Genomic DNA, 1153433 nt, shown 5'->3' with positions numbered 1-1153433 from the left:
AAAATCTGTCTGTACCCTCTTATTTGGTGTTCTTTGAAATTTATGTGTAGGGATTATATTGCTGCAGATATATCAACTGAGAATGGACACACACACACAAACCATGTATATGAATATCCATATATGAATATGTGTGTATTGATATATACATATATGAATATATGAATATTTATATATGATATTCATGTTCCATATATACATATGTGAATATACACATATTCACATATATGCTTTAAGAAGAAAATGTTATGAATTTGAAAGGGATTGATACGTGACACAGAAAGAAGAAAAATGTGAAGTCAAGAAACTACTCATGTATAAAATTCTAAAAATAACATGAATTTTAAAAATGTCTTTGAAATATCAAAAGATATGTGTTAGAGTTTTATGGTCTAGAAGTAGCTTAGTATTAGTCTATGAAGGCTCAGGGTTCCTAGAGTACCTCATCTCTGCTCAGTATAGGACTTCAGTATTGGCTTAGGTCAGTTGCAGCTAGCCATAGAGAAGCAGAGAACATACAGTGCACAGGATGCTTTCATACCAGGTTTAGAGGTTTTACATCACTTCTACCTAAGGAGCAGAGGTGAGAGTGTATTCAGATGGCTGTACCAAGATATACATGAAGCTGAAACAAATGCTATAGTGGACTTTTGTTATTTTTTGTTTGTTTGTCCAAGAGGATATGCAAAACAATATGTGAATATCTAATCATTTTCTGCTAGAGCCTTCATAGTTTCTAGATTCTTTGTACAATAGAAATGTGATCTGATAAATGCATCTTCAGGTGATTTTATTCTTTAGTATATTTTGATGTCTATTTTAATTCCAATCGATGATGACCATGCTTCATAGCTTACTTGCTTAAGAAATAGTTTTTCAACTTGTAAAGTAGATTTTTATTTCATTTATATTTCAAATAGTAGTTTTATATTTCTTCCATATTCCTCCTTGAATATTTTTAAAGCAGATTTGTTACTTCCCTTTTTGTACCTATGCAATGAGTTCTACTATGCAGAAAACTCAAAATCCTGACATTCTGAAAATGTTTCCTACGTTACACTATTGATAAAAAGTTAGAAAGATTATACCTCAGGAAACACATGTCCTAAATATTGTCCATTAGACATTGAATACTACTGGTTATTATATCTTATTGAGTAAATAAAAATAAGCTAGCCAGTCTAAATGAATGACTGATCACAAAGACACTCCTGTGTAAAAAACCTTACCAATGTTACAAGAGATGATAGGATGGACACGCAAAAGGAAAGCAGAAATGTGAAAGCATCTAGAATAACTGTGTTGCTGGCATGATATTAGAGCTACTTACTCAAACACAGCTTCTTCCTTTTTCTGTATTATTTTTTGGATAATAGTGTAACGTAGGAAACATTTTCAGAATGTCCGAATTTTGAGTTCTCTGCATAGTCCTCATGGCATAGGCACAAAAAGTGAACTAACAAATCTCACTTATTTTGCACTAATTTCAATTCATACATAAATGAAGAAGTACTTAAAAGTCACCTGTGGGATACCTGGTTGCATGCAGCTTCTAGTGTGTATTTTTATACTTAGCACTTCTCTGTGTGTTCAAGAAAGAAGGAAACTGGGTTAAGGCAAAGCTATTTTCAGTTCTAACTTTGTCTGTTGGCTGCTACATATTCAAGGTAGTGACTTGGAATATGGATGCTCCTTGATGTCTTTCAAAACTTCTGCTATGGGAGGAAAAACATGAACAGAAAGACTTGAAAGGGTCTCTGCATTTCAGAGTTTATTTTGCAATAACGCAAAATTTATTTCCTTGATGCTCCCACATATAACAAGAACACAGGCTCCACTATGTTCATAGCAGCCTTATTTATAATAGCCAGAATCTGGAAACACCCCAGATGTTCCTCAACAGGGGAATGGATACAAAAAAATGTGGTATGTTTACACAATGGAGTACTACTTAGCTGAGGGAGTTTGCAGCCCCATGGGGGTGCAACAGTGTCAACAGGCCAGACACCCCCCCCACACACACACCCAGGGAGTTTCCAGGGATTGGACCACCAACCAAAGAGTACACATGGAGGGACCCATGGCTCTGGCTACTTATGTGGCAGAGGATGGCCTTGCTGGACATCAGTGGGGAGAAGCAGCCCTTGGTCCTGGGAGATTCGATGCCCCAGTGTAGGGGAATGCCAGGGCAGGAAGGTGGGATTGGTTGGTGGGTGAGGGAGCACCCTCATAGAGGAAGGAGGAGGACAGATGTGATAGAGGGTTTCTGGAGGGGAGACCTGGAAAGGGGATAACATTTGAAATGTAAATAAAGAACATATCCAATTAAAGAAAAAGAAAGGAGAAAGAAACTCTCAGGCAAGGGGAAAATCGAAATACAAAACAAAACAAAAAACCCAAAACAAAACCATGACTTCATGAAATTCTTATGGAAATGGATGGAACTAGAAAATATCATCCTGAGTGAGGTAACCCAATCACAAAAGAACACACATGGTATACAATCACTGATAAGCAGATATTAGTCCAAAAGTTCAGAATATCCAAGATACAATTCACAGACCATATGAAGCTTAAGAAGGAAGAATAAAGTGTGGATGTTTTGGTCATTTTTAGAAGAGGGAACAAAACACCCTCGGGAAGAAACACAGACAAAGTTTGGAATAGAGACTGAAGGAAAAGCCATCCAGAGACTGCCCCACATGGGGATCCATCCCATATAGTCACCAAACCCAGATACTGTTGAGGATGCCAAGAAGTGCTTGCTAACAGGAGCCTGAAATAGCTGCCTTCTGAGATGCTCTGCCAAAGCCTGACAAATGCAGATGTGGATGCTTGCAGCCAACCATTGAACTGAGCACGAGGTCCCCAATGGAGGAGTTAGAGAAGGAACTGAAGGAACTTACAGGGTTTGCATCCCCATAGGAAGAAAAACAATATCAACCAACCAGAACCCCAGAGTTCTCAGGGACTAAACCACCAACCAAGGAGTACACATGGAGGGACCCATGACTCCAGTGGCATATGTAGCAGAGAATGCCTTGTTGGACATCAAGGGGAGGAGAGGTCCTTGGTTCTGTGAAGGCTTGGTGCCCCAGTGAAGGGGAATTAGAGGGCAGAGTGTGTAGGTGGGTGGGAGAACACTCTCACAGAAGCAGGGGAAATGGAGGTAGAATAGGAGGTTTCAGAGGAAAAAACAGGAAAGGTGATAACATTTGAAATGTAAATAAAAAATATCTAATATAAAAAATGAAAAAAGCAAAAGCATACCATGTTGAATGTATATTTGTCTTATACAAAACAGTTGAGATTGCCTTTGGGCATGTGTTTATAGAAAAGATTAGTATGGGTAAGAATTTTATCATTCACAGAAACCTCCTTTGTGCACATCTCTGTGTTTCAGAAGAACACAGATGCACCAGCTTGGCCTCTGGAGAAGACTATACTCCTGAGTTTCACAGATGCATTGTTTATTTTGTGGACAGTGCTACATAGATGAGATAAAATTTTGACTTGATGTAAACCAGTAATCCCTATTTTTCCTAGCCTATGATTTGGAATTAGTCATGTGGAAATTCCTTAGGGATGGAAGAATCAGACTCATCTTACCTGTCATGTGCATACAACCAAGGCAGTTATTTGATCGTGCACTACTAAATGAGAAAAAAGAATAAAACTTCAAGATCTAGAAATATTCTCGGTACTGTACTCAAATAGAATATTATGATAGCAATCACGTCAGCTACTCTTATTTTAGTAAAATGCAAATCTGTGATAAAACAGCTAAAATATTATGCCCCATATAGTGAATGAAAATTGAAATGTAGTCAAGTAACTATGCTGAAGGGATATTTTAGGGCTACTTGGAATTTAGGCAATCTATAACATTTTCATATTGTAGCATCTCTACTTTTTTATTTATTTGCAGAATGTGTTAAATGCTTATTTCCTGTTAGGCACTTTAAGGCTAGCACACACTTTTTTACAGTGGAAAAATATTACCATAACAAAACTGTCTTCTCTTCCAATGAACGTGGATGATATGAAAGAATCTTATTGTGCGGCTGTGAAAGACGGTGGACAATATAAAAGAATGGAAAGACTGAATGCTCTGAACTGCATTTGTAAGCTATTTCCTACCTTCCCTAGAGAGACAAAGGTATTAGTTGTTAAAGAATAGTCAGACAGCTGATTTGGAGCAAAAAAATATCATGGGTGAAACTGACGATTGGAATAGCTAATCGTGGGTTTGTTTTTGCCTTGTGTAATTGTTCCTTTCAGGTTTTGTCAAGGTCTGGTTATGCAGCTCAGGCTGACCTCAAACTCATAATTCCTGAGTACAGGCATCATAATAAGCAACCACACACCGAGCCCAGTGATTAAGTTTGTGGTAACAGTTGCAATGAAACTGAAAATATGTTCTCTCCTATATTTGGTAGGTATATGGGAGGTGTGTGTGGCCAGCACTGTTGAAGAAATATCCAATTTTAATTGTAGATGGAAACAAATGCTTAAACCTTTAAAAGGCCACAATTTATAGTCATCCCAGGATTAGAGAGCAAATATTCTGACAAAAATTAAATACATCTAGTGTGCTACAGCTTTAAAAGAACATGGCTTCTGCATTTGATACTCTATTCCAGGCCATTCTGCTTGGTAAAGGCAGAAAGTAGATACTTTTCTACTTTGATTCCTAATTTCACCAGCCTTCACAACCATTTTAAAGGTCATTATTATTTTTACTTACATTTTCAAAGTATACCGACCCAGGTGTTATTTAAATTCTGGGCTTTTAATTTTTTCATCATTATTGCAGTTTACCAAATGCCACCAGATGTGATTACTGCTAAGGACAGCTCATTATAAGCAAGCTAGGGTTGTTACGGTTGAGACAGGGCCATTCAACTAAGGCCAAAGACTGTTGGTTGTTTCACATGCTAGCTTATAGCACATAGTTTATAGGAGTTTATAAGAGAAAGGAAAATTTACAAGCACAGAGGTTTTTTTTTTTATATTTATGCTGAAAGTTTGTCTTCAAATTAAATATTCCCCCCATAATATTTTTCAATAACAATTAGTAATCATAATTCTGCACAATGAACAGTAAAGTAATTTAACAACATAATTTGGTTCACAACTCTCACAGGCTGATGATGTCTCTTATATTCATATAATACACAACTTATAAACTTAATATCTATGGTGAAGTAATATTTTTAAAACCTATACTATATTATATATGTGTGTGTGTGTTTTGCAATATTCTACTATCTCTTCATAACAAATTTTTAATTTCATCCTTTTTTTCGTAGTGACCTGTTATAAATACCTAGCATTCATTTTAAAAATAATATTCTTATGAACTGAAAGTTTTATACAATTGTATAATGTGCATTAAACCCATCCAACTATGATCATCTTGTTCCAACATTCCATTGAGTCCCAAATTAAATCTACCTCCCCAATCCATGACCTTTTGTATAATTGGATAAGATTTTATATTATTTCCAGGGTCCAATAATGCTACACTTATGAGTATGGCTACATGGCCCGCCACTGAGGCATAAGCAACCAAACACAAAAATTCATAAATTCAACTCAGCTGAACACACTTCAAGTTGATAAATGTATGTTTCCAAGTCATGAGCCCTTGTCCACAGCCAAAATATTTATCTTATTTGAGCTAGAAAGTTTGTTAAATCAAAAGATAAAACAAAAAAAAATCAGGCTCTTTTTTTTTTCTGTACATATGAGAATGAATTCTTCAGCCAAACAATACAGTTCCCAAAAGCTTTGTCTGAGCAATGTTCTTCTACTTTAAAAAAAATAGTGTTTATCTTTCATCTACAGTTTAACACTGATACTTTCTTCTGTGACTATGTTTTAACTTTTAATGTAGTCGTGTGCAACTGTAGTCTAAAAATAATGCAAAAATTCCATCTGTACATTTTAAACAATTATATCATATGGTATTTTAATCATTTTATAGTATATATTATTTATATACTTTATATTTATATTATATATAGATATATTCTGAACCATTAAACTTTTATTATTTCCTATTTGCTACTGTTATCAATCTTTTTCTGGTACTTAAGTATATATATATAACATACATATATATTTTACATTTTATATACATGCATTTATATGGACAAATAAAAATTTATACTCATTTTATTAATCTACTGGTATTTTAAAAATGTCTTTTGTTGATGAAACGTTCAATATTGCCCTGTGCTTTCTAGCTAACAGCTTTCTTTGCACTTCTGTGTGTTCATATCAACCAACAAGACACCCCAAAGCTACCAGGGACTAAACCACGAACCAGAGTACACATGGAGGGACTCATGGCTCCAGTGGCATATGTAGCAGAGGATGGCCTTGTTGGGCATCAAAGGGAGGATAGGCCCTTGGTCCTGTGAAGGCTAGATACACTAGTGTAGGAAAATGCCATAGTAGTGAGGTGGAAATGGGTGAGTGGATGGGGATGGGAGCACCGTTGTAGAAGCAAGGAGAGGAAGGATGAGATAGGGGTTTCCAAGGGGAAACCAGAAAAGGAGATAACATTTGAAATGTAAATTAAAAAATATCCAATAAAAAATGGTGTTTGTTATATTAAGCTGTGTTCCAACTTCTTCATAACTTACAACTTAGACATGGCAATGAGTTAGAGTGACCGAGCATCCCCTGAGATTTTTCCGTAATGATTACTTGACAGTGACAAATTTCTGTAGCCAAAACCCCAAAGCAAATTACTAATCCTCTTTTGAAACATGTGCTCTTCACTCAAAATATGAGTGTTCAACTCCAACAATAAGTTAAATTTCAGGAAGAAAAACTCCAGAAAAATAAAATAAATTGGTTTTCATGACAGTTAAATTTTTTTTTCTTTACAAGAAAAAGCTATCTCTCTAAACACGTTAATTACTCTACTCTGAAGTTTTCATGTAAGTTTCAGTTTTGGTGGATTATGAGGAAAGAATATGTCTTAGAGTCTGTGGGTCTCAAAGCCAATGTTTCTTATGGTTTATGGACTCAAGTGTATTGAATTATGAATCCACAATTTTCATTGGTTCCATCCTTTACATCACTGGATTATCTGTCACTTAAATCATTCCATGTTGACAAGGAATGTGGAAATGGGCATGACAAACTTGAGTGCCTACAAGTTCTGTCTTTCATTTTTCTTTGAAAATATTATTGGTACTTTATGGACAGGCTGTTAAATAAGCAGGCTATTTGTAGATATTTTTGCCTGTTTTTCACACCTACATCAACCACATTAATTTCTTTGTTGTTTGTTTTTAATTGTTAGTATAGTTTTCTGTATATCTGTTCTAGACTGTTTTTTTGGTGATAACTAATGACAATAAGGGAAATATTTTGTCTCTATTTTTTTTAAAAATAATAAATCTCCAAATATCAAAGGCAAAAGAAAACCAATGAGAAAATTCAACTAAAATAGATGTGAAAAATTGGATCTGAGATGGATTCCTCTTTGTGTGTCCATGTGTCCTCTTGGAGAGTAAGACACCTCCCTAGACATGCAATTACTTATGAAAATCACAAATAAAAAAAGAGCAGAGAACAATTAAGTATTTGCTGAGAGACAGAATCTTTCATATGTGGGAGGGAAACAATGTCCATGAATTCTCAATATTATGACCATCTAAACAAGACCTGCCCAGTGACTACACCAGTTGGCATGCAAAGGTGGAAGAGGAGTAATCTTACAAGGTCCCATCCTTAGTTGAAGAGCTTGGTGATTTACTGCTGCTCAAAGAGAGATTCAGTCTTTTCCAGGGTTGAAACTTCTGATAAGTTATTCAACCCTAGGGCCTCAGTCCTAACTAGATGTGCAAATAAGCACCCCTAAGTGAAGTTAGCATGTAAATCAGCAGTTGAAAAGGAGATTATCATATATTAGAGAGTTATGGTATATAGGGGTAGGAGAAGCATAGGTGCATGACAAGGAGTGGTGAAAATGATGTAAATATTGTACTCACATATGAGAATCTCAAAAACAAAGAATGATAACAAAGATTTTAAATATGAATGTTAAATATTTTTATCATTTTGAAGTTATGGGTGTTTACATCTAGGTACTTCATGAATCTGTCCAGAAAATACTTGCCCACTGCTCAGGTAGTCCAGAAAAGGAAACAAGCATTTGATCCATTGGAACTGGCATTACACACGATTGTGAGCAGACATTTGGATGGTAAGGATAGAACCAAAGTCTTCCTCAAGAGCAGCAAGTGTTCATAACCACTGGGATATGTCTCCAGTCCCTCAAATGGATATTTTTTATATTTTTAAATAAAAACTCTAAGTGTAGCATTAGATAAGCATATAGATGACCATATGCAAGGCTGCCAGCACTAAAACTAAGCCCATTTTTATGAATGCAACTACTAGGTTACATTCAAAAAGGGTATAAACAAAATGATTGTACATTCTAATCCAGTGTCAGTTCACCTTACTTTTGAAATATCTTGAACACTACTGACTCATTGACAGATGAGAATCTATAAGAGTCATCATTTAGTTAAGCATTTTCAATAATTGTGCATGATAAAAAACAATGAGGTATAGAGACTATAATTAGTGATAAAAAACAAGGTTTACCTGTGAAGTCATAAACACAGACTTACAACACAAATGTTTATATTTGTCTTCCTACCATTCCTTGAATAATTATCTAAAAGTCTCTGAGATATGCAATGATATGCTTTAACATACACTTAGGTGTATGTGTGTGCACACACATGCCTATGTACATAGACACAAACACACACACACACACACACACACACACACACACACACAGAGGGTGGATCAAGGGAGGGAGTTAGAGAGATTAGTTTTCCCTTGGTCCAGAGGTTCTGTTTAGTTTGGATAAGAGTTGTACTTACTGAAGATTTTTTTTAACTTCCTTTATTCCTTCCTTCCTTCCTTCCTTCCTTCCTTCCTTCCTTCCTTCCTTCCTTCCTTTCTATTTTTCTTCCTTCCTTCCTTTCTTCCTTTCTATCTTCCTTCCTTTCTTCTTTCCTTCCATCCTCTCTTTCTTAACTCTAAATGACTATCATCTATTAAAATATTGTTTTTTGACTATCAGAACACCCTACCTCTGGTTTCCAGTGTCTTACATGCATACATGAGCACATCATGATTTTATCTATTAAATATTATTTAAAATTTTTGAATGTATATGCGCTTGCATAATTTTTTTTGTGTGTGAATTGTGTCCATTACAGGCCACAGACTGCAGAAGGAGGTAACAGATTCCTAGGACTGGAACTAGAGACAGTTTTGAGATGTCATGTGAGTGCTGGGAACTGAACCCTGGTCCTCTGTGAGAGAAAACACTGCCCAGCCCCTGTCCCCTCATATATCCCATTGACTTCTAAGTATAGGGAAGATGGCTTGCAAGTTCACAGGACATGACTACTTGTTTTCTAATGTTTTTATGCTAGTGTGCAATCACGAGGAACCATCTATGATCCTCTTCAGCCTGGAATATTTAGACATATTAGCGTAGAGCTGGCTTAACATGGAAAATTTAGTTTCACACATTTGACTCTTTGTATTTAACCTGCACCTGCCATGTTAAAAACTCCTTTTTGTGCTAAGACATAGAGATAACACTAAAGAAGAGGGAGAATATTTATTTCAAATCTTAGTTCATTGATTTCTTTAGGTACACATCCATCTTTATTGTGAACTTCATATATTGTGTCAAATATAACCCTTAAAAGCAAGTAAAAAGCAATCTACAGCTAAGACATGACTTACCACTTAGCATCAAAAGCCATATTTCCTTTTTTTCCCCTACTTTCCAAGAACAGAGCTGATGAATGACAAAATTGTCACAAATCCTCCTACATCTCACCTAAGTAGCTGAATGATGGAAAGCAAGTATGTACAGATAAATGACAGGTATATTGCTGAACATTTCTTCCTTAGTGAAAAAGTCACCAAGAGATGAAAGATGAAAACAGAAGGTCCAACTCACACAGGAAGAGTTGCTATACAGATAAGACACTTCCATGAAGGACAAAGGCTTCCTAAGAAATTCCTATTCACAGAAGCATACTGGCTTTTCTTTTTCCAAACTTGATTTCCAGGAAGTGATACTATAATTAAAAATCCTTAAAAGAGTAACAGACTCTAATTGTTGACTATTGCTACTTTTTATATCTACCTTGTGCTCTTGAAATATCTATGTAATGAGTATCAACTACTACTGTGCCTGCTTTTAACTCATGCACATTTGTCTGAGATTCAGAGTAGATGTGATGAGACAGCAGTTCATATTTAGAAATAATTCATACAGCAGCACTTTAAATTTCAGGCTCCAGCTACATTGTTGATATTGTGTGCCACAAATGTCAACAACCTAAGCCTGTTTGAAAGCCAACAGTTCTTATTCTTGGGTTCAGAATTCATGAAAACAAGCAATTTCTAAAAGAAAAAAGGGGGTTTTTTGTTTTGTTTTCCTAGATAAAATGAAACTCAAAGATATTTTAAAAGTATGCATTAAATAATAACAAGGAAATGCATTTTGTTTATATTATAAGTAGAATTGGATATAGAAGTAGAAACACCTAGGATATAAAACATGAGCCATCTTGTTTGATGGCATCTTAGCTATTCAGAAGTTCATGAAAACTGTCAGGTCTGTGGCATGAAGTTAAGAAGGCTGCTTTGATTCTCGACTATATTGCTGCAGCTGGTACCTAGCATGGGGTGTGACAGGTTCCAAGATCCTAAGCAAGGTCTGTGTTGATGAAAATGCATACAGACTTAGACTTGTAGAGACTCCATAACCAAAATGTCCAGATTACTTACCACTTTACTTTGAAGGATGAAACTCTTAGAGGTAAGTCAATTTCCGTGAAGTCATATGCTTGGCTGTGATTGGGCATGAACTGAGGCCAAATGTCTGCACCAGAATTTGGGACCATTTTTTTTCTATAGCAGATAGTTTCCACTTCAGCGGTAATAGTGAAGGGATTTTACATTTTTTCCCTGGACTAGGGATTTCAGAGTAGAATTTAAGCATTCTGTGTCTTTCCCTCTTCCTGGCTTTATTGTCTCCCCCCAGGGTTTCACCTCTAGTTCCAAGTTTCTTCTCTCCTGATAAACGCCTCTCCTGCTACTTTTCATTATCTGTTAAGTGATTCTCTACCTGTTGTTAGTCAGCAGCTGTGCTTCTGCCCTTATTTCCTTCTAAACCAGCCTCATAAACAGTACAATGTACATGGTGTTCAGTCTCTGCAACTCATTTCCCACTATTCCCTGGAGGATATGACAGTGGCTGAAGTCACTATGCTTGCTGAATGAACTCAGAAAATAAGACTTTCTGACATGCAGAGTGGTGCATGCTGAAAAGAATAAGAAGATAGCTTCTATTTTTTTAATATAATCTTAGAAATTTACAACCAAAAATATCCCTGTTGCCTGTATATGTTTGGAGCAATTTTTTTCAATTTTGGTATTTTATTACCTGAATAAGGAAGAAAGTATCTATCTAATAAGAATGAGTTTTAAAAATCAATGTTGTAATCAAATACAATGTTCTGCCCCTAGTCCAAAGTAACTTAAACTGCCCCAAATGATCCAACTTCAATGTCTAGTGTCCACATCATCCATCATCAATTTCATGAACCAACATCAACATACAATGACATAACTTTATATGTGAATTAGCCACCTCAGAATTTTATTATAAATAGCCAACTGTGTTTGAATATTTTGGGCTATGTAATAGTCATTCATATTATAAGACATACAACAAAGACTTAATATAGTTAACTTTTTTTTTTTTTTTTTTTTTTTTTTTTTTTTTTTTTTTTTTTTTTTTTGGTTTTTTGAGACAGAGTTTCTCTGTATAGCCTTGGCTGTCCTGGAACTCACTCTGTAGACCAGGCTGGCCTCGAACTCAGAAATCCGCCTGCCTCTGCCTCTGCCTCCTAAGTGCTAGGATTAAAGGTGTGCACCACCACTGCCCGGCTAATAGTTAATTATTTTTATTAGTAAATTAATTAGTAAATTAGTAAAAAAATGCTCTATGTGCCATTTTGTCTGGCTTAAGATTTTATAGGTCATCTAAGCAACTGTCCTAATTTGTCTAGAAAATACTGTTTCCTGTATTCATTTACCACCTGTGGCTCATCCACACTTCCTGTTCTTCTTTCTGCAATGATTACTGAGCCTTGGGAGAGAGACTGTAGTATATATATTCCATGTAGGGCTGAGCATCCCATAGGTTCTCATTCTTTACCTCCTGGCCAGTTATTTGTTTCTGTCTTTTTTTTTTTATTAGATCTTTTATTTACACTTCAGATGGCATCCCCTATCCCTATTCCCCCCCACCCCCCTTAGGAAGCCCCTATCCCATGCCCCCTGTTCCTTTTTGCATTTATACATTTTTTAAAATAATGTTAATCATAGTCTTTACAAGTTTGGAATTGTTCAATCAGAGGTGTAACCCACTGGCCAACCTAGATATAACAACTATCTTTGACTGGTGGAGATACATGAATATCTGCCTCCCTGTCTCCCCCCTCTTTCTCTCTTTCATCACCTAGCTTCTCCTCTCCTTCTTCTTCTCCTCTTCTTACTCCTTTTCTTCCTCTCAGTACTCCTCCTACCTTAGCTCCTCCTACACATCACCCTTCCTGTTAAAATGAAACTTTTCTCTCAAAATACAATTAGAGCATAATTATGCCAATTTGTACTACCTGATATAAATAAAAGCTTCCTGACTAAGGTTTACAGATTCATTGATCGCTCAGTGTAAGTCAGAATGAGTCAGTTTAATACTATGGCCATTTAGCAGAAAAATTACAATAGGTTTTTCCTTAGGACCTCTGTTCTGTTAGCCCAGGTTATTGGCTCAATGTTGTTACCAGAAATGGATTTCTATTTGTGGAGGAGGCCTCTAATCCAATCATATGGTAGTTGATCACTCCCATGACATTCTTGCCACTATAGCATGAGTAAGCCTGCCTTACCAGCCCTGTAGTCATCGAATGTCTTAGAGTTTACAGCTGGGTAATATTGAGAATGTGTTTCTCCTCCAGTTGCATTCATTGTACTTTCTAGCATTATGAAAGCTGTCCAGTATGATGAAGCACCAAGCTTAATTTTTTCATGTTCTACGCCTCCAAATTGTGTTGTCTTCAGCAATAGGATTTATCATCAAATACTGGAATATAATCAAAAGCACTGACAATATGCTCTAATGTTGGGATGAGAGTCTCTGGAAATCACTGAATAACAAATTAAAAAGTGGCAACCCATTCCTCCCACTGGGCTTTTCATTTGTTTTTCTCTTGTATCTAGTAGTGTCATTGTCACTCTGCTACAGGAGAATGTCATTTAGAATCTCTCTCTCTCTCTCTCTCTCTCTCTCTCTCTCTCTCTCTCCGTGTGTGTCTGTGTGTGTGTTTGTGTTTGTTTTAAGAACTCCAACTCAAAATATGAGCAGAGATAACATATCCATTGAAGAAGATAAAATGATGCAGTTCTTTAAAACTAATTTCAAGAGATGGGGGCCTCTGAACTAGACCTATTCTTATATGAGAATTGCATTTTAAATGTTAATGGTCAACATCACTCTCATTCTGTAAATGATGATGAAATCTGGTCACAGTTCACAACAAATAATCCCAGTCAAGAAAGTAACAAAAATTGCAGGCTTAGGTGTGTATATCCTCCTTGCTCTTGATTAAAGAATCTTACCAATAAAAATGTAATGTTTTTAATTGGGAAAAGGGATGAGCTATGGTAGCATCATGAGTATCTGATCCATAGTATGGAGATGTAGTTGGCAAAATTGGACTGGAGTGGGTTTCAAAATTAGAGCTAAAAGGGATGAAATTGTTAGACGAAAGAGTAAACTACCTTGAGTCACTAAGCAATGAACAGGGCTAAACTCTTTAACCACTAGGATTTTCTCCCCTCTAAGAAAGATAAAGGAAGAGCTTTGAAATAAGGTTATCCAGAAAAGGTAAGGCTCAAGATCTGGGTATAAAGTGTGACAGTTGTTCTCAACTCAAGCCTCACTTTAAAATCCATCTGTAGAAATCCAAAACACAAAAACAAGTGGGTATATCATGAAGGAATTGAAATCAGTCTCTCTTGATATTTAGGCCCGAGGCACCTGTATACTGTCAACACCCCACCAGTCATTTTGATGAGCAGCCAAATTTGAGGACCACCTGTTCAGCGCAAATTCCCCAAAGAGGCTGGCGGACTGGCACAGTGCTTCTCCATACAGCACCTGCAGCATCATCACAGGTGCAAGGAGGCACTGCGGGTGCCTGTCAGGCTATGCAGAAAGTGCCTCGATTCAGCATTATTGTCCAACTAGTGTGAACTGGACCATTTTGTCATAAATATGAACCGACTTAGAGAAACCAGACATAAAAAAGATATAGTAGTTATGTACTTGTTATTGGCTTATAAATATGTTTGTGCAGAATCAGCAAGGAGAATGGGGAAAGACAGCTGCGAGGGGTATGGCCCAGCCTTCTATTTACATAAAAAGAGAGGAATAATATGGGAGAGAAGACAGTAGAGGAGAGCAGTAGGCTCATCAGATCAGTAGGAACAAAATTAAAGTGACTGGCAACCTTGTTTGATCAAATTTGGGAGCTATCTAACAGAGTAGAGTTTTCTGGGCAGAGTAGAGGTTTTAAATACTGCAGTGACGCTTCCTCAGGAGATTTAAACAAATGTCTCTTCATCCCAGGCAAGACATGGGTGACAGAGCAAAGAAACAGCTGCACTCGTTCGTATTTAGTGAACCAAAAAGCTTATCGAGGTTACTTACAGGAGCATGTGTGAAGCAAAGGCAGGCTTGTGGCTAAAATGTACCTCTCAGCATGCATGATGAATCATGCAAGCTGTATCCCTAGACTTCACTTCACAACTTACAGGCAGCTGTATCAGCTATAGTCTCCTCTCCACAGCAATTGCTTATTGATTCTATGATTATATACATTCAGGGTAAAGTTTAATGAATGTTGTGTCAGGAACACCCTGAACTTTGAAAGTTTCTTTTACTTCACAAGTCTAGGAAGTTTCCTTTGCTTCCAAAGTCTTTAGAGCTTCCCTCTCCCTTCTAAGTGGAGATGTTTCTATTAAGAGGAAATAGCTACGCAACACAGTTCTATAAATAATGTGTTATATTTAATAATGGAAAAAAATGGAACACAAGTAGGAGAGGATATGGGTCAAATATGTGTCGATTATAAACACTAGTGGCTTTTAATAAGACCCTCTCAAAGTGATAGGACTGTGGTTTTTTCTTCAATATACTTAAGCATTATGTAGAAATATTCCTCAATAATGAAATATACAATAAACCTGCATTGTCATCAGTGAAATGGACAAAGGAAATGAGGCAAAACATAATTCTTCCTGTGAGAAGGATGAGAAACATGAATAAACGTCGAATAGTTTTAAACAGGAGAACCTCCCCATTTGTCTATCAACTCAGAAAACCATAGGAAGGGAAAGAACGGCACTTCCTCTCTTCTGCTTCAAGTATTTATGCAGCTTGTGTGTTATTTAAGCTGATCTGGTTGTAGCAATATCCCAATATGAGCTCCTAAATATAAAGATGAGCAACATCTTGTCATATAGCCAGAGAGAAGCTAGTCCATATAACTTCTGCAAATCTAATTAAATTTGTGTAGTAAAACAGGAGGCAAACAGAAGTATGCAGGAATGAAGGAGTGACAGAATATATATATATCCATGTGTGTGCCAAAAAATAATTAATGATGAAAAAAGATGATGTTAAGATTAGTGGATTCTATGAATTTATGCAAATGCTGGTGTTTTGTTGTTGCAGGTTTCTTGGTTTTTTAATTATTGCTTTTATTTTCAGATTATAATATAACGACCTCTTTTCCTCTTTCTTTTTCCTCCTGCCATAGCATTGCTTTCATACGGGCATCGCTAATCCTGCATCAGGACCTGTTCTACTCTAGCATGGCCACCTCTTAGCTACTTCCTCTTTTCAAATAGAATGAGAATCTGAAATACTGGAGATTAGAGACTTAGAATGTGAATTTCGGATAATTGTGTACTCAGACTAGAAGCTGCGGGGTAGAAGTTGGAACCTTAGATTAACAGTTCTGGAACACAGGAAGAGCTTCTAATAATAAGCAGATATTTTTCTAAAGTCAGTATAGTAAATAAATTAAACCAATGAGGAAGTCCCATCCAGATGTATATTGTCTTGTAGAATGTATTTAGAGTAGCAGTAACACAAAAAATTCAGGGTGCCTGTAAAGGCTAATTTTAATATAAATGTCTGTAGTAAATTAATATGGTGGCTGTATTTCTCTATGCCAGTTAGTTCCCAATAATGACACAGAGGAGCAGGGATTTATTTCCAAGCTTCACTTCCATACCCGGGCAGACTGAGAAGACTCTTCTTTTCAGTCATTAGGTGATGAAAATTTATTGATAAGGCAACAAATTGATGAAAAGAATGTTTACACAAACTTGAGACAGGAGATCCTGACATAAGCATTATAATGCCATAGTCTGATTTAAAAGAAAATATGGTAGTGCAATCAGCATTTGATTAACAAAAAGATAAGCTTTACTGAGAGAGGGCACGAAAACATGACTACAGGCATCCCAGTGTTTCACTGAGTCTCTCTCTCTCTCTCTCTCTCTCTCTCTCTCTCTCTCTCTCTCTCTCTCTCTCATCTGCACATTTACCGCTTTACACACTAATACAAAAACATAAGGCTGATGTGAAGATAGTCATGATATTCACACACAATTTGGTGTGTAGAAGATATGGTGAGAGAAGAAATGGTATAAAAATATGAAACTATGCTACAACCTGAAAAAACAAAAATCAAAAGTGTCTTGAAAAGGTCCATAGGAACCAAAGACATCACCCGAGATAAAAAATAGTTTGAAGCAGGATGAAGTAGCACAGCAGTTGGATTTCAGAAATCTGATATATAGTGACTGGCAAAGCACAGGCATTTTGCTGTTGCTGCTGTGTCATAACAGCCAGGCACAGTTCATGGTGACTCACAAGAATGGATTTCTTTCTAGGTTGCCTGGACCAGCCATAGCATCTCTAATGCACTCATATGCAAACAGCTTTCTCATATTTGCCTTACACACATTCCATCCCCAACAGAAGTCTACCTTACGCTTTTATTAGCTGAGCCCTTGTTTTTAATATGTGCTCTGAAGGTTAAACTCAGTAATTCTGGACCTAAATTGCCTGAACTGGCAAAGCCTATGAGTGTTTTTTAAATATCCCTTCATAGCTTCTTAGCCTGCAGATACAAGCTACCTCGATTTCATCATTTTCTCTGTACCAACTTAATTGTGGAAGTATTCCAGGGCCATTTATCACTTAAAGTTTTATATAACCAGCAAAGGATGAAAATCATTACTAAATATATAAGCTCCCCAACAGTCTAGTCCATAAATGTATTTAAATTACACCCATCAATATGCTTAGCAGTGGTTATTCAATCTGCATTTCTTGCCTTAATGAACATAGGAAGTAAATATTGACTGATTTTTAGCGTTTCATCCTTTAATAGCCGTCATCATAACTTTGATGAGAAGCATAATTGAAGCCAGTCTTATGTGAAATCTCATAAGCAGTTACATTCTATAGACTGCCCTCTGCCCTCTAGACACTTATGATATAAGAAGCACACTTGTGTTGAAAGTCCTGCTTACCCCTAGGTGGGTTAAAGTTAATACACTAAGCTAACACATAAGCTGAACATGAAGGGTTTTTTGTTTTCTAGGAAGAGCTATACTGATTATTTTCAGTGTACTAAGGAACAGTGAAGGACAGACAGGAAAGACAAAAGCCCTCATTCAGATGGCTGGTGTTAGGTGGCTGAGTAAATCTGAGGACTTAATGAGGACTTTACTTTATGTTCTTATGTACTCAGATTCTTTCATCTTTCTGTTATCTTGCAAGAGGAAAACCAAAACAAAATAAATGGAACAATCCCTAAAAACCTCTAGGAATTTAGGGTTATTGATGCTTGGATTTAGATTCTATCAAAAGAAGGTTGTGGGATAGAAACTGTGTAGGGAGAAGATTATGGACCTTCCTAAGAGTAGATGCTCTAGGGTGATTTTCATGAACAGAGCATTGAAAGTGTGGAATGTTTCAGAACCCTCCTGCACAGTGCTGGGTGTTGAACAGCTGCTTTTCTTGTCCTGATTTCTTCGCCAACTGTTGATCTCTGCCAAATTTCTCTCCTTTATTTCGCTGGACAAAAGTGAGTTTTTTTGCACAGAAATAATTTGAGAGTAAATACATTGCATCTATCCATCTCCATGAATAAAGATCCCCAAGGATGAGGTAAAACAAAAGACCCTGTAAATCCTAACACACACAAAGATAACAGTTATAATTACAGCACTTATAGTTATGCCACTGAGGTCCCAGAAAAATCTGCACCTAACCAGCATTAAATTCTGACATCATTCATGATGGTTATTTTAATTTTTGTAGTTGATTCTAGAAATATTTCATTGGCATTAATACATAATTATACCTAAAAGATATTCTAAGTCCAAATTTCTACCTTTGAAGGTTATGAGTCAGTATCTTGGATACAATATAGAACCTGACTATGTAGATTTTTTTACACCATATCCCGGGTATGAAAAATGCAACGAAGAACAGGAGAATCCTGCCTGAACTTTCCCATTGACAATGACAACACAGAAAGTTAAAAACTAGATCATGCAACAGTCTTTTTTTTTTTTTTTAATTAGAAAGCAAACATTGAAAGGCTTCTCAAAAAAAAAAAAAAACATGAGAAGAAATATTTAGCATCTTAGTTCTGTAGTAACTGGGGAGTACAAATTAAAATCACACTAAGACTCTACTGCCATCCATTTACAGTGACTGGGAAAAAACTTATCAAGTGCTGGTGAAAATGTGGAAAACCTGGAAGTCTCATAGATTATAGTACTTTGGAAAGAACACTTGGCTCTTTTAATAAAATTTAAATCATTCTTTTCATAGACTCATGAAATCATGTTATATTTTACTGCCTATTACATATTAATTTGGGTTAACACATCTGTATGTGAATGTTTATAGCAACTTTATTCTAAATCAGGAAAAGAAAGCCACATCAAGAATTTAGAAACAATGCAATAGGATCCTTTGGTATCCAGAAGGAATGGACTCCAAATGCCCACAGGAAGTTACACACATGACAATCTATAAAATAGGCCAGCATTAAATACTGTCAATGTGCTCTTCAGTTCCCCTCATGTTACATTATAGAAAGGGAAATAAATGTATATAGCATTGGAGGAGATCAGTGGTTGCAGAAGATGTAGGAACTGAAAACTTCCCTAGCAGAATGGCAATTCAAGGGGGTTGGAAAGTAATGAAAATGCCCATTACCCTAACTGCCCTAGGGGCACTTGTCAAACCCAGAGGACCTAAAGCAGAAAGTTGTTCTATCGTTAGTGAGTTAGACAATATACCCATTCTCCCCAGCTCCTTTAAAACCAAGGCCATGTTTGTTTTGTTTTGACTAGGTATGTACTGACTATTAGAAATGACAGGGACTATGTAACTACTTACGTGTGATTAAATGAATTGTACAGGTTATTATGAACAACTTGTGTTATAATTAATGATAAGAACAATCCATTCAAGTAATATTCACCAAGAAAAAGAGGATGAATTATTTACAGAAAGAGATAATGGACATGAGGAATTTAGATCAGAGCCTGGCACATAAAAAGCAATTGATCAAAAGTCAGCTAATATTACATGGCCTCTCAGTCTCCTAGTTCATTCATACTTTGTCTCCTAGTTTCTGGGTAGATGTTGCTACTCCATCCCTTCTAATATTCAGCAGACTGCATATGTAACTATATGTAAGTGCGATGTGTGAATATCTATATATACAGGTCATTGATTACTTAGCATAATTAAACAACACAAAAATATTATGGATGGTTGGTTTCACTTAATTCTGGTATAATATAAAAAGTAAGCAATTTTCATCAGTCCAATTAGTTTATGTAAATGGTGAGCTGAGTGGAGGAAATGGCTTGTGGTGTCTGTTGATATTTTCATTTTTGCCTCCACAGTGACTAAATGCATCAGTCTCTCTGTTCTCAAACGTAGTTCTTGTGTCATTAACACAGTCCTTATGTAGATGCTTCTCATCCCTTTCATCTGAGTAAGGATGACCTTTCACAATCTGGTCAGAATTACAAAGCCTTCTCTCACTCCTACTCGTGAATAGATCATGTGCTTGTAGCGCCCATAAAAGTCAGAAATGCTGTCAAATTGAAGAATTTTGGCCCAGTGCTCATGTTTCTTTCTCTCTGTCATAGGAGAAAGGTAATTCTTCTTAGAAGGAAGACAAGACATACCATACGAAAATATGAAAAATAGCCATTCTAAGTCCTAAAAAGCTCAAGATTACATTACAAACCCCAAATAAATGGCTATTTTTGTGTAGTTAGTACAGCTTCATGGGTCATTTCCCCATAATACTGTTAATGAATCTCCAGAAATCACAGCAATTTAAATTTATAGAAATTTGAATTTTATCAAAGAATAATACTGTCTAGTCCTATTGAAATATAACCTTTACTCACTGGCAGAGCATCTCTTTGGCTATATGCCAACTTTGTTTTGCGATACTAAACTTCATTGAAGTATCAAGATAAAAGTTTTTAAATTGGCACGAGACTAGATTTAATTAACTGTAACTTCTTTATTGAATTTAGTAATTAAGAATATATATATGTATATATATATATGAATGATTTCATAATAAATACTGACTTGGAAAAGTCATAAAGTATTATATACTACATAAATTACTGTATGTAGAGAGGCAAAGTCTAATGGAGCAGCTCTTCCTGAGAACACTGTACATTAGATCTATGAAGGTGTCATCTTATCTGCATTTCAGCTGTTTCAACATTATTAAGCAGACAGAAAGAACTATGTTTATAGAATTCAACTATCTTGGAGCATAAGATTGAGCACATGCCCTAACAAAATTTTTAAATAACTTTAAAAAGTTACAAAGAGTGAATCAACATCTTGAAGTTTGAGCTGTTTTTTCTTTTTTTTTTCCATTTTCTACATGTGTTGTGTCTTATCTGCTTCCCAGAATGCTTTCTTGAATGTTACTTGATAAGTGAACATTGTTGAATAAGTAACATGCAAGTTACATATTGAACTCTTTTTGTATATATACATAAATTCTGTGAATTTCAGGACCTATATCTCTTAATGTTGCATGACAAATGAGATGATCATATCTAGCCAATGCCCTCTATCTACTCGCCTCTTGTTATTTGTAAGATCTGAACTCCCTGAATTCACTCAGGGAATGACAAATGGTGAATAGCAGAAGATTATAATAGTAGAAGTGTATAAAACACTCAGGATAGCAAGTCTAACTTATTTGTGCTTTTTTTGTTGTTTTGTGCCTGCTTATCCCGAGCTCAGAAAAACATCAAAGTAAACCAATGTTCTGACTGATTAGCTACCTTTCTCTTTCCTAGATTTAGTGAAATACTGTCTTAATTTCTAAACACAGATAACAAAAGTTCTTGTCTTATGGGTTATATGACTTGCACTATGCTCTTGAATGTTGGCTTGATAAGTGAACATTGTTGGATTAGTAACATGCAACTTACATACAGAACTCTTTTGGTATATATACATAAATTCTGTGAATTTCAAGATTATATGTTGACAGACTAAACATGAAAGTGTTTAGAATGGAGACAGAGGAGATTCAATGATGGTTACTTGGTAATAATGATAATCACTATTTATTAGAAAAGTATATAACTATCAATAAACATCAATTACCCTTGTTACCATTTTCTGTCCTTATATAAATCACTACCTCAAATATTAAGCATTCATTGTTTTTTGGGGGGGGGAGTGTCACGAGGGTGATTTATCCAAGTAGAGTATAATTTCCTTTGTAATAACAGCCTTGTGTACATTTTGCTTTATCTCCAATTAGTCAGTGTTCAATACAATTTTGAAAAAAAATTACATATTCAATGTGCAGATGTAGATTTTAGACGGTGATCTTAAAAATAATTACAAATAATAAAATAGACATAAACTAGAATTCAGCAAAGCAGTATGCTAGCTCTTTTTTAACTCTTTTCTTATTCTCTAATTTGTCTACCTCCCTTTCAACACTTATCCCATCTTAATCCTTTCCAACCCCCTAATACTAGGTAAAAGAGAAAGTTAAAGGGAACAGGGGAGGGGCATAGACCTCCTTCATCTACCAAAGTAGACTACTTCCTGCTCATTAGGGTTGGCAGATTCCTTGGTGGCAACTCCAATCTCCATAGTCAAAATATCCAGTCAAACAGCAAACTAGCAAACCAGCGACAGCAAACACAACAACAAGAACAACCAGCGGGAGTTGGGGCAGCAGCAAGGGGAGCTGTCTTCTCTTTTCCAGGCTCTGGAATTTATCCCTTCTCCAGCAACCCTAGGATTCCAAAACTGTACTATGGTGGCTGACAAAGATCATGCCTTTTCTAGAACATGAGACAACCTGAGTTAATGGCTATGGACAAACTGAAGCATCTCAGTGTATCCTACACCTGGGATGAAACAAAAACGTTTATATCACATAACTGGGTTTTTAAAGATATTAAAACTCTCACTACAGTTAGGAAAGATTTGTGAAATTTTTCCTCTAAAATTTTGTTTCACAGAAACAGAAACCATTTCTAAATAAGCGTTCAGGTGGTTACTGATGTCCCAGTTGGGTTAGGAGTGTCTTATATTTTAACTGTCCAAGGACATCCGTGAATTGAAATATTAGCACCACTAGAGAGGGTGAGAAGGGGCCTCTCCCTAGATGTAGATGTAATGACTCAAATCTTTTTAACCAGTCACAGAAATCTGTTGTCAGATGTCCACCATGAGATACCAATATGGACATAGTTAGAAAGTAAATGCCCAGTTTGTCAAATTTGCTGAAATGTGCAATTTGATGGGGAAAGCAGTTAGTGATACTACAGCAGTAGAGAGTTAGTTGGAACAGATGTGTAGATATCTTACTGGTTACAACAAGTGACAGTGTGATGCTTATAATTAATTTCTTCCCAGCACACTGCAAAGTGACTTAGCTTGTCATATAGCTGCCTGGTCAAGTAGACAGACTGTTCCCATTTACAGTTATAATGTGAGGCCAAGAGCATTGGGACACAGATTTTCCTTTTTATCACACAGCTGCCTGGACCACAATAGAGTTAATAATTCATTAATTGGGAATGAGTTTTCAAAGTCATGTGAGACTGGATAGTTTTATAAAATGACATTCTGTTCTGCAGAGGAAGAGCTAAGGTAGGCACAGAGACCACTACAAAATTCTGCAAGACTGTACCGTACAAAACCACAGAAGTGAAATTCATTAAGATTTAGCAAAATGTATTTCCTTTCTCACCTTCAGTTGTCATTGGCTCATCTACTTACTATATCAAGAATTTAATATTAAGTTACTGTTTCAAACTATTTGTATGTAGGAGGCTTTTACTGAAACCTGAAAAAATTTGGGAAAACTAATGCTTTTTTCCCCTTATTTCTCATCATTGGGTCTTGGCAAGAGTTCATTTTAGCTTGAACAGACCAAAGAACCAGTCTCTCCTGCTCTATAATGTGATAACTGTTACAATCATATTTTAGGCTATTTCTCTCAGAGGGTACTGTCCGTCAACAATCACTCAGGATGTTATGTGGACTGCTTTATTTCCAGAGTAAAAACTGCTTAGGAGTCATATTAAAATAAAAGATTTTATAGAAAAACACACCTGCAAATCATGTTCATGAGTTGCTGCAAAATAATTGCCAGCCATTGAAATAAATGTTAGCAATGTGGGTAAGAACAAGATTGCACACACTAGAGCAGAGCATTGAGCCAACCTCAGAGTTAGCTGAGATGGGATCCAAGATGAATGTGCTGTGGTTGTAATGATTTTGAATTTTGAACATTTTAAGTATTATAAAGAAATAGCTATAGTTTTCAGTAATTAAGTATCCAAGAAAGGAATGTATCCCAAATGCCAAAGCCTTAAATTAGTTAAAGTGCCTTTAGTGTACGTGTAGCATCACCTCTCCTATAGAAATGTCTCTTTTAAAACAAAGCAAAGAAAAGTCGATAAAAGAAAGCTTCAAATTTGTATAATTAGCTTTTCAAGGGCAAACATCAGGGTTTATGCTACTCATTCTTAATTAAAAGTATTCTATTGTCGAGGTTTTTAGCCTTTCATTTTAAAAAACTCATTTTAAATTTGTTTTTCTACCTCACATTGAATAAGCAAATCAAACTGCTTTAATTACTCTAGCATCAGACAGACATTCTCCAAAGTATAAAAAAAAATAGAACATTTTTTTTTAAAACACTCCTATAAAAATAATTAAAATATATACTTCTGAACTGGCAATCACAATTCAAAATAAGGTAAGAAAAATCTAGTTTAATGTTCTTTGTGTTCTAAGAGAGTAAATCACTGGGAATTAAAATTTTTCTGAAGTAGAAATTCTGAATATTTTTAGACTTAAAACAGCCTTAAAATCCAATAATCTTTTGGTGCGAGGGCTTAACAAGGACAAATACCATGCATTTAAGCAAAAGGTCACCTAATTGAGAATGGTTAAGTGTGTTCTTCTCTATGCAAATGTCTGGAGTGTGCTTTTCTGCCAGCTTCTACAAAATGAAACTTAGCAGTGTTAATGACTATTTCTTGCAGTCTAGTTTGTTTGTTAAACATCATTGCAGCTTTCTATAAAGCTGCTCATTTTTTAAAAGAGTAAATCATCTCAGCGGAAATACTTTGTAGGAAGTTTTATTCATATTGGAGCTACCTCCAAACCATAAGTATCCAATTAACATATGCAAAAGCTCTTATGAAGCCAGCAGTTAAGCTTGTATGTGCATTCTTAATACATATCACGTTGGTACTGTAATATTTACAGCAGATAGGTAGTTTATTGCTATCAATATTTAAAATGCTGTAACACTTGTGAAGTCTTCTGTTCATTGAAGATATTTTATTATGTTAAGTGTTTTGACATTATGGGATTATACTCTCAACTGCTATGTTGGTAGATCTTGGCTAGTATGAAACACAGAAAAAGTATTCATACAGTGAACATGTTTGAGAGAATTTGGCAGTGCTACTAATAATATTGCTTTCTCATTTACAATGATAATAAATGCTGATTCATACCTCTCAAATTGCAAGTATAAGAAATAAAGCCAAGTGTTGCAGATTTGTAAAGGACATGTATTTGTTTCTGTATTGTCAAAGTTAATTTTGCTAATTAGGCAAATTCTTAAAAATATTAATATTCAATCACATTGCATAGGAATAAATGAGAAGGATTAACTTGTGAGGTCAGATATATGTCCCTACACACAGTCACACATATATAAGTAGATTTTGCAACAGTGCAATTACCATCTAGAATGGATGTGTATTAACTGCTTTGATATTTTAGTGAAAATGAAGAGAACAAGAAAGTACAATTGATATGAACTTGGCAAACAGTTCAAATGCTGAATTTTGAAGTTAATTAGAAAATTTATGGCCACCCTTGGTCTTGAATCTTGTCCAATTCCAATTAAACTTACAAATAGGCAAGGATTATTTATTTATTTTTGTGTATATATATATTTATTCCAGGAATTCTTCAACTCAATAGTGACATGTAGACAAGTATGGAAGACCATCGATATTTGAGAACCCATACTCCAGGTTGAGGGGCAGCCAAAAAATGAATGATATAGAGTGATTAGAGAGAGGAATCTGTTGAAGACCCAGATCTACATCCATGTCCTAGACCATCCACACATAGAAGATCTCTGGTTTTCCTAATGTGAAAACTAGCCATGTGTCATGAACAGAAACACACTAACAGCAGATTAGGTTTCTGAAGCTTCACTTCTGGGGAAGGACAGTGGCAGTCTTCTCTAGTCATCAAAGCAGATTTAATAAGAATGTGGGTGAATAAAATGGTTTATTCATAAACATATAGAGCCCATCCACCTTTCTGAGATTGGAGGAATGAGCAAAGAGAGAGAGTGGAAAGTTACTTAAGGTCATCTTATCATCATAGACAAGTTCACTAAGTTTTCTTTTCCTCTACTATGTATCCAGCTAACACACATTGTCTGAAATATTGTTGCACACACAGTCACTTCAGTAATTTTAACTGACTGATAATCAACACAATATGGTTAATTTCACAATAGATTGAGACAATTAAAAGTGAAATGAAGGTTACTGCTAGTTAAAAGATTTAAAAGAGCTTACATCTTTTATTCTAATTTTGAAAAGATGTAATTTTGCTTCAGGCTGGATGAAATAGTTCTGAAAATGACAATTTAAATTTCAATTAATCTCACTTTAAACCTTTTTAAATAAAGTGTTTCTATAAAATGGCATTAATCCAATAATATTAATTTGTTGCATCTAAGAATATGTAATCAAAAAGTGTGGATGAGTATGAAATTTTCTGTGCTTTAAATTAAATTCTGAATCTTTCTTGACAATTAACATAAATGTATAAGACATATATGTATAAATGTCTACAGAATGTGTTATTCAGGGGAGGACTTGGGTATATATCTTATACATTACACTCCAAATCTGTTTCTCAGGAGACTGAATCATGTTTGAATTTCATTAGCTATAAATACTAATACAGCAATTATTTTCTTCTATATTTGACTTAATCTGTAAAGACTTAGGCACAATTTTAGATGGATGAAAATATAATCCATGTAGAATGTGTGACTAAAAAGTTTAGAAATATTTTTTTGCCAAAATTGTGCATTTTTTAAAATTAGATACAATTAGTCACATACTGAAAGCTACATTAAATGTAGATTGCATTCTATTCTTGGAGAAGCAATCTGAAGATAAAGATATACAACACTGAGAGAAATAGTTTTAAAAGCAAAGAGAACTACAGAAAAACTTACTCAACTTTATATTGTTCTTATTATTTTGGGCAACATTGTATTCTAAATGTCACTCAAAATCTATCAGAAGTTACAAAGGTATGAATTAGAGGATGCATATGTGTGGCTTTATTTATTCATTTCTACCCCAAGGTAGATAGTTATTTACAAAATGGCATAGTCACTTCAGAAAAAGCAGACGTGTTGATTTAAATATGACTACAACTCTAGAAGAATTATGACAATAAAATTGTTATTGACATACTTACTCAGAGAAACTGACAGTTTGTGTAAAACACATCCATACAGGCTGAAAACTTGCCTTAGCCACATAAAGATCATTGGCTTTTCCACACTAAGGAAAAGAAAACCTTACCTATAGAACATAATTATTCAAACTGTGAATCATAGATTATTAAAACCAAAGCCTCTGATACAGTGTTTTTGTGCTTTATAAAGAAAACAGGATATTATGTGACACTAAAAATGGAAAGTCTGTGAGAATAAATTTCAAAGGTATTAATTCACTTGAAATAGTTTACAATTTTAAAAATTAAGCTCAACATTCACTGACCGCTCACCAGGCATTGTATTGCTTACATGCTTAGAATTCTATTTTGGAGTCTCAGAGTCTAATCTATGCCAGTACAGCTAGAAATTTGGCATAAGAAATAACATATGTAATGGAGAGAGCCTGTTTCATCATGTGCTGTTTCTTTAACTACAATCACCTTACTGTGTCATTTACATATAAATTATTCATCATCAATTATTCATTTCTCACTTTGAAGCATTCACTGTAGCTGTTCCAGTAAGTTTTTTGAGAAATAAGTGCAAAGAAAGTTTGTCTGGTAGAGCAATGGCACAGAGTAAGTTGTTGCATGTCTTCCATCGCTTTGCTACCTCAAGGGAGTAATTTCTCCAGTATATGTGAATTTCTCTAAATATAATATTTATAGCACCGTTTCTTATTTAAACATGTTAGCTACTAATACTTTGAAGCATTCAATATTTTATTGTCTATTTACCCATCTTATAAATCTTTAAAATAACCAACAGTTCATCAAACTACTGTCCTCTTACTTTCCATTTGTGTCCATAATTACTTTTTCTTAAGATAATATAATAACTCAATTCCGTTGACAAAAAAAATCATATGCAGAAATGTATGATTGCACACTTTTGATTTTATTACAAAAAATTTATTTTTACAGCTATATTCTCTTGAAAAAAGATTTGATAAGACCATAGTCAAAAACTAAAGGTAAATATTGAGAATATTTAATTTCCTTGATTCAATTACAGCATTGTTTTGCAAAATTTTTATGAATCAGTGGAAATGTCTTTGTCAGATTCTTTAAAGACTCAAGACAGGTTTGGAAACTACTGGTCTACCTCTGCTTCTATGTCTCTGCACTCTGTAAGTGGGCTCTTCACCCGTCTCAAGCACTTAGGGTGATAACCAAAGCCATAGACTAGCTAAGCTCACTCACTTTGTCAGTTTTCATTTTATTGCACATGCTTCCAATATGTGACAGTCAGCCATTCACTTCTTTAAAGAGTTTTGTGATATTGCTATAACCTGGTTTCACTGCACAATGACACTTTTTTTTATTTCTTTTTTTCTCCTTTCTTTTCACATGAAGAAGTGCATTTACAGTTTCTGACAACAATTTCTTGGCTGACATAGGCCCTCCTTCATTGCAGTAGTCATTCTCAGAATTTTGACATTTTTTTCTACAAACAACTTTACAGCATGAATTTTCAGCCACACATAATCCTTTCTATTACTCAGTGGTTTGTTTCTTAAAAACATTTTGAATCATGGATAGTAATTATACTACAAAAATAAAGCCATGAAGACAGCAGGATGCACTATCATTTCCTTTTCTACTCCATTTACTATTTATTACATAATCCTGATTATCATGGTCACATTTTTTAAAAACACAATTATTATTGATATAAAAATGAGCTTCTATAAAAGTGATTATTTTTGAGATAGTTCCTTTTTAGCCAATCAATAGATCTTATGATTATAAAACCTGACATAATTTTTATTTTTTCTTTTACTTGTAGAGATGTCATATACTGGGAAAATGATGTTTATTCTTGCAAATGGACACACTATTGCATGGTTCTAAAGATTCTGTGACTATCTTTATCATACTTATGCACTAATTAACTTCATCTATACAGTTTACTTCCACACGATTGTACCCATACATCCTGACTGTATCCCGACTATAAGGTACTCTACTGCTCAATGACCTCTTATTCTTGTAAGAGGCATTTTTTTAAACATAAATTCTAGATCATCTCCTGTGATTCTCCTCTAAATGTCATAAATTTTTGGCCTTTAAATATTTAGTATTTAAACATGAATGTATTAAAGATCTTTGACTTGTTGTATAATAGCTTATCCTTATCCTATTGAAAACAAAATAACAAGGGTTATAAATTATGTGTTACCCATATAATAAAGTTTGCAAATTACATCTGTACCAATTTCTGTCTTTTTTACTCTCTTTCTTTTTGAATGTAGTATCTTCATGATACATGGATACCATATATGAAGTGATCTTCCTCAAAGTAGCTTCAATTTACAGCTTAAGAATTAAGGCCTAGAGAAGTAAAAGTAATCACAAATTAAATTTTACGTATCAAAACTATTGGACCCAGTGTTACAGAAATTCTATAGCATAACTTTCTCCTTTGAAACGTGAAAATAAGAATTTGGCCATTTTGGTTTAAAGTGGTTTGAGAATTTTATGAAACACCAAATAATGGTAAATAGACAATTAACTTGTTATGGTGGACATGGTATATTACTAAACAAGTAGGCAACCACATATTAATAAAAGTGGTATTAATAACTGGCATGTTGCTCGATAACTCAAGGGCACCAACTCTCTTCTGTTAATTGATAGTGCTGAGATACCATTTATTTAGAGAGACTCTGTAAGCACTAAATGCTGGGATTCTAATGGAATCTATATAGTCTAATGGAGCACATTGTAATTCAGTCTGTCTATAAAAACCACAGGCATACACATCTGACTTATTAGATCACAATTTGGCTCTGAATAAAGAATTGGTGCTAAGAATAGATTTTATGAGATGAAGAATATAATCTTCTTGACAAAATGAGAATCCAAAGTAAAGACTGCTTTGATTTAATGTAGTCAAACATCTGGATATGTGACTAAAACGTTCACTTTCCATATGGATGCTTCATATTGTGTGAATAATATGAGCATTGGTTTAAAAAAGAAGCTAGATTCATGTCAAAATCAGTAATTATCTATCTTGCCTAATATAAAATGGTTAAAATTATTGATTGTCTCTGCATTAAAAATTAAGTACTACATATCTTTTTATATTTGGTTAATATAAATAGGTATATACTAGACATAATATATGAGGTTATTATATATACATATGTATTTGCATATTTGTTTGTGTATTAATAAACAAACTATATGGAAGAAAACAGAAGTTTTTATAAAAATGATTTTACAAAATATGTATTTACTTCCTATTTTTAAGTTTCTCAATTTACTAAATCTTAAAACATTCACACTTTCTTAGATTATTATTTCTCTTCTGGCAGAATCTCACTGCAAACATAACAAAACAAAACATAATATGCCTGAAATTAAAAATATACATAAGTAAATGTCATGAAATATCAACTGAGTAAAGAAAACAAGTGATCCAATCCATGTTTATGCATTTCTTAGTTGATACTCTTTGATTTCATGACAAAAAAATAAAACATCTTCAAGTTCAATTTTGTTTCACAGGTGGTTAAAGGGTGTCTGACATTTCAAGGGCCGAAATATTAGTGTGCTGAATGTATTGATTACAATAGTAATTAATTTTTAGAACCAAATAACATGTCTTTAAATTGTTTAGCAGATAGCACCCAATCTACTATTGTGGAAAGAAGTATAATTTAAAATTTATCAATAGTCTGGGATTGTGAAACCTATTTTGAAACCTCAAGAAAATTCTCTATAATTATCTTTAAGGCTTTAAGCTACATCACCATGAACCTCACATGAAAAGAGGTTACTGTGCTATTTGATGTGAGACTTTGTTTCACAATGTAAATTACACTCCATTCTACAGTCAAATTAGATTTGGAAAATGATTGAATATTACACCTACTGAGTGTTATACCTACTTAGGTATATCATCAAATGATACTAAGTATGACGTGGCTAAGGATAAAGAGGAATTTTTCTTTCTCTTTTTCAAATTTTCAAATTCCTTGTGTGCATAAAATATGATTCCAAGCATATATCAGAGACATAAAATTGAAGCAATAGAAGGAAAACACAAAGATATTTTTAGCCTTTCTCCAGTGATTTCTTTTCAGCTCTCAGACAGTACAAAATGAGTCAACACTTAAGGAAGCCAGAAATAATATAACGAGTCTGCAAAATTACAGCTACCTACGGCTCAGGTCTTCAATCAAGTAATTGTTAAAGTCTCACTAGAAAGAGAAAAAATATGTTCTCAGCTGAACTCAGATAATAATTCCAACATCATTGTCAAAAGAAAAGCCTTATAATTAAGAATACACAAGGCAGATAACTGTATTTTTATACCTTCCGAGTGATTAATATATTAATATGTGTCCCTGATGTGGTCTCCTTGATGTGTTTCAGTAAAACCCAGATCTCCAGATCTCCAGATCTCCAGATCTCCAGATCTCCAGATCTCCAGATCTCCAGATCTCCAGATCTCCAGATCTCCAGATCTCCAGATATCTCTCTCTCTCTCTCTCTCTCTCTCTCTCTCTCTTGCTTTCTCTCTCCTCTCTCTTTGTCTATATTAGTGCTTGATACCACAAGTCAAACCCCGTCTTCTCAGTAATTCTGGTCTAATAGTTTCAAAAAAATGTGACATAGTTGCTTTTCATCTGTATATAAATTATACTCTATGAACACATGGTGTTCATTCTTAAAAGTTGAACTGTGAGAAAACAGGGGTAGAGAAAGGTATTCTAAAGTGACTACAGTTTGTAAAGAAACATAAGGAAATATTTCTTGATCTAGACACAAATGAGCACTGGGAACAGATATTTTCTTTAATTAATTTTTGTTATGTGCATTGTACCAGGTTTAACAGGTACTTGCAATTAAGGAGAAACCCCTACTGCTCAGTTATGATAAACACATATCTTTAGACATTTCAAAAATATACATGGCTGGAAACATTGCAACAACTCGAAACACTCTTAGGTAATAGCCTTGTAGACTGTAAGAAGCTATATATTAAATTTAAAGTTTATCAACATTTACATAAAGTTATAAATATATGTGTATATATAAAAGGCATTTATACACACATACAGAGTTACTGTTATCTGTTTGCAATATAATATATACACACATACATTTATATGTCCATACATGTTTATAAATAATTTTCAATATTCATCTAGATGTACTTATTAGAATATATGTTTATATTCACAGGTATGTAGTCAACAATATCTATATAATATGATTTACATGCACAGTTATAGATGTACATGTATACAAGCACATAAATGTGTTTGAATGTTTGTATATATCAATGTTTTTTAATACCCGTGATATCAGAAGAGTATCATGGTTTAGGCACAGATAATATGTATGCATGCACATGTATGTGTATATGTATATGTGTATGCAAATGTATATATGCATATGATATATGTATATATACATATATATTATGGAAAGCATGAAATTATTAGTGAAAAAAGGCCAAAAAGTAACAGTAATTATTTTAGATTTTAGTTCTAATTACTCTCTATCTTCAAGGATATTGGAAAAAGAGTCAGTATCTAGAATCTTTAGTGTCCCATATTAGAATTCAAACAGTGATATGGAAATACCAAGTTTCTCTGGTAAAGTATATCCACAGATTGTAAATGGCCCAGTCTTTCTGTTTTTCAGAGCACTCTAGAAGGGCAAGAGAACAGATGCAGCAATGATGAGGTCACACACATGGTCAGAAAATGAGGAGTAACACACACCTGTTGGTTCTTCAGAGAAACTAGAATCCATTGAAAGTGGTATGAGATTCAAAACTTGGGTTTTTTGAGTACGTTTTGATGGGAGCCAGATGGCAAGGGGATGTAATGGGCTCCAGAAGGAGAGCTGCAAATCTATCTTCATAGGTTACAATTCTGTCTTCAGAAGATCCCAGACTCTGTATTATGTCTATACAAATCAGGCTAGGGTCCATTGAGAGAGAACCTTTTAATGCATGCTTACATGGTTTTTTCTGCTCAGTCAGAAGGAGACATCTAACCTTAAGTCACTGCCATCAAAATATTTACCAGCTCTGCCTTCTACAGCTGTTCTGCCATTCCCCACTGACAGCTTTCTCTCTAGGAGAACCACATCATCTAGGAATTGGCAAAAAAGAAAAACTACTTTGTACAACACAGATTATCTAATGTAACCAATGAAACATCATCCCCTAATCCCAAGGTCAAGTCTCTCCTACATCATGGTCAGACTCACAAGGACCATTACAGCTACAGTTAAGAAATACCATGAAAAATTCATCTTGCATGGATACAAGTGGTGACAGTTGTGGTTTACTCGGGAGCAGGGTCCTCTTGTTTGCAGTTCTGGAGTTACAATCTATGCCTTATACATGCTAGAGAATTCATACCCCTATGAGATTCACAGCAGACCTCGGTGGCAGTTTTTATGGTCTATGCCAACAACACTTCTACTTTTTCAAATTCTGCTAACAACCTAACTACACAAGCCTACACGAGTCAGCATACCTGTACACATGCTTGTGAACATCAAATCCTTGTTGTTTGTCAAGTGGACACAACTTGACCAAGGGTACAGTACCCCTTATATGTACATTGCTAATGCTATCAATGTTAACTAAGACATTTTCTCATAGGGCAGACTCTTTTTGCTTCTAATTATAAAATGAGCAGAGAACTAATTAGGCACTTGAAAGGCCCAAAGGAAACTTTATAACTCTTCTCTTAAATTTAAAATTGTCTGACTTTAAGTGACTTGAGATTAATCTTCAGAATATGGGTTTTTTTTTTTTTTAACACATTTTCACTGTTAGTAGTGAAAGAAAACCAAATGTGAAGGAAATGTGTTTTTTATAAAGATGATCTAGACCAGGTTATATGTGTATGCATACAATACATACAAGCATATTATATAATAAGTAGGACATTAGTGAAAAGGCCAACAATGTAATTATTTTAGACTTTTATTCTAATTACTTCCCATCTTCATTTAAATAGGTGAGAAGCCGTGTTTAGAATCTTTAGTGTCCAATGTGAAAATTCCTACACAATGGAAACTTCATGACTTCCTGGTTAAGTGTATTCATGGGCAGTAAAGGGACCAGTCTTTATGTTTTTTGAAAACAAGTTAGTTAAAGAAGAAAGCCACTTTACTTCAGGTAGAGAGATATACCAAGTGTAAGTTAAACCTTTTTTCTTTGTATTGTGTTTTACAAATCGTTGGCAGCTGACTGTGATGAGTGCCAGCCTGGACCACATTCTTGGTAAAAATGGATCCTGGAAGTTGTGATGCTGGGAAGAGAATGCAGCATGAACTTCACAGACATGCAGCATGACTCACAATAATATGAAATGTGATTGCCTTTGAATCTAATTCACGTGTCCACAGAGAGATGATGTTCATCTTGCCATTGTTATCATAACAACATTGTATACAATAAACCAGCAACTGGTGGTGTGCTCACTAAGAGTAAGGCAAAGGCCTTCTTCATTTTTTTTTTCTGTAACAACTTAATGGATGGATGTTTATTCAAGTATTTTCAATTACTCTTTTATTACATGTAGATAATTAGTCTGAAATGCATTTTAATAAAAAACATCCATACAGGATTAGAAATGATACCTGCCCCCAATAACCTTGACTCACATCCATCAGAATACAAGAATTTCAAGACCCCAAAATAATTAAGGCTTTCTCTAAACACAGGTCACTTTAGCTGTTCTCATTCAGTTCTCCTTAGACTGAAGTTGATTGAAGAATTTAAGAAGCAGTGGGAGAGAAGCAGGAAATAGACATAACTATCCTGTCAGATTTTTTTTATCATGAGCATTTTCCTCAAGTTTCAGAAGTTAACGCCTTTGAGAGCAATTTTTGGTGTGTGTCTTGGCTGTTTTATTGCATTTCCTCTTGTGAACAAATTTTTATTTGTTGCAGTATTACAAGTCTGCAGTTCTTTACAGGAGAGAAGCAAAAAGGAAAGTAACAGAAGTCAGCTATTCCCCAAAGTAAAGTGTGCCTTTCTTATATGAGTGATTTAGATTAGATTCATCTTTTACCAAGTAAATACCCAAACCTGGCTGAGAACAGAGGCTAACCACAGAAATAAAACTGACTTCATGGATAGAAACTGGCCTACATGCTTGAGAAATTAGTTCCAAATAGAATTCATTAAAATCGTGAAAATCACATCAGAACCACTATGGCAATTAATAAGGTCGGGCTCACATTAATTCATGGCTTCCTTTCAGTCTTTACTCCAGGAAGAGTGATAAGCAGTAATTTCTGTTTCTATCTAATTTGATTGGCATTAAAAATAGAACTAGGTTGGCAAGTTCATTTGAAAAACAGGGAGCCTCTATTCTATTCAGAATGTATTGTGCATACTAGCAATAAATGCAGGTGTAGTTGATGGTGTCCGCTGGTGATAGAATAGGACCCAGGGTGTTAGAGGAAACCGTCACTTAACCTAAGAGTGTTCTGCCTAAAGTTATCCAGAGCAGGTGAAGCTGGGAACATTGCATCTTCCTACGTGTATAAATTACTTTTTTTGTTGCTGTGGTAAAACTGACCAAAGGTGGCTGATGGAAGAAATATTTCCCTTACATTTATTATTTAGAGGGAAAGGGTCCATCATGGAAGGAAGCATGACAATATGCCACAGACGGAGGAGCTATATGCTGCAGGATTACAACTTCACCCACAAAGATGAGGTAGAGAGTGAAGATGTGGCAAAGCTATAAACTCCCCAGCTCCCAAAGTGAAGTACTGCCTCCAAGAGGGCTCCTCCTCTTAAAGTACAATAACTTTTCCAAGCAGCACCACCCACTAGGAACCAAGGGATAAGATATGAGAGACTATAGAGCACGTTTCTCATTCAAACCAATCCACTATGCTATTTATAAGTATGCTTATCTGTTCTTAGTCCTCTTAAAGAAATGACTACAGACGATTGTGTGTCATGAGCTTAATAGTCTGCACAAAAATGTGTGTGTGTGTGTGTGTGTGTGTGTGTGTGTGTGTGTGTGATGGAATATATTAGGATTTTACACACACACATATGTGGGTGTATGTATGTTTTGGATATTGTGTAATTGTGGATATTTATGATGATGATGATGATGTGTTTTATCAGTTACTGTGCACCTACCTTTTCCTTTTTTTTTTTTTTTCTGTAGAGCATGGTAAATTCCACATTGTGACAGGCATTTGATACCCTGGGCATAGCTCTACCATTGTCTATGTCTTCAGTAGAGACACACTAACTCATTTTACGATGCAGAATTAATTAATCTCTCCCTGATTTATCTGTTTTCTTGGCTCCTCTTGCCTCTGTAATGTGCTGCTTCTGCTCATGGTATGTTTTCCAATTCTTTGGTATTTGTCTTGGTTCTTATAAAGTTTGTCTCAAATTTTGTGTCCTAAGTGTATCTGGAGTACATAAATTTGAAAAAAAAATTTACTGTGACCCTTTAGCCACATGACTTTAGAAAAATCTCACATATTATTAAATGGGTCCTTACAACCTGTCAGAAAAGTATATGAACTAACAACTTTCATTTACTCCTGGAGTCCTTAGAAGAATGCAATGGCTGCTTTGTGAGTTACCAGCAATGGAGACTGAGGATCCTCAGAACGGAGGGCAACCTAGGCATGCATGTGCAGGGTCTGCATCTTCAGAGTAGAATTCAGATTTATAAAACAATTCATTAGATTAGATTTTCTCAGTTGCAAAAGGGAACTTAAAACGCTGTCAGATGTCTAGCAAAGCAACAGACTGTGAGTGTGACAGCCCTTCTGATGTTGCACAGTAAATATGCCCAAGGTTTGATGGCACATTCCTTACACTGTTCTGCTGTACTCTGCCTGTATTCCACTGCTCTGTCATAGTAGGTTTTTGTTACCTTTGTAACCACACCCCAGAAATGCAATTTCAGGAGTCTGCTTCTGTTTCCCTAGTCTTTCTCAGTCTGCTGAAACTCGCTATCATTCCTCACTCTGTAGAGATCCTGGGAGGGATATTAAGCCATATTTCCAGAGATAGAGACACAGCCTCTCTCTGGGTATATGACTCGTCCAGACATTTATTGCAATCTTCTTGAAATGTTACAATTTTCAAATATCATGATTAGTTGTCAATACTTACTGGTTGAACTTACCCCAACCTCTCCTTTAATTTCCTCCGTGTGTGTGTCACTCGACTCCCATGCCACATAACTCAACTTAAATATTTTTAATGTGACTTACCTATAAAACTTGGATATATTTTTTCAAGCAAACTCTGCATTGAACATTGTATACATTAGACACAGGTATTTATAGAAATAGAAATAGTAAGTATACATGATCCTATAGAGTTTATAGAATGGAAGGGCAGATAAATTATTATTCTAAAATAAAGTCTCTAATATTTTTTCTAACATAGCTATAACTTATTGTTTGCTGTACAATTTTATACACAGCATAACAATTGTGGCAGTAGCCAGTAATGAAAGCATTGATAATTGAGTACTGATTATGACACCCACTTAAAGAACCCTATGAAGGATGGGTCAAGTACCCAGGAACCACACCTAATTCTGATCAGTTCAGCTATCTTGCCAGCTTCACTTTCCTTATATTTCAACGTATGATAACAATAGGTACTAACCATAGTGCTTTGTACATCCTGGGTTGAAATTTTCACTTTTGATTCATAGCAGGGGAATGAGAAGGTTGAGCAAAGTTACAGATGTGGAATGTATTTAGTTACAAGCTTTTGTGACAAAACACCCTACACTCTAGCAAAAGACACTTTGAAAAGGTTTATTTTGTCTGGCTCTCATCCTGAGGGTCCAACCCATAATGGTAAGAGAACCATGGTAGCAGGAGCCTGAAGTGGGTGGTAACATTAACAAAAGGAAGAAAACAAAGCAGTCTTCTGCTCAGCATGCTATTTTGTGATTCCTCAGTCCAACAAAAATAGTGACTTCAGTAATATAGACATAACTGCAGTAATTTTATATACTTTATTAGAAATTAAAATGTAATTACACCATTCCCCACTTTTTTATCTTTCCTCCCATCCCTCCCATGAAACACCTTGCCCCCTTTCAGCTTTATTGAATCTTAAAAATACAAACCAAAACAAAAATCTGGTGTGTGTGTGTGTATGTGTTCCTAAATATATAAACAACAATTCTAAACATAATTATATTAGATGTAGCAGTAGTTATATCTACAGTGTAGAAAATAACTATTAGTTCTTACAGCAGTTAGATAATGATCTACAATTTTAGCTGTTGATCTAAATGATCAGCTAAAAGCCAGAGATTTCTTGTTCACTTATATCACACATTAGAAATGTGAATTGATCTGTTTAAAATACAAGCAAACATATATCTTTAGAAATACTGCTGCTTTCTGAATAAGTTCATCTTACTTTGAGACAGAAGTTGTAATATCTATGTCTGTTCCCTCCAATTAGGTGTTTCACTTGAATATATTTCTTCATTAACATTCATTCAAAATTACATTATGCTTGCAAACCCCACCTCAACATTTCTGTCTGGCTTCGAGAAGAATGGGATGAAACACAGATAACCATTATTCATGAAGTTGTTAATCAATTTCTTTAAAGAATTTATTGCTCTGGGTAAAATTACATCTAAGTCCTCAATACATTTTTTTTCGTAGAATTAGATTAATTCCTACTACCTTGTGGTCAAAGTCTGGAAACTTCAATGACATACATACTTTATGTTCACAGAGAGTTATAACACTTACTTTACTTTTGGTGCCATAAATATGAATGCTAACCTTTAAAATGACCCATAATAATTTGAATTTTAAAAGAGTTTATTACTTATTTACAAAAATAAAACATTGAAATAATTTCTGAATTTAAATCTGAAATTATGTCTATATCCTCATTAGAGAATACAGCTAAAGCACAGAGAATTGCCATTTATCTGTGTATATAGATAAATTTAGAAAGCTTGAACTGCCTTGTGATGGAGAATTCTGGACAGACATCTGTCCTCTGATGCCATATCTTTGCCTTCTTTCTGCAAGCCTTGAGAACTAGCGTGTGGACAGATCCTTTGTAATAGTCAGGTTTACAAGAATTCCATGGCAACGTGAGCCATTTTGCCATATTGTTAACCTTGGCTTTGACAGGACTCTCCACGGGACTCAGTTAAGGGAGACTCCTGGAATACCTGCTGAATATTATTTCATATTCTGTCACTTGTAATTGTATATGCCAGTGACAATTTAAAAAACCTAGCCAATACCACTGAATTATGGAGTATATATAAATCTTCCATATCAGGTATATTTTAAATGGATACTATCAAACTGAGAGTGGAATAAAGGAACACCAGAACTAACTCTCAAAGGCTAAGAGCTGGGAATGATTTTATGACTCATTAGTTTAGAAATTTTATCTTACCCATTTTTAAAATGGAATGTACATGAACATATTTCTTCTGTGATAAGTTGTTAATTATATGGGAGAAAGAGGTCACCTGATGAGGAAAAAAAATCTCTGAAATTTTGCTACTGGATGTTTGATTTGATTGTAATTAATATGATTATGTCTAATTGGAATGCCCAGCTACTAAAGACGGAAGACTGATAGGTTAATTTATCCATACTTGTTAGTAAAATCCTGAGATACATTGGTTTTTGACACCTGACATATACAGTATATGATTAAATTTTAAAATCTTTAAAAAAATTGATAGCTATGAAATATCAATAAAGTATAAAATCATAAATCAAGCAAAAGTGGAAACCATCCTTTGAGCTAAGGTTAAGTGGCTCTTTCTCATTTTTTGGTTCAATTAATGTCTCATCCTTTTGCTTGACACAGTTGGGTAAGTGTTCAGAGTGTTTGTGGTGATTTCAGAGTGCAGTTCCCATAAAAAAAAAAAAAAAAAAAAAAAAAAAAAAAAAAACATGAACTGCATGACTAAATCAAAGCACGCTGCTCTGAAAGTGTACCCCACTATTTTGGGTGTATTAAGCTGTCAGAAGCTGTTAGAATTGGGCTCACATTTAGAATTTGAAAGTGTGTTTGGAATGCATTTACATCCTTTTCATCAGGAGTTCATATGAAATTTAAATGGTAGCATCACTTGATTAGGGACTCAACAGCAATGCACAGAGCCAAACTCCACTTCAGAAATATCCTGAAAAGATAGTAGTGTAATGATCCAGATGTAATCAGTTGCAATGTCTAGCCAGTGAACTTTGCTGTATTGTAAGCCAAAGATCTTTCTGTCTCTCACTTTTTTGTCTCTTAAAGTGTATGACCGCTAATTTTCATGGTGTTTCTTATTCAATGCATTAAGTGGCGTGCTCACTAATCAATGAACAAATAATTACCAAACAGGAGCTCTGAGGCAAGCGATGTGTTGGCCTTCTTTCCTCCACTTCACATTGTTCTGTTCTTGACACTCTGATGCTCAGTAAATATTTACTACTTTGCAATTCCCTTTTAAATTAAAGAACAGAATTGCTAACAAGCAGGTATTAGCCCTCTAGCATTGTACAGTGTAGAGCTGTGTAGAAGTGGACATGTCTCCCAAAGGCAGTAGATACACTGGAAACTCAGGCCCTTGCAATTAACCAGATTGAGCACCTGTCTCATTTTCTCCTGTAGACGAGTGCTTTGGGCTACTTACTTGAGCTTTGGGTGTCCTCTGCTTCTACGTGTACAGCAGGTATAATAATATAATTGCTACAATGTGAGGTTTTCTGGCAACAGAGTCATATAAGAATCAGACATTGAAGTTGTTTATAAAATAAGGTGAATATTACAGATGTGTTCTAATGTATGGGCACTGTCAAAGAGTCCTCTCTTTATTTCATTCTATAATTATTAGCTTAGTGGAACTTCAAGCTTATTAAGACTTTAAACAAATTATACCTCTAATTCATGGTTTTAAGTCCTTAAAATTAGCATGCATAGTGTTTTCATTTATATTTTATAAATGTCATACACACATAATATGTATTTATCTGTTTTAAGTACAATACATTACATAAATGAGTTCACATACATATCAGATTTTTAATTTGGAATAAATTCTGTAACCTTGTTCTAAAAACCCACATAGGCATGAAACATATACAAGACTATTTTTAATTACTCTATTAGTGAAAGTTTATGTAGTAACCTTAGACAAAGAGTAACTTAATGAGATATTGAAATAAATATCAAGTCAGTATCATATTTATTGGAAAAGTGATTGTGAACAAAGCAAAACACTAACTTTAATGTGAATTTTAAAGATAATCTGGGTAATAATTCTTTATAAAAATAATGTTTGCTTTAATTTAATGGGAACAAATTTCAAATTTCAGTAAAGCCTTCTTATTACATAGCCAAAAAGAAAAATGTTTAATAAATTAAAATTAAAATATAAAAATCTAATTGTTTTAATTTAACATGGCTTTATTTTTAAAGTTATTTTATTTCTGTACTAAAAACCCAATAAAATTAAATGAGTAACTATAAGTCTCTATAACAAATTTGCCTCTTACTTTTTGTACTTACCAAATCTATTTTTACCCTTCATAGAGAAGAAATAATTTCTTAACAATCACATAGCTTATTATAAAATATTTGTAGCAATACTTCCTGTCAGCATGATTTTACTATGTATCTTTCATGATGATATTTCAGTGGAAAAAATCATTGATTAAAGTAATTTCAGAAGTGTACTTGTCCAAAATTCACAATTCTTTTTTTTTTGTTTGTTTGTTTGGTTTTTTGTTGTTGTTGTTGTTTTGTTTTTCGAGACAGGGTTTCTCTGTGTAGCCCTGGCTGTCCTGGAACTCATTCTGTAAACCAGGCTGGCCTCGAACTCAGAAATCTGCCTGCCTCTGCCTCCCAAGTGCTGGGATTAAAGGCATGCACCACTACTGCCTGGCCAAAATTCACAATTCTGTCCTAAATTTTATCATGTTTTTGACATATTTTTATATGGACTCACAGCAGATGTTTTATTATTAATCTGATTTCAACAAGCAATCACCTTATTGTTCCAGCCTGTTCACTTTCTAGCCCTCACATGTTTTCAACTGTTCTCTGTGTTCTGGCTTCTGTACATTTTTAAAAAAATGTGCACAGTTTGGTTTATTTAATAGTTCTCTAAATAAGAATATCAAGGGACCATGGAGTTAAAAGGTTGAATTCACTACCCATTCATCTTTATTTCTATAAAAACTAATTAGCAAGTTAGCCTTTTGTTCTGACACAAGTAGCAAAGTGTTGAAAGAAGTCAGTAATAGAAATAATTAGTTTGAGTGACATTTTTAACTTCTATATCTAAAGCTCAGGGAAAATATGAAGAGGGGAAAGAAAGACTATAAGAATCAAAGAATCAGGAAGCATGGTATAATACTGTCTCTCTCACAAAGCTACACTTATAAAATAACTGCCGAAATATAATCAGAACACAGGCAACAACAGTTGATGTACTAAAGAAGACAGAGGAAGGCCTATGAGATCTCAGCCCTGATTGTAGAGGAACAAGCATTCAAGAAATGCTTAGAGTGGTCTTATATAGGAAAGAACACAGCTATTGGTTACCCAAATGGTCAGCCCTGAAAATATACATACAAGTAACATTATACAGATGAATATGGCTATACCTATGCATTTAAAAATATATATGTATGTGTAACATACATATACAATATATGTATGTAACACAATGAAAAATGAGAATATGAGTTTTGGAAGATAAGAAGAAGAATGTGAAAGAGTTTGGATAAAGGACTGAAAAAATGAATGGTGTAATTGTATTTTAATCTTATGAAACAAACTAAATAATTTTTTCACTAGTCTCTAATGGAGAAAATAGAAATATATGGGATAAAATACAATCAGAAGAGAGAACTGTCTCCTATGGGAGCATTTACATGCATTATCACTTTTTCCGAGTGTTGGAGGCAGAGTGCCAGCCTTCACCAAAGTCCATGTGCTCATTCCTGCAATGTATGAATTTCTCCAATGATAGCCAAAAGATTACAGCATAGTGAAATCTGTGCAGTTGCTGACTTAACATACATAGATTATCCTAGATTTTAAAGGTGAGCATAGTAGTCACACTGGCTACTAAAAAGAGGGGAGGCCAGAAGAGAAATGAAGGGGAGAGGAGAGGAGGAGGGAGGCGATGCCATGGGAAATGTGAAGGAAAAGAAGAGATCAGAACGATACTAACTGGCTGACTCAAGGAAACACTTCTGAAAATGGAGAATAGAGAAAGAGAGCAAAGGAAGCCTGTGAGATAGCAGAATTTGAAAATGACAGGAATTAGATTTTTCTTAAGAACCTTCAAACAAATGCTATTACTACATTCACTTTAATAGTTTCAGAGACTCATGTCACATTTCCTACCAACATGTGATTTGATAAAATCATATTTTCATTGTTTAGGTTACGAAATGTATGGCCATTTTTATAGTGGCAAGAGAGTTGCGATATAATTGTTATTATTATATAGATTATTCTTTTCATTGTGCTCCAAGCTTTTATGAAATTCCACAGATTTTTCAGCTATATAGATTTCCAGAGATTGGTGGTTTTGCCCCAACTCAGTCATTGCAAGACCATGTGATTCTGATTTGCTGGATTTTGTATTGTAATATTTGTTATATCTTATAACTAAAACACATTTATGCTTTCACAGTGTGTGTGTGTGTGTGTGTGTATGTGTCTGTGTGTTGCTCTAATAGCCAGAACCAACATATGAAAATATTTTGCCTGCTTCTTTGATTTTTAAAAATCATTTTTGTAGTCTACAAAGCATACTTCATTTTTGTTAATTTACAAAAGAGGTAATCTTTATGTTAAAAAAAAGGTAGTTCATCTCAATTATGAAACAATATTTATTTTATGATGAATCATTCAGAATGTAGCTTGGGCCAGTCACAAATTTAGCTTGTGATTGCTAACTGGCCAGTTATATCTCATTCACATCTCAGTTTCCCAAAGGCTGCTTTTCAAACAACAACTTCTCCAGAAAAGAGAAATTAAAAGAAAACATACAACAAAGAGGAATTCGTTCTGAGTACAGTGCTCAGGGGATGTGCCTGTTCAATGTATGTCGCCCATTGGAACCTTCCTTCAGGATAGTCACCCCTTTCATTGAGATTTATTCTTTCAATGTGGAAAGGGAAATTGTGGTTATTTTTTTCTTAATTCCCAGAAAATCAGTTCTAAACCAAGAACTGGGAAGAATACTACTGTGTGGATGTATTTTGTTAAAAACGTGCAATTTTTATTGACATGACAGAAAGGGTAAGAACACTAAATTTAAAATGCAAAATGGTAGCCATGCAGAATTGGCTGCTTGTTCCAATGTTAGGCTTTATCTTGAAAGCCATTGAGGACTGTTCTGGTGACATTCTGAAGTTAACCTGAGTCATCTGGAAAATGGTAAGTCATATTCCCTTGCTTTTCTTTCAAAAGGCAGGAGAATATAAGTTGATTTTAGCAAGCCTTTCACCTTTAGGACTGACATTTACTGTGTAACTGTATAATCATCCAATCACTGCCAGAGGCAGTTTGTGGAGTTCATCTCAATGAATCAATGGTCAGAATGAAAAATGTAATAAAATAAAATAATGCAATACAGTGGATCATACCGACCCAGTCTGTCAGCCATCCCTATGTTTACTTTCAAGTTAGAAAAGAGGCATCCCAGACACTTCTCTGCATTTCCTGATAAGCACTATTGGTCAAAGCCAGTCTGGAAAGATTGGGTGAAAAGATGAAAGACAGTTTTCTCAGCATTTACAAAGCCCCCAGGAGTAGACCGCCCAAATGGAGTTGGAGGTGGCTGTATGCTCGAATAGCTTTCCAGATGGCACGGACATCCTTCCAGAGAATCAAGACTTAGGATTCTTTTCAAAGGTCACATGTTTTCTGTACTCCACAGGTAGTTGGCACTTCTGCAGCAGACATTGTCTCACAGTTGGGGGAAACAGCTGAATCCTGATTTTTGGATGTTTAACACTTCCATTAGAAACTTCTCTTCGTGCTCTAACCCATCCTCTTTCAATCTGTGAATCCTTTCCAACACCAGTGCCACCAATCTCTCTCCACCTTCAATTGTAAACTCACTTTCCATCTTTTAATTTGCTAAGTTAAAAAAAAATCAACAAAGGAGAAATAAAATATGCTTATTAAAAAGAAAAATTTGAGAATATCAGTCATCCACCAAAGCCAGCAAAATAAAAGGTATTGTTTGATTAACTTTTGTACTTGAGATATTGCAATGAAAATTCAAGACACTGTCAGCAAAATTCTCCTGAGCAATTAAAACTGCTTTGATCTGTCTCTGAATTATAATGCCTAGAGCACTCACTTTAGTCTTCTCATAATGTAGCCTGGAGGAGACAGCACATTTGGATGCAACTGAAGCATCATGCCTGTCCTCCAGCACCCCAAAATGCTAAGTGACAGAGTAAATTAACAGCATCAAACCAACGAGGAGAGCATGTCATAGAAACCACTCATGCTACAGATCATGAGTGAGGTTTGAACCAATTACTGCATTAATGTGTCAGATACAACAGAAGACTTGTGATCATAGTCATTTCTTCAGATATTTTCTAATTATTTGCAATCAATAAATAGACAAAAATAACTAACTCACAAAGCCATTTCACATACTTTTTCCTATCTAGAAATGCCTCTGATAGATTGAAAAGTTAGTGGTTTGGAGAAACCATTCGCTTTTCTGTGTAAGGGTAAAGCAGAACCTTAATGGGCTTAGTTGACACTTGCATAATTAATTTTCTTGTCACAGATATCTCATTTTCCCATATACTCAGTCCATAGTTTCCAGTTAAACTATTCCCCTGAAAAGATGAAACCATCTCTTCTAAGTTGCTGAATTTCTAGAAAGAAAACACTGATATACATTGTCTTACTGCATGTACAGTGGGAAGGGTTTTCTACTTTCCAAGAAATACATTCCATAGTTTATGTGAGCATCAGAGAGGAATTAAATATAAGAGAAAAATATTTGCTGAATGGCTACTGATTGTGGAGAGGCAAAGAAAATAGAAAATTATGGTCTTCCGTATGATTATTAGAATGATTCGTATGATTCTTCCTGCATATAAATTTTGGAAATTATAATATGCATTTTGTTCTCTAACTTTAAAAGGGAAGTAGAATATATATAATAAGCACACATATATATAATTATATAATATTAAATATATGTATATAATATGAATAATATATATGTATATGCATGAACAGTATAAACATCAAACTTAGTCCAAAATACCATGGGGTGATTTTATATTATAATAGTATTCCTATAATACCTACATCACAACTAGATTAGCTGAAAAGTCATGTATATGTATGTGTGTATATGTCTATGTATGTGTATTTATATGTGTCTTTGTTGAAATATATATACACATATGTATATTCATGCATATTTAAACACTAATTGAAATTTTTTAAAGTGAACTCATTTTGATCTACAAAATATGTCTCCTTCCATTAAGAAAATTGTAATCTCTTATAAAAGATTGGTACAGCATAAACAATTGTTGCCAATTATTGACAATGTCAAGATTTTGCATTTCCCACATTAGTGATGATCATTATATGCTACATCTGAGTATTAGTGGCATATAATGAGCTATTTATACCAAATGGAAAATGTTTAAGTAAGCATAACTGATTTGAAGAACTTAGAAAACAAATATTTGTTTTATAATACAAACAAATAATGTTTACCAAAACTCTGAAATTAATGCAAGACTAAAGGATTCTATCTGTAACTCAGTGTTGAAGAGGAAGGTAAGTTGTATAGAGTAACTGTTCGTGAATAAACAAATATCCTGTAGTCATGGTAATGATGCAAGGGAAGAATAAACTCTTCACTGAAAATCCAAATGCAAATGACAGATAAATAGGCACCTATGTTTGAGTGACGGAGGGATGCTAAGTCTACATGTGGTAGCTTCACATTTAGTGATCTTGCACTGCTTAGAGACTATTACAGCTCATCTTCATGGGTAATGTGCTGTGTTTAAGTGAAATTATTTGTCATATTATTGTGTGATTGAAGCTGGGACATCCCACATGCTGGTCAAGGGGTTTACTACTGAGCAACATCCTCCATTGGGTAAGTGGAATTTTAGTAATACTTTATGCATCATAAGTGTTTTGGTAGGAATAACCTGAATGGCAGCTACTGCCTCATGCTATTTTTATGTCTCTAGGTCTTTTAGTCACACACACATGTGTTTGTGTGTTTCTCAGTATATATATATATATATATATATATATATATATATATATATATATATAATTGGTTAATAATATTTTATTCTTATCTATAGTAATGTGAAGCCTAAAGTATTACATAACATATCCTCATCCTACAAGATGTAAAGTAAATGATAATCAAAGAATGATATTTAAAACACTAGACATGAATGCTAGATGCCTAATTTTCTCATTTTAAGAAGACTTATAAGTATTAAAATTATTTTTATAATTCAGAAACTGACAAATGTCAATTTAAAGGTCACTGAGCATGACAACTGCTATCAGTTAAGTTTTAAGCATCAGAGGCAGTAGCCAATTTCACACAATACACAGAAAAAGATTATTTTCAAGTGTTTGTTTTTAACTTACATTTTCACTGTGATAAAGCCCATCGTAGTGGGGAAGGTGTGACATAAGGGCAGAAGCAGGAAGCTATCTGGTCACTGTTAAACCCTTCACAGAAATCAAAGAGATGAAACAGGAACTGGAACAAAGCTATAAATTTTTAAAGCCATTCCCACCCCCCACCCTCCATCCCCCTTGAAATGCTTCTTGCACAAGGCTGCTCCTGCTAAAGGTTCCATAACCTCCCCAAAGTGTGCCACCAAGTGGGAACCAACTGGTCATGTACATAATCCTGTGGGTGATACCCTCATTTAAAGAACTACAGAAGGTATACAAATGACAGTTCTTTCAAGGATGGAGACTGAAATCTAGTGTGCAGAAGTTGGAGCAATGAGCTATCTCTATAAGAGCTTCAGAAGATAAAGCATTTTATTCACCTGATTTGCTTACATATTCGCCAAGCCCATGCTAGAAAGTTAATAAATGGTTAGTACTTTATATTTTAAAGATGTTATTTTACTAATATAATATGTCTTTGGTTTTAAACTTGTCTTGGTTAGGGTTGTGCTGTGTCAAAACACCATGACAAAAAAGCTAGTTAGTTAGGAAGAAAGGGTTTATTTGGCATATAACTTCCATGATGGTCCATCATTGAAGGAGGCCATGATGGTAATTTAAACACGGCAGGAAACTGGAGATGATACACAAGCCATGGAAGGGTGCCTTTTAGGAGCTTGCTCCTCATGGCTTGCTCAACTTATTTTCTTATAAGACCCAGAATCACCAGGTGATGATGACAGCAGTCCCAAATGGACTGAGACCTTCTCCACCAATCACTAACTAAGAAAATGACCTAAACTCTTGCCTACAGCTGTATCTTGTGGAAGCACTTTCTCCATTGAGGTTCCCTATTCTCAGATGACTCAACTTTGTGTCAAGTAGACATATAATGATCCAGTTTATATCTCTTTGTCAATTGTATGCACTTGGGTAATTGAAGAATATAGGCAACTTTTGGCAAGTTTTTAATTAATACATTATTTTTTGCATATTTTTCTATTACAAATACCACTCAAATGGATTAAACTATAATTCTTGATCTTTTGAGAAACATTAGGTTTTCAGAGTTTTCAATGTGTCATGTGATATAACTGACAAATGTGAATCCATATATAAATCCTCTGATGATAAAATTACTTGACTAATAAATTGATTGTTACTCTTAACTATCAGCTAATATATTATAAGTTCTGTTAGATGTTTAAATAAAAGAATACAAAATACAAAAAGAGAAAAATGACATATTTTTATATTAACATACATTTCCTAAGTTTGTATCTTTTAGAACATGAGTTCTGGCTCTGACTTTTGTATTTCCATGATACTTTCAAGGAATTTGGGGAAGATTCTAATGCTTTTAGTTATCAGTAAAGAAAACCATTAAGTGTATTTGAATTCTGATAACTTAACTTATTTTCTAAAACCACTATTTTTATGTTACTTGGGACACAACAGTGGTAGGGACAGATACAACATTTTCAACATTATGGTGCTTTGTGTCTAGTTTGACCATAGAATATGTTTCAGAAGTACCCCATGGGATATGTTTGGCAAATCGTTATTGTGGACATTTATCATTAAGCTACTGTAGACATTATTAGAACATAATGATTAGAACTGACAGGTGAGACAACATATTTTATACAATTCAATGTAAACTTTTACATAGACATATGCATACAGCAAGTATTTACTATTGTTAGGTTCCTAACAGCCATATGAAAAAAATAACCTGAATTAGAAAATGAAGAGAGTATCAGATGCTTTCAGAATTCTTTTAAGACAAACAAGGCACCTCTGTATCCTTGCAACACCAGCCAGGGCACAGCCCTGCCCTACTATCAGCCCTGAGGAAGGTCATAAAAGTTTTTCTCTGGGGCAGTAACTGTTTGGAATAAAGAGATGTAGTGGTTTCCCTGGGTATAAAGCAAATCCATGATAAGAAGACATTTATTAGGCTAGTTACAGATGGATATAGTAAGAATTGCGTGGTCCACTTCTTCAAACACCTCTGTCTGAACTGGATAATGAAGGTAGGACTGCTTTTGAAGGATGCTACTCACGAATAAAGAAAGTGATGACTCTCAGCCTTACAGTATGCAGATTTTGGCATTTTCTGAATGAGCAGTGTCTGTGATATATAAGGTTTAAATTACTGCTGTAATATGTTCTACAAATAGTATCTCTAATGATTTGAGAAAGAAAATGAGCAAACTGCAAACAATCTATGTTTTCTTTAAAGCTAATCTATCTCTAAGATCTCTTTGTATTATCGTTTAACTCACCTTAAACTAACATAGATGAAATTACTTTTTCTTTGTAACATTAAAGTTAAAAGAGATGCATTGTCTCCAATTTTCCTATGTGATGTTTGGGTCTCTTTTATAAGTTTATTTCAAGGAGAGCAGATCTAAGATGACTTCCGAAGGTTAACAGTTAGCTCTTATTAGACCTGGAAATAACAAAGGACATTTAACTGATTTACCCTGAAGTCAATAATCAGAAAAAAAAAAACAGTAAGGAAGTCATGAGGTGAAAATTAATAGAAGTGTAGACAGAATGTTCAACCTGCCTGCTTCCCTGGCACATTGTGACTGCCCATGCTAATAATCAGGAGTTTTCTTTAGTGAAATTAAAGTGTCTTTTTGAGAGTTATCATTTTAGTTTGCCTGAAAACATATTATTACCCTCACAAGAGTGAAGAAACTATCTCCATCCATGAAAGAGAGTCCATGTTTCAGAATGAGGAGACAGTAAGCAGTCTTAGTTTCCAAAGTTGTATGAAACTGTAAAGGAAAGAAATCTCAGGTAAAACTATCTGTTGAAACTACATGTGGTTGCTCAGAGATATGATAGTAATAGAGGAATTGAAAAGGTGAAGCCAAAAATTTGTCTTGAGTTCAAGGACATTTTGTACTAAATTGTGAATTCCAGACCAGCCTAGTAAAGAGTGAATCCCTGTCTCAAAAGACAAAACAAGAAACCAACCAAGCCCTAAAACCCATTAAAAATAACAAGGCAGGTGGCACATGTCTTTAATCCCTAGCACTGGGTCGGCAGAGGCAGGCAGATCTCTGAGATTGAGGATAACCTTCTCTACAGAGCAATTCCAGGACATCCAGTGATACTCAGAGAAACCCTGTCTCAAATGATGATGATGACAACGTCAATATACAATAAAATAAATAAGTAAAACTGAAAATCCACTGATTGTTTATAAGTAAATGTATTAAATGTAAAATAACTTTTGTTAGCTTTATGCCTTAGCAAACTTTTAACTCTAAAAATACAAAGAATAATCAAATAGTTTGAAACAGCTTTGCACAAATTTTCTGTAAGCTTAGTTAATTGTTGCACATGACACTTGAACATTGGGAAATGAGATGTGACAAAGCACAGGAATAGAGAGAGTGTAGAATTTCAGCTTTCAGAATTTACTCCCTGCTTCTCTGTACCTAAGATATAAAGTAGATAACACAAAGTAGGGGAAAGCACATACCCTGAAATGAGATGCAATTAAGTCATTTTAAAAATTCCCCAGTAATTACACACGTATCAATTAGGCAAGTGCAAACTTGGCAAGTCTTTGTTTACTTGATCAGTGTAACAGTCAAAACCTGTAATTCAGTTAGCAAAATTTATTTTGAGAGTAATATATATATATATATATATATATATATATATATATATATAGTCATAAATAAAAATGCATTATCATTCAACTCTTAATAGGTTTTCCATGCTAGAAATAAGGATGCTAAAAAGATAACATTTCTAAAAGCTAAGTACATACCTGGCATTGTTCTAAGGGAGCTAGCTAGGTCTGAGTCAGGAAGCAATTACTAATATATCCACTTTATGGTGAAGAGACATAGGGGAGGCAAACTTACTTGGGGTCATAGAATAATTGCTGGGAAGAGACTTGAGCCACTTGTTTTCATAGTAAGAGCACTGCATTGCATGTATCTCAAAAACAGATTTTAGAATAGAAGTATAGCCAGTGCCATCGATTGTAATATGATGAATTATTATGAAATTTTCAGTTTGTCCAATATGAGCCTCTGGTAAAATTTTAGAGACATGTAGAAAAATAGAAACAGAAAAATGTAACATTTTTCAATCTGCCTTATTTACATCCTCATACTTTAAAAGATTTTTTGATCTGAAGGGGCAAGAATATGTTTCTATATAGAAATATCTGTAATGCCTGAAGACAGTCTGAGCAACTTGAATTACCCATATCAACTTACAATATTTCCCTAGTGTATTTTAGAATTAAAATACTTAAGGATATTTAAATCCCCTATTAATATAGAACAGGGACAAATGTAATTTTTTTAACAAAATGTAATAATGGTAAACGGGAAAATAACTATGCAAATACTTTAGTTAACTTGCTCATGTTTGATGATTTTGAAGCTCAGTTTAAAACAAATGAATAAATGACAACTGAATCTATTTTAAAATCCTTCATTTCTACATGAGTAGTAAGTTCCTCTTTCCTTATCTGGATGGAAGTAAAAAAAATAGAGAGAAACCTAATCACTAGGTTTTAATGTTGTATTGTGATGGGAAAAAAATAAACCACGAAGCACAAGATTTTCTTTTCTTTTCAAAGGATTTTTATTTTGCTTTATTAATTATATTATTTATCTAAATTTCAAAGAGTGTTTTTCCCCACCCATCCACCCACTCCCACCTCATCTCTGTAGCATCCCCCTTCTCTGGGGTATCAAGCCTGCACAGGATCAAGGGTATCTCCTCCCACTCCGACCAGACAAGGCATTCCTCTGCTAGCTGGGGTCAAAAACCAGCTCATGTATGCTTTTTGGTTGGTGTCTTAGTCCTTGGAGTTCTGAGAGGTCCAGTTAGTTGATACTGTTCTTCGTCCTATGGGGTTGCAATCCCCTTCAGCTTCTCCAGCCCTTCCCCTAACTCTTCCATTAGGGGCCCGGGGCTCAGTCCAATGGTTGGCTGTAAGTATCTGCATCTGTCTTAGTCAGGTGCTGGCAGAGCTTCTCAGAACACAGTCAAGCCAGGCTCCCATCTGCATCTTGGCATCAGTAATAGTGTAGGGGTTTGGTGTCTGAGGCAAAGAGGAGGGAAGATGGCTTGGAGGTTTTGTGGAGGGGGAATCGGGAAGGGAGACAACATTTGAAAGGCACAACACTTTCGATATTCACTACTTTTAATTATACAGTTTAGTAGCATCAAGAATAGTCCCACTGTACAAATATTATTCCTATTTATCTTCGGAAAATATCTATAGTATAATTTGAAAAAATGTACTAAGGATTGAAGATTTCAAGTTTAAGTCTAGGTTTTAGGTATAAACATTTGCTTTTATATCTCTGAGGAATAATAAGCTAAAATTCCTTATGCCTCTATAACTGGTCATATTGTAATATTCTCAATATACCACCATTTGTTAATTATACATAAAAATAAAATACTTTCATGGGATTTGTTTCTCTTTCCACAATTGTAAAAATTAGGCTGGAACTTCTTTGAAAAGTATATTCAGTTCAAAAGAGAAAAGATTCTTCAATTTACTAGAATTTCAAGCCATTTGGGCATTATTGAGGTGAAAGTTTTGTTGTTTAGAATTATCTTTATATCAGACAAATGCAATCTCTACCTTACTTGCTTTTGCCTCTAAGGTTAAAAAATAATAATAAAGGCAACATGTACCAGATGTGTCAGTTGTCATGATAAAATCTATTTCAGGTTAATAAGTCAACACTAGGGGCTGGAGAGATGGCTCAGTGGTTAAGAGCACCAACTGCTCTCCCAGAGGTCTTGAGTTCAATTCCCAGCACCAAATGGTGGCTCACAACCATCTGTAATGGGAGCCGATGCCCTCTTCTGGTGTGTCTGGGGATAGTGACAGTGTCCTCACATATATGAAATAAATAAATCATTTAAAAAAATAATAAGTCAACACTAGGAACGTGAATTCTGTTTTTCACCAGTTTTATTTGACTTAATTAACAACAAAAATCCCCAAAAATTAGAAGAACAAAAATATTAGCAGGAGAAAACAATTTTATTTTAATTTAATATACTTAATCTGCTTGATTATAAAAGAAGGCTCTTCTAAGCCAAGAAAACGTAAATTCTCTACCTACTCTCAGCTTAGACACCAATTTGACATTTTCATTAGAGTTTCTCAAAATTATCATGTTAAAATAAGAAAGAAGCAAAGGCATTGAAATACGACTACTACTCCTAAGGCAGAAATAGTGGATTGCTCTTACGATATTTGTCCTAGCAGAGAAGCAACATCATTTTAAATCTCCTTCACATCTTTGAAGGAAAGTATGATATTTTTTAATGTTTATGTTATTCAAATTCAGATTATTGGGCTAATTTACTGCTTGCCTCTATGCTACTATAAAATCATTCAGCTCTGTGACATTTGGGTGTATTCACCTAAAAAACTGACACTAATTACCCCTTAGTGGCCTTAAAATTTCTTTTTTTCCAGGGCTTTAAATGTCATTATCTCTGACTTGAATCATTCCACCTTGAAGTAGATTTACATTTTTTGACCCTTTAATAATACGTGGCTCAAAAGCATGATATTTATTAGCATTTAAATTGATAATTTGTTTTTAAATTAAATTCTATATGGAAAAAATAGATCACCAGTTAACGGAACTGGCTGCCCTTCAATAAGGAGGGCCCAAGTTCAAATATCAGCACCCACGTGGTGGCTCACTTCTCTCTGTAACTCCATTTCTATGGGGATCAAGTACCCTCTTATGGCTTCCAAGAGGGCAACAGGTATGGATATGATCCCCCAAAATACTTGCAGGCAACGAGTCATGCATATAACCAAAAAAAATAAATAAATAAAAGACATTTATTTTAAAATTAAAGACTAAATTTCAAAACATCTCAAAGAAAAGCCAAAACTAATTTTAATTTTCAGGAATAAATTTGAGTCAATCCAGAAACATGGGAGTTCTTTAGTGCAGTTGTGTCCCGTGTGGAAGGTAAGATCACAGGCAGCTGGCCTCAGCATGCCCAACATTCCCTTGTGAACGTGCAACAAGTCTACAAGAGATTGTGGTCTCTTTTCTAGGAGGGTTTTTAGTGAGTGAATAATTTAATGACTGTGAAGATGCTTTAAAATCACAGTCCCCTGAGTGTATAATGTCACATGTTCTCAGCAGTAACATAACTTTGATAAAAGGCTGCAAAGGGAACATCCTCATAGCTGAATTTAAAGGCAACTGTGAGTACGGATTTAGCCTTCAAAAGTCATCATGCATGGCAGCACTGGTAGATGTGATACTCACTGTTTGGTTGAGATGAGCACAGCTGCTTTTTTTTTTTTTTTTTTACTTAGATACACACTAGCACTTCTTTCTACCAGGAAGTGATGGATCTTAACTCTCTAAGCTGGCTTCTTCAACATCTTACTTTAACTAGGCATTCAACTTCGGCTTCTCATACAGCTTAACTCTGTGATCTCTGTGATCTTTATTTTTCTCTTGCCCAGTTTTGCCTCTGTAATTATTAATTATATATAAACCCTATTAATATTTCTATTAACAAAAATCATATATTATTCTGACAGCAAAAATTTCTTTGCCAAACATTAACCAACCTGTGAGCTTGGTTGGTCCAAATGGCCGCTAGCATGCTGCTTTATTCCAGTTTCATTATGGAAACCTGTTACATCTGCCTCCCACGTACAAACTCCTGCTACCCTGTGTGGCAGGGAATACCAGTGAAGGTACTTTAATATTTCCTAGCTCTTTGTTTTAAAGAAAAGCCCTTTGAAAGGGATATTTTGTTAGTACAGTTACTGTGGTCATCATTGGTGATGCACAACCCCAATAAGCTATAATTGACAGCCAGTAGGGGCTAAGTAGAACATGTTTTAGTAGGACTAATACTTTTCAGTAACTGATGAAGATACTTTTAAAAGTATTTTGGAGTTTGGAATGTAGGTCAGCTGCCAGAGTGTTTGCCTAGGATGCATGAAGTCCACAAGACACACAAGATAATTTTTGGTAACCGAATAAGCAAGGTATGGGGTACAACAATGTAACCCCTTGCACTCAGAAGTTTAAGCCATCTTTGGTTACATAGAATTGTATCTAGGGCAGCCTGGAATATATAAGATATTAGAAACATTTTTTTTTTTCCGAGACAGAGTTTCTCTGTCTAGCCCTGGCTGTCCTGGAACTCACTCTGTCACTCTGTAGACCAGGCTGGCCTGGAACTCAGAAATCTGCCTATCTCTGCCTCCCAAGTGCTGGGATTAAAGGCGTGCGCCACCACCGCCCAGCTAAACATTGTTTTAAAAGAAGCATTATGCTATGATCTTTTACTTAGGTTTATAGCTACTATAAAACACCAAGGCTAAAAGGAATTTAGGGGAAGGAATTTTAATTCACAGCTCCACATCACAGTCCACCAACAAAGGAATTCAGGGTAGGAATCCAAGGCAAGAACCTGGAGGGAAGAACTGAGATAAAGGGAACAAGAGTGCTGCCTACTGGATCTCTACTCCAGCATTGCTCAGCCTGCTGCTTTATAGCAGCAGCCAGTACTCAAGCCCAGGGATGCTACCACCCACAGTGAGATATACCCTCCTATACAAACCATCAATCACAAAAATTCACCACAGACTTGCCTAGAGGCAATAGGATAAAGGTATTGTCTCAATTGAAATTCCTCTTATTCAGATAACTCCAACTTGTCAACCTGACAAGAAAACTAGCCAATACATATGACAATCTTGATGCCTGCCATTGACACAGAAGGCAGGAGAATTTGAAGGTATCCAGTTCTGTCTTGAGGAACATTCAGATTAGAAGATGGATTATGGCTAAGAATCAAGGTCTGGGAAAGCTATAGCATCATGGAGATGGATTCACTCCCAGGGTCTCCTGCAGGGATGTAACTCTGCAAATTATTTCTGACACCCAGAGCTGCAACTTAATAAATTTATGGTGCTTGAAACGTTAAAAAATAAAAAGAACATGTATAGGAATAAAATAATATCGACTAGTAGAAAAAGATGAAGAACTAGGTTCCCACAGAATGGACAGATTGGGCCCAGTTAGCAATGTTGTACATCCATCAACCAGTGCATGATGATACATGTGTGTGCATGTAACATAAAAGGGGAGAGGAAAAAGAAATAAGAATGTTTCTACATCTTCAAACTGATTTTCTTTTACCTCTATCTAATGGTGGTTTTGTATATGGTACTTCAAAAATGATCCAAAACCAGATCCAGATAAAAGTATGTCCTGTATTTTTTTTTTGTAAATTAAAAAACATTCTGCATTAGATAGTTGAAAAATAATTATAATGTCCATACACCGTCAAAAGCACAATTTTACATTTTTCCCATTTCAACTGGCTACATTTTCCACAATTTGAGTGAAATCAATAAAAAACAAGATATCTCTGAACATACAATTATACTAAAATGTGGAAAACAGCAAATAAAGTGTAAACCTTATTTAGCATAAAAGAAAAGTGGATACTCTGTATCAATTATTTTATTGTTTTAATCATAAACTTTATTGTTCATATATCTTGAACTGAGTTTTGAAGTTAGCCTGCCATATCCATAGAACTGGCTTTATTTTATAGCAAAGAATATTTAGTTCTGTAACTAGGAAAGTGAGAGGATGGTCCTCTAACGTAACGCAAATTTGGGGTTAGGGTACAAATATGTTCACTTGCCTCAGATAAAAATGATATAATGGTTGAACCTTTTTTAAAAATTCTTTCTATAAGTCTGTAACATCAGAGGTCTCTGCTAAGATAGTGTAAAATTGGTTTTCTTTTCCAAGTTCAGATTTAATTAAGAATTAAAATATTTCAGCATCTATTGTGATGATCATGTGTTTTTTTCTTTGAGTTTGTTTATATAGTGGATTATGTTGATGGATTTCTGTATATTGAACCATCCCTGCATTCCTGGGATGAAGCCTACTTGATCATGGTGAATGATCTTTTTGATGTGTTCTTGGATTGTGTTTGATGTGTTCTTGGATTGTGTTTGTGAGAATTTTATTGAGTATATTTGCATCAATATTTATTAGGAAAATGGGTCTGAAGTTCTCTTTCCTTTTTGGGTCTTTGTGTGGTTTAGGTATCAGTGTTACTGTGGCTTCATATAACTTTAATAGGTAGAGGGGTAAAGGGGAAAATGATGTAATTATGTGATAGTGTCAAAAATAAAAATAATATAAAAACAAAAATAAAACTAAAAGTGATTTTTAAAGACTTCTTCCACAAAGGAAGTTTCTCTGTTGTGATTTTAACTCCACTGTGGTTTTAAATCTAAATTTTTCTAGATTGCACATTTGTTGTGATTCTGTACATAGCTAGGACAATTAGCATTTTTCTAAAGTGTATTCCCAAATAATTTGGTTTAAATTTTAAAGATTTAAATTTAAAAATTTCAGTCTTACAAAGTAAGTAAAAAAAAATGTTACATTAAATTTCCGGTAATTGGGAGCTGATGGCTCTTGTGATATCTAAATTTTTGGAAACCTAGTAGGCTCAAGATGTACCATTTTCAAAGGATGACTGCTTCCCTTGAGGAGGACAGAAAGAAACAGTAAACAGATTGAAAAAATTGGAAAGATGTTAAAGATTTGCTCTCCTCTTTGATCACCTTGTCCTTGAAGATGGAGATGTCTCATATTTTTGTTAACAATTTTCATATGGCTGTAAGTAAATGGAAAAGAACTTTGAAAATAGACTTTGGAATATCAGTTCTCAGAGTCAAGTATAGAGAATAAAGAATTTTAGTGTACATTTCATCAGTTTACGAGTTGCAAAGTTGAATACATTTATGGAAAGCTTTTGAGAAACCAGAAACTCTCTTTCTTGCTGAACCCTGACCCGCAGACTGGAGGGGCAGCTTGGGCCGGGGAAACAGTGGCCTCCAAATGTGGAGTGGATAGGGCTGCAACATTTTTGGCCGCCCAAAGTGGGGCAATTAGGGCCTCAACATTTTGCTCAGGCCTCAACATTTTTGGTGCAACATTTTTGGCGCCCGAACAGGGACTAGTGCGGTTCGCAACAGAGCTCTACAGTGACTAAGAGTAAAAAAGTTGTACTGTGCTGTATCTTTTAGATTTTCTACCTCATGAATTCTCTGTCTACTTAGCATGGATATGTTAAATTAAATTATATAGTCTGAAATATGCTAGATCCCCCTGAAAACTTATTAAAGCCAAATATGCTTGTAGACTTGGAGATTTCTCATGGCTCTCCTCAAGTTCTCCATAGTGGGATGTCACAATGCCTCTTTTTCTCTTACCCTGATTGAGGCTATCTCTCATAATGTAGCTCCTCTCTGGTATTTGAGAGAAGCCGCTCCCTTTCTTAAGGGCTCTGCTGCACACTTTCTAATATATGTCTATCTCCCACCTCCAGGCTGGATGACGGTTCAGTCACTATCTCCTAATAAACCTCATACCTGAAGTGCAATTATGTGCCAGGACATTCAGAATCAAAGGCTGTCTTTTCTTTCTTCTATCTCTAGAAAGAAAGCCCTAGGACTCTGAAGCATTCTTTTCATAATGCTGAATTTCTCAAATACTTTCCAATCTTTTACTTTTCTCCAGCCAGCAAGTCTCAAAGTTAACACTAATTTCTGGATGATGGATACATAGCCCAGTATTTAATGATATACAGAGAGTTAGTAAGAATTTATTATGGATATATAATTTTATTTCATTTATCTCTTCTCATTGCTTTATCTGAATATGTTAGCATGAACTGACATATTTCATTCTTCTAATTACTTCTAATAATGCCAGAACAGAAGATATCAGCTCTAAAAATGTGTTTGCATATTTATGGTTTCCTATACCACATTCTCAAAACCAAAACAGTGAAACAGTACTTTTTTATTATGAAACAAACTTCAAATGAGGCAAACTGATGGTGTTGCGTCGGCTAACTGCCAGACACTACATTGATAAGAACTTTACACTTGTGTGTTCCAAAGCCCATTGTGTAAGAATTGTGAGATGTATGTCAAGTTGGTTGCCTTTACAATTGCTTCTGAAGGGTTTCAGGACCACTGTGATAAACCTGCCATGGATGTGCATACTCCAAGACAATTTTTCTTTAAATAGCACATCTTATGAAGAAAGTTGATTTTAAAACAATCTTTAAGACTTATAAGACAACCAACCCAGTTAGTGTAGTAAGCCTAAAGTAGTCACAAAAACCACACCTGCAGATTCAGCCAAACTCTGCTACAAATGTTTAGAGAAAAATTTTATATATATATATATATATATATATATATATATATATATATATATATATAATTTTACAGACATATGTATCTGTCCTGATCATGTGGGGAGAGTTATCTTGTCATTATTACTTAAGCACATCTGTGAAAGGATTATTAGTATCACATTTACATTGTAATTAGTAGACTACAGATGAGTACTTTAAACAATTCTAAAGGTATCATAAATTATGTTTTTGTATTATGTACTGGTTTGATTTTATAGATTGGCTTACTAATACCATATAATACCATATATATTCTATATATTATATATCATATATCATCATATATCATATATCATATATCATATATCACATATCACATATCACATATCACATATCACATATCACATATCACATATCACATATCACATATCACATATCACATATCATATACTATATACTATATACTATATACTATATACTATATACTATATACTATATTATATATTGTATTATATATTATATATAATATGCATATACATATATATTCTGTTCTATCCTCTTTGTAAGAATTCTTTTAAATTTTAAATGTTCTATTTTTTTGAGAATTTCATACTGAGTAACATCTTTGCAATATTTCTACTATTCCTTCTCCTTCACCTAATGCCTCATATATTTCTTCCACAATAATTCATGACATCTTCCATTATTAGTTATACACAAACATATATACACACACAAACACACACATATACAGAACAAGAAAGAGACAGATAGATAGATAGATAGATAGATAGATAGATAGATAGATCATAAAGCCAAAAACAGTAAGAGAGACAGACAGAGAGAGAGAGAGAGAGAGAGAGAGAGAGAGAGAAATGCTATATTGCTATATTTGGGGTGATAATGTTTTAAAAAGTTACAAAATCTTGTTAAGCATTATATTTTATATTTGCTCATCCCATTCAAACTTCATTGTTTGGATCTTTAAGAAGCGTGTGAACATCCCAAAAATTACATGTAAAATTTTGTTTTAATGCAAATTAAATTCATAGATTCCTTGGTGTGTCTTGTACTTTCCCACATAATTTACTCAAAATTGATGATCAAAATAGTTTGGATACTTCAGTAATTGGCAACATTCCCCAATGGCTCAATTATACATGGAAAATAGATAAGCATATAATTCTACTTAAGCACTATCCTTAACACATTTATACAATTTTTGTTTTATTGATAATGAAAAGAATCATCTGAGGTAAAAACAAAAGTATATAATAAATGAATAAATTATGCATTAAAGGCTCATTTTAAAAAGATTGTTTGGTTTTGAAATTGTTCAAAGAATTTTTCACACATTGTGGTGACAGAATGTTACAAACTAGAAAACTCTTAGTATGTATTAATTCTTTTATGTGTTATATACTTTTGATGTGATAAGAATATTAAAGATAATAGTGTATTTCCTATTAGATTTGTAAGAACTATACTAGGATCCCTTGTAAGTATGAGGCAGAAAAGAAGCTACCTTCATATCATAATGGGAAAAGTAGTTTGTAATTCTCTGACATTGTGCTATGGTTCTTTCTGTCAGTTTTTGAAAGTGATTAGACTGTGTTGTCATTTCATATTCCAAAACTAATTACAGTTAAATATCATAAAATTCATAAAACATCAATTCAATAGTATTTTTATAATAATATTTGAGACAAATGAAGTGGTGACTTTCAGTTGAAAGCTTGCACAATCTGTAAGCTGAGTGTTCATTACATAAATTATTATCATAACAAATGAATAAACATACTATAATAGAAATTTTTAAGAGCTTCAAATGTTTCTAATGACTTTAAGAATCTGAAAAAAATATTTTAAAAGTAACTTAATTTCTCAATGGTATTAAATAAATGTTATAATTGGAAATTATATATAATCTACTGTTGTCATGTTACATGGTGAAATAATCTAATAATTGCACAGCATTGAAATAATTCATAAACATTCCAAGAGTGAACAAAAAATGTGGTAGTGGATTTTATTGACAGATCAAACATATTTTTAAAGTCTAGCTGTTTCTGTTTATTATATTTACATTGTTTATAGGTTATCTTTTTCTTGTTTTATTAACATTTTTTGTGGAGGAGCTGCTTGCCATGATGTGTATGTAAAGCGGAAAGAAGAACTTGTCTTAGTATGTTCCTTCATTTCACTGAGTTCCTTGAATAGAACTTGTGATCACATTTGATGATAAGAAAATGGTCCACATGATCAAATCTCTCTTAAGTTTTTGCTACCCATAAGTCTTTGAGTTTCACCTTCTGCTCTGTCTGTCTGTCTCTATCTCGTTCTCTCTCTCTCTCTCTCTATCTCTCTCTCTCTCTCTCTCTCTCTCTCTCTCTCTCTCTCTCTCACACACACACACACACACAACACACACACACACACACACAAACACACTGAAACATCAGTCCTGTTTGTCTCACAGCAAACCAGTCCCTTGTAGATTGTCCCCATTCTCTCTTTATTTGGAAACCTGAGCAGTGAATTTCTGGACACAAGTTACATACTCTAGGTCTCCTCTCGGATTAAGAGGCCGTGTGAATACAGAATATCCAGAAATCATTATTTTCACCTATCACACAGTCAATAACAAATAATATCTGTGTTAAGAGAGTGTATTAGTTCTCCTAATGTTATTCTCTTTACTCAATCTGACCCATGGAGCTATGTTCTGTAGTAGAGCAGAATCCACTGTGGGCACGTTGTTTATGAGACAGCCTAGCAGTATGCCTCAGGGCAGAAAACTTTGTGACTTGAAGATAAATGAATGCTCTTAGAAGTAATTAACACATGCACTGCTTTATAATTGTAAGTCACTCACTCCACAATGAATAAGCTTACTTAACTCAGCATTTTTCAAACCTTAATATCAAGTGGTTACCTTGTCTTAAGTTATGAATTAGTGTTTTGAAAAATTCAATGTTGAGTAGAATAGTCAAGAAGGTAGTTCAAGTGAAAGAGTTGTCACAGAATGATTCAAAATTTTTCTTGCTTTTGAACTAAAGCAAGGATATTATATACAAAAATTATTAAACAAAATAGTAGGCACATTTATTATATATTTTATGAATCATTTTAGAATGTAAATAATACAAGTAACTTAAGAATCTATGACAATTTGTTTCTTTTTCAATTATTATATTAGTGTTTAGTGTTCCAAAATCTGAAAAATTCATGTAGCCTTTTAGAATAAAAGAAAGCATGGAGATAAGTTATATTGAACTCTGAGTTGATCAGGTATAGCATGCTGTCTGCAGTACCTCAACCACAACAGAACATTATAACATTCCGACAACATTGACATTCAGAAATATACTATTTTCCCTAACTTCAAAGATTGCCTAATGCCTTCAAGTAGCCTAGTAACTAAGACTTCACATTTTTGATTACTGTCGCAGCACAGGTCAGCACTGATCACCACTGTTTAAAATGCCTGGTTAGTCCCAACCAGTCAACACAACTAGTGTCAATGAAGAGAATCAAAGCTATCTCCCCAGCTTTGAAAGTAGGTCAACTTAGCGGGCTAAGGCACAAGAGCTGCAGAGTCCTGAAATGCTAGGAGGGCAGAAAGGAATAAAAAGAATCAGAGCATGCTGCCTCATGGTCTCTCCTTTTTAGTACATTTATATGGTCTATTCTGAGGCTTGGTCTGGGCTAAAAGCCACTGGGGATAAAGACACCAAGAGAGTTTAGTAGGTAATAACTGTCTTGCCTTTTCATAGAAGTGGTGTTTCATGCTAAATTACGGACAAGATGATGAATCTTTGCAACTCAACCAAATTCACCACAACCAAATTTACTACAGAGGCCAACAACATGCAAACACCTAAATCAAAACCAAACTATTTATTTCTAAAGGAAATTAAGTTGTATTTTTGGACTATATGCCAATACCAGAATAAAATGTCACTCTGATAAAAAAAAAATTCCCCACCAGCTGTGAGTACCGGTATCATTCAGTTTATACATGATTAAAATTCAAGCAGTAATATGATACATAACTAAGCAAATGCCAAGATACTCTAATTTAATTTTAATAAGTGAGAAGTATAGTTCCTGCATGGGACAGAGCACATGATTAGGTGCCCCCATCCATTAGATGTATCACATATTAATGAGACGTGATGAAATAAAATAGTTAACAGAAAGACAACAGAAAAATAAATAAACAATATTATATTATTGTATATCACTAAAGTACGGACACAAATTGTGAGAATTTTGAGCAAGCTCCAAAGTTAAGTCATTTAATTTTAGTTACAGATAAAATCTTCATACTGGTGACATCCAGCACTAATAGTTGGAACTTAAGGTCTGTCATTTCAAATTACATTGTTTCAAAAGACTGGAACACTAGTTGTCAGGGTCAATGACACTTTTATTTCTTTTGAAAGGTATTGGTATTAGATAAGGTTTATTTATTACTATAGCCACTAACAATGCAAGAGTATAATTTTAAGAATTGACTATTATTTCCATAATGTATATATTTACAGTTAGACATATTACCTTCATTAATTATTGCTATTAATCTTTAGGGTGCAGGATAGATTTCCCATTTTACATTTTAATGTGGCTTTGTAGAGAAAATGTGAAGATTTAATGTAAGGACTTGTGCAAACTGTTGTGATCCACTGACAGTAGGTACTCTTTGAAAACTGAATAGCTTGAGCCTTTATTATGTGTGTGATATTTGGCATTACATCCTTTAGAGTCAAATTCTTAAGCTGCTCTTTGGTCTCTCATCTTATCAGAACTTGTGTGGACAGAGAAAAAGGGTTAACAGTTGTTCTCTGTCATCCTGTCAGCTTTTCTGGGAATAGAGTTCTGCTGCCAGCTCTTTCCAGTTGCAGAAAGGCTCCTGACTGACAGTTTAATAACTCACATCGGTGTCTATTGGAGAAGATCTTCTAACCAGAGATCTGTGACATAATCAGTTCATCAGCTCCTTGAAAGACCGCCCCCATCTCAAGTCATGGACATGGTACATGCTAAAGAACAAAGTTAAATGCAAATTAGATGCACTTTTGAGAGCAGCTGGGTATCAGTTTTATCCACTTCCATTACAGACTAACTGTGGCTTTACTCCTAAAACACTCAAGGTCAACAGTGCCTTTAACAGGAAAGAGTTCTAAACATCAGAGGTTTAAGTGCATACTTAGGGCTATTGCATTAATGAATAAATTATTAAAGGTTTCATCTATAATTGGAATATTTCAATATTTGAATGATTTATCTGAAATTTACCAGTATTTATCTAAAAACTTCATAAAGGTGTTATTTACATTTGAATCTTATTTTTATACACCTTGCATAAACCTTCTCATGTGCCAAACTATTTATAAACTCTTTGGATCATTGTGTCCTGATTTCAATGTGCCTTTTTACTTGAACTGTCTATAGCCACAGATAAATGATAATGAAGATGACTCTGGAGAAATGTATATACAAGGGGCTTTCCCCATCTCATTTGTATTAGGCAAATATATTTTTTGTCTTATACACATACATGTACACCATATAGGCTCTGGATAACAATCAAGGCTATCTCCCAACACTGCTTACTATTGATGTTTATAGTCAATAAATATCACATATCTAAGTATGCCTGTTCTTGAGATTAAGGCTTCTTGATTTTGTAGTTAACAATAGTGTTGATTTTTATCAGGATAGTTATTAAAATATTTTTTTCTAGACCTATTAGCAGAAGTTAAAAAGAAAGAGATATTAGCTACAGTGTTAGGTACCATTAACAATTGCTTTTTCATATTTAAATCTACTTTGAAGTTAGAAAAACTTTCACTGTTAATTGCAGCATCTTATAAGTTGATAAAATACATTAATAGCAGATTGCATAGGAGCTACACCATGAACATGGAAGCGTCATCATCTAGTTCAATTGAGAAATATTTTAGCATGATAATACACCTGAATGTTAAAAATTATATGTATATACACAAACATCCTGCTTTGACAAATTTAATTTAACTCTTATTCTCTTGAGATCCAGTATTCACAACCCTAACTCAGTGGTCTCTATTTGATTGGTGATGAAGTTTTTATCCACCTGGAGAGTAAAACAGAATTCATTATAATTACAAAATAAATGTTAGATTGAGGAACAGATTTTATATAAATTGCACAACTAAACATAATATATTCATTGTCCTGACATAATTCAAATGTTTAAGACACTTCAATATATATCCATTTTTTGTTTCAAGTCAGAATATCCAGAACCAATGTCTAAACCACCCAGCTTGTTCACCAAAGCTGAATACATCATGGTGTAACTGATTGTCAGTACACTGTCCTGCACTGGCTTTGAGTTTTAATAGTCATATGTGTAACATTGAGAATGCAAGCTTGAAAATAACACCTGGAAATTTCCACTTCAAGGCATCATGAAAACCTCATAAACCTCATGAAATCTCAGTGAAATGTATAGGGTTTTTTTGTTGTTTGTTTTTTTTTAAAGAATAGAGGATCTGTAAAGAACTAATCTTCAAAATGTTTCTGGAAGTTTTGATCCAGCATTGTAACTATGTAATTGTCTGTTTTCTACCAAGCTCTTGGTTAAATCCCTAGGACTCTCAATGAAAAAAATCAAAACACATCAAAGAACACATAACTGAAGGAGAGAAATGTTTCTGCTATGTAGAAAATACTAACTACGAAATATGAATCATGTGACGGGTATATGAAAAGTTATTCTGTCAAACACTAATTTACTCCATTTCTCAACTAATGTGAACTAAGGCTTCCTGTATAAGAAAAGCTCTGATGATGATAATTTATAGCTATAGGTCATGGATGTAGGAAGATCAGGAGTTCAAGGATTATAACATTAGTCAGGGATACTAAGTATTTTTGAAAGAAAAATGTGAATGTAATAAAATTATAGTCTTAGAAGAATAGTGGTGACTATAACATATTTTCAGAGATAGACTTTAATGGTAGTTACTAGCTACTTAAGAAAAATTTCCAAATAGATAATGCTATGGAGTAATTCATATAACCTCAGATATTGGACTATTCAAACAAAAAAATAAATTTGTGCATACAAACATATTAAAATTTCTGTTACCATAATCAAACTTTCCCAGTTACTGTCTTAGATTTTTTATTGCTTTCATAAAACACCATGACCAAAACAACTTGGAGAAGAAAGGATTTATTTTACCATACAGTTTTGAGTCCATCATTGAGCAAAGCCAGGAGAGGAACTCAAGGCAAAAACTAAGAGGCAGGAATAGATGCAGAGACCATGAAAAAGCAACAGTTACTGTCTTGTTCTCCATGACTTGTTAAGCCAGACCAGAGGTGGCATTGCCCACAGTGGGTTGAACCCTTCCACATTAACCATTAAATTAGAAAATGTCATACAGGCTTGCCTAAAGGCCAATCTGGTGGGAATATTTTATTAACTAAGATTTATTCTTCCCAAGTGACTCTAGCCAGTTTCAAGTTGATATTAAAAATACCCAATACAACTGACCTCTTGTCAACTTGACACACTAACATATCACTTATTAATGCATAGCATTTCCTATCTTGTTTTTTCCTCTCACCATTATGTCAATATCACAGTGTAAAACATTTCAACATTCTTTTAAAATCTAACACTTTAGAAAGTTCAGTCTTTCTAAAATATCAAAAACCCAGTACTCCATAGTCTCTCTAATGCTATAGTCTTTTAAAAACATCCAACATTATCACAATAATTCCAGAGTCTCTGTAAAATATCATGGCATAACTATGTTCTCCCATAAAATAAAATTTATAAAAGGAAAAAAGTTAAATACTTACTTATTCCAAGAAATGGAACAGTTACAGCATGAACATAGAAAACGAAACTCCAAAAGCAAAAATAAATCAGTGTCCAAAGTCTAGGATTCACCCATGCTCTTCTTGGCTCCAAGGATCTTAAGCTGCTACCCTTCTCCAGCTCTTCCACACACTGAGCTTGCTTCCTAGGCCCATATTAGTTCTACTCCTTAGCTTGTTTCTCATGATACTGCTATCCCTACAATGCCGAGATACATAGGATCTGTGCAATTATGGCAACTTTGCAAGGACATCAGAAAAGCCTTCTGGTCTCTCTTCAGAGACCTTGGTTTTGCTATGTAGTGTCAATCTTCAATTTCTCTCATTAACCCTTTCAATCCTGGAACTTCCACTGAAACTTAAGTGGCATCTTCACCATTGGCCCCTCCATGACTCTCATGGTACCAAGATTTAGCTGTTCTTCATGACCCCTTCATGCATTTAAAAGTAACACGTTGTGGGAGATTCATACATTGCCATGATCAGCTGCCATCACTAAGTACAGAGTTGTTCTCCGGACCACAACTTTGCAACGTCATCAGAAATCATGGAAAACACTATTTCTTAATAAAAATTATCAATGGCCCAATTAAATGCTTTAAGGGGCCTTCAAACTTTCTTCTTGAATTTCACAAAGCAGATATCCATTATCTACACAGCTTTCAGCATTTTCTTCTAAGTTTACCCAATAGCTCACTTAATCTTTGAACATGCAATGAGTTTTCTAGCCCAAAGTTCCAAAGTCCTTCCTCAATCTTCCACACCATTCTTATATTTATTATACAAATATATCATTTCTGGCACATATTTCTGTATTAGTTATAGTTTCTATTATTGTTATAAAACAATATGACCAAAAGCAGATAGAGAAGAAAGAGTTTATTTCATCCTATATTTTGTAGTTTTTCATCCAGGAAAATCAGGATAGGGACTTAAGGCAGGATCCTGGAGGCAGGAGCTGATACAGAGAGACCATAAAGGAAGGCAACTAACTAGCTTGCACCTCATCTCATGGCTTGTTCAGGCTGCTTTATTATACACACCAAGAAAACCTTCCAGAGTTGTCTCCACCGACATTTGATTGGACTCTTGCACATTTACCACTAATAAAGGACATGCCCTATAAATTTGCCCTAAAGCCAATCTGATGGAGAATTTTCTCAATTGAGGTGCTTTCTTACTCTCTTCCAAAAAGTCTCTAGCCTGTGTCAAGTTGACATAAAAATCTAGTTAAGATAATTACAAAATAGGATAATAATGTAAAAGAGAGATTAGAGGATTTTTAAAGAGAAGACTATTAGGAAGTGAACACACTGACAGATTACCATGTTCAAAAGAAGATGTCATGTTTTATTTTTACAAAGAATTTTGAAAGGGAAGGAAAAAGTAATACAGTAGAAAACAAAACCTTATTTTTAAAATAATAACAGTGGCATGTATTATACCATTTTTACTAATACACCGAAACTATGTCCTGACATCATCTTTTCCTGATGCCTTATGGGCTCTAGTAGCAATATAAATCATCATATACTCTTATTCATTTATTAATTTTTAATGATACCATCGACAAGATCCCTCTGGGTGCCTGCATGTAATTACCAAAATAGAGGATGATCATAAAATGAACAGGAGCTAAATTCAAAATTAAATAAAGCGGGTCACCTACACATTAGGAAAGCTCCGATACTGAACCAGCTCAGCTATTATAAACTAGGAACAGATGGCCTAAAACAAAGGCTGCAGGAAGACAAGGATGTCTTTAGGACAAGCTGTCTTTTATTGAGGAGAGGGGGCATCTGTAATATAAAAAAACTCTTCATCTGCCTAACCCTAAGGGGATGCCTTTTTCAAGGATATTTTTATTCATCTGAAACCTTCAAGAGGGTATTTCCTACTTCTCTCTAAGATTTTTTTGCTCCAAGTACAGTGAGAGAAGCAAAGTTGATATTGGCGTTTGCAGCACAATTCGTATAGGGTGCATTTGTGCCTTCCTTTCACTCCTCCTTTCTATTGCCCTTTCTTCAGAAGGATTTGAGCACCTTGAAGTTTTTCAATTGTTCACAGTCATATAAGGCCTCTGCCTTGTTGCTCATTTGTTTCCTACTCAGACACCAGAATGAAAGAATCATCTAAATCACAAAAGGAATAGATGTATTTTTTTTTTTTTTGTACGTGTAAGCTTTCCTGTCTTTTAATGACTGATAGCTTTGGTTCTGGTTTCTTTTGTTTGGTGTACTTCTGCCCTGTTCCAATCTGAGAAGATATGGTTTGCTATTGTTATTCTTTCTACTATTGATGTTATTTTTACACTTCTCATTGTTCCTTGTAACAAGCATACGATATATATTTGGTGTGATGTTTCAATGCATGGATGCATTGTATCATGTTCAAGTCAGGTTTAAAACTCTCTCCCAAAGTGTTTAGCATTTATCTAAGCAGAAAACACTCCAAGCCCTTTCTTGAAAAAAAATTAAAAATATAAGGCCTTATTGTTATTGTTGGTGACTATTCTACAGTAGAATGTCAAATTTGATACTGTAGCCTACCATGTGTAATTGTCCACTAACCATCCTTTTTAGCCTACCACTTTCAACTTCTATATGATCAGCTTCATAAAATTAAATGAATGAGCAAAGTTATTATGCAGACTTTCAGGAGAAGATGAGCTGCTTTTCCCCATCCTCACTCTATTTAAACAATTTGACTTTTGAGATCACACACCAATAAATAGTGTAACTTGGACTTACTATAAAGGCTGGTTGTAGGTTGAGAACACTTGGGTCTTTTATATTTTCTTCTTCTCCTCTTTCTCCTCTTCCTCTTCTCCTTCTCCTCCTCCTTCTTTTAATCTTTTTCTGCTTTGGTAATAGAAATGGCACTTCAGTTAAAATTATAAGGACAAAGAGGATTTTGACATTTTTACATGGGTGATAGGAACTAAACTCATGTCTCATAATCACTTACTGACTGAAATATCTCCTTGCATCTTAAATACTTAAAGAAGCACAAAATATAGCAATAATTGAACAGACCAGATGGCTTCACTGATAAAAGCATTGCAGCCAAGCCTGGTGACCTGAGTGCCATTCCTGGCTACATGGGGACAGAACAAACTCCTCAAAGTTGTTTATTGATTTTCTCATACACCCACACACACAAAAGAAACAAATGAGCTGAAAGCAGAGGCCATTAAAACAAAGAATAAACTTGTTTAATATTGAAAAGTCATGGGTGAAGTGGCACGGAAGTATAAATCTCACAGGACAGAGTTAAGGAGAATATCCTAAGCAGAGGACATTAAAGGAGAAACCTAGAAAGATTATTTTGCCAGAACTGTGACAGTAACGGTAGCAAGGTATGCTAAAGCAGGCATGTCATACTGAATCAGTTCTTAGAGGTCATGGTACAAGCAAAAACCTGGGTTAAAGTAAAAATTAACAGGCTGTCTGCATACTCTACAAACAGAGAGTTCTTTGACCTGAGCTAGGGATGCGATTGTTACAGTAGTTAAAGAATGCAGGGAGCTGGTGAAAAGAGAATTGAATAATGGTGCAAAGGACTGCAAATGAGAAGGACAGCTCTGTTGGATGTCAGACCATTGCCATGGGAGTGGTTTGGGTTAGTTGTAAGGTCATCTGTAAAGACAAAATCTATAACAGACAGGTCTGATCTAGGTAGTGTTTTGCAGAACTCAGAGACTGAACTAGGGGTGTCTGAAGGCCAATTTCTGGACTGGATAAGGAATTCCAGATAAACTAGACCTGTATGGAATCCCAGTCTCAAAGACAAACAAGAAAACTAAATGATAAGTAAACCAATAACAACTAAAGAAAACCTATCTAGATAGATGAACATAAAAAAATTAGTGAATATATGATAAATTCTACTTTGGGTTGATAAGATTTTCAGAAAAGTCAAAATGGTATCATGTTTCAATAACTATTTACAAATTCAATACCACAGTGAACCAACCAAAAGGTTCATTATGTTGTGACATGAGAGACCTCTTAAGAGGTGAATATGAATGCATATAAATGATAAAAAAAAGAAAGAAAAAAAACACTGTATCCTATTTCACGTTTTACAATACCATTTCAAAATGTCTAAGTGCCTAAACATAAGACCTAAAAGTGCATACTTACTAGAAAAAATACTCTGGGAAAAACAAGTATTAAGTATTATGTATTAAGAGGTTTATAAACACATATAAACTCTCCTCAGCTGAGGAGAATTTTAGGCCGCTACACAGGAATGCTCCATTTTCTCCATACCATTCATCTTATACTGTATTTCTCCATTGCGTACTGTTGGCTCTTTTGGTCCAACATTTGTCCCATGATTCCCATCAGGGACAGAGTTGGAGAAAATTGCATTTGAAGAAATAATCCAAAAAGAGAAAGACAACTACTGCATAACTTACTTTATTTCAAAAGCAATACTTAAAATAGGTTACAGTAGGGTTTATTGAGGATGGCACTAGAGAAATGGAGTAGTTTAATTTCCAAGGGTATAAATCCACAGCTAAGAGTAGCATGGATTTTTTTGTATGACAAAAATGTTACATAATGTGTTTTATATTTTAGACATTATAAGAGTGTTGATTTAACTATCCACACTGATACAAGAAAAAAATACTTATAGTACACATAAGTATCTCCTCACTGATTCATGACTGGTCCACCACAAGTTACCAACTGACAGGGTAAGCAGTTGTATTTTTAAAGTGAACAGTAAACAGCTTTTTTTTCTTCTATCCAAAATATTTTAAAACTTGAAACTAAAGGAAAATTACTCGTTTTGATAAACATACCACATTGTAAATGATATGAAGTGCATTTTCAAAAGTCTTCTGCCAAGGAATTATAACTAAAGCCATGCAAATGAGATTTACACATACTAGGAAGCCAAATAAGTGGCTCATATGTGTACATATACTCTTTCAACAAGAGGTATAATGCTTCATTCTGGAGACTTAATTGAGCACAACAGTCAGTATTTGCATTTATTTATAGGTATTCTTATTTACTGCCATCAATTCAAATACATTGCCTATAACATTAAAATATTTATTGTCTGTCTATATTTTTATTGTCTTGTTTATATAAAATTTAAAATGGAATTATACACATATAATTTGCATTAATTTCTGTAGATCTTATGACAGACACCACAGTACAGAAGACTAGTCTTTAAAGACAGATTGCAGGGCCAGGAGAAGGAAGAGAAGGGAGGAGCTGTCAATAAGAATATACTCCTTACAGCCAATGTCATGAAGAGATGCTTTATTTAAATAGTAATATCACATATACATAATATTAAAAAGCTTCTGCATTTTTATGTTACTTATTTTCCTTTGTACAGAGGTTGTTTCTATACTGTGACATGCTGGGGCCTGCAGGAGCTGCCATATACTGCTGCTGACTCTATCTCCTCACAGGTCACAGGAGTAATTTCTTCCAGGTGTCTGTTCAAATGTCCTACCTACATCCTCAACAACCCTAAAAGATGGAAGAGAGACTCCTTTCCATTATTCTTTTCATAGTTCATATTCTCTGACATAATCCATGCTTGGGCTTAATTTATGTCTCTATAGATTAAAAATGCCATAAAGCAAAAAGAATCTGACCCTGTATTACTTATGGTCCTGTGTGACCATAGTGCATGATTAAGAAAACCTGGTTCGTTTATGTATAATTCTATCATCTTAAAATATTAATATGAAAAATTCTTTAGTAAGTGTGCATCAGAACGATGTGAAGGCATTTATTCAACCCAGTCTTGAGTTAGAAAGATGCTTCTCAGTAAAATTCATTCATCAGAGTAAGCAGGGGGGACCCCAATGGCGAACTTGCTGGAAGGACTAAAAGAGCTAACAGGGTTTGCAGCCCCATAGAAAGAACAACAATATCAACCAACCAGACCCCCAAGAGCTCTGAGGGACCGAAGCAGCAACCAAAGAATACACATGGAGGGCATGGCTCTAGCTGCATATGTAGCAGATGGCCTTATCTGTCATCAGTCGGGGTAGAAGCCTTTGGTCCTATGAAAGCTTGATGCCCCACTGTAGGGGAATGCTAGGGCAGTGAGGTGGGAGTGGGTGGATGAATAGGGGAACACCCTCATGGAAGCAGGAGCAAGGGGTGGGGTAGGTTTTTTCAAAGGGGAAACTGCAAAGACGATAACATTTAAAATGTAAATACATAAAATAACCAACAAAAAATTTAAAAAGAAGAAAAATGTTTTCATTTTCCTTTAATCAAGTTATAGCACAAGAAATTCCCAAGTATCAGTTATAGCGTTAATTTTTTATTAGTAATTAGGATATTTTCTGAGAATTGGTCAAAATAAATAGGAGTACTTGATATCAAAAAAATAAATTTTGTACTTGATATCATGCCTTTTTGTTATAGCTGAGTCAAAATAGCATGATCAAGTTGCCATAATCTCATGCATAAAGCACACTACTGAATCAAATATGCTTAGTTTCCAACATTATAAAAGGGAACATAAGGAACAGAACAAGAATCTGTATCTCTCTATCCTTGAGAAGGTAGAGTTCAAATGGAAAAAATGTTTTATTCAAATTGTTATGTGCTTTAAGGAGAATATTCATAAATATATAAAATATATCCTGACTTGTATTATTAACTCATCAATAAATTTTATAAGGTAAAATTGTTTTATCAAAAGCCATTGTGTCTTCAAATAGTTTGTAATTATTATAACTCATCTTTTAACTTAAAATATGGTCATCTTTTTATGTGTTTACCAATAATTAGCTGCAAAATAATTTTTTACATATTACTATTCTAGTCTCTTTATATAGTATGAAAAATGAATATATGCTATAGATACATATAATTATATTTTTTCAACTATTTTTGCCCAAAAAAGGAAATCAAGATAATTGAGGAAGATGTTTCATTCATATGCAAAATAGCAGAACAGTGTTGATCATTTAGTCATCTTTAATATATCTATATATTCCATGATGACAAACTGTAAGATGATTTTGTAGCTCATTTTCACATATCCTTCTTGGTATACTTCAATTTGTTAAAATACTCACCACAGAACATGAATTCATTGATCTCAGTAGCTTTTTATGAATATTTATTATTTAAACATAGAAAAACCACAAATACACATACAGTAAATTATTCTTAGCAACTTTACTGATTATACCACATTAGAAATTGAAGGTGAGCTCCTGTTTAACCCAATCCTTAAGGAATTGAGTGCAAGATTGTACATGTTTAAATGGCCAATGTCAAGAATTCTCTAAGTACTTACAAAACATTGGTTGGAAAATATGAATTAATGAAGTAAATTTGACTTTTTAGTATCGGCAAAGGGCTTTGACAATATTACACTTCACATGAGTGATATATTTGTGAAAGTGATACATAAATCATTTTTGTATATATATATATATATGTATGTATATGTATATACATATGTATATACATATATATACACATGTGTGTGTGTATTTTTTCTGGTTCTATGATTATTAAATGATGTAATACTCTATGAAAAGACTACATGGAGATATGGAGGTTTAGAAGTTTTACTCAACAAAAGATTTGTGATTTTTTTACCTAAGAAATTATAGCTTAAAATTGATGTGTACTGGCAAATGCTTATGATCCAGTACATTTTTTTTTCTTATGGGCTACAAAAGAAAAATGCCCAATTCTTTGCTAAACATTTTTAAATGCCAAAGAATATATTACCAAAACTAAAGTGTATATGCTATCAGGTTGCCATTTTATTTTATGTACATTATGAGGATAAATGTTTATAAAGCAAACAAGATGCATAATTAGGATTGAAAAATACTAATTAATCTTGTATTCTATCTGCCTTTTTGCATTACAAAAGAGCAGTATGGTTTCATGTCCCTAAACTTCCAGATTTTTCAGAAACAAACTTTATAGAGGTAGGAATTTGAGCTTCACCAGGGAAACATAATGAGATTCTAATGCAAAAAGAAAAGAAATAGCACACACATATACAGTTTTACCCATATACATAAGTATACATAATTGGATATTGTTAATACAGTCATAGAACCCACATTATAAAACCACAGAATGCAATAGAAAAAGGCACCTTTCTTATTTTCAAAGATATTTGTTGTTCTAATGACTCATTGAAAAATGATTAGAAATTTAGGAAATCATTTAGATTTTATCAATTTACTTTTTGTTTGACTCATAATCCTTCCAAACTAATTTTATATTATTAAAAATGTAGCATTATGTTTATCTCATGAAGAATTAATTTTTTTCTGCTTTAGTGTTTATAGTTAATTGTATTTTCATTTTATGAATGGCTTTTAATTGGGAAATTGAGTTTAAATTTAATAACAAAACGAGATGGTTTGTTATTATAATATCTATTTAATTTTCATATTAAAATCTAGGTAATGCACATTGAGATATTGGTTCAAATATTGTTTTCAGATGTTGACTATGAACATGCTTAAATTTTATGTTGTCTATGGATATTATTTAATTTCTTATTCAGTTTTTTCTGGTTTTAGTTTTGGCTTAGTGTATGGCACGGCAGTAATGTGTTTCAGTGCTCTTATCTCCAAAATCTAAACAGTTCAAATTAAAGTACGGAATGGAAATAACTCCAGGTAAATGATACAATCCTTGTAAATATGTAAGATATATTGAAAAGTTGAATGCTATTTTATCTTTTAAAACTAAAGTATTTGGAGGCACTTTAGAAAGAGTGAAGAAAAAAAAAAACTGTATTTCCCCCAAACTTCCCACAATGAACCACTGAAGAGTACTGTGGTCTCATCAGCAATATACATACTGATGACGGTTGGTTCAGAGACTCCTACTGAGAATCATCTTGTTTGATTTGGAAACACTATAGGAAATTGAGTCCATGAGGAAAATACCATTAGAACCTCTATCCAGTTAGAATAGAACCATCAAGAAGTCAACAATAAACCTGGGAGCTCATACAGCTTGAGGATTTGAGATAGACTCATGATTTGGCTGACAAATATCTGCAAGATTTGAAACAAAGGAGGTTAACATTTGGGGCTGAGACTCAGTGGAACGAGTGGTAAAGTGCTTGTGCTGAATTAGATCCTCAGAAGCTGTGAACAGTTACTGAGCAAGCATTTCAGTGGTGGGGAGACATAGGGAGAGGATCTCTGGGACTCACTGGCCAAACAGCCCCCTCTGTTTGCTGAGCCCTATACCAGTGGGAGACTCTGCTTCCAAACACAAAGAAAAATGACAGACAGTGCCAGGGAATGGCACCTGAGACTGCTCTCCAACTCCCCTATAAAAATAAATAGATCCATTAACACCAGCACACACGAGTATTCACCTGAGCACACATAGATACACATGTCATACACATATTCTCAAAAAAACTCAATCAACATCTTTGTTGATTTGTTGTTTAATAAGACAATCAACATTGTCTTATTAAAATTGATTGTATTCTTAAAGGATAGTATACTGGATGCATTATGCCAGTCAAAATGCAATTAAATATGCATTTCAAAATTAGTTGCACGCTTTCTTCTTAGATTCGTAATTTAATCTGGAGTTATGAAATTATGTATTGGTTTTATATTGTCTTTCCTTAGCACAGCCCAACTTAAAAATTTAATCAATCAATTCTTGTGATGCACCATAACCCATGTTAATATATAAAGGTATGGGAGCATTTTTAATTTCCAGGTCCATATTAATCATCAAAGAGCACAGAGGTATACATGATAACGGGTGGGGTTAGCACAGCCCTGATGACATTAGCATAAAAATAAATGTGACCAGTGTATGAAACATCATTTTGGATGATCTGATTGATCATGTTAGCAATACAAAGAAAGTGTCAATATACTTCTGTGTAATATTCTTTGGTTGTTGGGATTTTTTGCCAATGAAAATGTAAATGATTTATTTTTCATTATTATTCATTTACATCCAGATTGCTGTTTCTCTTCTCCTTTGAGAGAGTGGAGACCTTCCCCTGGTATCCCCCTTGTCTGGCTCATCAAGTTTCTGCAGGGATAGTGGCTTCTTCTCCCACTAATGCCAGGCAAGACAGATGAGTTAGGAGAACATGTACCACAGACAGGCAACAGTTTTAGTGATAGTACCCCCTCCGATTGTTCAAGGCCCACATGAAGATTAAGTTCCACATCTGCTATGTATGTGTGCCAGGGGCAGTAGGTTCAGCCTGTGTATGTTTTTTGTTGGTTCAGGTTAGTTGACTCTGTTGGTCTTCCTATGAAGTTCCTATCCCCTTCCGGTCACCAAGCCTTCCCTCAACTCTTCCATAAGAGTCACCAAGCTCCATACAATGTTTGGCTGTTGTTCTCTGCATCTGTCTCAGTCAGCTGCTTGGCGAAGCTGGCAGAGATGCCTGATAGGGACATCTCAAGTATGTCTTAGAGACCTGGGATAGGGGAGGCTCCCAAGAATCAATTGGAGTGACCTTAGCTGATACTCACAGCAGTGGGGATATAGAACCCGAAGAGGCTATCTTGTATAAACAGGCAGTAACCTTAGTGATCTATAGAGACACCAACTCACATACAGAATTTTCTGCCCAAATTTACAAGAAATTCTACAAGAAATGCAGGGACAGGGGATGAAGTAGAGACTGAGGGAATGGCCAAGCAATAACTGGTCCAACCAGAGATCCATCCCATAGGCAAGCACCAATCCCTAACACTATTATTAGGGACTATTATAATATTCTATTATACTTGTAGACAGTTTTTTAACATGGCTCTCCTCTGAGAGGCTCCATCCAGCAACTGAGTATTAGTCATAGTACTTAATACTTAATAGAAAAGTTCATTTGAGGTCAGTAGAAACAATTTGCACCTTGTCCACTACAGTAACAAAAGCACTGTGTCTTGTGATGCTTCCTGTAGCTTCAAAAGAGAGTCTGACATCCCTGGGGCACCACCAAGCAGAGCAGGGCAGAACTGAAGGGCCTTGTTCATGGGGTTCCCTGTTAAACCAGGGTGTTGAGTGTGATTAATTTATTTAGTATTTGGTTTTGGTGTAACTTGAATAAATGTAAAAGGAGTTTTAAGAACCTAGAATGACGAATGAAGGAAATAAGAACCTTTGGTTCGAGGGAAATTAGCAATTCAATACTTTATTGTATAAAGAGAATTATAAAATGGAATGTTTAAAAAAAAAAAAAAACTACATTTGGCATTAATTTAACACAAAGCAGGGTGCTACAGCTCTCTGATCACTTGAAGTCATGGCTGTGATCCATGTTGACATCCAAACATGGAGACAGAGGAATGCAGCAGAGTTCAGGGACTGATGCTCTGAAACAAGAACACACATTTCAGTTTAATGTTTTAAGTATGATTCCAGTATGAATGTACCCTATAGACTAAACCACATCACTTTTGTCCCTGGAAAGAAGCTTGATTAAAAATCATCCCCAGGAAAATTGTATATTTCTAGGGAAAGTATAGTAAATAGAGTTTTAAACAAACTAAAAAAACAATTTTTATTTTTATCAGTTTTAATTTTTTTACTGCTTCTCACTCCTTTGAAGAGAAATAAACTACTTTGTGTCTCTACCAGCCAGAGCTGGTACTGGGCTGCTCAAAACCCTTTAGTCTTTTAGATTCTTTATGAGGGTTACTGGGAATGACTTAACAGTCCTGTGAGAGAACTAAAGTTGCATTTTGTGCCTCTGCAAATTTAAATCCAGGTCACAGAGATGTTAAATAGCAAATGACACATTTACTGTGCTACCCAGCTGCCTCCTCTAAAGCACCAGGACTGCCTTCTGAAAAGAGTCAGCATGCCAGCATTAGCATGTGTCCAAGTGGTTTTGTTTATCTGGGTGATGATAAAAGGAGAAATTCTGCCTACAATTAAAAAGCTACTTAGCTCAATGGCTAATTTACCCCTGAAGGGTCAAATAAATGACTTGTCTTTCTAAAGGAGCCATAATCCTGGGCCTCATGACTGAAAACTTTTCAAGCTGTTCAGTGACTCAGAGTTGAAATTGAAATACTCATAAAGATTCTAGCTCCCCATGCTAGAAGGCAGAGGTCACAGGATATTGTCACCAGGCTGCTGTAAGTAATCTTCTAAAAATATGTTTTGCCTTGAGAAGAACTTGTTAAAATGAAGGCTGCCAGCATACTAAATTTGTGTCAGGGTATCTCTGATCACAGTGCATCTTCACAGGTGCTTTCTTTAAAAATATGCTCACTGTCACATCTACAAAACAAATAAATGCCATTCAATAATTTATATTTAAGAGAAAATTAACACTGAGAGGCAAAATGTTTGTGAGGGGAAGGAGATGCATGCTTTCATTCTTATGTCATTAGAGATCAGAGAAATGGAATCATTAAAAAAAAAAAAAAAAAGAATATGAAAGAAACATGTCAGTCAAGTGGGAGAGACAGTGTGTTTACCTGAACATACTATATGACCTGTCAGACTAAAATGAGAAGTGCTCATTTATGAGTCTGTTCTATTGACTGGCAAGCCCTAAAGGCTGACAGTATCTGCCTTGCCATGGCAGAACGTAACCATCATAAGGGGCACACACATATACATGCACATGCTCACAATGTGTAGTAACATATACACAGAGGCACACACACACAAAGACTGGCATATACACAGAAGTACACAAGGACACACAGACAAACATACATATGTACACATGAACGCATGCCTACCTATTTGCCAATTCGGTACTTCACAGTTTAGAATCAATTCATTTGTAAAATTCCTTGAGGGGTTTTAATATTCAACTAGCTAAAGAAAACTTTCTTTTTTTTCATTTTCTCCTCACAAATCTTTTACTATTAGCAGAGGTTTTTTGTCACTCTGGCTTCAGTTATGTAACCTTCATGTGGCTATATGAGCTTTCCAGTTTTGAAAGCTCAGCACCAAAGTGCATTACGTACATTTATATTGATTAAGTTTGTCTTTTGACAATTCCACATGTGCGTATACTGCATTATAAGTTTTATCCCAGCCCTCCTTGCTCTTTCCCATCATATTACTATGCTCCTGACAGGTCTTTTTTTCTACATTAATGTCTTTTGAAAAATTAATTAATTATTTACATTTCAAATATTTCTCCCTCCCTGTTCCCCCTCACAGAGTTCTTTACCTCATCTGTCCTACTATTTCCTTCTGAGAGGGTGCCCCACCCCCCCACCCCCAGTATATCCCCACCACCCTGGGGAATCAAGTCTCTACAGGATTAGGGTCATCCTCTCCCACTGAGTACAGACAAGGCAGCCCTCTGCTTCATATGCTCAGAGCAGCCTGTGTATGGTCTATGGTTAATGGCTTAAACTCTGGAAGCTCGCCTGGGTCCAGGTTAGTTGACACTGGTGCTATTCCTATGGGGTTGTCATTCCCTTCAGTTTCTTCAGTCCTTCCCCTAACTCTTCCATAGGGGTCCCCGACCTCAGTCCAATGGTTGGCTGTGAGTATGTGCATCTGTCTTAATCAGCTGCTGGTAGAGCTTTTCATGCTGAGCTCCTGTCTGCAAGCACAATTTAGCATCAGTTATAGTGTCAGGGATTGGTGCCTGCCCATGGGCTAGATCCCAAGTTGGGCCCAATGATTTTGAAAGGAGACACCTGTACTCCTATGGGTTTAGCACTATCTATTGGAACCTGGTGAGCTTAGCCTTGAGTTCACTCCAGAAGACAGTCTACCTCCTCTGGAATCTCTCAGTTCATCATGGAATATAAGTCATGTCAGTCAGTCTCTTGGCAGTTGGGACATATTGACACACTCAGTCTTGCACAGGCCCACTGAAAGGATCAGCAGCTGAGTTCATGATTGCAGTATGCCTATGTGATACCTAGAAGATACCACTCTGCAGTTGTTCTCTTTATCCCTGGCTTTTGTAGCTTTTTAAAATTATTATTATAATTATTCTTTTCTATGATCTCTCAATGTTAAATGTGTGGGATAAATTTTCTGTTTTGGCTCTAGCACTTGGCCCTTACATTACATTTTTATTTTTAAAGGCCAGAAGTTTCTTTAGAGCAAGTGCAAAACTCTTAACAATGGATAATAATGCTATAACAATGGATAAATATGCTATATTTACTCAATAAATATTTTGATGTGTTGCCAAGTTATATTTAAGATATTTCACACAGAAAATTAGTTTAAAGTTTTGGAAAGTATTCTCTTAAATAGGAGCCTATTTTTGGTTAACCAATAACAGTGGAGAAGTGTTTGGGGCCTAAACTATTTTCCTTCCTTCTTTGGACAATATTTGCCTGTGTTTCATCCCTTCTATTTGTAAAGGACAAAAGTGAATATTTTGATGAATACAAAGTGTAATCAACCATTTATATATTTATTCTTTCCTGAAAAACTACGGTCTCTTAAGGGAGACTAGCCATGTATATAAATATCTACACTATAACAAAAGTATAAATAATAAAGATAAAAACTGTCAATTTTGGCAATATTAATATTTTAAAAATATGGGCATCAAATTATTATTACAAAAATAAGAGGAACAAAAAATATCTTCAGTGGCTATACCTGATGAAAGAATGAAATCCAGGATATTTAAACAACTACGAAAAAATGACTAAGAAAACATTGAGTATCACTACTCATTAACAAGAAAGACAAAAGAGAATCATGGCCCAGATGATCAGAGGCTGATCTGATTAAATAGATATTTAATAAATACATGTTAAAGCTAAATATGGTAGCTGTTATCTTCTATATATCAAAACCATGTGATAAAATAACTGCAAATTATGCAGAAATGTAAAACTCTGTAGATACAAGTTCTGGGTTGAATACAAACAGAACCATTGGATGCTTTTTTCCTTTTGGAGAAGTACAGGAACTCAGCATGTCTGAAGAAGACCTCAAGGTAGCTCAGCAGAAGGCATCCAAGTTCTCAGTGGCTTTCTATTTCTTGGCACATGCCTCTGTTCATGACCTAGTCTCAACAAGTGGGATGGTCATCCCTGAAAATTAAAATTCATAACAAGGCCTCTGCAAAGCTTTAGCCAGACTTAGGGAAAGCTAGGAGGGATTGTCACATCTCTTGATGATTCAATTTTCTTGAAAGATACAGAGATGTCATAGAAGCAGAAAAGATTATAGCAGCTATGACAAAACTCCAACATGTGAGATTACTCCAATATGGGAAAAAGGCCATGAGTGGGAGGCTATAGAAGAAACACCTAGCCCCACCCTTCCTTAGCCACCTGCTTTCCTGCAAGTGCCCTTTATTCACCTAGACTCTTATTAGCAAGTATAAATTGGCCCTACTCAGAAATCTACAATGCTATGATAAATGCAGGAATTAGAGTGGGAAATTTAATATGATTCCTGGAAAATCCTATATTAACATTATTTATGCTATAAAAATTGAAATAGTTTTCCTATCCCTAAACACAGAAACTTCTTTAAAGAAGGAACTTAGCATTCTTGAAGAACGTTTTATTTTGCCAAGTAAAACATATGGGATTTCTATGAAGCAAATAGCATATATATGGTTATTAAAAGTGTAACAATTTAGAGAAATAGTAAATGGCAGATATATGATATTTACATCTGAGAGGCAAACGAATCCAAGTTTTTGCTGCTAGTATAAAAACGAAATCTGTTGCTTATCTGACATTTAAATTTATTTATGCAACCTACATTTTATGGAAAACCCTTGCCAGTCAGCAGGTTGTGGGGACTTCAGGCGGTGGTATTGCTTCCAGTTGATATCTCCCAGGTGTTCCTTTTGTGGTTTTTTGTTATATGTTATCAATGCATGGGTGGAAGTTAGATTTTCTTAGTTGGCAGTGAAACATAGTTGCTTATTTTATTATTCTATATTGTATTCTGTACACCTAAAGTATTAACTAATAAGGAAAATATCTGTTCAATAATGTAAATAGGGGACCTTAAGTGACATCTTCTGGGTACCCTGTTTTGAGGGTTATAACACAGAGCCCAGTTCTAGAGCAAGGACTCAGATGCTAGAAAATGTGAGATGTGAATATGATTACCTAAAAACAGTGTATTTGAGGAGAGGAAACTTTAGAAGGAAAGATGAGAGTTAATAAAGCACTGTTTTACGAAAGAAGAGAATAGCAACAGATGGATGACGACGGTGGCCCCCAGTGAACATGCTGCTCTAAAGAGCTGTTTTTAGCATCATTTGCCTAACCTGTTGCTACTTTATGTTTTACCTAATTTCATACAGTAAAATAATGCTATAATTTCCTCAAGTTAAAATAAGCTTTTGATACATGAGGTAATTTATGTCAGTTCGCAAATATACTCAGGTGACAGAGGCAAAGTTTTTTTATTCAGATTTTCTGAGTTCAATATGCACTCAAAACTGCACAATACCTGTAATGAATTCTGCATCTGATATTAAGACCCATTGTGAACCTTCTGCTTTCCAGATATTATTTTTGTATGCTTCCTCTATTTCCACGTTTAATTTCTAAAACTGTGCTCACCCCATGCTGGCACCAGGCAGATGTCTGGCTGTGTGAAGCCACAGGACTCCACTCCCAGGGTGGGAAACATATTCTGAGGTCCTGTGGGGAGGAGGAGAAGCTCTGGCAGCATCCTGTGGGGATGAAACTCTTGGTCACTGCAAATAACTTGGCTGGCTCACTCGCTTGCTTGAGTTTGTGGCCTCCATGGCTGGAAGCATAGAGAGGTTGTAGGCAGGATATTAAGTGGCAGCTCTGTAGTTGAAAACCTTCTTCACGGTTTCCCATGGTGGGTCCCTAAGAAGATAGTCCATAGTCTGAAGATATTTATTGTCATGGTGGAAAATGAATGAAAACTATACCCTGGTATTCTCAGGGAAAGCCTGAGGTTAAATACCTTTTGCAAGGTTGTGGGTGTGCAAAGGAATGCTTAGTTAGCTACTCCCTCTGGCCTTTAGGTATCTCATTAATATGGAGATCTATCTTAAATCTCTGTGGCCTGTAGTCATGCCCTCTACCTGTGGAGGAACTACTGGTCATTGTTCTATGTTCCTGAAAGGTACAGATGAATGGAGGTCAGGAGCCTAGAGTCTGGGAGCATGGTGAAATGTATGCTGTCCCTTGCAGGGAAACCTGTGAGGTCTCCAACCTGCAGGGTCTCAGGCCATCTTTAGCCTGGTGCTCAAACAGAAACCATGCTGTCCTTTCACGGCCTACACACAGTCCTTTGAATTCCAACCTATCATAAGCAAGTCCTAGACATAGGACAAGAAGTTACTCGTGGTATACTTAGTTTTGCTTTATCTAATCACATTCCATTTTGGAATAAGAAATATTTTTTTTATGTTGGTTTTACTGGAGCCTATACTAGAGGGTTTTTGAACTTTATTTATTTGTTTAGTTATTTACTTAGTTAGGTAGGTAGGTACGTACTTACTTAGTTACTTACTTACCTACCTATTTCTAAAAAGGAGCCAAGCATTAGACGGTGGGCAATGCATGCAAGTAAGTTACTAAAGAACTTTTACTAAGTTATGTTGGACTTTTAAAAGAGATTGATAATTTTAAAAAGAGTAAACTTTTAAATTTCATGAGATTTTTAAACACACACACAGAGACAGACACAGACACACACACACACTAATAACATGAGATCTTTGGCATAATCAATATCGTTTAACAACAATGTGTTTGTGTGTTAAGTTAAGATGTTTTTAGTTGTGCTGACCAATAGGAAGTATACATAAATTCAATGTATAGCTGACTGTATGGAGGTTGGCTTCATAGTGATGCTTCCCAAGGTCTTATGGTTCTATTCTGTGTTTAGGAAATATACTCAAGGAGGTCATTGTCCAGCCATTTTCTTTCTTTCTTTCTCTCTTTCTTTCTTTCTTTCTTTCTTTCTTTCTTTCTTTCTTTCTTTCTTTCTTTCTTTCTTCCTTCCTTCCTTCCTTCCTTCCTTCCTTCCTTTCTTCCTTCCTTCCTTTCTTCCTTCCTTCTTCCTACTTAAATCTTTACACAGTGTCTCAAAATCCCTTGACTTCAAAACTCACTTAACATGGAGTACCCAGCAATATTTTCAGATGTAAAATATCTCGCATGCCCCATTAACAGAGTGATAATTTTTAATTGGTGAGTCTCTTTGCAGAAAGGAGCCAGGGCATCATTGGCAAGAGAACTAATTTCTGCTGTATTTGTATATTAGTTGTTTATAGTGAAAACCAATTTGGTGTCTAAAATAGAAAACCATATGGACTCTCTTGGTTATTAAGAAAATGTAACAATAATCCATTTGTCCCTAAGAAATGTGAAGTGATACTAAATCAAATATTGCTTCTTCTCAGCTGGCACTTCAGTAGGAACTATCACAAGTATTCATCCACCCTTTAAAAAAAATGCTTAAATCTTCATTTTACTTCATTTTTTAATACCTTCACTTGACAACTATAGAAATCATAACTAGTTGTTAATTAAACATTTAAGTTTTGATAGTTTGTTGTTCATATAATGCTAGCCAAAATTAATTTTGGTACTCAGAGTTAATGAGTTGAATAGCCAAAAGGATAACTGTAAGGATTACAGCAACAAAGAAGATGTGAGAACATCTGAGCGTGTGTTTGTTTCTGGATAGCTTTTGTCTATAGAGAACAAACAAGCACAACTGCATAACGGTATTAGCATTATTTCACACTACTGTTAAGAAGTGGATTCTGGAATTAACACATTTGGTTTTGGGGTTTCTCCCATTCAGCTTTTCCTTGCTTTTAAGCTTTAATACTTCAAAAAAAATTACTGTGATTATAGAAAAAAACAGAATTCTATTTTTGCTTCAAAGATTTAGACAAGTTAATATATTGCTAGGTGCCAAACATTATCTAGTACTAATTTTTGGTTACATTTGTCTATTGCTATTTTTTTCTATTTTTCCCTCATAAATTACTGCCTGCTAAAGTTAAATAGCAAATTACACTTCAACTCAAAAAGAAAGGAGTAGAAATGGAAACATAATTTTAAAATTTTTATTTAAAAACAAAAGAAATAAGACTATGTTTCATTGGCATCATGGGTATATCATTGCATTCCACATTTCACATTGTTATCTGACCACCATTCATTCATGTTTTAAAATATCCATGGAATTTTTAAAAACTCCATTTTACTGTCAAACTATTACTGTAAAGTCCTATAAAATAGCATATATTTAAAATATTATTAATGAGATCTATGATTAAATTTTAAAATATTGCCTACTCAATTTAGAATATAATATTTATCACAAAGGAAATGTCTCATTCTAGCTAATTATAAGCAAAATTATAAAATACTTTTTGTAGATATAGATAAATGAAAAGATTATCCTAATACTTATAACCCATACCTACAACTAAAATTAACTTATAAATGTAGACACTCAATACCCTCTTTTCAAAAACCTGTTTCTTCAAACTGTTTCTTTGATTCTTTGTTTATGGTTTAGGTTTTTCATATTTTCAATTTCAAACCTTCTCAGTTCTGATCTTCTTATATTCAGTGTTGAATCCATAGAGAGAACTTTTCTGCCTTCTTAAGAATTTACAAAATAAGTCTCCAAGTTCCTACTGAAACATAGTTAAAATATGTAGTCTCATCAGAGAATGAGAAGAAACAGAGGAGAAAGGCATGAGATGTGCAGAGATCTATTTTTCTGTTTTTCTCTTCCAATGTAAAGTTGCCCAGTGAAGAAGGAAGTGTACAACTCTGTCTTTCAGTGGCCTCCCTTCTAATGTTACAGTTTCTTTTCACTCACAGGAAAGCAGTTTGTGCCTTTGTGAATAGCTGATATTCTGGTTTATTTTAAGCCACTATGAGGTAATTTTACAATGGATTGTGGTGGAATTTCTAAGTACCATAGTGATTAAGAACATAAAGCCAGCAGTAACATGAAATTAAGAGAATAAACAAGGAAAAGCAGACTGCCCATTCATGTAAGGTTTTATTCCTGTGTTACTATCACAAGCATCACTGAGTATAGTGGCTATTAGATTTATGAAAGGCTTTTAAAAGTCATGCTCACAATACACTCCCAACCATTCTGCAAGCATCCCTAGTTTTCTGGTTATTTAGCTTTAGTCTGTCTTGATTTTTGTATTATGATTGCCTTGCCATAATTAATTCATATATCTATGAAAACTATACTTCATATTGAGATCTTCTCTTCTTTAAAACATTTTGCTGGATTGGTCTACATATTATTCTGTTTACACTAAAATTTTCAGTTTTATTGTACATGGGCTCTAAGACAAGCCCATGACATGGGCTCTAAGTCAGGTACATTCAGAGTCTTGAAATCCCAATCAAAGGCGCAGCCATGAGAGTCAAGGGCACAGTAAGCCCTGGAGTTTGATGCTGGTTTTGAGTACTACTTGGCCAGTGTCTTTACCATGACCCTGAGAACTACAGTAGATTTTGCCTTTTAAATCTGACAGTAAGTGGATTAAACAGTTTTTTTTGCCTTACCATAAATATATGTAACCTCAACCGTGATTCTACTCTTTTTGAAAACAGAAGAAAATCAATTAACATAGCATTTGTATATTCATTCACTCATGAAATATAATGTATAGATATTTGTTTGCTATTTTAATGATTAGGAGACAGATGAACTATACTGATTTTTGTCTGACTTTGTGATGAGGAGTCAAAAATTAAAGAAAAAAATAGCTGAGTTTAAAATAAGGAAAGTCTGGAAGTAGGTGAGGAGGAGGGCAACTAAGTAGGAAGACTAGCAGTCTCAATTAATCTGGACCCACCAACCAGGCAGCATACACCAGCTGATATGAGGCCCCCCAACACATATACAGAAGAGGACTGCTGAGTCTGTGTTCAATCTGCATGCACCTAACCCTCAAGAGACTGGAAGCCCCAGGATATTTAGAGGTCTGGTTGGGTAGGAGGTAGGGGGTGGGTACATCCTCATGCAGACAGACAGGGAGGTATAGAGAAGGTATGGAATGTGGAACAGTCAGAAGATGGACCAAGTAGAGGAATAAAATCTGGAGTGTAAATAAATGAATAAATAAAATATTTTTTAAAGGAAAAAAATGACTTTTAAAAAAGTAATAATAATTTAGGACAATTATGGATTGCCAGTACAAACTAAACTGGAAAACATCAGTTTCAGTGAAATAATAATAAATCATTCAAATATAGAGAAATGTTATATCTTATGAAAAGTAAAACTAAACTACTAAAATGTAACACATTTTCATTGGTTTAGACTTGTTAACAAGGAGCATAAACTAGTTAAAGCAAACTGACATCAAATAAAGGCATTCATGTGCACATATACATCTGTGCATGCATGTGTGCATACATGCCTGTGTTTTCCTTGGGTTTCCTTAAACTCAAATCAAAAAGATGTCTTTTATCCCTGCTTATCTGTTCAGCTGCTCTGACATCTACTTTTGAATTTGTTCAATCCTCATTCTGTTCTCCCATCTGGTGATGTTGTGGGTGGATAACTTCTACAACTTGGAAGTTTGTAACTCAGTGTCAAAATCCAAACATAGCCCAGGATGCAAGAACAAGCTGCCATTTGAGATTCTCTGTCTGTGGGTTGATGAACCTCTCCAGCCAGGTCTGCACTCTTTATGGAATTGGAATCCATTTCCATAAAATTCTGAAAGGGAAGAAAGAATCTGTAGTGCTGTCATAGTCTAAGGCTGTAACATTTAAGAAGTTAATAAACTGATATGATGGCTTTTAGTAGCTTCCCAATCACAGGGGACACTTCCTCTGGAGTATTGAATGGCAACATAAAACCCAGGTAAATTTGTTCTACTGTTTTACCATCGCCATCTGTGAGCAATTCTAAATAAGGCCAGCGTTAGCATTTCCTCCCTGCTTAGGTAGACTGCCTCAACCTCCACCCTCCTTGGTGTGTCACTGTCTCTCCCTGAGTGGGAGGGAGTATCATTAGGATGCTGGAGTGGTAAGACCAACCTTCTTTTCTATTCAAAACACTTTAGCTATAGAAAAGCTGGAGCTCTCTCCGTTAGAGTAAACAGACAGTGAATTAACACACTTTGTAATAGATGGTGTTTCTTTAGTGACTTTCAATACTGGGTGTTCCCATGAGTTATGGATGAAGGAGTTAATGTAAGTCAAGAGAATGGTCTACCAGATGAAGAATGTCACTGGGCTAATGGAAAATCATAGGTACTGTTTGGTAATTTAAATATAACCCTATTATTACCTATGTAAAGAAATGGGGTTTAGAAAGCAAACTCTTAAACAGGTCAGAACCCTAATGTGAGTCTATTTATTTTACTTAGCAGGGGGTGAAAAGGAGAAGTGTTACATTAAAACGCTTTCTGAAAGCAAGATGCAAACTGTAACCATTTTAAAAAATTGAAGCCTGAGACACATTGTTATAACACCTTGGAATAGCTACAGATGCAAGAAAACTAAGTACTTAGAATCTACCTGATAAAGAGAGAGGTTAATTAGAGGTTGTGCATATCAAAAATGAACTCTACTTTTAAAATAATTGTCTTAAAAACAAACAAAGGTAGTAAGTAAGATAAAATTTAAAGTAGAGTTTAAGCTCATGAACTCTTTCTCTACCTGTTTTCATTACAAGTCTAGGAAACTTTCCACTTTCACAATCTACTGCTTAGTAAAATGCCTATGAACCTGAGCTTGTCACATGGCCTCATTTCTAGTTGTTATTCAAGATAACTTTCAGGGAAACACTAGAAGGTTAAATTCAAATAAAAAAAATCAAGCCTGAGATGTCCATAGATAGTCCTGGCCTAATGCTGCTTGTCTGTATTTGGAGGTCATTCTGATGGACTGCAAAGAAAGGGTGTCATTTCCTAAATGGTGCATGGCCTTTCCTACTTACAGCTCCAACCTCATATAAAACGTCACCATCCAGTGTCAACTATCAACATAATAATGCTGCCCAAAATCTTGATTCTTAATAAATACAGCAAACAGGAACACCTTGTTAAAAGCAGCTACACACAATAATTCCAGGAGGTACCGACCATCTGAAACAATGTTTAAAATTGTTTTTGACAAATACAAATAGAAATCAGTTTGGTTTGACTGAATTGTCATTTCAGGTTTGTTTCACAAGGTGTCAGGTAAGAGAAGACCCCTTTACAGCCATCTGCTCTTTTAAAAACTGTTTCTGCTTTAGCTATTCTCCAGTACCAGGCATAGAAACCTCGTCTTGAGTTGTTGGTCATGGAAGTATAGCAGATCCTCAAAACAATATAGGCAAATTTTGATGCCCTGTTATTGAAGACAAGACTCTATTGCTCTAGACACTAACACTTAGGCAGATAACTTGGAGGAAGGAAGTTGGATCTGACCTGTAAGTCTCCTTTTCAAGATTTACCTCTCATGGTCCATGAAGGAGCTATGTAAGTTACCAAGGGGGTAAAGTAATTAACTGTATGTATTATTATTAAAATTAACCAACAGTACTGGATCTTGGTGTAATGCCTAGGAACAATGATCAGTATGACAAGATACCACAAAGGGTACAATAGTGGCACTTATACACTGGTATAAACATGGACACCAAAATGGATGTAAGGACCACTCAGTGGGAGTGGGAGGACTTCTTGTGTGGTACTATAAACTTACCCAATTACCCATGGCTTTGGAGATCAAAGACCCTAGAGAAGAAACTACTCTAGCCACTTCACTAAACCAGAAAAACTTCTATCTTCATCCTAACTATTTTCTTTATACCCACCAATAAATGTAGCTCTCAGCCCCCATCAAAGCTTTATTCACAAGAGGAAGATGTTTATATAAAGGTACAACTGGTCAAATTTAGATAATACCTAACTTGTGTACCCATTGTCAATTGATATATTTACAACACTACCCCTATATCTGAGGCCCAGGGAGCATCACAGAAGGGACCACAGATTGTAAAGACAAGAAGACATGTAAGGGACATCTGCTGTGAGATAATGTCTTCTATATATTATAGGAAAGCCATACCAAAAAAAAAAAAATCTCTGCAGCAGAGTTGTCAAAACAAGATCTTAAAAATGAGCTTAAACTCTACTTTAAAATTCTGAAATGGAAATCGGGATAGGGGATAACAATTGAAAAGTAAATAAATAAAGCATCCAATAAAGTAAATAAATAAATAAACTATAAAGGTTTAAGCAGTAAATAAAATGATGACATTAATTGGTGGGACAACATGGGTAGGGGGATTCCAACAAGACTTCCTAGAAGAACAGCTAAGGGCAAATATGGTTTCTGAAAGTACACACACATGCACACACAGAGACACACATGTTATATGTGTTATGCTATATATGTACAAACACACATACAGACACATACAGACACACACGCTCATGCACACACATGCATGCACACACACACACACGTGTGTGTGTGTGTGTGTGTGTGTAGTAAAAATTTGAGGAGTGTGAGTTGAATGATATAAATACATTACTTTCTCTTTGGGTCCTCTTCTCTCCCTTGGGGTAGCCAGCCTATTGCACTCTGGGCTGCACTGGAGGGAAGAAAGCTTAGCAAGAGCAGGCAGGTGCAATGAAGGGCCTGAAGTGAGTGTAGTTTGAGGACAAAGAGACACAGCCAGCAATAGTTCAGATTTACAGTACTGAGGGTAAAAGAGGGTATTTATGCCCCTGGGTGACTGCATAGGGTCTCTGGGACAGGGTTTGTGTCATAACGACAATTGGTCATGGCAGAGGTATTGGAAGATATTTCATCTATGTACCCTGGGTTTTGGAGATACAGAGGGAAAACCTTATAATATCAATTCAGGAGTGAAGTCTGATAATTCTAAGGTTACTAAACCATTACTAGGGTTGATAGTTGGGCCACTGATTTCATGGCACCAGGTTGAGAGAGGAGAGGGAAGCAATCCATGCTGTCCTCATCTGAGGTATCTGGTGTTGAAGCTCTCCTCTACAGTTCCTCTGTTAAGCTTGTACAATCTTACACTCCTACAACTACATACATTGGAATTCTCAAAATATAAATGAAAACAAAACAAACAAATAAGCAAACGCCCTAGTCTGTATTTTCTTCTCAGAGTGTATTCTCAGAGAAATGGATTCTGGGCCAGGGCACTGCGAAGAGGGAACTTTAACTGGCCGACATCAACTGCCCTGTTTTAAGGAGATCTAATAAATGTACAATTCACCAACAGCACCCTGGTTGTAGGCTACTGCCACCCTTCCTGTGCAATCTCATTGATTCTCAGATTGCTGTTTACTTTACTCAAAGGCATACAACCTAAAGAACCAGTCAATCTTGTTTAGAAACAAGCATGCCTGGCTTTGGTGGAGGCGGGTGCTGCAGATCAAAAACACACCTGTCAGGACATGATAATTGAGGAATTCCAAGTCAGATGGGCTTATTGTCTCACCAATAGTCAGTTGGCAGCATCCTTAGAGTGCTCACCAGAAGTTGATTATTCTGTTGAGCACAAATGCCAGCCAGCCGGCATGGCCAGCACTTAAATACCATGTCTGAATTATCTTTACAACTCTTGCTCAGAAATTTTAAGTCCAAGAATATTCCAGAAAGGCATTACCATCTATTGATTTAGCATTATGCAATAGTGTCTACTTTGAATTTACATACATTCTTCATTTCATTAGTAATAAAATACATTCATGTAGCAGTTTTGTGGTGCTTATGTGCATGGTTGCACATATAAGCGTGCACACACACACCTCACGTCTTTGGAATTTGTTTCTTGAAACAGTGAATGAATTTGTATGACATTGAACATTTTGTTCGAGGTACAAGATAAATCTCCTCTCTTTGGTTAAGACTTACTTGTTTAATATATATTGTATTATAATATTTCAATAAATGTATTCTGTATAAGTTCTGAATATTTTTCCAGATCTTTTTCAAGTTTATTGAGGACATATGAATATATATTTAATTATGGTGATTTATACATGCAAAATTCTTGGAATGTTATCTGTGCATTACTGAACTTTAGTTGGCTACTGTATTTGGTCTTCCATTCAGGACCTTTGACGCTTTTTAAAACAAGTACCTTCTTTCCATTTTCTCTAGAGTAGCCACGTGTGCTGTGAAGGTATAAACAGTATAAAATACTCTACACCATGGATGAATCCAGATGCATTAGTGGGAAGGAGACACAGGGCAGTCCATCGATGCTCATGAGTCACCTAAGATGCTGTATGCAATACTGAACAACAGAAGACTATTCCTTAAACAAGGTGGACAGCAAGGATTGACACCCAGTGTTGTTCTTCAAACCCTATATCTCATTGCTGCATGCATGTATCCCCCTCACACACAGGAGAATGACACATAAATACATACTACACATACATATACGACAATTAAATACATATAAAAAAGAAATAATAGTAAATATAAATATTATGAAATTTGTAACTATATCAGTTTACATATTTATTTTCATATACATATAGAAATTAATATTTCACGGATACTGAAATCAGTATTGAAATCATTAATAAATATATAAAATATCTATTGGGAGTTATGCAAATGAGGAAAATGCATTCAGGGAGTATCATTTGAAATAAAACATTATAGCCTTTGTGTATGAGAGACTGGCAGCAGCTCACAAAATATTGAACAGAATTACCATATGCATTGATATGTATAGCTGCTATAGCAAATCCTACTTAGACATTTTTTTCACCTTTCTGGAGCCTGCAATTCAATTCTTAGAACAAGGCAGCAAGTTGTCACCCTCTCACTGTGTCCACACATACTTATCCCTTCGTGAAAATCTCCTTATAACTCTACTCCAATTTGCTTCACCTTATAGCTTTAGTAACAGATGAAGGGAGTTCACCAGCATTGTCATAGTGCTATAAATGTTTGCTACATATCTACAGAATATGAGATGGCATAATTTTTGAATATGTACTTAAAATTCAATATGACTGTAATGTAGTATCTAAATTGTAATCTTCAACGTTTAGTATTTTAAATCAGATCCTCTTTGTAATCATATCCTTTACTATAAGTGACCAGCTTGTCTCTTTCATTCAACTGATGTCTTAAATAATTGCCCTGCCTAATTAACCTCTGTAAGGATTTCTTATCAGAACTTCATGGGTTTGGGAGTCAGGAAGATATTTTGCTTGCTATTTACATGTGAGGACCCGAGTTAAATTTTCATTAATTTAGACACCCAGAACCCATGTAAAACAGCCGGGTGTGGTGATACACATTCGTAATCTTAGCACTGTGGAGGTAGAGATAGCATCATCTCTGGACCTAGACAGCCAGTCAGCCACATCACCAAATCACTGAGCTGAAGGTCAAGGAAATACCCTTTGACAGAAAAAAAAAAAAAAAAAAAGAACCAAAACAAACAACAACAACAACAAAATCATGAGGACAGAGCTTGAAAAAATACACCCCAAGTTGATCTTTGGCTTCTCATCCTTGCACACATGTGCCCATACACATGTACCTGCATACACTTGTATTTATTTACATACAGAGACATTCAGAACTTGAAGGCTTGGGTAGATTTTCAAAAAGCCATTATTTTATTTCTTTATTGAAAATGTTGATTGATGCTGTTTCTTGGAGATTTTATATCGGTTTATATAATTCCACTGTAGATTTTTCTTGGTAGATTGGTAAATTTTATAAAATAAAATATGGCTGTGGAATTATATCAAACATTTTCAATCATTTAAAATGTAATGATTTATCTTTTGTGATGTGGGAAAATATAATAAAATATATTAGTTATTAATCTTAAATCCTCCAGTAGTCTTAGGTAGAGTTTTAAGCTATTGCATTGATTTTTAAATATTTATTACACTAGCAAATTTGAAGTTCAGTCATTCAAGACATCCTCCCTTCATTTTTTCTAGGAAGTTCATTCATTATTTGGTGAGAAAGTATTTAATATGCACCAATGCAATAATGTTGCTCTCTCTACATTCATTTGTGTGTTAATTTAAACTTTTACATGTAAAAACTTTTGCATGATTTGAGTAAAGCCAATGTTGTTCTGATTTATTTTGTGAAATGTTTGTTCTAAACTGAAACTTTTTGGTAATAGTCTTTGTATTTTAAGGCTCACCTTGTGTCCACTAATATAGAATGCTTTTAGTCTAATCATTGTCTGCTGGGTCTTTGAAAATATTTTTTTCATATTTCTTTTTCTAAATATTACGGATACATCTCCTGTTTAACAAAATAGCAAGAATCTTTCTAAAATCCTCTCTGGTACACCACATCACATTTGCCCTGAGACTGTTTCTATGGCTGATTAGTTTATTGTGTTTTATTTTGCAGATTGTGAGTTTTCATTCTCTCTCTCTCTCTCTCTCTCTCTCTCTCTCTCTCTCTCTCTCTCTCTCTCTCTCTCCCAGGTTTACAATTACAGTTACTCCCTGAACCTTTAAGATTAATATTAGAATTTTTAAAATGTCTACACTTGTTTTATGTGTTAGTATTAAATCTATATTCCTCCTAAATAAAGAATGAGAACACTAACTTTATCTAGTTTATTTAATTTGTGCATCATTTTGTCTCATTTTTAGTGGGTTTGTTGTTTGTGAGACATGATCCTATTCACTCTGTACCCTTCTTTAACTAATTTGGAACTCAGTATGGTGTGAGTGTTTTTGTCTCCCAGCTGCTTGGATTTATACTTGCCTACTATACCTGGCTGTATGACATTCTTAATGACTGAGTACTGTATTGTAAAGAATGAGGCTGTTTGATGATATTTCTTTTCTTTAAAGACATGCTGAATATTTGTTTTATTGGTTTTAAAATATCTCGCTTTCCTCTGTGAGTACTTATATTTTTATATGTCTCTGAGGCTGTTGTTCCAGCATCTTTTGTTTTCATTTTCAAAGTTAGAAATTGTCTACCTTTTATTAATTATAGACAAACTCTCTACACAAATCAGTTTTTCTACAGCAGTGCAGTTTATGCCAGTGTCCTGAGGTGCATTTTCTTTCCAATTGCCATTGTGAATTAGCATTGTGAATTACCATTGTGAAATAAATTATACCATCTATATAAGTTTTGACCAATAGGAAACCTGGAGTCTTTTTCTCTCTAAAGTCTTAAAACATCTAAATTAAATTTTATCAAAGATTCCTTCCAAAGGACCTTGTTCATGTATGATTTTTATCTTCCTCTAATTTGCATAATTACTTGCTTCCATATTTTCATGTTCTCCTTCTTTCTAAGCTCTGCTTTTGTTGCATTTGCTGCTTCTTTCCAATAACTTTGCCAGGCATCATGCCCTTATGTTGGGCTACGCTGCTCCTAATTTTTATATTTTGAATATTTTACATATATTCTGTATTATCTTTTTTTGTAAATCACAACAGTTCTGCTTTCTGTTTTTTTCTTCCAATATAACTATCTCTGCTTTCTAAATTAACAGCCTTGTTTTCAAAACTGTTATTGAATGCATGCATGTGTATGTTGGTAAATATAACCTATTCAGTTTACATAATGCTACTTATATGTAGGTTTGTGGAAATAAGTTTGGAACTAGACAACCAATTGGTGTGCTCTTTCCTGAGGAAGTTCAACTCTCCAATTCTCAACTTTCTTTGGCTGCTCTACTTACTAGTTTTGTGTGTCAGCTTGACACAAACTGGAGTTATCACAAAGAAAGGAGCCACCCTTGAGAAAATGCCTCCAGGACATTCACCTGTAAGGCATTAGTGATCAAAGGTTGGTTGTCTTGGGTTCTCTAAGAGAACAAGCTGAGAAACCAGTAAATATTATCCCTCTATGGTCTCTGCATCAGCTCCTGCTTCCTGATCTGCTTGAGTTCCAGTCCTGACTTCCTTTAGTGATAAACAGCAATGTGGAAGTGTAAGGTGAATAAACCCTTTCCTCCCCATCTTGCTTCTTGGTCACGATGCTTGTGCAGGAATAGAAACCTTTACTAAAACAGTTGTCTATAGTTCTTTGTGTATAGTTGAAACCTCATGGGTTCTTTTCCATCCAGATGTCCGTTCTTCTTGGTATTATCCTATTTTCAGCTTAGTTTTGAGCAACTGTGTTAGTGATATTTTATGGGTATAGCTTCTAAAATTACTAGAAGACACAATCTCACAGCAATATAAGTTTGATAAGTTATACAATTAACATTAATATGCCATTATGTTTTAGCTATTAATGTTAATATTTTCATTTCCAGGAAAATCCATGATTTTTCAGATTTGATAGAATATTTTAATCTATTACATTTTTGGACACCTTTTCTTCTACTTCATTTGTCATATAAATTATGTTTTTACTTTATAGCAGATAACACCTTTGTCTGATTTTCTTGTTTCTGTCGGCTTCACTCAAGAGGATTTGTGATGTTATGACTGAAATTTGTATAGTAAGATCACAGTATTCACAAATTTATCTGTGGAAACCTGTGTGACCATGGGTGAATCCTGTGGACTGACTGATCCTCATCAACAATCTAACAATTACAATCTAACGGTACTTGTAATTAATGTCATGGCATGAGACAGTGCTTAAGTTGCTACTTCATAAATACTCAAGCCAAACCTCATGTTTAGATAAGCTTATCAGTTGTCTTCTCAGTTCAGGTCAGTTAAAATTAAGGTTAGCTCTTATGTGATAGCCACAGTATATGTAGTCTGTTGGTGTATTCTTATGTGAGAAGGATGTGCTATCAACATCCAGGCCTCTGATTTTGCTTTGATCCTTAGCTGAACAGAGCCTACAAGATTGAAGTCCAGCGCTAGCATGGCTAAGTGTGATCATCTGCTTTGCTGCACTTACAAAGTCCATGGAAACAGGATATGCCTCACTTTCTTATCAGATATTGCCCTTTTTAAGTATAAAGAAAAAATATCAAAGCTACAATGTGCTAAATTAAAGAAAAAATAGGTGTCATTTTTCTAAGGAAACTAGTTGTAACACCATAGCTAAGAAATCCAGTCTTTTTTTAAAAATTAAGTATAGGTTTAGAAATAGCTAATAAGAAAAGGAAATGAGTACCTAAGAATGCCTAATCAACTTACTATTGATAAGGTGTCTGATGTTCCCTGTAGGTTATTTGACTTTAAAAATATATCATGATTAAGTATATTCCTGTCATTGTTTTGTGACTTTTATTTTATTTACCATCCAGTCGATACCCACCTCCCCATCCGCCCATCCATATTCCTCACATTCCTCATCCTATGCTTCTTTTCCACTGTCTGCAAGAGGATGTCCCCAAACCTCCATCCCCGGGCCAGGTCTCTCCACTCCCTGGGGCCTCATGTCTCTCAAGGGTTGTATGGCTTCTCTCACTGAGGAGAGGCCAGGGAGTCCTTTGCTGTGTCTGTGTCTGGGCCTCAGACCAACTCCTGTGTGCTACCTGGTTGGTGTTTCAGTGTCTGAGAGATCTCAGAGGTCTGGGTTAGTTGAGACTGCTGGTCTTCCTATGGGGTCACCTTTGCTGTTTTTGAATGTCACTTGTAGTGGAGGAATGGAAATCCACCCATTATTGAGTGAGTTAATAAAGGTATATCCAAAGTCAAGTTTTAATGATGTAACTTAGAAGGGAAAATATAACACATTATCAGGAAATAATTGACAGTGGTATTAATTGAGAAATATAGGAGCTGAAAAGATGGCTTAGCACTTAAGAGCAATTTTTGCTTTTGTAGAGGAAGTGGATCCACTTTTCCAGCATCCCCATGGTGCCTTACAACTATCTGTATCTCCAGTTAAGAGCATCCAATATTCTCTTCTGTCCTCCATATGCAGTGCCTGCATGCAGTCAACAGATGTGTATGTCAGAGAAACACCCATACACAGAATAAAAAAATAAATCTCTAAAAAAGAAGTAAGAAAATAAAGTCTAAATTTATATTACTTTTATCATATGTAGATTTGCTACTTAGCCTGCATTAAATTATATATATATATATATATATATATATATATATATATATATATATATAGAGAGAGAGAGAGAGAGAGAGAGAGACATGTTAATAGGCTCATTTATTCCTTTTAAAATTAAATTCTTTCAAGAAATTCACATGCAGTTAAAACTTTATAATTGAGGATTTGTGGCCAAATCAATATCGTAAGATGATTTTGGATTGCCATACAGTGTCAAGGTTGATCTACACTGACATCAGTTTTGAGTTATGGAGTTAATGCTTTCTATAATCAATGCTTAGAATATAATTTCAAATTTCTTTTCTTCATATGAAATATACTTGTATAAGCATTTCTTGGATTTAGTAAGAGATCTTTTATGCATGAGTCTGAGTATCTTTTATAGGTCTGATGGAAAATGTAAAATTGAGGGCTTACATGGATTAAGGAAGGGGCTCAAACATTCAGAGGCACAAAGTTATCACTTTGCTTCTCATGTTAATGAAAGAATAGTCTTTGCTTCTGTTATATTCTTTACAATTACAAGTGATTGAACAGTATATTTTGTCACTTTTTAAGGCCTTGTTTTCTCTTCCTAAAATACTTTAATGCCCCTTAATATCTAAAATCCAGGTTTTGTAAGAGGAATGATTTTTACTTACAAAGTGGATGAACTGATAAACTCAAGATGCATGGAGTACCAAAGAAATGCCTGCATGTTAGTTCTAAACTAGAATGTGCTTAGAATGAAACACAAGCCTGTCCTTCATGTGTAAGTTAAAGACATCTTGAAAATAAATATTTTCATTTCCTGTCATGTCCACCTGCTCCTTCTTCTAATGCCAATTATCCTCCTGAAGAAAAAAAATGATATATGGCCACTAGTCTGTTCAAATACCTGCTCAGTTCCCATGTCTTACTGAAGAGAAGTAATGAAACGTTTATAGCCTGCATGTCAACTTAGCTTGTATTACTCTACTTACTGTGGCATGTACATAGCTCTTCTACTCTAAACTTCTTATAGTAGGTACAGTTTCTTTCCAAAACCCCATTTATTTTGAAACTTCAATATTTGTACAACATACATATTTTGTCTTAAAATAAAATTCAAAATCAGAGATTTATTCAGACAAGTATTCAGGCACATAAAATCCACAGAATAAAGTATTTTTATAATAAAATAATAGTGTTTAAACTTAATATGTTAAAGAACATGTTTATATCTAGGCTTTTGAACAACTTTTGAGGATCTCAAATTTGAATAAATGTAAGTAACATAACATCTCATTTAACTGCTCTTCTGCCCATTGGAAATGGCTGTGATCTTTTCATTTCAGCCCCTCTTCTGATATTCTGAGACAGTTTTATCTCTTCTTTGGGATTCATGTCACAGGGGAAACAATTCCCTGGACAAATAACAACAAATTGGCTGTGTAATCTTCTAATTACTCTACCCATTCCATACATACATCATTAGACAATAGGCCCATATATTCTGACATATGACTCTTTTAAGTAAGGTTTATGTCAATCTAGTCCCTCACATAACTAGTACTGCAGTGTGTACACTGTGGACTCTATATTGAAGTCATCACTATTTGAAAATATTTTCTATTCATGTTATATAGGAAATACATACTGTGTTCTAACAAACTTTAATTGTCAACTTGACAGAGCCCAGAATTATCTGAGAAGAGTGGATCAATAGAGAAGTTGACTATAGAAGATTAACATGTAGACATCTGTATATATAATTTTCTTAATAATTAATTGATTTAAGAGGTTTCAGCCGACTATAGGTAGTATCATCACTAAACAAATGGTCCAGAGTTGCTTAAGAAAGCCAGCTAAGCATGTGCCAGCAGTAGTTTTCCTTTTTTGTTTTGTTTTGGTTTGCTTTTATTTTGGTTTTGGGTTTTTTGTTTGTTTTTTTTAAATTGGATTTTTATTTATTTACATTTCAAATGCTATGCTCTTTCCAGGTTTCCCCTCCACAAACCCCGGATCTCATTGCCCCCCACTCCTCCTGCTTCTATGATGGTATTCCTTCACCTACCCACCCACTCCCACCTCCTGCCCTGGCATTCCCCTACAATGGGGCATCAAGCCTTCAGAGGACCAAAGGCCTTTCCTCCCATTTTTGCCAGAAAAGGCCATCCTCTGCTATACACGCAGCTGGAGCCATGGGTCATTCCATTTGTACCCTTTGGTTTATAGTTTAGTCCCTGGGAGCTCTGGGAGGTCTGGTTGGTTGATATTGTTCTTTCTATGGAGTTGCAAACCCCTTCACCTTCTTCAGTCTTTTCCCTAGCTACTCCATTGGGTCCCCATGCTCAGTCTAATAGTTGGCTGTGAGCATCCACATCTGTATTTGTCAGGCTCTAGCAGAGCCTCTCAGGAGACAGCTCTATCAGGCTCCTGTCAACAAGCACATCTTGGCATCAGCAACAGTGTCTGGGTTTGGTGTCTGTTTATGGAATGGATCCCCAAGAGGGGTAGTCTCTGGATGGCCTTTCCTTCAGTCTCTGCTCCACACTTTGTCCCTGTATTTCCTTTAGACATGAGCAATTCTGAGTTAAAAATTTGGAGATGAGTGGGTGGCCCCATCCCACAACAGCGGAGCCTTTTCTAACTTCTGGATAAGGTCTCTACAGGTTTTGCCTCCCCTTTGTTAGGCTTTACAGTTAATCTTATCCCTGTTGGGTCCTGGGAGCTTTTTGTTTTTCTGACATCTGGACTTTCTGGTGGCTACTCTCAGTTCCCCATCCCCCATTCCTATAAACCCATAACCAGACTAACCAGAGGTCACAGAGACAGTATCCAAATTAACAAAATCAGAAGTGAAAAGGGGGACATAACAACAGAAACAGAGGAAATTTAAAAAAAAAATCAGATCTTACTACAAAAGCCTATGCTCAACAAAACTAGAAAATCTAGATGAAATGGACAATTTTCTAGACAGATACCAGGTACCAAAGTTAAATCAGGATCAGATAAACCATCTAAATAGTTCCATAACCCCTAAAGAAATAAAGCAATTTTCTATGTCTTCTCTTTCAGGTTCCTATTTTGACTCCTTTCCTTAAAAATTAAAAATCCTTTAACTGTATGAGAGAAAAAAACCTATAGGGTATATGTGTTCTTCCATTTAATCCACCCTCACACAAGTAACATCTACATGTGCAGCCATGTTTGTGTGTATTGGCCCTGGAAGTTCCAGAGACAACATTACAGTATATTGAAGAGCTCAAAGCTGGAAAAAACACACTGGGTCTCTAGGAAGCTAAAAGGAATGGTTGAGTGTTTAATGACAAGCATTTGCATTTTAATGAAAAGTAGTTTGAAACCCCATTGGAGATAAATATCAAAACTTAAGGGAAAGTGATGTAGGAGACCGAATCTAATGAGCTTTACAACATCTGGTAAAGTCAGGGTGATTTTTTTTTCTCTGAAAAGGAGATTTTGGTTCAGAAGATACTTAAGTTCTTCTACCTTTAAAATGGCATAATCTTTAATTTACCACTTGAAAAGAAAGGAAAACCTTTCCTGAAGGTGTGGTCCCAAACTAACAGCATAGGTCAATCACCAACAGTGTAGCAGCTACTTACTCTTCCCCCTAATTCACCACAGCAAGGGGGATGCAAGTTCATTTTCTACAATGAGTGATATGCTAATGACCATTACTGAGCAATCCACTGCATAAATCAGTCAAGCAGTTCACTAAATAGCTCCCAAGTGTCTTGGAAAGCGATGTACCTATGCAGTCCCCAAGGAGTTACTTCCTTGGCAGAGTTTTACCAGTAATTATGGCATTTAGGACAGATAAATGTATTCCATGCGGCAATGAGTCTCTCTCACTGACTTAAAATGTCAAGTTTTGTTTTTAAAAAATGTTAAAATTAAACTAAGGGGAATATGGTCATTATAATGATGCAGTTCAAGTCCTCAGAATCATTAATATTATTTATGCAGGCCTGCTTATACCCCTTGTGAGACTTAATCTCAAAGCACTTGCATGAGTAGGAATGTTTGCATTTTATATTCTGTGTGTTACATTCCTATATTACGAAGATTCTATGGTACTTCCATGTGAAATGTTTTTTTTCAGAAATGACACAGACTGTTTTAGATGCTTAGTAAGTAAAATAATTAATTCCTAGTTTTTTGAGTTATTAAATGTAGGTGTGAATCCTTTCCACATTTTTTTCCTCTTTTGGAGCTGTTTGTTGTGTAGCAATCATGATTTTTTTTTTTTTTTTTTTTTTTTGTAGTTAACTCTGGCTTAGATGTGGCCTACTACTTGAAGGAAGAGTTATGTTTTATTTATCCCTGATATCCAAATGCTATATTCTTACTTTATTTTTACAAAATCAATACAATAGATACTAGTAAAATCAATGATATGCTTGCTATTTCCAAAATTTGTTCAACACTCTATGCACATGCTTTCTTTATTTTATTAGAGATAATAACTCATGGAACTCACATCATAGTTGATGGTTAATAATTTCTATTTGTATTTTGCTCTAAAACAAGAATGAGAATGAGAGTTTATACATCTCCAGCATTTCAATTTTTAAGAGGAATAAATTCTTTGCCCATGCAAAAGAAAATGTTTATATAACATGTATAGAGATAATTACAAAAATATATACCTAATGTATATTTATTTTAAATTTATCTAAACCCATGATTGGAATAAAGTTTTAATCACTTGTCATATATATTCTCATTGACTGACTTATCCAACTGGAAGTGAAATAAAATGTAATGATGTCAGTGTTAAACAAGTAGTGCAATAATGTGTGAGATGCATTGGTGATTGTGACTATATGTGTGTGTGCTTCATCTATATTATTGCATTCGGCATTTTTTTTTGGCAGAAGAGGTTGCGTGGTGTGTCTAAGTGGAAATTTGTATGGCCTTTAGTATTGAAATTGAACTCCTGATTGTGTCTTATACTCAAGACAGATCTGTATCTCTGAAGAATTTGAAAGTCATCCATTCTCTTAAGTATTTATTTCACATCTTGTGTAGATTTTGGACAGTTTTGCTTCTGGTTTATGAAGGTTCAAATCTAGGAAGAACTGAATAAAACCACAAAACTATTTTTTGTTTGTTTGTTTCTCAATAGCCTCTTGAATGTGTGCCCATAAACAAACATATTCAGTAATGTAGAAATGAAAAAAAAAAAGTGAGAAGATTTCTGGGGCATTGCCATACATACCTAATGAAGGTTTAAATGTGAGTTGACATAAGGTGAGTCTGACCTTTGTATCAAGAATTTCTAAGGCCAACAAGTAGCTCACACTTGTTACCGTGACCTTCTCAGATCCTACTGCTCTGATCCATAGGTCTGGTGTTTGTTTTGTTTGAAGACATAAATTATGCTAAATGAGCATTAATTAAGGTTTTAAAAAAAGATGCTAACTTTTTGCAGCCACATTCCAAATAGAGAGCTGCCACTGCAAAACCAAATCCAAGAAACAATAGCAACTGAGAGTGCTGTAGTTCTGTAATGTGACATCAATATATTTAATTTGGTTACCTTTATAATAATCTTTCCTTTGAGGTATGCATAATATAATATGCTAATTTATTTAATTTGGTTACCTTGAACAAAGTTTCCTTTGATATATGCATAATGTAATATATAAATATTAGGCTTTTATATTTTAAATATATTTATTGAGAAGTAATACAAACACAAAACCATAAAATATATGATGTTAAGACAAAGACAGTCTTTCAACGATTTCCAATGACTGCTAGCACTTTGAATAAGCCCACATTATGGTTTAAAGATTGCTTTACTCATCTATTTCAATGGGATGACATTGTTTTTAAAATGTAAGCATATTCAGTTAGCTTGAAAATTCGCAATTTAAAAATATAAAGTTTTTATTTATCTAAATAAATACCCATCTGTATAAAATGTCTAGTTCTAAGTGAAAAAGAAAGTAATGTACTAAGTGAAATGTAGATGCCTACAAAAAAGATAGAATATTGTTCCAATCCTGCACTTTTTAAGGAGACCAACATGTCCAAGGACATATTTTATTACATTATTTGTTTAATAGCTGCATTGTTATTATTATCATCATCGCTATCATTATTATGTTATATTCATAGGTTGCTACCTAGCTTAATTGTCATCAGAGAGGCTTCATCTAGCAGCTGATAGAAATGGATGCAGAGATCCACAGATAAACATTAGGCAGAGCTTGACAGATCCTCTGGAAGCGAGAAAGGAAGGATTGTAGGAGCCAGAGGGATTAAAGACACCACAAGCAAACCTTAGACACAATTAACCTCGTAGGGTTCATAAAGACAAGACTGGCAACATGGGAGCCTTATATGTCTCTGATCTATACCCTCTGCATATGTTACAGTTGCATATCTAGGTCTTCTTCTGAAACTTCTAACAGCAGAAACAGAAACTATCTTTGACTCTTTTGTCTGCATTGGTACACCTTTCCTCATATTGTGTGGCCCTGTCCAGCCTTAGAGGGGAGGTGCTTAGTTTTACAGCAACTTCATATGCCATGTTTGGTTGGTATCTATGGTAGGCTTGATGTTTTCTGAAGAGAAACGAGTTGATAGAGAGGAGAAGAAGGTTGTGGGTGATGGGGAGGGAATAAGAAGAGAAGCGGGAATAGAAAGGAAGAAAGATAGAAAGAGAGAGAGAGAGAGAGGAAGGAAGGAAGGAAAGAAAGAAGGAAGAAAGGAAGGAAGACAGATACATAGATAGATAAATAGGTGATAGATGGATAGATAGATGCATAGATAGATAGATAGATAGATAGATAGATAGATAGATAGATAGATAGATAGATAGGTGATAGACAGACAGACAGACAGACAGATTGAAGCCCAAGGGCAATTCAGATCTTTGGAATGCAACAATAGTGTGTTGGATGTTGTGGTGTGGGGTAGTTTATTGTTTGTCTTCTTGAGGGAATCCACTCAATCTGGATGCAGTTTAAGATGACGTGTGCTTAGTAAAGCAGTAGTATAGTTAGCAGATCTTGAGGGTATTCTAAAGGGAGGCTGGAGTGAGCAGGCCTGTGGTGCAGAACAGCCTAGAGGCTTCTGCAGAAGCACTTTTAGAACATATAGACACTAAGCAGGAAATTCTGTGCCGAAGCAGTGTCCCATCTCTACCTTGATCAGCCAGAGTGAGCACAGATTTCTCCTGTCTGGGGTATGAGGCAACTGGCATTATAATCACACATTAGTCAGCCTGATCTTATCTACTTTCTGCTCTGGTAAGCTAGCTTGTCCCATGTCTAGCTTCAAACCTCTTTATTTACCTTCCTCAGTGCTTTGCTTCCAACCTTGCAGTCTTAACCTTGACATCTTAACATTTATTTTAAGTCACAACATTTGTTTTTACCTTATCTCTAGATTTTTGTTCAGTGGCTATAGAGACTGAGTTTAGCTAAGAGTCTCTTTAAAGCCTTTTTTTTTTTAAATTATAATTTATCCTTTCTCCTGCTAATTATACATTAATCCCTCACATTTACCCTTAATACTCTCTTCCTCAACTTTATGTCCTTGTTTTCTTTTAATTGTTGTTACTTATATACATATACATACATGTACATACATGCACACATACAGGCAGATATATTTATATGTAGATAAAGTATTTTAAAATATATAAGGCTTAAGCTTCTAGGGTGTTACCTACGTCAGGCCAGGCCCCTGCAGTCTCCCTTTAGAGTACTCTGCTTAGCATTAGTAACTAAATGGCTTGTTTTTAAATCACACTTTTTCTTAAACTCTCTCTAGAGTCCATTGCTTTAAAGACAAAAACTAAATTCCCTCCAACCTCATGCCCTCACACTACTGCTGTGTTTCAAATACATGAATAAAAACACCTCAGTCCGTATTATGTTACCTGCATGTATATAATCTCAGGGCTGATCATTTTATATGGGAAAACCAACTATCAGGGTCTTCTCTGGGGAAGCCTTTCTATTTAGTTGCCTATAGTTCTTTCTTCAAACCTCATAAGCTTTCTTCCTGCTATGTTTCCATGTCTGTTGGTTCCTTGTAAAGCTGGTGTTAGGCAGCCACATTGATTGGACATCATGTGTGTCACTTCCTAGAGATTTATAGAAGACAAAATTCACATGGTACCTTTTCTGCTCCTCTGGGTCCTCAAGTCATTCCAGCCCCTCATGAACAAAGATCTCCGAACCTTAAATAATGGGGTTGAGTTGTAAATCCATCAGTTGAGACTGGGATCCACAACTCTACAATGTGATCAATTGTGGTTTTCTGTAATGGTTTCCAAGTCCAGGAAAGTATACTTTCCTTGGTGTGGGGTGAGGATTCTACTTACCTGTGAGTATAAGGATAAATATTTAGAACATAATTAAGAATTACCCTGGTTTAATAAAGAGATGGTTTCCAGTTCACTTTCAGGACACATAACTTCACTAGTCATAGGTACTTGCTAGATTTCTAGTACCAAGTCTCATTTCTCTTTTGATGAGACAGACTAAGTTTAATTATAGAGCTGCTTGTCACTGTTAAAGTCTATATGTTTCTACTGCACCCTTAGGACTATGGTGTCATGTTGATAGTTGTTATGGTTTATAGGAAACATAGCTGGTTATGACAGTTGTTTGCATTACTTCTTTGGAAGATCTCATGGGTAGTCCTTAACGTGGAGGGTTTAGGGTGAGATCAAGGTCAGGTCCTCTTGGTCCAGGATCTAAACTACATAGTGTATTCAATAATAAAGACTTAACTTCCATCTTTAGGGGGCAACTAAGGGCAAATCAATTGCCTGTAATATTTTAGCATTCGACTGTACAACTCTTACCAGCAACTTAAAAGGTAAGTTCTCATGACTGACGTAGGGTTTATAATTGAGTAGTCTATGATTCCTGAAAAATTATTGTCTATCTAGATATGAATTTTCATTTAAATAAATTTATATGAAGTCACAGAGGTCTATGTATTATATGTAATCTTAGATAGATCATAATATAGGGCCTTATAAAGATTTTTAAAATACTTGCTATTATTTTTACCCTTCTTCCTCTTTCTTCAGTATTATTTTCCTCTTCCCTACATTTTTCCCACTTCACCATTCAGATCATTATACTCTGCTGTTCCATTCTCTGCTTCATTTTATTTTCCTTTTTCTGCAGTTATTTCATGTCATACATTCACAAATGAAGACTTCAAGTAACAAACTTCAAAAAAGAAAGATCTCAGTTATGTCATTCAGTATAATTTTTTTCTAGTTCCATATGTTTACCTGAATACTCCATTTTATTTTTCTTTATAGGTGAACAGTATACAATAGTGTACATATACCTCATCTTTATTATCCACTCATCAGTTGTCAGAAATTTATCATGTCATTACATAAGCATTGTGGATAGAGCAATAGTGAAGTATCTACAGAGTAGAAAGCTATATTCCTTGGGGGGTATGGGAAAGAACTGGTTTAGCTGGGTCATATGATAGGTTGATTTTAGACTGTTGAAGGTTCTCCACGTTGATTTCCAGAGTAGTTGGACTAGTTTCCAAGCCTACCAATGATGAATTTGTGTTCCCCTTTCCCCATATCTCCAGAATGTGTTGTCATTTTTAAATGGACTTTTGTCATTTTTACCATAAAAATGATTTTACTGAAAATCTAAATGTTGTTTTGATTTACATTTCCCAAATTGCTAAAGACAATGAAAAGTTTGTTGAGATATTTCCCAACCAAATTTATTTCTTCTTTTGAGAACTCTGTGATCATTTTAAAGGCCCCTTTAAAGTGAATTGTTTTGTTTTATTGATTCTTTGTTTTTATGGATTCTTTATACAGTCAAGATATTCTCTGTCAAATACATAGCTAACAAAGAAATCTATTCAATTCTGTTTGTATCTTCTTCACTTTTTGATAAGATTTTTAGCTGTGCAAAGGCTTCATAATTATATGAGTTCTCATTGTTCAGTTGTTGACTTCAGTTCCTGGGCAAATGAGCTTTTATTCAGGAAGCCCTTTTCTATATTCATACCCTGCTTATGTTTTCTTACAGAATGTTCCGTTTCACATTTAATTCTTTAATTCATTTATGGTTAATGATTGTGTATGATTAAAAATTCTTATTAGAAAATATGCCTAGTTAATAGAATGAGAAGCACAAGAAGAATTGCAAAAAGAACAAAAGAAACATCCATTATTTCTCTATCTCTCTTTTAAGACAAGTATAAAAAAGGCAAGTAGATTAAATTTGTGAGCCAACACATACTTATACATTAGAGTTCCTTCTGTACCACCTGGGTATTGCACATCAGAAAGGGGTTGATTGGAATGACAGCTGAGATAATGAATAAAAGTTTGGAAAACAAACTAAAACAAAATCAATATAACCGTAGCATTGATTTTTTATGGTAAATCATATTTATTTATTTATTTATTTATTTATTTATTTATTTAACACTCCAGATTTTATTTCCCATGCCCTGTCCACCCTCCAACTGTTCCACATCCCATACCTCCAACCCACCCCCTTTTCTCCATGAGAATGCCCCCATTCCCCTTCTCCCATCCTACCTAACTCTAAACTCCATGGGGACTCCAGTCTCTTGAGAATTAGGTGCATCATTTATGACTGAATACAGACCAGGCAGTCTTCTGTTGTATATGTGTTGGGGACCTCATATCAGCTAGTGTATGCTGTCATTTTGGTGTTCCAGTGTTTGAAAGATCTCGGGAGTTCAGATTAATTGAGACTGCATTATTAACTGGAAATAAAGCACTCACACAGAGAAAATCAGTGCATGTCTCTTGCACATTAGGAATATTATTTAATGAACAAGATCCAAAAATATGCAGTTTTAGTCAAAGATTCATTTTAAAATAGATATAAGTGTATATAAAAAAGAATGTCATAAAAATATGGTTTAGTTGCTTAAAATTTAAATCATTTTCCTATTTCATTTGAACAGAGACAAAGAGAATGACCTGATAAGTGGATCTTTATTCTTATATTTTTTTAAGAAGTCATGTTATGCATGTAATGTAATGTAATGTAATACATGTTTCATTTTTAATGAGATGCAGTTAGTATGACATTAAACCTGGTTTTTGTTCTAAGTTAATTGCAACTGAAAGGCTTTTTGATATAAAAACTAATGTTTGTTGAGTATATAGTTCATAACATATAGAACTTAAGGTATCTTATGTAAAGTCTATCTATTTTGGATTTATAAAATAGTCAAGCAAATAACAGCCTTTGGTTAGTTAATTGCAGTCAAATTTCCAGACATGATCCAAACCCTATATGTCCAATAAAATAAAGAGAGGAGCACTGCAATAAATTTGGAGTTAGTTTGAGCTCTGTGTCATCCAATAGAAAACAAGTGTAAATTAAAATGTTACAAGAATAATTTTTAACTGGCAAAAAAAGATTAATCATTTTGTGAAAAAATTATTGTTAAACATGTGATCATTGTGAAATAAACTGGCATTTATTATTCTATATCATACATTTCCATCTGAAGATTTAGCTGAGTTTTATTATAGTTATGCTTGTTGAGGGAATCAGATTTCATATACTGAACTTTTATCAAAATTCAAAGATTTGATTTTGGGAAAACTTTACTAACAATAAGATTTAATTCCCAGAAAGCTTGTAAAAAATTATATGAAGTGAACTAAAATCATATGTTGAAAAAATCTACATTGATTTCAATGCTGGCTATTTTATAATTTATACATTTTCAAGATGTCTAAGGATGTTATAAAATTTTGCTCCAAGAACTCAAAATGGTTTAAGTTATCAAATCCGTCGAGGTCATCCAAAATGTTATTTCAGTCACCTAAGGAGTGGTCACATGGAATGTCTAATACTGGTGAAAGTTAAGCTGACTTTTGCTTCTGGTTATTATTTCATGTCCTCAGTGTCTTCAATGTTCATCTTTATATAGTATTGTAATTGCAATATTTCTAATTGGCTACTCAATTTATAAAACCCATGTTCATGCTTACAATAGACGAGAAACATTTAACTCTTCTTCTATTGTCTACTTTCTTTAATTTTTAGAGACTTATTTCTTGGTAATTTTATGTGTAGACGTTTTGACTGAATTTACGTCTTTGCATAACATGTGTGAAATGTCTACAGGGAATAGAAGGGGAGTCAGATCTCCTGAAAATATAGTTACAAACCATTGTTGGCCACCATGTGGGTGCTGGAAATCTAATTTGACTTCTGTAAGAACAGCAACTGCTTTTATCTTTGAGTCAATACTTTCTAACTTCTGCCTTCCGACATACCTGAGGATTTCATATATGAATGATATATTTAGATCAATTCTCCTTTGTTTCTCCTAATTCTTTCCATATCATAACCACTCCTCCAATCCATAACCTTACCTTCTTTATTACTATTATAAGTACATATGAACATAACTTGTTAAATAACACATGATGAAATCATTTAGCATTGCTGAGATTTATTTAGAGAAGACCTCTTGGGAATGGCTGACTTATCAGGGGCCTCATCCCTGGGGAAAATTGATTCCACACTCTCAGCATCCAGTAATTGACTATAATTCTCCTTCTAGTGGTGAACCATTGCAAGAATTTTTCCGTCAATGTTAGCATATGAACTGGCACAGTCATTTTTATGTCAGATTTTGCACCACATTGTTGAGACTTCCTGGGTATAACTTTCCTATCATATATCTGCATATCTATATATCTCTATCTCTATCTCTATCTCTATCTCTATCTCTATCTCTATCTCTATCTCTATCTATCTATCTATCTATCTATCTATCTATCTATCTATCTATCTATCTATCTATATGACATTATCTTGCAACAAATGTACTGTTCTGGTCCTCTGGATCTTGCAGTTTTTCTGCACCTTCTTCTGCAATGTTCCCTGAGCATTAGATTCTTACTTTTATGGCAGGACCTTCTGACCATACAAATCAGTGTAACATATTTGATAACACTCAGAATCATTTATATTTATTAACATTAATAGTATATTTTTTGAGGTCTTCAAAATTATTTGAAAGTAGATCATTTATATAATTATATTTTGTATATCCATATAACATCATTCATTTTAAAAAACAAACAAAATTCTCATGACAATAAATTCCAATTACTAATGCCTACGATATAAGTACTCCAACAATTCATTTACTCAGTGTTTTTCATTAACTTCAGAATTCTTTATATTTTATTAACATTTTGTGTATCTATTTTCTTGAGATTTTAAAAAAGATGATATCCAATTTAATTGAAAATTTGTTCTTACATGATCATATTTTGCATGTCAATATTTATTTCATTTAGAACAAACAAAATCTTGCTCATAGTAACAATAATAATTCCAATTACTTATGCCTGTGATGTCAGAAGCAACCTAACTGCTCATTTCCCCTGTGTTTTGCATAAATCTTTACAACTGTGCCATCAAGAAGAAGCTATTATCTCCCAAAGGAGACTTCAAACTGTTAAGTAATTTGCCAAGGTTATTCTACAAATAAATACTGGGATAGTAGAATTTAAAGCAAGAAGTCCAAAGTCTATGTTCTTTCCACCAGGCTTTGTAGAGGTTACAAATGACCTAATAGATTGCCTTGCCCAGCAGAGCCAGAAATTGCTTTCAGAAGCATGCCTGCATTAGCAGCATGAAGTTGATCCCTATGTGATAATTGTGCCATTAATGTGATAGAAATATTGAACAACTCAAATCCTGGTGGCCCCAGGCTAAAGTTTAAAGGGGAGGAAGATAATTGTCTGCTGCTAGTTTTGACTGGGGTCGTTTTCAGAACATTTTCTAGGCCAAATGTAAGATTATAAAAACAAAATACCAAAAACACACAACTTTGATCCATGTGTGCAGTAAAAGTGGGTTAAGGATTCTATCCTTTAGTTTAGCCAGTATTTTATGAGAGTTATGAAGATGTTGTGTGACCCAACATTTAGACCACACTGGTGTTGTCAGAGAGAAATGATCTTTCTTTGATCTATATAATGATAAAATTTGTAATTTTATTGCTTTGTTATCAAGAACATTATACTTCATTCCTAAAAGCAAAACAAAATTTTCCAAAAAAAAAAAAAAAAAAAATTCAGGTGATTCCTATACTAGATAAGCTATGGATTATTTATTCAAATTTGAGGGTGGATACACAAGATAGACATCCTGAATTAGCATATGAACTTTGTTAGTTCCACTCACCTAGAAAGAATAGCATTCAAACAATGATAGATTTATTAGTTTAGTTAATATGCTTACTATTGCAATTTTTGTTTTATGTGATAAAAGCCCACTTGTCAGATGTGCTATGTGCTGTTCATTCAACTGGTAATTACAGAATCAACATGAATTGCTGTCTGTTTTTAAAGGCTATAAAGAATAAGCCAACCAATTAATATAACCATGCCTCTTGCTCTTTGACAAAAAACAGAAAATTAATCTCATTTCCTAGTAATTTATCTGTTTTCCTTTACCTCTCTGCCTATCATAATAGCAATGTCCATTAAAGCATGTGAATCTTAATACTATGAAAAAACCTGCATAACAACTCACATTTCTTTTTATGAATATGTAGTCTAAAGGTTCTAAAGGTTTTTTAAACAATCTGAATCACTTTTTGAGAGCCATGCTTTATCTCACTCTCATCATTTGATACTTTGCATATGAAATATCTATTTTTACCCTAAATTGGTTGTATTTTCAATGCTAGAAAGTAGGTCAACATAATGGAATAGCTGTTTAAACACCAAAATATCTAGCTGTAGTTTTAAAATATATCTTCAACAAATGACTATTCATGAGTTAATTCTGGAGTTCCCATTTTTTTCCTTTTTTCTCAAAGAAAGTTGTTATTAGAGTATGTCATTGTAACAGAAAGTCTGAACCATGAATAAACATTTTTATGTGGTTTCTGTAAATCCTTAGTATACATTGTCTTAAATCATGGGGACTAAGGCCAGATTATTATAAAAGAGGCAGGAAAGTAGTTGAGCAGTTAAGAACACTTACCAGTCCTGTAGGAACTTGTGATAGGTTCACAAGCTGACATGTGATTCAAAATGGTCTATAAATGCATTTCCAGGGGGATATCCACCATCTGGCTTCTTTCGGTAGTGGCACACACATGAAACATTCATACACATGGGAAAAACACTTATCACATAAAATAAATATCTAAATCTTTAACAAGTAAATAAGTACATAATCAGTAAGAGAGAATTGGACACTTTTTGTTGGAAATATTTTTATTGGAAGTATGCATATTTTACATAATGACCAAGAGACATCAGTGATTTGCTTTAAAAATCTATGGCATTAGATCTATCATTGAAGCTTGACTTCATTTTTGTAGAGAACTTTATTTTTACCATTAGAACAATTTTTATGCTACACTGTGCTATCTGTGCTCTATCTTTATTTCTAGCCCCTCATCTCCAGTTTATAAACTTCTGAACATTGTGGTTCCCACAATTAGATAAGCAATGAGGGAGAAATAAAAGAAATATGGAAAGAAGAATGAATTTCCCTGGTAAAGAGGTCATGAGGAAGTCAGAGTGTTGTCACTATCTGGTTCAGTTCTTAAACTAAACAGGTGACAATACAGTTCTTGTTGCTCTTGTGTTACATTGTTACATTGAATATAGAGTTATTGGAGTTTTTCTTCACTTCATTCAATCATGTTTATTCATTCTACATATTGTGTTTAAAATACTTGGGATTCCTGGAATCATGCACATTATCACATATTGTGTTGAGGCAAGTGTTTTCATCACCTGTAACAAAAATTGTTAAGATAAGGATTTATATGATCAGAACCGAAAAGCATAGGTAAGGCAGTCTAGAAGAAAAGGTGGTGAGATATGCAAAATATTTATGAAAATGCATATTTTGACTTGTTACCACAATGATTGTATTGATAGCAAAGAAATTTAATTTAGAAAGCCAGTTCCACTTAAATTTCACTGTTGAGTCAACTCATGTCTAACTTTACAGAGAACTTGCAGACTGTGATTATAGAGGGTTATGAGTGGAATGTGACCCAACACAAATCTTTCAACTGTAAATTTTCTAAAAAACGTTTTGAGAATATTTTGTCTATTTTTTATTTAAGCATTTTCCTTGACAACTTTCCACAGTTACACTGCAGATACTGGTGATTCTCACTCTCTACCCATCCCCAACTTAATGCTATATGTATCTTACCATAACTTTTTCCTACAATTTTCTTTCTAATGTCCATGCTATTCATTTTGTGACCCAATGATTTTAACCTAGGCCAGCTATGTAAACATGAGTTTGAAGCTCTCCACTGGAACCTGGGCTTTTTGGGTACAAAATAAGAAAATGATTCCTTCTCTACCAGAATCTACCTGTAAGGGATAATCTACCTCATTTGTACCCAGTAAGGGATAAGCCTCATGATCCCAATTTCCTCCATGAATGTTTGGCAGTCAGCACCAGTCTTGTGCATGTCTAGTGCATCTAACCAAAGCTATGAGTTTTGACTGCCAGAATAGTAGCAAGAAAAGAAAATATAATTTCACAGCCCTTCACCTTATAGTCTAGTTCTTCAATACTACTTCCTCTTCTGCAACATTTTCAAAGCATTAAAAAGACTACAATAAATATCTTGATAGGTTTAAGCCCACAAATATCTACTATTCTTAGTATCTTTGGCATGGATATATCTCCATATTGAGCATTGTTCATATTGTTCATTAAGAAGAAAGGTTTTTTTTTTTTTTTTTTTTTTTTCTAAAGCTTAGAATGGCTTTTATATTTGTATGTAAACATAAAAATTAGGATGTGGGGACTGGAGAAATTGTTCATTGATTGGGATAAATTACAAGAAGACCTGGGTTAGATCTTCAGAATGAACTTGTTGCCTCACAAATGTCTGTAACTGTAGTTTCAGAGGTTCAAGTCATCTTCTGTCCTTTGTGGCACTGAACATATATGATGTGCACGCACGCGCGCGCGCGTGCACACACACACACACACACACGCACACACACATACACACACATATTCATGTACATACATAAAATAAAAAATAAATACATCTTTAAAATTAAGCAATTCAGGATGTAGTTCTAAGTTACCCATATTGGCTTAGAATCATCCAAGAATTGGCTATTAACTAAACTTTCAAGGCATGCATTCCTTTTTATGAAGCAATCTTCACACATAAAATGTATACATGTGTATCACATTTGTACAAGAAAGGTACAGAGAAATGGGTTCTTCTCCACTAGTATGGACAGCTGAGAGAACTGACAAGAACCCAGATTACTCAAGAGGTCACTGAGGCCTCTCTGACCAACTTCTGGGCAGGTACACATACCTGGGACTGAAAAATTTTTATTAACACACTGTATGTAAGAGCATCATATAGGTTATACAGGGTAACTTTCATCAATGTCTCCTTATTTTTTATTTGAGTTACAAATTTTCATGAATTTGTTTTTCTTTTCCATACACTCTTCATTTGGTTAATCCTCTTGCACACTACCTAGTTCCCTAATCACCCAGTGCCTCATTGCTTAAATTTGCTAAATTTGCTCCCTATATAAATTTAAATTATTTCTCTATTACCTGCTTCCATGGAAAACGAAATCCCTTTGTTCTCATTCTGTTTTTCAACTTCCACTCTTACTCAAATATAAATTTAAATAACAAAGCTAAATAATCTAAGGTAGGGTCTGCATATGAGAAAAAAATGTAGAGTTCGACCTTTTTATTGAATTCTTTTAAGAGTGTTTCCTAACCATTTGTATTTTCTAATTTGAGAATTCTGGTTTTTTTTTCTGCATCCTGCTTTTACTTTTTAAAAGCTGGTTTGCTTGTTTCTTGGTCTTCAATATTTGTGTTTATTGTATATAATAGAAAATGATCTTCACTCAGGTATATAACTAGTGATGACAGCCCCCTGTACTGTGGACTGCCTCTTTACTCACTTGACAGCTTTCTTTGCCAGACAAAAGTGTTCTTATTTCATGATCCTGTTTGTCGATTGTTGGTCTTATATCTTGTGTTACCAGAGTCCTCTTTAGAAAGTCTCTACCCATGCCTGTGTGCTGAAAAATATGCCCTACATTTTTTCCTCTAGCAGTTCCAGAGGTTCAGAGCATTAGTTCTCATGTCAAGAGTAAAGATTCTTGATCTATTTGGAATTGATTTTGTACAAGAAGAGAAGTTGGATCTAGTTTTATTTTTTACATTGGGGCTTCCTAACACTACTTGTTAAAGTATTTTTATTTCTCCAAAATATATTTTTAGTATTTTCATTAAAAAAACCTACGGTTATGAGTACCTGTAACTGGGCATTCTTTTGCATTCTGTCTTATTCTATTCTATTCTATTCTATTCTATTCTATTCTATTCTATTCTATTCTAATACATATTCATGTTTGTGCCAGGAACATGCCTTTTGTATTATAACATGGTACTATAGTAAAATTATTAGATCATATATACTGATATCTCCATTTAGCATGATGTTGGTTATACATTTGGTGAATATAGTCTTTTTATATTGTGATATTCTCCTTCAATCTTAAGGCATTAAGTGAGTTTCATTATTAAAGATGTTGTATTTTCTCTGAAGACTTTCTGTAATTTTTTTTTAGATAATGATGTAATTTCTCTCTTTTACTACTTTTATATGATGTATTACATTTGTAGATGTATATATTACAAATTCTTCCTGCATTTCTGGAATGAAACAGTAGTGTTACATGATTTTTAAATATGTTCTTGAAATCACTTTGCCAGTGTTTTATCAAACATGCTTGTTGTATGTTCATCAGGAAGACTAGTTATTGATTTTCTTTTTTGGCTATATCCTTACCTGGTTTAAATCTCAAGATAATTCTGACTCTCTAAAAACAGATTGGAAGCAATCCTGGTTTCCTATTTTATGGAATAATTGGAGTAGTTGTGTAGTATTAGTATTAGTTCTTCTCTGAAGATATGGTAGAATTTTTATGGGACAATTTTTATTACAGTTTCAAACACAACAATGGCTATAGATTTCTTTAAATTTGCTTCATCTTGACTTAATGTTGTAAAGTCATACATTCTTAAAATTTTTATTTCAATTTTCAAATTTAGATGAATTGAGATCGTTACATTATATCATTACATTTTTCTGAACTTCATTGGTATTTGATTTGATTTCACCCTTTTAATTTTATTCATTTTGGTCTTCAGTCTTTCTGTTCATTTGTCTGAGAGTTTGTAAATCTTGCTTATTTTGTCAAAGAATCAACTTTTCACATTGATTCTTTTATTTCATTAACTTAATATATGATCTTAATAGTTTCTCCCCACCTATTGATGTTGAGTTTGTTTTTGTTTGTTGTTTATTTGTATGAGGTCTTAGGTGTGTCATTTATTTAATTTAGATCTCTCAATTTCCTGTGTAGGCACTTTCCATACAAAATAAGGAATTTTTCCATAAAAATTTTAATAACATTCCCCTTTAGAGCTCTCTTCAATATATCTCACAGATTTTGGTGTGTTGTGGTTTGCATTTCTTCTGTTTTATACAATTGTAATTGAAATTTTTTCAGAGAATCATTCATCATCCAATCATTGATTACATAATGATGTGCTGCTTAATATCTCTTTGTGTACTGCCTGTAGTATTCTTGCTGTTCTTATTTATGTTTTTTCCCATTATAACCAGAAAAAATATAAAGTATTATCTCAGTCTTTCTATATTCCATTAGGCTTGCTGTGTTGTGGAGAAGAATGAATAGTATTTAGTTTCTGTGAAAAATATTCCAGAGATATTTATTGTTCATCCACATGTCCTGTCCCTTGGTGACAGTGAAGTTTGAAATATCTTGGGTTAACCTGTGGATTTACATCTGCTAATTTCTGTTTGATAGAATTAGTGAAATCATGCTTGAAGTATATATGTTTACATGTGTAACGGAATCCTGATGGTTTGTGTTATAGCATGATGCAGCTTTACCTCTTCTGACAAGTATTGATTCAATTTTGATTTAATATCTGATATCAAAGTAGTTATGCTTTCTTATTTTCTAGTTTCAATTGTTTTGCACAGGTTTTTTTTATAGAGATGTGTTTATAGACCATAATCTACCTAAGTACTTAACATTCCTTCCTAATACAACTTTTTAAAACATTTTTCTTTTACTTTTAGATTCTCACTCATTTCCCTAAAGATCTGAGATAAGTGTTAATTATTCAAAATATTCACATGAATAAAGTATGCCTTTAAATGTAGTTGATTTTATACAAATGTGTTAAGCAATACAGTGCAAGGATGAGAAACTATAAAGATGTGCTAAATATGAAATTAATTGAATGACTTTTGAAGAAAATAATTTGTTATTGCTGGAGAAATGCTTATTAAAGTTATGTAGATGTTAAAGTTTTCATTTTCATTTGAGTTTCTAGCTGTAAGGTAAAGGAATGATCACAGGAATATACTGGACAATTGAATTCTTATATATGTTTTTAATTTTAAAATTCCAATGGTGTCAACATGAAGAGTAAAACCTTTAGAAACCAGTAAAATTTAATATCAAGTGTTCCAAGAAAAAGTGAAATATATAGTACTTTAAAAAATTGCATTAATAACTACTTATCAATGAATATATACAATGAATGCCCCTTTGTGTTCTGGGTTACCTCACTCAGGATGATATTCTCTAGTTTCATTCATTTGTCTGAAAATTTCATGATGTCCTCGTTTTTAATAGCTGAATAATATTCCATTGTGTAAATGAACTACATTTTTTTCTATTAATTCTTCAGTTGAGGGACATCTGTGTTGTTTCCAGTTTCTGGATATTATGAATAAAGCTTCTATGAATATAGTGGAGCATGTGTCCTTGTGATATGGGAGAGTATCTTTTGGGTATATGTCCAGGAGTGGTGTAGCTGTGTCATCAGGTAGAACTATGTCCAATTTTTTGAGGAACTACCAGTTGATTTCCAGAGTGGTTGTACCAGCTTATAATCCCACCAGCAATAGAGAAGTATTCCTATTTCTCTACATTCTCCACATTCTTCTCATGGTGTCACTTGAGTTTTTAATCTTAGCTGTTCTGATTGTTGTAAGGTGGAATCTCAGGGTCATTTTGATTTGTATTTTCCTGATGACTAAGGATGTTAAAATTTTCTTTAAGTGTTTCTCAGCCATTCAAAATTCTCCTGTTTTAAATTCTCTATTCAGCCCTAACCCATTTTTTAATTTGTCATATAGACAGTGTCCTTTGCGTTACAGAAGCTTTTCAGTTTCATGAGGTCCCATTTATCAACTGTTGATCTTAGAGCTGAGCTATTGGTGTTCTGTTCAGGAAATTATCCCCTGTGCCAATGAGTTCATTTCCTACTTTCTCATCTATTAGATTCAATGTATCTGGTTTTATGTTGAGATCCTTGATCCACCTAGACTTGAGCCTTGTGCAAGATGATAAATATGTATCTATTTTCATATGATTACATGGGGTATCAGTTACAGGCTAAGCACAATGTTAATGACCACGTGTTCCTGTTTTCTTTGCATTTAATTAGTTTTTCATTTTTTTCTTTTATTATTATTAATCATCACATTCATTTACATCTCAAATGATATCCCACTTCCTGATTACCAACTCTATCAACCTCCCATCCCATGATATCCCAATTCCCGGCTACCACTCTGCCATGACCCCATCCCACATCTGCCCTCCCCTCTTCCCTTTTGCCTGTATAAGAGTGCTCCCCCACACACACACACTGTCCCACCCCACTGCTCCAGCATCCCCCTACTCTGGGGCATCAAAACTCCTGGGGACCAAGGACCTCCCTCCCATTGCTGTCAGGCAAGGCCATCCTCTGCTACATATGTATCTGGAGCTAAAGATTCCTTTTGGTACATTCCTTGGTTGGTGGTCTATGAGAACTGGGAGAATTGGGTAGTCAGGCCATGCCTAGGTTGTACTTCCAATGGGTTTGCAATCCCCCTCCGATCGATCCTCCAGTCCTCTGCCAGCTCCCCCATCAGGTTCTCTGAGTTTAGTCTGATGGTTAGCTCCAAGCATCAGCCTCTACTTTAATCAGTTGCTGGACAGATCTCCCCAGGAACTAGCTCACTTGGTTCCTGTTCCTGTCCACAATCGCCTGTTGTAACAGTGTTGGGTTTGGTGTCTGCAGACATGATGTATCCCCAGGTGGGGCTGTTCCTCGGTTTGCTCTTGCTTCAGTCTCTGTTCCATTTTTTTTTTGTCCCTGTTTTTCCTTTGGACAGAAACATTTTTGGGTTAAAGAAAAACCCTTTGAGATAGGTGGGTGGCTCCATCCCTCAACCTGGTCTCTGCTTATTTATTGTAGGTGATTTCCACAGGTTCTATCTCCCCCTTTTCTGCACATTACAGCTAAAGTCAATCCCATTTGGTCCTGGGAGCCTCAAGTTTTTCTTGTGTCTGGGACCTTGAGTGGCTATCCCTAGTTCCTCATCTCTCTTGCTACCTATTTTTATTCGATTTCCTGACCCTCTGTACCTCTCTCACACTCTCCTCCAGAATCTGATACTGCCACCCTTATTTCCTCCTCCTTTTTTACATCCTTGTCCCCCTTTCCTTCCATCTCCCACAATCTTCCTGTTCCCCCTTAATGCAGGACTGAAGCATCTACCCTCTGATCATCCTTTCTTCTAGGCTCCACATGGTCTGTAGGTTGTATCATAGGCATCATGAGCTTTTGGATTAGTATCCACTTGTTAGTGAATACATACCAAGTGCGTTCTTTTGTGTCTGGGTTACCTCACTCAGGATTATATTTTCTAGTTCCATCCATTTGCCTGAGAATTTCATGAAGTCATTGTTTTTAGTCACTGCATAGTACTCCATTGTGTATATGCAACATATTTTCTGTATCCATTTTTCTGTTGAGGGACTTGTGGGTTGTTTCCAGCTTCTGGCTATTATAAATGAGGCTACTATGAACATACTGGAGCATGTGTCCTTGTTATATGTTGGAGCATCTTTTGGGTATATGTTCAGGAGTGTAGCTGGGTCCTCAGGTAATACTATGTCCAATTTTCTGAGGAGCTGCCAGACTGACTTTGGAGTAGTTGTACCAGCTTGCAATCCCACCAACAATGGATGAGTGTTTATCTTTCTCCTCATCCTCACCAACATCTGCTGTCACCTGCATTTTTTTTTACCTTAGCCATTCTGACTGGGGTGAGGTGAAATCTCAGCATCATTATTATTTTCATTTACCTAATGACTAAGGATATTGAACATTTCTTTAGGTGCTTCTTGGCTATTCGATATTTCTCGGCTGAGAGTTCTCTATTTTATTAACACAAGTAGTACTTATTGTAAATATGTAATATATATATATATATATATATATATATATATATAATTACATAACTTTAAGGTGATAAATGAATTAAAATATATAAAAAATAACATTTATTTTAAGTAAACACATAAAATGTGATTTTTATAGTTCAAACTAATTTAAATGATTCCACCATTAACTAATTACCAATTTACCTACAAGCTCCTTCATATGTGTATTCTGAATAGTCCTTAAATTGTGCACTTTCTTTTTAATATTGTCCCTTCAAATTTGACATACATGTTGTAAATGCTATTGTAACTATTGCATAGATCCCATCATCCTCATTTCATCACATTTTATGTGACTGAATAATCAAATGATTGACAGAAATAATGACAATTATTGAAGTTGGAAGTAAATCTGAGACCTATCCATAAATACACACAGACACACACATGTACACACAAACACACAAACAGATACACACCATCCTCAACTTAGAGACAGTGACAGAGACAGAGAGAAGATAATCATTATTGTGAGTGACATGAACACTAATTGGACATTTAAGTTTTAAACTAGTTTTTCTGTTTTAAAAAGTTTTTAAAAATTTTTTTAATTATAAAATTTTAATACTAAAATTACATTTTTGTCTTTCTTTTGATATTTTAAACACACTCATGCATCTTCTTGCCCTCTTTCAAACTCATGTCTTTTTCATTGTTACTTCATACATATATGCATATACAAATATATTTCCAAATACATCCTGCTCATTCTTTTAACAGAGTGAGAAAAGAGCACTGCCACTGGCAATGTTGAACTTTTGAATGGGAAAGAGTTTGAATGCATAAACATACAATATTTTCCATATAAAATGAACTTAATGCTGTGGAAATGCTTTATTCTAAAGCAGATATTGCAATAAATAGTGATTGATTCAAAATTGTGAGTAATAATGATAGGTGAAGGGAAAACACTGGATCCATGTTTTAGAAATAGTTCACTGATTTGGGAGAGAAAGTCTGTATGTTTCTTAATTGTCTCATGATTAATTTTATAAGCAAAATATACATAAAAATACATCCCAGTGTTTCTATTTCTTTCCAGTAAAATGAGACAAATGTGAAAGTCTTATAAACTGGAAACTGACACTGTCACATTTTTTTTCTTGTGGTTAATCATGAATGATATCTTGATTGGATTGAAGTTTATTATGATGTCAATAAAGTACTCATCTTGTTATGTTTGTAAATATATATCTATAGGAGATTAAATAAAAGGTCTGGAGACAAATCCCTAAATACTGTTGGCAGCAGTCAATTAGCTTCCAGAACAGATGAAATAATAACATGTTAAAAAGTACTCACAGGGCACATAGACATCTCTTCCCTCTGCTCTCTCTGCTCCCCCTGATCCTTCTTCTTTCTCTACCTTTCATTTCCCCAAATAATTTGCTGGAATAATATACTTTGCTTTATTATTTTAAGTCATTTGTACATTGACTATGTGATTCAACTTAACCTTAGTATAAAATAATTGCACATTGACCCTTATTACACATAAAATTTAATGAAACTATTCTTTGCAGAAATAAACTGAGCCAGCAGAAGTATATCCTTGTTTAAACATTTTCTGTACAAGCGTTTTACTTAATATTGAATATTGGTTCAGCAGTCCTTCAATTTTTGTAGTATAAAGTCATAAGTTATATTAATATACTATGTTCACAGTTAAAATACAAAAAATTTTTGAAGAAAGAATTTATATAGAATAAAACTCATGTACTATGTATTTAAAAGTAGCCCTCAATCTAAAAAAAATACTAATTTCATGCTTTTGAGATTTCTTCTGTCTTTAAATGTATTTATATTTTACATATGAACATATATATGCTCCAAACATGATGTACAATATTGTACATTTATGTAAGTGATCTAATATACCAGAGTACCTCTTTATTATACTTTATTATTCAAAACATACACATGCAGAATAGCATTTTATTCCAATCTTTTCATTTATCATAATTTTAAAGTTATAAAATGATCATTATTTTGTTTTAACATGTTCATCATAGTTAATTCTTCCATGCCATGTCTTAAATTCAAGAACTTTGGAGATATTAGGCTGGACTTCAAAGTCTCTGTATGAGGTTATAGACAAATGGGCAACAGTCTCTCTAGAACTCTAGATTCTTGTGTCCATATACAATGATTCCTTGAAAGAATGGGGATTCTGGATGGGCTTGTCACACCCAATCATTGGTAATTGCTTGTGGTCACTAAAGTGTGGTGAAAACTGTAAAGCAGAGGTTAGGGTATAAGTAAGAAATATTACTGGTCTGTTGTCTGGGTTTTTTTCTTTACTCTTAATACATACTTTTCTCTTTTGTTAGAAAGCCAACAGTTGAAGTGAAAGAACCAATTCACAAAAAGAAACTAATTCACGAATATAATAGAACCAAATTGGTATGTGAGATAGGAAAACTGTGTCTTATGAAACAGATGTTTTTAAATTTCACAAAGTTTTTCTATAAAAGACTATGCTCTCTCTGCAGCTTGCAATCTTTTCCAGTTGTCTGATCTCTATTTTTTCCTCCTTCTAAATATTGAAAAAAAAAACATACAATATCAGCTGTATACAAGAATATTTTTCTTCAATGTGCCAAATCATATTTAAAAACTATTTTTAGTTATTATAAAATCACGTAGATTCTTTTTATTTTTTAACTATTTTAGTTTTTAATTAAAACACATTCATCAAACTTATGAAAATGAAGAATGTATGATTAACAGTAACTACTTGATTCTTGTGAATTAAATTTGCCAGTGGTAAGTTTAATGTCTAGATATCTTCACTAATAGATAAAATCATTTGTTGTGAGCACCAACTCTCCTTGAGTGTATGTCCTCCTATGTATTTTCAGGTATATTCAGTTGTGTTCTAGAACTGAAAGTGCTATGAAGAGTTATCAGAGCACTGTGAAAAACAACAGCTCGAGACCTGGCAAGCATATTATGTGTGCATACTTGAAAACAGAAAGGGCTTATAATGGATGGCTAGAGATCTCTCAAATGTATCACTCTGAGTAGAAGAAGCTTGTTAACACACTTTAGAATAGAGGAAAGCAAATGTGTTCTTTGGAGTCTGTAATCATGTTTGTCTGTTGTCATACAAGCTCGGGAGAGAAATTTGTGCATCTGCTGAAAATGTTTAACCAGAAGCAAGCACTTAATATTTTGCCAGTTTTAAATCAATTATATGATATTTTACTTTGCATTCTAAGAATAAATTTTTTTCCAGAAAAGTGATTTTTGTCATGTCTATATTTAATATATATATTCAATACAATGTGCTCATACATATTCATGTTCACATGATGTACACACATGTGCAAGAGTGAAATTAAGAATGGGAGATGGGAGAGACAAACAGAGAGAGAGAAAGAGAGAGAGAGAGAAAGAGAGAGAGAGAGAGAGAGAGAGAGAGAGAGAGAGAGAGAGATTTAAAGGCATAGAAGAAACATGTGAGACCCAGTATGTAGGTGAATGTTATTTATATTATTTTGATTTTCTCTTTCAATCCTATTATTTAGTTTCACTTGTGCCTTTTTATTATAAAAATCAGTATGAATATGATACATAAATTATATTGGCTATTATGCTGCATATAAAATACATTGTAATTTGCATGTGCAGTAACAGATGCTGGTGTTAATATTAATGTTTTCACCTGAGGGAGTCTGCAGTGTCCAAGTAGAGATATTAAGTTCCCCATATTTAATGCTTCCTAAATCTTTATCTAGCACTACAAGTCATCAGCCAGTATTCGAGCTCTGTGTATGGCATTATTCGGCCTATTTACAGACACATTTGATTTTTCAGCTATTGTATTTTCATGCTTTGCTAAATAGTCTTTTCTTTGTTTGTTTGTTTGTTTTTGAATGAATGACACAGCTAATGTAAGAAAGCTGTTAATACTTTATCTTTTGAACCTACCTAATATACAGTACACAGTTAGTGTTCATAGTCCTTTATTCTATTAATGTAGATTGGCAAGTTATAGGTTCCTGTACTTGATCTTGCTTTTGAAAACTCTGTGCTACTCAGACAATACTGTGCACTGTTATGTTTCAAGGAATTTAAGGTGCATAGGACTTTGGTGTCTAGAGCTTGAGCTCTGTTTGCTGAATGACTCTAAGCATTGTACCTTCTTCTCTATATTCACTGTTAATACTGTGCTCAATAGGAATGCCTCTGTCCTGGCCTTATCTAATGTCTGAAAACCTTTTCTCTCTCCTGAATTTGCTCCTGAATTTTAATATATTCTTCAACCTTTAGTGCATACACACATATACACACACTCACACACACACACAAACACACACACACACACACACACATATGCATACAAACACACTTACTGTTTGCTCCCTTCCACATCAGCAAGTCTATTGGTGTTGTAATTCTTCCAGTCTTGTTTAAAAAGCCATATATTTAGGTATCAGGGTAGAAGCTTTCATTTTATTTCTAAGAGACATAATCACACAAAAGATTTCTCTTCTCCTCCAACTCTTGAACTCTTTCTGTCCTCTGTTTTTCTTGTGGATTCCTGAGTGCTGTGCACAGGAATTGTGCTGTATATAAGTCCCTTAGGGTTATACTTCATCATCAGTTGGTTTCTGCATTTTGACCAGTTTGGGCATTTGATAATGGTCTCTGTCCTTTTCAAAGGGAAAATTCCTTTTCTTTAATTTTTGAATTTTAATATATATGTATTTAGATTGCAATATGATTTTATCTTTTCCTTCTTGGTTTCCTCTAGATCATCCCACATGCTCCTCCTTGCTCTTTTTCAAATTTATGCCCATCTTATTCATTGATTGTTTTTGTACACATGTATACAAGCATGCATGCACACACACACAAATATATGTATCTGTATATATATGTATTTATATACATATATGTATATATATATATATATATATATATATATATATATATATATATACCTGTCCCATTAATATCACTCAAAAGATGTGTTACTAATTATTTTCTCTTGCCAATGTTCTGAATTTGTGTCTTCCTCTGTATGGAGACATCATTATTATACAATGACAGCTATCTGACCTGCAGACTCTTGATGATTTATGCAAAGATGAAATTTGTTCCTTTTCAGAAAGTGAGAACCAAGGCCAGGATGTTGCCAAAACAATGGTATTTGATCTGATCACAGTGACTTGTGCCCCAAGGCTACTGTGTTCAAGCAATGAGATTATTGTGGAAAGTTTAGGAATATTAAAGTTCAAATGGAAAAAAATCTAAGGGTTAGGCATCACTCAGAAGTAAAGATCTCATTACTTCTTGTAGGTTTTTTAATTTTGGCTGTTTCTCTGTAGCTGGCTGTCTTATTAAGAGAAGCTCATCCCCTGGAGATGGTTCTAGAAACAATAATAAGAAAAAACTGTAGTTCATCCTCTGAAGATACTTTTTCCCTCATGTTCTGGATGCCTGGGATCACCAGGCTGTATAGACACAGTGTTTCCTTACTGTTTGTATTTAGTATGTGCATGTTTTTCTGCATTATGTACGGATCCTGAAATCTCCTTTGCTAGGTGAGTGACTTATGTAAGAACCTTAAAAAGCTATTTCCCTGTCACTCTCTTTATTTACTGAAGTCCTTGTAATTAGCTCCTTTCCTCCAGTCAGCTCCAAAAGGAAGGGACTTGGACTGTGTTTATTTGACCTTAAATGGCATCCAGTGTTAATTTAAATATATTACCGTAATTTAAATATGTTGTATTTATGATGGGAAGCTTTTACTTATAAAATTGAAAAGAAATAGTAGCAAATTCAATGGACTGATAGAATTTACATCATTTACTGTATGTGTGCTGATATCTATGAACAATCTTATGGAATTTGCTAGAATCCTAAATCTTTGTAAGTACTCCAGTTGGCATTTAGTAATACATATTAGGATGTTTAAAAGAGGCAGGCATACATTTTCTGAAACCATCCATGGTTAGGTTAACTAGGTGGCTATACTAGAAAAAATATATCTATTTATATAACTAGATGTTTACATTTCATTTCATATAACCAACGTGTGTGTTGACTACAGATGGAGATGCGCTGGTAAAGAAGAACGAATTCTCTCTGGGCCCAGCTTGATCCTATGATCCTAGGACCTATGAGCCTATTAGGTGACTTATGAAAGCCTGGGCGATGCAGGAGTTACCAACAATACCAGGAAGTCCCCTTAGTGATTTATGAGAAGCCCCAAACACTGAGGAGCTCCAACCTATTTGATGACATACCTCTTATAGAGTGATGTTTCAAGAGTCTTAGATATGGGAAGCACCTCCTGAATTTCTGGAGCTCTTAAGCATCTAGATTCTACATTAGGCTTCTTCTCATGAGGGATTTATCATTCAAGCTCTACTGCTTTAAGGTAGCAAGGGTCACATCATGAAGAATCCAAAGTAAAATTTCTAAGGCATTTCTTTAATTATCATGTAACATCTATGGCAGGAGAAATCTTTGCTGATAAGTTTTCAGTACCCACAACACAAATTGCTACTAACAACAGTTTATAGATTCAATTATTTTAAAAGGCATATTTTAACACTTAATGTAGTTGCAATGGAGTATTTTATAATTTTATAAGATAAGAAGGGCATGAGCTGACAGTTAAAGAAAGAATATATAAATATCACAAAATGTGGGATCAAATTATAATTTTATTCATACAAACTTTCAGTAAGAATAATAGCAACTTTCAAAAATTTTAGCTCTTCTTCTTCATATGATTTCTGCAATTCCTAGATCTGATCCAGCCCATACTTTTGCTTTCATTATAGAAAGACATTTTCTCGATTCAAGATTCAGCTTCTAAGCTTTTGCTCCTTCCTCATCTAAACTCACAATTGTAGTCAATTAGTTACTTAAAAGACCCAGAAGGGAAAAGTCAAAGAAATAGTGAGTTTTAATTAAGGGTCAGGAAAATGAAGGGGCTCACTAGCTAAGCCAGCTTTGAGGAAAGTCAGCTAATGAACACAAGCATCAAAGGGCACATGAGGAAATCAACCAGGCTGACCCCTAATGCATGTGCTAATTGTGACTGCCTCTCTACTACAATGGTGAAGAAGGTAAGAAGTTTCCACAAACCAAGTGACACCCAGCATGTGAAAGGTTGTCTGATCCCATAGAGGAATTTTAATCCAGCAATATGGCTGCTCTGGCAAGGGATCACATCCAAAGATATGATCATACTGAAATACATATCTTTATTCTCTCTGGAGCAAAGACTATCCTTCACTACACAGCTTTAATCCCAAACAATGAGCTCTACTTGAGGGGCAGACAAAGTGGGGAATCAGAAAAGGGCTTGAAAGAAGAATTCAGAGATAGGATATGCCCAATTCACAGGAGAAAAGACAAAAAGAAGCTACCTAAAAAGCAGTGTGGGAGATAGACTAAGGTTCAATTCAATTCAGTTCAGATCAATACACTTGAGTTCAATTTGGAGCAGTTGAGTTTGGTACAATTCAGTTGAGCGCAGTTGAGCTCGGTTCAAAACGGAACAGTTGAGTTTGGAACATTTCATAAAGCTCAGAAACAGGTTTTTTTTCCAAGCAGAGCAATACAGTCAGAAGGTGAGAAGTCAACTTGAATCAGTCATTTGGAGAGGCATTTGAGTCAGAACAGCCAGCCAGAGTTCCAAAGGAGCTAGAAAGTATTAATGTATTCAGCAGTAATTCTCTGGGCGGAAACATTCTAGGTTTAGGGTAGCAGATCCAGGCTGGAAGTCGAAGCCTTCAAGGTTCATGCTTGCAGAAGAGTAGATTTTATGAAGGTTTCAAGCTTCCAGGACTAGGGATAGTTAGAAACACTCTGGAATCAGTCAATCCATGTAATTTTAAAGATATGACTCTCATCTTATCATTTTACTAGAGGAAATAATAGAGACATTTAATTTTATGTGATCCAATACGCAACATTTACATTTACATGATCCAATATTCAGGACATTGGTATTTCTGTTATCTGAAACATCAAGAATATCTTACCCCCTAGATACTTTGTTTAACTAAGTACAGCCATCAAGGTATTCTCTTAAGAAACATCAGGAACTACAGAAAGTTGAAAGAATTGCTTTTAGATAAGTATTTGTGTTTTCTTCTTACTACAATAGATAACTAGGGAATTGGAGAAGAGAGACAGCATTGGATATTTTACTTGAAAGTAAGAAAAGTGAGAATCATCCATTTAGAAGCTTATAGGGAAATCTAATGATAGAACTGACTTAAAAATTAGTTCTGCCCTTGAACTCGAGATGGAGTGCTGAATTACACACATGGATGTTTAGAAAAGAAGCTACAACTGAGCATTGTGAGTGAAGGCTCAACTTTTTCTTACAAGAAATTATTTGCAAAACATTTGTTCATTAAAATTTATGATGATGTTACTCTAATGACAAAAAAGTCATTGAAATTCTGTGAGTAAAGGGAAAACACAGCAAAGCAGTTTAAATAATTTTATATCCAAATTTTACAACGACTGTACTATGCATTCCACTGCACTGATTTTGACATCCGTAGCCCCATCTCTGTAGAACTGCACGTGTCCCTCTCTATTAAATACAATCTGTTTTGAAGGTGTGAGTCTTTTAGCTATTTTCTGAATTTTGCCAAAGGGGCATGTACATCTGCCAAACTTAAAAACATGGGACAATTTTTGTGCCTCTAGGAGGTTCTAAAATGGCATGCCACCATCTGCCATTGGGTATATTCTAACGACAAACATTTAAAATGCTGTAATGAATTTTACAAGATCGCAAGAATTCTGATTCTGTATGTACTTTGAGAGCCAATAAGACAGACAGTTAACATACAGAAACAGGCACGTTTCTGTGCACATCTCCCTCAAGTTTTCCTTACAAAACGTAAGGAAGAAATTATTGTGCTAAAATATGCTGTGAGTTCTGTGATTATGTGATAATCAATGCGTTATAATCAAGAGGATGAGCCTAACAAAGTCAACATTAGTATAAACCAGTAACTTCTTGGTTGCTTAGTATGTGTTATTCAAATTCATATATTTGCTATTTCCAGAAATTTGATGTTTTTAACCTAACGACACACCGATTCAAATTTCTGTACTCACATTATAGGTAGGCAACTGTCTTAGAAAAATATATCTGTCAACATTTGCAATAATATAAGAAATATATTTTCAGTGTCATGCACATATTTGGTGAAGTAAAGAAATGATCAGGAACCTTCAGTCATTTACTGTCTGCACTATGCTTTTATTATTTTCAATAAGATCATTACATACCGTCCTTCCTGGCTTTAAAATATTTTTCTATTGGTGTTTCATTCTGAAAGTTTGATCGTGAAGAATGAGAGATCATGTTAACTAAGAAGCAAAAAAATATCACTCATGATAAGGTAGTCATTCTCTGCTTCAAACTGTTACTCTACAAGTCATAACATGACAGCCACTGGCTTTGCCTGGAGATATAAGTCCATGTGCTCTCCTTCCTGGAATCTTACTTGCAGTGGTTTTTAAAGTTTACATAACCAATTTTGTATGTAACATGGATATTTAATGTGTTTTCTAACCTATAACTATATCTCCCTTTAGTTTTACCATACTTGCCTCATTAAATTGTATGTAGTTTACTAATGTAAAAAAAAAAAAAAAATGCTCACCATTCTTATTAAAAGAAAGTGAAGTGAAGTCTCTTCCTTGCTCTCTGGCTCTTTCTCTACTCCCCATGCCCACCTTTCTTCCACTCTGAATTTCTCTTTGTCTCAACTAAAATATCTTCACACAATAATATCGCTTCTAATAATTCCACAAATGAATATTTGGTGATGTTTTAGAATTACATGTTGATATTTTACAGACTATTACCTTATAATGACAGTGTGAGAAGCACCTTTAAATTCATTGCAAACCTGTGGATATGATTGACAGATTTTCTATAGACTCTTTTATCTATGAATTTAATACCCTCAAACCTTCTCCATCACATTAGTAGAATATGTAAAGAGGAAATGTGAGGCCAGGGAGATGTAGCTAGCAAAAGTACTTGCTACAGAAGCCTGGTGACCTGAGATCATCAGTCCCCATATCTACAGGAGCAGGTGTGATTCAATTCTATAATTTTGTCCTCTGTCTTCTACACATACACATTTTTAAATTCAACTTCAAAGTTTCTATGAATAGCCATATGGAGATTGTAGATTTTTGTGTGAACATACTTCTTTAAATTTTTATGTGAACATACTACTTTGATTTTTATTCTCCTTTGAATAAAAACCATGGCAGATGATTGCAGAATTTAAGTTAAAAGATATATTTAATACTGTAAGATATTCCCACTTGGCCTTCCAATGTAATTGTAACATTTCGTGTTCCCACTACCAAGTATTCTTGTGTAACTTCACCAGCGTTGTATATTGTTATTATTTTGGATTTTGGCTATTCTAATAAATGTACAGTGCTATCTCACTTTTGTTATGATTTTCATTTACCAGTTGTTACCATAGTTAGAGCAATTGTTACTATATTTGCCATTTATCTTCTTTGGTGAAGTATTTGTACAGGTATTTGTTTTAGTGTTTTTCAGTCTGCTTTGCTGTATTTTATTAATTTAATACAGATTGATAATTTCATACATGTGTACTGCATTCCAATTATTTACAACCACTCTCCTTTAACTTGTTCTATATCCTTTATTCATTTTCACATTCGTGATATCTTTTTAAATTATAACATATATGCATATGAATCTAGGTAGTGTTATCCCTATGTATATTTTTTTAAGTTTGAGCATGTAACTGTGGGATTCTATAACCTATTAGGTGCTCATCCTCAGATAAGAGTAAATCTGCCTCTCTCGGTAGCCATCAATTGTCTGAATTTTAACTGGGATGAGACCTGTGAATTTTCTTTCACTGAAATTTGTAGTATAGGATCTCACTAGCATGGGTAGGTTTGTAGTACCTGTCATGAATTCCTTCCTGTTGAGCAGGACTTAAGTCCAATTAAATAACTGTTGGTTTCAACCAGAATCTAGGTGTCATTATTTTATTCTTTTGGGATATTTTCTGGCTTGGTCATTTTTGTGACTGATGGGTTATGTTTACAAGATAGGACTGATGATTTCTTGTCTCCTTTGGAAACCTGTATAGCACTTTAAAATGCTATGAAAGCTTGTTTTCAAGGAGTCAGGATATAGGTCACTTCCAGCTAAATTTCTCCAAGTCCTATGTCCAAAGTGTGTGGTGGCTTTTGCATCACTCTCTTGTCTTCAGTTCTGGGAGGTAACCAGGGCAACAGCAATAGCCTGACTGTTGTATGAGTCTCTTGAACTCCTGTGACCAACAGCTAGAGGAAGATTCCTCAGAGCAGGCACTTTGTTAGATAGAATGGTTTTTTTCAAACATCCTCAGTGTTATTTGTTCTTCCTCCTTTCCTTGCCTATTAAAAGTTTTAAGATTCATGATTAAAAAGGTAAGTTACTTGTTTTCCTACAGCAGATAGTTAAAAATTCTTATACATGTTAGATAATAGCCTTTTACTACTTGCTTCTTTTGCAAATATCATGCTCATTTTTGCTTCTTATGTTTGTACTGTCTTGATATGACCTTTATCATGATCAAAAGTTTTTAGAAACATTATTTAAATATTAATGAGTGTTTTTATTTAATTTTTTACTTTGATATTAGCTGTTTCACATTTTTGGAATTCATTTACATACACTTCTCTCCTGGCCTTCTCTAGTTTGAAAAGCTTTTCTCTCTCCTGCATTGCAATATATACATCAGCATTCGTGCATACATGCCTACATATACAGACAGAGACACAAACACACGCATGGTTGGCCCTTCTCCATTAGCATATCTGATGGTATAATTCTTCTGGTCTTGTTTAAACATTTAAACAGTCATACAGTTCAGGTATCATGGATGAAGCTTTTCTTTCATTTCTAGGAGACAAAATCTCCTAATAGATTACTCTCCTCCTCTGACTCTTAGACCTCCCTCCCCCCCTCTCTCTCTCTCTCTCTCTCTCTCTCTCTCTCTCTCTCTCTCTCTCTCTCTCTCTGCCTTGCTCTCGCTCTCTACCTTTTTCCTTCTCTTCCTCTGTTTTTGTGGTTTCCAGAGCCTTGTGTGCAAGAATTGTATTGTAGATACATACATTAGGATCAGGCCTCCACTATCAGTCTCTGCATTTTGACCTATTTTTGGATTCTGGTATTGATTTCTGACTTTTTAAAAGAGAATGTTCTTTTTAATTTTTTATTTTTGATATATGTTCTTTTAGACTATAATATGGTTGCATCATTCCTTTTACTCCTCGCTGCTCCTAAACCCTCCCATATGTACCTCCTTGCTCTCTTTCAAATTTATGGCCTTCTTTTTCATTAATTTTATTTGTATGCATATATACAAACATGCACACATACTCACACACACACACACACAAACTAGCCTGTTTTCTCTCTTGTTAGGTGGTCTGCATTCTAATTATCAAGCTATTGATTAACACTAAGGTATGAATGCCCCTATTGAACTCTTAGGGATATCTTATCATGCCAGTTATTATTATGGTATATAGGGATTACAGCTAGACAGGAGTATGGGTTGCTTGCCTCCGCTGGCAGTTCACATATAGCACCTTCCAGTTATGAAACTGGGTCCTCGAGGAGAAGGCTTAAAGCTCAGAACCTCCAACTCTTGTGTCACAAGTGCACAGTGCTTTCAACAACAGTCTTACCTTCATGATATGGGAGGCAAGCGAGATGAAGAGCAAAATTTTTATTGTTTTCATTCACTTGTAATTCCTTCACAATGTAAAAGGGAATTTCTCAAACCTGATACTGAAGCTTTGTTATATAAGCTTTTGGCCCTTAGAGAGGCATTGTTACCCCCCAAAAACATATATCTATATATATGTATATATATATATAATATATATATATATATATATTATATATATATATGGTATAAAATAATTTGAATCTTTATTTTTCACATATCTTTACTATTATTTTTTCTACCTCTCCTCCCACTGTATTTTCCCCTTGATGTTAAAGCACTTGACCATTCTTTTTTTCTTAAAGACAGCATCAACATATCAAAGATCAGATACCTTTCCTCTGTGACCTCGGAGATCTATTTATTTGTGGCTTACTCTTAGACTTATGATCCACGAAGAATGCAACATTTTCTGTTTTCGACTGTAAATATCCAGCTGTCCCAGCATTGTTTTTTAAAGTTGTCACTTCTGCTCCCTCCTGTCTCTCATGTTGGCTTTGCTCCTGTATGGAAGGTTGCTGACATGTTTATGTGCTCCCCATTCTCCGTGATTGATCTAGTTTGTATTTTTGCCAATAACTTACATCCTTGACTGTTGTAGCTTTATAGAAAGTCTTGGTGTTTGGTATGTAAGCCATTCAACATTATGTTGTCAATTTTACATTTTATTTCCCTTTTATCTCTATATAATACATATGATTTTTTTTACTTTTGATAATAGTCAGATTATAAGCTAGTATTCCATGTTAGAAAAAAAATCAAAACTAGATATGCTTGATTCAGAACCTGTCCTGTTACATAATTTTTTAATTTAAATTATTTCTTTAATCTTTTGAGATTATAACATTACAATTTTATAATTTACTTTCCTAACTCCCAATTGTCCATATACCTCTCTTTACTCTCTTTCATAGCCTCTTTTTATAAATTATTATTATATATATATATATATATATATATATATATATATATATATATATATATATATATATTTAGTTCTTGTGTATGGTTGAGTCCTCATGGTCTTTCTCCTGGCCACATTAGGTGGTCTATTGTTGTTCTCCTTGTTCAGCAGGTTTAGGCAGTCATGCTGATGAGACTTTAATGATGTATATTCAGACATTGCTAGGAGAAGTAAACTCCCAACCAACTCCCTGGTGCTTTGGCTCTTACTGTCTCTTGGTCTACTGTTTTGCAGTGTTCCCTGAACCTTAGGTATGTACTAGGCTACAAAATTCTATATTTTAATTGCTTGAGGTTTTGAGTAATGGCTTCTGACTGCAGCAAAGAGAAGTGTTCTGGATGAGGAGAAATGACCACACGTATCGGTGAGTATAAGGACTAATATTTTTTAGAGGTATAACTCAGATGGGGGAGTTAGACTGTATTTCCTAAGGTTTTCTCAGTCCTGGAGGAGTCAATGAAAATTGGAATTTATCATTGACAATTTCCAATCCTAATTCTAGAACTTCAAACCACTATGAGATTATTGATGAGTATTACATTTAGTATCATTTTAAATCAAGATAATTAGAAATGGTTTTCTAAATAACTACGTATATTGTATATATACTTTTTCAATATCATTGGTGTTTCTGATATGTATAAAACTTTTCACTATAAGCAGATATTTGGAATGCATTACCTGACTAAATTTTTAAAAAGTGAGAAATTTCATATAGCTTTTCTACCTGAATAGGACTTATTTGATTAACTGGTATGTATTTGCCACTAGAAATCTGTGTGGTTTTTTTTTTTTTCAATATAGAAACATACTTATGTGTTATTTAACCCCTTCTAGGATCTGGCATTAAGTTAGAAGCTCAGCCTGTTTACTATACTTCAGGTAGATAAGTTTAAACTATCTTTCAACTTTTCTCTGTCCATACAATCCTCACTATTTTTTGTTCCCCTAACTTCTTTTATTGTTAATGAATATATGCGCATGCAGCTGTATAAATATAACATCACCTTACTAGATCCTTTTCCACATTTAAGATGGTTATAGAAGAAAACTTGCTGCTTTACATAAGGCTGGTTAGGCACACCTTCTTGAACCAATTTCCATCACATCCAACTTCCTCCCTTACTTGGTATCCATTACTTTGTTCTTTTTAATAAAAAAGAATGTTTTATTTTTATTGTGTATGTGTGGAATCTTTTGTAGGAATGTTTGTGAGGATGCAGTTGTCTGCAGAGGGCAGAAGAAGGTTTCAAATTATTTTGAGTTAGAGTCACAGCTGTTTGTGAGCCTCTTCCTGTAGGTGAGGTGCCAAGAAGTGAACTCAGGTCCTCTGCAAGACCAGAAACTGCTCCTGAATGCTGAGCTACCTTTCAGGACCTGAGTTCTTTATTTGATCAATAGCTATATTCATTTATGACTACTTATGATATTCCTTCAAATTTCCTTGTCTGTTTGAACCCTTCTCTGAGAATTATCTTAAGTCTTTTTATACTGAACATTTGACTAGCGCTTGAAAAAATGCATTCAATCTTATAGATTGCACCCACTTCATATTTATGGTTCCCAATCATAATGAGCCCCTCAACATTGTTAGGCATTCTCTCTATATTTATTTAACAAATTCATTGTTGTAGATTCTACAGGAGATTTTTGTTCATTTGTTTGTTCCTAAATCCAGTCTAGTTGTCAATAAAGATTAACTTGACCTAGAAGAATGCCAAACTTTACTGGATTTTCTTGACTTCAAATATAGCTAATGTGAAAATGTGTCATTCCCCTCTTACTTTATTCTTTTCACTGGTGACATCTTTGCTGTACACTAGTAATCTTTAAATGTAGATAATGAAACTGGATTTTTTTCCTGACAGCTGGGCTCAGTATGGAGTGCCTAACAGCGGGTTTATACTAGCTTATAATACAGACATGAATCTAACAGTTGCAAAGACAGGTATATTAAGCTTTTAATATCACACTTTCCAGAGGCCCTTCTCATTAAACAAGCAGACAAACACCAGCTCTGAATGAAGAGGCCAACTACTCGTTTACTTATTTCCCTACATCTTTAGCTACAACAACATCTCTCAGACCACTTCCTAACATTTCTCCTGCTGCAGTTGCAGACCATGTATCACTGCCATATCTGGACTACATCAATGGGTCCTGGTTCCCAAATTCTTTCTACTGACTTCCTGTATCTACAGTGTTGCCATTATTTTTTCTAAACCATAAGTCAAATCATTTAATTTCTTTGCTTAAAACCCTATAATTGTCTTTTACCTCACTTATTTCCAAATCTAAAGTGAATGTAAGTTTCTATTTGTCTTGTCCATGGCTTTAGTATTACATTTCTTTCTTGTATTCTTGTTCTGTGGCATGGATTCCTTCCCCCATCTCTGCTTTCTTCTGCATGAAGAATTAGCTTCTTAGTATTTTTTATGGTTGCTACTATTCATCTTTCGTGACAGAATTCAAACATGGTCATCATATTTCCTTAAACTAGAAGATTTTCCATCAATGACCTGGGACTCACACATAATGCTCACGGTAAATTTCTATTTTATAACCCATAGTATTGTTTAGAAATTTAAAGGGTTTGTGTTGTTACATATTTTGCAAGAGTTCACTGTTTCTTCCCATCGTCAACTCCAAATATTTAAGGCCTTTGGTGACAAAAGCCTTTTTTCTTGTCATCTTTTCTACCTGTGCAAATGGACTTTGCAACTTTGTAGCACATTGTCAATGCCCATTGAAACAAGTTGCCAATTCAAATGAATCAGATTAATTATTTTGATATTGTTATTAAAATGCCCATCTTAATTCATGACATGCTAGTTATTGGAACATTAATTGACTTTTTTTATTATTAGGTTTTGTAAAATAACTTAGACCCTAACAATTGTTTTTGTGAATATTTTAATCAGAGAACCAACTTAGAAACAGAATTAGATATTTTAAAATAGTAAAATGAAGCCAGAAAGCTATAAAAAGTTAGATTTATCATCATGAAGTAAAATTCAATATACATTGAAAAGTGGCTTGTAGTCTAGCTTAGAGAAACTCCCTTAACTCCTATAACAGTTCACCACAGATCTATAATATAGATTCAAGACTTCCCAGTTTCTACCTGCACAGATAAGGATGTTTGAGGCTTAATTAAAGTGTGCCTATATGATTATTTGATTTTTACATTAAAATATGTTATTAAAGTATTAAAAATTATTTCCATATCACTGTAATTTGAAACTTTTCTTCATCTCTCACTGTCTTGTTAGCACTGAATATTAAATAATAATAAAAATGCAGTTGTGCCTAGGGTATGGAAGTTGGAGCATTACTGACAGATGTAGTCAGTGGTTAAAGCATGGGCTGTTAGATAAGATTTTAGTGCTGTGACAAAACACCTGGACAAACTGCAACATAGGGTTGAAATAAGACCATCACTAAAGAATAAAGACAGGACTCTGGGGAAGAGAACTGAAACAGAAGCTGTGACATAACACTATCTAATAGCATGTTCCTCATTGCTTGCTCAGTCTCCCTTCTTTTAATACTGAGTACTGCCTGCCAAGGTTATTGTCACCTTCAATAACCTGGACTCCCAGTTATCAATTAATAATTAAGAATATGTGTGTGGGGTGTATGCATGTGTGTAACAATATTTGAAGAAAGAGTTTGGGAGGGATGGGAAGCACATCAGATAGAACAAAGGAAAGAGATGGAAGGAAAATGCTATAATTAAAATGTAGCTATAAAACTACTTACAAACTTAGTAAAAATAATAGTTATGTGATTTGAGAATTCATCTGTGATTGAAATCCCAACAGAATCAGATCTTCTCTTAGTCTGATTAAACTGTTTCTTGAGTCCAAATTTACCTATAGAGATTATCACAGCAAAGGAAAGATTTCACTTTGTGTTTTAGATCTCTGTTTACACAAAGTCAGTTCTTCAACTCCAACTGACTTGAACTACAACTGCTTCATTCCAATATTGGACAGCCATGGTAATCTCTTTAAAAGATTCTTGACTCCATTCAGAGGATCAGATCTGTGTCTTACTCAGCCATCATCAGAGAAGTTTCCCTGATGCAAATTGGTCTATATATAGAGACCCACAGCCTGCTTTTATGGAGACAGTGATAAATCTTGGAACACTCACTTCTGGGTGGCAAGTATCCATCAAACCACTCCCTTCAAAACTCAATAAATCAATTAATCAATTAATAAAAACACATGATCTGCACATCACAGCCTTAAAATTATTTTAATCTTATGTCGTTTTAATTAATCTATTGCTTTTTTACATTTATTTTTGGTAATGGAATTATTGTTTCACTGCCTTTGAAAGTAGCCAGCAGTTACCCAGTTTCCCTGGGAATTCATTCTGTAGCCAAGGATGACCTTAAACTTCCTGGTTTCCCTGGTCTCTTCTCTGGAGTGCTAGGATTCCTGGTGAAGCACTAACCAAACCATTTGCTTTGATGGTTTCTGAGATCTAAAGTAGGGCTTCGGGCATGCTAGCCAGACACACTGGACTAATTGAAGTATTTCTTCATTTTTTTGTTTGTTTTGATTTTAATCAATGTGTTCTAGCAATTTTAACCTACATCACAGAATAGTCTTCCTTGAAAAATAATTCTGTGTAATTTCTCAAAAATTGCTTTTGTGCTACAGTTTCAGTGATGTATGCATGCCTGTAAATTGACTCATTTTTATACATTATGATTGTACTGCAGTCTTTGTGGAAGCTAATATGAAAAGATTAGTAGGTCATGGCTACATGCGTACATTCGTGTTGGCTCAGAATCAATCATTCCTGCCCTTATCGGGTCTCATTTGAGTGTGCTGTACAGAGTGTTACATTTTTGTATTTAAAAAGTTGGTTTGACATAAGCAATGTTACAGAATTGTATGATTACAAAAAGGCATAAAGGCTCCTGCAACTGTATACATTTTTGTCTCAGAGAGGTGCTGAAATAGACTTTGAAGATTCTAAATCCAACACACTGTTATTGTTTTCTGGATTAGTTGTCTAATGGACCCAAACATTACAAATTTATGGCCAAGCATGGTCTACATTAGTTCCAGACCAGACAGGTTTACATAGTGATATCCTATCATTTAAAAAATAATTTAACAAAAAAAGAAGAAAAGAAAGAAAAATATTATTTTAAGCACATTGTTGTATTATGTTAATTTTAATTTTTAATTTTAAATTTTAATTTTAAATTTTAATATTTTTAATTTTTCTGTGATAATTATATAATTATAAAAATTTACTCAAACAGCATCTCATTATTTGACATTATCACTGTTTATGTAATTTCTTGATAATTACTAAATGTAACTTCATTTTAGTAGAGGCAAGATGTTAAAATTGTTACCCTTATTACACATCTAGTATCATATTTTCTACAGATAACCTGTAAGAGAAGTATTTAACATTATCTACTTTCTGAATAGTTCTCATTGGTTATACAACTGTCTTTGCTCATAGGCAAACTCTCAGTTTTTCTAAGTGATAGAAAAACTAAATGAGATTATAATGATTACTCCACATACTATATTTGTGCTACAGTTAGAAGTAAAAACCATGTGTAATTGGGCATGGTGTTGGACAGCTATGTTTTTAAGTTTAGGAAGCCAAGGCAGGGTGAACTTGAATTCAAATCAAGCTTGGTATTGGCTTAAAAAGAAAACAATCTGTGATTTGAAAGGTAGGGTTATTTCTATCACTTCTTCTGAATTACAAACTAAATTAATGATAATTTAAATATGAAAAATGATTCTATTAGCTTCTCATTTACTGTTCTTTCTTTCTTTTCCTTTTTTTTTTTTTAAATTGGCCACAGTGTTCTACTAAAATGGCCATCTTTTTGCTGTTTAAATTACTTTACTACATTTAATCTGGTCAGTTTTAAATGAAGAAATTTGTCATATTTAAGTGTGAGGCTTATGATTTATGTAAAGTTATAATCAAACAAACATTTAAAAGTCTGTCCCAGACAATATGTTGTGTATCCATAGCTCATGGACACTGGAAAACTTAGCTATGATTTCTAAATTTTTAAAATAATTAAAATATACTTTCCTTAAATCTAATGTCATTTAATATAGGTGTTGTTTAAATGTTGCTTGTACATTTTAGGGATGACTGCAATAATACCAAAGGTTATTTGTTACTGGTGGTAACAGGCTCTGGACCATGCCTCTTGGTGAATCTAGTCAGCTCTAAATGTTTGTATCAGTTCCAAATACAGCACAGAGACTTAAAGACAATAATGGTTACAAATATGTATGAACAATATAAATAACAATCTTCTGTATTAGAAATTACATATAAAGTAATTCATGTTGTCTTTATTGTACTGATAAGTGAATTCACCCTCAAACAACATTTTATAGGGTTTGTTAATGACATCAAATTTTGTATTATATTGCAAGCCTTAATTATTCTTTTTCTAGCCTAATAATGTAGGGAGAATGCAAACAGCTTTTTCTCTTTTAAAATTAACAATTAGATTTCTATACAATGATTATTGATATAAAGGCTTGATTTTAAGTGTCAGGATCAATACAATCTTCCATTATGTTTAATTAAACTATAACAATACAAAATTTTGCTGTATTTTTATATAAAAAACAACCTCCAGAATCCTTATTTATAAGCTGATTTTGAATATTAGGAACTTATTTAATGGAGGGTTGATTTCAAGAACTATAAAGGATCATGTTTGAACACTGCATGTATATCTAACATTACCCATTAACTCAATGGGAAAGTGAGGATGCCACATGGTTACTAAGTTAAAGGAAATGTTTACTCAGAAATACATTGATTCACACAAAATCCCTGAAGCTTGTAAACTGAAATATGTATTCAGGACAATAGAATTACTAATATTCTTTTTGTAATTACAAAGCTGAGCCTTACACACAGTTAGAGGCAAAACAATTGGAGACATTCCAGTATTACTCTTTCAAGAACCATTTTTAGTTTCTCAGTTGAATAACCATATCCCTTGTGTTTATAAATATATCGATTGGTTGGTCTATTGATAATGCTATGAACATGCTGGCTAATTTTTCTTGATTGAAAAGACCAGACCACCATTTGAAACAGGATTTGCACAACACATATGGTTACACATATCAGTTAGAAGTGAACTCAAACTCTCATTCATAGATATGTCACAAATGATATTCTCGGTCTTGAAACAGAAAAGTATATGTGACCCATATCGCTTTATGTAATTCCGGGGACCGTGCTCATCAGCTCACACATGACTATGGAGACCTCCTAGGTAGTACTTTGTACTGCACAGACCAGTAAAATATTTGATTCCACACTTGACACAATACTGCCCAAGCAGGGGGTAGAGATTTCACTTAAAATGCAGGGCGTTGTCAGTGACAACTCAAGAGGTGGCCACACGGGAACAAATGCACCGGGGCAATCTGCAGTGTTGTTGGAAATGAAATCCACTGCTGGGGTGAGATCAAAGTTTGCTGTTCTCTATTTCTATTGTCCCCACGATGGATGGCCTAACTTAGTTCCACTTACAGTTTTATAAAAACAGAAAGAAAAGCATGTGAGTACAAGAAAGAACAAAGCAAACAAACTGAATGAAGCTAGGAGGAGGCCATCCACCTGAGTTTTCCAGAAGCAAGGAGACAGTCCCTTTTCTCCCAGCAGAGAGGTGTTGTCATCTGAAGCATTTCCACTGGCAGATCTCGCTGAGCCCCAGAGGCTCTCAGTGTTTGTAGAGAGTGCTGCATGAACTGCTCTTGGTGATAAACTTGGACATTGCTTTTAAAGGGAAAATCAGTAAAAGCGACAGGTGTATGATTCTCCAGGCAATGTTTTGTTGCCTGAAGTTTATTTAAATTGTCTGTTTGTTTTCTGTTGGCTGAAAGAAAAGGTATTTACCATAGCGTATGCCATATGACAGGGCATATTGTTTGATTCCTCAGAAATCTTGTGTTTGAGAGTAGACAGACTTTGGGTACTAAATCTCCATTAAAGCTGTGGTTGTAATAGCCAATTCATCAGCATCCAAGCAGTCTCAATTAAAGCTTTTATTCATTTGTCTTTACAGATTTCCAATAGCAGTCTCTCTCTATTGCTATCTTCCCTCAGCTACACGTTTGGTAGCTTCTGTTTCAATCTAGCAATGTTATATTTGAATGTGATTATTTTAGAGCAATTCATCCCATTCTTAAATCAAGAACACACATGTTAGTGATGGAGAACAAGTTAGTGAAAGCAATTCAGCACAGAAGGCTCTGGCCTGACAGTAATGTAGTCAGACAGGCAGCTTCAGCCATTATTTGAATAGAGTACTATAAGGCAATAAATTATTTTCATTCTGGAATGACAGGGTTGAACATCTTCCACGCTGTGCATCACCTGGTTGTTGTTATCACAAACCTCTTTATTCTGTAACAAATTATGGCAAATGGAAAGGGCTTTAGAGTGGTGACATGCAGGTAATATCTCCTGATAATAAGGATGTAACACTTGCCGCCACAGCAAATGTACTTCCTGCTGGCATGTTTTATGTGATGTTGCTGCCGTTTGTCTCACTGCCCTTAGAGGCAGGAAGCTCTCATACATGCACTGACAGGTGGGCGAAGATAATAGATCTTGTGAAGCACTTAATACTACGAACATATCATCTATCATATGTGAACTTGTATTGATTTCATCCTCATTTTCTTAATGCTGGTATAATTAATCTCCTGCAATTAACGAAGTGTCAGATTGATCATTGACTTTTAATCAGGATAATTTACACCTTAAAACAGTTAAATCCAGCCTGAGTTTAAGATTTGTCTTCAGTGAGCTATTTTAATTTCAGAGACCAGAGATGTATGTTCCATACTATAGTGGCAATGCTATTATTGCCATCCAGACAAGCTTTTTTGTTGCTCTGGGCATCTTTCAGGGGATGGAGTACATGCCATCATCTGGCTCCTTCCCTTCTTGGCAATCTTTGAGGAAGGCACAGAACCAAAGGCAAAGAGAGTATAGATAGCTTGTCTCTGCTTTGTTTGAATGAAACAAAGGCCAGAATGTCATCAGCAAATCACAGAAGAAAAGAAATGTGATTTTTTTTTTGTCTGGATGAGAGAAATCAAATATATCTAAAAGCTTAACACACGTGCTTGTGTCTACCTTATGTTTTCATTTACTTTGAGATTTTGGAGAATGAGAATTGTTGAACTCAGCAAGGTGAGCTTCGTCTCAGACATCACAGATGATCATGATCACAGTTAGACTGTCATGCAGCTTCCGAGACATATGTGTGAGATTCTTTCTGCACATATAGCTAATGAAACAGTTGTAGATTTTTGTTAAGAAAAGTTTTGAAACATACAGATTTATTAATTTGCTATTTACCAAATATGTCTAGGCAGTGTAAGTATGTGTTGCGTTTCTCTGTAAAACACTGCTTTTTAACCTCAGAAAGCATCCAGTCTGACTTCCTCATGGACCTTTGACATGATGGCATTCATGATGTACTCTGGCAAAATGAAACTAGAAAAACAACACGGAATTACATTGGCAGTGATCTAAGGGTTAGTGTGGAGCTGGACTTAAATGGGCAAGATGAGATTCTTAGGGTGTATGTGTCCATCCAGCCTCACTTTATCTTCTGTAAAATATTCAGCTCACACATTCTGATTGTCTCATCTAGTGCAGCAATTAGATATTGCTGACTTTGTCCTATCTCATCAGAGACTATAAGCTGTAAGCAACATCCTCCATGCTGATTTTCATGGGAGCAATCAATTGATAAGCCTAGACATCTGAAACCACGAGTGCGAGTGCTAGCCTGGCTGCTTGTTTACTTCATCATTTCTTGTTCTGTTTAAAGGGATCCACTTTCTTTATCCTATCCTTGGATGATCTTTTGAGGATTTTTTTTTTTTTTGAGAATAAATTGCTACTTATACTGAATGACTGAGAACTTTATTGATCTAAAAATCACCAATCACAGGTTGATAATCATATACTAAGTTAATTTCTCTCTGTAAATGATCACAATCAGTTGATTTCAGAATAGGAGAAATACACATACCAAAAAAAATCATGAAATTGGTAGACTAGTGCTAGAAGATATCAGTAGTGATTTAGATGTGCCTGGTGTCCGATTTCTACCTAGTGATGATGTTTATTAGTGTGGAAGATGAAAGATGGCTTAGGGTGGGCATAGCTTGTAAATTATCAAGTGGCAGAGCATAGCATGTCAATATCTCCAGTGCCAGTCTTGAAATCCAATCTGTGGAAGCAATCCAAGTTCTGTTATGTGTGTAGATATACACATATACTTGGAATGCATTAAGATGTTATTTTAAATGAGCATTTTAAATGATTTTAAATTAAAAATTAGATTAACATTTTATGTGTGATTTTTTTTGCCAATATGTATGAATATTCAATATAGGGGTGCTTGGATATCAGAAAGGTCATAAGAGGGCTCAGGCATTAAATACCCAGGAATTATGGAGTTAAAGATGTTTGCTAATTACTATACGGGTAGCCGTGAACCAAGATCTCTGCCAGGACAACAAACACTCTTAACCACTAGGCTATGTCACCAGCCCCTGACTCATAAGATTTTCAGTTTAATCATTTGACAGGATAATTTTATCTTCAGTCTCTTTTATGTCAGTTAGTATCTAAAATGTTCAAAGGAAATGTGGCTTATGAATGTCTGTTCCTACAATTCTGTTAACATTTCTGATAGATTTGGTGGTATGTATTACATTTTAGTCATTTTAGATGTGTTCCAGCTATACCAAATGAAGGTCAGATAAGATCATGATGGCTACTGAAATAACAACATATTTGGTAAGCTAAGCTATGGCAACTGAAACAAGTTCTCAGCTTTTACAGTGGTATATGGTACATGTCAGAGGAAAAAGATAGTTTTTCTTTCCAGTTACTTTAAATTAAAGTGCTGTTTGTGATGTTGTCTTATTTTTTATTCATTACTATAAATTTTATGTGAACTACATTAAGATTATGCATCCCTTAATTTATATGCTACTGAGTAAAAAGCAGTTGAGAAATATTTTACCTACATCCCACATGCTTGAAAGTATTTTCCATTTCTAAAACTTCAATGCACAGCTCAAGTATATATTTTGTCTCTCAGCATAAATGTGCCTTGGAGAATTGTGCTAAGCACTATTGAGAACACTTTCTATAATAAATTGCTGTATAAAATGTTTGTAGTGTAATGAAAACATATTATTATACATTCTGATATTGTTTTAATCTAACACTAAATAATTTAAAACTTGGAAGAGTGATTGCTGTCCAGGTGGTCTCAATGCTACTAATGATAAATTTTATGTACAGAAGCAGATAGACTGTGGACATTTACAAAATAAAAGTACAACTTTTCTTAGCAATGTAAACTAAAGTCATATTATCAAAGTATAACATATTCAGCATGTTGAATGAGATATACTATCTTGGACATGGAGAGATTATATTATCTCTATTTTCTATAAAGCATTGCCTTTACAAGAAACAAACTTTATTGATAGTCTAGAGTTACGTATTTCATATTTATCTTATTTTGTGCACATATGTTTGTGAGTATGCACATGTACATTTAAGTGTTATTGTATGTGTATGGTTTTGGATGTGTAGCCCTGAGCTCAACGTGGATGTAAATATTTTCATTGTTTCTTGAGATCGCGTCTATCTTTGGACTTTAATCTCACTGGCTTGCTTTGACTTGACAAGGAACATCATGGATCCTTTCCTTCTTTCTCTACTTCTCAAGTGCAGGGATTACAGGCTCACACTGATGCACTTGGTTTTTAACATGAGAGGTGGAAATCAAACAGAAATCATTTGGATTTGTAGCAAATTTGCCACAATTATTGCCTCTCACTAGCGTTTCTTCTTGTTCTTCTTGTTCTTTTTCTTTCTCCTCCTCCTCTTCTTCTCCTTATCCTCCTCCTCCTCCTCCTCCTCCCTCTTCTTCTTCTTCTTCTTCTTCTTCTTCTTCTTCTTCTTCTTCTTCTTCTTCTTCTTCTTCTTCTTCTTCTTCTTCTTCTTCTTCTTCTTCTTCTTCATCTTCCTACTTCTTTCTCTTTCTCTTCTCCCTCCTCCTCTTCCTCTTTTCTTTCTCTCCTTCTCCCCTGCTTTATATTTCTATTTCTCTTAATTAGATAGGTACTTATTTGGAAGATGAGGGATACATGAACCCTGCCAAGGAAAACAGCAGTTTGCTTCTCTTAAATACTCTGTCTAAAGTTTTACAGAACCAGTACCCAAAGATGGAGGAGAAGTCCTGAGTTCTGGCAATCTGTTCCTTATATGTGATAACTATATCATTACTTTCTTCCACTCCTCATTGTCAATATTCTCCACTTAGATACCTACTTCTAATTTGAATGTCAGGTGTATGTATCCAAATACTAAAATTCAAACTAACATTCTAGATCAAAAAGCAAGATTTAAGTAGCTGTATGTTTACATACTCATTGTCTTTCCAATGTAGACCATATCAACCCATCTTCATCATACAACATCAGGCATCAAGAAGGCTGGGGACAGACTGACAGTGGGCAAAGAGCCACACCCTCCATGCCTAAACATGAAGCAGCTTCAATTCTAAATGAGAGAGAGAGAGAGAGAGAGAGAGAGAGAGAGAGAGAGAGAGAGAGAGAGAGAGAGAAGAAAGGGGAGGGAGGGAAAAGGGGAGGGAGGGAGAGAAAAGGAAGGAGGGAGGAAGAAAGGGAGAGAAGGAGGGAGGGAGAGAGAGAAAGAGAGATTCAGCCATTGTTTACAATTAGGGAGGTTCTCAGTTACTTACTCACTGGTACCTGGGAGCAAATGCAGTCCCCTGAAGCTGCTGCAATAGAGATTTAAGAATGTCTGACACAGGACAGCATTACAATGAATTTGTGGTAGACTCCTAAGGAGGTGGCCCTCCTCTGCCTTCTGCTACAACTTTTCAGAACTGTCACCAGGGTCATACTGTGATGTGACTCATATATTTAAAAATGAAATTATTCTGAATTGTATTAAATTTTTCTAGTTCATTAAAAACAAGACTGAGTTAAATCATATACATTTTTATTGAATATTTTATTTATTTACAGTACAGATGTCATCCCCTTTCTTAATTTCCCCTCCCTAGAACCCCATCCTATACTTCCTCTTCCTTTATTCTTTTATACCATTTTGATTACATGCATATAATAAGGTCAGTTCTAGGTTGAGAGTCTAGCAATACAATAGATGCAAATAGTCGAGGAACAAGCAATACAATAAACACAAATAGTCAAAAAAAAAAGCAAGGTATTAAACACAGTTACATTAACACTCTCATGATCACTGTTTCTAAAGGTTTCTCAGGATGGCCAAAGTATCTAAGCCTACTTCCCTATCCTAGCCCAAGGTCATTTTCATGTCTGAAGCCTACTTTCTTGTTCTAGTCTAAAATTTAGAATCCTGTCTGAAATTACTTCTTTGTTCTGGCCTAATATTTAGATTGCTGCCTGAGATAACTTCTTTATGGTTTAGACTCTTACCTGAAATTACTTCTTTGTTCTAGTCTAATGTCAGATTCCTGCTTGAAGCCTACATTTTTGTCCTTGGCCAATGTCTTATTTCTGTCAAGCAGCCTCAATGGCTTTCCACCTCTCCCCCTTTTTTATTTCTTTAACACAACTGAGCCTGTCTTAGGTCATTCTGACAAGAATGCCTTCCTTACCTATTATGGAATATGCATTATCGCACTTCTGTCTAAGGTTGGTAAGGCTCTGTGCAAAATCTTACCTGTCCTTAGCTTGCCAGAGTATTTTGTTACACCTTCTAAGTAGGACCAAGACATCCATTCTTGGTCTTCCTTCTTCATGAGCTTTATGTGGTCTATGAGTTGAATCTTGGCTATTTCAAGTTTTGGGCTAATATTCATTTATCAGTGAGTAAATACCATGTGTGTTCTTTTGTGATTGGGTTACCTCACTCAGGATGATATTTCCTAGTTCTAACCATTTACCTAAGAATATCTCAAACTCATTATTTTTATTACCTGAGTAATACTCCATTGTGTAAATGTACCACATTTTCTGTATCCATTCCTCTGTTGAAGGACATCTGGGTTCTTTCCAGTTTCTGGCTATTATAAATAAAGCTGCTAGGAACATAGTGGAGCATATGTCCTTGTTATATGTTAGAGCATAGTCTGGATATATGCCCAAGAGTAGTATAGCTGGGTCCTCAGGTAATGCTATGTCTCATTTCCTGAGGAACTGCCAGACTGATTTCCAGAGTGGTTGTAACAGCTTGCAATCCTACCAACAATGGGAGGAGTCTTCCTCTTTCTCCACATCCTCACCAGCATCTACTATCACCTGAGTTTTTGATCTAGCCATTCTGACTGGTATGAGGTGGTATATCAGGGTTGTTTTGATTTGTATTTCCCTGATGACTAAGAATTTTGAGAATTTCTTAAGGTGCTTCTTGGCCATTCAAGTTTCTTCAGTTGAGAATTTCTTGTTTAGCTCTGTACCCCATTTTCAATAGGGTTATTTCGTTGTCTGGAGTATAATTTCTGGAGTTCTTTGTATATATCAGTTATTAGCCCTCTTTGGATGTAGGATTGGTAATTATCTTTTTCCAATCTGTTGGTTGCCGTTTTGTCCTATCTACAGTATCCTTTCTCTTACAGAAGCTTTGCAATTTTATGACGTTTCATTTGTCAATTCTTAATCTTAGAACATAAGCCATTGGTGTTCAGTTCAGAAACTTTTCCCCTGTGCCTAGGTATTCGAGGGTCTTGACAAACTTCTCTTCTATTAGATTCAGTGTATCTGGTTTTATGTAAAGGTCTTTTATCCACTTGGACTTGAGCTTTGTACAAGGGAATAAGAATGGATTGATTTACATTCTTCTACATGCTGACCTCCAGTTGAGCCAGCACCATTTGTTGAAAATGCTGTCCTTTTCCCTCTGGTTGGTTTTAGCTCCTTTGTCAAAGATCAAGTGACTATAGGTTTGTGTGTTCATTTCTGGATCTTCAATTCTAGTCCATTGATCTTCCTGCCTGTCTCTGTACCAATACTATGCAGTTTTATCACTATTACTCTGTAGTACAGTTTGAGGTCAGGGATGGTGATTCCCCCAAAAGTTCTTTTATTGTTGAGAATAGTTCTCACTATCCTGTTTTTTTTTTTTTTTTTTTTTTTTTTTTTTTTTTTTTTTTTTATTCCAAATGAATTTGCAAATTGCTCTTTCTATCTCTATGAAGAATTGATTTGGAATTTTGACTTTTTTCTAATTATAATGACAATCATTGTGAATTTCAAAGGTAACACTACTCCAATAATATTTGTCATGACACTTGGGATGGCTCCTAACTCTTGAACCCTGAACCTCCTTCAAATAATTTAAATGGGTTATAGAACATCATTCATTGTTCCAGATACCAATATAAATCCTTTTGTATACTCAATACATTAGTAACATTTTTTTTTTGCTAGATGGTTAACAAAAGTAGTTGTCTTAACTCCTTGTGTCAATGCTATTGCAGAAGCAGTGGTGCTAGCAATTAATGGAATTAAAGCTGTTATACAAGCAATAATCAAGGCTGCTACCCTCTTGCTTCTGCTGAAAATCTAAGTCACTTCTTACAGTACTTTCAAGCTTTTTTCAGAGAATCAGGTTCTCTAATACTCAGGGCAGTGAGACAAAAGATGTTTGACAGACTCCTGTAACAGACATGCCATGTTTCAACACACTAACATAATTGGAAATTATACAGTCAATGCAACTTACAATAAATTCTATAGAAGAGACAAAATCAATTTTAGCTTGACAATTAAAGAGCCTTAAAACATGCACTAACTCTTGTTTGAAGTCCAGATTCTGTCTTAACATTATCTCTTGCTATCATAATGTCATAGTGAGCTACAGCAAGCTTCCAAATATGTTCCTGACAAATTCCAGATCCAGTCTTCCAAAAGTAGACTGTTACTTTCCATATTGGGTTGATTTCTAGACCAGTACATGATTGAGTCCTAATAGCTCGGCACCTTTAAGAAGAATACAAGAGACATAGTTTTTCTTTTCAATTCTCTATCCCACAAGGTCTAAAAACTTGAGGCAAGGCAGCTTGTCCCTTCTGGGATATAGTGAAGCAAAGGTGGGCCAGGAACATATGTCCAATACAGCTCCCCAGTCACCCTTGTCAGGGCACTCAGCAAGATCACAGGTCAGCATCATTCTTTGTCTCAGCAACAGTATGTCTCACCAATCTTTTTAAAGTTCCATGGGCATCTTTCACAATACTTTGTCCTTGAGGATTATACAAAATCCCCATAATAAATTGTTGACAAAAGTCTTGACTGTTCAACTACAATTGCCAGACCTATTATCTGGTTTTTTATTGGATATTTTATTTATTTACCTTTTAATGTTATCTCCTCTCCCGTTCCCTCCCCCCCAAAAACCTCCTTATCCTATCCCCCTCCTCCTATTACTATGAGGGTGTGCTCCCACCATGCTCCCATTCCCTCGTCCCTGCTCTTGAATTCCCCAACACTAGGAAATTCAAACTTTCAGGCACCAAGGCCATCCACTTCTACTGATGCCTGGCAAGGCCACCCACAACTACATATACAGGTGGAGCCATGAGTCCCTTCCTTTGTATTCTTAGGCTAGAGATTTTAGAGTGGCTACTCCAGCTTTTTTCTTAGGGCCATTTGCTTGAAAAGTTGTTTTCCAGCCTTTACTCTAAGGTAGTGTCTGTCTTTGTCACTGAGGTGAGTTTCCTGTATGCAGCTAAATGCTGGGTCCTGTTTACATATCCAGTTCATTAGCCTATGTCTTTTAATTGGGGAATTGAGCCCATTGATGTTAAGAGATATTAAGGAACAGTGATTGTTGCTTCCTGTTATTTTTGTTATTAGAGGTTAAGTTATCTTTGTGTGGCTATCTTCTTTTGGATTTGTTGGAAGAGGATTACTTTCTTGCTCTTTCTAGGGTATAATTTCTCTCCTTATATTGGATCTTTCCCGCTATTATCCTTTGTAATGCTGTGTTTGTGGAAAGAGAGTGTGTAAATTTGGTTTTTTCATAGAGTATCTTGGTTTCTCCATCCATTGTAATTGAGAGTTTTCCTGGGTATAGTAGCCTGGGCTGGCATTTGTGTTCTTTGAGGGTCTGTATGACATCTGTACAGCATCTTCTCACTTTTATAGTATCTGGTTAGAAGTCTGGTGTAACTCTGATAGGTTTGCCTTTATATGTTACTTGGCCTTTTTCCCTTACTGCATTCAATATTCTTTCTTTGTTTTGTACATTTGGTGTTTTGATTATTATGTGACAGGAGGTATTTCTTTTCTGTTCTAGTCTATTTGGCGTTCTATAGGCTTCTTGTAGGTTTATGGGAATCTCGTTTTTTAGGTTAGGGAAGTTTTTTTTTTTTTTTTTAATAATTTTGTTGAAGATATTTATTGGCCCTTTAAGTTGGGACTTTTCACTCTCATCTATACCTATTATCCTTAGGTTTGGTCTTCTTATTGTGTCCTGAATTTCCTGGATGTTTTGTGTTAAGAACTTTTTGCATTTTGCCTTTTCTTTGACAATTGTGTTAATATTTTATGTGGTATCTTTTGTACCTGAGATTCTCTCTTCTATCTCTTGTATTCTGTCAGTGATATTTACATCTATGACTCCTGATTTTTTTCCTAGGTTTTCTATCTCCAGGGTCATCTTCCTTTGTGATTTCTTTATTGTTTCTACTTCTATTTTATTTCTTGGATGGTTTTGATCAATTCCTTCACCTGTTTGGTTGTGTTCTCTTGTAATTCTTTAAGAGATTTTTGTGTTTCCTCTTTAAGGGCTTCTACCTGTTTACCTGTGTTTTCCTCAAATTCTTTGAGAGTGTTATTTGTCTCCTTAAAGTCCTCTATCATCATCATTAGAAGTGATTTTAAATCTAAATCTTGCTTTCCTAGTGATATGGGGAATTCAGAACTTTCTAGTGTGGGAGAACTACGTTCTGATGATGCCAAGTACCCTGGGTTGCTGATGCGTATGTTCTTATGCTTGCCTTTGTCATCTGGATCTCCTTAGTGCTACCTGCACTGTCTCTGATCGGAGCCTGTCTGTGCTATTATCTTAGTTGTATCAGAACTGTGTGGGGTGGGTGTTACTACTGGGGTTAGAGCTGGGGCCCAAGATCTGCTCAGTGCTCAGGCATAATCAGGAAGGAACCAGTGCTCTGGTCCAGGAGTGACTTCCTGGGTCCCAGATTGTCCCAGTTACTCCCTGTTTGGGGTGGGTGTTGCTGTCTACTTACCTAAGATACTGCCCAAGTTAGAGCTCCTGGAAGTTCCACTTCCTCTGGGTTCTCAGAGACTGGGAGCAGAGCTGCAGCCAAGGATCTGCTCAGTGCTTGGGCCCAAACCAGAAGGACAACCATATACATTTTATTGTGTTGTACACTTCTGTCTATACTCTAATCTCCTGGCCTTTGCTGCTGTATTTAGTGCCTGTTACGCAATACCTATAGACTTACTAACTGCATAAAACTCACACCAGCTGCTACATCTGTATTATATTTTTGCAATAAGATAAAATTGTTAAGCTTATTTGCCTAATACTAATTTTAACTCTATATATGTGTCTTTGATTAAATGGATGTAGGTTTATATACTGATTAGATTTTTTTATGTACTATCATTAAGTATCATGTCCATGAAGGTGGTAGTCTTCACTACCCATATTAAATGTAGGTCATGTAAGTGTGTTATTCTCCTGGTTACTAGCAATACTAGCAATAGAACTTATGACTTCACTGTTTCCTAAGCTGTCCATTCCTGCAACAGGATGCAACTGGATACAGTCTTAGTAAACCATAAACAGGGCTTGAGTGAAACAATCAAATACTAAAACATTTATTTGAGAAGGATTCACTGCAAGGTGCCCTAGTATGGGTTTCCTGGAAGTCCATTCTAGCAGAAAGGTGAAAAAACAGAGCCAACTTCTCAATTTTTTTTCTAAAAATTTTGATAGGATTTTGAGCCATGCATGGTTCTATTATGCAGTTGCTAGGGAATACAATATAAATGCAAATTTTAATATCTGTTAATGTATTAGTATCTGTCAACAGATTATTTTGTTTAATATGTCATGAATGATTCTTTTTTGAAAATTATCTATTATCTATCTATGTATCTATGTATGTATCTATCTATCATCCAATGTTTGTGCTTGTATATCAGTGTCTGTTTACTGTGTGTATGTGACTATATTCTCTCTCTCTCTCTCTCTCTCTCTCTCTCTCTCTCTCTTTCTCTCTCTCTCTCTCTCTGTGTGTGTGTGTGTGTGTGTGAGTGTGTGTGTGTGTGTGTGTGTGTGTGTGTAAAGAGGCCAGAAGACAGTCTAATAGAAACCAAAGCAGTGGAAGAAAGGAGCAATGTTTTCTTTTCCCTATCTTAAAAAGTGGTTTTTGTGTTTTGGCTGGTGATTTTTATTCATTACCACTTCTTGGTTACCTTTTAAAAACAGAGAGAACCATACATGGTAAGCCTATATACAGGGTAAGCATAATATTTAAATTTTTAGCCAGCTTTTCAAGTGAAATTTTCTCCATTGAAACAGAGAGGCAGATTCCATTGCCTACTGACTTCTTGTCTCTGTGACTAAGTCCCATTTCTCTCAATTCCTAAATGATTGGTTTCTGAGCATAGGTTTATTCTGATTCTCAAAAATTGATAGAATTGCAAAAATTTTGGCTCACAAAATACAAAATACTTTGTAAGACCGCTTGTCAAACTCATATTTTCTGTTTATGACAAGCCTAATGAATGAGAATTTTTTTATTAATTAAAAACATTTAAATTTTTTCTATTTATAATTCCTGTATGCTAGCCATCAAACTTTAGTTTAGCTAATTTTTACAATGAAACCAAAAATCTATATATTATTTGATTTAATTTCAATTTCGAGCGCTGAAATTATGAGAAAAACATAGATCTTTACAAAGGCCATCATGGGGATATAGTTCAGTGGCAGCATACTTCCTCAGCAAAGATAAGGTAATTGGTTCAGCTCCCTGAATTGCCAGAAAACAAGACTCAAATACCTCTTTTATTCTTTACAACAAAAGAACAAAGGTATCTATAACGTTAGTTTAACCTATTATGAGGCACAGCATATCATAATAGAATCTGAATACATACCTTAATACCTTATCTTTTATAAAAGTAAAAAAAACCATTTCACATATCTGTGATTACTAAACACTTTTAATCTGTTTGTAAAATATCAATTTTAATTAGCATTTTTGGCACCTGAGATATGGAGAGCTATGGGGCAGCATCTATGTTCATTTTTATGTCTTTCCCAGCTCTCCTCTCTCAAAATATTACCTATCTGTAAAAGAGCAATATAGTTGCTTCCCTATTGAGATAACAGAGTTATACAATGAATTAGTAAATGTAATAAAATGAAGTGTGAGTTTCAGAACATATAAATGTTTAAGAAACATAGTTTTTAAATGATTGTATAAAACTCTTCCTCCTGGATTCCTCCAAATTTTCTGACAGATGTGTGAGATATTTTCAGCAATAGAATCAATCCTTGGTAGAAGTCAAGAGCCAGCCCTACATAAGATTATAGGTTCAGATCCCTGAACTGCCAGAAAACAAGACTCAAATACCTCTTCTATTCTTTACAACAAAAGAATAAAAGTATCTATAACACGAGTTTACTTACATTGTTCTGGGGGTTTCTTGTGTTCCTCTGACCAAAATATTGAAACATTTTCCATATTAGAACTGGACTTTTTGATATATATATATATATATATATATATATATATATATATATATATGGCTTTTAGGCAGAGCACCGCCATCTCAAGCAGTAGCTCTTATTTAATTATATATATATATATATATATATATATATATATATATATATAATTTAAATATTTAAAATGTATCATAACTTTAGTTCTGATATTATTTACCAACATCTATGCATTTTTATATAAAGTATATTCTTATTAATCTAATATTTTACAAGCTTCTGGGAATCACTTATTTCTGCTGATGAAAATTTTACTATTGGATTATCTACTTATTTATCTTTATAGCAACAGGATTTCTTCTAATCCATGATAATCCTTGCTTATACTTTATTCCATATAAGACAACTATATTGCATGAGATTATCCTCTATACACAGAGCCTGCAGTGGGGAATGTTGACAATAAGCTCTAGAAATGTCATGCTAAATCTGCTGTCTTCTCAAGTGTTCATACCTATCCATTATTCTGTTTCTAGGTTATTTAATAGTGAAAGACTGAAATTACTACTTCCATTAAATACAAATATTTATAGCTATTAGTGATATGGTATGTAATATTTTGTTCAAATTATACCTCTCTAACCATTTGCAGTTTCCTTATCATGGAAATATCACCACTTTCTCCAGATATTTGAAACAAACTGTGCTAGTCGTCTCCGTTCACTCCACTTGCAATCACATACTGGAGTGTCTGATGCTTAAATGAAAGAGCAGGGATTGCTTAATTGTTCTCCATCCCTCAATGACCTCAACTCTCTCAGCCTTTGGTAAACAACATTGGTCTTTAGCATTCTATAGAACAAAAATTTTAAAATGTATTCATTCCACATTGGAGTCAGATCATGTGACTTTAGCTTTTAAAACACAGTTTATCAGTGTTCCTCTCTACAGTGGGAAATCAGGCCTAACACTTCATAGTTTTGTGATCATGGTTTTTCTTTGTTTGTTTTCAGAAGAAGAAAAACAACACATAATTGGAAACTTTGAAATATCAACTGATCTCCTTGGTTATGCAGTTCACTGATAATAATTCTCTATCAATATTTGGATAAGAATTCTTAGTAAGAATTCTTACAGGCTAAGCTACAGAAAATATTTCTTGGTGTAAGAACACCTTTTAAAATGTTACCCTAGACAAATTGTGCAACTAAAAGCACTACACTTTCTAGTAATTAACATCACTGCCTTCCATACCATGCCTTCACTTCAACTTAATTATCTCATACATATGTATTCTTGACACCTGAAACAATTGCCTTTCACAAATGATAAATGTTCTGCCAACACTAGTAGTGTCCCAACTGGTGTGATATTTAGTGACAACTAAATATCCCTAGATAGTGGATGAATGGCATATGATAATCAAAGGGATGTTGGTAAATGACGATGTTTTTGAGTATGCATAATTGTCTGATGCCATTTGTGTTCACTCAAAATGGAGACACAGTTTTGCATAAACACAAACACACAGTACTCTTTGAACACATACAATAGACAAGAAAATTCTCCCCAAGAAAGGGTGGTTGGTATCGCCTAGTCAGCAACATTAGCACTATTAGGTTCAATAAATTGAGGATAAAGAAGATTGTTCAGAAAGGGACAAAAATTAAAAGTGCAGTATTTGTGAGAGTTAGAGGGCAATAATGGTAAGAGAAGATGCTAAAAAAACAATTTGACTAATTTGAACTTCACATATTAATGTGGCTCAATACAAATATATGATGAATGCATTAAATTATTTTGTTTGGTGTTGATACAATGATAAGATTTTATTTATTTTTTTTTATTAAGAGGATTCTGACTTCAAAGTACCTGTACTATAATTTACAATACCCACAAAAGAAATCTTATGGGAGCTAAAATTCATTGGATGGTGAAACCCAGAAAGATAAATGTCACTTATTAAATGCGGTTGAAGGGAAATTTCCCAATTATTTAAGGCAAAATTAGTTTAAATAATTACTCTTCAGTTCTTTATCATAGAAAAATCACCTTATGAGTATAATTCTTAAAAGAAACATTTACATATCTGTGAGTCAGCATTCTGCCACACCACTGGGCTATGCCACCAGGGAGGAAAAATAAAGGGAGCTGCACTGTGTTTACCCTGTGCCACCACCATATGGTGCCTGGCTTTTACATGTAGATCCCACTCAGAGGGTGGGAAAACAGTCTAAGATGTGGGAGGCCAAAGCTGGGCTTCCCTTACTCTTGGGTCCAGTTGCTGCTGGAAAACTGCACAGAGGAGTCAATAATGGATGGGGGTTCACAGGCCCACTCTGAGGCCAAGAGCAGGTGCTCCCAAAGTTTTGGATACCTAGGCTCTTCTGGGTCTCAAAGAGTTGGGAATAGAGTTGCTCCTCCCCACCCCCTACCCTGACCTCCTTAGGACTAAGGATGACTGCAAGTCCAGGGCTGGGAAAATGGGGAGTCTGACTTGGCTCATTGACAATTGTCCTTACCTTGGTGAAAGTTGTCTGGGAGGAGCACAGTTGTCTGGGGCCTTTTGTGGGAGACTTAGGCAGCATAGCTGAGTAGGCAAAGGACTTCTCCATGCTCCCCTTGGTAGTATGATGGAGGAGACAGTCCTTGGTTCCAAACTGTTTACTGATTGTTCATTGTGGAAACTGGGAACATAGCACTTCGTAATACTAAATACATTTTTTACGGAAAGAATGTCTGGAAAGAGAGGCTTATTCGCTAAACCATCAAGACCTCTAGATACCTCATTAGCATGGAGAACTCTGCTCTGGGCTACTTGACTGACTGGGGAGTGGGGTTTTGTATGTGTTCTGGCCTAGGAATCTATTAGGGAGCAGGCAAACACCTACCATCTCATGTGGATACCTGAGTACCAGGGTCTTAGAACCACTCAACCCTACTAAGTTTCCTAGCATGGTCTACTGTCCCACAGATATTATTAGTGTGTTCATTTTTTATATAAAGGAAAGTATAGGATGATTATTCTTCATGCATGAGAAGACAAGAAGTATCCAGTATTTAAAATGAAAAGGTAGCAATTCACATTTGGCCAAAATATCCTTGAAAGAAAGAATATTTCAAACATATTCAATGTCCAGGAAAATGTGATCACCAACCTGCATATCCCAGTGACTTCCTTAATGTATGTCTAACGTCTCAAAATCTCTATAGTAGAGATTTTATTTATGGGTTTTACTGAGGAAAACCTTGGATTCTTATTGTATTTCTCTTATATTAATGTATCCTTTAAATCCTGAATTACAGAAGGGTGGTGCTGATGAGTACAGACCATTAAGCTGAGCACTTGGTCACATGTCATATTCCACCATCAACGTCCTGTAACAGTTCCAATGTTTTACTACATGACATGTGACATTTAAACACATATTTACTTGGCTTCTCTAAAAGGTTTCAATTATTTCAGCTATTTCCTTGCTGATACTTCTGTTGATTTTTTTTTTATCTAGACAAAGTTGCAACATATTAAGATACTATGGAGAATTTTTCAAATTTAATGCTTTCAAATTTAATGTTAAATTAAGTTATACATTGATAATCTGGACATGCTGATTCTTATTCTATCAACTGGAAGACTAAAGCAGGAGATAAAAATATCATTCACTGTTCATGTCTGTATATTCACTTAAGTCATTTAGAGCTAGAAAGAACATTCAGTGTGCAGGGTTCTCCATAATCTCACCATTGCTCATTGGCAATATTCACTCTACAAACCTGTACAACTCTACAAATCATCAGTAGGCAAGCCTTTCTCCACGGACTGCACCATCAAAACCATTGCTTGAAAAGATATTTCTTCTGTAGCTTGTAGAATCAGAGCAAGGTGTGAGAGCTTTCTTCTGTCTTCAAATACACAGCAGCAGGCACATACTCCCTATTTTAACAACTCTTAATTTTGTGCCTACACTCTTTATCAGTCATGTTTCATTGCTGTAGCAATTTCAGCACTGATATTTCATCTTTTCTGAGGGAAAAAAAAAAAAAAAAAAACCCTTGTCATCATTCTTCCTGAATCTGCTTTGCAATTTTCTGTTATCTAGCTCCTTTCACATTATATGAGATTTCACTAATAACAAAGTGAACCCAGATCTATTACTGTCAATTTAAAAGCAATATTCAGATATACTTCATAAAATTCTATTTTATAAGCATATAACAATTTAAAAATCTAATATGAAATCCTAATATCAATTCATAAGCATATAACATTTTCAATATTAAATGTGAAATCTTCATATTGACCTGGGTTGATAATGATGTCTGTACTACACTGTTACACACTGACCTTGCAAAATACATCAGCTGCTTCTTCTCAGACAGTCACTCGATCTGAATACATTTTCAGGTGAATTTTCTTTTCTGATGAATAACCTCTAAGATAACTTCTCATTCACCAAGTTGAAATGACCTCAAAGTTGATTTGATTTTTCTTGTACTACTAAATAGTCTCCAGATCGTGATACTTGGAGCAGGGAACAGACAGTTGTCCAACCCTTTATGAAACAATTCGAAGAAAACCAAATACTAGACATCGATCTATTCACAGTGCTGATAGGTTGTGATAATCTAAACAAACAAAAGATAAGTATATTTAAGCATGCATGCACAAATTGTGTGTGACTCAGGCAAAAAGGATACTCATGGAACAAGCCTAGAAAAATCAGAGAAAGAAAAGAAAAGATATGGTGGAAAATTGCTTATATATGTCTTTTTTTGAAATATAAGTTTCTACTGACTCATCCTGGGTTCTTGAAAACTTTAATGTTCCTTAGATCTAGAAATATCATGTTGACCAGGCCTGTTAAAATAGAAAAGTCTCAAGTGCTCTGTTATCACAAAGGCATTTTTTCTTGTTTTACTTTAAATACCAACTTGGTAATTAAAAATTCCATGTGCAGAGTTTTTTGAGTTATATAAATTTACATACCATATAGATAAGGGAAACTATTTATTTTTATTTAATAAAGCATTTCTGTCTATAGCCACTACATGTATTTTGTGGGTTTGTTTACTTAAGAGCTTTAAGCTACTGTGTTGCTGAAGACCAAGATTAAACATAATTCAATTCAATTGCACATCAGAGGCAGAAGTGTTATTTTAATATTAGATTCTCTATACAGTTGTTCAAGATTCATCTACGGAAAGCAAAATTAAACATTTTCATTAAAAAATGTTTGACAGGATGTTGATTTTATCAAATGAGGGTATTATCACCCTTTCTATGAAAACCTTTATATTCTCCACATAATTCAATATCAAGAACATTTTTCTAAATGGGATTCCTATGGCTGTGAGAAAACACTATATACAATAGGTACTACTTGGGGAGTAATTTCAGCTAACAGTTCCATATCAGAGTATATCCCTGAGAAAAGTGAGGGCAGTAAGTCAAACGTGGAAGAAAACTAGTAGTTGTAGCCAAATACAGAGGCCATGGAAGGGTACCTCTGACTGACTTGCTATCTATACCCTGCTCAGCCTGCTCTCTTATAGCACCCAGGACTACCAGCCCAGGAGATGATACCCTTAACAGTGAGCTGGATCTTCTCACATGAAGAATCATTGACAAAAATTAACCACAGGCAAATTGATGAGATCCTCTTCTCAATTGAGTTTCTTACAAAATGATTATTCCTTGTATTAAGCTGACACAAAACCACCCATCCCAGCATTCACTGCTGGTCCTTCTTTCAGTTACTTCATCTCTTCATTGCAGTAGTGTTATACACATAAGAGCATTACAGTAAATAATTGTATGATGCTGACATATAAATTTGCTTTTATAAAAATCTCAAAGAACACTTTCTGCCTATTGGCCATATCATTTTAAGAGCTATTGAGAGGGGCACTTTAATACCCAGTGACACTGGGGTGCCTGGTGGTGTCATAAGTCTAGGCACAATTCATTTTCTGCCTTGACTATAGACAGTGATTGGACCATTGCCCTATTTTGGAAGAATATAGCTAATACTCTCAATATTCCAACTGAAACAACAAAAGATAACATTTCATTGCTTTGTGTTTCAGTCATAAATGTCTGTGGTCAATCTGCTACAGAGCCAGTGAGAATTCCAATGTGAAAGAGAGAAAGCAGGTATAGAGGAAGATTTTTATGGAGGAAAGGTGAGGCAGAAATAGTATAATTATATGATAATATCAAAATTAAAGAGAAAATTAAAATATATAATTTTACTCACTCAGATAATGTATTGGAATGTGTTTTGATCGCATACACTTCACATTACCCTTCCATATCCTGAAAGTCCACCCTTACCTCCCTATCATTTCAATTCTATATTTTCCATTCAATAAAATAAATAATGCATGGTCTCCAATTTATGATGCCCATATACTTCTTGGTAAAGGAGTATCTACTGGGGCATGAGAAACCCATCATGGGCTACATCCTTAAAGGAAACTTTTTCTTCCACAGGAAGTCATAAATTGTCCATATCTCCTCAGGGAGGGATGGGAGCTCATGAACTGCTTCCAGCTCATTGGTAGAAGGTTGACTAGTTTAATAATGTGCTGCTTTTGTTCATGCTACCACAGTTTGAGTTCATGGGGGCAACAGTAGTGTTATGCCCAAAAGATTCTCTTTCCTTCCAGAAGTTCCATTCCCTGACTCTTAAAATGGTTTTGCCCTGTCCTCCATTTTGTTTCCAGAGCTTTGGGAAAGGGAATAAAATAAATGTTCCATTTGTGACTGGACATTCCATCGGCACTTACTTTCTCCAACAAAAATTATGCTTGTTATTAATTTAACTTTTTTTATATCTTACTTTAATTAACTAGCATCCTGTTTCCTAGGTGACTTAAGTTTTAATAATTAACAATCAACAACCTTTGTAATTAATTGTATATTTATACTATTTTAGTGCTACTTGTGGGAGTTCCATAAGTGTTCAGCACTTTATTTTTAAAGTACTGGAGATTCAAATCAGGTCCCTGCATATGCTAAGCATATGTTCTAACACTGAGCTATATCCCTGCCCCTTGCAGATTTAAAACCTGTGATTTTCTTTCCACTCAACAGTATTTTTGAATGTAAAATCCAAAACTCTACTTCTACTCTTATGTTAATCATTTCATCAAATATTTGTTGCATTAAAGTTAAAAAATTGCTGATATCTATATAAAGGCAACAATCTCTGTGTTAAACCCCATTACCATTCCCCAGAGGGAAACCTTCACACTTTTTGCATTTATTTTATATACTAGTTAGCATTGAAGTTATGAATAATATTCCTATTTAAATATCTCCACAAGATGAACCCCTAACTAAATATATGAGGATTTGGTTTTCTTGTTCTACTTCTCTTTCTTTCTTATCACACACTTGAATATAAATTTATATGTTAATTTTATATCATCTATATAAGAAATTTATTGATGTCAAACCTTTAGTTGTTTCTCTGATGTATTTCAAAAGTCTCCTCTGCCTTCCTCTCCTTCTCCCTCACAGTATCAGTGATCATTATGTTGTTATACACTAAAAGTCATGTTTTTTTATATCCTGAAATCATAATTGAATTCCTATAATTCATTCTTTTATATGTGTGTACTAATGTATTATTGTACATAATATATAATTTATTTGATATTTTATCTTAAAATTGTAAATATTACTAATTTAAAGACACATAATATGCTGAGTCTTTTTGTCTCAATACAAAATTATGACTACAGTGTCATTTAAGAGAATCCTGCCACAGAAATATAATTTTTCTAAGATTCCTTGGTGTTGTCTCTCAGAAATGATTCATTTTAGTTTCTTTAGTCTGTTATCACTAATAAATGTAATCAGTTCTGTTTAAAATTTTGCTGTCATTTTTGGTCTTTGAAGTACCCAGATAGGACTAGTAATCACTTCATGGCTCAGGAAGCCAAAAATGCCCAGTTATTCTCCTGCTTTTAAGCACTGAGATTCAAGCATATATGTACCACCATATCAGCTCATATTTTCAATTATATTTTATACCATAGATCTACATAGATATATTATTCTTGAGTGCATATTTGTGAATACTCATAACTATGATCATGTGTTACATGGATTTTCTTTACTGTTAGTCATACTGTGTGTACCTCTAAAGCAATTTTGCAAAATACTAAAAAATTTCCAATCCAAAAATTACATTTTTATATTTCAGTCAACAGCATGCCATTAACTATTTCTTATGAACCTCACAAGTATTAAAGTTTATCACATGCCTATTCATTGTTTAATAATATACATTGAATAATCATTTTATTAAATATATTTTATTCAGTACTAATTTACATGAACTTCAGCTGAATATTGTTTCATGGATATTGTGTATACCTTCTGTGCTAAAGGGAATGAGGCCCTGGGGATTTGAGCACAATTCAAATGAAATCTCATGCCTTAGATACTATTGAAGAAAGACTCTGGCCCAGGCAGAAAAACATGTCCTTATTGAAACCTGGACCACTGTAGATTTCACAACAGGAATTTAGAAGATATGCAGAATTTGTAGAATTCATTATTAGTATTTTATACCAGGTTATAACTTTTTCCTTAATTTAAATGAATGTTAATTTATTATATCTGAAAATCTTTTCAGTCCTAATCTGTGTAGAAAAGGAGCAGAAGCTGTTCTATCTTAATTGGTCCCTCTTGTTAGTAACACATTAAGTGTCTGTGACTGAGAACTTCATCAGAGGGTCAGAAATTTCTTAAAAGCTGTAAGCTGTTGACTATTTAACATTAAGATGCTTATGGGTTACGTAGACAGTTCAGTTGGTAAAATGTTTATCACATGTCTAAAGACTCAAGATTGTAACCCTAGCTTCTAAACCAAGGTTTACATGGTGCTGCATCATTATAATTGCAGTTATAGGGAACAAAGACAGGAAAGTGCTCTTATCTGTTGAAAAACAGTTAGTTTACATGATCTGCGACACCTAGGTTCACTGGAAGAGCCTGCATAAAAAACAAGATAGAAAGTTATTGAGAACTCATGGACCACAGGGAAAGGGGAAAAAGAGGGGCAGAATCAGGTATGGGAGGAGATGGAGATGTAGAGAGGGTCAGGAATTGAACAGAGGTGTGTAGTAATGAGGGATGGGAAACTGGGGGTAGCAACCAGAATGTCCCAGATGCCAGGAAAGCAAGAGCTTCCTAGGACCCCATGGGAATGACATCAGCTGAAATACCCCACAAAGAGGAGGGAGAACCTGTTGAGACCATATCCAGATGTTAGGCATGGCCCCTCGGTTGAGGAATGGGGCCATCCACTCATCTCCAAAATTTTAACCCAGAATTGCTCCTGTCTAAAGGAAATACAGGGACAAAGAGTGGAGCAGAGACTGAAGAAAAGGCCATCCAGAGGTTGTCCCACCTAGGGATCCATCCCATATGAGCCATCAAACCCAGACACTACTGCTGATGCCAAGAAGTGTTTAAACAGGACCTAATACAGCTGTCTGCTGAGAGGCCCTGCCAGATCCTGATCTATAGAGATGCAAATGCTCTCAGCCAACCAGGGACCCAAATGGAGGAGTTAGGAGAAAGAATGAAGGAGCTGAAGGTACCTTATTTGTTAGTCATCAGGGAAATGCAAATCAAAACAACCCTGAGATTCCTCCTCACACCAGTCAGAGTGGCTAAGATCAAAAACACAGGTGATAGTAGATGCTGGCAAGGATGTGGAGAAAGAGGAACACTCCTCTATTGTTGGTGGGATTACAAGATGGTGCAACCACTCTGGAAATCAGTCTGGTGGTTCCTCAGAAAATTGGACACAGGATTACCTGAGGACCCAGCTATACCACTCCTGGGCATATACCCAGAATATGTTCCAACATATAACAAGGACATATGCTCCACTATGTTCATAGCAGCCTTATTTTTAATAGCCAGAAGCTGTAAAGAACCCAGATGTCCTTCAACAGAGGAATGGATACAAAAAATGTGGTACATTTACACAATGGAGCATTACTCAGCTATTAAAAAGAATGAATTCGAGGAAGTTTTAGGTAAATGGATGGCCCCATGTGGAGAGCAACAGTACCAACCAACCAGAGGTCCCAGGGGCTAAAACAGCAGCCTGAGAGCACATAGGGATGGACCCATGGCTCCAGCTGTATATGTACGGGAGGATGGCCTTGTTGGGCATAGGTGGGAGAGGAGATCCTTGGTCCCATGAAGGCTGGACCCCGAGTGTGGGGGAATTTGAGGATAGAGAGGTGCAAGGGGGGTTAAGTGGGGGTACATCCTCATAGAAGCAGGAGAAGGGGGGATGGGATAGAGTGTTCCTGGAAGGGAGAAAATGGGGTAAGGGGATACCATCTGAAATTTAAATAAAATATCCAATAAAAAAAAAAAAGAAAAAAAAAAAAAAAAGAAAGGGAAGCCCTTGGTCCCATGAAAGCTTGATGCCCCAGTGTAGAGGAATGCTAGGCAGTGAGGCTGGAGTAGGTGAGTGGGTGGAGGAGCACCCTCATAGAAGCAGGGTAAGGGGGGATCAGATAAGGGGTTTGCAGAGGAAAACCAGGAAAGAAAATAACATTTGAAATGTAAATACATAAAATATTCAATAAAATTAAAATACAATAAATATTAATAAAAAGACTCTTCAAGTCAATTTCTAACCACCACAAACTCACATGCATATGTCAGTGAATTCACACACACACACAAACACAGAGAGAGAGAGAGAAAGAGAGAGAAAGGAGAGAGAGAGAGAGAGAGAGAGAGAGAGGGAGAGAGAGAGATTTTAACTAACTTGGTAAAAATATAATTTTTTATCTAAATTTTAGCATTATAAAAAGCTAATTAAGCTTTGTTATATTTGACTCAAATTTTGCTAGTGCATTCACTTTATAAATATTTTTCAAACTTCTTTTTATAGTTCAATTCATTCCTTGTGTAGAATAATTGAGAAACTATTTATATATTTTCAGATATAAAAAAACATATTTATGTCCAACAACACAGCTTTTAAATAATCAGTAATTAATGCATTGTCCATAATGTAATATTCATGTAGTGGACTCCTCACTTGAGAAAGACATAGGAAGTGTTGTATATGTTACTGATAAGTGTATATATCTGTAATTAGACAGGCAAATAAATATAATCTTTCACTTATTTGATATAATCTTTACTGAACTGAATATTTGTAAAACATCTATCATTGCTTTTGGTTTTAATCAAGCGACAGCATAATTGTAATACTCCTTATTATTATAAATAAATCCTTCTCCCTACAAAGAAAGATTGCACAGAGGGATAGTGGTGTTTATTGAAAGGCTTGGTTTAAACTGTGTTTCCCAGTTGTGGCAGAATGGAGAGAGTGAATACCCTGGGCAGAAGTTGTAATCACTTTTCCATCTTATAAGCTTTAAAGTACTTCTGAAAGGATATTAAGAGTAAGTAAAACACATGTGTTTAATCGTACTTTGACTGTCCACGATTAAGAACTTACATGCATTTTCCATGACTCACCAAATCACACAGGGCTCACATGGGCTCACTGAGACTGAAATGGCAAGCATGGACCTGCAGGTGTCTGTGTCATGTCATCGTCTTCAAACATGTTAGTTCTGTTAGCTTGGTGTTTTGGGCAGATTTCTAACAGTGGGAGCATGTATATCATTGACTCTTTTGCCTGCTTTTGAGACTCTTTTACTCCTATGATTTGCCTTGTCCAGCCTAAAAATGAGAGCTATGTCTGGTCTTAACATGTCTTCTTTTGTTGTTTATTGCTTTTGTCTTTTTGCAGCCTGAACTTTTCAAAATAGAAAACAATATAAACTCTTTGCTTTCTTTCTCTCCCTGCATCTACTCTATCCTTCATAGGATTTTACCATTTATGTATCATTTACTTCTGTCATAACTAATTTAAACATGGTCTTCAATAGATGAAACTGTATAATATTCTGACTTTGTATAAAATAATATAATATATAATTACAATGTTTGACCCTGTCATAGCTTACTTTCTGTTCCTGTAAGAAAAACCCTGACAAAAACAATTCAAACTCAAAAGAGTTCATCTGGCTTACAAGGTCACTGCTCACTGAGGGAAACAAAAGGAAAAACTCAACTTCAGGACCATGAAGGCAGACCTGAGTGAAAACCCTGGGAGTTCTCTGCTTACTGGTTTGCTCCCCATGGCTTATTTAGTTTACATTTTTTTCCACTCATGACTACCTTCACAGTGAAACTATGATGGCGATACCTCTAGTGTACATGGACCCTCCTTCCCACATTAATTATTAATAAAAATACAAAATTTCCAAAAGGGTGTATGACAAATATTCCAATTGATTTTCCCTGTTTCCATATGGCTCTAGCTTGAGTAAAATTGGCTAAATGCTCAAAAGGGCACTCCTCTCTTCTCCCTCCAACCTCTCCTCTCCCAAGTACATTCATATCATAACCTTTTATTCTTTAATTATAATGGTTATGTATACATGTATACACAAACACATACACACAAGTGTGTATGAGTGTATATATATATGTGTATATATATGTACATATGTGTGCATGCATGCATGGATAATTCAATTCAGGGTTTATTGTTTGTATAACATATATGTGTTTAGTGCTGAGCATTTGGTATTGGATAACTGATTAGGGAATTCATCCCTAGACTAATACTTTCTTTCTCAGCAGTCATCATCGAGAATTGGAGCACCAAGAGATTTTCCTTATCTACATCAAAATGTCATATTATATTGTCAGTGTTCTAGTCTTGTTTAGGTATCCAATGAAATTTGATGTATATGGTTTCCTGTCATGTATAGAAGACACAATCTTCCAGAATTCCCAGTCTATTATTCTTAAATCCTTCTACCATCTCTTTTCTGCTGTTCCTTTTCCTAATTCTTAGGTTAGGGGTTTATTGTGGTTGTATCAGATGGGTTTGGGCACCCAGTGGTCATCTGTTATTTATACTATGATTAGTCTTGGTTTTTCATAATGGTCGCTTAATTAGAAACCAACCAACCAACCAACCAACCAACTAACCAACAAACCAACAAACCAACAAACCAGAAAAACAAAAACCTTATTTGGTGAGTGGTGGGTATGACAATTACCTGTGAGGATCATGAAATATTTAGAATGAAGTTAGGAATTCAGGAATTACACTGGTTCACAAAGTACAGTAGGAGGTTCTCCTTTACTAATTGTCTTAGTTTGCTGTTTGGTACTGTGATAAACAACATGGTCAGGCTGGTTACATAGCCATGCCAATGGAGACTGTTTCACAAAAGACTTTCTGGTATTCCGGCTTTTTACAACCTTTTTACTTCCTCTTCTGTGGTGTTCTATGACCATAAGTATAGGAATTGTGGCGTAAGTATATCTATGTGTCAATCTTGGCTCCCAAGAATATTTTTTATCTCTTTCTTATGTACAGTTGCAGTTTTCCATGATAGTTTCCATATACTTTAAAAGCAATCTTTAGTGATGAAGGGTGGTATCTACACTTGCCTATCTGTGAGTATAAAGGTTAAGATTTTACATAAATCAAGAAATTATGATGGTATAACATAGTATAAGAAGTATGTTCTAGGGTTCTTGACTTCATTCACTAGCTTCAGGAAGTTGACTAGTTTCTAGTATCAGACATGAATAATCTCCTGTTGGGTAGACACCAAGTCTAGTTAAATATAACTTTCCCACACACATTTACATTTGTGCATAAGACAGACACACATACACACACAGATGCATACCTACATACTTGCAGGCAGACAGACACATATATGCATAAAAACCGACAAACACACATACATACATACATGCGTACATGCATACATACAAACACACACATAAACAAAAATGCATAAACATTTTTGTATGTAACTATAATAATCAAAGTAAAAGGATTTAATATTCAGGGAAAAATAGGAGGGATTTGAGAGAAGGTTTCTAGTAGGGGTTAAAGGAAGTGATATAATTCTATTTTAATTATAATACGTTAAAATTAAAACAAAAAAACTAAAAATTATAATACAACATAAAATTTGCAAAAATATCATGATCAAAAGCAACATGAAGAGGAAAGGCATTAAATTTAGCTTATGATTCCACTTACCAGTCTTACCATTGAAGGAACACAAGGCAGGAACTCTAACAAGGAAAGAATTTGAAGCAGAAACCCTGGAGGATAGTTACTTCTTACTGTCTGGCTCACTCTATTTGCATACTTATAAAACTCAGGCCCATCTGCCTAGAAATGTTGGCCTCCACAGCAGACTAGTCTTTCCCTGTCAACCATTAATTAAGACTATCCCTTATAGGCATGAATATGGACTGCAAGATCTAGACAATTTCTTAATTCATTCTCTTTCTGATCACTCTAGACTCTGTTACTTTGAGAGCAGAAGCTAACTAGAATGCAAACCTAATTGGTTGTTCTATTAATTTTGTTTTGCTTTCGTTTGGTCTTTGCCCATATCTTAAAGTCTGCTCTGCATTTGAGAGAAAAGAAATCCTCTCTGGTTATATACCTAGAAGTAATTTAAATGGAATTTCTTTGTATGCCTTCTTAACTCATTTTAGGTTGTGGGAGCTGGCTCAAAAATAGCTTCAGTTCTACAGCTGTAATTTGGATGAGCATTCAAAAGACACATGAAGGGAAATCCATTTTTTAAGAAGTCGATTTGCAAAGCCCATTAAGAAGTAATTTTCTCCTTGACATTGGTTTTCCAAAACCAAGTTATTCGCTAGGAAGTTTATTTTGTGGAATACAAACATTTGAGGAAATGTCAAAACAGATTCTGATATATGCCAAGGCATATGGGCCTCTCCAGTCTCTGTATTTTTTCTTAAATCATAAGTTCCTTGAAATAACCTGTCCTAAATATCCTGCTGTAGGGCTGTATGATCTCATTCTTTATTTAAATTCAAGAATAGTGATTCAAAATCCTGTGAGCTGTTTACAGCCAGTATCTCAACCTGCATTCTTTATGATTATTTCCTGGTACATTAGGCTTTGTTCTAAGCACCAACCTTTCTACCTGTTTAGAAAATTCTAAGCAGTCAAAACTCCACTATTCCAGTCTTCTGATCCTTGTCTGTTGTCCTTTGGATATTATTAACCTGTCACAAATGACACCCTTAATTAATAGCAGTTAACTTGTTACCGTAGTGAAATGTGTATGTTTCTGGCTCTATGTAATATACATTCAGATACTGAATCCAGCACTTTTTTCTTATTGTTTCCTGTTGCAGTCAGAAATGAGAAATGAAACAATGAGGAAGATATATTTGCCTCTCAGTCAAGTTGAACTGTTAGTGAGTGAGGCATAATATTATTCAAGTACGTGTCTTAAATAGTAGTCACAGGTACAAGAACACATCAGACATGGATCTTCTTGTTTTGTGGTCATTTCTTAGTAAAATTGTACTTATGGCCTTGAGACAGAAATATGTAATGGACAGTTAATTACTTGGGATAACTAGGTAATGAGAACAAATAATTTCCATTGACGACGTTTTAGAAGTTATTTTTAGCAAAAAATATGGTTCACTTCATACAACATGTTAAAAAGGACTTCAAGTGAGTATATCTAACTTTGAATATATGGTAGGTTATGAACAGTCTGTACCATGATGTAGTATGAAACTTTAATTCTGGTGCAGCATTGAATACTACATAAAAGTTTTTAATTTTTTTAATGAGACTTCATTATATAATAAATAAAAGTCTCTTGTCTCTTATATCCCATTTTTATTTGTAATTTATATAACTTTTAAAAGAGAAAGCTTTTACTCTGTAGTGGGAAACAGGACTGTTTAGCTTGATTCAGCAGAAATGGCTGTGGTGGAATTTGAATTTGATAAACTAATTATAATTTTAATTGAATGTTGAAGTCCTGTTTTCAGGTGCAGGCATTTGTAATTTGGGCAGTCAGACACTTGTCATGACTTTCTAATTACCCTGCAGAATGACAAATGCTTACACAGGGCAGAAGGAGGAAACGGTGACTCATGTATCATACCAACAGCCACGCTTCTCATTTATCACATACTCCCAGCACTCTGTAGGCTAGGATTAAATTCCACCATCAACTGCCACCAAGGAAAAGGAGCAGTTTATTCTAGGTTAAGAAGGACAGCAAGGTAATGGAGCATCTAGAACCAACAGATGAACAGACATGTCTATGACAATTGTGCTTTATGAGTTTCTATAAGCTCACTAACATGAACACTTACAGAAAAATTAGAAAATAAGTTGAAACAGAAGCTGAAGAACAAGGGGACATGAATTTGACTAAAGTCACTAAATGTCAACAGCAATAATTGAATTATTTTATATAAGCTCAAAATAGCTTCTACAAGATACACTACTATTCTACATCAATAGACTATTACCACACTTAGGAGATGAACAATGGGAGCACATTGTTAATGATTCATTCACCTTGTTATTATATTTACTCTGTCAGTCTCTGTAGCATCTTTCAGATGTTTGTTGCTCTCCTTTCAAGGTTTATGCTAGGATGGAAAACTGCACTTTTTTCTTCCCTCTTTATACTCAGAATAACATCCTTAATCATTTTTCAAAGAAAATAAGAAAAAAAAACCACTTTGTGATATACATGTTTTTCTAAATGTCAAGGCAAGCCCTGAGTGTATGAGCTAAAAATTTGGGCCGATGCCTCTTTCATCAAAGCAGAATTTGCTTTAAAGGTTTCTGGTAAAAATTTGCACACTTGACTTTGGTACAGATGAGAGATGTCATGCATAATTCCAGTTTTTATAGTTCCAGTGACATTTTTGTGATTTATGATTTACACGGGTCCTGGTGTATCTTATTATTAACATTTGGTAGTTGGTCTGTATTGATTACTTTTTTGATTCTTGAAGAAAACAATTTACCCAAAAGTACCTTGAGGACAAAAAGGTTTATTTTCTCTGTGGTTCCAGAGGCATACTGTTCATCATAGTGGAAAAGCTGTGGCAATATATAAGGCTCACCAAGGAAAAAGAAGAAGGAAGTTGGCTGGCTAGAGTTTCATTCTTCTATGTGAAGAAGAGAAGATGAGGGAGGTAGAGGTGGTGGAGGAGAAGGAGTAGGGGGAGAGGGAACCAAGAAGAAGATCAGCCTATAAACTCTCAAATCCTATCTCCAGTGACATACTACCTTCATCAAATGTCACATCCTGAAGTTTCCATAACCTTCTCAAAAAGCATTACTAACTGTGTCCAAGAGCTTGAATATATGAACCCATGAGAGACATTTCAGATCCAAAACACGACTTGGGCTAAAAATTGATTTCGAGGCCAAATGTGTTGATAATACTCATTTGAATAACTACTATAATTTGAAGGTTCAGTGTGACTATTTATTTAATCTACCATCCTTTCTAATATTTCCTAACATACTTTCGGTGACAGACAGAGGGAGAGAGAACTTTCACTTCCACTATTGTCTCAGGGTGAACTACCTATTTATTTTTAATTCATTGTGTCTTCTTTTACTATTTCAAGCAATCCTGAAATCAAATTTCAGTATATACTAGACAGAATTCACAAGCACAGCTAATTACACTCAGTAAATAAGACTGAATCTTTCAAAAAATATTGATGAAAATATGTATGTTTTTAAAATGGTAGACCTAAACATGCTTCCATGAAGTAATAAAATTTAAATAGCAAAGAATACACTTTTGAACTGTGATCTATGAGAAATCAAGAGTCAGAGTACTTTTAATGGAGTTTGGATATTGCTTCTTGTGATTTCAAAATATTTTGCTTATTTATTTAGATGGTGGTTAAAATAATGCATTATGATAATGAACCAATGACCTTATAAGCAGGCACTTTACTCATTTATGCTACATATCAATTTAAAAATATTAGAGAAGTTTTACAGATGGCTCAATGAATAAGCCTACTTTTATGGCAAAAAAAGAAAAAATCAAAGTTCAAGTCCTCAAAATCCACAAAATATAAACATGGCAGTGAATAGTTGCAACTGAAAAGTAGAGGTCACCTACACTTTCCCTTAATTTAGAAGCTTTCGATGATTGGTGACTATTTGGAGAGGAAGATGTTCTTCAAGGATATCTATTTTTGCCCTTATTTTAAGGTCAAAACTTAGCCAGGCTGTGGTGGTGCACACCTATAATCCCAGCACTTGGGAGGCAGAGGCAGGCAGATTTCTGAGTTCCAGGACAGCCTGGGCTAAACAGAGAAATCCTGTCTTGAAAAAAAAACAAACAAAAAAAAAGTCAAAACTTTGCCAATTTGCCTCATTCTTTTTAGAAGGGAGGCCTTGGAAATGAATATATATATATGTACACACACACACAAATATATGTGTTTTTACACACCTTCTCTCCCCTCACACACATGGAGAACACTTCTTTTTTTTTCTTTTTATTTGAGTATTTTATTTATTTACATTTCAGATGTCATCCTCTTTCCCCATTCTCCTCTCTAAATCCCCCCTACCCATCCCCCTTCTCCTTTTTGTTGGAAGTGCATTGCTTTTCATAATGCATATTCCATGACAGGTAAGGAAGGCATTCTTGTCAGAACGACCTAAAACATGCTTAGTCTTGTTAATGAAATAAAAAAGTGGGAGAGGTGTAGAGCCTTTGGGGCTGCTTGGCAAGAATTTGACATGAGCCAAGGACAAGGAAATGGGCTGCTTGGCAAGAACATAACATTGGCCAAGGACAAGGAAATAGGCTTCAGGCAGGAATCTGACATTAGGCTAGAACAAAGAAGTAACTTCAGGCAGGAATCTAAATTTTAGGCTAGAACAAGTATAACGCGCACCTCTCGTGTCGCCCCACGCCTGTGGAAGAGAAACACGAGAGACAGTATTTGGGTAGTTACTGCAAAACGAGGACTTTACTCTGTAACACAGACGAGGAAAACGCGGAAGGACGCGGAAGGGCTGAGATCCGGAAGGGGCCTAGCTTAAATATAGCCTAGAGTGACGTATTCACTTCTGATTGGCTGTTCGCTCACCACCCAATATTACGCCTCAGGATTGGCCAGTGACTTGGTGGTCTTTCTGCCTAGCAGCTGCGCAGTTAATTGTTTACTTCTGGAGAAGACACGAGGCCAGCACCATCTTGGGATGGCAGATTATACCACCGTTAACAGAGGCTTCCTAAAAACAAGGAAGTAGGCTTTAGACATATAAATGACTTTGGGCTAGGACAAAAAAGTTGGCTCAGATAATTTGATCATCCTCATAAGCATTTAGAAACAGTAATCACGGGGGTGTTCATGGAATTTTGTCCATTGCCTTGCTTGGTCTTTGACTATTTGTGTTTATTGTCTTGCTTGTTCCTTGAGTATTTGAATCTATTGTATTGCTAGTCTCTCAACTTAGAACTGACCTTAATACTTGCATGTGATTAAAATGAAAGAAAGAAAAGATGGTTGCCTGAGGGCAAGCAAATAAGCATATTCATACTATCTACCTTAAACTTTAGTCTAAATTCAGAACCAGTTTAAACTTTCAAAGTTTAAAAAAATAGTAGAAAGAAGCATCTGAGTGATTGATCTCTAGCCTGAGATAACATAGCAGGAAAACATTGTGATTATAAGACAAGGTGGGTATATGAGTTCACATATTTATACTAAATCACCAGGATTGCATTAACACATACATGACAAAAGTCACCCAGACTGTGTTCATTGTGTGGATCTAGTTGTTGAAAGTAATTTTAAAATATATTAAAATAGTTTCTAATTAATTTGTGTAATTTTTTCATTTTACAAAAGATTTATTTGTTATTACTGTGTGTGTGAGAGAAAGGAGAGAGAGAGAGAGAGCAAGAGAGCACACGAGAGTGTGTGCGTGTTTGTCTTTGCATGTATGTATGTGTACTACATGCATGTATGGTGCCTGCTGAGACAAGAACATGATGTCAGGTATCCTAGGAATGTAATTATCAGTGGTTTTGAGTGAACTACCTTGTGGCTTCTGGGAACCTCACCAATATCTATAGCACTTTAGAGGCTAGTAGAAGTTTCATATGACTGTCACAGGACCTTTTAACATCACCCACACAGACACAGTATTAATGGAACACTGTAGACTTGCACTGTGACTGTGCAAGTCATCTCTGAACATGTGAAAACTCTAGAATATTTGTATGCTCTTTTCTTCTCACCTTAAGCATGCTACTTGTCTTAAATTCTGTGGCTTGTTTCCCCTCTTCATTCCATGTAACTGTATTTTCCCACATAGATAGAAAGAAATTAGATTCTGGAATTGAATTAAATTGAATATACATGCAGACATGACTACTTATGTCTCTCTAAAATGTAATATGTATTGTTACTATATAAAGATTTCTTTTTCTGTCAGTGATACTGTTATATCAGTTACATGACAAGATAATTTAGAAACAATGCATGATAAACCTCACTCTAGACATAGTGATAAAAAAGTAAATGCTGACACTTTCCTTCTGCATAGTAAATGAATGAATAATCTCATTTTCCTTCTAGTTCCCTTGTCAGCTCTCAATCTCAAGTCACAAACATTCAGGAATCTTGTACTCCATAAGAATATAATTTGTTTTTAAGTACATTGTGCCCAAGTAAGATGGAGAGAGAGAGAGAAGGGGTTGGGGCAGGAGAGCTGAGAGTTCACAAGCATCCTGAGAGCTACACAGTGAATGCTTTTACCACAATCTGTGAAAATTAGTGAGGCTCTGTTTTTTTTTCTCACAAGAAAGAGACAGGTTAATTTTAATATTTGTATAAGTTTGTAATTGAAAATGATCATGAGATAGTACCTATCTGGACTTATAATTTCAGTGCAGAATAAGAGGTTTCAATTGTCATATTATAGTCCTAAAAATGCAGAGCAAAAAACTGATACTGCATCTAGCTTTTTGTTATGTGCACTTTTATATAATGCTTCTTCCCAGTGACCAGTCAGTGTGCAAGTGCTGCTTAGTTTGCCAAAGGGGATTAAAGAGATTTGAGATTCAAAGAGAATATCACCATCTCTTGCATGACACAGATGCTCCATGGCACATACCTCTGACTGAAATTTCTCCTTTCCTCTTTTTCATCTATACTATCTCTATTTGCCTCCCAAGTCTGTCCTTCATTGGTTTCCCTTAGACCTTATGGACTTCCTTCCCATCTGCTTCTGTTATATGTCATCTCTTTCTTTCTATCTTCTCTATTCTGCTGCTTCCCCACAAATTAGACACTGTCCAGCACTATTTATTAGTCTGTTTCTGCTTTTACAACAAACTATCTCTACCTAAATAATTAATGAAGAGAAGAAGTTTCCTTCATTCACAACTAGAGACACTTGAGGTTCAAAGTCAGAGAATATTCTTTGGTCCAAGGACTTTCCAGATAGTGGTACATCATGCACGGCACCATATCATAAGTGTGTGCAAAAGCAGTAACAGAAATTCAAATAAAGAGTGTTTCAAATTCAGACCCTTTTATATTACACTCACTTAACTAAGTTTCCTAAAGTCTTCATTCACCTTTTCCAAGAGTATAGCTATGAGTGTTTTAAATATACATCATTAAACTTACCTGTTAAAGTATTTGCCTCTTTTTAACACTACCATATTGTGGACAAAGCACTTTTTGTCAATGTCTTAAGATAGAAAGGAGTCAAGGCATGCTCTACATTATCCCAGAATGGAGAATCTCATAATTTTTATTATCAAATTAACTTTTCATGAAAATAAATTTAATACAGTGGCATTATAAAGGTCAGATACTCAAATTACATTTCTGTCACTTTCTAAGTTGCTTTAACACGTGATATACCATCTCTCTAAGTTTCTTACATGTGAATTAATATAGTCTTATCAGAGCTTTGTTATCCTAGACCAGCACAATACCATGATGTAATGCTTCCTGATTACATTTTTAGCCTTTATCCTTCCTTGATCCAGTATGATAATTCCTTTGGGGATGGGCATGTTAACTAGAACATACTTAAGAAAGTATGGATTTAGATTTATTTAGTTGTTTCAAATGATCCACAGGGAGTCCCTTCCTATCACCCAGGGGCAGAAAGAAAAAAAACATATAGTTTTTTTGTATTACCACTGTAAGAAAATGATTTGTAAAACAAATTAAAAAACAACATGCCATGTTTTTACAGAAGAAACACCTTGTCTGAGGGTCACGGATCCTCAAAGACACACATATATGAACAAATTCTTTTTCCCAACTCTGTTCTCTGGAATGATAAAACAAGTTGTTCCTCATTCTCAAACATCTGGCTTAGAAATCATATTTTGAATGAATACACATTGCTGCAAAAGATTTTGGGAGAGCAAAGTCTGAGAGAAACAGGCAAGTTTTACTGAGAGATGCAGTGATAGAAGGAAACTGTACTTCAAGACAGAAACTACAATGAGCCTCAACCATTCTCTTCCAGTCTGATATAGGAATCTCACTCTAATTTTGTCTATAACGCTTCTTTGTCTACTACTATTTGCAAGAGACTATGATTTTCTGCTAGACTTGTAAAGCCTTTTAATGTAGGAGTCTATTACATCTTAAAGGCATCATTAAACAGTATAGCTGGGCACCAATTTAAAAAGGCCTAGAACAAGCTAAAAAGAATCTGCTATACCACAGTGGCTGAGAATCATCAAAAGAAGGACCTATTCTTACTTCTACCCAGACAGATTTATTCTGTATTAAAACATGGGGAACATCTTATTAAAAATAAACCATGAGGTAGTGTGGCATTAGCACTACCCTGTTAAAACAAACTTTCTTCATTTAAAAAAATATTCTTTTCTTATATATTACATCCTGACCACAAATTCTCTATCTCCCATGCCTCTTTTATCTGCCACTCTCCCTATCCCATAGATCCACTCATTACCTCTCCTTTGATAAGATGAAGCCTCAGAGTTTTCAGAGACATCGACCAAACACAGAACAACAAACTAAAATAAAAACAGACACATGCAATCACGTCAAAGCTGGACAAGGCAAGGCAGTAAGAAGAAAACGACCACTTAAGAATGCGCAAGAGTCAGAGACAGCCCCCACTCCTGCTGTTAGAAAGTTCATGAGAACACCAAGTTACTGCACAATAATATATCAAGATGTTGACTCCACCAGGTTAGCCTGTGAGCAAGTCTATGGGGTCATTTTTCTGATTACTGATTGTTGTAAAGGGACACAGTCCAGTGTGGATGATGCTACTCCTGGTTATATAGTCCTAGGTTGTAACCGATAGTAAGCTAACAAATTATGGGCTAGAGAAATGGCACAGTGTTTAAGAGCATTTCTTGTTCTTGTCAGAGGGTGTCTTTTCCACACGCCAGCTTACAATGCCTCTGGAACTCTGGTTCCAGGATATTCTGTGCCTTTTTCTGACCTACCTAATTACCAGGCATGCACTTTGAACACATACATAGGTACAGGCAAAAGACATAAATTCAAAATAATTAAATTTAAGGGTTTTTTGTTTTGTTTATATTAAAAAGCAAGCTGAGCAAATCATGGGAAACAAGTCAGTAAGCAGTATTCATCTGCTTCAAGTTCCCTCAAGAGTAAATGACAGACTATAATACAACAAAACCCTCCCCTCTCCCAAGTTGCTTTTTGTCAGTTTTATCACAACAGCAGAAAGTAAACTAGGGCATGAATTATGCAGCAAGAGGAAGGCATTAACTTCATTAACTGGAAATGTGGCTGGGGTCTGAAATGGAGGAATAGAGGAGGTAAAATGTTTCTCTGCCTTCTTAAAGATCCAATTTGGACACTCTAGGAAAGTTAAGAATTAAATAATTGACAAACTTTAAGTATTTCAGCCATGATGAATCTCATCAATATCTTAGGATTACATTAGAACTTACTTGTGCTAATTTGATCATGAGCATTTCACATGAGCAACAGGGCTGGGATGGAACTGACTTTCACGGGAAGGTTAAAACTTTCACAAGATGCTTTTGTTTATTTAAAATTTTACAGTTTTCTCACTCCCAAGAAATAGGCTGGAACTGGCAATTGAGGTCTCTATTAAACATTACAGGAGGGGATTTAAGCAGCAGAACAAAGGCAAAAGTGGACCAGCAGGGGTCTGCACCAGGACCTCTATGTATATGTTATAGCTGTTAGCTTGTTTTTGTGATGCTCTTCACAGTAGAAGTGGGTATATCTATGACTCTTTTGCCTGTTTCTAGGTCTCTTCCTCGAACTGGGTTGGGGTTGCCTTGTCTAGCCTCAATGTGAGGGCTTTTGCCTTTGTGTGTGTGTGTGTGTGTTTGTGTGTGTGTGTGTGTGTGTGTGTGTGTGAGAGAGAGAGAGAGAGAGAGAGAGAGAGAGAGGGGGGGGGGGGAGGGAGAGAAAGGGAGAGAGAGAATGGATGGATGTGTGTGTGAAAGCCAATTTGTGTCTAGATCTAGTTTCTAACAGTGTTGATAATTATGCTGTTTGAAATGTTTACAGTGCTTATGATCTTGTCAGTTTCAAACCAAAGCTGTAAAGAATAAGCCTTGTTGATTCTTCATCAGTGTTTCTGTGTCACAACCAGACTGAATATAAACTTTTAACAATGTTTATCTGTTAATGATCTTTGTATCCACACTAACTACTATATTCTTTGTGTTCTTCATGTTTAAGGGGAAGGCTGTAGATATTATCTCCTACGAGCCTTGTTTTGCATCATGTAAATATCTTACATGTGTGTAATGCTGGTGTACCTTAGCACAGTACTCTCAAAACCCCCCAGAAGGCATATATGTTATGATTGTGGGATTATTAGTTTCTATTTGATCCCAGATATCAATTCAGTTTTTATTTCATTGTATTTCATCTGTGTCCTGTTTTGATTTGATATTTGTTTCAGAAGAAAGAAATAATGTTTATTTTAGTTTTAAAGAGTAACTACCAAGGAAGACCAGCTGAAAATCTCTCCAATTGCCTGCATGAGGACAATAGAGGAAAGAAAGAAAGGCTCCATGTTGTGTGAGTTACAGTGGGAAAATTATGGGATCCACTCTGTGAAAGCAGGCAGGAGGTAGGGCTGTAGAGAGAGGAAGGAAACCCGTAGCATTGGAAAATACATTTTTAGTTTCTATCTAGCATCAAAAGAAAGAGACTGAGACAAGAGAACAGAGAAGTATCTATTTAAAATGAGAACTCAAAACTCAGGAATGTGGGTAGACCTAGGCAGAACATAGAGCTGCTTGGCTAGAGGAGACCATGATAGGGGGTGGGAATTCTGAGAGAAAGAAATAAAATATCGTAGTAAAGAAATAATCACTTTGCCCCTCTCTTTGTCACGACTTAAAGTAAGCCCATCTTTTTGTGATGGTTGGTCCCTGTGCTCTCAGTTGGCCATGGGAAAGACTGCCCAGCCTGAATCCAAAGTCTCCACTTAGGCCAGAGATTCTGTTTTCTTGTTCAGAAGGAGATCTCTTTATGTGACTTCAATGTTACTCTGTAGAATTAATTTGAGTGAAATATGGATTAAACAACTTGATTGGCAGCGGGAATGTTTTATTTAGAAAACATCACCATCAGAATAGTGGGAATTATACATCTTTTCAGAAGCATTTTATTTTGTTTTTAGTAAGCTTAGGGTTGTAAAGGGTTTTGAACAACAGAAAGATAAAAAAAATAAATTGTATCAAAAATGTTAAATTCACATTAGAAAGAGAAAGGATAGTTTGAATGAACAATGAGTGACGCCTAGGGCTACTGATTGGAGGACCTTATCTTAAATTATCTCTTCTTGCTCCTCTTAGTATTCGTCTCTACCACAGGACAATTTTGTCATCCTGCTCTTGAAATCTTCATCTTTTATAGTTGGATCATGATGAACATCAGAATTTTTATAATGTTTATTTCTGATTCTAGGGAAGATTTGTTGGTAGTAGTGTGACGAACACACTATATAGCTCTTGATGCGCATACAGTTAGGTGACTTATTAAGTATAAGAATCAGTGTGCATTTACCATAGCTGTTTTTTTTTAATCCCTGCTATTCTTAGTACAGTAAGTCAAAATCTAAATTCAAACGAGCAGTTAACATCCCAACCACTATAGGTCTCAAAATATTGTAGTTTCATATTTGTTGTTTACATATTACATCTGCTTCTCTATTTGCATGTGACTTAATATCTGCCACTGTGTCAGCCGTTACATTTCCATCACTATCAGTGAGAATACAGCCATTCAACCAACTGTGTTGAATTTCCAGTATGTGCTTCAGCAGTAATCACTGAAAATGCAAATAAAGGATATTTTGCGCTCTGAAGGTAATTGCAGCATGAGATCAAATTGACAGATCACCAAATAATGCTATTAGCTTTGAAAACTTGCAAGAAGATACCACAACATTTATAATGTGGGTTAAAACAAACAAAACCACTCAATTCTACTTGAAAAAGGGGTATTTTGCAATTGAGGATGCCTGCATACAAACGGTAATTAAGATCTGACCTGATGGTCAAAAAAGAGTGCATTTTATTAGACTACATTAAATATATTGTCAATAAATAAGGCACAGCTAGAGTTAGAATGTTAGTTTCATATGTCAATTATGCTTCATGATTAGGCTCCAAATGATGTCACGCTCCTAAGTTGAACTACCAGGAATTTTTTTTTTTTTTTTTGCATTGGCCAGCTACTGCCTTTTGAATAGTAATAGTAATTTTAAAAAAACCATAATCAATAAGCTGGAGTTTTATTCAGAGTCCCCGTTGTAGAACAGAAGGTTGCTGTGTAAATCATTTGGTTTTACTGTCAAAAACACAGGGTGCCAAATGAAAGCAAAAGGATTTCTGCCACTTAGGGCAGGATTTCTAAGGACAACAGTCCTGGTGAAGGAAGGGAAAGGGGATGTTTCTGAGAAAAAGGACAAAAGCCACCAGAGTTAAGATGTCCTGGGGCCTGGAGAAAGGTTATATTGTGAAGCCTGAGGCCTGGATTTGAGTTCCACTCACTAGAAACCACATGGTCCTGCAATCTGGCTGGACTTTCTTCATTTTAAAGTGGAGTTGGCACAATATCTGCATTTCTCCAGAAGAGAAGGAAAGGCAGAGAAGGAATGGAGCTAGTATCTATGGCAACATTCCTGTGTTGATATCGAAGCCTGAGATTCTGCAGTAAAGATGAAAGGGAAGGATAACTAGCTGCCAGCAGAGAAAAGTGACAAGGGTGACTTTACGACATCACATTACAAGTGATCAGACAACAGCCATTGCAGGAAAAAGCAGTATGGGGTAGAAAAATACCTCAGTTAAATGAGTGTTACATAATGGGCCCTGTGGGAAAGATTCAAATATTGCTTCCATGATAGTCTTACAAATAATCTAGGATTGTGGGAAGCTAATTTCCCCATTCTCTAATTGAGGAAATTATAGTCAAGGCCAGACAATAAGTGTAAATTCAAACTGATGCTGCTATACTCTCTCTCTCTGCCATCACATCATTCAAACGCAAGTTTACACACCCTGACTGCAGTAGAGGTTAAAGGTCAACATAATAATCCTGTAGGTAAAGGTGCTAACTGTCAAACATGAGGATCTGTGTTAAATCAAAGGGAACTGCATGGGTTCCACACACATCACACACACACACACACACACACACACACACACACACACACACACACACCTGTCACACCAGTGCAGGCAACAATACACTCACTTTCATGTACCATATACCTATACACATTATGCATAATACATATAAGGGTTAGGAGGATGTCAGGATAATGTGTTTCAGTGAAAAGGGTGCTAAAACATTCTGCTTAGCTCTGGAAAATGGCAGAGTATAACTGAACTATTCATGACTTAGAAACACATCAATGACTAGTAGAGGTATTAGTGTCCATGTTTAAGAACACAGACTGGAACAAGAATGTGCATCTTAGCATTTGAGAGAATTAGGATAAATTATTGCATCAGTTACATATACAATTTGTTCCTTTTAAACTCTTAGATTTTAGAATCTCTAGAATACAGGTTTTTTTTAACTTATGTATAATCATTTGAATATTAAGTTTAAGGAGAAGATTTTTTTGGATTGGCTATAATTTTCTTTTGCCAATATTGTAGATATGTGGTGTATATTTAAAAACATACCAAATGGAAATCAGGAAGGTTGCATAAAATTAAAAACATTCATCACTGGAAGACATTCTTCATATGTGATGTTTACTTTAACATTGCTGAAACAAATTCTGTTCTGGATGAAAAGGGAAAGCACTTTGAGTAATCATCTTTATATTTATGTAGCAGCTTCAGTCAGAATTTTGTGTATGTTTTAGTATTTGTGGTAGTGCCTAGTTTGTTTAAACTGACTTCATTATTTAAGGTAGTCTTTTTCTATTTTTCAGAACGTTTTTAAAGGAAGATCCTTAATCTTATCAAGTTTTAATACAATTGCTGTGTTATGTGTAGACATTAATTCAATAGCTTCATTAGATTCACAGTTGTGAATGTAGAATTCATATGAATTAATGAGTTTTTGAATGTATAGGAGAAAACAATCTCATTTATTATTGTCTCATTTATTATTTATTTATAATTTATTATTATAGGTAACTTAACCTTGAACTCATCAAGTTATGATCTCACACAAGGTAACTTAACCTCGAACTCATCAAGTTATGGTCCTCACACATCTATTACTGTCAAAATACTAATCCTTGTGACTTGCTTTGTTTGAACCACCTCGGGGAAGTTCATGCTGTGGAGTCAGCCTACATTCACATGAGCCCACATGGAGACAAGCTACACTTCTCGCTGCTCTGGGCACTTTGACCCCAATGTTGTCTTTGAGAGAAGAAAATCAAAAGTTTAGATTTTTTTTTTTTTTCTCCTACAACATTGTAACCATCATGTAATTTTTAAATTATACATTGATTTATGTATAATTTATGAGTTTATGTGTGTTCCTCATTGGAATTATGTTCCTCCTGGGCTTACAAAGATGGAAACCATTGTGTTTTTTTTTTTTCTATGTGTATTAATAAAGAGAACTGGAGATATGTTAGAACCAGAAGAGTAAACATCATAATAAAGCCAAAGAATGGTTATGTATCCGAATATGGAACTATATCAGGTTCTATATTTTATATTATATTTCAGTATCTTTTTGTTGTGACTTTTCATGTTTTCCCACATTGGAATTTTTAATGTCCTGCATATTTTTCTGGAAAATATTTACTATACAAAACAAACAAACAAATCACAAACAAACACTAGAATTATAACAATATTAGGTACAGCATCACAGAATGATGGACAATGTACTAGTTTATCTTTCACACAAACTGAACTTGAGCAGATGTGTCAGACAGATGTTAGATACTCAACACTGGGATGTGTCACTTTCAATTTTCAGCCAATGCCTTGATTACTTATGAGTTAGTCATGTGTAGTTTTAGAAAATTTTTCAAATACTGCTTAATCCATTGCTAATTAAGGATAAATCATTACATTATTAAGAGATGGCAAAATACCCTTTTCAGATGAATGGCAATTGCTCTTTTTTTTCTCTCCTTTGCTTTTGTTGTACAAAATTGAGCTCTGAGATTTGGATGATTAGAGATTACCAGCCTCAATTATGGTGATGTTCTCATTTAACATTTTGTCTTTGTGAGCTAGCATGAACTAGTCAATGCTTTTGAAAAACATAAGAGCTTATTTGATTTCTATATTGTGAATATCACTCATGATTGATACTTGAAATTAGTTCATAAATGAGTTTACTTGAATGTAACTTAATTGCATTTCTTTTGTGCTCATTCTTAATTGCTATGTTTAATGGTTTGTCTTACACTTTATAGGATAATAAATTTCATTTCCTTGCACTGTCCTATAAATAAACTGAAGGACTTTTAATTAGGATAATTAGAGTAGCTGACTTTACCTTGCAAACATGTAGTGCTCCATTTACTAGAGAATTATAATGAATATACATCTATCTTCAGGGGCACTAAACATGACATACACATATGCACATACTTAAACACACATACAAACATATGTATATACACAGGAACATGTATGCAAATAGACATTTAGACTGTTTTCTCAATAGAGTACAACGTATGCTTGTTTAGCAATTATCTCTTCTACTTATATTTACTATTAAATTGCATTTTATATTTAAAGCAGCCTTTTGTTGAGTTGTGGCAATTGAAACAAATCCTCTTGTGCTCCAGGCTGACCTTAAACTTCTAATAATACTGCCTTCATGCCCCAAGGGTTGCTATTACAGCTTTTTGCCTCCATTGTGATGGAAGATGCCTTTTATGACCTCTTAACACAGACTTTTTATTAGTCTTGATCAGTTCATTTGACTTCATACAACCCAAACTTAAATATGAAGCTCACTGTTCTTTTTTGCATTCTTTTCTTCTGTATTATATTCTAACTGCAGTTTCCCTTCCCTTTTCGACTAGTCCCTCCCATACCTTTCCTCTCCGCAGGTCCATTCCTTGCATTCTTATTTCCACTAGATAAATATGTTTTTATTGTTTTTTATGATATTTCATTTTATGAGCATGCTTTCTTCTTTTGGGCCTCATTAAAATGCTGAAGCTTTAAAACATGTATGTGAACTTAAAAATTTTTAGCTAATAGCAAAAATTAAAACTCTGTAGAGAACATTATGTTATACAGATCCATCTACCTGTTCAACTTGACAAAATGTGAACCTAAACTGAGGTCATGATTGAACTGAAGTATTGACTAATGAAAATGATGTCAATATTCTGTGCTGTGTGAACTTCTATAAGTATTGAGCTGTATAAGTTATTGTGAAGGTTACGCTTTAAGATCATACAGCTTAAATTTTCTGAGAGTTCAGGCATGCTAGCCATGGCAGAGAAAGATTCGCACTGACCATTTATCATTCTTACCCAAAAGTTCAGAAACTCAGAACAACTTGGTGAGAGCCAGAGACAGTGCATTGAAGAGTTTCCTTTTCATTATGTACATATTTTTGATGGATAGTTAGCAGTCATTGGGCACACTAATATAGGACTAATAAATAAAAACCTACATCTCTGGTGTGGGTTGTTTCCATAGGGAGCAGCCTACTGTTATTACTTGCTTTTTATTTCCATTAATTTTATTTATACATTTCATAATAAAATGTCTCTCTGCTAGTAAAATTTGAATTAAAGTAGTAAATCATACAATATACATTAAATGCTTATATATACTGAGACATCTGAACAGTTTTTCTGTATTATTTGTTTCACCCTCAATTTTTGTTTTTTTTTATTTCAAAAAAAAATGCTACAAACCTTTTTTCCTTATTTTTTAAAAAAGGGTCATTCATAGTGAATTTGTGGAAATTAGAACATTCAACAGTCAATTATTGCCTTCTATTTTGTGGGTACTGAAAATTAAGGTCAGGTACACAAGGATGGAGGCAAGTAACTTCACCCCAGAGGGTAAAGTCATCTCTCTAGCCCCTACTTTATTAATTTCATTTATGTGTATGTACAGAATGATATTTGAGTGTATGGATATGTGTGCTCCCTGTTGTACATACACATGTATGTGTACATGTATGTGAACATGAATGCTTAATCTTGAAGTTGAGATGAGATATCTTCCTGGTCCATTTTTCTCTTACTGAGCCAGTGTCACTTGCAGAACCCAGAGTCACCAGTTACCTACTTTAGCTATTCAGCTGCTGCCAGCATACTCTGCTGCTGCCTCCTGAATGAACACTAGAATAACAGGTAGCTACTGGGCTTGTGTATGAGTTCTTGGGATCAAATACTTATCCAATGAGCATCTACCTATCTCTTATTTGTTAAAAAGACAAATTAATTAATTGGAAATTTTATAGCCTCCTGGATTTGGTTTATAGAATTAACCAATTTCTCAGTTTTAGGGGGTGGTTATAGTCCATGTAGTAGAAAAATTAACAATTTAGGGGCCAAGAAAAAATTGCCACAGTATTAAGGAAAAGATTTTAGTTAAATTGAGCATATTTCTAATTTCATGTATATGACTAGGTGGGTTTACCTATATGCATGTCTAGTTGACACATCACTACTGACCCTGCTGATGTATAGTACTACTTATGTATAGTACAACTTAGGCTAGTACAGGTGATCTACTGCGTTGGCTACATTTTTGTGGCCATAATTTAAAGAAAAAAAAACCTGACCAGTATAAAATCAATTTATTCTACTTCAAGATATTAAAAGGTGAGGACTTCCAAAGCCTACTTGAATTTTCACCTAGTTTACTAATATTCTTTCTTTCTTTCTTTCCTTCCTTCCTTCCTTCCTTCCTTCCTTTCTTTTATGCTTTTTTGTTCCTTCATTCTTGCTTCCTTCCTTCTTCTCTTCCTCCCTCCCTCCCTCCCTCTATCTCTTCCTCCCTTCCTCTCTCTCTTCCTCCCTTCCTCTCTCCCTCCCTTCCTTCCTTCCTTCCTTCCTTCCTTCCTTCCTTCCTTCCTTCCTTCCTTCCTTCCTTCCTTCCTCCCTTCATCCCTGTTTGTCTTTGTTTCTTATTCTTTGTAAAACTCTACTCACAAACATTTGACAAGGTGCTCTCTCTTAAACTGACCTTTGGCTTTCTCAGCTTGCATTTGCATTCTTAATGCACTTGAGGCTTGGGATCTCTATTAATCTACTCATAAGACCTTTCTTTCTTTCTCTTTCTTTCTTTCTTTCTTTCTTTCTTTCTTTCTTTCTTTCTTTCTTTCTTTCTTTCTGTTTTAGGGAGTGGTGTTTTTTTGTTAGTCACTTGTCCTTTTTAAAATCATTATTTGCTTACATTTCAAATGATATCCCCTTCCGAATTACTCCTTCACAACCCTCATCCCATCTCCCCTCAGCCCCACCCATTTGCCTCTATGAGGGTGCTCTTCCACCCACTCACCCACTCCTGCCTCACTACTCTAGCATCCCCCTTCACTGGGGCATCAAGCATCTATAGGACCAAGGACGTCCCCTCTCACTGATGTTACATGAGGGCATCCTCTGCTACACCATGTATTTGGAGCCATGGCTCTTTCCATGTATACTCTTTGGTTGCTGGTTTAGTCCCTTAGATTGTTTGTTTGTTTGCTTGCTTGCTTGCTTCCTTTGAGACTTGTTTTTTTTTTTTTTTTTTCAGTGTAGCCCTGGGTGTCCTGGAACTCAATCCATAGACAAAACTGGCTTGAATTCACAAAGGTCTGCCTGCCTCTGCTTCCCAAGTGCTGGGATCAAAGATGTGCAACACCCTACCCCCGAGCCTAGTAATGTAAAATTTTAAATGAATTAACTATAAAACAAATTCTGATATGAACATTCCTAAACACTCTCCACTTCACTACACAAGAGAATAGTAAGTAGTGTTTGTGAAAGATTCATTATTGTAGTTTAAGAAAAAAATGGTTATATTGTATGTACTAAGACACTGTCACCAAGGTGACAGAGTTCTTGGCTTCACAAAAAATTGCTGGAATAGACACTTCCTCACCTTCTCTAAACCTGTCAAATGTGATAACGCCAATTTGAGATTAATATATTCCTCCAGGAGGAGGACTTCACATCCTTCAAACATTTGCCAAATTACTGTGTGCCTCTGATTTCCATGCATTTTAATGTGCCCACGTGAAGCCTGCAAACAGCTAGAACAAGAGAGTTCAACACACCAGTTAATCAAAATTCTTTGTGGAGGGCTTTGAGATTCTTCTACTTGTCTCTCACTCTTGGTGAAAGGATTTTATTGTGAGTAGTTAATATTTTATAGGAATGCTGTCAGCTTTTTAGAGAACCCTAAGGAGTTATATACTTTCCTGACATATGATCATAATTCCCATCAGTATGTTTAATGTCAACATCTGTAAGAATCCTTTGATTTTTAAGAAGAGAAAAAATACAGAATTCAAGAATTATCAAATACCTGTGAATGCTTCAGGAAATTCTCATTACTCAGAGAGATCAGGGGACAGATATACAAAGGGTGACACTTAATGGAGTGTTTACTCTATATACACTATAGAATTGTGGCAGGAATGAGAAATTTGAAGAATAGCATTCTACCGTAAGAGCAAACACAAGCTGAAACTATGTGCGTGTGTGTATGTGTGTATGTATGTATGTGTATGTTTATAAGTATATATGTAGATATATCTACATATATTTTAAGTAAATATACACATAAATATGATTTTATATGAGCATGTTTACACATATATCATAAAATATATATTACATATAAAAATATACCTAAAAATTTATCATTTGCAAAAGGAAAAAAATGATTTTAAGTTATAAGCAACTTAAAGGAAATCTAAAAATTTTAAGTTATGGATTATATCCATTACTCTAATTAAAATATTAAAATCAAATCTTCAGGCTCAATAGTAAATACACTAGTTGTCAGGCATGATGACTTGAGTTTCATCTCAGGACCCACTTGGTAGATAGAGGAATTGACTAGCTATCCTCTGACTTCCATATGTGCACTACAATGGAATCTCTCCAGAATGTCATCCATGTCCATTGGACAAGACCATAAAAGACTATTGGTAGATGCTTTGCACTGTGTGACAAACACTAAATTAACTGGAATAGGAGGAATTAGTTTTGCTAAGTGCAATTCCATTTTTTTTTTTACCTTTTCTTCCCTCTAAGAAACTTGAAAGGAATCAAGCAAATCACCCCTCACAGTAAAACGGTAATTGGGTTGATAATTAATCCTTGCTAAAAACAGCTACTGACTTAACAGTGAAAAATTATTCAGTTTACTGATATTGATGACCTTTATAACAATTAAAGTGAATCCTCCAATTTTGGCAACTAGTCCTCTTTAGCACTAAGTATATATAAAATAATCTATTGTTGAGGTTTACTGTTAAATTGCATACTTAGTTCTATTCAGAGTTAAAGGATGATATTATCAAATTCTTTATTTTAAAGAATTTTCACCAAATTACAAGTTTAAAAAGTCACTGTAGCACCAGGAAGACTTTTGACTATTTTTTTCTCTATTATCTTTGAATTATAGGTTGAGAGGGAAGTCTTTTATTTGGCAAAGAAGTCCCAGATAAAATTTTGAAATACTAATATCTCAGTATAAATTTGAGCAAGTTATGGAAACACTAAATTTGACTTCTTAACAAAAAGAAATAGAAACTTCTTAGAGGTGTTGATGTTCTATTTTGTTACAGGACCATAAATTCCTTACATTCTCTGTGGATAAACTGTACTGACCCTAATGTAATCATGAAAAAACAATCTTATTTCCCTATACAAAAGGCTTTGATTATTTACAAGGGGTTCTCAGGTGGACTGTGAGGCATCTTAAATTTTGAACATGGATTTCTCTGAAAAGACACTTATTATGAAATTGTAGAGATAGAAAAGGGGACAAAAGATTGAAGCTGTTTCTAAATTGAAAAAAAAATTATATCAGGGGTTGACAATAGAACAGTTGGTAAAATGTTTGCTGCACACGACCAGGGGTCTGTGTTTAATTCCCAGTAACTATATTAAAATTCATAGTATAGTGGTATGCACTTATAGTCCCAAAATCTTATCTGCACAAATCCCCAAAGATTCCCTAATCACCCTACCTTGTGGGTCTCTGACACTGATTGAAGTTTGACATCTTAGTTGTTTCTCCAGCATTCACATGAATACCCATGCATTAGCTTCCTTGCACATATGGATCCACAGAAACATGGACACATACATATACACACAAAGATGACTCAGATATTTGGAGGACAAGAAACATGGTGTGTCTAAAACCTGTCTTCAGAAAATCAATATTATAACCAAGTTCTAAAAATAGTGAGCATAATTAGCACACTTGAAATGACTGGAACATCTTTGAGAATGAATAGGAAATTTTGTATTTTGGAAATATTTAGTTACAATACATTATAAGCTTCAATAGGTAAACAAATTAATTACTCTAAAAATGGGCAGTCAGACCAAACCTTTGGTGCCTCTGAGTAAGATTGGTATGTTTCTATGACCTGTTAAATTTTAGCAGAAATAAAAATTAAGAGAGTAATTATAAAATTTTAAATTATCTTTCATAGGATCTTTGGAAAACAGAAATTATGCATGGCTTGAAGTTGTGTTTATTGAGCAACCTATGTGTGCTAGGCACACTATGTATTGAGATACCCTGCCTATAGTTTCACCATCAACTGTCAGGACCTTCTACTAGTCCTTTTTCTTTTGTTTCCATGTCTGCAGCACTCAACTCTGCCTACATGTGTATCTACTGAGATATCCATACTCTCTTCCACGGACTCACAAATAGTGAATATGCTATAATATATATTTTTGCAACCATGCATAGAACTTATGTTTGTGTATTTATTTTGATGCACTAAAATAATACTGTTTTAAAATTAGTTCCTTTATTTTACACTTTATTCTTTAAGCCTAAACCTTTGGTACATTTCTGCTTCCAAGCATCTCATTGCATGCTTGCATGCATGAAATCCCATAGGAAATTTCCCGTAGAGACAGACACCTAATTAAGTGCTATACGTCTTAGCACCCACTACACTATGGTGAATATCTTTCATCATGGCATGTCTACATGGGCAACAACTACTTAATGCCTGGCTTCCCACATGGTATTTAATCTCATTCTGTTTGTCTTAGTCAAGCTCTCTTGTCAAAAACTTCCCTTGAATTGAAATTACAGGGATTTTTGCACGTATGATAACTGCTTCTCCTCAGAGAAGTTTGGCTGGTTTTACTGAGGCTGCAATGTGCCCAGTTTTCATACAAACTGGGCATCCAGCTGCCATACCATTTGAAGGTCAAAAGGATCCTGCTGGGATTTTAAGTTGCATCTCATTCTTATACATGAAATAGATCATCTGTCTCTTTTCCTCTTACATTAACCTCTTTAATGTATAAATTATATCTTTAACATTTTCCTAATGAAGTAAAGTCATTACGTTGCATGCAGTAGAAATAAATCACCTCTGTGTTACAGTTTAAATGTTTCAAATAGCCTTCCAAAATTGTTTTTGATGTCAAGATACTAAAACGCATAATTGTACTTATGAGCATAATACTACAGCAGTTACAAAAACTTATTAGCAAACACAAAAGCAACTGCTCTTGCAGTTAATCTCTTAAAACAATTAGACTGAGGTGAGAACATAGGGATTCTGTTGGTCCACTGTTAGAAAGGAAGCTTCTCGTATATACGCAGTGAAGTTTTATCCAATACTGTTCACTTATTGAGCACCTGCATTGTAACCCATCCTTGTATTTAATTCCGTTTATACATCAAGTTGTCTTCTGGGAGCTTAGGTGCCCGAGTACTTTCTGTGCAGGTTTTTTTTGGTGCCATACATCTTTTCTTCAAAAGCCCCTGAAACCCACACTGCCCAGTTTAAAAGATTAGTGTATCATTTGTCAGGAAACACAATATTTTTTTTTTTATGTTTAAAGTTGAATATACTATCATTTCTAGACATACACTCCTCCTCCTTCTGTATTTTACCATACCAGTTGCTAAGTTGAAAATGAATGAAAAAAATTGCAGGAATATTGAGAAATCTGTACGCATTTTTTGTCTTTTTTTTCCATTTTGTCTTTTTTGGTATGGCATGAATGACTGAGTGTATATATGTTCTTATGTTTATGCTGCTGTGTTTTCACATCTGTGTCTAGGTACACAGTGACCGAAGATTGGTTCAAATTGTTCTTTAACCACTGTTAACACCTTATAATTTTAATCAGTGTCCCTCAATCAAACCCATAGATAGCCATATATAACTGTTCTCATTGGCTACCTTATATATAACATCTTCTTTTCCTTCTCTGGTAAGAATTACACACAAGTCAAAATGCCCATTCAAATTTCCTTAAAATTTAGGGATTCAAATTTCAGTCCTGTTGATTATGCAGCCAGCACTAAAACAACTGAGCTTTCTGCACATGTCTTTTTATAATTCTTAATTTTATTCCCTTTTCTGATGTTATATTAAGGATTGTTTTATTTTAAAGACATGTAACTATAAAATGTAAAATTCTAGATTTTCATAGGTATATGTGTATATGAAATATGGAACATCCTGGTAAATTATTTCCCATTGTTATCTTAAAATTGATTAGTTCTCTTCATGGCTTAGCTCATAAGATAGATGATTTTACATTTTCTTTAAGTAAAACTTATTTACTATTCCACAGATATTATTGAAACATATAAAGTTCACTAAAGAGTCTGAATGGATTATTGTCAAAAATATTGTGTGTGTGTATTTACATATAGAAATAAATGATTTAGAGTCCTTTCACTAAACGTAATTCTTGTGACATCTATTTTCCATATATAAATACTATGTTATACATTCTGACTCTCCTCCTCCCATCCTCAGTTCCTTCTGTGCCCCTGCCACAGCATATCAAATCACTGACTTCTTATATTTTAATAATTGCTGAACCAACTGAGTTCATTTGGTGTAGGGCATACATGTTTAGGGGATTGTCTCAGAGGGCTTGTTCCTGGAAAATACTAATTCTCCTTTTTTTTTTTTTTTTTTTTTTGAACAACTATTAATTGCTTCTCTGCTAGGTTCTCTTCTCCTTCTTTAATTTTATGAGAAAACGTTTTATCATTTATGGCTTTATTTATTATTTAGACTTATTCTTGCAATTTTATTGACTTTCATCTGTGTTTACTTGTACCCTTAACAACTCTTTTCTCATCTCTCACCTTCCTTTGATAATTCTGGGGAAAATGTACAGACTGTTCTTGGTATTGTTCTGTTCACACAATTTTTTTTCTCTTTCAATCATTTCTTTCATACCTCTTCCTTTTTTTTTTAAAGTCATGGAAGGCATAGTCTAGATTCAGGAAGAATGTCTCAAATACTTTCTACTAAATTTTCCCCATAAGTATCTAAAACTTATGCCAGTGTTTTTTCAGTATCAATCTACCTGGAGAAATGAACTATCATTGTCTAGGAAAATCAATGAGTTGATAGCCGACAAAATAACCAGGAAGCTTATTTGGTATTTTAATACCATCAGATTTTGCTTTTTACAATCATTCAATCTTGCCATGATGCAAATATGTTGTTTTATTTAACCCTCATCCCATTGCCTATTGTGTTTAAATTAACATGATTGGCTTACTAAAATTACTATAAGTAAAAGGAGAAAAAGCTTACTGGCATATGTATGGTTTTTATATAATTTAGTTGAACAAATTATATGTATTTAAATATTAAATTAAATGTAATGTGATTTGCCTATCTACTTATTTATCCTGATAATAATAATTCTCTAAATTTTGGGATACTATCACTGGAAAAACAGACAATGTCATTCTGTTGTTTGTTTTTCCAGTGACACAATTCAGTATAGTGGAATTGTTGAAGATAGTAGCTATTTATTCACTATGTTATTTAATTTCAATTTTGATAGTAGCATGCAATTTCATTAAATTATATGAGGTTGGTGTTGGGGAAGATATTTTAGTTTTTAGATTCTCTTTACCCAGCACCCTAATAAATCTGGGAGAAACTCAAATATAATGGAGAAAATATATTAGCTTGTGTTTGTGGTTCCAGATTTTTATTGTTAATTAGTAACTGAGATAAAGGAGATTGATATTAAATAGGATATACTGCAGTCAACAGTCAACAGTCAACAGTGAATTAGAACCTTAGTATCCCACTCTGTTGGCTGATTCCAAGGTCAGTCCCACTGCCAGATGTGGTTACCTCCCAGGTAAAGTGAGTGCTATGTCAATGAGGTGAGGTTCACCAGTGCCTGTCAACTCTGCATGCATGGAAGGAGTCCAAACTTAAATGAGTGACTACAGGAATGCTCAATTCTATTGCTTCTGCTTTAGAGAGCTTCTGTGTATTAATGGAATATGTTACTCCTTCTTGTTAAACTGTTTTATTAGAAAACTTGCCTGGCTCATTCTGTCCCTATATATAATATCTGAAATGTACATTAATTAAATGACTGTAGAAAGAGTAATGAATTTAGCAGGATCTTTTGCACACTCACATAGAGGAAGAGCATCATGTAGAGGAGCTAAGAGCTATTGTACCTACATGATGTCACTCCCTGTTCTCAGCACACGACTGCACTTGTAATCATGCAGTTAACTGAAATATAAACATTTTTGTTGGCCTTATCTTGAGGAATCTGGTTAAACCATTTCTGAGAGCTTCATTGAAATTACAAAGTAACCTCTTTAAATGAATGACATTCTGGACAGCACCAGTCTATGCAATGGATTAGAGTTAATCACTGCTATCTTGCCAATGTACTAAATCCCTGCTTTACTTCAAATTGCTGGATTCTGAATTTTATTGCTGATGTTTTCCACAAAGTCTAATATCACTGATAGTACAAGGACACTTACAAGTTTAGCCCAAATCTGTATCTAATTATTGAACATATTGAACAGGAAGAAAAGCAATGAACTGATTAAACACCTGGATTTATTTAGTAACCATGCTGTATGTGTCAAACACTTATTAACTAGTTACTAGGAAATGAAGATGAAATAAGATAATCATAAGCTTTACTATATATTGAGGTTTTGCTTTGTGTCAGAAACTGCTTTAGACATGTTATATGTTGGCAGAAGTACATGACCTAACCTTTATACTCTTGAACTCATTGCATCTGCTGTTTTGCAAAAACCTGAACAAGAGTTGGCATGTCAATATTTTATTAAGGATTGTATATTCATAAGAGACTCCATGCCTGGCCCATGAGGAACTATTGACTGTTAAAGGTTGTTAAGGAAGATGGTATTACTTAATTCAGTAGTGTAGCTACTGATAAGTTGTCCACATTCGAGTAAAAATCCTCTTACCCCTTTCTGGGCAAGATAATCAAAATCCAGTGGTTCTCCACCTTCCTAATGTCTTTCAGTATATAGTTCTTCATTCTCTGAGAACCCCAAACATAAAATTATATTTGCTGCCACCGTTTAACTGTAATTATGATACTCTTATGAATCACATTGTAAATATTGTGTTTTCTTCATGGTTTTGTATGACCCGTGTGAAAGGGTTGTTCAACTCTCAAAGGGGTAGCCACACACAGGGTGAGAACCACTGTTCTAATTAAATGCACTGGGCCATACACAAAAGAAAGATATTAAATTGGAGAGGAATGCGTTGAGAAATTGTGTACTATAAAAGACCCTAAACTTTGTCATATAAATGTACAGAAATTTCAAAATTTTAATAATAATGTATCAAAGTAAAAAACTACCATATAAGACAACCATTGCTTTTAGTCCCATTTGAGGATGAAAAGCTAAAAGAAAAAGATGTCACCTCAGCCATTTTCACTGAGCAACAAAATGACTATGATTCCTTTTTACTGCATTGTCATTCATATCTTGCAAATGTCCAACTGCAGATGCTCTTTGTTATCAAGAACCTCTTCATTAAAGATAAACAAAACCACAAAGTCTTTACTTCAATGATAATGTGAGCTTTTCAATTAATTCAGTAATGAAAATACAAAGTAGATGTAGTCACCATTACAACATATAGCCCTTGGTAGTAGATATAGCTGTTATTTAGAAAATGAATGCATATTAGTGTTCAAAGTAAATGATCTTATTTAGCGTGATAATTTTACAAACATAACCATTTATCACTATGGCTACATATCTGAAGACAATCTAGTTATAATATTTTAGTCATTGACATACTAGTACTACGACCTGAGGAAATCTCATCAGTAATTGTCCTGTTCAGTAGGACCAATGTTTCTGCCTATGAGCACCTTTCAATGAATCAGTTTGAAGATTAGTAGCTGAAGTTCATTCAGTTGAAGTTTTGGTAGTTATTTAGTACTAAAAACCATAATACTGTGTGAGATGTCAATCATTCCTACATACCAGGACAAAGGCTGTATTAAGTGGAAAGCACTAATAGCTACACAGTTATGATGCTACAAGAAAATAAAAGATTGGACAGCACAAGTAGCCAGTAAATGTAGGCCAAAAACTCTTCTAGTTTACAGAAAGTAAAACAAGAAAAAACTTTTGTATTTTCATGTTTATTAGTCAAATATGTGTAGTTATAAAATTTAATTCTGTTAGCAAAGAAAGCACCTAAGTCTGAAGTAAATACATCATTTAGAAAATTATGTTTCTTAAAAATATACCTTCATGTATGTAGACAAGTTATGTAAAGGGCTATTTTTTCAATTTAGGAATATTAGTAAGAAAAATCATTCAATTTACTTTTCCATCTTTGATACAATATCAATAATTGCCAATCAATAATAAATATAACATCAATAATTAATTAATAATTAAGAGTTCAACAAAACTTTTATTATAATTTTTACTGTATTAAAGCAAATTTTATTGGTAAATGATAAATAAGCATCCATGTTGCAGAAAAGCATGAACATGAAGTATATATACTTCATAGCTGTCAAAAGAAGCACCACCTTCTTACCACTCATATCATCATCATCATCATCATCATCATCATCATCATCAATATCATTGTTAACATCACCACTTATACTGCTAAATACATTGGTGTCAGCATTTAAATAGAAATAGTTATGAGTAATTATGTAGGGAAAATGTAGTTCCTTAGGGATGGCCCAAAGGTATATGTGGGTTTGACTAAATAAAACAATCATTCCGTGAATGATTTTGACCTGTACTGAAGCGCCCAGAGGCTGCTGGCATTTTATTTACAGCCATGTTTAAGCTCTTTCTCAGTCAAAGAACATACACCATACAATAGTGTGATTGAACTTCTTCTCTAGCTATCCCTGTGCTTGAGAACTTCTTAAAATCACCTCCCTCATATTTGTGTCAAACTTTGATTGACCTGGACACTGCAGCCGTACTCACATCCCTACCCCTACCATTCTTTTCTCCTCTTATTCCTTCTTTTGTGTATTTGGGGTTGAATCCAGAAAATAGAGTGTGGTAGAACAATAATAGCCACTTCTGCTCTATTCCAAGTTCTCAAATTCTCCTTATGCTTTTTTCTTTTCTTCTACAGTACATACCAGTAGATTCCAATAAACAAACAAAGCATTAGACACCCAGATAAAATTTTATTTTTTATAAAAGACAAATGGGTTTCAGGATAAATACATACTTATGATTCTGGGGTATACTTATATCAAATGTTAATTCATTTTTATCTGAATTGCAATTTTCGTTTTATAAATATAGGTGTCTAATATTTTAACTGTATCTGTTTTACGTATATGAGTATTGTACCTGAAACTCTGTATATGTGCATCATACCTGTGTCTTGTGACCATGGATATCAAAATTTATGGATGGCTAGAACTGGAGTAGTAGTAAATTGTGAACTACCAGTGACTGTGGAAACTAAACCTAGGTCCTCTGCAAAAATAGCATATGCCCTTACACACTGAACAAACTTGCTAACCCTAAATATACATGCCCTCTATGTTAGCTGACTGTTTAATGCTTTACTTTTAGCACACTGTAGGATTCACACATCATGCTTATTTTACATACCTTGTCTCTTGTTTAGACCGTGACCTTTATTTTATATTACTATTTTCTATTACTCTCAATGGCTGAAATCAGTACAGGGTTTCTGAGGGGAACCATGAAGGTATCCAGGCAGGTCAATGAACTCACAAAGAAATGAGAATGAAACGCTAGTTTAGACATACTTTGTCAACTTGGATGAGGCTTCCAGGATTCTAATACTAGGTGGTTTACTGTAGACATGTTCAAATGCGATAGAATTTAGAAAAGGGTCTCCAGTCAACAATAATTCCCATAATAATTCCAATTCCAGGTGTTCCATAAAGCTTAAGCTGTAAATACATAGAAACTATTTACAAAATATATGTGACCATGAGGGTGGGTTGTATACAGCTAAAAAGTCCTAGAATTTAATGTGGTCCTCTACCAATATAGCATAAACGTCAGCAGACCAGAAAGGACATATGAATGGGGTCCTAAATGGAGGAGTTAGAGAAAGGACTGAGGAGATGAAGGGGTTTGCAGCCCCATAGGAAGAACAGTAATATCAACGAACCAGACTACGTCCCCAAGAACTCCCAGGGACTAATCCACCAACCAGAGTACACATGGAGGGGCCCATAGCTCCAGCTGCATACATAGCAGAGGATGGCCTTGTCAGGTATCAATGGGAGGAGAGGCACTTGGTTATGTGAAGGCTTGATGCCCCAGTGTAGGAGAATTCAAGGGCAGGGAGGCAGGAGTGGGTGGGTGGGTGGGTGAAGGAACCTCATAGAAGCAGAGGAGGGAGGGATGAGATAGGAGGTTCCAGGGGTGTCTGTGGTGGAAACCAGGAAACAGAATAACATTTAAAATGTAAATAAGGATAATATTCAATAAAAAAATGGTAATGATCTAGGGAGGGAAGACGTTGAAATAATTATTTGGGTGATTTAGAGTGAAGTCTGTCCCTACAGATAGCAAAAGTTGGGTAAGGTCTGCCTTCAGAGAGAGAAAAAAGGGTCACCAGGACATTAACAAAATCCACTCCCAGAAATTCAGGATTGAAAATCAAGAATTTTGTGTCCTCCATTATAGAAGTAATTTCAGGCAGGAATTTAAATCCTAGGCTAAAAAGAAATAATTTTAGGCAGGAATCTAAATCTTATGCTAGAACAAAGAAGTAATTACAGGCAGGAATCTAAATCTTAAGCTAGAAAAAAGAAGTACGATTCAGGCATGAAAACGACTTTGGGCTAGGACAGGGAAGTAGGCTCAGATATTTTGGTTATCCTGATAAGCCCTTAGAAATAGTCATCAAGGGAGTAATCATGGGATCCTGTTTATTGTTCTGCTTGTTCTTTGACTAGCTGGGTTTATTGTCTTGCTTGTTTCTTGACTATTTGCATCTATTGTATTGAGAGTTCCTCAACCTAGAACTGACCACAATACTTGCATGTAATTTTAATGATATAAAAGCAAAAAAAAAAAGGAGGAAGAAGGATGGGATAGGGGTTAATGGGGGGAAGGGGAATGGAGAAAGGGGAAAACATCTAAAATGTAAATAAATAAAGTATCAAAAAAAAATAATAAGAGACATCTTAACATTCTTGGTTTCCCTAGTGATCTGTTGGTACAAGGATTGTTCTGCCCCCACAGGTTTGGAGGTGAATCTTTGTTTTACCATTTGTAATTGCTTTTAAGACAGGGTGTCATTTGAACACTCGAACTCCTGGTATCCTGGTGATATTCTGTCTGTCTGTCTGTCTGTCTGTCTGTCTGACTCTCTCTCTCTCTCTCTCTCTCTCTCTCTCTCTCTCTCTCTCTTTCGGTGGGACACAGTGTGATAACTATATGAGTGAACAGTCTAACACATGATGATGTTTATTGGAAGCCAGAAAATCTCATTCTGGGCTGATGAGTTTAGCAGAGTTTAGGTTTTTGTTTTCTTCTTATATTTTCCTTCATAAATGGTGAGAAAAAGCACTTACTTGTGGATTGTTGTAATCCTAAGTTAATAATGCTCCTCATTTACATTCATTTCTCTGATTTCAAATAAAGATTTTATCTGTGCTTTGTATTGGGTCAAATCTATTGTGCCTTCTTGTTTAGCAAATTAGACTACTTATAAAGTAGGATTAAACAATGTAATTATTTTCTGTAATTTGCTATCAGCAGAGTATTATTCAGGTTCATATTTCTTTGAGCACAGTACAGAATAAAATTCTTTTATTTTCATGGGTCCCACAACTAAAGTTGAAATTCAGTGTTGGATCAAGAAAATGAGCATCCTCACTGCAGGGGCTAATTTACAGAATGTTAATGGGAAGATCATGTTGTTTTGCCATTTCTGATGACTGCCATCAAACATAGACTCTCAGAAGACCCCAAGCCTTGTTATCATCACCTAAATAAGACAAACCTTAGTGTCTTACTAATAGACTGTTTTTATTTTCATGCTCTCTCTGTACAATATTTATTTTCATGCTTCATGATCCAGGTTTTTATGTGAAGATTAAGCTATGCATCTACTGTACATACATTCAGGACTGACTGGAAACAGGAACCTCTTTTCCTCACATGATTGACATTCTTGAAAACATCCATGAGGAGCAGTCATCACTCACCATCACTTGCCATTGTTTTCCCTTCAATTATCAATGATCAGACCCTGGGAACATGATTTTACTTTTCTCTAAGATTCAGTAAAAATAGGTTGAAAGGTGTGTCTTCTCAAGACTTAAAAGAACATTGCTTAACTATAATATAATTGCATCCACCTTCTTAACTATATAAATAAAAACAAATGAACACATAAAACTACTCAAGATCCTTTTTATTTTTATGTATTTTTTTCTGGCCCAAACTTAGGACTCCCAGGTCTTGTAGTTTTTGTACAACACTTTGCTAACAATTACACCTCTTCCTAAAACACTCCCAATAGACTAAGCAGAGACAAATGCTGGTTTCAAGGTTGATTTTTCACAAACGAGTGAAAAATTGTCTTCAGTATGACTAAGAAGATGGCAATCTAGATGGAATATAAAGCCACTTATGTTCTACAAATAAAAAGCTTTCTGGCCACAATATTCCCAACCTGTCTATAATATCTACTTTCTCCACTGAGAGAATGTGTAAGTGAAATTCATCCTTAATATCTCTAATTTGTTTATCAGTGCTCAACTATCAAGTCATCAAAGCTTGTTAAATCATTTAGAGAAAATTCAGATAAGTCAACTACACAAAAATAACTGTGTCTGTGTACAAGAACTAAAACACCAAAGCTATCTACTGCCAATGGGAGAGATCTTTAATGAGCACCTAACTTGGTTTTCCTTAAACGTTTTTCCATTGAACCAAATAGAAAACAAAGCTTAGTAAAGTGATGATAGGGAGGAAATAAGCAGTTACTACATTTTAGACATCAAGTATAGAAAAAAAAATAGACAGGGAAGTTTGTGAACTAAACTGGTGAAATAGACCATAACCGTGATCACTTTCACCATGATAAAAGCGACATCAGCCTTGCACATAGGAATAGATTGTGGGGACAATTTAGTTTACATTTCATTTTGTCCAACCTCCCTTGACAATGAGCTCTGTCTGATTTTCCTGTGAAGATCAGCTTGTAGCTTAGCTTCACATTTCTGCATCTCCCACTTGTGGCATAGAGTGAGGTCCAGAGCTGATCTTGGAGAATGAATGTGTCTAGTGAATAAATACAAAGATACAATGCTGAGGTTTACAAACCAACCTTTTTAGTGAACAGAAGCCATTAAAATCACTGTGAGTAATCTTAATACTATTATTTTCCTTAGATTTTGCTTAGTACTGGATGGTATTTGGAACATGTTTCAATTTATTTAGAAATAACTGATTTGTAACTAAAGAAGTTGAGTAGTGATGTTTAATAGAGCAATGGTTAACAGGTACTCTTGAATCATCCATCTGTTCCTTCATTTTCCTGCATCACTTATCCGTCATCTTTTGACTTCCAGATACTCTGCACAAAACATGACACTATGTACTTCATGAGATTCAAAATATAGGAGAGAAATGCTATTTCATCAATGGACTTTTACTTCTTTGGAAGAATATTTAATCTACATTTAATATTAAAAGTTAGAATATTAACCAGTGAATATATATTTTTGTTGTTGTCAGATATGTCTTTAGGTTAATTATAACATCATCTTTCTATATATATGTATATATATATACATATATATATGATTTCTTTTTCTTTTTTTCCTTTTTTTTCTTTTTTTTATTAGATATTTTATTTACACTTCAGATGGCATCCCCTTTCCCCATTTCCCCCCCCCACCCCCCTTAGGAAACCCTTATCCCATGCCCCCTTTTCCTTTTTGCATTTATACATTTTTTTAAAATAATGTTAATCATAGGCTTTATAAGTTTGGAATTGTTCAATCAGAGGTGTAACCCACTGACTAACCTAGATATAACAACTATCTTTGACTGGTGGAGATACTTGAACCTCTGCCTCCCTGTCTCCCCCCTCTTTCTCTCTTTCTTCACCTAGCTTCTCCTCTCTTTCTTCTTCTCCTCTTCTTACTCCTTTTCTTCCTCTCAGTACTCCTCCTACCTTAGCTCCTCCTACACATCACCCTTCCTGTTAAAATGAAACTTTTCTCTCAAAATACAATTAGAACATAATTATGCCAATTTGTACCAGTGAGGTACAGGATAGTCCTAATACCCAGTCCATCCTTTTGTTGACTAACCAGCTCCTCTGTCATCTATTCTAACGAAAACATGTAGTTCTGAACCTGGCTTTAGGATGAATGTCAGCTGACGACCATCCACTCAAATCTTTTCTCTTAAGGTCAATAGCTATATGTTTTCAACCCCATCAGAAATCCAGAATGACTGAGTTAACTATAATTGTGGGAAGCACAAATCATAGTTTCTAAAACTTAGCCAATTTATAGAGACCTCTGAACACCTGGACAACTGCTCTACTTCAAAACGTTGGAGCATCTGTTCTTCTGCCTTCTGGCCCAGGATCATCTGACAGACTTTAGTGCTGCAGACTTATTAAGGGCTGATTACTCTGTCTAGGCAGATATAATCAGTCGACTATTCTGCAAGTGTGTCCTTTTCTGGACAGTAATTTGTCTGTAGAAGGAAAGTGGCAATTCTTGCCTAGTGGCTGTCTCACCACAACTGGAGTAACTCCAAGGATGCTCAATTTCTTCTTAGAATTCAATATAGGAAGCTGTCCGGAGCAGACAGGTCTCTAATGAAAATGAACATTAATACTGAAATGTTTGTCATGTCAATTCTAAGGATTTCTGATGTTTTGAAAACCAGCTATCCATGTAAGGTAATCTGGACTGTTGCCTGTTAACTCCACTCAGCTATTTCTAAATAAAACATAGAGAACACCCTCATAATAAACTCCAAGCCATGAATTTGCTATAGTCCCTTAACTCACAGGCTGACCATCTCAAATCAGTTAAAAAAGTTAAAGAAGGACTGGGTCTAAGCTTTGTATTCCTAAATGTGTTATACTGGTACAATGCCTATGAGAGTAATAATATTCATCTCACTCTTATATCACTAAGAAGCTCATGCCAATGAAAATCTTAAAATTTGTAAACTATGATTTCTTTTCAAGAGACTTACAGAAAAATAAAAATATTGGGGAGGATTTAGAAGAGCAAACATCCTCTAATATGGTTAAAAATTTAATATAAGTCTTAGATAAAAAGTACAGTCTAGTACTCAGGAAAAAAAGCAAACAAGAAAACACACAAAATGTTTTTTTCTAGGCTTTGTTTTCCGTAGTAACATGTATAAAGTGAGTTGCAACGACCTCCTCCTTGTTGTTCCTCATGATTCTTGGAACATCACGATAACCGTTTCTCTTCAGTCTATTTCTATGACTTTACCTCAATTTTCACAGAATTCTAACTTTGACTTTCTTCTCCAGACCTGCACTAAGTTGTTCTGAATACTGTTAGCCTCAGGGTAAGTTCCATTTCCCTAGCACTACTGCAGTCTCCAAATAAACAATTGTCGAGAACTCAAGAACTCCATACTCTTTTGTGTGGTCAACTTACATATGTATATATAATTACTTTATAGAAAATAATTACTGACAAACTTGATTTTTAAATTACAAAACTTATATTGTTATATAATATAAATTGGTTGCCAATCTACAGCTTCTAATCTAAAGAGTATTGGAAGTGGTGCTTAATTCTTTTCTATTAGACTGACAGACATTAAAAAGATTTCTCAAGTTTAGTTATTTTTTTTTAATAGGACATTCTTTGATCTTGAAGTGTTCCTAGTCAGTATAAATACATTGCAATTAAGATAGCAGTATGAAGAAATATTAACTATCAGTGCCATGTGTGACAGTAATATGAAATTAATTGATATATGAATTACAAAATTATACTGTAGGGTATTACTTGAAGGCCTAATAGTGATCCCCTGCTCCATCGGGTGACAGTTTTAATATTTCCTGGAGATGCTAATTTTATCTGTCTCCGCTGCATGATCCTTCCTGCTTAGAGGAATGATTTCAGAAAACACCAGGAAACCCTATGAAGAAATAAGAGGAGTCAGAAGAACCAGAGAAAATGAATTTCGTTTACCAGGACTTGTCATATGTGTGCTCACATTTTTCTCATACTCACATGAAAGACTTTCTCATCATACCAATAATTTTTCTGGTTTTACCTATAAAACGTTAATTGAATCAAATAAAAAATTTCAAATAGTTTAAAATTAAATTTTTATTGCCATATGTAATGACCTTAATAAATAGTAAATGAGGTAGAAGCTTGTAGAGAAATGGGTGGGTGACTCTTTCCTCCTGTCACTGATTCAGTTCTGCTATCAGACATAAACCAATCTTGCTCCATAGATAAATGGAAAAAAAAAGGATTCTTTCTCCAAATAGAAAAAAGTTTAAACATAAGCATGTATGTGAAACTTGTCCTTTGTTATCATGTGTTTCCCAATAGAAAAAAACCAAATATTTTTTTTTCATAAGCCTTGGGTTATCAACATATATTTATTTTAAAATAGTCATAGTGTCTACCTATAATAGAAATCTCTTAGATAGTATTATGTCAGCAATAATTATCATGTACCTTTTTATACATATCTGTCTATACACCTGGATCCTACACAGACATTGACTATTAAATTAATATGTAAATATCACACATATATCATTAACTTTGACCCAAGTCTACATTATAATTGGTCACTGAAAGACTGGAGAGGTAGCTCAGGACTTAAGAGCAGTGGTTACTGATTCAGAGGTCTTACGTTCAATTTCTATCACTCGCAGGTGGCTCACAACTACCTCTCATGGAATCTGATGCCAGCTCCTTGTGCTCAGATGTATATGCAGACATAACTCTCATACACATAAAATGCATAAATAAATATAAGTGTCTATTGAATTTTTAAACATTATCATCCTTCCATATATAAAATACAACTACAAAGGTGAAATAAATAAAATATTCATCTGTAGAAATGGTGAAAGAAATCTTAGTATAGCATATGTATTATTTTCTATTCTGCTCATGAGTTCAGTTATCCAATTCCTTTTCAACTACCTTAGGAGGAACTTTTCTTTTCAATTAGGTTTTAAATCCCATCACCTGATACCACCATTCCTGTGACAGCTTTGATATGGTGTTTTTCATTTAGGGAAACATAAGGAATCTATGGCTCAGATATAGTCTTTCCCTAGATGGAGATGACAGCTGGAGAGTGAAAGTGGTCTGGGTGTTATTTAAGAGAGCTCTGTCTTTGCTGTACATCTGACTCTCACACAAATATTTCTTTCTTGGACCTATAAAAGTTGATTGATTCCGAGCAGAGTAAATCATTCAACCTTGGGACATTAGTAATTTACTACCTAGCAGATCAGTTTATACACAAATGATGTCCAAAGTTAATATTTGGCTACTAAAATGTAATGTGCATACTGCTTAGTGCACTATGTATGTAATCAAATAAATATCATTTTATGGTCTGACTGAAGGAATAATAAAACATCATGTTGACATAGTGCTCCATATAACAGAATGTCCATAGTAATTTGTTTTTCATTTGTGTTGAATACCTCAGAAAATATATTTATGTATAATTCCATAAAACAGAATGAAACCCACGAAATCTCCCATTCTTTTCCTAGAATTCTCATGTTGTGACAGTTGGTCGCATGCTCATTTCTCTCCTAGATTTTATCTTTCCTTTCTCATTCATCTGTTCATCTGAAGAATTCATTCTGCTACTCAACAAGTTCTTTTCTTTAAGTTGATTTCCTGGTTTTTATTTCTCAGTTTTCACATCCAACAGTTTTCCTGATTCTCACAAATAACATAAGCAATGTAAAACGGATGAATACTTGTTTCTGAATCACATGGGGGAGTAGAGGAAGAGGCACCACAACATTGTAAAACAATTTGAAAACACTTTATTGCAACAATGTGATACCCTGTCAAAAAGCTTTTGCATTGTGTACAGCTGCTCTTTGTGAATCACTGGATGTACTGGACATATGCTCTCTCACTCAGTTAATCATGTAGATGTTATCCTTATGATTCTTAATAAAAAACCAAGGCTCTTCAAAGACATAGGAGCAAGAACATAAACAAGAATTGTATAGGCTCTTCTGAAATCTAAGACAAGTCTAATTCTTCTAAGAATGATAGAAGTAATAACAGATAATACTTTTTTCCAGGTATCTCAGATCTTAATATTTTTTTAAAAAGTAAAAAAAAAAGTAAAATGGAGAAAGTAAATATGCAGTAGGATTCTCCACAATATGATAACATTTTTGTTCAATCTATAAGCCATATTGTTCCTTACTGTAGCTAAGAAATATCTACTAAGTCTCATGAGTACATGCAACTGGAGAATGAGAAATGTTCCCTAAGGGCATTGAAGGGCTGTCTGTGTTCAGAAATATTCCAAGCAATAGCTACTGCTACTTTTTCTGTTCTTTTGTAAATCTCACATTTCCTTTCCCAAGACTTAGCCAGCAAACAAACAATAAATATGAAAGTTCTTCATTCTGCCTTATTCTACAGTCGCTTAAATATGTATTAGAAGTGCCAAGATATTTTACTGCTTTTAAGTAGCTGTCTTATATCACTTGTCTCCTGGAGTTCTTCACCTTGTGTCTATCAACTTCATAATGATATTCCTCTGGAAATTATCTATTCATCTTAATATACCCTTCATTTTGTTGTCTAAATTAGAAACAGTCCCTGGGTGAGATTCTGGAAAGAAAACCCCACAAACATAAGGATGTAGGGTGTATATCACTTTTGCTTACAGCTACACTGGTCATGTTTATCTTTCAAGGTTCTTATTTTGAAACTATTACTCTATTATTGCTTTCTTGTTCACAGTGCCAGGTAACCACTGAAAGGAAGCTTGGTTTTATTATTGCTACAGTTTGTTTATCTACAAGGATATTGTGAATGTTTGTAATTTCTTCTTCCCCACTATGCTGCCTCACCAGGTTTTTATACTCTTCACTGTCTCTGAAATTGGAGTCAATGAGATACCTTTGTCCTTGAATCACATTTCCAAAAAATTGTACTACTATGCCTGAAGTTATATCTTTTCGGCAACATTGTATTCTCAAAAAAATAACTCCTTATGTGATACTTTTAAAGATTGATTTGTTTTTCTTTTATGTATATGAGTGTTTTTATTTTAATGCATGTAAAATGTAAATATATTGAGAGAATGTCTGGTATACCAGAGGCCAGAAGAGGACACCAGATTTTATGAAATTGAGTTATGGTCCAGAAATAAACTACTATGGAGATGCTGGAAATAAGACCCTTGTCTTCTTTAAAAGCAACAAGTGATCTTAACCATTGAACCACCTCTCTAGTCTCCCCCTTAGCATATTTGGTCCTGTATCTGCTCAGGGAAAACAAAACAAACTTTGCACAAATACCATAATTTATGCATTTAATTCACATTGATGCTTTAGTGCTGTGAGTTTTCTGTCTGAAATGACTGTTTTCTAGTATACAGTACTTTCACTAATTTCAACCCTCTTTATTATATAACTGAGTATATAGCAAAGAATAAAAACCTAATATAACCATTGAAAAGAAGAGGTAGATCTCAGGCTGAAAAATTCTTCCAAATCTCACAGCTCATTTATATCTAAAAGAAAGCCATGAAAAATATTTTCCCAGACTCCCAAATCCTGTTCTATATATAGTTCATTAGACATCAAGTGTTGAAATTTAAAGAAGCTTCTGATGGTTAATGAGCATAATTAACAATTTGATCAAATATTTAAGAGAAAAGACAGTATTAACTTTCTAATCTCTCAGTAAAATGATTAAAATGTAATTTAAAAGGATATAGATGTGGCAAATATAGATGGAAAAATATCATAGATATATGTCAGTATATTAATAAAATATTTCATTTGTAAATTGATATCATATTTTTCAGATTTTTAAACTTGAAATGCATTGTGATTACTATCATCTTTCTAAAAGTGCTTATTGTTGTACTTAATTTTCCACTTATAGATTTTCAGTCTCTCCCTTTAATCTGAAAATCTGATTTTAAAACAAGCATATGCAATGGCTCAGATCATGGGGCTTGTCCCTGGAGGGAGCTGATGACTGAATATATCTTAAAGGAACCCATGGAGGCAACACCTAACACAAGATCCTAGACATTTTCTTCATTTGTGCTTTAAAATGATTATGGGGATCTTAAATCAATAGATGTTCTAAGAAAGCAAAGTAGACATAAGTATGAATGAAGCAATGAGTTGATTAAAATGTAATGAAGAAGAACAGGTCTTAAGATTATAGTCCTTTGTTACATGACTAAGAAGCGGAGACAGTGAATTCCAGATTTCACAAACTTCAGCTTGCCCAAAATGGCCCAAGACCCTTTACAGAATGCCAGTATCTGTATCCTACAACCAGGGGAGGTATTAAGCAACAGAAATTGGTGCAGTGTTTAACATGTTAGGCAACTCTGTAGCAGATGATTCCACCCAAAAGGGAATTGTAGGAATCTTCTGCATGTAGCTTCCTTCTGATTTCTCTCCTTAAAATTCCTCACATATTTTAGGATTTAAAATAACAACCAAGTAAAATATTTCCATAACCTGCTAATAAATAAATTGGTTCTATGAAATGAAACATTGGTACACTAAAGGATATAAGGGCTGCAGTAAGAACTCTCTATACAAACAAGTTTGTTGATCACCTGTCAACATGAAAACTTTACATAAAAACAGGAATTTATTAAGCTGTTAGGAAAGATCATATTATATCCAAATATTCATCAACTTAATTATTTTAAAATATGTATTATATCAATTAAATTACTTAAGGACAAACACCAGAGTCTTCATTTCCGTATTCTGAAAATTAATGTTTTTGATTTTTAGTTTACTTTTCTGTCATATACTACATTTCATCTGCAGTTTCTCCTCCCTTACTCACTTCAGTCTCTCTTCCCAACATCCCATTTACCCAGACCCAATGCTCTTCCTCCTCTCCTCAGAAATAAACAGGCTTCACAGCAACATCAAACAAATACAGCATTACAACCTACAGTAAAACAAGGCACATGCTGAAACTCAAGGTTGGATGAGGCAACCCAGGAGAAGGTAAAGAAGCCAAAGGCAAGCCAAAGAGTCAGAGACAGCTTCAGCTCCCACTGTTTAGGACTTCCACCGAAACTGCAACCTACACAACCATAACATTTATGCAAAGAAGCTAGGTTAGACCCATATAGGCTCCTGGATCTCTGTGGGCCCACCTGAGTCCCAGTCAGTGGATTCTGTGGGCTGTTCTGGTGATGTCATTGATTCCTTTGGCTTCTCCAATCCTTCTTCAGTTCCTCCCAAGGATTCCCTAATCTCCCTTTGTGGGTAGGGTATAAACCTAGTGTAAGAAATGTCATGGAATCTATGAAAGTGAATGAAGCCAAGACTCCTAGTAATGAGAGACATGGCTCCTGATTGTTCAACCTCTGTTACACGGCAAGACCTAAAATGGAGGGAATGAGATAGCAACCCAGCACCCAAGCCTCAGACCTACTGTTTGTCATGCCTGAAGGATGTGCTGGGACCAGATCCTGGCATAATCATCATCACAGAGAACAGAGAGATTTCATCCAGCAGCTGGTGGATGCAGATGCAGAGTAACATAGTAGAAATTAATTTCTTAAAATCTACAATAAATATTTTATTACTGACAAGAGTCCTCTATAGATAACCACAAATAATCAAAATACAGAATTGTTAATCCCAGTCTCAAAAGGTACCGCTAAAATGCATCTGCCTCATGGAAGAGGCAGGAAACATTGCAGAGGAGGGAGTAGAGAGATTGTAAGAGCCAGAGGACCAGAGAGCTTGCTATGAGATTGTGTCTCAGTGTTCTCAGAAGCTATGTTCATTAAGCCTCACTAACATGACTGCCAAAAAAATAAATCTAAGAAGAAAAACAAGAGTGGGCATAAAAAAGCAGACAGAGAATAACTGAGGGCTCACCCCTACCCAAAGAATTGCATGCAAGTAAAGAATATTGAGGTTGGGAGAGAGAGTATTTCCCATTAAAGACCACAACAACTGTTTATCCAATACCAATGATTATTAAAGAAAACTATACGCATAGAAATAATATTATAAATACTGAGTAGGTTATGTTTAGGAATATATGTACACACACATATGCAGATATATAATATATATTAACAATTAATGAAAATAAAGCTATGACGTTGAAAGAAAGCAAGCAAGGGTACACGAGAGTCCTTGGAGGAAGGAAAGAGGATGAAAAACTGATATATTTCATAATTTCAAAACAAACAGTTAAAAAATTTTGCAATATAAATTTAAAGTCTTCTTTGCTAAGGCATAATCCATATTAACCAGGTACTTTGAGTTTATTACAAGGTTTCTACCTATAAGTCCTTGAATATTCAAATTGTGTATTAGAAAACAGCCACAATACAATACCATAGTTAGCTTAAAAGTGAGTACATAGAAGGAGCTCAAAGACTAGAGAAGGATCTGAAATAATAAGGTTCCCAGTTTCAATCGGGCTAATAATGAACATTTTCTCCAAATGCAAAGTCAAGAGAAAGATTGAAACCTTTTACACTGCTTGAAAGCTCTGACCAGCACTGTGTCCAGAATGCAGGGACAGTGGGCACAGTCATTTCCCTGAAATGACATTCAGTGTTTTAGATGAGTCCAAGCAAGACCCAAATGTATTGACTTGTCTAGGAGAAATATGGGAGGTTGATTTTTAACGAAGTCCCATCCTCTGACTTGCACTGTTTCCCTTGCCTTTAAATCAACTTTGCCTTGAGAAGGAGGCTGCACAGTTGGAGGGACGGTGGGGTCTCAGAGGACTACTTATGGGAGGTGATTCTCTCCTTTATTTATGTGGGTGCCACTCAAGTAATCAGGTTTTTCAGCAAGCACCTTTACCCACTGAAGCATGTTGCCGACCCAGACTTTCCTTTGTTTTCAGTTACATGGAACCATGTATTACATTGTTGATTTTTAAATCTGTCTTGATGTAAAAAGCCACTGAGTTCACAGTTTGCATCAATGTTTAAACTACTGAATCCCTTTAGCAGATGCTGTCTGCACATAGTTGACAGCTGTCTGAGGGCTGTAAAGAATCATATTAAGGTGTCATTCCCAATCCTGAGCACAGGCATTTTAAGGAGATTATAAAATGCTTCATGATTGAACAGGCTTGAAGTGAGTTCTTGTATGTATTCTGCGTTGGGGTATGAGGAGAGGTGATTATTTGTATGGATACAAAATACACATAGTGATTAAGTGATAACACGGTCTTCCAAATCACAAAACTGTCGATGATTATCACACAATGAATCCGAGACAGAGAAATCACTCTCCACCTCAAATTTGGAAGTCTAGTAATTGAATCATAATGCAAATTTATATTTTGAATTTATGATCTTCGTAAGCCCTCAACTTATCATTAGAGAACTTAGCAGTGTTGTGATTCACGTCAGAGAATGAGTACTCACAGTTCACAATACCGAGTAAGCATATAATGTAATGTAATATAATATGGATTTTAAGTAAAATAAGCTATGCATAGAGTGAAATAAAATTCTCCTTTTAACCATGGATTTGGCCCTCTTTAGCAAATAGTTTATTGCTGTTGGTAACAGAGATCTTTTCCATGTGTTTTAGGTGGAGCATTTGCAGAAATTTACAAAGATCTCTAACATCTTAAAACTAGAGTTTTCTCCATTCCTTCATTCAAATCGCTTCAGATATTTTCTTTTCAGTAATGGAAGTTTATATGTACTACTTACCCTTATTTTCCCAGTGTTCAATTAGGGAGCTGAAATAGAGCAAATGTCAATCATCAAGTTAAGCACATGAGAAACACCTGCCTATGGGCCCAGGTCACTGTCGGGACCATTATCGCATTATGTTTTATTTTCACAGCTTGAATTCTACTCAAGGACCATTTGTCTTCTTGTAGTATCCCAATTAACCATTTACCTTCCCACAATAAGAGATGCAGCCTACTCTTCACCTTGCTTAATATCATCCTTAGTTGTCAGTTTGGGTATCAGCTGCATCATTTACATCATTGGCTGCCTTGGGCCATGTGCCTGTGACTGGTCCAACAAGCTGGAGGAGAAGAAAGGTATGCTCTGCTAAATGTGTCAGCACCATAACTAAAGACTTGCTAAGAAAGTGGGGATGCTGAGACCTGGAGCTGAGGAGATATTAACAGTGACTCAGAGTTTCTGCCCCACGAAATGTAATTAGTAGATTTCCCCCCTTAATTCCTTAACACATGCCCTTCACACCGTTGCCCCTGTACTTTGCTCTTTCTGTGTTTTAATCAAGTAAATTTTTATGTCTAGGGTGCCCATTCTGAGAGTTAATGTATTCTAGCAGCCCTGAAAGAAATTGAAATTTATTTAAAAATTTAAATAGAATTACCCCACTGCTACCATTTAAACAATGAGAATTAATTGAAAAAATAATTGAAGAATGTCTATGATAGATTATGATGTTTACACAATCATGTTTTTAATACCAGATGAAAAAAGTGATAAATATCTTTGGGAAATAAGTGCATAAATATGTATAATGAATAATAATTACTGAGTTACATAATTAAATACATAGCGAGATATGTTAACTTACTCACTGCTAAGTTGCAAGATAGAAATTAATTTAGTCTTTAAATTTAGAACATTATGAGTTCATGAATTTAACAGATACATGTCATAGCACTTACAAATCTTTTCTTTAATCTTTATCATGTAAATGTTAACATCCTTATTTCTTATTAGCTGTCTCTTTAATACATTTAAATGTAATTAAACATTTTCAATACTTCACAGAGGTTATTTAATCACAGTGGAGGATTCTCAACTCTACCACAGAGAAGTCATTGTCAATGGATGTTATGAAAAAATGTGAGGTTTCAATGTGGCTTTCTTTGGCTCTGATATTAGATTACGGATTTACTCCTGTCACATTCACATAAATTTTTTAGTGATGAATGCCAGGGTTTCACACACATATCCATTGGTTGAGGCATACTTCCTTAGAGCTTGATGATCTCTCTCCTTTTGAAGAATATGGGTTTAAACATTCAATATCTGAAATTTATCATGACAGTGGTTTTAAGATATGCCCATTCATTCTTCAAAGGGAACACCAACCATTCATAGTAATGTCCAGATTTGCATTTCTTTAGTTTGAAAACTAAGCTTAGTTTCCCTTAGTGTTAAGGTACCCATAGACAATTTTGTATAATCAAATAGGGGTATGAGGAGAAAATATAAATGCACAATTCATAAGACTGAGAGGACTAATCTTACAACTTAAAAAGATGGACTGACTGGGAAATTTAGGTACATTTTGTTATATTTAACTGAAGAACTCAACATTCTTAATTAGGTAGAAGGCTATAACTTTTGACACAAAAACACATATATAAATACACACAGTCATGTGTGTGTATCAAAAGTTATGTATGCTCAACACATTAGTAACATTTTTTTGCTAGATGATTAAAAAAAGTAGCTGGATTAACTACTTGTGTCAAAGCTATTGCAGAAGCAGTGGTGCTAGCAGTCAATGTAATTAAAAGCTGTTATAGCAGCAATAATCAAGCCCACTACCCTCTTGCTTCTGCTTAAAGCCTAATTCACTTCTTCCAGAACTTCCAAGCTTTTTTCAGAGAATCAAGGTTTTCTAATACTCAGGGCTTGATAGACCCCCATAACAGACATTCCAGGTTTCAACACACTAACACAATTAGAAAGTTTACAGTCAATGATACTTACAATAAGTACTGTAGAAGAGACAAAACCAATTTTAGCTTGACAATTATAAGAGCCTTAACATGCACTAACCCTTGTCTGAAATCCAGATCCTCTCCCAACTTTATCTCTTGCTACCATAACATCATAGAGAACTGCAGCTAACTTCCAAATATGTCTCTGAAAATGTCTAGATCCCACCTTCCAAATGAAGACTGTTATTTCCAATATTGGATTGATTTCTAGATCAGTACATAATTGAGTCTTAATAACTGGTCAACTTTATAATTCATTATAAAGTCATTATAATTTCTTTTTTCAATTCTCTGTCTTACAAGATCTAAAATCTTGAGGCAAAGCACCTTGTTCCATCTGGGATATAGGCAAGTAAAGAGGGTTCAGGAACATATGTCCAATCCAGTTTCCCAGTCACTCTTGTCAGGGCACTCAGCAAGCTCACAGGTCAGCATCATTCTTTGTCTCAATAATAGCATGTCTCATTAATCATTCTGGCAGCCACCATGCTCCCTCAGAATCCTACAGAAAAAAATACAAACATGCCCTCTTCCCCATATTAGAAACCTGGTTGGGATCATGCCATATGCCAATAACTGGATCCTTCTTTTTTGCCTATGCATAAGTATGCCTAGGTGTAGAGTATCATAGACACTTAGCAGAATGTTTCTTGGCATGCAGATTTTTTTTTAAAAAATTGAAATTAAAAAGAGCATGATTTAAACAAATTTGTGGTATATGGGGATATACTTTCTCCTTTTATATTTTATGAAGATATTGTTTTAAAGTTCCATGGGCCCCTTCCACAATACCTTGTCCTTGTGGATTATAAGGAGTCCCTACCCCCTTATAGTTGTTGACAAAAAGTCTCAATTGCTTGACTACTATTGCCAGTTCCATTATCTGTTTTATTTTATTGGATATTTTATTTATTTACCTTTCAAATATTATCCCCTCTTTCCACCCCCCCAAACACCTTATTCCTTCTCCCCTCCTCCTACTTCTATGAGGGTGTACCCCCACCCATCCACCCCTTCCTGCCTTCCTGCTCTTGAATTCCTTAACACTAAGGCATCCAGACTTTCAAAAATGTTACTAATGTGTTGACTATTCAAGAGGATTTATATAGGTGTTTGGAACAACAAATTGATGCTCTATATCCTATTGAAATTATCTGAAGGAGGTTTAAGAGTTAGGAGCCATCTTGCGTGTCATGACAAATACTATTGGAGTAATATTACTTCTAAAATTTAAAATGATAGTCATTATAAATTAGAAAAAAGTTTAACGACACCTGTAGGGTATTTGGCATAATCCTAACACCTCTCTTAATGTTTTAACTTTGCGTAGTGAGACTATGAATTTAAAGAATGCTGCTCGGTTGAGCATTGATGTGGCATATAATGCTGATAAAATTATCCATGGCTTGAGGTCAATTTTTCCATTTTAGTAAAACCTCAATAATTGTATATATATCTTGATCAGGCTAGCCCTCTTTGTCCTGGGATTACTTTTATTCCTCCCCATCATGTTATAGCTTGTCTTTAACTACATCGACAGGTTGGCAGAAAAAAATAACAATAAAAAAATAAAAAAAAAAAAAAAAAATAAAAAAAACAAAAAAAAACAAAAAACAAAAAAAAACAAACAAAAAAAACCCATGACTTGAATCTGAAAATGGACCCCCAGACAGAGCTATTAATTTAACAGACTGCCAAGCAAAGGATGGGTAAGATTCTGCCCAGAGCCTTACCAACCTAAGACAGAAATGCATTGCTTTTGATAATGCATATTCCATGACAGGTAAGGAAGGTATTCTTGTCAGAACAACCTAATATAAGATCAGTGTGGATTATGCAATAAAAAAGAGGGAGATGTGGAGAGCTTTTGGGGCTGCCTGGAAGGAATCTGACATTGACCAAGGACAAGAAAATGGGGTGCCTGGAAGGAATCTGACATAGGCCAAGGACAAGGAAATGGACTGCAGACAGGAATCTGTCATTAGGCTAGAACAAAGAAGTAACTTCAGTCAGAAATCTAAATCCTAGGTTAGAACAAAGAAGTAATTACAGGCAGGAATCTAAATCTTAAGCTGGAACAAAGAAGTAGGCTTCAGGCATGAAAATGACTTTGGGCTTGGACAGAGAAGTAGGCTCAGATACTTTGATCATCCTGATAAACCCTTAGAAATAGTGATCACAGGAGTGATCACGGGACTCTGTTTATTGTCCTGCATGTTCTTTGACTATCTGAGTTTATTGTTTTTTCCTGTTTCTTTACTATTTGCATCTATTGTATTACTAGTTCCTCAACCTAGAAATGATCTTGATACTTACATATAATTAAAATGGTATAAAAACAAAAAAAAAGGAGGAGGGGAATAGCATAGGGGATTAATAGGGTGTTGAAATGAGGAAAGGGGATAATATCTGAAATGTAAATAAATAAAATATCGAATAGAAAAAGATACTATAAAAAAGTTATGTATGTATGTATGTATGTCCATGTATGTGTAGCATTTCATCTTAAAATAATGAATATCATGCTTTGACTTGAAGGAAAGTAGAGACATATGAATATATTGGAATAAGTAGATACATAAAGGCCATATACATTTGTATATCAACATATTGGGAGTTATCATTTGTAGTGTGTGTGTGTGTGTGTGTGTGTGTGTGTGTGTATGTATGTATGTGTGTGTAGTTTTAAGAATATTTGAGAAATATTAAAATGAAAACTGCCTTTAGGACACACCCTCATTTACTGTCATTACCTTTTCTGATTCATAGTATACATTGAATTTATTTTCATAGAGGAAATATTTTAAGATATCAAATGTATGAGACACTCCTTCAATATCTCAGGCACTATTTTTATTGTTGAAACATGGCATACATGTTGGCTGTGCTGTCTTACTATTAAAACTCATAGTGCTCCATCTTCAAGTCTTCAATTCTTTGCATAAGAGTGTTCCTCTGGGTACAGCATGAATGAATATATGCATTTATATATGTTCCTGGTAATATTGGGAGCTCCATTTGTATTCCATAGGGCATCCATTCTACCTTTATAATTCCTTATTAGTATTAAAGTGTTACATGAAAGTATTTCATTGGATTGAGTAATAATTACTTTCATGAGGGTTCATTTAAATTCGATGCCATGCATCTTCTTTAGAGAAGTGCTTAGCTATCTGTGTTTCATAGAACTATGTTTAGAAATCTTATTAAATTTTTCTTCATATTTTGCAATTACTTAAGTAACACAAGCCAACCTCTCTAAGTTTCCATGTTCCTTATCATATTGACTAATAAAGATGTTTCCCATTTGAAGGTTAGTGTTTGGATATATGTTTACAAATGGGTAGCCAGTGTATGGACACTAATTTCTCATAATACTTAAAGAAGTTTCAAATTAAGCAGGTAAACACTCTATTGTCTCATTTGTTGTGGCTTCAGAAAACGTTGACATATCCCTGCTGTCAATCATACAGATGGGCGTTGTGCTTCAGCCATGATTGTGTGGATGTTATCTTTTCATGTGAATATCCTTTCCTGACTATGCACACCACACTTCATCCTTTCCTTATCTCTTTTGTTCATAAAAAATTTATATAAATAATAGCTAAATGATACTTCCCTAAGGATATTTGTTATATTTGGGGATTGGAGATTCAAACACATAGAATTTTGTTGTTAAAAGCAGTGGCTTGGGAAATGGCTCCCCCCAAGATGGTACTGATGCCAGCTCTTATCACCTGAGCTCAATCACCTGGACCACAGATGGAAATAAAGAGCTAACTCATATAAATAGTCCTCTGACCTCTTCATTTACACTGTGGCCTTTGTGTGCAATCAACTCAAATAAATGAATAAATATATTAGTAAAATCATAAAAATTAATCATAATTTTTAGTAAGCTGAAAGGAAAGATTTTAAAAGAAATCATAGCAGCAATCTAGGGAGTGTAAGGTGTTCTTCCTGTGTGAATGAGGGTAGTTGGTGTTGCTATGGTATTGTAAGAAGCAAGTGTCCAGGATATCAGCATAACTAAGCAGAGTCCTAGAACAAAAGTCAACATCTCACCCTAATAGGTATCTCTCTATCTTGACAAAACAACCTTTGAATGACCTTGAGAAGAGTCTTTCAGTAAGATATGTGTGTGGTCTTTGTCCTTGCCCAAAAGATAGTACTAAATCAGTTGTTTCACTTTCCAGTTATGTGTGAATTTTAAGATTCCAAAAATCTATGTATATGAATATGAAAATATATACAAATCATGTAATTTAGAATGTGTCATATGGTGACATTCAACAATGTTTTTACTATTTATAGCATTAATTACTTTATTCCCCAATACAAAGGAAAATTCAAAATCTATCAACTTAATGAAGATTAAAAAAATGTAATTAAATTTTGGAACTTAAATTAAAATACTGATTTGAGAATGTGGTATAAAACAAACACACCAGCAGGGTACTATAAAAGGTAAACTATATTCGAACATAAGAAAGTCAGCATTCAAAGATGTTTTCTATCAGTCTTTTATACGTATACTAATATCTCGCTATATAAATGTCTTAATGAGACACCTTTTCTATGATACACTATCACAGGCTTCTTGTGTTTTGAACATCATCTTCCAACTAGATAGTATATAATTTACATTGAAAAAATGTAGACAGTTAAGATATAGAACCAGTTTTCTTCTTAACTTGAGGTATGTTACTCATGCTCCAATGATCAGCCAAACACTTATGTATATATGGAAAATATCAACTGGACTTAGTAGGTTATGTATTAAAAAATTAATAAAAAATAAGAATTTTAGGGGGCCCTGGCAGTATGGAGTGGCATACTAGGAGCAGTTAGAGAAGGGAAATGAGAGGTAGATGTATTTAAAATGTGTTGTACCAGTGTGAAATTCTCAAAGAATAAAAAAAGAGACCTTAAAACAATCCAATTCTGAGATTCTTTCCTGGTCCTTGAATTTTTTGTTGATAATAGTGTCTCAATGTGCTGTAGCTCAGGGTGGGGCAATAGCATCCTAGACCCATGCATCAGGCTTCTTTCTAGACCTTAGCTTAATTTTATGCTAGTTCAGCTACTAGAGATATCAGATGCTCAATCTACAGCTACTCAGAGAAGAAGAAGAAGAAGGAGAAGGAGAAGGAGAAGGAGAAGGAGAAGGAGAAGGAGAAGGAGAAGGAGAAGGAGAAGGAGAAGGAGAAGGAGAAGGAGAAGAAGAAGAAGAAGAAGAAGAAGAAGGAGAAGGAGAAGGAGAAGGAGAAGGAGAAGAAGAAGAAGAAGAAGAAGAAGAAGAAGAAGAAGAAGAAGAAGAAGAAGAAGAAGAAACAATTTGTTTTGCTTGAAGAATATTAGCAGATGTTCCATTTCAGTTGTCAATAACTATTACTGGGCTACATGCCCATGCTTTATCTCCCCTCCCTCACACTAATAAGGATTTTCCAAAATGATAAAAATTGGCAGTAATAAGCAATATCCTGTACATGTCTTTCCCTTGCTGTCAGCCAGCTCCTTATTGTGTGAGCTGTTCCACTCTGGTAGTCTTCCAAGAACACACAGACAAACCAGTAATTGAACCTCTTTCACATCAATGTAAATATTCATAGTTAGCCTTCTTTTCTCATGAGACTACAGTTATATGCGAAAGGGCACACTATGTATTAAATAATGAATATATTTAGAAACTTGAAAACTAGATATTCACAATGTAACAATGCACTTTAATATTGAATTAAGAATTTTTGATAAGTAATAGGATAGTGGTTAACGCACAGCAAAATGGGTAGAAGACATTGCATGGTTTCTAAAAGGGCTTAGCCATCTGCTTCACTTCTCAGTGAAGCAGAGATTAGAAAAAAAATGTAAATTTTGGTTCCTTCTGGGAGACTGGATAAAGATCACATAGGATTTAGTGAATAGAGCTTGCAAAGAAACACCAATAATTTAGGATTTTCTTTTATATTTTCAAAGGAGACCTATCAGAAATTTACCCTTCCTTCTCACTGTTCAAAAGTAACTCTGACTATCTGCTTCACTGACTGGGCATTTGAGATAGGGCAGTTAGAAAGCAAATACAGTGTTTTTACTGAAATTTCAGAGGACACAGAACTGCAAAGAACCGGGAGTCAATCATGGTGAATTGGTGGTTTTATATAACTGAATTCCTTTATACTATGCCTCAGACTGAAAAAGACCTCAGGACGTTCACTTTTGTGTGTATGTGTGTGTGCATGTGCGTGTGCATGTGTGTGTGTGTGTGTGTGTGTGTGTGTGTGTGTTTCTATTCTGGGAAAAAAGAAAAGAAAAGAAAAAGCAAAGAAGCCTAACCACTTTTTAAATGGCTAAAGAAAATTTCCAATTTTTGATTTGGAAAATAAAATGTGAAATTGAATTGTTTGCATAGTAATTTCCTTGTAATCCCAAAGATAGGAACGGCAAAGGAACAAAACCTCTACCTAGGAATAAAGCATCTTTTTCCGTTTGTTTTTCATTAATTTATGTATTCACTCTTCATCTCAATATAACCACCCTCTCTTACCCAGATCCTTCCTTCAAACCACCTCCCAGTCTCTTCGGAGAAGAGGAAGTCTCCCCACCATGCCCATTCTGGCATTCAAGTCACTATAGGACAAGGCTCATTATCTCCCACTGAGGCATAACAAGGGGACCCAGTAAAGGGAACTGGATTGATCCAGAAACAAGCAACAGAGTCAGGCACAGCCTCTGCTCCAGTTGCTGGGGGACCTGCATGAAGACAGAGCTGTGTTTCTGTTACGTAGGTGTTCAGGGTCTAGGTCCAACTCATGTACGTTCGTTGGTTGGTGGTTCAGTCTCTGAGAACCTCCAAGGTTCCAAGTAATGTGATTCTGTTGGTCTTTCTGTGGCATTCCTATCATCCCCTCTCCCCAGGTACCTCAATCCTTCCCCCAACTCTTCCACAAGACTCTCAGAGAGCTCTTTCTAATCTTTGGCTATGGGTCTCTGCATCTGTTTTTATTTGCTGCTGGATGATATGTACCCACTTTAAGTGAATATTAGCCATAAAGTACAAGACAACTACAGTACAATCCACAGACCCCAAGAAGCCAAATAAGGAGGGCCCAAAGGGAGATGATTGAATCTTTTTCAGAAGGGAAAATAAAATGAATATTATAGGTGATTGGAGCGAGAATACTGGGTGGGAGAGAGGATGGGGAAGGGAACAGGATTGGGTTGGGAAAATCATGTGTATAAGGAGCAGTGGAGAAAGAATGAAAAGGGCAGGGGCTGGGCTTCTATAGGACATGCCAGAGACCTGGAACAGGAAGAAGCTCCAAAGAGTATATGGAAGTTTCTCTAGGTGAGACTCCTAACAATAGGGTATATAGAACCTGAATTGGTACCTCCTATAGCTAGGGAAGACACCCAGTGGAGGGCTTAGGACAGCATACCACTCAAAAAATTTTCAACCCCAAAAGTGTCTTGCCTACAAGATGTACAGGGACAAAGATGGACGAGAGAGAGAGAGAGAGAGAGAGAGAGAGAGAGAGAGAGAGAGAGAGAAGAGAAGAGAAGAGAAGAGAAGAGAAGAGAAGAGAAGAGAAGAGAAGAGAAGAGAAGAGAGGAGGAGAGAAGAGAGAATGAATGACCAACAAATGACTGACCCAAGTTGAGAACCATCTTATAGGCAAGAACCGATCCCTGACAGAATTAGTGATACTCTGTTGTGCTTGCAGACAGGATCCTAGCATAATTTTCTTAACTTTCAATTTTGTTTTGGTTATACGTAATGTGTTTGTGTGAGCACAAATGAATTGCCATTTGGAGCTCCAAAAGCACTTGGTGCTTAGTAAGGCATGAAATGCCTGAGAAATTTGTAATAATTATAGGAAACTCAAATACACTGGATTAATTTTTTATAATGGACATTTTCAGAATTTTATATGTTCTCATCTACAAAAAGAAAACCATCCACATGTATACGTACACACACCACACATGTACAAGTATGTGTGAGAGTGTATGCTTACACATGTGCACACATACACACACACACACGCACACACACACACACACACACAAACAAACACACATATCCTTTCCAAACTCTTGTAGATGGTGGTTATATGAATATTCTGAAGCTTTTCATACATTTTCTGTAATGTGCTTCTAAGTAGGTCATTACTGACACCGTTAGTTCTGTGCAATGTATTTCAACTGTCATTTGAAATAAAAGGGAAGAAAGGACATTTATCTTAGTGTTTAAACAAGAGAAATGACAAAAGAGAGGGAAAAAAACACCCTAAATTTCTGGTAAAACAAACAATTTGCTTGTTTTCTGATAATTTGCTCAGAGTTACTTTTTCTGTGTTTTGATATGATGTTGGCTGGGAACCGGTTTGAGGCTTGGTTATTGTTATTTCATAGCAAATTAGCACAAACTTGGTGTCTCAGCACCAGATAGTTTTATGGTTCTGGTGACTTGATGTCTTAAATGATGATGTCTCCAGATTGAGTCCTTTTGAAGACACGGCAACTGTGTCTTCCCTGTCTTTTCTAGCTTCTAGACTCCTTCAGGTACCTTGTTGCCTACTTCTTCAGATTTCAAGTGTGAACTGGTATTAATGATCCTCTCCTTTTCAATTTATTGTAAAATACTTCATGGTGATTTGTCACCTCCCTAAATCTGGAGAGTAAACCTCCTACCTAAAAAGCTCTCCTTTAATTATGCTCACAATGTTCTTTTTGCTGTGTGAAGTGAATGGTTTGTGTGGTGTAGGAACCCAGGTGTGAATTTCTTAAGAGTGAGTGCCATTAGTAATTAGTCAACTGTGGGGGGTCACATTGAAGTTCACTTCTTAATTGATTTGTGTCTATTTCTTCTAGCTACTAGGATGACTCAGTTCTACACATAGTTTTAAAATCTACGAACATTTATACATATTTTCTGTTGGTCCATGCACATGTAACATTATTTTTATGTTACTTGATCATCACAAGCTTTCTACATGCCAATGAGAGTTGCTTCTTCAATCTTATATCTCATATCCTGCTATTAAAACACAGACATTCTTCAATATTCAGAGCTTCCCTAATTCTCACATAGGTAGTTTTCAAGGTGGATTAAACAAAGACAAACAATAAGATGAATTATGACTTCATGCTGTTTAGGATTGACTTTAGTCAATTGTTGGTTTTCCCTAGCAAAGCCAAATTACAGACCATCTTTTGGTATATCTGCTTTCATGTATGTTCTTCAAACTACATCAGATTCAACACCACCTAAAATGTGGATTTATAATTTTATTTCACATTCCTAGTTATAATATTCTTAAAGAAAGGATGCTTCAAAAACAAGAAAACGGAGCCCTCCAGGCAGTCTTTAACAAATTTATTTAAATTATTTTTTGCTCAGTAGTTACATGAGGCCCTGGTGGGAAGCACCAAGTTTCTTGCACATTTTATTTTATTTTAGTTTTTTTTTAGTTTTCATGGATGTTTTAATTTTATACTGTATAATGTTCAGTACTTAGTATATTTTATTATGAACATGAGAGAACATAGTTTAATTTTAATGGTTACATAAAGGTGTCCATCTCCAAATATATAGTTCAGCAGTGTTACTGTTTCAGCTTTTGTTTTTCCTTCTCTTGCAAAATGCTATGCTGTGAAAATATAAGAAGTATTTAGAGTTTACATTTATAACTGCCTTTTAAAAAGTGGAATATCACATGATTTTTGCATTATGGAGAACAATGTGACATGTTAAAACATATGCACACTAAAAGTTATAAAATGAGAACATTGTTGTACATATTTTCCAAAGTTGTTAACATTTCTTATATGGACATCATTTTGAGTCCTTTCCTATCAGAATGTAATTAACTATATTCACCACTCTGAGATCAAGCTATTAGAACCTATTTCTTCCTTCCAACTATGACATGTATATGTTGGCTAATTCTTCTCCCTATTCTCATTTGGAACCTTCAGGTACCCACTGTTCTATCTATAATTTTTTATGGGAATGCTTTTATAGATTCCACACATAAGCAATATCTGCATTGTATGTTTTTGCACAGTCTATTTTCTTTCAATTAGCATAATGTTCTTCAGTTTCACCAATTTAGTCTTCATTAACAAGATTTTACAATTTTTATGTACTGTGTATGAAATTCATTCCATTGAATGTACATACCATAGTTACCTTACTAATAGGTGAAACATAAGCTATCCTATTTCCTGAGAATTGTCAGTAGTGCTGAGTGAAGCCAGAGCTGGAGATATTTTCTTGGCCACTTCTTAAGAGCAGTGACACGGAGTCAAAAGAAGCGGAATGCTGAGAACTCATTACACAAGAGTTTCAACAGAGATCGTATGCAAAACTAGAGCTTTCGATGTGTATATTAAAGTGTTATAGGACATTGAGAACAAATGAGTACACAGGAGATGTTTCTATAAAATAGGTGTTAAGAGAGAAAGGGAAGATACACCCAAACTTGAAACCAGATGATATTTCTGGTAAGTTCCAGGTCAATCATAGTGAGATCTTGTTTTACAAAACTGAAGAAAAAAAAAAAAAGATGCTATGTGCATCCTACTGTTGAGCTTTCAGTTTCAAGCTTGGTGTCAAGCTCCCTTACTGGCTGAGCTGCTTTGTTGTTGTCCATATATTTTTTGAAGATTGGAGCTAACATGACATATAACAAAACATGCTCACCAGGTAAGCATTATACGTCAGCGAGCTACTATATTTAATGTGGGAAAGGGCATTCCTTATAAACAAAACCACAGGAAAAGTAGAAAAACTGTAAGTCTATGATGCCCAGAAATAGGAAACTGGAAAGAAAAAGAAGAGAATTTCAAAGTCATCCTTGGTTACTTAGTGACTTAGAGGTAACCTCTGTGCTATGTGAGGCTATCTCAAAAAACAGCATCACTGCCGAAAAGTATACTGAGTGTTCAAATGACAGTAGAAGAAAGTATTAAAGGAACTCCAAGGAACTGGAGAGATGGCTTTTAGGGGCTCTTGCAGAAGACTCAGGTTCAATTCTCAGCGGCACAAAGATGGCAGCCCATGGCAGCCTGTAAATATAGTTCCAGAGGGATACAATGCACTCTACTGAACTCCATGTGCTCATCCATGAATGTGATATGCATAAGTTGACGCAAGCTTAGACACACATATACATTAAAGTAAGTTCAAAATGAAATTGAAAAGAAAGTAAAACAGAAAGAAGCCCTCTAAGCATATTATTTGAAGCCATTCAAATGCCCTTCTGAGGACACTGTTCTTCTTCCACATATGTACATTTTTGTGACATAAAATAAGAAAAAAGATCAAGGTACTTCTGAAAACCCGCTAACTACAATGATTCCTTTAATTTTACACAAATACCCGCAAAAACTCATGATGAATTAGCAATACATTTAAGTCTGTACATGAGTTCACTTCTGATAATCAACAAAAGACAAAAGCAGATAAAATTAATGTTTCACATTAGAAATGACGAGTGATTGTTATTCATATGAATGATGTTAACCACATCATATTTAAGTCACCATTGAGATATTAAGAGAATGAGTTGATTTTAACTGAATTTTGATGTCATAGCACTTGCCTTACACTTTGAAGTTCATGGATTGTGTCTGTTCTGTAATGTACTTACTCTTTTTAAACAAACTTTTCTGTTTCTCTGGCTCATTAGCCACTGAGTGCATACGTATCCCTCCTCTATGCCTTAGTTTATAAAATTTACGATCAGTGTCTGTAACTTTTATTGGCTCTAAATTTCTCTATTATACCTTGTTAGGAATAAAAGCTCTCAGTAATGTGAAACATTAATAGTAAGGGTAATGACATAAGAGTATTGTACGTTGATATGGTGAATGTAGGCAAGGATGTAGAAGGATACTCAGTAAATTCTCATTGAATTGATGGATAATATTTTTGGTGTTTGAACTGATAGTCTCCACTTTTTTAAAGATCTATATTATCAGTTCATCTGATAAGATCATAGAAATAAAATATTCGAGTAATAATTATGTAAAAATGATCTCTATCACTGAAGGTTAAAAGTATACATTACAATAAAGGTATTAAAATGTTTTAATATAAGCACAAACATTACCATACTAAAATCTTACAAAGAACACAGTGAATCTAAATTCAGTAAGCTGCAGGCCTACTTTCCTTGTATTTCTACACTTAGATCGAGTGCTGGCTGCCTTGGTTTCCCTTAGCACAAGTAAACAGCAATGACTATTATTATTATTATTATTATTATTATTACTCTTATTATTATCACCACAGTGGAAAACACCATCTTTTCTACAATATAGAGCTTATTTTGTACACAGCAGATTATTTCACAAGTGTAAGTGAAACTATTAAATCTAATGAATGGAAAGCTTACATTCAAATAGTACATTGTGCTTCTGATGAAAGGAACTAAACTCAGTAATTTCCTCTTTGTAGATTTATTTTTATTTGTTTTATGTATATGAGTGGTCTATCTGCATTCATACCTGTGTGCAAGAAAAGGGCATCAGATCCAATTATAGATGGTTGTAAGCCATCTATAATGGACCACATGGTTGCTGGCAGTTGAACTTAGGACCTCTGGAAGAGCAGCTAGTGTTCTTAACTGCTGAGCCATTACTACAGCACCAAACATTGGACAGAGGTCAGGGACTCCTATGGAAGTGTTAGGAGAAGGATTGAAGGCCTTTAAGGAGATGGCAACTCTATAAGAAGACCAACAGTGTCACTAGCTTGGACCCCTGGGAGCTCCCAGAGTCAGAGCCACCAACCAAAGAACATACACAGGCAGGTCTGAGGACTCCAGCACATTTATAATAGAGAGTTGCCATGTTTGTCCTTAGTGGGAGAAGATCCATCTAACCCTGCAGAGACTGGATGCACTGAGGTCAGGGAGGATATGTGGGTGCCTTCTCTAAGGCAAAAGGGATGTGGGATGGGGGAAGGAATTCCATGAGACCATGAGGGGGAAGTATTTGGGATGTAAATGAATGAACAAAAACTAGAATATGTATATATTTTTTAAATGATCATTAATTTTTATTTTTTACAGTCCAGTCATTATCCTCCTCCTGGTCTGCCATCCCACAGTTCCTCATCTCATTCCTTTTCCCCCATCTCCAAGAGGATGTCCCCAACCCGCACCTCAACAAGGCTCTCTACTCCCTGGGGCCTCAAGTCCCTCAAGGGTGAGGTGAATCTTCTCCCACTGATGCCAGACCAGGCAATCCTCTGCAATATATATGTCAGGGGTCTCATATCAGCTACTGTATGCTGCCTGGTTGATGACTGAGAGATCTTGAGGGTCCAGGATAGTTAAGACAACTGGTCTTTCTATGGGTCGCCCTCCTTCTCAGCTTCTTCCAGTCTTTCCCTAATTCAACCACAGGGGTCCCTGGCTTCTGTCCATTGGTTGAGTGTAAGTATCTCTGTCTGACTTGTTTGGCTGCTTCTTGGGCTTGATTGAAAATCAAGACCTTCTTCACTTCTTCACACTCATCTTCTCCTGAAGCTTGTTCCAACTTTCTGCAGTTACAATTTGTTAGTTTTCTTTCTTTTTTTTTTTTTTTAAAAAAATATTTATTGGATATTTTATATATTTACAATACAGATGTCATCTGTTTTCCCTATTTTCCCTCCCTAGAACACTCTATCCCATCCCCCCTTCTCCTTTATGTTTTCATACCATGTTAGTTACATGCATGTATTAAGGTCAGTTCTAGGTTGAGGGTCTAGCAATACAATAGATGCAAATAGTCAAGGAACAAGCAAGACAATAAACACAAACAGTCAAAGAAAAAGCAAGGCATTGAACCTAATTATGTGAATACTCCTGTGATCAGTGTTTCCTGTTTTGATGTCGCCCACGTATATTAGAATATATTAATTACTAAAATCTATAATATGTTTGATTCATAATTCCAAATTTAATATTCTGACACTTAATGAGAAAATACACACTGTAGGGTTCTTTTTTGCATCCTTACTCAATATAATGTTTAATTCGGTTTTATCAATGTATGCATCCATTCAGCCACCTCACTGATCTTCCTTATATTCTTTATTTTCTTTCACTGTGCACAGTTTATTTTCATGCCAACAGACAGAGATCTCTTAGAAAATCTGTGTTATAGCCCAACATTCTGCTCCAACTATTCCACTGCCTATTCTTTTAGCTAAAGTGCACAGGCTTCATGTCTCTTCCACAGTCCTTATGGTTCCAATTTGCTTCTTCCTATTTTATCTTCTTCTTCATTATCCTGATCTCATTATTCCTTCAGTTTACTTACAACCTTTTTCTGAGAAAACCATCTTTAACACATTGTCTTTTATTCAAAATAATGTCAAATTCAATCTTTAAAAGTTTCTAGTCTTATCATGTCAAAATCCTGTGACATCCTCCTTATCATCATAACCTCGATCCATGGAGCTCTCGCAGACAGAACTACTAAGCAAAGAGCATACACAGACTGGACTTAGACCTCCTTACATATATGTACCACATATGCAGCTTGATCTTTATGTGGGTCCCAAAAAAAACTGGAGCAAAGGTTATCCCAAAAGCTGTTACCTGTCCATGGCGTATGTTCTTTTACCTGAACTGCCTTGTCTGGCCTCAGTGAAAGAGGATGTTCCTAGCCCCACAAAGACTTGATGTGCCAGGGTAGGTAATACCCAGAGCCCCTCTACCCACTCAAAGGAGAAGGGGAAGGGGAATGGGGAAAGGATCATGGGAGGGGTGACCAGGAGAGGGGCAGTGGAGGGGGTGTAAAAAGTGAATGCATAAAAAATAACTAAATATAAGCATATGTAATTATAAAATGTGGGGAAAAAACCAGATTCTCCAACCCAGATTTCCATCTCTTAGTTTTTTAGTGTTTCCTTAAGAAGTTATACCTCATAAATAGAGTTATCTCATTTCTCTCTATGTTTTTTTATATAAGCACAAAAAATAACTGACCCTGAATAATGGCAGGTAATTCTGGGTTTTAGTTGTTTGTATAATTTTGTTTTCCTTTTTCCCCAACACATAGAATAAATTAAGATACAAAGTCTGTCATAGTTAATTTCATCTGTCATCTTGGCAGGAAGCTTGAGTCATCTGGGAAGAAGAAACCTCAATTGAAGAATTGATGATATCAGATTGGCCTGTGAGCTTGTCTGTGGGAATATTTTCTTAATTACTATTTGATTCAGTAGGGTCCAGCCCACTGTGGTCAGAGCCATCTCTAGGCATCTGGACCTTCACTTTTTATTAAGTGCATATGATCAATATAATCCTGGAACAAGCTGGTAAGAAGTATTCTTCTGTGAACTCTGCTTCAGTCCTTCTCTCCCTGACTTGATTTCTCCCTTGGCTTCTCTTAAAAATGAACAGCAACATGTATGCCAAGTAAACCCTATCGTACACTAGTTGATTTTGGTTGGTGTTTTATTGCAACTGGAGAAATCAAATTAGGGCAGAAACAGAAATGCTTTTGAAGTAGGTTTGCATTATTGATTTTATTCTCTTAGAAAAACAAGCTTCTTTGAATATAGGCACTTTCCATTTTTTCTAACTATATGACTTTGATTTTAAGACAACACCCCTACAACCAGGCCTGTCATTGCACACCTTTAATCACAGCAATTGGAAGGCAGAGGCAAGAAGATCTCTGAGTTTGAATCAAGTTTTGTGTATAAAGCAAGTGTCAGGACAGAAGGGCAATTAAAAAAAACTGCTTTGAAAAGAAACAAACAAAGAAGGAAACAAGAAAGAAAGAAAAAAAGAAAGAAAGAAAGAAAGAAAGAAAGAAAGAGAGAAAAAAGAAAACAACAAAAAATATAACATCAAATTCCAAGGTTATATACATGAGATCATGTAAAGCATTTGAAATAGTTATAAATTCTTAATTCTTATACTTATGACTTCTAGCAGAATATTTGCATAAGTTCCCACTACATTTTAGCTACATTGTCCTGGCTTCTTCTCTAAACAATTGTAAAAATCTCTGATCAAAAATCTACGTGAGATGTCTCTGACTAATCTTTATTCAGTGCTTCCTATGGTTTTAAAATCCTCTCCACAGGAACCAGAATGACCCAGCACATCCTCTGACCAATTATTCTGAGATACTCTATTCTAGTGACAGAAACAGTTTTCCATACTCCTCCACACTGCTTTATATTCATAACAAGAAGTTATTGTGTTGAGTTAGGCTATACAACTACTTAAAGACTTTTGGTAGGTCCTATCTTTTATGTTCCAACTTATAACAATTGTTTGCAGACTGGGAAGAATAAAGGAAGAGAAATTTTTCATCTGAACATAAAAGAATAGTGACAGACCTGCCAACCATCCATTATGGATTTTTGTTGAATACACAGGGTTAATAACATTTGACCCGATGTAATGGGTCAAATGTATTTTTAATCCTTTCATAGAAATTTATAGTTATTCATATTTAAATTATTTTATCATAAATCATATTTTATCTTTATATTTAAGCATACTACTTTGAGTTTCATTCTATATTTTTTCCTTAATTAACTCTGAATGGTATGTGACTGACTGAAGTCAAATTTAAGTCTTACAGTCCACAACATATGAACATATTTAGAAATAAAATATTTGAGTGGAAGAGTTAAAATCTAAGTTGAATATCATTTACTAGGTATCCACTACAATTCTGAATTAAACACTGTGTACCCTCCTTTAAGTAAATGCTTAAATCTTATAGTTCAATATCTGTGTGTATGTGTATGTGTAGAGGGGGGCTTCTATCTTTCTGTCTGTCTGTCTGCCAATATGTAGGTTTGAGTGGAATAAGGAAGGCACTTGGGAGCAAACTTATAGCCTTGTAGACACTAGGTTCTGGTGCTGGCTGCCTTTATGCCAACTTGACACAATCTAAAGTCATCTGAGCTGAGGGAAGTTCAATTGAGAAAATGCCTCCAAAATATTGAAGTTTAGGCAAGCGTTTAGCGTATTTTCTTAATTAATGATTAATGGAGAAGGGCTCAGGCTACTGAAAGTGGCTTCATCCCTCATTTGATGAATAAAAAAGGAGGCTGAGTAATCCATGAGAAACAAGCCAATAAGCAAGATTCATTCATGGCCTCTGCATCAGTTCCTGTCTTTAGGTTCCTTCTGTGTTTTAGTTTCTCTCCTGGCTTCCTTCTATGATAGACTACAGTGGAGAGGTATAATACAAATAAACCTTTTTTCTTCCCATGCTGAATTTTGGCCATGGCGTTTCATTGTAGGAAGACGAGCCTTAGGACAGTTCTTCTTCTACCCCAGTCTATATGCTGTTAACTCTCAGATATCTGTACACTTGGCTTCATCTTTCTCCCTTTATTCATGAATTGAAAATTTTTTCTATGAGTACACATGTGTGCCATCAGATCCTTTCATGAAGAGAATGAATTTTACATTTATGACCCTGTAGCATAAAACTTATGGCCAAAAATAATGTGTTCAAGTTAATTTATAAAAGAAACATATAAAGGTAGTAATATAGGTACTGTTGATGAATTTGGTAAATATGACAGAATATAATGTTAGTTCTTAAACTCTATTAACAGAGTTAGAATGGAAAAAAAGTTAAAATTTGACATTTTTTATTAAGGAGGTGGGCTTATATCTGCTTTCAATAAATTTACTGAAAGTTATACAGCTGGAGAACGAAGAAAATAAAAACTGTGATAAGAAAAACCCAGTTTAGCTCATTAAAGCTAATGTAACACTGAGTGTAATGTGAATTAGTAGTTTGCCTATTGCTAAGGAACAAAATTACAGTGAGATTGAAATGAAATCATGTTATCTAAACCATGTTACTTTATCACTCACATCCGGAGCCACCATTAAGAATGTAGAAAACACTCCTAATTCATGCATGTTAAAGCAGAGACATTTTTCAGGTAGAACCATAAGTTAGGAGTAAACATATCAAGAAAAATCAATTCTTACTGAGTTTAGTACGTTTAGCAGAGATTGGGAACACCCAATACTAAAAACATTAAAAAAATAACATATTTTTATTTATTTATAAACTACTCCAAAACTCACATCAAAATAAGATGGAAGTTTGTTATCTAGTAATAGGCTGCCCAATTGGCAATCACATTTAAAAGCAGAATGTCAGTTCTGTAATACAAATATCTCATTCATAGTTCCATGTTGTATCATATCAGGATAGATGCGTATGAATGAAGTTTAATTATAATATTAACAGATCATCAAACTTTTTTCCTGTTTGAAGCAGCGATGGAGCTGAAATTTCCACTCAGAATCTTCTGCCTTAATGGAACAGAGCCTACCAAGCTCACTAGCCGAAACAAACATTCATTATATTTGATATGACAAACCCTGTAGTCCTAAACAGAAACAGAATTCCTAATTCTTTTCAGAACACACTGTGGGAACCTCCAATGGAGTCAAGCCTGTCAAAGCTGTGTGCTTGAGCCAAACACCTAAACTTTAGGGAACCATTTGCTCTCACATTGCCGCTGCACAGACAATGTTATCCAGTGATGCTGCTATACGGTACACCCTCTCATATGCCTCCGTAAGTTCTTCTGTTCATGCTCAGACCATTCACGTTTGATTTCAAAACATTTTCCTTTGCAGATCAGCAGCTGTGTGATCCTGGTGAATTTCTTTGCCACGACCATGTGACTTGTGTCTCCCAGAGTTGGCTGTGCGATGGGGACCCTGACTGCCCTGACCAGTCAGATGAGTCTTTAGATACCTGTGAGTAGAAAGGCTCTTTTCCTTTGAATTTGCCTCCATATGAAACCAAATGTCAATTGCTTTCATGGATCGCTGCTGTCTAGTTGATTCTATTTTTATTTCTTTTTAAAACATAGCCAGAGAAATGTAAAGGCTTTTGTTTCTGATTTCTTTTAAGTGGGTATGTGAAAGGGAGAGTGAAGTGCAGTTGTGGAGTATGAAGTAACTTATAAAGGGGAAAGAATGCAGTGTTAATGCTTGCACTGTAATTGGGCTGATATTAGGAACTTCATTTGAACTGAAACAGAAATACAGCATAGCAACAGAGGGTCTTTCCTCCAGTTTTTCCTCACACAGGTTTTGAGATAAAGCCTCATGTAAAAGGATCATTAAGAAAATCAACCCCTCTCTCACATATTATTTGTATTAACCCTTAGAACTTGATGATTACAGAACATAATTTCTTTAGAGCCTTCCCAGTGAGGATCTTAGTCTTCACAAGATGAGAAGTAGGTGACCTTGGTGTCTGTGGGTTCTATCTAATCCCAGCTGGAGTATAGTTACCTTAAGTTCACCCAGGATTTGCTCACACTTGTCCTGCCACTGTAACTAAAGTGTGAATAATGGTGTGAGCGTGGCTGAATGACCTCTATGATGGTGAATGCTCACCTGCTTTTTAGTATAGAAAGCTTGCATTGATTTTGATATCACTATTTCTAAAGTTGCAGCATCAGGCTGTGGTCTGCTATGACCAGATCTGCCAGCTTATCAGTATTACCCCCAAGATAATCACACAGTTCTGTAAAGACAAAGATGAAAATAACCCATTACTTTAGTTGATAAATATTATGGTGATAACCTTTATTGGTTTCCTTTTATGTTTTTATCTATGTGCTTCCTCATTTTGTGGATAGAACTAATACATTAGTTATTAAATCTTGCCATTAAAAGAAAATCAGTGCTCATTAATATTCTTTATGATTGCAAGTCCTATTAAAGTGTTTCAGCACAGGTGAGCTGGAATGTTTGTATTCAAGTTGCTAATCTTTACTTTAAACCCATCTTTCACAAGAAGAGTTATTTAATAAATTTATAGCTTTCAAAAATTTTATATATAATTATAAAATGTTCCATTGAAATTCTTATAGAATATAGAGCAGGTTCTGGGTGTGACAGATTTAAGGAAATAAGATTGTTATAATTCATGAAAAAGTATTGCTAGTCTTCAAAAATATATTACTTGTCAGTAGGAAAGAATAGATTACTCACCCATGCTGCAAAACAGATAGCTTTAAGAAATCTTACACAAATGAGAACACACTAGCCATAAAAGAGCATGCATTTAATAACACTATTCATTGAAAGACCCTGAATAGACAAGCCCATACTGAAATGATACAGAATGGTCAGAAATGAGAAATGTTAATATATATGCACTCTTTGGAGACATGATAAACATGTTTTAAAGACTTTGATGGTGGTTCTATAGCTTTAAATGTATTTACAATCTTGAAACTATATAATTTAAATGAGCTTATAAACTATATAAATTATGTGCTAATTAAATCGTATATAAAGGAATACAGTGTCAATATTGTGCAAAGGGTGTAGATGTTAATTAAGAGCATGTGGAAACCCAGTAGGGAATAAGGCTTTGTCTCCATCAGTAATGGGGCCATGTTCCAAAAATATAACCAGTTTTACAATTTAGACCTTATTTATTCAAATTCTGCCTAGAAGGAAGAAATTCCATAGTGATTCAGAGCAAAAGTCTGTGTTCAGTTTACTAACAAAATCTTATATTCTGTCTTAATCCTCTCACAAATTCTGTGCCTGGGATATGGTATGGAAGTTGAGGTAAGCAATAGGATTCCATATGCAGGAAGTGCATGGTGTCCTGACACAATGTGTATGACACACACAAGGGTTTAGGTCATAAAACAGCAATGACACCAGTCAGTAGGAAAATCAGGCAAGAGAGAAATTTTGTGTTCTAGAAAAGGCATTAAAACCTTGTAATGGGAAGACTGTTCTAAAGAACTGAAGAAATAATTGGTATTCTATCTACTCATATAATACAGGAACACAAGATTTACACTGACCCAAACTATTTTAGTAACTACACCAAATTAGTGACCTCAGTGAAATATTGACAAGTTCAGGGAAGAAAGGGGGAAAAAAACATAAAAAATCAAACATTTGCAATTTGTATTTCTTAACCTAGATCTTTACAGAGCACAGTGCCTCCCAATGTGCATTGTAAAGTTCCTGTGAATTATCTCTGCTATCCATAAAATAATTTTCCAGTGTTTTAATTACATGACTGTGAACATTTGATATGACAGATAAACACTCAGAATGGAAATTCTTAAAGACGGATAGTTAGGAATTATAACTTTGTTATGTGCATGAACAAGGACGTGCTATCATTTTTGATTAGATAACCAAACACATTGTTCACAAAATATTATCTAAAAATATATTGTGAAATATATTTATTTTTCCCAAATTTACTTAGCCTTAACAAAGAGGAGAATGAGGGATTTAATCTAGAATTTACAATGAAAGATGGATGCTCTAAAGTAAAAATTAAAAAAACCAGATATTCTTGAGATGAAGGAGAAGCTGCCCTTCAACTTCTAGTGACTGAAACGCTTTGGGAAATACAAGAGCACAAGGTTAAATGAAATCAAGAAGTAAAGAGATCAGAATTTACATGAGCCCATACTTTCTTTTCTCCTCTGCTTGGTTTCTTTGGGACTATTTTCTCATATTCCTCTGGTAGGACTGAAATTCCACTGCTAGCTACGGACACAGAAAGTTTCCATGATTCCAACTTGCTAACTGGTGAACTTCCCAGTGGAAATATTTATACATTATTAGGTCATTTTAAATACTCTTAACATTTATGTTGGAAGGTATGAGAAATAGTTCTTCAACACGGAGATCAAAGTCTTTCTGTGTGTTATTTGAAATGTGTCATCAAGTATCTAAACAATGATTGGAAACATCTTTAGTTCCTATGAGGTCAGGAAAATGGGAAGTCAGGAAAATAGTCGCTTACGTTCGTAGCTCTCCATTCATGTGAGTTGTAGTATGCATCTAGAATGAAGGTAAATGTGACAAAGGCTTCATCCTGAAATAAAAATGTGGTGCCATCTGTGGCAAGGAAGTTATATTGAAAGGTACGTTTTCCTGCAGTATTCAAACCTTAATTCATTTTAGAATGGTTCCATTCACTCCTTAATGATTCTTCCTTTCTAACAGTCAACTCCTGCTGGTGCCTAATACTTTCTGGGATCTGAAGTTATTATATTTAAACTCTCTTCTTTTTTTCAGGGAGGTGTTAACTATGCTACTTGTTTTTCCTTCCTACTGCTTTATTAACACTCAGAAAGTCACTTAAAAGTTTTTTTGATTGTGGATCATATGTTTTATAATGCCATTTTAGTGAACAACAGAGGAGAGCAGAAAAATGCCCTTTCCAAACCTAGATCCCGCAGCCTAGATAGATGTGACAATACGTGTATTGAGTTTGTTTTGTTCCTGTGTAGAGTAAGCAAGGCTTTATGTAAAGGACTCCAGTAGTCATTGGTTTACCTTTCAGAGGCTCACTAGGTCTCTACTGTGTATTGTTCTTTTTAATGTTTGTGTGTTTGTTTGGATTTTTAAACTATCTCCAGCTTTTAATAAAAAAAAATATCAAAAGTAAAAAAAATACATAAAAATAGATAAAATAGGTCACAAGTCAGATTGGGCTAGCAAGTTATAGTCTGCCCTATCAGAGTTGCAGTATAATGGCTGAAGCATACTAGATGTGTGGTTGTGCATGCAGGTCTGGGTGTGTCTAGGTATGGGGTGGTATGGGAGTGACTCACATACCACACAGCCATTGAATATTACATAGACCTGTTTGTTTCATTGTGGCACCAGCCTGAAATAATATGGCATGGTCTCTGTGCATCTTCTATATGTACAGAGATGTTGCTGAGGGCTGCATCTGAGCACATACAGATTCTTTTACATAGGAGCTTCCCTTCCCCCTTCCCCCCCCCCCAAAAAAAAATACAAAGGAGGACAACTTGAAATTAATGTGATCTCTCCAGGATGAACTGGGTTCCAAGATATTTGTGTTCTGCCATGCTTGGCTTGCGGTTGTCAGTCTTACATTTGCAGGTTGGCTGCTCCATCTTCTCTACCAGACAGTTCCATTTCAGACACAAAGGAAGGAAAAAGGGAAGCAAACAAGCAAATGCCTGCTCATTCATTCTGTCGAATGAAGAAGAGCTTTTATTGGAATCAGATACAATAGGTTTCTGCTTGGAACTCCTGTGCCGGTACTGAACAGGCAAGGCATGGGCAACAAATATTCTCAGCAAAGGCTATTTTCAAGGTGAAATGCGAAATAAAGATAATTGTCTAAGTTCCTTTTCCTCTTGCTAGGAAAAATACTCAGACAATTTTTTTTTCTCTATCTATGTTGTCAAGGATATCAGGCATGGAATGATGCCAACCACGCTTGGTAGATCTTTCCTTCTCAAACAACCTAATCAAGATACTACTCCCTACAGGGTTAGTAAGATTGATAGGTGGTTAAAAGCACTTGCTGCTCTGGAAAGGGATACAGGTTCAATTCTTAGCAGCCACATAATGGCTCACAATCTTCACAAATGTTAACTGATTGCAAGGTATCTGACACCTTCCTCTGGTCTTTGTGACCATGACAAACTCATGGCGCATAAGCACACATACAAGCAAAAAAACTCATATAGGTAAGAAATGTTTAAAAATAACCTCCGCAATCATGTCCAGAGTCTCAACTCTCAGTTGCTTCTAGATTCTGTCAAGTTGACAGCAATAATTGTCATAGAGGAGAAAGAAAAAAGGCAAGGGACGATGTTGAGTAGCAAAACCCGTCGGGTGACATGTGCCACACTGTTCTTTGCTGCCCCTCTTGTCTACCCTTTGTATGTGAGATGGTGTTTACTCAGTTTGAATGGCAGTTACAGGCACAGCTCCAAAGCCCAGTTATTTATAAATTCCCTGGATATTCTATACCTAGCTTGCACTTTTTACATGCTGAAAATAATACTAACTACATCACACTGAAGTGCTACATGTCAAGTAGTAAGATGTCTTCCGTACCTTCCACCCCTTCTGCTTTCCATGTTCTAAGAACGCTGTGGAGCACTTTCCCTTGAAAGGTTTTGATAAAACCTTACTTTCCCATCTGAAAGACATTCATATTTACTGAAAACCTAATTAGAAAATCAGCTTTATATATAAGGACTTGTCCAGAAAGAGGTCTATTATATAAAGTCATCTGAGTTGAGTAGAAACAGATTTTATAACTAGATTGATGATGTTTATATATTAGGAAAATGTTTATGGATTGTTTTTTCTGGAGCAGGTAACTTTTCCTAGTTATTGCTCAAAAATTCATTATGCTGGCCATTTGTTTAAGGTTAAACATAATGTTGTAAGTATATTAGCACTAACATATGCTACCTCGTTATCTGGTTTAGTGAAAGTAAAGACACTGAGCTTATGGTCTGTCTTGTAGCCCTGCACATTGGATGATGAATAGGGAAGGCAGAGCTTGTGCTCCTTTGAAAATGCCAGTTTCCCCAAAAAACACTGAGGTGAAGAAAGATTCACTTCCTAAGAAGACCCCTCAGGCCATCTAACTTTAAAGTGAAATATCACTGGAAGATCATGGAAGGTCATCTCAATACAGCTGTTTCTCCCAGCTTCAAGAGTGATTTTATCTAATTGAACAATATAGTAAAAATAACAAGTCTCCCAGGTCCTAAGAACAAAAACATTTCTAAAAAAAAAGAAAAATGGAACTCTCTGTAAGTCATTGAGTTAGATGTGACTCTGCATGAAGTGACCATCTTTTCTATTGTGTTTCAGCTGTTGTGAGATCTAAACTCTCCTTTTAGTGAGATGTTAATCAAGCTCTTGTATTCATACTTCAACTTTTCCCCAGTGATATAAGATAGAAATCCTTTTGATAATTTCCTTATAACTTTCTTTCTCTGATACAGGTCAGAGAAATAAATTGGGATTCGTGTGGGAAGCTATTAGCAAACAGATACTGCCCTTTAAAATATATGGTAGATTAAGGCACAGAAAGTAGGCTACAGGAACACTAATGGGGATGAAAGTGCGGTCCTTGTTTCTAAGTAATCCTGATTTAGAGGTCACTTTGGAATGAGCTCATCTAGGGAGCCTCAGAGCTAAGCTTTTCGTTAGGTAGAGAAGCAGAAATGATCTTACAGATTAAAGGGAGAGCAGATGAGACCCAAGAGGACAGTTTATGTCTCTTTCAATTCTTTCTGTTTTGTTCATTTTATTCGGAGGCTCCTCTCCTTAGCAGTAGAAAGGCCAAAAGCATTGACCCCTCTTTAATAATAAAAAACACCCACTAAAGAGCTGATATGAAGGGGTGATGGGAAGGTGAGAAAGCATTGTGAATTAAAGAGGCTTGTTTAATGTTGGTTCATTTTCCTAGCTCTGTGGGGACCAGGAAAGGCTGAGATTTCTCCTCACTCTGCATCACTGTGAGATAACAGTGTCTCTGAACGTGTTTCTGCCACTCTAAGGAAGGTTGATTGGAGGCAGAGGTGACAGAACTGGGTGTCCTGCTCACAAGACAGATTCAGTGTAGGAATGACCCAAAAGCACACCTTTCACTCTCTGTTGCTGCTCTTGGGTCCTCTGATCCAGGATTGCTGGTCCCAGAATACAAAGGGATAGCTGTCTTTAGCCAGAATGAAAACTCCAAGAATGACAGTTCAGCTATGCAAAAGGAAAAGAGTAGACTAAGACACATACTTTCCAGAGACTCGGCTGCTAAAATCTCCTCGGCTTAAGGGATGATGTACTGTAAACACAAGCGTTGGCCGGCTCTGCAGGGACAAAACTGAAGCAGAGCTAGGAGACTTCCTGGAAACTTAGTGAATCCACCGCTTACCCACAAGTAATCCTATATTGGGGGTTGGAGATGAAGCCTTCTTACCTTTTGTGGGTGAGTACATGTATTCCCAGAAGATCTTCTATTCTATATAGTCAGAGCATAAAATTTACATTTGACTTTCACTCAGAAGTGCAAATGACACATTTTGCTAAATGATGCTCTAAAGGGTGTTGTATGCTAAGAGGTTATTTTTAATGATGATGCCATTCTCCCCTTCTGATCACTGCCTCTTCCATCATAACATTCAAGAATGGGACACGAACTCTGTGCCTAGACAGTAGAGCTAATGGTCCTACTGAGCCCCTTCAGCTCTAAGCAATGCAACACACTTTGAATTGATTTCCTTTTACATCAAAACTTTCTAACGTTAGCTTTTCCGATTGGAAAATGGCAGAAACTAGTCACAAAAGAAAGAAATACCATGTGAAAATGAGCTTGCTCTGGGAGGCACTGATCAATTAATGTAGGTTATGACATTTCATTCTGTTCACAGTTCACAGTTTCTCTCCTTCACCTGGGAAGACCTTTTGTGATCACGCTCCCACTATCCTCTCTTCAATCTTGAGGAGTCAAATATGTAAATGGGGAGAATCTCTCATTAGGCACAAATCTTCCTCAGTTCTCAGGAACCAAGAAGAAATGAGACAAACATTTCTTAACACTTCTGATTAAATAATAACCAGAAAAGTAATGACTAATATTAAATATTCCTTTTATAATTTTTGCTGCAGCCAGATCCAGAAAAACAGTAGTGGTGTTAACATCATTAATAGAGAAAAAATTAAAATAAAATAATAAAATGTTGCACAGACATGTCGTCATTCAAGAGTCCCACTTCCCTGGGTATAAGGCTAGATTAGGAGTCTAGACTCTTTCTCTCTGCTTTACTTTGTAACACACTGTAGGTTAAGGTGTGTTCCTGTAAAATCTATATATGACCCTAAACCCCTCTATCTTGGAATGTGTTCGTCCTAGATTTAAAGAGCCAATTAGGTTAGAACAAGGTCACTAGAGACAAGAGGGTACAGGAGAGCTTATGCAAATGATGCCCACTCCTGACACCCTGCAGTAATCTGCCATCAGCTACACCAATTAAAATTAAATACTGAGTAGAACATTTGTTTAAGCAAAAGAATAGCATGCAATTTCATAGTAAAAAACTAACATTGTTTTTTCTACATGGGCAGCTGGAAATTATGTTACATTTTTCTTCTAAATGTGTACATAATCAATGATTAAGTATTTGAATTAAATGGCATGCTTTTCATTTAACTGGGAAAGAAAAAAAAAACAAATATATTTCTTATACTAAAGAAATATAATTAATCAAACAATAAAGTCATCATCCGGTAACTATTTACTGAGAGTCAATATGGTTGAATGTGCTTATGAGGCACGGGCTTATGGGTACATAAAAGCAGCCATGATTATAGGCATAAATTTATGTTACTAGATCAGTCCACATTTTATCTATCTGGATGAGCTGTTGTTTCTTCTGTACTCTGATCCCTCTTCCACTCTCTGATGCCAAGATGGAGAACTAATATAGTTATTAAATCTAAATTTGAAAATGATTTGGATGATAAAATGGGGAGCCTCTAACTTTAGAAAACATTGTCCTTTGCTATGTACAGTACGTGTTTTACAAATGATAACATCTTTATGAAAAATCTGATGCTGTAGTAATTTGCTTTTACATCACCACATAGGACTAGTTAGCATCCATGGCAACTACCTTGAAAATGCCAAGTGATCTCAGTGAAGTTGAGAAAAACAAGAGCTAACATATGTAAAGTATGTGAGTAGAGTGAATTGAGACCCAAGTCTCTGCAGAGCAGAAAGCTCCTCAGTTTTGTTTCACTTTGCAAAAGTCAGTATTCTCAGGATTTGAAGGAGAGTGTGAGATTTTTACTCAGAGGATGAAACCAATTGACCCTGACAGACTACATATACCTCAGCTTAAATTTGTTCAAATATGAATTTTATTGGATATTGTATTTATTTACATTTCATATGTTATGCCCTTTCCTGGTTTCCCCTTCAGAAACCAACTATCCTATTCTGCTTCCAGCTGCTTCTATAATGGTGTTCCCCCAACCACCCACACACCCACCCACTCCAGCCTCCCTGCACTGGGATTTCCCTGTACTGGGGCATCAAGCCTTCACAGGACCAAGGGCCTTTCCTCCCTCCATGTGTACTCCTTGGTTGGTGGTTTAGTTCCTGGAAGCTCTGGAGGATCTGGTTGGTTGATATTGTTGTTCTTCCTATAGGGTTGCAAACACTTCAGCTCCTTCAGTCCTTTCCTAACTCCTCCACTGGGGAGCCGGTCTAATGGTTGGTTGTGAGCATCTGCCTCTGTATTTTTCAGGCTCTGGTAGAGCCTCTCAGGAGGCAGCTATATCAGGCTCCTGTCAGCAAAAACTTCTTGGCATCCACAACAGTGTCTGGGTTTGGTGTCTGTATACAGGATGGATCCCCAGGTGGGGCATTCTTTGTATGGCCTTTCCTTCATTCTCTGCTCCACAACTTGCCTCTATTTCCTCTTGTGAGTATTTTGTTTCTCTTTCTAAGAAGGACTGAAGCATCCACACTTTGGTCTTCCTTCTTCTTGAACTTCATGTGGTCTGTGAATCGTATCTTGCATATTTTAAGCTCTTGGTTAATATCTACTTATTAGTGAGCGCATAACGTGTGTTCTTTTGTGACTGAGTTACCTCACTCAGGATGATATTTTGTAATTCCTCCCATTTACCTAAGAATTTCATGAAGTCATTGATTTTAATAGCTGAGTAGTACTCCATTGTGTAAATGTACCACATTTTCTGTATCCATTCCTCTCTTGAGGAAGATCTGGGTTGTTTCTAACTTCTGGCTATTATAATTAAGGTAGCTATGAACATAGTGGAACATGTGTTCTTGTTATATGTTGGAACATCTTTTGGGTATATGCCCAGGAGTGGTATAGCTGGATCCTCAGGTAGTATTATACCTAATACCGAGGAACCTCCAGATTGATTTCCAGAGTGGTCTTACCAGCTTGCACTCTCACCAGCAATGGAGAAGTGTTCCTCTTTCTCCACATCCTTGCCAGTATCAGATATCACCTGCATTTTTTATCTTAGCCATTCTGACTGGTGTGAGGTGAAATCTTAGGAACTCTCTTGGAGAAACTTTTAATTTCTAATCCATATGAAGGTATGATAGGATTTACAGTGGACCTGCCTGTGACACAAGGCATCATCCCTTTCATAGAGGATAAAGGAAGGTGGGAGAGAAGTCAGTCTCTGGAGATGTTGATTCATCTGGTTAACACTTGGTATGGAATTCAATGTTCCACATGAGGCAGAGCTAGAGCTGAAATATCTAGTGTGAAAAGAAAAATCTAGACTCAGTGTGTGTGGGGGATGTGTCAAATATCCAGTCCTGTATTATACTAACGACAACTCAGCAAGGTTTCTACACTTGTTGCTTCAGAGGCATACTCTCTTCTGGTATGTGCACATTTTACTACTCATTCATACACAATCAACACTGGTAAATTGAATGCATTGAAATAGGATTTCTGGAGATATACCAAATAAGCCCATATGGACCTTTTAGAAATTTAAGTTGAAGGTCATCTAGTAACAGAGGAAGATTTCACTTACTTTTTTTAATCAGAAGATTTGCTTATAAATATTCAAATACTAATATAACAGAATAGTATAATACCTAATATTTATTTAAGTGTGTATAAAAACATGAATCTTACATGTTTAATCTAGAAAACTAATATCTCATTAGACATATACTATATATATATATATATATATATATGTATCTTATTAAAATATGACTTCTGATCATTTTAAAGAAATTTTCAATGGAGTTTTATATTGCTCTGTAAGATGGCACATAGTTCTGATTACAATGACATGTGTTTATGTGTTCACAGTCCTGTAACTCAGAGATCAACAGGAACCAATAGGATTTCTGTGTACTATTACACATGACTGACGATGTGTGTCAGACTGGGAACTCTGATGGAAGGTCCTTGCTGCCTGGCATCTTCTGTAAATCTCAAAGGCTATCACATTTATTGGCTTGTGATACTTCTTGATACTCAAAGCTAGCAGTGCTGTGCCAAAGTTTCACACACACACACACACACACACACACACAATTATGTATAATATAATTTGGATAATATCTTATCAAGTTGATTGCTTTTGCCCCACAACCTTCAGCTAGAACAACCATAAGAAAATATTTCAAGCTAGAAGTTTTTAAGCAACAGGAATATATCTTCACAGATGCAAGTGTACAGTTTTTAAATCAAGTGACTGACAGGGTTTACATCGTTCTGAAACATTTCTCTGGCTTGCAGCTGACCAGCCTGTCCTGTCTACACATCATTCAGTTCAGTTCACATCATTCTCTTCAGTGTATTTGTGTCCTCATCTCTTCATATTGGGGCACCGGTTATATGAAAATGGGGCTTCCTCATGTACCTTCTTTTTCCTTAATATCAGTCTTTGAGTGCCCGATTTCAAAGGCAGTCACATTCAGGGAAACATGGGTCTTAGGGTTTCAACCTTAGGGTTGAAGTCTTCTTGTGGGTCTTGGAGGATACAATTCTGTGAGCTGTAGATTTAGAGGGTGAGAATGTAAGACAAGGTAAAAGTGAAACTGTGCTAATTGTACTTTTCTCTCTTAAACTTTATCACTCACCTTCCAGTTTCATGCCAAAATCTAATATAGATCTTCATTAGTTGTTCTGTCTGTCTGAGCATGAAACAACATTATTGTTGTGAAAGTTTTAAGTTACAAGTAATCTAGTCCTCTCAACCTTGATAGGATCTCTTGGGTTAGGGTTCTTATTTCTGTGCATACAACCTTACCTTGTTCTGCATCAAATGAGAAATCATAGAGATACTACATGATATTCCAAGACAAATATAGAAGATATGACATATTATCACCAAAAATTTTCCTTAAATTGACAAAAACTCTGAAAAAAATCACACATACGTATGTACAATCATTGTATATGATTAATAGATAGTCACTCATCCCATTTCACCCTGATGTTTTGTGTGTGTGTATTTTCATAGATACAAGTATATATATTTAAGCAGGAATATTTATAGATTTCAAGAGCAGTGGAATAACATTCTATGTAACATAATTAATTTATAGAAATACTCTTTTAACAACTTTGCTTCCAACAATAAAAAAACAATCTTTGAAGCTTGGTAGTCTGCCATATACAATAACCTTTTATACTACAGTCAGAAAAAAAATATATGTATACATATATGTGTATATATATATATATATATATATATATATATATATATATATATATATATGTTGTGTGTGTGTGTGTTCACCAGTGGAACAATTGAATATATCATTATAAAAGCAAGAAGTAGGCCCTGAAGAATATCTGAATGCTTAACATACACAAAATACCAAGGTTAGTCATTAATTAAGGCAGTGTTCTTCGGTGAGAGTAATTACTTGATTTGGCTTATAACTGAAGCTTAGTGAGTTAGACACAGTCCCCTGATTCTTAAATGTTTATAAACTTCACATGTTACTACTAGCCTGTATTTTTTTAGTACCGTGTTAGCATGTGTATAGAAAAGTAAGTTGTTTACTTCGTGTGTGTGTGTATGTGTGTGGTTTGAAAAAAGTCAACTTGACTAGAAAATAACATTATTTAGTCATCACTCAAATATTTCTGATAATTCTGAAGTATCTCTATCATTTTTTGTATTAACGTATTTTTTAGTTTAAGAAATTTTTTCAGTTGAAGAATTTAAAAATGAAATGGAGGAATGAAACACGTACTAATGCTAAGCTCAAGAAATGAGAGCATCTGGGCAGGACATTGGATATATTGTCAAATGCTCAAGAGTGACTATTGCCTAAAAATCACCCATAAATAAGTTGGCCCTGTGCAGTCCATGGTTGTCCATACTGTGCTGAAGAGTAGCCTGCCAGTTTCTTGTACATTTTTCTTCCAGATACAAATATAAGAAAGTACTGCTTATACTTTCTGTTCTTGAGAAATGGGTTGGTTGACTCCATACTTACAGATGCTATGAACTAAGGAGTATCAATCTTCATAAAATACAGATGATTGATTAAATCAAAATCATGTCTATAAAGTAACTGTCCTCCAGTTAAATATTAGATAACAACAACCCTACCACTATACTTAGAGTCTTTTAACTTGTGTCTTTTCTTTGTTCCTTCCATTCCTCCTTCATTCTAACACCAATGCACTGAATGCCTTGCACAATTCATCACAAAAGCCACTGGAAAGTCTCTGCAATAACAATTCTTAAGTAATTGCTAAATTTAAAATTAACAACAACCACCACCACAAATCCAACAACACTGAATCAGTTGGCAAGCACTTGATCTGTTTACTACATGTGTGGGGGGATTTTTTTTCTTTGAATGCATGAAAGATTGTTCAAAACGGGGAAAAGCAATATGAAGTAATTGGCTGTTACCTCATTTAGTTTCCAGGAAGATACTCTAATACAAGAAATCTGTATCTATTCAAAAATGACTAAAGTACAATCTCTCTTCGGCTACTTTCAGGCTATTTAAACTCAGAGGCAGTTTCCAGAATGCCTGAGTACCAATTATTTGTTCTTTTCCTTTATCAATATCCTAAAATGTAACTAGCTTATCCTCTGGAAGGTCTATAAATACTAATTTACATTTAACCCAAGGTGTCATTGTCGAGTTTGTGGCCCATAACTATACAATACTATTCTGTTCTGTATGCAGTTGATGACAGAGATGTTCAGGAAAGTCTCTAGAGTGTGCTTAAAGCCTTGATCCTCACAAGAAATGCTCATCCCATCCTGAAAATAGGATGGCTAAAGTTTTGAACTATCATTTCCTGAGTTCTACTGTCTTATTAGTTTTATTCAGAAGATTTCATTTTGATGGTAGTATGCAGTCATGAATCATACATTATATACTTATTTAAATTTAACTGGATTTGTAGAGAAGATATATAAATGTTGTTCCCTATTTCTTAAGAATAGTGGTTATGGCTTCAAACCACTATTCCAACATTCCCAGTTTTAAGTCCTTAGTAGTTAATAAGCTTATTAATTTGCAATTATAAAGAACTGTGTTGAATGTCATACATACATCTCGGAAGATTCATACTCAAGTGAGACTTCAGCTAGAATTTGGCAAAGATGAAAGGTTTCCAATATGAAAGAATTCAGTCAGATCTGATAGCAGAAGACCATTGCATGGCATTTTATTTAATTTGAGTTTATGATAGAAGAGGAATTTTACATACAAGGGTATAATAATAATACCCCTCACTACCCACTGGATTCAGTCTGCTTTCCTAATCAATACTGCAGAGATGCAGGGAGACAAAGGCAAACTCTTATCATTAATAACACCTGTGGCTCAGCCGTGTACCTTCAAGGAAGCCTCTGTTAATGAAGGTCAAACTCCATTCAGGATGAGAAGCCAAAGTCAGGGTGTAAGTATGTTAGGCAAAAGCACACTTATTACATTGAATACAGTCATCATCTCAAAACAGGAGATAAATAAGAGTCATGATCAGACTATCATAAGTTACATGTAGGTTACACCTCAAATACATACTTTTATATTTTTGTCATGTAACTTCTGCATTACCCAAAATTGATTCTAATCTCACATATTCACTTATCTAACTTCTTTTGTCCCTGCTTTGTGATTATGCAAATCACTTCTCTTTCATATCTTCCTGTTCCTGGTGGTCCTGATGCTAAGCATAGCACAAGTGTAGAGAGGCCGAAGAACATCTTGTAAAAGTGGGTCCTCACCTTTTTATGTTGTTATAGAGGCAGAGTCTTTCTTTATGATGGCTTTTGCTTATGTTTGCCACTGCATATGTTAAGCTAGCTATAGAGATACCTTCTGAGTGATGCTGCAGTTTCCTAAATCTATTTCCCTTAGGGATACTGTGCTTACGGATGTGTGCTACTACCTCTAGCTTTTTGCATCGCAACCAGGGATCAAACACAGATAGTAAGGAATATACAAAATGTGTTTTCCCATTGAGTAAACCCTCTGGCCCTTGTTTTAATTTTTTTGTTTTTGCATTCTAACACCTGATAATTATATTTTAACAAGTTTTGTTTACTTCATTACTATTTTATGGTTTTTTTCTCATTTTTGTTTCTCTCAGAAAGACTCATTGCATAATACATAAAACAAAGTTACTGAATCACCAATTGCTTGATGTTTAATGACAGTTCTAAATTCATTATAATTAGAAGAAATTTAAAAGGTAACTCAATTTATACGTAGATAAAATATAAAAATGTTCCACATTCTAAAGAACTATATTAAGTGTTAAGTCATAATTTGATTATAATACATAATACAAATATAAATATGTAAATAATGCGTAAAAATAACACATAAATGAATATAAGTAATATAATGTTTTTAAAGTAAGTGACTGTAAAATCTGTAATATTAGGAAATAAACTACTTGTATTTTAGAAAACTATTTATAGACTTTCATCAAAACAAATCATACATTGTAAAGAGTTTGATTTATTCGTCAAAATTAAAAATGTTAACAAAATTGAACATTTGGCTATATTAAATTTTATATGAAAATAATTCTAACTGAATGGTTCTGAATCATATACTTCTATCTGATAGTTATTTCCTGGAGAATTATGATCTCATCTTTTGGTGCCCAATTCAGCAAAGAAACTCTTCTTAGAAATGCTTTGAGTATAACAGTCTTTGCCCTAGGAACAATTCCAAAACTACTCAAGGTATATAAGTAGTAGTTTTATAGGTTAAAAAAAAAAGAATAACCCTATTTGTCCTAGCTCAAAATATATTAAAATGTAACTCGGTTTGTCCATACAGCGACTCATGACTGCACCAGTGCTAGAGAGCAGATAGTATTTTTGAAAGAAGAGAGTATCATTATTTAAAAAAAAAAATCAAAATCAAAATCAAAATTGTGATTTAAAGCAAGCATTTAGAGATGCTTTTATTGGGTCCCTGTGTTCAGTCCGATGTTGGCCTGTATCTGCATCTGCATTACTCAGGTGCTGGAAGAGCCTCTCAGAGGACAGCCATACCTAGCTCTTCATGGCCTTTCCTTCAGTCTTTGCTCCATTTTCTCCCTGCACTTCCTTTAGACAGGGACAATTCTCAGTTAAAAATTATGAGATGGGTGGGTGGTCCCATCCCTCAACTGTGGGCCTTGCCTATCAACTGGAGATGGTCTCTACAGATTCTATCTCCCCATGTTGACTATTTTAGCTAATGTCATCCTTGTTGGGACCTGGGAACCTGTCACTTTCCTGGAGTCTGGGACTTTCTAGAGGCTACCCATAACTTCTCACCCTACCCCCTGCTACTACATATTTTTATTTATTTTGCTGACCCTTTGGAGTTGGCACCTTTCTCTTCCCGTGCCCTTCCACTTTTTCCTCCCACGAAGGGATTGCAACCCCATAGGAAGAATAACTGTATCAATCAATAATATCAACTAACCAGAACACCTAGAGCTCCCAAAGACTAAACCACCAACTAAAGAGTACACATGGTTGAGCCCATGGTTCTAGCTACATATGTAGCAGAGAATTACCTTCTCTGGCATCAATAAAAGGCAAGGCCCTTTGTCTTGTGGAGGTTTGATTCCCCAGCATGGGAGGATGGTAGAGGGTGAATCAGGAGTGAGTGGATGGAGTGAGGATCACCCTCTTAGAGGCAAAGGAGAAGGGGGATGAAATGGGGGATTTTTGGAGGGGAGACCAGGAAGGGGGTCAGCATTTGAAATGTAAATAAATAAAATAACCAATTTTAAAAACAATTGAGATTTTTTTTTTATAAAAAAGTAGCATAAAGCTATTTTAAACAGCAACAAAATAGTTGACTATAGACAGAGGGGAAAGACATGCATTGGCCAGACTATAAATGTGTAAACATGAAGCAAAGATACAGCTTTAGTAGCCAGCCCTGAAGTCAACCTGCACACATAGATTACTAATAGAAAGCTAATAGGTATCTCAAAATACAAGGCAAGTAACTGGTCTCTCAAACCTTCCAAACAAAACTTTTTACTTATTAATGGATTTATATTAGAGAAAAATAGAATCACAAACACGTTTCCTCTAAAATAGGTCTGCTTAATCTTTAGAACCAAAGAAATATTTTTTTATATTCTATTTTTATCCTTTTCTTATATGTAACAGCATACTCAGATCTCTATTTTGGCAAATACAATGTTACTATATTATTTGATTTCTATGACCTAAGATCTATATCATCCTTATTTGTGTCTCATATAATGGGCCACCTACAAGTAGAGATAGGCTGACCAATTTTATAATAACTAGGAGATAAGCTCTTGTTTCTACTGTGAAGTACAGTCTCTGCAGGTTGGGGGAAGCTTAGTAGTGATTAGAAAAAAAAGCTAAGTCAGCCTACTGATATTAGCCAACATTTCTGCCACAGGCCCTATTATACTCTACAATAAGAAATTCTTTTAATTAAAAGCCAAGCTCCCCACTAGACTAATCACAGGTAATTGTTCCTGATAGAAAAATAAATGCAAGGAACAGAGTTTTCTCCCCTGTACCTATGACCACAGCATGTCAAAAGGAAAAATATGAGCTAATAACATTATTTCAGTGATGCTAAAGACAATGTGACCAGTCAATATTAACAGTGTGGAACTGAGAACAAATGTCTGTGACTCAACATTTAGATTCAATTTTTTGTTCTTGCTTCATTCTTATTCTATGCTATTTCCTGGCTGCCTAGCTTAATGAATAACAGAACTTGTCTTATATTTCACTTAGGATTTCCAGACCTTGTTTTTAAAACTCGGAACTTGATGAATACAAATAATAAAATGAGAGGTGTGAGGAGCTGCGATGTTTTAAAACTTGGCATTTGTCATTGGTTCCTGGGAAGATATCAAAATGAATGGGGCACTAAAGTAGTTAACACTGAGAACTTTATTCAAAATACATCAAATGACTGGATTAAGTTTTGCTTTCTATTTACAAAAATCTGTGTACTTTGTAGGTAAAGATCAGAAAGCATGAATATCGATCTCTAGCTAGCTAGATGACCTTTCGTTAAGTGGATGTAACCATCTCTGAGCATAATATAATTGATTCCTGCAGCTCAACAGTGTAGAGAAAAGACTGCTTTCTGGCTATGCACTTTGGATGCAGGCTGCATCTGCTCTGTGTGTCTTTTCTCACTGGTTCCCACGACACGGTTTGTTCATCGCTCTGAAATCACTCATGCAGTACAGAAAGAACTTCCACCGCCATGCCAATTTGAAATTTTTACTTTCTGATAATGAACAGAAGTAAATTGAAGATGCAGCAATGACTGTAGGCACTGGACAGAACTAAACTTTGATTTATGTTTATTTGGTTCAAAATATTCCCACCGAGGGATAAAAATGTTTGGCTTGTAATTTGCTTCACATAATTATATTTAACATGAAGGAACAATTATGTTTTAAAATTTATCACACACTTTTAAATGGGTATCCAGACTGTGTATGAAATAAAGACTATTCAGAACAGGAACAGAGATGGGAAATCACCTGCAACATTGTTGCAACTATCTGTCAGCCTTCAAGCAACTAAACAATACAGTCTTCTGTGACATATGCACATTATTTACTCTGTTTTCACAATGTACTTTGGGGTTACTGTTTTTCATTCTGATGGGTTCCTAAGAAGGTTTTACATTGTGTACAACAATGTGTATCTTCTAATACTGGCAATTTTTTAATCAAAATATTTTGAATACCTTTAGCACAAACAATATTATTGACAGAAGACAAAGAATCATGGCCACTAAGAGGTTATTTTAAATAAACAAGTTAATTTAATAGCAATTTTATAACAATTACAAGTTATTATAATGATAAATCAGCTCTTCTTATCATTGAATCCCATCATAATGTATAAAAACAAAAATCTGTAATTTTTTCTTAGAACTGAGTTTGTAAAATACTCCTTCCCATCAGTACAAAAGGCAGTTATAAAGTATAAGATTTTCACCTAGATTATCGACTTCTAAAATGCTTATAATCAAGAAACATTTCTTCCTCTGGAGGAGTGGTGCCATTAAGTAAATCTCAGAGGCTCCTGACTATGGTTTTCAAGCTGAGTGTAACCTGCTTCTCTTAAGTACCACCTTCCTGCCCCCCGCCCCATGCCTAGCATTTAGCCTGGGACAAACCCTAGGGAGACACTCTACAATTCCCAGCCTGAATTAGAACACAGCTTGAATTTACTGCTCTGAAGAGTAACTGATATTAGATAAATTATATACATGATAATTAATTCTTTGGGGAAATTTAAAAAAAAAAAACCTTAAATACAAATAAAATCTAAGAATGTGTGTTGTCGGTTTAATTCTATTCATTAACAGAATACATTTACTTTAATTAAATAACCGAGTCTCTACTGGAATCTTTTCTTGGTAATTCTTCACATTAAAACATATGTGAAAGTTTTATCTTTTTTTTAAATGCAAGGTTTATCTCCAGAGACAAAGGACACATCAATAACAGCAAAGCAATGACTCTAACTGCCTGTTACAAAATATTTTCACTTGCAAAATGAATCTGAAATAGCAGTAGGGAAACATCATTAATGTTGAAATCAACCAGGCTTCAGCTATTTCTTTATCCCCATCTTGAATTCTTTAATAACTCATTTCAAGGACTATGGAGTGCTTAAAGCTATCACGTAGCATATCAATACCACTTAAGTCATTAATAAAAGGGAAAATGGACACACACATCCCTTTCCTTTCTTCCAAATAGAATGTACCGGGTTGAGGCAGACTAGGCAGAGGCAGCACATCTTTGAAAATTCAATAATTATTAGGATGCTTAATTGCAGAATCAACCCAAGTTTCATTGGCCTTGCTGACCTTATCAATTTCATATCATGAAATGTTCTCGGCCTTTTCCTCCTATTGCTGTCATTTAAAAAATCAAATGTACACATACCTTCCTACAGACTTGACACTCACCCATTCACAGAAAATCGGTCTTTGTTTTGCATCAATCATGAGGATATTGAGTATGCATGTGACTTAACTGGAGATGGATTTTATCAGGTCATTTTGGTTCCATTGAATCTAACAATTGCTATCAGACAGGCTTGGATCTTGTTGAGGTAGCAGTAAAGCAACCTCACTTTTGTACTTCTCTTTCTTGATGAATGGTAGCATTTTTCTTATTGTGCGATATAACATTGCTATTATTTAATTAGTCAAAGTATACTGAGCTGTAACTAAATGTCACATTACAGTAAGAGACTTTTGAAAATTTTTTGAAGCAACACTGTAATTATTTCCAACATTTTTCTATTCCAGTTAATCTCATTCGTCTTTCATTCCCCAACATGCCTTTAAAAGTTGCACAATCAAATACACAAGAAATTTCAAAAGTGATTTTTAAGATGGTTACAACACTTTCTATCCCGATAACTACTAGTTCAGAAGAATTCCTGGTTTTGAAAATGATATATTAGTTTTTATTTTATTTGCATGGGCCTGATGACCCAGCCTAGAGGAGGATGTTGAATCATCTTGAACTGAAGTATCAGAACGCTGTCATGTGGGTTCTGGCAATGAAACCCAGGTCCTCTGCAAGAATATCAAAGATTTCCATGATTACACTGAGTCATTCTCTAGCCTTTCATTGTCTTGTTTTGCATTATCGAAACAGTTGACAATTTTTTCTTTGAACAAAGATAGGAAAATCAACAATAATACATTAACCAACTGAATTAATCCCATGTCAGAAATTTAAAAGCTTACCCATGTGATGTTGCTAAAGGAAATACTGGGTAGTTTTGGTGTTCTGGATGATCTAATTCACTGTATCAAAAGACAAAACCTGAACATATATGTGGTATTGAGCAGGTTCAGCAAAGAAAAGGCACTTAAACCATCAATAACAACTTGGAAAGCTATGATCTAGGTAAGTCTCTCAGAATGCTATGTCCACTGCTTTTGTCTTTGTGTATCTCATCCGTGAAAGGCCAATGGTTTGGGGTGTTTCTTCTCTTCTTCACAACCTTTTTTTTTTCTCTATTTTAACCCTTAACCCTAAATGTAAAATTATTTTAACCTCCCAAGTATATTTCACCAGAAGAAAGCTAAGAACCACGATTCTCAACATGAACAATTTTTTTTTTTTAATTACACGTATCAGGACATTTAGCTGTGAAAAAAATCCAATGTTTTACTCCCCTCCCCCATAAGACAAAAATGCCTGTCTTCCTCCCACTCCCATTAAACTGGTGTTCCCATCCATGCCAGCAATGCATGCCTACAATAAAAAAAAAAAAAGCAAATATGCATGGTAAGAAGTAATTTTCTCTATTTTAAAAGAATAACACATTCTATCCTGAAAATCACCAGAGAAATTATGAGAATCTTTCATAGAGCAAAATCCCAGCAGGCTTCATTATTGTTGTTGCTTTCCCTCCCTTTGAACCACTGTAGCAGAAAGTGCATAGGCAAACAGTGTGGAACAAGAAAAAATTAGCTACAATCCAGAAGGACAGTAGATCTGCAAGGGATTTGTCTTTGGTTTAGTTTTCTTTCCTTATCAGTGTGGACCAAGGATAACTCACACATGCAAAATACTCAGTTTACTATTAAACTGTACAGCTAAACCTTGTTCTTTTACTTGTAGAAGAAATGAAATTTAAATTTAACAATTATAAATTTTATTCTATTTAGAATAAAAACACAATATAAGTTGAGAATATATGTAGGATTTATTTAAGTAGCTTTGTTTTATGCTTCTGTGCAAATATTATTTGGTGGTTATTTATTGAAGATATACCAGCCTAGATTTTATACATCGTTTCAAGGCTCCTGAAAAGCAGCGAACCTGCTCTTTCTAGAAACTATAACGGTATGTAATGAAACTGGCCTAATTGTTTGCAAATTATCAATGTATGATATGACTTAATTTGTAAATATCTATTAGGCCCGCGATTCTTCCTCATTATTTTCTTATCTGTTCTCAGATTTTAATTCTAAAGCACTGTTTAGACAATCAAAGTTGAAAATAGAAGGGATAACCTTTCCACAGTCTGAAAATTGTATTTTCCCTATTTCCAAAGACAAACATGTTGAATATGGCATGAGCCCTGGCACTTTGAAAACTAGAATGAAATCTAAACAAGAAATCCTTGTTAATTTGGGCTTTATCTAACCTAAATAAGAACTACAAAGTACACTGAGTACAAAAGAAAATATGCTCTCCTGCTTTAAATATTCTAGCATCCTCTCCATGTGACTGTCATTGCTATGAATAACTTATTACCCACTCCATAGCTTGGCTAATCCCTTTATCTTGTAAGTGGAGTTGTACAGACCACATTTCAGCACATGGGAAGAATCTCATAGCACTTTTTCTCATCTCCTTTTCCACAGCCAATGCAGTGTCCCTGTAGGTGAATGTTGCTGTCGCTTCTTTTCCTTTGAAATTGTCATACATTTTCTCAGAGATGGGTCCATCATGGTGATCAACATTTTAGATCTTAGAAAATAGTTATTCCTTTCAGTAGATGACCTTCTCCCTCAGGTAGCTTCTCACAACACCTTAACACAATGATGCACAAGGTTAACATTGCAGTTAAGCATGGAATAGCACACATGCCTTTAAGTGTCTCAGCCTGAACTGATATGTGTCATTCGCAGGATCAGGCCTGGTGTTCTGCCTAAGATTTCAGCCTAGACTGAGTTAGGCAGGCCTTCTGTGATGAGGAACAGAAATGATTGAACCTTACAAATCTCAAGTATTATAACATACCTTTAAAAAGGTCACAACAGTTTTATACAAACTTTTAACATTAAATTTATGGCAGCAAGTTTACATTTAAGAGGAAGAAAAATCAAAGGCAATCATTTTCAGCAAAGGACACTAATCAGGATCAGAAAAACATTAATTCTTAAGGGACCCACACAATGACAAAAATATTATAATACTTATAGATTGAGGATCATGCTATGAATAAACCATATGTTATTCTAAATAAAAGATGAAAAGAAAAATAAAATACCACATAACCTACGGGTTTTGATCATTTAAATTAAGGAAAAAAGAAAGACAAATTAAAAGATCAAATGATTCTACAGGTAAGCAAGATCATAAACAGAAAAGCATGCAAAAGCTTAAAGATGAGAAGAATCAGACTAGTGATCAGAGACCTGATTCTTTTAGGGTGATTCATCATGTTAGAGCACTCAGCCTAGGCAATCTAAAGCAAATGAATCGAGGAGCAAACTTGAGGTCAGATGCTTTGGCACAAAGATCTTTGTGTATTTTTGAACTGTAGAATTTTAAAGTCCTTTTTTCCTTTTGTGTAGATTCTATCCAGCAATCCCTAAAATAAATATTCCTCTTTTTGACCCTTCATTTTAGTAATATGTCAAACTGTACAGCTACCAACTTACAAGAAAATACCCTTCATCATTTCCAACTTAAAAGAAAATAGTTCTACTATACGGCTGGGATGATGCAGTTTCTTCAGTTTGGCTGTGGGTCAAGGCTTATCATCCATTCCTTTGCTGTTCTATCCTTTGCCTCATTCAAAGCCTGACCCATAAACAGTCCACAATAAGTATTTATTGAATATTTAGATGAAGAAGAATGTGAACTTTGTCCCATCTACTCTGCAGCACAGGTTTGATTTTCTGAGTCTGTGGCTTCCCAAGAAAGCACTCTGGCCAGTGATACGTCCCCTTGCCTTGGGTGCCTTTCCTCATTTGCATCCACCATCTTGGAGGAAGCATGGTCTACTTTGCTTCAGAAAGGCTATGTGTCATAGCCTGTTGAAGTAATAAATATACAACATAATGTATTGAAATGGGAAACACTTGTGAAAAGCTGACATGGCAGTTCCTCTATCTCAATCATGCATTTCTCATTGGCCATATGCTCACTGTTCATGAACATATGTTATGCTTAGTTTTATAATTTTATTCCTCAACTATTGCACAATGATAAATTTTTCACAAATCCCATATGATCAGTATCTGTAACACATTAATTCTTCTTTTCATTGATCATTGCCACAGTTACAGAGTTGAATATTAGGACTGTATGTTATGAAAGATGGCACAAGATTGTTGGACATGCAAACATGTGCAGTTTCAGAAGAGGAAAATTGACCTTTATAAGGAAAACAGGTTTCACGATGAGAAAGGCAGTAAAACATACAAAGGTTAATGTCACTTTCTCACGAATATCGTTAATCTGAAATTGTAGCAAGTGCTTTCAACTTATGTGCTGTCAATATATGTGGGATGAAATTCATTAATGATTCTTAAACTTGAATAGACTCATCTTAAAGTTCTGTTTACTGAGAAAGTTAGAGACACTTTAAAACATACACATCAGAAGACGATCTTGGTCTCTGACACTATAGTGACCATAAGCTGTGATTATGGAATTTTAATTAACGTAATGTTTTTCTAGTTACATAAGTCACTGCAGCATGTTATGGCTATAGATTTAAATCTAAATTTAATTTGCATGGTCTAAATCTAAATATAATACACACCAAAGCACAACTGCAAGTCACCTTGAGTGAGATGATAAGTAATATTAGCTTCCCTTTAGGTGTTTGTCCCATAACAAAACGTTACCCAGGGACCAACTTCCACCAGAACATTATAAATATGATTTGCAGAGAAGTCTTGCTCACAGAAAGAAAGCAAAGTAAATGAATTTTTATATGATATAGGAGAAGATTATTGTAAGATATCAAGTTCAGAAAAGCAACCTCATTATTTGCCACTATTGTCATTGGCCCTTGTATCCACTGAAAGCAGCGGCTTGATTGTTTAATGAATACGAATGGAATTTTTTGCTCATTTGGAGGATGTAGGATTTGAAAGTGTGCATAAATAGCCTTTATCTGTCTCTATGATTATAAAGAATCTTCCATGAATTGTGAATAAAGCTAACTGGTGCTATATATAACTCCCAAGATGGGTATTTCAAATAAAAGAATTAATGAATTTATTCAAACTTCCTTATGCATTCCAAACTCCCCCCACCCCCGAAAACTTGCTGTTTTCTATTTTGTCTTTTAGATTTTAATGCAGCTTTGTCTAACTCAGGCAGGAGGATAAAGAAGCCTGAATTTCATGAGCCCTGTCCTTATTCTTGCTGTGGGATTGAGTTTTGGTCATAGACCATGGAACCACAGGAGGAAGTTTCTTTGCCTAAGTAAATAGTAGCGTTGGCTGAGCAGCTAAATAACAATAAGGCACTTTAGTGACTCTTTTTCAGAAATCCTCAGAACCACTTAACCTTATGTCTGTCACGTAATACCACATATAACTTAGTGCATAATCAACCCTAAGGCAGTAAAACTCTGCATCTGCTTCATTGGAGAAAAAGAGCTTTAAGTGAGTGTCAGCTTAGTTCAGAGATTACAAAACAGTGGTCTGAGGAGAGGACTTGGCCTGAATTCTAAGAAAAGTCAAGTTATAGACAAAATTGATTTCAGTGTTCTATCCTCGCTACTCCACCATATTCCCTTCCTGGGACACCAGCCTCCTACATTTTTCCTTCTTCCACCTCGTGCTGCAGTTCATGCCCTCATTCTCCCACGTAGGTTTTCGGAGACTAACCATGACAGGTTCTAAATGTTAATTACAAATACAAATGTCAAATCCTATTAGCTAAAGTAATGTGATGAAAATGACTTGGATGTTTGAAAACATGATCTCTGATAAGGTAAAATGTAAAATGTCTAACAGCGATAAACTCCAGAGATGTTTCAATAGTCAACTACAGAAACCTATAATGAGTTACCTGTGTTTATTAACTTAAAGGAATCAGTCTGAATATATTTTCCTGCTCAGTAAAAGGAATTTATACACTAAATACTGGATTCCATCTCGGATTAAATGACATAATAGAAATGGTCAAGTGGCAACTGTAAGCCAAGTACTCAAACACAAAGACACAATATGATAAAGATCATAATCCACTTGATATATTGACTCCCCTTTGTAAGTAATCTTAGTGTTCTTTACTCTGTAGAACTTGTGCTTAATAATTTATTTCTAAAGTATCAGACATTGAGAAATTCTTCTAAATGATGACATGGCTCTTATGTAGCGTCCACCTCTCGGTGTATGTATACGCACATCAAACATAAATTCCATTATCATGAGAGAGAATATATGACTAGATTGTATGACTGGATTCACCTCCATTCACTCTGTATACAAATGATAAATTAAAGTTTGTCTCTTTACCAGTGAGGAAGGCTGCTAGGATGAGGATGTTCTGCATGTGTAGGATGCAAAGTAATGTGTGTCTGTATTTTCTGTGCCATTACATTTGCTGTTTATGATCATAGCATTTATTATTTTTGGAAATGTATTACATGCTCCATGGTGGAAAACTACATCACTGTTTTGTTGCTGTGAGATAGGAAAGGGCTGTGACTAAACACAGTCCTGAATACATGCAGCTGGAAGTGATACCTCATTCTCAGGTAAGAGCTCTTTCCCTATCTCTGAGCTACAGGCAGTGGAGATTATCAGATAAAATGTATGTAGGATGGGAAGACTCTGATCCATAGGCAAAGACCTGAGAAGGATGCCTTCTGCTTACCTGATGCCTCAGAACCTCCAAATACCCTAGGATCTCTGAGACGGTGTGTGAAACTATCTAAACCACATTTCATGCTTCATAATACTGATAATAAAAGAACACATTTATCACTTGTCAACAGAGTGAATAGAGGTGAATCCAGTCATATAATGTAGTCATGTACACTCTTTCATGATAATGGAATTTTTGCTTAATGTTCATTTTAGAATATATTAACGTGGTGGATATTAAGAAGAACTTCTTGAATGTGGAAAAGAAACAAAATATTTCTCAATTTTTTCAACATATTTTTTGGTTTTCTCTTTCTTATTCCAGTCACTTGGTATTGTGTTTACATAGATGAATATTTTATATTTTATTATACAAACAGAATAAATAAATTTTACATTAATTTAATTTTATACAGGTATTATGAACACATGAAGACTTTATTAACTAATACTTTGAGTACTAAGTTAAAAAATCAATTATAAAATTCTACAAAAGCTCATAAAATATGTGGCCATACATTTTGCTGGAACTGTCTGTCCATAGATGCAGTGGGAGGCTCTAAATCTTCCTTGTCTACATTTGAAAGTCATTTCTAGATTTTCCTTCTGAATATTGGGCCAGACTAATTTTTCTGTATTTCCTATTTGCTTCCTATCACAGTATAACATATTTAATAGCTTCACTATCTATCATTTGGAGTTGAATTTTCTTTATTCATTCTTAAATTACTTTACCCACATGTCAGAAGGTGCCCTCTTCCTAGTAGTTAGGGATTTAATGAAAAAAAAAAAAAAAACATGTTCACTAAATCTGTCCAATTGTGGTTAAATAGATGTCAATCATTCCTTCCTTTAGACTGCCACTGCAAAGAGTTTTTTCCTCTCCTTTTTTATCATTGTCTGCTTTCAGTCCTTTTGGTCCATGGTCATACAGCAGTCATAGCAGTTGTCAATTTCATTTATCAGTATCATTAAATCTTTCTGAACATTCTGAATTCAGAATGTTGGTAACAAGACCTCAGTATAGTTAAAAAAAAAAAATCATTCAGGGAAAATATAGCTATCTTCTGCACAATACCATAAATAATAGTGACTTTGATGATGGTGGTGATAATGATGAAATACACAGTACTAGAACCAGTATTAAGTGGTTTGAAGTAAATAGTAAACATCCACTCAAAGAGAGCTTTTCTAGTTGTCAACACAGAATAGGTCTCATCATAATTTAGACATTTATCTCGTATACAGGATTTCATTTGATCAGATGTACCTCACATAACATCTCATTTAATGTTCCAAACATTCTGTTGGAAAATACCATGTTGCAAGAGATTGTTGAATCAACATCATGGCCAATGTCAGGCACTGTTCAAAATCTGATCTTACTTTCGAAGTGCAAGTAGCGCTTCCTTAAAGTTCTTATTACTTACTCTGAACTGACACTTCAACAGTGCATGGTTCTTTCTGAGAGACAACTGATCCTTTAATATCTTATGCTGTATATGAAAGTGGTGACCTTCCTTGGCTGATGAGCAACATAAAACTTACCAAAACCATGGGATGAACATACACAGAAAAATAACACACTAATAAAACCCTGCATGACAGACAACATTCTGAGGTATGCATGTTTAATTGTTATTGCAGTTAGTCAGCCTACATGGAGTGGCTTCTGCCAAATGTATTAATGTCAGGTTTAATTATATGAACTTAGATTATTCTTCTCCTCACACTGCCTTTTTGCTGTTCCATCAACCAACATTGGTTTAAGTGGTGAAATTTAAAAAACAAGCATTTTGAAATTAAATTGCATCCTATTTCCTTGTTCTAGCCTAAGATTTAGACTCCTGCCTGAATTACTTCTTTGTTCTAGCCTAAAACCCCACTTTATTGTCCTTGGCCAATGTCATATTCCTGCCAGGCAGCCCATTTCCTTGTCCTTGGCCCATGTCAGATTCTTGCCTAGCAACCACAACGGCTCTCTACCTCTCCCTCTTTTTTATTTCATAAATAAGACTGAGCCTGTCTTAGGTTGTTCTGCCAAAAATGACTTCCTTATCCATTGTGGAATATGCATAATCAAAAGCAATGCACTTCTGTCGTAGGTTAGTAAGGCTCTGTGCAGAATCTTACCTGTTTTGGGCTTGCCAGTCTGTTAACTTAATAATTCTGTCTGGGGGTCCATATTCAGGTTCAAGGCATGTACTTTGGCTGCCAATATGTTAATGTTGTTAAAGACAAGCTTTAACAAGATGGGCAGGAATAACAGTATTCTCAGAACAAAAAGGGCTAGCATGATCAAACTATATCTGCCATTCTTAAAGCTTGACCAAAATAGTAATACTGACCTCAGGCCATGGGTAATTTTATTAGTAGTATCTGCCACATCAACGTTCAGTAGAGCAGCATTCTTGAAATGTATAAACTTACTATTCAAAGTTAAAACATCCAGAGAGGTGTTAGAATTATGCCAAATACCCTGCAAGTGTCTTTAAACTTTTTTTAATTATAATGACTACCACTGTAAATTTTAGAACTAACACAAATCCAATGGTATTTGGCACGACACTTGAGATGGCTCCTTACTCTTAAACTCTGAACCTCCTTCCAATAAATTGAATAGGGTAAAGAGCATCAATCCATTGTTCTAAATATCTATCTAAATCTTCTTGTGTATTCAACAAATTAGTAACATTTTTTGTTAAATGATTAATAAAAGTAGCTGTCTAAATTTCTTGTGTCCAAGCAATTGCAAAAGCAGTGGTGTTAGCTATTAATATAATTAAAGCTGTTATATCAGCAATAATCAAGTGCACTACACTATTGCTTCTGCTTAAAGTCTAACTCACTTCTTCCAGTACTTGCAAGCTTTTTGCAGAATACCAAGTTTCTATGATACTCAGGGCAATAAAACAACAGCTGGTTAATAGACCTCAATAATAGACGTGCTGGGTTTCAACACACTAACACAATTAGGAAGTGTACAATCAATGCTACTTATATTAAATACTGTAGACGAAACAAAAGTAATTTTAACTTGACAATTAAAAGAGCCATAACACATGTACTCACACTTGTTTGAAACTCAGATCTTGTCCCAACTTTATCTCTTGCTGACATAACATCATAGAGAACTGCAACTAACTCCCAAATATGTCTCTGAAAATGTCCAGAACCAACCTTCCAAATGAAGACTGTTATTTCCAATATTGGATTGATTTCTAGAACAGTCCATGATTGTATCTGAACAACTGGTCACATTTAAGAACAATACAAGAGTCATTATAACTTCTCTTTTTAATTCTCTGTTCCACAAGGTCTAAAACGTTGAGACAAGAGAGCTTGTCCCATCTGGGGTATAGGTAAGCAAAGGTATGTCCAATATAGCTTCCCAGTCACCATTGTCAGGGCATTCAGAAAGTTCACAGGTCAGCATCATTCTTTGTCCTGGCATCAGCATGTCTCACCCATCACTATGGCAGCCACCAGGCTCTTTCAGAATCCTGCAGAAAAACCATAAACATGCCCCTTCCCCATATTAGATACCTGGGTGGGATGATGCCATATGCCAGTAAGTGAATCCTTCCCTTTCACCTATGCATAAGTATGCCTATTTGTAGTGTGCTATAGACACTCAACAGAAAGTTCCTTGGCATCCAATTTAAAAAAAACAATTAAAATAAAAAGAACATTATTTCAATAAATGTGTGGTATATAGGGATGGGCTAGGACAGGGACATAGGCTCAGATATTTTGATCATTTTGATAAGCCCTTAAAAACAGTGATCATGGGGGGGGTGTTCAGGGAATTTTGTTTATTGCCTTGCTTATTCTTTGACTATTTGTGTTTATTGTCTTGCTTGTTCCTTGACTATTTGCATCTATTGTATTTCTAGTTCCTCACCCTAGAACTGACCTTAATACTTGCATGTAATTAAAATGGTATAAAAGCAAAAAGGAGGAGGGGGAATGTGATAGGGGGCTTCTAGAGAGGGGAAAGGGGGAAAGAGGGAAAGGGGGAAGGGGGAAAGGGGGAAAGGGGGAAAGGGGAAGATATCTGAAAAGTAAATAAATAAAATATCCAATAAAAAAGAAATTAGACTGCAAACGAAGCAAAGGTATACAATTTGACAACTGGATGGATAAATACATATATTGTTTCATGTTTTATCTGTTTGAATAGATTTTTAAAGAACAGTTTCTATAATGTTCAAAAGTACAGCTATGCAATTAGAACGAGAAATAGTTAGTTGTTAGTTTTGTTTCCTTTCCTAACCTCTCTGTCTTGTAGACAGGTCCTAGTCATTCAGTTAATTTCCTCTGACATTGACACTAGGAAGTACCTATCAGATCCCCCATGCTTTCCATCATTGAGACTGTGATTTTTATTATCATCCAATAATGGAAAAATAGTATTAAAACATTTTAGAACATGTTGCAGTGCCTCTGTTTCTAATGAAGAGTTAGCACATGTTGCAGATTGAATTCAGGCTTTAGTTAATCAAATAACCAGTGAGATGAGTCAATTGGTTCCAGAAAAAAAAAAATCCATAAACTACACATATATATGTGCAAAAATACATTACTAACATGGACTTACAAATATATGCAATATATAGGTTTATTTATTTGGAAATTATTAATTACATAGAATATAACTAATTTGCTTATCTATGAGAAAAGAATCATTTCACTATTATTTTTAATAATTACATTGTATCATTTATAAAGTTATGCAATAGCTCAAAAACAATGAATAAGATAATTATTGTTGAAATGCCAGAAATCTAGTTGTTGGCTTGTTAGAAGAAACTAATATATGTCCTATAACAGTAATGAGAAAAGAACCCTATTTTGTATGTTTCTGGAAAAGTACAAGCATGAAATTGTTCTTCTGATACTATAAAATAGTATGAACCAATGTAAGGGACTTTTTTATATGAAAAATAAGGTCATTTTAAATGTGAGAAGAGTTATAAAATCAAATTGATTAAAAAGGCACATTTGTACGTGAAATATTAGTTTCTTTTGATAGGATAGAAGAAAATGAATGCATGTGAGTTGTTGTGGGAACAGAGAGAGAGGAGTCACAGATGCTATATAGGTCAGCTCACACCTAACTGTTCCTGGGAAGACCTATAATCTTTAGGTGGGGGATGATTGAGTTAATATCTGTATTCTTCCTGAAGTGGTTATTCAAAAGAACAGTGATCCTGAGAAACCCACCTTCTGAAAATATTGTTGCTTCATAATTTTTCTTATCAAAAACAGTCTCCAATTCGCTGTCCCAATTGTCCTTTGAGGCCTTCTTTTGGTCTCATAAGTAAAAAATCATATTCAATTTCTAATATATTATTTTAATATCCACAAAATATTGTTAAATAATGAAGCCAGAGACACATTAAATTGATATAACAAAATCGCGATCATTTTATGTTTTTTTCCTTTTTCTCTTTAGTTTGTAGTACTGTCTTTTTGCACATTTTTGAGAGCAGAAAAATACATAAAGTTTTGAAGCGAAGCTGATACTTTTTGAAAGCTGATACTTGAGTTTGCATTTTTCTTTTTTGATCTAAGGCGGTAAACTCTCACTCTTTCTACTGCCTTGCTTTGCTTTTCAATATTCTCTGTTCTACATGATTGCATACTCACGAGCTACCCTCACAACTGCATATTTCGTTTCTTGGCAAAGCCCTTTTCCTCTACAAATATCCAGTTACATTTTCTTTTCCTCCATATTTCGGTCTAAAGAAAAACAATATTTTTAAACGTATTGTTATTTTTAAAACTTATAGTAGAAACCAACAATTTTCTTCATATTTATAATATTTTGATTCCTTGTGTACATTGCTTATATTTCTATCGGGTTAAACATGTTTAACTCCTCAAAAATAATTTTTTTGCTGGAGACATAAAATTATTAAAAGCATGATTAAAAGCACTTGCTGCTCTTTGATAAGACCTGAGAATGGATTGCAGCACCCTAACTGGAGAGTTGATAGCTCCCTGTGATTCTTCTCTTCCATGTGCCCTGACTCTCTCCTCTGGCCTCCACAGTCACTTCATGTATGTGACACTGGAATACAAAGTCTAGTAAAACTTTTTACATCTATCATATTAAATTCAAGTACTAGAGATAAAACATCTCTTCCCTTCCCAGGTTTCTCCACAGCCTCTGTTAACTACTATATATTTTTTTTCTTAGCATGTATGAAACCAACATTCTACATTCTACATATGCATAGTAACAAAAAGAAAAGCTCGAAAAGACTTCCCATCAAATCCTCTTTTACTCTATCTTGAATGTTTATATTTTGGGATGGTATGGCTCCTTCTTTCCCCCCACAGGCTGTTAGCCAACAGAAGAAGTAGGATTCAGATAGTAAGTATATGCACAGAATGACCTCTGTAAACAGCTACAGTTAGATGAGTCCACTTTGTTGTTTAAGGGATAGAGTACATAAAGGCTTTTTAGGGGTACAGGTAGAAAGGGTTAAGGTTCTAGGAAGGCACTTAATTATCATGTGGATGAGAAACAAGAGTGAGAAGTCTGGGCTGAGTTATAAAGCCTTGTAGAGAACTCTGTACAAGGTCAATTTTCAGCCAAGGCCAACTAAGACCAATCACCTGTGTTCAGGGACACTCCCCAGACAAAACCAAGCAGAGACAGTGAAGCTCTGCAGAGAAAGGGAGTCGCCTGTTTTGCTGATCTCAGAAAGTCATCTGATCATGGAGGGCTATCTTAATAGTAAAGTTCCCCAATGGGACTTGAGCAGAGGTCAAAGCTGAAGTGCAATGCCTAAGGCAAGAACACGATTACAGACTCTCAAGTTGCTACCACCCTGCAGGGTGGTGTCTTAGGTTGTAAAACTCTTGGAAAACTCACCTTTTTTCTTCCTTTCCTGCTTTTCAAGGATGAAAAATACCCTCCTTTGTGATTCCTTGACCTTTCAAAACGCCCTTTTACTCTAGCAAAATATGTGTAAGCCTGTTTCTACTATGTGTATTTTCTCTTTGCAATATGCTACTTTTCAAAGAACTAGGCAACTCCAGTCAAGATGAGGTAACTGATATGGTTGCTGAATTTTGGATTTCAGAGATAAGTTCAACTAAAAGATTAAAACAAAACAAAAAACAAAAAACAAAAACAAAACAAACAAACAAACAAAAAGAAAACATCTGCCATACAAGTATAGGATAGTCTACATTTATTTATATATATCATATTGGGACATAAAAGTAAAATAAAATAAATCTCAAATTGTACTAGTCATAAATTACCACAATATGAGAAGCAATTATATTCATAAAAACTAAACTCACAAAAGAAAATAAAAATTACTTTTTAGTATTTTATCAAAATTATTTTTGCTCTCATTTTTTTTCCTTTTTTTTCTGGTTTTATACACTTCTCCCAGCAGAGATGAAATGTTGAATCTCCAAGGTAAGGTTAGCAAAATCAATCAGGCAGGAATAACTGAGGGAACTTCTTAATATTTTTCATATAAAAGCACTTGGTGGATAAGCCGGGTGTACAGTCCTTTATATCCCAACTACTTAGAAATCTGAGACAAAGGGCTCACAAGCTTATGAGATATCTTGGCAATAGAGCCAGTTCAAGGCAAAACTGGAGATGTGTGGGGTGGACACCAGTAACACCAACAAAAAGAAACAAACAAACAAATAGTATCAACAAAACCCAAGTTTGTTTCTTAAAACAGGAAACAATCAATAAACAAAAATGGTTCTGGTCATTCAGCACACAATGACTAAGGTTCTGGCTCTATCCAGAGTGTGAACAACAACGAATATTTGGAGAAAGCATGAACCAATGCCTCTGAGGCCTGGGAGCTCATCAGACACAATAGTGTAGTGGACCTTCATTGGAACCTTGAACCTCAGGGTATGTACTCCCCAGGTTCAAATACTGGTGATTATAACACCTTTATTAAGAGAATAATGTCTTGTGTTGTGCAACCATGCATACACATCTTAAAGACTGGATTAGGGTTGGAAGGGAAGAAGGCCAATGTTTCTCAAATCTTATATTGTTTTGCATCGTTTATTTGTATGTTTCTTTCATTTTGAGGTTAAAACCAATGCCTAGCACATGGTGTATCCTTCAATTGTCCTCAAGTAGAAGTGAACATCCTGATCAACTGAGGATCTTTAAGAAATGCTGGTATACATCTATAATCCCAGCACAAGGCAGAGGCAGAGGCAGAGGCAGAGGCAGAGGCAGAGGCAGAGGCAGAGGCAGAGGCAGAGGCAGAGGCAGAGGCAGAGGCAGAGGCAGAGGCAGAGGCAGAGGCAGAGGCAGAGGCAGAGGCAGAGGCAGAGGCAGAGGCAGAGGCAGAGGCAGAGGCAGAGGCAGAGGCAGAGGCAGAGGCAGAGGCAGAGGCAGAGGCAGAGGCAGAGGCAGAGGCAGAGGCAGAGGCAGAGGCAGAGGCAGAGGCAGAGGCAGAGGCAGAGGCAGAGGCAGAGGCAGAGGCAGAGGCACAGAGGCAGAGGCCAGAGGGAGGAGAATCTCTTGAGTTCAAGGACATTCTGGAGAACAGAGCAAATTCCAGGACAGCAATACCAACACAAAAAAACATTGTCCTGAAAACAAACAAGCAAAAATGTTTGTGCAGGAGAAAAACAAAAACACAGAATTACTGATTTACTGGGTCTTGAGTAAGGCTTAAGAATTAGTTAATTCTAATTCATCTTGATGCTATGAATAGAGAAACTCTTTAGAAAACTCGCTCCCAAATGTTTTATTCTTACATAAATTTAGAAAGCTATGTATTTCTGCATATCAAGCTTTTAACGTATGTTAAAAAGAATAGTAGTCTTAATCTATCTGTGACGCTACATCATGACACTGCAGGCTGAGGAGCTTAAGCAGTAGAATGGTTTCTGAGATTTCCATAGGCATTGAAGTCCAGGTAAAAACCCTCATTTTCAGCACTTTGTGTTCTCATTTAAGTTCCATGTCCTTTTGCAAACAACCAAATCTTAAGTTGTTTTGTTTTAATTTGTTTTTTCATGAGAAAAGAACATGAATCTCACTTCATGGGATTCAGGGCCATCATAAAAATCACTTACTACAGGTTCACATACAATCACTTCTAATTGAAAAACACAGTTTTAACATACATATTTTAGGAAGGAACAAGACAGGCATTCCACAGTAAGAGGGTATTAAGTCAGTTTCCAAAAAGAAAAGAACACTACAGTCCTAAGAACACTCACTTTTCTTAGGCAAATCATTGTATTTGCAGCTGTGGTCCATTTTAACCATAGCAGAGCTTAACATGTAATTCCTCTGTGGCACAGGGATATTCTGTGTGCACTTGTGGAAGTCAACAGACAACTGGGGGTTGACTTGAGGCCATCAGGATGAGTAGGAGTGTGTTCATCCACTGAGCCATCAGCTGGCCAAATCATTGCTTAAATTTATTCGATCACAAGAAGAATTTTATACCTGATTGTAATTCTGACTGGAATAGTCTGTGCTTACACTAAGCAAATATTTTGTCTGTGTAGATTAATGTATTAATGTATTAATTATCACATTCATGTAAACTTAACAACTTTATTGTTTTCCATGAAGAACTTAGCATTTGAAAATGGAAGTCTGTGTCTTCCATATGCATTATTATCTTGTAAAATAACCTTAATCATAACATTGATAATTTTCTGGATCTGTGGCAGCTGGAACCAGTTACATATTTTCTCCTAATACATTAAAACTTCCATCAATCAGTAACTCTGAAGGTCCAGCTACAAATGGAAAAGAAACGTATTTGGAAATTTGGAAGGAATCCAGCCATCCGGGTTCTTCTCAAAGAACAGCCTGTTTCTACTATTTTAAAACTATGTACTTTAGGACATAGCACTAAAAGTTACTCCAGAAGGTTCTTCTTGATTCTTCTTAATTTTACTGTTTCTAATTAAGCTGCAATGACCTGCCTGTTAGTCACCCAGTAGCTGTTAACAACCTGCTGTTGAAGCTGGGGGCTATTTTTGCAATTATAAAATGTAAAGATTGAAATACATTAAGTTAAATAAAGGGTCTACCTTATTAACAGGCACCACATTTCCATACTTGAGTACCTATCAATAGGGGTTCTGAATTCAGAGTCCACTACTGATGCTTCCAAGGTTTTAATGCAGCCAAGGAAGTGCCACCTCATGCTCCTTTTCTGCTCCTGGGCTTTGCAATCCACTCGTAAGAGGTGGGAGAAGGTTACTGTTTTTGAAATAATGGCACAATACCAAAAGCTTTTAAACCCACTTTGGAGGAAAACATGTTCAGGCAAAGACAAATACATCTCTGGCATAAAAATATCCCTCTCCGTATTTATAGCAGTGACAGTCAGTTGTGACGCTAGGTCTATAGCCAACAGTCTTTATATTGGTGGAGTAGCATAGGCTCCAACCGTATGTAAGCAGGGTTAGTTCAAGATTACTTAGTATTCCTAAGGAGCATGTCATATGCCTCAGCTTTGAATTAATGTAGGATTCAACTTTCTTTGATCATTCACAAGTAAGGAGTATATTTCTGGGATACTTATACTTCAGAGATGAGTATGTAGAATCAGATTAAGAGGATGAATTGTTTTGATGAATTGAATAAATTGTTATAGAATATGATACACAGACACATGTTTCCCAAGAGCACAGATCTGTATGGACTCTGTATGTGGGGGACAAAATAAAAAGTGTTAGTGACCACTTCCTGGCAATTCACAGACCCTGGAAACTATTGTGAGAGATTAAGTGAAATCCAGTTCCAGAATGAAAAGTGCTCTGACAATGTAAATCCAAGTGGAATCCTAAGAATAATTTTCCAAACAAAATAACAACAATTGGTTCTTGGTTATAAGCCATTGAAGTCTAAAGGACATGCAAAACACTTAATGATTCTTAAAATGAAGATTGCTTTGAAAGACATTATTGACACAGTGCTTGGGTGGTATTTTGAGGTTATTCACCTGCTGAGCAGAGTTCAGTGAGATCCACTGGGTTATTTGCTTCATTAAGGAACTGAAATAAGCATCTTACAAATATATAGTGTTCATATTTTTTCCCACAGCTTGTGGCTTGTGGATTGTCTTCCTTTGATTTGTGAGCAGAATAACCAGCCATGCACATAATTTTTGAGAATATGCCAAAACAGGTGCCACAGAAATTTAGCAAATTAGCCTTATTGAATTCAGTGGATATTATTGGGGGAGAGCAACAAAAAGCGTATTTTTGCAGTTAGTGGAATTTCTGTTTAATATTTTTCTCTTGTTCGTAAAAATTTCAACGGTGAAACTATACAGAACTATGTATTCTCAAGTTTGTGGCTCATAAGGCCATGGGTTAATATCAGATCTTCCTGGCCATTTGTTAATTTTAGTCTATTATCCAATCATATGTGTCACTCAAGATTTTGGAGTTTAAGTATTATTTTAGTTTAGTTTAGTTCAACCGGAGGGGAAGCATGAGCGATATATTAAAACTATAAAATTAAGGTCAGGATACAGAGCAAAGTAATGCCCAAGGAAATTTAATGGAGTCTATCCATCAAATCTGAAAGTACACATGAGCCTTAGCAGAAGATAACAATGTGAAGTGAATTGAGGTTTAAGAGATGTATACAGTTGTGCCTGTACCTATCTAATAACTTCAGCAATTACACACTCTCTTGCTAGGATGAGAAGCTGTTACAGACAGAATGCACAGGCTTTTTAATAAAACTGCTTATGCAAGCCCTGTCTTAAAATAAAAATGGTGACTCACACAGCTCTGCTTGACACTGCAACTCATTAAACTCCCTGCTCTTGCTTCCTTCACTGTCTGGCCAAGTTTTAAAGGTGGAAGCATGGATCCCCTAGGTCCTTGTGGGTAGCTCTTTCCCTGAGTCATGCTGGGATGTTTATGTTTGTGATTGTGTGCAAATGATTTTCTCTGTCCCATCAAAGCTTTTTCTCCAAAGGTTTTATTATTTCTCTAGTTTACCTCTATTAAAGTTCCATCAATTCCCTTAGATTAAGCCTAATCAGGATAAAAAACATTGGTTCTGCTTTATCTTTAAGTGATTACTTTTTCCACCCACTTTGGATACAAAGGGGAATCCAGCAGAGAGTACACACAAGGGTACAAGTCTTTGCTTTTCCCCTGCACATCGATCTATGTTTAAATGTTATGAGACAAGTTTATTAGAGGGAATGGGGAAGGGCTTCCCAATGTGGTAACAGGGTCCTGCATCAGCAGCCTGAGGGTCTTTGTGTGTGCACTTCCCCCATCCTCATCTGCAACACTTGTGATTTGCCCTTCTCCAGTTTCTGATAAGAAAAAGCAACTCTGTTCTTGAGGACCCTAGGAGAAAAAGTAGAATCTGGTGCTATTCTTACTTGGTAGATGAGTTTGAAATGACGTCCTCTAGAGAACCAGCTCCTGCTTTGTGACCTGATTCTTTGGTGCTAACAACTTGAGATGATTTTCTGTGAGAAGAACATTAGCTGTAATGTAATACTCCCCTCGCCTTGTCATTGCACCTGAACTCATTTGAACACAGTGTCTGGGACACAGTAGCTTCTTTTGTTACCAGAGAAAGTACTGGAGATTTCACATGGCCCCTGACACATAGACGACTGGTCTTTGTATTTTTTAATAGATGCACGTGCAGTCGGCTCTGCCAATGTTCACTGGTATTTCTTGGCTGTTTTTTTTTCTTTCTTTCTTTCTTTTTTTTAAATTCTTATCTTTAGTTCAAATAGTCTCACCCAGAATAAACTGGCTAAAAGCTATACTTCATTCATATATTTCTTTTCTTAGTTCAACATTTCCTTCTATCCACATCTGCTTATTTATTCTAAGTATCAGCTCTGTGTAATTATACACAGTTTCATTCTATGATTTTAAGCATGGAAAGTATTTTAATAAATAACTAATGGGGTGACACAGACATGGAGATGGAGAAAAGCAGTTTTTTTTTTCACATGACCCTTTGCCAAAGAAATGTGCCTGCCAGAAAGTTTCAATAAGGCAGTCCTTCCCCAGTGCAGTGCTGATAGACTCAGTCCTCCCTCAGAGCTTCTCAGTCTAGCATCATGAGTCACGGAGTACAGGGATGTCAACTATAGTCCCGAGGAGCTCCTATTATTGCTGGTGGTAACTGGAACTAATGGGAGCAATGGATAAAGGCAGCACTGGCTCAGTGGGGAATGAAAAGGCACGGGAGAGGAAACTGCTTTTGCTGTCTTTGGGTCTGAGCAGGGTGTGTGGGGCTAGACAAGGTGCTATATAAGTAGACTTCCTTACGGATGAACTATAACTCCTCCTGTCAGGAGGTAGAATGATCAAAATGCGGCATTGGGTGTCCTGAGATATTTTAAACTAATATATTTCTTTTACTAGATGTCATATGGAATTTGACCTGGTGTCTGTTGTTATTAGTGTAACCTGTTGTGACAAAGTTCCTGGTGCCTTTAAAGCCAAGGACAATCTGGCCTCAGAAAATGCTCTAGAAATTATCAATGACTTAAGGAGAGTTTGGCTTCATACAAGTAACTTAAATAAACCAACTAAGGAAACTGCTTGCAGGTCAAGAGCATTTGGTTTCGAGAGTTGTTTCAATAGTTAAAAGCAGCTGTCTTTACTCATAGTAGTTCTCTGCACCCACATGAAGGTGCTAACACCTGCCCCTTCAGCTTCTGTGGATCTGATGCCCTCTGACCCGCATGGGATCCAATCACATGCCACACGCACAGGCATCAATAAGATTAAGTCTTAAAAACATTTTCATAGAAAATAGTGCTATGTGAGTGAGAACAACATAAACTGTTCAGAAGATCAAAATGCTGCATTTAGCTCTACTATGTTTTTTAAAACTCATGATTTAATTTTAGACACATTTTAAGCTGCATTCACTTGCTCTTTTTAGTGTGTCTATTAATTTCTCCATACAAGTTTTCAGTATCAGCTTCTCTGAATGGGTTTTACCCCTCTGGAATAAAGCATCCAATAAACCCATCCTCAGGTTGACTGGCCTCATTCCCTCCTGCAGGATTCATGTCTCCAATTATTCAAAAGTCTCCCAAGAAACTCATTTTATCATCTAATAGCATTGGAATGGCTGGAGTTTAGTTTAATGGTATTAGTTATTCTCTGGACAGCAATTCCTTAATGTTATTGATAAAATTGTAAACAGTATGCAAAACAGAAGTAGAAAACTCCTTGGGCCTAATAACTATTTTTGGTTATTTGGTTGTTCTCTCTGCCTTGCTAAGTTGGAGTGATGAACATCCACACCATTTTATCTGATTTTTATTTTAACCAATATTGAATATAAATTCCCAACCTTGACTCTCAGTTATAAACACGTTGGACAAACTGGCTGCATTATATTCGTGGACCACTTGAACCACCTATTTGTTATTTGCATATGAGAATTTTCAGTTTGGCAAGGAAGCTTTGTGTTGAAGCTGAGAGTGTCACAAGGACTTGATTCTGATGAAGCCTCTCTCCTGGTTTCTACAAGGCTGCCTTTTATTGGGGGTTGGGTGGGGGGAACCTCCCAGAAGGAAAAAAAGCAACTCTGGAATTTCTCTTTGTTTCTCAGGGCATGTCTCCTATAGCATGACTTCCTCCCTTTATTAGAACCTACTCCTTAAAGTTTCCATAAGCCCTCATAACTTCAATAGCTACTAATGTAACCTTCAGTAGATGTGTTTTTGTGGGACCTTTAAGATAAAAAGCCTATGGCTTTGCTGTAAGAAAGAAAGAAAGGTTCCATTGAGTCCAAACACTAAGTTAAGCACATGCTTCTTGGAAAGGCAGAGCATGCTAGTCATAGGAACTGTTATGTTGTAGGAATAGATCAACACATGATGATTCTCTACAACATACCTAGGACAAAGCTGCTGCTGTCATGCTGTTCCTCCAGGGTCTGCTAATGTATTCACTTTAGACACTGATTTATTTATTTTTCTTTAGTGGATCTAAGTGTTCTGCCTACATGTATGTATATGCACCAAATTCCCATGAACTCCAGAGGTGGGTATTAGATCTTCTGGAACAGGATTGAAAGATGTTTTTGAGCTACCATGTGATTTCTGGAAACAAAATCCATGTCCTCTGCAAGAACTGCAATTGCTTTTAGCTGGCAAAGCATACCTCAAACCTTTCAAGTATACTCAATTTATTTTAGGCCATCAATTTGCCTAAATTTAGACATTCTATTATATTCCTTCACAATTAGAGTTTTGAAAAGCTCTTTCATTTAACACATGATGCTTCGATGAACTCTGTTTTGCACTTCTTCATTTCTTTTTTTTTTTTTTGGTAGGTTATAAACTATATGTGCAAAATTATAAAAAAAAAAAAAAAAAAACCATTTTTCTTATACCTGCAACACATGCAACTATAGATACACTATACTCAGGTATTTAGCTGATACACTGTGCTCAGGTATTTAGCTGCTTTATAAATTGGACAAAACAAAACACAGCATCATTATGTTACATTAGCTTAACGGAAACAAAGGTGCTTGCTTTCTATTTCCTGAGGTCATTTTGTGAATCTAATCTCTAATTTTATGTCCATGGTTATAGTCTGTGTAAAAACAGGACTACAATATTATACTATTGACTAGGTTCTATGGAAAACTTCTTGAGATACTAAAGTCACAGACACCAAGAAAAAATTAATACAAATTGGCAGTATGCTCTGGTTTAGTCTCAAGTACATCATTTTGATTTATTTACTTAAATTTTTTTCTTTGGCTGCCAAATATAGGAAAACCAATAAAAAATCTCTCTTTATTGAGGCATAAATATAATGTACTTAATAAAGTGTGCACCCTAAAAAATGAATTCAGCTTTCTATGTACACCTAAGCAGTACTGGAGGAAATTTTAGGTATCAAAGAATCTGAGGAGCCCATATATCTAAACTAATGTAGTAACACAGGAGTAGATATTAGTAAACAACAAAGGAAGTACTCGCCTACAAATGCAGGCAATTTTAAAAAATCTTTCTTTCTTTCTTTCTTTCTTTCTTTCTTTCTTTCTTTCTTTCTTTCTTTCTTTTTCTTTCCTTCTTTCTTACACTCTAGATTTTATTCCCATTCTGGTTCACCCTCTAACTGTTCCACATCCCATACTTCCTTCACACTCCCCTTTCTACAAGAGGATGTCCCCACCATACATCACCCACCCACCAGACCTCTAAACTCCCTGGGGACTCCAGTCTCTTGAGGGTTAGGTGAATCTTCTCTGACTGAATCCAGACCCAGCAGTCCTCTGCTGTATACGTGTTGGGAGCCTTGTATCAGCTGGTGTATGCTGCCTGGTTGATGGTCCAGTGTTTGAGAGATCTCAGGGGTCCAGGTTAATTGAGACTGCTGGTCCTCCTACAAGGTTACCCTCCTCCTAAGCTTCTTTCAGCTTTTTCCTAATTCAACCACAGGGGCCAGCAGCTTCTGTCCATTCGTTGGGTGCAAATATCTGCATCTGACTCTTTCAGCTGTGTGTTGGGTCTTTCAGAGGGCAGTCATGATAGGTCCCTTTTTGTGAGCACTCCATAGGCTCAGTAATAGTGTCAGGCCTTGGGATCTCCCCTTGAGCTGGATCCCACTTTGGGCCTGTTGCTGGACCTTCTTTTGCTCAGGCTCTTCTCCATTTCTATCCCTGTATTTCTTTGAGACAGAAACAATTATGGGTGAGAGTTTTGACTGTGGAATGGCAACCCCATCCCTCATGATGCCCTGTCTTTCTACTGGAGGTGGGCTCTATAAGTTCCCTCTCCCCAGTGTCAGGCATTTCATCTAAGGTCCCGCCCTTTGAGTCTTGAAAGTCTTTCACCTCCAAGGTCTCTAATACATTTTGGAGGGTCCTTACCAACTTCCCAAGGTTACTTGTTTCCATTCTTTCTGCTGGCTCTCAGGGCTTCAGTCTTTCTCTCACACAATACCAGATTAGGTTCCCCTCTTCCTGCCCTGGTCCACTTTGCCTCCCAGGCCCCTCCTTTCTCACTTGAGATTGCTTTCATCTGTCTCCTAAGTGGGACGGAGGCATCCTCACTTGGGTCCTTAAGCTTGTTGAACATTTTGAGTTTTCTGGACTGTATCTTGGGTATTCTGGTTTTTTTTTTTTTTCTTTCTAATATCCACTTATTAGTGAGTACATACCATGCATGTCCTTTTGGGTCTGAGTTATCTCACTCAGGATGATATTTTCTAATTCCATCCATTTGGCTGCAAAACTCAGGATGTCCTTGTTCTTAATTCCTGAGTAGTATTCCATTGTGCAATTGAACCTCATTTTCTGTATCCATTCTTCTGTTGTGGGACACCTGGGTTATTTCCAGCTTCTGGCTCTCACAAACAAGGCCACTATGAACATAGTGGAACACTTGCTCCTGTGGCATGGTAGGGCATCTTTTGTATATATTCCCAAGAGTAGTATTTCTGGGGCAAGTTTTTAACATGTTTTGGATCCATGAAAAATATATTGAGATCAGTAATTTTCTGAAAGTTCGATAATGTTTGACATCTTCTATGTTACTTAATAAGAAAAGTCCACAATGACAGCACAAGCGATTTTTACTACAGTATAAGAACTATTGTTTTATTACTTTTTATTTTTACTTTTTTTTTACTCTGCTACAATACCATGACCAAGGCAACTTATAAAAGAAATAGTTTATTGAGAGCTTATGGTGAAAGTGGGTTAGAGTCCATAACCCTGATGGTACAGAGCACGGAGTAAGCAGGAAGGCTTAGTCCTAGAGCAGTCGCAGAGAGCTTACATTTCAGTCCACAAATGAGAGAGAGAGAGAGAGAGAGAGAGAGAGAGAGAGAGAGAGAGAGAGAGAGAGAGAGAACTGAGAATGACAAGAGTTATGAAGCATCCACTCCCAATTCTTCCCAAACACCAGCAGGCATTCAAATATACAAGTCTATGAGGGCTATTCTCATTAACACCTCCATATATTAGAAATTTTCAAAACATTTTGTGAATTTGTTAAAGTATATGTTTATATTGCTTTAGTTTCAAAGTCAAATAATAGTGATATTATTTGAAACAACAGTGCTATTTCAGCAGACCGCAAACAGGCTTTCCTTGCATGTGTTAAACATATACTCAGTGAAATGTGTATTACTGTTTTTCTCTCTTCACCTTTTAAACCTTTTATCACACATGCCTTCTTTGTAAGAAGATCATCAAAGCTCCCCTCAAAATTCTAGTCTTGATGTTTTTTGCAACAATATTCTGTGGAAAAAATTTAAAATAAAATACTAACATTTTTAAGTACAAAGAAAAATTAACGTTAAATTACCTGATTTATTAATATTGATTATTTATAACACTATCAGAAAACAACTGTCCAAATTATAGTGTAATGCTTAAAGAAGTTCATGCCAGCTCCATAGGCTCTAATGAACATTGCACTCCACAACCATATCCTATTCCTCCCATTTCTCTTACTGCAGTAAGAGTCCACCAAAGTCACATCATTACTTATTTTACCTGAAAACCATGAGTGGACTTTGGGTTTTAATTCAGTTATGATTATTATAATAGAACATAACCAACTGAGAAGATAGATTTTTGCATTGTTCTATTATGTATTTGAAAGAATTCTGCAAAGTAGAACTACTCTAGAACAAGAATAAATTTTGACAGATAGTGCAGATATTAATAAATGGGATTCCAACAAGATTCAGGCTTCTCAGTTCACTTTCCATAGTCTATATAATTAGTTCAAACTGAAGAATATTACTTTGATGCATAAATTTCTGTTTATAAACCCAACTCTGTTAAACACACACTCAATGGAACATGTATTACCAATGTTGTTTCTTCGCCTTTTAAACCTTTTATCACACATGCCTTCTTTGTAAGTAGATTATTAAAGCTTCCCTCAAAAATCTAGTATCAATGTTCTTTTCAACAATATTCTGTGGAACAGATCTTACAATGAAATACTAATATCAATTTTTAAGTACAATGAAAAGTTAATACGTACTTTACATAGAAGAGGTCATTTGTACATTAATCTATTGTTTCACTTATTCCATTAAAATATGTTTACATTTGTATTTCTGTCTGAATATGTATAAAGTTAAAAGTTTATGTATACTTCTATTTTAACAACATTTAAAGGATTCTATTTTTCATGATTTATCCCTATTTATTATTAACATGAATTTGAGAACAAAGTGATTGTACTAATAATAAAGTTTTAAATTTATTTATTTTAAATGATTCTATACGGTTTCATCTACTTTGCAACTTTAAAAAAGATAAAAATAGAAAAAGATAAAAATAAAGTCAGAATATTTCTATTAAATCATTACCATCTCAAATATGTGATCATCTTTAAAAAACACTGAAATAAAGCAAATGACTAAAAACCTATGAGCAGCAGCAGTTCTAGAGGAAAATGTTAGAATAATAGAAAGATTATTCTTTTACCACTGTTTTTGTCATATATATATTACATCTTATTTATTATCATTCTCAGCATTTCTCAATCTCTAATGTCTATTATTTGATTTTCTGAAAGATTGTCTAAAATGTAGACCAGTTGTAATGCTTAAAATTATGTAACGAGTGTAATCTTAAGTGTAGGTGATGCCACTGATAAGAAACTACAGAATATCCATATTCAAATTCAATTGACAGGCCATGACATAACAGATGATTCCTAAATTATCTTTGTTTGAGCTGATGGTAAAAACTTTGACGTGTAATTTACAACTTACATAAGAACACATTTATTAAAGATTATATAGATGATTTTTTTCTTTTCAACTGTCAGTATGAAGGTTGATGTGGTTTATATTTTAAAAGTTTATGTTGATAATTCTGAGGGCATAATGTGTGCAAATATATACTTTAAAATAATTTACACTACATGTTTTTAAATGACAAAGTATTGGCTTTCTTTTTCAGTCTACATTGTTCAATAGATGTGTCTGTGTGTAGACATATGTATGTCTATGAATTTATTTGTGTACCTTTGCATTCATATATGATGTGATAGATTTAATTCTTTTTAGATATTAGTAGAATACCTCAATGACATTACCTATTTTAATATATTTAAATTTCTAAAAATTAAAATTAAATTTTTAATAATAAATCCAAGGATAAATGATCTTGGTAAATTAATTCCTGTTGAGTTCAGCTTAGTTTTCTATGGCATGGTACTGGTCAAACCACTTAATATAAGCTTGTTAAATCAAGGGTTCTTATATTGAAGGAAGCTTGCTGCTTGAGTTGTTATGGAAAGGGAGCACACTTGAATAGCCGTCGTTTAATAATCCAGCTGAATTACTTTCAAATATCAACATACTGATTCAAACACGACATTTCATAGTCCTGTAGGCTCCCATGAAATATGTAAGAAGGTGGTAAGAGAATGACAGCCATTGATTAAAAAGAGATTTTGGAAGTGAAAATATTTATTGGATAAATAGAGTTGTGGAGATGACTGATGACTATTCCGATTATCAATAGATGTCTCCCTAACGATTAGAATATGTGTTTGCTTATGAATATGAATATACATCTTTATTTATCGATTTGTTAATGACGAATTTTAGAATGTACTGGTAAAGTAGTTAGTACTTGGTTAGTTAGAAAATGAACGCTGAGCTTTGGAGTCTCTCACTTAACTCTTATCAGAGAAAGCCAGGATGGACTAAAATTTAGCCATTATTAATACAGTTTTTTAAAAAGTTATATTAATTTTATGTATGTAGGTGCACTGTCGCTGTCTTCAGAAACACCAGAAGAGGGCATCAGATCCCATTACAGATGGTTGTGAGCCACCATGTAGTTGCTGGGAATGGAACTCAGGACCTCTGAAAGAGCAATCAGTGCTCCTAACCACTGAGCCATCTCTCCAGCCCATTAATACAGGTTTAAATATCACACAATCCTCTTTTTATAGAACAACTGTTATTTTTATATGCAAACCTATTCATATGCAAAAAACTCCAACTTTATGTATTTTCAATTTATAGTTTATGCATTTTCCCACTATGGTATTTGTAGTAGTAATATTTGCTTGAAACCATTTATGTCATTAATTATTAGCTTAAGCTTAAAACTATAGTCAAACAATTGTGATTCATTTCACTTATATTTGTTTAAGATGTTGATCATATTAAATATTGATATATTAAATAGGAAGAATTATGCATTATTAACTTATATATTAAAATGATTGATATTAGAGGTACCATTAGTCTTAGTGCCTACAATCTTATTTCCTTAATACTGTCTTTTTAAGGTAATATATGGTGCTTAACATGTCATATTTAAAAATTATATTATTTTAAGAAAATTCCTTGTATCTTTTCCACAGTAAGAACTGTTCTGTGAAAGTCCTCTTTCAGAAAGTACAATTAAAATAACCAGATAAGAACTGACTCAAATTAAAACTATTAACTAGGAGTAGGTATCCCACACTCCTCTCTCATCAGAACACACTCTAAATCATTATGGTTACCAAAATAAGAACATGATCCAACCTTCTGTAGATGCTTCACACGTCACCCAAGAAACACAATGTAATTATTAGAGTAAATATCCTCATAGAATATTTAATATATGCTGTCAGAACATATGACCTCATGGTTGATATGCTTTACTTCCATCACTTAATACTTAATAGCAAAAAGATAAAACATTCCTAGAACATAAATTGTCTGAATGATTCAAGTTCTTTTAAATGAAGCCAGAGAAAAGTTAGATTCATATATTAGTACCTCAACGAATATAACTAAGGAAGTTGAATTTCTAAAAATATATTAAACAAATAAGCAACTGCACACTAGAGTTGAGTTTTATTGAAGTACCACTGGGAGTAAAAGGGTTTTTATTTAGTTTATTTAGTTCACAAAACATTTTTACTTATTCACAAAAAAGAGAAATTATTGACTTGGTTTTATATCACTGAAGAAACCTTGACAAACTATGTCGAGTGTTACTGAAGACCGAGTGTGCGAGGTAATCCATAGCCAATTTGCTTACGTATCCACTATCCTTTGTATGTTTGAGAAACTAGAAAGAGTATGAAACATTTTTCATAAACATGCATTATTTTGCACTAGCAAGTAGATAATTTTAAAGACATATATTTGGGCCAGAAAGGTGCTTTAGTGGATAGAAGCACTTGTTGCCACATCTGACTGAGTTCTATCCCTGAGATCTATTTAATGGACACCAAGAAACATTCCTGGAACTTGAGGTGTCATACGACCTTCATATGAGAGACAGATACATGTTTTCCCTAATGTGATATATAATGTAAAGAAAATACATATTTAACTGAATATAAATACACACCCATGAATGTTGTTTGGTCATTTTATGCTGACTAAGTAAATTCATGTGTTTCCAAATCTGACATTGTTGAAAGTGTTTTAAGGCAGTCACCTGTATACATGGCAAGATAACAGTGCCTTATTAACTCTCCTTTACCCATAGTTATAGAAAATAATCTGTCTGGGGATACTCCTCCTCATTTTCTCAGCAAGTTTGCATGTCAAGTATGCCATGTGGGATCCAGGAAGGATACAAGATAGTAGGTCTTAGGAAAAACTTTGGGGGATATAACATATAAACTCAGTAACTATTTTGCATTTATAGATGAGAACAAGAAGTAATTATCCTTCCTCTATAATTCCTCAGATTACCAACAGGTAGGTGTGGTCACAGTTACAGAAAGCCTGTTAGAGAGACTGCCCTATCCCGTACTCTGATCAGGAGAAATCTGAACTCAAGTTGATGTTTTCCTCGTTGGTAATGAACAAGCTATCCATTCTGAGAATGTGTATTCTTAATACTAGATTTACAAAGCAAATTAACAAACAAGATAGTTACTGCGATGCTATTGATGTTAAAAATGGAAAGACAAATGAGTAAGAAATGTTTAGTAAGTGGAAAAAAAACAAAACAGGCTTTTCAGAAAATGAGTGAAAGTCCCATGGATGACACCTGCTGGAGTATAAGGCACTAGAGGATTTTGTATGGAGAAGTTCAATTTTGTGTTCACTTAAAAATATTTCCCTGGAATACATTTATATAGTACTTATAAAATAAAGGGGTTTTGAGATGAAAAATAGATATTGACTATGGTGAAGCATTAAGTAAAGCAGGTGAAGAGGCTTGGGCAAGCACAATGTAAGGAGGAGAGGTGAACAAGCAGGAATATAGTTTGCCTGGTGTTATGACCATGGGAATTAATGACTTTCTCTTTTGTTTTAAATATTAACAGCTGACAGCCTTGCCATTTGCTAACACACACCAAAATTCTGATTTCTTTGGACTCTAGGCTGGCCAGCAAGTTTTTAAAAGCTATCAAACTCATTCTAATAAATAGATACATGGAAAACCACACACTTCAAAGCGAGGGTCTGGAGGGCAGCATACGCAGGCAGATAGAATCCTCACAGAAGCACCAGCATCTTGCCTCTTTCATGATAGCATTTAGGAGAAATCCACATCCTTAATATGATGAGATTCCACAGCTAAGCCAGTATCTGCAGTTCCTTACAAAAAGACTCCTCAACTTTAGAGGAAAAGTGGTACCATTTATATACATAATACCTTTCAATTGACTTCTTCCCTTTTAAAATTCAAAAACACATCTGTAACTACAGCACAAAAATTGAACTTCCGGCATGAGACATTTGTGGATCCCATTAAATATAAAATTAGTATTGATTTGTAAATACTTCGGTTAAGAGTAGGGCTAATAAAAAGCAAATTACATTCCTCGATTACATATAAAACTCCAGCTCAATCTGATTCTCACTGAGGTTAATGTGTATTTGGAAAAACTCATAATATCTAATTTAGTTTCTTCAAAAAAATTGAATGTTTCCAAGGTGACTGTTTATTGTGAAATTTGAAAATGTTTTGCTAAAGAGGACCATATTCTAAATATAAAAGCTCATTTAAATGATTTCAAAACACAAAGTTATTCAACAAATAAGTGTCAGTAGTGCTGATTGTAAAGCAGGAAACTCACCTTTATGAATTTCAAGGTTGTGGAAGTATTATGTTTCTATCCTGGCAAGCAGTCATTCAAATGGTCTTTTACTTTGTATTATTTCTGTGCGAATAAATGATCTGAAACAGTCTGCTTAGGAGAACGTGATCTTTTATTTTGAAATGGAGGTGGGTGACAATGGATTAAGTATTCAGATACACAGTGGTTAGGGCTGTTCGGTCCTAACCTGTGCATCACCTCCAGTCTCCAGAGATACTGTGTACTTTCTTGTAGTTGAGAACCCAGATGTTCTTTCATATCCCATTTTTCATGATAGTTAATATTATTTTGATGTGAAAGTTTTTGGAATATGTTATGTGAGTTAAGTATATCTATAGCATTCAACTTGAAGACTATTTTATTTAATATTTTAAGCACAATAGTCTAAGTTTTTAAAAAATTACCTTTTATATAAAAAATTTTAATGATATACATTCACTCAAAAACTATTATAGTTACAATGCCCTATATTAATACACTTTCTAAATGAAAGAAATCAAAGTAAATATATACTGTAATATTTTGTGATGTGTTTCATTAGTTAAATTTCCTGTCTCAAACTAAAAGCATTTCATCATACAGAGAGAGCAAATATAAAATCTTTTTGATATATCAATGTAAACTTTTAGTGACTGTTGAATAATCTGAAGGTTGATGATTACAATATAATGTAACAATCAGTAAAGCAAGACTGTATTAGGATTTATGGTGGGATTCTTTTTAAATTTTAAAGGTTATGTTTCTTCAGCTTTCATAATAAGCTACTTCTTATATCTTTTAAAGTAAAATTTCATAATATACATATATTCTAAAAATATGAGAAAGAAATTTAAAAATTTATAAAATAGGGTAGTCATCAAACAAATATAACTTAAGTTTCACTGATGCTGAGGAGATTGTATAGTCATATTTATCTTGCAGATGCATTATTTAGCTCAAGCAATTGCAACCAAGTAGTAAAACAGAAAGCTTACTATACTTTAGGATACTGCAGCTTTTCTTCTTCAGAAGCATAAATATAGCAACAAAATAATGGCGACACTAGAAGGACTTGAGAGAGTTTGTAGTATGACATGGAGAGGCAAAAAAGAGATGAAAAATTCTGTTCCATGCACATCTTTTGTTTCCCAAGAGAAGAATCTATGTCTTGGTCAGCCATTAATATAAAGCATCTGTCCTTGAGGACAGTAAATAGGTAGAAAGCAAGGGAATATTTTTTTTGCTTATATTCCCCAAAACTCACTTAATCAAAGGCATCATTTTAGAAGTAGAAGAGTAATTATTGTCACCAAGATATGGGTATCTTCCAGTAAGTTTGAGCACAAGAATTATGGATATAAGTCTCCCAATTAATAAATCCTCAAGTTATGACACATACCGGGACACTACACAAAAATGTATGTACCTTCTGGAAATTGGCAAATAACAATGTATCTCTGTCACAGCACATCTACAGGGGGTGGTCATGCCATAGATAGCTGCCCCTTGAAGTCAGTAAGGAAGTATATGGAAGTACATATCACATATGGTGAGTTTTTATTGGTTAGTAATTTGATAAACCAGTCCCCCGCCCGCCAAAAAAGCTCATCCATCATAAGGGTGCAAGCTCAAGGACATTGAATTGAAATAACACATTCATGCACTACGTTTGCAGAAATCAATGGTATTATCTAACTGCTTTCTACTTCAGACGGTAAGAAATTTTTTCAGCATTAGTAAGTCATTCTTATAATATTTTAATGTCAAATTCCTAGCAAAATTTTCCTTAATTATGCCGTGCTTCATAAATGATATAAAGCCTCAAAGTTAACCTGTATATTAATGTGTGTGTGTGTGTGTGTGTGTATATGTGTGTGTGTGTGTAGTGTGTGAGTGCATGTTTATGCTTATATATTTATATATGCAATGGTAGATAGATATACAAGAATAAGATATATGGAAATAAAAGACTGTCTGAATAGTAGCTTTTATCATTATTCTACCTTGTATAAACTTACTTGGATGCACACGACTCCAAGCAAGACAGTTAACTTTTTTACCACTTCTGTTTTGTCACATAGAGTCACTATGTCTATGTTTAATAGAATTGCTTCTATGCTTGAATTAATATATGATCTATTGGTGATTATCTCCTTTGTACACTTAAAAGGGCCATTTGCTCTGATAAGGAAATAGGCCAAATTAAAGAACTATTTTGACTTTTGTTGATAAAATCTCTGAAATAAGTTTATGTCAATAGAGATAATTGAAATAATATAGGACTGTAGAATATCCTTTACATTTTTGACACAATTGTATATTGCACGATATTGTTAATTGCTTGACAAGCCACTTTCCTAAATAATGGATAAATTAAAAGCAAGGTTATCATAACAATTTTAAAATTTACCAAGATTTTTAATAGAAGCATAACATTTTAGAGATTAAAATTAAGCTTAAAGATTTAATGTCATATGAAGTTATGTCTTTGTTAGATTCATTCTTTCTTTTCAAATATTTTAGGGTCTACAGAAGAGGAAAAAGTATTGCCCCTACTTTTGGGTGATGATCTATTTTTGGATACTGGCATTTGTGATGTCCAGAAATTTCTTGTGTCCTCAGAAATGTGGAACTTTGAACACCCTGCATTATTGTTTCTATTTGAAGACCTACAGCCCAAGGCTTGTCAGCTTTGGAACAGAATAGAGAATTTCTATTATGGAAGCCTGTTGTAGCAGAGTATGGCTTAATGAGCAAAACTTTACTCAGCAAAATGTATGAACCTATGCCTAATAATTCACATAAATATAAGAAAATCAGTGTAAGAAAATATAGAGAATTATTAAAAACATTTCCTTAAAAAATAAGACAGAACAATACAACTGCATTTTACAGCAATTGCCTGAGGTCTGTTATATGTCTTATTTTCAACTTACCAAAAAAATCAAGTGGTATTATTGTATTTTTTAGATGAATAATTAAAATTAATTGATACAGGGGCTATTAGATGACTCATCAATTAAGGACACTTGTTGCTCTTTCTGAGGACTCAAGTTCAATTCCCAGCATCTTCATTGCTCAAAACCACCTATAATTCAAATCTTAGAGAATATAATGTCCTAATCTGGCATCTTCAGGTATCAGGTATGAATGTGTTGCACAGTCACATACACCCAGCCAAAATATACACAAGGTACAATTTCTGTTTTCTTTATTCAAAAATTTATACAATATATTTTGATCATATTCTTCTACCTCTCCCAACTCCTCTCCATTTTTCTCAATACCACCTTTCCTACCCAACTTTATTCTCCCTCTTCCTCCCCCATCTTCCCCCCCCTCTCTGTCTGTCTCTCTCCCCATGTGGAACCTGCTTTGTGTTAGCCTACTATTCCTGTGCATGAGGTCTGACTTGGTGCATGGTGATATCGGTACTGAACACTCACTAAACAAAACTGACTTCCCCGCCTCAGCATGTGTCAGCTCCAAATAACCTCTTGTTCATACTTAGGATTTTGTATCCATTTGCTCTTCTCATTGCTAGGATTTTGTCTGATTTGAACATAGTCGACAGTTTAGGAATGCTGTCAGAGTCTCTATGAGTTTATGTGCATATCAGACCTGTAGTATCTGGGAGACAGAGTTTTCTTGAAGTCAACCAGCACTTTTGTCTTTTACAATCAATCTGCCTGCTCTTCTGAATATAATCCTGAGCTCTGAGGGGAAGGGTTTCATAAAGTCATCCCATTTAGTACTGAATGCTTTAAAATCTCTCAGTCTCAGCACTTGCCCAGACTGGAGTCTCATTGTTAATTCCCATTTACTGCAAGAGAGAGCTTCTCATGACGGGATTGAACTGTGTACTAATTTTTAGATATAGTAATAGATCACTAAATTTAATTTTATTGCTATGGAGAATAATAGTAGTAGATTTCTCCGAGAAACATGTCTGATCTAGCCTCAGGTTCTTGGCACTTAAAATAAAATAAGAATAAAATTTATTGATATGTATTTTTCCACAGATATTCACAATATGTAATTCCATCAATTCCTTGTGAACAGGTGTTAGCCAGCAATCTCAACCTGAGAGATTAAACTGTAAATTAGGCAATAAACTTGTAAAATAGCTATGGTTAATTTATGAAGTCAGTTGTGTTATAGATTATTTTTCATTGGAAGATGAGGAAGGATTTTCTTCTTAGACTTATGCTGCCAGATTTCGAAGAATAGGCTTATTATATAGATGTTTTCTTCCTGTATCGAATTGGAGGTTATAATTTCCTTTTCTGTTCCTGTGATAAACACCTTGATTGATAACAAAACCAAGTCCTCACATTTACAAAAGGCGTCATTTTTATCTACTAATAATAAAGATAGGATAATTGAAAAAACTTGTGTCCAAAATGTTTCAGGGATTCCAAAATATTAGGTTGAATAATATATTACTCTTAGATTGTGAAGGTGAGTTTATAGACATTTGCAGGGATTTATTCTTCCTTAATATAGATATACTTTTCACTTCTGCGAATATTTAGCTTTTTCGTTTTTACAAAGTGCTTACTAACACACAGACTGTGATAGAGTTAAGGTCACTGTCCTTTGCAGGAGGTAGCAATGAAGAACAGCATTTGCATCACATACATGATGGCAGCCATTTCTCAACGCTATTACTCTCATTTTTGAGTTGCTTCTTCTGCTAATTGTATACTTCATTATAGTTAGACTTGTTCTTTATTTATAATTCTTTTCTGCATTTTAGGAACTGCGATTCCATTATTCAGAGCATATGCTGGGGATCTAGCACCGTATTAGCTGCAAATTCCATCAGCACCTTTTCTCCATCCCCAATCATTTTAATAATAACCTTATTATACCAATTAGTCTGAAGTTTAAAACCATGAAGGGCACCTGTTACAAAGCTGCACCATCTCCACCATCCCTTATCTCATATAGTGAGGCTACTTGACAAAATTTTAAAAGCTAGAATAAAAATTCATAGGAATCTTTATTAATTTTACTAAAACTATAAGAAACTATGTCTTATCTATGATCTACCAGTGATAGCATAGCATCCAGAAGGAGATGACATCCGGCCATCGTGATGCTACTCAATGACAAATTCATTGTTCTCCCAGCTTAAGCTCTCCTCCAAATATTCATAAACACCTTTAGTCTTTCTGCGTTTTTTGGCTTCTAAAAATACTTATACCTTATTTATTTCCCAAAGAGATTTGTCATAAAAAGTGAAATACAAGTTCCAGTAACTCATGAAAATATTGTAAAAATGCATCCACAAATATTGTTGGCCTGTGCTTTGGGAATGTATAAGGGAGCTGGCTAAATTCAGCTGGAAAGAGATGACTAATATAGGATTGCTGGAGCTAGGCTTGATAGTGTATACCTTTAAAATAAGCCTTATGCATTCTTCATCTCTTAGCAAATCTTTTATAACGATAGTACAAAAGCCCTGTGGTTAAGAGACATAGTGATCTTACCCATGTCCCAACTTTCCTTCCCAGCACCCATGCCATGTGGCTTTCTACTGCTTGTAGCACCAACTACAAATCTGTCTCCAGGGAATTAAACACACCTCCATGAGGGACAATGCTTGTACATATTTCTCACACATTAATGTGTATTCACAGATAATCATTAAAAGTAAAGTAATTTGGGAGCTAAGGAGTTAGCCCGGAGATTAAGAGCACAGGTTGCTCTTCCAGAGAACCTGGTTAACTCCCAGCACCTCCACCTCAGGACTCACAGTCATCTGTAAATGTAGTTCCAGTCCCAGGGAATCAGACTTCCTTTTCACACTCACATGATCCACAGACACACACAGAGAACAACACACATACACATAAAATGACATTTCAAAATCTTTTAAAAATAAAATAATTTTCATTTTAAAACATTTCAATGACATTCTGATTTGGAGAAGTGATTTTTCTGGTTAGTCCCTCTAATCTAAAGTGTAGAGTAATCCAGAAGGACTAGAAAAGAAAACCCTTTCTGAGTTCCTGAATAATTCTCCACTTATTGGCAGAGAACCTCAAACAAGATGATGAATATTTACTCTGTTTTTATACAATGTTTGGTGTGTGCCTTTATTTATTTTGTATTGAGGTATTGTTTATTTTTGGTACATCTTGATCTTTTGTCTAATAAAATATTCAACAAAGTAGAATAAGCCCAGCACTAGCAATATCCTGGAGGTTATTGATAACACACACACACACACACACAAAGTGTAACTGGATAAAAATACAAATTTTCAAAGATTCATTTTAACTTCAGATACCACTAAAATACTTAAAGTTATTTTAATCTCTCCCTGGAGGTTTTTGAGTGCTATTTTGTTTTTATTGTTAAACCTCACAGATTTGAGCTTCTCCCATTTTTTCTTTATTTGTAGGAGAATGTGTGTAGCCATGTGGATACACATATTTTCAGTGAAATGTTATAAACTTAAAAAAAAAAAAAAAAATTCAGACCTTCCTGATTTCTTCACATTATATTCCTGTCTTCTTTTAAATGTAAACATTTCTTAATCACATGTTCTTGATTTGCATAACACAGAAACAAGTAAGAAATACTAATGTTTTTTCTTCGGGTATTATTAGAAATTTTGTCTGAAGGACCACTTACTTAGTTTACTTTAAAATCTAGCAGGAAAAGAACTATTTTGCTAATGTGTCCTGACTGTGAATAACTTTTAATAATAATTATTAAATTCATGTGAAAATTGTTGTGGCTAATTAAGAAATGCAGGGTGAAATCCATCAGTGTCCCCCCCCCCCTTCCTTTTTATTTTTTGGTTCAGGTACATGACTCCCAGGGCTCTGTGAATATCTACTTTTCATGGACTTCCGAAAGTGTTGTATATTTTCCTAGGAATGACATGAATGATGATAATGAGTACTGTACTATGCTGGCTGTCTAACCACTCAGAGGGGCTGCAGTGTGTGTGTGTGTGTGTACATGACAGAGAGACATCTGTATTATACAAATGAGTTTTAGGATTTCATCTGAGTGTGAAAAAGTAGTGCTTTAAAATGATTTAAAATTAATTGGTAGTATTTCTAAGATAACAGGAGAGAAGGTACAGAATTAAAAGGATTATAAATAGTAATATGAGATAACTTAGATTAGTTTTACATAATATAAAAATTCCCCTTGATTTTAATGTGGCTAGCCACCCATTGGCATGACTAATATTTTACTAATGTTGCCTTGAATACATACCATAAGAATATCCTTAAACCTTCTTGTGAATGGAATGATGGGCATCTGAACAACATCATATAGAACACAATGTTTACTTTTGGGAAATTTGATACAGCCTTGTATAAAAGAATCCACTGGAATAAAGAACTGTTTTCATTTTCTCTGGATATCAAAAGTGGACTGATGAACTGTCTTGCAATGTTGCCGGTTAACCAAAGTGTGTGGCTAGCACTGCACATCTTCATCACTAATAACCAAAAATGAAGTTGTAGAGTAGATGCCTCCCACTGAGAAATCTTGAGAGAAGTACTGGAGAAGAAAACGTTTATTTTCCCAAATGACTGATTGCCCATGAATAAACAGCAGGGAATAGAGTTGTGGAAGGGTTCGACTCATAATCTTTGCGGACACTGTATTGTTGATGAATAAATGTTGTGTGTAATAATAAAAATCACACCCGTGCTTTTGACGGGGACCATGGCCTGTGCTCTGGCCCCTCCCAGCTTAGCTCCAAGATTGCTGCCACCAGACCCACTGACCTCCTTGGATAACTGCCAGTGGCTGAGGTCACTGGTTCTAGCTTTCAGGAGCACAATTGTTTTGTGCACTTCCTTCCAAGGCCTGGCCCTAATGTCCCTTTTCTTTTTCTGCCTCTTCTTTCCCTCCTGGGACCAGGAAGTTCCATCTATCTCTTCCACCTAGCAATTGGCTCCTGACTTGCTTATTAACCAAATCAAGAACTAATTAATGAACCTGACTTTAGTATCAGCACCTTCCCCTACAGTGTGAAAACATGAAGAACAGAAATTGACCTTGTCAACAACGAACCCTATTTCGAATAATTTTCCAGCATGGTAGTCAAAAACTCAACATAGGTCTATACCAGGTCTACATTACATACAGCGAGCTTTCTCTTTATTTTGTAAGGTCTAAAATTATAATTTATATTTTGATGAAGGTTTAGGGTCACTTGTGAACTTCAGAAGTCCTAAGTTTTGGGAGTATACAACTGAACTATGTGAAACTTTATGTAGAAAATTCTTTCTATACGTATCACATGATTCCTTACCCATGGACATATAGACAGGAGATTTGGGTGAAGATTTCATACAGCAGAAATTCCAAGTCTCCTTCCCAAACTGCTTTCACCACTGAACACCTTACTGGTCTTTGCTGCACCTCACTGGTCTTTGCTACAAAGAAGACCTTGTTTCCATTTTGGAGCCAGCCTCCCTAAAGGAATTGCAAGTATCTCCTGGTTTCCCCCAGATTGAATGAGGCAGGTACATTAACTGTTGTTAGCTTGAGCAAGAATGATGATTAAAGTTTTCAAAGTTCAGGTAGGGTCTTGAGTTTTTCTCTCCATCCTGCTATAATAGCCCCTTGTTACTAATCCTATGACAGAGTAGAAGTTGTGTTAGTATCTCTCTGCTGTAGCAAGAATCATAGGCTGAATGTATTTAAACAAGACAAATTTATGGTCTAATAGAAGTGAGAAGTCTGTGAGCCAGGTGCAAGTAGAGCCATTATACTTTCCGAGTATAAAGGAGTAGCCTGTCAAAATAGATACATATTTTCTCAGCCCTAGGGAATTATCCCTAAAGAAAGTCAAGGAGTTACGCACCACAAAATATGCAGTTATATGAGGTTCTAAATACATTGATTTCATAAGGATCATATTTTACTTTTGCCTTGTACCTGTATTATGATCTGATATACTTTGGTTCTAGTTCTACTTTGTCGTTTGCCTTTTTGACTCTCAGCTCCATCTCCTTTCTAAAAAATATGTGAATCTGGGTCACAGACCCTTACCTAATGACTTATCCAGAGTTTTTCATGAATTTTAAAGGATAAGAGAAATCTCCCCAGAAGGTCTTCCCTCATGGTGTCTCTATTTTTCTACCTTTTAGCTCTCTTAGCCATCTGTCACTGCAACTGTATTTCCTTAGAATACACTTCTGCTTAGCTCATCTCAACAAGGCTAATTCTGCTAGGCCTTGCCTTTCAAATGATTCATTTTTATTCTGTCCTTTCAAAGAAAGAAAACAATGTGTAATGGCTCTCTAAGCTCAAACTCTTTCTATTTATAAGTATAAATTAATGAAGTAGGGGAAAATATTTAAAATTAAATGGGTGTCTAGGAAAAGTGTAATATTTCAATTGTTGTAATTTAAGTTAATTTTAACCAAACAAGCATAATTTCTCAGGAGACATCAGTTTTGCCCCATAAGTTAGTTTTTCCTCCCAAGCAGCTCCAGCTAAGGAAGTAGAGTGCAGGTGCCTAATCCCTCATTCATGAGGACTCCCCAGCCTCCAGCTTTATTATTAGGCAAAGCTTCAGTTTGCTGTTCCTGCAGTTCTAAGGCCCATTCTCCCTCTGTTTGCAGCACTTGTTATCTCCAAAACTGCTCCCCAGGGCATTGCTAATGCCAAGCAGAAAGTAAGATGTGCCCTTAAAAAATGTAAACAAAACAAAGCAACACAAACCCAACAGAACTGAAACTTCCCTTAAACACAAATGCCCAGCAACAAAGAAGGAATAGATGCCAGTAAGGAATAAAATTATAATAAAATGATTTCAAGTTCAGGCTATTGACAAGACAAACTCAGTTTACCTGTTTTCTTGGCATTTCTTTGTATCTTATTCTCTTTCCTACTCACTGTCTCTTTTTTTTAGCTGAATGTTGAAAATACGTTTTTGTAAAGAAAGATTACGATATTAAGTAAATAAAACTGCTAAATATAGATCCAGAAATCTTTATGATGTATACAATATAAAACTCACTTAATGTATTTTATTGCTTTTATTGTTAGTATTTATTTTAGTTGTCTAGATTGTTTAATTGGTTATATTATTAGAATTTTTATTGAATGTATTTGCTTGCCTCTATTCTCCTCTGAGATAATCTTTATATTAATTCATCAATTAAATGAAATGAATTCAGTGTTGCGCTTGAGCACTTACAAATTTTTTTTTTCAAAAATACCAAGCACTTATTATTAGCAAAATGATATGCTAGCTACTCCTTTAATATGGTTAGTATTGCATTGTCATTAACGTCCTTGAGACTATGGTAAAATGAAGCCAAGTATATAAATTAATAGCTAGCAAAATATGATCAACCTTAAAACACAGACATGAAGAACTTTTGTTGAATTTTTTATTTAAAGGTGGTTTTGACTGTTGTAGAACTATAGAGCAAACAACATTTCAAAAGGACAATGAATGTTTGCCTGATCTACATTCAGGCAAAAGAAGAAAGGAAGGCCAGTTCTGCTAATACAAATGTCATACTCAGAAGCTAGAGTTGTGTAATGTATAACCTATGTATGTAATGTATTACAGCCACAAGTAATATGTGTATGATGGTATGGGATCATAAAAGTTATGCTAAAAGATATAGGTTTTAAAAGTAGGCAATAGATGTATTGTAATGAACCTTGAGCCTAGCAAAGCAATTTAAATTTTATTCCGGTGGACAATAGGGAGACATTAGTGGAAGCTAAGCAGGTGGATAAAATGACAAGATTTGCATTTGAAGTAGGTCATCTGAAAACACTGAGGATGATGGATCTACCTAAAGGCAGAAATAGCTTATTTAAAAATTGTGATTTATATGTAGAAGAGAAGGTTACAGATTACTAGAGTCCTAATCACTCAGGAAAAGTGAGGTTTCTTTCAGTTCAGCAGGAAGATTTCTCTTCTGCTCCAAATGAGCTTTTACTCAGAAGTTAGAGTGCTAGAACACCTCAGTCACAAGACTCTTAACTGGAGTCTGTAGCCTCCAGTTCATTGTCTTGCAAATTTAAAGAGTGAAATTCAAGAACAACAAGAGGGTGAGTTTTAAAGGGAAGATCAGCACCAGGAAAGGAGAAGACTTTCTCTGCCAAAAGCCAGAAACTTAGTGCTTCAGTACATCTAGGGATGGTGTTGTTTAGGGATAAAATCTCAGGATGTATGCATTCTCAACTGCAGATGAATCACAACAGGAACATAATCACAACAGTATTAATTTATAAGAATAAGGTATCGTGTGGAATAGGCACACATTCATATTGACCAATTCATATTCTTACCAAAGAAGACTGACAAATAACAATCAGAATGTGGTTCTGGAATCAGAATAGAGATTGAGCACAAGAATGTTTAACTTTGCTCAGCAGGAATAGCCACACCTGACTCTTTAGCATAACTGGATTTCCAAAAGTATAGGGGATCATAAAGCCTGGCTTCAGAATCTATCGCCCATCTTTCGAAGACATGGCTTTGTTTTTGGAACTGAAAATGTTCCTTATGCATGGTATCTGATTTAGAGATGCCAAAATCGGTCACTTTGACATTTTCTTTCTCTTTCCATTGCTCCTTTATCGTTTTTTATAAATTGACACACTTTTCTCTTAATTACCTTAATAATCAATCAATTCACAATCTAATCTCTAAAAATTATTATCTATTGGGCTCATTAAGCTAACTTCGCATATTCCTATTACAAGAAATTTAATACTATCTGCCTGATCACAATAAAAGACTTAGTGTGAAATAGTAGAATAAAAACTTGTGGCTGCCTTGTTCCTTTTCCCTAATTTTTTTCCAATTCTTTACTGTGCTTTTCTGCAGAAGCTCCCTATTATTATTCTCTGCTGTGCTCATTTCTTTTCACTTTTCTATTAATGAACTAAGTAAACAGAAAATGTTTATGTATGTGATACAATCAAAACAAAGAAAGAAAGAAAGAAAGAACTAAAAGAAAAAAGGAGGAAGAAAGAAGAAAGGAAGGAAAAAAACAAATCCTGAAAAAATTTATAAGTTATTGACCATCGGGGTTTGGTCAATAAGATGAAAACTTATGTATCTTAATTTATGTTTTATACAACAAACTTTTCAATATGATAAATGAGTCAGAATCATGTTTTTCTCATGACAAAAAAGAAGGAATCATTTTCTTAATGAGAGTAACATCTTATTTAAGAATCTATGTCATTGATATATCCCAATTCTTACTGTAAAAGTGAAGGCTACACATATTTACACATGAAAAGTGGAGTGTCTTTGAATTTGATGGAGTACATTTAACTCAGGAACACCTTTACACTCATAGAAAAATTCTGCTGAGTCTGTGTCTTGACTCTTGTTTAAAGAATTTGAAGAATAAAGTTGACAGGCACAAAGAGAATGTTCTTAGAAGCTAGTTTCATTCACAGTTCTGAGTGAGAGCTTAGGGAAGACTGAAAGAGCTATACACAGGATCAGATTCTGAAAACAGGCACTTTTCACAGGGCTTATGGCTGAAATGGAGTGCACAGAGGGCAGTTTAGTTGATCTGTCTGCCAGGTGTTTACGATCATCTTCTCATTTCTGTCCTGTTCCTACATATAGTTTCCAGGCACTGGCATTTAACTGAAGAAAAAGAAAGAACCAGTTCAACCTTACAGGAAACAAAGCCTCTAGCCAGGACAGTAACAAGGACTTTCCTAACTTCTGTACAAGTATAAAATTTTTTGAAGCCCTTGCTATGATCTGCCTGGTTGGTTGATATCTCCTGTTCTTATCAATAATATTGGAAGTTGTTCCCCAATGTTGTGGTGCCATCACTTTACTGAGATACAGAATGTACAATTAAAAGTTAGGATGCTGATTCCATAAGTTCTTGAGTAACACATAAATAAAATCTGAATTCTGAGAGAAATCTAACACCCAAACCAGTATCACAACTTAGGCATTGGAGGAATGTCTTATGATTGAAAGAATAGAGATCCCAAATCTTTCTTCTCAAGTACATGGTGAGAAAACTGAAAGGGGAGCTAAGAAAAAGTTGTCAAATTCTTGTGAACAGAGTTCTACAAAGAAAGAAATAGAAAGAAATAAAGGAAGGAAAGAAAGAGAAAAAGACACTGTCAAGTGCTATAAAAGTCAATTCTGAATACAGAAGAGTGAACGAAAAATAGTATGAACATTTAGGCAGCAATCTAAGTGGTTTCCCATAATACCCTCTGTAACAACAGCTGAAGAAGACTAGTGTCCCTCATTCATCTAAGAGAAAAAGGAAGTGATTTTATATAACGTCATATAGTCAGAAGTGACAGACTGATCTTGAACTAGACTATGGGACTTGTAAGATTGGAATCCAAATAGAATGTCTTAGATCAAAAAGTTCATTAACTTGCCCATGAATACAACATGAATGAAATATTTCCAAATGTTTAATTGAAAAAATATCTTTAATTGCTGCCCCCCCTTTAACCTAAGATCAGATCAAAATGATCAGTAACTTGCCCATGAATACAACATGAATGAAATATTTCCAAATGTTTAATTGAAAAATATATCTTTAATTGCTGCCCCCCCTTTAACCTAAGACCAGATGAAAATGATCTTTCTATTCTGATGTGGAGAGAAATATAAGGCATAGAATGGATCACTAAAGAGAGGACACTTTGCCTGACACCTTCCATTGTCCCATGTGTATAAGGAGTTGGACTGAAATGGAGAGGTGGAGAACTTTTAAGGACAATGTTGGTGACTCTGAGGCAAGACCTGAATAAGCAGTACCACTGGTTATCCTGCCCTAGGAATGCATCTCTGAGCTTCCTGGAAGCTTTCACAAACCCTACAGCAAGTATAATATCATCCCTGGAATTTGGAGTCTCATTGTAAGGAAGGACTCTCGAAACTTGAATTTCTGTCTACAGATAGACAATATGTTGGCCATTGGCAAAATCCTGGAGGACAGTGAGCAGTGTGCCTTATTTGGTGCAATTCCTTTTCCCAAGTCACATAGTGCTGTTGGTGAGCCCATTGGTATGTCCTCACATTCACCTCCATGGCTTGTGTGCAATATATAATTCTTCCCTCCAAGGTACCGAATTCTTGGCAGAATAGTGATCATGGTTTAATATGTTACCAACAGGGATACTTACAAGTCTAACATTATTCTTCCCTTGTAGGAGTCTTATGCCTTCTCCTTACTTCCGTACAGAATGCTACGAAGATTCACTCAGAAGACGAGTAAGAGGGGTATTACTTTTTTTTTCCTTTTGTGACACTGCCTTTTTAGGTAGAGCAGTCTTTCAGTTTGTGAGGTCTCCACCTCTACAGACAAGTAAGATTCGCAGCCTTCAGTGTATTACTTCAACCACATATTACTGGACACAGACATTTATGTTAATGTTAGTCTCTGAAAATAGAACTTAATCTAAAAACTGATTTTTCTAAGGATAAATAGGTTAGCATTTTATCACCTAACTCATAAAACATTACTTTCTTCACATTCATGAATACTGTAAGTAATGTTAAGCTCTGCTTTACAAATTCAACACACAGTATGTCTATATAACCTCATTTTTGAATGAAGGAAGAATAGATATTCCAAAAAAAACAAAAACAAAAAACAAAAACCCCAAAACCTAGCCCTGAGAGAAGCTCAAGGAAGTGCATATTAGTACATGGGTGTGGTGTTTTAAATAGGTGTTGCCCCACCCCCCCATATATTTCTGTGTTTGAATGCTTGGCCCATATATTTCTGTTTGAATGCGAGGGAGTGACACTATTAGGAGCTCTGGCCCTGTTGAAATATGAATGGTCTTGTTGAAGAAAGTGTCTCCTTATGGTGCCTGTGGATCAAGGTGTAGAATTCTCAACTCCTCATCAACATGTTTCCCTGCATGCTGCCATGCTTCCCACAATGATGATAATGGACTGAATGTCTGAAACTGTAAGCTAGCTTAAGTGTTTTCCTTTATAAAAGTTGCTGTGGTCATGGTGTCTCTTCAAAGCATAACTAAGAAAATAGGATAGATCACACTGCCATTTTAAAGTAGTTTAACAATGAAACCACTTTTTTTTTCCTCCCTGGTGATCCTCTGTGATTCAGACCCATAAAAGGCCCAGCTCTTCTCTTGGCAGCTTCTCAGTTCCCTGTTGGAATTAGTAATGATGATGTCAGCAAGGAAGCATCTGGTATCCTGTGTTCAGACAGGGTCCGTTCTCAGCCAATTAGAAATGTTCCCATTTGACAAGCACCTGTGTTCTGGTTATATGCTCAGCATGACTACAGCATATGAAGCTATATTCCTCTGGCTTCAGATTCCACCAGGAAAGTCCAAACTGGACAAACCACATGTTGGACAAAAATAGACTCAGTTGGAAATTGTTCTTAGCAAATGCCCACTGCCCACTCTTGGTTCACTTGTGTCTTTGTATGTACCAGACACATCCAAAAGATGTAAATTTCAAATACATATATATATATATATATATATATATATATATATATATATATATCCCACACAGTTTTAAAGAGGTCTCTCTGTATAGCCTCAGACCAGCAGAAATTTGGTCTTACTCCACTCTTTACTAATTATCAGCCTTCTGTTGAATAGGATGCAAAGAAATTCTATCAGTTGTTTCTTCTGTATAAGCAAGTACTTTTCTACACTCATTTTATTCCCCAAATAAGAGTAGCCAAGCATATTCCAAAAATGAATACAAAAATCATAGAAATAAAAAATGTATGTCAAGAATTTACAAATATGTATGAAGCAAATAACAATAGGTCAGCAACAGAGCAAAACCAGCAAAAAAAAAACTGTTTTGCTGGTTTGCTCAAAGAAGTCCTTTTCAAAATACAAGTTTCTCACATTTGGACCACTGGTTCTGGAAGATTCCTTGCTGTAGTGTGAAGCACTGAACAACATCCTAAGATGGCACTAACACTAATGAACCTTTGAAGCCTATGATGTGTGACTTCTAATTCTTTCTCACTTCATAGTGTAGTTCACCAACCTTTTCTCAGCAAGATGTGATCATCTGTAGAATATCCCCAAGACTCTTCTTCAAAGACTGGTAGGCATTAATCCAGGATGCTGGTAGTCTCCAAAGCATTGTTCAACTCCAAATGAGCTGAAGTGTCTAAACAAACAGCATGGCATCAGCATTTTGCTTGAGGTTTCCAGTGCCATCCGTATGCCTCATTTATGGCCAATGACGTCCTGTGGAAAGCTATCAAGTGAATCTGTAGGTTAGCACTTGAAAAACATAGGGAAAACAGATTCCAGCTGTGTCAGTCTTAACACAGTGCCTAATGACCAGACTCCCTTTGGCTCACCTTGTTAAGCATCTGCTGGTAGCTCACAAAGAATGAGTTTGAGGCTCAGCTGCCATAATAAGCTGAACAAACACATGAAGATTCCAAGAAACAGATGGGAACTTGCTGACTGGGGAGACTGATCCAGTGTCTGGCCACCTGTTGGTTACCACAGTTCTCCTGGCCCCTCCCACTCAGCAGACTCAGATAAAAAAGTATATGCCTGTACATGTGCATATGTGTGCATGTGTGTGCGTGTGTGCATGTGTGTGTGTGTGGGGGGGGTGAGGTGTCATTTTTTAAAGGAATAGATATAAGAGGTATATTTATTAAAATAATTTTCCAGCTAGGATCAATCAATCAACAGTGTTGCAGGATCATTTCTGTTTTTAAAATAAATGAAGGTATAGTTAGCAGGAAGTCTACAGTACCTGGGCTCCAGATTTAAGATGCAAAGTAGATTGGCTTTTTAATTATGATACTAGTAGGAGGCCAGAAGTGTTGGTCTACCCTTTCCAGGGGATCACTGCTGGTGCCAGTGAACTTAACCTAACAAGTCCAGCGAAAGTCGGATTCCAAGGTCTACAATTCATTCCCGTTGCGATGCAGTACAAGTTCTGTTAAGGAAAACAGAAACAATTGGGTCTTTCCTCACAGCCTTCGACTTGCCCCTGGTTTAAAATAAATAAAAATTAAACAGAATAGAACATGCAAGCTGCTTTTAGGCTCTTCTCAAAGTTTATTTAGGTCTCTGATTCATGTAGGTCTTCCAGGTTGGAGGCTAACACTGAGCCCAAGGGAGACACGGCCACTCTGGGATTGACATCTTCACCACAGAAGAAGAAAGCCTTGTTCACTTTAGCCCTGCCTCATACACAAACCCTTCTGAAGTCTCAGTGAAATTTTTACACTTGAATAGAATGCTGATCATGAGTGCAGCTGGATAGGCCGCTGACCTTATTTCACAACTCCTCTCCTTTCTCTTTCCATTCTTCCCTGCAATTTTTTTCTTATGCCCCAGCCCCAGTTGAGTATTTCACCTTCAGCTGCTGTTACACCTCTCTTCTATTCCCTAGCATAGCATTCCCCTCCTCCTGTTAGGGTGCTGAAAGCACTTATAACCTTCAAGGGCAAATACAAAGTAGAACTCCAGAACAGGATAAAATTAAAACAAAACAGAACAACAACAGAAACAACAACAAAGAACACTGACTTTCTCTTCCTGCTGGTGCCTCCCTGGCTGTGATAACTTGTTTCACATGAGTAGAGGAGCATCTGTTTCTGCACATGTCATAAAGTCTCACCAAACTCACTTTTCATATTTTATTTATTTCATGTTGCAGACAAAATCTCACTATTTGGGCAAGCTGATCTCAAATGCAAGGGATTGCCCTGCTTCAGCCTTTGAAGTGCTGGGATTGTTGCTGCAACCCACCATGCCCAACAACACTCTGAGAAAGCTATTATCTAAATAATGTCTCCAAAGAGCAACATATTTTAGAGTTGTTTAGAGATAAGTGAATGAATGGCTTTGAGAAATTACATTAGTAGACTTGGAAAGAACTGTGGGGATTTTCCATTTCCTTTGTTTTAGTGACATGGAAACTGGAATGGGATTTTAATTAACTCGTTTAATTAAAGTTAGACTCTAGGAGGATGAGTAAGTAGCCATGCAATCCACTTTGATTGCCATTCTTCTTACATCCTCTTTTTTAAAGTGGGGGAGCTTCTTCATTGTACTGGAAGGTGGGCTGGTTGGCCTTGGAATCACAATGCAGACAACATCGACATACTAAACACAGTGCAAAGTACTATAAAAACAAGATATATTTTAGATAGACTAGATTTTACTTCTGCCTCTTAATATGATATATGAATATGGACCAATTATTTAGTGATCATCTATTTCTATGTCATCATGTGTAGAATAGAATAAAATTCAGTGCCCATGTCTATTGGAGCTTGACATATCTTTGTAGCGCTGACTCTTATGGTCCTACTACTATGCTAGAAACAAGTCACAATAATTCCCATGTCATTTCCCTTCCTATTTCTTCATAAGCACATTTAACCCATTTCCTCTGCCATCACAGACTTTTCCGAAGTTGTATTGCACATTTTCTCAGTTGTAGGAGTTTTAAAATTAGCACAAATATCTTTTATTTTTTACAAATACACCATTTATTACTCAAATTTGAATCACAACTCAGTTGTAAAATCACAGAGTGAAATTTACTATCATATTTGCTATATCCAATACCTCATCATCCTTTAGCAAAATTTTAAGTGATATTACTGCCTGACTCCAATATTTCAGAGACTTCAAACGTGAATTGATTTTTCATATAAAAATCTTATTTTACGCCAACTAATATGTTATTTAAATGTTTCCACTTAATCTATTAATTTTTAAATTCCCTAGGAGGATATATATATATATATATATATATATATATATATATATATATATATATATATCTGTATATATATATATACATAAATTTACATACTGATTTTTATCAATATATATCAATAATTTTATGGGTCCATAGTATTAGCTAATTATTTTTACCTTATGAAAATAATATTTCTCTAAGAAATTTATATTTTATATTTTTCCTCAAAAAATTATACTTTTTTATAATAATGAATAAATCTTAACCCATATACAGAAGAAAATGAATTTGCCCTTGCTGCGGCCCAGGGTTCCACCAAGTAATGCCTAAACATATTCCTTATCTTACTTTCCTCAATTTAAAATGTAAAATTATTTCTGTTTTATGTTAGAAAAAGAAATATATAAAAATCTTTAACTAAATTATTTAAAAATTCCAAAGTAACTAATTAGCATTAGCTAAAGGCTTTGTCCTCTCTAATATCATGATGGTATAGATTAAATGTGTAAAAATGTGCATTTTAGCAGGAAAGATTATTCAAATTTGTACTAGACAACCCCCCCTCCAAAGACACTAATTAGGTACCTTATACATCTACATGTTTTCCACTTAAAAACCATGCTTAATTATTTTTGAGTAACATATTCTCTGATTAGTTACATTCAGAAATGAAAACTATGGTGTTCTCTCACAACATTTGACTCCTGTCAGCACTTCTCATTGATTCTTGCTGAAAATTTTGTTTAGGAATAAACCAAAACTTCTTATTCAATCTTATAGGGAGAATATGGTAACATGACCTAGCATGGGATTTGACCTGTCTTTCCCACCTGTGCATACCCCAACTACCTGTACTAATGAGGGAAAAGTATGATTTGGGCTTGCTATAATTCAAGCTGAATGATGGGACACGGTGTATATTTCCATCACATTAATAATTTTCTTAAACTAAAGTTAACCAGTCTGAATTTCTGTTACTGATTAGGCCAAGAGATGTGTGATGTGAAAGTTTCAAACAGTCTGTTCTATATCTTGAATTATCTTCTGTATTTCATCAAATAATTATTTTTAAATTAACAGTTTGAGGTTTTTGTTTAATTTTTTTATTTTTAAATTATTTTATTATTATTTTAAATAATATTATTTTAAAATATTTTATTTTTAAATAATTTTTAAATTAACAATTTGAGATTTTAATTTAGAGGAAATGTGATCCTCTATGTCTAAGTATGACTGTGAAAACAGTCTCTTTTACAAATTCAAAATATTATTTTGATGAAATTGGTAGAAAATTGTCAGTAGAAAAAAAATAATCATTTCTTTGTTCTGATACATTTTTTACCTCTTCCCTATCATGTGATTATTTGATGGATTAAGTGAAAATGAGTATGGAAAAAGAATAAACCAGGAAAGAATGTTCTTCTTGGACTAAGGAATTTTAAGTAACAATATTTGCATCTTTAGTATCACAATTATTTGAACAATTCAAGGTAATCACTGCTAAGGAAAACATTTGTTTTATTAGCATAATTTCTTGCCTATATGGGGCCCTGTAAAAATTATTATTTGATGAAAATTAAAGCTAATGGTAAGCTAATTTTCACTCCTACCAGACCCATTTTTAACTCAAGGTTTAAGACTTTCTAGAAAGAAGTCACCTCTAACTTCTCATCAATGCTTTCAATGCGTTCATATAATAACTTCTGTAGGCATTGTTTCCCACCAAGGCTACATTACTTCATTTTGAAGATCAAGGCCAGGATGGTACCCTCTCTCTAGATAGTGTTAACATGAATGGAATGTCAGAGATGATGTAACCATGGGTGGATTGTCAAAGTCTTTTGTGTCTTTCTTAGATTTCTGTTGTTAGTTGTTTAAGAACTTTGACATGTTGTGGAATCAAAAGCAATCACTGCCATGGTCCTAGCTGTTGTACTTTTGCTTCTGGGTTTCTGGATGGCTATGCAGAATCTTTGTCTCTCAGCCAGACAGGTGACATCTAATAGTGTGAGCAGTATGACTGTATCTTAGAAGTCAGAGTTCTTCCCATGTGATGGTTACTTAGAATCATTTTACACTTTTGTTTTCTAGGCTAGGTTCCTAAATGGGAAAGGACATCATATTTCCTACTATCTTTATTTTGCCAGACTAGTTAACATTTGATGTGATAGTGAATGTAATAAAATAGGTGCCTAAACACACTTTTTCACAATGGAAAGAGAATCAGCCATAGCATGCCAAGTTTTAGAGTCAGACTGTGAATGTCCTTCAATTTTTTCTTGCATGAAGTTACCACACTTTTACTTCAGATGCTTTTTTGATTGTAATGACTGGTACTGGTGTTGTTGGGTTCATAGTAGTGAGAGATGAGGGTTGTAGCCTTCACATAATTAGAAGAATGCTCTTTGGTTTATGATCTTCTGTTTTCCACATCCATTCAGATTTAAATTTCCAGTGATTGATTATTGCTTGCCTGTTTTTAATAATAAAAGTAATGAAACTATGTGCTATGACACTAAGAATTTAACCAAATCAACGCTTTTTTAAAAGTTCACTTAAATGGATCACTGTGTTTTCAAATGAGTATGATATCATTTCTACACAAAACAAGGCATTGTATGTGTATATATATAAAACATACATATACATATATATATATGTATATACATGTATATAATATATATGTATATGTTATATATGCATATATATGTATAATTTGTGTATGTATTGATTTTATCTGTGTAACATATAACATATAAATATATATATATTCATGTATATATGATCTATATATATACACACAGAGCAACATGTAAATTAATAATATTTATAATAGAAGCGGTCATGACTGAGGAGAGATGGTGAGAGAATATGGGAGACATTGGGGGGGGAGAGGGATGGGTTAAACTGATAGAAATAAATTCTGCTCATGTATGAAATTATCAAAACAAATTTAATTTCTACAGAATCACAAATTTAGAAATGCAAATAACTCAACAGAAAAAGAAGAAACAATTTTGTCAGTTTGAGTTCAAATAAAAGGCCTTAGTAACCATTTGAAAACGATGTTATTGATTTTTTTTTAAAACTATCAGGATAACTTGAAGTAAATCATTAATTAAGCTGTTACTCACATAATCGATTTAGAAGAACTGCTATTGCTGGTGAGACTGTGTCTACCAAATACCTTGTACAGTACTCTGATAATACATAAGAATTTACATAAGAAATATGGGACAAACTTTGGGGCCACCTCTACAACATAAACAACAACAGGCTTTAATATGTGTGACATATTTATTTATGTATGTATTATAGTAGCAATAAATAAAATTGCAAAAGATGTGACTCACAATATGATCCACCCATTATGTTTCTTTGAAAAATATTAAAGAAAGATAGAGTGGTGCATCTCTCATTCACAAATACTTGGGTGTATGTGCTAAAGACATCACCTGAGTCTAAGAGTTAAGACTAGCCTGGACGACATGACCATAGGAAGAGTGACAGGGGATTGGATGTAGTAGGGTAATAAAGAAAGGAGAGAGAGAGAGAGAGAGAGAGAGAGAGAGAGAGAGAGAGAGAGAGAGAGAGAGAGAGAGAGAGAGAGAGAGAATAAATGAGAATCAGAGTTCTACAAGTATGTCTATATATAAACAGGGAATGTCAAAAGAGTGATTAACTCAGGAGATGTGTTAGAAGGGATGTAATGAGACATTGGTCAAAGCAGCAGGGCAGTGGAAATAAAATCAAATTTTGCTTGATATAGTGCACATTGTTTTAGCATTTATAAAAAAATGGAAAGATCACTAATAAAGTAAAATACTGACACAAAGCATAATCGGCTTAGCAAAATTAGTTGTTTTACCATGGCGTAAATTAAAACACTAAAGTTATCAAATTTTATTTTCTCATTGTAGTACTTTAGAAAAATTTCAAGAGAATCACAATATTTTAGTTTTTAAATATAAAGGCAAACAATCATGGCAATGACAAGAACAAATCAGGAGTCAGTACCTTGTCTTCCCTCAGGCACCTGATTTCTTTTTAAAGAAGAAAAAGAACAGAGAAATGAACGTAGGCAAGCATATTCAAATATACACTTGCACACACATACACAAATGGGCACAGATGTATGCATGCAGGACACACAGTCTTGAACACATGAATACATGTGAACATATATACCCATGCAGGATACATGGACATACATACAAACTCATTCATATGTTTTTAATAAATACAAACAGTAATAAGTCTCAATGGCCTGTAATCTACTGAGACCTCCTGTTGGCTTGATAGAGAAAGTCTAGAAAATCTAGTTTGTTTGTACTTATAGTCAAGGTATAGGATATGTTTTATTTTATGTAAGATCATGCATAATTTGTGAATGCAGGGTATTTTATAACCGTGTTAGTATTTTGTATATTTCATTTCTCCTAAAACCTGAACTGCCAATCAGTTCAGTAGCTTATAAGGTATAGCTTCATAACTTATTTTAAGTAAAACTATTTTTTGTTATTCCCTTGAGAGAATAAATTCAGTAATCTTAGAAAAGTTGCATTTTAATAAGTATTTCATATTTTAAAAGTCTATGCATTAAATATCTAAAATTTCATATAATTCTAAGTTTAAATTTATTCATACCTTAAATTGCATATGTTAATATATATTAAACACAAGACTTTTAAAAGTAGTTATCAGTCAATATAAGAATGCATCATACTGAGAGGAGTACAGAAAGCCTAATATCTTAAAAGGTTGACTAATTTGGTCTTGTTACAAGAACATTTTGCAATCTTCCTGACAGTAAAGAGAACTGACAGCAGTAACACAACTGTAGAAACAATTAACAACAGTCCACCCATAGTTAAGAGAACTCAATTGATTATTTCAGAAGTAAGCAAGAAAATGAAACAACACTTAATAATCATTTGGCATTCTTCAAAAGGATTTAATACAACTTGTAACATAAGCCTAAAAAAAGTGATTTTCATTTTGTAAATAAAGCAATAAAATATAGAAAATATAAAAGCAAAAGAATGCCTTTCATGGTAGTTCATTCACAGCCAGTTTCAGCATCCTCTTTGCTTATGAATTTCAAGAGATTTCTGGGTGTGTCTTAATGAAATGTATATGATGGAATAAGTTTTTAATTTTTCAAAAAACTTACCTGAGCTAATAGAAAATGATCAAATAACAGTATATATCCAAACAATAGCAACTATTGTACTTCAGTACAAATCATAAAATGAATGATACAGTTTCACGTTTACCATAGATTGGTAACAAGTTAGAGCTCATTGATTGCCGACCTTTATTTCTATTACTTATGACTAAGACGATGTATGTGTATCTCTCTGTGAGTGTGTGGGTGTATGTACAAGTTTCAGCTTTTTCATAGCATGATAGCAATGCAAATGACTATAAGGATGCTCAGAGGTAAACACACTTCTTGCAGAGAGTAGACTCTAAGAATGGAAGCCACCTCCATTCTGGTGTGGTACAAGAGCCAATAATCTTTTTTCATTTTTATTTATTCTTCTCTTATATATTACATCGCAACTGCAATTTCCTTCCCTTTCCTTCTCCAATCTCATCCTGTACCTCGCCCTTTTCCCTGGATGTGATGCCCACTTCACTTCCACTCAAAAATGAACAGACCATTCAGAGATATCAACCAAATATGGATTAACAAACTACAATAAGACCAGGTAATATTCTCACATCAAGGTTGGATGAGACAACTAAGTAAGAGGAAGGCATCACAAAGGCAGGGAAAAGAGTCAGAGGGAGCACCCTGTTCTCATTATTAGGAATTCCACAAGAACACTGGGCTGTATACACAACCACAACATATATGCAGAGGTCCTAGGTCAAACCAGTACAAGCACAATGATATCTTTGAGCCCACTTGAGTCTCCGTCAGTTGATTCTCTGGACTATTTATGTGGTGCTCTCGATTCCTCTGGCTCCTTCCATCATTCTTCCCCCTCTTCCACAGGACTCCTGGAGCTCTTTCTAATATTTGTCTGTGGAACTCGGTATTTGCTCTCATCAGTTGTTAGATGAAATATATCTGTTCTCTCTCACGAGGATTATACTAGGCTCCAGTCCCAGCTCATCCAGTAGGCATAGCAACCTGTAGGTCAGGTTTTGTGGCTTGGTGGGTGTCCTAATCCCTTCACTTGAGGCATTTCCTGCTTACAGAGGATGGCTGGTTCTGTCTCCCTATGACAATTACTAGGAGTCTTCACTACTGTCATGCTCATAGATTCACTAGAATTTTCATTGCACCAGGTTTCTACCACATTCCCAAAAAGCATTCCTAAATCCAGCCATCTTTCTCAGTTTTATCTCTCTTTATATTTCCCTCACATCAAGCCCCACCTTTTTCCAGCCCACTCACTCAAGGAATCTATTTCTCTTTCCCAGGAAGATCCTTGCATTCCCCACTTAAGCCCTCCTCATTACATAGCCTATCTCCATCTATGGATTGTAGCACGATTGTTCTTCACAGCTAATATCCATTTATAAATGAGTACATACCATGCTTGTCTTTTTGGATCTGTGTTACCTCACATGGGGTGATAATTTTTTCTCGTTCCAGCCATTTACAAGCAAATTTCATGATGTCACATTTTTATTTTTAAGCAGCCAAGTAATTCTCCATTTTGTAAATGCACTGCTTTTTTCAAAAAAATATTCATCCTTTGGTTGAGGGACATCAAACATTTTTCCAGTTTCTGGCTATTATGAATGAAGCTGCTATGAACATAGTTGAACAAGTGTCCTTGTGTAGGATGAAGCTGTTCTTTGGGTATCTGCCTAGGAGTGCCATAGCTTTGTCTTGAGGTAGATTGATTCCCAATTTTCTGAGAACTTGACATATTGATTTTCAAAGTGGCTGTACAAGGCTGCACTCTCACCAGCATGACCTGTCACTTACGTTTTTGATCTTAGCCATTCTGACAGGTGGAAACTCAAAACATGGAAACTCAAAAATTGTCTTGATTGACATTACCCAAAGGCTAAGGATGTTGTAGATTTCTTTTAAGTTTTTCTCAGCAAATTGAGCTTCCTCTGTTAAGAATTCTGTTTAGATCTGTATCCTATTTTTAATAAAATTATTTGGTTTATTGGTGTCTAGTTTCTTGAGCTTTTCATGTATTTTGTATATTAGCCCTCTGTCAGATGTGGACTTAGTGAAAATATTTTCCCATTCTGTAGGTTGTCATTATGTCCTATTGATGGTATTCTTCCCTTTGCAAAAGCTTTCAAGTTTTATGCAGTCTCATTTATTAATTGTTAATTTTAGTGACTGCAATCATTATTCTGTTCTGAAAGTTGTTTCTTGTGCCAGTGCATTCAAGACTATTGTCTCCAATTTTCTTCTATCAGATTTGTCGGTTTTGGTTTTATGGTGAGGTCTTATATCTACTTAGACTTTTGTTTTGTGCAGGGCAATAAATGTGGTTCTATGTGCATTTTCTACATGCTGGCATCCTGGTAAACCAACATGATTTGTTGAGGATCTTTCTCTTTTCCAGTATATATTTCTGGATTCTTTATAAAAAATTAGATGTCATCAGTATGTTTATTGTCTAGGTCTTTGATTGGATTTCATTGATCAACCTGTCTGTTTCTATGTCAGTGCTACACAGTTGTTATTACTATTTCTCTGTAGGGCAGCTTGAAATCAGGAATGATGGTATCTCTAGATGTCCTTTTAATGTATAAAATTATTTTAGCTATCCTGGGGTTTTTTTTTTTGTATTTTCTATATGAAATTGAGTATTTTTCCTTTATAGTCAGTAAACAAAGTAAACTATTGTGATAAAGTTTTGTTGGGGAATTAACTGAGTCTGTCCATTGCTTTTGGTACGATGTCCATTTTTATTATGTTAATCCTATTGATCCATGAGCATTAGAAGTCTTTTCCATCTTCTGATATCTTCTTCAATTTCCTTCTTTGAAGATTATATATATATATATATATATATATATATATATATATATATGATATTTTATTTACATTTCAGATTTTATCCCATTACCCCATAAACCCCTGCCCAGGAACCTTATCTCATTCCCCCCCTCCTATTCTATGAGAATGTGACCCCACCTACCCCTCACTCCCACCTCCCCACCCTGGAATTCCCCCACACTCAGTGTCTAGCCTTCATGGGACCAAGGATCTCCTCTCCCACCTTATGCCTGACAAGGCCATCCTCCTCTGCATATACAGCTGGAGCCCTGGGTCACTCCCTATGTGCTCCCAGGCTGGTGGTTTAGACCCTGGGGAGCTCTGGTTGGTTGGTATTGTTGCTCTTCTCGTGGGGCCACACACCTTTTCAGCTCCTTTAGTCTTCTCTCTACCTTCTCTATTGGAAACCTTTTTTTCAGTTCAATGGTCAGCTGTGAGCATTCATCTCTAAATATGTCAGACTAGGTCTTACACTTTTTTGGATAGAGTTACCCAAGATATTTTATATCTGTGACTATTATGGAAGGTCTTCTTTCCATGATCTCTCTCTCTCTCTCTCTCTCTCTCTCTCTCTCTCTCTCTCTCTCTCTCTTTCTCTCTCTCTGTCTCTCTCTGTCTCTCTCTCTCTTGTTTTTTCAGCTGACAGCAAGGAAATTTGTTGTGCATGAGATACACTTGACTATAAGTAAGAACAGAACTAGACCAGAAGGCCAAATGTCCAGGGCAGAGTGCCAGCAGGACTGTTTTAGTTGTAAGAAAGGTAGTCATTTTTCCAGGTGATTTCAGTGAGATGACGTTCTAGGTCTACTGAGACATATTATTACCAACAGCAGCATACAGTCCAACAACATTTTCCTGAGTCCTGGCCTTCAGCATCCCTTACTTCTGCTCCTCCAGGATTTGTGGGTTTATTTTGTGGGTCTACAAACAAGCTGGTGTACTTGGACGTATGCCTCATCTTTCTTCTCCTGTGCTTCAGCCTGTGCATTTGCTTTTTCACCACTTTGCACTCATGGCACAGAAGTTTCAAGAAAAATGGCACTAAGGCCAAGAGCGATTTCTCTTTTATCATATTTATCATTTGTATATAAGAGGGCTACTAATTGTTTTGTTTTAGTAAATTGTGTGAAGAGGTAATATTTTAAGCTCCTCAAATCCCCCTGTGGTTGTACGTATGCTTCTCACCACCCACCAGATATTTTGGATTCAGGAATGACAGACACACACATACAGCTTTTTTTTAATAGATATTTTCTTTATTTACACTTTAAATGTTATTCCCTTTTTCAGTTTTCCCCTTGGAATTCCCCTATCTATCCTTCTCCCCCTCATTCTATAAGGGTGTTTCCCCCACTCATCCTGGCATAACCCTACACTGGGGAAATTGAGCCTTCACAGGACCATTGGCCTCTCCTCCCATTGATGCAGACAAGGCTATCCTCTGATACATCTACTGCTGGGGCCATGGGTCTCTCCATGTGTACTCCTTGGTTGGTGATTTAGTCCCTGACAGCTCTGTGGTGGCGGGGGTGGGGGGATCTGGTTGGTTGATATTGTTGTTCTTCCTTTGGAGTTGCAAACACCTTCAGCTCGTTCAGTCCTTTCTCTAACTCTTCCACTGGAGATCCTGTGCTCAGTCTAATGGTTGGCTACGAGCATCTGCCTCTGTATTGTCAGGCTCTGGCAGAGCCTCTCAGGAGACAGCTATATCAGGCTCCTGTCAGCAAGCACTTCTTGGCATTCATAAGAGTATCTGGGTTTGGTGACTGCATATGGGATGAGCATCCATGTGGGACAGTCTTTGGATGGGTTTTCCTTCAGTCTCTGCTCCATACTTTGTCTCTGTATTTGCTCCCATGAGTATTTTGTTCCCCCTTCTAATAAGGACCAAAGCATCCACACTTTGGTCTTCCTTCTTCTTGAGCTTCATGTGGTCTGTGAATTGTATCTTGAGTATTCCAAGCATCCAGGCTAATATTCACTCATCAGTGAGTGCATACTATGTGTGTTCTTATGTGATTAGGTTACCTCAGAATGATATTTTCTAGTGCCATTCCTTTGCCTAAGAATTTCATGATATCATTGTTTTTAATAGCCGAATAGTGCTCCATTGTGTAAATGTACCACATTTTATGTATCCATCCCTCTGTTGAAGGATATCTGGGTTCTTTCTAGCTTCTGGATATTATAAATAAATAATCTACAGGTTTAATGCAATTCCTATCAAAATTCTAACTCAATTCTTCATAGAGTTAAAAAGAACAATTCTAAAATTCATTTGGAATAACAAAAAACTCAGGATAGTGAAAACTATTCTCAACAATAAAAGAACATCTGGGGGACTCACCATCCCTGACCTCAAGATGTATTACAGGGAAATAGTGATAAAAATGTATATAGTATTGGTAGAGAGACAGGCAGGTAGATCAATGAAATAGAATTGAAGACTCAGAAATGAACCCACACACCTATGGCTACCTGATCTTTGACAAAGGAGCTAAAACCATCCAGTGGAAAAAAAGACAGCATTTTCCAACAAAAGGTGCTGGTTTAATACCATTTGGTCAGCATGTAGAAGAATGCAAATTAATCCATTTTTATTTCCTTGTACAAAGCTCAAGTCCAAATGGATTAAGGACCTCCACATAAAACCAGATACACTAAACTAATAGAAGAGAAAATGGGAAGAGCCTCAAACACATGGGCACAGGAAAAAAAATTTTCTGAACAGAACACCAATGGCTTTTGCTCTAAGATAAAAAAATTGACAAATGGGACCTCATAAAACTCCAAAGCTTCTGTAAGGTAAAGGACAATGCCAATAGGACAAAGCATCAACCAACAGATTGGGAAAAGACATTTACCAATCCTACATCTGATAGAGGGTTAATGTCCAATATATTACAAAGAACCCAAGAAGTAAAACTCCAGAGAATCAAACAATTCTATTAAAAATGGGGTACAGAGCTAAACAAAGAATTCTCAACTGAGGAATATCAAATGACTGAGAAGCACCTAAACATTGTTAGTCATCAAGGAAATGCAAATCAAAACAACCCCAAGATTCTATCTTATACCAGTCAGAATGGCTAAGATCAAAAACTCAGGTTGCAGTAGATGCTGACAAGGATGTGGAGAAAGAGGAACACTCCTCCATTGTTGGTGGGATTGCAAGCTGATGCAACCACTCTGGAAATCAGTCTGGTAGTTCCTCAGAAAATTCGACATAGTATTATCTGAGGAGCCAGGAGTGGTAACTCCTGGGCATATACCCAAAATATTCCCCCAGCATATAAAAAGGACACATGCTCCACTGTTATGTACAATAGCCTTATTATTAATATGCCTTAAACAGCACAATGGTTGGTCACTTCCAAACCTCCTCAAGGCTAACACACTCTCCCCTCTGATATTCCTGAATTATTACTTTCTAAAATCTATATTCCATGTCTACTATTCCAGACCCAATATGAGGAGTAACCCCTGGAGTCAATCTATCTGAGTCTTAGACATTGTATGCTTTCCCTCTTGTAGCTCTCAGGCTTGAACTTATTGCTCCTTCCTCAAGGTGATTCTTCTTTCTCCCTTCCTGTGTTTCCTGTCCAGGAATTCTAAAAGTCTGTCTCTGATTATCTGCCCAGCTGTTGGCTGCCACCAACTTTACTTCTCAATCAGAGACATCAGGGGACAGAGATCCTCAGCTCAGATGTGTAGGTTCCTGTGTGATTTCAGGAGCAGCAACAATACAAATTTTATTAGAACCAAGCCACAACAATTTTGTATCCAGTCCCTTCACTGAAGGTGTTTATCAGCTGTAGGAGCTTCCTGGTAGAAATCTTGGAGGCACTTATTAAACTATTCTATCCTCTACAAATAGCCATACTTCTTCATTTCCAATTTGAATCTCATTGACTTCCTTTTGTTATCCTCTTGCTCTATCTAGAACTTCAAGAACTATGTTGAATATATATATGGAGTAAATGGAAAGCCTTGTCTTGTTTCTGATTTTAGAGGGATTGCTTTGAGTTTCTCACCACTTAATTTGATTCCAGCTAATGGCTTTGTAAGTCACATGGAAGTAGCTGTCCACATGCAGGTAGCAGCAGTGGTGTTGTGAAACAATGTTCTTTTATAAAACATACCTGGGAAAATGCAAAACACAGTGTATGGAAGAATCATTGTGTCTACAGCACATTTTGACCACTTCCTTCATAAGATGCTACTGATTTTTTTGTCTGTTTGTCTGTTCCTTTGTTTATTGTATTATGCAGTTTTGAGACAGGGTTATCAAAGTGATCTTTGCAGCCTTATGTAGGTGCACATTCACAGCAATCTTTCTATTTTGCAATGTCAGGTTCTCAAATTACAGGCATGAGCCATCACAGATGGATGAGAAAATGTCCCTGAAAGATATGTAAAAGATCAGTTTTAAAAATATAACTCCACGTATTTTCCTCTAATCTATATTATGATTTTTTCATGACTCTCCACAAGAAGTTTTTAAAAGGCACCCTGTTGACACTCGTATCTGTCCATTTGTAAGAAGCAATGTTCTAGACAAATAAAAATACATTAAAATGGCAGTTTCTAATCATTGATTTTTTTTTTGGTAACAATACTTCTTAGTCTTGAACGCTTTTCTAAGATTCACCTATTCAGTATGAATAGTGTGTAATTCCTTTTTATAGAAGCAATGTAAAATATGAGCATATATACATGAGTTTAGTATATATATATTCATATATATGTATGTACATACATTCAAACTAACATATATATGTAAGCATATATATCTATGTGTATATATAAATAAATGTTATAAATATATATTTGTATATATATACACACACTCATATTTTACATTGATTCTATACAAAATAATTATATAAACTCATGCATTACAATATTTCTATACAAAATAATTTTATATATGTATAAAATAGACAAAATGTAAACTTCTTATGAAGAACTCAATGAATGCTTATTTATTTATGATTAGATTGACTCATTTTCTGTGTTTCTAAGGTACCTTTGGTTCTCTTATATCATTAAGGCTACATTCGGTTTTTTTCCCCAATATAGTGAATAAACAGCATGACACTTAGTGAGGCATAGAGAGGGCTTATGGTGTTAGTTGAAGCATATTCTTGGTCTGGGGCCCTTCTGCTCACTTGCTGAGTTTCATGTTATTTCACTTCTGCCTTGCTCTTAACATGGAAAATAACTAGTAAATTTATATGAACGTTCAAGGGAATAACACAGGGAAATTAAAGTTGTTAGAGAATAGAGCATGAAGCAGTGTAGGAGATGAAATTATAGTGAGGTTAGTCTTAAATCTTCTGAAAAGTTTGCTTTTCCTTTCACTTTAAAGCCAAGCAAGTCTACCAATGATACCTTGTATCACTGGAGCTATTATTTGAGTTACTCATGTCTGTCACAAGTAATATTCTATCCCCTTCTTATTGACTCCTCTGCTTTGAAAACTCAGGAAATATGTAAAAATAATGGTAGCATCTATATTTCATTAACTTATATTCTAACATCTATTAAATTTGCAGTACAGCTTTTAGAACTCAGTACTTACTTTAAAATTTTTAATATGATATAAATATTTAATTTTCCTCATAGACAGATTTAAAGTTTCAGTTTTGAGTTTACATATTAGAAGATAACTACTTATCTGAGTAATATTGGCAAATTGTTGAATTTCCTTTCCTTCAACTAGTAAATAAATTGTGTAACTGTTCTCCTTTTCTTTCAGTGATACAGACTTATTGTCCTTGACACAGCACACCAGGCTTCTGTTTTGATTGACTGAGGGTGCACTTTTTTTTTCTCATATATAACTTGGTTGAACTTTGAGTACAGAACATGTGATGCAAACCTGGTGACCTACAGTGTTCATACCTTTGTGCTGTACCGGCTAACATCAGTTTTCACCAAGTGGTCAAACAAATATGTTCTCATAACTGTCATTGAGTATCTAAGGACAAAAATCAAATATTCACAAAATTTACTCTAAAGCAATATAAACAAATGTACAGAGATAAGACAAGAATGGGAAAAGCATCCTTTCTAATGTGTGTCCACCATAACATTCATTAGATGATACTATGCCCACCTAACACACACATTGTTAACCATCATTAACAGTATTCCAACACATATGTCCTGCACAGCAAAGCACCAATCATTCTGAAGTCTAAAGATAAGAGACAAGGAAAGTAGCACAGCTGTTTTGTAAGTCTTATATCCCTGGAGTACTTTGTTTAACCCCCAAGAAAGCTCCTGAAAGTGAGTGCTGACTAATTCCTCCCACCTGTCTCATCCTATAAACTAAATAGCAGCTCAGATCATTAGAAAGCATTGCCTGGCTAATTACTTTCCAACTTATGAATATCTACTTATTATTCCATCCTCTGCTGTCCTTCTCTTCATTCTCTGCTACAACTCCACAGTTGTTCAGAACAGCTGGAACGACTCATCCACTTTGTGTCATAGAAAAGACTCTAGTAGCTGCACCCACAATTCAACTTAGGCATTTCTTCTTCTAATGGAAACCTTTACGACTTTGAAATTTTAACTTGAAAATCATGGTTTCAACACTGGAGGGAGGACACAGATTTGTTATAATTATGAATGTGCATGAATATCAAAAGGTAATTCCATTGAATATATGTTCCCTTCTTTGATATACAGCTATTTTAGATTGAGCTGCTTTTTAAGGTCCTAAACCAAGGTGACATTTTAGCATCAGCAGATTCCTTTGATGAAGGTCTCAGAAGAATGACCCTGGATTAAGTCTGTTGTTTCCTTTTAAGGTACATTGAGTTATATGGTCAACAAAAGAAGCAAGAGCTCAGGTGTTTCACTAAATGTGGCCATTAATATTAGAAAACGTAGAAGTTTTTTTTCCTGTGAGATTTAATGCAACAATATCAATGAACTTGAAATATTTTAGAGCAAAAATACTATGAGACGATGTTACCTGATAATACAGTGATAATTCAAGAAAGTTTGCATTGTTCATAATATTTGACATTTTCAGCAAGAAGATTCAAAAAAGGCTGTTCTAGTCTACAAGTTTATTAATAAGTAACTAATAAATTGTTACAAATTAATAACTGAGAGAAAATTGCTCTCTGGGCTATTATAACAGAGAAGCTCCTTTGGGATTAGTGTTACCCAGAGATTAATTTTTATTGATGTGTATATTATATCTCTGAGCTTCAGAAAAATAAAAATGGAATCAAGTCAGGTCAAGTAAGTACAAATGAGGAGATAATGCTGAGAACTACATGAACACCTTAAGATCTAAATCCAAATTAAACACGAGCAACCCCACCTGTGAATCATGCGGCAGGGAAAAATCCAGAGCCTTTATTTAGAAAATCTCAGTGGTAGACAAGTGGGGAAACAAAAAGGATCCAAAATTGCTAATTTATTTTGCTAAAGAGCTCATCAAGACAAGAAATCACACAAAGGATTTCAGACACTCAGAAAGTGGTTTACAATCAATTTGAGAGCAAGACGTAGCAGTCTAGCATCAAAGCATTATTGCTTTTAGTCACTGAGTATAACTGGGCACAGCATGGTATAGAAAGATTGCAGGCAGCCAAAGATGCTGTCATAGTTTTTTTTTTTTTTCTTTTTTTGTAATGGCTTTTGTTTGAAGCAAAGATCTAGTTAGTCAATTACCTTAAATTACAATTTAAAGCTTTGTTGAAAATTCCCTTATTATTTTAGGAGGTGTGTTTCTCAGGGAGCAGCCCAGAGGTATAAGAGTCCTCGTATTAGAACAAGTGTTGCTAGGTTTTGTTAGAAAAAAAATGCATATTTTGTGGCTTTTGCCAATGGTATTTTCATTAAAACACAGATATCCATTAGTCCCAAAACTGAAATATAGTTTGATGCTTGCTTTGGCATAAAAATGCCTTTTCTTGAAATTATAGGACCCGTGCACTACAATTTTGCTGCTAAGGTTGTTGAACATTTTAAGAAAGGTAGATTCGAATCCCCTTTATAGTTTCAGAGAAGAAATAACCCTCTCTGGGAAAAAAGCAAACAAACATGATTTCAGAAGTTTTAAAAGGGGCGAATTCACATCTTCAAGGTTTTGGGGATCCTCGTGAACTTCGTTTTTATGATGCTGTGTCATAATGTGGGGATACATAAACATGAACAGCCTGAAGAATCCATAGAGTTTCTCACTGTGCCCATATGGCTGAGAGGTGGTATTTAATTTTACATGCATTCTAGGTTTTTAACTAATAAACCCGACACTATGTGTAGCTCCCTGTTCTCCCACAATGAAAGTAACTTTGCCACATTCTTACTGCACTGTTTAATGCACACAAACTTGTGAGCAATAACTATTTTTTCCAGTAGTCTGATAACTTATACATTAACAAAATGTGAAAATGACTAATCTCTGAAACTCGTTGTCCATTTCATTTCTATTATACTGAGAAAGTGTTCAGGAACTATCTTGGGTCATGCTAGTCTGGGATAATTGATCTTGATAGAGATTATTATAAGTGATGTCATGTGTGTTTCTCTTCAGATTTAAACAAAAGTCCTAAATTATATGTTTTAGGCATTTTGACAATACCTCTTGTGAAAACTTGTAATTTTTTTTTAGCTGCTTCTGAAAGTACCACAAATAGAAACCAAGAAAGGTTTTAGTCTACTCTGTGTAAATTTAAACAAATCCCATGATTCTGAATATTTTTGGTCATATTTGTTTTAAGAATGGCAAGCCCAAAGAAGTCTGCATTTCATTCAGTTATTCTGGAGACTTGGGTATTGTCTGTATTGGCTACCTTGTAAGTAGGCTGAGGTTTTCCATTTGAATTTTGATTTCTGTTCAAACAATGCATCCTGCCAGGTCAGCGTATTTATCAGTTTCTTGTTACAGCAAATTCTCTGGGGCATAAAGCCAACTGTACACACACACACACACACACACACACACACACACACACACACATCTCCATAAAGAAGAGTTGGCAAGAAAAAAAATTTTCCTTTTAAGGTGATCATACAAAACCCAAATATATACTACTCAAAACACAAAATTCTGCTTCCTAAAATAAAAACTAATATTTTGAGATGGGAATAGGCATTTATCATTGAAGCAAATGAATCATTAGCAGTTATTAGTGTGGGGAGCCAACAGAAGGTGGCTATCATTCTTGCAGCCATCTTGAGCCATATACCCTGGCAAGAGATTTGATTACATCAGCCTACAATAGCTGAGCACACTCTGATAACATCTTGCTTTAGATACCCAGGATCTTCCCTTGGGTGTGTGAGACTGAAAGCTGTGATTTAGAGCTGAGACTTAAGGGCGTGACTTAGAGATCAGATTTAGAGACAAGGCCTAAGGGCATGACTTAAAGGCGAGATTTAGAGGTGATGCTTAGAAGTGAGACATATAAAAGGCAAGAGACAGACAGAAGAGTTCAGTACAACTTGGAGTTAGTTATTAGACATTAAGAGTACAACTTGGAACTAGGAATTAGGTTAGAGAGTACAACTTAGAGTACAACTTGAAGTAGGAATTACTCATTGAAGAAGAAGATGCTTGGACTAGAGAACTCAGAGGAAGAAGAAGTATTAGGCACTTAGCACTTGGAAGAAGTAACTTCGAGCTTGGAGGCACTAGGGACTAGGAACTCAAGACTTGAAACTTGGAAAGAAGAAGAGAGACTGCAGAATAAATGGGATTAAATCACACTGTCTGGTCTCCATTCTTCATGTTTGTCCTCACTCTCTCTCTTGCTGAACCCTGACCCATGGACCGGAGCAGCTTGGGGCAGTGCGAGCTCTAACAATTAACGCCCTAGGCTTCTGGCAGCGTGGGTTCCAACATTGACAGAGTGGTCCTCAACAATTAGGAAACCATGATATAACTTACACCTTAGTGAGAATAAGCAATAAAATCAATCCATCCATCCATCTTCAATGTATACATCTACTCATCCATTCAACATATGTGTATTATGAATAACTATTCTATCACTGAGGGCTTCCAAATAAAATGAATTAATCTTTACCCCCAAACAAAAATCAACACATTTACTTGTCTTACTCTCTTCCTATTTCTATTTCTGGTTTACAGAATAGTTTAACTGATTAATATCACTGTTCACTGATAAAGATAGCAGTCATATAGAAAATTGAAATTATTTTTATGAGACACATACATTAGATAATTAAATATTTTCATGGTGGTCAGGAAGAAAACAAATAATGTGTCAAAAATATATTCTCTATTTTTCTGTTTTGTGCTATCTCAATCTGTTCAATTTAAATGTGTATGTTATTTCAATGGCTATTTCTCCTAACTTAGCAATTTACTAAGGTAATAAAAGAATTCATTTTAACCAATAACTACTCAAGAAAGGGGATATATATTAAAATGGAGTTTTATTGAATTTGAAGCTTGTCTGTATTAATACTGCAGTTTAAGAGATACAATTACTCTGTGATATCATACTACTTGCTCAATATTCAGTTAATTATTTCCTTAAATGGCTTGGGAAAGTGTTTGAGGAAGTATTTGCCTGAATAAAATCGAGATTTATTTCATAATAGTATTTTCATAGAATTAAAAGTACATTCAAATGTGCATAAGCTTCAGATTTATTTGGTTGCTTTGCAAACTGGATTGTCGACCAGTAGAACATTCAAAATTAATTAAAAGCTGAGTTAGTTTCAGCTTCTAATTTACATATCCATATATACATATATATATTGACCTATTTGTTTAACGTGCTCACAGTGATTATGTAAATGACCCATTTATTGTAGGCTAAGGATGAATCTTAAGGCACTTTCATCCTGTTCTTTCAACCATTTTGGACTTGAACAGACATGTAGGGTTGATGCTGGAGTCACAGTGTCAGATCCCCGCATTTTGTCTTCCTCCTGTGTTTTCAAGTGCAGGACATAGTTATTATATTATACTCCCTTGTTTTAGTTTAATAAATTTTGGGATGTTTCAACAGCTCTGTGTATTTAGGTGTGTTTATGTCACTGTGACCCAACCTTCTTTTCTGGGTATATCACTTCTTTATATTGCTTGAGATTAAGAAAAAACTTTTAAAAGTAAAAATGAAATATTTTAAAAGATATTTGTAATAGAACTTATTTTGTGACTAACTGGAAATAAGTGTGTAAGAACTTAGTATATATGCATACTGCATTAATATGAGGGTAAGCAATAATAATTTACCAAGGAACATTTACTAAACACGATGGGAAAGAAATATTGCTACATGATTGAGATATATCTTGTCCTAATTGTTATATCTCACAGTGAGGTAAGTTCCATTATTGTGTACCAGTGAGAACAATAATATGTAAAGAAAGACCAGTGGCTCCTTGGTTATAACCACATAGCTACTTCATCACATTCACCGGAGTCTTGCCTATATTAATTACAATTATATACAGTGTAAGTAGTAACCAGTAACATTTAATCTCTCAAAAGGTATTTTTTTTAAGCCCTTAGTCACCTCTATGATGCCTGGTAATTATGTATGCTGTATAATTCCAATTAGTATTACATTAAACATTAATGTTATCCAATAAGGACAACCATAACAAATTGAAAATAAATACAATTTACATGCATTTGATTTTTCAGCAAGTTTGGAAAAGATTTTTGTGGGAATGAAATATGTGACTTTATATATCATATATGAAACAGTTTATAAGGATTCAAAGGAAAGATAAATTTCTCATAGCTCTCAAAATATGTTTGCAATTATGTGTATGTATATGTGTATGTGTATGAGTGTAACTACTTCTCTTCTCTCTCTCTCTCTCTCTCTCTCTCTCTCTCTCTCTCTCTCTCTCTCTCTCTCTCTCTCTCTCCCTTCCTCCCTCCCTCCCTGTCTCCCTCTCTCTCTATGTATGTGTCTGTGTGTCTGTCTGTGCAATGAAGGAGAGGAGACTACATCTGCATATTGGTAGATAGTTTAAGGGAATCATGAGTGGCATGGATTGCAGATGGAGTGTTGTTTAACTGAACAACATGTATGTTTCTGGGTGTGTAGATGGGAAGATCTAAGGAGAAATGAAAAACTGTGAGTACAAATTTTGTTCTCACTCAAAGGCATCCAGTAGGCATCTGAAAGAACTTGGTTTTGTCTTAAACTAGCGTCGGCACAGCTAAATCAGTGAACCTTATTTTAAAGCATTAAGGAGGTTAAAATGCAAAGGAGAGTAGATATGTTTCTGGATAACCCTGAACCAACCTGGGATATTTCCTCAGCATTGGCCGGATTTTTCTATCTGCGCTTTTGGCTCTATCACCTTTATTTTATAGCTATTCTTTGTGGATCTGCACTCTCTCTTCTGTGTGCCTCACTGAAATTCTGATTGATCCATGCTACTTTGTAGTTCCGTTGTCACTGACTTTGTTTCTGTATGTTTGATAACCAAATCAATCCAACTGCAACAATCTGGTAACTTGCTAAACTACTTAGTATTTCATGTCTGAGACTAATACTCCTCAAGGAGAATGATCTAGTAAGCTCTATTCGGATGGATTACTAGACAAATCAGCTTACCACACTGTTGTTCCCTGGGTTTGGCTTCTGAGAAGTACAGGGCCAAAAGTTTCAAGTAGTTTGATTATTTTTTGGTTTGTTTTGTTGTTGTTGTTTTGGGGGTGCTTACAACACTTATGAAATTACTGGAAGAAACAAAAGATTAGAAGAGTTAAGAGAATGTGTAGATGTCCCAAAGTCCATGATGTCCTAGATGAAGGTCAAGATTACCCTGCAGCAGCTTGTACAGCAGTAGCACACACCGAGAACAGCTTAGCAAAGGGGCACATAATGGATTTCTCAAGTTGTTTGTGGGCTGATATCAGAAGGGATTGGATGATAGGAAATCATTATAATGAACAAAATGTTTCTTTTCTAACTTTGCTGATGGCTCATCAATAGAGACTAGATGAGAGCAATCGTTAGATCAGGTCAGATTTACCTCAAGTGAGGGAAAGCTCAGGTGGCCAGCACATAACCATAAAGAAAGGTCATTTTCAGGTGAACTCCTCACTGATGTGTATCAGTGCCTCTAAAACTAAGCAGAAATCTATTCGATGTTTATTTCTGTGTGAGTATCTCAGTGATGCCTTTAGCTTCCAGTTAAGCTCCTACTCTGGAGCTCATTAGCTTTTTTTCCAGTGACACAGAGCTTCTTGTCTTGTCCAGAATGTGTGTGTGTGTGTGTGTGTGTGTTTTTTTTTTTTTTCTGCAGCAACATTAGTTTAAGCCTTGCATGTAAAATAATGGATGTAATACACTTGAATAGGAAACAATAAGCAAACTAAACCTGAAATGTTTTATATATTAATGAATGCTCAGAGGTCTACTGATGTTCTATATTTGACTTGAGAGTCACAGGAGAGCTGTGTTATCTGTCTGTCTGTCTATCATCTATCTGTCTATCTATCTATCTATCTATCTATCTATCTATCTATCTATCTACCTATCTATCTATATTTTAGTTGTTAAAGTATTTGTTGACTTGTTTTTATTTAACGTGTGAGTGTTTTGCTTTTGTGAATGTGTTCCTACAGAGCCCAGGGCAAAGCATTGAATCTCCTGAAACTGGAGTTACAGGACCTCTTGAAATTGGAGTTACAGGACATTGTAAGTGCCACAATGGTGCTGAGAACTGAACCTAGGTTCTCTGCAAGAACAGTGAGTGCTCATAATTACTTATTCATCCTTTCCAGCCTGGTGCTCTGCCTTCTAATAACTGAGGGTGTTTTGCCAAGATCAGTAAGGACATTTAGTAATACATGATAAGAACAGGCTTTCTCACTTTAGATAATCAGTATTCACTTTCCTACTTATATTTCAAAGTGGGGTCAAGTGTTTCATCATTGAGCAATGAACTCTGCCTAGATACTTGTCTCATTAAAACCAATCAAGTTGTCAAAATTCACACTGTCGTATTTGGCTAACCTTCTTTTCCTTTAACAACTGACCCCCACCTACAATGTATAGCATCAGTCTCTTGCCTTTCTACTCTTTCTACTCTTGTTCTATAGTGTGTGTCTCATCAATTTACTCTCAGAAAAGTTTCTGATTACTGATGTATACCTTCATAGTGAACTAATAAGTTTGAATACAGTTTCACACCAAAATCTTTCAACAAGCATGACAGCCTTAAACCAAACTATGTGATTACCATCTCAAGGTCCTTATAAAAATTGTAGTTAATGATGATAAGAAATAGAAACATTAAGGACTCAATTCATAGTTTTTTAGTGTCTCCCCAGATTTTTCTCTTAATCAGACATCACTAGAAGTCTGGCTTTGATAATTTGGTGAGTTCAAAAGCACAATGCCTTGCAGTGTTCCTTTATACTGTTTCCCAACACAGTATGTTGAAAGGTTTTGATAATAATTCTCTGAAGCTGTCATCACAAAATACCATGTGCTTAGTGACTTCCACACTAGAAATGCATTCTTTCATAGTTAGAATGAGCTAGCCAAAATCAGGCTGTTTGTTGATTTTGTTTCTTTGGAAATTTTCTCTTTGGCTTCCAGATAGCCACTGTCATTCTCTCCAGGTTTTTTTCTCAGTGATTGCATTCCTGGTGTCATTCAAATTGTCTGGTTTCTTCTGATAAGGACATGGTGAGAATGGATTTGAGCCCATGCTCAAGGCCTTATTGGGTGTAATAACCTCTTTAAAGACCCTGCTTTTGAAATCTGACTAGTCTTAAGTAGTTTCAGAGTAATGCAATTCAGTGGGTGGTCATTAAGGCTCTGATAGAAACTCTTAAAAAATAGTAGAATAGGAAATTATGATTGAAAATATAAATGAAGGATCTAGGATGTGATGTATAACATTTATAAATTGCTACTTCTTAAATTGTTTAAAGTATTTCTGTATGCATATGTACCACTTGCTCCATCACCAAGGACCTGTAGTTCCTCAACAGAAGACCTCACTCTCAGTATTTAACCATTAAAAGTTCCTTGTGTGATGAGGCTTCTTCCCTTCCTGAAGGGAGATCTATATGATCAGAAGGACAAGTATTACAAACCCAATACTAACACATTGTATATGACATTTAATTTTGAAAGGGATGTTTGCTTATTCTAGAAAATATCAGCAGGAACATGTGCAGAACAATTACCAGTTGATACCTACCCATTTATACTTTAACTACAGTCCCCCACGTTTGTTCACATTGGAGTTCTGAAAGTTGTTTAAATTAACATAAAGTTGGCAACTACAAAGCATTCCATTTCAACGTTTCAGAACTGCTGACTGAAGCAACATCTGTTAGCTACAAATGTGAGGTAAAATCTGTTGCAAACATTAGAAGATTTGTACTTTCTAATTTAATATTTTTAGCATATAAATTAAACACCTGGAACAAAGGCCTGTCACTTTCTGCAATCTCAATGAATGCTTGTTAAATGAATGAGGCAGGTGTCTCCTTTGCTTCCCTGGCAGTCTGCACTTATTTCTGTCAGTATTTACAGTGATACACAATCATCACATATTTCATTTGTCTCCCAACTAGTCCTGCCTTTTCACTTCTGTGACCATAGGACATAAAAAGCACTTGGTACTTAGCAGATATTAGATGAATATTTCATAGACAAAAGATACAATGATTTTAGCTTTAATGCTCATATGGTTCGTTCCCATGGTTACACATGCGCAGGGAGTATTGACATGCTTCTAGAAACTTCATGACTCCAGCCTCTCAAGAACATATATTTCTAACATTGAGGATGCTCTTCAAAGATGGTTAAGGGGATAAAATCTGAAATGTAAATATAATATCCAATAAAAATAAATTAAAAAAAAAAGAAAAAAATAAATAAATATTTATGGTAAAAACTAAAAAAAAAAAAAAAAAAAAAAAAGACCCAAATATCATCAAAAAACCAACAATATTGTATATAAATCCAAAGTAGAGTCTAGATAATTGGGGTCATAACATTTCTAGGATTGAGTTTGATAGCTGAATTTGAGATGTTGTGTGTAGAACATCACTTATACCTCATTTGGTATTTTCTAAGTCACTACTTTAAAGGTTTGCTAGTATGAAGTCTAGTGATAATGTGTACAACATGCAGAGAGCAATCATCTACACCAATGAAAATTCTAGAAGGCAATGGCACAATTCTTGCATCACACTGTAAATGAAGTTGCTTTGAATTTTCTTAGGGCTTACACATACTCACCTAAGCTTATCTATACGTCATCAGTTTCTCCATCTCTTTGATTGTGAGTAGTTTGGTAGTTTGAGTTTCTGTTGATTGAGAGTAGAAAATGAAAAAAGAAAATTGAGTTACATTGTGCAGTATGTAACTTCATCTATAAAAGATCTGGAGATAAATAAATTTGGGTGCTTTATATAAGAATCAGAAATTATCAGTAGAATCCAATATTATGAGATTTTAAGCAATGCTAAGAATTATGGTATAGCTTGAAATACACAGTTTAAAAATATGTCCCTGATTCCTTTTAACATAGTAAGAATTTTTATAATACTTGTATTTCAAAATAACACCAAATAATTGGAAAAATTGTGCTTATATTATTAAGACCTCTTAGTTTTATGCCCAGAAATGTTTTTCTTCCACATAATAGTTCTAGAAATTGCTAGAATTCTTTTCAGCAAGAAATAAAATCCAAGCACAGCGTTAATTTTGCTAGAGGATCGGAAGCAAGTTAAAATGTAGGAGAACTCAACATAGTATGAACTGACTTGTAGAATTTCTCTTTGTTCTCTCACTGCTCCACGACCATAGAGTGTTTAATTGAATTCAGGATGTATTTGCTGTTAGTTTCTTATATACCTAACATAATTCAAGGCACTGAAAACATAAAGATGAGTGAGGTGCTAAATCTTTTCTATCTATTTTTAAAGGATGTAAATAGCTTACACTACAGAGAAAACAGTCTAGTCACAAGGTAAAAGATGATCTGTCACAAAGACTTGAAATTGTCCAACTTTGAACATTTCCTAACTTTTTTCTCATTGTTGACATATAATGGGTATTTTCTCAGGAAAGGGACAGTATTTGATAATAGCGACTACATTGCAATGTAGAGGGATACATGTGGGTATCTTCAGAGTCTTTCTAATGATTATGAACTTTCTTTGAACAAACTAGCCTGCCAAACAATGAGTTTATAAAAGCAACTGCACAAGTATTTCCTGGTATATACTTAGTTTATTTTAATCTAAACATTTTTATTATTATTGAACTTGCAAATCTTAGTATGAAAAAAAATCTTTCTGTTAAACTGAGTTGGGGCAGTATGTAGGAGGTCTTGAATGCCATTTTAGAAAACCTTCTATGATTGTACTAGTTACTTTTCTCATCATTTTAATGAAATGCCTGAGAGAAATGACAGAAGGTGAGGTGGATTTTGGCTACTGGTTTCTGAGGATTTCAGTCCATGGAGTCAGGGAAAAGTAACATCAGCAGGACAACTCAGTCCTTCTCAATAGTTGGGGGAAGGGGTCTTTTATTCACATAGAAGGGCCCAGGAGTACAAAGCTCTGACTAGAACTAAATTGGACATAATGATCCAAACCAGCACCCAGCAAACAATTTCTCCTCCTTATGAGGAGGTCTCAAGTTTTCAAAACTTCCTCAAGTACTGGTGCAATCATGTCCAAAGAACATGAATGTGCAGAGGATATTAATCCAAAATGTGACAGTTGTCTCGATGTATTTTCTGGACAGAAATGTCATGAGTAGTTCAATGTAAGTGAGGTCACCATGGAAGGACACTGAGGAACTGAGTCTATAGTCAAATGGATCTGCATTTCCACAAGCTTGTGACACCTTGTGTCCTTGGGAACAGATACTTGAAATCTTTAAGCCTTTGTAACCCACTTGTGCATAAAGACAGCATTTTGAGTTTGTGAGTCTTATTTTCAACACAACTCAAGGCGTAAGGCCACTCTAGAGTCATTCCTAATGTAGGTTTGGGCAAAGAATAAAAGGGATTAAGGCGAAAGTTGGTACAGAAGGTGCATAGATGCTACATGTTAGTACAATGCACTTGAGTGAGATAAAAGCTGTCACTGAGTGCTCCCTCTTTGTAGTGATAGTGATCTAAATTTCAGTTTGTCCTGATTCTGGAGGGTTTTTTGCAATCCAAAACCTTTGGTGCTGAATCTGACAAAGTGTTTGCTATACTGGGAGGATTGACAGTTCTATGGAAGAGGACTTCTTTTACATAAACTACAAGAGAAATATTATTACTCCTATGTTTCATCTTCAAGGAAATGTCACTTTCTTAGATTCTCAACTCATAAACAGCCTAATTTGATATGTAAACCTAGATTCTTCTGATCACAGAAAGAAATCATTAAAATATTAATAGTAATGACCACATCAAATTATGTGGGTTTGTAATGGAAAAATTATTCACCAGATGATACATCTTTAGAAATGTTTCTTTTTTTATATCTAGCTACTTTCTCTGAAAAATGAAACAGTATGATTAAACAGTAATATGCCTGATAAGCAGTGTAAATCAGTGAATGAGTTTGTTATGAACAAAGCACATTGTCCTCGTACTATGAAACAGGAAATCTACATTACATTGTTTAAAAATCAGAGGCACTACTACAGGGTTAAAATTTTAGCCTTTGAGTTCAAACCATCAGATGAATTCTGAATAAGCAATAGAAATAAGAATCAGAATCTCATATAACACCCTGTGCTGGAGACGAATCTCATTATATCAGTGAGTGGCTGGTGACATAGCAAGCCACAAATGGATGCTACAAGTCTTTTGGTGGGAAGAGACTGATACTGGAACAATAATGGTGGCAGGGGCAAGTCATCAAGTAGATTCCTCTGGTATTTAGTTTGAGAAGCCCACTAACAAAGGAGATAAAGTGCAGACTTTATATGCATTATGCATAATACACAACACATAGGGGAAGAAGAGGAATGGCCACAGTGAGGGAACAGTAGGGGGCAAGCAGTAATTGAACTGATGCAGCTTTCCCCAGGCTTTACGAAAATTTGAAATCTTAAAGTTCAAATTCAAGAACCTGGAGGGTTTTGTGAGTGATGTTGGATGAAATGAGCTAGGTAACAAAAGTATCAGAGTAAGAGGGAACTTCAAAATAACGTGTAGTGTAGGAAGTTGATCTTTTAAGCTTGATAAGTTGAGAGCTTTTGCTTAATAAAGTATTTTAACACACGCCATTTGAATAGGAAAATGGTTAGGAAACAAAACTGAACAGGACACAATGGATTCAGCATCTAGGGCTTCACCACATGGCATGTACTTTCAAAACTATCCCTGATGTAGGCATTGATGGGAATAAGTCACAAAAGCATAACTCACAACAATCCTTTGAGCTTAATATTTCTCAGTGCTTCGTATTAAAATGGACTATGTTTGGGGCTTAATTTTTTTAATGGATCTGTAAATTTCTGCCATTAAGATATGTAAAATCTCTCAAGAAAATCACCAGTTAACTGGCATTTGTTGAGGTTTCCGGCAAATATTAAAGAGCAACTGATGAAAACGGATAAAATTTGAGTGGCCACATCAGACACATTTGTAATGAGAGATTTTCTTGCATCTGCCTGTGACAGGCGGGCTTGAGAAAAGTACATTAAAAAAAAGAAACTGCTATTTGAAACCCGAGTTCAGTGGAGCCAGCTAATATTCCAGCGATCAAAGCAACTTAGGTCCATTGCCTCCCCCCTGGGCTTCAGGCTTCTGTTGTATGCACCCCCTACAATCCTCTGTGGGAGAAGCTACAGTCGGGGTGCTTGTCTGAGGATGAAGTGACTCTGGTTGATTTTGCTGCCTGCAGGATTCATTTCAAAGAGCTCAAGACAGGGATTGGTGTGTGGGCGTTGAATGCAAGGACTTCAAAATTAAAAATAATATCTGCCTAAAACTCGGAAAATGAACTGACAATCCAACATTTCCTGGCACACATCCATAATGGATTTTCTCTTTGGATTGGGAGTGATGCAAAGTGTTTCAAAGGCGAATGATGATTCTACAAAGCATTTAATTTTACATGCAAGAAAATCACCCATAATAATTGTTATTAATACCTGAAAACACTAAGATGAACCACAGATTAACCATTGCTGTTTAATTTAACACCCTAGAGGGGAAAAAGCCATACAATTATGCTTTATCACCAACAATGGTCCATATTTGTCTTCCCATGTTGTCTGTGTAACAGCATGCAAAGTCTGTAGTCAGCGCACCCTCATAACACTGGGTATATATCACAGCAGCCTAGCCTGTCTCCAGGTTGGAAATGTTAACTACTTTTTCTACACCTTAATGTTTCAGAGTTTGAGCGCTAAGATGACTTTTTTTTTTCTGAAATCATGGAATTGTCCTTGTTGGTGGGACATATAACAAATACTGAGGCATCCTTGGTACAGATGTTGAAGAAGTTCTGTTTTTCTAATTATATACAAGCAGATTAACCTTTCCTTTTGTGCTGTAATTATTGCACAAAACAGCAAGGTTCAGTGGGCGAGACATGCCATGCTTTAATGAGCTCACTTACATAAAGCCTTTGATGAAATCAGAAATAAGAGAAATGGGAACCATTAACACAACTTGAGCATAAAAATGAACCTAGTTTGAGTCAGCAAGAGAGAGAGAGAGAGAGAGAGAGAGAGAGAGAGAGAGAGAGAAAGAGAGAGAGAGAAAGAGAGAGAGAGAGAGGTTAGCCTGCTGTACTATGAACTCACATTCTGAGTTTATACTCCTGTAAACAGCTTCTTATCTCAGATCCTAACTATTCCACCTGGATGCAGACAATCAATCTTTAACTGCCCATTTTACTCTTTTACTTTTTTCCCCCATTAGTGTGCAAATTATTTCCCATAAATAGCTGGAAAAAAAAAAAACCCTATTGAGTACGTTTGCTCGAAGTCTTTTAAGGCTCCCCATTACCACAAGAGGTAAGTGTCTTGTGTGACAGGTAGATGTTCACATAGCCTCCACAAACTTTTCCTGTGCTACAAACTGGCACGTGAAGAGAGCCGTCCTGAACAGGATGACCTGTTCAATCCACAGTGCTTCATGAGCACATTGAGAAAGTTAATCCTACTTAAAAATAAAAGGAGAGCTGACTGTGTAAAACTACATGCTCTAGAACTACAGCAGACCTCTCCAATCGGAGCAGATCTACAGCTGACAACCAGTTGCCCCCATTCATTCTTGTCCTCTATTTGACCAGAATCCCCATATGTCCAAGGTCCTATCTCTGAGTTATGCATTCATTACCCAAATCTGCTATGAAAAAATGTCAGTCCCATTTCTTAAAGTGATGCTGCAGAAAATGCCTAGCCACAGGAGCCCAGCAGAGTTGGCTTGCCTACATACAAATATTACCTACTATTGCATGCTTATAGCAACTGGTTCAGTACTTCAGAATAGACAACTATATTAATATTCTCTCTCTCTCTTGATAACTTACCCACTTTTTTGTCCTCAAGCCTGGGATTCTAATGCTAAGAAATTTATTTGTTGTTGGACATTTGATTGGTAAACAGGCCATTTTTCTAGTGCTTTATGTATTACTTATTTCCCAAAGTATAGTGCATGCCTTTAAAATATTTCTTGGTAGAGCTCATGCTAGCATCAAATAACTAAAATATCAGAGATTAAGTACTTATGAAAATAAAAACTGAGTTATACAAGTAATAATATTTATACTAGAAACCTAAATTATATGATTTTCAGCCCATGTTAGTTCATGGCCTGTGACAGAAGGACTCTCAGGACAAAAAAAAAACCCCTACAGATTAGTTTTGAAAATAAAATAAATATTTGTGTTTTAAATACTTAATAAAAAGTGCCATCCTAATATTTACATATGTTAGCTCACATAATCCTCAACTGCATTCTTTGAGAAAAGCTCAGGAGAATCTCTATAGTTAGGTATTTTCATGGGAACATATATCATGTAAATGATCATATTGACATATAATGGCTCACACAGCAGTAAATGAAGGAATGCATATTTCTCCTGGCACATCTCAAATGAGTCTCAGAGGAAGAAGTCTGTTGGGTCTTCCCTGTGAGTCTTTGAGATTTACTACCTAGGGGCTATAGCTAAAGTAAGGGCAAGAGAAAAGCCCAAGTTGTATTCTTGGCTCAAACCCCCTTTGTAGAACAGGATGTATGGTGTGAAGGAATGCTACCAAGGAGGAAAAGTGAAAGCTGATCAGTGGGTGCACGGGGAGAAAGGCTACAGTAACAAAAGTAAAATCTTCATTGGTACTGACGATGCATTAAGTCTGGATGGGAGAAAAGAAAAACAAGGGTTCAAAGAATACCTAACAAGGGTATGAACAGTGGTGGCCTGTTCAGATACTACTCAGGTAAAACACCAAGACAATTGACTAGATTCTAAGAAATTGGCATAAATAGCGGGAGACCTGATTTCAGATGACTAATATCCCTAACAGAAAGAGACAGACAGAGGAATACTTTAGGAGTCAGTTTTATAGATACTCTCTAAATATATCAGCTGCTTTCCCCCTTTTTCTAGTCTAGTAGTTCAACTCCAACCCATAGTTCCCTGAGAAATTGCTATTTCCTTCTGGAATCACACTAAAGTTCTCCTTAAATGCGATATGTGTTTTTTGTATTTTCATGTCAGAACCATTTCAAGTGTCCTTCATGTACTCATGGCTCAGAATTCCACCACAGTGTCTTGAATATTGAAACATGTCACATAATAACATGTTTAATTCATTTAACCCTTTATGAAGTGTGTTTCCATTGTTTCATGATAGATTGATTTTCTTTTGCTTTTTTAAAAATTTTTGCTTGTTGTTTGTTGTCGTCGTTTTATATTTTTTTTTTTTATTTTTAAAACTGTGGGCAATAGTTTCTTTTATTTTCTAAAAGGACCTTGAAATGTTTATGAAAATCAAATATCTAACAGTTTACTATTATATTAAGAAGAGAGATTTGGAATAAAAGCTAGCCATCTCTAATTATGATATTAACTTTACATTCTCAACTTTGAGCTCAAATCATTATTGCTTTCAGGGCCATTTTTGAAAGAAGTGTACTTGAACATCAAAATAAAGTTGCCTCCTTTGTTTATTTCTTTCAATAAAGGATGACTGTGGGCTCTGCGGTGCAAAGCACTATCCACACATAGTGAGCACAGCAGACAAGGACCTGCTGACATAGCCTTTATCACCCACAAATGGAGAAAGTCAGTAAACTGAAGAGGAGTTCTCATAAGAGCTACAAACATCCAAACATTGCTAGTAAGGATGATACCTTACTAGGTGTTTTAGAAAGTTAATAGAAATTTAATAAATGTAGTGCTACTTTTCTTATTAATTTTTCCTTCAAAAACTGTACTCTTATCAGGAATCTAGTGGTCAGGTGGACTTTAGGTGTTTTTGTTTGTGTTTCTTCAGTAACATATAAAGTGCTTTTTACTTAAAATTTCTTCTCTTACTACTCATAAACTTGAACATAAACTTCAGTGGTATAGCTTTTCAATATCATGTTTTTTCACTTTTTTCCCCCATTTTTCTAACAGAGATTCCTAGCTCAAATTAATGATGAGATGCCATAGTGCCAAATAATAGAGACCCAAGCACATTTCATCTGGTCAGCTGATAATGTCATATTTGCTTGGGTTTTACCATCTCTAATGTCACAATGTTCTTTTTTGGTATGTCATACTTTCAGTGAGTGACAAAGTTCAAAACAAAACAGACATTCATTCTTTCAATTCCCTGGTAGAGTGGGCATGTGGAACATGACATTGCTGAGTACATGCTACGTGCCAAGCCCTATGCACTAGAGAATTGCGTAACATATCTGAAATAGAGCTTTTGCTGTAAAACAGTGCTTCCTTTCCAGAGTTTATCTGTAGTGGTATGAGAGTACAGAGTTGAAGAACAGCTTATATCACACTTAAACAAAAACATATAACAACCTGAGTATATACAGAATAATTAAGTTATACAATTCAAAACTATAATCCAAATTTTATCTTTAGATCTTAGAGTAATAAAATCATTAAATTAAAAATTATCAAGGTAAATTATGTGAATAGCCAAAAAGGCTGGAACAATATGTGCTGAGAGTTTCTTTCTAGGTTGTCTGTGATTTTTATCCCAGTGAACATTCCAATCACAAATGGGCACAGGAAATGGTACTAGAAACACAGCTCTATCAAACAGAGGCTTTGAGGTTGATGCCTGAGAACTGGTGATTTTTACAATCTTTCTGATGATTCTGGTGTCCAGCCATCTGAGAAACAGTTGCTTTTATTCTTTCCTGATAATGATAATGATTAGAGTATACACACAGGAAGCTCTTTTTATTTCTCATGGATTGAATAGGATTCAAAAAGAAAAATAAAAAGTAGAGAGGATATGAGAAGAAAATGAATTATTTGAATTGTATTCAAATTGAAGCTTCTTGTTTTGTTTTTAGCATTCTCTAACTCAGTGTCCCTCACAGTGAACATTTAGAACAAACGCTTGTATCAAGATGACTCTAAATCCTTTTCACAAGCAAAGCACTCTCTCTCCCCACCTGTATTAAACTCTGTATATTTTATATTATAGTGTATATATATGTATAATATTAGAACTATAGTACTATATATACTGTATCTATATAGTTATATTGTATATTACTATATTTAGATATACTACTTTATCTATAAATATGTAGTACTACATAGAGATAGTAATATTTTATGTTTTATATAACACACACGTATGCATACACACACATATATACATATATCTATATACATATATATATATAAAGATAGAGTGAGATTGTAATATATAATATGTTTTATATAACACACACGCACACACACACACACACACACACACACACACACATATATATATATATATATATAGAGAGAGAGAGAGAGAGAGAGAGAGAGAGAGAGAAAGGGAGTGGAAGTAGTAGTAGTTGTAATAGTAGTAGTGATTGATAGAGAAGGCTGCAAAGCATTAGGGATCATTGCAGAATGATTGTGAGAGCTCAAAGTATTAGACTTCTGTGATGAATCTGTGTTTGGAAAGCATGAAAGTCACACACATAAACTCACAGCATCTATGAGTACGTATGTCAGACCTGTGAGCCTGAGCCAGCCCATATTTCAGAAGAGATGAGAGAGGGATTCAGGATGCAACACACGAAATACACATATTTATTGGATGTTATAGTATCCAAGGGTTTATATTATAGGCATACCTTACTGCCTATGGGCTTTCACTGATCATGCAAATCAAGTTATTAATAAAGTTTGAAAATGACATTTGATTTAAATAACTAGCTGAAAGTACCAAAAATCATTAACATGTTGTGGAGAGTAGAGGAAACCTTAACTAAATATGTAGGGAGTAGATAAAGTACTTAGTGAATGTGTATTATTGACAAGGACCAGTGGCTCAGCATTTTGGGAATTGCTGAAGCCTTCCTGTGGCCCATGTGTTAGGCAAAGCCTAACAACTGTAGCCTCCTCCTCCTAGATGTTTGAAGCTTGAGACTGTTTACCTACAGAGAACTCTTTCTGACATATGCTAAATATTCTTCTGCTCTATGTAAAAACCATGTTGAGGTCTAGGCTGGTGCATAGTTGATGCCATTATTTCCACTGGGTCTATCTTTTTTTGTGTGTGCCTGTTCTTTCTTCATTTCCATCTGAACCTAGTTAGGTTTCCAGGATCATACTGTGGTAGATGTAACAGCTTTTTTGTAAGTGTTATAGCATATAGTCCATTGTATCACTTGGAAAAGCATTCAGGTTTCTCCCACACCAATTTGCTACTCTCTGTGCCAATTTGCCAGATAGTCCCTGTGTCTGACACAGCACTCATCAGTCTTTATTGTTACTTTTATTAGACAGTTGAGAAAGCAAGCCCTGCTTTTGTCTTGCTTCTGGCAAAACAGGTTCCAGTGAAGTTTTGTCTTGAATGAGTTTAAAAAATTATCAAACAACTTTAAAAAAAAATATTTTTCAATGTTTTGGGGAATGCAAGTATGACCCAATGCTATTTTTCCATAGCTTCTGACCTTTCTACCGAACTTGGGAGAAATGCATTGTAGCTACCTCTCACGTGATTATCCAGATGATGTAGGGGTGGTGTGAAGAAGCACTGTGTACTAACTAGTAAGTATCCCAACCACACTGGTTCTCATCTTAAGCAATGCCACTGTGGTGGGTACCAAGCCTTTATTTGTTTGATGCACTGTCAGCTTGCTATCTCATTTTCTTTTTCTGAATTTTCCAGTGGCCAGTTTTATGGAGATGGTGTCAATCATTTCTCATAAAGGAAAATCCTGTATATCTGTAATCTTTTTTTTTTTTTTTTTTTTTTTTTTTTTTTTTTTTTTTTTTTTTTTTTGGTTTTTCGAGACAGGGTTTCTCTTCTGTGTAGCCCTGGCTGTCCTGGAACTCACTCTGTAGACCAGGCTGGCCTCGAACTCAGAAATCCGCCTGCCTCTGCCTCCCAAGTGCTGGGATTAAAGGTGTGCGCCACCACCGCCCGGCGTATATCTGTAATCTTATTCATCCTTTCATGTCTTTTCTATCGATGTTACTTAAGACTTAAAGCTTGTTTACAATTATTAAGGGGATATAGGTGTTTTGTCATGATTACTACCGAGAACTTGATTCGTGCTCAAGACATTGGCTTTTATTTGTCATAACATCTTCATAAAATATCAAAGTTGAAGTCATAATTCCACCTATTATAACGTGTCTCCATAATGCCCTCCATACAACCTTCACATCTCAGTTTCTCGAGTTTTGAAAGTAGGGATAAAAATGACAATCTCTCCATGGAGAAGGCTATCAAATGGAGGATTCTTAAAATATTGTTAATATGAGAAAATATTAAAATGACTCCTTTTTGTTGTTATTTCCTCATAAAATACATTCTGACCACAGGAGGGAAGAGAAACTACAATGACTCTTTTTAAAGATTAGGCATCTTCTGCTTTAGATTTCGGGAAGTCTCCCACGGGGGCAGAAGAAAGCTGGTCTTTTTTCCTGTCTCTGTATAAATACAGTAAATTACCACATTAGGCACCAGAAATATGCCAGTTTTAGTTTTACTTATTATGCACCTTCTCAAGTGAAGGATCCAATATAAATCTGAGGGAGGTTAAGTGGTAAATAGAATAACTGTAGAAAATTATACTCAGTGGGAATAAGTGTGGAGAAAAATAAATTACACACAAAAAGAGAAAGAGTTTGCATGGTACAAATTAAGAGTGCTTCGTTCCTAAGGGACTGACATTCCACAATGTGGCACTGCTGCCATTAAATAATCAAACATTATTTCTTAAAGTATGATTGAATAGAAAATTTAGAGTAAAGTTATTTTAGTTATTTAGTCTTCTGAAAAGAGACATGGGGAATTCAAGGAATGTTCTCAGAAGAAGTGGCAAAGGCAATGGGCACATAGACTATTCCCCAGAAAGAGAAGTAAAGGAGAGAAGAAAATAGTCATCCGCAGGGAAACTAACCCTGAAAAGAAATAACAGGATGCTTTCTCTCCCCATTGTCACCTAACATCTTTCTCCTGTTCATTTCTGGGGAGAATTACATCTCACCTATTGCTGCCCTCAGATGACTAAAAGAATGATAGTTCTGTCCTCTCTGTCTCTGTCTCATCTCTCTGTCTCTTCTTTCTGTCTACAATCAAAATTTAATAAGACTGAATTTTCCAGAATGCCATTTTGAGAATTTCATAATCATGTAGACTCAAAAACAGCATATAGTCAAAATGAATAATTTCCAAGTCTTGAATCAATCAGTTAGACTGGAATTTAATTCCCCAAACCTATGAAATATCAATGAGAGTATGATGGTTGAAGCCAGTAAAAGCAATCCCTCATGGACATTCTAGAAGCCTTTAAGCCCTACCTCTGAACATTAATTCTCTGGCTGTTTGCTGTAATCGGGCTAAACCTTAAGCAGGCTCAATTGCAGTCCAAGTGGGCACAAGAAATCATTATCCAGGCCCTGCTATTTCTTATCCCTCATCACCTCCCACTTATCTGAGTTCTGATTATGCCCAATTTCTAGACATTTCTTTTCTAGAACAAGATAAAAGGGAATGTTAGAAAACATGTCAGATGAAGAATTCAAAATGCAGAGAAGTATTCAAAAATGAAGAGGTCATTGGGGTACCTTAGCAGGCAGCAGAGATGTTACACTCTACCCTCTTGTACTGTATTCAACACATGTACAGTTGTCTTCTTCACACCAGCTGCACAGTCCTGGGGTCAACTCTAGAGAATGTGAGGGAGACAAAACAATGTGAAGTGAGCACATGTAGAGGATGGTGATATGAGTCCATTCCAATTAAATTGGTTAGGTAAAAAATAAAGAAAGGAAGTGAGAGAAAAATACACAAAGTTCAAATTTCTCATTTATATAAGACTAAATACCCCTTGAAATTTTGTCCAAAGCTACAAAGACTTTTTCTGCTGCTCTTGGTGATGGAGGCCTACATTCCAATCAATGTTTCTATATTCCACTGAAATATGAAGATCAACACCATCCTTGGTATTTATATGTACCTTCAAAGTTACAGGTAAATTACAATGCCTCTCTATTTATAACAATTACCATCAACAATATCAAATGCTGTAAGCTATGACTGGCAATTGTGCTGACCAGTCTAGGGAGACTTGTATATGCGGAGCTTAGCATTAATGTAAACCTAAAGTCGACCCATGGCAAGCTCGACACATTCTCATTTTGTAAATGTTTCCTGGAAACAGATGTCCACATTAGGATTTCTCTTTTCCAGAATGAAGAAATGAATGAACACATACTATTAAGTATTTATTATGGATAAAACCCTCCTATTTTCTGAAAAAATAATGGAGAGTAGAATAGCATTTATGTCTCTGCCATCAGAAACTGAAAATTTGCTGAACATTGCATGAATTTTCTTGGGAAGGCACACAGCATGGGTCCCCTTTCCAGAGGGCATCCTCTGAAGATCTCCAGCCAGGCCGGTGCGGGGCTGGGCCAAGGGAAGAGAGTGTGAGCAGGGAGGGGGAGTAGCCTCTACTGCTGTTGCCTCCCAGTCACTCCCACGTGCTGCACCTATCCCCCTGTGCTGAGCTGGTCCAGGACCAGGCTGTGCCAGTGAGATGCCAGCTAGCTAGCTAGGAGGGGGGATAGGGGAGCCAAACACCCACTATCCGATTAGGGTTCGGGGTTCGAGGCCTGTGATCAACCAGTTGCCCAGCTGCCTCTCACAGCCCAAAGCCCCATAACATAGAAAAGACTATTTAGCTAGATCAATGCAAATATTCTACACAAATTCAGTTTATGTGGCTCACAGGAAGATGGACAGCTTACAATAAGCCCCATGCTTCTACCTTTAACACAGTATCCATAGGACTTCAGAGTATTATGAATGGAGGGTCTATTGTAGGTCTTACAACGACACACTAAGCCACTAGTTACTTGATTTTTATGAGATTTATGACTCATCTTCTCCTGCTATAATCTCATGAGTGTTAGCTATAGTAGATCTGCTTTATAATGGCAAAGGTCTTGATGAATATGAAGAGTTACACTCTAGCAGATACACAAAATGTAATGAAGGCAATGGATCATTTTCAGAGTACCATGAATTTTCGTCCTTTGTAGTTCTAAAGCTTTGAATTTGTCTGAGCTCTGTTGTGATTTTTGTGAAATCCTTAATAATTTTTGGGCAAGAGATTTCTCACTTTCTTTTGTCAAGAAACTAGCAAAATTTGTGTCTGGGTCTGTGTACTCAGGTAAATACTGCAGCACAGTCCAAGCTGGCCTTCGGTGTATGAATGATAATTTCACTGAAGACAGAGATGTTAGTTTATCTCCTAAGTGACTGTCAGAGAAGGAAGTCACCATGAAATGATAATAAGTGCCTGCTTAAATGATGAACAGAAATTAGTGAGGTGGGATAGAGTTTCTATCCAGTGCTCATGGTAAACAAAAACACAGAGAATGCTCATTCATGAACTTGAACTTGAGACTGAAACTGAAGGAAAACCAAGAGCAGAAGAAAGGCTCAAGTCAAAGAGAATTATGCATATACCATTTTGTCTATACTCGTTTTATCTTGAGAATGTAATAGTCATTGAATTATTTTTAAGTAGAAGTGTAGACTTACCAGAGGCTTGTTTTAGAAAGGTTACTTTCAGTTATTCCTTAGAAAAACCAATGGAAGGAGTAGTTAGTTTTTCCATTAATCTATAGAAGGAGAGAAAACTGAACCAAGAATCTGTCTGACAAGAAAGTGTGCATGTAGACAGGATTTCTGATGGAAGCATTAAGAAGTCATAAAGATATTTTCACCAGTTAAATGGATGTATTCTAATTTACTAAGATTCATCAAAAAGAGGGGGAAGATAATACAGAGATAATGATTTCTATGTTGGAAATGTTTGATTCAAGATGTACAAATACACAAACAAGTCAAAGATTAAGAACTGGAATAAAATTGATCATTCAATTGATAATGGGGCTTGAAGAAGATGTAGAAGAAGTGGAAGTGGTCACGTTCATTCAGGCTGTCTGAAAACAAAACAGGCAAAATTGAAAACAACATAAAGCATGCCTGTTAAAAGGAACACATTAATCAAGATTGTCAGATATTGGTAAGAAATCAGGCTGAATTAATAAAGGCACTGTGGTACATCATGAATTAGTATCATATAATCCAGAGGTTAGTTGATTCCTGCATTATTTCTGACATTTTCGAATTGTAGACCCTTCAGATCAAAAACATATTTTTCGATTGTTATCCTAAAGATTCTGAAAATGCCTTTTCTCCTTTTCTGTCCCTCTGACTTCCTCCCCTTCCTGTCTCCTTCCTTCTCCATCTCTATGTCTATCTCTCTCTTTGTATGAATGTCTGTGTATGTCTGTGTTGGTATTTTGATTGTTAAGTAAATTTTATTTTATTTATAATTTGATTAAGGAGGAATACTATTTCTGGTCACTTCAGTACTTCAATGTAAAATCACTGAAGAAAAATATATATTATGGAACTAAAATAGGGATAACTGTGTTTCTTTTCTATGTTATTGAATATTCATTCTAACTGTTCTTTTCATATATTAATATAATCAACTGATAATTTTTCAGTTGTCATATAAAGTGCATGCAAATGGATCAGATTAATGGTGTTGGCTATCCATTAATTCAAAACCCTAGTACCAAAGTCTTAGCAATCACTGCTTTGTCATTGACCTTTGAAGTTCACCATATTTACATTATAAGTCAGTTCTTCTTTAACAACACTGAAAGTAAAATAAAATAAAATAAAATAAAATAATTGTTGGATTTCCCCTGACGGAAACACAATGTGATTTGGTTCTCTGTGTATGTCATCTCATAGTACTAGTGTTGTATACTCATAGAACAAATTACTGTAGTCTCCATGAGACTCTCAGGGGAGTAAGTTAGAGGTACTCCATTTCATTTCACTTTGTATTCATTTAGAAGCTAACTGCAAACATGCACAGCATGAAAGTGCCAGAAAAGGGTTACAATTTTATATGATGTCTAAAACTATTCCTAAACTTCAATATTTTACTTTGTTTTGAAGCCCAATCTCAAAATTAGTCTAGTCTGGCTTGTACTGTTATCCCTTTGATTTTGTGTACTATTTCTGGGGATACAGTCATGTGCAACGTCTCCTTGTATAACTCTTGGTATTTTATGCAACAATTTAACATCAATACAATACCATAGGTTGTTGTTCGGAGTAAAACTAATCACTGTATTTCCAATGAGAAGAGCACAAATCCCTAGCTGTTGATACCCAAACATTTCGTAGTTCTCTAGCTTTGTCATCAACTTGTTCCCCATACCTCAGCCAACTTGCCGTGGATTTCTGCCTGCAAGTGAATTCAGTTTTTATTGCTCCTCATCCAGAGAAACAGTGTTTGAAAACTGAATTATTAATTTCTATAAGTAATGAGTATTTCATGATAAATATTAAGATTTTAAGCTATATACCTTTATATTTAAAGATAAAAACATGTCCCATGCATATATATGCAAATTTAAAATGAATGTGGCATATGTATTAATAGAACTAATTTTTTTCAAGATTTGCCATGTTTTCCTTAAAAACAAAATTAACTTGAGCATATGGGACACTTGTACCACAGCATGGACTAGAGGACTTCAAAGGGACATAATTAATTGGAATAGCAAGGAACAGCATGACTATATAAGCATAGCAAAATTCATGAAAATCATTTTAGGCTAATTTATGTGTCCTAAATATTTGAGAGTTAAAGATGACTGAAACACAGTTAGAATTCAGACTTCTTCCTTCAAGCTATGTATTGAAGCTCATTGATTTTGAAATTATTATAACACCATAACTCAAATGTATAGAGAGAACTGTGCTTGAAGATTAACGTAGGGATTTTTTTTTTTTTTTGGTAGAATTACCCTATTTAAATTGTGAGGCTTCTAACCTTACAAAAATTAAACTCTTTTAAGTGTTTATAAGAGAAGATACTGTTTTTAATATCTGTTTATTTTATGTTGATTGTGGTTACCATAAAGCCCAAGAAAAATTTACATTTGAATCATTCTTCCTATACTGAACACAAAAGGGATATTTTCATAGCTGGTTTAAAATCAAGTTGGCGAACTGATATTTAATCTCTAGCTAAGTAGATGCTTATAAAACAGAAATATTACTTGTTTATGAACATCCTTTCCAAATAAATAAATAAATAAGTAAATAAATATTTTATAAAAAGAAAGAGATTACCTTCAAATACATCTTACTGATTTTTTAAAAGAAAGAAATATTACTGGTTTAAAATGTAAACGTAAGGTAACAACATGGCTTACTTGGTGAAATTACATGCTGCTTAGCCTGACGACCTGAATTCAGTTCCCTAGACCCAGATAGTAGAAGAAAAATATTGAGCAGTTTTTCAATCCTTTGTTGATTTCCAATATCAACAGACCCATTGTGGCAGCAACTTACACATGTTCGCATGCCCCTCCACAAACAATAGATTTGTATAATAAAACAAATCACAATCTAAGCATGTACTAAGGTAAATGACTTCTATCATTAAAGTTTAAGAATTATTGTGAAAAACATTCATATTTCTAGAGTCATGCATAAAATTAAAAAAAATATCTTCTACTGCTTTAAACTTGTTCTCATTATGCCGAGCTATTCCAGGGCCATAATATGCTTCTCTGAATCATTTCCTCTTACAATTCAGTTAAAAGTAAATGACACATGCTCAATTTAATGACTGTACCCTGAAGGGTATACATCATGTCTGTGTTTGTGATTGACATGGATATGTGTCCCAAATAGAATGGATCATGTTTGTCCTCTGTATGTCTGTGTTAGTAAGCAAACATGAGGTAGCCTCAGGTTTGCCCTTTTCCATGTACTCTTATGTAATTAGTATGTTATATTTTTTATTACCTATAAAACAGTCTACATCTTTGACTAGATTATATAGTGGAAACTGAGAATAATATGTGTGAAGTATCTAGATTGGTATCAGTAAGTAATGAATTACACTTCTATCTGCTTCCAAGATCAAAGTCAGACATCACAAAGCAGTGATAGCAGAAGTCATTATTTGTCATATCTCAGCTGGTCAGAATATCCTTTAAGAAAGACCTGGGTTAGAAAGTTTGAGATGACACTTACATCGTTGACAAAGTATCTGATTGATGATTTCATTGTGAGAAATGCCAATGAGGGACAGATGACTTAGAAAAGGGTCTGCCAGACATGACTTTGAACTCCATGATATATAAGTGAGTAGTCTTGTTCAGAAACAGCATCTGGAAAAAAAGAAGGGAAGGTATTCTCATTCTCTCTCTCTCTCTCTCTCTCTCTCTCTCTCTCTCTCTCTCTCTCTCTCTCTCTTTCTGTGTGTGTGTGTGCATCTTTTCATGTGATGTTAGTACAAGTATTTTTAAAATTTTTTATTGGATATTTTATTTACAATACAAATGTCATCCCTTTCTCCATTTTTCCTCCCTAGAAACCCTAATCCCATCCCCCTCCTCCGTTTTGCTTTTATACCATTTAATTACATGCGTGTATTAAGGTCAGTTTTAGGTTGAGGGTCTAGCAATGCAATAGATGCAAATAGTCAAGGAGCAAACAAGACAATAAACACAAATAGTCAAAGAATAAGCAAGACAATAAACAAAGTTCTTTCAACACCCCATGATCACTGTTTTTAAGGGCTCATCAGGATGACCAAAGTATCTGAGCATACTTCCCTGTTAAGGTCATTTTTATGTCTGAAGCCTACTTCCTTGTTCTAGCCTAAAATTTAGAATCCTGTCAGAAATTACTTCTTTGTTCTAGCCTAATATTTAGATTCCTGCCTGAAATTACTTCTTTGTTCTATCTTAAGGTTTATATTCCTACCTGAAATTAGTTCTTTGTTCTAGCCTAATATCAGATTCCTGACTGAAGCCAACTTCCTTGTCCTGGCCAATGTCATATTTCTGCCAAGCAGCCCATTTCCTTTTTAACATGGAAGAACTGACTTTCTGTGTGTAATGGCTCTCAAAGTAAAACACCCAGAATACATTGAGCTGAAAAAGACTGTACAGGGAATAGGTATCGACCCCCAACCCTATCCTACCATATAACTACTACTAATTACTAAGTTGTTTGTGGAATCTGTAAATTTTCTTTGATTATATATTATGTTTACAACTGAGGACTAAAGAACTACTGGCTTCTTAGTGAGGAGTTCCATGTTTTTGTAGCATTATTTTCTTTATGTCTAGGTATGTAACATTATTTAATATCCGAGTCGCAGCTTTTTCTAAAACATGTAAAATGGAGATAGTGAAGGTTAAATATATGGAGTCACATAGAGTACTTAGGACAGTGTTTGGCATTTCCTAATCAAAAGGCATTGGTTATTATTATCTATGCTCACACAAATATAATAGTGCCCATTTTTACATAGCATACACACACACATACACACACACACACATACTTTCACATTATGTACACCTATTCACAAATCTGAAGTTAAGCATTGGCATTGCTGAACATGGCAGGAAAAGCTTTGGAAATTTTAATTAGTTTTACATGATTGTGATTTTATAGAGCAGTTGCTAAAGCAGAGTATCTAGCAGACAACTAGTTCTATTTTAAAATGTCTAAATTCCCAAAGCATTTGCAAGCCAAGTGTTAACTCTCTGAACCATAAATGGTAAATATGCCAGGTCTGTTTTAGACAGACTTTTTAGGGTTGAAATTTAATTCAAAGAATTGATCATTTCAAATCATCTTCTACCTTCCAGGACTGGAGAAATACTCAACAAGAAAATGGATATATCTAGGTTTATGTTGCAAAAGTAGAATCACAAACATGGAAAATAAGAAGTTTGCTATCATTCTATTGAAACTGGCACTTAGGCTTAGAAAGACATAAAAACTTCTATAGAATTTGCTTACAGTGATCAATGATTTGAAGTGTCAAGAATGAACAAGAGTGAAGAATAATTTCATATTTATATTCTTGTGAAAATTGCACAAAGTAAGACTTTATTCTTTAGCAAATTAAGGAAGAAATGTAAAATTTTTCTCGCACAGATTATAAACCCACTCAGTTTTGAATTCAAATGTGTGGCTGATTCATTTCCTCATGCCGTATAAAGTTGAACAGGGATGTCACATTAGTTGGACTTCACTGAGAGGCATCCACAAATTGTGTCTGTAGAGCTGTGAGTGTGGATTGGTGTGCATGATCTAAACTTGGCAGCTGTGTTGGGACAAGCAGAATTATCATTGTATTTCATCATAGGCACAGTGGCTTCAACTTTTCTCTACATTGTCTAAAATGCATATTTTGTCTGAGATGATGGCAAAAACTCTTTCACGCCAGATATAGAGAGAAATTATGTACGTTGCTAGCCATGTATAATTAAAAAACACCATAGGATCAAAATACCATCTGATGAAGGAGACATGAGTGTGCTAACATTTCAGCTATAGATGTTTAGTAGAACTGAAGTTAAGTTTCTCTCTGTGGCACACAGTTATTTATTTATTTATTTATTTATTTATTTATTTTTGTAAGTATGGTCTTTAACAATCTTAGCTATGATTTGAGATTACACTCACCCAAATATTTTATTAATTCATTTATAGTTCATAAATCTTAGTAAAACATAAATCTTACTCTATATTTATGATAATTAAATTAATGTTATGTTACTATTAACATAACTAAATATTATGTTAATTAAATTAATATCAAGTATGTGTTTGAGATATATGTATTTTTTTGAAATAGAAGTTTACATATGTAGAGGGCTAGAAACCAGATGCCAGGTGTTGGTCTTTAAAAAAAAGCACATAACTATAGTAAATTTCTCTTCATTGACAGTTTGGAGTTATAACTTTTAAGTGTGAGTATAGTATTAGTCAGTAATTCCTCATGTTTTGTATACTTGAATCATTGAGTGTTTATTTTTCTGAATGGAAGTACTTGATTTGTCAAAAAAATGGATAAACATATCGAATGTCTTTCAACAGCTAACATGTAGTTGTACATAGAATATGCTCTGTGTATGTAAATATACTTACTAAACATTTTTGGATGAAAAAAATAAGTCATTTACTTTACTTACTGGGATCTACAAGGGTCGGCATGATGATTTCATATGGAGGCTCATAAAATACGCTGTTCTTCTATTCAGGCTTTTAGCCACATTGTTCTAAACTCAGATACTGGCATCACTTCAAATCTTTTACCTTTCTTTCTTCCTTCTCTAAATATCCTGTGAGTTAAAGTATGTGGTTTAGGACAGTACTAGAATAATATCCTTATGATGAACCCATTTCATCTCTAAAGAAATCCAAGAGCTCAAGGATTAAGGTGTGGGCATACCTGGAGAATGACATTACAAAGCCTGATCCATCTATCAGCTGTCCTTATACAATACTCAGTACTCATTCAAACCACATTAACATTGTCTAAAGTCTCAATGTTTTTTTTCAACATCAGTATCTCTTCTGAATTTCATCAGCTCAAAAATCTCTGACTTCCTCATTTAGCCCACATAAAATTCTTTGTGATCTATTGGGAAGAGATGGAAGGCACATGGTAGAAGTGTCCACCCTAAAGTGGAAAATGAGAGTAAAACAAAATATAATAAAACAGTTGAGAATTTTGATGGAAGGGCTCCACAAAGTGTACAGACTCCTTCCTTCTCAGGAATCCTGGCCCTGCACACATTCAGGAGTGACACTAGCATGAAAGTTGCACTCCATTCTCTGGAATAGAAATGCAAACATTTGCACACTTTTCTAAAAACTGTGACATTCTCCTGGCCTTCCTTTAGGTTGTTTCTCTCCCTTTCACTTAAAGTGGGAAATTTTCCTGTGGGTAGAATGCCATTGAGATGTTTCTGAATCTCCTACAAGTATCACAAAGATCTACTGAATTAGCCAGGCTACTTATGTAAAGCACTTCCCAAATATTCAGTCTATCCACATATTTAGTTTTGAAACAATGGAGAAATTCAGTAGCCATATATCTGTTCTTGCATACTGTCAGTTTTCAGAGTTTCAAGGCACCCACAAACATGTTTGTGTAACATCTCTGCTTTTTACTTGCAGTATGACTTCCCTGATGGTCCATCTCTTAATTTTAGCATTTTTTATTGTTTTTTTCTAAATGAGTTATTCAATGTATTCCTTTGCTTTTTGCCTTTTGTCTAAGCAAAAAAAAAAAAAAAAACCACAAAAATGTTTAATATTTTTTAAAAAGTCTCCCCAATATGCATAGTTGTTTTTGACTCTCCGCTTGCTTATTCCAAAAGACTGAAGTGAACCCTGCTTGTTGCCAATGAATTATCTCTTTTCTAAGAACATGTTTCACAGATCATCCTGAGTCCTTTGCAGCAGCAGCAGCAGCAGCTAGTATCTGTCTTTGTCAAGCACTTGTTCTTGATGGTTTAGCTCTCCTCTGAGATGAAGAAGTGCCTCTTACTCTTTTCTGAATTCATGTAGACTTTTAGGATCTGTACTTCTGATGATTTGAAAAAAATAGGTGCTGATATGCTATTGTAGATCATTCTTGCCAGATTTCACCCCATTACTGAGTCTGAAGCTTCCTATTTGGTACTCATCACAATTGGCAACACCTCACCTTTAGGTATGAAATCCATATTTATCTCCTTTTCTGAGTGCTAACCTCAAGATATCTTGAACAGTCATGCCTCCCAGAATCTTCAAGAGAGAAATACTCTTCGAATTTATGGATTCTGGAGATTTTTCAGGGTTGCAACATGTCACATATACAACACACAGAGTCTGAAGATCCAAACTATCTATTAATATGAAAAGAAAAAAGAAAAAGTTAACACACCCTAATATCTGATCTTGTTCACAAAAGGTAACTGACAAAAGGCTTAAATAAGTCATTTCTATATACAAAATTATTCAAAAACTGTGTTTAAGTTGTCTAGAACCATTTCAAGACACACAGAAGCAATTCTATTGTTTCATGTCCCATTATATTCAATCAACTGATTAATGTAAAATATGCTTCCTTCCTTATCTCCTCAGTAAATTATGTGGGTGTGCTTATGATCTTTATCATGCATTTTTACCTCAACAGTGTTAATACACTGAGACTTTTCCCATACCACCAAGCTGCTCAGGTAGTTCTAATTCAATAGACACTATTGTAGTCAAGAAAATTCTACTAGGACAGAGCTATGGTCTACACTGAATGAGACCCACTGAACGTATATTTCCTTATGATATCAGGATTCATTTAATTACTGAATATCAGATCAGTGGTTAATATTACAAATCATCTGGTACACTATAAAACCTATTTATGCTTTCTTAAAACTTCATTTTACAGTTTTTGAATTTTATAGTATGTTTTTCCTAATATACTTTTCTAACATTTTAGAATGCATGTAAGTACTTCTGTTTAATTTAACTGGATCTGAGGAGATGACTTAGTGGGTAAGTGATTGGCTAGGGAGATGTAAGAACATGTGTTCAATTTCTAGAACCCATGTGACAAAAGCCAGGCCTTATGTATATGCATGTTATGCTTTGTTAGCTGTTACAGAGGTGTGGAGACAAGGGAATCTCTGGGACTCAGTGACCAGCTAACTAGATGAGTCTGTGATTCTCACATCCTAATTACAGGTCTGTCATTAAAATCAAAGTGGATAGTTCCTGAGAACCAATACTCAAGTTGAACCTGTGACCTCTACCTTTAAGCATACATACACACATTCACATAGAGGTGAATATGCACAAAAACAGAAACAAAAACTATTTGGGTCATGTTTGATGACTCTATTGTGCTTTACTTTTTATCTAATTTCAATATCTGTTCTGGCCCAAGCTGCCCCACGCTTGAGGGCCAAAATGTCTGGGATTGCTCTGCTGCTCTGGTCAGTGGGTCGGGTCTAGCAAGAGAGAGAGGGGAGAAGAAGGGAGAAAAGAGGAGAAGAATGGAGACAAACCAGAGTGTGTATTCAAGTCTCGTTTATTGTCTCCCATTGACTCTTGCAAGAAAATCCTGGGTATTTATAAGCACAAGCAGGGGAACACAGCTGAGGACAGTTTACCATGTGCACCATGCAACTGGGGTCACTAAACAGCAAAACAAGGTATGTGGGATAAACAAGATGTTTATCAGAGTGTGCTCAGCTGTTGTAGGCTGTTGAAAAACAAATTTCTTGTCAGGGTATATGGCTAGAGATGGCTGCAAAGATGATAGCTGCTTTCTAGTCACTTTCTGCTAAAAGTCAACTCCCAACAGGTCCCTCTTTTAATTTTTTTCAAAAGGGAATGCTGGGAAAACTTATGGAAACCGTGCCTGTCTTAGGTCAGAACAAATGACTCTAGCCTCCCTTTTCCATCCTTGGATACTCAACAGCCATTGGGTGAGCTCCTGTCTTAGGATGATGAGGCCTCCCAGAGTAAGGGGCAAGGGTCTTGAGGTGTTCTCTTACCCGTAATTGACTATCCGGCTTAGCATGTAAGTTAGGGGTTAATCCTGGCCTCCCAGAGTAAGGGGCAAGGATCTTGAGGTGTTCTCTTACCCGTAATTGACTATCTGGCTTAGCATGTAAGTTAGGGGTTAATCCTGACCTCCCAGAGTAAGGGACAAGGGTCTTGAGGTGTTCTCTTACCCGTAATTGACTATCCTGACTATCTGGCTTGGCATGTAAGTTAGGGGTTAATCCTCGTCAGTCTCGATGACTGAGGTTTCAGAGTCCACTACTTCCTGCCTGTAATAGCTTACCTGAATGGGTTTCATTTGAATCATGCCTATTTGTTGCCATACAAAAGCCATCAGAGTTTGTTGAACAGCATCTACCCAAGAGACAAGAGACTTAGCAATGCCTGAATAGTCAGTATAAAAGCAACACTCTTTAAGGGCAACACACAACTCCCTCTGTCAGAGGAGTAAAAAGTATCTACAGAGGATAATGAATTTTACAAATGTGTTATAGCAGAATCTAAATCTATAGAAATACAGAACTGATCATAGCTTTGATGTTAACAAAACAAATAAAGAAATCCCTGTCCCTGCTCAATCAATCTTAACTCCCCCCAAAAAACTATAATAACTGTGGTAGTGGGTTTAAACAATGTACCCCACTAAACCATAAGTCAGGGAATCAAGAGTCCAATAGAGCCACCCTGGAGGTACGGGTGGTGATGTCTCCTTCAGCATTGAGAACTTATCAAGTCAGGTTTGCTCGGTGATCTGTTCCAGTTTGAAGGCAATTGTGAAGCATCTTCATGTTTCCTTCATATTCCCTGCAAAGAAAAAACATGCTACTTAGGGGGTTTCTCCTCCCTGGGTTTGTTATTGTTCTCTATTTGTTTAATCAGTCTCTCTGGCAGCCAGCCTGTGGCATCTGCAGTTTGGGAATATATGCAGACAGAACCTCTTCCCCAGATAAGCACTGGATCTGGCCCATTCCAGGTTCCAGTTAATGGGTCTTTCCAGAGGACTTTTGCAAAATTCTTTTTGGTATCAGGATGCCAGAATCTTTCTGCAGCAGATTTTCCTTCCTAATGTTGCATAAATGAAACCACTGTATGTATCTACACATACATGTATATATTCTTGATTGCCAAATTGATTATAATGAGTAACATCCATTTGCCAGAGACTGTTTGTTATCAGTCCCTTTGGATTTATGCCCAAATAATGAACTGGTAAAAGTTTAACACATGATTGACATTGTTTGACAATTTGTCTAGCTTGTTCTCTGATAATTTTAAACATAACTTTTAAAGTTTTAGAATTAAGGTGATGTAACTCATGAGCCTTTATGGCTTGATCCAAATTAGATGGCAAATCTGATAAAGTCACTGCAGCTACACGAGTAGCTAGGTCTGCCTTGGTGTTTCCTTCAGAGAGAGGACCTGGTAGCCCAGTGTGGGCTATCAGGTGTCCTATAAAAAATTTACACTTTCTCCTCAAATTTAATTGTTGGTACTGTAAAAAAAATCGGCTGCATCTGAGGAATGCTTTATTTGTGCAGCAGTTTTTAACAGAGGGGTAGACTGAGCTATATATGAGCTATCTGTGTAAATAGTAATGGCTTGATTTAGAAATGCTTGAAACACAGCAATAACAGCATGTAATTCAACCAATTGAGCTGACACAGTAGCAAAGGAGATTACTTGATCTTTAAAGGCATAAGCAGCTGTTCCTGATGAGGAACCATCAGCAGAAACTAGCAATGCTTCCTTGATAAGTGCATGCTCAGTACAAGATGGAAAAACAAATGCATCGCGATTACAAAACTGAACCAATATATCTGGTGGATAATGATTATCTGACCACCAAATGAGGCACATGCGATAGGCCAAATTTCAGAACTCTGCATAAGCCAATCAATCTGATGTCTTGTATAGGGTTCTACTATGACATCAGGATCTTTCCCAAAATATTTTTGACTTTTATCTCTGCCTAACATAATTATATCTGCTACAGCTGCATAGTATAAAGAACCTTCTTAGGGGATGAGGGAAGATGAACCCATAATATGGGTGCAGTTTGCCAAAAATCTGCAGTAGGAGTTAGTTTAGTATAAAAAATAAGAAAATATAAAGGCTTAGAATAATTAATATAAGTTACAAATTGGGATTAAAATAGCACTCTCCACCTTCTGTAAGGCTTTTCTACCCTCCTCTGTTAGAGCCCTGTCAGACTTAGGGTCTGGATCTCCTCTAAGAATATCAAACAAGGGCTTCAATTCTCCTGTCATAAGTTTCAAATATGGTTGTAGCCAATTAATGTCTCCCAATAGTTTCTGAAAATCATTAAGTGTCTTAAGGGAATCAGTCCTCAGTGTAGCCTTACTATTAATAGTATGCAGAAAATCATTAATCTGAAATCCTAAATAAGTATATGGATCTTGTAATTGTACCTTTTCTGGTGCTATTTGTAACCCTGCAGTCTGTAAAGCTGTTCTAAGATCATCAAAGCACTGGAGTACTTGTTTTCCATCTTTCCCTGCTATTAAAATATCATCCATGAAATGAATTGTGTAGATTTGCTTCCAGATAGTTCTAACACCCTCTATGACAGAAGCCACAAGCTATTGACACAAGGTAGGACTGTTAGCCATATCCTGAGGCAAGACTTTCCATTGATATCTTTTCATAGGTTCTCTAAATTTTATAGCAGGAACACTGAAAGCAAAGCACTTTCTATCATTAGGATTCAAGCGGATAGTAAAAAAACAGTCTTTAAAAAATCTATAACTGTTTTATAGTTATAGTTATAGCCTAAAGGTATGGCCACTGGTGTGGGCAGCCCAGGTTGTAAGGCTCCCATCCTAATCATGGTCATGTTTAATAGCCCTCAAGTCTTGCAACAATCTCTACTTTCCTTTTTCCTAATGACAAATATTGAGGAATTCCAGGGCTCTTCTAAATGTGTTGTCTGTAATTGCTCCTGCACTAGCAACTGGGCAGCTTCTAATTTTTCGGTGTTTAGGGACCACTAATATACCCAGATGGACAAGTCCCCATTCTAGGTGATGGGATCCTCACAACATCCTAGGGGTGCAGCTGAATCAGTAGCCCCTATCAAAAATACCCCAAGCCTCTTTTTTCATTGTTTCCGTAAACCTCAATAGGATGAGTAATTCCATCTTAATTTTTCCTAATCCTTTTCCTGGGGAAAATCCATAGTTTATCATTTGAGCTGTGATTACTTCATTAGGGCTGCACATAATCAATCCCAACTGGGATAACAGATCTTAGCCCCAGAGATTAATAGGAAGGACCGGGATGACATAGGGTTGTATATTCCCTGTATTTTCTTCTTTATCTTTCCATGTCAGCACCTTTGAGCTTTGCTGTGGATTTTGTCTTTGGCCAATACCCCTTAAGTTGGTTAAGGTTGGGGTCAGAGGCCAGGTAGCAGGCCAGTCATTTGTTTTAGGATAGTCACATCAGCTTCTGTGTCAACCAAGCATTGGAATGCCTTTCCATCCAGCCAAAGTGTTTAACTATAGGCTGTACCCAATATGCATCAGAAGAACCAAAGCCGTCATCCCCTCTCTTAGGATTCTTATATTTGTAATTAGTAGGGAACAATGGAAGTAACAATAGTTGAACTATCCTCTTTTCTGTAGGAATAGTGACTATATTTTGAATTGCCTTGGCCATTACCTTAATCTCACCTTGATAACCATTGTCTATAACTCCAGGAAAAATTTGTAGTCCCTGCAGAGTAGCACTGCTTCTTCCCCACTATCAGGCCAAACACATTTGATAGAGTAGTCCAAACACTAGAGTGGGTAAGGCCAGAGGTCCCATTTCTGGGGTTAATACTGTGTGGGTAGCAGAACTGAGGTCCAGCCCTGCGCTTCCTGGTGTTGCTCAACTAAGTTCAGAAAGGGATTGGTGTTTGCTGGTATAAAACTGACTGCTCCATAAGCCTGTTTTGGCTTGTATTGGTTCTGGCCCCTGTTCTCCTTTCCCTGAAAGGGTGTTTCCTTGTGCATCTCTTTTAGACCTATATTCACTAGTCCAATGCCTTCCACGTTTGCAAAGTGGGCAGAGGTCAGGCTGTTTTCTTGGCTGTCTCTGGGTTAACTCATTTTCTACCTTGCAATCTCTTGAAAAGTGTCCAGGCTTGCCACATTTAATACATGCCTTTCTGTCTCTACTTGCCAAAAATCTCTTACTAAGTGTCCTTGCATGGCAGCTGCTATAGCTAAGCCCTGTTGGTAGGAGAGACCTATGTCAGAACAGAGTCTGATATACCCTGTAAGGCCTTTCTTTTTCCTGTAGGGTCTAATGGCTGCTTGGCAGGCAGGATTGGCATTTTCATATGCAAGTTGTTTCACATAATCTATACCTGCCTCTGCATTACCAAAAATCCTCCCTGTTGTTGTCATTAATCTATGAACAAAGTCAGAAAATTATTCATCAGGCCCTTGCCTGACTGCTGTCAAAGATGCACCAGGGTCTCCCTTTACCGGGAGTTTACGCCAAGCCTTCATGGCTGCATTTTGAATTTGAGCGAATAAGCCTGGGTCATATTGCATGTTGGTTATCACTAGAAGCATATTGTCCTTCTCCTAATAAGGCATCGAAGGACCAACCATTGCCTGCCTGAATGTTTCTCCTAGCTGTTTCTTTACAATTCTCATGATACTCTGATTTCCAAATAAGATAGTCACCACCGCTAGGAACTGCTCTCACTAGGAGTCAGCCACTCCTCTGAGGCAGACTCTAAAATTGCAAGAGTAAAGGGAGCAGTGGCACTGTATTGTGATACTGCATTTTAAAATTCTTTAATAATTGAAAATTAAATCCTGTGTGATGTCTCCAAGCAACCCCTTGAGTGGCTCTGGTCTCTGATACAGGAAAAACCTCAGCCTCTCCCTCCTCTGGCTGATCTGTAGCTGAACTAAAGCTAGAGGATAGGGGTTGCCTTTAGACTCCAGGTTGAGGAATGCAAGGAGTCGGGGGATTTTCGTAGTTGGCCTCTTGAGACCTCTTTCCTGTCCTTAATTTTTGTAGCTGATTAATTAAGTCCTGATATTCTTTTTCTAACTCTATTAGTTGTTTAAGAATAGAAATTTTGTCCCATAACTCCTTTCTGGAATTGACAACAATTGTCTCCACAGCGGGAGCCTCTGGAGGCGGAGGTGCACTGGGAGAGGGGCTTTGGGAAGAGGGCCATTCAGGGTCATAATATTTGACTGCCTCTTCCTCTACGTCAGCACAATCTGGCTCTGACAAATCGTCATCAACCTTTGGCTGTATTTTGGATTCTAATTTTGGACATATAAGTTTCTCTTTATTTTGAGCATGAAAAACAGCATTCAAACAATGAAACAAAAGCAGACAATTAACACACGTGAGCAGCAAACAACAAAACAAAAACAGAGAGTTGAGTTCAGGCTGACTTATTTCTTGCCCCATTTTCATTATCATGACATACCTTTCTTGAAGCGGCAGATTTGTGGTCACCTTCTGAATTTCCAGTGGACCATTCTTCCAGTAATGTTTCTCACTGGGTCTCTCGTTTTTGCTGCCTCTCGTTGTGATTGAGTGCCACCATGTCCCGGCCCGAGCTGCACCATGCCTGGGGGCCAAAATGTCCTGGACTGCTCTGCTGCTCTGGTCCACGGGTCAGAGTCTAGCAAGAGAGAGAGTGGGGGGAAAAAGGGAGAATGAGAGGAGAAGAATGGAGACAAACCAGAGTGTGTGGTCAAGTCTCGTTTACCATCTCTCATTGACTCTCTTGCAAGAAAATCCTGGGTATTTATAAGCACAAGCAGGGGAACACAGCTGAGGACAGTTTACCAATTGCACCATTCAGCTGGGGTCACTAAACAGCAAAACAAGTTATTGGGATAAACAAGATGTTTATCAGAGTGTGCTCAGCTGTTGTAGGCTGTTGAAAAACAAATCTCTTGTCAGGGTATATGGTTAGAGATGGCTGCAAAGATGATAGCTGCTTTCTGCTAAAGTCAGCTCCCAACAAATATCTTCCTATTCTAGCTGATTATGGTCTGTATTGTTCAAAGAATTATAGCCATAACTTAGAGAATTGTCTACAGCCACTATAGAGGCATCACACTGAACCTACATATCCATTTTTTTCCTTTATTATAATTTTTACTTTTATCACTTTCATTTCCAATTTTTTCCTCTGAACCTGCAAGAAATAGCTGGCAACAGGTGCTAGAATTCAAAGTACTAAACAATGGCAGCCGGCCTTGTGGAGGATAGTCCTTACTGTTCAACTGAGAACTGGAATGAGTATATTCTCTCAGAATGCCTTCATAAACCCAAATTCTAATGACTAAAATAATAATAAAAATTTGAAACAAGAGGATGATATGATATTTAACTGAAGCCCCTACTTTCACAGACGTGAAAAATCTAGAAAATTTTAGAAATGTTTTTTAGGATATATCCAGATAAGTATTACTTTAGTGACTCAGTCATGCACATGTCCATCACATCTGATATTCTCAACAAAGTGAGGGCAAAATAAATCTTTTCTACTCTCTACCATGTTCAATTAGAAAGACTTCTTAATTTTTGCTTCTAAGAAATCCAAGAACAACATACATCGTAAAGTTTACTTACTGATAAGTCTGTATATTGTAATAATAAATTTAAAATAAAATGGTTAAACTAAGAAGATTGTTACATAATGAATCTTGAGAAAAAAATCATTTTTTCTAGCTAATTTGGAAAAATTTAGTTCTCGGAACTTGTGTTTTTCTGATTATCAGTCATAGTTAGCACTTAAAAAAAACCTATATGTTGGCCATAATTGTATCTTTTTTATATATATTCAGATCTTGTCACTTTAAAATTAATGTATATTTTAAAATATGTGTAAATGTGTGTGTGTGTGTGCGTGTGTGTGTGTACACATGTGTATGTGTGTTTGCATATTCCAAAAGAGAGTGTTAGATACCCTAAAGCCTGAGTTACAGATGATTGTGAACCACCAGAATTGAGTGCTGAGAACTTAACTCTGCTCATTTTCAAGAGCAGTATACACTTGTATGCACTTACAACTGTTGAATCATCTCTCTAGCTCCATAAACAACTCTTTAATTTAAATGTTTAAGGAGGATTGTTGCTAAGCTATTTTATTCCTTACCAATTCTGTACATTAATATCCCACCGAATGCATAGATTTTGGATAATATGCAATTGGAGAAGTCATAGCAAGTTAAACCCCAGGTACATAAAAAACAGTCTATGAATTTTATTCATGTAAATAATCTAAAACATGATCTCATGGAGATTGAGAGATGAATGTTTGTCACCAGATTCTGAAGCAGGTAGTCAGGTGCAGCATTAGTGTCAGATATGAGACAAAAGTTCAAATATTTTATGGGACAGAAAGTAAAGAGTAGTAGCAACAAAGCATCTGGGGATCTTAAAATCTGGAGTTTTAAATTATTTACTATATATAGATTTTGAAGATGCATACATGCTAAATATCCTAATTTTTATCATCACATAAGCCAATATAGTATGTTAGAGTCTGTAAATGTATATATATATATATATATATATATATATATATATATATATATCAAAACAAATCAAAATGTTCAACATAGTTTTAACCTGTGATGGTTTTGAAGTTATGTAATTATTCTTTAATATATAAGGTGGACTTGGGAATATATGTGTCATTTTCTTACATTTAGCTCTAGCATTCAAGTCTGAACAAAAATGCACATTAACTAAAATACCATCCCAGGCTTCCAAAATCACCAGATAATCAACATATTTAGCAAGACAATATTTTCTAATTATAAGTATCAGCCTTTCTTCCATGGAAAACTGGGCAAGCAGATAATAAGAGAAGTTAAGAAGACTCCAATGGCAGTGTGACCCAGGAGCTTGTACTGCCTCCACGGTGCTGTAACCCAGGAGTCTCTATTGTCCCTAATGAGTTCCCAGTCTTGTTCTTTGGAACTATTGCTTCAGAGCTATATTGTGGTGCTCAGACTCTAGACTATCCCTTCTGATTCCTGCTTGTGGATGTACCACAGCCCTCCAGCATGTCATAAAGACCTAACATTTAGACACTTCTGACAGTGTACCCTCCTGCCTCCCACCCATGATACAACAGAAGTGAAGACCAAATGACTGTAATCATGCATCCTATTTCTTCCTTTAATTCTTGGACCTTGTTATCCCCTTTATTCCTTTCATTTTAAATTTCATATATGTGTTTCAGAATAAACCAATTCCACTGTCATCAAGAAGTGCTTACTTCTCTCAGTAAAGTGTGTGGAGGAGAAAAGCAGTAACTTTTCAATCTCACTCTTCAAGTATTCTTTTAAAATATCTGTCTTTTATTACCACAATTGCTTGAAATACTTGTGACAAATTTTCTCCATCTAATCATGATTCATAGCTAATGTGTAAAATATTGTGAATTATTTGAAATGAAATAAACAAAATGATACAAAAATTCTTTCAATAGTTTTCATGTCATAACCAATGCCCAGATAGTATCAATGTGAAACTTTTCCAAACATACTTTAAAAGTAATATTATAACAATGGTTATAATATTTTAATTTTATATGTTATATACATTTTCACTACAAAACAGTTGTCTTTATTTTATTTTTATTTTTGGTCACCCTAAAAAAAAGTGACATTTTAGTGGCTAGTAACAAATATAGTCAACAATGTGAAAATCTGAGCTACCCTGAGTTACTTCAGATACTCAAAAGAGAAAGGATGCTGTCCAGTTTTATTGCAGGAGTAATGGAGGTTAAGGCATAATTTAGATTACTGGTGTTTGGATGAAGGTGTCGAAATCTTGAATTTTGGAAACTTTGTGTAACAGTAGGAAGAAAATTAGAGAGACTAGTGCTACACATTTATTCAATCATGACATCTACTGATTTAGACTGTTTTTTGAACTGATGCCCATTTACTATTAAAACAATTATATTTTGATATAATTTTCTCTGCCTTCCTATCCCCAATTTAACAAACAGTTTCATTAGCTCATTACTGAAATCCACAAAGTTAAATTCAATTTGTACTTTCAGATTTCTCCTGACATGTTGGCAACATGCAAGGTAGAGGGACTGTTTTTGTCTTAGTTACTATTATGTTCTTATAAAATAGACACTGTGAACAAGACAACTTATAAAGGAATACATTAAATTGAGGATTTTTTTTTACAGGCATCCTCTTTCATTCTGCTAGAAACAGTAGAAAATCCAGAAAATGCATCTATAAATAAATAGCAAGCAGCTGATCGCCAGCTGTGCAGACCCATCACACACAGCATCCCATGCTCACAGTTATTCTCCAGCCCAACTGCTGACTTCTCCCCTAAAGCTGTAATATAATTTACACTTTCTATTTTCCTTAGCTTCTCCATTTGTACAAATCAAATACATAAAAAGATTTTTGAATGGAGCTATGACATAAAGCTTCCTTGAAACAACTTTCCTAACAGTTTCTGTAGTATCAGGTAAGATATGAAATTATTAAGTGCCAGACTTAGACTTTTTTTTTTGCACTGTTGGTATTTAATGCTGCCATCCTGATAAAGACAAGTGATGCTGTCTCACCACTAGTATTTCTAGGTGAACAAGGGTTTTCTTGCTATCTGTAAAGTTAAAACTATTTTCATGCATAGTATTTAGGAACTCATAAGTTTTCTATAGTAAGTCTCCCTCCTTTGTGGCCTAACATAAACGAATTTGGGGAATTCTGATATCTATTGTTTAAAGGAATTCTATTTCCCTTCCAGACTTGACTAAAGGAGGTGTTTATTTATGTGATCTTATTTAAATTTCATTCTGAGTTGTTATGTTTCTCATTACTTTCTGGTAATTATTTTAAAATGATCTTGTTACTGTTTCTATCCACAAATAATACTCACATTTGAGCAATATTTTAAGTCTGTTGTATTTTTGAGTGTCTAGGAATCGTGCTCAGTCCAGAGAGGCATACACTAAACATTTGTTCAATAAAGTGCTGAATCTATTGCAAGTCACAACACTGGGGACATTTTGAATCCCACTGGCAGAAAATTAAAAAGAAATTCAAAACTGGTAACCAAAGTGTGAGACACGGTCATTAGGAATTCTCCAAGGAAAGGCTTCCTAAATTCATTAGCATCTTTTTTTCTCCTTATGAAACACAGGGTTTAACCTAGATCAAGTGGAAGATTGTTTGTAAGTCTAAAATTAAACACTTTTTACTGCTGGCTCAGGACAAAGGAGAATCAACATGCCCCAAGTACTCATGAAGAGCTCTCTTAAAGTTTTGATGAGAAAGCTATAACTAATAAGAACTAGAAACCAGATACTGCAATTTTAACTTGTGAGGCACAGTTTTAGTAGGAAAGATGAGTTAACATGAAAATGAAGAGATAAAAGGGAGTTAGATGAAGAAGACACAGAGCATAGGATCGACTCTGCCTTTTTTTTTTTTTTTTTTTTTTTTTTTTTTTTTTTTGTGAGTGCTTGTTATTTTGCGAGAGGTTTTCATATAGCTAGGCAGGCTTTGCCCTTGCTTTGTATGAAAAGATGCCCGAACCTCCTAATCCCCATGCCTCACCTGTGCTGTGAGCACAGAAGTGCACACATATTCATGCCCAGGGTTCACTGGACATAATCCTAAACACAAAGAGAGTTTCAACAAAGCAGCCACATAGTGACTCGGATATGTGTTGGAAACTGTTAAGCACCAAAAATCAAATCACAAGATGCAATTTCTACTTTTGTGAATCTCAGTTCAGTGGAGATGCAGTCTAAAGAGCAGGTACTCACTATATCTCATAAGCAGTGTGGTGAAATTGAGAATACATACAGACCAACAAGACTGTATTTTTAAATATTGTATTGTAAAAGAAAGTGCCTGTGGTATGAGCTTCAGGGAGTGAATTTCAATGTGCATATCATTAACGTAATGACATGGTTTTAGGAATCCTGTTACTAAGTTAGGATCCTTTGAACTGACCAACTTTTTCTGTTTGTGTCAATTCTCAACATCTCATGTCCTTTGTGTGTTAAAGCATAAATCACTAATGTATGAATTAGAAACATAAACATAACAAATGCTAGAAAAAGATTAACACACCAATGGGAGTTAGCTATAAAAATTAAAATGCATCAGGGCTGGAATTATAAAAAGGGTAAACAGAAGACAAATATGTCTTTATTTTGGAAAAAAACATTAATATTTTAAGTACAACTAAGTAAAGGCACATACTCATATATAATTAGACATGGTGTTTGAATAGTAATGATGAGAAAGGTACGTTAATGTTGATGAAAAGGGTATGTTTGCATTTATCTCATGTATTAACACATCTATCTTTGAAGTATCCAAGATGGACGGTACCATAATTTGCTGATGTTTACTTCAACAATTGAGTAAACAGTATGAATTAACTTGTTCAAATTATTCTGCTGTATTAAGATTTGAGTTATGAGTGTAAATTCTCAATACACTGCTCCATGAGTTCTAAACAAACTGAAGTAAAAATCAGAGTTATAATAGAAGTATAATGATAAAACTATGTATAATTGACCTTAAATTTTTGAAGTGAGTAACATCACTATGTCAAGAGTCAAGATGCTAAGAATAAGTACATAGATGTGATTTCTAAAAATACTTGAAACATATTGTCAAAGTTACATTCATTATCATGGAACATAAACCTAACAATGAAAATAAATATTTGCAGTACACATCAGTTATATTATTTACATAATAATTTCCAATCACTAAAAATGAAAAAATAATTCTCTACAGAAAAATTGCAAGGGAAATGTGGATGTGTAAAGTTGTTTGAAATGATAGAGAATTCATTGGGTGTATGTCTCAGTATATATATGCATGTTTATGAAAATATTGTTCATATACTATAAAGAAAATTAGTTAAAGAGGAGGTAATGCTTAACACTTCAGAGAAAAATTAAAACAAAAGATTCCTAAGAATATTAAGAGCATCTTATTTCAAATGGGGGATAGAATACCAAATAAAGCAAGATCAAATCTCAGTGGAAAATTGCTGAGGGCAGTCATGTAAGTGACCAATGGGAATACACTCATTCCACACTCTTAGAAAAGTGATTTCCAGTATCTATGTACAAACATCATTTATGTGTACTTCAGTCAGTTGTTTCTGCTAATGTACCCCTTACACTGCCAAGATTGTCAACAGGCTTCAGAACAAGATGGATTCTACATTTCCTATCCACACCCTTGATGCATACAAGTTTCGCATTCTTTTCTACACACAAACAGGTATTCTGAAGGTCAAGAGAATCCAACAGGTAAAGCAATTATCACATTGCAGGTGTTGTTGAATGTTAAATATTATGATCATTAGTAGTTATGTGTGTTTCGTGTGAAACTATTATTGGAATGCTTATTGTATCATTAAAATCAAAATTTCTAATGTCATTCTATGCAGTCTCAGAATGAGTGCAGTTACCTTTCTAAAATTATGTTGAGTAAATTTGTCCTCTGAAGATTGGAGCTGAGTACCAGTCTTCATGAGTGACACGACAAGTGAATAGGCACATATATAGACAACAAACATATCTTGACAAAGTTATTAAATACATGCTTCTGAACACATGGCCTTTCTGAAACCCTAAATATGTGCTTCTGGTTCCTGAACAACACAACTCTTGTAGAATACCAGCAAAACTCATAAAAATCCAGTATCTTCTGCTTACAGGGTAGGTAAAGATTTTAAAACATTGTGCATTTTTCTTTCAGCAGAAGCCGTGGCATACTACATATATGGAAGATATTGTTCAGTACCAATGACTGACAGTGTGCTGTGACTCTTAGAGTTATTGTTAGCCATGCAAAAAAAGGAAGCTTTAACATAAAACTGTTACTTTGTCTTTCTAAATGTGACCTGACCTAAAATTACCCCAATTTTTACCACTGGCAAAATTCTGACAATTTTTGTCAAAGTGTTAGCATAAAGATTAAGTAGAAGATTGCTCGATTTGTAGATGTTGTAAGCTGAAATAGATCAATTTAGGTAGATGTTGCTGTCATGATTTGACATGATTTAAATAATGTGAGCTCTCAAAAGACTGAGTCAACAAGATTCTCTTTAATGGCTGTAACTGCATAAAGTTCAAACTATCATTTGCACAATTAATGAAGTTCACAAAAATATTATATAACACATATGTGTGCTTCTAAATTGTGTCAGGCTGTTTACACATATTTTCATGTTTAAACAGCTTGCCCTTGTTTTCAACTGTTCAGATTATTGTACTACATTCTTGATGGCAAATTGAAAATGACAAACTAAATATGTTCAGAGTCCATATAAAACATATTAAAGATTTAAGAAGTCTGAGAAGTAGAAACATTTCCCTAATGAAGAAGAAATAGAGAGCTGAAAGGACAGGTCTGCTCAGCCATGTGGAGGTGGTTTTCTGCAGCATGATCGCAACTGTTCATTTGGAGAGAGCATTTGGGTATGTGGTGGACATCTTTACAGTTAAGGATGTCCAATCTCACAATAATTTGGCACTAAAGTTCAATAATTTGGAAGGGCTTGGGCAAACAACAGGAAAATAGCTTTCAAGATTGTACAAGAAGCTCTAGGTATGCAAGAAAGTTTGATTAAATCCTTCTAACAGTTCTTTCTTTGAAAAGAAGCTTGTAAAGTTAGAAAAAAATGTTATAACCTTGAAGGCAATCTTGCTGCACTATTCACATATGTTTTAAGAAAATTTAACATTTGTGTGCATATCTCCAATATCATTTATGTATTCTAAAAGCAGTTGATGATATTCAGAGGCTTTGGGGGCGACTTCAGAAAAAGGGCTCACAATAGAGTAAAACCAGAATTATCCTCCATGTGGAAGACAAAGAAAATCCCAGAGATGAACTGCTTATTGGTGAATACATTATCTATCTATCTATCTATCTATCTATCTATCTATCTATCTATCTATCTAGTTTGCTTTTCTTTGTCTGGTTACATGAATATAAAATGCAATTAATCTTGCATTGGATTCATCCTGTTTTCTCTTCATTCTTTGCTACAGCACTATAGAATTACAGGGGGAAAAACAAAATCTCTTGGTGATCAGTTTAAATCCCTAGTTCAATCATCATACCCTGTGGCTTTTATTCATTTCCCCAGGCATCACACTGGTTATGCATCCATAGACTATTTTGTTGACTTATGGAATTCAGAAGCAAAAGAATTGATGTGCTTGACTTGACACTCTTTTACAAAGAAGATTATATAAATCTAGATTGAGCATTTTTTTTATAAGACCAAAGCCTTATTATTTTAACCTTCCAATCATAAAGGGTTTATTTCATTGGATTTTGCCACCTCACTTTCAAAGGCAGGCTCAGAAATAGAGAAACAACATTATAACATAAAGCAAAGTGGAATTCAAGGCACATCCGTCCATCTCATGATAGCCTTTCTTCTCTTTGTGGACACTACATCACCCCTACAAATCGGCAGAACCCTCAAGCTCTCTCTTTATATGTGCTGTGTCACCAAATGATTATTTTGAGAAATGGAACTCTTTTCAACTTTAGATGGTCTCTTACATGGAATCAAGGAAATATTAGGCATTTTTATCTAGCTGTATATAAAAGAAACTTCTGCAGCCTCTGAAACACTTGAGTTTTGAAAACTGAGTGCTACAATATTTTTAAATTTATTTTCTAAAAGTCTAAAAGTCTCTTGAGAAGATATTTCAGCATGTGCTTCACTAAATGTTTGACCCATTACTTACGGTTCTCAGATCTGAGTCATTCTTGTGCTTTACTATTTGTTATCTATATAATGTTTTACCTGTCTTTGTTAATATAATAGACATTCAGGGAAGTTTGTAGTATGTCTGTCTAGCCCAGAACTAAATTTTCAACATACCCAAGTCTCTGCAATATAAGAGATTTATATCCAGAATAAATGTTGAACAATGCTTACTGGATAAATATAGTTTGCTTATAAAAATGTAAAATTGAATGAGCTAAGAAAAGGTCTGTGTGTTTGTTGATAAATCTCATATATGTGTGGGTGTGAATGCCTCTATATATGCACATACTTTCAGACATACATAAAGAAACAGACACATGTACACAAAGAGAAGCACACCGACACAAATACATACTCACAAAAACAAGCATACTCACATAGATGCACAGACACACATCTGCACAGATACACTCATGCACACAAAGACACACAAATACACTCATATACACAAATTCAAATAAACTCACATATATATACACACAGTTATACACAAGATATTCATATACACAAAGATAAACAAGTATAATCATATATACACATACACAAATACATGTTTTGTTCTAGAAAATGTGCTTTCACCTACCCTGAGTATTAGCTTAAGGTAAGGTCAAGTACTATGAGGAATATCTTAGCATCAATTCATTCTGTAATTGTGCTATATCATGAAGAGCACTTCTGCAATTCCTACCACCCTGCTGCATCTCATACTGTCTATTATCAGGTACAAAAAACTTTGTACATCTCACTTTACATGTATATATATATATATATATATATATATATATTCATATATATATTCATATATATATATGAATAACTCAAACTTACATTATTGGCATACCCATAGGATGAAGTTAACATTGTTCTCTAGAATTTTGCTTGGAATTCATATTTTCTTTGCTTTTTTCTTAGTCTATGCTACTAATCCCATTCTTAACTATAGAAGGCCAGCTTTGATGGATCAGAGTAAACTGATGCAGACCATAGAGTTGGTAATCACTCAGCAGATTTTCTCCGAGGGAAAAAAAACATAATTCACTGGGGCCAGGGTAATACTCCCTGGGGAGCTGGTGAGTAACAGTTTGTGGCCTGTGAGAAAAATGGTAGAAGGAATCACATACACACACACACACACACACACACACACACACACACAGTCACACACAAATGAAGGATGAAGCAAGGCTCTGAAGATCAAGCTCCAACAATTTTATTGTTTTCCCTCTCACAGCTTCTATATGCCAGCAAAGTCTTTCAAGCAGTACAAAAAAAGTCACAATATGGTTGTATTCTATTTTTTTCATTAAATGATCAATCATAATGATTATACATATGTAGAAAAACATGTTCCCTTATACCCTCACCCTTATACACCTTTACATAGTACTGGTAAAGAAAAAATAATTCTCAATAATCTACATACATCCATAACTAAGGAACATGCTATATATTAGCAAAGTATATGCAAGCATGGAAATTTTCTCAGCCAGTGTCTCTTTAATGACAGACTACAATTTGTGGTTCCAAAAAAAGAAAAAAAAAAGAAACAAACAAAGAAAGAAAAGAAAGAAGAATCACAAGTCTAGACCTTCATATAAAAGTAGTCATTTCTACTTTAAATACATTTAAATCCTCAGGGTGGATATCTGCTCATTAACATATTTTATTAAATAATATTGGAATTTGAGAGCAAAAGTGGGTACAGGAAATTAACCATCACTTTAATCACCAGTCCAGCTTCAGCCAAAGAGTCAGGTCAGCCAATAATAGTCCAGCTGCCATCGTTCTTATTCCCTGATCTAAAAAAATCCCTAGTTCAAAGATTCAAAGTGTGTCTTTCTAAAGTTCAAATTGTTTTCTAAGATTTTCTACAGTAGAGTCACTGAGAAAAACACCTTAACCTAAGTTTACTAACAATCTACATCTCCACATCCTTTCTGTGAGTGGTGGTCACTGCTAACAATCTACATCTCTAAGTTCTTTCCAAGGATTGTGATTGAATCACTATTCTGCTCTAGAAGCAATACGTAAAAACATTTTTCACTAGTATTACACATGCCAATGCCATTGCCTAGTGAGGAGCTGGGCATCCCTTTAGATTTTTTCATATAAAGCATAAAAATTGGAGGGTACCTGAGGTCAGAAAGTAGAGTAGAACTCTATAATGTTATGAAGTACTCAGGACCTGTAGTCTTCAGGCCTCTATCTTTCCAGAAAAACAAAAACAAAAACAAAAACATCATGTTTGTGGTAACTGATGAACCACATTCTATGAGTTGTCAAGCCATTCACTTAACCCATTTACAAATTGATAAATTATTCAATAAAGCAGAAGTAAATCTTCATTTCATGATGACGTCTGTAGCAATTCACTGTAGGCTTTTATTCCTCCTGTGTATACTATCTTGATAAACATTGCATATTCACTTGTTTTGGAAATCAACAATTATGAATGAAGTTGGGGCCTGACTTGAAATATGTTAAGAAACGAATTCTCCTTGAATCCATATGTCATTAAATTTTATAATTTATTTTAATCTCAAGTCTTTCTTTTTGCATTGGTCTCTGTAATATTGGTAGACTAGATTTTATCAAAGTCCATCTTCTCGCAATTAAACACATAGCCACATACAGAGAGATTGCCATTAACACACACACACACACACACACACAAACACACACACACACACACACAAAACCTAAACATATTGAACTGATCAAGTCATAGCACATGGTAGCAATGGTAGCATCGCGTAATGGTTTTAATATAGTCCATTATGCTGTTAGATGCCAAGTGCCAATGCTCTTGAGCTACACTGGTGTCAGAATTATACTAATCTAACTCGCTGCATGTTCGCCACTGTAGCTCAAAGTAGTCTGACAAGTTTGTGAACCTGTCACAATAAATGATTCACCAGGGCTGAGCTGAGAAACTTCAAGTTTATTTTTAATTTGGAACAGAGTGTCAAAATTATACAAATAGACCTTTGTTATTTATTCAACTGGGCACATGATAGGCGTTTAATTGGAGTGCAGTTATGGTTTCATTGTGTATTTAGGAGAGTCTGATATTATACATTGAGCATGTCCTCACCCAGTTACATTTTTAGATTAGCAGCTAGCAAATTCAGTTTGTTTAAGTCCATTCTCTGAGTCCAGTCCTTATTGCTCTATATAAGTGTATTTAACATGGATCACTCGGGAGTGGATAACTAATGAAGGGCATGTCTCTGGAGAAGAGTAATTCTCTATCTCTCAGCAACCATTAATTGCCCTCTAGGTCTTCATCAAGGGTATGGCCTTGCTGGATTTCCCCATCTATTTTGGCACACCTACTGGTTTTGTTATCGTATATCTCATAATTAGGCGGCTAATTGTTCAAATGACATGGTGCAGTTTGCAAATCATACATAAAAGATAATATCTTTCAGAAGATATCTGGTCCTCTGACTTTTGCAATCAGTTCTACTTTCTTTCCCAGATGTTCCCTCAGCCTTATTTATACAGGTTGTGTGCCCCACGGTCAGGTGCTTTCTGCATTTGTAACAGTTTGGGATTTATGAGATAGTATTTAATTGTGAAAAGGAGCGTCTGTGATGACAGGTAAAAGGTATACTTACTGTGATCATAAAGATAAGCATTTTGCATGTAGTTAGAAATTACACTGGTTAAATGACTAAGCACCCATCCTCCTACTGAGTGGGCCTTAAATCAAATGAGAAATCTTTGGTTCTGTCAATATATAACTGTACCTATCACACCCTTGGGGATAATTTGCCATTCTGGTGTTGGGTTTTTTCTTAGTTTTTAGTAGGACTATTAATTACTTTTCTTCCTTGGTAGTTTGCAGAACTACCGATACCATAAGAGCTGGTCCTCAGTGAGGAGGCTTCTAGGTCAGGTCCAGCCTGATTCAACAAGTACTGAGTCCAAACTGTCTTCAGGGACACCTTCTAGATCTGGAAGACAACTAAGAGCAATAACAAGAGTCTATGTTGTTTGGACTCCGAGAACTAACAGCTTTAAAAGTTTCCCAGGCCTGGCATGGGTTTTCATTAGATAGTCTGGCTCTTGTGGGGATCATTGTTAGACCAAGTAGCCTAACACCATTTAAATTATTTATTTGTGTATACGCATATTTTATGCATGTATTTTTATGTAAACATAAAATGCTATGTTTCACTATTGTTTTTATCAATCATTCTTAGTATTTGTTTTCCTTCCTTTCTCTTACCTCTCTTTCCTGCCCAGGCAAATACCCACACCACGTTTTCTCACTTTCCCTTCATAGAACATCCACACTAATATCTCCATCTCTAGATATCTTTCAAGGGTCAAATGTTTGATTGGAAGTTTAAAATAATCACTAAATTCATATTTTAAGAAAACTCACTAAATTTATATTATAGAGGATTTACGTTTACAGTTTAAATAAAGGTTATTTGTTTTATTTGAAATATTATGTAAAATAAAGTGAATATTGATTAACTTACTAATTGCCTTATTAATAAACAACAAATATTGTTTTATCACTTCATTACATCCCAGGGGTCTTTTATATGATGGACTATAGAGATAGAAACATCAGAGGGCTCTGGTTCCAAAAAAATGTCTGGTATATATAGAGAGAGAGATGTTCAAAGGTCAAGTAAGTAAAAATGAAAACATACAGAGGCTATAGATTTGTTATTTAACAAATAAGTATATTGATATTTAAACCCTGACTTATTACATGTACTCAACAAAACTATGACTGTAAAATATGTTCCCTTAAAGGTCCACCAATATGAAGTGTGTGGGGCATAGTGGAGAAGTAGTAGATGGGAATGTTTGGTATTCTTCTGAGAAAGCTCTTATGTCTTGATGGAAAGTGCTGCTTTTTGCCAGAAGAGAATCTTGACCTAGAACTTCCAATGAGTTTATGGTGATTACAAATCATGATAATCTTGCAGGCTTAAGCAAGAAATTCACTTTCTAATATTTTTATGCTTAGAATAACAGAGTATTTTCTTGACAGAGTTGGCCTCTTCAGACTCAAATTGCTTTAGTTTAAATCTGTGGTCTTCTCATAGTCTCCCCTCCCTGAACCTATGTGGAGCTAGCTAGTTATAAAGGCTACAGTTATAATGGCTTAATGCTAACATTAAAAACTTCTTTTAATCATGATTGCCTCTTTAAGCAGCCTATCTCCAAACACATTCTGTTTGTAATACACATTTGAGAAAACACAGCCATATGTACTGTATACATATGTGAGTTTATCCCTAAGTGAGTTTAAGTTACCCAAGGGAGAGGATATTATAATAGGATCCAGTGGCTAAATAACAAAATGCTAATGAAGTGAACCTGTGGATTTAGCAATGGTGAGCTGCTAAAAGTTGACAACAAATAAAAATAAAGCTAAGTAACTTCTCCATATATGATATCATTGCGTGAGACAAGTCAATAATTGCACATGGACACCATGTCTTACAGCTATTATTTCAACTGCAGTTAATAACGTAGTCTTTAGGAGTTTGAACTCTGTTTACAAGCCCCATTGTTTCATCTGAAATTTGTCTGAAATCAAGACAGTGTCTTAATGATAAGTGCCTATAAGGCACTAAACAAGTTGTGTACTTCAAATATAGCATAGGAAATATTGAACAAAAAGAAAACTGTAACCAATGGTATAAAACCAAAGCTTAAAGCTCCATCTCTGACATCAGTGGATCATGTTGGAATTGTCCACATTGTTTAGATCTTAGGTAGGCCTTATACTCCATGAAGGTCTGTTGTCTTCAGTGAATATAGCCTTTCATTTGGGAAGTCTACTCTGTAGTTATCCTCTGCAAATGCTCCAGGCCCTAGCATCTCTAGCATCTTGGAGTGCCCATTGCAACTTAGATTACACCTTCCCATCTTCTGTAGAGTCAATAGCGTATGAACAATATTGCCAAACTCTGCCCTAAGCGTAGAATGGAGCATACTCCCATTGATTCAGGGTGGCATTTGGCCTGGTTGGATTGACTATAGGGAAATACTTTCCAAATTAGCTGCTTTTCAGCATGGATCCTTCTCAGTGACATTCTCACCTGAGAGACTCTCCTGATGTCCATTTTTCCCTCCAAACTGTGCCCTTGATGAGTCATTGTCCTAACCAACTCTTCTGTGCAGTTTAGAATTTTAGGCTTCCATTAAGGCATGAAAAGGGGCTTTTACTAATATATTTCCTGAGAGCCCTAATCAAGGTTGTAGTAACAGTGTCAGTTTTGGAGAGGCTTATTTATTAATTTTTATTATTATTATTATCATTATTATTATTATTATATTTAATCTCCCTCTCTTTTCTCTAGTGATAGAATATATGATATGTCTTTATGTATGAATATATATTTGGATGTGTGTGTGTGGGGGGGGGTGTGGGTGTGGGTGTGGTTACCTGCTATACATGTGAATATATATGACTGTAGAGAACAGAGTTGGATGCTGGGGATCTTAATCACTTGCTTTCCATCTTACACATTGAGGATAGTGTCTCTCACTTCCTCACTTGAACATAGAGCTTGCTAATTCAGTTAGCTTAGCTTACTATACTGTTTTGGAGATTCTGCTGTCTCTGCTTATCATTCACTAACACTATAGGTAGATGGCCATATCAGCCTGGTGAATATTGTTAAACCTGTTAATTGCAAGGAGAAAGACTGAATCCATGATTGTCCAAAACGCAGAAAGCTGTATTTTGAGGTGTGCCCAGGACTGGCCAGTCTGGCTGCCTCTCCCTAAGTGAGGATAATAGAGAGAAGCTCCTGCTGGCCTCCTGATGTCCTTTTTATAGGAGCGAGAGAGTGGGTGTTATACATTGTCAGAAAGATACAATTAAAGGGAAGTAACAGGTAAGGATATAAAACATGGCAATGGGGTCGTAAGTTTAGTGTAGGTTGAAAAACATATTTTGCAGTTTACATCAGATCTAAGAAATAGGAATTTATCTTTAATTTCAAATAGAAATCTTAACTTGCAAGCACTTAACTCAGGAGAAACAGGACCTTACTTTGTAACCACAAATAGAAACCTTAACCTACATAGTACAAAAAGGACCTACTTTTAACTGTCTGGGCTGCAAACAGAAACAATAACCTGCGAGGTACATTGTCTCTCTTTCAGAGTCACAAAATAAATGGGTGTTAGGCTTCTGAACGCTGTCCTCTATATACACAGAAAATTCTTCATCTGAGGAGCTGTCTCCTCAGCCTTATTTTGTTTTGGTTGTTTGCTTGAGTGATATGGTATTTCACTTTAAAATAGATATAATTATCCCAACACAGTGATGCAATCTAATTTAAAGAAATGCACTGAATAAATAGCAACACCAGAACATAAAGAATGGTGAGGAAGTCCTCTCTGAAATCCAAAGAATTTTCAGACCAGTGATTTTGGCAGAGGGGTTGGTTTGCTCTCATCCTTTTATTTTTCCTTTTTTCGGATCCCTAACATGGGGCCTCTAGTATTGACCTACTAAGCATTTGGTCAGTACAATAGGGTAGTTCATTAAAATGTAAATTAGGCTAAGTTGTCAGAAACATGCAAGGAACTATGTAAATAATGAAGAACAAGAGAAGCCAGAAGCTTTCTTTCCCTCAGGAACTTTGTTTCTCTAATAGTTTGAACCTTATCCATAGTCATGAATCTAGAAAATGGAGATAAAGCAAATAAGTTGAATGCAGCAGTGTGAGACTTCAAATGCCATCCAATGATAAGAGAGCCACCGGGGATGCTACTGTGTTTAATGAAGAAAATTGTCCTGGGATGAGGATTAACCACAAACTCTTCTGTGTTAGATTTGTCTGGCCAGACCTGTATGTCACAGTGTACTTGGCTCAAGAAAGAGAAACCCAACTGTGTGGAGTGTTTTAACCTGTGGAGAGAAAGTGTTACCCTTTGCTTTCAGAAAGCATCACAGTGGAGCATCTGAGTCCTGTCCCTCTGTGTAGATCATTCTATCCAAACAGGAATCAGTTTTTGCCAGCCAGGTCAGGATATAGGTAAATAAGAGTCTTTAGCAGACCATGGTGGAGGAATCTACAGTTGTTTGAAAAACAATACTTAAAGAAATCACTAGGCATAGAGTGTAAACCCTGCCCCTCCCCCCCAATATAGGAATTTGAATTATGATTTAAGGCTTTAAATGTGCCTCCTTCTTGTGATATGACCTAACCATATCATTCTTCTGACTCTGATTATTTCCCTCTGGGACACACAAGAACAAGGTAATATTACTGACCAGAAACCACTTGTTCTATAAGCAACAAATGCCATTTCTAAATGGAATATGCTAGTTTCATCTTATCCATGAGGTTAGTCTTACAAAACCCTTTTAGGTAACTAAAATTTCAGATGCTTTCAAATTCAATACTGACAATGTTTTATTTTTCATTAATCTTTTAAGACAAGGTTTAATGAAAGCCTATCTGAATAAGAGGTCACCAGCAGAACATAACAAATAGAATAATATTGTAACAAATATGGAATGAAGATATTTGTCTCTAAAGAGAACCATGATTATTCCTGTTTTTTTCTGTCTGTCTGCCTGCCTATTTGTATGTATGTATGTATGTATGTATGTATGTGTATGTATGTATACATGTAAGTCTGAAGTATGTACATGTTTTTCTGTACATGTGCAGGTGTGTGCAGGTACATGTGCATATGTGTGCACATTTATACAGAGGCCAAATACCTCCAAGTGACTTTCTTATTCATTCTTCAGTTAACTACTTTTTATTTTTAATATTTTTCATTTTTCTGTGTTTAATGTATGTGTGTAGCAGGGTGCACATGTGAAAAGCAGAGGAAAACTTATGATAGTAGGTTCTCTCTACTATGTAGGGTCTAAGGAATCAATTCATGTGTTTAGAATATGTGTCAAGCACCTTTAACCTGAGTCATCTAGCTGGTTGAGAAAATTGAGTACTCCTGTCATCTTGGTAGACTTTTTTACCTTACTTTTTTTTTGGACAGTGTTTCTTGATTGACCTAAACTGGCTGGCCAATGAACACCAAGCCTCTGACTGTCCTTACCTGCATAGTTTGAGGTTAACATCTATTCATTACCATGCCCAGCTTCTTTATGGATGTTGAAAATGCAGGATCAAGTCTTTATGTTTTAGCAGCAGGTATTTTATCAACTGACCCATCTTTCCATCCCTACATATTCTTCTCTTTTGATGAATGAGGACATGTTGTGTCTGTCAAAAGAGATGAAGTGGAAGATACAAGCAGATTGGTTAAGCTACTCAGCAAGGGTCACTGGAAATAGGTTCTCTAATCCACAGTTACCAATTTAGTAGCTTCTGAGTGACTAATATTGAGAGAGTCATGTGAGTATGCTAGACAAAGGATAATTCATTGTCTTCCCGAGAATAGCAAGTCAAGTCATTTCACACTTACAAATTGTTTATGGCTGAAAATTTCTCTTTAATATTTTACATCACAGTTCCCTGCAGGTGGCTGAAACCAAAGAAGACAACACTGAGCCTAAAGGATGAGTCTGCACACCTGAATCCTCACTGAGGGTAGCACTCTCAACAGAGTTTTCATTTGTGACATCACTGCCAATTCTATTCCACTCAAGACCATTACTTCCCTGATCTCATGCTCAAAGCCCTGTACGTGGAGATTTCTTAACTCATGTAATAAACTTGTATATGTCACATGGCCAAGTGTAGGATCTTCATGATAAGAGCTGGTCTATTGTAAATAGTCTCATTTCATCGGTCATTCTTTTCTCTACAGGAAAGTCACTGAAATCAGAATCTTGACTCACTTGGCTATTTCCATTGTTGTTGCCTTTGTTCCAGAATTTTTTTTCTTTTTCTTTTACTGGATATTTCATGTATTTACATTTCTAATGTTATCCTCTTGCCTGATTTCCCAGAAGCCCCCTCTCCCCCTGGTTCTATGAGGGTGTTTCCCCTCCCACCCACCAATTTTCACCAAACTTGGGGAATCAGGCCTCTAACAGAATTTCTTATATGCAAGCTATAGCTACATGCCTAGCTATATGTAACAGTAAAGATGTGTGTGTGTGTGTGTGTGTATAATTTTTCTGTATCTACTCTTTAAATTATCTGTATATGATAATTACTTCACAATGCCCCACTCCTGATCTTCTCTCTTATACTTAGATTTCAGAGCAGTACACACTTCTGCCAAGTAATTCTCTTGAAAAATCAAACTTACTCAAACAAAAGCCATCAAGACCCTGCTTTGCCCTAAAGTCTTACTGCAATAATCACTTATATAATTTTCCTGATTAAATGGAGTGTAAATTTTTGTTCCAATTTCCCTTTTCCTAAATGGCCATAACATAGTGAGTCTAAATTGCAACATACTGTCTGCTTTCTATTTTCTTGCTTTTGTTGATTGTCCAGGGCCTCATGCTTGTTAAGTAGTTACTCATTCCAATATATATCCATCTGTCTTCCAATTTTATTACCTTTACAAATAAAATTCACTGTATTGTGAAGTTGCTTCATTGGAACACAGCCATAGGCAATCATTGATACATTGCCTCTGCCTTTTCAACCTATTGAAAGAGAATTGAATAGTTTCAGTGTAGTCCTTGTGGAAAAAATTCACATTTCAAAGAAAAACTTTACTGACTTCTTTTCGACTAAAACTACTCATTATTTATTGGATGCTTATAAAGATGCTCTATTTTTCTCTCATTATCTACTTATCCAAGTTTATATTCATCTAACATTACTTAGAGTTGCACAAATCAATTCTTTTTTAAAATTTAATTTCATTTTTTTTCTTATTCACTTTATATTCAGCTCACTGCCCACCTCGTGGTGGTCACACCATTCCACAATCTTTTCTTCATCCTCCTTCCCTTCCGCCCCTCATCAGGTGTGATTCCCCCACCCTGGGCTTCAATTCTTTGAGAGGCAAGGTACTTTCTCTTCTTTTGAGGACAGACAAGGCAGAGATTTCACAACAGAGTAATCATGATTGACTGAGAAGCACTTAAAATAATGTTCAAAGTCTTTAGTCATCAGGGAAATAGAAGTCAAAAGAACTCTGTGATTCCATCTTATACCCATCCGAATGTCAAAGAAGAAAAACTCAAAAGATAGGGCATGCTGGCAAGAATGTGAAGCCAGGGGAACACTCCTCCATTGCTGATGAGACAACAATCACTTTGGAAATCAATTTGGCAGTTTCTCAGAAAACTAGAAATAGTTCTACCTTAAGATGGCTATACCACTCCTGGTATACTCAAAAGATGCTCCAACATCCCACAAAGACATATGTTCAACTATGTTCATAGCAGCTTTATTCATAGTAGCCAGAAACTGGAAACAACAAAGATGTCCCTTGACTAAAAAACGGATGAAAAACTGTGGTACATCTACACATTGGAATACTATTCAGCTATTAAAAAAAAAAAGACATCATAAATTTTGTAGGTAAATAGATAGAACGTGAGAATATCATTCTGAGTGAAATAACCCAGTCCCCAAAGGACATACATTGTATGTACTCACTTTTAAGTGTATATTAGCTATAAAATTCAAGTACCAAGCTATACTCCACAGAGCCAAAGAATCTAAACAAGAAGGGAAGACCCAAGAGATAAAGATTGTACCTCACTTAGAAGGGGGAATAAAATAGTCATAAGAGGTAGATAGAAAAAAGAAGTGAGAGAGACCAGAGATAGGAAGGGGAATGGAATGTTCAAGATTGAGTATAGAAACTTACAGGACAGATGATTACATGGCCAGGAAAATGAATGAAAATCTGCAAAACTAGTTCTTGGCATATTATAGTACTAGTTAATAATTGAACAGGTGGTGACAAAGGTTGATGTATATCCACAATGCAGATAAAAAATTTTAAGGCTCATATTAGTTATGTACTATGGCATAAACTATTGTATTATAAGTTTCATTCTATTTACTTATTTTATATCACATGGACTCAGGCTAGACTTATATGATAGGATCAATATGGACACATTGACTTGACAGAATGTTGTAATACTGGCATGTCTTTTTACAAGTCTCTCTAAGTTACATTGTGAAAATTGTAAGAACATAAGCATGAGAACAATATTCTGTCTGAACCAAAGTTTTATATATATTAATGTAAATGGAGCCATTTGTCATATCTCCAACTGTATAAGTGACTAAGGCTAAGAAGTGAATGAGTTCTTGATACTGCCTCCAGAATACAATGTAAGAAAATGTCAATTTTGTACAGCTACTCTCTAATTGTGTGAGACTTTTTCTCTTCTACAATGTATGGTGAATGTTGGTAAAACAGGAAAAAAAATTTGTGTTTTATTTCAAATCACAGGAAACAGGGATGAAACAGAAAGCATTTGGATATAAAATACAATAGGATTGTGAATGCACTCAAGCTGTAAGAAGCCTATATCTACCATAGCACTGTAGTGCCCATAGAAATAAAAGTGGTTTCTTGTTAAAAACAATGTGGACATTCTTTTATAAGGTCAAACCAGTTTGTTCTCTTTTATATTAAGTAGAAGCAGAAAGCTTAAACTCTGCTAGTATTTATAAGCATATTCTCTTGAATGTGGGTCAATGAGGCAGTTCATCCAGGAAGAAGAACTAATGCCTATACGTGCTCACACAAACACACATATAAATCTACAGATATCCTTGTATATTTAAATAAGTACATTTATCAATGATAGAAATTTTTCATATAGAATTCTATGAGCTAAGCAAAAGTGACTGGGAACAGTTAAGGCTATAATTCTAAACTTTAATGTAAAAATACAAAAACTACAAAGATTTACAAATTTTAGCTAAATTTATATTTTATTTTATTTATTTTGGGATGTGGGCTTGCAATGTACATCTCTAGCTGGTGTGGAGGTGGAGCTTGCTATGTAGACCAAGCCTGCCTTTGACTCGGAGAACTTCCTGCCTCTGCCTCCTGAATACTGAGATTAAAAGTTGCTGTACCTCATGCTCAGCTAAATGGCTAACTAGAAATTAGATATCACTATGACTTGCTTTTAGGTAAAATAAAAGCTAAAGATATGTCTCGTCTGGATATATTTATTGACTTGTTAATTATTCAAAACTAGGAGAGGTTCAAAGAACAGCTTCTGATCTATTTTAAGATATGAGAGGTGTAGGAGTGTAGAATTTACATTTGTCTGTATCAACAACTTCAAGGGTTGAGGGTAATGGTCCCCTCAGGTTTTTCTTTTATCTTCTATTCTATTGCGTTATATCTGCCCCTTTTTGTTTTATTCCCCTAGGTCTTGAAAGCATTCAAGTTAGCAAGCCCAGAAAAATCAAAATCCTATTTCTGTTTTGAAATCTAATTCCCATGGAGATGCTAACATTAACGTATTTCCATATGTTTCAACGTTTTCAGATATGGTTATCACTGCTTTGTTGTGTGCGTTTGTTACCAGACCTGCTAAGTGAGAAGCAGGAGAAAACAGGTGGTCTCACCACAGTTTTCTTCTTCTCCTTTTAAGTGATTTCTCATCAGTTGTGAATTATATTCCCCATGGAGTACAAAAAAAAAAAAAAAAAATTGGTTACCTGCTTGGATCTCATACAAAAATAGAATCATTCCAGTGTAGTACATTAGTGTTTTGGCAAGAAGATATTTCAATTTATTGCACTATACTTGAAACAGTTGCTAGGCAAATTTAAGTATCATAGGGCATTCTGTAAAGTCATTTAAACAGTCTTTGTTAATAGATATATGTGAGTCCTTAGAATAATATGTTCAAATATTTTTACACATGTGGGATACTAATTTGAATAAATAATAAGTGAAAATGTTAATGTTTTAATAAGATCATTTCTTTAATTGTGGAGTGAGGAGAGGCTCTAGCAGAAGAACTGTGGTCTCTGGTGGCTCCTGCAGAAGTGAGAGAGTCATGGAGAGAGAGTCAAAATTCTTTGGCAAATATATTTTTATCTGATTTTCCCTAGTCAGACTCCCCTTTCTATTTACCCAATATTAAGCTCTTTCTCAAAACAAACAAACAAACAAACAAACAAAAAATACAATAACAAAATGAAGGAAGGAAAATAAAACATCCCTCAAAAAATAGCTCCTCCCAAACACTACCAAATTAAAAAGAAAATGCAGAAAAATTTGTGGAGTCCATATATTTTGGTCAACAACTCTTTTACTTGAGCCCTGCCCTGGAGTGGGTGATATACTTAATTTGCCCACTGTTACTCCATTGAAGAAAACTGACTTTCTATCTCACAGAAGATATAAAAAATATTTCAGCACCTAACAATTACCTTAGTAGCTAGGTTTGTATTTATTCATCCATTTTTCAAAAACATGTCAAAATACAATTAAAAAAAAAAAACCCTAGGGGCAGGCAGGATGCTGGAAAAACTTGGGCTCAGCAGTTAAGAGTGCTGACTGCTCTTCCAGAGGTCCAGAGTTTAACTCCCAACAACCATATCTGGCTCACAACCATCTGTAATGGTATCTGATGCCTCTTCTGGTGTGTTTGAAGATAGCCACAATATACTTACATACATAAAATAAGTAAATCTCTAAACCAAAACAAAAAAATCAAAAACAAAAATATCACTTCAAATTTGGACAAGACAAACATGAAGAAGCAGAAGAGCCCAAGAGAAGGCACAAGAGTCAAAGACTCACTTGACCACTCACTCAAGAATCCCATACAAACACTAAACTAAAAGCCATGAAGTGCAGAAGACTTAGTGCAGACCTGTGTAGGGCATATTTATACTGGATTATTCTTGTGAATTCGTATGAGCTTTGCTCATTTTGATTTAGAAGAGCCTTCTGGTTTTGGTGTCCTCCATCTTGTCAGGCTCTTATATTTGTTCTTCCTCCTGTTTTGAAGCTCTCAGGGGAGGGCTTTGCTACAGAGACCCCTTGGTCTGACTGTTCCAAGGTGTCCTTCCCTCTATCTCTCCCCCTCCCCCTCACTTTCTACTCTTCTTCCCCCTCTCCGCCTCCTTACCCTTTTCCTTTCCCCCTCTCCTTTTTCCTCTTTCTCTCCCTCTCTCCCTCTCTCTCTGTGCATCTGGCTATGGGTCTCTATATTTGTTCCTATCTGCTGAAGCAGAAAGCATCTCTGTTGATGATTTAAAAAGGCACTTATCCTCTGTAGTGGCTTATAAATATAGGTAGATAAATAAATAACTTTTTAAGGGAGGACTTGAAGCTGAAAAAGATCTACTTGGGAAAAGGCCAAGAGAAGGTTCAGGGAGCAAGAGGTAGATGAGGTTAAGATGCATATGCTTATACTATTCTCGAAAAATAAATTAAAAAAATCAATTTAGAAACACTGAATACATAGGGCATATTCATTTTAATGGATTGATCAGGAGTCACTGGCAACATTAATATGCACCTCATACACACATACTGGATAGTGGGAGAAAAAGGGGGAACCGCAGACAATACTAGCTTAAAGAAAACAATAGTCCTGTAGCGTCTCCAATTATATTCAAATTTGACTTTTGTATCTGAAAGTTTTTACCATTCTTTTAGGTTATATTAATTAGGTGTAAATTTGTAAACAGAGAGATAATTTTAAAGGCATAGGACAGATTCTTATAAGTATAATGTATGTACTTGTCTAATTTAAATTCTAATGGGCCATTGTAACTATGGAATAGAATTCATCTGATAACAACTTTGTTTCATAACTAAGGAATAAAAAGTTGCTGCATAAGAAAGACTTTATCGAAAATTAAATGTTTAGTCTTCAAAAATTTACATTAGAAAGTAAATTGTTAATGATTTTCAGGATTTATCTTATCTTAATTTATATTTCTTTTAGACATTTATAATATTCCAATTTCTACAAGAATGTGTGTAAATATTGAGTTTGGCTAGGTTCAAATATGAACCAATCAGTTAGTTTTTGTCATCTCCACTGTATGCTATAAAGTCATTGCTGCTCTACGGAGTTCAATTTTCAAACATATTTTAACCTATAACATGTCTACTAAATAATTTAGGTTTCAATAAAATAACCCATACTTACCTGTCTGGCTTTATATTATAGATAGAAAACAACAACAGCCATAGTGTTAATATTGTCAGCATGGAAAAAGTCTCTAGCACGTGGTAATCTTAGATCTATTTTTTCTTGTGAGACACTGAAAGAGCATACTCTCCATATCAGGGGATGACTGTGAGAGAAGCTTCAATAAACTTTTCTATCTCTGCCTCTGTAAACAGGAGCAAAATTCATGTAGTACTTGTCTTACTTAAAGATTTGTTACAGAAACTTAAAAGAGATAGGTATCAGAAAGAATTATGACATTGAATGACCCTCAGATATGCTTCAAATTCTGAAAGCACCTTCTCAGCCTTCGTGGGCTGAGAGGGGGCATATTGTGACTGAAGGAATTGCTGACTGAGCAAGATAAAGAGAAACAAATGTGCGCAACACCCACTCATTGTGCCGAGAGACACAGCATCTCAGGATTCTCAGTCTTCTCCAGATCCAGATTCAGTTATGGAAGTTCAGACTCATACTGTATTGGGTATCTTTCTATTAAATATCTGCATTAATTCTAAGTAGTTTTAATCAAGATTTATTTTCCTTATAACTAAAGTATCTGAACTGACAGTGTATTATAAGCCCTCCTTCTAAGAACTATGGGACTTCTCCAATTATTCAGTTTCTTACAAAACTCTCATAACGAGGCAGATTTACATGATCCATTATAAATGCATAGGTAGGCTGAGGAAATCTTAGATGTTAGAATATTTTGGCTTACTTACATTTCCGCTCTTTAAGATTAATCTCCATATCTAATTTTCCTGAACCTTATTCAGCAGTTCTTAATAAAATAGTCACAGAACTCTGAAGGCATGTGTTAGAAGTTGAATATTCCAATCCTTTCCCAGGAGGGTTCTGGATGAATTCCTCTCTACCACAGTCAGTGCTGCCTGAGTGTGGTATCAGAGAAAGCAGTCATAGTAGTCACATCTCAGACTGCTCTGTACCTGCTTCAAATGTGGAGGATGCATAGTCTCCTAAAGTCCTTAAAAGTTCTTGTGTAAAGGAACTGTAAAAGGTCTGCATTAAAAGATAAAAACAATTGCAAACAACATGCCCAATAGATATATTCCTGGTTTTGTTTACCCTGATCTTATTGAATTCTCAAGCTTTGTTGATTGGTTGATTGCCTAACATAAAGCAGCTTAGAGTACACTAATAACCTGAGGTAACTCTTCATCACCCATCTGAGTTTGATTTTTGCCATATATCAATATTACTTGCCAACATATAATTCTGAAGTATTTTCAATTTTATTCTAATATACAATGTAATTTCAATTGTCTGCTCCTTTTGCAATGCTTCTCTACTACAATACATTAAATGGAACCTCCACCGTTTAACTACAATTTTAAATGTCGGTCTGGATCTGTAGATATTATAGAATGTGTATTCACAGTGTTTCACTGGCCTTCATGCCAAGATCACTCTGCGATATGAGCAGAATCTCTATGAGAAGTCACTGCTTTCATTTCTGCGACATGTATGGATGCAATCTCTCTGGCCTGAAATTTTTCATGGAACATTATAAATTGTCAATTTGGTTCAGTCTGCTCTCCATTGGGAGTTTTCATCATGAACTCTCCACACAATGATCCTGCTACACGCATACTAATGAATCCTCTAAATTACCTCATGGGAAAAACTGGCACAGCTCTGAACAGTCAGCAGCTATGTCCTCAGAAAGCTGGAAGTCTGATTGGTAGAATTTACATCTCAGAATGGTAGCTATTAATAAAACTACTACGATGTGAACTTCTAATAACTCTACAGTTCCATCACATCCCTTTCCTCAACCTATGGCAAAGGTCTTAAGTATAAGCTTATATCAGGATCCACCTCTCATTAAGCCTCCCATTATATAAACCTGTTAGTTTGAAAATTACAATGAAATTATACCCTAGCATTCACTCTCACTGCTTCTTATTCTGTATTCAGGATCCTTTAGATGATGATGAGTTTATAAAAAAAAAAATCACTTGTCAAGGAATGCTGACATTTGATGAATGACATGTTTTCTTACAGAATAAATGGAAAGAATGAGAGATATGAGGTACTGAGAGAATGAAGGTTTGGGGAATGCAACACATGGAATCTACCTGCCAGTTTGAAGACTTCATATATGTGCACATACTTTGGTTGTGAAACTGACTCTAAGACATGTCCAGTTTGTACCCAAAGGCTGCTTTTGAACCACAGTTGCTGCAAATACATGCAACACAAAATTATAAACATGCCTAAAATTCTGTAAGATTTTTTTGTTTGTTTGTTTGCATTTATTTTTTTTTTAGATAAGTTGGTTGTGGTTCTTTAGAGTGAATTATGAAGATGACATTGTACCACACTGTCAAATGGTTGGATACCAAGGCAAGGAGGGAGCTGCCCTTGGGGTTTTAGAATTTGTTTTTCTCTAATATACTTTGGAAGAGACAGATATAGGGAGAAATACATTCTTACTTCAGAAGCATTGTGAAGCCTATCCAGTAGTATAAGGAACCTTAGGACAGCTTGGCACCATAAGAATGCCACCAAATTTTTCTCATATTCTGTCTGGATTTCTTTCCCTCCAGACAAATAGAATATTATTTTACTATATCATGTTATTAGAGCACAAAGCCTGTGATACATAAATGATTTTTATGCTTAAATCTTCCTTATAGATTTCTTTGACAGTGTGTATATCTAACTCTCTAGGACATAGCTTTCAGGTTCCATTTTTCTGATATCAAACTCCATTTTAATATGTCTTTTAAGGAGTAAAAAGGAAATCATCTCCATATTCCCATAAATGAAATCTCTTTAAGGAGATAGTCATCACGACTTTATAATGTCACTGTCATGCTAAATAAAATTCGAATTGCATAGGACTGGGAGATGGTCTCTTGAGACTCATGTCTGGTAAAATAGAGTGAAGTTGCGTGTTATAAGCTGATCTTTCCATATTTTGTATATAATGAGAATGAAACTGGCTAAAATATAAATGGAATCAGAAACCATTTAATGTTGTCTCTTCTTTTAAACCACTATGCAGCATATATTTTTGTAGAATACAGCATATATATTTGTAGAAAGAATCAAAGATCATATCTTAAATATATATTCTTACTTAAAATATATATTCTCAACACATTTAAATATTGTTTAGCTAATAACAGTAAATGTTTATTTAATACTCCTTTGGTTGAGACATATCTGGTATAGAAAATTACATAGAGCAATTAAGATAATATTCAGTTAAACATTTCTATTTATATTAATGTCTCATGCTTAGTGAATTAAAAAAGTCCTGAGATTTAAATTTCAGATAAAACAAATATTTTAATATGCCATATGCTTTATCTTAATTGCAAAATCTATTTGTTTTTTATCCATGATTCAATTTTATTGGATGATATTTAATTTTCTGGCAACATATACAGTTTTTTAATATTACTTTTATAAAATTGTGTACTTAAAAATATAAGGTGTTGGTCATTAATTCAGTTGGTGTAATAGCAGGGAACACAGTGTGATTTACAAGAATCTTAAAAAGAAGTTGAATAAGGATGGATTGTTTAGAGAAATAACATTGTTAGGAACAATGCTAATTTGGTTTTTCTACATCAATGCACAGTATGTGTAGAATGTAATAATATTATTACATAAATGTGCATTGGAAATTGTGAATTATACCTAGTTCTGACTGTAGATGATCAAGATGGATATCTGTGCTCCAGGAATGTGGTAGAAGAACAAATATTTTTAATCTTGAGTTGTTCTCATATGCTATAAAATAAAAGAGAATGAGATACATTACTGGGATTGTAATTGGTGGTGGATAGCCCAACTCTAATGTCATTATAGTCATGCTTGTGAAGTTACTGAAAGGATTCTTTCCACACAGATTTACTGGATATTTTGGCTATATCAACATGGTTCTCAAGGTTTCAATTGGCTGTGACAAATTGGTTTTAATCTCCAGTGCTCTTCAAGTATTACAGTCTTACTAATTCTTGGTCAGGTGAAGTGAAAGGATTCCTCCCATTCAAACCTCAATTTACCTGCTCTCTTGCCTGCCTCTTTTTTAACCTCAATTCAACTTAATAGCAAATATTTGCAAATTCACACTGTGAATAAGGAGGTTTGTGACAGTTCCTCAAAGATAACCTTCCATTGCTATCAGTACAAAACTCAAAAAGGTAAAATAAATTGAGTCAGCTCAATCTCCTGATCCCTAAAGGACTCTTTACTTCCTATTCCAGCTTGGTTCACGCATACTGGACAGTTCTTTGACAATGTCAATCTACCACTTGGTAGATTGTGGTAGCTTCCCACATTAGACCTTTAATGTGAGTGATTTTTAACAATTAAGGCTATGGCTGCAGATTATGGACTACAGGCATAGTACAAACTCCATCCTTACACCGTACTTTGTCTTGACTCTGTGTCTGAATCTCTTCTTTCTTCTTCTTCTTCTTCTTCTTCTTCTTCTTCTTCTTCTTCTTCTTCTTCTTCTTCTTCTTCTTCTTCTTCTTCTTCTTCTTTCTCCTCCTCCTCCTCCCTCTTCTTCCTTTTCCACTTCTGCTTCCTCTTCTACTTTTTCCTCCTCTTCTTTTCTTCCTCCCCTACCTCCTTTTCTTTCTTCCTTTTCAATTTATTCTAAGTATCATACTTTTCTGCTTATTTAGATACACATGTTTAATGATTGTGATCCACTTTAAGATCTATGGTCAAAACATAACAAACTGTGTATTAAATGATGTGACCAATAATGTAATTTCCCATGACTTCAAATTTTCAACATTTTCTCAACAGGCACATGATGTTTCAACCTAAAAAGCCACTAAAATTCCATATAGGTGCTAAACAGGCGTCGTTTAAATTTCTAAAGCTGTAGGGCTGGGCTAGGGCCAAAGGCTTTGCATTTTATAGGTTCCCAGGTAATGTAAACTCTATTGGTTTGAATCTTTGCTTTGATAATTCTATTTCATGAAGCAAATTAAGACCTAGAAACAAAGAATGAAAGAACAATACTTTCTCCTTAGAAAAGAACTAATCAATTCCCATACCTTTAATGTTCCTTCATATAAAGAAGAAACTTCATTACAAATTCCTCACACCATCTTAGGCTGAATAAGCACCTCTGCATCTGACACTGCCCTCATCATTGGCCCTGTTTCCACACTGATAGCTATATCAACTATCCAAGTGTCCATATGTCTATGTAGCTTTAACATCTCTACTTGTGGCAATAAATGCAATTTCTTCATTTTTCCCCAGCATTTTTAACCTCCAACTCTACTGCTGTTATTTTGATCCTGAAAGCTGTATAAAAGAAAAAAAAGTTTAAAAAAAAAACCCTGCAAATACCATTTTTTCTGTTGTACCCTCAGATGTCTCTCCTCAGATGACTCAAATCTTCCCCATTGTCAGTCAGTCAGTATATATCTTGTCTAAAAGATAACCTTATAGACTCAGACCTTTAGTCAGCCTTGTAAGCTGTTAGTACCAAGCAGGTAGTGACTTCTATGAACTTTAGAAGCGTGGTCCAGATGAGTACAATCCCTCCTGTAAAATCAGATTTTGTCTAACATAGCTTTTTTTTTTTATTAATTAATCATATCTGGAATGTTAAGTGGGTGACAACTGAGATTTCTTGGTTGGTCCTAATTCTCAGAGTTCCTGGGTTACTTGGTACTGCATTAAGAAGACAAAATTAAAATGTCATAAAAATAAATATTATTGATAGACTGGATAAAGATAGACAGCTTATTTTTAAGCATATTCAAAAATGATCAGAATGGGTCCACAGAAACAGAAGACATCCAGGAAAGCTGTATTCAAGAATCAGACAGTTTGGCTATATCTAAACTCTGTCTTTTGTACTTTCACTTGCGAATTAATTTCTCCATCTCTCCCTCTTTTCTTTTCTCCTTACCAATCCCTTTCTCCCTCTTTTCCAACTACCTTCTTTCTTTTTTTGTCACCTACTTAAAATTTGTTGCACATATTCCTATATCTTGCTGACTATAATTATAATGATGTCTGCATATCATCTCTTATCACAAATATCTCACAGAATGACAAAGTGAGTAAATACAGGAAGTAAAATATCATGAAATAATGTACTAACAGGACATAGTGATGTGGAATGACAGAGTACTTAATTCAAGAAAAAATTCATGAAATGCATATTTGCATCCTTAACTGGGTATAGCCTGATGTAGGTGGATCAATGGAAAGCTTGATTGCCATAAATAACATTAACAAATAAGAAATACAAGAATTTTATACATATGTGTTATACAAATGAGGAAACTGAATCCCTTTGAGATAATATAAAATATCACGAGTGCTAGAGGTCACAGGCAGACTCAAGCACTTTCATTGCAGGCTCACATCCTTTACATTATCCCAAGTTGAATGTTTTCTCTCAGCATAAAACTCAAGATGATTGTGTTCAATTTAGAACTTGCTGGCTGCACACTTTTTTCCCTGAATTGCCTGATTAGTCTACAATAAAATCCTGCAGGAGAGCGATGAACATAGATGTCTCTCAGGGCAGTTAGCCAGGATTCCAAACAGTCTGAATTTATGATTTATCAACTTTGCTTATTTATATTTTCTTTTTTGTGTATGAGATAATAAAGCTGGTTGTTTTCCTTATTTTTTTGTTGCCAATAACTGTCCATATTTGCTCTCTGATCTCTTATTTGATAATTTAATTGTCTTTTGAGATTATTTTTAATATTTAAATTAAAATTTTTCTCATTTCACCACAAAGACCACAAAAGATTTTTTTTGTTTGTTTGTAATTTGTTTTTGTTTTGTTTTGTTTTGTTTTTTCTCTTTTTTTGCCCCGTTCTGCATTTTTTATTAGATATTTTATTTACACTTCAGATGGCATCCCCTTCCCCATTCCCCCCCTCCCCGACCCCCCTTAGGAAACCCCTATCCCATGCCCCCTTTTCCTTTTTGCATTTATACATTTTTTAAAATAATGTTAATCATAGGCTTTATAAGTTTGGAATTGTTCAATCAGAGGTGTAACCCACTGACCAACCTAGATATAGCAACTATCTTTGACTGGTGGAGATACTTGAACCTCTGCCTCCCTGTCTCCCCCCTCTTTCTCTCTTTCTTCACCTAGCTTCTCCTCTCTTCTTCTCCTCTTCTTACTCCTTTTCTTCCTCTCAGTACTCCTCCTACCTTAGGTTTGTAATTTGTTATTAAAGATGCTCATTAAAATATTTATTCATCCTACTTTTTGTATACTAGGAAGTTGTTTGTGTATAATGTGTCCTCAAACTCTTTACACTTTTGAAAGCCATGGAGTCAACATGAATTAGTACATTTATTCTTAACATAGCAGAATAGTAAATATAATTAGCATAAAGTAAAAACAGAGGAAGTAAAGGCTGAAGATCACAATCTCAATACTATTGACTCTGCTTGGCTTGGTTCAGTCATAAATGTTCACATTTGCTAAAATCTGAAATTTAAAAATGAGTTCAATTTACTGCAGAAGCACTGTTGAGCTTTCTCAAGAAAGATGGTATATAGCTGTGACCATTCAGTTACTCGAATAATAAACATTTTGTACAGTGGAATATGGTTTTCCTTCCTTGCAGCTGTATCTTCAGATCCACTTAGCTTAACAAGGAGGGTAGGACAGTGTGGCTGTCTGGAAGTCCCCTGGAACACTTTTTATTATACAACTGAAAATTTTCTTTAATGCTTTATGAGAATGCTGCCTGATTATTTCAATCAGCTTACAAAGAAGAGAAGAAAGCTGGTACAGAGGCTCTACAATCTTATTCAGCTTAATCTGAATTAATTTTCAGCACAAAAGTAATACAGCTCAAACTCATTGTTTTCATTCCAGGTATCTGGGTTATAGTTTCCATTGCTGTGGCAAGACACCCTGACCAAGGGATCCCTTATAAAAAAAACATTTAATGGAGACTGGCTTATACTTTCAGAAGTTTAGTCCATTATTGTCCTGGTAGAAAGCATGGTAGCATCCAGGCAGATGAGGTGCTGGAGCAAGAGCTGAGAGTTCTACATCTTGATCTAAAGGTAGCCAGAAGGAAACTTTCTCCCCCAGGCATCCAAAAGGAGCTTTTCATACTGGACAGAGCTTAAGCACAGAGACCTCATAGCCCACTCCCACAGTGACACACTTCCTCTAACAAGGCCAGGCTTTCTAGTAGTGCCACTTCCCATAGGTCAAGCATATTCAAACCAAAGCATCAGGGTTCTTCTTCCTCTATTACCTGCAGACCATAACTTTTGAAAATGCATATTAATAATATAAAAACAATAGATCTAGGAAGAATAGAAAAAAAAGAAAGAACCGTTCTCATATAATCAATCCTCACTTCCCTTTGCCTAGATTTTAAGGTTATTCTGTCAAATAAGGACCTTTATCTTCTTCCGGGTGTGACTCTGGCCTCAGCTTTATGGTTCTGGATAGTTGGTCACTACCAACTTTTAGTAGTCTAATGGGAAGATTCTACTTCCACCCTACAAACAAGTCCATACCCAAAGCCTTAGCCTGGTTTCCCTAAGCAGTAATGCCTTCCAAGAATATCTGGTTGCATTCCCAAATTCCTTTATTCTATGTTCCTCATTACACACAATCCCTGATTATATAGTCTTACATTTCCATGGTGTTCCTTTACAAATGAATTAGAGTTGTCATGTTATCAGTCCTATTTATTTAAAAGTTCCCAAAGCTTAGCAAACGGTTTGGTTTATACATCATGCTCACTAAACATTAATTATGTGTATTCATTAATTCATTTTGTCACACACATCATTATCTTCACATCAGTTAGCACAGTACTGTGTGCACCACAGCTCCTCCATAAGCATTTCTATATTGATTTTCTTAAATGTGTCAAGATGAAAATTGCCAGTGGGTTATGTGTAAGTTGTCTCTTAAGTGCATTTTATCATATCAAGTCTTGTTTTACAAATTTAGTTTACTTGTAATAAATCATATTTGTCTACATTGTACACATTTGGTTTTCAAATGTACCCATAGAAATGTCACTGCCAATAAAGAATTCTCTACCATGATTTGGCAAGACAAATATAAAAGCTAAGATATAACACTTAGACACTCATCTTTATTATATACAGAAAGACTAAGAAAAAATTGAAGGGTAGATATAGTTGACAATGTTCAGAGACTTATAATAGATATGTGCACAAATTTTACACAGTATATTTCATGAAATATATACAATATCAGCAGAAGTGTTCTGATTAAACCTTATGAGAACACTCACTTTAAAATTGATAAGATATTGTAATTTTAGAAAAATTTAGTCTAACATTTCTTACTTTTTAACCAAAATACATTAAATCACAACAAGTAAAAGAAAAGCAAAAAAAAAAAAAAAACCACCACCAACAACAAAAAACCCAACAATTCTATCTTTGGGTTATTTGTAAGCAATGAGTGCCTATATTTATTTACTAAATTCTGTTTATCTCGGAGTTTGTCTGAGGAGTTTCTCACCATGGAGAGGGTACTTGGATTTTACAGGTGAGGACATCTAAGCTTTAACCTCTAAAGATTTTTCAGTAAATTCATAATAGTCAGCTCACTTGATCAAAAATTTATTAATCAGATATGGAGGTGTATGATCAGCTACTTCTATCAAGATTAGATGGTTTACTTTTGAAAATTTAGTTGATTCTTAATGCAATGAAGCACAACATACCTGTGGAGAGTTAGAAACTGTAATATTATATACAAAATGAAAAACGAAGGATAGTATTTTGGTCTCCTGTGGAGAAACCTGATGATGGAGAATTTCCTACTGCTTTGCAGACATGGTATGCCACCATGGGGCTGCCATCTCTCAAAGCTCAAACAGTTGAAATAGACATTCTCTCCCCAGGTGTGCTGTGGAGTCAAAGGTGCCATAAAGGCTTTAAAAGTAAGACAGTTCATAGCCTTCCACATTCTCTCTCCCAATAAAAAATTCTACTTTTAGACTTGCTTCCACTAAAAGGCAAGATGGATTTATTCTAAAATGCCTTCCCAGAAAAGGAGATTCTATTCAGTGGTAAGATATGGCAAGAACTATCTGTGGATAGTTCATGCCTAATCTTCTTGCTCCAATGCAAGCCCAAGTGTTTAGTCAGCTTTCAAAAGACCACTTCTATTTACCTGAAGGATATGTATTACATCATCAGCTTCTCCAGACAGAACATTCTTCATTCCTTTGACTTTTCCTCAAAAGCTATATATTTCTCTAAATTTGTTTTTTCCTCCTCTCAGTCTAGCCAAGGTTCTAAACTTTCTGTTATAATTAATACTGTTTCTAAGCAGTTGGGCCAAGGACAAGAATGTTGAGTGCAAATACCATGCTAGTAGGTGGTTGTGGTGGAAATAAGCTGCAACAGAGACTCTAGGGATATAAATTTAGTTTGTGACCAATGACAATTGATGAGAAAACTGATTTGGTTTGCATTAACTGTTGTCAAGGAATAACTCTCTTCTCGAGGCAATGTATGGTGCCCCAGGTGAACTCATCTTTAATGTGGTTGGCAAATACCATACAACAATTATTAACCTATTATCTGTAGCACTTCATCCAACAATTTAACTTAGTTGTGTTGATATAAAAAATGCTGACACAATAGAAACACATTATTTCATTGGGAATATATAATTGATAGAACAAATTTATACTCTGAGTTAATGATTTTCATCAAGGTCCTAAACAATACATAATGCACATAGAGCTTCTGTCTGTTTTAACAGAATTAAAAATATCTAGTATTCTAAAAAATTTGTAAAGATTCCAACAGCTCTCTTGATGTAATGGCTATTGGTTTTGGTATAATTATTGCTTTTGACATACCTCTTATTGTTCATAACTTTTATTGTTCGTCACTTTTTCTTAAACTATTTAAGAATAGTGTAATTAGATATATTTTACATTGTAATACAATTGTTATTCTCCTACAGGGTGCAGAGATATACAGCATGTCTTTCCAATACCCATCCTACTATAGCAAAATCAATGGAAGTTACCTGAACTGATTGAAACATGACTATTCTCCCATTTGATCTTATTAAGCTCAGTTCTACCTCAGTAGCTTTCTAATAAAAATACTGAGAGGTTTTCTTTCCTCAATAGTCCCATTTACAATAAGCTCTAATTATACTTATGTGTGTGTGTGGCTTTTGCATGTGCACGCACATGCATGTGTATTCTCTATGTGTGCAAGATGTGTGTATATGTGTGGGCTGTGCATGTCTAATATGTACATTCTGTGTGTTTGTGTGTGTTCTGTATTCTGTATGTTCTGTGCATGTATGTGCTGTTAATGTATATGTGAATTTTGTATATGTAGAACTCTAAATGAATGAATGAAAGACATAAGAAATTGAAACTATACTTCTCACCTACATTTCTGAGAATGTTTATTGGTAGAATTTCATATCCATCTCCCTTTGACTTTTAAATACATTCATGTTGTAGAATTTCACCATGGTGTGTATGTATACTCTCCAACTAACAGACGTGAAGGAAAGACCCACTGCTGTGTATGCCCCTTTTCTTAGTCCACCTCTAAACTGCATCATAGTGAAAGACAGTGAGATGGTAGGCTGACAAATGATTAATTCCTTTAATTATTATACTAGTATTAAATCTGACAACTTACAGAGGAACAGTCACCAGCTGAGCTGCTGTAGAGTTCCAGGTTACTGGTCCTCATGAGTGAAACACAGCTCAGCAATATAAGGGACTCAGGGAGGGACTGTTCTGTGCTCAGCTGATCAATCACTCTCAGGCATCCCACTCTAATTTCCTATTCCTTTCAGACTAACATTTCCCTACTTAGACATGTTCTTTCATCACATTTTTCAGGTCCTTTTCAATAACTTGGCATTGTGTTTGTAATTTAACTGTGGGTTTGACATTGCTCTTAACTTGCCCATTAATTGTTTTGGCAATCAATGCTTTTATTGTATGATTGATTTAGCTTTTTTTATGGCTTGAACCAGAGTTGATGCAGTTTAGGTACAAAAAGACTTTCTATAAAATGAACCCTGTCATTTAATCTTTCTGAGAACAGTTTTACTATCTGTCATTTCACTTTTTGGTGGTTACCATTAAGCCTTATCTTGTTTTCAAATGGCTTTGCTCTAGCCTCCATATGAAGCACGTAAATGATGCTCTGCCTGTTTTTTGTTTATTTGGTTTTTGTTAGCTCTCTGCCGGACATTTTTTATCTTTGTAGTCTTTATAACTTCTCCTTTCTGCTTGTGGTTTCTCATACAAAGTTGTTATACCAAGAGAATGTCCATTCTCTGGTGAACATGAAAAAGTCTAGCCATTTTTCCCTGGCTGTTCTGGGAGGAAGGTAGTAAATTTCTTATGTTGAAACATCCTGTAGGCAAATAGACTAGTATCCTCAATTGCCTTCCTTGAACCTTAAACAGATTTTGGACTCAAGACAATATGATTGGAAATTTGTACCTCTACCCTTATTGAGAGGTAGTTCTACCTACCCTCATCTGTTCCATCCCCATAAGTTCACTCTGGAGTTGGCAAGACTGAACTTTGACACTCAGACACAAACAGATATTTGTGTCATTTGGGGTCATACACTGAGAAAGTGGCAGAGAAGAAGTTATTTCTTGATTTAAAACCCAGCCTTCCTGATATGGGTTTTCTGTTATTGTTTGTTCCCATGAAATATCAGCAGATTTCAAGACTGCAATATTTTACTAGGTTGAATCACAGACAGAAAGGAATGGAATCTGGTTTTCTGTCAAAATATAAGCAAAGAAATCCTTTTCCCTGATAATATGCATAATTTTAACATATGACCCTTAGACATTATAATGAATCATTATCTGTGGGCCTGTTTTAGAAACCTTTATGACACACAACATGAGGTGTTCAATTTGCTGTTTCTCACTCAGGTGTATGACCTTTTACTGTCTGGTAATACCAGAGGCTCGGGCAACTATGTACCAAATGTCCATGGAATCGATGGGCTCCAGTGCCATGTTACAGATTGGCTTTCTTGGAAGATGGTTAATTGGTGTTGGCTATCAGTATTACAGCCTTGCATTTAAGAGCTGGAACTGAGTTTTAAAATGTTTTGCAGAGCATCCCTAATTCATCTCCATTTTATTGGGTTCTAAAATAGATTCTACAGTCCACTAATCTAAATTACAAACTACACAAGCTATAATGAAAATAAAATGAATAGAAAATGTATTGTTTTGTTTTTAGAGTTAATTACTATATAGTTACATCCTTTTATGGCTTCTTATTAGCATAGTTCAATGCTGAGAAAACCGAGAAAGTCACCCTACCTGAACATATATTTAAAAAATTGATACATTAGATCCAGTAAATATATTTAATGACACCATTATTTTTACTGGTTATTTAAATAAATTGAATTTTAAATATTTCAGGGGACTTTAATTTTCTGAATAGAGAATAAGTAAGATAATTGAAAGTTAATGAATAATGAAAGCCATACCTTCCTGAAAAGATGTTGATAGCCATTGTTTGTCTCAGTGGGTGTTTAGACAACTAACCACAACTCTTGGTAGCAACAGATAATTTAACAAACATTTATTTTGCATGCATTAGTATGTGTCAGGCTCTAAAGGTAAACAGATAAATTAACTGGTCCCTATAGCTGAACATTTGGTCTGACTAAACAATTTGAGAGTATGGAAAAATCCCATGGGAAGACCTGTGGATAAGCATATTGTTTAGACTGTTTAGCACTACCCATAAGTGTTTAGAAGGAAAAACAAACGACAATGCCTCGACATAAAAGCTAAAGGACAGACAGAAATGTAAATTGTTGACAGTGTGGAAACTAATACAGATTTTGGTGTTCTAAAATCTGGTGAAAGCTAACTAATAACCATCAGAATACCGACTTATTTGTAGAATTAAAACAAAGTCTAATGAGTGTATTCAAGGTAAAGTGGTTATCTCCATTTCAGATTCTGGTATTTGAAAGGTTTTGGTGGCACAGCTGTCTTGATTTCCAGCAACATCTCAGAGAAATGAGGATCCTAGTTCTCAGGCCAGCAGAAGGAAATGTCAGTACTGGAGTGGACTTTTCTCTAAGATTATTTTTTTTAACTAGATATTTTCTTTATTTACATTTCAAATGTTCTCCCCTTTCCTGATCCTCCCCCAAACCACCTATCCCATCTCCCCTCCCCTACTTCTATGAGGGTGTTCCCCTACCCACCAATTTACTCCCACCTCCCTGCCCTGACATTCTTCTACACTGGGGCATCAAGCCTTCACAGGACCAAGGGCTGCTTCCATTGATTCCCGAAAAAGCCATCCTCTGCTATATATGCAGCTGGAGCCATGGGTCCCTCCATGTGTACTCCTTGGTTGGAGGTTTAGTCCCTGGGAGCTCTGGGGCATCTGGTTGGTTGATATTACTATACTTCCTATGGAGTTGCAAACCCATTCACCTCCTTCAGTCCTGTATATCTTCCATTGGAGACCCCATTGGGAACCCCATACTCAGTTCAATGGTTCCGTGTGAGCATCAGCCTCTGTATTTGTCAGGCTCTGGCAGATCCTCTCAGGAGACAGCTGAATCAAGCTCCTATCAGCATGCACTTCTTGGCATCCACAATAGTATATCTGGGTTTGGTGACTACATATGGGATGAATCCCTATGTGGAGCAGTCTCTGGATGGCCTTTCCTTCAGTCTCTGCTCCATACTTGTCTCCGTATTTGTTCCCATGAGTATTTTGTTTCTCTTTCTAGAAGCACTGAAGCATCCACACTTTGGTCTTCCTTCTTTTTGAGCTTCATGTGGTCTGTGAATTGTATCTTGAGTATTCCAAGCATTAGGCTAATATCTACTTATCAGTGAGTGCATACCATGAGTGTTCTTTTGTGTTTGGGTTATTCCACTCAGGATATTTTCTAGTTCCATCCATTTGCCTAAGAATTTCAGGAATTCATTGTTTTTAGTAGCTGAGTAGTATTTGTTATTTATGTTATTGAAGGGAAAGTATGCACTTACAGGAGATGAGTATTGATTTACCATCTGCTTTGGTATTGCTGAATCTCCAGTTCCAAGGAAAATACTGTAGGGAGCAGAGAGCAAACAGGCCAGTGTCTGTTCTGACAACACTGATATGGACATCTTGTATAAGTCCTGGAAGCAGGACTGACACCAGCCATCCAAAAGACTTTGAGTCAGGTATTGATGACACTAGCTCTTGATGACAACAGCCAGAAGACCCAAAGGTAAAAAATGTTACTAGGTATAGACAATGATATTTTGTGTGACTCTGGATAAACAGCATTGTGCTCAGAGACAGAGCTCTGAGGTTTGACTTTACAAACTCACCTTGATAGACCTGAGTGTGCTTACCTGAGACTCCTGTACCAGGTTGTTGTACCTCCTTATGTATGTCTGTGTGGTGATATATATCTTGACACCCATCTATGTCTGCTTTACTATTGGCCTGTGTGATAAGGAATCAATTCTATTTCATCTACCTATGACCCATATTTTTACTAACCTCTTAGCTTACTGAGACCTATTTCAGAGTCTGCTATGTTGCCAGCATAAGAGTTTGGATATTTTAAGTACTTCAATTTAAGTTTCTAACCTTGAGACATTGGCTTAATATTTCTCTATTGCTTGTCAACGTCTGCCTGAGAGATTACTAAGACCACTCTTAGAATACCAGTTAGGTATAATTTCATAACAAGGAAGAAAGATTACAAACCCATTACTACCTCCTCTTATAACAATAATCTTCCCAAAGCACAGAAATCAGTGCATGCTGCCTGGATTCTGGAATTGATTCCTGTTCCTGTTCCTTCATTGTCAAACAAATGCAAAGGCAACACAACCTGAAGATAAAACAAAGCTCCATGTCTGATGTTTATATTATACCATTTTGAGACATATTGATCTTTTAGCTACCAGGTGTCTTCTTATTGGCTTTCTGGCAGTGGCTCATGCTACAATATTTTCATCTAAAGTTAGCTATTACCTGGCTTATATTTATTAGTATTCATGCAGTGCTCATATTCCAGTAGCTTGCTTGTGTCTCCTTGTGTGCCTGCATGTTTTGTTTCTGCATTGTGCTCTGCTCTTATGCAGTATTTGTTCTGAGTACGTTATTGGAAGCCCCATCTGGCACATGACTTGGTACTTGGTAATTTTTCACCTTTTTTCAAAATGACTGAAACTATCTCATTCCCCTCACCTTTAGTGTAGATGCCATATGTATATGTATGTGTATGTATATATATCAATTATGATTCCACATGTTATTATAACCTTAAAATTCCTTTCTGTATGTTTAATGTCCACTGCTACTGAGTCCCAGAGGTAGGAATAAACATTGGAAACTCTTGCAATCCAGCTATGTTCAATTGAGAGGTGACATACTTTACTTATTAGTCATTCTTTTCATGTCATTACTTTCAAAATATAGAATCAAGGCACTCTCAAACCCGAACAAGCATCTTTCATGGAAGGGCCATAGTGAACAATTTGAAAGCCTTGCAACTCCTGCTTCTTGATTGGGAAGTAATCTAAGTTTAGCTAATTTTAACTACTGTGTCCTTTTTTTTTCCTACAAGGAAACATTATCTAGTAGAAGTCTATGTTGTCTTTTTCCAATCACAGCCTTTTACCTAAGACATTTTATGGGATTTTAATTATATGTATATATCAAATACATATAAAAACCAAACATTTAATGCTAATAAATAAAAAAGAAATGTATTTTAAATAATACTTTATTATGCATAGAAGTTTACTGAAGACAAAAAAAGTTACATACAAGTGAGATGAATATGCGGGCTTATTTTAGATACAAAAATTTACTTTATTTTATGTACAGTAACTAAATCTTGGGTCAAGAAGAATCAGTGAGTGAAAGGTCTTGGCAAACAAGCCTGATGACTTCAGTTCAATTCTCAAAATATATGGTGTACAGAGAAATGTAAGTCATAAAAGTTGTACATTGATTTCCATATATTTATGGCATACATTCTCTGTCTCTGTCTCAGTTTTTGTAACTGTCTCTTCTTTTTCTCTCTCTCTCTCTCTATATATATATATATATATATGTGTGTGTGTGTGTGTGTGTGTGTGTGTGTATCTCTTTCTATGTGTCTTTCATATGCATATATACATTCCCCCCACAGATACATGGTCTCTTTCCCTGTCTATTACACACATCTAAACAAAATACACAATGACAATAATTAAATTTAAAATCACATAAAACTTGTACAAATGTTTGATACTGTAGAACATAAAATAACATTTTTCAGAATTGACTGATATTTTAATCTTACACTTGACAATGTAAGACTGATACTCCAGATAGTACAAAACAGCAGAAGTGTATTTATAGCCATACAAAACGGCAGAAGTGTATTTATCTCTGATTTGGGGGAGAGGTAATGTTGTTCTAATCACAAACTAAAATTAATTTAAATCTGTATTTAAATCCAAATCAACAACTCAAACAGTAGTTTTAAAAATCAAACATTTTAAGTCTGCACAGTACAATGAAATTCTAATTTGATTTGTGCTGGGGACTGTCATATAAGTCTTTGATTTATTTTAATTCAAACACTACATTTTTATTCTAGAAGCAATCCCACATGTACAATAAAGTCCATAAAATGCAAAAGTCTTAAATCTGCCCAGAGGGAGTGTTTGTGGACGTTTTTCTCTGTGGTAGGTTGCAAAATGTCGTGCATTCCCTTCCATGGCTCTAGAGATGTGTTGGGTTTTACAGTTCAGTGTAGGGACGCAGTGCAGAAGAACTCAGTTTTCCTGTGTGCTTGATTCTGATTACCTGGCATTTGTTGCACATTCAGAAATATTTCCCATTGCCAAATGTCTGTGCTTGCCTTTCATCTTTAGTTATACAATGTGGGATCATGACCCTTGTATTAGAAAGCCATGATCTTCTAGTGATTTGCATGATTTTCAAAGAATAAATGAAACTTTTTGTTCTCAAATTTGTTTATTTTTGAGATAGTAAATTAATTATAATTCCCCTTTACTTCCCAAAACCATTGTGCATATCTCCCTTTACTCTCCTTCAAATTGATGGTGTCTTTATTCACTGGTTGTTATTGCAAGCTGGTAGGTTTTTTCAGACATGTACATATCTATGCATGTATACACATTCCTAAATATAACTTATATTCCTAAATCTAACCTAAATAGAGCCTATGTGTATTTTGAGTCATATATGTATGCATATATGCCTCTTTTCATGTATATACATTCCTAAATATAACCTAATGAGTCCATTTTATACAATATTATTTGTATGTATATTTTGAGGGCTGACCATTTGAAATGGAATAAATAATTGGTGTGTTCTTCTTGAGGAAGACCACACCTCTCATTCCTAGCTTTCCTAAATTTTCTGTGGTCCATTATATAGGATTAAGGCCTTCACATTCCATGGTTGCTTTAATGTCATTCTTAAAATTTTTTCTTTATATATAACTTCTATGCACTTGGGCCAGTTTTATCCTTAGTACTCCCCAGTATCTACCTTATTCCTGCCCTAGTCCTCTGATGTTAACTCCATAGCAACCTCATGAATTTTTTGATGTAGTACTCATCAGAGTCTTAAAAAAAGTAAAAACACACAAATACATTCTCTCATAACATCCAGAAAGCACACAGTGTTACAATGAAAGAATTTTAAGTCTCTGTTTTCTAATTCACTGTGATACCCAGAAATAACCATTTTCTAAAAAATAATTTGGAGTAGTTTTGGACTGCTTCTGTATATTACATAAACCTATAATGGCATATATTTTCTGGTGAAGATGCAAAGGCTGAAGTCACACAGACACCTGTGGGTTATTAAAATGCGTGGCTCATGAACAAATAGCTATATTAATTCACATAATATTATGTGTTCTTCTGTGATGACATTATTTAGCTGTATGGCTGATATGACTATGCATATATCAATTACTTAGCAACTTCATAATATTACATCATAGAAACTATATGATTTTCAAATGTCTTCCCACAGTGGTACCTTAATATATATATATATATATATATTCCTATCAAAGATATACTATTCTGATATCCTATAAAAGATAACCTAATAATATTTTTATCAGCTGGACTCTTGAATACATGCTTCATATAAGAAATGCTGTACCATGGTTAGGAATTTTCCTCTGTGAAGTTATACCATGAACAAAATCAAGTGAGAAAGAAAAGGGTTTATTTTGTTATTCCATGTCCACATCTAAATTCTACTGTCAAAGGAACTCAGGGCAGGAACTCAAGTCAGAAAGAAACCTCAAGTCAGGAGCTGCTACAGAGGTCATGAAGAAATGATGCCAACTAGCTCACTCAGTCTGTCTTCTTACAATATTCAGAGCCACTAACACAGAGGTGGTTATGCCCAAAATTTGTTGGGCTCTTCCACATCAGTTGCTATTTAAGAACATACCCTTACAAACTTGCCTGCAGCTCAGTCTTATACAGACCTACTTCAGTTTGAAGATAGCATTCTATTACTCTATTATATTTTTCTAGTGTTTGGTTACTAGGGTTAAGTTCTTTTTATTAGCTGTTAGAAATAATCACTATACTGTGAATTTCTAACAGTATTTGACAGCCATAGTGTTTTGTTCTGTGGTGTTTGTTTTGTCAGTTCTGTTTAGCAGGTTTAGCTATTCCACAATACAACCCTTTGTGTGTATGTGTAGCCTAGTGCTGATACCTAATAGTAAATACAATAAGCCATTTCTTTTTTTTTTTTAATAAACCTCCTTTGTACATGCAAACCTGGAACTCTACAAGTGTTTTATGTTTCTCTTTTAGTATCAAACATAGGTAATAAATAAGCATGTGAGTGTGCATCAATAACAGAAAGAGTCATGGGCAGTATTCTCTAGTGAAGATCCAAAGCTAGGAGTTACACATAAACGAATGGTTTGTTATGTCTAGTGGCCCCTCTAACTTTAATGTGTGAAACAAGAATAAAAGTTCCCTGTACATCAACAGAAATGACCATGCATTTCCTATTGTTCAAACAGCCAAATGTGAGATCATTATTTTGCACATTCATTCATCAAACCATGTGTTTATTTTTACTAACTTGTTTAGCTCTTTTTATCATAATCCCTCCAGAAAGGTGGTTTAAGCCAAAATATTTTCAAAGGCTTCTGTTATAAAAATCATGTCATAAATGTCATTCTGCCAGTGTGAATGCAAAAGACAGCTAAATATTTGGACATATTCCATTTGTCAACACAGTCATGTTATACTGGGTTTTCTGTTAATGTTAATTCAGTTTTCATCTAATAGAAAATACTCTTTCACATACATATTTATAAGCACACCAAATTATGCAGATTCTTCATTTAGATGTAAACACTTTTAAGAGAATGAAGATGTTTACTTTCTAAGGAAGAGAAGATGTGTTTGAGATTCAAGCAGCATATGATGCCCTGCTTAAAACTGCTATCTCTACTTCTACTCCAATTTAACATGTGACTTCACTTCTGAATGCCTTCATTTATTCTTTTGCCATGTCAAAACAATACACCCAACTATTTCTTCTTATTCTTTAGAGGTGTGTTCTATGATCTGAATGGTCATATTTCTCTAATATTTTAGAGAGCACCATGTGAAGTTGACACCTCCACAATACTGTCTGTTTCACAGATAACATGAATGTTTGTACAGGTCATTCATATAACAGCTGTCATTCATTTGTTCTTATAACTTTTTTATTATTAATAGGAAGATATTTGGGGGATTGATAGAATACCTTTTTTTAGAGCTAACTTTCAAAGTTGTATGTTTGTGCATATGTGTGTTTGTAGACGTGCATATGTGCATATGTGTGTCAGCATGTATGAGGTTTTCTCATGTGTGTATGTGCATGTAAGTGTGTATGTGTGTGAGTGTATGTTTTCTGTGTGCTTGTGCATGCCTTTGTGTGTCTGTAGAAACAGATATGTAATCTGTTAAAGTTGATGTTTTCTTTAATTTTTTATTGAGTTCTTCTGTGTTTGAGATATAGTCTCACTCTCTAGCCAAGACTAGCCCTAAGCTCATGTTAACTCTCCTATCTTACCTACAAAGTGCTGGTGTTATAGATGTAAATCATGATGATGTCTGATGTTCCCCTTGTCCTTGGAGTCATTTGGACTACTTTCAAACATCACAATACTAAAATATTTTCAATCATTCTAACAATAATAGTAATGACTATAATAAATACTAAATGATTTAGAATAGCTTTAATTTAGTTGGGAAATTTTAAGGATTTTTTTTCTTTTCTCCAAAAAAATTCAACACAAGTGGACTAATATTCTCAAAAATATACTTTAACTAAAATGAACCATTCTAGTTACTAATATATCTATCAAAATTCTATATAATAAGTAACTAAATCATGACTCTAAATGTAATATAGCAAATCAAATAATATATTCTACAGATTCTGTGTTGTATAACACCCTGCTTAATATTATAACAAACGTAACTCTGATGATTAGGCTATTTTCTGACCACTGAAATATGAAAGCAAAAAGTAAGTTAAGGCTCAGTTTAGTGCCATTGCCACAGGAATTGGCAAATTTGACAAATGTTACTCTTCGTCTCTAGATAGAAGACTTTGCATCTGCAAAGTAAGTTTCTCTCAGAAACAGCCTTCTCATTTGCCTTGTCTATTTTATTTATATTCTTTGTTTTGTTACTATGTTAAAATACATGCATATTTTCATTGTATATCCATACACAAAATCATATATAGCGAATTTAAGTTGAAATTTTAGTTAATCTTCTTGGGTTCACAACTTAGATAATGGTCTTCTTGATACCCCTGTCTTTTTGGCACAAATTCAAAAATGAAATAGGGAAAGTCACAAATTCATCTCTACATTCTAATATGTTGATCTAAGAACTCTATCACATGTGGACAATTTTATTTTGCGTTGTTTAATTTTAAGTTTCTCTTCAGAGTGTCTACACTATTTTGATGCAGGTTGAGTGTGCATGTGAATATTCATAAAAAAGTATATAGATAAACAAAATCTGTTAGTGATATTGCAAAGGTTGTATAAATAGACAAAGCATTTTGAATTGGCTATGCACTACTAATTTTAACACTTAACAGACATTAACATGTTAGATTCTTTTATCTATATCATACCATAACAACAGCACCAAACAAGCACAATACAGACATCATATGCACTGTTTATGGAGCTGTATTGATGGAATCAGAGGAGGAGACTTCTGTGGCAGAAATAGAATCAGAAACCTCTGTATGTCTCAAGGTGTGGCTCACTTTTCTGTATACTTTGATACTTAGCTTCTTCCCAGTGAACCTGTTACACTTAGAGTTTGAAAATATTACCTGTTTCAAAGGTGGAATTACCCCTTTTAAACTATTAACCCATATTCATTTGCTTGTTTATAATTCTTTCTTTACCAAGAATATTCTTCTTTCTTGGCATGCATGGAACACCACAATTAGTTTCCAGAGCCAAAGAAGCCCCATTTAGAAAGACACTGACATCAACATATATTGACAAAGCACTCTTCTTTGGAGTTCTTATACACCAGAAAGTATTTCTGTAATTACATGCCTTTTCTCTGAGTGACAAAGTGATATAAATGAAGGGTCACAGAGGTTTAAAAATACTGTTTGTGTGGAAAAGTCTGACTTAAAGATGAAAGTCAATGTGATATTGAGGGAAATGTCAAAATCATAAACAGAGCTAATTCTCATCAGACCCAATATATTTAGCAGTTAATAGTTTAGGCAATCTCCTCCTTTATGATACTGTAGAAAAGGTTAGTTTCATCTGAGGGGATGAGTTTTATACTTTCCAGTTTCTGGAGCACTTAACACAGCACATCCAGTAGAAAGTTCTAAAGCATTCCTGATTGAAACCAGTTGGTACAGTATTAGAGCTCCAAGCAACATCCATCAGGTTTATGTAGCAGTTGACAAACTAGCTTGGAGCTTCTGCCATTCCCTCATGTGGGCAGAAAATGCTTAATCCTATTTGGTGTTAAGTCCCAATGAAAAAACCCACAAGTTTAAAAATATATTAAAGGATTTTTCCAACTCCCACTCAGCCTCCATGTATTTTAAAACAAAATGTTTTTCTAACTAGACTCATGGGAGAATTTAAAGCTGTATCTGCTTCTTTTTTTTTTTTTTTTTTTTTTTTTTTTTTTTTTTTTTGTGAGAGAGGACTCCCACTAACTGTTCTCGCAGGAATCCGAGTGTGTTATGGAAGAATTCCAGACACAGAAATGATAGAATAGCCAAGGGTTTCTCAGGACATTATTATGGGTTAACACCAGGCAGCAACACTGAGGGAATTTTTAGAAAATATATCATACATAAGACACAGAGACTAAAGACAATAATAACAAAAACAAAATCATGTGCTGAGTAGGAGAAAATTTTAAATATTCATTGGGACTAAATATTTTATATGTCTGCATGAACTGAAATTAGGTCTCCAGGAGTTACACTTATTTCTTTTCTTTAGCACATTTTCTTCAATCTAAGTGCAATTTTCTAAAATATCCATAAATCTGGCAGCATCTCATTTAAACAATGAGGTCCTACAGTTCCAGGAAGTTGAAGTAGGAACTGATGAAGCAGAAGCAAGAACAGAGATTCAGATAGTCTTTCCCTATGGGACAACAACACAGGGATCTCCCTCACCACCCCGGTTCATATAAACGGATCCACTTGTAGATGGTTACTATGAGTCACCTGGCTTGGGGGAAAATAGCCATTCAAGATTTGCTTTGTTTAGTAGAATTTAGTATATGGTTTCCATTCTGGGTTGATCTGCTATGTTATTTCTCGTTCATGTCCAAAACAATGGTCCCCTAATTTATATGTATGTACTATAAAAAGTATTGTAAAATAAGACTTCATTATATCAGTGACCATCTATGAAAAATAGAATACAATACCACAAATCATGAGGAAAGAACCAAGACACTATATAGGTGGAGGAAAATGAAGCATAATGAGACAACACCCAGATGCCAGGAGAAGAACAGACTGAGTTGGCAGCAAACAGGAGGTGGAGACCCGGGAAGTTCAGAAGTTCAAACCTTGCAGGAGTAGTAAGTTTGGGACCAGGCTGGGTTTCAGGAGATTCTGTTCTAAATATCAAAATGATAGACGAGAAACTTTAGGGAGGCAAGACAGCCAACATGTCACACAGAACACACCACCAGCACACAGGAAAGACACATCACAGAGCTTCACATGTTGATGTCGTTATAATCTTCTCACTTCTTTTCAAGGAAATGGCAAACTTATTAGCTAGCTGTACTTCTATAGATGTGTGTGTGGAAATAGGATCTCACAAGATAGACCAGATAGCTTCCCATCTTTCAGTCCTCATACATCAGTCTCTAAAGTATTGGGTTTCCAGACTTTTGCTATCAGGACTTTTGTTGCAATATAGTTTTAAAATCACATTCTATTTGATCAGTTTGGGGAAATGAATAAGTAAAATAATTGCTGAATTCTAATGAAAAAAAATCAAAATTTTATGAAAGCTAAGATGGAGTTTAAGTAGGAACTGGTAGATGAAAATGTAAAGAAATTCTGAGTGGGGCAGTTAAAGTCACTTAAAGTATTCACAGTGAGAAGTTTTATCTGGCAACTCAATTTTATCCCTAAAGCTTTGCTTAAGAGTTTCTGTGTTCCTTTACGCTAGTGAGTTAATATTGCTTTTCCTAGCAGCCGTGATTCTGTTGAGCCTTGCCTTCAGCACTGTGAAATCAATACAGTAGGCACTTTGTTCTGTGCTCAACACCTGTAGTTCCTTGGTGTGTGATGGTTTCGGGTTCTGCAGATGCTACTTAATCCAGTAGCCACATGGCAGCCTATTTTTCCAATATAACATTTTCCACAGCAGCAGGGAACGTTAAGCAACTTCTGTGGGAAGTAGTACATAGTCTTTTGTTAGCCATAGGTGTCTAGAGGACTTGGATAAGGTTAGACAAAATATTGTTGTTTTTGTGGGTGCTATAGAAGATAGTATTGATTCAACTTATGAATGCATTGACATGGGGTTGGACTGCTCTTCTCTCGTGCTGCGATTTCCAAGCTTGTTAGTGACTTCATTCCTGGTGGGAACAGAGAATTTAATCAGCTCATTGACGGTGTAGATGCAGGGTTAGGAAAAGGTTGTGTGTGGGATGTGGATTGCTCATACAGAGAAATAAGGTTTTTCCATAACCTTGGTTTGATATTTTTTAACCTTAGATTCATTTCTCTCAGTTTGAAGTGTAATTCCTAAAATAGCAGGGTAAATACACTCTAGCTACAGTTTGTGCTGAGTGCAGAACTACCAACCTTCTGAGACTAGAAAAGAAGGAAAGGATGGTGTAAGTAAATAGAAAATTTGTTTTCAAGAAAAGATCTTACAATGGATACTTAGAATGAGGGAGCTCCATCTATGTAATTAATAATGGCGGCATTATATGTGACCCATTTAAAGAGGACTAGGACATTAAAAATAAGGTTAGAGAAGTGTTGAATTTTAGAAAGAAAGGTGGCATGCATCCTGCCTGAAAGGTTGTAAGAAGTGTGAATAATTAACTTCATCAAAGCTGTTAGAGTAGTATTCCCACAAGAACTGTTGTGGAAATGTGAAAATATGGTTATAGTATCATTTCAGATAACTTACTGCATGAAGTTTTAAAGGTTTCTTATTTCCCTCACATAACACCCCGACCCTGATTTTTTTCTCAGTAGAATTAACTAGAGCATTTTGAGGGTTCATGATGTCAATGTACATTTCTTTTCATCTGAAAACTTCACATCTTGCTTTTCAAAGATTCAAGGACGTTGAAAATGGCATTGGCAATAACAAAGTTGAAAAAAATCCCACCACTTACAAATCCATTCTCTGGGTAACCTCCCTTGAGGACTGACAGAGAGACCCCCTGTTCTTTTTTTTTATTATTTTCAAAGGCCAGCTCTGTAAAACTTTACAGGTTATATCCCAAGGGTGTTTTATTAAAATCACCAACTCATCCATCATGAAGTTTTGTGTTTTAAATCATATTCTTTATACACACAATATTAAGAAATGTATAGTCTCATGTTTCAATGAGTCAGTAATTAGTAATGAGATAAGACAGCCATTTCAGAAAGCAAGCTTGTTGGTGACTATTACGAGTACTACCACCTTATAAAAATTCATGTAAAATTTGCCTGTCTCCAGTGGTCCATCAACCTGAGGTGAAAGGGGAATATATTCACAATCTATTAATTGTCTAATTTTACCAACATAACAAGATTGTAGAGGTATTACACAGGAACTTGCTACATATATAAATATTCATAGCACTGAGGAGACTGCCTTAGGTCCAGGGACATTCAGCTCTTTTCAACTTGATTGCATAGATTCTGACCTTAACAATATTACCAATATTTTAAGATTGAACACATATGATTGTAAGCTATCTTTATTATATATTATTTTAAAGATATTCTAGATAAAATGAGGAAGAACATTAAAAAATTAACAGTCTCTATATGCTTTGGAATCCCTTACAGAGCCTCTCTTACTATTAGCATCCTGCCTCAGGCACCACATTTGTTAGAGACAATGGACCAACACATCACACTCCCTTGGAGTGCACAGCTAGCCTTCAAGCCACTCTTGGCATTATACATTGCATTTATTTTAAAATTATTAAAGACACCTGGCTTCTCTTATTTCATATAGAGTGATATTTCTGTCTAAATACTTACAGTCTTCAAATTTTTTTCTTTCCCTAAAACCCTGATAATAATTGATCTTTACATATTCAGAGCTTTGCTTTTACACAGTACATGATTGTTAGTATCAGATAGCATTTCCCTTCTTTAGATGGCCTTATTTCATCTTTATGTGTTTTTTTCTGTGTTATTTTTCTTGCCCTAAGAAAATTTTCCACTAGTAGATTCTTAGTTACTTTTCTATTGTTTTGAAAAAGTCACCATAGGCAAGGCAACTTATGAAAGAAAAAAATTAATTGATGATTATTTTAATGAGAAAGGACATCATAAGTTCATACATACAATTGAATATATGGACCCCACTTTGTGGAACTGTTTTGGAAGGGTTAGGAGTTGTGGCCTCATTGTAGGAAATGTATTGTGGAATAGAGAGAACTTTGAGGTTTCAAAAGATTTGTACTATTTCGAAAGTGTGTGTGTGTGTGTGTGTGTGTGTGTGTGTGTGTGCATGTGTCTGTGTATCCTGTATTTTCAAGCAAAATGTGAACTTTTAGCTGTTGTTCCAGCTCTTCAGGCTGTTGTCATGGATGCTAACTCTCTGAAACTGTAACCCAATTAAACTTTTTCTTTTATTAGTTGTCTTAATCGTGATGTGTTACCATAATTGTGTGAAAAAGTAACCGAGACAATTATATTTATAAAGGTTTTGAGTCCATGATGTCTGCAGGAACATTTGACAGTTTACATCTCAAATCACAAGCAGGAGGCAGCGATCATGATAGGCCTGATGGGAGACATTTTAAAGCCTCAAATCCAACCTTCCTGACACATCTCCATAAAGATCATATTTCTTAATCCTTCCTAAACAGTTCCACCAACTGGAGTTCAACTACTAAAATATATGCACTTATGTTTTCAATTTTCATTCAAAACATCACACTGAATAGTCCCAAACTCACTTATCCACCTACAAATAGCTGCTTCAGTATTTGGACAATTTTTGATATGAAATACTTATATCAACATAGTTTTCTATGGACATGCATTTTTAACTATCAAATAGAACAAATGGTGGGCTGGATGCTGAGAGTGTTGTTTTAAAGGAACATGGGAAACTGTCTTCCCAAATGGCTGGAGGATTTTGTGTTCCCAAGATTAATGCATGAGAGTTCCTATAGCTCATATTCCCATCATATTTGGGTATTGCCATGTTTATATTGTGGCCATTCTAGCAGGCATGTAATTTTATGTCATTAGTGTTTCCATTTTCAACTCCACATTGACAAATAATATGGAGTGTTTTTTATATGCTGTTTACCATCTGTGTAAGTTTTTTGGTGTGTCTGTCCAGGACTTTCCACAATTTTTAACCAGTTAATTCTTCTCATTTAATGTTGACTTGTGGGTTTACTTCATATAATTTTAGTAAATGCTTCAATATGTCTTTTCATTTTTTATCATCTGTGTCTTTTTTCATTTTCTTAAAATTATCTTTTAAAGCTAGTTTTAAATTTTAATTCCCATTGAAAAACTATACCTTTCACGGATTATATATTTTATGTTATAACTTTAAATTCTTCACCAAATCCAAGTTCAATATTTTCCTTATCTTTTAGAATTCTTGAATGATTTACTTTTTGATTTATGAAGTGTCATGCCTTAAAAAAAATCATACTTTGAGTTCATCTGCATGTCTAGTTTCTAAATAAACATGCATCTGCTACACAGTTGTTCTTGAAAGTTTTGGGATAGACATATGATTAATTATTACATGTAAAATGAAAACAGAGAAAGAATAAGTTAATTTTTCTTATTCATTTCAAAATATGCTACTGAACTTCTTACCTGTCAAGTACTATACAACAACTATAAAGGTAGTTTTTTTTTCTTTTTTTTCCTCATTTCTGTAATGTCTGATTATTAGCAAAGAAAACAATATTTACCAATGTACAATGATAGTCATTCTGAACATAGTAACTATATTCTAAAGTGAGGGCTTCAGTATTCCTTGTCTTTATTTTTCCTCATCATACCTTTCTATTCCTTTCTGATTCCCTTTCTACTGTTATCCTTTCCATTTCTTCCTGGCTTCATCTGCTCCTCAATTGCAGTTACTGCACTCCAGTTAAGGTATCTAGTGCCCATCGTTTTGGCTAATATTTAATAACCTGTTAACTAGTCTGACATTTTCCACTCTACCAGGTCTCTATAATCCAATGGATACTACTGACTTTCCTTGAGATTAAAGGTAGTTTTCTATTTTTATGAGAGGACTGTGATTTTCTCAAATGCTGGAAACTCAACACATTTCTCTTACATAAGTGAGGATGGATATATGACTCAGCATTTATTTTATTCAATTGTCTCCAAAAGTTAAAATGCCTTAACATTTTATATAACATTAATTATATCATTTAAAGTGCTATTCCAGTTTTGCATAATTACATTTATTTTTCCAGAATCATGGGGCTTCATCAACTGAACAAATGCTATGAATTTAAATGTCATAAAGTAAACCAATAAAAACTATTTTAATTTAAGCTGATGTAATTTCTTCACAATGAACATCAAAGTTTAAGTCTTAATATTTACTGATACTTAAATTGCAGATATGGTGATATGTTGTCTTTGTATATAACAAAATAGATGTTAGATAGTGATAGGAAGATAAGTAGAAAGGAGAGAGATGAATAGGTAGATATGTACTTAGATAGATAGATAGATAGATAGATAGATAGATAGGGAGAGATATAAAAATTATAATCATAAGATCATATTTGAAAAAAGTTAATATTATTCCATTTATAAAAGTATGCTCTTGCTTTTCAGTTGTGGTGAAAATCCACAGGCAGAGCACTTATGAAACAAGAGCTCTAACACTCAGCTCCATCTTTATCATCAAGAACATATAATACATATATAAGTTTGTTTTTTTTCTTAAATATTTTGCAGTGAGAATTTTAAACACTGTCTGAATAACCAGTGGATATGCAGAGAAATTTTGATGCTGTGGTAATTTCTTTAAGCCTTTGTATGTACTGTGTTAGAATGTGACTTTTTTACATTCTAAAATTCTAACATTTCTATATGTGCCATGATACTATAGGGAAAAAAAAACAGGCAATTTATGTTGCTTAATCTATTAATATGCTTTAGTCTCAAGTAAAACTGTGGTACGTTTAGTGCAGATGGTATTTTAATATAACTGAAGGGCATGGTGTTTTATCACATCAGAAAGCAAACAGGCATCAACTATAACATTCATTTGACCATATTTGTGATAATAGCACTGCTTCATGTAATTAATAACTTATTGAAACATGATCAATAAATTTCTTTAATTTAAATTTTATTGGAGTATGATCAATATGAGATAACAATATATTTTTTTTGAAAAAAATAAGTGACCATAACTTTACTAGAAATTTTAAGGTGTGCTTTCTAAGATGTTTGGTAGGGTATGATTAGATTTAAAAAAAACAAAACAAAACCCTACTTCCTTCACAACTACCTTTGGATTATCTTAGCCAGGTCCAGGTGAATTTTTCATCACCTTCAAGGACACATTGATGTCACAGTATATATTGTGCTAATAATCAACATCATTGAACCTGAAACTCTGCCATCTTCCTTTTGTATGGTTGACCTTGCTCTTACAAAGTGACAGGAGTGGGGAGGACTGTGGCAAAGCATCCAAAATTTAGAATAGTTCATAGTTCAGCAGCTCATTGTAGACATTAAGGTCAGACCAGATGCCAAATAACCTGGCAGACTTGGAATGAGTAGCAGGAGAGCTACCAAGAGAACACTGCAAGTTCACAATGTCACTGTATCGGCTGAGAAGCAGGATAGCTACTAACAACCTGTTTTAATTATTTGGCTGATGGTAGCAATTAGAAAAAACTCTTACATTTTGCTTCTCAAGACACTGTAGGGATGTATGATGTGTCAATAAAAATGGATTATTCCAGAGTCCTGGAATAGTTTATGCAACCACTTCTAATATGAGTCACATTACTGATGTGTTAGCAAGAAGCTCAGGTCCAGAGGGCAGGTTCTAAGCAGAGATATTGAAAGATGTTCACTAGATTCCTGTACTGCCTGCTGATGTGGGAGTTCTAACAAGGAAGTTAAGTTCAGTCATTGACATAAAAGTCACCTAAATCAAAAAGAATCCATTTCATCTTTATTCAAATTTAAAGACTGTTTTATTAGAGATTCTTTAAAGACATTTAAAAATTAAATGGATGTTGTGATGTCTACAGTCAAGTAATTTAAATATACAGTATGGAAAATGTGAATTCATGACTTTTTTCTCCATTTATAATAAGTACTGAAAATTAGATGTTAGTTAAGTGTCTAGTTTCACAAAATGAGAATAAAGAATCATATTATGTTAATCTCTGTCTATCTATCTATCTATCTATCTATCTATCTATCTATATTCACACACACAAATACACACACATACATACACACACATACATACATACTGTATTTTTCAAGATGGGGTTTCTCTGTGTAGCAGCAGCCCTGGCTGTCCTGAACTCACTATGCAGATCAGGCACACCTGTAACTCAGAAATCCACCTATCCCTGCTTTCTACAGGGTGAGCTTCAAGTTGTGTGCTACCACTGAGCATCTCTGAGCTGCCTTCCTTATTCTCACTCCTCTAAATATGTCTTCATTCTTCTTCATCCACATCAAGCCAATGAACTTAATGCAATTATGAGAGGCCCTTTCCAATGTTCTGTTTACTATCAGTAAAACAGGCTAAACACAATATGTAAATTTGCTAAAATATTTATTATAATAATCTTAGCAGTTTTTCTAATTCAAATCCTCATATGATGTAAAAAAAAAAAAAGTTCATCTGACTGTTTTGTTCGCTGGGGAGCACATGGCATTAGAATTGAACAAATGAGAAATATACCATTTTTATTAAAAGGTTAATGAAATTCTTTCTGACTTTTCGGAGGAAAGTTCGGTTTGGGAGTTTGCCAATGTCTGGAAACTCTTCCAGGTAACCTGAATGGTAGCTGCCCCTTTGCAAGTTAGGACCGAAGCCAAGATGTCAACTGACAAGGAATCTTCATTGAAACTGAAATAGATGATGAAATAACATGTAGGAAAGTATAAGATCTGGTCAATAAATATCTCACACGTTGATTATATAAATGGTTCAGTGTACTTGCACTTTGTGAAAATCATTTTTTCCTCAAATGATTACAGTACAAAATACCACAAAGCTGTATTTATTGATTCAACATAACTAATTATAAAAAGGCAGAAAGTTTGTCTCAATTCACTAAGATAACTCCTTTGGGAGAGTAATGCATATTATCATTTCTTGTGTCTACTTTGTCAAGAATGAACTTGTAGGGAGAAATGCCTTTCTTTCTTCCTTTCTTCCTTTCTCTCTTTCTTTCTTTCTTTCTTTCTTTCTTTCTTTCTTTCTTTCTTTCTTTCTTTCTTTCGTTTGTATTTAGATATATTTCATGATGTTGGGAAGTTAAAATTGAGAGATCAAGCCAGTCATGCCTATTTCAGTTAGGTTGCTTGAACAATATGTTTAAGAGCAGATTGTGTGGTAGAAAGGTATGTGCCAGAAACTACCAGTTTGCCCATCATTGTTGCAGACATTGTATAAATAAATAACACATACTTTCCTCAATAGCAGCAGGAAATAGAAGAATGACATATGTTAGGCAATTATCATCAGCCTTCATCATACTAAAGAGAAAGTGTAAGGCTGATGTATATTTCTTTCCAACTTAGGGTACCAACAGAGCACATCAAAGTTTTGCATAAAAAGATGAAAATAATATATATTAAAAGAAACCATTTTTTTTCGTGACATGATAGCATCTGGCAAGTATAACAATGACTCTTCATGCTAAAGAGGCTCTAAACCTGCAGTAGCTATTCAGTCTATACATCTGGATGCTTCCAAAGAGCCAACATGGCACTAAAGGCAGTGTGGATTCCTGGGGAGCCATTGCCCTTCAGTCTGCCTTGGAAGGTGAAAATCTCTGAGTTTCAGCATTTGTGAAGGTTCAGAACGTTAATAGTAGATATAGGATTGACTCTCAGTACAAGCTTAACTGAAACTAAGCAGAGACAGTATGAAAATGAACTGGTCTCCTTATATATGTTGTTGCTTTGGGAGATAATTTGGGGAAGCCATAGGCATAAGATGATCACATAGCAGTGTTTTGGGACTAGTGGCTGAGATGTGGAGGCATGCCTTTGATTTCCAGGGGAGGAGGTAGTAATTTTGGCTGCTTGCAAATCAAATAACCAAAATAAATAATTGAACAGCAAATGAATAAATGATAGGAGAAAGGTTTGACGGGTACAAACTTGGCTGAGGGACCCAAGTGTAGTCCCAGGTTTTCTTTCCATTTAACTACTTGGCTGGTATTTGCGGGCAACTAAAGCAAACAAACAAGCCAAAAATAAATAAAGAAGCAGTGGGCAGGTGACTGTAGTGCAGGTGGTGGAGGAAGTCTAGCAAGGCTGCTCGAGATGGGATTTTTCAGTAGACTACACTTATAGGAGTGCGGAGGTGACAGTAACCTGGGTAAACTGATTTCTGCCTGTAGTTTGCTGTAGTACTCACCAAGGGTACAATAGTCCAAAACAGTGGAGCAGGGGTACGGGGCAGGAGAACAACTGTAACTGAAGGGGGAAACCTTGGCAGCTTTAAATGCTTCAGAGCTGAGTTTGTGTGTAGTGATTTCACCCGTGCAGGCAAGACCAGTTAGGAGCGAAGCCTACTGATCCTAGGCTTTTTCATCCAGTGGGTTGATCATATGCTTCCACACCTGTTTGTACCAATGAGTCCCCTCATTTGGGGAGGTGTGTGGTTTTCTCTAACCACCTGGAGTCCCGTGAGCTCTGTTCAACTATTTGAGGCAGGTTATAGCCCTTGAATTTAGACAGGATAATTGGGAATTAATTGGGATACATCTCCTGAGAGCTTAGACTTATAATAATGATAGCATGGATGCGGCCCAATTACATTAGCTACATCTGAGAGAAGGAAAGGCTGTGATTAATCAGTTTCTGCTAATATTGCACAAACAACCCTTGAGGAGATTCAAGGTGTCTATCCTTTTATCCTGTTAAAATATTCCCTGTGCTTGCACTGGACACAATGGCTGTTATGAATTTGTTCTTTCTTATTACCCTTCCATTTGGTGTTCAGCATTGTGGCAAACTGTCCCTATACTGAGCCTGACAATCTGTCATGAACATCTAAGTAATAAGAAAGAGATGTGTCCTCAGCATGAAGCCTTGAGTGAGTCATGGACCATATAACCTCAAACCCATAGGAAAAATGGTGAAGCCTTTTAATCAGGGTGTTGCTCTGAGAGATGACAAAGCCAATGACTTGTTCTGATATTGATGGTTGGAACAGAAAATGTCCACCATCGTTCCTCCATCCCTTTATATACAGTCTGAGGATCTTCCACTACAGAGACCACTTCTACTGGGATTACCTAAACTGGTCCTGGAATTCAGCTACATACCATAAATCCTGCCCCTGTTTATTTGAATGTAATAACAGACTTTCTTGTTCAGTTGTATGTAATAACCTGAACTCAGATAACCCCATCCACCTGATACATGTATGTTAATTTCTTCATTCCCTTTTTGCCCCTAGTCAGACCCAAGTCAGGATTATTACAGAGGACTCTGCAATAACATATGCTTGTATTCTTAAGAAGTAGAAACATTCCCACATATATAATATTTTATATAATAAATATATATTTTTAAATATATGACATGTAGTTTTAGTAAATGACTATTATAAATTAAAGCTGACCTTTAACAGGCGATTATGTTAATTCACAGCAATGAATGCCACACATTTTTCTGTTATCTGATAGTTGGGTCCTTCCTAGTTTATTGACACAGGGAGAATGGGCCTAGAGAAGGCAATTTCATTATGATTTAAATTTTCTATTATACTAAAATTTTCATATGAAATCTATACAATTTTATGTCACCTTTTAAAGCGATAAAGGTTTTAGGTGTCAGCTTAATTAAATCAAAACTTAAAAATAAGGACAGATACTACTTTACTTGGCCTTGGTACTTGATGACAGCTACACTCTGTCTTTATGGCTCAAAGATTTACATTGCTAAAGCTGCCCCAAACTATTACCATGTCTCATTCCAGGAACAAATTGTTAAGAGCTTACTTGAGAAGCAATCTCATATATGGTCTCAATTCTGCATCTTTTCCATTTTTTGTCCTCTTTTATTACTCTCCTACTAAAATATCTATTATAAGTTTAAATTCAGTTTCTTGTTTCACACAGGATCCATTATAAACACAGCTTACTGTAGAATAAACCATTTTCATTTGGAGATAAACAATGTATTTTTCTAATTTTAAGAATGATGATAAATATTAATTTTTGTAAGTTAATTGATAATTTAGATATATAAACTATTGAGCCAAAATTTAAAAATTTCTGAGATACAACCTAGTTTTTATCATTTTGTCTACATGTATAAAATAGTTTCAAGCATCACAGACATATGCCAACACATTTAGTGGTTGAAAGGCACATGACAAGTTACAAACATAGTACATCTGAACATATTATAGCCTCAAGGCAGAATTTCTTCTTTAATTTCTTTCTGTTCTTTCATACTTACTAAAAGCTGCAAGAAGTCAGTCTATAGCATCAACATTTTGTTATAAAACTGACTGAGCTTAGCATCTAAGCTTGTCAGTGGCAAGCTTATTCCCTCATACTGTAGAAATAAGTTACACATGTTCTTTGACACCTAAGGCTTTATTGCTTAAAAAGACTAGATAGCATTATATAGATTAAATATGAAAAACTTAGTATAATAGGAAGTGTAAATAATAATGAAATTGTCTTTATAATAGGATGGTATTTCCTCCAGGCTGCAGGAATTGTTCCTTTACATCACTAACCTTAACTGAAGTATCTTGAATGTACACATCTTTAATGTAAGTTCTTTGAGAAATCCTAGGCTATTCTTATGTACCTTAAAAGCTTTCCATTTTTTCTTCATTATTGAACCTCTAGCTACTGCCATATTTTTGAAATATCTTTTTGAAATATCCTACTCCTCTGTTTGAAGACAGTTATCTAGGACTTCCATAGCAAAGCACCACAAGCTGAATATCAAAAAACAGATGATATGTGTTCTTTAAGAGTTTAGATACTGGAAGTCTGAACTCAAGTAGTAAGCCAATGCTACCATGCCTGTTTCCTATCTTTTGGTGAAAGTAGTCACTGTTCAAGGTTTCTTAGTTTGTAGAAATTGGACTCATTGCTCCATTTTCTGCCTGACTACATATGGCAAGGTACCTGCATGTACTTGTACTATGTTTTCTTTGTGTATGCCTGATTTTGTTCTGGTGTTATTGTTGTTGTTGCTGTTCATTAGAAAAGAGAGCAATAAAGGGCTGGCCTTTAATCACTTCATGTTAGTTGATTATATGATCAAAGACCATATTTAATAGTAGGGTCCCACATGTAGGTGCCACTATGAGGTTTTCAGCACAAAATTTTAGAGGATGTTAAATAAATACACTGGTGATGCATTGAATTATTTAGTGTATTAGGTCACACACACAGACACACATACATACACACACACACACACACACACAAAGGACCTTTACTTTGATAAGATTTTTTTTTATCAGAAATAGTGTGTGTTTTCCAAAGTATGTTCTTTGAGATACTGATCTGATAAGAGTAACTTTACAAGAAATATTCTCTAATCGTGTGTGTGTGTGCTTCACAGTACGATTAAGAATTCCAGCAAACCTAAATTCTCAGTTTGGCCAATATATTTTTGAAAGCTATTTGAAATATTCTGACATTGGAGCCCTTGCCTATAATACTAGCAATTAGACATACAAACAGGAGGGCAGGCACTTCAAGACCAGCCTAAAATACATAGTGGGCTTGAAGCCAGCCTGAGTTGTAGGGAATCCATAAGATGTATCACTTAAAAATGGGATATTTGTAGTCGGTGATTCTCAAATCTATTTAAGAAAGATAACTAAAATACAAAGCACAGTTACTTTTATGTAATTTTTATTGAGAGTTGATATTCTTCTCCATTCTTCAAAATCACCAGAACTATAGAACAGAATTATTAAAATCTCTTTCTTAAGTCCTCCTAGATTAACAATTAAAAATTAATAAGTACCCAATAACATTTGAGAATACATGTACAGGTGTAAAAGCATAGGCTCATTAGGAACCAGTACAGGATTATTACAGTAGTTTTTCCTTCTTTTACACAATAACACAAAGTTCAGGTCAGTTCAGGGTCACTTTTTAGAGATCTTAGTAGGACAGACTACTTCAGTAGCCACAAATGCAGAATCTCAGAGCATTTGAGCACCCTTGCATGCAAACTTGGCCTGCTGAGGAGAAAAGAAGGTGAATAGACGTGAGGAGATCTCATAAATATAACTGGAAATTGTTGCAGAAGGAGAAGAAAGGCACAAGAAGGAAGTAGAGTTCCTCAGCACTGAAATCTTCAATGTTAGGGCTGAAGGTGCCCTCTAATTTCTCCACTGATTTCTGGGAACAACTGAGTACCAGGATGGATCTTCACTGGTTTGTTTCTAGGCACTGTACTGATGTTATCATTGTTCACTGCCTAGCTGAAAATTTCATCTACCTGTCACTATTAAAACGACTGAGATAAATCAGGCTATAAGAAAAAGTGGCTTATTTGTGCTCATTGTTTTAGATTGTCCAGTTCCTGATCGATTGTTTGCCCCTGCTGCTTTGGGGCCTATACTGAAGTTCCAAGGCATGGTCAATTTACCCAATTTCCTAACTTAGGCTAGATAATAAAACATAATACTGATAATAATGAAATAACTATGAGTTTAAAAATAGGCTTTACATTCTCCTTCAAGGTTACCCTCTAGGATTTGAAGATTAGATTCCACATATCAAAGATGATGCTACCTACCTTGAGACTCAAACATCTCGAATGTTAATGCTCATGACACTGGTATCTTTGAGTGTGTTCCTATAACTGTCTAGGGATCCTCAGCATCATTGCAGATGTATTAGTCCCCGCTAATTGCTTAGGAATATAATTGTTCTGACTTTAATCCCCAACTTTCATTAATAGTGTCTCTTCTTTACAGACCTCTGTCTTCATCTTGTCTTCGGCTGACCATTTCAGTTTATATGGTTGACTTTAAAAACATAAAATTAACAGTGTCCAGTGCTCTTAGAAATTATAGTTTCTGTACTTGAAATCATTCTGAAGGCAGCAACAGGTGAACATGGGAGGTTTTTCAAGCACCCTTTTTATAAAAGAACACAGAGTCTTGGAGGGGTTAGGGACATGGAACCTACAAGCCCATGTCACATGAAGCTTCCTGCAATGAATGGCTGATGCTGAAGAAGTCATGTAATAAAGCCCTATTTGGGAGATAATGGGTAATTCTATTTATACCTCGAAATCTTCTGTTGCTGTTTAAGCAGTCAAGTAAAGTAATGGCTAATCGTCCCTCCATTGTGTTCTGTACTTTGTTCATCCATTTCACTGGATAACCTAAAGCAAAATCCATATTGTGAAAAGAGAAGCCCTTAACAGGTCTTATAATTACCCAGAAGCTCACCAGTTTTACCAGTGTCTGAAGAAAATTATATTAAATCAGGCTGCTCCTGTTTCCCCAAATAAAATAAGACTATACACAAGAGACTTATCAGAGCTTATCATTCCGAGGCCATTAATTAAGCAAATTCAACTCTGGGTGAAATATTTCCCAGAAAGCTTTCTTGGATTGACATTTATTCTACGTTAAACACTCTGCCTGGCATGGCTCGGCACCACATCTAGAGGCCATTTAAACAATATTAAGATAACAGCATTAATTCAGTGTTCTTTCCTTAATCACATGGAAGCAGATCAGCTTGTTATAAATAATGATCTCTCCTTGCCTGCAGCTCAACTCTGAGTGCTGTGCTCACGCAAACCCCTCTCCTTTTGTACTGGCTGTAAAGTAATGGTGTTTAAACCTCTGTGATTGCCTAGGGTTTCAACCTCGGAAGGTGGTCTGTTCACTTTCATAGTTCCAGTCTTTCAGAAAACACAAGGAGGATAACACAACATCCCCCCTCCTAGCTTTAATCAAAAGTGTATTTATTTTTTTTTTTTAGGTAATTATTATTAGAAGTGAAACTTAAATTAAACCCTGGTAGTGAGGTAATGTACTTTTTTTTTTTTTTTTGCCTTATCTGAAAATTAAGTATATAAAGTTGAGAAGCTAGGAAGTTTATTTAATATTACATTTGCTTTTGCATTTGGTCTTACATGTACAATATAGAATCTGTATTGACTCATTTCCTGGCAGATTGTGGATTAAAGATTTCGGCCATTATTTTATGTGGTCTGTAAATTTCCCCAGCTCAGAAACTAAGGCCAGCAAATTCTTAAATATACACTTAAGATTTTTAAAAATAATTAACTTTCTGCTCCTGAGTCTTGTCACCCTTGTGCAAGGTGTATTCTGTAATGTGATTACTACTGCTATTCTTCTTGCTAATCCAATTACAATTATATCTAAAGGAGGCACACAGAAGCACCATGTTCTAAGATCAGTCGGTGGGTTTTTTTTTTCCTCAGAATTGTCTGTATTGTTTTTTTTTCTGGATATTTGTTGCCTGACTACAAAGCCACAAGCATTATTTAGAATCAGGGGAAAAATTGATATATAAGGTAGAAGCGACCCCTGCCTCCCTGTAAAATAGTAATGAGAAGTCGGAAGAAACCAAGAACCAACTGCTACAAGAATCTTTCTCTGGAGGGCTTGACAGGGTTCAAGAGGGCAAAAGCATACTTACCAGACAGACTGGTGACTCACCAATGCAGGAAAAGGAAAGAAAGATTGAAGAGGCACACAGAGGCCAAGGAGAAGCTTGTGACTATAATGGCTAGATATCAGATAGCAAAGCAGACTGCTGGTGAAACAGGACTTTAGAGCGCAGTGAACCAACAGAATTATGTACTCCTTTCCATCAATGGTGCCATAGTTTTACTATTCATAATGATATTTGTACCAACTAGTCTAGAACAAATATCAAAATACAAAATACTTACATCATTGAAATAATACTATTTGATTTATCTGCCAAATCATCATTGTTCTCTAATGTAGAAAGATTAACTTATACCAAAAGATATTCCTTTAGTTGGAGTTTAAAACACTGAACTGCTATGACACAGGACATGAGTTTGCTACATTGGAAAAATGTATGCTAATAGGAATTATTATTTAACATGTTCTTTCTATATTAACGTACTAAAATCAGATTCTCCAAAGAGAAACTTAAAAGGAATTCATAATTAGAAGAAGAAAAGTTGGGTGACAAGTTAAAGAGGAAGGCAGAGCTCTATACGGGTTACCACCCAAGGGAGAGCAGAGTTAGAAAGAGGAGTTCCTTGACTCGGTATCAGCATGTTTGAACAGATGGGCAGGTTTGTAAGGTACATGAATCAGTTATTATAAATCCGGAGAGTAAAATATCAAGTAGTCATAACAAAAAATGAATGTAATCAGTGTTTAACTGATTAAAACAAAAGTGTAATTTTATATGCTGTTTTTAATTTCTTTATTACATTTAATTAAGTTTGTTCTTCTGGGTAATACTCCTTATTGGAGCTATATATTAGTATGAAATCCTAACAGTGTTTGAAAGAAGGTTGCTGATTGCTAGCATGCAGAAATTACACATTACTACTTGAGATGGATTTGTGTTTCTAAGTGTCACTCAAACATTTTCCTTACAGGTGGATCCACAGTTGATCTTTTGCATCTGTAGCAGAACCATTTTGTAGTGTTCTCCTCTGAGATTTGTCTATACAAATCATGATGAGTATCTAGATTTGGAGGGATTTATACCATCAATCTTGTCAGGTGACATAAAGGTATTTTTGATTAATTGATTTGTTATTGATTGCTTCCACTGATGACTTAAAAATTAATTGGTTACAAAAACAAAAGAGAGTTACATCTGTATCTGATACTCCTGTGTGTTTTATAAATTATCTAATTTTTAACTCATAAAAATAAGGTTTCATTATGGCACATCCAAATTTTGGTTTTATTGTTTCTGTCCTCATACCTCACAGATATTTTTTCTCTTTCTCTTGTATAGACAAAAGTGTTATAGGGGGACTACTATTTTTAAATAGAAAAAAGAAAAAAAAACCAAATTAAAGATATATTTCTTCAGTAGTTTACTGAACTAAAAACACCATTGACAAATTGTCAAACAAATTCAACCTAAACTGACTTATTTCCCCACTGTTCTAAAAGAAAAATAGCCAGCAAACTTTCTACTAGATATGGTCTCCTGTTAGTATGTGGTATGCAATTGTGACAAAATCTACTAAGCATTCTATAAAATTCAACTGAATACAGCAAATTTCCACTAAGGTCTACCATAAGCTTTATTATTTTTATTATTTATTGCCTGCATGCTAAAAATCCCTTTGTATCAAATATATATATATATATATATATATATATATATATATATATGTGTGTGTATATATACATATATCTGTATAGATATATATACATATATCTGTATATATATATATATATATATATCTATACAGATATATACACATATATATGATCAATATATATTATACATATAATAAATTAGATAGTCATGTTTTCTTTCTGTCCCATAGACCACATGTTAATCATTTGCTATCTCACTCCTGGAGGAAAGCTTAAATATGCCAGGCTTTGTCTGAGATATCCTACACCAAACAGTTTTTGTTGCCAACTTCACATATTTATTGTTTAATTAAATGGTCTTAGAATAATTGTCATGTGAATCTCACAAGACTCTTCTTTCCACAATAGCAGACTGTGTGGAACTGAATTCAGAAGTGAGTTTTAGCATGACAGTGCATGGTGCTTCTCTAATGGTCTGGTAACCTGATCTATGTCTTTAGGAGAGCACATGTATTCTCTAGAGTTTGAATTCTTTTCTAGAAACTTTGCTAAACACAGCATGGATAGTTAATATTAAGGGATCTTTATCTGATTATTGACAATGAACTTCTTTTACTCTTTATCTGTTGGGAGCCGACTGTAGTAGAAAGCGGCTAGATCAACTTTGCAGCCATCTGGAACCATATACCCTGATGAAAGACTTGGTTTTCAAAAGCCTATAACAGCTGAAGCACACTCTGATAAGTATATTGTTTATCCCACATAGCTTGTTTTGCTGTTTAGTGACCTCAGCTGTATGGTGCACGTGGTAAAATGTTTTCACCTGTGTTCTCCTGCTTGTGTATATAAATACCTCAGAATTCCCTTCAATAAGAGAGACTTGAGAGAGACTTGAGAAAATAGAAGAGACTGAATCACACCCTGTCTTGTCTCCATTCTTCGCGTCTCTTGCCCCAAGAGCCACACTCTCTCTTGACCAGAGCACTTAGCCCCAAAAGTGTTGAGGCAAAGTATTGAGGCAGAGTGTGGGCCTCAACATTTATCATCAAATTTCTGGTGAATCAGGGTGTGGGTGGGCAGGAATAGGTTGAGGAGTGATTACTGCAGAATATAGGAGTTCATGCCCAGGAGTGATGTATGGCACTCTGTCCCAGTTCTTTAACTGTCACTCAGGCTTACTGGAGCTTATTCTGGTCCTACAGCCACTTCAGACAGTTAGCTTCACTATTCTTGACTCTGACTTACTAGTATTTGCAAAGCAGAAAGACAAAGGGTGATTTCAATTTTTTTTTTTTTTTTTTTTTTTTTGGTTTCCTTTAGTTTTGTTTTTCTTGTAGGCAAAATTTGTACCATTACACAATGTTTTTTATGTAAACAATAGGAATAGTATTTATGAGTATCACTCAATACACATTAATTCTATAATGATAGGAACACTATAGGGCTTTTGGCTTAATATCTAATAGTTAGACTTTTGGCAGGGGTTGGCATGATGACTTAGTTAACATTGTGCTTATCAGGGTAGTGTGAGATTCTGAGTTCAGATCTTTGTCATCCACATAAAGTAGTAGGCATGGCCTTGCAGGTCTGTCATAGTAGCACTAAGGAGTCAGAAATAAGAAAATCCCTGACCATTGCTGGGCATATAATCTACCCAAAATTTTGGGCTCCAGACTAGGTCAAAAACTAAGGTGTAGAGCACCTGATAGCATGCATTAAACTTTGGCCTCTACCTGTGCAAATGTGTACACTTACTCATGTTATTCAGCATAGACACAGTATTTCTTAGAAGAACTGAAACAAGGAAAGGACTGAAAGTTATGTGTAATGTTATGTGTAATTACACAAAATGAACTATCTACAAGGGCACACAAATCTTTTGTAACCACATCAGCAAAATCTACTAGTGACAATACTTTAGTATATATAAATATTCTCTAATAGTGGAGTAGAGGTGCTATAACAGAATACCAGAGCTCAGTGGCTAAAAGAACAGAGTGTACCATATCAGTCCTAAGAAGCCTGAAGGTCAAGTAAATTATGTCAAGTTTGCTTTTTCTGGGTCCTTTCTCCTGAATATCACAACCTGCTTGCTGTGCCCAATCCCCTACATTTTTCCTTAGGTTCCCAGACCATATTCTTTGTACATTCAAATTTCCTGTTACAAAAGTAACAGTACCACGGGCTATGACTCACTCTCACAGCTGTCTTTAACTTTACTTCCTATTTTAAAGATTTTCTTCTTTTACAACATTTAAAATCTGAAGTGCTGTATTCTGGCACATCAACATATGAACTGGGTAGGCATAATTTAGCACATGTAATACCTGGTCTATATTCTATTCTTAGTTCATACATTGTTCACATGCAACTCATAAACATCATTATATTTTTGAGTTTATTTTAGAAATATGTTATAAAAGCTATACTAACACATATGTACACACTATATATACACACATATATAAGTATATATAGAGAGATACTATATATAGTATATTATATATGTGTGTGTGTGTGTATAGTATGTATAGTGTTTTAAGTATTATTACCTATATGAGATTACTCATCCCTCAAGTAGTTTAAGTTTCCTTTTTGATTATTACACCTAACAGCATCATTGAAATTTCATACAACATTTTTGTGGGAATTGTTTTGTGATTTAGAAGGTGTTATGGATTAAAAATGATGTGGTCAGTTTTATGACCCATGGGAGAGTATCATGATGTGCTTAACAGACTTAGAATGAAGAAGAAAGCTCCTCTCTCTGTCTCTCCCTCCGTGTGTGTGTGTGTGTGTGTGTGTGTGTCTTTGTGTGTGTATGTATATGTGTATGAAATAAATTGCTCCAAACTTTTACAAAAAGACATCCATATTCAGCCCTCTGATGAAGTGAGGCTAGGGCTGAAGGTTATTTATTTGAGCTTCCAGCTTTTTTTACTTTTACATTTCACTGCCATAAATTGGACTTTATTATTATAAAAAATGAAAGCATCTGAATTATATGCCACCTTTAAAAAATGAAAAGCGGACAAAAAAATAAATGTAACAGACTATCTTTAACATTGAACATGGCCAAAGAAGGACAGGATATAAGTCCTGTTTAATGCTCAAAATAAATACAGCAATTCTAAGTCTGTGGCAAAGGTGACCTTTCCCCAAGTCTTACATAGTGTATGGAAACTGCACTTCTCCTAGGAAACAGTAAGCTGAAGAAAATGTTTTTAGCCTGCCCTTGTTTATTTGTGATGTTTGAACCTACTGACTCATGAATTGACTCTGTTTTTCCAGATGAGTTCCCTCACAGAGACCTGACCTGAAGTCCTGATTGCCAAAGGTCTTACTTGAGGTGCTAGACTTCCAGAAATGCCTCAATTCCAGGGATACACAGGAACCTCAAGCCACCCTTATATAATGCTACCATATATTAACAACCAATCTGAGGATTCTACCAACTCTTCCTTGTATCTGTACCTGTATCCACTGTGGAACAGGGGAAATGAGTGAGGATGAGTCAGGCACAATCAGTCAGACTTTGGCCTAACCTCCATCACTTAAACTCTGTAAGACATATTTTCACTTGAGCATCAAATGCTTTTGGGGTCCTCTGGAATTAGTGTCATTTTGGAGCCAGTATTCAAAGGGTTCTGGGAAGTCTGATTGTTTTCTTTCCTTCAGTATATAGTTACCCTTGTCAAAGGACATAGGGCCCTCTGGGGAAGGATTGAAGAAAGAATAACAGTAAATTCTTTGGTATTTTAACAAGATCCTTCCTGGAGGGATCTTGGCATTCTTTTTATTCAAGGAATTCTGGTTCTATAACTGACTCAAGTTAGAAAACCAAAGGTTGACTGGCCCGGATTTCCTATTGCTATAATTTAATGTAGTCTCTTGGTGAGTTCATTGAAATATTATCTATTTAATGAAAAATCCTAAAACTAACAACAGTACTTTTTTGCTGTGAACTTTTAAAAAACAAATATTTTGTGACCTGTATGTTATGTCTACAGTCAATATTTTTTTTGATTTCTTATTCCTTTTTAAAAATAACATTCGTTAAAAAAAATATAAAACCAGGATTGCTGTATCGGTGCATGATTACAATTCCAGTGTGTGTGAGTAAGAACAAAAGTTCAAGGCTAACCTAGGCTCCCTGAGACCCTCTGTCAGTAGGTAAACAAACAAAAGCTTTTGATCCCTCAGGCTATGATGGGTTTGGTCATTGGCCACAGACGCATCTGTCCTCACATTGAGAAACTAGATCTGACAAAGCCAATGCCCTCTATCTATCATAGTAGATTTTATGTTCCCTTTAAAAGTTTAATTATATGAATGGAGAGATGGCTCCAAGGTTATGAGCACCTGCTCCTTTTCCAGATGAATAGAGTTCACTTACCAGGCTCCATATTGGCAAGCTTACAATTCCTGTATCTCCATGGCCAAGGAACCCACCATCCTTTTCTCCATTCGACAGAAGTCATGTAACATATACTCATGAATTCCAATGCACATACACATGAAGGGGAAATTTAACCTAAGAAAATTATTGATACTAGATTATGTTCTCTCTTTGCAATGCTTGCCTCACAATGATGGAGACATAAAAAAAACCATTAGTGTTATATAATAACATAAAATAATTCCAGAATTTGTTATTGAATTTATCTGACTTATGAGCTATACAGTGATGCATGCAACTTTATTACTCAAAGCTTTCATATAAATGTATACATTCATTTTCATACAAATATTCATATAAATGTATTTATTCATTCATATATATTTTTGAATATATACAAAGTTTTTTTTTTCTTTCTTCCTTTTATATTTCTTTCTTTCTTGGAAAAGAAGGTCCATGGCCAACAAAATGGTTCATCATGTTAGAGGCTTATATGAACCTGACAGCCTGAGATCAGTCCCCATAACCAATAGAGAACACATGTAGAGAGCAAATTGTCTTTCATATCTATATATTTGCTGTCACATACACAGGTACACATGCACATACAAGTGAACACACATAGGCACTACTACTTATAGCAGTAGCAGTAGCAGTAGTAATAACAATAATAATTTTGTTTCAAATGTTAAAAGCTGATATCCATTACTTATACAGTTTGGTGGTAAAGTGCTCAGCCAGACATGTGTGTAAACCTGGATTTAATCCTCAGGACTAAAAATAAAACAGAACAAAATAAAATACGTGACGGTTCCATAGAAACAACATATCATCAAGTTGTACCACTTAATGCTTTCAAAGGTACAGGAATAGTGTTTATCCCTTTCATCCCCTGCCTAGCCTTTGCTGTCACTGAACACATACTGCCAATGGCCTTGATGACAACTTTTTTGTTGCTGTTTGTTGCCATTTATTTACATTTCATATTCAGAAGAAAGATTGTGACTACCATGTTTTGTTCTAGGAGCATTTCCTACATATAATCCAAGAAAAAGGAAACTGGATTATTATTTTTTTTTAACTTCTGTGAAACCATTAAGGAGATCCAATTTCCCTGATTTCTCAGAAGCTTTCACAATTCTGAAGACACATTCTTCCTAAAATTCAATCTTAGAATTGTAGTAATTCTTGGTCAGCTGTACCATTTTGGGCTTCATTCTAAGAAAATGTATTTTTAAGTTGAGCTATATATTCAAGATATATATTATGCTTAGTCTTTTAGATGTTGTGTGAAAAGGAATATACTTGAAGTGAATCTATAGTGATATTGATAGTTTAGATGAATAAGATGTACACGATCATAGACATGTTTAGTACTAAACTAAGGTGGTCACTCTTACTAATCTCCCTAATATTCCCAAATACCACAAGGTTCTAAAGTAGAATATATAGCCTGCTGATAATTTACAACATTGTAACATTGAAATATTAGGTGCTACACTTTATAGCCATATAAAACTTTTTTTTTTTTTTTGCTCTCCAAAACAGGGTTTCTCAGTGTAGTCCTGGCTGTTCTAGAACTCACTCTGTAGACCAGACTAGCCTCAAACTCAGAAATCTCCCTGCTTCTGCCTCCTGAGTGCCTGCATTAAAGACATGCTGCCACCAACCCTTGTTTAGTAAGCACATTCAAAACGGTAATTTTTTTGACATGGAAACTCACTTTTATTGTGTCTCTGAACTAGGAAATATAAATAATCTCCATAGATCTTCACATTCCAGGAAGAGGAGAACACTTTATGTTAATAACTAGCATTGATTTGGTAACATCTGTAGCCCTTACACACATGTGTGCATACATTTAGATATTTCAGGATAATAGTATATATTATAAATGCTCAGAGGCACCTGTACTCAGAAATGAGAGAAGCCTCCATAACTTGTCCATCTCCTGTCTTCCAATGCAAAGTGCTCAGATAACTTCTTTGATTGCATGCACCCACTGTGTTCGCTTAAGTCAATGTCAGTGTTCTTCCTGGGATTTTGAGTCCTAGTGTTATGTTTAACTTTAATAATATCCAAGAAGAAGGCACAGTTGTCAGTTTTTGTTTTGATTCTATCATGATAAAAAGGACTGTTGTATTTGTGGGCTTTAAACATTACAGCTAGGAAAGTCTCAGTATAACAATGCTTTTCAGAGGACCTTTCGATCACTGATGACATAAACTGTGTTAAGTGTTTGGGACATGGAAAAATTACAATAACCATTTGTTCTATTAGGGGAACTAATAAAGCTTACTTTTATTTGTCATTACATATGTGAAATTATGTTTGGAATCATGTTCAGTTTGGATGCAAGGCTTACTTTCTGAAAGGAAAAGCAGTTAATGTGAGACTATGTAAAGGTGTCGACCCCTCCTCACTAAGAATTACTAAGAAAGAAGTGTGTGAAATGAGTTGTGTAAAGGAGAATTCTGGGAGTTTAGGGCCATCAGCATTGCAGTGATAGGGACTGTAGAAGTAAAGAAGAAACTGATTTAAGAAGCAAAGTGATAAATTATTGGATATAGCTCTTTTATAACATCTTGGCAGGATCATACAGTGTCCAAATTACCTTTAAATACTTTTGTGCTTGACTTTGACATTAATGAGCATAATACTGTGAAAGCCTGAAACACAGCATCATGGGACCCACATGTAAGTTTCAGTAATTGGCATCACTCTAGGTAAATATTGCCACTCAGGATAATGTATTCCTCAGTGATTGCATTCTTATGAGAATTATGGCAAAAAGTGAATATATTTAACCTGCATTTGAATATGTTCTAACTGACTACTACAGAAAGAGTCACTGGAGACCAACTCAGAGACCTAACTCTATCTGGGAACAGAAAACTAGAAACTTTTTATAAACTCCGTGGACACAGAAATTCTATAAATGGAGCTTTGTAGGATGATAGACAATTGGGAACTATAGTTAGACTAGATCTAGTAGTTTATTCTTCTCTAAACAAATCACGTTGTTAGGAATATGACCACTACCTTACTTTGCTATAGTGTTTCAATATCCTTTGGAGGTTTTATAGCTGTAAATACATCCATGTTCACTAATGTTTTATCATGGAAGACAAAGAGACTTAGAAGGCTTTATCCACACTCAAAATTTATAAGCAGTTTATGGTTGCAGAGAGGTATGCCTAAGGCCCCACCTCTACCAGAGAATATAGAGACAGTTAATAGTTTCTTAGAGCGAGGAGAGAGACCACTTCTTTTGTGATAAAAATTTTGTAAATTCCCAGTGCTTCAGTAAATAACTATGCTATGCTCCAGCAAGTAATCCCAATTAAATTCACTGCTTCAATAAACTAGGGTTTAGTGGAATTGCTACTTTATTCCTATGATTTTTTTCTCATCTCAGGATGTGTGTGTGTGTGCGTGTGTGTATGTGACACACACGCGCACACACACACACACACACACAGAGAGAGAGAGAGAGAGAGAGAGAGAGAGAGAGAGAGAGAGAGAGAGAGAGAATGAGTATAAGATATATTTTAACCATGAAGACTACATGTCTCTTTGCTACTTTGAGGATAATCATTGTTGAGTCTACAAATAGAAACAAAACAGTGCTGTACTTTGGAAATTACAGATTTATTACAGAGATACATTAAATGTGGCAAGTATGGAGACAGATACAGGTGTTTTAGTCTCTTACTGCATTAGTGGCAAAACAGATCATTATTCCTGTGGATAAATGGACATGTTCCCTTTAATTAGGAGGTTTGAGCAGCTAAGCTAAAGTTCCTTTTAGTGTCTATACCAAACTGTTTTAAGAGTATTGTGTAGGAGCATGATGCTAGGAGTGTCAGAAAGGAGAGGCTGATGTATGTAGCTCGGACGCAGTTGCTGCTGGAAAAGATGTCATGGAAGGTGTGGAGGACAGAGGAGGTATAACATTGACAGCCTGCAATCAGTTATTACCATCTAAGAAATGGTCTTGTTCTCAGCAACCATTAATTCTCTCTGAGAGGGGAGGTCTCAAGAACACCCTGCTCAGCTACTAGAAATTGTTAATTGCCCTCAAACGTTTAGTATGGGTCTGGCCTTGTGAGCTCCATGTGGGCTCCATCTCAGGCAGGTGATTGTATCAGTGAAACAATGGTGGTCATGCTCTACCAGGATGCAAGTGTTTCAAAAACACAATCATTTTTGTTTTAGAGTTTATTTTAATTCGTGTGTGTGTGTGTGTGTGTGTGTGATTACATATACATGGAGGTGCCAGTAAAGGCATATAGAAGACATTGAATTATTTGGAACTGGAGTAACAGACACAGGAAATTGTGTGCCACTTAACATTGATGCTGGGAAACAAATTTGGACCATTGGAATAAGAGGATAACAAGTGATCTTAAGTAATGGGAACCATCCTTTAAGACTCCCAACACTATCAAATTTTTTAACCTATGAAATACTTCTAGCCCTGTTAGTGTTTTCAAAAATTGTGTGGCACAATTCTCTGACAGATAGTCAGTGTTAATATTTCTCTATTCTCTTCATGAAAGTACTGTGATTGGTGACATACATTTTCAAAGAATCACCATGGCATTTATAATGTTTAGGCAAGTGAAGCAAGCTGTACTATACACAGAAACCATATATTACATACTATAGAAACAGCATCACCAAAGGGTTCCATGCTAGAAAGTTAGCAGAAAGGTAGATACGAAAAGGAGATAGTAGGAGCATCCTTGGGCTATGAGTGGGAGGGAGGTCAAGATGTCAGAATAAAAGAGCTTTGTGTTGCAAAGATTTTTTCCTGTGTTATTCTTTCAGAAACCAATAAAACTTTTAAGCTACTGCTTCAGTATTTTTGATGAGTCTGGAGTTTCTCTAAATATGGTCCAAACCTGACTGCTAATCCCAGCTGATTGTAGCCACCTTTGTGTAACTTCTGTCTTAGACCATTTATCTCTGAGTGAGATTGTCTCCACCATCGAATAGGCTCAAACTGAGTGTGAAACACATCTGCCTGAGTGTGAAACACATCTGTTGTGGAAGCATTAGGACTGGAGTAGTTAAAAGCTCCAGGCTGATATTACCTACACTGATAGTTTAAATGAGAATTCAATGTAAATAAGACTTGATGCTCAAGATTAAACACTCTTGTTTTAACCAGTGGCTAGACTTTACTTCTCACAAGGCAACTTTTGGAGCTGAAGCTCCTAGGTCTGCCTCATCCAAATTACCCAATAGGAAAACCTCTTTCTGGAGCCAAACAACCATAGACCTGAAATGAAGTTGGTAATCAATATATAGAAGGGGAAAAGAACAAAAGTCAAGTGAAAAAAATAGCTGTTTGTTTGTTTGTGGTGTTTTTCTTTCCTCTATGAGCACTACTTCGAATGCCATTTTACAATAATGCAAACTGATTTGGCAAGAAGCAGCAGTGATGAACAAGAGATAGACTGCTATATCTATGATTGCAAAGTGACACAGTGCACCCCTCTGTGACGTTGATCTTCAGAAACCACAGCTTTCATAGTTATTGATGGGAAAGTTGGACAGAACCGGGGGACTAAGCAAAATAAAAACAAGTCCTTTTTGATAGAATCTGTTTCCCTTTGTAATTGAGAGGGCCACAAATGAGCAGACTCCTCACTAGTGGGGTTGTCATATTTGATGTTTGGTCATCTGGTTTTATTTGAATAGCTGCCTCTCCATTTTCATTACTCTCGCCATCTAGGTTGCATGGCACCATGGCTTCTGATTGACACTGCAATGCAGAGCTCCTTTGCACACCAGCTTTATGTGACACGTTGTTGCACTTCATCTCTTTTTCTTTCAACTATCTATATTTAAATTGATTCTTTTTACTAGCCAGTTGTGGTACATTAAACTTATGAAGACATATAGGCTAAGCAATGGGTTAGTTCTATATATTTGTATAAAATATTAGAATTTGACTTGTCTCTGTTACTGGCATTTTGTGACAATGTACCCTAGAACTATGCTTGCTTTTGAAAGTCAGATAAGAAACATTCACTATTAATTGAGTTCAAAGAGTAAACATGACCCTTTGATCTTGTGTACTTTCTACTTGGTGAATGAAGAAAGGATATTAATACCTGTACTCACTGCTTGTAGAAATGAAACTGCTTCCCCTGTTATAAATATTATTGTAGATATTGTCAATGAAATTAACAAAAGAAGGCATGAAAATTCTAGTTGTACCAGCCCTGAAATATGTACCCAAAGAACCCTATATTGTATTACAGAGATACTTGAAAATCAATGTGCTCTAATCATAATAGCAAGAAGATTAAACTAGCCTGGACATCCATCTGTCAACAAACAGGAGGAAATTAAAATGTGGTACATGGACTAAAGAGATTGTTTAGCAGTTAAGAACACTGACTGCTCTTTCAGTGGTCCTGAGCTTAATTGCTCGCATCTATATGGTGACTCACAATTATTTGTAACACCAGTTCCAGTTCTAGAGGATCTGATATTCTCTTCTGGCCTCCGAAGGCATCAGACATATACATGATTACGTAAATACTTACAAACAAAACAAAGTTAAATAGTTAATTTTTAAAGAATGTTAATGTAGGTACATAGGAATATTAAAACTTTATTCAGCTTCAATAAAAATGAAATTGTGAGTAATTTACAAAAATTAATGATAGTAGAATCTAATACATTAAGTTGGGTAAACCAGGCTCAGACAAATTTTTTTTCTTATATGCAGATTCTAGAAAGAGAAAAACAAGAGAGGAAAATAGAAGTTAGGAAGGTAGGGAAGGTGATAGAATATATGTGGCAGTCTGTTGTGAGTAGAAAATGACAATTTTGAGAGGCAATGTGATAGAAGAATGAAAAAAAATTAAAATGAATGAAAATGCCAAAAGTAAGCCCTACTTTTTCTGCTGATTATAAAAACAAACAAATAGACATTAAAATTAATGTTCATAACTTTTCATAAATATTAAAATACCAAAATTACATAAAAATAATGAATATAGGATACTAAGTATTATAATGGCACTTACTGTGTATATTGTTTCTTCATTTTTTAAACACATAAATAATCTCCTCAATTAAACTCTAAAAACATTTTAATTATAATTCATCATTTATAACTCTGATAATATTTTCCAAGTGAATGAAAATAAACTTTAATTAACTTTGTTGAGCAATTACCTCTTTGAGTTATTATAGTGTGTGCTATGCTACATTGGATCCTCTCCTGACATGTGCTGTGGTAACTTATATGGTTAAATGTATAAATAACATAATATTTTGAGTCTGAGTTTTTTCCAGTGATCACAGAGAAAACTGTGACAATTGTTTACTTATAAGACATTTAGATTTTAAAAATTGATCAAAGTTAGGTCATATTGAATGCAGCTATTTCCTTTTCCTTCTATTTTTATCAAAATGTAACATAAAAGACTGATAATTTGTAAGTAACAAAAAACTGAATTTCAAAACTCTGTCATGACTCTGTTTAGTATTATACCTACTTTTTGCCAAAGGCAAAAAAAAAATTTATGACCTAAATTTTAAAGTTGATAGAGTGTTATTGTCTTATTGATTGCAAATGTGTCATACGTATGGATGACTTGGTTAGTTCCCATTTCATTATAAAATCCATATAATATAAATGCTAACCTAGTATTGTGATTATATTTTATGCATAACAAAATTATCAAACTTTGATTATGATTCTTAATAGTAACTATGATTGAGATCATCACCCAGTCACTAATGGATTAACATAAGCAAAAGTCATTTCAATTTTATTGAACACAACAGTTTACATTCCAATTTCATTTTCCAAAAGTAATATTTATAATATTATACTCTAAAATTAAATCAGTTTCATATTTTTATAAATCTTGTATGCATATATATATATATGTTCTTAAAATATTTTGTTTGTATTGAAAATCTTCTGTGAACAAGGACTCAAAATATCCATCATTAAAGGGAACAAAGAACACTGACAATTGCTATGAATATATTATCATGATATAATAATGAGGTATACATTTCCTTAGAATCCTGAAGTTATGAAATTTTTAGGAAATAAGGTGTTCAAAGTTTAAACATATTCCTGAAAATAAGATAGACATCCTGTTCACACTAATGTGATTGGAACAAGGTAAAAACTTCAGAGGTTAATTTAAGTGACTTTTCTATGACTCTCTTGAGTTTCTACCAATCAATATGAGATTTCATTAAAATCTGTAAATCAAGGAACTTATTTAATCAGAATGATTAATGGAAACAAAGAAATGATAGTCTCAGTGAACTGAAAACACTCTTTGCCCAAATCACACTTTCTAATGAATTTTATAAATGGTATTCTCTATTTCAGGTTTGTTGGCTTTTAAGTGCCTATGCCATTGACATGGTGAGAGAATGGTGGAATTACTTCCTTGAGTTTTGATTTTTTGGTTGACTCAAAAGAACTTGGGATGCTTTGGAAATTTTAGTTTTATATTTATTGAAGTATGTACATTTTTAAAATGTTTAATCTGTTATTTTGACTTATCAACTATTTATTTTCTGTACCATTTACTTACCATTGTTGCTTTTATCTCATCTACCATCTCCTGTCCCAATGTATATTTCCTCTTTTTTATTTGTTGAAGGTGGATTTACAAGTGTAAGAAAACTATAATACTTTTAAAGAAAAAGTAGCTAGAAACTAATCACATTTGGGACAGTGCAAGGGAACTGGAGGAAAAAAACATACTTTTCACCAAGAAAATGTATTCATATATGCATATATGCATATAACTATATACATGTATTTTATATTAAAATGGTCACATATAAATGTCTAAAGAATGAGATGAAATTAGTCCCTGGTGGAGATATTCAAGGACTGCTTATCTGTCAACAGCTTGGTTTCTTTGTGCTGTTCCTCTGTGTTGTGGCTGCTAAAGGCTTCATGGATTCCCTTGCATGGGTGATTTTTATTCCCGTCTGAAATCACTGGTAATTGCTGTCTGAAGAAACATGGCTGTCTAGTGTGTCATGCTGCCTGCTCTCTAGAGTTTGGTTTAAACAACAAACCACCACTTCTAGTTTCATACATTTTAATAGAAGTTATTCCATGAAAGTCTCCGGAGTGTGTTTCATTTCTACATTCTCTTCACACTCTAATCATAATCATAGCCATAAGAGAGATTTTTGTATAAGGATTACAGGATTTTTTTCACTGTATACTTGGAAAAAACACTTTATACTTTAGACAAAATACTTGGGAAGTTTATCCTTAAATAATATAATATATTTTAAAGCAGAAAAGCTTCTACCGATAATATTTCTAACTACATGAATATAAATTTGTATACAATTATAACATATAGAACTTCAAAAGTAGATCTTGGTGAAATGAATAAATGAAGTTCACAAGGTGACATGTAAAAGCCTCCTTTGAAATCACTCTTCCCAGTAAAATTTATCCTCTAAAAATATAAGGTATAATATGAATATATACACATATATGCAATTCTTTATACATGAAAGTATGTATATAGGTACATATGTATATAGAGTTTCATACAGATTTTACATATGTGTATAAACACATATGTTCATAAATGTCATACATATATGCACACATGGGTATGAATGACTTGCTATAGATTGAGTGTTTATTTCCTTCCAAATGCATATGTGGAACGTAATCATCAAGGTCTTAAATTTCAGATATGGAATTTCCAGAATTGGTAGACAGTGAGAGACATTGAACTCTAAATAAGAGTTCTAAGTAAGAGAAAATGTGAAATCCAGCTAGTTCCTCTATTATGTGAGTTATAAACTAAGATCTTTATTATTCAGGAAGCATCAAGTTGGATGCAAGTAAACTATATAATCTCTTAAGTAATCCTATGAGTGACTAAGATTGCATCCATCAACACCAGAAAGGAATGTGAAGAGTATTGGGTCAAGGAGAAAGATAAAATGCCAAATAAGTTTTCAGGAAGAATTTGTGACACATGTGAGACTGAGTAATGCAATTCTAAAATATAATTTGGAAGGGACAGTATTTCATAAGTCTGTGGAAGTTCTAAAAGCTATCTGACTAGAAGATTTTAAATTATGATTTTTACATTCAATTTTTCCTCTTTAACACTGGTAGTGATATAGAATTGGCTACATAAAAGCTATTGCATCCAAAATATGTTAGAAGATAATTTCAAGAATACCTGTTAATTATATGAGTTTAATTATTTGTGTAATTTTCTGGTATATATTTAAAATTAAAATCTATAGATATGCATGTGATATATACTGAGAAATAAGTTGTGCTTCTGTCTCCCCACATTGCCCTGTAACAAACAACTACATACACTCAAAGAGAGGGCATTCACAAATCTCTCTCTCTCTCTCTCTCTCTCTCTCTCTCTCTCTCTCTCTCTCTCTCAGACACACATGCACACACACACACACACACACACACACACACACACACCACCCTAATGTTCTCTTGTGTTTTAAATATCCTTTTCTTGATCATACCTTCTTATCATAATTGCAACACTATTCTGTTGCCTGAGATCAGTAATACAATAACTGTATTAATATTGTTAACTAATTAATAATCACAGTAACTCTTTTAATATTTCCCTTTCCACTTCAGAATGTCAAATGATAAACAATAGTCACGATTACTGGGGCACATGAAGGAGAATGGTTAGGTTATTTACTGGTACTAAGCCTTCATAAATAACCTAGATGGCACAGAACTCTGAAAACTGTCAGAATATTTCAAAGGATATGTTTGGGTAAGAGCAGGCTATAGAGAAGATGGGGGACATAGTTTGAATTAAAAGGACTCTGTATCATTTTGAGGATGTCCTTGGCTGATGACTTGGAGCCAAGCAACCCCAGCAGCTACTGTCAAGTGGCAATGATTTTACATCAGAACCAGACATAACTGGTAGCAGCAGAAGGGAAAAAATATCTCTTCTGATGAAAACTGTTAGGGATTTGTGGAAAAGGAGAAAGGCTAAACTGGAAGGAGAGAGAGATTGTCATCAAAAGCTCTAGTCTTTGGGGACTGAAATCTTCTAATGGGTTCAAATAACGGGAGCGTCACTTCATCCTTTACAGATCATCTTAGCAGTGATATTCTTTCTTGCCTATAAAAAAAAAAGTTCGAGGATTAGTTCAGAATAACATCCCCATTTAGCCCATAAATGCTTGAAGCTTAAACTTAAAATCAAACTTGTCTTCCCTCTCTCCAGCATCAGAAATCCTCAGGCACTGAAGTAGTTTTGCATAAAATACATTGGTGGACAAAAATTTTTAAGATTCACCCTTTGAGCCACAAAAGATAGAGCTTTAAATTTAGATTCTATAGAGTAAACACAATTTAGTTCATATGTCTCATGTATCAAAACACTTAAGCAAAATAGAAAAACACATTATGTAAATAGAAAAAGAGTTTATAATGGAACCATCACAAATAAAAGTTTGTTTTACGGTGTCAAGCAGTGGGTCACTTTCCTGTCTAGATGGAATCAACTGTTGTTGATGGAATCAAAGTTTGCTTACCAGCAGGGTTACAGTGAAGAAATCACTAACATAAGCCAGTCAACTCTCAAATAGACATTTCAATGAAGAGAATACCAGGAAAAGTGAGACTATATTTTAAGTTTAAAACACTGCACAATATGTATCTTTTAAATCAAAATTTTAAAAATATACTGTTTAATATAATAATGCTTTCTGATTTTGAGAAATTTCATTATTTTCCCCAGATATACAACTAAGATTTTCTAGATGTGACAGAATTAGCCTATATAATCTTAAGAAGTTATGGCCACCTGTCCACTCATCAGAGAGAATAGCAACATTCCCGCTATGCCTCCTAAGACAACATCACCATTCTTGACTGAGACAAAAATCAAACAAAGTATTGAACAACAAATAAAGCATATAATCAAAACTGCTTCATCAGACCATATAATAAAAGGATTTCATTTTTTTTTCCTTTTAAGGGAGTTTCTCTTAGACCCCATAAAATCTTATTTTGCTGAAAGATTTAGCAAGAAGAAGTAGGTTACTGCCAAGCCCACTACTTATCAGAGTGCACAGAAATGGGGGCTGTGAGGATGGGTACAAGGTAGTACTGAAATGCGAGAGGTGACAGAAACAGGAAATCTATAAAACACCCTAGAGCAACTCAAAAAGCTCAAAGCCTGAGCACTTAAACTACCTGCAAACTATAATCCTTAGGGATTATAACCACTTTATTTATAATTTATAATCCCTTACACTAGTGTTCATATTGTTGGTCAGAGTTTATTATAGAAATCTTATGCTAAATTTAGCATATCACTCAAATCTGAGAAAGCAAGAAAGTACATAGATATACTTTATTTAAAAAATATTCTAATAATCCAAAATTGGTTTGAAAAGTTAAACTATAGATGTTCCTTTGTTGTCTTCCATCTCAATAGGTCATCATCTAATAAGTCAAACTAGTCCAATAAAATTAATCAAAGAGCTTATTTCTTTACTTTTATTGTATGTGTGTCCGGAGGGGCTACCCACATTACTGCTGCATCAAGAAATAGAAAAAGTCTTTCTCTTGGAGTAGTTTAGATCAAGAGTGAGTCTTAAATTGCATCCTGTACCTTGTTCCTCATTGTTTTCAATCTGGCCTGTTTTCTGATATTTTAGACTATTTTCTGGCTGTGGGCTATCTATTGTATGGGCTGCAAGTCTGTCTGCCCCCTTACAAAGGCCAATGCTTTGTATTTAATGAATAGTACAGAAAATACACCATGATAGTAAAAGAAGGAATTACGTTTATTGCAGAAATCTTTAAGAGTTTTATGAGAGAAAACATTGTTCTGCTGACCCAAAATTTCAGTCAGAACTTCAAATGGAAGTCAGAAACCTAAACTCACAAATGCTTTCCTTCTACCAGTGAAGGTGAATACTTTTTTTTCTTTACAGTTGCTTCCAACCTATTGGTCCATTTCACCAATGATTACAACCTCTCTCTCTCTCTTTCTCTCTTTCTCTTTTTCTCCTCTCTCTGTCTCTGTTTCTCTCTGTGTTTCTCCTCATCTCAGTCTGTCTCTTACTGTCTCTGTATCTTTGCATGTCTCTCTCTCTCTCTCTCTCGCTCTCTCTCTCTCTCTCTCACACACACACACACACACACACACACACACACACAAACACTTTTGGTTTAGGGACATGGAGAATATATAACTTATGATGAAATCCATTATGCGTTTAGCTTAGATTATAAAGGGTAGTCCCATAGAAAACTAAGGTATGCTAGTGATTTATACTCTTCTCTTAAAGGAAGATTAGAATTAAACACAATAAGTAAAACACAATGAAGCCATTTGAGAACAAAACTGATTTCAAGGTCTACTGTGGACTTGGTCATATGATCTGGCAAACGTCAATCTCTGAAGGTGAGAGATGCCAGGAAAACCTATTTTCATAGTTACACAAATGTACTCCGTAGATACACAACACAAAATCAACATTTAAAATAACATACTATTCAACATGGTTAACCATAACATGTCTCTATTATAAACAACATGTCCTAGTTTTGCATGACTAGTTTTGGTTTTGGAAGGCAACTATGCTTACCAGCATATGAACAACATAATCTTAACTGAAAGTTTCAATTTGTTGCTTTCTTCTGATCAGTTGTGTCTTCAATAACTTTATTTGTAATATAATGCATCATCTGAGATTTAATAAAAATGATTTTTTCTCACTCTTCTATTACTTATTTATTTATTTATTTACACTTCAGATTTTATTCTCCCCTGGTCCACCCTCCAACTATTCCACATCCCATACCTCCTGTCTCCAAGAGGATGGAAGATGTCCACACCACCCACAACCCACCCCACCAGAACTCTAAACTTCCTGGGACCTCCAGTCTCTTTGGGTTTTGGTGCCTCTTCTCTGACTGATCCCATACCTAGCAGTTTTCTGCTCTATATTGTTGGGGGGTTTTATATCAGCTGGTGTGTGCTGCCTGGTTGGTGATCCAGTGTCTGAGAGATCTCAGGGGTCCAGGTTAATTGAGACTGCTGGTCCTCCTACATGTTTGCCCTCCTCCTCAACCACAGAGGTCAACAGCTTCTGCCCACTGGTTGGTTGCATTTTAGATTTATTTGAAGACACAGTCTGTTTTTTTTTCCACTGGTTCTCAACTAATGGAGCAAAGACTTATTTTAAATATCCCTCCAAATTTTTCAAAACTTGTAAAAGTTTAAATACCACTGAAATGAAACTTAAAAATTATCTTTTAAAGAACATATTTAATGTTAATCATCTATTCTAAAGTCACTGTAGATCCTGTTTTTTTTAAGGATTTTCATTATTTATCCAGTGGAGTCCAGATATGTTTTTAATGTAAAACAGAAAACAAATATTGGAAATTTGAAAAGATTGTAAAATACTTGTGTTCATATCCAACATTTAAGGAGAAATAAAGATAACACAGCTAAGAAAGTTAATGGATTACAAAAGTTTACTATTGTATAATTTTTTGATTAGCAGGGATATCTTGACATTTTAATTATGTTTTATATTAAGTTCAGCATTATTAATAGTACAACCTTTTTATTGCTGTCTCTGGGTCATGCACATACACACATTCACACATGTATTAACACACTTTCATAGACACATTCACATACACACATTTACAATGCATATGTATAATACAATGCACATAGAAAAGATGAACTCACATTCCAAGCAAGCTTTCTAACTCCTGGTAATGTGCAGTACTTAACTTAAAGCCATTTGTCTGTATGCATAGTGCCTACAGCCCTTCCCTCCCGTGCTATACATGAAGTCATATTTTCTGTTTGTTCACATTTTTCAATACCTATTGCCTGGAAGATTCATTATTTCACATGAGAAAGGGATTATATTCCTCAATAATCTGTTGTCATTTAAAATGAAACATACATATCTTTGAGAAAATAGTGAAGAAAGAGTATCTTAGAACCACTGACTTGAGATTTTTTTTGTGTGTGTGTGTATATGTGTGTGCGTGTGTGTGTGCATGTGTGTGTATGTGTGTGTGTGTTTGTGTGTGTGTGTGTGTGTGTGTGTGTGTGTGTGTGTGTGTGGTCAGATGCTCTGCTTTGCTGGCTGATGTACTTAAGAGAGATGTTTCTGCCCATTACCTGAGCAGCTTTGGAGAGCTGGCCCTAGTATGGAAGAACTGGTACCACTGCAATGAGCACAGGAGAGCTAGTGGTCTGAACAACTCAACTTCCATCTAGGCCCAGATTCACAGCACTGAGTTGGGCCACTCCAATATCTACCCCACACATAAGATTTTGGAACATACGAAGTGGCAATTACTGAAGAACCCAAGACACAGCATCACTATGACCTATGGCAACAGCAGGGTATCTGAGAGGAGTTCCAGTGAGGTTTTAATATTGATGATATAGCAGGAGCAAAGGCCTCATAGAAGAAAAATGACTCATTACAATGAACATTTGCAAGTCAAGCAGCTTGGACAAAACTGTGTACTGTGTGACACACTGTGACATTCCACAGCTTCCATGGCAATTTCTTTTATTTAATTCCTTTTTAATTTGAGATGAAGATTATAAGAGTGGAAAGCAGATGTAGAAGGACTAGGAAATGAGTGGGACTAGAGTGCATGATGTGAAATTTACAAATAATCAATAAATATATGAAATAAAAACAATATAGTACTCCATTTCAAGAGGTTTTTCAGACCATGGTGCCATGAACTCAGCAGAGGAAGCATGGAAGCTTGCATGGAATTTAGTGCAAGCTGTAAACTATAGCAGGGGTGTGGGAGAAATAAAAAAAATACATCGCCAATTTGAAACTTTTATTATTTTTTATATAGCTAGAAAAGGAAAAAAATATTTTAGCTATCCTGTTCATTAATGTTAAATATATTTGTATTGATTTAAGTATAGGTTCTGGAAACTTTTCATGTTGTAAATCTAAAATTCTGCACCCATTAAATGTCCTTCCTCTTCTATTTCTTGTTTGCATGAATTTGACTATCATAGACACTTTATAGACATGGATTTATTATTTTTGTCCTGTGACAAGATTATTTCATTTAGCATAGTATCACTGTGGGAATCCAAGTGGTGACGTTCCAAGGAATTTTAGTGTGTCTTCTACATGTAGTGTGATTGATATCTATATTGTCAAAAGGTCTGTTGTGATTTTGTATGCTGTGTTGAGTGTGTGTGTGTGTGTGTGTGTGTGTGTGTGCATGTGTGTGTGGACTTGTATATGCTACACATTCAATTCCATGTTATTTTATATGTAACAGCTTCATGTAAATTTTTTCATTTCATCTTAGAATATACACACAATAAATGCTGAGTCTGTCCTAGGTTGTTCTGACAAGAATGCTATCCTTACCCGTTATGGAATATGCATTATCAAAAGCAATGCACTTCCTAGTTTGGTAAGGCTCTGTGTATAATCTTACCCATCCTTGGTTTGCCAGCCTGTTAGTTTAATAACTCTGTCTGGGGGTTCATTTTCAGGTTCAAGCCATGTACTCTGGCTGCCAACATATTGATGTTTTTAGAGACAAGCTTTAACATGATGGGCAGGAATAAAAGTATTTCCAGGACAAAAAGGGCTAACATGATCAAGCTATATCTGCCATTCTTGAAGCTTGACCAAAATAGAAATACTGACCTCAGGCCATGGGTAATTTCATCAGCAGTATCTACCATATCAATGCTCAGCAGAACAGCATTCTTGAAATTTATAAGCTCACTATGTAAAGTTAAAACATCCAGAGAGTTGTTATAATTGTGCCAAATACACTGCAAGTGTCTTTAAACATTTTCATACTTATAATGATTACCATTGTAGATTTTAGAGCTAACATGAATCCAATGGTATTTGGTATGACACTTGAGATGGCTCCTTACCCTTAAATTCTGAACCTCCTTCCAATAATTTCAATAGGATAAAGAACATCAATCTGTTCTTCCAAATGCCTATCTAAATCCTCTTGAATATTCAACACATTAGTAACATATTTTTGCTAAATAATTAACAAAGATAGCTGTTTTAACTTCTTGGGTCAAGGCAGTTGAAGAAGCAGTGGTGCTAAAAATTAATATAATTAAAACTGTTATACTAGCAATAATCAAGCCCACTACACTCTTGCTTCTGCTTAAAGCCTGACCCATTTCTTCCAGTACTTGGAAGCTATGTTTAGAATACCAAGGTTCTGTGATACTCAGGGCACTAAAACAAAAGCTGGTTGATAGACCTCCATAACTGACATGCTGGATTTCAAAACACAAACACAATTAGAAGGTGTACAATCAATGCAACTTACATAAGCAAACTGTTAAGGTTCAACAGTCTCTGAAGAATGATAACCCAGACTTAAATAATATGCAAAAGCAAAGAGTGTTTATTCAGAGGAATTTCCTACATGCCAAGGTTTTCCCATTTAGGAATCGAGACCACAAATGGACTCACAGGCCCAGATTTTATTGTCAGAATCATTTCGGGGAGAGATATGTGACCTTTTACCATGACTGGTGATTGTTTAGCTCAGTCTTCAGGTATCTGACTGATTCTACATTTGGCTCTGGAAACTTCCCAAGGGGTTGTTTATTCATTTCGGCTACCTACTCTTACTTCAGGCCAGATGACAAAGTGTTCTCAGATTGGCTGCCATTGGCTGCCATTGGCTGACTACTGGTTGCTTTCTGGATACCAGATCTCATTCCTGAGAAACAGAAATGTAGGCCTAGTCTGGCAAACTGCCAGTTTGCAGCCTGTCATGGAGTCAGCCTGGCTCTGCCTAATTCATTCCTTTCAAACAATAGTTTTCTGTTTCGTCCTTAATTCTAATTCTAACGAACTGTGATTTTCTTTATTTTCCTCTTGGGTCTTTGTTATCCTTTTCTATTTCTTTTCTAATGTCTGACTATTGACATTTTGCCATAAGCACGACCCCTGTAACCATGGGTATTTGATAGTGACTTGTCCCTCCATACAGATGTCTGTCTCATTTACCAGCCTTTGATCATTTGCTGCAATCATTTATATTCTAGCTTAGAATTCCTTTATAGATTTCCATTTCAGCTTTTAAGTTCAAAAGGAATATATTTCTACCCAACCTTTTTGACATTAGAAATCACTTTGATTTCCACTTAGAAACACAGTTATTACTACTCTGGGGAACTTGGCACAATAAATAAAATAAACCATTTGTTGCCCAAATGTAAGGACCTAAAGAAGAAGCCCCTAAACATAGGTGAAGCCAATGGTAGTGGCACACATCTCTGTTTCCAGATTTTGTGGAGAGATGTAAGGCAGGATGGAGAAAGAAGACTGTCCTAAAGCTTTCAGTCTAGCAAGCCAGGGAAGACAGTAGAGTCACAGACACTTTCTCAGAGAAAATGGAAGTCAAAGATGATCCCTTGAGGCTATCATATGACCTCTGCCTATACCTGCCCAACATGTGTGCAATTGTCTTCACATGCTTGAATATTTACACTCAAACAAGAAAAGTTTGTTATAATATTTCCTGAGTCTATTCTTGTGGGTTCTAAATGATTCTGCCAGGGTTTGTTGTTTCGCACATTTCTCTGAAGGGAATAAATTCTTGAAGAATGATGGTAATTTATATGATTAACATGCCTATTTGTTTTGAAGTACACGATGATGGACAATGAATTTTATATTTATTTTCATACAGTTTTTAGCTTGAGACATCCTCCTGGTAAAATTTTTACTAGCAAATAAAGTGATGAAATGTTTAAAAAGCAAAGCAGAAATAGCTCCAGGATAGTTTTATTTGGCTTTACAGAGCTAAGAATAGCTGTAAAGACAGTTGCCCTACATACACGGTAGGACACGAATGTTTGGAATATAATGAATGACAAAGAAACAAGAAAAACTGCTGAACCCGAGTCTCTGAATGTCATTATAAAGACATGATGTGCCAAGGGTAGGAATTAAAGGCTGGAGATTCCTTGGAGGCTTGAAACATTCTAATTATCTGCATCTCAGTACTAAAGAAAATTGTCTTTCAGACACATATTTTTGTGAAAAGATTATTTTTAGAGACACATTTGATGTTTGAGGGAAGTTATTTTACAATTTGCTACTTGTGATTGTATTTGAGACTACATCTCTCCCTTGATACTGATTCACCTGGTTATAATGTTAAAGGTTAAATCCCTCACACTGAGACAGGCATTTCAATGAGAAAATATCAGATAATCAATGTCACAGGAAATAGAAAAAAATCAAAGTATTCAAGAAATTTAGTAGAAAAAGTTACTTAGGAAACTTAGAGAGTAATTGAAAGGGTGAAATGTTTTCAAACAGTGCTCTCATGGGAGTTGAACTAGAGATAGGAGATTTATTCTAATCAACAGAGATAATTTCTGTTATCACAAGTAGTATTAAGGAGATATCAGAAAGGCTTCAGTGGAGAGGAGAAAGTACAGCTGTTTGAGAGTTCAATCCATAAGGACTGCTTTGCTGGGAAAGGAAATAGTTTCATTTGCATAGGCTGTCTGCCATGCTGAGATTGTGCCTTCCTAAACCATTAACAGGTGCTAGATAGATTCCTGCAACTGGTATGCATTTATTAGCATATCCAGTTCATCACAGAGTGAAGGTGTGAAGCAATGAACAAACTCACAGGAATGTCTAACAAATCTGTCCATATCCTGGGACCTAAAGCCAATCTTTGCACATTTCCCTTTTGTAACCAGGGCCTCCTTTCTTCTCGATAAGCATCATTGAGATCTTGGAATGATTCTTCCCCTCCTTCTGTTAAACATCAGTGACTTCATTACAAACAACAATGTCTCATTTTGCAACCTTGGAGATGCTTGACAGTGAAGTTATATGCATCTTGCTGACTATTGCTTAAGGTTCCCTTCATGTTTGGATAATCACTAACATAAGTGAGTTTTACTAGCTTAGGTGGTCTGTTTAGTGCTCTTTAGCTTCTCATGTCTTTCTTCTTTGTAGTTGCACAAAGGCTCGAAGTACATGTTAGCATCATTCTGAGACTTGTGAGAAATAGGAAGTTTGAAGAAACATGAGTTAGTTCTGACATATTTGAAACTGCATCCATAAAATTCATATTAGTTTCAAAACACAGGTATTTCTCAGTCTGTGTCCATTATTGTTCATATCAGTTACAGGTTATGCTTGTTATGTATCTCCTAAGCAGACAGATAGTGTTCTGCAAGTGAGAATTCTACAAGTGCTACAACCAGAACAATAGATGATAATGCATACTGTAAATTTGCCATTCAGCATAAATTTCCTTTTAGTACATACATGTGGTACCATATATTTCTATATATTTAAAATACCATGTCAATCATAAGATTCTTTTGTCCCTCTAATCTCCTGCTTTTAGAATGATCACTGTTTAAACTTGGACATTTATACTTATTGATAAAATGGCAATAAATGAGAATTCTGAAAGTGCAGAAAAGCAATAAACACTACTGCTCCAAGCAGAATAAATTTGTTATAAACTTTTGTTTCCTATTCCTAAACTGGAAAATGAAAAGGGAAGGAAATAAAGCCTCCTCTACTTAGCCCTTTTTTTTCCTGCTGATATGAATATATACAGAATAAAACAACAGGAAAGTTAAGTTGAGATTGTTCCAGCCATATTTAGAAATAAGATGAAAGAAAGGCAAACTCAAATGTTGTTAGTTAGAACATATTGTGATACAGGTTAAAGAAAAAATTACACAAAATTTAATAACCCAATTATTTCATGACTACTCCAAAGACAGAGTCTCCTGGGACCAAATTGTATTTTCTGGCAACTCGAGCTACTGTGTACTGCAAACACATCTCTTGAAGGTTTGTTTTGTAAACTACTAGTCTGGGGATTGCAGAACTGAGTGCTGACACACTCGTCCATTTACTCATGGCCACTTTGCACATAGATAGATCCTTATGTTCCATTGTGTCATCAAGGTCTCCATTTCTAAATAGCCTGTTATTATTAATCTTTTAGGTAGAGTGTTTGGTCCTTTCTAGAATCTAAAATTACACATCAGTGATGAGGACATTGAAATGAATGAATCTGGGTCCCAAAAAAAATTGTTTTGAATTTTTCATTTGCCAGTGCACATGGCATTTTTTTCATGGTCTCAGTATCAATAGTTGGCCTGTTTAGTGTCTGTGGTGTGTGTGTACATATGTGTGTGTAAACACAGCTTTTCATCTTTGACATAGCCATCCCCTGAACTCTGCCATATTTCCAGACTGTTAAAATGATGGATGGTGACTAGTTTTTCTTATGCTCTCTGAGTTTCCTGAATGAGTGGTCTGCTTTCCCTATTTTTTTTTTTTTTTTTTGTAGAACACTGTCAAATTTGACTCAGAAAGATGTCTGTTAAAATGCTCTGTGGCAGAGGACTTAAGGTAAGATAGAATGGCATGGAAAGTATTTGAACTCTGTGGATAATCTCTATGGACCTGAGTTACAATAATAAGAATGAGAGTCAGAGATTGGATAGTTCCCTGATGCCTCAGATTTTTGGTTACCTATAAAGCAAAGATTACAGTGACAGAATGAGATGAAGATTTCCAAAGATACTATTTATATTACCTAGTAGAATATGGTATTTATAGTTTAGAAGCACTAATTTCTTTGTCTGGTGCTATATGAAACAATTCAATAGATGAATCTATTAACTTGTGAATTGATGCTCTTCTGAAGTGCAAGAAGTATGCCATATGCCCCAAGTTTTTATAAGTTTAAATGACTTAAAAGACTTTCTAAAGCAATTCTGCCTATTCTTTCATGGAGTTTCAGACACTTCGAGTGAACCCAATCCATGAGAAATTACCTGGAATGAAGATCAAATCAATATACTTTTCTAACTGCAGAATTAATTTTTAGATGAATTAATGCCACATCCATTAATGTGAGGTATGTATTAAAATCTGGCAGCATTTCATGGGCCAACTTAAGAATACTCATGAGCAATTTAGACCTATCTCTTGATTTTATAAGTACCTTCTCTGTTAGTATGGCCATCTGCATGGTGTAATATGACTCTAAATTGATTATATACACACAAGTCCTTCATCTTCCTCAGAAACTAGTCTTCAAAATCTTATGAAGAAATTCATAAAAATATTTCTCTTTTAATCATATGAAATCTATTTCACAGAACAAAGTGAATATTTAATAGATATAAATGACCAATAAATAGTCCAGTATAAAGTATAAAAAAAATGTTCTGTGACAGTTTCTATTTTTAAATAATTCTTAATTTTACTATAGTTCAGAAATAAATGAAAATATTGAGGTTCCAGTTACAGTCTGTACAATTAGTGTAATTACCTGTTAAAATGTTTTATAATTTCAACCTAGATATACTTCACATATCAAAATTTTTAAAAATTGGGCTGGATAATTCCGGTTGCTTCCTCTATTTTTTTAAAAATTCAAAAAATTATTTATTTATATCCCAAATGTCCCTGCCAAGTTTCTCACTGATTCCCCTTTCCCATGCACCTCTAAGAGGTTGCTCCCCTTTTATCCCACTTTCCTGGAATATCAAGTCCCACTGAGCTACATCTTCTCCCACTGAGGCCAAAAAAGTCCTCTGCTATATGTGTGTCTCTGGCCTCCAATCAGCTGGTGTATGCCCTCTGGTTAGTGGTTTAGTCTCTGGGAGATCCCAGGGGTCCAGGTTAGTTGATATTGTTGATCTCCCTATGGGGTTGCCATCCCCTTTAGCTCCTTCAAACCTTTTCCTAACTCTTTCATAGGGGTCCTTGACCTCAGTACTATGGTTGGCTATAAGTATATTGCATCTGTCTCAGTCAGCTGCTGGTAGAGCTTCTCAGAGAACAGCCATGCTAGCTTCCTGTCTGTAAGCATAGCATCAATCAGTAATGGTGTCTGGGTTTGGTGCACACTCATGGGGTGCATTTCTTTTAGACAGGAACAATTCTGGGTTAAAATTTTAAAGGTAGGTTGGTGTTCCCATACTTTCACTGGAGGTCCTGTTTGACTATTAGAGGTAGTCTCTTCATGCTCCATATCTCCACTGTTGGGATTCTTTGGTTAAGGTCAGCTCCACTGAGTCCTGGAGCCTCTTACATCCCACATCTTTCTGATTTTCTACAAGTTCCCCTACCCCTCAACTGCATCCCACCCTCTCATCTGCATATTTCTATTCATTCTCCTGCCAATCAGGGCTTCTCTCCTGTCTCCTTCCATACCTTATCCTGTCCTTTTTTTCCCCCTTTGCTCCTTTCTCCCACCCAGATGCCTCCCTCCCTCGACCTCACATGATGAATTTGGTCACCCTTCTAATTAAGATGAAAACATCCTTTCTTGACCCTTCCTTCTTCTTTAGTTTTTTAGGGTCTGTGGGGGTCTCACGTGTATTCAGTCATATTCTGTATTTTGGCTAATATCCACTTATCAGTGAGTACATAGCCTGGATGCTCTTTTGGATATCTGTTACCTTACTCAGGATATTTTCCAGTTCCATCCATTTGCTGCAAAATTCATGATGTCCTTGTTCTTAAGAGCTGAATAGTATTCCATCATGTAAATGAACCACATTTTCTGTACCCATACTTTGGTTCAGAGACATCAGGGTAGCTTCCAGTTTCTGGCTGTTACAGAGAAGGCTGTATGAACATAGTGGAACATGTGTCTTTGTGGTATGGTAGAGCATCTTTTGGATATATGTACAGGATCAGACATTTCAAGGTCAAATTATTACACTGAAGCTTTTTATTGTAGTACTATCATTAAAATATTTTAAAACACCATCAATGAGGACAAATGTGGTAAACTAAAAGAGAAAATAACATTTCTTAGTTTCTTTCACTGTGTATTTAGATACACTTTGATATCAAGTACCCTTCAAAATGTTTTTAATTAAAAATTAGAAGAAAAATAGTAATACTAAAATGAGGTAAAGAATCTAAAGTCAGACATGATATATTTTGTATTCTAGTATTATAAATGTCTTTTATAATAACAAATGTCTTTGTTGTGAAAGAAAAGATTTTAGATGACTTATTACATAATATATGTGATATATAGATAGCATATTTACTTAATTCAGTTTTTTTTAGTCTATTAATTCAATTTGCTGGCCCAGGTATTTGTTTATTTCTCATCTTGTTTTAAACTACGGTTCCTAGAAACATGTGCAAATGATATTGTAAAGTTTTGGCTAAGGAAAGCTTATGCTTCATTTTTTTTTTTTTTTTTTTTTTGTATTCTAGGATTTAACACTGTTCTCTTGTCCCTATGAGTTTAATTGTGAGAGAGTTTACAGACTTCATAGTAAGGAGTATTCTTTAAATTAAGTTTATATCTTATATTTTACAATATACTACAATCCATTTGCCTTTGATCATTGAATTAGTCAGGAAGAAGTATGATCTTAAATCTCTTTTTTTGGCAGCCACAGGCTTTTTAATAAATAGTTATATGTGGAATGATTACTTAGTCTGCTTTGAAAACTGCCTTTAAATCTCATCAGAAAATGTATGCAAAACTATTTTGAAGGTCTTAAAAGTGTATTAGTTCTTTTTCGGCTGCTGCTATAAAATACCAAGACAACTTATATAAAAGGAGTTTGTTTGAGCTTATAGTTCCAAATAATACAGAAAAAGCAAAGTAACATATGGCACACATGGTAGACAAAACAGGAATCTAAAGCTCACACTTTCAAATACAACCTTGGAGCAGAAAGAAAACTTGAAACAGAATACATCTTTACATTATCAACCCAGTCTCCAATGATTCTCTTTCTCCAGTAAGAACATATGTACTTAAATCTCTCTAAAGATTACCAACAACTAGAAAATTACTGTTGACATATCAGAAATTATAGGTGACATTTTCATTCATACTACCACAAGGGTTATACTATAACATTATTATCTTATTTGTCCATTATTGGCTTCAACTTTCTCCTTTATTAACAGTCCAAGATTTTTATCTTATTTATTCCTTGATCAAGGATAGTAACTTTATATACACCTTTGTTTCTCTGATGTCTGGGATGGGTTTTAAAGTCACACACTTTCATTAATTGTCAGTTAAATGGCTGAATGATGAAAAATCCCTGGTAGATATTTAGTGATAAACACTTGGTCTGAATAACTTGGAATGTCACAGTGCTCTGCTTTGATCAAGTCTGTAAACAACACCTCATGCCAAGTTCTTATAGATTAGGACAAGCCCATAATGGGGAATTGATTTCTTTGTGGTCTTCTAGATAGATTTAACTGTGATAAACTTTAAAATGTCCAGTCTTAACATCTTACTTTCTAATGTAGAAATCAAAAAATTTAGAAAATTCCTGTGCAATTTCCTTACCTAAATAGCATGATCTCACACCTGACCCTAATCACTAGGGAGCTCATACAAGAATTCCTTAAGTCCTCCTCATTCAAATTATTTGTCACTTAAATTTAATTACAATGAGAAATCAATGATCTCACAGCAGATTTTGGTTTTAATGGCCATATGTGTAATTTAATTTCAATAGTGTATTTACTGTTTGTAAAATCATTGTAACCTAAAGAGACTGTAAACCACAAAACCAAATATGCAGTAATGGGATTTCTTCAGAAATATACAGTGGTGAATATTTGTTTCCATATCTGTTCTCATTATACAAAAGCAAAGGAGCAAAGCCTGCTACCCAATGAGTTAACACAGCATAGTTATTTTATGTAAATGTTTTCTTCCTGACACAGAAGTTTTTTCACACAAATACTGAAATTCTTCCATAATATTGTCTTCAAAATGTAAAATTTTATGTCATTTTGTAAACATCTCTGGTAATAATAAGCTTTCTAAAGATCACTATTTTTTCAGGACAGGGTTTCTCTGTGTAGCCCTGGCTGTCATGGAACTTACTCTGTAGACCAGGCTGGCCTCAAACTCAGAAATCCGCCTGCCTCTGCCTCCCAAGTGCTGGGATTAAAGGCATGTACCACCAGTGCCTGGCAAGATCACCTTCTCTTAGACTTTAGATGAGAGAATATTTTCAAGAAAATAGTTTTCTTCCATCAAGTTTTCTTAAAGCATTTTATTTATTACCACAAATTAAATGAATAGCATGTTACTGAATTACACTAAAGTACTTGCAGGTTGTCAGTCATGAAAAATTTTATAATTCATTTACCCAGGAATCTTAGCTATTGTGGACAGTTTGATTGTATCAAGTTAAATGAACCTTTATTTGAAGATTATTGGTAATAATGGCATTATGACTCACGTAGATATTTAGAAGTTTATTGAAGAGTTAACTTTTTCTCTTTCTTTCTTTCTTTCTTTCTTTCTTTCTTTCTTTCTTTCTTTTCTTCTTTTTTTCTATTCACTTTACACCCTGATCACAGCCCCATTTCCTCCTCTCTTCCCACTCCCACCCTTACAAATACATCCCCACTTTTCCCCTTCCCCTTATACTAAAGAAGTAGAGACCCTCTTGGTTATCACCATACCCTGGGACAGCTAGTCCCGGAAGGTCTATGTACTTCCTCTCCCACTGAGGTCTAATCAGACAGTCAAGGGGTAAGGGATTCAGTGGCAGTGAACACAGACTAAGACAACTCCTGTGCCATTTGTTAGGGAACCCACATGAAGAACAAGCTGTAGATTTGCTACAAATACATAAGTTGTCTAGGACCAGCTCCTAGGCAGTTCTTTAACATAAACATAATCAGTATTAAAAACTACACATGAATTACTACAAAGTCAAGATCATTGGTGCATTGCATGTCTGTTATTCTGGTGCTTGGACAGCAAAGGAAAGCAGAATATGAGCTCTACCTTCTTCTATGGTATTTATATTATTTCTTTTAAAATGTAAAATAAAAGGAAAGGAATATACATCAATAGTAGGTGAAACATTGTTAAAGAATGGTGAATGTATTTTTGTGTTGATTAAACTCATAGAACAACTATACTGCAACATCATTAAGTCTTCCAAATTATAAATATCATTTTGTAGTTTATAATTGTATGGGGGTACTTAAAATGTTGCTTTATTCCATAAGGTCAGTACTTACATTTTATAACCTTAGATGTTCAGGTCCATATGGTCCCTCTAGAGAGAACAGTTACATGCTTACAGGCTTTGTGCTTGGAAATCCATGCTATTTCAATGTCATAAACTTCCCCCTTAGAATCCAGGAGAATAATGGCAGGTCAACTTTGCTAGTTGCTTCTGAATTAAATGTTCCTCCCTTGGTTAAGAATAGAAAAGGTTTATACTTTTTCACAACCAATATATCAGGCATAATTTCCATGGAAGAAATTCATATAGAAAGGGGATAGGGATAGGGATGGAGGATGGGGGTGGGGATGAGAGCAGGGACAGTGATAGGAATGAGGTAGGGGCAAGGGCAGGAACAGCGACAGGGGTTGTGGCTGGACTGAACTGGGGAAGGGGGCAGGGACAAGAATGGGAACAGAGACTGAAACAGAGAAGGAGATGAGGACAGGGATATGAATAGGGATAGGAGGACTTTCCTATTCTCTGATAAATCACCATGACCAAGGTAAGTTTTAGAAAAAAAGATTTCAAATTAAGCTTATGGTTCTAGAAGATGACGAGTCTATGATAGAAAAGCAGAGGCAAGGCAGCTGGAGCAGGACACTTGGTGCTCACAGTTTCAAAGAGGAGAGAATGAACAGGAAATGAATCCAGTCTTTGAAACCTTAATGTGTACCTCCATGTCATATCTACTCCAGCAAGGCCAAATCTCCTAGACATTCTCAAACAGCATCCCTGCCTAGAAAGCATGGATTGAAATGTCAGAGCCAATGGAGGACATGCTCATTCAAACCACTGCAGATGTGCAGCAGCCAGAGAGATAATATACTTTAATGTACAAAGGGTCTTTCTTTCGGCCTGAGACATTCTATTACCCCTAGGTTACAAAATGAAGAACCACTCCAGACTGGAGAAAGTGTATAAATTATATAGATAAAGATAATCTATATTGAGGAGCCCAATCAGAGAGCCTAAGCAGAGCACTGGTGCTCTATAATGTCACTAATAATTTCAATTATGGTTGACCTTAAGAAACAGATATTTCCACTAGTGGAATAAGAGATGATATGAAGGTCAGTAGTGAATGAAGATTTCATTTACTGATTAACTTTAATAAACAGTATGACATTTAATTTACCATTATATATAATCTCAAGTTCTGTTTTTTCCTGGTTCTGATATAGTTCCCATTCCATATACATGTATGCATAAAGCGTAAAATACTGCAGGGATGTTAGGAAGTGTGGAATGAATGATATTAACTTTATTACTAAAACTCTGGAATATGTGAACTACATAGGTAGAAATATGCATAAGATAGAATGTTCATCCTATAATAAAATGATAATAAAATCTTCATTGCATCCCACATCATTACGTGCTGTATTTTGCTTATGTTGGAAATAAAGTAAAAAGGTAGTGCAGACTTTCTCTGGAGCTCTTAAAAGCCTGCTTGATCATCCTTGCTTCTTGCCACTTATAATGTCAACTTCCCTGGGCTTCAGATGAAAGAAGAGAAGATAAAAATGTAGTAGAAAATATATTCTAATTGCATTTGAATTCCATCTCCTGGGGTGGAGTCAATAAACTAATCCCTCTAGAGTACATTGTGGATGAAAGCACCCAAATATATGAAGCCAGACAAGGAGACAAAGCAGTTTTTCTCATGTTTCTGTTGTAGCTTTTCTGCAATGCTTCTGATGGAACCCAGGGCCCGATCTATCTTAAACAAGTCTCTGACACTGAGTTGAGTCCATCTTGATTTTACAGAAGAAGTTTGCACACATTTTTCAAATATCATGTGGACTCACTATGAGGATTCAGTATTGACTCAAACTCATGAGTTTCTGTTTCTATTACCTGAATGCTGGGCTTCCAGTGTGCCACATCACACCTATCTTTTAAGCAGTGAATTATTAAACTCATGATATCCAGCATACGACTAAAACTCTCATACACAATGGATAATGACTCTATAAATGCAAGTTAAATAATTTGATTATTCTTATGCTAGACATAGACATTGATGCAGTTGTTTCAGGGTGACAAACATTGTTCAATAGAAAGAAACACTGAACTCCAGATGGCCCAAATTCATGGCTGAGTGTAACAGAGCTGCTCATTCTAAGTAGTTGCTTTTTTCTTAGCCACCCATGCTTTTTTCCTAACTATTAGTAAGATTATAATTCTTACAACTACATTTTATTTTTGTAGATGGATTTAATTATATGTTTATGATTGTTTTGCTTGTACGTATGTAAGCATACCATGTGCATGCCAGTTTCCAATGGAGACAAGAAGCCATCCAGTCTTCTACACCTGAAGTTCCACAGGGTTGGAACCACCATCATGTAGATTCTGAGAACCATATTCCAGTTTCTGACAGAGCAAGAAGGCTTCCTAGCTGGTGAACCATCTGTACAACTTCATTATTTTCTTACTTTTTACAAATTACAGTTATGTATTTATTTGTACATATTTGTGTTTGGGGATGCATGGTATGTCTCACAGCTTACCTCTGTAGTTGAGAAGACTGTTGGGGGACACATATCTTTCTTCTACCATGTGAGTCTGTGGATTATAGTCAGGTCATCAAGCTTGGGCACAAGTATGTTTCCTTCAGAACATCTTTGAAGTCCAGATTTTATATGTTATTAGTACCAGGTACTTTTTATTACTTGCAAGAAGGAATCTCTTCTTCTCTTTTAACTTCCTACTATACCCCAGGTTACAGGAATCTTTCTCTCAAGAAATCTGCTTGGTGGAATGCTCCATCTCTTCTTCAGTTGCATCATCTCATGGTCATTGTGCCAGAAACACACACACACACACACACACACACACACGTACACGCATGTGCGCACACACACATACACACACACACACACACACACACACACTATTTGCAACTTCCAATGCTGATGTCCTGTCTTGAAAGAATATATTCTGAATATATGATAGTTACCCATTTAAACAGCTGACATAAAGAATCAACACAAATAAAATATATTAAAACCGTAACAGTATCAAAAATTTTCATCAACTTAATTCAAATTTAAAATATTTCTATATTACATGTATTCTAAGTAAACCCTTAACTGCTTTTGCTCTTGCCCATAAGTTAATATAACCTATTATGTATTAGAGAAAAGCTATCTTAGATGAAACCATACAATTTGTCTCTCTTCTGGTTCACTTTTCTTTCCAAAATTTATTCCTTTAACATTTTTTATTTATTCTATGGTTTCCCATGTATTGCATTAGAAAAATTTTGCTCATTTCTTTTATAAGAAACAATTTAAATAGTCCATTTTCTAATAAACTCTTCATCAGAAACTGTTTACCACATCTTTTTTCTGTACAAAATAACTAATTGCCTAGTTTACATATATACATATACATCATATACATATACATAAACATAAACAAATATATTTTATTCAAACAAATAGACATCCTAGGTTTCCTAGTCTGATATATTCAACATTAATGACTAAATTATTCTTAGTAAATCCAGATTTGCCTTATTGTTTTCTATTTACTGATGTTTGATTCTTGTACTCTTCTTACTACTTGAATGTCTCATATTTGAAATCTAGTGGTTCCCTTTCCCAATTTCCCTGATTAGGGCTGTTGTTCCTGGTGTGTTCTAGTTATGTCACTGCCCTTTCATATTATTTTCATTGCTTATAAGGTTTATATTAATTATTTGAGAATTCCATAAAGTATATATATGAGTCACCTCCATCTCCTCCTAGATTCTGCTTACTATCCTGCTCATCCAACATCATTTTTTCTCTCTTCCTGCTATGTCCAGTTTGTTCTGGATAACCAGGACTGAGCACAGGCCTGTCTTATAATGTAGTTGAAGTCAAACAAGGAGTCATACAATGAGATATAACATTAAGGGAAACTAACTCACCCGTTGTCAGGAACAATCAAATGCCAGTAGCTTTTTCAGCAAGAAATGGAACATTATACATGCCTTCATTCCTCCATGCTGGAATTCTATCTGGCTTTGGCTTGTCTTATGTATGCTGTTACATTTGCTGTGAATTGATATGTGCTTCTGTCTTGAGAAGCACCATAATTTTGAGTATGTCTACCACCTGTATATCATATAATCTTTCTGCTCCCTTTTCCTCATAGATCACTGAGCATTGAAGAGAGGGGTAAAATAGGTGTCCAAATTAGGATTGAGTTTTCAGAATTTTTTTTTATAATGGGTTTTTTAAATTAAGAGGCTTTATTCTTTTTTTAATTGGGTATTATATTTACATTTCAGATTTTATCCCCTTACCCCACTTCCTCCCACAACCCAGAAACCTCCTATCCCACCCCTCTCCCCATGCCTCTATGGGGCTGTGCCCCCACCAAACCCCCACCATCAAAACCCCCTTCCCACCATCACATTCTCCCCCCCACTCTGTGTTCATTTTTTCATGGGACCAAGAATCTCCTCTCCCACCTATGCCCAACAAGACCATCCTCCCCTACATATACTGCTGGAGTCATGGGTCCCTCCCTATGTGCTCCCAGGCTGGTGGTTTAGACCCTGGGGGGCTCTGGTTGGTTGGTATTATTGCTTTTCTCATGGGGTCATAAACCCTTTCTATTCCTTCAGTCTTCTTTTTAACTTCTCCATTGGGAACCCTTGATCAGATCAGTGGTTAGCTGTGAGCATTGTCCTCTGAATGTGTCAGTCTCTGGCAGACCTCTAAGGAGACAGTTATATCATGTTCCTCACATTATGCACTTCCAGCCATCCACATCAGTGTCTAGCTTAGGTGACTGTACATGGGATGGATACCCAGGTGGAATGGTCTCCAGATGGCCCCTCCTTCAGTTTCTGTCCCATGTTTTGCTTCCATATTTGCTCCTTTGAGTATTTTCAGAATTCTTATTATCTTGATGTTATTGATATTTCCATGAAGATGCTTCTCTGAGAAGACTTTTACAATGTACTGATATATGATATAGCAGTGAGTCATTAGAGTCTTTTTATTACTAGGTCCACTTAGCAGGATAATAGTGTGAAATTTTTCTCTATGGAATATGACATATCTATGTAGATTCTTGGCTTTCAAGAGAGTGTGAAGTATGTGTTTCATCTTGAGGAATAGGCCTTACATCCAATAAAAAAAAAGCTGTTTCTTATTCCTATATCTATGTTACTTTTATACTAGTGGCCATATAGTGCCATATAGTTTAACTGATTCACAGCTTGGTTAAATGTATGATTACTATTATTCTCTAGCAGATGCCTAGAGCCTTCAGGCACTATGAGATCTAGCCAGTAGGGACTAAGCTCCTGACTGATTCCAAGACTGATTATTCCATGTTCTCTGATTCAAGTATGTGATGTATTCAGCAGTAGAGTCTTACTATCAAGTTACAACCCCAAACAATAGTGCTGGGAATAGCTTAGATTGTTTGGGGGATAAATGTCACACCCAATGGCCAGCAGCTCAAAAAGAAGCAACCCATTTTTGGTATTTGGTTCATTTGGTAAAACAGAGCATCTGGCTGGGATAGTGCTCCTCTTTATTGAGATAACTCCATAAAACTTTCATACATGGATGTTTCTATGGTGGTAGATTTCCACATGACTTTAAAAGAAAATTTGGTATTAGAGCTGTGCACCTCCTCCCCCCAAATTCAGCCTCTAACCTGTTTTTGTATTCTCCACTCCCTATAATCAATTTGGTCCATTTTTCTCTTCCTTTCCTTTCTTGGAGATATTCCCTCCTTCTCCATGTAACCTGAACACTTACCTGACCTCTGATGGTATTACACTGAAATATGCATATATAAAGCTTAAAATAACATCCACATATGAAATAATAAATAAGTGATGCCTCTATTTCTGAGTCTTAGTTACCTCATTCTGTATGATTTTTTTCAAATTCTATCTTTATACCTGCAATTTTTATAATTTAATTTCTCTTAAAAGCTCAATAAAATCCCATTGTGCAAATATACCACAGTTTCATTATCCATGGATCAGTTAATATCTAGGATGTTTCCATTTCATGGTTATTGTAACTAGAGCATCAATGGACATGGATGAGCAAGTACCTATATTACATAGACTATCTTGAGTATCTGGCAAAATACTATAACTGGACCTTGTGGGAATTTTATTTTCATCATTTTGAAGAACTGTTACATTGATTTTTACGACTGTACTAGTTTGTACTCTCAGCATAAAGTATTACCTATCTTCTCACTTGTAACTTTTTCTTTCTTTCCTTCTTTCTATTTGTTTGCTGCCTTGTTTCTTCTTTCTTTATTCTTTGACTTTGACAGTAGTTATATTGAATCTGTTGATTGATTTTTGTAGGATGGTTATGTTTACAGTATTAATCCTACTATTCTATGGTCATGAGGTATTGTCCATCTTCTAATATCTTCCTAATTTTTTTTCTTCAGTGTTCTAAAATTTTATTATATAAATCTTTCATTTTCTTAGATTTAATCTGTGTTACTTTATTTATTTTTAAGGCTATTGTAAATTATACTGTTTTTCTAATTTGCTCCTTCTTATCTTTCTTGCTTTATAAATAAGAAAGGCTATAAAGTTTGTTCATAAAATGTGAATTCTGCTATTTTGCCAAAAGAATTTATTTACTGTAAAAGTTTTCTCATAGAGTGCTTACCATATTTTACACTTAAAATCATATCATCTGCAAAAAATTGTTGGGGACCGCACTAGTTGGGGCAGCCAAAATAAATGTTGCAGCCCAGGCAAAATGTTGAGGCCCGGGCCGACCCACGTTTGGGCGGCCACTGTATCCCAGCCCAAGCTGCTGCAGGTCGGGTTTCAGCAAGAGCGAGGGTGAGGGCAGATTCTACCTAATGTCTGATGTGTATGAATCTCTCTCTCTCTCTCTCTCTCTCTCTCTCTCTCTCTCTCTCTCTCTCTCTCTCTCTCTCTCTCACTCTCTCTCTCTCTCTCCTCCCTAATGTCTGGTTCTGTCTTCTATAGTCTCCCTAATGTCTGATTCCTACTGTCTGCCTCTGCATTTTATATGTCTTACTTCTAAGCCACGCCTCTAAGTTACACCTTTAATCATGCCCTTAGGTCTTGTCTCTAACTCTGATCTCTATACTTCTAAGTCACGCACCTTTAATCTCACACACCTTTAATCTCACGCACCTTTAATCTCATGCACCTTTAATCTCAAGGTATCTAAACCAAGATTATCGGAGTGTTCTCAGTTGTTGTAGGCTATTGTAATCCAAGTCTCATGTCAGGGTATATGGCTCAAGATGGCTGCAAAGCTGATAGCCGCTTTCTGCTAAAAGTCGGCCCCCAACAAAAAATATACTTTAAGTGTTTGGTTTTCTATTGTAAAACCTTGATTTTCTTTATTTGCATTAGATGTAGCTAAAATTTCAAATGCTATATTGAGCAGGAATAGATATTGTATGTATTGTTTACTTATTTTTAGATGAGTGGAAATGCTTGGTATTTCTATTTAGAATGACGGTGACTGTAGTCTTCTTATAATTTGCCTATGTTGAGATATATGTTTTGTTTCTACTAAAATTGTGTCTCTAATCTCTGTAAGACTTTTATCATGGATATATAATAGAGTTTTGTCAAATACACTTTTTGCGTCTAATGATATAAACACGTGGCCTAATTTCCTTTAGTCTTTGTGATGGATTATGTTTATTATATGTATGCCCATTGAACCACCGCTGTATCTCTGAGTTGAAATCAATGTAATCATGCTGGAAGAATTTTTAATTTTTTTCATTAATTTATTTCACAAGTATTATACTGGAAAAATTTTATTCCCAAGTTAATCAATTATATTATTCTATATTGTTTAATTGTTGGTGCATCATTGGTTTTAGAGTCATGGTTTCCTGGTCACTGGTTTTCTAAAATGAATTTAAAAATATTTCTCCAGATTCCATTTCACAGAACAATTGAAGAGCTATTGCTACTGGCTCTTCTTTGAAGGAGTCTGGTTGAATTCTATATTGAATTTATCTGACCTCGGGCCATTTTTATTTTGGAGATTTTTAATTACTGCTTATAACTCCTTGGGTACTATGGGTCTAGTTACGTTAATTATTTCATCTTTGTTTAACCTAAGTGGAGTGTATGTTTTTAAAGGCCCATCCACTTCTTATAGGCTTTTCAGTTTGATGAATTTCAGATTTTAAAAGTATGGTTTTACCAGAATTGTAAATAAATTTCCATAAAAATGCTTAATAAACAATCTGCCCAGCAAAATCATTAAGGTTTACAGATGGTAAGTACCGTAGAAGGAGAGATCCACATCAAATGGGGAACAAAAGCATAGGCCAGTTATTGAACTGATGTTTATCTTGACAAAATCAGACAACTATTTGAGATGGCAAATTAATTACCTACATACAAAAATTGGTCTCCAAATGACTTATACACTCATTGTTTCTCAAAAGCAAGGTATCTCTTAGCCTCTGATATATCTTGCACCACACTACCTCATAAGTCCCTCCATGAAGCTTCTCATCCAGGCTAGATTTAATTGGTATTTTTCTAGTTTACAGCAATCTTTTTACTATTTCATATAGCATATTATTTTCTCATGTTTAGATATGTATTCCTATGTGTAACATATATTCTTTGTTAAACATTATACTGCTGGATGTTAAAATCTTTTATTTACTCATTTATATCCAATTTATAGACTATCTCTATCAAATTCAGAGCTAAGGGAAAAGACTTTCAGAATATATTAGAAGTGTTATGTCACTGCAAAGTTTAGTTATTAACACTTTAAGAGAGGAAGGATAGGAGGATTTGTGAAAAGTGAAGAAAATTGACAGGCTGTAATTTCAGTATTAGACTAAGCCACGAAATGTTTAAACAAAGACATTAAAATTTTCAGGAAGACTTGGCGTATATATTCAGAGGAATAAGAAACAGTCAGGTTATTATGAGAAGGTGAAATTGGTAATGCAGAAGGGTAATAAATGGTACTGTTCACAGAGATAAGCTGCTTGCATTTCCAAGATCCACATCTTGCTTGACTTCCTGTCCTGAGGCGTAAGTTGTCCTAGTTTGCTATATAAACTTTTAAATTAATTTAGAGCCCAGCTAAACCAACACAGAGAGATAAAATAAGCCCAAACCATTCTTTTTAAATGCTAATCTATTTGACAAAATGTTCCAAGCTTGTGGAAGTTGGCTCAAGTTATTGTATATGTAATTTTATGTTAATAGATTTAATATAATAGAGAATTTAATTTTAGGATATAATAACACACATCATGGTATTATATTTATTCTATATCATAATGATTCCTCTTTTGTTACACTCAATGAAAACTATAGCATTTTTATATGTTATGATATATTTGGTCAAAAACATCTAAAGATAAGCCTAAATATTCTCTATTCAACACGCCATTGTCACTAACAAATCTGTATGCTTCTCATAACCCAAAAAATACAAGGTAATTCATAGTTTAAATAGTCAACACAATTGCAACATGTACATTTTCCAGAGAGCCATAGTTGAAATCAATGTATCAAATGGTAAGTTTGATAGGTAAGAAATGAAACAAACATTTCATATTTTAGTCCATGGGATAATGATTGTAAGCAAAACATAGGCCCAGTTCCTAATAATACCTGCTTTACAAGCATCTTAATATGTGTGGTTATGCTTATTCAACTCTTTACCTTCAGAGAGTTGATGTGTTTTCTATAAAAGCTCCTAACCAATGTTATTTTGCTTTTTATGGATATCCTCTTTAATGCCTGCAATCTATCTAAGTTGTACTGATTGCTTCAACTGCAAAAATCTTTCCCCTTTTCTCCTTCCCCTAAAAGAATAATCCTCCATCAATGTGCTAAAACATAAACAGATTTTCATCTGAACTTAGGCCTAAATTCCCTGTAATCCACTGATCCAACCCATCTAAGTGAGCCCAGGAAAGGATTGGCTGAATTATTACATAAATTCCCTTTGGAAAAGTTGAATTGGAAGCACTGTCTACAGGATGTATACTTTGCATGAATGTTGCAGAAAACCCACAAGCCTAGTAAATTGGAAAACAATCCAGAGGCTTAGCAATTTAAGTCCTAATGCAGAGATAAGATTGCCTTTAAAAAGCCTCACACCCTCTTTCAAGTGCACTTTTGTTTATTCTTATTCAGGTTGCATTGAGGAAAGGAAAATGATGTCAATGTTATTTCACATAAAGGCACTGTAATGTTTGATATATTAAATATCTTCAAGTGGCTGGGATACATATGTAGCTAATTTACTATATGGTATATAGCTTTAGATAGTGCAGTTTCTGGTGTTTTCCTTAAGTGTCTTTATGTCTTTTTATTTATTATTATTTTTTGCAAGTCTCAGGTGTCAAAGAGTAAATCTTAACAGCCACTGAAACTAAGAAAAAAAAGTTCTGTAGTAGGGAGCATTTAACTTGAGCCAAAATAGGATGTAGTTTTATGGTTCTGATTCTGAAAAATTCACTCAATATTTTAGTCTCTGTATTCATATAGTAACTGCAAAAAATGGGCTAACCTATATTGCTTTACCCAGAAACTTTCTCTATATTAATATAATAAATTAAATGCTATAGTAATTTTATAAAACAATACATTTATTGAGATCAAAACTTATTTTTCAAATAAATTTGTTACTAAGTTTGAAAAGGGTAATTTAAAATCATCGTCTCCATTTCTAATTGTTTTGCATTCATCATAAATAGTTATACCTGGTATCAGAAGTGTTTAATCACAGCACTTGGGAAGAGAATCAAAGTTACATTTAGTTATACATTTAAGGTCAAGGCTTCTGGGAAATATATGATATGTTGTGTCAAGAAACAAAACAACAATCAAAAGGTTAGCTATTTTCTACTAACAATGTTCAAAGTGTCATTCTGGATGTAAGAATATTATTAACTCTATGAAACAAACCTGATTCCATTTAATTTATGATATCAAGATAGCACATTTCCTAAAACTAAAGTAGATATGTAATGTCAGCTCAGTACTGAATTCTGACCATAAAGAAAGTGCTTTAAAAAGCAATCAAACACTTTGCTGCACAAAGTTATATCATTCTTACGAGACCAGGTAGCATTATCCAAGCTGACATAAAATGGTTCCTCAATTTTTGCATCTATTTTCTTAGGCTTACTCACTTGCTTTCTCACTTCTGATGAGTATTTCTACAGTTATGATCATTACACTTATGGTTACTATTCTTATTCATAGATCTAACCTGATGCATAACAATCAATCAAAACTGAGCACAGCCAAGTTTTGTGTCTCAGATTAGTTTTTTAGCAGCCTTCTTGGAAAACATTCACCATTATTTATTAAACAGAAAATCTTTGACACTTCAATGTGAAGAAAGTAGAGCAACCATGAAGCATAGCATATGTAAATCATTACTTAAAATTAATTAGGGAAACTGAAATTTTAGTACCTACAGTAACAAACTTCAACAAGTTTCTATTTTTCTAACTCAAACTGAGTATTTGTCTTTTCTCTTGTTTCTTATAGTGAGTAATAAACATATTAGAACTTAGTACGAAATTTAGTAACAAACTATTACAAGCGTTATTCAGTTCTGTATGCCTAGATCAAAATGAAACATTTCTATCAGTTATTTGTGTTTCCACACAATGATGTTCACTGAGTGTTGAAACTGATTTAAAAGCCTGAGAGCCAAACATTACACTGACTTTGATACTGCCATCTTATACTGATGCTCACTTCCTGTGTCTCAGGTTTTTGACCTACTTAGTTTATGAAGTTATTACAAATTGCCTGAATTCATTAGTGGATAAGGTTAGTCTAGAGTCAAGTGTGACTTCAGTTGACTTACTTCTTACTTTCATTACAACATCATCCATGCTTTAATTTGGCCATTGTAACCATGATATAATATGACAAATTGTTTTGAATGTAAAAGTGCAAGGTTACCTTAAGGTATAAATGAATGTGTTTAAGTATGGCTTTTAGTCTTGATTATGACTTTACAATGATATTTGTTTATGGCAGAAATAGAATCTCTTTCTATATTTGACAAAAGATACTATTGTTTAATTTTTATTTCCCGTGAGGTAAAATTACTGCTTTACATTCTATTAAGTGCTGATAGATAGTATTGAAGAAAAGTCTTTGAGTGGTCTTTCCAAAGACAATGTTTCCAGCTATGTTTCTTGAGAAGTACATTCTTCTCCAATGTCTGTTTCATCTTGGTGATATTTAAAAGAAGGACTCCAGCGTTAAATTACATAGTAGGACATTCATTAGTTAAGCTTGCATTTAGGTTACAAATAGCATCTGATTCCAGGAAGAAAAAGACTTTGGCTGGGTGTAGTATACCTCTTTCCTCTGGGCTCGATGTGCCCTTTACCATCATGAAGTAGATGGCTATGATATCCTGAAGGAGAACTTGACTCATAGTCATAGCAAGTAAGATGAAGAACCACAGCCATGAGTTAGTTTTCTTGTAGCAATACTTGTATCTTAGAGAAGAGACTATTGTATAATCTTGTCCATGTCCATGGGGGTGGAATGTACAGGAAAAGATTGACTGTGTATTGGAGTTTGGGATGCTGCAACTGCTCATTAGTCAGCCATACTGAGAGTGAGACACTTCTGTACTGCAGCTGGTTGTGAGTCAGGCATACTGAAAATGGGACTTCATGTAAAATAGCTACCCTTGAGTCATTGCATTCCTAAAATAACATCAGTTTACTTACTGATTCTACAAGCTATACTTGGGACTAAATTTTTTGGTCTCAAGCACTGGTGCTCTACCATCCAGTCTGTCTCCTGTCTCATATGTAAAGCATAAGACTTCCCATGAAAAGTCACACAACAATGAGCAGTAATGACTTGCTCCCAAGATTGACATTGTGGTTACCAGATATATCAGAAGCTTAGTTTGCCAGACTCCTGGTTTACTTGGAATTTCTTCTATCACAGAAAACATTTTGGGAGATATACTAAGGTCCAATGCAAATATGTTACTCTGTGTATGTCTGTGGCTGAATAATACCTACATTTTCTTTCTATAGCCATGTTGTTAGGTTTTGGATGTGCTACCCATTTTCAAGATTCTTTTACATATTAATTATGTTAAAGTCAAGACTGCAACAGTGATATGCTCCAAATATTCAATTATTCTAATAAAATAAAAATGTATTTCTTTCTCATAACTGTGTAGTGATAGGCAGTGGGTTTATTTCTCAAGGTTGTCTAGGTTCCATCTTCTTGTGGCTATTATTCTTAGGGTATTTGGATCAGTTGAATACAATCTTAACCCTCCCACTGAATGAGGAGACAAGTATGTGGTTTAGGTCTGTTTACTAAAAGGCTAATGTTCTCTTTAAATTCTATACTTTTACTCATCTTAAAATAAAGAAAGTGCAAAGGTCTTTAGTCCCACAGAGATGCCTGTAAAGAATAAAATTGTAGCTACTCTCTTTTCAACATGTGCAGAACTGGGAGCCATAACCCTTCCTTGTCACCTATAGACCTAATACACAGCAGTGTTATTCAGGACACTGGAAAGTAGAACTTTCTATAATTACTTGCATGCAATATTACAGTGTTTTCCCCCATGCATTCTCAAACTATTTTGTGAGGAAATGAGGAAGATTTGAATGTATGTGTATCATTGACATTGGCACAGCTGTGTCTATGATCAATACCTTAGACTCTTTGGACATTAGCAAAACTTCATTTGCCACCAGGTCAGTCTCAGATGAATGGCAATGCCAACTGATGATCTGAGTGCAGAAGTTCACAGTGTATGTAAAACTTAGCAACTACAGTTTTCTCCTCAAAGATCTTTACAGCCTACGATTGCTTGCTTACTGAGAGTCACAATAGTGACTAGCTAACCTTGTCTTGTCACTAAAAACATAAAGATATTCCTTGTTGTTTTATTGTTGATACCATTCCATCAGACCACAGCCCACCTGCCCCCATCCTGTATTTGTATATGTCTGCCTTTTCTTCATTCCATCACTGTTCCACTTGTTTTTCCAGGACCAACTGTGCTGGCTGCAACACTATTGCTGCTGGTCTGAGATATCACTACCTCTACTGTCTTGAACTTCTAACAAGATGGTTACTATTTTATGTTTATAGTTTCTGTTTCTCTCTCTCTCTCTCTCTCTCTCTCTCTCTCTCTCTCTCTCTCTCATGTGTGTATGTGTGTGCATGTGTGTATATGTGTGTGTGTGGCTACTCTTACTCTCAAAGCAATCCAGACATTTTGTTGAGATTAAAATTGCATGGAATTAAATGGATTAAAATGCATGGAATCTTTTATGTATCACTATTTTTTGAAGTTTATTTTCTTTTTACGCTGTGTAGTTGTTAAACAATGTCATCAGGAAATAGAGTGGATCACAAATAAGCCTATTATTAAAATAAAATTCTACATGGAAACAAATGGAAGACAGTAGAAATATAAATGATGTCATAAGAAGACATTAATGAGCACGAAGCAGCATATACATACTTAGTAAACTAGGTCTATGTCAGTACAGGAGAGGTCACCATATTTGCTGAGGTAGGAAAGAATGAGAGAAAGGAGAAGAGATTTTGTTATTTTCTTTTATAAACTCTTAGGTAGTTTGTATATTATATGAGCATAAAGTTTGTTCATCATTTCTTACAATACTAATAGTAAAAGATAATAATAGCAAGACAAGAAGCCTCAGTAATTGACCATGAGAGAAAGAAGACATGCATTATAAATAGCTTTCTCAAGCACAGCTTTCTCAAAATTACCAAAACTGCAGTTTACTTTTCTTTCTTCTTGTAAGTTCTTTATTTTTTTTTTAATTTTTAGAGGTTATTTTCCACTTTGTATCTGAGCTTTCACATGTAGCAAGTGTAATAAGATACACACACACACACACACACACAATGAGCATAGAGTCATGGCAACATCATTTAGGTGTCAGCTTTAGTTGGTCTGTGGCCTATAAATTCCGGCTCATTATAAATAAGACTGGAGAAAATTATTGAAGTTTTCAGCCTTAAGTTATTATCTTCTTACATAAGGCTCTATTGAATATTTATATTTCTATATTGATTAGTATTTACTGTACCCCAGAATAACAAAAAATATACCTTTCATATACAGCTAAATAAATGCAGAACTAAAATTATGAATTGACATTTCACCCACTCTCAATCTTTTGGTTATTTTATTGAACATGATCTTCCTCTGTATCCCAGTCTACACTAAAACTTATCCTAAAGCCTATACAACTTCAATATTCTGGACAATCATAATATGCCTGCCTCAAGCTCCTCAGATCTGAGATTGCAGGTTTGAACCACCATACCAATGCTTACCTAGCTTTGAATCTAACAGTCTAAGTCTATTAATTCTCTGACAATCTTCACTTAATATGTACTTAACAAAAAATTAAAGTCCCATTTCTCTCTAATAATGGACTTTCTATCATTCTTTTTAACATAGCTATTAACAAAAGACCTAGATAAATCTTTGAAATGATGTTTGGAAATCATAGTGATGTAACAAAGTTCCTGTGAAGTATTCAGTAGCTTGCACATAATGAATTTACTAGTTTAATTTTATTTTTTTTAAATAAGCCCTCAGGTTTTCAAACCCCAACCATCTAACCACTCAATCACTGACAGCAGTTAAACCACACTAAGAGTAGATGCTGGTTTTCTAAATTCTGTCTATAACATGAATAATGTCTCAAAGACTCTTGCCAAACTGGCATTACTGTGAGTTTAGTTCATGCCCTGTCTTGGGAAGCTCCTGGCAAGTATTTGAATGTCAGTGGTTTAATAGCAAAATATCCTCACATGAAAGCTCTTGTAAGTGTCTCAAAGTTTATCTAATGTAATCCTGGAAGTGTGCATATAAGCCTATTTGTGGTAATCCCAAGTGAACTCATATAATTAATATTAACGAATGGCATTAAAATATCAAAGGTATGCACTTTCAATGACCATCATCACTAAAAATTATTAACAGACGTTAGTTTACATGAAGATGTAGATAGGCTATTACTGTTCAGAAATTGTATGGTTGTCCCAAACAAGCTGAAGGTAGAATGGCTTCAGACAACAAAACAAATGCACAGAATAAGCACATTCAGTCTCACTTGCCTTTCCAAGTTAGTTGCAGAATAGATAAGTAAATGATAGTCTATAGTCTGTGAGGTACAGTGTTCTTCACTGGCCAGAAGCATTGTGATTGTTAATTACTATAATCCTGTACAGAAAGTATTAATGTGGATTTTAGCAATTATTCAAATTTTACAAAATATAAGGGTAGTTCACTTAAAATGTATAATTCAGACAGGACAAATTTGCCCATTTTGACTAGAGAGATCCTGAGTAGTAAAGCATTGTAAACTCGGTTTCCCAAAGAATTTAACCACAAGAAACTTTATGTTCAGTCATTCATTCCATTTGGTCTTAATGACTAAGATATGTGTCTGCTCCTATTTCTTTGGCCTTCACATATTGTCTTAAATCTTCAGGCCTGAAAACAGCACCTCAGAAATTGTGCTTATTACAAATGAAATGCTCAGTAAACATTGATTAGATTTTTCTTTCAAGACAAGGTTTATCTGTGAAGCCCTGGCTGTCCTATGACTAACTCTGTAAACCAGGCTGACACCAAACTCAGAGATCGACCTGCCTCTGCTTGCTGAGTACAGGAATAAAAGACACGCACCATCGTCTTCTGGTTATTTCTTTGATTTTTTTTATTACCTCTTTGGTTTATTATCCTTATGTATAATTGCAGCCAAACTGTTTGTAGAATTTACTTTAAAAGGCCTCAAAATTATGAGTATTTATGAACTTCCTCTGCTCATTCTGATTTCTTTAAACTTCACCCTTCAGTAGTCCCTTTCTTGTGTTATAAGAGAATAGTGATATCGTTTGCTTGTTTATATAATTCTCCTGTAATAAACTGTTTGTTAGTTGAGAATCATGTGTGCCTGGTTGTTCTGATCAAGGATAGTGCTCATTTCTAAATACCACAATCCTAATCAGAACATGAATATCTGGGCATATTGTCTTTTGGGACTTTGTGTCCTGGTTCTGGAAGATTTACTGCCAATAGATGGTGCTATTAGGTTACAAACTTTTTGAGAATAAAACTTAAAACCAATGCAGTTCAGACTTAAGTCAGCTTTACATTCCGTCAAGGTATTGATGGGACACGGATTGCTAAGTCCCCACTTCTAAAGAATCTGTTTCAAGTTTTGAGTTGGGCACAAACATTTGGATTTTGAGCAGCACACGGGTGGAGGATTCTTCACGAGTAATTTGGACAATTCTACTTTGGAACACAAACATTTTAGAAATGAAAGCTTCCTTATTCATTACAATCATTTTGTATGAATTAAAATATGTTAAGCATTTAAGACAACATTTATACATGATTGCTACTCAGAAGATAATAGGAACACCAGGAATATTTAAATTACATAATTAGTACATTTTAAAAACATTCCAATGTACAGTGTTCTTTATATGTCTTTATGGGTATGTTTCTCTGTAATGTTTACTTGTTATATTTGTGATGTAATGATATATTTGATATTTTTAATGGTGAGAATACACTCCTTAGTTCCTTATTCTTTTCTTCAAGAAAGAATTGCTAACTGGTTTCTGGTTCCTTCTAGAAGTATTCATTATGAATACATGTATACCTCGTGTGTGTGTGTGTGTGTGTGTGTGTGTGTGTGTGTGTGTATTTGAATTGGGTACTTTCATCACTGTTCATATTTAATACCTTAAAGCTGAAGCCTTGGCCAGGTGGAGATTGTTATGGCTCACAGTCTGAGAGTAGAATTCTGCATGGCTGGGAAGTCCTAGTGTCAAGGGCAGCTTATTGGTGTTGTGCAAAAAAACATGAGGTTGTTTGATCACTTTTTGGAAAACAAGAATATATAAAGAAGGAGACAAAGCAGACCTTGGCTATTAGCCTCACAACCTGCCTGACCAAAACCTATTTTCTCCCCTTAGGAGGCCCCACCTCCTAAAGGTTCCACAATCACATGAAGCATCAGAAACAGCAGCAGTTGAAGACAGAAGCTTGACTGTGGGAGATATTTTACATGAAACCATAGTAACATTATTCATCACTTTGTTTGCACAAATGAGATCTGCCATTTTGTTATCACACTTAACACATCTTGAATATTTTTCATTATCACTTTGATTAAATAATTTTTCAATAATTGTATTCTGGCATGTTCTGGTAGAACAAGTGAGAGATGCTTTGAATATTCAGGAGTGGCATCCAGAATAAAGAAGAAAGTGTAGTTCATATTTATGTTGTCACTCTTCTTCTAACAAAAACATAAAACTTGCTTGATGCCAGGACAGCATTATGACTATGAGGACCACAGGAGTAAGCTGGTCAATGATACCTTAAAGAATCTGTAGAAGGATCCATGTAGAAAAATATACATATCTATGATTCTAGTTTGATAAATATATAATGTATCTAATCCAAATAGTTTTAGAATCCTTAGTTTCATAGCTAAAGAATTTTTTCCAGAAGGAAAATTTTGATATTGCACAGGAAGCCAAATATATAATTCCCATTGCCCATCAGACACTAATACTGCAATTATTGACACCCTTAAGATGTTGAGGAAAGATTTAACAGGGATATGGAATGAGAGAGAATTGAGTCTTAAATTGTTGGAAGATGTGAATGTTAGTTAGAAGAGAGCACAGAGAGAAGAAGGAAGAGAAGGTGAGACGGAAAAATCAATAATGTGAGACTTAGTGAGAATGAATTCGGTTAGTACTCTACTGTGTAGCCCTTTGTTTTACATAGTCCATCATGATGAAGTCTCAGACAGAAAATTAGCATGATCATTTTAACTTTTGTTCCATAGTTATTTTGCTGTATATCAGGTAATCTGTATATAATTATGTATATCAGATAAAGGAAATATACACAAACAAGGACAGTTGGTTTTGGAGAGGAGTGTTTTCTTTGACAGAATTGAGATGCTGAAGACACAAACTAGAATTCAACCTCCACAAATACACAGGGTCATATCTTAGGTCTATTTCAATGGTTTGTAACTAATAGATTTCTTATCAAGAAATACCCAGTAGAAAAGTTGACTTGAACCTTTCGTGTTGAATCCTGAGAAATCACCATGTATGGCTTAGTAGCAAATAGTTCTGAAAGGGAAAACAGTGAGTTTGAGTTGCTTTTCCTTGTTAGCAGTGGATAATTTCCATAAGTCTTCAACTTGTGGAGTTTCAATTTGCCCTCAATTTTTAAATTGTTTCTTTGATGATAAGAAAAGTACTTTAAGACCTAGGCATGATTTCTTGTAGCATGACAACACGAGCATGCCTCATTATCAGCATATCGTCATTTTACTAAGGAGACTTAGTTCATATTTGTTGTAAATTAAAGCATTTGTAGGCCTGTTCATTGTCCAATGACCCTCTTTAACATCTTGGAGATTTGTAGATCAAGAAGACTGTGTTCTTTCAGAAAGCTAACTTTTGAAACCTAATACAGTTTCTAAAAAGCAACTGTTTTTCAATATAACTTTTTCAATATAAATAGAAGAGCTCCAAACTGAGCACAATAGTGGCATACCAGCCCCATACTCACATGTGTTCCTTCTAATGTTGGTGTCATGGAAACAGAGCTCCTTTTATCAGTTAAAAATAGGAAAACTCCATGAGAGTTTTAAGTAAACTTTTATCTATTAACTACATATTGAAAGTCCTAGATCATATTTCCCTACAATATCATGCATGCAATTTGTTAAGTTAGTTTATTGCCTAGAATGTATCTTTGTGTAACATAAAGAGGAGCTGTAACTATATATGAGAATAATTACATGTCAGCCTTGTAATCTTTGATGTGTTATAAGGGTGTGGCTATCCAGTGTTATGGCAGTGGTCAACAACAACAAGCTAGAAAACCTGTAGGAGAAACTTGGGGAGCTCATAATTAATCTAAAAAGATCGCCTTCATTAATCCTCGTGCTAACTTCTTCAATAATTGCATTAACATTTAACACTAAATTTGATGTCTGCAAACTATTTTCAAAAGTTACAAAGACTGCAGTAGATTGATTAAAAATATATTCTTTTTCAGTAATCACATTATGAGAACGAATTATTGGGACACCAAGACAGTATGCTATGTTAAGCCTTTGTGCGCTACACAATAAGTACTTGGAAATTAAGTAGCTGTCATGTTCCACTAGAGACAATTTCTAGCACCAATACAGGATTTATGTAGAGTTTGGGGAAATAAAAAAATGATTTTTCTTCTTTGATCAAATTAGTTTTCTGGATAGCAATAATATTGTATTTCTCAAAGAAGAAACAAAATATAGGGACCAATCTATTTTGACATAAATTTCTAATGAATTTGTGATTATTTGCATTTAAAAAGAAATAGAATTTAGTATTAAATATCAAAATATAATTAGACATAATTGCATTACAAAATATGTTTGGAGCCAGGCTGGTGACAACAGTCAATAGTGAACCATTTAAAGGGTACAAAAATCTACCTTTCAAATAATTTTATGTATTTAATAATTATATATACATGCATAAATTAAATTCCATAACATAAATACTTAATATTTCTGAACTAATTTGTCTATCGAATATAATATTTTTTTTTTTGTGAAGTGTTGAGATTAGGACCAGTCAATGTTTGTTTAAAGTATTTTCTAGTACACATGGTACCTTTACTTCTGTTCTGATAATTTCAAAAGGGGAAAATTTAGGAATGCTTTAGGGCATAGGGATAACTTAAAATAAAAGTGCACTTTCCAGACATTTGAGTGCTAAAGGAAACTCTATTCATTATGAAATTGAGATTTGAATATATTAAGTGAAATTAATTTTTTTCTTCATTATGAAAACAATATTAGACTAAAAAGATTTTATTTTGTTGGAATACTGAGAAATTTCCAACTAAAATGTCTCAATGCAACAGATTAAGATAATTATTTACCTGAGGTAATTTTTATATAAATGCATTATTTACTAGAATATATAATGTATAATCACAAACTGAATTTACTCATAAAAATATTCTTGATTTTCATTTATATAGTGTTAAGAATTGTACATAGGTTTCCAAATACTCTACTACTGCATTAGTCTCAATATTGTAATTTTTTATGTGTGGCATTCAAACAGATATGTTTTCTACATTGGTCTTGAACTAACTTTGTAGGCTGAACAAGCTTTGGATCTGTGATCCTCCCACTTGAGCCTTAGTAGAAGACAACAGGCATAGTAAAGAAGTTCTCATAACAATTTCTATTGATCATTTGGAATGACAGCTAATAATTGGAAGCCATACCTGGCATACACAGTAATACTTGACCCACTCTCTGTTTTATAATATAGTCAACTTGAGAATTGGCTTAACTAAGGTATTCAAGAAATTCCAAAGTGAATTTACTTATCCTTGACCATTTGTTAGTGGACAGCATGAGACAATAAAAAAATATCCTTGGGGACACATGCTGTTTTAAAGAAGAGAAATATTAATGATAAAGGATAATACAGAGGGGATTTTGAAGTGTGCTGCCACAGCATAAAATCCTGTCATTTCTACAGGAGCAAGAGGTATGAATTTGTTGTATTATGCTGGGTGTACCTTAAAGACACTGCAAGGGCCTCATGTAACAGTCAGTGCAAGGATCTGATTGGACACCTCAGTAGTATTTCTGAGAGTACCAATTATGTGAGCTAAAAACTACTTATTTTATAGCATTTATAATTACAATTTAGCTAATATAGTAAGTAATGGTCTTTAGTTGTATTGCTTCATTGTAGTCTTAGCCTGTAGCTGAGTCTGTTTTAAATGCTATATATACTGTCAAAATTTCATGAGCCTGGCATTGTGATTACATCCATTTTGGTGCAATGCATATGTGGAGTGTTTCCAAATTACATAAGTTTACATATCCATGGAGGAACAGAACCATGATGCGAGTCTGTATAATGTAACAGAACATGTATGTGTAAGTACCCGTTGTACATCTCCTTCTAAATGAAACAACTGATTTTCTTTAACTCTTCCTTCTGTTGAATATGCACTATTACATCTCTCTCAAGTACGTAATTTGAAATTCATCACAGCAATAAACCATGGCCTACTGCTTTAGTTGATGACTGTATATCTCTTCAACTGCTTGCTGTCACTAATTTTAACCTGTCACTGCTTATAACAATGTGAAATATGTTACCTCCAAGATTACATGTTTTATTGTTTAAAGATCTGATAGAGCTTTCTATAATCTCAAGAAAAACAAAGAGAAATGTTACTTCTCTGTGGCCATAAGCAGCTACATCAAAGCAGAATATGTCCTTAACCATCCAAGTCTTATGCACTATCACCAAACAGTATTTATGCATACACCTTTCTCACTAACACACACTGCTGGTACTCAACAAAATGATTGCTAACTCAGCATAGTAATATGGATTAACAATCAGGGAGAACATATCCAGAATCATGTACCACAGACAACCAAGGTCAAAGATCCCTATTGGAAATGCAGTACAAAAAGATCTCCCTGAATGTTGTTGTCTCAGCAGAACATTTAACAATGAACAAGACTGAAAACCACAAAGGTCAGCATGTCTGTTGAGTAGTGAGTAAGCAAGTAAGCACTTCCGAATAAGATAAATGCCTCCAAAGCATGACCCTATCTATTCTACATCCAATTCTCCATTACCTCTAAGTACCTGAGATAATACAGCTCATATCAAACCCTGTCGTCTTTTGTCTGCCCATTAACATTCTGGACAATTAAGGTTACAATAAAAACAACTTAAAGGGGGCTAAATATATGAAAGTTGTGATAAAAAATCATATTTCAGTATTGTTGTATATCTTTTCAAATGAACTGTAAATTGGATATCATGTAGGTAACAGACTGTTCATTTATGTGATCTATACCCACTTTTTAAAGTGCTGCCTTCCCAACTTCCTAACCTACACGTTTATTTTTACTGACTAACACAACTAAGCCAGAACCCTGAAAATCTGGCCAATGCCTGCCACTAAAATCAATGGTCACTTATAGTTGATCAAAACCTGCCAGTGGGAATCAGTGATCACATGTAACTAGTCAGAAACAACCACTGAAATTGGTGGTCAATTGCCCCTGAATCAATTTTTATATACATTGTTTCTATCAATTTCACTTTCTTGTTGGAATTTTTTCTCTGTTTTAATAGTGAAAAGTTGTTATCAGAGAAGTCCAGTCACTTGCCAAGGTTACCTCAGTTATAAGTCCCCAAAAGAGTCTGTAGTCTAGGCAACCTCTGGTTAACTGAAACTTCTGCTTCTTCATGAGTAAAATAGACATAAATCAATTATGTTCTTTGAAAATGCCTTTTTTTCTTTCCTCCTGATTCAATTCCACCTGAAATAACATGAAATATTTTATTTTTACATTCTGTTCAAAGATATGCTAAGTTTAGAAAATATACTTATGGTTAGAATAAATTTTATTTTATTTCTTTTTATTAGATAGCAAGTCCCTTAAACCATATATGCACTTCCTTCTTTAAATCTATGTTATTATAACAATTAAGTAAAAAGTGATGAAGGAGTAATTAGATTAAATAGTCAAAGAATTTAAGGAAAAGGATACATAAAAGCTACATACAGGGCAAGTGAGTTAGAAAATGAGAGAAAACCCAACAGTAGGGTTGGAACCAAACTACACAGTTATTAGAAGTTATTACACAGTTATTGTTTGAGAGCTAAAGGGCAGCTGTGGAAATGTTGATACTAAGAGGAAACTCATTGTAGTATACCCAAGAAATTATTTTAAAATCTAATATAATGACTTCCATCCATTACTAAAACTAAGAGAAGAACATTGGCCTCCAATGAGCAACAATAAGCAAAGACAAAATGACCTACAAACCAGTACAAAGAGATGCCATATTTATTACAGAAAGGGTAATGACAGAGAAAGTGACTGAAGAAGTAACAGAAGAAAACAGGTTTGATTGTCTCTGGCATTCATCAGCTTCTGATGCCTCAAGGGGTATGAGAAAATGTTAATAAATTTGTTGTTAATAAGTCAGGAGAAAATTCTAAACTAGAAATTTTCTCTACAGGAAATGAGGTATAATTTCTTTCCCATTTTTTTGGTTTAATAATCAGTGTAAAGATTCTGACATGCGAGAAGTGTGCAGTACATAACTACATTGAATAAGGAATTTTGATTTAATGGTATCAATAAAGCCAACAGAACTCTTAAAAATGAAAGAGGATGACTGGAGAAGACATAGAGAAGAGAAGAGAAGAGAAATGGGATCCATAATCAACCAGAATAGGTTTAGAGTACAAAAGAAGCGATGTATCAGTGTTGAGAGGAGGTTCTCTGTCTAGGATATGGAGTGGAACAGCTGGAACTTGAAATCTGCTCCCCCGTTTATTAAATTTCTGTCTAGAGGCAAATGTCTTATGTGTGAAGACATTACTACAGCAGAGCTTGAGGCCAGATTAATCCAGTAAGTGATTAAACAGAGGATGAGTTCTGCTACATTGTTGATGGAAATGTGGCCAGCAGCTGAGAAGTCTAGGGTTTAGTAGATTCTTATTTGCTTTGCCAAGGTCTCTGTGAAATGGAACATGATTGGTTTTGAAGTTGTGATTGTGATTCTAGTAGGAAGCAGAAGACAGTATCAATAGGATAAATAGAGGTGGACAAACTGTATAATACTAGAGACTTACATTTCACTTATGTGCAGCTTAGCCATTTTCTAATACAGAACCTTGCCATAGTTATAAAATTAAGATTTGAGCTGAGCTGATGCCCTTTCTAGAAGAAAAAGAGTAGAACTTCATTTCAGAGCTTGTCCAGTTGAAACATTAACTATTTATTTCCTTCATCTTCAAGGTTGTCAAGGATGCAGCAGTATTCTACAGTCCCATTTGTTTCTAGATGCCTCTGCTTTATAGGTCCCATGGGGTTAGACTGTCTTCTTAGCTAAGCTAGAATAATCATTTGGATCTCAAAGTCCTTCACCTTCCATCAACAAAGTTCATTTTTGTTGTGTAAACTCATGTATTCATGTGCTCACTGCAATAAAACATGGACATTTTAGAGAGCCCTTATTTTTCTTATCACATGAAGAATACGGGAAAGAGACCTATCTAGCTTTGGGGATGCATTTCAGTAGAAGACTGGTTTAGCGTGCATGAAGACATGAGTTTAATTCCCAGAAATGAATAATAAAATCCAATAAAAAAATACCATGGAAGTGTTTAGAAAGAAAAGGCCTTGAAAGGGACACGGGGCAGATGTATTTGCCCATGAGTAAATATGAGAGATAAATTATGGGAACATTGTTGTTAGAAGATCTTCCAATCTACTGTGGTTTGTCAAAACAGCAGGAGTCCATATTTAAGGTCGCGACTTCCATTTTTTAGTGCAAATATGCTTTTTATTAGCTATGTGAATCTCAGCAAGAGTATGATCTCTGATCTGTGTGTTCTCTCTTGCACAAAGATATTGTTAGTACCTATATCATATAAATGTTAAGCAAATCAGAGGAGAGAATGAAGTTAAATGTTTATTATTAGACTAAATGAATTGTTGGCCATTATTTACTGTTAGTATGCAATTGGTTGAAAATGTGCATAGTAAATGTGGCTAAAGGAACTTACAGGTTTTATATAGAAGAGGACTGAAAAATATTCTAGTGCTCCTGTTTATAAAAGAGATAAATTTCTTGATTTGATATTTATAATTGTACTTATCATTTTAATATTCAGTTACCTTAAAGGAGTTGGGTGGGAAAAAGAAACATATGATATTACTTTCATAAATACAATATAGTAGTATAAATACATAGATACTCAGAAATTGAAAAGTGGTTAGTTTATTGCATTCTCCATGATATTTTTAGCAATAAGTTGCAACAAATTTCACAGAAGTTTCCACAACAGAAAATGTTAATTTCATTAACTCACTGTGCCTGTTCTCTCTGTTATTCTTTTTATTTTATTTTATTGGATATTTTATTTACATTTCAGATGCCATCCCCTTTCCCTAATTCCCCTTCCTAGAAAACCCCTATCTTGAAGAGGTCTTCCTGGATAGTTTCTGGAATTCAGAATAAGTTACATGAGAGGTTTCATACAGCTGTTTTGGGGGGTAAACTAAGCTAATGCAAAAAATTTAAGCATACAATATTGTACTTTAAAATTTACCATTTGGACTTTCCTTAACCCATGTCTTATACAGTCTTATACAGTGAATATCCCTCAATTCCATAGTGCTTGAGAGTTGTAATTCATGGAAATCTTTGCACCATGGAGACTAAAATAATTACTCTGTAACACTTAGGAAATAGCCATCAATAGTATTTCCATGTTGTTATTTATTTGTTGTAGTTTGATGGAAAGTATCCATGTGGAATAAGTGTTAAGAGATTAAATATGAATGAATACATAGTCTCACTGCATATAGAGTTCGGTTTCAAGGAGGCACACAATGTTACCAACATCTTGTGTTCTTATAAAGAGCAAGTACATATATGCATGACTTATATAGCTGTATAATTAAAATTATACTCCAATAATATGAGAGTCTTTTTTGGTAATATATTTCCTTTAGGAAAAGCTTAGGAAAAATGACTAATCTCTGTTTTACAAGAATGATACATATCTATTTTGTTCAATATAAATTTGTTTCAGATAACACAGTAGAAACCTGTTTAAACATTGTGCACAGAGGAAAAAAAGCCATATAAATCCAAACATAAAACTATTCTTTTAACAATAGAACTTTTAATGAATATACATAATATTTTTAAAAAATAAGACTTTTGTATGATAGAAAATTTTACAAACTTGAGAAGGCCTCTAATGTACTAGAATCTATCTTAACTCTTGTTACATAATTAATTATATTTAATTCAGTATTGAAATAAGTTAATATATTTGTGTAACATATAAAAATATTGTTTTCAAACTGCAGTTGTAAAATAAAAGTTTTATTTTATAATAAGTTCTCAGTTCATACCTGAGTATTTTATTATAATTTATTTTTTGTTACTTACAAAAAAGTACAAATACAAAATTTGCTGTAGAATATTGTATTTTAAACATTTTGTGTTGACATAATTTCTTCAATTCACAGCTATATAAAACCTCTCATTTTGCCTACTGTAAATTCAAGATAATTTCCAGAGATATTTTCTCATATAACAGAGATAATGTGTACAGTGAGTTATAGATTATAGCCTCTCTTGAGGTAGAAACATCTATGAAATGCTTCAAAATATATTATTAAGCTTAATCATGGAGAGTGCAATGAACTTATCCCTCGCCAATTTTCAAGTATCTATGTATATATCCTAGAATATTCCACTCATGAGAGTAATATCATATCTGTTTTTTTTCTTTTACCACACAACTCCTCAGAGATAGCTCCATTCTAGAGAGATTTCAAAGAGGAATCGAGTTGATTTTGTTTGAATTCTAACACTCACAGCATGTGTATTATTGAATAGTCAAGGTTGAGAATTACAATTGTAGTTTGAGGGTTTTATTTTTTTTTCAATCTAGATGTGTGAATGTTTATAAATCAAAGCAGAAAAGAAAAAGAAATTTGACACAGCTGTTTTCACCAACAACAAACATTGTATGAAGATGCTAGACACAGACTATGCTTGTAGCTACTGAGACTGTGAACAGTTCATATTTAGTGGAACTACCACCACTATTTTTTCCTAAGACTGAATTCAAAACCCACCTTACCTGTAGTCTCAGCATAATTACTCTTTTTTTGTCTTATCTTTCCATAATGCATTTAAACTGAGGTAAGTTCTTTACATGACTTTTAGACAATCAAGACTGGCTCGGTAGTGTGGTACAAATTATATAATTTTCCTTTCTAATATAACACTATATTTGGACTCTGCATATTGACTGTAGATAAAGAAATTGATATTTTTATCTATTGTTTTATTTCTTCTATAACATGTTCTTTCCTTTTCAATATTTAAGGGTTAAGTACATGTGTTTTATGATTTATAATCCTAATAATTAGTTTTAGAGAGTGACTCTAATATTTTTTTAGAATAGGATTATACTATGTTGGATATTTTTCTCCAGTAATTAAACATCTTTTGTGAATTTCTCTTGACATACATGGTATCACCAAAGTTACAGTTGTGAAATTAAATAATTAAAGTTGGTCAGAAAGAAATTTTACATTTACCTTTAAAAATAAAATTGGAGGATCTGCTGGTCCATTTATTAATGTGATGTGAGTCATACAATATTTCAAAGTTACCAGTTTGTATCAGTCAATCAAAGCCATCATGTTCTTATAGAAAATTGGTCTGCAGATTCCCCAAAATATACACAGTTTTCAGATTATTTTAAATCTATTTTCTGTGAAGTTGGGCATATTGCTAAATAATTTTGAGACTCTATTTCATTTACAAAAAAAGAAAAATTAAAATTTTAAATTGAATTATTGATATGGTGGTTTATTAAGCACAGATACTTAGTTATTATTATCTTTAAGCATGTAGACTAGGGTTTTTGTTCTAGCAAACACATGTCCTGGCACGAGTCCTCATTTCATAGATAATGTTATGTTTGCCAAACGTAGGCTTGGAAAACTACAGCCAACATCCCAAATCTTAGTTTTTGGCTTGGTTTTGAAAGTCCCTTTGGTTTTTGAATGTTTAATTGATGTAAAAGAGTAAATAACATTTTTCAGAAATGAAATTATGCAAAATTCAGATTTAATTATTAATAAATAATGTTTTTACAAATAAAGCCATTCTTAATAATTTCCCAGGTGTGTGCTATCACTTCTTTTCTGTAATTGTAACAAGGAGTATGGAAACTACAAACCTTAAAACATTAGTCCTCAGGTTCTTGTTCGGAACATTTTAAAAATTCATCTTTTAATAGTGCTTCTGTCAATTGCAAATTTACTTCAATTAAAATTGATACTTTTTGTATAAATAGAATTTAGTTTACAAATACTCAGATTCTTTTTTAAAAAATTGAAAAAGAGACAATTTAAACAGTTCAGAATTGATGTCAAAATGAACGAAATAATCAGTGATATGTCAATGCATAAGCTGGAATTCACTTCATCAGCTGCTATATTATACATGGGCTTCAAAAAAGCAAACTGACATGACCAGATGACCATAAGAAGAGCTTACTCACCCTTTCTATTGCAAAAGCATGTTCTGTCCAAACTCGGTTGTCCTAATACCTCAGCTTTGGATTCCTGATATTTGCAAATTGTTTTATGTTTCTACAGAGGTATGTTGGCACTATATAAACACTGATAATTTGTTGAATCTTTAAATTACCATTACTGTAGACTAAAAACATAATCAAATGTGTTACATTTACATTGGAGTTGTAAAAACATGTGGCTTATTGAAAGTACGTGTGAGTGTGTACTTCACTCTTATTTCCAGAAACAGTTCCTCAGAAATTCGTTTTTCTTTTTCTTAATCAGTTTCAGAACTGATGGGTGATTCCATTTGTAAGTCATTGTGGGTTCCTCACTTGTTCCTTTGCAGTCAATGTTCAAAAATGAGCTGTATCTAAGTCTGTAAGGAGATAACAAAGCTCTTAGGTGGTGAATCCACGAGTGAGATGCTAAAGGTTTGCCCTTTCACCAATCATAGATTCATGGAAAATGAACAAGCAGATCTCTTTTTTTGTTGTTGTTGTTTTTGTTTGTTTGTTTGTTTGTTTGTTTTTCGAGACAGGGTATCTCTGTGTAGTCATGGCTGTCATGGAATTCACTCTTTAGACCAGGCTGCCCCCGAACTCAGAAATCTGCCTGCCTCTGCCTCCCAAGTGCTGGGATTAAAGGTGTGTGCCACCACTGCCCGGCCAGCAGATCTCAAACTAAAGCTAACATAATAAAAACTGCAAACAAAGAAACAATCTAAAGTATGAAGTCCTATGCTTCTCTTATTGTTTATTTGACCTTAAACATCTTTGATTTACTTGCACATACCATGAAACTGAAGATATCTTACTTAAAGCAGCAAGCAATCCTGATTGCATCAACTGGCAAAAATATATCTGGAAGATATATCTATGAGCTTATATAAACATATGTTTGTACAGCATGCTTAGCAATATATTTGCATATCATCATAACTCATGAAAATTTTGTAAAAACACAAATAAGAAAATAGAGATCAGTATATAGTTTCCTATATGCAAAACCTAAATTTCTAATTGAAGATTTGAATATTTGTAGTAGGAAATAAATACCATGATTTTGATTCAAAGTGTTCATGAAGCTTTGCTTCATTTATCTATTCACACATCCCTTGTCAACTCTAGAGAAACCAAGTAACAAAATGTTTTCATTTTATCCCTAAGTGAATGTAGTAAGACACATAGAATTATAATAAATATTCATAATTTAAAATAAGAAAACAACATTTATCAAGCAATTAACCTATAGTTACTGTTTTCTGTTAAAACTGGATTCAAACTAATTTATTTGAATCTTATTTATATTGTAAAACAAGAATTTTTCTTTTCTTTTCAATACCCTCACCAATATCTATATGGAAGAAGATGACTAAGAGCCAGTGAAATTTGTTATCCTTCCCATTTCTTTAGGTGACTGAGTGTTAAATACTCATATTGTGAAGAATAGGAATGTACTCTAACTTATGGAGAACAACACACACACACACACACACACACACACACACACACAATTAAATACATTTACCCACATTTCCCTTCCTCTAACTTCCCCTATTATACTGTGCTGCCACCTTAATTTCTTTTATATTTGATAACTGTCCTATGTAGGGTAGTGGCTCCTTCTCCACCATAGGGCATGGCTGCTGCATGGGGAGGAGGAACATGGGGAGTTTGGCTGTGGTTACTCCATGCTATTGTGGGATGGTTGTGGGGCCACAGGGAAGCCCATGACACCTCTCCTGGGGTGGAGAAGCACAGTCTGAGACAAGTGACCACCTTTGGGGAGTCTCAGAGCCTGTGCAAAGGCTTTCTCCATGGCTTTCCATGGTGGATCTCAATGAAAAGAAAAGACACAGTCTGTGGTTCCAAATCACTTTTGCCATGGTGAAAAGTAAATGTGTAAAACCATACCCCACTTCTCATGGTGGGGCTAAGATTAAATACCTTTTACAGGGAGGAATGTCTGGGAAGGAAAACTTATTGGCTATGCCCTGCAGGCTTCTGAAATGTACCTTATTAGCATGAAGATCTGTCTTGAGCTTTGACAACAGGTCACTTCCTTTTCCTTATCTACATGTGGAGGGGCTTGGGGCATTACCCTTAAGTGACTGATGGCCACAAATCTATAGGGGACTGCGGCTAGTAACAGGAGCCTAGTGTCCCGGAACAGAAGATGCTCCTACTGTCCCTTCAGTGTCTCTGGGGCTTCAAAGCCTTTAGTTCAACCAAGGACCAAGCTACCTCTCATTGACCCACAGCCTTAATTTGATTTCTATTTCTGTGATAAATACCATGACCTAAAGCAACTTGAAGAGGAAAGAATTTATTTGATTTATACATCTCTATCACAGTTGATCATTGAGGGAAGTCAGAGCAGGAACTCAAGCTGAAACCTGCCAAGGAGTGATCTAAGGACCCTAGAATAATGTTGCCTACTATCTGACTCTGAATGGCTTGCTTCCTTACATTACCTGAGATCACCTGCTTAAGAGGAAAAAAAAAACCCACATAGTGAACTGAGTCCAACATCCATTGTGGAACCATGAAAGGATAGCATGGTTTCTGGTAAAGCACTGGCTAGAGATGGCCGGAGACCCAACAGGTATCCCTGCAAGGGATGGTGTGCATTTTGCCATGCTCCCAGACTCCAGGCTCCTGCCAGGAGGGCGAAGACCTCCATTGATCCATGTCTGTCAGTCACGTAGAGCAATGCTCCTACCAGCCCCTCTACAGGTAGAGGTTGTGACTATAGGCTGCAGAGCCTCAAAAGATCTCCATATTGAGATACATAAAGGCCAGACGGTATAGCCAATTAAGTATTCTTTCCCAGACCCTCCTCCTTACAAATGGTATTTAACCTCAGGACTGCCTTGAGGTTTAAAAGGTTTTAAACCTTTTAAAACCATGGACTTCCTTGTGTTTTGGGGGCCTGCCATGGAGAACTGTGGAGGGGGCCTTCAACTACTGAGCTGCTGTCTAATCTGATGCCAAGGAGCTCTCTATGTTCTAGCCACGGAGCCCACCAATTCAAGCAAGCTAGCCAAGCCTACCATGACCCAGTCAAGCAAATCACAATGACTAAGAGTCTCTAACAGCGTGGGTGGGGAGGAGTTTCTCCCTTGTCCCTTTTGGCTGTGGGCCTGCCCAGCCAGTATGCCCCCTCCATCTCAGTTCTTCTGTGGTCCTAAGCTACATCTGGGTGCCCAAGGGCTGAGACCACTGGTCTCCAGTCAGCCCCTCAGCCCGGAGACCCCCAACCCAGGAGCTCTGGCCCTGTGGCATCTCAGGCTGAGATCTCCCCACGCCAGGAGTGGAGCTCAGTGGCTTCTCATAGCCCAGCATCTGCCCGGGCCTCATGGAGTAAACTCAGTCAATTTTTCCAATCTTCTGCCTCCCTGAGGGGTTGGGCAACTCAGCCCAACAGGACCCACGACCACAAGTGAGCTACAGCCCAACAATCCATCACTGATCAAGAAATTACCCCCAAAACTTGCATGTAGATCAATCTGATAAAAGCAATCTTTCCGTGTTTTTTATTGCCAAATGGCTGTAGCTTATGTCAAGTTAAACAAACAAACAAACAAATACTACATAGCACAAACCTCACTAATTCCAGTTAGGGCTGCACATTTGTAATGATTGCAAGGCGATCTGCTTAAGTATGAAAAGCCTGTCAGTTGGCATATCCTCAATTAATAAGGATTCACCCTCTTTCCAAAACTGTCAATTCACCATCATCTTTCAGTAAGGAGTTGGGCCTGGGAGAATTTTTACCTCATAAGCTACTGTGAGATCTTGATTATGATACTCTTGATGTTTTCTGGAGACATGTCACAGAATTTCCTTTCCATACTCTAGTAATGAGCACTGAAACATACAATATGATTACAAAAATGACATTTTTGCTTCCTAGATAAAATCGTAAAGAGTTTACAAGACAACCTTTTTTGAAAATCTCTGCTAAGACATAGCTGAATGTGAAACAGCCTTTCCATGAATTCCTAGAAAATAGTTTTATTTTCTCTTTATTCCCATGGTCTTTACTTCCGTCACATCGACATTTATCACTTGCTAGAACTTCTGTTTCCCTAATGACTAACTCAATATTACTCTGGATAAAGAAAATATATAATATGTTTCCAATTTTATCGTGCAAATTTTGAATGTTTATATTTTTGAAATTTTTTAAAAAATTTGTAGTCAGTATAAATTTACAGGAAATTGAAGGGTGGAGATTAGTTAGTATGAGAAAGGAGGTAGGGAGAATCTCTGAGGAGTTAGGGGAGCGGCATCTCTAAAGAAAATATACTGTATGAAAATTTTTATTTTAAATAAAAGAAAAGCAGAAAGATATTAGAGAAAATGTAAGTACTTTGTGCCCATCCAGGTTTTATTCTATAGAGACTGAATAACTAGAGTAAAATAATACATAATCAGGAATACAACAGTGGCAGAATGTGTAGTGCTTTATTCAGGCTTCAGTCAGGATGCATCATAAGTCTTTTCTTACATTGTCCATATGCAATGATCTCTTTTCTTTCCTCTCTAATATTTAGTAAAAATTGCTCTATTCTTGATCTCTATGCTTTTGTCTCTCAGTGGTGTATTAGTGGAATCAGATGAAAAAAAAATCTTTCAGAATTAGCTTTTTTCTCTTTATGTATAATAGTGTTAATGCCATCCATTTACCTGCACATTTTATTTCATTTTCCCTTACAGTTAAATAGGATTTTACTTTGTGTATATATCACACTTTTTTATGACCTTTAGCTTGTGTGTGTGTGTGTGTGTGTGTGTGTGTATGCCTGTATTTATAAATATAATTGGCTGAAATTATGTTTGTGTGCTTACATGTTTTCTGTAAAGTAACACAGTCCAATTTAACAGTAAATGGTAAGTGCCATCAATGGAAGAAGAGCTGGTTCATTCCTGAAAAAGTAAATACTTTAGGAGGTGCATAGGGCAGATAAAGGAGCAAACTCAGTGTTTGCTTTGCTTTGATATTTGAAGGAAGACATTCTTATAAACTTCAGAATTACCCAAAGCATCCCCTGTGGCTCCCTTTTCCTAATGCTGAGAAGACAAGCATATGTCAAGATGCTTGGGTGGGACAAACATTTTCTAAAATTGTTGTCTCCTGAGTATCATTTGAGTAACCCTTAAGGTGTTAAGAATAATCAATCAATTTTGTGGTATTTTGTGTCTTGGATCTTTAGTTTGCAGATGGCCTCAGTGGGAGAGAAAATACTTAGCTTCCAAAGACTTGAAGTATTTAGGTTGGGGTGATGCCCAGGGGGCCCCACCTGTTCAAAGGAGAAGCGGGGAGAAAGGATTTTGGAAGGAATTGTGATAGGGAGTGACTCGGGAGTGGTGAGTGAGTAGGATGTAAAGTGAATAAGTAAATAAGAAATTAAATTAAAATTTAAAAAGAAACAGTTTCTTATAACAAAGATCAAGACCAATAAGAAACATAAAGAAGAGGAGTAAAAGGAGGAAGAGAAGCAAATGGAGAAAGAAGAGAAAGAGGTAAAGAAAGAAGGGGTAGGAGATGGAGAAGGGTAGGAGGAAGGGAAGACAGTGAGAAGGATGAAGAAGAGAAGATGCTTAAAAATATTTTCCTTTCACCAGCTTAAAAAATAAAAAAAAAATTTTACATAAAAATATAAGGAAATGCAAGTCCATATTGGGTTGAATCAATGAATGACCAAGTTTGTTGAAAATTTAATGACATGAAACTGTTTATAAAATACTCTCACTTTGCAGGAAATATCTCATGTCTTATCCTTAATGTTTAATTTTTTTGCAAAGAAAAGATTTGATTATAATGAATTCCAAAAGCCTTGCATTTATATTAAGACTCCTTTTACACAAATTGCATCATTATAAGACTGACTTGAAGTGTGAAATGGAGCTTAGCAGGGTCAGACTGTACAAGTCAGTATGGTTCAAGCCGAGCAGCAACAACACACTTCAAAAGTGCTCAAAATAGCTTGAAAAGGATTAGCTACTAAGTTATCCAATTATGTTTTGAAGACAGTACATACATTAATCATGGGATGTCACTAAGTGTTTCATATTTCAATTTATGAAATTGCTTCTATGAGGCGGGGAAACTTATCGTTAAAACAAGCAGGTGGTAGCTTTTTCTGAAGTTTGGACTACTTCACATGAGTTTCACCTGAAACTCACCTGCCTTCCCTTCTGATTTCAATAATTTGACCTACTTTTCTTAAAACAATTTACAAAGCCTTAATTGTAGCTGGAGAGATGGAGCAACAGTCAAGGTCGATGGCAGTTGTTCTGGAGAGCTTAGGTCCAATACCAGCAGCCACATGGTTGCCCATAACTGTCTGTAACTCAAATTCTAAGGAATCCAACACCCTCCCTGGCACAGACATGCAAAGACAAATGTACCAGCAAAATAACTGTACACAAAATATATTAATCATTCATCTTATATCTCAGGCCAATATATTTGAGTTTCTTTTATTCTGATTTCAATTCTGAGAATACTGGAATTGAACTTCCCTCAGGAAGAAAAAGTTCTTAGGAGATACTCAGACCTTATCTTCCTGAGTTATAACATATTCACAAAACAGTCATGGTCTCCATGTTACCCTGTTATTTTCTTTCCTGGCAGTTTTTATTTTAACCATGAACTAATATCATGCAGCATGGTCCATAGACAGTAAGCATTACTAGATTCTCTGTGCATAACACCTTGAAAGGAAAGCATTTGGCAACTGCTGTGAAAATAGATTGCTTCCAGAAAAAGAATGTTTTGAAAACACTTGGCTGAGGAAGGACTGTGGTCTAGAGGTGTGCGCTGTCAAACCTGTGCATTGTTAGTGTTACCAGCAGACACTGCAGAGAGTGATGCATGAGAGAATAGAGCAGTCAGATAATTATTAGAAGACAGACTAGCAAAAATGATTGGGAAGTGCACAGTGGTGATGGAGACCCTCCCAAGGGATTGAGTACCATATAAAAGTTAAAAACAACTCAGAGCTTTAAAAGAGAAGTCATAAGGCTAGAAACCAATTTTAGAAACTAACGGTAAAAGTGTTGGTGTTCAAACAGATATACCAAGCCATCAGGAGACAAAAAGAGGTGTGTGGAGGGGCACATTTGTAATTTCTGGCTCTCAATGAGAAGTTCATAGATTTTTCTTTCTCAGCCCTGTGCCCTACAGTACCTTGGATTTAGGAGGAAAAGAAAAATGTCCCGTTTGAAATGCTAAGAGAATTTAAGGGAAGTGCGAAGCTCCCTTCTCTGTACTTTGTTTCCAGCCTCTGTTTAGATTCTATACACAATGTAATGCTGCTTCGCTAAGGGTATGTGATTCTGATCAGAATATGCACCAAGCACACATGGGACCTTGTCCACAAATTTCTATCTTCAGAACTCTGGTTGCCATGAGTGAGTTAAGGGAGTGAAGTGGCTTTTTTTAGACACCACACCCACTTAGGTTGTCTAAGAGTTTAGAGTTAACCTGCTTATAAACAGAAAGATCACCAGATGGATAGGGTGGGGGAAAAAAAGAAAGATCACCAGATATGAGAAACACTATTAAATGTTTTCCATGATGTTAGTTCACAAGTTTCAATGATTTTATCTTGTTCTGGTTTTTTAATATGCAGAGATTGGTAGAAATAGTTTCAAAAATACATGTATTCTGATATGACCAGACTGTAGTTAGTGTTCATTAGAAATGAGCAGTGGTTTTGTGCTTCATTTCAGTATATGAAATATCAGATTATTGTAATGAATCATCTGACTACGAACCAGCTACTGCCACTCCATACTGTATGCTAGCACTTATCAAGCAGGGGTGGGTGTAGAGAGCAAGCACTTACAGCATCATTTCTTCAAAATGTATTATTAAAATGATTTGAGTCACATTTTCTCACTTCCTCTAGGGTATACACACACACACACACACACACACACACACACACACACACACACCTTTGCCTCTCTCATCTGAGAAAGTCAGATATAGACTTAAACAGAGAATATACACCCTTGATAAAATAGTTTTAGTTATATAACCTTTATACAATAAATTCAACTACTGTGATAGTTATTTCTTGTAAAGAACTTAAACATAAACCAGATGAGAAACCTGATATTAGAACTATGCACTGGACAAAACAAATTGGGAAATCAGACTATCATTACCTGTCTCAAAGCAAATTGATGATGAATGTGTCCTAGTAATTATGTTCTGAAATTATTTGAGTAGAGAACATTAAGGGACAGGATAAGAACACAATTAGAAAGCATGATGAACAAAAAGAGAATTTAAGGGAGTAGGGCAACCACGTAGTCAGATGTTTGTTAAAAAAAATAATCAGTTAATTGTGCTTGCAGTACAGTAGGAGGTCACAATAATTACAAGTTTTAACCTGTAATGTCAAATGAGCATAAACTAATTCATCGAGCCGATTTGATGTTTTTGGAAGCTTGCAAATAATAAATATTATTTACCCATAATTGGCCCACAAGGTAAATGTTTAACAGTAAACTTACAAAAATGTATGTGTTTACCACAGCAGAGCAATGTCTTTACATATTTAGATCTTGATAAAGAATCAGACCTTTAGAATGGTGCTGGTAAAATTCCAGGGAAAAGGTTATGAAGAAATGTGTTACTTGCTTTCTATTACACTAAAGAACTTATCTGTGTTTCAAATCCACTAGTGAATTGTTGAACTAAGCACCACGTTTTATTCATGAGTCATGAGCCCTTTCCATGAAAGCAGTCCTAGTACTGAACATATTCTTTCCCACAGCAGGGTTGGCTATTTGTGAATAAGTGTGTTTCTTATTTTATGTCTTATTGGCCTGCACATGACTTTCCACACAAACGTCTGTTACAAACAAACTCTTCTTAATCCATGTTCCCTTGGTGCCAAAGGCTCAACTAAGGCAAACACTAGGATAGAAAATTGTCTTTCTAATCTCTTTTTGACCACAGTGGTTTTTTTTTTTTTTTCTAATCACTTGGAAACCTGACTATATATGCTATTGGTGTTTTGGCTAAGAATGATTCATAAATGGTACAAGTTTGCTCTTGAGGATGACCACAAACATAACTATTATTCTATACCTTATGGGTAATGAAGAGATGTTTGATATTTTTATTAATCTTCTTATTTATATAACTTATTTGGAGCCACATGATAAACAGTCTTTTTTCTCTTTCTGATACTACTTAAAGTACTAATTCTGCACATGCTACGGACAAAAAGAACAAGTGTGTTAAAATGAACTATTATAATAAACTATTCATTTTCTAATATAAACTCAATAGTTGAAACATATCTTCCTAGTCATGTAGAAACAGTTGCAATTCTTAGATTAAAGAAGTAACCAGTTATATGACATTGTCAAATAGGAACTGATTAACTGTGCACCAGAATAAGGTAGATAATCTCCAAAATTCATACATTATGAATTAATCCATTTAGAATAGAGCTGGAAATGTACCTGTGGAAAAAGAATCGTGGCAACAATTTAGTTATTAAGCAGTGATTTCTGAAAAGATTATCATATTTAAATTTTAAACCAATAAAATTCAGTTTAATGATCTTCTGTATTAAGTAATGAGCATTCACAAATAAATAATATGACCGATTAATATCTCAAAATAATTTGTACGCTGATAGCAAAACTAAAGCATTATCTAATCTGTTTTACTTTTCTTCTTAATTTATATATTGTCCAGTATATTGTGTAGGCAAATGACTGAGAATAAATGCAAGTAGAACAAACAATAATTTTTCTAATCTGTGATATTCCATAGTGGGAATAAACATATGATTTCTGATTTAAACAAAAAAAGTATGATTATGTGTAGTAGACTGCCTCTGAACAACGCATAGTATCTCTGCCGCTAGCATAGAGCTCTCTAAAGATTATGACATCTTTCTTTATTTAACAAGTCTTGTTCTCCTTGGATTTAGTTTTAATCATAACTTTTGGTCTGTCAGACTAGAAATGACACATGATGATTTGACCAAAGTGAATGATTTGTGTTGTCTAATACACCCTCAAGTAATATTCCAAGGTGGTTTTGAAAAACTGATCAAAGTGTAATTTCTTTGAATTGTCTTTGAATATTGACTTTGGTGTGCTCTTGGTTAAGCAGCAATCTTTTCTGAGAAATGCTTTATTGTTGCCACATTTTAAGCAAATCAATTACCTTCCTGTAATGCAATAATATTACAATATGCAGGCAACCATAGCTTCCATTGTACATGACACAATCAATTTTATGAAGCTATAAACATTCATATCAGTGCATTTAGTTTGTGGTAATATAATTTGAAAGGGAGATATTGGCCAAGCTATGTTAATACATTATCTGCGAATGCTCGGTAAGTCAGGAGCTCCTTGGAAAACAGTGTTTTAAAGGAGTAGAGGTTAAATGACAATCAGAAGTATGTGGGAGCACAGAAAGGTACAGGGAAACAACCACTAGGTATTTTTTTAAATGTTTTGCACAAGGAGATAAATATAAATTGATTTAAAGATGTAGGTGTCCTATTTCTTTCCCTACATGTGTTAATTATTTGGAGTAATCGTTTAATTCTCCTAATATACAGGTATTTTCTATGTCCATGCTTCCTATGATGCTAAAATCACTACCTACACTCCAATGTTTGTATTTATTTATTTTTTTCTGGATTTGGTATGAGTACGTGACTAAATTTTTCTCACATGCAACAAGACTATAAGACATTTTTGTTTCTAACGCTTTCTCATATCTTTATTACAAAATCTAAATATGTTAACAGGTGGAAAGGCACTGTAGAATATATTTGACCTCTACATGTGCCTCCTGACCTGTTTTTCATTGTTCTTTCATGTTTGCTGTGGATATTGGGCTTGCTCTGTCTGTCAAACATAGGGCATTCTTTCCTGCCTCACTGGTTATAAAATTGCATTCTGTTACCTGAGACTGTTCATCTGTAATTATGTGGAACTGACTTCAACACGTCACTTGCATGTCAACCAGTGAGATAGCTCAGAAGACAGGTAATTTTCTGACCATCCTCTCTACTGCTTCTCTCTTCTCATTTTAAACAACCCTTGATATCACTCTCTTCGTGACACTTTTCTGAATCTTGATTGTTCTCAATCTCAGAAGTATAGGAATACCAATTGGCTCAAAATGTATCATCAGTATGTAAAATAGGGAACATAAAACAGTTAGAACAGAATAACTGAATGAAGCTTTCTTACATGCAAGTTATCATTTGAAGAGCCCCATATCCAGAGATGTAGATGAAATCTTTGATTGGTAACAAGATCAAGAGTATAGTTAGCTCTATACTAGGTATACTGTGGAGTTACTAGACTTCCTTAGGTAACTTCATTCTATATTCCACACACTGATTCTTCATGTTGGATAAATAATTTTGCTTATAACTTCACTAATCAGTCATTTTGAGAAGGTAGTCACACATATTACATAAGCTGACAATACCTATTGCATTGTGTATATATAGCATTATATAACATAAATAATCTTCTATAGATAGCCAGTATATATATCTACATACTTTAGTTATATAGTTTATATAAAGATATTTTTCTAGAAAACCATTAATACTGCACCTGTATTAGAAAGACTTCAGATTCCTAAGCTTCAATTAAAATTCAAGTAATGATATTGCTATCATTAGTATGATGGTGCTTTCGGAAATTTTACCTGAGTGGTTCACCATGGTGGTTTAAATAATATTATTGCAATATATCATTAGTATTCACAGTAAATTGTTTGAGACCTTATGTAGTAGCTTTGAAATTACTCCTTGTTATCACCACTATATACAACCACATAAACAGTGTGTAGTTTGTACAGTAGATCATTTTTCTTGTTTATATTCAGTAAGCTCTTGGTGCTACACACTAACTCCAGCTTTTAAAAAATAGACAGTGTTACCAAGATCACCACCAAAATCTGTTATGTAGAAGAGTTTCTTTCTAACTAGTATGGACTGATAAATAATGATAAATACTGGTGAATCTTTCAGAATTTGTGATCTAAAGTAACATCTAATACAAAATTTGAAAAAACTCAAGTGTGAAATGTCTGATTCTATACTTGAAGCCCTATGAATTTTACCATCTAGGAAAATCTCTCAGTGTTTTCCCTACTTTAAGATACTCAGGTTGATTATACAAAGATTTATATATTTACTGTTAGATAGAGAAATATAAACTAAGGTGATTTAAATACAAAAATATGTTTACTGATCTTACCCTTTGTTAACATCTGCCCCACTTTCTGCTGTTCTTCTGTCTCCCCCAATACCTCCACTCTAGCTAAAGAATAAATGCCTCTGGGCAAAGACTATATCTTTCAATTCAAATCTTCCTAAGAGATTTGAATATATATATATATGAGAGACACCTTTCTAAAAATGTAATAACATTCCTGAAACTATTTCCAAGGTTTAGAAAACACAAATATCTTATTTACAAAATAAAAGAAACAGAGTAGGAAAGTGTTTCGCATCTGGATAATCATCAGCATATTTTTACACATACATCTCTGAGTGTATACAAGTTTAAGTCACAGGAGGTACCTATGAGCTGATGTTACCACATACACTTCAGGTGAAACATGGAGAGTCTAAAAGGAGTCTATAGACATTTTGAGGGCCTTTCTGAAGATTTAAAATATTCCACTGTGTCCAGAAACTTTAAAACACCTTATAAAATTATTCAGACAATTATCCAAGGTTAATAATTTTTATCCAGTAAAATTCAATGCATTTAGAGTTGTTTTTAATGAGGTTGTAAATAAAAGGCATTAAGTAGTACTTGAATACATGATATATATTTTCTTAAAAGTAATTAAAATTTCTCCTGATACTTATAATACTGTGCCTTGGTCTGCCTTCTCTTGTCCAATCAGTCCTAAATTTTCAGAAGTTTGACATCAAGTGGCATTTTTCATGATAGAGTGATATCAGACTATACCATAGTTCTATTTTACTCTGGACAACAAGGGTTTCGATGGTAAAGTTTCCAAAATATCTTTCCTTATGTTAGAACACATTTGTTGAAGCATATGAGAACTATTTCTGCATATGCATCTGCATATAAATTTTTCTTTAAATGTTTGCCTTTGTATAAAAACCTTTGAAGATCAATGGGTAACACCTAAAGTAGGACAGGAGTGGTTTTTACAGAGACTTTGTCATTCTTATATCTCCTTTAATTATATGCTTTAAAATGTTGTCTCTTTTTGTTAGTTTTCATTGTCAATTTTACACAGTAGAGAGTCAACACTGTGAGAAGAAACTCTGACTTTATTTGATGAAGGAAGACCTGTTGTCTGTGGGCATCACAATTTCATGAGCTGTGAACTCTGAACTCTGTATATGGAGATACAGATTATAAGAATTAGCATGTGTGTGTGTTCATTCATTTTTACAGTCCTCTGACCAAAATCTCCATGTGGGCACAGCACTGCACACACACACACACACGCACGCAGGCGCGCGCACACACACACACACACACACACACACACTCGGTTCCTGCTTGAGTGCTTCTCATGTCCAGATAAAGTGGAACCTGGACCTGAGAGCTAAATTAAAGCATACTTCAAGTTGTTTTGCTGGAGCATTTTATCACAGAAACAGAAAGAGAAACTGAGACATGCCCCCTAACTTATATGATATGGTAAGATTCCATTAGTATTCTTTGAACAATGACATATTTTTGGAGAGAACATCATCTAGGGGCCACTTAATGACTCACATTCTTCTTATAGGAAACTATAGATATTATAAAAATCTATATAACTTGTGTGGGAAACCTCAAAAGATACTCCACAAGACCCATTCAGTCTTGCCTTTGAGTCAAAATAGGCCAAGGTGACACCACTGGCTTGACAAGAGGGAGTTGAGCCCTCTAGGGGAGATAAAAATAAGGAGTGAGAACAGTGAGCAAAGAGGAAAATGTCCATTGCCATTAGCACAACTTTATAAAGCATTTGACTAGTTTTAGAATAAAGAGCTATTTGAGTCAACTTAACTGATTCTCTGAGTATTTTTAGCACGAGAGAGGAATAAAGGCATAAGGCATAGTATTTGAATTACTTTTAAATATGACATACCAACACCCTGTAGCCCAGAGTCAACAAGATTGTAGAGTTATTCAACATAATCTACTTAAAAGCATTGGAAACATTGTAGGAGAGTTTTAAAGTATGCACAACAATGATAGTTAGCTGTATACATTAGAAATTCATTCCTTATAAAAGGTATTTATTCTAGTTTCCCACTAACAAGAATTCATTTTCTACAAAACAGATCCTATTGTATATTCAGTAAACTTTCATATTATTTATAATTACAGTTACAAACACATCCCTATTTCATTTGGTATGAATTAATAGGTATTTGACATACAAGCTTCTAGTAATGATTGTTGACTTAGTTATCAAATTGAATCTTACTCAATTCCAGATTTTACTTGAAGTTTCCTTTTAAAATTTACTGTTCTGATGTTATTAGATTTATGTGAATGTAATAAACTTACAATGAAGGCAAATATACAAGGTGGTATAGACTTTGTTCCTGATTAGTTCTTGTGTTAGTGGTATACTCAACATTAACATCTTTCCGTATATGTATACTTAGAAATATAGAAGAAATAGCAAACTAAATAAGACAGTGGGTAATAATAAACAGGTAAGAGGAATTTATATATGTGTAAGTATAAAGGTATACAATATAGATAGATTTTAATATGTCAATTTATGTATGTCTGTGTTAAATGAATTTATGCCACTCAGAATAATGATGCTTCACTCAAGAGCTGAAGTCCATCTAACAATAAAGAAGACAGTACCAGACATGGGAAAATTCCATTCTGTTTCTTGGTCAGGGGAGTCTAAAAGACTTGGAGCACAATGTATGTTGTTGCCATTGCCACTGGCTTTCTCCCAAACCTTGAAGGTCTGATAATGTTGCTAAAGATGCTTATTTTGAATATAGGACTTCATAGAATTGATCTGAAATTGATCTGAAAGACTCTTCTCTGGATATTTTGAGCTCTAATATCCAACAGTGTTATACAAGATTCAAAGGGAGAAAGAAAATCACGTGTCAAATAGAAATGTAAAGTTTATATATCACAATAATACCCACGTAAGAAATCCTCAAAATAAACTTAAAAATGACACACTGTCCTTATTAGTTAAGTCAAAAATATTGTTTTAATTTCTGATATTGATATAGAGAAATCTAGATCAGTTACATAAATGAAAATCACTCAAAATATATTGCATTATTTGCAAGATCACTAGGAGAGAAATACCTTGGAATTTTAGCCCAAGATACATCCATCTTCACTGGCAGTGGGAAGATAATTTATTTTTTTTCTGTCTTAGAGGAAAGCAACGGGCTTCTGCTTAAAATTAATGACTGTGCAAACAAAACTAATCAACAGCAATAATAAAAACCCTCCCAGATTTGTTGCTGTTCTATGAGCCAATGCAGTCACTTATTGAGATGACATTTAAAATGTCTTCATATGATGCTACCGGCAATTAGCTTCAGATCTCAAGCAGCTGCAGTAACATTTTGTGTTTGCTTCTGTGACAGCTTCCCAAAGACTTCCAAGAACTGTGTCCACACAAGCTAACAACACTGCACCTCTGCAAAATTGTTTACAAGCCTCCCATTTCTTTTTAGGAATTAAAAGAAAGGAGATCTAGAGATTATTGAACGTAGAAAGCAATACTGCCTTTTGGGGCTTGGACAAAGAAGCAAGCACTGCACTGATTTATTCTTACAATATCCATTCCGAAAAACTGACTCTATTATGAAGAAAGAAAATATTCTTCATAAGTTTGTGTTGGTGAGCTGTATATGAAAATGAAAAGATCTAAGTGGAGAGAACAAGTTGAAAGGAGATTACAAGAGGCTCTCAAGACTTTAGTTTCTTGATGATAAGCTTTGAATTCACCCATTAGTGGAAGATGGTTTGGGGAACTTAAGTAGAATTTTCTCCATTTTTCTCTTTTAAAAATTTGATCTCAGAGCAATGCACAAGAAAAACTTGGTGGTTACAGAAATGAACATCACTGCTAAATATTGTGAGGCAAATTGATTATGAAAAGAGGTGAGCTGGTAGAAGATAATTTTTTGCAAATGAAAAAATGCATACATTGCAAGATGACAGACAAAGAAAAACAGAAGGAAAATAATAAATGAGCCACAGCATAGGACAGATAGATACGAGCACATAGAATGAAAGGAAATATTGAGATGTCAGAATGAAACACAGTTGAAACAATAAGGAGCTCACACTGTGTCCAAGTGATAAACAGCTTGTAGGTCATAATGGAGATAGTGAAGAGCACTGCTGGTGGAAAAGCAGAGGGATACCAAGGACAAGCTGAGCTGATATCACTACTTTGGGATGTTATTACCATAGTAGAATAATATTGAGTGTAGTGTTGCTTAAGTGAAAATCAGCATTTGTTGGTTCAAAGTTTAAAAATTACTCTGTGGATGTCTCTGCAAACATTAAGGTTGACAGAATAACAATGCACATGAGACAAGAAGGAAATCTGGTTCAACATGATTCAATATCTCATGTTGATTCAACTCCTAGAGTCTGACCCAAGATATTTTGGGGAAATTTCAATACAGTATAATTTGAAAGAAAATTTACTGGTGTAACACAATCCTGTGTGTACAGTAAAGCACAACGGCATCAATACATGTTTTAAAGTATATGTCACTCATTCCATGAAGATGGGTTCTAGAGATAGGCTACATGTGTTATCTTAAGGGCCTAGAGAAAGATCTGATATAGTCTTTGTCATAGAAATAGAGTAGTGGTCACCTATGGTACAGATATCAGAGAGATAACCTATGATACAAATAGCATAGAGGTCACTACCTCTAGTCCATCTTGTTCTAGTCTTGGAAAACAAGGGTATGGACTTGCCTTACAGATAGCTCACCCTAGGATAGTAGCACCTCCATTCCTAACTTTGTGTGAGAAAAACATTTCTTCCTTTGAAAAAACAAACCAGTGTGTTTGACAATCCTGGTTTCTCTAGTGCTTATCTGCAAATGAGGACTCCTGTGCCACAAAAACGTTCTCAACGTGCACCCTAGATTCAACACAACTTTGCCAGGTTTTAAAAAGTGGAATCTTCCTTTCTAATGATTTTTTTTCTTCTTGAGCCAAACCATAACTCACCAACAGAAAGAAATATTTTTATATGATACTAAAGACAAACACTGACTAAATATGGTTTTATAGGATTCATAACAATCTTCACAAACAATTTGTCTATTTTTGACATACAAAATACTAATATTATGCTGTCTCATTTAATCTGAAAAGCTATGGAAAATTATATAATTCACTTTATCAAGTTGTATAAAGAGAAAATGTCTGTGTAAAGTGGCAAATATAGTAAAAAATAAAACAAATTAAAATCTCCAATGTGAACATAGATTTTAGATAAAAATTATAGGTAGCGTTTTATACTTGATAGGGAGTATATTTATATTGAACACTATTTGTTGTTCATTAGAAATTCAAAATTAGTTGAACTCCCAGTGTTTTAGCTGTACACTCTACTTGTACAGGAAAACTTGCTAAATCCATTTAGTCAATACCACATAAGCATTATGTCAATGACAAAGGAAGAAACTTCACATGATAGACAGTATCTTGTCTATAAGCTATGCAGCAGAGGACAGTGAATACAAATTAAGCATACCACTCACCTGCCCTAAAAAATGCAGTGAGTAATCAATTGAATGTGTAAAAATGATGCTCTCTCCCTGAGATTTTTACAAAAATAAATTTGTGAAAATTAAACTTTAGTGTTAACAGACATATAATAGTTCTTTTTTAAACAGTTTTTTGTTAACAGTAAATAAATCTTTTATAAAAAGCATGGTTCCTGCTGCTATTCAAACTCTTCTGCATTCCTGGCTGTACAGTTAAAGAAAGAAAGCTTCTCCTTAATCTTACAAGATATAATTTATTCTGCTAGCTACTAAGGTATTATCTTATATATGTTAGAGCCCTTTGGAAATGAATGCCCTCAAGTTCTGGGTATATATGTAGTGCTTGTACAGACATGTAGGTAAAGTACTCATCCACATAAAACCTTTTAGTAATGCATTGATAATCTGTATACTGAGCTCCAGTGAACACTAATGGACTCCAGAACATTGTCAATATGGTCAGTACATGCGTGACAACAATAGAAAAAAAATGCTTGGCAAGTTAACTACCCAGTTGCTAAGTAGAAACAGCAATTTGATCTGTCCATAAGCAGTGATGATTTATGGATTGTGCACATTATTTACTATATTATATTTGTTATTAGCTTGTTATGGGAAGCTTATAGCTGGATATATAGCATTTACTGAACATCTACTGTACTGTGCAAAGCTTTACATTAGGAAAAAGGGATATAAAAATCACAGATTTGAATACACAATATGGTCAATGAAAAATATGTTCACAAAAACGTGTAAAACAAAATAATGTGAGTTTTTCTAAGTTAGTAGTTCCCAGTCCCAGACTCCTCAAAATAGACCTGAAAGTAACTATATACTTTAGGTTCCATGTAACTGAAAGTCTCTGAGCATATAAATTATCTTCTTGTGATTTCCACTGAAAATAGTTGTAAATGTGCAGTCCCTGGTTAGATATAGATCCTGATCAATGAATGACAAGACACAATAGGTATTCAATTAGCATGTGCTACTTTTGAAAGGATGGCTGAATCTTGAGGCCTCGATGGTTTTCAAGTAGCTGTTTGGTAGCTGCTATTTCATAGAAAAAAATAACTCTTTGGCCTAACTATAGCAAAATCCTTTGCTTATCTAAGGAGACACAAATGCATAAAATTGCATCTGAATGACTAGTTAGTAGAATTGTCTCATCCTGTTCATTTCTACATTCATGTATGTAGTCATAGGCTCAAATGGAAAGGTTTTTAAATTAGATAATATTTTGTTATTTGTTCATTTTTATTTTGTAATAAAATAAACCTTAGCAGTGAGCAACACCACCTGAACAGTTTGTGTTTGGGCTTAAATGGCAACATTTATTTTTGAGTATTTCCTGATTTTTTTTTTTTTTTTTTCTGAATGATCTGTCTTATTCAGCACTTATTCTGTGAATTTTTATTGATATTTATGGGATGGTAAGCTTTGTTTCTCGTGCTTTTTGCAGTAATTCATCAACTCATCGAAAGTTTTGCAAGTATCTTTCTCTAGATAAATATGCAGATAAAATTAATGGAGAAATAAAAGAAAAAAATTGAAAGCAAGGACTCAAGATTTAGTTTTAAGCTGCCTCCCTTAAATTGGTGATTCAAATTTACAACTATTTAAATTTCATTAAAAATCTAGTGCCCAATCTTAGGTATTTATGTTCTAGATCCCCAGAAAGTGTTGAAATGTGCTACTCTCAATTGGAGTTGTACTTATATCATAACCAATTATCTTTCATGCCTCGAGTACGTTTAGATTCTGGGAAAATTCATAGCACTAACATAATTATATTTTTAATAACCACTTTAGCTCCGATTTCTACATGACCTTTTATGTTTGATATTGAGTTTGTGCTAAGAGATGGAAATAGAAGTGGTTAGGGAAGATGTCAGAGACTCATGACATTCAGGACAGAGGAGACTGCTGAAGCCTGAAAAACATTCTGATCCCTGGTATATCTGACAGTCATTTGGATCTCTGTCTGTGTCATTAGTTCACTAGTGACAAGAGGTTCTCTGGCAGGATGGAAACAGATGTCACTGCTCAAGTGGTGTTGCTCACAGATAAGGTGAAAGCAGTCTCGGCCCATGAAAAAGCAGTTAGCAGAGAGTGAGTGAGCCTGCCAAGCCTGGAATTTTGAAACAATTATTCACAGGCTCAGTCGTGGCTCCTGACTTTTGTCAATTTCTAGTTTTCCACTTAGCCACATCTTGACATGATTTACCTTTTCAATACATTAATACTTAAACTCCTGGCTTTAGTAGATCAGCCACCTTCCAATATCTCTTTGGATGCAATCCAGCCCCACTGTGAATGTTGTATGTTTACTGCAACAGAAATTATACAATGAAATAACCTAGAGTGACTGTATGATTTTTTTGTGGATACAAAAAAAAGGTGTTTTTATTTCCCATGTGGGCAATAAAGGTGTTTTTTAAAACAGTAGTAACAAGCCTACTCCTTTGAATTATTGTTTCAAAGATGCGGGACAGAGACTAAGAGCTGTGTTCCAAACCAGTTCTCTGGTGATGCACAATGTTCTTGGCATCTTACTGTAGGGGGCTGATTGACAGTTTGTGGGGCACGGCTGCTACATTCTCCTAATTACTCATAGAATGACAAAAACTCAAGCCTAAGTGGCTTGCTTATGAGGTTTAGGACCAGTGCCACAGATGCTTATGGCTTAGAACCTCATTGTATCAGCATTTATACCTTTGCCTCTGAGCTGGCTTCTTCTGTGGCCAGCTTCTTGAATGGTAGCTTTTTTATCTTTGAACATTTAGAAAGGTAAAAGGAACCAACAACCAAACCTTTCAATATATTTAATTATTATGCAAGAAAGAACAAAAAGATGTCTGGCTGCAGATACAGTTAAGTCTGAGATTTTGCAGTGTAACATTCCACAATAATTACCCTGCCTCGCTTTGATGTTGGTGTGGTATTCATTCTAACATTAGTTTATTTAGTTATCTGTTCAAGCCTTATTGTGTGCCTGTAGCTGAACTAGTCATAGATAGGGAAGGCAATGTGGAGCATGCATTGGGCCCTAAAACATTAGCAACGTAAATGCCCTTCTTTTCCTATTACTTAGGCAAAACCAGAAAATTACCATCCCTACAGAGAGCAGATAAAAGGACAAAGAAAATGTGTCAGGAGCACAGTGACCTAGCTCCTTTTTTTTTTTTTTTTTTTTTTTTTTTTTTTTTTTTTTTTTTTATAAAAGCCTCTAGGCAATGAAGAAAGAGAAAAGGGATGAAAAGAAAGAGAAAAGAAAGATTTACAAATGCTGCATGATAGTCTCAATCAGCACCCTTCAAGGCAAGAATATCACAAGAAGCTGCAGATTCTTACAGATGACTTCCTGTGTGCAATCCATGACCTTTATGCAGAAGGACAGCGAGATGGTTGCAAATGCAGAACCAAGTTTAATTCAGCCTTTTGTCTTCCAGCTTCAAGGGTCCTATTGGTATAGACAGATACCAAGAAAGTGATCCAGTCTGAATCCAACTCCAGGACTTCAGTGTCCATAAGATGAGCTAAAAAAAAAATAACAAAGGTGAAATAAACAGCCATTCCGACAATGCATTAAATATATTCAAACCCCTTTCCACTATTGGAAGTCATTGTAATGATTATAGTATGTGACCTTCAGTTTTTTGAGAAAGCTTGTTTCTGAGGCTATTTCTTCTTACCTTTCCTATCTCAGATGTAACAGCCTATCATAGTGTTCGTAAACTACTGGAGTTGGCCCCTAGCAGATCTATTTGCCTTATTCTTATTTAGTAATTACGATGTTGCTAAGGTCTCTTATTCTTCTAAATCAAAACAGTAATGAATGAAACATTTGTCCTCCTGCCAGTGCACTGGCTTCTTATCCTGCTTTTACACTGGCCTCGTTGTTGTCTCCTGAAATGGCAGCTGCATGGTGCAAGTGACCAAGAAAAAGGATTTCTTAGTAAATAAATTACTGAAGGTAGGAAGATGGATCACACAATTGCTCTAAATTCCTACTCTTAATCCTGTTACTTTTTTCTTTTAATTTAATTAAAATATAATTACATTATCACTATCCACTTCAGTCCTCTCACATCACTTTCTCAAATTTGTTACCTTTTTTACTATAACAATTATTGTTGCATTTACATATGAATTAATAATTATATAAATACAATCTGCTCAGTCCATTCACTGCTGACTAAATGTATGTGCATCTATGGATGACCACTTAATGGTAGATAACCAATTTGGGGCCTCATTCCTGGGAAAGACTGAGTCTCCCTCCCTTTACAGTTGTTAAATGCTCTTTATCTAGGGGTAGGGCAATTTAACATTTCCACAGCAACACTGAGAAACCAACTGATGTCAAGTTTTTTATGCATTTAAACAATCACATTGTAGAGACATCCTTGTCATATCTAGAAGGCACAATTTCACAGTCGATTCCTGTTAGAAGCATGCCGCTTCTTAGGATGGATGTTCACAGGGCCTGAAATGTGGGAGTTGTTTGTAGATGTATCCATAGTGTCTGGGTACTCCATGGTCAGTTGTTTTCTCCATTTTGTCTAGTTGTGGCTTTCTCTAATGTTTTTCTTTTTCTAAAAAAAGAAGCTTCTTTGATGATTGGTGAAAGCTACACTTACCTATAATTTTTAAGGATGCCTTGTCAATAACTCTTAGGGCAAATGATTGACAGTTTTCTGCTTGTTTCTTATCATGTTATACCTTGAAGAACGGAGGACCTGAAGATATGAGAAACACATATTTTAAAGCAGTAATCATTAGTTAAGTTTAAGTGAAATCGCTTGCTGTCTTGAACATTTCAAATGCATCTTTTTCGCTAATATAAATGACCTAGTCCTGACAGATTGTTTTTCTATTTTATTTTCTCATAGTTAAGACTTTTAAAACACAAACTCATGAAAATTTCATTGCCCCACACAGCAAGAATTAAGGGAGCTCAGTTTCTTTACTTTCACTGCCTAGTTTTCAGGAGAATTGCTTATTAGCTGATGTATATGTGGGTGGTGTTGACACCATGATATTCAGTATTTAGTTTCTCTCTCTCTCTCTCTCTCTCTCTCTCTCTCTCTCTCTCTCTCCGTCTCTCTTTCTCTCTCTCTCTCTCTGTCTCTCTTTCTCTCTCTCTCTGGTATTTGTGTGTGTGTGTGTGTGTGTGTTTGCTTTATGAAAGAAAAATAAAAACACCAGTTATTTTAAAACAAAACACAGAACTCTTCATTGCTTATATGCCATGCTTTGTGGGTATATGTGAGTGCAAATGTGTGTTGTGTGTATCCACATACAAATGTGTATTGGTAGGCATTCAAGTGTGTTGATGTATAATTGAAGGCTAACCTGAGGAGATCAATACAGGAAAGTTAACCCTCAGAGGCATCATTTTTCTTGTTCTTGTTGCTGTTGCTGTTTTGAGACAATGTCTCTCACTGGTTTGAACTTACTCTGGTGTGGGTAAGTTGGATGGTCTGTGAGCCTGAGGGATCCACCTGACTCCACTTTCACAGAGCTTGAATAACAAGTCCAGGCCATCACACTCATATTATTCCTGGGTTTGGAACATTGAACACAGGACCCTGTGTTAGCCAGGGCTATTTATCTTCCCGACCCATGGTTCACTCACATAAATTATATGTAGCAGCCCATTGACACTTAGAGAACATTCAAAATGAGATTATTACAGGTGAAAAATTCTTTTAAATTTTGCTATCAGAAATAAAGTAGCCTAACTTTAAAGAAATACAGTATGCTGAGAATTAATTAAGAATAGCTGTGTTTATAATTTATTAGCCACTTTAATTGATCACATCCCTGACATTACATCAAGGGTTTAAGGGAAACACCCTAACTTCCCAATTCTGGACATTAGCATAAGAAGCCACCCCTCTACTTTGAGGCCCACTGTCTGCAATCTTTAGAGGCCAAGATGTTCTCAGGCACTCTTTCCTTTCAGTGCTGGTGATTCAAAAACACTGTCATTTTAAGGTTATCTTGGTGGAGTCATAGCTATACACCAATGCCTTCTTCATTTCCCAAAGTCTACATTGTCTACCATTTAGTCCACTGTGTATATCACAGAATACAGTGTTGTTTCACTTGCCTCCTGGTTTCTTGCAATAACACCTCAAAAGATAAATGTATGATGAAAAGATAAATGAATGCATGGATCTTCAAATAGAGTTTCCATAACATTATAGTTTGGTCCAAGTATTGATTTCCTTTTAAATTATGTGTTTTCACATTAATTGAAATATATTTTCTTCACTGCAATACTCCATGCCACACATTAGGGTGGGAATTCCTTTGGTCCCTTGAAATCATTTTATGTAGTAGCTCATCCTAGAGAGGCAAATGTTAGAGAAGTTGGGCTTGAGGTTGTGTTGAAACAAGTATAGTAGCATGAAGGCAATTTTCTTTTATTTTGACATATGCTGATGAGAGATCTAATGAAACTAAAAACTATTTGACACACACAGAGGATAAAATCACTGTTAATCTACATTTTTAATCAGATCTAGTATTTTATAGAGGTTATCACACACACATACACACAGTGATTATAACAGATGAGGCACCTGCTCACTGAGAATTTCTCAGACAAGATGCAGGGAAGAGTGAGGGTTCAACTGTGATTTTGCCTTCAAGAACACAATGAAGACTAGAGCCAAGAAGTGTGACATCAAGACCTTGAAATCTTCTTTTCATATCCTTTTGAATACCTCACACACATCTATATATGTTTGTAGGTTCCATGTGTTTGTGTGTTTCTAAGTGTTTGTATGTGATAATTGGTGGTGTAATTATTTCAAAAGAGTATACAATAGAAAAATCAAGGAAACAACTAAGGACACATTTTTAACTTCTTGCTTTTTTTATTTTAAAATTAAAAAATTCAGTATTACAAGCAATACATAGAGGTAGGTGTGTTTATGCTATAGCTATATTAAGTGGAGGAAGAAAAGAAAAAGAAATGAAACTTGACTTAGAAAATTGCACGTAATTTAATTAATTCACTAATTTTATTCTCATGTGACACTTCATATATTTTTAAAAATTGAATCATATCAGATTGAAGCCACTCTATTCTTCTATTTTAATTAAAATAAATGCACATCTGGATAAGTTTTATTTCATTTTTGTTTTTGAAATATGCCTTGATATATTGGTCAGATTTTGGAGTGTTTTTCTCATATGCGAAGCTCTAGGCTTTAGAGTATGAGCCATGTAAATACAGGTACATGTCTAGCACTACGACACTCAGGAACTACACACAGAAGCTCTAGAAGTTCAAGGTCAGAATAAGGTATACAGGAAGTTTAAAGCAAAATAAAATCTGTCATAAAATAAAATAAAACCAATGTTTCTATGAATACTCCTTCAAAACATACCAGTCAAAGAAGGGTTCAGTATAAGAATGATGCGCCCTGAGGCATACCAACAAGAGAGGAAGTGTAAAGGTATTTTTGTCTTAGATCTCTCTATAGATGCAGAGGTAAGAATGTGAAGAAAAAAAAAATGTATGAAGCACATCTTCAGAAAGACCATTCAAGTTTTTATTTTAAAAAAAAAAAACAAAAAACTCCCTTAGCAAAATTATTTTAAAACAACAACAAAATAGCCTGCTTGTTTACTGAAAGAGTTGCAAGTAGGCAGAGATTTCAGATGACGTCTCTCTAATGATAATTGAATTATCATGTAACTACAAGAATATGAACTGAGAGACCCTGATATTTCGTGTTTGGACTTAGCAATGAGAACTCAATCACAAGTTCATCAGAACATTTGTTTGAGTGGTGTATCTCTCCTGCATAGGAGCCTTTTCACAGCATAAGGAAGCATGTATCCTGGCTTGCACATTCTGGCAGTGCTAACACTCATTGTTGTCTGTGCCTGAGTAAAGCCTTCAGTGCAGTTCCCTAGGGCATCCATGTCTGTGTGACTTCTCACTCATTAACACCTTGCTCAGTTGCTCATGGAGAACTCTTAGAATTTCCCCTCCCAGAGTCATGTTAATTATGTAACACTTCATCTTTCTTGCACACTGGCTTCTAGAAGCTTCTGGGAAAAGCACATAACGACTTAATGTAAAACTCTTGCAAGTTAAAAATAGCACACAGCTAGATTGACACATCCACTAAAACAACTGGCCCAGATCCAAGGTCTACACAGATCAATGAACTTCTACACCAAAACACCCATTCTGAAGCCCGGAAGCTCTTCGCAATCAGCAGCATTTATATGCACTCACACACCAAAAACATAATTTTAACAATGATAAAGTAAAAAAGTAAAGAAAATAAAGCAAAACAAAACAGAAATCCACAACACATAAGACTAGAAAAGCTATCGTGTTTACATCTTCTTTCATGGCTCATATGTCCTTTACATGTGTTCTGTCCTTCCTCAAAACCAGAAAGTCTAGTACTTAAACTTCTCTATATATTTTCTGCATACTGCATGAGACGCACATAGGCATCTGTTTACATGTGCATGCATATATTTCAGACTTGAATCTCCATATTAGAGTGAACATTCTTTTACAATGAGGTGGGATGACTTCACTAGACATTTCACACTCTAAATCCATCTATGTTTCTGCAAATTTGGGGTTTCATTTTTTGTTCTTTTAAGGTAAAAAATTTTCCATATTATATGTGTAACAGATTTTCACTATCCATTCTTCTGTTCAGGAACAATATTTTTAAGACTAGTGTTATTATTTCACATTTAAAGAAACTGAGAAAATTCATGGCCAGCATTTTACAAGTCAAATGGTCTCTGGAGCAAGTAGTCTAACTGAAAGCTTGTGTATGTTTCTGATGCAGTAAGTAAGTTTCTGCTTTTGCTCTTGTTTCATGTTTAAACTCTTCCTTGTTCAGGTAGAAATGTATTATCCAAGAACGAAGAAGCAAAAGGCAGAGTTTGGGAGTGAGTACTAATCAGTAGGAGTTTTAGGGAAACAGAGCCATTTAGAAATGATTTCACACGGAATATGTACACAAGTATTTTCATTGTCAGGATTTGGCTCATGAAGTCAATAAGCTAATTGCAATATTCAGTCCCCAGGCAGTAAGAAGATTGTCAGTACATGTTCTAGGGTCAGGTTGATTCAGAAGATAGAAAAGTGTTGTCTCAGTTTAAAGGCAGTCAGACTAAAGGAGGAACACTTTTCCTATTCAACCTTCTCTCGAATTCAGCTGTTGAACAGACAGGTGAGTGTTTTGCGCTGGAGAAGGCAATCTTCATCACTCTACCTGCTCAGCAATTGATCTTCCCCAGAGACTCACCACACACATACACCGGAGGCAGGTTAGTAAGATAACTGAGGCTTTGTGAACTTTGCACATAAAATTACCTGCCATCAGAACATAAAGATGTTAAAAACACACAGCAAGTATACAAAAACAGATGGGGAGACCAAGAAGATTACAACCCTTCTTACCTACTCATGTTTAACCCTTTGGCCCCCAAATAGAAGATAGTCACATCTGTTTACATGAATTTACATGAATCCTTCCTCACATCTTTTTTTTTTTCTGTTTTAAAACTGAAACTTACTCTCAAATGTTTTAGAACCAGTCTCTATTTGTTTTCATGAAAATAGGGGGAGGCTATGGGGATTGGAGGAAAGAAATGGAGGAGGCTGTGGGAGGAAAGGTGAACATGAATAAGTGTATATCCAGGTGTGATTTTTGAAACCCATTACCTCAGTGCAGTAAATTAAGAAAGTATTTTAAAAGAAGGCTCATATATTAAAAAAAAAAAAACATCGGAAGTTATGTGTGCAGATAAGGATATGCCCTGCCAGAGTGTGACATTCAAGGTGGACATGTAACAGACACTTGCAGTGTGCCCACTGAGGCAATGACTCTACAGCCCCGGTTTTCAACTTCTGAGGAGTATGACCACAATACTCCACTTCATTAATGTGACAGTCAATAGTGTTTACTTACTGGATCCTGAAAATAATTTTAGAAATGCACGGTTTCTTTATTCTTGCAGTGCGAGGATAAAACCCAGAACCTAATGCAAGGTGCCATTGAGCTACAATCCAGCTCCATTTTCTTTCACACTGCTTTTGAAGTCAATCTACAAAGGGAAAAGGCAAAGTAGATGCGTAAAGTGAACAGACTGTCAGCTGGAGGAGATGTCATCCTCAATGCAATAAAAACGAGATTGTAGAAAGCCAGCTTTCATTTAGTTTCTCATTTAAAGAGTTTTTCATGTTATTTTTTTCTGTAGCAGGTAGAAAGTAATTTCTAATCATTCATAGCTACACAGTTATTTTCAGGAAAGCTAAGGAGATATCATGACTTTAAAAACTCTGGAAAGAGTTAATTATATCAAATGAAAGCTAGTGTGATCCTACTTTTCCTCTTCTAAGTGAGCTTTAAATGGCTTTGTAACTTACATAATGGATTACTGATGCCAGAGTTACTGCTGAGTTGTTATTTTTCCTTCAAATCCTCTTATAAAGGTTTTTATTTGTTGCTATATCCCATGCTACTTGCTAAGCTGAGGACCGACTGCCACAGTGAGAGATGAGTACACAGGAGGCAGATCTAGGAAATGTTATCCCAGACGTAGATTGTTTTGACCACTTGAGAAAGTCTTTTCTTTTTCAATTTATCAGTCAGGATGACCTAATTTGATTGTACTTTCTGCTAGAATATATCAAACTATGGCATCAGAGACTGAGGAAAGGTTTGAGTGTGAAAATACACAGTAAACACAGGGAAGCCTGGTGTTGGCTTTCCTTGATCAATTGCTCAATAACAGTTCTTTTATTCTTTCCTTTGACCCAAGGATGCATAGGTGTGCTGTTGGATCTTAGTCTTGTTGTTAAGCATATAAACTAAGTTAAAAGCTGGGCTTCATTAACAAATCCTAAAGTATAGGACATCAAAAGAATTATGAACCCTCTTCCTGAAAGTTAACAACAGAGAGATGAGCATGTTCAACTCCATTATGTCATTTAAGAAGCCAGGTAGGAGCCAGGCAGTGGTGGCTCACACTTTTAATCCCAGCACTTGGGAGGCAGAAGGCAGGTGGATTTCTGAGTTCGAGGCCAGCCTGGTCTACAGAGTGAGTTCCAGGACAGCCAGGGCTATACAGAGAAACCCTGTCTCCAAAAACAAAAACAACAAACAAACAAACAAACAAACAAACAAAAAAACAAAACAAAAAACAAAAACAAAAAAAAAGCCAGGTAGGGGTAGGGGTAGAAGTGATTCCACTGTTTTATCATACCAAGAAAGAAATGGACACTTTATCTGAGGCAAAAGTATTTAGATTGGTATCTGGGAATATATAATATATATTGTTCATATGTGTGTGTGTGTGTGTTTGTGTGTGTGTGTACACACATTATATATATATAAAACCCAGCTCCATTTTCTTTGACACTGCTTTTGAAGAGGCAGGTAGAGGGACTAAGGAATCCATTAGTGAGACTCTTCATTGGATGTTGAATCAAAAACAGGCTCTTCAAAGTAAAGGGAAGAAACCAAATAATTAGGCACCAGGAGTTTCTCTCTTCTTGTGTGGACCTCTTTACTTCCACTTTCACTGTGCCCAATAGGATATAAATTCTTTTAACTGTGTGAGTCATTATCTTGCTATTATTATGAATAATTATCTTATCAAAATATTTGTTAATGTTCAGAAAGATATAATTCAGTAGTTCAAAGTCAACTGGAAAGAATAAAGTTAGTTCTTATTCTAATACTATATATTAAAATATAAACAGAGTTGAGACTGCCATTTTTTCTTTAAAATGCCTCATCTCTCTTGATGGGGCATTGACATGGACTCTCCTGCTGTCCTCTTAAGCCACAGTGGAGGCTTTTCAAGGAGTATGTGTGTACTGAGTAGGCACACAGAGCTTGGAGTAGTAAGTTCACAAACAGCCACAACTCATTATTCCAGTCATGAGTACTATTTCTAACATAAAACAGCTTACAGAAATACACAGTAGAAATAGATGCCTAAAAATCAATGTTTTCCATTAGATAACTTGAATTTTAAGTTTTAAAATAGAGTCATATTTGGGTGCACTGCTCAAAGTATTGATGTGCATTACTAATTTCAAATACAAATACAAGTAAGTATATTTTGCATTGTGATTAACTGAGGAGTTTTCTTTGGTTGCAATACTGTGTCAGAAATGAGTGAGTCAGGTGTCAGTGTTCTTAAAATGGTAGAATTGTTGTTTAAATTAAAAACAAACACTGTATAGCCAAATTGTTAATTACAAACTCTGCATTAGAGCAATTAAAATTTTGTCACAGAAATCATACATACTTTTATAGCTGACCATATATTTTAATTTTCTTTGCACTTCAACATTTACAGATAAAGAGATCACTCTGCCTGTATATTGGAGAAAAGTTTTAAAATTGATTCATTAAACTAGGGAGTGAAATTTCAGCTTCTGTGAACTTCTAACCTGTGGAAGAATTATTTAGCTTGTTAAATGAGAGTCTGTTGTATAACACAATCAAGTCTCTGTACAAAATAAAACAATAAGGATCATACTTTCATAGAACTCATGTGTGTGTGGATACATTCATATTTAAACACACTAAAAAGAAATATGTATTTCCAAGTAGAAGTTATATCATAAACAAAAGAAAATGCATAAGTAATGTGCAATTTGTTTTATAACATGGAAAAAAAGAGATAAAGGAGGAGTACTTAAGGGGTAATGTGTTGGTAGAAATATTATTTTAGATACAGGAATTTGTGAGGGCATCTTGAAGAAAGATGGTTTGCTGGACAATGTTTCTTTCATTTATGCACTAGAAAAAAGTGATGCAAGATGGGCTTGGCATTATGGGAAGGGCTTCAGAATGGAATCTTGGCTTCTTCTTCTCATTCATTAGATTCAAAGATTTCTGATATACAAGACATAAACAGAAATGCAAATGCACGGAGTTATTAAATTAGATATATGTGTGTTTACATAAACACATGAAAAATTATATGCATATATCCTCAAACCTTAGCATGTGTTTTCTTGTGAACTGCAGAATTGTTAACTGAAGAGGATACATTTGATCAAGTGACTACTTCATGCAGATTCATTATCTTTGTGCTACGGTTGAGATGTCAAACTTGCTAGCTAATAGAGTTACAGTGCTCTTGCTTCACTGAATTGTCATTTGTTGTTGTTCTTAAATCTTTGATTCAGCTTTTTTTCCTCTCAGCTTTTCAGAACTATGGAGGACAGTAGGATAAAATAGTTTGTAAAAAAAAGATCTTAGTTAAACTCCCACATTCCATGAATTCTTCCAGCAGTCAGAACCCTTCAGTTTAGTATGGATAAAGACTGCTTTCCTACAACATACTCACTGTTACCAATATCCCTGTGCCTAAATTTTAAATTCCAGAATATCTGATTTTATAAATTATACTTGTCATTATGAAATACCAACACCTGTGCCGGTGCCTTTTTGTTTTTGAATAAAGTGATTATTAATTGTAATGCTTTACCTGTTTTGCTATGTCCTAAACACCGTCTGAAAGACTGGTTTAAAAGAGCAATTTTAAACTATAAAATGAGCTGCTAGTGTAGGACTGACTAGCCAGTTCCCCACTCATTTTATTTTATAATAAATGTTCAAATTGCAGTAATTGTAGATATAAAGATAACATCATCTTCATTGATGTAACTCTCAGTGATTGTGGTGCCAATAACCAGCCTACTGTTTACTCATTTGTATCAAGTATTATATCATTGCAGGGATTAAATTCTTGACAAATGCAGCTGTAGGAAATACAGTCTCAAAGTTTGTCATGGTATAGTACATTTTTGGGCCAAAGTCTTGGTGGTAGGACCAGGAGGCACCTGTTAACATAGAGTTCACATTCAGGAAGCAGGAAGATGACTGCTGGTTCTCAGCTCACCCTCTTCTGTTTACTTCATCCAGGAATCAACCACAAAGTAGGATGTTGCCTACATTTAGAGTAGGTCTCCTCTCCCAAAGAAACAAACAAATAAACAAATGCAACCTGGAAACTCACACACAGATTTGTTATGATGTATTTTCTCCAGAAAATTATAGATCCTTTCAAGTTGTTCATCAGTATTAACCCTCCAATCATTGCTACCAAAATATAAAGAATTATTCTTCACTAGATAAATTAAGTAGCAAAGTCATGTGGGAGTAGCCTAAAAAATGGTCCATACACATATAGATTTTTTTTCAAGATTTCTTTATTTCTTTTATGCATGTGACTTCTCTGTTCTGATACACAGCAGAAAAGGAAATCGGTTTCCATTACAGATGGTTGGGAGCCACCATGTGTTTGTTGGGAATTGAATCTAGCACTTTTGGAAGAGTAGCCAGTGCTTGAAACCACTGAGCCAACTCTTCAGCCTGACAAATAGTTTTAAAAAATAAATTTCTGTGAAATTCTGGTTATTTCAACTTTCTGATTATACTTTTTTCAGGACTTATTTCAATTTGTTGTATCTCAAGTTTTCTGTAAAATCCAGATCAATTAAATAACTTGAGGCTATTTTTTGTTGTTCCTATTATTTTCTTTTTATAAGTTGTTTTATTGTCTGGAATATTATTGCATTTGAAATACACACCCAGGAAAAAGACAGTCCTTTTTATGCCTTATACTAGAATCTGTCCTTCATAGTCTCAGGTGAGTACTGAAATGGTGACTTCTCATTAAATATATTCTGTGTGTCACTAATGTTTTGTGAATTAGATTTACAGGGAAGCAGTTGATTCCAATTTACATTTCTTACTTATTAAAGAGCATGCTTTGTATCAGGACAAACTAGCTTTCAACAAATATCATTTAATATAAGTCCAATTTAAAGGAGGAAATGACCAATTCTTGTAATGGTGGCTAAGACGTTTTTCCTCTTCAGTAAAGCACAATCTCTACTTCTTTAAAAATTATGAATAAGATATTGTTTGTTATCTCTTAACCTTTGAAAAGAAAATGTATACTTCTTTCTAACAATTAATAATTTAATTTAAACATCCTTTATTTAACATTTATATTTTTAAATTAATGATTGTTCAAAATTTATTGGGAAAAGAGGGGATGATTACAGAATATGAGAGTCCCAGATTAAACCTGGACAATAACATCTATCTGACTGTGCAAATGTGAAGCTGTTTTGCAAATAATACTGAACAGCCAGGATTCAGTTACATGCTAGAAAATGTGGAAGTGTGATGGAGCAAACAGGTTCTGGGAAAGCGCCAAGCTCATGTTACATAATGGATGCTCAAATTTTGGGAAGCTTCTTTTATGAAAACCTGAGGATCATATTTTTAAGGGACTCACAGGAGTGCACATTTTCCCCACAGTTTAGTACATATCATAAAAAACTGCGCTTACAATGTTGGGATGCTAATTTATCATCGCCTGAAAACCCCACTGAAAGCTTTACTGCATGAATACACAGGAAGAAACAAATCTCATCCTTTATGTTAATGGAAAGGAGTTTATAGTAGATATTATTTCCTTCCACAGATTTGAGTAATTTTGTGTTTGGATAATTTTGTAATTGGAAATACCTACATCATTTTGAAAACTGTTAGCTAGAAAGCCATTACATGAAATTTGTGATAATTTTATACATAAATTGATCTCTGAGTTTAATAATAACACTTTTTTGTTAAAGAAATAGCAACATAAACAAAATCTGGATTCAACATCATTGTATTCCTATTTTATAAAAATGATTTCATTAAGCATATATTTCAAAGTCTAAAGATCTTCTGAAGACCTGTATTCTACTATAAAAAAATACCTCTGGTAAAACCATTTGAGGAAACAATAGTGAAGATTCTTTATGAAGAATTGACTGGAATCCAAGGAACAAGACAATCTCATTAGTTATTAAGTCTCTGGTAAATATCTGAACACTGCAGACAACATAAACACTGTATCTCAAAAAAACATCAATGGGTTGTTGCTTATTAACTGCTAGAGATACACAGCCTGGGTCATCAGAATCTTGGAAGGAAATAAAGGAAAAAACACCCAATTTCAAGGAATATAAAATTTTCCTTAGATAACAGACATAACAAAATCAATTAGAGTTATATATTTTCAATCTTAAGAATGTTAGGTTTAAAATGGAAAATGTCTTCCTGCTTCTTTTTTTCTGACTTCATTATTGCTGTATATTCATTATATCTCATTATGGCCTTTATAAAAACATAGTTTTAAATTATTTAATTATTATCTTTGTGTGTGTGCATGCTTGCATCTGTTTGTGTGTGTGTATGTTTGTATTATGTGTATGTTTGTCTATGTGTTTACATGTATGCATATATGAGTGCATGCATCTTTGTCTGTGTGTATATATATGTGTGTGTGTATGTATGTGTGTGTCCATATGGTATGTGTTTATGCAATCGTAATAGTGCAACTACAGGCTTTATGTAGGTTTCAGAGATTCAACTCAGGTATCCAGGCTTTTAAAGCAAGTAAATTACGTACTTAGCCATCTCACTGGCTTCAGAAAGATTTTTTTTCAAATAAATATCTTATGAAATTTGACCATGTTCATTTTCCATCTTGTTCTTCTATTTCCACCCCTCATTATTCCCATTTATTCTCAATAAGCCTCAATTTCATTTTCATGCCATAGATAGATAGATAGATAGATAGATAGATAGATAGATAGATTATAGATAGATATAGATAGATGATAGATATTGATAGATGATAGATAGATAGATTAGATAGATAATAGATAGATAGATGATAGATAGATAGATAATAGATAGATACATAGATAGATGTAATCTTATGAATTTCTACAAAAATCTAGGGTCAACTAATTAGAAAATATACTATTTGCCTTTCAGAGTCTGATTTATTTGCTTTATAAAATGATCTCAAGTGCCATTTATTTCCTTACAAGACAATGTAGTTTTATTGTTAATTGTTGCTAAATAAAACTCTATTTTGTATATATACTCTATTTTCATCTGGTAAGTACACATTTTACGTAATATAAGTGTATACAATATATAGGAACTTCATAAGGTATTTTATAAGAGTTACCCCATTTACAAGGAAAAACAGAATTCTGTGTATGATATGGTCCTTTTGTGTATTATAACTTACTGATGCAAAGGGATCAATGAGTATGCTGTTAGTTAAGACTCTACCCGGCCATTTGAAGATGTATAAACACAGGCTTGTGCTGCCCGTTACCTCTCCCCATGATTTATCTGTGCAGTTGTAACTAATGGCAATAAGCCTTTCATCTGAAGGCTAATAGCTATTAGAGATGTAAGTATAGTAGACTGTTTCATTCCTGCTCATCTCAGACACTTTAATTGCATAGGTAATTAACACTTCTGTTGTTCTTCTCAACGTTTTGTTCCACTTGAAATATTTATTAGCAACCTCCACTAGAAGGAACAGAAAGCATGTTACTACTGCTGGTGACAGAAGGTAGCTTCAAGTATGTGACACTAATTAAATTGGAACTTCAAATTGCAAATAGAGCTTTTATAACTAATGATGAATGACCATTATCACAAAAAAACATTTAGTTTTATATTCAAGAGTTACAAGTCCTGATTTTAATATAATGCACTAAATCACAATGAAATATATTAACAAAGATCTGCCGTTACATTAACAATGAAGTATGAAAAAGACACAGTTTTTATCACACTGAGAAATGACTCAGGATTTTTAAAATTGGCTGTTTTATTTATATTTCAAATGTTGTCCCCCTTCCCTGTCTCCCCTCTGCACACCCTCCATCGAATCTCCCTCCCCTTTGCCTCTAAGAGGGTGCTTCTCTACCCACCGACCCACTCCTGCCTCACCTCTTTAAAAGACCCCATACTGGGGCATCAAGCCTCCACAGGACCAAAGGCCTCCGCTTCCACTGATACCAGTTAAGGCAATCCTCTGTTACATATGTACCGGAGCCATGGTTGGTGGTTTAGTCCCTGGAAACTCTGGGAGTTCTGGTTAGTTGATATTGCTGTTCATCCTATGGGGTTGCATTCCCCTTCAGCTCTGTCACTCCTTCCCCTAACTCTTCCTTTAGGGTCCCGAGGCTCAGGCTGATGGTTGACTGTGAGTATCTGCATATGTCTCAGATGCTGGTAGAGACTCTCACTGAACAGCTATACCAAGCTCCTGCTCCATTTTTGGTCCCTGCGTTTCCTTAGGAACAATTCTGGTATAAAAATTTTGAGATGGGTGAGCGGTTCGATCCCGGAAGTAGGCACTGAGCCTATCTACTGGAGGTGATCTCTTCAGATTAAATATTCCCTCTGTTGGGTATTTTGGCTAATACGACTCAGGATTTTTGTTTTAACTGCAATTTGGAATGATTCACTCCTCACATAACTATAGCAAGATGAGGGTTTTTTTTTTCTTTTCTTTTTTGTATATTTTCTTTATTTACATTTCAAAGGTTATCCCTTTTCCCAGTTTTCCCACCAGAATCCCCCCCCATCCAATCCTTTCTCCCCTTGCTTATATGAGGGTGCACCCCCCCATCTACTCATGCCTCCCCGCCCTCGAATTCCCCTACACTGGGAAATTGAGCCTTCACAGCCCCAAGGGCATCTCTTCCCATTGATGCCTACAAGGCAATTCTCCGGTACATACGAGGCTGGGTCCCTCCGTGTGTACTCTTTGGTTGGTGGTTTAGTCCCTGGGAGCTGTGGAGGGTCTGGTTGGTTGATATTGCTGTTCTTCCTATGTGGTTGAAAACCCCTTCAGCTCCTTCAGTCCTTTCTCTAACTCCTCCATTGGAGACGCAAATCTTTGCTTAGAAGTCTGAGAACCATTCTTGCCTTGCAAGTTACAGCAAAGTTGTTCATGAAAAGAGTGATTTGGATATAGATCTAAACATAGTTTTATACACTAAAGCTGATAGGATGAAGAGGCAAGGCGAGAGTACTCCACTCTGTGTGGTTAGAGAATTTAGAGAGGCAACATAAGACCTGTATAGATTTTTTTTTAAAGACAGTTTTACAGATTTAACGATTTTGAGAATCTCAAAGTTTGGTGGAGAGAGTGGCAGAATGGACAAGGTATTAAGAGGAGATGTTGAGAGATTGAATATGTTCAAAATACACTGTGAAATTCTCAAAAAATTAACAAAAGTATTTTATTTTATTTTTTTATATACTGTATTGGATCTTTTTTCCTTTTTTTTTTTGCTTTTTCTTTTTTTTAAATAATTTCTTATTAGATATTTTATTTACACTTCAGATGCCATCCCCTTTCCCCATTACCCCCCCCTTAGAAAACCCCTATCCCATGCCCCCTTTCCATTTATACATTTTTAAAATAATGTTAATCATAGGCTTTATAAGTTTGGAATTGTATTTTAAAAAGTAGCGTTTCATGGTTACATGCAAATGGTATCTGAAAAACAGCCTCATTAAAAAATAAAAAGCAACATTATTTAGAGGTTTTGATTAGTACATAATCCCATTGCTTTAGCTTCTCTGTAGCTAGACAGGTAAATATGACTGAAATATTTGTTTGAAGAAGGCAGAATTATAGTGAGTGGTATGAACAGTATGTACTGAAGAGTGCCAATGGATTTTTTTACAAAATGAGGAGGCACAGTGAAAAAATGTTTAATTATTAGAGTTCAGCTCATCTTTCATTGTGAATATTTCAGAAGCATATCACCTATTCTAAAACCCTCAAATACAGTTCTCACATACAGTAACGAGCCACTATGTATATCATCACAATGCTAGATCTCAAAAGGTATCTTTTTTTTATTAGATATTTTATTTACACTTCAGATGCCATCCCCTTTCCCCATTCCCCCCCCTTAGAAAACCCCTATCCCCTGCCCCCTCTTTCTTTTTGCACATATACATTATTTTAAAAATGTTAATCGTGGGCTTTATAAGTTTGTTATTGCTCAATCAGAGGTGTAACCCACTACCCAACCTAGATATATTAACTATCTTTGACTGGTGGAGATACATGAACATCTGCCTCCCTGTCTTCCCCCTCTTTCTCTCTTTCATCACCTAGCTTCTCCTCTCCTTCTTCTCCTCCTCTTCTTACTCCTTCTCTTCCTCTCAGTACTCCTCCCACCTTAGCTCCTCCTACATATCACCCTTCCTGTTAAAATGAAACTTTTCTCTCAAAATACAATTAGAGCATAATTATGCCAATTTGTACCTGTGAGGTACAAGATAGTCCTCAGAAATCCTTAGAATTGACATGACAAACATTTCAGTATTAATGTTCATTTTCATTAGAGACCTGTCTGCTCCGGACAGCTTCCTATATTGAATTCTAAGAAGAAATTGAGCATCCTTGGAGTTACTCCAGTTGTGGTGAGACAGCCACTAGGCAAGAATTGCCACTTTCCTTCTACAGACAAATTACTGTCCAGAAAAGGACACACTTGCAGAATAGTCGACTGATTATATCTGCCTAGACAGAATAATCAGCCCTTAATAATTCTGCAGCACTAAGGTCTGTCAGATGATCCTGGCACAGAAGGCAGAAGAACAGATACTCCAATGTTTTGAAGTAGAGCGAGTGTCCAGGTGTTCAGAGGTCTCTATAAATTGGCTAAGTTTTAGAAACTATGCTTTGTGCTTCCCACAATTATGGTTAACTCAGTCATTCTGGATTTCTGACGGGGTTGAAAACTTATAGCTATTTACCTTGAGAGAAAAGACTTGAGTGGATGGTCGTCAGCTGACATTCATCCTAAAGCCAGGTTCAGAACTAAATGTTTTATTTAGGATAGATGACAGAGGTTCTGGTTACTCAACAAAATGTTGGACTAGGTATGAGGACTCAAATGGTATCTTTACTCTCCTGTCTAAGCTACTGTGAATGGTTCCATGCTGGATATGTACAAATGCCTATGATATGTTGACTCAGACACTCAAGTAGCAAAAGTGGTAGTTCCTAATTATATGGTAGTTCTAATTTTAGACTTTTGTCAACTTATCTATCAATAGATGAATACATAAAGAATATATTACCTTGTGTATAAACAATAGAATTTCACTAAGTTTATTCTCTCTCTCTTTGTCTCTCTCTTTCTGTCTGACACACACACACAAACACAAACACACACACATACTAAGCATTTTGCAGGAAAATAAGTCAGCCTTAGGAAGACAAACATTACATGTGTTTTCATTTGATTACTATACATTTAAAACATCTATACAGATATGTCTATGCATATAAATCATGACAATACATGGCAGTAGAGGGGAAAGTATTAAAGAGGAGTAAAGTGATTAATGGACATCTAGAAAAAATAAAATAGGAGGTTAAACATATTAAAGCACTAACAATGCCTGTGTGTTTGAATTGACATTAGACATGGTAAGATTGGCTGATGTATTTCTATGCTGCATTAGTGCAAAAGTGTGTCTTACATTTCTGTTGTGATAGAACACTCCAAGCAAGAGTATCTTTGGGAGCAAAGTGTTTATTTCATATCACACCCCTGATCACCATATATCATGAAGGAAAGTCAGGGCAAGAATTCGAAGCAGAAGCCTGGATGCAAGAACTCTAAACAGTCTATGAAGGAATTTTGCTTAGTGGCTTGCTCCTCATGACTTGCTCAACCTATTTTTTAACTTATTACCAAGAAATAACATAGCCCACAGTGATCTGGGCACCACTTATGAACTCCTTTATAGGTAAACTGATACAGACAACTTTCACTTCTGGTTTCTCTTCACAAATAACTCTAGATTTTGCCATGTTGACAAAAACAAAATAAAGCAAAACCAGACACAGCAATGGTTTCATATGCACTTCTTTCTAAATTTGAGAACAAAGTGATGTAGTCAGAGAGAAACATGGCAATAAAAATTCTGTTATTCAAAAACTTATGAGAAAACTAGTCATTTTAAATACTTTTTTCATGGCTGCAAGTACTGATGTCATGCTGGCCAAATATGTATGAGGCCGTGAGCCCAATTATCAATAGCACACACAAAAGAAACTAATTTAAAATTCCCTTGATTCAATGAACAAGACACTGTGTAATATCTTAATCATTAAAGGCATTTAGCTGATACACAGTTGAAGAAATCTTTATTTTATTCAATTATTATATATTTGTTTTAAATAATTAAAATAAATTCTAACTTTAAATCAGCTACAGGTAGCCAGTAGTTTCCACATTTTCCAGAAGACATTGTCAATTGTATCTACTTCAGAAATCTGTGACATAATTTCTAGGGTTTCTGACCCACCACAATAGTAAATGACTGCATTATTGTTTTTTAGGAGCACTACATTTTATGAGATCCTTGAAATCAGTTTTTTTAATCTGGAGCCCCAATGTTATTGCAAGCAAGTTTCAACTAGCTTAGTCACCTGCATAATTGTTTTAAGGTTTTGGCCAATTGGAATTCCTACTTTCAAACTGTTGTGTAAGGTTGTTTATTTCAGACACAGGTGGCCAGAACAGAGCCTTTGTGTATCTTTTTTTATTGAATCTTTTCTCTTATTCCCTATTTTTAGGGAGATCAAGCAAGCAGCCAGAATGATAAACTAAGGAACATAATAAATGATGCTTTGCTGAAATAATTTGTAAATATTTAATATTGCTTAATGCTCCATCAACCAACACTAGACACTAGTGAGCTAACATGATTAAGATGTCACCCTTGCCATTGAGAAACTTACAGTCTTTAAGTGCCACACTCCTGTAAATAACCCAATTTATTTCCCAAGGCAGGCTTAATTAACATGAGGTCCCTGGAAAATTCATCTACAAAAAATATGAATTTGCCAGCAAGCAAAGATTATTCATCACACAATAGCCTTCTGTTGAGCATCCTGGTAATATGACTATTATTAACTTATTAGACACTATTTGCAGTTGGCAAAAATTCAGTGGTTTAAATTGTTCTAAGGTAGCTTTGAGAGCTAATGTACACCTGAAAAAAAATTACATTTTAATCTATCCTGTATACATTTGAAAAGTACTTAACAGTAACATCTTCCGGAATGCCTAATTATATCCAACAACATTTTATTTTTAATTATTTTTCATTTTATTTATCTTTCTTTTCAAAGGTTCTGATATGGCAAAGTTTGCCACGAACGCCTTTATTATTCTGTACCTTACTACTGCTCGCTATTATTTGTGTTACTCAGTTTTCTCCTTGTAGTAGATGATTAGCATTATGTTGATTCTTGAGGATATTTCACTATAGAAGAGGCAAGGTGTAGAGATCACGTGTTGTTAAGAATGAAATGGACACAGCCAGCAGGGGGTATATTCTTGCCTGTGGTGAGTCATACACATTGAAAGAGGCCTTCATTATCACTAATAAAGCCAAAATTTAACTGGGTGTTGTCACTACATTCAACATAATTGCTATATTATTATATACATAATCAAGAGTATCTATGCATTTAAATAAAAAAATTAACAATCAGTAACTAAATCTCAATTATTGTACGCATCAAATATTGAGAAAATTGAATCTGTCAACTGCTTATTCAAATTAAAAGGCAAACATGTATGTGTATTATACAAACAGAGTGTCATGTGCTCATAAACTGAGAGGGTATATTGTTATTGAGGTAAAAATGAACAATTCTCTTTGAATTCAAATAAAGTCTTGGTAAGGTTCATTCATTTCCACATCTTTTCTAAAGTGCAGAGAGCTCTAAAGTTTTAAATGTTGATTTTCATATTAAGTTGAGTGTAATTAGAACTTCATGCCCTTGAGCCTGCTATGCCCTATGTGTTGTGGTTTTAAGTAATTCTCTTAAATGGTTTTCTCACAGACCAAAATTTTTCTTAATACTTTAGCTACAACTACTGATAATCTATGAACTTTATTATTTCTGTGACATATAATGTTATTTTAGAAGAATCAAGTGATTTCTGAGGTTTCAATTAGGTTACATTATATTGATGAAAATAAATTAGACTCTAAGGTGCAGATACTAATGAAAAAGTCAATACTTAACACTTGGGATAGTCTCCACTTAAGTTTTGCACCCACACCTTGGAATAGAAGGTTTTGTCAAACACAATTAACCTACTTATCTTCTCCTAGAAAGGACTCCTGGAAATACTGTCTCATTCCACATTGCATTGCTTTAGAGTTATGGACTCAGATTATGTTGAGAGAAACTGTTTGTTATTATGCTAAGACACAGATAATTCTAAAATGAATTCTTCAAATGGGCTGCATGACTTAAGTGGAATTTTAAAAATTACATATAATTTGATAGGTAAGATGCTACAAAGTCTTCTACAATTGTAGTTATGTTTTGTCCTTGGTACTGGTTCAACAGTGATGTTGAACTGTGATGTGAGCAGGCACCCAGCTCTGCAGCACCTCTTCCCAGCATTTGACAGATGGTGGAATGAGACAAAGGTTGCTGAAAGGCTTTTCTCAGAGACCGCCAGTTGGAGGATGCTATAGCCAAGCATCTGACACCAGGTCTGTTGCTATTTTTACTGAACCATAAGTCTGAGAATATGTAGCAGGTACATCCGAAATTGTTCACAAATGGTACCTTGTATTATGTCACTCTGCACAAACCATAATTCTCTCAGATGCTTTCTGAAAGCATCCTAAATATACCCCCATATGGTTCCTAATTATGATGCATAGCCACACTTGTGTAGAGCAACACAGTCATGATTTTAAGGGCTAATATTATAGAACATCAAGTTGTCAGGGAAAAAAAACAGTAAAAAAAAAAACTTATTTAAAAAATGTGTATCTGTCCTCATTCGATTAATTGGGATGAGTCATTAGCTTCAAAGTGTAAGATGACTTAATTGTACTGTACCACTTGAAATATAAACCAGAATGTATGCCAAGTTCATGCTTGGACACTGGAAGCATTGATGTGGAGACACTGCACTATTTATTTCTCATTGTATATTGTGATATCTCTGGCACTCAACTCATGAAATTAATTTGATCTTAAATTTTAATCTCTAGATTTGTATGCTATGGAACATAAATAAACATGTTACGATATTTACACATTTATTGTATCTATTTCTGCACTACTAATATCGTACATGATGATTTTACATGATGATTTTTATGGTGAAATTATTAGTAAATTAGAAATCAAAATGATATAGATAATAAACATGCAAAATGGCCATAAAAATCACCAAAATCAAAGTAACAAGTTTTATTGAGAAGAGACCACTTCTCTAAGATTAAAAATAAAAGGCTTAGGTATACTCTTATAAGTGACACCTTTGCCAACACCAGATTTTTAACAGAGTTATCCTTTCTATATGTGTAAATATAAATGTATGTATGCAGTGCTTCTGTATGTGCATTATGTGTGTTCTCATATGGGGGCGTGTGTGTGTGTGTGTGTGTGTGTGTGTGACACATTGACATTAAATGTCTTCTTTGATCAATTTCTACTTATTTATAAATAGTAGGTGTCTCCATGAACCCAAATCTCCTGGCTTGACTTACATAACAAACTAGCTTTTCCTGAGAATGCCTGTGTTAACCTTCGATGCTGGTATAACAAAGAGTCCCAACAGTTGTCTGGATTTTACGTGAGATCTCTGATCTAACATTGGTCCTCACATTTGAGCAGCAAGTAATTTACAACTGAGATATTTTTATAGCTCCCAATAAGGTTTATCAAAAAATAGGATATTCTTCTTCCTTGGAAATTGTCTAATTTGCACTTAATAATTAATATGTATTATGTAAATATTCTACCTCAAAGAAATGGAAGAAATAAAAAAAGAACACACAATGTAAAAACCAAAAGATACATGAAAAAATTGAAGTCATGTGCACGATGTTGAAATGTAGTAAATACTTCACTCACCATTATAAAAATTCATCTTTATTTTTGATATTTGTCGATTTTATACTTGTATGCAATGAAATATGATACATGTACCCTCATCCTCCCAGCTTTCTTATCTCCCCCCCAGCTCACTTTTTTGTAAACAACTATTAATTCCGATTTGTGCTGCATATATGTAGAGCTATCCAGGAGAGCATGGAAAATTAACAGTGACCACATCTTCAAAGAATGATTATACCTCTTTCTGTTTAAGTTATTCATCCTGAAAGCAATAGAGACCTTGACTCTTGAGCATTTAATGGGTGAGGTATGATCTGCACATGTATTTACAAATAACTACATATTCCCTATTAAACTCTAAGACTATCTATTCTCTTGTTTTGTTATTCATTTTTAATCTTTAAATTTAAAATATATTTTTAGTAAATCTGTCCTCCTCTTCCATTCCTCCACTCCAACACCTTTAATAACACCCATCTAGCTATTTCTCAAATGCATGTCCTCTGTTTTTAAAATTAGTAATCATATGTAACCATTTGAAAGACCTTCTGAATCTCTTTAATGTTGCTTGTATGGATATGATTTCAGAGCTGACCACTTGACAATGAATATCCAATTAAGTGTCCCATCCCTGGGGAAATTTAGCCATACTGCTACTATCAGTAACTACTTGCTTGTAGTTTTTGTCAAGGGGTTGGCCTCAGGAGATTTTTTCATTCTACATTAATATGATTATTGATATTTTCTGAGGATGTTCAAAGCTTGTTTAAGCAGCCATATTGCTGAGGTATCATGGATGAAACATTCCTCTTATTTCTAGGAGACACATTTCACAATCTGACAGGAGATTTTCTGTCCCTCTTGCTCTTATGATGTTTCCATCCACTTTTGACAATATTCTCTGTGGGGCAAGTGAACTATAGCACCAGATAGATGAACTGGTAAGGTCAAGCAAGGCTCATACCCTGGGGAATCTCAGAATTGAAAATGGTAGGCATAGTGCCAGCTCCCTGCCAAATTACCTCATCTGGAATATGTAACCACATAGCATAAAAACCTGAAGTTCTCCATGCTAATGAGGTATCTAGATAGACCCAGAGTGGTCAGCCAATAAGCTTCCCTTCCTGGGCATTCCTTCCTGCAACTTCCCTTGGTTCACCCTGAGTAAGGTATATTCATTCACATCTGCCATCAAAATAAAACAGTTTAGACATGTCAGTACCTTCTCCTTTATCAAGAATCATGTGGGGTTCTGGGGGCGGGGCTTCTTAGTAAAAAGCCATGCCTAAATCTCCAGGAGGAGAAGTGTGTTCTCTTTCCTAACCCCTCCACACTCTCAGCACTCACTTTTAACTAAAACCGACTAGGTCCCTATCCTAGGCTCAGCCTTCCCCTTGTCTGGTGCTTATAAGCTCTGAGAGGAAGTATAGACCTATTAACCCTCGTTCCCATCTCCCAGCAATATGCTGAAGGCACATGGGAACACAGGAGACTGGAACCACACCATCCATCTCAGACTCTGCTGTTTCTCATTTGGAAACACAGAGTGGGAACTCTATTAATGCCTGTGTTCTGCTTCCACTGAGCAGCTTGCACTTTGAGGCAGACACACCGTCTGGCAGTTCCCTGAGCCTTATAATATGAGCCATAATCAGGTGTGCTCCACATATTGTTCACTTGTGATTTTCTGCAATGATCTGGGTCTCTCTATTAGAAAGAAAAATACACTCCATAAGAGGTATAGCTACATTTACCTGTGGGTGTAAGAATATGTGTTGAGAATGAAGTTAGGAATTGTAACAGTTCATAAAAATGGCAGTGGGTGGGTTCTCCTGTAAAATACACAACATGTCTAGGCCAGGGGAGTTGGCCAATTTTCCTGTCTTAGGCTTAATTTTACTCCTATTGAACAGACCTTAAACCCAATTAGACAACTACTGTTTACAAACAAAAAATAAATAAATAAATTATTGTGCTGTTTCTGATGTCTTGCCCTGCTGATCATTGTTGTGGTTCACGGGGGAGTAGCACTATTTGTTGTGTCCCTCTCTTGTCAGCTTGCACAGAAACTTCCAGTACTATGAAAGCTAGTCCTTAGGGAGGATGGTTTCTGGTAAGAATCAGCTTAGATTGTCAGAGGCCTTTGTCGTAAGTGTACTTATATGTATTATATAGATCTTAAAATAGAATATGATTTTATGACTTTTCAAGCATTCTCAGTATTAATTATTCCTCAGGATATAAATTTAGTTGTTAGCATTTTTTCCAATATTAATTTCTTTTGAGAAAGCTTTAACCTCTCCAAATTCATCTTCAATAATGACACTGTCGCAGATTTTTATGTACTTGAAATCTCCCCTGTGTAGGTGATTTTCCCCAGGAAAGTTTTTCTCAGTTTCAGCTACTGAGTTAGAGCACAGTTTCTAGATTTCAACCACTTTCTTCCCTTCTACAGAATGAAAATTATTTGTTGATTTCATTTAGCTTGTTCCTAATAAATGCAGGGCAGAAATTTCTCTTATGAAATAATTTATCTGATGTATCCAATCGAGTGATTGACATATGTGAAAGAAAGTGAGAAGTGACGGATTAGCAGGTTTATTTCAGACCCACACAGTAGCTGCATGAACAGGCATAAATAAACATAGAAGTTGCTAAGACTAGGGAGTTCAAAGTTGATATTTACACTAGTAAGTTTTGGAGGAATGAAATTAAAAAAGAAGGGGATGTGTATGCTTATATAGATCTCTCTGGGAGAAGAATGGTTACACTCAAATGATGTTTTAATAAATGGGACTTACACAGTGAGTCTTGTTCTTTTGGCCTGGCAGATGATCCTAGTGGGTAAGTATACTTGTCCAGAACACTTGATATCCCAAGTTCAAATACCCATAAACAACAACAACAACAATAAAACAAACAAACAAACAAAAAACAAACTTCAATATATGTTCCCAGAGCCCTTACTTAGAGGCAGGAGGTGAAGACAGAGGATGTAGCAGAAAACAGCAGAGAGCCAGTTGAGAAAAAAAAAATCTAAGGTTGTCTTGGATTTCACATTCCCACCCATGGCCACAGAAGTGAACAAGCATACACAGTGCGAATACATATATAAAGACAAGAATCCCACATAAAACTTAAAAGAAATTTTGGTACAGAAGATGTGAATGAGTAAGACAGGACAGAGCAAAGAATTATCACAAATGAAATTCACATTTTACCTTTGAACAGAAAAACAAAAAGTAGAAATTTCTATTATATTCACTATTTATTAACAACCAGTTCAAAGTAATCTGTAGGTCAAAGCAACACATTTGGACTGAATATATATAAGAAACTTGTATTTTTAGTAATAAAATAAATTTAAAATATAAAAATTTGCATCTATTAACCAGATGGTATGAAATATATTTTTTTAATTTTTATTGCAAATTTACGCATAGTATTTTTAAACTTGCAAGGAGTGACAAGACAAAGAATCCTTCTTTTTCATTGATTATTAAAGCTTAAAATATAATTTATCATCTCTAATATTAACCAAGTTTACAATCTACACTTATTTTAGAATATAAACAATGAGATAGCTATTTAATTTGTTCAGGATTATACTTGGTTGACAGAGGCCAAAACCTCCCTTTCTCCATGGCAATGGCAAGAGCCTACCAAAAAGGAAGAGAGAAGAAAATGTCATTGTGGAGCTTAAAGTCAGTGCCTGTAAGGCAAAGTAAAAGGGGGCCAATGAGAGAAGCATGCCAAGTAGAGGCTGTGTGCGTGCAGCAATTTATTTCATTGCAGTAAATTATTGTGGCTCACTGTGATGACTTCAGACACAAAACATCTAAATTCAACTTCTGGACCTCAAAACTATTAGTGATGGCTTTATATAATACATTTCATTTCCAAGTCTGTTTCCTCATTTGTAAACCTCAACATTATCAAGTCATGCTTCAATGCACTTAATCCTGTTAAGACTTGATGTGTTAGGGTGCTTTGGTACCCAAGCACGGCTTCTTCTTCTCTGAGAAAAGGGAAGGGGGTAAGGAAGGGAGAGGTCTGTTAGGGTGAGAATGTGAAGGGGCTTTGATCTGGATATAAAGTAAATAAATGAATAAACAGATAGATAGATAGATAGATAGATAGATAGATAGATAGATAGATGATAGATAGATTAACTACAATAATTGCTTAAACTTTCTTAATTGAACCATTTTTGAAAATGTCATTATTTCTTTAGTTGATTTCTTTATGGTTGAGTAAAATGACATTGTGGGTACATGTCAGTTTTTCTTCAGAACAATGAGTTAATGAATCATGCCTTTATACCACTTACGAATAGATGGGCAACGTTCAGTAATATTTGCTACATTAATAACAAGACTAAAGCCACATTTAAATTTAGAAATACATATCTTGTTTTCAGGCTGGAGTAGACACACAAATCCATGAGTGTAGCCATTACAGGAAATGAAGTGAGTGTAGTGACGCATCTTCAGGGACTGAAGGAAGGGGAGTAGAACGTAACAGATTGAGTGCTGAGATCTCCCTAACAAAATCAATGGCAAGTTTAAGGAGACTGCTTCTGTGTTCTGGCGGTATTTACAACAGGACATGAAACGGTTCCCACTTAACAGCATGAGCCAGACAGAGGATGTCTGTTGCACAGATGAACAACACAGTGACTGCTTACCTGTGGTGTGGAGAAATCATGCTTGCAATAACTGACAGGGTGTTGACTGTTACACAGTCGCTGTATTGGCAACTTGGAAAGACCAGTTTTGCTGGATTGAGGGAGGGTGTTTAGAAATGGTTTTGAGTCCTTTTGAAGGATTGGATCTCTGTTAAAACTTTATTTCCCCAGCAGTTTCACTGATGCTATAATAGACAGTGAAGAATATAAAGGGATACCATTGTGAAAAGTTATTTCACCAGGTAGGAAACTTGTAAGGGGCTTAATATTTCAAAATGACAGTGTCCTAAAATGCACATAAAAGAGTATCTTGAGGAAAACAGGTCCAGAGTTGTAGTCTATAGAGCATCATTGCACAGAACCTTAGCTAAAAGGAAGAAAAGAAACCATAGATATACTTTTAATATCTGGAGTTTGTAGTCCTCAGTGGAGTTTTTCTACACATAATAAGTAGCAAAAAAATAATACCAGTCACAATGTTAATTTCAGACTAACAAAATGTCAATATTATTTAAACTGTGCAAGACTCAATAATTTCTTTTCAACAATCCAAGCCTTTTGGTTATGACCTTGTTTGGTTAGCCAAAATGATGCTAATAGCTTTTGGCAAGTTATAGCAACTTAGCCTGGGACGCTGATGTCAGTAAATGACTTATGCCAAGAAATTTAACTCTTCTATTTCTATGTCATAAATATACCTTTGAAAAATTATAGTGCTGCAGTACTAGATCTTAAGAGAGCAGTGAGCTTGCTCTACTTGAAGATAAATGCAAGCAACAGAGGGGGATGTATTGCTTATGAGAATATAAAGACTTTGTTTTAAACCAGTCTTGCTGTTGGTTTTGTGGAGACCAATTGTGGTTTCACAGTAGCGCACCACAGCATCTGGGATTTTATACAAATGCAGAATCTCAGCCAGCACGCACTGAACCACAATCTGCACTCTAAGAAGATTACTATGGTGCACATCCGATAAATAAATGTGACACTTGTCTTCTGAGTCAGTCACTTCACTAAATATAACATGTCCTAATCCTATTGGCTTCCCCCATAACAAAACCTAACAATACAGAAATACCAAGTAAACTAAATTATACCAAGTTTTGCCACAGACTAAAAAAATATGGATTTATTTGTGAGTTCATATGAGAAGAAATGTTTTAGATTTTACAGCAGGGTGGAGAAGCAAGAACCAATCAAATGTCTAATATGGAATGGGAGGAAATGTTGGTCAGAGTTAATCCATGAGACTAATAAAATCTAATGTTTCCAAGACAATTTTACATATACATGAGGCATCTATAAAGAACTGCTATTTGATTTTTTTTTATTTTCTGTGTTCAGTTCTGTGCAATTTTACTATAATTGCTCTCGTTTATCATCTTCATAGGACTTAAGAGAACACAGGGAAAACTCCTGTAGAAGTGGACTTGGGTACTTTTTACATTCTTTATATTTCTGGCAGCAGAATATTATTTTTTTCTTCATCAATAATGTGTGCTTATGAAGGTTCTCATACTCATGTCTTCAAGGGTCTATCTTCCATGAAATTTTAACAATGTTAACATATTAAAATGGCAAATGAACTGTTTAAAATGTATTTGCATCATATGTAGCAAAATTAAAAGAATTATTTTTATTTTAACGGTTATTGTATTTATTTATATTTCAAATGCTATCCCCCTTCCCAGTTAAACCTGTATCCTCTCCCTGGTCCCCCGCCTCAGTGAGTTTATTTTCCCACCCACCCACCCTCTCCTGCCTCAGTGCCCTAGCATTCCCCTATGCTGGGTCATCAAGTGTCCACAGGACCCAGGGTCTCTCCTCCCATTGTAATCCTCTGCTACATATGCACCTGGAGCCATTGGTGTCCATGTATACACTTTGGTTGGTAGTTTAGTCATTGAGGCCTTAGGGTGGTCTGGCTGGTTGATATTGTTGTCCTGTGGGTTGCTAAGGCCTTCAACTTCTTTCATACTTTCCCTAATTCCTCCATTGGGGTTCCTGTGCGTAGTCCAAAGGTTGTCTGTATGCATCTGCATCATCTATATTGATCAGGCTCTGGAACAGTCTCTCAGGGGACAGCTCTACTGAGCTCCTGTCAGCAAGAGCTTCTTATCAGCAATAGTGTCTGGGTTTGGTGTCTGCAGATGGAATGGATTCCTAGGTGGGGCAGTATCTTCATGCCCTTTCCTTTAGTCTCTGCTCCACTCTTTGCCCCTGCATTTCCTTTTAATAGGAGCAATTCTGGATTGATATTTTTAAGATGGGTGGGTGGCCCCATCTCTCAAAGGGAGACTGTGCCTATCCTTTGGGTATGGTCTCTACAGGTTCTCCCCCTCCTTTTGTTGGATATGTCAAATAATGTCATCCCTATTGGGTCTTAGGACTTCTTTGGCTCAGCTGTTAAATGCTAGTCTTTACAACTAAAAATATAAAAGAATTTTAAAAAATTTATTTGTGTATTCAAATGGCCACAGTCCTTTTAAGGAGTTTAGCTGTGCTTTTATACCACTGGCATGGATTTGAATTCACTGCAGTATAGGACAATTTAGATTCAAGGTTCTATGAGAAAGGCAAAAAACATAGGAAATATGTCCATAGTTAGAGTTTGCCTTCAACAAAGACCAGTATTTGTGGCCACCGTCAGTATTTAAGAAGTAAACAAGATAATCAAGATGACAGATGCAATATTAAATGAATTATTTTTTTATTACAAGCAGAAAATATTTAGTGCATTTTCAGGACTTCTAAAATACATCCATGTACCTTCATATGTAAGCATGATGTGAAAGAGGCTGTTCTGGTAGCACTCATGTTACATACCTGCCTACTCTGCCTCCCATTTACCATCCCTTGACCTCATTTCCCAAGACTGTATTACAATTGTTCAGAAAACCTGGAATGGGCAAACAGAATGCTAGATGCTATTATCATCCATAGCTGGCAGGATTCTCCTTCTATTTCTTCTAGCTGTTGAGAGGAGCCAAAGTCTATACAGAATATCTCATCTGCTAACAGTGGTCAGACAGTATCTATGTGCAAAACCTTTGACTCATAAATGTAAAATTTGTAACTTTGAGGTGATGATGATGCTGATGTGTAACTTCCTATTGTTCCTTTTCCTCATGAGACTCTGTACTGAACTTACTTAAGAAGAGACAGAGTCAATTCAAGCAGACTAACACTCATAATGTGGTTTCATTGTCTTTTTTGAGATCATTGCACAATACAATATCGTGAAAAGGATACCAGGTTTTGAATAAGTAAGGTTTCTCAATTCAAATAACAGCATTACTTTGTGACCTTGAATAAAGTATTTAACCTTTCCAGTCTTCAATTTTTTCATCTATATAATAGCAATTATAATCGCTAGCTCATGGTGTTCCTGCAAGAATTTAATTAGATAATGGACATTATGTGCTTACCACAGAGACAGGGACAGAGGAAGCACTCAATACACAGCAATTATCCCATAACTGTGACGTTTATAGAATACAATCATGAACAAACTGTTTTTTTAAAGTGCATCATGAAGCCATTTTCAGAGTTAACATCGCTTTGAATTCCATTAAAATTAAATTTTGAAGAACGTCGTTCATTTAAAGTATTTCACCTTTTTCTAACAGATATACAATTTGCAACCACAGTAGAACTAACATATGTAAGAGTGCTTGTGTTGACCTACAGCTCTTTACAGTGCATCATTTTCACAATCATAAACTATCTTATTTAAAACTCTCCTTAATTTAGGGTATTATTTTTGAGAATATAATAAGGTTACATGTTCAACTTTTCCTCCCTTTGTATACCTCTCCTTGCCCTCTATCAAATTCATGAACTCTTTTCATCAATAATTGTTATTACATGCATATATATACATGTTGAAATGTACATATATATAAAATATAGGTATATATAGGTATAATTATGTACATATAATATAAAAATTAGTATTTAATAACCAATTGCTGTACTCTTCCTGATGAAGACTATTTCTCCAGATCTCAGAATTCATTGGCTCTCTTTCTGTAAAGTTGTAGGTTTTTTGCATAGAGTTGAGGCCTCCTAAGATTTTCCACATTCAGTCTGGCATATCCGTTGGTATTGTCTGCATGCAGCTAATGTTTAGACAGTCACATGGATACGACATTATTATGTAGCTTTAGACATTACTAGGAGACACAACTATCTTAGATAGGACTACAATTGCTATGAGGAACCATCAAGAGCAAAGCAATTCATAGATGAAAACATTTAATTTTGAGTTGCTTCCAGTTTTAGAGGGTTAGTCATAAGCATCATAACTAGCAGGCAAACAGGCATGGCAGTGGTACAGTAGCTCAGAGTTTACACTTTATTGTCTTTTGAAGATAATGAGATTTGCTTTAATAAATATCATCAAAATCTGTTACAGTATCAGCTGCCATAATGAGCTCCCTAATAATAGTATTTTCTTGAAAGTTTAGGAGGGCCTGGTGGAGGTTTTTAAGATAGTTTTTGTATTAGGAGGTATTAGAAAGACAGCCGGCTTGCTCCAGGCTTGGCCACCATGTTCCCACACTAAGCCATTTGTCTCTGCAAGTTCTCCAGTGGGGCCGGAGCTCCAGAGATGGTTCTGCTGGGCTGTTCTCTCTAACTTGTCCCTGTAGTGACCAGTTGCTGTGCTTCCAGCTCTGGTTTGCTTGTCCCTGCAGGCACTAGTTCCTTCACAGCCATAGCCACCCAGTTGTCAGAAGACCCACCTTCCAGTAATCCAGTAAATCAAAACTCTAAAGCCTTTAAGATTAAACAAATGGATTTATATATCAGCAAATATGCAATACATAAGATGCCCACACAATTAGAATTGTTATTGCAATGAAATAACCTTTTGATATGAATAACTACCTGCAACTGTTAGACATGCCAGTACATGTCTGCAGCCATCTTGCCCCCCCCCCCTTGTTCTTTCTCTCCTCACATCTCCTAGCTCTGCCTCCCTCTTCCCTGTTCAATGACAGGGCTCCTGCTGTGAATACATTGAACAGAAAAAATTCTGCCACAAGTTTTTTATGGTATATAAAAACTTGGCCAAGGGTCAGGAGGAATGACTTTGTAGAAAAGTAAAGTTAGGTACTGTAGCTTACATCTTGATGCACAGCTAGGAAACTGTGAAACACTGAAGGTCCTTGTGTGACCTTCTGAAACCTCACATCCCTAGGTCCACCTCCAGTGACACACTTTCTTCAACACAGAAATACTTTCTATTCCTTTCTAAACACTCTCCAATGGTGAACCAGGTATTCTGAGCTTATGGGAGTCACTTTCATTTTTATCACCATAACCCTCTCACCACAAACTCCATGTTGCCCCTCTTTCACAGTGTTCTCTGAGCTTTAGAAATGGAAGAGTCTTGCAGTTGTATCCATTAAATCTGGGCTTGACAACTTTGCATTTTGATTGGTTATGATTTTCTGTAGTGGTTTCTTTTCTGTTGCTGAAAGAATCTTCTTTGAAGGGGTGCAGCCTATTCCTATCTGTGAGTATAAGGACAGATCGCTAGACTGTGTTTAAGGATCATGCTGTTTTAGTGAAGTGTTTGTAGAGTTTCTCTTAAATCCATTACCTCACTATCCCTGGTTAGTAGACTAGGGTGTCAGCACAAGGCATGATCTAACTCTTGTTGAGCAGACTTAGGTTCAATTAGAGAGCTCTTGGTTGTTACTAAAGTCTGCACATCACTGCTGTGACTTTAGGGTTATGTCCCACAGGTCAATGATACAGCACATAGCCATCATATCTGAGTAGGACTATTGGTTGCCTTTCTCCTTTGGAAGGTTTCATGGTGCTTTCCAGTACCATGAAAGCTAGTCCTCATGGAGGAGACAATCAAGTCAGTTCCATTTCAAAGGCCTCTTTGTCTTCTTTTTGAAGTGCATGATGCTATGAGCAATAGGAACTTACCTTCCACCTCTTGAGGACAATGACGGGTAATAGCAATAGGCTATGTTTCTGAAGTCTCTTTAGCAACCCTGACCAATAGCTCAGAAAAGTACTTCTCACATCTGATCCGATACTTTTGTGTTGGTTAGGTGCTTTGACTATTATGTGAGCATTGGAAACCTATCTCAGATGATAAAATTCATTAAAACAATATGTGTTAGCTAATGCACAGGATAATATGTATATCTCAGAGGTTTCTTTTGACTTTTTGAGACTTCTCTATTCTTATTTCACCATCCTTTTCTCCAAATCATTTTCTGATAACCTGTTTCAACATGAGAAAGACATAAAATCTGACAGAGTTCCTTACTAATATACTTGTAGACTAAATAGGCCTCCAAAAATTATTGCTTGTTTGTTTTGATACACAGTAAATTAAAATATAGTGAGAAAAATAAAAGAGATGTGTATATCTCTTCTCTGGTTCTTATTCATTCAATAGTGGTAAATGACAGATAGATTTCCCCCTTCCCCAGTGGAATAGTGAATAAGCAATGTCAAATAAAGAACTGTGGTAAGTGTTGCATGAGAATCAGCAAAGGTCTTGGTACTTGTACTGTTCGTGCACCATAGAGAATACAGATAAAGTTTGTCTGTATATCAGAAACACAGGGCTCTTCTGAATGCTGCATTCACCGAGAGCTATAAATGATGTTTGTCTTCCAGGTTTGTACAATTGATCTCATTTTGGGTAAATTCTGTGGAAGAGCTACTCGATCAGAAAAGATGCTTCTTATAGATCCTCAAAGAACCTTCTTTACTTTTTTTATTCCGAATGAAAGGGAGTCAGTAAGAACATTGTGTTTTCTAATTTTGTATTGAAACATCTAGCTATCATGTGTTGGCTTGCTTGGTTTCTTAGGGAGATCTTTTCTTGAATTAGTCTAATTCAAGGCTGATCTGCCCTTAGTTTTAGGTCTTAGTTAAGCATTTGGATCTAAACTTTAATTATTGTAGCTTGAAAATAAAGACTCAGAAAAGCAATTCTCTACCTTCATATATTGCTAAGAAATGTTCCATTTGATAGTACCATAATAATGTCCCAAATTGGCCACTGAGATTGAAGCAATACTTCTTACACACATAGATTCAGCTATTTGTCTTAGTACCAGTCAGTGGAGTGCTGTCCCCCAACATCCCTTGTAGCAGTGAGCAAGACCCCTTTCTCAGTCAGTTTTGTGGGACTAACATTCTTTGGATTATCTTTTTGTGTCAAGGATCAGTTTTTAGGGGGCTTCATATCAGAGAGTTTTTCTATTTCTAAAGCGTGAGGCTTTCCAGGTTTCCCTGAACTTCTCCGTAATAACCTGGAGATTTTGTGTTATCATAGTAAAGCAAACCAAGAAAACAAGAGAGCAAAACACTTGTTTCAGAGGTGAAGCATGTAGCTTCTGTTCTCTGTGTATTAAGGATATTCTTAAACTGAATAGTTTAGCGTAAAACCAGAGCTATATTTTCTGAAAATTATGTGTTCTTTTTTATAGTAGGAACACAACATTTTATATTTATTTGATTACATGAAATGATGCTCTTATGTTTGATCACAAATTTATTTTATAATTTTTATGCTTAGAATAGAACTGAGGATTTTGAATACACTTAGCTACATGCTCAGCCACCCATAATTTGCATCTGCATGTGTTAATGCAGCCAACAAGATTATATTTTAATTCAAAGGGGAAAAAGAAATGAATACTATTTCAAATATAATTAATCTTTGATTTATGAACTTTAGAAAAAGCAGTGCTAAATCATATCATTCAGCAAAATAACTTATGACGGAATTATATTTTAGGATTTCTAGAGACCCAGTCACTTGACTATAAGTTGTTTAGTCTATTTTACTTATACAGATTGTCTTCTGTCCCTCTCCAGAAAATGTTCACACTTCATGAATATGCAAATGTTATCTGAACTGGAAGAAATGAGGATTTGAAACAATTAAATAAGCATTGAACCTGTAATGTCCTATTAGCTCTGAGTTTAATGAAGGGAATGACGTCATCTACTTTTTAATCTATTTGTAGTTATATTGGAAGGTCAAAGGGTAGGCAAGCAGTTGGTCTAATCAATTTTTATTCTGACAGTTATAATTAATGTCAAAATATTGACCGTAATTGTACCCTAATATTTTTTTGTCAGTTGGGTGCATGTTAATTTTCTAGTTTTAGTGCAGGACAGTGTTATAACTTCATATTCATGTGCTATTTCAATGCCAAAAGTCAATATAATGTTTGAAAATCACTTGATATATTTTAAATCAGCACAAATCACATATATCTATACACCAGCAAGAGACCATTTTTATGATTTATTTTTAGTACTCTTTCTAAGTGCATATTGCGAAGGCCACATATATATGTGTACTCACAGAGGTCAAAAGAGGTCTTTCCCTTGGAGCTGAAAATACAAAAGTATTGTGAGATGTCTGACGTTCGTGCTAACTGCAGAACTGCTGCCCTCTGGAAGAGCAGCACTTACATCTATTTACTTACAGATTCATCACAGTCTGCTGTGTGTCTGCGGTCATGGCAATGTTGCTTTAACATGGCACAGTCTTCTTGAGTGCCGAGACATGCTTTTTGTTCATTAAATTTCTACAGCTTTGTATACTACATTCAGCCACCTCTCTATCACTGAGACTTCTTAACATTAGGAGTAAAGAGAAAAGCTTTGAAACCTTGAACATGTTATCTAAGTGCAAACTTTCCTTTTCCAGGACTCAAAAAATAAATAAATAAAATAGAAAAGAAAAGAAAAAAAAAAACCAGGAAGAGGTCAGAGATGTCTTAAGGGGAGATGCTAGACAAAATCAATCATCTTTGCAACTCCTCAGGCTCTTGAATCTTTACAACATTCATTTGAAATAATGTAAACATAAAAATAATTATTACAGAAACCTGTTTTTCTTAGAAATTATTTGGTCTTCCTGAATTACTGCTAGATTGAGTACCCATGGGGATTTAGAAGGTTTCATTTCTATTTCTCCTTCGTAGAGTGTGGTCGCATAGATTGTTCTAAGAAATGATGAGACAAGACTGTTTTATTTAGGAGTTAATGCTCATGAATCAAATTTTTATTACACGTGAAATACTATAAATGTCTTTTGTTTTCCCCCTTGAATTAAAATACCAGTTTGTTTGCTGGGGTAGCACATGCAGAACTGAATTATGGGAAGCTGGGGATGTAGCTAGTGTGTGAACTAGTCTCAGTTCCATCCTAAAGTTAAAAAGTATTATACAGTAAATATACAGTTAATTTGTGATTACAGATTATAATCTAATATAAACAAGTATTAAAAAATCCATGTTCTATGTAAAGGTAGTATATAGTCCAGTGTTTTTATCAGTAGGTGGACATAAACTAATGCTCTGTATAAAATCAGTAGTTATACATGTGAACATGTGACCATAAATCAGTGTGCTACTTAATAATTTCAGCATGTGTACATATGAACATAATATAGTTTCTGTTTAAAATCAGTGAGTATATACCTGTATTTTTAACACATTTACACAATGTACTATTCCTCAGAAAGAATGTTAAAAATAGTATCATGCACTTGCCATGTGATTTTTGAATGGCCAAGATTGTTGTAGTTATTTGATTCTGCTGGTCTGATAGCTATAATAGTACATCGATGTAATATTTCTACACATCTTATTGCATTGGAATCACTTTTCCAATTCTAAAATTTAAAAAGATACTCTTTAGTAATATATTCAAAAAATTATATTTTGCGATGGAAAGCATTCTTTATAATATAAAGTAAAAGTATAGATTGAAAGCATTAAACAAGTATAATTAGAGCACTAGTCCTTTGGAAATCATAATATTTAATTAAGTTATGTTGATACTTGTTTTAAAATGTCTATACATGAAGTTAATTTTAAGATACTTGTCATCAATTCTTAGGAGTCCTGGAATCTTAAAGTAATAAAAAGAAAAATTTCACAGCATTAAATATTCCACAACTCAGTACTGTGACACACCCTAGAAATAAATGTCCCAAATTTCTGCAGTATTAAACTTGATTATTGCATAATTCTAAAAACCATAATAAAATTTCAAGTTTTAAATTGAATGTACAAACACTATAAAAGATGATCGAAACTAACTTGTTTTAAATTTCTTAACCTTAAAGTCATCTCTATGTATTTCTGCTTGAAATCATGTCTAGATTGATTAATTTTACAGATTAGTGGTTACCATCTTTCTTTTGTTGCAATGTGGCATACTATGTTTTAAGTTGGGATATGAAACAAACTAAAGGACTTGGCTATCAGTAAGTTGATTTAGACTTGTATTTGTGGTATAACATATAGAACATTCAGAGATCTATATGTCATAAAAAGTAAACGTTTAACACAAACAGTGTTAGTGCAAGTTCACCTAATGTAGAACAGTGGTGTTTCCCCAAAAGCTGACATTTACATAGTGCACTAGAACTAATCCCCCAACTCCACTTGCATCTATTGTGACTCAATAATGTAGATTTTCTTATTATTTCTACTTTCAAATGTTGCAAAAGTCTTAGTGAAATAAGCCTGCAATCAGTTTAGTTGATTACTGAGTAGCTATAAAAGAAAACCCAAGTGTTGGTCTTCAAATCCAATGCTCTTTCTACTCAGACAGCTTCACATAAAATAACTGACTCTATGAGCAAGGTTGGAATTTACATTGGTGGATTGTGTTGGACAAAGAAAATGTGAAGGTTTGCATTCTAGATGATGGTATCACATACTGAAAACTCTAGAATTGAGAGTAAATATGGTATGCAATGGGAGGGAGATGGCCACTGAATGAAGCATCACATATATCTCAATATTAGTTGCAAGCAGTGCTCATTAAATTTCAATTAGATAATGAAAACATGCCAAGACATTTTGTTTTAATTTGGCCGGAAATTAAGAATCATCATAAATTAAAGTAGTCATAGGGTAAAAGTTCTTTTAGGGCAGATTTATCAATTAATTGTGTTAATGGGAGAAAAATTTTAAGTTCTTTTATGTCAAAAATGTTAATTAGCAGTATTTTATACTCTGTATTCTTTAAACAACTGAATATCAAGTGCACATTGTGTGTCTGGCTATGTTAGGAGATGGTTTTATATAGATAAAACGGAAGCAATTAGTAATACCAGATTTCTCACAGTCTAATATTAAAACAAAATGCTTGAAAATAACAGTCATGGACAAATCCAGAGTGATGAAGTGTAGAGATTGAAGAGTATGGAGCATTATGGGAAAACGCTCAGGAAACATAAGATCATGCACCACTGAAGATCCTTTCTAGATTGATGTTGTTCAGGTGTAGACCTTCATGTGTGAAATGCACACATGTGTACTACACATAGGTGTGCCTGAAGCAATGGAGCCACAAAGATCCACAATAATGTAATTGAGTCCAAGAAGCAGAAGATAGCAAAGTAGGGTATTAATTTAGACAGAAAACCAGGGAAGTTTCTGAAGGAATCTGGGTCCTTTTCTTTCACCACAAACAATTCTCCAGTTTAATATTTAGTTTAACAATTTCCTAATTGAGGATAGCCCATAAACAATGCAGAGTAAGTTATGTTTGATACAATCGAAGTTCCCATAAGGATGACTAGTCTTCTTTTTGCACTCGATCTTTCAGGTTTTTGTGGGTTTTTTGACTGTTACCAGATCAAACTTTACTATGATGAGGAAAACTAAATCAGTAGGATGCTGAGAGGGGAGCAGGGTCAGAGAATAGGCATATAGCATGCACAATGTTTACTCTGAAAATATGTCTAGCATTATATTTTTAAGCAGGAAACAGAGTTGCTATTTGAACAATATTTACTAAGTAAGCCTTTATTATTGTGTACAGGTTAAGAAAAATTAATTGAATTTTAGAAAAAAAGGCATAGGACTGCTAGAAAGGTATAAATAGGAAAAACAGCTGGAGGAACTTTTGGTAGACAGAGCAGAAAGTAGTCTGAGGCAGCACCGTGCAGGGAGAGCTTAGTGTTGGGTTCCTGTGATGCTTCTGCTGTTACATTTGTCTATCACAAAGCAAACTCAGCATCTTTAGTTAGACAAAACATTAGATGCAACATGTCTTTTATCTTTTTAGGGAACAGAGAAAATATTTTCTTCATATTCAAAACATAATCTAGCTTTTATAAGAATGCAGAAGAATCACATTACCCTAGGAGGTTTGTTTGTAAAGCAAAGCTTAGTTTTTTAAAATGTTTATTTCAACTACTTGGGAAAAAATGTATAATTTCAGGAATGTTGGAACCCAACTTTAGTAGAAAGCGGCTAGATCAACTTTACAGCCATCTGGAACCATATACCCTGATGAAAGACTTGGTTTTCAAAAGCCTATAACAGCTGAAGCACACTCTGATAAATATATTGTTTATCCCACATAGCTTGTTTTGCTGTTTAGTGACCTCAGCTGTATGGTGCACGTGATAAAGTGTTTTCAACTGTGTTTTCCTGCTTGTGTTGATAAATACCCCCAGATTTCCTTTAAATAAAGGAGAGATGGGAGAGAGACAAGACGAAAATTAAGACCTGACCACACACCCTATCTTGTCTCCATTCTTTGCATAGCTTGCCCCTCCAGCCCCACCCTCTCTCTTGACCAAAACACTTAGCCCCAAAATGTTGAGACAGAGTGAGGGTCTTAACACAGGAACATATTTTTTTGGATAATTGCTACAATGTAAATATTTCCAATAAGAAATATGTTTCTGACTGTTATATTTTTTAAGATTATTATGTTAATAGATAGATAGATAGATAGATAGATGATAGATAGTTAGATAGATTGTAGTTTCTATGAGGTATAGTGTCTATAAATACATATAGATTGTGCTCTATTCCAATTAAATAATTTCAACAATGATCACAGTATTTAACATATTATTATACCTGTTCATGTACTTAATGGTTAAAGGACCATTTTTTACAAGAATCTCCAGTTTTATATGACTGTTTTAATATATATTAGTATGAGAGCCTTAGGAATATTGACTGAAACATGGCCAGACAAACTCTCGCTACATAGTAGTTTCCATGGTAACTGTTCAAAGGAAGACAAGAGTAAAGACTCCCCCAGATGGTGTACAAGTTAAACAGCCTGCTTTTGGACTGCTTCTTCATTCATCTTGTGTGTTAGTGCTAAAAAGAGTCTCATCATTCTGAATTATGTTGGTCAATGATTGAGATATGTCTCTATTGTCTCAGTTTGTAAAAAAAAAAAAAAAAAAAAAAAAAAAAAAAATTAGCCTTACTTCTGCACCCAGATTTACCTTTCTTTTCTGTAGTCTTCTTAAGTTTCTTGGCCATCTTAATATGAATCATATTTTCATTGCCCTATTTAAGCATTACATTTCATTAAACAATTATAATTTTTAATAATTAACTATTTTCTGGTTTTTACTATAAAATTTATAAGATTTCCCCAAATTATGTATACATTTAGAATTTACATAGATATCACTATGCATCCCTGGCCTAAACACTACTTGGACATTTATGCCTAAATTTAACTTTTAAAGGAAAACCTTAATTTTCAAAATATCTTTAATAACTGTTGACAGTAGGTATTTATAGCTTCATAATTTTAATTTGAAGTGAAGTGGATTTGTGTCATGTTTATCTTACAAATATTACTAAGGTACTCAGAATATCAATGCTTCATTTACCTTCATCTGTTCTGAATTTACATACATTTGTACTTACGAATATAAATATATCTATGCACAGACAGTTGAGATAAATAGGTAGTTTTAGAAATAATGATTACTCAGGCTAAAGAAATATTACAAAAAAAGTATCTCACATATTAGGTAATACATATGTTACAAATTAATAAACTTATCTGGAAGAAAGTATATGAATATACCCCATAATTGTAGAAAATCCTGTTAACAGCAACCTTTCAGAGAATGTAAAATGTATTTATTAGTTTTTTGAGAATTTGGAATGTCTTTGATTTTATCCACTATTCCTCCCAGATCTACTTCTCTACTTACTCAAAACTGTGTTGTAGCTTTCTTCATCAAGTCCATTTTATCTTGACCCATCTTAGTGGATTAGGTAGTCTTCCACTGGACAACCACACCTCTAAAGAAAATTGACTCTGCTTCACCTAGCAGTTGTCAATTGCCAATAGCTTCAAGGCTTGGTGTAGAACTTCATGCCCAACTGTTCACTCCATTATGGAATCCGTTCAGGTTTGAGTTTGCACTGGTATTGTGCATGCTGTCGCTACGACTGAGTTCACATGGGCAGCAAATAACCCACTGTACCTGAAAAGCCCTGTTTTGTTGTAGTCATCACTGACCACTTTTAGATTTTACACTTTTTTGCTTCCTAGTCAATGATGAATCCTGAATCCTGGGATAGGGAATGTGATATAGATGTCCTAGTAAAGATTGAACAATCTATGGTCTCTTGTTCTTTGCACCTTTACAACTGTGAGTCTTTGTATTAACAACCAATTAATGAAAAAGGAAACATTTTATGAGTGCTAAAAGATGTACCAATCTATGAGTAAAATGAGAAGTCATTAGGAGCCAACTTTTACAAAAGCCAAAATACAAAAGATTAAAGAAAATAGCTGTGTTCAATCAGAGATGATGCACCTAACCCTCAAGAGACTGGAGGCCCCAGGGAGTTTAGAGGTCAGGGTAGGGAGTGGGGAGTGGGGTTGGGAACATCCTCATGGAGACAGGTGTTGGGGAGGAGGTATTGGATGTGGAACCGTTGGAGGGTGGACTTGGGAGAGAAGAAAATCTGGAGTGTAAATAAATAAATAAATAAATAAATAAAAATTCAACAAATCACATAGACATATAATTTATTCTTGATAAGGATTAAAAAGTATATTTTACTGTTAGCAATATTGGCTTCTATTTACTTATGTAATGTATTTTTTCCTTTTGTTTTCTCATTCTATAAAATACCCTCTTGTGCACTTTCCACAATTCTACATGACTCTGGTTATTTCTTCATTATTTCTGTAGCTCATCTTAAATTAAGTGGTGAAAGTAAACATTTAAGTGTGGTTCCCCCTTTAGTTCACAACAGAAAGGAAGGTACTTTAAAGGGCAACCGTCATTGTTAAAAATTCTTTTCTTAACTATAACAACACCTCGAATGTGATGCTCAAATTAAATCTAAAATGATGATTTGCCAAAAAAAAAAGAAAGAAAGAAAAGAAAAGAAAGAAAAATATGTTTCACCAAAAAGAAAAGTGAGACTGAAGAAGTCTGACATTCTTGTCAAATTTGTCTAGGAACAAACATGAGAGAATGCCAGTTCTCCTTGCCATCCATGATGAGTAAAAAGTATATTTATATTTTAATACATTGTTTGAAGTAAAAATATAAAATGGCATGAGCTAGACACATTTTAAAAGGAGATTTCTATTCACACAGAGCATCTTGATGTTTTTGACAAACAGAACTGTCCCCTGACTGTGTTGTCTACAGTTTTATTTCCTAATTAAAGCTATTAAATTTTACTGCAGAAAAATAAAGCTAATGCGTGGACTTTTTTTTCTCTCAACTAAAGGTCCCGAGGAGGTGGAGATCAAGTGCGCCTTGAATCACATTGCTTGCCTTGGCTCCAGCTCATGTGTTCACTTGTCACAAGTGTGCAATGGAGTGGTTGACTGCCCGGACGGTTTTGATGAAGGAGGGCATTGCCAGGGTGAGTCTGTTATGGAACAGTGTAATTGAAGTTTTCAACTTTGTATAATCATAAAATTCAAAGAGAAGTCGAAATGCCTTTTCTTTCCACTGTAACTGTAGTAGTTATCAAAAGAGCACAGGTTTTATTGCCTGTCTCTCAGCATGAACTTCAAAGATGTAATTATCACCTTTTGTTGAAAACATGGTAGCAAACATACATCCAGATTTTGAAGGTAGGCTTTTAAAACACGGTTTCATGTACAATTGTTACTTTGAGCAAAGGGGAAGGGAGGAGACATCATTGTAGACTGACTGGCTGCAGCCTGTTAATTCAATCCTTGTCTTAAACAAAATATCAGCAGGAACACTCCTACAACTTTATTTTTAAACTGATGTATTCATAGGAAGTATTCTCTTTAGTACTATTTCTGTCCTACTATACTATTAAGTTTCTTGAAAATGTAATGTGCTTTTAAATATCAGACTGTAATTTCTATGAAGATATGAGAAAATTTAAATAAAGGGAAAATAAAATATAATTGAAACTGGAGCATACTATGAAAAAAAATAAGGATGGGTTTCAGGAATTGAAACATGAGACTAAGAAGTATAAAGTCTATGAGGCTAAAGAGAATCAGGCCAGCCCTGGGTAAAAGATGAAATCTCCCACTGCTGTCCCTATTTCCAATTGTCCTCATACCTGTTGAGACAGTACAGTCCAGGGCCAGGACACTTGCTCCAAATCTCAATTCTCTGTACTTAGGTCTTAGCACCGGCCCATTTACTCTATGTACATGACTGTTCACCACCTCATATGGAGCAACACAGTAGGGCTGGGAACAGAGTGGTGCAAACCCACTCTTGTTTCTCTGGTTATACCTCTACTCCTTCAAGATCAGTCAAAGGGAATCACTGTTGGAATATAAAGGAGGGATACATCCATGAAGTGGATTTTAAAACATGAGTGACGCTTCCTAAGCAGATTTGCTTTAGTGATGTTGGGATGTTGGGACAGTGTCTGTTTTCTATATAGAAAGATTGCAAGATGAGCCCAGGAAAGGAACAACCTCCACAGTGGGACACTGAAGCCAGGATGTAAGCAAGAATATGTTCCTCATGTTAGGATCAATGAAATATATTTAATAGAGGAGGTTTTAAAAACTGTAGAGACAGACAGAGATGCATAGATGGACCAGTGGCTAAAAATGCTTTCTACTTTTGAAACACCACAGATGTTAGAAAGTCCATACCTACCTATAACTCATTATCTATGCAATCCAATGGCATATGTATAGATCCATACATGTATACATGTAAACGTACACGTAAAATACAGTATAATAAAACTGAAGAAACTTGTCTTTGTGTGTGATGTAGAAAAAAGCACAAGCCAACAAATTCCCAGTTTCCCCAGAAAAACTCAGTATCTACACCTCTGTCAAATGTTCACACTTAGATACTGCTTTTCAGATGTGTAGACTAAGTCCTAATAAGCAATACAGTTAAATTTTCATTCACTGTTTGTATCAAAAACAGTTGGCCCAACTGTCTGTCTATCTGTATGATATGAAATAGTAGAATCAAGGCTAAAAGATATACCATTCCAGATTATGTGAATAAATATGTTTTTATTGAGAAGATAAATTCAGAACTGTGTGTAACTGATTGCCTCCAAGATATGAACAGGAAAAATATCTTTCAGAGGACATTTCTTAATGTATGTGCTGTGTCTTAGACAAAAGTGGCAACTTCTCAGCAAAATTGGTTTGTATTGGTTTGGATGTCTCCCTTCCCACATTCCGAGTGCTTTATGTCTTATTGAGTCTTGATAAAAGCAGGGGTTTTGAAAGATTTCCAAGCAACACCCCTATCAAGAATCTAGGCATCTTTCTGTTATAGCTAGTAAATAAGACAAGAAGTGGTTAATCCACACTGCAGTCCTTGCTGTACACTTCCATCCAAATTACTTCTGTCAATGATGTTTTTAAAATCATGTTGCTTTCAGAGCATGTATTCTAATTTAAATAATTATACACAAAGCCCAAGCCATGACTCAGAAACAAATTTGGCTCTTTCTTCTAATAAATGATTCAAAGTACATTTGGTGGGATATTTGTAGTCTTTATTAAAATTAATAATAAGTAAAGCTTAAAGATTTGAACATTATGTTCTGATACTGGGAACGCTTTTGTGTTTAGTGAATTGTTTTCTGAATGTTTCCTGGCGAAATCAATTCCTTTCTAGTCAAAATAATAAAGAAAATAATCTATTATTAATGATTTTCTGTAACACAGATATTTTAATCTCCATAATTTGGTTCCATTTGATGAAAAAATGGATTTTTCTATGGGCATAGTTATATACAGGAATTTGCTTGTAAGATGTTTAACAATAACCACTGGCAAAATAACCACATTGTATTTTTAAAATTTCATCTCTTCCTACACAGTATTACAAAAAAGTAGTAGCACCTTTTCCATAACCAAGATGCAGAAACAATAAAAACATACAATAAAATGTGAGATATGAATTCATATATAGTGAGTGCTAGAAGGAGCTAGCAGAGATTAAACCACAGCATATATAAAAATGCATTCTTAAATTTGACCTTCTGAAGATCATTGCTTTTGTTCACATTTTGGGTACTCATTTGAAAGAAGGATTCTTTGTAACTATAACCCTAGTTAGATTTTGTTAGCCGACCAAGAACGAAAGCATGTGAATGCAAGTGGAGAGGGCATTCTCCAGACAAGGTCTGGTCCTATTCTATAAATATCAAAACTCTGTATGAATCATTGAGAAATACCTCCCGTATTCTGTCAGGAGAAAAACATAACTATATAATCCATAGTGTTTTATCCCATTCAATAGTCAGGGTCCTTTGGAACCTACAGAGATTAAATATAGGAAGAATGACAAAAACAAAGAAACAGACATACCCAATTACCTGCCATGCAGTGTATGCACAGAAATGCCACAGAAGTCTTTTAGGAGTTTTCACTATTTTATGGAATTTTGAGCCTACTATTTCACATAATTGCTACATTTATACACAAAAAAGTTCTCTTGTATAAACATTTATTTTCGTGAAATAATAGTATTTTTTAAATTGGACCTGACCCTTGATTGACAACCTAGCTGGAATTCAGCCTTGATCTTCACTCACTCCTTAATCTTCAATCACTTGTCAAGAATTCAAATGCATTGATTATAGAAATAAAACAGAACATTTAAACTATATAGCTATAGTTTTATCTTTTGTTTTATTACCTAAAAAAATTTAAATCTTATGCTAAATTATTTTTTTTAAACAATCTGGAGAAATTTATAACCAAAAAACCGTTCAAGCATTGGCCAAGGTAAATGGTGGCTTTTAAGTTCTATAACGACCCACCACTGGAAATTTAATCATCACTTAACCTCCTTGTTTAATACTCACATACATTCAATTTTCCTAAAAAAATTAATCTAAAAATAATTTATAACTCAAATATTCCCTCTCCTTATTTCAAATGGAAAACTTTTACCTTGGTTCGATTTTTGTCAATCATTTTATTTATTATTTTAAAATATATTAGGTTTAGGACAAGTGTTATAGATCAAGGCAGTTTAAAGCTACAATTGGGATTAAAGCTTAGGCTAGTTTAGGACTGGTTAGAATTAGGATCAGGGTTGAGCTTGGGGTTAGGATATGGGTTAAGATTAGAGATAGGGCTTAAAATGTAAGATGTAGGCTAAAAAGTAGGTCTATGGCTACTATAAGGCTGACGCTCAGTACACATTAGAATTCTCAGTTATTATAACACTGACTTATGAGTGGTAAGATTTAGTTTACCCCTACTAGAAAGTATAGGAGATACACAGTAAGGAAGAAGATAAGAGAGGAAAGAAGAAAACTAATGAGCTGGCGAAGACATTTGAGTTGTTTTTACCTTCACTCGTACATCAACCCATCTTCTCCAACTACCATTTGAAATATTCAGAATTCAAAACAAAAAATATGGAACGTAATGTATGTGGAAATAATGTCAGAGAAGACCAATTTCACAGTCGTAAGAGTTTTTACCCCAGGATGGTAAATCACCATTGTCTGCTCAAGTGACACGAATCATTCAAAAGCTTGCAGGCTTGCTAGTCATGGTTAAATAAACCTACAATCACAGAACAGGAGAGAAGATGTATTTTGGGGGAGCCTGGTCTATAGAAAAGACTCTGATTCCCAAAATATCTAATCTACCAATCAACAATAGAAGCAAAAGGACAGACACAAACAAATAAATTAGCATGTTGAGAATTGGAATCTGACATAAAGACCTGGGCTTTTGTGGTCATACCTCTTCCAACTCATAAAGGTCTTCTGTATTTTGTGCTTAGTTGTAGTAAGGAGGTAAAATTGTCTAAAGTCAGTCTCACATATAAATATTTCTTCTTACAGATTACTGTTTGCAATTGAATTAGATAAAAGGGTATGGCATTTGACCCTAGATGATTTTCAGAATAAATTGAGTCCCAGGAATAAAACAATGATCTTTATATAGTACCTAGGAGCTGACTCCTCCTATAAAGTATTTACTGTCACACCAGGACCTTGCCACACAAGCCCCAGCACCCTGAAAAACGTCAGATCTACAATGATATATACCTGTAATTTCAGTGCTGTGAAGGAAGAAACTAACAGGATTCATAGGGATTCCTGGAATCATAGGGTTTCCTGACTGAATAGTCTAATTTAATCAATGTCGAGAGGTTCAGTAGAAGACCTAAAGACAAAAACATGAAGTGGAGAATGATTGAAGAAGACATTCAACAGTGATGTTTGGCCTCTACACAAGTACATGCACAAGTATGTGTATGGATATATGAACACATGTACATAGTCCCTAAAAAGGATAATTTTTTTCAATGAGTCATCATTTTTATAAATATCAATTACTCCTTTAGATTTGTATGTTAATGAAGATTTGTATTATTCTATAAAATTGGTATTCTTCAGAATAAGATAATATTGTTTATACTGGAATATATTAGATACATAAGAATAAAGTTTTGCATTATTGAAACTTGTTGGTATATAACCAATTTTGTACATGGATATACATTGAAACATATGCATATTAATGTATGTATGATATAATTTAAAAGACAGATATGTAGAGATGGCTCAATTTAATGAAAGGAGGTATAATTCCTAACAACCACATTGTTATTCGCAACCATCAATAATTCCTACTTCCGAGAAACAAATGCTTTCCTCTAACTTGCTCTAGTAGGAGGCACATATGAGGTATATAATACTTACAACACGCTTTCAGGAAAAGCATTGATACCCATCAAATAAATTAATTAAAAATTAATTTAATTAATTTTTATTTTATATATTTATTTATATTTTAAACAAATAAACTAATTAAAACATTTTAATATAAGGAGATTTCCTTATCTATCCATTAAGTGCTTGATTATTTGATTCTTTGAGAATTTTTTAATTTTCATTACCTTAAAACTCCAAGTCCTTCAGCCTAAGAGACTTCTTTATTGGGATCCTCTGTAAGAACTCAAATAGCTCCTTTCTACAATTCTGAGAACAAATCAAGTACTATATCAAGTGAGCTACAATCTCAGTCTCAAACAAGATCTCTTTTTTCTATTAATTATTTTATTTATTTACGTTTTAAATGTCTGCTTTCCAGTTCGCCCTCCATGAGCACTCTTCCTCATCCCCCCTTCTCTTCACCTCTAAGAGGGTGCTCCTACACCCACCAATCCCCACCTCACCTGTCTAGCATCTCCCTTCTCTGGGGCATCAAGCCTCCACAGAACCAAACACATCCCCTCCAACTGAATCCAGATGTGGTAATCTTCTTTACACATGTACACAGACCAGCCCATGTAGGCTCTTTGGTTGATGGCTTAGCCCCTGGGAGCTCTGAGAGGTCTGGTTAGTAGGTATTGTTTTTCTTCATATGGGATCTCAAACCCTTTCAGTTCTTTCAGTCCTTCCCCTAACTCTTCCTTTGAGGTCTCTAGGCTCAGTCGAATGGTTGGCTGGAAGTATCTAAATCTATCTCAGTCAGCTGCTGGTAGAGCCTCTCGAAGGACAGCCATACCAAGGTCCTATCTGCAAGCATATCTTGGCATCAGCAACAGTGTCGAGAGTTGGTGTCTGTGCATGGTATGGATCCCTAGGTGTGGTGGTCTCTGGATGGCTTTTCCTTCAGTTTCCGCTTAATTTTTTGTCCCTGCATTTTTTTATACAGGAAAATTTGAGATGAGTGGGTGGCTCCATCCCTCAACTGGGGGCCATGACTATCTAGAGGTGGTCTCTTCTGGTTCTATCTTTCTAGATATATAAATGTTGGACATTTATCTACTTGCATTCACATGGGTCCTGGGAGCCTCCCAAATCCCTGGTGTCTGAGACTTTGTAGTGGTTCTCCCCTGTTCCCCCCCCCCCCTACATACTGCTTCCTGCTTCTATTCATTCTCCTGCCCCACTGGGCTTTTCTCCTGTTTCCCTCAATACCTGATCCTGCCCCCTCTTTTTCCTTCCCCCTCCTTTCTCCCATTTATGTCCCTCCCTCTCCCTGCCTCCCATGATTATTTTGTTCTCCCTTCTAAGTGGGATTGAAGCATCCACACTCAGGCCTTATTTCTTGTTAAGCTGCATGTGATCTGTAAGTTATATAATGGGTATTCTGAACTTTTTGGCTAATATTAACTTATCAGTGAATACATATCATGTATGTTTTTGGGTCTGGTTTACCTCACTCAGGATGATATTTTCTAGTTCCATTCATTTGCCTGCACAATTCATGATGTTCTTGTTTTTAATAGCTGAGTACTATTCAATTGTGTAAATATAAAACATTTTCTGTATCTATTATTTTGTTGAGGGAGATCCTGGTTGTTTCCAGCTTCTGGTTATTATAAATACAGCTGCTATGAACATAGTGGAGCATGTGTCCTTGTGATATGATGGAGAATCTTTTAGGTATATGGCCAGGAGCAGTATAGCTGGGTCTTTAGATAGAACTATTTCTAACTTTCTGAGGAACTGCCAGATTGATTTCCAGAGTGATTGTACCAGTTTTCAATTCCACTATCAATTGAGGAGCGATCCTCTTTCTACACATCCCTGCCAGCATCTACTGTGGCCTTAGTTTTTTGATCTTAGCCATTCTGATCAGTGTAAGGCAGAATCTCAGGGTCGTTTTAATTTGCATTTCCTTGATGGCTAAAGATGTTGAACATTTCTCTAGGTGCTTTTTGGACATTTGAGATTTCTCAGTTGAAATTTCTCTGTTTAGCTCTTTACAAGATCTACTTTCTGCACCATTTTACATTCTATCTCTCTCTTAAAACAATATTTTCAACTTAGTTATACTAAAATATTTCTGTGTTTTGAATCACTCTCTAGCTATATAAAAATCCTTGTGAATCATATATTTCATATTGTTGCTGAAATGTCTTTGTTTTTTTTTAATGTATACAATTAAGAAATGTGTCATAGCTATACCAGTAAAATATCCATTGTATTATTTACTTTGTGTGTCTGAAGGAGTATAGTTAATAATTGCTTTGATGTGACTATTTAGTCCCTGGATAAGAAATTATTATTATTATTGGTATTTTTTAAAACATACCAATCTAACCTCATTAGGTGCAATTTTTAAAGTCTTTTCTCAGTATTTAGTGGAACCTGGCATTTCTGAGGATCTGCATTTAATCCAGAGAAAGAGAGAGAGAGAAAGAGAAGAGAAGAGAGAGAGACAGAGAGAGAGACAGAGAGAGAGAGAGAGAGAGAGAGAGAGAGAGAGACTTATATGAAGAATAAATATGTCAACTTCCTCACCCATGTTAATTTTTCCTTAAAAGAAAAAAAATGTTAATTTTCCAGCATTTTTAGAAGAGTTAACTCATGTGAATATTCATTAAGTATGAGAGTAATTATTCATCTTTACACTTCCATCATGTTTCTCTTCCTGATATGAGAGAAAAAAGATGTAAGACATAATAATTTACATATAGACAAAATGAAGATTTTAAAATATGTCAGTTAGAAAATAAGCAAACATTCCCTCTATTCCTTCATCAATGTGAGTTAAACTTTATGGGCACTGACAATAATCCAGACATTTATCTGACCCAGGAATATAGAAAGTTCTTCTTTCATGGATTTTATGTGGTATACTGGAGAGAGGTAAAATTTGCTGAAGAAGAATGAAGAATATCTAATTTTGTTTGCAGGACTGACTGCAAAGAGATTTCCCAAGAGTGCTGATGGCTGACTTGCATGTCACTCCAAGAATTGTGTATGCAAATGAAGAAAACATGAACATTCAACACCAGGGGCCTATTGCAAGGGTGAATGTATGACTGAGCATTAGGTGCTCAGGAGAGCTCTGAGATCTTTGGAAAGAATGAAGGATGAAGGGATAAAAATTAAGACCTATAACCTTGGAGCTGAAAAGAAATTTTACCAGACAAAGAGCAATTACATCAGAATAAGGGTGCATGCAGCATAATCCATTTAAAGTGCATTGAATAAAACAGAAAGGGCAAGAGAGTAAAAAGTTATAGTATAATGTATGCACAACAGAATTATAAGGGTGTCATCTCATCGTTTAAATACTGAGCAGATGGAGACTAGGATGTTTGCATCTTTGTAGCAAGTCAGGTTGATTATCCCTTGAAAGAGAATAAGTCCATTTTATAACCACAAGACAATGAGCTGAACACTCCTCTGTTCTAATATTCCTCAGCTCCCATCTTACATATTTTTCTTTAGTGTTTTCACTTAGTTGGAGAATATTAAGTGTAGGTCAAGGACAGAGTCCTGGGCTGTCCTGTTGAGGGGATCCTTTTAAAGATGGAAGTAGATCATTTTAAAAATATATTTACTATTTATAGCCGCCAGAGTACCAGTGTCAGTAAGCTACTAAAATACTGACTTATGAAACTGAAGTTTTATTCTCTTGTTCCTCAACTTTGAAAAACAATTGACTGTTTTAATATTATTCAAAAGCGAGAATTGAAACAAACTGTCACTCAACTCTATGCTCAGCCTCCAAATCTGAGACCAGATCTCCTATGATTCATTATTGTGTTGCTGACATACACAGCATGGTGTTCTAAAGAGCAAGGAAGTAAAGCAGGCTGCTGATGTTGAAATGTATCCTCAGGAGTCACACAGAACACCACTTAAGAGCAGAAATTAAACTATGACCTTGAGTTTTCACTTGCTAGTTTGTCTCTAGTGAAAAACGCTTCCAGTCTTCAGGCTTCAAAATCCTCCCTTACTCACTTTCCAGCCAGTAAGATGACACGGAGGAAATCAACTGAAGGGCAATTTAAACTAACTGTGCATTCCCTGTCAGTTTTATTAATTGAAGAAAAAAATGCGTTGGGTAAACAACAAGCCGAGCAACTGAATAACAAGCATATATAATCCAGTGTCATCACCTAATTCAGTGTTCTGTCCCCTTAGGAAAATTCAGTGATTCCACAAACTTAGGAATTTGGTGTTCATAGATAAATAAATAATAAATGAAATAAAATAATTATTCAGTGAAGAATGCTTTAAATTCTGAATTAAAAAATAGCGTAATATCATTCTGACAAAAAATAACCTATAATTATTTAAAATAATTATAATTTGCTGAGCCACATCTGGAATTATAGAAATTATGGAAATCTGGCATTAAATATTTTATAGACGAATTAATTTGCCTGTTGCTATGACTAAATGCCATGACTATAGAAACTTCAGTGAGAAAGGTTTATTTTGGCTCTCACCTGTAGAGTACTGTCCACTGTAGAAGGACTGTCAAGGTGGGACCAGTATGAATCAGCTGGCATAATTTATCCACATTCAGGAAGAAGATGCTGAAGACTGCCCATGCTCAGATCCTTCCTTGTTGTCCTGCTGTTCAGGATTGATGTCCAAGGAATAGTGCAACCCTCATCTAGCAAAGGTCTTCTCACTTCCACTAATCTACTCAAGACAATATCTCACAGAGAAGTACAGTGACTGACCACATCTAAAAAATCTCCAATGTATATCCAGAGGCTTGTTTTCTTAAAGGACTCCAGATTGTGTTGACAAGATACATTAATTATTGAATGCCTCTTATCAACTTGACACTCCAAAAAAAGTTAAGCTACACATATTCCCTTTCTTGTTTTCATAACATAGTGACCATGTTATAAAACAAGATGCATTCTATGTACATTGAAAAGTACCCTTAGTTATAAATAATGTTGCTCCTTTATAGAAACAAATTCTAAGTCTCATCTGAAACTCAAGAAAATCTCCTAACTGTATGTGCATATAAAATAAAACAAAAATGACCTACTTCTGACATACAATGGAACATAATAGACAGCTCCATTCCTAAAGGTAAAAGTAAAGGATAGAAATAATAACAGAACCAACAAAAAATGAAACCCGACAGAGCAAACATCAAGCCTAGTGGCTCCTTCCCTGAAAAATGAGCCTTATCAGGCAATTCTGTGCATTCATAAGTGATTCAATAGCCTGAATCCTCCAGCTTTGCTACATTCAGTACACAATGCCTCAGTAGACATCTTATGCTGCTGACATTTCCAACGACCTGGGATCTCCCCTGCTCTTTAGGTTTCTACCAATGGCTCTCAAAATCCTTGTCACATGCTCTCTGACCCTGACACACACTGCCTAGTCTTAGATCCTGTATGAATTAGCAGAGGCTTACTTTAATCTTATTTTTTCAGTACTACAAAAACAGTAACTTATAGATGATCTTTAAAAAGTTATACTTCCAGCTCAGACGTAGGCTGACCCCTTTGGATGCTGATGCAGAGGAAACACGTCGCGGGGCAGTTGTTATCAATGATCAGGACACCCCTGCAGTTGCACTCTCAGTCCAGGCTCTTTTATCAAATTCATTTTTATTTTCCCAAGCGGGAGCTTTTGATGTGGAGTGTTGCCCTCAGAGCACCTTTGCTCCAGCACAGGTCCAAGCACGCTGCTCTTTTAGCAGTTACGACCTCCTGTCCGTCATGCACATTGTTGGGAAGTTTAACCTGCTCATGTTTTACCCCCTCAGGAAACTCCAGGTGTTTTATCCTTTGCTGTCAAACATTTCACTCCTTGCACACTTTCAACCATCTCCTGTTTGAAATATCTCCCACGATATAAAGTAGTCTATTATCTTGGAAAACTTCTACCTCACTCATTACCCAGCTATAGGTAAGATGAAATTAAATTATTGATTAAAATTTTATATTAATAGCTCTTAACCTAGTTTCAGAAAGAATCAAGTTCTCCTTGGAAACCTCAGAACCTAGGCTTCAACAGTGAATGGTCCCATAAACATTCTACTTTTCCATGTTCCTGTCAGACTAGCCCATTTGGCCCTACAAATGCTGTTGTGTGATTATTCCTTTACACATTGCCAAGTTCATCTACCCTCCTTTCACAAACCAGAATTTTTGTTGTTGTTATTGCTACTTGTTAGGTTTGTTTCTGGTTTTTAACTCTCTATCTATTTATCTATCTATCTATCTATCTATCTATCTATATCTCTCTGTGTGTATGTGTCTAAATCTCATATATATGTATAAATATACATATATATGAAGATATATATATATATATATATATATATATATATATATATATATTAATTACATCCCAACTGAGGGTTCCCCTCCCTCTAGTCCCTCTCCATCATCTCCCCTCTCTACCAGATCCACCCCCCTCTGTCTCCTCTCAGATAAGATCAGGTCTCCAAGGGACATCAACTAAATATGGCATCACAAGCTACAATAAGACCAGGCATATATGCCATAACATCAAGCCTGAACAAGGCAAAGCATTACAAGAAAAGCAGTCCCACAAGTATGCAAAAGAGCCAGAAACAACCTGTGCTCCCGCTGTAAGGAATCCCATAAGAACACCAAGCTAGTCAGCTACAACATATATACAGAAGCCCTAGATCAGAACCCTTCAGGCTTCCTGGTCACTATTCAACATCCTTACTGGTAAGGGAAATGCAAAAAAAAAAAAAAAAAAAAAAAAAAAAAAAAAAAAAAAAAAAGTATTTTGAGACTTCATCTTATACCTGTCAGAGTGACTGAAATCAAAAACACAAGTGATCTCTCCTGCTGATGAGCATGTGGTGCAAGGGGAACACTGCTCCCCTGCTGGTGAGAGTGGAAATTTTACAGCCACTTTGGAATCATTTGGCAGTTCCTTAGAAAATTGGAAATAGTTCTACCTCAAGATCCAGCTATACCACTCCTGGGATTATACCCAAAGGATGCTCCTCCCTATCACAAGGATACTTGCTCAGCTATGTCTGTAGCAGCTTTTATTCATAATAGCCAGAGACTAAAACAACCTAGATGTCTCTCAATTAAAGAACAGGTAAAGAAAATATGGTACATTTATGCAATAGAATATTACTCAGCAGTTAAATCAAAGGAATCATGGAAATTTCAGGTAAATATGTGTAACTAAAAAGTAACCTGAGTAAGGTAAGCCAACTATGGTGTTTAGACAGACAAACATGGTGTGTACTCACTTATATGTGGATATTAGCTGGAACATAAAAGAGAATCATGCTGTAATCTACAGACTCTTGAGAGGCCATATAAGAAGAATGGCTTAAAGGAGGGAAGGATCTCCATGGGAAATTATTTTCTAGGTTGACTGGGGAAGGTGTGGTTGTAAATGTAAGAGATCACATTCATTGCAGAAAAAGAAAAAATCCTGGGAGAAATAACAGGAATTAGGGAGCATTTCAGTGGCAAGGTAGAAACCTACTGCAATGGAAACTCCATGGAATCTACCAGAATAATCCTAACAAAGACTCCTTGTAATAGGGGACACAGAGACTGAATTGGACATCTTTTGTATCCAGGTAAGGCCTCAAGTAGAATTTGAAAATCAACCCAGCCACTAAACTTTGATTTATAGTTCATCCTGCCTAAAGAATCTTTTGGGACTGGAGCCTAGCAGAGTGATCATCAGAAAGACCAAGAGATTTCACTCAGCAACTGACAGGAGCAAATGAGGCATCAAACAGCCAAACATTAGCCAGAGCTTGGGAAGTCTTAAGGATGAAGGAAAGGAAGGATCTAAGAAACCACAAGTCAGGGACATCACAAGAACAAGCCCCAAATACCAGTTTTACAGTTTAATAACCATATATAAGCTTTCATAATAGCAATGACCTCACTTTCTGGAATAAACTTTCTGATTTAGTTACTTTTGCTGTTGCTGGGATAAAGCGACTTTTTGAAGTGTCTAAGAGCATGTAGCCAGTAATGAGGTAAGTAAAACCTTGTAAAAAGAGATTAAGGAACAGAGATGTATCATGTATGCACTAAAAGTGGTGATGTTTGGAGTTGGCTTTCTCAGATACCTTTCTGTAGTTTAAGTTGCTGAAGCTCAAACATTTTATTACAATACCTTGATGAGATATCATCACAATTAAATACCTCAAAAAAATCAGTATTTAGAAATAAAAAATAATAAAGAACTTTTGTGAGGTTAGTGACTCTAACTCAAAGTATCATTTGCTTCAGTGTCATTAATGTTTGTTTTAATTGCCCTGAAGTTAAAGAAACATGAATGTCCTCCAAACTTTTCTAACAGTATTTGCGTATTTGGGATATAGACACAATAAGCTTTATTTGAACTCAATATTTTGGTGTAAGCAAATCACCATGGAGAATTGATATGGTTTCCTCAATTACACTTGTGATTAAGAACAGGAAATAAAATGATTGGTATTTTCCTGCCCTAAGGAATTCCTTACCACTTCTCACAGCTATAGAAAGAACTGAGTTTCTTGAGTTGCCTCTAGATTAGGTCCCTGAGGCATCTGAGTGCCAGCTACACAGAAAACAAGCACAGAAGAGCAGTTTGCAGCTCCATTAGCTGAAACATGCCATGTTCCCGCATAGGGTGCAGGTATGAAGCTAGAAAATATTTAGCAACAGAAATATCTTCGCAGCTCAGTAAATGGCCCCTGTTCTCCAACATTCTCAGAATGGGAGCAGTACCTTGAATGATTTTCAGGCAGACTAGTGTAAAGTCATCTGATCAAGCTTAAAAGGAATCTGACATAACTGTGAATAGATACAAAATGGGCCTGTGCCTTCCATTCCTTTCGTTATTTATCAGTTAAAGTTGCAATGTGCAGAGGGGAAACAAAGGTCCTGGATGACTAAAACTAAAATAACAATAGCAAGCACTCATGCCTTTCTCCCTGTGGAATGAAATATTACGATAATAGGCCCAGAAGGGACTTCAGAGGTAATACAGTTCACCCATCAGCCTTGTAGTTGGACTCAACATAAGCTCACCTCCAAGTATGCCATCTCTACACTATTTGGAAAGTCTCCAGAGAAAAAAACCTATAATGGCCATCTTTAGAAATTGGCCAGTGTGAAGCAATTTGTACTTTTTGCGAATACTTGCGTTTTGTATTATAAATTCACCATGCTCTATGTTTCTGCTGACGCCTCCTAACAGGTTCCATATTTCTGCTGCTTAATCATATTTTCTGCACCTCTTCACGTAGCCTGAAATTCTCCATACTTTTGAATCTGTGAACCACGCCTCCCAGATAATTTAGATATGGCTTATTAACTAGTATTCTGGGCAATTACCTCTCACAGCCTGAATGCTGTAACATTTTTTTTTAACTTTGCTTTTACGTTATTGTTTGCCTGTTTCACATCAGTTAGGGATTGTGATTAACTTGAAAAAGTAGAAGTAGTAGTCTAGTAACAAAGATAGATTTATTTCCTGCTTTTGTAGCATCCAGAGGAATAGCAAGTTGGTTCCTTGAGGCATTCGATGTCCTTGGCTCATTTCTACTTCCTGTTCTGCCCCTCCCCCTGATTCTCTATTATTTCCATCTGCAAGGAAGTCTTGTGGTAAAAACTTGTCATTGAAGCTCAAAATACCACATCCATATGGCAGGACTGCAGGGTCTGTCTTAGCTAGGGTTTTGAGTGCTGCAGCAAAACATCTTGATCAAAAAGCAACCTGGGTAGGAAAGGGCTTCTATGACTTACAGTTCCACATTTCTGTTCATCACCAAAGAAATTCAGGATAGGAACTCACTCAGAGCATGGTCTTGGGGGCAAGAGCTGATACAGAGATGCCATGGAGGGGTGTTACTTACTGACTTGCTTCACATGGCTTGTTCAGCCTGCTTTCTTATAGATTCTTAGACCAACAGCACAAGGTTGGTGTCAGCCATAATGGGCTGGGTATTCCCCCTTTAACTGAGAAATGCCTTATGGCTGGATCTTATGAAAGCATTTCCTCAGCTGAGGCTCCGTTCTCTATGATGATTCTGGCTTGTGTAAAGTTGACACAAGACCAGTCAGTACAGGGTCATACTAAAATATCACCACCATTAAAGCTCTCTCCCTTTGAAATATGTTTCCAGTAACCTAATGCAAAAATACTCAACTTTGTTTCCATAGTCTGAAACCTAAGAGATTTTATTTAGCTCAAAAACCTAAGAGATGGAAACTTTAAGTAGATAAAGGCTGGTTTGAAAGCATCAGGGCTGTGTGCTGGTTAGTTTTTGACAACTGGACACAAACTAGTGTCAGCTAGCAAGAGGGAACTTCAGTTAGGAGTTGTTGCCTCCATCAAATTTTCCTGTGGGCATGTTGGTGGGCATTTTTTTTGTTTGATGAATCATGTGAAAGGGGACATCCCACTGTCCTTGATGCCACACCTGAGCAAGTGGTTTGCGATTTTATAGACAGAAAGTGAGGTGAACAAGGTGTCAATATGTCAAAACATATCTTGTTGATTTTGTACTCCTTTTGTTATAATTTCTATTTCACTTTAACTTTCTATCTCGATGAATTTTTTTGACCAAACATGTTGTCCTCTATTTTGTTTGTTTGTTTGTTTGTTCATATTTTTGATAGTTCTAAAATTTTAATCCATGGCAAAACCCCAATTATTGATGTATACCCCTAATCCTATTTGTTTTGCCTTGAAAGATTCTTTCAATTTCAGTTTCTACCTAAGATTACTTCTAAACACTTTGTACATTCCATATATATGTCTATCTGCAAAAGCCAAGTAACTAAGCTGTTTATAACCCGAGATTCTAAAACTAACAATAGCTGAACAGTCGACTGACCAGGTCCCAGTAAAATTTACACAGGAAATATACCATGAGACTGACCACAGAGACTCACTTGACATGCAAGGAGCTTTGAAGTCTAAGATGGTAAAATAAGAATAATGATAATAAAGAGTTGGAAAAATTACAGGGAACATTCTTTATGGCGTCAGTTTCCTAGATGCAAACAGTCCAGTCACACTTGTGTTTCCTCAGTCTGTTACAGGATAACATTACCTCTAGGCATGTCTGGCTTATATTTCAAATGGGAAGGAATGGCATGGGAAACCTCCAGGGATATCAAGAATGTTTTGCTTCACACATACATACTTCAGTTAAGGAACAATCATGATGGCCAATGAGTCTGGACATGGGCTTTTTGGGACCACTCAGACCCTCAAATTGAGGAATAAATATTCCTTTAAAGCAATCAGCAATATTTACCAAACCTGAATTATTGTCTTAGTTTATACAATACCAAGATTTAACAGTATACCGAAATCAGGGGTAAAAAAGACAATCTCAAGAATATTATGGAAACTGAGGTGCAGTTTAAAACTCGAGATTGTCTTTTCTCCCTGATTTATAAGACACTCATGTTGAAACTGTAGTAGCCACTAATGCCTAGATTGATACTCAAATACAACTTTTTACATAATATACTGTTTTCTATTCACCTGTGCAAGTAGTCCTTTAGTTAGTTAGGGACGACAGCTACTTCTCCAACCATGAACAAGCCATGACACAGAAATATAGGCTTTATTTTTCTGTTTGTTAAAGCTTTATGCATTTCAGAAATATATGGGGGAAAGAGAGTATGTTTTGCCCATCCTTATTATCTAACAGAAAATATTAATTTCAACTAAGAGCAAATATGAAACTCTCATTAAAATGATGTATTTAAAGCTCACATAAATGTCCTGCTATACTGTTTTTATGCTATACTAGTTTAAAAATTCTATCTTTGAATGCCACAGTTAATAATTTAGAGTATACTAGGTGATGTTTATCAAATTACAAGTAATAAACAGGTAAGGAATTTTAGGAACACAGATAGATGGATAGCCTGGAAAATTAAAAATAGAACATTGTGCATTCAAGAGAAGATGTTGCAGGAAAACTTCATACAAAATTTATTAAGATAGATTTAAAACCTGGCAAATGAGTCATGAAGACTTGTGTTAGAGTGTAGTTAAAAGTCAAAGAGCATGAAAATGAGACAAGATGATACTTTTTCTGCTTTGTGGATTCCAACACAAAATACAGAGCTCTCATTTTAAAGGAAATAAGAGATAGATTATTCTGGAGCCATTTTCAGTAACTACTGCCTGGAAACACAGATGTAGGTTACTCCAAATTCCATGCTTCAACATGGAAGAAATTTCATGACTTTTTATAGTTTTACAGAAGGGAGAAAGCCATAAATCAAAGAAAGCTTAAAATAGGTAGGACAGGTATAGCATGATGGTGGCAAGACTTTTCTATAGGCCGATGATGCTTTCTGAGCTTTTGAATTAGTGGGATCTAGTAGTCTACTAACAGAACATAATATATTCTAGTAGGTCTAATAATAATACTTGACTTATCTATTAGTAACAAGATGTTACTTTCTAAATGACTACATGACACAGAGATGAACAAAAAAGGCATTGTTTTTGAGAGCTAGAACAAGTCCAAAATAAGGTAATTAGCTTTTGACCATACATCTTTTCAACTTCTCTACAGCACTACACTTTGCATCAGTCAAGCACCTTCTGCAGACACAGCTTTCCTTTCAGGAGATTTTATTCACATGAGAGTTAATCTGAACTAATAAACAAAAATTAGTTTGGTACAAATCATTTCCAATGTTGAATCAATTTGTGCCAGCTATTTTATGTGATTATAACACAACAACTTATTGTAAACTCTTATTTCAAATTAGTAGTTCAATGGGGGAAAACAGTTTTAAGAGAAACTACATCATGAATGAAAAGAAATAATATCATGTCTTCTAAGTGGGTGTGGATAATCTCATGTTTCAGAGTCTTGATTTCTTTGAGCTTCACTTTTATGCTAGTTTTTTATTCATAAAATATCCTTGAACATGATATTACTTTTACATTATTTTATTTGCCTGTTGCATAAATACTTGTAGGGAGCACAGTTGATATGTTCCATTCATGACACAGAGGTCTGGAGATTTCAGGACTTCTCTATCCTTAGGACAGTTATAACTATAGCATGTGAATATAGTGGGCCATGGACCATGGACCCTTGTGGTTACCTCCTGCATTAGAGAAACAAGAATAGGATATGTAGTTTAACTTCTCTAGAGAAATAATGACAAAGACAGAAGATAAATCCTTTGCCAATCTGAGAATAGAAGTCAGGCTAAATTAAGTATTTCTTAGAATCACTGAAAGGAACAAAAGTCTGTAAGCATCAGTTAATTTTAAAATAACACGATACAGGCATGCATATCAATAATGGACCAAAAATGGGCATCACTGGCCATTCGGGGGATTATAAATGATTAGTGGCAGATGACTCTGGACGCAGAGACAACACAGAATAAACTGTGATATAATCTGCTATATAACTGTTTCATTCAAAAAAGCTACTTGTGTGTAAATTTTGTATAAATATGCCCTTGAAATCAAGACAAATGCAGTAGAAAGGCACATACCTTGGCATTTGACAGATTTTACATGTGTGTGACAGCCTATAGGTGTCAGTGTGTCAGTTTTTCACATCTTTCTGCTAGCGTGCACATATCATTGTGATAGCCTTCATGTGTATCAAGATGTATGTACTGATGTGCCTGTGTTATAAGTGTATGTCTCTTCTATTTTTGGTTGTGAGCCTAGCCTTTAATGGTTGAGCCATCTCTTGCTCAGCAGTGGTGGCGCATGCCTTTAATCCCAGCACTTGGGAGGCAGAGGCAGGAAGATTTCTGAGTTCGAGGCCAGCATGGTCTACAAAGTGAGTTCCAGGACAGCCAGGGCTACACAGAGAAACCCTGTCTTGAAAAACAAAACAAAACAACAACAAAAAAATAAGTGTATATCTCATCTTGCCTATAGCCACTCAGGTTTTGTCAAACTCTGGCTTCCTGAAGTCCTTTTCCCTGCCTGAAGTCATACCTCACAAGCACATTATTATTATATCCTTTTATCTCGGCATTACACAACCAGTAGATCTATAGTGAGCTTTGTAAATATGTAATTATCATATCTTTTTCTATCACAATTGACCATTAACCTTCAATATATTAAGATTAATGAAAAATTAGATTTCTGAGCTCAGATAACGTAATTTTGAAAAGTCCAGGGGAAAAACAATGCTGTTTTTGTAGAGCTGTCCGAACCCATCTACAACTTATTTGCCTCCCATTAGAGACCAATAGCCCTGCTATCCACTTCAAATTGTGTCCATTTCAATCACACCGAGAACACCCTGTTACATCTCTTATCCCAGTCATGGACATTAGCATAAATTTCTAAATGTCACCAAAATCCTACATGCCCCATCTATTGTCATCTTTCCTCAGACTTCTGTTCTGTTCTCTGGAACTAATATCCTTTATTTATACCTGCTATATAAACCATTTGATGCTCAAACATCTCACCTATCATCTTCTGGTAGTACAGCAATTGCCTTCTCTACAGATGTCTAAAATTATCTTTCCTTTCTCTTGTAGTTGTATAGTGATTTGTCTTGAAGCTGGGATGATTTCCTTTTATTGTATCATTGAAGAATCCTTAATTCTCGTTTGAAGATTTCATGAGCTTTATAGCCCACACCATTATTCTACTTCATACACTGTTGTTCATTATTTTTATTATTATCATAGACTGTCATTCAAGGCCTACCCTCTTATTTCTCAATTATTACAGCTTTTCTCTCCAATAGTATTTCTCCATTATTACATAATAACTTCAATATGATTTCAGATAATATTTTGATTACCTAAATCTTAAGGTTTCTTTGTGAAACCTCAGCTAATTATACTAATTATCTTGAGAATCATGGCAAATTGGCCATTGTCTCACTTAATTTTTTATCATATTATCTCTATGCTACCATTTCAACAATACATTAAAAAGTTCTATCTACTTATGCTCTCAACATTTCAGAATTCCTGCAGACCCTTCAGAGTTTCATCTGGCTCACTAGTTTTATTAAAATTCATAGTATTTTTGTCAATGTATTCCATTTTTCTCCAGCTCCCAGCATCTCTCTTCCTACTCACTTCAGGAACACGGACACCTCCACCTATTCTGTTAGCTGATTACATAGTTGTGTTCTTGCCTTGACAAAGACATGTTAGAAACAACTTAATAGAGGGGTTATGTATTTTGATTTGGGATTTCAGAGAATCATACTCCAAACACCAGAGAGAAATGACAAAAGCAGCATGTATGGCGGTTGGAGTGACTTGTCACATGGTAGCAAAGCAGGCAGCAGGGAAAGTGTGGTAGACACAATGCTTGGTAAAATCCTCAAAGCTACCTCCTAGTGAACAACTTCTGTTGCCCTAGCACATATTCCAAAGGTTCTACAATTTCTTAAAACAGCACCATGAGCTAGGGGTCAAATATCAAAACTAACAAATAAACAAACAAACAAAAACAAAAAAACCCAAAAAACCCAAACAATTAAAAAGCCTGTTGGGAACATTTCACTCTTACACTGTACCAGTAACTGTAGCCAATTAGAGGAAAGCCATGTGGCTAGTATTTCTTTTATTCTTAGCCATTGTTAAATTTTAGTTCAATCAGATTTGCTCATGTTTTAGTTAGATTTAGATTTAGGTCACAAAATAATGTAAGAATAGTAGTTTATTGTAGCTCATAGTTGGATGATAGAATCCAGCATATTGGGAAGTCACAGCATAAGGAGTGTGAGGTACCTGGTCACAATATATCCACAAGGAGGAAACAAAGAAGACCACATACTGGTAATCAGTTCACTTTCTCCTATTTTATTTTACTCAGACCAAGATGTGAGGTCAAAACATGATGCCACCCATATTCACTCCTCAGTTAAAACATTGCTGAAACTCCCTCATGAGTGCACAAAGATGTATGTCTCCAAAATGATTTCAAATCACTCAAGATACCCATGAAGTTTAACTGCCATGCTTATATAACTGGACTTTCAATTAATGATATTCTCTCCTGTCTGAGAAACTGAAGGAATCAGAAGAAAATATGCTGACTCTGCTAGCTCTATATTTCTACTACTGACATCTATATTTACACACATCTGACATCTCTGACCTGTTACTATAAATGAACTTCCAGAGTCTTATCTGGGCCAACAGTGGATAGCATGCCTTTTGCCCCAATTAATAATTGCTCTCATTTCATATCATCCATTGCTTGCTTTCACTGTGTAATTCTTTGACTACAATATCTTTTCTCCCTAGCAGGCCTGTATAAAGAGCAAAACCAATCACACACACACACACACACACACACACACACACACACACACACGGTAGGATGGAGGTAGGAAGAAAAGAGATTATAATACATATGCTCATTGGACCAGAAAGCTAAGTAGTTGTATGAATTACCATCTTAAAGACTATTCTAGTTAAATTACCCAGTACAGCACCAGTGAAAATATAAGGAGTTTAGAACCAGGAAAATTATTTAAAACAAAAGGAGACAAACATATTTTTTGTAAGTCACAACTTCCAAGAAACATAAAATCAACTGTGCTAAGTTATAGTCTCAGTTCAAAGTCACAAGAGACAGTAGTGATGGCAGAGTGAGTCACAATCAGACAATTGTGAAGACTTATGGGCTTTTATTCTAACAAAGTACATGCTCCAATTCTCTAAGTTTTTATTTTTTGTGCTCTCAAAACATTGGTAATTCCCAAATACATTGAGGAGGGCATTACCTTCACCTAGTCTATTATTCAGTTTTAAAGTTTTCCTCTTAAATATGTCCTCATTATATTGTGACATCAGACATTTTGTCCTCTAAGTTTCATGTTCATACCTGACTAATCGGAAAATATCCTCATTCTTTTGCTCTTCTTGTTTTCTGCTCCCTATTTTATTTTTCTTCTCTCCTCCCCTCCCCTCTCCTTTCCTTTCCGCTCTTCCCTTCCCATCACTTTCCCTCTCCTCCCCTTCCTTCTCCTCATCTGCCTTTCCCTCTTCTCCCCTCCCCTCCTCTTTATTCCCCTAACCTCCTCTCATCTCCCCTTTTGACTTTTCCCCTTCCCTGTCCTCCCCTCTCCTCTTCTCCCTTTTCTCCATTTCCTCTTTGACTCTTTCCTTCTTTTGTCTATGTTTTCCTCTCCTCTTCTCCAGTTGCCCCCCTCTTCCTCTTCTACTCTTCCCTCCCTCCTCCTCTATAGCTTGCTGCCCAGTCTGATCCCAAATATTGTCATCCTATGCCAATGATTACCGATCACATTTTCTATTCACAATAGAACATAATTCTAGACTAGTGAGTCTGTCTGCTTACAGTCCTCGCTGCAATATCTGAGAAGTTTCACCAACTCTCTATATGTCAGCTCTTCATTTTAATATAGTTATTCTTTCTCATTTGGTGGTGATTCTCTACATTCATAGCACTAAAATGACAGACAAATATAATATATTTCTTTTTAATTTGCCATTTAAATCTTCTAAATATTAGTTCTACTTTTTAAACATACACAGAACTCTGAAACTTATTTGTAAAGTTGTCTAGGATAAACTGAAGATTATATTGAACATAAGTGAGTGCAATACCCATACAGGTGGCCTTTCTTAATCTAGCATTAGCATCCTATATTTAATCTCAACAAATTATTAAGGTTATCCTTTAACAGTTGCCAAGTTCTTGGCAAGGAATTTCACATATACTTTGTTTAAAGCATTTCCAAGCATTTCTATTTCATTCAAACTAAGAAGTCCTCTGACAACATATAAAACCCCTAATAAACTAGGTATTTATTTATCTGACCACATCTCAAATTACTGTATCTCAGCCCCCAAAGTGCTACTTCCTTTTGCCATTGTGGATTTCTGTTTGCTTCTTAAATATACCAGATTTGTTTATGTTTTTTTTTCATCAATTTTTCATAAAGGTTAGAAAATTGATTTGGGATATAAAAGTTATATTTTTTGAACATTTTTTACAGGATGAATTAAATAGTCTAATGTGTGAATATACTGGAAATTGATTATCTTAGTTAATAATTAAAATGTCATATTTTAAGAAAAGTAAGAAATCATCCAAATACATGAAATTTTACTTGAATTATTCACAAGAAGAACATGAGTAAATATCATTAAAAGTTTTAGTAATAAGATTAGAAGCAGTTTTCTTACTATCTGGAAGCATTTTTTTTTTTTTTTGCTGTATTCTGCTTTAAGACTCTGAGATCAGTAAAAAGTCCATTACCTACAGGTGCTGTGTGTGTGTGTGTGTGTGTGTGTGTGTGTGTGTGTGTGTGTGTGTGTTTGTGTGTGTGTTGTACAAATTTTGATCTTCTCCTTTATCCTTTATTTATCCTATCTTCTTATATTGAAGTGAAGTTTGAAAGTGAACTGTATGTATTTATATACTTGTTTCCTCTTCAAACTCTAAACAACTCTAATCACATTTAGTGTTGTTTCCAGCAGTGCAGCCCATGACAAGACCTATCAGCTAAATTAAACCTGGCACAAATAGGGTCATTGAAGCTTCTGCTTTGATTGCAGCCAGACCAAGATGCCACAGTATAAGACTAATTAAATATTTATTTTATAATAAGTTGTTACTAAGAATGCATTAATAATATGTATGTATATATATATATATATATATATATATATATCATAGCTATTTAATCTGTGCCTCTACAGACTAGATTAAAGATAGTTGTTTAATTTAATCAACTTATACTACTAGTTGTCAAATATGAGAAGTAATATTCCTTGGCATCTATTCAGCTAAATATGTAATATCCATACAAACATGTTCAGAGTTACAAAACATAATTTAGGTCACCTTTCTTGTTTAGAAACAAAATTTGTGTATTAGGATATTACTGGTTGGCTATTTTATCTATTGTAGGATCTTAGGTAATAGTTGTTTATTGGAAATTTACTAGAGTCTTACAATCAAATTATTCTCTACAAGTCATGAAGAATAAATAAGTATTAAAATCTAATCAGCTGGTATGTACAAAGTATTAATGCTAAAAACAAATTTCTTTTATTATAGTTAATGTATTTATTTAGTTATTTATTGTAAAAGGAATTATTATTTCCTCAGAAGAAGAAATGAGATGAGAATTGTATCCAGTGTTAATACTCTGCTTGGGCTGAGCTCAGAGCATTTGTTTTTCTGTTCTAACTATACCTAGGCCTAGACCTAGAAGATTTTAGCCTCTTTACAATCTAATCTTCAAAGCTGAATGATTCAAACTCTGTTCTCTTGGCTTCTGACTGAATTGCTCTGCTCAGCCAAACTAATTCTGGCAATCAGTTCTTAATCTTATGGATACTTCTCATACTCTGGTTTATTTTTTTATTCACCTGCAACCTATCCTGTAAAACTGTCCTAGTAAAACTGTCCAATCATGTTCTAATTGTATTTTGAGAGAAAAGTTTTATTTTAACAGGAAGGGTGATATGTAGGAGGAGCTAAGGTGGGAGGAGTACTGAGAGAAAGAGAAGGATAAAGGAGAGGAGGAGAATAAGGAGAGGTGATGAGAGAGAGAAAGAGAGAGAAAGAGAAGGGGGGGGACATGGAGGCAGATGTTCAAGTGTCTCCACCTGTCAAAAATAGTTGATATATCTAGGTTGGGTATTGGTTTACACTTCTGATTGAGCATTACGAAATTAAAAAGCGTTTGATTAACATTTTTTTTTAAAATGTATAAAAGAAAAAAGGAAAAAGGAGCATGACATAGGGGTGTTCTAGTGAGTGGAAATGGTGAAAGAGGATGGCATCTGAAATGTAAATAAAATATCCAATAAAAATTAAAAAAAAATCTGTCCAAGTAAAATTGTCTCCTCCTCCTCCTCCTCCTCCTCCTCCTCCTCCTCCTCCTCCTCCTCCTCCTCCTCCTCCTCCTCTTCCTCCTCCTCCTCCTCCTTCTTCTTCTCTCTCTCTCTCTCTTTTGCTCTCCTTTTTATCTCTCTCTTTCTTTCTCCATCACCTCCCCTCTCTCTCTGTGTAATACATTCTTAAGTTGTTCCTCTTTCCAGTGCTGTTGTTTTAGTAGCTTCTCTTTCCTATGAGATTTTTCTCATTGTCCCTCAATTAGATGCCACTGTCAAGCACAACTGTTTCTTTTTACAAACTAAACTTATCTCAATTTTGTTGTCTTGAATCAAAGACGTATACTAAGTGTGTGTCGGTATTTCATCAAGAGGGATTAAATGTGTATACACATACATTCCAGCTTGTCTTTGGAGGTAATTCCTTGCCAGAGAAGTCATTTTACTAGATTAAAATTTCTCTACAATTTATTTTTAATTTTTAGAGATACAAAATCTTGACTTGTAGACTTATTTGACTGAAACAATTTATGTGATCTAGGCTGCTTCCAAAGTTGTTGTAATCCTCCTGCCTCTGCCTTCCAAATCTAAACCAAAAGATTTTGATTGCCTATCTACCACTCTCCAAGCTTAACTCTCTTCTGAATTTTTTGAGGCTTAAGGATATCTAAAAATTATATATCATGTAAGTTTCTATCTATTACACCAGCATCTCTCAAACACTTGTTTTTCACTGGGCCTATTTTGGTTTCCTTTACCAAAATACTGGTCTCCTAGGTCCTGTGCTGATGCCTGCATGCCCAAAACTCCCATGTCCACTTTCCCTGCCTTTCCTAAAGACTTTTTCTACATACCTCCCAAAGATGCCCCAAGGAAATACAAAGCTCATATCCAAATATAAACTCATAATTTCAATTCACAAGATAATCTTTTTACCTTGTTCAACTGTGTCACCATCCACTTAATGACCATATTGGGCTCCTGAGGGCAGAGGACATTGTTTCTTTCCCCTTATCTGTACTGACCAGGCCACATTTTGTTTTCCCTCTCAGCTAACTTTAGATTTTTACTGATTTTTGTCTATCTCATCCACTTCTGCTTAAATTTAGCTTATATAAAATTCAATAAGTTTAAGACAATAACCTTGTCATTAGTTTGGTCCTCTGTTCTAACCATTTTTTTATTTGGTTATGAAATTTATTTACTATTTCCATATATTTGCTACTGGGCAAAGCACAAACTCCATTATCGAGATAATACTCCGTTTTCCCCAACTTCATCCTCCAGCATTTGTTTTCATACCAACGTTATTTCAGTTAAAACACAATTCTTGGATCATCCTCGATTGTGCAGTGGACATTTGAATTTTATTTGTCAGTGTTCAGTATTTAAAACATTTTACAATGATATATTTATATCCATCACCAAAATAGATATTAACTTTAGGAAGCTCTATTAAGGCTAACGACTTAATGATGTTTGAGTGAACTAAATTATCATTTCTCACATTGCTTAGTTCTATCTTGCTGTAACATTGTACTTATTGATTCACTAAAAAAATATTTATCAATGTTATACAATATGTGTGACTATGTGTTGGGTGTATTAGACTCAGAACTAACATGTTATTACATGTAAACTCAAGGGATCCTCATTTAAGGAGAAAACATTCACAAAATATTTTGGGGCTAGAGAGATGATGCAGCAGTTAAGAAAGTATACAGTTCAATTAAAGAATCTTAATTTGGTTAGTTATTATTCACATTTGGTGGCTCAAACTTCTTGTAATCCTGGCCCTAGAGAAGCTAACAAGTTCTTTAGTCCTCTGTGTGTAGAAACCCAGACAAAGACAGAAACATATGCACTTATTTGAAGGTTAAAAATAGTTAAGCTGAAGGGGATGGCAACACTATAGGAAGACCAACAGTATCAACTAATCCAGAAACCTAGGATCTAGCAGAGACTAAGCCAACAATCAGAGAGCATATGTGGGCTGGTCTGTGGTCACAGGAACATTTATAGCAGAGGATTGTCTTGTTTGACTTCAGTGAGAGAGAATGTGCAGGATTATGGAGAGACTTGATGCCCCGGGGAAGGAGAATAATAGTGTGAACTCGGGAAGGGTAGATAGTTGAGGAGGTGGATGTGTGGCGGGTGGGGTGGGGAGCATCTTCTCAGAGGCAAAAGGAGGGATTTGAGGGAAGAACTCGTGGAGAGGAAACTGGGAAGGGGTATAACATTTGGCATGTACATTAATGAAACAATAAGACAAAGTTTAAAAAAAAGAAAATTAAACATTTGGCTAGATTCTTAGGTAAGCTATTTCATAAATTAAAGATTTTAAAGACTTTTTAAAAAATGAATACTACTGTAGAAAGTCATGTTCAGCAAGGCAGCAGGGAAGACAAATTCTGATGTTAGGCTGTGCTGTCTTCATTAGGTCCCTTAGAGAGATGCCCCTTTCCAGTCCCTGCTTCTGAAACTGGGCAGGTCACTGGATATTAAAATCTAGAAATATAGCTTTAAGTCTTGATTTTTCTCCTCCAGTAAGTGGAGTAGTAGTGCTACTTTGATGAAGTGGTAAACAAATCAGTGTTAATGTTGCTAAAACTGTTTCTTGTGTGCTGGAATAAAAAGTATTCTCATAATGACTGATAGTATAGTTAACTTTATATAAAGAAGGAGTTTCAAAAGACTACTTAATGCTTTGCTTCATTACCTTTATAGAGTATCCAGAGGACCACAATCCTTAATAATAATATGAAATTATTTGCTTATTTGGCAATAAAATGCTCAGCCATGGCCTCTGTCCGTGCTACAGACATGAATACATTCTCTATCTTGGAGTAAGAATGCTCTTAGGCTACTTGGAAGGCTATTGCACTCATCTCTCTTGTCATTCTACCATTTCAGCAATTTCCTAACATCACAAACATGACAGAATTTTAATTGTACTATGAATTAAAGCCATGATCAGGATCTGTTTTTCCTGAACAAAGCCAAGTTCTCTTGGCTGAGATGCTTCTGACTGAGCTCTAAAAAGATACTAACAGAGGGACAGGCTGCAGCAAGAACTGTGCCATGGGCATCTGGCTTCCCATTCATTAGAGATGAATAATAAAGCTTGGAGATGAGGTTGGAAAGACATATGGAAATTGATAAGAACAGGTAAATTTGTCTGTGTTCTTTCTTATTTCTTAATGGTCTCTTTGATAATTACTCAAATAGGTCAACATCAGCTACATTCTGTACAAGATTAAATGAGTCAGTATTTGGAAAGTGTTGTGACCAGATAGACATTTTTCTCTTCTAAAATAAGAGACATTTTAAATTTATATTCGCCTAAAAAAGCTTGATGAATTTATTTTAGCACTGTAAGGTGTACTGGTCATTTGTGACTAGCCACTTTCTGTTTGATTTTAAATGCCAATTTGTTCAGAAAATCATAAAGAAAAACTGATTTCAAATTTCTGGCTGACATTACTGCATACTTTCTCTGAATGAGTGATACATGAGAATTTCTATAGCTTCTTTTCTCTTGAATAGTCGTGTCTCTTTAAAAACAGAAAAAAAAAACTCATGTAAAGTAAAATTGATCAGTCCTCTTGTATTCTTAAGAATAGCAATATTTCTCATATCTGAAAAACTGATTTCAAATTAGAATGAGAATTTTGACAGAAATTGATCTTCAGTTAAGGAATTTCTCAAAGCTGACCTTTGCATACAAGAACAATGAGCTCAAATTTCCTGTTATGAAAGATTAAAAGTACTGGAAAATCCTCCATAGTAGTCCAACTGCACATTGGCATGAATCACCACTGTCATTATGACGAGTTCTGAGTATTATGTCTTTAGACTTAGTAAATATTCTATATGTAATGAGAAAAATCTATCTTGTCTGAAAAAACTTTCTTAAAATATAAACTTAATCACAGCAATCATCCTATAACAAATTAAATTACCTCACCAAAGATGAATATTTATTTGTAGATACATTTTCTTAAATGTATAAATTAACATTGTGAGTCTATTAATTTTTAACATGAGTATTACTTGGAAATCATTAACATTTAATATTTTTATGTTTTTCCAAACACACATTTACATATATCACTTCTGAACAGAATTCTTACTCAGCAATGGTGTTGGATGCAGTTATAAATCAATTTTGAGTCTACTCTACATATTTACTAAGCATCTTGTATGCACAGATTCATTTCCAGCTACAATACAACTCATCATTCTAAATTCCTGAATACAGTGAGGAGACCACCAGTGCTGTCATTCAGTTTTAGCCCACTGAATGGCAGAACTCATTATGTGTTAGGGAATAGCTCTTAAGAATGAAAGCAATGAATAGAATTACTAAGGAGTTGTGCTATGATACTACTTCTTGTCTCTTTCTGACATTTTATTAGCCTCTTTACTCTTTATATATGCATCCCTCTTCCCTTAACCTTCTTCTACCTCTTACATTTCTTTTCAGGTAAAATGAATGTATTTGAGTAAAGGTACTAGGGGTGGCTCATTTCTACCTACAAAGCATTTTTCAAAGTCTTATTGCAATAGACATGACCATATAAAGGTAGATTCATAGATACTTACAAGTAAAAGTATAGGATACTCTTAATTATTCTGTAATATACAGCACAACATATACATCACAGAAATAAGATTGTGTTATCAACATGTAGGGATAGCACTTGGGTCATATTTTTCAGGAAACAGTAAGCTAAGTTCCTTATTATTAATTTCCTCAGTCCATATTATCATGGGGCATCTAAAGAAAAGCATGTTTTGACCTAGATAAATTTATGTGCGTGATATTGTAGAATAAATGCAGGAATGTTGCTTAAACTAAAACTATGCCACTTGTCTTCTTATTCACTTGTTTTGACAAAGGAATATCACGTTCTCTCTAATACCTGTAGTCACTGATGTGGGGATATGTATGCAAAGAAAACGACACACAGAAAAAAAATAAGCAAAGTCAAATATCATGAAAACAACTGTTATGTCAGGGGAAATTCTTGGGTTCCATCAAACATGTCTTCTAAAAATATTTGCCTACAAATTTAGTCTCTTAATAAATTAATGTACCCCAAAATTATGCACAATTGCATCAATTTCCCAAATGCCAAATCAATAGTCATAATCTTATAATGAAAATTCTATGCCAACAAATGACATAAATGTTCTGTGCAATAATGTGCTACAAAAAGTTAGGAAGCAAAAATGTCAAATTTTTATAAAGCAGTTTTAATACTTTCTGTGTATTTCCATCTGGAATTAAAAGAGGACAGTTTTGCTAAATAATATATAGCTTATTTTATCATAACAGCTGTGAAAATTAAGAACATGGGGATTTCTCATAGTTTGTTAATTACCAAGTAAATGTTACCAACAATATGGTATTTTAATCCACAAATCTATTTTAATCAACAAAAGTTTTTCAGTAATCATATCACTCTGAGGAACTTTAGCTGCTTCATTGGTAAATTGGAAAGTTTGCAAAATTCAAAGCAGATAAAAAGGCTGAAAAGTTTCTTCAAAACACAGTTTGAATTTTCTTAAAAATATATGATAGCTAAAATATTTAAAACTTTCAGGAGTATACAACAATTTTTGGTTCATTATTCTTTTACATTGTTTTGTTATTTTATATTTTGTGGTACAAAGATTAGCACATTTGGAGAAAAGTGAATTCTGTAAAATTTCTAACTTTTATTTGCTAAAATAAACTTTTAGCAAATTTATTTTATTTGCTAAATAAAAGTTATGGATGTAGGGATATGTATGCAAACATACATGTAGTATTCAAAACATACATTTTGAATGTGCACTATTTATTGAACATGGACTTTTGTATTTGTATATTTGAAGTCCAAGTATAATTACCCATAAATCCAGTATCCACTTGTTTTGTAAGATATAAGTTAACACATAAAAAGAAAATCACATCTAATATTTTTAAGGACTAGCAACAACAGAAGATTATTATGACATCTTTTGTAAGACTCCTGTGTGCCTTCAAATGTAGATTGGCTGCTCATAAACAATGTTTTAAGAGTATTTTGACATTTCCAATTTTACTTAAGCTAACATGAATTTTATGATTTAAATATCATATAAACTAACTGAAAAAATTAACCAGGCATGGATGCCCTGATAAATTGCCTTTTTGATGTAACATAGTTTTATCTTGAAAAGTCCCGCTTATTTGATCTTGAATTCTTGAAAACTTCTGGACCAATGTCAACTATTACACATGGATAGTGATGCTAAGGACAGTGACTATATTCTGTTTCTCTGGTTCTCCTGAAGCTATACGTATTAATTATTTCATGTGTTTGTTCATATTAAAGAGCTTTGCTAGAGTATAAATAAGTGCTTATTCTAGGAAGATTTGTCATTTGACAATTTTTAAAAATATAAAGTGCTTTACATTATGGGATTTAATTTTTTCAAATTTCATTGTCATGCTATTTAAAAACATAAAGCAAAGGAATATTTCTAGTGAATTGAGAAATATGGTCAATATGGCCAAAGGCATTTTAATTTCAAATATACTTTTGACTCAGTTTCCAGAGAGTGTCTGATGTTTAATTTAATACCCAAACAGAAAAGAGATGCTCCATGAGCAAGGGTTATTATTCCAGGTTCTTAGAGCCTCTTTCTGGGGACAATGTATTTGTCTTTCTCATGGGCAGCTGTTCTGTGTGCCTTATAGAAAAGTATCTCTATAGCACAGTACAGTTCTCAATTGTGACAACAGAACAAAATAAAGGAGCAGGGATCAGTCTGAGGGAGACCTCTTCTGAGGAACATGAAGCAACCTGTTAAAAACAAAACCCAACTTTGTACAGTTCAAGTGATTTATATGACCAGAGCACTTTTTTCTTAACTTAATTTTTTTCTCCATTATTATAGACTTATGGTTAAAAACGGAGGGGTTTACAATGCTCCAGTTAATCCAGAAAGAGGTTTAATTTAGGTGCATAAAGTATACTAATATAGAGATCATGATGTGAGCAATAAATGCGATCACACAAAAAGCAGTGAATGCTAGATCAGAGTAATGCTGAGATTGCAGATACAAATAGTAAATCAAGCTCTTTGAATTTGTCTTAGGTTAGACCAAGCCTAGCACGTTATTTTTTTTTTTTTTTTTTTGCCAGATACCTAGACACTGCTGCACAAGCATGCATGTTGAGATCTGCCTGGGTGGGCAAATATGATTTTTAGATTCTCACTTTGTGGTTTGAAGGTAAGCAGAGATGAGGCCATTCTGATCTCAACAGGCTGATGATAGGCTAGCAGACATAACCACTTGTCAGTGCTGTTATGTCAGAGGCTAAAGGAGAAGAGCAATCCTGTGTAAAATGACAGTATTCTCTACTTTCAAGTCAAACAGCACAGTAAAAGGTAAGGTTTTTTGTTTATTATTATTGTTATTATTATTATTATTTCAGAACTAGATTGCTAGGCTTAGTGCAAAACCCACCTTCACCACAGTGGGATCCTACTGAAGTTTGTAAGTCCTGCTTAGTCTTTCAGTAAAGGGTCATTAAAAATGACACATGGGACAGGAACTGTATTGTGTTTTGTGCTCTTCAAACTTTAGATTGATAAAATGTGTTATATTCATGACTAATAACATGTGACTTCCCAGATTGATGCAGTGAAGCTAGGGCAAGCACTTCCAGCTTTTTATCATTCAACCATCTCCCTCATTCCCTCCCGACTGTCCTGCAGGGCGATTAGTCAAGATCTCTGAACTACTATTTGTTAAGATGTGAATTACTTCCAGTATTCACTACTCCATATTCGTATTATCTGTGCACTAAGTGTTCTTTTCTTTTCCCCTTTGAAGCTTATCTTCCTTGGTTTTTATTCCACAGGAGACTTGTCTCAGTTTCTCTTTGTCACTGTAATAAAATGCTCTGACAAAAGCAATTCAAGGGAGCTGGGGTTTGATTGTGTCTTACTCATCCAGAGTGTTAGCATCCATCATGGCAGGCAACACTTGGCAGCAGGAGGGGGTGGAATGTGGCACGAGCAAGAAGCCAATTGCTTGTATTATAGCCATACTTAGAAGAAATAGAATGAACAAGAAGTAGGGTGGGAGACAAAACATTAAGGCCCACAGTTTTAACCGGCTTCCTACAGTGCGGGTCCACCTCCTAAAGTTTCCACAGTCATCCCAAAGAGTAATACCAGTTGGGGACCTAGTGTTCAAAGACATGAACCTCTGAAGGACTTCTCATATTCAAACTTCACCTTTCCACCTCTGACTCCCACAGCGATGTGACCATCTCTTCATGCAAAAATCATTCAAGCATAGTTAGTTCACATTTAACATTGCTAGAGATTTTAGCAGTAGTGTTTTATGAGATTCAAGGGAGTTGACATGGGGGCAGAACATGCCTTTCATAATAGCACTTGGGAGATAGAGGCAGATGGATGTTTGTGGGTTTGAACCTGGCTTAGTCTACATGGTGAATTCTAGGTCTTTCAGAACAACCTAATGAGACTAAGTCTCTAATAGGAAAAAGTAGAGACTCCAGATAATCTCTTAGCTATAGTACTCTGTAAAACCAAGAAACAAATTACATAATTTGACATAAAATGGAACAGAATTTCCAATGTGAAAGGAGAAGGTGAGCTTATAACTTAGAAAAATTGGACCAAAAAATACCAAAACACAGTAGGGGAAACTCCTGCTATTGGATGCTTATAATATTATCTTAGTTTACAAAACAGTTGGGTAGTACCATCCCTGTAGCACTTTTGCCCACAGCATACAGTGTTTCCCACAGGCTGGCTCCACTAGGTCCTGCCAGCTTACCTCACCAAATGTCTAATGGTTCTGTCACCTTGCACATCCTGTGGTCTCCATTGAAAATATAGAAAAATGGGAAAATGTAGAATATGAAAAAACACTTAGTATACATATAGTATTGATCTGTATTGCTGGGTACGGGAAACACACCCACCTATTAACAAAGAATTAATTAACAGTTCTTTTCTTACTGCCCTGAAGGAGAGTTATTTCCTTATTGAAAATGGGGGAAATCTGCACAGTTTGTGAACTGGCTTGTCTGAGGCTTTGTAAACAAATTTATCACTAGCCTGCATTGCTTGATTTTTTTTGGGGGGGAGTGGGTGTTCTGAAACCATGAAGGCAAACTGTGTGACCTTCTTTATTTTGACCTATGAAACCAGTGCTATGTGAACAAGATTGTTAAGTTCTGTTGCTATCACAGCACAGGTCATGGACCACTTATGCCTAAGATGCAACAGCCTCTGTGTAATGATTTCAGTCACACTGTATTTACACTCATGGAAAATAGAATGAATAAGAATTACAAATGGTTTGTGAAACCTTAAGGCACATACCAGTATCACATTACCTTTAGTAAAATTCTGTCTCTTAAAGGTTCTATACCCCTGAGAGTGAGTATTGAAACACATGAGCCAATAGGGAGCATTTTACATTCAAACTACAATAAGACCTAAGGAAATGTGACTTAATTAACTGCTAATTCTTCACACCAATTAAGTGTGCCTTCATTATTACCTGAGTTTAGCATAAACTGCCTTTGCTTCTAGTAATGTGTGATACCATAGTATTGATTTAAGTGAATGTAAGCCTTGCAATTAATTTAATAGAGAAAGAGTATAATTATATATGCAAATTGCTAAGGTTTTAAGTTTTGTTATTATTATTCCAATGCAAGAGTTTTAAAATTGTTTCTTTAATTATTAATTTGCTGTGTATACTTGATGTTTCTTGTTCTAAAGTAGAATTGTAAAAGATAGCTATATGAATTACTAGAGTACAGTTAATTTTTTGAAAAAGTACATTTAAAACTTTCTTTTTGTTACTTTTGCTAAGCCCAGCAAGAAATTAAGAATTAACTTAAAAGAATAAACTATGGTGAATTAAAAAGAAGTCATTACTTAATATGGTCATGTAGCCCATAATAATTTGTTTCCTCTTACAATGTAGGAAAAATGATATGAGGGGCAATTCACCTTTTAAAAGGGAAAACAACTTGAAAAGAAAGCCTAACATTAAGTTGCTTTGCCGTATGATCTGTAATTCAGGTTTATTATGTTCTGCTGATGTCTCTGGAAGGCCTGCTGTCTTCTGAAGGGAAACAATGGAGCAGTGTATCTGGGGGAGGGTGTATCTGGGGAGGTGGAAAAGAGAAGTAGAAGGAAGGGAGGCTGTCATTGAGTAGCATTGTATTGTGGTTGAGTAGCATTGAGAGAAGAATAAATTTTTAAAAAGAAAAAAATAGAACTTTTTTATACAAAATATGCAATATATATATGGGTTGCATATATATATGCTATGTCATGGAAAAAGAATATATATATAATTTCATGTATGTATATCCATGAAATAGTCATGATGATTATGATGAGTTTTATGATTTTTTATATGTCATACTGAAATTTTGAAATCATTGAAGAGCTGATTAATAAATTCAATTGTCTTTTTAAAGTATCAGGAAGTATATTTTACAAAAAGTAAACATTCAATCACCCAGTTAGTTGTTAAGTATTAACCTCTAATATTAGGATCTTAATGGCCACTTTTAAACATTAAGTGGTTTAAGAAATTGCAGTAAATAATTACTTAACTGTACTATCAACTTGGGTCAATTAATCTGTTTATGTTACTGATGTTTTTCATGATGATCTGGTTTCTTCATGTTTTTGTCCAAAAATAGGTTTGTCCTGTGTTCATGGGTTAATAGTAAGTCCTCATTATGTACTGGATAGTCTTATGTGTTCCCTACATGTTACCTATTATCTTTTGGTCTTGAGTTGTTATTCCCAAAATACAACAAAAGAAATGAGCATTGTGGGACTCTTTGTAACAAATGTCAGATATTTGTTTGACAGAGAGTGAGTAACTGTTGGGAGCCAACTTTAGTAGAAAGCGGCTAGATCAACTTTGCAGCCATCTGGAACCATATACCCTGATGAAAGACTTGGTTGTCAAAAGCCTATAACAGCTGAAGCACACTCTGATAAATATATTGTTTATATATTTATAAAATATATACCCTGATGAAAGACTTGGTTGTCAAAAGCCTATAACAGCTGAAGCACACTCTGATAAATATATTGTTTATCCCACATAGCTTGTTTTGCTGTTTAGTGACCTCAGCTGTATGGTGCACGTGGTAAAGTGTTTTCACCTGTGTTCTCCTGCTTGTGTATATAAATACCTCAGAATTCCCTTCAATAGGGGAGACTTGATAAAAAGGAGAGAGAGACTCAAAAAGAGGAGACTTGAGAAAATAGAAGAGAGTTGATCACACCCTGACTTGTCTCTGTTCTTCTCGTCTCTTGCCCCAAGAGCCCCACTCTCTCTCTTGACCAGAGCACTTAGCCCCAAAAGTGTTGAGGCAAAGCGTTGAGGCAAGTAACTGCATGTCCCAACTCTGGACTTAAAGGAAAATATTATTCCTGTTTAGAAAATTTATGTTTTCATTTATTTATTAAATCATATATGTATTCTAGATGCCTGCTATACTTCAGTATATAGCTCATATAAACATAGTACACATCAAAGAAAACATAGAGAGATAAAAGATAGCAAAGAGTTCCCATGGACTCACAGATAAAGTACTCTGGGACTGATTTAGACATTTATTCTTCTGATCTATTTAAATCTTCCACACTGTTCATATATATAGTGAAATGAAGGTATCTCGCTCATTATTGAAAAATGTGCATTTAAATGTTAATTTAGAAATATCTTTCTGCATGCTGTGTAAAATAGTTTAATTTAGATGTTTCATTTCTGAAATGGGATACAATCAATGCACCACTGCCACCCAGAATCCCCATGGTGAATAGAATTTTATGCATGATGTAATAAGTTAGAAAATGCTCTATAGTATGCAAATAATTACTTACATTTGAAATGTAAACTCATTAAAAACACTTAATGGAAAATTTAAATATAGTCATCCTTTCAGGAACTCTTGGGCCTAGAAGTTTGCACATAAAAGTTTAAGAAATTCTGTAGGAATCCAAACATATTTCACATGAAACATTTATCGTTTCCCTCTCTTATACTTGAGATGTTTTGCACCTGTCAAAGGAACACACACTGAGCAAGAATGCTACTGTGAAAGAATGCTACTTTGGTTTTCCTGGCAACTGTAAACACTGATACAGTCTGCAACATATTGATTCTCTCAGCTATTTCCTGAGGGAAGAAAATTTGGAAAAAATATCAATGTTATTGACAACAATTTGCCATTAGCCTTGATGTATTTAGAAATCTCTCAAAGCACTATTCAAGAGGCAGACTATGAGTGTGGACCGTTCTGCACTGAAGGAAAACCTTGTCTTTGCTTTCACTGCTTCATAAAGAAGCATCCATCTACATGAACATGCTATCTTTACCTTCTAGAAACTTCCTGCCATCCAAGCAGTTTATACACTTTGAAATTACCCTCAAAGTCCTTAGGTATTTTTCTTTGAACATCATCCCAATGTTTCTCTTAATCTGAATGACAGTAATTTCACTTTTTTGTAGGCTGTTCTGAATAGAATTAAGGGAGAATATTCGTGTATTAATGTTGATATTCTGTGTGTATGTTCGTACCCATCACTAGGTTTTTTTGGGAGATCATTTACCTTTCTTACCTTAGCTGGGAAGAAAGTTTCAAATAGCCTGAGCATGCTTTAGAGATGTTGCTGTATTCAGACTCATTCAAATGAGGTTCATTGATGCTATTAGTAGGATTTTGTAACCACTACACATAGATAATATTACGTGTACTACCATGTGATTTAGTAACCACTACACAGCCATTACACATCATTAGATTCTCAGCAGTACCAAGATGAGATATCATGATGCAGAATGGGTGATATCCTTCTCCAGAGAGGGAACGTCGCAGTGAAGACACAGATGCCATCTATCCTGTACAGCTCTAGGTGCTAATGCAATCAATTTAGTAGGTAAGACCAGGAAATACAAAGATTATTGTCCCCACACTGTTTGTGAATCTGCAAACTTCTTTTACGGAAGCTAAAGCTTTTTATAGGTGAAAGTCTAATTGAAGATTTATACTACACATTATAGCACAAATACTAGTAGCTGGGCATTACAGGCACATGCCTTTAGTGAGTGTATATATATATAATCATGTATACATGTATATATGTATATACACACACTTATATAATACATATATGTGTATATATATACATATATACACATATATGTGTGTGTGTGTGTAAGTATGTAACACCCAGCTGATGTTGTAGTTTCTGCCTCTTACAATCTTTTTTCTCTCTCTTTCAAGATGTTTTTTGAGTTTTAGGAGTAAGGATTCTGTTGTAGATGTGAAAATCAGTGTCAACTAGCCAAACGTCTCTATTTTCATCCTAGCCTACAATGTAGGGATGGTGATATCATCAACTCTAGAGGAAAGACAAAGTCCTTTTTCTAAACCAATTTAATTTCTAATAACAGTCTAAATGCTTACCCTTATAGCCACAGGTAAGTGTTGCTCTTACCCCTCTCCAGGGAAAGTTCTTTTTGTAACATATTGAGACTATTCCTGAGCTCCACACCTAGTCCAAATGTCGACATTAAACATAAACAGCATCCCTGTTATAGAGATTTTCTTCAATTTTCTCTAGGTGAATGAACCAAATGAAGTGATGCTAGTTCAGGGAGAGATGCTGCCGAGAGTTGCGTCCTAGACCAAATTCTCCCCATCAAACCTGGCACTGTTTTTTTTTTTTTTTTAACATTCTGTTTCTCAGTCTTCTAGCTTTTGAAATATGTCTATAACATATATCATATAGTATTTGACTTTCTATTTCTGGTATGCTGGACTTCCAGTATTTTATGACACAAAAGCAACAATAGTATTTAAATGGTGTTGGCTATATCAGTCTCACTGGGGTCTGTTATAAAGTGGCCTTTGCCACATCCTCTAATAGTTTTACTTGTCAAATTAACTTTAATAATGGCAACAAACTGGGTATTAATAAAATAAATTTATGAAAGAAAACAAAAGAAAGAAAACCACCACAACATTGAGACTCTAATACAAATGACGCAGGACTCAATTCTTTTCCAATATCTTTCTACCTGCATACCAAAGAAATCATACGATCAATAAACAATCAGAGGAAATGATATTTTATTTTATTTGGGGGATTATAATTACACTCACTGAATCAAGCTGCCAGTGTTTTCTGTTCCTTCAAACCACATTGTACAAACTCTGCTCTAAACAAGCATGGCCAAAAGAACAGGTAATTGTCTCCTTCATTTGGTCTTCAATCAACACATGCATTCTTATGCAAGCACAAAAAGGCAAAAATATTGAGGGTCTCCCACTAAACCCACCACACATGCCTACCCAAGAGTATATTCTTACTCCAGCATTACTGTTAGTCTTTCTAATCATGAGGAGAACTAAACTCCAAAGCTGAAAACACAGACAAAAGACTTTGTGAGGAATAATAAAAGTCTTGATAGATAATTATGGAAAGGAAACCACTAAGTCCAGAATTGAAGGAGAACAAGGGAGTAACGGCATGGGCATGTGAGGTTTGTGTTTATACAGGATATAGTCTAACCTTGGCAACAATAGCTGGATTCAAAACCATTCTTAAAGCCACACATGGATCTGCCTGCACTAGAGATAGACTTCTCACTGTGTTGCAAGACTTAGTAGCAACCACTGCCTGAGAAAGAAGCTGTTCCTGGAGTGCTTTCTAGGCAACCAGGATTCCTTTCCAGTGTAAGGCTTTGGCTCTCAAGACTGTATTTTCCTTTGAGGAAGCACAGCTAAGCACCTATAAATGAAATCTAAACATAAAATGTAATGAAAAGGTAAATCACAGTGAAAGGACTAATGTGTAACCACTGACCAATAAACGCATGGATTGAATGGATCCACAAATGATTTTACAGCGGCCTGACTGACAGAAAGCACAGGGGAAATCACCGCAGTAGGAACACTAGATACTGCACTTTGGAAGATTACCTTGGTAGACAAGTCATCAACTCAATGCAAGGAAAGTGGTCCCTCTAACCATTATTAGTTGGCAGAGTTACTACTGTATATAAAATATATTATTTTTAACAAAACAATAATTTTTGAAATAAAGGGACAGAACTCATGATATCATGATATCACACACACACACACACGTGTATATATATATATATATATATATATATATATATATATATATATATATATATTGGATGGAGAAGCAGGTTCTAAAAAACTGTTTTTGAAAGGTACTCAGATGGTACTTCTGGAAATATAGGCTTGAAGGTAATTGCAAATGTGATTAAGGATCTAAAGGAAACAATGACTTTCCATTCATATGCAATCCTATGAACATAGTCTGATCCGGACACTTAACCTTAAAATAAACCTTTAAATGCCTGGGTACAGCTGCTCAGTTTTGCAATCCCAATAGGAGGAGAGAGGGGAGATAGGATGATCTCTTTCAACTGTTTATGCAAAAAAAAAAAAATCTAACCAAATATTAGTGAGAAAATGTACTAACAGGGATTATTGGAAATGACAGTGGGATTTCTAATAGAAAGCCATGTTGGATTCTTATTTGAAAACCAGTATTAAAGTCAGCCAAATTGAAAAAAAAGCATATGATCATCTCCACAAGCAGAAAATAATGTCTGACAGGACTCACAATGTTTTCTCCCTTGGCATGGTCAGTCAACTAGAGGCAGATGGAATTTATCAACCCATTACTGACAGAATACCCATCAGGACAGATTGAAAATTGCCTGCCCTTTTCCTTTTTTTACCTCAGTGTACTGGAAGCCTAAGTCCATTATACAAGTAAAGATACAAAGAATTCTAAATATAAAAGGACAACATATCCCTTATCTGTAGTTATATGTAAAAATTCTAAAGAATCTGTCTAAATCTTGAAGACCTTGTAGAAAATTTAACAATGTACAAACTATCCCAAGTCAACATGTCTAAACAATCCCATATCCGTATATTGGAAAGAAATGCCTGGAAAATGAACCTAAGGAAGTAGGCAAATTTAAATTGAAATATTTTCATTAAATAAGAAATTTGGTACTCTATAGTGTTGTACACTAACATAAAAGTAACTACAAATATTTTGTCAAATAAACTAGTGAAATCCATGAAAGATTAGTATAGTTGAGACTACAAATCTCTGCTGAAAGAAATTGAAGAAGGGATTAAGCGAACAGGAAATTCCTGGTTCATGGGTTGGAGCATTTATTCAGGTGAATGGCCATGTATACATACCTGTACAATCAATTGCGCTCAACATTTTAATTGTTTTTTATAGACATTGACAAGCAGATTATAAAAAAATTCTATGGACATGCAAGGGTGGATTCTGCTTTCAAGTCACTCAAGTGGTTAGAAGATGTAATCTGTTTGTTGTTTTAGGACAGAGGTGATATTTCCTTGCAGCAGTGTATCAGCTCAGTATCACTTTGCATATATTTTAGGGTCCTTATGCTAAACCCAGCACATTTCAGAATCAATAATGGCATGAGGAATATTTTTATTTTATGTGATTTCTTTCTTTATATTCCTATTTTACTATAAAAATTTTCTAGAATGACATTAGTCCACCAAATATTTTTCCTACATTAAAGTCTGATTAGCAACCTCCTTTCTCCTGTTAAAATTCTTCCCAAACAGCACTTTGAATGTGATTTTGTTACTGAGCAAAGGGTTGTCAGAGTATTCTTCCTGCAATATTATACTTAAACAGAAGTGTACTAGTGTCTACATTCCAAAAGACTTTAAAATCAATGGGTTAGTAAGAATAGTTTCAAACAACTAAGTCCCTAAACTATTAAATTATTACCTAGAAAAATAAAATTTCAAGATTGCTTTCACCCACAGTAAGTGTAAAATATAATATGTAAATCCGATTTGAACACAGATTAACATCCCTTATTTATTTATTTCCTTTTGGCTAACTTTGATAATTAATTGCCCGAGAATTTAAATTTACCATTTATTACTTTTAAATTAGACCTTACACATAAACCTAGTTTCACTTACTTAAATAACAAAACAGGAGCTAGGCTAACGTCCATGCTGTCACAACTCAGATCACATTTATTCAGGGGAAAAAAAGCTATAGTACAAAGGGCTTACAGAAAATATTCCCCTTCTTTGGTAGTTTACACAGTTCTGTGTAGACCTTAGAGTTGTAGCTTGAAGCCCCATGCTATATTTATATAGTATATGTAATTACTACACAAAAAGAAGATATACCATGAATATGAAAGAATAAACCAAATGTGAGCAGATATACAAGACTGTAGTCACTGGATAGACTGAAAGAATACTGGTTCCTACTGGTACTTAGCTTTCTTGATATGACCTTATCTTTTCCCTACATTCTACAATTCCACTTGATCTACAGTTAATATACTGTGCCCCTATCACCTAAGAAAACTAAGCCTTGAAGCAACATAGACAACCTGCCCCCAAACAGCCATCTAAAAATTTCTTACCCTCTGGTAAAACACATAACAAGCCTACATGAAGTTAGCTAATACTTTACTTTTTTATTGACTTTATTATACAGGAGTGCTGGGGAAGTAATATCTATACATTAAATAAGTGGATGCTTTAGTATTTTAAATAAAATATTATGTGGTAATATTTGTCAATGGGAATTTAACTTTTCAAGGTGTTTTAGTCTTAAATTATCTCATGAGTGAGAAATAATAGAAGCAGATAACCAGGATTTATAAATAATTAAAATCTCTGACTGTTTACCAGCACAGATTTAATCAGTGCATTAATTTCCCACCAATTGTTAAACCCTGTTGTCAGTGCAATTAAATTAAAAATTGTAAAATATATATCGTTTTCATTCTTGCCAGATCAATACTGATCTGTTGTGATAATTTTTCTAGTGTAGATTTACATTGATTTATGGGCTTAGATGATTTTAGGTGGTTTATATTATATCACTATTAATATCTTTCTGCTAAAAAACAATGATAGTATGGATACATTACAAATTTCATTAAATATCACATATAAATACACATTATTCAAATTTCAAACTTAAAAAATAAGTAAGAACATACGTTTATAAAGTTTTAATGCACAGTGTGTTAACTTTCTTTAAGAATAAAGAATTATTACATAAAATAATATCTAATATCCACTACTAAAATATTCAATACTAAAATCTAATTATATTAAATATAAATATAAATATAAAATATTTGTAAAGTTAAATAAAAGCCACATTATTTTCTGTGTTTTAATGTTCCAAGTCAGGGGACTGGCAGGGAGCTGGGAGTCACCTAAGCCTCAAGTGTGCAAAGAAGATATCCATGTTGAGATCAGAGTAGAAGATTTCTGCCAAACTCTCAATCATATGATTTTAATGAACTCAGTTTGGGGAATTGTGGAATACTCTTTATGACAGGCATTACATTCCTATTGAGATAGGAAATGTAAACAGAGTAGGACTTGGTGGAGGAGGATGAAAGAGCACAGATGGTTTAGGTGTTCTCATTCTGGCTTCTTATTCCTTTCTCATGATCCCTCTGTAATGCTGCCTCCCAGGAGACAAGTGAATCTGTGGCAGTAAGCTCTGTGGAGAAGCTGGACCAAGTTTTTGTATGGACTCTCTGTCAACTCTATGTCAACTTAAAAACACAATGCATGTGTTTTTAAGTGCCTTCTGTGCTAATAGTGAATTCTGACAGAGTGTACCACCATGATAGAGACAACAGTTCCTGCAGCAGGAGCAATCAGGAACAGCAGACTGAGGCTGGATCCAACACTGTGGATAGGTGTCTATATAGCCTGTTACTTCAAGAAAGAATCATGAAATTTCTTCAGTTACATTCTTCCTTTCCTACATTGTTTGGCAATGCATTCCTGCCTGTTGCTTACAGTAAGAAAGAAACCTCCAGATCTTACTCATTTACCAGAATCAAATATTTCTTGGATATTAAAACAGCTATGTGGGACATTAAGACCATGCCCGAAAGTTTGGTAAGGCAGAGGAGGACAAGAACCAGAGACATTTCCTGCCTCAATATTTGCCTGTCATAAAGAGCATTCCACAATTCCCCAAACTGAGTCCATAAATATCATATGGCTGAGAGTTTGGCAGAAATCTTCTATTCCAATCTCAACATAGATATCTTCTCTACCTTTCTTGAATATATTTATAATCTTTGCTTGGTATCTTTTATTTTATGCATCAGCTAAGTCACTTTTCTCAAAGAACATTATAATGGGAACAGTTATTTCTCCAGTTCCAAGTCAGATTTCATGAAGTCAACAAAATATCATATTAAAGTAGTCCTTTCCAGGATAAGCACTAAGGAAGGACATTTAATTCCACTTACTTTGTACCAGGCCAGTGGTGAAGTCAACACTGGTCATCATAGGAAGGACACCAAGTAACACTCACCACTCAAGTGGAAAAGTACAGCAAGTTCCAAAGTCAATATTTAAAATGAGTCTAAGTCTGAGGCGTCAGCAAAGAATAGTGACTAGGAACAGAAAATAAAAAGGGTTATGCTAGTTAAACTCATCAAATTTACCCTTTAAATACCTAAATATGTTCATGGGTATTGATTTTAAAGTGCTTTGAAGTAAAATTCTCTACATTTGAGTCTATATTAGATATCTTACTCCAGGACAAACATACTCTCCAATTCTTAATCAGGTACCTATCCTGACCTCCATTACATCCAACTACTTATTTAAAGATTCCCAACTTGAAATATGGACATGTTGGAGAAGTCATTATGTTGCTGACCACATATTATACCCAATATTTGCAAAAGTGAAATTTTAGGATCTTTAGACTTACTTTAATCTTCTTGTATCTTTGTTGTTCGTTATCCTGCTCCAAATTATTATTCATAGTTTCTCATTCCTAATTCTATAGGAAATCAGTGAGATGCTAGAATGAATACATTAAAAAAACATTTTCTATGCAGCAGAAGTAAATGTTAAAATTTTTACAAAAAGTATTAAGAATATTTTCGATTATATTTTAAAATGTGCCGAATAAAGTCCACATACAATATTTGACAAAAAGAGATGTAATATTAATATGGGAAACAATATTAATTCATCATCTCTCTATTAAAGGTTGGGAGCTAATCTGGCACGGTGTATCTGCTCCCTCAGAGAAATGTTGCCTTTGACTTACCACGATACGTCTTCACTAAAATAAGTTATCCCAAGAGGCCCTTTTGAAGCAGGGAAAAACTGCAGGCAGGGAAGAGCTCATTTGTATAAATTCTATTCCCACAGTGGCTCTCCAATATGGAAATATGGTTAACATAAGAAAATGATTTTTGAAGGATTTAAGCTATAATAGGCTCTTTGAGATGAAGAGGTCACTGTGTCCTGGACTCAAGTCAGACTGAAGCAGGATAAAGACTCTTTAAGAATTTAATCTATTATGAAAAACTGAGGGTGTTATGATTTCTAAATTATTGCCTATAGTGGGAAAACTAGTTTTAGTAGCTGATTTGAGAAGGTTAATTTTGTGAAACGGAAGTTATATTTAAAAGTAATGCAATAGTTTCATTCATATTTCAAGATATTGGCAAAAAGGCAAAGTGGTTTATAGAAAACATAGCGAAGACATCATTCCACTTATATTCTGCTTCCAAATAAAATTCTTCGCATGACAAGGTATTTTAAAAATTCCTCTGAAAGGCTTCTGCTCGTGGTTTTAATGAATCAATATATTAACATCCTAGTGCTCTTTGCTCAGCTTTTACTTTTCCTCTAGATGCGTTTAGAGTGATGTTCGATCAGTCATGCTTTATAATCCATTATTTTTCTTGTCTCTGATAGAAATCAATTTTTGACACTGGAAGTCTGAGAATGTCCAATAAAAGCCAACTGATTTTGTTGGATCAACTCTATTAACAATACTTTACATACACACACACACACACACACACCACAGCATACTACACACAAACACACCACACTACACACACACACACCACACTACACACACACACACACACATACCACACCACACACACATTCTTATATGTGTTTTATCAATTCAATCTAAATATGTTCAAATCAGTCTGGCATTTCATACCTCATCTATCTATAAAAACTGGACTGGCAAGGTACCAATTTAAATTGTTTCCACACTAACTTTTATATATTTTCTGTAATTCCAGAGATGTCCTAATGAGATTTATATGTAAAGAGGAAGTTTACATATACTAAGAATACTGAAGTTTTTTCTTTTTCTTTTTTTTTTGTTTTGTTTTTTTTAATTGGGTAGTATATTTACATTTCAGATTTTATCCCCTTACCCCACTTCCCACCACCACCCAGAAACCTCCTATCCCATCCCCTCTCCTCATGCTTCTATGAAGCTATGCTCCCACCTACCCCCCCGCCCTCACTACCCCCTCCCCACCCTCACATTTCCCCCACAGTCTATGTTCATCCTTCATGGGACCAGTTTGTGTTTGTGAAAGGCCACAGGTCTATACATTAGCACAGTGTTTGCTGTCTTGCAAAATGTTTCCAAAGAAAAGAGTCCATGTTTTGACTACAGATGTGAGCATAGCTTCTGGAATATCATAGATAATAGTTCTAGAAGCACATGTGCTCAGTGCCCTTCAAAGTACTACACATCCCAACTTTCGGCATTTGAGGTTAGAAACCTATAGCTCAGATATTGAAATGACTCATAATCTTAGAGATTTCAGGGCATGGCAACAGTTATGTAGCTCTCACCTCAATCCTAAGCATGTCTTTCTTTGTGCTAGCCTGTGTGACCAAGGTTGTGAAAGATAGTCTACATGACATTAACAGGTTGAGTGTGTGTGAGTGTGTGTGTGTGTGTGTGTGAAATATTTTCTATAACGAAGTTCTCTGACATATACATTATCAAGTCTATTTTTATAGGAAGAAAGAACAACCTTATTGTTTGATTTTTAAATTATTTTAGATTTTATTTATTTATTTATTTATTTATTTAGTGCATATAGATATTTTGCTTGAATGTACATATGTACTAGCAAAGTAAATAAAGGGCTTTGTTCTCCCATGAGATTAGAAACATGGTTGGTTGTAGACAACTATGTAACTTCTAGGAATCAAACTTGAGTTTCCTGAAAGTGTGACAATTATTCATAATCTCATGTTAGTGCTTGATTTTTAAGTGTTACTTTTTAATTTGATGTTTTCTTTTATGGGGATTTTGTTTGTTTCTTTATATAAAATTGAGATTATATAAGACAAAGTTAAGGCTAAGATGCATTTTAGGTATTTTCTTAATTTGTGTTAATGTTTCATAATTTCCCATTTCACTTTGAGTAATGGTTGTTACACAGATAAACCCTTTCAGAAGTAAGGTTAATCATTGCAACCAAAAAAGAAAAAAAAAGCATGATTCAATTTGCCACCTGCCTTAGAGTTTACTGGTGTGAACAAACACCATGATCAAGGCAACTCTTACAAAAAACAACATTTAATTGGGGCTGCTTATAGGTTCATATGTTCAGTCTACTATTGTCAAGGCAGGAACATGGCAGCATCCAGGCAGGCATGGTGCAGGAGAAGCCAAGAGTTCTACATCTTCATCTGAAGGCTGGTAGTGGAAGATTCACTTCTAGGCAGCTAGGATGAAGGTCTTACAGCCCACACCCACAGAAACACACCTACTCCAACATGGCCACATCTATTTCAACAGGGCCACACCTTCTAATAGTGCCACTCCTTGGGCCAGGTATATACAAACCATAATATCACCATAGAATGAATTTTTCAGAGCTTAGATGTAATATTTTGTGGTAAAAGTTCTTGCTGCAATTATGAACACCAGAGTTTGGATTCCCAGAACCCACAGAAACATTATCTTAGCATCAGAAAGTAGAGATGGAATTACCAGAACAATCTGACTAGTGACATTAGCCACACCAGAAAGCTCTGTGATTGACTGAAATACCCACTTTCATTGAGTAAGGTGGAGATGAACCCAGAGTGATTCTCCACAGCAACCATTGGCAATCATGACATTCGCATTTACAAATGTATGTGCATCCTGTTTATACACATGAAGATGAAGAAGAGGAAATATATTTTTAGGGGAAATTAAAAAAAATATATCAGTAACATTAAACCTGAATACTGTTTGGTTTTTTTGTTTGTTTTTTTACTTTATGACTAGGAAATATTGCATAAATTACTCCTTCAGGAAGGTTTCTTCAGAAACTTCTTCCAATACTTCATTTAACAATAACTTGATTCTAGTCTACAGATTTCAGAAACAATAATTTTGCACAAAAGGATCATCTGGTAAGATGCTAGGCTAGGTTGATTTTAAAAGTCCACAGCAAATATAAGTAGTTAATAAAGTATTTAATATGCGCAAATACGTTCATTTGCCAAGATCATTTATAAATCACCACAAAGAAATTAGATATATATGATAATTGTATCTACCCATGGATTCTAAGCAAGTAATTTATTATAATAATATTGACATAATTTAACCTACTTTCTGCTACTATAATATACAGAAAACTGACTTAAATTTATATTCATGTATCTGATATGTCATAAGTCTGTATATCTATCCATCCAGTTTATATATCTACTCATGAATTCGAAAGTTTATCAACTAATTTTTATTGTTTAGTTGTGCTGTTTCTTACCAGGAAATATAATAAATCACCCAGAAATGCTTAATAGACACTACATATAAATATATAATATAGATATAATAGAGCTATATAGATAACCTTACTTTCCCATTAGCATTTTAATTTCAGGTATCAGTTTCTGAGTGCATTGATTATGAAATCAGCTTCTGAATGACTTAATTACTTAATTATAATTATATGATGCTCCCATTGACATAAAAAGTGAATCCAGGTATTCAGATCTAGGATGAATCTTACACTATTTCTTCTCAGTGTCAGACTATATGTAGCTAGAAATATAAAAGTTACATTCATCCATGGCAGTGACATTCTCTAGTATTATGGTTTCAATACTAAATCCTTCCTACCTGTAAAACGGATGCAACAGGATGATGAGTTCAAGATCAACATAAAGAAACTCTATCTCAAAACGAGCAAATAAATAAGTAAATAATACTAAATATTTACTTATTTATTTATTTAATTATTTATTATTCATTAATTTACTTATTTATAAAGTAAATATTACTAAAGCTAATAAAGTTCAAACAGGTCTCAATGTAATCATATCCTGTTGCTATATATTTCAGTTCTATCCAACCACTTCACAGTTTGCCTGACTTCTTACCACATTTCTGACTTCAACCTATAGTACAAGGAAAAGAAACAATATATCTATCAGAGAAGCAGCAAAGTAAAGCAAAATTCATAACACATCTGTATATTAAAGATTCCTAGAACTTATTGGGCATTTAACTTACTTAAGATTTACTTTTCTTGGTGGAAAGTTTGTTTTTAGACTGTTATTATGACCATCAACTAACTTTTGTAAAATTCCATGAAACACACAAAATAATTAAATAGCAAGGAAAGGAAAATTGATTACATGTACATTAACTCCTACCACGCTCACTGCATCAAAGCAAATTAAAATGATTGTCCAATTTTCTAATTATGTGCTTTACTCTGAAATCTAGCCTCAAGCCTATAAATTAAATGCTGCTGATAATGCTTTGAACACTTAATCACCTCAACTTTCAAGTAAAATGAAATTGGGTGATTGTATTGACAAGTTATTTTTGGTTTTCTTGCTTTCTTTTTTTTTCATTCTGTCTGTCTTTCTCTGTCTCGGTCTCTGTCTCTCTCCCTCTCTCTGTCTCTCTCTGTCTCTGTCTCTTTCTCTGTCTCTCTCTGTCTCTGTCTCTCTCTGTCTCTCTCTGTCTCTCTCTGTCTCTGTCTCTCTGTCTCTGTCTCTGTCTCTGTCTCTGTGTGTGTGTGTGTCTGTGCATGTGTGGTTTTGTGGTACTAGAGATGGAAGCAATGACATATTCAAGAAAGACATTTTTTTGCCACTGTGATACGTCCCCAGCCAATTTATAGTATTTAATCACACATTATTTTGATTTAATGATTCAAAAGCTTCTTGATCTTTACTGAGTTGTTTATTTTGTCTTGTAAGCCATATCCAATGTGTGCAAATGACCTGCAAGTTTTGCTAATTTAAAAAAAAAGAAACTTGCAAAAAAGCAAGGATGCATCTTTGTTCTTTGAAAAGGTTATAATTATAAATATATTCCAAGATGGGAGAGTGACAAGAATATGGAGTTAGAAGTCAGACAGAACAGACAAAACTGCTACACATAATAATTAACAGAGGTTGTGTGTCTATATACAACAAAAGAAATGAAGGGTTACACAACCAAGGCCAAAGATAACCTCGAAATAAGCTTCCTCACAGTCTTTATAAAGAGATTCCAAATTAAAATAGTATTTATGGCAAATAATAAATTAAGATTCTAAAAGTAATAATGTTAGATTTGCCACAATTTTAAGGTAAAATATGTGTTATCGCATTGAAGCAAATGTTAGTTAATTCTAGTGCTTTTTATACAGTTAAATAGTTATTTTAAGCCTGAGATAAAAATTCCAAACTTTATTTATGTATAAAAACATCACTGAGAAAAATCTAAGTTGATTTTGTTTCATTTCAAATTTAAGCTTAAGTAGATAAAATGAAAAGAAATTTTATATTCTTAAAATACTTATATTAGATGCTTAACAGACACTAATATTGAGTTAAACAATAAAAATAATTTATTATTTATTACATAATAGTATTATTATTACTAATTTTGTGTTCCTATAAAAATAAAAATAGATACTAATAATGTAAAATGTAATATGGTTATTATTTTTAAAAGTCCCTATCAAATACATTAAAATGCATAGATGTCAATAATTTTATTCTAAATTATTTTAAGCAAAATAATCCTTAACCTAAAAAGAAACAATAAGGAACACTGATGTTTAAGATTTCAGTTAACTTTTCTGTTAGTCCACAGTAGTTAGTTTTGGATTGTAATTTTAGTTTTTTACCATAGCTCTTAACATTTCCCTTCACGTTTGGTTCCACAGAACACTGAATTTAATTAATTAATGTGATTGCTTTCTAAATTTTAAGGGAAGGCAGACAATCACCTGTTTGTGACAATACTTCTTTTCTGAGGAATTATACTACTTCTCTCCTGACTTACTACTTCCCTCCTATTTAATAACTAGTATCTAATGACTTCAATAAGGGAGAGGAGAGATAGCTCATAAAAATGATTTTGATCTATCTTTTGATTAGTAGTGGAGTATTATCTGTTAAGATTGTTTTGGAATGAAACATTTTGGAAGGTCTCGATATGCCAAACTGAAACTAATACCCCACCTGGAAAAGTCTGTGAACAATCTCTCATTAACAATAATAGTAATATGTTGGTGGTACCATAGAGTTTTTTGAGGTATCTAAATAATATATGTAACAGCATAACAAACACATTTTAGAGAAGGAAATAATAAAAGTATGATAAATGTAAATATTTAGCTTTCCTAATTTTATTGTAAGATGTTATTTCTAAAATTTTGTCCAAAGATGATAATCTCAAAAGCTTATTAGAAATGCTTTGTTGTAGACTTAACCAAAAGGCTTAAAGATTATTATTTCTTGATTGGCTACTCTTTCAGTATGTTCTATTTAAGTCTTTTCCACTCAAACAGTATAGGGCCCAGTTCATTCTTATGTATAGTTTGAAGTTGGCATTATTTATTTATATATATGGATTATTTCATAATCATGGAATCATATCAACCCACAATAAAATTAAAAAAACTTAGACTAACTTGATATTTGGAAGAAGAATACATAAGATTAGAATCAAAACCAAATGGAAAAATCATGTATGTTTAAATATCCAAAATGAACTTTATTTAGTTAAAAGCTAGGTAAGAATTCAAGCCTTCTGATTTGTTAAAGTGATCAGTGCAAGAATGAGTCATGCTATCTTGTCACCAGTTATAAATAAGACAGCAGGTTGTTTCTTGTGGATTCTCCAAGAACTAAATCAAACCATGAGAAATGCATTCAAATTTGTATATGACAAATATATTGAGCTATAATATACACATAGTAATAAAATTTACATGTTTCAAATGTTGAATGAGTCATTAAACATGAAATAATTATTGAATATTATTTTAAAAATATATTATATAGAGCCTAGGATATTAGAAAATATTCAGTTGTGAAAAAATAAAAGGATGAAATTATTCACAAAGAAAGAAGCGTCTTGAAAATGATCCATCTACAATCCTGGTAACATAGGCTAGTATCAAGTCCTTTTATTCCCCATCATGTAGAATTGTTACAAAGAAATACATTATGACTTTCATCACATACATCTAATGTCAATGGTGTTGCCAAGTGTATTCCTCACTGAACACTGTGTATATCAGAAACCATGGTTGTCTTTCTTGTCAGAAAATAAAACAAAAGAACTGTGACAACATGAGAATGAAGCCCAGCTCTGAGCATGTGAGTGGCTGCTGTCTCTAGAAGAGCCAGTGCAATGGAACAGTGGCAGGCAAGCTGGCTGCAGACTCAGACCATCTGCTCAGCACAGACCTCCAAGAGATCGTCCTGTCCCATGATGGATAGATGGAACGTTGTCAGTATTCTGACAAACTCAGTAAAGTAAAGCCGTTAATGATGTATTTTAAAAAGCAGTATTTCAAATCTATCCCAACACTCTACAGAAGTTTGTTTCTTTCATAATCATGCTTCCAGAATAAAAACAATATTGCTGACCATCATTTGTGTAATAATTGCTCTTCTATTAAGTAACGAGTCATACAGCAACCCTAAGCAGGTAATATAAATAATTCTCAAAGGTTATTTAAAAACCCTAAGCAGAAAATTAAAAGAGTAATTATAAACCATTCCCTTCATATTAGTAAAAGGATTTATTTTTTTTTTTCATTTTTGGAATGAAACATTATATTTATACATCGTAGGGAATGGTAATATATATATTTTAAATTTTTACAGCCTTTGCAGATTGATCATAAGACTGCCAAAATCATTCTGAATTTTTAATTACTTACAAATTTCCAAAAACATGATTCAAGTAAAGTACTTTGTGAATTTTAAGCTGAAACTGGATAAGAAAAGTTAGGATGCTTGCAACTGGTGGATTGGAAATGAACAAAGCTATCATGTTGGTGTAGCCAGGAACATTTCTGGCTAACACTAATATTAGAGGTAATCACAAAGGGACTCCAGGCTGGGAAACCTGTATGCCTGGCTGTGCAATTCACCTCGACATCACTGAGCTAATGAGACTATGCAAATATGAAGTGTGTGTCCAATTAAACATTCCAAATATAGAGAGTCTTTTGTCAAATTCTGTACATAAGTACATGTTTATACTGGGACAAAATGATAGTATTTTTAAATAAACAGATCATTTTGAGGAATTTATTACAATGTTAAGAAAGCTAATATGTAGTTATTTGCCACTAAACTTCCTCCAATGCAGAACTCAAAGCCAATACTAGGCTTTGATATTGTATGTATCTAGGGCAAATGCATCTTTTCATTTTAAAGTTATTGATTATGAACAGACACATCCTAATTTTAATAGTCACAACTTTTGCTCCTTAGACAGGCTTGAAGTCTAAATGCGGGACATATTTAGATTAAAAAAAAAAAAAAAACAACACAACTCTTAGATCTTTCATCAACACATTTGAAATTTCAATGCAAACTACACCATCTAAATTAATATTTCTTCTACTGTAATTTGTAGGAACAATATTTAAACAGCAAGATTGATGTGACGATCTAAAAAATTACGTAGGCAAAATGCCTAAGATTCTCATACACATAAAAGACAGTTAATATGTCATAGCTAATAAGTTATAGTTAATAAGTCTGATGATGCATTATTACTACAAACGAGGAGCACACATTATTCTTGGTGCATAATCTATCTGCAGTCACCAGAAGTGTGGATTCTGCAAGCAGAAAGACCACATGTTAGCCACACCCTTCTACCTCAGCCTATATCTAATCTTCCCTTCCACCTTTAAAACAAAGAGAGCAAAAGTACCTGAATTGGAAATTAAAGTAGAAAAAATGTCTATTTTTATTAATCATTTTATTTGTTTACATTTCAAATGATATTCCCCTTCCCAGTTACTCTTCCACAAATTCCCCATCCCATCCCCTTTGCCTCTATAAGGGTGCTTCTCCACCCACTCACCCACTCCCACCTCACCCCTCTAGCATCCCCCTATGGTGAGGCATCAAGCCTCCCTACCCTCCTTTTGATTTCAGATAATACCATCCACTGCTCCATATGTATCTGGAGTCATCGCTTTCTCCATGTATACTCTTTGGTTGGTGGTTTATTCCTTGGGAGGTCTGGGTGGTCCAGTTAGTTGATACTGTTCTTCATATGGGATTTTAATCTCCTTCAGCTCCTTTAGTCTTTTCCCTTGCTCTTCTACTGTGGTCCCCAGCCTCAGTCCAACGGTTGGCCGTGAGTACCTGCATCTATTATTAGTCAGGTACTGGTAAAACCTCTTATGAAACAGCCATATCAGGCTCCTATCAGCAGGTGCTTTTTGGCATCAGCAATAGTGTAGAGAATTTGGTGTCTGCAAATATAATGGATCCCTAGGTGTGGTGGTCTCTGGACGGCCTTTTCTTTAGGCTCTATTTCATTTTTTTGTCTCTGTCTTTCCTTTGGACAGGCATATTTCTGAGTTAGAAATTTTAAGCTGTGTGGGTGGCTCTATCCCTCAAGTGGGGATCATGCAGATCTACTTGAGGTGGTCTCTACAGGTTGTATCTCCCAGAGATGGCTCAGTGGTTAAGAGCACTTTCAGAGGTCCTGAGTTCAATTCCCAGCAACCACATGGTGGCTCATCACATCTGTAATGCGATCAGCTGCCTTCTTCTGGTGTGTCTGAAGACAGTGACAATGTACTCACATACATAAAATAAAGAAAATGTCTCTAGGGCTTTGTTTAGCATTGGTTTAAGTTATTCTGGACACTCATCTGCTTGCATACATTTACAGATCAGGTTCAAATTGGTGTTTTTAAACCACCATTAGACAAAATTTTAAAGATATTTTGATTTCTCTTTAATAATGGGGACTACCTTTTTGAGTCTGTTTCTGAAGATATAAGACAATGTTATAATTGGCTTACAAACATTTAAAATTTTTGTCTCTATATATGTCTAATCAACTTATTTCCTTTCTCTTTATCCATAGAAGTCTCTCTCTTGAAATCTTGAAATAATACTATTAAATAATGCAATCTACCATATGTTGTGTTTTCTACAAGGAAAATTATCCCCTGCAGGCTAACCTGATCCAGAGAATCTCTCAATTAATTTTGTTTTCTCTGGTGATTATGCAGTGCAGCAAAATATTTAAAATTAAATGGCACTCTGAATCAGTGACTCTTTTGACATTTCCTAATGAGCAATGTTGAGGTATGTGGATGACCCTACTTCAGGTTATTTATCTCAAAATACCCACCATATCATGGAATGTCACTTTAGTTAACATTATAGTTTCAATGTATTTAGTGTTTTTCAAGAGCATTTACAATTGACTGAAAATTAAATAAACCATTGGAGAATCCTGTGTTCCTCTCCTCATCCATCTGCAAGTAATATCATTATTGTTAATGTTACCATAGATTTAGATATCAATAGTGTATTTTATTCTGCTCTAGCCATAGCTACCAGGACAAGGCAACTTTCTGTCATTGTATATAGAAGAAAATACCACAATGTCCCATAATGTTTATATGCATATATTAATATATTTTGTACACTGTTCTTCTTCATCTAATATTCACATATGACAGCTAAAATGATATGTATGAAAAATCATATACACATCTATAAGAGTGCTCAACTTTTATTCTCAAAAAAGTCTAACCCATAGGAAGACCAACAGTGTCAACTAACCTGGACCCCTGGGATCACCTAGAGATTAAGCCAACAACTAAAGAGGACACAGGAGCTGGACTAATGTCCCCAGCACATATGTAACAGAGGATTGCCTTGTCTGGCCTCAGTGATAGTGGATGCACCTAATTCTGTAGAGACTTGATTCCCCATGGAAGGGGGATGCCTGCGTGGGGGGAGGGGGGGAGAGTGCTTCCCTTTCAGAGGCAAAGAGAAAAGGGACTGGAGAGAAGAAATATAGGAGGAGGGACCAGGATGGGGGCAACATTTGGGATGTAAATAAATAAAATAACTAATTAATACATTTTAAAAATTCTAAACATTGGAGAATAAAAAAAATAATGTAATTTAACTTAGTCTCTTTCTGAAGGAGCAGCATACTCTTATAATGAAATGTTTAGTCACTGGTTTATCTATAGCCACAAGATTCATAAGGTATTAGAGTTACCTTAAACTCTCTGTGCTGGTCAGCCTGGGCCTCGGTCTCCTAACTGAACTTCATTATATGTAATGGTGATTCTTTTGTATGTTTTTTTTATCAGCTTCCTTTGAACTTTACATGAAATATTATGAAATAAATCTTGCAATATAAAGACATGCAATTACAGGTGTTTGCTTATGAATACACATTTGAGACTATGATGAAAAGTGTTCATCTTTTCAGCCTTTTAAACAATTCTCCCACTCATGCCTGGGTGCTCATCTGGAATTGGCTCCCATTTAAACAAGAGGCCTCAGTAAGTATGCATACGGGGACCACTCCTCAGTTTCTTCTTGAATCAATGTTCTGAAAGGTTTTCTTTACCTGAGCAGTATCTGTTGCTTCTGTTTCCAGTCTCTTGAGTTGTTTTAACTTATTGGAGTTTTCCTTCGTCTCCATAATTGTATTTCTCCAAACCAACTGTTGGTTCTTTTTTTTTTTTTTTTTTTTTTTTTTTTGATTCTTCTCAATGAAGTTTTCCCTCAGATGCAATGTTCTTCCAAGCCCATGGTAATTCATGGACCTTCTTCTGATGACCTTGGGGGCCCCATAAAAAATATGAGTATTGATTTAAGTAAGAATTTCAATGTCTACCTTAGGCACATACTATTTATTGATTCAAGAAATTAAATTTGTCTTGATACAATTAACATTTTCCTTATAAGAGAATGTGGGGGTCATAATGAGTATTAAAGATTGACACTGGGCATGTACACACTGTTATCCTAAAACTCTAGGAAGAATCTGCTCTTTTCAATTGTCTAAGTTTTAACACTCAAACACATCTTTTTTAAAAAAAATTCTTCTAATTTATAGTTGAAATGTTAAACTTTGCATAACTGGAAGGATTGGCACCTCTAGGACCAATTATATCACTTTCAAAATTCTCTTTAGCAAGTGCTGGCATTGATACATCATTTAGTATTCAAACCACATGCTTTATAATGACTATAAGTACTGCGCTTAGATATTCCCAAGTCCTGAGAGTCTACCCAAGATGCCTGCACTGCTAGAAGCAAATGTCTGACACTTATTAAGAGAGGAATCTTTCAAGATTCAGGGTATTTTTTTTTAACAATTATGGTTGAAGATGCAGAATTTCTATTATAAACCTGATTTATAGCATTTAGTGTTGATACAGGCTTAAACCATAATTGTGATTCAGTGGGAAATATAGTTTATTTAAAAGGTAATCTATGTTCATGCTCTGTTAATAATAATATTTTTTATTTTACCTAAAGAGTCCTAAAAGTTGACAAAGAAATTGTAGACTTAAAAATATTTTGTTTACAGCCTTTTAAATTGGAAATTAATTTTGATTACAGAAATTTGTAGTCACAGAAGACTCATGTAAATTTTGTGTTGACTTTTAGAAATAATTGAGAGAAGTTAAATGGTGCTGAAAATTTCAAAAAATGAGCATTTAGTTGGTTTGAATTTAACTTTCTATTTTCAAGTTGGTTTACATAGCAACTTTACACAGTTCTTTTTTATAGAATCAGTAGATGCAATATTTAAGCAAAATTATATTTTACATATATGGTTTCTAGTCATTATGAAAATGTACCCACAAAGCATTCTGAGAAATGTATAAAATTTGCTAATTTTAGATGTTCATATTATTTTACACTCAATGTAAATGTTCAGTTTTCAATACGAAAATCTAAATTTAAAAATTAAATCAGTAATAACATAGCCAGAGAAAGAGTTCTGTAGTTTTTTTTTTAAATTTAACATGTTTTTAGTGAACATTTCAGATGTATATTGCATATATTATATGAAGTCATGTCACTGTTCTACATTAGTAATAATAAATACAATTAAAAATAATGAGCCTGGATTCAATATCTTGAATATTTGCCAGACAAAATATAAATAATTTATGTACATTTTACTTAACATTAATCTGAACTTAGATACTTTTAATAAATTTTATGTATTTTTTCCATATGCATATATTTTGTTCCAATTACAGCATAGATTATATGATTATACTTACCACTTCTTAATCCATTCAACCCTGTTATCAATGAATTTTTGTTGCATTTTCATTTTTTTGGCTGAGAAAATCCATGCACTCATAAAGAAAAAGTATCAAGGCAATTTTTTGATGAAAGAATAATTTTTCTGAAAAGTGCTAAGATAAAGATATATGTTTATTTAATGCAACTCCTAGAAAGCATAATCTATTGGGAGAGCATCTGTCTGGGTATAATGTCAAATGAGTCTGGAACTGGCATAGATAAACATTAAGCAGAGGAAGCACAAGGAGGTGCTACATTCACCTGCCACTGTAGTCAGGAACTCACCTCTGTACCTATGTGTTTAGTCTAATGGCTAAGTATTCTGAGTGTCATAATGTCTTCAGTTATACTCCCTACAAACAACTTCATCTAGAGGGATTCAGGCATGGGTTACTGGTCCCAAAATCTTAGAATAAATATCTTAGGGATTCAATAAATTATTTCTTTTTCAGTTTGAGATTATAGTGTAATTTCATCATTTTCACCCTCCCTTTCTTTACTCCAAACTCTCTCATTTACCCTTCTCTCCTCTCTTTCAAATTCATGGCTTCATTTTTCCATTAAGTATATATGAAACAATGCATTTATATTTGGAAACATACACACACATATATGCATACACAAACACACACACATATGTACTTATGTATTAAATATAGAAACACAACCTGCATAGTCTGTGCAATGTTAATGATATGTACATTTTCAGTGCTAACTATTTGGAATTGGATAGCCAGTTGGGGCACTATATCCGGGGAAATTTTTCACTTACATAGTGAAACAATTCTCAGTTATGTCATGTGGACTTCCCTTTCAAAGTAGCCACTGTACACAATCCTTGTAGAGTCTGTACTAGGAGATTTAGAGTGATTACAGAATGAATAGGTTTTCAATTCGGGAAGCTGTAAAGCCCATGAGTACTTCACACTTTATCCAGTGTATCTTTTGTGGGGTCTTCCATGCCTTTTGACAATGAGTAGTGTTTGTATTATGCGTATGTGTATTTCTGTGGAATCATTGTGGCACACTACAGTTTGACACCTTAGTTCTGAGCACTCTTGAAGAACACCTGACAACACAGATGGGAAGAACTTCATCCTTTTAGACTGCACACTAATTTCATTAAATAATTTGAAGAAGAAGAGTTTATCACTTTTCTCATATTGCTATTGTGACTTAAACAAAGCTGCAACCAAGATTAAAGACAGTTTCAAAATAAATGCCTTTCCTACCCATGCTGTGTTTTACTCTGCTTCCAGCAGATTGTACATTCTTTGGACTCTTACTAAAAGTAACAGAATTAAAGATGGCTAGATTTACTAGCTTGTCTAATCTCCTAATCTTTTACCCCAGGCATTCTATTTCAGTGGGTAAAGTCCTACATTGAGAAAGATAATGCTCACAATGGGGCAGACTGATAGGGCTTGACAGGTAAGCAGGATGCTGTGATTAAAACTTGAATTTGCTCACTGACTCAGTGTGTGACAAGACATTCAGAACAGTGTGTTCCTTCTCAGCATTTATTAAAGATTGATATTAACCTAAAATAGATATATCTGATCTAAGATGCACGGGCAATAGTATGGTTAACAACACATTGTAAGTAAAATATTGAAAACCTAAATAAAAAGACCATTATAAAAAAAGACTTATTTAATGCTTATTAGTATAAAAACAAAAATCCAAACCTACCACAAGTAACCTGGTTATCTAAAATTCCTTGAGTCATCAGCTTAATCAGTCCATTTAGAGGCCCTAATTTTTATAAAATATATATCCAGTCATCAGTACTAAGTAATCTCTACCCCCATTCATATTGTTATTGTCTATGTCGAGATACATTCCAACACAAATATAATCCCAAATTTTGTTGCTGGATATCTGTATTTAATTATAGGTGGATACAAGGGGCTATGTAGGAGATGTAATTTGAACCAGCAGAGTCAAGAGCCCAGTAGAAACCTACTAGCATTCTAAAAGCAACCTCCAAAATAGTTTGAGAATTTATACTTTCCATTATTGTTTTGGCATTTGTTTTCCCAGATAGAAGATCTTTTGAACTGATTTTTATGTGTTTTCTTCCATCTATTTCCCAGGCCACATGTGCCTGTTCTTCCTATATGTAGCAGTCTCCCAAAGTTTCTTCATTCGGTTACTTTTCTTTTATTCAAGTCATCTTTTAAAAAGTTAAAATAAAGTATACCTTGTTTAAAATAATTTTGTCAAGATAACAACTGTAATCAACCCACTATTTTGTATAAAATGGGTTTTATGATTCATTGTAAATAGAATGTTGAGTTTAAACCACATAAAATACTTATAATATTATGTAAAACAAAGTTCATAGGTATTTGTGTTTGTATGGCTTTGTTCGTGTGTGTACATGCGTATGTGCATGTCCATGTGTGTATGAGTGTCAGAAGTAACTCTTTGGTATCTCACTAAGTCAAATTATACCTTATCCCTTGAAGCAGTCTGGTTTTTTTTCTCTTTTTTTAATTTAATTTTTATAGGATATTATATTTACATTTCAAATGCCATCCCCTTTCCCAATTTCCCCTCACTAGAAAACACCTATTTCATCCCCCCTTCTCTTTTTTGCTTTTATACATTTTTTAATGTTAATCAAAGGCTTTATAAGTTTGGTAATGCTCAATAACAAGATGCCTATACAATCAGAAGTGTAACCCAATACCCAACCTAGATATATCAACTATTTTTGACTGGCAAAGACACGTGAACATCCACCTCCATGTTCCCGCCCCCCCCCCGCCTTGTCACCTAGCTCCTCCTCTCCTTCTCTTCTTCTTCTCCTTACTCTTCCTCTTCTCCTCCTTACTCCTCCCACCTTAGCTCTTCCTACATATCACCCTTTCTGTTAAAATAAAACCTTTTCTCTCAAAATAAAATTAGAGCGTAACTATACCAATTTGTGTCAGTAAGGTACAAGATAGACCTAATACCCAGTCTATCATTTTGTTGACTAACCAGAACCTCTGTCATCTCTCCTAACTAAAAGACTTAGTTCTGAACCTGTCTTTTTTCTTGGCTTTAGAATGAATGTCAGCTGAAAAACCATCCTTTCAAAACTCTTCTCTCAAAGTAAATAGCTGGGATTAACTATGAGACTATAAGTCTTCAATCCTGTCAGAAATCCAGAATGACTGAGTGGACTAAAATTATGGGAAGCACAAAGCATAGCTTCTAAAACTTAGCCAATTTATAAAGACCACCGAACACCTCGACAGTCCCTATACTGCATACTACAAAACGTTGGAGCATCTGATCTTCAGCCTTCTGACCCAGGATCATCTGACAGACATAGTGATGCAGAATTATTAAGGGCTGGTTACTCTGCTTGGCAGATATAATCAGTCAACTATTCTGCAAGTGTGTCCTTTTCTGGACAGTAATTTGTCTGTAGATGAAAAGAGGCAATTCTTGCCCAGTGGCTGTCTCACCATAACTGGAACAACTCCAAAGATGCTCAATTTCTTCTTAGAATTCAAGACAGGAAGCTGTCAGGAGCAGACAGGTCTCTAATCAAAATGAACCTTAATACAGAAATGTTTGTAACATCAATTTAGTGGACTTCTGATGTTTTGAAAAACAACTATCCATGTAAAGCAATCTGGATTGTTGTGTGTTAATTCCACTCAGCTATTTCTAAATAAAATATAGAAAACACCCTAACAATAAACTCAGAGACATGAATTTGCTGTAGGCCCATAACTCACAGGCTAACCATCTCAAATCAGTTAAAAAATTTAAAGATGGACTGAGACTAAGCCTTGTATTCCTAAATGTGTTATACTGGTACAATGCCTATGAGAGTAGCAATATTAATCTTACTTTTATATCAATAAGAAGATCATACCAATGAAAACCTTAAATTTGAAATGGAAGTAAATTTTGTACCATTTAAGAAATTATAACTTCATCTTAATAACAGTTATACTTCTTTCTATCAATAGGTTATGGCTATGCAATAAATCCTAGCTAATCCTCCCTGTTCCAACAAAACTACTACTTTTCCCTAGAAAAATAGCCCAACATTAACCACCTCAGGCTCCAAACCCAGGGAAAGGGGCACTGAGTCTTCATTAACTTCTTCAACCTGATTATGGGCATTGAGATATTAGAAGAGGGTCAGGGGGAAGAGTAAATTGATAAGCCTCTGTCACTGTTTCTTCACTGCATCCAGATGAAATTACAGGACATCAGAGGTTCGAGCAGGTCTGCTCAGCTTGCATGATGAGTAGATAAGCCAAGGCTGTGTATTCTGCAATATACAATTCTAAAAACAAATTTTAGTATCAAGATAATTTTTTGTTTGAATTCTGGAATCTAGTCTTCTGGCAGCTTGCCTCTGTCATGTCTAATCCATATGATTCTGGAAGTTTCTATGAGGGTGTGCTCCCACCATTCTCCCATTCCCACCTCCCTGTTCTTGAAATTCACCAACACTAGGAAATCCAAACTTTCAGGCACAAAGGCCATCCACTTCCACTGATGCCTGGCAAGGCCACCTTCAACTACCTATACAGGGGGAGGCATGACTCCCTCCCTTTGTGTTCTAGGGCTGGAGATTTAGAATGCCTACTCCAGCTTGTTTCTTAGGACCATTCCAGCTTGAAAAATTGTTTTCCAGCCTTTTACTCTAAGGTAGAGTCTGTCTCTGTCACTGAGGTGGGTTTACTGTATGCAGCAAAATGCTGGTTCCTGTTTACTTATCCAGTCCACTAGCCTATGTTTTTAAATTGTGGAACTGAGTCCATTAATGTTAAGAGATATTAAGGAAGAGTGATTGTTGCTTCCTGTTATTTTTGTTATTATAGGTGGAATTATCTTTGTGTGTCTATCTTCTTTTGGATTTGTTGGAAGAGGATTACTTTCTTGCTCTTTCCGGGGTGTAATTTCCCTCCTTGTATTGGAGCTTTCCCTCTATTATCCTTTGTAATGCTGGGTTTGTGGAAAGATATTTTATAAATTTGGTTTTGTCATGGAATATCTTGGTTTCTCCATCTATGGTAATTGAGAGTTTTGCTGGGTATAGTAGCCTGGGCTGGCATTTGCGATCTCTTGGGGTCTGTATGACATCTGTCCAGCATCTTCTAGCTTTTATAGTATCTGGTGAGAAGTCTGGTGTAATTCTGATAGGTCTGCCTTTATATGTTACTTGGCCTTCTTCCCTTACTGCATTTAACATTCTTTCTTTGTTTTGTGCACTTGGTGTTTTGATTATTATGTGACGGGAGGTATTTCTTTTCTGTTCTAGTCTATTTGGCATTCTATAGATTTCTTGTATGTTTATGGGCATCTCATTCTTTAGACTAGGGAAGTTTTCTTTCTTTTATAATTTTGTTAAAGATATTTATTGTTCCTTTAAGTTGGGAATCTTCACTCTCATCTATATCTATTATCCTTAGGTTTGGTCTTCTCATTGTGTCCTGGATTTCTTGGATGTTTTATGTTAAGAAATTTTTGCATTTTGCATTTTATTTGACAGTTGTGTCAATATTTTCTGTGGTATCTTCTGCACCTGAGATTCTCTCTTCTATCTCTTGTATTCTGTTGGTGATTCTTGCGTCTATGACTCTTGATTTCTTTCCTAGGTTTTCTATCTTGAGGGTAGTCTTCCTTTGTCATTTCTTTATTGTTTCTACTTCCATTTTTATGTCCTTGAATGGTTCTGTTCAATTCCTTCACCTGTTTGGTTGTGTTCTCTTGTAATTCTTTAAAGGATTTTTGTGTTTCCTCTTTAAGGGCTTCTACCTGTTTACCTGTGTTCTTCTCAAATTCTTTGAGAGAGTTATTTATATCCTTCTTACCTCTTTAAGGGCTTCTACCTGTTTACCTGTGTTCTCCTCAAATTCTTTGAGAGTGTTACTTATATCCTTCTTAAAGTCCTCTAACATCATCATTAGAAGTGATTTTAAATCTGAATCTTGCTTTTCTAGTGCTATGGGGAATTCAGGACTTTCTTGTGTGGGAAAACTAGGTTCTAATGATGCCAAGTACCCTGGGTTGCTGATGCTTATGTTCTTGTGCTTGCCTTTCACCATCTGGATCTCCTTCATACTACCTGCTCTGTCTCTGCCTAGAGCCTGTCTTTCCTATTATGTTGGTTGTATCAGAACTGTGTGGGGTGGGTGTTACTACTGGGATTAGAGCTGGGGCCCAAGATCTGCTTAGTGCTCAGGTGCAGACAGAAAGGAACCAGTACTCTAGGCCAGGAGTGACTTCCTGCATCCTAATGGGTCCCAGTTACTCCTTGTTTGGAGCGAGTGTTGCTGTCTCCTTACCTAAGATACTGCCCAGGTTAGAGCTCCTGGGAAGCCCACTTCCTCTGGGTGCTATGAGATTAGGGGCAGAGCTGCTGCCAGGGATCTGCTCAGTGCTTGGGCCCATACCAGAAGGAGAGACAGTCTGTTATTAAACATGGAGCTTGTCAAGTCAGTAGACTACCTGGCCAGTAAGCTTAAGGACTGTCTTATCTCTTCTTTCCCAGGGGTAGAATAGTAGGTACACACTGTTTGTTAGGTTTTCATGTAGTTTTTTGAAGTTCAAACTCTTTTCCAAGACTCACTGAGTTTCCTGCTTTTTCCACCAAACAGCAAAAAAAATCTCTTTTATCTGCACCACTTCAGCCTATGCAGCATGATGGTGCCCAATTCCACAGCAGCAGCATTCACTACCTTAGTTTCCAAGCTACAGACAAGCTTTGAATCTGAAATTATGTGCTAGCTCTCTATTCATCATTTCATTAATCCATTTTTTCTTTATTCTATTTTTAAATCCAGTATTTCTTTGACATGTCATAAAAGAGGAACAGTCATAATTAGTAAGAATGTTATAATGGTCATGACAGGATGAGCAACAGAAATATTCATACAATGAGTCTGTGCCAATAAAAGACTTTTATGACCTGGCTAAGCATCATCTTGTCTGCTATATAACCTAATGTGAGTCCACAGTGTAATTTCTCCATTGGGTTTCTATACTATGCTTCGTTAGCTTCAGTGTTTTAACATGTCCATGTAATAAATTCACATATCAATCATCTGGTTTCTCATTGCAACCAAAGAGGACTGTATAGCAAATGACTTGCACTCTCCTGGTCTCATGAGATTTTATTTCTACTATTTGAACTGAGATAATGGTCATAACATAAAGTAAGCGAGTGAAAGGGACTGATTTAACAGCATTTTGTTCATTCACAATTCAATCCAACCATCACCTCTCACTAGTTACAAGACATTTTACCCATTGTATATTGTTTCAAATTCTTTTTTTCCCACTGGCTCTGGAAAATCAATACTGTCATCTATTCTGAATATTTAATATAAATGGAAATAACATAGTAAGCTTTTGTATCTGGTATCTTTCTACTTACCACATGCTCTTGGGCTCATCTATATTGTATGATGTGTCAGTATTGCTTTTTAAAATGTAGCTAAATAGTAATCTAATTTATATGTATACAATAGTTGTTCATCATTTATTTATTGCTAGACACTTGAATAGTTTCTGACTTTGAGTTGTGGTGAATTATACTTCTATTGACAGGAGTATGATTGCATTTATTTAAATACCTATTTTAAAATATTTGATATACATAATTAAATGGATTGTTGTATCAATACATGAGTCTATTTAACTATGTTTATGTCCCATCAGCTTATACTTCATGCCACATAGTCTACTTTATATTAACATGAGCAATATGCAAATGACTTTAGTTTCTTTATGTGTTAATTACTGTATTTTGTTTTCTCTTTTACTGTATTGCCACTATACATACTTGACATTGTAGTAAACTTTGGTTTGACATTCATTCTTCTAATCCTTAATGATGTTTATAAATACTTGTTGGCCACTGTAAATCTACTAGAAAAAAAATATTTATCAGAATAAGTTGTCCATATTCAATTGGTATATTTGTGAGTTTGTTGAATTATAAGATCTTTTAGATACTGTGTATACTAGGACTTGATTTTATATTTATTTGAAAAGTTTCTCTGTGTTTAGATTTTTATGTATTCTGTTCTTTTTTTTCTTGGAAATGTCATTTTATCTACCCACACTCTGACTTTAACTCTTCTGGGGTCCAGCGAATCTTTTACTTGTTGTACTAGCTCAAATATTTAGTGTTACATAAAATTTTATCAACAAAGACAAACTAATGAAGGCACACATTATGATTTCCTCTAACATTTTTCATCCATAGTTCTTTTAATTAAAGTTTTTGATTCACTTGTATTTAGTATATAGACAATGTAGTTTAAAGTACCATTTTGTCTCCTTTTTTCATATATGAATACCCAGTTCCAACATCATTTATTAAAAACATCTAGTTCTTACATTGGTTTCAGTATTCCTCATCAAAAGGAACCTACCCATCGATGTATTTTCTTTCTACTTCATGTTCCATTTTTTTTTTTTTTTTTTTTTTTTTTTTTTTTTTTTTTTTTTGGTTTTTCAGGGTTTCTCTGTGTAGTCCTGGCTGTCCTGGACCTCACTCTGTATACCAGGCTGGCCTCGAACTCAGAAATCTGCCTGCCTCTGCCTCCCGAGTGCTGGGATTAAAGGCGTGTGCCACCACTGCCCGGCATGTTTCATTTTTCAATGTGTGCTTCATTGTACCAGAGCCACAGTACAAGCTGGGGCTTTCTTAAAACAGTTGAATCAGAGTGTCATCTCTGCTTCTTATTCTTTTTTCAAGGTTGATTTTGATTTTTGTTTTGTCATAAGAGAATATCAATTACTTAAAATCTGCATAAAATTGTTTGTATTTTGATAGGAATTGTAATAAATCTATAGGTTTTCTTGTATAGTATTGTCATCTTAACAATATTTATTCTTTTGTTAATTTTTTAAACTATTCACTTTACATCCCACTCACTGCCATTCTCCCAAGAAACCCTTCCCACAATCCTTTGTCCATCCCCACTCCCCTTCTTCTCTGAGCAAGTGGGAGCCATCTGAGTATCCCCCACCCTGGCATTTCAAGTTTCTGTAAGGCTAGGTGCTTTCTCTCCCACTGATGTCAGACAAGGCAGTCCAGATAGAAGAACATATCCCACAGACAGGCAACAGCTTTGAAATAGCCCCTGCTTCAGTAGTTTTGGACCCACATGAAGACCAAGATGCATGTCTGTTACATTTGAACACAGAGGCCTAGGTCCAGCCTAGACCATGTATTTTTTTGTTTGTTTATTTGTTTTGTGCTTCAGACTCTTGAAAGCTCCACAGGTCCATGTTATGTGGCTCTGTGGGTCTTTCTATAAAGTTCTTAATTCCTTCTGGTCCCACAACCTTCCCTCCTATCTTCCATGAGTTCCCATTCTCCATCTACTGTTTAGCTGCTGACAACATTTACTCTTTTTTTATTGGATAGTTTCTTTATTCACATTTCAAAGGTTATCTCTTTTCCAGGATTCCCCTCCAGAAAATCCCTAGCCAATCCCCTTCACCTTTCTCTGTGAGGGTGCTCTCACATCAACCCACCTACTCATGACTTCCAGACAAGGCATTCCACTACACTGGGCATCAAAACCCCACAGAAACAAGGACACCTCCTCCTCCTGATGTTCGACAAGGCCATCCTCTGCCATGTAAGTGGCCTGAGCCATGGGTCCCTCCATGTGTACTCTTGGGTTGGTGGTCCAGTCCCTGGGAGTTCTGGGGGTCTGGCCAGTTGACACTTTTGCTCCCTCCACTGGGCTGAAAACACCCTCAGCTCCTTTAGTCCCTTCTCCAACTCCTCCATCTGGGACCCTGCACTCAGCCCAGTGATTGGCTGTAAGCATCTGCCTCTGTATTTGTCAGGCTCTGGCAAACCTCTCAAGAGACAGCCATATCAGTCTCTCATCAACAAGAACTTCCAGGCATCCATGATAGCATCCAGGTTTGGCAAGTGTCTATGGGATGGATTTCCAGGTAGGGCAGTCTTTGGATGACCTTTCCTTCAGTCTCTGCTCTATACTTTGTCTCCATATTTCCTCTTGAGAGTATTTTGCTCTCCCTTTAAAGAAGCACTGAAGCATCCACCCTATGGTCTTCTTCTTGAGTTTCATATGATCTGTGAATTGTATCTTGGGTATTCCAAGCTTTTGGGCTAATATCCACTTATCAGTGAGTGTATAGCATATATGTTTTTTTGTGACTGGGTTACCTCACTCAGGATGATATTTTCAAGTTCCATCCATGCTTGTGTTAGTTTAGCTCTCTAATTTCAGTATTTTTAATTGTTTTCAGTAATTCTTTTGTAACTACTTGATTAAATACATCTGTATTTTATTTTTCTAGATGTTATGGTAAATACAATTATTTTTTCTATCGGTGTATATCAGTCACAAATCCCTGAGGTTTGTTCAATTTGCTGGTACCTCTGATCATGCTTTCAGGACTTTTAGAGATTTTATTTTGGTTTGTAATGTGCACAGAAATACTTTTTAATTTAATATTTTATTTCTGTTTGCCAACTTGTTCAACAAGATTTTCTATTACAATCTTAAATATAAGTAATAGAAGTGAGAGTTTTTGTCTTTTTTCTGAAGGTTAGTATGAAAGTTTGGTTCTTTCATGATGAGATATTGTCTTTTCTCTGTGTATCTACGGATCCTCCCTCTGATTTCTCCTTATTCCCAGTTCACAGGTGTGTATTAAATCATAAGATTGTGGGTTTTATCATATGTTTTATTTTAGTTTTTTGTAAATGATCATGAGAATTTACTCCTTTATATTTTAGTTCAATTTTAGGACAGATTATGTCGATACATATGTACACATATACAGGCACACACAAAAGATTTATAGATATGAAAGAATCTGTAGGTTTTGTTAGCAACATTGGTTGAAATAAAATGTAGGAAAGGCAATTGATAAGATTTTCCATGTGTGAGTGTTCATCAGACTGTGTACACTTGGAAGAACATATTCTGTTCTTGGTAAATAGTATAATTTTCATATTAAAATTGTGTATTTATTTGACCATACATATGGTATTTTCCATATTGAATTTTAGTTAACTGACAAATAATTTTTAGAAATAGGTCATTTTTCCTATAAATCTTTGTTTCTAGTAATCAATTTTAAATAGCTTATACTATAACATCCTCTGAGGCCTGTAAAAATAGTTTAATAATTATGATGATAATGAAAAAAGGAATCTAATAATAAGAAGAATATAAAAACTGAAAAAAGTAAAATATGAACAGAACTAAATAAAATTTATTGTTCATTAGTTTCTACAAGTTATTGCCACCTTTAAAATAATTAGTTTTGAAATTAACAAAATATGATGTATTGATTATTTGAAGATAAACTGAGTAGTTAGTTTGGGTGTTATGCTTTCAAATTATTTTTGTCTGTCTTCTGTTTTTTAGCATAAATATCTAGGAATCAGGTAGTTTTTAATTTTTTCACTAAATTACCAGACTATTGTACTTAGAAAGTATGCAGCCAAAGAAATAAAGTTCAGTTGAACATTTAGAATAATTTTAGGAATCTAGTATTATTATTATTACTATTGATTGTTTTATTTGTTTATATTTCAAATGTCCCTTTCCCAGTTTCCCCTCTGCAAAGCCCCATCCCATCTCTCCTCCTTTTTGCCTCTATGAGGGTGCTCCCCCACCAACACACCCATTTCCACCTCACAACCCTAACAACCCCTTACATTGGGGTTTCAAGCCTCCAAAGGACCAATTGATGATAGATAAGGCAATCCTCTGCAACGTACATAGCTGGAGCCATGGGTCCCTACATGTGTACTATTGGCTGGATTAATCCCTGGGAGCTCTGGTGGTCTGGTTAGTTGAACCTATTGTTCTTCCTATGGGGCTGCAATCTCCTTCAGCTTCTTTAGTCCTTCCCCTAACTCTTCCACTGGGGTCACTGGGATAAGTCTGGTGGTTAGCTGCAGACCCTCTCAGTGGACAGCTATACCATCTCCCCTTTATTGAATATTTCAGCAAGTGTCATACCAGTTGGGTCCTGGGAGCCTCTTGATTGCCTGGCATTTGTGACTTTCTAGTGGCTACATCCAGTTCCCCATCCGCCACTGCTACATATGTTTGTTCAATTTCTTGACCCTCTGTACTTCTCTTGTCTTTTTTCATACCTTCCTGCCCTAAATTCTCCCTCCCCCTCTTCTCTCCCTCCCAGTTCTCTTCTTACTTCTACCTCATGTGATTATTTTTCTCCTGCTTCCAAGTAGGATTTACACTTTGGTCTTTCTTCTTCTTAAGCTTCATGTGATCTGTGCATTGCATCGTGGGTATTCTGAGCTTTTGGCTCATATCCATTTATCAGTGAGTGCATATCATGTGTGTTCTTTTGTGTCTGAGATCTTATATATATTTAAAATATTTCCTATATTGGAGAGATTATTTTGCTTGATTTTCATTAAATATAAATTTTCATTTTGGTGTGTTTGGTTTGTGATTCATCAGTGACAATATTTGGTATTTTTTCTATCTAGGAGTGTAAATTGACAACATAACACTTATTGTGTTAATAAGTGTTTGTATACATTTTCTAAAGGTCATCACATTTTTTTTGTTACTTGAAAAAAATTTCCATTTCAGTTAATTAATTTTAATCCAGTACAAACAACATGTAGCTTTCCTTAAACTTTAGAGGAAAAATGTCTCTCATCTACATAATTACATTGTTAATATCATAGAAAATGTCTGAGAAATAATTAACTATGCTTCAACAAAATCAATTCAATATAATACATCTATTTTCTGTAATAGCTTTATCAATGGCCATTTCTGTTTTCTTCACTCAAAAGCTAAAGATCTAAGAACAGTATTTCATAGGAAGTCAGCATTTGTGTAGAATATTATGACTTCTGTAGCTTCACGATAAATTCTGGGAAACAAATGAGAGTCATGGGCATCTGGGAGATACCCATTGTACATTGGCATTTAGAATCCTTCCCTAATTTTATTCAGAGTGTTCTATTATACAGTGCAATATTTATCTGTGGTATTTTCTAACCTGATGTGAAGTATGTGCAGTATGAAAGTCAAAGAACTTTCCCATCATCAAGGAGCTCTTCTCTGTGTGGCACCAAAGTTTGAGAAATGTGTTTCCTTTGTATACATCCCCTTCTGTAATTGATCTTTCAGTGTTTATCATCCTTCAGGGTTTTTTTCCTCTCACAAATGTCATATTATACTTCCATTCAAGCTTCATCTCCTAAAGTCAATTATAATTCCTATATCCCAGACATTTTCAAATTAATTCCCAGTATGCTCAGTATGAAAAAGGAGACCTTGATGAGTAACTTGAGCTGTATAATTTATGCTATGTTTAACTAAGGGCTTTCTTTCTGACTTTTAGATACTATTAAATATCCTAAAGTGATCATTATATCTTATATTTATCCAACTGTGAAAATCTTTTTTTTATTAATTAAAGTGCTAATGTTTAAGTAGCAAAGTAAAATATTATTAAAGAGATAAAAGCCTGTATTTAATACCATGTTAACTACTAAACATTTAGATTACTACATTTTCATGACGCTTTTGTCCCAGTGACAGCATGAACGATTCCCACAGCTGCTATTAAAACTACCCTGTTAATTCTGTTGAATGGTGATGCATTTCGAAAAGAAAATATTTTTCTTTTTAAAATACAGTCTTACATGCTCTGACCATTATATTTCAATTATATTTGAAAAAGTTAGTAAATAGTTACTGATTTTTTTGAAAAATATTTCAAATGTGTACACAAAAACAACTTAAAATTTCAGAGGAAAAAAAATACTCTTGTACTAAGCCTAAGAATTTTGCTCGTATCAGTTGCTGCTTTTAGCATCTCAAGCTTCTTTATCTAGATTAACTTGCAAAAAGCTTTAAGAAGAATGTTTTTTGTTGTTGTTTATATTACAAAAGGGTGCCAGCCAAACTGTAACAAAAGTATCCCCACTCTAGGCTTAAATTCTAAGTTGGATGTGTGTGTTAATTAAATGATTGGAATGATAGAATAAACAACAATTTTGTGTGTGTGTATGTGTGTGTGTGTGTGTGTGTGTGTGTGTGTGTGTGTGTTTGTGCTGTGATTGAATTGACTACATGAAACTGTCTCTAGTGGGCTGGAAGTGGGTGGTGAATGACTCTACTTTCAGCAGGAAAAAAAAATGTTACACCAACTAAATGTGCCTTAAACAGAATGGCAAAGATTAGATGCCACAGAATTGTTTATAGCCTTTGAGAGAGCACACCTGGTATGGTGATGCAATGACCTCTATCCTCCCCTGCAATTTTAGCCAAAAAAAAAAAAATCACCTTTTTATTCAATTTGTAATCCAATAAAATAATAATTTGAGGAAAAATTTTAGTTTTTTTTCATGTCATGGCATAGTTTGAGATTAAAACAAGTAAATAACAAAGGGTTAAGTCAAAAAGTTTTAGTCTTTTTGGGTAAAACATTTGATGAAATTGCAAAATGGAAACTCACTTTAAGAAATTAATGGCTGGTTTCCAATTAAATAGTGTCAGTTTAAGGCCACTTTTATGTTTAAAGAATATTAAGGAGTATGGAAAGAAAATCAATTTATTAGATGTCTTAAGTTGAAGAGTACCATAGAAGAAATTAAGTAACATTTGTATGAAAGTTTAATTATCCTGCCTCTTCTAATACATAATTTACAATAAATATGAGATTTAAAATCAGATATACTTTATGCTGTTGGTTTTCTTTATATTTCACAGAAAACTATAAAACTTTTGATGATGGGTCAGTGTCCCCAGACAGAGCTCCAGTTCAGACCCTCTTGTTCAAGGTATCCTTGAAACTGCTCCCCATCTTCCATCATCATAGAACAGTAAAACACCTTACAGTGGATAATATGCAGGAAATAGAAGAGATGTGTGTTTTGGTACTCATACCTGCAATGGGAAAACCAGACCTTGAAGCAGTTTTAACTGACCCCACTGTACTGACACTTTGAGTGAACCTCAATTTAATTCAGAGAGAAATTGATTACCTTTGGAAGGTTCATTTTGTCATTGCACCAGTAGGCACCTCTTACCTCCTGCTTAGTTCTGTAGTTTTAGGATTAAAAGGTCAAACTGTTGGTGTCTTTAGACACCAGCAGCCTAACTACTACATCCTGGTCCTGTAGAAGCTATCCTACAAGGCTTCAGCTTCAGCTTCAGTTTCACCTTAATTTGTTTATGAGATACAAGTGAGAAGTGTGATATTTCAGCAATAAGGTTTTATCATCCAGTTGTAGAGCTTGGGTGGGCAAACAGATAATAATGGCAAGTGTCTGTGATGATTTGATGGCCTCTAAAGTCTTCATTATTAACATGTCAAAGATTAGGAAGCAACATATGTTTTGAAAATACCATGTGACAATTTCAAACCCCCCTTCCTTTTGATTAATCATTTCCCTTCCCCCCCAGGTACACAATCCCTTCATATCCCTCCACACTTAAACACCCCCAACCCTAACCTAGAGTAAAAGCTAAATAACACGTCTGGCTTACTTTTGTGTTGGTCATGGTTCTTTGCTTTATTTCCTCTGCAACTTGGCAAACAAGGACAGTAAAAGGTTCAAAGGTACATGAGCATGAGTATCTCTGAATCTCTACCTGGCATATTCTTTTTAGCATATTGTCTTTAGTGATGCTGTCATAAAGGATGCAATTTTCTTCCACCTTAAAGCAATTTGATACTCATTGTATATACATACACATGTATATACACACACAATTATATATGTATGATGTATCTTAAATGAAGTTAGGCACTTGTACTGATGATGCTTAAAATGAAAGCCACAGACTATCGAAAGGTTGGTCAAAATAGTCCAATTGACTCACAAAACAATACAGATTATTGTTGCTTCTCAGAGGTTTTCTGTAGGCCTCTATTGCTGAAGACTGTACCCTTTGGACAAAGAATTCAGATGATCTCACAACATCTTTTCCAGAGTCTAGTTTCCATGCTTCAAAAAAAACTATGCAAACTGCTAAAGGAAGGAAAGAATTAAACAGTTCTATCCTAACTACAGCATATATGAACCACAACAATTGCAGCATGGCAAGATATGCAAAAAGGGACAATAAGCCCTGTGGCAAGAACAGACACCCAGCTGGTCTGCTCCTGTGTGGAAACCATATCCTGAGACATCCCAGAGAGGCCACTGACCTCAGAGCAGCAGGTAACATCAGTCACCCACCACCCTACACCTCAGAGCTACAACTGGGACCAGGGAGCTCGAAGGACCCAGCAGGCACCCAAACCTCGTCCCTGCAGAATACCACTGCCCTTCCAGCCCTCTCCTGATCCCTGTGGCTGGAGCAGGCACCCAGCTGGTCTGCTTCCATATGAAACCATATCCCAAGACATCCTAGAGAGGCCATAGAACTCAGAGCAGAGCAGACACCATATCCTAAGATATCCTAGAGAGGCCACAGAACTCAGAGCAGCAGACACCATATCCTGAGACATCCTAGAGGAGCCACTTCACTCAGAGCAGCGAACACCTAGCTGGTCTGCTCCCATGAAGACACCTTATGCTGAGACATCCTAGAGAAGCCACTGTACTCAGAGCAGCTGGAGCTCAGAATCACAGGATCACAGAGACATCTGGACCCTGAGGAATTCTGACACAAGCAAGATAACTGGAAAGACAGGCTTCAGTCAGAACCAGTGAGTACAGATAGCATTAGAGTAAACCAAATGGTGAAAGGCAAGCACAAGAACTTAAACAACAGAAACCAAAGTTACTTAGCATCACCAGAACCCAGTTCTCCCACCATAGCAAGCCCTGGACACCCCATCACAGAAAAGCAGGATTCAGAATTAAAATCACTTCTAATGATGATGTTAGAGGACTTTAAGAAGGTCATAAATAACACTCTCAAAGAATATGAGGAGAACATAGGTAAACAGGTAGAAATCTTTAAAGAGGAAGCACAAAAATCCCTTAAAGAATTGCAAGAAAACACAACCAAACAGGTGAAGGAATTAAACAAAACCATCCAGGATCTAAAAATGGAAGTAGAAACAATAAATAAATCTCAAAGGGAGACTACCCTGGAGATAGAAAACTTAGCAAAAAGATCAGGAGTCATAGATGCAAGCATCACAAACAGAATATAAGAGATAGAAGAGAGAATCTCAGGTACAGAAGATACCATGGAAAACATTGACACAACTGTCAAAGAAAATGTGAAATGCAGAAAGTTCTTAACCCAAAACATCCAGGAAATCCAGGACACAATGAGAAGGCCAAACCTAAGGATAATAAGTATAGATGAGGGTGAAGACTCCTAACTTAAGGGGCCAGTAAATATATTCAACAAAATTATAGAGGAATACTTCCCTAACCCGAAGAAAGAGATGTCCTTAAATATACAAAAAGCCTATAGAACCCCAAATAGACTAGACCAGAAAAGAAATACCTCCTGTCACATAATAATCAAGACATAAAATGTACAAAACAAAGAAAAAATATTAAAAGCAGTAAGGGAAAAAGGTAAAGTAACATATAAAGGCAGACCTATAAGAATTACACCAGACTTCTCACCAAAGACTATAAAAGCCAGAAGATGCAAGACTGATATCATACAAACGCTAAGAGAACACAAATGCCAGCCCAGACTACTATACCCAGCAAAACTCTCAATCAATATTGATGGAGAAACCAAAATATTCCATGACAAAACCAAATTTATACAATATCGTACCACAAATCCAGCACTTCAAAGGATAATTGGTGGAAAACTCCAATACAAGGAGGGAAAATACAACCTAGAAAAATCAAGAAAGTAACCTTCCAACAACCCTAAAAGAAGATAGCTACACAACCATAACTCCACCGCCAATAACAAAAAATAACAGAAAACATTCATTTTTCATTAATATCTCTTAATATGAATGGACTCAATTCTTATATAAAAAGACATAGACTAGCAGACTGGATACATAAACAAGACCCAGAATTTTACTGCATACAGGAAACACAACTCTGTGACAAAGACAGACACTACCTCAGAATAAAAGGTTGGAAAACAATCTTCCAAGCAAATGGACCCAAGAAACTAGCTGGAGTAGCATTTCTAATATCAAATAAAATTGATTGTCAACCAAATGTAATAAAAAAAGATAAGGAAGGACACTTCATACTTAGCAAAGGAAAAATGCATCAAGATGAACTCTCAATTCTGAACATCTATGCCCCAAATGCAAGGGCACCCACATACATAGTGGGGGATTTCAACAGCCCACTCTCAGCAACAGACACATTATAGAAATAGAAAGTAAACAGAGACACAATGAAACTAACAGAAGTTATGAACCAAATGGATTTAACTGATGTATAGAACATTTCACCCTAAAACAAAAAAAAATATATATACCATTTTCTCAGTACCTCATGGTACCTTCTCCAAAATAGACCATATAACTGGTCACAAAACTGGCCTCAACAGATACAAAAAGATTGAAATAATCCCAAGCACCCTATCAGACCACCATGGACTAAGGCTGGTCTTCAATAATGACAAAAACAATGGAAAGCCCACATACACATGGAAACTGAACAACGCTCTACTCAAGGATGACTTGGTCAAGGAAGAAATAAAGAAAGAAATTAAAGATATTTTAGAATTTAATGAAAAGGAGGACACATCATACCAAAACTTGTGGGAATCCATGAAAGCAGCAGAACTAAGAGGAAAACTCATAGCTCTAAGTACCTACAAAAAGAAACTGGAGAGAACATACATTAACAACTTGACAGCACACCTGAAAGCGTTAGAACAAAAAGAAGCAAATATACTCAAGAGGAGTACATGACAGGAAATAATCAAACTCAGAGCTGAAATCAACCAAGTAGAAACAGAAAAAAAAAAAAAAAAACTATACAAAATAGTCAACAAAACCAGAAGCTGGTTCTTTGAGAAAATCAAAAAGATAGATAAATCCTTAGCCAGACTAAACAAAGGACACAGAGACAGTATCCATATTAATAAAATTAGAACTAAAAAGGAGACATAACAAAAGAAATTGAGGAAATTAAAAAAATCATCAGATCCTACTACAAAGGCCTTTCCTCAACAAAATTGGAAAATCTGGATGAAATGGACAATTTTCTAGACAGATACCAGATACAAAATTAAATCAGGAGCAGATAAAACATCTAAACAGTCCTATAAACCCTAAAGAAATAGAAGCAGGCATTAAAAGTCTCTCCACCAAAAAAAAAAAAAAAAAACTTGGACCAGATGGATTTAGTGGAGAATTCTATCAGACCTTCATGGAAGATTTAATACCAATTCTCTTCAAACTATTCCATCAAATTCAAACAGAAGGAACACTACCCAATTTGTTCTATGAAGCTACAATTATGCTCATACCTAAACCACAGAAAGACCTAACAAAGAAAGAGAACTACAGATCAAACTCTCTTATGAATATTGATGCAAAAATACTTAATAAAATTCTCACAAACCAAATCCAAGAACACATCAAAACAATTATCTATCATAATCAAGTAGGCTTTATCCCAGGAATGCAGGGATGGTTCAATATTTGGGAATCCATCAATGCAACCCACTACATAAATAAACTCAAAGAAAAAATGGTCATCTCACTAGATGCTGAGAAAGCATTTGACAAAATTCAACATCCCTTCATGTTAAAAGTCTTGGAAAGATCAGGAATTCAAACCCCATACCTAAACATAGTAAAAGCAGTATACAGCAAGCCAGTAGCCAACATCAAACTAAATGGAGAGAAACTTGAAGCAACCCCACTAAGATCAGGGACTAGACAAGGCTGCCCACTCTCACCTTACCTATTCAATATAGTATTGGAAGTCCTAGCTAGAGCAATTAGACAACAAAAGGAAGTCAAAGGGATACAAATAGGAAAGGAAGAAGTCAAAATTTCACTATTTGCAGATGATATGATAGTATACTTAAGTGAACCTAAAACTTCCACCAGAGAACTCCTAAACCTGATAAACAACTTTAGCAATGTGGCTGGATATAAAATCAACTCAAACAAATCAGTAGCCTTCCACTACTCAAGAGATAAACAGGCTGAGAATGAAATTAGGGAAATGACACCCTTCACAATAGCCACAAATAATATAAAATATCTTGGAGTGAATCTAACCAAGCAAGTAAAAAATCTGTATGACAAGAACTTTAAGTCTCTGAAGAAAGAAATCGAAGGTCTCAGAAGATGGAAAGATCTCCCAAACTCCTGGACTGGCAGGATTAATTTAGTAAAAATGGCCATCTTGCCAAAAGCTTTCTACAGATTCAATGCAATCCCAATCAAAATTACAAATCAATTCTTCATAGAGATAGAAAGAGCAATTTGCAAATTCATTCGGAATAACAAAAAACACAGGATAGCAAGAACTATTCTCAACAATAAAAGAACTTCTGGGGGAAATCACTATCCCTGACCTCAAACTGTACTACAGAGCAGTAGTGATAAAAACTGCATAGTATTGGTACAGAGACAGGCAGGAAGAACAGTGGAATAGAATTGAAGATCCAGAAATAAACCCACACACCTATGGTCACTTGATCTTTGACAAAGGAGCTAAAACCATCCAGTGGAAAAAGGTCAACATTTTCGATAAATGGTGCTGGCTCAATGAAGGCCAGCATGTAGAAGAATGCAAATCAATCCATCCTTATTTCCTTCTACAAAGTGCAAGTCCAAGTGGATAAAGGACCTTCACGTAAAACCAGATACACTGAACCTTATAGAAGAGAAGGTGGGGAAGACCCTCAAATACCTAGGCACAGGGGAAAAGTTCCTAAACAGAACACCAATGGCTTATGCTTTAATATCAAGAATTGGCAAATAGGACCTCATCAAATTGCAAAGCTTCTGTAAGGCAAAGGATACTGTCAATAAGACAAAATGGCAACCAACAGATTGGGAAAACATCATTACCAACCCTACATCTGATAGAGGGCTAATATTCAATATATACAAAGAACTCAAGAAATTAGACTCCAGACAATCAAATAACCCCATTTAAAATGGTGTACAGAACTAAACAAAAAATTCTCAACTGAGGAAATTCAAATGGCTGAGAAGCACCTTAAGAAATGCTCAACATCCTTAGTCATCAGGGAAATGCAAATAAAAACAACCCTGAGATACTACCCCTCACCAGTCAGAATGGCTAAGATCAAAAACTCAAGTGATAGTAGATGCTGGTGAGGATGTGGAGAAAGAAGAACACTCCTTTACTGTTGGTGGGATCGCAAGCTGCTACAACCACTCTGGAAATCAGTCTGGTGGTTCCTCAGAAAATTGGATATAGCTGAGGACACACTCCTGGGCATATACCCAGAAGATGCTCCAACATATAACAAGGATATATGCTCCATGTTCATAGTAGCCTTATTTATAATAGCCAGAAGCTGGAAAGAACCCAGATGTCCCTCAGCAGAGGAATGGATACAAAAAATGTGGTACATTTACACAATGGAGTATTACTCAGCTATTAAAAATAATGAATTCTAGAAATTCTTGGGTAAATGGATGGAACTAGAAAATATTATCCTGAGTGAGGTAACCCAATCTCAAAAGTACACACATGGTATTTACTCACGGATTAGCGGATATTATTCCAAAGGCTTGAAACAGCCAAGATTCAACTAACAGACCACATGAAGCTCATGAAGAAGGAAGAATAAGTGTGGATGCCTAGGTCTTACTTGGAGTAACAAAATGCCTAAGGGAGCAAATATGAAGACAGAATGTATGACAGAAACTGAAGGAGGGGTTGTATGGAGACAATTCCACCTGGGTATTTATCCCATGTTCTATCACCAAAGATAGAAGCTGATATGGATGTCAGGAAGTGCATGCTCACAGTAGCATGATATGGCTGTTTCCTTAGAGGTCTGCCAGAGTCTGACATACTCAGAGGCAGATGCTCACAGCTAACCATTGATCTGATCAAGGGTTCCCAATGGAGAAGTTAGAAGACTGAAGGAGCTGAAAGGGTTGGTGACTCCATGAGGAGAGCAACAATACCAACCAACCAACCTGAGCTCCCAGGGTCTAAACAACCAGCTTTGGAGTACATAGGAAGGGACCCATGATTCCAGCTGTATATGTAGTAGAGGATGGCCTTGTTGGGCATAGGTTGGAGAGGAGATCTTTGGTCCCATGAAGGCTGAACACTGAGTGGGGGGGGGTGGAATTCGAGGGTGGAAGGTGGGAGTGAGGGGTAGGTGGGGGGCACACCCTTATAGATGCAGGAAGAGGGGAGATGGGATAAGGGGTTCCTGGGTGGGGGGGGGAATGGGGTAAGGGGATAAAATTTGAAATGTAAATATAATATCCAATAAAAAAGGGGAAAAAATAAACCTATTCCTTGGGGAAAAATAAACAGAACATATATGATGTTATAGCTATCATTAAGTAAACGATAATACAGTTTTTTTTTTTTATGGTTAAGATGTAATGAAGCATTTTGCATGTCAGAAAGTACAGAAAGAAATTCCATGTTTCAGAAAAGGGAGATAGTATCCAATATAGGACTTTGCACTGAGGAAATATCAGAACAGATTCCCTGAAGTTATAATAAATATATTAATATTTATATATTTTGATTGAATGAGTAAAATGTTGTATTATAGGCCACAGGCTAAAATGATCAGTTACCTTATGGAAAGATGAATTTACTTTCTCTTATATAATACATTTGCAAAGCTACACTATGAATTAAAAATGTATTAAAACTTCTATTACTCTATGCAAAATTAGAACATATCATCATAATTTTTGTTAATGTTTTTTCTTCTTGGAAAAATTGTATTAAAAATTAGGAAGGTCATTCTTTTACTAAAGTGCTTGCTTCTCAACTTTGAGGACCTGGGTTTGTTATCCAGGACCTGGCAACATGTTCATTCACCCTCAGTGCTGGAAATGTGGAGAAGGTGGACAGTGGAAACAGCTGGCCCACCACCTAGTCCATTAGGTCAATTCCAACCCAATGAGAAACTCTGACTTAAAACCAAAAAATAAAATATAGATGGTGTCTGAGAACAATACCTAAACTTTTTATCTTCTACACATACCTAAAGATACATGCATTTGCATCTCCACACTCAAGTGCAAAATTATAGGTTCACCCGTGTATGCATACAAAAATAAAAGTTTGAGACTGTTCCTTTTGCTCTTATGAAGTGTATGGATCATGAGTTCTGTTCTAAATTGCTTTGTGAATATGAAATGTTAAATTCTTCTGTTAACACAAAAGAAAGATGACACAATTTATAAAGAGAGAGTTTGAAAGATTGACTATAAAAATATAGGTGAATATTGAATAAAACAACATCGGCATATTTTGGAAATTACCCTTACAAAATTGACAAAAAGGGAAATGGTACAAATTCCAGTTGATTTAATGAGCCAGAAGGAACCATTCCACCACTTGCCTAGCCCCTAAATGCTCAGATTACATTGCCCTTCTCTTGCTCTGTCCATTTGTTGGTTACTTGGTGGTCCTCTCCCATAACACTTTCTATCTGCTGACTACTCACACATGTCTTTTCATTGTGCCATGTCTGTCATGATCATTCTTTCTTCCTTGAATTGAATATGCTCCATTATTACTAAGCAAATTGTTAATGTTATATATATATATATATATATATATATATATATATATATATATATGTCATAATAATAAATAAATATTGTTGTCATATTGATACATTCATCTGTTTGGAAAATAATAAAAAGATATTTCTAATCAGTGAGGTCAAAATATTTTTCTTTTTTTTTTTCCTTTTTTTCTTGGATATTTTATTTATTTACATTTCAAATGCCAACCCCTTTCCCCATTTCCCTTTCCTAGAAATTCCCATCCCTTCCCCTCTTCCCCTTTTGTGCTTTTATACCATTTTAATTACATGCAAGTATTAAGACTAGTTCTAGGTTGAGGAACTAGCAATATAATAGATGCAAATAGTCAAGGAACAAGCAAAATAATAAACACAAATAGTCAAAGAACAAGCAAGGAAATAAAATTCTGTGAATGTTCCTGTGATCATTGTTTCTAAGGGCTTATCAGGATGATCAAAATATCTGAGCCAACTTCCCTGTCCTAGCCCAAAGTACTTTTCATGTCTGAAGCCTACCTTGTTGTTCTAGCTTAAGATGTAGATTCCTGCCTGACGTTACTTCCTTGTCCTTGGCCAATGTCATATTCCTGCCAAGCAGCCCATTTTATTGTCCTTGGCCCATGTCAGATTCTTGCCAAACAGCCCCCAAAGCTCTTTTCCTCTCCCCACTTTTTATTTCATAAACAAGACTGAGCCTGCCTTAGGTTGTTCTGCTAAGAATGCCATCCTTACCTTTCCTGGAATATGCATTAACAAAAGCAACTCACTTCTGTCTTAGGTTGGTAAGTCTCTGTGCATAATCTTACCCATCCTTGGATTGTCAGTCTGTTAATTTAATATACATTGCACAGGAAAGAATTCATTTTTTAAAAAGCTCCAGATGATGTTTTAAAGTTAAAAGGTCATTTTTGTTCTTCAGCTCTAAGTAATACTCTAAACATGTTACCTAATTTACAGATAGTTTATTCTTGAAGGCTTTAAATCTTTACCTCATATTATATTTGTCAAGGTGGTAAATAGATCTGAAAAGTCCACTTCCCTAAGTTCAAGTAGCTCTTTAGTATCAAGGGCCAGAAGTTGAGGGAAGAAGATAACCAGTCTGGATTCTGCATTTCTGCTTCTAATGTAAAAATGGCAGCTGGATGAGCAATGAACTGAATTGCAGGCAGTTTCAAAAGCAGGCTTTTCGGATTAAAAATATTTGCTAGCTAGACCTCTCTAAAACTCTCTCTAGACTCCATCCCATCCCTTCTAGTGTGTGGTGTCTAAAGGGCTTAGAAACTCAAAGGGCAGAAACCATGTTTACATGCAATGGACTATCACCTCACACTTTGAGGTAATTAAAAAATGGTAAATAATACCCCTCCACCAAAAGCAATTATTCTCAACATGGAGTTTATTTGAGTATACTTTCCTTTAGTATATTAATTATAAAGGTTATTAAAATATTTTTTATTCATGTTCTTCAGGTAACATTTTCTCTAAAGGAAACACTTCTGAAAATGACAATTCACATGAATGGAATTTGTATGCATGCATGTGTGACCTAACATTTAATTTAAATAAGTAAATATAACTTTAAATTTTCAGACAAGGGAATAATAGGGTAGTCTGACAGAAAAGCATAAACAGATTCTTGTCTCTGAATGCATTTGGAGTAAACTGTGAACGTAACTGATTTTGTTTCTGGTCGGGCCAGCTATGCTAGTTCAATAGAACACGTACACTCAATCTTTCCTGCTGCTATGGAGGCTAAATTTATTTCTAATAATTTCCACATTTCTACAAAATGAAATAATAAAGTTCATATATTTTGAGTCTTTGCTTTGTAATTTTTAATGAGTGAGATCAAGTTCTCTGTAGCCTATATATTAGCTTCCACTGTTTAACTGATCTATTTCCAAATGATTTTGTAACTATAAATTATTTTGTGATTTAAGTGTCTTTAGGGAGCTGCTGGTAAAAGGACTTCTTTTTATGTTTTTTTTTTTTTTTTTTTTACTTATTTACATTTCAAATGTTGTCCCCTTTCCTGTTTTCCCCTCAGCAAACCTTTTATCCTACATCTCCTTTGCCTCAGTGAGGGTGCTCCCCTACCTACCCACGCATTCCCCTGACTGCTCTAGCATCTCCTTACACTGGGGCATCAAGCCTCCACAAGACCAAGAACCTCTTTTCCAATTGATGCCAGATAAGGCAATCTTCTACTACATATATAGCTGTAGTGAAAGGACTTCTAAAGGTGAGAAGTAAAAGCACCTAGGTTATTTATTTTCAGTTGAGCCTTTGAAATTGCTTTATGGGCTGAGTAAAAGTTTGAGCCATATTATATACTTAAAGGCTAATGTATTGGTTCTGTAAACACACTTTGTATCCTATTTATTCAACAGATCTCAGGCCTTTTTCTCTGTATATGAAAATAAGAACACATTTAATGTGATTTCTACAGTATGTTTAGCCTTTATGGATAGCTGTTTCCATTAAATATAATGCCCTTGTTTGAGCACCAGTAAGTGTCCATAGAATGTTGTCATCTAGCCTGCAGATTTGGATGTCTTAACGTCTCACTACCTGGTGAGCCCAGGATCTCATTGGCCTCACCTGAACTTTAATACATGGACTGTACTCCTGCATACTGAGATGGGCAGGCTCTTCCACATGGCCTTTATATTTTCTAGAAAGATTTTTCCTTCTGAATATATATAATCTGTGTGTGTATTTGCATAAGTGATTATAGAGACCAGAGACAAGTACCAGATGTCTTCCTCAGCACAGATCAATCTTATTTTCTGAGACAGAAGGCCTCTCATTTATCCTGTCATTAATTGGCTGAGATGCTCCTGTTTCACCTCTGCAGCACTGGAATTACTGACCAAGTCATCCATGGCAAAGTTTTTACATGGTTTCTGGAGTTCCAAATTCAGGTTCTCATGTTTATGGTAACCACTTTGCTGATTCAGCTACATTTCTAAGCTCTTTGTAGATATTCTTTGCAAAGATGAGAAAAGAATCATTAAGTTTAAGCTTAGTGAAGTACCATTAGCGGGATAATCATATATTTGATAACTTAACTTTTATTTACATTCTTTATATTGTTATATATGCACAGTTATATGCAAATTTCAATTCTCTGGTAGTATAAATTTGTTTTGGAAGATGATTCTGGCAATGATTTATGATGTGTAGGAAGCTAAGGTCTCAGTTTGAAGGTAAATCTGATTGGATTTGAGATGTAATGTTGAGTTTCATTCATTGACTTACTGGCCAGCTATTCTTCTGTGCCTGATAATAGTCCATATTATTGTGTTTGCAAAGGACTGCTTTTTTACATAAATGACATTGCCTATTGATTGTGTTTAATAAAGTTGCTCATAATTTAGTCTATAAATGCAAATGACTTTCAGTGTTGACTGTGTTATCCTCTCTGCTTTGCTGTATGCAAAATTCTGCATTCTGACCCTAGCAGAAGATAAAAGCTTTCTCTACTATTGTACAAGAGTTATTACTTATATTTCCTATCATAAAGTTTTCTTTCATTAAAGTCCTTTTATAATATTTACAAAGACCTCTTTAAGAATTCTGACTGTCACATGGAATCACTTATTTTTCCAGCCAACAAGTACCGAGAAGACAGTCCTACATCATTAGCCATGCTTTTATCTCTTATGCCTTTCTATATCCCACTGTCAATGTTATGCTTTGATTCAGCCTTTAAAAGTAAAAGCATTTGCTGTGGCTTCATGTCCATGCTATTTAAATATGTACTGGATCTGAAAGAATATCCCCCAATTAGTAATTGCTTATATAAAAACACATTTTAAAATCCAATTTCCCATACAAGATTTGGTACAGGTAACAACAACTTTTGATGATTAGTTAAATAAGATACAAGGAATACCCATCAGTTAATATTTAATATCCCTAAACCACAACATACTAAACATTATCTCATTCTTTGATGAGCATAGATGTTTTCTAGTTCCTCTCATCCCTGGATCAACCTCTAGCATATCTCAATGAATGCACTTATTCACAATGAAGTTTACATTACTATCAACAGTGGGTTAGTTTGTATGGGAAGTTATAAATTACTTTTTTTCTCATTGATCTGACAGAATATAAGAGAGAAAATATGTTCTAACAGATGAATTAATTTTGCCTATCAGCAAGCAGAGAGAGATAAATGTTGATGCTGAGCTATTTTTTCCCCTGTTAGGAACACCATCTTAAATAATGTTACTACCCATACTAAGGGTGGGTTTTCTACCCTCAATTAAACCTGAGTATACCCTCACCGATATACTCTGACATGTGTCTTCAGGTGTTTCCAAAATCTGATCAAGCTGAAAATGAAGGTTAGTGATTACAAGCTATTTTTAAGGGCTTTATATTTTTAATGTAGAAGATAGATTTTTTCTACAGTAATGATAATTATGGTGTTTTTTTTTTTATTTTGTTTTCTGGCCTATACATTTTAACTAAGGCTTCTCTGGATGATTAAGGTCTGGAATTGTCCACTGATAGATAACTCATGGACTCTTCATTGATTACAACACTGAAGACAATGACTGTGTTGTCCCCACAACCCACCAGTAGAAAGTACTTTGGGGAGCAAGTGTGGAGTTTTATGAGATCCTCCATATTAATTGACTGACTAGTGACAGGCACAGTGCTCTGAAAAGCCCAGTGGGAATAACCTCAGCTGTAAGATCACAAATTCAATGTCTTAGTCAAGCCAGACTGCATTCCTCTGTTCTTCACCCTGGCTTCATATCTTACATTCTTGCTGTTTCCTTTTCTGTAATGTTCCTTAAGCCTTATAGAAGTGTCCCATTTAAAGTTGATTACTCATCTGTCACTTATTCTAAGTACACAGAACAGACATTTAAGTCACCACAAGTCACTGCAAACAGAAACTTCAGTGATTAAAGTTGAGAGGAGCATAAACATGAATATTTATTAGGCAGTCAGTACATGTTACTTTAGATGCACAAGTTCTCAGTTGGGGCCCAAGACCTCTTCAGCAATGGGTTTTTGATCCATTATCAGGCATGAATCTCCTCCTGCAGAGTGGATCTCAAATTCAGTCAAAATCTAGTATACCCTAGTGCATCTGAGGGTATATTTAATGATTTTAATGAATAATGAGGGTGTATTTAAATATACCCACTATTCATTTTTCTTTCTGTTTTCAAGAACTCTTTATTAAATCTGGAAGCAATTTTCACCTGGTTGTTAATTTTTGTGATGGTCATTGTTTTTAAAATTATGTATCTGTATTAATCTTCTATTGAATTTATAGCTGTCGGTGATTTTTCCTAAGTTTTTAGGCTGCATCTTTAATTCAGGGAGTCATTGACTTTATAGAAGCTTTTACTTTTATTTTTATATGGTTTCATTTTTCAACTGTTGTTCTTGTTTCCTGCCTGACCAATGTCTTTTTAGAAAGTCCCTGCTCATGATAGTATATTATACTTTGCTCTCAAACTTCTATCTATATCAAGTTAAGTTTGAACTTTACACCAAGGTCTTTTTTGTGCCACTTGGAGTTGTTTCAGTGGAGCGTGAGTGTTAAGGAATGACCATCATTCATCTACATTTATGTATCAATATTCCAACATCTTTTGTTAAAGTGCTATCTCAGTGCCTGTGTGTACTTTTTGTGTCTTTGTCAAAATATTAGCTGGCTGTAATTGTGTAGAATTAAACACAGGTTTTCTCTCTGTTCCTCAGTTTACATGTCTTTTTTTGTGCCAATATTGTACTGTTTTCTATTTGTATGAACTTGTATACCACTTGATATGGATATGACAGTACCTCAAGAAATATTCCTTTTACATGGGATTACTTTGGCTTCAGGGATCTTTTGTGCTTTAATATAAATTTTATGAGTTCCTTTATATTTCTGGGAAGAATGCATAAGGTTTTGATCACAATGTTTTTTTTTTAGATCTGTGAATCACTTTAGTAGCTAGGTTATGTTCCCAACATAAATTTTATCAATCAATGGACATGTGAGGTCTTTCCATTTTCTTCTGTCTTCCTTATCTACTTATTACAAGGTTTTATTTTGTTTTCATAGAGGTCTTTTCTTCACCTTTTTAGTGAGGTATATTCTGAAAAGCATTTTTTATTGTTTTTTTATTTATTACATTTCAAATTTTGTTCCCCTTCCCAGTCTCCCCTCAACAACACCCCCTTCTAATCCCCCTCACCTTTGCGTCTCAGAGGGTGCTCCCACTCAGCCACTCCCTCCTCATTGCTCTGGCATCATTTTATGCTGGAGCACCAAGCCTCCACAGGACCAAGGGCCTCCCCTCCCATTGATGCCAGACAAGGCAATGCTCTGAAGAGCTTTGTGTGTTTATTTTCTTTACTGATATTGCTTTTGTTTTTTTTTAAGTTGTTGTAAATTAGATAGTTTCCTTGATTTTTTCTTCAGCATGTTTGCTATTGACATGTAGAAAGACTATTGGTTTTATTTTAACTTTGTATTTTGTCACTTAACTGAATATGTTCGTCAGTTCTAGATGTTTCTTGTTGGGATCTAAAGGGTCTTTTACATAATGTCATTTTTTATCATATGATAACATGAGTACTCTGACTTCTTTTCTTTCCTTATTGAGTCAATTATATTTTCATCTGTGTTTATTGCTTTGGTCAAAGCATCAAATATTATATTCAATATGACATATGTGTCATTTCTATGATATTGACAACATATTTAAATGTACATAATTTTAATTCTCTCAGTCTAAAGTATATCATTTTCCCCCATTATTTTTTGTGTAGATTTAAATTTATTACAAATAAACTCAAAGTACTTAAAAATGCTGCTTTCCAGTAAGGGAAAGCACCAAAAGCACTTTCTTTTGGACGGTATTACTAAGAGCATATCCAGGTTTGAATTTTTTACTTTCTTTCACTGTACTTCCATTCCTTACCTGCCTGGTATATTTGTAGCTTCCTGGGTGTTGTTTTCTGACTCTGTTTGTTTTCTTTCTGTGTCTCCATCTAAAAGATGTTGCTATTTTTTTATAACACAGAAAAGTACACATGGGAAAGGAAAGAGGGATACTGTGCAAAATTCTCTAACAGGATTTTATTAGGAATGAAACTTTACTGACTCCAACTGACCCAGATAGCCATCTTTGTTCTTCTATTTTTTTTTTTTTACAACTTAACCATAGTTTATTTGACTGTATATTATTCAAACTGCTTGCACATTTCAAATCCCATTAAACCCCTCTCTCTCCAAAAGGATAGAGGTCAATAAAAGAAAATCATGCAGCAATATCCTCAGTCATTAAACATCAGTCCAATTTTTTTGAGATACACTGGATATTTCATAGATACTCAACTCAGATGTAACTTATGGAAAGTTTGCTGTGATATGGTAATATTTCAGGTAATATCAAAACATTAAATTTGGTTTTTTAATGTGAATCATCATAAATTACCAGATATGCCCTTTATACAGTGACTGGAAATTATCTGAATGAAAGGCATAAAAATTGTAGAAAAATTGAGGTCAATACTATGACATTTTTCTAAATTTCACATTAATTAAAAAATTCATTTAAATTCCATGAGTATGCATTTTATAATATCATTTACTAGGAATTACATTTTCTTTTGTTCATTAATTTTGATTCTGGCCTGACATTTGAATATTAATGTCTAATTTATCTTTCATGTTCAAAATAAGTCTATGAAATAAATATAAATTAGTTGCATTACTGCTATTATCTTACCACTCATCAATTACACATGATTAAAAATTTGCCAGTTCTCAGGAATATTTCATTTGGAAAATAGTAAACTTATATGAAATAAAGTAATAATTTTTATAGATGACAGGTTGGTAGGTATGGTCACAAGTTTGAACTTATTCACTCCAGTGAATGCTTCATGGTACTTTGTCTAAATATATCAACTCTCCAAGAAGACTTGCAAATATATTATAAAATTTAGCATACAATATTGATCATTTTTATAAGTAAATCAGATTTTAGTGGAACTCTTGAAAGGTGGGGAATATGTTTTAATGTTTAGAATGCCCAGAAGGCACTTCAATAACAATATATAAAGATATATTAAAGTTTTACATATTATTTTATTACTAGTGATAATCTAACTGAAGAACTTAAGACCATACTTCTGACCCACCCCTGGCTAAGGAGTTACAAATAGATGATGGCCTCTAGAGGACACAGAAATGCTTCTTGCTGATGGTTCCCTTGGCAGGTTTGCAGATGCTGCAGTGAATGGTACCACATCTATTTATCTTATTTGAACTCAGTGGGTTATAGTTAAGAAAGGGGGGTTGTTAAGGATGAAGGCGGCAAATAAAAATGTTGAAGTAGAGAGTAGGGAACACATGATCAAAATACATTTTATACATGTTTAAAATTCTCAAATAGGAATATGTGATATATATATATATATATATATATATATATATATATATATATTTACAAGAAACTACATGAAGAGTCTTGTGAAATCTGCAAACTACAATAATGAATAATATGGCACACATTCCCATTAGTGCAACAGCAACATGTGTATTCTAGGAGCTCTGGGTCATCTGGTTGGTTTATATTGTTCTTCCTATGGGGTTGCAAACCTCTTTAGCTCCTTCAGTCCTTCCCCTAACTCCTCCACTGGGGTCCCCTTGCTCAGTCTGATGGTTGGCTGCAAGCATCCCCATCTGTATAGGTAAGACTCTGGTCAAGCCTCTCGGGAGAAATCCATATCAGATTCCTGTCAGCAAGCACTTCTTGGTAACTGCAATAGTGTCTGGGTTTGGTGGCTGCATATGGAATGGAGCCCCAAGGGAAGCAGTCTCTGGATGGCCTTTCCTTCAGTCTCTGCTCCACTCTTTGTCCCTGTCTTTCCTTTTTAGAAGAGTGAGTGGCCACATCCCTCAATCGGGGACTGTGTCTAACAGCTTCATATGGTCTTTACAGGTTCTCCCCTTTGTTGGGTATTTCAGCTAATGTCATCTCTATTGAGTCCTGGGATCCTCTTGCTTCCTTGGCATCTGGGACATTCTGTTGGCTACCGTGGTTCCCTATCCTCGATTGCTACACACCTCTGTTCAATTTCATGACCCTCGGTACATCTCCCCGGTTTCCTGCCTCCCCACTCCTTTCTTCCTCCCAAGCCCCTCCTACTCTCTACCCAATTGCCTTCTAAATTCCCATCTTTCTGCACAAAGATTAGTGCAGCTTGCTGGACTCATTAGTGCAGAAACAACAACTGGTCAGAAGCTAGACAATATGTTGCCAGCCAAAAATGAGATACCTATACCAGATCCCTTCCAAAATCTCTGGGGGTATTTTAGAAAGAGGGTTAAAAGGATCAAAAAAGGGCAGAGAATTGGAGAACTGGAGTGAAATTCTGTCTTCGTTATATTAGAGGACTGCAATACTCATGAAATAATAGCAGCTGTGTTTGTGTATGGAAGACCTGTGGGGAGCCGACAGAAGGCAGTTATCATCCTTGCAGCCATCCTGAGCCATATACTTTGACAAGAGACTTGTTTACAATAGCCTACAACAGCTGAGCACACTCTGATAACATCTTGTTTTAGATACCCAGGATATTCCCTTGGGTGTGTGAGACTTAAAGGTATGATTTAGAGCCTAGACTTAAGGGCATGACTTAAAGGTGTGATTTAGAGATAAGACCTAAGGGTGTGACTTAAAGGCGTGACTTAAAGGTGTGGCTTAGAAATGAGACATATAAAAGGGGAGAGGCAGACAGAAGAAAGTAATAGGCACTTGAGACTCAAGACAGGCAACTTGGATTAGACTTTAGACACTTGGTACTTGAGGCTTGAGACTTGAGACTTGAGGCAGGTAACTTGGAACTGGGAAAGAGACTAGCAACTTAGAACCAGGATTAGGAATTGAGACTTGGTGCCGAAGCCCATGACCTGAGACTTGGTACTAGGAACTAGGGACTTGGAGAGAAGAGAGACTGAAGAATAAACTGCATTGAATCACACTCTGTCTGGTCTCCATTCTTCGTGTCCATCCTCACTCTCTCTCTTGCTGAACCCTGACTCGTGGATTGGAGCAGCTTGGGGCAGTCAGGGCTCTGACAACTTAGCCCCCAAGCCTTTTGGCAGTGCAGGTTCCAACACTGACAGAGCGGTCTGCAACATTTTGGCCCCCAAACGTGGGGCAGAACAGTTCTCAACAAAGACCTACACAAAGTATAGCCAGTCGATATTTTAGTGTAGAATGATGAAAGGGTCAGAATTTGACCCCCAAAACACTCAAAACACATAGAGAGAGTTAGTTTTATTTATTAATTAACTTACTTAATTTTTATATGTGCCTGAGACACACACACACACACACACACACAGTGTGTATTTGGTATTCTCAGAGAACTGAAGAGTGTTAGATTCCCAGGAACTGGAGTTACAGATGGTTGTAAACCACCTTATCTGTACTGGGAACCAAACTTTAGTCTTCTGCAGGAGCAACAAGTAATCTTAATCTCGAAGCTATTTCTGCATTTTACAAAGTCTGTTTTCCTTTTTGGTGAAGAGTCTGGTTGATTGATGATGCTCAGTGTGTGGCTCCACACTCATGAGCTACAGCAAGTTCTTTAAAACAAGAAGAATGTAAGTTTAGGAGAAAAAATATGAAGATGAATCTGAGAGGGGTTAGGGGAAGAAATAGAGAATAACTATGTGCAGATTATATTGCATGGGATACTTTAAAAATTAATAGAGGCAGGATAGATGGTTAGCGGTTAAGAGCACTGACCCCTCTTCCAGAGGTTGTGTTCAATTCCAAGCAAACACATGTTGTCTCACAACCATCTGTAATGGGATTCGTTGCTCTCTTCTTGTGTGTCTGAAGGCACAGTGTACTCATATACATAAAATAAATAAATAAAATTATTTTAATAAAAGCTTTAAAAATAATAAAATATTGTATAATTTAAAAGCAAATACTAGCCAAAATCAGGCACATTCAGGGTAGTAAAGCCACAGACAGGGACATTGCATCAGATTCTATAGTTACTGCAAAATCCAATTTTCTAATATAAAATTTCAACCATAATTCACTGCACTGCATTTTATATAATGACCAATAGTATAGACGACTTCTCTGGTAGGAAACATCTGTTGCCATTACTCTATTACTCTAGCGAAATATGTAACAATCATTATTTTATGAGATAATTTCTTTTGCTCAGTAATAATTTGTGAATTTGTATGACATTTTTGTAGCCATCTGTTTAAATATTTCATTAGTTTAAAAGCAATTAACCAAAGGTCTGTTCCTGTCCACACAAGGAAATCAAAAGCATAAGTTACATAGAATAATATCTTCTGGAACCCAAAACTGAGACTTTACTATGATTATACAAGTTGGTTGGCAGCATACAGATAAGCCAGGAAAAGACCATTTGAAAAACATAAATGGAACTCTTTTCTATATAAAATCATTTTAAATGAGAAGGTTATTAACAAAATTTTTGAAAATGTCACCAATATTATAGCATGATTTGAAATGCATTTCATAAGATATTTGCATCCCAAAGTAACTATTGACTCCTTAGGGAGCACAGCAGCTTACTCATAATTAAAACTGCAAACATTTCTTTGGTCCTCTATTGTCATATATTACAAACTGACAAAGAAATCTAATTAAACCTAAAGCAGATCAAAGGACAACTAACTCTTCTCTATAACTTAATTTTTCCTAATGTTAATCAATCCATCAGACAGGAGCCAAAATGATCTCTTTAAAGTGAGGTATCATTAGATTACCCGTACTCACCCAGTCTGACTCTCCTTCATCATTTTTTATGATTTTCTCCTGAAGTTGTTAGTGTCTGGTAATGAATACTCCCATTGTTACAGACACACTTCCCCCATTCCTGTTTGCCGTGTGTATTTGCTTTTGTTGTTCTCTGGTCCTTTAACTCTCCATCTGTGAGGCAAGTCATCCTGCTCACTCCTGTAAGCTGCTCACTGCTTCACATACATCTTCATTTTTTTTTTTTCTGATCGGTTTGTAGATGCTATCTGTGCTGAAATTTCCACATCATATATTCTAATGAACTCTAACCGCTTTTACATTTTGGAGAATTTCAAGACAAGATTATTAGATATCTCTTTTATCTTATTCTTATATATAATTTATTTCATTAAAATGAGTATTTGATTTTGTATTTTGTAATTCTGGGGTATAAAGTGAATCTCACTTGCTGTGAATAGCACAGTGCCTTCTATAGGGTAGGTATTATTACAGAAATGTTGACTTAATGAAACAATGAAAAATCACATGTCATCTAAGGGATTTGAGACTCCAGGCCTATGTCATTAAAGAAGCACTGCTTGATAGAAAGTGTCTATACGGATATGTTAAGTATTGTTAAACCTTTCTGATTATTATGTCTATAATAACCATTTCATATAAACCTAATTCTTTCCCCTGTTTTAGAACATACATCTTCATGTAAATGACTTGATAAACAAGTTCTCATCTAAGTTAATTCATGGATATATGGAATTATTACCAGATAATATTCTGTAACACTGCATGAAACTTTATGAAAGTGAACTTAGATTATTAGTGTGCTGTATAAATCTTTAAATATGCCTGAGTTAAATTTTTCACAAAAAGATCTTTAACAAGCAATATATATTCAATGTACAAGAATTTATGACAAGGCAAAAGTAATAAAATAAACATGAATAGAGAGTAGTAGCCATTGGAACTAAGTTTAATTAAATAATACAAATTTGACTTATAATTAAGTACCTAAGAAATATTGAATTAAAGAAAATTCTGTATTTTAAGATATACATCTTAAAATGACAGAATAAAGTGACAGAATAAAATAATATTTTCTTGATATTGATTTTTAATCAAGGGTTTCTTTTCAACAATTCAAACTAACACAGATGAGCTCAGCTAAAGGAGGGCATAAAAATCTGATGTGAGTAGATGAATATACTTGTGTTCTTAATGACCGAGTTATCGTCGGTCTAGCTATACAATGAAATTTCAAAAGAAGCTTATATAAACAAGAGTTATATATTCCCACCTTTTTGTTTGGCTTAATAAAACATAATATATATCTTTTGAAGTTTCTGTGGAACTGCAAAGGGGTGAGAAAGGAAAATGATTGATAAACATCAAAAATCGCATATGAAATTTATATAAATATATAAAATTTTAAGAAATTGATAGGGTTAAGAAAATGAAATAAGACAATAGAGTAGAACCTGAATGAAGAACACAGTAATATGAATCAGACTCAGAGAAAGAAAATTAAGAGACCTTAGTGTCTCGTACCATGTGAATGATAGTTTAAATTATGCCAATTTAATATTTAACTTGGAATTTGGCATCAATTGTACCAAAATAGAATTGTGCCTTGATTTATGGTTCTGGGACAATTTAATTAATCATAGTGACTTTTTGCTCTCATTTGTGTTAATCCCATATAGACAGATGTAATATAGAAGCTTGTAGACAGGTCACATTCATGTTGATGCCTTCCCTTTAGCACACTTCCAGTTTTCTCATTCTTTCTCCTGGGTTTACACTGTCATCATAAAAATCTAAGCTCTGCACTTCTTTACTTTACTGACTCTGAGGAGGTTGTCTGTATCCCTGTAATTTAATAACCCACACCTACTTCCTACTCAAAGCTATCACATTCGAAAATTTGAAAAGCCCTATGACATCTTTTGATAACTACCAAAAAAAAATTCAAGGAAAAAACTTAGAGTATAATTTAATTGAAAATTTTAACCTAAAGTTTAAAGCTATCTGTATCCAGAGTATAATATGTTTTAAAGTTTGTATATAAGTGTATGTATATATGTATGTGTACATATATACATGGAGATAGATAGATAGATAGATAGATAGATAGATAGATAGATAGATAGATAGATAGAGAATTTGCAATTATGCATAGACTAACATTACATTACAATATTTGTCTGCAGGATAATTTATACAAAGGCACTGTTCTCATTCAGACAAAGAACTGGGTTTGCATTAATATTCCTCATATAGCCCTAACTGACTGAAGATTCAGATTTGAAATTTCTTTCTATTCCATCATAATCCCTTTTTACTCTGTTTGCAAAACTGCTTCTTTTATTTTTTTTTATTCTTCCATTGTGAAAGCTGCAGATACTTTGGTTGACAAGGCTGAAATTTAAAGATATCTTTGAGAGAATAGCACAGTAAGTGTTTACACTTATATGTATGCTATGTACATAGAGATACTGAATGAAGAGTGAGAGATGGTGTAACCATGTGTGTTAATCAGTTTTATGATTAATATTAGTAAGTATGCTCATCTGGTTATAATTTTTACCCCAGAGTCCATGTACTGCAGTGATGCTAAGGTGGTGAGTCCATTATGAGATAAGCCTTAGAGGAAGGGAATGAAGTACTGGAGGCCCTACCTTATGGAACTGGAAACATCTTGTCATGCAGATTTGATAAACTGTGGGCAGATATTGGTAATGCTCATGTAGTGTTATCAGAAGGCATAGAGAACATGTGAACTGTGAGTGACATTGGGGCCTAGAAATAGTTTACAATTTATTTGATATTTTGAAATGGCATGATCCTTGGGTTTGGACATGGGGTTCTAGCTACAGGCATGAGGTATGGTCCCCATCCTTGTAGTATTGTGATTGTGGAACCTTGTTGAAGCATGACTTGGGGAAATATACTCCCATATATGTATAAAATGTAGTAAAAATAATGTAGGTCCTGTAGACATGTTTTAGGTGCCTGAGGGTAATTATTATAAGAACAGACAAAAGCATCCCACTCTTACCATGTTATAGAAGTAGTTTATGTGCCATCAGAACAATTGTTACAAAAAGTGATAAAATAACACACAAGCCTCTACATTCCTGTTTCAATATGTGATATCTACTTTCCTTCATGATTCATGACTAGGTCGTTCCCGGTGTTAAAAGACACTGCTCCTGTTCTCATGAACTTCTAGAATTCTGAGCTAAGTAAACTTATTTCTTTTGAAAGCATGATTCAGGGAAAGGTTTTTGGGGATAAGAGAACATGAAACACTACCCTAGCAGAAGTATTTTCTGTAGTATTTTAATAACAGGTGGATTCAGAACTTCAGGACTCCATAGTGTGAGTTTTAAATTGGTTTTGTTATCTATTCAGTAACAAGTTACTTATAGAGAAACCTTTATGAATAAATATTCTCTTAATGGTGTTATTATAAAATTAATATTGTCAAAAACATGTGAATGAATCATCCAAGTACTTACTATAAAAATGAGTTGCTAAAATGTCAGGGCAGACTCTCCACAGAAATGTGATTCATTTTATTATTATGTATTAAATGATATATAGTTTTGTTATTTTGTATTAATTTATTTCTTTACTTTACAGTTGCAAAGTGGTTGCAGCTTCCCTTCTGTTTTCTCCTCCCATAGTCTACCTTTTCACATCCCATCTGCCTCTATCCATTCTTCCTCCCTTTCGCCTCAAGAAAGCAGAGGCCTCCCATGGATATCCAGCCAGTCTAGGCATATCAAGTTGCAGATGACTAGGTGCATCTTCTGCTATTATGGATATGCAAAGCAGCCCAGTTAGTGAAAAGAGACCTAAAGATAGGTAGAAGAGTCAGAGAGAGCTCTGCTTCCACTGTTAGAAGTACTGCATGAACATCTAGCTGTATGTCTGTTACATATGTGCAGAGGGCTAAGGTCCATCCCATACATGCTTTCTTGTTCTCAGTTCAGAGAGTGGTATGACTATGGCCACTTTGCATGGAATCTGTGTTCTGAACTCAGGTACTTCCTTTGAATGAGAATAAATTCAATTTGGACATAGGCAAATGTGAAGTAGCCATGAAAGTAAATGCAGGAATTTTGGACTAAAATATTTTATTGCATTTATAACCCGTCTGAGTATAAAATGGAGCTTTCACTATCAGGGGTCAATAAACCAGGTTTTTGAGGGAAGAAAAGATCACTACTTTTTGTTCAGCACTTGATCTAATTGATATGCCTATTGTTCTATTTTTCTTAAGTACTATGTCAATATTTCAAGAGATGCTGCAGACATGTTACCCTAAGAGCTTATTAGCTTTCAGAATAATAATTTGCAGTGTTTTACCTCGTGGCTAATTTTTAATACCAAATCCTTAGTTTGCTATATTGTTAAAAAATATTGCTGGCTCCTGACTTCAGACAACAGTACAAATCAACTTAAGGAAAATAGTAGTAGCTGAATGATTACTTTCATCAGAAATAAACTGATTTTATGATACGCTAGGGTGTTGTTACTGTTTTCTATTTATCTAAAAAAGTAAATTAAATGTCATAGTAGTTTCTGGAACTGAGTTCATCTTATTAAAACTTAGAAATATATTAAATTAAATCTGAGTTATATGAGCATCTGAACTCAAGTATGCTTTTATATAGACAAGGGACTTTTTTCTTGCAAAACATAATAGCTTATATTAAGATTCAAATTATTTTTCTTGTAACTCCCTGTTGTTATTTTATTCAAAGAAATTAACAGGTTACTGTATAGTTAATTTCACACACATCTTCATGTCTCAAGAGAAAAATAGTCAAAACTCTTTAACCTACTGAAGGAGCTACTTGATTTATTTTGAAAAATTGAGACTGTATTGTGTTAAAATTTGATTTTATATTGACTTTTGTAGTTGCTACAATTACCACTTAAATGTGTCCTATATTATCAGAATGCAAACAGTGAAGAATTTTTTTCACTGGACCTAGAATATATCAAGTGTAAGAGGAGGCCACAGATACATCTGATCTAATTAAAAGTTCTCAAAATTAAGTTTATATGCAATTAAAACTAAAATTACTCATAGAAAAATAGTGTTTTCTCAACAAAGATTAACTATATCAAGTTTAAACAGTATGCCATGTTTCCAGCTTTAAATACTAATGGGCCCCCATTTTATTGATTGATTGATTGATTGATAAAATAAACATTGAAATTTTGGCTAAAAGTGTTGGTTTACATGGATTATGCATGCATCCACTTCCTACTCTCCAGAAGAGTAAACAGAATTTTTCAGGTGAAAACCAAAAGAATGTAGGGAGGTGAGAAGTAGATAATAAAGTTCTGCCACAGGTGTTCACATAGATATGTTACATGTCAATTGAAGCTGAATTACATACTAACAAAGTGGCAGCATGAGAGTCCTGGCAACTAGCCCTCACTTGCCTCCAACAGTTTAAAATTCAGTGAAGTGACATTTTCAATGAAGAGGAGACCCAAACTTGCTGAGAGCTGTATGAACTGTTCCTCACCACAACAGAAGAAAACAGGCAACACTAATGCCTATGCCCAGAAGTCCGCAATACTCCTTACCTATATAGAAGTGCCTTATGAGTTTAACCTTAAGTATAATGAAATATTACTGGAATCATGTATTAGAAGAAGGTATTATTGGGATAATTTTTGCATTTTGAAGCCAAATAAAACTGCAAAAGTAAAAACAAAAGAAAATCTTGGAAGAAACAATGAGTAGATTAGAATATACTTTTTAATGCTGTCCTAATGTTAAAGAGCACTGTTGGTTACTACATTAAAATAGAAAGTCTGCTTTTTCTTAAAAAAAAAAGAATACTTGAAAAAATAAAAAAAATTTTGAAAAAGTGAAATTATGGGCTAGCAAATAAAGCTATCATGATCCCAAAAGACACTCAAATAAGAGAGACAAGAAAATGAAGACATTAGACATTAATTCAGGATTATCTGAATTTGAAGTGAGCCAAATAGAACAGAAAATCTTAAAAGAATAATTTAAGAAAACATTCTACAAATACAGGGATTATTCTGTAAATTGAGAGGATGTGTGACAACTGATATGATGAATGAAAACTAAATTGCATCCTATAACATTTCATATTGTCAATAATATTATCCGTAAAAAGAATGTTGGAGTCAGTTTACTATTGATATTGAAAAAAATATTACTACAACTGGAGGACTTAAAATAAACTAAAGTGCTTTTTTTGAAGCTTTGGGGGTCAGGTGTTTGAAATGTGTATTAATGGGATAAAGTCAAACATTAAGTATTGCTGTCGTGTTTTACTGTGACTCTCCTTAACATCAATGGAGCACATTACCATCTTTAGAATCAAACCTCCAAACTGTGTATCACAACATCCTTCAATATTCAATGGAAAGAAATTACTGATAGCAAACAGTAAATTAATAATTATTTATTCATAATTTAGTTAATTCATAATTATTTATTGGGCACATGTTATATACCAGGTAATGATATTGAGGTGGAATGATGGCAATCAACATATTTTATTTAGTTGGGGGTTAGATCATAGGGAGATAAAATGGTGTAATAATTCAGAATAATCCGTGATAAGTTCAAAAGTAAAGGAAGATGAAAGGGTCTTAAGATTTAGGTATAAATATCAATTATTTCAGCTAAAAGTTATTTACTGACAATTTGTGAATAGGTAGCTATGATCAGAAATATAAACATAAAAATTACCTAGCACAAAGAAATGTAAAAATAATCATAATTTCTGAACTTACATCAAAACTTGATGCTCCTAAAGGGAGAGAAATAGTATGAGGAAGAAAATTAATTTCAAATGAATATAAGATAAAAATAATTGAGTAGACACTAAAATGTACTACAACTATATTTGATATGCCTAAGAAGCTAGAGGAAAGATCAAATAAGTAAAAATATAAGAATTATGAAAACATAAAAGAAATTGTTCATCATGAAATGTACAGCAGTATGGTAACACTAATTAGTACAGAAACAAAGGAGGCTTGAATGCTGATGGTCAAGTTAATAAGAACATAATACAATGATATATATAAGTCTCACCAAAGTGGCTGAGTAAACAGGTCCTGAAGAAGAACAACAATACTAGAAATGCAAAAGTGAATGAGGGAAAGACCATGAGGCCTCAACCCTACCAAAAGAACTATAGACAAATAAGGAATACCTTGAAATGGGTTAATAGTCATCCTCATAAAATTGTACACTAATTGATTACCTACTACCCTGAATATACACACATACATATGGGTAATATTCTCCAGACTGAGCAGGTTATATTTAGGAATATACAGGTATGTACATACACATACATGCATATAACAACAATTGAAGAAATGGCCATAAAGTTGACTGAGAATAAGTAGAGGTAAATTAGAGACTTGGCGGTTGAAAAGGGAAGGAAGAAATGATATAATGATATAATTAAGTTTTAATCTCAAAATATGTAAAAAATTAATGTGACTAAAATATCACATAATAATATGACAATATTAAGCATTACAGCATACATGAGAGCTGATGTTTCCTGAAGATAGAACAATTACAAATAGATCAAGGAGAAAAAAATCTTTAGGATAAATGATGACCTGTTACCAGTGCTTGGATAAAACTACTGGTTCCAAGGAGTTCCTGGAGAGCAGAAAATCCATGAGAAAAAGAGTGATGGGCAAGGTAGAAGTGGAGCTTCTTCTCAAAGTGAACTAAAGACTTACAAAGTGTATATTCAGAATGCCTCCAATAATTTCAGCAAAGACATATAGAGGTGTTTCCATGGTAACTGTCTAGTTTGTATTGGTCTTATTTGACTTTTTCCATTATCGCAGTAACTATCATACAGAGCAATGTTGGTTTTATTGTTTTTTTTGCTTAAGAAGGCGTGATAGTCTTTTGGCTTAATATGCCTGTACATTAAAGATTTGTTGTTGGGATCTAACACACACACACACACACACACACACACACACAAAAAAAAAAAAAAAAAAAAAAAAAAAAAAAAAAAAAAAAAAAAAAAAAAAAAAAAAAACTTAAAAGAAAGATAAGAGAAAAGGGATAGTCAGAAATAAATAAAGAGTGTGCTAGGTCAGTGCCTAGACCTTTTTGCCCAAATTTTCAAATTCGATGTAAATCAAAACCAAAGATCTAAAAAATCAGTAGAACATGAGTACATAGATCATAAAGTAGTTACATGATTTTATGACTAAATAAATTAGTAATCAGCAGTAAAACGAGTTCTTCGAATATACATTATACATGTACATATTACACACAGACATATACACATATATGCCAATATTGGAGACATAATGGAAACCATACCAACAACACTATAGAATTCAAAAAGAGTAAAACTCTGAGAGCACTGTATACAAGAAAAGGACATAGTACTAGAAGATAGATGCAAGCTGAAAATGTTCTTAAATTTAAACATGGTCAGTGTCAGAGCTGGGAAGTGAATATATTTTCCAAGTAGTTTACCCAACATTACCTGTAGTGGTTTGAATGAGAAAGATCCCCTAGGGAACATGGTTGAGATAGATTGGGAGGTGAGGCCTTTTTGGAGGAGGTGGGCTGTTGAGTGTGGGCTTTGAAGTTTCCAATGCCCATGTCATTCTCTGTTAGCACTCTCTCTGCTTCTTTTTTGTGTCTCAAAATGTAAGCTCTCAGCTACTGCTCCAGTACTGTGTCTTCATGCTGACTGCCATGTTCTTCACCATAGTGGCCACTGATGCTAACTGTATGAGGGAACTGTGAGCACCACATTAAATGCTTTTTTTTATTAGTTGTCTGGGTCACAGTGTTTGTCCATTGCAATAGAAAAGTTGTTAAGACTGTACTAGGAAGTAAAAATACACTCCAATAAATGGGATGAAAAATTTAGTAGCTCAACTCAAGAACATCTTGCCAATAGACATTATCAAAAAGGGAGCAAGATGTGAAGACAGAGTAGGAACAAGAACATTAAGATAATAAGAGTGAAGACACCTGGAGGGATTGTTCAGAGATTAAGAATACTGATTGCTCTTGCAGAGGACTCGGGTTCTATAACCATTGCCCATACAGTGGCTCATAGCAACCTGTAATTCCTGTTTTAGGAATCTGAAAGTGTACATAAGTGTACACTTATGTACCAAGTGTACATAAGATGAATAGACATACATGGAGGCAAAACGTTCATAAAATAAAAGTAAAGCCATTTAAAAAGAAATAACAAAGATACATTTATACAGAAACATGAAAAGGACTCTGCAAAAACATCAAGTTTACAGTGAATCAAGAGTACAGAATATGGAGTGCATTTTGAAGCTGAAGGCATAAAAATATTTACAATAAAATACGGAGATACTCATTTAGATACAGGAGACATTTAAGAGGTACTACCCCAGATATGACCTCCTCATGCCACTTTATAGTTGAAACACTAACCATGCAGAAGGAAGACAATGCATAGAAAGCTGAGACGGACACCATGTTTCTATAAAGGGAAATCCATTAAAATCACAGAAAATTTCTCAGCACAAACTTCAAAAGAAGGATGGATCAGAATACTTTAGTTGCTTCTGAAGCTCAGAACTGAGAGTCTACCTCATTTTAATCATGGGGATACTTTGAACATCTGAAGATTTGTATAAACAAACCTAACTCATAATGACTACTTATTTGCATATCTCTCAGTAAATCTTCTCACTTCTCAGTTAAAAGTTATTTTTGATTTTTTTTTATCACTTTCTGTTATCTTTTCTTACCTTTTATAAATAGCTTCTGGAGCTATTAGAGGCAACATGAAATAGGTGTTACTGACTGAAAGATCTACAACTCCAAAAAGTGTTGACTGTCTAACCCCTTCAATGCTGGCCTTGTTCAAAGAAATGTTCAGCTCTCTAACTTTTTAAATTCTTACCTCACTTTACTGTCCTTTCTTTGGTGGGTCAGAAATAAAATTATGATAATGAAATTGCTGCAGTCTGTCCTTACAGAGATCACCTGAATTAGTGAAGAAGGGGATAAAACCTTTTAGAATATTTGCAAGCTAGGTATATAGTAATCTTGCATTTAAATCAGGGTCACTGCATACATTAAAGGCAGTTTTGCATTTGTAAGAACTTTATGGAAGTATTAAAGTGGCTTTTACCGTATTGACAATAGCAATATTCTGTGTTCCAAAGGCCTCATCTCCAAAAGATTTATGTGGTCTTTTCCTACTCTCATGTGGCAAAAAGGGGAGGAATTTTCTGGCTAAGACTTGGAAATATTGAACATTTATAAAAAGTATTGATATAGTCAGCAAACAATACTGCCTGGCACTTCTGATGTTGGACTTGTAATAAAATATTGCACCATTTTACAAATAATCAGAAGAAACAGACTTGATTGTTCTGCCTGGCTTCATGAACATTGCACTAAAGCAGATATAAATTTAAGCAGATATTTGTTGGGCTAAATTTCTACTGGCATCCACACAAAACAGTTAATAACTTAGATGATCAAAACAGAGAGTGGATTTTTTAGAAGTTTTGTATTCAAATTTTTTATGCTCTATAACCACACATACCCTTGAGAAAACAATGTTTGAGGACAAATCTTAATTTAACCACTTTTATACTGAAATTAGGTCAAGTTCAGTCATAGTTAAAAAATGCTTGGCTTCTGTATCCCAGACCATTTCTTCTGCTGTCTATTATTTCTATTGGGACTACTGCTAAGTACTAAGACAACTTATGCCTTATTGGAATTTTGTTGCCTAAAGAGGTATGTTAGTGCTTACCAGAGAAATGAGGATCTTTATAAAATGTGCCTTTGTGTTCCAAGCTCCAGAACTGTTCACCTGTCCCTTGACATAAAGTGCTGCTTGGTCTAAAATCATTGAGTCCCAAGATGTGGATACAGTTTTCCTAACTTTCTCTCTGACTCCTAATTCCTAAGGCAAATGAATGATTTCTCTTACACATTCTGCCTGAATTTTCATCTTTCATTGTCTCACATACTAGTGTGGACTTTCTCTGTTTCTGGGTACTCATATGTTTATAAAATCCCCCCATTGCCAGCTAGACCCACCTTCAGTGTATTATCAAGGAAAAAGAAAACATATATGAACAATAACATGTGTAAGGGTACTGCAAACTTGGGGAAAATAACTCATCAGAGAACACCATGAGTGAAAGAGTCAAACAGACCTTAATCTAGTCATTGTGAATTCCACTAACTGATCTCTGAATGTAACTTACCTCACTAGGAAAGCTATACACACATAGATATCCATTGTAGGCACTTGGAATGAGTGTACCATTTAATAAGATAGTTCTTTAAGAATATGTGAAATTTAGAGTGACTAAATCACAGGCTAATTTCAGGATGACTGAAAGCAAAGGATAGGAAAATATTTTCCACATTCTGAGTAAATCAATTAAACAGTGTTTGGTTTTGTTTGCCTCATTTACATTGTTTATTCTACATAAAATGTATTTGCTTAATCACCTTAATTCCCGAGTTCTCTCTTTAGGAATCCATCTCCTTTTCTCAGAGTGGCAAAAACTTTTAATTATAAGTCACTCCTACTCACTGTTTTGATGATTCCTTTTCAGACAGATTGTAACTATTTCAGAGCAAATTAAGTATTCATATAATAGAGCTAATAGCCAGTAAAGCACATTTAAAAGTAAAATATCCCATGCTTAAAGAAAATCACATACATGATACTTATGATTTTTGTATGAATGCTTTATGACAGTGTATTGGCCAAAATCATCTTCTTTAGATAAATTGAATCATTTGCAGGTTTGATAGTTCCTTTGGGCCCCAAGCTCTATGCCACAGTAGCAGCTGTCAATCCAGCAACATCCTTTCCTTCTTTTTAAACAATATCATGTTAAGAACATTTGAATTGAATCCAAAATACATCCTTGAACAGATGTTGGCTTCCTCTCTATAGTTGTTGGTCTATAGCCAAAATGTTCCTTTTTCCAACAACTGACACAATCCACCACAGGTTCATGGGAAAACCTCTGATGCTCCAAGCTGTGATTCATAGCACTTCACATTGCTACTCAACAAAGCATCAGCACCAGCTTCTGTAGCCATGAGCTTCTCATAGAAATTAGAAGTTTGCATTCAGTGTCTCCATAAATGAATTTCTGACAGCTGGTGGCCAATAGAGAGTTATTAAACTTCACCTCGATTCTACCTAGGAGTCACAACAAAAGGGAAAGTAGGTTACATTTTTTAAAAAATGAAATTAACTACAAAATTATTAATAGTAACTAAATAGCAGTAAGTATAATTTTCTTGTTAGCATTTGCATTTCAAAATACATTAAAATAATTGTCAGTCTAGTTGTATATAATTTGAAAAATGCTATATCACATTCTACTTTTTAGCTTTTAAAAAATTTACTGACCTATTATATAGTTGAAATAAGTTATCCAAAATTATGTTTGTTGACAACATTGTATTGTGACAATCTTCTTTGTGAACATCTGAAGCTAAAAAAAAGATAAATGAAACATACTGTTCTGAATAATGACTATTCTAATTCCAATATATCACCTTTTGTTTTTCAAACTTCAAGTTCATTATATATTATGAAATTTAATAGTGATTCTGAGCAAGGATTTTACAACGAAATATTTAGGTTTACCTTTTAATTGACCATTTATGTGTCTGTGATGTTGAACAAATGAATTAAATTATTTAAGTCCTTATTATTCTATAAAATAAAATAAAAACATAAGTCAATTAAATTTATGAAGATGAACTTAATGCAAATCAAATGTATATTATAATGTCTGCTATTAAAGATGCTGTCAGTAGATGACAAAGACAATCATTGCTAAGAGGTGAACACAGAGTAGGTAGCAATAGCATTATTAGTGACTTCTATCCAAAGTCTGAGGGATAATCTAAAATGAATGATAGGATTGAGAAGCAGCATCTTGAGGGTTCTGGACAGAATCTTGTCTGTGTTTCAATGGTAGTATAATCTGTACAGTAAAGAACACGGGCAGCCTTTAAGCAACAATTCTGTATTTTTGGTGTTGTCCTCTACAATTATCGAGGAGCCTTTAAGGCAATTACCATAACCCCTTGTAAATGAGTAACCTGGGTTAACAACAGATGCTTAACTTGTTCACAGCCATGCATCTAAACAAGCAGTGACACCAGGTCTTGAGCCCAAAATAGCAGGTAGCATATATGCAACCACAAAGTATCCCAAAAACCTGTCTATATTTCTCTACTGGACCAGAATTTCACTTCAGAATTTTTTTCCAGTAATCATTTGCATATTGATTCTGCCTTGAATACTAGTGTCTCTGTGATAACAATCATTAAAGAGAAAGATTCTAAAGTGAATGAGGTCAATGGATACTTGCTGAACTCAATCTAGAAATTCTGAAAAGCTTTCTGAAAATGATGTTGACTCCTGGGAGCTCTGAGGGAAAAGCAGCATATAGCCACATGCAGACACTGAAACTTTCTTTAGAGAAAACACATAAGACCAAACATCTAGAAACATAATATTCTGCCACATCCTAGGACAATATTATTAAGCAAGCCATGAAGAAGAAGCTTCTGTGGCTATGAGTCTGGTGTCTTGGGAGATGTTCCACCATGCTGAGAATCTTTCCAATTCCTCTGTAGTGATACTGGAATATTGTTAGTGAAATAGGACAAAGATAATTCAACTTTACATAGGGCAGCATGAATTTGAAAAGCTAAAGACAAACCTTATAAATTAGGGGGTTTTCATGACATTCCAGTTAGAGAAGGTATTGTTGGTCTCCTCTTGGGGCCACAAGCCTTTTCAGCTCTTTCAGCTTCTTCTCTCTAACTCCTCCGTTGGGAACCCCATGATCAGTTCAATGGTTAGTGATGAGCATCTGCCTCTGAATATGTCAGACTCTGTCTCTAAGGAGACAGCTATATCAGACTCCTGTCAGCATGTACTTCCTGACATCCACATTAATATCTACTTTTGGTGACTGCACATGGGATGGATTCCCAGGTGGAATGGTCGCCAGATGGCCCCTCCTTGAGTTTCTGTACCTCACTTTGTCTCCATATTTGCTCCCTTGAGTATTTTGTTACTTCTTTTAAGAAGGACTGAAGCACCCACACTTTGTCTTCCTTCTTCTTGAGCTTCATGTGGTCTGTCAGTTGAATCTTGGGTATTGTGAGCTTCTGGGCTAATATCCAATTATCAGTGAGTGATTACCATGTGTGTTCTTTTGTGATTGGGTTACCTCACTCAAGATGATATTTTCTAGTTCCATCCATTTACCTAAGAATTTCTCAAATTCATGGTTTTTAATAGCTGAGTAATACTCCATTGTGTAAATGTACCACATTTTTTGCATCTATTCCTCTGTTGAAGTACATCTGAGTTCTTTCCAGCTTCTGGCTATTATAAATAAGGCTGCTATGAACATAGTGGAGGATATGTCCTTGTTATATGTTGGAACATTTTCTGGGTATATGCCCAGGAGTGGCATAGCTGTGTCCTCAGCTATATCCAATTTTCTGAGGAAGCGCCAGACTGATTTCCAGAGTGGTTGCACCATCTTGCAATCTCACCAACAATGGAGGAGTGTTTCTCTTTCTCCACATCTTCACCAGCATCTGCTATCACCTGAGTTTTTGATCTTAGCCATTCTGACTGGTTGAGGTGAAATCTCAGGGTTATTTTGACTTGCATTTCCCTCATGACTAAGAATGCTGAACATTTTTTAGGTGCTTCTTGGCCATTCAAGTTTCTTCAGTTGAGAATTCTTTGTTTAGCTCTGTACCACAGTTAGAAATGAATAGAATAAAATAAAATAGAATAAATAGAATAGAATATATAGAATTAACTGAACAAAATAAAATTTCAGAACTGTCACTCTGAAATATCAACGGTGTGCTGGGATCAATAATTTAAGAATCTGTTATGGACTCCCAGGCTGGTGGTTTAGATCCTGAAAAGCTCTGGTTGGTTGCTATTGTTGGGAACACCTAGAGAGGGACCCATGACTGCAGCTGTATATGTAGGGGAGGGTGGCCTTTTCGGGCATAGGTGGGAGAGGAGATCCTTGGACCCATGAAGGCTGGATACTGAATGGGTGGAGGGGGGAATTCGAGGGTGAAAAGGGTGGAGGGGGGGAGGTAGGTGGGAGCATATCCTCATAGAAGCAGGAGGAGGGGGGATCGGATAGGGAGTTCCTGGGTGGGGAGAAATGGGAAAAAAAGAAAAAAGAATCTGTTATGAAAATGGAAGAAATTAGATGATGATACATAGCACAGGTTTTCCCTATTGTCCTTTTCCCCTTCCTGTAGGCCCCTATGTAATATCAACACACAAAACATTATGATGCGGAAGCTGACAGAAATCTCCAGAAAATCCTCTGCTTCTTGTAATAGAAGCTGGAAAGGGAATTTTTACAGCTCAGAGGGTTGATTCCCCCTTCTTCCACACATTCAACTTTTGTTCCTGTTTCTTTTTTTCCATTCATTCTGTTTAGACCCTAGCTTATCTCCTAGATGCAGTAGCCATAGTTCTAACAGGTTTCACAGAAAACCACTATGACTCAAGAAAAACATGGTAAACCTAAAGTCCCAGTGAACTTGTGCTTTCTTTATTACACAACTCACATTTTGAAACAGGTCTCAGAAGAGCTCCTAAGCAGCTTTTCTCAGGTATTTTGCCCAAGCAATGAAAAAAATCTCTAATATATGATTGAAAGTTTTCATGCATATAAACATACTCAGAAACAATGGATTTTATTTGGGGACATTTGTATACTTTCATATAAAAAAGACTGTGAAAACTTATGGTCATGAGATAAGATTGTTACTAAAAATTAAAAGTAATCATTCTACTAATGAATATAACAATGTTGATTGACTAATAATAGATGAAAAATCATAAATTTGAAGAAATCTGTGACTTTATCATTCCTTGATCATTACTTTACATCAAAAACATCCTATTGGTAATTGTTGAAAGATAGGCATGAGATAGAAATATGTTTCAAGGTAAACACAAAGTTTAGCTTTTATATTTATTGAGAAATAGTTAGATAGACAGACAGACAAAATGGAAGAAAAGAAAAGAAAGAAAGAAAAGAAAGAAAGAAAGAAAGAAAGAAAGAAAGAGCACAGAAACTTTATGGATCATTACTGGTTAGTGTAGGAATGACTGACCTTCCCAATTTTATTTGAAATCTTATGAACCAGAAACAGAAATAGTATTCTAATAGAAATTTACAGAATAGTTTCTAGTTGAAAACTGGAAAGCAATAAATATTTGTTGCATATATGTATTTTTAGATATCATGGACATTGTTTTGTTTTACACTTTTTCAAAGCCCTGTTTTTGAAGATAAGAATGAATCCATTCTTATTATTCTCTTTAGAAGTAGAGGAAATAATCTGTGTGTGGGGCTCAACATAGAGACTGCCCAACAATAACATCACATGGTGAGTGAATACTGCCTCATATCACCAAGCAGAGGACAGGGAAATCCAGGGAGACAATGTCTTCCAGATGCTAAAACTTATTTTGAAATAAGATGATTAAAAACATTTCATATGAGATGAGATTCAGAAATTTATATCATTTTACAAACCTAACTTGTTTTCTTTGATAATAAAGATAGAGAATATCCCACTTCTCAAAAATATTTGAGTATTATGAAAGCAAGAACGATATCTATCTCTTCTAGAGAAGACAGTAACAGTAATAAATGAACATGTATGTGCAGAGTGGTAAGCAATGGCCAGGATTGTTTGCAGAATCTCTGTTATACTAGGTCTTGTCTGAGCTCTGAGTCCCTCATCTTTAATACACACACATTTGCACGCATACACACATGCACATGGACAAAACCTGAAACTCACATCCCCCAAATAACTAGAAAGGAAAGAAAAACTAACTGAGCAAGAAGCTCATGTTACCTGTTTTGTCATAATTAAAACTGTCTATGTTTGTTTGGGTTTACATTTGGTTTACCATTGCAAGTGTGCTGAGCTAGATCTTTTACAAATATCGTGTGGTTATGAGAAAACTTTCTGACAGCATGGTGGTAGGCAAGAATCATGGCTAGGTAGAATAGAATCTAAGAGAGCCTAGTAGAAACAATGATCTATATTAAGTTAAACAACAATGTACTTCTAAGGTGTGACATAAAAAAATCTGTTATAAATATACTATGTTCTAAAATTCTATATACGGTCTCATTTTACAAGTTTATTAGCAAAAAGTACAGCTTCAAAGTATTTTTCAATCATATTTATGTTTAAAAGATATATAGATCTACTTGAATTGGTATGCAAAAAAACATTAATACCGTCTAATCTTTTTAAATGAACCAGAATTTTACAATTATACAGCTCTACAATTAAGTCAAAATGGGAATTTGGAAGCTTTGAAAATGTATTCACTGGAGTTAAATGAACAAACCATCACTCTCATTTTGTTGTGTACTAATAAATCAATATCAGTTTTAGGTCTTACCACACAATATACCTATTGTGACAGTTAATGTTGAATTTATTGAATTATTATAAATTATATCCAAGAGGAAGTATTAAGTTTTTCATGTGAAACTCAGGTTAACCACACAAAAGCATGATATTTGAAGTGAAAGCTGTTGAAATGTGAGGTTGTGAGTATGAATCACTCATTGGGTTTGCATTTGTTCTTAAGCAATTGATTTCTATGCTATAATTGAAATTTTAATTCCATGTTAATTAAGATTCATCATACTTACTTATCTTTAACTCAGACTTCTGATATCCTCATCCTAAGTTTTAAATTTTTTTTTTTTAAAAAAGGCTTAAAAACTGGTGCAGTCATTAAGTTTTGAGGGAAATGGGTTGGTGGTATGTGGATACTATCCAAGTCTTCTAAGTCTGAAGTAACTGGATCATGAGTTCCAGTCAATGACTGACTACATAGCAGAACTCTATGGGGGGTGGGGGGCAGCTAAAGGAAGACAGAAGAAGAGAAAAATAGAGAGTGATTTTAGAGATTATTTATTAATATGACTTATTTGTTTTGTTGATAAGAAAGCTGTAAGCAAAAGTATTCACTTGAACAAGTTCTCCAGTTTCATTGATAGGCCTCAGAAACTCAATTCAGTATCTCACAGGTCAGCTATAACTCTCTATCTACCTCAGATACTTAAGGTCATATTGTGTCCCATAAAATATTTGCTTGACTTAGAAAGCTTTACTTGAAGCCACAGTTATTGATAAAATGGTCATGTATACAATGTTGGCCGAATATTACATTTGTTTTTGCAGTACACACTGTAAGGTCCATTATGAGAAATAGTCCAAGACTGGCAGCTATCCCAGTCAGGATAACCTTCTTTAAAGAGATACCATGCATGATCATGGCAATTCTTGTAAAAAAAAAAATTAAATTTGGCCTTGCATGATGTCACTAAGAGCACTAGGGAAGAAACTTAGAGTTTTAAACCTGGATCCATGGGCAGCAAGGAGAGCCACTGGACCTGGCTTAGGCTTTGGAAACCTCAAAGCAAATCCTTCATTACACACCTCCTCCAAGAAGGCCACACTTACTCCAAACAAAAATGCTTTTACTTTCATCTGAGCCCACTTTTATTCAAACCTCCAGATTTTACTCCCTGAACTCCTTAGACCTGTAGTGCTATCATAATGCAAAAATGCATTCATTCCAACTTCAAAAGCTCTCATGTTCTATAAGTCATCTGTGCTGTTTAAAAGTCCAAAGTTCAAAATATCTTCTAATACTCATGGTGAGCTTCTCACTGTAGTCCCTTAGAACATCAATAGAAACACACAGATTACATACGCTCAGTATATAATACCATAGGAAATATCTTTCCAAATGGAAGGAAAGGGAGAAAACTGAGGAAACACTGGACCAAAGCAAGACTGAAAAGCAGCTGGACAAACTCCAGCTCTCCATCTCCATGTTTGTTGTCAAAGCTTTCTTCAGATCTCCAACTATTTTGAGCTTTGGTGACTACAAAAGACTAAAACACACTTTTCTCTCTTGAGTTGGTTCCACACCAAGTCTTTATCTTTCCTTGGCAAGTATCCCAAAACTCTGGCATCTCCATCATCTTTGGACCTCTACAAAAATCAAAGCTTCATTTTCATGGCTTCACACAATAGCCTCTTAGAACATTCATGTAGGAAACTCTCTGACAAATGGCTGCCCTCAGTAGCTTACTTTAGGCACAGAGGAAAGTTCTATAACCCCTTTCCTGTATTTGTAACTCTAAAGGTAGAATACTATGGCCAGAGCTGTCAAGTTCTGCTGTTTGCTTGTTGTGGCCTAGGTTGCCCCATTTTGGGTGGCCTAAAAATGTTTAGGCCTAAACTGGAGTCTCTGTTCAGGTGCCAAAAAATGTCGCAGCCCGAGCAAAATGTTGAGGCCCGGGCTGCCCAGTGTTTGGTGGCCACTGTATCCCGGTCCAAGCTGCTGCTCCGGTCCATGGGTCGGGGTTCAGCAAGAGAGAGGGGATGGACTCGAAGAATGGAGACCAGATAGTGTGTTTCAATCCCGTTTATTCTTCAGTCTCTCTTCCTCTCTCCAAGTCCCAAGTCCTAAATTCCTAGTCCCTAGTTCCTAGTGTCTCCAAGTTCCAAGTTTCTTCTTCCAAGTGCCAAGTGCCTAATGTCTAATAACTAACTCCAAGTTGTTCTCTCTAACCTAATTCCTAGTTAGAAGTTGTACTCTCTGAAGTGTCTGCTTCTCTTTCTCCTCTGTCTGCTGTGTCTGATTCTCTCATCCATAGTCTGATTCTGATCTGTTCTGTCTCTGCCTTTTATATGTCTCACTTCTAAGCCATGCCTTTTGGTCACACCTTTAATCATGCCCTTAGGTCTTGTCTCTAAATCTGATCTCTAGGTCACTCTTAACTCACACACCTTTAATCTCACACACCTTTAATCTCACATACCCAAGGTATCTAAACCAAGATTATCAGAGTGTGCTCAGCTGTTGTAGGCTATTGTAATCCAAGTCTCATGTCAGGGTATATGGCTCAAGATGGCTGCAAAGCTGATAGCTGCTTTCTGCTAAAAGTCGGCCCCCAACACTTGCTGAGTTATGAACATGGCCGCCTTATTCAATTAATGTGCCTCAGTTTTCTGTGAATGGTTATCTTTACTGCTTAAGATTTTCTTTAATCTTGTTTCACCAGTTGGAAGCTTAGCTGAGTGTTGTCTTGCCCTAAGTTTTCCACTCACTTTTTTCCAATTAGCTACAGCCTTTTCTTTAAATTTATCTCCATGGTCCCTCGCCTTAGCTCCATTATACATACTGATGCTCCTGTTCACTTCAAACTATGCATTTCGCATTTCTTTTTGCCATGCTTGGTTCTTTTTATTATAGAGATGCATAAAAATGACCACTAATATCCACCCAATGCCTTCAATAATTGTCTTCCTTGAAATCCTTTATGCCAAAATTATTAATTCAAAACTCATTAATTTAGGCTCAGGTAGAATTTTTGGAAAAGAATAAAGAGCAGCCAGATGTATTTTGCCAAAATATCACAAGAATTGCCTATAGGCCATTTATAAAAATTCTCCTCTGAAACATCTTGAATTGGGCTGTGATAGTATACATTGCTCTCAGCAGCACTGTCGCCATGATACTACTTGTATGGACCATTAATCCCTAATTAAAACACTGAACTGCTTTTCTAATTCAAAGTCCTATTGTCCATAATGCTCCAACAAGGAAAATAATGTTTTAAACTGTAAGATTCTTAACAGTATTTTTGGCTTTCAACCTCAGGATGCTAAGTACACACTCTGACATTACTAACAAAACACATGTTTAGATGTTCCCTATTATTCCTGGTGACAAAATCACATATTTAGTTTGAGAGATTACATGATTTGGCTGCTGAATCTTTACTATCCCCCAATATGTGGGATGTATGTGAAAATCTGTGATAAAGTGTTTCCCTGTGGTCATGCCATGATACCAAAATAAATAATGGTATATACCATTTCTTTTCTGTGTACTAACATTTTCTTTGAAAGACCCTAAATATTTTCATATCTGATCATACCTTTTTCTATGTTTGCATGCTCTTTCTTATTACACAGAAAACCTGGTCATTAACCAATAAGTCCTTACTTCACTGCGTTAACTCTAAGTTTTCAGTTTGCAAGCACAAAGTAGACAATGTTTTCTCATCAGAAAGATTCTCTATCTTTTGGTAGAAATATTTAAAGTGCATTTATAGAAGCATTTAACCACACATTTTTACACATGTTACTAATGATAACAAACATATACTCTTCTCTATAAATGTTTTATACATGGTTAAACAAAAAGCAAAGTTTGAGGGTTTTAGATATTTTTCATATTTTCAATGTGTAGACATAATATATTAGCTCAAATAAAACCAATTAAATCAGCTGAGAAGCTTCTTTCAGTGCCATTGCTGGGGCTTTCTCACTTCTGCTCTTCAGATTTCTGCCTATTTAGTTTCTGACATTTCTACTACACCAATTGTCTTAATAATTAAATGCCAACTCAACCTCACTTTCTTCACAAAGTCATCTCTAGATACTCCTTCGTTTCCACCATTTCCCAACAAGAAAAACTATGCCTAGTGTATTTTCATTCATCACTAATTTCTCAATAGCTTATTTCAATGTCCTTGATGGTGAACAGGAAATACTGTTAAGCATGCAAATTTTCTACTTGAAAATGTTAATAATAAAAAAGAGAAGATACCTAATTATCATGTAGAATAAGGAGATAAATGTTGCATATTACCCTATCTGAGAAATCATGGAAGTTATACAAGTATTATACATAAAATATCTTTAAATATGTATTAACTATTATGTGCATATTTAGTAATTAAGAAAACATTGTGCTTTCAGTTCATTATCGTATAATTGAAGGAAAATGGATTTCTGTTGGCCTATATTTCAAACAGTATCTAAAGAATCTACATCTATTCATTCTTCCGTTAAGAATTTGCAACTCTCATCAGATTTGGGTAGCAGGCCTGACCTGCACTCTGTAGTCATCATAATTTCATTTAAGTCTCAGGGAAGTAGTTCTCAGTATTCTGTCTATGAATTTAATGAGAAACTTCTTCTTAAGCCAGTACTTATAGGCTTACTCATTACAACTATTCTACTTGCAAGAAAAATTATGCAAAGTTAGCATCAATATGTCTAGGAGGACTCTATTTTTCCAAAAAGTTGCTCACTGAAGAATGGAAATCAGCATTACCATGAACAAGAGTTCACTTTCGCCAATGTAAGTGACTCATAAACAAGCAGCATTCTTGGGCACTCTTTGCGTTTGCTACAGGATTTTAGATGCCAAGAAGCAGCCAGAACTTTTTTCTCCACAAATATGCTGCAGCTTGGCCTTGGCTATTAAAATCTTCTTTCTTACTTACCTGTCCTTTTATATTGCATCTCTACCTACAACCCAGGATGCCAGGATAGATTTGAAGTCCTGAATTAAGATCCTGTGTTGGGATTACCACATTGAATTGTATTTTTAAGTACATACTGAATTTTTTTTTTATTTTGTACTGGTTGTTTTATTTATTTTCATTTCAAATGTTATTCTCCCTTTCCAGTTTCCCCTCCACAAAAATCCTATTCCCTACCCTTGCCCTGCTTCTATGAGAGTGCTCCACACTCACCCTCCCATTCCAGCCTCAGCAACCTAGCATTGCCCTACACTGGGTCGTCTAGCCTCCAGAGGACCAAGAAACTCCCCTCCCATTGAGGCCAGATAAGGCAGTCCTCTGGTATATATGCAGCAGAGCCATGGGTTCCTCTTCGTATACTCTTTTGTTGGGGGATTAGTTCCTGGAAGCTTTGGAGCCACTTTCTTAACTGGATGAACATATATTCTCACTTTTAGTTGCTTAATAAAAAGAAATTAAAGTTGAAATGTCAAAAGATGTTGAGAGCCACTCTGCCCCACACTTGGGGGCCAAAATGTCGGGGACCACTCTGTTGGAACACAATGTTGGAACCCGCACTGCGAAAAGCCTTTGGGGCTAAATTGTTAGAGCCCGCACTGCCCCAAGCTGCTCTGGTCTGCGGGTAGGGGTTCAGCAAGAGAGAGAGTGAGGACTGACATGAGGACTAGAGACCAGATAGAGTGTGATTCAATCCTGTTTATTCTTCAGTCTCTCTTCTTCTCTCCAAGTCCCTAGTTCCAAGTCCCTAGTTCCTAGTACCAAGTCTCAAGTCCTAATTCCTAGTTCTTGTTGCTAGTCTCTTTCCCAGTTCCAAGTTCTTTCTCCAAGTGTTAAGTGCATAACTAACTTCTGTCTGCCTCTTGCCTTGTATATTTCTCACTTCTAAGCCATGCCTTTAAGTCATGCCTTTAAGTCATGCCCTTAGGTCTTATCTCTAAATCACACCTTTAATTCACACACCCAGGGAAAATCCTGGGTATCTAAAACAAGATGTTATCAGAGTGTGCTCAGCTGTTGTAGGCTATTGTAAACAAGTCTATTGTCAGGGTATTTGGCTCAAGATGGCTGCAAGGATGATAGCTGCCTTCTGTCGGCTCCCCACAAAAGGAAAGAGAAAAAGCAGATAAATGATGATATTGAGGGGAAGCATGTGAAATGTGATAGGAACAAAGTTATTAATAAGGCGAAGAAAACCTCTGTTACTTGAATTTGCACAGGTCTTCTTTATGGTCTTAACAACAACTGGAAGTCTATGTGAACAGTTCTGTTGCTCATCCCCAAACCACAGTTTTTTAATAGTCAGAATGTCTCTGGTTCTTACACTGTTTCTGCCTCCTGGTTTGTAATGATTTCTGAGTCATGAGAGTGGGGTGGTATAGTCTGGATGTTCTGTTCAGGGCTGGGAATTCTACAGTTACATCTTATTTTTTGCACCTTGACCAGTTGCAGGTTGCTGGGTTAAAAACCCATTTACTGAAAATAGAATTTTCTCTGTTGAGAGTTGTTGTGGGGTTGTAGTTCATGCATGGGTGACAGTCTTGTTGAGCTGAGTAGTGGTTCTCCCCCCACCCCCACCCCATCCCCCATGTATGTCACCCTAGGTAGCTGGAACCAGAACTTAGAGGGCAGAAGTGTGGGAATTTGACTGAGTTTACTCCACACGATGTATGGCCAGAAGTTGGGCTGCGAGAAGTCACAGAACTCTGCTCCAGGTGTGGGGAGATTACAGTCTGAGACCCATAGTGGCAGAGCTCTTGAGTGGCAACCCCCAAGCAAGAAGGCATGCTGGGATGGACTGGTCTCAGACTCTGGGGCTTCCAGGCACCACTGGGAACCAAGGAATAGTTGAGACTGGGGGCATTAGGGCTGGACCGACATGCAGCTGAGGGGGACGAGAAAGAGAAGTGTGTTAATATACGGCCAGTTTAATATGATGTCCACTAAGTAGAATACTAGTAGCAAATTCTCCTCTAAGGTCTATGGCATGTCCAGTCACAGACTCTTGACCTGGTAATGATGACTGATGTTAGATTCGTCTTGTGACGTGGGATTTAAACCACACAGAAAACTTGGCTACTCCCAAGATGTTTTTGTTTTAATTGTACCAAGTGGGCATTTTGTTATACCTCACAGGTTCCACGGTCATATAATATTATTTATTACTTTGACCCTCTGATAGTATTCTTACTACCTTCCAACACCATGAAGCTATTCAGTAAGGATGAAGGTTCTAGGTCAGTACAACCTTTATATCATCGTGTTTTATGTGAGATGTCACCATCAGGTTCTAAAGGATAACTAAGAACATTGTCACTACCCTATAATGGTTTTGTTTCTATGGAGTGTCACAGCCAACCCCAAAGGAAATAAACTACTTTTAATGCTAGGCATTTTGTCTGTTAGCCTGTGATAATGTAATATATAGTAGGGGGATTGCCAACCAATTATACATTAACTTCATTTTAGTTGTTTGTGTATAAACGTATTTGTGTTTAATTTCAAGAAGCTTCCATAGTAAGTTTAGGCAAAATCATCAAAATAAAAAGAGGATATAAATTTAATGTAATAATGGAAATAAAATTTTTTAAGAGTTAAAAATAGTGCAGAGACTGAAAATTTCTATAATCATAAGTATGTTAAAAATATCCATCCCACACATCCATAGTGGCATATAGTTTTGCTTCCAGTAGGAGGAAAGCCTGGTCTACATAGGGATATCTTGTCTCTAAACAAATAAAATAAAATATATACTCTTGTCAAGCTGAAAATCTAAAATAAATTAACACACACAGCTCAACAAAGATAAATCAAGAAAAAAATAACATATTCATCAATATCATATAATGAGCTAGAAGCAGTAATAAAAATGCCTATATCAAATCAAACAAACAAATCCCAGGATTAGGCAGATTTAATGCAGAATTCTATAAGACTGCTAATAAAGAACAACCACTAATACTTCTTAAATTATTCCATATAATTGTTAGGAAGCATTTACAAATAATTTTAATGAGAACGTATACCAAAACTAAAGAACCAAACCAATAAAAATGATGTGCCATTATCTCTGAAGAATATGAAAACAAAATTTTCACTAAAATCCTTGCAAACCAAATTAAAGAAAACATAAAAAAGATTGTCCACCATGATACAGTTGACTTCATCTCAAAGATACAAGGATCATTCAACATGTGTAAATAAATGAGTAAATGAAATCTGTCACCTAAAGAGACTTAAAGACAAAAACTGTATGATTAATTCATTAGCTAAATAAAAAAAAAAACTGTTGATAAAATTCAACATCTTTTAAGATCATAAAAGTCCTGGAGTATCTGTGATTACAGAGAACATAGCTTAACATGTCAAAGGCAATATAGAATAAGCACACAGCATACCAGCATAAAGAAGAACTCAAAGTGTTTCCACCCAGATCAGCAGCATAATAAGAATGCCAACTCCCTGTCATTATATTCAATAGTGCACTTGGATTTTCACTAGAGCAAAAAAAGATACATGTAGAAGAGAAATGAATACAAATAGGAAAATAGAAAGTCAATGTATTCTTATTTTCTAATGATATTGTTCCACGAATTAAAAAACAAACCCTAAAGATTCCATAAGAAAACTCCTACAGCTGATAAACGCATTTAGTAAAGTAGCAGGTTATAAAATTAACCCTCCAAAAGTCAGCAAGCTTCTTATATACTAATGACAAGTATACTAAGAAGAAATCTGAGAAACAATACTATTTATAAAAAGCTCAAGAATAAAATACTTGTGATAAATATAATGAACTGAGTGAAAGACTTATGCAATGAAAACTGAAGAAGGAAAGTAAAACAGATAATAGAAGATGGAAAGACCTCTTATGTTTATGGATTATATGCTACAGAAATGCATCAGTACCAAAGGAAACCTACTTGTTAAATACAATTGCAGTCAATGCTCCAATCCAGTTCTTCACAGAAATTGAAAAAAAATTATATATTTTACATAATTGAAAAACAAATTAGCTTGTATTTTATATATCTTCATGGTGTTATTTCAGACATCATATTTAATCCACTCGGAAATATAGCTAAAAGCCATTTAAAACACAAAGAAATTATCCTCTACTTGTAGCAGCCAACCAATGGCTGGTCCAGCTTTAAACACATGCCCCAAGAGGGAGAGCCAGGAACCAGAAGCTGGATAGCCAAGAGACCTAGGATAATACCAAACAAGACTGGAAACAAAGAGTAAATCAAATGCTTCCTATTGACAGTATGCTATACTCATAGACAAGGGCCTAAAAAATCACAACCAGAAAGGCTTCAACCAGAAACTGTTGAGAATAGATGCATAGACCCATAGACAAACATGTGGAAGTTGTGGAATTCTCTGGAAGATGGAAAAAAGGATTGTAAAGCCAGAGGGGTCAAGGATAACACAAGAAAATGCACAGAACTAACAAATCTGTGATCAAAGGAGGTAACAAAAACTAAATTGACAGTCAAACTGCCTGAGTCTGTCCTAGGTCCTCTGCATATATGTCATGGTTATATAGCTAGGTTTGTTTATACAAATCCAAACAGTGGGAGCAGGGACTATCTCTGGATCTTTTGCCTGGTTTGGGGCCCTTTTCCTCCTACTAGGTTGTCTCATCCAGTCTTAATATGAGCAGGAATGACTAGTCTTATTGCAACTTGACATGCCATATTTAGTTGACATTCCTGGGAGGCCTGCTCTTTTCTGAAGAGACTAGAGAAGTGGGTCTGAGAAAGAAGGGAGGTTGCAGGGGTGGGGTGTGAGAGAAGAAACTGGGGGTATGCATACCATTAGATATACATAGCATTTTACATGAATTACTTACCCCTGCCCTATCCCAATGCACATGAGTGCAACTGCATGCACATGTATGGAGATCAGAGGACAAGTTCCTTGGTTGTCAGTCCTTTACATCTAACTTGTTTGAGACAAGTTCTTCTGTTTTTGTGGACTGCTAATGCCAGATTAGCTGGCCTGGTTTTGTTGTAGGGGTGCTGGGATTATAGATGTATATAACCACACTTTTCTTTATGTAGGCTATGGGATCTAAGCCAAGGTCTATACTTGCTCAGCAAGTGTCTTACCCACTGAGACATTTGCCCTGCCCCCAGTACTCTCTTTATCCTGGTGAGAAAGGTATTACTGGTACCTTTCTTTTGTATTCAGTGCATTTACATAGAGAATAACTAAGCTCAGATATCTCATGTATTATATTTATTGCTAAACATTCAGACTTCATCGCCCATCTGTTTACTTAGCATTCTATTTTAAATAGAATGTCTGAGATAGAAGGTCCCAGATTTTGAATATATCAAATGAAATTGTGATGCATTCAATTCTGTATTTGCTAATTGAAGAAAATTTGCCTAAAAATTAAGGAAGAAAAATTAGTGGGGATCTTGCAAATTTACTCTGCTAGATAGTTTATAACAATTTGACACGTTATTGTCATCTGAGAATAGAAGACTTTAAGTAAGAAAGTAGCCCCTTAAGATCAGACTGTTGGAAAGCTTATACTGCATTTTCTTAATTAATGATCAATGGGAGTGGGCCTAGCATGCCTTGGATTGTCATCCCTGGGTTGGTGGTCCTGGCTTTTATAAGAGTAAACTGACTGAGTAAGTCAGAAGGAGAATGTCAGCAAACAGCATGCCTCCACAGCCTCTGAATCAGCTCTTGCCCCCAAATGTCTACCTTATTTGAGTGTCTGTGCTAATTTACTTCAGTAATGAACTATGATGTTGAAGTTTAAACCAAATAAACATTTCCTTCCCAACTTGCTTTTGGTCATGGTGTTTTATCACTGTTGTGGAAACCCTTACTAGGGAACTCACCGTTCTGGTGCAATTATATAGTTTCTTAGATTTTTTTGCTCTATTATGCATTGATCTTTGAGAAGATTAAATTAGGTTACTGGAAAAATAAATAATTGTGGTTTTCCCTTTCAAAGTTTACATGTCCAACCAGGGCTAAGAAAAATTAGAGGCTTAAGCAATACGTCTTTGTCTCTTTTTTCTACCCCAAGATACAAGGAGAGGTGGATACTGTCTTTGTGGATGTTTATTCTATTGTACAGAGATTCTATTCTGCTTCTTATTTTTTTGTACTGTGATTTATTGGAAGAATCTTTCTTGCCAATTCCTAATGTGTTTCCCTTGCTTAAAGAAGAAAACAGGACGTTGAGTTTGGGTAATGGTCGGTTGACCTGTTTTCTACCTTGAGCACATCTTCTCCTGAACTAGAGGGAAGTCAACTTATGTGAGGAGCCATACATAGATAGAAAACAATGTCTGGAAGCTTCTAAGTCATAATTGTTGGCCACCATGATAATCCAGTTTTTGAAATGGAAATTTTGCCAGCTGGGAAACCAGAATCGAAAGACGAGCACCACCATCTGAACCAGTTCATAGCTCACGCCGCTCTGGACCTCGTTGATGAGAACATGTGGCTCTCCAACAACATGTACTCAAAAACTGTGGACAAATTCAATGAGTGGTTTGTCTCAGCGTTTGTCACTGCTGGGCACATGAGGTTCATCATGCTTCATGACGTGAGGCATGAAGATGGCATCAAGAGCTTCTTCACTGATGTCTACGACTTATATATCAAGTTTGCCATGAATCCCTTCTATGAACCCAGTTCTCCTATTCGATCAAGTGCATTTGAAAGAAAAGTTCAGTTTCTTGGGAAGAAATATCTTTTAAGCTAAATGCAGAAAACTTCAGAATCACAGTGGGGTCCACTCAAGAGTGTGTGTATTGCAAACTCTACATGTCTCAGCTTACCTGTATATCATGAAATTTCTCTTATATTTAAAAATCTCATCTTTTCATGTTATCGCTATTAGTATTTACCTGTGAACAATTATCGTTAATACTGTATTTCAAAAATTAATAAGCCTATAACTTTATTGATTGAGATAATTAAAACAATCTTAGATTCCTTTTAAAAAAGAAAAAATGAAGACGAAGAAAACAGGCATCTTCATTTGCCATGATGGTAAAATACAGTGTTCATCTTTAAGAGTGGACTGATGTTATGGAACAAGATTGAGAAGGGATTTAGGCTTGATTTGACATTCAGAACATTAATTTCAATATTATCAAAGCAGCTAATCAAGGTTACCATCAACAAGAATATTTATGAAGGAAATTTTTGCCGTGTGTGGAGTCACAAAATTGATGACATTGAAAAGTGAAGTCAATTCACCTCAGCGATTAGAAATTGAGGAATACCCTGCAGGTTCTAGCATATTCTAACAAGAACTTCATTTCTGTCTATGTGTCTTAATTTTATAAAATACATGAAAACTGTTGCTTTGTCTTCATTATGAATATAAAATTAAGTTGAATGAATATAAAATTAAGGTTTACAAATTTACATTTAAAATATGTAATTAGACTTCACCTTCATATTCTCTAAAATATGAAAATTATATATGACATAGAGTCTCCATAGTTGTAAAATGATCTTGATTTTCCAAAAGAATTTAAAATCCAGAAATATATTATTCTTTCCCAGAGTAATTCAGAAAGAGGAAAATAATCTTAAACTTGCATAATAAGAAAAAGCTTCTGTACTATAATAAGTCAAGATTTCAATTCAGGATTTATATAAGTTTTGAAAAAATAATGCTTATTTAGTAATGTATTGGAACTCAGTCTTTCCAAGACCTTTCTGTAATTATGTGCACTGCATTTTCATCTTGTTGTAGTGACGAGTGTCAAAAGAGATAAATTATGCCCTAGGAGTTTTTGCAACCCTCAAGAAACTAATGTTCAAACAACAAATTTGAACATGTTCATATAGAAGAGATCTACTAGAATAGGGTGCAGAAGTAGGTAAAGAAATCCTTGCAATAGCTGTGGTAGAATAAAGTGACAGAACAGAGTAGGAATCTCATACGAGAGTACCATTCTGGGAAAGGTTTACATCACTTAGTGGGCCTTTCTTGCTCCAATGCTGAGAATAGCTGGAATGAATGGGTATCTTGGCTCAATAAACATTTTAATGTAGAGGAATGTGGTCTGCTGGGACAAATGCTGTGACCTATGTCTTTGAAATAATTGGGTCTTTCTGAATCAGCTCTCTGCTGTGTGTCTTTATAGTAATGACATCTCTGAAATACAGTGTTCTGCTATGACTTTATAGTAATAGGGTCTGTGGGAAATTGCACTGTGTTCAGTGACCTCATGTTGAACTCCTGGTACTAGCCTGCCACATTTTTTATAATAGTAAATTAATTAATTAATTACTAATTAATTAATTAATTAATATTTGTTTAATGGGTAATAATTTTCATATTTTTTGTGTTTTAAAAGTTCAAAAAGGATTTTAAAAAGAACATTCTTGCTTTTAGTCACAGAAACACCCAGTACATGCAGCATTTGTTCCCCATTACTTGTGTCTAACAGCTTACATTTTTTATTTCCTTGAGTGATTTAATAATAAATATTGAAGGGAGAGTTGTAATTGGGAAAGTTAGTGGGTTTTTGTTCTTTAAGCTGCTAGGCCTCTGAATAGTATGCAAAACAAAAGCAAAAAAAAAAAAAAGAGAAAAAAAACCCAATGCACTAAATCACAACTTTCTCTGTGATGAAAACAGTAGCTGACATCACTTCTAATAACTAAGGACCCTGCGTAGTGGCACACACCTTTAATCCCAGCATTTGGGAACCAGAGACAGGTAGATCTCTGTGTCTGAGACAAGACTGGTCTACAAAAAGAGTTCCAGCAGAGCCAGGGCTGCAGAGAGACACATTCTCCCTCTCAAATGATATAAATAAATAGATAGATAGATAGAAAGAAAGAAAGAAAGAAAGAAAGAAAGAAAGAAAGAAAGAAAGAAAGAAAGGAGAAAGGAAGTAAGAAAGGGGGAAGAAAGGGAGGATTGGAAAGAAGAACAGAGAAAGAAAAAGAGAACTCAGCAATTAGCTATTATGTAGGTGTATGATCAGGTCTACACTGCAGTCTTCTACAAAGAAGAGGAACCATTAACCACTGCAATACCTAGCTCTTAGGAAAGCAGGGGCCAGTGAAGTAGGAGTAGATACTAACAAGAGTAAGTATCCGCACTGCCCAACTTCACTGATTTTGTTGCATACATGTCTTTAGACCATTCTAATAATGACTATAATAAAAAAGGGTAGAAACGTTTAAAAGAATTCATATAAAATTAAATCAATACATAGCAATGACTGTCTTAGATTGCCATTCTTTGTGGATATTCAAAAGAAATTATGGAGGTTTATGGGATATTGTGCATATTGCTCCCTGGAACATTTGGTTGTGGCCTATAATCTAATATCATACCAAAATTATTATAATATGGAATGCCAGACCATGTTCTAGATCTACCAAATCAGAGATTGTCTGTTCAGAATATTAGCATGGATTTTTAGCTTATTAGGTCTGAGAAGCAGTGCTCTACATAAAAAGACTATCATAAAATTTATACCTACATATTCATAAAACCAGATGCTTTTTACTTAAGTTCTATGAATCAATATTTCAGTTCTAATTCTTCTCTGTTCCTTGTAATTCAGCCAGACATATTTGACTTACCCTTTAGCCTATGGAGCTATGCAGAATGATAACCAAGAAAACCACAACAAATTGCAGTTTGAGATTCAGTGACAGACTATGGTTCAAGTAGACTACTTTTGACAACTGTTTTATCTACCTGAGTATGCATTATAAAATTTGGATAATGTTCGAAGTCAATGCTGGTTACAGTTGATTGATAACAATATGCTTTCTCTTTCAAGATCAAATTAGTGTTTAAGCACTCTCTTTGCTTACTGGGCAACTTTCATCAAGAGTCATGCTTCCACAGAGGAGCTGTGTATGCACTTTCTCCCTGAAATGTAGAGACATCTCCTTAACTTCAGTATATCTGCTGTACTGAGTAAATAAACTTCACAAACTGTGTCTTGAAAAATAAACATATTTAAATTTGTCTACCATGGCCTAAGTTTATTTTTAAGTCTTACATGAAAATGTTACTGAAGATAAAGTACCATTAAGAGCTAACATGGTGTCATTGTTTTGGCAATGTTGATAATCAAATAATAAGGGCATTGTCTAACAGGTACATGAAAAATAATTTTAAAAATAGGTTGTTACCCTTAAAAGTAACTATGATTGTTGGATGTATTTTAAATGTATTTTTAACATATTTTTTTAACTCAATAACACTACAGAGCTCTTAGCTGTTAGGATTAAAGACGCTGTGTTGAAATGTGTGTCTCTGGCTTTTGATCTAGGGGATGTCATAAAACAGTTTATGATCTCCTAGTGTAACTGGCGCTGTCATGGTACACAGGAGGGAAACTGTAATTTAATTTTGCCGAAATGTTTTGCAATATGAAGAAAGCTTTATAAATATTGAAAGGCTTGTTGTCCCCTAGGGTTTAAAAATGAATATGCTTATCTTGATGATTGAGTCTTCTAATAAGAAAAAATTGATACCTCTTACATTTACACTTCGTTGGCTTAAAAGTACAGCAGAATTTTAAAAATAAAGTATCTATAAAATAAGTCAGCTAATCAAAGCAGATAAAGATGGATGAGACATGACAGTTATTCATATTTTGGTAAGTTCATGGTTCATCCCTCAATGAAGTCATTCACTGCTTAAACTAAACTTTAACATACAAATTTCTGTCTTCAAATTCTTTTTTATTGGATATTTTACATATTTACATTTCAGATGCCATCCCCTTTCCCCATTTCTGTTCCCTAGAAACCCGCTATTCCATCCCCCCTCTTCCTTTTTGCTTTTATACCATTTTAATTACATGCAAGTATTAAGGTCAGTTCTAGGTTGAGGAACTAGCAATACAGTAGATGCAATAGTCAAGGAACAAGCAAGACAGTAAACACAAATAGTCAAAGAACAAGCAAGGCAATAAACAAAATTCCATGAACATTCTCATGTAAATTTTTTGATACATCAGCGATTTTATTGCAAGCCTTCATGAAGACTTCTATTTCCTGAGATTCTGGTAGAGAAAGAGTGGGAGCTCATGAGGCAAAGGCTAGAGAAGCAAAGCCTTCTGTGGTAAACCACTTCTTCTGGAAGAATGACGAAGAACCCTTTGCTCCTTTGATGATCTCTCAATTGCTTAGTGATTGATTTTTTTCTGTTTGTTTGTCTTCTCTTACTATTTTTGATTCGTAAACCTTAGAAAATGTTTGCATCCTTCTTCTTTAAGGAAACCATTGCAGTTTCATGTAACTAAAGGTAATCCTACCTCCTTCCATTTTAATGAACACATTTTTATTCCTAACACATATTGAACATATAGTTCCTTTTCTTACTGCTTTCTGAATATGTATTCAGAATTCATTTTCAAACTTTACCATAAACTTTATCATTTAGCATCACTGTATTTATATTGGATGCCGAAACTTATATGAGATAATTGTAAAAGGAATGTTTCGATGCTTGCATAGATGAGTTTGTATTCATTTGACATGAGTCTGGGTTAGAGTCCAGGTGTCTAAATCTAATTCAAATATTGTTAAGGTAATTACTACCTTTAATGCAATCTCACATGCCCATAGGATAAGAATTGCATTATGGATTTTCTTTCTTTTTTCTTTTTTCTTTTTTTTTTTTTACATTTTTATTGGATATTTTATTTATTTACATTTCAGATGTTATCCCTTTTCCCCATCTCCTGCCCCAGACACCCCCTATCCCATTTCCTCTCCTCCTACTTTTATGAGGATGTACCTCCACCCAGCCACTACCACCTCCCTGCCCTCGAATTCCCCCACACTAGCACACTCAGCATTTACGGGACCAAGGACCTCCTCTCCCACCTATGCCCAACAAGGCCATCCTCCCTTACATATACAGCTGGAGCCATGTGCCCCTCCCTGTGTGCTCCCAGGCTGGGGATTTAGACCTTGGGAGCTCTGGTTGGTTGGTAATGTTGCTTTCCCCATGGTGCCACAAACCCTTTAGCTCCTTCAGTCTTCTCTCTAACTCCTCCATTAGGAACTCTTTGATCAGGTCAATGGTTAGCTGAGAGTATCCACCTCTGGGTTTGTCATGCTCTGGCAGAGCCTCTAAGGAGACAAGTTTGTTATATAATGGCGAGTATCACCACTTGTCTCACACAGGAGACCAGGATTCGATTTCCCAATGGGGAGACATAATATCTTGGGACTGGAGAGATGGCTCAGTGGTTAAGAGTACTGACTGCTCTTCCAGAGGTCCCAAGTTCAATTCCCAGCCACCGCATGGTGGCTCACAATGGTCTGTAATGGGATCTGATGCATTCTTCTGGCATTATGGATTTTAATAAACAGGAATCATTGTTGATAGTTCAAAGTTGATACCGCCAAAAGGAATACCCAGGGCATGAGTTCACACTGAAAATTCATAGCCACAGATATAAGTTTCAAAGTGGACTACTGACTACTCTCAGATATTAAGTCTTATGTCTGCCTCTTTTTCTTATAAGGTAATTTTTAAGCTTCACAAAAAACATGTTCATATCTTTGTAATTTACTTTTACATAAACTATTATTATTATCCAGTATTAAAGCAGTTAATAAATGGCAACATTAATTAATATTTTATTATATCTGACAACAACATGTACACCACATTTTACTTATCATTCTGCTTTAAAATATGTGTTGGAGATCACCTTCAGAGGAGACTGTTATAGACTACATCTTTATTTTAAACTTCTAATGTCTGTTATGTTAAAGACAGGGTATTTTTTTTCCTCTTATAAGAATAATATTTAATTGGGGCTGGCTTACAGGTTCAGAGGTTCAGTCTATAATCATCAAAGCAGGAGCATGACAGCATGTAGGCAGACATGGTGTGGGCAGGGCTAAGAGTACTACATCTTCATCTGAAGGCTGCTATGAGAAGTCTCACTTCCAGGCAGCAAGGATATGGGTATTAAAGCCCACTCACACAGTGATATATTTACTTTAACAAGGCTACACCTCTTAACAGTGACACTCCTTGAGTCAGGCATATAAAATCATCACATTCCTCTCCCTGAATCCCATAGGTTTGTTCAAACACTGAGTCTATGGGAACCTTATGTTTAAAGTAGTAATTAATGTTAATGATGAGAATATGAGAGGAGTCTTTAATCCAGTTTTACTAAAACATGCATGTTATATGCAGAAGATGCAGAGAGCTTAAATATTCAACCTCCAGAAGTGTGAGCAAATAAATTTCACACCAGTCACCAAGGTAGCAATGTATTGTTATAGCTGTCTCAATTCACCCTAAAAGATAGCTACAGAAATTGGAGAATATGTGTGAAGGAAAATTTTGCAGAAACTAGAAATACAAGCTCTCAGTGTTTTATTGTGTACTAGACTTAGTGTTTTATTCCTGGGAAGAAGCATCATGGCATGGCAACTCTTTTTTTATGGGGAGTGGGGAGTGAGACAGGTTTCTCTGTATAGCCCTGGCTCTTCTGGAACTGACTTTGTAGACCAGGCTGGTCTTGAACTCAGAAATCTACCTGCCTCTGCCTCCCAAGTGCTGGGATTAAAGGTGTGCGCCACCATTGCCCAGCTGGGTCAACTCTTATTTTATAAGAAAAGCATATGTTGGCTTGAACAAGAATGGCACTGATAGCGTCATGTATTTATCATAGGTATTTTCTAATATCTTCCTGTTACTGTGTCAAACACATAGGACTATGGGATCCATTCTTATTCAAACCACCCTAAGCTGACTCAATTCATTACTTTTGAGACATAGTTTCCACTTTGGATTATATTTTGTGGTGTTATATTACATATTTATATATAATTATTATTTATTATCTATTCACATGCATAACACATAAAAGTGATTCTCTGTCATAGTTCCATGTTAAGTGTGTGGCAAGTTAATTACATAATTTACAATTCTTGCACTCAGGACCCTCCCCTGAGCACTCTCCCCAGTCTCCCTAGGTAATCCCCTTCTTCTTTTAATATATTAATCATTTTATTTGTTTACATTTCAAATGTTATTGCTCTCCCTGATCTCCCCTCCATAAGCCGCACCCCATCTTTTTTTCCTTTGCATCTAAGAGGGTGCTCCACCACCCAACAGCAGTGAGATAAAACCTGAAGAGACCACCTCCAGTAGATAGACATACCCACCCCAACCAAGGGAGGGATATGCTCACCTACCCATCTTAAAATATTTAACCCAGAATTGTCCCTGTCTAAATGAAATGCAGAGACAAAAATGGAGCAGATGTTTAAGGAAACGTCATTCAAAGACTGCAATTCAATTCATCCACAGGTAATTCCCTTCTTAAAGGTTAAGTTTCTCTTGTTTTCACACAAAACAGGCAATCATCTTTACTTTTGTGAGTTTCCTTTAAGTGATAATGTCTGTTTTTATCCACTCTGCTTCAAGTGATGGCAATTTGTTTTACTTAAGTTGGACCATGTAGCATGGCATGTCCAATATGTGACCTTTATTTATGCCTTTTGAAGGGCACATGGGATGATCCCACACATTAGCTAATGTTGCTAATAATGAATAATGTTGTAGTAAATGTGGTGTAAAGGTCTGCACTTCCACAACACCACAAGCAGCTTCATATATTCTACACTTGGCATGCAGGTCTCATTCATATGCTGACTCTATTCCCCGTGTCTATTTACAAAGGGGTGTACACTTTGATAACATGGATGATTCATTTTCATTTCCATGAAATGGATAGGTATGTGGGTTCCATTCTTATTTAAACCACCACACCCTAGATCAACTCATAACTTTTGAGATATAGTGCCCATTTTGGATCATATTTTGTAATACTACATTACATATTTATATATAGTTATTATTATTTATACACTTTTCATAATATACTCTTCCCATAGTAGGCTGATTAATTTACATTCCTACCAAAAATTTGTAAGAATTTCTTTATCATTAAACATTTGGCAACATGTATTATTTGATCTTTTGAGTTTGTTTTATTTTGTTGTTTTTTAATAGCTATCCTAACAGGGAAGGATAGTATCAACTTTTAACTTGATTTTTTTTTCTTATAATTTTATTGAACATTTCTCATATATTTATGATTTTTTTTTATTTTGAGATTTGAGTTCATTTGTCTCCTTTTGAAAAGCTAGATTATTAGTAGTTACATGTTTTATTGATGTTTTGGTCTTTAGTTGTATTCTGCATATTAACTTTCTGACAAAAAGAAAGGCTGTCAAAGAATATCTGCTATAAAGTACTTTGTCTTCTCCTTGTTTGGGTTGCTACCTTGGCTATGTGAGATCTGATGCATCCCTGTGCACACTGAATTCTCCTGCTTGTTTCTAGTACATTTGGAATCCTGTTCATCACCAGGTCTGAGTTCTTCAACAGTTTTCGAACAATTTCCACTACTGCTTTCACTTTTAGGTTATCTGTTAAGTTCTTCAATTCTATTTGATTTGGTTTTGGGTTTTTTTTCACCCCTAAGGAAGAGAGAAAGGAGTCAAACTTCAGTGTTCTAACTTTGAATACCTGGTTTTCAAGCACCATTTGTTAAAGATGTTTTTTAGATTGTACATGATTTTGGCATCCTTGTGAATCAAGGTCTCTAGCCATACAGACATATTTGTGGATCCTGTGTTTAGCTGCTATTTATATATATATATATATGCCTTTCGTGTGTGTGTGTGTGTGTGTGTGTGTGTGTGTGTGTGTGCCAGTATCACATTGTTTCTATTAATCTAGCTCTATACTGTTATTTGAAATCCAGAAATGAAATACCTCAGGCTTTGCTAATTTTGTTCAAGATTGCCATACCTACCAATGGAGACTGTATTTGCATTCTAATTTCAGGGTTTTTTCCTATTGTTTTAAGGTTGTCACTAGAATTTTGATGAGAATTATCCTCAATCTACAGATTAATTTTGATAATGTTTTTATTTTAATCAACTTTATCAGTTTTTTTAATCTTTGAATATTGGCAGGGTTTACACCATCTTGTCTTTAATTTTTTTCTACATGGTGACATGATTTTCTTTAAAATTATTTTGCTTCCAAACTTAAGTTTATTCTCATATGCACATGCACATATATATACACTATTGTCATGCACTGTAAAATAGGGTGCTTTGTGACTTCTGTTTCAGCAAATTCTTGCTGGTATACATAAAGTCAATTAATTTATATATGGTGGCTCTGCTGCTACTGGTTGTGGAGACACGGCAGTGGGTTCTACAATAACATTCTTTTCCTAAGCTGCTTTCTCAGATATTGAGATTTAACTAGAATCACTTTGTTCCTGTTTAATCAATGCTCTTCCAGCACTCCGTTCACCTGTGTCTGCACACCTAACTGCTTTGTTCTTCACTTTAGACTGGCAGTGACTTTTCGGCATCATCTCCTATGCCATCTTGCCCATCTTGAGCATCTCATCTTTCAGGTTTTACTTATGTAAAATATTCCTCAGCAGTTTTCCCCTTTGAAATGGCCCCATAGAAATAAAAAGAAATCATGAGCTCTGACCTGAATGTTATTGCTTCCTTAGTTCAGCCTAACAGAAAACTAGGTAGCCGATGAGAATAGCCCCCATGGTAATGAGGCTGTTACATGGCAATCAAGTCTCTGCATGTCATTTTTAAATCAAAACACAATTCTATAATAGTCCTGTGAGTAATATAACATCCTGAATTAATAGAACTTCACTTTAAAAGGCAAAGAATTGTTATTGAGCCATCGGGGGCAGAAGATCTCTGTCACTTTCATTAGTTATGCTGTAAGCTGTTAGATAGGAACATTTGTAAAATTACTAGTGATTAATTTACTCGTCATGAGTCTGACAGACTATCCAAATACTTAGGGACAGTTCAATACATTCAACACTATGATACAAAATAACAATACTTGAGAATTTGATCACAAAGTATAAAGGATGCTAAGACAGAAAGACTATAGCTACTAATATAGTGATATGAATGGAAGGCAGAGATAAATCATAGAGCTACATTATTTGGCAGAAACATTTCCACATTTTGCAATATGAATCCCAGAGGTAACTGAAATAAACAAACAACAAATATGACCAGTCAAATAAGATGATTATCAGAGCAATAAGCTTGGTCTCTGATCAATTATGAATGACCATCAAAGCCATAGAGGCTGATTTACCTCATAGAGTATTTTTTTTTTAGATGAAAGGTTTCAAAAAGGCTACAACTGAATTTAACAGCTAACTGAAAATAGGAATGCTTACCAGATTAAAACGCATTTATGCTTTCCTATAGTTACTCATCTCTTTCAATAATTTTGAATGGTGGGTACTCATTTACCATATTTATAAGATTTGTTTAAATGTTGTATACTTGATCTAGTGAAGGTCAGATTTAAGACTGGTTCATTTTAAATTAAATTGAGAACTGTGTGAAACAGTATATTAAAATTATTTATTATTAATTAATCTATTTATTGAGGAGGTAATACCCTGTGTCATTCCTCCTTTTTTTTTTTTTGAAGAATATTCGAATGTTAAACCTCAGGCCCCTTGATAGGTTAAACTTTGCTCAATAATTCTTATACAAAATGTTTTAGAAGCCTTACTAAGTCACAAATCACTATAGACTTATGAGATATGGCAATGCTGGTGATAACTTATGGGTGAGCAAAATGGAGCCTTAAGAGACTCAGTACAATGTGAAAAACATTTAAGTCACTGCTCAACTTGGGAAATATCTTCTAAGACTAATTGTATTACTACTAGTTAGTAGTAATAATAAGGCAGGGATGCTGCCCCATGCCAGGGTTCTTTGTGTTGAGTGCTATCGCTTTTGTTCAGTTGTTTACAGTATCACAAAGTGAGATTATTCTTGCTGTATACCTAGTACAAATAACATTCTTTATGACATTTTTATTATTCTTTTTCCCACTTCAAATTTTCATCTTTTCACAGTTTTCAAAATTTCTTCAACTCTTTTTACATTTATAAATGCCTGAAATGGATGACCTAAAGTTTTCAAGGCTGAAAAACAAGCAGTCAAAAGTGATGTCTTCTGAGGGCTCTTTACCCAAGGAGAACTTCTATGCTCAACTGTAGATAAATGGGAATGAAAGGAATTTCATGCAACCCTGTATTGTAAAGGCATGAATTCTAGCATTGGAGATAGATAGGAAATTCATGACTTTATGTCTTTTCTAACATCCTAACATTTATTATTATTACATTAGCTTTCATTTCAAGACATATATTTGGCTAGAGTCACTACTGTTCAGTCCACATTATCTGTACTTCTTTTACATGTTTTCTATTTGTTCTAAAAGAAAAAAACTGTATGAATAAAAGTAAGCTAATTGAATACATCTATAGAGCTTTTAAAAGCAGAACAAATATGTTAGTACTTCCACATTCCCTGATATTTAGAATAACTAGATTACTAGCTGAAATTAACACATTGACCTAGTCTGTTTTGTTTTTGTTGTAGCTGTTGCTGTGATAAATATCATGGCAAGGAGCAAATTGGGAGGAAAGGGCCTTATTTAATGTGACAGGTTATATACTATCATTAAAGAAAGACAGGACAGAAACACTAGATGCAAGAACCTTTGAAGAAAGCTCCTTCTCAATATTCTTTCAAGTTCACATACACCTATGCAGCCCAGCCATTCTGCTCAATGAAGGTACTGCTCAAAGAGGTTTTGGCCCTCTATATCAACAGAAATAAAGAAAATGTCATACAAGCATACACATAGGATAACCTGATGAAGGCAATTCTTCAATCAAGTTTCTTTCTTCTTTGGTGTGTCAGATAGGCACTACACATTTCAAATTGTAAAACATTGAAAATAGACAACTACTTCAACAACTGTATTAGTGCTACTGCAATTCCAAGATTCAAAAAATTACTAACATGTATTACAATACAAATTTTTGGCTTGAGGATAGATTGCATGGCCTTGAATTTCAGTGACCAACATCTCTTTAGCTTTGATCACCAATGTCTATAACAGGTATTATAACATCTTATATGTTTTTAGAAAAGAACAAATTGTATATGTGTTTGATAGTTATTTATGTGTAGGATTACCTGAAAGAAGCTCCACGGGTATTAAATTTGGTTCATAGTTGTAGACTAGTATGTAACATAGTAGGGAGACATGACTGCAAAAGCATGAGTTCATATTACCTCTTCAGTCAGAAAACAAAGAGAGATAAATACTAGTACTCAGTTTACCTTTTCATCTTCTCTTTTTATTTGACATATTATCCTATCACATGGGTTGAAACACCCTTTTTTTCAGAGTGAGTCTTCGTTTTTCCATTAAGCTCTCCTGGAAAGATTTTCAATGGGTCACTCATTATTATGTATCTTAGGAGATTCCAGATCCAGTCAAGCAGATAATGAATGGTAAGCAGGTCTCATTCCTCCTCAAAGATCAAGGAATCATCTTTTTACAAAAGCAAGAGGCTACTACAGAGACCTAAAGCTGATTAAAATGTAGAGAATAAATGACTTGCAGTACTCAGCACCAAGCACAACTGCAATGTAGCTTATAGACAGAAAGACATCTCTCCCAGGGAATAGCTCAGAAAAAAAGATTCAGAATATGTGTAAAATGCAGTGGATCAAGACACTTGCTGGAAGATAGTACCTTCTTAACAAGACAATAGTACTATATCTATGAAATCTAAATACTGTGATTGCCTAAACAAGATCTGTACAGTGATAGCATTATGAATAAAGTCAACATGACAAAGAAGGTAAGGGAAAATCCCAAGGCTTCTTTCTTAGATAAACAACTATAGATAGTCAAAGTCTACTTAGAGAAGGTGAATCAGTATTCCCTAGGAATAGGATCTCCAATTCTAAGTGCTCATGCCTAAACTCATGTGCATAAAGTCAAGGCTAAATGTGATCATAGGTTTATAGATAAATTGAAAGATGATAGATAGATAGATAGATAGATAGATAGATAGATAGATAGATAGATGGATGGATCATAGATGCATACATATATAGATGTAGTGAAACAAACATAATTAAATAATATATGGAGACAAAGGCCAAAAGAAAGTTAGAATTAATAAAAAAAAAGTGTGAAAATTTCAGAAGATAAATATCTTGAAATAATGATCCAAAATTGAAAACATTAAAAAAAAAAAGAGTTAAAGATTGTGTGTGTATGTGTGTGTATGTGCGTGCATATGCAAGCACACACATGCATGCGCACACACAGACACATTGTCATTCACACATGCAGGTGTGTGTGAAGAATCCAGAAGAGATCAACTTGTAACTGCAGTATCCAACAGTTTTAGAGGGTTGTGGGCTTGTTAAATGGGTACTCGCTTGTTAAATGGATACTCCAATATCTGAAGCTCATGGTTTTACCTCAACTGCTTTTACCCAATGACCTTGGTGTCTAACTCTGTGTTTTTTATTGAAATTTTGTGAATCAATTCAAACACTGTTCATTCATGTAGTTATTTCAAACATCTAGTATATGATATAGCAGGAATCTCCTAAGAATTAAGTGATGACAGTTGCCTCTTTTATTTTTACTTTAATAATGGGGAAATATTTTATCTGCCTGACTAGGTAATATGTACATTGCTCTTTAAAGTCATAAATGAATTTTATGATTGCTTTAAAATTATAATGCATAAAAATCCTCAAGAGAAGACTTGCATAAACAAGACTAGTAGCAAGTTAGTATGTATAAACTTATGCCAAATAAAGATTTAAAATGAAGGTAACTTTCTGAACGAAGCAAATATTATGGACTCCACACATTTGATGTTTTATACACTTCATGATAGGCCTAGATAAATGGTTTAGCAGTCAAGTAATAAGACTTCTCTTGCAGTTCCCAGCACACACACAAATTGGGCCACAACTGCTTATATCTGCACCTGCAGGAAAGCCTTCTTCTAGTTTCATAAATAAACACACACACAAACACACACACACACACACACACATACACACACGGCACACATCCTCTTAGATACATATCCACATGGTTTAAAAAAAAAGAGCACAACATGGCATCAGTAATAGTGTCAGGATGGATCTCTGGCAAAGGATACAGGGAATGGGGACAAGAACATTTGGAATATAAATAAAAATATAATTTAATAAAAAAAGAAAAAAGAAATAAAACTAAGCTATCTCACATTCTTGAAGAATCTGTTATAAATATAGAAGGATCTAACTTTAATTTTTATAAAAGTATTATGATTGTAAAATTATATGTATTAATAATGTATAAAATTTTATTTTATAATAATTAATAATTTTATAAAATTATTATGTTATGTGTGAGTGTTTACCTGAAAGCAATTTTTAAAATCATATGGCTTCCCTGAATCATTTCTCCAGAACCACTTTTGAAAGGCATTACAAAGAAGGCCAGAAGAGAGCCTTAGGTCCCTTCAAGTTGGAGTTACAGAAGGTTTTGAACCATTGTGTAAATACTATGAATCAAACCCAGGTAATCTGTACAATCCTTAACCTCTTAACATTTCTTTAGCCTCTGAGAAAACATTCCAAACTGAGTCCATTTTTGATGAGTTTATAAACCATAACTTAATTATTTCCAAACCCAGTAAAATACTTTAATATTGACAATAAACCATCTTAGATGATCTGACTATGTTGAGTTTAAAGTCTTATGACTTAATTATATATTTCTCACTGAAACTGAAAATATAAGTTAGTAGATGTTGTCACATCAATAGGCATTGAATATGTTAGGGGATCAAAAGTGAGGATATATATGTGATTTTATTAATAATTCTTGTTATATATTAAAAATATACTACTTTTAATCAAAAATGGAATTACATGAAAGTGATTATCAGAGAAAACAACAGATTAGAAAATGTAAAATTTATTAATTCATAGACTCCATAAAGAAAGCCAGAGGAAACAAAGCAACCAATGTCTAAATGAGCTAAATAGATGAATAGACAGCTCTCAAAGAGTAAACAAAAATGGCAAACAGTTCAAAAAATAATCAACATTCCTAGCATGTACGCATGTAAGAAAATTTCAGAGAGAAGGTAAATAAAAAAAAAAAACATTTTAAAGTTTGCATCTGTTTTGGATGCATGTCTTTATAGATGAATTTAAAAAAATACCACATGGTCATGAGTTTTGGAACATTTTCTTTTTTACTTTCCTGTTTTAATTTTACTTAATCTATTTTATAGTCCAGATTTTATCCCCTTCCCAGTCCACCCTCTGACTGTTCCACATCCCATTCCTCCTCCCCCCCATCTCCATGAGGATGTCCCCATACCCCAACCTCCACCCCAGGATACCTCCCTACTCTTGGAGCCTCCAGTCTCTTAAGGGTTAGGTGCACCTTCTCTGACTGAGTCCAGACAAGACCGTCCTCTGCTGTATATGTATTGGGGGCCCCATGTCAGCTTTGTTACTTAATAGCAAAAGGCATTCTTTTTATTCCTACCACTGGTTTATTTCATATCACTCTCTTCCTTCTACTTTCTCAATCACAATATTATGGTGAAAATTATTTACTAGTGCTTCCCATCAGTATCCTCCCAAGCATTCTAATGCTATTTAGTCTGAAAAGCTCAGGTCATTCGAGCAATGAAATTTATTCAAATGGATGTGACATTGATGTATGTAGCAGTCATTTAGCTTTACAGATTTTGTTTTCACTACACAAGATTGGCAGGAAAGGTAGTGAAAACATAAATATTTTCAGTCAACCTTGGAAAGATGAATACATTTCTAGTGGAAACAGCATTAGAATAATCTGTGTTTTCAAAGCAATCAGTAAGAACTGGCAATTAAATGAGACAGTAAGAACAAGAGAGCAGTAATATTGTAAACTATGGGCTGAGTAGAGTTGTTTGGATAGTTTGGGGAAATAAAATACCTAGGGCAACCAGTGCCATTGCATACTTGAGCAAAATCTTTAAGTCATTTTTAGCATTTAAAAATATTAATAATTTGAATGAATTATGTGCATATAGTCTTAATACCAGATATTTACATGGAAGATACAACTAATTTTAGGGTATATTCTCTTCCAACTGCAAGATAAGTTTTATTTTTCCCCCTGGAGATTAAATTTCAAAATATGTTTCTCTGTCCCAGAAATGTATTATTTACTTATACCTGTATTGGATACGTGGTATTTGGTTTAGTAAATTAGCGAAGATGAAATATTATATCTAAGTATTGGTCACTGAGAAGCATGGGATATTTAGTGCCAATGCCTCCAGCTAATTCTGTGTGTGAGGGTTCTTGTCTCATGACCTAAATTAGCTCTCAAATGCTGTCATCTTTAATGTTACTATAATGTAAATGAAGTCTGTCAGATAGGAATTTTACATGTATGCAAAATATGCACTACTATATTAGTGATTGTAGTCTCTTCAAGAACAAATTTTCTAATTATAAAGACCCTTAAGTAAGCTCAAAAAAGACATTCAACTGTAGGTAGAACTCAAAGTCACCTGACAAGATGGGTTTCACTAATGAAATCACATGGGAGAAATAAAGCTTAAAATTTGCAAGACAATAGTGAGATGACTTGGACATTCCTTCATATTTGGATATATATAAAGCATTTAAATTTTATTTCTGTGTTTTCTAGCAAAATAATACACACTGTGTAGTTCCCAAACAACAGAAATATCATTTATCACATCTCTAGTAGCTGTATTTCAAGAGCATAGTTAGTTTCTGTTAAGAACTCTCTTGGGGGCTACCAACTGATAAACATTTTCTGTATCAAAAAAACTCATATATGTCAAAAACAGCACTTTACCATTATCTGCAGTCCTTTTGTAAGGGCACTAATTCTGTGTATGAGGGTTCTAGTCTCATGACATAAATTTGCTCTCAAATGCTCTCATCTTTAATGTTACTATAATGTAAATGAAGTCTGTCAGATAGGAATTGTCTTGTTTGCAATCATTTCAGGCATAAGACCTTCAATTACCAGTTAGAACTAACAGAAAGTCCTTTAAGCATATTGAAATCTTTGGCCTGCCAAATTGTACATTCTAATTAAATGATTTGCTATAAATTTTAGTGATTTTTAAATTTTCATTGTGTTAATTGTTTAATACATGGTGGTTTGGTTAACTTTAGAATGTTTTGTGAGTAAATTTTAGAAATGTATTTCCTTAGAAGCATTCAAGATTTGAATTATCCTGATTTGAGGTGATCTACATATAGTCATTGCTAAAAGGGAGAAAGACAGATGACATCTAAATGGCCTATTCTTCAACATTTTATAACTGGCTAAATTTATGCTGAAACATAAATTTTACTAAGACCAAAAAGAAGCCATTTCAATTTCCAAGTAATTTAAAAAATTTTTAAGCATCAATTGATACTTCTTATAATGTGCCAAACAACTAAAATAAATGATAGCATTTTATCACTGTTAAATACTATAGAGATTGTCTACAACAAGATCAAGCATATACTTTGAAACAATTATTTAAAGTTATTATTTTTTTTTTAGACAGGGTTTCTCTGTATAGCCCTGGCTGTCCTGGAACTCACTCTGTAGACCAGGCTGGCCTCAAACTCAGAAATCTGCCTGCCTCTGCCTCCCAAGTGCTGGGACTAAAGGCATGCACCACCACGGCCTGGCTTCCAATTTTCTCTTAAATGATAGATTTAATCTGATAAATTTAATTGCTTTCATAGAGTTTAAATATTTATTTGTCGCGTCCTAGTTCAGAATCACCATAAGATATTAACTGCTCCCATCATACAAAACTCATACGGGCATCCTTTCAAGAACAACTCACAATAAGAGGGCTAAAGATACAGCACTCTGTACATGATCCTCATTTCAATACTAACTATAAATTTTATGCATTCTCTCTTTTTGTTTGTTTGTTTGCTTTAAGTTGAGGAACTAGCAATACAATAGATGCAAATACTCAAGGAGCAATTAAGACAATAGACATAAATAGTTACAGAACAATCAAGGCAATTAACAAAGTTCAGTGAACATTCCTGCAATCACTGTTTCTAAAGGCTTATCAGGATGATCAAAATATTTGAGCCAAATTCCCCATCTTAGCCCAAAGTCGTTTTCATGTCTGAAGCCTACTTCCTTGTTCTAGCCTAAAATTTAGATTCCTGCCTGAAATTACTTTTTTGTTCTAGCCTAAGATTTAGATACCTGCCTGAAATTACTTCTTTGTTCTAGCCTAATGTCAAATTCCTACTTGAAGCCCATTTCCTTGTCCTTGGCCAATGTCATATTCCTGCCAAGCAGCCTATTTCCTAGTCATTGGCCCATGCCAGATTCTTGCCACACTCCCTTTTTTATTTCAGAAACAAGACTGAGCGTGTCTTAGGTCATTCTGACAAGAATGCCTTCCTTACTCATCATGGAATATGCATTATCAAAAGTGATACACTTCCGTCTTAGGTTGGTAAGGTTCTGTGCAGAATTTTACCCATCCTTGGCTTGCCAGCTTGTTAATTTAAGTCATCAGAGAAATGTGAATCAAAACAACACTGAGATTCTACCTCACACCAGTCAAAATGGCTAAAATTAAAAACTTGGATGACAGCAAATACTGGCGAGGATATGGAGAAAGAGGAACACTCCTCCATTGTTGGTGGGATTGTAAGCTGATACAATCACTCTGGAAATCAGTCTGATGGTTCCTCAGAAAATTTGACACAGTATTACCCAAGGATCCAGTGATACCACTCCTGAGCATTTACCCAAAATATGCTCCAACATATAACAAGGACACATGCTCCACTATGTTCATTGCAGCCTTATTTATAATAGCCAAAAGCTGGAAAGAACCCAGATGTCCTTCAACAGAGGATTGGATACAGAAAATGTTTTGCATTTACACAATGGAGTACTCAGCTATTAAAAACATGAAATTCTTAGGCAAGTGAATGGAATTAGAAAATATCATTCTGAGTGAGGTAACCCAATCACAAAAGAACACACATGGTATGCACTCATTGATAAGTGGATATTAGCCCAAAAGATCATAATACATAAGATATAATTCACAGAGCACTTGAAGCCCAAGAATAAGAAAGACCAAAGTATGGGCTCTTTAATTATTCTTAGAAGGTTAACAAAATACTCACAAAAGCAAATATGAGACGATGTGTGGAGTAGAGACTGGAGGAGGGAGAGTACCCCACCTGGGGATCCATCTCAGGTGCAATCACCATATGAAAACACTATTGTGGATGTCTGAAAATGCATGCTGACAAGAGTCTGATATACCTGTCTCCTGATAGGCTCTGTCAGAGCCTGACATATATAGAGACAGATTCTCGAAGCTACCCATCAAACTGATTACAGGTTTCCCAAAGGAGGAGTTAGAGATAAGACTGAAAAAGTTGAAGGGTCTTGGGGCCCCATGAGTAGAGCAACAATACCAACTAACCAGAGCTTCCAGGGTCAAAACAGCTAGACTGAAAACACACATGGAGGGACTCATGGCTCCAGCTGTATATGTAGTGGAGTATGGCCTTGTGGGGCATCAGTGGGAGAGGTGGACCTTGGTCCCTTGAAGGCTGGGAGACCTAGTGAAGGGAAATACGAGGGCAGGGAGGTAGGAGTGGGTAGATGGGTAGGGGGTACACCTTCATAGAAATAGGAGAAGGGAGGATGGGATAAGGGTTTTCTGGGGGGTGTGGAAAGGGGAAAGGGGATAACACCTGAAACGTAGATAAATAAAGTATCCAATTTAAAAAAAAAAAAAAAAACTAAAAAACAAACAAAAAACCTGTAATGAAACTAGCTATCACAGTTGAGCATTTGAGACTTTTTGGCAGCAATTTAATATTTTCTATATTGATGGGATTCCTTTTAATTGTCAAAGGTAAGGGACTGTGGAAAAGGTCCATAGAATTTTATGCTTTCTCAAAATCACCTAGCATTTTGATAATTTACTATGGAAGCTCATATATGTCATTGAACATCATTATATAGGTAAAATCAAGCCTATGAAGACCATGCTGGGAAATTTCCTATGAAAAGTTTCTGTTTTCCTCAGATGTTTAACCAATCTTGCTACTTAAGTATGAGTGTTAGATTATTGCCAAAAAGAGGAATTTCCTAAGAACTATCTTAAACAAAGAATTTTTGTGTGTGTTCTGTTGTTGCTTCTGTTGTATTGTCATGGATGATTGATTTGACTATCCTTTCATCAACTACAGTTCTACCTTAGGTCATAATATTTACTTGATTAGAGCACCCAGCTGCTGCACTAAAAACACCCACCATTATCAGCAATGACAAAGGTTACCTTCTGAAAACATGGATAAATACAACTTCTTTAGACAAAACAAATTAAAACAAAATAAAAGTTTTTTACTATAAACTCCTCCCTTAATGATGTAACAATCATCCAATTACTGCTATTTATTAGAAATGATCAATTTATTAGATATCTTATTAAGAACTTTACAGGTGCTGAAAGACATTGAAAAGAGGAGACCTAGCCTTCATGAAATCAGTGAAGCAGAAAACATTAAAATAAAATAAAATAAAATGAACTGCCATACAATTCAAATGACTGATGATCTAAAATGAAATTTAAGATTTTAAAGCTGAATATTACAAAGACATACATAAAATAGGCATACAGATCAAGGAAACACTGTAGAGTGAGGTGTGTGCAAGTTTATATTTAGTTCCCTGCAATTAGAAAAAGAAAAATTAATTGAGAAATTCCAACCATAATTTATTTTCAGATTCCACTGAAGAATTAAGTTACATGATTTTTCTTCAAAATAAAATCATTATTCTTAGTGTTTCCTTCAAACTTCTGATATGTGTTGTATGTGTTTGTGAGTGTGAGTGTGTGTGTGTGTGTGTGTGTGTATTTGTGAATCATTGCATTCATGTGTACACACAACCTGCATGAGTAATCAGTATGATATACAGAAAAGAATATTAAATTTCTTAGATAAAGGTATCTGAAATTGCAAACTGTCTGATGTGGAAATTGCTGTGAACCAAACATAGGTACTTAATACCCGTAACTGCTGGATCATCTCTCCAGCATAAACAAATATTATAACATACATCATTAACACATACTTGATTCTCATTCATATATTACAAGGTATTTAGAAATAATGAATTAAGCACCTATCATGAACCCATTCATAACCAAGTCATAAATCAATGATCATTAGTGAAAAAAATAAAACAAAGCCCATTCCATCATGAAGTTACCATTCTGTCATTTAAATACCTGATTGTATAGACTGTGCTTGAAATACTGCTTTGACTGCCTAGCTAATATTAAAATAACTGCAGAGCCTCTATATTATTTCTTGTTATCTGTTTGCCTAATTTTCTTCATGTTCAAATGTGAGTATTGAAACCTAGTTATCTTTCACCTCACTAAAAAATAAGCCCAAACCAGTCAAATACAAAGGTCATTTATACTTTTATATTTATCATTGTTTGAATACATATGATACATCTTTTTTTTTTTACTTTTTCCTCAGAAGTGTTGGTATTCTTCAGTCTATGTACATATTTTTTAGAAGTTCTTCTTGTACTTCATTTGAGACATGATGGTTTGCATTTGCTTGGAGACACACCTATTTAGATACATTTGTTCTTTCTTTGATGACATTGGAAATTATCTTACTGCTACATGGCAAAGTACCTGTACCTGATTGCTACATAGTGAAAGTCATACCTACCTCCTACATGATGAAATTCATCTGTCTTCTACATGGTGAAAGTACTCTTAACATGAACTCTTTATTCACTATCAAAAAGAAAATAGAAAACCGTATGATTCATAATTTCAATTTATTAGCATTAGTATTTCTTATTAAAAATAATTCATATTCTTACTGAGCTACTGATAACAGATAAACATAAACTCCAAATACAAAACAAATTAACACAGAATAAAAGTTTCTTACTATAAACCCCTTCCCCAATACCGTAAGAATTTTGCTGAGGGGGAAGTCAAGTGAATTAGAAATATTAGCTGCATGAGGTTGCTAGCTCAGAATCCTACTGAACTCAACACAGTAGTTATCGAAGCTGTGGAATTCACTGTTACTCAGTAGCCTCCTGTGCTACAATAAACACGGTACTGAGTGAAGTGAAAATAAAAATGCCAGTGCTTCTGCAATTATCTGAAATGTAAAACTTACTATTAAATGTATAATTATTTACTATAAAACCAATATATATATATATATATATATATATATATATATATATATATATATGGTTAAGTTAGATATAAATAATGAATACAAAAATTTTCATATATTATATTTTGTTCTGAACATCCCCTGTTCACAGTCAATGAATGTCTTAGATCCTTTATCTGTTGGCATTTTCTGTGTGAGATAGCAAATGCCTTCTAGACACAAGAACAATTTACACCCAAAATTCTTTAGAGAATTTATTTTCTGTTTCACCCATGAAGCAGAAAGGAGAAATACATGAGTAAATGCTATGCAATCCTGTAGCCTGATAACGATGTTTTCATTCTTGCACTTAGGAACTTTGAAAACTAATAGAAATTATTTGACCTCACTGAGTCTCAATTTCTTCATCCAGGAAACTGTGAAAAATTTGTTAAATTACCTCCTGCATTTGCAACGATGATTAAATGCATATGATATGAGCAAGGAAAAAAAATGAATTTAGCACATTTTTATCACTAGTAAGTAGCAAATCTGTGAAGTGAGAATAGGAAGATTTTTATAAGTCTCCCAAGGGGTTATTAGATGCTCTTTATCCTCATGACTATAAATAAGTTGCTTTTGTGATTTAGTTTACTATCTTATAATTGCCCAGTTTAAATACATTCATTTTTAATTTCTAAAACATGAAGAAACAGACATATATATTGCTGACACAAGAAGAATGTTCACGCCATTTTTTTATAAAATAAAAATCTCTATTTTTGCTAGTATAATTATATATTTCAAGCTGTGTAAGTCTCAGTATTACATATAAAATTAAAAAAACAAAAAAAATAAAAAGGAGAACAATGAGGTATTTGAGCATTTTTAGTTTATGTGATTATTGTGTGTCATTTTGTCCTTAAAGACCTACCACTAATTTATGTAAGTTTTGTACTTCTTGAGACTGTTGATCACTTTACAGTGGGAATTAACATCAAGTTGCACCTCACTAACAAACTTTTTACATTACTGTGATGCGGAATTGGTAAGGCTTCTGTTCTTCGACTCCAAAGACATGAGACTGTCAGAAGAAGAACATGAAGATATATTATTACAAATCTGACCGTTTTGGACAGATATCCTGAATAGTTAAGAAAAATTGATAAATTTAAAATATAAGAATATTCAGGATAAAAATTTAAATATGAATATTCTCAAGAAAACTAGGTGATAAAGAACCCATAAACCTTAGTGAGAGGCATCTTGTCTGATCTTCATGGCCTCCAATAGGCCTTTTGCTGCTAAGATAAACTTCATGACCACAATAATGTTGCATAGGAAATGGTTATTTCATCTTGGGAAGTTAAAACAGAAACTTCCTGCATGAAGCAGAGGCAGGAGATGATGCATAGACCATGCTGTCCTGCTCTTCCTAGCTTGCTCAACATCTATCCTAATTGCACCAGGAGCAACCATCCTAGGGATTTCATCACCCTTAATATATTGGACTATCTCACATCAAATGGTATTTAGAAAAACATACCAACCTTGTGGGGCATTTTCTCAAATGAAATTCCATCTTTTCAAATTATTCTGCCATTTTAAAAGCTGACACAGTGCAAGTGACTCTGCCACCATGACACACAAACACATCCTGGCTTAAACATAGGTTTTCTTTAAAGTTTGTCCCCAAGACCTCATATTAATATAATTATGATATAAAACTATGAATTCTTATTTATATTAATTTTTCTTATCAAAAATAGATTTTTTTCATATAAAATACTCTGATCATGTTTTACCTTCCACCAACTTTTCTTAGGATCCACTTATGTTTGAAATGTAGCTATGAAAATATTCTAACAAATTTTTATATCTATGAAATCATTATAAACTTATGCCCATGACAGAATGCAAATCAATGCATATTATTATTTCTCCCAGCACCACAGAAATTTTATTTTTTTATAACTGTGGGAATAATTTTTATGGATATTGTAGATCCTTCCAACAAAATGTAATTCATATTTTCTTCAGGAATCTTTACAAAATACTATTTTATTTAAATAATTATTTCCATTTTAATGGTTTTAATTAGTTCTAAATGATCTATTTTTTATATTATAAGATAATCTGATGATTTTCCTATGTTTATATCCTCCCATATAACCCTACTGTACTTTTTAGAATATATAACCTCTATTCCTTTATTTTTGTGTGTGAGAGTATATATATATATATATATATATATATATATATATATATATATATATGTAACTCAGTACTTTTGGTTGGTTTAGGTTATTTTGTTGTAGACAGAAGTTTCCTTGATGATGAATGAAGACTATACTTACTGATAGGGTTTATGTTGGTTTTCTAAAGTGGTATTTGTAAGTTATTCTTGATGATTTATGATTTTTTGGGGTTTGGGTTGCTGGCTAGATTTCCAGTACCAGGAGTTATCTCTGTCTTGTTGAGTGAATTTCAAGTCAAAGACCTACTATTGATCTATTGGTTACTGCCAAGTTATGCATGTCACTATGGTATCCTCAAGATTATTGTGACATGCTGGTTATTATTATCCCACATTATCGCTTCATAAGCATCATATTTGGGTGAGATTATTGGTTGATTTCCTTCTTAGATAATTGGTTGGTGCTTTCTGGTACCATAAAAGCTAGTCTTCAGGTCATATCTAATTTTGGGTTTGGGGGCCCAATTCACTATTTATTTTTGTTTTTGTTTTATTTTCATTAAAACAAAATACTTAATACAAATCATCCTTCCAACTAATGTTGGTTAGTTGATTCATTCCTTCATAAAATGTTGAGTTTCTTAATAATTAATCAACTAAAGAAGTAAGATAAAATTTTCTATTAACTTCTGGATTAAAAAAGATGTATATTGTGCCATTTTGAAAATTGAAAATATGTGTACCTTTTGGTTGCTTCCACATCTTTTCTTACATCCAGTTTTACCTGACTCTACTGCATCCTAATATTTTCTAAAAGTTCACTTTTTGTGATCACCTCTACCTGTAGCAACTTCTCTTTCATTCTTAGGATATGACTGCATTTAATGTTTCCAATAATTCATAGAAGCTAAGGATGTGAAAGAGATCAATTTTAACTTTACTGAAAATAGTAAAGGTAGCTATAACCACAGTATATCCATACCTCTTTGCTTCTGTATGATTTATTCCATGTTTAAAAATGTCTGTTGTCTTAGTCAGGGTTTCTATTGTTGCACAAACATCATGACCAAAAAGCAAGTTGGGGAGGAAAGGGTTTATTTTGTTTACACTTCCAAATTGCTGTTCATCACCAAAGGAGGTCAGGACTGGAACTCAAGCAGGTCAGGAAGCAGGAGCTGACGCAAAGGCCATGAAGGGATGTTTTCTGCTGGCATGCTTCCCCTGGCTTGCTCAGCTTGCTTTCTTATAACACCCAGCCCAGGGATGGCACCACCCATAAGAGGCCCTCCCCCATTGATCACTAATTGAGAAAATACCTTACATCTGGATCTCACGGAGTCATTTTCTCAACTGAAGCTCCCTTCTCTGTGATAACTCCAGCTTGTGACAAGTTGACACAATACCAGCTGGTACATCTGTGTATGCTCTTACATCCAAAATTACTCTACTGGCTTACTTCTCTGGAGTTTTAACTTGAGACATTCTCTATTCTTTTAGACTTTTTTATTACTCATAATATATTATCTAAGATTCTGCAGAGAGCTTAGAATAGTCACTAAACTTCCCTTTCCTATCTTATAATCTGCATTTTTTTCAGCCAAAGTTTTCTAACTCCTCTGTTGAGCACCAAGTTCATTCTCAATTCTTACCTTTCCCCATCTTTTCTTCTTCTTTGTGGTGACTCCTGACCTCACTAGCCTTGTACGTTTGCATATATGAAGAATCTCTCAGTTCTAAAACTTCAGGAAATCCTCCAGACTACACATCATTTTTTTTTTCCTATTGAATCTCATAGTTTCGTGATGGCAATACATGCTTTTCGGCATTACAATAATGTGTTTACTTATTTTTATTTCAGAATCTGAAAATTCTATTAATACAGGTATTTATGCATAAGATAAGATGATTAAAGAAGGCATTCTCCAGGCAACACATATATAAAATGAAAGACAGACTGTTCTAATAATCTTTTCAGTCTACAAGAGGAAACAAATAATTAACACCAACAACTATTGTAATGTATAAATCTGGGCAGTCCCTGTCTTAAATTACAATACTATTCTTTTATACTGGTGAAATACAATTATAACTCAGTCAAAACTACATTTTGACCTCTGCCTTTTTATTTTTTCCCTAATTAGTGAGATGTGGTAAGACACTGTGGAAAGATGCTGTAGATTAAACAGATGCTCCAATCAGCATCACAAGGCTGAGCATGGAAAGTTCCTGCTCTACTAAAACATACTATCCTGTGAAGCTATATTGAGCCTGTCACCAACTGAGGGTACAATGTTTCAGCTCAGGCTTCTTTGGAACATGAATTCATCCAATCAAAGACCAAAAGTCATAAACTATGATATCCAACTTCAGTTCTTTTCAATTTTTTCTAAACACATTTTCAAGTAGTAGTGAAAGTATAGACTTCTTTTAAATGATGAAGTACCAAATTCACTGCTCAAAATGGAAGTGTAACTGATTTCTCTAGGAAAGTTCATCTTAAAGTGTTTCCGTGCATCAAGAAACCCCTCCTCAGTGGTAGGGCACTGTGAGTATCTACCCTGAAGACAGGTTTAACTTAGTTTTGCCTGTTGTGTCTATACATAAAGTATAACCTATAATTTGAAGCATATACATACCTTAATATACATGAACATGATATAATATATAAATACTTTTCCCCCTAATGGTTTATTTAAAAAATATTGATCCTCACTCTTGTAGATTGAACTAGTACTGGTTTCAGTTAGATTTTCCAAACAAAACACATTGATTCTTCTTTCTTTTATTTTCATTAGTTCTCTAAGAATTTCAGAAAATGTAATTTGAACCTATTTCTCAGTCATGAAAATTTTTGGGTTTTCTCTATTAAAAGCCAATTTATACAGACCTCTGAACACCTGGACACTCGCTCTACTTCAAAACGTTGGAGCATCTGTTCTTCTGCCTTCTGGCCCAGGATCATCTGACAGACCTTAGTGCTGCAGAATTATTAAGGGCTGATTACTCTGTCTAGGCAGATATAATCAGTCGACTATTCTGCAAGTGTGTCCTTTTCTGGACAGTATGTGTAGGAGGAGCTAAGGTAGGAGGAGTACTGAGAGGAAGAAAAGGAGTAAGAAGAGGAGGAGAAGAAGGAGAGGAGAAGCTAGGTGATGAAAGAGAGAAAGAGGGGGGAGACAGGGAGGCAGATATTCATGTATCTCCACCATTCAAAGATAGTTGTTATATCTAGGTTGGTCAGTGGGTTACACCTCTGATTGAACAATTCCAAACTTATAAAGCCTATGATTAACATTATTTAAAAAAATGTATAAATGCAAAAAGGAAAAGGGGGCATGGGATAGGGGTTTCCTAAGGGGTGTGGGGGGAAATTGGGATAGGGGATGGCATCTGAAGTGTAAATAAAATATCTAATAAAAAAATTAAAAAAAAAAAGAAAACTGAGTTATCTTCTTAGATAGGGGTGGAACATTGAACCCAGCTCCCTTTTGTGTGATGAGTTTTGATTTGGTTTAGCTCAAAGGGTTTGGTGCATACTCTGACATGATCTGGCTTGCCATAGGATCTTAGCTCAAGAATGTAACCAAATATGGACTCATCTTGTATAGAATAACTTAAATCCATTAAGAAAGTGTTGTTAATACTCATGATATTTGTGTGACTATTGTTTTAGTGAACTTCTACTGTCAGAACTCTTTAATATTGTAGTTCACAAGGTTCAAAGCTTGGTGGGACTAATGGGTTTTTTTTCCTTTAACTGTGTGCACAACAACTTCCAGCTCTACTCAAACTTGCAGGTGGCAATAGAGTCTCTAGGTAGAAGTAAGAGTTTGATTTATCAGTGTTCTATTATTCAAACATGTGATGTTTTCAGAAATAGGGTATTATTATCAAGTTCTTGAGGGTAACTAAGAACATAGAGAGAATAACATGTAATCTTTGAGGGTACATTATTCAGGTTCTTAAGAGATTACATTTTATTGAATACATATCCCTGTGTGTGTGTGTGTGTGTGTGTGTGTGTGTGTGTGTGTGTATGATAGAGAGACATATAGATATATAAATATATAGATACATAGATACATAGATTACATAGATATATAGATGGATAGGTGAATAGATAGATAGTATATAGATTATATATAGATATATAGATGATAGATGAAAGATGGATAGATAGATAGATAGATAGATAGATAGATAGATAGATAGATAGATAGAGGATTTATTACAATGTCTTACCTGATGTGGTCCAGCCAATTCAACAATGAATGCCTGGCTGTGGTTATAAAGTAGAAGAATCCAGTAAATCCTGTACTTTCCTAGTTCACAAGGATAGATGTTTCAGGTACTCTTCAGTATGTTGTGAAATTCAGAAGAAGTAGACTCTAACATTGGCAAAGAAATGGACTTGCTAATGAAGAAAGAAGGAGCAGGCAAAGAACAAAAACATATTTATTCCATATCTACATAACAAACTATAAAACATGCAGACTTCCAGCAGAAGGTTTGGCATAGAATAGAGGTAGCTTTTCTAGCTCAAATGATCAGAATTAAAGGAATGTTTTTTTATTTAAAATATCTGGATTAGAAGAGGATCTTGCTATTTCAGATTAGCAAAAATTCCTCATAGGTGTACCCTTCATTTCTGAGTTTTAGTTCATTGAAAAGATTATTAAGCCAACAACTAAAAATAGCCATCACAAGGATACCACTTGCCAAGTTAACAATGTTCTAATGCTGGTATTAATTTATTAATTTAATTAATAACTGGACATTAATAATGCATCAATATATAACTATCACATATAAAATTGTGAATGCATTACATATTTAACCAGCTCATAATTATGCTCAACATGATGTAAGTACAAACTTAAACATTATAAATTTAAAACATATTCTCTCAATGTTATACCAGATGATAAAGAAATTATAGAAAGAAATCATACAAAACTATACAAATGTATTCTTAACCAAATATAATAGAAACAAGCATGTCAATTATAATCCTCTTTTCTGCAAATGGTCAAGTGGTCTTAGCTGGTATTTATAACTACTTTCCTCTAATAACAGTTCTGTTTTTCCCCCATTCTTGGCAAGCATCTCAGCAGGTCATCACTCTTTTCCTGAAAGAGTAACCCATTCCTTCATTTGTGAAGGATTTGTGTCTTTGGTCATCCTGCCTGGACTAGGCTGTTGCAATTTGGAATTGACTTTCTTCACAGGACATAGCAGCATCAAGTGATACCCTAAAGAATCTCCTTCACTCCAGATCTAGTTTTTCTTACCTCCATTTTTGAGAATCAATCCAGTTTCCCCTATGTCAACCAATCATCAGTGATAACTTTTTTTTCTTAGCCTACTGCTTAAAAAGAGAATCTTAAAGTGGCTAAGAGGAAGTTTGAGCTTCCAGTTCAAGAAAACGTTTGTTGTTGCTCCTGGCAGGAGTGTACCAGCCAAAAATTTTAAGATCATTAATACTTAGGGTCACAGAAACAAGAAGCAAATCTTTTCCTAGTAAGTCACTAGGGGTGATAGTTTGCAGAATTATTCTCTCTTCTACCCATTAACTCCTGTGCTCATGGAGCCTGGCTATAATACAAACCATAACATATATATGATGCTTATTCAAAACATATATGACCTTCCAGAAAACCCTGCTACAGCATTCAAGGCTACTGCTACCTAATTCACAATGTAATAGTGTTTATAAGGCAATTCCATCTTTCTATCAGAACAATTCAAAAGAAATAATTTATTCCTAGAATAGTCTTTTATATGCATCTTGTGTGTAATCAACCCTTGTTGCTGCACTATAATATAATTATAATTTATAATATAATTTATAATATAAAATATAATTATATTTTCATTTATTTCATGTATGTGTTTAAATGTATTCTAAGAAGCTTTTATAGTAGTAGACTTCTATCAGACTTTAAAAAAACTTTAGTGTTTTTTTTATTCCTCTAAATTTTTCTTTTCTACCCTGTTCTCCTCTGTAATATTTGTCAAATGATAGTGAACAGGGCTGCCTACAACTTCAGACTTTTGTATAATTAGTATATGAATATATCTTAGGTTTATCTTTTCTGTTTGACTCGTTCACCTGAATGGTTTTAGAGACTGTACATTAGTGTTAATAATTAACAATAATGAAAATTTTCGACGTAAGTTGGAGCTTAACTTTAACGGAATTTGCTAAAAATTAGAATGATTATCTACTTCACAGTCATGTATGAAGGTGGTGTTCTTTACCTTTACATGTACAAGTGAATGTGATTGTATTTCATTTAAACATGCCAACTTAGCATTCAGAGATGAAACATATGTAAATATGTAAGCCCTACTACTATCACATATGATTATGTAGAAAAGTATTTTTCTTATTGTGAGGATTGTAAGCAAAAATTTTAAAATGCCATGAGAGTCTAACAATATTGTTCAATTGATAAAAGAGTTGGCACTAAGCCTGAAAAGCAGACTTCTGTTCCTAACTTCCACATTGTAGGAGAAAACTAATTCTGAAAATATCCCCCTTATCTTCACACATACACTGTACCCCCACATACATATACACATATGTAGACACACACACATACATATGCACACATACACACATATGTATGTTTCTGTCTCTGTATGTCTGTGTATATATGTATATATACATGTCTACATGCATACACAGACACACACACAAGACATAGAGGCTGTAGTCCAGCTAATCCAAAAATGGCTGACCACAAATGGAAAGTCCAAGAATCCAGTAGTTACAGAATCAATAAGTCTAGGTGCCTCACCTGATCTTCACTACATGCCAGAATGCCAAAGAAGTAGGTCCAATGCCACTGAAAGAATAAAGATTCTAGCAAGGAGAGAGCAATGAAGCAAAGAGCAAAAACTTTATTTTCTCATGTCCTAAACGCTTCCAGGGGAAAGCCTGGTCCAGTTTAGAGATGGGTTCTCCAAGCTCAAGAGATCAGAATTTAAGGTCTGTATTCCTACCACAAAGAAAAATAGATATCTCCACCTCAAATAAAGCAAAAGTGCTCAGATGTGTGCTTTCTGTTTTGGAGTTTTGTAAAATTCCAGAAAGTGAGTCACGTTGACAACCAAGAATAGCCATCACAAAAAAGAAATATTTTATTCAAGTTCATGAGCTATATCATCAGTCTGCCTCTTTGTGTTCTCAAGTACTCACTAGATTCATTATCCATTCTTCATTTTTTTCTAAATATAGATCTATCTATCCTAGAGAGTTGCAGATGATTATCTCTTTATACATTGACTAATTCTTATATATCATGAGAATTATATTGTTTATGCATAGCCTTTCTTACTTCCAACAATCCAAGAAACAAGTACGACTGATCATTCTGCTGGTATTGGGTTAAAATTAGGCCTGGCATGGTTTCAGTTATATTCTCAGTCCTTCCAACTAATAGATATATTCCAAAATTTAGTATCATCTATTATAGCACCATAGAGCAGCATTTTCTAATTTTTAATAATGCACTTCACTTTCTATATACTTGAGTTTTTTCAGATAAATATGTATCCTAAAATAACTCCAGACACAAGGAATTTGTGTAGGCACTATACATCTAAAATATAAACCATCATGTATAACTAAATATACTCTACAGAAATGTGGCTGATATCTCCTAAGATAAGATACTGTCTAGATGTTTTCCTCTAATAAGGGGGATATTTTCATAAGGTTAATATTGAGATTACACTAGAGACAGGAAAGAGAAACATAGAAAAATGACTACTTTGGTTGAGTTCACAAAGGATCCAGACAGGCTGTCCATTTTAGACAATCTATTTTTTATCAAGTATATTTTAATCACTACTATGTACAGCATTTAAAATTCTTTATATGCTACTCAGTTTTTAATTATACTCTAATTATGTTTTGTTTATAATATGAATATCCGGGTGTTATTATTAAGCAAGTGTACTGACTGGATTGTATGTGACTAGTTTAATAATGATAGCATACACATTTCTTTTCTCTATTTGTAAAACTTTCATGAGATATGATCACATCAAGTATGGAGACATTTATAATAATTAGTATTAACACCATTTTATCCACTCTTAAGCAATGTACTTTGTATTGTGTGCTGCATAATTTCTGCATTCTTGTGCTCATTTAGAATTAGTGATTGGCATAGTTACACCAAATGCAGTATTCTTCCACAAGTCTCCATAGGGAGGATTTACTAAATTCAATTCCTACATAAAACCTTTAGACTTTTTTTCCTGCAGTCTGCATTTTACAATCCATTTGGGGCCCAGGTGGGATTCTGAAGATCATTACAGTTTGTCACATATTTTCACATATAAAACATAAATCAAATAAAAGATACTAATGTAAGGTTAAAAAAAAGCTGCATTGTTTCAACATAGTGATTGAATTCTATCAATCAAGACAACGTTTTCTGTCAGAAAAGGAACAAGAAAGTTCTGTATGGATGAAAATATGGCTTTAGGTAAATTAAAGTAAAAAGTTTAATCTTTAAAATAAATGTGTTTCAAAAAATGAGGCATAATGACTAGGAAATGCAAAGGGTATTGGATAAGGCCTGTCTAGACACTGGTATCTTGAATATGAATATTGAATAACAAAATTGAAATGAATAACATTATGATACCATCAAGTAAATTCATAAAAGTACATCTCAGAAAGATTGTTAGTTTAAGGATGAAGTGAGAAGACTGGACATGAATTTGGAACTTTGTAATCAGTGATCATTTCTTCATGCTTACTATGAAAAACATGTTTTGTTTTGTAGTCAAGTTGAATGTTATACTTTAGAAGCTGTATTCATCACTTTATTTTCACAAAATTTTACATACATTGTTCCAAAGTACAAGCATCGTGAAGGGTCTTAAAGGGTCTCCTCACAACTTGACATATGGAAGGTATGGAACTCCAGCTAGTAGCTCCATTTGAGATCCTGGAAATATAAGGAGCTAGGCAGGACCTACATCAGTGATAAAGATTACTAGGAACACTTCTGTAGGGATCTGTGCCTAGTCCTGAGCCCTTTTCCTGTTGACATGCATATTCTCCTTTGTCACACATTTCTTCCACCATGATGATCTGCCCAAGTACATGAGTCTAAGCAACTGTCAACCCATTACGCTGAAAATGTTCATCAAGCAAATATTTCATCCATGGTATAGTCAGGTATATTTCCATTGCAATGAAAATAAAACTAAAATACTTTATTATCAAACTTTGGAAAGTTTAGGAGTGTTTAAATATATAATGAACTGCACGTGATAGATATTGATTTCATATTTGAGAGACATAAATGTTTTACTTGTATGACTTCAAACAATCCAGTATTATTCTTTTCTTAACATAAAACAAAAAAATAAAATGTGAAAAATCATCTGATTTTTGCAGATTGTTTTGGGTATTCTGAGTGTTTAATTTTAAGTATTATCTGGCATGTTAGATTTCCATGGAGAGAGAGATATTAGGGGCCTATAAAACCTATTTGTATTGATAAACCATTAGAGACAACTAATTTTAATATTATGTAAACTGCCTCATATGTTTTCTCAAATCAAATAATGCCATGGGGTTTGCAGTCTTCATCAGCCTCATAAGGTCTCTTTAGTCAGTCTATGGAAAGACATTGTTCTTGAAGGTTCCCACATGTTTGTCTCTGGAAACCTGTTAAAAATTAGGTCAAATGAAGCATAACAAAATGGTCCAGATTCCAAATAGATCTTCATACAATTTTGAAAATATCTATGATCATAAATTTTTCTCTTGAAAGGATTCACAAGCTTTACATGCTGATTTTTATTAAAGCACATATCATGAGCAGAAGAGGAAAGGACTAAGGTCCAGAAGCTAGCACCCACAGAGTGAGGCAAGCTATGTACAGAAGCTTACTTCCTGTTAAAGTATTCATGGGTACATAGGTTTGTCTTCCTAACAAAAATGTCTTTCTTCTTCTTTCTTCTTTCTTTCTTTCTTTCTTTCTTTCTTTCTTTCTTTCTTTCTTTCTTTCTTTCTTTCTTTCTTCTTTCTTCTTCTTCTTCTTCTTCTTCTTCTTCTTCTTCTTCTTCTTCTTCTTCTTCTTCTTCTTCTTCTTCTTCTTCTTCTTCTTCTTCTTCTTCTTCTTCCTCCTCCTCTTTCCCCTTCAGTATCATCTTCAGACTATAATTAAAAACATGAGACATTGTTTAAGGGTTTTGTACTGGAGTAAAAAGCAAGCTGGGGAGAGGGTTTATTTGGCTTACCTTTTCATATTTCCATATTCCTTATTGAAGGAATTCAGGATGATAACTTGAGCAGAGCAGGTATTTCTAAGCAGGAGTGGATACAGAGGATATGGAGGGGTGCTGCTTACTGGCTTTGTACAAATGGCTTGCTCAACCTACTTTCATATAGAATCTAGGATCAGTGGCCAGGAATGGCGCCATCCACAATGGGATGAACTTTCCTCCATCAGCCACTGTATATAAGAAAAATTGTATTGATTGACCTACTGGAATAAAATAGGTGTTGAGAAATGGGAGATGTAAATGTAATGAAAATATATTTCCTTAGGCACCATGTGTCCTTCATACACCAATGGCATTGCTAGTACACAATTATGTTAAAACAAATGAAGAATGAAAGGCTAGAATTCCATTTTGAAGACTGTACATTCAGCTCCTTAGTCTCTTCATTGATTTGAAGATTTTGATTGCTTTGTCTCTGTGAGTATGGGTGTGTGTTTTGTTTTGAAGATCTCCATATATTCTAGACATTAACCCCTTTTCTGATGTCTTCTTGGCTAACATTTATCCCTATCCTGTAAATGTTCACTTCATTGTGATGATTATTACTTTGGCTGTGCAGAAATCTTTCAACGTTTTGGAATCCAGTTTGTCAATTCTTAGAACTGCTGCCTGTGTTTTGAAGTAACTTCATATAGCCTTGCACATGCCAATATCATGAGGTAGTTTAGTTGGGTTTTGTCTAGCAGTTTCAAACTTTCATGTCCTATAAATTTAAATATCAATTTTAAAACTTTTTTGTGGAGTAAATACATATGTTTAGATTAGTTATAAAAACTACGAAAATTCAATTTTCATTCTTGTTTTTCTAAAGAGACTTTTAGTTGATATATATCTTTACCCTTTTTGTCAAATATTAGGTGGCTGTAGCCATGTAGACTTTTCTGGATCACCAGCTTCATTCCATTGGATTTTATGTCTAGTTTTCTGCCAATAACAAGATAAGATTTTTTTTCTTTTTTTTTTTTTTTCTTTTTTTTTTTTCTTTTTTTTTGTTTTTTCGAGACAGGGTTTCTCTGTGTAGCCCTGGCTATCCTGGAACTCACTCTGTAGACCAGGCTGGCCTCGAACTCAGAAATCCACCTGCCTCTGCCTCCCAAGTGCTGGGATTAAAGGCGTGCGCCACCATCGCCCGGCGGGATTTTTGTTTGTTTGGTTTAGTTTGTGATACACACACACACACACACATATACACACGTATACACACATATATACACGTGTGTGTATGTGTCTGTATATATGTTTATGTATGTATGTGGTGTTTATGTATAGTATGTGACGTATTTGTATGTTTTTAGTTGTCTGTGTGTGTCTGTATGTATGTTTATGTGTGTATGTGGTGTTTATGTATAGTATATGATATATTCGTATGTTTTTAATAATATGTGTGTGGTATATGTGTCATATAAATTGTGTATTTGGTGTATGTATGTGCATGTATATGTATGTTGTATGTGTGTATTATATGCATGCGTATGTATATATTGTATGTGAGTGGTATATTGTGATATATATATATATGCATGTGTATATGTGTCTGTTGTATATATGTATTTATGTGTATGCATGTGTTTCTGTGTGTTTACTTTGTATATGTTTGTGTGTGTGTAGCTGTGTGTGAGGTATTTATGAATTGTGTATGATGTACTTGTATGTTTGTATTGTATGTGTTGGGATATGTGTTGTATATGTGTGTGTGTTTGTTGTATGTATATATGTATCACATGTGTGTTTTATGTGTATTGCATATATACATATATATACATTCACATATGTGTGTGTGTTTGTGTTGTTGTATGTTGTATTATATATATATATGTTTATGTGTGTTTATTGTATACATATATTTATGTATGTGTGTTTATGTGTGTGTGCATGTGTGCATGTTTGTGTGTGTGTGTGTGTGGTGCATGTGTGTGGGGGCATGTGTGTGAGGTGTATGTACACATTCCTTTGCATATAGAGAGAAACCAGAGAAGTACATTTTATTGCCTCCTGCTCTATTACTTTTTGACGTATTTTTTGAGAGAGAGTCTCTCACTGATCATAGATATAAGCTAGTGACTGAAAAATTCCCTGTGATTACCCTATCCTTCTGCATCTGTCCCTGTGACACTGGAATTAGATGTATGTGTGGCCATATCCAGCTTTTCATGTGGATGATCAAGAATTGAACTCAGATCTTCATGCTTATTTAACAAACATTTAGCCAAGTCATATTCTCAGTCATGATTAGGTTTTACGACTAACATAATGTGAGATAAAATGTCCTAATGGGCAATGGTTTTTGTTTGTCTATTTTTCCCCATCTAAGATTACTTTGGGTATTTTGTGCTTCCATTCAAATTTTAAGAATTTATTCTAAATATGTGATATCTGTCATTAATATTTTAATTTATAGTTCATTGGCTATGTTAATCAATTTTAGTAATGTGGTCATTTTATAACACTATTCTGCAAAACCTATGAATATAAAATAGTTTCCAGCCACAAGGCATGCTGTTCAAATATTTTGTTATTGTTGTTCCTGTTTGTTTTTTCATTTGTTTTTTTTTTTTTGTTTTAGTGTCTTAGAATTTTACTTAGAAGATTCTTTCATGCCCTTAAGTTTATTTCAACAGATTTTTAAATCTCTACTAAATGATGTATTTTTCTAGAAAAATTTATTATTGACATGTAGATTTTGTGTGTTATTTTTGTATCTTGCTACTTTGTTAAAGGTGTTCATTAAGTCTGAAAATTTCAGGTATTACACCTTGAGTTAACTAACTTAGAATCATGTTATATCAAAATAGGTATAATTTAGCTTCTCTTTTTAATTGGCTCTTTAATTTTTTAATTTGTCGAATTTTCTGATTCTAAGTCTTTGATCACTCTACTGAATGAGTGTTGTGGTCTAACACATTTACTAAATAGTTATTAAAAGAAGAAATATAGATGTCAATAAATGCTGAGAGATATACAACACCATTAGATACTAGAGAAATGATACTTAAAACTGTCATATCATTCTTGTATTTGTCAATAATGAGAACCAGCCTAGTTATCAACCACAAGATGAGTGGTTAAAGAAAATGTGGCAAATATACTTACAATGAAACTTTATCATTCATAAAGAATAATTAAATTGTGGCACTTGAAGAAAAATTAACACAAGTGGATGATATCATTCTAAACAAAGTGCACATAGCTCAGAAAGAAAAATGCTACATTTTATCTTTTTTAAATTAAATTATTTACTTCAAATTCAGATCTAAGATCCCCCTCCCTTGTCTCTTTATACTGTCCTCTGCTCATTCACTCTTACTCCTTTTTTCCTCAGAAAAAGAGATCAAAAGAATATCAACCAGCATTGGCACATCAAGCTTCAGTGAGAAAAGGAACATCTTCTGTTGAGGCTATATAATATCTTAGTTAGGAAAAAGGGATACAATGCAGACAATGTAGTCCGTGATAGCCTGGGTCCTACTTTAGTAGTCCCAGATGAAGACCTAGGTGCTCAATTGTTGCATATGTGCAGAGGGCGTAGTCTGTTCCATGCATGTTCTCTGGTTGGCAGTTCAGTCTCTATGACTCCTCATTGGCCCAGGTTAGTTGATTTTTGTAGGTTTTTCTGTGATTTCTGAACCTTTTAGCTTCTTCAATCTTTCTTCCTCCTATTCTACAGGTTTCTCAAAGCTTTGATTAATGTTTGAATGAGGGTCTCTGGATCTGTTCTATCAGTTGCTGGATGAAGCCTCTGTAATGACATTTATGTTAGGCTCCTTCTACAAGTAGAGCAGAATATCATAAATAGTGCCAAAGGTGAACTTCCTCTCATGGCATCATGGACCAGACATTGGCTTGCCCTTTCCTCAAATTCTTCTCCATCTTTTACACCTGGACATCTTGAAGGCAGGACAAATTATGGATCTAAGGTTTTGTGACTGGGCTCTTTTCCAAATTCCCTCATTATATACTAGCTGGGTAACTGGACATAGACAATTCAGGCTCTATATACTGCATTACTAGAAGTCTTTGCTGTCAAAGAGCAAACTTTGGAGTCACTGGCACAGATTCCTGGGGGTTTCCATTGTCCTAGGATTCCAGCTTGTCCCAGAGATGCTCACCCATTCCAATTGTCTCTCCCAGTATTTTGCTCTCATACCCCAACATGATCCCACTTATTGCCATTCCACCCAATCCCCTTCATCCATCCACTGCCAATGTCTATTCAATTTCCCCTTCTCAGTGAGAGTCAAGCTTTCTTCTTTGGGCCCTCCTTGTTACTCTGCTTTCTTGGATCTGTGTATTGTAGCATGGCTATCCTGTTCTTTATGGATAATATTCACTAATCGGTAAGAACTACTATGTTTGTCTTCTTGAATCTGTTTACCTCACTTAGAATGATCTTTTCTAGTTTCATCAACATGACATCATATTTTTTAATGGCCCAATAATATTCTATTCAGTAATGCACCACATTTTCCTTATCTATTCTTCAGCAGAGGGCCATCTAGGTTGTTTCCTGATTCCAGCTATTATAAATAAAGCAGCTATAAACATAATCGGTCAGGTGATCTTGTGCTATGGAGAAATATCTTTTGGGTATATGTTCAGGAGTGGTACTGAGGTAGATCTATCCCCAAGTTTCTAAGAAACTGCTAAATTGATTTCCAAAGTGGTGGTACATGTTCCCCAGCAATGGAGTCGCATTCACCTTGATCTACATCCTCCTGAGCAGGAACCATACCTTGGATTTTGATACTAGCCATTTTGAGCAATGTAAGATGAAATCTACGAGTAGTCTTGATTAAGTCAATAAGCAAATAAAGCCTGGATCTGATAAAACTTGCCAAGTTGTTCATTGATTATCTGTTGCTGAAGACTACACTGTTTCTAATGATTCACATTTGTATATTCTTATTTAAAGAAATCAGCTTCCTGTGTACTATGACTCTTCTATATAGATTGTCCTTGATGGAAAGTAATAATAAATTAACAGAAAAAGTGTTGGGGGCCGACTTTTAGAAGAAAGCGGCTATCAGCTTTGCAGCCATCTTGAGCCATATACCCTGACATGAGACTTGGATTACAATAGCTTACAACAGCTGAGAACACTCCGATAATCTTGATTTAGATACCTTGATTAAAGGTGCGTGAGATTAAAGGTGTGTGAGATTAAAGGTGTGTGACTTAAGAGTATGACTAAGAAGTATAGAGATCAGAGTTAGAGACAAGACCTAAGGGCATGATTAAAGGTGTAACTTAGAGGCGTGGCTTAGAAGTAAGACATATAAAAGGCAGAGACAGAACAGATCAGAAGACAGACTATAGAAGACAGAACCAGACATCAGACATTAGGGAGACTATAGAGGGAGAATCAGACAGGAGACACTTAGAGGAAGAGAGACTGAAGAATAAACGGGATTGAATCGCACCCTGTCTGGTCTCCATTCTTTGAGTCTGCCCTCACCCTCGTTCCACATCTCTCTTGATAACTTTTTCTTGAAATTCTATTTTTGTAAATTTGGTTTTGTTTTCAAATATCTTGTGTTCTACATCTATAATGATCAAGAATTTTGCTGGGTATAGTATCATTGTCTGACATTTGTGCTCTTTTAGGGTCTGCATGACATCTGTACAAAATCTTGTAGCTTTTAGAGTCTCTTTTGAGAAGTCTGGTATAACTCTGATAGGTCTGCCTTTATGCAGTACTTGGCCTTTTCCCTCACAGCTTCTAATATTCTTTCTTTGTTATATTTATTTAGTGTTTTGATTGTTACGTGATGAGAGGAATTTTCTGGTTCAATCTTTGTGTTATTTAGGCTTCATGTATGTTTATGTCCATCTCATTCTTAGAGTTAGGGAAATTTTCTCCTATGATTGCATTGAAGTTATTCTCTGGTCCTTTGAATTGAGAATCTTCATTACTATTTCTATTATTCTTAGATTTGGTCTTTTCATTGGGTCCTGAATTTCCTGAGTATTTTGGATTAGGAGTGGTTTTTACCCCATGTAGGATATTTTATTGGTGTATGACAGTTTACAAGGATCCCTGTTGAAGTATACACCACACTGAGGAAGAATCCTTCAACCATATACCTTCATTTGCATTGGATAATATTTACCATCAAATTTTAATTTAATTCCCAACACTGATTTTAACTGTAATGTAAAAGAACAATACCAGTTCCTTGAAGTGAAGTGCGACTGGGAAAGACTTTGCTTTTTAATATTAAAATTCCTAACATGCTGAAGCATACAAACCTAAAAATTGAGTCATGGCCTTCTACAACTGCTTTCTAATTTTTTTTTCTGGAAAAATCCTTTTTTTATTTTTATTTCTTTTCTCTGTGTAAAGGAAACAATATGTATGCAGCATATAACACATAGTATGCAGTGTATAACATATAGTATACAGTGTATAACAGTTATTTTTCTGGCACTTGTAATCAAGTAGCTTTACTAAGAAGCTCTGTTCAGCTTTTGTAATGCTTTTTATACTTTGCATTTTCTTTGACTATTGTGTCATTATCTTCTATGGTATCTTCTATGTCAGAAATTCTCTCTTATTTTTCTTGTATTCTCTTGGTGATGCTTGCATCTGTAACTCCCGATCTCTTTCCTACGTTTTCCATCCACAGGGTTTTCTCACTTTGTGATTTCTTTATTGTTTTTATTTTCATTCCTTCACCTGTTTGTGTTTTCCTGTATTTCTTTAAGGGATTTATGTGTTTCCTCTTTAAGGGACTCTACCTGTTTACCTCTGTTCTCCTGTATTTCTTTAAGGGAGTTATATATGTCCTTCATAAGGTCCTCTATCATCTTCATGAGGTGGGATTTTAGGTCAAAATTTTGCTTTTCAGGTGTGTTAGAATATCCAGGGCTTGATGTGGTTAGAGAACTGAATTCTGGTTGTCTCAAGTTGCATTGATTTCTGTTGCCAATGTTCTTATGTTTGCCTCTCACTGTGTGGTTATCTTTGGTCTTAACTGGCCTTACTGTCTCTGGCTGGAGCCTGTCTCTTCTGTGAGCCCAGTTAAAATAGACTTCCTTTGCCTCCCTCTGGGAACAGTGCAGTTGTGGACATGATGGATAATATATCTCGAGCAGGGCCCTGTGGGTGTTCCAATGAGGCTATCTATTAGAATGGGAGGGTGTCTCCCCTGTGAATCTGGGCGTGACTTACCTCCTGCTTGGTGTGGGAGGGGGTCTAGAGTGTTGGCCCTTCGCTGGGCAGAGTTGTTGGTAGGAAAGAAGATGTGTCAGCAGCAAGGCAGAGAAGTCCCACGTCCAGTGGTCCATTCCAGGGTCCCACTTGGGCTAGGTATTAAGGTGAGGGGTATCTCAGCTGTGAACCTGGGTAGAACAGACCTCCTGGGAATCAGACTTAGTCTTGGTGTAGGTATCTGTGTGGGGGTTACTGCAGTACCTGATCTGCCTTCAAGCACAGTTGTGGAACTGGAGAATGATGTGTCTCCAGCACAGCCTCTTTAATCATTTCTTCGCTGAAGTGTAGTTAGGTTGTTTCCACTTTGAAGTAACATTCAATATCCCATTTGGAATATTACTTCAGTGGACGTGGATGTGCAGATAAAGTTACTTTCATGTGGTTTTACTTTCTTTGTGTACTTTGTGTACATTCTTTATGTAAGGGTATAGTTTCAGAGCTATAGCATATGATAATTTCATATTTACTTTTCTGAGAAACCTTTATACTATTTCAATATTCTCTTTAGTATTATAAATTATCACAAATTATGTTTAAGTTTTTCTTTTTCATTATGTTAGCAGACTCTAATCTTTGTACAATATCTACAATGAACCTAAAGAAATGAGTAAGAGATAGTGTTTATGTAGTTTGACTCATTCTTAGAAATTTAATTTTTTTACTCTATTCTTTCACTGAGAAGATAAAATTGAGTTGTATTTACTTCCAATAATAGTATTATTGTTATCATGAAGTATACATTTTATTATTATTGTACATCATTAAAATATTTATAAAATTGTTATTCTTTCCTCAAGGGTTTATTTATAAAATTGTTATTCTTTCCTCAAGGGTTTTGAAAGTTTTAGGTTGTCTTTTGTATGTAAATTTATGTAATCTCCTCTCTGGATAGCATTCGTGGTTAATACATTTATTTCTTCCATAATTGGCTTTTTATGTATGCACTACTAAATAATAGTGGATTATCAAATCCTTTTTGGGTAGGAGTTTTCCTCACAGGTGTTTGTCTCTGGTTGCCAATGGTAGTTATTTCCAGTTAGATTCTTGTGCACTCATACCACCACCATCAAAGGAATAAAACATGTGAATAGGTGTTTCTCTAGAGTTTAAAATGTATTGTGTAGAAATATATTTCCCTAGTGTGCTGTCTATTATCTGAAGATATGTTTCCTGGGTTTGCAGTTGTCTGTTGTCTTTTATCTTTTGATTCTAGCTTTAACTTCTGCTTAATCACAGCCTGAGAGAATATTTCCAAATGTTTCCTCAAGAGTTTTCAAAATTACACTGAAGGCAAGGAAAAGATTAAGAGAGAACACATTTTTTGTAGACATTCCTTGAGGGGAGAGCATCTATGAAAATATAAAATCTGGTAAAATGGAACCTCATAAAGAACCTTAACACTGGTAAAAGAATGGTATAGTAAGCTATAAATTAAGTTCTTATACTGATGTTCTCTGTTGCTTATTTTAAATTAATCAGTCTAAAATAAACCATATATATATATATATATATATATATATATATATATATACACACACACATGGAAGTGTCATAATATTCAACTGATCCAGTAGTTCTTCAAGCTAAACAAATAAGTTATTTCCTGTTTTAGAGTTCTCCCTGATTCCTGACTCTAAGGATAGCATATACTTTGCTCTTTTCTTGATTCTATATCCTTGAAAAGGAAGTTTCTGTTGATGTCAGAAGACGTGCAAATGAAAATGTGGTCTATGATGCTTATTCTAATGCAGAATATTGTTGACTTAGAAATTGACTCTTTACCTGCTGCAGATGTTTCTAATACTATTATATTCCAGACAGCTGTTAAATCAGGACAAGCATATTGGAATCTGTACATGTACGTTCTCAAAAGCTATATCAGATATACTATCAACCATAGGTTTTAACATTTTTAAATGTATTCAATTTAGATCCTACTCATTTTTTATCATCCAGTCGGCCCCTTCTATAATCCTTTCTTTTCAGCTCTGAGCAGATGAGGCACCCCTGAGTGTTTCTCCACCCTAGCACTTCAAGACTCTGGAAGGTTAGGTGCTTCCTCTCCCATTGAGGCCAGATAAGAGTGCCCAGCTAGAAGAACATATACCACATACAGGCAACAACATTTGTGATAGTCTTGCTCCAGTTGTTCCAGACTCAGAGGAAGACCAAGCTGCACATCTGCTACATATGTTCAGGGAGGTCTAGGTCCAGCCTGTGTTTGTTCTTTGTTTAGTGATTCAGACTCTGAGAGCCTCAAGTGTCCAGGTTAGTTAACTCTATTTGCCTTCCTGTGGAGTTCCTAACCACTAAGGGGCTACAATCCTTCCTCCTGTCCTTCCACAAGAGTCCCCAAGCTGCATTCAGTCTTTGGATGTGGGTGTCTGCTCTGTCTGCATCAGCTGGTGAAATGGCTTGTTGGTATTGACTTCAGTGATGAATCTGGGCTCTGGAGTAGTCTGGGATACATATCTTTCACCTAGAATGTTCCATTACCTCTTTCCTCATAAATAGTATATTAGGTTTGTTGTTGTTGTTACTGCAGTAATTCTACATCCTTAATAATGAAACTAAGATTATTTATGCTAGAAACATTAAAAATATCAGTCTAAAGGCATCCCAAGAAAATTTGATTTGATGATAATTTTCTGCAGGTATTGTACATCTGAAAATAGTATTTTATCTGAGTTTGTAAGTTATTTAATGTATACAAATACAGAAGATAGAAATACTGTTGTATTCAATTTTAAGATATTACTTCACTTGTTTTCACACATTCATTTTCACGACTAAAGACTAATGTCATCATTATCTCTCATACACTCTAGATGATTCACTCCTGCATTTTTGGTAAAGTTGTTTGTTTGTTTGTTTATTCCTTGTGGTTTAGAGTTTTGAGAGGGTCTTATTTAACTCAGGACTTCAAACTCATGTAAAAGAGGTTGAATTTAAACTTTTACTCTCTCAAGTTCTGAGATCATAGATCTCAGTTTTATGCTGCAGTTTTATGCTGAATTTCCATTTGGTGCACTTTATATATCAGATCACTTTAGTGGTCCTCCCTTGTTGTAAAATGAATAATCTGTATAGTTGGATTTTGAAAACCTACACAACTGTTCCTCCCACCCCTAATGTCCATTTATCGTCATACCACAAACACTGAAGTCAAGTTTGTGTTCCTTTCTTTATTGAACATACAGGTTTTATTCTTCGTAGTCTGAAGATATTTATTTATAGATATTCCATTTATACAGACATAAATATAAAAAACTAGAAATTCTGCAAAAAATAAACTCCACTTTAAAGACAGACTTATGTTTCCTCCTTTACTCTAACCAAGTAGTTATACACATTGTCTCATATTTCTTTCACATAAGCTATACACATGTGATAATGAACCATCCTCTACATAAATATAACTATTGTTCTTTTATAAATTATATGAGTAACACTTTCATCAATGATATATTATTTTTCCTTCATTTCTCTTAAAATGAAAACCTCTCTTACTGTATACCTACAATTTTTATTTGGAAATTACATTTTCTAAACATTACCACTAAAATTGGAAAATTTTTTCTCTCTCCAGACACAACTAAATATAATGATCAAGACAAAATATGAATTGGAGTTAATTTTTATTAATAAAACTAACATATCATGCTATTAGTGTTTCAATGTAATGTAAGAATGTATCTAAAAAATTGTTGGAAATTTAGACCTAAATTTGTCATTTGGGAGATAAGAATTTTAAGAGTTGGGACATACTCAATTTCAAGATATCCATGGCACTGTACTCAGTAATACATATTTCTCCCATGGACTGATATGGCAAGTTTTATAAGCTTTTAAGTTGTGTCCTGAATCTTTACTTTGGTTGTCGATTTAAAATGTGATCTATCTACTTCTATATTTTCTTAATATTGAAGCACTATTGTAGCATCATCTGGCGTGCGATCTTTACCAAAGCTAAGTTAGTAATGAGATATATCCTTAACCTCCAAAACAATGAGGCAAATAAATGTCTTAATTTTACAAGGTCAATGGCTTTGTATATTTTTTACAATAAAACACACACACACATACACACACAAAACCCAGACAAGCATAAGGCATTACTATAACAAAGAACAGCTCCAAGTGACATCCAAACATGGAGTTTGTTAAAGAGAAGAGATATTTGATTTCAAATGTTGTAGAGAAAGCAGCATGTGGTAAAAAATAAAATGAATTTTTTTCAATAGACCAAAGAAAACTTAATATACTGCTTGGATATGCCCTGCCTTTCTCCCAGAGGATATTATCTGTCTTTTATTTATTATTATTATTCTTTACATATTTTATTTAATGAAAGGTTGGAAGAATGACTGAGTCATTGGGGAAATTATTGGTGGAAATGGAGAGGCCTGAGAAACAGAATGGCTGAAATGAGAAAACAGAAGTAGTCACTTTACTTTCTGTTTTTGAAAGGGTTGCAGAGTTAGCTTTGCAATTGGAGAGGTATTTGGTGGAGATAGAAGCTCTTCGGAAGCATGGGGCACTAGAAAAAGAAGAACAAGAGAGCAGAAATCTCCCTCAGGAAGAGAGAGGAAAGAAAAAAGCTGTGCCTGAGGACAACTGGCTTAGAGAAAATCTGAAAAAGCAGGAGAATCATCTTTTGAAATAGTCCCTTTCTAGAGAAAGTACTAAGTTTAAACTAACCCATGCCATCAGAATGAGAGAAGGTATGACCCAGTGTTTCAAGATCACATTATCTTTCCAAGTAGTCATACATAACATTCCTGATAATGGTATGAAACAAGTTTATGATGAGACTGGATGGTGTCCTATAGAAATGATAGATCTGAGGCATTTTATGGAGGCCATAATATCATATGGGACACACCTTATGTGAAAAAAATACTTGATAATTGGGCTACTCAAAATAGAATTATTCTCCAAGATTAGAAAGGAGTGGTAACAGCTATACCAGAGGCCTGTCTGCAGTTGCAATGGTTAACATGGAGTAAAAAATAAATGAGAATTTTGAACAGCAAAATAAAGTGAGGGGAATAAATATAGAAAAAGATCAGTTAATAGGCAAAGAGCAGTACTCATATAAACAAGAAAAGATTAAATTTGATGATGTTACTATAGAACAATGTCTCTTAGTGTATTTAAGAATTTGAGACAAAGTTGAGGAGCCCAAGAGAAAATGTGTAACATTTATAAAGATTATACAAGTCTCTGGAGATGCCTTAATGGTTTAAAAAACTTAGTTGTAAACAAAGCCATATTAGACCTGATGCAATAAAGGTGTTAATAAAGACCTTGCATATGAAAATTTAAATATCAAATGTAAAATGTTATCAAACCATTAAAGGTGCAAGCTAGGACTTACGAATGAAAGGATAAGCTGTTGAACTTTGTTAGCCAGAAGACAACTTGGGGACCAAAAACCTCAATACTCAGCAAGAGAGCCTCACCGGGATATAGAAAAATAAACACACACACACACACACACACACACACACACACACACACACACACACACACACACACACACACACACGTGGAATTCATTTAGCCTATATACTATAAGGAAGTTTTAACATCAGTACAAACCCAGCAAAAGTTTTGTGTTGGGAATGTGAATTTATTTATATCTCCACAAGAAATGACACATTGTGAATACTATCATAGCTGATAAAGATTAGGGCTGAGCAGGAGATGTCTCCTGAGAACCTTGGGTTCTAACTTGAAAAACACTTATTTCATTGAAAATATGTCTTTATACTTTCTCACTACTTATTGGCTTAAAACAGAAGAGGGAAATGTGGTAAAGTTTTTGAAATTTTTTCTTTAAAAAAAAATATTATAAGAATGTGATTTCATTTTAAACCCACGTCTTGGGTTATGTGACTACTTCAGACTGTCCACAGCAGCTGCCTTGATTGGCCTTGTGATCTAGAAGAAGTATGGTTGTATTAGCTGAAGATAAGTTTTGTAATTGTGTTATGTTTGAAATTCTGGAAAATATTCATAGGGTATATAAATGATAGAGTCCCTAAGATGGGTTGTGTGGCTGTTGGTCATTCAGGAAGGTTGGTTATAGTTTTTAGGTAGTCATCCTCAAAGAAGAAAAAGAAAGAAGAAAAGTAGATTTTTTGAGTCTATCTTCTCTAAAAAATTTTTTCTCTCCAATCGAATGTTAAGGCATAAAATCAGGAGAGAGAAAGCAAAGAAGAACCCACAAAGTGGGCCAAGAAAATCTTTGAATGGCATTCAAATGTGGGTGTTGGTGAGAAAGACAGAGAGAGAGAGAGAGAGAGAGAGAGAGAGAGAGAGAGAGAGAGAGAGAGAGAGATTGATTTTATTTCAAATATCATAGAGGAAATGGAATAGGATTAAAGAATTTTTTTCAAGAGGTCAGCAAAAATTTTATTGAGGCTGCTAGTGCTGGAATATGCCTTAATTAACAACCTCGGGGGGAATGTTCCGTTTTTTTTTGTTTTGTTTTGTTTTTATTTTTGACTTTTTTCCTTTTTGTTTTTTTTACTTAGTTTCAAAAGGGTTATAGAATGGCTCAGCAGCTGGAAAAATTGCAGTTGGAAATAAAGTAGAGCTGGAATACTTAAAATGCTAATATAAAAGAACATTGTAAAGACACATGTGTCAGACTTCAAATTTTCTTGTTCTAAAAATACCAGAATACTGCAAAAAAAAAAAAAAAATGTGTATGTGGGTTGACAAAGCATAACATTACAAAATTATGCTTAACCCTAGTATCCTTTCTAGAAACAATCTTGTAGTTTCTTCTGGTGTGAAATATTTTTCTATGATGTAATTCAGAAATTTCAGACTTATTCAAATAACAAATTATTTATACAAAAAATACTTCAGTGTTTATCATATGACACTGAAATGAAAACAACTAAATGTGTATCAGTTTGTAAACAGACTGCTTATAGTCATACAGTGGAGTACTATGTTACTACTTACAGTATCAACAATGTAGCTTAAACACATAGATGGTTCAGATGTGGGGAAATGACCACTATTTTTGTGTAGGAAGAAGTAGGTAGATGAAAGTTGATAGTAAAAAATTTGTTGCTCTTTGAAGCACTACATAGCCTGGAATCCTTAAGGAGGAAGAGAGTTAAAACACTTTTTTTTTTGTTTTTTGTTTTGTTTGTTTGTTTGTTTGTTTGTTGTTTCTCTGTGTAGCCCTGGCTGTCCTGGAACTCACTCTGTAGACGAGGCTGGCCTCGAACTCAGATATCCGCCTCTGCCTCTGCCTCTGCCTCCCAAGTGTTGGGATTAAAGGTGTGTGCCACCACTGCCCGGCCTAAGTTAAAAACTCTTGATTCACCATTTTTATTTTCTCAATATAATACTCTACTACCTCCAAGAAAAAATAAATGTAAGAAATGGAATAGTCTTAGATATTTAATAAATTAACTGCATTCTTCTTATTTTGCTATATTCTAGTAACACAAATTCAAAACTCTATTTTGAGAATCTAAGAATTTCAAACATTAGATGTTACAAAGCTACATATTTTTTAGAAATTTAGCTTGCATTAGATAAAGTATATGGATCTCTTTTAAGTCTTCCTTTTTATTTTTTTTCTTTACAGTTTTCATAAGATCATTAGAAAGATTTAAAAAAAATAAATCAATGTAGGAAAAACTCCATCAATAGAACCTGATTGAGTCCTTAAAATGCCACTTTAAAAAAAATGAAAGAAGTGGTCATGTTTTGTGTAAATGTTTAAAAATGCATATCAGATATGTCTAGAGGGCTGTGATACCATCTGGATATATCATTGATTTGGGTGTCTTAAGAATTGCTAATTCAGTATGAAACCAAACCTTATGATGATGTATGTGTATTATTCATATATTGTGTGTCAAAAGACAGTGTGCCTTTCTGCATTTGTTTTTCTGAATACTACACAGAGAAACCAGAGGAAGGTGTGTCAGGTCATTTTCTCACGTTATTGCTTTAAGAAAAGGTCTTTTTCTGAAACTACATTTCTCCTTTCGGATGGCATTCAGTAATTATTATTGATTCTCCAGGTTCTGCTCCCCACAACTGAGATGATAGGCCTGTTAGAGATGATGTCTGGATTCTTATTTGAGCACTTGAACTAAATTCAGGTCTTATTGTTGCAGAACAAGTGCTCTTAACTTATGAGCCATCTCTCTAACCTCATATTGAAAGGGTACCTGAATTGTTTTTTTTTCGCAAATATTTCCCTGATGTCTTTCTACATTTTTAAATCATGGAATAGTCCTTCTTTCTGTAACTAATGAAATCAGTATTTTTTTGTATTCTTTTGATAGTTTTTACATTGTTATGCTTTTTACTTAACTCCATTCACTACCACACCCTGTTGTAACTGATTCATAGATCTACACAAAATCTTAGAATGTGTCAGTAAAACAGTACTTAGTGACTTAGTACTGGATAAGTGCTCAGAGATCATCAAACTGAAGTGTCCTGCAAATTGAAATAAAGTTTGGATTGCTTCCATGATTTACAGGTCAATTACCCTTGGGAAATAAATGAACTATCTTATAGGTTTAGCTCATATAAATTAACTATAAATGATGACTAATGTTAATTCTCATTCTTTTTTTTTTTTTTTTTTTTTTTTTGTTTTTTGAGACAGGGTTTTTCTGTGTCCTGGCTGTCCTGGAACTCACTCTGTAGACCAGGCTGGCCTCAAACTCATAAATCCGCCTGTCTCTGCCTCCCAAGTTAATTCTCATTCTTAAGTAAAGATATTACATTGATTTGATGATCCAATACCAAATTATAAACAATGTTCTGTATGTCTAGAAACTAATTATTAAAGTTTAATTAACAATAACTTATCAATTAATTAAATTTTAAATTCTATACCTTCCTCCATTATATAGTGAGAACTCAGACAGGATTCAGATAGGTTTGCAGGTTAGATTACCCCTACACTGAATTTCTGTCCTACACTTACAGTAGAATCTTGGTCTAGCTTATAGCTTAGAGTTTCTTCTAAAATTCTGTGAAGGTTCAGAGATTTTCTATCCAGAGCCTGGTTCTTAAATTCAACCAGACATAGTAGACAGATTTAATATTTTAGAAGAATTATGTATTCCATATTTTGTATTAGCATTGCTTAGATAAAAGGCATTATGCATCAAATAATGAATAATATGAATGTCTATATTTTGTTGTCATGAACCTAGTATTTGATATTCAAAGTAGATACAGCTTTCTTTTATATTGGCTGAAGCTGCACTAAGAAAACTTATACAAAATTCAAAAAAAACTAATATGATATTTCAATGATTATTAGGTTTATGCAATTTACAAATTGAGGAAGGTAAAATTAACTTTCAAATTCAAGAACAGCATTTATGTTTCAGACAATAGAGCTCACAAATATCCTACAGACAGAGAAAAATAACAGTTTCTACCTAGGCACATTACATCAGGTAGATGAAACGCAATGAAATTTAACATAATAGGCCATGAAATGGGTGGCAAGCCAAGTACCTGTTATATTGAAAGTAGAATAAGTCAAGTGAAGGTCAAACAGGGCCAGTGAACTTAAAGCATGAAGGTTACCAGGACTTCTAGTAAGTAAGTTAATGAGCCTGGAAAGTAAGTTAGTGAAGTAAGTTCAATGTATAAATTCACAAAGAAATATATATATATATATATATATATATATATATATATATATATATATATGCCTAAAGATACAAATAGAAAAAAGAATTGACAATAAAGAGGCAGAGGAGTTTGCTCATGTCTATGGCCTTTGTAATCTGGAAAAATAAAAAGTATGTTCAGCACTAAGAATGAAGTAGCACAGCATTCAGAAAACCTCTTCTGTAACAGACAGAAGAATATATTTCATGCTTTCTGGGCCTTGTTGTCTCTGAGATGTTAGGAAAGCAGTCAGAATCTGAATGTAAATAATGAGTGTGCCTTCATTCCAACCAAAATTTGTAAATAGAGTGAGGTTTTTGTTTGGCAACCCAGACCTAATATAAATAATAAAATAAGGGTGAGGGGTAGAAGTGAAGCACAACTTAAGCATTGACCTTGAATAAGATAGAGTAGCAGAGAAGTCGCAGGGTTGGGGATTTGGTTATTAGCTCAGTTAAGTTTGAAAGACAGGGACATAAAAATTTGCACAGATTATCAGATATGGACTCTAAAACTAGTAACATCTTTTCTGACCACTTTAGCTTCCTAGTAGAGAGAAGAAACAAGTTTAGCATAAATGAGTGAAATTTACAAAGTAGGTTTTCAGTTTTAAGGGAAGGATAATGAAACAGTCCTACATTTTTAATGAAAAAGTAATTAAGGTATGGCACCAGCACAGGTAATTATACCCTACTAAAATACACAGCATTCAATATAGAATGCTCCAGACATATTATTTTCATTTGTTTTCTGTTATCTTTCAAATGTTTATAAAACCACCAACTAAAATTTATGCCAAATAGAAACATTTTTGACTCATTTAACTTTAATATTCAGAACTCTTATCATTCATCCTATGGGAAAATTGTATTGTTATAGTACACTAGAACAATATTTTTATGGCACATAAGCAGTCATATTTTCCATGAAAATGCTTTTCAGGTCTAGCAAATACTACCATCCTTAAGAACTGTGCAATGTGTTCCTGTCACCCACTACCTTGTGCTTTTATCACAATGAATCTGAATTTACTTGGAGGGTTGGCTAACTTGTTCTTCAATTATGTATTTCTTCTGGAAGAACTCAAGCATAATAACATATATCATGTCCAATATTTCTATAATATTTTTCCACCAATGAAAGTAAATTAGTGGGGTGGAATATACACACATTGATTTTATGCAGGTTACTCATGGATTGGTAAATCAAAACAAGCTTCCAAAGATAGAAAATCAATTGATGTGTCAGGTAGAGAAGGCATGGATAAGGAAATAAACCTTCACACTGACACTTTTCCTGTTGAAATAATTTAATTTATCAGAATTTGAACAGACTTGTTATTTTAGCATAGTAATATGCTAACAAGAAGAAAACCCAGCACCAGTCTACATTAAGTAGACTGGTTACTAGTCCTTAGTTACTAGTCCTTAAAATAAGTGCAAATCAGTGTGTTTTTAAGACAATAGATATAACTTCCTGCTTTAACCAATTATAATAAATATTAATGATGTTTAATTTAAACATTTTTATGTGCACAATTTGTATAGAGTCTGTATTTTTTTTCTCTCTACAGAATTGCTACCTAGTTGTCAGCGGTTGAATTGTCAGTTCAAATGTGCAATGGTCAGAAATGCTACAAGATGTTACTGTGAGGATGGATTTGAAGTAACAGAAGATGGGAGAAGCTGTAAAGGCAAGTATGAAATGTGATTCCCTTTCTATTAAATGGCATTCCATTATTCTATTCAAGTACACAAGATAAGCAGAGTAAGAAGTAAGAAGCTAGATTTTTGTCCCAAAGCTCTTGAGGTTTCAGATCCTTATCAAGCAAGCTTCACAGCATTTGTACATCAGAACGTGATAAAGTCTCTTTCCTTATGCCAAGAACACATAGGGAAACGGAAAGTAAAGATACACAATCCATTTCAAGAGCGATCTTGTTGACTACAGACTACCCACTAGGCCCTTGTGCTTAAATTGCTTTGTCACTTCCCAATATTACCATGGTTCAAGTGTGCTCCTTGAGACACCAAGTATAGTCCAAACTTTAGTACTATTTAATACTTATATACAAGCTTCTTTGATAGAACTTAATAAGGTTTCTTGAATACAACAATTTGCCATGCCAAATTTTTATAATTTTTTTCCCTTTTCTTAAAATGTAAAGGTTAATATTAGCCACAAAGTATACACATTGTATATGAATTTGTACCAATTTTCTATTTATTTTGAAAAATGGTAAAATTTGGAAATAACAGAATATTTTAGTCTACTTGTACCAAACCAGATAAAGCTATTTTAACTTCATAGTTGGTTTATAGCTATCACATTGCTATAGTAGTATAGTAGACATGTCATTTAAGAAGGTAATGATTACTATGTAATAGTATTTAAAATTTTTAGGTAAGTAACCTTAGAATTCGACATTTTATTAATACCCCAGTAATAAGAGAGAAGTAGAGGCTGTCCATGACCACGTGGAGAGAGAGTTAGAGAAGACTGGAGGGAAGACTGGAGGGGACAGAGAGGCAAGACGATAAGAGGGTAAGAGATTAAGAGTAAGAGAGTGAGAGAGTAAGAGAGAGAGGGTAAGAGAGAGAGAGGAGGAGGAGGCAAGCAGCCACTTTTATAGTGGACCAGGCCTACCTGGCTGTTGCCAAATAACTGTGGAGAGGAGCATACCTGGCTGTTGACAAGTAACTGTGGAGGTAGAGTTTAGACAGAATACTAACAACCAGCAATAGAGGAGTGGTCCCCTTGCTCCATATTCTTTTCTGCGTATGCTGTCACTTGAGTTTTTGATATTTCCCATTCTGAGCATTGTAAGATGAAATTTAAGAGTAGTTTTGATTTTTATTTCCCAGATAACTAAGGATGCTGAACATTTCTTTAGGTGTTCCCAACTGTTTGTTATTCCTCTGTTGAGAATTCTGCTTAGTTATGTACCCCATTTTTAATTGGGCTATTTGGTTTATTAGTGTCTAAATTATTGAGTTCTGTATTTCTTTTGGGTATTTGCCCTCTGTTGAATATAGAGTTGATGAAGATCTTTACCCATTTTATAGGCTGTAGTTTTGTCCAATTCAGAGTATCCTTTGCCTTACAGAAGCCTTTCAGTTTCATGAGGTCCTTTTGACAATGGTTGATCTTAGTGACTGAGATATTGGTATTATGTTAAGAATTTTTCTCCTATAATATTGAACTCAAGATTATTCTTTTTTCTATTCTATCATATTTAGTGTATCCACTTTTATGTTGAGGATTTTGATCTACTTGGACTTGCATTTTGTGCAATGTGATAGATATGGATCTATTTGCATTCTTCTACATGCAATCAAAGATTAAATGCAATTCCCACCAAAATTCCAAAGCAATTTTTTATAGACATTGAAAAAGCAATTCCTAGGTTCATATAGAAAAACAAGAGATGCAGGATAGCTAAAACAATCCTGTACAATAAAAGAGTGTATGGAGTTATCATCATGCCTAATTCTAAGCTGTATTACAGTGTAAATAAAAACCTTATGGTATTGACATTAAAAACAGACAGATTGATCAATAGAAAAAAATCAAAGACCCAGAAATAAAGCCATACACCTACAGACACCTGAGTTTTGACAAAGACTCCAAAAACCATACAATAGAAAAAAAGAAAGAAAAGAAAAAGGGGGAAAAAAAGCATTTTCAACAAATGGTGCAAGTCTGAGAATTTTTAACCTATTAACAAATAGCAAGAGTTCATCCACAGTGAATTTCTTCTGTTGAAAGAAGGGGAAAAATGCAATTATATTCTGATTGATTTGAATTCTTAGAAAGTGAGTTTCTTTTATTTTCTTCCTACTCTTTAGTTGCCACATATCAGGAAAAAAAATAAGGCAACACACAAGAAATGGCATGCAAATTCTGCAGTCAGTTTGGTGGAGTTGCATAAATGTCACAGCAGTATATGATACCTAGGTTAAAAGAACAAAGAAAATCATTAATCATAATTCTCTCCTGGTTAACATAATTATATCAATAAAACTAAAATAGAAACCAATAATATTAAAGTTGGAAATGCCTATGAAAGTAAACAAGCATCATTACTACAACCAAGGGCTGAACTTTTACAAACGCAAAACTGAATTTTTTTCAGCTTTACTGTAGATATAGCACCAAACACTGTTCTTTCTATTTCCCAAAGTACTTACTTTGATGGGCCATCCATGACTTCAGGTTATTATAGGACTATAAAAAAGTCCAAAGTCAGAGCAAAGAATTCCATATAGGTTAATTCTTTCCCAATTTAAATATCTCCTTATGCTACACAGCAATGTTTTTTTTTCTCCGTCTCTTTCCCTTATTAAATTCCTTTATTAGCTTTGGATTTCCCAAAAGTCAACCCTGAAACAAGAATTCAAATGAAAAGTTCTTGTTCTCATTTTGCTTTTCTGTCTATCTTTTCTCCTTCTTCTTTTTTCTTTTTTTACCTCGCCTCTCTATTTCTTCCTTCCACACTCTTATTCCTTCCTTCTCCCCTTTCTTGTGTTATTGTAATAATAATAGTGAGAAGTGATACACAAAGATAAAGATTATTAATATTTAAGGATTAATATAGTCACAGTAAATTCTAATTGAAGCTTAAATGTGTAGTGAAAATCATGTAGAAAGAGGTACAAAGGACCAGAAAAATTAGCACTGTCATTCTTGGGAGTAAAGGGTTGTATATTGGAGGTGAAATCATCTCTCCTGGAACTTTGCAGACCTTTCTTTTTTTCTTTTGTTTTGAATATTTTATTTATTTACATTTCAAATGTTATCCCCTTTCCCAGTTTCCCCTCTGGAAACCCTCTATCCCATCCACCCTTACCCTGCTTCTATGAGAGTGCTTCCCCACCCATCCACTCCTGCCTCACCTCCCTAGCATTCCTCTACACTGGGGCATCAAGCCTTCACATGACCAAGGGCCAACCCTTCCATTGATGCCAGTTAAGTCCCCTTCAGCTCCTTCAGTCCTTCCACTAACTCCTTCATGGAGGTCCCTGTGCTCAGTATGATGGTTGGTTGTAAGCATCCACATCTGTATTAGTCAGGCTCTGACAGGTCCTTTCAGGAGACAACTGCATCAGGCTCCCTTCAGTAAGCACTCCTTGGCATCCACAATAGTGTGTCTGCATGTAGTAAGGATCCCCAGGGGCAGTCTCTGGATGTCCTCTCCTTCAGTCTCTGCTCCACTCTTTGTCCCTGTATTTCCTTTAGACAGGAGGAATTCTGGATTAAAATTTTGGAGACGGGTGGGTGGCTCCAATCATCAACAAAGGGCCATGCCTAACCTCTGAATACAGTCTCAAAAGTTTCTTCCTCTGGTTTGTGGGGTATTTCAGCTAATGTCATCTCCATGGGTTTTCAGAGGATCTTGCTTTCCTGACATTTGGGACTTTCTAGTTGCTACTCCCAGTTTACCATCCCTGATTGCTATACACCTCTGTTCAATTTTCTGATCCTCTGTACATCTCCTCCTTGATTCTTCCCTTCCTTTTCTCTCCCCCTCTGCTATTTCTCCTAAGTCCCTTCTGTCTTCTAATTCCCTTGATTACTTTGTTCCCCCTTATAAGTAGGACTAAAGCATCTACACTATGCTCTTCCTTCCTCTTGAGCTTCATGTGGTCTGTGAGTTGTATCATGGGTATTCCATGCTCTTTGCCTAATAATCACTTACCAGTGAGTACATGCCATATGTGTTCTTTTGTGACTGAGTTACCTCACTCAGGATAATATTTTCTAAATCCACACATTTGCCAGGGAATTTCATGAAGTCACTGTTTTTAATAGCTAAGTAATATTCCATTGTGTATATGTACCACATATTCTGTATCCATTCTTCTGTTGAAGGACATCTGGGTTGTTTCTAGCTTCTGGCCTTTATAAATATGAACATAGTGAAGCATGTGTCCTTGTTATACATTGGAACATCTTCTGGGTATCTGCCCAGGAGTGGTATAGCTGGGTCCTCAGCTAGTACTATGTCCAATTTTTTGAGGAACTGGCAGACTGATTTCCAGAGAGGTTGTACCAGCTTGTAATCCTACCAGCAATGAAGAAGTGGTCTTCTTTCTCTCCATTTTTGCCAGCATCTGCTGTCACCTGTGTTTTTGATCTTAGCCATTCTGACTGGTGTGAGGTGGAATCTCAGGGTGGTTTTAATTTGCATTTCCCTGATGACTAAGGATGTTGAACAATTCTTTAGGTGCTTCTCAGTAATTCAAATTTCCTCAGTTGAGAATTCTCTGTTTATCTTTGTACCTCAATTTTTAATAGGGTTATTAGGTTCTCTGGACTCTAACTTCTTGAATTCTTTGTATATACTGGATATTAGCCCTTGTTCAGACATTGGTAAAGATCTTTTCTCAATCTGTTCCTTGCCATTTTGTTCTATTAGCAGTGTCCTTTGCCTCACAGAAGCATTGCAATATTATGAGGTTCCATTTGTCAATTCTTGATCTTAGAACATTAGTCATTGGTGTTTTGTTCAGGAACTTTTCCCTTGTGCCCTTGTGTTCGAGGCTCTTCCCAACTTTCTCTTCTATTAGTTTCAGTGTATCTGGTTTTATGTGAAGGTCCTTGATACACTTGGACTTAAGCTTTATACAGGGAGATAAGAATGGATCAATTTGCATTCTTCTATATGTTGACAACTGGTAGAACCAGCACAATTTGTTGAAAATGCTATATTTTCTCCACTGGATGGTTTTAGCTTCTTTGTCAAAGATCAAGTGACCATATGTTTGTGGGTTCCTTTCTGTGTCTTTAATTCTATTTCATTGTTCTGCCTGCCTGTCTCTGTACCAATACCATGCAGTTCTTATTACTATTGCTCTGTGGTATATCCTGAGATCAGGGATGGTGTTTAGCTCAGATGTTCTTTTATTGTTGAGAATAGTTTTTGCAATCATGGGTTATTTGTTATTCCAAATGAATCTGAGAATTGCTTTTTCGAACTATGAAGAACTGAGTTGGAATATTGATGGGGATTGCCTTGAATCTGTAGATTCCTTTAAGCAAGATGGCCACTTGTACTACATTAATCCTACCAATCCATGAGCATGGGATATCTTTCCATCTTCTCAGGTCCTCTTCAATTTCTTTCTTCAGAGAGTTGAAATTCTTGTCATACAGATCTTTCACTTGTTTGGTTAGAGTCACACCAAGGTATTTTATATTATTTTTGACTATTGTGAAGTGTTTCATTTCTCTAATATTTTGTCTTACTGTTTATCCTCTGAGTAGAGGAAGGCTACTGATTTGTTTGAGTTAATTTTATATCAAGCCACTTTGGGGTCACTTAAGTATACTATCATCATTTGCAAATAGTCATATAATGACTTCCTCCATTCCAATTTGTATCCCTATGACATCCTTTTGTTGTCGTATTGCTCTAGTTAGAACTACAAGTACTATATTTAGTAGATAGGGGAAAAGGTGGGCACCCTTGTCTAGTCCCTGGCTTTAGTGGGATTGCTTCAAGTTTCTCTCCATTTAGTTTGACTTTGGCTACTGGTTTGCTGTATATTGCTCTTACTATGTTTAGGTATGGGCCTTGAATTCCTGATCTTTCCAAGACTTTAAACATGAAAGGATGTTTAATTTTGTTAAATGATTTTTTGGCTTCTAATGAAATGATCATGTGTTTTTTGTCTTTGAGTTTGTTTACATAGTAGATTACGTTGATGGAATTCCATATATTGAACAATCCCTGTATCCCTAGAATGAAGTCTACTTGATCATGGTGAATGATCTTTTTGATATGTTCTTTGGTTCAGTTTGCAAGAATTTTATTGAGTATTTTTGCATCAATACTCATAAGTGAAATTGGTTGGATGTTCTGTTTCTTTGTTGCATCTTTGTGTGGTTTTGGTATCAGCATAACTGTAGATTCATAAAATGAATTGGTTAGTGTTTCTTCTGTTTCTATTTTGTGGAATAGTTTGAAGACAATTGGTATTAGGTATTCTTTGAAGGTCTGATACAAATCTGTATTAAACCTGTACTAAATCCTGGTTTTTTTTTTTTATTTGGTTGGGAGACTTTTAATGATTGCTGCTATTTCTTTAGCTGTTATGGGACTGTCTAGATGGTTTGTCTTCTCCTAATTTAACTTCAGTACCTGGTATCTGTCTAGAAAATTGTCCATTTCATCCATATTTTCTAGTTTCGTTGAGTATAGGCTTTTATAGTAGGATCTGATGATTTTTGAATTTTCTCATTTTTTGTTGTTATGTCTCACTATTCAGTTCTGATTTTATTGATTTGAATACTTTCTCTGTGCCCCCTCGTTAGTCTGGCTAAGGGTTTATCTATCTTGTTGATTTTTCTCAAAGAACCAGCTCCTGATTTTGTTGATACTTTGCATAGGTTTGTTTGTTTTGTCTTTTTTTTTTTTAACTTGATTGATTTCAGCCCTGAGTTTTATTATTTCCTGTTGTCTACTCCTCTTGAGTGTATTTGCTTCCTTTTGTTCTAGAGCTTTCAGGTGTGCTGTCAGGTTGCTAGTGTATGCTCTCTCCAGTTTCTTTTTGTAGACACTTAGAGCTATGAGATTTCCTCTTAGCACTGCTTTCATTTTGTCCCATAAGTTTTGGAATAAAAAACTTTTTTTTTTCTAAAACGTCTTTGATTTCTTTCTTTATTTTTCCCTAACCAAATTATCATTGATTAGAGTGTTGTTCAGCTTCCAAGTGTATGTGGAATTTCCATTGTTTTTGTTGTTATTGAAGACCAGCCTTAATTTTTAGTTACTTGATAGGATACATGGAATTATTTAAATCTTCTTGTGTCAGTCCAGGCTCGTTTTTTGACCGATTATATGGTCGAGTTCGGAGAAGGTGCATGATGTGCTGAGAATAAGGTATATTCTTTTGTTTTTTGATGAAATGTTTTATAGATAGCTATTAATTCCATTTGGTTCATAATTTCTGTTAGTTTTGCTGTGTCTCTGTTTACTTTCTGTTTCCATGATCTATCTACTGAGGGGAGTGTGGTGTTGAAGTCTCCCACTATTATTGTGTGAGGTGAAATGTGTTCTTTGAGCTTTAGTTAAGTTTCTTTTATGAATGTGGGTGCCCTTGGATTTGGAGCATAGTTGTTCAGACTTAGAGTTTATCTTGGTAGAATTTTTCTTCCTACCAAGTGTATCAAGTGTCCTTCCTTATCTTTTCTTATACCTTATAGTTCAAAGTCGATTTTATTTGATATTAGAAAGGCTATTCCAGCTTGTTTCTTGGGACAGTTCACTTGGACATTTTTTTTCCAGCCTCTAACTCTGAGATAGTGTCTGTCTTTGTCATTAAGGTTTGTTTCCTGTATGAAGCCAATGCTGGGCCCTGTTTATGTATCCAGTTTGTTAGTCTATGTCTTTTTACTGGGGAATTGAATCCATTGATGTTTAGAGATATTAAGGAAACGTGTTTGTTGCTTCCTGTTATTTTTGTTGTTAGAGGTGGAATTATGTTTGTGTGACTACCTTCTTTTGGCTTTGTTGAAAGATTACTCTCTTGATTTTTCTAGGTGGTAGTTTCCCTCCTTGTGTTGGAGTTTTCCATCTATTATTCTTTCTAGGACTGAATTTGTGGAAAGATATTGTTTAAATTGGTTTTGACATGGAGTATCTTGGTTTCTCTGTCTACGGTAATTTAGAGTTTTGCTGGATATAGTAGCTTGGCTGGCATATGTGTCCTCTTAGGATCTGTATTACATCTTCCCAGGATCTTCTAGCTTTCATAATCTCAAATGAGAAGTCTGTTGTAATTCTGATAGGTCTGCCTTTATATGTTATTTGACCTTTTTTCCTTCCTGCTTTTAATATTCTTTCTTTTGTGTTTTTGATGTTTTGACTATTAAGGGACAGAAGAAATTTTTTCTCTGGTATAATCTATTTGGTGTTCTGTAGGCTTCTTGAATGTTTATGGGCATCTCTTTCTGTAGGTTAGGGAAATTTTCTTCGATAATTTTGTTGAAGATATTTACTGGCCCTTTAAGTTGGGAATCTTTGCTCTCTTCTATACTTATTTTCCATAGATTTGGTCTTCTCATTGTGTCCTGGATATCCTGAATGTTTTGGGTTAGAAGCTTTTTGCAGTTTGCATTTTCTTTGACTGTGTTGTCAATGTTTTCTATGGTATCTTCTGCACCTGAAAGTCTCTCTTCCATCTCTTATATTCTGTTATTGATCCTTGCATTTCTGACTCCTGATCTCTTTCCTAGGTTTTCTATCTCCAGGTTTGTCTCCCTTTGAGATTTCTTTATTGTTTCGGTTTCCATTTTTAGATCCTGGATGATTTTGTTCAATTCTTTTGCCTATTTGGTTGTGTTTTCCTGTAATACTTTAAGGGATTTTTGTGTTTTCTTTTTCACGGCTTCTTCCTGTTTACCTAAGTTCTCCTGTATTTCTTTGAGGGAGTTATTTATGTCCTTCTTAAAGTCCTCTATCATCATCATGAGATGTGATGTTAAATCAGAGTCTTGGTTTTCTGGTGTGTTTGGTATCCAGAGCTTGCTGTGGTGGGAAAAAAAATGGATTCTGATGATGCCAAGTAGCCTTGGTTTTTGTTCTTGCCCTTGTCTCTCACCATCTGGTTATCTCTGGTGTTAGCTGGTCTTGCTCTCTCTGACTGCTGCTTGTCCCTTCTGTAAGCCTGTGTGTGAACATTCCTGGCAGACCAGCTCTTTTTGGGAGGAATTGGGTTATGGAAGTTGTAGCACAGAGTCATCTTAGAGGCACAGACAAAAACTGGAAGGATCCTGTCCCCGGATGTTCCTTGGTTCCTGTGTCCTGATGGCTCTGGGTAGGTCTTTCTTGGCTAGGAATTTGAACAGAATTGGTGTTCTCACCTGTTCTCTCAGGAATGTCAGCATTTTGGGGAGAGCAGCTCTCTTCTTATGGGATTTGGGTACAGAGAGCTGTGGCACAGGGTCAGCTTCGGCCAAGGATGTAAACCAGAAGGATCCTGCCCTAGGCTGCTTCTACGTTCCTGTGTCCTGAGGGCTTCAGGTTGGTCCCTTAGAGCAGAAGCAGTCGTCTTGCCTGTGTTCAAAGGCATGTCAGCACTCATGGGAAACCAGTTATCTCCCTGTGGGATTTGAGTATGGAGAGCTGTGGCACAGGATCAGCTCTGGGGCGCAGATGGAATCTAGAAGGCCAGTCTTTTCTTTTTGCTTGAACGTCTCATGGTAAAAAGAACAGGATTGTCACAGATCTTGTGACATCACACTGAACGATCTTTGGAAAGCTTGTAGTTATTATCTGCTACAGGTCTCTTGAGAATCTCTCTCAAAATTGTCCCAAGGAATTCTTTGTTTTCCAACAGTGTGTTGTTTAAATTTGTTTTCTTTATCTTTGGTCATCAAAATTACATTTCTCCACACAGATCTTTATAATGTGTACCCTTGGTACACATTAAATCAACTTATTTTTCTTACTTCTCCTTTTTTATATTTAAATACATCACTGTTTTTTTAATCCCCACGAACCTAACTTTATATATTCACGTGTCTATTTTTTTATTTTTAACCCATCTCATGTATTGATGAATGTTCCCTTCAGTTTCCACCCTTCTTACTTATCTTGAAAAAACTGTCCCTTTGCTGCTTTTCTAATCAAACCACATGCTCACATTATTCTGCATTAAAATAAATAAAAGGATAAAAAAATACAGAAGTAAAAAGGAAAATGAATGATGGAAAATAAGAAGGAAGAAAGGAAGGAAAGAAGGAATGGAGGGATGGAGGAATGAAGGGGAGGGGAAAAACTCACAGGTCTACAAAAACTTGCCTCTCTTTGTGGTCATCACATTGCAACTGACCTCACCCTTTTTAATATCCAAATTTTTGGCAACTGACTGCATTATGTTCTTAAATTTGTTACTTCAATTTCACTCTTTCAGACATCGATGACCTGTAGCCCCCATTATTCATTTAAAGCAGTTTTGAACATTTTCTTTCTCCTAAGACTCTTTTAGCATTGTTCCTTATGTCATTGAAAATTAAAATGTCAGTAATTTTCATAATATATCAAGACCTCCTTTGTTCTAGTTTTCTACAAACTATTTCTTTACATCCATGTATAACGTTGAGGTTATAAGAAGGATTTGAACATCCTAGAAGTAAAGCTTTTGATGTTATATGTCTCAAATACTACTGTGTGAAAGCCACTAAGGGAAGCCAAATTCTACATGTAAATGCCCCATAGGAAATGACATATTATGCAATATAGGAGTCTCACTTTATTCCAAGATCAGTACCCTATTTGCTGACTCCCAGAGGAGTCATTGGGTTTTGTTGAGTTATCAAAGCTGATCACTAACATCCTTGAAAAGCTCATATTTTTAATATAATTAAACAACCAAAGAGTCCCTTACAGGGGATCCTCATGTAGAACTTTTCCTTTTCCATCTTCCTCACTGTTACTTTTATTCAGATAATAATTTGTAGCAGGTACATTTTCTCCTTATGTTTTTTTATTGTGGTAAATAGTCAGCTTTTTCTTTTAATGTCTTACATTCGCATGCTCCCAACTTCCAACCATTTGTCTCATCTCATCCACCTCTCTCTCTCTCTCTCTCTCTCTCTCTCTCTCTCTCTCCATATATGTTTGTGTGTGTGTGTTTCCCATTGCTTTTAGAACATTCCCTGAAGAATATTCCTTAGACACCTGAAACTTGACATAATTAAAACTCATTGTTTCCCTTTATTCTAACCTATAATTCCTCTATTCTACTTCAATATGTTTACTGCTCACTTCTATTATTAGTTTCCAAATGTTATTTAGTCAGTTTTGTAAACTTCTCTCTATTCTTTGTTTTCTATTATTACTGCTACTGACTTCAAAATATAATGTATTTAAAATAATTGGATACCACAAGGAGGATCAGGAGTTAAGAAACAGGCTGTGTAATAAATCTAGGCCAGCCTAGACCTCTTGAGACCATGTTTCAAACAAATTTATACACACACATATCAGTGTATCTTGAAAAAATATGTGTGTGTATTCAATTCATTTTCTGAAATATTCAGTTAGCATTCTACTTTAGTTTCTACATTCATCAATCCACCTGTAACCCAAATTGATTTAGTTTTTGAAAACATAGATCATTAGCTAATTAATATTTGCTAATTAGATATTTTCTAATTAATATCATCCAAATGTTATATACAACATATGCAACCCTCTAGATTAACATACAAATTACTTCATTATCAGGACTACAAATTATTACTTCCTCTTACACAACCTTGTAACACATGATTCATTCACATGAAATCCCCATGTCATCACAATGCCTTCTAGAAGCTGCATTCTAAATATAGTGTTTATTTTATTGGATTAAGGAAATTTTCATTTGCTTATGCTCAATTAATTCTGAAATTTTCTTTTTTATTGAAAATATTTTTTTGCATAAAATATATTCTGATTGCTGTTTTTTTCTACCACAAATCTTCCAAGATCTTCCCTACTTTCCTACCCACTCAAACACATGCCTTTTTTTGCTTTGTTATTATAAAACAAGTAGGCATCTGAAAATAATAAAATAAGATAAAATACATAACAACATAGGACAGAAGAAACACTCATTGGGAGAAAAAGAACCAAAAAAAAAAAAAAAAAAAAGAAATGCAGAACAAACATATACACATGCACACATATGTACACTTCCACCCCACACTATACAAACAAAATTAGAAACCATAAAAGATCTATAAGATTGTACAAGGGTTGGGGTAGCCCAGACAAGAATAAATCCTCTACAATTCACAGTTTAGCTTGTGTTCTGGTGGTCGTCTACAACTGGACATGGGACCTGCACTCAAGTTTCACTTAAGTGTGGCTTCTATCTCTAGTGTGATTTCACTGGAGCAATATTATTTCCCTTGAACACAGTTATCAATTGGAAAAACAGATGTAGAGTGAAGTCTTGAAGACTGAAGAGATTCCTAGAGATGGATCCCCGTAACCCATAAAAACAAACATGGGCGAGAACTGACTACAATATGCTGTCATTTTACTTCTACATGTATGTCATGGTTTCACATGGGCCCATATATATCTCAGACACATATACACAGCAATATCAAATAACAAATATAAAAATAAAATGTTAAATATGTAAACGTTATACCTTTATTTTGTTTTAGTAACTGTGTAATAATTTCCTTTTCAAAACAGTGAAGACTGTTTACATGATTTGACTCAATAATCACATTTAATCAGTTTAAAAGACCTCTACTATGTTAATTCTTAGATAAAGGAGTGAAAGAGTTCTTCCTTTACATACTGGAGTTATTCAAAACCATGTATTAAAGTTCAGTTTATTATGTTTTTAAATATTTTTATTGGGTATCTTATTTATTTACATTTTAATTGTTATGCCCTTTCCTGGTTTCCCCTCTGCAAAACACCTATCCCATCTTTCCTTTTCCTGATTCTATGAGAGTGCATTTTAAAACATTAAAATGCCTCTAATATTTGTCTATCTAACATCTCCAACAATTAAAGTCAGTACCCTTTTATATATACAAATAGTTTTATATTAAATATAATCTTCTAACAATAAATATTAAGACAAAATGAACTTAACTTTTGGTTAAAATTATTTTAAATACTTTATTGATATTAGCTCACCTTTTAAAACAATTGTCTATTTGAAAATAAGTGTTTTTGTCAATAAAAATTCAAATGTCCAAGCATAAATTTTCTTGAAATGATATTAATTTTTTTTCAGATCAAGATGAATGTAGCATTTATGGTATATGCAGTCAGACCTGCAAGAATACATATGGATCCTATGCTTGCAGTTGTGTGGAAGGCTATATAATGCAGTCAGACAACAGATCTTGCAAGGTCAAAAATGGTAAGTTATAGTCTTTGTTCTTCCAGAACCACTTTTTTTAGAGTTCTTACTTTTGCAGCATGGTGCAGTCATGTGGACTAGAGCAGAATCATATTTAAACATTGATAAGTGTTAGAATCTCAGAGAAACACTTTTGATAGTAGAGCTTTTGCCTTGAGTCTAAAATTTCTACTCCATATGCAACATAGTCTCCTAAAAACCTAGCTCCCTCTACTCTTTTACTTAAAGTCTGTTAATCTACTCTTTTACTTACAATCTGTTATTCTCTTCTTAACCTGAGAATAAAATGAGAACTACTGGAAAGACTAGAGGACCTAACAATTTAATTTATCATTTGCCTTTCCAATCCCATGCCTCTACCCCTGCCATTTCCCCATCTCTCCTGTTGTCTATCCCAGAAATTGTTTTTCTTCTTCAACTGTACTGGTCTCGCTTTGAGTCATTCCATATTCCAGTCTGCAATGCTCTTTGCTATCCAAATTATGTGGTTCTTCCATCCTCTTTCAAGGCTCTGACACAAGTTTGATATTCAGAGGGATGGTCCATGAAAACCCTATTTCAAGGTATATGCTCTTCATCAATATCTTTTTTTTGTATGTGTGTGTGCATGTGTGTGTGTGTGTGTGTGTGTGTGTGTGTGTGTGTGTGTGTTAAAATACTATATGCTTTCCCATCATCATTGAACTACCCTTTGAGATTAATTCAGTTTAGTGTCAATTTTATTTCTTTCTTACTATATGGTTTACCATTTACCTTTCCAATTCCAAAGAAAGGAAAGGAAAGGAAAGGAAAGGAAAGGAAAGGAAAGGAAAGGAAAGGAAAGGAAAGGAAAGGAAAGGAATCACAAATGGAAGGACAGAAAAAGAAATGATGAAGAGATGGAGGAATACAAATGAAAACTATGAATTTATTCTTCAAAATAAAATTATAAAATTAACAGATTTATCTTTCAATGTATAAATTTAAGGTTTAAAATGCTTCTTTTTTATTACTTCCTACTAGCTAATAAAACTGTCAGTTTCTACATAGCTTTCAGCAAGTATTAAATCCTTGGTAAATATTGATTGTCATTGTCTTAGGGATACACTGGAAACAACAGTGTACTGCCATCTTATGCTGCTGAATTAGCTCAGGAATATTGTGAGGGAATATTACAGATAATATTCCACCTAAGCTGATTAATTTCCCTTCAGTCTGTTTTCATATCGAGTAGTTCAGATAATGAGAAAGGAATGATTGCCATCCCACCTCTCTTGAACACTTGTTAGGAAGTGTGAAATTACAAGAGGAAAATGTGAAACTTACTAAGTTGCTGCTGTTTCTTTAATAGATGTCATAACATGTTTTACCATGTCTTTGATATAGTATGTAAAAAAATAGTTATATTCAAAATCATAAAGAGAACCTCTTTCAATTCTTTGTGTTTTTTCCCTTTGAATTATCAACTTCTTATACAAGAACCTAACTATTTAGGTGTGGTATTCAGATCATTAAAACCATTAAGCCATGGTTCTATGTTGACTTCATTAAGAGTCCTGTTTCAACATATTCATGTACCAAAGAGACCTGGTTTTTTTGTTTGTTTGTTTGTTTTTGTTTGTTTGGTTTTTTTTTGTTGTTGTTGCTGGTTTTTTTTTTTTGTTTTTTTTTTGTTTTTTGTTTTTTTTTGTTTTTTTTTGTTTTTGCTTTTTCTATTGAGTCACACAGTATTACAGAAACTGAGGGAGAATGAAATGTGATAAACCTGACTCATGAAGACACTGCTTCCCTTTCGGTAGAACTAGCTTATGTGACAGTAATAGGATATGACTAGAAAAGGGTGGTACATGGTAATGTCACACTGTATCAAGGAAAGGTGATGAGTCTGAAACTGATAATGGAATATACAAATCACCTCCATGCCCTTAGCTTGAAGACAATATCTGCCTACAGAGTTTGAAAAATAAACAGTTGCTATGGAGATAGTATTCCAGCTTAAAGTTTAAAGAAAATGAGCTGCTAATAATAAGGGCCTAAGTCTCCTCCAAAGAGCAGCTACTTTTTGAAGGTCACATGAATATTTGATTCCATTCATTTGCACAGTTCAAAAAAAAAGTCATCAGTCTGTTTTTGTTTCCTCACTTTTACAGCACATGAACCAGAGAAAAATAGTTGGCTTTGGTTACACATATACTTCAAGCCAATGCACCATATTAAAAAATAAAATTGTAAAATTTTTTTCAGATATTAGGGAAATATACAACTATAAATGCTAAATAATGGAGAGGTTAGCTAGAACCAGACTAAGAGGAAGGGTGCTATGGAGAGATCCTGGCTTGCTCAATACTATGTTCCACTCTTCCACAAGACTCCCTGAGCTCTACCTCATGTTGGTTGTCAGTCTCTGTGTCTGTTTTTATCAGCTGATAGATGAAGCCTCTCAGGTGACAGTTATGCCATTTTCCTGTCTGCAAGTACAGTAGAATGTAATTAATAGTGTCAGGGGTTGGATCTTTCCATAATTCTCAAGTTAGACCAGTCACTGGTTTGCCATTTCCCCAGTCTCTGCTTCATCTTTATCCCTGTACATCTTGTAGGCAGGACACATTTTGGATTGAAGGTTTTATGGGTGGGTTGAGGAAGCCACTTCAGTCTTTTTTTCTCCCAGTGGTAGAAATCTCAGCTAGGGTCCCTCCCGTAGATTCCTTGTAGCCTGCCTCATCCCCAGTCTCAAGCTAGCACCAGAGATGACCCCAACTGATTTCTGTTTTCACCCCCAGCCCTCTTGTGCTCCTTTCTCCCTCCACAACTGATCCTCATTGCTGTTCCCACCCAGTTCTCTCTCTCCATCCAGCTCTGATACTCCCCTTCTGAGTGAGATTCACACTTCTATGGGGCCCTCCTTATTACCCAGTTTCTTTGGGTCTGTGGAATTTAGCATGGGAAGAGTGGGTAATAGAATTATATTATATGGAGAAGTCAGGGACACCACAAGAAGACCTACAGAGTCAACTAGCCTGAGCTCATGGGAGGCCCACAGAGACTGAACAGCCAACCTAAGAGCAAACAGAGACTGATCCCCAAACACATTTGTAGCAGGTATACAACTTGGTGTTATTGTGGGTCCCAAGAAATTGGAGCAGAGGCTGTCTCTGACTCTGTTGCCTACCATTTGAATCCCTTTCCCTACCTGGACTATCTGGTTGGACCTCAGTGGAGGGAATGTGCTTAGTACTGCTAGGATTAGATGTTCTAGTGTGGAGTGGTACACAAGGGGTGCTTCTCCTTCTAAGAGGAGAAGGAGAGGGAGTAATAAGTGACAGAGATTTGGAAGTTTTATGTGTGGGACTGGAAGAAGAGGACAAGGGGCCTGCAATTGGGACATCAAGTGTATAAAAAAAATTATTATTGAAAGAAAAATAAGAAGAGACACAAGGCTCCTGGGGACACAGGTTTTAAATATCTTTAAAGCTGCTTAAAAAGGTGCTAAAGTTTCAAGATGAATTAATGTTATGGCCCTTTAACTTTTCACTCCAAGGCAAGCCTATAGGGTCCTATTTTCAATCAATAATTAGGCAAATTAATACAGTTGATAGATTAGCTCATCTTTATAGCATCATACCTGGGCATCTCATCTTTATAGCATCATACCATACCTGGGCTGAAGTAAAATTTACAAGTTTTAAGAATATCTTTGTAACACATGCTTAATTGAGAGAGAGGGATCACAGGCTTTGTGATAATGATGAAAGAGAAGTATATTAAGGAAACTTTAGTTCTTAATTCAAGAAATGAAGGATTTCCACCAAACATTTTACATTTTGTGTTTATCTCATTAAGTATAAATATGTATAATTAAACACTTTACAGTTAGAAACCTTTATAGAAAAATTACTTTTGTCATACTTGGTACTATACACTACTTAACTCAGAAAGGAGGAATTTATAAATGAGAGTCTATTTTACATTTGTAAAGTTACATCAAATGTGAAGACTGTAATAATCCTGTACTATCAGATGAGACCTACTAAGAGAACATGAGATGAATTACTATTTATTACTACAATGTGGTTTGCATTAAGAGCTAAAAAATGCCTAGTTAAGATTAAGTTCAAAACAATCATTTAGCTACCCAGTGAAACTTTCTGAATATTTTGAAATTTTATTTTACAAATAGAATTTTGGTAATGATTCATTTACTTTGAACCTTAAAATTTTACTTGTTAAATGTATCTTACTTCTTGTTAAATGACTTAAATTAACTTTGATATAAAAATATGTAAATATGGGTATACTTCAACTTAGGCTATTAAGTGGGCCCACAGAGCACTAGTTCCAGTAATGGAGAAAGCTTAACAAGCTTTTGGCAGTCTTAGTTTGATAAATTCAGACTTCTTAGTCTGTTTGTTCAGTGGCCTAGCCATTTTCTAAATGCAGAAGCCTTGAACAGTAGAGTTCCATGGATTATAGTGGAGAGTCCTACATTGATTTTATATTCATCGCCATGAAGGCAAAGTCTGGTAGAGTGTTCTTTTAGTGAGTGGGGCAGATAGACCGTTGGGAGATGTGTACCACTGACTAGCTTCAAAATTCTTTTGTAGATTTTTTTAATTATTACTTTTGTTTTCTTCAGATTACAATACTATTACATAACTTCCCACTTAACATTTCATCACTCTAGACCCTGCCACATTCCCCTTCTTGCTATCTTTCATTCATTGGTTTCTCATACATGTGATTCTCTCTCTCTCTCTCTCTCTCTCTCTCTCTCTCTCTCTCTCTCTCTCTGTGTGTGTGTGTGTTCCTAATTATATAAATATAACCTGCTCAATCTGTATGTTACCAGCACATATGTTTTCAGAGCTGACAAGGCAAAAGCATATCTTTTTTTGTTTGCTGCTCACTGATTTAGGAGCAAACAAAACAAGCCAGAATGAGATGAAACCATTGCTAGGCACTTGAAGTCTTACTTTAGTTTCATGCAACAAAGTGCATCACTAACACAGCCAAGAAAACAATGCACCTATGCAGCATGCTGTTTCCATCGCTACAATATGGAAGAAAAAAAGAAAGAGAGAAAAAAATTAAAACTGTAGCTTTCCATCTTCTAAATTAAAACTACAGAAACAATTTAACATCTCCAGATTCAGTAATAAGGTATTTGTGGTTATATAATTAAGCAGCATTGGTAGGTGTCAGGGCTGCTTTTGCTTCAGAGGCAGCAAGTGGGATCCTGTAGCAATGTTGCTTGCACTTCAGTTGTTAAAGCATTCTTCTAAGGTTAGTTTTAAAAACTCACCTCGCATTAAAAGTTCCTTATGAGACTAATGACATGGAGTACTGCATATCTCAGAAGGGCTGTTGGGGAAAGGTTAGTGAACCAGTTCAGTGTTGCATCTGGACTGTTTGCTCTTTACAAAGGTCCTTTGGGTGACCTGTTTGTGTGATTGACATTTGGTAATAAGATGAGATGTGAAGTGTTCTTAGCTAGGAGTGATCCCAGTCAACCGGCACAAAACAGTAATTTGTTTTTTTGTTCTCTATGTGTCACACATAGGTAGATCACAGTATGAACACTTGGTACATGTCTGTGAATCAAGATGTGAATATGAGGGTGTTGAGGCTAAATAAGAGGAGATCTAAAATCCTGGATGTAACTGTAAAAAAAGTTAAGTATTTTGACATTTTTGCCATATCATTCAGGACTGATTATAATTTTACAGTGGTATTGGCCTCAGAGTGGTTTGAGCAACTTTGTCTTAATTCCTTGGATGTGTCATCCCCATCTTTTAGAAAAACCTGAAATGTTAAAAGGACTGTATGTGAGCTAAGGAGAGTCTGCGGCAGATGAACTCTGCTCTCTACAACCAAGCTGTGCTTCCAGAAGCTGTACCCTGTGCAAATTGTAGTATTTGCCCATATGTCTGAAATCCTGAGCAGGTTGCCTCACCATAGAAAATATTTCTTTATTATAAAGAATTACTTCTATCACATATGTTATCTGTACCACCATGACTTTGTAAATTGAATTTTATAAAATGGAAAGGATGAAAATTTCCAGTAGCATTTCTGTTTTCCAAATGACATGACATTGTTTTTTGTTCCTATCTAAAAGCCGTTCAATAGTAGAATAGCACAGGACATAATAACTCCTCATGAATATCTTTTATTGCTTCCTTTTTGTTTTCCTTGTTGGCTGGAATACATCATCTTTGTAGTCTAGCACATTTCTTAACATTTCTATATTTTAATCAGCAACAAAATTGCAAGATGAATAAGGGAGAACAAGATGATTTGATCTTAGTATCTTATGTGTTACATTATCACTCCTTTGATTTACTCATAGTTTAGGAAAGTATTACCCATAATAATAAAGCACATCATGCATTAACATTCAAAATTCTTTCTCTCTGCAATTAATCTGGAGGTTTTTCTGATATTGAAAATTGATACATTTATAAGCTATAGATCATCTACTAAATAAACTTTGTTTTTATCAATAGCATGCTAGGTACAACTTTCTTTATATTCTTAAAATATTTTTTGTTAGAATAGCTGACAAATTATTACCAAACCCTCAAATTAGAAAAATTAATGAATTATACCCAGGCCTATGGTTGACTACTTTTAATATTAGAAAAATTATGAATAATGACAAAAAGTGAAACATTTAATTTTGCAGAAATGGCAAGTGACAGAGATATAAGAAGTTTATGGGTATATTGATAAGTCATTAAGAATATATTTAATGTTCTATCCATTTAGCAAAAGAATGCTAGTATGTCTACCCTTGGCACCTAGAAAAATTTCAAGTCACAGATTCTTGGTCACTATATAGGGTTTTAACTTGTAGAGTTGTATATAAACCTGATCTAAAGTAGTTGGTTCCTCCTTTGTTTACAGAATCACTACCACACTACTGGGATCATCTTAGAATGGCACTCATAAATTAATAACTCTGTCTGTGTGTCTATTTTCAGTTTCAAGCCATGTACTTTGGCTGCCAACATGCTGATGTTGTTAAAGACAAGCTTTCACATGATATGCAGGAATAAAAGTATTCTCAGGAGAAAAAAGAAGGGGCTAGCATGATCAAGTTATATATGCCATTCTTGATGTTTGACCAAAGTAGAAATATTGACCTCAAGCTATGGATAATTTTATCAGCATTATCAGCAGCATCAAAGCTCAGCAGAGCAACATTCTTTAAATTCATAATCTCACTATGCAAAGTTAAAACATCCAGAAAGGTGTCAGAATTATGTCAAGTACCCTGCAAGTATCTTTAAACTAACAGGCTGGCAAGCCAAGGACAGGTAAGATTTTGCACAGAGCCTTATCAACCTAAGACAGAAGTACATTGCTTTTGATAATGGATATTCCATGACAAGTAAGGAAGGCATTCTTGGCAGTACAACCTATGACAGGCTCAGTCTTGTTTATGAAATAAAAAAGGGGTAGATGTGGTGAGCTTTTGTGGCTGCCTGGCAGGAATATGACATTGGCCAAGAACAAGGAAATGGGCATCAAGAAGAAATCTAACCTTAGGCTAGAACAAAGTAGTAACTTTAGGCAAGAATCTAAATCTTAGGCTAGAACAAAGAAGTAGGCTTCAGACATAAAAATAACTTTGGGCTAGGACAGGGAATTAGACTCAGATATTTTGGTCTTCCTGATAAGCCCTTTGAAATAGTGATCATGGGAGTGTTTACAGAACTTTGTTAATTACTTTGCTTGTTCTTTGACTACTTGTGTTTACTGTCTTGCATGTTACTTGATTATTTGTATGTATTGTATTGCTAGTTCTTCAGCCAAGAACTGACATTAATACTCGCATGTAATTAAAATTGTATGAAAGCAAAAGGGAGGAGGAGGGATGGGATAGAGAGTTTATGGGGGCAAGGGGAAAGGAGATAACATCTGAAATGTAAATAAATAAAATATCCAGTAAAAAAAAAAAAAAAAAGAAGAGCAGTCATAATTGTGACTTACAAGGTTCACAGCTGGGCATGAATGGTGATTACTGTTACCCTTCAGTAACACCTTTTGGCACTCTGAAAGCTAGCTAGTATGGACTTATAGTCAAGGTCAGTACACATTTGATTTCTTCATTTTCTTTGTTTCATATATGTATTGTCTTCAAAAATAGGGGTATTTAAAATCATTGGCAATATGCAGTAATGTTGATGCCACTTTTTAACATTTCGAAAGGAGATAACACATTACTGGCCTTGGGAATTTAATTGCTAGCATGTGGTGTCTAGTTGGGACATCATTTCCTCATTACAGGGCAAAGTGTTTTGTGTGTATGTGTGTGTGTGTGTGTGTGTGTGTGTGTGTGTGTGTGTGTGTGTATGTGTGTGTATGTGTGTGTGTGTGTGTATTTCAGGAAACATCTACAGCAGTAGGTTACCTTATGACTTACTTTCAAAATGCCTTAATGTTTGTTATCAGTTTTTATATTCCATCCTCCACTGTGATCTACTTTTCCTATTTATTCCTCCTCATTCTAATATTCCCCATTACCATTTATAATACTGTTCTAATTTCCTGTCACTAGCAATACCTTCATGGTCTCTTTCTAATTTTCTGTCCTCTATGATTATACCAAATGAAACACACATATCTGAACATTCAAAACTAATAGGCACAAATTAAAGAAAGCATGCAACTTTGGCTTTCTGTTTCAGGATTACTGTGTCTAGATTACATTATTCACTCAGAATAAATGTTTTTAGTTACTTTCATTTTCTTAAGAATCTAATAGTTTCTAAAATATTTTTCTAACACCTGCATAATATTGCATTGTATAAAAGTGCATCATTTTCATTATTCCCACATTAACTAATGGAATCTAGGCTGTTTATATTTCAGATATGGTGAACTATTGTAGAAATGAAAAGCTATATTTCATAGAGTAGTAATATACATAGATTAGCTGGTTTCTCAATAATAGAATCTAGATGTCATTTGTTTATATGCCCCATCTATAGTGCCCTTTCATGTGACAGATCTACTTCCAAATTTTTGAGAAACTGCCACACTGATTTCCACATTGACCATACCAGTTTGCACTTGTACTATTAGTAAGTAAAACATCCACTTTCCCTGCATCTTTCCAAGTATTTATCATCATTTACTCTTTTGAACCTATGTCTTATGACTGGAGAAAGATCAAATCTCAAATTAGAATTGATATAAATTTACCTGTGCTTGAAGAAGATGAGCATTCTTTAATGGTTCTTAGCTGTTTGGATTTTTTTTTTTTTTTTTTTTTTTGAGAACTCTGTGTTTAGTTCCATACTCTATTTTCTTTTTCTTTTCTTTTTTTTTTTTTTTGTTTTGCTTTGTTTTTTGGTTTTGGTTATTGCTGTTTTTCTTAGGTTCTTTGTATATTTGTATATTCTAAATAATTACCACCTGTCAGATGTATATCTGGTAGAGATATTTTGCCATCCTGAATGCTGTCTTTTCACTTGAATGATGGTGGCTTTTGCTGTGCAAAATTTCTTCAGTTTCATGAAGCTTCATTTATTAATTTTTGATATAAATGCATGTTACTGGGATCCTGTTCAGAAAGTCTTTTCCTCTGCCAATAATTTCAAGCACATTTACTACTTACACCTCTATCACAGCAAGAGTATCAGATCTTCATCAGGTACTTGATCCATTTGAGGTTTGGCCGGGTGAGAGATAGGGATCTGGTTGCATTCTTCAATATGCAACTGTTCAGTTTGACAAGCAGGATAAGTTGAAGACGCAGTCTTTTTTTCCAATGGCTATTGATGGCCTTTTCGTCAATAATCAGGTGGGTTTTGGTCCTTTGTTTTGTTTTATTTATTTTGTTTGTGTCTATTTGTTTAGGTTTGTTTTCTGTTTATTTTGTTTTGTATTGTTTCTGAGACTAGAGAAATGGATTATCCCTTAAGAGCACTTGTTGTATTTGCAGAAATCTAGGAAACCCAGATTTGTTTCACAGAATTTATGTTAACTAATGACCCTCTGTAACTTAAACTCCTGAAAATCTGATAACATCCTCTGGCCTCCTTGGGCAGTGCACTCATGTAGTACACATACATATATGTAAGTATACAAACATAGAAATCAATAATTTTTTCTTTTTTATTGAATATTTTATTTACATTTCAGATGTGATCCCCTTTCCCCATTTCCCCCCACCCAGGAACCCCCTCTTCCATTCCCTCTCCTCAGCTTCTATGAGGATGTGCCCCCACCCACCGACCCACTCCCACCTCCTCACCCATGAATTCCCCCACATTGAGGCATTCAGACTTCACTGGACCAAGGACTTTCTCTCCCACTTGTGCCATACAATATCATCCCCCCCCACACACACACACATATACAGCTGGAGCCAAAGGTCCACCCCTATGTGCCCCCAGGCTGGTAGTTTAGACCCTGGGAGCTCTGGTTGGTTGGTATTGTTGCTCTCCTCATGGGGCCACACACCCTTTCAGCTCCTTCAGTCTTCTCTCTCACTCTTTCATTGGGAATCTCATGATCATTTCAATGGTTAGCTGTGAGCATCTGCCTCTGTATATTTCAGGATCTGGCAGACCTCTAAGGAGACAGCTATATCAGGCTCCTGTCAGCATGCACTTCCTGGCATCCACATCAGTGTCTATCTTTGGTGACTGCATGAGTGATGTATACCCAGGTGAAACAGTCTCTGAATGGCCCCTCCTTCAGTTTCTGTCCCACACTTTGTCTCCATATTTGCTCCCATGTGTATTTTGTTACTTCTTCTAAGAAGGACCAAAGCACCCACACTTTGGTCTTTCTTGTTCATGAGCTTCATGTGCTCTGTGAGTTGTATCTTGGATATTGCTAGCTTTTGGGCTAATATCCAAGTATCAGTGAGTGCATTGTGTGTTTTTTTGTGATTGAGTTACCTCACTCAGGATGATATTTTCTAGTTCCATCCATTTGCTCAAGAATTTCTCGAATTCATTGTTTTTAATAGCTGAGTAATATTCCATTGTGTAAATGTACCACATTTTCTGTATCCATTACTCTGTTGAAGGACATCTGGGTTCTTTCCTGCTTCTGGCTATTATAAATAAGGCTTCTGTGAACAGAGTTGAGCATATGTCCTTGTTATATGTTGGAGCATCTTCTGGGTATATGCTCAGGACTGGTATAGCTGGGTCCTCAGATAATGCTATGTCCAATTTTCTGAGGAACTGCCAGACTGATTTCCAGAGTGGTTGTACCTGCTATAAATTTTTTAAAAATCATGTAGCTGTTCATGTATGGAGTTATATGTGAGTCCCATATTCCATTTATCAATGTGTTTTTATGCATACACTACGCTTTATTTATTACCATGCCTCAGCCAAATAGCTTGAAATCAGGTATAGTGATACTTCCTACAGTTGTCTACAGTTGTTATATTGTTCTGTATTGATTTCTTCATCCAAGATCTTTGTGTTTACAGATGAAATTTAAGATTATCATTTCAATTTCTGTGATAAGTCACATTGGAACTTTGAGATGATTTCCTTGAATTAGTAAATAGCTTTGACAAATGGCCTTTTTTTGCTACATTAGTACTACCCATCTATGAGCATCTGATATCATTCTATTTTTTGTTTATCTTTCTCAAATTCTTTCTTGAAAGTACTAAAATGCTCATTGTACATATTTTTTCTTACCTTGGTTAAGTTGAATCTAGTGCATATTTTTGAGGGTATTGTAAATGATAGTTGTCTTGATTTCTTTTTCACTAAGTATTTTATTTATCAAGGAATGCTACTAATTTTTATGTACTAATTTTGCATTTGATAACATTAATGAATATGTCCATCACAAGTAAGGAACTTTTGGTGGAATCTTTAAGGCCTTTAATTCATTCACAGAAGCCTCTTATATGAACCCTCATCAACAAATGCTTCCTTTTGCAGCAGATGGCAATTAACACAAGGGTAAGAAAAAATGTAAGACATGAGGGCAGTAAATGAATAAAAAACCAGTGCTTTAGGATACAGATGGAAAGTTGCACATATGAACTCAGGATGTGACAGTAACTTCATGGGCAAGACCTGTGCAAGGTTAAGTTAAATAAAACCTGGCATTGAGGTGGACATAAGCAGGAAGTCCCATCACAAGCTGAAGAGATACTGAAAATTTATAGCTTTGGGGAAAGGAAAAAAACAGTTTTCTCAAAGGGTTTGGTTTCTGCTAAGTCAGTCACTCTTCAGTAGATAACCACACATATAAGAGCATATGAGTAACACAAATTGCACATGCTAGGCTTGAATAAAAGAGAATACAGAGAGAGAAAGAGACAGAGAGAGAGAGAGAGAGGGAGAGAGAGAGAGAGAGAATACCAAATTTGATGGGTAGGGAAATGGGACATTTCTTGGAGGAATTTGTATAAGATACTAAACATAATCAAAGTACATTGTGCTAAATCCTCAAAAATGAATAAAAATAGATAAAATGGTAACTTACTAAATAAATAAGACTAAAATACACATATTTAAATAATATATTTATTTTTTCATTAAAAAATTTAAACTATACAATTACTTAAATCCTTAGAAAAACAAAATTACTAAAACTTGAAAAGTAGAATAACTGTCCTTTTATATAAGAAAAATAATTTTTCTTTAGAAAGTCTTCAAGGCATAGCTTGTATAAATTGCAATCAACAGAGTTTGGAAAACAAATCTAGAGTAATAATATCAGTTAGAGAATGCCCCTCTGGCATTTCTCTCTCCGCTCCATCCTGGACTGAGATGATTAATATCATTGCATTCTTTCTAGTCATCTGCCTACAGTCTTTTCAGATTTTAAAAGAAAAAAAATCTGTTACATTGAATTATTTCTAAATGTATGAAAGCATTTCTTCTTAGCAATAAGACCCATGAAGTGCTGATTTTTATAGTATCTTTCACAAAATAGAAGTGTGCACAAATTATTAGCTAAATTGCACTTAAATGGTATTCTGGTGTTTGGGACAGTATACTACTAAGTTACTGAAAATCTGGCTAGAGGATTGTTTGGTATAGCATTTAATGCTTACAGTACTTAACTTGTCTCTATTATAGTAAAGTAGAAAATTGTGATCCTAAATTCAGGTTGTAAGAGGCCTTGTCAGAAGCATTGAAATAGTTTAAATGGCCTTTCATTTTCTCTCTTCTAGATAATGCATTTCATGTAACACCTTTTACCTCCTTACTCTGATATGAAAATCTTGTTTTGCATATCCTTGTAAAAGTACAAGGGATAAAAATAAAACTTTCCCAGTCCAAGTTTGTTAATTTCAGATTCTGTGCAGACCCAGGAATTATATTTCATGTTTAGCCTTATTTATTTATTGAAATCACTTACATTCTTTTATTTGGTTTGCAGTATTATTTTTATTAGTTTACAAAGGCACATATTTCTGTATATCATTTTCAAACATACTCTGTTGTGGTTGTTTATGGCCACTCGTGCCCCAGTCTTTAACTATTGTACTCTTTCACTTCCAGTATACCCTTCTTGCTTATTGTTTTATCTTTTATACTGCCCTCCTTTATATGTTTTTTTTTTCTGTCCTGGATCCTACTTTTCTTATTTTTACCCATGTTTCTGCTACATGGATATACATTTGCAACAGTTAATACCCAGAACCCACATATGACAGAGAATATATGTTATTTATCTTTCTGACGTTGAGTTACTCTTACTGGAGAAGTTGAGGTTCCCTCATCTTATTAATAAAATAATGAAATGAGAGACTTAGAAGAGAGCTCAAAGACAATTTTATTAGAATCACTTGCATAGAAAGGAGCCTCAATAGAGAAAATGCCTCAATAAGATTGGGCTGTAGGCAGGTCTATAGGGCATTTTCTTAATTAGTGATTGGTGTGGGAAGGTCCAGCCTATGGTGAGTGGAGCCACGCCTAAGCTGGTAGTTATGGGCTCTATAAGATAACAATCTGAGCAAGCCATGGAAAGCATGCTAGTAAGAAGCACTCTTCTATGGCCTCTGTATCTGCTCCCATCTTCAGGTTACTTCACTACTTAAGTTTTTATAATGATTCCCTTTGTGATAGACAGTGGTGTAGAAGTATAAGACAAAGAAAGCCTTCCCTGTCCAGCTTGTTTTTTGGTAATAGTGTTTTATCACAGGAAGAGAAACCTTGAATAAAACCATAATAATTGCTATCTACCACTTAATATTATTCTGCTGAATATGTTTTCCAGCTACATCCATTTTTCTGTATATTTCAGAATTTCATCTTTACAACTAAATACATTTCAATTGTGTGTGTACATGCACACATACATGCATACATTCATACACACACACATACACACATACATTTATTAGTTTTTGAGTATCCAGGTTGGTCTCATTCCCTTACTGTTGAAAACATATCAATGTGCAGTAAAACCTGTGTGCGAGTATCTCTGTCATAGAATGAGAAGGTCTTTTGGTATTTAATCAGGACTGGTATAGATGAATCATGTGTTCTCTTTTTAGACTTTTGAGAGTCAGTCATTCTGGTTTACAATTCCACCAATAGTACATAATGTTTGTTTTTTCCTTAAAGTGGCTTTAGCATATGACATGGACAAAATATTTGAGGACAGTAAATTGTGGAAAATCTTCTATGCTGTTGGTTTATCACATTAACATTATAAAAATGACTACATAACCAAAAATATTCTAAACCTTCAATGTGATCTCTGTCAATATTCTAATGATATTCTTCAGAGAACTAAGGGAAAAAAATCCAAAAAATTGGTATGGAATCCCAAAAGACTGCAAATAGCCAAAGAAGTATAAATACAGCCAGAGATACCATATTACTAAACTCAGACTATATTACAGATTACAGAGTCATGATGACAAAGACAGCAGGATACTGGCACATAAACAGACATAAAAACTAATGAAACAGAACAGAAAGCCCGCAGGTAAACCTAAACAAGTATGGACACCAGGTGTTTGACAACTGTATAAAAATTTGAGCTGGAAAAAAGATAGCATTCTCAATTAAAGGTATCAGAAAATTTGAATGTCTACCTTCAGAAAAATAAAACTAGATACATATATCTTTTTCCTGCACAAAATCAATTTAAGTTTGATTGAAGATCTTAATCTTAGACAAGAAGCACTAAAACTGATAAAAAAAAAAGAAGAAACAAGGAAAACAACATTAGGCTTTAGGCACAACAATGAAATTACTAGTACTTTATTCTGTCCTAGATCTTTCCAATTAATGTTCTGTAAAGATAAGTAGAAAAGAATCTCTTTAGTGCCAGGTTTTCATCCAAGTTGTGTGCAAATTGCTTTTCCAATAATAAGAATAACTCTGAAGTGTATAGTCATTCTCCACTTTTCTCCTTCTTTTTTGAATCTAATTCTTTGGATATCTCAATATTACTAAACTCAACATTTATTATTATCTGTAGTTACCACTTTCTTAATCAATTAGTAGTCCTTAGTCTCCTTTGAATACTCTCTCAATTATACCATACCACCTTAAATTGGAATTATATTCTAAAATTCCCGGAAATTTTCCTCCAGCTACTTTTCTGAACACTTCTTTTTTTATTCTTATTTTCTGAACACTTCTTTTTTTATTCTTATTTTCTGAACACTTCTTATTTTATTTTTTATTTTATTATTTTATTTTTTTATTCTTTTCTTTTCTTTCCTGTCACTGTATTTCCTTCCTTGCTTGGCTTCCTTGGTCATCTAATTTTTTGACTTAAATTTTAAATGACTCCCTATTTTATGATTTTTTTAAAAAGTACATGAAATCAGAGGTTTCTAAGATTTTGCCATGACTGCTCAACCCTAGATTAAACATATTATATTTTATGGTCAATATTTCTATATATTTATCTTAAAAGGATCAGATTTCTTATATACAAAACTGACCTCTTTTGTACTACTATATGTTTTATACTATCTCATTGTAATGCTCATTTTTCAGTACTGCCATCTGGGTCATTGTCACCTTCTTTACCCCATTTTTCAGGTTAAAACAGTAGAAACACAGTTGATTTTGTTCCTCCTCTCAAAGACTGCATTTATAGCTTTTTTTTGTTGTTTATTCTAAGAAGGCCTCTTCCTTGCACTTACCTTTTTCATATATTCATGCGAATTTTCACTGTCAGAATATTTTAATCAGTATTTGTTTCGTGTCTCCCTTGCCTAAGGTATCAGTTACTTGGATAAACATCTAGTTACTGGATGAACATCCAGTCCATCATATCTGCCAATTAAGATACTTTCCTACTTATTCTGATTTATAAGGTTGTAATTTTATACTTGAATTATGTTTGACTTTAACTTGTATGACCATCTGAAAACTAGCTTTTCTTTATGATATTTCTCAATGTTAAACAATTTGAGTTTGATCATAAGACTATAAATAGACATCAACCCTTCAGAAATTCAAGAACAAATTATTATCTGAATATATAGGAAGCATAAAACATAGCTTCCAAAACTTGAACAATTTGTAGAGACAGCTGACTATCTGGACATTTCTTCATTCCTCAAAAATATTGGAGCTTCAGTCTTCATTCTCTGGCCCAGAATCATCTGACAGACATTGGAATGAAACAGGAATTATGAAGGACTTGTTTACTCTGTCTTGGCTGAGCTTAACTCTTGCCTATCCTTTATTGTGTGTTCTCTCTTGGACAGTATTTTGTCTGTAGATTAACTGAGTAATTTTTGTTCAGTAGCTATTTTGCCATAACAGGAGCAACTCCATATGGAGGTTTTGATGCTCTATTTCTTCTTTGAACCAAGAAGAGGGCATTGTCAGGAGCATACACGTCTCTAGTCAAATGATCTTTAATAATGAATTAATATTAAATGCCATATTCTGTGGTTTTCCTGACGTTTTTGAAGACTATCTGTCTCCATAAAGTATAACTGAATTGTTGAACCCTGACTATTCTTAGCTCTTTCTATTTGAATGTTGTAGAATGCACCGTAATACAATTAGATCAAAATCTAATGTAACCATGAGTTTATTGTCTGGCCTTTAACTTGTGCTGCTTAATCATCCTAAATAGTTTGCAATAGCAGTTATTAGAAGGACTGTGTCTGAGCCTTGTATTCTTAAATGAGTTGCATAGGCACAATGCCTATCTAAGAGTAACAATATTAATTTCAAATTTTGTATCATATATAAAATTTTATGGCAATGAAAACCTTAAATCTGCATCAGTGTATCAATTCTGTACCAATATAAAATTATGACTTCAATTTGTATCAATTATAATAATTTCTATTAATGTAAGATTGTGCCTATAATGTTTTACTTATGAATAAATATAGTAATACATCTCATTTATTTCCTTCTTGTTCAAAATTATGAAAAAATATCCCTTAAAATGACAACCTATCTATAATTTATAAAATAATGATAACTAGACACCCAAACACAATGTAACAGGATGATGACTCTCCATAACTTCTTCCTGCTAAGTAGGCGTGACAAGAAATTCTTAAAAAGGTGGAGGGTAGAAAAAAAATTAGAAAAATTGGTTAGACTTAAGAAAGTTAGCTTTAGCATTGGTATCCAGTCTTTGTATGTTTAGAAGGCTTAGGATTTAGGAGTTCTGAATGGATCCATCTGAAAGGTTGGATGAAGCAATGTCATCTGGAATCATCAGTCATTCCTGAAGCTTTTTTGGAAACAGTTCTCTGGAAACAACTTCAGGAGGTAGGGGGCTAAAACAGCAGGTCATTTCAGGATCCTGAGGTGGAATTTTACCAAACCTGTACATTTTGTAATAAATCTCATAACCAAAATGCCAGTACTATTAAGGTATTCCTATGGACTGCTCAAGGTGAACAGATCGGTTAAGAATGAATTTTTATTCCTTGTTTGATCAGGTGAAAGACAACTGTCTTTTTATGAGTTAAGTTGATCAATAACTAATTGTAATTCATTTGCGCCATATAAAGTTGGGCACAAAGGATTCCATAACCAAAAAGATGTATCATCTAAGTTTAGCTGAAGTTTTGGCTAGAGACATTTTTACGTCTTAGCCATTTAGTTATTGGGCTGTTCTCATGTCAAGGAATCTGCAGATCAAGTTAGAACCAATATCCAGCACCCCTCAAAATAAACTATAAATGTTTATTCATAACACAAACACATAAGCATCTAGTAGGCATGGGTGCAGAGGCAAGTAGCTGAAATATCACATCCTCGACAGCAAACAAAAAACAGAGTAAAGACGAAGCAGAAAGATTCTAAATTCTCAAAGCCCTCACACAGGGATGTAGTCTGCAGCAAGATTGCACACCTTCCCTAAATTGTGTTACCAGCTGGGAACAAAGTGTTCAAATATCCCTGCTTTAGGAAAACATTTTCTTTGACACAACATTCCTCTACATGGTCCCATACACTCTTGTTCATGTTTTAATACAGTACATGTTTAGTCTAACTTCACAAGTCCCACAGTTCTTTAACATTCTCAATAGTTTATATGCCAAGTCTCTTTTTATAATCAAGGTAATCTCTTAATTGTGACCACAATCCTCTATAAAATAAAATTTAAAAAGCAAATTACATCCTCCCAATATTTTTCAGAGAATATACATTTCCTTTATAAAAGAGAGAATGGCAGTATAGTGAAGAAATACTGGATCAAAGCTGGACCAAAACTCAGCAAGTTAAACAGCAAGTCCTGTAGTTGGATATTGTTATCATATGAATTCATGACTCTGCCCCTCCAGCTTTGCTATCTGCAACATATATCTTTCTTGTGAGTTAGTTTTACTCCCTTGGCATATGTGTTACAAATCTGACATGACCAACATCTTAGAGTCTCTATTGTAAATTAAGTTTTACTTACATAGCTTCATGTAATGGACTTTCTGTGTTTCTTGCCTTCTCGGGTCTTTGGTGCAGGAATGTCCTCACCACACATTGGCTGCCTGCACTGACTCTGTAATTAAGGAGGCAGAATCCAGGATCACATCAACGACAGTTTTTATATTCAATAGCTTTCAAGAAGCTGAAAGTCCTTAGGCTCTAGTTCACATGTTGGAAACTTATCAAACTGAAGTCTTGCCCTGAGTGAACCATTCCCTTTGTTCCACTGAAGAGCAAGAGGTCGCTCCTTAATGATGCTAATCTCTTTAACAATTATCGCTGTAGTTGCAGCACATGTTTGACTGCAACATTAAGCTTCCTATTGCTCCATTTCTCTCCGAACTGTACATTTTGTATTTCTATCTGACCTACTTGTTGTCTTTTATGCCAGGCATCCAAAAAGGAAATTATTAAAAAATCATGCCACATGTTCACTATTGTACTGTCTTAAAATTTTCTTGGCCAAAAAGAAAATAGTACATTACTTTAAATTTAATCCCAGGCCAGTTCTTAGGACAAGAACAAAAGCCATCAAATTTTTTGCCAAAATATCAAATAAATGGATTGTAGCACCCTGCTTTCTTCTTTTTGAAGTCTCTTAAGCAAGTCTGCATTACTGTCAGAACTACAGCCTTCTGGAATGGGTGATTATAAAATGCTTATAGCATTCAAACTGATTTTTAAATCAAAAATTAAAAAGTCTTCCACATTCAAAAAAAAACAAGCATCAAGCAAGCATACATACATACACAGTCAGGTTCTTCATAGCAGCAGCCACTATTTTGATACCAACTTTTATACTAGTTATTTTCCATTGTTGTGATAAAATACTATGACCAAAGTAACTTAGAAAGGGAATGGTTTATTTAGCACCAGAGAGACAAGTCCATCATGATAGGGAGACATGATAGGGAGTAAAAGCCAGAAATGTGGCAAGGGTAGGAGCCTGAGAGAACACATCAACAGCAAGCAAGAAACAGAGATAGCATGCTGGAGGTAAGGCAAGGCTATCAGGTTTTATTGTTTGGTTTTTTAAAATCATTTTATTTGTTTAGATTTCATATGAAATCCTCATTCCTAGGTACCCCTCAAAAAAAATCCCATTCCCCCTCTCTGACCTCTGCATCTATGAGGATGCTTCTCCACCCACTCGCCCACTCCAGTCTCACTGCTCTAGCATCCTTATAAGCTGGGGCATCGAACCTCCACAGGACCAAGGGATTCTGCCCCCATGTTGTCAGACAAAGCCATCCTCTGCTACATATGTATCTGGAGCCACCAATCCCTCCTTGGTTAGTGGTTTAGTCTCTGGAAGCTCTAGGTGGTCCAGCTAGTTGATAATGCCAACCATGGTGATGTACTTCTTCTAGTAAGGCTGCATACCCTCCATAATAATGCCACTGATTTGGAATCAGGTGTTAGAGTGCTCAAACTCAAAAAAAAAGAGTTATTCTCTGTAAAATTTATGCTCTAGAAAAATAATCATTTTGTTACTTTTATTTATTTTTTCCATGTTTGGAATAAACAGCATATTCCATAAACATTCATTGAACAAATAAATAAATCTGCAAAAAATGCTGATGTAGTGTCTTCTTTCTTTGGACCAAATTATGTGTGGTCATTTTAAATATATATTTTAAAATTATTTTGTGAATAGGCTATATAAAACATTTTTAGATAAGAAAATATATATTATATCATAAACTCAAATATTAACTATTTATATCAAGGAAGAAGAATCTGTCTGACTTTTGAGATTATGTTTGTATACGTAAAGTAATTCCTACTAACTATAATTGGAAAGGCAAATGAGAGACTCTAGCTCAGTGGCCATCTTCCAGTTATACAGTCCTATATGCCTGCTTCTTGTTATATTCATTTTATAACCTAAAACTTCAATTAATTATATTTTGAGATATGAAGGCTTACTATGACATTAACTACTTAAGTTAAATTTATTTTCTCATTGCCTTAGTTATTGTCAAGTTCAACATTTTCTTCATATATCCTAAAATCATTATTTTAAAATCAACAAAGTATTTCTTTAAAAACACTAGAAAATTCAAAGTAGAAAAGTCATTAACATTGGTTGATTTATTAACAGTGATGAGACATGAAGTGTTTTCAGATAATAAGGAACCATCTAAGCTGTCTCTGAAACAGGAAACTCTTCTTCACAAAGGAATTAAGGATTATGTTTTGCTGAAATATATAAATACAATCTGTAAACCCTGCATAATGTTACCGGTATGCATGTGATTCCAGGACTACCATTTAGTGTTGGATGAGCAATTATGTTGGCTTTCCCTAGGTATCACCATTTCTCCTATCCATAACATTGTTGTTGTTTTTTTTAAACAAACTGTCATTTCTTCAATTTTAACAATGAAGAATCAGAAGCTAGATAAAAGATGAAAGCTTACTAGCTCAGAGAGGCAGAGAAAATAGAAAGTTGACCTTCCTCCTCAGCCAACATTCCAAAGGATTCCCTCTCTCACATTCTCTCAAAAACAAACCTCCTTCAAGTTGAATGTCTCTCCCTTTTACGTCCTGTGAGTCTCTCCATCAATTCTACTAACTTCCTGTTTCTCTCTATGGTTTTTACTTATGTTCACTTCACTCCCTGTCACATGATTGTTTTCTCTATCTCTTGTGCTAGGTTGAATCTATTTAATACTGTTTACAATAAACTGAAAGCTCTTGGACTAAAGATGGTAGAACTGAGCCACATCACAACTATAAATAGGATTTTCCAGGAAATAACATTGTCTTTGGGTTCACAATGTCATCAATATTCTATAAAATAACATTTCTCTCTGCTTGTAGATTTTTCTCTTTTGTGAGTGTTTGTGATCCCCTTCCATGCCTACATGTGCATGTTGCAGCACTCTCTGTGAATTCCTATGTGTATCAGCCCTGGTGTATCTGGAATACATTCTTTTCTTGGTGTCTTCCATTATCACTCTATAATCTCTCCAAATATTATTCTACACGGTTTCCAAAATCCTGAGAAGTGAGGTTTCATAAAGACATTCCATTTAGCATTGAATGTTTCAAAGTCCCCCACACTCTGCATATTATCTAGTTGTGGGTCTCTATGTTCTTTCTCATTTCCTGTAAGCAAAAACACCTCTGAAGATAATTATGGGAGGTGCATATATATATGGGTACAGTGCTGGAGTTGAGGCTCATTTTCTTGCTATATTTTTTTAGTAGAACAATGTCATTTCATTTTTTTTCTTTAAGCCTATGTTATGTCCTATCTTTCTAAGAACTTAGCCAGCTGAGCTGTGTTAGGCATGGGTCACATCTTATGGAGTGGGCCAAAAATCCACAATATTTATGGCACCATTGTACCATCACATTGTGCATGAGGGTCACAGTTGTAGATGGTGGTACTTGTAGTTGTGTTGGTGTTTACCTTTCTCCTTTATTACCATGTATTGTACCTTGTTCATTTCCTAGAAGTAAAACCCTAATTAAGAAAACTGGGTACATCAGGCTAAATTGGTAGCAGTGGTCCTTTAGTGGTTGAGGTACACTGCTCATGGATCTTCTGGATTTCAAATTGTCCACTGAGAAATCAGCTCTTATTCTGATCGAATTTTCTTTTTGTTTAACTGGTGTTTTTTTTTTTTTCTCCTTCAGCTTTCGGTGATTCTTCCTTTTTCTATAGACTTAGTGATTTAACTATGAAATGCTGAGGAAAGTTTCTTTTGTGATCTTAATAGGCATTTGGTGTTCTATGTGCTTAATGCATTGGAATGTGTCCTTCCTTAGTTTGAGAAAGCTTTTTACATGATCTTGCTGAAGATCTGGCCTATGATGTTGACCATGGATTCTTCTTCCTCACCTCTGACTAATTCAAAGATTTTAAGAATTCTTTTCATTTTTCATTTTCATTTTGCTTTCTTTTTCCAGATCCTCTAGTTTATTGTTAAGTCCTAATTCTAATATTATATCTTCTGCTTCATTCAATCTACTTGCAATATTTTTCTCTGGAGTTTTCTTGTTCAGTTACTGGGTTTTTCAACTCCTTATTCATTTGAGCTTGAGTTCTCCTTCATGTTTCTATCTCTGTATTTAATTCCAGTTTTAAATCCTGCATTTTCTTTGCCATTTCCATCAGCCTTATATTTGTGTTTTTCTTAGGCATCACTTGGTGTCTTAGGATTTTACTGCTGGGAACAGATACCATGACCAAGGCAAGTCTTACAAAGGACAGCATTGAATTGGGGTTGAATTACTGGTTCAGAGGTTCAGTTCACTATCGTTAAGGCAGGGACATGGCAACATCTAGGCAGGCATTGTGTAGGCATAGCTGAGAATTCTACATCTTTATCTGAAGGTGGCTAGTGGAAGACTCACTTCCAGGCAGCTAGGATGAGGGTCTTGAAGCCCACACCCACAGTGATACACGGACTTCAACAAGGCCACACCTTCTAATAGTGCTACTCCCTAGGCCAAGCATATACAAACCATCACACTTGGGTATTCATTCTCTTAAGCTTCATTGACAAATTTCTTTATGCCTTTTAAATGTTTTCTTAAATTTGTTGATAAATTTATAATTGTTCTTATAAAATCTGAGACTTGTCATTTGTCAACATCAGTGTTTCTCAACTTGTGGGTCATAACCCCATTCACAGGAATTGCCTAAGAGCATGGAAAAACAAAGATATTTACAATATGATTCATAAAAGAATAAATGAAAAAATTAGTAATTAAGTAGCAACAAAAATAATCCTATGGTTGGGAGATACCACAACATGAGGAACTATAGTAAAGGGTCATGCGATTCGGAAGGTTGCAAACCACTGGTCTAGGTAATTCTCACTAGCAAACATTTCAACAATGCCAAATAGACTCTGGTGGAAGATGTGCCCATAATTATTTTATCAAACCTGTAATCCTCTCCATAATCTACTTCTAAAATTTCCATATATACCGTGGCTACATCTATCTTAATATTGACATTATTATGATCATTACAATTTCAACCTATACTAAGCAATCTGTTTTATTCTACAGATGTGAGTCTACCTCAGGTATCAACACTCCCTCACTTAATTTTTATTATCTAATTTGCAAAGATGAAAATTAAATTAAAATTTTGATAGTTCATATATGTTCAACATTTTCTGAAATAACTTTATATTCTATAAATAAAATGAGATCAAATTATTATATATGTAATATGCAGAGTTTAGTATGCAGAAGCATCCTGAAGGTGTTCTTTGTTAATTTCTGAAGGTTCCCTGAGGCTTATGTTTCTCTGATGATCAGTTCTTTATATACTGAAGATGCTACATGTACTTCTTTCTGCTGTCTACACAGGAACAACAGTCCCTCTGACTTAGCATCTCATTCCAGTGAATATGAATATATATATATATTATATATATGAGAGAGGAAAAAGAGATAGATATACAGATATATAGGTGTATGAATATACATATAGCACACTCTTACATGTATAAGAAGCACACAAAACATCAAATTCATAGATCACAAAAATATTTTCTTCAGCATTTTATAGTTAAAAACTTAAACACAAAGAAAGAAGTATTGAAAGGTACAATAGAAAATTAAATGTGTGTGTGTGTGTGACATTTATATTTTTTCTTTCCATCTAATATGAATTATAGTAGTTCACTTGAAAAATATAAGTAAAACCAGTAATTTTGGAGGTACAATGATAGTTATTTCCCTGCATTCTACTAACACATGGCTATCCTGCATCGTATTTATGACTTTGTTCCTTTAAAACACAGTTCTGCTCATTTTATAACCTGTATCTAATTATCACTGGCTTCCCACTGTATCTTTAATTAAAACTGTCCATCATTCTAACATTCAGTATGCCGTACTACATTCTTAATGTTACTTTATATGTTTCAAAAAATATATGTTTTACATCCAGTTCTCATGCACAAGTTGTATGATCTTACATTACTTAACATCTCAACAATTTCATTTCCTAACATGAATTATATGGTTAATATTAGTACTTAACTAATAGTCATGAATATGTACCTTGCTGAAAAATAGGAACATTTATTTCTTTTCTGATGCCTGAAATATCTTGCTAAGGGACAGCTTTCTGTCTACCATTGTGAAGTTCTTAAGACAGTCAGTCATGTGTTGTCTTCAGGAAATTACAGAGAATGCAGTCACCATCTCTCCAGTGTATGTGCCTCACTTATCTGTTCTTTTCTTACAGTTATTTCTTCTAAAATAAGTCTATTTCTTAATTCCTGTATATCAAATTCTTGTGTTTGGTAAACCCTAAAATAAAATGTATTTACATCAATATTTAGATGTTTTTTTAAAAAAGGAGGTATTCACAATTTTTAACAACTATTACCCTGAAAATCTTTTTTATTGATGGATGGATTGATTATTTTATTTATTTAAATTTTAACTGTTGTCCCCCTGTCTGGTCTCCCTTCCACATATTCCCCATTTCATTCCCCCCTTCTTGGCCTCTAAGAGCATCCTCCCCCACCCACCCACTCTCTCCACTCTATTATTTCCGTTTTCTGGAGCAACATGCCTCCATAGGACCAAGTGACACCCTTTCCACTGGAAATTTTATTATGAAAAGTACCAACCATCATTATAAAAGGTTAGATATTTGAGGAAATACCTTAATATGTCTAACAGCTTAGATCTTACATGAAGGCACATTGTTAGATTGCTGTTTTTCAGTCTTTGTATACTTAATATCTGTAAATATTAAATAAGTTAGTTAACTAGGCAAAGAATATTTACACACAGATCAGTTCAGCATAATTACACTTTAAAAATAAAATGTTACAAAGTAGGTTGTACTGCAGATAAATAAATAAATTCTTACTCAATATAGGCTTATATTGAATATTCTTTATTTAATGTATGTTTTTCATTTTATAAATAAGTGATAATACATCCTATATCCTTATACTATTATAAGTATATTATACTATTATTCTACTATAAGGATATATTATACTACACTGTATTATAAATTATACTATATGTTATACTTACTAAAAATATATTATCCTTATCCATATTACTATTTATTTTACTAAAAATTGAACTGAAAAAAAAGGGAGAGATTAATGTGGCCATTATATTTTAGAAAAGAAGAACTGTCACCATATGTTTTAACTTTCCTGGGGCAGGAGGCAGTGTTAGGAGGCAAACTCATCCTATCAACAATGCTTTCAAAGTACTCTATGAGTGAGCTATGTTCCCAGCCCAACGCTATTTCCTTCTCATTTGTGTGGCACTAGTCTCCAGAAGGTGTTTGACAGCCCAATGGAGGGGCTTATTCAATCTACCTTCCTTCTCTAAGCTGGAGCATTGATCAGTGCTTCCTGGAGATTCAATCTCTTCTGTGTGAAAGGTTAATGTTTATTACATCTCACTAAACTTTGATTTGGGTATCTCTGTGATGGAATTCATATGAAGTGTTTTCCTACTGTTCCTTGGAGAAAACTTTCAATTGACTCTGGGATGGCACAGAGTAATGGCATCACATTATTCTGGACAGCAGTACATCTTTATTAAAGGAGCTCTTCAGTTAGCTGTGGAGACCAGAGAGAGTAGAAGTGGACACACATAGTACTCTTTACAGGTCAGAGCTGGTTCATGGCATTAAGTCAGCCTGAGTTCTATCCTTAGATTTTAATGATATTCAGTATTTCTGTGTTTAAAGAGCTTTACACATTAGATAAGTATTATAGTTACCTGCCTAAAGAAAACAGTTAATAGCTAGCAGAATATATAAATATTATTTAATGTATTTCATAACTTACATTCTAAGTATTCTTCCTCCAGTATGGAATTTACAATTTGTTTAAGGCTAACCTGTTTCAAAAGGTGTCAATTTAATTATCATTTAACTTACATTTTGGTGCTTTCTGTTATCTTGCAGGAAGAATCTAAAATTTGTGACATCTATTTTCAATTAAAATAGTCACCTGATTACTTAAAAATCAGCAACAAAATAGATATATTATGTTAACTAAGTTTTTCTATGTTAACAAATCTCAGAAGTCTCAGCAATTTTTACATTTCCAGCTAGCTAAGAAGTACCTGTCAAAATGTATGGTTTGCATAAATCTTTGCAGCAAAGAAGCTTTCAACAGCTCATTTTGAGTGAGAGGCAAAATCTCTGAGTTCATTTCTGATGTCACATGAAGACAATAAACACTGACATTACTGTCAGCATATCTTTGTAAATCTGATAACAAGGACATTTAAGACTCTCTAAACTGAGAAATCTATAATCTCACTGGTTTCAAATCTTCCAAGGTCACATAGAAAAGGATCAATCCAAGAGTATTAAAGAACGACCAAGTGTGGATTCTGAATGCAGAGGGCAAGTGTAACATAGTCTCACTGTAGAATTAAGAGATTTTCAGAAAAGCCCAGTGACTGTCAGGGCTCAGATATGTTCTGCTGACAATGTTACACTAAGCAGAGATGATGTACCACTTGCCTGAGGTTCCTGGGTGATCTCTTTGTTGTAGAAATTACCTTTGCACTTCAAGGCTCCCTATCCATTGGCTTAAACACTCAAGCATTTCATGTTTGTTATATTGGGCTAGTGTACTAGCTGGTTTTTGTGTGTTAACTTGACACAAGCTGGAGTTATTACAGAGAAAGGAACTTCCCTTGAGGAAATGCCTCTCTGTGAGATCCAGCTGTAAGGCATTTTCTCAATTAGTTATCAAGGATTGGCGGGCCCGTTGTGGGTGGTACCTTTCCTGGGCTGGTAGTACTGGGTTTCTATAAAAAAGCAAGCTGAGCAAGCCAGGGGAAGCAAGCCAGTAACATCCCCTCATGGCTTCTATATGATTTCCTGCTTCAGAACCTGCTTGAGTTTCAGTCCTGATTTCCTTTGGTGATGAACAGCAATGTGGAAGTGTAAGCTGAATAAACCTTCTCTTTCCAAACTTGCTTCTTGGTCATAATGCTTGTGTAGGAATAGAAACCCTAAGAGAGCTACTTTTATAGTGTCATGGACATTTTGTTGTTGTTTTCTTTGCTATGCTTGTTTACTATACCAAGGCTTAGCCTTTTCAAATCTAAAACTATGCCTATAGCTATACTGAGGTAATTTCCTTTTTATTTATTTTTATACTTCTATCATATATTACATCCCACCCTGAATGAAGTTTTCCCTCCCTCCATTACTCCCTGTCCCTCCTCCTCATTCCTTCTCCCCCAGATCTAGTCCTCCATTTCTCTTTAAAAAAATAATAACTGAACACATCCCAGGCATATTAAATGAACAGGGCATAACAAGTTACATGACTAAGCACAATCCATTATATCAAAGCTGGATCAAGTAACCCAGTAGGAGGGAGACGTCCCAATTACAGGGAAAAAAAGAGTCAGAGACAAAACCTACTATCCTTCCTACTAAAGTTGGAAGTCCCATGGGAATACCAAGCTACACAATCATTAGGTATATGTAGAGGCCCTAACCCAGACTCATACAATGTCCTTGTTTGTTGCTTTAGTTTCTGTGAACCCTTATGAGCCCCGCTTAGTTGATTCTGTGTGGCATGTTTTCCTGATGTCCTCAATCCTCTGTCTTCTACAATCCTTCCTCCTCCTCTTCAATGGGGGTTCCCTGGGTCCACGTAGTGTTTGGATGTGAGCCACTGCAAATGTTCCCATACTCTCCAATTACAACTAACCACTCACCAATCTATGAGTATACCAGAATATCCTCTCTCTCTCTCTCTCTCTCTCTCTCTCTCTCTCTCTCTCTCTCTCTCTCTCGTTTTTATTTTTTCTTTGGTTTTGCTAGTATGAAATTACATATTTCTTGTGTTTTCATGGCTACTTAACCTACTTGGGTAGAAATTTTCCTCCTAGTACCTTATGTCAGGATGTCAGGCTGGATTCTTGGATAGCTATTGCTTAAATTTGGCATTATCATGAAATAGCTACTTTTCTCTATGCATGGTAATATTGTGGGGCATAGGAGTCTATGCTGGCATCTGGTGTCTCCCTTCTGGCTTTTATTGTCTCATTGAGAAGTGAAATGCTTGCTTTTATATGTGATTTACCATTTTCCCCTTGCATCTTTTAATATTCTTTCTTTGTTCTTTATTTTTAACATTTTAATTGGTATGTGGCAAAGGGAGATTCTTGTATAAACTAATATATTTGATATTCTAATCTATTTGATATTTATTTATTTATTGGATATTTTATTTAGTTACATTTCAGACATCATCCCCTTCCCCTATGTTGCCTCCCTAGAAAACCCCTATCCAATCCCCCCTCCTCCTTTTTGCTTTTATACAATTTTAACTACATGCAAGTATTAAGGTCAGTTCTAGGTTGAGGAACTAGCAATACAATACATGCAAATAGTCAAGGAACAAGCAAGACAATAAACAAAGTTCTGTAAGCACTCCGGTGATCACTGTTTCTAGGGGATTATCAGGAGACCAAAATATCTGAGTCTGCTTCCCTGTCATAGCCCAAAATCATTTTATGTACCTAGCATACATACTTCCTTGTTATAGCCTAAGATTTATATTCCTGCCTGAAATTACTTTTTGTTCTAGCCTAAGATTTATATTCCTGTCTGAAATTACTTCTTTGTTCTAGCCTAATGTCAGATTCTTGCCTGATGCCCAATTCCTTCTTCTTGGACAATGTCATATTCCAGCCAAGAAGCCCATTTTCTTGTCTTTGGCCCATGTCAGATTCTTGCCAAGGAGCCCTGAAAGCTCTATGCCTCTGTCCCTTTTTTATTTCATAAACCAGACTGAGCTTATGTTAGGTCATTCTTCTAAGAATGCCTTACCTGTCACGGAAGATGCCTTATTAAAAGCAATGCACTTCTGTCTTAGGTTGGTCAGTGTGTGCAGAATCTTACCTGTTTTGAGCTTGCCAACCTGTTAAATTAATAATTCTGTCTGGGGTCTATTTTCAGTTCTAAGCCATGTACTTTGGCTGCCAACATGTTGATGTTGTTAAAGACAGACTTTAACAGAATTGGCTGGAATGAAAGTATTCACAGGAAAAAAGAGCTAGCATGATAATATGCCACTCTTGAAGCTTGACCAAAATAAAAATACTGACTTCAGGCCACATGTAATTTAATCAGCAGTATCTGCCACCTCAAAACTCAGCAGAGCTGCATTCTTTAAATTTATAAGCTCACTATGCAAAGTTAAAATATACATAGAGGTGTTAGAATTATGCCAAATACCCTGCAAGTGTCTTTAAAGTTTTTCCTAATTATAATGACTACCACTGTAAATTTTAGAACTAACAGGAATCACATGGTATTTGGCATTACACTCAAGATGGCTTCTTACTCTTTATCTCTGAACCAACTTCCAATAATTTGAATAGGATAAAGAGCATCGATTTGTTGTTCCAAATGCCTATAAATCCTCTTGTATATTCAACACATTTGTAACATTTTTTTGTTAAATGATTAAGTATCTGTCTTAACTTCTTGTGTCAAAGCAATTGCAACACCACTGGTGCTAGAAATTAATGTATTTAAAGCTGTTATACCAGCAATAATCAAGCCCACTACCCTCTTGCTTCTGATTAAAGCCTGAATCACTTCTTCCAATACTTGCAAGCTTTTTGCAGAATACCAAGTTACTTTGATACTCAGGGCAATAAAACAAAAACAGGTTGATAAACATCCATAACAGAGAAGCTGGGTTTCTACACACTAACACAATTAGAAAGGGTACAACCAATGAAACTTATATTAAATACTGTAGAGAAAAAAAATTAACTTGAAAATTAAAAGAGCCTTAACAAATGTACTAAGCAAGCCAGTGGTGGCATAGCAGCTTAGGCGCCAGCCTGCAGAGGGCGAGCCCATGCCCTTTGCTCTCTCTCTCCCGGTTCAAATTCTGCTTTCCCAGTGTGACTCTGCCCAAGTCTCATGGGAAAAAAAAAAAGTTTAGGCCGGGTGGTGGTGGTGCAAGCTTTTAATCCCAGCTCTTGGGAGGCAGAGGCAGGCAGATTTCTGAGTTTGAGGCCAGCCTGGTCTACAGAGTGAGTTCCAGGACAGCCAGGGCTACACAGAGAAACCCTGTCTCGAAAAACAAAACAAAACCAAAAAAAAAAAAAAAACAAAAAAACAAACAAACAAACAAACAAACAAAAACATCCAAATGTGCTAACACTTCTTTGAAATCCGGATTGTGTCCCCACTTTATCTCTTGCTAACATAACATCATAGAGAACTGCATCTACTTTCATAATATGTCTCTGAAAATGTCCAGAACCAGCCTTTCAAATGAAGACTGTTATTTCCAGTATTGGATTGATTTCTAGACCAGTTCAAGTTAGAATCCAAATAACTGGTCAGATTTAAGAAAAATATAAGAGTCACTATAACTTCTCTTTTTGATTCTGTGTTCCACAAGGTCTAAAAACACAAGGCAAGACAGCTTGTCCCATCAGGGATATGGGGAAGCAAAGACGGATCAGAAACATATATCCAATACAGCTTCCCAGTCACCAGTGTCAGGGCACTCAGCAGGCTCACAGGTCAGCATCATGCTTCATTCCATCCTCAGTATGTCTCACCTGTTGCTCTGGCAGCCACCATGCTCTTTCAGCCTCCTGCAGAAAAAACACAAACATGTGATCTTCCCCATATTAAATACATGATCAGGATCATGCCATATGCCAATAAGTAGATCCTTCCTTTGAACCTATGCAAAATTATGCCTAGTTGTAGAGTGTCATAAACACTCAGCAGAAAGTTCCTTGGTATCTGAATTTGTTTAAAAAATAAATAAATAAAATAAGATAAAATAAAATAAAATAAAAAGATCATGATTTAAATAATTTTGTGGTATATGGGGATATACCTCCCTCCTTTTTATTTTATAAAGATATTGTTTTAAAGTTCCATGGCTCATTCCACAGTCCCTTGTACTTGACAATTATAAGAAAGCCCATTAATATGGGTAATATGAAATTGCTGACAAAAAGATCTCAAATGTTCAAATGCAATAGCCAGTTCCATTATCTGTTGTTATTATTATTGTTAGTATTAGATAATTTATTTATCTATATTTCAGATGTTATATTCTTTCCCCATTCCCCCCAGAAACCCCTTATCCCATCACCTCTCCTCCTATTTCTATGAGGGTGTTCCCCTAACCATCCACCCACTCCCACCTCCCTGCCCTGGAATATTCCTACACTGGGACATCCAACCTTCATGGAATGAAGGCCCTCCTCTCCCACTGAAGCCCAACAAGGTCATGCTCCAAAACAAATAAAGCTGGAGCCATGGGTCCTATCATGTATGTTCCCAGGCCAGTAGTTTAGACACTGAAAGCTCTGGTTGGTTGGTATTGTCGCTCTACCTATGAGGTCACTAGCTCCTTCAACTCCTTCAGTCTTCTCTCTTAAGTCCTCCACTGGGGATCCAGTGATCAGTTCAATGGTTAGCTATGAGCATGCACCTCTTATATGTCAAGCTCTGGCAGAGCTTCTCGGAAGACAGGTATAGCAGGCTCCTGTCAGCATTCACTTCTTGCTATCCACAATAGTATTTGCATTTGGTGATTGCACCTGGGATGGACCATCAGGTGGGGCAATCTCTGGATGGTTCCTCCTCCAGTCTCTGTTCCACATATTGTCTCTGTATTTGCTCCTGTAAGAATTTATTACTCCTTCTAATAAGGACGGACGCACCCTCACTTTGGTTTTTCTTCTTCTTGAGCTTCATGTGGTCAGTGAGTTATATCTTGCATATTGTGAGCTTTTGGGCTAATGTCTACTTATCAGTGAGTGCATACTAAGTGTGTTCTTTTGTGATTGGGATACTTACTGGATATTAGTCCTCTATCAGATGGAAGATTGTTAAAGATCTTTTCCCAATCTTTTAGTTGCCATTTGTCCTATTGACAGTGTCCTTTACCTCACAGAAGCTTTGCAATTTTATGAGGTCCCACTTTTCAATACTTAATCTTAGAGCAAAAGCCATTGATGTCTTATTCAGGAACTTTTCCCCTGTGCTCATGTGTTTCAGGCTCTTCCCCACTTTCTAGTCTATTAGTTTCAATATATCTGGTTTTACGTCCTTGATCCACTTGGGCTTCAGTTTCTAAAAGTTGATAAGAATGAATCAATTTCAATTCTTCTTCATGCTGACCTCCAATTCAACTAGCACCATTTGCTGAAAATGCTGTCTTTTTTCCACTGAATGGTTTTAGGTTTTTTGTCAAAAATCAAGTGACCATACATATGTGGGTTCATTTCTGAGTCTTTGATTCTATTCCATTGATCTTCTAGCCTATCTCTGTACGAATATCATGCAGTTTTTATTGTTGAGAATAGTTTGTGCTATCCTGGGTATTTTGTTATTCCAAATGAATTTGAGAATTGCTCTTTCTAACTCTGAAGAGTTGAGTAGGAATTTTGATTGCAATTGCATTGAATCAGTAGATTGCTTTTGGCAAGATGGACATTTTTACTATATTAATCCTGCCAATCTATGAGCATGGGAGATCTTTTTATCTTTTGAGATCTGCTTCCATTTCTGTCTTCAGGGACTTGAAGTTCTTGTCATACAGATCTGTCACTTGCTTGGTTGGATTCACTCCAAGGTGTTTTATATTATTTGTGACTATTTTGAAGGGTATCATTTCCCTAATTTCTTCCTCAGCCACTTTATCTTTTAAGGAGAGGAAGGCTACTAATTTTTTTTGAGTTAATTTTATCTCCAGCCACTTTGCTGAAGTTGTTTATCAGGTTTAGGTGTTCTCTGGTTGAAATTTTGGGGTCACTTAAGTATATTATCATATCATCTGCAAATAGTGATATTTTGTCTTCTTCCTTTCCAATTTGTATCCCTTTGACTTTCTTTTGTTGTCTAATTGCTCTGGCTAGGACTTTAAGTACTATATCGAATAGGTACGGAGGGAGTGGGCAGCCTTGTCTAGTCCCTGATTTTAGTGGGATTGCTTCAAGTTTCTCTCCATTTAGTTTGATGTTGTCTACTGGTTTGCTGTATAATGCTTTTACTATGATTATGTATGGGCCTTGTATTCCTGTTCTTTCCAAGACTTTTGCCATGGAGGGATGCTGAATTTTGTCAAATGATTTCTCGGCATCTTGTGAGATGATTGTGTAGTTTTTATCCTTTGAGTTTTTTTTATATAGTAGATTACATTGATGGATTTTTTGAATATTGAACCATCCCTGCATTCCTGGGGTAAAGCCTACTTGATCATGATGGATGATTGTTTTGATGTGTTCTTGGATTTAGTTTGCAAGAATTTTATTGAGTATTTTCTGCATCATATTCATATAGGAGATTGCTTTGAAATTTTCTTTCTTTGTTGGGTCTTTGTGTGGTTTAGGTATGAACATAATTGTGGCTTCATAGAACAAATTGAGTAGTGCTCCTTCTGTTTCTATTTTGTCTAATAGTTTATAGAGAATTGGTTTTAGGGCTTCTTGGAAGGTCTGATAGAATTCTGCACAAAAACCATCTTGTCCTGGGCTTTTTTGGTGGGGAGACTTTTAATGACTGCTGATATTTCTTTATGGGTTACAGAACTATTAAAATGGTTTATCTGCTCCTGATTAACTTTGGTACCTTGTATCTGTCTAGAAAATTGTCCATTTCATCCAGATTTTCCAGATTTGTTGAGTATAGGCTTTTGTAGTAGGATCTAATGATTTTTTTTAATTTCCTCAGTTTCTGTTGTTATGTCTCCCTTTTTGTTCTGGTTTTTTTTTTTTTGTTGTTGTTGTTGTTTTAAATTTGGATACTGTTTTTGTGTCTTCTGATTAATCTGGCTAAGGGTTTATCTATCTTGTTGATTTTCTCAAAGAACCAGCTCCTGGTTTTGTTGATTCTTTGTATAATTCTTTTTGTTTCTACTTGGTTGATTTTAGCCCTGAGTTTGATTATTTCCTGCAGTCTACTCCTCTTGGGTGTGTTTGCTTCTTTTTTTTCTAGAGGTTTCAGGTGTGCTGTCAAGCTTCTTGTGTATGCTCTCTCCAGTTTTTCTGTTTTTTGTTTTTCCTTTTTAGGCATTTACAGCTATGAGTTTTCCCCTTAGCAATGCTTTCATTGTGTCCCACAAATTTTGGTATGATGTGTCCTCATTTTCATTAAATTCTAAAAGTCTTTAATTTCTGTCTTTATATCTTTCCTGACCAAGTTATCATTGAGTAGAAAGTTGTTCAGTTTCCATGTGTACGTGGGCTTTCAGTTATTTTTGTTGTTATTGAAGACCAGACTTAGTCTGTGGTGACCTGACAGGATTATTTCTATCTTCTTGTATCTGTCGGGCTGTTTTGTGGACAATTGTATGTTTAATTTTGGAGAAGGTACCATGAGATGCTGAGAAGAAGGTATATAGAAGGTATATTCTTTTGTTTAGGAATGAAATGTTCTATAGATATTTATTAAATCCATTTGGTTCATAACTTCTGTTAGTTTCACTATGTCTCTGTTCAGTTTCTATTTCCATGATCTGTCTATTGATGAGAGTGTGGTGTTGAAGTTTCTCACTATTAATGTATAAGGTACAATGTGTACTTTTAGCTTTAGTAAAGTTTCTTTTATGAATGTGGGTGTGCCCTTGCATTTGGAGCATAGATGTTCAGAATTGGGATTTCATGTTGGTTGATTTTTTTATTTGATGAGTATGAAGTGTCCTTCATTATCTTTCTTGATAACTTTTGGTTGAAAGTTGATTTTATTTGATATTAGAATTGCTACTCCTGCTTGTTTCTTAGGAACATTTGCTTGAAAAATTGTCTTCCAGCCTTTTACTTTGAGGTAGTGTCTGTCTTTCGCACTGAGGTGCATTTCCTGTATGTAGCAAATGTTGGGTCCTGTTTAGATATCCAGTCAGATGGTCAATATATTTTTATTGGAGAATTGAGTCCATTGATGGTAAGGCATATTAAAGAAAATTGAACGTTGTTTCCTGTTTTGTTTTGTTATTAAAGGTAGAGTTATGTTTGTGTGACTATCTTCTTTTTGGTTTGTTGGAAGAAGATTACTTTCTTGGTTTTTTTAGGGTATAATTTCTTTTCTTGTGTTGGAGTTTTCCCTTTATTATCCTTTGTAGGGCTGGATTTGTGGTATTATAGTATGTGAATTTGGTTTTGTCATGGAATATCTTGGGTTCTCCATCTATGGTAATTGAGAGTTTTGCTAGGTATAGTAGCCTGGACTGGCATTTGTATTATCTTAGGGTCTATATAAAATCTGTCCAGGATCTTCTGGCTTTCATAGTCTCTGGTGAGAAGTCTGGTGTAATTCTGATAGGTCTACCTCTGTAAGTTACTTGACCTTTTTCCCTTACTACTTTTAATATTTTTTCTTTGTTTTGTGCATTTGGTGTTTTGATTATTATGTGACGGGAGGAATTTCATTTCTGGTCTAGTCTATTTGGAGTTTTGTAGACTTCTTGTATGTTCATAGGCATTTCTTTCTTTAGGTTAGGGAAGTTTTCTTCTATAATTTTGTTGAAAATATTTACTGTCCCTTTAAGTTAGGAATCTTCACTCTTATCTATACCTATTATACTTAGATTTGGTCTTCTCATTGTATCTTGGATTTTCTTGCTGTTTTGGGTTGTGTTTTCCTGTAATTCTTTAAAGGATTTTTGTGTTTCCTTTTTTAGGTCCTCTACATTTTTACCTGTGTTCTCCTGTATTACTTTGAAGGAGTTATTTAAGTCCTTCTTAAAGTTCTCTATCATCAACATGCAAAGTGTTTTGAAACCTGAATCTTACTTTTCTGGTGTCATGGGGTATTTAAGACTTGCTATGATGAGAAAATTATGTTCTGATGATGCCAAGAAAGGTTGTTTTCTGTTGCTAATGTTCTCGTGCTTGCCTTTCACCATCTGGTTATCTCTAGTGCTACCTTTGCTCACTGTCTCTGACTGCAGCCTGTCTGTCCTTTCATCTTGATTGTGTTAGAACTCCTAGGTTTTCAGCTGTCTCTGTAATCCTGTGATCCTGATATTCTGGGTGTAAGAGCTCCTGGGAGTCACACTGCTTCTGGAATCCTTAAATCCTCATGTGACCAAGCTCTTGAAATCCTGTGATCCTATTATTTTATGTTCTTGGACATGTTAGAGCTCCTGGGAGTCTAGCCTCCTCTGGGTTTTGGGGGATTGGGTGCAGAGCTGGTGTCCCAGGACTGCTCAGGGCACCAATGCTAACAGGAAGACTATTTGATATTTAAACTTCTTGAAGCTTAATAAGCATGTCTGTATTTAAGTAAGAAAAAATTTTCATTATATTGTTTAGAATATATTTTGGTCATTTGAACTGGGATTCTTCTCTTCCTATTTTTATTAATTCTAGGACTGGTCTTTTCTCAGTTTTCCAGATTTCCTGGATATTTGGTATCAGGAGTAGTTTTAGATGTCACTTTTATTTTACTCATTTTTAAAAATCTGAGATATTTTTCGTCCACCTCTTTTGTTCTGTTGATGATTCTTGATTCTGGTTCTTGTTTGCTTACCATTTTCCTTTTTCAGAACTCCCTCAGTTGTTGTTTCTTTGTTGCTTCTATTTTTATTCTTATGTCTTAAACTGGTTAATTTATTTCTTTAAACTGTTTATTTTTTCTTGGCTTTCTTTAAAGAATTTATTCAGTTCATACAATTTTTTATTAGTCATTTTCTTCATTTCTCTAAGAGCTTTATCCGTTCCCTCTTTATGGAGCTTTATTACCTTCATAAAGTTCCTTTTAAGGTAATTTCCTTGTGCTTCAGTTGTGTTTGGAGTATTCAGGTCTTTATGTACTAGGTAGGATAGCTGGGCTCTGCAGGTGACACATTGCCCTGCCTGTTGTTGATTGTGTTTTTATGCTGGCATCTAGGCATCTGAGTTTGGGGTAAACTCTTTTACTACTACTTGCATATTTTTGAGTTTTTCATTGTTGAATTACTCTGTTTTTCCTTGGTTTTTGTGTTCTCTCTGATCTTCTGGCTGGAGTTTTCTGTGGATGAGCAGGACCTTCAACACAATTTAGGAGATCGAGTTGTGGTGTCCAGAGTGTAGTGTTAGGTACAGTCCTGAAATTCTGGTGGCTGGCATGGTCGCTGGACCAGCATCATGCCACCACTGCAATTAGGAGATTAGGTTTCTTTTTGCCAATGTGGATGCTGACAAATCATGGTAAAGTAATTGCTTAGGAGAAAGGGTGTCAGTACTCATGAAATCCATTAGACTACATTGTGACTGGCATTTTTAACATTGTGAGAGATGACACCAAGTCTAGGAGCAAGTTCTTCTAGCTAAAGAACCTTAGTTCTTTATTATTAAAATAAATAACAAAGACCACTATGTAATCTTGATTTGAAGATTAGATTTATACAGTTATTCCAATGAAAGTACTTTTTAAAAGATTTATTTATTTATTTCATGTATGTGGGTATACTCTCACTGTCTTCAGACACAACAGAAGACAACATCAGATGCCCATTACAGATAGTTGTAAGCCACTGTAAGGCCCTCCAGAAAGGGAGAAACTCCCTTTTCTCAGGAATCCACTGCCACACCAGAAATCACAAGACACCGAACTTGATGCAATAGCAAGAGGTATATTTGATTCAACGCATTGAGGTCACACTTCTAGCCTGTTCTACACAGAGGCAAGCAATGAAGTACGACCCCCACTTAGAGAAGAGGTAGAGCTTTTAAAGGGAAAAACCGCAACCCAGGGGAGACGAGGGGGGAAATCACGATTAAATATCTATAGAAAGCACCTGTCCAGTGTTCAGCTTCTGTGACAGGTTCAAGAAACGGTCATGAGGAAATATCTCATACAAGCCTCTCTTCTATTGAGAATCAAACCCTATCCAATTTATCTTGTGGTCAGTTCTGTTCCTGGTATCCAGGGTGCACAGGCACGCTGACCTGAACTCCCAGCTCAAACCCTATTCAATCTATTTTATGGTCAGTTTTTAGTTCCTGGAACCCATAGTGCAAGGTCACGCTGACCTGAACTCCCAGCTCTGAACTTCTATCTTATCTATTTTGTCTTGTGGATAGCTAATTTCCTGGAGCCCAGAGCACAGAACAAGCGGATCTGCACTTTTGACTCCATCTGTGGAAAGTCTAAAAATTTTTAATTCTTTCACCACCATGTAGCTGTTGGGAATTTAACTCAGGATGTCTGAAAGAGTAGTTAGTGCTGTTAACCATGGACCCATTTCTTTAGCCCAAGATATATTTTCTTTGGTTTTATTTCACAGTCCTCACAATGCCCACTTAGTTTATCATTTTTGATTATTCAACCTTTTCCTGAATCATTTTCAAGGACTAAAATGTATTTTATGTCCTAGGTGTATCTTTTAAGTGTCACAATATTTCCAAAGAATACTGCTGTATAAAAATGCCATTTCATCTGTTTCTCTGAGTAGTGTATTATTCAGCTTTTCTTCTAAATGCTCAAAATAAAACAATTAAGTTATATAAATGAGTAAATAGAAAAATTATATGGGCTATAGCAGTGATACTAAAGAAATACTTGATAAAAATTAGTGGAGAATAGGAGACTTGCAACTTCATATAATGTAACAGAAGTCTTCACCAGAAAAGATATGTCTAAATAATGAGTTAAGAAAGTTAGTCAATTTGGGATAAGATTATATTAAAGGAAGAGATGCACATCTTTCCTTTTTTAAACAAGGTTCGCCACAGAGTGTAACCTTTCTAGAAAACGATGACGGTAGACAACAGTACTGGGGACTTGAAAAAATTTAAGATATAATGAGAAGACATCTAAAGAAAGTTCTCAAACGTTTTACTTATTCTGATTGTATTTTGTGTGGAGTGATTTTTTGGGAGATGGAACTTTAAAGTTTGTATTATCTACCCTGTGTTTTGTTGGCATAATTATGGCTGGTGTTATGGAAGGCACTTTAGAGAAGGCGTCATTATAAGGTGAGAAAACAGGTGACATGCCATTGCAGTAAGTCTTGAGAGAGATCCTGACACCTTGACATAGGATGTGGTGGCCATGAGTAATGAGAATTCAGTTTTGATAGGTTTGTAATCTGAGCTAAAAAGACTTGGTACATTGCTAGAGCTCAAAACAAAAGCTGAAATAAGAAATTCTTAATTCTCTAGCACTTCAGCAACAATACTAGTGTGAGCATGAAACCAAGCTCTGGAAATACTAGTTTTCACATAGGGTTTGTTACCATCTTTGAACGTGCCACTAAAATTTGGGAAATTTTCACTAGGTCAATAAAAACATCAATCCTAACATCACCAATGTTAGCATTGCATAAAAGTATAATCTTACTATTTGTTTTACATCTAGAATTGATTGTTTTGGGTCCTGAGTCACTCTATAGCCAGAGAGGTCAAGGTTACAAGTGAATCTTGCTAGGAGCCTGCGTTTTCAGTGTTCTGCTCCAGAGAGTCTATTTCTGACCTTTCACATTCAGTTTCTAAATGCATGTCTTTGCTCTCATGTCTTTGCTCTCAGCATCTGTAGAGTAGGTCATTCACATACATCATTGTGGTTAAAACAAACAAACAAACAAATAAAACTCATAGCACAGAACTTTCTTTGTTCAACATAGATAAAAGTAGAGCATTTATTTTACATTCGGACCACACATTATGATTTAGGATGTGATGGAAGCAAGTGCTCAGACAAATACATTTTCCAAGAGACTGAAATGATGCATGTAATGAGACATGTGTATAGTTTATTAAAAAATGTTTTCATGCAAGCACTCTTTCTTTTCCAATGATATTTTAAAACTATAAGAGTAACTTTTAGTTGATAATGCACCATTGAAAAATCAAGACAATATCAACCCCTCTTTCTTAACAACAATTTTCTGTTTTGTTCCAGAACCCACAGATAAGCCACCAATGTTACTAATTGCAAGTCCGGAAACAATTGAGCTCTTCTACATTAATGGAAGTAAAATGACGACTATTAGCTCAGCCAACAGAAATGAAATCCATACTCTAGATTTTATTTATAGTGAAGAAATTATTTGCTGGATTGAATCAAGAGAGTCTTCCAATGAACTCAAATGTGGCCAGATGACAAAATCAGGAAGACTGACAGATCAAAAGATCATCGTTAACAGTCTTCAGTCCTTCCACAGTAAGTATTTCAATTTTCTGCATTGCCCCTTAAGAATTTCCTTTACAGACAAGTACATTCTTTTCATAGCTCTCTACCTTAGCCTAGCTAAATAGCTGCTTGTGTTAATATGAGTCACTTAGGTACATGTTTGCATGTGCTCACAAACACAGGTTTAGTAGCTCTTTGTTCCTAAGTAGCAAATTGGAATATTTCTTGTAATATTTTCTTTCATTCTGCCCGGAGCGTTTCCTGGCATGTAGTTTAGACTGTTTCTGAAATATAGTTTACAAGGTAGTTGCAAAGATAAAATATGAATAAAAGAACAAATACAGAAACTTATTTTATTAATTATGACTTACTGGCTATAATATTTATTTCAAATACAGTGAAAACTATTAGGTTTACACCAATTGGAAGAAAAAAATTTCTGATTTTTTAAATTAAAGTAAATCAGCACATTTTATTATTTTCTAAAATATCAGCTATTGATGTTTGATTTATTTTGACTTTTCATGATTTGTAATCATTCATCTCTTTTTAAATAGTAACACAAACTAAAATTATAAGGTTACACAAATAAGCACATTACATATACTGTCTCTCATCCCCATCTCCTGCATAGGTAGAAAATTTATTTGAATATGCTTATATAGCCTTGAATGTAAATTTTAACATGTACCTAGTTATTTTTATTCACAGAAAATGATGCTCACATTAATTTTGCAAGCTAAAATTAAATGAAAAATGTAGCATAAACATTCAGAAAAAAACATTCTAATCTTAAGTAAATGTAATTTTCTGATGAAAAATATTTGATGATTTGGACAGTGATTCATACCCAGCCACAACAAAAAATGGTATTTCATGGTATCTATCAAACACGGGTTCATGCAGGAATTGAATTTGAACCAAATCACTATCTCTTTACCTCACTTTGATTATCCCATTTAAATGCATTTATCTCCAGAAATAGCATAAAAGTGGTCAAATAACCAGGAAATTCTGAAATCATGTAAGATTGCTCCCAAGCCCACTTCAGCTATCTTTTCACTACATTTGCCATTTTCTAAATGTATTTATCTTTTCTTTGATAATTATCAAATAAAATATTACTGTTCAACCTAAGAAATTAAAGAATTGCACATCATAGTAATTTGAAACATGTCATTATAACTCACCATATTTTATTTATAAAGTTTTAAAATATCTACACAAATAAAGATTACTTTTGGTAAGCCACTTGTGAAATGCTGAATAACATTAATTTTGAACTGAAGAAAAGAAATGGACTCTTAATTATTTTATTTAAAGTAAATAATTTTATGATGTTTGGTTTAAGTCATATAATTATATAGTCACTTTTAATTTTTTAAAAGTGTTTAAGGTATGAAGAAGTAATTTAATGATAGTGGGGACAGAAATGTGGACAAGGTTGCCCAGCCTCTTTCATAATTGTAAGCTATGCATTTTAGCAACTTGTCACTTCTCAGCTGCCAAAGAACATGATGTGTTCTGCAGTTACCATGACAATTTGTGAGTTAACAATGAACTTTGGATATTCCCTGCATGTATAATTACATAAAGTCTCTGTCACATCATATAAGTTAAAATAATGAACCAATAGAAGTCTAGTTAAATGCATGCCACCATTAACTATTTCAGAGATAACTTTTGCCATTTCTAAGCATTATTGTTTTTAGAGACTTTTATCTGACCTTATTAGAAAAAAAAAAGAATACTATCTTTTAGAAAACACTTTTTAAAATATATTTCAAAGGGCTTTCTGAAAAAAAAAATTAACCAAGACAGACCAAAATGGCTTGGTTTGTCGACTTGTATGTCTGTTGTAGGGTCTGTTATAGATTTTTAGTCACTATGGATTTTATTTTTGCATATACGTCTAATCCCCAAGCTAGCAGAAGAGATGGACTCTTTCTGATTTATAATAGACAAACTTTTAACTCAGATCATAAAAGTGTTATGCAAAGCTAAATGATTAAAACAGACTCCTCATGTTTTTGTTAGTTTGAAATTGATTTTGTTAAGTTTAATGCTAGAAAATTGAATATCCTCCAAATGTAGACATGAAGATTTTATTGATCATGCTAAAAGATTATCTATGCAATAGGAAACTATTTTTGCCTTTTTATAAATGCAAAATTGAAACTCTGGGAAGCTGGGTAATATCATATAGAAAGTGTAGCCTGCTGGCTTGTATTTGGATCAGATTTTACAGCCTTTCCAAATATGCCCTTGGGTCTCCATCTTCTCTCTCTCTCTCTCTCTCTCTCTCTCTCTCTCTCTCTCTCTCTCTCTTTCTCTCTCTCTCTCATTGGATATTTTATCTATTTACATTTCAGATGTTATCCCCTTTCCCCATTTCACCCTCCCCCTAGACACTTAGACATTACCTATCCCATTTCCCCTCCTCCTGCTTCTATGAGGGTATGCCTCCACCCACATCCACCTGCCCGCCCTCAATTCCCCAACACTGGGGCATCCAGCATTCATGGGACCAAGGACCTCTTCTCTCACCTATGCCCAATAAGGCCATCCTTTCTTATATATACAGCTGGAGCTATGGGTACCTCCCTGTGTGTTCCCGGGCTAGTGATTTAGACCCTGGGAGCTCTGGTTGTGGTTAGTCCCGTGCTAGTAGCATCAATAAGCTGGGATATTTTTTCTTTCTTTCTTTTTTGTTTATTGGATATTTTCTTTATCTACATTTCAAATGTTATCTGCTTTCCTGGTCCCCTGTGAAACCCCATATCCCATCCCTTGCTTCTATGAGGGTATTCCCCCACCCAACTATTCCATAGTCCCCACCCTCAAATTCCCTACATCAAGCCTTCCCAGGACCAAGGGCCTCTCTTCCAATTGATTCCAGACAAGGGTCTCCTCTGCTACATGTACAGCCGGGGCCTATATGTGTACTTTTTTGTTGGCAGTTTAGTCCCTTGGAGATTTGTGGGGTCTGGTTGGTTGATATTGTTGTTCTTCCTATGGTGTTGTAAACCCCTGGAATTTTATAAAGTTTGTGAATGTGGTGAAAATGTTGAGTTATGAAGACTTGTGTTGTACAAAATGTCCTACAAATGCTTCTTATGTAGCTTCCCTAGGAGTGTTGCCTCTTAATACTTCGAATACCCTTAAAGCCATATAATAGAATAATGAAAGAGAGTGGACAATAACATGCAGAAGAAGTCATATTGATTAGGAAATACTGGAGAACACAATAGAGCATACTTTTAAATTAAATTTAAATTTAAATTTTTTTTTTTTATTTATTTTTTTAATTTTTTTATTTTATTTTTTCATGTTTATGATATAATTGATTTCATATTTGACAAGTATTTTCTAAAAAAATAGATGTGGGAAATAATTTTTGAACTAATTGACTTGCAAATAAGCTTGATTTTTAGTAAAGTTAACAAAACACATTTGTTGCAGTTTATTATTTTTTAAACATTTTCTTGGACTAAATTCTGTTAGAAACACAAATACTGGAATCAAATAACCTGGTGATCCCACCAGGGCACAGTATTCAGAAATGAATGAAGTAGATTAGGATAACTTTTATTTATTTTTTTATTAAAAATATACTGCCGCATGTACTTTCACTTTGCTGTTATATGTGATTCTCAAATACTCTCAATATTCTGAATATGTCTTTGCAAATCCTGCCATGGACTTGACTTCTTCAGTTTTGTAAGTTTATTTATTCATTTACATCAAACACTACCCCCTCCCAGTCCTCTCTCACAGATACCTTCCCTCCAACCCTCTCCTTCTCCTCCAAGAGTGTAGGCTATCCTGGTGCATCAAGTCTCTTCCAGAATAGGGGCACTCTCTCTTTATGGTCAAACAAGGCAGCCCTATTTGGGCACAGATACCATAATCAGATTACAGCTTTGGGAAAAGCCTCTACTCCAGTTTGGAGGCTAAGATGGAGACTTGGCTGCATGTCTGTTACACATATGCCAAGGGGCTCCTTCAAGCTCCTGTGTGTTCTTTGGTTGGTGGCTCAGTCCATAAGAGCTCCCAGAGTTTTAGGTTATTTGCTTCGTTGGTTCTCCTGAAGGGTTCCAATCCCCTCCAGGGCCTTCAGTCATTCCCCCAACTCTTCCTTAAGAGTTCCCAAATGCCATTCAATGTTTGGGTATGGGTATCTGCCTCTGTTTTGGTCAGCTTCTGAATAGAGCCTCTCAGAGGACCATTATACTAGGTTCCTGTCTGCAAGCATAACATGTTATTATTAATAATGGCGAACTGGTGTTTGACCATGGGATGGGTTTCAAGTTGGGCCAATTATTGGTTGTCCATTCTTTCAGTCTCTGCTCCATCTTTGTACTTGCAATTCTATAAGGCATGTCAAATTTAGATCAAAAGTTTGGTGGGTTGGTTAATGTCCTTATCCCTCCAGCAGGGGTCCTGCCTGGCTAGAGAATGTAGCCTCTTCAGGTTCCATGTTTCTACTGTTAGGCATATTGGTAAAGGTCACTCAGATTGACTCCTGGGAGCCTCCTCAATCTCTGGTTTCTGGTACATCATAAAGATTCCTCCCTCCCCTACCCTCAGCGGCTACAGGTTTCCATATATTCTCCTAATACTCTGGGCATCACTCCTGTCTTTCCACACACATGAACCTGCCCCCAGTTCCTCTCCCCCTCCTCTCTCTGATCTGCTCCCCTCTCATTGACTCTCCTATGACTATTTTCTCATGGATCTAAGTATGATTCAAACATCCTCCTTTAAACCTTCCTCAATGTTTAACTTCACAGACCCAAACATTGGATCTGTGGGTCTGTGTATCATGGGTATTCTGTACTTTTTGGGCACTTATCAGTTAGTACATACCATGCATGTCCTTCACATCTGGGTTAACTCACTTAGAATATTTTCTAGTTCCATTCATTTGCCTACAAAATTTATGATGTCTCCCATTTTAAATATCTGAATAATATTCCATTGTGTAAATGAACCACATTCTCTGTAACCATGCTCCAATTGAGTGATGTCTTGGTTTCTTGCAGTTTCTGACAATTACAGTAAAGCAGCTGCAACCATAGTGGAGCAAGTGTCCTTGTGGTATGGTGGGGGAATCTTTTGGGTGTATGCCTATACAGCTGGCTCTTCAGGTAGAAGTGCTTTCAATTTTCTGAGGAAACCTCCAGATTGATTTCCAAAGTGGTTGTACAAGTTTTCAATCCAGCCAGCAATGGAGGAGTGTTCCTTTTTCTTTTCATCCTCACCAGCATGTGCTGTCATTTGAATGTTTGATCATAGCCATTCTGACTTGTGTAAGATGGAACCTCAGAGTCCTTTTGATTTGCGTTTCTCTGACTAAGAATGATGAACATGATTTTAAGTGCTTCTTGGCCATTTGAGATTTCTCTGTTGAGAATTCTTTGTTTACCTCTGTACCCAATTTTTAAAATTGGGTTATTTGGTTTGTTGGAGGCTAACTTCTTGAGTTCTTTATATATTTGTGATATTAGCCCTCTGATGGATGTAGGGTTGGAGAAGATCTTTTCACAATCTGTAGGTTACCATTTTGTCCTATTGACAGTGTCCTCTGCCTTACAGAAGCTTTCAGTTTATCAATTTATCAATTGTTGATCTTAGAATCTCAGCCATTGGTGTTCTGATCTGAAAATTTACTCTTGTATCAATGTGTTTAATTTCCCTCCCTCTCTTCTATGAGATTTAGTGTATCTGGTTTTATGTTGAAGTCCTTCATCGACTTGGACTTGAATTTTGTGCAGTGTGATGCATATGAATCTGTTTCTCTCTTCTACATTCAGACATCAGTTAGACCAGGACCATGCAGTTTTCATCACTATTGCTGTGTAATATAGCTTGAGGTCAAAAATGGTGATTTGTTTACAAGTGTTTGTTTGTTTGTTTTTGTTTGTTTTGTTTTGTTTAGAATTGCTTTGACTCTCCTGTGGTATTTTCTTTTTTAATTCCCATATGAAGTTGAGAATTGCTATAAAAGTTTGTTTGAAATTTTGATGAGGATTGCATTGATTCTGTTTGTTGCTTTTGATAAACAATCTACTACATTAATTCTACCCATCCATGAGCCTGAGAGATATTTCCATCTTCTGATAACTTCTTCAATTTCTTTCTTTAAAGACTTGAAGTTATTTTCATACAGAACTTTCACTTAATTGGTTAGAGATACACCAAGATATTTTATTTTATTTGTGGCTATTGTGAATGGTGTCATTTTCCTAATTTCTTTCCCTGCCCCTTTATTATTTGTATAAAGATGTGCTACTGATTTTTGTGAACTAATTTTATATCTAACAACTTCTTATGATCCATTGTTGGGCTCAGCTCCAGTCCACGGGAGTGTGCCTGGCTAAAGATAGCACTTCTAGTGCTTCCTGTCTTTTAGCTTCGGAGTTAGCTCCACACTGCTTTGATTTCTTCTCTAAGGCTTTGTTTGGTTTTGTTTTTAGCAAACCTTAGTTCTTTTTTATGTGTAGATCTGTCTATATGTAGCAAATAAAAGTATGAATGGATTATTATTTAGTTTTAACAGTTGATTTTTTTCCTTTATTCGTCATAATTTCTTTCCTGTAACTCTGATATATGATCTTTACAAAGTTTACAAAATACTCCATTTGTTCATTTGCAATGACAAAAATATTGATATTATTTATAACAGTCAGTTGTACAGGGAGATAAAGCTAATATCTTAAAATATACTGAAAAAATTCTACTTTAAACTTTATCATATATATATATATATATATATATATATATATATATATATATATTAAGGTGTGATGTCATATTTTCCCAGGTGTTCACTGCAAGATGTTCACTGCATAGACAGGGCTAGATTTGACTTCTAATCCTCCTTCAATCTTCTTAGAAGTTGGGACTGAAGATGTATAACACCAAGCCATATTATATTGCTTTAATTTGCTTTCCCATTGTTATGAGTGAATAGAGATTTTGTTGTCCATTTCATTCTTTAAATTTTCATTTGTTAAATTTGAAGAATTAGCAAGGATTTCTTATTATTTAAAACAAGCTAGTATAATAGTTTCTCATTATTTTCAGAGCAAAATAAAAAAAAAAAAAAAAAAAAAAAAAAAAAAAAAAAGCTTTACCTTCTGGTTTCTCTGCTGGCATCCTGTCTCCTTTGCTTCTCTCTCCCACACAAATCCTGTTGAAGGGAAGTAGAGTTTGTACTTCCTGTGATGAAGTTTAATCTCTCATTTTACTCAGGTTTTTTTCTGAATATATTCCAGTTTAGCTTCCCACGCTAAACTTGGAACTTATGCTTTTACTTCCTTATCAGAGATGAAGTGCATTTAGCAATCAGTTCAGAAAACAACATTCTGGTAGAAAGTGTTAAAATGTTCATCAACTTCTAGTGAAAGAGAAGAGAAAACATGCTGATAATGACCAGCCTTGCATCATAAGTTCATATGATTTTTAAAAACAGTATTTTTTAGGTTGTTCATGTCTTCCCTTATGGTGTCCCTAGAAGATGAGTTATGTTTGGCTATTAGCTGTTCAGAATTCATATTTTATTAGAATATCATCTGAAGTCATTTTTGTACAAGTAGTTAAAGTAAATGCTTTTATATGAACAGAGAGCATCTTGTGCAGGAATATTACAGCTCTATTCCCACAGATTCGATTGGCAAACTTCTGTTTTGTGAGGAAATGCATGCTATATTAAGCTTTTTGTGAGTTTTTAAAACCTCTTATTTCCTACTTAGCACATTTACATGAGATCATAAAAAATGGAATTTTTTTCTGATACATGAATTACCATTTAGATTCATGCAAAGCTAATTAACAGACTTTCTTCCTACAGGGATTTGGAGTGTCAGGGTTGAGAATAGACCATTAATGAGATTTTTTTTAATTTTACATGGCTAAAGATGCTGGTCTCAGAGCATACTTCTAGAGTCATTTTAGAATACTGCTCTTGAAAGAATATTGAAATTGGTTTTGAAGTAACTTTTCCTGAGAAACAGTCAATACAGAGTCATGGAGGGCCTTCCTAAGTCCCTTGATAGAAGAGAAAACAAACCAAAGCAAAAGACCTTCTTCACATTCTGCTTTTCTATAAATTTTCTTTGTTATTTGTCCATCTTTGTGATTCTCAGGCTATGCAGACTGTGATTGTCATACTGTTGTTTGGCAGCAAGCGTGTAAAGTGTAAGAGCAGAAGCTAAGGATATGCCAGACTTCAACATTTGTAGCCAGTTTTTCTCAGTATTTGTTAAAATATATTTTGCGCATGCAAGATCCAAACATACTCCCATCCAAATTGTGCTTAATGTTATATAAGTCTGTTAAATCTATTACTAAGTTTTCTAACTAGATTCGTGTGTCTGTTCCATCCATGAGCTTTATAATAAGTGCCGTTCACAACATTAGGTTCCCTATGTGTATTTGGTTATGTACTTTGACCATATTCACTATTATTTACGCTCCCCAGGCTCATGTCATTTGCTAAACCTCAATCCAATTTCCAAAATTCCTAATATTACCAAATCGTATAAACAAAGTTTTATATACAATACATATAATATGGTGCAACTTATTAATATGCAGCATTTATGTTATACATTAATATCTCAAATACCTGTGGTATTTGTTCTCTTCATGGAGAATATTATTTAATTCATATTTAATTTAGTTCATATCATCACTAGGTAGGTTATTTTATATGCTAAAAATTAATTAAAAAGTAATATAAATTAATAAAAAGGGAAATAAATTTTTAAATGGCAAAATTCTGTCAAAATGTTAACTGATTTCTGTAGATTATATATTTTCTTTCTCCTTGTGAATTATTTATATATCAAAAATTTTTTAAAGTTTTGCCTGGTTATCTAAGATTTAATGTTTTTCTTTCTGTATCTTTTTTATTATATTATTTTATTATTTAAAACATTAGTTACATTTAAATATTGTATGATCATATTCTCTTCTCCTAAGTCCTTCCAGATTTTCATCTCCTCTCTACTTCTGATCTAATGTTAAGTTTTCAAAAAAAACAAAAGAAAACACAAACCTAATACATTTAGTTTGATGTTGGCTGCTGGCTTGCTGTATATTGCTTTTACTACGTTTAGGTATGGGCCTTGGATTCCTGATCTTTCCAAGACTTTTACCATGAAGGGGTGTTGAATTTTGTCAAATGCTTTCTCAGCATCTAGTGAGATGATCATGTTTTTTTTTTTTCTTTGAGTTTGTTTATATAGTGGATTACAATGATGGATTTCCAAATATTGAACCATCCCTGCATTCCTGGGATAAAGCCTACTTGATCATGATGGATGATTGTTCTGACGTGTTCTTGGTTTCAGTTTGTGAGAATTTTATTGAGTATTTTTGCATCGATATTCATAAGAAACATTAATCTGAAGTTCTCTTTCTTTGATGGGTCTTTGTGAGGTTTAGGTATGAGCATGATTGTGGCTTCATAGTACGAATTAGGTAGAGTTCCTTCTGTTTCTCTTTTGTGGAATAGTTTGAAGAGTATCGGTATTAGACCTTTTTTGAAGGTCAGATAGAATTCTTCACTAAAACCATCTGGCCCAGGGCTTATTTTGGTGGGGAGACGTTTAATGACTACTGATATTTCTTTATGGGTTATGGGAATGTTTTAGATGATTTCTGCTTCTGATTTAACTTTGGCACCTGGTATCTGTCTAGAAAATTGTCCATTTCATCCATATTTTCCAGTTTTGTTGAGTATAGGCTTTTGTAGTAGGAACTGATGGTTTTTTTTTTTTTAATTTCCTCAGCTTCTTGTTGTTATATCTCCCTTTTCAGTTATAATCTTACTAATTTGGATACTGTCTCTGTGCCCTCTGGTTACTCTGGCTAAGGGTTTATCTATCTTGTTTATTTTCTCAAAGAACCAGCTCCTAGTTTTGTTGATGCTTTGTATAGTTCTTTTTGTTTCTAGTTGGTTGATTGCAGCCCTGTGTTTGATTATTTCCTGTTGTCTCCTCCTCTTGTGTGTATTTGCTTCTTTTTATTATTAAGATTTCAGGTGTGCTGTTAAGGTGCTAGTGTATACTCTCTCCATTTCATTTTGTAAACACTAAGAGCTATGAGTTTTTCCTTATCACTGCTTTCATTTTGTCCCATAAGTTTTGGAATGAAGAGCCTTCATTTTCATTAAGTTCTAAAAAGTCTTTAATTTCTTTCTTTATGTCTTCCTTGACTAAGTCATCATTGAGTAGAATGTTATTCAGTTTCCAGGTATATGTGGGCTTTCTATTGTTTATGTTATTATTGAAGACGAGCCTTAGTTTGTGGTAATCTGATAGGATGCAAAGGAATATTTCAATATTTTTGCATCTGTTAAGGCCTGCTTTGTGACCAATTGCGTGGTCTATTTTGGAGAAAGTACCATGAGGTGTTGAGGAAAGGTATATATTTTTTTGTTTTAGAATGAAATATTCTATAGATATCTTTTAAAACCATTTGATTCATAACTTCAGTTAATTTCACTGTGTCTCTGTTTAGTTTCTGTTTTCATGATCTGTCCATTGCTGAAAGTGAGGTATTGAAATCCCCCACTATTATTGTGTGAGGTAAAATGTCTGCTTTGAGCTTTAGTAAAGTTTCATGAATGTGGTACCCTTACATTTGAAGCAGAGATGTTCAGAATTGAGAGTTCATCTTAGTAAATTTTTACTCTGACCAGTATGAATTGTCTTTCCTTATCTTATTTGATATTTATCTTATTTTGGTTGAAAATCAATTTTATTCTAAACCACAAACTTCCACCAGAGAATTCCTAAACCTTACAAACAACTTAAGCAAAGTGGCTGGTTATAAAATCAACTAAAACAAATCAGTAGCCTTCCTCTATCTAAAGATAAACATGCTGAGAAAGAAAGTAGGGAAATGATACCTGTCACAACAGTCACAAATAATATAAAATACCTTGGAGTCAATCTAACCAAACAAGTGACAGATCTATATGACAAGAACTTCAAGTCTCTGAAGAAAGAAATAGAACAAGATCTCAGAAGATGGAAAGATCTCTCATGCTCCTGATTGGCAGGATTAACTTAGTAAAAATGGCCATCTTGCTGAAAGCAATCTACAGATTCAATGAAATCCCCATTAAAATCTCAACTCAATTCTTCACAGAGTTACAAAGAGAAATTCTCAAATTCATTTGGAATAAAAAAAAAAACCCCAGGATACGGAAAACTATTCTTATAAATAAAGAAATTCTGAGAGTAACCACCATCCCTGAACTCAAGCTGTACTACAGATCAATAGTGATAAGAACTGCATGGTATTGGTACAGAAACAGGCAGGAATATCAATGGAATAAAACTGAAGACCCAGAAATGAACCCACATACCTATGGTCACTTGATCTTTGACAAAGGAGCTAAAACAGTCCAGTGGAAAAAGGACAGCATTTTCAACAACTAGTGCTGGTTAAACTGGAGGTCAGCATGTAGAAGATTGCAAATCAATTCATTCTTATCTCCTTGTACAAAGCTCAAGTCCAAGTGGATAAATGACCTCCACATAAAACCAGATTCACTGAAACTAATAGAAGAGAAAGAGCCTCAAACACATGGGCACAAGGGAAAGGTTCCTGAACAAAACACCAATGGCTAATGTTCTAAGAATTAACATATGGGACCTCATAAAATTGCAAAGCTTCTGTAAGGGAAAGGACACTGCTAATAAACAAAACAGCAATGAACAGATTAAGCAAAGATCTTTACAAATCCCACGTTTGATAAAGGGCTAATAACCAATATATACAAAGAACTCAAGAAATTAGACTACAGAAAACCAAATAACCCCACTAAAAATGGGGTACAGAGCTAAACAAAGAATTCTCAACTAAGGAAACTCGAATGGCACCAAAAGAAATGTCCAGCATCCTTAGTCATCAGAGAAATACAAATCAAAACAACACTGAGATTCCACCTCACACCAGTCAGAATGGCTAAGATGAAAAACGCAGGTGATCGCAGATGCTGGTGAAGATGTGGAGAATGAGGAACACTCCTCCATTGTTGGTGGGATTGCAAGCTGGTACAACCACTCTGAAAATCAGTCTGGTGTTTCCTCAGAAAATTGGACATAGCATTACCTGAGGACCCAGCTACACCACTCCTGGACATATACCCAGAAAATACTCTAACATATAATGAGGAGATATGCTCCACTATGTTAATAGCAGCCTTATTTATAATAGCCAGAAGCTGGAAAGAACCCAGATGTCCTCCAACAGAGGAATGGATAAAAAAATGGTACATTTACACAATGGAGTATTACACAGCTATTAAAAACACTGAATTTGAGAAATTCTTGGGTAAATGGATAGAACTAGAAAATATCATCCTGAGTGAGGTAACCCAATCACAAAAAAAATACCTATGGTATTCACTCACTGATAATCGGATATTAGCCCAGAAGCTTTCAATACCCAAGATGCAACTCACAGACCACATGAAGCTCATGAAGAAGGAAGACCAAAGTTGGGTCACCAAAGGTAGACACTGATGTAGATGTCAGGAAGTGCATGCTGACAGGAGCCTGATATAACTGTCTCCTTAGAGGTCTGCCAGAGTCTTACATATTCAGAGGTGGATGCTCACAGCTAACCATTGAACTGATCATGGAGTTCTCAATGGAGTAGTTAGAGAGAAGACTAAAGGAGCCATAAGGGTTTATGACTCCATGAGGAGAGCAACAATACCAACCAACCAGAGCTCCCAGGGTCTAAACCACCAGCCTGGGAGCACATAGGGAGGGACCCATGGCTCCAGCTGTATATGTACAGGAGGATGACCTTGTCAGTCATAGGTGGGAGAGGAGACCCTTGGTCCATGAAGGCTGGATGTCCAGTGTGGGTGAATTTGAGGGTGGGGAGGTGGGAGTGGGTCAGTGGTTGGGGGCACATCCTCATAGAAGCAGGAGGAGGTTGGATAGAATAGGGGGTTCCTGGGCAGGGGGGAAATAGAGTAAGGAGATAACATCTGAAATGTAAATAAAATATTCAATAAAAAAATATTTAGCTAAAAAAAATAAAAACGTAATACAACAATAAGACACCCAAAATCTAGAAAACAAAATACTTCAACACTTAAAAAAATCCAACAAAAACAAAACAATCAAATAAACAAAATTAAACCAACTTACACGAGACCTCCCTTTAGCATGGTTTATATGCATAGTGTTTTTCCTTTGGAGAAAATTGATTTTCCCTTTCCCAGCATATATAAATGACAGTTCAGTTGTTAACCTTCATCCACATGGCTAGGTTGATTCCTTGAAAATATAACGAAATAAAATATAAGATAAAACAAAAAATTATAGAAGCTGGACATGACAAAACAATAGTAGAAAAGGAGCCTAAGTGAAATCACAAGTGTCAGAGAACCATTCATTTATACACTCAGTAATCTCATAAAAATCATAAACTAGAAATTAAAATAAAAATAGAGAGGACCTAGTGTGGCTCTTTGCAGGCCTTATGCACAAAGCACTATGTCTCTTTGAGTTCATATCAGCTTTGTTCATGCTGACATAGAGGGCTTTGTATTCTTGGTGTTCTCTACCCACCTCTGCTTTTATGTTTTCTGCCTCCTTTTTCTTGTGGTTCACAGAGCTTTGAGATGTGAGATTTGATGAAGATCTCCACTTAAAACTGATAGTTCCATGGTCTCTAATTCTCTGTGTAACGTCTGGCTATGAGTCTCTATATTTGTCCTCATCTGCTACAGAGGGAAGCTTTTCTAATGATGGTTGAAGAAGGCACAGATCTATGCAGACTCATTTTATCACAACTTTTTTCTTTTATTTTAAACCAGTATGATTTGTCTTTTTATAGGTGCCTGGAATATTTAGTCTCAGGTTCTTAGTCAACCAAGCAGTTGCACATATGGGTTACTTCTCATAGTGTCTGACTTAAGTCAGATCAGATGTTGTCTGGTTACTTCCACAAGCTTTGTTCTTCCATATCCCAGGCACATCTAACAGGTAATGCTCCATTGCAGACAAAGGATTTGTGGATGGATGGCTTGGTGTTTACATTACTCTTTTGATTGAATGCAGAGTTCTTTTCTGTACTAAAGATGCTGAAATACTGGGATGAAAGTTCTATGTAGTCACCACCCCAACATCTCTACGTTCACTTAGTTATATGTGTTGACTTCATTTCTTCTTGGCCACAGCATGGGCTATTTGGGGATTCCTATGTGGCCCATTTAGTTAACAGCTCGGTTGATGTAACCCAAATCTTGTACTGGAAGATTAGTTTGGTGACAGACATGGCCAATTGGGACTCTGTCTGCTTGAATATTTGGCAATTTTATTTATATCCCATAGATAGATAGATAGATAGATAGATAGATAGATAGATAGATAATGTATATATACATATATGTCTATATATCCACATCCATATATATATATGTGTGTGTGTGTGTGTATGTATGTGTATATATATATATATATATATATATATATATATATATATATATATATAAAATCATGTTATCTACTGTATGAAGGTTTCATATTACCCTTCAAAAGAACCTTTATTTTACTTGTATCTCCTTAAGTTCTCTTCCACCATCCACTATACTCTTCTCAAGCCTACTTCATCCTCCTTTTCCAGACAACCCCAGTCCATCCATAAATACCTTTTGATATCTTTTTCCTGATAAAACCTGTCTTTTCTTCTTGTTTCTATTCTTTTTGATTGCATAGATTGTGGGTTGTTTTTAGTGACTTCACAGCTGATATTCACATATAACCTATTACATACCAGATTGTCTTTTTGATTCTAGAATACCTTACTCAAAATCATTTTTACTATTTCTATGTATTTCCCTGAAAATTACATGAAATCAGTTTTTTAATAGTTCTGTAATACTCGGCTGTGTAAATGTATGAAATTTTCTTTTAGCACTCTTCTGTTGAGCATCATCTATATTATTTCCAATTCTGGCTATTATGAAGAGAGAAATGTATAAAGTTGAACAAGTGTCTTGTATTAAATGAAGCATCCTTTTTGGTATATACCTAACAGTAGTATAGCTGGATCTTGAGCTAGATTGATTCTCATCTTCCTGAAGAAACCCCACACCGATTCTCACAGTGGCTGTATAACAGTGATTTCCCACCAGCAATGTATAAGGTTTTTTCTACATCCTCGCCAGCATGAGCTGTTACTTGTTCTGATTTACTTAGCCATTCCGACAGGTGGAATATGAAATGTACTTTTGATTTGCAATTCCTTGAAGAACATTTATTTATTATTATTATTATCTTTATTCTTTGAAGCTTGGTGTCTTTCTTTCTTTCTTTCTTTCTTTCTTTCTTTCTTTCTTTCTTTCTTTCTTTCTTCCTTCCTTCCTTCCTTCCTTCCTTCCTTCCTTCCTTTCTTTTTCTTTTTCTTTCTTACAGTCCAGACTTTTTTCCCCTCCCAGTCCACAGTCCAACTGTTTTACATCCCACACCTCTTCCCCTAACCCAACCTCCAAGAAGATGTCCCCCCAACCCCCCACCAGACCTCCCCATTCTCAGGGCCCCCAAGTCTCTCGAGAGTTAGGTGCATCTTCTCTGAGTCCAGGTCCAGCAGGTTTTCTCAGCTGCCTCAGTTTCCTCTTTTGAGAATTTTAGATGTTATTTGTTTTCTTGATATCCAGTTTCTTAAGCGTATATATATTTTAGATATCTCACTCTATTAGATGTATAGTTATTAAAATATTTTTCCATTGTGTTAAGGTCTTTGATCCAATTGGAGCTAAGCTTTCTGAAAGATAATAAGTATGTACCTTTTAGATTTAGGTGGCCAAGTGTGTGTGGATTTATCTTGGGATCTTCAATTTGATTCCATTGTATGTTTTTGTGCCAATAGCAAACCATTCTGTTATCACTGTTGCTTCACAGCACATCTTAAATTAGGAATCGTGATACCTCCAACAGTTTTTTTTTTGTTGTTTAATCATTCAGTAATATTTTAACTATTCTGTTTTGTGTGGGGGTTTTTGTTTGTTTTTTTACGTGTGTGTGTGTGTGTGTGTGTGTGTGTGTGTGTGTGTGTGTGTGAAGCTGAAAATTTTCCTTTAAAGTTCTATGAATAATTGTGTTAGTATTTTGATGGGGATGCACTGATCTGTAGATTGATTTTTTTCTATTTTTAAACTTATTTATTTTTATCTTTTAAACCATTTTCATAGTCCAGACTTCATCCCATTTCTGGTCTTGTCCCCAACCATACCTCCTCCTCCCCGACTCTGTCTCCAAGAGGATGTCCCCACACCCCTAACCTCCACTCCACCAATCCTCCCCACTCCCCGGCACCTCAAGTCTCTTGAGGGTTAGGTTCATCTTCTCTCACTGAGCCCAGACCAGGCAGTCCTCTGCTGTATACATGTCAGGAACACAATTTTTATTATGCTAATTCGACCTAAATATGTGTCTGAGAGATCTTTCCATCTTCTGATTTCTACTTCAATTACTTTAATTTATCCTACAAGTCTTTTACTTGCATGTTTCAAGATCTTCAATGATATTTTACAGTGTTTAAGGTTATTGTAAAGGATGTTATTCCCTGAATTCTTTCTCAGACCTTTGTCTTTTGTATATAGGAAGGCTACTGATCTCTGTGAATTAATGTTGTATACAGCTACCTTGCTGAAAGTTTTTCTCAGCTGTAGGAGTTCTCTGGTGGAATTTTTAGGGGAGTTTATATATACTATCATATCAAGTGCAAATAAAGATACTTTGACTTTTTCCTTTCCAATTTTTATCCCCCTGATCTACTTTAGTTGTCTTATTGCCCTGGCTAAAACTTAAAGTATGATATGAAATAGGTACGCTATTAAGAGAGTGCACAATCTTGTCTTGTCCCTAATATTTCAGAATTGCTTTTAGTTTCTCTCCATCTAATTTGATGTTGGCTATCTGCTTACTTAAATTGCATTTATTATAGTCATGTATGTCCCTAGTATCCCTAATCTACCCAAGATTTTTATCATGAAGTGGTGTTGGATTTAGACAAAACCTGTCTGCATCTAATGCTATGGTCCTGTGATTCCTTTCTTTCAATTAGTTTTATAATGGATTACATTTATTGGCTTTTATACATTAAATAATCTGTCATCTCTACAATGAAGCCTACCTGATCATGCTGCATGATCATTTTGGCATATGTAGTTTCAGTTTGAAAGTGGTTATTTTTGTTTGTTGGTTGGTTGGTTGTTGTTGTTTTGAGTACTTTTGCACATATGTCATAAGAGATATTGGTCTGCAACTCTTTGTTGTTGTTGATGATGTTTTGGAGTTTTTATGTGGTTTCAGTATCACGGTGACCATAGACTCATAAAATGAATTGGGAAATGTTCCTTCAATTTCTGTTTTGCAGAATAATATAAAGAATATTGGCAATACCTCTTCTTCAAAGGCCTGGTAGAATTCTGCACTAAAGTCAACTGGCCTTAGACTTTCATCAGTGGAGAGAGTTTTAATGATTGTTTCTAATTAACAAGGTATTATAGTTCTGATTCAATATCTTATATGATCTTATTTTAACTTTGATAAGTGGTAGATATCCATGAAATTATACAATTCTTTTAGATTTTCTAATTTGGTAGAATACAAGATTTAAAATATTGACTTCCTTAGTGACTGCATTTATGCTTCTACTTTGATTTTTGCTTTTGTTAGTTTGGATATTCGTTCTCATGCTTTTAGTTAATTTGGATAAGGGTTTGTCAACCTTATTGATTTTCTCAAAGCACCATTTTTTTTCCTATTAATTGTTATTTTTGTTTTCAATTTTTTGTTTGTTTCTTACTGATTTCAGTTCAGAAATTGATTACTTTCTGTCATTTACTCCTCTTTGGAATTTTGTCATTGATATCCCGTTTTAGAGATTTCATGTATGCTATTAAGTTGCTAGTATGAAATCTCTGAAAATGTTCTTTGTAAGCACTTAGTACTATGACATTGTCCCTTACAGCAGCCTTATTATATCCCACAAGTTTAGATCTACTGTTGATTTATTTTTATTCTAGTCTAGAAAACATTTGAGGTTTTTTTTTTCTTTTTTAAATAAATTCTGCCTTGACCCATTTTCATTTAGTAGAGAGTCGTATAGTTTCCATGATTTTGTAAACTTTCTGTTGTTTCTTTAATTGCTGATATCTAGCTTTAATCCTTGGTGGTCTTTAATGATTTTTTCATTTACTTCTACTGTTTATGTTTTCATAGACTTCTTTAAAGGTTTTATTCTTTTTCTCTTTAAGGATATCTATCATATTCATAAGAGCTGTTTCTACATGTGTTTCACATACGTTGGCATATACAGGGCCTGAAATGGTATGGGCTTTAGTGGAGTCAAATTGTTGTGTCAGTTATTACTTGTGTTTTTATGTTGCTATCTCAGCATCTTAGATTGGAAAGAGTGTAATTCTAGGTGCTTATATCTATATCTTGTCTTATATTTGTTGGCTCAGTATACTGTCCCTTGGTTTCTGGTTCTTTCTGGTTCTTCAGAGAGTGTAGCAGCTGTCTACTTCCTGTAGAAAAAATTTGTAGAGTCTTTATTTGTATGCTTATTTGCATTTTTCAGTTAAAAGGTAGTTTTTGGAATTAATGTCTGAGACTTGAGAATGGGGATGGACTCAGGGAAGTAAGGAAGCTTTTTATAAGAGGGAAGGAAGGATGGTATTTCAACAGGATCTGCTTAGACCCTGGGGACGGGGCAAAGTGTGAGGGGAGGACACAGCAGAAGATTGCTGCAGAGCTGAGAATGATACTATGCAATTGGACTTGGATAAATCTAGGAGGAGGAGGCAAAGTTCTCCAGTTACCCTACCTTCTGTGCTAGCCAGAGTAGTCTGTGGGTTGCTAGGATGTGCCTGCTGGAGGTAGAGCTTAGAATAAAGAAATGGGTCCGTGGAGAAAGAATAGAATGTACAGAATCCACTGAAGATTGGGAGAAAGTAGGAGGGAGTGTTCAGCAGGCCTTCTATTACATAGCTGTGTATAGGATTGGAGGGGGTGTGATTTGGAGAAGAAGGAAGAGATGACTAAAATTTTCCTACCTGTTTCCATGGCCAAGGTGTGAGTATGTTGTTTTAAAGGACTTATAGCTCCTTTAGAGTTTTATTGTCTCAACCATTTTTTCATCTCTACCATATTTGTGGATAATCACATGAAAGTTGTATATATGTATAAAATGCTGGCAAGTATTATTTATTCTAGCCTTTCTTTCTGAATGATTCAACTATTTACAATATGCACAGAGGATTCAAAAACTACAATTCAGGGTGTCAAATCCAGTACCATTATAAGTATAAAAACTTAGAGGAATTATAACTGTGATCATGATTTGAACATATTAAAATGGAATTTGCAAAGGAAAAAGTCTGAAGTATATTTTGGTAGAAGAAAATATATAAAATACAGTCTGAAACTAATTTAGAAATGTGTATGGTATTGAGCAAGTTGTAGTTAAGTGTTAGAAAACTGCACAACCACAATGGCAGAAATTCTGGAGAACAAAACAGTAAAACAATGACACTGTAATGTAGTATAAGGCATACATTATGCTTAGGACTCATTCTTAAATTGACCAATTCTCTAGAAGTAAAATTGTATACTGAAACACTACTATCTTTCTAAGTTTGTCATAAAACTCAGAAGGCTTACATTTTTATTTTTTCAATTTGGGCTCTTTTCATTTTGTGTTTTAAAAATTTAGAAATGGTTTTGAGAACTTCATATATGAATACTCCATCTATACTCTTCTTCCTCTTCTTTCAATTTCTCCTGTGTCCCCTAACTCATTTTCAAATTCAAGTATATATATATATATATATATATATATATCCATGAATTTATAGATATACAAACACACATATACATACACATACTTCATACACACATATATATATACACACATACATATACACACATCACATACTGAACTTAATTTAGTCTTGCATATATATATATATATGTTTAGTGCTGACATCTTGAGATTTGGATAATTTGTTGAAGACTCATCCCTGGAAAAGAGTGATTTTCCTTCTCTTATCAAACATAAATTAATTAGCTGCCTGTTGTTCTTCTTCTGGGATGAAGCCTTATAAAAATTCCCTCATCCACATTTCCATATCAATTGTATATTTACAGATAGTTTCTGTTGTATAGTGGTAGTTTGGGGAATATCTAGTGACAAATTAATCAATCAACATTCTGGCAGATAGTCTCCAGAGAGTGTGATAAGCATGAAATAACTCCGCAAACATGATAATACTTTAAACAATGCACATAAAACTCCTAACATTGAAAACTTCTTGTGTTTTGAATGTGCGCATAAATCACCTACATTCAAAAATTATTTTCATTTTGTTCTTACAGTATTTGTCCTTATAATTTAATGATTTTATGGTTTGAATATTAAGTGTCTCACAAGATCATTAGTTTGGATATTAGGTCTCCATCTGGCGATACTCTTTTTGAAGACTGAGGGGCCTTGAGTTGGTGTGCTAGTAATTTAGCATAGCCTTATTCAAGGCTTCATCTTTTCATGCTTCCTCATTTACTGAAGTAGATACCTGTACCCTGCCATGAATTAAGTACCTTTAACCATGCCTTCCCTTTAAACTGCAGTCTCTTAAACAATAAGGCGAAAGCAACTCTGCTAAATTTCTTCTGTCATGTATTTGGCCACAGTGACAAGAAAAATGAACAGTTACAGAAAATTCACGCTGAGAAGTGATGTCATTTAATGATTAGCATGAGTATATGGTTCATAGAATTTAGGAAATGAATTGGGAGAAGAAATTCTAAAAGTCTGAGTGGAATGCTAAACAAGTCTTAAGTTGCTATAGATAGGTTAGTGGGCCTTGCTGGGGGGCGGGGGGCTGTGTGGATTATCAGAATGCTAACAGAAATGCAATTATTAAAAAAATGTTTAAAAGGCTTCAGAGAAGACTGAGTACTTAATGTGCATACACAAATTATTTTTCAACAATAGCTTAAACAGATTACAATGTTGTATTAACCTTTACAATAAAATAATAGTTTCTAGAAACTGTATAAAGGTTTATTAAGTAAGTGTTATTATTTGTATTAAGTACATTGTATTTTTGCCTAATAGAGAAAAACTTATGGGAGGAAAAGATCTTTTGGGCTCATTGCTCATGAAGATATAATGTCATGACCAGGAAGGCATGACAGCTGGGGTTTTATATGTGTCTGCAGAAGCTTTCACTATAGCTTGCTATGCCTCAGCGAATAGGGAAGCCACAAAGACCTCAGGTCACAAGCTGGCTATCTGCAACAGTCTAACCCACCGCTCAATGTCCCACTTCTTCCAGTGCAGTTAGCTGTGCACAGACTATAAACAAAAAAAACAGCCAAAAAAAAAAAATGAGCAAATAAAACTAAACCAAACAAAAACCGCAAAAAAAAAAAAAAAAAAAAAAAAATCTATGCAAAATTCATTAGAGCCAAATTCATGCACACATCAATTTGGAGAAAAATTTTAAATTGAGACTATGAAGTTCCTCTCCCAATCCATATATCTGTAGCAATCTCATAATGTGATCACTCCAATTCCAAATATCCCTGCATTCTTAACAATCAAAGCACTTTTTAAACGTTAAGAACCTTCTCTGATATGCATGACTTTCTCAACTATGAGACCCCTGTCAAAATGAGTTTCATAGCTCCAAGGCACAATGTCACAGAATGAACTCCTCCTTCCACTAGGGAAAAATGAAAGGACAATGAAAAAGTGAACAGAAGCTAGCCTGAAACTGACCACAGCAAGCACCCTCTGGAACACTTAGGCCTTTGTGGTGGTTTCATCTGCATTCCAGTAGTCTGGGTAGCCCATGAAGGTTATGGACCAATCTTCTACTTTCTTTATCAGGCATCCAATGTTCTTGGCTCTCAAAATCCTGTGATAGCTAATAGGAATTAAATTTTACCTTTACAAATTAATGAATAGTCCACACATGAGACACACATGTTCATACTGGTTATTGGGCCCTAGTGAATTTTGCTTAGATTCTTTTTTTATGGTTATTGTTTGGTTTATTTTTGTTTGCTCATTTATTTTTGTTTTGCTTTTTGTTTTGTTTTTGAAGATTGCTGTTGACCTCTATGATTACCCACTTCTGTACTCTACATGCCTGCAAAGCAGGTAATAATGCTAGCCTTCCAAAATTGTTAGATGGCAGAAAACAGAACTAAAGAATGAGTTCCCCAATGTGTAAACCAAAGCAACAACCAACTTTAGAAGCCAGTGCATAAGAGCCATTATTGAACTATCCCATAAGCAATACATGATACTGAATACTCTGGTTCTGAATATTCTGGTAATTGGAGATTGGACATAAGTATAATGTAAGAATCAGAGAAGCTAAAGCAGGATTCAGTCTGTGGTTTCTGTGACTATCACTATAGCTTGTCATCAAGAAAGCTAGGCAGTGATTAGAGAAACACTTCTTGTAACAAGTATCATGTGTTCCACAGATATTCTTGCCAGCTGAAAAACAGTAATATGGAGAGGAACTCACATCATCTAGCCAATTTCTAAATCCACATAAATTAGCATTCCAAAACTAGTCCTCAAGTTGGTGTGAAAAGAGTGATTTAAGCTTGGGTTTAAAGAGCAACTCAAAGTAGCACAAGTAAATGTTAATAAACATTACATCATTTTTCTTAATAGAAATTCTTTTCAGCATAGCTTACTTACATGTAAGTACAGCAAAACCAGGTTAGGGAGTTGTCACTATAATTTTTGCATCTTCACTGTCCTTTTTGTTTAATAAAATATTCTCCAGGAAAATGTATATATGCATGTATGTATTTATGTATGTATGTATTTATTTATTTATATGTGTGTGTTCTGAGTATATGTATGTGTGTGGTGTACGCATGTGTGTATATCATATGTGAATGGGAATGTTTGTGTTGTAAGGTTACATATGTGTATGTGTGTAGGGATGTATTTGTATGTATGTATTCAAAGAGTTCCTTTTCCTCATTATTTTCTTGTTACTCTTATTTAGATCCTATCATAACATGATTTCATTATTTCACATTTGCATTAATGTCATCGGAGGTGTTTTGTTTGTTTGATTAATTGATTTTTTAATGCCACTAGGAAATTAAACTGGGTTTCTCTCTCATATGTGAAATATGCACTTTTATATTTCCATCCCTTTTTTTGAGTTGTTTCAATTTTTAAGTTTATTTCTTTTATTTTTGAGGTTACCATACAGTCTCATTATTCCCACCCACACTTTCTCTTAATTTTGAAACAGGATCTTCCTGTTTCTGAGACTGACCTTGAGCTCAGTCTTTTGAGTAAATATTTTTAGAACTGGTAGGATCCTGTCTAAACCTAATGACTGCCTTCTCTCTTAGGTGAAAACTCTGAGTCATTAATTCTCTTAAGGAAAAGACTGCCATAGCTTCTCCAAAACACATAGGAGACCGAGTTTGCTGTTTGTGTCTCTGAAAGCATTGGGACCTCTTCACATATTCAATCCTCCTTAAGAGAGATCAAAGAGCCTCATGTCTGGTAGGAAGGAGGGCAGGATCTGGAATTCCACTGAGTTACAGATACTCAAGCCTAAAAGGAAAATTTAAATATAATCATTTTCCATTTCATCACAAATCAAAATTAAATTGTCTCTCCAGTTATGAACAGAATCCATTTTCAGTTATTTTTAACAGACACGCAAATGATGACATAAAGCTTCTCTTTAGTTTTCTTTTTCTAGATTGGATGTAAATTTTACTCTGTCTTATAGTTTTAAATTTTTTATTTTTAAGAAATATGGCTGAATAAAATTGGAACTGTCAAGAGTATATTTACCAAGCTTTGGAACTTAAAGGAATGCACCATGATTATGCTTCCTCATGCAATGTGCCAAGGGGAATTACATTAAGGGCTTACATACTGGGCAAAAACATTTGTTGGTAAAATCTAGATGATCAAAGCAACATGTTTAATGTCTGGATTATGCAAATAGCCATCTATACTCCATCCCATTCTGTGTGTTTACCCAGGGCTTTTATTTTAGGCTCTTAAGAGCTGTCCATCCATATTCATAGAAATCACATGATAGGGCAAGATTATGGTCCCAGTAACTAAAGCTCCAGCTTTGCCCATGGAATTTCACAGATAATTTATCTCTGTGTTCATTATCATATATATATTATCTGATTATCTTATCATGCATTAAATAAAGTTAAAATGTTTGGTAAAATGATCCCTACCTTATATCTTGGCTTATAGAGAAGTCAATTGGTGTATCCATATGTAAGTCACTTTGAAAAACCAGAATTTCTTATATTATCTCATTTTTATTACAATTAATAAAATTGAATGCTTATGTGCAGTATCATTATAAAGAAGAGATGTTTATTATGACTTGTGAACCTGAAGTTTAAAGTTGGAAGGTTCTTCTAGTGATGGTCTTCTGCCTGGAAGAGTAGTTGGTTGTCCTGAGGTGATTCAGGATATCATTTGTTAAGAGATAAAGCATGAGTATGATGTGCAAGGCCTCTAGTTTCTTTCCCTCTTCTGTGTTTATTGTTTGACAGTTTTATATATTTACATGATACATATTTTAATGCAATATAGTTCCAAGTCTCAACATATATTTCTCTTGTAAAGTATATGCCATTATCAAATAATTCTAAATAATTATAATTCAGAGTATATCATTAGCAATTATTTATAGTTGCAAATGGATTTCAATATTGATGATTTTACTAGAACTTTCTGTTTCTACTGACATCTCCCACTGAAATACCTATTTGGGCTACACTGGGCTAATTTTAGGACTGTCGTAGGTAGATTATTATAAATTCCTCATTCCTTAACAACTGCTACCTGTGGTGCTGATTACTTGTATTCTATTCCCAATTCTGAGACTTCTTGAGGATTTTCATATTGGCTCACTGTGAGTTTCAAAAATAAGATCTACCTATATCAGACAAACCATTTGGGCTTCATTTACTCTGTTGAAACAAAAGACATTAATTATTAAAATGGTTTAAATTATATTCTGATTATTTTGTTCTTTGTATATTAACCTTTTGCTTTTATGTATGTTCATACATTACCTGTGTACCCAATGCTTATGGAGATCAGAAGATAGAGTCAGATCACATATATTTGGAATTACAGATGGTGATATACTGTCATTTAGGTTCAGTGAACCAACCTCTCAGTTCTTTGCAAGAACTATAACATCTCTTAATAAATGAGCCATCTCTAAGGCTCGAGACATTTATTAAATTAAAGTAAAGGTCTTTCTAAAACAATCCTTTCATTTCCTTAACATTTTATAATTAATCTTGACAGTAGAATGAGGTTAATATCTAACATGTTTATAAATAATAGAACTGCCAGGGAACAATTATGTAAATATTTATTTGGTCATTGAGTTTTGTGGTTAAATTTTCTTTTGATAGACTAAGTGAAACTGATAACATGATCAAGGGTATTATGAGAGAGACATGAGATGCTTTGGACCATAGGCTTTTTTAAAGACTAAGTTTTATGTAAACTGTGTTAGAGATTTAAGTAGAGGACAGGTATTTTGAAAACTGAAAATCTAGACCAGAATTTGAGAGCAAATGCTGCTTTTTCACTAAAATTGTGAAGGCAAATTGAAAAATCAAATGATCTGTTTAAGTAATTTAGGTCCTGAATAGTATGCATAGCAAGTATTCTATAAAAGAAGCTTTCTATAGTTTGATAAAATGCAGTGGTATAAAGTATTGAACAAGAATAATGAAATAGGAAGACTCAACCTGGGGTGAGGGAAACAAAGGGTCAGGTAGAGGAGAATCTTTGTGATGGAGTATATAACATTAATTTACCAAAAAAAGACAAATGAAAGCCTACAGATGTTGAAGCTTTCATATACAGATACACATACTTGCATATATCACAGAGAGAGAGAGAGAGAGAGAGAGAGAGAGAGAGAGAGAGAGAGAGAGAGAGAGAGAGAAGTTAATCTGTAACAGGGCAACAATACCCCTAATAGACATCAGAGGTTAATACATAAGAAGTCCAATTCTATCTATGGATTACAGTTTTTGGAGTTGTTGGCCAACTATTTCCTATGTAAGAAGCTCTTGACCCCAGAACATTACAAAGTATTTTCATTGCTCTTGGTTACAGTCCAAAACTTCATTGTAAGACCTTATTTCTGAGCACACCACATACTTGTGTCAAAAACATATTGAATTCAAGCTGGATATAACTGGCAGCTTCATCCCTACTAGCTACGTTTTGTAGCGCTAAAAGGTGATATACATGTGCCAGAGGATAAAAGTAACTACCAATCACACTCTCTCATTAGCACTTCCAGCTATAAAGCTATATAGCTTTATATAGCTATATAGCTGACCTGGCAAGGTATGTCCATTGGTGCAATAGTGAAATGAACACCATGGGAGTGACTAAACACCAAACACTATTCAATTGGATTTAAGATAGTACCCATTGCTTGTCCATGATTTTTGGACAAGAACCAATGACCAGAGAGGGCATAGGGTTAAGGGAAGAACCTACCACTCTTCTACTTCTAAATAGACACAGCATTAAACCAACTACTATTGCTTTATTTTCTGTTCAATGTCAAATTCTTCTCTCAATCATCATCTAAAACAATTATCCTTAAATTAAATGATATTTAACAGAGAGATTCACACCTGTTTAACGTTCAGAAAATATGAAACTGCAGAATGCTCAGCCGTAAAGGAAAAATATATACTGCACTCCTAATTTCAATTCCCAGGGATCATTGCAAGAGAGGTGTCAGAGAAAGAATTTAAGAGGCAGTGGCAGCAGACAAGTTTAAGGTAACATTTGTGGACACAGAATATATGAACTCGCATGGTTGTGACAGCATGCACAAAACCCATGAAAGACTGAAACAGATCAAATCTCAGGATAAAGAGGGGACTTGGATATTCAGTTCTACCCATAGTCATAGGCTAACTACAATTGTAAGCTGCAGCTGCTAAAAGAAGGAAAGACAGTTTTCTCTAAGAATATATCCCCAGATAAGGTTGAGATGCAACTCAGTTGCATTATAATGGAAGACAACACATTAAAGAATATTTGAGCAGCTCATACCGTGTTGGGGCCCGAGCTGCCCTACGTTTGGGGGCTAAAATGTCACAGACCCGCTCTGTCAGTATTGGAACCCGCACTGCCAAAAGCCTTGGGGGCTAAGTTGTAAGAGCCCGTAGTCCCCAAGCTCCTCCAGTCCGTAGGTTCAGCAAGAGAGAGAGTGAGGACAGACTCTGAGAATGGAGACCAGAGTGTGTTTCAATCCCATTTATTCTTCAGTCTCTCTTCCTAGTCCAAGTCCCAAGTCTTGAGTTCCTAGTCCCTAGTTCCTAGTCCCTAGTGCCTCCAAGTTCCAAATTTCCCAGTCCTAAATTCTAGTCTCATCCAAGTATCTAATCCCTATAGTTGCCTGTCTTGAGTCTCAAGTGCCTACTGTCTAATGCCAAGTTCTTCCTCCAAGTGCCAAGTGCCTAATAACTAATAATAATTCCTTCTGTCTGCCTCTCACCTTTTATGTCTCACTTCTAAGCCATGCCTTTAAGTCATGCCTTTAAGTCATGCCCTTAGGCCTTGTCTCTAAATCTGATATCTAAGTCAGGCCCTTAAGTCACAGACCTTTAAGTCTCACACGCCCAAGGGAAAATCCTGGGTATCTAAAGCAAGATATTATCAGAGTGTGCTCAGCTGTTGTAGGCTATTGTAATCAAGTCTCTTGTCAGTATATATGGTTCAATATGGCTGCAAGGATGATAGCGGCCTTCTGTCGGCTCCCCACAATATTGGAGTTGAAGTTTCTCAGCTGTCACCACTACAGTAAGCTGGTTTACAGATGTTCCACTGAGCATCACAATAAAGAGTACCATGTCCTGGAAAAAAAAAACAAAAAAACAAAAAGAAATTGAAGTTAAAAACAAAACAAAAAGATGTGAGGGTAGTAAGAAAAGGTGAATCTTGAACAATTGTGGAGGGTCAATGTTCTCAGAACACATTGCTCTAACATTAAAAGAACTAATAAAAATGAAAGAAAAAAAAAAAAAACCTCAGAAAAAAACCTCAGACATTTATACTGATGTGGGACCGTGAAAAGATTGCTTGGTTTCTGGTAGAGCATTGGCTAGAGATAGCCAGAGACCCAACAGGTATCCATGCCTGCAAGGGACAGCATGTATTTCCACTAAGCTCCCAGACTCCAGGCTCCTGACAAATAGGGGTCTAAGACCTCTATTTGATCAGTGCATTTCAGACATGTAGGGCAACTCCCCTACCAGCCCCTCCACTGGTAGAGAGCATGACTACAGGCCTCAGCCTCAAGAGATTTCCATATTAATGAGTTACCTGAAGGCCAGAGGGCATAGCCAATTAAGTATTTCTTCCCAGACCCTCCTTCTTACAGATGGTATTTAACCAATGGCCTGCCCTGGGGGTGCTGGGGGTGCAGCCAGATTCATCTACTTTCCACCATGACAATAAACCCTTTAAAACTATGGACTTCCTCATGTCTTTTGGTTCCCCCCCCCCCCTCGGCGCCCCCTGCCATAGGGAATCCTGGAGAAAGCCTTTAATAAGCCTGAGTACCTCTCTACATTCTCCCTATGAAGGCCTCCAATTCAAACAAGCTAGCAGATCAAAGCCTTGATCCAGCCAAGTGAGTGCCTTACCAACCAATAGTCTAACCTGCAGGTTACTATTCTGCTTCCCTCCCCCATGTTCCCGTCTGTAAGTCCCCAGTCTCTGTTCTTCCCCACAGAGTCTGGGAGCCCAAAGACGAAGACCACCAGCCTTCCGGGCCAGCCCATAGCTCAGTGCAGCAAACTTGAAGTGAACTCAGTCAAATTCTTGTGCTTCTGCTCCCCAGAGCCGTGGGAACCACAACTCTACCCAACAGGATCCATGCCCACACACCTAAGCTAAGAACATCACATACTGATGCTGATTTACTTTAAAACATTTGTGGAGAAAAAAAATCTAAGCACTTATGAGTTAGGATTTTACTTTACTGTCAATCAACTGCAACAGACTCCTAATTGCAAAAGGGAAGATTCCTTCTTTAGTATCATCATATAATTTGTGTTTACAATTATTTATCTGGATGTTTGGCAAATGATTTTTATGATGTTTCATCAATCAATTGAGGAAACAGAATTAGAGCCTAGAAGGAAGTTGCCTTTTAGTAGGCATATGTAATAAATTTAGAAGATGAGCCAGATAAAATGTTGCTGTAGGCTTGGAAGGCACATGCCTGTAGCTCTAGGTCTTGGTAAGCAGCAGGATGGAGCGTTTAAAATCATCTTGGGGTTTAAATTGTGTGCAAGGCAAGCTTGAGCAGCACAGTGAGACCTTGGCTCAAAGACCAGTAGCTTGGAGATACAATTTAGTTGCAGGACACATTCCTAGCATGTGAAATTAACGCTACATTTTTTTTTTTTTTTTTTTTTTTTTTTTTTTTTTTTAAGGAAAGCATAGTGAGAGAGAATGGGAGTGGAGTTATTAGTGATTTCAGGTCAGAGAAATAATATGTATGAAAAGTAATGAGAAGTCTGCAATTTAAAATCCTTAAGGTTCTTCAGTAGTATCTAGGGAATAATACAATTATAAAGATAAATTAATATAATTATATATTATCTCCCTGGAGGGAAATGGCAACTCTGTATGGAAAGTATTGGCCACTGTGTGAATGGAATGAACTGGGCCTCTTCTCTGAAACATATTAAAGTAGTGTTGGTTTACTGCTTATGTTAGAAAACAGAATTGGGAGATAGAGAAGGTAGAGATATGGGAAAAAGTCCAAAAGCCCAATCATCTATTGCATACCTTCCCCCAACCAAAAAGCAAGAACACCCACACACCAGGGATACCAGGGTAGTAGCTTATCAATTAACTACAAATCAATTCATACATTTCATGTGGGCCTTTGTAATTACTCATAATTAAATATCTTCAATTTGCATGTTAATCACCTGCTGTATATTTAAGAAATAAAATCAGAGCCCAGAAGTAGTCTTTCAGTGGCCACGGCAGTGGAAATGCTTTATAGTGACCCACTAAGTCTACACATGTCAGCCTTTAGTACACCTATATTAATTTAGCATTGTAATGTTTGTGTCAAACAGTCTCTCTTTATCAACTCACTTTGTTTCACATCAACAAAAGAAGGGAGTGAACACTTTCTGATATAGTTTATAGTGTCATATAACAATTCCATTTAATCACCTTATCAGTTCTGGACATTTTCAAATGTAGAATATAAGGTTTTTTGCAAACTAATTTCATTTAACACTGGAAACTGAAAGTCAAGATTTAAATATATATTCATAAAATATGCACAAAATATGCAATAAGAATAGAAAACTAGGTAGACATTATCTATTCTGGGAATTTGCTGATTTTCTGTGAAGTCTTCAGATTTTCTACTTTGTTACCCATAGCTCATTCTGTAGAGCTGAAACAAGCTGTGTGGCATTTACAATGAAACTGCTAATCTAACATGACTAAGGGAAAGTGTGAGGTACAGGCTACATAACTTCACCATTGTAGTAAATCTCTTTGAAAACACTACTTCTGCCTCTTGAAAATATAGAACCTTGCTACAGATTCTTCTCCTTTTCCCACACAACATGTAACCTGATAATTTTAAATTGCTAAACACAGCTATCACTTTCATTAACTAAATCTAGCCCCATAGACTCTGAATACTGCAGATAATGTAAAAATGGGTTGTGTGTGAGGAGGTACAAAGATGGCTCAGCTTGTAAGAGCACTGGTTGCTCTTTTAGAGGTCCCATGCTCCATTTTAAGAAACCACATGGAATCATCACTGTTTACAGATCCAGTGTCAGAGGTCCTAAAGGCCTCTGTGGGTACCAGGTGCACATGTGGTACATCGACATCTGTGTGGCTGAAGCACCCATACATGTACAAAGGAGAAGAACAAATTTTTAAAAAAAAGAATGAAAGTGTGTATATTTGTGTATATCCTTTATTGTGAGTCTTATATATTCTTTTTCTGTGAGTTCACCATGAATATTGCAAATAAATTACTTCGAATGCTTTAATCCACAATGAAACAAAGAAAAAGAGATAAGATACTTTATGACACAAATTTAGCAAACAACATAATGGTGATTGAAATATAACTGAGCAGGATTGATATTTCTCTGCCTTGCTAAGTTAATGCAGGTGGCATGTAAAATTAAAGTAACCCAGGAAGACTAAATATTTAGAAACCCTGGGCACTTCTGAAGGTGGGGGCAAGAGATGAGATACATAATAAAGGAACTGCCTATTGTGAGAATAACATTGAGTCTAGAGTCCCTACATCACCTCCACAGCAGGAATGCCTGACCTAGAGGAAAAAAGTTGCCCCAGATCCTGAGAGCTGAAAAGCCTGTACAGATTCCAACACTGGCTGCCAGGAAGCTGGATGCATGCCACATGAAAACAGCAGCATAGAATACTGAGATGGTTCTTCTATTTGAGAAAAGGTTTTAGACACTTTTGTAGAATTATGAAACAATAAATCTTGAAAAAACTCTCCAGCATATACCAAGTAACTCTTTAAGAAACAAATTTTTAAAGGAAATACAACCATGCTAAAATTTTGCATTAAACAACAAACATTACAGTTGTAAATATGGAACCACAATATTATTTTGAGTTTCCAGGTGGTGTGTGTGTGTGTGTGTGTGTGTGTGTGTGTGTGTGTGTGTATGTAGCCTTGGCTGTCCTGGAACAAGCTCTGTAGAACAGGATATCCTAGAACTTATAGACATCTACCTGTTTCAGTTTCTGCTGCTATTGAAGGCAAGCACTAGCACTGCCCTGATAGCCATATTAGCAAACCATTGAGATTGATTAAAATGTGTATATATGAATATGTACATATGTAAAAAGAAATAATAATAAAATAGTTTCTGTATACTTAAAGGTCAATGTATTACATATAAATATTAAAAATAACAGATGTAACATTATATATAGAATTATAAAAGCAAGTGTACACAATTTAAATAACTAAAAAGATTGGAGGATCTAGGAAAAAATTAAACAGAAAATCCTATTTTCCACTGTAAGTCATAATAGTTTTTTTTAAGTTTGGAAATGTATTGTATGATACCAATAAAAGCACAGTTGCTGTGAAATTATGACATAAAATTATCTTACCAAAGTTTATATCCCAATTCCTATTCTTATTCATTCATTTGATTCTAGCCTTCTAGAGACTTTAAGTACCAACACTCTTCATGTCTTGGGATTCCCCAGATTTATTAGTTTTAGACAAAATTACTTTAAAAGTAGTGAAAAATTTCCAGACATGATGTGTTTACATTTATTGAGATCCATTTGTAAACATTTATTGGTTTTGTTTTTGTGGTTTGCACATTGAAGCTACAAAGCAGATACTTTAAAAGAGCTAAACCATTTATTCAATATAATAGTGACAGGTAGAGTTTAAGAAGTGTAGAAAACCTAAAATGTTCAGAAATCTGACAATGGTATCTATTGCTTATAACAAATCCCCTGCCAGTTAGTAGCTTTAAAAGAGTAAATACCATCACCAAAGTTTTGGTGCATCAGAAATTTTCTAGGCTGACATGGAGATGTGTAGCAGGTAGCATTCTGTTCTTTATTCGTACCAGGAATCCTAGCTTCTAAGCATGCACCTGTGATTTGGTGGTAGTCACCACATGGCATAGCTAAAATAACAAAAATAAAATTACAAAGTATTCTTGAATCATCAATAAATATTAATTGCTATTTTGACCAAATTCTGTTCATTAGTGGCCTTTAATTCCAGGAAAAATAGCAGACAAAGGTAGGTCTCTGTGAGTTTGAGCCTAGTCTGTTGTAAATAAGAAGTTCAAGACTTGTTAGATCTACATACTGAATCACCATCTCAAAAGAAATGCCTGTTCACTAAAGAGAAGTCCTTAGAAACACTTTTTATTTAAGACCATAAAGACCTATTGCTTGAACCATTTTTAATCATATAAAATAATCATGTATCAAAGAATTTATGAACATTATTTACAACAATGATCATGACTACCAAGTGTTTATTGTATCATTAATCAACTTGATTATTTCTTTTTAAAATACTCTACTGTAGAAATATCACAAGCAGTTACAAATTTATAAATTAAAGTGTAGTCTTGTAATTCAATCTGGGACTAAAATAGTATCTGTGTAATACTTGCTTCATTCCACTGTATGCAACTCATAAATTTAGATTCTTGATTTAATTCATGAACATTTTCTAAATCTTATTTTTTATTAATAATAGGATAAGACATTGAATGTTTTTAATTTTATTTTTATTACAAGCACTATGAAGTCAAAATAGAAGAGCATTTGTAGTAATTATGTAATTTAATAATAAATTATGATTTTACACATCTATATAATGTAATGATCATAGTATTTACCCTCCTTTCGTTCTCTTGAGAACAACCACTCTCATAGATGTTACTGATTATTAATATAGCAAATCTTATAAAGGAAAGCATGTAATTGGGGATGGTGTAGAGTTTCAGAGGTATTAACGATTACCATCATAACAGTAAGCATGGCAACATACAGACAGAGTTGATTCTGGAGAAGGAGCTGAGAACTCTACATCCAGATTTGAAAGTAAAGAGAGAGAGAGAGAGAGAGAGAGAGAGAGAGAGAGAGAGAGAGAGAGAGAGAAAGAGAGAACCTCAGGGTCTGACTTGAGTTTTTAGAATATCAAAACCCTCTTCCAGTGACATACTTCTTCAAACAAGGCTGCAGCTTCCCCAAGAAAGACACACCTCCGATTCCTTCTAAGTAGTGCCACTCTCTAAGCACTCAAATATATGAGCCTATGGGGGTCATTGTTATTCAAATCACCAAATACATAATGAATGCCCATCAAGTATAAAGAAAGTATGAACTCTATGTATTTTTCTGTCTGGTAGAAACACTTTCTGATTTATCAATTTGTAAGGTAATGTCATTAAGAATAGAGTTTATTATGTAATTTAAAATAAGAAATCAACTCTTTCTTTCCCAGAGGAATATATTAGTTCTTAGATAATGGTCCTCAGAGCCATTGACATGCTATATTATTATCTTCTTTTTGAGTTTTCTAGTAAAGATTTTTTTTTGTTCTCAATAATTTTAAAGAAAGGATTGCTCTATAAAACAGTAGTGGAGTAATTTTATTAATTTGATACACTAGTCAAAATAGAAGAGCATTTGTAGTGCAAACAACGGAAACAATCTGGAAATTTCCATAAACCTAATGCTCACAAATGAAGTGGCTCCATGGCATCTAGGCTTAGTAAATGCTGGCAAGACCACACAGTGTCTTCACACAACCATTCTTTGTCGTTGTTGTTCTTCTTTTGTTTTTTTTTGATTTTTTTAACTTTTATTTATTTTACTTTTGCTTTTATACCATTTTAATTACATGCAAGTATTAAGGTCAGTTCTAGGTTGAGGAACTAGCAATACAATAGATGTAAATAGTCAAGGAACAAGCAAGACAATAAACACAAATAGTAAAGGAACAAGCAAGACAATAAACACAAATAGTAAAGGAACAAGCAAGACAATAAACACAAATAGTCAAAGAACAAGCAAGGCAATAAAAAAAAGTCCCATGATCACTTCCATAATCACTATTTCTAAGGGCTTATCAGGATGGCCAATATATCATAGCCTAATTCCCTGTCCTAGACCACCGTCATTTTCATGCCTTAAGCCTATTTCTTTGTTCTAGCCTAAGATTTAGATTCTTGCCTGAAAATACTTCTTTGCTCTAGCCTAATTTCAGATACCTACCTAAAGCTCATTTCCTTGTCCTTGGCCAATGTCAGATTCCTGCCAAACAACCCCAAAAGCTTTCCACATCTGCCCCTTTTTTATTTCATAAATGAGACTGAGCCTGTCTTAGGTCATTCTGACAAGAATGCCTTTTTTTACCTGTCATGGAATATGCATTATCAAAAGCAATGCAGTTATGTCTAAGGTTGATAAAGCTCTGTGCAGAATCTTACCCATCCTTGGCTTTTCAGCCTGTTAAGTTAATAATTCTGTCTGGGAGCACATTTTCAGTTTCAAGTCATTTAGTTTGTCTGCCAACATGTTGATGCTGTTAAAGGCAAGCTTTAACATATTGGGCAGGAATAAAATATTCCCAGGACAAAAAGGGCTAGCATAATCAAGCTATATATACCATCCTTGAAAATTGACCAAAATGGAAATACTGACATCAAGTCATGGATAATTTTATCAGCAGTATCTGAAACATCAAAGCTCTGCCAAGAAGCATTCTTTAAATTCATAATCTCACTATGCAAAGTTAAAACATCCAGATAGGTGTTTGATTTTTGCCATATACCCTGCAAGTGTCTTTAAACTTGTTTTCTAATTATAATGACTATCATTACAAATTGTAGAAGTAACACAACTCCATTGGTATTTGACATGACACTTAAGATGATTCCTTACTCTTAAACTTTGAACCTCCTTCCAGTAATTTGAATAAGATAAAGAGTATCAATCTATTGTTCCAAATGCCTATCTAGATCCTCTTGTATACTCAACACATTAGTAACATTTTTTGCTAAAGGATTAAGAAAAGTAGATGTCTTAACTTCTTGTGTCAAAGCAATTGCAGCACTGGTGGTACTAGAAATTACTGTAATTGAAACTGTTATACCAGTAATAATCAAGTCCACTAACCTCTTGCTTCTGCTTAAAGCCTTACTCACTTCTTCCAGTACTTATAAGCTTTTTTTTTTTTTTTTTTTTTTTTTTTTTTTTTTCAGAAATCCAAGGTTCTGTAAAACTCAGGGCAATAAAACAAAAGCTAGTTCATACACCCCAGTAACAGACATGCAATCTTTCAATACACTAACACAATTAGAAAGTGTACAATCAATGAAACTTACATTAAATACTGAAGAGGAAACAAAGTAAATTTAACTTGACAATTAAAAGAGCCTTAATACATGCACTAACCATTTTTCACATAAAAATTTCTGCTGACTCTTTCACCAATTCTTTTCTTAGAAGGCTGAAAGTCATCTTTGATTGGAACTGAAAACGTTAGCTCATTTTCACTAATTACATCTTTACAGACTGTTCTTCCAAATGTAATGACTTATTGAAATACTGAGTATTGAGGTCATAAGAAAAAATGTTGGAGAATATAAATATAGTTCAATTCATAACACCACATTACACTTTTAGAAGACAAAATGTTTAAGTCACATACTTACAATTCAGGTAGTATATGATAAACCTTATTACATCAGAGGAAGTTAGATGCATCATTTTTATCAGTGTTAATTTTCACATCATTATTCCTTTTTCTTGATTTTATATTTTACTTAATCTTCACTGAATTAACTGTTAAACTGCTAACCTTAATACATAGTATTTAATTAATAAGATATTGGAAAGATGATGATACTATGTGGGACTGATGCCCAATCAAAGTGATGCAGGTGTAAGCTTGAGGCTTATCATCTGTTCATGGGGAGATTTGCAATTTAAAAACATAGTTATAATTTTGTTCATATAAAATTTAAGCTTCAAAATGCTTTCTGTAGTCCTTTATTATTTTTCAAATTTGAAAATATTTTTAAAACTTACCATGTGTTTCAGAAAGTAGGTGGCTAACCTGTTCAGATATTGTCAAATAAATAGAAAAGTTCTTAATAATTTTTGACAGTTAAAAAATTATAAATTACCAAAGTCAGAATAATATCAAAGAAAAAATGAAAGAAAATTCTGGCTGATCTTTAGTTGATGAAAAAACAAATCAGACAAATGTAATAAAACATATAAAAGTTTGTTCTATAAAATGAAAGAGGCATCTTATTAGATAGTAAATGGTATCTTGTCTTTATCCTTAGACAGTTATCTTAAAATAATCCAATGAGTTTTCTTCTGGTTTAGCAAACTAAAAATGAATTACTGAATATGTTTCTGGAAAGATTATCTATCTTCTAATATGTTCAAATCATTTCAGCAATTCTGGAGACAGAGAAATAATTTAGACTTAATAATGTGTTGCCAAGCTTCTAGGAACACAGCATAACAGAAGAAATTAGGCAAGAAGATAGGAGAGGAACAGAAGACAGATGAGAAGGGAAGAGAACAGGGGTGGGTTGCAGGAACTACTTGTGGTTTAGGACACATTTAAATGCTTAAATTTAATCTGCCTACCTACCACCTGTGCACCAGACACTGGAGTGTTGACTCTGTGATGTCAGAAAGTAAAATGAATCAGAGCACAATGAGTTCTCCTAGTAACCCAATATAACATGTAAAAGGCAACTAAAGCTAGAACATATTTGCAGCCAAAGAATGAAATAGAGAACCAGAAAAAATAGTTTCCTTTTAGAATTAACCAATACAAATAAATCACATCTACCTAGCTGCAAAGCAAAAAAGCATGAAAGACTATTTACAGACACCATTGAGGAATGTTGCTTGCTGGCTTGTTTCCCATGGTTTCCTTGTTCTTTCTTATGCCTCCCTGGACCACTTCCCCTTGAGTGGCACATCCCATAGCAATCTGTGCCACCCACATCAATTATTAATAAAGAATATACCCTAAACAGTTGTCTAAAGACAATCTAAAGGAGGTATTTTCTCAATTGAGTTTCCTTTGCCCAGATAACTTTAGCTTTGGACAAAAAAAATCATCTAGGACAGGGTAATTTCACATGTGTGCTTAATAGAAGTTTTATGCCTGAGCTATGCTACCTGAGAGTTCACATGACATGTGTGATAGCTCTGGTATGCTCACTGGATCCAGTGGTATTTCTAGGTATATACCATGTTCATTTATATGGCAGGTTCAGGGTGTATGTGTGAACCAAGAACTGAGGTATATGCTTTAGAGAGAAGACACATAGCTCACTACAGCTAGTACTGTTAGTGACTTTTCTCTTTCCTTTGGGCTCTAAGAAAAATGTCTAACTTCATTTACTGTTGTCAACTTATACTTTAGTTTTCTAGATAGTTACAAGATAGTGGAATTTTTCCATTACTTATTGAAAATCTCAGCACTTGAAAAACTTCTACTTAATGAAAAATCCTGTGCTAGAAAATTTGCATCCTCCTTTATGATCCTCCAAGGGATAGCTACATAGTCTTTACATGCAAAGATGTAATTAGAAAGGGAAAGAATTTTAGGTTGAAGAGGTGAAGAATGAATGGCACTAATTGAAAGATTCCAGACTTACTTCTTTGCAAAGATAAAGGGAAAGTTTGTTCATTTGCAGGGATTATAGGAATGAATCAAAGTATGTGTGTGTAGAGGACTGAAGATTGAAATGATGTAAGAATGTTGGGTTGCAGGTCTTTGGCAGGGTTTCAAAACATGTTTTCTGTTTTGAGAATATATGCTAACCTAGACAGTCAGAGGTTGCCTCGATTAGATTTGAGTTCCATTATATATAAACATCATGCTTTGTAATAAAGTTGAGATATTACAGTGGAGTGGTGTTCAGAAAAAAACAAAAAACAAAAACAACCACAGCAACAAAACACATTTTTAAAGAAGGGATAGAGAATCTCTAATGAAGTATTAGGTAGTTAAGAATGTAGGCTTTTTTCCAGAGGAACAGTGTTGTATTTCCAGTACCTAAGCCTGGTCAGGTTTAATAGCTTACGAGTTTGTCTTTTATTAATTTGCAGGAATGCCAACAGTAGCATGATTCTCTCCTTCAGTTTATTTTTATATTCTGAGGAAGTGTCATATTGGGGTGCTCATGAATTTGCAGCTAGGATTGTGAGTGTGAAGTGTTCATGATGACATTTAATAAACAATACTTACTGTGTTAAGGATTCGAATCTGTGTCTGCCCTTTGTCATGTGGTATTCCCTGTCTCAGACCTACAAAGCCAGCATAACAGGTAGAGGAGAGGAACATGTAGCTTCAAAATCCATCTTAAAGTTAAAAGTAGACACTTTTGTAACAAAGCATAAGGTAGCAAGAGAAAAGCACAACAATTTTTAACTTTTGCTTTTATTAGAGTATATATTTTGGGCATAGAGGTGAAGTTCATAGAAAATATTATCAAAGTAAATCATGGAACTTATTTTTACACCTGTTTATTCTCACCTTTCAACCATAACCCTGAGTTCACTGTGGGGGAGGATGTACGTATGAGAAAAAAAAATGTGACATTCATCTATCTGAGACTTGCTTATTTCCCTTTCTATGGCAATTCCAAGTTCTAAACATTTGCATTGAATTTGATGTTCTTTTGATGGTAGGAAATAAAGACAACTCATTGTCTTTGAATATTCCTTTCATAATCCTGTTGTAAGATACTGTCTATACTATTTCCATGACATGACTTGTGTGAATTGCAATGCCATAGGCACAGAGGTGCAATTATTGCTGTCCTTTACTGACTTGTACTTTGTTGAACATATTCTCTGAAATTATAAAGCTGGGTTATGTGGTAGTTTCTCTGTCTCTATTTGTCTGTCTGTCTATCTGTCTGTCTGTTTGTTTTTATTTTCTTGAGAAATTTTCATACTAATTTTCAAAGTATATGTGTTAATTTTTATCACTATTAGCAGTGTATATGTAGTCTTTTTCCATGTTTCCTCATTTGTGTTTGTTGTTATGTATTTTTTAAAGTGAAATAGAATCTCCATGAAGTTTTGATTTTAATTTCTCAATACAAGTACATTTAACAAATCTCCATGAAATGGAGAATTTTTAGAAATTTAGTAACAAGATAGATCTGGTGGCACATAATTTAATCCTAGAATTCAGGAGGCCAGGTGCGTTAGGTCATCAAGACTTTGCCTCAAACAACACCAAAGGGAGACACAGGGACAGCACACTTCTAAATTATTGCTTCTGTGCTCCTCAATTCAATATTGACTTGAATTTAGACAACAGAGGATGCTACAATAATATTGGGAGGGACATCTGTCAAGAGTATCCTTGACCTTTCTTTGTAATATTGCTTCCTTCCAGCTGCAGACAGAACTCCTCTGAAGTGAAGGAAGGTCTTATGACCTAGTATTTAAAAAGGAAGGTCAGAGAATTTTATTATAAGCAGTTTCTATATTAAAAGATATAGAATTTTTGAGCAACAGTTTTTGGATTGTTTTGGAAATCTTTTAATTGAAACAGAATAACACCACTCCCCCATCAATTTATGAGTTACTTCAGAAAGAAAATTTTGCCCTTATGATTTCTGCCTTTGGAAAAAGTTGTTTCTACCTGTGTGATTCATTTTTGTGTAATTAGGAGGGGCAATAAACAATGATCTGGAGAAAAAACTTTTTGAGGTCTTTTTGTCTCCTTTAGTTCAAAGAACTCTATAGTTTGTCCTTTTCTGGTTATTAATATTACCTATATTTTTCTATTTAATAACTTGCTTGCTTAGAGACTATGTCTAATGGCCAAAACTCTATGATTTAAATGCAAATTATACTAAAGACAGAAGGAAATTCCAGACATAGAAAAAGAGACTAACCAACTCTCACAATTACTAAACATTCTGCTAATTAGATGTTTTCTTTGAGATCTCACTGTCTCTTTCATTGAAAAGAATCTTTGGGAAGTGATGAAGTACTGACAGGTATGAATTTTGCCATACCACAACTCTTTTGTCTAAAATTATAGTTGCACATACTGAAGCCATCAGCTTTACAGTGTAAGGGATGGGTGGATGACTGAGCCTGGCACATATCGGATCTCTAATCAAAGTGTCTGAAATGGCTTTGGTGCAGAACTGTGCTTGATAGAATAATGCAAGCCTACTTTGAATGACAGAAATGCCTCCTGGTCCTAATTTCCTGAGACAAAAATCATAATTGAGACTTTTTACTATCCTGAGTGCTAGACTGATTGAGGAAAAATAAGGTTTCTGGTAGCTTTGGAAATATTTAAATGTTTATTGTTGCATAAAATCCATATAATGTGAGTCAGACTGTTACTGATAGGCTGCAAATTGTGTCCAGTGACTTGTAATATCTAATTTCTTCTTAACCTTGTAGGACATGGTAGAAATTACCACAAAATTCCTGCTGTCTCTCTTTTATCTTCCTGGTGGTCACCATTGTGAAAGTTCATGCTGGTATGACTGTCAGTTTTAGTCTCTTTACTGAGGGAACATCACTCACTGAAGTAGATAATCCTGAGGAAGAATCCTAGAGCATAGTATTGGAAAATGTAAGGTTACAGAAGAAGGCTCTTAGTGGGTAAAATGGAAACATGAAATCTATAGCTCTTACTTCAAATAGAAAAAGAGAGAGATTATTCTGTAGAAAAATATGAATGGCCATATCCCAGGAACACAAACCCAAATTATTCCAAATACCATGTTACAATGCACGTATACATTGGTAGAGTTTTATCATGACAGAACAAGTATAGCTAAAATCAGAGCACTGTTCAAATACATTGGTGGAAATAGACAGTACCTGGATTGTAGCAAAATGGAGTAATCTCTGCTATAGGCCATGGATGCTGCTGATTAGTTACGTAGTTTTGAGTTGGTGTGTAGATCTAAAGGAATTTATGTGTTAGTTATATGATCATTAATCAAATGGGAAGTGGGCAATAAATTACTATTTAGAGATTAAGATAACCTAAGATAATTTGGCTATGAACCTACAATGTTTCAACTCTAACAATAATTGATATTCTCCTCAGTTACTCATCTTTGTAGAATGTGTAATATAAGTAAATTTTTTTCTGGGAATTTACATCAACACAGGACATTTTTCTTCTATGTAGCTAAGTTTCTCCATTATAAAACACACGCAACTTTGAGCAACAAAAGAGATTCACAATAGAAAAGCACACAAATCTGTTTAAATGACAGAGAAGCCATTCAAAAAACTGAAGACATGAGTGTTTTCATATTAGGTCTATGGGCCAAAGGAAGTCACAGGAAGACATGATGGGCAGCTCTGTGCACTGAAGATAGTAAAGTTCAGAAAACCTAGCAATGAGATCCTTCAAAGATCTCATTATTCTTTTGTTGGAACACAGATAACTCTTTCCACTGAGAATAGAGAGTGTACCTCTTCCTTTGGTGTCTTTTAACCTGCCTCAGATGGTGTGTGTCAGGAAGCCCTCTTGTTCCTCAAATTCCTTCAGCGTTAAATATCAAATCTGCATGAGTAGCTTTTCTACTTTATTTTTTGTTGCCATGATAAAATAGATTAACCTATAGCAACTTGAAGAGGAAAGTATTTTTTTTTTCACTTACTTACATCGTACAGTTCATCATTCAGAGAAGCTCAAGAGTTTGAAATGGAAACCACAGTCCATCATTGAATGAACCTAATGCAGAAACTCAAACAGAAGCAGAGATAGGAGCCACAGAAAAATGCTGCTTCCTGGCTTGCTTCTAGATTCATGTTCAGCTTCACTTCCTATACAGCTCCAAACCAACTTCTTAGGAATGGCAACACCACTGTAGGCTGGGCAGCCTTAAATCTGTTAGGAATCAGGAAAATGAATCATAGACATACTAACAGGCCAATTTGGGGGAGGAAATTATTCATGTGAGGGTCTCTCTTCCCAGGTATATTAAGTTGATCATGATTGGCCACAGTAGGTCATATGCATTGAATCACATCACACCAAGCAATCAATTGAATCAATTGACCATAGATACTTATGAAGTCTAAGGGAAGGAGTATTGAAAAATCTACCAGGTCCTTCTTAGGTATTGTTTTACTTTGCACAGTTTTAAGCCTCTGTGACCAACATGAATCAAATGAGTACTGTAAGATATTTTTCCAGGTACAGAATTTGAGACAATATTCTCCTACATTTTATTACAACATGTTACTGCTATTATTTTATTTTATTGTCAATTGTTAACTTTCTTACTTGTTTGGTATATAGATAAATTGCCATCTACCACAGAAGTGTATGATATACACAGACAAATAAAATATTCATGGGGATTCGGTTCTGTGATATTAGCCAATCATCACTGGGTTCTTGGGTTGTTTCCTGAAATATAAGTAGGATGGCAGTAATCTACAAGAGTTAAAAGCATAGAAGCCTAGACTGAAGATGAATCCAAGTTTTATTTATGGTATTATTGAATGAGCCAAAGCAGTACTAGTAGTCTAAAAGCAGTAAGGAAAATTGGTATGCATAAGTACTTTTCCTTATATTGGGATTCTAGGGATTGGTAGGGCCAGGGGGATACAGAAAGGTCTGATGTACCTAAGATGGTTATAACATAACCATCTATATAGTTGTTATGTTATATAGATATAACATCTATATAGATGTTATGTTATCTATATAACATAACATCTATACATCTATAACATAACCTGCTATACAGCCAAGACTAGTCTTAAACTTCTCATCCTCCTGCTCTAACCCCCCCCCCCAGTGCTATTATTATAGACATGCATGATAATTTTTGGATTATGTAATGCTGCATATTGAACTTAGAACCTTTTTCACAAAAGACAGCCATTCTACAAACTGAGCAACATCCCCAGCTCATTTTGAATTTAATTAGTTTTTGGATATTTAAAAAATATTAACGAGAGGATTGTGAAATAGTTGTAAGAATTTAATATCTCATAGTTATAATGTATCATTGTGATTATTTTTCCATTAACTATAAATTGCATACCACAGATTTATAATCATATATAAAACTACATTAAAAACTACAGTATAAGGCTGGTGAAAGTATAAAATAAAAAATACTCAAATAAAACATATATATGTTAATGTGGCTGATCTTTCTATTGTATCTGTTAGCAATCAGTGTTATTTGAATTTGAAATGAAATTAATTAAAGTGCAATGCATTGATGTTTCATTATACCAGATATAAAGGCTAAATTTTAATAGATATGGTGACTACCTCATTAGATAGTGCAGATATGAAGTAGTTTCCTCCTCATTATATAACATGGTATTGAAATATTGGGGAAAATAATCCTCGATTAAGCCTTTTTCTTTCTTTTTATTTCAGTGCCTACGTATGCCACTGACAAAATCTGTAACCTTGCCTTAATTTTCTTTTAAAATAGTGGGTCTTTTTCTTTAGGCAAGGATATCATAAAGCTTTCTTTTATTATAATTTCTATATATTTTCTATTCTGTTACTTTGTCTTATTTGAGAATTATGTATATGCATATAATGTGTTTTGATCAAACTCATCTTCATACCTTTATCCTCCAATTTATCCACTATATATTCCTTTTTATCCCTCTCTGATGTAGTTCATGTTTCAACCTTATGTGTCTGCTTAGGGCTGCTTGTATGCTCATGTGTGTAGTACCAAATACTGGAGCATAGGTAGCTTTGTAGGAGCCATATCTCTAAAGAAACTGGTTTGCCTTACAAAGGAGCCATAAGTTTCCAATAGCCCCACAGATGATGAAGGGTTTTTATTAGTACCTGCCCCATCCATACGGGGATCTGGGCTGAATTGGTCTTGTACAGTATCCCTGAATTCATTGCCCAATAGCCATGTCATGCTCAGCAAGAATTAGTTTTCTGCCTGATTCTTAAAAATCACAATGCCCTCCTTTGCAGTGATTCCTGAACCCTGAAGGAAAGGGGACTGAAATAGCTGACCATTTTAGACCAGAGCACTGTATGAACTCAAAATCTTTGTACCTTTGACCACTTGTGAGTCTCTGTGTTAATCAACATTGTATTTGTCATGTTCTCTAGAGTCAAAAACATACATACATACACACATACACACACACACACACACACACGGGATTTATTGGAACGACACAAAAGAAACAACTTGTTTTTAAACTGTTTTCTGTATTGGCTTTGTCAGACTTGTGTATTCTGACTATAATTCGAAGTTTACATCTGTGACTGAGTTATTCTTCATGTGTATTTTTTTTCAGATGTGGAACAAATGGCAATTGACTGGCTCACCAAAAATATCTACTTCGTGGACCATGTCAGTGACCGGATCTTTGTTTGTAATTTCAATGGCTCTGTGTGTGTCACCCTGATTGAATTGGAGCTTCACAATCCTAAGGCCATAGCAGCGGATCCCATTGCAGGGTAAGAACGTCACCTTCAGCATGCCTGGTCGGAAAATATTCTTATGAAAAATGGATCAAAGTCTAACAGAGGGGTTTGTAGAAAGTAAGATTTTAATATTATTTAAAAAGAAGTGTTGAACAGCATTGCAGGAGGAGAAAGTGACTATACATAAAGTCATAACACAGACCTAGCCTAATATACTAACAACCTTACCTTTACCCAAAATTGCCTGTGGTCCCCAAATAACATCAATGTAGTATTATCAGGTTAAAGATAAAAAAATTTGAAGATTTACAAGGAACCTTAGAGTTGACAAATTTCACAAAAGCCCCTTGAAAGACACATTCTTTACTGACTTGAATCACCATAGCATTTAGGATATATAAACAAATTACAGTGTAGGTTCAAGAAAACTCCAAATTAAGAATATCTTTGTTAGTTCAAACTATTTTTAAGTAACTATTAATATTTACACCTAATAATATTAGTGAACTCAGCAGGATCCATATATATAGTTTAGTTTTTCAAATTTATGACTTACTTCATTGGTTTAAAAACAGTCCTTATAAGACATTCTTTTTAATAATAAAATTATTAATCATTTACAAATATTTTACTACTTGTTAAAATATGATCACAAATATTTAAATTCCTATGAACCTTGATCATATAGTGGGAAAATCTACTTAGACACAATTCCCATATTTCACAAACATGGCAGAACAATAGAAAGGGGAGTAACAAAGAGACTCGGGCAGTTTCCAAATTCACTTGTTCACCAGTGTGAGCCAAGGAGACTGGCATCAAAGGCATACAGTGCTCCTTTAGCTGAAAGGACTGTTGGTGTTGAATATGTAAATTGTAGCAGATTGAAAAACTGGAATTTTCCTCTTCCTGTCATTTCCATAGTCCTCAGGCATTTCGGCTGAAATGTCTTATGGAACTTATCCTAAACTGCCATAAGCCTCCATTCAATAAAGGGGAAAATATTTACTGAAGAAGCAGCTGTCATCCATATGTGGACTTTTGTCACTCTTTACTTAAAGTCTGATTGAATATTAAGATGCATCATCACAATGGTTCTGATTTTGACAAGAACAGCTTGCACGTAAGAACTTTGCTAGGAAGCCTGTGTAACATAATTCTTGAATGAGGCACTATTTGTGTTTGCAGCAGATGGTTACTTCACTGCAGCGATGCTTCAAAAGGCATTAGTAAAAGAAGTTGTATTTAAACAGATTTGTTTGGGTGGTTGGATAAGGGTAGTAAGAAAGAACTCAGATTTGCAAGCTTGCTCTCAGCATTCTTTTGGCATTCTTTTTAGAAATGTAGGACCTTGCAAGTTTTTCTCCGATGGTGTTAACTGAATCTCAAGTTGACCTTCAGATAGCTTTGTCCACCTTGTGTATCTAAATGTTCAGAGGTGAACCTGTTGCCTTCTTCCTTTCTCCTTACCACATTCTTTGCCTTTCATAAAAACAGAGATCATGTGACTCTTTTCAATAAAGCTGCCAACTGAAATGTAGCATAATATGAATGTCATCTCTCATTCTTAGCAACAGCATACTTTATGCTTGCAGTCAACTTATTTCTCCCTGTCATTATGAGAAAGAGCCATATTTTGTCATTTTGTCAACAGAATTAGATGTAGAAAGCCCCATACTGTTTGCACACATTCTCTGATGGGTTCCTTGGGGCCTGGTAACTGCTTAAATGTAATTTTGCTGTGTGCCATTTGTCACAATAGGAGGTCTGGCATTTTTTTTTTTTTTTTTTTTTTTGGTATGGTCTGACTCTCACTCAGTTTTTCAGTCATGATCACTACTGATAGCAAAGCACAAACTGCTCTGCTAGTGTGTGAGTAGATATCGTTTGCAGCTCAGAACACTTCAGCTCAGCTCTGCTGTGTATAAATAGCCTTCTGGATGAAAGCACAATGAAGCTTGGGGGGGTGGGGGAAGACAATGTCCACAATAGGATTTGCTTTGGAGAGAATATTTATACGTGAGCTGTAAATAGAGAAATATTATGCTATTAACATTTTTCTTATTTTCAATTCCTCAAGGAAATATGCTTTTCCCTCAGAATGTTCTAACTGTTCAGAGATAGCAGAATATCAGAATATATCAGTCATTTCACCAGACTCTCATGTCCTGACCTGAAGAGGCTTGGCACACAATCAGAATAACCTTATGTCTCAAAGACCATGTAGAAGGAACATCTTTTTTTTTTTTTTTTTGGAATAGTCTGTGATTTGACTCTTCTCCCTTCTTTTTAGTTTGTACCTCACAACCATTCCAAAATTCGCAGCATTACCTTTCAAATTTTATTCTCTGTTGGTTTTAGTTCTTTAAGGTTTGGATCCAAAAGACAAATGTCGTATGGACTCCCCATTTGCCTGGAGGCAATCACAACAAATATGCCCCAAAGATGTTTTTAGTGATGTGTGTTTGTGTTTTTTTTTTTTATTTTAATTACTTATTTGAACTTACCAGTTCAGGCTATTTTTTAGAGAAATTTCTCAAGACTTTCCTCCTCTTTTCAAAATTTCTGCAATATTTCCTTGCAATGACTCACTGAGAATGACCTATTGCTGAGGAAAATTAGAGTTGGAAGGTGACCGAGAGGTCATCCACCCAACGTTAAAAGCCAGTCTTTCAGCTGGCCACTAGGATTCTGCTTATCTTATGCTTTAGAACTACATCTTACCCCATCATAGACAGCATTTCCTTTCCTTCAGATTATTTCTGCTAAACTGTCTCCTCTAAAGACTGATTTCTTGTAGACTATGTTTATTTATGATAACATATAGATGAATAACAAACAAATAGGAAAAAAGATATCTCCTAGGAATTAAAACAAAGTGGGTTGAAGGCATTCGAGGGGAAAGGCAGAGAGGCTACCCATAGATTTGAGAATGGAGGAGAGGAAATATTTTCCTCATGCATTGCTACATACATAAGTACTTTTATTTTAAGTTTTATTAAGCAATAAATCTTACATAGGATACAAAGAGTTTGATAATTTCTTTCTAGTAAAGGTTGTTTATGAAAAATAATTGTTTCACATTTTTCTTCTTTTATTGGGAACAATTTCTTATATAATATATTCTAATCATGTTCCCCAACAACTCCCAGATCTTCTGACCTCTCCATATACCCAAATCCAAGAGCTGCCCCTCCATCCCTACCTCCCCCTCTCTTTCTCTCTCTCTCTCTCTCTCTCTCTCTCTCTCTCTCTCTCTCTCTCTCTCTCTTTTTACCTCCCTCCCTCTCTCTCTTCTCAAACAGGCAAACAGAAACTCATTAAGAAATATTAACAAGCAAAAAACACACAAAAGTGTGGATTATTTTCAAAATAACAACATAGGAACCTTCAAACTGAAAAAAAATCAAATCAAAACAAAAAAACACAACAAAAACAAAAACTAAACCTCTAACTCATGAACTTTATGCTGCACTTAGGGAAGGACACATCTAGTTGAGTATTAATAATATATGGCAAAAGAGTTTGGTGGGGATAAATTGGGCAGGCACAAGACCTGTTTCTTCAAGATCTGTTTCTTCAACAGTTGGGCTGAAATAACTGAGAATGTCAGGGTTTTGTGGTTTTAATATTTTCTTTATTGTTTCTTTGGGGATTTTTTGTTTTTTATTCTGCTACCTCCTTGGATGAATCTAATCACTCCCTGATTGGCAATTGGGTTCATGGAGAATTAACTATATATCAGTATTACCCATCTTTGGTAAGAGTATTTTGGACCCAAGGAAATATGCCCTACCATTCTGAGATTCAAATTTCTTTTCTGAAATTGCTGACTGAGTGCATAACCTCATAAGAGAGTAAAAGTGTGTGTGTGTGTGTGTGTGTGTGTGTGTGTGTGTGTGTGTGTGTGTCATTCTGCATATTAATCCTGGATAAGCTTAGAGTTCAGAAGTTTACTTGAGACAAACTGCTGGGGGGAAGGCACAGAAAAGCACCATCCTGTAAGCACTGTTAAAATGATTGTTAGTGTTAATGCTGAGCTTATATTGTAACCACTGTTTCTAATGTTCATCTTCCTGCAAATAAGCATAGATACTAGCAACTCCCTAATTAGCAGCTCTGAGAATTCTGTCTTGCTACCTGAGGTTTCTTGAGCAAAAACAACTATCAGTCTAAAAGCTGGTGCACCTGCAGACTCTGCCTGTGCCAGCACCTTGAACACTCCATGGTAGCTTTGAAGCAGCTAAGCAAAGACTGCAGCTGATTGCACTGGCTCTTGAAGGGACAGCACTGGCCAGGACTCTTTGACAGTTTCTTTGACAGTTTTTGTAGCCCCAAGCCTTGATGAATTGCTGCTTTCAGGGCCACGGGAGAAGCACTCCCCACTGAACCCCTGAAACTACCATTCCCCTTGTACTAGTGCTACTATAAATGATTCAAGGCCAAACCTCCAATTATGTCAAATCACCCATCTGTGTGGGTGCAGTGGGCTAAACGAATGACTTTGACTGATCTGCAGTCTTTCTTAAGACTGTAGAAGCAGGCTACGGATCTCAGTACAGAAGTCTTTTGGGGAAACTGTGTTAATTCCTTTATTGTTTTTCTGTGACTATTCTCAGTAGTATGTGTTCCTGTGGATACATGAAGAAGCCACAGAGACAGTAGAAGGCTGGAAAACAGCAGAGAGGAACTTGGACATGGCCTGGCAGCCAACAATCTAAATATTGGCCTGGTTCCCAAATCATTGGCAAAACTTTTGCTTGAGGTTTGACAACGGAAATTTAGACTGGAGGCTCAGTGACATTGTTAATACAGGTGCTAGATGTGCCTTAGTGTCTTAGCTTGACAGCTGAAGATCATGCTTTGTGGTAGGACAGAAAATAGAACACCTCCAGAAACCCAGATTGTGGAGCTTGCACCATCATGATTATACTTGATGCTGTAGACGTGGCAGGAATGAGCAGTGCTGCTTTAGAGCTGAAGAACTGGAAATTCTAATCCATACACTCCAGGCCTGAACTTAGAACATCACACTACACTGTGGCCCTGCATTCTATTTACCTGCTAGGATCTTCTCCACAGGAGGATAAACTCATCCCTGAGTGATCCTGGGGGCCTGGGATGACTCAGTGGAAGCTCTTTCCCTGTATTATCCTAACAGAGACTGGTTTGGAGTTCTGGCATCCATGGCTGACCTTTGATTAGCAGTGACAAAGAAAGCAGCATGGGCAGGAAGAAGACTAGAGCAAATGTGGAAACAGAGAAAACCTTCATGAGAGGAGCCAAAAGAGAATATCCATAGGCCTTTATCTGCCTGGTTCCAGAAGTGATCAAATCCTCAGAGGAAAAGATCTTAGACCTAGGCTAAGATTACTAAGAGTCCTGAGAACTGATGTCTGCTGCTAGGAACAAGACTAGCTATTGGGAAAAGAGCCCCTCCATAATGGAGGCTGTGGCCCCATAAAACAATTTTGTACACAAAATAATTTCATCATCAGTCTTGTGAAAGATTAACCACTTTACAAGTCTACATGCTCCCTTGCCCTTTCTTTCAATGGTGGGTGATACAGCTTTATCATATTTTTTTTACGTACTACTGCAGTGTATCTATTAAATGTGGATGAGCTTAGAGACATGCTGGAGATTTAGGGTAGTTCTCCTGACCCACACCCTTGGCTGAAAATGTAATCCCAACTGATGTAACTGCCCTGTTTATCATATAACATCATTCCCCAAAATATAATCACTTTAAAAGTCCCTTAAAACCTATATACTCAAACAATGAAAAATGGACCTAGCTGGCTATATGTGTATATATAGTATATACATACATATGTGTGTTCATACACACATACATATACATATATATATATATATATATATATATATATATATATATATATAACAATATAGAGAAAGAAAAGCTATCAACTTGAGAGTGAGGAAGACCTGGGAAGGGTCTGAGGAAGGAGACAGAAAGTGATGTAATTCTATTCAATTAAAACATAAAGAATAAAGTTTACTTTGTGGAAGAGATAAGAAAGTCCTGATTCTTCTTCGCTATGTTGATATCGATTCTTTCTTCATTGTGTGAGTTTTGCAGGTCTGTTTAACTTGTCTCTAAATTACTAGGTTCACAATTCTGTTTCAATTAACCCTATTCAGTGTTTGCCTAGCCTCTCAGGAAAGCTTCTGAATTCACAGCCAAAGTAATGCTGCCACTCAGAAAGGAGGAGTATCAGGAAATAACAGTAATAGCTTAAATAAAAAAAGGGGGTGGGTATTTTGTTGTTGTTATTGAGGTGTTTGGTTTTTTTGATTATAATTTTTTTTTTTTTTTGCCTTACTTAAAGTTACAGATATCAGGCAGCCTCAGGGTTTGTTACTTAAGAACTTAATTCAAACTGTTCTACATTTAGGTTCCTCACAGCAGAGCCCTGAGATGAGCCAAATTCTTCCCACACTAACTCTTATCTGGCTGTGATACATCATGCTTGTTCCTTGAGTGTAGAAAAGGTTCCTCACCTGACTTTCCTCTTTTATCTTGGTTTGAATGGATATGTTTCTCCATCTAGATGGCTTTTTTGCTCCTTGCCTTTAGTAGATGGAGCCCAACTACATAGAAATAAACAGGGGTCAGGCAAGCATGCCGTGTCACATGGTGTAAGACATAAACGCATCTGCTCTGTCATTTTAAGTTCTTTTTTAAACATCTACTCTCAGGGATTGAGCAATCTTCTTTTACTAAGCTCAGCATATTTGAAAAGTGCAAAAGTATTATTTTGTTTCAACTCTTTATTTCCTTTCAGTCAGGGTGATATAATTGCTTTCTTTGGAATATTATTTCATGTATGTAAGATTTGTGTGTGCCCTTAGAATGTTATGTGACACTGAGACACTGAGTGGTATCATACTGATAACATATTTATTATCTTGATTTTTTTCCTTTAAAACCTTTTTGAAAATTATGGTAGTTTTTACTTTCTTTGATTGATTCACCATTCTGGGGAATCTGAATTTCCAAATAACTGAGTAATGAATGGTAAGTACATTTTTGTTTCATTATAAAATGATTGTCAAGTGGCCTGAAAGCTTTTTCACTCTTTGCCATAGAATAGATTACATTCTAAAAGTCTTTGCTAATAATAGAGAAGGATTGTTTATGGTTTCAAGTAGTTTAAGATATTCTCTAGTTGTTTCCCACTGGGAGTTCTGTAAAACAGAAATTGGATAGAAGGCAGCAGGCCTGCTATTGCAGTACATGAATGAGACCCATAGTGCTTAGGTGGGATGAGAGAATCAAGACAAGTTACACAGCATTCTTGTAATACTAGGTGTACAAAAAATTGTGCATGACACTTCAGATATTAAGAGAACATTGAAAAATATTTCCCCCAAATTCTGAAACATTTAAAACTACTAGGCACTTTTCTTTTCTTTTCTTTTCTTTTCTTTTCTTTTCTTTTCTTTTCTTTTCTTTTCTTTTCTTTTCTCTTCTCTTCTCTTCTTTTCTTTCTTTTCTTTCTTTCTTTCTTTCCTTTTCTTTTTCTTTCTCACTCTCTCCCTTTCTTCCTTCCTTCATTCCTTCCTTCCTTCCTTCCTTCCTTCCTTCCTTCCTTCCTTAATTCCTCATTTCAATAATAGTTTAAGTAAAAAAATAAAAATCTTACAACCCAAGCAAATTTTAAGTTATGAAATAGCAAGGGGAAAGGACAAAAATTAAAAGAAAGCAATACTTCTCTGTTACAATTCTGCCTGTACAGTTCTACATTTTAATATATAAAATCAACTTACAGTTTTATCAGGCTCAATTATAAAAGATGTGAAAGGAGCTCTAAGCTTTAATTCTGAGCTGTGTTTTGTGCTGCTGGACTGCTGAAACTTGCAGAGTATTGAACCAAACCTATTTTCCCTTGAGCCAGACTCTTAATAGTTCCACTGAGGTGAAATTGGCCTCACTTTAGGATAAAAGCAAGAGTTGGAAATGTAGTTTTAACTCAAGATTATTTTGCTGTGCAAGAAAAACAGTCAAACATTGGTGTTACTTGGTTCTTGGGATCTTTTATCAGTGAAATAAGGGTCTTTGTACACAAATGAAAATGTAAAATTATACTTAAGTTAAATAGTAACCATACCAAAAAATTCCCATTAGATTCATAAAAAACTTAATGCTTTCTAAGAAAACAAAACTAACATGTTTCTGTCCTTGTCAGTTAATTTTATGAGTTCAGTTCAGACCCTATCTTAAGAGTCTAACACATGACAGCAGAACATCTAAATTGAGTTGGTTTTGATTCATATATTCATGAATAAAAGTGTTTATAATTTTATCTAAAACTTGTTTGATGTATATGTAAGAATTAACTAACTTGTTAATTTGGTTATTTAAAATAAGTTATATTTTAGAGTATACATTAACTTTGCTATGCATAAGAGAATCATGGGATCCTAGAATTATCATAAGCAGTAATTTGATCCTTAAAACACAATTCACAGAAAGGAGAACACGAGTTTATACTACATACTTGCTCATCAGAATCTTACCTTTCGGCTGTGAGATGTGTACATGTACCTCTTTCCATAATTTGAATACACTCCATTTAGAACAAAGTACAATACCTCCAACTGATGTGCAGTTTTTGTTATAGTTGTTTTTGTTTGATTTTTTGCATAGCAATCTGTGAATCAAATGACAGTATCTGAAACCACTAGTGCTTCCTACTCTGTATCAAATAACTAAAAATGTAACAAAATACTGTCCTGTAGAATATAAAAGATAGGCAGACACAATGGCTACTGGTCAGGCCATATCCATGGCCACTTTGTTGGGACAAGACAAAGGAAAATGAGGTATACATATTCTTCTCAGGAAGCACAGTCACCAGTCACTGGTTGTGTTCACTATTGTTCACATTTCCCATTGTCCCACTTTCTCCTATGCCTATCCTCCTGTGTGATGCTCTTTATATCTTGTGATGAGCTATATCCATCCCCTCATTGATGAAAGAGAGCAATGTTCTCCTACTGGACTCTAGAGAAGTCATAGATTTTCTTTGTATGTCCTTTCAACCTTACATGTTTAGGTAAATGAAGATTTTATAACTGAGGCTTGGAGACTCATCAGAATTTGTTTGTATATCTAAAAGTGGAATCAATTTCTGCTGAGGCGTGCAGCCCTTGGTGACAGTAAAAATAGGGACTTATAAGTAGATATCTGAAGCCAGGGAATTTTCTATTAGAAAAAAATAATTGGAAAAATAAAGCTAATACCACTTCCAAAAAAATAGGAGAGAAATGTATGGGACCAATATCATGAGACTGTGTGCTGTGGAATATGAAGTGCTTGAGATTAAATTGCATTCTTTCTGATGGATATGTTGATGCTTTTTATAGGAGGCCTGCAGGTGCTAGATAAGTATGGCAGTAGCAATGATGATGATGAAGACAAAGATGGCAGTGGCAACTGCATCAATAACAGTGGCAAAGGTGATATTCACCTCAACAAAACTATTATGGAAACTGAGTGGGTGACAGCTTTGCTTTATTTTTTGTAGCATACAAAATTTAACAAAAAGCCTCTACTTTACAGAATAACTGATGCTTTAGAGCTTAATAGTGATGTCTCAATCTTGAACATAGGGTTGACAATAAGTAAAATTATAGATACAAAAACAGATAACTTGATGTAAAGTATGTCTTATTTAGATCGTCTTGCTCCTACAATTCTCTAATGCTTATAATGTGCAAAGATAAACAGTCCCAAACAGACTGATAACATATAAGTTCAAGGTTGTCCAGCATAGAAAACTTTTAACCCATGTCTGAGTTTTAGACTACTTTTTAAAAAAAAAATCACTACCAGTCTTATTTTATTTACAATTTGATTAAATATTATATGTTTAAAGGAATAGTTTTGATTATTTCATTAAAACTGATTATAAGTAATAATGCATATCAATAGATTATACAATTATTTTATAATTAATTGAAAGCAAATAAATGACATAATTAAGACCAAAATCATCCTTTCCTAGGGTAGTCTTACCAGCAACATTCAAGACTCAGAGTTACTTGCTCTAAACTCACAGTTCTTAGGTAGCATATCTGGATAGAGGCATCTTCCAAGAAGTGATCAAATTGCATTTCAATTAAGAAGAGCATCAGATTATACATTGATCAGCAAGTGTTGTTAGCATTTGTATTATGACGCAACACCTTATAAGGCCTCCTGTTCTACTTCTTTCCTTGCTATGTTAATACTGAGTGTTTTTCCTGATTAATATGGTAATCTGATGTGTGCTCTGTGAACTATTTTATGATGAAAGTGACTGAATGGAACACCTTGCCATGTAAAATTTTAAGTGCCCTAGCTCGTCCTGTGACCATAACTTCATTTATGTAAAACACTGACCTGTTTTGTCATTTCTGTGGAACATAGAAAAATAATTTCACAGTGTATAAGTTCTTTGTTTAGTACTTTGTGCTACATCAGAATGTAAATTTTACCTTTTCCATAGGGCCAATTTTCTTTGAAGGACATTCAGAGAGGAAATTAAAAAGAAAAACTACAGGAATATTATACTAAGCAATGTGACTGAAATTTTTATTTTTCCTAAGGAATTCTTCTGTTATAATGATCTTTCAGTATCCTAGAAAGTACATAGAGTTCCATTTTCCCTTGTGTTCTTTTATAGATGAGACCTTGAACAGGTAAGATTACTTGACTTTGATTTTTAAACAAACAAACAAAAAACCAAAAACCAAAAAGTACTGCGTATTGCAGCCAAGATTCAAGCTTAAGAGTGCCACCCCTTAGTTAGCATATTCCTTTCAAAACATTTTTTTAGACTAGATTTATTTTGTACTTCAGAGAGGCCTTGAGTCTTGAACACACTGTTTTGAGGATGGCATGGTGCTCACAGCTCTCATGATTCAGCTTTCTAGTTCCTGGAGCATGGGTATATGTCAGCATGCCAGGCCTATAGCCTACAGTATTATTTACCACATTATTTCCACAGTGAGTCACCCTGACCATATAGAATTAAAGGAGCGGTGGATTAGAATCTTTTGGCATGTCAACATTGATCCACAAGATTACGTAGCGACCCTGAAAGAAATGGGACTTAAAGTACACACTATAGTTGTATTTCTTAGAAGAGAACAGTTACAATTTCATATAAGTTCTATGAAGATCTTTAGGAAATGTTGTACAATTTGTAGCCAAATTTTTATGAGAAGAAACTATAAGCCATTTTGGAAAAGATCCATGGTTATTACAGCATGGTAGTAGGGAGGAATTATGGGTAAGCTGATAAAGTAGGGAGAAAATGGTGTCATTGAAATGACTGTGTGATACTGCTCAGATGAATACAGAGAACTATACATTTATCAAAGCTTACTGTGGTAGCATAAATTAATTGGGGGTTTCTACCCTACCTTTGATTACTTGGTTCCCAAATAAAAGACACAAAACCTTTATATTTAAGTTAGCCTTAAAAACTCTAGAGCTGGGTAGGTATTCATCCTCTATTTTGTCTACTTCTGTCAGTAATCCTAAATTATAATTTGCCATCTTCCCCTTGGGCCACTCTTAATCCAACTGGCCAGCGCTCATGGCGTGGTCTCATGATTCAACTACCCCATGGCATCTTCTCCTCTCTTTACCTCTCTCTTATCATTCCCATGTCTCTGCCTCAGACCCCAAGACTGGGAACCAATACCCACCCTACCTCTCTTCTGCCAAGAGGCTTCTTTATTTACCCAAAGTTGTAAATCAAGGAGGTAGGATACATAGAATCTCTTGGTATACATAAGGATCTCCTTATCTCAGGGGCAACCAGATCTTGGGGGCCAATATTTGGCATTATAATACATAGCAACAAAGCAAAACTCAAAATCATTTAGAACTACACAACATACAGATAGTCTTAATATAAACTATGATCATAAGTTTGTAGTAATGTACCGAAGTAGATTTATTAACTCTAATGTGAACTAAAAATAATATCTTACTGACATACAAAGCTCAATACTCTGAGAAACTATTTCTGCTAAATTTTTTATAAACTTAAAACCATTATATAAATGTTTAAAATATTTAAAATAAAAGAAGGAAATTGCCTGTGGTGAATGGCCATATGACTATAATGTGGATCATTCAGGAAGTCAAGGACTTTCCTTAGAGTAACTACAGTTTATGCTATTGTGCAAGATATTATGTCCTCGGACATAAAAATAAAGTGTGTTATGCTAATGTCCTTGGAAATGAAACTAAGGGATGTTTTGCTATTGTCGAAGAATCCTACATTCTTAGTCAGAATTGAAGTCCATAAGCACATTTCTTTTGGGCTTATTGTACCACCAACCATCAGTGTCTGAGTTACTGGTGAACCAAAAATCCCTTTCTTGTACCTTATATTCCCTAAATGGAAGTCTGTGCCCCTTAGAAAGTTCTATTGCCATTTCATGGCCACAGAGGCAGAACTCAAGAGTGTTTGAGTAGTTTTCATAAATATATAATGTATGACAAAATTTTTCTTACTGTGATGATAATGATGAGGTTTCTGTTTTCCCAGGCCTCCTTAGGCCACATTAATAAGCTAGCATTAGGGAGAAATATTTCCTCACGATTCAATTTCAAACACAAAGCAGCTGATAATGGCTGTGAGAAGGAGGTGTGTAACCATTACCATTTCTTGTGGAGTAGAGTGTAGATTCAGTCTCTGTGCTTTTCTTACCATTGAAGACACAGTTTGACAGAAGGAAATGGCTTTTAACACTGAGCAGATCAATGGCCCATCACTGTGCATTTCTCCACATAGGCTGGGCTCAGTGTGAGGCCTGCATAAAAACGGAAGCAATATAAGGCACATCAAACAACTGCTACATAACACAGACTTACGTGAGAGCTACATTTTCATCACAAATAAGGGATAGTTTGTTCCCTGGTGCATGTGAAGAGCACTTTTCCAATTTTTGGAATGTGAGTTTTTTTGGGAAAAGTGTCTTGGTTAACCCCAAGAGGAGAGTTTTCAGTTCAAAAATGACTGACATGAGTTGCATGAACCTTATTTCCATATTCCCTGAATGAATCTCCCATCCAGAGCAGTACAGCATGTTGTGATTACTGCCAATTACTGTTTATTTTTGTGACAATTTTCTTTTCAGTCATTTTCACTTCTTGTAGCCTAAATTGTAAAGATTCTCAGTACTTTTGAAGTTTGTGGGTTTAAATTTTATTTATGCCTGAATGTTGTTGATAGTGAATTGTCACGCAGTATGTTTTCCTATAAGTAACTGACAAACTGAAAACTATTTTTAACAGAAACAAGTGCTTTCTATCTAGCACATGGAGAGCAATCATGTTGTAAGATACATCATTTACAATAGATACAAGCTGTCAGGAAACTTCTATTAGAAAAGAACACTGAATCACACATTTATTTTTATTATAAATTGCTAAAATAGAGAATATCTCACCTAGATGGGAGGCTTACACATACCTTACCTGACAGATGATAATCTCCTGAAATCTTATCTTCTGTTTTAGATTTCCTCTTTAGTTTCCTTTAAACCCTAGTCTTCAGTGTGTTCTTCTAGTATATTGCTTGTCTCATTACAGTTATGCTTTATCTTTTAATAGTTATAGCTCAGTTTTTATTGACATTGTTATTGAGTATCATCTAGTATAAATATATTTGGTCATAATTAAAAACACATGATCTAGAATCCAACAGAGTAGATTAGACTTTATTATAAAGTATACATACTTATTGATTAGATATAAAATATATTTACACACCAAAAGTCTGGGTTTTTTTTTAACTTTTTTATACTCCCATCAAGTATATTTCAATAACCAATGCTTTAACATTATTATCTTTCTCTTTGGTATCTTTATCATTATGTTTCTAATATAAGTCATAAAATAAAGGATTTAGTAATAAAACCTTTAGGATGAGGATAAGGGGAGGTGGAGAATAGCGGGGAGAGTAGAAACCATATAAAAATATCTTGTAAGAAAAAAATCTGTTTTCAATAAAAAGAAATAATAAAAAATAAGGTTTTGTGGATACTAAATGTTTTAAAACTGTGAGGTCTATCATAGTATAGGAATAATAGACAACTAGGTCTAAAAAAATAATGAAAATATAAAGTATTCGGTAACTAAATATCCACCTCTGTGTCTCAGAGCCACATTAGTGGCTGTGTCTCCTGCACTATTAAAATAACAGTGTGGTCACCTCAAGTCAATGTCTTTCAGAATAGTTGACATACTATATGGCATACAGTAAAATCACTCCTGGGTATAACAAAGAAAGAATTCTTGTTGTATAATATATGTAATAGTTCATGGTATACATTGCAGTTCCACTTTGGGATAATTTATGTAGAAATACTCACTGAGAAATAATTTATTATAGAAGCTAACTGGCATAAAGGTAAAATATTAACTTTCATTTTACCTATAAATTCATACTATACATTTTTCACTATGTACTACATACTATACACTATAAACTATCCACTGTATATTGTATATTACATACTATATGCTACTAAATAAAGTTGGTTAAAATATTACTAATTATACAGAATTACATACACATATATATCAGATGCATATTATATATATATATATGAAAATATTATGTGTGTGTTTGTGTTTGTATGTGTGTATGTGTATAATGATGAATGTAGTAAAGGTAGGTGTCTTACTTTCGTATTTTTGTCATAATACACTCTGAACAAGGACACTTACAGAAGAAAAGTTTATTTTAGAGTTTACAGTTTTAAGGGTTAAAGTCCATGACCATCATGGCATAGAGCAGGACAAAGGCAGGTAGACTTGGCACTGGAGCAGTAGCTGAGATCTCACAACTTGATCTTCAAACACAAGTCAGTGAGCAGTAACTGAGTATAACAACAGCTTTTGAAACTTCAAATCCTACCTCAGTGACATACCATGTCCTTAAGGTTACACCTGCTAATCCCTTCTAAACAATTCTACCAATTGGATTCTAAGTATTCATTCATATATATGTGTTTGTGGAGGCCATTTTCATCCAATCCCTGTTGATGGTAAAATTTTAGAAAAATAAAATCTTAGTGAAAAGTCTATGTGAATTTTTGCATTACTCGTGTACATTTCTATTTTTAATATATTTTTATTATCTACTTGGGAATTTCACACAATGCACTACCTTCCCATTCTTCCAAGGTCCACCCTTATATGCAAGTACTTATTGCAAAGAGTGATTGATTCATCTGTTTTGAGGTTTCTGAAGCACCATAAATACTGGACTATGGCTGAGCATCATCTCAGATATCCTGTTGTTGCACAGAGATGGGGTAATATTTTACCTGATCAGCACATAGTGTGTGTGGGGGTGGGGGTTGGGCACAGAATCTGCAAAAGTCCCAGGATACTGTATACCTCCTAGTTCTGTGTCAGCCTCTGAGTTTATGTCCAGGGCAACACCATCATGTTTACAGTCAGCAGGCTCTCTTCACCCATTAGGGTGAACAGCATGAATTGCATTAGTGATGTCTTCATGCGCTGGTCCAGGCCTGCAGGAAGATTGGCAGCACTGACCTATGGTGTGGCAGCAGGGTGAGGCAGCACTAATTTTTTTTTATATATCTGAGCTGCATTTCATTTTGAAAATTAATTTTAAAATTTAAAATAAAGAAGAAGATCAACCAAGGCATGTAAGTATTAAAAATTTTCTTATCAACAGTGACTGACTGGGCTATACAAACCTCATCAAGATGTCATTTGCCTACACATTTGTGTGTATGAGTGTGTCAGAGTTCATGAAACTGGAGTTACAGACAGCTGTGAGCTGCCATATGGATGCTGGTACTCAAAGCTGGATTCTCTGGAAGAACAGCTAGTACTCTTAACACCTGTGCCATTGCTCTAGCCCTTATACCAGGGGTGCTGGCTCATGCCTTTAATCTCAGCACTCAGGAGACAGAGGGATGTCAATCTTTGTTTTTTGAGGCCAGCCTGTTCTACAAAGCTAATCCAGCACAGCTAGGCTGATGCATAGAGAAACCATGTCTCACAAACAAACAAACAAAAGGAAAAGAGGAGGAGGAAGAAGATGAAGGAGAAGAATGAGGAGGAGGAAGAGGAGGAGGATGAAGAGGAGGAAGAGGAAGAGAAGAAGAGGAGGAAGAGGAGGAAGATGAGGAAGAAGAAGAGCAAGAAGAAGAGGAGGAGGAGGATGAAGAGGAGAAAAAGAGGAAGAAGAGGAAGAAGAAAAGAAAGAAGAGGAAGAAGCAGAAGAGAAAGAAGAGGAAGAAGAGAAGAGGAAGAAGAAAAAGAAGAGGAAAAGAAGAAGAGAAAGAATAGCCCATTTGAAAGATTACCAAGAAAGTAGTAGTAGTAGTAATAGCTTAGATTCAAACATTTTTGCTTATAAATTTAAAATGTCAAACCACAAAAAGAGAAAATTGGACTGTACACAGGGCTTAGTAATAAGAAAGTTCAATTTTCAGGAAGGTGCATTTCTGACCTGGAAGAGTAAAAAAAGAATGAGTTGTCTGAGAAACCCCAGGAGAATCATTGTGGATTGAGTGTAAGAATAGATGTTTCAAAGTGCATGTGAGAGGATCCAGATGTAGACTAGCTTGGAAAAATTTTTTTCGGCTAGGAAAATTTTAAGCTGCGAGTAGATGCTTTATTTCCCTCACTCTCACTCTCTTTCCCCCTCTTTCTCCTTTTCTTCTTTCCTTCTCTCTCTCTCTCTCTCTCTCTCTATATATATATATATATATATATATATATATATATATATATGTGTGTGTGTGTATATATATGTATATATACATATATACGTATATATACACGTATATATATGTACGTATATATATGTGTATATATACGTATATATGTATGTATATACATATATATACACACACACACACAAACACCACTACACACAAAGACACACATATCTAGTTGGTGCCATTGTAATGATGGAGAGTAGGAGATGGATGGAGGATCAAAATATAATGTGAACATTTTTTAGACTGTTTCAATAGCTTTGGTTTGGGAAATACTTATTTAAGCTAATGGAGTACCTAGTACTTTGCAGTAAGTATATAATTTTTAAATCAATATAGATATGAAACATGGAAGACAAACACCTCTTCATTTATATTTTAATTGGAAATATGTTACTAACAACAGTGGTAAAGTAAACATTTAAGAACATATTTGAATTCTTCTTTTGTCAGCATTGAGATTACCAAGACTTTTTATTTAAAAGTGACTTTTACTTATTTTTAAATGAATATGGAATTGATCATTATTAATATGTATTGACAACTTGAAATTTTTAGCTTTTATACCTCCTTTATAAACATATATTAATTTATTATTTACTTATATTTGAGACAATGGTCACACTACTTTTTCAAGTCTGACCTCACATTTGTAATCCCTTTGCTTCATTTACACAGAGACATCCTCCTTCTACTTTTTGCATTTTCATTTTTTCCTAAGTTAACTGATGATAATTTTATCTTGTGCTGCTGGAAGATTCAACTAAATAATAAGTAAATAATTCAATACTTATGTAACAACTAAGAGATAAGCTGCACTCAATTAGCTTAGAAAATGGGCACATGGAATGAATAAAATGATGATATCTTAAATGATTTGTAAGGATTATATTCAAGACAAGGACAATCTTTCTTAACCTGTATATAATGAAAATGATTATTCAATTTTTTTTTGTATTTTCCTACTAAAATTTGAAGGAGAACTAGCATGTTGTTAACCCAGAGGTAGGAGAATCCTGTTTTAATTTTTAAAATTTGACTATGATCCTGAGACTTTTGTAAATTTTTCACTTCAACTTCTATGACTTCTCTTAATTCCAAATCTTGTGATTTTGTCATCTGTTCATTTTATTCTGTTTTAAAAGTATACAGCCGACTAGAGTCCTTTGTCTCTTTGTTCAGGCATTCATGTTTATTTATTATTTATGTATGATGTATTTTGTTTAAATTACACTTATGCACACACTATGCTGGTTTGTTTTTGCTAAAATATAGTCACCTGGAAAAGGGTAACCTCAATTAAGGAATAACACCCAACAGATTTTTCTGCTTTTGTGTCTTTGTGGCATTTCATGATGAATGATTGCTGGAAAAGGTTCTAGACCCCTATGGATAGTGTCGCCTCTGGGCAAATGGGCCTGGGTTGGATGAGAAAGCAAGCTAAGAAGACTATGAATCTAAACCACTAAGCAGTGTTCTTCCATGGTCTCTGCTTCAGTGTCCTCTTTCAGAGTCCTCATTAGAGTTTCTGACCTATTTTTTTGTCAGTGGTTATAAATTATGAGCTGAAACAATCCTTTTCATTCTTAGATTGATGTTTGTCACTGTTTTATTTATAACAACAAAAACATAATGAGTATGTGTGTGTGTGTGTGTGTTATTTCATTGTAGCTGTTTATTTTATTGAACTCCTAAGTTCTTGAATAAACGGAAAAGATAAAATAGAGGACAGTTTGCTAGATCAGAAGTAAGACTATTTAAAATCTACATCATTGAAGTAGTTGGTTATAAGAAGTAAGAAAATAAGGAACCCTCATATTTTAAATTTGACTATGCAATCATTTTTAATTGAATATTTTCTCTATTTACATTTCAAAAATTATCCTCTTTCCCAGTCCCCACCGAAAACCTTTATTTCATCCCCCCTTCCTCTGCTTCTATGAGGGTGTTCCCCCACCCACCCATCCACTCCTACCTCCCTGCCCTGGCATTCCCCTATACTGGGGCATCGAGCCTTCACAGGATCAAGGTTCTCTCCTCCAATTGATGCCCAACAATGCCATCCTCTGCTACATATGTAGCCATGTGTCCTTCTATGTGTAATCTTGACTATGAAACCATTATTAGAGAAATAACCCATTGCCAGAGGAATCCTACCCTTTCTGCAGTTTTAATTTCTTCTACTCTGTATTTCTTCCTCTCTGTAAACACTAGATTTTATTTCTTTCCCTTTCTATAGTAAATTGGTAAAAACTGCCTCCCTGAATATTGATTTCAGCAAAATCTGTTTGCTATTACGAGAAAATGAAAACTGGCCCCTAAATGGACATGACTGTAATGAGTAGATCAAAGGAAAACGAAACAGAAGTTAGCATACATGTGGATGGAAACTAATTTTGTACCTTGCCAGTTGTTTTATGAAACTTTGGGAAAACCTCTTACCTGTCATTCAGATTTAGCCTTTTTAAAATGTAAAAGACTTTGTTGGTACATTTATTCTTGTTAGAAAGACATGAAAATTAAATGGAGTATGATATGAAAATGTTTAGCTATTTAGAAATGCTATCTATGCATGTTAGCTATCTATCAGTTAAGGCTATTTTTTATAATCATTCATGGGTATAGATACATAATGGGGAATTTCTTCACCATTATAAGTTGTTGTCTATTATTACCCACAAGGGCTTAATAGTGAATCAGGCATATTCTACATCAGACACTAATTAAAATGAATAACACAAACTCTCATTTGTCATAGCTATTCAGTAGACTTGACAGGATCTTTTACTTCTCTCTGTCATTTTCATTCCTTCCTGTACCTTTCATTAGCAACCCTCACCTATTTTTTGATAACAATAATTGATTCTTTTACCCACAGTAAAACTCCCTAAATAGCCTTCAAATCCCATAACAACAAGAATTTGATCACATAGTTTATGAACAGAGTGCAGGCTAATAATTTTTCAGGTCTGTCTCTCTACTCCCCAGGTCAAATGCCCACTTTCCACATAAACCAAAGGTAGTGTGGTTACTGAATACTTCTTAACAATATGTCCCAAGACCTAAAATTTTATATATATATATTGCAAAGTTTCATGATTTTTGAATTGGCATCAAACCAGAGATTTGTTTCTAAATTATTATCTAAATTATCCCTCAGCAGAAACTTTTTTCAATATAAAATGCCATTATACTTGGGGCTTTAAATTCATTTTCAAAATTCAACTCAAATTATACCTTGTAATATTAATCATTCATTTGAGTGCGTTGAGATATGTACAACTGAGACAGGCCAATGAAGTTTTTAGTGAGCACAATTATGTCATGGACCTCAATGCATCAGATCCATGGTAATGGCAAAGCCTTTTCCTGGTTCATGCATGAATACTGACAGTGTATGCAGAAACTATCAACCACAGCTTGGTTTTCCAGAGTGACTGGAGCCTGACACTGCTCCCCTATACATACCTCCTACAGAGTTTAGCTAAAATCTGCATCCTTGTTCGGCTGGATCAAATATACTTACCTTCTTTGTTCAGATGCTTTCCTCCTACATCTCTTTAAGAGCTCAGAGCCCACCCAAACCCAGCTTGTCTGCATTCTGTCTTTCCTTCTTCCTTTATTACCATAGCTAATTTGCCAGAACCCAGCTTTCTGGGTCATGACAGGGAATTACTTAATTGGATACTTTATAAATATCTAATCTCAGCATATGTTTTACAAATTAGGTTTCTAATGTATGTCTTTTCTAAAGAAGGTTTTGACCCTTGTTTATATTTAAAAGTATTCTGGTTATCCCTTGAGGTACACCTGTGAGAGTAGGAGAAACAGAAGGAAGAAAAGACAAATGGAGTCACACTTTGCAGCAGTCATGGTACACTGGACTGTGATTCTCTATGGAACTTTCTGAAAAGTAGACAGAGTGCTTCTCAAAAGTGTTTCTCCAGTGCCTGAGGACTGGCCATGGCTGGATCTAATCCTCTAATGTTTATTATACTTGGTGTGCTAATATCTGGACTCTGTGTATCTTCACTAAACAGCATTTAGTTTGTTTGAAGAAAGATTCTGTCCAAATATGGAGATAAAGTGACCATATTTTACTGTGCACCACAATGTCACTGGAATTAAAAGAAACTATAGAGTGTGAGACACAATGCAATTTTGTGTGTTTGTTGTTTTCAGTGATAATCTATAAGAAAGCAACATTTGGAAAACACCAATATCTTTTCATTCCAGTTTTTTCCACTTATTTCCAGTTTAGAATGTTACAACATAATTGAATTATCCCTGCATTAGTAATTTGTGTTTACGTCAATTACTGTGAATATTCTAAGATTTTATCCCATTTACAAGCCTTATTTGACTGCCAGAGCTTCTCAGATCTTGGCACAAGATAGTATTCTCTTGGGTCAAAGGTAAAGCACCCCCTTGCTCCCAGTATAGGAGGCAACATTAGCCGTATGATTCTATTTGCCCCTCTTACTTCCAACATCACTGCAAAGATTTAAGAGCAACACTGTGGTGTTTCTGCTTGGAAGTGAGACTCTTAAAACATCTCTCAAGACAAATGACCATATCCCTGCTTCTCCACAACTCTCAGGAAATAATATCATCTCTCCATCAAGAAAAGATATTGTCTTTCCACTTCTTCAAAAACCTTAAGTAGTACCACTCCTGTGTCCATCTTCCATCAAACCTTTACTCTAAAATAGTTATATGCAAGAGAGGAAATAATATTTATAAAATGCAACTGGAATTATTTTGCTTCTTGCCAAAAATCACATTGCTGTAGCTGACACTTTACCTCAAGGTACTCTGTTATACTCTATTGACCTACATGCGTATCTGTGCCAATACTATACTGTTGTATAACTATGTTGCACAACTATATTGCTACGGCTCTGTAGTGTAACATAAAATTAGGCAGAGCCATCTCTCTAGCATCTACATATTTGCATTTTGTTCAGGATTACTTTGGATACCTGGGGTCTTTGGTGCTTTTATGTGAAATTTCAGATAGTTTGTTGTTGTTTTGTTTTGATTTTTTTTTTTTTTTTTTTTTGTATTTCTATAAAGAATGGCATGGGAATTTTGGTGGGCATTGCATCACGTTTTTAAATTGCTAGTGTTATGGTATGCGTGAAAATGTTTCTGTAGAATTATATATTTGAATGCTTGGTCACTAAGAAGTGGAAGTCTTTGAAAGAATTATGAGGATTAAGAAGTAAAGCCTTGTTTGCTGACGTGTAGACTTTTTGCAGGAAGTGTGTGGGGTGGGCTTGGCTTTAAAGTTTCAAAAGTCCATACTAGGTTCATCCTCTCTATCTCTGCTTGCCTACATACCAGGATGTAGTTCTCAGCTATTGCTTCATCACCTGCCTGCACAATGTCATGTTCCCAGACATAATAAAGAACTAAATTTCTGAAACTGTAAGCAAGCACCAAATAAATTCTCTCATTATAGGAATTGACTTGGTATTGGTGTCACAGGGCTGACCATGCTGCCTGTTAGTGGAATGTGAACTTTAGGACTTTAAATTAGGAATACAGTTTAATACTTTAAAGTTAATTCAATATACTAGTAGTAGTGTGAAAAAGAGTGTTGAAGGTGTTTGGAAATATGGAGGCTCAGTTGAAGAAGTTTCAGAGGGAAAGACTATCAGTAAGGGACCTAAAGACCATCCTTATGTTATTTTGACAAAGAATGTGGCTACTCTTTACTCTTGTTCACACACCCCATAAATCTGTCTTATGTTAAATAGAAGACTTTTGAATTAATATCCTTGACTGTAGAATTTCAAAACACCCTAGCATTGACTGTGTTATGTGGTTATTCGTAATTATTCTTCAGTAGATCTATAATAAAATTGAAGAAGCTAGACAAAAAGAAATATTAAATGTACAGTTTGGGTATGTCTTAGTTAGAGTTTTACTGCTGTGAATAGACACCATGACCAAGGCAAGTCTTATAAAGGACAGCATTTAATTGGGGCTGCCTTATAGGTTCAGAGGTTCAGTCCATTATTATCATAGTGGAAAGCATGGCAGCATCCAGCAGGCATGAAGCTGGAAGAGTTGAGAGTTTCCCAACTCGTGAAAAGAAGATAATGATAAATATATAATGCTTGAAAGCATCAATAACAGAAAGCTGATACACATGTAATTGGAGGATGGGCCAAAGTTCCAGCCCCATTAGGCCAAAGAACTTGGCAGCTTTGGCTGAGTTGTTCTGGCCTTGGAGTCAAAGATATAAGGGAAAGGTTGAGGAATCTCTGTGGCTGATGAAATCTGCTGACGCCAGGCATATGTCAGCCATGTCACTGCATGGAGGCTAAAAGAGGCCATTTCGTGAAGCTATGGGAGTAAAGTCTGGATTGGGTTGGAGATCTCAAGATGTTGGAGAGGCCAGCGTCATGGGATACCAACCAAGAAGAGCTGCTTACAGCGAGTGGAACCAGCCCAAGAGTAGATATGTGTTATAATCAACCAAGCTAAAATGAGTTAGAGACCTGAAGCATGCTGTGACATCAGACATGGAGATAGAGAAATTTGAGTTTGCTGGTTTTCAGCCTTTCTTTCATATATTTCCTCAACTATGCTCCCTATCTTCCATTTTAAAGTGGTAATGTATATTCTTTGCTATTTTCCATTAGAAGTATGTGATCTGCTTTTTCATTTCTATTTTATAGGGGTTATAGTTAGAGATGCCTTGAATATTAGAAAAGCCTTTGGGCTTTGGACTTTTAAGCAGTCCTGAGACTGAAAGACCATGGGGATTTTTGAAGTTGAACAACATGCATTTTTACTATAAGGTGGCTATAAGCTTATAGAGGCCAAGGAGTAGAATGGCAGGATTTGAATAAGAATGGGTTCCATAGACTCATATTTGCATGCCTGGTCAGCAGGGAGTAAAATTGTTTGAAAGGATTACAAGTATTAGAAGGTGTAGTTTTGTCAGAGAAAGTGCTTTAATAGAGGTGTGTTTTGAGATTTCCTAAGCCCATTCCAGGCCCTGTCTCTTTACTTCTGCCTACCTACAGATCAAAATGAAGCTCTTAGCTATTGCTCCAGCATTTGCCTGTAGGCGTCCATGTTCCTTATCATGAAGAGAATGGACTAAGCCCGTCAATGCCTCTATTTTAAAAGTTGCTTTGGTCATCCTGTTCTGCAGATAAGAATAGCTCATATAGTTAGGATAGCTATTCTTGAACTACTAATTCTTCTCGTTCATATGAATGGAGGGTTTTATATCTTCGGGTGTCTTCAACTTCTTCAGAGCTGTAAGTTGTCATTGCAGATACTTTCATTTCCTTGGTTAGATTTATTCCAAAGAATTCAACTTATTTTTTGAAGCAATGTTGAATGAGCATCTTTCTCTGATCTGGAATTTAATTTTAACCTTCTGGCTTTATTCTAGAAGAATTCATATCCAGAGCTTATACTTACTAAGCTACCCAGAAAGGCATTCTGTACCTAAAGACAGAAGTGAATATTGTGATTTCCAAATAAATCTGCCTTATGTTACTTAACCTTCACCTCTCTATCATATTCAAGACTTTATCCTATTTTCAAGCAAACAATTTGTTAGCATATTGCAATCTCAGATGTGCAATAATTTGTATCATCACAGCATAACCTCAACAATTTTATCTTTTTCACATTACCATCCTTTATTACCAGAATCAAGGGACCATTCATCCATGTATGCAGTTAGATGATGGATACAGAGATTTGGTTCACAGCTGAGTAGCTCTGAGTTTAGGAAACCACCAACTTTGTTTGTTTGTTTGTTTGTTTGTTTGTTTGTTTGTTTGTTTGTTTTTCAAGACAGGATTTCTCTGTGTAGCCCTGGCTGTCCTGGAACTCACTCTGTAGACCAGGCTGGCCTCAAACTCAGAAATTCGCCTGCTTCTGCCTCCCAAGTGCTGGGATTAAAGGGGTGCACCATCACTACCCAGCAACCACCAACTTTTTAAGGCCACAGTTATGACCTAACAAATTTGGACTTGAGCAAAATTATACTATTTTATTCATGATATAAACCCTCTTTACACTCCAGAGGGAGGTATTATCAATAGATTATCTATAGCATCACAAGCTGTTTGCTATTCAAGCATCCTTGAAAAGGTTTTGCAAAAGATAAGCAGCTAATGCCTTTGCTTCTATATGTAGATAGGACCAACAAGATGTTCAGCAAGTATAGGCACATACCACAAATGTCAGTAGCCTGAGTAAAATTTCCAATTCTACATTTAAAGGAGAGAATCACCTTAATATTCACATAAAATATCCTGCAGATGTTTGTTACATCCATTACTATGTGATATCCTTTAGGTCAGATGCTATTGTTTACTCTTTGGTCATATCTAACATAGGTCATATTTGACATATCTATTGATGAGAGCTCGACACAAAAATCCCTCACAATTATTTTATTGGGACTTACACTTATCTTCACATTTTGGAGTTAATGAAATGAATACATACAGTTGGGGCTGAAGAGTTTTCTCAACAGTTAAAAACATTTATTGTTCTTGCAGTAGACATGCTTTAATTCCCCAAACCCATATGGTTTCTTACAACCATTAATTAAGAAGAGTCAATGCCCATTTCTGACCTCTAAGCACCAGACACACATGTTACACACAGACATCCAAGAAAGAAAAGTGGAGGTGGCAAAGCCTCTGCTCAGAAAGATACACAGTGCAATTGAGAAGACTCTCCTTATGGAAAGGCCTGAGGAGTTGGGTCCCCACATGGCAAGGATCTGTGGAATAGTCATGTGAAATCTCCTAGGCTTTCCCAAGGGAATACCTGGTTCACTTTCCCCTGTGTTTGCATTCTTGCCTTTAATAAGGGCAGGTTTTATTTTTACTTTGTCTGTGACAGGCCTTTGTCAAAATCAGAAAAAGAAAGCTGAGATTATTATTCATTTCTGTTTGTCTCTGAGGATTGCGGGAATGGGAAAGATCATTATTCCAGTTTGTTATTAATAATGATGCTGTTGAGTCAATGAAAGACTGTGGACTGTGTACATCAGCTAAAGTGTGAATGTTCTCTTACAATGAGAATGTAGTTCTGAAAATAATTTGCCCACAAACCTGTTCCAAACAACAATTAGTAGACTATCAGAAAGACAGAAAGGTCTTGCTGGATTGTTGGATCTAAAACTTAATGGGAACATTTAGAGGGAAGCCAAGCAAGGGTAAGGAAATGACTCTGATTACTCATTTGCTGAGAGTCCTGGGTGTTAGAGAAATTAGATCTCCTGATTAAGATTTGAAGAGATGCTTAGTGCCTTTAACTAAATCAGAATCTCCTGGGTAAGTATTCTCTCACCTCTCTATACTGTAATTGCAATTGCTACCACCCACAGCCACTTGGTTATGTACAAATGTGCTGGGTTAGACATTAGCTTCTTGGTGAAGCTATGTTTCCTCTTTCATGATACAGTTCCTGGGTTAGCAAGAAACCACAGGGATTGAAGAGGAAAAAGAAGAGAAAAAGTACAGTGTGTACATTATTGTTAAATGTAGGAAGGTCTTAAAAGGTCTTCTCATTGTGCATGAGAAGATGAGAAAATGAATGAAAAACTTTCTCAGCTGTGAAAAAAAAAATGGTATATAAATAAAGGTGGCCTGGGTTGTCTCAGTGCCAGAATGTGTAAGCTGTACTTCCTGGTCCAAGTCTCTCTCTCTCTCTCTCTCTCTCTCTCTCTCTCTCTCTCTCTCACACACACACACACACACACACACACACAGAACTACTGTGCATACCTCCTTCAGGTTTTGAACCCATTCAGGGATGGACTCCAGCAGAAAAACACTCATATAATAAAATAAAATTAATGAATCTAAAATAAAAACTAAAAGTCTGGGAGTCACTGGTGTTTGTTAAGTTTTTCAATTTTCTTTCTTTCTTTTTTTTTTCATTTTGAAAATTTAAAAGAGGTTGTTTTTATTATGTAGGCAGTGACTATGTTTTGTGACACAAACTCCCATTTGATATGGACTCATGAAAGGAAGATCACTCTAGAACCAGAGAGGCTAAAGGATGACAATGTATTTCTGTGTGTTCTTTTTGTTATTTCTTACACTGTATTACAATAAAAAAATCATTTAGGGTGACATATTGTTTAGATAGTATTCAGCTGAGACTTGTGTTTTTAGAATCTTCTTTATTTCTAAGGTAATTCAAGTTCAGAACAAATGAAAGTTGCTTTGTTCATCTAGCAAACACAATCCACAGATATACATGATTCAAATATTTGGATTACTTCCCTCCTAAGGGAGGAATCTTAAAAATACCCTCTTGTGTGTTTAAAAATATGTGAAAATGTTTTCCTCGTGGGTGGAAAAAGAAATCAAAGGATAGTCAAAAAATATGTAACTAGGTACACGACTTTAATTCCAATCCTTAGGAGACAGAAGTAGTAAAATTTCTGTGAGTTCTAGGTTAGTATGGTCTACATAGTGATTTCTAAGCCAGCCAGAATTACATGCTTGAGACAGAAAAAGCAAATTATATATTTGTGGGGTGGTGGGCTGTGAGAGGCAGCTGGGTACCTGGGATGATAGGTGTTCGACCTTGCTCCTGGGCACTGGTTCCTTTCACTTATCCACAGCACCTCCCAAAGAATGGTTTGTGGCCTTAGGTCATGTAGCACAGGTAACACAGGTAGAGGGCGTGACTACAGGCCTTAGAGCCTCAAGAGATGTCTATATTAATGAGATACATGAAGGCCAGAGGGCATAGCCAATTAAACATCCCTTTCCAGACCCTACTCCTACTCACAAAAGGTATTTGACCTCAGGCCTGCCCTGAGGACATGGGGTACAGCTTCATCATCCACTTTCCACCATAAAACTATAGACTTCCTCTTGTCTTTGGGACCTGCCAGGGAGAACCATAGAGGGGGCCTTCAACCAATGAACCACTGCCTAATCTCCCACCTGAGGACCTCTCTGTTCCAGTCACAGAGGTCTGCCAACTCAAGCAAGCTAGCTGAGCCAGCCATGACCAAGCCAAGTGAGTAGCCTAGACCAAGAGTTTCATCCACTCTGCCTGGCACCACTGTAGCTTCTCGCCCTAGTTCCTCTAAGACTGCAGGCTGGTCCAGCCCATATGCCGCTCCCCACCTCCGCCCCAATCTTAGTCCTTCTGTGGTGTCCCAGCAGAGCCTGGGTGTCCTGAGGGCTGAGACCACCAGTCTCCTGTCAGTCGCCTCAGCCCGGAGACCCTCAAGCCAGGAGCTCTGCCCCCACAGGACCTCAGACTGGGATCTCCTCATGCCCAGAGCAGAGTTCTGTGACTTCTCACAGCCTGAAGTCTGCCCAGCACCTTGTGGAGTGAACTCAATCAAATTCCCACGCTTCTGTTCCCCTGAGCCTTGGCAGACACACGGGATCCACAATTCAGCACGAGCACGCACAAACACCAGACACATACATATATATCAGAATAAACTGATCCCTGATTCTGTTACTTGTTACATCTTTTTATTTCATCTCTATCCTCCTCACAGAGAGTCATTATAGAGTATGTCCAGTGCAGTGCTTGTTTTCTTAAGTCTGGTGGACATGAGAATAATGTAGTCCTTTTTGTTGGATTTCTGCTCTCAAGGAGTTACCCCATCCTTATAAATGGTAGCTGTTTATGGAGAAGCCACTCTAGTGTTTTTAGGTGAAGTGGTTCTCAATCTAAGCATTCTACCTTAGGGTTGAGTAATGAATAATCTGACAAGATGTCCAGTGAAGCCAAGTATGTTGAGTAGTACAGTTGGTGTCAGTACTCTACATAGCAGTCATATTCATTTTATATATACATGCTATGTATATATGTATGTGTAAGTCCACATGCCATGGTGCTTGTGTGACAGAGGACAACCTGCTTCAGTCAGTTCCACCCTTCTGCCATGGGTTCTGGAAATCAAACACATGCTATCAGGTTTGGTTGCAAGGGTCCTTGCCATGACACTACCCTTGTTGTTTGTCTTTATATTTCCCTTATATTCTTTCAGTAGAAGTGTTTGCAATGTTTAAGAAATGGTAGAGTTGAGGTGTCATTTTTCTTTGCATCACTGCTCTTTGGGGTGTTAAGACAGCAAGTCCTGTCCTCCTTTGGAAGCAGAAAAATGTACAAAACTAATCACTCTCAAAGTTTAGGCCTAATACAAACATGCAATAATACACAAATAGAAATTTCCTCTTCAATTTCAATCATCATTGGATGACAAGAAATGCTCATAGAATAGTGTGTTTTATGATAACGTGGGTATAAGAAGAAAATATAAAAGCAGAATTGGGAAGAGGAAGAAGAATGACGGAGCAATAAGAACACAGTGAGATATACCAGTTAGGAGTCAGAGTAGAATGAAAATAGGACAAAGCAATGAGATCAGACAATCTAAGACAGCCCCAGGTCTCAGGAGGTTGAAAAGCAGAGATCTCACCAAAGACCACCAAAAGAAAATGTTAAAAAAAAAAAAAATAGAGGGGAAAAGGAGAGGTTTAGAAAGGCAAGGACGAGAGAGAATTATGTTGAATATAACTTGGCATTGGTATTAAATAAAAGTGGTAGAGTTAAGGGGAGAGAGCTACTTGGGGCAGGGTATGAATTCCTTTTTTTCCTAGTTGATGCTTGAATCCTCCATGATTTCCCTATTTTGTTTGGGCACCCACATGCCTACCTCATATTTGAAAGTTCCTGTGCAAAGTCAGATCACACATGCTAAATTTGTCAGTGGTTTATTCTTTAAAGCCTTGGGCGGATGCTAGCTTTGCCACTGGAAGACCTTCCGGATATCTGGCATATTTCCTGGAGCCAATTTTTATGTCCCTACACAGACTCAGCATGACCAGGTGAACTCTGTAAATACTACAGAGTTTTGATTCCGAATGTCTTTCCTGTGGTGTGGAGGTATTTATAGACTATTTCCTAGCATATAGGCCTGTAACCCTCAAATTTTCACTTGTATGGGAACCACTGAGTTACTGGGGCCTCCAGTCTGCCAAGTCAGCAAACATTTCTAAACACAACAGAGTTTGACACCCTTAGATATAAACTGTCATGGATGCTGACACTTGCCATAACTGCTTGAGCTGATGCTATCGCAGGCATAGATACATATCAGTACTTGAGTTGGAGGTTTTTTATAAGAGGAGTGAAGATTTTAGGTTGTTTGTTAACATGACAAGTAGAATATACTAGCTTAAATAGTGGTTTTGAAGGCACAAAATAGTTGTGAACCATCAATGGTCAAAGTGTGCTTTTATACTTTTATTTATTCATTTACTCACTTACACTCATTCAGTATTTATTAAACTCTACTTTTACTCTAAGGCTCTAGCCAAAACTGAGAGGAAGAGAACTGTGCACCTCAGTCTCTCAAAGAACATGGATGAAATCCAGATATGAGAGAACTCATGAGCAATGTTGGCTGCTGTACATTATAAAACAACCAGTGTAGTAGGTCACACTTGCTCCCATGTCACAGGTTTAGGCTTTTAAAGTTTTTATAATCTGTAAAGAATTCGCCAGTGTCACTTAGAATTCTAATACTCTCAAAGATAGAAATTAGGTGAAGTGTCTTACAGCAGACAGATAGTTATCAACTGCAAAAAGAACAAAAACACAGTATAAAAGAAGCTGGCTGCATTGGTGCACATGCTGATGGCATGAAGGCATGAGGACCATGAGTGCCAAGCTGGCCTGGGCTACAGTTTTTTTTTTTATAAAGCATAAAAGGAAATATGTGTTAGAGGTGCTTGGTAGTGTATCTAGGTAAATGGCGGATATTAAGTGAAAGCTGGCAATTTTAACCATAATTCCAAACATATAGGATGAATATAGTTTAAGCAGTTAGAGGAAAAAATAAAATTGATGTAATTTTAGTCATTTAACAAGTATATTCAAAGTGCAGGTCTACCTATATTCAGTTATAAAACATGCATATTTAATGCTTCATACACTGAACAAAACCAGGCATGCTTAAACACATTAAAATAGTTTGTAATATTAAAATAGGACGTGTTATTTGAAACTGATGCTTTGGTCAGTGGAAATAATAAAATATAATTTCATTATAAATTCTCAGTTTTCTGTGGAACTTGGTAACTATTGCTTATGTTCTTGCACCTCACCTTACAAAATAAAAGTCACATGTAAAACAACCATGTTAGATCAACAAGATTTTTAAAGATAAAATAGATAAATATCTCCTGTTGCCTAATTCTGTTTTTACATTTATTAATATTGTTTTCGCATGAGTTATACCTAAGTGTTTTTCAAAAAATCAGAAAAATCAGACTTAGTCCTGAATAATGCTCTATTCAATATAGAAGTCTTGCAAAGTTAAATGGATGGTTGTGTATTAGTGAGTGGGCAATTATTTTGACAAAAGTCTATTCATGATAATTATTGCACTGAGTGAAGGAAAATCCAAAAAACTCTACATTTTTGTGTGTGTATATCATATATATATATATATATATATATATATATATATATATATATATATATGCCTTTGATATTTTTTATTGGTGAGATCAGAAACTTAGAAAAATAGCAGGTTATAATGTTTTTCTTTCTTCATAGCTACACAAGACTGTTCCCTCTTAGACATAGTATCCTCAGCTGTAAATATGGCTGGCTTCAGGATTTCCTTTTCCTGTGGATATTATATAAATATTAGTGAAAATTTGGAAGCTATAACTGTATGTGAAGGTAGTAATTATACATTATCTTATCAACCACAATGAATTGCTATTGATAAGCATTTATATATTCATTTATAAAATTGCATAAACTTTTATATCCTTATGCTTTACAAGTATAACAGGAAAAACAATGTTGGTATCATGTTTCTTGGACTTTTAATTTTATTTATTTAAAAACAAATGATGGCTGACATAAACCAACTTAATGTTATGTAAAATTCTATCTAGTAAAGTTTAGCAATATAACTCTCTATTTTCTAAATATCTAATGATAAAGCAGGACTCTGCCTGACAGAGAGAGTGGTATTCAGTCAAGCCAAATATTTTGTAATTTTACACTTTATCCAAAATAATTAATTTGACATTTTTTCCCCTACTGAACATTTACTTACCATGGCTTTGCTTTTAGATTTTACAGTTCCTTCAGCTGACATCTAGGCTTTCATTTATTCTGGGAAAGGTAAGAGGGGTTTACCCTAGGTGTCCTCTCATGCTGAACAAACACTATCATTCACTGTAAAACCAACCTTTTCTACAGTTTTCGCTTTAAGAGCAGGTCTCACTAAGTTGTTCAGAAAAGCATTAGACTTAATCTGTAGTCCACATAGGCCTTGAATTTGCAATCCTCCTGCTGCAGTCTTCCAAGTAGCTGAAATAATAGGTCTGCACCACCATGCACAGCTGACTTTAAATTTTTAAAAGAGAAAATTTCCCAATTACATGTCTGCCTGTGGTTTTCTGTCCTCATTCTGGCGTTTGTGGAACTGTAAGAACACTTTCTCTGTAGCATGTCTCTTCTGAATTGCTTCTCCATTCTGCCAGAGTCTTGGTTTAGGAATTTGTTTTGAAGACAGAAGATCATGTAGGTAGGAGGAAACAGAAATTGTTTTTTCATTTTCTCTGGTTAGAATACATGGACTGAGAGTTTATGTTTGTCTGTTCAGTTCTATTATCTCTGTAACAATTTGAAATTCTCCCTGGGTTTTAATAGAAGTTTAATGAGGACCAGCCTCAGCTTGGAGAAGGGTTCTGTGAGAAAAGATGTTTGAGAGCAGTGAAACAAAAACTCAAAATCCTGGGTCCAAGGTGACAGCCTATTTTCTGCTCAAGTCAGCTTTCCAGATTACCCTCTGTTCTGCTCTGCTCCAGACAGCTTTCTCTTTCTATCCTAAAACCTCTCTGGATAGCTCTGCATTGCAAAAGCCTAGTGTTTTATTTATCAATTTAGTCCCTTTTGTTTATCCCCGGAATCAACATTGCCTAAACCCAGCCCCTTGATTCTTAAAAAGAGATAGCAAGCACAAGCATAGACATTGAGATGTCAATCTTAAACTACCTTTACTACTATGTCTGGGCCTGGCCCTAAACTCCCTCTGTCTTAGGCTGACCTTGACCTCAGGAATCTACTTGTCTTTGTAAGTATAAACAACAACAACAACAACAACAAAACTTAGCTGAGATCACCCTCCCTAAATCTCTTTATCTCCTTCCTTAGTATCTTTCTGACAAGCAGCTGCCTTCATTTCTTTAAATCTGTGAAACTCCTATACTATTCGAATAGCATCTTTTTATTTTACATAGTTGAGAAATTTTATATATATATATATATATATATATATATATATATATATATTCAAAATCGAGTTTTCAGCATTTTTCCCACAGCCTTAAAGTTTGTCCTGAAAGTCACAGCATTCTACCATTTTGCTTAGACATTAACCATAGCTCTCCTTTTGGTCCTGTCTCTGATTAACATGTCAGAGAGGATAATCCTGGAAGGTAGAGCCTGAAAATGAGTACATTATTATACAAATTAGCCTTATCCCTACAGCCACCATCAGCACTCCTGGAAGACCTCACCCTACTGGTTCTTTTGCAGGGACAAGAAACCATCTCATGCTATGCCTTACACAAGGCCAAGAAAAACTTGGCAATTGTTGAACCAGTTGATGGTGATATAAATTAGGGCCTTTTGTGTTTCTCTGAACACCCTAACAATACATACATGTAACCTTTAAGAAGCACTAGGGTCTAACACTGTCTTCAACTTGTTTATAACATCAACTTTTGATAATTTCATACACACTGAATTTTTAAAAATATCTTCAGCTATTTAGACGCTGGGTATATAATATCAATAAATAAATTAATAATGTTACTTGGGAAATATTTGTGAATGTAATTGCAAAGGGGTATAACATGAATAATCTTGACATAGTAAAATTTCAAGGTTTGGTTTAGCAAATTCATCATCAGCAATGTAGCAAAGGGTCTTAATATGTAGGCATAAACAAAGGCTTCAAAAGTACAGTATCCACTTCATATCTCAAGAACTGTAAAATATATTTAAAATCTACTAAAATAATTATTTTTAAGTGGAAATATTTTCCATCTACTCTGTTTAGCCTAGGCATTATATTTCTTCATCTTTAAAATAGAGTTATTTGCATTCTTATACTTAAAGATGAAATAAATACACACTGCAATATATAATAAAGCAATGATCATTTTATGTTAAAGAGTAAACTTCAGTTACAATGAAAATTGTATTAATGGAAACTTTCATCATCAATATAGGTATTTTACTAAATAGTTATTATCAAATACATATTTGTTTTTTAATGACTTATCAAAACATTACAGAAATAAACCATTTTTAAAAAAGATTTGCCAATTTTCACTATAAATAGCCATTTAGTAGTTCTCAATATGCTTAACCTTGATATTCTATTGTAGAGTGCAAAATTATAAAGACCATTTTATAAAATATATACAGGCTTTTCTTTAGGCTTTTCTTTAAAGGGCATGAAAAATATAGAAAGTTTATGACCCCCAGACCTGAGCAAAAGAATGCAGGTTCACTAGTTCCAAGAAAGTGGAACTGAATGTAAGATTTCATACCCTTTTCTTTAAAGGGCATGAAAAATATAGAAAGTTTATGACCCCCAGACCTGAGCAAAAGAATGCAGGTTCACTAGTTCCAAGAAAGTGGAACTGAATGTAAGATTTCAGGCCTTCACTGTCCTGGGATACATTTCGGGAGGAGTACATTATCCCTGAGTCAGAGGATACTTGCTGGATTATCATTCCTCCAGCCTCAGGGAAGAGAACCCACCTGTGGGTGGGGAAGGCCCAAAGCAGAAAGACACATTCCTGACCACAAAGAAATATGCAAGTCATCTAGGTGGGGCTGAGAAACTAGTAACCAGGATGACAGGGCAACAACTGAGAAATAGTTGAGCAAGTGACAGGGTAAGACCACATTTTTGAGAAGAATGAGTATACAGAGTGTTTTCCACATGACTCTGATTCACTTAGGTTGGGTTCCTCTGGAATTCTCAGCTATTTTTATGTTATATTTCCTTAGCAAACCTTCACCCCCTCCTCACTCCCCTGGTTTGTGGTTTTCCCCTTTAAAAAGCCCCTCAGTCAACTGGTATTTGTCAAAATCAGCTCCTGTGTGAGCAAACAATTTGACCTTTGGCCATCCGACTCTCCCTAATAAACCTCTGCTGATTGCATCCAGTCTTTCGATTTTTGGGTGGCCGTGACTTGAATAAGGGTCTCCCGTGTTTGGGGGTCCTCATTATGATGTTTTTTATATTTTTAATACAAGTCTTAAACACTTTATCCATTTGGAATGTGAGTGCATATGTGTATGTTCTGCTGTGCTGTGTGTATGTGCATGTGTATATGTGGTGTGATGTATGTGTTATGTATGTGTTATGTGTGTGGTATATGTGGTGTGTATGTATGTGCGTTATGTGTGGTATGTGTGTGAGATGATGGTTGTTGTAATAGTGTGTGTGTCATGTGTGTGTGTTCCAGTTTGCTTCTTCCTATGTTTAAACATGGGTGTGGACATGCCATGGTGAGTATATTGAAGTCAGAAGCCAAGCTTGGAAGTTACTTTTGCCGATGACCTTGTTTGAGACAAAGAATCTTCTAGTTGTCACTGTATAAACCAGGCAGATTGTCCTGTGAGCTTTGAGGTTTTCTTGTCTCTGCCTCCCATCTCAATGAAAGAGCTCTGAAATTCTAAATATACACATCACTGTGTCTTGCTTTACATGGACTCTGTGGAGCTAACCTTAGACCTCAAAGCATGGAGGCCTGTGATTTGCCCACTAATCTACTATCCCAAGCTTGTAAATTATTTTTACAAAAAAAATTGTACTTCAGTAGTACTGTTTAAAGTTTATAATGTCATTATTATTATTATAGGATATAGTATCATGAAATTTTTGGGAGATTTAGAAAATATTTTCTTTAGTGTATAAAGTGTATTTTCTATGACTGATGAGCAGAGGAAAAAAAAAGGGAGTCAGGCAAACTAGTTAGAAAGAACTAAAACACAGGAAAATATCACTCGTATTTATTTCAAGAACTCACAGTACAGATAAGTTGAAATCAAATTAAAGATTTATAGAGATTGTGATGGGTAAGAAGGATTAAAAACTGAGGATTAAGGTGTGATTCTTACTTGAAATCTCAGGTACCACTGTGAAGCAGAAAATAAAAAGGAAAATCATATTTGAAAACAGAGGGGCCATTGACATGTCTTGCTGATTCATGAAATTATATCTTAAATTTAAATGATGAATGCCCAAATGTCACAAGAGCTTAGAAAACAATCAGAGATCATATCCCATGCTGTGCATCAGTAATCAAAACAATATTGGAGACTCCCATAAGCACAGAAGGTGGTAAAACATTTTAGAAAAATATGATTTCTAAGAGTTGAAAAATGAGTTTCTATTCAGGTTAAATGTGGCAAGGGTATTTAAAGAGTGACGTTGGTAGAGTTCTTGTGTAGCGTCACAAAGCCCTGACTTTAAATCCAAGCACCATGTGACCTGGATCTAGTGGTTTATGTCTATAAACACAGTGATCTTATCACCTGGGAAGTAGAGGCAAGACAGACAGAAGTTCAAAATCATCTTCATCTTCATAACAGTTTAGAGATGCATAGGCCTCAGGAAAATGTCTTTCTAAATTTTAGAAAAATAAAGAAAAATTCTTGCTCCATATTCTTGCCAGTGAGTGCTGTCACTTGAGTTTTTGATCTTATCTATTCTGGCATTCAGATGGGTGTAAGATAGAATCTCAGGATCCTTTTTGTTTTCCATTTTCCTGATGACTAAGGACACTGAACTTTTCTTTAAGTTATTCTCGGTCATTAGAGGTTTCACTGTTGAAAATTCTCTGTTTAGCTCTGTACCCCATTTTTTAAAATAATTTTTATTGGTTATTTTATTTATTTACATTCCAAATGTTATCTCTGTTCCCAGTTTCCCCTCCACAATGCCCCATCCCCTCCCAATCCCCATGCCTCTATGATGGTGCTCCCCCACCCAGCCACCCACTCTTGCCTCTGTGCCCTAGCATTCCGCTACCCTGAGGTTTGTTCGTGTTTAATTTCTTGAGTTCTTTTATATTTTGGATATTAGTCCTCTGTCAGATGTATGGTTGGTGAAGATCTTTTCCTACTCTGTAGGTAGGAAATTTTTTGTGATTTTGTGATGTTGATGTTATCTTTATTCTTGCAGAAGCTTTTTCAGTCTCATGAGGTCCCATTTATTATTAGTCTTAGAGCCTGAGCTGTTGGCTCTCTGTTCAGGAAGTTGTGCCTTGTGCCAAAGCATTCAAGGCTATTCTTCACTTTCTATTCTATCGAATTTACTGTATCCGGTTTTATGTTGAGGTCATTTTGTGAGTGGTAGTTTCAGGGAAGGATCTGTGGGGGTAGGACTGGGAGGAAAAGGAGAGGGGCAAGGGAATAAAGAAACCAATTAATGAAAAAAAAAAAGAAAGAAAACTCTATCAAGGGCAACAGAACACGTTGATATTGCTACCTTATCAGTTACATGAGCCAGGCTTGTCTAAAGGCTCTGATGCATCTATCAGCCTCGTATACATTTGCATGGACAGTGGTTTTGAGGCTGTAACTTGTTCCTTTCAGTGTTCATGTTTGTATTCCTGCCTTAGTGACTGAAAGAAGTCATAGAGTAGTTGTTTTGACTTACCCATCCCTTATGAGTTTACGTTTTTCTGAAAATATTGCTTGCTAAACCATCCTTTAAAACTAATAATTTAGTGGGTGAATATAGAAAGCCTAGTTGTTACAGGTAAGCCCCGTGTTCACTCTTTTACAAACATTCTCACTATAGATTCAGAAATTTCTTGTTGTGATTTTTTTATTATAAATATGGGAAAACCAAGGCTTAAAGAATGTACTCAGAAATTGAATAGCTTGTCTACCTAAGTAATCAATTTTCCTCTTTATTTTCTATGTGCCTGCTTAAAATAATGGGGCACTAGGAAGAAATAGGTAACTCACATACATTATCACCCAATTAGATTCCTTTTACTGTGTCACACCTTTAAGCAGACTGTCACTGATGGTTGCTTTTCTCTGAGGCAGAATTGTATTCTAAAAATGTCTAATTATAATTCATTAAAGACTTGAGTGGATGGTCGTCAGCTGACATTCATCCTAAAGCCAGGTTCAGAACTATATGTTTTAGTTAGAATAGATGACAGAGGAGCTGGTTAGTCAACAAAAGGATGGACTGGGTATTAGGACTATCCTGTACCTCACTGGTACAAATTGGCATAATTATGTTCTAATTGTATTTTGAGAGAAAAGTTTCATTTTAACAGGAAGGGTGATGTGTAGGAGGAGCTAAGGTAGGAGGAGTACTGAGAGGAAGAAAAGGAGTAAGAAGAGGAGAAGAAGAAAGAGAGGAGAAGCTAGGTGAAGAAAGAGAGAAAGAGGGGGGAGACAGGGAGGCAGAGGTTCAAGTATCTCCACCAGTCAAAGATAGTTGTTATATCTAGGTTGGTCAGTGGGTTACACCTCTGATTGAACAATTCCAAACTTATAAAGCCTATGATTAACATTATTTTTAAAAAATGTATAAATGCAAAAAGGAAAAGGGGGCATGGGATAGGGGTTTCCTAAGGGGGGTGGGGGGGTGATGGGGAAAGGGGATGTCATCTGAAGTGTAAATAAAATATCTAATAAAAAAAAGTAGTCTCTTGCCATATTTGCTAAGGAAAAAAAAAAAAACACGTTGTTCCTCATGTTTGGTTTGTCTTCACAGTTGTTTAAGCAAGAACTGAAACTGGATTTTATTGTGACAACAGAGTGTAGAGATAGAAATTGTGTACTGCCCAGAGCTTCTGAGTATATGAATCAAGCTAGGATAGGTGAATCTCGAGGGGAAAGGGTAAGAAGACACTGACCTGATGCTCACTGAAGACTACAAAGGTGCAAGCAAATGTCACATTGTCATTTAAGATCTTTAGGTGATTTAAGTTATAAAACAGAAAACAAGGCAAAAATATGTGATCAAGGTATTTTTTTTAGGTCTTAAAATTACTGAAGGACAAAATGGAGCCTATTATTTCTTGTCAGTCTTTCCATAGTTTGAAGCTTAGACATTTAAGTTGAATGCTATGAGAACATCAACTAAAGACTGTGTATAAAAGAAAGTCTCAGCAGTAGAATATTTATGTATAAGACACAAATTTATCCTTGTTAGAAAGTTGTTGAGGTCTGGACTTTTCCTGTATATTGTGATGCTAAGTATGCCCCCCAAGACCTGGTTGTCCCAGAGACAATAGTCTGCATGTAGAGGCAAATTGTGCTGTGTGATCTTGCCCCCAAGTTATTTCTGAATGGTAAGATACTGACAGATAATAGCTGAGCAGAAGGCAGGTTTTAGGATTCACAGGTCTGGGGATCAGAGGAGAAAAATGAGAGAGAAAAGAAGGTGAGGAGAAAAAAAACGATGCCATGGGTTAGGAGGCCTGAGGGCTAGCCAATCCAGTTAAGAGTAGCCTGGATGAAACAGGAGTAGTAATTTAAGGTTATTTATAGAAAATAGATTTTAGCAACATAAAGGGCAGATATCTGCCCAGTTCTAGTGCTGTTAAGGGTTATCATAAATATGAAGGTTTTGTGTGTGTGTGTGTGTGTGTGTGTGTGTGTGTGTGTGTGTTTTCCAGGAAATAAAATGGTCAAAGGCAGGGTAGGAACCCAAAATTGGGATTACAACAGAAAGCCTTGCTCCATGTTTCTTGCAACAAATACTTATGTGCAACTGCCTTTGACTAGTAAAACAGATTACTTGAATTGCTTATAGATAGACACTTTAAGAGCCAGTATAAATTACTACATTTCCAATTCTTAGCTGGTAATTGTGAAAGCATGTGCTAAATGCAGCACCAGTTTCTTTAAACTTCTAAATGACTATGTATTGGGCAGCTCTGCCTTCCTGTAACAAAATTCTTTATGAAGCATACTCTGCTCAGAGTTTTTATTTAGCTCACAGTTTGGATGGTGGTTAGGTCAGCAAATGGGTGCACATCATGGTAGGATGCTGTATAAGTGACATCTTGAACAAGAGCAAAGAAAGGAACAGACTGCTTTCTAATCCTTATTTGAAAGATCCATAATCACCTTCATTGATTACAGAGAGTTGGGGCCTGAGCCAGATGTTTTCAGGTTCTTGACTTCTTACTACAAGAATAAAAAATTAAGTCCTCACAAAGTTTTTCAAAAAGAAACTAGAGCATGCCATACCATCATAATTGACAGTAGGGCTGAGTGAGAAGGTTGAAGCTGCACTCTACAGCCTGTAGTTGCTTTACATGGGGTCTAAATGAGGGATGGGCTGGACACAAGAGACTGTGTTTTTGTTGGTTATCTAATTTCATTGATAAATTCAGTCACATTATCATTTTCTAATACAGAAATCCCTTTTCATGATGCATCTGATTGGAATCCCATGAATATGTAATTTATGCATAAGTATAAGGTGAGAAATAGGGGGTTTTCCCTAAAAGTTTCTACAAAGAGACAATTTTACCTTCCCACACTTACATACAAGCCAGATCAGGTTGGATCTGTCATCATTCAGTAGGAAAACCCTAGGACCAAGTCTTTAATAACAGTTCATCCTTGGTGAACACAAACAATATTCAAACCACACAGATCCGCAATGGCATAGTGCGAATTGAACTATTATTCTGGGTTTTGATCTTAGTAGTAAATCCCCCCTATTGGAATATAATAATATTATAAATATCAAATCACTTAATGGCTTAATAACCTAAGAAATAAATATTTGCTACACTCTTTAAGTATTCCGTGCACCTCTCGAGTCCCCTTTGCCCGCGAAAAAGGACACGAGAGACAGTATTCGGGTAGTTACTGCAAAACGAGGTTTACTCTGTATCAGCAAACGTGGAAAACGCGGAAGGGCGCGGAAGGAAGTGGAAGGGCTGAAAACAGGAAGGGGCCTAGCTTAAATACACCCTAGAGTGACGTATTCACTTCTGATTGGCTGTTCGCTCACCACCCAATATTACGCCTCGGGATTGGCCAGTGACTTTGGCGGGTTTTCTGCCTTTGCAGCTGCGCAGTTACTTGTTTACTGCTGGGAAGACACGAGGCCAGCGCCATCTTGGAAAGGCGCATACTGACATACTCACTATGGCTCCCAACATTTAAGTATCCTTGCTTGCATGGAACAGCAAATGCAGCAGAGTGAGAGGCATCTGAAAATGAAGAAAAGTTATTTGCATAATGTACAGGCCATAAATAAATATATTTCACAGCTACACTGCAAAGGTTACCACTAATTGTGTTAAAGAGCAGGAAGAAGAGCCTGGAGACTTCCATTAGTGAAGAAACTTGAGTTTCTTGCCAATCACAACACATGCAACAGGGAATTTTAAGGTGAAAGTACTGTTTGTTCTTTGTTTATCTTGTTCACATGAAATGTAAAATGTGCTAGTATTAAAAATTTAGTTGTAGTTTATATAGTAGTAGCTGCAGAACTTTCTCTGAACAGGGAAATATGAATAGGGCTTATTAATTAACAAATGATTCAGAAACACAGCCAGTTCTTACACAACGCAAAGGGCAGAGTTGGTTAATAACAAATTATACAGATATATTAAAAAGGAATAAGCATTAACTGAAATGAACAGACACAAAATATGGAGAAAAGAGTTTGTTTCCTTAGGTCACATAGTACAAACATAACAAGATATCCCTTATTGACCAAACATGATTACTACCTTCCAAATTTTTCAGAGTAAGTCAGAGGAGATCAAGGCATTAAACCTTGACACCTGTAGCCAAGTCAGCCATTTGTGTGTGCAGTTGATGATTTCCACCCAGAATGTCTTTGTCCTATAGAATAGCTCCCTTGAATTCTTGGGAAACTCATCTACATGAATTGATTTCTTCCCATTTGCATATCAACGTTCACCGATGCTTTAGAGGATTGTGCTTGTGTATGTCTGTACTTATATCTGTGTCTGTGTGTCTGTGTGAGATATATTTCAGAAAATCTACCTCAAAGCAGAAAATGTGGAGAGGACAATGCTCAAATTCTTGCTGTCCTGTTGTGGTCACTCTCCACTTTTTAGTGCAAAGAGAACAAAAAGGGATCTTGTCTTATGGAGTGTTGGGGTGGAGGATGGAACACTGAGACCAACTAGCAGAGCTGTTATTTTTGTTCTCTAATTTTTTTCATATTCATATGGTTAATACTAAATGTAGAAAATAACAAAAAATGAATCAGACTAACTGCTAAAGCAAATGTGGAAAATCCTTTTCCATGGATGTTATATTGCTTCTAAGACAAGAGTCCTCAATAGATTCTCTTCTAAATATGTCCACATGTACATGTTATAATACACACAACCCTAATGTAGATGTAGTTACAGTCTCCAATCATTTCTGTTCATTACTTGCTTTTTAGTAAGACACATGCATTTCAAATGGCCTTGTTTTATCTTTTTTGTACATTTGAATTGTTAACTCAGAAATACTGGGATTTCCTATTCTCTGAGAGATGTTTCAGAGTACTATCATTTATTACTCTCCAACTTTAATTGTTTTGCATAAACATAATTAATACGTAATTTTTATAAATAAATCTGTAACATGTTAACAGAAGTCTATTCTAAGACTTTTGATCCATTAATTACCATAATTTAATGTTTTCCTGTACTTAATAAACAAAGCTTTTTAATCTACACATAATTAATTAAAATGTGAACATATGTGAAAGTCTGTCGAGTCCCCTGAATAATGAAAATGAAGTAGGGAAAAAACGTAAAAATGAAAATGTAAGAATTTCATGAGAGGAGTCTGAACTTGTATAGCCTCATGTGAGGTGATTTTAAGCATAAATTCCATTGTCAAATGATTATTTTAATTTAAAAAAGATAAAAATAAGAAAAAAAACAACACTGTGATAGTTGACCTGCAAACATATGTAGTTGAATTTACTCCACAGAGCTTTAAAAGCTGTAAACAGTAGTTTAATGAACAATAAAATAAGTGGTGTGTCCTAAATACCTGAGTTAAGAAGTATTCTTTGCCATTCCTAGTGCCAAACTTCTAGTAACATAAGTGTATAGTTTACATTTGTGTTGCTGTTATAAAGCACGATGACCAAGGCAAGATATAGAAAGTTATTAGGGCTCTTTGGCTTATAATTCCAGAGAGATATGAGTCCATCATGGCAGAGAAGCATGGCAGCAGGCAGCAGTCAAGCCTACAGAAACAGTTGGGATTCACACCTCCAAAAAGAAGCAGGAAGTACACAGAGCAAGCTGTAAATGGCATGAGTCTAAACTCTCAAAGCCCACCCCAATGACAAACTTTCTTTAACAAGCCCATACCTTATAAGCCTTCCCAAACAGTACCTTCAACTAGGCACCAAGTATTCAAAGGTCTGAGACTCATTCAAATCATTATAATCAGTATTTTTATATGATGTAGGTTTGGTTTTCTGTTTGTTTAGTTTTTCCTGTTTCTGCTTTGTTGTATTTTCCTTTTGACATATAGTTTGTCCCATGTGGTTCATGGTTCTGGAGCTCCTGTAATTAGCAAAACTTACATATGTCACATTAAGTAGCATTGTACTTGACTATAAGTTAGCAGTTCCCCTTATAAAATTTAAATTATCTCTAAGTTACTAGATTATTTAATACAGTGTATGTAGTGTGGAAATAGTTGTTACAGTATACTTCTTACACTGTAAGACCCCCTCTCTTAATGACTGAATATTGTGTTTGAAAAAAAATGTTTTTTTAAAAAAAACTGTTTAACAGATAAAAAATGAAATAATTTAGTCTTAATTATAAAGAAAAGGTTGCGTCCTTGGAAACAAAGTCAGTTGGTCAGTTTGCTCAGTACTAAATGATTTTGGAACTATTAGTTAACAAAGAAAGTGCTAATAGCATTTGGAACATTACTCTGAGAACCATTTCTCATTTAGTCTGCAGTTAGTTAATCGAGTGTATGTTCATTTGTCCACATAGGCTATAAAATTCTACAATGAAGACGTAATTATAATTAACATTGCTGACCAGTTAAAAGGCATAAACATAGCATGCCCATCAATACAAAGTCTCTATTTGCTGACATTTCCTGTTATACCAGATGGTGGCTTTAATGATGGTGCCTGGTTGTGCTTCTAATGATTTTTCTGCCTGATGGTCCTTTTATAGGGCCTGTCGCATCCTAGAAGGCTGAAGGGTAACTTAATAATGATCTTCGAGCATATGAAGGGTCATGAAGTGTATGGTTATGAAGTGACCAGCTGTTTCTCATTCAAACAAGCAGTAGTGCATTTAAACTCTTCCAGGAAGATTTAGCTTGGGTGGGAGGTAGAATGTATTGATAATAAAAAATATTTAATGGTGAAAAATGCTAATTTTTTTAATTTTTACTTGAAAATAGATCATGCATGTTTTATTTTGATGATGTATTTAACATCTATTAGTCTATATTTTTAAACTTTCATACTCTAACATAAAGTTATATCAAATCATGACCATAGTATTATACCAACATGATTTTGGGTAACTCAATTATTTAATTTTTTCTGTTCTCTTTATTTTTCTTCACTGGAGATGACAAAGACATAACCCATGGCAGGGAGGTAGGTGTTCTACTGAGTTATAGCTACAAGCCCAACTTTTTATCTTGATTGGCTTGTGTGTAGAACTGGGGTGAGCTATTTTGTCTCAGTAACTAAGGTCAGGTATCAAATACTATTTGTGTACATTGTTTTGTCTTATCCTCCATGAAGATAAAATCAGGTGCTAAAATATATTGATTTTAATGTGTAGAGTTTCAGGGATAATGAAGACTTTTTTGATTGTATGGCAGGCATACAATCTGTATGTATACAATACATACCTGAAAGTTTTATTTCTGACATATATACACTGCTTGGGAATGACCTGTTTTATAGTATGAAATGAAATGAAGGAGTCTTCCTTAAATACCATACTATACTTAAGTATTCACTATACAATCCAAATTGGGACATTTAAATTCTCTATGTTTCATTTTTCTTATCTAATGAAAACAAACCACAACAGACACATCTGGGAAGCTGTCACAGAGAGATGCATTTGCTGTCCCTTTTGTCATTAGAACAAATTAAAGGCACTGCTGGAAGGTCAAAAAAAAAATAACTAAGGAGCATGCAATGCAGCTCAGGATGCTGAGAGGAGATTGTTGTGGTGGTTATTTGACACTGAACCAAATGAGAAACATTGATTCTGATGAATGTCAGGGAAATGAGATGAACCAAACCTCAAGGCACTTGCTTATGAGTGATTTGATTTACAAAGAGTATGCTTCAGAGACTGTATAGGATACCCCTAGACTTTATTGGAATCAAACAGTAAGAGGGTGAAGTAAGACCCTGACGGGAAGATGTGATTCTGTGGTCCAAGGAGGCTTCTCTGAAGTCCAGATAGTTAATACTCTCCCTATTTAAGAAGATGGATCCAGACATGCAGACACTGAAGAGGCCTAGTGAGGGTTGAAAGTAAAAATGCAAGCAATCTTCCCCAGTTGTCTAATCCAGTTGCAGATGCAACAGTCACAAAGGTATTGATTAGCTTAGGCTTCGGCTTTGGCTGCCATTATCTGGTCTGACTCATCAATTAATTTTTTCATGGGCAAAATGGAAGAGAGACATTAGAAATACTCTGAAAACATGATTAGTCTGCTTTTCATCTTCAAAATACTTTAAAAAGCCCTTTCATGCTAGAATTAAAGGTGAGACGGAATAAATGTTGGATGACCTTCGTGTTCACTGAGGACTCAATTCTTTTGTTTTTTAGGAGATATTAATTCTCATTTTTAAATTGCTGTTCCACTCACCATGTATTGGCATCTACTATCTTAAAGCCTTCTCTCTCTCTCTCTCTCTCTCTCTCTCTCTCTCTCTCTCTCTCTTTCTCTCTCTCTCTCTATATATATGCATATATACATATATATACATATACATGTATATGTATATATGTGTACATATATGTGTGTATGTGTGTATATATATTATATATTATATATATTATACACACACACACACACTTATATAACTTTCCTTTTAGATTTACCCAATATAGTTAAATATTCAGATCCTACAATTTATTGTGAGATTTAGTATATCTGTTTGGAGTTTAACTACAATTCTAAAACAAAATGTAAATTCCCAGTTTACATCTTGATTATAGTTGTTAAAACAACTTTTTTTGATTATTGGTGTCATAGAACATAAGATAAATGCAAAAGATGGTAATATCAACTAGGGAGTCAGCTTATGCCCACTGACACTTAGAGGAACAAATGATCTATTCTATTGTAGTTCAGTGGGAAATTTTACCTGTAGAAAATACTGTCTGAGCTCATGGAAATAAAAGCTGAAGTCCGTGTTTGCAATAAGGTGGAGACTGAGTAGCTCAACTCAGTCTAATGATTAATGTATTGCCTAAACACCTGAAACAGCTGTCATCATGGAAAATGCTTGTCAATGTTCAAAGGCATGTAAAGGCATACAGTTTGACTGTCTATAGATCTTGTCTCAAGTCGTAGGAATTCCATTAAGCTAGCTGAGGAAATCAGGGTGAATTATAGTATTTTGCACAGTATCTTTGTTGATAGGCAGACTAGCTGATCCCTTCTCTACAGCATCTCTTGGATTGAGAACAATAGTTTCTATTGTACTTTACAAGCAACACTATCACTGTGCTACACTTCACAATTCAGCAGTTATTTCTCTTGGTCAGCATATGTTGAGACCGTGCTGTGCCCTGCACTCAGTTACTCAATTTTGTGGAAGATAGTGACTTCTCAGGCTATGACTTGTCCAGAGACACTGTTTTACAAGCAGTAACCGACTCCATTTTGAGTGCAAATGCAGAATTAGCATGATTCTGCACCACAATGGTCATATGTACATCATCTGACCAGCACTCTGCTAGTAGGCCTATGTGCAGTACGCACAATGTAGTAAATACCTTACTACTGCAGTTAGACAGGAAGATTTTTTATAAATAACAAAGTAACTGGAAACAGAAAAGGCATGTATTGAAATAATATCAGCAAAATCAGATCTGAGAACTTATCAGGCACAGCGTACCGTGGGGAGGGTAGGATCTCCACTTCAGGACCCCAGAAAGAGGAGTACAAACTATTTAAATACTGAAGGGCTCCATTAGCCTTTATCTCACTACCCAGTGTGTGTATCAAGTCCTTAACAGGTGGAAAACTCCTGATTGTTCCTGCAGCTTTGCTTGGCTCTGTCTCTGCTGTCGATGCAGGTTTCTCAATCTACCTTCTGCCTATCCACCTTTCCATCTGTCTTGACCTGGCATTCATCCATGTGCCTATTCCTTCATCCAGACCCAGCTCCACCTGACCCCAAAACCTTGGCTCAGACTTTGTCTATTAGCAATAACCTACCCTACCACAGCCTCTTCAGCAGACTTCTAACCTGGTTAATTATGTTGTACCTATGGAGAACATTGGCACTCCCATAAGTTACTTAGCTGCTGCCCCTGAGGCCTTTTCAAAGTCTCTGAACTCTGCTTTGGCCTCTTTAACTCTCTACCATTCTTAAGCTTAGATAGAGGGATAGATATATGATAGATAAATAGATAGATAGACAGATAGATTAGATAGATAAGAAGATAGATGATAGTGATCAATGATAGATAACAGATATAGATGATAGACAATAGAGCAATAAATTCACTGCTAATACATATATACTATATATAATATATATTATATTATATATAATATTATATATAATTATATATATAATGCTGCCTGTGTGCTAGACCGCCCACTGTCTAACCCTACTTGCCCTTGGGGGTTGAAGGTGAGGTAGCAAAGAATCAATGCACAGAGTCCCAGAGTAGGTGAGAAATGCTGCAGCAACCTCCTTTAATAACCTCCACCCACACCCCACTGGTCCCAAAAAAGCATCTTTTCTCAACAGTAGTTTCTGATTGGCTAGCATTGTCTGTGTCAGCAATCCTTGGTCTCTTTGGCAGTCTTCAATTAGGTCCTCCTGCAGGAGATACCTTTGTGGCTGCGTTGCCCACAGTGTTTATGCAGAGGTGGCTGCACTCTTTGGCTTACAAATTGGGATTGGAATGAATGAGTTAGTGTTTGCCTTAACTAGCAACCAAGAAAATTAAAATTAAGTGGAAGATTGTTAGTAATAAAGTAGCTGTCCATTGTGTGTTATTATTATACAATATTCTGGCATTGTCAGACTCATGGTCAACTGTACTGTTGAAGGAGAAGGATTAAAGCTCTGCATTCCTGATCATGCAGACACTGAAATCAAATCAAGGTACAATGTGTGGCTTTGATCATTATTGAATGATGGTTATTTAAATTAATAAAGTCATATTTTCTTTCTTCTCTTTAGCATTACATATTCCAATGAACCTAGAGCTCATGGTTTTTGAGATACACTGGTGGCCAGAAAGTACCAGGAGTCCAAACAATTTTTGTTTCCACCTTTTCCCCAGAGTGCAGGGATCACAGGTACAAAGAGTCATGCCTGGAATTTCACATCTATGCTGAAGATCTTAGTATCAGGATCACAATTACATGGCAAGTATTCTTACCCACTAAGACATCTCCACAGACTCAAATATCAGAGTTTTAAAATAAAATACTTCTAACAATTGTTTTGTGGACATTCTACTTTCCAGAATTTTCCAAAGATAGTTTATGTTTATTTGGATGTTTTGTTTTTCATGTAGCAAATGTGTGGTCATTGTTCTGCAATAAAACAAGAATATATTTCTAGTTAATTCCTTTAGTAACATTCTCAGAGAACAAAATGCTCTATAGAAAGACAAGCATACTGCATGTTTATCAAGATTTGTAATTCCATAGGCTACTGCTTGTTTAGTTGGTAAAAATTAGAATAATATTCTCTAAAACAAAATATTATTTAAAACAAAATATACCCACATATCAAAAAGCTATCCCAATGTATAAGATCTGCAACTAACTGCTATAATATAGTTTTTAGAACAATATAAGATAGCTAGGTGTATATAAACCAGTAAAAGATTTCTTAATACTACCTAACAAAAGGAGGAACAGTAAGGTCATGAAACCTCATCTGAGATTCTAGTCATTATGAACTTTAACCCATCCCAACTGCAGATTATTTTTGGAGACTGTGCTAGATGTTCCCATGTCAACTTGATACACAAAATAGAGTTATTTGAAAGAAAGGAACCCTAATTTAGAAAATACCTTCATAATATTTAGCTGTAGGGAATTAGTTATTGATAAGGGAGGTCCCACTTCTTTGTGGGTCATAATATCTTTGGGCTGGAGGTGCTATCTTCTATAAGAAAGTAGACTGAGCAAGCCTTGGGAAGCATACCAGTAAGCAGCACCCCTCTGTAGCCTCTGCATTAGCTACTGCCTCCGTAATACTGCCCTGTTTGAGTTCCTGTCCTGACTTTCTTCAATGATCACCAGTGCTGTAGAATTGTAAGCTGAACCCTTCCTTCCCCAGCATGCTTTGTGGTCATGTTATTTTGCCGTAGCAAATAGAAACTGTAAGACAAGAATGCTAGAGCACATGTGAAGGGACATGCTAAATGCAAGTGACATCTTATGATGCAATTTTCATGAGCCACTATCCATGATGGGGTGGGACTTTGCAGTAATGTAGCCTGTAGGGGGCTACCTATATATTTCTGCAAGTAACATATACTTTAAATTAGTCCAATAATTGCACTAACTCAACAAGTTGGGCTTAGATTATCCTGTTAATTTGCTCTGTGTCTTCACTTCCCCACTAGGGTAAACATACAATTGTGGTCACATTTCCCTAGGAAAGGTTAATGCAACAATTTAACACAGGCACAGATACACACACACACACACACACACACACACACACACACACACGAACACACAAACACACATACACATCCAAACATAAATAGCTCATATATATATATATATATATATATATATATATATATATATATATTAGTTGAACAAGGTTTGAAAAATAAAACGATGTATATAAGTGTATGACTGGAAGCAAACTAACTTAGAACACTCAAAAAGCAACAAGGACAGAAATAGAAAAGTCATACAAATAGTGAAGTTCTATTTTAAGGTATAGTAAGCTCATTGAGAATTCTACATAACTTTCTCTGCCCGTGGAAATCAGTATTATCAAGAACAAAATTTCTCAGAGTTGTTAGAATATAAATCAGAGTTTAAACTTCATTATAAACCTTATCATTTTAATTTGACAGGCTAATGTTATTCAAACAAGATTAATCCATACTAAATATGTGAGATACAGAGAAAATGGTAGTGGTGATAGTAGTAAGACTATTTATTTCTAAAGGAGATAACATTCTCTTAAGATTATGCAGGGAGTCTTGAAGAATTTTTGTGGTGTCAGGAAGTCATCAGCACTCTCTTTTATCAGTGTCAACTCTAACATTCTGACAGTCACAAGACCAACCCTGTAAAGAACTGTACACCTTGAGTGCACTGAAGAAAGAAGAGATGGCCATGGGTTTGGGAGTGGAGAACTTGACACAGTAGAAATCCTGAAGTGGATTGAAATTCAAAAATTACAAACCTTGCTACCCGGTCCTATGACTACTTCAAGGCTGATCAGAGCATTTCTGTGTCATATGCACATTGACTGCCACCTGAGTTCTAAAAAGACTTGTGGGGAACATTAAAGAAGCAGCAGTTGAAGCTATGTTAACAATATGCTTATTGCTATTAAGTATATTAATTATTTAATAAACTTTTATATTAACTTTTTAAACAGTTTATTGATTCTTTGAGAGTTTCACATCATGCACCTCAATTGCCTTCATCCCCTTGTCTCTTCAAATCCACTGTGCACCCTAGTACCCACCCCAAAAAAAACTATAAAAGGAAGAATGAAAGAAAGACTAAAACCATCTCCTGGTGAAAGCTATAGTATGTCATGGTATGTCCCACACTATACCATTTGTCTGCACATCTTTTCTTGCAGATCTTTATTGCAATGAGCCGTTGGTCTGGTTGGAGACCTTTCTGACTTCTGCTATACTATCAATACTGGGTCCTCACCAAGATTCCTCTTGCATAACCTGTTGTTGGTCTGTGTCATGGAGAGCCTACAGCTTTGAACCTGCAGAATGAGGTTTTTTTTGTGTGTGTGTGTACTTCAGCAGTTCATAGAGGGAGTAGGTAAACTCAAAGCCCTGGATCTGGGTCTGAGTGGTAGCTGGGTTGATCAGGTCACCAGCTCTTCTGTACTGCCACCATCACTGCCTTGACTAGATTACCTGATATTGCAGCCAGCAAGGGGTTGGGCCACCTCTACTGTGTTGCCTGCACAAGAGGCAGGGTCTGCTCTCCAGAGTGCTGTATCTGGTGAGGGGCAGGGGCAGGTCTCCTGCTTTCATGGCCTACAAGAATGGAGATATAGAAGAGAAAGAGAAGGAAAATGTTTTAATCACTATGAACAGGGATGGCACTGGTGATGTGAGGGTGCTGAGGAATTGTCTGCTATGAGTAGCCTGCCCTTGGCACCTGAGACCACAGTGAAGTCCAAGCCCATGCTGCTGATAAGAGCCGTGTCTGGGCATGTTGGTTCTCTGTCATGGTTCTCTGTCAATGTCCAAGGCTCATATTACCACCAAAGGCTTTGTGGTTGTCCCTAGTCTAGGTTAGTTTCTGGGGCCATGTTTATGTTCACGGGCTGTGCAGAGCTAGTTCCAACCCTCACTGCCTGCAACACTTGAAATAGCAGGCTGTATACAAGGCCTGGGTAGCACAATAGAGCTTCCCTGCCTCTACTTTGCCCTTTCCACCTCTTGTCCCTTGCTACCTGCAGCAGGTGGGAAAGCTGGCAATGAGGTTTTGTATTGACTGCTTAAATGGCTTATTCACCTAAATGTATCTCTTATGAGCTATATCTTCAAGTGGAGACAGCTGTCCCCATTACACCTGAATGTCTTCCAGTCTATGTGAGAACTGCTTCCCATCTAATGTTCAGTCTGGCCAGAAATGCTTCCCTTGGTCAACTTGCCCCAAGTACACATATTACTGTTTCCTTGAACTTGTAACAGAAACAATTCAGAGATAATTTGACACTGTTGAATAAAGGCTTATTACTCGCTTCCTACAAAACAAAATTAAAAGAGCCAGGGCCTTCAGAATACATCTTTATTATGTGTCTTGAATACTCTGATTTGGCAGCATCCTGTTTGGTTTTAAGAAGTTATGTACTTGAATGTAAATTTCATAAAATGGTTACATAGTTTACCACTTATTGCCTGAGATGCACAACCACGAATAAATAGTTTTTTTTTTCCAGTCCACAATGTCACCATGTTGGAAATAAATTGTTCAATTTTTTTAGACTTAATTTTCATTTAAATTTTTCCAAATAAATTTGTTTTCAGACACTGAACTTCCTATCATTATATTCTTCTTCTTTTCTTCCTTCCTTCCTTCCTTCCTTCCTTCCTTCCTTCCTTCCTTCCTTCCTTCCTCTCTTCCTTCCTTCCTTCTTCCCTTCCTTCCTTCCTTTCATTCTAATTTTCTTCATCTTTTTGTCTCTAAGAATAATACTTCACAAAAACATGCTATGGAAAAAAAAATCTTTGCTTGGGCTGCTGGCTTCCTGTTCTGTGAGCATCATGTGTGGAGGAGCTCAGTTCAGAACAACATGACTAGAAGGCAAAAGCTACTTATATCAACTTGAGAGAGAAGGTAGAAAGCAGAGCAGGAACCAGAATCAGGTAATAACTGTAAAGTTCCACTAAAGTGGCTTTTTTCTGGGACCCAGGCCACACCTCCTACAATGTTCCAAACCTCCTAGGTAGCCCTACCAGCTTGGGAGCAAGCATTCAGAACAGGAACCTGTGAATGGCACTTCAAAATAAATAGAGATGCTGTTTTCAGTTTAACAAAAATAAATCCTTTAGATGTCACATCTCCCCAGAGGTTTGTGAAAACTTCAGTGTTATATATATATATTTCATCTTTTTTAGGGAAAGAAACATGAAGGTTCCTTTTCTTTGTAGCTTTCTGGTGAAGTTTACTGAATGGATGTCAAACTTTGTAAACTGATTTTCTGTTGGTTTGATTTGAGCTCATTTACCTTGTCAGCATGATTAGTTATTTTTATTGATAGCCAAAATTAAGGCACATTTATATTATTGGCATTATTGGCTTATATACTCGACGTTAGTCATAGCATTTGGCTTTGCAGTGGATCATATTTGATTTAGTATGTGTTGGAAAGCTGTTTGCATGTGGTGTTCTCTTGCTTTTTGTTTGTGTTATATGATGCTGGAGTCAGGATAAGGCTCACCTCAGAGTTGAGATGGGAGAGCTTCTGCTTGTATTATGTTTCAAATTTTAAAATGAAACAATGTTACAACAATATTCCACAAAAAATATTCTTGTGACTGATTTCCACTGTAGCACTTAATGTCTAGTCTCTTAATTTGAAGTTTAGACTCAAATAGTACTATTGCCTCTTTTTAGACTTGTGAAATTATTGTATGTATTATGTATATTTTAAAGTATATATAGTCTTTTCTCAGATTTGTCACGCTACAACTAACAAATTAAAACTACGTGCATTTAAAGTACATAAATTTATATAACTTTTGATTGTACATTTGATTGTCAAATTGTATATATATTTCAAAATAGTTATGTGAGATAAAATAAGTGTTAATTAGTTTATTGTATGCATTCTACAATGCATGCATATTTTGCAACATCTCATCATAAACTCTTATGCTATTAACATTCAATACTGAGGCAGATGATTCCCAGAATCCTTTAAGTCATCACTGTAAGAAGCACAGCTTCAGATTTTATCAAGGGATTAGAAATTCTGGTAAGCTAGTTGGACTTTTAAGTCCAGGAAGTGCCACAGTCTCTGGCCAGTGTTCCAGGAACAATGACATATGTGCCTTAGTTCTGAGAACCTATAGAGATGGGGGCACTTTGTTCCCCTGTGGGGCTAGCATGTAGACTAATTTTCTAATGCTAAGTGTATTAGGCTGATGTGCCCTAGACCTTTAGCATGCAGCTTTAAAACTGAGTTTACCAAAGACTTTAAAATTATAACAATGGAAAACGCATACCATAAAAAGGAAGTTGACAATTATTCAAAATGCCCTTTTCACCTCTTATTTGACATAATTTAAAAACTACCCTAATTTGGTATTTGTGATCATTTTTCAAATAATCAAAAGGTATATATTTTGTTAATATCTTTATTTGGGCCTTTGCTTTCACTGAAATGGGAAACATTTATAAAATTGAGCAGCAGATACAAAAGCTTTCTAGATTTTATTCCAATTTACATATTTACATAAACCTTTCCATCTTCCTATAGTGTGCATTCTCTTTAATTTACCTTTGATAAGAAATTCTAGCATACTGAAAATCTAAATCAAGTTCATGGCTTAATCTATATATCTTTCTCCTCCACAATTGGCAGCTTCAGGGCATTAACAACAATTTGTATACTTGGTTAGTTTGCAGGCACTTTCACAGAGGTGCATTTTTCTTAATTAGCTTGCCATTGGATCTAGTTTGCCTTTGCTCATCATTTTGCATCCAGTGCTACACTCTGCACAGTACCCAGCACATAGTGGAAACATCGGATTTTATGAATAAATGAATTTTTATTTGATAGCTATCAAACTGGGGAGAAAAATGAAATTCAAGGTCATTTGCCTTTTGGTAAATAAATTCTCAGTAAAGATGAGGGGATTCAAGATGAAATGGTACCTTCTTTTGTCAACTAATTTCTGTTTTTCTGTAATTTATTATTTCCAATAGTTTGGCAGTCTAAGACATACTTTTACAGCTTTTAAACAGTTATAGTAGTGAAAGTGAGCAGTGGGACATTTAGAATCAATACAATGACAAGTTGCTAAGTACTTGTAGACACGAAGTTTCCTGTGGACATGAAGTTTTATGTATTAACTACTTTATTATACCTTCAGTTAACTCTTCAAATTCTTCACAGTACCCTCTCAACATATACAATCTTAGAAACTAATAAAATCAGCCTAAAATGTCAGGAGAGTCTTGATGGATTCTGATGGAATTTGTTGGGCAGCACTGGTTTTTTTTTTCTTTGTCTTTGTTTTCTATTTGTCAGGATAAATTGACATAGTCTATTCTCAATCGCATGCCAACATTGCAAGCTCTCATAATGAATCCTACAAAACATAATGAAGAAATAACTTCTCTTAGTTTGTGTGATGAACTGCGTAACGTTTTGAAGTAAAATTTCCAACTTTATTATGTTTTTCTTAGTCTTGTATTCCCTAAGCGACACAGCAACTAATAGTAGAAAAAAAAATTAGCCACTTAAGTATTTGGGGAAATTCCTTAAGTAATGCAACTGAAACACATGTTTGTGCTCAATGTTTATACATGACCTAGGAAAGATCCAGTCTCCATTGCTGTCTGCAGTAGTAGTCAGACTTGGTAATGATATATACCACCAAAATGACTGTGCATGCTTTTAACCTATCAAAGTAAGTTCCTACCACTCCAGTTTTATGAGAAAAATTCATTAAATTAGGCAGCTTAAAGAGCTAATGAGAACTTTGTCTTATTGAAAATTTTATTAAGGAGAATGTGTGTATGTGTATATGTGACCTTAAGGGTAATTCTCCATTTGTTTCCTTATATGAAAAAATATGTTGTTTTTACATTTATTTCTTCATATGACAAAAATGTGCTGGCTTTTGTTGTTTTTTTTTTTTTCATTGATTTAATTTATGGATACAAATTCACCTTTTCAGGACATTGTATATAAAATGATAACTATTTTTTAGATTCTTCATTGTCTTATATTTTAGATTATAGAAGGAAATAAATTTTATGGGTAGTTGTACTGTGAAGATAGAGTATACTATTACTCTTCAATAAATGTCTCTATTCTTGATGTTAACAAATATTTATTTCCATTAATTTCTAAAAGATTTTATGTGGATCACTTTACTAAAAGACATAAATAGTTCATTGAAACCATTATCTTGTTAATCATTTTGTGAAGAGAAACCTTGTTCTCCTCGCTTCTTGCCTCCCCCTGTGTATGGATCCTCCTGTGTTAGAGGGAGATTTGCTCTAGCTTTTAATAACTTCAGTTTCTAATATAGAACAGTTCTTTGATCTCTTTCATGGGACACCTATTCACGTTAATGTTTATTTGTCTTATAAGAATGTTAACAACACATCTAGAAAAGATATAATAATAGTTGCATAATAATATCCAATAGAAATCATTTATAGACTTTCAAAATAAAAACTCATACCACTTAACCTGGCCCATGAGAGATTTAAAATATGTTTCTCCCATTGCTGCTTCATTTTTCCTGATGATTATCAATATGATGACATATAGCTTCTTGAGGTAAATCATAGTTTGGACTCTATTACATATTTTATTTAGAAACTGTTTTTAAATCAACTTATTAACTACATGTTGGTCTATTAAATCCCCTGTAGGCCATACAAAGTTTCAATAAGTATGCTGCCTGAGCTATGAAGACTTTTCTTGTCAATAAGATAGAAGGCACTGAGAAGTGGAATGTAAAGGTAGACACTATAAAATTGAAACGCATAGCAAAGGAAGTATGTGTGTGGTGTGGGAATGTAGATAGGCCAAGAAAGAAGGAAAATGAGGAAGGGTAGAGAAAGAAAACTCAGACGAATATACATTTGATGGTAAAGCTAGAGGCTGGCAGGCAAAGGAGAAAATGTAGGCGAGCAGAGCCAACTTTTGAAGCCTCTGCCTCAGTAGGTAATAGGACATTTCACGTGGGATGAAAGTAACATCAACGACCTGTGAGAGAAAACTTACATAGCAAGATTCCATTAAGAGGTGATGATAATGTAATTTTGAAAATGATCTATATAGCAAAGTCCTGCTGTCAGGAGTTCTGGCTGGATGCTGGGGCTATATTTCAGCTGAGATAGATGAACACTGATAGCAGAGCAGAGGAATACAACAATGTGATAAGGCTGCATTAAAACAAGAAAGGATGGGAGACCTGGGAGACATGAGTGGCAGCTGGAACAAAGGAAAGTATGCTTTGTCTCTAAGACATGAACAAAATGGCTACCATCATTGAGACAGAGGAGAAGACTCAAATCTCACTGGATGTATGAGCACTGATTTCATTTGTGCTGAGGGAAGATTGTAAGCATTTTAGTACAAATAGCACTTAGGAAACTCAAGACTTTTCCAAAAATTGATGTAATATTGTCTAGAAAAGATTGAGTAATATATGTCTGGATACTAATAGATAACCAAGCTTGAAGTTCTATAAACAGAAAGCATTTACATTAGTAATTAGAGCCTGAGGAGCTGGGGAAAAATATTCCCTTGTAGGAATACATAGCTAATATCCACAGACATAAAGCTTTCCAGCCCTGTCAAGAAGAAGGCATGTTCCTAATGCCTTTTCCATAAGCTTCACAGAAAAGCATCTTTTGTCCATTCTGTACTGTGAAAAAAACATGAGAGAGCATTACTGAAATGTACTTTGGATGTTGGATGACTGTACCTGGACAGTTACAGCTTCCCATAAGAAACGTAAGAGAGAAAGCTACCTGAGTTCAATAGAAAGGGAAAATTGAAAAGAACACTTAGATAACTGTGAGTTCAAGGCCAGCCAGGTCTACAGAGTGAGTTCGAGTACAGCCAAGACTACACAGAGAGATCCTGTCTCAAAATAAATAAATAAATAAATAAATAAATAAATAAATCCTAATATTCTGTGTTTGATATGTGTTTTTAACAATTTTCAAATTAGAGAAACTTATAACAAAAAAATTAGAAAGCATTGTAAACTGAATGAGTAATTTAAAAATAATGTTAACAAACCAAGTAGTCATAATAATTGTAGCTATAATTTATAATACTTAATTTGGAAATATCATGCAAGAGATTCTAGAGAGAATATTTCTGTCACTATTCTGAAGTTTGATATCTCATGTGCTCTTTGCATATTTCTTGCAGTGTCCTTCAAATATCTCCTTATTCAGGTTTACATTTATTTGCAATCAGGGTGAAAACTGATGATACTTAAAACAACAACAAATTCACCTAATTAGAGTCATGATACATGCTGCATTATTAGTTAGTGGCATAAGGTCTTGGCAGAGTATATGTTTCATCTCATGAAACACTTGGAATCATTATGTTATCCAATAGAGACTCATTTTTGATTGAGCCAAGCCCACAGTGCTTTACATTTCAACAGTTCACGTACAATTTCCTGAATATTTTCAGAAGGTTTAAAAATGTGAGACATTTTATTGTTCATATATTTCTGATAATGTATTCACTGCTAGGAGAAAACAGAATATCTATGTACTGAATACTGATTACTCAATATTTTACTATTTGCAATTTTCTAGTACAAAATACAACATTTTTTTGTCATTAAAACAGTATAACAAAAATACTCCAATCTCACGTGTATGAACTAGCCCACATATGTATAATTTTATACACACACGTATGAAAGAGAGAGATTCCCCCTAGTCCATATATATTCAACTTTCTATAGATTTAATCCTTGTGAAAAATACATGTAATTTTATATAACAGCTTATATTTCTTAAAGTGCTATTTTGATAGATTTTAACACTATTACATCATTACATTTTCATAAGTTGAAAATGTTGTATTTGGTAATAGCACCAAATGAGTATATGAATTAATAATGGCCATATTTCTGTACTGTGCTTTGAAATTTTTAAACTAATTCCATTGCTATTTAACTTTATAAGTGAGGATGAAATGCAGGTAACTATATAGAGCTTGTTAACAGATTAAAAATAGCATCCTATCTTGGTGAACAATATTCTCTTATAAATTTGAAAAGATTTTTTTAAAATTTTTATCTACTTAAAATATTTTAATGTACTATGTACAACATGAAAGGTAAATTTGAATTTATCAGCTTCTAATTGTGTCATTATGATTTATCTAACCAATTTCTAATGAAATAAAGCTGAAATGTCATCAGTATCAAAAGAGGAAAAAACTGTGGAGAAAAAAAGAGAAAAAAAGCTCCTAAACACAGCAACCCAATACATACATGGGAGTTTTTTGAGGGTAGCAATTTGAAGACACAGTTGAGGGTTCTCTAGAGTCATTTATTTATAAATTGTTAAATGAAATGGGTCATCATTAATATTCCCCATTAAGGTCATTCTGATTCAGCACATCCAATTCATAGTTTAATAATAGCATTGTATCCCATTATTGACTATGCAGTTATTACTCAACAACTGTCTCCTGTTATCATTCTGTAACTTCAAGTTGTCATTTTTAACACAAATATCTCTTCATACCAAATTCACAGAAAAAATTAACCATATATTCAATATTTTAATATGTATCCCAAATATGCCTCTGAAGAAATCATAGTATGTATTCAGTATTTTAATATGTATCTCTAAATAGGTTTCTTTTATAGACATCTGAGGAATTAACTCTGTAAAAAATACAGGAATGACTATGAATGAGTGAATACTTCCACTCATGTCAAATCTCTACATTACCATTTTAATATTTACTGACCTATTCAGTGTAAATACTATACAAATATGATTTTTCTATTATGAATGAGGGCAAGACAACATTCAGAAATGTGACAATTTCCATTTGGCAGATTTTAGATGTGATTTTATTTTTTGAACATTCTTTTCTTATGTGTTGAATGTGTTATAAATATATCCAAGTTATTTTTTATTTCTGTTTATTCTAGTCTTGCTTTCTTCATATATTTACTTTTAAATTAGTCAAATTTAATAATTTAACAATTTTAATAGCCAAACAGCTTTGTTTAAAATTGAAATAAATACTCTACCATTAGCTATTGTAATTTTATTTTTTTATGTTTTTCTTTATACTTTAATTGCTTATTTTATATGGTCAAAGTCTGTATTCATTTTCATAAATATGTATAGGTCCAGACTATAATAATTTTATCTAATTTTATAAAGAGTGTTTATAAAATTTCTGTATTTATTTCTAAATACTAAGAACCAACTCTTGTCACCCAAAAGGGGACATATGTTTCCTTTCATTTCATACAGAAAATTTCTTGATTCTTAAGTATTGAAAGAGTATTGCTTTTGTTGTTATAATACAATTCTTGTTTAGACACTTATTTTTTATAAAGTTGTTTTTTATTTAAATTCTTGGGTTTCATAGATGCAAAACAAAAAGGTTGAACATAATGATTATTTCAGGTTTATATTCATTCTCTCTTATCTTTTTGGATTAATTGGCTTTAAGCTCTAGAATGTTATTTTTTAAATGACAATTTTATCTTTCTCTTTCATACTTTAAAAGCATACATCACATGTGATAGAAGGCTTTCTTTCTTATCTATATTTATATTTATTCTCTCTCCTATAGGGGTTTCACGGAGTCAGGCCCTTCCTGGAGACTCTCCTTGAATTTCATATCCCCTTAAGTCTGTCATTAGGCACTATATCATTATGATTTCTGTAGAAAACAACATATGCAGAAGAGTGTGGTTTTCTTTTGTAAAGGCATGTTACAATCAAAGGGGATCCTCATTAAAGAGTTTGATGAGAAGGTAGATACTGACAACACTGTACAAAATACATGGCTTAGCCATGAAGCTACAAAGAGAAAGAAAAGATGACACAGTAAGTTTCTGAAAGGAGAAGAATTTTCTATGAAGAAATGAATTCACCAAGGTTATTTCTGGCCTGATGACGAAGACAGCCCTTGAGTGAGGAGCAGTAGCAACATTCTCAGGGAGCATGCAACAGAGATTCTCCAGCAGAAAAGAAGTAGTAGTTCTATGCATACATATCAATGCCATGCTAAATTTCTTTCCTTGATTCCTATGAGGATGTGGACAAGGAAGCATCCTAAATGTTAGGAACACAATTTCTCCCAATGCCTCCCACTCTCTTGTGTGGGAGAATATTGAGAAGGTCACACTCTCTACTGTGTTCTGTCTATAAACTTACTGCAGTGTAAATGTGGCACTGTGAACAATGGAAGATGTAAATAGTTGTTCTAAGAATTCACTCAAGCTACTAAATAAAAGTCAATTAAAAAGGAGAGGTGCAGCAACATAAATAATGGACAGCAAGCCCACTTACTTGCTTCTCTCTGTGTATTCTTTCCTTCCTAGATTTTTTTCAGTATTGGACAACTAGTCATACAGATGTTCCCTTCATCAATTAATCATTTATGCCCTAGTGTACACTGATGGACCTTCTATTCTGTCCTTCATCCATAACCTTCTCAGGGACAGGAAGGAAGAAATGAACCATGGTACTTTTAAACTCAGAACACGTGTTGCTAGCATCCTAGTGGTTTGAAGAGGTCAATATAACAATTTTTCAAAATAATATAAATTGTAGAAGTTTTTAGACTCTCCATACTTTTAAAAAGAAGGCTGATATTTTGTTTCTTTCTTCTCAATATACTTTGGTTTAACCTCCAGTGTTTCATTGCATTTATTTAAAATCCTGATTTTTTTCAATGTCCTTTTTTTTATTGTATAAATCATCTAAGGAATGATAATGAAAAATATCTTTAGGTGTTTCTGGTCACTAAAGTGATAGCTCAGAAAGAAGGAAGTGAAGATTAGTACTACAGGATACAGATATTGCTGATTTTATATTTTTATTCTGTATGTCTGTAAAATCAATCTCTTTCACTCATACCAAGATTTATGTAGTAAAATAAATAAATAAATAAATAAATGAATAAAACTAGTTCCCTTCCTTAAGTATAAATGCCACAAATCTACTATTTAGATGCCTTACAGAATGTGAAAGCCTTTATCTAGACTTTGGTTCATTTGTTTGTTTTAATCTATTCTTTGAAACAATCCTTTGGGGTAGTGGAGATAACCCAGTCAGTGGAGTAAATGTTTAACAAGTGTGAGGACAGGCATATGGTCCCTAGAACCCACATAGAAACCTTAATTAGGTAATGCTCACAAGTAATTCCAGCTCTAAGGTGAGAAAAAAAAATAATCCCTGGAGCTCACTAACCATTCAGACTATAGGATAATGAGAGGCCTCATCTCAAAAGAAATGGACAGTGTTCCTGAGGATGGCACCCAAGGTTGTGCTCTGCTATCTATCCTGTGCAAACACAGGGATGAAAACACATAAGCGTTTCATTAGCCATTCAATCTTATTAACATAGTTACATAGTTGTGCTTTATCCAAGTTTAAGTCATGTAAAAGATAAAATAAAAAGAGGGAAAAGTCAGCTGAGATTATAAAGTATGAGATTAGGGTTATGGAAAAGGTGATCTTGAAATGAGCTTTGTTTATCTACTGTAATATTGTCTGGAAGAAAGAGGAAACAATGAAAAGAGGAGAGGAGTAAGCCAAGGAGACATGTGTAAGCTCTTTAATGATATCAAATAAAATCACAGAATAGAACCTGTGTATAAAAAAAATCATGTCTTCTATGAGATCACTGATCTCTGTTTTAATTTAATACAAATTTTAAGCTCTATTTGGCTATGCACTTTGGTTTTTTATTTTATATTTTATAAAAAGTTCTATTTCTTTTAATTCCTAAAAATTCAGATATTAAATGTAAAAGTACTAAAGTGTTTTACTTGATTTGGGTTCCCTTTACTTTGCCTTCTTTTTATTTCTCATCTTGCTCATTCTATTAAAAAATCAAAAGCAATTAAAAATATTGTACTGGTATAAAAACACACATGTAGACTAGTGGAACATAATGAAGACCAAAACACAAGTATGCATAAATATAGTCTTCTAATATTTGACAGAGATGCCCAAAACATACTTTGGCGATAAGGCAAAAATGTTAGCATATTCAAGAGTTGAATTTGGAAAAATTAGATGTACACATGTAGAAAATTTAAATTAAATCCATATCTGTTGGAAAAAAAAAACTTGTGGGGGGAGTCCAGTGGCGGGGTCCCAAGGTGGTCCAGCAGGGTCCCAGTAGGCTTCCCACACTGCCAGCAGTGGAAGATCCCACGTCCACACAGCCACCACCTGCGGCTGTAGTTTAAGGTTCCAAAGGCTGGGAACCTGGTGGTGGCAGGCCCAGGAGACACGTGGAGTCCTGGAGTCCAGTTCTCCAAAGCTTTTATTGTTCATGGCATGGTGAATGGTGTAGATGGTGCGCGCTCCCCCCCAAAAAGTCAGGGGGCCTGGCTTTTTATAGGGAGGGGGAAAAGGGGAGGGAATAACTAAATTAGCTATGCCTCCCAGCCTTTAGATAACTCATTAATATTTTAATCTCTGGAGGTGGAGACCTGTTAATCATGCCCTCTACCTGCATCCCACGTGATTGATGGTGCAGGTTAAATGGCCAAGGCCCGACACATATCTATCAACATTTACAAAAACTAACTCCGTCCCATGAAGGCTGGACACTGAGTCGGGGGAATTCGAGGGTGGGAAGGTGGGAGTTGGGGGGTACGTGGGGGCACATCCCCATAAAAGCAGGAGAAGGGGAGATGGGATAGGGGCTTTTTGGGTAGAGGGGAATGAAGTAAAGAGATAAAATCTGAAATGTAAATATAATATCAAATAAAAATAAATAAATAAAAAACAAAACAAAAAAGGGTGGGTTATGAACCATATATATATATATATATTAACTCCATATATATATCAAAGACTTAAATGTGAATCCAAAACACTGACATTATTGGAAGAAAACATAGTTAGCAAGATTCTAAACATACATGTAGAAAAAAACTTTCCAAATATAAATCTATTTGTATGAGGAATCTAGCACAAAATTATTGACAAGTAGAATGTCATGAGAACAAAAAATCATCACAGATAAAGAACTAGTAATTTATTGAGGCAGAAAGCTACAGAATGGAGGAGAAGCTTTGCTGCCATACTTATGACAAGGTATCAATATCCAGAATATATAAAGATCTAAAAATAATTATCTATTCAAAAAGTGGGGGAGGGAACTGAACACAGTATTCTCAAAAGTAAACAAAATAAACAAGATATATCTCTAAAATATTCATTGTCCCTATCAATTAAAGAAATTATCAACAATTTCAGTGTCTATTTTTCTAACTTATTCTTCTGTCATATATTACACCCAACCACAGTTTTTCCTCCTTCCTCTCACACCAGTACTCCCCTACTACCTTACCTCGCCCCTCAAATTCACTCCTCATCCGTTGCCTTTCAGAAAATAGGAGAGCTCCCAGGGATATCCCCCAAGCATGTCATATTATGTTATAATAAAATTAGGCACATCCCCTCATATGAACAAGCCAGTCCAATAGGAGGAAATAGATCCCCAAAACAGGCAAATAAGTCAGAGACCAACAGTTGTCTTATTGGATATAAGACCCACTCAGCAAGAGAGAAATTATGCCTAGTACTAAAAGTATGGTCAGCTACCAAAGGCTAGTGAAGTCCATAGATTGTGGAGGAGTACCTACAACTGGAAATTTATTAAACCAGCACAATCCCTAACTACATTATAAGCATTTATACTTATATCTTCAGGTAAGTATAGGTTTCAATCATCATAAAAAGATATCTCCTTGCAACAGAATGAGATCATTAGAGAATAGCAAAACATCAAAATGCAGATGATATGTGATGGGGTAGTGTCAAGACCCACTTGGCGCATATCCAACACAACTCTTCCATGTATGGCTGAGGACCAAAAGAACTATAGAAGGGATAGAAAGATGGTAAGGGCTGGAGAACAGGATGTTATCTGTCAGGCTGTCTTCTAGAAATGTCAGAGAGGCTATGACTGCCAAAACAAGACCTGAGGATAAGAGAAATAGATATGCTAATGTCAAAGTGGGAAAACTCACTGCTTTTCCACCCTAGACAAAGAACTTCAGGCAACTAAGAAATGCAAAGAGTTGAAGAAATAAGCTTACCCAGTGAAAAATCCTTGGGTTCATTTTCCAATATCAAGTTGTCAGCTCTGAAATTATATATATATATACATATATATATTTCCCCATACACAAGTAACAACATTGTATATGCAAAATTATATATGTTTGTCAGATTATATGTATACATTCTGAAATATATGTAATATGACAAAACAATTAATAAAATGACACAGAGAGAGAAAGAGAGAGAGTGCACAAGAGGTTTGCAAGGGACAGGTTGGAGGGCAGAAAAAAAGGGGAAAATGACTATAATTTTATTATAATTTCAAAATTATTTAATTATTTTTAAATGAAACATTTGCTTTTGCATTATAAAAAAATTAAAACATACTCATGTCACATAATTTGGGTGGTAGCTGAGTTGATCGGCCAAACATCACCAGGGCCAGCTCTCCTGCTTTTCCAAGAAGAGGGGTACAGCCAGCACTACTGTCTATAGCAGGCAACAAAGGGCAGGATATGTTTTGTGGCACCCAAGCCATCAAGACCAGCTCTTTCACAGTTCCTTAGAAGCCAACGGGCAGGGGCAGCTCTCCTGTTCTCATGCCTTTGGGGCTGGCTGACTTTTCTCCTCACCCCCAGGTACAAGTTCTAGTGTGCAGTATCGAAAGTATGACAGAATCCAGAAGCCTCTAACCAGATCAATGACACACAGCAATTTTAAGTGAAGCTTTTTGAACAAAAGGGCATATTGTGTGACATACAACAGCATTCATACTGAGATGTTCTTTTTGTTTTGTTGTGTTGTGTTTTGTTGTTTTGTGTTTCTTTGGAGGCTGCAAAAGGTTACAAGGATGAATTGTGAACATGGAGAAAAGGGTAAATGAGTGAGATTGTACTGCATCATGTGAAATACAACAAAAAACATTAAAAAATAATAATCTGTCTGTAAAACATAGCCGTAAGCTCTCCAGCTCTTCAGTTACATTTGTAATCTAAACTTCTTGTTACTTATTTCCAATAGTAGAGTATTGAACAAGGATCCAGGGAAAGATAAATGAACCATTTAATGAAATGGAACAAGATAATTGTGAGGAAAGACAACCGTGTGTTAAAAAAGTAAAAGTAATAAATACATAAATGAACTATTGGTTTGTATCAAATTCAATATATCACAAATCATGATGCAGAACTTAGGTTTTAATTTTACATCGTATCAGATGAGAAAATATAGCAGATAAATATAGCATTTAAAAAATATAGCCTTTAAAATATAGAAGCAGATAAAATATCAATCATCTAAAGAAAATTGAGACACAATTCTGGAAAAGATTCAAAATACTTAGCAAAAAATGATAAATTATATGTACATGTTTAACGTTTTGCTTCTAAAACAACAAATGCTAGTGTTTTAAAAGATACTAAAGAAAAACATCACTCTCTTCTGGCATTGCTGAGACATTGTTGCTTCAAGATATTGACTTTCTATGCTTCACCTCAATCATAAACATCAAGAAATACAATCCTTCCTGAGGCAAAGATTTAAATGGAGTGGTGCTTTAAATCCCTGAGATATGGTTCACTGTAAAATATCAGATTTATAATAGGATTTATAGATGCTTCTAAACAAGGCATAGTTTAACATTCACATTGATTATTTAATTTAAACCTAGCAATTATACTGCAAGGTTTTACTCTGAATTTTTTTCCATTTTGTAGGTGAACAGACAGAGATTCATTTATGTTAATACCTTGTCAATGTCTCAAAGCTAATAAAGGGCATTGCTTGTGCTTAAATACAAATCAACTATTTACTTGAAGAAGCTACTCTCTTAAAATATGCAAATGGATTAACCTAGAAGTTGTTACAAGGTTCCCACTAAAAGATTTCATATTATTTTCCTTATTGTTCAACTTCTATTATGGCATTGTTCTAGTAACAGTGGACTCCAGAATGTGCCTTGACTTTCAGAAGAGCTTAACTAGGACTTTTGTGACTGTCATGACTTACTGTGCATTCTTGTCAGTAGTCTCACAATGATGTATCTCGGAGGAAAAAGGAGCAGTAAAACAAAACAAACAAATCTCTGCCTGAAAAACAGATTGTCTTGCATTCACATTTCTGGTTCAGAGCCAGGAGCATAAAACTCACATCTCCAGATCTAGCTGGACAGATTGCACTTAGTTAAGAACAGGTACTGCTCTCTCCAAGGATGCAAGTCCCAGTACCCACACAAGGCATCTCACAACCACCCATAACTCCAGTTCCAGAGTATTCAGTGCCTTTTTCTGTCACCGTGAACACTGCACTCATGTGCCGAAATCCATACACAGCACATAGAAAAAATTAAAAATATTTTTGAAGCACAAACACATAAGTCTTTTATAGCTTATTGATAGGACTATAATTCATAGCACTTTGTTTACTTTAGATAGCCATTGAAACTTTATAAAATATTTTCACAAATTATTAAAATTAAAAATATTATATAGTTGATAAGTTATAATATTTGTATAACCTAGTAACTATTGGGGTGACTCATATCTCAAAGCCTTATCTATCATCATAAAAAATGGTCTGGGATGACTGTAAAAGTTAGAGATATCTGCTGTGAACCAGTATTTGACAGACACGACAAAGTAGTTGCATGTTAGAATTCACAACTTAAGATTTCATGCACAAGAATTACACAAGATAAGTCCAGCCATAATCCCAGCATGGATGGAGGAGAGACTCAGAAACCTTTACTCCTATCTGAAGAGCCATTGGCAATTAATGGTTAATGAGGAAGGGAGACACAATTTTCTTCAGGGAAGCAGATCCGAGAGGCTATTTAGGCTACAAAAGATGATCCCAGACCCATGTGTACAACAAATAGAACACTAAAATATCTCAGTGGGTATTAAAGAAAAAGAGGGGGGACACTTGAAGTTGAGAGAGAAAAATAATTGCCTAAGTGCAAAAGAAATTGAAAGGGAAATAATAGGAAATATTTTTGATCAAACCACATTATATGCACGCATAAATATTAAATAAAAAATTTTAAAATAAATTAAATTTTATGTTGAAATTGTTCTTTGTGGAATTAAAAATGTTTAGCTATCAACAACTTCATAGCTTGAAAATAAATATGGTGATCATTGTTGAGGTGAATGTATATAAACATTACAAATGTGTAGACTAATGTAAAAGAAAAGACTTAAACATAAACACAAAATGCAATGGAAACTTAAACATTGATAAAAGTACATGCTATAAAACCAGAAAAAAATATTAACAATGGGAGAAGAAATGGTTGTGTATGCATTATGTATGTCGAGTGAAATGTCACCACAAATCCATTTCTTTGTATGCTAACAAATAAATACATAATCTTTTATCTGTGCATTGATATAAAATTAACTTTTAAAATAAATATACCAAGATTTCTTTCTCCAAAATTCTGTTAGAATTCCAACATAAACACAACCTGAATATAATTTTTCCCTTCACTAAAATTTTTGCTGTATTATAAAATGTACTATGCTTAAAGTGAAGTTTTCTTTCATACATTAGTTTCAAAGATAGTAATTTTAACTGTGGCAAATTTGTTTTTTCTATACATGTTGTATTTGTGAGTATAAGGACAGAAGTTGCTCACATTGTAGGAGTATCTCATAGGATTTGAGTGTTTCTTTCCAGGTTTCCTATTTAAGTACCTCATTCAATGAAACTGCTGAAACATGAAATATTTTTTATGATCATTTGACAAAACACATGATAATGATTGTGGTAGATCTTCAGTTTGATGGAGCACTAATTCAGTTGTTGAAAATAAAACAAAAGACAATTCTTAGGCCAGAATAATGTTGCATTTGACACTTATTTCCTGCTGTGTGAGCACAATGTAATACATACAAAGTGGGCTGTCAATACCTCTCCTGGATTGAATTGCACTGAAAGAAAAAAAAAAGATAAGAAAAATGAGAAAGAGAGGAGAAGAAAGAATTGATGGTGATGGGGAAGAAGTTAATCATTTGAGGGTGTTTGGGATTTTCAAAATCATATATATATGTATATATACATATGCATATATATGTATATATATGCATACATATACTTTAATAATTCCAAATAGTGAACATTAGAGCAGTATTTTATTTTCACGTTTTATTTTATTATTTTAGTAAAAAATTCATACAATATATTCTGATAACAATTTTTCTCACCTAAACCTTCCACAACTTTTCCATTTCTTTACCCACAAAACTACTTTCTCCCTCGCTTTCAAGAAAACCAAGAGCAAAATAAATAAAGAAGAACAAAGAAATAAAAATTTTAAAGCAAATGAGCAAAACCAATCTTACCCAAAAATGCCAAACAAAGCAAAATGTTTTACAAATCTCATTGGATTCATTTTGTATTGGTCAACTACTCCTGAGCACTGGTCTTCTCCTGGAGTGTGGCTGATATACCCAGTGATACCGTATTAGAAAAAAAAATGATACTCCTTTTGGAAGCAAGTATCACTTTCACATATCTTTTTTTTAGCAGTTAGACTCTGTGTTCATTAGCCCTTGTCAGTGCTCTAAATCCATATGGCTTGAACCTGCTCAGGTCCCATACATGCTGCCATAGTCTCTGCGAGTTCATATGTGCATCAGTGCTGTTGTGCTCAAAGATAGCGTTTCCATGGAGTCATCCATCACTCTGGCTCTTACAATCTTTCCACCTCTTCTTTTATATAGATCCTTGAGGCTTGAGGGAGTGAACTGATGAAGACATCCCATTTAAGAGAGAATTCTCCAAAGTTTTTTACTCTCTGTACATTGCTTAACTGTGAATCTTTGTGTTAATTCAAACCTAATATAAGAAGTAACTTTACTGCTGTGGGTTCAACAAGGCACTGATCTATGGGTATAGCAGTATCACATTAGGAGTCATTTTATTGTCATCTGCCTTGACAAAAGCCTGTGATTTTACTTTTTTAGAAGGTGGTGGTGGGAGTCATTTGATCAATGACTTAAACAATATGTAAACAATTTCTGGCACTGGAGATTTTACTTAGTATCATAAGATATCTTGATGGGGCATTGTCTCCCCTATAATTTAGTGATTCTACTTAGAGTCCAACATATAATACATATATCTTAGGAAGCTTCTACAGCAGCAGATTTCAATATGTTTTTTTAAAACAGTCTTTATTGTAAGTTATTGTCTTAGTTAAGGTTTTAATTCTGTGAAGAGACACCAGGAATGAGACATCTTTTATAAAGCAGAGCATTTAATTGGGGCTGGTTTACAGTTTTAGAGGTTCAGTCAATTGTCATCATGGCAAGAATCATGGCAGCATCTTGGCAGAAATAATCCTGGAGGAGCTAAGAGCTCTACATCTTGATCTAAAAGTAGCAGAAGGAGACTAACTCTTCTGCCTTGGGCAGAGATTGAGCACTAGGAGTCTTCAAAGCCAACCTACACAGTGACATGCTTCCTCCAACCAGGCCACAACCCCTAGCATTAGCACTATCCATACACCAAGCAAATTCAAACCACCAGTTATCCTTATTCATACTCCTTTCTTTACCTTCTTCTTCCACCCCACCATTCAATTCTTCTCTGCTATTTCCCCTTTGATCTCCCCATAAATCTTATATGTATTTCTCCTTTCTTGGGAGATCTTTCCCTCCCTAATACCACAGGTACTTCCTAGGTACCTAATCTCTGTGGGTATTTGGTGTAAAACATTTAGAAAGCTTCAAAGCTAAAAGAAAATGTACAATATTTGTCTTTTGGGGTTTGGGCTACCTCACTCAAGATGATAATTTTCAGTGGTACCCATTTACCTGCTAATTTTACGACATAAATAATACTTTCATTCTCCATTCTTCAGTTGACGGATATCCAGACTGTTCCCCACTTCTGTCCATTAAAAATGCAAGGGCTATGAACATGGAGGAGAAAACATGTATGTCATAGACTATAGAGTCTTTCAGATACAAACTGAAGAGTAAAACAGTTGGTTTTTGAGGTCAATCAGTTTCCAGATTCCCCAGGAACAGCCACACTACTTTCTGTGGATGCTGTACAAGTTTGCACTGCCATCGGGACTAGATCAGTGTTCCCTTTTCCTCTCCCCTTTATGTGCTGTCATTTGTTTGGTGGTTCTTGGCCATTCTTATTCAGATAGAATGAAATCACATGGTAATTCTAATTGCATTTCCCTGGTAGAGTTGTTGAATATTTCTTTGTTTCTCAGCCATTCATGTTTTATATTCTAGGAATTCTTTGCTTTGTTTTTAACCCATTTTTTTTACTGTTTTTTTTTTTTTTTCATTTAGGTTCAATTTGTTTTTTTGTTTTGTATTTTAGTTCTACATAGCAATCCTCTATTAAATATATAATTGATAATTTTTTTTCATTTTTGAGGCTTATACTTTACATAAATAATATTTTTTTCTGTACAAAGAGTGTTAACTTCATGAAATCTTATTTATTAATTAGTTATTGATGGCTGTACTATCAGTGTCCTGTTTAGAAAATTTTTTTCTGTGCCAATGAGTTCAAGACTAGTCTCCACCTTCTGTTCTATCTGATTTAATGTATCTGGCCTTATATTGAGATCCTTAATCCATTTAGAGTTGAGTTTTATGCAAGAGTATGGATCTCTTTTCATCCTTCTACATGAATCATCACTATGTTGATACCATTTGTTGAAGGTGTACCTTTTCTCTAGTGTATATTTTTTTGCTTCTTTGTCAAAATCAGGTTTCAGTATCAATCTGCTTCCATTCATCTACATACTATTTTTGTGCCAATTCCATGCTATTCTTACTACCAAATTCTGTAATAACAACTTAAAACCTGGAATAGTGATACCTCTAGAGTTTCTTTTATTATTTATGACAGTGTTGGTTATCATAAATTTTTTAATTACACATGAAGGTGAAGTTTTCACTATTCAATTTCCTTAATGAATTGTGTGGAAAACTTAATGGCTATTGCACTGAATCTATAGATTGTTTTGTGTAAAGTGGCCCTTTTCACCATATTAATCCTACTAACCCATGAACATGGGGTATCTTCCCATCTTCTTTCTTTTTCAACTTTATTTTTATTGTGCCAAAGTTTCATTGTATACATTTCTCAGTTATTTAGTTATAGTTATTCTAATATATTTTTGAGTATACTATGAAAGGCATTTGTAAACGTCACTTTTATGTCCTCAGATGATGGGATAAGATGAAAGACATACCCAGGCTGTTTGAACACATCACAGTTGCTCAGCCAAGAGGATTTCTTTTTCTTTTCTAACTATCCTAGGCTTAGGCCTGGAAGCATCTATCCTATTTACAGTCTAATATTTCAAACTAACTAATTCCTAACAAACAAACAATCTAGCCTTCCTCAGCTTCTGACTGAACTGTTCTGTTTGGCCTCATACTAACTTCAACAGTATGGCCTAATCTTCTGGCTCCTTCTCATTCTCTGCCTTGTTCTGTTTTCATCTGTGTCTAGCTAGTTTTGTCTGCAATGTAGCTTTGTAAAACTGTCCTGGTAAAGCTGCCATATACACACACTATACACCATACACTACACATCACACACCACACACCACATGTCACACACTGTGCACCACAGGAATTGTATTGGAAATGTCATGGCTATTGCATTGAATCTGTACATTGTTGACAGTGACGTTTACAAATGCCTTTCACAGTAGCCTCATCACACACCATAGACCACACAGCACACCTTTTTCTCTCTATTGCTGCTCTTAAACAGCCTCTCTTTCCTGTGTTGGCCCTTTTGAGTTGGGAGTATCCTATCGCTAACTCATTCTATCATATATTTCCCTGATTCATCATGCTGTCTGCCACTCACTTTCAAATATGGGTGCTTCATTGTTAGAGACTAAAGGTGTGTACTAAAAGACTGTCTGTATCCCAGCCACATCATACTGTAATCCAGGGTGTGTCTGCATTCATATCTTTAGATGTGATGACTTTCCAGAGCAGCATTGTTGCTGCACTAAAAAATCCTTACAGGCATTGTTTTTCTGGTTTATTTATCAGTTGGTTTGTCATGTGCATATAGAAAGGATATCTAATTTCATGTGTTTCTTTTACATTTTGCTACATTGTTGAAAGCCTATCATCTATAAATGTGTCCTTGTAGACCTTTCAAGGTCTTTTATGTGTAAACTCATATTATATGCAAATAAAGATTCTTCAATTTCTTTCTTTGCAATTTCTATCTCCTACATCTCTTCATTTGTTCTATTGTTCTAACTAGGAATCCAAGTACTATATTGAATAGGCATGAAGACTGGACAACCTTGTCCTAATTTTAGTGGAAATGGGCTGAGTTTCTCTCAGTTTAGAGTGATTGTCGTTTTGGGCTCAGGGCAGATTGCTCTTTTTATGTTGAGATTTGTTCCTATATCACTAGTCTCTCCAAAACTATCATGAAATGCTGTTGGCTTTTGTCAAAGATCTTTTCTTCATTTAATGAGATGATGGTGTGTGTTTTGTCTTTAATGCTATGTGGTGAATTGTGTTTAATGATTTACATATGTTGAACAATCCCTGACTTTCTGAGGTAAAACCAGTATGATCATGCTAGATAATCTTTTCTATGTGTTATTGGATATGTTCATAAGGAATATTAGTCTATAAATTTTGTTAGATTATACATAATGAGAGAAAATTTAAGAAGTATTTGATGTTTATTTTTCTTTAAATTTGGTAGGATTAGGTTCTAAATCCATGTGGTGCTTTGTTTTTCTGTTTGCTTGTTTTGTTGTTGTTTTGATTGTTTTAACTTTTTAGGACATATTTAATTGTTACTTATAATTCATTACTGGTTATGGCCATGTTAAAATAGTTTCTATAATCTAGATTTAACTTTGATTGTATACATCAAAAATTTTATACATTTTTTTTTACTTTCTACAATTTAGAGGAATACAAAATTTTAAAGTATATTCTTTAGATTATCTGAAAACTTCTCAAAATCTCCTTTAATTTCACCTTTCATCTCTTACTTATTTTAAATTTGGTTCTTCTCTCAACATTCATTGGTTAACTAAGAACTTCTTAATTTTACTGATTTTCTCACAGAACCAACTATTAATTTCATTGATTCTTTTTTATTTGATCATTAATTTTAGTTTTACTTATTTCTACTTCATTGAATTTAGTTCCAACTCTGATTATTTTTTTTCCCATCTAAATTTTCTTGGTGTTATTTCTTCTTGTTGTTCTACAGTTTTCAGGTATGTTAATAAGTTTACTGTGAGATCTCTCTAGTTACTCAGTGTAGGTATGTAGTAAGGTAACTAACTCTTCATCATAGAACTGCCTTTGCATTGCCCATGTATTGGTATATTGTATTTTTTAGCTTCATTCAGTTCTAAAAATATTGTAGTTCCCTTACAACTTCCTGTTTCAACACAATTTTCCTTTTGTACTCAGTTGTACAGCTTCCAAAAGTTTGTATGCTTTCTACTATTTTATATTGTCAATATACAGCCTTAACTCATGGTGGTCAGATAGGATTCAGGGTGTTATTTCAATTTCTTACAGTTATAACTTGCTCTGTATCTTTGTATGTGGTCAATTATGTGAAAAATTTCATCACCTGCTGAGAAGAAAGTGTATTCTGTTGTGTTTGTGCAGAATGTTCTGTAGCTGTCTTTTAGGATCATTTGATTTGTGGTCTTATTTAGCTCAAGCATTTCTCTGTTTAGTTTTGAGCTGAAAGACCTGTCTTTGATGAGAATGGGTATATTTAGGTCAGCTACTATCACTACATATCATTATGTAGTTTTAGCTGTAGTAATGTTACTTTTATAGACTAGTATGACTTTATGCTTGGTGCATAGATGTTTAGAATTGCAATATCACTTTGATGGAGTTTTTTTTTTTTTTTTTTGAGTATTTAGTGTTCTTCTCTATCTCATTTTATTTATTTTAGTTTGAAGTCTATTTTATCTAATGTTAAAATAGCCACACCTGTTGGCTTCTTGCCTACATTTTCTTGGAATATTATTATTTTTTAATCTTTTTACCTGTAGAGGTGATGATGTCTATCTTGATGTGAGGTGTGGGTTTTGGATACAGACAAAAAATATATCCTCTATTATAATCCAATCTGTTAGTCTGTTCTTTATATTGGGGAATTAAAACCATTAATATAGAGACTTATTAATTTGAAGTATTTATTGATTCTTGTTTTATTTTTACTATGTGGGTTTTTTTATTATATCTTATTTAATGTTCTGGGATTATATATTTCTATGTCTTTTTGGGTGTAGCTAACCATTTCAGATTGATGTTTTTCATCTAACAACTTCTGTAGAGCTTGGTTGGGAGATGAAAATAGATTAAATTCATGTTTTATTGGATATTTTATTTACAATTCAGATGTTATCCCCTTTCCCCATCTTCCTCCCCACCAAGGAACCCTCTATCCAATCCCTCCTCCTCCTGCTTCAATGAGGATGTGCCCCACCTACCCCCCACACTCTCACCTCCCCACCCTTGAATTCCTCCACATTGGGGCATCTAACCAGTGTGGGTGGCCACTGGGGCGTTCCCTGGTAGAACCTATTTGTGTCCACTAGTGGTTGACATAAAGAAATCAAAAGTTCTAGACAGAGAAATTGAGACAGGTCATGAAAAATCACTAGGGGAATTTTGTTGTGCTCCAATAGCTGTAGCTTCAAGGGAACAGAGGTAGGGTGGGAATGGGCATCCTGATGGCAGGTGACATCAAAACTAACAATAAGCCTGGAGTGACTAGAACAAAAGAGCTAAGAGTACCCTGAGTTCACAGCAAGAGCAGCATTCCCAGGTAATGGAAATGGGGTGGGAAAAAGTGGCTTCTGCAGGTGGTTGAAAGCAGAACTAAAAGTACATCGGAAAAAATAGGTAAGGAGGACAGGAAGGATGCTAAAAATTGCCTGCATATGTCTCAGTTGAGTGTAGCCACTAGGAGATACTAATAAAAAGTGTTTCTGTGGTCAGAAGCTTGCAAAGGAATGGAAATGGACTAGAAAGAAAGGCTGAGAGGATACGTGGGAAAAGGTAAACGAATCGCCCAACATACTTCTTTTTTATTTTTTTTATTTCATTTTTGGATATTTTATTTACTTACATTTCAGATGCCATTCCCTTTCCATTTTAAAAAAATTGATTGATTTATATTTCTTCACAACAGTGTAACTGTTCTTAGTAGTGAAAGCTCATTGCTCTAGATGTATTTAGGCTGTGATAGTGTGCATGCATGGAAATGGCATACTAATTCATTCCTTTGGAGACTACCTTATCACCTATATGTCTGTATGAAATTGTAAACTTTTCATTTTATGATGAGAACAAGCTTTTATTTCGCTTTAAATTGACAAATTCTAGCATATCTTAAAAATTAATTATAAGGATATATATATATATAGATATATATATATATATATATATAAAATTTAAGGTGTTTAGAGTTCTTTGCAACATAATACTGGTAAAAGTGAGCCGTCAGATACTTTTCTGAATTTTTTTCCAAGACGGGCATCTCATCATGTAGTTTATTGAGATCCTGCATCTATGACTTATAAATGATATTATTACAGATGTACAACACTAGTTTTTCTCTTCTAATTTCTTTTCAGTTTACATGGCTGCTGTCTCTCTTTAGAGCAGCTCAAGGTGCTTTCAGAGGTTTGTGACAGGTCACAGATGTGTCTCCTACCTTTGACAAGGTCATTCTGTAATATATGAAATTATTTTAAAAGTTTATTCCCCAAGAAGACAATGGCTATAAGATACAAGATTCAATTAGCAGGTTTTTGTTAGTTTCTCTCCATGTGTGTCCAGCTGAGTATTAGAAAGTGAGCACACAGCAGTCATCACACCTTATGGAAATTTCTGACACCTTCCCATAAGGATGGCTTTTCACCATAAATACACCTAAGTAAAATTTCAATTTTGAGAATCTTTCGTTAGTGTTATCCCAAGCATTGCTTTGGAATTTAAGTACAGATTTGCATAATATTCAAGCTTTGAGAAATTAATGCCCTTAATATGGTTTTAATAATAATCTTTATTATTTTTATAAATGACTTGCTATGATATTTCTATGAGGTAACAAATGTTTCATTGGACTGATATGAAACTCTGAAATTTAATAAAATATATAAAACTAAGCATTTGTCCAGAGTAGAAACTTAGTGCATAACTTTTATTTTCTTTATTAAAACATGGAAGTAATTTTGTGCGAAACCACTTATTTCAATTTCTATGCTATTTGAAAATGTAAATATTAGAAAATTTCCCAAGGTCCTACAGTAAGGTTCCCTGTGTGGTGGCTGCTTTACAAAGTAACAGATCTTTGTCCTTGATCTCAGCACTTGAGAGAGTATGGTGTATTTTATTAATTGAATTAATTATGAAGTCAACCAATTATGGAAAAATAAGTTATACTTCAGGCTACCATTCAAATATGTTTGCTAAAGTGGATCTACAGAGAATAGTTGTGGTTTGTTAATGAGAAATAATAATTTGAACTACCAAAAACTAATTTAGGAATGTGTTAGTCAATGGTATATGCTTTAATATTTGTGTTTTCCTTTGTGGAATATTTGAAAACTACTTCCAGGTAAACATTAAATTTAAAGAAAACTGTACTCTATGTTTGACACACCAAATCCTTACTGTTTATTTCAAATAAATTAAAATCACATCTACTGTAAAGTTCACACTTGCAGTGCTTAGTTCATTTAGTAGAAAGTTTTCACAATGCTCTACTTTTATTGAAATACAATAATTACACTTGCTAGAAGGCATAAGAAACAATGATTTGCCATCACCTTAGCACAAGATTTCTGTCAGTGAATGCAGTTTTTATGATTCCTCTGTGTTAAACACACCTAAATTCATCTCAACTAAGTACTTTGAAATACAGATTCATCTGTTTTCAGTGACAGTTACTCTGCTGTCATGTGGTGAATTAGAAATGATTTCTTCTACTTGACTGGTCATTTGTATATGCCACATTCACTTTCTGTCTTCTGTTTCACCTACCATTCCCAAGCTCTGATGACCAGTATTCACATTTAAAGTTCTTTAATATCAGCCTTTTAGAACCTGAAAACACTGAGGTGTGACGTTATTTGTCCTAAATCTATAGTGTTCCAAATGACTGAATTGCATTCTTATTTGGGGATAATTAATATTTCTTAACCCCACCTGCCATTTTTGTTATTGATTCATTTGTCGTGGACACCTAGGTTGACTCCGTCACATTCATAGTTATTGTAAATAATGGCACAATTAATGTGAAAGTAGAAACTTATCAACATACTGACCTTCACTTTTATTGGATATTTCCCCTTTAGTAGGATCCTAGAGCACATGAGTACTTTGGTTCCCCACCCCCTCCTTTTTTTTTTTTTTTTTTTTTTTGAATTTATAAACCAGTATACTGTTTCCATGAGGGTTTCACTAGAATCTACTGCCAGCAAAAGGGTAAAAACATTCAGCACCAGTATTTTCTGTTACTTGTCTCTATTTTTGTTCTGGCCATTCTGATTGGGTAAGCTGATTGCTGGACACGGTTCTGAGTTTGTTGCCTGGTTGCTTCTGAGGTTGAACACTTTTTCACGTACCTGTTACTAGATTGCATCTTTTACAGGTTCATTGCTCTTTTCTTTTAAGATGATTTAACTTTTTGCTGCAGCAGGGTTTGAGTTTCTTACATATTGTATTGCTTGCTTGCTACTGGACTGATGCTTGACAAACATTTTGTCCTGTTCTGTGACTTGCGTATATACTCCTGGTTGGTTATTTTGCTGTATAGCATGATAGCATGTTTTCTAAGATTGGTTTTTAAGGTATGCACATGCATGGGAGCCTGCATGTGTGTATGTGTGCTACATGTGTGCTACGTTTGGTTTTCACCTTATCATAGATTTGCTTTTGTTGCTGATACTTTGGGATTCATATCTTAAAATTACTTACCCAAACACATGTTCTGAAGAATTTTTTCTCTTTCCTTTTATTTTTTTTCATAGTTTTGGATATTACATTTAAATCTTCTGACCATTTTGACTTAAATTTTTAATGTGGCAACAGATAAAAGTCAAATTTCTCTTTTTTGCCTATAGACATCTAATTTTCTTAGCAAGGATTGATAACATTTCCATTTTTCAGGGTGTGTGTTATTGCTTTTTCAAGAAACAAACAAGGCCAGGCAGTGCTGGCACACACCTTTAATTCTAGCACTTGGGAGGTGGAGGCAGGCAGATTTCTGAGTTCAAGGCTAGCCTCGTCTACAGAGTGAGTTCCACGACAGCCAGGAAACCTTGTCTCAAAAACCCCCCATTTAAAAAAAAATACTGTAGTCTATAATTCACAAGTTTATTTTTCCGTGATCAGTCTGCGCCTCTACTTAGTGCCATGGTACATAAGAATTCTAAATTGACAGTACAGTTTAAAGTCACATACTTTTATGGTTCCATATTTGTTCCTTTAGCTCCACGTTACATTGACTATTTAAGGTCTAGAGCACTGACAGAAGTCTCTACTATTTCTGTGGACACAGACACTATGCTTGATGTGGCAGCACATGCTTATAAATCCCAGAAGCTGTAGGAAAGGAAGGACACAGCTTTGGGCCAGTTCTGGACTACATTACAATTTGTATTTCACACTGCAAAGGAAAATGGAAAAGGAAGAAAAAAAATATGGACTAAAGGAAAGAAGTAGGGACGAATGAAGGGAGAGAGGTAAGAAAAGAGGGAGAGATTGGAGGAAAGGCAAGAGAAGGAAGATGGGAAGAGAGGGAGACATTGCCACTGGTATTGCTATAGGAGATGCTTTGAACCTGCAACTTATTTCATGTAGCAGGGGCAATCGAACAGTAGTGTTTCTACTAATCCAAGAATATAAGGTATCTTTTTATTTGATTGACAGGGAAAAGTGTTTCTTCTCTTCTAAATTTATTTCTTTATCCACTTATAATTTTCATTTTAGAGAAGCTATATGCTCTTCTTTAAATGTATTCCTATGTTTATAGCCATTTAAAATGAGATTTTTTTGACTTGAAAATGAAACTGGTCCTTTGTGGAATCAAATCTGTGGCATATGTGGTTTCTTCTAGAGATATCTTGATTTGTAGCTTTTGTGCCTTTTCTACTTTTTAGTGTCACCTCAAATGTGTTTTGTCTGCCCAAATACATTTCCTGCCCTGAACTGAGACAGCCTTCCCATATCCTTTAGTAAATACCAAAATCTCTGCAATAACCAGACTTGTTATATAATATATTCATTGTTTATCTGTCTGAAGTAATAACATGGCTCTTGTCCATCTAACTCAGTCCCTTGTTCCTGTGCTATGTTGACTTTGGAGATGAGGCCCATATCTGATCTGAGTCTATTCCCTTGCTACTCTCTTCACAGAGGTCCTCATACTCAGTGATGACATGGCACATTGCATCTCAATTGCTTCAGTGAAGTGTTCCCTAAGTGCCCAATTTGGAATTCTCCCACTCATGTTTCTTTGCACATTTGGTGCTTTATTTTTCTCCAGAGCACTTTCATCCTATAAGGCTTAAATTTTGTTTATATTGCTCATTTATATTCAACTAAAATTGACATCATAAAATGGTGGCACACTTTTAAGATTGCTATTTTCTTCTGTATACCCATCTCCTCATGTATATTACCTGGCACAAAATAGGTCCATAATACTTAAAAGTGTCCTGATAGTTCTAATTTCAATATAATTTTAAAAATAAGTTATTGATATTACTAATTCACTTTTAAATAATTAAGAGGTAAAATAAATTTAAATGTTTTCATGTGGAGGGAGAGGAGCATAAAACTTTGGTATGAAGTTTGAGGTATCTTAGACTTGGTCAGTCTTTTACTGCTATCAATATTAAACTTTACAGTAGAGGCTCATCAGTTTTATTCTCCTATATATTTTTCTTTTCTTTTTCTCTTCTTTTCTTTTCTCCTCTCTCTCTGTCTCTCTCTGTCTCTCTCTCTCTCTCTTTCTCTCTGTATGTGTTTATCTATGTATGTACATATATGTGCTTGCATGATGTGTGAGAATGGAAGCATACATGTGTGCATGTGTGCATGGAGTAGCTGAAGTTGGAAATCTACTTCTCAATCTGTCTTCACTCCTTTATTGAGTCAGATTTTTTGACTAAACATAGCTTGCAAATTTTAACTAGCCTAGATAGCCAGTTTCACTTTAGCACATGGTCTCTTCTTCATGAGTTTTAAGAGTAGAGGTATTGCCCCCTTTTATCCAATGTACTTTCTCCCTTTGTTCCACACTTACACTCTTTATCATATGCTGTGCATACAGAAATAAAAGATGGTCTCTATCAATCACAAAATGACAATTTACTGTAAAAAAAAATTAAAAGAAATACATGAATTAAATATAATAATGGAATTCTGCTAGCCGCTGTTTTCTTCTCCTTTCATGTGAAAGGAAAACAAACTTTTTTGGTTTTGTTCATTTATTTGTTTGTTTGTTTGTTTGTTTTAATCATGGACCAGGGTTTAGATGTTTGAACAGGAAAAGACAGATGTCATCCAAGTGTTTTGGTTTGTCATTCAGAGTCATTATCTACCAGGAACAATATCAGTGACAGAACTGAAAACATATCCAAGGAAGTTTTAGAAAAAATAACTGCTTATTTCAAGTAAGAACCAGAAGAAAGCCCAAGGGGTAGTTATTTTCAGCAAATAATGCTTTATGAGTTGTTAATAGAAGTCAAGTCAATAAAATAAGGGGCTGAAATAGTTTGGTGTGGCTGCCACTTTGGGTTGTTAGACCAAGTGATTATACAACAAAAAAGAAATAACACTTAAAAGGTATATATACCTCGCAAATGATATTTGAATCATTTATTTTCTTGCTTCTTGCCAGTCCCTTTTTCAGAAAGATTCTCAATATGTAGCCTAGGATATACACAAACTCAGGGATTTCCTGTGTATGCAGATAAGTGCTAGGATAACAAGTATGAGCTAGCACAAGTGGTCTCTTGAAAAAAATGCTAATCCCTGAACCTAGTATTCTCTTATGGCATTCATAATATATGGGTTTCAGTAAACAACTGTAGAAATTTGATGCATAGAAAATTTCTGCAAGGAAAATATTAACTAGTGTCTTAATGGTCCCAGAGTCATAGTCTGTTTTTTTTTTTTAAACATAATTTAAGTACTAATGACAGAGGATTTCTCAGGTCACCAAACAAGTAACTACTTTAACTACATACCCACTCCTGAATCTTACCATGTGAGCCATTAATCAGAATTTGTATGATTGACAGAAATAACATTTGGTCAACTTCAGGAGCTAGGTTTCTTTCTTGCTGCTACATTCCTTTCATAAACTATGAGCATATGTATTGTTAACATACCTTAAGCCTCTAACAAAAATAGCCTCATTTGATAAAAAGATAAAGTCAAATCACTAGGCAGGGTTAATATATATCTCTTCAGATGAATGCAAATCTTGGAAGTCTTCATAAAACATGAGAGAAAATAACAGGACTATTGCTTCCCCCCCACACACACACCATGATTGTGATTTAAAGAATGGGTATTTTAGAGAAAAAAGCATCCTCATTGTATTTTTACTCCATGGGTCCATTATGTTTGTGAGGTAACTGTAGAAAGAAAGATGCATTACTACAAATGTAGTAGTCAGGTAACTACCTTCAAGGGTACTCTTTGACTGGAATGAAGCACAGCTATGGGATGCCCCTCAGTTAGAAATAGAACATTTCTTGGCATCAGTATGCTGTTTTGTGAAATGTGAGTGTATCAGCACACTTATTTTTGAGTTTTCCTCTGACAATAATTTTAGTTCTTGTTTTTAATTTAATTTTTCTTTGATATTTTATTATAGCTCCATAAATCAGTTTAATCTGTTAAATAACTATCCTTTAGTATTTCAGGGAATACTGCCAATTTTAAAAAGCACATGTGTATATGTGTGTTTCAATTGAACTTAGAGTAATATGTGTGTGTGAATGAATATTATAATATGGCTTCCCCAATCAAGTATGTAAGGAAAGAAAATGGCTCTCTGATCCTTATAGTCTTTTTTTTCTTTTAGTGAAAATAGATTTTTTCATCACATAGTATAACTCACTTTATAGCTTCATCTTCCCTAGATCCACCCAGCTGTTCCCACCTCCTCACCCCTTCCATCCAGATCCACCTTTTTCTCTCTCTCATTAGCAGTTTTCTTAGGGATCTGAATAAAACTAATATTTAGGAAATAGGCACAACAAGCAAACAGAGCAGAAAACAAAAGAAAACAAAAAACAACCAACCTAATAATAGAAGGCATAGGACCCACTCTGGAATTCCATAAATTGCTATGTTGGAAGCCTTAATATACACACAAAGGGCCTAATGTAGGTCTGTGAAGATCCTGGGCATGCTGCTTCCATCTCTGTGAGTTCATATGAGCCTTAATCGTGTTGATTTTGAGGGACTAGTGAAGTGGAAACTTAAGGATTTTTTGGGAAGTCAATTTGTGTTGGAAGGTGTTTTCCTGGGGCAAACCCTTGAGGGAGTGTTTTCCTGAAGTGGACACAGGAGAAAGGATGCTTGTTAAAGCCAGCAGGTGAAAAAACAGATGATGAAGGATTCTTTGCTAATAACATGCATGTATTGGTCTGCTTTATACCGCATAGTTGAACTGTATTTGTCATGACTCCATCAAGAGAAATACACCAAAAAACTTCTGGTGATATGTTGCAGCTTTTTTTTTTTTCAGCTTCTGGGGTTCCATGAAAGACACATGATGTTTGGAGGAGTAAAATAGAACTGGATGGACAGTGAGGGGGCTGAGCTAGGCTTGCTTATAGAGCTAGCTGTGAAGTTTCATGTCTTCCCTGACCTTCCCTAAGAGAGCTCCTGCTCTTCCTGGTCCCTCCTGCTGAGGCCTCTATGTTCCTGCTAGGTCATGACACTGCTGCTGCTAACCCTTGCACTGAACTGATTTCCAGACAACACAGACAGGAGTTGTTCCAAAGAACCTTTCTATACACAACCACTTCCTTCCTCTCCACCCTATCCTTTCTTTTCCACCATTTCAGGTGGGTGCTTACCTAAAGGGAGGTTAGAGCACTTAGGAACCATCATTAAAAATAGGTTTTAAAAAAATTAGTTATAGACTAGTTTTTTGGTGTCCTCTATTCTCTGACTCTTATACTATATCTGTCTCCTTTTATACAGGATTCTCTGAGCCCTTAGGAAAGGGATTTGGTGGAAGCCTCCTGTTTAGGGCAGAGTGTTCCAAGGTCCCTCACTGCCTGTGGATCTCTGTATTTGCACCCATGTCCTGGAGGAGGAAGCTTTACTAATACTTGAGTCTTCTTAATGGAGAGCGGAAATGGAATACTAAGGCATTGCTGCATTTTTATTGCATTTAACAAACTAGTTAAAAACATAATTACATATTTTTTATGAATTTAAGAACAAAATATTTGTAAAGGCCTTTTTTTCCTTAACATTTCAGGATTACTCTCATTGAGATCCCCGTGGTCAACTTTGATATAAATATAAAAATTTATCCAAAAAAAATAGTATTTACAAAAAAAGTAAAAGAAAAAAACAAAGAAAGGAAGAAAGAAAGAAAAATGAAAGGAAGGAAGAAAGGAAAAAAGAAAGAAGAGCTCTTGCTTGATGATGTAGCTCTGTGTTGGGGCACTTAACTAGAATGAACAAGACCCTCTGTTTCATTCCCACTACATCCCCAACACATTCATCGAGTGGAAAAATAAAACATTGCATAGGACACTTTCCAAAGAGGGACAGTGGGGACTTACCTAGTTTGGGTTACTACACAGGCCCAGTTCCACTTATGCCCTCAGGGTATCCAAGCAAAGGGAAAAAAAAATTATACATATCAGTGGGGTTTGCAGGATCTCTTATGGCTTGATTGCTGAGGGATAAAAAACCTCTTCTGACTCTGTTTTCAGCAAAACATCTTGTTTACAGAGTATAACAAGGGGTAGATAAAGCTTGTGGAATGGGGTGGGGGTTCAGGGTGAGTGCACATTATTGTTTAGTACTGAGGTACTGGGAATACTTCATGCATGAAGAAGAATCCCAAGTGCTTGTTGGACATGTCCTTAAGAGAGGAAGTTAAACTTGTATTTTGCCCAGCAGTCTATGTGAACACCTCAAGGGTGATGGAGGTGTGGGGAGTGAGGTCATACAGGCTGTGTGCACCAGGGCATGCAGATCCAGGACAAGGAGGAAAGAGTCCTAACTCCTGCCAGTATTAGAACTAGATTTTCAGAGTTTGGACACATCTATTCTTGACCTGGATTGACTCCCCTAGTCTCATGGCTTTTTGGCCCCACATCGCCCCTGTTTGATTTACATAGGGGAAGTAACATCACAGTCATCAGCTTTTATGTTGGGAACTGTTTGATAGTGAACCAGAACCCGATTGGCAGTAATTTCTGCAATGTTACTTATCTGTTGTTTTGGAAACTGGATGAAGAAGGCTGCCAGGAGGAATAGGGCTCTAGAGGTTAGTACTGGGCCAAGGAGGTGGAGAAGCCAAGCTACCAGAGGGTTTCAGTACCATGGGGTAGGGATATTGGGCACAAAGTATGCCTGGAAATCTTGCTGGAGATCTTTGAGCATGTTTTGGTCCAAATGCCCAAATTCATTGACAGAGAAACAGCATTCCTCCCCTAACACAATGCAAGTCCCTCTCTGTTCAGGAGTCATTAAGTCCAGAATTCTGGTTTTGGAGAACAAAGCCCCACTATGGAGATGATCCGTTGCTGGAGGAACACAAGACTGTCCATGGTGAAAGTCATGTACTGGTCAAGCTAATCCTGTGTGTTTCTGGCCTCTGGCCAGATCACGTGTTTGGCTAAGGGCCGCTCTAGCTGCTCCCACGGTTCCCAGCAGATCAGTGAGAAGCCGTCCGACGAACAGAGAGATGAAAATCTTTATTTCCTTTCATCTCACGCTCAGCTGTAGAATCGAGTTCTTAGGGCTGATAGAGATAAACCTGGGGAATTGTCATTATAGAAGTGTAGAAACTTCGAAAAGAGGGTTAATGCAGGAACCAGTAATGCTATTGCACCAGACAAGGGCAGAGGGTTAACAAGCACTGACAGTGATGTTAAAGGAATATGTATCATGGAGTCTTGAAGACTGTATTGTAACTTCAGTATGGGTAAGAGCCCACAGGGTTCATGAACTGATTTGCTAATCAGAGTAGCGTCCAATAGCCACTGGGAAAGGGAAGTGCAGAAAAGGTCTGGAGAGGAGTCGAGCTGGACAGGAAGGGGAAGGAGGTCTGCTGTTTGGATATAGTACATCCAGTAGAGGGTGGCTTGGACCTCCTTCTGGGTTTTATCATCCTGTTGAAGACTGTTATTATGGGTAAAGTATGGCTTGGAGGCTAGGACAAGTTGGCAGGAAACATGGAGGTAGCTAGAAGGTATTTGGCACAGTCATTAGGGAGATCTTATTGATGACTTCCATTCACCATTGTTTGTCCCAAGGATTACTGATGGAAAGCAGAAAATGAGTATTAAGTTTGGCAAGCATGGTGCCACCATGACTAGTGGATTCAATTCAGCATCCCCAATGTCTTCAGCCTCCACTCATGTTGGCCTCCTGGAGGCTTTCCCCTGTATTGCAGCAAATAAAGCAGAGAAAAGGGCTGAGAAGAGTCAAGGTGGAATCTGAGTGTAGGCAGATCTCAATTATGGTCCAGCAAGACCAGATCATTCAAGTGGGAAGTCCTGGGCTCTTCTTATTTTGTTGTGTCAATTATACGTCTGCCTAAGATGACTCACCTGCAAATTCTGTTGAAACAAGAGAAAAATCACTTCCCCAATGCAACACATTTATTGACTTTTATTTTAACATATTATTAAGGTATAAAAGCTGATTTAATTCAGTAGTCCTTTCTAAAATCTCGTACATTTTAGCAGCTGTGTTGCCTGTCTCATTGACATTTAAGAAATTTTAAAGTCAATAAAGCATCATTTATCCCACCTGCCTAGAGTAGCTGAAAAATGAAACATCATGCTAACCTATGTGACCTATGTATAGAACATTAAGAGGTCTACTTAAGAGACAACATTTCTGGGGAACAGTGGTGTTAAATGCTCTTAGCATTTGAAGGTTATCAGAATTTTTATAAAGAGGGTTTTCCTTCTGTATGAGACAACAATGAGATAAAAAGTATTTCTTGGTTAGTTTTTAAAGTTGACTGCCCTAAACTCAGAAACTTTAGAAACTATGTCCCTAAAATTAATTCTCCTTCCATGAAGAAAATACATTAGTTTGGAGATTGCTAACTACTAGAATATTTCATGGGCAATATTGGTTATTCGAAAATTTTATACATTATAAGAGAGGATATGATTCCAATATAAAATATTTGGGGGATAGTTACAGTTTGCCTGTGTAGAATAAACTTGTTCAAATAAATGATCTTACTTTTATAACATTACTTGCATACTAAAAAATAAGAATAAACCATGGCAGAAAAAATCTTCCTATTCATTTTTTTTACTAATTGAAATAACATATTAGATATAAGAATAAATAAAAAGAGAATGTATTAAAATGACTTTCGCCTAGTTTTGTTAGCGTTTAATGTGTTTACCACACTATTATTCTTGTGATGAAATACCATGACCAAAGAAACTTGGGAAGGAGAGATTTTGTTAGGCTTATTTTTCCACATCACTGTTCATCATTGAAAGAAGTCAGGAAAAGAATTCAAACAAAGCAGAAATCTGGGAGCAGGAGCTGATACAGAAGTCATGGAGGGATACTGCCTACTGAATTGTTCCTTATGGCTTTTTCAGTCCACTTTCTTATAGAACCTATGATCACAAGCCCAGGGCTGGCTCCACCATGAGGACGCTGGGCTTCCCCCCCCCCCCCCCATTCATCACTAATAAAGAAAATGCTAGATAACCATATCCTATGGAAGTGTTTTCTCATTTGTGATTCCCTCCTTTCAGTAAACTCTCACTTGCATCAAGTTGATATAAAGCTAGCATGGGCAAGGACTATGGATCTTTACTGAAACATTGAGAACAGGGGCTGAAACTCTTCTTTAAAGGCACCAAACTATCAGCTATTTCTCATTATTTAGCATTGTGTTAGTAAAAAAAAAAAATCACACAAATCTTTGTCATAAAACAAACAACCTTCACCTTGTTGCTCACTGTTGTTCAATAAATCTTCTAAGACTACTTCTGTTTGAGACACATGCATGTGGGTTTAGTTTCTTTTTTCCTTGGAGATTCAGTTGTTATGAAAACAACAAATAGCTTGGGTTAACTGATTGTACTGATGGAGATTTTTTCCTCATCAACAATTTATCCTTCCCATTTGTAAAAAGAAAAGTCTTGTTTTCATCTAGTGAGGGATGAGGAAGTTATTTCAGTTTACCTGCTTTTTCCTTTTAAAATAAGGAAAGAATTAACCTCTTATTGGTGCTCGTTGTTGCAGTACTAGTATGGACTAATAAAGAATTAGAGACAAAGATTTGAACAGTACAAGGGTTTTTCTAGATCCTGTCAGTAGCCTTCCATATGATGTTGTATCGTTATATAATTACATAATTTCATTTTAGTCTTTGTGGCTCTGTAGCTTGCTCGTGCGTGGGAGTTAGTTCTGTTAGGCTGAGTTGTGGGTCTGCTGCCCCAGGCGGCCCAAGGGGGTAGAAGCACGGGAATTTGACTGAGTTTACTCCATGCAGTGCCAGGTGGATGCTGGGCTATGGAAAGTCTCAGAACTCCACTCTGGGCATGGGGAGATCCAAGCCTGAGGTCCTGTAGGGGTGGAGTTCTTGGATTAAGGGTCTACGGGCAAGGCAGGAGACTGATAGTCTTAGCACTTGGGCTCCCAGATGCCGCTGGGAGACTGCAGAAGGACTGAGACTGATGGGGATGGGAGGGTGGGTGTATGGGTTGGACTAGCCCACAGAGAGAGGTGAGGGAGAGAAGCTCTGGTGGTGGTGCCCCGCAGGGTAGAGACTCCTGGTCGAGGTGACTCACTTGGCTGGGTCATGGCTGGCTCAGCTGGCAAGCTTGCTTGAGTTGGTGGCCCTCAATGGCTGGAAAGTAGAGAGGTCCTCAGCAGGAGATTAGGTGAGGGCTCATTAGTTGAAGGCCCCCTCTATGGTTCTCCACTGCAGGCCCCAAATACAAGAGTAAGTCCATGGTTTTAAAAGGTTTATTGTCATGACGAAAAGTGGATGAAGCTGTATTCCGTGTCCTCAGGGCAGGCTTGAAGTTAAATACTTTTTGTAAGTAGGAGGGTCTGGGAAGGAATGCTTAATTGGCTACACCCTTTGGCCTTTAGGTACCTCATTAATATGGAAATCTCTTGAGGCTCTGTGTCACACCCTCTACCTCTGCTATGTGACACAAACCTCTCTTTGGGAAGGGCTGTAGAGGGCTGCCCTGAGTGAAAGGAACCAGGGTCCAGGAGCAAGGCCGAACACCTACCATCTTTTTAGGGTATCCAGGGTTCGAGGCCTGTACTTGACCAAGTACCCAGTTGCTTCTCACAGCCCGCTGCCCCACAAGTCTTGACTTAATTGAACTTTTCTCAGTACTGGAACACTTTTAAAATATTTGTATATTCTAATAAGTAAATTATTTAGGTTGGTATTATTTGACTTGGGTTGTTTTGATTATCAAACAGTATCATCATCATCATCATCATTATCATCATCATCATCATCACCATCATTTAATCCTTTTATTACAGTCCAGAATTTATCTTCCTCCTGGTCTGCACCCAACTGCTGCCCATCCCATACCACCCTCCAGCCCCCCCTGCCAGGTTCCAAGAGGATGTCTCTACCTTCCCACTCCCACCTCAACAGGCCTCCCCACTCCCTGAAACCTTAAGTCTCTTAAGGGTTAGGTGCATCTTCTTTCACTGAGGCCAGACTGGCAGTCCTCTGCTATATATGTGTCAGAGGCCTTATATCAGCTAGTATATGCTGCCTGGTTGGTGGCACAGTGTCTGAGAGATTTCTGGGTCTACATCAGTTGAGAGTGCTGGTCTTCTCATGGGCTGCCTTCCTCCTCAGCTTCTTCCAACCGTTTCCTAATTCAACCACAGGGGTCCTCAGCTTCTGTTCATTGGTTGGGTGCTAGTATCTGCATGTGACTCTTTCAACTGCTTGTGGGGTGGGGGGAAGAGGGAGGGAGGGACCTGGGTAGGAGAGGGGACAGGGAGAAGGGAGGACCATGATCAGGTATTGGGGGAAAACGGGACTGAAGGCCTGATGGCCAGCAGAAAGAATGGAAATTGGCAACCTTGAGAGGTAGGAGGTGGGGGGATCCTCTAAAATGTACTAGAGACCTGGGAGGTGAGAGACTCTCAGGACTAAAAAGGAGGAACCTTGAGTGAAGTGTACTAGAGTAGGGAGGGGGAACTTATATAGTCTACCTTTGGGGGAGTTATAAGACATCAACTGGAGGGATGAGGTTGCCATAGCACAGTCAAAAGCTCTGACCCAGAATTGTTCCTGTCTGAAGGAATTGTAAGAACAAAAATGGAGAAGAACATGAGAGAAATAAGGTCCAGTGACAGACCCAAATTGGGACTCAGCTCAAGGGGAGTCCCAAGGCCCTGAGAATGTTTCTGATACTGTGGTGTGTTTGCAGACAGGACCCTAGCATGGCTGCCCTCTGAGAGGCCCAACAAGCAGTTTTCACTTTTTAAATGCATCAAATTTTCATCATTCCCAGGAGAATATTCCTACCATTGCCTTGACCTTTGATTCAGGCAACACTAGACCATTACTTCTAGGAAATACAAGATATACTGCATAAAAATTTTTGCCTATATAATTTTTCAACAATCAAAAGCATTTACCCTGTTTTATTTATTTATTATTTTTTATTGCTGTTTCTTTTGAAATATACATTTCAATATGAACTATTGGTTGTTTTTCTCCTTATGCTATCACTGTATACAATCCAGGTGTTGATTTTATTGTTGTTATAATCAGTCGCATTGTTATTTCACTGTTTAATGAGAAATATCCAAACTAAAACATAATATTTATAGTTCAAGAAAAGAGAGTAAGACTTATGAAAAGAGAATATTGATTGATAAATAGATTGAGTCAATATTGAAGAATGAACAAAGAGTCTGAAGCCAGGTACTCATTATGTACTAATGAGCTAAGGATATAGCCTTCCAACAATTTTTTTTTAAATGGTTAGGCCTCTGTGCTCACTATGGACTGTCAGTATCTGAGAAGGACTATAAGTAATAGGAGGTGTGGTCTTGTTGGAGTAGGTATGGTCTTGATAAGTGTAGTGTGTCAACAGGGGTGATCTTTGAGGTTTCAAAACCCTATATCCACCCTAGCTTCATCTCTTTCTTGGTCTCTGGAACAGGGTGTAGTTCTCAGCAACTGCTCTGGTAGCTTGCATGTCACCTTAATCCCTATAGTGAGAATAAGCCTCACTATATGGACTCAGCCTCTGGAACTCTAAGCAAGCCCCCAATTAAATATTTTGTTTTAAACAGTTGTGTTGGTTATTGTTGCTCTTCACACCAATAGAAACTTAACTAAGTTACCCAGTAAAGTAAAATACTGTTATATACTATTGATTTCGTGTGTGTGTGTGTGTGTGTATATGTGTGTGGGGGGGGTAGGGTTCTAAAGGAAACAAGTTTAGGGTTAACAAGGAAACAAGTTCACAAGTATGAAATGAGGCCTATCTACTTTTTCATTCTTTGTCCTTATCATTCTTGTGATTTTCCTCTGGAAATTAAAATTGTGCTTACTGACCTATAAAACCTACAAATACTTTGATATATTATGGCAAGCATTAACTCTGGCTTATAGTGTTTGACTGTAATATTTAAAATATTTTAACATGTTTATTTTATGCTTGTAACAACTTAATCATCATTTTTCTAATTTTTTTTTAACTCTAGCACATGTTACTGGATAGTCACTGGAATTATAGTGTGCCTCCTTCCCTATTCATGCCCATTCTGACACAGGAGTCATTAACGTCAGAGCCTGGATTCTGAAATCCCTAATGGGCTATTTCCAAAGGAGCTGGGAAAAATGAGAAACACCATCAGTATATACCAAATTATTTTTTTAATTAAAAAGTCATATAACCATGAAAAGCAGAAACTGGAGGCTTACCCAGTATTGCCACACTAGTAATACAGATGCTGTAGTTAGTGACTTTCCAAGTCTGTGATTCTGGCCTAAGGCTCAAGTTAAGTGGCGTGCTAACGTTATGTACAACTGAGCTTCTGTAGTCCAGATTTGGTACCACCCATTACAGGCCCACTCTTGTCCTGGCTCTGGTTTCTCCCAGAAGGTAGTCTGGCAAGATCTAAATATGTCTTTGTTGAGAGATAATCTCCCACATCTGAGCAGGTATCAGGGTGAGTCTTTTCCTACTTCCACCATGAGATTCGAGTTTCTTAGGGTCCATCATTTCAAAAATCTGACAGGGAAAATTCACTACAATAGCTTCTTTTTGTAATATCTTTCTGTCAGGAATGTGATTCTTCCAAATTAGAAGGCTGAGCTAAAAGGCCACAGTCTTACAACTACACATAAAAGATACATTAAGGCAAGGCTTGGAATTTCCATGGTAGCAGTTCAGGCAGTCTTGGTTGGTTATGGTCTGGAGATCTTGACATTAAGTCATTATTTCAGGATCTGCCCTGTAGAGGTTACTGGCACAGAGGTAAGCAATTTTTTGCTGCTTATTTTTCTTTGTTTTGTTAATGAAAGACATCTAACTGTGGCCTGGAGACCTACATAAAACCCAGAGTTGCTATTAAGGGTTTTTAGAAACTAAAAATATTTCCAACTCAGAAAACATGCATAAATGTCCATTCTTCATAGACCTTACCTTAGCTAGTTAGAAGCAGAAAACTATGGAAACTAAGGCTGTCATAAATCACCTCTCTGGGTGACTTCTCTCCCAGTAAGAAACATTGAAAGTAAAACTAACATTATTTTTTCCTCCAGGAAATTTTTATAGTCAAGAAAAAAAATGGAAAAGATTTCTACTCGTATATATACAAATATCCCTAGACTTTCAATGAGTCACTTATTACATAAGATTCATATGAAGCTATCTTTTAAGGCTATCGATTTCTTACTAGCTACCTTTCAGTTACAGTGGGGAGAACTGAAACATAGTGAAACTAAAAAAACTAAAATCTTGACAAATAGTTACCAACATCGTCATGAGAGAAAAGCAAAGGCATGATTCTGTCCACATGGTAATGATTGCCCTTTTCTTCATCTGGCTGTGGATTGATTGCTCCTGACCTGGGACCATTATCTTAGGATCTGTCAAGTATTTTGATGGTTCACTAAGGTCACTGTGATATGGAAGTATTTTCAGTCATTTCTTTTAAGATATACTTTGTGTTTCCCACAATTATAGTTAACTCAGTCATTCTGGATTTCTGATGGGGTTGAAAACTTATAGCCTAATAGCCAATCCTGGCTACTTATCTTGAGAGAAAAGATTTGAGTGGATGGTCGTCAGCTGACATTCATCCTAAAGCCAGGTTCATAACTAAGTGTTTTAGTTAGGAGAGATGACAGAGGTTCTGGTTAGTCAACAAAATGATGGACTGGGTATTAGGACTATCTTATACCTCACTGATACAAATTGGCATAATTATGCTCTAATTTTATTTTGAGAGAAAAGTTTCATTATAACAGGAAGGGTGATATGTAGGAGGAGCTAAGGTGGGAGGAGTACTGAGAGGAAGAGAAGGAGTAAGAAGAGGAGAAGAAGGAGAGGAGAAGCTAGGTGATGAAAGAGAGAAGGGGCGGGGGAGACAGTGAGGCAGATGTTCATGTATCTCCACCAGTCAAAGATAGTTGATATATCTAGGTTGGGTAGTGGGTTACACCTCTGATTGAGCAATACCAAACTTATAAAGCCTTTGATTAACATTTTTAAAAAAATGTATAAGTGCAAAAAGGAAAAGGGGGCATGGGATAGGGGTTTTCTAAGGGGGGAATGGGGAAAGGGGATGGCATCTGAAGTGTAAATAGATAAAAAATGGGGAAAAAGATGTTAATCAAATGTGTGATGCCTTTAGATGCCTCTGTATATCCTGATGTGAGAAAGAAAGAGCGTGGGCTTGGGTGCAGAGAGGAATTAGAGGAAGGTAAAACATAACCAGGATATTCTGTATGGAAAAAAATCTATTTTCAATAAAGAAGAGGAGGTGTAGTGTTGCATGACATTTTAAAATCGCTATGCTGCCTTAGGCCAGGAACTGGGACCACACTAGCAGCCCCTCCCAGCTCCCTTTTGTTCCACCTGGCTTAGCTGGACCGGTGCTGCCAGAACTGACCTGGCTTCTCTTTTCTACCTGCCTTGCTCTAGGATTAGCAATGTTACAGGCCCACTACAGAGAGATCCTAGAATCTGTGGACAAAGGACACATGCTCAGTTTGTCACTTTACAGCTTGCTTTTCAGGTCACAGTTGCTGAGTGCAGATACCTCCTGACTGGAAAAGTGTGCCCTTACCAAACCACCATCTCTGTTTCTACTTCTGCCTCAAACTGAATGACCTGTTTCAATCAGTCCCTGCCAAACATCTCTGGCACACCCCGCTCAAAAAATATGGAGCCATAGGCCTTGGCTGCCCCAAGATCTTACATGATTGCTCTGTAATTCTTGCTCCAAAACCCGGCCCAAAGCCCCCCTAGCTCTTTCCCTGCATCTCTTTGCCCTCTTGGGACCTGGAAGTTCTACTTGCCCTTCTGCCCAGAAATTGGTTTTCTGTTAGGCTATCACTGCATTCTGATGGAGGTAAAATCAAGTTCAGAAACCTATCATTATTGGTACAATTTTAAGTCAATAGAGCACTTGAGGACATAGTCAGGTACTTCTATTTTGGAACAAAGAACTGGATCAGGAATACATGAATAGTGATAAAAATATAGACAATATATAAAGAGATAGGCACATCTGTCGATAGAAGTGGGGTAGAGAGTTAGACAAGTTCCAAGTCTCAAAAGTTTGGGTCACGAGTTCTGAGGGTTCTGATCCTTTGTATGTAACTTCAAGGTTGTGGAGTTTTCCTCCTGTATTCTGTTTTGTTACAGGTAGTCTGTGATCCAAGGAATTTTCAGTCTGCTTTGCTAGATACTTTATACTGCCTGTACAGTCTCCAGCAGCTGAGTCTGTTGGGTCTGAATCACCACCGATAACTTCTGAAGGTTTCCCCAGGTAACAGGGCATATCAAGCCAATAAAATTTTGCCCTGGACAATTTTTCTTTTTAGGATAAGGTTTCAAGTTTGGTATACTTCCCCAAAATCTAATTCAGTGCAATGAGAAATAGAGCTAGATATTTTTATTGGATATTTTATTTATTTATATTTCAGATGTCATCCCCTTTCCCCATTTCCCCTCCCTAGAACCTCCCTATTTTTAACTCTTTAGTAAATTAACTCTTAATCTTGTTATTGTTACTAGGTATTTTAACATGTATTGCCCAGTGCTGATGGTTCTAGCATTAATCTATATCTATGGGACCTTACTGGGGTTGTATAATACCAAGCAATAGGTTGTGAGCTTTTGATCCATCAGAATCTGTGTACTCTGCAAGTCATTAGAACTTTGAACAAATTTTCATGGAATTTTATCTTTCTTCCCAGATCGTTTGTTTTCTCCTAAAGATACACAAAGTAATTAGGACTAAATATTATTCTTCAGTGTATATCCTTCCATTTGACATGAGCTAGAGTAATTTCATAAGAATTTAAAAATCCCAACCAGATTGTCCTGTGATTCTGTGTTAGTTAGGGTTCTCTTCCTGTGAAGAGACATTGTGACCACAGAAACACTTAAAAAGGAAAACCTTTTATGAGGACCAGCTAACAGTTTTAGAGGTTTAATCCATTACCATCATAACTGTAAGCACGGAATCATGCAATCAGTTATGTAGCTAGAGAGGTAGCTGAGAATTCTATATCTGGATCCACAAATAACAGTTAAAAAAAAAATGGAACCACTAGGCCTTGCTTGAGCATCTGAGACCTCAAAGCCCACACTCAATGACACACTTCCTCCAACAGGGCCTCCGTTCCTAATTGTACCACTCTCTATGAGCCCATGGGGACCATTTTTTTCTGAAGAACTACAGATGCCTTTTGTTTGCTGATGTTTGATGTAGAAGGAAGCAGCTCACAGCATGCAGTGTTCCACCTTGGCTGGTGGTACTGACTGCTCGAAGAAAGTAGGCTGAACAAATTAAAAGATGCAAGAAAGTAATCCCTACTTCTCCATAGTCTCTGCATCAGTTTGTGCTTTCAGGTCTCTGCCCTATTTGAACTCCTACCTTGACTTTTTCTCCTTGATAGACAACCTAAAATAAGCCCTTTCTCAAGGTGTTTATACTCCTGGTGTTTTATGAGAACTATCAGAATCCAAACTAAAACTTAAATTGATGCCAGAGAGTAGGCTATTGTTATGACAGACCTGATTGTGTTCTGTGGGGGATTGCAAAAGTACTTCTGAGGTTTGCTTTGGAAAGCTGTTGAATATTCAGAGATCAGTGGGCTGTTCTCGCAAAGCTTGGTAGATAAGAGTGTTGAAAGAAAAGCAGACAATTAAATCCAGGCTTATGAAGTTTTCAGACTGGAAGTTTAGGTGTCTGTCAAAGGATCTATCAAAGCTGTTTATGTGATATTTTGAATTAAGAATCCTCTGTTCTGGTCAGCTGTGGCTGAAGAATCAACTATGATTAATAGTTGACAAGAACCACTCAAGTGAATCATTTGTCTTGCTGGACAATGGATGTTGTTCAGCCAGGGCAAGAGAATCAGCTATGATTAATTAGAAAAGAACATCACTGAGATGAAATCTTCTGGGAAGTATTTCCTCTGGGTCAACACATAGAAGCTGTCATCCAAAGTGCATCAAGCCTGCATCTCATGTTAAGAGATGAACATTTTTATATCTAAAAGTCACCCAGGTGGTGCTGGCTTTGAAGACATGAAGGGGTCATGGAGAACAGCTGAGGTGTGGCACTGTGTGGCAAGGCTAGAGTCCCTGAAGAAAGGCAGTGGTGGAAATATAGTTTCAGCTACAGTAGAAGCTTCAAGACTGGAGAAACCTGAAGAATAACATGGCAGGATTAGTGTCCCTCAGAGTGCCCCCAAAAGGCAATTGTTGAAAGTGTAGTCCAGCTGCAGCAGCAAAGCAGAACATTTTGGAAATGGCAGGACACTGGACATACTAACGATAACAGCAGCTATGGAGAGGTTCAATTTTGAGCCTAGGAGACAAACTGTGTGAGACAAGCTCTGTATATAAACGGTGAAGCTGGAGAAATGATCAAGCTCTTTGGAAGAGACCATCCCAGATACTGAGTGTTGACTTTTGATTCTGCTTTGTTCACACTGGGATTATTCTCTGTTTGTTTCCTCCTGGAGTTATAGACTCTGGAGTTCTACAGAGACTATGGGTATTTTGGCAAAACTTTGAAAGAGATTTTGGATGTTCTTATTATAGAAAGTAAACTTTTAAAAGTACTTGAAGTTGTACAGGCTGTGAGCTTGTAAAAGTTGGGCTATTTTATATTTTGATATTGTTATTAATATGAAACCCTAGGAATGAACCAAGAGAATTCATTATAATAATGTGTTTGTGCATCAACTTAACATGGGGTTAATTGTTCTCAATAATTAGGTCAACCTGATTCTAGTTTGAGTCATTCATAGAGATGAAACTTCAATTTAGAAAATAGCCCCACCTCTAGATCGGCTTGAATGCAAGCCTGTGATACCTTTTCATGATTGATATTTGATATGTAAGGGACAAGCTCACTGTGGGGAGTTCCAGCTCTGTGCTGGTAGTCCTGAGTGCTACAGAAGTGCAAACTGGGAACATCACAAGGAGCAAAACAGAAAGTATCACTTTTCCAAGGCTTCTGCATCAGTTCCTGCCTCTAGGTTTCTGGTTTAACTTCCCCAGATAATAGACCATAAGAAGTAAAATGAAATAAACTTATTCTGTTTAAGGTAGTTTTTTTCTGATGTTTGATCACAGCAATAGTGACCTAATGTCGACAACATAGGAAGTTTTGGATCATTGAAAGTTCTATACTTTATATGTTTTGCATGCCCATTTATTTATTTATTTATTTATTTATTTATTTATTCATTCATTCATTTATTCATTCTTTCTTTATTAATTTATAGGAAGGGGGTATTGGTATTTTATTATGATAAATAATATTGTAGCCCAAACATATGGCAATTTAAAACATTTCCTTTTGTTAGAAAATATGTGTTCCTATTTGGTCACCCTCTTTCTCAGCTTCTTCCAGCCCTTTCCAACTTCAACCACAGGGGTCACTGGCTTCTGTCTATTGGTTGGGTGTAAGTACATCTGACACTTTCACCAGACTGTTGGGCCTTTCAAAAGGTAGACATGCCAGGCTCCTGTCAGTAAGCACATTATAGCATCAGTAACAGTATCAGGCCTCAGAGCCTACCCATAAGCCTGATTCCAATTTAGGCCTGTCACTGAACCTCCCCTCCCTCAGTCTCCTCTCCATCTCTATACCTGCAGTTTCTTTAGAAAGGAAAAACTCTGGGTCAGAGCTCTTGACTATGGGATGGCAACCCCTTCCCTCCACTTGGTGCCCTGTCCTTCCACTGGAGATAGACTCTGCAGGTTCCCTCTCCCCACTGTTGGGCATTTAAACCACCCCCATTTGAGTCCTGAATGACTCTCACCTCCCAGGTCTCTAGTACGTTCTAAAGGGTCCCCCCACCTCCTACCTCTCAAGGTTACCTGTTTCCATTCTTTCAGCTGTTGTTAATAGATATATTTCTTTCCTCCTGACTAAGTCCTAATCACTTCTGCTTGGCCTCAGGTTTACCACAGGATGCCATAGGTTCAGAAATGAAAGTAGAATAGTTGAATCCAGTACCCCCAGGTGATGATCAGGCCACATGGATGAGCTTGCTCAGCATTTTTGAGAGATCCAGAGAAAAAGAAAATGGTGGTGGAATAAAAAAGAGCAAATGTGGCATGATCTTTGGTGCTTGTTAAGGAAAAGAAAGAACACTGAAAGAATTTTTCATGTATCTCCTGGCTGACTATTCATCAACAAATCTAAGGAACAGATCTTTGTCCAGAAGATACCTGCTGATTTCTGGGTTCTTGTGTGATTAGAGCAAATAAGTGAACCAGGTATACATGGTATATGTGATAGGAATACAGACACTGCAGTAAAGATTTGGAAAGCATTCCTGCGAATAGAAATGTGGTAACGAACACGAAATAGCCAAGGCTCAATAGCCATATGCACAGAAGTCTCACACCTATACATGCCATTTCCACAGCATCTGCCTTCACCTTCATTAGGAAGTGGGAACACTTCCTACTTCTGGGTGGTTGGTTTCTGTAGTCTATCTGAGCTTGAAAAAGTTTCTAGTATTCCTGTGCCAACTGGCTCCTTTCTTATGTAGATCTCTTGCCTTCTTTCTGGGGCTTCAACATTACACTAGACTTTCACAGAGAGACACTCCAAGAAAACCCTCATGCCATACAATCTTACTTAATTCTGTATTCTGTTAGGAACAAAGGGAGATTTTTATAGTTCCCAGTGCCCAGCTCTCATTTTGTTGTTAAACCTTTGTTGTTTTATTCTGAAAGTTTCAAAACGTTTCCTTTTTATGTATATTTAAATGTTTTCTGTTGGTTTATTGTTTGATTTTGAGACAGTCTACATCCCATGCTGGCCTGAAATTCCCAATCTTTCTGTGTCCAACTCCACCTGTGTGATAGGCTGAGGGCAAGGGGCTTTCTGCTCAGCCCATATGTTCGTGTAGTTAGTTCCTCTTATTCTCAATATGCTGCATAGAGCTTCCACTTCTCTTTCAATGTCCTTGCATGCAGTTTAGATGAACTGTTGAGATTTCCACCCAACACAACATTAATCATGCATCCTACTTGATGAATATTTTTTACAAATGTTCAAAATCATTTTATTACATGAAATATATTACTCCACAATGAAATTGGAACTTTCAGATATTTTTCATGCAGTGGTCTTTATATTTTCAGAAATATAAACTGGGTTTCAAAGTAATTACAAAGAGGTTTGCAAAGTGACAAATCTCCTTATAAATCTATTGCTTTATTCTCTCTCATTGTATCTCTCTGTCCCACCTCACACATACATACATGTGTAAGTACAGCTTACTATACACTGATTCGATTGCCTTACTCATTAATGAGATGCTACTTATAACTCACTACTCAAAAAACACTGGGCTGAATAACAAGTATGTAATGAAGAATGTTTATAGTCAGATGGGAGAGCTCACTTGGGCCTTCATGAATGTCCTCCTTAAATAATAGATATATTATAAGTAGGTAGGTAGGTAGCTAGATAATAAATATTGTGCTCATTTATTTATTATCCTATTCTAGAATATAGACTTTATAAGATGTTTTCTACTCAAATGACAATATGAGTCTTTCGGGAAACCAGGCACACCATGTACTGGTTTCTCCATTTATGTGATCATTCTACAATGGCCCAAGTTCACTTCCTCTTGCTCTAGTAAATGAGGTCCATCTATCACAGATTCTCTCTCTAGTCTGCAAATGGACCACTCTTTAATGACAGCACTCTGGTGTTGTTATTGGCCTTTAGAGTATGTCAGTAACAAAGAGGGTGGGGGAGGACTTGAATCTCCCTTTGAAGGAAATATAATAGACATAGCAGGTAGATTCATGGTTGTAACAGGTGCAAACAGTTGGAGAGATTGAAAGAGAGAGTACTGTGAGAACAACTGGAATTTGGAGATGTCTCAGGGACAAGCTAAAAACCTAGTGCAATGGAAACTTCCAGGAATTTATGTGAGTGACAATAGCTAAGACTTCTAGCAATGGAGGAGTCGGAGCATGAACTGTCAATCTTCTGTACCCAGGCAAGACTTCATTGGTGGGACCAGGATACCAACCCCATCACATAAGTTTCAACCGACAATTTTCCTTCCTGCAAGATTTGCTGTTGTAAACATAGCACAGAAATTGTGGGAGTGGCCAACCCATGCCTGGAACAGCTTGAGACCTATGCCAGGAGAGGGAGTGCACACCTGAGGGCCTTGCCTGGAGGACCAAGAAACAAAGGGTGGCTAGCCAAGAGACCTAGGATAGAATCAAGCCAATATGACAAAAGAAAAAGTGGATGAAATGATTCTTAATGATATTCTGCTAGACAGGAGCCTAGCATAATAATCAACATCAGAGAGGCTTTAGCCAGGAACTGATAAAAACAGATGCAGACACGCACAGCTGGAATCTTAAGAGCAGAGAGGATTGTAGAAACCCGGGTGGGGGGTCAAGGATACCACAAGAAAACACACAGAGTCAACTCACCCAGGCTCTCAGGAGCTCACAGAGCTCGAATCAAAAACTAGGGAACCTATGTAGGTCTGATCTAGGCCCTCTGAATATAGGTTATAATTCTTTAGCTTCATCTTCTTTTGGGCCTCCTAATAGCAGGAGCAGGGACTGTCTCTGGCTCTGCTGCCTGCTTTGGGTCTCTTTCTTTCTATAGGATTGCCATGTCCAGCCTTAATAACAGGGGAGGTATCTAGTCTTACTGTAACTTGATATGTTGTGTTTGGTTGATATACATGGGAGGCCTGGCTTTTTCTGAAGAGAAACCAGAAGATAAGTAGATGAGGATGTGGGGGAGATCTGAAGGGAGGAACTAAAAAAAAGGAGGCAGAGCAAACTGTGGTTGGGATGTGTCAAACAAACAAGCAAGCAAACAACCCCAAAAGAATAGCTACAGAAAATTAAGACCTTTGATGCACTTGATTTTTAAGAAGTCAGCTCTGGAAACCTTCTTTACTGTCAAACCTGAGTAGGTTGGTCTTCAGTTTTCACTTGACTGCAGGAGTTCCATCAAAGTGTAGCAGAGGCTCCATCTTAGGTAAATACGCTTAACTTTGATCTTCTTCAGTCTTTGTCTGTCCCAAGTCCTTTCTGTCAAGTGAAACACAATGGTCAACATGGCTATATGACACAGTTTCAGCTGTGGGCTCACCCCTAACCTGAATAATGCATCTCTGGTTTCTAGTATACAGATGGTGCTGCTCTCTCTTGTATATTTGTCTGTCCCCCCCCCCTTTTATACCAAATTTGTCCTCAAATATAACTTTGATGAAAATTTCTAGAGAAGGGAATGGCTCTGATGTCTACTAGGAACAAACTTCTCTGGCCCTGGCCATCCAAACAGCCAACCCAGGCATAACTGGACAAAGGGTTCTAGAGGAGGAGGCTGGCTGCCTTAATTGTTCTGGAAATTTTAGCTGACTTGTGATGATTAAGTTGTATCAGGAAATATTTGAAGCAGGAAACGTTTTTTGAGAAACCTGAAGTTTTAGTAGTTAAGAGAACTGAATATCTTTAGGAAAAGGGAATACGGGGCCTGGGTCACTAAGGATTGGGCTGTTCATAAAATATACAGGGACAAGATAGAAAAAGACATAGTTGGGTTTAATTGATTAGTGAGCAATGATGTGAACACCCATGAAAGAAGATCTCTAATAATAGAAAGTTTGATCCATAAATGTTATTAGGGAGACTTGGGAGATATATGTATAATAAAAAAGATACAGGACGGATAGAAGTGTTTGGACCACTCAAGGGGGATGTTGGATTAGTGAATTTACCTTCCTGGAAAGATTTGAGCATAATGATATAGTTCCCTACCTAAAGAAACTAGGGTACACTTTAGATAGAATTTGGGCTTGTGAAGGAGCCCTAGGAAAAGCTGCAAGAAGATTTAATATTTTATATAGAAAAGAATTTGAAAAGTATTATAGAAATAGACATTTGGATGAGCTTAATAAAGAGATTTTTTTAAATCTAAGACAAGTTAAAAATATTAATATTACCCTGACCTACTTAACACCTTTGTGTTCTCATGCTAATGCTGTAACCTCAAGTTTATGCCCAGATGACCTGTGATTTGGAAATTTATCTGAGAGTTAAAAGTTAATGTATAACTTGCTCTAGCACACAGTGAACTGTGACTTTGTTTATGCATTGTGCTTCCTGGTGACAAAGTTATATGTGGTTTTTCAGGAAAAATAATGGGCTTGAGGAAAAATAATAAAAAGGCTTTTGATTATGTATTAATGTATAACAAGGAAATGTGAAACCAATAAAAAAATTGAGGTGAACTCAGAGGGAAAAAAACATGAGAGAGAGCGGGGTGGGGAGAGAACTGTCACTTAACATAGATTCAGAATAATGAGTCACCTGTCAGCCTGCACCTGCATCATTGCCTGAGACTCTTGATTTTGTGCTGATCCAATCCTCTCATTCTCTAGAACCCCTAAACGACTGAACTGAAGCTGGCTCTCAGCACTTTGTCTTCCCATTCTGGTTTTCAGGTCTTACCCAGTGACTGTTATTATTAGGCTGAAGTCTCAATGTCATCTCAACTTCTAGCCAGGGTGACTCTCATTCAACACCCTACAGACAGCTTTGTGGAGCCTACTCCTCTGTAATGTTGGTGTTTTGTGATAGCAAGGAAGACTTTACTTTCCTATGTTACACATGCCTTTGATGATTTCAGATTGTTGGCATCTTTTATCATTTCTTTTTTGTTTAGTTCATTATTCATAGAAACCAGGTTTTAATATATTGTTTGATCAAAACATATTTTCAATTTCTCACTTATTCAAGGTATCAAAATAAAATGTGAAATAAAGGATTATTCTAGTTTTAATTATTTTCTTCTCTATCTTTTTATCTCTCTCCCCCACCACCTTCAGGTTCATTGAAGTTTTCTGATTGTCTGATTGTCTTATTTTGGCATCATGTTATCTAAAGAAGTGTGGTTGGTGTAGGGACTGTTGAGACCCAGATTTATTATTATATACATTTACTGCTTTCATTTTTTTCAGAACTCTACTGTTAAAATTTGTCTATTTCAGAACTTGTATTTGCATTATTCTTTCAATAGCATGGTATATGTATTCCAGAATTACTAACAGATGTATACAATGTCATGTTTTTAATATTTCTGACTCCTTTGCAGATAAACATCAAACATCTTGTGGGATTATAGACCCGTTGCTCAGAAGACTTAGAGAACTAAGCAATAAGTCACATAGGTACTTGAAACTGACCTACATCAGTCAGTCTATATTTTTATCAGGATGCTTAAAATAACTTTGATAATAAACATCTACCATCTACTTCACTCTATAGACTCTAATAAATTTGCTTTGGTATTCATGATTGTTTTGCTTTCTATTTTTATAACTGTAAGTTTTGTATGGGATAAGGACATGTCTGCTATATAGCTCTGGTGCTCTAGGCATCGGTATCTCAAAGAAAGCACATTTAATAGTATGGACCCCATGGAGGACAGCAAATTACTATTCCTTTTCCATTGCTGACTTAAATATCAATGATAGCTTGCTGAATGATTATCAGTCAAATGCAGTGGCCACTGATATTTTAATATTTAAATAAAATGAATGTTTGTTACTTTCCAAAGTGACTATAATGGAAAGCATTATGCTTTTCTTCCGATCCTATATTGAAAATGTCAATTTTCCAGTTCTATAGTGTAAACTTTCCATAGGTTGAAAATGTGATTTGTAGTTCTAATGATAGATTACTAAGTAGAACAAGGTACAAACACATACAAATGCTATAAAAATACCATTACTCTATTCTTTCAAATAAAAAAATTATTAAAATAAATGTTAATATAAGTTATAATGTTTTTCCATTGTGGCATTCTCAAATCAAATGGAACTTACACATAGTTAAAAGTTTTGTTTTCAAATTTATTTCTCAAAAATACATAGTGAGGTACAGAAGACCTGCCTATTTTTAATTTTTTAACGCAAAACACTTTATTTATCAGTATTTGTATATACATATATATACTTATACATGTGTATATATACATACATATATGAACAATAACGAAATAATAAGATGTATTTGAAAAGTATGGGGGGTTGGGAAGAGTGGGAGGAAGGAGAGAAAGGGAAAAATTATATAAATACAGTGCTCATATATGAAATTCTCAAAAAGGAATCCAGTTTTTTAAAATGTTCAACAGATTAACTAGCATTGTACAATATGAAAATAAATATGACCTATAATTATGTTGAAGGACATTTTAACTCACTACAAACTTTGAAGCTTAAAATGAAATCAATAAAAATTATTTTACCCAGCATACTAACAAAAACCACAATAACGTTTTATAATTCAAAGTATTTCTGAGAACAAGAAAATGGATTGTCAGAAGCTAAGTCAGTAGAGCCAGGTGTGTTATTTCTTTTATTATTATTATTATCAAATCATAATTTTTACTTTTTAACACAACGGTTATAAACACGAAAATGCAGAATGTGGGGAAGAGGATGACATAGGAGCATAGGTGTTCAGGGGAAGTACAGATATCCTTCAGAACAGGTTATCAGCTGGGTGAAGGTTCAAGGGTCAGGTCACTATGACTCTGCCTATGATTCACTTGTCCTTATCTAATTTGGTACTATCTGCCAAGGCTGCCTATTTACAAGGTCTATGACTACTCAGGCTGGTAGATTTCCACAAAAGCTCCCTGTTTACAATAATTTATACACATCTGTTTCAGTGTTTTTCCATAGAGACCCAAGACTTTGTGTTAGCAGGCATGTATGTCAGGCCTATTGCTGATTTTAGGCTTATGGCTGATTTTAGGCCTTCAGTGTATAAGCAGGGCTGCCCCTAACATCTCCTCCCTTCTCCAAGTATAGAAGGGCTGTGGCAATTCTAATCTTGCCAAGGTGGGAATAGAGGCCTGACCTCCAGTAATTAAAGGGGACCTTGTAATGGCTCCAGTCCTCCTGTCTTGTCCATTGAGGCATGAGGACCATACCTGTCCCGATGTCTTTTTCTTGGAGAGGGGATACTTTTGACATCAATCCCTATGCAGTCAGGCTTGTCCCTCAGGGAACCCAGAAACATATTTTTAACTTTTATTTATATTCCCTTGCAGTACTTAGCCTTGCAGCCTAAGCAAGAATTCAGATCACCAGACAGAGGTGGTTCTGGGTGGCCCCTCTCTGCTTGGTCTAGGGGAGAAAGTCCCCTCTTTTAGATTGGGTAGAGATGGGACTTGGGAGCACCCTGAATAGAGTAACATCCTCATCTAGAGTCTCGTGGTCCTTTATAGCTAACTTATGACAATGTATCTGAATAGATTTTGCTATCAGATAATCTATCTGTTGTTTCACAAAGTTAGTCAGCCTATTTAAGGCCCAGGGACCAAAGGAAATAAAAAATAACCTAGTTAATGGTCCCAAGATGTAAGGAAGTAGGGTTAACAATCACGGAGAAGCTGAAGACCAATTCTTTCACAAGCTCTCATTTTTCTCTTTCTCTCTCTGTCTTTTCTCAGGACCTTCTCTGGCCTTTTTTTATGCCCTCTTTAACCATCCCTGTGTTGTCTATGTAAAAGCAGCATTCTTCTTTAAGGGCTGTACATAGTCTAGAGCTGTACACAGTCTTTTCTATTGAAAAAGAGAAAAATGAAGTCCAATAAAGTCCTTTGCAATTTGGGGGGATTGCATTAGACAACGAAATGAGGGATTTCTTCAGATTAGTGATGTCAGTCTATAGCTGTTTGATGTCTTTGTCAAAGGCCCATTGGAGGTCTGAGTAGTATAAGTCTAGAGGCCAGCATCAGGATTAGAACTCTTAACAGCAGATATCACAGGTGATTAATTTTTACCTGGAAAGGAAAAAAGAAAGGAATTCTCAGGGAAATTTCTCTTCCCTGGAAGTCAATTGTTATTCATCTTATTTATAATTGGGCCTGGTTTTGTGGGGGTATCTATTTAATTCATTAATTTTTTGGTTGCCATTTAGCTGTGCCTTCTGTGGTATCAAACAGGCATATCAATCCTCAGCCCCATATAGGAACTGGGTCCTTGCCATTCCATTTAAGGGTAAAAGGGTCCTTCCACATAATTGTGGCATAGTTTTTATTGGTCTCAGAAGGTCCAAAAGCTCACAATACCTAAGACACAATGCATAGACCACATGAAACTCAAGAGGAGGAAGGAAGACCAAAGTATGGGTGCTTTAGTTTTTTTTTTTTTTTTTTTTTTTTTTTTTTTTTTTTTTTTAAGGAGTAGCAAAATACTCAACCAGATCCCCCAGGGTCTAAACCCCCAGCCTGAGAACAGAAAGGGAGGGACTCATGGCTCCACTTGTATAGGTAACTGAGGGTGGCCTCCTTAGGCAACAGTGGAAGTGGAGGTCGCCGAAAAGATTAAATCCATAGCATTGGGGAATGCGAGAGCAGGGAGGCAGGAATGGGAGGATGGTGGGAGCACACCTTCATAAAAATTGGAAGAGGGGGTATGGGATAAGGGGTTTAGGGGGAAAAAGGAAGAGGAGATAACAGTGAAACGTAAATACGTAAAATATCCTAAAAAACAAAACAAAACAAAAAAACAGATAATGGGTCTGACCAAAAATAATAATAATAATAAATAGTTTACTTATTTCAAATGATTTTCAGAGGTTTCCAGGAGATGCTTATTGGCTAAGATCTTATTTTAAGCTCTTTACAAAAGAACTTATGTCTCTGTTTAATATTCTCAAAAGAGATGCAAATCCTAATTTCCCTCAACAATTAATTGACAAAAGAGGAGTAATTTTACAAAAAGTAGAAGCTCTCATTAATTGATTTATTATATAGATTAATTGTTGGCTGTTTTATAATAGTTCTTTGATAAAAGAAATTATTCATAAAGAATTATATTTCTTTAAATAGTGTCTTCATGACTCTCTGAGGGTGGAAGGAGCATGCCTTGTTTACTCTTAACTTGCTAAAACTGAAAGCTCATGGCAAATCTGCCGCTGATTGCCCATGTTTTTCTTAAAAAAAATCTCACTCCCGTTTTATGCAATCAATCTCAATTTTGCCAATCACATAAAAAAAGACATAAAGTTGGGAGCAAAACTTCGTGAAAAGTTACATTTTTCAGTGGAAAGGAGTACATGAGTTGACAGGGTAGGTTCATAACATGATGTTTCATGACTAAGTGTATGAAAGTATGAACAGAGTGTGTGCATTTGACTACAGTTCATTATCTATGAGAGATCGGTCTTGGGTTCAGTCTCCCTTTTAGGCAACCAGATAGAAGGCTAACTAGAGTTAACCAACAAAACTGTACCTAGCGCCAGTCTCCAGGTAACTCCCCAACAAGCCTTCATCTAGCACCAGGTTCCAGGTTATTCCCCAACAAACCAGCACTAATTTACAGGTTACTCTCTAACAAGCCTGCCCCTGGTACTTCACTTTCTAACAGCCACCAATCTGGAGAAAAGCAGGAGTAAAATTTATAGTTTGGCTCCCAGTTTTAAAGGGCAAAAATATTCCACAATAGCCTACAATCAGATGTGTGCTAGGCTAGAACCCCCTTGCTTGTTTGCTTACCTCTACAAATGCTTGCTTGAAACTGGGCTCTGGGCTTCACCTTCCCATCCTGCTGTGTCAGGGTCAGCAGTGAGCCCAAGCTGGAGCTTGAATAAAATGACCCTAGTGAGACTGCATTGGAATTGGCTCCTTGGTGGTCTTTTAGGGCTCATGAATGGGCACAACAAACTATTTAAATGAAATTGTCAAAGAACAAACAATTTAACTACTTGAAATGGACATAAGATTTTCATATAATAAAATTACAAAAACCTTGGGTCACTTTATAAATATAACTAAAATGTGTCATTTATTTTGGTAATTTGAAGCATTAACATGAAACACATTCAGAGATCTATGCCACACACTAGCTAATTTTCCAGGGTTTGAATAGAGCCTTTGGCTTTTTGATTATCCATTTATGGTAAATGCCACAAAGAAAAATAGGAGACAGAATTTTTTTTTTTTTATAAAAATCCCTATTTTTTTTTACAAAAAAATTGAGCTCACTTAAAAATAGGGTAAATCAATAAAAATGTTTATTGATTTAATAAAGAATGATATTATATTAAATTGATAAAGGGAAGACTCTAGTTCATAATCATGTATAAAATAACTCAGATGAATTCTGGGTACTGAGGAAGACCACTTTCACAAATATTTTTTTCTTTGTAGCAAACACAGTGAATGTTTTTAAAAATCAAAGTAATGATATTTATATGATTATATAACTGTTTTAAGTATCCGGCAGGAATTAACAGTTGTCTTTTCTTGGCTTCCTGGTTTGTGTAGTCACATGGGAAGCTAAATACTTAAGCGAAACATTCCACCCACAGCTTCTGTTCACATGAAAGGAAACGTTTTGTTTTCAGGAAAAACGTTATAAGATAATGAATATTTTTCAAGAAAAAAAGTCTTGGAATTTTATCAAGCTTATTAAGATGAGACTGAAAATTTTAAATGCATTGCTGAATAGGAAAGCAAAATGAAGTATAAATGATGAATGAGGTTTATGAATTTTCAAAAAGAGTGCAGTGAAAGATTAATTTCAAAGCCACTATAGGTCAGGCAAGTTTTATGTTTTGACAGGAAGAAAATGATCAGACATTGGTCCTCTTACTCTCGGAGCCCTCAGCTTTGCCAGCTTTCCTTGTGAGGGATGAGGAAAGGAGTATAGTTGTTCTTCAGATAGCCTTGCTACTTGCTGTATTGGTTAGCACTTACATTTAACTACTAGTAGAATGGTAGCTATGAACAATAATAAAAAGAGCAAATGAGAAATGTGATTATTGTAAATAAAGACTGATGAAATTGCTGAGTTTCAAATATGTGTATGTTTTAGAAAAGTCAATTCAATTACTTTATTTTCCTGACAATATTCTCTAAGGAGTCATTTTTAAGAATAAGGGGTCAATGGCTTCTCTAAATAGGTTGAAAATAATTTAATTAAATTTGGCTTACTGCTATTGAAGCCATATCTAAATATTGCATTTTCTTTCTTTGCCATTGGTAAGGTTGACTTAATCCTCCTAAAACCATTTTTTTTACACTATTTACAATGGGACCATAACCAATCAGGAATCTGCAAAAATGCCAGGATGTCTGAACTTGATGAAAATAAAAGTGAGAAGCTCTCCAAATCAATAGACACACAAACATCTTAGCTGATTGAATTTAGACATTAACTGATGATATAAAATTCAGGCAATCTGAAGAGGTACTTTAGTCTTTCTACACACTGAAAGACCAGCTACAGAGAGACAAATGAACTCCAGAAACAAAGGATTGTCCTCATCCTTACTTTGTGAGCAGTTTCCCAGTGATAAACACTCTATTGCAATGTTCAGTACTGATAGTTTCTATAAGATAGGTAGAGTTTTATGCCAACTGTGCTTGTTTAAAATTAGAATCTTGGAAGATATGTCCTATATCTCACTTCTCTTCACAAGTAGGTAATCTGAGTTTAGAGAAATCCAAGTCCATGGTTCAATCATGAGTTTATCACTCAATAATATATATTGCTTTTTCAATGAATACATATATTGCTTAATAATAATGTATTAATATATGTAATATACATCACTATATATTATATTAATATATAGTATTATATATGTAATATATATCACTATGTATTATATATTATATTAATATATAGTATTATATATGTAATACATCATTATGTATTATATATTATATTAACATATATTATTATTAAGCAATATATGTATTAATTGAAAAGTTCATAAACTTAAAATCCAATTGGAAGGGGCAAACATTACTGAGATATTTAAATTACCTGTACAACAATCAAAAATGAAGAATGAAAATATGTCAAAACTGGATAGTGGGAGGAGAAATTGAATCCTAATATATGATGCTTTGGGAATGATTCGCACACTTTATTCTAAATATGAGATTTTATGTGGCCATTCATATTTAAATTTTTCAAAACTAGGTAAAATAATGTTCAACAGAATAAATCAGCTCTCATGTGTAGCAGAACTTTGAAGCTAAGAGAAGACATAATAAATAAAACAATACCATGCTGTTCATGTTCAAAGTAATCAGCCAAGACAGTGATCTCTAAAAGTATCAATGCCATATCAGTGTTTTCATGGAGTCTGTGGCAGTCTTTATGATTTTTATAACTTTGCATGTTACCAACCTGCCTAAGAAGATGTTATTACTAAAACTAAAATGTATTAATTGCACCTCTCTCTCTCTCTTTCTCTCACACACACATACACACACACATGCATACACACACACAAACGTGCAAACAAATACATACTATTGGTTTCTGTGAACAGCTATAGAAAATTTTGGAAATAATTTGCATTAATACCACATTAAAGAACAAAAAAATTCTCACTTAAAGTAACTTAGTTGAAAAGTGAATCTAAGTTTGAATTTTCTACTTCATTCCCTGTGTATTCCATCTCAACATATTGTCTGTCATCAGTCTATTTTCAATCCGATGTCTACATCCCCTAACAAAACACTTGGTTGTATTGATTCAACAGCATAGAAAGTGTGTTATAGGTTAAAAATGTGCTTTATTCTATAGAAAAATTTTACACAGTTTTATGAGGAAATAAATTACTTAACTGACTTTGTGTTGACCCCAACTTGTACTCAAAAGTAAATAAATGAATAAATAAATTCCCAAAACGAAACATATATTAACAACTCATATTAACATGGTGTTTCTGAAACTTAAATTTGTTGCTAAATTATTACTTTCAGTGCTTCTACATTCCATAAATGTTGTTTTATTTAAGTAATAGGACACACACACACACACACACACTTGCACACTTCTAGGTCAAAGTCATAGAATAATATATAGTTTAATATTAAATATATGCATCAATTTGAGGTTTTAAAAGCCTATTACATGGGAAGTCCAAGATATAGAAGTTTGATTACATAGTTCTCTTAAAGAAAATTTACACTTACAGCGAAGAAACAAATTGAAAATATATTACTTTTTTACAAGGTTTTACAAAAGATCAATTCCAAAGGCAAGAGTCATTTTCCAGAAAAAGCTACTCCCAGCTGATGAACTCATCTTTCCTCACTTCAGAAGCTAAGTATAACTGCTCATGTTTGCACTTGGTTGGGAGCCTTTCCTTTGATGGTATGGCTAGTATGATGATATGGTAGTATGGCTGGCACAACCTATTATAAACACCCCTTTGAATAAAAATGGGACCACAGCAGAAAAGTAGGCCTGAAGTATTTTTGAGTTGTAGAAATTACTGATGTTTTATTGCCCATCTATTATGTACTTGCTGTTCATCTAGATCATTTGATGGGTATTCAAGTGACATTTATAAATTAGATTTTCTTCTAAAAAGAATATCCTTGAGATTCACTAAACTTTCTTCCACTAAATAATTTAACAATGAAGACCAGCAGTAGATAGAAAACAGTCACTAGAAAGGGCACATTCTCTTTTTTTCAAATTAATAATTTTTTAAAATTACTTTACATCCCAATTGCATCTTCCTCTCACTCTACTCTTCCTAGTCCCTCCCTCTTACTTCCTGTCTCACTCACCCTCATATCCTCCCTTTCTCCTCACGAAAGAGGAGGCCTTCCATGAGTATTAAACCCCTTTGGCACATAGAGTTGCAGTAGGATTGTTGCAGTAGGATTGGCACCCTATTGTTGCTAGGCAAGGCACCCAAGTTATGGGAAAGGAAAATAAAGGCAGAAAAGAGTCAGAGACAAAACCCTGCTTCTGCTGTTCGAAGCCCTACATGGAAACCCAGCTACAAAACTGTTACATATGTGCCTAGGGCCTAAATCCATCCCATGTATGCTCTCTGGTGCTTCAGTCTCTGTAAGCCTCTATAAGCCTAGATGAATTGATTCTGTAGGTTTTCTTGTGATTTCCTTGACTTCTCTCTGGCTCCTTCAATTTTCTCCTGCCCTCTTTGGTAGGATTCCATAATTTCCTCCTAGTGTTTGAATGTGGGTCTATGCATTTTATTTCATTATTGCTGGGTGAAGCCTATCAGATGACTGTTATGGTAGGTGCCAGTCTGTAAGTATAGCAGAATATTATTAATAGTGTCAGAGGTGGGCTGTCTCTTATAGTATGAGTTGGGCCAGTTATTGGTTAATCAGACTCTCAATTTCTGTTCCATCTTTAGGGTGAGTGTACAAACTTGTACAACCATTTTTATATCAATTTTATGGTTTCCTAGATAACTTGGTATATAGTTCTGCCCAAGACCCAGCTATACCACTCCTTGGCATATATCCAAATAATGTCCCATGACACCACAAGGATACTAGCTTAACTATGTTCATAGCAGCTTTATTTGTTACAGCTAGAAACTAGAAACAACCTAAATGTCCCTCAAAGGAAGAATGGATAAGCATTGTAGTAGATTTACACAGTGGAACATTACTTAACTATTAAAAATAATGGCACTATGAAATTTGTAGGCAAATGTGTTGAACTAGAAAATATTATCCTGTGTGACAAACATCCTATATACTCATTTATAAGTGGATAATATCCATAAAGTACAGGATAACCATGTCACATAACACTGACCCCAAAGAAGCTAAGGAGGGCCAATAGGAGACTCGTGAATCTTACTGAGAAAGGGGCATGAGAATAGACATGGGTGGGGTTTTGGATGGATGGAGGGAACTGGGTTGGGGAAGGTGTATATAGAAGAGCAGGCAGGATCAAGTCAGGGGAGGATGGAAGCCAAGAGTAGGCTTACAATAATGGCTTAGGATAGAATTAACATTCAAAGTCTGTACACATATTTTAAAAATAAAGTACTCTATTTTATAGATAATGAGATTTGATAGCATCATATTTTCAGGTTCTCATGGGCCTCTTGAAATATCAGAAGCCAGAATGTACATCACCGAAGCATTCTTCATCTTATATATTCAGCCTTTTATCACCAGAGTAGTAGAAAGCAGTGAAATCTTCACACTATAGGCCTTTCCTTTTGTTCATGACTGTTCCAGATGTGTACAAATGAAACAGCATATAGATGACAGTCTATTGCAAAAACACAGAAAAAGCCAAACAAACTTGACTTTCAGTAGTAAAGAAAAAAAGAAATTAATATATCACTATAATGTGAAACATCAGCTAACCTTAAAGTACTTTTAGATTGACAGACCATAAATCAATTCTGCTAAGTTGAATTAAAATCAATATTTTTTTATATGTGCACCTTGGAAAAAGTTAACAACTAACCGTTTTAGCTTTACTTGATTATTTGAGAGTTGAAAGACTTGTGCCATTTCCAGTTTGCTCTCTTCACCTTATGTTTGTGGTTCAAGATATGAGCTCTCAGGTGCCATGCCCGCCTGCCTCCCAGCCCCTGTGACTCTGGAAGCATAAGCAAAAACTATTTTCTTTCTTCTGTTAGTTTCCTTGACCACTGAGTTTTATCACAGAAATAGAAAAGTTACTAGTACAGTGTGTCTGATTCAAGAATATTTACTCTAGGTTAGGATGTCCCTCTTGAAGCTGCCTTTTCCCAAATCCTAAATACAATAAGGTTGTTATCTTTACTGTAGAACTTGACACTACATTTCACATCCTAATAGCTTCTCAGCTAAAGATGGGACTTTATGCTCACTTTTCCTCTCCATCCTAGAATTTAGCCTGATTTGAGCCTCTGTGAACAGTGTGAATGCTGTCACACCTCCTCTGAAGCTTCCATGCTTTGTCCAGAAAACAGTTTCTTTATAGTCAATCTACATGTTTGTCTCTTATACTTTTTCTAACCCCTCCTACACTTGCTAGCCCTAAGTCTTAAGGGAAGGGCAGGTATGTCTTAATTACTTTTCAGTAGCTGTGCTAAGACACTACTACTATGACCAAGGCAATATATAAAAGAACATATTTAATTTAGGGGTTCATGATTGCAGAAGCTTAAAGTCCATAACCATTGTGTCAGGAAACATGGCATCAGGCAGGCAGGCATGGTTATGGGGAAGTAGCTGAGAGCTTATATCCAATCCATAAGCACAAGGAAGAAAGAGAGAGAGAGAGCTAACTTGGAAAGGCATAGACTTTTAAAACTGCAAAGATCACTCACTCTAAGAGACACACATTCTCCAAAAAGGCCATATATAATATTTTTTCCAGAACAGTTCTACCAATTATGGCCACATTTTCAAATATGTGAGCTTTTAAGTAATTATGCAAATCACCACAGGGTGTGATATAGTTGTTCCATTTAGGGATGGACAATCCACGGTCTCTAATTTTTAAAACTTGGCTAGTTATATCAGAGAGGATGGGTATTTTTTTCTTTCTGAGACTGATTCATTTCACTTAAATAACCCCAAGGACTTAAACATGTAATTGCATTAAATCAAAAAGCTTCTATAGCACATGAAGTAATCACCAGAGTGAAGAGACAGCTCGACACGAGAGAAATTTGTGCTAACTCACATTTGAGAGAGGTTAATATCTAGAATCTAAAAGGAGCTCTGTGATTACATACTAAAAGAACAAATAACACAGTCAATAAATAGGCTAGCAAACTGAATAGACTAGTCTCAAATGAAATAGAAATTCACAGTATATGTTTGAAAAAGTGTTCAACATTCCAAGCTGTTAGGGGACTGAAATTAAAAGGATTTTGAAATTCCATCTTACCTTTGTCCGAATGGCTAGGATGGAAGTGACAAGGAGAACAGGTGTTGATGAGGATGTGAGCAGAGAGGGAGCCTTTAGAACCATTGAGAAACAGTGTGGCCTTTCCTCAAAAAATCAAAAATAGAATGGAGGTAAATAATCCCCAGAGGATTTTAAGTCAAATGCCACTGTAAGATGTGCATACCATGTTTATTTCTGCATTATTCAAAATACCCCAGGTATGGAATTATTTCTATTATAAAGAATAAAATTATGACAATTGCTGAAAAAACTGTCATTTTACAAAAACAGTCTTAGAAATGACTTTACTGTAAGTTGGATAAATATGAAGGGAATTTACTTCTCCATTTAGCTTTCTTAGTACCTAGTAGAAAGTACCATACATTTGAACTGTTTGGGTCATAAGACAATTCCTTATTTTTTTCCACTTGAACAGTTTGAGTAGTGCATGGATGAAAGCAGCGGATATACTTCTGGAAGTGGAAAGAACTTCCTTGCTGGACCTTTTCACCTTGTTGAGGGCTTGTGAAAAGCTTAACCACCCCAGTGCTTAATGGCTTCTGTGAGGTCACCAGGCACAGCCCCTGTTGTCAGAGAAACCAGGTGCTCATTGCAATTGTAACAAGGGCACAAGAAGATCAAAAAACTGGAAGGACTGAATGGATTTAACATGTTCACTCTGCCAACTAAGAACTAACACTCTAATGTCCAACCGACATAAAAACGGGCTTTGAAATAAGAGTTATTAGATGATTTCAAAGATGCAAATTTATACTTACAGGATGTTTCTAAGTCTAATTTCATATTCTGTATATAGTTCTATAATCATTTTTCTTTTACCTATTTTTAAAATTTTTCTTCCATTTCATATATTTCATTATTAAGATTAGGTTAGGGATTCAAGGTCTCAGGGTGCACTTCAGAGTTGCCTCAAATTCATAATGTTGCTTCAACCTCTGCCTTGTGGGAATGAGTCATGTATCACAAAATTCTGAATACAGAAATATTTTAAAAATATTGCTTCATATGAATGAGAAACCTAGGAAGACACATATAACATCCCAACCATTATCTGTATATTGAGGGTGTATTTATCATTATCAAAGGCTTTTATATTTACTTAGTACTTACAGGAATCATGGCAAGGACTTTCCCACACAAGCTTCTTGCAGCTCATTGAATTTGTTAACTTACTGACAATCCTAATGTTCCTCACAAAATAGATTTCCCTTATTTAACTTAATAAATTAAAAAGTTTCACAACATCAATAACTTGTTACATGAAGTAATAAATCCGGAGGAAACAAAGTATCCATTTTGTCATCTGTAGTTTCCTGGATGAAAAGCATTGTTTAGCAATTCATACTCTCATAAAATTATTATTTATTTTCCATAACGTTAAATATGTGTTTAGTTGTGTGTATGTATACATGCTCATCTAAGTCAGCATTTGCAAGACAAATTTAGGGTTTTGTCTGCAGTTGGTTCTCTCCTACTGCCATGTGGATTCTAAGGAATCAAACTTTTCAGCTGTCTCCTTTACTACTAAAGCAATTCACAGGACACTTATGGAAAATTCCCATTGTCAATTGCAATCTGTGTTGGTTTGAATTTGTTTGTAGGAAGTGGACAATCTGAATGGAACACTGCTGCCTAACAATTCCCACGTTTTCTGTCAGTGCTTAGTGAGAGTTCAGGTAACCCTGCTTCTTTTTTCCTGTTCTGCTTCTTTTGGTTTTCTTTTTGGCTATCTTTTTCTGTTTTAAATAATTTTTCAGATATTTGTTCAAGGATCACTTAGTAGCTGGTAGACGAAGTGATAGGCCTCCGAGTGAGTAGCAAAACCTCCGTGTCTTAATTTGAAAGTTAAAGTTTGAACATTATTTTAATTATTATTTTATCAGGGTTTTAAATTTATCTTTAAATTTTCCTGAAAGCACAGTTATCTGATTGAAAAATATTATACAAATATTCTTTTGCTCTGTTAAAAGATTTGTTCTGAGCAGAATTCAGTATAAGAGCAGAGCCTAAATAGATATGAATTTCAATATCAGCTTTTAGTTATCTTACAAATATGCATTGAGGGCCCACTGTGTATTAGCTGTAATACTAGCAATGGCAGACTTTTGATAATGTGCACACTGCTTGATTTTATAAAATAACTAGTGAGAAATAACTTGCCCTGTGAGGATGATATGTTTTAGGAGCTGAGTCCTTACATTGGAGAGTGGTCATTGTCAACCAACTTTAACCTGTTCTCTCTGTCTTTTCTGTGTGTGCTGTCTTTAACTGCACAGGTCTTAAATGTATCACAATTATTTTACAGTGCCAGGAAAAGTAGGTATCAGAACAATAGCTCATGATGGCCTGTCAAATTAGTTCACTGACCACAGCCTAAGTGGTCCTAAAATTTGTGAGTTATCCCTGGTGATCACTCATGTCTAGTGTCTTAAGTACATATCAGGATGGCATGAATGAGTAACAAAATATCCCCTCCACCATGTCAACACATTAATATAAACTGAGTTACCTTTTAAACAAATGACAAAAGTGGTTAAAAATTTCATTTAATTGTTTAATGGATTATGAACTTCTTAAATTGAATTAAATTATGTCTCATTGAGATTTAAGTTAGTAAGTCATAATGTGGTTCTTAAAAGAGAAGCGGGATTTTTAAAATAAATCATAAAATAATAAAATATACAAATGAAACAATAGAATTTTTAAAATACATGATAAATATTTGACATGTACATAGTAAATATAAAATATGTAGTAGTATCCAGCATAAGAAAATAAATTTAACCCTTTGTCTCTGTCATGTTTGAGCAGATACTCTAGTCTAGCAAATTGTTGAACACTGGTCAAATACCCAACTTCAAAAACCATGATTCTTTGTCATTGGATTCTTATCCATAGCTGTAGGTCCTTTGATGTCCAGTGGTAGGCAAAGTGTAACAGGAAATTAATACTAAGTGTCATCTTTTCTCATGATAGATGAGAAACAGTATACAAAATTATGTATCTGTTCTCATTTAACTGAGATAGTTCTCAGGTGTGTTGAATGCCTGTTGCCTATTGGTTTTCCAGTGGGATTAATTCCACTTTTCAACAACTCTTGGTGGTCTGAACACAGACCTCTTTGGCCTTCTCCTTTTATTTGCTATTTTTTTTTTATGCTTCTCCACTTTTCCACCAATATTTTATTTTATTCTTCAATTTCTACTTTTTTTCAGCATCTTCTGCAGGAATAGGAAAATACATAAATTCTTTGAAAAAATGCTAATCCTGTGTACAACTCAGGAGAGTAGGCTTATAATTTAGAAGTGATAAAGCCTATATTGTGTCTGTTAGATGCTTTCACTTTGCTTTTCTGGATATGAAATTATTTACAGACAGATAAATGCTACATTTTTATAAATAGTATGCAAAATAATATATTTTAATTTTTAATTAGATAATTAATCTCAGGTATAGAACCAGATTTCAGAAGCATATGTATGCACAATAGTAGGACTTACATATTCAAATTTTGTCCTAATAATTAAATTAATTTTTGTCAGAAAAAATACAAATTCAGTTTGGTGATAACATGAGGGGGACACACATACTTAACAGACTTAGAGGAATTTATATCAGAAAAAATCGCACAGAATCTTAAGGGAGACTGTGACTATGGATTCTTCTGTTTTTCTATTCAAACTCTAACTGGCTTTAAGCTACAAGTGGTTACAACATTTGTAGATACACAAATGTTGCAAGTATATTGCTAGGTAGTCACTTAATGTGTTAGAACTCATTTAGGTTATTCCATTTTCCCTGAGACTATCTATAAAAGCCATAAAACGGCTTTATAAGACTGATACAGTTATAGCATACATGACTTTCTGTTTGTTTTTATGTGTTAAGGTCCAGACAAAGCCTTTTAACATTGTCTCCAAGGGATATACATCAAGTCCACTGTAGCCCTTGGGTGATCTAGAAATATTTTGACATTGATTTTAAAGGAGTGCTCAGTTTCTCTTTTTTTTTTCTGAGTACTGTAGTGATGTTTATTTTCTATTTCAGACAGTATTTGAGACAACGTTGGAGACCATGTTTTCTGTTTATCTTGCCATTTCTAATAGCACCCACTATAGAGCTCACTAAGAACTAGGTGATTAGAAATGTCAGCTGCAAATGGAAGAAGTAGTTTGTCATCTTGTGCTTAGGATCTCAGAAAAGAAATGCAAGATCCCTCTATTTCATGTAAGAGAGACCTACATGTTGCTGTTTATAAAGAAGTTTTCTTTCCATGTTTTAAATATGTTTCTTTAACAATCTACAGCACATTACAAGACGATCTTTAAAAGCAGTTTAAGAAAAAAAATGAACTCTCTTTAAGTGTTATTTTTGCTCAGTAGGGTTCAGTGCATTCGGCAATTCTTTTGCATTGACTACAGAACAAAAGAGCCCTCTTTGCTTTGTAGTGGATTCTGGAGATCTCTGTGTGCACACAACTAATAAAATGCTGACACCCGACCTAAGGTCAAGTCTCACTTAATGATCATGAAGCACAACAAGACAATGGCTGTCTTTTTAGTAATCTTGCTCAACTTCCTAGCAGGAGCTAGCTTCTTAGAGTACAAAAACATTTGAATTTTCGACTCTTCTGGAAATAATGATTTGAAGCCTAACTGAAATCTACATAATTTCATTTTAAATCAATTTGTCACCTGGTTTGAATTTTAGTCATCTTAAGAATGTAGCATCTTTGGTGACAAGGGTGAAAAGGGAGGCAAATGTGCTGACCTTCTCGATGTGTCCAAGGCACTGGATTAGAATGTACTTTACACCTCTGGGCTTAGCAAACATCTAGCTTGGGCCAAATGGACCTGATCTTCCAGTCTTTCCCTTTAAGTCTCTGCTCAAGTTGCATTATCGAATATTTTCCCCTGACTCACCTGGCAGATGGTTGCTTCTACTTTGGAATTCTGCTGCTTCTAAGTGCGAACTGTCTATGTGATTATTCCTGCTCCTCTTTGATTTCCTACCTCTTGGTTCACCTATCTAGTTCTTGTTCACAGTATGTTGCTGCCCCCTAGTAGGTACTATAAATATTTGGTGATAAAGTTAACATTGAGCAGGCAAATGAGCATTGATCTGTACAAAAATGCTCACAAACGTTTTAGCAAGATATCAGGTTGTTGGTCCCCTGCTTGCTTTTCTGATGTCTGGAAAGCTAATGGAAGGATGGGAAGAAAGAACCCTGAATGGAACAACAGCTAGAATTAACAGAAACACTAGGACTCATTGTATGTCCTGGGAACCTGCATGGCCTACATGGTTTGGTCCTGGAAATCCGACAGGAGTGACAGAAGAATGAACACACAATGACACATACACAGAAAAGCAAGGCATGGGTGGGCTGTGCTCTCTCTCTAATGAAGGAAACCTATGAAACCTGGGCAAACAGTATGTTTTTATGTATGCCACAGAAGGAAGAGTTAGGTGAATTCTTGGTGAGAAGTCTGAAGGAGAACAATCTAAGGGTGAAGCTTCAATTGCTAGTGTTTGCACAGTCAACATTTGCATGCAAACTAGGAGAAAGTTTTGCTAATTTCCTGAGCCTGATATGGGGAAGGCTTCGCCACTCCCATGAATTTGTACCATTAAGATCCTTGACATATCTATGCCCATGACGTCAATGCCCATTCACTCAGAATTCACCTACTCTCTACACATACCAGTACATTTATTATGTGACAGATAATAGCTGCAGAGACAGATGGCTTAGAAATTAAGAGAAACTTTTGTACTTAAACACAACCAGAAACACACACAGTAATAGTAGTAATAATAATATATACAAGTTAAATGTTTTGAAATATTTTTAAATGGCTACACTTTCTTTGGCTGTAGGTACTGATGGGATGTTTGGAGAGAATAGTCAGGCTATTTACCTTTACTTTACTCCTCTGTATTTGAGGTATGGGTTGATGAATTGGCATCTCTAACCACAACACTCCTGTGTTTGCCATTAGCAGTGCTTACATACATTTCTAGTTTCTGTACACACTAGTTTTGATGCACCCTTTCAAGAACTGTCGTGGAGTTTCATCTTATTTCCACAGCATTATGCGTCACTGGCAGCAATGAAGCCATTGGAGTGTAGAACAATAAGCAATATTACCATGATTGACAGGTTTGGTGCCACGCTAGTGTTTACTGATGAAGCTACCATTGACTTTCTGCTGAGGGCATCTGTTCACTAAGGCAAAGATGACACCTAGCTGCCAGCCCATATTGGTTATTTTTGCTAGGATCACTGAGCACTGAGTCATCCTAATCAGAGGATTTGTACAGCCTTTATCTTATTGCTATTTTAAACTACTGAAAGTAGTATTCTGTATAATATGTGACATTGCATTGTATAATTTATTATTCTATCAGCTTACAGATACCCTTAGGTAAATAATATCACCTCTTTTATTTCAGGTCAATGTACCTTTTTTTTTTTTTATGTGTTACTTTTTAAACATATACGTTGCAATAAAAGTTATATTAAGTATGGTACCTAAAGCTAAAAAAAGAAAAAGATTAAGGGGAAGTCCAAGAGCACTGACTAATTAAAATTTAAACATGATAAACATCAAAATGAATAATGATTTTAATAGATTGTGACACATTAATTAGTAAAAAAAAAATAATGGAGTGGAAATGAAACTAATGTAAATGAACACATAGGCACATTGAGGGGGAAAGCTCTTTTGTGTGAGACAAGGTTTACAATAATTTCCAAAAAATTTTGGAGTAGAAATCATCACTTCCAGTGGCTAGTATAACATTTAATACAATAAAGAATTTGTATTATAACTGCTAAAAACAATGGTGAAATAGTACTGAGGAGAAGAATAGTCAAGATATTTCAAAACTCATGCTGTGGGCTCATAATTAACTACTGGGGAGACATTTTTTTTTTCATGAAGAATCTTGGAAAATAGTGCGTTAAGCATGTCTTGAACTGCGTATCATCACCTAGGAGACAACGTGTTTGAGATTCTGCCAGGTATAACTAAGATTTATAGAACCACAAGAATTTAATCTGATCAGGAAATAGAGCCTGTATTCTTCAAATGTCTGTGTCATGACAGATGTGGCTTACAGAGAACCAATTTGCATTAAAGAAAGTGAGAACAAAGAAAATCAACAGCAATAAATGACTCTTGATAGAAGCAAATTAAACAAACAATAAAAGACAACTTTGACAGATGAAGATATAGTTCCTTGTAGAAAGTTTGCCTGACTTGTGTTTGCTTAGTAACAAAAGAACTGTTCTAAGTAAAAGACAAATTTGAACACATAGAGTATATTAATAATACTGTTTTACTCATGTTAAGTTTTTTGCTACTTATAAGCTATATTTAATTATGTATTCATTTGTCATTGGTGCATAACCAATGGGCTGAGTTTCCTAAACAACACTTTTGGAGTCTAGAAGTCTTTTTCTTTTTTCGGGTTTCAATTTTATTGCTTTATACATTTTTTAAAAAAATGTTTATTAATCATTCCATTTGTTTACATCTCAAATGATATCCCAGTTACACCATCCACCAACCCCCCCCGCATTCCATGATATCCCACTTCCAGTTACCCCTCCAACACCACCCCATCCCACATCTGCCCCCTCCTCCCTTTTGCCTGTATGAGAGTGCTCCTCCACACACCCACACTGTCCCATACCACCTTTCCAGAGTCGCCCTACTCTGGGGCATCAAACTTCCCCAGGACCATGGGCCTCCCCTCATGTTGCTGTTGGACAAGGCCATTCTCTGCTACATTTGTATCTGGAGCCAAAAATTTAAAGGAGTAAACTCCTTGGTTGATGGTCTAGTCTCTGGGAGAACTGGTTGGTCAGGCCAGCCTATGTTGTTCTTCCAATGGGGTTGCAGTCTCTCTCTGCTCCTCCAGTTCTTCTGCCACCTCTCCCACCAGGTTCCTTGCATTCATCTTGATGGTTGACTCCAAGCATAAGTCCCTGAAGAGTTGGTATTCTCTAAGCCTTTTTTCTTTAGCTAAGAGTTTGTCCACATTATGCTATCCTTACAGAATCTATCCACCCTACTTTGTGCACTTATGGGCTCATTTCATATTCTTATAAACATATCAATTTAAGCCTCATGCTAATAGCATCATTTCAAAATGGTCAACTCTTTGTCTTCAAATGTCATCACTTCCCAAGATCCTAGATATTAGAACTTTAACATGAGAATGAAGGAAAACAGTTAAGCACATGTAGGTTTTATGTTCATGAACTCGCTCTTCCTTGCATAGCACAGTGTCTGAGAACTGTATGTTTTCAATTTATATGAAAAAGGTCAATTACGGGAAAGACCATATAACTATGTGCCTGTGTACAACAAACACAAATCACATTTTTCTTGCTCCAGTCCTGTAACTCCTTCTCTTGTCGCTACCTCTCTTGACCTGACATTTTACCAGTTGATCAATCTGTATGGAAAGTATTCTGTTAGTTAAGGATTTAAGATTGTCAATACAATAAGTTAAGGAAAAGCAAGGAATATAACATGTGACCCTATCCCATAAGAAGTTTGTAATATACTCATTAAATATCAAATGAAAATTATGCAAAATGGTAAATGATAAAATGAAGATAGGTAAAAGTTGTAGAAAGAAACTATTTTAATTATTTACTTTCTGGATCTGTGTCAGAGCAAAGTGAAAAATGAATAAATAACACACAGTAGTACCACCACATGAGACAGTAGGGTGGTAGTGGGTAGTGTTTTCTCTATGGTTCATATTTTACAATCATCAATGTACATTATCAGTCCACTGAAAGCATCTCTATGTGAAGACCATAACAGCTTGCTTCCTGTAAATATATCTCACATCCAGACACCTCTTATATAGAGAAAAGTGCATTCTTAAGGCAACATTTAAACATGAGACCAAGCATGACTCTGTTAGGAGGTATAAATATTTTCCATAAAAGCATATTTCTGAGTTACATTCAAATTTTCCTTTTTGTTACTCAAAATTTAAGTAAACATGAACATGCTCATTTTAATATTCATCATTTGATAATATGTTTCAAATATAACTTTTATCTGAAAGTCAAGCACTCAACATTGGTATCTTAATTCTTACAACAGTATAAAATATTTTCTCTATTTTGAAGGTATCTCAAAGTTATAAAAATGTGAAGTAAATTTTAAAAGGAGTAAGTAAATGAAGCAGGATATTAGCTGAGGCTTTTTAAAAAAATCTTCTAAAATACAATAAAGTAATGAGAAAGAAGGTCTCTTCTGAAAAATTAGCAACTTAATTGTCATTTAGCTGTATTCTATTCCATGAGTGAACTTTTAGAATTTACCACCATTTGAATATTTCATATATAAATTTTCATAGATAGTATGTTCTTTTATTTTTTTATTATTTAGTTACTAAAACAGAGATCTTCTCAGAAACAGTAACTCAATAAGATACAAGAAACCCCACATCAACTGTTTAATTTGGTCAAAGATTCTTAGAGACTGAAACTGGTAATTTTTTTTGACTATTGAATTAAACAGTATTCTCTAGTGAAACCAAACTGATAATTTATATATACATGATTAATTACAGAAGCTTACTGTCCATGGTCTGACTCTTCAACACTGGCTGTCTCCAGACAGAAAGTCTAAAAATCCAGTTGTTCTTCAGTCCAAAAGGCTGGATGTTTCAGGTGATCTATGGTTTACATTAGAATCCTGAAAAAGTAGGCTCTCATGCCAGTGAAGCAATGAGCTCTTCAGTGAGACTGAGGGCAAGAAGACAGTGCACAAAGGCTTCTTTAGTCATTGTCCTTTATATAGGCTGCCAGCAGAAGGTATGGACCTGATTTAGAATTAATCAACACAGACCCAGATTTAAGATGAGTCTTCCCATGTCAAATGATCCAAATTTGGAGCATATTTTTCTACCTTAAATGATACAATTAACTAAATTTCCCTGGTAGCTGCTCCTAGCAGTTTGGGTAATTAGTGTATTCCAGTACAGCCATCAGAGCTATGAAAATACTCTTCTTCAGACACTTCTACCTTCGTACCCAAGTGACAATGATAGCTCTAGCTGAACATCTCAGGAGAAATAGTTTTATTCAACTGAGTCATGAGTTTAAGGAGACCATATGCAATTTCATTGTTTGTTCAGGCTTCACTTTTGACTTAGAGCCTGAAGAAGTTTGAGAAAATTAGTCTGAGATCATATTGCATCAGCATCAACCTTGGTTCTCTGCCCACTTTTATGACAGCAATTTGGAGACAATTTTCACTAATTGTTAGACCTAATAGAGTATGTTTACATTTAATAATTTTGTAGATTTAGCTCAATTTATTTCCCACATAAATAAAAGAATCATTGTTTCATTTCTATAAAGAATGCTTACTTCTCTTCAACTGTCCTTACCATACTTTTGATCTTGGGTTATATTAAAAGTTTTAATGAAGCTAATAGTAGATTCATAATCTCTGAAACTAAATTATTCCACTGAATAATCTCCATGACAACAATTAACACAGATTAAATAATATTACCATTTTTTCTAACTTGTTTCTTGTTTGTGTCATTTTTTTTTCTAATTTGTTTTTTGGCCACTGTAGCATATTAGACTGATATCCTCAGAGAATAGTTTGTTCTGATTATACTATCATTAAAACAATTAGAATAAAGGCATTAAGTAAGATGAACCCACCCATTTGAGTCAATTAAGTAAGTAATAAGAATAGTACCCAGTTTTCTAACCAAATAATTTAATTTTTTTCTTAAATACTTTATCTTAAAGTTGCTTATTGGAACTTCATATGTCATCTCTTTCTGCCAAGCTAACACTCTTGATGTTTTTCTCCATTTTAGAGAAATTGACTTGGCATTTCCCTATTCCTTTGTTAAAAGTTATTGTCACTTACTAACCTGGTGATTTTCAGTGTCTGCTTTTCTCCAATTATTTGTATGATAGTGGGATAATAACTGTGCTGGAAAGGAGCTGCAAAATCTTCTCCCTTAGCCTCAGGTGATTGCTTCTCTTTCTCCACTATCATTATTAAATTAATGTTAAGTCACCAAGCAAAGAGCAAATAGTTTTAATATGGAATTACATAAGACTGTGAGAATCTTAGTGGTAATATTTCTATAGACATGCTTTTACTAAAAATACAGTTGTGGGGTTTTTTTTTGTGATGAGACCATAAACTATTGAATTTATAGTTTCAGGAAAGCTATTGTGGTTGTAAGACCATGGACTGGATGAGGGTCAAGGAGGATAGTGAGTCTACTTCATCTTTTCATAGCTCCCCCACCCCCACATTGTTTTAGGTCCTCCCAGAGCTCAGTTCCACTGAGATTTTACTGTGCATCTTGGCAAATTTTTTGTTTTCTTCTGTAACCTACATGTGTGTATTAATATGGAATTTCTAGTTTACATAGTAGAAAGTAAAGCTCTCTGAGCAATGCAATCTATCTTCTTTCCACTTACAGAAATGGATCCTTTGACAAACCTGTGCTTCTAGAGCAAATTTACATCTATGAATCGATATGTATATAACACTATTTATATGTTTTTATGATTATACCAAACTTTTCAAGAAAAACTTGATTGGACCAAAAGTCTTATTTTTTTTTTTTTTTTTTGCAAACATCATTGCTTTATATTATAAAGAAATGCTAGTTCGGTATACTAGAGTAGAAATTCCAAAATAATTCAAGGCAAACTCTTAGAAAAATAACAGTGTTTCAAAGAATGGGGATTTTCAATTATTCAATTAAGATTATAGTTCTGATGTCCAAATTACTGCCATTATAATTGAGTTTAAAATAATTTACCTAATCTATACATGGTAAATGAGATTATTGTTTTTTCAGAAAAAGTTTCATATAGGCTTCATAAAAATAACCAATATGAATTAATGCTCTGCTTTTAGCTTCTGCTTACTAATGATAGGCTTCAATGAGATTTTATCTAACATCTTCGTCTTTATATAAAAATTTGTGTATAGGTATTTGTGTTTTAAATCTGTTTTAAAATGTTTGTATGAAGAAGGAGAGATGGTAGGCATGAAGAATCTGAGATTAAGTGGATTTAGAGCATCATTATTTATAGGGTCATCATCCTGTGCTTCAATATTAAAAGCTTGTGAATCAGCTATGTTCAATTTTATTCATTGATTTTAAGGCACTTAAAATGTAAGTGCTCTTGTCTTCAGTTCTATATGTTAGAAAATTAAGAATGATCATGCATTAATTAACCTTTCACAGTACTTTAGGACATTAAAGCTCCACCCATAGCTATTTCTATCATCTAAATACTCCAATCAAGACTCAACAGTGCACTAATATTACTGCTGTCATTTGTTCATTAGGTACAGGCCTGTTTTGATTCTTTGACAGTTTCTCACACGTATATAATGAATTATAATTGTTTTCACCTCCACTTCTCTCTTCTTCCCCTTGCTCTGCTGCTGAGATATTTCTTCCCAATAAATTCTCCTGCCATTATGTCTTATTGCGTGTGTCTAGCTGAATTTAATTAGGGGTGCTGGCCTAAGAATGCATAGTAAGTTATTTACAGGCTATGCCATTAAAGAAAGAAGCACCTCTTCCCCAGTCATTAACTACAAGTTACCCAGGGAGTACAGTTGAGTTATCATGAGCCTCTCTCCCAGTTCTGATGAAATGATAAGAGGCCAAATTTTGTGGTAGTTTTAAGTACATAAGCCTGGTTTCTATTTTCTATATTTTTATTTGCATCTCACATTCCCATCCTCCAGTTCCTACATTCTTTCTGTGTCCTCTTCAATGATGTTCCTTGAGTCTTGGAAGAAGCAGTATTGATATCTTCTTTATGAACAATAACTCTACCATCCATAATTCTTGGTACTTTATAGTGTGTTAGATGTCTCTTCATTATCTGTTGTTAATGACTATAATAAAAATTTCTCTGAGGAATTCTGACAGTAAACCCAATTGACAGGTTTAGATGTAAATATGCAGAATGAAGTTTTACTGAATGTCAATTTTGCAAAAGGAAGTAGGTTCTCCCAAGGACTTATGACCTCTCTAGCCTTGGACTCTTGACCAAGTTTATAGTGCCAAATGAGTTTGTTCCCATTGATTAGATCTCAAATATAAGGAAAAGATCATCCTGTATTAATTATTGTACTATTGATATTAAAAATGACACCATGGCCAAGGCAACTTAACAAAGGAACCATTTAACTGGGGGCTTGCTTTGCAGTTTCAAAGGATACTCCATAATCCTCATGCCAGAGCATGGTGGCAGCAAGGTATGGTGCTGTAGAAGTAGCTGAGAACTTATATCTGGTCTATAAGTTACTGTCTGAGGGAGTGAGACTGGAACTGGTATGCCCCTTTGAAACCTCAAAACCTGTCTGCAGTGACACAATTACTCCAATAAAGACACAGATCCTAATAATTCTGAAACAGTTCCACTAACTGGGGATTAAGCTTTCAAATATATCATCCTATTGGGTCCATTCTTATTCACACCTCCACATACCCATTATAACCATGTCACTAGTACAGCTAACAATCTGGCCTAGATATCAACTTCTGTGTGGGGGGAGGCTAAGTAGCTGTGGCAATGATCAGTACTGATGGAGGGCCTTCAGTGTGCCTTGGTGGTCAACAGCACATAGGGATATAACCCATGCTTTGTTGTGGGAGGAATATACGCTATTTCTGCAGAATATTCAAACTCCTTTTTAAATTTCATTTTCGTGTCTTTATTAAATAGTTGTTTTCTGTATGATTCACACATCAGCACCTTTAGTTACCCCTTGTCCTAACTTCATCAGTCATTGTCCTCTACATTATTCTACATTTTATCTATGCTACTCCCTGCACCACTTTCATGTCACATGTGTTTTACTATTCCCCTCCCCTTAAGCCCTCTTTTTTGTTGTTGTTTTTTTTTTTAATTCCTTCTCAAACTGAACTTTTCTATTTACTGGGCCTCTACAGTGACTTCAAGTTAAACACACTACCCTAAGAAATTCATAGGTTGAATTTTCTATGAAAAGGAACATCTATCTGTCTTTCTAGACACTGGATACCTTACTCAGCATATTTTCTACTTCTAAGTATGCAACATTTTTAATAGTACATTATTATTTTATGACTATAATTTTCTAAACCCATTCATCAGTTAATAAGCATCTAGATTATTTTCTTTACATGGCCATCATTTATGGAGAAGCTATGCACACACATGTGCAAGTACCTCTGTAGTAAGAAAAAGAGCCTCTGGGTTTGTGTGCAGGATACTACTAATGCTGGTTCATATGACAGGTCTAATTTTAACTTTTGGAAACCTACACACTGCATTCCAAGAGTCAACAGTTCTACCAAGAGTTAAGGAATGTTCCCCATTCCCCTCAATCTTGGCAGCATTTATCCTATTTCCTATATAAAAGCCACTGTGATTTGGATAAAATAGAATCTCAACATAATTTCAATTATCATTTTACTGATAGCAAAAGATGGTGCTCTGTTATAAACCTGTATATTAGACATTAATATTTATTCTTTGAGAAATCTTTGATTCCAGGGTATGTTTTCTTCTTTTTCTCTTTCTTTCTTTCTTTTCTTTGTATTTGGTTTTGCTGTTTTAGTTCTTTGTAGGACATAATTATTAATCTTCTTTTTGATAGCAAACTCTTTTTCTCACATTCTGTAGACATTCTCTTCACCTGAGTAACGAATAACAATGTCTTTTGTAGTATAAAAGCTTTTCATTTCATGAGGTCACACTCAGTGGCATTAATTCTATATTTTCTTTTGCATCCTACATTCTTATCCTCCAGATCTTACATTCTTTCTGCCTCCTCTTCAGTGATCTTCTTTGAATCTCAGAAGGAGCAATATTGATGTCCTCTTTAGGAAGAACTACACCATCAGTTATCCTTGGTACTTTAGACTGTTAGAATCTCTTCATTAACTGTTGTTAATGACTATATGAAAGAGTTTCTCCCCTGAATTCTGACAGTAACAGTAATCGATAGGGTTAGATATAAATATTTAGAAGGCAGATTTTTCCTTGTTTAGTGACATAGTTAATAAATTATCATGCATTCTTAGGCAAATAATTCTATTCAGGCTTATTTTCCTCTAGAAGTTTCAAAATTTCAAATTTAACTTTGTGGTCTTTGATTCATTTGACGTTGATTCTTTTTTCTGAATGAGACTAAAAAGGCTTAACATTCATTCTCCTATCTACAGATATCTAGTTTTCCCAGTACCATTTGTTGAAGAGAGTACTTTTTCTAAAATATATTTTTGCTTCTTTGTTAAAAAATCAGTCAACAATAGTTGGTTTGAACATACATCTGAGTTGTCCATTCTGTTCCATTGATTATTTTGTCTTGTTTTTGTGTCAGTACCATGTAGTTTTTATTACTATGGCTCTGTGACAGAAGATAAAGTCAGATATTGTAGGGAAAACTGAAGGGTCGGCGCATGTGCAGGCATGAGTTCTCCGTTGTGTTGTGGATTCACGTGTCTGCCATGGCTCAGTTGGCTCAGTTGGCTGGAACTGCAGCTCAGCATGACAGGAGTGCGGTGCATCTTGACTGAGTTTGTTTGTGTGACACCAGGCAGGCACTGGGCCATGAGAGGTTGCTGGGGCGCCCCCAAGTGAGGAGTGAACTCAGCCTGATTCTGCAGGGGCGCAGGGCTCTCAAGTGGGGACCCTGGGCTCACAGGTAGCCGAGTCTGAGTCCGATTTGTCTCAATTCTGGGGCTTCAGGAAGCTGTAGCAGAATGGAGACTAGGAGCACGCAGGCACCTCCTGTGGCTGGAACACAGAGAAGTCTTCCACGACAAAAGCAAGATGGCAGGCCCAAATAGCATGATAAAGTCCAGGGTTCCAAGAGCTTTATTGACATGGCAGATGATAAGTGGTCTGGATATGCACCCCCCAACCCCATTTAAGCCAGGGGGACCTGACTTAAATAGGGAGGGAGAAGGAAGGAGGGACTGGGAAAATAATATGTAATTAGCTACTCCCTCTGGCCTTAGGTAACTAATTAATATGAAAATCTCTTGAGGCTGAAGCCTGTAGTCATGCCCTCTACCGGTGTAGGGTGCCGTAAACCTCTTAGGGAGGGGCTGCATTCTATGTGACTGAATGACACAGGTTAATGGAGTTCTATGAAATGTGTTAGGAGCCTGGATTCTGGGAGCACTGTGGAATAGATGCCTGTCCCTTGCAGGGTTTCCGACTACTTCCAACCAGCACTTCTACCAAAAACCAAGACCCCTTTCAAGACCCCACAAGATATAGTGATACTACCAGTACTGTTTCTATTGTTAAGGATTTCTTCCATTGTCTAGAGTCTTTACTAGATTTACTAGATACAGTAAATCTAGTGGGCATTCTCTAGAGAAACAGAACTGATAGAATAAATATATACATATACATACACACACATACACATGTACCATATACATATACACATATACTCACACACATACATACATACATACATACATACATACATACATACGTACATACACAAACTTACATATGGAATTTGTTAGACTGGTGTATGGATTGTGGTCCAGCTAGTCCTAGTATAATAATCCAGGAATAGTTTAGTCTATGTGGCTGGATCCCTCATCTACTCTTCAGTACATGCCTAATCCCAAAGAAGTATAATTTCATGACAATGAAAAAAGATGAAATTACCAGTGAGACTGAGCCACTCATGCAAAAAGAAAAACCTTACTCCTTCCAGTATCCTTTCTATAAGCTGCCATCAGAGGGTATGGCACAAATTAAAGGTGACTCTTCCCATTCTAAATGATCTAGTTTAAAGGTGAGTTTTTCCACTCTCACATTATTTAGTGAAGAATAATCCATCACAGTTGTACCCGTAACTTGATTTTTAATTTATTCTAGATATAATCAAGTTGATAACCAACAATAGCTGTCGCAAAGGAATGTTAAGATTCTTTTCATATTGTTATTGTGAATTGCATTGGAATTTTGATGGTGATGTATTTGAAAGTATAGATTTCATTTGGTAGGATGATCATTTTCACAATATCAGTCCCAACATTCATGAACACAAGAAACTTCTCTATCTTTTAATCTCTTTATTTTTTCACTGTTTAATTATGCCATTGTTTAGGTTTTAGTTACATTTATCTCAAGGCAATGGTTGTATATAGGTAACTGATTCGTGCAGCCTGACAATTTTGCATTAGGTTTTATCAAGTGTAGGAGTTTCTGGAGGAGTCTTTATGTTCTTTTATGTATAGAATATATCATTCAGAAATGGGGTCAGTTTTACTGATTCATTTCTTCTATCCCTTTTGTTTTCTGTTACTGTCTAATCATTCTTGTTAATTCTTCATTTACCATAATCAATAGAAATGTACAGTGTAGACAATTTTTTGAGTTCATATAATGAATTAGCTTATCCACTCATGGGACTGGAGTCTGTGTAATTAGAATGGAATCAGTAGTCCATACAAACCAGAAACTCATGGGAAAAGTTTGTGCAAGTGTCAAACTTATAATTCACAAAGTAGAACTTATCTATTTTATACATACCCTAGTCCACTTCTGAAATTTTTCACCTAGATAGATCAGTCTGCACACCTGTGAGAGATAATTTTTACTTCAAAGTTGGCTGTATATAAATGTTAATTACAATATAAAAATACTTCCAATATATCAGGTAGATTCATGCTTAAATAATTGGAGACTACATATTGCTAAACTAATATGCAAAGATGATTATCATAGTTCCTGATCTCACAGGGAAGAGGCAAGGATGTAAATATTAAATGAAATATTTTTTAAAAGAAGGATGATGAGATAGTATAACTCAAAGTATTTCATTATTTTTGAAATCTAAATAACCTACTCTTCTGTGACTTTTTCCAAATATATATGAACAAAGGTCTAGTTGACTTAGATACTGATACAATAACAGATTTAAGTAATTATCTCAATAAAGTTCAATAAACATGGCAAAGTAATGAGTTTACTGTTGTTATTTACAGGAGCATTTATGGCTCAAACATAGCTTCATCACTAAAACGCATGACCCAACTTGGATGACAACTCATGAAAGCTGCATCCTTGAAGCACCTTGCATGACTTATATGCAGCTGACTGGCTAGAGGGCATCAGTCAATAGAGCTTACCAGTTAGAAGGTCTGTCTTACAAAAGTATCTTACTGCACATAAAATTTTAAGAGCCAGGCAGTGGTGGCACACGCCTTTAATCCCAGCACTTGGGAGGCAGAGACAGGTGGATTTCTGAGTTCAAGGCCAGCCTGGTCTACAGAGTGAGTCCAGGATAGCCAGGACTACACAGAGAAACCCTGTCTCGAAAAAACCAAAAAAAAAAAAAAAAAAAAAAAAAAAAATTAAGAAGAGACTTATGATCCATGTAATTTTCAAGAACTTCCTGAGACATGGAAGATGTTTACTTTCCATGTCTTAAGAAGACTCTTTCTAGGATGGACTGTTTCAATTCTGAGGAAAATATTACTCATTAACATGGAATGAATTACAAATATGGAGACAAGTTATCACTGTTCCAATGCTTATTGTATCCAGCTCTTCAAGACACTTTGTTTTAAGTATACCTTTGAAACTTCATCTACATAGCTATTTCCCTCAACCCTTTCTGAGTGTTTATGTATTTTAAACCATGTGTACTATCACTGATATCATTGCTTATTCTCTGTAGAAGTATAAGACAAACATTTTGAACTTCTATATTGAATTCCCAGAAATTATAATATGATATCTGAAAATAAATTAATAAAAACAGAAGCAACACTAATTGATATATTGTCTATATATTTGCTATTATCCATAACAACACAATGAATAATTTAGTATATTGATTATATCTTTAGGTATATATCTTTAAAATAATTTTCTAAAACAATATTTACAGGTTCAAAGAGCAAATGCTTATTTACTTATTTTAGATATTATCAAAGTTCCAATCTCAGGAGTTTTTGGACTTGGAAGATTTTTCAAGAAACACCTGATTAGTAAATTCACAGAATTTTAGAGTCATTGGTTTGAAAAATAACATCTATCGCTTTGATTATGAATCCTTGTACCAAAGATCCACACCTGTATGAACATGTATCTACTGCATCTATGTCAATATAGGCAAGCATATTTTGATTGTTTCATGACTTTAGTGTTCATTCAGAAATTCTTGCCTAGAAATAACTAATAATAACCAAATATACATTTTCGAAGCTGAATGAGGAAAGTTTTGTCTGCAAAGACTTCAGTTGGTCTCCTTAGTTGTACCAATTTAACTACAGTTTAGTATTATAATGATACTTAAAACAAAGCCTAGAAATTTAAATAAAACCTTTACTACCAGGCAGTGGTGATGCATGCCTTTATTCCCAGTATACAGGAGTCAGAAGCAGGTAGCCTTGATAAGTTCTAGGCCAGCTTGTTGACAGTATCTGTTACAGGACAGCCAGGGCTACACAAAGAAACCATAACTCAAATGTGTGTTAGTGTGTGTGTGTGTGTATAAAAAGGCTATTTCTTTGAAGAATTACTAATTTATTCTTTTCTAAGTATAATTTTCTTTACAGTTGAGTCAGAGAACACTGGGTAACAGCAATATACGTGGTTATGTTTTTATCTACATAATCATATGACTTTGTAGCAATTAGATTCTATTGCATATTGATAAGGTATGTACAAAAGCATATAAATTAATATGAAATCTATGCTTTTGTCAAACTTTTTTCTCTACCCACTGATCTACCATTTTAAAGAATTTAAAATAGAAATTGACAGTATGATGATGTGCTAATTAGCACAGCAGTAGCCCATATTTATAGAGTAGTCCACAACTTCATCTATAGTTACGGAGTCATATCCAAGATAGCCCTCAGTGCTATTACAATTCAGAAGGATGCCTGCAAAAACCAGTGGGAGTTATTTAAGTGTGAAACTTTGGTTTTATCTATTTATATATGTCACATATCCAATTCTGATTTCTAATATATTGCATTAAATATTTTATAGTTCTTCATGAATATAACATATTTAGCATATGTTTTGAATCCTGGAAACCTAAAAATTAGAAAAGTCCTATGTAAGCACTGCCTTAGGACATAAAGGAATCAATGGAAGGGGAGGCATTTGGTCCTGTGATGGCTTGATGCCCCAGCATAGGAAAATGCTAGGTTGATGAGGCAGTAATGGGTGGGTGGGTGAGGGAGTACCCTAATAGAAGCAGGAGGGTAGAACAGGGATTTTGTGGAGGGGAAACAGGAAAGGGGGATAACATTTGAAATGTAAATAAAGTAACCAATAAAAAAAAATTGTCAAAAAATGAAAGTACTATCTAGAATACAAATGTCATTTTTATGCATTAAGGAAATGATAATTTGAAATCTTATAATAATAGTTTATTGGAGAAAATTCCTGTCACAATACATTTTAGACTATGAAGATCTATCTCAGTGGGTAAATTGCTTTCTATGATTCACAAAATGCTTGGTTTGGTCCCCAGCACTGATAAAGAAGCATGGGTGTATAAAAATTAGAATTCTACTAAAAACCTATTGCACTCATCCAGATCACCAATTTTTAAGCATCATGGCCTATCTTGTGGCACTCCTGTTTCCATCATTTCTTTCTATATTAATGCATAATACCGTGCTTGGTGTTCAGTGTACAATCCCCAGGATTTTTAGTGTGTATATCTCAAAGAGATGGTATGATAAATTGTGAAAAATCAGTTTATTTATATCTTACTCTAATGTAAAAAAACCCAAAACTTTGTAGATATAAGAACCAGTGTACACCCATCTAATATAGCCAAGTGTTGTTATATGATGGTATGTGTAAGTAGAAGCAATTTGGGAGAAACGTTGCTAAAATGAAAATTGGCTACTAAAAGACTCTGCAAATCAAATTTGAATAAATTCATTTCCTTCTGAAAATACTTTAAAATAGAATTATGTGAAAGAACAATGTAAACACACAAAGCCAATCAATATGTTGTTATTAATGATTGGCTTTCAAGTAGAATTACAAGTAGCTATGTTATATAATATAAAAACTTTATTTTTCTTTGGTAAAATGGCATAATCCACTTGGTAGACTTTCTAATCTAATTTTAAATTCCAGACTTATATTTTATTATTCCAATGTGAGAAAGTATGTCCAAATATTGAGGGATATATTATTATGTTCAACATGTGTTCTCTTAATATGATTTAGTCTTCATATGCATCTATTTTACGCATACAACATACAGAATAATATTAGTCAGTTACAAGATATCATAATATTTTGCCAGGGTGACTTAATCAATATTTTAAAAACTACAAAGACCAGAAATTGCCATTTGAATTAAAAAGTGAAGCCACATTTGGCATAGAATAGCAGAAAGTACTTTTGAAGTTGAGGACAGGGTATAAAAATTACAGAAAGAAGACAATGCTTGTCTATTTAAGGAATTAAAGACAAGACAGTAACAAAACAGAAATATGATAAGTGTGGTATGGGAATTGGAAGGATGCTGTTAGATGAAGCTCATAGATAGTTCAGACCAGATCATGTTCACCATTCTTGGCTATGTTAAAGAAAAATTGACTTTTATCTTGACTGATGCCTGAAGCTATAGAAAATTTCATAATAGATGACCCAAATTTAGTTTGATGGGATCTTTTTAATTACTATTAATATAATGAAAGAGAGGAGGAAATGGACAACTATAGTAAAACAGTGGTTAAAGAAACAAAATAGACTAAGTTTTTTACAATTATTCTGAAAATATCAAAGTATTGGATCAATGGATTGAAGGGTCCAACAAGATAGATATGTAAATATAGAAACCTAAATAATGAAGAACAAGAATTAGAAAGGGCACAATAAAATAGATTGGTAAATGAAGAAATCTAAATTATGAAGAACAGGTTTCTGAACATTCTAGAAGTTACTTTAGGACAGGAATTGTCAATGATCTATTCAATAAATACATGAGACTCATACAGAGATTTTTTTTTTTTTTTAAAAATGAGGCTTCAGGTACATTCTACTATGCAAGTCTGGACAGTAGTGGAAATCTTACTCACATGTGAGACCAGAGGTGGTAAAAGCAAGGGGTTCATAGAGAAAAGGGAAAACCAAGTAATTCTTTTCTTAAAATTTATTTATTTATTTATTTACACTCCAGATTCTATTCCCCGACCTTATCTACCTTCCAAGTATTCCACATTCCATATCTTCTCTCTATCCCCTGTCTCCATGAGGATGTGCCCCCACCTATGCCCACTAAACCAGACCTCAAAACTCCCTGGGGCCTCCAGTATCTGGAGTGTTAGGTGTACCTTCTCTGCCTGAACACAGACCTGACAGTATTCTGCTGTATATGTATTGGAGGACTCATATCAGCTGGTGTATGCTGCCTGGTTGGTGGTCTAGTGTTTGAGAGATCTTGGGGGTTCAGGTTAAATAAGACTGCTGGTCCTCCTACAGGTTCGCCCTCCTCCTCAGCTTCTTTCATCTATTTTCTAATTCAACCACACAGATCAGCAGCTTCTGTCTGTTGGTTGAGTGTAAATATCTATGTCTAACTCTTTCAGTTGCTTGTTGGGTCTTTTGGAGGGCAATCATGATAGGTCGCTTTCTGTAGGCACTCCATAGCCTCAGTAATAGTTTCAGGCCTTGGGGCTTCCCCTTGAGTTGGATCCCACTTTGGGCTTATCACTGGACCCTTTTTTCCTCAGGCTCCTCTTCATTTCCTTCCCTGCAGTTCTTTCAGACAGGAACAATAATGGGTCAGAATTTTGACAGTAGGATGGCAACTCTCTCCCTCACTGGATGCCCTGTCTTTCTGCTGGATGTGGGGTTCTACAAGTTACCTCTCCCTACTGTCAGGCATTTCATATAAGGTCCCTCCCTTTGAGTCCTGAGAGTCTCTCACCTCCCATGTCTCTGGTGTATTCTGGATGATCCTGCCAACCTCCTACCTCCCAAGGTTGCCTTTTTCCATTCTTTCTGCTGACCTTTCAGGTCTTTCCCTCTCCCAATACTAGATCAGGACCCCCACTTCTCCCACCCCACCTCTGCCCAATTTCCAACCCAGATCCCTTCCTCCCTAAAACTGTCATTGTTTTTTTCTCCCTTCCAAGTGGGACTGAGGCATCGTCACTTGGGCCCTTCATCTTGTTGACCTTTTTGAGTTCTGTGGCCTGTATCTTGGGTATTTTGTACTTTTTTTTTTATTTCTTACTAATATCCTCTTATTAGTGAGTACATATCATACATGCCCTTTTGGGTCTAAGTTATATTACTCAGGATGATATTTTCTAGTTACATCCATTTGCCTGCAAAACTCAGGATGTCCTCATTCTTAATAGCTGAGTAATATTTTATTGTGTAAATGAACAACATTTTCTGTATCCACTCTTCTGGTGTAAGACATCTGGGTGGTTTCCAGCTTCTGGCTATCACAAACAAGGCTGCTATGAACATAGTGGAACATGTGCTTCTATGGCATGGTTGGGTATATCCTTTGGGTATATTCCCAAGAGTGGTATTGCTGGATCTTTGGGTAGATCTATTTCTAATTTTCTTAAGAACCTCCAGATTGATTTCCAGAGTGGTTGTACCAATTTGCAATCCCACGAGCAATGGAAGAGTGCTCCTTTTTCTCCACATCCTTACCAACACATGTTCTCACCTGAGGTTTTGATCTTAGCCATTCTGATTGGTGTAAGGTGGAATCTCAGAGTTGTTTTGATTTGCCTTTTTTTTACAACAAAGCCAAAAGGAGAGAACTACATGCACATAAAGCAACCTACAAAAACAAACATAAAAAACTAACAGTCATTTGTCTTTAATATCTCTCAATATTAATGGACTCAACTCACCTGTAAAATCTGATCATGTAACAGACTGAATAAGCAAACAAGATCCAGTATTTTGCTACATATAGGAAACACAGCTCAATAATAAAGACAGACACTATCTCAGAGTAAAAGGATGGAAAAAAAGTCTTCCAAGCAAATGGTCCCAAGAAACAAGCTGGAGTTGCCATCCTAATGTCCAGTAAAACAGACTTTCAACCAAAAGTTATCCAGTGTGATGAGTAAGGACACTTCATATTCATCAAAGGGAAAATTCACCAGGAGAAAGTCGCAATTCTGAACATCTATGCCCAAATTCAAGGGCACCCACATTCACAAACAAAACTTTATTAAATCTCAAAACACACATTGGACCTCACACAATAATAGTGGGAGACGTCAACACCCTACTATCACCAATGGACAGGTCATTGAAACAAGCTAAACAGAGGCACAGTGAAACTAAAAGAACTTATGAACCAGGTAGATTTAACAGATACCTACAGAACATTTCACTCTAAAACAAAAGGCTACATATTTTTTTCAGCACTTCATGGTACCTTCTCAAAAATTGGCCATGTAATTGGTCACAAAACAACCCTCAATTGATACAGGAAGATTGAAATTATCCCATGCATCCTATTAGATCACCATGGCCTAAGGCTGGTCTTCATTAACTGCGAAAACAATAGAAAGCCCACATACATATGAAAACTTTACAGCTCTCTACTGAATGATAACTTGGTCAGGTAAGAAATAATGAAACAAATTAAGGATTTCCTGGAATGTAAGGAAAATGATGACACATTATACCTGAACTTATGGTACACAATGAAAAGATTGCTAAGAGAAAATTCATAGCACTACGTGCCCAGGTAAAGAAACTGGATAGATCTTAACAATAGCAACTAACCCTACACCTGAGAGTTCTAGAACAAAAAGAAGCAAACTCATTCAAGAGCAGTAGATGGCAGAAAAATAGTCAAATTCAGGGCTGAAATCAACCAAATAGAAACAAAGAGAACATTACAAAGAATCAATAAAAGCAAAAGCGGCTTCTTTGAAAGAATCAACAAGATAGATAAGCCCCTAGACAAACTAACTAAAGGGTCCAGAGACAGTATCCAAATCAACAAAATCAGAAATGAAAAGGGAGACATAACAACAGAAATGGAGAAAATTCAAAAAATCATCAGGTCCTAAAATAAAAGCCTATGCTTAGCCAGACTGGAAAAAAATCTAGATGAAATGAAAGGTTTTCTAGACAGATACCACATACCAAAATTAAATCAAGAGCAGGTGAACTATCTAAACAGGCTCAAATCTCACAAGTAATTCTTACAGAAATGAAAATTACACTAAGAAAAGAAATTTGTAATGATAAACAAGTTAAGCTAGGATCTCTGGCTGATGACTTCCTCTCTAGCAAAGCAGGGAAAGCAGGAGAGTGAGCAGCCCTCCCTGTGACCAAACCTGTCAAATATTCCTTGAACAACTCTGTCCTACAGATAAGAAGGAAATCACTTGAATAATCCAACATGCGATGCTTTTCTGTTTCCTCCCATTTTAATTTTAACTTTTAAAATGGCAAGCTTATTATTTGCTGAATAAATGGCTCTGTAATTACAAAACATGAAAGTCAAATTAAAGTTAGAATAATACATGATTTTAAAATATTACAGGCATTATTTGTTTGCTATAGCGATGGGGCTGTTTGGCTGCATTTAAATTTACCAGAGACCTTAGTTGTCCTGCATACAGGAATTAAGCTTGGGAGTCGTGATTTGAGTGTTTTATTGAATTTTAACAAATTGAACACATTTCTCAACAAAACAAAACAACAACAGTAACAACAACAACAACAACAACAACAAACTTTTAGGATTAAATCCCAATTCCACTCAAACTCTTGAGAAGTGTTCTGCCACTGAGCTTCAAACACAGAATTCATGCTAATTTTTGAAAAAAGGTCTCACTAAATTGCTGAGGTTATTCTTGAATTGACTCTGAGCCTGTAAAGGCCTCTGACTTTGTATCCTCTTATCATGGCTTCCTGTATAACTATGATTAAATGGTTGTCACATGTACATGCATGCACACACATACACACACACATGATTTTATTTTTAGAAAATCATTTTTATTATTAATTTCTGCCTTATGTTTTCATAAAAAGCAAGAAAGATTTCAGACACTATGTTTCTAAAGTTATTTTTTATTTTTCTTTAGAATCAGAATGCTAAATGGAATTGTATAAAGTTTATTTGTAACTCTTTTGGAGTGACTCATAATGTAGTGTTTGTCTTTCAAACAGTTTCCCAAATCTGATGCTTTCTCTTTAGACAGTTTACAAAGACTCTTTTGCATCCGTGGGCCCATTAAGCATTATAATGGATTAGCCAGAGACACTGGGTTTTGCTACAGATGTCAATGTAAGGCAGCACAAAGAAATAGAAATTTGTTGTACAGATAGATAATATAATATATCTCTAGGCCAAAGACCAGGAACTAAGATAGCCCCTTGCAGTGTGAAGATGTGGGAGACCTTGTTCTATCCCCTCCCCCCTTCTGTCGTCTCCTGTTATATGCATGGCTTCCAGAATTACTTTTTCCTTCCTGTATACCGTACCTATTCACTTGACTTATTTCAATACATCTGCCCACTTGGTAAACACTACACATGTTAGTTTAAACTCTTGAGAGAGAAAATACCAGTTTGCAAAACCTAGCCTATCATCATGTGTTCACTCTGACCTATTTATCTTTGAAGGAACAGGATAACCTACAATTAAAGTTTCTCTGTAAGTCTGGGCCTCTCAAGAACACTAGTTAGGGAAACAACATTTTTCAGAGAAGCATGCAGAACAGGTCAGCTGTACTATTCATCATATCCAATGCACAGACACTTTGGGAAAAATCATTAGAGAAATGTTTTCACAATCCAGGGATGCTGGGTGAGTATGGAAGCCTGCACGTCAAGTTTAATTTCTCTGTGTTTGTATATAGACCTGAAACCAAGGACAACTGAGGTTTCATCAGCAACAGAAGTGAAAACACCAAACAAGTAAAAATCAATAAGTAACTGTCTTACAGGCTTAGCTATACAGAGGAAATTGTTTAATTGTTTATTTTCTACAAGGTTAAATGGCGAGAGCTAATGGAATTTAAATTTTTACCTCTTTAAGAGAGATTCATTACCCTTTCAGGTTCTTTATTGCATTCAACAATTGCTGTATTAAATATTTAATACTCTTACTTTAATTCTGAGTACACTTTAATTACTCTATATAATATGGAAAATTGCTTTCTTGTTCAAATTTGTATATATAATAGATGAAAAATATTAAATTGTATTACAATTGATGTTCATTGGATAGCATTAGTTTACAAAAAAAGTACAGAATTAAATTGTCAGTATAATCCATTCAAAAAAATATACATCATTTTCCTGCAATAGAAACCATTTACTAACCATCATTAAGACATGAGTCTCAGATATCGAGTGTTCTTGCTGGGCCACCATCAGATCACTACAGATATTCTCAAGTTTTACATATATGCTTTCTAGCTTTGCATCTATTCTCTCAGCTGCTCCCATTGTAAATATTGTTATGTGAAATGTCTTGTACTTAAACATAATTTTTTAGACTTAAAATAAATAATAATTTGTAATTCTGAAAACTATTTGGAGACTCTCATCTCCCTCTAACCTCCATCACTATATCCTAACAAAAAGAAATAGAGAAGGACAGAAAATCCTGGATAGAAGTATGCCTAAAGAGCATGTGTCCTTGTGAACAAGATTGCCAATGCAGTGAAAGCAGGTACCACTGGCCAAAGTAACTCTTAGGTTTATCACCAAACAGTAAACAAAGAAAATAAATGAACAAAAAGCTCTGTAAAAAGAAACCAGCAAACAAAAAATAAACAACTACTGTTAAAGAAAACAAACAAGAACTTGTTTTAAGGTCTTAGTATGTGTATTAATTGTTTTGCTTTAAAATTTAGGTATGTTTGGCACCCTGACTATAAACACAATATACCATCATTGTCTGTGCAACTTACTTAGGGACCTTTTATCTACAGGGAAGTTTACCAATGACTCTCAAAGTTTCCAGCTACCTTCTACCATGTACAGTAGACATCTGTACACATCTGTAGCAAAGGAATACTGCATCTACAGCTCATAAGATGTCAGGGTTAAATCTGCTCAGCATCTGAGATGTGATAATGGATCTGAAATGAGAAACTCCTCTTACTGGAGAAGCACAGATAAAAGAACTAGGAACTAGACTAGTAGTTGAAAGCCTCAAAAGGATCCCTGCTCTTGGTGTGTTATTAGTAAACTTCCTTGGACAAAAAGATAACACTAGGAATATTGTTTTATTTTAGTCTGAGAGTTGATGATAGTGAAAACAGAAAACTAGAAGGATATTCATGCACCATAAGAATATTCTGGATGTAATTATCTGTTTTGGTTTTGTAATCAAATAATAATAATAAAAAGCTTGCTAACATATATGGAGACTAAGAGAACAAAGGCAGAACTGATGTTGTAAAGGACCAGTGCATAGAGCAGGACAGGGCTGTTCTCCTGGAGACAGTATACACCTGTTATTCTCAACCTTCCTAATGCTGCAACCTCAGGTTATGGTCTATTCAGCCTGGAGGAATCAATCAACAATTAAGAGCATGGACTGCTTACAGAGTACCAAAGTTTAGTTCCCACTGGTTCACAACCACCTGTAACTCCAGCTATGGAGGACTCAGCAACACCACTGGGCTTTCAGAGTTACTGTACTCATTCTAACACACACATACACACACACACACACACACACACACACACACACACACATTTAAAATAAATATACAATCTTTTCATAAAGGACTTAGGTGTTCAGTAAAATATTGAGAAAAAAACGTGGATGAAATTGGATTGTAAATGCCATTTTTAAAAATATATTTTTAATACAGCTCCTGGAGTGGGTTGTAGGCATTCCTCTTGATTCTAAATTCAGAAGGCAATAACAACAGAGGGTGAAACTATCATATTTCAGATCAAAAGACACAACTTAATCTAAATAGTAGAAAAATGAGGAAACTTCAATTTTAAATATTCAAAGCAACTCTGTTGCTTAGACTGCAAATGCAAACAACAAAGACAGGCCCAATGAATAACCTGTTTCAAAGAAACAGTGAGTAAGAACCCACAACTCTGGCTTGTATTCTCAGCAACAGAAATTATTAGGAAGAATGTTAGTGGTGCATGCAAGGAGGCAGACGGTTGTAGCTCTGATACTCACAAAACCTATGAGTTCAACATCAGTTTCAGCTACAAAACGAGATTCTATCTTACAAACCAAACAAATCACTATTAGTTAGCAGTCAAAATTTGAACAAGGGTTGTATTATGTATGTTTGTTAAAATGTTGATTATGACATGTACAGTGTGGTTATAAGATGATGTTCTTATTCTTAAGAAGCTTAAAATATTAGCCAGAAAGGGTTATGATGTCTTCTGTAGCCTTACATGATACAGAGTCCATGACAAACAGCTGGGAATAAATTTTAAAGGACTAGTGAATCCAAACGTAGACCACAGCTACTCATATATTCTACTATATGTAAAACTTTTGTTTAAATTTGAAATTCTCCCAAAATGAGGAGACCAAAAATGGCATGCTATTCTTCTGGCCATGGGAACATACACAGATTGAACATCTCTAAATGAATGTTACATCTTTGTAGTAATATCTGAAGATAACAGAATAATGAGGATGGTGCATGTAGTGGGCCTAAGGTTCAGGAAATAGAAGAATGATAGTACCTTCTCAGTCTAGAGTATAATTTCTCTTTTCTTTTTTTCGTTATGGTAGAGGTATATTCCAGTTGAAACAGTTTTTTCCATAACTCTTGCAGTGTAGCAAAGGATAACATAGACTTTTGGTCCTTATTTCCAATTTCTCGGAATACAGATTCCAATCCAGGCCACTGTGCCTGGCCTTAGCTTTTCTCTTTAATAGGAAGTGTTAAGGTAAAGTTAAGCAAATGTGAAAATTGGCAGCAGCAGAGCATGCTTGCTCTAATGGTACAGATGTGCACCAAATACTATGGCCAGGGAGTCATCTTTGGAAATTCCCTTTATATTAGCTATTTCTGGTTCTTATTTTAAACTTAATGAGAAAAGGCAACTTCTAAATCAAATAGTTTATTTTTGGTGCATGCTTCCAGAAGGCTGCTTTATAAGTGGCAGAGAGTCACAGAAACACATACCCAGAGCTGGAAGCTGAGGAGTTACATTTTTAATTGCACACACAATTGAGAGAGAAAATTGGAAGTGGGGTGAGGCTAAAACCTCTCGAAGCCTCAGTGACATACTTTGTCTAACACAGAAATACTTCTTAAGAGTCCCAGAACCCACCTAAACAATGCCACCAATGTGGGACCAAGGGCTCAAGTATTTGAACATGGGGGAAATAATTCTCTCTCAAATTGTGCCTCTATTTCTTAAAGTTCAATGTGACCATAGTACATCATATTCAGGGAGGTTCAATTCAGTGTTAAAAATAATTTTCAGTGTTTCTTGGATACTAGGAATTCTACAGTGTGGTTTTTTTTTTTTAATTTTTTTTTTCTTATTAGATCTTTCATTTACACTTCAGATACCATCCCGTTTCCCCATTCCCCCCCCCTTAGAAAACCCCTATCCCATGCCCCCTTTTCCTTTTTGCATTTATACATTTTTTTAAGAAATGTTAATCATAGGCTTTATAAGTTTGGTATTGTTCAATCAGAGGTGTAACCCACTACCCAACCTAGATATATCAACTATCTTTGACTGGTGGAGATACATAAACATCTGTTTCCCTGTTTCCCCCCTCTATCTCTCTTTCATCACCTAGCTTCTCCTCTCCTTCTTCTTCTCCTCTTCTTACTCCTTTTCTTCCTCTCAGTACTCCTCCCACCTTAGCTCCTCCTACACATCACCCTTCCTGTTAAAAGGAAACTTTTCTCTCAAAATACAATTAGAGCATAATTATGCCTATTTGTACCAGTGAGGTACAAGATAGTCCTAATACCCAGTCCATCCTTTTGTTGACTAACCAGCGCCTCTGTCATCTATCCTAATTAAAACACTTAGTTCTGAACCTGGCTTTTTCCTTGGCTTTAGGATGAATGTCAGCTGATGACCATACACTCAGATCTTTTCTCTCAAAGTAAATAGCTATAAGTTTTCAACCCCATCAGAAATCCAGAATGACTGAGTTGACTATAATTGTGGGAAGCACCAAGCATAGCTTCTAAAACTTAGCCAATTTATAGAGACCTCTGAACACCTGGACACTCGCTCTACTTCGAAACGTTGGAGCATCTGTTCTTCTGCCTTCTGGCCCAGGATCATCTGACAGACCTTAGTGCTGCAGAATTATTAAGGGCTGATTACTCTGTCTAGGCAGATATAATCAGTCGACTATTCTGCAAGTGTGTCCTTTTCTGGACAGTAATTTGTCTGTAGAAGGAAAGTGGCAATTCTTGCCTAGTGGCTGTCTCACCACAACTGGAGTAGCTCCAAGGATGCTCAATTTCTTCTTAGAGTTTAACATAGGAAGCTGTCCGGAGCAGACAGGTCTCTAATGAAAATGAACATTAATACTGAAATGTTTGTCATGTCAATTCTAAGGATTTCTGATGTTTTGAAAACCAGCTATCCATGTAAGGTAATCTGGACTGTTGCCTGTTAACTCCACTCAGCTATTTCTAAATAAAACATAGAGAACACCCTTATAATAAACTCCAAGTCATGAATTTGCTATAGTCCCTTAACTCACAGGCTGACCATCTCAAATCAGTTAAAAAAGTTAAAGAAGGACTGGGTCTAAGCTTTGTATTCCTAAGTGTGTTATACTGGTACAATGCCTATGAGAGTAACAATATTCATCTCACTCTTATATCACTAAAAAGCTCATGCCACTGAAAACCTTAAAATTTGTAAACAAAGTAAATTGGTGCCATTTAAGAATTTATATCTTCATCTTGATATTAATTATACAGATTTCTACTAATAGGTTATGGCTATGCAATAAACCCTAGCTAATCCTCTCTATTCCGACAAAACCACTACTTTTTCCTAGGGAGACAGCCCAACATTTACCACCTTAGTCCCCATGCCCAGGGAATAGGGGCGCTGACTAATCATTAGCTTCTTCAAGCTGATTATGGGCGTTGAGATATTAGAAGAGGGGTGGGGGGGAGTGCAAGTTGACAATCCTCTGATGCTGTGTCTTCGCTGCCTCCAGATGGAATTCACGGACCTCAGAGGTTTGAGCAGGTCTGCCCAGCTTGCTTGTTGAGTAGATACACCAAGGTTGATCATTCTGCAATATACAATTCTCAAAACAAATTTTAGTATCAAGATAGGTTTTTTTTTTTTTAAAGAGGGCTGACATTTTATTAAGAATGTTGGTTCTAACCGCTTTTCTATTTTTCCCCTTTTATTGGATATAATATTTACATTTCAAATTTTATCCCCTTACCATATTTCCCCCACCACCCAGGAACCCCTTATCCCATCCTCCCTCCTCCTGCCTCTATGAAGGTGTTTACCCACCTACCCCCAGCCTCCCTCCCCACCCTCAGATTCCCCCCCCTCAGTGCTCAGCCTTCAGGGTACCAATGATCTTGTCTCCCACCTATGCCCAACAGGGCCATCCTCCCCTACATATACAGCTGTAGTCATGTGTCTCTCCCTATGTGCTCCTGGGCTGGTGGTTTACACCCTGGGGAGCTCTGGCTGGTTGGTATTCTTGCTCTCCTCACAGGGCCACCAGCCCTTATGGTTCACGGTTCCTTCAATTTACTCTCTGACTCCTCCATTGGGAACTTTGATCATATTAATGGATAGCTGTGGGTACCTGTCTCTGGGTATGTCCGACTCTGAGAGACCTCTAAGGAGACAGCCTTATCAGGCTGCTGTCAGCTTTCCCATCCTGACATCCCTATCAGCGTCTATTTTTGATGACTGCCTATGGAATGAATACCCAGACACAATGGTCTCCCTACAACCCCCCCTTCAGATTCTGACCCACACTTTGTCTCCATATTTGCTCCCTTGGTTATTTAGCTACTCCTTCTAAGAAAGACCTAGGCATCCTCACTTGTTCTTTCTTCTTCATGAGCTTCATGTCGTCTGGTAGTTGAATCTTTGTTGTTTCAAACTTTTGGGCTAATCTCCGCTTATCAGTGAGTAAATACCATGTGTGTTCTTTTGTGATTGGGTTACCTCACTCAGGATGATATTTTCTAGATCCATCCATTTACCTAAGAATTTCTCGAATTCATTATTTTTAATAGCTGAGTAATATTCCATTGTATAAATGTACCACATTTTTTGTATCCATTCCTCTGTTGAAGGGCATCTGGGTTCTTTCCAGCTTCTGGCTATTATAAATAGGGCTGCTATGAACATAGTGGAGCATATGTCTTTGTTATTTGTTGAGGCATTTTCTGGGTATATACCCAGGAGTGGTATAGCTGGGTCCTCAGGTAGTGCTATGTCCAATTTTCTGAGGAACCGCCAGACTGACTTCCAAAGTGGTTGTACCAGCTTGCAACCCCACCAACAATGCAGGAGTGATCCTCTTTCTTCACATCCTCGCCAACATCTACTATCACCTGAGTTTTTGATCTTAGCCATTCTGACTGTTGTGAGGTGTTATCTCAGTGTTGTTTTGATTTGCATTTCCCTGATGACTAAGGATGTTGAGCATTTCTTAAGGTGCTTCTCGGCCATTCGAGTTTCCTCAGTTGAGAATTCTTTGTTTAGCTCTGTACCCCATTTTTTAATGGGGTTATTTTGTTGTTTGGCATCTAATTTCTTGAGTTCTTTGTAAATATTAGATATTAGCCCCCTATCAGATGTAGGATTGGTAATGATCTTTTCCCAATCTGTTGGTTGCCGTTTTGTCTTGTTGACAGTGTCCTTTGCCTTACAGAAGCTTTGCAATTTGATGAGGTCCCATTTGTCGATTCTTGATCTTAGAGCATAAGCCATTGGTGTTCTGTTCAGGAACTTTTCCCCTGTGCCTAGGTATTCGAGGGTCTTCCCCAACTTCTCTTCTAATATTTTCAGTGTACCTGGCTTTATGTGAAGGTCCTTTATCCACTTGGAGTTGAGCTTTGTGCAAGGGGATAAGAATGGATTAATTTGGATTCTTCTACATGTTGACCTCCAGTTGAGCCAGCACCACTTGTTGAAAATGCTGTCCTTTTTCCACTGGATGAATTTAGCTCCCTTGTCAAATATCAAGTGACCATAGGTATGCGGGTTCATTTCTGGGTCTTCAATTCTGTTCCATTGATCGTCCTTTCTGTCTCTGTACCAATACCAAGCAGTTTTTATCACTACTGCTCTGTAGTACAGTTTGAGGTCTGGAATGGTGATTCCCCCAGAGGTTCTTTTATTGTTGAGAATAGTTCTCGCTATCCTAGGTTTTTTGTTATTCCAAATGAATTTGTAAATTGCTCTTTCTATCTCTATGAAGAATTGATTTGGAATTTTGATGGGTATTGCATTGAATCTATAGATTGCTTTTGGCAGGATAGCCATTTTTACTAAGTTAATCCTGCCAATCCAGGAGCATGGAAGATCTTTCCATCTTCTGAGATGTTCTTCAATTTCTTTCTTGAGAGACTTGAAGTTCTTGTCATACAGATCTTTCACTTGCTTTGTTAGATTCACTCCAAGATAATTTATTTTATTCGTGGCTATTGTGAAGGGTGTCATTTCCCTGATTTCTTTCTCTGCCTGTTTATCCTTTGAGTAGAGGAAGGCTACTGATTTGTTTGAGTTGATTTTATATCCAGCCACATTGCTAAAGTTGTTTATCAGGTTTAGGAGTTCTCTGGTGGAAGTTTTAGGTTCACTTAAGTATACTATCATATCATCTGCAAATAGTGAAATTTTGACTTCTTCCTTTCCTATCTGTATACCTTTGACTTCCTTTTGTTGTCTAATTGCTCTAGCTAAGACTTCCAGTACTATATTGAATAGGTAAGGTGAGAGTGGGCAGCCTTGCCTAGTCCCTGATCTTAGTGGGATTGCTTCAAGTTTCTCTCCATTTAGTTTGATGTTGGCTACTGGCTTGCTGTATATTGCTTTTACTATGTTTAGATATGGGCCTTGAATTCCTGATCTTTCCAAGACTTTTAACATGAAGGGATGTTGAATTTTGTCAAATGCTTTCTCAGCATCTAGTGATATGACCATGTGGTTTTTCTCTTTGAGTTTATTTATGTAGTGGATTACATTGATGGATTTCCGAATATTGAACCATCCCTGCATTCCTGGGATAAAGCCTACTTGATCTTGATGGATAATTGTTTTGATGTGTTGTTGGATTCGGTTTGCGAGAATTTTATTGAGTATTTTTGCATCAATATTCATAAGAGAGATTGGTCTGTAGTTCTCTTTCTTTGTTGGGTCTTTCTGTGGTTTAGGTATGAGTGTAATGGTAGCTTCATAGAATGAATTGGGTAGTGTTCCTTCTGTTTCTATTCGATGGAATAACTTGAAGAGGATTGGTATTAGGTCTTCCTTGAAGGTCTGAAAGAATTCTGCACTGAAACCATCTGGCCCCGGACATTTTTTGGTGGGAAGATTTTTAATGACTGTGTCTATTTCTTTAGGCGTTATGGGACTGTTTAGGTGGTTTATCTGCTCCTCGTTTAACTTTGGTACCTGGTATCTATCTAGAAAATTGTCCATTTCCTCCAGATTTTCCAATTTTGTTGAGTATAGGCCTTTGTAGTAGGATCTGATAATTTTTTTAATTTCCTCTGTTTCTGTTGTTATGTCTCCCTTTTCAGTTCTGATTTTATTAATTTGAATGCTGTCTCTGCGCCCTTTGGTTAGTCTGGCTAAGGGTTTGTCTATCTTGTTGATTTTCTCAAAGAACCAGCTCCTGGTTTTGTTGATATTTTGTATAGTTCTTTTTGTTTCGACTTGGTTGATTTCAGCCCTGAGTTTGACTATTTCCTGCCGTCTACTCCTCTTGGGTATACTAGCTGCTTCTTTTTGTTCTAATGCTTTCAGGTTTGCTGTCAAGTTGTTGATGTATGCTCTTTCCACTTTCTTTTTGTGAGCACTTAGAGCTATGATTTTTCCTCTTAGTACTGCTTTCAATGAGTCCCACATGTTTTGATATGATGTGTCCTCATTTTCATTTAAATCTAAAAAGTCTTTAATTTCTTTCTTAATTTCTTCCTTGACCAAGTTATCATTGAGTAGAGCATTGTTCAGTTGCCAAGTGTATGTCGGTTTTCTGATGTTTTTGTCCATGTCAAAGACAAGTCTTAATCCATGGTGGTCTGATAAGGTGCTGGGGATTATTTCAATCTTTTTGTATCTGTTGAGGCCTGTTTTGTGACCAATTATATGGTCTATTTTCGAGAAGGTACCATGAGGTGCTGAGAAGAAGGTGTATTCTTTTGTTTTAGGATGAAATGTTCTATAGATGTCAGTTAAGTCCAATTGGTTCATAACTTCTGTTAGTTTCATTGTGTCTCGATTTAGTTTCTGTTTCCATGATCTGTCCATAGCTGAGAGTGGGGTGTTGAAATCTCCCACTATTATTGTGTAGGGTGCAATGTATGCTTTAAGTTTTAGTAATGTGTCTTTTATGTATGTGGGTGCCCTTACATTTGGGGCATAGATGTTGAGAATTGCAAGTTCCTCTTGGTACATTTTTCCTTTCATGTGTCCTTCTTTATCTTTTTTGATTACTTCTGGTTGAAAACTGATTTTATTTGATATTAGAATCGCTACTCCAGCTTGTTTCTTGGGACCATTTGCTTGGTAGATTGTTTTCCAACCTTTTACTCTGAGGTAGTGTCTGTCCTTTCCACAGAGGTGCGTTTCCTGAATGCAGCAAAATGTTGGGTCCTGTTTACGTATCCAGTCTGATAGTCTATGTCTTTTTACTGGAGAATTGAGTCCATTGATATTAAGAGATATTAAGGAAAAATGAGTGTTGTTTCCTGTTATTTTTGTTATTGGCAATGGAGATATGTTTGTGTAGCTACCTTCTTTTACGGTTTTTGGAGGATTACTTTCCTGCTTTTTCCAGGTTGTAGTTTCCCTCCTTGTGATGGAGTTTTCCACCAATTATCCTTTGAAGTGCTGGGTTTGTGTTGAGATACTGTGTAAATTTGGATTTGTCATGGAATATTTTGGTTTCTCCATCAATAATGATTGAGAGTTTTGCTGGGTATAGTAGTCTGGGCTGACATTTATGTTCTTTTAGGGTCTGTATGATATCAGTCCAGGATCTTCTGGCTTTTATGGTCTCTGGTGAAAAGTCTGGTGTAATTCTTATAGGTCTGCCTTTATATGTTACTTTGCCTTTTTCCCTTACTGCTTTTAGTATTTTTTCTTTGTTTTGTACATTTGATGTTTTGACTATTATGTGGCGGGAAGTATTTCTTTTCTGGTCTAAACTATTTGGAGTTCTGTAGGCTTCTTGTATATTTATGGACATCCCTTTCTTTAGGTGAGGGAAGTTTTCCTCTATAATTTTGTTGAGAATATTTACTGGTCCTTTAAGTTGGAGTCTTCCCCCTCATCTATTCCTATTATCCTTAGGTTTGGCCTTCTCATTGTGTCTTGGATTTCTTGTATATTTTGGGTTAGTAGCTTTTTGTATTTTGCATTTTCTTTGACAGTTGTGTCAATGTTTTCCATGGTATCTTCTGCACATGAGATTCTCTCTTCCATCTCTTGTATTCTGTTGGTAATACTTGTATCTATGACTCCTGATCGTTTTTTTAAGTTTTCTATCTCCAGGGTGTTCTCCCTTTGTGATTTCTTTATTGTTTCTACTTCCGTTTTTAGATCCTGCATGGTTTTGTTTAATTCCTTCTCCCGTTTGGTTGCATTTTCTTGTAATTCCTTAAGGGATTTTTGTGTTTCCTCTCTAAGGGTTTCTATCTGTTCTTTGAGAGTGTTATTTATGTCTTTCTTAAAGTCCTCTATCATCATCATGAGAAGTGATTTTAATTCTGAATCCTGCCTTTCTGGTGTGATGGGGTGTTCAGGGCTTGCTATGATGGGGGAACTGGGTTCTGATGATGCCATGTAACTTTGGTTTCTGTTGCTTACGTTCTTGCGCCTGCCTTTTGCCATCTGGTTAATTCTAGTGTTACCTGTACTTCTGTCTCTGATTGAAGCCTGTCTTTCCAGTTGTCTCGCTTTTGTTTGGTCTTCTAGGAGTCCAGATGTCTTTGTGATTTTTTTCCAGCTGCCCTGATTACAGTGGTATCTCTAGGATGCCTCAGGATATGGTGCCTCCAAGGTAGCAGTCCAGCTAGATGTCTGCTGTTCTGGGTGCAGTGTCTCCTCTTGGATATCTCAGGGTATGTTGTCTGACACTCTGAGTTCAGTTGTTCCTCTGTGGCTCTGGGTTGAGCGGACCTTCCAGTATGTTTCAGGTGGAATCCGGGGTCCACACAACTGCAGACCTGGTAGAGGTCTGGTCTGGGGCTCAGACCCTGCAGGCCTCAGGCCGGAGGGGGGGCGAGCAGCAGAAGGAGCGTGCTAGCACTGGCTATGGGTTCTATGGATCCCCCAGAATGTGTCTGGGGGACTCCTGGTTGCACTCACCCACAGGCCTCAGACTGCAGGAGGGGCGAGTGGCAGAAGGGGCGTGCTAGCGCTGACTATGGGTTCTATGGATCCCCCAGAATGTGTCTGGGGGGCTCCTGGGTGCACTTACCAGCAGGCCTCAGACTGCAGGAGGGGCGAGCGGCGGAAGGGGCGTGCTAGCGCTGGCTATGGGTCTATGGATCCCCCAGAATGTGTCTGGGGGGCTCCTGGGTGCACTTACCAGCAGGCCTCAGACTGCAGGAGGGGCGAGCGGCGGAAGGGGCATGCTAGCGCTGGCTATGGGTCTATGGATCCCCCAGAATGTGTCTGGGGGGCTCCTGGGTGGACTTACCCGCAGGCCTCAGACTGCAGGAGGGGCGAGCGGCGGAAGGGGCGTGCTAGCGCTGGCTATGGGTCTATGGATCCCCCAGAATGTGTCTGGGGGGCTCCTGGGTGCACTTACCCGCAGGCCTCAGACTGCAGGAGGGGCGAGCGGCGGAAGGGGCGTGCTGGCGCTGGCTATGGGTCTATGGATCCCCCAGAATGTGTCTGGGGGGCTCCTGGGTGCACTTACCCGCAGGCCTCAGACTGCAGGAGGGCTTAAACTTTAATAATATCAAATCCAGTGGCTTCCCCTTGAAGGATACCTTTATTTTTGTTTGCGAAGTTTGATCCAAGCATCTTTTTTCCCAAAGGTCTGGTTGTCTGTTTTCTCTGACCTCAGATCTCTTCTGACATCTGATCTCCTCTGTCCTCTTTTTTTCTTTTGTCTAATTCTAACAGTAGGCCACCAGGGTCGCCACTCTACATTCTTTGTTTCTTCTGGATATAATCCAATAAAGCCAGTTCATGGTTTCAAATACAGGTCTTCATTTCCAGAAGACTTTGCACTTTTTTCTTTGTTCCTTTTCTTACTTGTTTTTAATTTTGTTTTAGACTTGTTTATTTCATCTTACATGTGTAATTGTTTTGCCTACTTGTATGTCTGTGACTGGTGCCTGAGAGGTCAGAAGAGGCCATCAGATAGTTTGGAACTGGAGTAGGAAACTGCATTGTGTCTGCTGGGAATTGAACCCAGGTCTGCTGAAATGTTACTTCACTTCCTCCTTTTTCATTCTTTAATCCTTTTTTAAAGGAAGTCCAGTCTTCATCCCCCTCCCAGTCTGCCCGCCAACCACTCCCCATCCCATACCTCCCTCTCCCAGTCTCCAAGAGGATGTCCAGACCCTCCCACACTCATCCCCCCACCCTTCAAGACTTCCCCACTTCCTGGGGCCTCAAGTCTCTAAGTAGTTAGGTGCTTCTTCTGTCACTGAAGCCAGGCCAGGAAATCCTCTGCTGTATATGTATGGGTGTGTATGGGGAAGTGGCTCATCTTAGCTTGTTTATACTTCCTGGTTGGTGACTCAGCGTCTGAGAGATTTCAGAGGGGAGTGGGGGTGGGGAGGGCATTCAGGTCAGTTGAGACTGTTGGTCTTCCCATGAGGCTGCCCTCTTCCTCTACCTTCTTCCAGTGTTTCACCATTTCACCCACAAGGATACCCAGCTTTCACCCATTTGTTGCTTGGTAGTATCTGCATCTGACTCTTTCAGCTGCTTGTTGGGCTTCTTGGAGGGCAGCCATGCTACGCTCCTGTCTGCAAGCACACCACAGCACCAGTAATAATGTCAGGGCCCTGAGGCCTCCTCTTGAGCTGGATCCCAATTTGGGCCTGTCACTGGACCTCCGTTCTCTCTGGCTTTTATCCATTTTTGTCCCTACAGTTCTTTCAGACAGGAACACTTCTGGGTCACAGCTTTTAACTGTGATATGGCAACCCCAGACCAGGAACCTCCATCCCTCTGCCCCCATTATTGCTTCCTTCTCCCTCCCAAGTGGGATGGAGGCATCTTCATTTTGGCCCTTGGGCTTGTTAACCTTCTTAAGTTCAGTGGATTGTATCTGGGTATTCTATACTTTTTGCCTAATATCCACTTATTAGTAATAAGCACACTGTCTGCAAGCAATGTGCAATACAATGAACATTCTTTTTGGTCTGAGTTCTGGAGGTTGCTCAGAAAATTGATAATTGATCGACCTCAGGACCCAGCTATACTACTCTGGGGCACATACCCAAAGATGCCCCACCATAGCACAGGGGCACGTGTTTCACTATGTTCACAAAGGCCTTATTTGTGATAGTCAGAATCGGTAAACAACCCAGATGTCCCACAACAGAAGAATGGATACAGAAAATGTGGTTCATTTACATAATAGAATACTACTCAGCTATTAAGAATGAGGAAATAATGAGTTTTGTAGGCAAATGGATCTTTCTTCACTTCTTATCTGTTATAGTCTCTGTATATCTCACAGCCTATGATGTGCTAGCTTCTTCCATCCTCAGTGCCTGCACAATAAGTAGTTCCCTTGACCTCTGTGAAATGAACTACTCAGAAATGGGAAGCTTACAAATAAAAAGCTTTATGCCATGAGGTAGACCTTCTATAAAAATAGCAGGTGAATCTCTACTGAGAACATATCTGACGATCGTACTCCTCATGTATTTTGTTAATGTATTTTCTATTAAAGAAGAAAAGCACTCCTTATGAAAATTTTTTGGGGGTCAGCTATAATCAAATTGACTAAGGCTGAGGAATGTGGCAATATCAGCAGTGTGAAGGGGACAACGAGAAACAAGGACAGAGAAAGTGTGTGCTACAGTATGTTTATGCATTTTAATTTGTTCTTTACCAAGATAGAAAGTTGTCTGTCTGAATAGTTTGTCACTTATTTAACTTGCCACAATATTATAATCTTTCAAGAACACATAATAAACTCTGTCTGTACAGAACATTGTGCATATATGCTTAAAAGTTGCCCAGACAGAAAGAATTAAATTACAATTACAGCTTAAATAACACTTCTTACTTTCAAAGGTAACTCACTGTTTTAGATAATTCAAGAATGTTGAGAAAAGTAACTAACAATTCTTTCTCCAAGTTTGTAAAATCCAATACTCTATATTCCAGGCAATCTTCATATTGCTCAGTCACTGTAAATTAGATTATTCTTGAGATTATATTTAAGTCAAGGCAAGATGGTATTCTCTTTACAAATACAATTAAGTCTCATGAGTGGAAATCTTGTTAACTATTGTCAGGGTAATTGAAATTGATTTGTGTTTACTAAACATTGTGAATACTAATCAAATATTAAACACTCAAGTGTTCCAGGTGCATTTAAACCTTTGGCAGTCTCAGAACTGCTTAAAAACTTTCCTTGTCCCAGAAGTCAGTATTTTGTTTCACCATTTTCTTCAAAATGCATTAAAAGAAATAGAGAAGTGTCCTTTGTTTCCTTCATACAATTCGTAGTTGGGAAATGTTTGGAGTAGGTCTGGGGATCACAGAATTTATATCTTATCCCCAGTGCTGTAAGCAGCAAGTCTATTTTTTCCCTGCTTCATTCTATTCCAGTTTGCTGTTCTCTGTCTCTCACAACATTATATAACTATACAGAATAGGTTTTATAGGACCCAAATATTACTAGCAATTTGGAAAGCAGGTTGAAGATAATGTCTGGTAGCTCACAAGCCCTGGCCTGGTGATTTGGCTTGCTTCAGTAGCTTGTACTGAATAGGAAGGATGCACTGAGTCTATGAGGCTTAAAGAAATTCTGTTGATACAAAAATAAACCCACCACAGTCATTGGTTTTAAGGAAATTTTACAGTTGTTGCTTAACCTGCTCCCTTATGCCCTGCAATATTCATTAGCAGATTTCTCCATTTATGACTGATATTATATGGAAATGGTTATGGGAAGCTAGCAGATGTAACTACTGAAATACATTAGAAGGCAAGTTTTGCATTTTTACAGATGGCTCTATCAAATATGCTTTCTCTCTCTTCAAATTAACATTTACTTTTCTTTCAACAGAAAACTTTTTTTTACTGACTTTGGGAATGTTCCCAAAATCGAGAGATGTGATATGGATGGGATGAACAGAACAAGGATAGTTTATTCAAAGGCAGAGCAGCCATCTGCCCTGGCTTTAGACCTCGTCAACAGATTGGTTTATTGGGTAGATCTCTACTTGGACTACGTGGGAGTAGTGGATTACCAAGGTAAAAACAGGCACACACTTGTTCAAGGAAGACAGGTAAGTACGGTTTGTTAGGAAACTCACCTAATAGACTGAATATATGGCACATTCCTAAAGATTACAATCTGAAGCATTTGCGATAACCAAAAAGATAATAGGCATGTTACAAACTTAAGATGCATTTTTTAAATTTTAATTTGGGAGGATATTCTAGTCACAGTGATACTAAGATATTGAATTTGTCAGGGTCTTTTAAGGGAATATGATGTTTTGTTTTGAATATGATTTTTGAATCATATTTTGTTTGAATATGATTGTGCGTGTTAGTGTGTCTGTGTGTGTGTGTGTGTGTGTGTGTGTGAGAGAGAGAGAGAGAGAGAGAGAGAGAGAGAGAGAGAGAGACAGAGAGAGACAGAGAGAGAGAGAGAGACAGAGAGAGAGAGACAGAGAGAGGAGAGACTTATTAGATTGGCTTATAGTCTATGGTCCAGTTAGTATAACAATGGTTGTTTCCTGGTGGAAAGTAAATAAATGTTCAGTCCAGGAGACTGGATGCCCTGGAGGATTCCTAAAGAGCTGCTGGTCTTCACTCTAATTTGGAATCCCAAAGAAGTATGTTCTAGCATCAATAAAGGAATGCCTCATAAGAAGATTGGTGAACTTGCCAGCTAGAGTAAGGGCAAACTAGAAAAGCAAGTTTCTCTCTTCTGTGTTCTTTATATGGGCTGCTACTGGAAAGCATTTTACCATGGTTCTTCACACTGCAGGTTGGCAGGTTCAGACATAGCATAGATATTCTGATCTCAAGTGACTCAATCAAGGTTACCTTTCACAGGTGTGCCCAGCAAGTTGGCAGCCATGATTAGCCATCACAGCCATGACACTGGAAATTCACTTTGCTTCTTTTCCATTCTGTTAAAAGCAAACAAACATAAACAAGAATACAAAAGCAAAAGTGCAGAATTTGCAAGAGAGAGACTCCCTGGAACAGGACAGATGTCATGACCTACTTTCTGAAAACTAATTTAAAGTGTTTATTCATAAGGCGCTGCATTACCATCTGTCCCAGGGGACATTAAAAATAGTTTGCTAACAAAAGCCAATGTGTGCTCACAAAAGTATCCTAATTATTTTAATAGTGTTAGACTTAATTTTGCCAACTGATTCATTTGTGTACTTCTTAAATGTGAATTTTGTGAAACTTCCTAGATCAATATTCTTGACTGTGCATTAGTTTATGTTTATTTTTAAACAATGCTCCATAAATACCTTAATAAAATGAGTTGATATATGCCTTTCAGTGGTATTTTCCCACAATTAACTCTTTTTCATATGTTAGATCAATCTCTTGTTATATTTGTGAGTTTTGAGTAAGTTAGTAGAGTTCAAATTTTAAATTCCTATTCTTTCTGTTATACTCTGAAGTAGATAGGTTATGTAATATCCCTTTACAGTGACTTCTTCTCTCCTTCCCTTTATAAAGCAATTTACTTCCACTGATACCTGGGACATGAGCCTGAACACACACACACACACACACACACACACACACACACACACACTCATAGAGACACATATAGTCCAATATTGAGACAAATGTTTTCTCCATACCATCAAGTGTCCTAAAGAGTTCAATGTTTTTGGCAAGCATTGCTTATGTACTTCTGTGTAATTACTTTGCAATATGACTATGACAGACTGTATTTTCTCTATTATAATTAAAAATTAAACATTGAATGCAGAATTTAATTGATTTGCCTCATAAGTAACTACAAAAAATATTTTAAGCATTTGTACAAATGGCTTAGTAGTTAAGGCTATATACTAGTCTTACAGAGGACTCTTACAGAGTTCTCAACCTGTTAGATGCTCGAGAAACATAAATTCAGGTATCTGACACTGTCTTCTGGCCCCAGTGGAGACTGTATTCACATTCACAAATCAACATAACAAAACACCAATACACACATATTTAAAAATAATAGCCAGGCAGTGGTGGTGCATGCCTTTAATCTTAGCACTTGGGAGGCAGAGGCAGGCAGATTTCTAAGTTCAAGGCCAGCCTGGTCTACAGAGTGAGTTCCAGGGCAGCCAGGGCTATACAGAAAAACCCTGTCTCAAAAAACCAAAATCAACAACAACAACAATAATAAATAGATCTTTAAAAAGCATTTTAATTTCCTGACCTTCTGTATTTCTCTCCCATAGCAGAGTAGCAGAGATAGCCACTAGAAAGTCACAGATGTCATGGAAGCAAGAGGTTCCCAGGATCCAGTAGGGATAACATTAGCTGAAATACTCAACAAAGGGCGATAGAACATCTAGAGACCATAACCAGTGATTAGGCATGGTACCGACTTAAAGGATAAGGCTACCCAGCTATTCAAAAACATTAACCCAGAATTTCCCCTGACTAAAGGAAATGCAGAGACAATGAGTGGGGTGAAGACTGAAGGAAAAGCCATCCAAAGACTGCTTCACTTAGGGATCCATCTCATCCTCATACACCTAACCCAGATACTACTGCTGATGCCAAGAAGTGCTCTCTGACAGGAGCCTGGTATAGCTGTTCCTTGAGAGGCTCTGCCAGGGCTTGACCAATACAGATGTGGATGCTCACAGCCAACCATCAGACTGATCCTGGGGAACCCAATGCACAAGTTAGGGGAAAGGACTGAAGGAGCTGAAGGGGTTTGCAACCCCATAGGAAAACCAATATCAACCAGCCAGACACCCCAGAGCTCCCAGAAACTAAACCACCAACCAAAGTGTATACAAGGAGGGGCCCATGGCTCCAGCTGCATGTGTAGCAGAGGAAGGCTTTATCTGGCATCAATGGGAGGGGAGGATCTTGGTTCTGTGGAGGCAGAGAAGTACTAATGTGGTGAGGTGAGAGTGGATGGATAGATGGGGGAGCTCCCTCTGACTCTTTTAGCTGCTTGTTGGGTCTTTCAGATGGCAGTCATGATAGGACCCTTTTTGTGAGCACTCCATAGCCTCAGTAATAGTGTCAGGCCTTGGGGCCTCCCCTTGAGCTGGATCCCACTTTGGGCCTTTCATTGGGCCTCCTTTTCTTCAGGCTGTTCTTCATTTTTGTCCCTGCGGTTTTTTTCAGACAGGAACAATTAAGGGTCAAAGTTTTTGAGTATGGAGTGGCAACCTCATCCCTCCATTTCTTACACTATATAAAACATTAATCTAATCATAACTTAAAATGAAAATGTGACTTTCATTTTGTAAAACAAATATTTAAAAGATGTTTTCTTCTTAGACCATTAATGGAAAAAACTATGATTTTGCAGTGATTACATATCTATGAATAAATGGGCAAGTAGCCCATAAAATATCTCAAATTATATTAATTCTGATATAGTACATTAGTGAATGCATTTCAAGGTCTGGTTCTTGCTATCTCTGAATAGAAACTATAAAACATATATTCGTGATGAAACATGAATATGATCATTCCCCATGCATTTAAAACTATTTTATCCTCTACTGTATAGTATCTTATTCTTCAGTTAAAAGAGCAGAAATTATTAGAACATTTTCTTGAAAAAAAATGATAATATCCTTCTGATTCTGGACAGTCTTCACACTTGTAATAGTAATTTTTTTCATATTAAAAACAAGATAATTAAAAATCATAGCTTTATTTGGTGCTTTTTGCAGGTTAAACATCTCTATAGCATAACTGTATTTGAAGATTATTTATATGCAACCAATTCTGATAACTTCAATATCATACGAATAAACAGATTTAATGGCACTGATATTCACTCAATAATTAAAATGGAAAGTGCTCGAGGAATCCGAACCTATCAGAAGAGAACACAGCCAACAGGTAAGCCACAGGGGCTCTTTAAAAACCTTCATAACAGCAGCTTAAATGGGAACATAGTCCTTGTGCTTCTGTGTGCTGTTAAGGAGGGTATCATAAATTCTCTGTTTTGACAGCAGAAATGTGCATGTCTGCTTGATAGAATAGAATAGAGCTCACTTCTCAAGTCTAAATGATAAACTGCTCGGCTCCTATCAAATCATTTCTACAACCATGGGATTGAAATGATGGCTAGATTTAGTCTCAGGAAGCAGCTTTCCATCGTGATGTATGTAGACAGGGATCACAGACACTACGGTTTACTTTTGAATTTTATTACCATTTTCTGGGGGCAAATTTTAAACCAGGCTATTTGCTGTGACACTTGCCTGGTGTTCACTGATCATAGTTTGAGGTCTCCTGATTCAATATCCCAATTGTTTTATATTTCTTAAAACATGTTTATTTAAAAAAATATAGCTAACTGCAGTAGTTTTAAGTGGTTCTTAAGAGCACAAAATAATTATGTTTTATACTGAGTTAATAATGCTATTTAGCAGCTGAATGTATGCCTAGTAGCATAACATTATTAAAGTAAAATTTCAAAACTTCACATTTCTGTCATCTTTCTACACTTATGTTTGAAATTAAAACTAACCTAGAATTATTTAAATATCAATGTATATTAATCCAAGACATTGTAAGTTTATAGCAACTTCAATTTTGAACTTTTCAGACAAGTTTATTAAAATTTGATTCTAGGCTTCTTGAATCTGCTAATTATTCATGGGCAATTACTATGTACCAGAAATTATTCTGTATACTAGGAATATACTAGTAAACAAAACAAAAAGTGGGGTTTTTGGCTTTTATGACATTTAAGACCTAATGAAGGCAATATAATACAAAAAGAGTATGTAAATTATTTATTTATTAGAAATAATAACTACTATAGGAGAGAAAAGTAGATGAAAAAGAGCTAAGGTGTCACACATGGAGAGTTTTCAATGTTTTGTAGAACAGGCAAAAGAATGTTCTCTAAAGAAAACCTTTGAGAAATTGAATAGGAGAAGCATGGTTATCTGTGGTTTAAGAAGGTTGTAAAGAGAGATGTGTAAGCTCAAAGTCATGAGTGAAGAAGATTTCTAGACTGTCATGGATTATCCAGAAAGCTTGCACAGCTGAAGCAAAATGACTAAGGAAAGGAAAACAGGGAACAAAGAGAAATCATAGGAAATATGGCAAGTAGGAGATTATAGGTTATTATAAAGCTCCTTATTTTTCACAAAGTAGAAATCATAAGATGATTCAGCAGAGTGTCATGGGTTGTATAGCATTTATGGAAAATACATAGTTTTATGAAACTTACAACAGGCTGTGGAAGGAAAAGGCAGCTGATTAAAGAAGATAGTAGACAGTTCCAGGAGAGTAGTAGCAAAATAAAGAAAAGTTCCTAGGACCAACGTAGGTTTGGACAGGGTACCTGAGAGGAGTGGTGTTTGGGAGCAGCAAAAACAAAGGACTCAAAATTAAATTGTAGGTTCAAGATGGAGGCCTATGTTCTTCAGGAGACAGATTTCCAGCTTTCTTTCTCTTTGTTCTGCTTTCTTTCTCTCTGATCTGCTCTTTCTCTATCTATCTATCTATCTATCTATCTATCTATCTATCTATCTATCTATCTCCAAAGATCTCTCTCTTTTTAATCTGCCTGAGTCAGTTCTCGAGGTCAAGTTCTCCAAGTTCTCCAGTCAAGTTCTATCTTGCTACTCTAAAAAATTCTCTGGATAGCTCATCTCTTACAAATCATAAGCCCAGTCTTTTATTTTACATATCATTCCAGTCATTCATTCCAGGTTTCCTTTCAATTATCCTATGAAGCAACATCCTATGACATGACCCCAGATCCTTAATTCTTAGGAAACACCAGCAAGCACACATTTTCTTTTAACATGGCAAAATAATTTATATTTTCTGATTGGAATTTAAAAAGTAAGGAATCAAGAATAATGCCAATTGTTTTGTTAAGAGAAATTGAGACAGCATAGTTTGAAAAGGACGAAACAGAAAACAAATTTGAGGTAAAGACAAAATTCAGTCCATTGTCAATGCAAATGTAGACAGATGGATATATAAGACTATATATTCAAGTTCAGTGGGGTAGTTCAGGATGGATCTAGCAGTTTTAGTATGATTGATATATAGGCATTTTTTCACAACATACTTATAGCTGTGGCTACCAAGGAAGTAAATTTATGTGGAGAAGACTTAAATAATGGCATTAGAACACACCACTAGTAAGTCAGGAAGACCAGAGTAGTCAAACAATGACCCCAAGAAAGAGTTCATAAAATTCAACTGGCTTTTGGACTTGACTGTATGAAGCACATTGGTATCCCACAGGGACATTTTGTTGGTGATATAAACTTGTGATTGGGGTGGTCTTGAAGGAGATGGAAGGAAAGAAGGAGGAAAAACTGATCAATAACCATAGAGAACCATGCATCTTAGGTAAATTCCTGCAATGAGAAGCTGTTTTGTTTTCCAAAATGCATATATTCTGCACACAAACACACAGTTAGCCACTAAAGAAAGAAAAGTAGTAATAAAAAAGAAAATGGGCACACTGGTGATGACAGGGTGCTTTATCTACTCAAGCTATTTCAGAAGCCTGAAGGCATTACTAATTAGCAACAACATTCACCAAAAGAGCGTTCCATTCATTTTTTTTTTTCTAAAAAAAAAATGATGGCTACAGAAATAAGAAAGTATAAGTAAAGTAGTGTGGTGGCTCTAAAATAAGTTTGTCATATTTTTTTCACATTCAACTAAGATCTGATTAAAAGAATAATCCTAAGAATATACAGACTTTCATTGACACAGTTACAACGTTACTTCTTTTGAGCATGTTCTTTCTTATTAACATGGTCTCGTTTCCATTTGCTCTTCTCTAGTTCCCAGCATTCATAAAGCACCATTGCATGCCATAATTTCCCTGCTTAAATTCAGCCTCTAACTTTTTACAACTACAGTGCAATTCACACACTTTGTATATTAGCAGGGTTCTCACAATAACAATGGACTCAAATATTAAAAACATATGTTGTGGCTTAGCACACATCATCAGTTCAGCAGCTGCTGGTGGCAGATAAAAACTTTTGCTTACATCCCTATACTGTGATTATTTTTCTGTTACGTTTTATGTTTTTTTTCCTTTCTTTTAAAATGTCATTTAGATAAGTACCCAAAGCTTGCTTTCAAAGAGACCAAAGGTGGGGCTAGTGTGGACCCCAACATATCTTAATTTTATTTGCATATATATTAACATTAAATTATTTTTTTAGGTTTAAATATATCTAAAGACGATTTTGTCAATCCCCTTCCTCTTTTATTGGGTTTAATATTTTCCATGTTACAATAGTATTCAATAGTAGGGTATATAACATTCTACTAAGATTCTATGTCCTTACACGGTGAAGTTTGGACATAATTGCCTTGTCTTGTTTTCTGTCTGTTGTAGTGAGAAGCCACGCCTGTGAAGTGGATGCATCTGGAATGCCAGGGGGCTGTTCACACATCTGTCTGCTCAGCAGCAGTTATAAGACACGGACCTGTCGCTGCAGGACTGGCTTCAACATGGGGAGTGATGGCAGGTCATGCAAAAGTATGTTGTTAAAACAAACATTTTGCCAGCAGGCAACACTTCAGATAGTTATTTTTTTAATTAATTAGCAGCATTCACATCAACAAGAGACTGCCTGCAAGTACTTTTCAGACATTTTCCCTTCTCAAAGTCAGGATTTCCCTTGCTGTAGACAATGAGAATTAGGAGCTCATCAGGCTAAGGAGACACCAAATTTGGTGACCTCACAGGAGCCATCAGGGAAGGTTTTAAGGAAAATGCTTCTTTATTTTTCAGTTTCCTGAGTGAGGTTGATGAGATTAAGGCATACACAAGATTGGTTAGAAAAATCTTAAGTGAACAAAAATGCACCTCAAAATAGGTGTGTTGTTTGGTTGACACACATTCATATACAGAGATGTAGTACCACTGGATACACCAGTGTACACTTTTATGCAGTAGCATTGGGACTGAGTTTACGTTATTATTTCATGATTTATTAGTAGTGTTAATCAAGTATCAATTCTTTCAATAATTTATCAAAAAAGTTTCCAAATGTTATAAGCTATTAGAAATGCATTTATTAGATTCTTCAAGCTGATTATGGGCATTGAGATATTAGAAGAGGAGTGAGGGGGAAAGCAAATTGACAGTCCTCTGATGCTGTGTCTTCGCTGCCTCCAGATGGAATTCCCGGACCTCAGATGTTTGAGCAGGTCTGCCCAGCTTGCTTGTTGAGTAGATACACCAAGGCTGATCATTCTGCAATATACAATTCTCAAAACAAATTTTAGTATCAAGATAGTTTTTTTTTTTTTTTAAGAGGGCTGACATTTTATTAAGAATGTTGGTTCTACCCACTTTTCTATCTTTTCCCCTCTTTTATTGGATATAATATTTACATTTCAAATTTTATCCCCTTACCATATTTCCCCCACCACCCAGGAACCCCTTATCCCATCCCCCCTCCTCCTGCTTCTATGAAGGTGTTTATCCACCTACCCCCAGCCCCACTCCCCACCCTCAGATTCCCCCTCCCCCCAGTGCTCAGCCTTCAGGGTACCATTGACCTTGTCTCCCACCTATGCCCAACAAGGCCATCCTCCCCTACATATACTGCTGGAGTCATGTGTCTCTCTATATGTGCTCCTAGGCTGGTGGTTTAGACCCTGGGGAGCTCTGGCTGGTTGGTATTGTTGCTCTCTTCACGGAACCACCAGCCCTTAAGGTTCCTTCAATTTACTCTCTAACTCCTCCATTGGGAACCTTTGATCAGATTGATGGATAGATGTGGGTATCTGTCTCTGGGTATGTCCGACTCTGGGGGACCTCTAAGGAGACAGAAGAAGCTAATGAAGAGTCAGTGCCCCTATTCCCTGGGCTTGGGGACTAAGGTGGTAAATGTTAGGCTGTCTCTCTAGGGAAAAGTAATGGTTTTGTCAGAATAGAGAGGATTAGCTAGGGTTTATTGCATAGCCATAACCTTTTAGTAGAAATCTGTATAATTAATATCAAGATGAAGATATAAATTCTTAAAGGGCACCAACTTACTTTGTTTACAAATTTTAAGGTTTTCATTGGCATGAGCTTCTTAGTGATATAAGAGTGAGATGAATATTGTTACTCTCATAGGCATTGTACCAGTATAACACACTTAGGAATACAAAGCTTAGACCCAGTCCTTCTTTAACTTTTTTTTTAACTGATTTGAGATGGTCAGCCTGTGGGTTAAGGGACTATAGCAAATTCATGACTTGGAGTTTATTATAAGGGTGTTCTCTATGTTTTATTTAGAAATACTTGAGTGGAGTTAACAGGCAACAGTCCAGATTACCTTACATGGATAGCTGGTTTTCAAAACATCAGAAATCCTTAGAATTGACATGACAAACATTTCAGTATTAATGTTCATTTTTATTAGAGACCTGTCTGCTCCGGACAGCTTCCTATGTTGAATTCTAAGAAGAAATTGAGCATCCTTGGAGTTACTCCAGTTGTGGTGAGACAGCCACTAGGCAAGAATTGCCACTTTCCTTCTACAGACAAATTACTGTCCAGAAAAGGACACACTTGCAGAATAGTCAACTGATTATATCTGCCTAGACAGAGTAATCAGCCCTTAATAATTCTGCAGCACTAAGGTCTGTCAGATGATCCTGGGCCAGAAGGCAGAAGAACAGATGCTCCAACGTTTTGAAGTAGAGCGAGTGTCCAGGTGGTCAGAGGTCTCTATAAATTGGCTAAGTTTTAGAAACTACGATTTGTGCTTCCCACAATTATAGTTAACTCAGTCATTCTGGATTTCTGATGGGGTTGAAAACATATAGCTATTGACCTTAAGAGAAAAGATTTGAGTGGATGGTCGTCAGCTGACATTCATCCTAAAGCCAGGTTCAGAACTAAATGTTTTAGTTAGAATAGATGACAGAGGATCTGGTTAGTCAACAAAAGGATGGACTGGGTATTAGGACTATCCTGTACCTCACTGGTACAAATTGGCATAATTATGCTCTAATTGTATTTTGAGAGAAAAGTTTCATTTTAACAGGAAGGGTGATGTGTAGGAGGAGCTAAGGTAGGAGGAGTACTGAGAGGAAGAAAAGGAGTAAGAAGAGGAGAAGAAGAAGGAGAGGAGAAGCTAGGCGATGAAAGAGAGAAAGAGGGGGGAGACAGGGAGGCAGATATTCATGTATCTCCACCAGTCAAAGATAGTTGTTATATCTAGGTCGGTCAGTGGGTTACACCTCTGATTGAACAATTCCAAACTTATAAAGCCTATGATTAATATTTTTTTTTAAAAAATGTATAAATGCAAAAAGGAAAAGGGGGCATGGGATAGGGGTTTCCTAAGGGGGGCGGGGGGAGGAATGGGGATAGGGGATGCCATCTGAAGTGTAAATAAAATATCTAATAAAAAAAACTTGAAAAAAAAAAGAAATGCATTTATTTAACTTTTGTGATTTGGCACAGAACTTTAATGATTAATTTCAAACAAAGCATATAATTTTTTAAAAAAAAAAACAAAATAAATACATGGCAGATATTTTTCACTTGTGTTTCTAGTTTTGAGTTAAATGTTAGGAATATAAAGAAATGAGGTCTCAGGTTCGTGAGCCTTTCTGGATAATCGAGGTCCTGGATCTTAGACCTCCAGATTGGAGAAGTTGCATTTGTCTGCATGTTTGTGTAGCATAACTAAATGGACTGTGGTCCTTAAGAAGTGATAGCATATAATGGCAAATATTAAAATATTAACTAAATATAACCCATTCAATGAAGTAATTTTTGTTTTGATTAAAGTAATGCAATATTAGTATTAAACACATGCATGTATACATGTAATGTACAAAAATATATTTGGAGAAAATCTTGAGTTCATAGTTACATTTGATTAAATTTTAATTGACTCTGTCCTTTTGATGCTTAAGTAAATATTATTTTAATAAATAAAATTAGATTCAATATCAATTGATTCTTCTTATTTCAAATTCTATAAGCAGAACCAAACACCTGGTGCTGTCAAAAGCCAAGGCAACAACAGTCCAGAGAGGGAAATGTTAATGTAAAACCACAACATTTTAGCTGAGGTCAGATCAAGGTGTTAGGAAGGTAGTTACAAGTTCCAGAATGACCTCCTGTAGGACATTCTCCCAATTTACATGGAAGTGTCCTGTCTTTCTCCTGTTAGTAAAAACGTTAAAGTTTGGTATTAGATGTTTATCCACAGAAATTATCAACACACCCTTTCCTCATTTTTTTCCTAATTACATTAGAATGGACTTAGGAACTTTATACTATAACTTTGGCCATGTCATTGTTTGACATGAAATTTATAATTCAGTTGTTATTGCATATAGAATACACACACAGATACACACACACACACACACACACACATGCACAAAATTAAGATAAGTGTGAAGAAATATCAAAATAAGATTGAAGAAAAAAATACCATTCTTACAATCTTGAAGATCATAAACAGACATTTGCTAACAATGAAAGTCCAAGTTTACCTTTTAATAACTAAAATTCATTAAAAATATAAATTAAAATATGCTATGATAGACACCTTACTCTGTAATTTTTTTTACTAAAATGGAGTATTATACTAACATTAAAAAGAATGTTTTGAGGGTATTTTAATGATATGACCAAATATAACTAAATTTAATGTTGCTAAATTTTGAAAAATAAGTAAACATGTGCACATAATATTTGTCTAAAATGTTTTACAGTTTCAAAAAATTATCCTTCCAAATAAAGGGATATTACCTTTAAATCACATAAAATATTATTTCTAAATAATGTACTTTTGAAATGAGATAGCCATCAATAGGTGTGAGAGAAGACATACGGTTTTAAACATACTTTATCTTATAATTACCATAATTACATCTAATGAAATATGCAATAACAGAGGAAAAGAAGATCTCTCAGTGTTACAGTAAAACCATAAAATATGTAAAGTTTATTTTCTATGTTGATTCACTATGTTAAGCCTTACTTTATTCCCATTACATCGTGAAATGGTTTTATCATAACACTGAGAGATTTTCTTTTTGAAGATTTTACAGTGTAATGGGGATAATGTAATGTTTATCATAGTATGGAAACTGTGAGGTGAGTGTATTCAGCAGGGGCTATGGATCAATTGCCTTGGTATTGAAGCATTGCCTGCTGGTCTCACTGGTGAAACTTACTCAGCACAGATAGTTCAAAAAGTTAGATTTGCAATGTTCCTCCTGACCAATAATATCAGCAAAACCATGTATGGGTTTACAGTATTGCAAGTCAAATAGGGAACTGTAGGTCTACAGCCTTGGAGAGATGTAGCCAACACAAGGAAATGGAGGCAGAGGAGGAGTAGAAGGAGGAGGAGCAAGAGAGGGGAGAAGGAGGAGCTGGAATGCATCTTTTTGGGTGATGTAGTCTCTTGTAAATTACCCATGCTTCTGAAAAAAAAAAAAAAAAGGAGAAAAGAAAGCACAAAGGTAATTTTAAAAAATGAAAAGAAAATTAAAAAAGAAAAGAAAAGAAAGGCTACCCTGATTTTGTATTGTAGTAACTATAGAGGCTGTTTTTGTGTGCTTGGAGATTTTTTCTTTTCTTTTCTTTTCTTTTCTTTCGTTCTTTCTCTTTTTTTTATTTTTTTTTTTTGATTGTTTGCTTTTAGTGCTCCCTGTGTTATACATCAGATTTACTACTGGCAGACAGCATCAGCCTCTGACATTACAATTAAGCTGTGAATTAAACTGATGCTATCAGCTGGCACTAATTCATTTCTCATAAGAATTAGTCACCTGTTTGGACAGCAGAACACAGTAACGTTCATGTTCATGTCCCTGATACCCTGTGACTCTTCTGTTGGTCACAGTCTCTACAGGGCAACTCTATATGGCAGCATTTTAATTGGCCTGAAGTTTGCATCAGTGTCAAATGTAATGAGTGCAATAGATAGTATCTTCAGAGAGCATTACCTCAATTGTAATGAATTATACAATTAAATGTACCGGATATTTTAATAAATTTCCATTTCACAAGTTACAAGTTATTCAATGATCTGTCATGTTTTTGCTATACAGGCAGAAGAATAATTAACTAAATATAACCCATTCAGTGAAGTAATTTCTGTTTTAATTAAAGTAATGCAATTAGCTGGCCTTCTTGCATCAAGATCCGTTTGGCATATTTTGGAGTTTAATTTCTAGTATTGAATTTTAAAAAAGCCTAATTGTGCCAGTTAATTAAACAGTGGCATTCTGCAGTGTAAAGAAGATTAGTCCACATGGGTTGTTTATGTTTGTAATCTTTCTTCTGCAGGGCCAAAGAATGAATTGTTCCTCTTTTACGGGAAAGGACGCCCAGGAATTGTTAGAGGAATGGACTTGAATACCAAAATAGCTGATGAATGCATGATCCCCATAGAAAATCTGGTAAACCCCCGTGCTGTAGATTTTCATGCAGAAGCTAATTATATCTACTTTGCTGATACAACCAGTTTCTTAATTGGCCGGCAGAAGATAGATGGCACAGAGCGAGAAACCATCCTGAAAGATGGTAAGTGACACTGTGTGACATTAGTTTCAAAGTGCTCAGAGATGAAGGCTTAGAAAAGGTTACATCCATTGTGTTTCATTGTGTTAAGAAGATTCCATAGTCTCCTTCATTGTTTAAAAATATTTTATAATTTTATCAGCTCAGTGACATTAATTTCCATAGGTTTCTCATTTCTGTATGCTAATACTTCATTGAAAGACTGAACTTGAACTATTTACGACATTTATAACACTTCAGGAAGTAAATAGTGACACTATTCACCTTTTGGTAAAATGTAAAACTACAAGAATGCCTTAATAGAATGGATGTTAGCTTATAAGGATATCAAAGAATTCTATAGAATTCCATCCTCATTAGACAAGTGTTTATCTCAATAATAGTGGCAGTGTACCTATTCTAGCAAATTCCAGCACGCATTTCTTATTCTAGCAATTAAAATGGAATTGCATAGCTTTGCTCTTGAAGGAGTAAATATCTTTAAGAAACTTAAACATTTAAATTTACTTCAATTTGTCAAGACAAATACTGTAATAAATGTAATATGCCATAAGCCTCACATGCATGTGTTTTGCTTAAACCAGTATGAAATAATCTTAAGAAGAGTCAATCAAATAATAAAAATAACATCAGCAAAAGTAGAAAAATATCATCATAATAAGCTAACAGATGATTGAGTAACATCCTTTCATAATTATGGATCTCATTTTCCTCATATTTAAAGCCTATTTGCTTCTTGAATAGTTTAGAAATCTCTGAATCAAGAGCCATTTGCTGGATATTATGAATGATAGATTGCTATCCTAGCCTGTGAGTTTAAAGTTAAAAGGAATTTTTAAAAAAAATGACTACCTTGATGGACTACATGCTAAACACATGGAAATTTAAAGCACTGCAGTATTTGATTAATGAAATACAAATTGTCCCAACAAACATGAGAACTGCCTAGGCAATGGGAACATTCCTAGTCTACAGGAAGCAGCAGACACCTTTACATGGACATCATCAGAGACTCCTTAGTCACTATGTCATTTGTGAGCTATATCTTAATAGGGTGATGTTAAAGGCAGGGAAGAAACTTTTGTGCTGCCCGAGAAGCCTATGGAAAAATTATTCTCCAGAAATAGGATGTCTACCCTCAATGAATCACTATTTTGGAAGTTAAATTTACAGATAATAGTAACAAAAGATTTTGCAAATTAGAAGTCAGTATGATGAAAAGCCTAACCCTCAATAATATAATTCAGAAGTGTTTACCATATAAGACAAAACATGAATAAAGTAGTATTTTAGGAAGACCCTTCCAGTGGTCAGATGTACAAGAAGCCAGAGAACAGACTCAAGAGAGCCCAAAGCTTTCCCATGGATGTGTAAAATAGAACAAGAGGTTCATGGGAAAGATGATTCACTCAACTCAGTCATATTTCAAATCAAATTATTATTGATGGAATGCTCACTCTCTGAGAGATGCAAATGAAGTTTGAAAATAAAATCTGTGCCAGTTTTTGACATTTTAGAAGTAGCTTACTGATTAAGAAAATATGTCACCAAGATTTTGCATTCTCAAGGAGGTTCTAATTAAACATTTTGCTATCAGTGACTCTGGCATAATCTGTCTTGCTACTTACCTCTGAAATAGAATCCCAGAATCTGGGACAATGGGCTTGTACAGTCTTGCCGAGCAGACTGTTTGGACTATCTGCCTTCAAGACACTCTTTCATGAATCGTGAAAATATAATAGACAGGATCTTGGTTTCCTTTCAAAAAGTTTCAGTTTCTAGGCTCTGAATAGAGGTTTCCTTTGATAATCTTCCTTTTGATAGCATTATCTTATCAGTGAAACTAATGCTTCTTCACATAACAACAGAGATGGGTTCCATCGCCACTGGTCTATCTGAATTATCTCTTCAGTCATACTTCAGAGTATACCTGTATGAAACCCTGCTGCAATACTCACAATTGTAAAATACCTAGCAATCATCGTCTTAAAAAAGATAAGACAGCTTGGTTTGGGTTTTATATTTTTATAAAATATTAGGTTGTATATTTTCTTAAAATTAAAACTCAGTGTAAAGGAATATTGGCATAAGAAACTGTAAACTTACATTGGCAATCACAATTGTTTCTGAATGTCATATATACAGTCTTTCAGAATTTTAGTTACATGTTTTTATGTCCAACATGCTTTTAATGTATCTGTGGAGGAATCATCTGTTGTTAGGACCAAATGCCCTTCAGCAGTGACTTGATGCTTTCTCTTGAAGCTTCTAACACACTTTCTTATTTTGGATACTTAGTGTTTTAGCTATGATATAACATGGTCATTTTCTTTTCTGGTCTCGTTTCTATATGAATTTTTAAATGAATTTTCTTTTACTAGATTAGAAGTTTTCTGCTAATATTTATCAAATATTTTGTATACCATTGTACTCAATTCTGATTCTCCTTTCCCTATAGTTTGCATATTTGACTTTTTTCAAGGTGTCCTAAACATCTTGTTTGTCCTAAACACACACACACACACACACACACACACACACACACACGGAGTTATTATTATTGTTGTTGTTATTATTGAGTTGTTGTAGTAGTGTATGTTGTAGGTATAAGGTGTCAATTTCCTTCTAATTCTGCTGTTCAGGCCATTATATTCTATCTTCTTTTATCCACTGTAATAGTAATCACTGTCAGGAGTAGATATATGAAAACAAACTAGTATTTCAGTATACAATTTGCAAGAGTATGTTTGTCACCTGCCCTTTTAACATATTTTGAGACAGAGTTTTATTGGGATAACTAAGTTATTCTTGAGTTTATTTTGTAGCACAGGCAGATCTTTAACTTGTCTACCTCTGCCTTAGCCTTTGGAATAGCTAGGATACATGATTTTAGTAGCAGACTCAGACATTAATAAAATTTTGAGTAATACAATTTTTCAAAATTTCATCAGGTAGCAACCTTCAGCATAAAGTAAAACAGGAGAAACCAATTGCTTAATTATTTCTATTACTATATAGCTCATGTTTGATATTTTACTTGGGATTATTATGCCTATGGGAGTATGGTTATAAAGTTATAACCTGTAACTAAACTGTACCTAAGATTAGTTAATAGAAAACGTTCAGTTAAAATAATAGTCTCATCAATCAGTCTCACTAGCTCATATCCATAATAAAAGAGAACAGATTACCATGAAGATAGCCATTAAAAAAGAATTTGGGGAAATGCTATTGGTCATGTGTGTGTATGCTGAACACATTTACTCTGACATAAGTAAACAGAAATTCTTTTTATCTCCAAGCATAATCATTAAGATCAATAAGCTCCCCTGCCCAGTCCAAAATTTAATCAACCATACTCCTTTATTTACTCAAAAACAGATAAAAATCCAACCAACCAAATAACAAAACAAAAATAAAAATAGACTTAATCATTTCAAGCCACAGTACTACCTTGATTTGGTGACTAGAATACATGATATACACAAATTTGAAAAATCCAGGTCTAATACATTAGCAAGGTTGCTCTATGACCTATTTGGGTGACTTTCAGAAGAGATGACATTGCTAACAGATTTAATTCCTTTAGTAGTTTTGTTGTAAAAATATTCAATCTAGAGCTATTCTACCTTTGATCATTCAGTTCCTGGATAAAACACATATAACTTTTATCATTGACAATAAGCCTTAATCAGCACTAGAGCAAAACAGATATGCTTTATGCTATTCGAACCTACTTTCTTATAAATAGCTCTGAGTTATTACTTACTGTTTCATCTGGGTTGCTCTTAACTCCAATGTCCAGCCTTCATGGCTATGCTTTCTTGACTGCTAACAAAGGGTGTCCTTCTCCTCTCTTCACCTTCTTCTCTCCCTCTAACAACTCCAAGCCAAGAAACCCAAAATCCTGCCTATCTTAACTTTGTCCAGCTCTAGGCTGTAGACATCTTTATTCACCAACTTGGGAGCAAGGTCATATAGCATCACTTTAGTCAAAGTATAGGCTTTTTCATGTCTGAGGCAACCAGATCTAGGGGGCCTGCACTTAGCCTTATAATACATAGCAACAAACTGAATCTCAATACCTAGTGCTCTGACTCTTATTTGCTTCCATCACTGGCACTGCTGCCTTTTAACTTGATGTCTACTTTTTGTGTCCCTTTCCTTCTCAGCATTGGTAGGCAGTAGTAAGTAAAAAGAAAAGGCTTTCTATGAACTAATCACATTGTAAGCGAACCTGTTTTATGAGTCTGGGATAGCTTTAAAATTAATTGTATTAAAACTTTGGCAAATCTCAGCTGAAGCAGGAAAATTGTCTGAGACCAGAGCTTTACGACCAACCTAGAACAAGAATCTCTGTCATTAAAGTGTAAAGAAATAAGGAAATGTAAAAACAAGACGAATTTGTGTAAGGTCCTTTACTTGCCTAAGAATGACACCTCAGACTCAGATGGTATGTAAATGCAAAGACTGTTTCATTCTGCAGAAGTCTAGCATGCTGGGGTCTCCCATTACCAAGATAGAGACAAGCAATTGAGCTCATAGTCTCAATGTAAGGCACATTGGAGTTGTAGGGTAACTGAGCTTTATCTTTCTCTATCTCTAGGCAATTCTGAACTGTTACCAGGTCGTGGATGCTGGAGCTTGGATTTTTTTCTATTTGTAATTGACTTATAGGGGCTTACCTGGACTTGCTTAGTCTTAGGCCTAGTCTCCTAAACTGCCAATTTGAATCCTGTCATGGAATTAGCCTAGCCTTCTCATTTGATCCTTTGAAATAGTATCTCTCAATTATGTTTGTTTACAGTGAGATTTCTATATTTCCACTATTTTTTTTTTTTTTGGCCAATCTAGGTAATAGTCTGTGCTTGTGACTTCTCATCCATGAATGTCTATCATTTTTTGCTCGTATATCTTGTTCCTTTCCAAACATTCAGCTAGTGTTTTCCTGCTACAAGCTTTGGCAGGTGCAGTGGACTATCCATCTCCCCTCAGGAACACAGGGCTTGACTTCCACCCTCCTTAACAGTGGTTCACCTTTAAACCTTTTATCTTCTTGCATCTGGGGAGGTTTCCTATTCCTTTGCCAACTGCACATAACTTTATTTCTGTACCCCTCACAAAGGGTTGTTCTTTGTCCTGTCATAGTGAGTAGAAAAGTCTTCTCACCCTTCCCTGGTGCGTCAGCTGTTATCTTTTGTATATGAGTTGAGTGAGTCTGAGGAATGGATTGAGTTTCTTGTCTTTGAGGCACTCAGTGGTCCCTTGAAGGTTTCCTGTTCTGCTTTTAGTCTTTGTCTGTGAACTCAGTTGAAGGAATTCTTTGTGCCTGGGATTCATAGAGACTCTAAACTCACACATCAAACTACATTTACTTTCAACAATTCTTTCCTATTTTAGCTTTTAAAAATGTCTGCCAGAGAATATACTTCATGGGCCTTACTGTTCCTGTCAGAGACCCAAGGTCCTTCTCATTGTTCTGTGAATCCCTCTTTATTCAAAATCAAGGAATGTTGTGCTCTCACAAAGCTATGGTCTTCCGCTCTTTTATGTGCTTCCATGTGAACTGTAGCTTCAGCATCTTGTGATGAATGAGCTCTGAATGCCCATTCTTCAAATTCTCTAATATGGATGGGAATTAGAAAAGCAAGGTTGAGATATGTTTAAACTGTTTTCATCTCCTTCATCTTGCCATTGTATGAAAACCCAGCTTCATTCTTCTTAATATATGGTAACCCCTGGTGATGCTTTCCAGCGCTCACAGTTTATACAGTTAAGGCATTTGGTTGATGAAAATATGTGTCATTGGCTTTCAATTAACTTATTTGGTATCACTTTAATGGAACAAGTAAAACTAGATGTACAAGTTCTCACTCTACAATGAGAAATGTTTTATATACTATATTATAAAAAATAAAAATCCTGTTTCTCAAAGAGATGATGCCTGATACTATGGTTTAAAAATATTTTAAAATATGATGCCTACTTACAATAAAAAATGCCCATTTTGGGTTTATAAAAACATTTATCCAGTTACAAATCATCCAAGACAGTGAACATGATGTCCATGTGAAAACAAGGCTGTATTGTAGTAATCTGTATCCTTGTTGAAAGGACTTGTTGGTCATCAAATGAGTTGATGACTTGATGTCAGGGTAAACAAGCAAGACAACATTCTGTATTCTGTATCAATGAAATTATTGCAAAATTATTAACAAAAATCTAGTTTAGCACTGAGGACTCCAAAAGGGAGCCATCAGCATTCAGAAGTCAAGAGTAATCCCAATTTAGAAAGCTGATGACAAAAGCCTGCCAGAACAACACAAACCGCAGCTTGGAATTTCAATAGTGTAATAAACTTGAAATAAAGTTTAGAGAGAAACCTCTTCTCTTAAAAATGTATTAATATTAATAGAAACAAGAAGAAATGGTATGGAAAGGCTTAAGGTAATCTTTAAAGCAGTTTAATAATTAGGTGCATCCATTCCACACACATACCAGACGTTAATTATACCTTGCAGAAGCACTCAGAGATGGAACTGGAATATTTCCATTTCAGTTAATAAAAAATTCAGACTTTTACTTCCTAAATTATTTCTTATCCCAAATCTAAAGAACACAGAAATATAAAATTTAAGGAGATTTTTGTCTTATTAAGTTGTGAAACTTTTTAAAGGAGTGATAACATCCAGAAATGTTTATAAATGTAAATTCCAAAATTATGTCTTTTCATGATAAAATAGATCATGAGCAAGTACAGATATTGAGGATTATATAAACTGAAAGTATTTAGATTGTGCTCAACAGAGAAAAAGTTATGGTGTAGATAGATTATGACAGATAGTGTTAGAAAAACTTCAACAGAATTTGGGAGTGCATTCCAATACTGGCACAGAGAGATCTTCAGTAGCTTTTAAATTACAGATTGCTAAGTGAACAGAAGAATAAAAAAGAATCAAAAAACACAAGATAAAAGCATGATGATTGATTTAAGAAAATCCAGTGTTTTCATATACCCTCTTCCATTGAGGAAGATTAAATTCTGCATGATGTTCAACCAAATAATCCCAACATTGATGATCTATTTTACATGAATTTTGTTTATAATTATTTTACACTTCACAGCATTTTGTTTGAAACAAACTTGGATATTATAAAAGTCAGATGAATTGAGGTAACATACGACTGTGCTCCATAAATCGCTTTCTCTAAATTATCTTGAATATTTTATGGCAACATGTATGCTTGTAGGTGTACGTAAGTGTGTGTACGAGTGTGTGTGGAGTCACTAGCAATGTCTCTTGTCATTTCTCAATGTCTTCTTGTCATTATTCTGCTTTCAACTTGCTTTTGAGATAGGATCTTAAACTGGACTTGAACTTTACACATTAGGTTTGGTTGGTTGATCATCAAGCCTCACCTGTCTTTGCCTCACCAGTACTGAAAACATAAGCATGGATCACCATGCCTGATGTTGCAGAGCAAGCATTTTGCTTTTGGGCAGATCTCTTCAGCTTTGCTCATTATATTATGCCAACTTAACACAAACTACAGTAACATTTAAACAGGGACATTCATGTCTGGGGTGGGGCATTTTCTCAATTAATGATTGATGTGGTTGGACTCAGTCTATTGTGTGTAGTACCTACGCCTGGTCTTATGTTTCTGGCTTGCATAAAAATGCAAGCTGAACAAGTCCTGATAACAAGCCAGAGAACATAGTTGCATCATGGTGCCTATATCCATAGCTGCTTTAAGTTCCTGTCTCTTTTCCATGAAGATGGCACAGAAGTATAAACCAAATAAATTCCTTTCTTCCCAAGTTGCTTTTAGTCAGAGTAGTTTATCACATCAACCATAAGCAAAACATTTCACCAAATTCTTGAATTATAAATTTAAAGATTAGATAAAATACTAGATTAAAAGCTATCAACATGATGAAAATAATATTCAATTCTGCAATTTGGTAAAACTTTTATAATTATCATTTAATTGTATTCAAGATATAAGATGTGTGTGTATGTGTGTGTTTGTATATTTATATAAATCATTATATTTAATGGAGTGCTATTCATTAATATTCCAGACAGAGAAGGCTATCCCTATGAGGAATGTCATCCATCATTCCATGATCATTATTTCCTTCCACTACACTTACTCTGTTTCCATTAGTTTGTAATTTTTTATTCCAAATATTTAACAGGATAATACCTGCTGTCTGATGCTAGAGGTATAGGTATTTCTTTTCTTTTAATTTTTTTTTAACATCTTGTCATCTTTTTATGAAAAAAAAATTGAGAAATTGATATGCCTATCGTTCAGGGTATTCTTTAATTTGGAATGCAAAGTAGATGTAGTACTAAGGGAACTTAACAATATATGTTGAGAAAAATTTACAGGAAGTTAAAAAATTTAGAGAACAAAAAAAGTGAAGGAAAAGTGAATGAATAAAAACAGCAGTACCTAGTGATGAGATCGTGAAATTTGCACATATAAATATGTAGTAAGAGACTAGAGAAACAGCTCACCAATTAAGAGTTTATACAACTGACCTTTGTGGAAACTCTACTCATGTGTCAAAATCCACAAATAGACACACAAATGTACATATAATTAAAACTAAAAAATTACTTAAATAGAAAAAATAGAGAAATAAGCAAGCATTGCTTTGGTGGTTTGAATAGAGATGGCCTCCATAGACAAATGTGTTTAAATGTCCATAGGGACTATGTTTTTTCCAGACAAGATTTTTCTATGTAGCCCTGTTGTACTGGACCTTATTCTGTAGTCAAAGGTGGTCTCAAACTCAGAGGGCAGCCTGCCTCTGCCTCCCAAGTGTTGACATAAAAGGCATGTTCCACCATGCTAGGTTAACCATGTATTTTTAAATATAATCTACTAGTTAGCAAACAGTAGTATAATATAGATCAGGTATTTATATCTCAGAGCTTGTGGTGGAGACAAGTGATAAATGACTGAAACATCATTACAAGGTGATATAAATTACTCATGAAGTGATGTAAGGCATTCATAAATGTCTTCATTCATTAAACCAATATTTCTGAGATTGTATTACATAAAATGTTTTTAATTTACATTTATTTAATTTTCTCTCTGTCTCTCTGTCTCTCTGTCTCTCCTCTCTCTCTCTCTCTCTCTCTCTCTCTCTCTCTCTCTCTCTCTCTCTCTCTCTCTCTGTGTGTGTGTGTGTATGCTTGTATTTGCCACAGCACCTACAAAGAGTTCAGAGGACCACTTGTCAGAGTTCTCTCCTGCCAATATGTGGCATATGGAGATTGAAGTCATATAATCAGGTTTGCTAGCGACTGCCTTTATCCACTGGGCCACCTTGTCAGCCACAAGTTTTGAATCCTGGGAAAACACTGGCAGATAGATGTTTTAAAATATACATAGGTTGTGTGCATGACTAAAATAAAGGAATAAAATAGTTATCAATTATTCTATTCAAGAATTTGGCTACATAGCAGGAAATATATATACTTCCTAACTGTGTGGCATTATAATTGCAAAGTACTGGTCTAGGTTCATATTAACAAGTAAACAATACTATATGACCTTGCACTTCTTTTCCTCCAAGAAGGATTGATTGAACTCAACTTTTCTCTTCACTCTTTATCTGTTTTCTCTCATTAGTACTCTGCAATTGAATGGAATGAAAGTAGTCATCAAAGCTCGCTTTTAGGAGCTAAAGAAATATATTGCTTAGCTGTTAAGAGCAGTAATTACTGTTAACCCAGGCTCTATTCATAGCACCCCCATGGTGGTTAACAACCTACCATAACTCCAGTTCAAGACTGTCCAAAACTGTATACATGGTATATACACATACACACATACTGAAGACAAATGTGATCATAAAATAAAATAAAATTTGAATATATATATATATATATATATATATATGTATATTACTGATTTTGCCACCTGTAAGTCAATAAATTATAAGTCATTCATGGATGTGATGTGTCATATTTGACTAACTTGAGGGGCCAATTGATTGCAATGCAGACTTTCTGTCTTACGAAGGTATAACTCAGGAGTGGGGTGCAAATGCTTATAGTCACATAATGTTTTAACTGGGTCAATGAGTTCATAGATAGCAAAAAGTTCAGTTTTAAAGAAGAGTTTCATTCTAGATAGAGCTTTACATAGGTAAGAATAAATTAAACAGCTGGATGCCCCAGTATGGGAGAATGTGAGAGTGGGGAGGAGAGGGAGGAGTGGATGGGTGGCTGGGGGGCACACTCTCATAGAAACAGGAGGATATGGGATGGGATGGGGGGCTGGGGAAAATTGGGGAAAGGGGATAATTTCTGAAATGTAAATAAATAAAATATTCAATTTAACAAAAACGAAAAAAAGCAGGGTTCTTATTTTGGCAGGAAGAGACCTTGAGAGGGAAATGCACATAGACTGAGGTAATTTCTACTTAGATTGGTTAATTCACCATGTATATAAAAGTCCAGCTGATGGAGGGGTTGTACACTCTGTGCATGTTCTTCTGGCCAACACAGGGAGACAAACATGTTCTATTCATATATTGCTTGTTCAATTAAGGGAATGGTGATGCTCTGAAGCTCCTTGTTTGTCTGATTTCTGGAGTCATCTGTTGACCCATCTGCTGGATGCCTGCCTTGGCTGACTTTGTAGGTGTCCCTTGGCTGGATCTGCTAGCCACTAATTAAATGTTGTACTCTTGGTTTTTATGTTTCCATGAGCAGCTTGTAGTTTATCATAGGCATTTTTTTCCTGTGTATAGATAGCTAAACTCTTATCACAGCTTTCTAGAGGTAACTCTAGTTTTTCTAGTTTTATCTCTTTATCTTATGGTAGTCTTAGTGGTCTCTTTCTATAACAAGCTGGCACCTTTTAAAAGCCCCCTTGCTGGTAATTTAGTGTGTTCTTATCATTTTCACAAGGAGAAAGGCTATATGAAAGGCCATGTTGCCTTATATTTGTCTTTCATTTGTCTTTCTCGGCTTCTTTGAAGACAACCAGCCTGTCTACTGACACTGACTCTAAATCCCGACTCTCCTTTTATATGATCAATTTTGTTAGCTCAGATCCAAATTCAAGCCCTTACATTTCTCAAACCAAATTTTTCCAACTTAGAATTTTAACTTCAAAATTTCCTTTAACCTCAATGTTGACTTTTGCCTTTTTAGGTCACTTTTCATCCACCAATCTGTTTTCAAACTTGCACAGGAACTGGGGGTGGTACACTGAATGTTAGTCCCATGTGTAAGCTTTCTGTATTGACTGTATGTAACTGGTTAAGTCATGTCCTATGTTCCTACTTGTTTGATATAGAAGTTATACCATACATCCAGTTCTTTAGCTACTTTCATCATTAAAATACAGAATTAATAGTAAGCTGCTTGCTAATCTTCTTATTAATTCTGTCCCTATTTCACTGCTTCTTTTTAAAAATGCTATCTGTGGACACAGTATTATTAGTATAGGTGTTTATTAGATGCCTATGAAGGCTTTTGCAAGATAAACTGCTAAAGAATTTTGCCTCTGCTGTCACATTTACACATAACTTACATGGGCACTTTGGCTGTCCTTCCTCTCTCTCAATATTTATGTGGTTCTAAAACAAGTGTACTTTTGTTTAATTTAGTTTGGTAGTTAGGCAATCACCAGTTACAAGAACATATAAAGTAATATATGTTTGCCTTGTTGTTGTAATTATAAAATGTGGTGAATATTACAGTTTATGGCTAGTAATCCAAACTCAGAATATAATGAACCTATGGTTTATTGAACAGTATACTATTGGGTCCTGTATTCTCTAGCTTATACAAAGAATTTTTTCCTCTTTAATCCATTGAAATTTCAGATAGAAATTATCAGTTGCAGTGACATGACTGTATTTTTAATATTTATATATTCAAGCACAAAAGCCTACACCATATTAGGAAATATATATAGAAACAATCTATGAAACTACATTATTGTAGCGACTACTGCTAGATCTTCCTCTTCCATTTAATATGAGATAGAATAAGCAACTTCTTAATGATGTGCAAGGCTCTGAAGTATTGTATTGTTATAAATTATAATCTAGGTGTAAAAGTAAAATGGATATCCAAAAATAGCTCTGGAGTTTTGCATTCAAGTAGGAGACAGGATTTTAACTCTGTTCTCTCGTGGTAAGAAGACTAAATTGGGTAATAAAAAGGTCTTCATTGAAATGACTTCTTACTTATTTACATTCAGGCCTTTGATATTATGCAGAAGTTCTAAGTGTATCATAAAATGAGATGTGTAAGCACTTGTATCACTTGAGGGTTATTGAATTAGAAGCTACATTGTTCTGTGTAAACTTTGCTTTTTGGTTTGCCAACTGAAAAGAATGAGTGGATGCCCAGATAATAAGGGAAATCCTTTTTGATCACAGACTTGGTGAGGATGTTGCTCTCTCTAGAATAACAAATGAACAAGACAGAAATGAAAGAAATGGGAGAAAGAGTCACTTTGTGGAATTGGATCATATGATAGTAGAGGCTGGCTGGTAAGGTTTTCCTGGTAGGGATGAGTGCATAGTATAGTTCAAATCTATAGCCAGCCTGGAAGCACAGTCTTGCTTCTTGGAAGAACTCAACTTCTTTTCTTAAGGGTTTCAGTTCATTAGATGAGATAAAGCACGTAATCGAGGTTAAACAGTTTTACTCAGTTCTACAGATTTGTGTGAGATAGCATATAAATAAATCTACTATGAAGGCAACATTATGCCAATATTTGACTAAATGATGGTATACTTGTATACTGTGGTTTAGTCAAGTTGACACCCACAATGAATCACAATATAGATAGCTACTCAATAGTCCCTAAGATACTATCTCCTAATTACTAATTTCATTAAAGTAGGGATGAAAAATATAACAGCAAAGTGCTTCCTTTAACCATGAATATTTGTTGAGAAATAATGAATTGTTGCTTAAGATTTTTCCCAATAAGAGAAAATTCCCAATTGCCCTTTTCAAGCCAGCTAAGAAACTGGAGAATTGGCTCTGTGAATAGGAGCACATACTGCTTTTGCAGCAGTTGTGGTTCCATTTCCAGCATGTTCCATGTGCCTCCCATGTCCCCTTCACCCATGGAAGAGAGACATGAGAGGCAGTGTTCGGGTGGTTACCACAGCGAGGCTTTATTCTTGTATAAGCAGAAGTGGAAAGACCGAAAGACTGGAAGAGGCACAGCTTAAATACACCCTAGAGTGACGTGTTCACTTCTGATTGGCTGTTCACTCATTACCCATAATACGCCCTGGGATGGGCAGTGATTTGGCACGCTTTTTGCCTTTTGCACCTGCGCAGTCAGTTGTTTACTAGTGGAAGGACACGATGCCCGAGCCATCTTGGAATGGCGGAATGTATCACCGCTATCCGCGGATTCCTACATCTCTCCCTGTTTAAATTATTAATATGGAATGGCCTTTTGCCTATCAAGCATGGCACCAACTCAGTGAGGGAAAGCAGAGGCCTGATCCCCTGTGCAAAATGAGATATTGTAATGGGTTTACTTCCCATACCCATCTCGATGCCTTTTGACGGGGAAAGGGGGGGGGGGTCCACCCTGGGGCGCCACCAGGGGAGGTTTCTTGGCATCAAACCTTTGTGCAATCAGGCATACTTTTGGGAAATCTATCCATGCTCGTGGAACATTCCCTGTCGAGTACCCACTCGCAAACACCTCTAGATATTCAGGTAGCACAGTTATTCAGGCAAGGGCTGGCTAGACTTAGACCTCTCATCAACCCAGTGCAATGGGCTGAACCCTTGGGGTGCATCGACTGAGGGTCTCAGTCATCGGCTACTTTCTCAGCCTAGATAGCCAAATTTCAGGGGGAGATGCTTGCTCCAAGGCTGCGATTGCTTGGGTGATAGCGACCTTGTCACGTTTTTGTTATGCTCTGAGCTTACAGACCAACCATCATGAACATTAATTCACAACATAGGGCTGCATCAAACAGGCCTATCCCCACCCTTTAAGAAAGAAGGAAAAAGCAGAGGTAGGCCAAGAAGTAAAATCGCCAGGGGTAACGTGGTCTACTCGTATTCCATCAAGGCTCGAAATCCGGATATGCAATTGCTGCTGCATATGGTCCAACTCCCCAGTCCAATTCCCTTTTAAATAAGCAGAAAGATTATGGCTTGGAATAAATGTATCATTCACAAATCTCAGAGGTGTAATACCTAGATGTGGGGTTGCTGACACGCAGCTCATTTTAACCACATCTGTGAGTTGTTCCACATGGGCTTGGAGCAAATCAACTCTCTGATTGACCGAAGTCTCTTTTATGTCTCAATAATGATGTAGTAGGGAGAGTTTCAGGATCAGCTTCTACTGGGATGGGCACAAAGGTAGGCACATGTACAACCAAGGCTAGGTTTAGTGATCCATTCCAGCATTGTGCTAAAAAGCATGTAACATTCTTACAATCCAAGATATCAGAATTATTCTGAAAGTTGGATAACATAAAGAAAAATGGAGGGTCCACACACACCGACACCGGTTGTGCAGATGCATTCCTAAACACCTTATTAATTTTAATGTTATCCAAATGGCTAGAGATATTAGATCGTGTAGCTGAAACATTTTGTACTTCATGAAATATACCATTCAACAAGACAAAGGCAGATACACCCTTTTTAACATTCTAAACAGTGTCTACAACACATAATTTAATTGTGTTGAAGCAGGGTAAACTCAAGAAAATACACACATGATTTAATTTAGGACTTGCATCCCTTTGAAAATATCAAACAGAAGTTTAAATCCTCCTATGGTAAGCTTAAGATGAGGTTTTAGCCAATTAATATCTCTAAACAACTTTTAAAAATCACTAAGAGCGAATCAAGATTAAAAGTAAACCATTTTCTTTTTGTATGTACACTCACAAGCCAGAAAATGGTGATAGATCCCCACCACAAATGGTTGTGAGCCACCACGTGGTTGCTGGGAGTTCAGCTTTTATATTTTAAATTAAGTCTAGCCTTTAACGGATGAGCCATCTCTCTAGCCCCTATTTGTCTCAAATATTGAAAAGACACTGCCTTTGAATCCTTTTTGGAGCAACAAGTAGTCCAAGAAATTTTTAAAGCTCATTATATTGGAGCAATGGCTTGTAGAAAACTTCTTTAGAGAAATCCACTAATAAAGTATCACACAATGAATAATATACACTAAAAGATTTAACCTCTTAAATTTTTGTATTAAAGCAACAACAATATTTATATATATAAAATGTAAAACGATTAACCATTTTCTGAAGCAATTATTTCTAACAAATATCGCTTCATTGGCTCTTAAAAATTATGAATAAATTTACTGCCTGTAAACCTCTCACCTTTACCAGAAATGTAAAGGGATGGTATAAAAACATCTTTTACATCTATAATAATTCTATAAGCATTTACTGAAATGGCAGCTGGAGTAGGCAAGTTAGGCTGTATAAATCTTAAATTTGAACTTTATTTTTAATTAATTTAATAACCAATCTTTTTTAGTCCAATGAGAATATCAGATAAAAGCCAACCTTATTCTCTAATAATTGTTACATATATTAGAGGAATCCAAAGCATCTCATTTTTAACAACTTTGAATATAAGGAATTAAAATAATTTGAACAGTATTTTATCAGCAGGTGCAGTTATACTCATGGAGGGAAGTAGGCATAATTTTAATTTCTGTAGCATAATTATAACTCTCAGCCCACAGATTGTTGTAAAGTCTTTGGGTTTTAGATTTATCTCTCTTCTCACAAGAAACAATGAAGACAAAAGACGAATTAGCACATTTCTAGGACCAGGTGGTGAAGACCCAAAACAAAAGGGATGCTTAGCACCTGGGCTTCTGCAGCTCAGTCTGCATTGTCTTAATTCAAATGTAAATGCGCTTAACCTCCCTCCGGCCTGTTCTCTGAGGATTGGCTAGGCTGAATTGTGCAACTTTGACTTTAACTTTAAACCTTAAATTTAAACTGTAAACTTTAAAAGACACCTGTTGTATCTTTTCTCTATAGACATAGGCAAATCAAAAAATTTCAAACTCTCGATTGAACTACCAACTGTAGCCAATGGAATATTGGCAGTTTAACTATGTTTTTAAGCCTCTTTTGTAATATTAGGGTATAACCATAATTTTGAGAAACAAAACCAATCTTTAATGATGTAAGCAATCTATGTTTTCTAAAATCAACACCAAGTAGATTACCTTTATGCTGTAAAGTTTTGCTGCCACAAAACAAAGTGTAAAATTTAATGGAAAACTTGTAGCATTTATGACTCAGGCTGCTGGTGGATGCGCCCGAGGCCGGGGCAACCAGATAACACTCAATAGCTGTAAACAAAGGCAGCACTGCAGAATTTGAATGTACTGGCATGGGAACAGGCCAAGATCTAACTATGGCCCATAGTGGTATACTGGCTATTAGGGCCTGCTTATAGACAAAAGCAGACCAGCACTGGGACATAAAGCAAGTTACATTGGTACAAGTTAGCAGAAGTGGCACCTTTTAAGAAGGCAAGGGCATAGGTTTTGGAAAAGCAGATAGGATAGCCATCTAAATTCACTATATATACTAGGAACCCAATTTAGGAGAGTCCAAATGAGAACTGAATGGGTCTGCAAATGAATCCTTCGGGGGGTCATTTTCAGGATCCGTGAGTTGCCACGTCAGTCGCTCTGGCAGCCAAAATGGGTTGTCTTCTTCCTGTGGAAAAACACAAACCGCTCCCTGGGATCTTATTAAAATAGGATCTGGGCCTTTCCATTGACCAGTCAAAACATCTTTCCATTTTATCATTTCTTTTGGCCTAGTTGGTTCTAGGCAATGGCGATCAGCCGTAGTGTTGCCCTGACTGTCCAAATTCAAAAAGTTGAGGGTAAAAAATGCCAGAGAAACAGTAGCTCGTGGCACCGTGGGCAGAGCTTTCTCAACTTCTCCTTTTTGTTTTATCAAATATGTTTTAAGGGTACGATGAGCACGCTCAATGATACCCTGTCCCTGAGGGTTGTAGGAAAGACCTGTCAGGTGTGTCACCTCCATATGGCTACAAAATTGTTGAAATTTTTGAGAAGTGTAGACTGGTCCATTGTCAGTTTTAAGGATTTTAGGCTTTCCCCAGGCACTCTAAGCCTCGAGGCAATGTTGAATAACATGGGCCGCCTTTTCTCCAGTCAATGGAGAGGCGAACATAACTCCAGAACAGGTATCAATGGAGACATGCAAATATTGTAATTTGCCAAAGGATGGGATGTGAGTAACATCCATTTGCCAGATCTGTAATGGCCTAATTCCCCGAGGGTTAATTCCTGTATGAGGAACGGTAGGAATTGACAGCAGTTTTGGCATTGAGTCACGATATCTCTGGCCTCTTTTCTAGAGATGTTAAACTGACATCATAGTGTCTCCACTGTCACATGAAACCTTTTGTGAAAGGTTTTAGCCAAATCTAATTTTGGCGAAAGGGCAATTGCAATCAACTTTGTGGCTCAATCTGCCAGGTCATTTCCACGGGACATAGGTCCCGGTAAGCCTGAGTGAGCCCTAATATGAGTTATAAAGACAGGGAATCTTCGCTTAGCCAGGGTAAGCTGAATCTTTTGAAAAACTTCTACAAGTCTGCTAGATGTCTTAATTAACCCAGCAACTTCTAATGCTTTCACTGCATTAACCACATAGAAGAAATCTGAAACAATATTTAAGGGACCTGGAAAGATTTCCAGAACCTCTGACACCACTAAGCATTCCACAATTTGAGGTGAGGTTTCATGGTATTGTCTGGATGTAACCTTATCGTTAACTACATAGGCACCCACTTTTGTTTTTGACCCGTCCATATAAACTACCATTCCATCTGGGAGTGGCTCCTGAGACACAATATGTGGAAATATGATAGCTTGAGTTAAGGCAAATTGTAAGATGGGATGCTTAGGATAATGATTATCTATTTGACCATTGAAGGAAGTATCCAGCACTGTCCAAACATCAGAGGTCGCCGTTAATATTTGGACTTGATGGGCAGTATAAGGCACTGTCAAAACCTTAGGCTCCCTTCCAAAATGAGTAATGGCTGCTTTTAGTCCACGAAGGGCAAGCTGAGCGACAGAATCTGGATACCTTTCAATAATCTTTGCGGGAGAAGCATTGGGATGAACCCATAACAAGGGTCCCTCCTGCCATAATACAGCAGTTGGTAAGTGTCTAGTTTTAAAAACACATAAGTCAAAGGTTTTGGTCTCATCTATGCGTTTCAACTGGACATCTTGTAAAGCATTTTCTATTATTTGCAGGGCACGGCTCGCAGCCAGTGTTAAGGCCCTCGGTGAGGAAATATGAGCATCCCCTTCCAAAATATCAAATAAAGGTTTCAGTTCGGCCGAGGGAATTTTTAAAAATGGTCTTAACCAATTTATATCACCTAATAATTTCTGAAAATCATTCAAAGTATGTAAATGATCTCTATGAATCTCCAATTTCTGAGGAATTATCTTTTCTGGATAGATAACCGTCCCTAAAAAGGAGCCAATTTCTGAAAATTGAACTTTCTCAGTAGCAACATGTAGACCCCACTGTTCCAAGGTGTTTAATAATAAGGGGTATGAGGTCTGTAAAGTACTTAAATCCTTATGACACATAATAATGTCATCTGTGTAATGGGCCACCAGCAGCAAGGGAAATTGTTTCTTAATTGGCTTGAGGGCCATTTGTACATACAGCTGACATATAGTGGGGCTGTTGGCCATTCCCTGAGGCAGAACTTTCCACTGCTATCTTTTATCAGGTTCAAAATGTTAATAGTAGGTAGTGTAAATGAAAATCTTGGTCTATCTTGTGGACACAAAGGAATAGAGAAAAAACAATCTTTAATATCTATAATTATGATTTTCCACTGCTTAGGCAAGGCAGAGAGTAAAGGCAAGCCTCGTTGCACAGAGCCAAATAGTCGCATCTGTGCATTGACGGCTCTTAAATCATGTAAAAGTCTCCACCTTCCGGATTTCTTTTTAATAACAAATATGGGTGTATTCCAGGGAGAGGTAGAAGGTTCTAAATGACCGAGCTGCACTTGTTCTTTAATTAATTTTGTAGCAGCTTCCAATTTTTCAGAGGATAGGGACCACTGAGGAACCCACACAGCCTCCTCTGTGAGCCAGGGTATGGGCATAGAACCTTCAGTGGCAACTAGGGAAAACCCAGGCCTTGTCTTCCTGTGTTTGATTCTTATGAAACAGGATCTAACCTTCCTTGTTCGTTCCTGCCAAGACCCTTCCCTTCTTTAAATCCCATGCTCTTCATAATGTTTATAGCTTGTGGGGAGTATTCACTAGTCAGAACTAGCCCTAGGTCTTGTAAAATGTCTCTTCCCCAGAGATTGACAGGGAGAGGAAGCACATAAGATATAAAACTTCCTGTTTGACCCTCTGGTGCCTACCAAGTCAATGAGCGAGAAATGACTGCGGGACTGGCCTCGTATCCCAATCCTTGTAGGGAGTGGGACAATCTTTTTACAGGCCATGCCTTAGGCCACCAATTAGAAGAAATGATACTTTTATCTGCTCCTGAGTCCAGAATTCCAGTAAAGTTCTTCCCCTCTATTGCTAACTGTAAGGTGGGTCTAGTTTTAAAATCAACCACCAGATGAGCAAAGTCAGTTCCTGAGGAACCAAGTCTGTGAGTACCTCTAAGCTTCTCAGTGGATGGAAAACAATCATGTAAGCTTGGAAGGACAACCAATTGAGCAATCCTGTCCCCAGGGGAGATGGAGAATACACCTTGTGGGCTAGAACAGAGAACTTGAAGTTCTGCGGTATAATCCTGATCTATTACACCGGGGTGTACCACGAGCCCTTTTAAGGTAAGAGAAGAGCGGCTTAAAATAAGGCTGACACTTCTCTCTGGCAGGGGGCCTCTATAATCAACCGGGATCAGCTGCACCCCCATGTGTGGCATTAGTAGGACTCGGGAGGTGGAGTGGAGGTCCACTCCTGTGGAACCCCTTGTGGCTCTGCAGCGAAAAGAGTCCCCTGAGTGTTCAGCAGTGTCCCATATCTTTTGGGGCCCTGGGATCTTGGGCCCGTATATTCGTTTTTTGAAAAATTTTCTTCCTTAATGGATGAGGGATTTGGAGGGAGGATCTGACCTCTTATATCTCTAACAGAGCGGCAATCCCGAGCCAGATGATAGCCCTTTCCACACCTAGTGCACAGCTTTGATGGTATTTGATTATTTGGGCACTCTTTCTTCATATGTCCCGCCTTCCCACAGGCAAAGCATTGGGCCATATGTTTTGAAGGGAATTTTCCACGATTCTGACCCTTAAGGAGGACTGCAGCCATTTCTAAGTTAGCTGCTGCAAGTCCGGCATTAGTAAGGGGACCTCCCAAGCCATGGCAGACTCCTAACCAGTCTTGTAGCCCTTTGGCTCTCCGAGGAGCAATGGCTGCACGGCATTCAGCTGTGGCATTTTCAAAGATCATCTGTTCTATCAATGGCATTGCCTGCTCTGGTTCTCCAAAGATTCTGCCAGCTGCCTCAGTCATGCGGGCCACAAAGTCAGAGAAAGACTCATTAGATGTCTGAATTATCTTGGACAAATAAAGGTTACTGCCTTCCTTCCTAGGGAGGGACTTCCATGCCTTTATTGCAGCTGATGCTATCTGTACGTAGACCTGCCAAGGATGAGGGGTCTGGTCGTTCGCGTGTACGCCAAGTCCAGCCAGCATGTCAAAAGTCCATAATTGTTGTCCCTCAGTGTTTGCATTAATCCTGGCTTGTGCTTGCAGTGCCTTGTGCCACAAGGCCTTCCACTCTAGGTATTGGCCCATATTGTTAAGTACCGCCTTCACTGTGTCCTGCCAGTCTCCTGGCGTCATAGCAGCTGTACTTAACCTCTCCACGTGGGCTACAGTAAAATTAGCTCCAATTCCATATGCACGTACTACCTCAGCTAATTCTTTGACTTGCCTATAGTCTACTGGGGCATGAACACGGGTGCCTTCTGCTGCTTCAAAGACTGGAAATGCAAGCTGTAGCTGTCTCCTATCTCCTGGGCTGAGAAATGAATTAGGGGCGCTGCCCGAGGCATAGGCCAGAGGCAAGGGCGGGGCCGAGGAATTCAAGTTCTTTCTTAGTCTTATCTCAGCACGGTTGTTTTTTGTATAGGCAGCTGCCTCCTGCTCTATGCTTTCTTCCTCAGAGCTGCTAAGATCTATGGGTGCAAGCTCCTTAATGGGGTAACGTGAGCAAGAGGCCAACTATTGCTACGGCGGCAATGGGTGAATATCCACCCACAACGAAAGCTTCCACCCCAAACATATCTATCAGAGATGTACCTCGATCCTGCAGTCTTTTAACCCGCCCCGAGTCTCGGGTGGTCTTCCGCGGCGCCTTGAAGATCCCGGGTTTTGGCGCCAGATGTTCCACGCGCCTCCCGTGTCCCCTTCGCCTGTGGAAGAGAGACACGAGAGGCAGTGTTCTGGTGGTTACCACAGCGAGGCTTTATTCTTGTATAAGCAGAAGCGGAAAGACCAGAAGAGGCACAGCTTAAATACACCCTAGAATGACGTGTTCACTTCTGATTGGCTGTTCACTCATTACCCATAATACGCCCCGGGATTTGGCGTGCTTTTTGCCTTTGTTTACTAGTGGGAGGACATGATGCCTGCGCCATCTTGGAATGGCGGAATGTATCACCGCTAACCGCGGCTTCCTACACCAGCAACCACATGATGAATCACAACCATCCAAAATTCTCCTTTCAAGGAATCGGGTGTTATCTTCTGATCTCTAATTGCCCTCAGCATTAATGTGGCACACATGCTTAATTCTAGGCAAAACACTCACGTGGATAAAAATAGCTCATAAAACAAACAATAAGTCTTTAATTTCGTCACATAGGTTCTTAGATGTCTTTTCTTTCTTATATCCTTAAATTTGTCTCACAAGTCCTAATTTTTAAAAGCATGACCCATAATACCAACTTCACAAAACCAGTCTAGGCTAAGAGTCTTCTAAGCTTCTACTACTATGGCCCATTAAGCCCCAATTAAAGCATTAAATTTCTTTCCTAATCCAAAGACTCCAAATATACATTTCTCCAAACAAAAGTATGGTCAGGACTGTCACATCAATACCCTAGTCCCTGGTACCAACTTCAGTTTTAGGATTTTATTGCTGTGAAGAGACAATATGACCAAGATAATCAGGAAAGCATTTAATTGGATCTGACTTACAGTTTCAGAGATTCACTCCATTATCATCATAGTGGGAAGCATGATAATTTTACAGTCAGTCATACATGGTACTGGAAGAGCCAAATTTTACATCATGATTCAAAGACAGGCAGTAGGATGGTCTGGGTCCCCACAGCCATACTTGAGCATATATATGAGACCTCAAAGCCATGCCTCTACAATGACACACTTCGTCTAACAAGGCTATGCCTCCTCTACTAGGGCCACATTTCCTAAAAGTGCTGCTTCCCATAGGCCAAGCATACTCAAACAACCATAATTGGAAATTATTTTTCCAAACCTTTACTCTAGGACAGTGACTATCTTTGATGTGAAGCTATGTTTCTTGTATGTAGCAGAAGGATAGATCCTATTTTTGTATCCACTCTGTTAGTCTGGGTCATTTGGGGGATGGGTGGGGAGGATTGAGTCCACTAATATTAAGATATTTCAGTGACTAATAAATCTTTATTCCTGTTATTTTGTTATTGGTAGTGGTAGTTATAGTGTGTGTGTGTGTGTGTGTGTGTGTGTGTGTGTGTGTGTGTGCATGCATGCATATGTGTGCTTCCTTTATTTTGGCTTGCTGGTATAAAATTCTTTATTTCTTTGTTTTCATGGATGTAGTAAACCTTCTTGGGTTGTAGTTTTTATTCTAGTACCTTCTGTAGGGCTAGATTTGTGAATATATAATACTTAAATTAGAATTTTCATGAGATATCACTTGTCTTTTCTATCTATACTGAGTGAAAGTTTTGCTGAGTATCCTTGCCTGGCATCCGTAGATCTCTTAGCATCTGCAAGACATGCATTTAGGCCCTTATGGCTTTTAGAGTTTCCATTGAGAAAGCAGTATAATACTAATTGGTCTCCCTTTACATATTACTTGGCCATTTCCCTTGTCTTTTAGTATTCATTTTTTGTTTTATAAATTTTGTGTTTTGATTACTATGTGGCAGGGGGGACTTCCTTCTTTTGGTCCAATCTTTTTTGTGTCCTGGAAGCTTCTTGTACCTTTATAGGTATCTCCTTCTTTAAGTTAGGAAAAAAACTTTTTTTCTCTGATTTTGTTAAAAATATTTTCTGGGACTTTGAGCTTTTTTTCTTTTATTTCTAATATTCTTAGGTTTGGTACTTTCATAGTGTTCCAGATTCCTAGATGTTTTGTGTCAGGAACTTTTTATAGTTAATATTTTTTGACTGATGTTTCAATTTCTTCTATTGTATTTTAATGCATGAGATTTTCTTTTTCTATCTCTTGCATTCTGTTGGTGAGGTTTTCATCTGTGACTCTTGTCTATACACTTAAATTTTTTCATCTCAAAGAGTCTCTCTGTTTGTGTTTATTTGTTTTTTTATTTTTTGCCTCTATGTCCATTTTCACAGTTTTATTCATTTACTTCACCTGGTTGTGTTTTCCTCGGTTTCTTCAAGAGTTCCATTCAGTTTCTTTTTAAGGACCTCTATCATCTTCCTAAGATTAGTTTTAAGGCTATTTTCTTGTGCTTTCGCTATGTTGGTAAATCCAGGGCTTGCTGAAATAGGATAGTTGGGCTCTGATGCTGTCAGATTGCCCTGTCTCTTGTTGATTGTGTTTTTATGCTGGCCTCTAGACACCTGGGTTTGGGGTAATTATATGCTTAAATGATGATTTCTGATTTGTATTTGTTGGATAGATATTTTCCCTTGGTTTCTGTTTGCTCTCTGGTTTTCTTGACTGAGTGGTTCATAATTCCAGTGACCAGCGACTCTTCATGTCCAGTAGGATGTTTCTGCAGTTGTTTTGGTGGTCTCTATTATCTCTGGGGCCTTTGCATGCTAAAGTTGCCTCTGGAGTTCTGGGGTTCTAGATACTGGCATGACCTCTGGAGTTCTGGATACTGGCATGGCTTCTGGCATTCCAGGTACCCATGTGGCCTGTGGGGTTCCTAGTTCTGGCTTGGCCTCAACTGGAGCAGTAGTCTTCTGCTGGTGTTCTGGAACTAAGGTTACTAATACCATCATGGCCTCTTATACAGGAGGGTGTCTTCTTCTGGTATTATGGGTTGTGATCTCATTATTATCTTAATAGGCTAGCTAACTAAAGGAAAGCCTATATTAACTATGAGTAATAAAACATAATTTATGCAGAATTTACAACATAATAGACATTATTTTAAGGTATATTCTTAAAAATAAAAAAAATTGAAGAAATAGAAAAATGAATAAGTAAGCAAGTAAATAAAAGAATTCCACTTATATACTCACTCAATCCTCAAAACTATTCTTTGAATTGAGCATTGTCTTTGTGCTCATACTTAAGTGTAAGCACATTGCAGAAAAGAACAGTTAAGGAGTTTCCTTAGTTCTTGGACTAGATAGGAAGGAACCCTAATCCTAATCATTTATAAATTACAGGTCAATTTCGAAAACCAAAATGGAACAATTAAGCAGTAGTTCCTTTTAAATTGTGCCTGTTTGAATTCAATTCCATCTTATTATCATCAGTATGTATTCCTCAATGTTAATATATGCTATTTCCAGTTGAAGAGGGAGGGCTACTCATAAAGCATAAGAAAATGTTACTGAGTTTTAAAAGATAAAAATGTAAGGTACCTAGACCATCCATAATCACATTTTTTTTTATAGAATAACTTGATACATGATAACCTGCTTTAAGATGTTGCCCTATCTCAAGCAGTACAAATAGTGCTCCCTGCAGTAGCTCAATTATGACCTCAATGCAGGACTCATAGTTGGTTGACTCTAGTTTATGACATCAAGACAGGAGCAGTAGCTGTTTACCCCTGGATATAACCTCAAGGCAGGCACTATTATTGCTTTCCCTCTTTAGATAGATCATTGTAGTGATTTAATTACAGTGCAAGTAAAGAAATTTCCATTTGTAGAGTTATGGTGACTGCTCCTTGAGATAAAATATAAAAGTTACTTATATCATAGAGCAACAGTGAAATTTTAAAAATCAGATTTTCCATCTTGACTCTTTTTTTTTTCACTGAAGTTGATTTCATATAAAATATGATTCTAAAGTTTGTCCATAGAACATGACAAATAGAAAAGAACAACAGTTATTCTCCACTATGTTAGAATAGGCAAGTGTGCAGATAAATTAAACATCAGTAAAGTATGGATGTAAAACATTATACATCCTTCTAAGCATAGGCAGAATTAACGTGTGAAGTTACTCTGGTGTTCTGAAACTTCTTCGATAGTAAACTAGGAGCACATGAGTTTGCTTTGAAATGTTGACTTTCCTTTTAACAAGCAAAGGTTTAGATCAGACGAACCGTTAAGCTTCTTATAGTATTTCTCATGTATTACTTCTTATACTTTACAGAAATCTTCAGAGGATTCTTAAAATGCACACACAGGTAGCACCAAGTATAATCAGTATGTTTTTTAAAGGAGAGAGAGACTACATAAAGTTGAAAATAAAAAATGGTGGGGGGATAGTTAAGGAATTGAATGGAGGGAATGGGGGTTGGCTTTCATCAGAACTCATATAAAATGTATGAAATCTTCAACCAAAAGTGTCAAATATACAGAAGCATTGCAGATGTTCCCTGAAATTTCTCTTCATACTTGCACACTCATATTTTTAGGCTTTTATGCTCTTGTAATTTGTATTTTGTGTTATTCTGTAGACCACTTTCTTGCTTAGAACCTTCTGGTGTTCAGTTAAAATAACATTGTTAGTTTGTTCACATGTATAACGTTGTAATTCCTATGATAACAGTGGGCCTATAATTTGCATGACACGGTATTTAAAATAAAATTTAAAAATCTATAAAAAGCGCTATATGGAAAAATCACACTATAAATATCTTGAATTACAGTTTTTGTTTGTTTTGTCTTTTCATTTCTTTCTTTCAATCTTTGTGATACTGCATTAAATAGATCAGTAGTGGTGGAAACTTATTTGACTTTTATTATATGATTAGCTTCTTTCTTGTTCTTATATTTTTATAGATCTAGATAATGTAGAAGGTATTGCAGTGGACTGGATTGGAAATAACCTTTATTGGACTAATGATGGTCACAGAAAAACCATTAATGTGGCCAGGCTGGAAAAGGCTTCTCAGAGCCGGAAAACACTGCTGGAGGGAGAAATGTCTCATCCAAGAGCAATTGTGGTAGATCCAGTCAATGGGTATGTAATCCTGCTTCTGATGGTTTCTGTTTTATATGTCTTAGCAGTGGCAAAATTTCTTTAGATTCATCTGAATTGGTGAATTCACATGCGAACAGAAGATAAAAAGGAGTTACTTACTCAATGAGTTTTCCTTCTAGAAAATATGTTAGACAAAAACAGGAAAATGTGTTGAATTAAGTAAAATAAGCAGTTATTTGTATATTCGTATAGAAGATGTGTTACTTAAGGAGTTTGAGATAAGCATTATTTAGACAACCTGACACCAGGACACACAACCAGTCAGAGACTCTATTGGTTAAACTTGTAAGTTAATCATATTTTAGGTATTGATAACTAACATACATTTTATACATTTTCTGTGAACTATGCATTTTGTTAAAGTAGTTACTATACTTCCATGTGTAACAGAACAGCAATCCTTTGAATGGTTGCTTTTTTTACTCTCTTTCCCTGAATAATGAAATAGGTGATCATGGATCCCATTCAATTCAATTGCAAACAGAATGGTTAGATGTTAAAGCCAGGCAGTCTTGTCTGAAACGTGTTTTTTACCCAGTTCATTCTATTCCTTTATGTGAGTCTACAGTGATTTTTAAGCTCATTTATATTTCCATCTGGGAATATAACCTTATAGTTTTATGCTACTTGGTCAGAATGAAATATTTTATAGAATAATTTCATTTCTCCTTCAGACCTATGGCATGAACATAAAATCACATTTATAAAATATTAAAGAAATGTGAAAAATTTCTAACAGAAATTAAACACTAAATGAATAGATAGCATAGTTTTGGGTTCTGATTTCTGTATGAAAGTGTGTTTCCATGACAAAAAAAATATGATCACAAATGGACATTCTTTTGATCAAATGCATACATTAAAAATGAATAGGGTATGAGGCATCCATTGTAAGCTGAGATCACTGAAGTGCAGCTTCCAGAACTGTATGATTTGAAATTAACTTCAAATATGAGCATAGTATACCTTTCTAGGGAGTAGATGAATCTCTGTGCTCATTTTCAACAGAATCAACTATACTTTAGTTCAACATTTTCATGTTTGGCTTTCATAATTATCCGTTCTATTACTGAAATATCCATTTCGTATTGTCCAAATTTTCTTAAGTCAAAAATTTTTTTGTGCAGGTGAGATGGTAAGAGAGAAGAAGACCATAATAGAGCTTTGTGTTTTGTCTTCAGTGTGAGGATATATTTGGAGGTAGCATGTTCACCTTCCTTTTAAAGAGCCTAACTTGAGCTCTGTCTGAAAAGTTGTTTGGAAAGCATTGGGACTAACCATGCAAGTCTGAAACAATTTGGTCAAGTGGTTATTAAAAACATGTCTAATAATAAAAGGCAGCATTAGCCCCAAAATTCATTCCAATATTTGGAATTTTATATAAATGTTTTCAGAATAAGAACTTTATGTTTTCTTCTGCTTTCCAATACCACTAGCTTTTAGAGGTACAGAAGAACTCATTACTAATGACAAAGATATAATTCCTCAAAAGGGATCATATAGTATTAATTATTTCTTTAACTAAAAATCCATTCAACATATACATATCAATAGAAACATGGAGGACAATTGCCCTCCAGAAACTTGTGACTATGTGGATGATGCACACTCACACAATTACAAGTGAATTAAAGATACTGGGCCTTCTGTGTTACTGCTACTGTGAACAAATGGAAACAACCTAGCTATCTATCAACAGATGAATAGATAATGAATATGAAATGCAACAATAATATTTAGCTATAAAGAAGAATAAATTTATAAAAATTTCAAGAAAATAGATAGATCTAGAAAATACATTAAGATGACACAGAAAGGCAAGTGTTTCCTGTTCTCAAACAGGTTCTCTTGCATTAAGTGTGTATGTATGCATGCACAAAAGTAGATGTATGAGCAGGTACAGGCTAGAACACTAGAATGAAGCCCATGGCAGAAAAAAGAGGCATTGATGAAAGGTGGACTAAAGGATACCTGTGACATATAAACTAAAAGTAACAAGCTATGTGGGGCAGGTGTCCAATGATGGAAGCAGAGAAGCAGTTGGAGAAGAACTCAGGCAGAGTTAACAATAACAAATTGTGTTATGTGAAAATGAAACCTAATGTATATGTTAAGTTTTTCAAATAACAAAAACAAAATGGAGTAAAATGCAGAGCAGGGGCATAGGAAAGAGGAAACAGAAAAAGAAGCGGTAACTATGAGGACATTGTCAGTGTGACAATGACTTGGGACTCATTTCATTAACATATTCACTTTAAGAGTTTCAGAATAAAAACCACATTTGCATATTGGAAACTGTTTTGAATCTTAGCCTGAGTAATAATGGCAGAGAGGTGGTCCTTGCAGCAGGAACACTGAAGGGTTAAACCCAGAGACTACTTGACAACAGGATACAATTGTGGAAGAAACACAGCTTGAATACCCACCAATCCCTGGGCTTGCTGTAAATCTTCACCCAGGAAATCTCCACCCTAGAGCCTCATCCCACTCCAAGAAACCCTGGATAAAGGCTACCTGCTGCTCAGCTCCCAGTAACTTCTATCAGCAGCAGAGGTAGCCACAATTTGTGGTCCTCCCAATTAATCTCTTATGTGAGGTTTGTTGTAAAGTATAACTTTGCAGTATTCCTTGGGTCAGGGCTACCAGAATATCCTTTTTTCAGAGCTGTACACTTTCACTGGAGAAGCCTTTCCTCTCAATACTGTAACACTGACAGTTATCTCACATATATGCTAAACCAGCATCACCTGAGGTTGGGGGTTGGGGGGGACTGTTTCTAGAAAAATGAATGAATCATGATGTTAAGCAAAATAAGGCAAACTCGGAAAGATAAATACCACGTGATCTCTCATATGAGGAATCTAGATTTTGTGTGTGTGTGTGGGTGTGGGTGTGTGTGTGTGTCTGTGTGTGTGTGTGTACACACACATGTGCGTGTGTGTAGGCCTTGAAAGTAGAAATAAAAAAAATACATTTTGTTCATGGTATTTTGTCTTTGGAAAATAATCTTAGGTACTGGATCAGTTCATAACAATTTTTCACTGAAACACTGCCAAGACTATGTGGCTTACACTGGGAAAACTTACAGGGTGGTGAGAAAATGAAGAATGCCAGACACAAAAATCTGGAAGCTGGTGGGCTGTGTGCTCTGATGAAGCCACGCCCAAAATGATTGGAATCACAGTGTGTTTGTTATCTAACAGCTCACAGGGAGGGGTTATCTAGTTCCTGTAAGAGGTCTTTCTGGGTACAAGTGTCTGGCTGTAAACATAAAAGTGTCTGGAGTTAAGAAAGCTGCAGCTGATAGTTTTTGTACACACTGATCAGTTGTCACTTTGAGGCATATGGTGAAAAGCTTTGCAAATTTCCAATGGGTTCAAGTTCTTAATCTGTTTCATGTTTGTGCTCTATTAACAATACACTTTCACTCATGACTTTACTGACTGTTGGCTTCATTCAATCCCTACAGAACAGCAAAACATAAATATCATTATTAGAATTTCAAGCTTGTGATGTATGTATGCTTGTATGCATACATATGCATTCATATCAATAAACATATTTTTGTGACTTTAGATAGGAAGCTACAAAGTAAAATGCTTGTGTCATGATCAACAGAAAATGTTGTGAGAAAATACTATTCCCATTTCAATAATGTATAATTTAGTAATAAGAATAAAACTGCTTTAATTAAGTGAATATAATGATTTTAGAAAAAGCCATTGATGGTGAAATATTATGTAGTTCATTTTATGATGCTCATTTATATAAATGAAACTAAATATTTGTGCCTATAATGTAATTAGAGGAAATACTGTTTCTTTTTTGACAGTTCCTATGTTGCCACAATGATAAAAGCCCTTGTATCGACTGCAAAATAGATCACAGTACATTTGTAGACATTCTTAGTCTGGAGTCAGAATTTTCCCAGATTATGTCAGAAATTTTTCAGGTTTCCCACAAGGGAGGGAAAAACATCAGGGGACCTTCTTAAGAACTCCAGCTTAGATAAGCATTGGTCCTTTTCAGAGCTGTGTCTGGCTGCCAAAATGAAACCCCAGTTCAATTAATAACCCAGGAACTTTCACATGACCCTTAAACAACACACATAGTGGGTTTCCACCTTATTCATGAGGGAAAAGGAATATTAGCTCCAGGCTCACTCCCCCACTGTTACAGTTTACACAAAAGATTCGTTTCTAAAGGTAGGTGTTTTGTTTGAGATAGAAATTAAAAGCTCAAAATTACAAGGTCAGTCAACCTGCTGTTATCAAACTTATGTGCAGCTAAATCATCCTTTGTGGATTTGGGATAATAATAAACAGTAATAAAGCATAGATAATTTGCTCAGGAAGACAAATTGGATCTGGCTAAAAAAAAAAAACTAATATGACTGTGACCTTTAGAACAAAGGCAATCCAGTTGCCTATCTTAAAATAAAAACACTAATTCACCCGAAATTAAATAAAGTCTGGAGTAGATCATTAACTGTGCTCTGGATTCTCATGTCAGCTGCCAGCCTTTTTATCACTGAGCCAAATTATGCATTTTATGGAACAATATTTAAAAGTAATGCTACAAAAAGTATCAGGACTCAAAGAAAATAAATATTTGGTACTTACCACTGTTTTCATTAATGTATTGCAAGCCTTGGGGGCTGGTGGCAGGTTTTTCGTAGTAACTTGGGGGATAGTAGCTTGGTAGTAGGCTACAAAGATGTTTAGTGGCCTTGGATTTTCTGGCTTCCCTGAGCTAACTGGTTAAGAAAGATAAGTTTAGATACAACAAATCAGCAAGCTACTGACTTATGGAAGTACTAAATCTGAGGGGTGCTTCAAGGTGGCTACTGGAGAAAATGAAATAAACTCTTGTCTCTCATGACCTAGTTGGATGTATTGGACAGATTGGAAGGAAGATAAAATAGATGACAGCGTGGGAAGAATTGAAAAGGCTTGGATGGATGGTGACAATCGACAAATTTTTGTGACTTCCAAGATGCTGTGGCCAAATGGTTTAACATTGGACTTTCACACCAGCACACTATATTGGTGTGATGCCTACTATGATCATATTGAGAAAATATTTTTGAATGGAACCCACAGAAAGGTAAGAGACAAGTGCTGATGTTTGTAACCCGCAGGCTTCTTCTTCCACAGAGCCTTGTTGTGCTGTGTTAAAAATACTTTGAAGTTTATTTTTACCCCTCTGAGGTGGCTGCCAATAGTCTCTGTGGGATGGCTGAAGGAGAATGAGCATTAAGCTGTGCAGCTGGCACTGGCCTCCGGGAGGCCAGGCCCAGCTCACTGCAGTATGCCAGGATTTGTGGGTTTTTTAAAAGAAGCCCTCCTGGTAGCAGGGCTGATTTTACAATGCCGCCTTTCTACATTATTGATGGATTTTCGGTGACCAAGCAACCCCTCTCTATTTAAATATGTTCAATATTTGCAGCTGAGATTTAGACAAAGTAATTATACTGCACTCATTTGAGTAAAGAATTTTGTGAGACTGAACCTAAGATGCATTGTAGGAATGGGCTGAATTTCAAGGCAATTGGTGCAAAGAAATGTGATCTTCCTCTTGCCTTTTTTTTTTTTTTTCTTTAATCATTGCAAAATGGCCTGGCATTATGGGGTAATATTGACAAGTGTGTAACTGAGAGTAAGACACAGGCCTAGAGACAAAATCATCACCCTGTTGCTTCATCTTCAGTCACTAACAACCTACAGCCCCATGGAATGACTTCAACTACAACGTAAAAGGTGAAGAAGAGTAAATGAGACATTTCCAAATGTGTCCCTTAATCTAAGTTTCTTTCTGGGTCTGAGTCCTGAATGATGGGCTCATCCTACTTACTAAGAATTCTTTTTGAGTAACAAATTATACTTTATTGGTTCAGTCATTGGTTATCACAAATGATGTCAACTAATTCTGCCAGATAAATAAACTTGATTGGTATGTTCTATGGTGCCATATATTTCACATCTCTTAACTAAATATCTGTATTTCCTCTGAAGATGTTAGTATGTATACAACATATATGTACAAAAATACATGTGTGTGTGTGAAGGTGTATGCATGTGTATACACACAATATGTATAATTGCATGTTCATCACATTTGAGGCTCTGCTCTATCTCAATCTTTCATTATAACATAAATTTACCTGGAGGATTCTATTAAAAGAAGAATAATAATCTTCAAATTCTATTCTTAAACTCTGTAGATAAGTTTCTTAAATTCTGAATATTGATTGATTGAGATGAAAAAAATTTGCTTTTATGTGCCATGCTGTAGGATTTTATAAGTGATGCAAAATAAGAATAGAAGCTGTGCTGGATCTCTAGTGTATTTCCTAGTTATCAACTCATTGTGCACGATGACTTGATTTTTCTCCTCCACATAACAACAAATGGAAGGGAATAGAATAATAATACAACATAATCAAAATTAAACTTCATTTGCAAATCTTATCTATGTAAAATTAAAATCTTTCTCTTTTCTTGTTACTTCCTATATTTCATCAATTTTCATTGGTCCAATTGACCTAGAACAGTCTTCTCCATTCACACAGCCATTCAAATATTTCATTTTACTTGATTATTAGATAAACAACATGTGTGTGTAAGTGTGTTTAAGTGTGGGATTGTATGTGTATATATATATATATATATATGTACATATATGTGTGTGTGTACATGTGTAGTAATTATTCAGATTAACTTTCATCCAAGGGAATAATAAATATCACACAGTAGGAGAAAGAAAGTTGAGTGATACCATTTTAACATTACTATTCTTCATAGTATCTGCAGTGGCATTTATGAGAAAAATTTGAACACATGAAGAATTGACTGTCTTCTTCAAATAGCATTTGAAAAAATGAGAAAAATAAGCTCTCGGTGTAAAAATGTCCTCAGTAAATCTACTCTGATAGATATGAGAGACTGTGGTTAAGTTGTCCACTGGTATGGTTACAAACACATTATTTACTTAAATAGTTTTATCTGAAAAGGTAGTCTTGATTTTCTTAGTGTGTTTACATTCATTTCACATTTTACAGATTGTATACAGTGGGAAAGAGCTGAACCATCCTTTTGGACTGTCGCATCATGGGAATTATGTGTTCTGGACAGATTACATGAATGGTTCAATTTTTCAACTAGATTTGAGGACTAGTGAGGTGACGTTGCTGAGGCATGAAAGAGCACCCTTGTTTGGGCTTCAGATTTATGATCCACGAAAACAACAAGGTATTAAAAACTCAAAACAAAATTTTCAGCATCTTGCATGTAATAATATTTCACTATAGCAACACGAAGTTCCATTCTGACAATGTTGATGGTTTTATGATAATAAACATTGCCTGCTCCACTCTATAAACATTCAAATCTTACTGCTTGCTAATATAAAGATATATTTCTTATTTTTCCCATTTATTTATTTATTCACTTCACATCTCAATATCTACTCCTCTCTCCCACAGCTCCTTCCCACTTTCCCCTTCTCTTCTCCTCTAAGAAGGGGGATACCCAAGTATCACCCTACCCTGGCACATCAAGTCTCTGCAAGACTAGGAGCATCCTCTCCCACTGGAGTCAGAAAAGACAGGCCAGTTAGGGAGACAGTATCTATAGACAGGCAACAGATTCAAGGATGAACCCTGCTCCAGTAGTTGGGGACTCACATGAAGACTAAGCTGCACGTCTCCTACTTATGTTTTGGGAGGCCTAGGTCTAGCCTATGCTTGCTCTTTTAATGGTGGTTCAGTCTCTGGAAGCACCCAAGGGTCCAGGTTAGTTGACTCTATCTTTCTGTAGAGTACATATTCTCTTCCAAGTTCCTCAACCCTTCCCCCATCTCTTCCAAAAGACTCTGCAAGCTCTATCAAATGTTAAGCTGTTTCCAGTGTCTGCTGGGTTGAACCTCTCAGAGGACAGTTATGCTAGGCTCCTGTCTGAAAATGTAACTGAGTGTCAGAAAATGTTATTAGTGTCAGAGATTGGGTCTTGCCCATGAAATAGGTCTTAATTTGGGCTAGTCATTGTTAAGACATTCCCTCAGTCTTTGCTCCATCTTCGTCCCTGCACATCTTATAGGCAGGTTTTGTAGTTTGGTTGCTATCTTAATATATCCTGTGGGAGATCTGCCTGGCTACAGGAGGTAGCCACTTCATGCTCCATATGTCCCACTGTTAAGAGTCTCAGATAGAGTTACCCCCTTGACTCCCTGGGGTCTCCCCCTCCTCCACCCCAAGTCTCTGGCAAGTCCAAGAGATGTTCCTTGCCTCCTACATACCATTGATTCCCTGTTCTCTCTATACCTGAAACCTATGACCATTCCCTTCTCCCTCCCCTCTTCTACCTAATTCCTTCCCTCCATTTGTCTCCTATGATTATTTTATTTCTACTTTTTAGTGAGATTTAAGCATCGTTGCTTGTGCTTTTATTCTTACTTACCTTCTTTGGGTCTGGGGATTTTAGCATTGGTATCTGGTACTTTAGGACTAATATCCACATATAAGTAAAAACATACCATGAATGTCTTTTGGAGCTACTAGCCCTAAAGTAGCAGATATTACCTTACTCAGGATGATACTTTCTAGTTCCAAACATTTGTCTAAAAGAGTAGCCTAGGTGAAGAACTCAGGGGATTTTGTTGAAAGGGCAGTCAAGTTTTCTCCAAACCACTTTTTTCCTTCAGTAATATTCTTTGTTATTTTAAAAAGTCATCAAAGAGTAGTGAATGCAGGAAAAAAAAAACTTTCTTACACTGAAAGGACTTTAATACTTGAGAAAAAAGATGAATTACCCATACAGACTTTATTGACAATTCTGCTGCAGCAGTGTCTAATGAGGCTCCACACAAAAAGAATGTGTAACAATAAAGTGGAACAACTTACCACAATAGTTACATCTCATTAAAATCAGGTAATATGGTTATATTTATTTTCATGGGTTATTAATATTTATTATTCCACCACAATTATCATTACCCATTACTTAGATACTAAGCACTGAAAACAACTTAGTAAACTATGTGGTAGACATTTTATGAGTTTTGAATAGTTGCTAGTTCTTTTTAATGTAGATATCCTAATTAATATTTAATGCCCATACATTCGTAGAAATTTAGAATGAATAAATTGCATCCTTAGTTTTCTGATACATATATTGTCAGCAGAGATTTGGGGAGCAAGAAGGTTTTGGAATTTATTTGCAGTAAAGTAGTTATCGTAAACAGAGCATCTCATTCTGAAGACTAAGTATCATACTTTATTAAAAGTTCTATACCAACAGACAATAAAGTGCAGAAGATGGTAAATAAAAATAGCCAATTATTGATTAAACTGTCTTTAAAATAAGAACATTGATATTATCTGGAGTATAATGTAGACGAGAAATGAATAGTAGAGAAAATTACCTAAAAGGGCAATTCTCTTTTAGCATTCCTTCCAATCTCACCACTTGACTGGCATATATTTAGTTTGTCTGTGGTATACTCCTCTCTCTCTCTCCCCATCCCTCCTTCCTCCTGCCTCCTCCCTCATCCCCTTCACCTGAAGACTGAACATAGGCCTTTGTTTTTAAAGGCTAGAGCTCTCTTACACTGGCCCTTGTCCCTTCCTCCTCTTTAGAAACCGTTACTGTTAACTGTCATTTCTAAACTCCCTTTTGCAAGATTTAATGTTGACAATATTCAAAGACTTAATGCTCTAATTGTTTTTTGAAAGTTGGTTATTGAATTCAAAATGTTGTGGGAAAATATCGTGCTGCACTATAAAATGGAGTAACCTTTGATTTTTTTCAAATTTTGAAACCATTAAATATTCCATGTAGATCAGAAATATAACCTTCACCAAATGTCTGTGAGGATCAAAAAATTGTTACATTAATAATAAATCTTACAAGACCTAGTACATTTAAGAAATTCACAACATTCTCCTATATCATCTTAATCAGAAAAAGTTATTTTAATATTACCTCTCTATACCTGCAAATAGTTGAAGTAATGGTTTATTGAAGTCATGTGCAACCAACCATGTGACTCAAGTGGTGCAATATATCTTGTTTTTGGAAAATATCTTTACTATACAATTAGTCTGTACTACCTTTGGATAAAGAATTAATTATTAATTAATTAAATTAATAAAATTAAATAAATTAAAATTAATAAAACTAAATTATTAATTTTTAAAAAGTTACTCTTTCACTCATTGTTTTAGTTAGGATTTTACTGCTCTGAATGGACACCATGACCAAGGCAACTCTTATAAGGACACTATTTAATTGGAGCTGGTTTACAGGCTCAGTCCATTATTATCAAGGCAGGAACATGGCAGCATTCAGGCAGGCATGGTGCAGGGAAAGCTGAGAGTTCTACATCTTCATCTGAAGGCTGCTAGCAGAATACTCACTTCCAGGCAGCTAGGATGAGAGTCTTATAACCCACACCCACAATGACACACCTACTCCAACAGGGCCACACCTTCTAATTGTGCCACTCCCTGGGCCAAGCATATACAAACCATCACACCCATGTAATTCAAGAGATCTTAATTACTCAGCTCAATATGAATGCTCATTTAGAAATGATCGTGTTCTGTGTTACTTAGAAAATATGTCCTGCCCAACTGATTGTCCTCAACTTAGGTGAAACAATCAATTAGTTTCAGCTTTCTACCTAAACTTCCTACATCTAATGATTGTTCATACTGTACTAATCTTTGAAAAGCCACTACAGTATGGAAAATATTCCCAGATAATGCCTGGACTCAAGTCAACATTCATAGATTTTAGACAATGTGCAGGAACATAGACATTTTATTTCATCTTTAACTATATTGATCAATACAAGATACAAAGTAAAAAGAATTAAAGTTTTTAGATAAGGACAGCTTACTCTAAGATGGTATAATTTTCTTCCAAATTTTTCTTTTCAGTAGCTGAATATAAGATGATATTTAAGTTTTAAAATACATAATTAGTGAATATAGTATTTGGTTATATTTTTGTCCTAATGTTCTTTTTATTAAGACTTCAAAAATTATTTTATTATGTATATGAATGTTTTGTCTGCATACATGACTATACATTAAGTTTATACCTGGTGCCTGAGGAGACCTGAAAAGAATGATTAGACCTCCTGGGACTGCAGTTATAGTTAGCTGTAAGCTGCTAGTTGGCTGTGGGTGCTAGGAATCAAAGCTGAGTCTTCTGCAAAAGCAGCCTATGATCTTTGCTGATGAATTTCTTCACCCCCATTTTAGATTTTCATTCATTTTCATAGCCATCTAGCCATCTCTCTTCTCATTACTCACACATGATCCTGAGTCTCACATTCTCTTCCCCATCTCCCCTTACTGCCAGTTCTCTCACTCTGTCTTCTATGGGGCTTCCTCTTGTGACTATTTTATTCCCCCTTCTAAGTAAGGTTGAAACTTTCTCACTTGGGCCTTCTTCTTTATATAGCTTCTTTGGGTCTGTGGAATATATTATGGTACCTGTATTTTATGGCTAATATCCACTAGGTGAATACATACTATGCATGTCTTTTTGGGTACTGGTTTACATCACTCAGGATGTTATTCTCAAGTTTCATCCATTTGCCTAAAAAATTCATGACATCTTTATTTTTCATAGCTGAATAGTATTCCATGTGTAGATGTAGCATAATTTTTAATCTGTTTTTAAATTGAGGGACAACTAGTTTATTTCCAGTTTCTGGCTATTATTAAAAAAGTTGCTGTCAACATAGTTGAGCGAGTGTCCCTATGTTATAGTGAGCACCTTTATTCCCAGAAGTAGTATAGGGGGATCTTGAGATAGAACTACTCCAAGTTTTCTGAGAACCCACCAAAGTGATTTCCAAAGTGACTGTACAAGTTTACACCTCCACCAGCAATGGAGGAGTGTTGCCTTGCTCTGCATCCTCGACACCATGTACTATCACTTGAGCTTTTGACCTTAGACATTCTGACCACTGTAAGATGGAATCTCAGAGTTATTTTGTTATTTATTTTCCTGATGATTAAGGACTTTGAACATTTCTTTAAGCATTTTTTGGCCATTCAAGATTCCTCTGTTGAGAATTCTGCTTAGCTTTGTACTCCATTTTTAATAGGGCTATTTGAGTTGTTGATATCTAACTTCTTAAATATTTTTAATATACATTTTTGATATTAGCCCTCTGTCATATATAGGGTTGGTTAAGATCCTTTCCCAACATGTAGGATGTCATTTTGTCTTATTAACAGTGTCTCTACCCTTAAAAAATCTTTTCAGTTTCATGAGGTTCCATTTATCAATTGTTGATCTTAGAGCCTGAGCCATTGATGTTCTGTTCATGAAGTGGTCTCCTATAAGAAGGAGTTCAAAGCTTTTCCCGAATTTCTGTTCTGTTTGATTTAGTGCATCTTGTTTTACAATGAGGTCTTTGATCTACTTGGACTTGAGTTTTATGCAGGGTGATAGATAAAGATCTAGTTGTATCCAAGATTCAGAAATCCAGTTAAACTAGCACCATTTGAAGATGCATTCTTTTTCCTCTTGTATGGTTTTACTTTCTTTGTCAAAAATCAAGTGTCCACAGTTAGGTCAGGGTCTTCAGTTCTATTTCATTGATCAACCTCTCTGTCTCTGTACCAATACCATGCAGTTTTTATTACTATTTTTCTGCAATACAGCTTGAAGTCAGGGATGATGATACCTCCAGAAGATATTCATTGTACAAGATTATTTTAGTTATCAATTTGTTGTTTGTTTGTTTGTTTGTTTATTCATTTTTTTTTCATATAAAGTTAAGAATTACTCTGTCAAGGTTTGTAAAAAATTTTTGGAACTTTGATGGAAATAGCATTGAATATATAAATTGCTTTTGGTAAGATGGTCATTTTCACTATGTTAAGTCTACCAATCCAAGAGCTTTGGAGATCCATAATCCACCATATAAACAATATGAAAGAAGAAGAAATCATAAGACCATCTCATTAGAAGCTGAAAAAGGCTTTGACAAAATCTAGCACCACATTTTAATGTTAAAAGTTTTAGGGATACAAAGTGCATACCTAAACATGTTAAAAACAATATATAGCAAGCCAATTGCCAACATCAAGCTAAATGGAGAGTAACTTAAAGGAATTTCACTAAAAGCAGGGTTAAGACAAGGGTGCTCACTCTTTCCTTATCTAGTCAATATAGTTCTAGAAATTCTATACAGAGCAGTAAGACAGCTAAAGGAGATCAATGGGATACAAACTGGAAAAGAAGAATTGAATGTATTGCTATTTGCAGATGATTTGGCAATATACTTAAATGAACCCAAAAATTCTACCAGAGAACCCCTACAGCTGGGAAACATGCTTAGCAAAGTGGCTGAATACAAAATTTAAAAAGTAAAAAGGCAGTAGCCCTCCTTTATACAAATGAAAAGGGGGACAAGAAAAAATTAGGGAAACAATACTCTTACAATAGCCATGAATAATATAAAATATCTAGGTATAACCCTAACCAATTAAGTCAAAATCCTGTATGACAAGAACTTCAAGTCACTAAGGAAAGAAATTGAGGAATATATCAGGAAATGGAAAGACTTGTTCTGATTTTTTTTTTTTAAGTTATACTATACAGCTTGGCTATCCATTATGTTGAGACCCACCAACATAAGCCTGTGATTAAAAGCATGAATCATTATACCAGGCTATAACATGTGATTTATTTCTTACTTTCTAAAGTAGTAAATTATTTGTTTGAAAATTTTTATTGTTGTTTTGAGATAGGATCTCTTGTAACCTACTTGGACTTAAACTCACACTGTAGGTGAGACTGGCCATGAACACTTAATCTTCCAGCCTATACCTACAAAGAATTAGAGTTAAATTCACCATTGGATGGAATTCTATTATTACTGTAGTTATAGCAGCACTGAGATTTTAATATAATTTCTACTTGACTCTCTGTATAGATTTTAGGAGTCAAAGACCTATAGTCATATCTCCATCATTACAGAGGTATCAGTGCCTACCTGATGTGTATTATGTGGGTTCCAGTCACACTATTTTGTGGATTTTGAAAATGTGAGGTTTATAATAGGGCCATAATCATGTTTTTCTCTTCCCAAATTCTCCATTTTTGAGACAATTATCATAGAGAAAACTCAGAAATTTTATCTAGGTCCTTTTATTTTACTTTTCTTTTTACATAACTTCTTATTATCATCACACACACACACACACACACACACGAGGGGAGAGAGAAAGAGAGAGAGAGAGAGAGAGAGAGAGAGAGAGAGAGAACTATAAATATCCTCAAATCAAGATAAGTACTACGGGATGAAAATATAATTGTTAAAGGAAATGAAATTTATAAATTATTTTAGCCTTTCTTCAGACTAGCTGTTTAGTTTTTTTTTTTTTTTTCTGAAATGATCAAATATTAAATGCAGGATCAATCAGATACCCGAGTCTCACTCTGATGGTTATATCTGATGTTTGGAATAAACACAATGTCCAGGATACCTTCTAACTTACAAACTAAACTAGCACCCCACTACATATGAAAACAAAATCCAAACATGTTTTTTAACATATGTGAGATAGGTTCTTGTAAATTCACATATGCTAGAAAGAAAATTTAGGGACAAAAATGGAGCAAATACTGAAGAACAGGCCATTTGGAGACCAGTCCAACTTGGGATCCATCACATGATCAGGCACCAAACCCTGACACTATTGCTTAAACCATGTTGTGCTTGCAGACAGAAGCCTAGTATGACTGTCATGTGAGAGGGTTTACCAACAGCTAAGTAAGACAGATGCAGATTCTTCCAACCAACTATTTGCCTGAGGTTAGGGACCCCTATGGAAGAAGTGTCAGGAGAACAGGAGAACGATTGAAATAGCTGAAGGAGCTGGCTACCCCACAGGAAGAGCAACAATATCATATAACTCAGACCCCTCAGAGCCCCAAAAGACTAAGCCATTGACCAAACAGCATACATGTGCTGCTCTGTTGCACCCTGCACATATGTAGCATAGGACTGTCTTGTCTGGCCTCAGTGAGAAAGGCTGAGCTTAATCTTGGAAAGACTTGATGCCCCATGGATAGGGGAAGCTGGGGGAGAGAATGAGCTGGGGCTGGGTGTGTGTGTGAGGGGTGGGGCAAGGTGGGTCGGTGGCAGTGCTGTATGGGTAGGAAAGCACCCTCTCAGAAGCAAAGGGGAGCGGCAATGTGGTGAAAAATTCTGGGAGGAGAGACTGGAAAGTGGGACAATATTTGGAATGGCAAATAAATGAAATAATTCAATAAAATAGGAATAATTACATTATACAAATAAATTTTAGGAAATATTATTAAATGTTATTTAATATTATTAAATATTATTTAAATATATTTAAAAAACACTATCATGTGAGGTATGGTGAGAATATGTTGTTAAAATGAAATTGAAAAATCTACTTAGTCATTAAAATATAAAAAGTTCTAGCCCTTCCAATGAGATATGTGAAATTATTCATGTTAATTTAACTTTGAGATTTTTATTATGGCAGTGGAAATACTAATTCTTTGTTTTCAGAATACTGTATTTAAATAAAGGGAATATATTTTAAATTTTAAATAATGTCAATTTATTTCAGAATATAGAAAAATTATATTCAATAAGAATAAATGCCATGCCATTCATTTATATATTAAGCATATATCTTTAAAATATGTAACTGGATATATTATAATCAAGTTTTTTTCTTAGTGTTTCAGTTATATATGTCACAAAATATTGTAAAATAATTCCAATTTTATAAAATCTGAATGCTATTAAATTTTAAATATGCCATTTAATGATGTACATATTGTGAACATGGAATAGGTACCCTAATATCCAGTAAAGTTTTACATAGTTATCCCATAATCATGAAATTTATATTTCTAGAAGTTACATCTACCACTTTTACATCTCTACTAGAAACAAATATGAGACATTTTTTATTATCCTCCAAGTTTCAAAATTGAAGCCTTTGCTTGTATTATTTGCTTCCTTAGCTTTAAAACATGCTCCAAAATTTTTTGTACATAATAAATTAAATGCACTTTTTAGAAAATGAAAAGAATTGATAATAAAATCTAGGCTATTTCTTCTTATTCAAGATGTATAAGAAAATATGTAGGAATTTACAATATTCAGCATCATTATGGAGGTCTTGTCTCTCCTACAATGATCTCCATGGCAATCCAACCTCTGTGGCATATAGTATAATGGCACCATGTGTGGCTTCAGTTACAGTATTAGCAGTTGTATACTAAATTTAATTTTAATTGCTTATTAATTATGGCCCAAATAACTAGAGGCTCCCCTTTTTAGTGCTTTACTCCCAGAATAATAAAACATTTTATTTATTGATAATATTGAAAATTAAATTCTACTGTAAGATTACCTGATAATTTTTTGGCCCATGTGCTACTGGGGTTTAATAATTTTCTCGGTAAATTGGAGGCAAAGAAAGCTCAGCAACCTCCTTCTCTCTTCCCTTCTTATTTCTCCCTCTCTCCCTCCCTCCCTCCCTCCATTCTGCCTCTGTCTGTCAGTCTGCTTGTCTGTCTTTCTGTCTATCCATTTCACTTTCTTTCCATTTTTATAAAAATCATATTTCCAGGCTCTTCAAGTATGTCTTTGGTTATCTTCTATGATTCACCATGAGGCCCTGACTTATGTTTATGAATTCTTTATAAATGTCATCTCCTGTGCTCCACCTGTGACTCTGTTCCCTAAGTCTCTAATCCAGCACTTCTCTCTTATGTGCTGTGAATTTTCTTGGTATGACATGCTTTGTGGTATCTTCAGCACATAAACATGCAGGGTACTTACCCTACTAGAGAACAAATCAAATTCTACATGCTTGACTGTTCAATGGTGACCTTCATCTCTATTTCCAAAGACCTACTTTACTTTTCAAAGAACTTGGGCCACAATGCTATTATCATAATCTGGGGAATTGTACATGACAAATAGTAAGCTGCCTTCCTTCTTGCTCCTGGTTTCTAGAAAATTATTACCTAGTACACAGTCTTCCTCCAAAAAAGCTACATATATTTTCAACTGTTTTTGAAAACCATTTCCATTCAGCTGAAATGTTGACTATAACCACAAAGGTTAACTATATAAAACATTTCCATTCACATATGTATGCCCATGTATATTTCAGTGAAAGAATTATATTCCTGAAAGCTAGGTTTGGCAGTATATGCCTGTAATTCTAGCAGTTGGATAGTAGACAAAAAGCAAGGACAGAACATTAAAGGGTAGCTTGGGTTCCATAACCTTAACAATAAACCATATTTTAGACACTGCATAACCATCAGCTCTGTGACAATTCCCTTTCTTTTTATCTGCAGGTGACAATATGTGCCGCGTTAACAATGGGGGTTGTGGCACACTCTGCCTGGCCATTCCAGCAGGCCGTGTGTGTGCCTGCTCTGATAATCAGCTTTTGGATGAAAACGGAACTACTTGCTCATGTAAGTTCCTTTTTTTGAAAACTCATTGTGCATATAGCTGTTAGTAAAGATGTAAACATGTAACACCGATAGAACCGAAGTCACAACTAGAAAGATTTAGCTGTATAACTGCTTAGATATAATTCTAGACTGACTTATGTGACTCAATTTCTAACATGCATAGTGTAATGACAACAACACGGTGCATAGCATACTGTTCTGCTACGTATGGGTCAGTGGACAAAATTAATACATCTATGCCACATGAGCAAATTTTTCATGTATTACTAAGTCCCATAATCAGCAGTTGTGGCTGACAAAATATTGGTGGTGGTGCACATATTAGTCTTAAAATTATTTTAAATGAATTGGCAGCTCAGATTTCTGTATTTGGAGATAAAGAATATGAGTGCCAAAAGAGACATTCCAAGGAATGTGTAGAGTATAAAGGCAGTGAATCAACTGGACTGATTGACTTGGATCAAAGACACTTTCATTATTTTTTGTCAAATCATTCTATTTATTGTGCTTATTATTCTAGGATGAATCTTGAAATTTCTTTTTCTTTCCTGAAATTGTATCCCCTAAGCACAATAACTGTCACAATAGTATTTATGTACTGAGAGCTAAGTAAAGATTTCTTGAAAGCTTTTAATTTCACATTGTGGCTCAAGGTTATTCAGACAAAAGAATTCAATAGTGTGTGTTTGTGTGTGTGTGTGTGTGTGTGTGTGTGTGTGTGTATGCATGTGCCTGTGCGTGTAGAAAGATATTTGAATTATATTAAAGAGTTGACTGATATCCACAGAGGTAGAGAAACCTTAGGATGTGCAAACTGAAAACCCAGGATAGGAGTGACATCTGTCCGGAGGACCTGCAAAACTGAGTCTCAGGAGTTAATGTTTCAGTCCAGATTGATGAGGAAAGATCTCTGGGCTTACATAAGTCAGAGCTAAAATTATCTCATTTTGAAGATACATTCTCTATTACACTGTACTTCTGTTTTTTAACCCTGACTCACACTTCAGTATTTGTTAATTTAGGTTTATTTTTGTATAACATGAACACAATTGTCTCATTATTTAATTTAATACTTACCATCAACATGATCCTTAAGAACTAAATTTTAAGTCATTATTTTATATTTGATAATTGGAGACATTTATGCTATATTGTTAAAGATATTTGTGACTTTTTCACTGCTTTCAATTCCTTCTGAAATTTTCTATATAGTCCTCATTCAATTTGTGGTATATCTTTAGGTATTTGGAATAAAACTACCAGTCCTAACATAAGGACATTATTATTTCGAGTTTGTCATTATATTGAAAGTCAGTATTACCTTAAATTCCAACAATTTGAAATGAAGACTTTAGCTTTTTTTAGTTATTCTTCTTATCACCTTTACTTTCATCCTTTTCTATTACAATGAAGTATTTCTAACCAATAACATTATTTTGAAGTATCAAATTATTTATAAAAATTGGAGGGGGTTCTGAAGATAGAGCTAGGTAGCAGGGTAGTAGGCAATGTGTGAAGTCTTTCACGTGACCCCTAGCATTATAATATATACTTCTCTTACATATGCTAGTAAATTAAATTTAAAATGTTTTACATTCTAATTCTAGAGTACGAATCTACTGATTGTATCTTTTAGTATTTAAGCCTTTAGTAATCCATTATTTATTAACATATTGGAATATATTTTACAATAATATCTTCAAGGAGAAATATAAACATGAATACATTTGTTCTACATATACTTTATACAGAACTGAATACTAATGTCTTACAAATGTCCCACGTTTGTCATTGTATGGGAGAAGCAATTCCTTAGTATATGAATTCTTTTCTAAGCAAAATTTCCCTTCAAAAATCTTTATGTCACAAATATTGTTCAATTCTTTCTAGAATTACAGATACCCCCTTTCAAGGTTGCAGGGAGGACAAATTACAATGTGCTTTTGAGTCACTAGATGATAGTTTCTCTGTCTTTGTTCTGGGTACTATGTTTGGATCCCGTTGTATTGCTAGTTTGAAAAATAGACTATCAAGATCTTTCGCTCATTTACTCACAGACGTGTAGTAAGCATTGCTTTCAACCAATAAAATTCTCTCATAACATATGGTTTGATAATCTTAAAAATATCTTAATCTTTAGAAGACAAAATGAACCTAATGGGCACATTTATCAGTATGGTATTTTTACCAAGATCAGTTTAGCATTGTTTTTCTATTATATTGCCAAAATGTCTGCCATTCAAAATGAAGAACTCTGAGATTTTAAACAGAATAGAACACACACATACACACACACACACACAAGCACACGCACACCACCATGTCCATGCCCACACATGTAATATCTTAAACTTCTACCAAGTTTGCTTTTCCTTCTGATCCATCAATAGACATTCTGTCAAGGATGGGAGGTAGCACTGAATATACATCTGTTTTACTTTTGCTAGATACAGATATGTAGTTTGCCCTGCAAACAAACATTAGGGGCCTACTTTTGTACCTGAAGATGACCAGACATTGTCATTTTTCAGTTATGTCTTTGAGAATGTCTTGGAGGAATCATTAACTCTCACCTTCTTTATATTAAACACGCTAAGTTCTCTTTAGACACTATAGTATGATCAGGACCCCAGAATCTCAGAGATAGTAAAATCTTATGAGTCTTTATGAAATCAAGGGGAGTATACTTAACAGACATGAACATCATCAAAATGTTACTTTAGCTTGAAACATTTTAATGAATTCCTTAATCTTCATTATGGAAATCACAGTTACATGGATAATTTACCTACTAATTATATTTCCTGTTTTCTTCATTCCTATGGTCAATCTAGACCTTATGGATAACTTCAGAGTTAGATCTTTATTAGTATAATGTGGAAAAGATTGACAAAATAAGATATAATGCTATCATAGAGTAGAGAAAACCACAAAGTAACCAAGAGAATATAAATGTAGATTCATATGGGAAAAGAACAGAGATGGCATAAAAATATGAACTGGGTAAAGAAAAACAAAAGCTATCATATCTTTTATCTTATCATATAAAAATAAAGAGCCAACCCTTGCCAGTATAACTTTAATAGTTATAACTATACATATAAATTGTTTTACATACATTTTTATGGATCACAGAAAAAATATGAAATGCTGTATAAATTAGCCATCCATTCTCTCCTAGACCTATTGTCATTGGAAAACACATATGTATAAGGAAAAACACATACTCTTGATACTAATTGTATTAGATACACATAAAGCAAGCCTAGAAATGCTTTGTGTATCACCCACTCAATGACAAATGACCCCTTTCTCCATCCTACAAGCATCTCAGGCTGAGATTTATCTTTATTTACTTACAATTATCAAGCTTTACTACTTCATAGTTAGTGTTATATATTCAATTACTTGATCTTTACACTTATGTCATCGAGATTACTATTTAAATATCATGATAAGACAAGAAAGAGGCTTTTGTTGGTTGATACCCTGTGTTAGAAATGGCTCTGCCACTGAATAGGTCAGAGTATTATTTATTTCTCCAATAGTGACTGGAAGCCTGTCTCACTGTGACTCTGGATGTTGATCCAATACTTTGCCACCAATACTAATTCAACCAATCATGTAGCATGTTTTGTAGATTCTTGAAACTAGAGATACAACTATCCTAAAAGGAACTTTAGCAGAACACACAATCTAGAAGCATCTGGAATGTTCCAGACTAAAAGCATAACTGTTAGGATCATAGAATAAAATGATAGAAGTGTTTACTGTTGATCCTCACATTGTTGCCTAGCTCCATAAAAATTAAAAAGAGGTTATTTTTTCTTGTAAGAGAAATTTATTGTGCACAATGTTGATTACAAATCTGAAGCTAGGATAATTATTTTCAGACATTGCCAGTAGTATCATGTGATCATACACTGGAAAATCTGAATATTTTTAGGGAGTGTTGCTAGTTACAAAGTGCTGATAAAAGAACTAAAATTCAGGAACCTGGTACATATGAAGAATGCTTTTAAAGAACATAGCATAAGAGAGAATCAGCATGCCATTAACCAGTCCTTGGTGCTGAATTCTTTAGGTTTCTGATTAGTTCAGGATATCTTATATATGTGTTATGTCAACTGAATTAAGTAAGCAATCTGAGTCTTACAAACAAAATGATGGGAGATACTGCACCATTGCAATGCGGCCATTCTGGTTTCATTCATTCTTACTGAACTGACATCAAATAGATGAATAGTCAAGCTATGTTAAACACCAGGAGTATCTTTTTCTTAATGAAATTGCAACTAAAAACAATGAGGAACAAAGAACATGCTCCCAAAAGAAAACATTAGCATATTATATAATTGACGAGAGATGAATTCTAATGTCTTATTTGAAAGAGAGCAAGAATAAAAGAAGATCCCATACTTTGTGCTTGTGACCATTGCTTGTCATGGTCAAATCCTCTTAGGACTTAGAATTAATATATGTATTAGCATAACAAATTGTCACATGCTACCTCTGAAAAACCATAGAAAACCTTAGTTGATCAGTTACTGGATGCCTTTATATTTCTCATGATAATATGGAGAAAATCATGAAATATTAAATTGAAAAGGAGATTATAAATGATTTCCAAAACAGATTAGGTTTTAAATGATGATTTTATTTTATAAATTACATGGGCTCTTGTAGTTGGAATAAGAAGATAATTAGTTAACTCCTCCATAGATGCTTGAAAGGAAAGGCCAGTCTCTCCACTGTTTTTCATTCCAAGAAAGACAAGTTGCTGATTACAAAATATGAGAAATACAGAAGCTAACAGTGCACCATAGTGTGTCGATGGTCCTTTGTGATTCTTGCCACCATTTGGGATCCCAGATATATCCCTTTGTGACAAACAGTGCTACCCAGTGGGGAACTATTTATCTGTTCTGCTGTGGCAAGCCCCATAACATAGGATATATATAATCTAAAGTGTTTTATAAAAAGTTTAAGGCAATAAAAAAGTTTAGAAGTCCTATTCAAGTGATTATTTATGTCCTTCTGTGCACAGAAACTCACAGAAGGTTATATACCAATTAGGCACGCTGCTTAGAAGACTACTCTGTCTAATAAAAGGTTATCTTTCTAGAATCTAATGAAAAAAGGCCGCTGATGTATTTTCTACTTTATCCTCTCATGTGACAGTGTGATATGAAAACATCCAATTAACTACAACTTCAAGTTTCCCTTTGGTCCACACCTCTGGATTCCAGATGTATAGCAAGAAAAAAAAATTGTTAAGCTGAAATAAGAATACGAGATATAAGGTTGGAGAAAGAGCTGAGCAATAAAGAGCACTCACTGCTCTTCCAGAGCTTGAAAGTTCTGCAATTCTAGCTCCAGAGTATGCGATATTTTCTTCTGGAGTTTTGGCATGTGCTGGCATGTGCGCATATGCATGCATGCATGCACATGCACACACAAACACACACACATACATTTACATACCTTCATTAATTTAAAAATGTATACAGACTGATGTAAAACTAAATTAAAATAGAACGATATAGTTTTCCTTAATTCATGAGGTTCTAAGTATTATTTCTAGCAATTGTGTTTCTAGAGACAAGAAAACACCTTTTAAATGAGTCCTTGATGCTGGGGAGCCAGACATGATCTTTTGTTTTGTATCTCTAACAAATTTTCATAATAAGCGTGAAAAATGACATTTTCAACCAGGCAAGTGAGAATTCATGCTGTGTCATTTCTGAACTTGGCTAAACTAAAGAATTATTTATTATTTTGTCAGTTTCTTATTGTTCATACCATGTTGTTCTGGTGACAGAATTATGCATTTTGTGCATGGTTTAAAATTTATGGTTTAAAGCATAGCTCTGCAGCAAAGTATACAATTATAGCACTTGCTAAGGTTCTGGAAGCAGTGCATTGCTGTGTTCAGACACCCAAGTGCTATGCGTATCCACATTAAGCACTGGATCAAAATTACATACATGGAGATCTAAGTAAATGTTCATTTGTTTCTCTCCATGTACACATCTATGAAATTGAAATTTGCCCAAGCTCATCCATGCTCATGATGAGTAAGAGAAGAAAATCAACTGCTGATTCAAGTGAAGTGAAGCTGTCTTCCTAAAGGATTTCTATAGCTCCTGGAGACAGCCTCTCAGTATAACAACAGCATGTCATTAAATTCCAAGAAGTCAGGCAACTATTTTATATACTAATTCTAAGTCTAAATACTTTTAAGTGTTATTCTTTCGTACATACGCTAATCTGATATATATGAATCTTAAAAGTGGATATTCAATTTAAAAATGCTTCATAGATATTTTAACCAGCTATAGAAAGAGTGCTGAGTTGACTTTTGTTTTTATTTGTTTGTTTGTTTGTTTTAGATGAGGTATTGCTTTTTTGTGTAATGCTCAATATGTTTGCTTCCTTTCACTGTTTTCTTAAAGGTGGCCTAGTATAGAGGTTACCAATTTGGATACTGTTATAGATGGTCCTGTCACCTAGTTCTATGTTGCTTAGTCAGTGCTGGCAAACAGATTATACATTCCAAGCTGGTCTCTTGTCCATATAATCACATGGATCTTTGTCTCCTTGATAATGAGACTTGTTTGTAGAAAAGTAGCCTGTCTTCCATCAATGTGGATCCTGTGTAAATGCAGCAGTTTGCACTAAGCATCATAGGTCCTGTGTTATAATTGCTAGTCACATCTGAAAAGTTCAGGTTAGTGATATAATAGACTAATGAAATCTTAGACCCAGAAGACTTTGCAAACAAAAGCTCAGGATTTAAGAGGTTAGAGGGAAGGCTCATTGTAAACTACTTGTTACTAACTGTGAAGATCAGAGTTCAGATCTTTACAACCCACATAAATGACAGACAGGCCAAGTGTAGTCCACATAGTTAGTAGCCAGAAACATGATAGTTCTGGGCCAACGTGGCATTCCAAAAAAGAAAAAGAAAGAAAAGAGAAATCCAATACCTATAAAAATCCTTTATCATTATACAGTGAATTGTAAAGTATTAGAAATTTCATTCTTGTTATCATATAACATTGTTGGCTTAGAAGAGATTTCTGGATTCTAACAAATTATATGTAAATCATACATCAAATACAAAGGACACAGAAGGTGGTATAACCTTCATGTTTTTGCTGACCCTTTCTTATTTCCGCTCAATTCAATTGAGGGCCATGTGTAGATTCTTAAGCAGCATCTGCAAATACAGTGATTCTATGACTTCTTTAAACCCAGATCCTAAAAAGAATGGGCTAGAAATTCTTCCCAACATTTCCCTGAAAGAAATTATCTACACACTCCTGATTAAAAATAATAACCAATGAAATAAATAAATAAATATGTTTTATTGACAAATATACAACATTTCTATCCACACTGCCCAAACATACTCAGGAAACAAATCGAGAGGAAAAGCATATCTAGGAATACAGAGGACACCATGGAATGTAGAACCAAGTTTAAAGTGGTGTGTGTGTGTGTGTATGTGTGTGTGTGTGTGTATGTTTAATATATTTAAAGAGATAGAGTGAATGTGATATATATATAGAATATTAGCAGTAGTTTAAGATCATTACCTGAAGTGGGAAATACAAAAAGATAGAATCCTATAGGTGGTTAGGTTGATCCGTTGAGTTTGTAGGGTTTTTTTTTATTTCCTATTTCATACTCCATACTGTTAACCCCATATGATAGCTTACATTTATTTTAAAGATCTTAGAGAAATGCCATCAGAGAGAAATTATGACTTTATTGTTTTGTTACTGAGAAATAATAGAAAAGAAATGTTTCTGTTTGTCAAGGTACCCAGAGTTAACACAACTGAAAGGTTCATAGCATCACAGGGCTACCTTTGTTCAAGCTGAATATTTCATCCACTATAGTCATTCTGTATGGCTTGAAATGAAATCTGAGCCCATTGAGGTATCTTTTGTTTCTATTTCTACAGACCCCTAAACTGTGTGCTTTACTGTGCCATGCTGAAGCAGTTTCCTACAGGCATAGTTCAAAGATCATGTTCCCTTTTCAATTCTTTCCTGCAAGGGAGAAACAAAGACCAAGGCCATGCTATGATCAGGGCTGTAGAGGTTCCACCTTTGACTCAAGAGGTTCTCTTAATCCCACTGTGAGTGAGGTGTGTCTAAGTTTCCTGTCAGTTTAGTACCCCACAGGACTTATGAGAAATAAAGTTTAAAGGTGTTAGAACAGAAATTTGAGACTTTCCAAGCAAGAAGCCTACTTGAGTCAGTCAAGACTATTTTCTGACCACAAGACACAAATCATCTCTTGCTGTGGATCCTTCCGTGTTATCTATCTATCTCATCCACCTAAAGAGATCAGAAGAATAGGAACACTTTCAAGTTATGATAAATCTCAATGGAAGTTCAAACATTCAGATCCCAGATATAGATTTCAGGTTATTATAATTCAGTTTAGCAGATAAGTATAGCCATCAACCTTGTCATATTTCTGAGTCTTTTTCTTTGTGGTTACCTCTTAGTAGAATTGTTTACACTAAAATGATTTACTGTAGTGAAGGTTCTCTTTACCAACAACCAGGTGAACAAGGAAGGCTCTACAAGCACAATAGAAACTTTTTAGTGACAACCTGTTAAAATAAACATTTAAGGTTTTTTTTTTTTAACAGAATGATTGTTGCCAGCAAAACTAAATGCTCCATTCCCTAGATGCCCATCAGTACAATGCTATTCATGTATGTTCTGCAGAGAAATGAGAATTTTGTCATTTGTTCAGATTTCCTGTTTAAATTATTTTGTGCATTAGAGCATAATAGTCTTTATTTAATGCCATGAAAATAATTTTATAAGTTTTTTGTGGATGTGGCTTGTCTTCAGATGTTAGTTTCAAATTTGTAGGTTCCATTTTTATTATACAAACTTAATATATGTAATATGCTGCTGTATTATACTCATGAAATTATTGCTGTCAACAAAGAGATTAATAATACAAGCATTTCTCCGTATTACCTTTCTATGACTACCTCTGTTAAGACCACCTACAAGCAATTTGTCAATTTCCAACAAGAGACACTACAGCATAATTGTATTCTTAATTTTGTATGTTAGAAATGTAGACAAATTCATCTACATTTCTTCACTTTTGCCTCTTTGACCGACATCTTCCTAAATCCCTCTTTACCTAGACTCCTGCATTAGCTTAACAAGGGTCCATTTCTGTGTACAAGTGCACACTGACCATTATTCCCCTTATAATGTGATTGAAACCTTACTACTTAGATAAATATGGAGAACGTCACTGGTGAGATAGTCCAGAAAAATGAAAATACAAACACTGTGTGACCTCATTTCTGTGGCATTCTAAAGCAACTGAAACCACCATGAGTCATAGCTCAAGAAATTTATGCACTCAATATTATGTATACATCTTGTTTGTTGTTTGTTTGTTTGTTTTTTCAACTCTAGTTAATCCTGAAGAAGTAATGTTTCATATATGTAAACCTGGAGAATTTCGCTGCAAAAACAAACACTGTATCCAATCTCGGTGGAAATGTGATGGTGATGATGACTGCCTAGACGGGAGTGATGAGGACTCTGTCACATGCTGTATGTTCTCCCTCAAATAATCTCAAACTATAGGTTCCTGAGTGAGTGTGTGGATAACCAAATGCAGCCTCCAACATAGCTGAAATTATGTCTGATATAAATTCACTCGTTTTTCCTAGTGGCCCTTTGCTTAACGTTAAGTTATAGAAAACCCGCTTTGTGCTGATATCAAGGTCAGCTTTCCTCTTTGTCCTGTCCTTCCTGTGTCTGTTCTCTGACTGACCAACCACCATATGATGTTGCTCCAGAGGACACTTTGGGATCTTTCCTTGTATAGATATGAAAGTCAAGTTAACTCGCTTTGAGACAGAATTTTGGGCACAAATGTCACATATCACTCCATTGCTCTTTGGCAACAAAGACTTAAAGAAAATTCAAGGAGTTGCCATGGATTTGGGCTACAGTAGTAGCTAGATTGATTGGCTCTAGCCATGACTGGAAATACACATGGGATACTCAAATCAGAATGGAAACCTTTTCATGCCTATCAATGCTCCCATTCGGCATTTGTTGTTTGCTGGAACAAGAGCTGTTGTTCATGTTCCCAGTGAAAATGGGGACATTTCTCACATGTAAGGATATAAGACACTTTTGGAAAGCATATGAAATACTATTCTGTGACTAATTAGCAAAATGGTTTTGGAAACAATAAAACAGGTTACACCGAGGAAGACAATTTATTTTTTGCTAACAACTTCTTGCAGCTTAAAGTGACAGAAATAATTCAGGTAACTGTTCACTTTTTATTTGTTTGACATTAAAACATAACAATTTGAAATTGTTTTTTAAAGATACTCAAGATTTGTATACTCAATCATAGGATGTAGTAATTGTGCTTTGAATAAAATAAGCCACAAAAATATGAACCTCAAATGTTTTCTCTAATTTCTATTTCTAATATATAAATTGTAAATTATGTATGGATACATTGCTACTTTCTATGGAATTCCAATCATGGGCCTTCAGTTAATTTTCATTTGTACTAATCCCTGTGTTACCATTTGAATTTGTACCATTATTTGCCTGAGCCCTGAATGTTAAATACTAAATTGACACAATTTTAACGTTATGGAGTGGGGCAAGACCATTTTCTGTTAGGATGACTATTGTGTTTTTTAGAGTTGTACATACATAGCTTGTCAAGTAATACCTGACTTAACTGCCCCACTTCTCTTTAATAACAGGGTCTCACGGGGCTTTAGGAACGCTCATTACATTTGGCTCCAACTAGTCCTGGGAATCTTGTACCAGCTCAAAGCACAAATATTTCATCTGAATACTTAACACATGTTAGCAGTCCCATGCTTTTACCTGTATCTTTGTTCTTTTTTGTCAACTTAAGGAAACTTAGCTATTTTATAGGAAAAAATGGCATTTTATTTGTACCACTAACTGTTGTGATGATACCTTCAGTCAGAATTCGGGAGTATTATCACTTTTTATTCCATCACAGAAGGTTCATCATAGGTTTTGACTGGCATCATGTATTTCATCTGCTATACATATAAGTCTGTTTCTGTGAAGTCTCCTAACTAAGCTTCATCTTTGCCTCTTCTCTTGTTTCCCTGGTTGAAATAAGCTTCTATCCTAAATTAACAAGCGTTCCTCTGTAATTGCCTGTTATTCTTTCTTTCTGCATTACTTCTAGAATAATTTTTATAGTATCAAGTCTCTCTTATTGAAACAATAGCAAGGACCTGTTACCTGACATGTGAGGTGCTTAAAGTTATATACTCAAGTGTTTAACTGGTAGTCTACTTACCTTTGTTTGTAATGAACTGAATTACTTGTCATTTAGAAAAATGCTTCTTACTTTTTTTGTCTGACAATACTGAACTGACAGCAGTTTGTGAAATTTAGTATGGTTTCTCAGTGCTCCCTTATGGAATTATTTGTAACCATCCATAAACCTCAGTACCACCAGTTAGAGTTAAGTATCCATCTTCTGTTCAGTCCTATATTACAGTGGTTCTTATTCTATGTTACAATAGCATGTTACTTCATCTGGTTCCTCTAATAAAACGCCAATACCTTCCTTGGAAGATATGGTTGGTTGTAGCATGTTTGCAGTCTCAATTCTAAGAATGAGTCTTTGCCATAGAAGTATAGGAGTACAGGAGTTGGACTGAATAAACCAGAATGTATATATCAGGCACCACAGACTATCTGCTTAGAGCATTCTTTTTGAATAATATAGTCATTCTGAACAACATTATACTTCTTCATTTTAAGGTCAACAATACAATGCAACCACAAGACACTGAGGAGAATTATTCTAGATTTTAATTCCATAATCTTCTATCTACTATTTCTTTTATCCCTTTACTGCCAGTATTTCATTTGCTCACCACTAACTACAAAACTGTTTGACTATTTTTTTGACTATCATTAATGAAGATCGTTCAGAGTCTTGACCTCAGTACGTGGACTAGGTAGGCCTAAAGCTTACAATCTGACTGCTTCTCTCTTGCTCATGACTGGGCTTACAGAACTGGCCACAAATGTTCTTGAGAAGCTTCACTACAGAATGTATGCATAATCTTGCTCTTTAAACATTGATTTCTGATCTTTGTGTGATTTTTATTTTTTATGGCTATCTATACATTTAAAAAAAATAATTTCATTTGTTTATTTCTCAAATGACATCCCACTCCCCAGTTAACCCTCCGTAGCACCCCCTCCCAAATGGTCCCCTCCTCCATCCCCTTGGCCTCTGTGAGGGTGCTCTCCTACCCACCCACCCTCTCTTGCCCTATTACTCCAGCATTCCCCTACACTGGTGGATAAAATCTCCTCAGGACCAATGACCTTCTCTCCCATTGATCACAGACAAAGCCATCCTCTGCTTTATATGTATCTGGAACATGAATTCCTCCCTGTACACTCCTTGGTTTGTGGTCTTGTCCCTGGAAGCACTCGGTGGTCAGGCCAACTGACACTGTTCTTCCTATGGGGTTGCAATACCTCCAGTACTGCTGCCAACACCCCTAATGGGGTCTTGGAACTCAGTCTGATGGTTTGTTCCAAGCATCCACAACTGGATTGGTCAGTTGCTGGCAGAACCTGCCAAGGAACAGCCACACCAGGTTCCTGTCAGCCAGTGCGCATCTTGGCAACAAGAGTGTCAGGTTTGATGTCTGCCAATAGTATGGATCTCCAGGTTGGGCAGTCACTGACGGCCCTTCCTTCAATCTCTGCTTCATTTTTTGTCCCTGTCTTTGGAAAGGAACATTGCTGGGTTAAAAACTTTGAGATAGGTGGGTGGCCCCATCCCTTGACCAGTGGCCATGCCTATCTAGTAGAGGTGGTCTCTACAGGTTCTCTCTCCCCTTTGCTGCACATATGGGCTAAAGTTATCCCTGTTGGGTCCTGGGAGCTTCTCCCTTCCCTGGCATCAGGGACCTTCCAGTGGCTATCTCTAGTTCTTCATCTCCCACTGCTACATATTTTATTTGACTTCCTGACCTTTTATACCTCTCTCCTCTTCCCTCTAGTACTTGATACTGTCCCCCTTATTTCTTCCCTCTTTTCTCCCTCTCAGGCCCTTCCTCCCTCCATCTCTCTAGATCATCCTGTTTCCCCCTCAGTACAGGACTGAAGCATCCACACCCTCATCTTCCTCCTAAGCTCCATATGATCTGTGGATTGTATTGTTGGTATTCTAAACTTTGGAGATAATATCCACTTATCAGTGAGTACATACCATGTGTATTCTTTTGTGTATGTGTTGCCTCCCTTAGGATGTTATTTTCTAGTTCCATCCCATTTTCTTTCAAATTTCATGAAGGCATTGTTTTTAATAGCTAAGTAGTACTCCATTGTGTAAATGCACCAAATTTTCTGTAGCCATTCTTCTGTTGAGAGACATCTGTGTTGTTTCCAGCTTCTGGATATTATAAATAAGGCTTCTATAAACATAGTGGAGCATATGTCCCTGTTATATGTTAGAGCATCTTTTGGGTATATGCCCAGTAGTGGTATAGCTTGGTCTTCAGGTAGAACTATTTCCAATTTTCTCAGGATCTACCAGCTTGATATCCAAAGTGGTTGTACCAACGTGCAGTCCCACCAACATTAGAGGAGTATTCTTCTTTATCTACGGCTTTGTTAGCACCTGTTGTTACATGCGCTTTTGGTCTTAGCTACTCTGATTGGTGTGAGGTACAATCTTATGGTTGTTTTGATTTCCATTTCTCTGATGACTGAGGATGTTGAATATTTCTTTAAGTGCTTCTCACTTTAAAATAAATTCCACTTTACTCATATAAAATCCTTCCATAAAGGATGGGAACAAGTCTGTCACCGTGAATATTTAAAAACGTGTTTGGTGGATGCATATTTTAATTGCACGTATTTGATATGAAACAAACTGAGGAAAAACAACTTTCTCATTGTAACTAAAACTTATTACACACACACACACACACACACACACACATATATATATATATATATATATATATATGAAATAAGTTTTCCATACAAAATGTGAAATTACTGCATTAGATAAAAATAAAAGAACATCAAAATTGTGAAAAATATGGACGAGCACACATTAAAAAACTGAAAAATAAATTTAGAAAGTTAATATAAAGAGCCTCCCCATTGTGTTTAGATATTTGAGGCTTAAGGCCAACCTGTGTACCAGTTTAGAATAGTTGTTCTAATTTTCAATATTCTTTTAGTTAAATGTTTATTCATTTATATTTGGAAAGCATACATTGTTATTGAAATTATATAGAATGTCATTTTTAGTTTAACTTTAGTATAACATTGTCATAAATAAGACATTTTTATTTCTTTTGTTTTACTTCAAATCTCAAAATAGAGTGGCAAGATAAGAGTACAATTAAGATTATTTAATATTTAAGAAATATTTGAAAATATATATTAACATGTGTAAATAATTATTTTGAGAATATTGAACCTTAAGGTTGATTTCAAATGTCTAAGGATTCTGGAATTAAGGGACTTGTTTTGGTAAGAAGAAGACAAGAAACAAATTTAGTGATATCATTTATTTGAATAGAAGCTGAAGATTGAATATATTTCATTTTATTTTATATTTAATTTATTTATCTGTCATATATAGGTTATATTTTAACAAAGGCTATAACATTAACATTCCCTACAAAATTAATGCCAGAAGCATTTATTAGAAGATAGCATTATAATTACAGAAATAGTTTTGTTACCATAATTAAAATACACATAACATGAATTACACTTGTGTCCCTCCCCACAGTCAATCATAGCTGTCCAGAAGATCAGTTTAAATGCCAGAATAACCGTTGTATCCCCAAGAGATGGCTTTGTGATGGAGCAAATGATTGTGGGAGCAATGAAGATGAGTCTAACCAAACCTGCACAGGTAACGGTCTGCACCTATGTGATAAATCATCTCCACATGTGTGGCCATTACACACAGGTCAGGCTGATAAACTACGTGAACTTTGTTAGTATCGACAGTCCAATTACTGTCATGGTTAGTGAATTCACCACTTGGTGTCACAAAGGACAGATTACAAATGGTGTTTTACTAATACTTGAACATGATTCTGCTTTTCAAATTAATTTGGCACTTCATCTGTCCTTGTGGGCTGCATGTTGATCAGCATCTTCTACAAGGTGTGTCCATGCTATACCTTCCTAAGCAGCAAAAGGTATTCATTAGCATGCTGTGGTCCTGGCCACCTCACAAGGAGAACTATTTATTTTATCCCGAGAACATACTTATTTTTTTTTATTTTTTCTGCTACAGAATACCTTTGTGAATAATTTGCTGTTCATGGAACATTATTTATGGGAAGCAGGATTTTTTTCCCTGCATGAAGTCCCAATACTACTAGGCATATTTATATTTCCATATAATCCGTGCCTTTGTAATCAATCATTGATTCCCTAGCCAGCTTCTCATTGAATATAAATATACAGCTGGTGGTACAGCTTACAAAACAGTTCCAGAAAGGTCATTATTACTAGGTAAATGTTAAAAAATTGCACGGGCTAGCAGCAGCCCAGTACTCTGCAAATGATGAGGAGAAGCTAGTGTGTGGTGATACATGTTGTTATAATTGGTGAAAACTGAGTATTCAATGATGTTGTAATGTTAAAGCATACAAGCCACACAGTACCTCTTTCTCTCTGAGTCATTATATGCCTTATTAAATAAATACAAACCATTGTAGCAAAGTAGACTCATGTACAGAGAAATTTGTTCCTACTTGCTGTTTTGGCATTGGCTTTCCTGTTCAAAAACTGGTCCCCCTGTGTCTTACCTTTTGAATACATCTCGTTTAGATGTTAGTGTCTAACAATCTCTGTTAGGGACTGGAATAACTAAAAATTGTTTTCCAAAGATTTTCTTGCTATGTACAAAAGAGTAATTATAAAAGCAAACATAATAACATTTTCCACCGTGGATTAACATCAGAAGAACAGACTTTTCTATGGTGAAGCATTTGCTGACCATCTGTGCACCATTAATTCTCTTGAGCTTTGATTGAAACCTTCTATAAACTTTGGAGGAAGTGAATTTCTCAAATCACATGTGTGTGTGTGTGTGTGTGTGTGTGTGTGTGTGGTGTAATATCTGTGTTAAAACAAAAAGTTATCTCAAGAACTTGAGGGCTACTTTCATTTTCTAGATCTTTCATTTTCTAGATGAAATCTAACAGAGCTTAACTAAACCTTTTGACTAAATTGTACTACACACCAGATTATCTTGACTTTTACGTGCATCCAACTTGACTTTGGGAAGGTTACACTGAATATGACTCTAATTTGCAATGAAGCATTTCTGCACATCAGTGTCCATACTAAACTTTTAAAATTAAGGTTCTAATTCAAAAATTGTGCTTCATTACATCCTGATTATAAAAAGCAAGAGTTTTTTGTCTTAAAATGGAGAGACACATTTTATAGTATCACACATTACTTGTTTATACTAATTACTAATTTTGCTTGTTTCCACATGATTTATATAAGAACACTTACATTCAGTTAACTAGTAGTGGGGGTAAAATGAAAATACTACTATATAAGAGCAAACAAAGCAATCGGTCCTGATTAGTGTTATTTCTGGAGTTCTGGATTCCTATAGTCAGTCCATTATGAAATAAAACCCAAAATGCTGAATGCCATTTCGAGTTGTACCCCTATCTACCAGGTCAGTACATTCGTGTCAGTATATTTTAGGCAGCTAGAGTCTCTGAAAGGTACCTTAAAACTCAAATTAAAAATAAAGAAAAATTAAATGTCTTTTTTTGTCTTTACAATATCTGAAATGTATGGTTAAGATATGATGTAATTTCATCTTACCCAAATAAGTAACAATTCATATGGCTTGCCACACCTTCAAAGTGGTATATCCCTCCTGGCATATGTAATCTAATTAAATATGTGAGGATCTATTTTAGGTGAAAAGGCTCAAGCAGAGATTTTTTTGCTTTTATCATAAAATGTCTTCTTCATCAGTTTACATTGGGATGTTTTGTATATAAATGGGACTCTTCTCTGTCTAAAGATGCATTTTCTAATCTGTTTCTTTAGAATTTTCCCACATGAGTCAGTAAATATTTATTATGGCATTGATAATAGAGTGATCAAAATTATGTAGTACTTTCACTTATATACAGAAAACAAGGACAATCAGAAAGACATATCGACCAGCCATTGTCATGCAGGATGCAAAGCCCCAAACTTAAACCACACTGTGTTTATTCCATTCAGTTTTTGTTGACTGGACATATGCCATATTGGAAGCAAAAGGCTTAATTGATAAAATGTCTGCACTAGATCAGTTTGTTGGCAAACCTGCTTTGCATGCTCTTGGGTGGTAACTGATAAAGCAGAGCCTAGCTCACTGTGTGTGATGTTATCTCTAGCCATATGGTCCTAGCAAGTTATAGAAAACTAACCTAAGCAAGACATGGAAGGCAAGATATTAAACAGTGTCCCACATTAAGTGTGGAATCTGCTTCAATTACATCCTCCAGGATTCTGCCTTGTGTTCCTATCCTTCGTTCTTTTGGTGATGCAGTATGACTTGAAAGAAGCAATATGAAACATATGCTTACATCATCAAGTTTTGACATTTAGGCATGGTGTTTCCTCACAGCAATGGAAAGCCATGTCTCGGAAGAAGAGCAAAGTATTTGGGAAAAACTCCTGAAAGAGGCAATGTTAAACCCTTACAAACATATAAGAGACATCCCTAAGTAATAGTAAAATTATTTTACAAAGGAAGTAAATAATCTGATTAAAACGAAGTTTTGGTGATATTATGGGTAGAAGGAGGTAGTACATATTCTTGTTGGATGAATAAATTGCCTTTTTATATTCAAAAACTATTTGATAAATAAGTTTCAAAATTTATGCATGTTTAACCCTAAAATGTCTATTTTCCCACAGCAGCTAATGTCCAGGTAAACAAGAAAAACCTGAGAAGTTTTTTCTTATCTGAGAGCTAGAATTAAAACACTTCCAAACCAACTCAATTTTAAATGAGCAGGATGCTAGATGATTTGTATATCTCCACGTGTAGTAACAATGAGTGATCTCATACTCAAATGTCCAAAGGAATGTGGAGTTTTCAAAATATCTTATATAAAAATAAACATACAAATATTATTGTTTACAAAATATATGAACTGTAAATTCTATATGCCACTTACAAATTCAAGTGTAGTCTTTAAAATATTCCCAGAGGTGAAAAAGAAAACAAGGGGTCAGGCCTGTGCAAGAAAGGTCAATGTGTGGAAAAGACTCCATGGTCCATAAGATGAACGTATAATTCACTTTTCTTAAATAATATGAAACAAAATTCTGTGGTGAATATAGAAAAATAAATTAGATGTGGCTGTAAGACATCATCACATATTTATCATAGTTGGTAGACCTTTCTTTGTGATAGAAACAGTTCACCAGGAGCAAATTACCAACTGTCAGCTTATAGGGTTGTGGCAGAGGTAGCTTAAATACTAGAAACAAGTTACATGTGCCACCTAGAACAGTAGCAACATGCGCATGAGTCAAAGAGGAGCAGACATAGCTGCACAGAGCAACTGTTGTGCCACAAAACTAATTTCCTTTATCTAATTCTAAAATTCTAAGAGATTTTCAGAGGCCTAAACATGTGATAGTTAGATTGGAAATTCATTTTCCTCTAAGTAATGTTAATAATTCTTACACTTGCACCTAGGCAATCTTAAGCCAACATTTTCTCCCATCAGTGAACTATAATTATATTGTACAGTATTCTTGTCCTCACATCATCCAACAATTTTGATTAAATGTGCACTACTAAATGTGAAGGTATAATTACATTAAAATAACCAATATAATAAAATTAGACCTTTTACAAGATAAATTAAAAAGAGTTACTTTTGCCCTTTCTCTTATAATGCTGGAGAAAATGCCCAAGGTCTTCGACACGTTGTCTGAATGCTGTACCACTGAGGTACATGCCCAGCCCTTGTTTTTGTTTTTTTTTTTTTTTTTTTTTTGAGTTTTTATAATGGAAGCCAAGAGACTCTTGAATTGATCATCTTCCTGCCTCCTACACACAACTTGTGGTATTACAGGACTAAGGCAGTACGTGTTGTCTAAACAGAATGCTTTGATTCAAATGCAGCAAAGGTGATGTTTCTGACTGCTTTGCTTGAAGAGACTTCTCCTACAGTGTTTATACTCTGTGGTTCCACTCAGCTTCATGGCAGCATCGATGAGCAGGAACACTCATACTGTGAGGGCAAAATTCCGATTCAACTGCTAGATAAACAATTTTGAAAAAGGCACTAAGTTCCTCTTCAGGGTACCATTTGCCATAAAATTAGAGTCCTTCAGGGCCACTAGTCTAACATCACCAACAAACTAATTACATCTGATGCAGCAGAGGCCTAAAAAAGAAAGCACTGTGTTGTCTCTTAGTGAATCCATTGATTTGAAAATACTAATTCTGTCGATCTGGTTATGTCTGGAAGGCTAAAATTAGAGATTTAAGGGATAAAATATCTTTCTCATCTGAGATCATTTAAATTTCTCAGGCAGAGAAACAAAATTGTTTTTTGCCATGATTAGAGGAGAGAGTGAATTCCAGCATTTTCTAGCCATAATATCTTCAATAACTATGTAGCAAATTCTGAGACATGGAATACAGCAGCTCCTGCAATTTCACTACAGTAATGAAGGGTACTTGCCCCTAATGTCACAATGGTAAATTATATACTATATGAATTCATCTGAGAAGTTCTTTTTATTATCTCTCTAATAAGAGTAATCCATCTAAGAAAGCTTTGCTATAATCAAGAGAGAGACCGATATCAAAGACTGGATTAACAAGAATATGAAGTTAAAAAACAGTAGATTACATAATTTAATATATTATGATTATACCAAGTTGGAATTAAATGGAGATAAATTATCCTTTAAAATCAATAAAGAATAATATATAAAAGGAAGGAAAGAGGAAGGGAAAGGCACAAAGAAATAATAGAAGGAGAAAAAAGAAGAACACTACAGACAATAAGAAAAAGGGGAGGGAAAAGGTTAGGGAGAAAAAACAGTAGGAAAAAAAGAGCCCTTGTTAAATTTACTCTTAAAATACAGAAGGTGAAAATAATTGCCTATAACCACAGAAGCAACAGAGAGATATATAAGGGGAAATTGTTTATCCCCTTCACATGTCTAGCCTTCTTCATCCAATAAACCAAAGCTCACACCTGGGATGTATGCTTCTGAATTTTTTCCGCTGTTTCATAAAAATTGACACAATTATATAAAATTAGCTAAGACCTTCATTGAGTTTATTTTGCATCTTAGGATAATTGAAAAGAAAATTGCTAAAGTATGCCAATTAAAATGGCAATTAGAAATATTTAATGTTCTTTAAAATTAAACAATTAGAACTTTAGAACATAATACATTTATTTGAATACTTAAAATGTATTAATTTAACACAAATAATCAGTTTCTAAAATGGAAATAGGTATTATATAAAATATTTGATTTTAAGACCTTATATATACAGCAAAATATACTTTGTGGTAACAGTCCTAATTACTCTAATTGTATGATTATAGGAAATGTACCTCTAGTCTATGATATCAATCCAAAGATTAAATCTGAATTTTTAATAATCTGCAAAGTATTCATTAATGCTGGCCACAACTCTGTGTGTGTGTGGTTTGTTTGTGTGTGTGTGTGTGTGTGTGTGTGTATCTACCTTTATAAAAACATTATTTCAAATTACTTCTATGTAGGTTAACATCAAGACTCAAGTTAAATTATTTGAAACAACCAAATAAAAACAACTTATGTTTCTTCCATTTAGAGAAGAAGAAATTTGTAACTATGTCAGCCTCTTCTCTCTTTTGTGGATGCTCAGAACATATGCAGTCTCTCATATCTTCAAGAATCACAAACATATCCCTCTTTTTCCCTCTTTTTCAATTAGAAAGACATGCTTAGTGGGATATTCCTACTAACTACAAATTTCTGTTTCCAAGAGAAAAATGAAAATTAAATATTAATAGTAACTAGTACACGGAACCGACAGGCCTGCAGTCTGGGGAAGAGCAACAAAACAAATCACTCTTATGCACTTCAATGTTGATCTGACCCTTAGAAAAGGTCAGAGTGCATCCTGTACAATACCATGGCTTCAACCTACATATTTTCCATCACACAAGTGGTTTTGCATATTTGTGTCCATTGTAGCCCTTTAGAAGAGCCCAAAGCAAAATTGAATGTAGTGATCAAAGAAGTTATGAATCAATTTATATAGCTGTACAAGGAGTCCATATAAAGTCTTAGGCCAAATGTATGTCTTACTAAATATTTCTGTATTCTTGCTTCACATAGGGGTCACTAGCAATGAAGAGTTAAGTACACAAAGGAAGTCTTAGATGAAAGGAACAATTCTGAGGCAGGATTAGAATCTAGGTATCTTGTGTCATGCTCATAAGTTTCTCTTGGCATTACAGGAAAACAGTTTCTTAGTTTGCCACCAAATGCTAGACATGCCTTTTTTAAATACCAAGTTGGGTAAAATTTAATTCAATACAGTTTTATAATCATATGTCTGACGCATTTTTAAAATAATGGGTTTTCTTCATTTGTGGAAATTTTCAAAAATTATTAATTATTTCAAAGGCCTTTTTTTTTTTTACTGAAAGGTAACATGTTTGTACTTCAGAGCAGGGAAGTAGATAGTGTTACAAAGCCTTAACTAAAAATTTACTTAAAAAATGTATAATTTAAAATAAGAAGCCATGACTTTGAAGGAGAGCAGGAAGGAGTAAATGGGAGAGTTTGGAGGATGGAATGGGGAGGACGAGATATAATTAAATTAAAATACCCAAACTTAAAAATGAGCTAACATAAACATAACCTTTATTATAAAACCAACATTGCATGTGACATTACTCAAAGAGTCTGTGCATTGATTCTTTGCCTACAAATTGATCTTTGCAGCCAGAACCTGCCAGGCTGACCAATTTACTTGTGGAAATGGGCGCTGCATCCCCACAGCATGGCTGTGTGACCGAGAAGACGACTGTGGTGACCAGACGGATGAAGTGGCATCTTGTGGTAAGTGGCAAATGGGTTGTGCTTAGGAACCATGTCAGATACAGTGTGCTGGCACTGCGTTTCCCTTATCAACTATATGAATGGGAATCAAGAAAGCAAATACTTTACTTTCATTGCAGCTCTTTAAACATGCCTTTCAATGACTGTTTCAGAACAGATCTCATTCATGAAAGAGTTACAATATCCCCAGCTGAAATAAATGGATCCAGACAGAGCAGCCTGTTAGGAAGTAGCTGTCAGACTAAATAGATGCTCTTTTGTTCACTACAAGTCTTAGAGCCATAAATGACTAAAATTACAGAACAAAATAGTGTGTTGATTATAATTTGGAGCAACCTACAGGGTATGCTTGTGTTAGCATGTATATGTCACATTCTGAGAGCAATAAATAATCTAGACTAAGAAGCCGTAAGTAGCAATTGTGAATTTCTGTAGAACCATAGGCTTCTACAGAAAATTTTGTTGATGGTATCCTTCTCAGTCACATTTCATTTGATCTCACATTTTCATAAAAGGGGATTTGTTGACAAAGTTGCGAATGTAATTACTCTCCTTTTGTACATTTGGATTTGTGTAAATTACCATTTGTAGAGTGTGCATTAAAATATAATAGGAAAATTAAACCTATTTTCTAAGAAATATTTCACTTCAGGGAAAGCAATTTTAAAAGTTACTATTGGAAAATATTGTCCTTAAGGGTAAAGAGAGAGAGAGAGAGAGAGAGAGACAGAGAGAGACAGAGAAAACCACAAATGAGAAATATAGAATACACCTATTAAAAATAAATAAAAAAAAAACAGTTAGGACTAATCCTGTGGCATAGAACTTAAATGCTTGTTCACTGTGTATAAGACACTGGCAATAACCCCCAATACCACACATAGTCTAACAAAATAACACAGAATATGTGTGGGGATGCATGTATGTAAATGTTAAATGTATTTTGTTTTAATACACTATCTATTTTAATGTAACACCAGGTTTCAGTATCAATGAAAGCAGTAAAATAAAATTTTAATTCCGGAATTTAAACATCTGTTTTAGAAGATTCATTTCCTGTTTGCTTAAAATGTCTTTGTTAGACATTTTAATTAGATGAAGTCACCATGTTTCTGGGCACATTATGAGCTCTTGACCTGTCCATATGGAGAAAGTATAGTACACATTGATGCAAGAAATAAAGAACAATGTGGCATGAGTTTGCTATATAAAAGTGAGTACATAAACATGGAGAAAAAAACATGGTCTATGTAGACTGGCTGAAGCCTAACCAGTAATGCCGAGTAGTATGATCTTCCTTATTCTACAGTATAACCCTGTGGTCGAAACGTTTGTAGTGTCAGTTGCTAGATGGCTATGATGCTATGAATTTTGCTTGCTTTGTCTCCTCCTTAGAGGAGACTGCCCCACCTGGGTATGCATCCCATGTGCCGTCACCAAAGACAGACACTGTTGTGGATGCCAGGATGTGCATGCTGACAGGAGCCTGATATTTTGTTTTATTTCATTGATAATATACTAGAAGGGTTATGAACAACATGAAATATAATATATTAACTATATATATAATATGTATTATATATAATATATATATAATGAAATATAATATAATAACATTAAATATAGAGATATCATACAACCAATCTCATGAATTAGATAAGAAATGGCATCATTCCCATATATATATGGAAAGTAAAATCTGAGATCTTTACAGAGACTCTCATATCTTTTTTTCTGATCTGGGGAGGAGATTGCGAGGTTTAGTCAGGACATTTTTATTTACATTGACTTAAATTTCTACAAATTAAAGGGGATGGTGGAGAATAGCTGACATTTCAATAATATTCAGAAATAATTATACCAGCAAGCTTGTATGCCTCCAAGGATGTAAGAAGCAATGGGATGGAAAAGACTATTGTGTGCATATTTTTTAAATGAATCTTCCTGGCAATCTCTACCAGCCCAATGATTTCCATACTTCTCACATATAACTGAGATAGAACCTTTAGCCACATACTCAAGACAATGAAGCCAACCAATACTTCTGAATCCAGGTGTGTTTTAAGTTAAAACTCAGTCTTTCTCATCTGGAGACTGCTGCACCTGGGTATGCATCCCATGTGCAGTCACCAAAGACAGACACTGTTGTGAATGCCAGGAAGTGCATGCGGACACAAGCTTGATATAACTGTCTCCTTAGTGGTTCTGCCAGAGCCTGACATATACAGAGATGAATGATGCTCACAGCTAATCATTGAACTGATCTTGGGGTTCCCAGTGAAGGAGGTAGAAAGAAGACTGAAGGAGCTGAAGGAGTTTGTGGCCCCATGGGGAGAGCAACAATACCAACCCACCAGAGCTCCCAGGATCTATACCACCAGCTTGGGAGCACATAGGAAGGGACCCATGGCTCCAGCTGTATATGTGGGGGAGGATGGCCTTATTGGGCATAGGTAGGAGAGGAGGTCTTTGGTCCTGTGAAGGCTGGATGCCCCAGTGTGGGTGAATTCGAGGGCAAGGAGGTGGGAGTGGGTGGGTGGTGGGGCCACACCCTCATAGAAGCAGGAAGAGGTGGGATGGGATATGGAGTTTGGGGGGAGAATGAGGAAAAGAGATAATATCTGAAATGTAAATAAATAAAATAACCAATTAAAAAAACCTCAGTCTTTCCAAATTGGCATTGAATTGGGTCCTAGGCATAAGGTGCAAAGAAGGGGCCAATAATATCATATTCCCGTGGATATCTCAATTAATGGCATATATACCTATTATAGGCTTAAATGATGATGTCCTAGTGTTGCTATTTGCATATATATATATATATATATATATATATATATATATATATATATCTCCCAATTATAGTGACTGTCAACATGCCAACATCACTCTCTGAATGGTAAAATTAGGGAGTGAAATGCAGAACTACAGTAGAAGGTAAGATTTATGGTATACCCATGTAATAGACAATCAGTGAATCATGGTTAAGACAGTAAATTTGCTACAAAATTATGAATCTCACGGTTATTGCCTTCATTTAAATATTATCAAAAACATAAATAATTTTATAACAATATTTTAATAATGATGTGTAATTAACAAGTGGCTCTGATCATTTTAAAAAAATCCCCCAAGAGCTTTCTTTTGTTTTCATGTTTTAAATCCTGTTTAATGTGTTTCCATGCCTTGAGTGCCTAGACAGACTGTATCTGCTTTACACCTGTTATCCAAAATAAATCCTTTCTTTAAGAAAAACCAGTTCTTACAAGCTGACACAAGACATTTCAGCATACCAGTGGATAAAAACACAATGTGACAATTTAGATGATGAATAATTTATTTTTAAATATGGAGAACATGTCATGTAAGTGACATGCCTGCATGTTAATCCCATCCCATTTTTCCTTTACAAGATATTGTACATTCAACAATTTCATATTTTAGAAATATATATTTGCATGGTAATTCTACACTACTCCAAAAATATTCCTACAGCTTTTTCTTATGTTATTTTAATTAAAATATAATTGATTTTCTTTCTTTCATCCAGCAGCTCATGTCAATCCTTCCATATCCCGCTTAATCTCAAAGTAATAATATCTTCTTTTCTGATTATTATCACTACATATACACATGTATGTATATTTATGACCAAATATATAAATACACCTTGCTGAGTCTGTTTTTGTTGTTTGTGTATATGTAGTTTCAGGACTATCCAGTTTGTACTAGACAGTTATAGAATATATTCCTGGGAGTATCTAGTTATTTCTCTCTCCACAGTTAAAAGTTATAAGTAAATCTTTGCATAGAGAGTGTTACTGTAGATTTTTCCCCATCCATATTAACATGTCTATAGATATTGCCATTGCTTTATTTATGCAGCTTCTTGTTTATTTATTTATGCTTCTAGCAAATATTGTTTCAAGGCAGATTTCCTAAAATTCTGTCTCTTATAATCATTTTATCTGCTTTTCAATCATATTCTCTGACCAATATATACAGGAGTTGCAATATAAATATATCTAATTTGGTTGGGATCCCAACAATTGATCTATTGATATCTGCATTGTATCCAGATGTGGTTTTCTGTGATACTCTTTATTTGTTATAAAGAGAACCTTCGTTCACTGGGGTTGATAGATATATGTACCTGTGTGTATAAGCACACGATTTAAAATATAATTAAGAGTTATGCTAGTCTAACAAAGAAATGATAGTAGATTCTCCTCTAAGGTCCATGACCTAATTAGAGCCAGGCAAGTGACTAGGGTTCTAGTATGAGTCTTCTTTTCTCTCATTGTTTTTAGGCCTAAAGTCCAATTAGACAGTATTTGGTTACCACCAACATGTGAGTGTCACATTTATAAATATCTTCACATGCTAGTTACTGTTCTGTTTCAAAGTTGTTACACCTGGGTAGGACTATGAATGGATTCTCTCCCTTGACAGCTTACATAACAATTTCTGGTACCATAAAATCTAGACGGCAGGAACAATGCTTTCTGTTTATATCTATCTCAAACCATCTGAGTCCTGTGTCCTAAGTATGTATGTGTGTGTCTGTGTTTCATAAATAAAGACTTTGTATTCAGCATCTGACAGGCAGCTAAATTCATATATGAATATATAAGAATATATATGTATATGTATTAGGCATATGTATATATTTATGCATATATGTGTATGTATATATACATTTATGCATGTATATCATGTATATGTATATATGTGCATATAAATATACATTTTGCATGATTTTAGGTGAATATGATATAGCAGGATTCCTTGTGGTTTTATTTTTGATTTTGTGGTTTTATTTATTTAATACTTTGGTATTATTTGTACATCCTCCTTTCTCCTCTTGTATTGACTTTCCTACCCTCTGCCGTTTTTACTATCTAGACCCTTCTCCCCCCCCCAAAAAATGTAAATACATAAAGCAAGAAATATGTTTGGTTTTTGCTTATTATTGTTTGAAATTTTCATATATCCTTGTCATGTGTTTTGATCATATCTACCACTCATCCCTTCCCCTCCAATCCTTCCTCCATCTCTTTTCTTTATCCACTTTTCTCTCCCATCTCTTTGTGCTATTTAAAAAAAAACACTTTGAATCCACTTAATGTGTCAAAATGTGCTTGGGTGTAAAGTCATCTATTAGAGCCTGAGGAGCCATTCAGGCTGTGTTCCTGAAAATAGCGACTATTCCTGATTTTGCAGCAAGAGCTCTATATAAGAAGCTTAGCAAGAAGCTCTGAGAGGAATAATCTCATTTTATAGGAGAAAATATATTTTTCTGACATAACGTATTCTTTCACTGAAGTCGAAGAGACAAAGACTAATGCTTAACAAGAAAAAAAGAGCAACATTCCACTGATGCTACTTAACCCTTCAATGTAGACTATGTGGTTCATGCTTCCATGTGTCACCATACTAGACTGCTTTACATTTAGACTTTGAATAGAGCAAATTCCCATAGGTGTGGCCTTTTATAGAAGACTCCAAATTCATTTTTTTACACTAAGCTCCAAGATACACCCATGATATGTTTAAAGAAGTGTTTTACACAGAAAGTAATATTAAATTTAGATTTAAAATATGTAAGGTCATATAACTAGCTTTTGTATCTGATAGAAATCAGGAGCTATTGACAACTGAGAGTAACATTCTTTATCAGTGGAAATTGGAGAAGAGAAGCAGAGGTACAAGGAAGGGTAAAAATCCAAGAGGACAGGTTTAAGGGGGAAAAGACTTAGGAGAAAGGATGGAGAGAAAGCAAGGAGAATCACTAAGAAGAAATTATAATAATGGAATATGAAATGGTATCATTAAATTATCTTAGGTTAATCAAAGATTGATTTAAAGAATAGGAAACAAACAAATAAGACCTTAGAAACCTAGGGAAGCTAGAATAATTACTCGAGCTGAATGTTGTGAGCATTTAAACATGAAGATGAAGTTAAAAGTACTAGTGTGCAGACAAAATTCAGTAAGTTTTTGTTCTCAGTCTAGATAGGAAAACAAAATACCAAATGTTCTTTGATGTAATTGAACCTGTCACTCATTCAACCAAGTGCTGACAAAGCTGCCTGGATGTGCTCTGTTACTGCAGCTCAACTCAAATTCATAAACTTACTTAAAGCATCATGAAATATTTCTGTAATTTTTTTTTATTTTATTGAGCAATTCAAATGTGAAATTAATATATGGCAGTATCATGTCACATGTACAAAGATTGGTGACAATTGGAAATTAGAAAAAATATATTAAACATAGTTTTAAGGTTTTAACCAAATAATAGTTTTAAAAAATGTGAGTTATTTCATAGACCATCAACTGTGTATCTCTGTGGAAAACCAGTGTAATAATTTAAATTATATCACCATAGTATTAATTCAACTCACTTCTCATATACACCTGAATTTGTTATCATGTTGCATGAGTGACAAAAATGCCATGAGTATATTTCTCAAAATATTATGAGTGTTAAAACATTCTGTTCATAATATTTTCATTATATCCTTATTCAAAAATTACAACTATAAAACACTAACATTGAGTTCATTCAAAATGAAGATTATTGTTATTATTATTATCATTATTATTGATGATAAAGTAGTCTTTCTACAGGAAGTTTAGGGGAGAAATGAATGCTACACATCTCTGTTGATTTTTTGGTCTGGAAGCTAGAATCCGTGGTTGGTTCTGTGTAACTTCTACTGGAGAAAACATTTTAATGAATTTACCTAATGTGATTGTCGGAGATTTACATAAACTTCACCACTCCATATGATTCTCAACTGGAGAGATCTTGAGAGCAGTGAAGAATGACCCTTTCTTATGTGCACAGCTTTGAGAAATAAGGTGCTGGACAACTGAAATGCCACCAGAGCCACCAGCCTCCCAAGCCAATATTTTATGGATTTTTGTATCACAAATTCAAGAATGAATTTTTTTGGGCCCCAGAAGATAAGAATGAGTGTTGGGTGAGAGATTAAGCCACAGAAAAGAGAGCTCCTGTGTAGCACAGATAGATGGAGCCAACTGAAAGCCAGGATGCTACTGGTATATATGTCTAACATAGCCACAGCTGATATGACACAGAGAAGAGAATGGTTGTTAGTTTATTTGGCCAGGTTGAGTACCATTCTCACATATAGTGTCCAGGCAGAGGCTGAAAGGAACATAAACAAATGATGAATGAAGAGGAAGATAAAGCAGAGAGGCAGAGAGCAGAGGTCTCTTTGGAATCCCTGGCTGGTGGTCAGAACAGAATCAACCATGGATTCCAGCTTCTAGCCAAGGAGTCAATGGAGTTGTATAGCATGTGTTTCTGCCCTAAACTTGCTGTTTCTAGCTCCTGTTCTCATCATATAGATTCATATTCTCACCAATTTGAAAATTGTGACAAAAATATTGGTAATTTTTTTTTACATTTTTTAAAATTTATCTTTTTAACTTTCTATTCATTGTAAAATTATTAATATATGAAGATTTTAAAAAATGTTCTGTTTCTTTTGACAGCTAGTAACAATAAGAACATAAATTTGTGCCTGTTAGAAGGTTTATTTTTCTTTCTCTCTTTTGTGTTTTTACTTTTCTTTCTGATCCTCAATTTGACAATGCAATAAGTATCATAATTAAAACTGAATTGGACTGAAAGAAATTGAAAGACTGTCTTTACCTGCATGTTTTGTATATGTGCCTCAAACCATACCATAGGCTACCCCTTTCTTTTCTGGTCTTTGTTCTATGAGTTTCTCTTTAAATATTCTTAGGATTTTTTTTTTTTTTTTTTTTTTTTTTTTTTTTTTTTTTTTGCTTTTAAATGGTAGGTAGTCTTTTGTTAAGATATATTTTTGTATCCTTACAAGTATGTGACATTATTTTTATTTTTTGGTTATAACCACCTCATTTGACTATCAAAGTCCATGCTGTAGCAGGCTGAGACTAGATAGTGAAAAGCAATTCACTATGAAAAACAGCTATTTATGCTTTGCTCTAATTCTGTCTTTCCTATTGTCATGCATAAGGGTCAGCATCATGCACAGTACATGGTACAGAGAGCACCCCAGACTATTTCATACCTACCCTCCCCAAAAGATTCCTATCCAGTAGATTTGGGGAGAAATTCAAATATCTGTTTTGGGAGGGAAGGCAATTCATGTGATGATTACCTTGAAGAAATAGATTGAAGTCTGTGATTTCAGCATGCCCTACAAATTCAATTTGTTAAAATAAAGCCTGTATATCTACACAAAGAATCAGCACAAATATGATGGTTTATCTCTACAGAGATTAATGCTCATTCATAGTTGGATGATTGTGGTGGACCAGCAGGTTTTTGTCAGCACTCTCATACTGAAATTGCCTTTCAATCTCCAGGGGCTACAAGGTCAACAGTCTGTATCTTATGTCCCAATGACTTTAATATGTTGTCAGGTTTGTGGAAACTTTCCCTAGAGCTATTATTGACCCCCTTCCTCCAGGTACTTCTTACACAAACAAGAAGTACACGTCAGTCAGAAATGACCTAGCCACAGATGTCCTTGAAATTCCTGTAAGAATAAAACATCAGTGGCTGGAGAATGTCACAGAGGTTAAAGGCACACATCTGTGAAGGACCGGGTTTATTACTCTTGTCAGTTTTCAGTCCTTCATGAAAGGAAGTCAGGGCAAGAGTGCTAGCAGAACCTAGATGCATGAGCTGAAGAAGAAAGAAATCTTGGAGAAGTGCTGTTTACTGGCTCCTTCTAGCTTGCTCAGTCTGCTTTCTAAAACAACCCAGGACCACGGTCCAAGTGGCACTTCCCTTAGTGGATTGTCCCTTCCATAGTATCCGTTTACCATAGAAAGCCAGAGGGAAGCATTATCTCAACGCAGTTTCATTTTCCTACATTTTATATTGTGTCAAATTCACAACAATAACAACACAACAGCAACAACAAACAAAATAGAACATGCACGTCTAGAATATTTCTCAAAATTTTTATTTTCTCAATGTTCAATTTGTTATTATTCAATGTACATGAAAATTGTTCAGGACCTGAGCATATCCAAGAGCACTGAAATTAAGGGTGGTCAGGATATGATTTATATTAATTGCTTTGCAAGGCTTCAAGAGCAGATTTGAAGGTAAAAGTACATATTTTTTGCACTAAGAGGTTTGGAGCAAGACCTAAAGTGACCCTCAGTAAGTAGAAAACTCACATCTATGTGATGTGGTCAGTTGTGAACAGAAAGAGAGTAGTCATTCTGCCTTAACCATTTCACTATTAAAATGGCAGCCATTCTTAGCTTGCCGGTACATTTTCATGTTGCTACTTCTAGTTTTTAAAACAAGTTATAAAAATATAAAATAATTTATAAAAATTTGTTTAACAATTGTTTATTAGGTTTTTGAACTTATGAATTCTCTTGATTTCTCCCTCACTAGAAGCTAAGCGTAATTCAAACATTTTAAAGTTTTGAAATAAACTACCAGCATACTGTACATATTTATATTTATAACATTACATAGACATGCTAATCAAAGAACTGGTTATATCTGGGTATTCCAAAAAGCAGTGATAAAGCTATATTAGTAAAATAAGTCAGAGAGTGTATGGAACACTGAACATTTCTAACACAGATATTTCAAGTGTCATGCTATTACAAAAGATATTTAATATTGGTTAATGATCAGTTTTCAAAACATTTGCACATGCAAGAATACAAATCAATCACTTGTGACTTTCTCTGTTCACATAAAATATTATTTATGTTACTTAATTGTGATGAGAAGTCTGTAATTATTATTTTGGGAGTATTTACTTTCATTTCCTCCTACACTGGAAAATAATGGTTTCATGAAATTCCTTCATGGATATAAGAAATATATGTATCTTTATTTGCTATATTATGAATTTCTCCAGATGAATAGGCAGATAGATGAATAAATATATGAATAGATGAATACTTATGTAATTTATTAATTTCATTCAACATTTTTATATATTCTTATTTGCATTTTGCTATCTTAAGAATAACTTTGAAAAATCTATTTTTTTCTGAAATGTGTTTACTTTTCTATATAAAGAACAATAGTCAAAATAACCTGAGCTGAGAAGATGACTTAGTGGGTAGTATCACATTCTGCCTAAGCATGCAACCTGAGATTTTATCCCAGTACTGTTGGCCACACATACCTGTAATACCAGCAGTATCAAGGGTGGAAAGTGAAAATTTACTTGGACTTGCTGCCCACCTGCCCAGCTTCAGGCTCAGTGAGAAATCCTATGTCAAATGAATAAGGCATACCATGCAAATATTGTCTGGCCTTCAGACATGCAAACACAAAAACACATACACAATGAGCATGTGACCACGTCCTCAACACACACATAACATAATTCATTGCTCTCATGAGGGCTGAAAAGGAAGTACATGTATTTCCAATATCCAATGCAGTGTTTATGGAAATTGTTTGGCTAGTTAGTTAACAGCACTTCTCATTCATTTGTTCTCTGATTCTGTTAGTAGGTTAATCTCAATGCTAATCTTATTCTCTGAGTCACTTTAAAATGACCTCTTCAAGTCCTTGGTAGGCTCCAGTATTTATGCTTAGAGATGTTGTATATTCCTTATATCTGTGCTTGAGAGGAAGATATGGATAGCTGTAAATTCGAAGTCAGTATGGTCTATGCAGTAACTTCTAAATCATCAGGGACTCAAAAGAGACTATCAAGAAATATAACAAACAAATGAATAAGTATACTTTGTGCCTCCATCTGCCCAATAGTGATCAATGCCCTAAATTCAATCCCCTTTTCAGTATTGCTCCAAAATATATTTACTTAAAAAACGTTCAGAGTGATTGAGTTGATGGTTGTATATAGATACTGCAGTGGAAATATGTGTCTATCATTTTATATGGAAATTGTAACAGATTGGGTACAATGTAGGTTTGAAGCTCTCACTGATACTGTCTTTCTATTGTAATGAAACCTTACAAATAAGGACAAGCACTGTGTTCTATAAATGTACACTAGCTGTCATGAGCAAGACATTATGCTTGATGTCATCATGACTGCTGTGCTGTGGATGGACACCTGAAATTATCACAAGTTCACTATCTCTTTATAAGATCTTACTATTTTTAATTGTATGAGTGTGTATGTGTGTATGCATGTATCTACATGTGGTGGGTGTAAATGCAGGCTCCAAGGAGCCCAGAGCCATTGTAGCTGGAGTTGTAGGCAGCTGTGAGCCACCTGACATAATTCTAGGACCCAAACTCAGGTCCTTCATAAGAGTAGCCTGTGCTCTTAACCACTGAACCATCTTGCTAGCTCCCATAAAAAATTTTAAAGTGGGCCAGACTATGTCATTCTAATGCATACTCTTGACCACAAATATGCAGCCATGTTCAAACAGGGTAATGATCCATAATAGTTTGTTTGTTGGAAATTTTCACATTATTTATATATGTGAAGAGAAAGGTGTATGACTAAAATGGATAAGAGTGAGATCTAAAAATCCATTTACAAAGCTGAAGGTGAAGGTCCAATAGCAAGTTTACCTGACATCTGTGGTTCTCAGGATTTAATCCTCAACACACATCATATCAAACAAAAACAGAATATACTTTAGAAACATAACTGTGTCTGCTTCCAGTATGGTCACTTTAGAGAAAGCAGGTATTTCTTTGGTAAAGCTAAGAATGATCTCTTAGATAAGTAGCTCACTTCAACTTCTAAGTGCTTCACTTTAACTATGTCATCATTTCCTCCAAACATGTTAATCTGTCCCTAGTCTTGCCCTGAACTTGAAACATTTCTATTTTAATCTTCCAAGTATGTGGTATTGCAACAGTGCCTTGTGTGTTTGATTTCTCTCTATATGCCTGAATAGTGTAAGACCAGAATTGTGATCTGACCTCTCCAATAAATCATGGAATATAGACACAGGACTCCTTTCCCACTCCTTTGCTCTAAAATTCTCCATGTGCTAAGTTCCTTTGCTCTAAAAGGTTCCAACTTTCAAAGCAGCAACAATGAAACTGAAAACAAAGTATGCTGGGTAATAGATTCCTTCTGCCTACACACAGCTTCAATGAATTACTGATGTGTTAGGATTAGTGTGATTAAAAAAAATATGATGTAATTTTGTACAGCATATTAAATTAAAATGTTATTTAATTTCAAAAAGATACTGTCTCACCATAAAATATTTTAACTCTTGTTCCCTTAGAAAATGTGATATTAAGCATAACACACACACACATACACTCAACATAGAAGAACATTTCAAGAAATCTAGCCTTACAGGATATGACAAGTTTAATTTGCATGAGGTAATTCGTCCGTGTCTATTTTTTACTGTAATGTGAATATATATGAGCTAATAAACATTTATCTACCATATTTTATTGAATTTTTTAATCTTTACTGAAGCTAATTCCTTTAATCTTCTCTTGGGATGACTAATATGACTATATTGGTTACTAGCTTTAAGGTTGAATTGGTCATAGCCTTGTTTTAATGCCAACCATTTTTTTTTCTGCCAGGGGGGACTGCCACTTTTAGACATGATCTCATTCTTTAGATTCGAAAATTTTAACGTCACTAAAATGTAATTAGTAGTAATAATAATAATAATAAATAATAATAATATTGATAGCAGTTGTAATAGCAGCAGTAAGAACAGCAGACAAGAGGACCTGTGATTTCAGTTTCCATGTCTAAGTTTTTATTGTACCAGTGTTCATGCATGTGCAGAGATTACCATCAATAGAGCTAAGCTCAGTTTACAATCATCACACTGGTTCTTGGAATCTTGACTATTGTCAAAAAGTGTATGCAGTTTTATATGTGGTTCTTCTATTTCAGCCATCAACTGAGGACTACAAATTTATAAAATTTACTTCCCTCAAAACCCCTCCTACATAATTGTTGTCCAAGTGTCTCAGGGATTTTGTTTTCCCTAGATGTGGACAAACATGGTTATTAACACATCTATCCCCCATGCTTCTGTCCTCATGATTTGCTTCCTTCTTGCGTTTAGTGTCAGGGCATTACTGAGTTTTCCTGCAACATTTTGCTGGCCGCTTCTGTCAAACTTTCCATTTGCTTTGAGAAAGGGAGCTTACTACTTTCTAAAAGCTCACTTCCCTTTACTGGTGGAAGTAGGTTTATTTCTTTTGATTTAATATTGTGAATTCTTTGCAAGTCAAATCTTATTCAAGAATTGGTTCTTTTTCTATTCCTGCCCTTCTGCTGTGCATTATCTGTGAGCTGATTATTGTTCTCCCTGAATCTTATGACTCACATATATTTATAAATTATTTCAATATGACTTTTTCATATTTTATGCTACCATGTCTTTGTAATATTTAGTTTTATCTCCATGGTTATCGTTTCCATTTCTTTTCACCCTTTATTATGTAGATATGTTACTCTCTTTAGATCTTTTAGTTTAAACAACATTAGGTTTTAAATTTATTCTTTATGAATTCACTTCATGTATACAGTGAAATATCATATCCAACCCCCTATTTTCTCTTCCCAATTCTTCATGTCTCCTTATGCATGACTCCCTCCCTCTTGGGGTATATCTGCTTAAAATATATTATTTTCTAATATGAAAGAAAAGGGTGTGAATACTGAAGATTAATGTTTTATTCATGAATGCTGTCAAGAAGTGAATTAGCTAAAACTAAGAATATATGAAAATGCTTATGGAAACAACAGAGAGCTAATTTTAAAAAATAATCCAATATTTCAGTGTATTGGTATGTAATTTACTTCATTCTTTTAACTTGTACTTCCAATAATTATTTTTTTATTTTCAGATGTCCTAATTGTAACTTCTTATGTTTGCCTTTAGTTTTAGTGTATTTATTTATTTTTGTCTTAATCATTTAAATATATTAAATTTACTATTGTGTTCTTTCTTCTATCTGTAATCTTTACAGATATAGTTAATGTTTAAATATCTGAAGATTATGTCAGATTAATTCTATTTTTGGTTAAATCTGCTGAACTTTACTTGCAAGATTTTTGTTACTTTTTCTATTCTTTTATAAAAGTTATTTTCATAATTTTGAACTTTGAGAACATGTAATATTCAGATATTATTTCTGTGCCTCTGGGTCTTCCTATGTAACTGTGTTTAGGAGTGTGTACCTTGGGTACTTCTATATGTTTTATTAAAAGTTTAGATTAACTTTTAACTTATTTCACATGAACATTTTCCCAAGTTGTAAAGTATAGTTTTTGAAATAAATGAGATTGCTATTGATTTTCAAGAGAGACCAAAAGTTTTTCACTCACAGTCTAGCTTTCTGAGACCATATATATACATATATATATGTGTGTGTGTATGATAAACATATAAATACATATATGTATATATATATATATATATATATATATATATATATATATATATTGGATATTTTCTTTATTTACATTTCAAATGTTATCGCCTTTTGCGGTTCTCCTCCCCAAATTCCCCTATCCCATACTCTGTTCCCTGCTTCTGTGTGGGTGTTCCTTCTCCCACCCACCCACTCCCACTTCCCTGTCCTGGAATTCCTCTATGCTGGGGCATCAAGCCTTCACAGGATGAAGGGCCTCTTCTCCCATTGATGCTCGACAAGGCCATCTAGGAATAGATTTGAATTGACCATGAAGCTAAAGTCATTTGACGTGACCTTTAACATCCTGGGATCATGCTGTGAGCCACATCTTAAGTGGAACTCCAGTACTGTATCCTACTCTATATTGACATTAATATTTTAACTTCTCCATTTATAGGCAAAATATACATTTACAAGCACCAAGGAAATGCATAGTTCAGTCATTAGTTTTTTGAACACTGTTTTCATTCATCTTCCAGTTTTTACACTTTGGCCAACACATTAAAGTATTTTCTATTTGTCTCTTTTGTGGTTGTTCTATTGCTAGAACGGTTAATAATTTTAACGAACTTTTGTTAAGGTTGTTCTTTACATATTCCCATGCATTTATTTTTTCTTCTAGGGCTCTGCCATCTAAACACCAAATTTTCAGAAACTCACCCAAACCTATTCTAAGACATTTGTGAAAAGAGCCCTTTTAGAATTCTTTCTGCTTCTCCTTGTATTTGTGCACTATCAATTAAGGGCTTTTGAAGGTCTGAGTTTTGTATAATCTAGAACATTCCAATACTTTGCCTCTCCCACTGATCTGCTCTAACACGAACATGTCAATCACATTACCCTTATGTCACTTCTTTCTAGAAGAAAGTTAAAATCACCTAAAGTGATTTTTGATGTTTCTATGTTTGAAAGAACACAGATTGTTCTTGCCTTTTGATCGGCACATTCTTACAAATGTACTATGACTTGAAAATACAGTAACCCAGAAGCACATATAATATGCTTGGCCTACAGATAAACCACAGTGGAGAGTTGAGCATCTGGAAAGCACTCAGTACTCCTGTCAGCCTAGAGCTGAACAAAATCATCTGAAGCAACTTTCTCATGAACTGCTGCATATCTCATATGACTTTTTAAATACTCATATCTAAAAAGCCCTCTGGCAGCCTAAGGGCAGTGTCTGACTTTCTGACTTTCACTGCCCAGCAATGTTTGGACTGAATGAAAATGCTTCTAAACCCTGCATGACACTGAAAAATCTCTGTTAAAAATATAATTGGCACAACCAATGTGCTAGCATTTATTGTATAGTTTCAAAGTCATGTCTTTAATAATGTCCCAAATATTTTTCTTGATTTCCTACTACTGAGAAATGAGTATGAGCCCTTTGTTTGCTGTGCCTAGGGTATTCATACTTTCATTCATTTATTCATTCTTTCATTTTTTCATTCTTTTTAACGTATTTTTATAACCTAGAAGTCTTATTGCAATAAAATTTTAAATAAATATCTGAAATAAGTAGCCTTTTGCAATATTTTTAATTTACTGTACACACTAATAATCTAGGGTCCAATATTTAAATAACTATACTAGGTGATGCATTAATTACTCATAAGGTCAGGGTCTCTATCCAGGGTTATGTCTCCCCAAAGCTTATAATCTGTATACAAAAGATTACATCTATGCCCTATCTAATGTACCTTTACCAAAAAGGAAAGAAAATAAGTAAAAAAGAGAGAGAGAAATGCAGAAAAGTAGTAAGAAGCATAAAATCTGTACTATACTTAGACTTATGTCTTTATGTCATTGAATCTTTTAAAATCTGACCCATAGATTACACTAAATTAAAAGTGGTATACTACACTTATTCCAAATATGTGTACATGTATACAACTTTAAAATGCATCTACTATTTTATGTCTATTAGAAAACTGACATTTGCATTCATAATGATGATTCTGATTTTCCTTAAATCATTTATTCAATCTACATTAAACAGAACCAAGTAACAAAATTTGTATAAATAAAAGATAGTCTATGTCTATGAAGTAAAAAATTCATCTGTAAACAGAATTTCTCTACATCACTAAACCATTTTATAAACATAATAAATATACAATTAATCACAGATCTAATGAGAAAGACTACTGAGATAACAAGAATAATGTCAAAGTTAAATAAAAGCCATAAAATCAAGCAATCTGTTCTATAAGAGTACAAATCTTTGGGAAACACAGCTAGTAGCAATATCTGAGCAGTCTCTCTCAGTAGATGCAGTCTAACATGAATAACTTTTAAAAGCATCATTTCATTTTCTGTACCAACAGTGAATTTTATACATTACAGCAGGTCCAAATCATATTTCAAATGAAAACCAGAATGAAGAATGCAACCTTTGATCTTTCCCAAATTTTCTTCTGCTGTAGTATCATTAAATGTTCTTGGTAATGATCATGGTAGTATATGAAAAACTAAAATGTTCTGATGTTGGTCATAGTAATTCTGAATTTCCTCTGCCTCTTGCTGCACTTTTGAAGTGTCCTTAGTTGAGTAGTATAATTTATTTCTCATTAGGGTTTAGAAATGACAATTTCAGGCCTGCAGCTGCTATATATTAAGGCAGCAGTAAAGGCAGAATGATTGTAGTCTCCTTAAAGAATCCTTTCTAAACCTGCGTTCCTATAATATTATTACCTTATCATCTAATTTCATATGAATATCTGTATACTCCCACACATTTGGATAGAAATGTCAGCTTCATTATATAGGCTATTGGCTACATGACTTTGAGACTTTAGTGAAAATTACTTAGCTAGAGTCTTCAAAAGGGAAAGAAGGAAGACAATATTTAGGTAAGAGGCAGGAAAGAAATGTACCTAACAGTGGTGCACTTGAGAACAATTCTCCAGAGTGGTACATGCTAGGCAGATAGAGACACAAGGAAAGAGAAACTACAGCAAGTTATATAATGGCATTCATGTAACATTCTAATAAACTTTAAGAAAATAATATAATAGACAACTTAAGCAAACTATCAGTAACATTGAAGAAAAGTAAAAGCTCATTGATCCATCTTAAATGTTTTATGTAGTTTATGTAGTTGAAGTAATCACCAAGGTAAAATACAGTTTTCTTTTCCCCACTGAAATTGTAACTGGATAAAATGTGATTTGCTTTGGTTTGTTACTTTTGTCTTTTGTAGACCTAATCAGTAAATATTTCTAAATGTACTATATAAATGTACTTTGTATTATAATTTTATAGTCAAAGTATATTTATATAAAGTCAAGAAAGCCATAATTACTTAGTGATTTGTCAGAAATAAAAATTCATGACTGTATTTTAATAGAACACAATAAAAACTGAGCTAAAATATTTAGATACTAATTTTAAATTTTAAACTAGCACTAATATAAAAGAGGAAAAATATTAACTTCAAGAGGCTTTAGCTGTTATTCATGTTTTAGGGCAAGGTGTGTACTGTAAATAGACACCATTGCTGCCTACATTGGGCACTTTTAGTAGTATAGCAAGAAATTCATGGTATGTATCTTTTTACCCAGTGGCAAGTGAGAGTCCTATATTTCATGTATTTCTCCTAAAATGCACTGTGCTCTTGACACTATTATAAAACATAAGTTAAAATAATTTTTACATTTAATTTTGTAGTTATTCACTTATCTGACACTAGCCACTACTTTCTGCAAAGAAGTAACCTCAGGATTTTGTTAGGTGCCAGAATTAGATTTTAATATTTAATAGTCTTCAGGATGCTGTATGAACTCAGAAAGGCACATGTGTTATACTTAATTATTTTACAAACATAAAAATGCATGGCAGTATTTTAACAGAACACAAAAATGAGCTAGAATATTAAGATCTTAATTTAAAATGTTAAATTCATATTAATATAAGAGTGGAATAAGGAAACAGTGCAGTCACCACATTCAGGAAGCTGGAGAGAAGAATCATGAGTGTGAGGCCATCATGAAATAAAAGCGTCCTGTAAAACTCTATGTGAGCACCAGGTATATGGATCTTCTAAGGCACTAAAGACTGATTTGGTTTTAGATTTCTTCATTTATTTCTCAGTTTTTGAGGCAGAGTCTTTCTGCCTATCTTTGTCTGGCTTTGATTTCATGATTTTCCCACCATTACATTCAAAGTACTGGGGCTGCTGGCCCATGTCAGCAAGTCTGTGTCTCACCGTTAGGTTTGATTCACATTTGCTTCCTTTTATTTCATTTTTGAAATTTGTCTCCTTTTCACTATATTCTTTGAATTATATTTATCTCCCATTGTCTCACTGGTTTTATGACAAACATAGCGCTCTTTCTCCACTCCCTCTCACTTTTCTCTCTTCCTCCTCTACCTCCCTTTCTCTCTGTGTGTCCCTATCTCTCTCTGTCTCTTTCTTTTTATCTACCTCTTCCTTCCTAACTTCCCACTGGCCTCATGTGCATTACATGTTAGCATGTAGAAATGTGGGTACTTTTGTGATTACAAATGTGCAGTGTGTATCTGTGTGTGTATGTACATATATGTGTGTGTGCACGCATGTGTATGTGTGTGTGTAAAATTTAATATTTATTATAATAGTTGAATGAATGCATTTACTTTTTATTAAATAAATTGTTTAATTTAATTTATATAAATTAAACTAATTAAAGTAAAAATTAAATTTAATAAATAAAATAATTTAATTTATTTAAATAATTAAATAAAATATTATTTATTACTAAATAAATAATTAAACAGATCTACCATATATTATGCAATTAAACAAATTTATTATATTGTAAAGAAAATATCTTTATAGAATGAATTAATTATTTAAAACCTTAACTGTAAACCTAACCCTAACACTTAACCATACCCTTAAACCTACCCTATCTTTAACTCTATTCCTATCTCTACCCAAATCCCTGCCCCTACCTGTATCTCTACCCTAACCCCTATCCTTTATATATATTCACACATATATAAGATTATATATATATATATATATATATAGAGAGAGAGAGAGAGAGAGAGAGACAGAGATAGAGACAGAGAGACAGAGAGAGACAGAGAGAGACAGAGAGAGATGATAGATAGATAGATAGATAGATAGATAGATAGATAGATAGATAGAGAGAGACAGATTATTCACAGTCTTGGAATTTGACACCTAGATTAGGCCATACATCCAGTGAGGCCCAGGAAGACTCTTACCTTAGTCTTACTCAGTGCTAGGATGACAAGAATTCCTCCTCTGTAGGCTTTCCACTTGTGAACCTCAAGGAAGATCCTGTCTCTGCCCTGGCCAATATTCAAACTATAAATCTGGCCAAAAACATAAGAGCCAAATAGTAAAATAATGTAAACATTTAAAATTTTATGTCTGGTCAAAACCAGAAATATAAACTCATTTGCTATAGAAGGCAATTTATAATATAAAGAAAACAAAATATCAGTTTGGGGAGACTATGGATGAAAATTGAATATGTTGTAGAAGATTACTAATGATACATGTCAGAAATAGGAATGGCCATATGGATTTAAGAAGAAAATTCCAGTGTTGAGAGACATTGGTGATCATGGGCCCATAGGACTTTTCTAAGCCATCAATTCTTTAAGGCCAAAATGATTGAGCATTATCTGTGTTTCTCATCTTTTAAAATTGATAAACATGGTAGGTAGGTTTTGTTTGTTTTTTGTTTGTTTTTCTTCAAAGTAACTAGTGATCTAAATTTCAATTTCAAAACTACAAATAAATTGAGGAAGCAGCTACTAGATATATAACTATTAGATAGATTAAGAAATGACAACATTTAGGTCATCATAACTGTAGTATGCCCAACAAGAATGCATTTTAGATGTCTCATTAAGGAGTCCACAGAATGCATCTGATAACGTTGGTGATTCTTTTTCTTTAAAATATTCTAAGATTCTAAGTAAGCTATCCCAAAGAGATAAATATTGATTAGGATTCTATGTTTTCTTGAGAAAAGGCCTAATTCTGAGAAATCCACAAATCTTTAGGTGAATCATAACCACTATCTATAAATAAAGATAATAGTGTTTTTCCTGCAAAACTCTGTTTAAAATTTTGCTAAAATATTCACCAAATTATTTTTCTCTGATTATTATTAAGGTTTTCATTGATTTTCATAATTATCAGTTCTTATTATGTTTGTACTGGCTTCTGGATTTATTAGAATGTTAAAATGGTTAATTGAATTTAATATGTCAATTATTTGGTTTTTATCATTATTATTATTCATTGTTTTTATTTAAGGGACAAGAAAGAGGTTGTATTCAATTGGTTTAATTTACTTTAATTGATTTAGTCTCATTTTTAAAATCTGCATTATTTTTCTCATTTTGTGTTCACTTCTTTTATATTGGAATTTACAGTGTCAATCATTTAAACTGACTTTGTTAGTTGATTAGTTTATTTTCCTTTACAATGTTAGCATCCCTCAGAAGTCAGTGTTATCCTTGATGATCCTGTTTGACTCTCTGAATTTAGAAATGTGCTACAGTCTAGATGTACAGAAGCAATGTTTCATAGCAGCATAGAAGAACTCTGGTTTTTATTATTCACCAAGACAAGGTTGATTCTGCACATGTAAATGTGATGAATTCTAATGATATGACATCCAATGATTCTCCTGGGCTTATGATGGCTAGAAATTCCTCATTTCATGTGTTCAAGTGAGATTTGGACATTAAGAAGCTATTCTTAATGTTAGCATCTCATTAGGAAGTTATAATCACGGTATTGGTTTATCTCCTGTATGCTGTGCCTTTCTAAAGGACTAGAGTTCTGATCACACTAGTAAATGAGAAACAAATCAAATCAATCATAGTTCATGATATGTTTCTTATATTCCTTTTTACATCTTTTACAGAATTTCCAACTTGTGAGCCTCTAACTCAGTTCATATGCAAGAGTGGGAGATGTATCAGCAACAAATGGCACTGTGATACTGGCAAGTACCAAGTGCTCAATGCACAACATTGAACAGGTTGGGGCCCAGCTGTCTGGGCTGCCTAGCTTCCTTCAAAGGGAATTGCAAACAAACTTGCACTGCCAAGCAAAGTGGCTAAGAAAATTGGTGAGCAGGAAGCTGGCATATCACTGAGTATCAGCATTAAGGATAATGAAGCATGATATTTGTCCCATGGGGATCTGACAGAACTTCAGTTTCAGATATGCATGTCCAAAGATGAATATAGGGAGCAATTAGGGAAATGACCTGGACAATTCAGGTTCCCAAAGCATTTATGTAACATCTGAAGTTTATGAATCATTACAGAATTTTCCCGATAATCTTAGCTCTGTCAACTTGCAATATCTGAATAAAATGCCTGTTCTTTGGAAATTTTGGTTTTGAATTTACCTTTCCTTTTCCAAAATCATAAGCAAATTCTGCACAAAAAATTATTATAAATGGAAAAGAAAATGTTCTTCCACAATACTTTTACTTTAGTATTTCTTTCCAGATGATGACTGTGGGGACAGGAGTGATGAGGTGGGCTGTGTTCACTCTTGCCTTGATGACCAGTTCAGATGTTCAAGTGGCCGATGTATCCCAGGGCACTGGGCCTGTGATGGTGACAATGACTGTGGAGACTTCAGTGATGAAACACACGCCAATTGTACCAAAGAAGGTCAGTAATGCTAATAATTTATGAAATCTCACTAGAGTATAATATGTGTTTAAACTATAGTTCATTATTAAATGACACACTAATTGCTCATCACAATAAGAATATGCATGTAGAATAGGACAAAATAGCATGACCCCTGTTTTTTATTTTTTCTTTTTTTCTTTCTGGTTTCTTACTTCAGTGGTGTCCACTATCCTGTTTCTTTCTGTGTCCCTTTTTATATTCATTAAATACTTTGTTACCATTACATTAACTTTATACAAATTCTGAAGTGTCTCACAGGGTAAAAAAATATACAAAATGTATATTCATATTTAATATTATACCAAATCCTTGAATTTTGAGATTAGCAAAATCTCAACAACATACATTGCATTGTAAAATATTGTCTAGTATCAGGAATGTTAGTAAGTGTCTTAGTCTTTTATTGCTTTGAAGAGAAACCAAGACCAAGACAACTCTTATAAAGGAAAACAATTAATTGTGTCTGGCTTACAGTTTCAGAGGTTTAGTTCATTATCATTAAGCAAGTTAGTACCCAGGTAGATATGAGGTTGTAGAAAAAGATGAGAGTTCTACATCTTGATCCACAGGTAGCAGAAGGAGACTCTGTGCCACACTGGGAATAGCTTAAGCATAAGAAACCTCAGACCCTTCATGCATAATGATGCACTTCCTCCAACAAGTTCACATCTGTTTCGACAAGATCATACTCTCTAATAGTGTAACTCTCTATGGGTAAAGCATTCAAACACATGAGTCTATGGGGATCATTCCTATGCAAACCACTATAGTCAGTTAAAAACAATATTATAGTCACAGAAATGTGTTATCTCATAAAACATTTATCTTGTCATCTTTATCATTTACCAGACAATATCTATTAAGAAAATTTATTTATTAATTCCATGAATGTTTATTGAGTTTTAAGGGATAACTCAAATGATTAAAAACCCATGGTCTCCCTCTAAATAGGTGACATGCACATGGGCAAACAATAATGTTCTTTATTTACAGTGTTGGAATTTGGAGAATCAATTATAATGTGAATGTTTAGTTTTCCATGGCTTTCCTGAGTAGACACATCTGTCTGCTCCAACTTGGAGATTTCCTTTCATATGGTATTCTCTCTATCTTTGGAAACAATGGCTAGCTGTATGCTAGATTTTAAAAAAGAAGAATCCTAGCTTTTGTCAGAATTTGCCCATTGATTCATTTTTATTTTATCTGTAAGACAAGAATCATGGTAATGATTCAAATATGGCTGTTCAGTCCCTGATCCCGGAGGCAAGGAAATCACAAGAAAATCTATTGTTGGTCTTGACATGACTCATAATTTAGCAAGGGGTGGGTGGGTAAACAATAGAAGCGAGAAAGGAAGTAGAAAATTACTAAGAAACTTTTTCATGTGGATATTTGAATTCAATTGTCTTCAAATCAGGAGGATATTGAATTATTCATAGAGCTAATATTAAATATTATCTGTCTCTTATTCTCTAGTATGCAATAACTTCAGGTCGTCTCTTCATTTCTTTCTCATGCCTCTCTCAATGGATTTGTTCCTGAGAATATGTAAAATGAAAATTCTTGTTATTAAACGGGCATAGAAAAAATGCAAGAAGCCTTTTTTTGTTGTTGTTTTTAAGATAAATATTTGAAGCATTCATCTGGAGCATGGTTGACACCTCATTACTGCACTGCAGTTTAACCCATCTGCCCTCCTCACATATGTCTGTTCAGGCTTCTCATAGGGTGTGCATCTGTGGCCTGCTGACAATACACCATAATAGGCTATGAAAGATAAATTGCTCCAAGTTAACTTATTTTCATCTGAGAAATAGGATTTTATCCCTCTCTCTCTCTATGCTTATCTGTTGCAAGTTAAAGAGAACATCATTGCGCTTTAAGAACTTTGAAAGGACCATTCAGCCTCACAATTACCCATAGCCTCTTCTAGACTCCAGAAAGTGCTTCTGTTTGGATTATCACATGAAAAGAAACATTTGGATGCTTATAGTCGACAATTCAGTTTCTTCCCATATTGCTGCTTTAAAGGCCAAATTGTCAGTGTGACCTTCTTATATGGTAGGACAGTAAGGAAATTGTTGAGAGAATCTACATGATTCGTGAACATGTTTCAAGAAACATATGAGAGAACTTGACTTATTTTTAGTTTTGAGTTGTAACCTATACAAGGATTCTGTAAACATGCTGCATGAAGAGGGCAGGTCACAGGAATTGAGTATAGATGACATTCTAGGATGGCTTTAGGAAAAGACAATCCAGAGTATTTCAAACCAAACTCATTCATTTCATTCTTTATTATTTTGACTATACGTTCTGGTATAGAAGTTATGAAATAATACAGACATATTGAGGGTAAGTTATTATTATACATAAGACATGTGAGGCCAGTAGTGAATTTATGTAATTAGTCATATATTTCAGTTTCAAAATATGCTGTGGAAGAAAGAACAGGAGTTTCTGGCTTGAGTTTGAAGACTACCTGTCAAAACTCATTAAATCTCCCAAATGAGTTCATAGCTCTTTGCTCGATACTTCCTGGAAGACAGAGCATATGGTGCAGCTCTCTTGACTCAAGTTATTACCAAAGGAGGAAAACAATACATAATGAAATTTTTCATATAAAATCTCCATTTCATAAAATTCTTACACAATTGTGTTCTCTCTGATATCACATTCATAAAGGAAGTATTTCTATATCCATGGTTGGTTTTTCATCAAAATGGATGTGCATTCCTAAGACAATAGATCCTTTCTGGGTTAACAAACATCTAACCCTTTGTCTCTTAATTTTATGTTCAGTTTTCTCATCTTATTTACTATAGTCTAAGAACATGCAGTGTCTTCACAAAGCACTATTACACACACAAACACACACAAACACACACATATACAGGAAAGAGTCAGAATAAGAGAGGGAGACAGAGATAGAAAGACAGAGAGAGACACAGAGAGACACAGAGACACAGAGAGACAGCAACAGGGTAAAATTTGTAGTAGAAAACCAATCTCAGAGGCAAAGAAAAGAAAGGATCAGAGGAGGGACTCTTTGGGGAGTACAAGGAGGGAGGCAGAATTTGTGTTATAAATAAATAAATAAATAAATAAATAAATAGATTAATTTGTTGAAAACCCCTCTGCCCCACATTGTGGGCCAAAAATGTTGTGGCCCGAGCTGGCCCACGCTTGGGGCCAAAATGTTGGGGACTGCTCTATTACTGTTTGAACCTGCACTGCCACAAGCCTTGGGGGCTAAATTGTTAGAGCCTGCACTGCCCCAAGATGCTCAGGTCAGCAGGTTGGGGTTCAGCAAGAGAGAGAGTGAGGACAGACCCAAAGAATGAAGATCAGACAGAGTGTGATTCAATCCCGTTTATTCTTCTGTCTCTATTCTTCTCTCCAAGTCCCTAGTTTCTAGTCCCTAGTTCCTAGTCCCTAGTGCCTAGTGCCTCCAAGTTCCAAGTTACTTCTTGTAAGTGCTAAGTGCCTAATGTCTAATTCCAAGTTCTTCCTCCAAGTGCCAAGTGCCTAATGCCTAATAAAAATAATTTCTTCTGTCTGCCTCTCGCCTTTTATATGTCTCAATTCTTAGCCACGCCTTTAGGTCACGCCTTTAAGTCATGCCCTTAGGTCTTGTCTCTAAATCTGATCTCTAAGTCATGCCCTTAAGTAACACACCTTTAAGTCTCACACACCCAGGGGAAAATCCTGGGTATCTAAAACAAGATGTTATCAGAGTGTGCTCAGCTGTTGTAGGCTATTGTAATCAAGTCTCTTGTCAGGGTCTATGGTTCAAGATGGCTGCAAGGGTGATAGCCACCTTCTGTCGGCTCCCCACATTAATTAATTATCATTAACTTAATGAATAAATTTAATTAATTAATTAAAAAGCAGGAGACTATTTACAATATTTCTACCCTTTTCTTTGGATCCTGTCTCTCACAAATTCAACTGAAATTTTGCTCTGTCTTTTCTTCTGTAGTAACCATGACTTTTGTGGGTTTTTTTTTTTTTTTTTTTTTTTGGTTGTTTGGTTGTTGTCTTGTCTTATGTGTATAATTTTTGTTTTGCTTATTTTTTAGTTTACCTTGTTTAAATACCTGGCTGGACTCAGCCATTATGTGGGAAGTACTTAGGAGCCAAACAAGGTTGTTCCTCTGTTTCCTGAAAGTTTCTTACAAAAAGGAGTTTTACATAAGTCTTAATTACCTTCCAATTGAAGTGACAAAGGATCATGTGAAAGGCAACTTACAGAAGAATGAGTTTATTAGGGAATTAAAGTTTCAGAGAGTGAATTCATGACCATCATGTCAAGCAGCAGGCACATAGGCATACTACTGGAGCAGGAACTGAGAGTTTATATCTACTTCACAAGCACAAAGTAGAGAGAAGCAAAGAGGGACAAAGGAGAAAACATATTTAATGGGAATGATACAGGCTTTTGAAACCTCAAAGCCCATCCACAATACATACCTCTGCCAAAAAAAGTCATACCTCCTCATTCTTCCCACATCATTTTACCAACTGGGGACCACACATTCAAATATATGAGTCTATAAGGGCCATTCTCATTCAAGTTATCATATCAAGTAAAGATATTCTGTCAAAGTAATATCAATTTATTTTTATAAGTGTTCAGATCTGTAGGTGAAATAGTAAAATAAGAACCCTGGAAACTCTTGATATGTATAAGCACAAAAGCATAAAGTAAATTCTATCTCATTTTGACAGTTTGATTTATTAACATTATGTAATGTTCTACTCATGCCCTTTTCAAAATCTCAACTTTATTTTATCTTTTTGTATAAGATACTGCCAATATGCTTACATAGTTATATCTCTACATTAGTCTTCTCTGAAAATATTTAAAATTGATATCCAATAATTTAGCATATTCATGATAGAGAAAGTGACAGGTTTTTTTTGGTTTAGATTTTACCTAAACATTGCAGTTTTTACTAGATATTCTTCAAAGATTTTCATTCTCCACTTCAAAGGGATATCTGATCATGGTTCTTGGCCATTGCATTTTAATGTCTTCTGTTTGTCTGCTGGAAATACTTATTGCCTGCTGCACAAGTTGTTTGATGCTCTGACATATGATCTCTTATTTACATCTCAAATGCAGTAAAAATGCAATTAAAAATTACACATGCATTCATCATCATTGCTGATTTATCATTGGTAATGTTTGATCTGATACATTATGCAACCATGTAATTTGTTAATATGAGGCCTCATACATGTTTATGTTTCACTGCCCACATGCTATTTTGTTCTCATCTAATCATCTTTTATCCTTCTTTGAAACCTATGTTGTAATCTCCTTTGGTTCACTTCCTCATTCCTTTGTTTACCTCATGCCTTTGATGTTACCCAAATTGTAAAAAGAAACCAGAATAATCTCAACATTTTTTTTTTTTTTTTTACTTTTGTGCCCATGAGTACTAAATAGTACTCAGGGCAAAGTGAATAATAATTGACATAGATTTATTGTTGGAAAACAACACCTATTTATGATGATACAACAAATGCCATATTTATTGAGTCTTTTTTTTTGGATAGTGAGATCTTGGCTTCTACATAAGTGATGTATAAGATCCTGCAGATACATAATGATGTACAAATTTACAGGTATTGATCTAGTTCCACTCACCTTTGAATAAAATGTTATTTCCACTTACATAGTAATTACTGGCAACTTCAATCCAGAATTAAATAAAATAAAGAAATATGATATTTCTCTTATATATACTTTCTATAAAGTTGTTATGACATTTTAAAACTTTTTTATTTTAATATACTGTCTAAGTATCAATGAAAAAAGTTCATTGTTGATAAAATGGGGGCAGAAAAATAAATCAACATGTGTTGATTCATAAAGTTCAAGATACTTGTTCAGAATTTCCCAGCTTGAATTCTTCATAAGAATCATGTGTTTCTCCTCTGTCAGCTATTTACATTGTTATTGAGCATATTCTGTTTGTTCTAACTTTATATAAGTTGACATTTATATTATATTATCTCCAAACAATTACTGTCATTCTCTGAATGGTACTTGGCTTTATGTAAAGATGAGAAAGGAAAACACCTTTCTTTTTACTACAGGCCATTGTAATGGAATTCTCAGTGGGTGCTTTACAGTCTCTGACCTTTACATTAAACAGTAGTGATAAGTCTGTCTGACCTTCCTCTAAATTTTAATCTCCTTTATCGCTCACAATTCATTTTATTAAATCGATTCTGGAAGCCTTCGACTGGAACAGCTGTGGACATTCCTACACAGACAATTTAATGTTACTCTCCAAAATCTTTTCCTTTCATAAGTGGTTTTGTTCTATAGATATAAAAAAAATATAGGAAGCAAGGAGAAGATCACAGACTATGAGTTGAATTATTTTGTTTCACAGATAAGCTAAAAAGAAATCCCATCTCTCTAAGTGTGTAAAGAGCTGATGTTTTGTTGTTTGTTTTGTTTTTGCTGTTATTGTTGTTTGTTATTTGTTTTTTGGTTATTTCTTGTTTGTTTTGTATAAGAAGTATTGTGGCTTATGCTTTTGAATACAGAAGATAGTTTCAGCAGATTTGGACTAAAATGATCATTTGATCTATTTAGTGAAAAATGAAGAATGTGTGGAAAGTACTACAAGCCAGACCATCCTTCTACCTAGGGAGGCTGTATGCACTCAGAATGGTCATGCAAACCTGATTTGCAGCTGAAGATTTGGGTTACTTGCTTAGTAACAGAAAAGGGTGAGAAGGAAGGAACACAGCTTTTGATTTCCCACCCACACTGTGTGCATCCCTTCCAAACAGTCAAATAAAGAAATAGGATCTAGTCTTCTTCAGGTAGCAACAAAAACATCAAAATTTACTTTAGAGAGTTCCTATCAATTATCTGGTTATTTTTCTTTCATGCAACTTTCCAAGAGTGTTTTCTAACTATTTCTCAAGTTATTGCAAGAAAATCTTGCTATCTTAATTGTCTTAAAATGCTGCTCATTCGTACTAAAAGTTTGATCCTCTCCTTGCACAAACATCACTTCTTCTGCACCTTCTTGTACAGAACAGACAACAGAACAGAAAGTTTTCTTCTTCTTCTTCTTCTTCTTCTTCTTCTTCTTCTTCTTCTTCTTCTTCTTCTTCTTCTTCTTCTTCCTCCTCCTCCTCCTCCTCCTCCTCCTCCTCCTCCTCCTCCTCCTTCTTCTTCTTTTCTTCTTCTTCTTCTTCTTCTTCTTCTTCTTCTTCTTCTTCTTCTTCTTCTTCTTCTTCTTCTTCTACTTCTTCCTTTTCTTCTTCTTTTCTTCTTCATGTCAAATTTACCTTACAAGAAGGACCTGGGATCTGGGCAACTGAGAACTCAATTTGTATATTTTCTGCTGTTTTCAGACTGGTAAAAGCTTTTCTTAAAACATCTATTATAATACTTCTGGTTCAGTTCGTCCACTACCAAACATTTGTGTTAATTGTTTTGTAATAAAACCTAGAAATTCCTTTCTGTCTTCCTTTTGCATACACTCCTCTATTCCTTTTGCTTGCTATTTTTGTGATTTAGAAAATAAACCTAATATCCTGAAGTGGCACAAACTGAATGGATATTTGCAAAAATTTTAAATTTATTTATTTAGTAGAGAGAAATGGGGACCACAGTATGTATATGCAGGTCAGTTATGATGGTCAGGGGATACTGGGCAGAAGTCTTCCCTTCCACAGTGGGTTCAGAAGAGCTAAGTAGGGTGGCCACACACTTGCACCTAAATGTAGCATCTACACTTATCCCCAGACTAGAAGGATTATGTGGATGTGGGTGAGGAGTTCCATCTGAACAGCTGCCATTCGAGGCAAACAAGTTTCTGCTTTTTTCTACTTCATGGTGATTTCCTGATTTGCTTTTAATGGATTTTCTAAGATACATGTGGAAAAAGCACAAACAAATAAGCAACAACCAAAAAAACCAACCAAACCAACCAAACAAACAAACAAACAAAAACACTGCTTGTAATATTTAGTATATTTGATTGAGAAGGAAGTATTGACCTGAAATTTAAAATAATTTGCAAATTAAGTAATTGGGGAAAATCATGGTAATGTATTTTTCTTTTTTTGATTATTCATTCAGTGAAATTGCATTTGGTTTCTCACAAAACTGAATTCAATGTAAATTTAAGCTCTGTCTAATTCCTGGGAGATGTTATATCCATTTTCAATGCAATATAAATTGCATGGATTAACTTTACTTTTTCACAGATTGATTTCTTTGGAAAATGTTATTATTGAGACATCAAAACAATGCTAATTATTAATGGATTTTATTCATAATTAAAATTTGTTTATTTTTTTAAGATAAATTCTATCTTTAAATCTCATTTGAACCTTAATAGTGCAAACAACATTTGCATCAATTACAAAAAAAACTCAAGGATTTTCACTCAGTTAATAAGAAAAAGACTGTTTTGTTCATTCCTCTTTTTGTTTTCTTACACTATATCATGATTACAGTTTCCCCTCTCTCTCCTCTTCCCACTTCCTCCCCAGCTCCTCTCTTGCAGGATCCGTTCATTCCTTTCTTGTCTGTCCTTAGAAATGAACAGGCTTCCAAAAGATAACAAACTATTTGACAAAATAAAATATAATAATATGAAGCAAAAACACTATTACATCTAGGCTAGACAAAGCAAACTCAAGGGCAGGCACAAGAATCAGAGACCTACCTGTTCACAGGCTCAAGAATTCTAGAAAAGTACTAAACTGAAAGCTATAATATATATGTAGAGGACCTAGTGCAGACGTCTGCCCTGTGCTTGCTGCCTCAGTCTTGATGAGTTTATACCACCCTGGTTCCATTGATTCAGAAGACCTTGTTCTTCTGGTGCCCTTCATTCACTCAGAATCGTACACTATATCCACCTACACTTCCACATAGTGCCCGGCTCTGAGGTGAGGAATTTGATGAAGACAATCTCATTTAGAGTCCTCTTTCTCTCTCTCTCTCTCTCTCTCTCTCTCTCTCTCTCTCTCTCTCTCCCTCCCTCTGTGGTCTGCCTGTGGGTCTATGTATTTGTTTCCATCTGTTCAAGTACAATGCTTCTGAAAAAAGCACCTTTTAATATGAGTATATGAAATACACTTTTATTGTATGAGTATAGCTCATATATCAGTAGGAGTCATTTTATCACTACTTTTTTACATACTTATTTTATATCCTTCTCACTACCATGCTCCCTATAACTCCCTCCCATAATCCTTTACCTCCATCACCCCACTTCAACTGAATGGGGGCCCCCCTTTGATATCCCACCACTCTCCCCATCAAGTCTCTGCAGAGCTAAGTATATTCTCTTGAACTGAAGGCAGAAAAAGATGCCCAGCTAGACGAACATATCCCGCTTACAGGCAACAGCTTTTTGGATAGCCCCTGCTTCAATTGTTCGGGAACCACATGACAATCAAGTTGCACATCGGCTACACATGTGTGGGGAAGCTTAGGTCCAGCCCATGTATGCTCTTTAGTTGGTGGTTCAGTCTCTGAAAGCCCCAAGAGTCCAGGTTAGTTGATTCTATTGGTCTTCCTGTATAGTTCCTATTCCCTTAGGGCCTGCAATCCTTCCTCTTATTCTTCCATACTCCATCCATTCTTTACCTGTGGGTGTCTGTGTCTATCTGTATCACATGCTGTGTGGAGCCTCTCAGAGGGCAGGCAGCTATGCTAGACTTCTGTTTATTAGTATTGTTAATAGTGTCAGGAGTTAGTGCTTGTCCATAAGATGAGTTTCAAGGTGGGCTGATTATTGGCTGGCCATTTCCCTATGTCTCTATTCCATCCCCCCATGCCTACATTTCTTGTAGACAGAATAAATTTTGGGTCAAAATTGTTGTGGGTGGGTTGTTATCCCTATAGCTCCACTGGGGTTCCCAGCCAGCTACAGGAGGTGGCATCTTTAGGTTCCATATCTTCAATTTTGTGAGTCACAGCTAAGGTCAACCCCACAGATTTTTGAGCTCTTTTATCCCAGGTCTCTTTTGCAACCTGAAATGTCCCCCATTTCCCCAACCTGGCCGTTTGCATATTTTTATTCATTCTCATGGCCGTCTTTCCTGTTCTTCCCAATATGATACTGAATACCCATTCCACTCTCTGTCCCTTCTCGCACACAGTTCTTTCCTTCTATCTTGCTCTTATGACTATTTTATTTTCCTTTCTAAGTGAGATTGAAGCATCCTCACTTGGACCTTCCTTCTTACTTAGCTAGCTTCTTTGAGTCTGTGGAATATAGCATGGGTATCATGCATTTTATGGCTAATATCCACTTTTAAGAACATACTATGCATGTCCTTTTGGGACTGTATATATTTCTGGCTTCTTTATCAAAAATCAGGTGTATATAGGTTGGTGATTTTATATTTAGGTCTTCAATTCAAGTCCATTGATCAATTTGTCTGTTTTCATGACATTGTTTCATAGGTTTTATTACTATAATTTTGTAGTAATATTTGAAATTGAGAATGATGAGACCTCCATCAAGTCTTATTTTTCAGTATTATTTTATCATATATATATATATATATAATATGTATAATATATAAGCTAAAATAATAAGCATATATATATATATATATATATTCTTAGCTGTGACTCACAAAATTGAAGATATGGAACTTAAAGATGCTACCTGTAGCTGGCTGGGAACCCCAGTGGAGCTATAGGGATAACAACCCACCCACAACAATTTTGACCCATATATATACTTTTTAAGGTCTCTAAAGAATTGTGTTAGAATTTTGATGGTAATTTCACTGCAACTAAAATTTGCTTTTGGTAAAATGCTCATTTTTACCGGTTTGAGCCTACTTATCTATGAGCATGGGAGACTTTGCTGTCTTCTGATATCTTCTTTATTTCTGCCTTCAAAATGTGAAGCGTTTTACTTTCTTGGATAGAGCTTTCCAAAATAGTTTAAATTATTTGAGGTTAATTTGAAAAGTGTTGTTTTTTTTTTTAAATTTTATTCTCTATTTGTTATTTGTGTATTTGAGAACAACTGAGATTTTTGACTCAGTTTTGTATTCAGCTACCTTTTTGAAAGTATTTATTAGATTTAGGAGTTCCCCAGTAGAATATTTAAGTCATTTATGTACAATAGTGTTTCATCTGCAAATAAACATACTTTGACTATTTCATTTCCATTGTGTATATATGTGGTCTCCATTAGTTGTATTATTCCTATAACTAAGACTTCAGTTGTAACATTGAATATGTATGGAGAAAATAGACAACTTATCTAAAGAGGCTCATATCCTCTAATGAAATAGAATAAGCCATTAAAAATCTCCCAACAAAAAAATATCCCGAGGTCAGATGATTTTAGTGAGAATTCTACCAGACCTTCAAAGAAGAGCTAATACCAATACTCCTCAAACTATTCCACAAAATAGAAACAGAAGGAACACTACCTAATTTCTTCTATGAAGCCTCAACTACTCTAATATCTAAACCACACAAAGACCCAACAAAGAAAGAAAACTTTAGACCAATCTTGCTTATGAATATCAATGTAAAATACTCAGTAAAATTTTTACAAATCAAATACAAGAACGCATGAAAATCATCTTTCAACACAATCAAGTAGGCTTCATCTCAGGGATGCAGGGATTGTTTAATATATAAAAATTCATCAATGTATTACACTATATAAACAAACTCAAAGAAAAAAAAGCAGATGATCTTCTCATTAGATGCTGGAAAAACATTAGACAAAATACAACACTACTTTATGTTAAAAGTTCTGGAGAAACCAGGAATCTATAGTACATACCTAAACATAATAAAATCAATATATAACAAACCAACAACCAACATCAATTAAATGGAGAGAAACTAGAAGCAACGCCACTAAAATTTAGGACAAGTCAGGTTAACACACTCTCTCCTTATCTATTTAATATAATGCTTGAAGTTCCAGCTAGAGCAAACAACAAAAAAGATATCAAGGAGCTACAAATTGGAAAGTAAGAAGTCAAAATATCACTATTTGCAGATGATATAATACTATACATAAATGACCCCAAAAATTCCATCAGAGAACTACTACAGCTGATAAACAGCTTCAGCAAAGAGACAGGATATAAAATTCATTCAAACAAATCAGTTGCCTCCCATTATATAAATAATAAATGAGCCAAGACACAAACTAGAGAAAGAACACACTTTACAATAACCACAAATAATATAATATATCTTGGTGTAACTCTTAACAAGCAAGTGAAAGATCTTTATGACAAGAACTCTGAAACAGGAACTCAAAGAAGAGCTCAGAAGATGGGAAGATCTCCCATGTTCATGGATTGGTACGATTAACATAGCTAAAATGGCCATTTCGTCAAAAGCAATCTACAGATTTAGTGCAATCCTCAACAAAATTCCAACACAGTTCTTCACAGGCATGGAAAGAACAATTCTCAACTTCATATGAAAAACAAAAAGGCTAGGATATCCAAAACAACTCTCAACAATAAAAGAACTTCTGGGGAAATCACCATCCCTGACCTGAAACTGTTTTACAAAGATATAGTGATTAAAAAATACATGGCATTGGTACAAAGACAGTCAGGTCAATCAGTGAAATAGAATGGAAGACCCAAAAGCAAACCCATACACCTATGGACACTTGATCTTTGATCAAGAAATCAAAAACATGCAGTGGAAAAAAGAAAGTATCTTCAATAAATGGTGCTAATCTAACTGGCAGTCTGTATATAGGAGAATAATAGATCCATATTTATCACCTTGCACAAAGCTCAAGTCCAAGTGGATCAAGGACCTCAACATAAAATCTGATACACTGAATCTAATAGAAGAGAAAGTGGAAAAAAGCCTCACATGGGAAGGGAGGAACTTTGGCATTGGCATGGGGAGAATTTCCTGAACAGAACACCAATGTTTCAGGCTCTAAGATCAACAATCGATAAATGGAACCTTATGAGACTGAAAAGATTCTACATGGCAAAAGACACAGTCAGTAGGGCAAAATGTCAACCTACAGATTGGGAAAAGATCTTTACTTGCTTTGCAGTTTTTAATGGAAGTATTTAGTGCTATGAACCTTTCTCTTGGCACTGCTTTCATTGTGTCCCATAATTTTGAATATGCTGTATATTCATTTTCATTGAATTATAGTAGGAAGTCTTTCATTTCTTTGTTTAGTTCTATCTTGACCCTTTTTTATTCAATGAATGCAAAGTTGTTGGGTCTCCTTGAATTTGTTAGCTTCCTGGTTATGTGTGTGTGTTTGTTTGTTTGTTTGTTTGTTTTTGTTGTAGGTTTTCAAGTTTAATCAGAGGTGGCCTCATAGGTTCCAGGGAATTATTTCAATTTTCTTGCATCTATTAAGACTTGCTTTGCATGAAAATATGTCATCAATTTTGGAGAAGATACCTTGGGGTGAAAGGATGAGGGTATTTTCTTTTGTGTTTCAGTAAAATGTTCAATAAATATCTTTTATCTCCATTTGGTTTATAACATCTGTTGAGTTTCTGCCTGGATAACCTGTTCATTGGTGAGTTCAGAGTATTGAAGTCAATCACTTCAATACCTCCCACAGTGTGTGAAGGTCAAACATGTGATTTAAGCTGTAGGAGGGTTTCTTTTGCAAACTTCTGTGACGATGTGTTTGGGGCATTGGTGTTTAAAATGGAAATACAATGTTTGTAGATTTTTTTCTTTTGATTAATAGGTAGTGTTCTTCCATATCTTTATTTATTAAGTTTGACTTGAAGTTTATTTTGTTAAATATTAAGATGGTTACATCAGCTTACTTCTTAGGTGATTTCCTTAGAATATCTCTTCCCAATCCTTATTTTGAGATGATATTGAGGTAGGTTTTTCTGATGGAACAAAAAGATAAAACCTGTTTTTTCATTCATTCTGTAAATGTGCGTGTGCATGTGCCTGTGCGTGTGTTGGTGTGTATGTTTTAGGGTGGGGATTTAGACTTTGATACTGAGAGGTATCAATGACCAATAATTTTTGCTTCCTGTTATCTTGTTGTTAGTGGTGGTAGTAATGATGATGTTGAATATGTGTGCGTGGGGGGGGGTGTTTCTTTTTTTTTTTTAATTTTTCTTATATGGGATTATTTATTCACTGTTTTCATGGGTATAGCTAACCTGCTTATGCCAGAATTTTCCTTTTACAATCTTCAATAGGGATAAATTTGCATGCATATAATCTTTAAATTTGGCTTTATTATAGAACATCTCATTTTCCCATCTATGGTGATAAAAAGCTTTGCTGGGTATAGTAGTCTGGCCTGTCACCTGTGGTCACTGGCCTGCTGAAGATGAGGGCTTGGGAAAAGCAACAAGTAGGACATAGGAGGTTAAAGAGGGGGAAATATGTGGGATCCATAGGGAAGGATGGCAGAGGGGAAAGAAAAGCAGCAACAAGTGTTCTGTGGCAAACGCTGGGATGAGGCTGTAGAATTGGCTATGGAGGGAGTTGTGAAAAAATTCCTCTGATAGCTTACCTGTTTCCCTGGCCTGCATAGCTGGTGTGTTCATAAAGAATGCCTGCTGGTGCTGAAAGCTGGAATAATGAGGTAAGTTGGGTGGTGTTTGGAGATGTTTGTGATCTGTTAGGGATGGGGTTCAATAGGACAGGAAGTTATGCTACAGAGTTGGGGTGGAGCCTCAAGGGGATTGGGACTGGTGGATTAGAAAGTGAAGTGAAGATTTGCAGTCAACCTATCCTTTTTCCCTTCTACAAGTGGCCTTTGGATTAGCAAGGGGTGTCTGCTGGATCTTGGGGCTGGAATGGGAGAGGAAGTATAGGAGGGGAAGATCTTTGGGATCCATAGTAGATGAGGCCAGCAAGGCCAGAAAGACTACAGCAAATGATCCATTGCAGACCTGGGGATGAGACAGAGGACCTGGGTCTGGAGGAACAGGGGAAGGGTTGAAGATCTGTAGTCTGCCTTCCTGGATTTTTGGCAGAAGGTTGTGGGTGAGCAGAGGATGTCTGCTGGAGTTGGAGAGGAGGGTTCTGGCTGTTCACAGGAATGGCTCTGAATATTGGAGACTGTGATAGTGGGATAAATTGGGGGAAGAAAGTTTAGAGGAAAAGATCCTTGTGATCCCTTGGGGATGGGGTCAGAACAGTTGTCCTGCTGCAGATCTGGCCATAAGACTAGAGGATTGACTGGAAGAGCAGAGGGAGAGGTAAAGATGTGTTGTCAGCCTGATTCCCTAGTAGCAATGCCTCTGTGGTTAGGAGGAAGTGCCTGATGACTTGGGGGCTGGGATAAAGCAATGAAATGAGTGGGGAAAAGGAGGCTAGGAAAGGAAGGTCTGTGGAATCCTCTGCAGATGAGGCCTAAAAACACAATTATAAGATCCTACCAATGTATGTTTTGTGGGAACTAAATTAGATAAATGTACTGTTTTTGATGAGAACATTGTTAATGTGGAAAGCCTTTCATTCTCATTACTGTCCAAAACATTGTTAACGAATGGCTCTATACTTATGCCAAGGCCACATAGCTTTTGCATTAAGAGAATATTATGTATCTCGATGTCAGCATAATACACTTTGATAAACCATATGCTTAGCAACAGGAAGCACCAGTTAACAGGAAGGCTAAGATCCCTCGTGTGTCCTTTTCTTTCAACAAAAGTGAAAAGTAACAGTGAGAGCTCTTTACTTTCCAAAGTCAAGTTGTGCCTCTGGATTTCTACTCTGTAGCCTAGTCAAGTTGTGCTTCTCCAATGTCACACTCTTTCCAGTCATTGAGAGGGAAATCCCTTTTACTGAAAAGGAAATGAACAAAAATAGAGACAAGGAGGCCATCTACAAAATAATTAATTCACCTCTCAGTAATTGAGTAGTGTCTGTAATGTTGTGGAAGTAGCACAATTCACAGTGAGACCATTGTTCCTAAAATAGCTTGTAAAATTCTTCAGAGCCACTTTGAATTGTCAGCATCTATTTCCTTATTTATATGAAAATGTAACTAGATTTCACTTTATTCTTATCATCTAAACCACCAAAATCCTCTCCAAAAAAGTCATACACTTAAATACCACTGTCCTCAAACAGATAATAACTAGTACCATGGAATTTCATCATAGAGACTTTTAATGATATGCTTATTTATACACAAACATGAAAATGATGGGTTATAAACTTTAATATCAAATTAAAACAATTGGGAAGCCTTTTCAGTTTAAATTCTAATTGAAAATATTGTAATCCTTGCTCATTTCATTACCCAGCACTCTTACTTAATATGAAAGTAAAGGCAATCTGAAAAAGTAAGAATGGACGTCAGTATTTTGCAGCCATAAGATTGTTCAAAGCAATGAACACAGATTCCCCAGTGCTCAGACTCACACACACAAAAATAAATATTTGTGTTTTAATAAAACTTTATCAATTAAAGAGATTGAAGAGTATAATTGTTCTGTAGGTTGTAGCTAGCCCACTTATCCCTGAGAGCACAAGTACACAAGTAGTAGATTTATATTCTAAATAACAAATTTTCTTGCACAGAAATGCACATGTATTTCCTAAAATCTCTCTCTCTCTCTCAATCTCTCTCTCTCTCTCTCTCTCTCTCTCTCTCTCTCTCTCTCTCTCTCTCTCTCTCACACACACACACACACACACACACACACAGAAAAAAGTCAAGGAACCGTGTGGAGAAAGAAAGTTTCAAAGTAAAAAAATGTAAACCACTAACTTTAAAAAAATTCATACTCTTTCCCTCATTTGCACATATGTCTCATATATGTTTGCACTGGGATAGTCTTTCTTTTCCATGTTTTATTTATTTTATGCATTTTAGTGCTTTGATATCAGGTATATCTAATATATATATATATATATATATATATATATATATGGCTAAGAATATATATATATGGCTAAGAATAGGACTGGATATATTTTTAAATTGTTGTAAAATGGTTGTGTGGTTCCATGTGGGTGCTATGAACTGAATCTCTGTCTTTTAAAAGTAGGTAGGGCTTTTACCAAAAAGTCAACTTGCCATCTCTCTATCTCACCAAACATAATCTTATGCAAATAGGTTCATCCTTAAAGATGAAGATAGATTATATCTTTCCTACAGTTTTGCATAGCAAATATTTCCATGAAGTAAGATAGTCAAGGTTATAAGACAATATTTAAATTTCAAATATAAAATATAGAGAACGCAATTTATATTAAATAATATTTTATATATACCTGTGAAGGTAATTGGTAAATTTGAGCAATGACTAAAAAGTTGAATTTCTGAGGTTTTCAAAGCAAATTCTACAGCCTTCAGTCCTGTTTTGTTTATTTATTAGCTAATCACATCTACTATATTCAGATTTTATGTAAATATTTGAGATAGATTTATATAAACATGTGAATTTTATATGAAGTAACCCAATATTTTTATAGATGTAATTTCAATATTCTTCCAACTATCTAGAGGAATAGTTTTAAAGAATATATTGAAAGTTTTATCTTATATTTTTTTTGTGTATCCATGCCTATGTGTGAACATAAAAGCTTTTTGCCTGGGCATCTACATGTTCTTTTGCATACTTTCCTGTTGAGTGTTTTCAACTGATCAAACAAAGCAAAACAAAACAAAACCCCAACAACAAACAAAAACAAAAAACCCAAATATATCAAAATGATATCAATCTCATCTTATTTCATTTTATTTTACTCTAGCATTATATGGCCTTGATGACCACATCACACTTTATCTTAAGCCAATTTTCATTCTAGACTTCAGATGAAGGTTTAGAGGATGCTTGATTTGCTTTAAAACAAAGAATACAACCTGTATCCTAGAAAGATGCAAAGGTTAACCAGACAGAAGGGAAATAAAGGGAATAAACTAAGACAATCTGAGAAAAAATCACTGGACCCTTTATTGGTCACAAAGACCCAGTGAAAGATGCATCAGTTAGTTTAGAAGGGAAGCCTCATGTTTGTCTTTATTGCTACCTCATGGTGTTACAAAACAAGTAGCATTCACTAAAAATGAGGCACACATTACATAGAATAAGGTAGATGCCAGTACTGACCCAGGCTGCTGAACACAGTGAGTGTGTGCGCGTGCGCACGTGTTTGTGTGTGTGTGTGTGTGTGTGTGTGTATGAAAGAGAGAGAGAGAGAGAGAGAGAGAGAGAGAGAGAGAGAGAGAGAGGAAGAAGAAGAAGAAGAAGAAGAAGAAGAAGAAGAAGAAGAAGAAGAAGAAGAAGAAGAAGAAGAAGATCATATTTCTAAAGTTTTCTAAAAACCAAGAGCCCAACATCTGTAGAAGAAAACTAAGCTCCCCTGAAGTAAAAACAAGCTAAGGCATCCTCTATTCGGTTGATAAGTATGGTGAGGCCAGAAATCTACTACAACAGGCTTCTATGAAGGTGAAAAATCTCTAGAAGGTAGATCTTGAGCAAATAACTTCTATTGGTGAAGAAATTTTTAATACCTAATGGGTCATTGAAAATCTGAGAAGAAAGCAGAACCAGGCAGCATTATACATGACACATGATCTGAAAGAAGCTTGACACTTAGGCAGCACAGTGCTTTATAGTGTTCAAAGCAGTGAACAATGGATAGCAAGCTAAGGCATAAAATCCACTAAAGCAAGAAAAAACAATTGATTAGCCTCAGATTTTAACTAATTCACCATATTTCCAAACTTACACACTCTTTCCTTTGAGAGAAAAGAGGACTTAACATAATTACTGAGCCAAACAATGAATAAATACACACACACACACACACACAGAAAGAGAGAGAGAGAGAGAGAGAGAGAGAGAGAGAGAGAGAGAGAGAGAGAGGAATTGCAATTCCTCTCTTGTTCTTAGAGAGTCACTTGTCTTCCAATTATAAATATTTAGTGACAGTAAATTTATTTATATTTTGCGATATATTCGACCATCAGTTACAACGTTTCTACCAGTGCTATTTATGCTATCTATCTATCTATCTATCTATCTATCTATCTATCTATCTATCTATCTACCTATCTATTTGATTTTTAGATTTCCCAAATTGTATGCTTGCTTTAAATAGCTTCAGGGTAAAAATGCGGTAAAATTCTATTAGTTCAAAATATAATAACCAGCACCAGCAACATGGGAACATAAGAGTAAAACAGCATGAGCATGCATATAAACACACAGCCATAACTGGAGCACTCCACTGAGACAACCATAGCACAAAGATAGACTGTGCCAAGCCCCGAATCTGAGGAAACTAGAACTCAGGGGAGTTATACGGTTTGGATCTAATGTTAAAGCAGTCATTGCGTGCTTGTCTGAAGGATGCTTCTGTCTGCACAGAGGAAAACAGCCACTATGAAAAGTAGGTAGTTGTACTTGGCAAGAAAGTTAAGATGAATAAAACTCCAAGACTTAAAACAACAGTTTGGCTAAAGGAAAAGAACTCAGAAATACCTAAGTGGCTGAGGATAGGTGTAGGCTCATTTTAGTTATTTTAATTATGTGGGAAGGGAATGTAGAGAGGAGGAATATAAAAATGCAAATGTTCCTGTGTATTTGTGTTTAGTAAGACAAATGTCTTCAATATAAGCCAGTGTACATAAAGATGAGTTAGATGTGTAGATGTATGCATCTTTGTTTTACACACACACGCACGCACACACACACACACACACACACACACACACACTTTGACAAGTAGTTGAAGTTTCTTCCTATTTACTATGTAAATGTTCCTGAAGTAATCTACATTGAATGCCTACCTGAGTAACAGAATTGAACTAAATGTCAATTTATTACTTCCTCTTTTTATTTCTGTCTTAAATCTAAGCATTTATGCATTCATCATGACATAAAAGGATTTTCTGAGGTCCTGATCACTTTTTATCTTTCTCATACCAATTCTAATCACACGCTACACAATTTTTATTAATTCTGTTTACTTTGCTAAAAATTAATAAATCTTTACTCTTCGCTGATATGAAATGATTCACGTGAAAGACCTGTGTTCAATCTTGGAAACCTAAAAGTGAGATTATGAAGAATAAATTGTTTCTTCCACTTAGTTTTTCCTCTGGTGACTATTAAAATAGGACTAAGAATTCCGGTTTTGTTTTTTGTCATAAGAATGGCTCATGTGAGCCTTCTCAGGCTAAGGGAGTTTTTATCTGTCCAGACAACACTTGCTCTTGCCATGGGTGTTTGTGATGTGGCTTGGCAACTTCACACATCACTAACTTATCCAGTACTCCTCTCCCCTATCAAATGTTTCCAGAAGCAGAAGTGGTGGTTGACATTTAGGCCCAGACTCCAGCAACTGGTGTTATCTGGAGTCTGATTCAAGCTTCACACTATCCATTGTTCCAAACAGTAGCCAGAGGAAATATAACAATGTGAACTGAATTATGTTATCATTGCTTAAGTGTTTCAAATCTCTACTACTGATACAACTGAATGTGTCTTCTCACAGTTATTAATAGATACCCACTGATTCTTCCTTTGATCATTCAAATCTAACTTCACTCATCAACTTCGTTGTGTGCGCTATAAAAATTAATGCAGTATCATGTTTTTGCATCTTTTCTGTGCCTATTATGTCATCTTAGTATTTTTTAAAATTTCCTTAAAGTTTTTTGTGGCTTTACCTATTTCTTTCGATTTGGCTCCTATGACTCATTTTGTAACTAAAGTCTTAATTTATGTTTTATATATAAGTCTTTCTTTTCTGACAATAATAGTGAGAGTTGCAATACATTTCCAGTTGGTCATGTTCTGGATTAAAGTGATTGATATGATAGGTCCCAAATCTGTATTAAAAGGTTTTTCCAATGAGTCATGTTAAAGTGTACATCTTTAAGATTGGCTTTCCTGCTTGCCTCTGGGATGCTTGAAGTAACACAGAAGAGATAGCTACCCACCAAATCTACAATGCTTGGGTGACAAGGTCAAAAACTGAAAAGTTTCCAATTGTATATAGAGATTGTGTGCTTATATTTTACCACAGCACAGAGGATCTTTGTCATTCCATCCTGCCTTCAATAACAATGTTGGAATTCATTGTAGTCATCACACTTGTTGCTTTCTCCATGGATGTATTTTCCTGTTTACACAATAATTTATTATAATTCTGCATGTCTCCTTTATATCTCTTGCAAGGCCCAGTACAAACAGTGATTCCACTGATTTCTTTAGACTAGAAAACCACCTGGCTATTGTACATGCACCTGTGAAAGCAAATTAAGAGCTCTATAACCCAACAATATAGGTGTAGAACAGTAGTAAACCCTGGCTATCTCCTCATACATAAGCCCTGGGCATTACGACCCACAATTTCCGACTTCTTAGATCTTTCTACATGTTTTCTTGGCTGGCCACTAATTGAGAGAATAACCCCAAGAAAGCAAAACTGTGTGAGGCAATATAAAGTTTAAAGATCTTTTCATTAAGAACTAACTTCTACCATGACCTTACAGAAGAGTAGAAAAAGGTTTCATTTTATTAGAAAAAAATAGACTCCATTAAAGTAACTTAATTTTAAGAAGTAAAAGTTTTCAGATTCTTCATGATTTTTAATGGTTTATTTATCTCTATTACTATTATTATTTATATGCATTGGACTTTTGTCTGCATGTATGTGTGTGTGAAGAAACTTAATCACCTGGAACTGGAATTACAGTAGTTGTGAGGTCTCATGTTGGTCCTGGGAATTGAACACAGGTCCTATGGAAGCACAGCCAGTGCTCTTAACTGCTGAGTCATCTCTCTCGGCCACACTTCTTGATTTCTGTATGAGCCAATTTCATATTACTTTTGGGCCTCTGCATAACTAATTCTCTTCTAGAAGTTAAAAAATGGTATGGTCAATGAAAAGGTCAGGGAAGTCACCGATGAAGATCACATCTGTGACATATACTATCTATATACCATTTGGAAAATTAAATTTGACTTCTCTAAGAACTCTGTTATCGCCTTCTTCACTCATTTGTTTCATAATGAAGTAATATGAAGCATGTTAGTGATTCATGTCTATATTGGGCTATTCCCAGATCCTTTTATTTAACACGCAGTACAAGAATAATGGGAATCTGGAAATGATCAAGGGAGACACACTGGCGAGAAGTGCAACCAATGCTATAAGACATGTAAAGTCCTGTCTTCTCTACAGAGTTAAAAGAATGCTGTGTAGCTTATATGGATGGTGGTAGGTCATATTTAGTAATGCATACTATTTCATGTAATTCTGGCTTCATAGACTGTAATATCTAACTATGAGGTTTGTGAATATAATACACAATTTTAGGGTTTTTTTTAAATAAATCCAGTTTCTTATAAATGAAAGGACAATTACAGTTGTGTAGAAAGGAATGCAGTGGGAAGACTAATCAGACTGAGACCAGGATTTATACATGGCAAACACATGTCTAAGCATATTTAAGGAAACTCTTCTGCCTTGCCTGTTTAAATTTTCATAATACACCTAATTTAGCCTTCATGGCTACATTCTAGTTTGTAAATAACTATAATTTTGTTGTTTGTAGTAGCCTTTGGATATTGCAATAGCCTACAGAGTTTAAACATAAAGTTACAAAAAGGAAAAATATCTCTAAGGAAAATCGCATCTGTATCTAAATGCGGAGACTGGAATAGCTATTTGGTACTAACTTGACAGTTATTCTTATTCAGTAGACTCTTGGCTCTGCATTGCTACAGCAGTTCTTGGAGGGCATACCAAGCCTGATGGATTGTGGGCCTGTGTCTGCTCCACCATACGGCATGGCCACTTGCGAAGGAGGGACACGGGGAGTTTGACTACACTTATCCTACATTGCCAGGGTGGGTGGTAGGCTACACAGTCGGTGTGGGGAATTGAAGTATGTGGTGTGGGATAGCTGAAGCTGGTTTGGAGGATCTCAGGCCTGCAATGATGCCAGTGCCATAAGGTTCTCAGTCTCTTGGACATCTAGGTGAAACTGGGAGTCACAGAAGAGCTGAGAAAGAAGTCATGGGCCCCAAGGGATGCTTACAGTGTATAGCCTGAAGCCAGCAGGGGCAAGAGGGAGCCCCTGATTGTTTCACAGTGATGTTCCTTGGCCTGGTGGGTGGCAGACGTGGTGGCAGTTATGGCTGGGAGCACAGACAGGCCTTATATAAGGGATTAGGTCACTGCTCTGTAGGCAAAGGCCTTTGCATGCCTTTCACAGCAGATCTTGATGAAAAGAGCTCGTCTATGTTTCCAAACAGTTTCTTATCCTGGTGGAAAGTAGATGAATAAAACTACCCCATTTCTTAAGGTGTGCCTGAAATTAAATAGTTTTGCAGAGAAAAAAATGTCTGGGAAGGAAAGCTTATGGGCAATGCCCTCTGGACCTCTAGGTACCTCATTAGCATGGAGAACTCTGTTTTGAGCCTCCTTGACTGTGGTCACATCTCTTTTCCTTAGTCGGAGTTGTTAGGGATGCCTACATGTAGAAGGACTTGGGGCATTGCCCTTAGGTGACTGATGGCCACAAATCTCTCTATGAAGCGGGGGTGGGGTGGGGGGTGTGGGGGGTGGGGGGGAGGACAGCTGCTATGTGACAAAGGCCTGGTGCTGGGAGTAGGCAAAGCCCCGCCCTTCAGCGTCTCCAGGGTTTCAAACCTTTAGCTCCACCTTAGCAGGCTTCCTTTCATAGTCCACAGGCCTGCAGCCTTCCCTAGATAACTTAATAATAAGTCACTTGAAAGACTGTAGTTGAAAATTCTTTCATAAAGCAAAGAACATAGTGAAGAATTTAACTATTAATTAATTTATTTATATTATTAATTGTTTCATTTATTTACATTCCAAATGATGTCCCCATTCCTGGTCTCCCCTCTGCAAACTCCCCACCTCATTCACCTCCCTTTTGCCTTTAAGAAGGTACTCCCTCATCCACCTACACCTGCCTCATCTCTCCAGCACCCCTCTTTGCTGTGAAAACAAGCCTCTAGAGGACCAAGTGCTTTCCCTCCTATTGAAGGCCAGATAAAGTAGTCTGCTGCTACATATATAGCAGGAACAGTGATTTGACTCATGTATACAGTTAGATTGGTAGTTTAGTCCCTGAGAACTCTGAGAAGTCCAGTTAGTTGATATTGTTGTTCTTTCTATGGGATTGCAACTCACTTCAGTGCCTTCAAAGCTTCTCCTAACTCTTCCATTGGGTTCTGCAGAAAACCTAATAACAATGAATACTTCTCAAACCATTCCACGAAATAGAAACAGAAGAACACTACCTAGTTCATCTATGATAAGCTACATCCAAAAAAGAAAGAGAACTTAAGATTAATCATGCTTATGAACATTAATGTAAAAATATTCAGTAAGACTCTTGCAAACTGAATCCAAGAACACATCAAAATTATCATTCAATCAAGAAGACTTCATCCCAGGGATGCAGATATGGTTCAATATATGGAAATTCATCAACAAATTCCACTATATTAACAATCTTAAAAAATTTCACATGATGATCTCATTAGTACTGGAAGGTCTAGTTAGAGCAATTAGACAACAAACTGAGGTCAAAGCAATACAAATTTGAAAGGATGAATTCAACATATGACTATTTGCAGATGGTAGGATAGCTCACATAAGCTACCCAAAAATTTCTAACTACACCAATACAGAGAACTCCTACACCAATAAACTACTTCAGCAAAGTAGCTGGATATAAAATTAACTCAAACAAATCAGTAGCCTTCCTCTACCAACAGTATAAATGTGCTGAGAAAGACATTTAAAAAAAAAACTTCACAATAGTCACAAATAATATAAAATATCTGGTGTAACTCTAGCCAAAAAGGTAAAAGATATGTATGATAAGAAGTTCAAGTCTCTGAAGAAAGAAACCAAAGACCTCAGAAGATAGAAAAATCTCCCATGACCATTAAGAATGGCCATCTTACCAAAAGCAAACCTCAGATTCAGTGCAATCCTCATTAAAATTTCAACTCAGTTCTTCACAGAGATAGAAAGAGCAATTCTCATCTTCATCTGGAATAACAAAAAAATCCCAAGATAGTAAAATAAAATAAAATAAAATAAAATAAAATAAAATAAAATAAAGAACTTCTGCAGGAATCACCATCCCTGACCTCTAGCCATGCTGTAGAGCAATAGTGATATAATCCACTTGGTATTGGTACAGAGACAGACAGGTAGATCAATGGGATAGAATTAAAGACCTAGAAATAAACCCACACACCTATGGTCTCTTGACCTTTGACAAAGAACTAAAAACCCTACAGGCCAGCACTTTCAACAAATAGTACTGGTCAAACTGGGGGTCTGCATGCAGAATACAAATTGATCCATTCCTATCTCCTTGTACAAAGCTCAAGTGGATCAAGGACCTCCACATAAAGCAGATACATTTTATCTAATAGAAGAGAAACTGGGAAAGACCCTGGAACATATTGGCACACGGGAAATTTTCCTGAACAGAACAGCAATGGCTCAGGCTCTAAGATCAACAATTGACAAATGGGACCTCATGAAACTGAAAATCTTCTGTAAGGCAAAGAACACTATCAATAGGACAAAACGGCAATGTATAGATTGAGAATAGATCTTTATCAACCCTACATTCAATAGAGGGCTAATATCCAAAGAATACAAGAACTCAAGGTGTTAGACTCCAGAAAATCAAATAACCCAATTAAAAAATGTGGTACAGACCTAAACAGAACTCTCAACTGAGGGTTCTCAAATGGCTGAGCAAACTAAATAAATGTTCAATGTCCTTAGTCATCAGGGAAATGCAAATTAAAACAACCTCAAGATTCTAAGTTATACCAATCAGAATGGCTAAGATCAAAAGGTGGTAACAGCAGTTGCTGGTGAGGATATAGAAAAAGAGGAACACTCTTCCATTGGGGTGGGATTGAAAGCTGGTTCAACCACTTTGAAAATCTAATGGTTCCTCAGAAAATTGGAAATAGTTTTACCTGAAGATCCAGCTATACCACTTGGGCATACCAAAAGAGATGCTACAACACATAACAAAGACACGTGTTCCACTATGTTCAGAGTTTACCTATTTATACCCTGGGAAAAGCATTAACAAAAACCACAGTTAAAGTTCTCATTTAAAAATACCAAATGTAGTCCTCACAGTAACACTTCCAAGGCACATCTCGAGGTCACACTAGTTACTTTAGTGACATCAGAATTTCCATTGTAAGTAAGTCTTGCACTAAATCATGACTTTAGATTTCTATCAAGCCAAGAAGTTAAGTAGGTGAGTAATTACCAACCCAGGTAAATTTTCTTTACTAAGAATCACAACACAATGTATAAATTAATTTAGTCACAAATATATATTAATATTTATTTTAAAACAGTACTGAGAAATATTGGTTGATATGATATTCATGATATTAATTATTTTGAAACTTTAAAAATTCATTATACTCATATTGTTCAGTTATTAGAGTATAAGATGTCCCAGTGTTTATATCCCCTAACACTTAGTGATGCTTAATAAATCTCACATTTCATCAACAGTTTGGATATTAGTGCATCTGAGTATTATACACATTACTGTTTATTAGTAGCATTCAAACACACAATACTTTATTAATCACATGTATAAATTTCTGCATTAGTTTTAAAATTGAAATCTTGCACTTAAGATGTTTTCTTGATAGTAAGTGTTTCTTTGTTTTCAAATTCTCGGTTACTGTTTTCAAAAGATTTTTTTTCTTCATAAAGTATTCATTATTTGTTAGCTATTTACTTCTTGGTTATTTGAAAGAAATTATTTAAGAAATGTCAAAAATGAAGCAAAGGCTTATTAGAAAATGTTGTTTACATGTCTTAGAGAAAGAGCTTCAAAGACATTACCTGCAGGTACTAATTAAGACAACAGTTCTCATATTCTCTTTACTACTTTATATAAAACTTCAGGAAATCTGGAAGAGACAGTAAATATTATTTTCTATTAACTATTAATGTTTTAAATTATGAATGATATATACAAATGTTACATATGCAGTAAAATATATAATTTTCTAGCATAATATTATAACCAAAATGGATTAAAAATTATAAAAATGACAGAAAAAATAACAAATTTTCTTCTATGTTGCATCATTTTCTCCTTCCTTATTTGAAATAAAGAAGCTCATTCTCCTGTTGGCTGCATTGGGAATGAATTTCAGTGCCACCCTGATGGAAACTGCATCCCTGATCTATGGCGCTGTGATGGAGAGAAAGACTGTGAGGATGGCAGTGATGAAAAGGGTTGCAATGGTACCATTCGACTGTGTGACCACAAAACAAAGTTCTCCTGCAGGAGTACAGGTGAGCCCAGTGTACATCCTGGAAGCAGAATCCTTTGGCTCAGGGGCCAACTGTAGCTCATCAATGAAAAGCATTCCTAGTGTTTGGTAAATATCCTCACATTCTGGATATAATAGGAGTAAAGCATCAGTGAGAACCTTTATGGATCTGACACCATCCAATGAATGTTTTCCTTATGAACGCATGTGTATCAAGAGACCATCCCCGTCTGCTCTTCTTTCTTGTTTATTCCTCTTGAGACAGCAGAGAGGGAAGAGTGTCAGATGAGGTAAGACTTGATCTTACAAAATATTTAGTGTTGCTGTTTTATTCTTTTTTGCATATTTTTATTGGATATTTTATTTACATTTCAGATGCCACCACCTTTTCTCATTTCCCTTCCTACAAAAGCCCTATCCCACCCCCTCCTCCTTTTTGCTTTTATACCATTTGATTACATGCAAGTATTAAGGTCAGTTCTAGGTTGAGGAACTAGCAATACAATAGATGCAAATAGTCAAGGAACAAGCAAGACAATAAACATAATTAGTCAAAGAACAAGCAAGGCAATAAGCAAAGTTTCATGAACACTCCTGTGAACACTCTCACGATCATTGTTTCTAAGGGACTATCAGGATGACAAAAATTCTAAAACGTTTTTAAGTCTAAGTCACTTTGCTACTTACTGTAGCTGAACTGCTTGAGTTCCTTTGGGGCCAGAAAGTGCAGTCTCTGGCATTTAGCACCTCATCATAGAACAGCAGGGGATTAAGTCAAGGATTAATTACTTGGGATTTTGCCCTCTTGTCTAGATGCCTCTCTTTGTCATTGAACCAGGAGAAGAGAGTCTTGTTCACAGAAGAAATAAATTTTTACACAAGCATATATGAATTAAACTCACATAAATTAATATACAGATTCATGAATAGACATTCATAAGTCTTCATTCCAACCAGTTGTATATAGCTTACATGTTCTCTCATAATTACACACACACACACACACACACACACACACACACACACACACACACACACACACACATGCATACTTACATATGTATATGGAGCAAAACACCAAGTGCCAGTGCAAAACAAACTCAACTCATTCTGGATGTAAAATGACCTCCAACCTTTATTGCATAGAGAAAGAAAAGGGTTCTACCCTTCTATTGCTAAATGAATCAGACCCAAGTCTATAAGAAGAAAGTTTTGTTCTCTTTAGCAAGACTAAACCAGCCTTGCTATTAAGAAAAGCCCTGTTCTGCCCCATGGTAAAAGGAAGACTGCCCACTGCTTCTGCTCTCATTGCAGCTGCTTCTTCTTCTTCTTCTTTTTTCTTTTCTTTTCCTGCTATGATGTACCAATGTTGTTACCAATTCCTTACTCCTAGTGCTTTCTCTCCAATATTACATCTTCCAATATGATCTTTTCTAGTCTTTTGGGCTTTTTCTACGAGAATAGTTCATAGATTTTTCCAAGCACCCCCCACCCCTTTTTAATGAAAGGTCACTAGTAGTTCAAACACAAATTGAATAAGATGTTTACAACAGAGACTGTTTACATGCATATCCATTAAGAGTAATTATATGGCTAAACATTCGTCATTTGTCACCAGTTCTACAGGTTCATGGAAAGTTAAAAAAACAACTTTTGTGACTAAGTTATTAGTGATATTTTGTATTGATAAACCCAGTCAATATTTTATCTTCTGCCCTTGGACCTAGACTAAATCATTAATCATTTACAAACTCTTGAAATGTGTTCTAAGTTGCGAATGCCTGATTGTTGTCTCTCTCAGAAGCAATGAACTCATGATACTTGAAATCTTGCAGAATTCTCATTGTACTTTTGATTATCAGCGAGGATTTAATAGCAGTCCTATTATGAAAGAGCTTAATAATTACTAATATAATTCTAGGAACTTTTACAGGATCATCTTTAAGAATTAAGAAGTGATTTATTTGTCTATATAGCATCATTGCAAGACAGTACATCTTCATTGTTCTTTAGAGATCTGCTCAAAAATGGTGGGCTAATACCTAGTGATTGTTATATATACTTAATAATAACAGGAAAGCATATTAATAGCTGGAATCTTTCTTAAAATGAAATTCTCCTGGGCCTTGCCTACAGAAGCAAAGCCGTCATTAAAACTGTACAGTCCATAGCAGAAACATCTCAGGAAGATCACCTGCTAGTTTTTAGGTTCTCCTTGATGGCTCTTGGAACCCACGGAGTAAATGAATGTGTTTACTTTTCCAAAAATCCCAGAGCCTGAAGAGTAGAATTAAAACCTGAAATTTGTGAATTTGTGTTTAGAATTTGTAAGAGAATCTCATGGTCAGACAGACAAGTGCCAACTTACATTCAGCAATTCTGTAGATAAAGTCAACCCAGAACATAGGGGACAGATCACACATGTTAGTTTATATCTACTTTTCTAGCTTTCTTTGTCATTGCCTGGCTCCTGATAAAAGTGTTTACCACTTGAATCTAATTATTTTGAGGGTCATATTGAGTCATATTGTTATTTTAATAAAGATGGCCATTATTACCTTTCCTGTTTTTCTTATTTATACTGAATTCCACTCCATATCTCCATGATACCTCCTCCCCCAGTTCTTCCATGTCTTCATTTATAGTCCTGGTGTCCTGTTACTCCTTATTTCCATAGTTCCCTTTCACTTTCCTACTTTCTTCTAACACTGCAGGTTATATACTCACATTTAAAAGTTCAGAGCACTGACTCCATCTGTACATAAAGGGGAGGATGGCCTTGTCGGGCATTGGTGGGAGAGGAGATTCTTGGTCCCATGAAGTATGAACACCGAGTGGGGGAGGGTGGAAATTTGAGGGTGGGGAGGTGGGATTGGGGGGGGTAGGTGGGGACACACCCTCATAGAAGCATGAGGAAGGGGGATGGGATAGGAGGTTCCTGGGTGGTGGGGAGAAGGGGGGTTAGGGGATAAAATCTGAAATGTAAATATAATATCCAATAAAAATAAATTAAAAAAAATAAAAAGGAAAAAAAAAGTTCAGAGCAAGGAGTCGCAATAAAAAAGAACATGTAGAGTTTGTCTTTCTTAATCTGCTTTAGCTCAGTATAATACTTTCTAGTTCTACCCATTTACCTGAAAAATTACGTAAGCTCAATTTTATTTTGTAGTTGAGTAGTATTCCATTGTGCATGCATCAGGTGTTCATTATCCATTTATCAATTGAAGGACACTTGAGGTATTTTGATTTCCTGGCTGTTAGAGTAGAACTGTCTCCAAGTATCTATTGAAGACTCTATGAAAGCCTTTGGAATATGCCAAAAAGGAATTTACCTGGGTCCTATGGTAGATCTACTTTCAGCTTTTTCATTCTTCTACACACTGTATTTCATAGAGGCTGCACCACATTGCAAGTCCATCAATAATAACTAAGTGTTAAATTTTTCCCGAAGTCCTTGCCAGTGTTTTTTTGTCAATTTATTTTTTTTGCTCTTATCTACTGTAATTGGAGTGAGATCAAATCAAAGGTTATTTTTAATTGCATTTCCATAGTTGCTCATGATATTGTATACTTTTAAAGATATTTTATTGTCATTTTTGTGCCCTCTTTTGAGAACTTATACTTTAGATCTGTAGCCTATGTTTTACTAGGTCATGTGTTTCTTAATTATTTTTGAGTGAGATATATATATATATATATATACATATATACATATATACATATATACATATATACATATATATATACATATATATACATATTCTCCTCTATATCTGGCAAAAATTCTATCCTATTCTGTGACCTTTGTTTACATGCAATTGATTGGTTCTTTCATGGATATTTTAATTTTATGATATTCCATTTCTCAATTACTGAAGAAATTAATCTTATTTAGAAAGTTGCTTCCTAAATACCTGTATTTTATAGGGTATTTCTTTATGTTCTTCTAGGCTGTTTTAGCATTTTAGATTTCATATTGAGGTCTTTGATCCATTTAGATTTAATTGTTTTTCAAAGTGATAGACAAGTATACCTGCATTCATCTACAAACAGATATCCTGTAGTCTGATGAAGATAGTGTCCTTCATTCAGTAAAAATTTTTGGCATCTTTATCAAATACCAGATGGCTGTAGTTATGTACATTAAACTTTGGCTCTTTTATTTTATTCCATTGATCTACATGTCTGGTGTGTGTGTGTGTGTGTCTATATGACAGCATCACAATACTTTTATTATTATAACTCTATAATATAGTTTAAAAATCTAGAATGATAATAACTTCTTTAAAAAATTTAGTTTGATTTTGTTTGGTTTGGTTTTTTGTTTTCTTTTTTGAACAGGGTTGTTTGTCTGTACATAATATTTTGTTTTTGTATTACTATGTAAGTTTTAGATTTTTTTTTGGTTGTTCTATTTTGTTTTGTTTATTTTTCCTATTCCTGTGAAGAATGTTGTGGAGATCTTGATTGGAATGATATTTAGTCTGTAAATTGCTTTTGGTAGAATGGTCATTTTCACATTCATTTTACTATCTAATTCAAAAGCATGAGTTGCCTTATTTATTCTTCTCTTTCCATATGTTTTCTTCAGAGATTTAAAGTTTTCATTGTCAGTGTCTTTAACTTCCTTGGTTAAGTTTATTCATAGACAATTTATTATACTTTTTAGAACAGTGTAAGTGAGAATGTGTCCATTATCTCTTTCCCAGCATTTGCGTTGCTGCGTGTAGAGCACCTTTGAATTTGGTAAAGCCAATTTTGTATTCCGCCATTCTGCTGATGATGTTGCTCATTTCTAGCAGTTCTCAGGGAATATTTTATGGGCTGTCTTATACATGGCTGTATTTTGCAAATAGGGTTAATTTAATACTTTACTTTAATATTTACACGTTCTCAATTTCCTTCTTTTGCCTAGTGTTGCCATCCATGCTTCAAATGTCATAATAAAGATGAGTGGCTTAGTGGAGAACCCTATCTTATTTTCAATTTTAATGTGATTGCTTTGAGTTTTTTTTCATTTAGGATAATATTGGTTGTCAGGTTTTCATGTATAACCATTATTATTATTCATCCCAGTCCTATTCTCTCTAAGACTTTTATCACAGGGTTGTTTTGGATTTTGTCAAGCAACTTTTCTGTATCAACAGAAAAGATAAATGAGCATTTAATTTTTGCTCTTATGTCACTTTACATGGTTTATTGACTTATGTATGTTGGAACTATCCCTGAATCCTGAGTTAAAGCTAATATGATTCATTTGGTATTTTTTTTTTTATTTCTTTTTTTTTAATGGATGTTTATATTCTGTTCACAAGTGTTTTATTGAAAAGAAAAGACTCCACCTAAATTAATCAATAATATTATTTAATTTTTCTAATTTTTTTCCTACCTGGTTTGAGTATTCAAGTAATATCATAAAAGAACTTTGGGGGTGCCCTTTCTGTACCTTTTTGTTGTTGTTTTCTTTAGAATAAGTTAAAAACTTGATCTTTCTTTTAGGGAAAAGTTTTATTACTGTTTTAATCTTATTTGTTACAGATCTGGTAGTTATTTTGATGTTTGATGCTATTTAATTATGGTATAGTCTCTTTCTCTCTCCCTCTCCCTTTCCCTCCACCCCCCCCCCTTTCCTGATAACCTATCTATTGAAGAAAGTGTTGTCTTTGGAGAAAGTGTGATGTTGAAATTATCCACTGTCATTCAGTTAAAGATAATCTGTGTCTTCAATTACTACATTTGTTTAAATAATTATAGATTCATTTGTTTTCTTTCTTTTGGCTATATTTATTTCTTTGCTCAATCTGCTGTTTGATATTTAATTGTCTTTGACTTGAAAAAAATAAACATAAAGTCATGAGTAAGAACCCAAGTTTGAGTTAGTTGAGTTTGCTATTTAAGTTTAACACACACACACACACACACACACACACACACACACCACCACCACCACAATAATTTATTTTAAAAGTAGTAAATATCCGTGTCAAATTTTAGCTATAAAGTCAGTAAGAATTGATTTTAAATTATATGAACAAAATACATATAAAAGATAAATAATAAATGAAATGAATAGGAAAATTTAATAGAATGTTTTATGCTCCTTGTGCCTGATGCTCCAGTGTAGAAGTCAGTAATAAGCACTTACAAACAGCTTCTTATAAATATAATTGAATTAAAATAGTCAAGTATGAGAAAGATTACTGGCAATTATTGAAAAGCTGAATTCTTAGGAACATTTTTTATAAGATTTGGATTATATCTTTAAGATGTTTGTATTAAATATGTTTATAGCTAATTTGCCCAAGGACATCAAATTTAAAGTCTAAAAGCACAGTTGTGAAAAGACGAATACCTTCATTTGAAAAAGTAGGGGAAAAGGTGGCAATTTATTCATCATATACCTAAATATAATCTGCCGTTTAGATGCACAGCACACTCTGAATGAGAATTTGGAAGCCATTACCTACAACTTCACATTAATGTTGACTTATACAAACCCTTTTCAAAAATAAATTATATATATAAATACTGATCTAATTATTGTTCTTTTGAATTTTCTACTTCTTAAAGTATTAATTTTACAGGCTAAAAGACATGAACAACACTTTCAAAGTTTTCAATTCATAGTTCATGTTTATCTTCAAAGATTTCTCAAATACTAGTTTGAACAAGTAAAAGGTGCCAAGGTAATAAATTTATATTTGTCATTATAATGGCCTTTCTTTTATACAAATTGCTACCAGTTAGTGTTTATATATACACCCATTAAGGGCTATTAGTTATTATTAAGAATAATGTGAGAGAAAAGCTGAACTAATATGCAATACATACATCAATGTTTCAGAGAATTTCAAAGGACCAAAAGCTGAGCCATGTCACCCCTGGTATCTCAAATCCACACCTGCAAAAAACACTAATTTTATCAAATTGGATGAGGAGGGGGAAATGCAAGTCCTCATCCTGTATAAAATCAATCTTTAGATTTAAAAACAAAAAGATTTTAATCAGGAAATAGTGTCACTATTTTGGATGAAAAAATTCTCCTCAGGTGAGAAAACAATATAAAATTAATTCAGCATTCTTGTTTTGAAAAAGTTTATGTTAAACAAAGAAAACTGTAAAACTATGTGAACAAAAATATTCAATGAAGCACTAATGTAGAATATCAAATACTGAGGTGGCTCAAGCTGGATGATTCGTCAGGTTACATATGGACAAATTTGGACAAAGTCTCAGAACTTACAAAGCTATTGAACATGAATTGGTGACTAAGGCCTAGCTTACCACTTGAAGCCAGAAACTGGAAAGGCAAACTGTTTATTTTGAAATGAAAGTTAGTATCAACATATGTCTGTAGTTATACACAAACACACATACAGACACATGCACACACACACACACACACACACACATGACAAGCAATGTGATTGGTAAAAGAAATGTAAAGAATGAGACTGTCTTGATTTGTTCAGAATACTATAATTAATTACAATAAGCTGGGTACTTCTCTTAGTTTGGGTTTCATTGCTTTGAAAAGACACTATGACCAAGACAACTCTTGAAAAGACAAACATTTAATTGGAGCTGCTTATCATTTCAGAGGTTCAATCCAGTATCATCATGAAGGCAGACAGGTTGACATAGTCCTGGAGAAGTCAAGAGTTCTACATCTTGATCCGAAGGCAGCTAGAAGGAGACAGGATTCCTTTGGTAGTCAGGAGGAGGCTCTGATTCCATACTGGGAAGAGCTTGAGCAAAGGCCACATACACAGTGATGCACTTCTCCAACAAAACCATACCTCCTCCAACAAATCCACACATCCAAATAATGCCATTCCCTATGGTCAAGCATTGAAACACACTAAAGACTAGGACTTCACTGTTGTGCTAGGAAGCCTTAGTGAACCCCAAAAGACCACCAAGGAACTGACCATTGTAATTGCATTAGGGTCTGTTTATTATAACCTAGAGATTGGGCTTACCCATCACCGACCTGCAAGATGGAAGGCAAGGATTTATAGGAAATGGGAACAAGTCTGGGGATCTCTATCCTGGCAAACATCTAATTGTGTGATTATTTTAAGCTGACAGGTGGGTGTTCTGAAGCAAGACTGTGAACAGTCACATCTGAAACAATCATACTAATCTTTGATTAAGTGCTGCTAGAACTTAGCTAGGGCATAACTCTGGGGTATGGGCCAAGGATAAGCCATGAAACCCTTCCTGGTACTTGGGTGCAACTTGGGTTCAGTTGTGCTCTTTTGCTTTTAAGATGTTGCTGTTATTGTTGTCATTGTTGTAGTTTTATTTTCCTCTGTGTATTCCAGGTAATCTGGTCATTAGCTTCTGGGTATTTTTCTGTCTCAGACTGCCTTATTCCGATGGGAAATCTGAAATATAAATGTTCCTACTTGCCTTTTACTTAGGTTCTACAGATTCAAACTCAGAACCTCACACTTGTACAACAAATGTTTGTTTCTCATTGAGTATCTCTGCAGCCACATATTCATATTCTTTTAAATACTAAAGTATTTTAATTCATACATGCATATACCACAGAATGCTTGCGCAGTTTAGAAGACAGGAATCTATATTCCCTTTCATCTATCTGGGCCACAAGGTTTGAACTCATGTATTTAGACTTGGCAGCAAGCACCTTTACTCTCTAAGCTATCTTGCCCGCCTTCATGGTCTAAATATTAGTTGTGATCTGTGTTTTAGAAGACAAAGTTCCTTTAATAAGATGTATTACATTTTATTAAGAGTCTAGCTATATGTCATGATATCGACTTTTAATACTAGCTCTTAGTGGACAGAGATAGCTGATTTCTGTGAGTTTGAGGCTAGCATCATCAAAATAGTGTGTACCAGGCCAGACAGGGTTAAAAAATAAAATTAAACAAACATACAAAATTGAAAAAAGGATAAACATTAGAGAATTAGGTCATAAAAATCTTTGACTATTGCTGATTTTTGTCCTTTTACTAAAATTAGAATTTTCTTCATTCAATATATATCCTGATTACAATTCCCACTTCCCCTACTCCTCCCAGTTCTTGCCCCTCCCTTCCCATCCAAATCCACACCCCTTCTGTCTCTCCATTAAAAATAAACAAGCATTTCGGGAATAATAACAAAATAAAACAAGAAAAATAAACCCAATTGAAATATGACAAAGCAACCAAAAAAGAAAAAGAGTCAAAGAAAAAGCACAAGAAATGTGTATAGACACCGAGAACATACATTGGTGCAGCCCAAAATCCCATAAAAATAAAAAAATCAGTAGCCCTCATTCAAAAAATATTTAAAAATAGTTTAATAGTGAAGAAAATCTCAAGAAGAGATATTTTATTATTTCAAAACAGTAGCATATATTGTATACTCAGAAACACATGCAATTTTCTCTGAGCTATTGATTTTATAATGGTGTGTTACTATGGAATGTGTATTGTACAAACATTTCTACTGCTTGAGTATGCATGTGACAGTGTGTGATTGTGGTAGACGCATTTGTTCGACCAGCCTGGTTTGTTGTTTTTCAGCTTTGTTGTTGCTGTGAGATCATTTTAATTGTCTTGACTGGAAGCAAAAATGTACACTTACCATAATAAAAATCTTGCAATATAGTTATCAGATTGAAAAAAACAAAGTAAATAAATCAGAAAATATACAGAAATCAATTTAGCAACTACCATCCTCCACTGCTTTCAGCCTATACTCAGAGAGGATTTGTAAACAGCAAGCTCTTATTTGTTTGAATCTTACTTTATCATATTCAAATTTGTATTTTAAAGAAGAGGTAAAAATTTAGGAATATTAGGGAATGATTTTATAGTATTAAGTACTTACTAAGTTTTACATAGCTGTTAATAATTTCTCTAGCACATCTGACCACTATTAATTTGTGTTTCTTTTGATAATACCAACATGGAGCATATCCTAGTGCCTTCTATGTGCAGATGGCAGCATAGTCCCACATAGACTCACAGTACCTGCCTAGTCAAGACTTTATATACATGAATTCAAGATGTGATAATCCATCTTGATCCAAATTCAATGAAAATCAGCATTCTTTAAAAGTATTTACTGATGTCATTTGCTTTGTTTATTTAACTAATGATTGTGAGTTCGAAATTTTTAAAACTTACAATAGTAAGCTTCACTTCATCTATATGTAGAATTAAAATTTAACACACAAGATATGAAGAGGCAGTTCAGTTTCAAACCTTCTCTAAAATATGAGAGGAAAGTTTTTTCTTTTGTTTTGTTTTAATTTGTAAGTTTGATCTAGGCCATGTCCTGATGTTAATTCATATTTCTAGTGATTTGGAGACAATCATATGAATATGATTTCTTTAAATTGTGAGGTTGACTTTACAGAGAATCGCTGTAATTTTAACTGTGAAAGATCGATAGTGATTTGCTGATAAGATTTTTCTAATGCTGTTCTAGAGCCTATGTTTAGAATGTCAGGATGAATTGGTGGTGCCTGGGGATAAAGGAAGAATTACCTTAATTAACCAACTCAAAGGTGGACCTATCTCATTTTTAGGCTCTGTGATTATCGTGTTAAATATGCAGATGACTCAATACTATTTATTCCTTAAGTTAGAGAATGTCATATTTCAAAGAACAATTGTCCATTGTGCAACAATTTTGTGTTGTACATCAATCTTGCCTTCTGAATTGGATTATAAATTCCTCACTGAAGGTGACAGGGCCAAGGGATTTTGTGTTTTGTTTTCTGTGGCTTCTGTGAAAGAATACCTCACAGAGTATCTGGATACATAAGCTCTATAGATGACTATCAAGTCTGCTGGACTTTGTGACATGTGTATATGGATCTCATCTTCATTATTTTTAAAACCAACCCATAATACTTTGGAAAGCTTATATAGATATAAGATAGAGGAAGATAGTATACCACAGAAGTGTTTTTCAGTGGTCATCTCCGTTCTGCCTTGTGTTGTCAGAGCCTCATGTTTTTCTTCACAGGGGCAATCACCTTCACCTATGCAGTCTTCTAGAAAGATTTGCTTCTGTAGCTATAGGCCTTGAAATCCATAGAAAAAAACTGACTACTGACTAAAAGTATGTTAAAGAAAATTATATCTGCACTACATATCTATTGAATATGTATTTTCATGTTACTCTACCACAAGTAATATTTACAAATATTTATTTAAACTTTATACTGTGTTAAATTTGGGTTTCATAAGTGATATGGGCATGTTATAGGAAATATTACATTGTTTAGTATAAAAGACATGCAAACTGTGGATCTGTAGAAGTCTCTGAAATTAGACTCTTGAGGACAGCAAGGTTTATGTATACATAGACTAATACATTTATGGAAATGAGCTCATGTATATTAATACATACATGAATCATTTCAGTGCTCAAAAAAGCCTATCTCTACTTGTTAACACCTTTTTAAACTAGTATCTTATAATATTCTTTTATAGTACCCTGTGCTCATTCTTTGTCACTGACATCACTATTGCAGTACATTGCACTGCAATCCTAGTTACTTTATTAGGATGGGAATTTGAATTTCTGACAGTCTTTCCATAATGTGCAAAGCACTGATATATATCACTGCATACAATACTTTCAAATTTAGATTGCTTGTGGTAGAGTTGATGTACCTTGTGTTTGTTCATTTTTAAACATTTTCCTACAAGGAAGTTGCTCAAATGTGCAGCCTTTCAATATTTGATTCTTGAATTCTTGTCAAATCTGTTTGTTTATCCAGTATTTTGATCTTGACTTACATAATAGAGAAGAAATGGCATCAAACTTCAGTTTAGCTTATATTTTAAATCATAAGAGCTTTTAAACATTCCACATTATTTTATTTAAATGTTGTACATGTATTAGATTATTGACATTCACACTTATTAGAAAAAACTTCTATATTTAAAGTAATATACCAGTAACATTAGTTTCTATTGACATTTATTATGTGTATAAATTAATGGGTTTTTTGTGCTATTTGAACACATCCATTGACAGCACCAGCGCTGCCCGCAGTACCAAGCTCGGGCATAGGTCTGGGGGATTAAAGAACAACTCAGACTCACATCATTCTCTGTAGAGAGTGCCAATGCCTTTACTGGGTAGGTTCAATATATACACCAAGCCAGGGAAGGAAAAACACAAACTCAGGAAAAAACAGGAACTCAATTAATGGGGGGGCCAATAGGATGTCAAGTATAAATTTCTTTCCTGGGTCATCATCCTTCAACAGGATGTTTTGTTCTTAGAAAAAATGCAGAATGTTACTTTGCAGACAGCAGCACACAGAAAGTCTCAGCCAGGGTATAGCAGCCCTTTGGGGGTCCTACAACCCATCTAATGTACACTGATCAATTCCTTCCCTATCTATCCATCCTTCTCTCCTTTTATATTTTCTAGTAATGACTATGCTATGTTAGATAGAATTTTTGCTTATTTGTTTAACATACACATGTGAAAAAGAACTTGTGATATTATATTTATGTATCTGATTTATTTCCCTTAACATTAGTCTTTATAATTTCACCCCTATTGTTGGAAGTGACAGAAACTTACTCTTTTAAAAGAATATAATTTCCAATTTGTGTGTGTGTGTGTGTGTGTGTGTGTGTCTACACAGTGACTATAACTTATTCATCCATTAATGGACATTGGTACTACTCTTTGGTAAGTTAATTCTTTTATTAGTTGTAGTTATGCTCACACACATACACCCCAATGCTGTGTGTGAAGGTCAGAGGACAACTTGTAAGAGTCCATTCTTTTGCTCTACTATGTATCCTGGGTATTAAACTCAGATCAAGCTTGACAGCACACTTCCTTACTCACTGAGTGAGCCATCTCACCTGACTGAACTTGTTATTTTTGACATCTATTTAATTGAGAAGAGATAATAACTCTTGGTTTAAATTTGCAGTTTTCATAGTGGCAAATATTGAACATCCTTGAGTTTATTTTTTGGTCACTTGTATTTCTACTAGCAGAAGTGTGCATTCACCTCATTTTTTCCATTTTATAAAATGGCCTTACTTGGTTTTGTCTTTGCTAAACTTGGGAATTTTGTTCCCAACTGTGGATGTTAATCTTTAGTCCAGTATCTCAGCTTTGAACTTCACTTGCTGCTTTTACATTTTTATTGTCTTCACATAAATGCCATAAAATTTAATTCAGTGTAACTAAAAATATTTTGTTTCTGGGGATAATTTTAGTTGATACGTTCTAAATTTTATACTACTTGCTTCTGTACATTTAAAAATCTAGCTAGTTTTGATTCTTAATTTCTTACAGTCTTATTTTTTAGTTGTGATTAATTGTAAATTCTGCTTTTCTAGTTATTGCAGTGGATATGTTCATCTCTATTTTTGTTCATTCTTTCTAAACTGTAGGTAGCTTAGTGGGAACTGATACAACTCAGTTTATTTATATCATTAAGTTTACAATTTGCCACTACTTAAAACAAATCTATTACTGAAATAGTAGTCAGTTCTTATTTTAAACATTTTTTCCAGTAATACATGTTTTAAAATCATCTAGAATATTTTAATAATTTCAGTACAGATCATGTGGTTTACATTTGACTTACAAAAGTGAAGACTTATTAAATTTTACAAATAAGTTTAATAAATTTAAATAAAGTGTGTGCTATAAAATAATTGACATAATATTTTAATTTCAAAATTTTATTTTGACCCCTATTGTATGAGATGATACTCTTTTTATTCAGACTACTAATGATCTCTAAATACACTGTAAAATTTGTATTAAGCCAGTAAATAAAAAACATTTATACAATTAGTGTGTATCAAAATTATCAAAATATCATTCTTCCTTAATGTGATATTTGTTTTAACTCTTTTAGCTTTTCATATAGTACACTTAAATCAAATGCAACCCCTCATCCCCCTTGCTGCTACCAGATCAACCCCAACCTTCTCAGCCTATCCAAACTTTCTGTACTCTTGTTTTAGTGACCCAATAAATTTAGGTTGTCTTTCTCTTGAGTCCACGTGTGTGTGTGTGTGGGGTCTATCCATTAGATCATGTTTACACTTAAAGAGGTCATACTTTTAAAGGAAATAAAGTCTCCCATAAAATCTCCCATAAAATACCAATGGTAGAGCCCATCCAGACACTGTAAATGATATTCTGATATATTTTCAGACAGGAGCCTAGCATACCCATCATCAGAGAGGCTTAACCCAGTAACTGATGGAAAACAGATACAGAGACTCACAGCCATCTATTAAGTAGAGTTTGGGGAATCCTGTGAAAGAGGAGAGGAGGGAGGACTGAAGGAGACAGTGGGGTCAAGGACAGCACAAAAACCTACAGAATCAACTAACCTGGGCCAGAGGAACTCACAGAGACTGAACCACCAGAGTACAGGCATAGAACACATATTTGCACCACTGTATAGCTTAGTCTTCATGTGGGTCTCCTAATAGTTGGAGGAGGGATCTCTGGCTCTGTTTTCTTTCTTTGGGGCCCTAGCCTCCTAGTGGTCTACCTTGTCTAGCCTGAAGAGGAGAAGGTATAGCTAGTTTTACTGCAACTTGATGTGCCAAGGTTGGTTAATATCCATGGGAGGCCTCCCTTTTCTAAAAAGAAAGGAGAGGAGTGGATAGGAAGAGTTCAGAGGTTAAGGAGAAAGACTGGGAGAAGAGGAGGAAGAGAGATGGAAAAATTAAATAACATAATATAAAATGTAAAGTAGCAACTGTCAACAGCTTCCCAGTGGGAGAGCAGTTGAGGCCTTCTTCCTTCCCTAGTGTCTGAATTGCTCTTGTCCAGGCTGTTCCAAGCAACAGTAAGTGCAGTGGTCCTGTCATTTCCCAAAGACGCTGTTTCACTTTCCTCTGTCTTGACTCCATTCCCTTGTAATCTTTTTTCTCTCTGTCTCTGTCTCTGTCTCTGTCTCTCTCTCTCTCTGTCTCTCTCTCTCTCTCTCTCTCTCTCTCTCTCTCTGGATGATCCCTAATCCTTGGGGTAGGAGTTATAAAGCTGCTCCACCTATGGCAGAACACTCCAAAAGCCCTTATTCTCTGCCCATTGACCACTTGTGTTTCCGCATTAACCGTCTTCCACTACACATAAAGGAAAATCTCTGATTAGGTTGAGGATCTTCACCTACCCAGAGTTACACAGTTACACATTTACAGGCCACTTTTGTGTTATTTCCATTTAGCAAAATAATAAGAATAGGTTTATCCCTAGAATTCATGAGCTCCCAACCATGGGATTTTGGTTAGTTGTACAGTGCCAGAAGTGCATTTTCTCCTGTGCAATGAACCTTAAGTTCAATTGTAAAACAGTTCACTAATTTGATAACATTCATGTCATTGTTGCCCACGTAGACATATGTTCCTCCCAAACTAGTCATTATTATAGTTTACAGGGTTTATATGTAAATAAACTGTTGGGTTTTTTTTCTAGTGGAACGTATAACACCTTCTCATGCTGTTTAAGTTAGTTAACAAGGAGAAAGCTTTGTGGTCAGTACCAACTTGATATATCCAAGTCTTGTGACTAATGTCTGATGACTTTAGCAATAATGTTTTAATATCTAGTTCTGGTGGGAAATCATTAACAATACAGGAACCTATTGGCCGGCTGTGGGAAACATTCTACACTTGACACCTATGGCGTCTAGGAAGAGCATTATCCCCAGTAAACCCCAAAATATAAAGATCCACCTAAGAATAAATATATGTAACATTTGTATTTTTTTGCCTGGGATATTTGAGTGTGTGTTTGGTCCTATCAACTAATTTCATAATTTCTTTTTTCCTGTACAGTTGAATAAAATTACATTGAATATAGGTACCACATTTTCAATATCTATTTATTAGTTGATGTAAATTTGGGTTGTATCTAACATCCAGCTATTGTAAATAGAGTAGCTATGAATATGGATGACTATGTATCTATGTAATAGGAAATGACATCATTTAGGGCAATGTCTAGGTACAGTACAATTAGGTCTTATGATACGTCTATTATTAGTTTATTTTTGAGAAATCCCAATACTGACTTCTAAGAGGTTTATCAATTTACACTCTCACCAATGGTGCATGAAGAAACATCATATCATCAGTAGTATTTGTCATAATTAGTTTTCTTAATCTTAGTCATTCTGACTGGGGTCTGCTGAAATCTCAGAGAAGTTTTAATTCATTCTTTATGATGGTTAATAATGCTAAGCACTGTTTTAATGTTTTTTAGTCATTTTATATTTTATTTAAAGAATTCTCCATCCAGTTCCATGGCCAAATTTCTTAATTCAGTTGTACTTTTATTTTAAGTTTTCAGGAATTTTTATATTATAGATGCTACTCCACTGTCAGACATATGATATATGGTTTTAGTTTTGTTTTCCTGTTCTCTCGGATGCCTCTTCAAATGACTAGCAGTTTCCTTTATAATACAAATGTGTTACAGCTTCATAAGGTCTGACTGGTCAATTGTTGGTCCTCTTCCCTGGGTGACCAGAGTCCTATTATAGCCTGAGCCTGCAGCCTAAATTGTATTTCATGCTATTTTTTTCTCTAAGTTTTATGTTCATATCTGACATTGAGGTTTTTGTGTATTTTAAATCAATTTGTATACAGGGTGAGAGGGGTTGGGCAAGTTTCATTCCTCTACATGCAGATAGCAAATACTCCTTACAACAATTATTTCAAACGTTTTTGTCATGTGTGTTTTGTTTGTTTGATTTTGCTACTTTGTTAAAAAATATGAAGTGTATCTTGGCACATGTATTATCTCCAATATCAGACCTCCTGCATTGACTGTTTCTGTGTTGAGTCTATGCTGCTTTTGCAACTTTGGTTCTGCAGGAACCAGAATCAGGATCGACAATTCTTCAAGGAAGTTTTTTTTTGTTTTTTTGTTTTTTTTAAGAATGTATTTATTTATTTTATGTATATTCATACACTGTTGCTGTCTTCAGACACACCAGAAGAGGGCATCAGATCCCATTATAAATGGTTGTGAGCCACCATATAGTTGCTGTTAATTGAACTCAGGACTCCTGGAAGAGCAATCAGTGCTCTTAACCACTGAGCCATTGCCACAGCCCCCAAGGAGTTTTTGTTTATTTGGTTTTTGATTGTTTTTGTTTTTTGTTTTTTTTTTTAGTGCTTAGGATTATACTTGCTATCTAGGGCTGATATTCTTTTAAGAAGCAATGTTTATGATCATCTCAAGACATATAGGTAATAAGTGTTGAGGGTTTAAGGTTACATATATAAATAAAATAGAACTTCCTCTAAAATAAATCATTTGCCTACATTTCAGCTTGTTTCATAATTAATAGTGTTTGCCCAAGTGTTAGACTGTGAAAGTAAATGATTCAATGTGTGCATTTAAACTTTACTTCTGAAACTATTACATACTTTAAGTTATTCACAAAATCTCTTTTTATTTAATAATATAGACAATAACTTAAAACTCAGAAGACACCAACGCTCGGACTCTACAAGCAAGACAAGAATATTCCAATGCTGTCATGAAATAAACTGTCAAACGATCAGAAATAATTTTTTTTGCTAATAGCAAATAATTCTCACTCTGACAAAGACAATAATGATGGCCGTTCTAATTAAAATTTACAAATGCATTTTCTTTCCTTTCCCTTAAGGGCGATGCATCAACAATGCCTGGGTATGTGATGGAGATGTTGACTGTGAGGATCAGTCAGATGAAGAAGACTGTGACAGTTTTTTGTGTGGACCACCCAAGTATCCTTGTGCTAATGACACTTCCGTGTGCCTGCAGCCAGAGAAACTCTGCAATGGGAGAAAGGACTGTCCGGATGGGTCAGATGAAGGCGACCTTTGTGGTATTGCTTGTTCTGTCATACTTATTTCTCTCCAGGGATTAGAGTCTTTTAGTTTATTAGCATCTACTTATTATGAAAGCACTCATTCATTCCATTTGCTCACTTCAAGTGAGCCTTTTTCATTTGTTCTTATATTTAATTTTTATGTACTGAATGGCTTTATAAATTGTAGTAAATATGATCAAGAAATTATAAAACAAGAAAAACAAACAAACAATCACTAGACATTTACCAGGTAGAGAGTTCTTCAAGTGTTACATCTCTAGCTCCTGCCTACCTTCCTAGGGCTGAACTGATTAGTGTCAGGAAGTCACTGAGAACAGGGAAACTTCACTGCTCACAGTGAAACTTACTGCTGACGAGTCTTCAGACATTACAATAGAAATTGTGATTTTTTTGTTTGTTACAGGAAGAGGAGAAGCTGGACATTAGACAATTACCTGAGTTACTATGATGCTGTCTCTGTTTTGAAGTCCTTATAGAATAGTTTTCCTTTGTATGTTTATCTAGTTAAAATGATCAATTCACCAGACTTTAAAAGAACTTGGAATAGCCATCTTGGAATAGCATATACACAATGCATAAAAAGGAGAAAAAATTCTCGTCTTCAGAAAAGCAAAGAGTTATCAAGTACAGGATTTAGGTATGTTTGCTAAAGAATACTGAGGGAGGCATCAACAAAGACTGTAAATAATGTTAAGAACAACAAATCATACCCTGGCACTCTGTAACGTAATGAAAAGGAAAGGCTAACTGTGACTTGACCTTTCCAAACAGTTTTGTTTCTACTATTTAATGTTACTTAAATCCATAAAGAGCATCAGAAATCCTCAGTGCTAAGACAAAAGAAATTATATTTGAAATAAACTAAAAATATTGTGAACCCCCTTCTTTTAATCTGCTGGGTACAATGACATTTCTTTGCAGTAGTTCTTTTGAAAAGGGGTTTTATTTGAACTAAAATAGAGCAACTACTTCAAGATGGCTACAGTTACCAAATGATTATGATTACTGCAGAACAAGCATATTTGAAAATGAATCTATTTTTATTTTCCAAAATAATACCTAACATGAATTCAATTTTTAAAGAAAAATGGTTAATGGAATTACAGCCCATTTTTATAAGAAATATACTTCTAAAGTCACCAGGAACATTTTAGGTTCTACATGAAAATTTTGCTACAGTTTTTCAGTTATTATACAACAGTCATTTTTAGCACTTCCCTGAAGAAGCACAACTAGGCGTGTTTTGAGAAATAATTGTTAAATTCTTACTTTTGCTTTACGTTTACTGTTTTTACTGTTTTGCTTGACTTTTACTGTTACTTGATGTGGCTGTTTTGTTTTATTTTAACATAGTGTCTCACATTGCAGACAGTGCCAACCAGAAACTCACTGTGGCGACCAGCTTGGCCTCATACTCACAAAGATCCACCTGCTTCAGCCTTCCTAGCTCAGTGATTAAAGGCATGCATGCTGAACTCAAAACAATATTTTTGGTGCAAAGAAATAGTAAGAAGTACTGGCCTTGTTGCTATGTATCCGTCTCTTCCTTGGGAATAGTAAGAAACTGTAGGGAACATAAGGGAATTGTTGAGAACAGTAGGCAGTTAGAGAAAATAGTAGCATCCGCGGGGTTGTAAAAACAGAAATCTGCTACATTACACAAGAGCATGACGTTCTGAAATTTGTTCATACTGAAAATGCTGATACCAATTTTGGAAGCTATATCCCTCTTTCTACTTTATTTTTATTCATACGATAACTAATTGTCTATTAAATGTCAGGCTGATAAATATAATATAATATAAATATATTCTATGTTCTTCTAGAGCCTAAAATTTTGTGATCATAAAAAGGACTAATGAATGCACATATGCAAAGTGTAAATACATGTGGTATGAGGAAAGCATTCTCTTTCTTTACAAACTTCTTTCATTATTGGTATGGTGAACAATGGTTGCTCTAGTGCTAAAATACCAGAAAATTTTGTTTCTGTATTATATATTATATTTCCATGCCCTCATTGAGTTAGTCATAACAACCAATATATAGGACACAAGGAACAAAGAAAACTATTCTTCACTGTAGTTACATATGCATATATGTATTTATTTATAAGCATTAAATACTCGGGCATTTAATGTCTGTCTCTCTGTTGAAAGGAATTTACAACTGATTTTGAACAGCTGCTAAAAGGTTTAGGGTAATTTTCCTAGTTTTAACAAAAGTACTGAATACATTTGCATCAATGGGCCAGCAGAAGCTATATTATAAACTTAGTAGAAATGAAAACTTGCATTCCCAATGCTTATCATTTATAAATAAATTCTGCTATTGAATCATTTCTAAAAGAATTCATGTTCATTGAGTGTTGGGGATTGACTTATATTGGGTCCGAAAATCTCCAACTCTAATTCCAGACTTAGAGAATTCAATCAGTGGGTAGTATGGACTGAGAAAAGCAATCTGACCAAGAACATCTGTCCCTTGACAGATGAATGCTCTCTGAACAACGGAGGCTGTAGCAACCACTGTTCTGTTGTTCCTGGAAGAGGAATTGTCTGTTCCTGCCCTGAAGGACATCAGCTCAAGAAGGACAATAGAACCTGTGAAATTGTTGACTACTGTGCTTCTCACCTGAGGTGCAGCCAAGTGTGTGAGCAGCACAAGCACGTGGTCAAATGTTCCTGCTATGAAGGCTGGGCATTGGATACTGATGGGGAAAGCTGCACCAGTGTGGGTGAGTAGATACTGCAAACTATGAAAACAAATCCCAAAACACTTAAAAAATAATAAACGGACTCTATTTATTCTGTAACTCACCATTAAATGTCATAAGTCATGTTTAACCTATTCCAAAACCTTCCAGAAAGGATGTGTTAAAATGTTTCTTCCTATCATAACCCTCGGGCCCATAGGCCTCTGATAACCTGCCCTTCATCATGAATGAATACATCACACATTTAAAATTACACCTTACTAAAATTGGACTTCAGATATTGATAAATTTATATTATCTTTTAAGTTGTATTGAGTCCTGCTGACTCTCACAGGTGTGTGGATAGAACACACTTCTGAAATCTGTTGAGGAAAACAGCAGGCCTTAGTTTAATTAACTTCCAGATGAGAGAAAACATCTTTCATTTTATTAATGTGAGTTTCAGAACACTAATATGGTTACCAACCAGGATGAATTTTTATCCAACAAAAATAATAGGTATAAATAGAGAGAAGATAGAGAAGTAAATAATACAGGATAGCTTGATAGACTGATAGATTGATAGAAGAATGGTAAATAGAAGATAGATAGATAGATAGATAGATAGATAGATAGATAGATAGATGATAGTTATAGATTAGAGATAGACTTTTATACATATCTCAAAATATCATTCATTTTCAGACTTTGAATATCACTGACAATTCAACATAGTCACTAATAATGGTTTGGCTGCTGTTAGACAGTTACAAAACTTATTTTTTCTTTTGCTTCCTTCACTTCCATCACTCTTTTCTAGATTCTCTTTTTAAAATATGTTTTATATTGAAGTATATGTATGGTTAGTCATTTTAATCCATGGCACCAATACATATATGGACTTTACTATTGTATCCATGGATGTATCATGATTAATCTTCATGACTGAATTTCAATATATTTATTTTTTGGTTATGAACATATAGAGTTGATTTCTAGTTCTTATGCTTTATGGAAGTCTTCTAGTCCATAAGCTTTATTAGATGTCCAAGAAACTATGCATTATGAACCTTCATTCATTTATGTCTTCGACTAGGGAGCCATTTTTCATCACTTCTTTTTCTAGAAATCCAAGTTATTCTTTGGTCCCCTCTAAACCAGACACTTCTATTATTGTTTTATTTTCCGTGTATATTTCTCTGTATAGGAATCCATATTCCTAAGGTTGTATGGTCATGGTTTGATTTGACTTTTTATACTCATGTTTTCCTTTTCTTCTTATTTATCATTTCAATCAAATTAAAAAAAAAAAGGAAAAACAGAAATCAAATTACCTTCTTTTTTTCTGCTTTTTAAAATGCATCCAGTCTTGACCAAGCCCGCTCAGTCAGTCAACAGGTTTTCCAGTGCAGGAGTGAGGATTAAAACAAAAGAGAAGATTAGACAAAATTGCAGCATGACCCCAGCCAGTTCTGAGGCTGAAGGCAGGTTTGTTTATTCCCACTTTTCTTTTAAACTCTTTTAATTACATACAAGTATTTAGGTCAGTTCTAGGTTGAGGAACCAACAATACAATAGATACAAACAGTCAACGAACAAACAAGGCAATATACAAAGTCCCGTGATCACCCCGTGATCACTCCCTCACTCTTGCTGTATCTAAGGGCTCATCCAGATGACAAAAAATATCTGAGCCTACCTCTCTGTCCTAGCCCACAGTCATATTCATGCCTGAGGCCTACTTCTTTTTTCTAGCCTAAGACTTGGATTCTGCCTGAACTTACTTCTCTGTTTTAGCCTAAAATTAGATTCCTGCCTGAACATACTCTCTTGTCATGGCCCAATGTCAGATTCCTGCCTAAAGCCCATTTCCTTGTCCTTGGTCAATGTCAGATTCCTGCTAAGCAGCCCCAAAATCTCTCCACACAGTCTAATTTGGGAAATGTAATATACATCCAATTATTACTATATTTTCAGAGACCATTTAATTATTTTAATCTTCTATTTTGTGTTTATAGTAATGTTTGATTCTTTTCTCCTGTTAAAAATTGAATCCTCTCCTATGATATTAAGGAATATTTAATCTATGTTTGCTTCTCCAAGATATAGACTGTGTTATTAAAGTATCAGAGTAGATTGACACTACATGAATTACTAGTGAGTTAATAGCTAATAAGTTTCTACTATTCTAAAGTTAAACTTTTTAATGTATACAACCAAAGCTAATCCTAATGGAGTTAGTCTAAGTTCAGCCTGGAAGGAAATGCCTAGAACATTCTCACATAATTTATAATTTGCTTTCATCACACCTGCTTTGTTTATGATGCAGGAGGAAAGCAAACATGTATTATAACATTAAAGTTGAAAAAAGGTCTTCTTAAATGAATAAATTAGACAGTTGATAATTAATTGCACCTTGAAACAGAAAAAATTAACACTATTGTCAACATTTATGTCATTCATATGTTTTATTAATTGATCTACTTGTCTACCTATAAAATGTTTTGTTCTATATTTCTGTTATTTCATCTCTTTGGAAAAACAGATGACTAGTAGAACATTATGAATAAATTTCCATGAAACTCCTGGACTTTAAAATAAATGTTTTTTCCTTCATATCATCACTTCAACTCCATCATTCTTTACATGATTTCTTTTTGAAAATATATGTTGTTGCTAATGAGTTTAATACCAATGCTAACTCATCTTGACATGTCAAAAAAATACAAAAAGAAGGTAAAAAGAAATAGAGAACTGTAGGCTTTATGATTTACATACATTAGAGCCAGAACACCCCTGGTCTTCTTAATACTTGAATTCTTTCTGTAAAGCTTTCATATATTTTCATTTGCTTCTGAAATTCTTCACATGATTACTTTTATTGCAATGCTGGATTTTTTTATTTTTGTTTTTTTTTATATTCATGTCTAAAGTCTTACTTATGAAATATAAGCATTATAAATAACTATTACTTTTACAATTTTGATTTTTATTTAATAAATTTTACAAATTTTACTTTTCTATTTGTTCTCTTATTTTCTGCAATTTTTATTTTTTACAATTTTGATTTTTATTTAATAAATTTTACAAATTTCACTTTTCTATTTGTTCTCTTATTTTCTGCCTTTCTAAAATGCTCTATTATGTCTCTGCCTTAATTTTCAAACACCATTTACTTTGGGCATTCTACTAGAAATTCAGGAAGTTTCTGTGGAGTGTTTATCTTCCTAACTGCTATATGCACTTTACTGGGCAGCCTCTGGCCAGTTTGCAATGTTTCTACTACCATGAAGAACATTATAACTTTCTTTCTGTTTCCTCTTGAGCTGAAGCAAATTATATATTCTCAACAATGGCACCTTTGTTTCTATCCCTCCAGTTTTTCATAGTTTAGATGAAAAATGTTTTATTGTTACCAATTATGTTTTAGGAAAGAGACTGTGGCTGTAGATTCAAAAACAATGTAGTGAAGTGATCACACCACAGTGTGCTCCTCTCTCAATTTTTGATCCTCATATAATCTACATGTAGCCACTAGGCAAGCATCCTTTTACTCTGGAAAAAAAATATGGTCTGCTAAAATTTATTTTTTTTTAGATGTTTGGTTCTTAAAGGACACCAGCTTTCTTTCTTTATAATTCAAATTCCATGGATATCAGAGGGCCACTTAAAATGTATTTGACAATGTGGATTGAGAGATTACTTCGTAGTTAAAATTGCTTCCTGATCTTGATGAGGATCCAAATTAACATCCAAGCACCCACATTAGGCAGTTCCAAATCTTCAACTACAGTCTTAAGAGAACTAATGGATAAACTGTTCTGTCTTTGGAAAACACTTGTGGGTACACACACATGCAGAAGCACCCCCACCCCACACATAGACACACACACACATTGAAGTAGCACAGTTACCAATGAGATGGGACGTCCATGCATGCTTATCACTCATGGTCTCCTTCCTCCTTTCTGATAACTGTCATCAACAATAGCTATTAGTATCTCTTTATAAATTTAAATGCTGTAAAATTTTTAATATTGTCTTCTTGGGGTTAGCTCTTTTAAAATATTCACTCTAGTTTATTAATAACCACCATTTATTATTATTCATACAGGGCTGGAAGAATGACGAAGAGTCTGGAGTGGGTGGGGTCTGCAGGACCTGGTCTATCTTAAAGAGTTTGGAGGAGGGTAGGATGGACTGGCAGGCTTCATTTTAGTGGTCAATCTTAGTTTGTGTACATAATGGTTTTCTGGTTGAACCAATTCTATATATGAGCTTTGGAGAGTTGGAAGGGCTTCTACTTAGAGTGATTTCATTAGTTGGAGTTTAAAATACTGTAAATTCTACATTGGTATGGAGAAGTGTTCCAGAATCTCAGGTACTCTCTGGATAGACTCATATTGTGAAAGAGAAAGTTGAACATGTTGGTTTATCATTTGACCATTTATACATTTGACCTCCCTCAGGTAGAGGGTGTGAGGGATTCCCAGACAAGGTCAGAGAAACTGAATTCCTGCTGGTAAAGTGAGCTCTCCATTTTGATCAATTTCAGAGGAGCTATCTGGATGTGATAGACAATGATATTAATCATTAGGGTTTCCCAACAGGTTTTGACATTTATTCTCCCTACTCCAAGGTTGAGCTTTGATGTGATGCCAGTGCCTACCTCCTCAATGCTGTGTGGTCTCACATTCCCTAAATACCTTTGAATATCAGACTTTCAAGAGCTTGTACTTTTAAGCCTTTCTAACCAAGGTTTTCTACTTGAATAATGTATACATCTTTGCAATATAAAATTACGTAGCTTGCAGCACATATTTGTTCTGAAACCTTATTTTAAACATAGGCCAGTTATCTTTTCTTTCAAAACACTAATATTCATTACTCTCTTTACCTCCCATGTTCCTTTTATCTTTTGGAGATCATGAATGCAGGGATAGGATGATTAATGCCCTTGCTACTCAGCACAGAACCAACATTGTTTTATGTAGAATCATCCTCTCATTTCCACCCCTCTTTTAATTTGTCTCTAAAGGCTACTTCACTTGCCAAGAGATGGCCATTCCTATTTGAATCAGTTATTTTCATATAAAATATAGACCATCTTATGCATTAGTATGTTTAAATTTATGAAAGAAATCACCTATAGTATAATTTATCATGTTAATGTTTTCATTTAAGTACTGTTTTTATTACTTGTGATTTGTGTACAACTAATCTACTATGTGTAATTTGTACACAGTGTCACATGAGACTGCTTATCCATATGCCAAATAAATACTTTCTACTTGCCCCAAACTCTTTTCACTAATAATACTACTATAAACGTACAGATATCCTTTTTTAAACGATGATAGAAAAATTGCTTTAATCCTTGCATAGTTTCTTTTCTTATTATCCAACAAGTAACAAATAAAGGAAAAAAAGATTTATTTTGACACATGGTTAGTAGAGATTTGGTTGATCAAAGTGTTGAAGAAATAATTGTGGGTCGTCCCATGTTTGTCTACTTGTCAGCTCCTTGATATTGTATGACATCAGCTTGGAAGCAATAAAACTAAGTCTGAAAGCATATTTGCTATAAGATAGAAGCACTGCTCCTCTGAACATTCATCTGGCAGGTTCCATGTTTAATATTTCCAAAGCTGGCCACTTACTGCCACTAATTAGAATACTGATTCTACAATCACGTGAAGTTTCAAACTATAATGTTACACTCCCATATTTGACAGCTCAGGGCTAAAATGTGGCTTCAGTTGAACTTAAAGGGTTCTCCAAATCCTTTTACAAAAGTCCAGGACCAGCTTTTAGTACTCAAAGAAGTCTTTTTACAATTATCTTCCAAAAGTCAAAAATATGCATATGATATACAGTGGAATAGATTAAACAGGATGATGGTTTGGTGACCAAGCCAGATCAGTCATTCTACAGGATCTCAAGGGAGTTAGTAAGGATTAAAGATAAAAGACAATTATACAACATTATAACATGACCCTAGCAATGCTGAAGTGGGCTTATTTTTTCTGGTCTGCTTTTATACCATTTTAGGTGCATTCAAAGAATAGGGTCAGTTCTAGGCCAAATCCAAACTAGTCGAGGAACAAACAATTGCATTAGCAATGGTCCTATGATTACTGTATTAAGTGACTTAACAAGATGATTAAGAAACAAAAAATATATTCCTCAGCTGTATTTCTCTTGAGTCTTTTTCTAGCCAAATATCAAATCCTTGCCTCAGCCGACTTCCTTATCCTAGCCCAATGTAAATATTCTTGCCAATATCCTTGAAGCAGCATCACGAGCTCTCCTATGAGCTCGCCTATCTCCTCTTTTTTTTCTTTATTTCATAAACTAAACTTATCATGTCTTAGGTTGTTCTGACAAGAATGCCTTTATTACCCATCATTGAATATACATAATCCAAATCAATGCACTTTTATCTTAGGTTGGTACAGAATGTTACCTGTCATTGACTGCCAGTTTGTTAAACTAGCGATGCTGTCTGGGAATTCATTTTTAGATTCAGGCCATGTATTTTGACCCCAAGAATTTTGATGTTTTTAAAGGCAAGTTTTATCAAAATGGGCAGGAATAAAAGTATTCCCAGGACAAGAAGGGCCAACATGATCAACCTGCATAAGCCATTTTTGGAGCTTGACCAAGATGGAAATACTAACCTTAAACCACAAATAATTTTATCAGCAGTATCTGCAGTATCAAAACTCAGCAGAACAGCATTCTTTAAATTCATAATCTTAGTATGCAAAGTTAAACTATCCAGAGAGATATTAGAAGTATGCCAAATACCCTGCAAATATCTTTGAATTTTCTCCCTTTTATAGTAACTGTCATTATAAAATTTAGAAGTGGCACAAATCCATTGGTATTTAACATGACACTCGTGATAGCTTCTAACTCTTAAAGCTGCTATACCAGGAATAATCAAGCCCAATTCCCTCTTGCTTTTGATTAAACCCTGAATCACTTTTTGCAATATTTGTAAGCTTTTTTTTTTCAAAATACCAAGGACCTGTTATACTCACAGACAATAAAAGAAAAGCTGGTTGATAGACCACCATAACAGATATAGCAGATTTCAATACACCAACACAATTAGAAAGTGAACAGTCAATACAACTTACATTAAATACTGTAGAAGAAACAAAATTTTAACATGACCAATTAATAAAATATTAGGAACCTTAATACAAGCACTAACATTTGTTCAAAATCCAGATCTTGTCTTAATATTGTCTATTTCTATCTCAACTTTATAGGCAGGTGCAGCTGATTTCCAAATATGCCCTTGAAAATGACCTGAATTTGATTGCCAAAGACCTATGAACATTTTCTTTTTCCAATATTTGATTGATTCTCTGCCCAATCAATTATTCACATATAATTGGAAACTTTAAACCACATTGGGAGTTGATATAACATTCTTTACAACCAACATTTTGCCAGTTCACCTCTGTGGTTTCAGAGCCACAAGATCATATCTCATGAGGACCAGGGGCAGATCCCTCATAATATTTAGGCATTCCCATCTCTATGCTATGAGTTACAGTTTTAGAGATATTCCTCTTTCAAGGTTTTGGCCTTGACCATAAAGAAAGACGTAGCAAAGGTGCATCAGGAATCTATGTCCAGTACAGCTTCTATGTCACCATTGTCAGAGTACTTAGCAAGCTCACATTCAGCATCATTCTTTGTCCCATAATCTGTGTGCCTCATCATATTTCTTCAGCATTCTATGGAAAAACACAAACATGCCCTCTTCCCCATATTAACACCCTATTGGGACTATGCCATATCCGAGTAAGCAGATACTTCCATTTCACCTGGGTATAAGTATGCCTACTTGTAGGGTGCTATAGACACTCAGCAGCAAAGAGTGTCTTAGTATACAAGATCAAAACATTCAAAATAAAATTTTGTGGTGAAAGAATATACACCATCCCATTTTTTGTTTTATGTAACTGAATTTTAGACCTTCATGGGATCATTCCCTAATACCCTGTTCTTGAGGACATTTTTTATTTATTTTATTCATTTTATATAGATTATAACTTATATTTTATAAATTTAACTCATATTTAATTCATATTTTAACATATATGAATTATATTTAATGTATACAGTTTTTATCTACACTATATAATTAATATTTGATGAGTATAATTTATATATATTGTATATAATATATTAGTGTATATAAATTATTTTTAGTGAATATAACTTCTATTTAACTTGTATAATTTATATTTAAGATAGATAATTTATATATACATATGCATTTGCAAACATGCATGTAGTTATTATATGCATGTTTCTATGTATATAGTTTCTAACTTTTATAATATGTTTTAGTTTATATAAATTATGTTTGGGGCCACCTGTTAGATTGGATAGAATAGGCAGGTGCATTTATTTGAAGTCTATTTGATCTGTGAAAAGAGGACTAAGTCTTAGGGCTCTTGATTTTCTGAAGCTTATGTGAACTTTAGTTTACAAAAAGATGTATATTAGTATATACCATTGTATTGAAATTCATATTTTAGAAATATAGTTAACAGATGTATCTTAGACAACAGTAGTATACCCATACTTTTGAGACCTAGTGAATGCTATTGGTTTGAGTTAAAATGCACAGAACTTTTTTTCCTCAATGCAGAGGGCTAGATATACTGATTGAACAGAGATGTTTTTGGATGATGTGAAGCATCTTTAAGTTTATACTCATAAGACAAACAAGAGGAAATTAAAATTTTGAGCAAGTGATTGAAATATAAACTATCAATGTTCCATTAGCTTTATGTATACTTAACTATAATTTTTAAAAGTTTCTTTGTAATTTCAGAGCAAAACCATAATTATTGAAGGTGAAGCAATTTTTAACAGTATAAAAAAAATCTAGTATCTCTTAAATCAATACCAAGGTTATTATTTTCATGTTACATAGCTTGGGTGCCAGTGTTTGAATATGAATGCATGATGGTGCAACTTTTAGTACCTCATTAAAGAAACATTGTTTTAAATCCTATCTTTTATGAGTCTGGTTTCTAGGACAGAAAGTTCATTAAATAGCATCCCAATTTAGACATATCTTTAGAGATCTATTTCCCTGGGTTGGCTCATGCCATGTTGTTGCCCAGAATGACTCAGTTGGAGTAACCAGTTTTAAGCCAACTTTCTGTTACTGATGTTACCAACTTTTAATCATACCCAATAAATTATAAGTCAATAATCTATAACCAAGACATCAGAACATACTTAGATACTTAAGACCAGTCAGAAATTAACATGAAGTGGCTATACATATTCACTTATTTAAACTAGACAGACAAAATTTTCTTACTTTTTCTAGCTGCAATTTCAATGTAGGAGCACCTTGTCACCTTCTTAACCCGATAATCACAGTCACAGAGATTTTTGTAGCAGAGACAGCCATTAGCTTTCTGTCCAGTGAATCTGAGAAGCTGCAGGCTCCTTTAAGAGTGGCTTTTTCCAATCAGTCCCTGGCAGGGCTTTTCCAGTAGTGCTAGACTCCTAGCTACATGTGTAGGTTTCCAATGGCAGTTTTTCAGTTTTTCTTGTGCCAATTGAGAATACTTAAGGACTAGTCTTTGGTCCATTTTGACAAACTTTGTTCTCTTTTGAAACCTTATGATCCAGGTCTCTACTGTCAAACTGTGTTTGTTTGTTTGTTTGTTTGTTTGTTTGTGTGTGTGTGTTTGTTTCCTATCAGTGTGATGTTCTTCCATGGCTATACTAAAATACCTATACTTATTAATATCTAAGCCTTTGCAAGACTGAAGCTCTAAATTCTTCCACATACTTCCTGAAAACAGCCCCAAAGACCTAAAGAACATATGACCAGGTTTATAGGAACAACTCAAGTATGAATTCTCTCTGTGTGCTACTTGATTGTTATTGGAAAGAAATGTTAAATTATAAGGTTTTTATATTGATTCATGATTTGAAATATGGTCAAATATAGAGGAAGATATAATAGTAGATATTTCCATGACAGTTGGATCATGTGGCAGCAACTTACTATTGTCAGCACAAACAGGAAAATGGAGCTGTGGAGTAGCCAGATATTATATCCACCAGCTAAACTCCATTTTGAATAATTCTACAACCATTTGAACAGTGATACAATCAAGGGCCCAAATATTCAAGAAAAAGTCCTCATATCCAAACCATAATTGGATGAACATTACTGAATCAATGAGTATTTGTTCATTTATTATTAGTAAATAGAGCCACCTGCTCTTCAGAATGCTTGCACAGTCTGTATTTGTACAAAATGTAACTTTCCTAAGATAATATTTTATAGTTCTTAAATATTTCTTATTTTGCATTTTTAAAATTTTTTTTAATTTATGAAAGTATCATAAATTTGCTCTTTTTAACGGTAAAATATTAGAGAATCTCTGTATATGGTTATTATATTTTGTTTTATTTAGTTTGGAGTCAATTTCTTATAAAGACCTTTTGCTATTTAATTAATATTAATTAAGTATAATCTACTGAAGAGCACTGGATTATTTCTCAGAAATGCAAGAATTCTTTTCTTTACCTTTACATTGAGGAGTTCTCTATTTTGTCTCATCTTTATACACATTCAATAATATATATGTGTATACATAAACGCATATAATATACAGCTTCAAAACATTTGTCAATATAGAAAAGAGATGAGTGATATATATATATATATATATATATATATACTAAAATATAAGGCAGAGATATTGAAAGAATAATTGAAAGGGGCTAAATTTAAATGGAGCGAAACATCAAACAAAAAACTTAAAAGTTGAAATGCATATTTGACTTAAATTCAGAGGTTTGAGTAATACTTGAAAGCCAATTTTACCCTTCATTTCATAGATTTTAGTCTGTCTTCCTTTGTAAGTAGTGCACTTCAGTATTCAATATTGTTCTCTAGATGGCTCTAGCTGGAGGAATATAGAAAAGAAAATAATGACATACAATAATGCTGGGAGATCATAAGCAATTTCCCATAGAAGAGTGTTCTCTATAAAATAAATATATTTCGTGATGGACCATATAAAGTCAAATAAATCCTTAGCTGCAAAAACAGAAACATAATCAGTATGACTGAAATGAGAAAGAAATAATTTTAACTACAGCATCACTCTTTGTTTAGGGGTTTTATGGGTACAACAAGGAACTTTGAAGCTGTTCCAACCGAATTGTGAGAGGCACAGGTACAATAGCAATTTACCTCCAAAAGTCTAGGGAAGAGGGAAATATTTTCTTAAACCAGTTCTCTGATTTCAAATTCTGTCTCATAAAGTTTATTTTATAAGCTTGCAGTAGGACCTGAAGGAAATTAAAGAGAAAAGAAAACAGAAAACTATCTACTGAGTGTGTTTCACATTGTGGGTGTGAAGCACATCCTGTATAAGAATTACATTGAGAGAGTGGCTGCAGTAAATTTTGTTTAGCACAAGTGTCATTTCTTGTAAAGAAGCATAAAAATTTCAAGTAAAACTGACACGCAAACTTGAGCTGTTAAATTCAATAACTTATTAGCTAAGCATATGTATAGATGAGGAATTGTTAGAAATGTAAAAAAACGAATGGCTACTTCATAGTCTACTGATTCTACCCTACATTCTTGAGTGAGGTTATGTCAAATGCAGTTAATGTATCCACATATCTGACAAAAATGAAACAAATAGAAATATAATTTATTGGCTTGGATATCTTAAAATATATATATATATATATATATATATATATATATATATATATATATATAGTATTATATATAAACATATATGTGATATGTTTCATTTGGTTAAAGTAAAAGCCACTGTATGACTTGGGATATAAAAATTTAATATGTTTGTTTTCTCAGTATTTTATAAAGTAGCATATTGGATTATTAGTTGGAGTTTTACTCTCCCAAAGGAAAGATATAATGATCACAAATGTCAGCAGAAAGCTCAAAGGTATGGATATCAACAGAAGCTATCTAGACTATCATTCAAATATGCAAGAATATACTTTTACATCTCTGATAAAGTACTTTCTCTTAGTTAAGCAAGCTCCTGTAAATATTTATCAAATGGGGTTTTCTCAACTCAAAAAGGCTATGCATATCAAATACAAAAATTTTAAAAAAGTCTTTGAAGTTGTTTTAACTGCCATTATATTCTTTTAGAATTGGATATTTTATTTATTTATATTTCAAATGTTATCCTCTTTCCAGGTTTCCCCTCTGCAAATCCCCTATCCAACCCCTCATTACCCTTCTTCTATGAGGGTTTTCTCCCACCCACTCACCCACTCCTGCCTCATTACCCTAGCATTTTTCTACACTGGGGCATCAAGCCTTTACAAGACCAAGGGCCTCCCTTCCATTAAGGCCAGATAAGGCCCCTTCAGCTCCTTTACTCCTTCTCCTAACTCCTCCATTGGTGTCTTTGTGCTCAGGCCAGTGGTTGGCTGCAAGCATCCACATCTGTATTGGGCAGGATCTGCCAGAGCCTCTCAGGAGACACCTGTATCAGGCTCTTGTCAGCAAGCACTTCTTGGCATCTGCAATAGTGTCTGGGTTTGGTGTCTGCATGTGGGACGGATCCCCATTTGTACTTTTTTAATTGAAAAATGTTTCTAAAGCAATGAAATATTGACTAAATTTAAAGCACTTTCTGTATGCATCCTGGCAGTATTATTTGTGTTTTCAAAATTACATAAGTTATGTTACTATAGTTATCTGAAATGATTATTTTTATTCTCTAAGAGGATTTTGAATTATTTGTGTTAATTCTTTGATTAATGATTTTTCTTTCTAACTGATATACAACATTATATATTAGTTTCCTCACATCCAAGGGCTGTGAGGCTGCTCCCAATGGTGTGCTTTATCACAATTATGTGATACATACACTTCTGAGTATGCATAGTTGATGCAAATGTTCAAATATACACATACTTTCAGTCATGCAGGTTATTTCATTATTCTCAAGTATTTTCAAAGAATGTGGATATATACTACACACCATGATGGGCATCTTATGAGCGCTCATGATTCTGAAACCATTACTCCACTCTGAACACGATCCTGCAGGAGCCAGAATCCTTCTTAGCCTCATACTAACTTTGTAGTTCTGTCATTTTGCTTTCATATTTGCCAATTCTCACTTAATTCTGCACATAATGGGGAACATAAAGTCAGCTACCTCAAAAAGTTTCATGGAAGGCATCAGTGTTGACATTCAGACATTTAAGAATAATTCTATTATATGGAAAGTGATATGCTTTATCTGAATTTATGTGAAATTTTAACTTTTAAATAGTTACAAAAGTATGATTGGGAGCAACTGGTCAGCATGTACAAAGCTCTGAGACAGTGCAAACACACACACACACACACACACACACACACACACACAGAGAGAGAGTCACAGATAAAAGTAAAAACAGGTTAAAACACCACCAAATTAAATGTGTGTGTGTGTGTGTGTGTGTGTGTGTGTGTGTGTGTAATGTAAAGCTATATTAGTTCTTTCAGTTTCTACTGCTACCTTACTATATATATAGATCAGTGAAACATGTGTGGACTAATACCATTCTGCACATTATTTGAAGAAGCTCATTCTGCTTTTCTTTCATATCATAATTTTCAGTTTTATTTGTTTGTTTTTCATTATGTGTGTAGAGCTCATTAGACATGTTAGAGATATCAGTTTTCCCCTTCCACTATGTGGGTCCAGGAAATGGAACTCAGGTCATCAGGCTTGTCTACAAATTTCTCCATATAGTGAGCCATCTCATTGATTCATCATTCTTCCTCTTTTCCTCCTTCCCTCCCTCCCTTCCTCCCTCTCTCCCTCCCTCCCTTTCCTTTTTGATTTTTTGTCTTTTCTCCACCTCTTCTTTATTTCTTCTTTCTTTCACTTTGGATTGGATGCTACATTTTCATGACTGAATTGAGCTTTTCATTTTGCAGAAACTTTTTAAGGTTTTAAAGTTTTAAAATCAAATATATAATATCTTTATAATGAGAATAGCCTATCCCAGTGGCTCGGTTTTTGAATTTCTGTATTCATAATCATTCTATGCTCATTCTTGCTTTTGTTATTTTGCTTTTTATGTAGGCAGCTATGTGCATGTACATTCTTACATCCTCATGTTAAAACCTGTTTTTGTACAAGTCAACGTTGCCATTGTTCTATTTATATTTTTCAGCTTTTCATGAAAGGGCACTAATTTATTTTTGATATAATCTCTTTTGTTCTGTTTTATAAACTTTATTCTCATGCTTATTATTTTTACTATTTTTCTCTTTTATTTGACTCAATTTTTTTATTTTCTTAATCTTTGTATTAAAGGTTGATTTTATTTTGAAGTGTATTCTGTATGACTGTCTTCTAGAGGAAGGTGAAAACATACAGAGAGGTCACTAATGACAGGTCAGGGATGTGATTCTAGTTAGGTCTACCTTGATGAACCTTCAATGGTACATAATCAAAAATCTTACCTCAGCATAATGGCAACTCAGGAAAACTGAGTCCCTGGAGTTCTCCAATGATAAACCACCAGTCAGTCATTACTTACTGCTTCATTTCATTTCCCTTCTGAGTTTTATGAGTTTTCCTCTCTCTGGAAGAGGATTTTAATTCTGAGAAAGTAGCTACACAACAGATGAGTTCCTTGTCTCATTCATTGGACACAAGCACATTTAGAAGAAGTAGTTGAGTTGCTGACAGGCTGTATTTGCACCTTTATAAAAGGTCTTAGAACTTGTTAAACCCTCACAGTAAATCTACAGGCAGAAGAACCACAGAATCTATGTGAAGGTGGATGTAAATATTATGCCAGTTTTAACTTTAATAAAATTTCACATTTATTAAACATTTTACTGACAGTTAAATTGAGATACTATTTATAAACCATTTCAAAGTATACCGCAATCAACTATGACTTCATTCTAAGATGAGAATATTTTAATTGATCCCAAAACAAAACTCAGGCTCTTTAACAGCCATTCTTATTAGTGTACGTACCTCATCAATTTACAACTCCTAATAGATTTGTGCCTCTATAGATTTGTCTGTTCTGGACATTTTCTCGAAATAGTATCAAGCATATGTGCGCTTTGATTTCGGGCTTGTTCCACTTGGCCTACAACAGTGCTTGCTTTGTTTATAGACGAATAATGTCTATTCTATGGTTATATAATACAACATTGTATATTCAATCCCCACTTGATGAGCAAATAGATTACTCCCACTAGGGAAGTTATTATGAGTAATGTTGATATGAATATTTATATAATTGTTTTGAATTGACATGCATTTATAATTGTCTTCGGTGTATAAGTGGGTTTAGAATTGCTAATTCCTATGGTTACTAAATATTGAAATATTTAAAAACATGAAAAACAATCAAGTGCTTCAAAAAATGGCTGAATTCATTAAATATTCTACTGTCTGTATATGAGGGATCCAGTGTCTACAGTTTTAGCATCTGTTTTTGTGACTGTAATCATTTGGGAAGTAGCCTGAAAAGGGTTCTTGTTATCCTTTGCATTTGTGTTTACCTGCTGACAGATGCTGTGGGAATACTTTCAGATGATTGTGAATACTCACTCACCATCCAGACAAAAATACCTAACCACATATTTTAACTAGGAGCTTCCATATGTTCATCATTGCATCTTATATCCCCTTTATCTGTTTGGATATAAGTCTCTCATCAGATCTGTTTGGGAAACATTCTCCTGTTATCTGTGCTATCTTCTCAACTTTTTGATGGGTGCCTTTAATTTTTTTTTAAATCTAATAAAATTAAATGTATTCATTCATTTATTAATAAACTTTCTTTTTTCTAATTGAAGAAAACTAAAATACAGTTGTATTTATTCTTTAGAGAGTTGATAGCTTTAGATCTTACATTTAGTTACATGAAATAACTATTTTTATATCGTATATATTATGTATATATCACATAAAATATATATGTAAGTATATGTATTTATATCAACTGCAATTTTTATGTGTGATATATGTACATAAACACATATATCATAAAATTATTATATAATATATAAAAGTATATATGTATATACATCTATGTGTATATGTATATATATACTTTTATGTATATATATATATATATATACATATATACTTTTATGTATATTATATATATACTTATACTGTATACTTATATGTATACAGTTGTATACAACTATATACTTATATGTATACAGTTGATACACATATGTGTGTACACATATATGTATCAACTGTAATATTTTATATATGAAAACATGGTTTCCCAATACCATCTCTTTAAAAAGACATTTTTTTTCCTTACAGTTAACAACTCTCTAGGAACTGGGCATGGGCTTCTTCCAAATCCATATACTTTCTTTGATGGCTTCTGCTTACTTGTTTTTCAAGGCTCCAAGGAGCTAAAGAGGCAAGGCATGGATACATATTGAAACGTATTTTTCAGTTCTTAAGTCAACAGGTCAGGTAGTCTAGCTGAAACACTGAATTCCAGGTTGAGTATCAGGATGTATTCCAACTAATAAGACAAACAGTGATCAAGAAACACACTTGACATTGACTTCTTGTTTCCACAACCATGTATAAATGTGTGTGTAAATCTGTGCAACAGGACACACACCTATATGAACATACATGGTATACAAAACCACATACATACACACATACCCGTATAAGAAAAACAAAAACAAGGAAAGAGAAAGGAAGAAAAAGAAGAGTGAGCAAGCTTATTGGCACTTATGCATCTGTGCAGCAGCAAGCAGATTCAAGTCCCTGCTATTGACTGTTAAGTACAAGTGGCTATTTTAACTTCAGAGTGTGTCGGCCTCATACACAGTTATGTCAGCCTGTCATGCAATAGAACTTGCAATTGAAAATAATAGCAGACCTATAGTGGCTTAGTCTGGAAGTCTATGACTCAAGTATTTGGGATCTAAATGTTTTCTCCTTGTGGATTTTGAATCTATTCTAATAGAATATGACAGGATATACATGATTATTTTTATATTTTTTATTTTACATGCATGCTTAATTTCATAGTATCAGTTAGCTATTATTGAAGTAAGGTTGTTGAATAAAGGCCAGAGTGCAGTACAAAAGTGGCCACAACAGCATATCTACTATTGCTCATGGCTCTGTAGTTATATTGAGTAGTTTTCCTAATCTTGACAATGCTTGCATATATCCTCAGTATGAAGCTGAGACTGGCTCTCCTTTCTATGACAATGTTTCATGCTTGGCTCATCTCCTGTACTGGTTATTGGCACCTACAAGATGGAATCTGTTTCTGTTCACATTGATTTATTTATTGTACTGGAAAAAAAGAGCATTGTATAAAAGGTTCTTGAAGAGTTAAAAAAAACCAACATATAAAAAGACCTCTCCAAACCATTCTGTATCTAAGAGCTGGTTGTACTGAAGTCTTCTCAGAATGAAAAACATTCTGTTTATAATGAGTAGACAGATAGACAGACAAACAGAACAAGTGAGAGAAAATAACTGTGCAAACACATCTTATAACCCATCAGAGGAAAGAAATAATGAACCAGTGATAATTTAGAATATATCACAGACAGAATAGAGGCTATCATATGTCATCAGAATGGGGGCTGGAATGATGTGTTATAAAGGTTATGGGCTTTTATTGAAGACTTGATCAGGAAAGAGTCCTCAGAGCAAATGAGATGAATGAGTAGATCAGGTGGTAATTGACACAGATTTAGTTCAAATTAATTAGTTTGAATTATAAATTCAGATCTTGATGGGTTATAGCCTCAACAGGTCTTTTATGCTTCGTTTTCTGTGAGTAATTTTCTTTCTATAATAGATCAAATTCCCAAAGCTTGAACACTACCAACATTAAGATGTTGCATAGAGATGTGTAGTCATAGAAGAAAAGAGATTATTTTTAGTTGTCTCATATTGACCTCACTCCTCTCTGATTATATTCCTGTCGATAAAGATATTATGAGAGCCCATATTCAAAGAACTTGCTTAGAATAAAGTGACCTAAGATTTTCATAAGGGAAATTATTATGACATGAAAATGGGCGAAGTCTTAGAGAGCATGTAGCTATTCTTCAAAATGGGCATTAATCACATAGAAATCATATTCAAATCATATCAGTTATAAAAATAAATGATTAGAATAGGGAAAGATACATATGGAGGTTGATAATAAAAGTTTACTAATTTACGGCTGTCTTAGGGTTACTATTCCTGCACAAAACATCATGACCAAGAAGCAAGTTAGAGAAGAAAGGGTTTATTCAGCTTACACTTCACATAGCTGTTCATCACCAATGGATCAGGACAGGAACACACACAGAGTAGGAACTTAGAGGCAGAAATGGAGGCAGAAGCCATAGAGAAATACTGCTTACTAGCTTGAGTCCCTTGGCTTGCTCAGTTTGCCTTCTCATAAAACCCAAGGGTACTAGCCCAGGGAGGGCACCACCTACAATGGACTAGGCCCTCCCCACCTAATCACTAATTAAGAAAATGCTTTACAGCTGCAACTCATGGAGGCATTTCCTCAAGAGAGGCTCCTTTCTCTATGATAACTCCAGATTGTGTCAATTTGACACACAAAACAAGCCAGTACAACAGGTAACCAAAGACTTAGCCAGAAATTTTGAAAAAGAATTCATCTTTATTGTTATATGTTTCTAGTTTTTTTCTTTCCATGCTTGCTTGAAATAGACTGGAAGTAGAATTATAACTTATTTTCTGATTTTTATGCAGAAAAAGATCATCAGGTTTCTTAAGGCTGAGGGTAAACACTCTTGTAAACTGCTACTTTTATTTTGGGGGATGACACTCTG

The 1153433-nt window shown here is 35.2% G+C and overlaps 2 protein-coding genes and 1 pseudogene across 2 annotated transcripts; all 3 read left to right on the top strand.

The window, feature by feature from the left end:
- The first annotated feature begins 235968 nt into the window (after window positions 1-235968).
- On the top strand, window positions 235969-729551 carry LOC143441124 (low-density lipoprotein receptor-related protein 1B-like). Its single transcript, XM_076928222.1, has 4 exons — window positions 235969-235972; window positions 236400-236522; window positions 550653-550790; window positions 727481-729551. The coding sequence occupies exons 1-4, from the start codon at window positions 235969-235971 to the stop codon at window positions 727615-727617; spliced, it is 402 nt and encodes a 133-aa protein (XP_076784337.1). The 3' UTR covers window positions 727618-729551.
- Window positions 673671-674245, top strand: LOC117703317 (trafficking protein particle complex subunit 2-like; annotated as a pseudogene).
- A 10327-nt stretch (window positions 729552-739878) lies between the features above and the next one.
- On the top strand, window positions 739879-842462 carry LOC143441123 (low-density lipoprotein receptor-related protein 1B-like). Its single transcript, XM_076928221.1, has 8 exons — window positions 739879-739888; window positions 740661-740789; window positions 781500-781760; window positions 826716-826878; window positions 828034-828074; window positions 836239-836331; window positions 837540-837555; window positions 842366-842462. Exons 1-8 carry the CDS (start codon window positions 739879-739881, stop codon window positions 842460-842462), a joined length of 810 nt encoding a protein of 269 aa, XP_076784336.1.
- The last annotated feature ends 310971 nt before the right edge of the window (window positions 842463-1153433 follow it).

Source organism: Arvicanthis niloticus, chromosome 2 (genome assembly GCF_011762505.2).
Source record: "Arvicanthis niloticus isolate mArvNil1 chromosome 2, mArvNil1.pat.X, whole genome shotgun sequence".
Classification (NCBI taxonomy): Eukaryota; Metazoa; Chordata; class Mammalia; order Rodentia; family Muridae; genus Arvicanthis; species Arvicanthis niloticus.
The sequence above is the reverse complement of the archived record's forward strand: the minus strand, read 5'-3'. Positions and strand labels throughout refer to the sequence as shown.

Excerpts from the sequence above, each read along its gene's own strand:
- LOC143441124 (XM_076928222.1), top strand. Across the intron at positions 236,523-550,652 it reads AGATGAGTCTTTAGATACCT|GTCCCGAGGAGGTGGAGATC; the intron begins GTGAGTAGAAAG and ends TCTCAACTAAAG. Across the intron at positions 550,791-727,480 it reads TGAAGGAGGGCATTGCCAGG|AATTGCTACCTAGTTGTCAG; the intron begins GTGAGTCTGTTA and ends TTCTCTCTACAG.
- LOC143441123 (XM_076928221.1), top strand. Across the intron at positions 826,879-828,033 it reads GCAGCGGATCCCATTGCAGG|CAGATGGTTACTTCACTGCA; the intron begins GTAAGAACGTCA and ends TTGTGTTTGCAG. Across the intron at positions 828,075-836,238 it reads CGATGCTTCAAAAGGCATTA|GAGGCCTGCAGGTGCTAGAT; the intron begins GTAAAAGAAGTT and ends TGCTTTTTATAG.